The 1,058,065-nt window shown below is 42.9% G+C and overlaps 2 protein-coding genes, 1 non-coding gene and 1 pseudogene across 3 annotated transcripts; 2 read left to right on the top strand and 2 right to left on the bottom strand.

Moving 5' to 3' along the window:
• Positions 1 to 29,487: 29,487 nt before the first annotated feature.
• On the bottom strand, positions 29,488 to 82,151 carry LOC124801140 (core histone macro-H2A.1-like). The gene is made up of 8 exons (XM_047263052.1): positions 81,894 to 82,151; positions 79,844 to 79,950; positions 67,812 to 68,046; positions 67,392 to 67,504; positions 51,753 to 51,884; positions 51,226 to 51,274; positions 50,306 to 50,480; positions 29,488 to 30,085 (listed from the first exon to the last, which is right to left on the bottom strand). The coding sequence occupies exons 1-8, from the start codon at positions 82,063 to 82,065 to the stop codon at positions 29,923 to 29,925; spliced, it is 1,146 nt and encodes a 381-aa protein (XP_047119008.1). The 5' UTR covers positions 82,066 to 82,151; the 3' UTR covers positions 29,488 to 29,922.
• A 207,741-nt stretch (positions 82,152 to 289,892) lies between these two features.
• On the top strand, positions 289,893 to 290,009 carry LOC124727128 (annotated as a pseudogene).
• Positions 290,010 to 389,416: 99,407 nt separating this feature from the next.
• On the bottom strand, positions 389,417 to 1,027,088 carry LOC124778452. The gene is made up of 6 exons (XM_047253644.1): positions 1,026,762 to 1,027,088; positions 925,111 to 925,253; positions 924,719 to 924,993; positions 911,655 to 911,914; positions 907,207 to 907,567; positions 389,417 to 389,838 (listed from the first exon to the last, which is right to left on the bottom strand). The coding sequence occupies exons 1-6, from the start codon at positions 1,027,086 to 1,027,088 to the stop codon at positions 389,777 to 389,779; spliced, it is 1,428 nt and encodes a 475-aa protein (XP_047109600.1). The 3' UTR covers positions 389,417 to 389,776.
• Trnas-uga lies at positions 591,092 to 591,166 on the top strand. The gene has a single exon. It is a non-coding gene; the product is annotated as a tRNA-Ser (tRNA).
• Positions 1,027,089 to 1,058,065: the final 30,977 nt, after the last annotated feature.

Genomic DNA, 1,058,065 nt, shown 5'->3' with positions numbered 1-1,058,065 from the left:
CTCTGATCACAATTTATTGGTTATGAATTGTAGATTAAAACTTAAGACACTACAAAAAGGTAGCGATAAGGAGATGGGACCAGGACAAATTGAAAGAACTAGAGGTTGTTGAGAGTCTCAGAGGGAGCATTAGGGAACGATTGACAAGAATAGAGGAAAGGAATACAGTAGAAGAGGAATAGGTAGCTTTGAGAGATGAAACTGAAGGCAGCAGAGGATCAAGTAGCTAAAAGATGAGGGATAGTAGAAACCCTTGGGTAACAGACTAAATATTGAATTTAATTGATGAAAGGAGAAAATATAAAAATCCAGTAAATGAAGCAGGCAAAAAAGAATACAAATGTCTCAAAAATGAGAGCGACAGGAAGTGCAAAATGGCTAAGCAGGGATGGCTAGAGGACAAATGTAAGGATGTAGAGTCTTATCTCCCTAGGGGTAAGATAGATGCTGCTTACAGGAAAATTAAAGAGACTTTTGGAGAAAAGAGAACCTTTTGTGTGAATATCAAGAGATCAGATGGAAACTAGTCCTAAGCAAAGAATGAAAAGCAGAAAGGTGGAAGGAGTATATAGAAGGCCTATACAAGGGTGACGTACTTGAAGGCAATATTATGAAAATGGAAGAGGACGTAAATGAGATGGGAGATATGATACTGTGTGAAGAATTTGACAGAGCACTGAAAGACCCAAGTCAAAAAAGACCATTGGAACAAGACCCTAGCAGTAGACAACATTCCGTTAGAACTGCTGATGGCCTTGGGAGGGCCAGCCATGCCAAAACTCTTCCATATGGTGAGCAAGATGTATGAGACAGGTGAAATACTCTCAGACTTCAAGAATGATATAGTAATTCCAGTTCCAAGGAAAGCAGGTGCTGACAGATGTGAAAATTACAAAAGTATCTGTTTAATAAGTCATGGTTGCACAATACTAACACGAATTCTTTACAGACAAATGGAAAAACTGGTAGAAGCTGACCTCAGGGAAGATCAGTTTGGATTCCATAGAAATGTTGGAGCATGTGAGACAATACTTAGCTTACGGCCTATCTTAGAACATAGGTTAAGGAAAGGCAAACCTACGTTCCTAGCATTTGTAGACTTAGAGAAAGCTTTTGACAATCCTGACTAAAATACTCTCTTTCAAATTCTGAAGATGTCAGGGTGAAAAACAGGAGGGCGAAAGGCTACTTAAAATTATTATAGAAACCAGATGGTAGTTATAAGTGTCAAGGGGCACAAAAGGGAAGCAGTGATTGAGAAGGGAATGAGACAGGATTTTAGCCTATCCCCAATGTTACTTGATCTGTATATAGAGCAAGCAGTGAAGGAAACAAAAGCAAAATTTGGCATAGGAACTAAAATTCAGGGAGAAGAAATAAAAATCTTGGCATCTGCTGGTGACATTGTAATTCTCTCAGAGACAGCAAAGGACATGAAGGAACAGTTGAATGGAATGAACACTGTCTTGAAAGGAGGATATAAGATGAACATTACCCACCCTTTCTACAAATTTACATGTACATCTACATGGATCCTTTGCAAATCACAATCAAGTGCCTGGCAGAGGATTCATCAACCACCTTCATAATTCTCTATTATTCCCATCTCGTATAGCGCGTAGAAAGAATGAACACCAATATCTTTCTGTACGAGCTCTGATATCCCTTATTTTATCATGGTGATCGTTCCTGCCTATGTAGGTTGGTGTCAACAAAATATTTTCACATTCGGAGGAGAAGTTTGGTGATTGGAATACCGTGAGAAGAGTTTGTCGCCATGAAAAACACCTTTCTTTTAATGATTTACAGCCCAAATCCCGTATCATTTCTGTGACACTCTCTCCCATATTTCGCGATAATACAAAAAGTCCTGCATTTCTTTGAACATTTTCGATGTACTCTGTCAGTCCTACCTGGTAAGGATCCCACACTGTGCAGCAATATTCTAAAAGAGGACGGACAAGCGTAGTGTAGGCAGTCTCCTTAGTTGGTCTGTTACATTTTCTAAGTGTCCTGCCAATAAAACGCAGCCTTTGGTTAGCCTTTCACTGCTTTTAGATTAGACTGATTTATCGTGTAACCGAAGTTTAACGAATCCCTTTTAGCACTCATGTGGAGGACCTCACACTTTTCATTATTTGGACGGCTGCTCAGATTGTCTCCAAAATCATTTATATAGTTAAGGAACAGAAAAGGGCCTTTAACACTAACTTTGGGAATGCCAGAAATCACTTCTGTTTCACTTGATGACTTTCCGTCAATTACTGCAAACTGTGACCTCTCTGACAGGAAATCACAAATCCAGTCACATAACTGAGACAAAATTCCATAAGCATGCAATTTCACTACAAGCCGCTCGTGTGGTACAGTGTCAAAAGCCTTCCAGAAATACGGAATTGATCTGAAATCCCTTGTCAACAGCATTCAACAAGTCATGTGAATAAAGAGCTAGTTGTGTTTCACAGGAACGATGCTTTCTAAACCCATGTTGACTGTGTGTCAATAGACCGTTTTCTTTGAGGTAATTCATGATGTTTGAACACAATATATGTTCTAGAATCCTGCTGCATATCGACATTAACGATATGGGCCTGTTATTTAGTGGATTACTCCTACTACCTTTCTTGAATATTGGTGTGACCTGTGCAACTTTCCAGTCTTTGGGTACGGATCTTTTGGCGAGCGAACAGTTGTATGTGATTGTTAAATATGGGGCTACTGCATCAGCATACTCCGAAAGGAACCTAATTGGTATACAGTCTGGACCAGAAGAATTACTTTTATTAAGTGATTTAAGTTGTTTCACTACTCCGAGGATATTTACTTCTATGTTGCTCATGTTGGCAGCTGTTCTCGATTCGAGTTCTGGAATATTTACTTCGTCTTCTATTGTGAAGGCATTTCGAAAGGCTGTGTTTAGTAACTCTGCTTTGGCAGCACTGTCTTCGATAGTATCTCCATTGTTATCGTGCAGAGAAGGCATTGATTGTTTCTTGCCACTAACATACTTCACATACAACCAGAATCTCTTTGGATTTTCTGCCATGTTTCGAGACAAAGTTTCATTGTGGAAACTGTAATAGGCGTCTCACATTTACAACTGCTTAAATTTGGTATGTTTGTTTTGTTGTTTGTGCAACAGTGTTCTAACCCGTTTTGTGTATGAAGGAGGATCAGCTCCATTGTTTGTTAATTTATTTGGTATAAATCTCTCAACTGCTGCCGATACTATTTCTTTGAATTTAAGCCACATCTGGTCTACACTTATATTATTAATTTGAAATGAGTGGAGATTGTCTCTTAGGAATGCTTCAAGTGAATTTTTATCTGCTTTTATGAAAAGGTATATTTTTCTCTTATTTTTCGAGGATTTGTGGATTGCAATGTTCAATCTCGCTACAAAAACTCTGTGTTCACTAATCCCTGAATCAGTTTTGATGCTCATTATTAACTAAGGATTATTTGTTGCTAAGAGGTCAAGTGTGTTTTCACAACCATTTACTATTCGCGTGGGCTTCTGAACTAACTGCTCGAAATAATTTTCAGAGAATGCGTTTAGCACAATTTTGGATGATATTTTATGCATACCTCCGGAATTAAACATGTATTTTCATGAACATATCGAGGGTAAATTAAAGTCACCACCAACTATTATTGTATGAGTCAGGTATGTGTTTGAAATCAAACTCAAGTTTTCTTTGAACCTTTCAGCAACTGTATCATTTGAATTGAGAGGTGATAAAAGGATCCAATTATTATTTTATTCTGTTTGCCAACAATGACCTCTGCCCATACTAACAGGAAGTTTCTACTTCAATTTGGTGACAAGATAAACTACTTCTCACAGCAACAAACATGCCACCACCAACCATGTTTAGCCTATCCTTTCGGAACACCGTTAAGTTGTTCGCAAAAATTTCAGCTGAGCTTATATCCAGCTTTAGTGCCTATACCAATTTGAGCATCAGTGCTTTCTATTACGGTTTGGAGCTCTGGTACTTTCCCAACACAGCTTCAACAATTTACAACTGTTATACCAATGGTTCCTGTATCTACGTTCTTCCTGTGTTCAGCCTGCACCCTTTGTGACTGAAGCCCTTCTTGTGTTTTCCCGAGCCCTCTAACCTAAAAAACCACCCAGTCCATGTCACACAGCCCCTGCTACCCCGTGTAGCCACCTCTTGCGTCTAGTGGACACCTGACCTATTCAGCGGAACGAAACCCAACCACCCTTTGGCGCAAGTCGAGGAATCTGCAACCTACACGGTCACAGAACAGTCTGAACCTCCGATTCAGACCCTCCACTCGGCCCTGTACCAGAGGTCCGCAATCGGTCCTGTCGACCGTGCTGCAAATGGTCAGCTCTGCTTTCATCTTGCAAGCAAGACTGGCAGCCTTTACCACTTCTGTTAGCCGCTCGAAACCAGAGAGAATCTCTTCTGATCCAAAGTGACACACATCATTGGTACCGACGTGAGCAACCACCTGCAGTTGGCTGCACCCTGTGCTCTTCATGACATCCGGGAGGACCCTTTCCACATCTGGAATGACTCCACCCAGTTTTCTTACCCTTCATGTCAGCCAAGTCCCTAAGGGGGTCCATAACGCACCTAACATTGGAGCTCCCAACTACCAGTAATCCCACCCTCTGCAATTGCCCGGATCGGGCAGGCCGAGTGGCTTCCTCTGAAACAGGACAGGCAACAGACCCTGGCTCAGCGACAGTCACAAACAGCACCTGGAACCTGTTTGTCAGACAAACCTGGGAGGCCTTACGTGCAGCCGCCTGGGAAGTCTTTTGCCACCTGCTTCGCCCTGGGGCGACCTCCCACTCTACCACACGTAAAGGGTTAGCCTTAGTGCAAGCAGTAATTGGATTGGCCACTGATGAGGACCAATCAGAGGACTCTGACGTGCTGGACGTCCTTTGGATCCCCAAGGCCGGCCCACAAAAGTGGCGCCCATCCACTGCAGCCTCAAGCTGTGTAACTGAGGCTATCACAGCCTGAAGCTGAGAGTGAAGTGTCACCAACTCTGCTCGCATCCGCACACAACAGTCGCAGTCCCTGTCCATACTAAAGACCGTGGAAAACTAAACTATGCAGATAAACAGACTATTGGCACATGCTGCGCAACTCTACTCTAGACCCTGATGGAAACGCAACTGTGTCTAGTAATACGCAGATATTCTCAAACCTAACTACTGAAGCACTCAGGTGAAACTAAATAATTTGCCCCTGATTGGGAACTTGTAATATGTCACAAAATCGGTTTACTTTCTGATGCAGACGAAAACGCGACAACTGTGGCTATTGGATATTAAATTTACACGCAGAAACTCAAGAAACTACACTATTAAAGCACACAGATGATACAATAAAATTCGCTCCTGTTTAGGAACTCGTAAATGCCACATCATCAGCTACTTCGCTGTTGCTGTGCCTGTCTCGGTCAGCTAAGGCTGCCTGGCTGATCTTAATATCTATATTCAAGGACTGAGAAGTTCTGTTAGCTACAAGAACCGTGTTTGTTATAAAGCTCTTTTTTCACCTTGAATCAACAAAAGCAAAATGAGGATAAGGGATCACCAATTTAGTACTGGAGTGCAGAATATGAACTGAGAGTAAATCAAAGAAAGACAAGAGAATGGGATGTAGAAGAAATGGGAATACCAAGAAACGTAACATTGGAATTGGGGATGATGAAGGAGATGAAGTTTAAGAATTGCTACCTAGGCAACAAAATAACCCATGATGGATGGAGGAAGGATGAAATAGAAAGCACACTACCACTGGCAAAAATGGCATTCCTGACCAATAGAAGTGTACTAGAATGAAACATAGACCTTAATTTGTGGAATGATCCTGATGCCCAAGCAATTTGGCCCTCCTCCTAGCTTTTTCAATTTAAACTGCCCTTTGAGTTTGTTTTTGAAGCTTTCCTTCTGGTCCTCCGTTTTGGCGATGTGATGTCTGCCTTTAACCATTTCCAGGTAGACAAAAACTTGCCATCCAGCAGCAGCTCCTTCTGGTGTAAAATGCAAGCTATGTCCTTTTTATCCCCCATGGAAAGATTTATCCGAACATCCCATTCTAAGAGTTGGAATAAAATATGGAGGCAGCAGTTGAGAATTAATTAATTAATTCTAGGTTTATCTGTAGATTCTATCATGAAGAAACGATAAATTATACTGCTAAATGCTATTCATGCTTATTGCATCTGAATTTAATCCCTACCTCCTGTCTTATGGTATAGCTAGCTGCTATTTATCTGCTATTAGTAGCTTAATGGTTTCTTGATTACATTGGTATTTTTCAAAGAAAATATTTCTGTAAATACTGAATCTTTCTTATAGCAAATTACTTCTTGTAATACAGCTTTATAACAAACACAGGTACTTGTAGCTAACAGAACTTCTCAGTCCTTGAATCCAAATATTAAAATAATTTGTAGAAAGAGTGGATAATGAGATTTTTTAAATTTTCTTTTGAATTGGAAGGAATTCCAAATTTCTCGCTTTAAGTCAATTGGAGTTTGTTGAATATCTTACCACCAATGTGTAACATAGTTGGATAGACAAAAAAAAAATCTACTCACAACACGGTAGCATGAGAACACAGATATAACGGTATTGAAATTTGCAAGCTTTCAGAGCCAGTGGCTCCTTCTGGCAGAAGAGTTGAAAGGGAAGGAAGATGGACGAAGAGCTTCACGTTCAACCCTCCTGCCAGAAGACTGCAAATTTCAATACCTCTAAATATGGGTTCTTATGCTACCACTTGATGAGTAAGATTTTTATGTATACAATTAAATTATATTTTCAAAAATAGGTTATTCTAATGATATATTTACCACCTGAGTGTATAATTTCATTCTGAACTATGCACATCAACATTATTTGTTGTGTCTTGTATTGTGACAGTGTAGATACAGTTAAGCTGAAACTGATTTTTATCATCAACAGCAAGTGACTTTCATTTAATCTGCACATAGAGCAGGCAGTAAAGAAAACCAATGAGAAACTTGGAAAAGAAACTAAAGGTCAGGGAGAAGAAATAAAAACTTTTAGGTTTGTGAAATGCATTGTAATTATATCAGAGATGGAAAAGAACTTGGAAGACAGCTGAACCAAATCAGCAGTGTCTTGAAATGAAGTTTTAATGTAAACATATACAAAATTAAAACACAGGTAATTTAATGCAGTTGAATTAGGTGGTACTGAGTGAATTGTGTTAGAAAATGAAACATTAAAAGTAATAGAAGAGTTTCACTATTTAGGTTGATTGCAACTGAAGTAATGGGATATAAATTTCAGACTGATTACAGTGAGAAAACCTTCCCTGAAATAGAGGAATATGCTGACAGCTATCTATCTAACTACAAATCAAAGTCCCTACTGCCGTTTAGTGAAAAAAATACAAGCTTACTGAGTATCATACCAGATTTGTGACTGGCTTCAGGATTCCTTGCACATAGAAATCAACACACCCCTGTTGATGGAACAGAATCAACAGATGTAAAGGTAATTTCTGGGTTACGGTTAGGGAGTGTTATAGGACAATTACTGTTTACAATGTACATAAATGATCTAACAGAAAGTTTCAGAAGCTCTTTAAGAATGTTCAGAGATGATGTGGTTTTCTATAAGAAAATAGCAATGCCAGAGTACAGTATATATTTGCAAAATACAGAGGATTAATAAATGGTGCAGGGATTGGCAGTTGACTCTGAACATAAATAAATATTACATATTGCACATACAGTGAAAAGAAATCGATTGCTGTACAACTACACTACAGAAGCCAAATTTCTTGAAACAGTATATACTGTAAAATATCTAGGAGCAACTACACATAACAACCTTAACTGCAATGGCCACATAAAACACTTAGTAGGAAAACCAATTGCCAAGAATCTTCAGGAAATGTAACTCATCCATGAACGAAATGGCTTACAAGGCACTTGTCCGACTAATTCTTGGATATTGTTCATCAGTCTGAGACACTTACCAGCTACGACTGAGAGAAGATGTAGAGAAGATCCAATGAGAAGCTGCGAGTTTCATCATTTAGTCGGCACGAGAGCATTGCAGAGATGCTCAACAAACTCCAATGGAAGATGCTACAAGACACGCATTGGGCATCACAGAGAGGTTCACTATTGTACTTTTGACACAGCCCTTCCCAGGAAGAGTCCGACAACATATTATTTCCTCCCACATACATCTTATGAAATGACCACAACCATGATGAGAACATTCGAGAAATTATAGCAAATACAGAGGCTTACTGACAGTCAGTCTTCCCATGCTCCATTCACAGATGAAACAGGGAAGGTGGGATCAGTTAGTAGTACCAGAAGTATACTCTGCCACACACTGTCAGGTGACTTGTGGAGTAATGGTATAGATAGTTTCTGTCTGTAGGTTTGGCTAATCTCAGGATTTACTGTAGGGATTCTGATTCAGTTTTTACTAATAGATAGAACAATTCATAAGGAAGATTAGTGGGCACAGGAGACAGGTGTAAGGTCACCCAACTGCAGTGCAAAGTGCGACATATTACAACTGATAAGAACAGGTGAGTATAGGGAAATGCTGGAAACAGTAACACAGAAAATGTAGCTTGTGCTGAACTGGCACTGGAGTTGGGCAGTTGACGAGAAATTTTAGCTTGTGCAGAACTTCGTTGCAGTTGGAAGGACATGCTGTACCGGTACAGCAGCTGCGTGGGCCAGATGGCAAATTAATTTGCAGCTCCCATCGTTCCCATGAGATGTTACTCTGAATGCCAATTAAATGTGCAACAGATAACATATGTGCCTCTTGAGAACTTTCCTGGTGTGTGGTGCTTAAATTGTTTAAGTTATATGGAAGTGATGAAATTCAGTTACCTAATGTTGTTCTCTGAATTTTTATTATAACTCTAATGCAGTGGCGCCTAAACAAAATTACTGCTTTGCCAGACAAGTCATCTGGTCGTAGATACTTAGTGCTACCCGTGTGAAGTCAGGGTGGCTCTCTAGTCTAGTATAAATTTAAGTGAGAGGAAATTTCTTCTCAAACAATTTATCTAGACTGTAGCTTTATAAGGAATTAAATCAGGGATGATAAACAGTACAGGCAAGAAGAGAACAGAAGCTTTTGTAATGTAATACCATAAAATAATACTGAAGATAAATAATGAAGAGAGACAGGGGCTTGACTACAGTATACTGTTGCACGTAGATGTCAATTGCAGGAGCTACGCAGAGATGAAGAGACTTTCAACAGGTAGATCAGCATGGAGAGCTGAATCAAAAGGGTCTTTGGACCAAGAACTACAATAACAAGAAGTATGATTCACTACAAAACGTGGTACCACGAACTATTACACTTGAGACTGTGATTTCTTCAGGCAGAGTGGTGAAATCTACATCTACATCTACATCTACATTTATACTCCGCAAGCCACCCAACGGTGTGTGGCGGAGGGCACTTTACGTGCCACTGTCATTACCTCCCTTTCCTGTTCCAGTCGCGTATGGTTCGCGGGAAGAACGACTGTCTGAAAGCCTCCGTGCGCGCTCTAATCTCTCTAATTTTACATTCGTGATCTCCTCGGGAGGTATAAGTAGGGGGAAGCAATATATTCGATACCTCATCCAGAAACGCACCCTCTCGAAACCTGGCGAGCAAGCTACATCGCGATGCTGAGCGCTTCTCTTGCAGAGTCTGCCACTTGAGTTTATTAAACATCTCCGTAACGCTATCACGGTTACCAAATAACCCTGTGACAAAACGCGCCGCTCTTCTTTGGATCTTCTCTATCTCCTCCGTCAGACCGATCTGGTACGGATCCCACACTGATGAGCAATACTCAAGTATAGGTCGAACGAGTGTTTTGTAAGCCACCTCCTTTGTTGATGGACTACATTTTCTAAGCACTCTCCCAATGAATCTCAGCCTGGTACCCGCCTTACCAACAATTAATTTTATATGATCATTCCACTTCAAATCATTCCGCACGCATACTCCCAGATATTTTACACAAGTAACTGCTACCAGTGTTTGTTCCGCTATCATATAATCATACAATAAAGGATCCTTCTTTCTATGTATTCGCAATACATTACATTTGTCTATGTTAAGGGTCAGTTGCCACTCCCTGCACCAAGTGCCTATCCGCTGCAGATCTTCCTGCATTTCGCTACAACTTTCTAATGCTGCAACTTCTCTGTATACTACAGCATCATCCGCGAAAAGCCGCATGGAACTTCTGACACTATCTACTAGGTCATTTATATATATTGTGAAAAGCAATGGTCCCATAACACTCCTCTGTGGCACGCCAGAGGTTACTTTAACGTCTGTAGACGTCTCTCCATTGATAACAACATGCTGTGTTCTGTTTGCTAAAAACTCTTCAATCCAGCCACACAGCTGGTCTGATATTCCGTAGGCTCTTACTTTGTTTATCAGGCGACAGTGCGGAACTGTATCGAACGCCTTCCGGAAGTCATGAAAAATAGCATCTACCTGGGAGCCTGTATCTAATATTTTCTGGGTCTCATGAACAAATAAAGCGAGTTGGGTCTCACACGATCGCTGTTTCCGGAATCCATGTTGATTCCTACATAGTAGATTCTGGGTTTCCAAAAACGACATGATACTCGAGCAAAAAACATGTTCTAAAATTCTACAACAGATCGACGTCAGAGATACAGGTCTATAGTTTTGCGCATCTGCTCGACGACCCTTCTTGAAGACTGGGACTATCTGTGCTCTTTTCCAATCATTTGGAACCCTCCGTTCCTCTAGAGACTTGCGGTACACGGCTGTTAGAAGGGGGGCAAGTTCTTTCGCGTACTCTGTGTAGAATCGAATTGGTATCCCGTCAGGTCCAGTGGACTTTCCTCTATTGAGTGATTGCAGTTGCTTTTCTATTCCTTGGACACTTATTTCGATGTCAGCCATTTTTTCGTTTGTGCGAGGATTTAGAGAAGGAACTGCAGTGCAGTCTTCCTCCGTGAAACAGCTTTGGAAAAAGGTGTTTAGTATTTCAGCTTTACGCGTGTCATCCTCTGTTTCAATGCCATCATCATCCCGTAGTGTCTGGATATGCTGTTTCGAGCCACTTACTGATTTAACGTAAGACCAGAACTTCCTAGGATTTTCTGTCAAGTCGGTACATAGAATTTTACTTTCGAATTCACTGAACGCTTCACGCATAGCCCTCCTTACGCTAACTTTGACATCGTTTAGCTTCTGTTTGTCTGAGAGGTTTTGGCTGCGTTTAAACTTGGAGTGGAGCTCTCTTTGCTTTTGCAGTAGTTTCCTAACTTCGTTGTTGTACCACGGTGGGTTTTTCCCGTCCCTCACAGTTTTACTCGGCACGTACCTGTCTAAAACGCATTTTACGATTGCCTTGAACTTTTTCCATAAACATTCAACATTGTCAGTGTTGGAACAGAAATTTTCGTTTTGATCTGTTAGGTAGTCTGAAATCTGCCTTCTATTACTCTTGCTAAACAGATAAACCTTCCTCCCTTTTTTTATATTCCTATTAACTTCCATATTCAGGGATGCTGCAACGGCCTTATGATCACTGATTCCCTGTTCTGTACATACAGAGTCGAAAAGTTCGGGTCTGTTTGTTATCAGTAGGTCCAAGATGTTATCTCCACGAGTCGGTTCTCTGTTTAATTGCTCGAGGTAATTTTCGGATAGTGCACCCAGTATAATGTCACTCGATGCTCTGTCCCTACCACCCGTCGTAAACATCTGAGTGTCCCAGTCTATATCTGGTAAATTGAAATCTCCACCTAAGACTATAACATGCTGAGAAAATTTATGTGAAATGTATTCCAAATTTTCTCTCAGTTGTTCTGCCACTAATGCTGCTGAGTCGGGAGGTCGGTAAAAGGAGCCAATTATTAACCTAGTTCGGTTGTTGAGTGCAACCTCCACCCATAATAATTCAGAGGAACTATCCACTTCTACTTCACTACAGGATAAACTACTACTAACAGCGACGAACACTCCACCACCGGTTGCATGCAATCTATCCTTTCTAAACACCGTCTGTACCTTTGTAAAAATTTCGGCAGAACTGATCTCTGGCTTAAGCCAGCTTTCTGTGCCTATAACGATTTCAGCTTCGGTGCTTTCTATCAGCGCTTGAAGTTCCGGTACTTTACCAACGCAGCTTCGACAGTTGACAATTACAATACCGATTGCTGCTTGGTCCCCGCATGTCCTGACTTTGCCCCGCACCCGTTGAGGCTGTTGCCCTTTCTGTACTTGCCCAAGGCCATCTAACCTAAAAAACCGCCCAGCCCACGCCACACAACCCCTGCTACCCGTGTAGCCGCTTGTTGCGTGTAGTGGACTCCTGACCTATCCAGCGGAACCCGAAACCCCACCACCCTATGGCGCAAGTCGAGGAATCTGCAGCCCACACGGTCGCAGAACCGTCTCAGCCTCTGATTCAAACCCTCCACACGGCTCTGTACCAAAGGTCCGCAGTCAGTCCTGTCGATGATGCTGCAGATGGTGAGCTCTGCTTTCATCCCGCTAGCGAGACTGGCAGTCTTCACCAAATCAGATAGCCGCCGGAAGCCAGAGAGGATTTCCTCTGATCCATAGCGACACACATCATTGGTGCCGACATGAGCGACCACCTGCAGATGGGTGCACCCTGTACCCTTTATTGCATCTGGAAGGACCCTTTCCACATCTGGAATGACTCCCCCCGGTATGCACACGGAGTGCACATTGGTTTTCTTCCCCTCTCTTGCTGCCATTTCCCTAAGGGGCCCCATTACGCGCCTGACGTTGGAGCTCCCAACTACCAGTAAGCCCACCCTCTGCGACTGCCCGGATCTTGCAGACTGAGGGGCAACCTCTGGAACAGGACAAGCAGCCATGTCAGGCTGAAGATCAGTATCAGCCTGAGACAGAGCCTGAAACCGGTTCGTCAGACAAACTGGAGAGGCTTTCCGTTCAGCCCTCCGGAATGTCTTTCGCCCCCTGCCACACCTTGAGATGACCTCCCACTCTACCGCAGGTGAGGGATCAGCCTCAATGCGGGCAGTATCCCGGGCAACCACAGTCGTAGTCCGATCAGGGGATGCGTGTGACGAGCTGGCCGTCCCCGACAAACCCCCATCCGGACCCCCACAGTGATGCTCATTGGCAACAGCCTCAAGCTGTGTGACCGAAGCCAACACTGCCTGAAGCTGGGAGCGAAGGGATGCCAACTCAGCCTGCATCCGAACACAGCAGTTGCAGTCCCTATCCATGCTAAAAACTGTTTTGCAAAGAACGTCTGAACTAATCTACAGAGAGCGCAAACAAATCAACAAAATTTAAACGGTTATTAAAATACAAGATTGCCTAGTAAATGCAGTAATGCTGCTACTTGCGCACTGCTGACACTGCTCAGCGGCGGAAGGAGACTACGCGAATTTACACTATTCAGGTACTAAAACGCGATGCTACAACTCTCAAATACTATAATACGCCCGAAATTTATGAACTAAACAATGCAAGTACCAAAAACACGCAAAGAAATTAAGAATTAAACTATGTAACAAATGAGTGAGCTAGGAGTATATGACTTGCTGCTCAGCTGCTTATCCAACGGCGGCAGGGAGCACACTGACTGACCAACCGACACTGGCCGTTCAAAACAAAAACAGAAGATAAACGACTACGCGAATTTACACTATTCAGATATTCGGTCAAATTCTACTTCCGATTTGATTTTTATTGGTCCCAGAAATCCTTTCGTGTGTTCTTGCAAATGGATATGTAACAAATCACAAGAATAATTTGTATAAATGTATTAAGTCATAATATGATAAAACGTCAGTTACATCTGTAGAAAGAACTAAATCAGCTATAAACTTATGACAGGTAATGCAATATTAACTTTATTTAGATCAATATTCATAAATTCCTCAATTATATAGAAGCAGTTTTTCTGAAGTAAAATGTTTACTTTTGCTCTTAATTGTTCTCTATTTGACTTTAAGCTTTCAGGTAGCTTTTTGTACAGAACAGCTCTGATGTGCCTTACAATGCTGTGTCCTTATATGGAAGTTGACTGACTATAGATACGTAATTGGAATGATGAGTCTGGCAATTTTTTTTAAATGTGTAAATTTTCGTGTAAAACACTCTTCTTCATGAACATAAATTCAAGGGAGTGGCAGGATACTGTGTTCCAGTGTATCGACAAATGTCAGCACGCAGACGAAGATTGCAGGAGCAAAAAAGGCGGTGAGAGGACGTCAACCAATAGCCCACTGACAAGGACCACACCGTGACAGGAGCACCCTCTAGCTGAAGAGAGTATAAGCACTGCTCCTGCCAGCCTCAGCCGAACAGTATTAGACGTGGCCTAGCAGAGAGCAATACGATAGCAGTGACGTGTGATCCATACCGATTGCTTAGATGGACCTCGCATACAACAAAGGACTCTTGATTGTTTGCAACACCATTGTAAATTCAAAGTTAAGTATCTGCAATTTGCGTTACTGAAATAAAACTATTAATGTTATTTGCTCGAATTGTTGTACAGCATTCCGAGAATGCAGCATCCTTTAGGCAACCTATGAGCGATGAGGAGACAGGACCCAAACATACTGAGCTCCAGAAATGGATCTTTGTGGTAGAGGAGAGAGAAACTCTTCTTATTGTGCTGACTAATCCCTGCTGCATAACAAATATCTCCCTGTGCAAGACACCTCAGAATGCAATGCAATGTGAGTACTTAGTGTTTCAGTGTCACAGACTTTACTCAGGACTCAGTCTTTTACAAACTTTTTTTGATGTTTGTACCACCACAGAGAGTCATCTATACAAACTCCCAAGGATTCCATGATTACTTCTTGATTTATACACACATTTTCAAATATGACATCTATCCTTGATGAAACTGTTGGTGATTGGTGAAAATTTATATACACAGCTTTGTCCATATTCAGCAAGTTTGTTTGTTTAACCAATTTACCTACTTGGTGTTTGTATCAAGAGAGCATGTCATGAAATTTATTAGCACAGTGATTTGAGTATAAATGCTTTGGTATCATCAGCAAACATTACTGTTAGACCTTTCTGAGAGACACTGATAACTATAATAACCAGAAGCAGAACTTTGAAGAATGCCCTGTCTTACTACTTGTTCCAATGGCTGTATGCTTCCAACATATTTTGAAGTGATTAAAACTCATTGTACTCTGTCTGAGAGATATGATCTAATCCAGTCATTGCATTTTCTCCCAATTCCATACTGTAGCAGTTTCTTTATAAGTGATTCTCAGTTGATAAGATTGAAGGCCTTTGTGAGGTCAAGGAATACTTCTGTTGTATGCTTCTCATCACTGTGCGCACTATAAATGTCATTTAGAAATCAATATAGGGCCCTGTTTATTGATCTCCCTTTTCTAAAGCCAAACTGATGAGTGCTCAAGAAATAGTTGTTTCCAGAGACTTGATAACACGATCATACACTGATTTGTCAAGAACCTGGGATATTCTTGACAGGACCAAGATAGGTCCGTAGTTATTAACTTCACTCTTTCCATCTCTTTTAAAGGGAGGAACCAGTTCCACTACTTCAAAAATTTTAGGGAATTGGCCCAACAGCAAGGAGCAGTTTATTACGTCTGACAAGCGAACATGCTGGAGATTTGTTTGAAAAGTTAATACAGTATGCAATCAAAATCACATGAGTAAGAGTTTGAACAATGTGAACTGAGTTGCCCATCGATGTGATCTGTCCACCAGCCAGCACCCACAAGAATAACATATACCCTTTACCATGACACTCTGTGCAGGTTATTATTACTAATACTATAAAATCAGAGTGGGGATTGTAAAAACTACCAATGTAAAATGATATTGCCAAAAATGTTAGGGGTTATCTGCCAGAGGGAATGTAAAGTTGTTTTGAGTATAACAATACTTTATGAGGGGCATTTGAAAAGTCCGTGCAAAAATAAAAACTACTTAAGCGTTTGGGGTAAACCATTTTTATTTTTCGACATTTTTTTTAGACTTTTACACTTCGTCCAGTGCTGTTCTGATTTGTTGATCCCTTCAGAATAATAGGAATTGTCCACCTCTGCAAAATAGCTATTAGTTGCTGCAATCACCTTCTCGTTTGAATAAAATATATGTCCCACCAGCTATTTCTTCAAACTGGGGAACAAATAGTAGTCCAAGGGAGCCAAATCTGGAAAATGAGTCGGAATCCTATTTCCATTAATTTTGCAACCACAACTGCTGAGGTGTGTGGGGCTGGTGAATTGTTGTGATGGAAAAGGACTTTTTTGCGGTCCAGTCGCCGACGTTTATCTTGCAGTCTGTTTTCAAATGGTCCAATAATGATGAATAATATGCACCTGTAATAGTTTTACCCTTTTCCAGATAGTTGACGAGGATTATCCCTTGCGAATCCCAAAAGACAGTTGCCATAACCTTTCTGGCCGACGGACTGGTCTTCGTTTTTTTGGTGCAGATTCTCTCTTGGTAACACATTGTTTAGATTGTTGTTTGGTCTCAGGAGTATAGTAATGTATCCATGTTTCATCCACAGTGATGAAACGATGCTTAAAGTCCTGCGGATTCTTCCTTAACAGCTGCAAACCATCCTTGCAACACTTCACACGATTCTGTTTTAAGTCAAGCATCAGCAATTGTGGAACCCATCTTGTGGATAGCTTTCTCACTTCCAAATGTTTATGCAAAATATTATGTACCCGTTCATTCGAGATGCTCACAGCACTAGCAATCTCATGCACCTTAACTCTTCTGTCATCCACCACCATATCATGGATTTTATCAATAATTTCTGGAGTCGTAACCTCCACAGGGCGTCCAGAATGTTCAGCATCACTTGTGCCCACATGGACACTCCGAAAATTTTGAAACCACTTATAAACTGTTCTAATCAAAGGTTTAGAGTCACTGTAAAGTTTATGAAGCTTCTCTTTAGTCTACTGAGGCATTTTGCCATTTATAAAGTAATGTTTAATCACCACACGAAGTGACTGGGTGTTGTGTGATGTCCTTAGGTTAGTTTGGTTTATGTAGTTCTAAGTTCTAGGGGACTGATGACCATAGATGTTAAGTCCCATAGTGCTCAGAGCCATTTGAACCATTTCACTACATGAAGTTCATCTTCGTCCATTTTTTGACTTTCACTTGACTTCCTTGATTCACACGAACGTCAAACACAAAGAAATAGAACAGTATGGCTGAAACTTGGTGTGCGTTCTTTTCAAAGATACTGCTTTAAACACGACACAGATACCATCTCTCGGACTTTGCACGGACTTTTCAAATGCCCCTCATATATGCAATAGGTATGCAAACAGCTTGTATTAATGTTCAGTACAGTGCCAGCTAAAGTGTGTTGCACCTGTCTGCAATGCAGCATGTCATCTTTGCGATGAGTAGCAGTCTGTCCTTTTCATAACATTGTTAGAATTTTTAATAATATTGTTCTGAGAACTGAATGTGCATTACCATTTCTTCATGAAAATATTACAAAGAATAGTCAGTGTGGCAGCTGAAAAAAATCATGGCAGTCCAAAGTATATTTTGTGATGCAATATGAAAAGAAATGGTCAATAAATGTATGAACAATGATAATTTAAAATTATGATGAAGATAACAAGGCAAAAATTGTAACACCAGAGTGCTTACACAATTTTGGGCCTAAGTAGTAGGAGGTGAGTCCCTCAGCTGCGCAACCATTTGCCCTGACCATTTCTTCACAATCCTTGGAGTGGCTGGTTCATTTTGATTCCTTTTACAGTAATTTCTCTCTCTCTCTCTCTCTTTTTAGCAAGCTGGTGGGTGAAACTTTTCACATATTTTTTGCTTTTGTTTTCACATCTAATTTTAAATATTTTAATCACACGTCTTGATTTACAAATGCATGGTGAAAAATAGCTGTACATGCAGTCAGGTGATCTACACGAAATAACCATGAAAGCCACCACGTGTGCAAAGTAGATAGTAGAGATCATCTGATTTATAAATGTTTTATGTGGGGAACTTTGACATTAAATATCAGGGTACCCAAATGCACAGTGCTAATAATATACTGAAACACATGCAACTAACTTGTTACAGCGGAACACCCTACACACACAAATAACATGGTAATTTGCAAGTGACTTATATGTTTATCACAATACACTGACTAGCAAACCTACCATACGCTTGATAAATTAAAATCAAATGAGAGAGAGAAAAAGAGGCCAGTCTCAGCCCACAACCAGTATGGCAAATTTGAATCAGAATTTAAGATGGATGCATTATATATTGTTATCAAATATCTTTCTGCAAATAGCTCTCATCTTCCTGGGAGTCAGTGCCTCTGAGAGGAAAAACCTGCGTACAAATGTTTTATTGAAACTATGAATTTAATGCTGTCTTCTCCCACCAATTTTGTTACACAGATTAAGTGTAACTTCTATTTAAAATTATCGCTTACAATCAAAATATGACTAAAATCTAAGTAATTCTGTTTACACATAAATGCAATTGTCAGAAATTAAAAAGGTCCATTTATAATAAAAGTCATGTGTCACCCATTTTGGTACTTCCTGTGTTATAGAGAATGCCAATGATGCCATAGAAAAACTTTTTATATCTCTGTGTTCCAAGGCAGAGCCAAAGAAGAAAACAATTAATGCAATGGAAAACCCAGCATGGAATAATGACAGTATTATAAAAAGGATAGATTGCTACTCACCGTGTAGTGGAATGTTGAACCGCTGACAGCCACAACAAAAAGACTGCTAAACAAGTGAGTTTTCAGCCAAAAGGCCTTCTTCTAAAGTAGACAACTCACACACATATTCACACAAGCGCAACTCACACACATGACTACTGTTTCTGACTGCCGAGGCCACAGTGCATGAATGTGTGTGTGGTGTTACTTTAAAAGAAGGCTTTTGCCAGAAAGATCACTTGTTTTAGTAATCTGCAACTCAAAGTCTCCACTATATGGTGAGTAGCAATCTATCCTTGTCATAATATTGTCAAAACCATGAATGCATAATTCATAAATACCTGTTGATTACAGTTATGAGTAAAAGGAGAAATGGTATGAGTATTATAAATAGCTTCTTCCTATTCACAATACAAGATGACAGCCATGGAAGATGTGTTTTACTCTGAAAAACATGGGCAAAAATTAGAGAACATAGACACAGTTGAAACTTGTATATTTCAGTATGACACGAACACATGTAGCATCCAGAACAACATTCAAAGAGCTATGTCTTTTCATCACAATGGATTTTTTTTTTCACAGCGTAGGGTTTTGCTATGTTCACACTGCAAATTCTGAAAACAATTTACAAAAAGTTTACAATACCATTTTTGTAACACAGTGAGGCAAACTGAATTATAACAGCTACTGACTGAAGAAAATACAGAATAAACTGACAAGACAGTTGATGAATTATTACACAATTAAAAACAATAGATTAAGGGAAATCTCTTGGAAGAAACAGCTGTATTTAAAATTTTTATAATATGGTTGCATTAATAAAATTATGTCCTCAAAACACTACTTATTCAGCCAGTCACACTAAAATATATAATGTGACATTACTATAGCTGATTTTTGTGTATCTTCCACAAATAGTCTGTTGAACACCAAACACAGAGACAAAATTCACGCTTTACAGAAGCACAGCACAAGCAACATACAGTACATGACTAGTTGACATCTACTTTGAAGTCTGTAAAACTCATTGTTCAAATTTCACATTTTACCAAGATTTTTTTGTCTTATTTTCCCCACATTAAAACTGAACTGAAATTTTACAAATACTAAAATAGCACGAACCATAAACCTGAAAATAACAATACTCATGAAAGCGTCTTAAATGTTGTAGCAAATTCAGATAGTTACATCTACTACTATCCCGGAAAACCTTGTATCAATTGAAATCACTTTCCTAGAAGAAAAAGAATTATTGATTACAATTTGTTAACATAGTTATTAACAAAAATGACCAAATTTCTCATATTAGTGGTCACTTTAGTAATATTGTGACTACTCTCTTGGTTGATCTGTCCAGCTATGAAACTGACTCAACACAAAAAAAAAAAAAAAAAAAAAAAAAAAAAAGATGTATCTTGCTTTCAGAATAAAAGTCTAGTTGATATGTAGTATTGACCATAGTATCTATATGAAAATACTGATGTAAGTAATGGAAGAGTTTTGCCTTTACTACCATTTGCACCAAAACGCGTGGTGAATCAATGGCAGTGTTTGTGTTTCTGAACTCTTTTCCAATTCTGAAGTATTCAAGCTTCTTGACTGAACAGCAATTATAGTCTTCATCAGGGATTTCAGTTTTACTGCCACAGCATACAGTCAGTTCTGAATCCTGGATATAATTATTCATGTGGGTGCATAAAACATATCACACACACACACACACACACACACACACACACACACACACAGAGAGAGAGAGAGAGAGAGAGAGAGAGAGAGAGAGAGAGAGAGAGGGGGGGGGGGGGAAGGAGGGGAGAGGGAAGAAACAGACAACTATCATGTGCAAATAGGTGCTCCATGTCTTAACTCCTCCTTCACTGAAATTGTTACCAAGTAAAGACAGAGACGGCAGAGTGGATATTATTTGCATAAAAAATTATTATTAGGCATTGATAGACATGAGATCACCCAGGAAAACCAATTCTTTATCTGAAATACAAAGCAGTCCTATCACAAGTCAGGAGGAACAACATTATGTGATATATGCAGTGATAATGAGGATCTCTTATTGGGGCACTCCATGACAAGCTTGTCAGTGCTATTGCATTGTGTTTGCCTTCAACGTAAACATTTTAGTACAAAGAGAAATCTGAAAATGTATGATATTTGGAATAAAACTAAGGGAGGAGATTTAACTTCATATTGCCCAAAAGTACAACAAAAAAGAAGGAATACGAATATCAAGTTTTAACTTCCCATCTATGATGACGTCATTAGAAACAGAAAACAAGATTACATTTTGGAAGGAAACTGGCTGTGTCCTTTTCAGATGAATCATCCTGACATTTGCCTTAAACCATTTAGGAAAACAATAGAAAAGCTAAATCTGGATAACTGGACAAGAATCTTACACCCTCCCAAATATGAGTCCAGCATCTTCATCAGTACTTCACTTCACAAAGTTTGCTGTAGAGCAATCACAGGTATCTGTTACCTCTGTTAGATCAGGAAGACAAGTGATATTTATAGTTTCTGAAAATCCAATGAAATTTAGAAATAATCATAAATGGATGAACTACTTTGCAAAGAATAATGCTTTCAGTTTTCAGTTGATTATATTTTCTGGTTTATGTAACACGAGAAAAAAAAATTATTTTTATTATCTTGGAATGACAACTCATTTCCCAACATTGAACAATTTAATAATTCAGTGTATACACAAATGCAGTAACTGATACAACATTATACTTATCTAGATGACAGAAAAACACTGTATCACAAATGATACTCAAGAGTGCTACAGGTACCAGCTGTTGGTTTACAATTATAACACCTGAACAGATTTAGAATTAATTTTCTGGACTGGCAACACAACACTAAATACATACAGCTTCACTTCCTTGTATCTAAAGAGAAAATATTTACAAAGTAACTGTGGTGAGAACTGAATACAACAGCAGAGAAAGAATACAAGAAGTGGTATAATGAAGTAACTTTTGGGTTTGTATGTGTATGTTTTCAAACGAAATAACAAAATAGCTGAATGAAGGATGAAACCAATGAGAAGTATGAATGATATGGTCAGTAAAAATAGAGGAATCATAAGAAACAAAAAGCAGTTCAAAGATAAGGAAGACATTTGAAAAAAATGATGGTTGATAGGAAATATAAACTTTTTCTCTCTCTCTCTCTCTCTCTCACCCCCCCCCCCCCCTCCACCCCACACCCCCTCTGGCCTTTCCTTCTCAGTATTTCTTAATTCAGATTTCCTTTGATTCCACATGCATTATGTGATGCAGTTGTTTATTGTTTATAAGCATCCTCCTCCACTTCAGCAGTGCCTTGTGAACTGTAGCTGATTCTCTTCCTGAGTTTCTTTCTTGCATTGCAACTACAAGCAAGAATTGTAGATATCTGTTGCTCTCAGACAACAGCAGCACATACAATATTGTAGTGCCTGTGTTATTCAGAATTATGTTACAATGTTCCATCAGACATGGATACACGTGTGTGTGAGTATTAGCAGAGTCTTCAATTTAATTCTTGTGTAGGTAAAGATTCAATTACTACGAAATTCAACACTTACTCTTTCCTGCATTGTGCTCATCACTCACTCCATCTCCGGTCACTGTAATGATGCGTCCATGTAGTTAAATTTTTTCCAAATTTGACAGCTCTTGACTATGATTCACATGTGTACTGTCTTTAAATTTTCATGCCATTTCACTCTGATGTAGCATTTGTGAGCATTGTTCCACTAATGAGAACATAACATCATAATGCTGTGAAGTTAAAGGATGAGTAAGAACCGTGTTATTGGTTCCATACTTTGAAAAACGCTGTTGTGTATCTACCAGACAGTATGGACAGACACTGACTACATTACACATTAAATGAAAGTAGCATTCCAGGAATTACTTAGCTGGATTTGCAAAACATATTTTCTTGAAAATTGTGGTCATAAAATAGAAGGATACAATATGCTGTGATCTGACCTGATATATTGGATGTTAGCTCCTGGCTCCCATTTTACATAAATCAAGGGTTGCAGAACACTTTCAAAATCAGAAACTAACATGTTCATTGATGACAAAAATCGTCAGCTACATTTATTTTACAGCCTAAAGTCATAATTTATTCAGATGGAGCAGTACAGAAAATTATTTTTAAATTTAACACATGGCCTCAGGAAAAAAGGGCGAAGCATTAGCAACGATTTTGATTACTTTATTATCATTTAATTCCATAACTTCCCTCCCCCACACATCAAATATTTTTTTATTATTCAGAGTAACATCTATTTATCCCACTTCCCCTTCCTTTATCTAGCACCTTTTCTAGAATACATCTAATTCTTTATTTTCTTTACTCACTCTCTCCTCCAGCTAAGAAGCCCAATTTTATTCCCACACTGCAAAACTCTACTATCTTTACCATGATACAAGTAACATTGCATCCACTTACATTCAAATATTATTTACAGGCAGTATGCAGTTATTTTTACATTATCGACGCACTAATTACAATTCCCTCAGCAATGATAAAATAGTGTTTTTACAAGAATAATTATTTAACTGTATTTTTACAGTCATGGTTGTCCTCCAAAGCAGAATCAAAAATTTAATAATTACAGTACTAAATAAATTCATAAAAGCATAATCCAATGATAATGTCAGACATTTCCTCATGAAGGCAATGTAATGAACTCAGCTGAAGTAATGATGAAGATTAAAAAGAAGAAAGAAATTAACACAAGGTCCATAGCTACTGCCTAAAATCAAATGTATATAATCAAACACTGAACAATACACCACTCGTTCCTTGGAATAGTACCTGCTTATGCTGGCAGTCATTTAAAAGATTATCAGGAAATGAAGGTTTATCCAAATCACTGATAGCAAAAATTCATATAAAAAACTGAAAAATTGTAATAGTAGCACCTAAGCCACTAGAAAGCTAGAACTCTGAATAATGCAAAAACATCTAGCACTAATAAAAGCCAGTTACATTTTGTTACTCAATTGTTTATGAGTGATATGAATTATCTCAATTATATGGTTCACTGTATGCGAAGGCAATAAGCTACAAAAGCAGAACATATTAATTCAAAAGCAATTTCAATGTCTGGTAACAGTTATGCAGTATTTCCTGGTTCATTTCCAACAATTCATTATAAAAACCTTTCCAATATTTTGCAGCAAATGAGGTTTTTTTTTTAGTCTCTGTCTATTAATTATTCATTTGCTTTATACGGTTGCATGTCCAGCTATAAAACTAAGAATTTACTTTGTGTCTGAGTGTGAAGTATGAGCACACACTATGGCTACGCATGCTGTATGTTAAGTGAGTAAACTCATACTGCTTACAAATTGTTGGTGTTTTACTTTACCATAAACATTAATGCTGGAAAAGTGTACCACAGAATAAAAGGTTTACAAAACTTCGTTATTACAAGAAAACTGATTACAAAAACATCTACTGTTTGTTCACAACATCCTGTTCTAGATTGGCTGAAACCAGCAGAATTTGGCTGATTTCAGTATACAATTGTTTTGTGTCTGGTTGCTGTCAACATTGGTGATCTAACAATGCAGTACCTGTGTGTACTGTTGCTGTTACAAAGTGATTGTCATGCTGTGCCATCGAAACTAGTGAATATACATGCAGTGCTGGTGCTGCTTGATAAAAGCAGAGCTTATTCCCCCGGCACTATCTCTCCTGCTCGGCTGCCAACGTGCTGTGGAGCTGGTGTGCAGTGCTTGCTTCCTTCTCTTCCACAACCCCTGAGAATTTGTTCAGGATGTTGTGAACAAACTACAGCACTACAATGTAGATGCATCATTAAACAGTAAAAACATAAGAAAGTTACACTTTACAATACATCACTAAAAAGACAATTGTGGCATCCTATCTAATACAAGTTATGTTTCTAAGGAATTTTTATGATGTATATTTCATTGACCTCAATTCTTATGTACATAAAGAAGAAGGCAAATCTATTTGCATCAAATCATAGATCTCATGTATGCCTGCACAAGTTACTGTAGAGCTACATTACACACTAAAGATCAGCAGCTTTTTTTCTAGCTTAATTCAACACACAAAGAAAGATCCAGGTTACATAAAATCTGAACATCTCAACAGTCTTATAAAAATTTAAAGCATTTTTAACACAGAAAAATCATAAAATTAAAATTAACTAGTGTTTAAATGACCAGTAAATTTGTCACTTATGGCAGACAAAGATACATTCTCTCATAGAATGGCAGCAATGATAAAAAAAGCACTAAATAGCTCTGTGGCTCACTAATCAAGTAGAATGTAATAAAATCTTTCAAAATATGACTAGCTTATTCGACTTACATGAAACTGAACACCAAACAACAATAGAAGTCATATGGTAAGAGAAAGAGGTGCGTATTACTGAGTTTAATTGTATGCACAAGTCAGCACTAAAACTAGTGACAGGATTACTTAAAATCATTTTATACACTAAATACCTCACTGTCAAAGTGCAACGTAACAACAAATGCGATACAAAAGAAATGTCATTTCAATGGACCAACAGTAGAATAACCTCAAGAGAAGGGTTGAAAGGCGCCAGACCAGAGGAAGCTTCAAAGATAATGACAAGCGCATTTTTTAGAACTATGTAACCCAACATTCTTTGCCAAACAAGAGAGTTAAAGCAACACCAGGAATGAAAGACAAGACTGAGAAACAGACCACAGTTAAAGAGTTACAAACAGTTCACAAAACAATTTGGTAGATGCTAATATGTATGCCTGATGACAGAACAACTAAGTTCAGCAAGATTTTAGTAGCTGAGTCAGTGTACGAGTTATCTTAAACTACAGATGCAACAAAATACATGGAACAAACTATAGAAACTCAAGGCTAGAATATCAACAATGTAAGGAACAGACACATTGCTACTTACCATAAAGATGACACGTTAAATTGCAGACAAGCACAATTAAAACACTTACACATTAGCTTTCGGTCACAGCCTTCATTAGAGAAAGAAAGAGAAACACACACCATTCAATCACACAAGCAACCACACCTCATGCACATACGACCACAGACTCCAGCAGCTCGAACCAGAATGCCTTTCTGATCCAAGCTGCCTGAGGTTGGCGGTTATGTGTGCATGATGAAGGCTGTGGCTGAAAGATATTGTGTAAGTGTCTTTTAATTGTGCCTCTCTGCAACATAACACGTTATCTTTACAGTAAGTAGCAATCTATCTTTTCCTTACACTGTTAAAATACATGTATGATATTTATACTGGACAATACATTTTTACATTTCTCTAGGCAGCAAGTGAAGCTAATTTTTTACAGATTCAGGTATGAGAAATGTATATAGCAATTTGTTGAATAATGGACAGTCCAGGTGAGCATTTTGTGGAGGAAAATACTGACGAGATTTAAAGCACTTTTATTCAAAAATTGTATTATCCAACATAACAACAAATCTTATTACAGTGAATTGGGTTGTCACAACAGTGAAAAGAAATTTAATGCCACTTTCATTTCTGATTTCACTACCACAATCATAAGGCAAGCAGCCAGTTCACTTCACTGTATCAAACTTCTTTCAAAATGCAAGTACACAATATACTTACACATATTTATATCTTTGCTATACTAAGCTCACAATCGTTTATTATTCCCACTCCCATACATCAGTGAATGGGTGGAGAAGGGAGGTGGAAAGATATATAGAGAGAGCTTTTCTCTGTGGGGTTTCATGGGGCGAGGGGGAGGGGCACGCCAAACAAAAATTTGTCAGTCTAAAGTGATATTGAGGACAACAGCTGTCTTTTCTTCTCCATTCAAACATGGTTTTCAATGAATAACAAATACAAAGCAAGAGCAAGGGAAATTTTTTCCATTATTTGTTGGCTGCAGAATATAGGAATTATACTTATTAACAGATCGAAAATCTTTTAATCCAATTCTTTAAAAGCTCTGCATTATCAACAATGCTGTTTTTGACGGGAGGGGGGGGACTGTACTAATTGTCAAATAAGTTGTGGATGAAGTTGTTAGTAGAAGACTAATATGGTTTGTGTAATTGCCAAAGTTGACTTCGTGACTGCTCACTGAAACTTGCAATGGCGTGCGTTGAAGATAAGTGTATTTCTCTTCGTTGTAAAGCCAGTAACATTATGATAAGGCCTTCAAAGTGTTCTTAATTCCACCATATTTCTATAACTGGAATAGTCTTATGAAGCTACTCCCCCATTTTATTAAACTAAACTCCAGTGACATTTTTCTATGAGATCAGTGCTGTTTACTAAAAAACTCTGTGGAATTAAAACCACTTTTTCTTGGCCCCTAATTTTTTTCTTCTGATTTTACATATTTGCCTTTGTAGACAAGAAATTTTAACATTTTTTGACAAACTACTTCCATTATAGAGAATAGATAAATATGAATAATTGATTTACTCTATCAGGAGCAGTTAATTTCAATATTAAATTAATAATCAATTTATTACAAGAATTGGGAATCCAGTGACAGTCTCATTCTTAAGGATACACTGGACCCGTATGCGTCACTTTCACTTGCCAGATTTTGCATTCCTAAAAAGACCAAAGAGTACCAGAATTTAAAATTGACATTATCTTAATGAGTTTGTATGACATATGTTTATAACATAAGCAAACAACTATGTATTACGTATTGACACTGTCAACTCCCTCAATGGTGCAAAATTTAATGAAATGTATACACCAAATATAGAATTCCATTTCAATACTAGCAAAATAGGCAATGCTAATAGTGCACTACAGAAAAAAAGTTGCTATGATGCTTGAATTTACTCTCAGATTACTAAAACATAGTTCTAAAATATTTATTAAATATATTCATTTTTTCTTTGTTTGTCTTAAAATTTTACTAACTAGATACATGCAGCTTTGCAACAGATAAAACTATATACTGGACTAACACTCAAACCTGTACTATTAGTTTTCACTGTCAAGTTATCTAAAGATATGCCATGCACACAGAGTAAGGAGTGTCTTTTGCAAATTACACTAAGATTGCACAGTTGTTGAGAGTAACAGTGAACAATAAATATCTGGATTTAAGCTCACTCAAATTTATATTTATTACAAAGATGCATTTTGAGTCACACTCCATTATAGAGTGCATAAAAAAAAGAATGCTTTGAAAATAAGAACAACTATACAAGTAACAAATAGAGAAAACACTAACACAGTCCATGTCAACCCAAAACAAATACAGATTACCATTCCTTGGGACCTATAAGTGTCTGAAAGGTACTTGACATGAAACCAGATATAGAACATAAAATGAACAAGAGTATAAATAAATTAATCTCTATGAGATTTTCTTTTGATATTTTGGATATGACTTGCACGAGTGAGAAAAGTTACTGGATGAGGTTCTCAACAGAACAAAATAATCACAAAACCATAAGCTAATGAGCCCTACAGTCAAAAAATAAAATAATGGATTGCAAACTTTTATAACAAACAACTAACTCTTAAAGTAGGAAAAAAAAAAAAAACTACATGAAAAATAATTTGAACACTTAATTCACGTGTGTGTGTGTGTGTGTGTTTGTATGAGCAGGGAGAGGGGGGTGGGGGAGGGTGTGGGGGGGGGGGGGGGGAATTATCAATCATGACTTACTGATGGCAAATTCCATCGTGTGTCTATAGTGGTAAAGTGGGTAAAGAAATTGTCTCATAAAGGTTCTACAAATGAATGGAATATGCTATGAGCACTCAAAAATAAATACATTAGTGGTTGTTAATTGCTAAAAGGATTCAATTTTGAACTGAAAATAATTTTCAAATTTAACAGAAATAGTTCTTTTCAGTAGCTCACCATTCTTTCATGTGCAATTAATCATCCTTTCTTCCCGTTTAATCAAATTATAAGGATGGAAAAAACTAAAAACCTGGAAGACTAGGGATTGTAAAATTTATCAATGACATAAATTGATTTCAAGTGGTCATGCATGGAACTGTTTGGAATAGCTAACTGCCTCCTCTTCAATGATTTCAGGAATGCAAGGACTTCCAAGTTACCCTAAAATTGCGCAACACACAAACTAAATGCAGTAACTTCAATTATACTGTAACAAAACAATAAAATTTATTACACCTAATAACGAGATACTATGCAATAGCCATAGTGCTAACTATGACTTTTTATATTAATCTTGATAAATTTTGTAATCCGAACTTCACATTTATAGACAAAATATAAAACAAACACCTCATTGTTCTGAAAATTTTGTACACTTTTATATTAAAAAATCTGTTCTCATAAAACAGAAGTAATAAATTACTCTCAAAAAGTTGTCACCCAGAATACAAATACTTTACATATTTTGCCATTATGAAATTACTCTGTATAAGAATACTGAGAAGTCCAGAATTATATGACATGCTGATTAGCATGTATTATTTTTTTCTTTTACAAATGGATGACTTGTCAAAAACAGTTGCCATAACAATGCAAACTGTGCTACCACTAAAAATGCTATAACACAAAAAATCTGGCTAAACAAAATCTGCAAAATACAAATACAAAATTCATAATATCCTGTAGTGTGTTTATTGCCTGTACCTAAAAGTAAGGCACTTCAACACAATTGCAGTTTTACACATGTTTTAAAATCTTTGCTTATACATAATGTTTAGATAAGTGTCCATTCTATATGGAACCTGTTACTATAAAATACATTCATACAGATTTGCAACATGTTGAGAACACATATGGTTTTATTTTCGCACTATTTCATTACATCCTGTCACCTCAATTTTACTTCCTATGATTCACAACATTTAAAACTCTTTAACCCTGAGTGCCTGTAACTGTGGCAATGAATAAGATACCAAAATCAGGCAATTAGTATACCAGAAGCCACAGATTGTGCATACAGGATAACAATACTCACCTTTTTGTTCCACAAGCACTCTTCAAGCACGCAATTCTACAATAACCAACTTTCATTATAAAGTGTCCACTTCACATCCTGCTTTAGTCCACAGCATACATGTTTTAACATTCATTTACAAACACTTCAGGTAGTAAAAATAAGAATTAAACCTTTTTGGTTTCCATTAACCAAGAAGACTGTATGTGAGGATCTCTGTGTCCACCACACTAAGTATGTTGTAGCATGCCAGGAAAGACTTCTATGAATCAAGTTTTGCTAATTCAGCTGCATAAATACCAATGCTTTCCATGTCAAGTAGAACAAAGTAGATTTGCTTCAATGATGAAGACATCACATTTACAAAGTAGTTGCTGATAGCTTTCAAGATGGTCTGCGCTGCCAACTGTTTGGGAAAGCCAGCCCTGCAATTAAAATAATACACAATTATAGTGATATATTTCCAAAAGAAAGGAGGATGATGATTAAGTTCAATTTCAAGCTATAAAAAAGTTTGGTAAAACAGATGAATGGCTCTCAGAGACATAGAGATACTGCAACATTGGATTTAGATGCAGTCATTCCTGATTATCTAGTCCTATGCAGTTCAAAAGTAAACATTCCTTCTTATTTCTGTTTAACTAGTTTGTCACCTATTTTTCATAATTCTTTGTGATTTTTACCCATAAAGCTTTAATTCAGTTCCTTTGTTTTGTGCATGTAGTACAACGAGGAGTCAAATGAAACATTTATTTAGAAAGGCATATTGATTTTCAACATAGTATATTTCACATTCAATGAAAGTAGTTCAGTAGTTACAATAAGTGAATTTACACACACACACACACACACACACACACACACACACACACACACAACCACACACAGTTTGCACAGGAACTCTTGTATTGCACGGTTTATATTTACAGCAGAACAGGTCATCATGATTTCAGCGGTCCTGATTCAAACTTTAGTCATCACTGATGTTTGTAACATTACAGAAGAGAGCGTAAGTGCCACACTCAGAAATGTTGGTACAACATGAAAGGCATTTGAGAGACCATGCTCACATGAGTGGACGAGCGATGTCAGAGGTTTTGCCATAACTAGTCGCTGGACCAGGCAGATATGAAATGTCAGGTGGGAAGGATCTGTGTTATGGTGGTTTTATTCCACAGTAACCAGTAGACAAATGTTATCACAAGCTTCCGGCTGCATTGTGGGCACACAAAGCATGCATTCAAGTAATACCATAATCTTGGTAATCATTTACACCAAATTTCATCTGCATAGCTAAAAAGATGCATCTCTGAGAAATGAGTGTACAGCAATATAAGCCACTTAATTATACCATAAAAACTACATAAAAGTTACAGGGCATCTAATCAGACAGACAGTAGCTAATAAGTAATTATAATCAACAGCTGCTAAACACATGAAGCTACAAAGCCATGTGATATCTTAACTTGAATACTATGTACAGTAAAACTTCATCTATACATTTTTCACTTATACTCTCTCTTATATTTTTTTTTCCGTGTCATGGCGAAATATCCACAGTGTGCACAACTCATGATGCAGTGTTTCTGTGTGGGTTGATGGGAAGTGGATTTTAAGGCCGATATTAAACTAGCCTATAATAAAATTTGATAGTGTAATAAGGAACTTTGACAAAGTTAGACATTAGTCAAATTTTCTTTGCTCAAATCTAGCATCTCGCCTTAGATTTGATCAAAAGAATTGTTTGTCTTATGTTTACTGCATGGAGAAATCAACTGCTTCGAGCGATAGCATCGCTGCAGCTGTCTGACACACAATGTTTATCAATATGACACCCAAATTTACATGGTGCGCCGCATATATAACGAAATTGATAGAAATATTTGAGGCAGATGAAGCACTGTGTAGCTTATGACATCCCGAATACAAAAACAGAATAAAAAGTGAGAGCTATAAAAAAATTGCTGATGCTATTAGCAGTGAAGGATGGCCAGGATATACTCCCCAGAATATAAAGGAGAAAATCTACAATTTCTGTGGAAATACAAATTTTACTTGACTGCAGTACTTATTAAATTTATTTGCCTTCACATATTCCTCCTTCAGTGTGTTATAAATAGCTTCAGACATTTCTGGTATTATTTTCATCAATGTGCATTGCATTTTGTTCTTTTGCAGGTACTGGGCTCCTGGATGTTTCTTCAAAGCCCATTTATTCTACTTTCATAAAGACCATTCCACAGTCTAGTAAATTGTACATGCAACATCACAGGTTTTATGGCAAAACCTATAACTTGAACATATGCCTATGCCTTCTGCAGGCAAATGGGAGCAAGTAACACACAGTTTTTATGCACTGTGGAACCTGCCCAACTGTGTCAATACTGTTGATGGTAACATGTAAGAATAAAGACAACACAACATTCAGGATGTGCCTTTGTGAACTACCAAGGATTTTTTTGCAGTTGTTTTGTTAGGCCTTGCAGATGCAGATGGGTTATCTGTAACAGTGGACATAGATGCATAGAGACGCAACGGTGATGGAAACTTACCATCAGACCCAACTCCATTACTGGGTGAGACATAAAAGGTTCCTTTTTATTTCATGGCAGCTGAGGCATTCCCTCTTTGCACAAATATAATGAAACTTTCCTCATGGAATCAGTTGACAAATGAGTGAAGAATATTTAACAGTAGATTGTCACGGGAGGGGGGGCAAAACTCAATGGAAAGTGCATTAGGTACATTAATGCCTACATTCAGAGCTTTAAATATGCCACTGCATTGCAATCCTCCCAAAGTTGATTTTATAATTCCAGCTATGTGTGTGTTACACAATGTTATCCAAAACTACGATGGAACATTTTCAAGATCTCAATGTGGCAATAGCCTAATATGATACCAAGTGAGCAGTGAAATACAATCACATTTGACGACTCCACTATACAAGGTGACTCACTTAAAACTTGCACTGCATATATTGAGGAAATGGAAAGTGCTATTGATGTGCAGTTTTCACAGAATGGATTAGTACGCAGGGGCTCATATTGTTAGCCACAAAACAGATGTAATAATACTTAAAAAGTGTTTTTTTTTTGTGCAAGCATACGCTTTTTAAAATGTAACACTGCTGACTGACAGTAACAGACTAAAAGCAGGGTAAATTAGAATGTCAGTAGTGTCTGTTGAAGGATCCTACTGCAAGTCATTTATGAGATACCACATTTTGAAAAGTTTCCACACTGACACTTGTTTTTACCATTCAACCTGCACAGATGCTAGGAATGATGTTGTTATGTTTGCTTAGAGTGTGCTTGTGTGTTCCTTGAGTGCATTGCAACTTGCTAGTCATTTAGTGTGTGTCAGTCGAAGCAGAAGGTTGAGAGTGGACAACAGGATTTAACAGTGCAGAAAAAGCAGACATGCTCATGGTGTATGGAGAATGTAGGAAGATTGCAGTTCGTTCTTATACAGTGTATCAGGCAAGATTCCAACAGATGTCAACTATTTTGGTAATTATTTATCAACTTCTTCAACTAGTTATGTGAAAGTGGTAGTGTAGGATCTAGACAATGTAACAGAAGGAAACAAATGTCGCCACAAGAGGGGAAAATTAATGTTCTTGCTGCTGCTGCTGCATTTGATCCGCATGTTAGCTCCCACATAATGGCACGAGGAAGTGGTGAGTCAGGCAAGAGCCCTATGTATTCTCCATCGACATAAATTCCATCTGCATCACATCTCTCTCCATCAAAAGCTGTATGGAAACGATTATGAGAATTGTGTTAACTTCTGTACATGGGCATTAAGACAGGATACTCCAGATGTATCATGTACCTTGTTTAGTGATGAAGCTAGGTAAACCACTGAAATGTGCACTACTTGGTCTGTTGACAATCCCCATTGGCTTCGTCAGGTAGAATGTTAGCATCCATGGAGTGTAAACATGTGGTGTGTGATAGTGAACCATCAGCTCATAGGCCCATTCTTCATAGATTGAGCACTGAATGTGTACAAGTATTACAGCCTCCTAACAGACCACCTTCCACAGATGCTAGATGATGTTCCCCTTCAGACTAGGAGGAACCTGTGGTACCGACATGGCTGTCCAGCCCATAGTGCAGAAAGTATTATGGCACTTCTTCATGAATTGTTTCCAAATCATTAGATTGGTGCAGAGGACCTGTACCTTGGCTGGCCCATTCTGGATCTGATGCCTGTAGACTTTCTCTGTGGGAAAAACTGAAAGACGTTGTCTACAGGAACAGACCAACTACGGCCGATGATATGCAATTATGTACTACTGCAGCCTCCTCAAACATCTCTGCTGAAACTCTCAGATGCAGCAGTTGTTCCATAACCAGAATGAGAGCTTGTATTGCTGTTGCCGGTGGTAATTTTTAACACAACATATGATGTTCAGTTGTCTTGTTAATGGTCAGAATCCACATAACTAGTTTATGCACTTGTGTTGTTCTTTAGTGTGAGCTACCACAGGTATTGTACAAGTGTTGGTGTGGGAACTTTTCAAAATAAGATATCTCGTAAATGACCCATACTAGCATTCTGCAACGAACACCACTGACTTTCTAATTTACCCTACTTTTAGTTTGTTAATGTCAATATGCATTGTTCCATTTAAAAAATGTATGTTTGCACAAAAATAGACTTCATAAGTAATATTACACTTTCTTTATTGACTGACAACAGGAGCTTATGACTACTAATCTATTCTATGAGAACCGCACATCAGTGGCACTTTCCATTTCCGCAAGATTTTTGCTGCAAGTTTTATGTGATTCAACCTGTATAGTAGATAATATCTTTCCAAATGCTTTGTAGAACACACATCCATTATACTTCAGGATAGATACTGCACCCACTAACCACTCATAGTCAGAATAACAGCTAATTGTGAAGTGTTAACTTTTGCACAATGTTACAAAAAGGTGGTTTAGGTACTAACTTATGACTATTGTTTTTGATAAGCATTGTTTTTATCACATGAAACTATGTTATACTTTTAGTTAGGGCTGAATCTTACAAACTCGCTCAAGTGATAGCTATTACAAAGTTCAGTTTTGTTATCTGCCTGTCATTGTGGTGCTGCATTTGATCCATGCAACAGGTAGCTATCAGAAAAGCTATTCGAACAGGTGTCACTGACAAGGGGAGGACAACCTAGGGCACGCTGTTCCAGAAGTTTGTATTTAACTTAAAATACCTATTCTGAACTTAAGTTTTTCTTGTGCCACCATTGCTTTTATATCTGGAAGCAAACTTTGGGGAAATGTCATATCTGCATCAAGTTAATCTACTTTGTCATGTTTTTGTTTTAATAAATTCCTGAAAACAGTTACAAGCACTTTCATTGGGCTTGTATGTTTACTTGCACTCTCCTCCTCTTGTTATCATTGAATTTAATAACTAAAGACACTTCCAGAAATGTATAAGAAGAATTTGGTTGGAGAGTGGGAGAAGGTCCAGATGAGGAAGAACAAGAAACCTCAACCAACCGATCATGATCTTCTATATCACCTAAAAAGCTCTCATCTATTTCTTCCCCTCTTGACTTTCTCAATGATAAGGTTGCACTCTGAAGGAGGTCATCTTAAAAAGTTGTTCAAGAATTGAAGAACGAGGCCAATTAATACTCCAGAACCTGATGGAACCACTGCTACCTTTTTATATTTCAAAAATAGAAAATCCAGGATGGAATGAACAATATTATGAAAAGGATATTTGCTACTCACCAAATAGCAGAGATGTTAAGTCACAGATAGTCACAACAAAAAGACTGTCAGAAAATAAGCTTTCGGCCAACAAGTCCTTCATTGGAGGTAGAAAACACACACACACACACACACACACACACACACACACACACACACGAACGCAGTCTCTGGCAGATGAGGCCACACTGTCGTTAAAGCCAGAGACTGCAGTTATGTATGTGTGACTTGTGTGTGCATTTTCTACCTCCAATGAAGGACTTGTTGGCTGAAAGCTTATTTTCTGATTGTCTTTTTGTTGTGGCTATCTGTGACTCAGTATCTTTTTGTATTCGGTGTACTGCCCTCTTATATTTTTTGGTCTCTCTTTAGAGTGCTACACTAGAAAGAAAAAAAAAAAAGCAAATTTTTTGTCTAGTGAGTGGTCTGCATTAAAAGGTAAGGATTGCCTGAACAATGTTGAAACCAACATTTTTGTTGAAAGTGAGTTGGAATGGATTTGTATCAAACGCTCTGAATCTTCTGATGAAATGGGTTTTGTCTGAAGTTATTTATAGTACCACTGGTGAACCACATAATTCTTTGTTGCAGCAAACAACAAGTGGGGCACAAAAGTGCCAGAATAAAGAAAGGAAACAAACTTAACATTTGTGGATGGTAGGACAATACATGCAAGGCATACAGGGATAGTGGATGCCCTAATATGTCAAGGAGAAATGGTCCTGTTCCTGGAAAATTGCCTCCTCTTGCTGTGAGTGGAACAAAGTTGTACCTGCAACTCATAATGAAAAAAATTGTTTCTCATGATTTGTGTGGAAAGAAAGTTGTAGCTATTTGTTGAATATTTGCACAGTTTTAATGTAATAGTGTAATTAGTTGAAACTGAATTGTTTTGATCACAATCACTATTTTTTTATATGATTTTCGTTTGTATGTAAGCCTAAATATCACAGATTTTATGAGAGATGTTCAAAGTATTAAGACACTTTTCCAAAATTTGATCATCCATACATATTTCACTGCTATAGACCGGAAACTCCTCATTAGAGGGCATAGTTTCCTACCATGTGATAGGGATTTTGCCCTTACAGAGAAGAACAAATGACCTTTACAAATAAAGGGTGTATCAAAAAGAATCATTCAGTTTTTAAAAAATCATAACTATTATGTTATCTGAGATATGTGGGTGAACAACTACAGTTGGAAAGAGCAAAACTCTTGAGTTTTACATGATTCCCACTAGGTAGCAGCAGTGTGCGCCCACTTCAGTTGTAGTAAAAATGGTGTCGGGACAACAGAAAGCATTTTGTGTTCTATGTTTTGCGCAGTATGGGTCAGTAATAACTGTTCAATGTGACTTTCATACTAGGTATGGTGTGGATCATCCTAGAGGACAGAACATTAGATGATGGCATAAACAATTAAGAGAAACAGGTTTTGTGTAATGGCAAAGTGTCAGGTCATCCCCGAGTGTCTGACACAGATGTCGAACGCATCCACCATAATTTCACAAGGAGTCCACAGAAATCCATTTGCCGTGCAGCTCGACAGCTCAGCATGCCCCCGATGTCCATCTGGCGTGTGTTGCATCAATGTTTACACACGACACGATACAAAGTTCAGCTACTGCAAACTCTTTGTGAAGGTGACAAACAACAAAGTGTGAAGTTCTGTAATTTCCTTCTTGACATGATGAAGGATGATAGTTTGCTTCCAAGCTTGGTGTTTAGTGACAAGCTAACACTCCATTTCAATGGAAAGGTGAACTGTCACAATGTGAGAATATGGGGTACAGAACACCACTTGAAGCAGTACAACATGAGGGGCTTTTCAAAATTTAATGTTTTTTGTGCAGTTTCGCGGAGAAAGGTATACAGTCCATTTTTCTTTGCTGAGAACACTGTTACAGGAAGCACATATCTCAATATGCTTGAGAACTTTCTTTTCCCACAGTTGGAGACTGATTTGGACAACTTCATTTACCAACAGGATGGGGCACTGCCACACTAGCACTTGGAAGTGCAGGAATTTTTAAACCAACGGATTACTGAATAATGGATGGTTACACTGGATCCAATGATTCAGCCTTACATTATTGGCCTCCAAGGTCACAGGACCTGACTGTATGTGATTATTTCTTGTGGGGGTTTATAAAAGACTCTGTTTATGTGCAACAACAATGAATGAACTGAGACATAACAGCAGCTTTGAAAGCTGTAACTGAAGAGATGCTCACTGCATAGTGGGAACATTTTGAATACCGCATGGACATATGCCGTGCATCTCAAGGAGGGCATATTGAACACGTATCAAAAGGTATGAAAAAAACTTTTTGAATTTCCTGTTCATCAAAAAGCAAAGTTCATACAATATGTTTATTAGTTTCAGAAATACAGACGTGCGAAAGTGAATTATTCTTTTTCATACACCCTGTATATCACCCAGATGACTGAAATCAAGTTACTGCAATGCCAAGGACACTGGACTCTTTGTAATATTGAACCAGAAGTTTTCAAGGATCTTAGTGGACTAGACCACAGTTTTTACAGGGGCTCACTCAGAATAACTAAGTATGGCTACTACAATTTCCTTCTGATGACCCTAAACTAAGGGGAAGAAAAAGTTGCAATATTCTGCAATCACTGGTTTGTCAAAGCATTGCAAAGGAGCCAACAGGATACTGGGAAAATAAATCTGCTGCCGGATAACATTTCAGTTTTCCCTTTCTTGTCTGATAATCTTTTGTCAGTATAAAGTGAGAAAAAGATGCCTTATTTGACATGTGGCAGCATCTCCCAACTGAAAAATGTAATGTCTATGTGCAATTAACAAGTGAATAGTGAATTTACATGTCTGTCTAGCAGAAATTGTAAAGCTGACTCTAAAAGTTTAGTGTAGTGCCACAGAAATGGTGTTAATTCTTTCTTTTTTTATGCTGTTGCAGATCTGTACTGTAATAAACATTGTGTGTTTTGCTCTGTATTGTTGTACTTTCTCAAAATAAACTTTCCATTTTTGCAGTACGTAACACAGGAAAACCAGTGTGTTCCAGCAGCCCAATGCTGTAATTGGGCAGATACAATGTTGTTCATCCAAGAAAATTAAAAAAAGGTGTAATAATTGTCACAAAAATGTGCAGGATAGCTTTTCACCACATACTGTAAGCTCCAATAGATAAGCATAGAACAGTTTTTTTTTGTTCTCCTATAAAATTTGCTTTTTTATGGTTACAAAATTGTTTAGGTGAACAATTCATTTGTGCAACACCAAGTACAATATTATTAATGATGAGATCTATTGGCTAACCTAATATTTAGTCCACCAGTGACATTCTGCCATGCTTTGTTTTGCACACTACAACTGCAATAGTCCTCACGATTATGATCATGCAATTGAAAATACTTTTGTACTAAATTGTAAATAATTTTGCATTTTGACACTTCAAATTAATGACTTGAATGTCTCTGTCACATGTTGCTTCCATGCACAACTAATGGCTACTGAAAGACATGGCGGAGAGCACAAAGCACAGTGTCTTCACCAAGTCACTTCTGTGTGCATTGCCTCATTTGTTAACATGGACATGGCTTAAAACAGTGCCCTGCCAGACACCTGTGCTACACCATTTTTGTGTGAAATGGGCCTAAGGGGCATTCAAAAGCATCAATGTTGAGTGATCACTGAAAAGGACACATGTTGCATGCTCATGCGAGACAGCGTTATCAGCACTTGACTGAGTTTTAAAGACGCCTCATTGTGAGTTTCCATTTAGCAGGTTGGTTGAACCATGCAATGTCCGTATCTATGGTGCATTTGGATGTGACAGTGGCCTGATTTTGGAGTCATGACAATGTGATGGTAAGCATATTGTCTTCGTGGTTCTGGTCAACCACGTCTGACCATCACAAGAGAGGGTCAATGTACAGTGCACCAAGCACATTGTAACTGTTTCACATCTGCCATCCAAAAATAAGTAATGGATTCCTTGCAACATTCTGAGTCACCTTTTGCCGCTTGTTAGAGACTAGCAGCAGCCAAACTAGAAAATTACTGTCCCACTGATAAATTTAATATTTAGCTGAATAATTACATGCATTCTACATGAAAAGCTGACATGTCAAAATAGAATAAAATAAAGTGTACAAAGCAAAATACATTATGGAAAACACAAATAACAAAAAAATGCTATTGATAACTGCAAAATTAAAACATACAAAACAGTTACACAGCAAGAAATAACATAGTCAATGGAAACCACATTCAAAACAACTAACACAGCAGAAATTTATCAGCATATTCAAGCCAGAGAGAAGAATATTTAGGACATGTATAAATAAACAATATGAAGTAAATAGGCAATGGAGATCAGCTTCAAATGAAACAATATACAAGGAAATAGAACAGATAATGAGCATCACCAGGAAGAAACCCATCTCATTCTTTGAACATCTGATAAGAAAAACAGAAAACAGAATTACTACAAGAATAACAGAAAAATTGTGGAATAGTAACATTAAATGGATTACAAAAATTAAGGAAGACTATTACAGCAGATGACCTGAGTATGTGTGTGAAAGAGGCGGCGGCAAGGGGGGGGGGGGGGGGGAGATAAAGATAGCTGAAAGAATGTAGAAATATTAGGCAGGCAGAAGAGCAAAAAACCCTTTACATAATAACAAACTGTAACAATCCTTTGTATTGCCATTGTATTATTAAACTGTATCTTGGAATATTACTGAATTAATGAATAACAAAAACTCATAATTTTGTGTGTAAACTTCATACAAATGACTAGTGAGGTCTAATGAAGGCCATAAAATACATTAACAAATTAAAAATTGTAGATGTTCACAAGTGAACTGAAAGCAGTTTGGTAATGAAGTCCTTTTCAATCAGAATGACATATAAGAGATACATAAATGTTACTATAGCCTGCGCCATGTAGGGAGGTGTCCCAATTTTCAGCTGTTCTGCACATCACCCTCCATTAACTATTAGCAGCCGACATGATTCATTCTCTCTCCAAGCAGCTAGCCAAGAGATACAGCTAGACAGTGAGAATCTCTCCTATATGCTGCTCTGTTGCTATACTTTAAGACAATGCAGTTTCATTCAAAGAGCAACCGCATCACTCATTCAGATGTCAATGTTATTTTCTCTTAACACTACAGCTGAGAACCTGTATCTCTAAATATGTTAGTGTGATTTCCAAATAAACATCTCACACGACTGCAATACAATGAGGTAGTTTACAAGAAGTGATGGTGTTTAAAAAATGTTTTAAAACATGAGCTTGAAAGTGGGCTCCTATAGTTGACTTTAGTATATGAACAGGCAGGACATTGTCACTTCACTACATGATTGGTGCAAATACTTCACAAGCCAAGGGTGGCTTGATAATAGTTGGGAACAGGACCCCATGAAACAAACTTGCCATGTGAGTCAATCTACGGGATGCAGAGAGTCCAAATCCACAGATATGAGCACGAGAACTCAAGTGTGCACCATGCATTGATGGCTAACAGCTAAGCACTCGGCACAACGCATGGCACGATACACTAGGTGAAGTCCTTGATGGATGAACTCATTGGCAAACCCGGCCTACTGCCTCTCGCAGGTAAACAATTCTGTCAACAAGTCTGCCATACAAAATGTTGTGTGCACTCTCCATGGCAGGTTTCTGCACTATCTCATTACACTGTCCATGCCACCTCAGTCTCCTTAGTGATGTCTGCAGGCGGGGATACTAAATCCCTCTGAAAAAGACTACATAAGGCCAGAAATGACCAGGCTTGGGGCCAGACCTGTGGACCAACGACCAACTACCAAAGGAGGCAATTCTAAAACTGATTAAGACAGAAGAGCATGGAGTACGGAGGCCACAGCAACGGGGCAAGGGCGGAGGCCACAGCAATGTGGCGAGGGGGGGGGGGGGTGCCTGTGGCAGTGGATGTGATGCCACCTCCATTGGTGAGGAAGGAAGGAGGTGGAGGGTGGATCAGAATCCATGGGATCCACATCAACAGGCGCAGGTGAGGGCTTCACTGAGAGCTGTTACTTTAGGTGATGGGAGAACAGTGGTGCGCAGAGAGGAGGCAGCAACAGAAAAGCACGCCACTGCAAGTGGAGCCCCTCACCCAGAACAACATCATGACCAAAGCTGCAGCCTGGTCGACCAGCAGATCATATCCATGGCACTGCCCAAATAGCGCAAGCTGTTTGCATGGTGGGTCAGTTGCTTCCTACCAGCATTGACCAGAACAACTGCTGATGTTTGTGGCATTCTCAAAAACCCAGCTGCCATTCCTGCCACGACCCAAAGGATCGGACCCAGACGGAAGCCCTGGGAGGAAAACGTGGCAGTCCATGGTGCTCTGTAGCGTGCGATTTGGGGTGCACCAAATCCAGGAGACTTCATAGCTGGTGCCCATGCAAACGTTTGCTCCACTGGGCTGCATCCACAAAGTTGAATGGTGTTGCCCAATATGTAGCCAGAAAGATCATCATGGGAAGCAGCAGACACAGACTTCTTCATTTGTGTCTTAAATGTATGGGCAAAGCGCAGCAACTCCCAAGTTAGAAGCCGGATGAAACAGAGCAGTATTCACATGCAGGACACCACTGTGGTCGCGGAAGTCCTCAAACTTCTGTGACAAATTGTCAACCATTGTTGGGTACCAGGGCCCTGAAGACTCCCTCCGCTATGTACATGAAACCAGGCACTGCATCGACCATCAACAACCAAATGCTGTCCAATAGGGGTGACAAAATCACTGTGTATCCTGTCCCACGGGAGCTTGTGGACCAGCCAAAGAGAGAACTGGTGCTGCACTGCAGCCTGGCTTTGTGCACAAGAACGCATCATATGTTTGATGTCATGATTGACTGCCACCCAAGTACAGACTACGTCACTCCTATGCGTTCATATGAGTCATACCCTAGTTCAACGCTTGCAGCAACTGGAGTATGCAAGGATGCAATGTTACGGAAACGACCACACGACAGCATTGCTCCGCCATGCTCTGCTCCAGAGCACAAACACTGCTTGAGAGACTGAAAAGCCTGGTGACAATCTGCAATATGGACAAACTTAATGCCCTTCTGGCAAAGCCAGTTAAGAGGCTGGCAGATACGTGTGGTCTGGGGAATGAACTGAGCATAATATAAAATCTTACCCAAAAAAGACTGGAGCTCTTTCACGTTATTGGGAGGTTGACAATGGTCTTGGTATGCTCATCCATGGGGACAAGGTCATCTTTACTAAGCACATGACTCAAAGAATGCACTTTTTGGGGAGAAAAAACTGCACTTATACAGCCTGCAATGAAGACCATTCTTTAGGGGGCATTGGAAAATCGAGTGAAGGTTTTGTAAATGGTCATTCCGAGTAGGGCCCATGACCCACATGTCATCAAGGTAAATGATGCAACAGGGGACATCCTGTATCAACTGCTCAAAATACCATTCAAAAAATCGTGGCACAGATGAGATTCAAAATGGAAAATGATTAAACTGGGAAAGCCCGAAGGGGGTGTTGGGGACCAGGAAAGTCCGAGAAACCATGTCCAATGGCAACTGCAGGTAAATATTGTGCACATCAATGTGGGAAAAAAATTGGCCCCTGACGACTTTACCAACAACTCTGCCTGTCATAAGAGTTGGATATGAATCTGTGATACATGCCCATAGATCATATATTTGAAGCTTCAGTAAAGGCGCGGGGTCCATCAGACTTCTGAATCAACACCAAAGGGGTGGCCCACTGACTTGACAAAATAGGAGAAATGACACCCTGATCCTGCCAATGTTGCAACTCAGCCTTCACCTTGTGAATGGTGAAGGGGATGGGGTGGAGATGACAAAATTTGGGTACCATTGACAGCTTAAGAGAAATATGTGCCTCAAAATTATCTATTTGGCCGAAGGTATTCTCAAAGAGCACACATTAGAATCATGCTAGAGTCCAAATCACGAAAAGGAATGGTTTGAGAAACAACATGCACTTTTCAATGATCTTGAAGCCAAAAACAGAAAATGTGTCAACCCCAAACATATTTTGCACCAGTGATGACTTGACCACTAACAAGGTAAGTTGCCTTTCCACATTCTTATACCATGCAGAGACAGAGATGCCCCCACCATTGAATTCACTGTTTACTATAAGACACAACCTGATGGAGCGACCTTTGCAGCACTGAGCACCCAAAAAGCCTGGTCGTATCTAAGTTAATTAGGCTGACCGTCACTCCACACGTCTACCTGAAGTTCAACTGGCTGCTCATCCACTACCAATGTCAGCAAAATATGCCTTAACACATGCGGGGCGTCAGGTGGAGCCCCAGAGTCCAGTGAAAGCAACAGCAGAAACACTTGGCGGGAGGCAAGGTCATCTGGGGTATCCTGTGGGAAACTGGGCGCTGTTTAACATTCACACCCAATTGAGCCACCTGCTAATTATCAGAAAGGAAATCCCTTGCCAATGCCATAAGCTCATGCAATTCCAAAATTTGGTCAATGTTGTCTGCCGAAGGGTTGGATAAGGTCAATGCCCTAGTATAAACCTTGAATCACGAGCTAACCTGACAATCATGTTCTGAATTAGCAAGTCTGCATAAGAGGTAACACATTTCAGACACTGTAAATGACACTTGTATGAAAAGCCCTGCAAATCAACAAAGCAGGCTGCACACGACTGCCCAGGCCACTTGAGGTGATGGTTAAACTGCAACTGTGCCATCACCACGTGGGTTTAATACCCAAAATACTGCATAAGCAACCAACAAAGGGGAGCTTCTCAGGCTCAATGGAAGGCTTCAAATTTTGGAGAACTTCATATAAACCTATGCGGCTGGATGACAACAAGAGAGCCTTATCAACTGGACTCACAATACACCTTACTTGGTAATGCAGCAAGACCTGGAACAGGTGTAGCCCCCACCTTTCTGTCAACTCAACAAAACCAACAAACAGCATTGAGGATTGAACCCAGCAACAGTGTTGGGGTTGTCGGGAGTGGAGTGGAATACAGAACAGCAGGCATCTGATACCTCTGGCCACCCACCAGAGCAAGACGAGGGTGCAAGGCAAGTCCGCAATCTGGGTTATCAGCACCTGCACCTGTTCCTGTTACTGCTGCTGCAGCTGTTGCTGCTACTCCTCTTGTTGGTGCAACTATGCCTCACAGAATAGCAGAAGTGCTGAGTCCATAGTGGCCCAAGTGAATATTAGGAAATGGGGAAAGAAATTACAGAGGCATTACACATATAAGAGTGCCCTTCATTGCTGCTTTAGTATCCACACAAGTGTGACAACACTGCTCAATACACAGTTGGTGCAGCTATTCAGGGGCTGATGGTGGCTTGATAACTGTAGGGAACAGAACTCCGTGAGAAGAAAACGAACTTGTGTGTGAAGTGATCTATGGGAAGCAGAAAGTCCGAACACACAGAGAGAGCAAGGGAAGAATTCAGTATGAGGCTAGTGCAGGAGGTTGACAGCTAATGGCTAAGACATTGGTACAACACATGGCACAATAGGCTTGGTGAGGTCCACAGTGGACGAACTCTGAGTCAGCTCTGGACCGCCTGGCCCACAGGCAAACACCTCTGCCAGGGCGTCTGGCTCATACAACGTGTCACATGCACCATGGCAAGTTTCCACACTACCCCGTTGTGCTGTTCACACCAGCTCATCTGCCTCCACCATGATATCTGCTGCTGGGTATCCTAAAGTTGACGTTTTGAAGACCCAAGACCACATGGCAGAAGAATGTGTTGGCAAGAGAACTATACAGAAAATAGTTTTAAAGTGTCAGAGGTGTAGAAATGTCAGGAAAAGAGGTTTCATGTCACCTGGGAAATAAAGAAATTGCAACATACCTATAACACAAATTAATAATTTTGACAAGAATGAGTTAAGGTTCTCTATTTCCAAAACATATATAATGGTAAATATCTGAAGTCACAAAGACTGGTCACAATTAGACATGAGAAAATTGGGGTCAAAGGAGTTTTAAAAAACATGGTTTTTAGTAAGTTAAAAGTAATGATGGACAAAAGTTTTTATTGGAAAAAAGTGACATAGCTGCAGCACGAGTCACATTTTGAGAAAGATGCACGAAATGAGAGAAGGTGGTAGTTCAACACTGTATTACTTTGATGAAACAAGGGTGAATCAAAATAAATCCAGGAGAAGCATCTGGACAATGAGTGGCGGTACTGGCAGTTTCTCGGTTTCCATAAGAAAAAGTTCTCGCATGATTATTATGCATGCTGGCTCTTCTTCTGGTCTTGCTCCTGAGAGAAAACTTGTATTTAGATGTACGAAGTGGTTTCCCGTACAGTTCTTGCCACACCATGCTCTGAAGTTGGTCACTGTTATGGACAGTGGAGGTTATCATTATGCTGTTAAAGAGACAACACCAAGCACAAACAACAGGAAAGGGAATATTGTGCTCCAACTTAAAAATAAAAATATTCCACACTGTATACACCTTGACTAATAACGAACTCCTGAAGCTTTTTAATTTATACAAGTCATGTGAGAAACCATACAACTTCACTTTTTAGCACCTGAATGTGGTCACACAATTTTGCATTTACCCTAATACCACAGACAGCATCATCAATTGAATTAACTTGAGCATAGTATACAGGTTATGTGGCAGAAAAGAACAAAACATTCTAGATAACAGGCACTTGTGCATGAAGCAATAGACAACAATTCCCCTTCGTATGGGCAACCTGTGAGTGGCACACTAAAAAACTCTAGGAAGAAGACTTTGAGAGTGAGGCGAAGGTAAATACAAGCATTGCACCTATCTACATAAAATGGCCGTCATATAGTTCGGACACTTACTTGGACAGCAGTGACGAAGGTATTATGATGAAGTGTTTGAGACAAAGTAAGATAATAATAGTTCTTGGTTTTAAAGACTCATGGTTTAAAAAAAAGTTTCTGTTTGGCAACATATCAATTGCATAAATAGTATATGAGAACTTTCTAGCCTTTCCTGACTGGGAATTTGTACCCTAAGAAGTATGCATTCACTTGTTGTGAGTGACATAATCATAAGTTTCGACATGTCATCCAAGGAGAAGCAGTTAGCTAGGTGTGAAATTTAAGACTTTCCCTGCATGTAGTACACTCTAGTAACTCATGCAAATGCAGCTGGATAAATTCACCAAAAACTCCAAATTTCCAGACGTAGCCCCATCATTTTCGAGACACAAATCGGAAAATGTCCTAAAATGACAGAAAAGGTTATCTGTTGAGATATAGGTGACTTTCGACATTATTGGGCACCACTCCCTCGAGTTATATCTATACGAGGCTTTATTTCTACAAAAATTGAAATTTTGAACAGAGAATCCATCCCTTGACTTTGAAATACTGTTTCTTTCCTCTGTGACTGAAATAAAGAAACCACTAAGTAACCCTACAAACTGCTTGGAACACTAGAAGTCACAACCCTACAGGCATTTACTATGAAAATTTTGAAACATACATCTTGTGTCAAAAAATTTACACACACTTTTAGTTGTCACAGAAAATTTCTTTCCTGTTTTACAAGTTTCGATTTCCGGGCAAAAATTATGTTATACTTCTTAATCAAGTGGCATCAGAATTATCACTCTCACTATTCAACCCAGTTAGTAACTTCAACACAGTGCTCTATACGATAATGACAAGTTTTATTACCAACATGATGGCACCCGGCCACACTATCATAGGGATGTATGAGCATACCTGGAACAAAATTTGCCAAGCCAATGAATAAGATGCAGGAGGCAAATGAAGATTCATCCATGCTCTCCAGACCATATGCTGTTCTTCTTATGGGGCACAGTAACAGGTGAGATGTACAAATGTAAGGTGTGTACAAATACAAACCACATAATGTGGACACACTTTGGAATGAGATTGAAACGGTGTGTGCAGAAATCCTGTTGGATACTTTCACATGAAGTACGGAATCAATGGTGACTTATACTCAGAAATTTAGTGATGCTGAATGTCACAATTCTGGACATTAATTAAAGAAAGTACATTTGCTTTTCAAACTGAACTTTACTATTTTCATTTTCAGAAATTTAACATTGTAGATAAATGTTCTATGACACTTGAAAGTGGGTGTACTTTTTTTTTACATACTATCTATATAACTGATGTGAACACAGATGGTTTACTTAGCTCTTCTCACCAGGAAAAGGTTTAAACAAGTTCATGGACCACAACATAACAATCACTATCCAGCAGTATAAGGAAATATATGAATATTTCAATTCTTCTCCTCATGACAACTCATAGTTGCAAACTGCCAATCTTGTTGCTGACATGTTAACTAGGAAGAAATCAGAAGTCCTTAAATGGTCTGCAGATTTGTCACCACATGACTTCCACCTTTCCAGGCTGATAAAGACCAGATTCTATTGCAGTGAGACCCTAACAGATAGAGTTAGCGAATGGTCTCTATCTTTGCAGACAGAATTATCTGTGTGCATGAATAGTGACATATATTCCTTCAGGGCCAAGAACAATTGCCGCTAAAAAAGGTTTATGTGTAATGAGCTTAAATAAACATTGCTCTGTATATTTGCTTTTACGTCATTTTCAATTGCATTCTATAAATTGCCAGATGACTCCCAGGAGTGTCACCTGACAGTATCTTGTAGTTTTCCAACCTGAAGAATGTTGTATCTATTCAGATATTGATAAATAAGTCTAGTTATCTATTTCTTATAGAGGAGATAGCATCCTTTTCTACGATGGTAAACATGCATGAATTCTGTTATTGGCCTCCTCTTAATGTCATGGCTATCTTTACTAATGAGAAAAATGCACCCACTGAGCATTAATATACAAGTTTTAGTCTTTGCTATAGTCTGTTATAGTTTTCATTCTCTTTGCACACATTATAGAGTGATATGTTTTACATCCTTTTTAAATGCACACATTTACACTCTTGAGTTGGTTTGTGGAATTTGTTGCTGGTACATATTTTATGATGAAGGTCATGTACAGTGAACCTCTGGTTCCTACATTCTCTAGTCCAGCTCTCACCCAATTTGGCTGGTGTGTTGTAGACCTCTTGGTCTATCTCCTTCTCGTTCCAGGCTCTGATATTACTCAGCTCCTGACATGGTCCTGTGGAAGGTAGCCAGTGTTGTAATCTGATGCACTCTATGAAATAAGCTTTTTTTCATGAACTCATGCGTAAATTGAGATGGTGCTGTTTTTCCCACTCCTAGCATCCATATCATGAATGTTCTCTTGATTTTTTTCTGTGCCATTCATATTGCTGATTTTAAGTTTTTACCATATGTTATGACTGGTGTCCCTGCCATTTTAAATATGTCATCACTGTGATTGCTGATAGATTGGTTATGTTTGGGATAATGTATGAGGTTTTGATGGCAACTATGGTATTTGAAGGGACTGAATGATCACCTTTGCTTAAGATTCCTTACTTAAAGCGTTTGAACAGGGTGGGCAAGAAGTCCCTGTACCACTGTTCAGTATGTTATTACTTAGGCTGGTAGGCATGTTACTTTTTATCAATTGTTGGAATTCATGTTTACATGTTTTCGCAGTCGCAGTTGAGTTTTAATTTGTAGCCATGGCAGATGTGAGTAATCATAGTTACATTATTGAGGTAAAAATCAAACAACGGAAATGTGTGTGTGTGTGTCTGCCGTCTATTTTTGACGAAGGCCTTACTGGCCAAAAGCTTATTTGTGACAGTCATTTCATTACACTATTGAGGAGTGCTTAGTGGCAAGTGCATGGGTGCATAATTGATGACACACAGGGCAGACAATGAGGAAGATTATGGAAGCATTCCAGGAAAGATTTAATAAGGTTCCCCTGCAAAAGGCAACAGTTCTGTATTGGAAAAGATGTGCTTTTGCTTTTGGCGGGGTTAAAGGCACACCACAGAATGGAAGGAAGAAGACATGAGAAGAAACATGTGCTGGAATCTCTGCTTCAATTGAACAATCTCCTATGACATTGACATGTAAACATGTTTTGGAACTCGGTATACTGAGAACAATAATGCGGGATCATATGAAAAAAGATGAAAAAAGACCTTAATGTTAACCACTTTTGACTGACATTCATAAACGAGTTATCGGATAAAGACCAGAATGAGCATGTTTTAGCTATTAACTCAATTTCAAAATACAGCAAGCAGAGCCAAGGTTATGTTTTCAGAGGAATGTGCCATTTATCGCAGTTGACGTGCAAGAAATTTTTTCTTTTGGGCCAAAGAGTATCCTTATTACACAGTCAAGTTAGAAAAGAACATGCCTCATGCGATGATATGGCCAGCAATGATAGCACATCTGCTTGGACCATACTTTTTTGAAGGGACTGTGAATGGTGAAATTATTTACACATGTTACAAACATGGTTAATATCTAAGCTTGAGGAAGGGGGCCTCGCAGAAGGCATACGGTTGCAGCATGACGGAGTGCCTTCTCACTACAATGTTGCAGTGCATGAGTTCTTAAATGAACACTTTTCTAGGATGGTGGGTAGGTCATGGTTCATCAGAAACACCAATACCCTAGAAATTGATGTACAAGAATTCCTGAACATGCCTCATCTGCAACTCATTATGTGGAGTCATTCAGGTGAAAGTATCTGCAAGTCATTATGCTACAAATTAAGAACAGCGCAGTACTGTTGAGGATGAATCACACGCCATAACACAGGATGTGCTCAAAAATATGCCAAGAAGAACATGGAGGCATATGCAAATGTATTTACAGCATGATGGGGAACACACCAATATACTGGACACTTAATACATAAGTAAGTACTTGCACTAAAACAAATCAGATCAATTAGCATTTGATACTAGGGGGTACGGATCTAAAGATGAATTTTAAAAGTGTCTAAATATCTGACCTGCCACTTCCAATTGCTGGTATTGCAATTGACTTCAGGTTTTTCTGATCAGCTAATGTAAGGCAGTTCTTAACAGTCTTCTCCAACTTTTCAGTCGAGTCCACCTCATTCCATGCTGGACCGTTTACATGAATTACCCATTTTGCAGGAAAATTGTGCCCAGCACAAATGGCAGCTGAAAATAATTCAGATACAGCACAGTTTAACAACATGAAAACTAAAGTTGATGAATAACTTACAAACTTGAGGACTGTTTGTTATCTGACAAACTACTTGTTTGCAAAAAGGTAACATTCAGGTAATATGCAAATCGTGGTGTTTAAAAAATAATGCACACAAAAAAGATTTACAAGTATATACATGTGCAAACAGCTACAAAATACACACTCTTAAAATAAGTAGGTTATTTGCTAAAACTGGAGCAACTGGAGCAGGCTGTCGGAAATTGGAATGTAAAAGTAATACCTTGGATAACACTCTAGCTTTTGATGATTTTGAAAGTATTCATCAGCAGTAGGTAGAGTATAGAAAACAAGTAAGTTATGCAGCTGGTGGGGATGCGGCTTTCTGACTCAATCATTCTACTGATTTTGGGCTTTGAGTAACACACACACACACACACACACACACACACACACATCCTTATAACCAATTTTACATGTTATCCTTCTTCTTCATATATGAATTTTTGAAAGACAATGTTTCAAGTGTATATTTTAATTTTTGCATCTGTCTGTTCCATTCCAGTTGTTCCTGCTTTGATAAATGATAAAGGCACATGTGTCTCACCTATAGCTAATATTCAATTTTATTTTTATTTATATTGCTACTACACTCCTCATTTAGCCAGTCAAATAAGAATTATCTTTAATGTTTCAGCCAGATATTGCTTGATTTTATGAAAATTCAAGGGTGCTTACCATTTGTTGAATCCAAGCTTCCTTGGTTTGAGCGCAACTCATGGATTTCCTGAAATGCAAATAATTACTGTTATAATACCAGTGATAGAATACACATCATTATAAAAATCTAATTGTGAAAATAATTGCTTAAATTACAATCTATAGCTTACAAATACAAAGGCTTTGCATACCTAGGGAGGCTTGTTTTTGCTCTGCTCGAATGTTTGACCAGTAATGTACGAGCAAATATCCTACTGTTGGACATGCTATCCAACAGAGTAATAGTACTATTTCTTTTCTCTTTTGCGCAATCATGTAAGTACCAGTGTCTTGAGCAGTTGCCTCTTTTACGGTGCATGCACACACACACACACACACACACACACACACAAACTCTGCATTTTCTTTCCTCCAAACCCTCCAAATTCTTCTCTTTTCACACTAAGTATTTTCTTTGATCTTCTTGAACTATTTTCTGTTCTATAACACAATACAGCACAAATCAAAATCTCATGAAGGATATTTATTTGTATATAATTTCATACCTGCATGAATTCTTTGCCTCCTTTTTTTTCTAGTGCTTGCCCAACTTCACCCATCATTGCTATAGCAGAATTGGTAGGATGCACCAAAGCATCTGAAGAAATATTTGTTATGTCACCCTGTACAACTGTAAGCTGCAAAGAAAGAAGTCACAGTTTAGTAAAGCACTCTATAAAGGTAGAACTACATGAAAAGCTGTGTCCTAATTAATCCCTGATAACATCTGCACCTCAACAACATTTTCCAATGAAAATTTCAGTAAACTCTGAATACTGGGATATGGCAACAGAAGAATGGTGGGAGGACAGTGCTTGGTGGTTGGAAATTAGTGAAATTATGGAATGTAATCGAATTAAGTCGGGTGATGCTGTGGGAATTAGATTAGGAAATGAGACACTTAAAGTAGTGAAGAAGTTTTGCTATTTGGGGAGCAAAATAACTGATGATGGCCGAAGTAGAGAGGATATAAAATGTAGACTGACAATGGCAAGGAAAGCGTTTCTGAAGAAGAGAAATTTGTTGACATCGAGTATAGGTTTAAGTGTCAGGAAGTCGTTTCTGAAAGTATTTGTATGGAGTGTAGCTACGTATGGAAGTGAAACATGGACGATAAGTAGTCTGGACAAGAAGAGAATAGAAGCTTTCGAAATGTGGTGTTACAGAAGAATGCTGAAGATTAGATGGGTAGATCACATAACTAATGAGGAGGTATTGAATAGAATTGGGGAGAAGAGGAGTTTGTGGCACAACTTGACAAAAAGAAGGGACTGGTTGGTAGGACATGCTCTGAGGCATCAGGGGATAACAAATTTAGCATTGGAGGGCAGTGCGGAGAGTAAAAATCGAAGAGGGAGACCAAGAGATGAATACACTAAGCAGATTCAGAAGGATGTAGGTTGCAGTAGGTACTGGGAGATGATGAAGCTTGCACAGGATAGAGTACCATGGAGAGCTGCATCAAACCAGTCTCAGAACTGAAGACCACAACAACATGGATACACATTCCAAAAACTAAAATATTTAACAATTTCAAAAGCCAACAAAGGAATAATTTACAGTCAATACGATGTAAACCTACACAACCAGATGCAATACTTTAAGACGTTCTGGAATTTCTGCCCCATTACTTACAACCAACAAGCTATATAAAAGGAAATCACTATCTTAAAAAATAGTTCCAGTCTCTCACTAGTGAAAATAACACTTGGACAATAAATCACTATGTACATTTTAAAAAAAAATTAGCCATGTGAAATGTAGGTACATATGATTAACAGTTTGTAATGTAGAACTACATGCATTTGAAGCTTCATAGGAAATTTATGTATGTATGTTCAACATCTCTTCCTAAAAGAATGGATTGATTTCAATCAAACTTGGTGTACTTATTACTTGCTGTCTGGAAAGAAGCACTGTGGGTGTAAGAGTCACCTATCCCTCAAAGGGGTGTGGTTGAAAATGAAGCGTAATACACTGTGTGAAAATACCCAGAATATACTCATCCAGTACTTGAGTATGAGAACACTTAACAACTTGCAACAAACTTTGCACGAAATTTTGAACCTTTACGAAATCTTTTTTTCATTCACACCCCCCTCAAAATAATGAAAGGAAAAACATTTATCACTTTCCCTGCAGCATCAAGCATGACATTTCAATTTATTACTTGTTTACTGCTAACTCCACTCACAACACCTTTTAAGACAGTATCCACACATACCTTTAAATGTGTCTGCAAAATTATATCATTGTACAACATACAGCTTAGGATATATGTGACTTTGTAAACACTGATATGCATGTAAAAACTAGCTGCTCATAAGGAGGAGGAGATTAGTGTTTAACGTCCCATCGACAACGAGGTCATTAGAGACGGAGCACAAGCTCGGGTTAGGGAAGGATGAGGAAGGAAATCGGCCGTGCCCTTTCAAAGGAACCATCCTGGCATTTGCCTGAAGTGATATAGGGAAATCACGGAAAACCTAAATCAGGATGGCCGGACGCGGGATTGAACCGTCGTCCTTCCGAATGCGAGTCCAGTGTGCTAACCACTGCGCCACCTCGCTCGGTTAGCTGCTCATAAGATGGAGTACAAATTACCCAGTCTATACTCAACCACTGTTTGATAGCGACAGCACTTGGTGACTTCCAACAAAATTTAAACATAATTTCAAATGTTTCCTAAATTTTTTCTGGCTTACATGCAAAACATCAAATATTCAAAACATTACTCATTTGTAAATAACTCAGAAGTTTGAAGCTGGTCCTTTAAAGAATTGTGGGCTTACTGTTTTCTTAGTATCTGGAAAGAAGCACTGTGGGGTTAAAAACCACCTACATCCCACAGGGCTTGGAAAGAAAAGGGGCCGACACTGAAGTAAAATTGAGAACACCTGAGGTAATTTCAGCTACTTCTGTTAGGTATATGACTTAAAGTTTGTATAAAAATACTGTGGGATAAGATTCCTCACTATCATCTTGTGAGATTGTGGATGAGAAGTGGAGACCTAAAAAAGTTTGAAAACAACCAGTTACTATTTCATTTTCTGTATTTAGGTGATTTGGAACACTAAGCAATTTATCTCTTATTTGTGCTGTTCATTGTGTCAGCAGTTAGTGAGAATGAGCAAAGCAAAGGCCAGTAATTTTGTCAATGTGTCTTGGGAACAAGATCAATCTTCACGCTTGAGTACTGCATTTAACACAGTCTCTGGAACCGTATGGTGCAAAACAGCAGAGAATTAGTCGTATACATGTGCAATATATGTCACATACCTATGTGTTCGACATCTCCTCCTAAACCCTTGTATCAATTCCAACTTCATTTGGTACATGCTGGGTTAGGGTGGGAGGGTGGAGATGGACAGGGAGACAGTGGGGCAAAGCAATGAACAAAGAAAGTGGGATGAGGAGATGGAAGAGAGGAGATAGACAGAGGGAGGAGGGGGGGGGGGGAGGGAGGAAGTGATGAAGAGAGAGGGGGAGGGATGAAAAAAGAGATTGCTACTCACTACATACAGGAGGCATTGTGTGCACACACACACACACACACACACACACACACACACTCACAAATGGTCATTGTATCTGGCCTTTGTGGCCAGACTGCAGACTGGATCTGCATCTGATGTGAGCAGCAATCCTGGGTGGTTGGTGGGGAGAAGAAAGCATGGGGAGGGGAGGGGTAGGAGGGAAGGGGTGGGACAAGGTGTTGTGCTGCCTCTGAGAGCATGGCGGAACCTGGTGGGGCCAGGATAGAGCTGTTAGGTACAGAGTGGGAATGCTGTGCTGGGGTGGTGGTGGCAGCAACAGGTAGCAAAAAAGGGAGATGAGAGAGGAGAGAAGTAGAGAAGGGGGGTTAGACTAATACTGGAGGCGTATTTAGTGCTGGACTGGGAGCACGGAATGGGATAGGGAGGCGGAGGACTGGGACTAGCGAGGGCTGAGGCCAGAAGGGTTACAAGGACGAAGAATATGTTATAGGAAGAGTTTCCACTGGCACAAATCAGAAAAGCTGGTGTTGATAAAAAGGATCCAGATGGCACAGGCTGTGAAGCAGTCACAGAAGTGAAGGACGTTGTGTTGGGCAGCACGTTCAGCAATGCAATTCTCATGCTCACATAGAAAGCAGCGGAGTGGTTGCAACTTAGTTTGTAGATCACATTGCTGCTTCCACAGGTAGTCCTGCCTTGGTGGGATAGGTGATTATAGTGACATGACTGGAGTATGTGGTGGTGGTGGTGGTGGTGGTGGTGGTGGTCTGGTGGCGGCGGCGGCGGCAGATACATAGGACAGTTCTTGCGTCTATGTCTATTGCAGGGATATGAGTCATGGGGGGAAAGGGGTTGGGAGCAGTGGTAGAGTAATGACAGACAAGGATACTGTGTAGGTTTGGTGGACAGTTGAATAACACTGTGGGAGGGGTCAGGAGGGTAGGGGTAAGATATTCCTCATTTCAGGACAGGGGCAAGAAGTTTTGAAGCCCTGGTGGAGGATGTGATTCAGTTGCTCCGGTACTGGGTGGTACTGTGACACGAGGGCAGTGCTCCTTTGCGGCTGGACGGTGGGAATGTGAGAGGTGGTAGGTCACTGGAGAGACAAGGCACAGGAGATCTGTTTCTGAGCAAGACTGGAAGGGTAATGTCAGTTTGTGAAGGCAACAGTGAGACCCTTGGCATACTTGGAGAGGGACTGCTTGTGATTACAGATGCAATGACCACAGGTGGTAGGCTGTATGGCAGGGACTTCTTGATATGGATTGGTGGGGCAGCTATTGGGATGGACGAATTGTTGGTGGTTGCTAGGTTTGATTTGGACAGAGGTACTGATATAGCCAATATTGAGCTGGTCAATGTCGAGGATGGTGACTTGTTGGTTTGAGGAGGATCAGGTGAAGCGAATGGGGGAGAAGGTGTTGAGGGTTTACAGGAATGTGGATTGGATGTCCTCACCCCTGGTACAGATCACACAGATGTCATCAATGGATCTGAACCAGATGAGGGGTTTGTGATTCTGGACAATTAGGAAGGGTTCCTCTAAAAAGTCCATGAATAAGTTGGCATAGGATGGTGCCACGCGAGTGCCCATTTCCGTACCAAAGATTTGTTTGTAGGTGATGCCTTCAAAGCAGAAGTAATTGTGGGTGAGGACATAGTTTGTCTTGGTGACCAGGAAGGAGGTTGTGGGTTTGGAGCCAGTCAGGCATTCGAAAAGGTAGTGTTCCATAGTAGGCAGGCCATGGGCATTGGGGATGTTAGTGTACAGGGAGGTGGCATCAATGATGACAAGCACGGTGCCAGGTGATAAAGAAATAGAAACTGGGGTGATTCAGTGGAGAAAATAGTTGGGTTGAGTTGTTTGGGGAGGAGACCCGACAGCAAGTTCATTGGTCTCATCGGATTAGGGAAGGATGGGGAAGGAAGTCGGCCGTGTCCTTTCAAAGAAACCATCCCAGAATTTGCCTGGAGCGATTTAGGGAAATCGCAGAAAACCTAAATCAGGATGGCAGGACGCGGGATTGAACCATCGTCCTCCCAAATGCGAGTCCAGTGGAGGAGATAGTTTTTTTATTTTTATTTTACTTTTTTTTTCTTTAAATAGGAGGGCAGGCTTCAGATAATAGGCTCAAGGTGTTGGTCCATAACAGCAGATGGGTTTGTGGAGTTTAGGAAGCATGTAGAAGGTCACACTGCGGGCAGGGGTAGTAGAGAGATAGACTCACGGGAAAGGTTCTGGGATGGGCCTAGAATTTGAGGAGGGACTGGAGATCATGCTGGATTTCTGGGATAGGTTCACTGTGGCAAGGTGTGTAGGTGGACAAATCTGACAGCTCAAAAAGTCCCTCCACCAGATTATCCCTGCAATTCAGAACCACGGTGGTGATGCCCTTGTTGGCATGTAGGATTATAAGGTGGGATCAGTTTTTAGGTGGTGGATTGTAGTTCTTTCTGCAGATGTAAGGTTGGCTTCCCTGTTGAGGAATTTGGGGACTGATTGTGGAGCAAGGTTGGAAGTTCAGAAATTCTTGAAAATTAACAAGAGGTGATTTGGGAGCAGTGTGTGTGGGCGGGGGGGATCGTGGTTGGATGAGGGACTGAACTGTGTCAGACAAGTTCAATGTCGGTTTTTGATTGAGCTCTAATTGGTAGGGTTGGTGGCAAAAAAAGTGTTTCCACTGTAGGGATTGTAAGAAGGTCTTTAACAAGCCCAGCATGATTGCATTTGGGACAGGGACACGAGTTGGGGCCTTGGAAAGAACTAATACTTCTATGGGACTGAGTCTTTTGGAGGACAGGTTCATGACCATGTTTCAGGTCTGTTTAGTTTCTGAATTCTGTATGGTGGTGACAGGAATTTTTTGAAGGTGAGCTAAATGGGGGTATGCAAGGAAGTGTTTGTTGGTTATGAGAGGATGCAATGGAAAGACCCCTCACACACATTCTAATTAAAATTTAATAAATTTTCTTGAGAATGAGAATCACCATGGTTTCAAAAAGCATTGCTTGTATGAAACTCAGCTTTCCCTTTTCTCACATGATACACTGCAAACTACGAATGAAGAGCAACATGCACATTCCATATTTCTACATTTCTGCAAAGCATTGACACTGTGCCCTATTGCAGGCTGTTAAAGAAGGTGCGAGCATATGAAATAGATTCATAGATATGTGAGTGGCTCGAAGACTTCTTAAGTTATAGAGCTCAGTATGTGCCCTCGATTGCGAGTGTTCATCAGAGACAAGGGTATCATCAGGAATAACCCACTGGTGGACAGGTTGGACAGTGATCTACAGTTGTTTGTTGATGATGCTGTGGTATGCAATAAGATGCCAAAGTTGAGTGACTGTAGGAGGATACAAGATGACTTAGACAAAATTTCTAGTTGTTGTGATGTTGGATACAGCATTAGTAGTGTCATTCTTGACACAGCCATGCTAAAGATCTGGTTGTACCAATGCAAAGCGACATGAAATAGAATGAGCATGTGAGGATTGTGGTAGGAAGCTGAATGGTCGACTTCAGTTTATTGGGAGGATTCTAGGAAAGTGTGGCTCATCCATAAAGGAGAGTGCACATAGGACCCTAGTGTGATATATTCTTGATTACTGCTCATGGGTTTGGGATCTGTACCAGCTCAGATTAAAGGAAGACATCAAAGCAATTCAGAGACTGGCTGTTAAATCTGTTACCGGAAGGTTCAAACAACACGCAAGTGTTATGGAGATTTGCAAACTCAAATGGGAATCCCTGGAGTGAAGATGGCATTCTTTTCAATGAACACTACTGAGAAAATTTAGAAAACCAGCATTTGAAGCTGACTGCAGAACGATTCTACTGCCTCCAATATACATTGCGCATAAGGACCATGAAGATAATATACGAGAAGTAAGGCTAATACAAATGCATATAGCTAGTCGTCTTTCCTTGCTCTATATGCGAGCAGAACAAGAAAGGCAATGACAAGCAGTGGTATATGGGTTACCCTCTGCCACACACCATACAGTGGACTGCGGAGTATCTTTGTAGATGTAGATGCAGCTACGGAGGCTCTTGTAAACCTTAGCTTGGCTAAGCTCTTAAACCTCGTATTCAAATGAAATTACAGAGCCAGAAACATTTGGCTAAACTGGCAGGTGAGGACTTGACTTATTTCATATGCCTTGTAAACTAGAAATTTCATTTTACGACAAAATCTCAGAGCTTCTCCGAAGCTAAATGTTACACTGTACCCGCCTAAGACAGCTTCACCCCCAACCCTGAACTAATCCCAAAATATTCCCATGTCACCTATCCTGATAGGAGTTTGTTATTATCTTTCTTGTCACTTTCTGATATACCTGGTCATAAGTGACTTTCCAATTTAATCCCTGAATAGTTACAGTTCCTTCCAACTTTTTCCTTTCTTCTGTCAAGTGAAGACATCTCTTGTCCAAACAAGCATTTGTATCAGTATCCGCTATGTCTATCACAGAGACAAGATTCCACATGTTTAGGCTTGTCATTACATAAAAGAATATGAAAAGATTACGTGATTCTTTCAGCAAATTTCTGATCAGGAGTTGTAAAAATACTTATTCTGATATATTAGAACATAATGAAACAATATCAAAACTGCTTATAATATCTTATTCTCAGCATCCAAAATCCTTAGGCCACTGGACAAAATCAAAAAATTATCACACTGTTGTTTGTTAACAGACAGTGCATGGATACCAAATATGTACCTATTGCAGAGATCATAGCCCTAAAATTAATCTTTTCATTGCCAAATATGATTCTATTGCAATGTGAAATTCCCACGCAAAGTGCCAGCCCATGACTCAATAGCAAGAACAGCGCTCTTTTCCAAATAGAAGATAAATGTGAATGCAAAGTAAGTTTCAAGAAACTGGCCTGTTATAGCTTCAATTGCTACATTTAGAAGGCACAATGACATTGTGAAACAACAAATTTCAGTTTAACATGAACAATTCTGATGGTACTATAAAAAAATTTATTGCGGGAAAGTTTGCCAGTTTTATACAATTCTAAATGTCTAGACTTTATGACAAATCATGTTTAGTATTCACGTGACAAATGTGCACCAGTTAAGTGATGAAGACAGAATTATAACTTGGAACACATTTGGAGAGTAAGGGATTTCAATATAGGAAAGTACTGTATTCCAGATAGGCTGCAACATATGTATGACAGGCTGAATAAGTTTTTAAAAAGGTTCAAATAACATGCAGGTATTATGGAGATACTGCGGGAACTCAGTGGGAATCATTGGAGGAAAGGTGACATTCTTTTCAAGAAGCACTACTGAGAAAATTTAGAAAATGGGCATTTGAGGCTGACTGCAGAACGATTCTACTACAGGCAACGTACATTTCATGTAAGGACCTTGAAGATAAAATTAGAGATTAGGGCTTGTATGTAGACATATAGATGGCCGTTTTTCCATTGCTCTATTCAGGAGTGGAATAGGAAAGGATATGACTCACAGTGCTACAGGATAACCTCCACCATACACCATATGGTGGCTAGTGGAGTATGTATGTAGATGTAGATATGTTCATTTCTGTGGTTTGGGATGTTTAGGGGGAAACAAACTCAGAATATGGATGTCTGGTGATAACATTTATCACAATATGGCACACACACACTCATACCTATTTGTTACTTTTACTGAAAATACAATTAAAATATTTCAAATACATGCAGTGTGTACTTAAATTTGTATACATATGTAATTATAAGTTTCAAGCACAAACACAGTGTGTCTCAAAATCAAGTGAAGAAAGAAGTGTTACTTGTTCCCAATAAAAATTTCCCAATGAAACATCTAGGAATGTACGTATTTTAATAATGTGTACTTCACTTATTATAGTAGAAAGCACTGTATACAAATTAGAAATAAAGTTCTTACAGTTAATAGCTCAGATTTTTCATCATAAGATTTATAAAGCTCTACCATAAAATGTAAAATAGCGTGGATGTTTTCATCTGATGCACTGAAAAATGGATGATATTAAACATCGATCACAACAGGGCATAAGGTAAACTGTCTTATGAGTGCTACATAGGTCATAACACTAGACAGAAGAGGTGATGGTGCTCTCATTTTCTGTAATACTTTATTATTTACAGCTCAGTTACACAGAACTATCACTGTTCCTCCAATTGAGGACAGTTTCACTGTCAGAACTAACATATGTTGCAGACAATGGCATTTTCAGAATAGCCAGCCAAGTGTGTGAAGATATGACTTGAATCCTGGTTACTGATTTGCTGCCACTAACCCAAGAAATCTCTGATTTCCATTTTTATGTTATTGCATGATAAGACTTAAATAAATGTTCTATTTATGGCTTGTTAAGTGACTCTTCATCATTGCAGAAATAAAAAGAGTTGTAAGACATTGAAGGCTGGGACACCCCAAGGAGTTTCCGTCTCTGCACATGATGGCCTCTTTCTACACAGTGATTCAGACTTGAGACTGGTGTCTCTAAGAGTAGCTGCTTAGTGTGTAACAGAGCAAGGTGGGAGTACTCTACATGTTTTATGCCACTCCTGATATTAATATTTATCTCTAAATCTCATTTTGTTACTAGCACATCTGTGAAAATATTGTAGAAAGGATAGTTCTACTTGGTAGCAGAGATGGTGAGTCACAGATAGGCACAACAAAAAGACCAAACAACTAAGCTTTTGGCCAAAAAGGCCTTCATTCGAATTAGACAATACAAACACACACACACACTCATGCAAATGCAACTCACACACACGACCATCAGCAGTCTGGCCTCAGCAGCCAGAGACTGTTGTCTTGTGTGTGTGGGTTGTATTTGAATGTGTGTGTGTGTTTGAAGCTCTGTTTGGCCATTAACTTGCTTGTTTGATAGTCTTTCAGTTGTACTCATCTGCAATTCGGCATCTCTGCTATTCATGATTAGCAACTACCCATTTCATAATACTGACATCTATGACAGTTACATAAAATTCTAATTTGTTATTTATACTTTATTTCATTAAACCTTCTTATTTGATGAACAGTTTAATGATAATATAGTATTTAGTTCACCTGGAAATATTTTGTTCTAAAGAAATATCCATGATACACAATTCATACAAAATGCATGGAGGGAAATTGTCAATGAACAAATAGCTGTTTGTTTCTAAATTACTTTAGTTCACTAGAAAGCTGTAATTCTCCTCTTCTACAAAGATGCTTCACTTTTTCTCAACACTTCCTATTTAAAAAGTTACTTGTATTCAAAAATTTTGTATTCCAAATGGTACAATCTTAAACAGTGACTAATTTCAAAATTCTGTAATGCAGTTCTGAAGCCTGGATTTTTGTGATTCCAAAAATGCTTAATTTCACTAGATCAACTTGAAAGGTTGTTACATGCAAAATAAGGAAAAGGCAACCACTCACCTGTAGCAGACATGTGTATGGAGCACATAACAGGAAACAGTATTCACACCAGCCAAGAGAGTGTGCGTTTGAGTGTCTGTGTGGTTGTGTGTGTGAATGAGTGAACTTCAACTAGAGAATGGGAAAGAACTCAAAAGATATTGCAAATTCTGTTTCCTGTTACATGTTCCTATGCCCCACACCTCACACCAATTTGGAACACTAGTTGCCTCTCCCCTATTTTATATATTGCTTCATTCATTGCTACATCTGTACTCTGCAAACCACTGTTAAGTGCATGGCAGAGGGAATGTCCCACTGTACCAGCCATTAGGGCTCTTTCCTGTTCCATTCACATATGAAACATGGAAAAATGACTGTTTAAATGCCTCTGTGCATGCTGTAATTAATCTAATATTATACGCTTGTTCCCTATGGGAGCAATATGTTTGGAATTGTAGTATATTCCTATAGTCCTCATTTAAAACTGGTTCTTTGAAACTTTGTTAGTAGATGTTCTTGGGATAGCTTACATCTACCTTCTAGTCTGCCAGTTCACTTTTCTTCAGCATCTTTGTGACATTCTCCCATGGGTCAAATGAACCTGTAACTATTTGTGCTGTCCCCCTCTGTATACATTCAATATCACGTGTTAGTCTTTCTTGGTGTAGGTCCTACACAGTTGGGCAACATTCTAGAATGGGCCACATAAGTGATTTGTAATCTATCTCCTTTGTACATTGATTGCACTTACCCAGTATTCTATCAATCAACTGAAGTCTACCACCTGCTTTACCCACAACAGAGCCTGTATGAACATTCCATTTCATATCCCTATAAAGTGCTACACCCAGGTAGTTGTACGAGTTAGTCGATTCCAAATGTACTAATTATTATTATAGTATAGGATACAAGATTTTTTTCATTTTGTGAAGTTCGCAATTTTACATTTCTGAACATTTAAAGCAAGTTGCCAATCTTTGCACTACATTGAAATCTTATCAAGATCTGACTGCATATTTGTGCAATTTCTTTCAGAGATTACTTCATTATAGATAACTGCATCATCTGCAAAAAGTCTGAAATTACTATTAATATTGTCCACAAGGTCATTAATACGCAACACGGACAGCAAAGGTCCCAACGCACTCCCTGGGGCACACCTGATGTTATCCATTATTGTTATTTTGTCAATTATTCAGTTCGGAAAATTTTACGTTTTAGAAACTTTTTGGTAGATTTTGGGAATACCCGCATAAGTAGAAAACATTTTCATAAAATTTACCTATAATTTTGCCTTTTATCTGACCTATACAGCTGATAGTTAACCAGACTTGATCTTTTGCCTTTTGTAATTTTGTGTCCTTTAGTTATGTTATTTTTTAGGTTTATATTTAAAATGTAATACTGAATTTTGATTTTTAATCTTATGCATGTCTACAAATAGGCATGAAGGAAAATCTGGTCAGTCGCTAGATCGCATCCATGATGTCTACAACAAGTAGCAAGTCAGAAAATTGTTCAGTTACTGTGTGAAACATTCTATACTGAGCCATCAATTAGGTTACCCTGGAACCGAATACTGAAAATACTGTGTTAATCAGCCACCAGACCACTGTGTGATATAGGGTCTATGAACATAACTGTTCACCTGGTTCATATGCTTAAACTATTGCTTGTGACAAAGCTCATCATCAGGTTATAAAATAAACACAAACAAATCGAGAATGAATGACTGCAGTGTGGTACACATTATTTGATATATGTCTTACAGACACTTTCACAACAGAAGATCATCAGCATCATGTGACAATATCACAACTGAACGCAAAATACCAGGTGAGTGTAGTTAAAAGTGACCATAATGTATATGTATGGATGTGTGTGTTTTTGTATCATGTGGTGTCATGTTTGTGTCATAGATGATGAGAGGAGAGGGTGAAGCTCAGTGCCAGCACATATCTTATTTCTCTCAAACGACATCTAGGAGACTACCATACTCGATGTACGCATTTGACAGATAAATCATCATCGGTATTGCTACATGTCCCAACTTCAAAAGACACTACAGAGAGGTTTGGAATTCAATTCTGGGCATTGGTGTGAGTCTGGTGATCAGGAACTTTGCAATATTGCAATGGTAGAGAGAGATGGTATTTACCATATCTCCCACCCCTGGCCAGGTGAATAATTTCACCACTAGGTGTCCAACCGGCTACCACCAAGACGAGCCAACCGCACAGAGGTGTTCAGTTACAGAGGATGATTTCATCACTACAAGATGATGATGTTGATTGTGTGGTATCCACAGCTTTATGTGGATATATGCCCAACAAAAATTCTGTAATGACACCTGGAAACCATCACGATACTACATGCAAGAGAGTGCCAATAAAGCAATACAGTGATTTTACATATGTGACAGGGGGGATTATGTATGAAATACAAGGACGAGTCTGAAGTTCGAGACAGAATTGCAGAATACTCCATACTGTACTAGAAAGGGTTAATGCCTGAGGACCTTGGTAGACTCCATGCTTTTAGATAACTGATCTGGAGTGAAGTTCGAAAACAAAATATATTTTGGTACTTTATCTTTGTGCAGTGTTATGAAAGTCAATTAAACAGATAAAGTACAAAAAATATACAATGCTGTTAACAGGAAATAAGAGTGCAAAACTGTTTTTATTGTTAAAATATTGTTTTCTTCCCAATGAAAAGCTCTCAGATATCCAGCCGCGTGGGGTCGTTCAATTTTCACTGTTAATTTCTTCTTGTAATATATGTCCCTCACATCAAGAGTGCCTCTTCTGTCTTTTTTAACTGACACAGTCTCTGTATCTTTTCCTCCATTTCCGAAAAAGAACTTCAAGTTTGAAAACTTGTATTATTCCTCACATTAGTCTGTTTTGGTTAAGAAAAGATTCAGAACAATGGTGTAAATTTGTTAGAAGCTCATACTGAATTGTAATAATCAAACAATGGAAAATCCAGAATGGAATGTAACAATACGAGAGAAGGAAAGTTGCTACTCACCATATAGCAAAGATGCTGAGCCGCAATAGGAACAATAAAAAGTTCACACAGGCACAGCTTTCGGCCATTAAGGCCTTTGTCAGTAGTAGACACACACACACACACACACACACACACACACACACACACACATATGCAAGTGCAACTTGCACACACATCTGCAGTCTCAGAGAGATGAAACTACACTGCGATCAGCAGCACCAGTGCATGATGGGAGTGGCGACTCGGTAGGGGTAAGGAGGAGGCTGGGGTGGGAAGGGGGAGGGATAGTACGGTGGGTTCATACCCCTGTAATAGACCTAGATGGAAGACCTGTCCGATACATCCTCCTACCACCACCTACTCCAGTCCGGTCACTAACATTACCTATCACATCAAAGGCAGGGCTACCTGTGAAATCAGTTGTGTGATCTACAAGCTAAGCTGCAACCACTGTGCTGCATTCTATGTAGGCATGACAACCAACAAGCTGTCTGTCCGCATGAACGGCCACCGACAAACTGTGGCCAAAAAACAAGTGGACCACCCCGTAGCTGAACACGCTGCCAAACGTGTTACCCCTCATCTCAATGACTGCTTCACAGCCTGTGCTATATGGATCCTTCCCACCAACACCAGCTTTTCTGAATTGCGCAGGTGGGAACTTTCCCTGCGATACATCCTATGTTCCCGTAACCCTCCTGGCTTCAACCTTCGTTAGTCACTGTCCTCACCTATCCAGCCCCCTCCCTGTTCTCATTCCAGCACTACACAGCCGTCATTTCACCGCCACACCCAGTCTTTTAATTTCTTTCATTCTCTCCTTTACGCTACTTACCCCCTCCCTCCTTCGCACCTTCTCTCCTACCCTTCGACTAAACTGCAACACTTCACTGTCTGCCACTCCCACCATACTATCCCTCCCCCTCCCAGCCTCCTCCTTACCCCTACCCAGTCGCCACTCCCATCATGCACTGGTGCTGCTGATCGCAGTGTAGTTTCAGCTCTCTGAGACTGCAGATGTGTGTGTGTGTGTGTGTGTGTGTGTGTGTGCGTGTGTGTATGTGTGTCTACTGCTGACAAAGGCCTTAATGGCTGAAAGCTATGCTTGTGTAAACTTTTTATTGTGCCTATCGGGGCTTAGCATCTCCGCTATATGGTGAGTAACAACTTTCCTTCTCTCGTATTGTTTAATTGTAATATTGAAAGTCATTTTTTGGTATTTTTATAATTTATATATTCTCATCAAAGAAACAACAGTGCGCAACTGACTCGGTGTCTACTTGCTGCACAAATGCAAAAATGCACACAGCCATGCCACTCTGTTACTGCCTTTTAGTTATCTCCAGGTGTTGGAAAAGATTTTTGTGTCAAAGCTCCAGTTTCAAAATACATCTTTTCACAAAGAAAGAAATTGTTGCTAACTTGAGGCTAGTGTATGAAAATGGACATTTATTTTTGGATGATTGACAGCAGCCAGCCACTGCACCTATCATTGATAGTCTACAGGTCTATATTTTGATAAAGTCTTCTGGCCATGCAGCCTCCTTAAAGACAATAGCATTGTCCATGAAAAACCTCCTGGAGCTTTCAACACTCCAATTAAGCAGTATTTCTTTCTTTTGCAGCAATGCAAAATTTAGATGTTGACATATGCAATATGCTTTCAGCTTCATTTTCTTAGTAGAGAATTAAAATTCAGTTATCCTCGCAGTAATAGCAGATCCTATGAGTCAAGTATGCCAACTGACTATAAAATCAGGAAAGTTATCCTTTGAAAGAATTACTGTGATGGTAGCATGAACTGTTGTACAACATTAAAGCTAATGCACTCAAACGACTTATAGACAGTAGCATTGTCTTAATATATTCTGTTCAAACATTTCACTTTGTAAACAACATGCATTATTGTTTTTTACAGGCTTAAATCACACAAAGAGTACCATAACTGGTTTCGTCTTCTTAGGAAGTCATTATCAGGTGATTTCAATATGTTACATAGCAGCTCATCAAAGTATGACTATGTTACAAAGTAATGTATTCAAATCATCTGGTGATGACTTCTCAGAAGTTAAAACCGACTATGGCATATTTTATATGACCAAAGGTTGGAAAAAGACAATAGAAGAATTTTGTTACAATAAAAAAATTGTGTTTCCCTTAAGCATAAATAATATGAGTTTAGCAAGTAACAATGATACACAATTTCAAATCCAATCCTTACCTTTTGCCCAAGAAAGAGTTTCTTTTCAGACAACGTTGTAACACTAGCACTTGCTGGTGTGACTACAGTAATGCTGGAATCTTTGCCTTTGCCTTTCCCTTTACCCGTCTTACCTATATCAGAAAGAAAACATTATACATGTGACCAAATAATGCATTTTGTAAATATGCAATAAATGAAATGAAGGTGAAAGATGTAAAAAGCTAGATTTTTTTTTCAAATTAAGTTTTAGAACTTATGATGCAGATCTTAAGTTGCATCATTGCTATAATAGCCTTTTAATTTCATTAACAGTATAATTACACAAGTGTTTCAAGAAATGTCTTTGCCACAGGATGTAGATAATTGTTTTGATTGAGTAAAACAAGTGGCAGAACAAGCCTGTGAATATTTCACATGAAAATCATTCCCAGAACATACCAGATGTTGGACTTAAAGGCTGTTTCTTAGCACGGACCCCGCTTGAAGCACCAAGTGCAGCCGGTGAAGGTTTCTTGTGATGTGACATAGGTTTTGTGGCGATTGGTTTTTTATATGGCACAGTCAATGGCATGTTGTTGCTCATTACAAATTTGCCACCTTTCTTTTTGGCCAACAGCTCAGGATGAATCTTTGGAAGCACTCCTCCTGATGCTATTGTTACATTTTTCAGCAACTGCACAAAAAATGTGTTCAAACCACGAACATGGAGATTAGTATAAAACGTCCAGAACAAAGAGAAAATGCACAATCACAGTAAAACAAACATAATTTACTCAATGTTGTATGAAATGGCACTAGAACACAAATTATAAATAACTGTAATATTTTATCGCAGAAATTTTCAGGAGTGTGGTAACTGGAACATACTGTTGTTTAAATTATAAAATTACCAATTTACTACAAGTGTCTTAGCTGATTTGTACCCTACATCAAGAAAGAAAAGATGCTGCAGATAAGGCTTTTTCTTCATTTGATAAACAACACTCAGCTGTAAAGCTTTGTAGCCAAGCTAACACGGAAAACGTTTCACTATAAATAAACTTTCCACTGAGTAACCTCAAATTATATATGACACAGACATAGTGAAGTTTGATGAGATTTTTCTTCCGTATTTGAGACAGATATGCTGTGATCAAAGTAGCCCTGTTGTACACCTGAACTTCTTGTTGTACATCAGAACTTCTCATGGAGACACAGGAAATACATTTAACTTAGTGCTTCGGAAATTTTTGAATCTCAATACATCTTTTGATACAAAGAAACCATTTTTTCTATGCAACTAGGCTCTCAAAGCACAAGTTATTTGTGTGCATATTGTAAGTTTGGAAGCATTCTTGCTGTCTCAGTTTTATAGACAGTCCTTAATTCTTTACACCTTTAGCATTAAATCCAAAGAAACAAGCTTCACAAATATCACATTTGAATATTTTGAACCATTTCTGATGCAGAATTCTTACAGACTTACAGTCTTGGAGAAACCAATAAGAACAGAAGTCAAAAAAATAAAAATAGCTTCTCATCTACACGGCTTCAAGGCCTTCTTACCAAATAAACTATTTCATCAATGGAGTGAAATGAAATCTGTGTCTTATCAGACTAGTAATCAACTATCCAACTTGCATGACTGTTTTCACTTATGAGTGTTATGTGCATATGTACATCGATATTAAGATATGTTGTACAGTCCCTTACTCCACCATTCTGTTCTCCGTTACCACATAACAAATGCCAAACCTGTAATTCAGGTATACTAATATCATGCTGTCTTCTCTAGCTGAACCACCACTTTAGCTTTTTCAGTGCTAACATATACTTTTTATATATGGCATATGTTACTAGCTAGAGTGAGGTATTAATCTTACAGCTTCATGGAACTGCCCATAATAACACAATAAGTACTTCACTCATTTCCAGCCACGTTCAAATGTTCACTATAGGTCTTTGCTATGTGCTACAATATTACACCATGACATGCTACAAATAACATATGGCAATACGACAAAGTTTATTTGACCTGCTCATTTATCATAACACACAGCACTCTAGTTTGCAAGACAGGGAAATGACCCATATACAGATGTATCAACATGTCCAATTAAAGACTGTTGGTCTGATACACCACGCAGTCTGGGTGGTCGTTTTGAAGTGGTTTTCCCTGCTGGGCCAGTCACCAATCTACCCTTCAGAAAATACAATACACAGTTAGTTAAAACACGGTAACACAGAGAACAAAATTTTGACCTTCACGAACAGATGGCACACTTGACTTTTCTTCCTTAGGTTAGTTGATGGTGGTGACAAGAAGGGCATCTAGCTCAACTATTAAAATAAAATAAATTTTGCAAACTATGACAACAGTGGTTGCTGCATGATGGAATAAGGTCTATGAAAGAGAGAAACAGCAAAGTTTACAGACTGGTGTGGTGGGCATAACTTAGTAAACCATCAGCGCACATTACACTATACTATGAGGACTTTCTGTGGATGAATGTTCGTAAAATTATTCATCACATTGAAAATTCTTGAGTGTAGATATTTTTGATGACAGACTCATATTCCTTTGAAACTCATTAAGATAGTGCTTTTGCACTGTGTATGGATGGCCTACTTTTTTTGATGTCAAGTTGAGTACAGCCACAACCTCATGTCTACTTTTGGATAAATTAAAAACACAAGTGTACATCTTTCAAGTTAAGTGTGAATTAAATTTAGCAGGCACCGAAAAAGAATTTCAGCATTTAAAGCTTTGTCATATTCATGAATTTTGGTTTACAATGATAAATCATGTGAACAATGCAAAAATTTGTGCTTCAAGTATTTAACGTGGGCTTGATTTGTCACACAGCATACACTCAACAATAGGTGCATTTTCCCCCACCGCCACAGCCACAGAAAAAATAATTTATACACCCTCAAATAGAGCGAAACACATAAACTCAATACTGGGCAACTATGGAGGATATGCTCAACATGTTATACCATCCGGTCACAAATGAGGCACATTATCTTGTTACCAAAAAGTTCTCTTGCTCATCTCCCATGTGACGAAAGAACCATAATTACAGAATATTGAGATAAGAATTTCCGGTGAAACTTTCTTTAGTGCAAAATAGTGCCCTTGGGATATGACACCAAAAAGTTCGATTTTACATAGCCTTTATTGCACTGCAATATCTGGTGGTGATTATTTGACCATCATATACTCACTATACAAGTGCTTACCTTCCCATTAGGCTGAAATGTTAATTCTGTGGTGTCACTGATACCTTATATTGTGAGACTCAACGTTGGTGTCACCACAGACACTACTAGATGCATAGCAACCAGGCGACACAGCAATCCACAACTTGGCCGAGGGCACACCAACAACGAAGCTTTGAAACCAACAACTATTTACATCCGGCCACAGAGCTCTATGCTCAGTCTGTGTTTGGTTGCGTTTCTTGTACCATGAAGCTACTCGAGTGTGTCAACAAGTATCAGTTTAAGTGGTGTCTGTGCAGTCTACACAGAGTGTCTCTGCGTAATTACTGTGCTAAGACAGTACATTAATTGTAAGTTTGGACACATTATTGCTGTCTCAATTTTTTTTGACAATCCATACTTCTTTATGTCTTCAGTATAAAATGTGACAATTTTGTTTAATAGTAGTGAATTTATGCACATTGCTTTACCATCCCAACCAGGGGCCACATCAACTACACAAGTTGAGTCTTTGTCTTCATCAAAAATAGTTTGTTTAGAATTGTGACGCCATTCTTTATTGTCTACTCTCTAGACACGCCACAACAAATCTCTCAATGAGGATGACAGAATCAAGAAAGTCTTTGAATTACGTGCTAACATTTTGTTTGTGAGCTTAACAATGTGCTAATTATAGCCTTGAATGAAATGTAACAAGCACATTAAGCTGATTGTAGGGAGGGCAAATGTCAGTTTTTTGGTAGAATTCCAGGAAAGTGTAGCTCATCTATAAAGGAGACTGGGTACAGAAGACCAATGCAACCCACACTTGAGTACTGCTGGAGTGTTTGGGATAGAAATGCCCCATGAACTCAAATGGGAATCTCTGGAGAGAAGAAGGCATCCTTTTTTAAAAATATTGTTGAGAACTGGGATTTGCAACACACTATAGGATGCTCGAACAGCCACAAGCATATATCTCATATAAGGACCACAAAAAAAGGGCTCATATAGAAGAATACTGACACTTGTTTTTCTTTTGCTCCATTTGCGAGTGGGAACAGGTGCAGAACAACTGGCAGTACAATGAGGTACCCCCGCTGTGCAACATATGGTGGCTTGCAAAAAGTGTATGTGGATGTAAATAGATTGTAGGCTATACAGTTAGAAAAACTATAAATTATATGGATTCACCTGCTTGTGCTTTCTTGAAACCCTCCAGACAGGTGTAATTGAAAATGATAACTATTGGCTAGCCATGTGAATTTACTTAGGGCTGCAAGCAGAAGACAGTCTTCAACAATTATTGTACACACTCCGTGTCATTCGTTACCCTTCACAGCACAATAACTAGTACTTTAAAAACATTATAAATGTGTTATGCCAATTACTGAACATTTGTGCCACATGGGACACAAATCGAGATATCCTGTTTATTGTGAAAAGCTATCTTAACCGAATTAAATGTACAGAAATGAAATTATTGGATCAATGGTGGTCAGGATGCCTCAATGGTTCACACTGATACTATCCCGTGTAACTGCATCTTCACAGATTTCATCCTCATAATGTATTAATTTTATTTCATTATACAGGTCATTTCAAAGTGAATACACGGGATTCAAGGTTTTGCAGCATTTATTAGATTCAACTTACCATTATAAATAATTCAGGAAATGAAAAAACAACTCAAAGAATTTTTCTTTTAAGTCTTCAAATTGAGCACACATTGAGTTCATAGACAAGTTCTTCCCAAACCTTGATCAGTTAATCTGGAGTAATTGTTGCAACAATGCTGTTTCTAAAGTTGCAGAGATTAGCTGGTAGCAAAGGCACACACACGATTCTTTATGACATGCCAAAGATAAAAATCATACAGAATCGGATTGTGTGTGAATGTAAAGATTATGCAAAACAAGCTCTTTCATCTGGCCTCTCATGGCTCATTCAGCGGGCAGGTAGAACAGTATTTAACCAATCGCGTACTGAGTTATGCCAGTGAGGCGGCGCACTATATTACTGCCAAATAAAGTTCTGTGGTTCAACTTCTTCCAACTGAGGAAAGAGTCACAACTCTAGTGCATCAAGATAAGAAACATCAGTTACAGTTCTTCAATGGAAAAAAAGGGCACATAAACTTTCTGCTAGGAAATGGCCCGATAAACATTAAATTTAGGGGAATCTCATGGGGATTTGCTGATCTACAGAAGCGCACATTATGTGCGCTCAAATTTCCACTCAAGTGAAATGTCGATTCATCACCGAAGACCAGATCCAGACAGATATAGAAAATCTTCATCCTGCTGCAGAAAAATTTCGTTTGCAAAGTTGGTACATGAACTGTACTCTGTAGGCTCTAGAGTTTGTAAAAAGTGCAAATAATAAGGATGTAGTTGTAAGCATCTCCTTTAAAGTCTTTGCACAGACATCACTGGAACTGCTAATTCACTACTAGCTCTCCAAACTGATTTCTTGGGGCTATGCATGAAAGACTCACTCATTCAACAAGCTCTTCACTCACTGTTACTCATTCCATACTCTTTCCTTTGCCTACAGGTATACAAAAAAAATGAGTTGCTCTCTCCTTTGAGTTTTATTTATAGCTGTTAAGTTGAATGTAATAAATAAAGGATTACATTCAAACTTAGTTAGTACCATGTACTGAGCTGTAACAGGGTGTATACGGGGACAAGGAAAAAAAATTCCCGGATTACTCCCGGATATCCCGTTTAAAAAATATGCTTTTTCCCGGGCGAAAATACACTTTTTCTGTGCTAAGTGACAGTAGGTTTTCGGTAGATTTTCCCTTGGAACTGTAAAACTTATCAATCCTTTGAATGGTTAACGTTTCATATAATCGCGCAGAACTTCCCAGAAAAAGAAGGAAAAGACAGGGCAAAGAAGTTTTGGAGAACCTTTAATAAAAAAAAGGAGAGAAGTTTTGGAAAGACCTTTGATTTGCAACAACATATACGCTGCATATTTTTGTATTACGAAAGTATAAATTCGAATTGCACCAAACACAGCGCGTCAGTTTCCGGAGCGTTGAAACCGAGGTTGTGATGTCCTTTTGTAAGCGAGTCATATCTCAAGCCACGAGATCTCGTCAGCTGATGACAGCAGCTATTCAGAGCATAGGACACGTGTTATAGTCAGCCAATAGCAAGATCACTGGTTACATAGCGCGAACACGCAAGAGGAAAAGTTAACGGTTTACATTAATGTACACAGTACCGTATATCTACAAGAAGAGCTAAGCTTTCACATATAATATTAGTCTGTAAGATTAACACGCTACAACAGAAGCTAAGCTTTCACATGTAATACTGATCTTTTTTTGCGTGTGTTATACTTAAGACACATCACACAAATGTGCCAGTAAATTTAAAATTAAAATTATGACATAAATGCCTCGGCTCGAAATTCTTATAAGGGGCTGGTCCTCAAACAGTTCAGTTTCGAACACTCTGTGATTTAGATATCCATTCCACTTTCTCACACGTAACATAATTCATCTTGCGTAAAAAGAAATTTACTTTGAAAGTAACGCTTTTCTAACCACCGTTCGCAATACTATCTGGAGACTGTTGGAAATAGGTTCGATTTAACAGTTGCCAGAGAGCGCCAGAAAACAGGCATTATTGTGCGTGTGCAACTGCAGTGGTGTAGGAAGCCCGTATGTTCGTGTGTATAAAGCACTAAGAGAGTTTACATTACGCCATAAAAGAAACAGGGCATCAGAGGATACTCCAAAGAGCATCGGAATTTCGTAAACCATATTAAAATGCATAATTCGGCTTGAAGTGCAAATTGGCTTTTTTCAGATTCACAATGAAGTAGGTCCCATCTGATATTAAGCTTTTCAGTGTGGTTTTTGGGATGTAAATTTTCTTGGAGTACCAGTACTCTACGATCTCATTTTTGGTTCTTTATTACGGCATAATGCCATATATGGCAGAAGATGATAATGTGCACTTGAAATTCAGCGAACAGTTGGAACTAGCCAATACTGTAGAATGAAACACTTAGTTTCAAATAAAATGATTGCCTCGGCGAAAAGATTAACAAAGCCAAATTTCTTTAGCAAACTTGCAAAAATAACTTCACTGTTCTGCAGGGCGATTAATGCTTGACTGCTACTAACTTGAAAATAACATAAAATCAGAAAACTGAAATTTAAAATATATTTTTCCCCTCCGTAATTATGTGAATGTATTTTAATTCACTTGATAGCTCCCGGCCACACAAATCCGTTTTGTTTTCATTTGACGTGCGAGCTGTACACGAATGCAAGCAGCGAAATCACTTAACGTAAACACGGGTCACGTGGAGGTTAACCCCCTCCCCACAACTCTGTGCAAGCGTGAATCTGGCAGCTAGGACGTGCGAGAAAAATTTTTGTCGTTTGCATCTGGCTGCTTGCTGCTACTACCGATACAGCTAATAGGCATTAGCCAAACTTCAAGTAGCGGGAGAAGGTACTGCTTATACGCGAGTCAAATGCGCATGCCCAACAGACCGCTGGCAATTGGTCAAATGAACATAATGTGAACAGTTGCGATGTCATGCTCATAGCAAGCAGTTTATTGTTACGAAGAATTACAGTCTGCGCCCGACGGCCTTTGACATATTTTTACTATCTGCAGACGCTTGTGCGTGCACAGTGTTTTGTTCTCGTAAATTGCACATTTCCTTTGCAACTAAAGTTTTTTTCCCCTCTCGTTTATATTTTATTGCTGCAGTATCATTCTCCAGTAGCAGGATACAATAACATTCCTTGCTAGAGAATCAACTCTGCAGTCAAAATTACAAAAATTTAACTGAAAGTTAAAACAATGAAAAATTCCCGGAATTCCAAAAAATTCCCGGGTTTTTCCCGGTTTTCTCCTGGATGAAAAAATTCCCGGGTTTTTCCCAGATTTCCCGGGTCGTATACACCCTGTGTAATTCATATTTACTTGGAAAACATGGAAGCTCACTGAGTGGTATATGTGCAGGCACACAAATAAATCTGTACCTTTGTACTCTCTTTTTAACCTCAAACTGAATTAGGGGAAACTAAAGTTTCAAGAGTGAAGCTGTCTTCTCTCTACTGCACTCCATATCTGAGAGCAGAATGGAGAAAACAAAACGGGTGGGGAAAGTGAAGAACACTGCAGTAACAGAAAGGCTAAGGGAACAAAGAACTCTCCTACACCTGATTAAGAAAAGGAAAGCAAACTGAATGGGACATACACTGTATAGAAATGAAATTCCTACACTTAATATTGATATTACAGTAGAAGGACAGAATAAAACAGGAAGGAGACAACTAGAAATGATAGCTGGAAGTGAAAAGAGGACGATACCAGACAACAATGCAATTGGCCTGGAACAGGATCAGAGGGAGACACCTGTGGTATCAGGACAGAAATCTGCCATTAGGTGGGAATGATGATATCACATCTAATCACAGAAATACCTCAATGTCTTTAAAAAAAAACACACTTGGTAACTTTTTAAAAATTCTGAGTGGAATACAAACATTGGTACAAGAAAAGACAATCCCCAACTTTATGTAGGAAGAGTTGAGAAGCGGACAGTATGTCAATGAGGTGTGGAATATTGTAGCAAGGAATTCAAATTTGTGTTGTTCATCAGACATTACATGTATGGCACACAACAATTACATCCCTTACTATTCTACCCGAAGCAGCAACCAAGCATTTTGCATGGCAGTGCCAGGAGAGAATGATAGACAGGAAGAGTTTTACACTATTCTGATACAGTATCGCATTTATGAGGAGCTGTGTGTTCTTTGATTATGTAACTGACATGGTTGCTAGGGATTTATCGCTCTGTGGTCTCAGAGAATTTGAAATTTAAATAAGACAGATGGGCATTTCAGAGGAAATGAAGCTGCTGCTTACTAACAAGATGAATCACTGAATACCAAAGATATTGCAACTAGAGAAGACAGCTTCAATATTATGGCTTTTATTCCCATCATTCAGTGTCATGGAAGAGGACCACAATTTGTGTGGTGCACTAGCCCCTGTCACAATTAACTGTTGGTCACTGAAACAAATCAATAGAATTAAAAGCCCTTTAATTCTTTCTTGTTATGTTTCATCTTTCTGGAATGTGTCAACTTAGCTTCATGCCCAGAAAAACAATGAAAATGATCAATTATAGAAGCAAATAAGCACTCACAATTAACAATGCATTACATTAAATTTCATGCTTCAATTTCCTTACAAATGTCTATGTATACTCACTAACAACACATCATCATCATCCCAAAACAGAACAATAGTTTTAATACTACTGTGTGTTTATGCTCTTTTTTTTATACATCCTTTCACACTAATTATTCAGTACTACACAGGATGTCAGCCTGCCTCTTCACACTTATTTTTACATAGAGTTAAATGTGTATGCATTACACAAAGGTTAAAAGTGTACAACAGCAAAATCTCAGGGTAAAGTTTCATAACAGCTACAAAAATAAACGATGTCTCATATTATGTTGACAGTGCACTATGGTAGCCACATTAGTTTAGTTACTTCCATATCCCATGGATCACTTGCACAATAAATTGTAAAGCTGTGGAACGAGTAATCTTGTAGCCAATAAAGTGACAGTTCCTGACCACACTGCCCGGAGTCTTTTGACTGTGCTTAACAGATGTATCATCTATGCTGTGTTTGTCTTTGAAAAAGAATGTTTCTGCTGTTTGTTTTCTGCTTCCTCTGTTTCAGATACTGTGTAATACACATCCTCTGAGGAGGAATATGGTGCTAGCCTAGTTTTGAAGGATACACACTCTGCAGGTTTTTGTGTGTTCGTTCATTATTATTTTCAGCAGTGTTATATAACATGTTAGTGTATTTTTCATTTTTTTTGTTTAATACAGTTTCATGATTTAGCTACACCACTGATTTATTTATTATTCATATTGTAGTTTTTAACAGTGTTATGTTACATTTTTTTACTTTTTCAGTATTGTTTTTATTTTCAAAATTTCTTGTTCACAATTTACTATTTGTGCATGTTGTTGTTGCTTGGTAGACTACGCATTTGTGATTCCTCTCCCAATGACGTATAAAGCAAGATGACTACACCAATCTTAATGTACTGGACGCACATGTGGGAGGACTGGGGACTATCACTGTCTGAATGTCCTGACTTGGGTTTTTGATGGTTTCTCCAAGTTGCTAAAGTAAATGCTGAAATTGTTCTTTTGATTAGGCCATGGCCAACTTCCTGCCCTGGCATAACCTAATCCTATCATACTTTTTAATGTCAAACAATGTAAAATCCAAGATGAAGTAATGACAATATTATGAAAAGGATACAATGCTACTCATTATATAGTGAAGATGCTGAATCGCAGATAGCCACAACAAAATGATTGCTAAACAAGTAAGCTTCCCGCCAAAAGGCCTTCTTTTTGTGTGAATGTGTTGCCTAATTTAGAAGGCGTTTTGGCTGAAAGCTTACTTGTTTAGCAGTCTTTTTGTTGTACCTGCCTGCAAGTCAACATCACCACTACCTTTTTTATGTTTTATGTATGTATATACTTGTATTATCCCGATACTGCATCTGAAATGTCTCATACTATTGTACTAAATGGTCTATGGATGAATAAATAAATAAGGATTGTTGTTTAAAGTGGTATACGAGAGGTCAGCATAAATTGCTTTCTAGAAACACACATTCTCCCTACTTCCTCTCACTGGCTACTGAGAATCACTTTCTGTTTACCATCTGACATCAACAAAATATGTCACAGTAAATGCTGCCAACATTACTATGCACACTATATATACAGGGTGTTTATAAATGAATATCAGGTTTTTAACACTTTATAATATTTATTACATTAAACTTACAGTTATAAATGATATGTCAAATGAAAGAGCAACTCCAACAGTTTTACCAAGAATCTTATAAATGTGCAATGTGAGCACCACTTGTCACACGGCACACATCAAATCTATAGCCGAGTTCTTCCCAAATGTTGATAAGTGTGTCTTCAGTCATTGTAGCAACAGCTGCTTCAATCCGGTTTCTTAATTCAGGGAGGTCTGCTGGTGGCGGAGGCATGTACACACGATCCTTGATGAAGCCTCAAAGGAAAAAATCACATGGGGTTAGGTTGGGTGAACGTGGAGGCCATGCAAAGCAAGCCTTGTCATTGGGCCCCTTGCAGCCTATCCAGCACTCGGCTAGAGACTTGATGTGTGCTGTGTGACAAATGGTGCTCACATTGAACATTTATAAGGTTCTTGGTAAAACTGTTTGAGTTGCTCTTTTATTTGACATATCATTTATAGCTGTAAGTTTAATGTAATAACTATTATAAAGCATTAAAACCCCGATATTCATTTATAAACACTCTGTATAATGTTTAAGCAAGAAGCTTAGAAGAACATGATTCAACCAATCAGCTTTGGCCAGTGATACCTGTATAAGTTACTTTCAGCAAGTCTATGCTAGATAGGCAATTAAATATTGCAACACTGTTCTACCACGAATGAACAACAATATATGAAAATACTATCAAACAATAAGAATTTCTCTCTCTAAAAAACATTCAGTGTTGACAGGAAACAGAGCCCATACTCTGAATTTCATAAGAATTTAGCATATACTTGACATTATTCTACTTTGGGGGTGATCTAGATTGATATAAAACTAGAAGCAATAAACTTCAAAATGCCTTAATCACTTTAGCACAGCTTTTAAGTGAGCAAGATAATGTATATTCAGTGCTCTGTGTATGATATTTTATATAATGATTGTTTTGCTTTTGACATGCCAATATATTATGCCATACATGTTCTTGAAATGTCTGTTTATCATGTGACACAAATTATTGTACATATGAACAAGATTCTTTGATGTGTAGTGCATAAGATTTGAAACTGGTAACATAGTTTGCCAAAACAGGTAACCTAAATAAATATTCTACTACAGAAATTCTGATGTTTTTTAGTTCTATTTTCGTATCGATGTCATTATTAGTATCTACTCATTACTTTTCGGTTAATGGGCAAGCTGCTGAAAGTTTCATTAATGCTGTCCTTTCTTCTGATGGAAGCAAATGCGGTACAGATATAAGATTACTCTGGAAATTTATAATTTACAGGTGGTTCCCTACCAAACAGTGCGATATACTCAACTTTTAACACCCATGTCATCATCACACAACAATTAGTACCTTCATTTTACATACATGTAATAACCACAAAAATGTACATTTTTGTAAGTACATTAAGCTACAGCATTTATAATGTTTTACCAAGTGCAGCTCTTCATCATTAGCCACTGCAAGCAAAATGTGCCTTGGGGTGATTCGCCCCTTCCTGTTGTCTCTTGCAGCATTTCCAGCCAGCTCAAGGACCTCAGCTGAAATTTGATACAATAAATAATTAATAAGAAAAAAATTATTGACAGCCTCAACACACAGGTATTAAATATGATGGATGGTGTCAAAGGAAAAATCACAATCATGGTGTATATAAAGTAAGCACTTTCATCAGTTTGATAAATTCCCCTTTATTGAAAGTAAAAATCATGTCATAAATTCCCCTTTATTGAAAGTAAAAATCATATGTCTTAATCTTATAGTCTACACTACAGTGCCTTTCTGTTGACACTTTTCATTGAAATTCAATTTCAGTATTAGCTTAGGCTTCAGTGGCCAAATTAAGCTGTTCACTCTGCACCATGCTTTCTGAAATTTAAAGAATATGCTTATTCCAGACGTTCTCCAATAAATGCCCTCATCAAATTTTCCAAAAATACCACAAGTATCATTCTCACTGAATTTAACCCTTCAGAAAATCCTCAAATTAGTTTTCCCTCGTCTTTCATCAGCTGAGCAACTAGGGAGTTAAAACACTGGACTCTAACTCACACTGTGTTCAAGGCTCTGTCTTGGCATTTACCATTGCTCAAGTTTCACAAAATCTAGTCTAATGAACACAGGGATGTGCACATTACATGTTATGTTCTATGAGTGTAAGAGAAAGATTTCTTGTAAGGTAATTAGTTGTTACTTATCTGTGCATCTTACTTCCCACTTATTAATTTTGCTCCAAGGGAAAGAACGAGATGGGCGAGTTGAAGACACGGAGAAGGAAAAATATTTGCCTAAAGACTCGATTATAAACCTGCTTGATAATATGGGAAGTTTATGGTTCAGATCACTTTCTTTACAAGTAGATTACCATTCATAAATGTAGTTAAATGTAATGCTTTATAATTACTTCTTTCTTGGTGTTTTGTTGACTTCACCATGAAAGAGAACCTCCAAGAATGTAGACTAAATTGAAATATCACAGTAAGTGAAACTTTTTTTTGTGTTGACGATGTTCGTCTTTAGTGTTTTATCCATCCTCATCAGCGGTAGCTGATGGTAACAAAATAATTAGCAACGAATTGCGTTTTAGAAATTTAAGTTCTTTACCGGAATCGGGTACTTAGTGCCCCTCTTCAGAAGATTGTATGTATCGCATTTTGTAGTTTTCATATTAGATTACTGGCTATGTCGAATGTGCAAAAACTGTCGGCCGCATTTGGTTCACAGCCCGAATGTTGCCGAAACATGGGAAAAGTCCGCAAGAGCGACTCTTAATTGTCATTCTCATATCTGAAACACGATGCTGTTTAACTTCAAACGGTGACAACTAAATCATAAACCACAAATTAGAGACGCAAGAACCTCAACCGTTCCTCGCAGATATAATTTAGTTATACCCAGCTACACGAAATCATCCATCGTGAGAGTTACCACTATACTCTCTTGGTGTATGGTAATAGCCGATGCCTAAAATGTAGACAGATAATCGGTAAGTTTCTAACTTTTGTGACATTTAGGGATGCCGTACAGAGGAAAATATAGTTTCCTTAGCGCTTACGCACTAATCGTTTGACTTAATTTCCGATTAAATCCCTATCATATTTATTTTTCGTTTGCCGGAAGTCTGGACGCCACAGTACCAAACACACCGGCACGTTGATTGCGCACAAAATGCTTTTCTTAATTCGTTCTTAGCAACTTTTCATTTTCAGTAAAGTTGTTTATATTCCAACCGCTAGCCGCTATATACACAGTTTGTTTCCACCGGCTCTCAGGGCGGAAGATATACAACTTCGCTACGACACATCGCACATGTAATGCACGAAACTTTTGAACATACTGTACTCCAACTCATTCAATTAAAATCAACATATTCTTTGTTTTAAAATTAAGTTTGGTAGCGTTTGACTCAATTCATAGTGGTCTGCAGCACTTTTTTTGTTCCTCGAAACCTAGAGAATGATATATATTTAAACGTTCGTCTTACCTGTGAGATACTCGATGACGGCTGCCATGTATACCGGAGAGCCGACTCCGATACGCAAGCGGTGTGTCCCCATCTTCAAGTACCGGTGCATTCGCCCTACTGGAAAAGTAACATTTGCTCTTTGCGACTTAGACATCGCCTTTTGGCGCTTCTTTCCTCCTCTAGCAGACATATTTCTTTGTGCCTGGAAACCAAATTTACACTGAAAACGCTAATGAAGCCAAGAATAATGTAAACACAACAATCCGGCACCTCTTGATAACTGGTTTACCCACAGATGTCGCCACCCTCTACAAGTTGCGATACATAGCACGAAGTTACAAAGACGACCAACAGATGTCGCAGCAACCGATCGCCCACAAGTCCCGACTAGTAGTGCGATCTTTCGGTAGCGTGTAGTACTTATACAGCTATCGGCGCAACTTTAAAAAGCCGCAAGTGATTCCACTGTGCCATTAAAATTCCGTGGCAATGGATTCTGCAGCAGGGGGACGAAAGATGCTGCTAGACCAGTAATCCTGCTCATGTAAATTATTTGTTGTCTATTCCTCATTCTAATTCTATTTGTTGTTCTATACGGGAGGATTGAGTTTGCTCTGCCGACCATCCTGATTTTGATTTTCCTAAATGATTTCAGGTAAATGTCGGGAATGATTGTAATATGTATTAATTATTTTAAAGAAGTAGTTAATGGAAGCCAAATGCAGAGAAAATGCGCACTGTTAGAAGACAAGCAGCAATATATGTATTTATACACCGTACCACAGACTGTTAGGATCACTTAAGTGCTATGAATTCGTGAGGCTCAAGTTATTTAATAGGCCTCCTGAATCTGTACCAGATTTACCAGAACAAGGGTACAAACAATCTCTGCACGACTGGTGAGCTGTCCACTCATTCTATGACACAAAATAATTTATCAACTTTAATATAATACTGTAACGTTAATAACAAGCCTGTTTCTTTCTTTATTTTTCTTTTTTTAAATTATCACTTGTCATGTACCACGTGAGTGACATTATCTATTGCTGTAATGGTGATAATTAAAGAGACCTTTGGAGAGAAGAGAACCACTTGTATGAATATCAAGAGCTCAGATGGCAACCCAGTTCTAAGCAAAGAAGGGAAGGCAGAAAGGTGGAAGGAGTATATAGAGGGTTTATACAAGGGCGATGTACTTGAGGACAATATTATGGAAATGGAAGAGGATGTAGATGAAGATGAAATGGGAGATAAGATACTGCGTGAAGAGTTTGACAGAGCACTGAAAGACCTGAGTCGAAACAAGGCCCCGGGAGTAGAGAACATTCCATTAGAACTACTGATGGCCTTGGGAGAGCCAGTCATGACAAAACTCTACCATCTGGTGAGCAAGATGTATGAGACAGGCGAAATACCCACAGACTTCAAGGAGAATATAATAATTCCAATCCCAAAGAAAGCAGGTGTTGACAGATGTGAAAATTACCGAACTATCAGTTTAATAAATCACAGCTGCAAAATACTGACACGAATTCTTTACAGACGAATGGAAAACTGGTAGAAGCGGACCTCGGGGAAGATCAGTTTGGATTCCGTAGAAATGTTGGAACACGTGAGGCAATACTAACCTTACGACTTATCTTAGAAGAAAGATTAAGGAAAGGCAAACCTACGTTTCTAGCATTTGTAGACTTACAGAAAGCTTTCGACAACGTTAACTGGAATACTCTCTTTCAAATTCTGAAGGTGACAGGGGTAAAATACAGGGAGCGAAAGGCTATTTACAATTTGTACAGAAACCAGATGGCAGTTATAAGAGTCGAGGGGCATCAAAGGGAATCAGTGGTTGGGAAAGGAGTGAGACAGGGTTGTAGCCTCTCCCTGATGTTATTCAATTTGTATATTGAGCAAGCAGTAAAGGAAACAAAAGAAAAATTCGGAGTAGGTATTAAAATCCATGGAGAAGAAATAAAAACTTTGAGGTTCGGCGATGACACTGTAATTCTGTCAGAGACAGGAAAGGACTTGGAAGAGCAGTTGAACGGAATGGACAGTGTCTTGAAAGGGGGATATAAGATGAACATCAACAAAAGCAAAACGAGGATAATGGAATGTAGTCAAATTAAATCGGGTGATGCTGAGGGGATTAGATTAGGAAATGAGACACTTAAAGTAGTAAAGGAGTTTTGCTATTTAGGGAGTAAAATAACTGATGATGGTCGAAGTAGAGAGGATGTAAAATGTAGACTGGCAATGGCAAGGAAATCGTTTCTGAAGAAGAGAAATTTGTTAACATCGAGTATAGACTTAAGTGTCAGGAAGTCGTTTCTGAAAGTATTTGTATGGAGTGTAGCCATGTATGGAAGTAAAACATGGACGATAACCAATTTGGACAGGAAGAGAATAGAAGTTTTCGAAATGTGGTGCTACAGAAGAATGCTGAAGATGTGGGTAGATCACGTAACTAATGAGGAGGTATTGAATAGGACTGGGGAGAAGAGAAGTTTGTGGCACAACTTGACTAGAAGAAGGGATCGGCTGGTAGGAAAAGTTTTGAGGCATCAAGGGATCACAAATTTAGCATTGGAGGGCAGCGTGGAGGGTAAAAATCGTAGAGGGAGACCAAGAGATCAATACACTAAGCAGATTCAGAAGGATGTAGGTTGCAGTAGGTACTGGGAGATGAAGAAGCTTGCACAGGATAGAGTAGCCTGGAGAGCTGCATCAAACCAGTCTCAGGACTGAAGACCACAACAACAACAACAATGGTGATATAATAATAGTATGGTGCAGACGGTATCAATCATCCCGTTATGGCAATTAAATATTTCTCCTTCTGTGATCACATACAAATGAGAAGAATATATATTGTTAATAATAAAATGATGCTTCCTTGTTTTCTACAGAAACAGCATAGGCCTATATATTTTTTATTCCGTTTTCCTGCTGGAAGTCCGTTTACGAAAGCTTTTATGATGAGTACTGTCAAGCTGATTTCATTCATCAAGTGTCTGCAAAAATAAAGTCATCACATGCACACATTTAGATTCCCCTGAACTCCACGTGGAACTTTGTATAGTCATACTGAAAAGGTCGCTTGCTCACGTCCTGTCTGGCAACTCAACTAAAGCGCTGCCATCTCTTTCCCAAGCGAATGTGCTCCCCTTTCTCCCCTGGACACCCTGAGTTAGGGGAACACTCGGTGTATTAGACGCAGGAGTTCATCTGTGTCACTGGCAGTATGAAAATATGCTATTACGGCAAAGAGAATATTTCTTGGTCTGTCAGTGAAACACTGTGTTTTCTTAGGTAATGAAGTGCTCTTATTTTTCTACGTAGTCTTCTGATAGATCAATACATTTTGTTCAACGTTTTTCCTGCGAGAAGGATCCATTCGTAAACCGGAGGGTGTACAAAAACCAAGGACTGCCATAATCCTTTGAATGAACTCAAGAAGTTCTCCGGATACAAATTTCATCAGGGGTGTCAGATCTAATCAACTTGATTGGTGCTCCGGCAATGAAACCGCGAGATGTTGCTCTGCCTTGTACCGTCTCTATCTCCTTTATTAATCCTTCATGAAAAGAGATGTAGATTGAGGAGCGGTGCTCAAGACTGGTTAGAATGACGTTTCATTAACCCCCTATGAATTTGCATTCCATTGCCACCTGTTGACCGATATTTGAACTTCCTATGAATGCATAAAGTGTCGGTCGTGCAATGATTATGGCTGAGTGTGACTACTTAGCCTTTAGAACTGTATACATTTTTTTCTAAATGTTCAAATAAGTTCTGGAATTTTTCCCTACTGAAAGAAGTTTCCATAATTTCAAAACTAGCTATAATTGTTAGTTAGCAGAATTACAGTTGCCACGACAAAGTTTCAAAAAGTCGTCCACGATAGTGGGCAAAGTGTCTATAGCCATCCTCACCTGTGGTTTCCTACGACAACCCATGTTTCGTCTGTGTGTTGGTTCTAAGTATTTGCTCTCATTTTTTTTTCAATAGGCTGTTGTTAGTAATTACTTGGAATTATTTCAACAATGATCAGGTATTATAAAGAGGAAACACTCAGTGTGGAAGATATTTTAGTAATTGTCGAAAATAGTAATGTATCTAATACTGAAGAACTTGAAGATAATGACAATTTTTCTTCACTAGCTGAGAGCAACGATGAACTTTCCCAGACAATGAATTATCTCGAAGAAGATTTAGATGAAGATATTCATGACAGGGAGCCAGATTTTGACGTGCTTACCAACAATCACATTTTGGAAGAACATATTTCTGTCTCAAGTCTTCGAGAGAATGCGCTGTCGAACAAGTTTATTGCGTACTCGCGGATTAAGGTACGAAAACGGACTATAGAGAAGAGAGGCAGACCTTCAAATGAAGTAACGCCAGTACATGTGCCTGCAAAGTGTATAAATGAACTAAAACTCGTGGAGGATATCGGATATGATTCTGACCATGCTTTGATCGGCAGAAATCGGTATCTAGATGCAAAAAATTTGGGTGCAAAGCTAAAACGCACATGCAGTGCATCAAATGCAAGCGCCATATTTGTACCGCAAGTGGGCACAATTGTTATCGCCAGTTGCGTGAAGATCCAGTGTCACGAGCATCATTTCACTTTTGTAAAGCGTCTGCTAATAAATTTTCGTAATTATTTTACAAATATATTATTTATATATTCCATTCCTAAAAAAATAGATGTCACAATAATTTTAGATACTGAGAGTACAGAATAAACAAGTTAGAAAACTATGAAAAATTATACCTTTAAATCCTCTGTAATGGAAGATCTGTAACTTGGATTTGGATAGTCCAATTTTGGTTTCATCTACACCAAAAAGTTTGTAAAAATAAATTCTCTTGGGCTACAAAATTCTCATTCCAGAGATGAAAAAGAATGACTGGAAGAATTAAGCTATCTTCCTCGGGGAATTACAGCTCCATAGGTGTCTTACAATAAATCCCAGTCTGGCATCTTTCTTTCCTGAAACTATTGTATTATGTCTGGTTTTGCCACAAGGCCGCTTTTGCCTCTAATAATGTTACTTTACAATTCGCTCTTTGCTATGCGGACGGTAATATATTTAAATGTGATAAAATCCTTACCGACCATGTTCAGACTCCAGATAAATCTCTCATTCAAAACAAACTAACATTGCGTTCAGGTAATTCATATTTCCACTCCTGGTACAATGGAAGTACATGAATTTCAACTGAGCTGCTTCTACCGAAAATTAACTTCCAGAACCACTTAACAAAAAACGAACTACACTATTATAGCAACCACAGAGTTTACAGTATACAAAAAGTCAAAGATGTTAATTCACAAAGAATAAAAGCAAACATTACGCCAGACAGCTAACTTGAATAAAACTATTAAAATTTACGTCCCATTATTAATAAAATAAAGAAAAAAGCTGCAAATATCCTGTAGGTAGAGGCGTAAAGCCTCAAGATGGCTAGCCTTGGTACGTTTCAACGTACCGTCCTAAAAGGGTCTCGGCGCATACTCGTATAACTGTTCGTTATTGCCAAACTGCCGCAACAAATGGTCAGTTAACTTCCAGTTCCTTGTGTGGCTTTTTCTTGTTGTGTTCGGATTCCGAATCCTGAATCTGGCCTTTTTATTTTACATTTCATCACATATGATAAACACACTCAAACACACACACACACACACACACACACACACACACACAAAACGATGGTAACGAAATACGCACATTTCGTACACGCCACTAGCCAGAGATTGCTGGATTCTTTTGCACAAGACATGAATCGGCTTGACGTATTCGATTATCATCATAGAGATGGGCCTATAGTAGGTAAACTTCATAGTAAAGTGTTCAAATGGTTCGGATATCAGGGTTGGGGTTGGGTTGTTTGGGGAAGGAGACCAGACAGCAAGGTCATCGGTCTCATCGGACTAGGGAAGGACGGGGAAGGAAGTCGGCCGTGCCCTTTCAAAGGAACCATCCCGGCATTTGCCTGGAGCGATTGTAGGGAAATTACGGAAAACCTAAATCAGGATGGCCGGACGCGGGATTGAACCGTCGTCCTCCCGACTGCGAGTCCAGTGTGCGCCACCTCGCTCGGTTTCAAATGGTTCGAAATGGCTCTGAGCACTATGGGTCTTAACATCTGAGGTCATCAGTCCCCTAGAACTAAGAACTACTTAAACCGAACTAACCTAAGGACATCACACACATTCATGCCCGAGGCAGGATTCGAACTTGCGACCGTAGCAGTCGCGCGGTTCCAGACTGAAGCGCCTAGCTAAGTGTAAAACCGGATTTTTCTGAAGGAAGAAAATGATCGATGCAATTCCTTCTGTTGATATACAAATATAACATCAACATTTGAAGATCTGCCACAGCGCAATGGCATTGTCATAGCCTGGAGTGTATAGGGAATCTCAGCAAGTGCTATCCGCCGGCCGGAGTGGCCGTGCGGTTCTAGGCGCTGCAGTCTGGAGCCGAGCGACCGCTACGGTCGCAGGTTCGAATCCTGCTTTGGGCGTGGATGTGTGTGATGTCCTTAGGTTAGTTAGGTTTAATTAGTTCTAAGTTATAGGCGACTGATGACCTCAGAAGTTAAGTCACATAATGCTCAGAGCCATTTCGAAGTGCTGTCCATTACGCCAGTTAATAGATAATCGACGCAGAGTGAAAGCAGACACTATAGAAGAATCTCCTATAATGCTATAACTGTTTCATGTACACTATGTGTTCGAAAGTATCCGAACACCTGGCCGAAAATGACTTACAAGTTCGTGACGCCCTCCATCGGTAATGCTGGGATTCAATATGGTGTTGGCCCACCCCTAGCCCTGATGACAGCTTCCACCCTCGTAGGCATACATTCAGTCAGGTGCTGGAACGTTTCTTGGGGAGGGGCAGCCCATTTTTCACGGAGTGCTGCACAGAGGAGAGGTATCGATGTTGGTCGGCGAGCCCTGGCACGAAGTCGGCGTTCCAAAACATCCCAAACGTGTTCTATAGGATTCAAGTCAGGACTATGTGCAGGGCAGTCCATTACAGGGATGTTATTGTCGGGTAACCACTCCGCCACAGGCCGTGCATTATGAACAGGTGCTCGATCGAGTTGAACAATGCAGTCGCCATCCCCGAATTGCTCTTTCAACAGTGGGAAGCAAGAAGGTGCTTAAAACATCAACGTAGGCCTGTGCTGTGTTAGTACCACGCAAAACAACAAGGGGCGCAAGCCCCCTCCACGAAAAACACGACCACACCATAACACCACCGCCTCCGAATTTTGTTATTGGCACTACACGCGCTGGCAAGTGACGTTCACCAGGCATTCGCCATACCCAACCCCTGCCATCGAATCGCCACATTGTGTCGTCCGCAGCTCGTGGTCGTGTGGTAGCGTTCTCGCTTCCCGCACCCGGGTTCCCGGGTTCGATTCCCGGCGGGGTCAGGGATTTTCTCTGCCTCGTGATGACTGTGTGTTGTGTGATGTCCTTAGGTTAGTTAGGTTTAAGTAGTTTTAAGTTCTAGGGGACTGATGACCATAGATGTTAAGTCTCATTGCGCTCAGAGCCATTCGCCACATTGTGTACCGTGATTCGTCACTCCATATCACGTTTCTCCACTGTTCATTAGCCCAAATAGTCCAATGTTTACGCTCCTTATACCAAGCGAGGCGTCGTTTAGCATTTGCCGGAGTTATTTGCGGCTTATGAGCAGCCGCTCAACCATGAAATCCAAGTTTTCTCACCTCCCACCTAACTGGCATAGTATTTACAGTGGATCCTGATACAGTTTGGAATTCCTGTGTGATGGTCTGGATAGATGTCTGCTTATTACACATTACGACCCTCTTCAACTGTCGGCGGTCTCAGCCAGTCAACAGACGAAGTTTGCCTATGCGCTTTTGTGCTGTACGTGTTCCTTGGCGTTTCCACTTCACTGTCACATCGCAAACAGTGGACCTAGGGATGTTTAGGAGTGTGGAAATCTCGCGTACAGACAGACGTATGACGCAAGTGACACCCAATCACCTGACACGTTCGAAGTCCGTGAGTTCCGCGGAGCGCCCTATTTTGCTCTCTCACGACGTCTAATGACTACTGAAGGTCGCTGATACGGAATACCTGGCAATAGGTGGCAGCACAATGCACCTAATACGAAAAACGTATGTTTATGGGGCGTACGGATACTTACACATAGTGTAAGTGACACACTTATGAGTCGGCAACGCACGAGGGACAAATACATGGATCAAAGAAATTTCTTAAAAAAGGTGCTGTAGTCCCCAGGTTCGAATATCGCCAGGTGCAAATATTTTTTTTCTATTTTAAATCTTTACCGAAATTATTCCGATTGTTGTTATTTTCAGTTAATTGGTTTCAATCTAACTTTTTATTATCAGTCTTTTGTTGCATAATTTTCATCATTGTACTCACTTTTTTACTAGCTATTTTTCTTCCTATCAATCTTCTTCCTTTTGGAATCTGTCGCCTACAGCCTGTAAATGAATTCGAGCCAGGACTGCCCATCGGTGGGTATCGCGTCAGCCCCGGTAGCAAAACGGGGAAGTTAACAGTTCACTTTTAGCGCGAAAACTGAATTTTTTTCTGTCTTAAGTATTTTCGTACAGGTGAGCTTTAATCGCCATGAGCAAAGCGAGCGTCATCAATAGTTCTGCCGGAGTTTGGTGACCACCGTTTTCTCGGATAATTGCACATCAAGAGATTGTGCTTAGGTTGGAGCGTAAATTCAGGGCTACAAAACGCGTCGTCTGCCGCACTTGTCATTGGTCGTTTGAAATCAGCTATAGACAGAGCATCTCGCGTTCCCGCCAACCTGATGGCAGCAGCTTCCAACATTGCTCCGCCTAACTTGAAAAGGATTTTAGCACTTGCGAAGTGGCCCGTCGTCATTAACCAAGCAGTAGGAGATGTGGCAACACTGTCGCGCCAAGTGACAGACAGTAATTTTAAACAGACTGTAGATATTTAGGAATTTCCAGTGATGGATCGCCAATGATAACATCAAGAAATAACGGATGCTTCCGCATTTCTGCATGTACGTTATATTTGTGTATGTCGAGTCAACTGCCAGTCCCTGTACCATTTGGATCTTCCTGTGTTTAGTTACAGTTCTTCTGGCACTGGGACTTTCTTTTATACAAGGGTAATTTGATAAGTCTGGTAAAAAATCAAGAAAAAACGTTTTTTTCTTAAACCGAGTAAGAAGAGGACTGAGGCACTTTGGATGTGGTATTGCAGAAGGACGTTAAAAATTAAGAGGACTCGAAAGACAAGAAAAGAAGAGGTTCTCTACAGAATTGACGACACTGGTTATAAGAAAGGACCAGACGATGGGACAATTGTGGAATAAGTTCTACATCTTCATCCTGTATTCCGAGAACCACTGTGAAGTGCATGCCAGAGGGTATGTCCCACTGCGTCAATTGTTAGAGCTTTCCCCATTCTATTCACGTATGGAGCGCGGGAAAAATGACTGTTTGAATGCCCCTGTGCTATAACTAACCTAATCTTATTAACCTCACGAGCCCTGTGGGAGCGATATTTAGGGGGTTGTAGTATATTCCTAGTGCTGTCATTTAGAGCCTGTTCGTGAAACCTCGTTAATGGACTTTCTTGGGATAGTTTTGGTCTATCTTGAAGGCTGTATCACTTCAGTCCTTTCAACATCTTAGTGACACGCTCCCATGGGTCAGCCAACCTGTGACCTTCCGTGGTGTCCTCTGTATACGTTAAACACTTGCGCGTTATCCCAGAGTAGGTCGCATGAGTGATTTGTAAGCAATGTCCTTTGCAGACTGACAGCATTTTCCCAGTATTTCACCAATAAACGGGTATAGTACCCGCTTTACCCACGCCTGAACCTATGTGATCGTTCAATTTCATGTCGCTACTAAGTATTACAGTCAGGTATTTGTATGAATTTACCGATTCCTATTGACTCAGTGATATTATATTCATAGTATACTAAATTGTTGCATTTTGTAAAGTGCACATTGTTACATTTCTGAACAGCTGAAGCAAGTTGTCAATCTCTGCACCACTTTGAAATCCTATCAAGCATTACGTTTACATTTAATGCATCTTCCGAGAGACGAAAAGCGAATTTCAGAAACAGTATGCTAGCCCATTTAAATACGGCGTCTGGAAAACAGCTGATGCAGTTTCTGATTCAGTCAACACAGTTGCTCTTTCTCTTCATAAATCTTGCAGGTGGACAGGTTCATGCTCAGTTTCATATTTCTGCTTCTCCTTCACTGCACAGTAACTCAGTAATAATGTTCTGAAAAAGACGTGACTTGACAACCAAAGCACGTTTCAAAACCGTTTGTGTTCACATGGAAGCGAACATTGATTGCGGAATTGGAAAATCGGCAACTAGAAGCGGATTTCCAGAATCGATTTTGAAGTGTTTACATTGCCACCCAGAAGCGATATTGGGAAATCGGTTTACGAAATCCGGGGCGAAGGGGTGACTGAACATTTATGCAGCTTCTTTCAGACATCACTTCGTTATAGATGACTGAACCATTTGCGAAAAGTCTGAAGTTACTATTAATATTATCCGCAAGATTGTTAATATACAACATGAGCACCAATAGACCGAAAACTTCTGTGATACTTGAGTGAGGTGTACAAAAGGGCAAAAATCGTAAGGAGAGTCAGAGATTGAAATAAATCCAACAAAGAAACAAGGACGTTGGGTGTAAGTGCTACTCTCTGAGATGAAGAGGTTGTCATCGAAACTGGTCAGGAGACTGGCTCAGAAAGCGGAGTCTTAGGGACAATTGTTCTTCATGCGCAGCGTACGCGTCTGGAGCAGAAATGTTCCGCTCACCGAAAGGTGGGTGTAGATGAATCAGCAGAGGAGACAGACTATGAGTCATAATGGGCCATGACTGTACGCTTTCGCAGCTTCGGGATGTGACCGGAGTTCTGTTAGGCCACAGTTAGAATGGATGGTATGGTGAATGTACTGTCTACAGGCGACACGTAACAGTTTAATAGCCGTTCTACATTCCAAGAGTTACTGGTGATAAGATCGTGTCTGAAAGGAGCGTAGAGCCCTCGGTGCCCTGTGGATCGGTGATGAGTCACGACAAACAATGTGTCACTCTGATGAGTGTGTGCAAGTGTGCCCCGCGGACGCTGACGCTCGTACTGACGGACTGGGCTCCAGCCGATGGTTTTGGTGGATGGAAAAATGAGGGAAACACCTTAGATAATAGAGGATGTCCGGGCAGTAGGGATGAATATTAAAATGCTTTGGAAAGCACATTTTTTTTTTTTTTTTTTTTTTTTTTTTTTTTTTTTTTGCGAGCTCATAAACTAACTTCTCCCATTTATGTATGAAAAACCATATCCTCCATATGGCCACGCTAGGCCGCGCAGCAACGAGCAATGCGTTCATTGACGTTCTCGATGACGCGTTCACAAATATCTGATGGGATGCCGTTAATAACCCTTTTAATTTCGTTCTTCAATAGGTGTATTGTTTGTGGTTTGTTCACCTATACGTTTCGATTCACAAATCCACACAAAAAGTCACAAGGTTTAAGATCGCATGATATGGCTGGTCATTTCTGGTTGCCACGCAAAGGGATAATTTTTTGAGCCTGCTGGGGTGGCCGAGCGGTTCTAGGCGCTACAGTCTGGAACCACGCGACTGCTACGGTTGCAGGTTCGAATCCTGCCTCGGGCATGGATGTGTGTGATGTCCTTAGGTTAGTTAGGTTTAAGTAGTTCTAAGTTCTAGGGGATTGATGACCACAGAAGTTAAGTCCCATAGTGCTCAGAGCCATTTGAACCATTTGAACCAATTTTTTGAGGAAACTTTTCATTCAGCAGAGCGGTCGTTTCACGGGATGTGTGACATGCCGCGCCATCTTGTTGAAACCAAAAATCGTCAGTTTCATCAATAAGAGGGATAAACCAATCAGAAAGCATGTTTCCGTAACGGTCGCCGTTCACAGTTTTTACCCCAAATTCTGCAGTTCTCCTTACTGATGTACCCACTGAGGTGGGAGTGCACCTTGTCTGAGAAAATTATTCTTTTTGCGAAGTTCTCGTTCTCTGCTTGTCGAGCCAAGACTCATTGAGCAAATCGATGTCTCTTTCCATGATCTGTAGGCTTCAAGTTTTGTGTAAGTTGAATCTTGTACACACGCATTCTTAGGCCTTTTGAAAGGATTTCATGCAGTGAACTTGGTGATAAATTCAGTTGTTGAATTCTGAAGCTTACGGTCACCGTGTCGCGCACGAAAGCAATGTTTTCTTGTGTTCGAACAGAACGTGGTCGTTTTGTTTTCATAACGTTTGAAACAGAACCCGTGGTCTCAAACTTTCGGATCAACTTCCGAACTGATGATTCTCTTGGAGCAGCATTACGTCCAAATGTTACACGCAATTCACGAACGGTTGCCGTGGGACTTCCACTGTTTTTGTAATAACTTTTTATCACTTGGATACGTTGCTGAGTTGTCATCGGCTCCATGACGAAAGTAAATACCAAACAACAATGCTCTTCACACAAAAGCTCTCAGGCTACTAATGGGAAGCGTCGCAGATAACAGACATGAAAGAACCGTGGCTGGCAACCTTCATACGACAAAATGGAGAAAAATTTAAATTCGTCCTTACTTCCCGCGCACCCCGTAGCATAGTGAGAGACAACCAGTAACCAATCGAATCTTCAAAGAATGAACTCCCATGTATAAAACATCTGCAAACGCCTGATTACTTCATTAATGTGCTATACTTAACAAGTTGAGCAGATAAGCGAGAAAAATTTTAGAAAGGATTTGAAATCATGTTTAAAGTTTGTTAGCAGACGCCAGATGCTCTCATTATCAAACACTAAATGAGTGCAGCCCGGAAAATTTGCACTCCGTTTTAAGCAAAAGCTAGTTTTTCACTCATCTCAACGTTTATGGTGTCGTATCTCCCGAACTACGTGCCGACAATGATAAAACTGTGCAGGGACATTAAGTGGTATATGTGGACACAGCTGTGAAATGTTTTGCGAATAGAGTTAGTAGCAAAGAAGTAATGTCTGATGTTGAAGTTGTACTGCATGAACAAAGAAAATTTGGTAATGGATAAACTCTCTTCTTTCACAATTTTGAGTGTGTGTGTGTGTGTGTGTGTGTGTGTGTGTGTGCAATTCAGATTGCGAAAACATTTTAAATTTTTAAATTCAATCAGTAAATGTCTGAAATATTGAAAATCAATAGTTTGTTGCTCCTGGAAGCCATTAGATAGGCATCCTGCAGCTGCAACTGGGTGATCGCGCACCGGGTTAGCGATTCAGTGATGTCGGTCCCTTTCTATACCATGGCCGGATTTGTGCCCAGGCTACCTAGGCCAGCACCACGCATACGATTCCACCACAAAACTATATGTAATGAGAATATTGACTGTTTTAATACTGTAGCGCGAGCCCCCTTATAATCATAAGAGTCGATTACGTAATTATTTTATAAAGGTTTCTTTGGCGGACTATTCCAGCGGACTACTGTTACTTAAATAAGATGTATGCAGTCATGTGAACAATTTTACATGTATTTTTTTTCAAAACATAGTATGTTGCCTGTTAGTATCATTGTCCAGAAAAGGCGCATGGGTGCTAAAATATAAATAATACAATGTTGTTACTGTGGCTGAAAAAATGAATGCAATTTAAGCTATTTCATGTGAAATATCTTACAATTCCTTTCCGCTACAACGCACAGAACAGTTGTACTTTTTCCACATTTCACAGTCGAAACCTCTTGGGGCATGCCTATATCTTCCCTTTTGGCTCATATTCTGGCCAGTGACCAAAACTACCATACTGTACATCATTCTCGACTTGTTGTCCATCCAACCGCCAAAGTCAGTCTTCCCCTTCCCAGAAAAGATAAGTCCATTTTCAATATCCCAGGTAAGAAGTCGCCAAGAAATTTTTATGATTACCTATCTCCAAGACCTGCACTTCCCTTTTATAAGCATTCTTCGTTGCCCAAGAGAAAACAATGCCAAAAAATCGGAAGAAATTGCTACAACGGTAACTGATGATCACATAATCTTCGACGGTGTCTGCTAAAGATGCATACTATACAGAAACTTTTCACAAGAGACTACAGAACATTGTTGTGTATGGGAACTTAAATGTTTCTTGCAAGCACCATTGCCCTTCCGCGGACGAAAGTCGCAACATGTTGCAGAAAACATTTCGCAATAATGATGTTGCTTAAGAGCAATATTGCCAAATAAAGGGTTAATATTAACTTCTGAAAAGTGCACTCCCTCGCGACATTTTCCAAGTGACAACCGTTAAAACAAGTAGCATTTCAGTTGGAAAAATCGCTAAGACTTTTAAAAGAACAATTAATCTTTACGGCATATGACGCCCTACATATTGTCTGCCGCGCGGGGTAGCCGTGCGGTCTGATGGCGTCTTGTCACAGTTCGCGCGGCTTCCCCCGTCAGAGGTTCGAGTCCTTCCTCGGGCATGGGTGTGTGTGTCGTCCTTAGCGTAAGCTAGTTTAAGTTAGATTAAGTAGTGCGTAAGCCTAGGGACCGATGACCTCAGCAGTTTGGTCCCATAGACCTTACCACAAATTAAAAAAAAAACAACAACAAAAAAACATATTTTCTACCAGGCAACGACAATAATAGCTGCTAGTGGCAACAGAGGGCTGGACTACAAGTACCCAATGGTGAGCGTAGTGTGAGGCTATGGGACGTAGCTCAACTGCTTAGTCGATGAGTAACTCTGGTGTTGGTACAAAGCAGAGCAATGACAACGATAAGCAAAGCAAACATTACATTATATCTACAACAACAGTTGCCGAAGCTGACATTGCTTCAGAAAGGAACCCAAGGGATTTCGAAGAGTGAGAAAGAAGTGACAGATGAGATATTAGTGTTTCTGCAAGATGAATGGTGTGTGGTGACACTTACGATCGACTGTGCTGACAATGTACAGTCGTGGACAAAACGAGCGAGACCCCTCGCCTTTTCGTTATGCTGATCCGCACAGCTTTAAAGTCTGCTATACAGCATAACAGGAAAGGCGACGAAGTGCTACCAACATACTATGCACAGGCGTGAAACTGACAAACTATCCGAACTTTGTCAGACTGTTTTCAATCATGTGTGTGACTATATTAATGCTGATTAGTCCGTTAAACACAAGAAGTAAATATAAGATGTAAATGAAAGAGGAAACGCTAATTAGTATGAACTGTACTAATAAAAACGAATTTCAGCTTATCGAGTTAACATAACTGTTATAATATGACAAAGTACCCCAGATCGTTACGAATTAGCAAAACATTATGCGCATTCGGCTGCGAAACGGTCTGTGTCAACGTTCGGACCAGTCATACTGGATTACCGTTGCTGACCTACCATGAAAGTGTGTAAATTTAGCAAATTTTGTTAAAAATCATTGAGTGCCACACATAAGTCAAATCAATTATTGACAGAAGCGGAAAAATTAATCAGTAACAAGTATGAAATTCTACAAGATCTTCATATTTACATCCACAGGGCGCCGGTACAGAATAAAGATAGCAATAAAACGTATTGGGGGCCCGAGAATTTTTTAAAATTGCTTTACTGATAGTCTATTTGCCTCCATCGAGACTAGAACCGAAAACAAAACCAGACCTCCCTTGCAGTAGCAAACACCTTTCACAACGCTAGCAGACAACCCAAGCAAACAGCCCTCTGTTATTACCACAGACTTGAATAAGCCGACAATTCCGCAATGAAAATGATCTGCAGTTTCCGTTGCATAGAGCTGTCTCGACTCGAAAACAAGAATTTTCTACCTTTATATCACCGCTTATGTAACAATCATTCGGGATGTTTATCGAAATAACAAAATGCTGTTATTAAGCGAGTAAATTTACTAGGATAATTCTGCACCACCCCAGGAAATAAACGGCTATATAGCTGTCAAACTTTTTTGCAATGTTTCGAATTCTCCATTAGATCGCCACAGCCCTAAAACGTTCATTAGCCGAAGTGTTTCTTAAGCTACCTAGCAATGGGAATGCTTGCACTTCTAAAACGCGCTGGCATTAATACTGGGATCTGAATTACCACGTGTATAGGCAAATGGATTTCATTTGCATTCCTGTAAACGTGATTTGGATCGAAAGCATGTCTACGAGTAATATGCTGATGTATCGACTGCAACTAGAACATTTCCAATAAAGAGTAGGGGGAATTATTTATGCGGCCCTCATCTTCAGTAACTGTCGTAGCTATTTTCGTTGTTAGCATTTCGTCACCTAAATCGATAAACATGGAACCCTGCTAGTCTCACTTTCTTCACCGTCTATCTGTCTACCCAGCCCTTAAAACCCGTTTTGCTAATTCGTCGTTACTTTGCCTTACTAAAACAGTTATGTTATCTCGATAAGCTGAAATTCATTTTTATTAGTACAGTTCATACTAATTAGCGTTTCTTCTCTCATTTACATCTTATATTTACGTGTTGTGTTTAACACACTAATCAGCATTAATATAGTCACACAAATGACTGAAAACAGTCTGAGAAAATTCGGATAGTTCGTCAATTTCACGCCTGTGCATAGTATGTTGGTAGCACTTCGTCGCCTTGCCTGTTATGCTGTGTAGCAGACTTTAAAGCTGTGCGGATCAGCATAACGAAAAGGGGAGGGGTCTCGCTCGTTTTGTCCACGACTGTACATGAGGAGTACAATGACGACTATACGTGCTTAACAGCAAATGAAAGTGATACTGAAACAGGTGTCGAGCCATGTGGTTCATCATCGTTGTCGGACAGGGAACCACAAATCCCGTCTCTAGTGTAACGTAGTAAAGGAGCAGGTACTAAACATAATTACATACATAGACAATCATCCGCAGCATAGTAAAAAAAGCAGTTATTAACAGATTTCGAATAAGTTGGCAGCAGTATGACCGTGCGCAAAAGAAAAAGTAAGCATATTCAAGGGAGGACAAGGCGCACTTATTACAAAAACTGCTGTTTGCGCGTTTCAGGGATGCTCGATACAATTTATAGGATGTGCATGACAGTGACCTGCTACATTATTCTTATCAAATTGCACGCGACATAGATTAGTGATTTCAAGGAAAGCGGGCGGGTGCATAACTTTAAACAGTGCTACAGAAATGGAAGATGTAAGATAACGAAATATCATATAAGGCACCAACTTGATGATGCACAGCAAACTCCGGAATCGTCCCGAAAATTTGTAGATGAGATAAACAGACTTACCCCGTCGTTCAGTAAGGAATTTGTTTTCAATTCCAACCAGTCGGAATTTGAAGATGAGATGCATAAAAAGGACTCTTGGAAATTACAGGTACCAAGAGAATTGAATCAAGATTAGTTAACAACGCCTTAACGCATTCGTATACGATAACCGACTGTTAATCTGGATGGTAAATTGGGTGGATAGTTATTTGTTGTGCCGCGAGAAGTTGGAGATGCTCTGCCCCCTACGAGTCTTTCTCGTGTGCCTGATCTTGCTAGTGCAGTAGGGAATATTTACGTCGCAGTAAGCAAGAGTGAGAAAATGGGTGTAAGAGAACTACAACTATGGTGTGAGCACTGCTTTTGGCAAATAGCTGGTCAAAGTAACTTACTTTTGCTTGATTCCTGGTTGCGTATAAAAATCATACTCCTTTAGAGCAAACTACCCTTCCCAAAAAGTGCTTTACACTGCAGTTCGTACCGCATGGAATCACTGGACAAATTCAACCTCTGGATGTTTGTTTTTTCCGTACCTATCAAACGTAACATCGCACTATTCCTTTAGAACCCAGACGGTGTGGACATTTTAAAAAGAAAGCTTTATACCTGCAATTAAGGTCCATGATATTTCCTCAGGATCCCAGCAGAATGAAAACAGTCTGTCATCTGTCCCATACCAAAGAAAGGAGGCCCAATGAAATGCAGCAGCTATAAAGGAAATACCTTATTATGCACATCTTACAAGATTCTGAGCATGTTGATGCTGAAGCGGCTGACACAATACATCGAGGAGGTATTTAGATTCCTACATGCATTGTTTAGAAAGGCAAATAAACAGCAGACCAACTACATATAGTAAGGCAAGTGCTATCAAAGAGTTCGAAATTTCTCAGATATGTTCACTGTCCTTTTTTGTGGACTTCCGAAGACCGTATGATAATGTGAACAAACAATCAATATGGCGAGAACAGAAAGAGCACAGATTCCCAGAAAACTCATAAAACTAACACAAGCATATATAGAAGAGAAAACACGCTTGGTGAAACTGAATGAAAAGATGTCAGAGAAGTTCAAGGCGAAGACTGGAGTGTGCCAGAGAGATTTCCCCCCCCTCCTTCTGTTTAATTTGGTTTTGGAAAGAGCACCGAGAAAGATGACAAACCTGGCGACAGGAATACGAGGGGTACCAAAAAAAGAAAAAGAAACAGGGAATTATTTCTTAAACGCTATATATTTTCAAATTGTTTATAAAACAACTTTATCCCCTTTAAAATACTTTCAGTTACAAGTAATACATTTGTCCCACTGGTGCTTCCACGGTTTGAAACCATTTTGTGGTCATCTTTAGAAAAGGCTGACAGCTCCTCCCTCGTTTTTTTGAATTCTTAAATGTCTTCAAATCAGTGTCATTTCATGCCCCTTTTCATGTGTGGAAGTCGCATGGAGCCTGGTCAGGTGAGTAAGGTACGTGAGGCAGCGAAACCATGTCATTTTTAGCCAAAAACTGTCTAAGAGAGATGGATCTGTGTGCAGCTGCGTTGTCGTAGTGGAATAACCAGTCTCCTGTCTGTTCTTTTTTTTTTTTTTTTTTTTTTTTTTTTTTTTTTTTTTTTTTTTTTACGAGCATGAGATTTTCACTCTGCAGCGGAGTGTGCGCTGATATGAAACTTCCTGGCAGATTAAAACTGTGTGCCCGGCCGAGACTCGAACTCGGAACCTTTGCCTTTCGCGGGCAAGTGCTCTACCAAGAGCACATGCCCGCGAAAGGCAAAGGTCCCGAGTTCGAGTCTCGGTCGGGCACACAGGTTTAATCTGCCAGGAAGTTTCAGTTGATCAATTGTCTGTCGATTGTCTATGAGCACAATCTCTCAAATTTTTTTCACAATTTTCGTCGATGCGGGCAGTTTATGGACGGCCAGAACGAGGTTTCTTATCAATCGACATGTCGCTACTTTTAAGTCGAGCAAACCACTCGCGCGCTTAATTATTTTCCATAGCGTCATCTTGGTAAGCTGTTTTCAATATCAAAACTATTTCTGCAGCATTTTCACCTAGTAGAAAACAAAATTTCACAACTGCATGTTGTTTGCTTAAGCCTACCATCACAAAAAATGAAACAAGAATAAAACAGTGCCGCGCGGGATTAGCCGAGCGTTCTAAGGCGCTGCAGTCATGGATTGTGCGGCTGGTCCCAGCGGAGGTTCGAGTCCTCCCGCGGGCATGGGTGTGTGTGTTTGTCCTTAGGATAATTTAGGTTAAGTAGTGTGTAAGCTTAGGGACTGATGATCTTATCAGTTAAGTCCCATAAGATTTCACACACATTTGAACATTTTTGAATAAAACAGCGCTAGCAAAAACAATCACTGCAAATGAACAGTATAAGCCAGGTCGGCAACACAGGCGGCACTGAACTGCAAATGAGTTGCGCTATACACGCCTAGCGGCAGAAACGCGTACGACACAAGCTTCGCCCATGGCGATGTTATTCCGCTTTTTGGGTATCTCCTCGAACAGCTGGGCAGAAGGATCAGCTCCTTGGCTTATGCAGATGATGTAGTTTTGGTAGCACACAATGAGCAACATGTGGGTCAGATGGCAAGAGCGTTAAGGCAGAGACAATGAGAGCAGGCTTGAAGATGAATGTGTATAAGACCGATTTAATGGCAGCTAGCCCTAAATGTGGAAAAATGTAAGTTAATGCGGATGAGTAGGAAAAAGAAACCTGTAATGTTCGGATACAGTATTTCTAGAGTCCAGATTGACACAGTCAAGTCGTTTAAATATTTGGGCGTAACGTTGCAAAGCGGTGTGAGGTGGAACGAGCATGTGAAAACTGTGTTAGGGAAGGCAAATGGTCGACTTTGGTTTATTGGGAGAATTTCAGGAAAGAGTGGTTCACCTGTAAAGGATACTGCATATAACACACTGGTGCGACCTGTTCTTGAGTACTGATCGAGTGTTCGGGATCCATATTAGGTCGGATTGAAGGAAGAGATCGAAGCAAATCAGAGGAGAGCTGCTAGATTTGTTACCGGCAGGTTCGAACAACACGTAAGTGTTACGGAGATGCTTTGGGAACTAAATTGGAAATCGCTGGAGGGAAGGCGACGTTCTTTTTTAGAAACACTATTGAGAAAATTTAGAGAAGCGGCATTTGAAGCTGACTGCCGAATGATTCTGCTCCCTCCAACATACATCCCGCGTAAGGACCACGAAGATAAAGAGACGAGAAATTAGGGCTCATACGGAGGCGTACAGACTGTGATTTTTCCTTCGCTCTATTTGCGAGTGGAACAGGAGGGAAAATGACAAGTAATGGTACAGGGTTCCCTCTGCCACGCACCTTACGATGGCTTGCGGAGTATCTATGTAGATGTAGAAAAATGCCTCGTAGTGATGTAAAATCTATAAAAGGGCAAAACAGTTAAAATATCTTTGGGCAACACTCAGTGAAAGAATTGAAGTAGACTAGGAAGTAATGGCAAGAAACCAGGTAGGCAAAAGGCCGAGGTTCGCACTGGAATAGCTGCTGAAGTCCCGCCTTCTATCGAGATCGAAGAAGATTAGGATCTATGGGACAGTAATACAAGTTTTCGTCCTATAAGGAGCAGAGATCTGGACTATGATACAAAAGATAAAAAAGAACTCCTGACATTTGGGAATTCTGTTCTGAGACAGATTTTTGGACCAGTGAATGATAGAGACGTCTGGGGAAAAAGGAAAAAGCGCGAATTGCAGGAGCTGTAGAAGTTGCTGGACATTGTAGCTGTGATGAGGGAGAGGAGACTGAAGTGGTACGGGCACGTAATGTGTCGAGAAGGCCAGCTCTTCAGACAGGTGGTGGGAGAAGGCATCAGAGGCAACAGACCACAGGGAAGACAAAGGCTGAGACGCACTGACTGGATGATAGAGGATATGAGTATGATGGGACTAGCTGGAAAGACTACATGGACCGAGGAAGATGGAGCAGACTGGTTGGTGAGGCCAAAAACCGACTGCGGTTTGTGTGGCCAACCTAGTAAGTGAGTACACCGGTAATTGATGGTCCTGAGCCCAGTGTGATAGTCTCTAATCTGAGCGATGCATAAAATGCCAGCTAAGGACGTTGTAACGGCTTTACTTTTTAGAGAAGATCCTATGGCGTTATGCAAATGAATGTTTATACACAATGGAAACTTGTATGACACTGTCGCCTTTTTGTGCCAACTCCTTTCCGCTAGATTTTAAGTACTGACGAGACGCGACCGACGGTACGATGTCGTCCTCAGCTGGTAGAGCACTTGCCCGCGATAGGCAAAGGTCCCGAGTTCGAGTCTCGGTCCGGCACACAGTTTTAATCTGCCAGGAAGTTTCGGTACGATCTCGTGTCGATGCCTGGAAAGTCAAGAAGTGTATTCTGAGAACGCCATCGACACGCAGAAGATATAGGCATTCTTGCTGATGTTATTTTCCTAGACTTCCAAAAGGCTTTCGATACAGTTTGTGAGGGCACTGGTGTGCAGTATCTGTAAGTGGTTGTTCTTTGGAGGGTGACAATGCCCAGTGGCGCAGAGAGTCGCAAGCAGAGGCAGTTGTTGAGGGGCTGTGGAAGGTGTAGGCTGCGTGAGCCAAAGGCGGTTGCGTAGCCAAGGATTTCTCTCTATGTTTAATAGTAGTGGCACACAGTCTGAATAATAGTGTGTTTATGTTTGTGCAGTGTGTTAAAGGAAATAAGTTAAATTTTACCAGTTCTTAATGCGTCTCCATCAGTTAGTACCACACCATTGCATTAAACAATGAACGAAGTCTCGATATACTCGGTCAACTACAACAAGAGGATTGTAACATAATAATTATTAATTAACCCATATAATCTCCAAGGAGACGGGAGCTTATAAGCTCTACTCTATCGTCTAATGAACAAAATGTGACCGTACATCATGCCATCTGTGCGACTGGATTAAAGAGATCCTTGCACACAGAACACAGCATGTTACTTTTAGCGGAGAGAAGCCTTCAGACGTAAAAGTAACTTCTGACGTACCCCAAGAGAGTGTCATAGGCCTAATTAGTTTTCATAGTGTATGTAAATGACCTAGGAGATAACGTCGGAAGTTCCATGATGCATTTTGCAGATGGTGCTGCTGTACACAGAAAAGTTGCAACGCTAGAAAATTGTAGCGAAATGCAAGAGGACCTGCAGAAGACCAACGCTTGGCGCAGGAATTGGCCGTGAGTTTCTTCCATTGTGCGAATATACTGGAGAACATGAGTCAACGATTTGCAAGATTGTTTTCTGCATCACTGCCTCATTCGATCGAATTCAGTATTTATTTATTTATTCATTCGAAATCGGATCCAAATAATTATAGGCGTATATCCCTGCTGGATATTACTAATGAAAATTTTTCCAAGGTTCTGTATTTCAGAATTCATGAACAGCTTGATGGTGAGCTAGGCGAATATCAAGGAGACTTTCGTCCAGGACAAAGCTGATCAAATTATTAGTGTCAAATGGATAATGAAACATCAAAGGGTCAGGAACAAGAAGCTAGTGATCACCTTTGTCGATTTTAAAAAAAAGCCTACGATAGTATCCATCGTGAATCTCTACTATCAGTTCTTAAAGAATTTGGTTTACTTCAGAAACTTGTCAACCAAGTTGCAGTCACGCTTCGAATTCCAAAGCTAGAGTAAGGTTCAGAAAAGAATTGTCTGAACCTTTAGAAATTCATTCTGGCCTTCGACAAGGCGATGGATTGTCTCCATTATTGTTCAATTGTGTGCTGGAGAAAATCATGCGAGAATGGAACAAGATATGCCCACCATCTGTTGAGATTGGAAGAAATATTCGACTTAACTACCTTGCATTTGCAGATGATTTGGTGCTGTTAGCAAACAATATTGATGAAGCAAAGGTTCAGATAGAACAACTAGAACGATTAGCGGCAAAGGTTGGATTGAAAATTACAAAAATGATGCCCAGCTTCCCAGTTGACACATCCCATATCATACTCTACAATCATCAAAAAATTAAAGTAATAAAAAAGTTTAAATATCTTGGTGAGATTATTACCTGGAATACTAATGGAAGAGCATCAATAGACAGTAGAACATTAAAACTACAGCGAGCGCAGAGAACCACATGGCCGTCCTACAAAAAACGATCTCTCTCAATAAATGATAAATTTCGACATTTCTCCTCCGTCGTTAAACCGGAAGCAACATATGCAAGTGAAACACTGTTCAAACTAAACACTCAAGCAACAAGAGACAAATTGCAGAAAGTTGATAGAAGAATACTCCGAACAATTATCAGTAAAAAACATCAAGCTAATGGGCAGTGAAGACTTTTGCCCAATTCAGTAGTGTATAAAGAAAGTGAATCCATTATTGATACGAACTAGAATCCTGAAGCAACTGTTTGACTACTTCTGGAACAGTAAAACCAAAAACACCTGGTTTAAATAAGTACAAAGTGATCTGGATGAATTGAACATAACCACACACCAAATTCAACACAGAGAAGAGAAACTGCTTCTGAAGAACAAATACAAACGGCTGACATTCAAACCATCAAAACGGAAGAAGTCTGTCATATCTGCAGAAGAACGAGCAGCCAGATCGCAGCGAATGCAGAAATTTTGGGAAACGGAGAAACTGCTGATTGCTAAGACCTAAATTTAATCATTGTAGACTCTGTCGTATTATGTTTGATTTTAGTGCTTCAATATGGGCGTAAATTAAGTAAATAAATAAATAAATATCCATTCGAAATTCACAATCACAACAGATGACCCATGACATCACAGAAATATTATTTGCATCTAGCGACCTCATAAATGCGACTTACTGAACACACATTAAACATTAAATGTCTGAAATTTAGAATTCAGAACACGAAAGGCGTCAATCATACAGCTTACGATAAGCAGCATTAAAGACGGCTCCAAAATTCATCCTTTAGTGCAATTTGTTGTGATAAAGTGTCAGGAACCGTGATGTCGTCAGATAAATATGCTACATATAGATCGTATGTTAGAGTTAGCTTTCGGTGTTATTTAGTAGTTGATCATGAAATAGAAAGAAGATATAATATGTAAACTTTCGGTTAGTATTTGATATTCCCCCCTACCAAATTTTGGTTGTGGTTATAGACTGGTATGTGCTGTATCCAAGATGTAGGTTAATTCTGATTGACATTTGCGCAGCCTTGCCCAGTATGGAAACCACGCCTGGATGAGGATAATGGAATGCAGTCCTTTTTAACCAGGCTATGTTAATGGGATACTTAGTAAAACACAGATCGGATTTCAAAAATGCTGTTTCACTGAAACAACAATACACAATTTCACTGCCTACATAATACAGTCTTTAAATAGTAATGTTTCACCAACAGGAATCTACTGTGACTTATCTAAAGCGCTTGATTGCGTGAACCGTGGCATTATGTTACAGAAATAACAATTCTATGGTATAAATGGAACAGCATATAAGTGGTTTAAGTCATACCTACAGAACAGGATGCAAAACGTTTCTTTATATGGTGTAAGTGATTTAAGGAAGTTTGCCACTTCATCTAACTGGGGTGAAATTACATTAGGTGTTCCATAGGGTTCGATCATGGGTCCCCTTCAGTTCTTGATACATGTGAATGACCTCCCTTCTTATCTGAAACAAGAAGCTAAACTGACACTGTTTGCTAATGATACAAGCATCATTATAAATCCAGTAAAAGAAACTCCAATAGAAAATGATACAAATAATGTATTTGGAGAAGTTATTGATTGGTTTTCTGCGAATGGACTTGTTATGAACTTTGAAAAAACTACAGTCCGTACAATTTTCTACTGCAAGAAGTACAGTTCCTTCCATAAATATAACACATCACCAGAAGTCAGTAGCCAGGGTAGAGCATACTAAGTTTTGGGTGTACATACACATAACAATCTTAATTGGAAAATTCATGTTTTGGCTCTCCTAAAGCGACTACTTTCAGCAACTTTTGCCATCAGAATAAATACCAATTTTGAGAATATGTAGAAATTAGCAAACTAACAAACTTTGCATACTTCCACTCTCTGATGTCATATGGGATAATGGTTCAGAGTGATTCAACACTTAGGCAAGAAGCATTCTCTGCTCAAAAGGAAGTGGTTAGAATAATGAGTGGGGCTCATAATCGCTAATCTTGTAGGCATCTTTTTAAAAGTTTAGGAATTCTTACAACAGGCTCAGAGTGCATTTACTCAGTAGTGAAATTTATTCTCAGCAACATGGACCAGTTTAAAAACAACAGTGACATTCATGATTATAATTCCAGAAGAAAGAAAGACTTACACTATCCTCTACTTAACCTATCTTTGGCACAGAAAGGGGTAAAATATGTTGCTGTAAAACTTTTCGATACTGTTCGTGCAGATGGTTGTTGTCTTGCAAACGTCCCCATCTGTTGACTCAGGGATCGAGACGTGGCTGCACGATCCGTTACAGCAATGCGGATAAGATGCCTGTCATCTCGACTGCTAGTGATACGAGGCCGTTGGGTTCGAGCACGGCGTTCCGTATTACCCTCCTGAACCCACCGATCCTATATTCTGCTAACAGTCATTGGAACTCGACCAACGCGAGCAGCAACGTCGCGATACGATAAACCGCAATCGCGATAGGCTACGATCCGACCTCTATCAAAGTCGGAAACGTGATGGTACGCATTTCTCCTCCTTACACGAGGCATCACGAAACCGTGTCACCAGGAAACGCCGGGCAACTGCTGTTTGTGTATGAGAAATTGGTTGGAAACTTTCCTCATGTCAGCACGTTGTAGGTGTCGCCACCGGCGCCAATCTTGTGTGAATGCTCTGAAAAGCTTATCATTTGCATATCACAGCATCTTCTTCCCGTCGGTTAAATTTCGCGTCTGCAGCACGTCATCTTCGTGGTGTAGCAAGTTTAATGACCAGTAGTGTATAAAATACAGAGTGGTAATGGTAAGAAATATGTTTCTGAAGAAGAGAAGTTTGTTAATAGCGAACATAAACATAAATGATCGGAAATCTTTCCTGATTGCAGTTATCTGGACACTTGTAGAGAAGTGTTAAATTGCGGACGTGTGGCCGTAGTGTGTTAGCACTGTCGTGTCACGAATCGCAATGGAGTAACATCTCTAAATCAAGAGCTGAAGACATCATTCGGAAAGTTATAAAGAAGAGAAAAGTTTGTGCGAAGTGTGTCCTCCACACCTTCACTCCCGAAAAAACACAATGACGTGTGCTGCGACTTCAAAGAAACGCAAAACGCGGACAATTTTTTTCTGGAAAAACATCACCCATCAATGAATGTGACTTCATGTTATCAATACGAACCTACCACAAAACGGCAACGTGCAGAAATTCATGTGATAGCTCAACGCTTTGTCGAAATAACTGACACTCAAACCAATGAAACACGAGATGTGAACAACATCTCAAAGAAGGACTTTTCTGATAGTTTAAATGGTTGCATGAATGCTCTGTGCGTTATATTCAATTGGCGACAGTCTTTGGAATACCTGAAGGATTAGAACTACCGTGAGAGCAACCACAACGGACGGGTATTTGTAGAGAGCTCAATCTAACAAATGATCAGTTGTTGCAGGGGCAACAATCTGGCTGGAATGACTGACCTGGGCTTGCCGTTTTGGTACTCCAGACGACTGACATGGAAGAGAAACTACAGCTCGTGTCTGTCCTGAGGGCTTGCAGCTCAACTATATGGATGTATGGCGATAATCTCATGGGTAAAATAGTTGGGAGGTAAAAAAGTCCCTTATTTTGGTGTGTTTTTTATTAAACCAGCCACGAAATTTTCTGGACTGACGGGATGTGTCCCAGACAAAAGCTATGGAAATCTAATGTCTAGTGTAATTCTTGGAAAATTTGTTTATTCGTTCGTGCGTATCCACAGTTCAAATGGTTCAATTGGCTCTAAGCACTATGGGACTTAACATCTGAGGTCATCAGTCCCCTATACTTCGAACTACTGAAACCTAACTAACCTAAGGACATCACACACGTCCACGCCCGAGGCAGGATTCGACCCTGCGACCGTAGCAGCAGCGCGGTTTCGGACTGAAGCGCCTAGAACCGCTCGGGCACAGCGGCCGCCATATCCACAGTAATGTCGACAACTTGCTCATGTGCGGTGCGCCTGTGTTGGAGTTTCTGTTTAATTTTTTATTTTGTCCCTCCTCAGGGACACCGCCTTAACGTAGCACTCATCGTGCGGTCGAGGATGTGAAAGTGCTCTGGATCCGAAGGGTTATGCGGCGATAGCTTAGATTGTAAGGTGTCAGGCAAATCCAACACCTTCCATGAAAACCCTGACATGATAAGCAAATCCAGTAGTATGTCACATAACTCCGAATAAATCGTGACATTAAATTAACCAAAGTAATACGAGTAACGAGTGAGCAAATGGAATACCACAGACTAACACAAGAATGCCTAAATGCATGTCATACCTTCCCACCGTGAGACAGACGCAGTTCCGAGGGGAGAAACGAGAACGAAGCCGAGAGCAGAACCGTGTTAAGCTGGAAGGCCCTACGATAAGGGACGGACACCCACGTTGCCAGCTAACCGCTAGGACCACCCCAGCCGCAAGTTTTAGCGTGAGACTTTTTCGCGTGTCTGTTACAACAGGACCACCCCGCAGCCCAAGTCAAAAGCTAGAGCCCTCCAGAAGAACAGTATAGATCTTACGATAACACTAAAAGGACCACACCAGCTGCAAGTTTTAGCGTGAGACTTTTTCGCGTCTCTGTTACGTTGCAAACTTTAAAAACATTGCCCCACCACGAAAAGTATAACGTTTCTCATTGGATAGACAGAATTTTTGTAGGCGGAGCTTAAGGTTAACAATGAGACCCTGATTGGTCAGATGAAAACACAGGCAGATAGTTTTTTTAAACCAACTTCGGTAAATTGTAGTAAGGAGAAGTTAGGAGGTGGTTGCTTCCGAGACGGCGAGGTGAGCGGAGCTGTGCTGCCCGCCGCCCCCTGACGAACACCAACAAGGTAATGAATGCACGCGATGCCGCATAACAGCGCATATAGCCTCACTCAGAACTGCAGAAGTCTCATCTGCTACACCCCCTTTTTGCGTAATACTAGTGTCGATCGTCAATTAAAGCTCACGGTGTTCACATTTGCCACTTGAAGTAAAAATCTGAAACGCGATGATTTTTCTGTTATATAGTTATTGAGAAGCCACATCAGCCACTGTAATTTACGACAAGTTAGATAAGTAATTAAAGATAATTGAGGGTCACTGTAGACCATTTTGATACTTTTCTCTCTTGTGAAACTTAATTTAAACCTAGATTATAGATGTTATGTGGCATAGGTCATCCTTCGATCCATTGTAGAACTTGGAAACCCATTCAGGGAATATTCGTTCACATTTTTGTTGAACGCAGTTGGTTTTTACCATCCTGTATTAAAACATTTCCTTTTATCAATAGTGCAATTTATAAACAACGTTTTGTGAGTAGAATAAAATTTCCAACGGTAAACTTAACTGCTTTTTCGACGTTATTTTACCAGCTAACTAAAAATAGGAAAGCCTTGAACCCCTTCCACTAAATTTAGTTAGTATTAAGATTCTTCTACAAGGAGTGCAGTGGAGCTGACACTGAAATCATTAAGTATTTGGTTATATCATCGCTAGTCTCACTGAACTCTTCTGAATTCTACATGTCATGTGTGGTCTGGCGTCTCCTTACCAGCAACAGGCCCCAGGTTCAAACTAGTCAATTCCCTAAAAAACACGCTCAGAGCGTCGTTTGGCGAAAGTGGTAGGGAGACATGATATAGAACAAACAGACACCACGCAGAATGTTAGAAGATGCCAGAAGGGCCACCCTAGCCGGACAGGCCGAAGGGGGGCGGGGAGTCAGATGAAGTCTGTCCCTTTCTCCTATCCTAAGTCTGTCCTTACATTGACCTTTTTCCTGTCGTCTCCAGTTATAAGTAAATGGCAGGGGATACTCTCAGGCGTAGATAAGCCAGCCTACCTAGGGAAGTAAACCCTTAAAAGAAAATCGGAGATGTTGGAAGACTGCAAAGTGGCAGCCCCACTATCCATCCACGCTTACGCGGCCATCGCAGGGCGTGCAGGTGGATTTTCCCAAGACAGCCTCAGATAACGGTCAGATACACCAATGACGAACTTGGCGATGAGAAAGATTAAGAACAGATGGATTGCTAACGCAACTAAGTTAGCGACATGGAACGTTAGAGGACTAGCAAACAAAGAGGAAGAGCTGGCAGAATATTTAAAGGCGGCCAAGGCAGATATAGCTTCCATAACAGGAGCAAAGAAACAGCTACAAAGTAACAAGTATGTGGGACAATAATATTCTGTACAGAAGTAGGAAAACAGGAGAGAGTAAGCAAAGGGATTATCGTTTACATACATAAGAGATGGGAAAAGGGAATTATAGGGTATAATTATATAAATGAAATAATTATAGTTTTATCTTTCAAAGGTGACAGAAAAAAGTTGCAGTTTTCGTCCCTGAGGAAGGAAAAATGGAGGAGTCTATAGATTTCTATGTCAAACTGCAATCAGTTCTTTACAAGTACAACAATAATATTGACAGGAGATTTAAATGCTAGGGTAGGGAATAAACCTAGTCCAAATATTGTAGGAACAATGAGAGAAAACATCATAAATAACAAAGGAAGGTTGCTTTATGATTTTGTTTCTTTTATTAAACTAAGGATAACCAATACTTTCCTCAGCAAAAAAGATATTAATAAATGAACGTGATCAGCTCGAGGATTTAAGTCTTTTATTGACTACATTATCATTAACGAAAAATTGGAATCCAAGGTAAGAGACATTGAATCTCAAAGTAGACAAGGTGAAAGGGTACAGTATCGCCCGACATTGAAAATAGGTACAACATTCTTCGTTATTCTTGTCAGTACAACATATTTTTTCTAATAATAACTCAATTTCAATTAATACAGCGAAGCCGGATACCAGTGTGGGAAAGAATGACAATTTATTTATTTAATTGATCACATGTGCACTCCCACAAAATAAATCCCTACATCCAGTTCGGTGAGATCTGTGAAATGAATGAATGTATGGTCGTCTGATAACCGCAGATAGTGAATGTGAATATATGATCATCTTTGAGACGATCCTTTGGCCACCTTTGGTGGAAGCAAACAGATGAAATTCACCGGAGCTTTGAGCGCCTGAAATGTGGCTGACCAATGGGTAGCATGGTCTTCCCCCACCTCGATGGAGGTGCGAGATGACCTGAAGAACGGCCATGTTTCAGCACTCTGCCGCTGGATCTAGTGTTGGTAAGACCTGTCTTAGGTGTGCTCCGTAAAGACAAAAGAGTGGAGACATGGTATGTATGTGAAATACTTAAGAGTAGTTTGGAATAATAATTTCTCTATTTCAGGAACTTTTGTGGGGAGAATTAAATGTCAGGCAGGTAATATTAAAGGGATCGTAGTAATCTTCGGAAGTGACCAATGGTCACAGTGAAACCACGTGTAGCAACAAGTTGAAATACTTGCGAGTGCTTAAGTTAAACTGAATTACTAGCGTGTGTACTATAAGTTGGAAATATTTAAGAAATGGCGTGTGCAGGACTTGAAATTAGAGACGAGTACTTCCACGTGGTGAGTAGTGTGTGAGTCTCAATCTGTGTATGAGACAAAGGATAAAGAGAAGTACTCGTCCATGGTATCAGCTGAGGACTCGCGTGTGTCATGAATATGTTCTTAATATTACTTTGCGTGTTATGTTTCCGTGTGACGCTTGATTCAAACTATAATACTCTGAGAGAGAAGCAAGGTGAGTCAGTCGTCTATCCAGCAACGCCACTTGGCTTGCATTGCACAGGAAGACGTGCATATATCCTCCAGAGTTCATAGTAGAAAAAAAAATTACGAAGTGGGGCAGCGTCGTGTGAAACTGGGATAAATACTAATTGAAGTGGGAAAGCTGAAAGTAATGTGATTATAACGTTGTGACTATTCTTTGTATTGTATGTTGCCAGTGTGATGTATTTCATGAAATTTAAGTATGTGTGGTTGGCATGGGAGAGTAACAAGATAGTTTCAGAGGCAGTGGGTTATGCACGTTCCTTTTTGTACCGCTCGGTTTGGAGGAAATTTTCGTAATGATGGGTGCGAGAGTCGAAGTCTGAGATATAGAAAAAGATCCACCATCCTATCCAGAAATTGCACTGTAGCGTTAAATAATTACGAGACCATAAGACAGAGAATCACCAATGTAAAGCCATGCCCACTGGGCGGAATTTCTCATGTGTTATTGTTGTAGGTTATAGAATTTGTGTGTTTAGATTATAGAATTTATCGGAATAAATAATATAGCGAAAAGAAAAAGATTGGTGGCCTTTTCCTTCGAATAGTATGTTGTCACGATACCCAGAATTTATAATGTGTGCGCCATTCATATTCAGTGCGATGGCCACGTGTTGATCAAAGCCGTTAAATAAGAAAGAAAATGTGGTATTGCCAGTGCGTAGTGAACAGTCAGAGTTGTGTAAATTACTAATAGTCAGATGTTCGTTTCCGTACCCGTTGCGTAATATTCAAACAGGAGAATAACTTGTAACTTAATTGTGAGTACTTGAGTTCATGTTACTCGATAAATAAGAATGAGTCCACTCGCTTGGCAGACCACTCATCTTGCAGGCCTGACTGCTTAGTGCCACAGTATGAACAAGGCATGTGGGTGCCTCTCAAAGTGTAATGTGCTGCGAATACATAGAAGGAAAGATCCTTTGTCATTTAGCTACAATATAGCAGGTCAGCAACTGGAAGCAGTTAATTCCATAAATTATCTGGGAGTAGGCATTAGGAGTGATTTAAAATGGAATAATCATATAAAGTTGATCGTCGGTAAAGCAGATGACAGACTGAGATTCATTGGAAAAATCTTAAGGAAATGCAATCCGAAAACAAAGGAAGTAGGTTACAGTACACTTGTTCGCCCACTGCTTGAATATTGCTCACCTGTGTGGGAACCGTACCAGATAGGGTTGATAGAAGAGAGAGAGAAGATCCAACGAGAGCAGCGCGCTTCGTTACAGTATCATTTAGTAATCGCGAAAGCGTTACGGAGATGATACATAAACTCCAGTGGAAGACTCTGCAGGAGAGACGCTCAGTAGCTCGGTACGGGCTTTTGTTGAAGTTTCGAGAACATACCTTCACCGAGGAGTCAAGCAGTATATTGCTCCCTCCTACGTATATCTCGCGAAGAGACCATGAGGATAAAATCAGAGAGAGTAGAGCCCACACAGAGGCATACCGACAATCTTTCTTTCCACGAACAATAGGAGACTGGAATAGAAGGGAGAACCGATAGAAGTACTCAAAGTACCCTCTGCCACACACCGTCAGGCGGCTTGCGGAGTATTGATGTAGATGTAGATTTAGAAGAGTGTACAGAGGATACGACAGAGATTCCGAACATTTCTTGGTGATATTTGAAATAGATATGCACGCTAAATGGAGAAACAGCAAAAAGCTGGGAAAAGAAAAGATGAAGAAAGAAATCTATAAAGTATACCTACTAAATGAACATAGCATACGAGATCTGTACCAAAGGCGACTTAATCAAGGACTAGAACAGAAATAACAAGCGAAAGAAACAGAAAAAGAGGGGAAAAATATAGAAACTGCATTTAAGGAAGCATCTGAAGAAGCCTTAGGGGGAAAAAAAATGAAAAGAAGGAAGAAAAGGTTAAAATTTAGGACACCAGAATTAGATAAAACAAGACGCTTATCTACATCTACAATCTGCATCTACATGCATACTCTGCAAATCACATTTAAATGCCTGGCAGAGGGTTCATCGAACCACCTTCACAATTCTCTATTATTCCAATCTCGTATAGCGCGCGGAAAGAATGAACACGTATATCTTTCTGTACGAGCTCTGATTTCCCTTATTTTATCGTGGTGACCGTTTCTCCCTGTGTAGGTCGGTGCCAACAAAATATTTTCGCATTCTGAGGAGAAAGTTGGTGATTGGAATTTCGTGAGAAGATTCCGACGCAAGGAAAAACGTCTTTCTTTTAATGATGTCCAGCTCAAATCCTGTATCATTATTGTCTTAAGTATCTCAATGATCCAACACAGGAGAATCATCAGATTACAAACAAGAGAGAAATGGGGCAAGTAGATCAGTGAATCGAGCTTGTCAGGTATCTTGGGATAGATTTACAAGTGTCGTAGAAAATCACGTTCACGGAAGGCAAATGACAGCTCATAAGACAATGAAAATGCTCAACCAAGCAGAAAAAGGAACTAATCAAATAAACAACATCCACCAAGCAGAATGGATAGAGCGTTACAGGAACTTGTGGTATCGTTAAAAATGGTTCATATGGCTCTGAGCACTATGGGACTTAACATCTGAGGTCATCAGTCCCCTAGAACTTAGAACTACTTGAACCTAACTAACCTAACGACCGTAGCGGTCGCGCGCTTCTAGACTGAAGCGCCTAGAACCGTTCGGCCACAACGGCCGGCACTTGTGGTATGAAGAAACACACTCCACAGAGAATAAATACGATGAAATTGAAATCGGATGTGTAGCTGATTTATGTGTGGATGAACTAAGAGAAACCCTCAACTCCACAAACAACAGAAACGCTGCCGGTATGGATGGCATAAACGCCGCGCTTCTTAGATATGGAGGAAACCTACTGCAGACTACTAACCATATTTAATAAGTGATAGAGAAACGCAGCTATTCCAGAAGCTTCGTTACAGACAAAGGTAAAATATCATTGTTTAAAAAAGGAGACCGCAATAATTGCGAGAACTATTGAGGCCTCAGCTTACTGGACACCGCATACAAAGTTTCTGCGATAATAGCGAACAAGGGATTAAAGGCTATAGCTGACAGTTTATTAGGCGAAGAGCAAAAGGGATTTTAGAGGGGCAGGTAGACAACAGATGCAGCATTTATAAATAAACAATTAATCGAAAAATAGAGAGTATAATAGGGGAACCCATTTAACATCCATTGATTTTATCAAGGCATTCGATAATATTGATAGAGATAAACTGTAGCACATTATGAAGAAAAGATGATATCTACGAAAGAAAGAAGATTCAAATTTTGTAAGACAGAGGTAGTTTCAATACTTATTTATAGAAAAGTGTCATGGGTTATACACAAACACCTAGAAAGTAGTATGCAAGCTATAGAAATGGGATTTCTAAGAGCAGTAAAGGGATACGCCAGAGCTGACAGAATTCGGTATTCGGATATTAGGAGCTGAATATAATTAGTCTCCTCAATAAAATACAAGAAAATGGGAGAAAATGGAGCGAACTTCTGGAAAGAATGAATGGAGAACGACCGTCTTTCCAGATAATAAGATTTATACCAGTTGATAGAAGAAATCAAGGAAGACCGAGGAAGCGATGGGTACTGTAACAAGCAAAACAAAAAAAGGCTAATGTTTGAAGTGAAGATGATTTTAATTTCCTTTTCATCTTTCATTCCAAACTCAGAGAGGAGGGAGGACTGTTGCAGAACTTCGTTTTTTCCTGCCAAATATCACAGCCCGCTGGGAGTTGGGCGAAGAGAACCCTAAGTAGGAACGTTTGGGAGCGGATTTCCAGTTCTGTCATTCATGACGAACGAAAACCTCACAGAAACCTAACTCTGTCATAGGGATTGGAACTATTTTAGTTAATTCCTGGTTCGATGTCCTCACTGCCCGAGACAAAAATTAAAATTTCATTTGTGTTTACGTGTATGTGTTTGTGTATGTAGTCTATGTATGGGTGTGTCGTATCATTTGGGTTAGTTCAATGTACAAGGTGTCCATAAAAATGCCACAGTTTCAATTATATATTACAACAGATTAATTTAGACTATTTACAACAAATCATACATCAAATTGAAGGTAAACTAACCTAGTTTTTCTTACAAATGTTCAATATGTGCACCTTTACTTATACGGCACACATACAACCGAAAATCCCATTCTTTCCACACTTTGGTTAACAAGTCCGAGTAATCGAAGAAGTAGCCTCTTCATTTCTGTTTATCAGCTTTGGCAAATCATTAGGTGGTGGCCCCAAAGGAAAAATGGTATGGCGTTGAAGTCAGGAGAACTTGAAGGCCAGTGGAAAAGAGATCTGTCATATTAACCATTATGACAAGTCCAACGGTCAACCACACCGACTTTTACCAGTCTCATACAAAAAGATGCCAATGGGGAGTGGCTCCATCTTATTGCCAATTGAAGTTTTCAGATTCACCTTCTAATTGAGGAAAGAGCCATTCTTTCAATAAATCCTGGAAAGTCGCCCCTTTAGTTTGAATGAGGAATTCCGCCTTACGCAAGACACCTTCGGATTTTCGTTTTAACTGGACACGTTTCAGCACTTTATGCGCTATCTTCAGTGGGTTACTTTATTTCATTTCTTATGTGAAGCTATTGAATGATTACGTTGGTAGCTGTGAGTTTGCTACAGAATCTACAACACGCCATGGCTTTGATGTTGTGGTGTTTGTCTCCTTTGTAGTATGGAACACGCTGATTACTACCAGTTTTATCGTTTCACGGCCATTTACTGCGCTTTTTCGAACATGCACAGTGTTTTCGCCCCCATTACATGAATCACAACAAATCACCGAAGATTAGTGCGTAAAGTACTGAAACGTGTCCAGTTAAAACAAAACTCCAAAGATGTCGTGCATAAGGCGGAATCCTTCATCCAATTGTTTTAGCAAGCACGGAAATAAGAAGAACTGCAATACTACAAGATTATTACCTGTAGTTTCAGCTTTGGACCCAGGAGTTCCCATTTTGCATAATTGACGCTGCAAGCGGGAGAACGACAAGGCAGTACTCGCGCTTGCGCATGTCTAAAACTGCTTGAGCTACTTTCAGTTGTGACCTTGAACCAACACCCTACAACGCTTACAGTTGATACTACACACATCAAAAAAAGTTTTGCATCTCTTGGTTCCGAGAGTTTCGGAACCTGTACTGAAAATTGTAACAGAGATCAACTTAAACATCATTTCTGTCCTTTTATTGCTCATGAAAACCACACATTGCATGTTGTACCACCATACAGCGAGATCTTCAGAGATGGTGGTCCAGATTACTGTACACACCGGTACCTCTGATACCCAGTAGCACGTCCTCTTGCACTGATGCATGCCTGTATTCGTCGTGGCATACTATCCACAAGTTCATCAAGACACTGTTGGTCCAGATTGTCCCAATCCTCAACGGCGATTCGGCGTAGATCCCTCAGAGTGGTTGGTGGGTCACGTCGTCCATAAACAGTCCTTTTCGATCTATCCCAGGCATGTTCAATAGGGTTCATGCCTGGAGAACATGCTGGCCACTGTAGTCGGGCGATGTCGTTGTCCTGAAGGAAATCATTGACAAGATGTGCACAATGGAGGCGCGAATTGTCGTCCATGAAGACGAATGCCTCGCCAATATGCTACCGATATGGTTGCGCTATCGGTCAGAGGACGCCATTCCCGTATCGTACAGCTATCACGGCGCCTACCATGGCCACAAGCGGAGTACGTCGGCCCCACATAATGCCACCTCAAAACAGCAGGGAACGTCCACCTTGTTGCACTCACTGGACAGTGTGTCTAAGGCGTTCACCATGACCAGCTTGCCTCCAAACACGTCTCCGACGATTGTCTGGTTGAAGACATATGCGACACTCATCGGTGAAGAGAACGTGATGCCAATCCTGAGCGGTCCATTCGGCAAGTTGTTGGGCGCATATGTACCGCGCTGCATGGTGTCGTGTTTGCAAAGATGGACCTCGCCATGGACATCTGGAGTGGAGTTGCGCATCAAGCAGCCTATTGCGCACAGTTAGAGTCATAACACGACGTCGTGTTGCTGCACGGAAAGCATTATTCAACATGGTGGCGTTGCTGTCAGGGTTCCTCCGAGTCGTAATCCGTAGATAGCGGTCATCCACTGCAATAGTAGCCCTTAGGCGGCCTGAACAAGATGTGTCATCGACAGTTCTTGTCTCTCTGTATCTCCTCCATCTCCGATCAACATCGCTTTGGTTCACTCCGAGACGTCTGGACACTTCCCTTGTTGAGAGTCCTTCCTGGCACAAAGTAACAGTGCGAACGCGACCGACCCGCGGTATTGACCGTCTAGGCATATTTGAACTACAGGAAACACGAGCTGTGTAACTTCTTCCTGGTGGAAGACCCTCTCTGTCTAATAGGCGCTGCTCATGCATGATTGTTTACATCTTTGGGCTGGTTTAGTGACATCTCTGAACAGTCAAAGGGACTGTGTCTGTGATACAATAGCCAGAGTCAACGTGTATCTTCAGTAGTTCTGGGAACCGGGGGATGCAAAACATTTTTTGATGTGTTTATTAAAATTTATAACTGGGACATTCGTTTACGGACACCCTGCCTATTTTAAGCGCATATAACCACTTTATGAGAATTGAGAGAATTTTTGAGTCACAGACAGCTGCGAGCGTTTAAATTCGCTGGTGACTGGAGGAGCGATGAAGTCATGCGATTTAATTTATATTCAGTTTGCGTCTGAGTCTGCTGCATAATCTTTCTCCGGTACGTGAGATACGCTGTTTCCTCTCTCCTTCGGCGAAGATGAGGAAGCAGTCGAGTACGTCCTTGCAGTGCAGGGAAATTACTCTTCCTGTAACTTTAGCATTATTGCCTCAAAGTTCAGTACGTGAAGGTTCAAGTCAAATTGCAGCTTTATCGCTTTTACTACGTCTTGAGAATAACTTTCCAAGAGTCTTATCTCCACAGCTCTCTTTTTTAGTTTATTAAATATCAACAGCAAGGTCAAACAAGTGTTTTCAGAATCGCTGATGCTAGCCCAAGTTGGGTTTAGGGTTACTAAATAGTGATGAAGCTTTAAAATAATGAGACTGTCGTTTATATGAAACAAATTTAACTGGTCATTGTAAACAGGACTTGCGGTCGGAGGGTTTCGTACAAACTTAATTGTGTATATAGGTAGTTCATCCATTCTGAGAATCAAGAATGGTTAATTTGAGACCCTTACAAGGTTGGATTACTAAAGTAATAGAGAAAAATACAATGTAGAACAACGCGTTTCATTACTAGTCCATTCACGGATACGTTCATACCATTCGACTGCCAGTGTTGTGCACCATGAAAAACTTCACTATTATAATTGCCAGAGCATAGGTCCGACGAAGAGACAACCAACAGATAGCAAAATGAGCACGATCAGAGAAATTTGAGCTCGTATGGATACTTAACCGACAGTCGTTCATTCTGCGCACCCCTTGCGAATGGAACAGCTAGCACGCGAACTAATAGCGGTGGCGGAAGTGTCCTCCGCTACACGCCGCAATGTGGTTTTGGGGTTGTAGATGTAGTTGAAATGTGCCCGGCGGCACTGCACTGAATGTAGAGCATATTTGCCGTGCACTCGGCGACATGCGCTTCAGATTCTCATCTGGCGATCCAGAGTTGACTTTCTATAGTTTGCACAAAGCGAAGAAGTCGCAAGCAACTCGGAGAAGATATACGTCAACTACGTCTTCAAGTAGGAACGTCGGACAAATGCACGTGGTTATAGGCGTCTGTCGCTAACGACAATGCCGCAGAGTTATAGAACACAGTTTATGCTCGTGTATTATTGAGTTAAATATGTACACTGAAGAGCCAAAGAAACTAGGACACCTGCGTAATATCATGTAGGGCCCCAGGCAGCACGCAGAAGTGCCGCAAAGCGACGCGGCATGGGCTCGACTAATGTATGAAGTAGCGCTGGAAGCAACTGACACCATGAATCCTGCAGGGCTATCTACAAATACGTAAGAGTACGAGGGGTTGGAGATCTCTTCTGAACAGCACGTTGCAATGCTCAATAATGTTCATGTCTGGGGTGTTTGTTAGCTAGCGGAAGTGTTTAAACTCAGAAGAGTGTTCCTGGAGCCAATCTGTAGCAATTCTGGACGTGTGGGGTGTCGCATTATCCCGCTGTAATTGCCCAAGTCTGTAGGACTGCACAATTGACTTGAATGAATGCAGGTCATCAGACAGTACGTCTCACCAATCAGAATCGTATCTAGACGTATCAGGAGTCCCATATCATTCCAACTGCACACGCCCCACATCATTACAGAACCTCCACCAGCTTGAACAGTCCCCTGCTGACATGCAAGATCCGTGGATTCATGAGGTTGTCTCCATACCCGTACACGCCCATCAGGTCGATACAATTTGAAACGAGACTCGTGCGACCAGACAACGTGTTTCCAGCCGTCAACAGTGCAATGTCGCTTTTGACGAGACCCAAAGCTTTGTGTGATGCAGTCGTCAAGGGTACACGAGTGAGCCTTCGGCTCCGAAACACCATATCGATGATGTTTCGTTGAATGGTTCCCACGCTCACACTTGTTGATGGTCCAGCATTGAAATCTGCAGCAATTTTTGCAAGGGATGCACTTCTGTCACGTTTAACGATTCTCTTCAGTCGTCGTTGGACCTGTTCTTGCAGGATCTTTCTACGGCCGCAGTGATGTCGGATATTTGACGTTTTATCGGATTCCTGATATTCGCGGTACACTCGTGAAATGGTCGTGCGGGAAAATGCTCACTTCGTCACTACCTCCGAGATGCTGTGTCCCATCACTCCCGCACCGCCCATAACACCACATTGAAACTCACTTAAATCTTGATAACCTGCCATTGTAGCAGCAGTAACTGATCTAACTACTGCGCCAGACACTTGTCTTATATAGGCATTGCCGACCGCAGCGCCGTATTCTGCCTTTTCACATATCTCTGTATTTGAATACGCTTGCCTATACCAGTTTCTTTGGTGCTTCAGTGTATATACGTATTTGCAACATTGCGAGGTGCCGGAGCTAGCAGTGTATTTAACACTAAATTCTAGAATCTACACATGTAAATGATGCTCTAAGCCCCCCCTACTCTAACTCCGACTTTTGCTGTTGCACAAGGATTAAAAAATATACGCGAACTGACTGTAATCAACCCTGCAAGTGGAGTAGAAAAGAGTTTGGCACCTGCAATAATTTAATTTGATAAATAAGTTAAATAAAGGAAGGTTTCATTAACGTAGTGAGAAATGATGGGTTGCTCTACCGATTAACAGAATGAAAGTTCTGTCCAAAATAACAATATGATTTATTAAGACTAAACACAAAATAATCAACAAAAACACATGAAACATTTATAATACATCAAATTGGCTCAAATTGGATACACAAACAAACGCTGTGAAGGTGAAGTTGTCCCTAAACTAGATTGTGAGGTTTATGACGAAGTGGTATGTGGAGCCAATTCCTTGCCACTCAAATCTTAAGATAGACACACAGCTAACCCAACATTAATTGCTGCTACTCAAGACAGAACAAAGTTAGAAAAAGACGAACAGGCACACTCTGCTGGGCTCTGATTATCACCTAGGAAAATCCCTATCTGCCGGTGCTGCAGACATACATTACCAAACTGTCTTCTTAACTGCCAGAACACGATCTGGCGTACCGGAGGCGAGGGCTGGTTGCTTCGACGTCCTCGACCGAAAGGCGAGAGCCGACTACCTAGAGCACCCGTACAGGCCGAACACACAACATTCCCGCCCCCACGACAGTGGCCGTGGTTAAACGTTCCAATCAGCAACTCGAAAACCGGCGGAAAATTCCACTCCATTGCCGGAGCACTACCATTCCACCAATGGAGATTCTTGGCGCCAATTTCTGCGCTGATTTTGCTACGTCACGGAGCTATGCCCTGAGCCAGCCAATCACAGTTACTATTTTGCAGAAAGCGCGGGAATTTTCCCGCCACAACTGCCTGGGTACACAAGTCATTCCCACGCCTCGCTGGTAGCCCGCCAGAAAGTGTTTTCGCTAAGATTCTGCGAAGTAACGGAATCTCTAGCCCAGCCGCTACTTCAGACCCCTCCGGGCATGTCTTTTGACAATGTTGGCGTCTGCAAAGCATTCACTCGACTTCCTCACACCCGTCGGCTTAACCCTTTCCAGATCAGGAGAGCCCGCCTGTCACCGGACCACCCGGGTGACGAGAGACGCTGCGTGGGAAGTCCGCGTGTGAAGGAACAGCGACCCTTCACTGCATGCAACTAGAGAGGAAAATCGTAAGATAGAAATATGAGAGGGGGCTCATGCCACCTCTCAACATTACTTCCTAATATAACAGCCAACTTTTTATAATATTAAGCATGGGGGTTTCAAGTAACGTGTTGAAATTGAGGCCTATCGCAAATATTAAATGGTATCGTCATGCAGACAATCATTTAACTAAGGTAAGCAGAGACCGTTCGTGCTTATAAGAATATTCCATAGTGTAACAGCCACATTCATATATTCCATAGTGTAACAGCCACATTCATCTAAATCTACGTAATTACACTGCAATTCACAATTAAGTGCCTGGCAGAGGGTTCATAGAACCACCTCAAGTTATTTCTCTACCGTTCCACTACCGAACATTGCGCAGGAAAAGCGAAGACTTAAATATTTCCGTGAGGTCTAATTTTTCATATTTTATTCTGATGGCCATTCCTCCCATTGTAGGTGGGTGTCGACAAAATATTTTCACACTCTGAGGACAAAGTTAGTGACTGAAATTCCATGAGAAGTTCCTGTCGCAACGAAAATCGCTTTTGTTTTAATGATTGCCACAGCGATTCACATATCAGACCCATCGCACATTCTCCCCTATTTCGGAAAAACACTAAACGAGCTGCCCTTCTTTGAAATTTTTCGATGTTGTTCGTCAATTCTACCTGATTCGGGTTCCACACTGCACAGCAATACTCCAGAAGAGGGCGGACTAGCGCAGTGTAAGTAGTCTCTTTAGTAGACCGGTTGTATTTTTTAAGTGTTCTACCAATGAATCGCAGTCTTTGGTTTGCTTTCCCACAACATTATCTATTTGATCGTTCTAATTTAAATTATTCCTAATTGTAATCCCTAAGTATTTAGTTAAATTTACAGACATTAGATTTATTTGTTTTTCCGGCATCCTGTAGCCCTAACCGAAATTTAGAGGATTCCTTTTAGCACTCACTTGGGTAACTTCACACTTTTCATTATTTAGAGTAAATTTACCCTTTTAGGAACATACAAATATTTTGTCTAAACCGTTTTGGATTTTGTTTCGATCATCTGATGATTTTATGAGAAGGTAAATGACAGCATCATCTGCAACCATTCTAAGAAGGTGGCCCAGTTTTTCTCCTAAATCGTTTATGTAGATCAGGAAGAACAGAGGGCCTATAACATTTCATTGAGGAACGCCATATGTTATTTCTGTTTTACCTGATGTCTTTCCGTCAAATACCACGAACTGTGACCTTTCTGACAGGTAATCACGAATCCAGTCGTACAACTCAGACGATACTCCATAGGCACGCAATTTGATCAGAAGACGCTTGTGACGAGCGGTTTCAAAAACCTTCTGGTAATCTAAAGACATAGAATAAATTTGACACCCCCTGTCGATAGCACTCATTAGTTCGTGAGAATAAAGAGCTAGTTGACTTTCACATGAACGATACTTTCTGAATCCGTGTTGATTGTCTACCAACAAACTTTTCTCTTCTAGATAACCCATGCCGTATTTTACGGACTATAAGACGTTACGGGCTATAAGAGGCACCTTACGTTTTAAGCAATTTTGTAAAAAATATCTTTTTGCCATTTTTATTATAAGACAGACTAAAAAAATTCTTAATTTACAAAGTCGAACTGACCTTTCAATCCCTGAAAATCGTTTTCTGAAGTTTCTTCTTCTTCTTCCTCTTCATCGGCACAGTTGTCCTCTTCGTATATAAGATCATCTTCGTTGACATCGAGAGAGTTCCTTATGCTGCACTTCTTGAAATATTTAACAATAATTTCTTCTCTCAATCTAGACCACGACTATTTTTTTCATTGACACACTTGTTTGATTGTAGGTCTTTTTAAAGCTCCCTTCGGCGTGAATTCATGTTGGGTTTCATCCGTCATCCATTTGTGCCATTCCTCTCTCATAATCACTTTAAATGGTTTAGTTATAGAGACGTCAAGAGGTTGCATTTGTGGAGTAAGTCCTCCCGGAACAACAGCACGCTCTGCATTTCCCTGTCTCAGTTTCTCTTGCAAAAAATTTTTCAAATGACTGATGCGGCCAAAGCAGAGAACTCTCCTTCAATAAAGCACCTTTCCTTCTCTCGCACACTCAGTCCAAAATTTCATACCAGCCTCGTCCGTCCAGCCCTTCTCATGTACGTGAACGACAACACCTGGCGGTATTTCAGAAGGTTTTGACATTGTTTTGTGCTTGAAAATAATCGTTGGATTATGTTTAGTACCGTCAGCACAACATTAAAGCACAACAGCGTAGTGCGTTTTTTCACGTCCACTTCTTTTTATAGTTATAGTTGCAGCACATTTCATGGCAACAATTCTGCACGTCAAATGTCAGAGAAGTTTCGACCATATTTGCTGTTTGGCTTAGTTCCACACTGGTTTTCTTTTCGATGTCGAATAATAAAGCGATGGAAAGATCTTATTTTCTCTTCATATTCTTGCGGCTTTAACTGAGATATTTTGGTTCTGATTTGCACGCTGGGTCCATGACGCTTCATAAGCCTGTAGCACCAACCAAGTCCACCCTTAAACTCTGTTAAATTCCACTGTAGTGCTAGCTTACGAGCGTGTATTTGAATCACCATTTTGACGGTGTCCTTGAATTTGCACATTTAGTCTTCCTCATTTTTTTCAGTTCTTCTTTACTAGCCCGCCAATAGCGAATGGTTTTTTCTGTTGGTGGAGGGCCGAAATGGTGCTCAGCCCTTGCGTTTCCATGTTCTTCGGCGTATGCTGTTACTTACAGTTTATAGCTCGCATCATACATTGAAGCGCCAAAGGAACTGGTAGAGACATGCGTATTCAAATACGGAGATATGTAAGCTGGCAGAATACGGCGCTTCGAAAGCGCCTATATCAGACGACAAGTGTCTGGTGCTGTTGTTAGATCTGTTACTGCTGCTACGATGGCAGGTTATCAAGATTTAAGTGAGTTTGAACATGGTGTTACAGTCAGCGCACGAGCAATAGCACACAGCCTCTCCGCGGCAGCGATGAAGTGGGGATTTTCCCGTACGACCATTTCACGATTGTACCGTGAATATCAGAAATCCGAAGAAACATTAAATGTGCGACATCGGTGTGGCCGGCCGGCCGGAGTGGCCGAGCGGTTAAAGGCGCTACAGTCTGGAACCGCACGACCGCTACGGTCGCAGGTTCGAATCCTGCCTCGGGCATGGATGTGTGTGATGTCCTTAGGTTAGTTAGGTTTAAGTAGTTCTAAGTTCTAGGGGACTTATGACCACAGCAGTTGAGTCCCATAGTGCTCAGAGCCATTTGAACCATTTTTTTCGGTGTGGCCGGAAAAAGATCCTGCAAGGACAGGACCAACTACGACTAAAGAGAAGCGTTCGACGTGACAGAAGTGCAACTCTTCTGCAAATTGGTGCAGATTTCAAAAAAATGGTTCAAATGGCTATGAGCACTACGGGACTTAACATCTGTGGTCATCAGTCCCCTAGAACTTAGAACTACTTAAACCTAACTAACTGCCCGAGGCAGGATTCGAACCTGCGACCGTAGTGGTCGCGCGGTTCCAGACTGAAGTGCCTAGAACCGCTCGGTCACACCGGCCGGCTGCAGATTTCAGTGTTGGGCCATCAACAAGTGTCAGCGTGCGAACCATTCAACGAAACATCATCGAGATGTAGAGAGATTAGAGCGCGCACGGAGGCTTTCAGACAGTCGTTCTTCCCGCGAACCATACGCGACTGGAACAGGAAAGGGAGGTAATGACAGTGGCACGTAAAGTGCCCTCCGCCACACACCGTTGGGTGACTTGCGGAGTATAAGTGTAGTAGATGTAGTAGTAGTAGTAGTAGTAGTAGATGTAGATATGGGCTTTCGGAGCCGAAGGCCCACTCGTGTACCCTTGATGACTGCACGACACAAAGCTTTACGCCTTGCCTGGGTCTGTCAACACCAACATTGGACTGTTGATGACTGGAAACATGTTGCATGGTTGGACGAGTCTCGTTTGAAACTGATTCAAGCGGAGGACGCGTACGTGTATGGAGACAACCTCATGAATCCACGGACGCTGCATATGAGCAGGGGACTGTTCAAGCTGGTTGGGCGTAAGGGTATGGGGCGTGTGCATTTGGAGAGATATGGGACAACTGATATGTCTAGATAAGACTCTGACACGTACGTACGCATCCTGTCTGATGACCTGCATCCATTCATAATCATTGTGTATTCCGACGGACGTGGGCAATTCCAGTAAGACAATGCGACACCTAACACTTCCAGAATTGCTACAGAGGGGCTCCAGGATCACTGCTCTGAGTTTAAACACTTCCGCTGGCCCCTAAACTCCCCAGACATGAACATTATGGAAAATATCTGGAATGTGTTGCATTGTGCTCTTCAGAAGAGATCTCCACCCGCTCGTACTCTTAGGGATTTATAGACAGCACTGCAGGATTCATGGTGTCAGTTCCCTCCAGCACTACTTCAGACATTAATCGAGTCCATTCCACGTCGTGTTGCGGCACTTATGCGTGCTTGTGGGGACCCTACACGATATTAGGCAAGTGTACTAGTTTCTTTGGCTCTTCAGCTTATGAATACCTTTTATTATGTTTCCATTACGGAACTACCTATTAACAAAAATACTGTACTGTTACCGATAAGACAAATCACTCTCAGTTCAAGTTCACTAGCGCCGTAGACTGCAATGACGCATCGTAGGCTAAACAGTTTTCTCAGTTTGTTATGGCGGGGCGGGAGGAAGACAGTGTTAGCAAGCTTGTGAATTCCCGTGACTCATGTTTGTCACATCGGTGCACTACTGCTGCCAGTTGAATCCAATGTTGCCAGCCTGAGATAGGTTTCCCGCAGCATCGAATATACTCGTGTGGCCATTTTGAAGACGTTTTTATATTAAGAAGTTTTTATATTAATTTAGAGTATAAGGCTGACCTGAATTTTGGAGACAATTTTTCGAAGGAAAAAGTGCGCCCTGTAGTCCGTAATGTACGGTTATGTTTCAAAATCCTACTGCAAATCGAGGTTAGCAATATGGGTTTGTAATTCAGCGGATTACTCCTATTTCCTTTCTTCGGTACTGGTGTGACTTGGACAACTTCTTAAAATCAAACAGCGATTATATTTAGGTTCCTAATAGACTGTGAGGCCAATTGTAAATTTTAATTCATGTCCTGATGGAGAGAACATTTTCAATGCTCAGTGGGGAAACTATTCATGTGTGTATTAAGCGACCAACTTCCATTGGCAGTACGGAAAGAAGAAGAATGCTTCTGATCAGACGAATACAATGTACTATCGACGGCAGGGGGAAATTATATAACTGAATTAGGACTCGTTTTAAATAGGAAAGTGGGGCAAAGAGTGAGTGAGGGTGTGAACAGTTCAGTGATAGAATTTATTCTGATCAGAATCGACAGGAAACTGACGATAAAAACAGCAGTGTGCCAATTTTCACACGCGGAAGAGCACTGAGAGGGTTAATCATTCTGTGAAGAGAGGTAAAAACCTAATAATCATGGAAGCTTGGAATACTGTAGTTCGTGGAAGGTATATAAGACAGAGTTAGGGAAGAATAGAGGCTTAATAGCAGGAGAGAGACAGGATAAAGACTTGTTGAATACTGCAATACATTCCAGTAATAACTTCAAATACTCTATTTAAGAATCACAAGAGGAGGCCGTGTACCTGGTAAAGGCCTGGAGACGTAGGAACATAGTCGCTGGATTACATCAGGGTGCCTGAGTTTTCAACGGCTATAAATGTACTACAGTAGACAGATCAGTTGAATAGGAATGGGAAATATTAAAAACAACAGTCTCGGAAGTTGATCAGGCAAGTATTAGTACGAACTAAAAACTGGCAGAGAAATCAAGGGTAACAGTCACTTAGGAATGAAATTAACAGGAAGTGCAGGAAATATAAACGAAATGACTGCAGGAAAAACGTGAAGAATTAGCAAAGGAAATTTTCGTCGGATGGACAGATTCAGCATATAGAAAAGAGACAATTAATTTCGATGAAATTAAAAGCAAAGGCGTCAACATTAAGAGTGCAAAAGGAATTCCATTGTTAAACGTGGAGAAAGGAGGTGACAGGTAGAAACAGTACACTGGGGGTCTGTAAACGGAAAGTGATAGAAGAAGAAATGGATGTCAAAGATGTAGGAGATATAGTATTACAGACAGAGCTTTGGAAGTCTTGAGAAAAATAAGGCGGAGGAAATAGATAACAGTCCTCTGGAATTTCTAAAGACATTGAGAAAACTAGTAACCAAGCGATTATTCAAATTACTGTCTAGAATCTACGAGACTGGATACATCCCGCCGGACTTTCGGAAGAATATCATCCACACAGTCCGTAAGATGGAAAAAGTACGAAAATCTTCATTTATGGTCTGGGAAGGTAAAGGTATTTCTGACATTGTGCGTGATGACAGAGGCACGGTGAAGAGGCTGCTGCAAGGGATGATGTCTCGACGTGCCGCATCACACCAGTCAGATGGCTGGCTCAGTAAAACCGAGTCTTGCCGGCAGTCTTTCTTCCCGTGAATCATTCGCAAGAGGAGGAACAGAGGAGATTAGTGTTTAACTTCCCGTCGACAACGAGGTCATTAGAGACGGAGTACAAGCTTGGATTAGAGAAGGATGGAGCAGGAAATAGGCCGTGCCCTTTCAAAGAAACCATCTCGGCATTTGCCTGAAGCGATTTAGGGGAATCATGGAAAACCTAAATCAGGATGACCGGACGCGGGTTTGAACTGTCGTCTTCCCGAAAACGAGCCCGGTGTGCTAACCACTGCGCCACCTCGCTCGGTAAAATCATGCGAAATTGAATCTACACTACACATCCAAAGGTGACTCCGAGGTTGTAGCTGTAGTTACAGGTTTTTCAACAGAGCAGCCTTATTGAGTTCAGCAGGACCATGACCGTGAGATACCCCAGCTTTGGGGGTTCAGCTACAGATTTCACAGCACTTCCTTCGCGGCTTAGTTACTGAGGCTTCGTATAGAAGGGATGTGAACTTGCTTACAGTAACCAAGTCTTTGTATTCATCTTTTTTAATTCCCTAACCTACCGAACCGATTACGGGTCTAAAGATCGACGATCCGACTTGTGGAATGTCGGCTTTGTTTCATATGCATCTACACGTACATCTACATAGATACACTGCAGTGCGCTGCACAGTGCGTGTCGGAGACTACCTTGTACAGTTTAGCTGCACGCCGGCAGGACATACAGCGGCTGTAGTTTCCCTTCGATTTTAATCATTTGCAGTACCAACTTAGCAAGGCCATGTTAGCTAATGTTTCAAGGCCAGGTCAGTCACTCATCCGGACTGTTGTCCGTGAACTGGGATGGATGACGCCCTCGTTCAGGAATCGTTTGTTAGACTAATCTCAGCCGCGCGGGGTAGCCGCGCGGTCTTGGGCGTCTTGTCACGGTACGCGCTGCTGCCCCCGTCGTAGGTTCGAGTCCTCCCTCGGGCATGGGTGTGTGTTTTGTCGACAGCGTAAGTTAGTATAAGTTAGATTAAGTGGTGTGTAAGCTTAGGGACCGATGACCTAAACAGTCTGGTCTCAAAAGATCTTACCACAAATTTAAAAATAAATAAATAAATAAAATAAATTTAGACTGATCTCTCCACAGATACCCTCTGTTGTGGTTGTACTTAAACGATGGAGTTGTCTGCATCGTTGAGGCGTACGAGTCATCCCATCTCAACCAGATACATGGTTCCTGGGGGTGTAGAGTCGATACGAACCGGTTTGACCTCTCCGCAAACTTCCCTCCGTTGAGATTATAGTTACGGTACGGTTGACTGTATCGTTGAGGCACGTGGGTTATCCCATCTCTACAAGATACCTCGTTCGTTTTAGACTAGATCCGACAGGAATCGGAGTTTTGCACTTCACATGTCACGGATTACAGGAACGTGCCGGAAAATGGGCGTAAACAGCTCCGTCACTGGTCTATGGAGTGGTGGTGAGTCTCAGAAAACGATGTGTCACTCTGGTGAGCGTCTCAGGGAGTGTTCCGGCAAGCCGACGGAAGCGAACTGCGAATTGCGCTCCGAAAAAATTACTGTGGATGCTTACTAAAATTAGCTCGTTGCGTAAAGTATTGTCACCCATTAACAGAGCTCAATGGCTGTTTTAGAAAGCTGTAGGCGATTTAGAGATGGTATCAGACACTGACTGTCCATCACTGATGTACGTGAACGCAGTGAAGTGGCGTGTGTGTTGACAATCGGTCATACAGAATCAGCATAGTAAATTGTGTCTATGTAGCAAATTGGAAGAAGGAGCCATTGTGTTGGGCACTGCCATGACCACACAATGAATGAAGGTGCCCCATTTGTTGGCGTACCAGCGTGCACTGGCCAGCATACCTACGAGGTCTGTTCAAAAAATTCCGAAACTTTGTCCACAAAATTTTTCTACGTTTACCTTTTTCTTGTTGTGCGTCATCTCCTTCGACATTCTCTCCTCCACAGTTGATACACCGCTCTCAAAGCACTTTTCCATTTCCGGGAGCAGTCTTGGTACGCCTCTTGCTGGATAGCGCGAAGCTCCGTCTGCGAATTTTCTTTTATCTCGTCCATCGTTGCAAATCTTCGTCGTTTCAACGGGGTTTTCAAGTCTGGTGAGTACGGAGGACGAGGCAAAACAGTGATTTAGTTTTTTTGTGCAATAGTCAGGTACCAACAGGAATGAATCTGCAGGTGCGTTATCGTGTTGTTAGAGCCATGAATTGTTTCGCCACATTTCAGGACGCTTCCTTCTCACATTTCTCGCAGGCATCACAACACATCCCGGTAGTAACATCGATTAAGAATTTGTCCCTGTGGGCACCAATTCATGATGAACATATCCTTCAAAAGTATCAGCACGATTTTGACATTGGACTTGACCTGACAAGCATTTTTTGGAGAACCATTCCCGACCCATTGTGAGGAATGAACCCTGGTCTCGAGACCATAACCGTGGACCCTGTCTCATCTCTTCACGGACTGCGAGGCGAAGATCTTTCTTGTTCTGGTGTAACCACAAGCGCTGGAACGAAGACAAGGAACGCAAGAACAGACAAGGCTGTGAGGAAACGGAGTCCAATGGTGCGCGGAATTGGACCGCGGTGCGCCAAGAGCGACACCTGGAAGAACGGGGTATAAGCGACGCTCCTGTTAGCCTCGGTTGCCTCGCTCGCCGCGCCAACATGTCTCGACGCCAGGGAAGACGAGGAGAACAAGCTGCCGCAATCGTTAGCCTCCTGGGCCAAGCGCTTGGACTGGACATCAAGCAGAAGAGGAAGAAACCTTTACAGTGCTTCCGCTGTCAGAAGTTGGGGCACTTCGCCGCGGATTGCACAGGAGTAGTCGCGTGTTTGAAGTGTGCAAAGCCGCACCTCACTCGCGACTGTAAGAAGCCCAGGGAAGCCGCTGCTACATGTTGTAATTGCGGCGGTTGCCACGCCGCCAACCACCGTGGCTGCAGTTATCTCAAGAGCCGTGGCCGCGGGAGGGAGCGGAACACACACCGACGGCGAACCACTGCGCAAGAAGAGGCGACAAGGAATCAAGAAGCGGCAAATTCTCTGCCCGCGCATCACGCCACTGGCACTTCTGCCGGTGCTGGCGCGGGTGGAGGGCTGTGCTGCTGCAATCCCAACAGCATTCACAAGATCGACGATGCTGTCGCCAACGCAGTTGCTGCTCTCAAATCTGCCATGGCAGGTGAGAGGGCTGCACTTCGGGCCGAGGTGGACGAGGTACGCCTCCAGCTCGCGCATCTTCGCGAGTTGCTGGCCTGTAAGTCTCGCAAGGGGCGAGAAGTTACGACTGCCACCATCGCCACGCAGACGGATGCTCCCCCGGCTCCTGCGGTAACGCAGGGCGCTTTGGGGGTGCCCATGGAGGTGGCAACCAAGATGTCTGCCCCCTCCTCGAAGGAGGAGGCCCAGCGGAAGCAAGATTCCGAACCAGCTCCACCAGCAATACGAGATGACGTGACCAAAGGCATCGAAACGCCCGCCTGCCCTTCCGCGGACAAGGCGGGATTGCCGCTGCTGGGAGAAGAAGTCACAACAGCTGCGCCCATCCAAGACCTGGACACAGAAGAGGTAGTCTACACGCCGCCTGCAGAGACAAAGATCACTGCGCCTGAACTGCTGAAGATGGTCGCAAAATCATTGCGTAACAAGACGTTCGCGCATCACAATACCCCGTACCCTTTTACCGCCTCCAATGTTCCTAAACCACCTCTACTCCATAAGCCTTATGATTTTGGATGGGCAGTTGCAAATCTGACTGCCGTCATTCCTAAGAGGGACTTCGACCTTATAAACGGCTTCCCTATTTTTACCGATTATGACTGGCAGCGTATAATAGCTGCTATTCCGAGAGTTAAGAAGAAGAAGAACAAACATTCCTCTTCCTCTCGCCGCTACTTTTCTAGCACTCTTTGTATTTTATCCTGTCGAGCTCAGACAAGTTTTAGCAAACCCTTTTTTATCCCAGCCAATTTTACCTTTATACTTGTGGAGTAAATGTCAATTGACAACACACTCCAATATTGTAGACCACCTCAGAGGAGGTTGTCCATACCAGAGAGCTGCAAGCAAGTAGCCTCTGTTGCGTAGATCGGCACCGGATCGCGGACGTTAGTCATCAGTGACGAGTGTCAACTTGCCTGATCAGTTCACATATCAAGGACTCTAAATTATATTGTTCGTCGACCCTCGTCTGCAACTACTGCTTTTAAATCTCAAAGTTAAGTATTGTCAATTGCTTTATAGAAATAAAACTACTAATGTTATTTGTTTGAATTCTTGTAAAGCATTCCGAGAACGCTGCACCCCTTACGCAACGTATTAGCGACGAGTGGGTGGGACCCCACATTTCTGGTCTTGACTCGTGAGCTGATGATACAAACATTGCAATAAATAGCAAATCAAGTTTAGTCTTAGAAAGATCGGCTGATAAAATATTTGTGGACATTAATCCCTGGTTCCTAGCCAATTCTTTGTCACTAAACTTTGAAATAACACACTATATGCAGTTCAGAACTTGTAAGAGGCGTCCCACGAGTATATGCCTAACATATGATGACAAGCAGGTAGAAGAAGTGGACAGTGTTAAATTCTTGGGATTACAGCTTGGTAATAAATTCAACTGGGAGGAGCACACCACAGAACTGCTGAAGCGTCTACACAAATATTTATTTGCAATGCGAATTGTGTCAGACATAGAGGATATAGAAATGAAAAAGCTGGCGTATTATGCTTTCTCTCATTCCATATTGTCGTATGGGATTATTTTTTGGGGTATTTCATCAAGCCAAGCTAAAGTTTTCCGGGCTCAAAAACGTGCAGTAAGAGTTATATGTGGTGTGAACCCAAGAACACCCTGCAGAAGCCTGTTTAGGAAACTAGGGATACTAACTACTGCTTCCCAATATATTTATTCCTTATTGAACCTTGTCATTAAAAATATATCACTTTTTCAAACCAACAGCTCAATTTATGGAATCAATACTAGAATTAAGAATAATCTTCACAAGGAATTAAAGCCACTTACTCTTGTACAAAAGGGTGTGCATTATTCAGGAACACACATTTTTCAATAACTTGCCAGCAGCCATAAAAAGCTTAACAACCAATGACATTCAATTTAAGAGACGCCTAAAGGATTTATTGGTGGCCAACTCCTGCTACACCATTGATGACTTTCTCAATAGAAGCAACTGATTTGTGTGCATGTGTGTGTGAAATAAATAAAATTCTATATAACTTCTGCACAATTTCAGTGCAGTAATGTGTTCATTGTAAATAAGTATTATAGTAGTTCTATTACATGTTTGTTGTTGTTGTTGTGGTCTTCAGTCCTGAGACTGGTTTGATGCAGCTCTCCATGCTACTCTATTCTGTGCAAGCTTCTTCGTCTCCCAGTACCTGCTGCAGCCTACATCCTTCTGAATCTGCTTAGTGTATTCATCTCTTCGTCTCCCTCTACGATTTTTACTTTCCGCGCTGCCCTCCAATACTAAAGTGGTGATCCCTTGGTGCCTCAGAACATGTTCTACCAATCGATCCCTTCTTCTAGTCAAGTGTCTCATTTTCTAATCTAATTCCCTCAGCATCACCCGACTTAATTCGACTACATTCCATTATCCTCGTTTTGCTTTTGTTGATGTTCATCTTATACCCTCCTTTCAAGACACTACATTCCGTTCAGCTGCTCTTCCAAGTCCTTTGCTGTCTCTGACAGAATTACATTGTCATCGGCGAACCTCAAAGTTTTTATTTCTTCTCCATGGATTTTAATACCTACTCTGAACTTTTCTTTTGTTTCCTTTACTGCTTGATCAATATACAGATTGAATAGCATCGGGGAGAGGCTACAACCCTGTCTCCCTCCCTTCCCAACCACTGCTTCCCTTTCATGTCCCTCGACTCTTATAACTGCCATCTGCTTTCTGTACAAATTGTAAATAGCCTTTCGCTCCCTGTATTTTACCCCTGCGACCTTCAGAATTTGAAAGAGTATTCCAGTCAACATTGTCAAAAGCTTTCTCTATGTCTACAAATGCTAGAAACGTAGGTTTGCCTTTCCTTAATTTATTTTCTAAGATAAGTCGTAGGGTCAGTATTGCCTCACGAGTTCCAATATTTCTACGGAATCCAAACTGATCTTCCCCGAGGTCGGCTTCTACCAGTTTTTCCATTCGTCTGTAAAGAATTCGCGTTAGTATTTTGCAGCTGTGACTTATTAAACTGATGGTTCGGTAATTTTCACATCTGTCAACACTTGCTTTCTTTGGGATTGGACTTATTATATTCTTCTTGCAGTCTGAGGGTACTTCGCCTGTCTCATACATCTTGCTCATCAGATGGTAGAGATTTGTCAGGACTGGCTCTCCCAAGGCCATCAGTAGTTCTAATGGAATGTTGTCTATTCCCGGGGCCTTGTTTCGACTCAGGTCTTTCAGTGCTCTGTCAAACTCTTCACGCAGTATCATATCTCCCATTTCATCTTCATCTACATACTCTTCCATTTCCATAATATTGTGCTCATGAACATCGCCCCTGTATAGACCCTCTATATACTACTTCCACCTATAGACCCTCTATATACTACTTCCACCTTTCTGCTTTCCTTTCTTTGCTTAGAACTGGGTTTCCATATGAGCTTTTGATATTCATACAAGTGGTTCTCTTTTCTTCAAAGGTCTCTTTAATTTTCCTGTAGGCAGTATCTATCTTATCACTCGTGAGATAAGCCTCCACATCTTTACATTTGTCCTCTAGCCATCCATGCTTAGCCATTTTGCACTTCCTGTCGATCTCATTTTTGAGACGTTTGTATTGCTTTTTACTTGCTTCATTTACTGCAGTTTTATATTTTCTCCTTTTATCAATTAAATTCAATATCTCTTCTGTTACCCAAGGATTTCTACTAGTCCTCGTCTTTTTACCTACTTGATCCTCTGCTGCCTTCACAATTTCATTCCTCAAAGCTACCCATTCTTCTTCTACTGTATTTCTTTCCCCCATTCCTGTCAGTTGTTACCTTATGCTCTCCCTGAAACTCTGTACAACCTCTGGTTCTTTCAGTTTATCCAGGTCCCACCTCCTTAAATTCCCACCTTTTTGCAGTTTCTTCAGTTTTAATCTACAGTTCATAGCCAACAGATTGTGGTCAGAGTCCACATATGCCCCGGAAATGTCTTATAATTTAAAACCTGGTTCCTAAATATCTGTCTTACCATTATATAATCTATCTGATACCTTCTAGTATCTCCAGGCCTCTTCCATGTATACAACCTTCTTTCATGCTTCTTAAACCAAGTGTTAGCGATGATTAAGTTATGCTCTGTGCAAAATTCTACCAGGCGACTTCCTCTTTCATTTCTTACCCCCAATCTGTATTCATCTACTACGTTTCCTTCTCTTCCTTTTCCTACTATCGAATTCCAGTCACCCATGACTATTAAATTTTCGTCTCCCTTCACTACCTGAATAATTTATTTTATCTCATCATACATTTCATCAATTTCTTCATCATCTGCAGAGCTAGTTGGCATATAAACTTCTACTACTGTAGTAGGCGTGGGCTTCATGTCTATCTTGGCCACAATAGTGCGTTCACTATACTGTTTGTAGTAGCTTACCCGCACTCCTATTTTTTTATTCATTATTAAACCTACTCCTGTATTACCCATATTTGATTTTGTATTTATAACCCTATATTCACCTGACCAAAAGTCTTGTTCCTCCTGCCACCGAACTTCACTAATTCCCACTATATCTAACTTTAACCTATCCATTTCCCTTTTTAAATTTTCTAACCTACCTGCCCGATTAAGGGATCTGACATTCGACGCTCCGATCCGTAGAACGCCAGTTTTCTTTCTCCTGATAACGACGTCCTCTTGAGTAGTCCCCGCCCGGAGATCCGAATGGGGGACCATTTTCCCTCCAGAATATTTTACCCAAGAGGACGCCACCATCATTTAATCATACAGTAAAGCGGCATGCCCTCGGGAAAAATTACGGCTGTAGTTTCCCCTTGCTTTCAGCCATTCGCAGTTCCACAACAGCAAGGTCGTTTTGGTTAGTGTTACAGGGCCAGATCTGTCAATCATCCAGACTGTTGCCCCTGCAACTACTGAAAAGGCTTTTGCCTCTCTTCAGGAACCACACGTTTGTCTGGCCTCTCAACAGATACCCATCCGTTGTGGTTGCATCTACGGTACGGCTATCTGTATCGTTGAGGCACGCAAGCCTCCCCACCAACGGCAAGGTCCATGGTTCTTGGGGAGGATTACATGTTTATTACCTTATAAATAAATTTAAAAAAATATTTTAAATTCAGTGCATTAGTGTTTGTAAAACGGTTCTTCCATATAGTGTTCATTTTTAAAAAATGATGATCATTCCACTTGGGACCTGTGGAATGGTACATTAGCTTATTTGTTTGAGTTGTAAATATTAGTTATCTATAATTGTTTTTCTGACATGTTCTACATCCTGGAGGCCCTCCTCACTACGGATCAATTGGAATGAAAGTAAATCTAATCTAATCTAATGTTGGCGGCAACACGATGCAGTCCAAGATGCTGTGCCGGGATTTCACATAAAAGCTACAATCTTCTGTAACCTCTCGGGCGGTGAGTCTTCGACTGATATGCACAGTTTCATTGACCTTCCTGTCATGAGCGTCGTCGGCAAATGTCGAAGGGCGCCCTGTACCAAGGTCATTTTTAACGTGCGTCCAGCCACTCTTAAACTGTGTGCACCAATTGTAACACCGAGTACGGCTTAATCACTCATTATTGTGGGCTTCCTGCATCGGTTGGTGTGTCTCTGTAAAGTTTTTCTTGAGTTCACTCAAAATTTAATGGAGACGCGTTGCACGTCTAATTCTGCCATCTTTAAACTTGCAAACTTGCGACACAAGGTTCTACCCAACACAGGACTGAACAATAACTAAGAGACATACAATAGTTACACATTTAACACAGGCATGCGCAGGGATGCCAACCGCATTTAGTTCCAACACACCATTGGCGCAAAATTACGAATGTTCCGGAATTTTTTGAACAGATCCCGAACAGGGAATGATGTCCAAGTAGCATCCATGCAGCAGTGTGTAAGGACAGTAATCGAAGAAAGATCCCAACCGATCGGGGAGTAGAGGAGAGTGTACACCTTGTCAATGACAAGCGGTTTCACGTTATTGTTATCAGTGTCTGAGCGGACATTGCGAAAGAAACTGCTTATAATGGACATTTGGAGTCGGGTACCGCTCATAAAACCATTTCTCACAGTAGTAGTTACGAAGGTTGTACAAAAATATCGAAAACATCGCGAGAAATGTATGTTTGGATATAAACGCAGATGCTAACGAAGCCTGCAGGTTGTGCAGCTGTGTGTGACCAAGAACGGCACCTGGCAAATGTCCTCAATACGTTGCAGTTGTCAGTCGTGGTCAGAACAATTTTTTGTGTGGTTGTGAGTGTATTACGTCGGAGCTTAGTGCATTAGAACGTTGGCAAATGGTTGGTGTTACCTGGTGGGTGCTCGCGTGACCGCCGGCCGCGGTGGTTTCGCGCTTCTAGGCTCTCAGTCCGGAACCGCGCGACTGCTACGGTCGCAGGTTCGAATCCTGCCTCGGGCATGGATGTGTGTGATGTCCTTAGGTTAGTTAGGTTTAAGTAGTTCTAAGTTCTAGGGGACTGATGACCACAGATGTTAAGTGCCATAGTGCTCAGAGCCATTTGAACCATTTGCTCGCGTGACCAAGGCAGCAAAACCGTTTGGTGTTTCAAGAGGCACTGTATCGAATGTGTGAACGGCTTACAACAGAAGCGGAAACAACAGCATCCGCTAAGTCACAACGCAGACGGAAGTGTGTGTTGAGTAATCGAAACGTACTGTCATTGAAGAGGATTGTGACGAAAAATAAGTGACGGCAGCTGCAAAAGTGATTGTAGAAAAGAAATTAGCATTTGCGAGACTTGTCACCACTACCACAAAAAAAGAAAAAAAAGATGAAGGGAGCTCCAAAGCAGGGGACTGCAGTGCGAACTGAAATTCCAAAACCACTCATCAATGATCCGAATGCCCCTAACAGGAAAACATGGTGCTGAAGGCATACTGGAGAAATGGAAGGAAGTGATGTGGTCGGATGAGTCTTATTGCATGCTGTTTCCAGCTTCTCGTCCAAATTACGTCCAAAGAATGAAACATGACGTGGGTCTGGTGATGATTTGGGAAGCGTTATAGTAGTATTCCGTGGGACCCGTGGTTGCTCTGCTAGGTGGCATTGCTGCCAAGGTTTGTGTGACCATTCTGGCCGATCAGGTTCATCCCATGGTAAAATGTTTGTTGCCCAATGGAGATGCTGTGTTCCCTGCTCACACAGCTCTCATTGCCTAGAATTGGTTTTGTGAGCACCAGGATCAATTGTCGCATGTATCCTGCCAAGACAGTCACCATGTCCCAATATTATTGAGCCTTTGCAGTCTACTTTAGAGCAGAAGGATGGGTGATCGCTATTCACCTCTATTATCACTAACTTGCCACCATTTTGGAGGAAGAATGGTATGAAATTGCTTTGGGCTACCAAAACGTTGGAATAAATACACTCCTGGAAATGGAAAAAAGAACACATTGACACCGGTGTGTCAGACCCACCATACTTGCTCCGAACACTGCGAGAGGGCTGTACAAGCAATGATCACACGCACGGCACAGCGGACACACCAGGGACCGCGGTGTTGGCCGTCGAATGGCGCTAGCTGCGCAGCATTTGTGCACCGCCGCCGTCAGTGTCAGCCAGTTTGCCGTGGCATACGGAGCTCCATCGCAGTCTTTAACACTGGTAGCATGCCGCGACAGCGTGGACGTGAACCGTATGTGCAGTTGACGGACTTTGAGCGAGGGCGTATAGTGGGCATGCGGGAGGCCGGGTGGACGTACCGCCGAATTGCTCAACACGTGGGGCGTGAGGTCTCCACAGTACATCGATGTTGTCGCCAGTGGTCGGCGGAAGGTGCATGTGCCCGTCGACCTGGGACCGGACCGCAGCGACGCACGGATGCACGCCAAGACCGTAGGATCCTACGCAGTGCCGTAGGGGACCGCACCGCCACTTCCCAGCAAATTAGGGACACTGTTGCTCCTGGGGTATCGGCGAGGACCATTCGCAACCGTCTCCATGAAGCTGGGCTACGGTCCCGCACACCGTTAGGCCGTCTTCCGCTCACGCCCCAACATCGTGCAGCCCGCCTCCAGTGGTGTCGCGACAGGCGTGAATGGAGGGACGAATGGAGACGTGTCGTCTTCAGCGATGAGAGTCGCTTCTGCCTTGGTGCCAATGATGGTCGTATGCGTGTTTGGCGCCGTGCAGGTGAGCGCCACAATCAGGACTGCATACGACCGAGGCATGCAGGGCCAACACCCGGCATCATGGTGTGGGGAGCGATCTCCTACACTGGCCGTACACCACTGGTGATCGTCGAGGGGACACTGAATAGTGCACGGTACATCCAAACCGTCATCGAACCCATCGTTCTACCATTCCTAGACCGGCAAGGGAACTTGCTGTTCCAACAGGACAATGCACGTCCGCATGTATCCCGTGCCACCCAACGTGCTCTAGAAGGTGTAAGTCAACTACCCTGGCCAGCAAGATCTCCGGATCTGTCCCCCATTGAGCATGTTTGGGACTGGATGAAGCGTCGTCTCACGCGGTCTGCACGTCCAGCACGAACGCTGGTCCAACTGAGGCGCCAGGTGGAAATGGCATGGCAAGCCGTTCCACAGGACTACATCCAGCATCTCTACGATCGTCTCCATGGGAGAATAGCAGCCTGCATTGCTGCGAAAGGTGGATATACACTGTACTAGTACCGACATTGTGCATGCTCTGTTGCCTGTGTCTATGTGCCTGTGGTTCTGTCAGTGTGATCATGTGATGTATCTGACCCCAGGAATGTGTCAATAAAGTTTCCCCTTCCTGGGGCAATGAATTCACGGTGTTCTTATTTCAATTTCCAGGAGTGTACATAATGGGCAATGCCGGATACACAGCTAGTACCTTTAAAAGTTCTCCATTGAAAACCATACAGGACCTCTATTTATCCATTTCCATTTAGAGACGTCTGGTAGCTGTTTCGAATGTCAAAGGGTGTCATACACCGTATTAGGCAAGGCAAGCTGTTGTTTCTTTGGTGTTGCAACATTTTTGTCCATACCCGCCCCCCCCCCCTCCCTCATAAATTTGTGGTAGTAGCAGCTTTATTCATCCGTAGATCTCTTTTTAGAAGGATGTAGGACATGTCAAAGTATTTACAAGTTTAGATCAATTTAAAATAAGCTAATTCGTATACACATGTATTTACAGACTTCTAGTAAGAGACAGTCAATAGATTTACTCCTGGTATATAATACTTTTTTTACAGATAACTTATTAAATAATGTAATGCCACACTGTTTACTCATATCTCACAACCAGTCACTGCACACACTATTTACACTGAGCCGTGGTAAAAATTGGTGCTTTGAAGAGCGCGCCGCAGCGCGTAGTGTGAAGCAGTCGCCCTCCGTTTCTGGCGGTGGCGCCGCTGTGGCAATCGCAGCTTTGGTGTCTCCCTCTGGTAGGAAAGGGGAAAGGTTGCCTGTTCACGTGCATTTAAGGGGGCGCTATGAGCTCGCCAGTGGGTCAGCATGGGTTAGTCTCTCGTCCCCAGCTTGCTAGTCTGTCTCTCGTCGGCATTTGATAGGCAGTTAGTGTCTGTCTGTCGTTCGGAGTGTTAGTATGTCTGTCGTTCGGATCAACCTTTAAAGCCGGCAAAATGAGAGTCTTCCCACTCCACCAGTAAGAGAGCGGGTGGTCACCCGGTCGGGTCTTAGTTCCTGCATATGAGTCGGTGCGTTAGGCCGCCAGTCTGCTCTAGTTTGCTCAGGCAATGGTCATTGGCGGTTGGATCGATCGGTTGGTTGGTCGCGCACTGAGACACAAGATGACTTGTCCGTCTTGAGCGACGCCGCATGTGAGGTCGCCACGTGCGTCCAGGGGGCCGCGGCGTATAGCGAGGGGTAGTGGCTTTCCGGTCGACACGAGAGCAACAGGAGTCAACCCACGACATCAGTCTGGCCGGTGCGAGCTGCGACGCCGTGAGACGGGAGATCGGCGCGCCTTCCTGCATCCGTTGAAGCGGCTGGCAACAGACGGTTCAGGAGAGCGATTTGGGGGTGCTGCGCCAGGTCTTCTCGAGAAATCGCAGTTCATTAGAAGTTAAGTGATTGGTTCAAAATGGTTCAAATGGCTCTGAGCACTATGGGACTCAACTGCTGAGGTCATTAGTCCCCTAGAACTTAGAACTAGTTAAACCTAACTAACCTAAGGACATCACAAACATCCATGCCCGAGGCAGGATTCGAACCTGCGACCGTAGCGGTCTTGCGGTTCCAGACTGCAGCGCCTTTAACCGCACGGCCACTTCGGCCGGCCAAGTGATTGGTGATATGTTGCTTGATTTACTCTTGTTAAATTCTACTTGTTTTCTTGGTGAGGTCACCAGCCGTTTTTCTTTGGGGTCGTCCCACCATTCTTCCCCGTTTGCCCACCTGCGGGAAGGTGGTTGTTTATAATTGGGTGGTCCATTTTTCCCTTGTGGAGTAGGGGCGGTTAGAGCAACCTGCGGTTCGAGTTGTTGGGTAATCTCCCTATCAATCTACCATACGTTAGTAGCTGCCTCTGTCATGTTTGTCGGATTTGGTGTGTTAACGAATTTATTGCTTGGAGTGCAACGGCCTAATACCTGAAATATGTTTTGATCTTTGGAAACTTTGATATTATTGCTTATGATCTTGAGAGGCGGTATCTGTGTACTGTAGAGCATCTTAACTATTGTTTGGCCAACCTTGTTGAATTTTATATAAGATTGCATTTCATGGGCTTTTATTTAAATGATCATTTTAGTTGGGTTGGGGGTTGTTTTGGGGAAGCAGACCAGACAGCGAGGTCATCGGTCTCATCGGATTAGGGAAGGACGGGGAAGGAAGTCGGCCGTGCCCTTTGAAAGGAACCATCCCGGCATTTGCCTGGAGCGATTTAGGGAAATCACGGAAAACCTAAATCAGGATGGTCGGACGTGGGATTAAACCATCGTCCTCCCGAATGCCAGTCCAGTGTCTAACCACTGCCCCACCTCGCTCGGTACGATCATTTTAGTATATAAAGTTGCCACCCTTTCACCGTAAGACTTTTCTTGGAAGTTAAAATCAAGTTGCACTTTCGGTGGCAAGGTTAATATTTTAATTGTTGGTGTTTTGTACCATTTCCATCCCTCCTAGGAGGGGTGCATAGTTTGTGTGCTTGTGTAAATTGTTAAAACTCTTAGTTTAAAGTTGTCTGGTGTGTTGCAGATTTGCACCAGTGTAGTCTTTCAGAGGCTGTTGTGAGCGGTCGTAACTACGGCCGTGTCAAAAGTGAGCGGCAAGGTTCTCTGCCCGAAAGCTCATACAGTCAAAACTTGTTTCTTTCTGCCTCTGAATAAATTGTGACTTTGATATTAAGTGGGTGCTTTCTGATTATAATTGTAAATCTGTTTCTTTTAAAAAAACCTTTAGGCACTATTAAAGTGAATAAAATTCCCATTTGTTAAAACGAATTTGGTTATGGTTTCATCAGTTACTCCCTGGCAACTATTTCCATGCTTACATAGTGTGATTAAATGTGTTAATGCTCTTGATGAATCGCTAGTAAATAAAATAAATTATTCAGAATATTCTTTGAAAATAAATCACGGTTCACACACATTGTTTCATAACACTTCACTCACTACACACACACACACACACACACACACACACACACACACACACAATAGTGATCTCTGGGCCATTTTCTTTACCACAACTTCCCATATTCTATCCTGAACAACTGAGTCAGCATCCCACCATAATGAGTGAGACGTTGAGTTGAGCTCAGAAAGTGGAGGAGGTGTTAGTATTGTGCTATTCATAGCTTGGGGGTAAGTAATTCTAGAAAGGAAAAAAGAAGGAAAAAACATAAAGTGAAGGTGTTATGTGGAATGTTGGATGTTTAATAATCATTACTATTATTATTTATTTGTAAAACATTTTTTATCAAACCCCTACTCTGTTTTATTTAAGTAATCCTTCAATGTATAAAATGTATTGCATAACAGGTACATTTTAGCTGCATTTTTAAGTAAGTGTATTTTTTAAATTTCTTTACTCTCTTTTGGTAATTTATTGTACAGTTTTATTGCCTGGTAGAAAATGCTGTTTTGAGTTTTATGTTTACTTTTTCTCGGTGAATGTAAGTTGAGTCTATCTCTTGTTCGACGGTCATGAACAGAGCTGTGTGTGCAGTAATTACCAATGTTATTTTTGATGTGTACAACTGACTGGTAAATGTATTCATATGGAACAGTTAAAATCCCCAGTATTTTGAACAGATCCTTACAATGAGCTCGACTAGTATTTTTGGTTATTAATCTTACTGTCCCTTTCAGGAGTTTGAAAGTTGTGTTCATATTTTGTGCGTTTGTTCCCCAAAAAAGAATGCCATAGCAAAGAATTGAGTGTACATGTGAATAACATGTAACTAAAAGACATTGCATGTTACATACTGATGATAAGATTCTAAGAGCATACCACGCTAATGACATTCTGTCTGCAAGTACCTTTGTGTGTTCACACCACTTCAACTAAGAATCAATATTCATGCATAGAAATTTTTCATTAGTTACACAGTCTATAGAGGTGCCATCTACATTTAATTTAACATTGTCATTTTTCCTCTTCAAACTGAAATTCATGACATTAGTTTTCCATATGTTCATTGTCACTTTATTGCTTGTTGTGCCTAAGAACATAGAAATGGGGAAGTATCTGGCTGGGTATGTCAAGTATGTTGTGACGTGTCGACTTTTCTTATGAGTCCAGGCATCGAATGTAGCCACAGTCCAACGACGCGTTTGAATGCTGTATGTGGAGTGAGTAGCTCAGGCCAGGGTGGTTTTCTGACGTCTTAAGGGTGTTTCTCGTACCATGTCCACCATTGAATCATTAATCGAAATTTATAAAAAGACTTTGCATTAAAAATTTATCGTAATACAACTGTGATAACCACAGAGTATTTGAATAGTATGATATATGTGAGTTGGAGTGCTTTGCTAATGTTTGTTTGTAACTTATGTAAAGAAATATGTGAAATGTATAATTTTCTAAGTAATATTTTGTCATAGATTAACGAAATGATAATGTTTCCTTGTGTAATTTTATATATATTTGTGCAAATTGTCATTTGTATAAAATGGTACATGCTTAGGGACAATGTGTAGGATATGTGTTACGTAAAGGATGGAGTTTGTACTGTACGGAAGGTGTTGTGGGAGACGTAATACGTGGCTTGGGTTTTTTGGCGCGCTACCTGTCTAGCGAGCGGGAACGAGAGGACACAGTCTGTAGGCAGCAGTGAAAGAAGCAACACTCGGACGGAGCAGGCGATGCCTTGCCTGGAAACTGTTGCATATGAGCATCGGATGACGACTGCTGAATTATTACGGCCTTGGTACAAGTTGTCGGGCTAGGTAATGGACGTTAAAACGACGCCAAGAAGAATTAATTAGCCCATACCTCAAGAAACACGTACGAAGTACCATGGGTACCGTAGCCGTCATTATTATCAGCCACACCCAACGCCTACCTCTAACAGGTTACGAACTGTATAATTATAATTGTAGAAGCGTGAACCATTAATTCAAAATTAACTTTTTTGAATAATTATAATCTTAAACATAAAATTTGGTACACCCTGTTATTTATTCCTAATTATTCACCTATATAGGGTCCTTTCCTGCTGTTTCATTGTTCAGAGTAAGCCTGTTAAAAAACATTGAAGTGCTTTATTCAGATTCTTAAAGCACTAATTTTAATCTTTGAATAAAAGTTTCAAAATAATTGTCGTGAACTAATTTTTAAAGTGAATTCAGTAAATACGTTTTGAGCAAAGTACAGATAAAATTCTTTTAGTTACAAAAGAAATTCAGTAAAGTGCAAAGTGTTATGAAAAGAACATTGCTTATGTGGCTCAGTGAGGCTGCATATAAATACTGGATGACAATACAGAGTGACCACACCCTCCCTGGTTTTGAATTTTGACAGATCGTTTGTCAAGAGAAAGATATAAACAAAGTGCCTTAATAAATTTAAATGTGTGTATTACGCTATTAGAATATTTTAGTATTTAATTTGTTGGTTATACAAAACGCAAACATAGAAGTCCCCCTGGCCAAATTATCTTAGCACATAGTGATGATTAAAAATTCGTGGCCTTTCTAGATCAAAATCAAAACCATTCATGTATGTAGGTGTAGTAGCTAGCAGATTCTTATGTCTTTCTCAGAACTAAATCCTCAAAGTTATATTTATTTGCGAAATTATATTAGGGAAAAGCGGGAAAGCAGGCCAAATTTACTTCTTCTGCTTTTCTGAAACTTAACCATTTCTTTGCCAAGATAGGCTGGCGACCGTAAATCCATTAGACAAACCATTTAATGAAATTGGTACAGAAAGGTCCTATTTTCAGCACTATTCTACTTTTACTGCGTTTCGTTCTAGCAGCTAGAAAACTCCTAGGAAAAGGAACTAATAGTCTCATTTCCATATCCATTAGTCATACATCACGGTCAAATCCAGTAAAAACGGGTAACGTTACACTATACGCACAATTCCCCTTGTAATAGTGTTATATGTGACCTTTCTATTGAGACGACTATTTGTACTGTTGAAGTATGGTGTTATAGTCCTACCTGGTAAGGGGCCCGTATTGATGGACAATACTCAAGAATCGATTGAACAAGCCCCATGTAAGCCACTTCCTTCGTGCACCAAGTCCTTAAATTTCTTCCCATGAAACCAGTCTGGCATCTGAGTTTCCCACTATTCGTTCCACTTAAGGCTGCTCCGGATACTTTGCAATAGATACTGTTCCCAGTAGTTTCTCATCAGTAATGTTGTTCTACAGTACTGGCTTTCTTCCCCTATGTGTGCCCAATATGGCACATTTATTTGCGTTCGGGGTCAGGTGCCAGACGTTGCACCATTCATCAATCTCATCAATCCTCTGCAGGTTATCCTGCAAATCGATTCTGTCTTCTGGCTTTGCTACAGTCTTATAGACAACGATCATCTGCGAACAGTCTTAAAGAGCATCCGATTCCTTCTACTAGATCATTTATATACGCTGTAAACACCAACACTTGCTTGCTGTACATCGGAAATTACCTTTACATCTGTCGATTTTGCTCCGTTAGGAGCGGCGTGTTGAGTTCTGTCTGCAAGTAAGTCGTGAATCCAGTCGCAGATCTGGTCCGAAACTCGATAAGCTCGAATTTTTTTTCACTAAACGGCAGTGCGGGACTGTGTCAAACGCGTTCCTGAAATCATGGAACAACGCGTTCCTGAAATCATGGAACAGACTGTCAACCTGAGTGCCGTTGTCTACAGCGCTATGGATCTCATGGAAGAACAGAGCGAGCTGAATTTCGCCAGGTCTCTGCGGAATCCATGTTGATTTTTATAGGGGAGACTTTCGTTCTCCAATGACGTCGTAATTCTCAAGCATAAAACATTTCCCATACTCATGATGAATGTGCTGTTGATTCTCCCATCTACCAAAATGAACTCAGGGGTGTCCACACGCTGCGCGCTTACGCTCTGGTCTGACGAACGCACAGGCGTTTTGGTCATGTCTTCTGACTGGTTTGATGCGGCCCGCCACGAATTCCTATCCTGTGCCAATTTCTTCATCTCAGAGTAGCACGTGCAACCTACGTCCTCAATTAATTGCTGGACGTATTCCAATCTCGGTCATCCTCTGCAATTTTTGCCCTCTACAGCTCTCTCTAGTATCATGGAAGTCATTCCCTCATGTCTCAACAGATGTCCTATCATCCTGTCCCTTCTCCTTATCAGTGTTTTACACATGTACCTTTCCTCTCCGATTCTGCACGGAACTTCGTCATTCCTTACCTTAACAGTCCACCTAATTTTCAACATTCGTCTGTAGCACCACATCCCAAATGCTTCGATTCTCTTCTGTTCTCGTTTTCCCATAGTCCATTTTTCACTTTCACACAACGCTGTACTCCAGACGTACATTCTCAGAAATTTCTTCCTCAAATTATGGTCTATGTATGATACTAGTAGACTTCTCTTGCCCAGGAATGTCCGTTTTGCCATTGCTAGTCTGGTTTTGATGTCCGCCTTGCTCCGTCCGTGATTGGTTATTTTACTGCCTAGGTAGCAGACTTCCTTAACTTCATCTACTTCTTGACCATCGATCCTGACGTTGAGTTTTTCGCTGTTCTCATTTCTGCTACTGCTCATTACTTCCGTCTTTCTTCGATTTACTCTCAGTCCAAGCTCTGTACTCATTAGATTGTTCATTCCTTTCAGCAGATCATGTACTTCTTCTTCAAATTCACTGATTATAGCAATTTCGTCAGCGAATCATATCATTAATATCCTTTCGCCTTGAATTTCAATTACACATCTGAACCTTCTTCGATGTACCGATTGAACAGAAGAGGTGAAAGACTATGTCCCTGTCTTACACTTTTTTTAATCCGAGCACTTCGTTCTTGGTTGTCCACTCTTATTATTCCCTCTTGGCTCTTGTACATATTATATATTACCCGTTTCTCCCTATAGCTTACTCCTATTTTTCTTAGAATTTCGAACAGCTTGGACCATTTTGCGTTGTCGAACGCTTTTTCTATGTCGACAAATCCTATGAACGTGTCTTGATTTTTTTTAGTCTTGGTTCCATTAGCAACTGCAAAGTCAGAATTGCCTCTCTTATGCCTGTGCCTTTTCTGAAACCAAAGTGATCGTCATGTAGCACATCCTCAATTTTCTTTTCCATTCTTCTGTGTATTATTCTTGTCAGTAACTTGGATGCATGAGCTGTTAAGTTGATTTAGCGATAACTCTCGCACTTCCCAGCTCTTGCAGTCTTCGGAATTGTGTGGGTGATATTTTCCGAAAGTTGGATGGTATGTCGCCAGACTCATACATTCTACACACCAACGTAAATAATGGTTTTGTTGTCACTTCACCCAATGATTTTAGAAATTCTGATAGAATGATATCTGCCCCCTCTCCCTTATATGATCTTAAATTCTCCAAGGCTCTTTTAAATTCTGATTCTATTACTGGATCCCGTCTCTCTTCTAAATCGACTCCTGTTTCTTCTTCTGTCACATCAGACAAATCTTCCCCCTTATAGAGGTTTTCAATGTATTCTTTCCACCTATCCACTCACCTTCTCTGCATTTAACAGTGGAATTCCCATTGCACTCAATTTTATTGTCTTTGCTTTAAATTTCACTGGAGGTTTTCTGTATGCTGACTCTGTCCTTCTGACAATCATTTCTTTTTCGATTTCTTCACATTATTCATGCAGCCATTTCGTTTTAGCTTCCCTACACTTTCTGTTTATCTCATTTCTCAGGGACTTTTATTTCTGAATTCCTGATTTTCCCGGAACATTTTTGTACTTCCTCCTTTCATTGATCAACTGAATGCTATGGAAAATATTTCGGACTATTGAGGTGAAACGCAGCAATCAACATCCCTGAAAGTTGGTATTGTACGGGATGTATTCATCAATGAGTGACGTAAGCTAGGTGTGCCAGAACTGAAGACACTTGTAGCCTCCCTTCCTCGTCGAACTGAGGCCGTTGTCAAAGCTAGAGGCGCCATTACACGGCGTTAGCGCGATATCACATGGGCGAGACTAGTTTTTTGTCCTGTTTGCTTATCTTACAAAGAACCCGTTGAGTGCGAGGTCGCAAGTTCAATCTTTAATAAGGCTTAATTGGGAGTGTTGTGTTAACAGTAAAAATGTTCGCTGCTAATGACTCACCATGTGCATCAGGAGGGAGACAAAAATGAGTGTTCGGTAGGTGCAGAGATCAACCTTCTATGGAATGTATGCATTGCACTTCACAAAATGGACGCCGTCAACATTCAAGAAATATACAAAACAAACAATTACTTTGCACCATGAGCACCGAATGCGAAATGGTCCCACCACAGTAATCACGAAGCTTCTCGCCATCGAGATCGAAGCTGATCTTGTTGGGAGTTACATACCGTACAGGCCGTTCAGTTAGGTATCCATTCATAAAGAGTACGTATAGAATGATACTGGTGTAACGGGATGTGATGGCACGCAATCGAACACGAAACAGTCTGTCGTGAAGTTCGTCATGAAACAGGTAATCATTTAACGTGTAGCTGTAGATAGTGCGACGATATGTTTTATAGCCACGGAAAAAACGAACAACCAGAGGCGGAACTTGTCCAGTGGTTCCAGGTATATGAAGTGCTACGTCACACACTTTTCAGAAGGGATAGTTTGCTCTAAATGAGAATGATTTTTATTCGCAGAATTCGAATCAACGAAATGCAAGTTAATTTGACCAGCTATTGGCCCAAAGCAGTGTTCATACCATAGTTGTAGTTCTCTTAAGACCATTTTCCCATTCTTGTTTGCCGTGATGTAAAGATTCCCAAATGTGTTTGCAAGAACACGCACACGACAAAGAATCGTAGGAGGTAGAGCACTTCCAACTTTTGGCACATTCCCGCCAATTTAGCATCCAGATTAACAATCGGCATAATTGTACACGAATGTGTTAAGGCATTGATGTTAGCTAATCTTGATAGAACTCACTTGATACCTCCAGTTTCCAGGGTTCCTTTCATATGCATTTCCTCTTCAAATCCCAACTGGTCAGACGTGGAAGCTAATTCCTTACTGAACGATCGGATAAGTTTGTTTATCTCATCTACAAATGTTCGGGTAGATTCTGCAGTTTTCTGTGCATCGTCAAGTTGATGCTTTATTTGAAATTTCTTTATCGTATGTCTTCCAATTTTGTAACACTGTTTAATGTTAAGCAGCCGTCCACTGCTTCCCTTGAAATCATTTATGTCGCGTGCAGTTCGATGTGCATAACATAGCAGGTCACTACCACGCACATTCTGTATATTGTATCGAGCATCATTGAAGTGCGCAAGCACTATTTTTCGTAACAAGTGCGTCCGATCCTTCCTTGGATATCCGTAGTTTTTCTTATGCACAGTGTTGGGGGTTGGGTTGTTTGGGAAGGAGACCAGACAGCGAGGTCATCGGTCTCATCGGATTAGGGAAGGACTGAGAAGGAAGTCGGCCGTGCCCTTTCAAAGGAACCATCCCGGCATTTGCCTGGAGCGATTTTAGGGAAATCACGGAAAACCTAAATCAGGATGGCCGGACGCGGGATTGAACCGTCGTCCTCCCGAATGCGAGTCCAGTGTTTAACCACTACGCCACCTCGCTCGGTATGCACAGTGTAACATTGCCGCGGGCGTATTCGAAATCTGTTCATAACTGTACGAGGGTGAGTCAAATGAAAACCTTAAATTTGCAATAACAAATCGAAATTTCGTGCCGTTATCCTGTAAGTTGGTAAGCGTGCTGCAAACAGCGTGCAGAATGGCCTATAGGTGGGAGCATAGTGCAGCTGCACACATACCGTCGCAGTATCAGTATAAAGACGGCCGCCCCACTTGTGACTTGTACCAGGGAAGAACAGCGTTATGTTATTCGGTTTTTGCGTAGTGAAGGTGTGAAACCTATTGAAATTCATCGACGAATGAAGGGTCAGTACGGTGATGCATGTTTGTCACAGATGCAAGTCTACGAACGGAGTAGGAAGTTCGCAAATGGTGTGATTTCATTGGAATATGCTCCTCGTCCAGGTCAGGCACAACGAATTGTGACTCCACAGAACATTGCAGCAGTTGAAGCTATAGTGAAGGAAAACCGCCGAGTGACACTGAATGAAACTGCAGCATGTTTATAGATAAGTCATGGGTCAGCACACCACATTGCGCATGATGTGCTCCAGTTTCACAAAGTGTCTGCAAGATGGGTGCCACGGCAGCTGACTCCCGAATTGAGAGAACGGCGTGTTGATGCTTGTGAAGAACTTCTTCCGCACTTTGAACGAGAAGGTGATTGCTTCCTTGCAAGAATCGTTACTGGGGACGAAACCTGGGTTCCTTCCACCAACCGAAACGAAGAGAACGAGCAAGGAATGGCGCCATCCCTCATCACCAAAACCAAAGAAGTTTCGAGCAGAACCATCAGCAGGGAAGGTTATGCTTACTGTCTTTTGGGACGAAAAAGGCTTCATTTTGGAGCATTACACACCTAGAGGGATCACTGTCACCAGTGCATCATACACAGATCTAAAAGCCTGCAACCAAATCAAAGCAACGTTGATTGCTGTCAGCAGGTGTCCTTTTGCAACATGACAATGCAAGGCCCACACTGCCCGTTCAACAGTTGCAACAATCACAGATCTGCATTTTGAATGTCTTCCTCATCCACCAGACCTTGCCCCAAGTGATTTCCTTATGTTTGGACCACACAAAGATGCAATGGGAGGACAGAACTTCCGTTCTGATGAAGAGGTACGCCACGCTGTGCATGAGTGGTTGCGCGGACTACCAAAAGAATTCTTTTCTAAAGGAATTTATGCACTTTGTAAGCGCTGGAGGTCTTGCATTGAGGGTGGGGGAGATTATGTTGAAAAGTGATACAGCTTTGTACCACTTCTGCACAATAAATTACATTTAAAAAAATATTTAAGGTTTTCATTTGACTCACCCTTGTATTTACTATAATGCTGATGATCTTATGCGTATTTAATTATGTTTAGAACCCGCTCGTTGGACAAAAATGTTATTTACTACGTTACACTGGAGATGGGATCTGTGGTTCCCTGTCTGACAAGGATGAGGAACTACATGACTCGACACCTGTTTCAATATCACATTCGCTTGTTAAGCAGGTATCGTCGTCATTCTACTCCTCACGCACATTGTCTGCACAATCTAGGCTATACGGCACGACACAGTCCACTGACTCATCTTGCAGAAACGCTAAATTTCGTTTGCCAATTCTTTCTCACTTTGAGAAATTCCTTAGGTTCCTTTCTGACGAAATGTCAACTTCGGCAGTTGTTGTTGTAGATATAATGCAATGTTTGCTTTGTTTATCGTTGTCACTGCACTGCTTTGTACCAACACCGTTGGCTCTGCAGCTCTGCAGTGAGTTACTCATTGGTTAAGCAGTTCAAGCAAGCTCCACAGCCTCATGCTGTGCTCACCACTAGATATCACCACACCCGCTCCCTGTTGCCATTAACAGTCAATGTCGTGCTTGCGTGGTAGACAATGTATGTTGGGGGTCGAATGCCGTAAATATGTGCAGCTCCTGTCTTTCATCCCATGTTTGCAGTTAAATTATTGGATATAGGTTCCTCTTTTTATGCAAAAACACTGTTTTTTCTTGTTACTCAAACACGTTTCAGCTCCTCTGTGCCATCATCAGTGGGCTTTCTTTTTTTTATTGAAAACTGTAAACAGCGAACATATTTTAAGTTGAAAATGATCTAACAAAGTGATGCCTAAATAAAGGTTTCGTTCGATTTTCTTCTTACTGTGATTTTACATTATATGGTTTTGCAGGACCATCTGTTTGGTGTCCTGCACTGATAGGTTGTCATATGCTAACCAAACGATGTAAATGTGAATTTCGTCAACGAGTTAACTCTTCCGTTTATTTTTAAAAAACGTCATTGTGGTGTGGTAAAATGTTTTGCGTATAAATGAAATGATCGTATGGCATTTATTGGCCGCGATATCTCCTTCGAGGACATATTTGTCATTACTCCGACTTCTTGTGACCAATCCTTGTTCTTCTGCGTTCTGAGCTCGCTGCTCACAGAAAAATAATTTACTTTGTGTAATCTCGTTTTTACAAACGACTTTTCACTTTAAAAAATGCTGTGAGTTATATGTTGTTGTTTTTCCTAACCCATCAGCGTTCATTATTTATTCGCGAGAGAGTGTGGCGTCGAATATGACCTCTGTTGACTTTTTCTCTCTCTTTCTGCGTGCGCTTGTGGGTGAATGGGTATGTGTGTGTATGTGTGTAAGCTCCTTTGACTGTTTGTGTTGCCTTTTCTGTAAATTTCCTTTTATGTGTTACATAATGTGCCTTTACAGGGTGTAGTGTTTTCATTTAAAACTAATTTGCTTTCTGCTATTGCCTTCTGTAGGCGGAAGTTGTCCACAGAATAGGCAACATATTAAAAAAAACAGGGACTTCAAATAGGATACAGGTCAGACAACACAACAGAGGAAAAGATCAGAATACAGGAGACACCCACAGTTCAGGAATCTATGAACTCACATGTAACACATAGCATACATAGTACAAACATGTAGGAAATGTAAAACAAGATACTCAGAAAAGTCAGAGCCCTAAAAAATGGCAGCACTTATAGCACATTTGTGGACCACCTAATAGCCCATAACCACCACCCAACTACAAAAGCAACAGTTTTAAAAATAGCGAAATCCAGCGACAACCTAACCACAAACTGACAACAGAAGAGAACTTTCACATACAGAAGGCAATAGCTGAAGGCAAACAAGTTTAAATGAAAACACTACACTCTGTAATGGAACATTATTTAACACATTTACAGGAAAGGCAACACAAATAGCTAAAGGAACTTGCACACACAGACAAACACACACACACACACACACACACACACACACACACACACACACACACACACACACACAAAAACACAAACACACACACAGAAAGAGAGAGGAAATGTAAACAAAAGTCAAATTAGACGTTAAACTCTCTCGAGAACAAATGAACGCTTATGGGGTTAGGAAACACAACAACATACATACAGGAACTAAACACAATAAAATAGATAGTAGAGGAAAATCGTTACAAGCTCCTTTTGATAGAGAAGATAACCCGACAAATTTGTGGATGTGTGTGTGATGTCCTTAGGTTAGTTAGGTTTAATTAGTTCTAAGTTCTAGGCGACTGATGACCTCAGAAGTTAAGTCGCATAGTGCTCGGAGCCATTTGAACCATTTGAAGCCAACAAATTTGTAAACAGAAAAGGAAGAACATGCAGTTTAATAAAAATTCTCTAACTCGTAATTCCAGACCACACAAAAAAACTCTGTAAATAGCACGCCATCTACACCAAGTAAAGGCGAAAAGGACAAAGGAGATTATGTGACTAAAACACGAAATTAGGGAACTATATGCTAAAAATAGTTGCTCAAGAACGAACATTACAAAACACATTTAGAATTGGCCAATAAATTTGGAATATCAGCTCAGTTTGAGAAAATAACAGAGAGACAAAAGGCAAACATACAGAAAATTATGCAAGAAAAACCGGATAAACGAAACAAAAAACCAAACAGAATCACAAACAGCACAAGCACACCCACTACAAACAGTCATCACAATCAAAAACACCAGTTTCATGATAGTCAACTCTCTAACTGACATTAACCTCACCAACCAAGAAAAACGCCTACTGGAAGATGGGCCAAAGCATGATATTAACACACACATCTCACATAAATCAATAGAAAATGTCATAACAAACATGGGGTGCACCAAAGTTTAATGCAGGAACAACACAGATAAACAGAACACCTCAGACATGACCATTACTGAGCATATCTGTGATGTCTTGCGACGTGCTGTTCAGAAGAGATCTTCACCCCTTCGTACTTTTACCGATTTATGGGCAGTTCTGCAGGATTAATGGTGTCAGTTCCCTCCAGCAATACTTCAGACATTACTCGAGTCCATGTCACGTCGTGTTGTGGCACTTCTGTGAGCTCGCGGGGACTCTACACGCTATTAGGAAAGTGTGCCAGTATTTTTGGATCTTCATTGTTAAGTTGATTTTGTATCCATTGTCACTTATTTCGATATCGGTAACCTGTCGTTCGTGCGACGATTTAAAGGAGATACTGTAGTTCGATATACTCTGTGAAACAATTTTGGAAAAGACGTTTAGTTCTTCGGCCTTTTCTGCGTAAAATCTTTCACAGTAAAACTATTCCGGAGAATGGAATTCAGTAGTGAGGAGTGCGGCTCTCATGTGGTTACTGAACGACAGTGATCTCAAAAATGATTCAAATGGCTCTTAGCACTATGGGACTTAACATCTGAGGTCATCAGTCACCAAGAACTTAGAACTATTTAAACCTAACTAACCTAAAGACATCACACACATCCATGCCCGAGGCAGGATTCGAACCTGCGACCGTAGAGGCCTCGCGGTTCCAGGCTGAAGCGCCTAGAACCGCTCGGCCACAACGCCGGCTACAGTGATCTCTACACGATCTGGATGTAGAAGCCTGGTCTCTGAGTATAGAACTACAGCGTGTCTGCTGATTCATGTGCTTAGCGTCGTCCGGCATGCTGTAGTTAGGCAAACAAATTTCCATCGTGCACAAGTAATTGCAGCCGTTTTCTTGTTTTGAACTTTACGTCAACTTGTGATGTAATAGGCTGATGTGGGAGCGGAAACCAAGAGTATTTTCTTTCCGCGTTCTATTGACAATTCCTAGCAGCCATGTTATAGTTTTGCATGAAACGGAATATGAGCATCTATGGCTGGTACGACTAGACAGCTGAAGGTAGTGTAGAGATCACAGCTGAACGATCAAAGCTTCTCGGTGTTCTCTTGTTGCTTCTCTGGTTCTTCTTTTTCCTCTCTCCCTCTTCCCCTTCTTTCTCCTGTTCCTTCCTTTCTTCGTGTTCTTTTTCTTTCGCATTTTTAAAAGGTTTCCAGCATTGGGTGGTCTCTTCTGCCTGATAATCAACTGCACGTCGTTCTGCGATTTACTGTTGAAAAGCTTGTCCATAATCCGACTTTCTTTAGTTTCTGACATTGTTCAGCTACGAATGAGTTGGCAAGAAGGAGAAACTACTGATTCCTATGAGGGAAAATGCAGGTAGTAATTCCCGTCCAGTCATACTAGCCCGTCCTTCCAGCGTTTCTCATGTATTATCAATGTCTGTAGTTACATGCAGGCTGTAATCTCCCCCTCACTTATCGACCTTAATGACAGTGAAAAATTAAACCGCGTGCATCTAATGGAAATTTGGGAAAAGCAATCGTCACCGAAGCTAATCTGTCAGTAAAGAGGGAGGAAAGGGTTACATCTAAATGAAAGGAAAAATGCAAATGAAATTGGTAGAAATTAATTTTGAGAAAAGGGTAAAATTAATAAAGAAAGTAAATGTGCGGTTAACAATTAATTGGCGTTAATTAGATATTTGAGATTTGGGAAAAATTACGGTCGCCAGTCCTATGGACAACTACTATAATAACTGAAAATGAAAGATTAATGCACATATAATTAGCACTAAAAGCGTGGAAACTGAAGGTTGACACGTATTGTGTGAAAACTGAATATTTGTCTCTGACTTAATTTAGCAAAAGAATTAATAAAACCGGAAAATTGAAAGTTAATTTAGTGACTGAAATTAATAGTGAACTTTGTTTCTGAAGCACTACGAAATTCAATAAAATAAGGTTAGTCTTGGGCTACCTCAACAATAATTTCAAAAGCTACTTGAATCTACACAATTTAGAAATAAGAGATTTAACTTTGAACTTGAATTAAATGATTCTGAACAATTAACAATAGTAAAATTTAGTACGTACCAAGCTGAGCTGCAGTCACAGGTAAGCTAAAATTTGGTAACAAAACTCGCACTCTTAATTTGTGCTTGTGTAATCTAAATATTGTAGCCAGCTATGAATACTTTAACTGAACTTCGAAATTAAAGCAGTGAAATGGAATGATATTACTTTAATGCTGGCGTTTGAATTTCAACGACACTTGGGTTCATTCCGGAAAAGGTAATGCATTTGGGACAATGAGCAACAAAGGTTCATGCTAAGATGCTGTAATTTTGTGAGGCGAATGGGACAATTTTAAAAGCTGAGGTCTGCCATACAGTTCTAAAAGTTTACGTGCTTCCAGTCTTCCTTGTTGGTTGATTGAAGGTTTGAAGTCGTCGATCGAGGAGGTGGCGACAGTCACTCATTGTCGTCCGTCGCTGTTGCAGAAGCTGGATGTTTGCGCGCCTTCTTCCTGACACGGTCACCAGGCGAAACGGGCTCTTGATGTGCGCCGGCTAATTCTTCCCGTCCGCGACACCGTGTCAGAAACTATCATAGCAAGTCGAGCGCAATTACATGCTGCCAAACCCCGAAAGCGCGGCAACTCACGGGAGCGTCACACAACACACCTGCTCCACCGCCCTACTCCAGCCAGACTCCGCTCTGCCCGCGCGCAACATGGCAGAGTTAACACTCCAAAGATCCTAGACACTTTTGTTATCCACACGACCTATCGATGTAATCGTTCGATAGCATAGTTTTCCCTAGGCAAAACCCAGTGTAAAAATACAAATAATATTTACAAAACAAACCAATTATAGATCGACATAAATGCATAAATATATACAGGGTGAGTCACCTAACGTTACCGCTGGATATATTTCGTAAACCACATCAAATACTGACGAACCGATTCCACAGACCGAACGTGAGGAGAGGGGCTAGTGTAATTGGTTAATACAAACCATACAAAAATGCACGGAAGTATGTTTTTTAACGCAAACCTACGTTTTTTTTAATGGAACCAAGTTAGTTTTGTTAGCACATATGAACATATAAACAAATACGTAATCAGTGCCGTTTGTTGCATTGTAAGATGTTAATTACATCCGGAGATATTGTAACCTAAAGTTGACGCTTGAGTACCACTCCTCCGCTGTTCGATCGTGTGTATCGGAGAGCACTTCATTGCAGGGGCCCAAACAGCTGCAACATACATCGCGTTTCTACAGAATGATCTGCCAACGTTGCTCGAAAATGTCCCACTGGAAACGCGTCGACTTATGTGGTATCAGCATGATGGTGCACCTGCACATTCCGCAATTAACACTAGGCTGACCCTTGACAGGATGTTCGACGGGCGTTTCATAGGACGTGGAGGACGCATAAATTGGCCAGCCCGTTCTCCTGATCTTACACCTCTGGACTTCTTTCTGTAGTGTCCGTCAAAGGAGAATGTATACCGTGATGTGCCTACAACCCCAGAGGATATGAAACAACGTATTGTGGCAGCCTGCGGCGACATTACACCAGATGTACTGCGGCGTGTACGAGATTCATTACGCCAGAGATTGCAATTGTGTGCAGCAAATGATGGGCACCACATTGAACATCTATTAGCCTGACATGTCGGGACACACTCTATTCCATTCCGTAATTGAAAACGGAAACCACGTGTGTACGTGTACCTCAAGCCTCATGGTAATGTACTTGTGCGTCATTGAAAAAGACCTATAAAAAGGTGTTAGCATGTGGACGTAGTATGCTGTTCCAGTCTCTTCAGTACCTAAGGTCCATCACCATTCCCTTTGGATCCCTACGTAATTCGGTGTTCTCCGATACACACGATCGAACAGCGGAGGAGTGGTACTCAAGCGTCAACTTTAGGTTACAATATCTCCGGATGTAATTAACATTTTACAATGCAACAAACGGCACTGATTACGTATTTGTTTATATGTTCAGATGTGCTAACAAAACTAACGTGGTTCCATTTAAAAAAACGTAGGTTTGCGTTAAAAACATACTTCCGTGCAATTTTTTATGGTTTGTATTAACCAATTACACTAGCCCCTCTCCTCACGTTCGGTCTGTGGAATGGATTCGTCAGTATTTGTTGTGGTTTACGAAATATATCCAGCGGCAATGTTAGGTGACTCACCCTGTATATACAAATAGTAAAACAATTACAATATATAAAGACACAGAAATGTCGTATCTTCAGGTAACAAAATAAGGAAAAAAATTTATAGTACAATAGATGGAAATAGGAGGATATGAATTTCTGGAGTTACAAGGTCTATTACTGTAAGTTCCAAACATAGGTACCTGTTACCAGTATCTTACACCTTACCTGTTACTCCGTTCCATGCTTGAACCTTTGTCTACACACTTCTTTATTTATTGTATTTGCCTGATTTTGACACTGTGCTTCTTGCGCCTTGCGTGTTTATTTGAAATACAGCTTGCCCTATTCACGCACATCTTACAAACACTGGACGTAGGTGACCAGGCAGATTCCACCTCCCTAGATTTTCGAAATGTACCAAGTCGTGACTTCTAACCAAGATTCAACCGTGAGGAGTCTCTTCGCAAATATATGATTAGCTATAGAAATATCTGATTTATAGTACCTAGTATGTTACTCTGGAAACGAAAATCACTTTGAGTGTGGCGTAAGAAAGCATAATAGGAGGGTTGCAACTTTAATAGTGGCAACTATTTATTTAGAGTTCGTACAAAATAGACACGTGTTTCAAAGTATGTCTGACCTTCAAAGTAGTCACCAGCATTGTGTATAACCCGTTACTGATTTGTTTGACTGATTGTTCTGCTAAGTGCTGTACCACCTACTGCACTCCCCTGACGTAAGCCCTCGTGAGTTCAACTCGATTTCTAAACTGAAGGAAACACTTCACGGCATTCGCTTCAGAACAGCTACAAATTCGTCGGGCAATAGACCGCGCCGCTCGAACTGTCAACACAACTGGCACTGCTAAGAGCATCCTAGGACTTCCACAACGGTGGCCACCGATTATACACAATGTTGGTGACTACTTTGAAGGTCAGTAAAACTTTGAAACACATATCTATTTTGCACGAGCTGTAAATAAATACTTGCCACTATGAACGTTCCAACCCTCATAGAACGCCTCATGATTTCAATATACGGGATGAATCGGAACTCTACCGACAAACTTTCAGAGGTGCTAGTTCGTACCAAAACAAGAACAAAAGTCCAGTATGGGCTCTAAAATGAATACTTAAAGAGATACGAACGCTTGTTCATCTTCGCTACTGTGAAACACACCTCTACTGCTGAACAACCGCTCATGGCTCTTAAGGTATGCGTGTTACAACCCATCTTTACTGCACATTTTTTTCTTGTTTTGGTACGTGCTAGCACATCTGTATGTTCGACTGTACAGTTCTGGTTCACCTGGTATACAAACGATTTAACAGGCAGGATCAGATGCACAACAAGAGTGTTCGCTGATGATGTGCCATGTTCGGGATAGCATCGTCGTTGAACAATGGTAAGGAATTGAATGAAGACTTAGACAAGATATCCCCTTGGTGTTGTGAATGGTAGTTACCTTTACATGTGGATGAGTGTAACATCACGTTGTGCGACAGAATATCGGAAGCAGTCACACCGCTGTTCTTACCACGTAAGCGAATCCAGGTGAGAAGGCGACGTAATTCTATTTAATGCATGGAAAGACAATCGATTAGAATTTATATAATTAGTTTATATGTCACTGCAGTTGTTTGTTTCATGAATGTTAGTTTTTTTTGTTTCATATCGAGACGATGGGTGACGCAATACGCAGACGCTAGTGTGCTCACTGTTGTGGCCAGAGATGCTGTCCTGTCCTCTGCGACAACTGAAGCGTCGGCCAGCGATGGCATCAAGATTCTGCCGGCGACTGTTGCGAAACTCGAGTCTTCATTGGATATCAATCAATGATATTGTAATTAAAAGGGAGAAACTGAATTAGCATTTGTAACGAAAATGTCTGCTAGTGGGAACATACCTATTGTCTTTCCCTTAAACACGTAATAAAAGTTTATGGAATTGAAAGTTAATTTTACCTCGTATTAACTTCTGAAGTAATGAAGCTAATTTATTTTCTGAGGAACTTAAAAGGGTACTTCATACGCTTATGTGTCTGCGTAACTAGAAGAAGTAGTTGTTCAGTTATATAAATACACTCGCGGACAAAAAAACACAGCACCAAAAAATAATTAATGTAGCGTAATGAAATTTTGGAAATACATTTGTTTAGCTAAAATACTCCAGTGACTACAGCAACTTCTCGTAAACTGGCATGAGGTTAAAAAAAACACTTCCATATTCTCACTTCTTCCTGGTCTTCACTGAAATGAAAGTTCCACCACGAGAAGATTCACCTGAAAACAGTAGTCATGAACAGCATGTTAGATCAATCCCTAAAACGTTTCTAGCTTTCCGAGTAAAACTGATAGGAAACTGATTTGAATACAGACTGATTCAAATACAAATACTTGATAGAAAGTTTTGGTCTTTTTCACGTATTATTACTCTTTGGTGTAAGTCTCTAGATAATAGCTACATAAATTAATGCTCATTGCACTGTAGAGTGTTAATGTTCTTTACATTTACTTATGTAAATACGTATTTATTTCACTCGTTATTTTGTAAATTACAGAGAAATACATATTATCTGAGACGCCTCGTAAGTTTGATCTCAGTATGTGCGACAAATGAAGAAGGTATACTCTGATTTGCACTAAATGGATTGATTCTGATGTACACTTCCGGTCAGAAGTTTTTGATCATAGTCACAAATATTGATTTGTGGTTAAAACAGGGATTTCGTTTTGAATGTTCTATCATATGCTCATTCTGATGATAAAAAAATGTAAACACATAAAAACTTAGTGCCTATGTTGTGCATTGGACTGGTTATATGCACAACATTAGTGACGATTCTATTCGAATAGGCCTCAGTCCTTCAGCTGTCTGGGTAGCAAACAGTTTGTATTAGTTTACAATACATTATGTGCATCTAGCAAAGTGTTCATATACGTGATCAGATTCATATTATCTCCTGAAGGGCTGGAAGCAGGAGTCTGGACTTGAAAATGTGCTGATATTGTAGCTCTGTATCAGGAAAGCTATTCTAGCAGGACAACACCAACAAAAATCGGCATAGCCGTATCTACAGTGTGTATGCATTGCAGCCGTTCAATCAAACCAGTACCAGTGCAAGTGTTCCACGATCTTAAAGGCCATACAGGGAAGATCAGTTTATAAGAGAACAGAGTAAATGTCAGTGGACTCGAACTGCACCTGAAACTGGCAAAGAAGTAAATTGTATGTGGGCTACTCTAGCGCCATCAGTGGAATGCCGACTTTGTGAACGAAGTTTTTATAGGTTGTCGTACGACTGACCTTTGTATTTGCACAGCGAGTGTACTAATGTGTGAAAACTTATCTTACCACTTAGCGCGCAAATGTACAAAACATCTGAACTTTCTTCTCAAACCCAGTGTGTCAAACAGACATTCTAAATAAATATGACCCTGACCCTGTAAGGCAGCTAATATCAGGTGCAGATCGTAACAGAAATAATTAGAAATGCTGCTGTCACGTACCTAGAAGGCATAAAGTATTAAAAGTGAAAGTTTTTGGTCTATTCTAGAAAGACAACACAGCTATTCTCTTTTTTATTCTACGTATAATTTATCAACTGTTGCTTTCAGGCTTCAAGTGATAAACAACATCATGTTACATTACTTTTGACACTCAATAACAAAATATTTAATTCTTGGACATATTGAAATGACGATTATTAAAATCGTTATTTCTACACATGAAAATTTTTTATCACAGGAAACAATGATCATTAAAAATCCTCAATAGCTCATTTAAATCTACGTTGTCATAGCTGGTCAATGCACTGAGTTGGTGGAGAATAAATTTACTTTTTGAACCTATGAAAAACTCTTCATGTACTCAATGTGAGGGTAGGTTAGTATCCTAGCTTTAGATATTCAATGGTCAAAGTGTACGCAAGATGGAGTGAGCAAAATCTAGTCTCAACATTTACTGTGGCCTAATGCACAAGGGTAGCTTACCAAGCGGCATCTGCAATGGCGTTGTCTCCGTGCTGGATCTGAAACGCTAAATCCCTACTCTGGCCTTGACTGAATTCACTCAGTCGCAACTTTCCTGCGTTCTGTAGAATGGTAATCTTTCCCTAGTCGAAATAATGGCTGGTGCACACTCGCTATGGGTTGGAGGGACATGCAAAATTTCTTTGCGGGCAAAAATTCCCGCAGGAACAATTAACTACCGCTTTGCTATCTGTCACCACGGTACATGAAGTGTATCGTCCTCACTTCGCAGAAAGCAAAGCTCTCAGTGCCTTCGTTTATTTCCACACACTTGTGTGTCTACCGCGAGACAAGATATATATATATATATATATATACGAGGGTCAGTCAAAAAGTAATGCCTCCTATTTTTTTTTCTACGTTTAATTGTCAGGAAATTTAAATGCAATTACATAGGTTGAAAACCACAACATTGAGGATCATTTTGTCATTTTTCAATGTAATCTCCGCCCATCTCTACAGGTTTGGTCCATCTTTGAACAAGGGCATGTATCCCAGCACGGTAAAAATCACAGCTCTGCTTCCTAAGCCATTGACGCACGGATGTTTTGACGGCCTCCTCATCTTCAAAATGAATCCCACGATGAGCTTCTTTTAGTGGCCCGAACAGATGGAAGTCTGATGGTGCCAGGTCAGGGCTGTATGGGGGATGAGGCAAAACTTCCCATTCAATTTTGACAATCTCGTCAGAGGTGTGACGACTGGTGTGTGGTCTTGCATTGTCATGCAAAAGAAGAACATCTGCCATTGATTTTGTTGGGCGAACTCGCTGAAGACGTGCTTTAAGTTTGTTGAGGGTTGTGACGTATTGAACAGAATTTATTGTGCATCCCTGCTCCAAAAAATCAACCAGAATCACACCCTCTGTATCCCAGAAAACTGTTGCCATAACTTTCCCTGCCGATCGCACAGTTTTGAATTTTTTCTTCCTCGGCGAGCTTGTGTGACACCACTCCATTGACTGCCTCTTTGATTCGGGTTCAAAAAAATGCACCCATGTTTCGTCCCCGGTCACAATTTTTTTCAGAAACTCATCTCCCTCCAAACGGAAGCGCTGCAAGTGTTGGGAGGCTATTGTTTTCCTTGCCTCTTTATTCTGATCGGTTAACATTCTTGGAACCCACCGTGCACAAACTTTTGAGTACCCCAATTGTTTAATAATCGTGATCACACTGCCTTTACTAAGAGAAATAATGCGACACACTTCATCTGCAGTCACCCGACGGTCACCACGAATGATGTCATCAACTTGCTGAATGTTGTGTGGAGTCACTGCACTCACCGGCCTGCCGCTCCGCTTTTCGTCAGTCAACAGTGTTTGCCCTTCAGCTTCCTTACAACGACGAACCCATCGTCTAACAGTGCTGACATCCACTGTCACAACACCATACACCTTCTTCAGTCTTTCATGAATGCGTATGGGCGTTTCACCTTCTGCATTCAAGAATTCAATCACACAACGCTGTCTCAAACGAACATCGATGTCGGCCATCTTACAAACTTCTGCTGTGCTGCCACCTGTTGATACAGAAAGTTACTACTGCAGTGGATTGCAGAAGAAGGTTTGAGGAATGGCGCCAAATTCAAATTTTTCACTTAACTTAATTTCTTTAAGTAGAAAAAAAATGGGAGGCATTACTTTTTGACCGACCCTCGTATATATATATATATATATATATATATATATATATATATATATATATTTTAGGTCTCTATATATTTTTATATAATGGGAATCTCCCCACTGTGTCGCGTCTGCATCGCCAAGTATGGCTTCGGCCAATCACCGTCTCGCTGTAGGTGAATACATTTTTATTTTTCTTGCTGGGTCGCAGCCTAGCACTGTTAATGACGTGCAGCCACTTACCCTCGGTCCCAGCCTTATTTACGTTAAAAGGAGTAATGTGTTGTTCTGGCCTTATTCTTTCTGCGCTGAAGCTCGCCGTTCTCTTGCTAAATGGGAGTTTCAATACATCATTAACCACCTGCTTCGTTAGTCTCCAAAATTCGTTTCACTTTAACTTGTTCATGCCAGTCCATATTGCTACGGTTGTTTAGTTAGTTTTCGGTACATGAGATTAACTGAACTGCAATTGCCTTTTTTTGATATAATATAATTCTTATTTTCTGAGGATCTCGTACTGTATCGTCTTGTCGTTGTGGAACAACCTCATGTAAGATCCGTAAAATCCGGACCTCTTCCAAGGTGTATAGCACTCAAAAAGCCTTTCACGCAAACAAAAGAAGGTGAAAGGATTGCATTGGGTACAGCAATATCAAAACTGGAACCTGCAGCAATGATCCAAGGTGTTATTCAGGGACGAATCTGAGTCTGAAGTATTTGCAACCTATCGTCGACTGTTTGTTCGTCTATTTCGTGAAGAATCTGTGAAGAGTCAGTATGTGACATCTACGGTGAAGTGTGGTGGAGGGTCGGTCCTGGTGTGGGAATGTTTGGCGAGTGATAAAGTCGGTAATGTGAAAATTAATGGAACACCAGTGAAGGAAGGTGTAACATCGATTTTAGACCTCTTTCGTATCTTTATCGATATTTCTATATCAGTATGTAGTGTTGCTTATATAGAGTGTTGTGTCTGTCATAGAAATTCTTTGACCATGTATACATATTTCAGTTATGTGAACTTCTTGAACGATGTTATTAAATTATGCTCGTGGATTTAAATAACTACTGGAATAATTATCATACAGCATAAAGCACTGTAAATGACTTGGTCCATAGTTAGAGTAGGTAGGGCTGAATGTAAAAGATGTGGGGAAGCCCTGCAGTTACGGAAGTAGCCTGGCGGAGTGGAAAAGATGAGGTTGGCGTGCATGTGGCAACTCGTCCTTTGTGACGGATAAGGAGTCTGGGCTGAGCAGTGCTGTGGTTAACATCTCGCTAGCAATAGCGGATCATTGTGGCTCATATTCTTTGGAGTTCTGAGGACAGAGGAGCTTAAGAGCAGTATGTATGGGCCTTGATGCTACAATTATCATGCCATGGTTTTTGGTCCTGTAAAAATATAATTCCGACGCCAAGAAGATCTGTAACAGGGCGATGCCAACAGTACTGCCACGACTGCATCACTGCGTGTAAACATCCACTGCAAATTACGCCACCAGCGCCACCAGCCTTCCACTAAATTGTTTATATTTGGCTCCCTGTAAGTGGACCAGGTATTTGTGAAATTTGGTTGATTTTAATAATAATTGTGGTGTTGCTAAAAACTCTGTCTTACACCAGTGATTTTCCCAAATCACAAACCTGGTCAGGAATCCTATCCTAGTGAATTTAATTCCGATTGTCCTAATTTATTATGGAAAGACATATTAGGCAGCTGTAAAAATAGTTATTATTGCTTTATAATGTGTGGAGTCGTAGTGTTTAAAGTTCAGTTTTAAAGTTTGAGGAATACTCCATTTCCAGTGCACTTCTAAATCAATCTGCAGTCATTTTATTAAATAATTTTCCTTAATTGAAAAGCTGCCTGAAAATAGTAAAGTTGTTAGTTAAAAGAGCAATAATACTGATATGAAGTGAAAAAGAGGATTAATTGTTGTATTTTTCTGAAGTGAAAAAGATAATTAATAGTTGCATTTTTCTGAAGTGAAAAAGATAATTAATTGTTGAATTTATGCACTTTGATCGGAATTACAAAGTTATATCAGTCTTCATTTCATGTCAGAGCTTTAAAAAACAACAGCTCCCATAGCACATTTGCTGACCACCTTATAGCCAACAATCACCACCCAACCACAATACAAACAGACTTAAGAACACTAAAATGCAGCCACAGCCTATACAGCAAACTGACCGTTGAGGAAAACTTCCACATACAGAAGGCAATAGCAGAAGGAAATCAGGTCTTAAACGAATACACTACACTCTGCATGGGCACACTATTTAACACATAAAGGAACTTTACAAATAAAAACAGCACAAACAGATAAAGTATATACACACACACACACACACACACACACACACACACACACACACACACACACACACACGAAAAATAGATACACTAAAATCTGCAAAGTCGCACCATTTACACGCAAAAGGAATACCATATAAAAGACAACACACGCAGTAAAGGAAGCACACAGAACACACACACACACACACACACACACACACACACACACACACACAAAGATAAAATGAAAACAAAATTCAAATTTGGTGCCGAACTCTCTGGTGAACAAATGAACACTGACTGGGCTTGGACACATAACAAACCACAATCACACTGTGTTCTGGTGTAGTGAAAAAGTATTTTGTGGAAAATACTTGTTATAGTTATGTATGCATCACAACATCTCAGCATGATGTAGAGAATGGAAGCGCTTGCCCCACGAAAACGTAAGTAAATACGAAAATATGCCCGAAAACATCACAAAAAATTAAATTACATTCTAGAAGATAGGTTATCTCCCAGCAAAAATCTTTCTCATCAAAATCGTTTGGTTGCAGATGACAAGCTACCTGCAGTAATTAACACAAAAGTGATCCAGAAAGTTCATGCACACCAAATGTAAAGGTATTTACAAAAAGAAATGATCTGTTGTTTGAAGTAAAAATGCGCATAATTTTATAATCATTTAACAAAATATTCACATTACAGAATAAATAAAAAAACTAAAACCCACTGATGATGGCACAGTGGCGCCGAAACATGCTTGGGTACTGAGAAAAACGGTGTTTTGCATAACTGGCGGACCTCACATCCAAACATTTTTAACTGCAAACACGGCCAATACAAAGAGCTGCATATCAAAAGATGGATATTAATAAGTTTTGCGCTGGGAGAACGTCCGTTCCTTACTCGCCTGTTTACTGTTGGTTATATTCTGCTGGAGTGTTGTTCCGTTCCCATTTCTCAAATTCCTCGCAGAGCTTTAACGTTATCCTCGATTGCCCTTTAAAGTGGTGGGTGTTACCGTTACAAAGGATGTCACTTGATACTAATGAATAACGCAGTTCCATCTGACAAGAGACTTATTGGTCATGGGTTTGTTTTGCAATAGGATAATGATCCAAAATATGCTTCAAAATTGTGCGGAGGGTATATAAATATGACAGATAAATATGGGGAACTAAAGAATATGATTTAACCAAATCGGTCAATTAACTGAAGTCCCATTGAACTCTTATGGGATGATCTTGACAGAGAGATAAGAAAAGTAAGGTCATTTAATGTTGAAGATCTATGGAAAAAAACAACACAAAACACTGCAAAATCTAATTTCCAGAATGCAAACAGTTTGTGTAGCTGTTCTGAGGGCAAAGGGTGGATTTTTTGGAGAGGCTGAAACTTAAACTGTATTGTACTTCATAAGAGAAAGAATACTTATTTTATTGGTCTGTTTAGTTTTTACAAGTTGTGTCTACGTTGAGCTAAAGTATTTAGTTCTTATCATGGGTGACCGAAAACTTTTGACCAGTAGCGTAGAATTTTTAGCGAGGCTGATTTGTATGTAATTATTTACGTGGCAGCTTTGTTCGTATTTCGTAATTCAAAATACTTTACTTCTACCTTGACAGTATCATTTCCTAGTGGTTTGATATAATTTACCAACAATACGTGTTCTCCACGTTTCATTTGAAAGGGTCCCACAGCACTTTTCCTTGTTTCCGGCGTGAGTACTATTTTATAATCGAATAGAATCGAGGCAATGAAGTATATATTCGTCATAAATACACGTTGAAACGACAAGGAAAATCAATTATTGGAGATTGAGTCTGTTGTCGAACTTCCGATGCGAAAAGCGTCAGCAGAGGAAATTCACGCGAGTGACGCGATTAACGGCTGCCCGTCCGGTGCGTGACATCGCGTATTAAAAGTACGCGTTCCGCTACCAATCTGAGTGCACAATCGGACTGTATAGTAATATTTTAAAAAATTGATTCGGTGTGTGTACCTGTAATTCTTCCCTCCACTTGTCCATATATATTTAGCCAACTCTCGTAGTCCACTGCACTTTTGCCATCGTCTCTTTTTCGAATTTTCGAGCACCTGTATCCCTAACCTGCATGTCATCGAGATCCGAGAATCGTGCTTCGGATTTAACATTTGTTGCTGGAACAGTTAAACAACGGAAGCTTACTGCTTATTTATAATCCAGAATTAATCGAAGGCTTAGAATCAGTTTTCATGCAGGAAGAAATTCAATGAACACACCTGGCAATGTCTTCTACTTCGTATACCGAGTTTCAAAGGTCACCGCTATGTAATAACTCTTTCTTTACCACTTCGTATGTGACAATCAGAAGACGATTTGTAGAACTGACGGGATTCATCTCCCGGCCCGATCAGAATGACCTTATAATACGTGAAAAAGCACGAATGCACGAATAGAAAACTTTTCGTTATCGACGCTACACTACCCAATACTGTCTGCCAGATTACAAAAAAGGGGTTTACTGTAGATACAGCCTTCGAAGCGAGCCATTAGAATAACATCTTTTATTCTTCAAGCTCACTGGAGAGCTCACCTTTCCTGAAGACAGCCGGAATGGTATGTCGAGTTAACGCTACCTTTCTCGTAACTCGTGACTCACGAACCGTCCATTGGGCCGCTTTTCAGTTTGTTTCTCTGAATCATAGATAATTGGCTTATCGAAGAAGCCCATATGACTTTAGTTTGGAGGAGCGTTAGAGTACCTGAGAGTACCTGACGACCAACTTTTGCTTCTGAAACTATTTAGCAGCCGAAAACCATTCGTGTAGGCAACTACCGTAGTCATGCACGACTTCGTCCACACCGGTATTCACAGTCGGTTCTAGTTGGCACCTGCTCTTCGAAATATGAACTCCATTTGCCGAAAAGTGTTGTCATAGAATATGGGTTGTTTTCATTGCGAAATAGTTTATCCTAGGGAGGAGGGAGGAAAGGTAAAGGTCTCATCGACGATGACATCATTAGAGATGGAGCAGAACCTCGGGGTAGGTGGGGGCCACGTCCTTTTGAAGGGAACCATCCTGGCATTTGCGTTTAAATTATTTAGTGAAACCACGGAAAACCCAAATTTGGCTGGACAGTATTTAGAACCTCCTCCCTCCAGAATGACAGACAAATGTGACCCTACATTCGTCAGTTAAGTACTTACCTAGTTACATGGTTCATAGATTGAAATGACGTGGAGTCAGTCAATTTATAGGTAACGTGTAAGTCACTACCTCCGGTGAATAACTACTTTCTGACCATTTAAAAGTTTCTAAATGACACTCTGGCCCAAACTTAACATTAATGAACATATTATTTTCAATTTTACTTTTGAAACTACACTCGAAACTAGTTTCTTTACATGCTGTCAGTTTTTAAATAAAAATTAGTCTATGGGATTGAAGGTGTTGTCCAAAAGAAGTGATATTAGACTAGATTAAAAACCTGTCAGACATATCATGTGATTGGGCAAGTGATCAGAATTTCTGTTTATACGTATTGAACTCCTTTCTGAGCCCCTGATAAGTTCAGTAATTGGCAATAAACGTAATTTTTTTTCTTCTATTGTTGTAGGTATGGAAATCACTGTTCTTCTTAAATTGTGATGGATTATTTATGACGAATTTCACTGGCGAATATGTGCATAATGTATACATAATGTGAAGATATTAAAACACATAACTCCTTGAAGGGGCACTAACCAGACCACTGTAGGTAAACATATCTATCTTACTGCTCCCTTTTGTGCAATCAGTATTTTATTTCTAGGTGGTGAGTTACCCCAGAAAATTAGGCCTTAAGACATTATTGAATGGAACCATACAAAATATGTTACAACTTTCATTCGCTTCTTTTCAAGACTAGCGATTATATGAAGAGGAGAAGTAACAACTAAACTCTTTGATGAGCTCAATGATGTATTTCTTCAACTTCAAGTTTTTATCAGCATGCACACCCAAAGATTTCGAGCATTATATTCTGTTTACCCACTCCTGTTCATATCCTACATCAATAGATGCCATGAACCTATTTGCTATACAGAACTTAATATAGTCTTCTTCCTCGAAATGAAGGGAAAATACATTATCAGAGAACCACTTAATAATTTTTTGGCAAACATAATTAAAAATTTTTCATATTTTTGCTCTCTAATGGGCTTTATTATAACTCTAGTACCGTCTGCAAAAAATAAAAGTTCTGCTAATGAATGTCAAGTGAAGTGCACCATAAATAGAGTCCTATGGGGCTCCTTCCATGATTTGTCCCCAGTCACTAAAATTTTCTTCCCTTCCAACATTATTTCATCTATTCAGCACAATTTTTACATTCCATTCGTTAAATATAATTCATATCAGTTTTTCGTAAAGCAGTTACTGCCACAAAATTTAAGTTTTCCTAAGAGAGTAACGTGTTCTACACAATCAAATGCCTTGGAAAGACCACAAAACCTGGGAACATTTCATTATTTAGTGCTTGTAACATATGGTGAGTGAATATACAAATGGCATACGCAGTCGAGGAACTCTTCTGGAATTGCAACGATAATGTACTAAGTGAATTGTTCCTACTTAAAAGTGAAATTACTTTTTAGTGTATTATTTTGTTCGAATACTTTCGAAAATGACGTAAGTAAGGTTATTTGGGGATAATTCTTCTTCGCCACCCTACGCATCGTACGGTTCACATAATTTTCCTTCACCTCATGAACGTTTTCTGTGGTGTCCAGCCAAAGAGTTCAGCTTTTTACATTATCAAAACGTGCACTCTTTCAGTGACAAGTATATGCCTGTAATTCCAATCTACAGTCAAAATGAAAATGTGTCTGCCTATTAGCTAGGTAGAGTGGGTACAGGGTCCCTGCAGCTGCGCTGATCTTTTCTCAAACTTCCGCTATTTTCCCAGCTCTTCAAACACTGTGCGGATACCAGAATGACGAAGAGTGCTTAAAGTCGGATCATGATGACACATTTCCAATCATTGATAAGGATACAAAGACGATGTCCAAGACATCCTCCAAACATTCAACAAAATGCACAAGAATATTAAATTCACTTGTGAACAGGAAATGAATAACACCATTAACTCCCTGGATTTAACCATCTGCAAACAAGATAACAAATATGTCTTCCAGATTTACAGGAAACCAGTTGACGCAGACATAAACATACATGCTTCCTTCTGCAACCCCAACATGCAGAAACTAGCAGCTTACCGCTCACTGATCCAGAGAGCTCTAAAAATTCCACTGAGTGATGAGAGCCTCCAGAATGAAGTAAATGTCATGAAACATATAGCTGAAACTAATGGGTGTAAACCCACATTAATAGACAATTCAGTTAAAAAATAAAAAAATGAACAAAATAAACACCAAGGACCAAAAAAAGAAACACACTAACAACATGTATCACGCATCTCGGTAACATCTCCTAAAAATTGACAACATCTTCAAGCCACCCAAAATAAGAATTGCATTCCAAACAAAAACTAAAATTTTCCAAAGACATCCTCATAATTTAAAAAGCAGTCTAGATAAAATTTCATTCTCTGGCATGTATAAAATCATATGCAGTACATGCCCAGCTCAATGGACAGGTCAAACTGGCCATAATTTCCACACTTGATTCAAAGAACATATCGACGTCGTCCGATACAACACACCATACAAATGTGCAATAGCCTCTCTCGTGAAAGATACAGGACAGCCATTTGACAATGTCGAAAACAACCTTGAAGTACTATACACACGGAACACAGGACACAGAATGTCTCTATATGAAATGGAAATCCATATACATAGCAAGAAACTTCGGGAATATCTACCCAGCGACAATAGTGAAACAGGCTCAACCAACTATTTCAAAAGCTTTGACAAAATACTGAAAGCAGTCTCATAATTTACAGTTTCACAGCGCAGCAACTAATGACACCACTCCTATTCATATGTCAATAAGTTCAACCTATAATACAAAAGCATAATCTGTTGTAATCTTTTTATGTATAAGAAATTAATATAATAATTGAAGTGTACACATATCTATGGTCAAGTGCAGCCCATTCACATTCTTTAAAACAAAAGGAAAACATATTTACGTATATAACCATTTAATCATTATTTTTGTATCAAATGCTGCAGCACATTCAGGTTTAAAAATGTGTACATAATATAGTAACTGAACTGTGCACATTTGAATATTCTTGAATATTCTGGTGCAACCCATTCATGTTTTTTAAAAAAGGAAAACATCTGTAGAAACCATTCAATCTTTTATCTCTGTATCCAATTCAAACAAACATATGTGCAATTTGTATAACACCTCTGAAGTGACATTATAACCGTAATGTGCAGTGGAGAGGACGTACATCAGGCAACAGTATACAGACTTTTTACAGTTCTACCGTCCTGTCAGTAAGTCATTTTTCTAAATAAACAATTTTTATCATTAGCAAAAGATGCAAAATAACCAACTCAGCTCTTGGTCTGTAAAAAGGCAGAGACGTCCGTACTCTTCACCAATACCAGACATGTTAACAATTCTCCAATGAAACTAATGGTGTGAAACACATAGTGACTGACGCAGGAATTGTTTATTTGTATGGATCTTATGAGCTACATTCTTCACAGAGAAGTTACATCTCCCCACAACTCTTAATCGTGTGCAGTCCAGCGTTTTTGTTTCGCACTGTAAGTTACATGTGGTCGTTTATTTTATCTAACTCTCAGCGAAGAACCTCAAGAATATGAACTATTTCACTCATTCTATATTCTTATATTCAGGAGCAACAATTAGCAGTAATAGGGGTAGCAGAAGATAAAGTGACAAGGTTTTAGGATTTGGTATAAAAACAGCTACTAACTATTTGCTTGACGACATATTCAAGAATTTATTATTTCTTGCCATTACCGCTTTCGAATTTCTTGTTTGTCATCAGTTGGCTACATAATATTTGTAGGGCGAACTGTTAATCACCTGTTGAATGCTGTTTTAACAAAATCTTAAAATACAACCATGGAAACCTCAAATATCAACTGACAAAATACACTGATGTGCAATACTTAAGGACGACAGAAACTTTCGCATGTGTCACTACCAGGGGAGGATAGCTCGATGAAACTTGAACCTTACGTAGAAAGAACTGGGACTGTGTATACAGAGGGTAACTGAGAGAAATACGCAATGAGACGAACAGAGACGACACTTTTCTTCAAAGACAATAATTATCCTGAAATCATCGCGATTTATAATGCTCCCCTGGACATTAGAGTATGGTTCTTGACAGGGCGTGTGACCATCAAGGCCGGCAGTGCCTGCGGTACAAAGCACGCCCATGCTGGCCACAAGGCTGATTAGGAGTTGTTGTGGCAGGGGGTTCCATTCCTCCACCAGCGCGTCTGACAGCTGGTGGACGGTCGTTGGTGCATGCGGAGGTGTTGCAATAAGTCTCCCCAATGCATTCCATTCCCATACGTGCCCGTTGGGATATAAGTAGAGGGAACGAGCAGGTCATTCCATTTCACTGAATATTCTCTCGTTCCAAGAGCTTACCTACCTGCGTTGTTCGATGCGATCGGGCGTTGTTAAATATAAAACTGAAGTCACAGCTGAATGCACCCTGAAAAGAAGCACACGAGGAACGCGTACAGTATCACAACATTGGCCGATCAGTGTACTGTGTCCATAAATTTGGAGGTTAGTACTCCCAGGCAATGTTATGCGTCCCCACACCACAACACATGGACAACCAAAACGATAATGCTCGAAAATGTTCATGGGTGCATCACGTGTTCCCGCCTCTCGCCATATGAGGTCACGCCCAGAATCGCTATTCAGACTGAATCTGCTCTCATCCGAGAAGAGCATGCGACCACTACTCCTCAACAGTCCAGTCCTGATGCTCTTGGCACCACTGCAAAAGGTGCCGCCGATGCGCGAGTGTCAGTGGAACGCAACGTACTGGTCGTCGAACAAAGACACCACCCTCATGCAGTCACCATCCCAGTGTGGAGTGTGAGCTTGCGTGCCTTGCTGTCAAATTAGATGTGGGTACAACGGGATACGCTGACTGGCATGGGTCCCTTCTTGCCTGTTGTAGAGTGTAGCTGTCATCTGCTGCTGTTCTTGGTCATGATCTGTCATCTCCTCTCCTTCGGGCAGCAGTGCCTGTGGATCGGACCATTCCCCATGCAGTGAAACAATGCCGTGGGCAATATCAAACTCCTAGGCTATACTCGCCACACTTCGTCTTTACACCAGGTTCCCAACAGTTCTACCCTCTGAGAAGTCAACCACATGTTGTCTTGAGGCCACGTTGTGATGAAAAACACGAAAACAGTGCACCGAACCGCTCGCTTATTAACACGCACTGTCTTTTCCTCTTCCTTCAATAGCCTCGTGTTATGGGGCCAGCCCCATTTGGCGCTATAGTCACGCTGATCTCACGCGTTGGTTGGTAGGTCGTGATCGGGGGAGGGGACCAAACAGCGAAGTCATCGGTCCCATCGGATTATGGAAGGATGTAGATGGAAGTCGGCCGCGCCCTTTTACAGGAACCATACCAGCATTTGGCTGAAGCGATTTAGGGAAACCACGGAAAACCTTAATCAGGATCGCTGGACGCGTGTCTGAACCGTCATCCTCCCGAATGCGAGTCCAATATGCTAACCACAGCGCCATACGCCTTTGGTAGCTGAGTGGTCAGCGCGACGGAATGTCATGCCTAACGGCCCTGGTTCCATTCCCTGCTAGGTCGGAGATATTCTCCGGTCAGTAACTGGGTGTTGTGTTGTTTTTATCATCATCATTTCATCCCCATCGACACGCAAGTCGCCGAAGTGGCGTCAACTCGAAAGACTTGCACCAGGCGAACGGTCTACCCGACGGGAGGCCCTAGCCACATGGCATTTACATTTACCACTGTGCCACCTCGCTCGGTCACGCCATGTGACGTCCGGCTTGCTGTGCACAACAGGGAGGCCTGTGACAGCATGCTCCACCACTTTCATTCATTTCCACCGAGTAGTCAATATGTTAGTTACTTTACCTAGCTCATCCTGAAGTGTAACAGCACACTGTAGCTTGACGAACTTTTATTTCATTACAAATCAGTGTACGACGTTTATACAAAAATATCCTCGATTTTCTTGCCCCGGCCGGCCGTTGTGGCCGCGCGGTTGTAGGCGCTTCAGTCTGGAACCGCGCGACCGCTACGGTCGCAGGTTAGAATCCTGCCTCGGGCATGGATGAGTGTCATGTCCTTAGGTTAGTTAGGTTTGAGTAGTTCTAACTTCTAGGGGACTGATGACCTCAGATGTTAAGTCCCATAGTGCTCAGAGCCATTTGAGCCATTTTTCTTCTTGGCCCAGTAAATGATTAAGAACTCGAAATTTCGACAGTAAACTCCATCTTATTCGTCACGAGTAACAAATACCGAGCGAGGTGGAACAGTCGTTAACACACGACTAGCATTCGGGAGGACGACGGTTTACATCCGCAGCCAGCCATCCTCAATTAGGTATCCCGTGATTTCTCCTAAATCGCTCCAGACAAATGTTGGGATAGTGTCTTTCAAATGGCAGGCCTATTTCCTTCCCCATCCGCGAAACAAACAGTACTTGTGCACCGTCCCTTACGACCTTTATCTCAACGGAATCTGCAACTCCAATCTTCCTTTCTTTTTTCTAACAAAAAACTGTCGTAGCTGTAGTTTACAGTCTTCCCGTGATTCATCGGCCAACGTCGTCATCACGTCACGCTGCAATTCCGACAGGCACGTGTTGTGGGGCGCCAGCTTAATAATAATAATAATAATAATAATATAATCAGTCATAATTAATAGGAGAAAATTTTGGAAATATTCGAATACTGTTTTCCGTCTTTTACGAGAGCCTGGAAACTATTGCTGTGGTCAGCCAGAAAGCGACGTAGCACATACTGACCATAATTCCCAGTCTGCAAGTCCACATTTTTGTCCTGCCCACTGAAAGAAATGTTTCTATTCTCTATTTGCTTAGCGGGATCAGGACTATAATTACAAACGAAGATTTTGAGTTCTAACTGCTACATATATTTGGTAAAGTTTCACACGCACAACATTGTAATATTCATTATGTTCATACTGCCAGTAAATCTCTCTATTCTAAACAGCACTATGAGCAGTTCAGAGGCGACCTCTACGGTAAGTTCCTACTTAATTGTCTTTCACCCTGACTACTGATAAACAAAATAATTGTGGCGCTACTAGCAGTGAATTGGGGTAACTCCCGGCACACTCGCTCGCCTCTGTGTTTCTCCAATGATACAGTGCTTGCTTCGCCACATCACCCTATTTCTTTCTGTGAAAAATTTTTTTTGGAAACAAAATTAAATATTAGAAACCAGGGGTGTTATTATAGCTGACTCCTGACTTTTAGCAAAATTCCTTAACCCTATATTTTCAAAATAACCGTACATATACAGGGTGGTCCACTGATCGTGACCGGGCCAAATATCTCACGAAATAAGAGTCAAACGAAAAAACTACAAAGAACAAAACTTGTCGAGCTTGAAGGGGGAAACCAGATGGCGCTATGGTTGGCGAGCTAGATCGCGCTGCCCTACGTCAAATGGATATCAACTGCGTTTTCTTAAATAGGAACTCACATTTTTTATTACGTATTCGTGTATGAAACTTCCTGGCAGATTAAAACTGTGTGCCCGACCGAGACTCGAACTCGGGACTTTTGTCTTTCGCGGGTAAGTGCTCTACCATCTGAGCTACCGAAGCACGACTCACGCCCGGTACTCACAGCTTTACTTCTGCCAGTATCTCGTCTCCTACCTTCCAAACTTTACAGAAGCTCTCCTGCGAACCTTGCAGAACTAGCACTCCTGAAAGAAAGGATATTGTGGAGACATGGCTTAGCCACAGCCTGAGGGATGTTTCCAGAATGAGATTTTCACTCTGCAGCGGAGTGTGCGCTGATATGAAACTTCCTGGCAGATTAAAACTGTGTGCCCGAACGAGACTCGAACTCGGGACCTTTTCCTTTCGCGGGCAAGTGCTCTACAATCTGAGCTACCGAAGCACGACTCACGCCCGATACTCACAGCTTTACTTCTGCCAGTATCTCATCTCTTACCTTCCAAACTTGACAGAAGCTCTCCTGCGAATTCGTGTAGTACATAAAGAAATATGAATGTTTTAGTTGGGCCACTTTTTTCGCTTTGTGATAGATGGCGCTGTAATAGTCACAAACATATGGCTCACAATTTTTGACGAACAGTTGGTAACAGGTAGGTTTTTTAACTTAAAATACAGAACGTAGGTAGGTTTGAAAATTTTATTTCCGTAAACCTCAATGCATTTGGCAATACGTGTAAGGACATTCCTCTCAACAGCGAGTAGTTCGCCTTCCGTAATGTTTGCACGTGCATTGACAATGCGCTGACGCATGTTGTCAGGAGTTGTCGGTGCATCATGATAGCAAATATCTTTCAACTTTCCCCACAGAAAGAAATCCGGGGACGTCAGATCCGGTGAACGTGCGGGCCATCGTATGGTGCTTCGACGACCAATCCACCTGACATGAAAAATGCTATTCAATACCGCTTCAACCGCAGGCGAGCTATGTGCCGGACATCCATCATGTTGGAAGTACATCGCCATTCTATCATGCAGTGAAACATCTTGTACTAACATCGATAGAACATTACGTAGGAAATCAGTATACATTGCACCATTTAGATTGCCATCGATAAAATGGGGGCGAATTATCCTTCCCCCCATATTGTCGCACCATACATTAACCCGCCAAGGTCACTGATGTTCAACTTTTCTCAGCTATCGTGTATTTTTCGTTGCCGAATAGTGCATATTATGCCGGTTTACGTTACAGCTGTTACACGTCGTTCAAAGTCATTACCATGCAATTCCTGGTGCAGAGAAATCTGGTATGGGTGCAATCGATGTGATGTAGCATTCTCAACACCGACGTTTTTGAGATTCCCGATTCTCGCGCAATTTCTTTGCTACTGATGTGGAAATTACCGCGACAACAGCTAAAACACCTACTTGGGCATCATCATTTGTTGCAGGTCGTGGTTGACGTTTCACATGTGGCTGAACACTTCCTGTTTCCTTAAATAACGTAACTATCCGGCGAACGGTCCGGACACTTGGATGATGTCGTCCAGGATACCGAGCAGCATACATAACACACGCCCGTTGAGCATTTTGATCACAATAGCCATACATCAACACGATATCGACCTTTTCCGCAATTGGTAAACGGTCCATTATAACACGGGTAATGTATCACGAAGCAAATACCGTCCACACTGGCGGAATGTTACGTGATACCACGTACTTATACGTTTGTGCTATTACAGCGCCATCTATCACAAAGCGAAAAAAGAGGTCCAACTAAAACATTCATATTTCTTTACGTACTACACGAAGATGTAATAAAAATTGGGGTTCCTATTTAAAAAAAAAACGCAGTTAATATCCGTTTGACCTATGACAGCGCCATCTAGCGGGCCAACCATAGCGCCATCTTGTTTCCCCCTTCAAGCTAGACAAGTTTCGTTCTTTGTAGTTTTTTCGTTTGATGCTTATTTCGTCAGATATTTGGTCCTGTCACTCTCATTGGACCACCTTGTATATTACATATATTAAAAAATTGGTATGTAAAACCACACACATATTCCAATGCGTCGTTGTGTCAAAATTTTGAACCATGCGGTCGAAACTTTCGGACATTTATGGTTAGGAATTTTTACAGTTTCTGTATAATTTTAAATGTAACCGTTCGTTGCTTCAGAATTTCAAATCTCCGAACATTCTTGACGGATTGCTTTGAAATTCTGACACAACAATGTATTCGAATATTCAAGTGGTTTTATGTAACATATATATGTAGTATGTATGCAATGGAAAGGGAAACGTTATAAAAATGTAAATGTTGGCTTGTTCAAAATCGTTAATCTCCGAAAATTCTTTAGCAATTGCTTTGAAATTTTGACACAAATTTGTGTTCTAAAACGGGTGTTTTTTAGGTACCTAATTCTATAACATATTTATATTTTTAATATATAAGTATAAATGTGTAATAATTAAGGAGACAACATCATTACCAAAAATCTCAAAATGTACCTTTCTGATTTACTTTAGCGTTTTATACTTTATTGTAATAAACGCATATAGACTATATAATTTTTAATATATAAATATATGTATGAAATATAAATGTGTGAAACATTGCTGACAAACAGGAAAGTTATATTTATGGCTTATTGTTTTATGATTACTGTAGAATCTGAATTTGCAATAAACAAAGCTGAAGGTCAGAGAGAGGGCGGAAGAGAAGATGAGGAGATTAGTGTTTAACGTCCCGTCGACTACGAGGTCATTAGGGACGGAGCACTAGCTCGGATTAAGGAAGGGCGGAGAAGGAAAGTGGCCGTGCCCTTTTGATGGAACCATCCCGGCATTTGCCTTAAGCGATTTAGGGAAGAGCGTTTGAACCGTGTTCTTCCGAATACGTGTCCAGTGTGCTAACCACTACACTATCCTGCTCGGTGAGGGAGGGAAAAGGAGATAGACAGAGAGGTGGGAGGAAATGGACAAAGAAAACAGGAAGGAGGAGATGGACAGAGAGAGGGTGCAGGAGGAGGGGGAGAGAGAGAGAGGAGGAGGAGAAGATGGACAGAGAAAGGGGGGAGGAAGTGATGGACTGAGAGAGGGTGAGAGAGAAGGGGGCAGGAGGAAATTGAGAGAGAGATGGAGGAGGTGATGGACAGGGAGAAGGAAGAAGATATGGAAAAAGAAAGGAGGAGGTGTATAAGGACAGAGACGGGGGTATATCCAATTCCCACACATCTTAGATACGTGTGCTTTCTCTTTTCTTTCTTTTCCATTTAAGCAGATTGAGCGGCAGCAAAGCATGGCTGGGTTAAGCTATTATTGTTATAAAAAATTAGAAAAGAAATTTTTTTTGGACCTGGACACTCAGCAATGCTGAAAGTGAATATGCCTCGCTCCTGAGTTCTGTTCTTTTTTTTTCGATTCTAAGCTTTTTATTTTCGCAGTAGTTTTTTCGAGTTTCATTGTTTAAAATATTTATGATAATCAACAAACATATATTAGTAGTTTAATCTTATTATTTAATACTTAGAATGCAATATTGTTGTGATTGAAAACACTCCTTACAATGAACATTATTTGGATCCGAGTCCAAGCATACAGAGTAGTTTGTTAAACTTTCAATCAGTTGTTAGGAACGCGACAAAGTAATACCATCCCAAAAAACAAAACGGGAGAAAAACAGTTTTGATAAATGCTATAACTATCAGTATCTGAAGGCGAACTGTGAAAACAGTTCTAGATAATTCTGAATGCCGTGCATGGGCACAAGTTGGAGCTGAGATTGAGTTCAATGCCTGCAATATTAACAATGACTCTAATGTTTTGGTTCGTTGTTCCAACAGTAATATTTTTACAATCATTTTAAGTAACATAGCCAACATGAAAAATAACAATTTGAATTGATATGGGCGTCGAAAACGCACAAAGATACAGTGATCTCCCTACATTGCACGAAGAACTGGGAGAGTTGTTTCGTAGCCCACTCTCTGGTTTGATGTGATTTTCTGTGATTTTTAGCCTCACATTTGAGAGAAAAAGGAAAAAAGGCTGTCGAAAATACTGATAAATTCTGAAAATATCAAGTGGCAGTTAAAAATGTAAGGCATTTACCTGTGGAAGGAGAAGTTTCTCAGACTCTAGAAAACTTCAATAGGAATACTGGACAACTGGTGTATTGCTCACTGAACAAGAAGTCACCAGCTGATAAAACAGGGACCTTATTTGACGAATTTCTAGTAGAACCCGTCCTCAGATTGTCAATAACATCTTGTTGATACAGACAGAATATAACAAACAAAGCCATGACAGCTTTGTTAGCCGTGACAACTTTGTTTGTTACATACCGTCTTTATCAACAAGATGTTCATGACAATCTGAAGACGGGTTCTAGCCGAAATGCGGCAAATAAAGTCATTGGTTTATCAGCCAATTGTGAAATAATCCTATTGATTTGCAATATGATCATATTATTCCTGCGTGACTTTATGTCTTAACTAAAAGTCTAGAAAACTTTGTGTATCAACTCTACAGCGTCAAAAATCTCATTTCCAACAACGGTAGAAGATTAACAACGTCTTCAAAAATGTCCAGTTTTAAAAGTAGAAAAGATAATTTCAAAATTACATCCAAGAATGTTAATGTGACAAATATTCCATCCTATCTAACAGAAGTCAACGAAATCGCTGAAAGAGCTGCATATATATCCCACACATGGAGAAATGCCAATCCGAAAAAGCCGACACTTGAATGAATGGATGGCAAGAAGTGAATAATTAATATGAATGCCACCGGTTCGATGGGGGCCAAATACTCACCTCATTAAACGAAGTTGTCGTTCGACCAGACTGACAATTACGCATATATTTTTACCTGATAAATTTAGGAGTATTAGTTTGATACATAGTTCATAATTTTATATTTTTGCGGAAGATACGGAAACAAAATGCGGAAAAGAAGGCGTAATCCTCTGCAATTCTATTTATAACAGCGGTTCTAGTGTGGACGACAGCGATTACTTACTGCACGTGTTTAACGAAAGGCACGAAAAATTGTTTATTTTTTGCAATAAGTGCTATTATAGTTTGCATTTTTATAAAAAGAGCTGTATAAATTAAAAAAACTTAGAATAACAAGTAGTAAAACTTGAGTGCGATGGACATCACGCTCGCATTTTCGCTTTAAGTGTGGTTGACTGCCTGGGTAAATGGTTGCACCATATACAGTTTTTTGACATCTTTGGAACCCTGCTGGCGGTATTAGTCCCAAGTCGGTGCTTGCTGACATTTTTATCAACAATTTATATTGTTAATATTGTATAAAATTTGTTTAGCTTGTATAAGTAGTTTTCGGACATTACATTTTATGACTCGTTTGAAAGTACGTGAGCGTTACATGTCAGAATCCAAACTTTATGAGAATGGTTTTTTTTTGTTCAGACGTAAATAACACATTTTGAAACACTGAGTAGTGTAAAACAGTTGCATGTTTTCATCACGAGCTCCCAGGATAGAATGTTGTCGCCCCCCTTGCGGAGGCCTGTTCCTCCCTTGCCGCGGCGATTACTCGAGAGACTATCATGCTTGCCATTTCCATGTTTGTTGTATTTCGTTTTAGTCCTACGACAGGTCTACATCTGCATCATACTCCGCAAGCCACCTAGTGGTGTGTGGTGGAGGATACTTCTGGTACCACTAACTGAGCCCCCCTACCTTGTTCCACTCGGTAATTGGGCGTGGTAAGAACCATTGTCGGTAAGCTTCATAACTGGCTCTAATTTCTCGAATTTTCTCGTCATGGTCATTTCGCAAGATGTGTGTAGGAGGATGTAATATGTTGCCCGACTCTTCTCGGAAAGTACTATGTTCAAATGTGTGTGAATTCCTAAGGGACGAAGCTGCAGAGGTCATCGGTCCCTAGACTTACACACTACTTACACTAAGCTTATGCTAAGAATAATACAGACACACCCATCCCCGAGGGAGGACTCGTATCTCCGGCGGGAGGGGCCGCGCAATCCGTGACATGGCGTCTCTAACCACGCGGCAAAGTACTTTCCAGAAATTTCAAACGCCTCTCTTCCAACATCTACCAGCGGAGTTTGTTGGAATCTCCGTAACCCTTTCGTGCCGACTAAATGATTCCGTGACGTAACGCGCCGTTCTTCGTTGGATCTTCTGTACCTCTTCTGTCAGTACTGCCTGGTCAAGATCCCATTTTTTTATTTTATTTATTTATTTATTGTTCCGTGGGACCAAATTAAGGAGAAGTCTCCATGGTCATGGAACGAGTCAATACATGAAATTATAACACGATATTAGAAACAGATGAAATGAAATATAAAAAAACATATTCAGGTGACAAGTCGTAAGTTTAAATGAAGAAAATCAACAATGTAGCACTGGAATTTGCTTAATTTTTTAGCTCTTCCAGGAGCTCCTCGACAGAACAGAAGGAGTGAGCCATGAGGAAACTCTTCAGTTTAGACTTAAAAGAGTTTGGGCTACTGCTAAGATTTTTGAGTTCTTGTGGTAGCTTATTAAAAATGGATGCAGCAGAATACTGCACTCCTTTCTGCACAAGAGTCAAGGAAGTGCATTCTACATGCAGATTTGATTTCTGCCTAGTATTAACTGAGTGAAAGCTGCTAACTCTTGGAAATAGGCTAATATTGCTAACAACAAACGACGTTAAAGAAAATATATACTGTGAGGGCAATGTCAGAATTCCCAGATTTTTGAATAGGGGTCGACAAGAGGTTCTCGAACTTACACCACATATAGCTCGAACAGCCCGTTTTTGAGCCAATAATACCCTTTTTGAATCAGAAGAATTACCCCAAAAAATAATACCATACGACATAAGCGTATGAAAATATGCGAAGTAGGCTACTTTTCGTGGTGATGTGTCACTTATTTCAGATACTGTTCTAATGGTAAATAAAGCAGCATTTAGCTTCTGAACAAGATCCTGGACATGGGCTTTCCACAACAGCTTACTATTTATCCGAACGCCTAGGAACTTGAACTGTTCCGTCTCGCTTATAATATGCCTATTCTGTCTGATCAAAATATCGGTTCTTGTTGAATTGTGAGTTAGAAACTGTAAAAACTGAGTCTTACTGTGATTTAGCATCAAATTATTTTCCACAAGCCACGAACGTATTTCATGAACTACATTATTTGTTACTGTTTCAATATTACACACAAGATCCTTCACTATCAAGCTGGTGTCATCAGCAAACAGAAATATTTTTGGATCACCTGTAATACTAGAAGGCATATCATTTATATAAATAAGAAACAGTAGTGGCCCCAGAACCGACCCTTGGGGAATGCCCCACTTAACAGTGTCCCATTGGGACTGAACATCACTACCACTCTCAATACTGCGGAGAATTACCCTCTGCTTTCTGTTCTTAAAGTAAGAGGCGAACCAATTGTAAGCTACTCCCCTTACTCCATAATGGTCCAACTTCTGCAGTAATATTTTGTGGTCAACACAGTCAAAAGCCTTTGTTAAATCACAGAAAACACCTAGCGTACGCAACCTTTTATTTAATCCGTCCAAAACCTCACAGAGAAAAGAAAATATAGCATTTTCAGTTGTTAAACCATTTCTAAAACCAAACTGAACATTTGACAGCAAATTATGTGAATTTAAATGCTCCAGTAACCTTGTATATACAACCTTCTCGATAACTTTAGCAAACACCGATGGCATAGAAATAGGTCTAAAATTGCCAATATTATCAATGTCTCCCTTTTTATAATGTGGCTTCACTACCGAGTACTTTAATCGGTCAGGAAACCGACCACTCCTAAAAGAAAAGTTACAGATATGGCTGAGAACTGGGCTAACATACATAGAACAATACTTCAGTATTCTGCTAGATACCCCGTCATATCCATGAGAGTTCTTGGTCTTTAGTGATTTAATTATTAACTCAATCTCCCTCTTGTCAGTATCATGGAGGAGCATTTCAGGTAACAGTCTCGGAACACTTTTTTCTAAGAGCGCTATATGATTCCCTGTTGGGACTAGGTTTCTATTTAGTTCACCTGCTATATTCAGAAAGTGATTATTAAATACTGTACATATATGCGATTTATCAGTAACACGGACATTCCCACTACGCACTGATTCCATATCCTCGACCTGTCTCTGCAGACCAGCAACTTCGCTTACGACTGACCATATGGTTTTAATGTTATCCTGAGACTTAGCTATTCTATCTGCATACCACATACTTTTTGCCTTCCTAATAACATTTTTAAGCACCTTACAATACCGTTTGTAATGGGCTGCTGCATTTAGATTTTGACTGTTTCTAACGTTTTGATATAATTGCCACTTTATTCTACAAGATATTCTTATCCCTCTAGTCAGCCACCCAGGCTGCCTATTTGTGCTAGTACCCTGTTTTAAACGTCCTAACGAAAGCAACTTTCAAAGAGCATGAGAAAAGTCTTGAGAAAAGTATTATATTTATCGTCTACTGTATCAACGCTATAAACATCTTGCCACTCTTGTTCCTTTATAAGGTTTACAAAGGTCTCTAAAGCAACTGGATCAGCCTTCCTGAACAGCTGATGACTATATTTAACACGTGTTGCAGCACAAAAATCTTTTAAAGTTAAAATTTGTGCATCATGATCTGAAAGGCCATTCACCTTTTTGCTAACAGAATGCCCTTCTAGTAATGAGGAATCAAAAAAAATGTTGTCTATGGTTGTTCTACTGTTCCCTTGCACTCTCGTTGGAAAGAATACGGTTTGCATAAGATTATATGAATTAAAGAGGTCTACCAGCATCCTCTTCCTTGCACAATCACTTATACAATTAATATTGAAGTCACCACATATAACTAACTTTTTGTATTTCCTATAAAGTGAGCCAAGAGCTCCTCTAGTTTTAGCAAAAATGTTGTGAAATCGGAGTCTGGGGATCTATAAATAACAACAGTTAGAAGTTTAGCTCCGTTAAATTTAACCACACCTGCACAACATTCAAACACCTTTTCAGTGCAGTACTTTGAAACATCAATTGACTCAAATGGGATGCCGTTTTTCACATACATGGCTACTCCCCCACACCGCAAAGAGCTCCTCGAAAAGCTGCCAGCCAACCTGTATCCTGGTAAAGGAAGCCTCTAAATTATCTCCTTATTTAAGAAGTGTTCAGATATGCCAATAATTTCAGAGTCAACATCTATAAGCAGTTCACTAAATTTATCTCTAATACCTTGTATATTTTGATGAAATATACTAATTCCCTCATTAGTCGGATACCTAAGCTTTGTCAAAAGTGATTCCCTTGTTAGAGAGACTTCCCTTAAGCAGGAATACCTATCAGCTGACTTCAATCTAAAAAAGGTGCAGCTCTAACACCCACTACTGCAGGAAATTTCCCATGAGTGATCCCACCAACCCCACCTATGCTGTCACCTATAAGCTTTGCCAACCTCCCCTTCCCATACCTGTTGAGGTGCAGGCCATGTCTAGTGAAACCATCCTGCTGATAGACTCCACCGACACCACTGAAATGTGACCCATGCTTTCTGTCATCAGCGCACCCCCAAGTCTCATGTTATTACGCCTGACGGCTGTATTAAGATGAGGCCGATCGTGACGCTGAAACAGTTCCACGAAATGCACATTCGTGTTGCCAGTCTGAGTGGCTATCTTTTCCAGGTCACCATCTATGTTATACTCCCCATCCCTATCAATACTATTACCAGCCCCACCCACAATCACTACCTGATCCTCTTTAGTAAAATCCCTACATAACCCCCCTATGTTAACAGTCACCTGAGCCAACCCTGCATTAGGCTTCACAATGCTGGTGACCTGGTACTCACTCCCCAGCACTTCCTGCAACTGCTGGCCTACACCTCTGCCATCAGAACTACCTAACAGCAGAACCTTCTTCTTCCTCTTCGACTTTGCAACTGTCCTAGGCACTGTAACTACTGAGGTCTGCTGCATACTTCCTACATCTACAGCTACTAGAGATTCCTCTCCACTAGACTCTGACAGTTGGTCATATCTATTGTAAACACCAATAGTAAAACTATCTGAAAATCTTCTTCTCCTAGCAGATCTCTTGCCAACAGCCAGCTCCCATTCCCCAACCCCCTTCTCCCTCCTCATCCTGTCTAGCTCCTCCTGTGCGTTTTTCAACTGCACCTGAAGGGCACAGATCTTACGCTCCTGCTCCTCTATCAACTTACTCTTGCTACATAACCTGCAGTTCCAGGAGAGGATCTCACCAGGATGCCCACTGGTTTCCCCACTGCATTCCCCCCAGTGAAAATTCTTCGAACAAGTCTCACACCGCAATCCACTACTCACGAACCTACGGCAAAGCCCACACTTCTCACTCATGGCAAAATTTTACTTTTTCTCAGTTCCGCTACTACAATAAGAAGATGTTAAAAACCTGACTACAATAATCACAAACTTACTCTACAAGGGAAGTAACTACTATTATTAACAGTATTAATAAACAACAAATGTGAATATAACAAAAGACTAATACAGAAAGAGAATCAAACTTCTAAGGACACAGTAACGAAGCTGAAAACAGTTCCCAAAAGGTTCTTCTGAAATTATTTCACCAGAAAACACCAAGAACACCGGTTGAAGACTACTGAAGTTCCTAAATAAACCAATATACACAAACAATTAATTAGTACTTAGCTTTCGATGCGCCGCTACAGCTGAAACTGGTCAGCGCAGAATGTAAACACAGGCAAGAGGTTAAGTTGATCGATACGAAACAGTCACAAATATCAGGTCACAACACAAGAAAGGCAGAGGTGAATGAAGAAACCACTAATACGTCACTTATATAGTAAATATTATCACAAAACCCGTTAAACTATGTAGCTGAAATCTAAAAATATATGAAAACTTAGAGAGCGATCTCACACGCAGCCACTCACTTATGACGTCACACCATGTTATGGACAATACTAAAAACGGTCAAACAAGAGCCTTATAAGTCACTTCCTTCATGGATGAGGCACATTTCTTTAAGATCCTTCCTGTGAATCTGAGGCTGGAGTCGGTTTGCCCACTGTTTTATGCGGTAATTCCACTTAAGGTAACTATAAGGGTGGTTCATTGATAGTGACCGGGCCAAATATCTCACGAAATAAGCATCAATCGAAAAAACTACAAAGAACGAAACTCGTCTAGCTTGAAGGGGGAAAGCAGATGGCGCTATAGTTGACCCGCTAGATGACGCTGCCATAGGTCAAACGGATATTAACTGCGTTTTTTAAAATAGGAACCCCCATTTTTTATTACATATTCGTGTAGTACGTAAAGAAAAATGAATGTTTTAGTTGGACCACTTTTTTCGTTTTGTGATAGATGGCGCTGTAATAGTCACAAACATATAAGTATGTGGTATCACGTAACATTCCGCCAGTGCGGACGAATTTTCTTCGTGATACATTACCCGTGTTAAAATGGACCGTTTACCAATTGCCGAAAAGGTCGATATCGTGTTGATGTATGGCTATTGTGACCAAATGCCCAACGGGCGTATGCTATGTATGCTGCTCGGTATCCTGGACGATATCATCCAAGTGTCCCGACCGTTCGCCGGATAGTTACGTTATTTAAGGAAACAGGAAGTGTTCAGCCACATGTGAAACGTCAACCACGACCTGCAACAAATGATGATGCCCAAGTAGGTGTTTCAGCTGCTGTTACGGCTAATCCGCACATCAGTAGCAGACAAAGCGAGAATATTACAACATCGATTGCACCCGTACCATATTTCTATGCCCCAGGAATTGCATGGCGACGACTTTGAACGTCGTGTACAGTTCTGCCACTGGGAACAAGAGAAATTACGGGACGATGACAGATGTTTTGCACGCGTTCTATATAGCGACGAAGCGTCTTTCACCAACAGCGGTAATATAAACCGGCATAATATGAACTATTGGGCAACGAAAAATCCACGATGGCTGCAACAAGAGGAACATCAGCGACCTTGGCGGGTTAATGTATGGTGCGGCGTTGTGAGAGGAAGGATAATTGGCCCCCATTTTGTCGATGGCAATCTAAATGGTGCAATGTATGCTTATTTCCTACGTAATGTTCTACCGATGTTACTACAAGATGTTTCACTGCATGACAGATTGGCGATATACTTCCAACATGACGGATGTCCGGCACATAGCTCGCGTGCGGTTGAAGCGGTACTGAATAGCATATTTCATGACAAGTGGATTGGTCGTCGAAGCACGTTCACCGGATCTGACGTCCCCGGATTTCTTTCTGTGGGGAAAGCTGAAGGATTTTTGCTATCGTGATCCACCGACAACTCCTCACAACATGCGCCAGGGCATTGTCAATGCATGTGCGAACATTACGAAAGGCGAACTACTCGCTGTTGAGAGGAATGTCGTTACACGTATTGCCAAATGCATTGAGGTTGACGGACATCATTTTGAGCATTTATTGCATTAATGTGGTATTTACAGGTAATCGTGCTGTAACAGCATGCTTTCTCAGAAATGATAATTTCACAAAAGTACATGTATCACATTGGAACAACCGAAATAAAATGTTCAAACGTACCTACGTTCTGCATTTTAATTTCAAAAACCTACCTGTTACCAACTGTTCGTCTAAAATTGTGAGCCATATGTTTGTGACTATTACCGGGCCATCTATCACAAAGCGAAAACAGTGGTCCAACTAAAACATTCATATTGCTTTACGTACTACACGAAAATGTAATAAAAAATTAGGGTTCCTATTTAAAAAAAGAACGCAGTTGATATCCGTTTGACCTATGGCAGCGCCATCTAGCGGGCCAACCGTAGTGCCTTATGGTTTCCCCCTTGAAGCTAGAGTGCTAGACAAGTTTTGTTCTGTGTAGTTTTTTCGTTTGACGCTTATTTCGTGAGATATTTGACCCGGTCACGATCAATGGACCACCCTGCGGATAGCTACCCCTAAATATTTTACGGTAGCTTCTGTTTCCAGCAATTTCTCATGAATAGTGCAATTATTCAGTTGTTGATTTCTATCGGTATGTATGCCCAATGTTACATTTATTGATGCTCAAAGTCAACTGCTCGAGTCTGTACGATTCCCCTCCCTCCTCCTGAGCGGCTTCCCCCTCCTACTCCCCCTCCATCTCTTGTGCCTCCCTTCAGTGTCTCTGCGCTCTCTCCTGCCCTGTCTTCCCTCTTCCTCTCCCGCCCCACGTGTCTCCTGCCTCTTCGTGTACCTGCTGATGCCCCTCCTCTCTTCATCCCGCCGCTTCCCCTGCTGCCCCATGCTCTCCCCTCCTTTTCCATCCTCTCTGATCTTTCCCTCGGCAGGTCCCAACTGACAGTTTTATTCTTCGCCATGTGTTTTCCACGTGGGTTTTAAGTGTGTTGTTCCGAAGTGTTTTTAATACTGTGGCCGACCTTTTCCTGCGCATTCAGTGTCTTCTGTGTTTTAAGAATCGCCAACTGTGTTTTTAACTTTCTGGTGACTTTTTTAACTGTCAGCATTAACGTCTCCATGTCCATGTATTTTTACCTCCATTTTCTCCCCTTACTGTGTTTCATGTTCCCCTTTTTTATCTTCTTATGTATGTATCATTTTATTCTTGTTTTAGTTGTCGTGTCAGTCGGCTGAAGAGCGGCGGATTGTGCCGCTGACAGCCCCCCCCTGCCCATATGGGGCAGGGGAATGAAATCACAATAAAGAAAAAAAATCTATAGGATTCACTTATTCTTGCAGCTCATTCTGATAATCGACGCTGTCTTCTGGCGTTACTACTTTCTTATAGACAACCGCATCATCTGCGAACAGCCTTAGAGAGCATTCGACGCTTTCTACCAGACAATTTCCATAGATTGTAACAATAACGGTCCCATCATACCTCTTTGGGTTACTCTGGTAATTACATTTACAGCTGTCGATTTTGTTGCATTAAGAACAACATATTGAGTACTATCTGCAAAGAAGTCTTGCAAGCAGTTGCAAATCCGCTCCGATGCTTGATAAGGATGTATTTTTTCACTAAACAGTAGTGTGGGGCGATGTCAAAATTGCGTTTCTGAAGCCAAGAAACACGGCATCAACCTGAGCGCCGTCGTTTACAGCGCTGTGGATCTCATGGAGGAACAGATAATAATTGTATAATTGAAACTTCCTGGCAGATTAAAACTGTGTGCCAGACCGAGACTCGAACTCGGGACCTTTGCCTTTTGCGGGCAAGTGCTCTACCAACTGAGCTACCCAAGCACGATGCACGCCCCATCCTCACAGCTTTAATTCCGCTAGTATCTCGTCTCCTAACTTCCAAATTCACAGAAGCTCTCCTGCAAACCTTGCAAATATTAAAGCTGCGAGGACGGGGCGTGAGTCGTGCTTGGGTAGCTCAGTTGGAAGAGCACTTGCCCATGAAAGGCAAAGGTCCCGATTTCGAGTCTCGGTCTGGCACACAGTTTTAATCTGCCAGGAAGTTTCATATCAGCGCACACTCCGCTGTAGAGTGAAAATTTCATTCTAGAAATTATTTAATTACTACGTTCCAGGAATATTTGTCACATGTCTCATCAATGATAGTTATGTTCAATGTCAAAAAATACTATAGCTAGATGACACATATTATTTAGGAAACAGTATATTCTACAGTATTATTGGTCTGAACTAAGCGAATAAAAAAAAGAACGTACACCTAGACATAGAATATAACTCAACACTTCAAGTATTCTCTGTACTAACTTTACTATCTGTACAACAGACTTACATTGTTTTGAATGCTTGCCATACATGTGATTACACTGTTGCCAAACTGGCATTATTTGACGTCCTTTTTGTACGGAAGAGATGCACGAGACGAAATTTTTGTTCAAATCACTTTTTGATGTTGCTAGTAGTCAAGGGATCGTGCTGTGACGTCCGTGTTCGCGAATTTCACTTCGCCAGGCATGTACAAAGAAAAAAACAATTCGTCCCGACTCCGAACATCAATTCACACGTGACGGAATGAGAACAGAATCACATAATAGCAATGCAGTTCACTTGAGCTGCCATGTGTAGGTGAAGAAGATTACTTCCGCCGCTTTACCACACACGCACGCACACGCACAAGTGTGGTGTATTTGCGAGAGAGGATTATGGTCGGCCTGGACGGGCCCGGAGAACGCGCCAGCTGCGCAGCTTGATGGACCGCCCTCGGCTTCTGGTACAGAAAGCAGCAGTCAGCCGAGCGGCAAATATTCTGCTCGTACAAAAGCGACGGATCTGCACAGCTCGCAGCTTTTACGAAATACGCAGTGCCCATCACCGCGCGCGCGCGCGCGCGCACACACACACACACACACACACACACACACACAGAGTAGTTGGGAGAGCGCGCGCTGTTCAAAGCCAGCTGGCAGGTAAAAGCTTTGACTCAGCCCTTTGTTCTGACAGCACGATGGGAAGCGCACTGGTCGCAAAACGCAGGGGTGATGTACTGATTTTCGCCTCGACTCGCTTCATTGGCACAGTGACATGACGCTATCCTGTGTTATCCAAAGAGGCGCGCACACAGACACGCGTAGCTCTATGGTCTAGCAGACCGGTGACATCTCTCACAAAGAGGCTCTTTGTTTTGTCGCGGTCAGTCAGATGCTTGCCACCGGAATTCACTAAGAATTCGGCATGGCAGTGTGTCCCCAGCTACTCTTATTCTTTTCTTGTTTCTGCTCATGCACATGGTCCCAAATTACTGTTTCACATGATGCTGATATGTTGGTGAGAGTTCGATGTACTTCAACAAAACAAATTCGTCTTGTAAATGGATGAGTGGTCTGACATTGCTGGACTGACCATCTTATTGATAATGGTACTATCTCCATCTCCATCTACATCTACATCTACATACATACTCCGCAATCCACCATACAGTGCGTGGCGGAGGGTATCTCGTACCACAACTAGCATCTTCTCTCCCTGTTCCACTCCCAAACAGAACGAGGGAAAAATGATTGCCTATATGCCTCTGTACGAGCCCTAATCTCTCTTATCTTATCTTTGTGGTCTTTCCGCGAAATGTAAGTTGGCGGCAGTAAAATTGTACTGCAGTCAGCCTCAAATGATGGTTCTCTAAATTTCGTCAGTAGCGATTCACGAAAAGAACGGCTCTTTTCCTCTAGAGACTCCCATCCGAGTTCCTGAAGCATTTCCGTAACACTTGCGTGATGATCAAACCTACCAGTAACAAATCTAGCAGCCCGCCTCTGAATTGCTTTTATGTCCTCCCTCAATCCGACCTGATAGGGATCCCAAACGCTCGAGCAGTACTCAAGAATAGGTCGTATTAGTGTTTTATAAGCGGTCTCCTTTACAGATGAACCACATCTTCCCAAAATTCTAGCAATGAACCGAAGACGACTATGCGCTTTCCGCACAACTGCCATTACATGCTTGTCCCACTTCATATCGCTCTGCAATGTTACGCCCAAATATTTAATCGACGTGACTGTATCAAGTGCTACACTACTAATGGAATATTCAGACATTACAGGATTCTTTTTCCTATTCATCTGCATTAATTTACATTTACCTATATTTAGAGTTAGCTGCCATTCTTTACACCAATCACAAATCCTGTCCAAGTCATCTTGTATCCTCCTACAGTCACTCAACGACGACACCTTCCCGTACACCACAGCATCATCAGCCAACAGTCGCACATTGCTATCCACCCTATCCAAAAGATCATTTATGTAGATAGAAAACAACAGCGGACCTGCCACACTTCCCTGGGGCACTCCAGATGATACCCTCACCTCCGATTAACACTCGCCATCGAGGACAACGTACTGGGTTCTATTACTTAAGTCACTCGAAAAAGGCTTGCCTTTGTGCACATTGCTGTCACTAACACTAAAGGAAAAGGAATTTTTAACACAATTTTTGACATAAACCATCTTGATCGGAACGATTGTATTGATATCTGTACAGATGGGGCCAAGGCAATGAGCGGTAAAACGGCAGGAGCGGTATCGCTAGTAAAAAGTGAAGTAGTTCTAGCCATTGTACCCTGTACAGACAAGCACTTGCCATAAAGATGCCACCAAATGTAAAAATAATCAATTACGTTAAATCACTCCTTGTTCAGTGCCGATTGTTTTCAGTATTGTTTAAAGATAAGAGGAACAGACATAAAATACTTCAGTTTGACATCGAGTTTAGATGGTTATGCTGGGCTAAGACCTTGACAAAATAAAATCACAAGCATATGAGAATGTTTCCAAATTTGAGTACCAAGTGGCCTGAAGCGTTATCAGTCATCATTTCATTTGGCTCAAGATTTGATAGAAGCATTACTCGTTAATGCTACGTTTGTGTAAGTCCATTTAGAGTTATGTGTCGTGTTTTGTTGTTGAAAACGATCTTTGTAAACAGTAACATACGTAACGTAGTACCACCACTAAATTTGGGCCGTACCGTGCTAATAGCTGCTCTACTACAGCCGTGTTGTATCAACGATGGGCAACCGACAGGCGCTGAGGCAGTGGTACACCGACTTCATCAACAGGTCTGTTTACTCACCACTAGGAGGGCTGGGTCATGTCATGCACTCCGAGCGACGTAGCAAAAGTTCTGCGCAACTGGAGAATGGACCTGGGGGTCTCTACATTAATGAGCCACAGGAGTGGTGATTCGACTGTGATTGGAAGCTGTGAATTGGCATAACAAACACGGCACTAACCAGTATAAATACCCGTTGATTCGAGCAGAGATAGGCAAAGTCTCGCAGCGCCCATCAGTCTGAACCAGGTTATGGGTCAACAGGCAGCTGGATCTGTACGGCCAGCAGACCAGCACCCAGTGCTCAGTCCACCGCCTGTGGAGCTGGCGCCATGTGATGGACGAGCAGCTCCTTGTCTCTCCAAAATAGTGTCCAGGGCGGTGCGTCCTCTGCGATCCGCCACTTTGGAGGGCCTTCCAGCAACCGCCGTCGTCGCCCGCAGGAACGGGCTCTGCTTCCTTTTCCTGAGTTCTCAACTGGAATACTGGTCGCCTCTGGCACTTACCACTTGCCGCCGCATTGTGCGAACTGGTGGGTCACACGTTGCTGAGCAGGCAAAACAAGTGTCAGCAACGTTCAATCCTTACGACATGTCACTCCTCCATGAAAGAACTGATTTACATCTCTGAAATAAGAATGTTGTACCGCAAGTTGAATAAAAGTACTGTAGTCTTATTTTGAAAACCAATCTACACACATCAAAAAAAGTTTTGCATCACCTCAGTTCCGAGAGCTCCGGAACCTATACAGATAATTGGAACAGAGATCAACATAAATATCATTTCCGCCCTTTTTATTGCTCATGAAAACCACACATTACAAGTTGTACCACCACACAGAGACACCTTCAGAGGTGGTGGTCCAGATTGCTGTACACACCGGCACCTTAACACCCAGTAGCACGCCCTCTTGCATTGATGCATGCCTGTATGCGTCGTGGAATACTATCCACAAGTTTATCAAGGCACTGTTGGTCCGCCGGCCGTAGTGCCCGAGCGGTTCTAGGCGTTTCAGTCTGTAATCGCGCGACCGCTACGGTCGCAGGTTCGAATCCTGCCTCGGGCATGGATGTGTGTGATGTCCTTAGGTTAGTTAGATTTAAGTAGTTCTAAGTTCTAGGGGACTGATGACCTCGGATGTTAAGTCCCATAGTGCTCAGAGCCATTTGAACCATTTTTGAACTTTTGGTCCAAACTGTCCCACTCCTGGACGGCGACTCGGCGTAGATCCCTGAGAGTGGTTGGTGGGTCACGACGTCCATAAACAGCCCTTTTCAATATATCCCAGGCATGTTCAATAGGGTTCATGTCTGGAGAACATGCTGGCCGCTCTAGTTGAGTGATGTCGTTATCCTGGAGGAAGTCATTCACAAGACGTGCACGATGGGGGCGCGAATTGTCGTCCATGAAGACGAACGTCTCGCCAACATACTGCCGATATGTTGCACTATTGGTCGGAGGATGGCATTCATGTATCGTACAGTCGTCACGGCGCCTTCCATGACCACCAGCAGCGTACGCCAGCCCCACATAATGCCAACCCAAAACAGCAGGGACTGGGTCCCGGGTCCGATTCCCGGAGGGGTCAGGGATTTTCACCTGCCTTGAGATGGGTGTTTGTGTTGTCCTCACCATTTCATCATCATTCATGAACGTGGCGAAATTGGACTGAGCAGCAGCTGGGAATTTGTACGGGCGCTGATAACAGCGCAGTTGAGCGCCCCACAAACCAAAACATCATCATTACCATCATCAAAACGGCAGGGAGCCTCCACCTTGCTGCACTCGCTGGACAGTGTGTCTCAGGCGTTCATCCTGACCGGGTTGCCTCCAAACACGTTTCCGACGATTGTATGGTTGAAGGCATTTGCGACAATCATCGGTGAAGAGAACGTGATGCTAATCCTGAGCGGTCCATTCGGCAAGTTGTTGGGCCCACCTGTACCACGCTGCATGGAGTCGTGGTTGCACAAATAGACCTCGCCATGGACGTCGGGAGTGAAGTTGCGCGTCATGCAGCATCTTGCGCACAGTTTTATTCGTAACACGACGTCCTGTGGGTGCACGAAAAGCATCAAACGCGGTGGCGTTGCTGTCAGGGTTCTTCCTTGCAATAATCCGTAGGTAGCGGTCATCCACTGCAGTAGTAGCCCTTGGGCAGCCTGAGGGAGGCATCTCATCGTCAGTTCCTGTCTCTCCGTATCTCCTCCATGTCCGAACAACATCGCTTTGGTTCACTCCAAGACGCCTGGGCAATTCCCTTGCTGAGAGCCCTTCCTGGCACAAAGTAACAATGCGGACGCGACCGAGCCGCGGTATTGACCGTCTAGGCATGGTTGAACTACAGACAACACGAGCCCTGTACCTCCTCCCTGGTGGAATGACTGGAAATGATCGGCTGTCGGATCCCCAACATCTAATAGGGGCTGCTCATGTTCAAATGTGTGTGAATTCCTAAGGGACCAAACTGCTGAGGTCATCGGTCCCTAGACGTACACACTACTTAAAGTAACTTAAGCTGAGGACAACACACACACCAATGCCCGAGGAAGGACTCGAACCTCCGGCGGGAGAGCGCTGCTCATGCATGGTTGTTTACTTCTTTGGACGGGTTTAGTGACACCTCTGAACAGTCAAAGGGACTGTGTGATAAAATGTCCACAGTCAACGTCTGTCTTCAGGTGTTCTTGGAACCGGGGTGATGTAAAATATTTTCTGATGTGTGTATTTGCCAATAATGCTATGCTAACACAATTAACAGATTACTGGTTTCGACAATTTGTATTGCCACCCTCAGATCCATAAAACCAGCCAGTGGTAGTTGTATCATATGTATAATGCTTACACGGGCGCACATGAAGACTACACAATATACATAATCGAGACATCACAATGACCAATGACAAGCCAGGTGTTTCACGCATCAGATGCGTTTTCCTAGCCAGCACCACCATTACCACTCCGCCCTCCCCACGTCGCGCTATACCTCAACCTTTACACTGCAGTGGCCTCTGACTCCAGAGCAGCTACAGTAGGGTACCTTGGAGGATTCGTGTTTGGCGACCTACAGTGGAACGATCACATGAAACTAGTTGTGAGAGAAGCAGACGCCAGGCTGAGGTAGCAGGAAGAATCCGAACGACATGATCACATGGAACTCGTTGCGAGAGAAAAGACGCTACGCGTGACGGAAAAATTCTTACGACATGTGTCACGTACATGAAGGAACTGGTCTACAAAACACTCGTTCAGCGTTCACTTAATGAAAGCAAGTCTTCTGGTCCAGACTCTATACCAATTAGGTTCCTTTCGGAGTATGCTGATGCATTAGCTCCACACTTAACAATCATATTCAACCGTTCGCTCGATGAAAGAACTGTACCCATAGACTGGAAAGTTGCACAGGTCACACCAATATTCAAGAAAGGCAGCAGGGGTAATCCACTTAATTACAGGTCCATATCATTAACGTCGATATGCAACAGGATTCTGGAACATTATTGTGTTCGAACATTATGAATTACCTCGAAGGAAACGGTATAGTGACACACAGTCAACATGGGTTTAGAAAACATCGTTCTTGTGAAACACAACTAGCTCTTTGTTCGTGTGAAGTGTTGAGTGCTACTGACAAATGATTTCAGATCGATTCCGTATTTTTGGATTTCCGGAAGGCTTTTGACTCTGTACCACACAAGCGGCTTGTAGTGAAATTGCGTGCTTATGTAATATCCTCTCAGTTATGCGACTGGATTTGTGACTTCCTGTCAGGGAGGTCACAGTTCGTAGTAATTGACGGAAAGTTATCGAGTGAAACAGAAGTGATTTCTGGCGTTCCCCAAGGTAGCTTTATAGGCCCTTTGCTGTTCCTTATCTATACAAACAATTTGGGAGACAATCTGAGCAGCCGTCTTAGGCTGTTTGGGGATGACGCTGTCGTTTACCGTCAAATAAAGTCATCTGAAGATCAAAACAAGTTGCAAAACGATTTAGAAAAGATATCTGAATGGTGCAAAAATTTGCAGTTGACCCTAAGTAACACAAAGTGTGAGGTCATCCACATGAGTGCTAAAAGGAATTCGTTAAACTTCGGTTACATGATAAATCAGTCAAATCTAGATGCCCGTAAATTGAACTAAATACCTAGGAATTACAATTACGAACAACTTAAATCGGAACACACAGAATATGTTGTGGAGAAGGCTAACCAAAGACTGCTTTTTATGGGGAGTACACTTAGAAATTTTAACAGATCTACTAAGGAGACCGCCTACTCTACGTTCGTCCGTCCTCTTTTAGAATACTGCTGCGCGTTGTGGGATTCTTATCAGATAGGACTGACGGAGTATATCGAAAAAGTTCAATGAAAGGCAACACGTTTTGTATTATCGCGAAATATGGGAGAGTGTGTCACTGAAATGATACAGGATTTGGGCTGGACATCATTAAAAGAAAGACTTTTTCGTTGCGACGGAATCTTCTCACGAAATTCCAATCACCAACTTTCTCCTCCGAATGCGATAATATATTGTTAACACCGACCTACATAGGGAGAAACGATCACCACGATAAAATAAGGGAAATCAGAGCTGACACAGAAAGATATATGTGTTCGTTCTTTCCGCGAGTTATAAGAGATTGGAATAACAGAGAATTGTGAAAGTGGTTTGATGAACCCTCTACGAGGCACTTAAATGTGATTTGCAGGGTATCCATGTAGATGTAGATGTAGTGTAGGGCCCCTACCAAGTAGGATAGGTATAGTAAACAGAGAAGACTCAAAGAAGAGCGGTGCGTTTTGTCATGGGTTAATTTAGTAAGAGAAAGACAGAGGGAGGAAGAGAGAGAGAGAGAAAGAGAGAGATAAAGAGAGAGAGAAGGTGTTAAGGAGATGCTTATCAAAGTCCAGTGGCAGACGTTAAAAGACAGGCGTTATATACTACAGAGAAGTTTACTATCTGAGTACCGAAAACATACACTCAAAAGAAGTTTTGGGCAACATATTACTTCCTTCCACACACGTCTCGTATAATGACGGCGACGAGAATGTGAGAAAAATGAGAGCTCGTATAACTGTAGGCTTCCACGGCCAGTATTTGCATCGTTTGCGGATTTTGTTTGACGGGCATTAGGCCGTAGTTTAAGGATTATTTCTGTGCCTAGCGTTTCATTATCCCAAAGATAGGAAGGGTAGATAAGTACGAGGAGTATCGCACAATCAGCATAACAGCTCATGCATACAGAACAATGGACAAGAAAATTGTGGATCTGTTAGATGGGGATCAGCTTGGCTTTCGGAAAGGTAAGGCCACCACAGAGGCAGCACTGGTGTTAGGACTGATAATGGAAGCAAGACCGAAGAAAAATCAAGACACGTTCATAGGATTTGTCGATTTAGACGTTCGGCAGTGTAAAATGGTGCAGGATTTTCGAAATTCTGAGAAAAATAGGAGTAAGCTGTAGGGAAAGATAGGTAACATACTGTCTGTAAAAGAGCCAAGAGAGGACAATAAGATTGGAAGAGCAAGAACAAAGCGCTCGGATTAAAAAGAGTGCAAGCCAGGGATACAGCCTTTAATCTCTACTATTCAATATATACATCGAAGAAGTAGTAACGGAAATAAAAACGGCTCAAGAGTTGGATTAAAATTCAGAGTCAAAGGCTATCAATGCTAAAGTTCCATGATAGGATTTCTATACTCAGTGAAAGTGAAGGCTAATGACATGACGTGTTGAATGAAATGAACGCTATAATGAATACAGAATATGGATTGAGAGTAAATTGAAGGAAGAGGATAGTAACTAGGAGTTGTAGGAATGAGATTACCGATAGTTTCAACATAAGAATTGGGGACCAGTAAGTAGAGGAAGTTAAGGAATTCTGCTGCCATGGAATGAAAATAACACCTGGTGGTCGAAACAATGACATAAAAAGCAGACTACTATAGGAAAAGAGGGTATCCCCGGCTAACAGAATTCTGAAAAAATCGAACATCGGCCTTAATATGAGGAAGAAATTTCTGAGAATATACGCTCGGAGCACAGCATCACATGATCGTGAATCATGGAAAACCGGAAATGAAGAAAAACCAAGCGTTCGAGATGTGGTGCTACTGAAGGATGTGGAAAATTTAATGGACTGTTAAGGAACGAGGAGGTTCTCTACGGAATCGGTGGACAGAGGAACATATGGAAAACCCTGGCAAAAAGAAGGACAGGTTGGCAGGAGATGTGTTCAGACGTCAGGGAGTAACTACCGTGGTGCTAGAGGTATCTACAGACTGTAAAAACTGTAGGGAAAAGACAGAGATTGGAATACATTCAACAAATAATTGAGGGCGCAGTATGAAAATGATACTCTGAGATTAAGAGGTTAGAACAAGCCAGGAATTCGTGACGGGCCACATCGATCCAGTTGTCAAAAGACTGATGACTCCAAAACAAACATTTCATCTACTATTACTGGTGTCATATCAGAGGCTACAGAGACTAAGATAACAGTTTTAAACGTTAGCAATCTCTGCAAACCGACCTGTTTATACGCAGCCACGCAACGGTCATGTCGTTACGTCATCACACTTCTGCCCACAAAACAAAATACACGATGGACGCAAATGGGAGGTGTTAATGGGGCTGACGGGCAGTCGCAGTGTCCGCAAATGGAAGAAGAATGAGGAGAAATGATACTAAGAGGTATCAGGAGTACCTCCAGCACATGCACAGTGTAAGGTGGCTTTCGGAGTGAAGGTGAGGATGAAGAGATGACCTAGGGGGGGACTATAAAACGGGCTGTCAGCACACTACTTAATTTCCCTAGAGGCTCCCGAGTTTACGTCCCATCCGGTGGAGGTTTCACTATCAATAGTTTTACGTGCTCTAAGTCCATGGGTCACTACGGAGAGGTTTGCCACTTAAGACAGGATTAAGGTACACAGTTTGGTGATAAGGAACTTTACGACACCACTACCCTACCCTTGCCTGTCATACACTGACGGCGAATGTTTTTATTAGCTACTAAGGTATGGGCCCGCCATCTTTGAGTCGAGCGCCGCCGAACACAAATACGCTAACAACTTCGCCTGCCCTACAACCGACATATCATTTGGCACCCCGCCCTCACACATTAGTAGAGTTCCCTTGAGCTTTTGGTAATACCTTTAAAAATGAATTTAGATAAAGTTAGTGATAGTGGAACTAGGTTGTATTTTTTCTTTTAATCCCTTGTTGTTTGTTGGTACTTCCCCACATCCTGGGCTGATAGCACATTTAAGTACACGTCATGACGTCGACAAAGTTTGTCGGAAGACAACAATGCATCCTGCTATCTCAGGCTCATTAGCGAAATGTCTAAAGGCGCTTTGGAATTCTGACTGGTGATATAGAGAACCTTCTTACATCTCTTTATGAATTACGTCGTTACTTCAGACAAACTTGAGAAAGGTGCCGAAAAAGAGTGGGCGGGTGGGTAGGTGGGGGGGGGGGGGGCGAATGGTGAAAGAAAGGGAACGAATGTGGATGGAGTAGGATGAGGTGGTAGTAATAGAAGGAGGAAGGAGTGGTAAAGGGTTGGAGACCATTTGCATGGAAAGAGCGTGGGGATTATGACGTTCATTTTCGTTGCTCCTCTACTTGTCTGGAAAATAGCCAACCGTAAAACTCATTATTGAGACTAGAGTCGTTTCTCTGCGTTGCACCGCACATAAGAGAGATTATATTCGTTCTTGTATCGATCGAGATGCAGAAAGGCTTACATCACAAGAAGTATGAAGAGAATAATGAGAAAATTCAGATTGTAGCGTGTTGACCAAATATTGCATACAACCTATCTCTCATGGGTACTGAGACGCTTATTTCTTGATTTCGGCTACTAGATGAATTATATAAGGTGATCCAACTCAAATAATGTGAAAACTGTTGTTTTTTGTATTTGTTGTTATGTTTGTTACAGCTTTGCAGTGACGGGTGGCGTAGTAATGAATGGTAGGGTATGAAATTTTCGAATGCAGTGCTGGTGTGCTGCTTGGCACAGTGACGTCGATGAAATACCTACGTGATGTTAGGAAAAACTCCTCTTCCAGCTGGTAAAATTTTTGTTTATTAAAACACGACCGGTTTGGCGGCTTCAGGCCGCGTCATCAGATGAACCTACACGGTAAAAAGCAAAGCACAGTGTCACCATGTTTAGTGGATTTTAAAACTAATAAATGAATGCATAAAATATACCCACAACACTAAAAAATCATAGGCCTACCCATCGCTCCTCGTCATAATTCGCTGTTCAGAGAATATCATCAGTACTATGGCGAGCGAAAGGTAAAGAAGACATGCTCCATTCTTTAAAATATGCCTGCATCTAAAAAGAAAAAAGAAAATATTTATAACGAGCGGACGCGAAAGATTTTTTTAAAAAAGAGGCTGTATCGGAGATAAGCAATTATCACTGATAACATGATTAGTCGCGGCACATGCAAATTACTGTGTAGAAACTATCAGGTGGCAGTGTTTTACCAGTGTGACAGCAGGGCAGCTCAGACCAGAGCAAGGCAAAAGCATCCCGCACGAACGACAAAGAGAGGCTAACTGGCTGGCGAAACGGAAGCTATCTGCGTGGACAGTGTGACGTCATATAAACATGACTAGGAGCGCTGGGTCGCTATCTTTACAAGCGACAATAATACAGAATTTAAAACCCAACAAAGGTAGTGACACTGCACTTTGCTTTTTATTGTGTAGGTTCACCTGAAGATGCGGCTTGAAACCGTGAAACCGGTCGTGTTTCAATAAACAACAATTTGATAAGCTCAAAGCGAGATACTTCCTAACACCATGCCTTTCAACGGCTGCGGTGGGGCGGAATATAAAATATTGTGTGATAAATATATACGAGTAACGTTGCAAAGTGACATGAAATGGAGAAAGCACATACGTTGGGTTGTAGCGAAAGCGAATGTCGGCTTCTCGTTATTGGAAGAACTCTAGGAAAATGACCTCATCTACAAAGAACACCACTTGCAAAACACTTGTACGACAATTTTCTGAGAACTGCTCGAATGTTTGGGATCTGCACCAATTCGATTTAAGGAAGACATCGAAACACTTCAGAGGCTTGTTGCTAGATTTATTACCGGTAGCGTCGGTCAAAGCGCAGGTGTTACGGAAATTCTCTGTGAACTCAAATGGGGATCACTGGAGGGAAAATGACGTTCTTCTCACCAAAGACTGTTGAGAAAATTTGAAGAATCGGCACTTGCGACAGACTGCAGAATTATTACACTGCCCCTAACGTACGTCTTCCGTAAGGACAAGTTATGAGAAACCAGAGCTCGTAAGGTTCAAATGGCTCTGAGCACTATGGGACTTAACATCTGTGGTCATCAGTCCCCTAGAACTTAGAACTACTTAAACCTAACTAACCTAAGGACATCACAAACATCCATGCCCGAGGCAGGATTCGAACCTGCGACCGTAGCAGTCGCGCGGCTCGTAAGGAATCACATGGACGGTCGTTACCCCCGCTCCTTTTGTGAGTGGAAAAAGAGACAGAATGTTTCACAGTGGTACAAGGTAGCGCCCTTCATGCGCCATATGGTGGTTTGCGTCTCTTGTATGTAGATGTTGATGAATGAAAAAGGAATCAAGTTATTGTTGCAAGCAATGAAACTTTAGAATGTGTGTTGATCCATGTTTTCAACTGAATAATACAAAAGAGAATTACGTAGGGACTTCAGAAAGTATGGCATACATGTCTTCCCACACATAGATCATTGCACAACAAGAGTTGGACGTTGCCAAAAGAGAGTACATGGTCTGGGCTAACCTGAACGCTCTGAAAAGCTAATCATTGCGTATGACAGCATCTTCTTCCTGTCAGTTAAATTTCCGGTCTGTAGCACGTCATCTTCGTGGTGTAGCAATTTTAATGGGCAGTAGAGTATTAATTTCGAGTATAAGACGGACCTTACTTTTGGATGCAATTTTTTGAAGAAAAAAGTGCATCTTATGGTCTGTAAAATACAGTATGTGGTGTGTTTCATGTCGTCCATCAGCTCCTGTGATTACTCCTGTCGAACAATGTCTCCGTTCCTTAGCGATTGTCAAGCAGTGCAGAATATGGTTACAGAGTTTGGAGTCCTTACCGAACAGGCATGACAGTTACTTCAAAGAAGCGCTGCTGGAGTGGTAACGTACGGAAATGCGACAGAAACGCCTGGCGAGCCTAAATGGGAATACATCTGAGGAAGACGAAGTGGTTCTCACGAAACTCTGGTGATATAGTTGATAGTAATCTGAATTCGGAGATGCCTTTGGTCCGATTATGCTCCAACCAACGTATATCTCACTGGGGATCCTGGGAATACGGTAGGAGGAGTTAGCGCGTGCAGTATGGAAATGGAATGGAGAAGAACATCGAAAATACTGGTAAGATGTACCCTCCACTATGCACTGCACAGTGGCTTGCAGAGTATTTACGAAAATGTTATGTAGATAGAGAAAAAAATAATTGAAATGAAAAATATTGCTTAGCATTTTGATAAACATTGGAAGAGTTTTTCCTGAATATTTCATGGAATATAGTTCGGAACCACACGAGATTAGCTTATGGTTTCGCGCCTTTTGAATGCGGACGTTAAGGCATTAGCCACGTACCGTGTGCTGAGCAGAACCTTGTGCGCGCACAAGGAAAAGCTGCGCATGCCAGGAGTTATCGTGTTTTACAGTTTTGTTGCTGGCGTAACCGTTTCCTGCTAGTAGAGATAAAACGCCTTGCGAATTATTTATCTCTTAAGGCTTGTTCCCCGTCAGCTGAGCCCGGATGTTATATTAACATTTAAAAACGCCTTTACCCTGCCGTCCACTTTCTGACGTCATGAAGGCTGTCAGAAACCACAAATTCGTACTGAGACTTTTAGCCTACAATAAACAGATTGCTGCAGTGTTCTTAGATACAACCATATCGTGAGAATACAATCTTCAGCCATTTGAATTTCTGTGGAGACAACTTATTGTCTTTAATTTCGTACACGCTTGCAATGCGTGTGTCTTGGAGTTATTTACGGAAAAATCCGCGGATGCAGAGTGTGTCCAAAATCCACCGACAAAATTTCTAAGGTTCTACAGGGATATTTTCTGAATATTTTCATATTAAGGGAACGTGCTGTCCCGTGCCTCGTGACTGAGTACTTGCATTTCGTTCGATTTCTTTCCCCATAATATCTTTGTGTGTGTATTGCACTGAAAATACCTGCATATCAACGAATATCGACGATGTATGCTTTGTGTCTTGTTTCGAAAAAAACTTGTTACAGTCACTTGTTGCATTCATTTGCAGTTGACAGTGGTGGTACTCACCTTGCTCTTCGTCCTCAGGCTCGAAATCCGTAATGCCTGCCTCTGTCTCTGGTTTGCTTTACAGACGGTGTTAGTTCGATACTAACAGTGGTGCACAGTGGTATGCATGGGTTAGGTTTACTGATGAATAGTTGGTCTGTATGCAGCTCGTTAGAATTCTGAACATACGCTGGGGTGACAAAAGTCATTGGTTACCTTCTAATATTGTGTCGGACCTACATTTGCCTGGCGTAGTACACCAACTCGACGTGGCATGGACTCAGCAACTCGTTGGAAGTCCCCTGCAGAAATACTGAGCCGTACTGCCTCTACAGCCGTCCATATTTGCGAAATTGTTTCCAGTGGAGGAACCGACCTCTCGGTTATGTCCCAAAAACGTTCGGTGGGATCCATTTCTGGCAATCTGGGTGGCTAAATCATTCGCTCAAACTGTCCAGAACAATCGCGAACAATTGTGGACCAGTGAGATGGAGCACTGTCACCCATAAAAATTCCGTCTTTGTTTGGGAACATGAAATCCGTGAATGACTGCAAATGATCTTTCAGCAGCCGAACCATAACCATTTCCAGGTAATGATCAACGTAAACAAAGCCCAAGCCATTACGGAGCAACATCAGCTTGGGCAGTGCCTTGTCGACAACTTATTTGCATGACTTCGTGTGGTTTGCGCCACACTCGAACCTTGCTGTCAATTGTTACCAACTGAAATCGGGGTCAGTTGACCAGATCACGGTTTTCCAGTCGTCTATGGTTCAACCGATATGGTTGCGTGGCTTCGTGTGGTTTGCACCACACTCGAACTCTGCTATCAACACTTACCAACTGAAATCGGGGTCAGTTGACCACGGTTTTCCAGTCGTTTGGGGTTCAACCGACATGGTCACGAGCCCAAGAGAGGCACTGCAGGCAATGTCGTGCTTTAAGCAAAGGCGTCAGTCATCTGGTGCCATAGCTCATTAACGCCAATTTTACCGCTCTGCCCTAACGGGAACGTTCATCAGACGCCCAACATTGATTTCTGCGGTTATTTCACGCAGTGTTGCTTGTCTATTAGCACTGACAACTCTACGCAAACGCTGTTGCTCTCGGCCGTTAAGTGAAGCCCGTCGCCTACTCCGTTGTTTGTAATGAGAGGTAGCACCTGAAATTAGATGTTCTCGGCACACTCCTGACACTGTGGATCTCGGAATATCGACGTCTCCAACGTGTCCCATGAGTCTAGCTCCAACTACGTTTCCGGTCCGAAAGTCTGTTGATTCCCGTCTTGTGGCCATAATCACGTGGGAAACCTTTTCACATCACCCACCTGAGTACAAATGACAGCTCCGCCAATGCACTGCCCTTTATATATCTTGCGTACGCGATACTGCTGCTATCTGTGTATGTGCATATCACTATCCCATGACTTTTGTCACCTCACTGTAATGAAACAGCAACGCAATGAGGTTACGCTCAGCTGTTCCGACAGCGGCGGCAACTTCGTCACTGTACTTCTGCGTGTTTATGTGGGAACCGCCAGACACCGCACCATTTCGCATTACAATGCAAATTAGCGGCCGTGCAAGGAATGGCTGAACAGCTGACGAGGAAGAGAATGTACTGTATGCTATTCGTGATAAAGTGTTCCACCAGAAATAGGCCCTGCACACAAGCAAGCAACTGTTCCGACCATCTTAAGTGACGAACAATTGCACCCGCAATCATTGCTGCCAAAATACTTCCCAGTCATCAGTCTGGTGACTGGATTGATGCAATGCGCCACGAATACCTTTCCTGTGCGAACCTCTTCATCTCAGAGTAGTACTTGCAGCCTACGTCCTGAATTATTTGCTGGATTTATCCCAAGATCTTTCTTCCTCTACAGTGTTCGCCCTCTACAGCTGCCTCTAGTACCACGGAAGTCATTCCTTGATATCCAAACAGATTCTGTGCAGAACCTCCTCATTCCAGCCGCGCGGGGTGGCCGCGCGGTCTTAGACGCCTTGCAACACTTCGCACGGCTGCGCACGTCGTAGGTTCAACTCCTCCCTCGGACATGGGTGTGTGTCTTGTCCTTAACGTAAGTTAGTTTAAGTTAGATTAAGTTGTGTTTAGGCCTAGAGACCGATGACCTCAGCTGTTCGGTCTCATAGGAACTTACCACAAATTTCCAAAATTTTCCTCATTCCTTACCGTATTAGTCCACCTACTATCCAACATTCGTCTGTAGCACCATTGTAATAAAAATGCCCAAGGGTGTGTGCTATGTATGCTGCTCGGTATCCTGGACGACGTCATCCAAGTGTGCGGACCGTTCGCCGGATAGTTACGTTATTTAAGGAAGCAGGAAGTGTTCAGCCACGACCTGCAACAAATGAAGATGCCCAAGTAGCTGTTTTAGCTGCTGTCGCGGCTAATCCGCACATCAGTAGCGGACAAATTCCGCGAGAATGCTACATCAACATCGATTGCACCCGTACCATATTTCTATGCACCAGGAATTGCATGGCGACGACTATGAATATCGTGTACAAAAAATGGCTCTGAGCACAATGGGACTTAATTTCTGAGGTCATCAGTCACCTAGAACTTACCACTACTTAAACCTAACTAACCTAAGGACATCACACACATCCATGACCGAGGCAAGATTCGAACCTGCGACCGTAGCGGTCGCGCGGTTCCAGACTGTAGCGCCTAGAACCGCTCGGCCACCCCATCCGGCAACATCGTGTACAGTTCTGCCACTGGGCACAAGAGAAATTACGGGACGATGACATATACACTCCTGGAAATGGAAAAAAGAACACATTGACACCGGTGTGTCAGACCCACCATACTTGCTCCGGACACTGCGAGAGGGCTGTACAAGCAATGATCACACGCACGGCACAGCGGACACACCAGGAACCGCGGTGTTGGCCGTCGAATGGCGCTAGCTGCGCAGCATTTGTGCACCGCCGCCGTCAGTGTCAGCCAGTTTGCCGTGGCATACGGAGCTCCATCGCAGTCTTTAACACTGGTAGCATGCCGCGACAGCGTGGACGTGAACCGTATGTGCAGTTGATGGACTTTGAGCGAGGGCGTATAGTGGGCATGCGGGAGGCCGGGTGGACGTACCGCCGAATTGCTCAACACGTGGGGCGTGAGGTCTCCACAGTACATCGATGTTGTCGCCAGTGGTCGGCGGAAGGTGCACGTGCCCGTCGACCTGGGACCGGACCGCAGCGACGCACGGATGCACGCCAAGACCGTAGGATCCTACGCAGTGCCGTAGGGGACTGCACCGCCACTTCCCAGCAAATTAGGGACACTGTTGCTCCTGGGGTATCGGCGAGGACCATTCGCAACCGTCTCCATGAAGCTGGGCTACGGTCCCGCACACCGTTAGGCCGTCTTCCGCTCACGCCCCAACATCGTGCAGCCCGCCTCCAGTAGTGTCGCGACAGGCGTGAATGGAGGGACGAATGGAGACGTGCCGTCTTCAGCGATGAGAGTCGCTTCTGCCTTGGTGCCAATGATGGTCGTATGCGTGTTTGGCGCCGTGCAGGTGAGCGCCACAATCAGGACTGCATACGACCGAGGCACACAGGGCCAACACCCGGCATCATGGTGTGGGGAGCGATCTCCTACACTGGCCGTACACCACTGGTGATCGTCGAGGGGACACTGAATAGTGCACGGTACATCCAAACCGTCATCGAACCCATCGTTCTACCATTCCTAGACCGGCAAGGGAACTTGCTGTTCCAACAGGACAATGCACGTCCGCATGTATCCCGTGCCACCCAACGTGCTCTAGAAGGTGTAAGTCAACTAACCTGGCCAGCAAGATCTCCGGATCTGTCCCCCATTGGGCATGTTTGGGACTGGATGAAGCGTCGTCTCACGCGGTCTGCACGTCCAGCACGAACGCTGGTCCAACTGAGGCGTCAGGTGGATATGGCATGGCAAGCCGTTCCACAGGACTACATCCAGCATCTCTACGATCGTCTCCATGGGAGAATAGCAGCCTGCATTGCTGCGAAAGGTGGATATACACTGTACTAGTGCCGACATTGTGCATGCTCTGTTGCCTGTGTCTATGTGCCTGTGGTTCTGTCAGTGTGATCATGTGATGTATCTGACCCCAGAAATGTGTCAATAAAGTTTCCCCTTCCTGGGACAATGAATTCACGGTGTTCTTATTTCAATTTCCAGGAGTGTATTTTGCACGCGTTCTACATTTCTGGCCATTAAAAATGCTACACCACGACGTGCTACAGACTCGAAATTTAACCGACAAGAAGAAGATGCTGTGATATGCAAATGATTAGCTTTTCAGAGCATTCACACAAGGTTGGCGCCAGTGGCGACACCTACAACGTGCTGCCATGAGGAAAGTTTCCAACCAATTTCTCATACACAAACAGCAGTTGAAACGTTGTTGTGATGCCTCGTGTAAGGAGGAGAAATGCGTACCATCACGTTTCCGACTTTGATAAAGGTCGGATTGTAGCCTATCGCGACGACAGGCATCTTATCCGCGTTGCCGTAACGGATCGTGCAACTACTTCTCGATCCCTGAGTCAACAGATGGGGACGTTTGCAAGACAACAACCATTTGCACGAACAGTTCGACGACGTTTGCAGTAGCATGGACTATCAAGTCGGAGACCGTGGCTGCGGTTACCCTTGACGCTGCGTCGCAGACAGGAGCGCCTGCGATGATGTACTCAACGACGAACCTGGGTGCACGAATGGGGAAACGTCATTTTTTCGGATGAATCCAGGTTCTGTTTACAGCGTCATGATGGTCGCATCCGTGTTTGTCGACTTCGCGGTGAACGCACATTGGAAGCGTGTATTCGTCATCGCCATACTGGCGTATCACCCGGCGTGATGATATGGGGTGCCATTGGTTACACGTCTCGGTCACCTCTTGTTCGCATTGATGGCACTCTGAACAGTGGACGTTACATTTCAGACGTGTTACGACCCGTGGCTCTACCCTTATTCGATGCCAGCGAAACCCTACATTTCAGCAGGATAATGCACGACAGCATGTTGCAGGTCCTGTAGGGCCTTTCTGGATACAGAAAATATTCGACTGCTGCCCTGGCCAGCACATTCTCCAGATCTCTCACCAACTGAAGTTGAAGCTGCATGGGCAGCTGTACCTGTACACGCCATCCAAGCTCTGTTTGACTCAATGCCCAGGCGTATCAAGGCCGTTATTACGGCCAGAGGTGGTTGTTCTGGGTACTGATTTATCAGGCTCTATGCACCCAAATTGCGTGAAAATGTAATCACATGTCACTTCTAGTATTATATATTTGTCCAATGAATATCCATTTAGCATCTGCATTTCATCTTGGTGTAGCAATTTTAATGGCCAGTAGTATATTTAGCGATGAAGCGTCATTCACCAACAGCGGTAACGTAAACCGGCATAATACGAAGTATTGGGCAACGGAAAATACACGATGGCTGCGACAAGTGGGTCATCAACGACCTTGGCGGATTAATGTATGGTGCGGCATTATGGGAGGAAGGATAATTGGCCCTCATTTTATCGATGGCAATCTAAATGGTGGAATATATTGCATGGGGGCTTAATTAAATACAATTGAAAATACTTTTTGGTTTTTAGTAGCTGTAAGTCCGATTACGCTGACTAGAATTATTACGCTATCTGACTGCAAAGAACAACAACAAGAATGAAATAAAAATTTTCGTTAACACAATTAATTAATTAAGTCCCCAGCAACTATAAAACCTATGAAACCAAAGCACAAGTATAACTGTTCTGTATGTGGGAGTGTGACTCAACGTACACATCTGGCACGGTTCTTTTCCAACAAGACGAGAATTTTTAAATACCAATTATACTAACGTGATAAAAGAAAATTACCATTACTACAATTGCGAAAGGAAAGCAGAATTAAACTCTAATACAAGAACACACGCCAGATGCTTTGTTGACTAAACCTGTAATGACGCATTATTTAAAACATGGAATTAATGAAAAAACACGCAATATTTTACTTTCATATATATTGACGAAAAACACTCTGATCGTTACAGTATTCCATTAGAATAACATCCGCTATCTCTCTCATCAAATAACTGCATAAAACATGGAACAACACTCCTTACTACAACATCTCGACAAGTCTTGCCCACTAGCACATCTCAGCACGAACTGACCACAACGAGCTCTCAACAAGCACTCACTACTACGAGCTCTGCCCACACACTGACTTTTACGAGTTCTTAACAGGCACTCACTGCTACGAGCTCTGCCCACGCACTGTGGAGGCGGCTTAATATTACTCTTTGGCGCAATCTCTGGCGCAGTGGCTCAGTGTAGCCACCTTTCATATGCCCCTCCTCCACAGGCCAGAATTTGATGGTATTTTTGCCAGCATTGGTGGTGAAAATACCACCAAATTCGTCCAGAAAAATACAGACAAAAATAAAAGATAATATTAATACTTAAATATCACATAATTAGTTAAAATTTTGGCTTTGCACTGACCTTTCAATAACCTAATATATAAAATACAGTAGGCAATACAAATTCTTTTCATACATGTGGCTTTACATAATAGTTTACACAATACATAAAAAAATCAGTTTATACAAATGTTCACATAAAATGCTTTCAATGATTAGTTTATACAAAAAAAAAAGACACCAACAGGTGACATATTTTCAGTAGAAGCAGTCCATCAGTTGCACCCAGCAATGTTGAGCAGGTGCAGACACCAACAAGTGACATCATTTCAGTAGAAGCAGTCCATCAGTTGCACCCAGCAATGTTGAGCAGATGCAGACACCAACAAGTGACATCATTTTAGTAGAAGCAGTCCATCAGTTGCACCCAGCAATGTTGAGCAGGTGTAGACACCAACAAGTGACATCATTTTAGTAGAAGCAGTCCATCAGTTGCACCCAGCAATGTTGAGCAGATGCAGACACCAACAAGTGACATCATTTTAGTAGAAGCAGTCCATCAGTTGCACCCAGCAATGTTGAGCAGGTGCAGACACCAACAAGTGACATCATTTCAGTAGAAGCAGTCTATCAGTTGCACCCAGCAATGTTGAGCAGGTGCAGACTCCAACAAGTGACATCATTTCAGTAGAAGCAGTCCATCAGTTGCACCCAGCAATGTTGAGCAGGTGCAGACACCAACAAGTGACATCATTTTAGTAGAAGCAGTCCATCAGTTGCACCCAGCAATGTTGAGCAGGTGCAGACACCAACAAGTGACATCATTTTAGTAGAAGCAGTCCATCAGTTGCACCCAGCAATGTTGAGCAGGTGCAGACAGCAACAAGTGACATTACTTCCATAGGAGTAGCTTCATCTGTGCACCCAGTAATGTTGAGTAGGTGCAGACAGCAGTCCATGATATTCACTATCACTGATAACTCAGGTCATCAGCAGAAATTAATCATTCCTAAGTGTCACACATTATGTTGAAAAGTGCAGGTAACAGTTCATAATATTTACCATCACTAATCAGACAGTTCAGGCATGAACAATAGTTTGAATACACATACAAATGCTTTTACACTAAACATACAAATCATAACAAACACACAAATGATGTCAGATAATTTTCATATTAACTATTACAAATACTCAAATATCAGTAAACCTATAATATTTATGGGTGTCAGTGCAAGCCACTACAAACAAATAAAATAATATTTACGAGATAGGTGGGTAGGATTAGGAAAGGAAAACACACAAAACACACTCATTCATCTTTCATCCACATTAAGTACTACTGTGTTATTGAATGGTGTTAACTGTGTAAATGTAATTCTGTCAAAATCTGATGTTCATCATGTGTATCAAGTAGTAGTGGCAGCAATGTATAACAGTCAATAATAGTTAAGTCAACGTCATAGTCATCATGTCAAAACCAATGTTTGCCAAGCCAGATCAAATGTACTGTTGTCGAACAACTGTCAGTGAGCCAAGATATGCAAATACTTCCTCTCTTAAAAAAAAGTATATACTGCTTAGTGATTTAACAAAGTGTGTGTATAGACTATCTTCCTTCTACTTTAGTGTTCTAGTCTGCTATCTTCATCCTCCTTGTTCCATATAGACCAACAAAAAAAAATATGCTCCTCACTTACTTTACCTCTTATACACCAAAACTCCAATAAGCATCAGCATCACATAATCTCAATAATACCTCTTCAATACGTCGATACATATAAACCTCATCATTAATAGCATTTACCTTACCTCTTGTCCACCAAAACTCCAATAATCATCAACTTCACATAATCTCAATAATACCTCAATAATACCTCTTCAATACGTCGACACATATAAACCTTATTACCAATATCATTTCACTTCCATAACAACTCTTTCCTCTAGTCAGTCTCCTCGAACAAGTACAGATAAAATCCTAATGCAAACCTCATCATCCCATACAATCCGAAGACACACTGTCAACACACTACCTCTGTGTAATCCATATAACCCAAATCTTCTACTCATTATAAATTATAAACAAAAGAAAGGCATACATGACCTCTAACAGACTTAGTTCGAATAACTTTCAGTAATTAAGTACGATTACGGAGTGTGAATGATCATAATATTTCACAGTGTGTACACCACTTCAAGAATTATAGCAGAAGCAAACATGTGGAGTATTTTTTGTGTCAAGTGTCACTTACTATTTCAATCGCTCACGAAAAATGCAGTGTAATAACTGTCAATGGTCTAAACCTAGTTTTGGTATGTCATGTCGTAGGTTCCTTCCTATTAGCATAAATTTATACAACTTCCATAAAACCTCAGCTCATGTGACTTCAACGAAGTTCTTTGTACCAATGTCGTTCGTCGAATTATAGCAGTTCATTTTCTTATCTTAAAAATGTAAGGCACTGAGCGTAAGCAAAACAAGCAATAGCGAATAAATATACCAGTAGAGAACAGAATGTCAACAAGTGTACGCAGCACAATTCTTACAACGAGGCTCTGCCAAGCGAACAATCTACAATTAATACAATAGTGTGACCTAAACTCTATGTTCATACACAGTATATCAGCATTTCTATACACCAAATTAAAGAGTAGTTATGACAACAAACAGAAATGTATAAATATGCAATACATACGCATAGCAGCAAACAGGCCATTAGCATCATATCAGCATAAGCAAATAAATGTTCATATGTCATCTTAACAAGTAAACATGGAGGCGCAAGCAGATAAATCACAAAGTATAACTTACATACCTACACATGTCAGCACAATAAATCAGGTGACAATTATAATTTAAATAAATAAGTACAGCAGGCACATAATTAAAAAATGACATCAGTGAAAAAGTAGTACAGCCAAGCGATGCATAATATACACAAGTTACAACCCAGTTCATTAATAATCATTGTCAAAATCAGTTAACGTACGCAAGCACGTCGCTTCACACGTAAATTCATAGAACATGAAATTAGCACAAAGTATGAATTACGTAATTGCGAGCAGCAGATTACGTCTAAAGTACGTACCCAAGTGGAAATATGTTACCTGAAAAATAAACTCAATTAATAGTTACCTTTTTTAGTTTATTAGTTTCTTCTTCGAAAGTACATTCTTCCTGATAATTTCTCGATAGCAAGTCGTCTTAACGTCGGACACGCACAGAATTTACCTGAAGTTCTTAAATATTTTATAGAACCGTATCCTGAAAAATACTGAATGTTAATAACAGAATTCATCAAGTCACTATAGCTTTATACTGAATTTAGTCGGAGAAATTAAACTGTGTATTTGTTTACGGCTGTCAGTGCATTCGCACTGAGCGCTCGATCAGCTGTAGGCGCGTGACGTAGGAAGCAATTGTTCGCGGTCAACGACTGCCTTGTGCGGCGCGCAGACTTGACTGTTGCTTTGAGTATGTGCCGCCGCCAAAACACAGCGCGGTATCCTTGTATTCTCCGCATGTTTACATCTAGCTGTTAGTTTCTCTAAAGTATGTTATTCCACAAAAATTTTTACGTTAGATATGTGATGTATTCCCTTAGAGCGTCGAGATTTAAGAGTTTCTACTTCAACAGTGTTATCATGAATAATTTTGCGAATTCTATATGGACCGTTATAAAGCAGAAAAAATTTGCGACACAAGCCTTTTCCTTTGTGAGACAAACGGTGAGACTTAATTAACACCTTTTGACCAACTGACAAAATTTTTAAACGACCAGGACATTTTGCTGATTTCTCTCTTCTAGCAGCCGCAGATGCAATATTTCGTAGAGCCAGGTTGACAACTTCAGAATGCCGCAGTTTCCGTGAAGGCGGAAAAGGAACGATTTCAGATATGCGATTTTTCGGTGCTTTATTTTTTAATGTCAGTATAGGCGGTAAAGAAGTTGAATCATTAGGGAGTTCATTCAGAATGTTTTGAAAAATATGAAGATACTGATCCCACGTTCTGTGATTCTGATGACAATAAAGACGACACAATTTATTGATTTCCTTCATCCATCTCTCTGAAGCGTTAGATTGAGGGTGAAAAAGTGAAATGAAGATTGGTTTAATTTTACGACGCTGTAGAGTACGAAGCCAAATTTTAGAACGAAACTGTGATCCATTATCTGATATAACCTTATCAACATGACCCACTTCTTTAAGAAAATGTTTGATAAAAGCGTTAGATACTGAACGTGCTGTTGCTTTGCGTAAAGGTGTAAAACATACATATTTTGACGTCAGTTCCACTGCTACGAAAATGTACGCAAAACCATTAGTAGATCGAACCACTGGACCGAACAAATCGACTGCAGCCATCTCCTTTAATTTCGCTGGAATGATAGGAAACAACGGTGCTCTGTGAGAAACTGTTGGCAGCTTAGCCTTTTGACATAATTTGCATTTGGCCAGAACAGATCGAATACGTTTTTCCATATTACTGAAGTAGCAATTTTCTCGTAATTTGTGAAAGCATTTTCTGGGACCAAAGTGTGCATAACTGAAATGCGTATACCAAATCAGCTTATTGACCCACTCATCAGGAATACAAACTAACCAAACGGAGTTGTCGACCGATTTTCGTTTAAAAAGAATGTCATTGCGAACTGAATAGCATCTAGTTTCTCTTGATCAGGAAGAATACCTTCTGTATAAATAATGTGACTGAGAAATTTCACCTGAGAACGACCAAATTCAGATTTTTCTAAATTCACTGTAATGCCAACTCTTGCAAAGATACGTAATAATGAATCCAAAATTTTGTTGTGCTCACTCCAAGAATGTTTAGCAATAAGAATATCGTCAACATATGAAGTAATGTTGTCACGAAGATAAACAAGTAAAATTTCATTTAAACTACGAATGAATGCTGCTGAAGATACAGTAAGTCCAAACGGTAATTTCCGAAGTCACTTTTGGGTACAATTAGTCATATCAGGTTATTGTTTACTTACTCACTAGATAGATTGATAGTCGAAGAGTTGGTTTGACAGATGCAAAGAATAGTAAAGGAGTAGGCAGCGGTACAGAAAACTAAAAGAGAAATAGCACCACTACAGCTCAGGGCCCTATGCTCGCTACGGCACATATTCACTTAGAGTAGTGAATCCCCTGAGGACCTTAATAGCCGCACATAATTTCCAGTTTGTGACTTAATGGCCAATTTGGCGGGAGTGCGTACATAAATTGATCAAACCATGAACATGGATGTATGTCATTCTTAGAATTGCGGAAGATCTTAAATTTCCAGACAGTCAAAAAGTGTTTATAGTCAAAGTTTTCGCCTCGTGGCGACAAAGACCTACCGCGTCTGTCCCAGTCCGAATGTCGATTATTGTAAAGTTCGCGCGCCAGGCGCTCTCTTGTTGCATCCCGTAAATGAAACAAATTATTTTCTTCAAGCCCCTCTGCTACCTGTGATTCTAAATTTCTTCTGCTATCTTTTCCTACAATTTCGCCTTCGATCTGTTTGACTTGCTTTCGTAATGCCTCAACTTCCCTTTTAACGCGTTCATTAAATTTTCCCTGATTTTCAGCATGTTTATTTATGTTCTGGTACTCTTCGGTTTCTGCGAATGGTAATGGAGCTGTATCATGCGAATCTCTGTCCCCATGTAAACTAAGATTTGTCAATTTATCTGAAATTTCCTCAACTCTTTCCGATAAGTCACCTAATTGTTCTTTCTGTTTATTTACGTCTTCCGTAAGTGTCGTGACTCGGGTTTCAGTATTGACACATTTGGTAGTTAACTGTTCATATTGTTGTGTTAGGTTATTTAATCTGTCATTTGGTACGGATTCCTCGATTCTCTCAAATATTTCTTCCTTATCCTTTGCACGTTGTAAATTTAACTCTGAAAAATTCTGTACTATCACGCGATCTCTTTCTTCCTGTTCTCTATCCTGTTCCCTTTGTCTGATTTCTACTGCAATTAATCTATTATTGTGAGAATTCAGAATCGGTTGTACTTCCTCTCTGATTTCTTTCTTTAATTCATCTTTCATATTTTTGAAACATGTCGCTATTCTTGAATCTAACCGTGTTTCCAAAGTTCCCATCTCTGTTTTTAATTCAGATCCAAACCGTGTTTCCATTGTTCCCATATCAGTTTTTAATTCAGATCGTAAAGTTCCTATCTCTGTTTTAAATTCAGATCCTAACCGCTCCATTGTTCCCATTTGTGTTTTTAACTCAGATCCAAACCGTGTTTCCATTTTTAATATAGCACTCATCAACTGCCCCATAGTAACTGTTTCAAAATTATTTTCGCCCCTAACATTTCCCGCAAAACCAGTTTCCTTCGTCATAGCTGTAAAGCTATCTGTGTTCGATACTATTTCAGAATCTTCTATCGTTAATCTCGGATTCTGTGAATTTTCTGATTGAGAAAAATTTTGAAATGGTTCCGGACTATTTTCCCGACTTATTACATTGTTTTCAACTCCATTATTCATCATACTGTTGTCCTGTGTTGGCGAGTTCGTCATGTCAACAATTTCGTTCTCACTATTCATCATTTTTGCCTTTTTCATTGATCGCGTAATCATTTACAAAATATACAAAAGATTCGTCACTGTACGAAAATTACACACAATGACTCTTTATCTCCAACAATACTATTCACACGAGATGTTTCCTTCAAACACGATTAACGAACAATTGAAATAATTGCACAAAATTGTCAAACGCGTATACAAGGCAATAAAAATTAAATTTTGAAAAATACTATTAGAAGAATGCCAATTACCAAATCTACACTTGCAATATAAACTACAATTACTAAACTACAAATTACTACGACAATACTACGGTCTACTATTTTTACAATCAGAAGATTCCAAGGGACGATCCGAAGCAGCGGTCGCCACGTGCATGGGGGCTTAATTAAATATGATGAAAATACTTTTTGGTTTTTAGTAGCTGTAAGTCCGATTACGCTGACTAGAATTATTACGCTATCTGACTGCAAAGAACAACAACAAGAATGAAATAAAAATTTTCGTTAACACAATTAATTAATTAAGTCCCCAGCAACTATAAAACCTATGAAACCAAAGCACAAGTATAACTGTTCTGTATGTGGGAGTGTGACTCAACGTACACATCTGGCACGGTTCTTTTCCAACAAGACGAGAATTTTTAAATACCAATTATACTAACGTGATAAAAGAAAATTACCATTACTACAATTGCGAAAGGAAAGCAGAATTAAACTCTAATACAAGAACACACGCCAGATGCTTTGTTGACTAAACCTGTAATGACGCATTATTTAAAACATGGAATTAATGAAAAAACACGCAATATTTTACCTTCATATATATTGACGAAAAACACTCTGATCGTTACAGTATTCCATTAGAATAACATCTGCTATCTCTCTCATCAAATAACTGCATAAAACATGGAACAACACTCCTTACTACAACATCTCGACAAGTCTTGCCCACTAGCACATCTCAGCACGAACTGACCACAACGAGCTCTCAACAAGCACTCACTACTACGAGCTCTGCCCACACACTGACTTCTACGAGTTCTTAACAGGCACTCACTGCTACGAGCTCTGCCCACGCACTGTGGAGGCGGCTTAATAATACTCTTTGGCGCAATCTCTGGCGCAGTGGCTCAGTGTAGCCACCTTTCAATATGCTGATTTCCTACGTAATGTTCTACCGATGTTACTACAAGATGTTTCACTGCATGACAGAATGGCGATGTACTTCCAGCATGATGGATGTCCGGCATATAGCTCGGGTGCGGTTGAAGCGGTATTGAATAGCATATTTCATGACAGGGGGATTGGTCGTCGAAGCACCATACCATGGCCCGCACGTTCACCGGATCTGACGTCCCTGGATTTCTTTCTGTGGGGAAAGTTGAAGGATATTTGCTACCGTGATCCACCGACAACGCCTGACAACATGCGTCAGCGCATTGTCAATGCATGTGCAAACATTACGGAAGGTGAACTACTCGCTGTTGAAAGGAATATCATTACACGTATTGCCAAATACATTCAGGTTGACGGACATCATTTTGAGCATTTATTGCATTAATGTGGTATTTACAGGTAATCACGCTGTAACAGCATGCGTTCTCAGAAATGATATGTTCACAAAGGTACATGTATCACATTGGAACAACCGAAATAAAATGGTCAAACGTACCTACGTTCTGTATTTTAATTTAAAAAAACGTACCTGTTACCAACTGTTCGTCTAAAATTGTGAGCCATATGTTTCTGACTATTACAGCGCCATCTATCACAAAGCGAAAAAAGTGGTCCAACTAAAACATTCATATTTCCTCACGTACTACACGAATATGTAATAAAAATGGGGGATCCTATTTAAAAAATGGGGGTTCATATTAAAAAAAAAATGCTTTTGGTATCCGTTTGACCTATGACAGCGGCATCTAGCGGGCCAACCATAGCACCATCTGGTTTCGTTCTTTGTAGTTTTTTGGTTTGATGCTTATTTCGTGAGATATTTGGCCCTGACACGAACAATGGACCACTCTGTATAAAAATAGCCTATCCCAGAAAGACCGCGGTGGCCACTGAAAAAGAAATGACGGCGCGTGTACCATGTAATACTTACAGGTCGAGAGACCACCTATTAAAGACACCTGACAATATAAATTAAAAGTGATAAGAGTTTTATTCACATCCTTCAGTAGCCGTCTCCATGCTTTTATCTTTTGAAAAGTAAGGTTTCGTCTAGTATCTGTAAAAGGTGTGCGAGAAAACTAATGAGACTGTGAAGACTGCGAGCGATCTGGCAGCCCTGTGTTGTTCTCCTTGTGTAGGCCGGTGTGTTCGTCCCCTCCAGAGGCTCAGTCCGAGTTCTCGCTCAGTACAGCCACCACGTGTTTCTTGAGAGAGCCATCAGTGAAGTTGTTTTTGTTATTGTGTGTTACGGAAATGGAACAGCAGAATTTCGAGCAACGTTACGCCATGAAGTTCTGTATTAAAATTGGTGAATCCGCGAGTGTCACCTTCGAAAAGTTGAAACAGGCCTGTGGGGAACATTCCATAACAAGACCACAAGTTTTAAGATGGTGCAAATCATCGTTGAACTGCCGAGAACACCTTGAAGATGAACCTCGCTCAGGGAGACCTTCAGCTTCAAAACTCGACGAAAACGTCGAATGTTTGCTTGCTCTTGTGAGATCACACCGGCGTTTGACAATTAAACACTTTCACCGAACATCAAATTTTGACCGAATATTTGCACATGCGAAAGGTTTGTGCCAAAACGGAGCCGTAGAACGTTACGAGTGAGCAGAAGGATGATCGAAGAAAGGTGTGGGTTGAGCCTCTTGAGACGGTTGCCAATGAGCACGAATGGTTCATTCGTGTGATCACAGCTGATCCTGGATTTTTCCGTACGATGCTGAGATAAAGTGGCAAAGTGAGAAGTGGCACACGTCCTGGACGGAAAAGAAGCAAAGATCAAAATAATACTGATTTGCTCTTTTGACAGTAGGGATATTGTGTGTAAAGAATTTGTTTCTCCAGCACAAATTGCCAACCAAGTACGAGGCTGTTCGGAAAGTAAGGTCTAATTGGTCGCGAAATGGAAACCACCGTAAAAATCAAAAATGTTTTATTTGTAGCAGTTAGCTACACCTTCCAGCTACTTGTCTACCCCGTCGCCGCTTCGGCGTAGACATCTGCCGTAGCGCTGTATCAAATTTCCAATACCCTCGTCTCAGAAGGCAGCCGCCTGTGCTTCCCTCCACTCTCTACGCTGGTCCAAAGCTCGTCGTCTGTGATAAAACAGTGTCCTCGTAGCCAGCGGTCGATGTGAGCAGAAATGAAACAAGCCAATGACGGGCTGTATTGTGGGTGATCAAACACTTCTAATCGAAAACGCTGCAGGGGGATCTTCATTGTCCCTGCACAGTGAGGCTAAACTTGGCATGAAGAAGGAAATGTGTGATAGTTACGTTATGTGGGCTGCATGACATCAGGTTAAATTTCTCACCGGGCCCTCATACTTGTCAGGAGACACTATGTACCCAGGCATCTTTCCGTTCTCACTGTGCACTCACAACAGAAAAGACCGACGTGATGCGATCAACGGGCATACTAGAGACACTCTCCAGCACACATGTGCAAACCTTCATTGGATTTTCACTGTGGTTTCCATTTCGCGCAGGATCAGACCTTACTCTTCGACAAGTCCTCGTATTTTACAAAGACCTCCTTGAAAGGCCCAGGAAACGGGTGAATCGTGAGACACCTGTGGATACTGCATCATGACGACGCCCCATGTCACACGACCAGTTCATCAGGGAATTTTTGACCTCAAAAGGCATTCCTGTTGTTCCACAGGCCTCGTTCACCTGACTCGAGTCCTCGTGAATTTTTTTCTTTTCCCGAAACTGAAAAATATCTTAAAAGGACGTCGTTTTGGGACTCTGGAGTGCATTCAAGAGAATGTGAACGGCATGTTAAAGGCCCTACCAGTTGAAGCCTTTCACCGTTGCTTGCAACACTGGGAACGACGGTTCCGCCCATGTAGTAGATAGTGTCGGAAGTTCCATGCAGCTTTTCGCGGATGATGCTGTAGTATACAGAGAAGTTGCAGCATTAGAAAATTGCAGCGAAATGCAGGAAGATCTGCAGCGGATAGGCACTTGGTGCAAGGAGTGGCAACTGACTCTTAACGTAGAAAAATGTAATGTATTGCGAATACATAGAAAGAAGGATCCTTTATTGTATGATTATATAATTGCAGAACAAACACTGGTAGCAGTTACTTCTGAAACACATATGGGAGTATGGGTACGGAACGATTTGAAGTGGAATGATCATATAAAATTACTTACTGGTAAGGCGGCTGCCAGTTTGAGATTTATTGGGAGAGTCCTTAGAAAATGTAGTCCATCAACAAAGGAGGTGGCTTACAAAACACTCGTTCGACTTATAATTGAGTATTGGTCATCAGTGTGGGATCCGTACCAGGTCGGGTTGACAGAGGAGATAGAGAAGATCCAAAGAAGAGCGGCGCGTTTCGTCACAGAGTTATTTGGTAAGCTTGATAGCGTTACGGAGATGTTTAGCAAACTCAAGTGGCACACTCTGCAAGAGAGGCGCTCTGCTTCGCGGTGTAGCTTGCTGTCCAGGTTTGGAGAGGGTGCGCTTCTGGATGAGGTATCGAATATATTGCTTCCCTCTACTTATACCTCCCGAGGAGATCACGAATGTAAAATTAGAGAGATTCGAGCGCGCACGGAGACTTTCCGGCAGTCGTTCTTCCCGTGAACCATAGGCGACTGGAACAGGAAAGGGAGGTAACGAGAGTGGCACGTAAAGTGCCCTCCGCCACACCATTGGGTGGCTTGCGGAGTATAAATGTAGATGTAGATGTAGATGTATAGCTGCCCAAGGGAACCACGTGGAAGGTGGACAGTATTGTTATTTGATAAAAAAATATTGGTAGATGATAAATCGGTCTCACACATCTCTTATTTATATTGTCTAATAAACCGTAACAAATCAAGTTTAATCTAGCCCCCATACACTTGCAGTCCTTCCTGACAACTTGTAAAATCCACAAACTACCCGTCCTCCAGTTTTCGATCCATCCGAATTACTTGCTCCCACCCACAAATGAAACTGTAGGAAGTGACTTCGTAGACTTTTCCGGCGTTATGTCTCGAAACTGCAGGAAGTTTACTACAGCATTTTATCTTCGACAGTGAGTGATGTGCCTCTTCGTTCCTTGGAGCACTGCTACCCTCACTCTCCGGGCTGCTTCCGACTCCCCACGCCGCTGTCATCGCTTTACAGTTACGCAGTTACACTCCGGACCAACACTCACTTCCTTCTCTACTCTTTTCACTACTGTACTCTCCGGTACATTACTTTTGGCCCCTTCCATCTTTTGATTAGCAACAACAGCGACTAGCACTCATTGGTCACTCAGTTCCTGCTATGCCTCTCTTACCTCTTCCAGATGAATAACTATGGCCTGGAAACTACAGCTGTTACTGTGAACAGCAAATCAAAACTTCTTAGCTACCGACAAACCTCCTTTCTGGGTTTGGAAACAGTCTTGGAGCTGCCATAACGATTCCAGGGGTCGCAAGGCGCCGTGAGAAACACTTCCGAGAACGGTTTAACTTGGCTGTCTGGCGTTTGACAGGTCCCGAGAACCTCCATTCTATGTCTGCCAAATAGCTTCGGAGTTCCCACAACCGCTATGGTTTCACAGCAACTGCAGGGGTCGCAAGGCGTATCGACAAACTTTTCTAAGAACGAGTTGGGCCCTCGTCCTCAAGCGAGTGGGCAACCCTCACTCCATCGCCAAAAGCGGTTCTCAGGAAAGATATTCTCCTTTCAGCAGAAGCAGCCTGTTTCCCACTTTCTCCCTTTGACTACAGTATGACCAATAACGAGCTTATCTCCATCTTCAGATCGTAGCCTCGCTAAATCTGAAGTGCTAATTGTTCACGTTTCACTTCTGTACAAGCCTACACTCCAGACATATATCTTCAGAAAAGACTTTATGTTAGATGTTAACAAATTTATAGTTTCCAGAAGTACTCTCCCCGTTATGGCACGCCTGCATTCTACATCCTCTCTACTTTGGGTATCGTCAGTCATTTTGCTCCAAATCTCCTGTTCTATGATAAGTGTCTTATTTTCTAATCTAATTCCCTCAGCACCGTCTGATTAAATTGCACTACAGTCCATTAACCTTGTTGTATTTTTCTTGATATTCATCTTACAACCTCCTTTCAAGATAATATCGATTCTGTTGAACTGCTCTACAAAGTCATTTGCCGTCTCTGATAGAATTACAGTGTCATGGTAGGATATATGTTGACTGGCTGCACCAAAATGTACAAGTGCTAGTGCTACTTTTCTACGAACAGTCCTGTTAGCATGAAAGGGTACAGTACCGCCCGACATTGAAAATAGGTACAACATACTTCATTATTTTTGTCAGAACAACACATTTTTTTGTAAAATAACTCAATTTCAATTAATACAGCGAAGCCGGATAACAGTGTGGGAAAGAATGACAATTTATTTATTTAATTGATCACATGTGCACTCCCACAAAATAAATCCCTATATCCAGTTTGGTCAGATCTGTGAAATGAATGAATGTATGGTCGTCTGCTAACCGCAGATAGTGAATGTGAATATATGATCATCTTTGAGTCGATCCTTTGGCCACCTTTGGTGGGACCAAAGAGATGAAATTTACCTGAGCTTTGAGCGCCTGAAATCTGGCTGACAAATACGGTAGCAAGGTGCTCCCCCACTTGGGCAGAGGTGCGAGAGGACCTGAACAACGGCCATGTTTCAGCACTCTGCCGCTGGACCTTGTGCTGTTAAGACCTGTCTTAGGTGTGCTCCGTAAAGACAAAAGAGTGGAGACATGGTATGCATGTGGAATACTTAAGAGTAGTTTGAAATAATAATTTCTCTATTTCAGGAACTTTTGTGGAGAGAATTAAATGTCAGGCAGGTAATATTAATGGGATCGTAGTAATCTTCGGAAGTGACCAACGGTCACAATGAAACCACGTGTAGCAATAAGTTGAAATACTTCCGTGTGCTTAAGTTAAGCTGAATTACTAGCGCGTGTACTATAAGTTGAAATATTTAAGAAATAGCGTGTGCAGGACTTGAAATTAGAGGCGAGTACTTCCACGTGGTGAGTACTGTGTGAGTCCCAATCTGTGTATGAGACAAAGGATAAAGAGAAGTACTCGTCCATGGTATTAGTTGAGGACTCGTGTGTGTGATGAATATGTTCTTAATATTACTTTGCGTGATATGTTTCCGTGTGACGCTGGATTCAAACTATAATACTCTGAGAGAGAAGCAAGGTGAGTCAGCCGTCAATCCAGCAACGCCACTTGGCTTGCATTGCACAGGAAGACGTGCATATATCTCCAGAGGTCATAGTAGGAAAGTAGAATTACGAAGTGGGGCAGTGTCGTGTGAAACTGGGATAAATACTAATTGAAGTGGGAAAGCTGAAAGTGATAATGTTGTGACTATTCCCTGTGTTGTATTTCATGTTGTAGTGTGGTGTACGTCATGTAATTTGAGTATGTGTGGTTTGCATGGGAGAGTAGCAAGGTAGTTTCAGAGGTATTGGGTTATGCGTGTTCCTTTTGTACCGCTCGGTCTGGAGGAAAGTTTCGTGATGATGGTTGTGAGAGTCGAAGTGTGAGATATAGCAAAAGGTCCACCATCCTATCCAGAAAGTGCACTGTAGCGTTAAATAATTACGAGACCATAAGGTCTAGCGGTTCTAGGCGCGCAGTCCGGAACCGCGTGGCTGCTACGGTCGCAGGTTCGAATCCTGCCTCGGGCATGGATGTGTGTGATGTCCTTAGGTTAGTTAGGTTTAAGTAGTTCTAAGTTCTAGTTAAGTCCCATAGTGCTCAGAGCCATTTGAGACCATAAGGTAGAGAATCACCAATGTAAAGCCATGCCCACTGGGCGGAATTTCTCATGTGTTATTGTTGTAGGTTATAGAATTTGTGTGTTTAGGTTATAGAATTTATCGGAATAAATAAGATAGTGAAAAGAAAAAGATTGGTGGCCTTTTCCTTCGAATTGTATGTTGTCATGATATCCAGAATTTATAATGTGTGCGCCACTCATATTCAGTGCGATGGCCACGTGTTGGTAAAAGCCGTTAAATAAAAAAAAAAGAAAATGTGGTATTGCCAGTGCGTAGTGAACAGTCAGAGTTCTGTAAATTACTGATAGTCAGGTATGCGTTTCCGTTGCGTATTATTCATATAGGAGGATAATTTGTAACTTAATTGTGAGTACGAGAGTTCATGTTACTCGATAAATAAGAATGAATCCACTCGCTTGGCAGACCACTCATCTTGCAGGCCTGACTGCTTGATGCCACAGTATGAGCAAGGCATGTGGGTGCCTCTCAAGCAGACATGGTACTGATGCCCGTCTTTTTCTAGGGCGCACGTGAAGAGCCTAGATTGCGGCACTTCAGTCGATACACGCATGGACCTGCTTACTAGAGACTGTCGCTCTGCGGATACGGTGCACTAAACTCCTGAGATTCTTGAGCGTGTGTGACGACGGTGCTGTCGTGGCATACTGGACGACAGGTTGGACAAGACGTGTAAGTGAATGCTTCAGCATTTTTTACGTACTGTATTGTGCACTAACATAGCAGACTGAACACATTGCGATAAGAGTATACTTGTTTCGTCTGAGGGTTGTTGCATCACTCTGTGTTCGTGTTGTTCGTTTTGGTGATGGCATAATACAGGCTTTTTCACTAGTGTGAAGGGATATTTACAGAGACAACGGTAAATGAGGTGTTGTTGTTGTGGTATTCAGTCCAAAGACTGATTTGATGCAGCTCTCCATGCTAATCCATTCTGTGCAAGTTTCTTCATCTTCCAGTACTTACTACAGGCTACATCCTTCTGAATCTGCCTAGTGTATTCATCTCTTGGTCTCCCTCTACGACTTTTACCCTCCACGCTGCCCTCCAATGCTAAATTTATGATCCTTTGATGCCTCAGAACATGTCCTACCAAGCGGTCCCTTCTTCTTGTCAAGTTGTGCCGCAAACTCCTCTTCTCACCAATTCTATTCAATACCTCCTCATTAGTTATGTGATCTACCCATCTAATCTTCAGCATTCTTCTGTAGCACCACATTTCGAAAGCTTCTATTCTCTTCTTGTCCAAACTATTTATCGTCCATGTTTCACTTCCATACATGGCTACACTCCATACAAATACTTCCAGAAAACACTTCCTGACACTTACATCTATACTCGATGTTAACAAATTTCTCTTCTTCAGAAACGCTATTCGTGCCATTGCCAGTCTGCATTTTATATCCTCTCCATTTCGTCCATCATAAGTTCTTTTGCTCCCCAAATAGCAAAACTCCTTTACTACTTTAAGCGTCTGATTTCCTAATTAATTCCTGCAGCATCACCCGATTTAATTCGACTACATTCCATCATTCTCGTTTTGCTTTTGTTGATGTTCATCTTATATCCTCCTTTCAAGACACTGTCCATTCCGTTCAACTGCTCTTCCAAGTCCTTTGCTGTCTCTGACAGAATTACAGTGTCATCGGCGAACCTCAAAGTTTTTATCTCCTCTCCCTGGACTTCCTTTCATGCCCCTCGACTCTTACATCTACTTTCTCTACAAATTGTAAATAGCCCTTCGCTCACTGTATTTTACCTCTGCCATCTTTAGAATTTGGAAGAGCGTATTGGCCGGCCGCTGTGGCCGAGCTGGTCTAGACAATTCAGTCCGAAACCGCGCTGCTGCTACGGTCGCAGGTTCGAATCCTGCCTCGGGCATGGATGTGTGTGATGTCCTTAGGTTAGTTAGGTTTAAGTAGTTCTAAGGTAAGGGGACTGATGACCCCAGATGTTAAGTGCCATAGCGCTTAGTGCCATTTAAACCATTTGAAGAGCATATTCCAGTCAACATTGTCAAAAGCTCAAAATGGTTCAAATGGCTCTAAGCACTATGGGGCTTAAGATCTGAGGTCATCAGTCCCCTAGACTTAGAACTACTAAAACCTAACTAGTCTAAGGACATCACACACATCCATGCACGAGGCAGGATTCGAATTTGCGACCGTATTAGCAGCGCGGTTCCAGACTGGAGCGCCTAGAACCGCTCGGTCAAAGCGGTCGACTTGTCAAAAGCTTTCTGTAAGTCTGCATTTGCTATAAACGTAGATTTGCCTCTTGCTGACCTATCTTCTATGGGAAGTCTTAGGATCAGTATTGCCTCGTGTGTTGCTACATTTCTCCGGAATCCAAACTGATCTACACCGAGGTCGGCTTCTACCAGATTTTCCATTCCTCTGTTAAAGATTCTTATTAGTATATTGCAACCGCAACTTATTAAACTGATAGTTCTATAATTTTTATGCCTGTCAACACCTGCTTTCTTTGGTATTGGAGTAATTACGTTCTTCTGGAAGTCTGTGGGGGTGTTTCGCCTATCTCATACATCTTGCTCACCGTGCGGAAGATTTTTGTCATGGCTCTCTCAAGGCTACCAGTAGCTCCAACGGAATGTTGTCTACTCCCGGGGCCTTGTTTCGACCAGGTATTTTAGCGCTCTGTAAAATTCTTTACACAGTGTCATATCTGACATTTTATCTTGATGTACGTCCTGTTCCATTTCCATAAAATTGCCCTCGGGGTAACAAACCGAATAAATCATAATTACATCGATACTCTATAACGAGCCATCTGCTACGACACCTAACGTTTACTGCTGAGTACCAGCATCCCACACGAGCAGACCAGCTGCGTCCTTACCTGATGACACTATACTTTAGGTCCTGTGGCTATGCATGACTTAAAAAAGAATAGCTCGATGTAGTCATAGAGTCGAGCCGCGCATGTGTGCTTTCATGCCCCGCACTTAATTTTCTGCATATGATAAACTGTAGCTGTGATGCTGTAGTCAGATAATCTGTGCATCGGCTAGAGTTGCGAATTAATAAAATACAAAGTATACAGAATAAAAGAGAAATGGATAATTTAATAACAAGGATTCTATCCTAATGTCTTAATTGATGTAGACGACAGAGAATTATGTTGAATAATTTTTATTCAAGAAAGGACATATCCAACAACGGGAAACGGTTCTACAATATTCAGTAAATGTACGGACAAAGATATACTTATCAAATGCAGTAAGGATACATTGAAAGTGTTGCGAGAATAGTCGCAAAATCCCCAAACTAAGCAGTCATCAGAGATGCGCGTAAACTAAGTTCATTTCGTCATCGCACTGTACGAAGTATTCATCAGCTTAAAAAGTTCAGAGTTCAGCATGATGATTCACAAGTTAACATAAAGGGAACAAAGAGGAGTAACACATACTATGTCTGTCCTCAGTTCCGTAGTATAAGCGGATTACATTCGTGTCTCTCGTGAATTAGAGTCCCTTCAAAAGTTAGGGCATTGTAGTGATCGTTCACCGCCGAAAATCAACCACCTGCACTAATTAATTACGCACGTTACCATAGGCAGTCTGCCTTCTTCCAGCACTCGATACAAAGTGTCCACAATAACTCTCTTGAATATTTCACTCTGAATGTCCCAGTCTCCACTTGACTCCAGCAGTGTTCCGCCTCTGCCCAACTCTCATTAGCTGAAGGCCATCCCCACCAAGAATACATCGTTCTGAAGCCCTACAGACATGATTTGATTCATTTGAACACTTTCCCGTACAGACTATTTATTACAACAATATTTAAATAAAATAAATGTTACAAACATTCGGTTACATTCATGCCATTTAAAAAAATAAAAATAGTAGTTGGGTCAAAAATAAATAATCCATCATTCATGCGGCAGTGTTCTCACGATAAATGATAGAAGCGTCTTTTGGATCACTTCACAGTTGTGGTGTCCGCTTTCAAATGCGATTGACCACTTTTAAATTAGCACAGTTTTTTAGTAGCACTTCCAATCAACATTTAAACAGAGTTACTGGCAAAATAGTGAACTATTCATGAAATAAAACACAAGTATGACAGTATGAGGTATTGACGCTGTATTCAATAGCTGTGTAAATGTAGAGAATGCGATGTTCTGACGAACATTTGCGTTATAAATAAAGATCTTAGAGATGTAATAAATCAATAAATGATATAGATACAGATAAGTAGCTTTCAGCGACGATAGCTATAGTGCAGTGCTGTCATCTGAAATAACGTTTGTTAAAATCGCATGAAGCCATTAAAAGTTGTTGACTCAGAGGGTCATTTTGAAAATGTTTATTCACTGTGAGATATTAACTTCCGTAGTTTTAAAGACGGTGAGGTATAGCTGTGTCCATGGATGCACCTCGTTTTTCTATGATCGTAAATTTATTTAGATTCTCGTTAATATTGTCGTTAATATTGTCGAATCTCAAAGAGCTGTAACTTCGCCATCTTTAAGAGTGTCTGACACTGCGCCATTTCCTGGAGAAATTCTGCACAAAAGCAATGCGAGCATCAGCAGTCCAAATCGTCAGCTCTACAATTTTCTCCACGTGCGCTCCTTTCCTAAAGCACGTGGCTCGTCTGAAGCGGCTTGCATCAATTCTAGGCGACCGATGAGCTCGCCTACATACGCGTAATGCTACATCCCAGAATAATGAAAGAAATATTTACAAATTATTTTAAAGAAGTACTGTCATATTTACATCAATGATGAACAATAATTAAATATAATTGAGAACAAAGAAGTATATAGGTTAATTACCAAATTTCTGTAGTGTAAATAAGTTAAAAACGTTAACTGTATAATTGTTTAAGAGCTTTGCTCGAAGGTAACGTGTTCTTAAAACTGCGAAAAACCTTTTATAATTTATTTTACATTGAATCACCAAAGAAACTGATATAGGCTTGCCGTATTCAAATACAGAGATATGTAAAGAAGCAGAAGAAGGCGCTGCGGTCGGCGCAATTGTTACATCCGTAACTACTGCTACAATGGCAGGTTATCAAGATTTAAGTGAGTTTGAACACAGTGTTAAAGTAGGAGCACGAGTGATGGAACACAGCATCTCCACGGTACCGATGAAGTGGGGATTTCCCTGTACGACCATTTCACGAGTGTACTGTAAATATCAGGAATATGGTAAAACACCAAATCTCCGACATCTCTGCGGTCGGAAAAAGATCCTAGAAGAACGGGACCAATGACGACTGAAGAGAATCGTTCAGCTTGACAGAAGTGGAACCCTTCCGCAGATTGCTGCAGATTTCAATGCTGGGACATCAACAAGCGCCAGCGTGCGAACCATTAAACAAAACATCATCGATATGGGCCTTCGGAGCCGAAGGCCCACTCTTGTACCCTTGATGAGTGCACGACAGAAAGCTTTAAGTCTCGCCTGGACCCGTCGACACTGACATTGGACTGTTGATGACTGGAAACATGTTGCCTGGTCGGACGAGTCTCGTTTTCAAATTGTATCGAGCGGATGGAATGGACACAACCTCATGAATCCATGGACTGCATGTCAGCAGGGGACTGTCAAGCTGATGGAGGCTCTGTAATGGTGTGGGGCGTGTGCAGTTGGATTGATATGGGACCCTTGAAACGTCTAGATGCGACTCTCACAGGTGACAGTTACGTAAACATCCTGTCTGAGCACCTGCATCCATTCATGTCCATTATGCATTCCGATGGACGTGGGGAATTCCAACAGGACAATGCGACACCCCACACATCCAGAATTTCTACAGAGTGTCTCCAGGAACACTCTTCTGAGTTTAAATACTTCCACTGGCCACCAAACTTTCCCAGACACGAACATTATTCAGTATGTCTGGGATGCCTTCCAACGTGCTCTTCAGAAGAGATCTCCACCTCCTCGTACTCTTATGGATTTATGGACAGCCCTGCAGCAGTCGTAGTTTCAGCTCCCTCCAGCACTACTTCAGACATTAGTCGAGTACATGCCACGTCGTGTACGGCACTTCTCCGTGCTCACGCGAGCCCTACACGATATTAGGGAGGTGTAACAGTTTCTTTGGCTCTTCAGTTTATGATAGTTATACGCTCGTTGTAGGAGAAAGGACGTACATGACGTAATATACCACTAAAGAAGAGTCACTAAAGTAAGTTACATTGCGCCTAGTGTACATACAGAAATGAGTTGTACCTGCGTTAAAATAACATGTGACACTAACGTTTCCAATGTATAATGATTCCGTTTTAAATGCACGAAAATTGCCTAAAGCTGAAATTGTAGAATTTCATATGAAATAAACAGAACCGCAACTGAAATCATCATGAAATCATTCAATAAAATTCCTTACTTTTGTCAGGGGCTAAGGAAATACTGAATCGCAAAGCTGCACAATGTCTCTGCGTTCAATGGCTCATGTCTCAAAGTTCAACCGTATCACAAATTTACCTCTACACCTGAAAATTTTATTTAATAAAATCCTGATGTCTTATTCGGCCGGCCGCTGTGACCGAGTGGTTCTAGGCGCTTCAGTCCGGAACCGCGCTGCTGCTACGGTCGCAGGTTCGAATCCTGCCTCGGGCATGGATGTGTGTGATACATTTAGGTTTAAGTAGTTCTAAGTCTAGGGGACTGATGACCTCAGATGCTAAGTCCCATAGTGCTCAGAGCCATTTGAACCATTTTCTTATCCGCTGTCAGCTTTAAATGCAGTTAAAGTGAATGCATTAGATTCTTAGAATTCTTAGGTGAACGCATGCGGAGACATCTGGTACATGGAAAGTTAATTTGAAAAGAGACAAGGGGAACGCAAATAAACTCTTAAGAATTTCAAATGTTCAGTAATTGAATACAAAATATTACTATTTCATGTACAAATACAATCCAGGGGACCATGTGTCTTTATATTGCTATAGCTGTCTAGGACGGCTTGGAGTGAGCAGCGATTCTCTACCAGAGATGGGGGTGAGTGCAACAGAAGAATGTAGTTCATGAAGCAAAAAACACACTCTTGATGTTTATTTACATTCGTCAGTCGTCTACGGTGCTATTGTTGGTCCCCAGTGTAAGCGGCTAATGCACCGACTCGGTGTCTCATGGTGTGTTGACCTCAGAGCCCGGCTTCGTCAGCAGAAGTGCAGGCTGTGTGCTGTCACTGCTGGACTGACCTGCACCTCGAGGGCTAGGCATCAGCCGTTGTCTCCGTGAATATGGCGGAACGCGTCTCGCCCTGATAGCACAGGGGAACCTTGGAACATGCGAAGGTGGTTGAACCCCAATGTCGTAATCCTATGAAGGCGGCAGAGTGCTGAATTGTCCAAGCAGGCAGGTAGTCAGGTGGAGGACAAAGGTTCGAGACCTGGTGACGGTAGTGACGGGAGCGTCATTGGTATAGTGCTGATCAGCGCAGGTCGGATGCCATACTACTGCCCAGCTCTTCGACGAAGGTGGAACGGCCGCGAGGGTTTAAATCACGGACGGCCAAGAATTCGGCTCGCGAGCTGTGGCTTGTCACGAGTGCAGCAGCACTCAGCCGGCTGGCACGCTTCCCCCACCACCACGCCTCACTGTCCGAGCTCAAGGAGGGGGAAGAACAGGAAACTGCGAACGCCCCGCACATCTCAATGCACTCGCTTACAACTTGGTTCAATATTTCAACAAAATAGGTCAAAAACAAAACAAATTTACAGTATTATTTAATTATTTTTGGCGCACAGGAGACATGAATTTTATCTGGTACAAATAGTCAGCTTACAGACAACTGCTGACAGTTTCACAGATTTTGCACTCAGGTTGCCACATAATCGTGACTTATATAGTTTCATAATTGAAAACACGCGTTTCACGCACATACAGGGCGTTCCATTTATCTTGACCTCCCTAAATAACTGTTTGTCCAGGTGCAAATTACAAAATGTTTCAAGCAAACGTTCTTTAGCCGTCAGGGGGACATCTATCAGCATGATTGACATCGTTGTAGCTTTGTTTTTTACAAAGATATGAACAGCGGTATGACTATTTTTAATGGCACCCTGTGTTTTTTATTCGATAATTCATTTCATCTCCTAAAGACCTATTCAAAAATGTATCACAGTGTACCATTCACTGAAACACTTTGACTCTCCTGTACCATTTCCTAGGAGTAGAACTTTCAAAGATGACCGTGGACACCGATAAACTGGTGCACTCGTTGAGTGAAAGAATTATTTACTGCTTCCAGTGTTGCCTGCTGAAGAGAATTACAAGCAAGCACGATACGTTCCTGCATGTCCTCTGAAGTTGTTGGAATATCGCGATAGACAACGTCTTTAATGCATTCCCAAAGAAAAAAGGCCAGAGGATGTAAATCAGGAGACCTAGCAGGCCAAGTAACTGTTCCTTCTCGACCAATCTATTAGCCGGCCGGAGTGACCGAGCGGTTCTAGGCGCTACAGTCCGGAACCGCGCGACTGCTGCGGTCGCAGGTTCGAATCCTGCCTCGGGCATGAATGTTTGTGCTGTCCTTAGGTTAGTTAGGTTTAAGTAGTTCTAAGTTCTAGGCGACTGATGACCTCAGCAGTTAAGTCCCATAGTGCTCAGAGCCATTAGAACCGTTTGAACCAATCTATTCGGCAGAATACCTTCGGTTCAGAACACGACGTGCACGCAAGGCATTATATGCTGGACCTCCATCGTATTGATACCACATAAGCATTCTGGCTGTTAGCGGCACTTTATCCAGGAGAGGAGGAAGAATTCGTCTGAAGAAGTTGGCATACGCCGTGCCGTTTAGACTACCATTGATGAAATAAGGGCCAATAATTGCAGTACCGAGCATCTCACACCAGACGTTACCTCTCTATTGACGCTGATGTTCCACCTGTCTAAGCCATCGTGGGTTGTCCCTGGACCAATAATGCATGTTCCTTGTATTTATCTGTCCTTTGTTTGAGAAGGAACGTTCATCGGTAAATAGAACATTGGAGAAGAAGTTCGGGTTGGCGAGGATTTGCTGCTGTGCCCACTGACAGAACTGTACACGATTCTGGAAATCATTCCCATTCAATTCTTGATGTAGGTGTACATGGTAACGATGGAACCGGTGACGTGTAAGAATACGGTGTACACTGGTTTTATTAATGCCAATCTCGTGTTCAAACTGTGGTGTGCTCACATGTGGATTCATAGCAACGGAAGCGAGAACAGTAACTTCGGCAGGTTCTTCTGTGCGAGTGCTACGACGATTGCGTTGTCGTGGGTTGAAACTTCCCGTTTCCTGAAGCGTCGCAACAAGACGAGAAAACATCCGTCGGGAAGGTGGGTTCTTGTCAGGATATCGCTCTCTGCACAGTTCCGCTGCCTGCGGAGCATTTCGCCTACCTTCAACAACAACATACTACTGCAATACAAGAAACGTTATGTCGATGTAGTTTGTAAGAAGGACAGCCTTTACTGTATGCCTTCTCTACACAACAGTATTTAAAAGGACTCAACTACTGTACTAAATATACCCGTACATAAGGAAACAGTATTGCAATTACTGTTTTGCTAACTTACGTTCCCCACAGATGATTAGCATTTCTACCTTCTCTTCGATGATGTACAGTCGTGGACAAAACGAGCGAGACCCTTCGCCTTTTCGTTATGCTGATCCGCACAGCTTTAAAGTCTGCTACACAGCATAACAGGCAAGGCGACGAAGTGCTACCAACATACTATGCAAGTTCCCTCAGCTGATGTACTGAGATAGCAACACTGGAGAAACTCGCGCTTCGAAGACGCCACAGCATCGTCTGCCACCACTTCGCGGGAAACGAAATACCTCAAGTATAAGCCAATGTGTTGTATTCGCATATCTGTGCCCATGACTTGGATCTAAAGTGTGGTTATGGATAGTACGTATGCTCAGATTGCGAATTTAGCATCATGAATAAAGACAGGGGGAAATGAATTAGGCGTCCTTCCTCTTCCGTAACATCAAATATATTTTAGTTATTCTTTCTTAAATGGACTGCGCATGAAATCATTCACCAGAAGTGAATAACATTTTAGCAACACCAGATGATATTAACAGCTTGCCGGCAAGGGTTAGTCGTGCGCTCAACGGCGTCATATCGCGGACCGCGCGGCTCCTTGCGCCGTCAGTTCGAATCCTTCGCCGGGCATGGATGTGTGTTAGGTTGGGTAGGTTTAAGTAGTTCTAGGTCTAGTGGACTGATGACCTAAGCAGTTTGGTGGCATAGTTCTTAGAGCCATTTTTTGACCTTTCGCGTAAATTTTCTTTACATAAACGGCCGTATCTTTAGATTGCGTTGATATAGCTCACTTTTTTACACCACCAAGGGACCGTATACCGCAGGAAGTGCGATACATTTCCGCTTATTATGTCCACCCGTACTCGAGGTAAACGGGTTTTAAGGGTTGGGTAGACAAATAGACGGCCAAGAAAGTGAGACTAGTAAGGTTCAATTTTTACCGATTTACTTGACGAAATCCTAACAACGAAAATAAGTACCTCAGCTACTGAAGATGAGGGCCGCATAATAATTTCCCCTACTCTTTATTCGAAATGTTCCAGTTGCAGTCGATACATTAATCGTAGCTACGCTTTCGATCCAAATCACGTTTACAGGAACGCAAATAAAATCCATTTGCCTATACACGTGGTAATTCAGATCCCACTATTAATGCCACCGCGTTTTAGATGTGCGAGCATTCCCATTGCTAGCTACCTTCGGCTAATGAACGTTTTCTGGCTGTGACACGTCTAATGGAGAATTCTAAACATTGTAGAATACGTTTGGCAGCTACGTCGCCGTTTATTTCCTGGGGTATGCAGAATTATCCTACTAAATTTACTCGCTAATAACAGTTTTTTGTTATTTCTATGAACATCCCGAATGATTGTCACATAAGCGGTGACATAAAGGTAGACAATATGTGTTTTTGAGTCCAGAAAGCTCTATGCAACAGAAACTGCAGATCATTTTGCCATTTTCATTGTGAAATTGCCGGCTTATTCATGTTTGGAGTAATAATAAAAGGGCTGTTTGCCTGGATCGTCTGCTAGCGTAGTGAAAAGTGTTTGCTACTGCAAGGGAGGTCTGGTTTATTTTCTGTTCTAATCTCGATGGATGCAGATAGACTATCAGCAAAGGAATTGTAAGAAATTCTCGCGTCCCTAATACGTTTTATCGCTACCTTTATTCTGTACCGGCGTTCTCTGGATGTCGATATGAAATTCTTGTAGAATTTCATACTTGTTAATGCCTACGTTTTTCCGCTTCTGTCAGTAATTGAATTGACTTAAGTGTGGCACTGAATGATTTTTAACTGAATTTCGTTATGAATCTTCACGGATTGCTAAATTTGCGCACTTTCATGGATGGTCAGCAACGGTAATCCAGTATGACTCGTCTGAACGTTGAGACAGACCATTTCGCGGCCGAATGCGCATAATATTTTGCTAATTCGTAACGATCTGGGTTACTTTGTCTTGCTAAAACAGTTATGTTATCTCGATAAGCTGAAATTCATTTTTATTAGTACAGTTCGTACTAATTAGCGTTTCTTCTTTCATTTATATCTTATATTTAGGTGTTGTGGTTAACACACTAATCAGCATTAATATAGTCTTACACATGATTGAAAACAGTCTGACAAATTTCGGATAGTTTTTAAATTTCATGCCTGTGCATAGTATGTTGGTAGCACTTCGTCGCCTTGCCTGTTATGCTGTGTAGCAGACTTTAAAGCTGTGCGGATCAGCATAACGAAAAGGCGAGGGGTCTCGCTCGTTTTGTCCACGACTGTACATTCTACTCGCACAAGACTTCAACTGACGATGGTTGACGGAATGACGGGTGTGTATTCTTCTTTACATTTGTCCTCTGTCAACGACAGCACGTGGATGTGTTACATTACCGCGAGTACCTGCTCTAAGCGCTGGGAGCGTCAACGTCAGTGTTGTGGTATGTAATTAATAACGTTGTGTTTCAGAGAATGGTACACTGTGATACATTTTTGAATAGGTCTTTAGGAGAGGAAATTAATTACCGAATAAAAAAATACAGGGTCCCATTTAAAAAAGTCATACTGCTGTTCATATCTTTGTAAAAATCAAAGCTACAACGAAGGCAATCATGCTGATTGATGTCCCCCTGACGGCTAAAGAACATTTGCTTGAAACATTTTGTGATTTGCATCTGGACAAACAGTTATTTAGGGTGGTCAAGATAAATGGGATACCCTGCATATTGGCCTAAATATTGTAGCACTTTTGCAACCTCATTATGGAGATCTGGAAACTCCACCTGAGGAAAGTAATGCAGACATCCATGATAGTTTTAGCTTTAAAGGGATTTGTCTTTGAAACATACATTACCTTGCAGTTCAGTCAGTTGCCTCTGCACAGGCACAGGCCGCTTTCAACTGAAACGGCAAACGGTCTCGAAAACAGCTCGAAAAAAAATGTAAGACTGACAATGCCCACAAAAAGTTTAGGAAACTGTTCTGTCACGGCAACAATGAATTCTTCAAACTTCAGTTTTTCTTTAATGGCAGGGAGCTTAGCGAACTGGACTTTGTTTACTAGGCATTCCCCTTGTTTTAACTGTTGTGGCGTAACAAGCTAGTTACGCCACATTGCGAAGTGAGCCGAAAGAAAGGCACGCGTACACACACGCCGACTGGCGTCAAGTCTGGAACAGGATAACTATTGAATGGTAGCAAGAAAAGTACGTAGCTGCTTTATACTTAACTTTTATTCTTGGATGAATACAGCGTTCTTCTTGAAACATTTATACTATAACTCTCAAAGTAGGTAAGGCTAATGGCGCCTTGCTAGGTCGTAGCCATGGACTTAGCAGAAGGCTATTCTAACTGTCTCTCGGCAAATGAGAGGAAGGCTTCGTCCGTATTGTCGCTAGTAATGTCGTCGTACAACTGGGCGAGTGCTCGTCCGTATATCGAGACCTGCCTTGTGGTGGCGCTAGGTCTGCGATCACACAGTGGCGACACGCGGGTCCGACATGTACTAAATGGACCGCGGCCGATTTAAGCTACCACCTAGCAAGTGTGGTGTCTGGCGGTGACACCACATTAACCATGGTGCTTTGCAGTAAACATTAAGTCTCCATATCCTTCATTCGTTGCCATCTAAAACAGTTGCTACTGGCAGTGGAATAATGCGTGCGACTTCAGAAATTTTACTGTTCGTACTAGTAATTTGTTCACGTGTTCCACGCCTACAAATTAAGCACAAAGAGTTTCTTGATATACAGAACAAGGAAACCTGTCCGTCGACCGTTACAATTTTTTGCTCTTCCGTCGTCAACTAAATCTCTAAATTCTTTCAGCATGGTACTGTAATGTCGTCTCATACAAAATATGCAGTACCTGTCGCTTATGTGACTGCCTAATATATACAGAGAATTCTGATCATTCTCTTTCATTCCAATTCATGTATAAAGGCTTGTTACGATAGTTCACTAGACTGTCTCTTTTTGTGCAAACAGTCTCTGGTCCTTAGAACGTCCTTCACACCACCAACAAATAGCGAAGGGTAAGTAGCGCTGACACCACGATTCTGCCGAACTGAAGCGACTTGTGCCGACCGAAAAATGCGACAGCGCAATACTCAATGGAATGTCGCGCTCTTCCAGGGACTGCTTCCGAGAAGAAACGAGCAAAGCGGAGCAGGCCGGACCTCGGCTCGCCTGCGACACGTACACCCTGCACGCATGGAATCTGGCGCACTGTGGTGGACCCTGGTTTAAATGTAGCTGTCTGAGGATGACTTCTTGGAAGGATCCACGTACCTGGGTCTAGCGGAAATGTCTCAAACACGGGCAAGTGTCTGAGTCCCGACTGTTGTCGTGTGGTAGTGGGTCGAATGTAAGAAACGTCCAGGCCATTGACTCAAGGTAATCAAGCGACACGGAAATGCTTCGCTCCTTGTATATTGACAGGTCAACGACTGCAGTTGGGGGAGATAGTTATGAATGTCCTAGATTTGGTGCGTGACTGTGGCTATAGCTCATCTCATTACATTACCATCTGGGTTCAACAAAAACAGTCACCACAATTAACATAAATACCTGAAATATCATTTGATGATCAAAAGAGGAATGAACTAAGCAACTTGAAACTTTAGGTGACTAAAATAAAAGTGAGTATTGATCCCACAAGTTCTGGAAAGGTGAGTGTGTGAACCTGACCTTAAATTTCCCAAGTTAAACTAGACTACAAACTATATTGCAGGATGAAATCTAATGTAGTGTAATATGAAAACCAAGTAACGTACGGTCACGTAAATGCAGCTCGATCTGACAACATCTCACCATAATTCAGAAAAAATTCAGTTGAATAAATTGACTCCACTATCATGATACAAAGCATCTATAATACAAGGTAGGACGGCCACGTTGACAGCAAGGGAGCAGGCAGAAGGCAAGGATGTCTTTGTCGGCCATTAGGCCTCCCAGACCGATTCTGCCGCCAAGTTTCCGAATTGGTTAAGTCCCATCAAAGCTCAGAAAAGCTTGCTGGAACATGTCTTACAGATCCCACCCAGAGATGTACTGCCCCAGCAGAGGAGTAAGTTACTAAAGATTTTTGAGATGGACAAGTGCCTACCGACGCACACACGAATAGGCGACATGAAAGGGGTCTAAAATGAAACGTCTCTCAACGTGAACGGGATGAAGTCAGACATTATGCTGGAAGTAGGCATGGCATTCGAGCGCAGGAAAGGCGAGATATGTGGAATTCCAGCACCTTATCACAGTCAAAACTTAATTTACCTACCCATGGGGCACTTCATCTCCGAGGTCATACAGGCACACTTGCCTCCACGTCAGAAGCTTTTGGGAGTATACAAGTTCGTGTAAAACTGAAGTCTCGAGAGCGAACTGTGGTGGGGAACAAGTTGTCGAACGAAGTGATTTAAAACATTTACTTCTTTGTTTTCCATATTATGTAAGGTTTTCCATCTAACTGCTGTGACGAACCACGCAAACTACTACAGCAAGATAAGTATGATATACTGTAAATCCAGAATACGGTCTGTTGTTACAAAAATTGCTACATAATATTTTACTGATGTTCCTGTTTCCAATTTATCTTGGTATCAGCAGACTCAGATGTGCATATCCACAGCAGTCACAGCTTAATCTCTTCAGTTAACTGTGAAATTTAGTATGATTCAGGCTGTGTGTTATTTTAAACAATATTGCTCTGACTGAATATACCGAGCGAACTGCCGCAGTGGTTAGCACACTGGCCTCGCATCGGGTGGACGGCGGTTCAAACCCATGTCCTGATTTAGGTTTTCCGTGATTTCTCTAAATCGCTTCAGGCAAATTCCGCGATGGTTCCCCTGAAAGGGCACGGCTGACTTCCTTTCCCATCCTTCCCTAAGCCGATGGGATCGATGACCTCGCTGTTTGGTCCCCTCCCCCAAATCTACCGACCAACCAGCTGACTGAATATGTGAGCACATCTGACTAATGTTGAACAGAGAAGCATATCTGACTGATACTGACTACAAAAATACATCGGACTCACGCTGAATACAAAAGCACATCTGACTGATGCTGAGTATAAATGAACGTGTGAATAGTAACGTGTATACAAGCGCAACAGGCTGAAAACATTTGCATCTGACTATAGCGAATGTTGCAGCTGACTTATTATTTACACGGGACGGCATCAATTTATTATTATTTATACGGGGTGTTCAAAAAGTCTCTCCGCAGTGCCGTATGATTGTTAGCCGCGCGTGCCGTATGCCGCAGTGAATATACCGAAATGAAACTCGGTGAAATACAAGTAATTAATTTATTGAATATTCATTTTTACTTACAAATTTTCACATTAAATGTTGAAAGAGTCCCCCCTGTTGTTGATTACACAATTCAATTCGTCTATCATGTTTCCAAACACAAGCTGTAACATTTCTTCTGTAACAGAAACAGTGAAAGTGGATAGTGCAGTTTTCAATTCATCGAAGGGTTTTGGACGGTTTTTGTAGACAGTTGCTTTCGCTGCACCCAAGAAGAAAAAGTCAGATGGTGTTAGGTCAGGCGATCGTAGAGGCCAAAGTCCCTGTGAAATTATGTGATCACCAAAAACGTCAGCAAGCAGTGACACTGAAACGCGAGCAGTACGCGCGGTTGAACCATCTTGTTGAAAATAAGCGTTCAGTATTTCACTTAACACAAGTTCTCCTATGAATGGGTACAGAATATGACTGCAGTATCGTTGTGCGTTTATTGTTTCGTTGAAAAATATGGGACCCACAATCCGACGTCTAGAAATTGCAATCCAAACTCCTATTTTCACAGAATGAAGTGGTTCCTCATGGATACACAATGGATTGGAAGTACTTCACATGCGAGAATTTTGCGAGTTCATGTACCCGGAGAAACGAAAGCACGCCTCATAAGTGGAAAACGTTTCATTAAGAATATCCCTTCCATTTTGTTGAACGAAATTGTTGAACCATTGACAATAATGCAGTCTCTTGCCATGATCAGTGTTTTTCAGTTCTTGCTCGACTGTCACTTTGTATGGGAAAAGTTGTAATTTTTTTCTTACAGCTGTGCGGGTCGTTCCGGCACTAACATCGATTTCCTGGGCGAGTTTTCTTACTGACTTGTTCGGACTCATGGACATTTTATCGGAAACCTCGAGTAGTTTATTCTCAGACAAAACTCTAGGACGACCACTTCTCGGTGCATCTGTCTCTGAACCCGTACTTCGAAATTTGTTAATCAATTCTCGCACCGTATTTCGATGTGGAAGCGTTGTCTCCGGGAAAACTGAATTAAATGTTTGACGAACTGAAACTGTGTATTTACAGTCAGCTTTGAACACTTGTTCGACAAAAAACACACGTTCTTCAACGATTAGCATTTTAACAGTGACAAAAACGAAACAAACGAACAAAGGAACTAAACTTAAACGTTCGCGTCATCACTTAACGACACGCGCCAACGATACTACTGACGCTGGCTGAGATAAACGAAACATTGGAATGTTGGGAGAGTCCACTTGAAGGGAAGTAGCCCAGGCAGGCGAACAACCATACGTCACGCGCGGCTAACAATCATACGGCACTGCGGAGACACTTTTTGAACACCCCGTACAAGAGCATACACCAGATGAAATTTCTGATGGCACAAGGACGACCTATACCAGGTGTTTTATTATTCTGTACCTCACCAGATCAGAAACGTTCTAGCAGCCATGTGGAGTTAGCAGACAAATTGACGCTTGCCTGTAATTTTGTTTGCAGACTGCTTGACACTGGCAATTAAGGCTGTAAGAAAACCGATGCTACAGCTACCATGCCTCGCGGCAAATGGTCGTCCAGTGGAATTGCTTGGTCCTGACCACGTGTTTGCCGGCCGAAGTGGCCGTGCGGTTAAAGGCGCGGCAGTCTGGAACCGCAAGACCGCTACGGTCGCAGGTTCGAATCCTGCCTCGGGCGTGGATGTTTGTGATGTCCTTAGGTTAGTTAGGTTTAACTAGTTCTAAGTTCTAGGGGAGTAATGACCTCAGCAGTTGAGTCCCATAGTGCTCAGAGCCATTTGAACCATTTTTTTGACCACGTGTTTTCTAAAACCTTGAATCTCTTAATGCATGTCTTCTCTTACTATTTCTCAGACCGTAATAATAATTCAATCTTCAGAGTGGTCAGTTTTAATAAAAATAATAGCAGCTACGAACAGACGACATGTGATGAAAGAAATGCGAAACAATTCTGCATAACACGTGAGTTAGACACAAGAAAAGGAAAATATGAGTGCATTATTCACATGCAACAAATTTACATGCGCAACACTACGAGATAAAAGCGTACATGTTCCTCACATCTAGCACACTGTTCGCCCTAAGACAAATCATGTAGGTTAAACGAGATCTCCATTACCAGACACACCAAGTCCGTTTTTCATTTAGACAGCATATAAAAAAAAAACTGGTCAAGTGCTAGTAGGACTGGAGCTGTGAAGGTTCCGTACAAACTTGATTACATATACTGATAGTTAATCTGTAGGTTTTGATGAGTTTGCGAGTATCAATATATGTGACATAAATGGCCATATCTTTTGAGTGTTTAGAAGCTTAATTTTTTTGCGCAGTCACTGGATCGTAGACCTTACTATGTGACATAAATTTCAACTTGTTACGTTTTCCCCTTCCTGAGAAAAAGGAGTCTTAACAGACATACAGAAAGACAGACGGACAACAAAGTGATCCTAATTATAAGGGTCCCGTTTTTACCGACTGAGGTCCGGAATTCTAAAAAAATGGATTTAATAACAGTAATTACACGACACGAAAAATACAGATAATACTATACGTCAACTATTTAGATTCTACATCTCAGTCTACACAAGTGTGTGTCAGAAAGGCTTCTGTTCCCCACAGTTAGCAAAATAAAAACATCTAGAAACTGAATTAAATAACCACAAATACCTAAGCAGCATGTGATAGCAAGCGTGTTTCGTACAATCGCAGGGATCCTGGCCTCATAATCAGTACCTGGTAACACAAAGTACCTCGTGCTTACTAACCACCACATGGTACGCAAAATCTTGATTTTACAAAAACTTTACTTTCCAGGATGTTACCGGCATACCACAAATAAGAATCTCCAATTAACGACAGTCAACGACTTGTTACGCCAATTTCGAAACATTACACGTATAGAAACAAAACTATGCAAGGCACAACATTTATGTAATAAATGAGCAAGGAAATGTAATCTGGAACTACTTGGCTGAGGGCGTTGTATGTTCTGGCGGAGAAACTGTTTTGACGGAGAAACGATTTTAATTATCAGCTTCATGGGTCAGTTTACGAAACTACTACCCAAATAAGAGACGAGACCGTAATGACAGAAGTAATCGAGAGGTAAATCCGTCTCGTTTAAGCAAGAAACACTTACAAGGAGAGGTATGCAGCCGTGCGATCGACTTTTCAAAGGCAAATATACTATAATGTAGGTTAAAATCCCACCCTGCAACCATTCACTGTGGTGGGCCGTCGTTTCCGAGTAATTGAAGAAAAAAAATCCGGAATTTTGCATGACACGCAGCAGCATTAAAACGTCAGGCTCAAAGAATCTGGTTGTGCCGTGTGATCGGTTGAATAATAGCTTCACATGCAAGAGGTTGTGGGTTCGAATTTCGTCACCTGCAGTAAGATTCTTTTATTTTTAAATCTGCATCTACATCTACATTTATACTCTGCAAGCCACCCAACGGTGTGTGGCGGAGGGCACTTTAAGTGCCACTATCATTACCTCCCTTTCCTGTTCCAGTCGCCTATGGTTCGCGGGAAGAACGACTGCCGGAAAGCCTCCGTGCGCACTCGAATCTCTCTAATTCTACATTCGTGATATCCTCGGGAGGTATAAGTAGGGGGAAGGAATATATTCGATACCTCATCCAGAAACGCACCCTCTCGAAACCTGGCGGGCAATCTACACAGCGAAGCAGAGCGCCTCTCTTGCAGGGTTTGCCACTTGAGTTTGCTAAACATCTCCGTAACGCTATCACGCCTGCCAAATAACCATATGACGAAACGCGCCGCTCTTCCTTGGATCTTCTCTATCTCCTCTGTCAACCCGACCTGGTTCGGATCCCACACTGATGAGCAATACTCAAGTATAGGTCGAACGAGTGTTTTGTAAGCCACGTCGTTTTTTGATGGACTACATTTTTTTAAGGACTTTCCCAATGAATGTCAGCCTGGCACCCGCCTTACCAACAATTAATTTTATATGATCATTCCACTTCAAATCGTTCCGTACGCATACTTTCAGATATTTTACAGAAGTAACTGCTACCAGTGTTTGTTCTGCAATCATATAATCATACAATAAAGGATCCTTCTTTCTATGTATTCGCAATACATTACACTTGTCTATGTTAATGGTCAGTTGCCACTCCCTGCACCTAAGTGCCTATCCGCTGCAGATCTTCCTCCATTTCGCTGGAATTTTCTAATGCTGCAACTTCTCTGTATGCTACAGCATCATCCGCGAAAAGCCGCATGGAACTTCAGACACTGTCTAATATATCATTTATATATACTGTGGAAAGCAATGGTCCCATAACACTCCCCTGTGGCACGCCAGAGGTTACTTTAACGTCCGTAGAGGTCTCTCCATTGAGAACAACATGTTGTGTTCTAATTGCTAAAAACTCTTCAATCCAGCCACACAGCTGGTCTGATATTCCGTAGGCTCTCACTTTGTTTATCAGACTACAGTGCGGAACCGCATCGAACGCCTTCCGGAATTCAAGGAAAATGGCATCTACCTGGGAGCCCGTATCTAATATTTTCTGGGTTTCATGAACAAATAAAGCGAGTTGGGTCTCACACGATCGCTGTTTCCGGAATCCATGTTGATTCCTGCAGAGTAGATTCTAGGTTTCCAGAAATGACACGATACGCGAGCAAGAAACGTGTTCTAAAATTCTACAACAGATCGATGTCAGAGATATCGGCCTATAGTTTTACGAGTCTGCTCGACTACCCTTCTTGAAAACTGGAACTACCTGTGCTCTTAGATTTGACTTTGATCATTATGTTTGTTCAATTAATTGGTTTAAATGTAATTGTTTATTTTTATTCTTTTGTCACGTTACTTTAATCACCTCATGAACGTTTTTCATTTTCTCTCTAAATAATTCTTTTTCCAATTGTAAGTTTTGTGAATATGAATGTGATTATATCTGTCTGATAAAACATTGAGTTATTTGAAAATTCCGATCTCTCAGTTAAGAAAAGACCAAATAATCTATTTGTATTGACTGTGCAGCGGAGTGAACAATATATTTTTCGTTACCAAATGTGCAATATTTCTTGTATGGTATTCGTCATACAGACATTTAAAACATAACCTAAATACCTACTGCACTATGGACAAAATCACACAAATGAAGATTAAAATGGAAGAAGGGTTCATAAGAATAGCGAAATTCGAACAAAATTAGAAATAGATATAATGAACGCGATAATGTGCACGTAAAAACAGGGTGATAAATCAAAAGAAGTTAAATCAAAATTGATACATAAAATTAATTAAAAAAAAGATTGAAAGTGGAAAAAGAATGATAGAAAGAAAAATGAGAGCAAATGAAGAAGTTGATACTATGTTTAAAATGATGTGACAAAGGAACGGATATAAAAACCTACATTTAAATCAATTAAATGAATAAAAATAATGATAAAGTCATTTCCATAAATAATAAGAAAAAAACTTCAGTGGACCTGACGTGAATCCAATTCACAACCTCCTGCATGTTAAGTTATTATCCTACCGATTACACCAGAGAACCAAACTATCTAAGCCACCTTTTTTAATGCTACGGAGTGTCACACAAAATTCCGAATTTTTTTTCTTCAGTTACTCGCAAATGAGGGCCCACCAGAGTGAATGGCTGCAGTGTGTGATATGTGGGATCTTAACCTGCATGACCGTTTAGATGGTTTAAAAAAGCCGATAGCACCGCTGGGGACTTCTCCTTGCTAGTCCAGCTACTGCAGCAGCTGCGGCGAGGTCCGCCTCAAATTGTAACTCTGGACATAAACTATTTGATCAAAAGTATCTGGACACCACAAAAAACATACATGTTTTCATATTAGGTGCATTGTGCTGCCACCTACTACCAGGTACTTCATATCAGCGACCCCAGTAGTCATTGGGCATCGTAAGAGAGCAGAATGGGGCACTACGCGCAACTCACGGACTTCGAACGTTGTCAGGTGATTGGGTGTCACTTGTGTCATACATCTGTACGCAGATTTCCACACTCCTAAACACCCCTAATTCCACTGTTTGCGATGTGATAGGGGAGTGGAAACGTGAAGGGACATGTACTCCACAGAAGCGTACAGGCCGACCTCGTCTGTTGACTGAAAGAGGCCGCCGACAGTTGAAGAGGGTCGTAATGTGTAATAGGCAGACATCTATCCAGACCATCACACAAGAATTCCAATCTGCATCATGATCCACGGCAAGTACTCAAATAGTTCAAATGGCTCTAAGCATTATGGGACTTAACATTTGAGGTCATCAGTCCCCTGGACTTAGAACTACTTAAACCTAACTATTCTAAGGACATCACACACATCCATGCCCGAGGCAAGATTCGAACCTGCGACCGTAGCAGCAGCGAGGTTCCGGACTGAAGCGTCTAGAACCGCTCGGCCACAGCTGCAAGTACTATGACAGTTAGGCAAGAGGTGAGATTTCATGGTCGAGCGCCTACTCATGACTCACACATCACGCCGGTAAATGCCAACGACGCAGCGCTTGGTGTAAGGAGCGTAAACATTGGACGACTGAACAGTGGAAAAACGTTATGTGGAGTGACGAATCACGGTACACAATGTTGCGAACCGATGGCAGGGCGTGGGTATAGCGAAAGTCGGGTCAACGTCATCTGCCAGCCTGTGAAGTGCCAACAGGAAAATTCGGAGGTGGTGGTGTTATGATGTGGTCGTATTTTTCATGGAGGGGGCTTGCACTCCTTGTTGTTTTGCGTGGCACTATCACAGCACAGGCCTACATTGATGTTTTAAGCACCTTATAGCTTCTCACAGTTGAAGAGCAATTCGGGGATGGCGATTGCACCTTTCAACACGTTCGAGCACCTGTTCATAATGCACGGCCTGTGGCGGAGTGGTTAAACGACAGCAAAATCCTTGTAATGGACTAGCCTGTACACAGTCCTGACCTGAATCCTATAGAACACCTTTGGGATGTTTTGGATCGCCGACTTCGTGCCAGGCATCGTCGACCGACATCGATACCTCTCCTCAGCGCAGCACTCCGTGAAGAATGAGTGTCCTTCCCAAAGAAAGCTTCAAGCAGCTGATTGAACGTATGCCTGCGAGAGTGGAAGCTGTCATCAAGCCTAAGGGTGGGCCAACACTATATTGAATTCCAGAATTATCGATGAAGGGCGCCACGAAGTTGTAAGTCATTTTCAGCCAGGTGTCGGGATACCTTTGACTCGCCGCACTGTCCGAAGCACTCAATACGCGCCTGCGGGTGTGCGCAGAGAACGCTGGTTAGCCCGGCTAGTCAAGGTGCAGCAGTGCCTATACGAACGGATCATAGTCTACCTTGTCTGCAAACTTTCTCCCCGATTTTAAAGAGCTGTTCGGTGAAAATATGTGATCCTTGCACATTTTATATCGTTGTTCGTCACCTTCACGATGAAATGCCTAGCATTTCATTAATGATCACGGTTATTGCGATGTTTAGAGAATATATATACCTCACTGCACGAAATTCGAATAGTGCAAAATGAGAAAACGAGTCGCTATGCATTTGCGTTTATTTTGTGCGTATTACATCATAAACTGATGTGTATGAAATGAAGCTAAAATACTGCATTTTACTTTTAACAGGTGAGCAGATTTATGTCTGCTTCCAGTCTTCACAAAATTGATAGTACAAAGCGCGTTTACTTCCGCTCGCGTTTACTATCTCATAAACCATTCAAGATATCTAAACCAGATGTTAGCAAAAAATAGAATGCAAGAGGAAAATATTTTGCAAATTGGTTAACATGTAGGACTTTCCTATCTGATGCTATATATGAGTAACTGCAGACTTTTTCAATAGAATAACGTAATTTTGAAGGGGTCATCGACAGCCGGTGAAATAAGAATTAATGTGGCTTCACAACAATATAAGCAAAGAAATTTTAATTTAATATTGAGAATGTGATTTTTCATAAGCTATTGACTTGAGTTGTCCTCAGCTACTCGTTAAATAAACAACTGTTTCATGATTCTATCGCAATTGTAACTGCATTAGCATGTTAGGGAGGAAACATTGAGTAAATTTTTACCATATTCTGGCTGAAGAAGCAAATTTTAACATGACATAAAAGAAATGTAGGCGTTACTCAAATTGCGCCACTGACGACGCTTCTCTGAAAGCAAAATGCAAATTTCAGTGGAATCCTATAACCAAGTGTGATTTTAACAATGAACAGCTGATACTAAAACTTGAAAAACATTTTCTTTCTGCATCTCAGCGATATGAGAAATATGAAAAAATTCACACCAAACAGCATACCATCTTTTCGATCATGTGAATGAAGGACTAAACATATTCATGTCATGTATCTTCTAGTTCTGCAGCGATACTGATAATCTATTTTGCTCTTTACGAGGATTCTATAGGATTCTACAGGCTGTGAGAACTGCAAAAATTATTATTCTGGAGCCAAAAAGGTGCATAGTTCTGTCCGTTACTAACGCTATCGATTCCTTTTATCAGTCGCTTGTAATTGCTCATCAAGGTGAAAAATGGCAATGTCTTTAACGGATCTAAAGATACTTGAGGTGAAACTGTTCGAGGATTCACTTTGAATGGTGATGGGAACACATACGAGGGTTGTCCAGAAAGTAATGCACCGCTTTTTTTTTCTCAGCCGAAAACATTGCCACGAATGAGAAACGTTACATATGTAATATTTGAAGCCTCCTAAGTGAGCGCGCCAAGTTTCCATCAGTTCCGACCAGATAGCGTAGTTGCAGAACAGTTTCAAAATGGCGTCTGTGGGTGACGTACGTGACAAGCAACGTGCCGTCACTGAATTTCCCTCTGCGGAGATAAAAACTGTGGGGAATATTCACAAACGCTTGTGTAAAGTCTATGGAGCATCTGCTGTGGACAGAAGTACAGTTATTCGCTGGGCATAGAGGGTGAGGCCATCAGAAGACGGTTCGGCGCAGCTCCACGATTTGCAGCGGTCGGGGGAACATCCACGGCTGACACACCTGACATGTTGCAGCGAGGTGATGTCACTCGTGAGAACTGACGCCTCGGTAGTGGGCGCTGCATCTGGGGGTGATTCACACACTGAAGCACTGGCTCCGCCTCCAGGACAAGGATTGGTACCGACAGGGCATACACGTCCTTTTTCCGCGGTGGAGGAAGGCCACAGAACGGAATGGTGATTACGTGGACAAATAGGATGTGTCCAATTCCCATTATGTTCAATAAACAATACAGGGTTATTACAAATGATTGAAGCGATTTCACAGCTCTACAATAACTTTATTATTTGAGATGTTTTCACAATGCTTTGCACACACATACAAAAACTCAAAAAGTTTTTTTAAGCATTCACAAATGTTCGATATGTGCCCCTTTAGTGATTCAGCAGACATCAAGCCGATAATCAAGTTCCTCCCACACTCGGCGCAGCATGTCCCCATCAATGAATTCGAAAGCATCGTTGATGCGAGCTCGCAGTTCTGGCACGTTTCTTGGTAGAGGAGGTTTAAACACTGAATCTTTCACATAACCCCACAGAAAGAAATCGCACGGGGTTAAGTCGGTAGAGCGTGGAGGCCATGACATGAATTGTTGATCATGATCTCCACCACGACCGATCCATCGGTTCTCCAATCTCCCGTTTAAGAAATGCTTCTGCTTTAGCCTTTTCCGTAAGATTTTCCAAACTGTCGGCTGTGGTACGTTTAGCTCCCTGCTTGCTTTATTCGTCGACTTTCGCGGGCTACGCGTGAAACTTGTCCGCACGCGTTCAACCGTTTCTTCGCTCACTGCAGCCCGTCCCGTTGATTTCCCCTTACAGAGGCATCCAGAAGCTTTAAACTGCGCATACCGTCGCCGAATGGAGTTAGCAGTTGGTGGATCTTTGTTGAACTTCGTCCTGAAGTGTCGTTGCACTGTTATGACTGACTGATGTGAGTGCATTTCAAGCACGACATACGCTTTCTCGGCTCCTGTCGCCATTTTGTCTCACTGCGCTCTCGAGCGCTCTGGCGGCAGAAACCTGAAGTGCGGCTTCAGCCGAACAAAACTTTATGAGTTTTTCTACGTATCTGTAGTGTGTCGTGACCATATGTCAATGAATGGAGCTACAGTGAATTTATGAAATCGCTTCAATCATTTGTAATAGCCCTGTAGTTGATGAAAAATATGCGGTGCGTTACTTTCTGGGCAACCATCGTAGATGGTGCACCCTTTGCTGTGAATCGTTTCTTTTAGATCATTCAAGTAGAGAAATAAAATCCTTTGGCAAGTTTCAGTCCCCAATGTTCATTATTAAAAATACACTGGGTTACAGGATATGGCCTAAATCATAGCGAAAGGAGCGATTTATTTGGTCCAGACTTCTTACCTTATTTCTTCTTCTTGTTCAGAGAAGCATCTTCAGTGGCGAAGTTTAGGTAGCGCCTATGTTACTCTTGCTACGATATTAGCATTTGTTTCTTTTGTCGCAACACAGCGGAATTTACACAATGCCATCTCACTGACGTAATCGATCTGGTTGATGGTATTGACAGCGACCTTAGACTGTTTGCCGATGATGATGTAGTCTACAGGAAAGTAGTATCACACGAAAGTTGTGAATAAATCAATGAGGATTTGCAGAAAATAAATGCGTGGTGTAATGACTGGCAGTTTTCTCTCAATATTAGTAAGTGTAACCTACTGCGTATAACAAGGCGAAAATCCCCATTAATGTATGAATACAAAGTAAATGATCAGTCTTTGGAAGCGGTAACATCAGTCAAGTATCTGGGTGTGACTATTCGAAATGATCTCAAATGGAATGATCAGATTACACAAGTAGCGGGTAAGGCGAACTCTATATTGCGGTTTATTGGTAGAATCCTGAAGCGATGCAGTCCTTCAACAAAGAAAATAGCTTACAATACGTTAGTTCATCCAGTCTTGGAGTATTGTTCGTCTGTATGGGACCCTTACCAGTTGGGTCTCATTCAAGAGATTGAAAAGGTCAAAAGAAGAGCGGCAAGATTCGTGACTGGTACATTTAGCCATCGCGAGAGCGTTACAGATCTCATAGAAAGTTTGAAGTGGGACACACTTGCAGATAGACGACGCGCTAAACAGAAGGGGCTGCTCACTAAATTCCGAAATCCAGTCTTCACCGAGGATGTAGAGCATATATTATTAGCACCAACTTTCAAATCGCATAACGATCATCATCATTCAAAGATAAGGGAAATAAGAGCTCGTACTGAGGCGTTCGGACAGTAGTTTTTTCCCTCGCGCGATCCGTGAGAGGAACGGGGGGGAAGGGGAAATATGACTTTGGCGCGAGTTGTGCCCTCCGCCACACATCGCTTGGTGGCTAGCGGAGTATATATGTAGATGTAGATGTAATACAGCTGCAGTTGCGACGGTATCATGAAACGGTAATTACAAAGAGATACAATGATGCTGAATGAGAGCCAAATATTCACAAAAAAAGGAGAAAGAAATTGAGAAGTAACCTTTAAGTGACCTGGGGTTCGGAAAAATGTTAATGTAGCGTTAAGCCAACACAACCAGCCGGTAGATCGCAGGTGTCTGTGTTAAATAGTTTGTTTTTGTTTATTTTATGAGTGTTTATTGGCAAATGTCAGCAGGCGTTTTGATACTGACATTGCTTACTGCGGTGACTGACTGCCCTGGAGCGTGGGCGAGTCACAGTACAAGGGTCATCGAGAGCACTTGTGAAGGGACGTGGGAGTCCCGTGGCACCTTTAAAGGGCAGAGAGCCAAGGGCTACGGTTGCCCAGCGCGCCTTGTGACTGACCGCTGTGCAGCAAATGTGATGTTTTTCGAATGGGCAGAAATATGCTCTGTACCTGGAATGGCATACAAAATCTGCAGTTGCGGCCCGTTGCGATCCACTCAGCCTTGCAAGGCCAAATGAGAAGCTTGAGAGCAGTCCCTTTTCGAATACTCACGAACGGCACTGCCGATTTGATAATTTGTCGTCTGTTGCCTTTGACTTGTAGTAAAACATTTAATAATTCTGCGAAACGACATGCTGCAGTTTTATATTTCAACTTCGGCTCCAGGCTAGAGTGTCATATATGTAATAGTACAGTAAAAATGGAATACTGAATCTCAGCTCTATTTGCGTTTTTCCTGAACGGCTTTATGCTGCTACCCGAAGATAAAAGTGTTGCCAGTGAAATTATCCTTTTTCTGCAAATGCGTATTTCTTTTACCATCAATGTAGGAAAGGACTTGATTCTTTTATCTTTTGGTTAATGAAGTCGGCGAAGATAGAAAACAGCTTTGCACTGCCACGCTACGATTTTCATAGTTATCTGAATTAATTTCTTTCTGTATTCATTTCTTGAAATTGTGTCTGCCAGTCCATTACAGCAAATGAACTTGAGAAGCGTATTTCTTCTCAGCTTTCTGTACACCGCCGATAACAGCTCAACATTACAAAGCGAGATTTATTTTATTTGAAAGGAAACAATACTCTAAAATTACTTCTTATACTTTCTTTGAGATCAAACTATAATAATCATATACTGTTTCCTCAGAGAACAGTACAGAGAAACAAACAAAATATTATTTTACATTTAACAAAATGGCTCTGAGCACTATGGGACTTAACATCTGAGTTCATCAGTCCCCTAGAACTTAGAACTGCTTAAACCTAACTAACCTAAGGACATCACACACATCCATGCCCGAGGCAGGATTCGAACCTGCGACCGTAGCGATCGCGCGGTACCAGACTGAAGCGCCTAGAACCGCACGGCCACACCGGCCCGGCTTACATTTAACATTACTCTGACGTAAGAAAGGTTATGGTGTAGCGATATGCACATACACAGGCGGCAGTAGTGTCGTGTACACAAAGTATCAAAGGGCAGTGCATCGGCAGAGGTGCCATCTGTACTGAGGTGATTCATGTGAATAGGTCCCCGAGGTGATTCATCTGAATAGGTCCCCGAGGTGATTCATGTGAATAGGTCCCCGAGGTGATTCATCTGAATAGGTCCCCGAGGTGATTCATGTGAATAGGTCCCCGAGGTGATTCATGTGAATAGGTTCCTGAGGTGATTCATGTGAATAGGTCCCAGAGGTGATTCACGTGAATAGGTCCCCGAGGTGATTCATGTGAATAGGTTCCCAAGGTGATTGATGTGAATAGGTCCCCGAGGTGATTCATGTGAATAGGTCCCCGAGGTGATTCATGTGAATAGGTCCCCGAGGTGAGTCATGTGAATAGGTTCCCGAGGTGATTCATGTGAATAGGTCCCCGAGGTGATTCATGTGAATAGGTCCCCGAGGTGATTCATGTGAATAGGTCCCTGAGGTGATTCATGTGAATAGGTTCCTGAGGCGATTCATGTGAACAGGTCCCAGAGGTGATTCATGTGAATAGGTCCCAGAGGTGATTCATGTGAATAGGTTCCTGAGGTGATTCATGTGAATAGGTTCCTGAGGTGATTCATGTGAATAGGTCCCCGAGGTGATTCATGTGAATAGGTTCCTGAGGTGATTCATGTGAATAGGTCCCCGAGGTGATTCATGTGAATAGGTCCCCGAGGTGATTCATGTGAATAGGTCCCCGAGGTGATTCATGTGAATAGGTCCCCGAGGTGATTCATGTGAATAGGTCCCCGAGGTGATTGATGTGAATAGGTCCCCGAGGTGATTGATGTGAATAGGTTCCTGAGGTGATTCATGTGAATAGGTCCCCGAGGTGATTACGGCCGCACTACGGGAATTAACAGACTTTGAACACGAAGTGGTTGTTAAAGCATTACGCATGGGACATTCCATTTCGGAAATCATTGGGGAATTCAATATACCGAGATCCACAGTGTCAAGAGCGCGCCGAGAGTACCAAATTTAAGGTACTACCTCTGACCACGGACAACGCAGTGGCCCACGGTCTTCACTCAACGATAGAGAACAGCGGCTTTTCCGTGAAATCGTCAATGCTAACAGATGAGTAACACTGCGTGGAATACCCGCAGAAATCAGTGTTCCCGCGTCCAGCCATCCCGATTCAGGTTTCCCTTGATTTCCCTAAATCGCTCCAAGCAAATGCCGGGATGGTTCCTTTGAAAGGTCACGGCCGACTTCCTTCCCCGACCTTCCCTAATCCGATGAGACCGATGACCTCGCTGTCTGGTCTCCTGCCCCACAACAACCCCAACCCAACTCAAATTGCCGGCCGGAGTGGCCGAGCGCTTACAGGCGCTACAGTCTGGAACCGCACGACCGCTACGGTCGCAGGTTCGAATCCTGCCTCGGGCATGGATGTGTGTGATGTCCTTAGGTTAGTTAGGTTTAAGTAGTTCTAAGTTCTAGGGGACTTATGACCACAGCAGTTGAGTCCCATAGTGCTCAGAGCCATTTGAACCATTTTGAACCAACTCAAATTAGTGTAGGACGTACGATGAACGTATCCGCTACGACAGTGCTGGGAAAATTGCCGTTAATGGACTCTGGCAACATGCGACAGACGAGCCATTGCTAACAGCACGATGCCGCCTGCAGCGTCTAACCTGGGCTCGTGACCCTAGTCGACTGGAAAACCGTGGCCTGATCAGATAAGTCTCGATTTCTGTTGATAAGAGCTTACGGTATAGCTCGAGTGTGGAACAGACGCAAGCTGTCAACAAGGTACTGTGCAAGCTGGTGGTGGCTCCGTAATGGCGTGGGCTGCGTGTACGTGGAGTGGACCGGGTCCTATGGTCCAACTGAAACGATCGTTGACTGCGAATGATTATGCTCGGATACTTGGAGACCATTAGCAGGCGTTCATGGTCTTCACTGTATGGATGACAGCGCGTCTTCTCACTGGGCCGCAATGGTTCGCGATTGGTTTGAAGAACATTCTGGAGAGTTTGAGAGAAAAATTTGGCGGCCGAGATCACCATTTCTAGGACATAACTGACTGGTCAGTTCGTGCACAGAATTTTGCACTGTCAACATTTTCGTGATTATGGAGGCTACATGGACAGCATGGCTCAGTATTTCTGCAGGGCATTTCCAATGACTTCTTGAGGACACACCACTTCGAGCAGCTGTACTACGCAGGGAAAAAGAAGGTCCGACACGACATTGGGAGTTATCCCGTGACTTTTGTCACCTCAGTGTATGCGCCCCCTTCTGCATTAACAGTTTTACAAGAGGCTCTATCTACATTATTTTTAAAAGACGTCTTTCGGTTTTCAAAGATCTAGATTCACAAAAATATTATTCTTTGTATCACAGTTTATTCCTATTAGTGTCTTCGTAAGTATTCCGCTGGCTTACGTTACTTAGGGAGCCCATACAGATTGTACTTTACGCCGTCACACGTATTTCACAGTCTTACTCTGGTTGAACCTTCGGCGATAGATACACAGCGAATGGTTATCATTATCTGTCCACAATTATCCGTTGAACGAGCATACTTGTATCCGACACGACGCGGGTGATTGTTGATGATGCGGAAGCTGAATGGTCCAACGAAAGTTCTTACGCTCGTCAAGTACACACAGATATCTGGCACCAGCCCTTCTTGACACTTGTAATAATATAACAATGTTCGTAAAAGTTAATTTATAGTTCACAGTTCTCACTCGTACGAGCGTGCACATAACCGTTGCGACGCGGCTGATAGCTGATGATGCGGAAACGCGATGACCGCACGCATTTGCTCACGCCCGCTACAAGACACTGGCACTTGATTGCTCTCCTTTGTGGTAAACTGTTTTCCCGATTTACATTAGTTTCATTCTGGGAGACCAAACATGACGCGGATGATTGATGTTGTACGGTAGACACGCAAACGGGCGGATACTCAGATACGTTATCGGCTGCACTGCTCATTTTTAATTATTTATTTACGCACTTTTTACTGAATACACTCCCATATCTCATTACTTCACAATAATAGCACTTTCAGCCAGAGAACCAATGGCATGAACGCTAGCCATACACGGCTCAGGATCATTTAACAGTTTTAATGTAGTTTTACATATACTGACAGTGCCTATCTTGACTACAGGTTTTTTTATGTATCTCTTAGCAGTTTAAGAAAACAGACACATCTGATGATGATCTCATAGATCGAAACCAATGATAAAATAAAAGATAAAAAATTGCGTTAAAAGGCAGTTTTGGTTCCAAACAATTTGTGTCTATGAAAATATCTTCTCAACAACGAAAGAGACAAATATGCGATCACCAAAACGGACATTGTTAAGTGTTGTCGGGCATGGCTAGCACTTGGACGAGCCACCTTCGATTCTACCGAACGCTATTGGCAAGCGGGGTGCGCTCAGCCCTTGTGAGGCCAACTGAGGAGCTGCTTCACTGAGAAGTAGCGGCACTGGCGACGAAGACTGACATACGGCCGGGAGAGCGGCGTGCTCACCATGTGCCCCTCCATATCCGCATCCAGTAAAGCCTGAGAACTGAGGATGACACGGTGGCCGGTCGGTACCTTTGGGCCTTCACGGCCTGTTCGGACGGAGTTAAAAAAAAAAGGACAGTACTAATTAGAGCATCGCAACAAACCTCAGATGCAAAATGCTTGCAGTTTGGGACGGACAGGCATTGTGCCTTCAGATTCGCTGAAGTTTTTGATCTCATGAAGACAGGTAGCTTCGCCGTTTAGTATAAACCGATACACGTCTCTGTAGTCTGTGTAGTTCCCTCACGCTACTGCATCCCTTTGTAGCGATACTATTAAAAATGCATTTCGCAAATAAGTGTTGAAAGAGGTCCGCAAATTTTCAGACACGCTCTTCGCATTCTAAATGGTTACACGGAGCCACTCCTTCTCGTCAGTGTACCGTTCGTTGTCATGCTTTTTCGCTGCATGATAAAGAGAATGCCTGTGAGATGTCAGTTTGCGGATGTATATTAGATTTGAAAAACACTCCGTAACAGTGCCAACAACATGATATTACTACACAGATCGAGATTTCGAGATCAAACAGTGCAGTCTTCGAAAAATGGAAGGCCCAAATTGATAAGGAAAGTATCCCATCGTTGTAAAATGGCATAATCCTAGTAGAATTAAGTAGAGCGTCTTAAAAAGGTGACTGCTTACGTAACACTCGTGCCTATCATCTCTGAATATTTCTCAAGATTTTGATACCAAAAATGGCTCTGAGCACTATGCAACTTAACTTCTGAGGTCATCAGTCGCCTAGAACTTATAACTAATTAAACCTAACTAACCTAAGGACGTCACACACATCCATGCCCGAGGCAGGATTCGAACCTGCGACCGTAGCGGTCGCTCGGTTCCAGACTGTAGCGCCTAGAACCGCACGGCCACTCCGGCCGGCTTTTTGGGATCCACACTGTGTAGCACTAACAGGGAATAGTGACGTAACCTTAGAACTGGCTCATCCAGCGTTCTTCGTACAACGGTGCAACTTGGCATTTTCAAGTTAATAAGTCGTTTCCACCGCTGAAAGAAGAGATAAATGAAAAAAATAATTATGTAAGTAAAAATGAATTTTTAATATTCCACTTTTTAAATCAGAGTAAAAAGTATAAAATAATTTTCCATAGCCGCATAAAGATTCCTAACCTGATACAGATAGTACTGAAAATTTGTGATCGTAGATTTTTAATAGTTGTAAAATACAGGGTATTTGAAAAAGAATATACGTCTTACAGAGTATTATTTTGTCCAAACTATCGATCGCTGCCCTTCGGCTCGGCTATTGGAGAAACGAATACGTGGTCTAGTTTATAGTAGTAGCCGCTAGATGTCACTTGTCTTCTGTTTTGCTTGGTAACCGTCATATGTTTAAAAGGGCTACTCCGCAGCATAAATAATTTTGTGTTCTCTGGTTTGCGAAGTGAAATTCCGTGATTACAGTGCAAAGACGTTTCAGGTTGAGGTACCAAATTGATCCTCCAAATGCGTGGAACATTCGCAGATGGTATCGACAGTTTCTAGATTCAGGGTGTGTACGTCAAGGAAAGAGTCCTGACCGCCCTCGTGTTCCTGAAGAAAACGTTACATGAATTCAAACTGCTTTCCAACGTAGCTCTTCAAAATCAACTCGTCGTGCCAGTCGGGAGTTAACAACTGCCTACAACAAAAATTTGGCGTGTGTTGAGACGTAGGTTGGTTATGAAGCCGTACAAGTTGCAGGTGTTACAAGCTCCGCGTCCTGATAACAAACGCAAACGTGTCGAATTTTGTAACGAGATTCTTGATGCTATTGACAATGATAACACTTTCGCACAACGCATCGAGTCTAGTGATGAAGCGACTTTCCACGTTAGTGGTCAGTTAAACAAACACAATGTTCGAATTTGGGGCCTACAGAAACCACATGCACCCATTGAACATGTACGAGATTCGCCCAAAGTCAATGCGTTTTGTGCGATATCCCGATCATCTGTTTACGGCCCATTCTTCTTTGATGGAAAAACGATTAACGGTGAGCAGTATCTCGCTATGTTACAAAACTGGTGGTTTCCGAGGCTGCACGAAGACAACTTCATTTTTCAACAAGCCGAGGCACCCCCTCACTGGAGTCGACAAGTGCGTGAATATCTGAATGCTGAATGAAACTCTACCGAACCCCTGGATTGGTCGTCAAGGTGCTGGCGACTTGGCATGTCTCAGGTGGGCTCCACGGACACCGGATTTGACACCCTCTGACTTCTTCCTGTGGGGTTTCGTTAAAGACAACGTCCATGTACCACCAATCCCACAGAACCCGGAAGAGTTCTAGAACCGGACGCGTAGTGCCATAACATCAGTGATGGAGGATATGCTTACCCGAGTGTGGGAGGAATTTGAGTATCGATGTGATATTATTCGTGTCGCTGAAATGGGGACGCATTGAACATCTGTAATCTGAACTTGAGACGTTCGTAAATATGTGTGTTAAGTTTCACATTCGTATGTCTTAAAATTTAATAAACATATGCGTTTGAAAAACGTACATTCTTTTTGAAACACCTTGTACTTTAAAGATCTAAAACGAAAAACGTGGGGTGCACGCAGTAGATAATAATGAGGAAGTGCACTATTCATGCACCAGTTAGTGAGTAGTGTAATAGTAGGGGGGGGGGGGTGAATTATTCACGTATCAGTTATGCATTGCATGCACCCATGTTTATCGTTTTAAATACTACAAATATTTTCGAAGTTATTCAAACTTCACAACAACAAACACTCAGGACTACTTCTATGGGGTTAGGAATCCATATGGGGCTAGCAGAAATTATTTTATACTATTTAGTCTCATTTGAAAACGTGATATATTAAAAATTATTTTTATTTAAATAACTCTTTAACGTTTTTAAGTCTCCTGTGCCTGACTTTTTTCAGTCGATTTCAAACACTTTGATGAGATTTCGACAGAGAATGTGGTAAGTATCAAGTTTATTTCAGTTTCTCTTCACCTGACTCATCCAATATGCTGCTCCCTCCTACGTGTATCACGCGAAAAGACCGGAAGGGAAAAAAAATGAAAGATTCAAGCTCACATGGAGGTTGATCAACAATCGTTCTTACTGCGAAACGTTTGCGACTGGAACAGGGAAAGGGGGAAATGGGGAAATGGCAGTGGTACACAAAGTACCCTCCGCCACACACCGGACAAGAAAGCGAGTTAATATTGCATGGCTATCGAGTTCCGCGCTGTGTTTAAAATGTCAAGTCCCTTTCTCGTCGAGAGCTGAGAGTGGTGAACAAAGTGCCCTCCACCGCACACCAGGCAAGAAAACGAGTCTGTGTTGCATTGCCTCCAAGTTTTGAGCACCATTTATAATTTTAGGTCTCTAGCTCATCGGGAAGTTAGCTTAATATCAGTCAGTCAGTTGCTCCTGATGAAGCCGATGGAGGTAATGATCGAAAGCTCGAGGGTTTACTCTGAACTGACGCGGCAAGAAGTCCGAGAACGCTTTACACAAAAATGTCGTAGCGAAAGACGTCATTCTCAGTTTAAAATCACCTGCTAAATTTGTACCGAAGAGGCAGTCAAGAAAGCTACCTGATATACCTCGTAAAGGCGGTAAAAAACTATAGAACTGGGATGGGATTGAATTCCAGTGTTTCAGAACATCGGACAGGTATTTTCTAAGCGAGCTACTAAACTTGTTCACCTGTACTTCCTACTCGTAAGGCGGCGGCGGGAGGGATGGGTGGCGTTTGTGGTAGCCAGGGAGGGGGGGTGGGGTGGGGGGGAGCAGGAAGAGAAGGACGTTTATTTCTTCCTATAAAATTCAAAATGAGAATCAAATTGGCAGGTGTTCTCAGTTGCGAAGTAATAAATGGCAGCAATAGCTTCGAAATTTGCAGTGAAAGTGCCAGGTGAGGACATACTGAGCTATTGAAGGACCATGATAATCTGACAGCAGGGACATCTCTCGGTTTGTGGACGACTAAGCTGACTTTCTTATGGCGTCACCAACTTTACCCTGTCTGCGTCGAAGAGCGTCTATGCGGAAATACTGTGCTGTGGTTGTCGTTGCTGCGACAGCAGCATCACCACACCGTCATCGCACTGTTCTTCTATTGTATTCAGCGCATCTCATATCGGCAAACTCTTCACGAATAAACATGTCCGTACCGTTGTGTATCACTGTTAACATATAGCTAACACTGCTAGAAAAACAAATCCGAAACACAACCGAACAGCACTAAACGCAAGCTCAAGAACAAAGAACAGTATGGGCATTACTTTTGTCGAGAGCAAGTATCGTGCATGAAGGGAACAAGTTTGGCTCAAATGGCTCTGAGCACTATGGGACTTAACTTCTGCCGTCATCAGTCCCCTAGAACTTAGAACTACTTAAACCTAACTAACCTAAGGACATCACACACATCCTTGCGACCGTAGCGGTCGCGCGGTTCCAGACTGTAGCGCCTAGAACCGCTCGTAACAAGTTTGTTTTCAAACAAGAAACACAGAGCTTATAGTCGAAGGCTGCTCTGTTGTGTGAATATTTTTAGTGCAGCACAGATACAAAGATAAATGGCGGAAACAAATGAAATGAAACTGAATTACTCTGTAAGAATCCACGGCAGACCACGAGGCCCGTATACTAAACTACTCAGAAAACAACCCAAAAACAAACTCCGAAATTTTCTGTCTGGAGTTTGGGATGGCCCTGTAGAAAGACTTGCTGGGAGACTCAAAGCGGAGTAGCTCTGTGTCACTGCAAGTAGGAGGGATATTTCAAGTCGCAGCTTTTGACAGAGGGTGTTTGTCACGCAGGATGGCTGTTTTGTTTCATCCATAGCCTGAGGTTACCCGCGCTGAAACCACGAACATACCACCAGCCATCAGAAAAATTGTGCGCCTACTATTTACGACATAAACCACGCGCAGCTAGGTATTCATGTTAAGCATATAGTCTTTTCCTCTTTACAAAACTTTATTTCTAAGGAACTACGCCAGGTACAGCTACGTAACATGTTTAAGTCATAAAGCTCTTTCATAGATAACATTTCTACACATGCTCCGTTCGTTGCCCGTAGTACGTCTAGGCGACAATCAGTTTCTCTCCATGTCTTTGCCCACATCTCTCCGTCACCGCCTCTGTATCATCTCGTATTCGATCCGTAAGGGTCTACACATTACGAACTGGTGAACTGAACACTTTATTCTTAATGTAATCCCACAAAAAGTCAATAGAGCTTATGTCGGACCACGGTGATCGACCATTTCTGCCTATCCGTCAGACCAGAAAGGTCTGTCCAGAAAGAAATGGTGAACAATAACCACCACTGTGGGTGCACCATCTTGTTGAAACACTACCCACCGTTGAAAGTCCTGTAACTGAGGTGCAACATGAAGTTCCAGCATTTCCCGGTAAATTGTTGCCGTAATTGTACGGTCAATGAAAGGTTTAATAATTGTAGTTGTGCATTAAGCCACGCCTTTCCGAGGCCCTTCCCCTTGCTGAAGGCTAGTTCTTGATCTACTGTTGGCTAACTAGGACTATCACAGCTTCACCGCCGCCCATGTGGCCGAGCGGTTCTAGGCGCTTCAGTCTGGAACCACGCGACCGCTACGGTCGCAGGTTCGAATCCTGCCTCGGGCATGGATGTGTGTGATGTCCTTAGGTTAGTTAGGTTTAAGTAGTTCTCAGTTCTAGGGGACTGATGACCTCAGCTGTTAAGTCCCACAGTGCTCAGAGCCATTTGAACCATTTTGTTCTGACCGCAACTGACATCTGCAACGTATTGAGGACATTGCGCAGGTGTGAAGAAGGGAGTGGTTCCAGCAAGCAATTGGTGTGCATTGTCACCTCTCTTGTTCTGCGTGGTCTGTGATGAAATAATGACTAAGGTGGTAGAAAAGCTGGGGAAGACAAGGCGAGAGCACTGGTGTTCACAGATGACTTGATGATCTGGGGAAGCAGGGAGGAGGAGGTTCAGTAATAGCTGGATGCTTGGGAAGAGACTGTGAGGCACTTAATGTGAGCAAATGTTACAACTACGAAGAAAAATAGGGCAACTAGCGGAATGAGGATTGTAGGTGAATAAGTGAAGATGGTAGAAAGTGCAAGTATTTGGGAAGTGTGATAGAGGAAAATGGAAGAAATTAGGAGTGATTAGTGTACGTGGCAGACAGGCAGAAGCAATCCTACGAAGTGTCAGAAGTATTGTTTGGAACAAAGACGTCCCACAAAAACACAAAGAAGTAATAGGAGTTGCTACATCCCAATATTGACGTATGCACCTGAAACATCGATAATCAAGGAAAGAGGTTTAAGCAGATTACAGGAAAATTAAATGAAGTTCCTCAGAAGTAAGACAGGAGTAACAAGGAGAAATAGAACGAAAAATGAGAGGGTAATGGAAATAGTGAAAGTGGAACCGTTACGGAGCAACGTAGAAATATCAAGACTAAGTTGGAATGGACACTTAATGGAGAACAAGAGGATGCTCAAGAAGATACAGAAAATGGAGCTGCTGTGACCTAGCCCCTTCTTCCTAGTTGCAGCTATTGCCCACATTAGTCTTTTATGAAGATTTGAGAGGAGTGAATATTACTATAAACTTTCTAGTTTCCTTATCTTTTCACGTAGAGCTGACTGCAGTTCTTCTTGTCTAGGAGTCTGATTCTTGAAACTGGAATTCTCACATTCTGGGTCCTCATGGTTGAATTGATGTAAATAAATTTGAAGATCGTTGTTGCAGAATTTTTGTTCTAACGTTAATATATTTTGTCACATTTTAGTATATCATATAGTCTTCTGATTTTTCGCATTAACAAAGTCGAAATTACATTGTTCGCACAAAATACAAAAATACGTCCGATAATATCAAAGGCATGCTTACTACTGTCTCACTCAGCGGAAATAACAATATTTCAAAGGATTTACAATTTTTCCTGACAAATGAATTTCTATTAGTTTCGATTATTATTTCATAAATGAATCCAGAAATAAACATAGAAACAGTACTTGAATGCGTAATTAATAATAGAAATTTTAAGTGTGCTAAGTAATTCCTTTTCATAAATTTTAGCTTGAAATATAACATACTGTGAATAAAATTATATGGAAGTTATCAGGAAAGTAGCTTATATAATACTGACCAGTCCAAAATTCGAAAAATGATACTGGTGTCGACAACTACTGTTGAGGAAAAGTAATGCTAGAGGATGATGTCCCGTTACAATGCGAAGGAAACGACCAAGAGAAAGACAAACGGGCAAACCCCTGTAAGTATGGTTTGTATGCTGTGCAAAATTCGTCGAAAATTCTCTCCTATTTATGAAGAAAAGTGTACGTATAGTAACAAATGCATCCAATAGTACGTGAAAAAATGATGAAATTTCAAACATAGGAAAAACAAAATTGTTACGCTTTTGAACTTCCACTGCCGAGAGTGTGAATCCTGAATCCTTTCTGGTCATGCTGACAAAGTTTTATGAATTTGTTTGTGAAAGTATAGACAGTGGAAGGTAAAACGTCCTGTGGTGCCTCTCCTGCTCCGTGTTGGCCCGTTTGACGTCCTACCCCCCTTAACCACTGAACCACCTCACTCGGTGATTTAGAGTTGTGTCTGAGCGCCTGTTCTAGTTAGTATTCACTGAAGCAGCACCAGATTAAATAGGGGCCGAATTTCTCAGAAGGATGGACGTGTGTTGCGGCGCCGCCAGGGTGACAAGGAAATCCGGGACGCGGTTTTCCCCCTACCTTCCTGAACGCTCGCAGCCGGCGGTGAAGCCGACACGCAGAATGCGTCACGCATTCCGTCAAAGCCTGGCACGGCTCTCGTAAAGAGAACGTCGACGCAGCAACACAGCAGCCGGCGCCGCGTTCCTTCGGTGCCAGACAAGCAAACAATCGAGTCACCGGGGCGTTGTTTCCACGCTCCGCTGGCGTCACCAGCAGGCAGTCGTTGGAGCAGTCGGCGACCGTGACCAGCCCGCGGCGGCCGAGCTGCAGGACCTCCACAGCCCCCTGAGCAGCCGGCCCGCCACCTGCACGCCGAGATCTAGAGTTTGGGAGGCGGTGCCGAACCGGCCCGGAGCTGCCTCTCAGCGCTGCTGTCTTCGCAGGCCACTGCCAGACGGATCTTGAGGTTTTTATCCCCCTCCATTGTTATTTCATCCCTCCCCCCCCCCCACACTACATATTTGGAGGGGGGGGGGCTGGGCTGTCAGAGGTACATTATTCCCCTCTTCAGCCAAGAGCTATCGTACAGAGATAACAAATATGATACAAAAATAAAAATGTGAGATCTGTTTACATTTTAGGTTAAGAAGATTAATGATGGACAGCTAAAAGGACGAAAAATATATATAGTTAAAAAAAACACAGTTGCGATGAGGTGATTTTCGTCTACTTAACATCTGAAGGGCAACGGCCTTGCCTCAGTGGATATTGGGATGACGGATTCCCCCCTTTGCCCACGTTGCCACCTCGTGGATACTGTCGAACGCCGTTTAACATGTGGATCGGCGTTTGAGGTATGGCTGCTAGTGCAGAAGATCCTCGACTGCTACCTACGTGTCGCGCCTCGCACAATTGAGCCACGGCTCCTCCTTTGTCCAGAGGATACTTATTTCCCACCTGCGAAGACTCACGCTCTCACATGGTTTAAAGGCATGTCCATATACTACCTCTTTCGGGATGACGAGAAGATGGTACTTGATTACTGGCAATTTCTCCAGGACAGTCATAGCACACTTGAGTGTACCCCCCGATACCGACAACTATTTGTGAACTATTTACGCAGTGTCTTCGATAACCTCCCTCACAGTTGGGGGGTATCGGGCAGAGGATGACCGCAGTCTAGAGCTCCAAAGGCTGCGAAAGGTTGTTCCAATTTGGAACATGGAATCTGTATGCAGATGGGCCATGCACATGGAATGGCGTGCGGGATTTGGTTACATTTTTCTTTCTTTATTCTCTATCAACACACTATTGGTTTCAAATTCTATTTCATAGCTTAGGAGGAACTCTTTTTCTGTTGTTGCTACGGATGTACATTCTAATTTTGTTTGTCGTAACTGAAAGACGCCTTTTTCCATATTACAAACAAAAAAAAAGTTGGCAGAGAAATAATTTGCAATTTAAAAAAGTAGAAACACAATAAAAAAGTGAAAAAAAATAAAAAAAATTATATAAAAAAGCACACTGAACTCGCATTCGGGAGGATGACGGTTCACACCCGCGTCCGGCAAAAAAAAAAAAAAAAAAAAAAGTGGTCAGCACGACAGAATGTCTTTAAAAAAAAAAAGAAAAGGAGCTACAGTCTGGAACCACCCGTATCTACAAAAAAAAAAAAAAAGTGGATGCACCGGTTCCCGTCAGATGACCGAAGTTAAGCGCTGTCGGGCGTGGCCGGCACTTGGATGGGTGACCATCCAGGCCGCCATATGCTTTTGCCATTTTTCGGGGTGCACTCCGCCTCGTGATGCCAAGTGAGGAGCTACTCGACCAATTAGTAGCGGCTCCGGCCCGAGAAAATCATCATAACGACGGAGAGCGATGTGCTGACCACACGCCCCTCCTATCCACGTCTTCAGCTGAGGATGACACGACCGTCGGATGGTCCCGATGGGCCCCTTGTGGCCTGAAGACGGAGTGCTAACATCTGAAGCATCTGCACTGGGTGGAAAACTATTGTGAGAGGAGAGAATATGTTCCATAGAAGCTGAGGTGTGTGGGTAAACTGGGGTCTACCTATGATAGGTAGGAGGCGAAGCAGTTAGTAGAAATACAAACGATTGGAAGGACAGGGGGTGAGGAGGAGTGGTAGCATGTGGGGAGGGTAATGATACCACAACAAAGGGATAGGGGTGGGTGTGGAAGGAAAAGAAGAGAAGAGCCCTGATATGCAGTAGGATGGGTGGGGAGGGATACGTATCAGGGCAGATCTCATTGTCTTCGATATATATATATATATATATATATATATATATATATATATATATATATATATATATGTGTGTGTGTGTGTGTGTGTGTGTGTGTGTGTGTGTAGGGATGGAGGGATATGGATATGTTTGTGAAAGTGCGACCGCCGACCAAGGTTGCTGATCAGAGGCGAGACACTGGGGTTATCAGTATCTAGTTTACAGAAAGTATAGGAAATGCGGAAGAGTTCTATGTGTATGAGGAGGGCAGAGTTCTTGTCCAATGACATATATGAACAATATAGACTGGCCAAGGAACCACCATACTTAAAGACAATTGAAAATGTAAGCGCCATGTTTTCCAGCATCATCCTGACTGATATAGTCCTCTGCTAGCATGGAGTCAAACGTTTTCGCTACTCTTATAGTAACATTTGCTAATGCCAGTCGAAAGTTCTTTTTTGGTATTTGTTGTTTGTACCATACATTTCGGGAAATAATTCCCAAATATGAGCAGCATATTTCGTGTACTATGACATCTTACTCATGATGTTTGTGACGTGCGAGCTGCTCCATTACTCAGGCGACTGTAATGTAAACAAGCGCATATCTTAACCCTATACAAGGTGAACATAAATAAAATCGACAAATTGCAGGGACGGATTCCTGACTGGAAATGGAACATGTACTGGGAATAGTCTGTTTGCGTGTAACGACAACAAATATTCAAATGTGTGTGAAATCTTATGGGACTTAACTGCTAAGGTCATCAGTCCCTAAGCTTACACACTACTTAACCTAAATTATCCTAAGGAAAAACACACACACCCATGCCCGAGGGAGGACTCGAACCTCCGCCAGGACCAGCCGCACAGTCCACGACTGCAGAGTCCTAGACCAGTCAGCTGACCCCACGCGGCGTAACGACAACAAATTGTCCCGAAACACAATACGGAGATGCATAGCATCCATGTCACAACAGATGTTCAAAGTGCTCTTCATGGGGTGCAGATTGATGATGCCAGTTTTGGTAAAGGTTGCTTCGTTGGTAAAGAGGACTGATGACATAAATCCCATAAACGTAATGGTGTGGTGCAAAAACCATCAACAAAATCCTTCCCATAGAGGGGAAACCCTCTGCTGATAAACCTTGCACTCAGACGGTACGGTAGCTCAGCGTGTTCCGTCAGAGGGTTAGCTACCCTCTGTAATAAAAAAAACTGAGTGAAAAGATCAACGAACGACATGAACGTTTGTCATCGGACGTCCGCCCCGATCAAATTCAACGAACAATGTAGAACAAAATGTAATAAAAAAAAGTGGCCAGTGTTGCTACCTCCGGATCACGGGGGCCCGGGTTCGATTCCCAGCTAGATTGGGGATTTTCTCTGCCCGGGGACTGGATGTTTGAGTTGTACTCATCATTTTGTCATCATCATCATCATCATCATCATCATCATCATTAGTGACAGTGGCTAGGGTGGATTGTCTAAAAAATTGGACTGTGAAAAGCTGGGACTTTGTACAGGCGCTGATGACAGTGCAGTTGAGCGCCCCACAAACCAATCCATCATCATCATCTTCAACATCATCATCATCATTGTACGTGATAGGAATAGTAGGGGGTGTCATCCAGAATACACATGATCATACTTTGGCTTACACCTTGTTGGCCAGCCACTTGCCTGGAGCTTGTACTAGGGCTCATGCCAATATCCTGTAAAACCTGGTCCACTGAATGTGGTGTGTAGGCACCCTGGTGGTCCCGGTCGCCTACGGTGGACTGGATGGCCGTGCGGTGACCTCTCCAGTTGTCAGGATGCTAGCAAATGGCTGCAGAAGCGTCAGAAACGCCAAAGAAACATTATTAATTCATAACACCTTTATTCCTGCCGAGTACGATGTGGCTTGGTGATATCAACGACCTTCCCCGAGTCCTCGCTGACTCGTAGCGATGACACCAGATCCGGGCCGCACCAGTCTTGCTAGCGCAGCGCCACGTGCTGTGGCGTAGAGGAGGAATGTCCTTACTTCGGCCGCGCGTGGCTGGCGGCGCCCGGCTGAGCGGCCGGCTCGACTGCGGACAGCAAGCTGCTGCGTGTGAGGCTCTGGGTTGGAGTCCCGACGCTGTCGACACGAGAGGCATTGTGGTAGTGCGGAGTGTACTCTATTCCACCCTGTCTTCTTCCCTGCTCCTCCTGGTGGCTCGTCCGCGGTGGACGGGCGGAACGGCTGCAGTTCCCCAGCGTCGTCAGCTCACCCGGTTGTGACGGCGGATGCACAGGGCCTAGGCCCCGCACGATCTCGACGACGGCTCACTGGCGTGGTCAGCATTGGCGGCGAGTGAGTCTGCCGCGATGTCTACTAATCCTGGGTTGATGGTTGACAGTGGCAGCAGAGAGGACCAGAGCTGGTACTGTCCCCTCACGTCTGCTGCTGGATGGGCTGCCCTTACTGCAACATCTCCTTAATAAAGATTAACATATCGATCACCAAGCTGAACGCTACGTCAACTCCCGCAAGTCTAACTGCGGGTGCGAGTTCCTTGTTGCTATCAAAGCTGGCGTATTGAAAGGAAGCATGAGCGACGTCCTGACGTCATGCTCGTTTGTAATGACCGCATTCGTTCCACTTATAGTGCTGACTTATCTGTCGTACTCGCCCCTTAGGTGTTCTTGCGACAGAGTTACGTGTTGTTGCGGCAGTACAGCTGACGCTATACCTCGTCTTGCACTCTACGAAAGTCTCCGTCTAACACAAACCCGCGTGCTAAGCAATTCTCTGTCGCCTGTTGTGTATAACCAGGCCATTGCCCCTGCGTGACGATACATTCCATACATGCTCAATCCTCTTACCTCTTGGCTAACTTACTGCCTCTGGCTCTCGGCATAGGCAACGAAACTTTGACAGTATTCCACGTTCCCAAGGACTCGTTAATAAACGTTAGGTTCTGGCGAGGCAATATGTGTGGAGGTTCCTCTGGATAATACAAGCTAGGCTTTGTAACGTTAATCATTGTTGTACCTGTGAAAGTAGCTGGTAGGTGAAAATGCTTCCCCACTATTTCACATCTAGTGCCATTAATCAATAACCCACTGCCCTGCAATTCAAGCTTGGATATATCTGTCAGTCTTCTTTTCGCTTTCTAAGGTTCCCTTATTCCCCAAGAACAACTGCATCTCACACGAATGATTGTGGGTTGCCACCACCTTTGCTGGACAAATAAAAACACTTCCCCTGAAACAGTCTGCCAAATCTTTCTTAGACGTTACCACATGAGCACTCCTCCGTCTTGACACTAACAACACTTCCCGAGTTTGCACTTGCACCCACTTCCCAAGTGCACCCATCTAATTGGATATGGGTGTACTGTATAACACTGGTACCGCGAATTGATACCCATCACTGGTAATTGCACTTCTACGTGTATACTCGCCTGATCCGTAATTACTCTCACTTTAGACATGCGTTAGAATAACGGTAAATTCCGCTTCGCCGGAGGCACGACATGATGCACTCCTTCCGAGAATTCTTTCTGCGCTTTCAGCAACGCCTTCAGCATCTGATATGGACCTAACAAGTGGCACTCAATTGCCCATGCACTGCGTGATGCATAGCTTCATATAACGCTTCCAATTCGACACGCGCATCATCCATCCTGTCTGATAATGCCCTCAATAAAGCTGCTACTTGTATTTTCCCGTCTATTCGGCTCAATCTCGCCTGTATAGCCTCTATATCCCCATTCAACACTTTCCTGGTATTTGCTGCATACCGTTCCAGGTCTGACGTCAACTCCCGCACTGTTCCAGTGACATTCAATTTCCCCTGCTCCATGTTACCTATACGTGTCGTGTGCCAATCCACTTTCGACATTGTGTACTCCGCTAACTCCTGCACCACGTCTAAAACACACAAATGACAAGTAAAAGCAACACATACCCTATTACCTAAAAACAATAAATACGACATGTTCCTCCCCGAGGACACTTAATCTACTTATCCCTAGACCTAAGTGCGTAAGGAACGTTCCTCTGCTGTTCTTTTAGCTTCGGTACCCTCACACCCTTTGTTACTGCTGGAGGAATCTGCGGTAACGCATCCACTGCGCCCTCAAACGGCTTAATCCTACTCACATGAACTACTGACGACTTGGTTGGTAACTGCAACTTTACGTTCACTGGAGACACTATTTCATTTACCTGATACGGTCCACAATATTTCGTCAAAATCTTCTTCGCTTTACCCTTCGGAACATAAGGATTAGGCAACAATACCCATTGAACAATTCTGTATTGCGGCAGTTTATCTATTCTTTGCCCAATACTCTCTTGTTTCTCCAAAGCTTTAATATTAGCACTCCGTACCCTTTGCCAAATCTCTCTCAATTTCTTGGCGAAATTCTTCACTGACACATCTTGTGAACCTACCTGAGGTTTGAGCACATCAAATGGTGATGGCATTTTCCGACCCTGAAGGTGGCAGGGGTAAAATACAGGGAGAGAAAGGCTATTTACAATTTGTACAGAAACCTGATGGCAGTTATGAGAGTCGAGGGGCATGAAAGGGAAGCAGTAGTTGGGAAGGGAGTGAGACAGGGTTGTAGTTTCTCCCCGATGTTATTCAATCTGTATATTGAGCAAGCAGTAAAGGAAACAAAATAAAAATTCGGAGTATGTATTAAAATCCATGGAGAAGAAATAAAAACTTTGAGGTTCGCCGATGACATCGTAATTCTGTCAGAGACAGCAAAGGACTTGGAAGATCAGTTGAACGGAATGGATAGGGTCTTGAAAGGAGGATATAAGATGAACATCAACAAAAGCAAAACGAGGGTAATGGAATGTAGTCGAATTAAGTCAGGTGATGCTGAGGGAATTAAATTAGGAAATGAGACACTTAAAGTAGTAAAGGAGTTTTGCTATTTGGGGAGCAAAATAACTGATGATGGTCGAAGTAGAGAGGATATAAAATGTAGACTGGCAATGGCAAGGAAAGCGTTTCTGAAGAAGAGAAATTTGTTAACATCGAGTATAGATTTAAGTGTCAGGAAGTCTTTTCTGGAAGTATTTGTATGGAGTGTAGCCATGTATGGAAGTGAAACATGGACGATAAATAGTTTGGACAAGAAGAGAATAGAAGCTTTCGAAATGTGGTGCTACAGAAGAATGCTGAAGATTAGATGGGTAGATCACATATCTAATGAGGAAGTATTGAATAGGATTGGGGAGAAGAGAAGTTTGTGGCACAACTTGACCAGAAGAAGGGATCGGTTGGTAGGACATGTTCTGAGGCATCAAGGGATCACAAATTTAGCATTGGAGGGCAGCGTGGAGGGTAAAAATCGTAGAGGGAGACCAAGAGATGAATACACTAAGCAGATTCAGAAGGATGTAGGTAGCAGTAGGTACTGGGAGATGAAGAAGCTTGCACAGGATAGAGTAGCATGGACAGCTGCATCAAACCAGTCTTAGGACTGAAGACCACAACAACAACAACAACAAATTACCTCATACGGAGAGGGCCCCGTTCCTGTATGAACTTTCGCGTTATATGCGCTTGTCAACAGATTTAAATACACATCCCAATCCGTGTGTTCTGAATTTACGTAATGACTAATCATCTTAACTAACGTCCTATGAACCCGTTCTGTTCGACCATTCGACTGAGGATGAAATGGGCTTGTCCGCAATTTCTTAACTTTCAATAAACGGCATAACTTGCTTCATCAGCTCCGACATAAAGTTACTACCCTGATCTGTAATTATAGTATCAGGCACACCATACTTCAGCAACCAGTTATTTGCTAAGGCTTGCGCGACAGTGCTTGCCTTCTGATCTGGAATAGCTACCATTACCAGGTATCGGGAAAAATGATCTAATATTGTTAATACGTATCGATTACCCGCTTGGGTCTTGTTAAATGCTCCGATTACGTCTAATCCTATGAATGCGAACGGACGATCCGCTTCAGGTAGTCTCTGTAAGAGAATTTTCTGATGACTTACATCTGCTCTCCGCGCACACGGTATACAATTTTGCACATACTGCTCTACATCATTGCGACGTGTCTTCCACCAAAACCTTTCAGCTACCCGTCTAGCAGTCGTTCTTCTACCACCATGACCCGACAATACATGATCGTGCGCTTGTTTCAACACTTCTTGCCTCAGCGACTCCGGTACTACGACTTCGTCTTCCTGCAAAGCAACCCATCCTGCATTTCAAACTGCGGTTGCGTTCGGAACAATTGACACACTCTGTCAGTGGCTTGCGCCTTATTCCACTCCTTCTCACTTACGCCCACAACTTGTACAGCTGCTATTTTTCTACTAAGCGCATCTGCATTCGTATGTTTTACCCCTGGTTTGTGAATTACCTCGTAGTCAAATTCACTTAGTTTCAGTGCCCATCTCGTTAAACGACTCGAAGGATCTTTCAACCCCAACAACCACTTCAATTCCGCGTGATCTGCAATCACCTTGAACTTACGCCCATATAAATAACAGCGAAAATACGAGATACCGTAAATCGCTGCTAACATTTATTTCTCTGTAGTTGAATAATTCTTCTCTGCCTTATTCAGTTGCCTAGAAGCATAAGCCACTGGATGTTCCTGTCCATTAACCCTCTGAGAAAGAATACAACCTACAGCAATATTACTAGCATCACAAGATAGTATGAACTCTTGTTCGAAATCACGAAGTATCAACACTGGGTCTGATGTTAGTATCTGTTTGAGCCGGCCGTGGTGGCCGAGCGGTTCTAGGCGCTTCAGTCCGGAACCGCCTGACTGGTACTGTAACGTTCCCTGGCAGCACACACACTATTAATAAACTAAAATTTAATTGTACTATATACGCCGCTATGAAGCAATTTGTATATACTGTAATTGTTTAACAAAAAAATATTATTTAATTTTGTATAAAGGACATTCGTTATTATTGCAATATTTTCTGTAATAATATTCTCGATGTAGTTATGATTGTAATATTTCTATACTCATAATGTAGTTACGAAATATGTCAATATCTGCGATAAGAAAAATGTAAAATACAGCCACAGAGGGGAGTAATGTTGTAAGATTGCAAAGAGACATTAACGGTCGGCAGTGGTATAAATAGGAATACATAATGTGCATTCTTTGTCGTCTTCCTCGAGAGCTGAGAGAGAGAGGAACCTGTGACGTAGCATTTTATGAATGAGTAGACTTCTTTTGTCTGTATCTATCTTTAGCCGCCATTAGAGGAGAAATTACAAACTAATGTAAGTTGAATTATTGTTGTGGTCTAAATACATTATAATTTATCAAAATTGTATATTACTAATGTAAATTAGCTTGCCCATGTCATTTATAATATTTCTTTAAAGAATTTTCAGCATTTTTAGCGATTATCGTTGGTGTTGCTGGGCTGTGCCGCGACCGGACGATTTGCAGCGGCGGCACATTTGAAAAATTGTTCCGCTAAGAAAAATTAACCAAACCCGTAAATCGGGAGCAGATAAAATTAGCAGTGAATTACGAAAATATTTTTCTTTTACAGCAATCCTGAGACTGACGGAATTTATTACTAGTTGAAGTTTAACAATCTGTTGGTTCTTTCAATTTCTAAAGCAAATAACTTAAACGTATAGTGAAGTGTGTTTTATCAATGATAATTAAACGATCAGGTCGGCTTGGCAATATTTAATCATTTTCTGCTAACAGAGACAGTCTTGTGTTCCACAGCTAACGCCGGGAAAGAATTCAGTAAATATTTAAAAAACCACTGCATTTAGAAAATGTGTGTCAAGGCCGAAATACATAAAAAATTTAATTTATACAATTTTCAACTAAATGTTCTTAATCAGTTAATATGAATTTATCAGCATGAGAGGATTGACTAAGGTTCACGTGATTTTAAATGTGCTTAATTCTGTCTAAATGAATTTTTATTACCACACGTAAATAAGGGGTTCTACAACAAAGTTCGTACCGAAAGAGCAAATAACAAAAATATATAAAGCAACATTTCCATCTCCAACATTTTCAAATCAATATTCATTTCTTTATTATTTTTAATTTAATTTCATTAAATTGGCGCCCAACGTGGGGCACGAATAAGCAGTGGCCACAAAATACCCATGAGATAACTAGGGAATTATTGTAGTCGAACTTTGTTGGAGAACAATTAATAATTTTTTCATGTATTGTATGTATTGCCTAACCAATATTGTGTGGTAATACCTGTATATGATTTTTTGCATGAGAACACTATATACCCAGAGGCAAGCTGAAGAAGAGAGCTCATAATATCAAAAAATTAGTTACCTACCACAATACCAGGGGGCAGCTGCACCCAAGATAGATCACCAAAAGGTAAAGCTACAGTGTAGTTGTCCTGTGGGTAGTAAAGTAGCATCAGTGCGGTGTTCTCGGATCATTAGTGGTGTGCTTGTTGTTAATGTTCTTTTTTAAAAATAACATGACATTTGAGTAGCTAGTCATCGTAGTATATAATAAGTGTGTTTCAACAAATGACCATTTCTTGTGTGACTATGTCAGTGAAACCTGAGTGTTAGAATATTTAGTTCAGATTTTGTTTCTTTTGTTGACTATGGTTAGATTGCGTAGTCAGAAAAATATAAACATGGATAATGAACAACAGTTAGCAAGCAGTGATACCGAGTTAGAAAGTGGGGCACAAAGTAATGTTAGTGGCGTAGTTCAGGGAGTACAATGTGAGAATCTGGGAGCAGAAGGGCAAGAAATGTTACCACTGCCAGCCAGTGATTCAGTTGAAAGTAGAAATACTGTGCCACCTACAAGCACTAGACACCGACCAGAGAGTGGTGAGGTGTCAGAAGTGCAATCATTAAGGGTTATGTTCGAGCGCATGCTCAATTTCCAAGCTGAATTTGCACGTATGCAAGCAGAACGCGATAGAGAACGTGATGCTAAACAAGCAGAGCGTGATCGATGCCAGCATGAGAGAAACTTGCAGTTAATGCAATCTTTGGAAGCTATGCAAAGTGAGATTGTTAGTTTGAGACGAAACTATGAAACCGTACCCAAAGCGGTGCAAGAACTGAGCGAAAGAGTAGATAATATCCAGGTGGCTAACGCCAGTATCGTAGATGAAATTAGTGTACTGGCTAACAGGTTGGAAAAATTAGAAATTGACACAAGTCAAGCAATAGAGCAGAAAATGTCCGAACAGGCGAACAAAATTGAAAACGAATTTATAAAAAAAAATAGACGAGAAGGTGCACGCCGCGATTGAGGCCAAGGACTTGGGCTCCAGTGCGGAAGTGCAGGACCTAAAAAGGGAGGTGCGGAGCTGGAAATCAGCTTGTTGCACGGCGACGCACAGGCGTGTGTCACGCCAGCCAGGTCCAACAATGATAGGCATATAAATACAGTAGTGAAAAATTGCGACTGCGAGACAGAACAGGCAACCAATGTTAGCGAAACAAACAAATGTCACTCCAAAATAGTGATTGAAGAAAGCCTGATTAAAAACCGATAGTTTCAGATCTTTACAACGGAGAAGAAATCTGTTCACCCTGCAGTATTTATCAAGGGATTTAGAAACATTTTGCCTAGCGTTTTTCAACCCAAATGGCATTCTGCGATACTGAAAGTGACCAAGGCTTGTTGTAAAGGCCGTCTTCGGTCTATCCTCGGCACTTACTTCTGTCTGGTGGTTCCCACTCTTTAGATCTAGTGTCGAAAAATATTTACACCGACCTAGGTTGTCCAATGTTTCCGTGATGTTCGGTATTGGATACGCATCTGTTAAAGTTCCTGCGTTCAAAAAACGATAGTCACAACAAAACCTATACTTTTTAGTACCGTCCAATGACTTCTTAGGAACTACCACTATGTTGGCAGACCACGGGCTTTCACTGTTCTCTATAATACCGTCCCTTAGCTGTTGATTAATAAATTCTTCCAATAGTGGTTGTAGGTGTTTCGCTATCCTGTATGGTTTTCTATAGACCGGCGGACTATTGCCAGTCGGTATACGGTGCTCTGTAATAGGAGTTGCTGGTAATGGACCTTCTGAATTAAACAAATCTAAATACTCTAATAACAAAGCTTCCATAGCTTTCCGATCACCATTCTCCAAATGACGAATCTTATCACGTAGTACAGATGCCTTGACGGTTTGCTTGACGTTATAATCACCTTGGGATTCACCTATATCCTCATCGTCGAGTATTTCCAAACTCGCAACCACTAAACCCTTTGGGAGATCCACTTCATCTGTCCCAAAATTATCTACACTGACCGGAATCATCAGTTCCCCATTTATATCCGTTATGCGCGCAACGCTCCTCCTTACACCTGTTATTCCTTACAACACCCATCAAGCAACAATCTGTCTCTGTACTAGTTTTCACCGTACTTCTGCTTACCGGGAATGTCTTCCGACGGACGAAACACTCCCGTTCCCGTTTAACGCGATTTTCCTGTTTATTCCCGTTACCATTCTGCTTACTACGACACTCATTCGCCTTGTGACCGTAGCGTTTACAAGCATAGCACTACGGCTGTCTGCATTGAGCCTTCACGTGATCTTTCCTCCCACAACGGTAACAATTCCTCTCCGACGCAAAGATACGTTTATCATTGCGAACCCTTGTTGCAATGTCTATCTCCTGCAGATGCGTTGCACTACGCAGTGCTGTAGCTAAATCCCCAAGATTCTCCATCCTAACCCTACGAGAAAATTCTGCAGGAATTCCCCTGAGGAATACATCAGTAGGGGGATAACCTCCGCGCCACCCCACTTTCCATTGTTGCCAAATTTATTCAAGATGGCGGCGATGACGTCGTCCAAGATGGCGGCATGTAGACTTGGCAACATCGTATGACGTCATCGAAGATGGCGGCTTTTGGCGGGAGAATAGTCCAATTGTGCTACCTCCACTAACCTAACCTCAAGAAAAAATGGCGGTAAGTTTGAATTTTGGTGGGAAAATAGTCCAATTGTGTTACGTCCACTAACCTATGCCGCCAGAAGAAAAAAAATGGCGGGAAGTTCGAATTCCAACAGGATAATGCATGCAAAGACTGCACTTGTCTTCATTATTATTATTGATTATCATTCATTAACATTCATTATCATTCATGATCATTTATTAACATTCATTATCATTCATTGTCATTCATTATCGTTCATTATCATTCATTATCATTTATTATTATTTAATATCATTTATTATTATTTATTATTATTGACCTGCCTCCACTAGAAAATTCCATCCAAATTCAAATTTCTACACGATAATGGCTGCAAAACCTTACTTTTGTTTATTATTATTATTCATTATCATTTATTAGCATTCATTATCATTGATTGTCATTCATTATCATTTATTATCATTTATTATTATAGGCCTACCTCCACTAGAAAATTGCACCAAATTCAAATTCCAACACGATATTCTCTCGAAAACTGTACTTCTATATATTATTATCATTTATTATTTATTCAAGATGTCCGATTTTCTTGGTGAGAAAGCCATTCTCCTTACATCCATAACAAAACTCTATCACAAGTTCAAATCCCCAACACCATAATTGATCACATGTACGAGCTTTCTCCATCACTTATATTTTTTCACAGGTAGCCTATCATAATCGCGTCAAATAAGAAACTGCACTTATAGTAACGTAATTCACGTCCTTTGATTTTGCAGGGGGAAGGGACTGAAGACTTTATTTCAAGCAGTACGGTCATCACTTGTTCTCCAACACAGTCAGCACACACATCTTTGATATCGCAGTGCAGTCACCATGACGTCCGCGCTCCAACTGAATTAGTTCAAATCCTCTCCACCCCCTGGCCAGCACGCAGAGACACAGCCTACGCCTGTCACGTGAGGCGGCCGCCCACTAGCGCGGGGGGGACGAGCCCAGCAATCGCTCCCACGTCGTAAACATGTTTTCGCTGGACATGCTGGAACTTGTCGAGTTTGACGTCACAGCAGCCCCTTGTCTGCTCACCACGTGTATTCCTCGCATCCGCACGTTTCCCGCCAAAATTGTCAGCCTCGGAGCTGAATCACACAACAGTCGACCGTTCCCTGAGCAAGTCTGAACATGCAGATGCCGACCTCACACAGCCATTCGCCACGTATCCTTGTGCGATCGAGAACGCAGTGCTACACTTTTGGCAGCAAAGTTTGCTCGACAGTGGAATCCGCCATAACTATGTAACAGCACGTTTGGACCGCACTGGAACGCCCGCTAATTGAGTCGCTCTCGCGCGCGCATAATAACTGTACAATCGCTGTGCCACTGCCCCGCTTACGTCACACACCCTCCATACACGCGACGGACATAGCCTCCTGTAAATACCTGGAAAATGACTCTTTATTTCAGACATTACGGCCACGCAGGTGTGTTCCAACTGACTTCTCCATGCTCACACAACGAAACTCCAGAGAGCAGCTGACGTACGCGCGGCCGGCTGAGTCCGCTCCCTGGCCGGCTGACGTCAAGCAGTTTACGGTGCCCGCACAGCCCCCACGGCCAGCGCGCCAGGTAGACGGCGGCGAGCGGCGCCACAAACTGTCCGGCTACGTAAACATCCTCACCCGCTGCGAGCACTTAACGCCGGAAACGATGGAACCTGCCGACCACGTACCGTACAAAGGATACGTTTGGCGCCAAAGTTTGACCGACAGTGGAATCCACCATGACCGTATAACAGCGCGTTTGCTCATCGCGAGAACGATTGCTAATTCACTCTCACCACCCCGCTATATTAAATAATTCAATTTACAATTTCATATTCGTATGCAAACGTGTACAACTGCCTAATTTCAACTACTTTTCGAGGACCAGACCACCACCACCTCCTCCTAGGAACCAGCGCCAAGTTTGAAATCTGCCGCCGGCCGCGGTGGTCTAGCGGTTCTAGGCGCGCAGTCCGGAACCGCGCGGCTGCTACGGTCGCAGGTTCGAATCCTGCTTCGGGCATGGATGTGTGTGATGTCCTTAGGTTAGTTAGGTTTAAGTAGTTCTAAGTTCTAGGGGACTGATGACCACAGATGTTAAGTCCCATAGTGCTCAGAGCCATTGAAATCTGCCAGTAAACAAAGCTCACTTGCGCTTCCGCCACCAACCTAAGAAAATTGTTTCAAACTAAGCCACCAGCACTCAACCTCTTCCTACACGTTTCTGGTAAACGGAATGTTTTTTCTACCAAGTTGGAAACTTCCTTGACGTCACAACGCGCGATCGACCACGTGGCTCTGTCAGACAAACAACGCTCTCACTAAGTTAATTGATCACCTGATTCTCATTACTCAGCCCACATGCATCGATTATCTAATCCAGGATCTTGGAGAAAACACACGTCTGTACACATGAGCCATCGCGCGCACCTAGCTTAGTACCTCCGCAAGTGAATGCAACAAAGTCAGCGTCACTATTTAATTAATCTGGTCAATTAATTAACCTCCCTGATGCGGAAAACTGCCACGTCCACCTAGACTTGGAATCAATTTTCACCACTTCCACACCCACCTGGACTTGAAATGAAATAGTTTAAGTCCCTACCGACCACCACGTCCTTTTTACCGACCCATGTTCGTTGGCTAACATGTACTAATGCTTGCTTCTGTTTACTAACGTGTACTAACCCACATTAACTTATATCACATTCTGTCTATACAAATAAGCCAAGCTTCAATTCTGATGGTCAGTTCGTGTTTCACTACCAAACACAAGAAAATTGTGGCAAACGAAACCAGTAACCTAAGTCACCTGTGGTGACTCAAAATCGTCTGCTTTGCCTCTCACACACACTACGAGCGCGAGACCGCCCACATCACAGTCTGGACCTTTATACTAGAGTCGGACATACTCCTGTATAAGTATTCTAGCTAAACTATGACCCTAATACTGTTGTTCAATCCACACTGTCTAGCACATGGCCAGAGCACACCCCCCAGTACCTAAGCCGAGAACATTGCTCGCCTCATCTTTAGTTAACCGCTGAGAGACGGAGATACGCAGCAATCACATCCCTTGCGCTCTCGTAGCTACTCACCTCAGCAATTTGATCTAACAAACCCTCGAAGTAGAAAAAATAACAACCAACTCGAACTCTCTCATATTCTATATCGGCCCACAACTACTTAACGTACATTTTATTTACGCATCGAGTATACCTATCACTCTCATACAAAAAGCACGGGTTCTGATATACCTGGTGTCATGTTGCACAGTTGGCAGAGACGCAAACAGCTCCTAATTTCAGTGCACAATATCAAATTGCTCCTAAATAATGCAGTAAACATGACTGTAAACACCATCAGTACTCGTAATCTGTCCAAATAACGCACAGCAAAGTAACACAACAGACGCGCGCAATCGACCTGTCCCACATTGTCACACTTCCGACAGCTCCCAATTCGCTCAAAGGCCTCTGTTCGACCCTTCAAACATGTCTTGATGACAGCCTCATTCACACCTAACACCTGAGAAATTCATATCACCTACACGCCGAACATGACTATCCAAGCCAGGCCACGCTAGTCGTCTGTCACCGTCCTAACTTAGTGCGGTCCTACACACATGTTAAGGCCGCATTCCATTGCTTGCCGGCCTATATGCGACACACCTCCACCTTCACGTCTGTTGTCAGAATAGCCGAGGGCGAGTTCACACACACACACACCGTCCGCACACATCCCAGCGCTTCTCTCCCCACTCAAGCTGAAACGGTCATTTGAAAATTAAAAAAAAAAAAAAAAAGAGCGCAGTCAACCTCTCCGAAATTGTAGTGCCCCCAAAAATAGTTAACGCTCGCTTTCGTGTTTTCTAAGCTTATTTGTAAATTCAAATTCTTACCCTAACAGAATTTGTTCACCAAAATAATACTGAATGCGCTCCCCACCTCCAGCTCTCAACATACGCAAATGTTCTCAACCCTCCTATATCCCAGGACAACCGATTAACCATTCTTATTCCTTCTTATTGAATTTACTGGCCTAATTTCCTAAGGACCCGTTATTGAAGTACCATCCCGCTTTTCTTTCTGATGCTTCCTGTGCTTACTTTTACAGAGATCGCTAAATTACCTCCACAGCCCTCCCCCCCACCCCTCAATCTACACACACACACACACACGGTCATCCTCTCTACTCATCCCATAACATAAGCAATAGTAACTTTACAATCCATTATATACAAGCCCTACACAATGTAAGCCACATTAACTTTACGATACCCACTACATGCCCCAATTCTCTCAATTCCTAAGGAAGCACTATGAACCTGGTGTTTCTTTCTACACACGCCACACTCAGCGGTAATCAGCCCTTCTGCATCAACAGACGTAAGTCCCTCCCAGAACTGTTCCACAAATTCGGCGATCGCTTCCCCTCAACACAAATGCGTTACTCTCTCTTCTTCTTCCTTGCCAGCTCGCTTTTTTTCTACAAACTTATCCAGACTCATAGACTACAAGAACACACCAATTTTTTTTTCTAACTACAGCATCCTTTAAACCACTGAATAATTAGAAACAAACAGACCAAAAAATTATATTCGCACTCTCGAATACCGAAGTCGTTGATCTCATTATACTTATACAGTTAAATCTTACGATCGCGGTCTCATTTGATTGGCATTCCACAATGAGCTAAGTATCGGAAATACACTCTCTTGACCGCTGTTACTCTGGAAATATCTCTACCGTCCTTACGACTTCCTCTCTACTCGTCACATAACATAATCAATATTAACTTTACAGTGCAGTATATACAAACGCTACACAATGTAAACCACATTAACTTCACAATACAGTATATACACTTTGACACAATACAGTGCACTTATCCAGTATATCTCTACAGCATGCGAAAAAAATATCCTATCCCTACTGTGTCTATATACAGCAGTGCTCCCCAATCCTAGGAAAGCGCCGTCAACCTGTTCTCTCTGCAGACCCAATACTCAGAGCTAATCTTCCCTCTTACATCAGCGGACCTAAGTCACCGTCAGAACTCTTTTTTACAAATTCGGTATTGTCCCCTCCTCAGCACAAACGCCTTACTGTCTCTCCTTCCTTATCTGTTCGCTTTTCTACAAACATCCTCAGACTCATAGACTCAAGGAACACATGTACTTTCTCCATAATATTACACCATTTTAGCTGTACTCCTCAATATCATGCACTAGGCTACACCCTACCGATCACTAGTTCATCATAATTCCCAAGATATAGACTTCAAATTAATTCTCTACAAACGCCGAACTTCAGCTATGTGCAGCATGCTGTAAACCACTGACTAACTAGAAACAAATATACGCAAAATGATATTTCCACTCTCGAATACCGGTCTCAGTCATGTAACATTTTCGAGATCTTGGCTATAATTTACACGTCAACTAAGGTCTGTCCCAGGTCTAGAGAACAGACAAGCATGTATCCAACACACCACAATCGATCTTCACTCAGCTAAATAAAGGAAGCAAATATGCAGAAGTAGTCAACAGAACAATCTACATCCCATCTAATAACACTACAACCCAAATCAATCATCTTCTCAAATTCTGACTTGATCACCAAAGCCGCCCAACACATAATATTACTTCGCTATTCGGTCGTCTAGAGGACATAAAAGTTCGCTCTTACAGATCCATACACCCCAACAGGTCTCTGCATTCGGACAGCTGCTCCAGTTATTTATTATAATTTATGTCCATTTATTATTATTTATTATGATTTATTATTATTTATATCATGTTACCTAACAAAAATGGCTCCAAATTCAACTGTGTTTAGCTCCTATGACAACCACCAGAGTGCTCTGTCATCACGTCAGTTGATTACGCAATTACCATTATTCAAGATGGGTGCACCCAGTGCGAAACGTGTCACCTTTCCCGAACCTGCATGCTACATTAAAATTCCAACTTGGCTTTAGTCACACGCTACACATCATTCAGCTGATCCCATTTCCAGATCTTTACGCATCTGATATATGCAATTTAAGTCGGAGAAAGACATATCAGATACCTTCTGCAGCCTGTCTACAAGCAGAATGACCTCAGTTACTGCAACAGGATCTTGTCTTGACCATTCGCCTGAAATTCAAGCGCCGCCGGCGGCATGTCAAAGCCACATGTATGTCCATCTAACCAGCCGTCCACTAAGCCCCAGGACCAGCATGCCGTAGTGGGCTCTCTCTCTATACCTGCTCTCCAGCTATTGTCTAACGACATACACTGTACAGACGGATTCCTGAATAGTGCAGATCTCTATCCTCCTCTGCATCTCCAACTCGACATGTAAACAGTGTCTCCCCCAGCCAGCAAACCCGTCGTCATTCACGTTGCGCCGACAATTCTGTCAAAACTCACTTTCTAAGCAAAGATGAGTATTCATTTAGAACAAATAGACAAACATAACTCCAAGCAGAAGTCATACATATGATTAAAAAGAAAAAAAATTACCTCAATTTAGATTATCCGACATTTATTTAAGTGTCCTAATGATACAGTCATAGATGAGCCGTGTCATCCTCTCGCTCACTCCTTCTACACACGCTTTCACTGAACTTGTTCTACTGATATGCCATCCACCCTGTTATAATAATTTTGAACAAGCATTTACGCTCCCACATACAACCCAGCTCAATAGAACATAATTCCTTTTTCCACAGACAGCCATATTCGGTGAACCCTTAAATGTACTAAAATACGCATACATGTAATCAAATAAGCAAATACTCTTACCGACATACGCTACCCCCTCACTGAGGATAGGGCATTTAATATTATGTACTTAAACACAAACCAATGACAACCATATTCCAACGCGCACCTTGTCCTCGTAATAAAGCACACTGGCCAATCACGTGACAGCATGTTTTCCTAATTTCAATGACATAGCTAAACCATACCTACTCTACTTTGCAAGTATCATAGCGAGCATTGATAGATGACTGCTCACTACGTCCATTCACACTTAATTCTCGAACACATAAAAGCGACCAAAGTATACCAGACAACGATATACATATTTCTAAGACCTCGCGCATAGTACTCGATCAATCTCTCTGCCTATGGCGGTCACAGAGCAATCTCGCGCTCTTACATTAAAAGACCATCCTCACTTCGGCATTGACCACTCTACCCCGCAACGTCGCTACCCAATTAATCCTCAACCGAGCAGAGGAATATAGCTACACTTCAACTCTCTTGTCTGAATAGAGCTTTCCTAGGCCTAACCCCTCCAAGTGCACTACATTTCTCGAGATGTACCCAAGTATTGGAGCTTAGCACACCATATCGATCTATAGTAACAGATCTCAAAGTGCCTTAATTTAATAGCATACAGTTAAGAAGAACAAGAACGGAGTGATATTTATACACAATGTAGTTCGACACATATTTACGTAAATCATCCAATCTATCATGTGTAAAGTACTGTAGCTGCATATGGCTAGAACGCAGGCTATATCACGTGACTAAACCATCCAGATAGAACACTGGAAAAAAAAAATCGACCTTCAGCAACTTGTCTTTCTCCAGAATAAATGAGTCAACGTTTAAATCCTACCTGCTTACAGCTCTGTCTCAATCGATCATCCCGCACACTTTCTGTTATCCTTTAACACAGAGGTGAGTAAGTTTAGGCGTGAATGATTCTCTGCCCTCCTCAAAAGCATCAAATACAGTATTCAACTGGCGTGTATCACTGCTACCTCAGTAGACATACACTATAATACGAACTCAATGAGAAAAAATTGGCAACGGCCTTACCACAGTGGATACACCGGTTCCCGTGAGATCACCGAAGTTAAGCGCTGTCGGGCGTGGCCGGCACTTGGATGGGTGACCATCCAGCCGCCATGCGCTGTTGCCATTTTTCGGGGTGCACTCAGCCTCGTGATGCCAATTGAGGAGCTACTCGACCGAATGGTAGCGGCTCCGCTCAAAGAAAACCATCGTAACGACCGGGAGAGAGGTGTGCTGACCACACGCCCCTCCTACCCGCATCCATGATACGGCGGTCGGATGGTCCCGATGGGCCGTTTGCGGCCTGAAGACGGAGTGCAATGAGAAAAAATTGACTACCTTCCTTAGTCCGCTCCCTTCGATGTCGTCGTTTTCCTGCATTCCTCTTGTTGCAGCATACTTGACTCCATGTACAAATTCCCCCCTGCGAACCAGAAGATAAGCAAGTACGTTCGCATTTTCACCGCATTTCGGTGTATATTAGGTTAGTTTATATCTATGCGCTAAACAGTTTTCGCATTTCTTTCGATTTTATGTCAGATCCATCCATGCGACCGCGACGTAAGTTATCGTTCTGTGTTCTAAAATTGTCTATAAATGTAACCATGGCGTATCCAGTCACCTCCACATTTGGAGAGCGCTTGCTCTGTTTTCTGTATCTCTTTGCACATGCACGCCTCGCGGACGGCTCTCAGGTCCGGCGGTAGAGTAAGGTTAACGTTCGAATGTGGATCCGCCGCGAGTTATATGGAGAGCGGTGTTCGAATTGCTGAGGTGAGTAGCTACGAGAGCGCAAGGGATGTGATTGCTGCATATCTCCGTCTCTCAGCGGTTAACTAAAGATGAGGCGAGCAATGTTCTCGGCTTAGGTACTGGGGGGTGTGCTCTGGCCATGTACTAGACCGTGTGGATTGAACAACAGTATTAGGGTCATAGTTTAGCTAGAATATTTATACCGGAGTATGTCCGACTCTAGTATAAAGGTCCAGACTGTGATGTGGGCGGTCTCGCGCTCGTAGTGTGTGAGAGAGGCAAAGCAGACGATTTTGAGTCACCACAGGTGACTTAGGTTAGTGGCTTCGTTTGCCACAATTTTCTTGTGTTTAGCAGCGAAACACGAACAGACCATCAGAATTGAAGCTTGGCTTATTTGTATAGACAGAATGTGATATAAGTTAATGTGGGTTAGTACACGTTAGCGCACATTAGTAAACGGAAGCAAGCATTAGTACATGTTAGCCAACGAACATGGGTCGGTAAAAGGACGTGGTGGTCGGTAGGGACTTAAACTATTTCATTTCAAGTCCAGGTGGGTGTGGAAGTGGTGAAAATTGATTCCAAGTCTAGGTGGACGTGGCAGTTTTCCGCATCAGGGAGGTTAATTAATTGACCAGATTAATTAAATAGTGACGCTGACTTTGTTACATTCACTTGCGGAGGTACTAAGCTAGGTGCGCGCGATGGCTCATGTGTACAGACGTGTGTTTTCTCCAAGATCCTGGATTAGATAATCGATGCATGTGGGCTGAGTAATGAGAATCAGGTGATCAATTAGCATAGTGAGAGCGTTGTTTGTCTGACAGAGCCACGTGGTCGATCGCGCGTTGTGACGTCAAGGAAGTTTCCAACTTGGTAGAAAAAACATTCCGTTTACCAGAAACGTGTAGGAAGAGGTTGAGTGCTGGTGGCTTAGTTTGAAACAATTTTCTTAGGTTGGTGGCGGAAGTGCAAGTGATCTTTGTTTACTGGCAGATTTCAAACTTGGCGCTGGTTCCTAGGAGAAGGAGGTGGTGGTGGTCTGGTCCTCGAAAAGTAGTTGAAATTAGGGAGTTGAACACGTTTGCATACGTATATGAAATTGTAAATTGAATTATTTAATATAGCGGGGTGGGGAGAGTGAATTAGCAATCGTTCTCGTGATGAGCAAACGCGCTGTTATACGGTCATGGTGGAGTCCACTGTCGGTCAAACTCTGGCGCCAAACGTATCCTTTGTACGGTACGTGGTCGGCAGGTTCCATCGTTTCCGGCGTTAAGTGCTCGCGGCGGGTGAGGTTGTTTACGTAGCCGGACCTTTTGTGGCGCCGCACAGTGGGTCAGAATCCCAAAAAGCTGGTCAAAATATATGTAGTTGTTCAATTTGTACCAAACTTAGTATGTAAGGGTTTACGCTGTTTCTGATTAAGAATATGATATCAAAAAGTGAAAAAAACAAAATGGTGGACCCAAGATGGCAGGCTCTATGTACACTACTATCATTTTTTACGTATAAAAGTAATTTTTAGGGAATTATCGAGGTTACTGATGATGACAGAGTTCAAAAAATTTAAAAATGGTGGATCCAAGACGGCGGTCGAAATCTATGTCTTTTTATTTATTTATATTTATATATTTTTATTCATATGAAAGTCAGTATTTAGGGGTTATTGTAGTTAATGCTTCAAAAATAAACCAAAAAAGTGGAATACTCGAAGAAAGGACCAAATATAGGTTACAAGAGGTGTAAAATATTACAAAAAATTATTTCATTTTAATTACAATTATTTATTTTGTAAATTTTTTATAACTTAATTTACAAGTTTTCATTTTCTTATTCTTTTTCATCTTCTGCTTCAACTGAATCGTCATCATCCTCAAACACTGTTTCCTCATTATCCGCATCTGCATCTGAATCTTCGTAGTCTTCCGCCACAGGAACTAAGAGGGCAACGGCTTCTGGTGACAAACTCTTCAGTTTCTTCGGCGAAGATTTGCGTATGGAAGAAACGTAGGGGTCTGTCGTTGCCAACAATCTCCTGAACACGTCTTCCATAGTCTTAACTCTTGAAAACTTTCGAGAAAAACTCAGGCGATATTGCTTTATCAACTTATTGGTTGATTCCTGAGCATCCTCCGATAGTTGACCGATGGGTAAAATGGCCGAAGAAATAATGTCTGCACCGTGAATCAACAATCTATGGACTGCTGTTGGCATGTTGTACCAGGGGTATTCTTTCACGTAGTGCCTGCCAGTTGCTAAGGCGTGTGCTCGAAACTTTTCAACGTCGATCTGACGTCCGCTAGAAATCGTCTGCAAAATTATATGGAAACGGTGGATTTGTTCTTCGGAAACTCCAGTTACCAGCGCTGATGTTGGAGTGTTTTCAAAAAAACGTCGAGCGGTGTTTCCGTCATTCGTACTGCCAAACCCTTGTTTCGGCATGTCAGTTACAATTCCAAGCTGCTCTTTGAAAGCTTTTTGAATGTTGGCTTTCAGTATTGCTTTTTCCCCTTTATCTTCTGCTTTACGTGCCTGCCACTTTTTTGTTTTCATTTGGTATGCCAAATGAATACAACATTCAAAACATCGAATCCAGGCGTGAAGAGTTGATAGTCCGTACCGCAGATAATCGGCGGTAACTTGTTTTTTCAAAACATCGTCAATGTTATTAAATTGGGCAGACGTAGCCTTCCAGAGATAGCACCGTTGCGCAGATTTCGTGTTGGTGATAGCATTGCACACTTTACCATCTACCATGGTCATGCTTAAATTGTATTTAATGGAAATGTCTTTCCCATGAATAACTGTTTCGAATGACTGGAGTTGTTCGATCTGTTTGTCGTAATACGTTTTCTCATTTAAAGACGTTTGCTCTGTTTCCTTTGTAAATTCTAACTTCAGTGGTCTGCAAAAGAGGGTTGAAGACGGCTTCGGATTAATCCATAAGATCTTTTCTTCTTTAGTTTCTTCATTTACACCTGCAAGTTTCAGTGGAATAAGCGAAGTGAAAAATAAAATTGCATCTGAAATACTCGAATCTGAAAGCTTCATTTTATACATGCTTTGCCCGGAGGTTCCGTCAAAGTCCCACTTACAAATAATGGCCATATTAGACATTTCCGAATCACTCATATGTAAAATATCGTCTCGTTTCAGCAGTAGAACACGTTGAACAGTGTGGTCTAACAAAGCTTGCAACCGTACCTCAGCTTTTGATTCGGTAAAAGTGAGGGTTACGTCTGGAGGGCAGCAAGCTTTTTTTGTTACCAAATCAGCTGAATACGGTGGATATAGTGTGTTTAATCCTTTTCCTTTAGCCCCATTTCTCAAATGCTGGAAAGATTCTTTTGACAATTTCAAGTCGAAAAGGAGTGCTAGACCTTCATTTGCATCATATGAGGATGGCGATGATGTTGAAAATCGCAAGCCTGCCTTGTATTTTTTCACCTTGGATGGACTTGAGAGTGTGACGTGTTTCACAATCTTCGCAGCATCTGGGTGCCCCGAAGATCGAAGACTCATTTGCGCGGCGAACGATAATTCGATACGACTGAACTTCGTACGAATCTCCTCAGTTCTCCTTCTTTTAGACCTATCAGATAATGTTTCAAATTTTGTGGCAGGTCGGCCTGTTGATTTAGTCACACTTGCAGGTTTCGAATCAATCGGAATATATACTATTGTATTTAACCAGGTTTAGTTCTTCTTGAAAAAATATCCTTGTCGCCGAGTTGCTTCCTTATACTTGCTTCTTAACTTTGTTAACAAAATCGAAATGGTAGGCCTCATATCATAGGGAATGTTAATTGTATGTCCATTTTTTTCTGTCAACGACCTTTCCAAATGTTCTATGACCCCTTCCAAATCATTTGACAAATACTCTTTTGTTATTAGAAAAATATCTTTCCTCGAAAATCCGATTCTGGAATACGTTGGATCAGATGAAACTGAAATTAAAAAAAAAATCGGTGTTACACTTTTCGTCATTTTTCTAATTATTTTATTCTTTACAATGCTTCTACGTGTCGATTCTAATTTAGGTTGTACAAATAAAACTCATAATTAATTGATTCTACTGTCATTTTTGAAGATATCTGAACAATGACATTTTGCAAGTGTCGCTTAAAACGTGGCTCAAAGCCAGAGTCGCAATTAGTCGCAGGATTTGAAGCTTAATTTACAAAGGTAATAATGTATACTTGCGTACACAGCGCAAAAGAAAGCGGAATGTCGTGGATTTCGTAACTTATCTCTATTTTTTAAGCGCATTTTACGATTTTGTCATTCATTTCCCTGTAGTACGTTAATTGAAATGTAAACGTGCATAATTGATTATTTAATAGTGATATAAGTGTTTTTTCACTAGTACATACCTCCTGGAATACATTCCATATTGAAAGTATTGGTTTCACTTTCACAAAACATAAATAACTTCCTTCAACAACACGACTGTTTTTGTAGCCTGGCCAGCCGCGCGCACGCTAACAATGAACTGCCGCATTTGAACTGAGGTATTACCGAACAAATGAACATCTGGTCGTCCGCACAGCCGGCATTCAGTTGTCCCAGCATTGCTGCTGCCAACCTGATAGTCCAAAATCCCCATCTATAAACTTTTTTTTTTCCTTTTTGGCCACGTTTTCAAGATTCTGGCCCACTGTGCGTGCCGCTCGCCGCCGTCTAGCTGGCGCGCTGGCCGTGGGGGCTGTGCGGGCACCGTAAACTGCTTGACGTCAGCCGGCCAGGGAGCGGACTCAGCCGGCCGCGCGTACGTCAGCTGCTCTCTGGAGTTTCGTTGTGTGAGCATGGAGAAGTCAGTTGGAACACACCTGTATGACCGTAATGTTTGAAATAAAGAGTCATTTTCCAGGTATTTACAGGAGGCTATGTCCGTCGCGTGTATGGAGGGTGTGTGACGTAAGCGGGGCAGTGGCACAGCGATTGTACAGTTATTATGCGCGCGCGAGAGCGACTCAATTAGTGGGCGTTCCAGTGCGGTCCAAACGTGCTATTATATAGTCATGGCGGATTCCACTGTCGAGCAAACTTTGCCGCCAAAAGTGTAGCACTGCGTTCTCGATCGCACAAGAACACGTGGCGAATGGCTGTGTGAGGTCGGCACACGTGACAGGTGTAGGCAGTGTCTCCGCGTGTTGGCCAGGGGGTGGCGAGGATTTGAACTAATTCAGTTGGAGCGCGGACGTCGTGGTGACTGCTCTGCGATATCAAAGATGTGTGTGCTGACTGTGTTGGAGAACAAGTGATGACCGTACTGCTTGAAATAAAGTCTTCAGTCGTTTTCCCCCTGCAAAATCAAAGGATGTGAATTACGTTACTGTAAGTGCAGTTTATTATTTGACGCAATTATGATAGGCTACCTGTGAAAAAAGATAAGTGACGGAGAAAGCTCGTACATGTGATCAATTATGGTGTTGGGGATTTGAACTTGTGATAGAGTTTTGTTATGGATGTAAGGAGAACGGCTTTCTCACCGAGAAAATCGGACATCTTGAATAAATGATAAATGATAATAATATATAGAAGTACAGTTTTCGAGAGAATATCGTGTTGGAATTTGAATTTGGTGCAATTTACCAGTGGAAGTAGGCCTATAATAATAAATGATAATGAATGATAATAAATGATAATGAATGACAATCAATGATAATGAATGTTAATAAATGATAATGAATAATAATAATAAACAAAAGTAAGGTTTTGCAGCCATTATCGTGTAGAAATTTGAATTTGGATGGAATTTTCTAGTGGAGGCAGGTCAATAATAACAAATAATAATAAATGATATTAAATAATAATAAATGATAATAAATGACAATGAATGATAATGAATGTTAATACATGATAATGAATGATAATGAATGTTAATGAATGATAATCAATAATAATAATAAAGACAAGTGCGGTCATTGCATGCATTATCCTGTTGGAATTCAAACTTCCCGCCATTTTTTTTTTCTTCTGGAGGCTTAGGTTGAGTATTTTCCAGCCAAAATTCAAACTTCCCGCCATTTTATTTTGAGGTTAGGTTAGTGGAGGTAGCACAATTGGACTATTCTCCCGCCAAAAGCCGCCATCTTGGATGACGTCATGCGATGTAGCCAAGTCTACATGCCGCCATCTTGGATGACGTCATCGCCGCCATCTTGAATAAATTCGGCAACAATGGAGAGTGGGTTGGCGTGAAGGTTGTCCTCCTACTTACATCGAGGGCTCTGTTTTCTGCCTCTCGTAATAATACACGATCCGCATCAGGATTACCCGATAATTCATAGGTCTGCGAATTAATTTTCCGTGTCCTATCTGAAAAAGACTCCACTGTCTCATTGACCTTCTGTGTCAAATTAGCTAACTTCTCCCTAAAAAATCTTGCACTGTTCTACTTACGATATCTTTGTCGTAACCCCTCTGCCAATTCTTCAAACGTGCTCGCCTTACTAAGCGTTTCATGGTACATCACGAACGTCTTGGCTTCCCCTGCAAGACGCAAATTTGCCATACGTAACGTAGTTACGTCCGACCAATTCCTCATTGCAGCTGTTGCCAAAACATCGTTAATGAACGCTGTGACATCCTCTGCTGTTTTACCCGAGAAAGGCGTGATCAGGTTAGCTACTGAAGGATATATTGCAAGGTTGGACATTGCTACTGACTTGCCCTCACTTGAACCCGTTTGAGACTTGCGCTGAATGCAAGGTCTCCATTTGCGTCATTAATTCTACACGACGTAACTTGTGCTGCGCATTTTCTTCTAAAAATTTTGAGACTTGCTCCGTCAGAGCAGCTATACTCACTTCAGTACTAGCGGATCTTGTTTCCGGCATGATTTGTGCGAATTACCAACAACTTACCCCATACTGAATTTACTCCTCAGAACAAGAACTACACCAGCTACTCAACAACTTTGTCACAGTTGAGCACTACACACAAGAAGACAGACAAGACTCACAATGCACAACTAAACAAAATTAATCCTTCCGCCTTGTTATTGCCCAGCGACACTCTCCACAATTGTGCGTTGCGTGACCAAACCGTCTACAAATTGAACATTCTACTGGTTTAAACTACGTGCATGGCTCCCCATGCCACGTTAAATTACACAGTACATATATGACTGGTACCAAGTACGTTTCCCAACTGTTTCCCTTGACTCAGATAAATCTGTTGTTTCCGCAGGTCTCACAAAGTGCACTCACTCCCAACAAAGAATGTGCATCCATTGTTTTTTTTTTGGTCATCAGTCTACTGACTGGTTTGATGTGGCCCGCCACGAATTTCTTTCCTGTGCCAACTTCTTCATCTCAGTGCATCCATAGTTATTAACAAAAAAATCGCCTGTGCACTTACCACTACCCCAAATCTGTAGGCGGTGGGCGCGAGGACTTCTGACGCCAAATCTGTAGGCACCCCGTTGGTACCGGTCGCCTGCGGTGGACAGGATGGCCGTGCGGTGACCTCTCCAGTTGTCAGGATGCTAGCAAATGGCTGCAGAAGCGTCAGAAACGCCAAAGAAACATTATTAATTCATAACACCTTTATTCCTGCCGAGTACGATGTGGCTTGGTAATATCAACGACCTTCCCCGAGTCCTCGCTGACTCGTAGCGATGACACCAGATCCGGGCCGCACCAGTCTTGCTAGCGCAGCGGCGCTTGCTGTGACGTAGCGGAGGAATGTCCTTATTTCGGCCGTGCGTGGATGGCGGCGCCCGGCTGAGCGGCCGGCTCGGCTGCGGACAGCAAGCTGCTGCGCGTGGAGGCTCTGGGTTGGAGTCCCTGTCGACACGAGAGGCGTTCTCGTAGAGCGGAGTGTACTCTATACCACCCCGTCTTCTTCCCTGCTCCTCCTGGTGGCTCGTCTGCGGTGAACGGGCGGAACGGCTGCAGTTCCCCAGCGTCGTCGGCTCACCCGGTTGTGACGGCGGATGCACAGGGCCTAGGCCCCGCACGATCTCGACGACGGCTCACTGGCGTGGTCAGCATTGGCGGCGAGCGAGTCTGCCGCGATGTCTGCTAATCCTGGGTCGACGATTGACAGCGGCAGAATAGAGGACCAGAGCTGGTACTGTCACCTCACGTCTGCTGCTGGATGGGCCGCCCTTACTGCAACATCTCCTTAATAAAGATTAATATGTCGATCACCGAGCTGAGCGCTACGCAGCGACCCAGTACACATCTAACTGCAAGTCTAACTGCAAGTGTCTTGTTGCTATCAAATCTGGCGTATTCAAAGGAAGCACGAGCGACGTCCTGACGTCATGCTCGTTTGTATTGGCCGCAATAGTGCTGACTTATCTGTCGTACTCGCCCCTTAGGTGTTCTTGCGACAGAGTTACTTGTTGTTGCGGCAGACTTACGCGAAGTTGTGAAATGCAGTCTTGCACTCTACGAAAGTCTCCGTCTAACACAAACCCGCGTGCTAAGCAATTCTCTGTCGCCTGTTGTGTGTAACCAGGCCATTGCCCCTGCGTGACGACACTTTCCATACATGCGCAATCCTCTTACCTCTTGGCTAACTTGCTGAGTCTGGCTCTCGGCATAGGCAACGAAACTTTGACAATATTCCACGTTTCCAACTCTTTACTATTCCGCGACACTACAGGTGTATGCACGGTCTGTCACTTCCATGCATGTTCGTCAGTCTGAAAGGACCCATTATCACACAAACGCGCAGAACGGATTTGAAATGTTGTGTGATGTGGTTCGTGTTTGTGAGGGTACTCGACAGTTTTATCTGCATTGCTTTAGATGAACACCAATTTAGCTTGATCCCGACATGAATAATATCGGAGCATTCTTCTGCTTACAGAACGCTGCGTCAATAACACAGCCTTCAACACACAAGGAACACAAGGCATGTGGTAAGAAGAACTTTCATTCCGCAGTACCATCTACCGTGGCAACCATGCATTTCCAGGCACACGCCCGTATGACCTTTTATCCTCCATTTCCTGCCAGGAATCCGTCCCTGCAGTTTGTCAGTTTTATTAATGTTCATCCTGTAGATACTGACAAATTTCTGTACAACGTCTCAATGTAGTTATTACAACTTTCACTTGGTTGACGTTCGGCCTGTATCACACTACGACGTTCTGTCTTAATATCTATCAAGAAATTTATTTACATGGGTCGTTACTATTTATAGAGAAAGCAGACGATAGTAGTAAATAAACATTGTAGTATGTGACCCGAAGCCTTAATTATCATCGCTGCTAAGAAGAATCCAATATTTATGGGCTAGATATTTTCGTTCTAGTGTCATGCTTTTTGTGTGGCTTTCAGCATTTCTAATGGGAGATGCGACTGTCGTGTTTCGTGTCACACTTACCTTAGGATTTTTATATCTCAGAAAAGAGCACTAACAATACCTCTGGGACGAGAAGAGCAAGTATAAAAACACAGAGTAGGCCACCAATTGTTCCAGCCTTAACGTTGGTTATGCATCGTTGTGTTAACCCTTGTTTTTCAAAGCAATTCTGTATAAAAAAAGTCAAGACTAGCTTAATTAGAGTTTGTATATGTACAGAGTCCATAAGTCCATTGTTGTTATCGTTCAAAACGTAACTTTACTCTCGACAAACAGGCGTATTGTCAATAGACTAAGACACACTAAATGCAGTAGAGAGGTGTACTTTAATAAAGTCGACTTCCTGTCATTGCAGAGGCACATGATGTTCCAGAAAATATGAAATTTGGCAAATACGACAGTTATGTACAAAAAATGTAAGAAGTGAATATATGCTGGTACTTAGATGAAATACGTTCCAACTGTTTCATTGCTACTATTAACACAACTGTTCACTGCACATACACTGGACGTGATTAATGTTCAGACAAAACACTTTTAAATTATATTTCGATCAAAAAACATGTGATTTTCTAGGATTTGTTGTATTCATCCAACTCAAATATTAGGTGTGCTTCACGCTACAAAATATGGTGGTGAGTGTTGCCTGCTGCTGCCGTCCAGAGAGCTGTAAGTCACACATAGCCTCTCTATGTTGGTGATGCACCTGTTTGGTTTTGGCAGCCACCTGCTGACTCAACTCCTGGTGTGTCAGCAACGCCGAGCCACCACGCCATCGCCCAGACAGAGCGCGGCAGTGCAGCGTGGCGAGATGGACGCCTGGCCACGGTATGTACAGCATGGACGCCGCTGGTCGACGCCGGGCCGCGCCACCGGACAAGGGCGTGCACCTGTAACTGCTGTAGCCTGTCGGAAAAATTAAAGAGTCCACATGCACGACGTCTGTCTTCGTCTAGCTACCTTCTCCTCACGCCGAACTCCCACGGCTATTGCCAACTCGTCGAAACCACAGTGCCCCTTGTGAAAGCCACTACCGTTACGACCACCAGAAGAAAGGCTTTTCCATCCCGCTGATGCGATCATTGCATCCCTTACTCACTACATAAAACAAATGAAAGGTAGCTATATTTATTCAGGTAACTAAACGTAAGACATCTTACTCTTTTTATGTCTCAGATGAAACTTTTCAATTCTGAAACTTCTAAGGCTTACATATACGCAGACTGAAGAAACGAATAAAAATTTTTCCCCAGACCAGGCACTAGGTAGATGCACTAACTACTCTGCCACCCTGGTACAGTGGCTTTGTGCAACTGTATGGACTACCCTAGCACCCCTGTCTTCTGAATCCAAATTCCCATTTATACTTGAGCCCTTTAGATATTCACCCTAAACTCGAACAACGTTGCACAGGCTCTGCCTAGTGAGCACAGACCCTTGGTTCGAATCCCGGCCTCGGTACAAATTTTCATTTGTCACTTCTGTCAGCATATACATTGTGACGACTAAAGTCATGGGATAGCTATATGCACGTTTACAGATGGCGGTAGTTCCGCTTACATAATATACAAAAGCGGAGTGAATTGGCGAAGCTGTCACCGCTCCTGGGCATGACTGTGTTACCTACTGCCATCTCCGCAAAGCTCCCATTTGCTTCTTCACCATCCTGGCCACACACTATACTATTGTCCTGTCCACAGGCTACTACCCCGACCTGTGGAAAACCTCTCGGATCCTGATGTTCCCCAAACCCACCAATCCACCCTCTGACATCTTTTCCTACCGTCCTATGAGTCTCACCTCAGTCTTCAGCAAGGTCTTGGAGTCCATTCTCACTCGACGAATCCACCAGCACCTCCACCTGCACCACCTCAAATGGTTCAAATGCCTCTGAGCACTATGGGACTTAACATCTGAGGTCATCAGTCCCCTAGAACTTAGAACTACTTAAACCTAACTAACCTAAAGACATCACACACATCCATGCCCAAGGCAGGATTCGAACCTGCGACCATAGTAGTTGCGCTGTTGCAGACTGACGCACCTAGAGCCGTTCGGCCACTGCAGCTGCACCACCTCCTCACCTCCACCCAATGAGGCTTCCCTTCTTCTCTGGCAATGACCTTCTCCTTCACCTCACTCACCTCCTCTCCAAACAACTCAATTCCCGTTGCTCTGCTATCTTCTTCTCTCTTGACCTTGAACGCAATTACGACTGTGTATGGCATTCCAGTCTCTTCTTCTAGCGCCGAACCTTTGCCCTTCCTATTCATTACGTCTGTCTGATCGCCTCCTTCCTCTCTTATCGCCCTTCCTATGTTACCATCCACAACACCGATTCCTACACCTTCTACCCCTCTGCCAGTGCACCCCAAGGTTCCGTCCTCTCCCCTCTTTTCTACCTTCATTATATGGCAGACATGCCATCACCCCAACCCCCCATCCACCTCCTCCAATATGCCAATGACACTGCCTTCCTTGCCCTCACCCTCACCCTTCAACCCTCCCAACACCTTGTCCAATCCCATCTAGACCAGTTCACCGCTTGGTGCAACCAGTGGCTGCTCAAGGACAATCCTTCCAAAACCCAGGCAATCATAGTAGGCAAAACCACCCCTTCCTTTCATCTCCTGGATTTCTATCTTACCATCTATGGCTGCTCCATTAACCTCACCCCTACCCTCAAGTACCTTGGCGTCACCCTTGACCGCTGCCTTTCCTGGACCCCCAATCTGCAACAGTCCAAGCCAAGGCACGAACCCTTCTCTGTCTCCTCAAACTCCTCTCCGGCCGAACATGGGGTCTGGGCCCCTCCACAATCCTCCACCCCATCCTTTGTTATGCCCACCCCGCCTGGATATCTGCCCCTCTGACCTGGTATAAGTCCCTTCAATCTCCCATCTCCCACGTGGATTCTTTATGACCTAATTTATTTCACGCACCTCCTCCTTTTCCTCGAACGGATATGGATCCCTTACATCTCTCACAAGCTTGATTCTCCCCCCCTCCCCCACTTGTCTCTCCCATCCTATCCCACCCCCACCCGCTGCTGCGTCTGTACTCTTGCATCCCACCTGGTCTCCATCTTTACACTCTCCACACTCTTTCCCGAAGTGGCTTCTGCCAAGTCCCCCTTCCTGATGATGTCCTCGTTCCTTCCATATGCCCCTCCTATCAGCTCAAATCCTCCCCTTCTTTTCCATCCCCTTTTCCTCCAGGGCTCCCTCTCTCCTTTCCTCCCTGGGCTTCCACACCTGATCCTGCCCTCTCCCTCCCTTTCTCCCATTGGCTTCTTCCCCCTCCCACCCCTGCCCGTCTCCTGCGCCCAGTGGTAGCCCCCCCTCCCCATCTCCTCAGTGTGTTCAGTGTGCCAAAGATCATCACCAATGTGGTACAGTGTTCTCTTCGTCGGTGCATCAGTGTTCTTCTTCAGTGTGCTCCATCGATCGCGTGTGAAACTGTTTGTCTACGTTTGTGTGCACGGCTGAACTTATTTGTATAACCAGTGCCTTCCGCAAACGCCTTCATGTCATTTCTTATGTATGTCTCCTGTTTTTATTATTCATGTATATCTGTTTTTCTGTCTCCATGTTTACTGTGTGTTTTTCTGTGGCCGAAGAGCGGCGTAGATGGGCCGCTGCCGGCCTACCTTTTGTAAGGTATTACAATAACAATAAAAAAAGCGAAGCTGTCATTCGCACAAAGGTGATTCGTGTGAACAGATTTCCAATGTGATCATGGCCGCGCGACGGGAATTAGCAGACTCTGTACGCGAAATGGCAGTCGGTGCTAGACGCGTGGGAGACATTCCATTTCGGGAATAGTTCGGGAATTCAATATCCCGAAATCCACAGTGTCGAGAGTGTGCCTAAAACACCAAACTTCAGGCATTACCTCTCACCACGGACAACGCAGTGGCCAAGGGCTCTCACTTAACGACCAGTGGCGTTTGCATAGGGTTGTCAGTGCTAAAAGACAAGCAACACTGCGTCAAATAAGCACAGAAATCGGTGTGGGACGTACGACGAGCATATCCGGAACGACAGGGCTGCGAGCTGCGGCGTTAATGGGCTGTGGCAGCAGACGACCGACACGAGTGGCTTTGATAACAGCACGACATCGCCTGAAGCGCCTCTCCTGGACTCGTGACCATATCAGTTGGACACTGGACGACTGGAAAACCTTGGCCTCGTGGGATGAATCCCTATTTCAGTTGCTAAGAGCTGTCAACAAGGCAATGTGCAAGCTGTTGGTGGCTTCATAATAGTGTTTGCTGTGTTTGCATGGAATGGAGCAGGTTCTCTGGTCCAACTGAACCGATCATTGACAGGAAATTGTTATGGTCAGCTACTTGGAGACCATTTGCAGACCGAGCGAGGTGGCGCAGTGGTTAGACACTGGACTCGCATTCGGGAGGACGACGGTTCAATCCCGCGTCCGGCCATCCTGATTTAGGTTTTCCGTGATTTCCCTAAATCATTCCTGGCAAATGCCGGGATGGTTCCTCTGAAAGGGCACGGCCGACTTCCTTCCCCATCCTTCCCTAATCCGATGAGACCGATGACGACGCTGTCTGGTCTCCTTCCCCGAAACAACCAACCAACCAACCATTTGCAGCCATTCACGGACTTCATGTTCCCAAACAACAATGTAATGTTTATGGATGACAATGCGCCTTATCACCGCTCAGCAATTGTCCGCGACTGATTTCAAGAACATCCTGGAGAATTCGAGCGAATAATCTAGCCACCTAGATAATCCGGCATAAATCCCATCGAACATTTATGGGACATAATCGAGAGGTCAGTTCGCTCACACCATCCTGCACCGGAAACACTTCCACAATTATAAACGGCTATAGAGGCTGCATCGTCCAATAGATAATCACCATTCAAATTATCAGAAAAATTACAACAAAAAAGTCGAGATGATGTGTTTCCAAAAGCCGCACAGCTGTATGAGAGTGCTTTATTCTCAAGTACCGGTTTCACGTTGATATAGACGCACTTCAGCTTTGTCTGCAAGAATACAAGTCACTTTGTGAATTTTAATGAAATGGTAGAAGTACAAAACGTAGACAACGCCGGCAGTCTACAAAAAACAGCGACTCACAATAGATCTACTTGCATAATGTAGGTGAAAAAGTACGGAGTCTCAGAATTCGGGAAGTTATCCACGTTAACAGTCAAACAAGATTGGTGGGCCGTCTTGGTAAAATAAAGTAGAATATACCCACAAGACATTTCTCGAAAGTGTTCAAAGCATGACTACTGAATGAGATTGCGGCTTTTTTGTTATAATTTGTTTCTAAATGTTATAATTTTTATGATAATTTGAATGTCTAGTGAGTGGTTATTCAAAATGTCTGAGATGTGGTTGCTCTCCCCAGAAATATGTTTCTATTTTCGGGAGAGTTACAGCAACTACTTATAATTTTTTTATTGGAATATGGTTTATTTCTGTCAGATAGCTAATGTACTTAACAAACTGAGTAAAAATCAGTTTAAATAAAATTTCTTTCAATTTTAGTCCGTAGCCCGTGGTCGTGCGGTATCGTTCTCGCTTCCCACGCCCGGGTTCCCGGGTGCGATTCCCGGCGGGGTCAGGGATTTTCTCTGCCTCGTGATGACTGGGTGTTGTGTGATGTCCTTACGTTAGTTAGGTTTAAGTAGTTCTAGGGGACTGATGACCATAGATGTTAAGTCCCATAGTGCTCAGAGCCATTTTTTTTTCAATTTTAGTTAGGGTGCTATAAACGTTCAAAATTTTGTATATGGATGCAGTTCCGATAGATGTTCTGGTGGCATAATGTTTATTTAAATGAGATGTTCAAATGAGTGATCATTTGCCTGAATGAACAACTTATTGCCGCTTCTAAACGCCTTGTGGAAGATATGTGAAGTTGCTGGCGTCATGGAGCAACAAACTTCCTCGATGCACTGTTTGAAATCATCTTTGGTTGTGGGTTCGGTGACATAAACAGCATTCATTTAATACTCCCACAAAGAGATATCCGCTGATGCTAAATCGGTTGACTCTTCCGGCCGTTCCTGAGGATCACGACATCCTAAGAATCTTCGAGGAAATCTCTCATTCAGTTCTTGCACAATATCAAGTGCAAAAAAAATGGTTCAAATGGCTCTGAGCACTATGGGCCTCAACTGCTGTGGTCATAAGTCCCCTAGAACTTAGAACTACTTAAACCCAACTAACCTAAGGACATCACACACATCCATGCCCGAGGCAGGATTCGAACCTGCGACCGTAGTGGTCGTGCGGTTCCAGACTGTAGCGCCTTTAACCGCTCGGCCACTCCGGTCGGCCAATATCAATTACAGAATGGGCTGGTTGACCACTGTGCTGCATACATATACGGCCTCCAACGTATAGTTGGTATTTTCAAGAATAGCACGTGAAATGTCGACGGTAAGAGTTCGGTACGTCTCACGTATGACACTAACGGTGAAGTACTGTGCACAGATAGTCTCATCTCCAAGGATTCCGCACCACACGTTAATGGACCACGTCCTTTGACAATCGATATGACGTCCTGTGGGCCAGCAAGTGCATACCCATAATGTGAGAAATTCCTGTTTTTTCTGACGACAAATAAAATATTAAATTCATCAAAGAATGTAACACTATTTAAGGCGTCCAGAGTGAAATTACTGACGCCATTTTTGCAGAAAGTAGCTCTCCACTCGTTGCCATGCTTCTACTGTGTCACTGATATATGCTAAGTGTGAAACTTACGACTGTGTGGATTTGGTCATGCAGTTACAAGGTTGATAAAGTGGACTGCAGTTACTTCTTGTAAACTGGCATGAGGATCGTGCTGAAAAACACTAAGACGTCCTCACTTCTTGCTGCTCATTGTCTGTTATCGCCGCATCTGCCCAAACTGCATGCAACTCCAAGTCGGTATTCAGCACGCAAGAAAGTAATGGCGCTCTTCGATTAGGATATCTCACAGCATAAGCGTGGCTGCTTCATTTGCGTCAGAAACAAGTCAGTGAACTCGTTGCATGTGAATGCCTTCGTTATTTCACGTCAAAATCCGTGTCAGACTGTATCTCTTTTATCTGTACAGTCCAACAGCCCCTGTGTACTTTAGTGTAAGGATACATTCTATGATCTAACCGAATACGGCTTCAGTTTATCGAGAAAGCTTGTCTGTCTGTGACGCAAGCGACTTTACATCTCTTCCGCAGGTGCAATGATTTGTGCAGTCAGGAAAACGGGCATTCGTTTAAACGCTTCATGTTGTGGCGTAACAAGACAGCTACGCCACACTGAAGTAGCCGAAAGGCATGCGTAATCTCACTTATGCTAGATAGAGGTCTGAAACAGGATACGTAATAAATGGTAGCAAGAAAAGTACGTAGCTGTTTTAATACTTAACTTTTAATCGTCCTTGTTGTATACATTGTTCTTGATGAGACATTTCATACGATAACTATCAAACTATGTAAGGCTAATGGCGCCTTGCTAGGTCGTAGCCATTGACTTATCTGAAGGCTATTCTAACTGTCTCTCGGCAAATGAGAGAAAGGCTTCGTCAGTGTAGTCGCTAGCAAAGTCGTCGTACAACTGGGGCGAGTGCTATTCCGTATCTCGAGACCTGCCTTGTGGTGGCGCTCGGTCTGCGATCACACAGTGGCAACACGCGGGTCCGACATGTACTAAATGGACTGCGGCCGATTTAAGCTACCACCTAGCAAGTGTGGTGTCTGGCGGTGACACCACACTTCACTTAAATGAACATTCCACAACTATAAATCCTTTTTCACACAGTACTTTATGTACAGTATGTTGCATTACACCCCTAAAAGTTTGAACGATTCTACCTGAATAACTAAAACTGATAGAAACATCATTTCAATTGATTTGTGGACAGTTGGCTGAAATACCTCAGCCACACGATAAAATATCATCTTTTATTAAAAAAGTTCTAACTCGTTGCTGTAACTCTCTGGACGATGTCTAAATATTCACTACTGGCCATTAAAATTGCTACAACAAGAAGAAATGCAGATGATAAACGGGTACCCATTGGACAAATATATTATACTACAACTGATATGTGATTACATTTTCCCGAAATTTGGGTGCATAGAGCCTGAGAAATCAGTACCCAGAACAACCACCTCTGGCCGTAATAGCGGCCTTGATACGCCAGGGTATTGAGTCAAACAGAGCTTGGATGGAGTGTACAGGTACAGCTGCCCATGCAGCTTTAACACGATACCACAGTTCATCAAGAGTAGTGACTGGCGTGTTGTGACGAGCCAGTTGCTCGGCCACCATTAACCAAACGTTTTCAATTGCTGTGAGATCTGGAGAATGTGCTGGCCAGGGCAGCAGTCGAACATTTTCTGTATCCAGAAAGGCCCGTACAGGACCTGCAACATGCTGTCGTGCATTATCCTGCTGAAATGTAGGGTTTCGCAGGGATCGAATGAAGGGTAGAGCCACGGGTCGTAATACATCTGAAATATAACGTCCACTGTTCAAAGTGCCGTCGATGCGAACAAGAGGTGACTGATACGTGTAACCAATGGCACCCCATACCATCACGCCGGGTGATACGCCAGTATGGCGATGACGAATACACGCTTCCAATGTGCGTTCACCATGATGACGCCCAAACACGGATGCTACCATCATTATGCTGTAAACAGAACCTGGATTCATCCGAAAAAATGACGTTTTGCCATTCGTGCACCCAGGTTCGTCGTTGAGTACACCATCGCAGGCGCTCCTGCCTGTGATGCACCGTCAAGGGTAACCGCAGCCATGGTCTCCGAGCTGATAGTCCCTGCTGCTGCAAACGTAGTCGAACTGTTTCTGCAGATGTTGTTGTCTTGCAAACGTCCCCATCTGTTGACTCAGGGATCGAGACGTGGCTGCACGATCCGTCACAGATAAGCAGATAAGATGCCTGTCATCTCGACTGCTAGTGATACGAGGCCGTTGGAATCCAGCACGGCGTTCCGTATTACCCTCCTGAACCCACCGATTACATATTCTGCTAACAGTCATTGGATCTCAACCGACGCGAGCAGCAATGTCGCGATACGATAAACTGCAATCGCGATAGATTACGATCCGACCTTTATCAAAGTCGGAAACGTGATGCTACGCATTTCTCCTCCTTAGACGAGGCACCACAACAACGTTTCACCAGGTAACGCCGGTCAACTGCTGTTTGTATAGGAGAAATCGGTCGCAAACTTTCCTCATATCAGCAAGTTGTAGGTGTCGCCACCGGCGCCAACCTTGTGTGAATGCTCTGAAAAGGTAATCATTTGCATACAACAGCATCTTCTGCCTTTTGGTTAAATTTCGCGTCTGTATCACGTCATCTTCGTGGTGTAGCAATTTTAATGGCCAGTAGTGTACTACGAATACGTTCATTAGTCCGCAGAAAGAGCAACGGTTCTTACTTTTACCTATCTAAATAAATATTGCTTCGATGTATTATATTATAACTTACAGAGAAAATCACCTACGCTGAATCGCTGTGTATGTTCTATGAGTCTACTATAAACTCACGCCAGTGAGGTAGGGCTACAGCTCTGTGTGTCGGTCTTACGACCTTTGTTCATGAGAGCAACGACTTGCGCGGTTTTCCTGACAATGCGTCTCCAGTAAGTTATTGCATAGATTGCGTAGCCATCTCAAAGAAGATGTGGCCATCAAGGGAGGTGGCGCCCTGGAGTCGGGGAGGCGGTCTCTGGGATGGCTACTTGTTACTCGGAGGCCTGAACCCAGTTAGCATTGGCCGAAGACAGGTGGTTTGAGTGTGGCTGCGGCAGATGGATCTACACTCATGCTCATAAATTAAGGATAATTGCGGAATGTGGTGCCACACAACGTGGCACTACACAAAACTGGCGCTAATAGCATAGTCACATGGGAACGCACACGACACAGATCTGTAAGTTCACGGTATTGGTGATAAGTTGAGAAAACCGTCCCGAAACACATGCTACTAAACGCCACTGTTTCCTGCGCATGCACCCCATCAGTATGGGATACGATCACTAAGGACACGTATACAGGCCGCACAATGGGCTGGCATACTCTGGATCAGGTGGTAGAGAAGCTGCTGGGGTATAGCCTCCCATTGTTGCACCAGTGCCTGCCGTAGCTCCTGAAGTTTCCTAGGGGTTTGAAGACGTGCAGCGATATGTCGACCGAGAGCATTCCAAACCTGATCCATGGGGTATAGGTCTGGAGAACAGGCAGGCCACTCCATTCGCCTGATATCTTCTTGTTTCAAGGTACTCCTCCACGATGGCAGCTCGGTGGGGCCGTGCGTTGTCATCCATCAGGGGGAAGGTGGGACCCACTGCATCCCTGAAAAGACGGACATACTGGTGCAAAATGACGTCCCAATACACCTGACCTGTTACAGCTCATCTGTCAAAGACATGCAGGGGTGTACGTGCACCAATCATAATCCCACCTCACACCATCAAACCACGACCTACATACAGGTGCATTTCAAGGACATTAAGGGGTTGATATCGGGTTCCTGGTTCACGTCAGATGGAAACCTGGCGAGAATCACTGTTCAGACCATACCTGGATTCGTCCGTGAACTTAACCTGGGACGACTGTTCCAGTGACCATGTACTGCGTTCGTGACACCAGGCTTTACGCGTTCTTCTGTGACGAGGGTTCAGTCGAATGCACTTTGCAGGTCTCCGGGCGAATAAACCACGTTTGTTCACTGTCTGTAGACTGTGTGTCTGGAGACAACTGTTCCAGAGGCTGCGGTAAGGTCCTGAGCAAGGCTGCCTGCAGTACTCCGTGGCCATCTGCGGGCACTGATGGTGAGATATCGGTCTTCTTGTGGTCTACTGTGGGCGTCCAGTAGGGTAGCGCTTGGACACGTTTCATGTCTGCTGGAATCGTTGCCATAATCTTGAGATCACACTTTGTGGAACACGGAGGGCCTGTGCGACAACCTGCGTTTGACCAGCCTCCAGTAGCCGTAGTATTCTACACTTCATAGCGTCATCAATATGTGCTCTTTGAGCCATTTTCAACACACAGTCACCATTAGCACGTCTGAAAACGTCTGCACACTTACTCGCTGCACCGTACTCTGACATGCACCCACACACCTGTGCGTATGTGGACTGCTGCCAGCACCACCGTGCAACGACCGCAGGTCAAATGCACCGCATGTTCATACCCCGAGGAGATTGAAACCCGCAAACCGCCCACCAGAGCGATGTTTTACCGTGTACCAACATTATTCTTAATTTATGGGCATGAATATAGATCGGAGGAGAATAGGGTGGACCAAACCTGAAAAAAGAGAGACGTTCAGGGTTGTTGTATTGGAAGGCCGAACTGGTGGCTGAACGCAGCGAATGAGACGTGGTCTGGCATGCCCAGGTCTGCGACGTAATTTGCAGGAGCGCACAACTGGAAATCATGGAAGTCCTGCTGATCGTCTAAATGGGGTGTTCAGAGAAGGAACTGTTGCTGGGCTGTATGACACGAAAAGACCCTATGGCCACAAACGGTTCCACTTGCACGAGGAGTCCTGGAGAGGTGACCAGGCAGCGTGTCGATCTTCAGAAAGCGTGTTGCATTTTGCTATGCTACTACTCTGAAAACAGCGCAAAAGTATAGCGTTTGTGACCTGTCCGGGAGAAAGAAGTACGGTATGCTAGAAGTGTTTGAGATCTCGCGTGATGTACAGAAGGGACCTGAAAGGATGGGTCGTGGGTATGTGTAACCAGAGGTGGACAGCCTACTAGAGCCAGACTGGAAGCATGTAGGATAGGACGTGACACTAGAGAGGATGATGCCACTGGAAGTGATGGTGCCGGTGGAAGTGATGGTGTCACTGGAGTCGATGGAGCAATTTGAAGCGATGATGCCACAGGAGAAGATCGTGCCGCTGGAGACGAAGGTTCCGCTGGAGACGAATGAGCCTCTGGAGTTGACGGTGTCGCTGGAGGTGCAGATTGCTGAGTTCAGACTGCTTGGGAAAGGGCTGCTTCCGCTATAAGGAGCCACTGAAGGAACAGAGGAAGGAAGGAAAGGGCGTGGGAAGTGGATGAATGGGAACTTGAAGAGGGGTTGGACCAGAGGGTGGGGAAAAGGCGTGAGGTGGCGGGAGCGCCGAAAGCTTTGCTTATATAGAGTGGATAGATGTCGAGGAGTGATACGGAGGATGTAGAATATATAAAACAGCCAGGAGTGGCGTGGATGATGCCTCGGAATGCGTAATGTGTCGAGAAGCGGCGTGGAGGGCGCCGCAGATTGCGTAGGATGCGGATGAGCACTCGGAATGTGAGGAGGAGGATCGATAAAAGTGTAGAGAGGGGTCTCACAATATTATTGTTTCACTGGAGCACGAAAATTTTTAGAATAAGCATTGAATGGGTGCCCAGAGTGGACATAGCTCAGGACGATTCTACACAGAGTACGCGAAAGAACTTGCCCCTCTTCTAACAGCCGCGTACCGCAAGTCTCTAGAGGAACGGAAGGTTCCAAACGATTGGAAAAGAGCACAGGTAATCCCAGGTTTCAAGAAGGGTCGTCGAGCAGATGCGCAAAACTGTAGGCCTATATCTCTGACATCGATTTGTTATAGAATTTTAGATTATGTTTTTTGCTCGCGTATCATGTCATTTCTGGAAACCCAGAATCTACTCTGTAGGAATCAACATGGATTCCGGAAACAGCGATCGTGTGAGACCCAACTCGCTTTATTTGTTCATGAGACCCAGAAAATATTAGATACAGGCTCCCCGGTAGATGCCATTTTCCTTCACTTCCGGAAGGCGTTCGATACAGTTCCGCACTGTCGCCTGATGCACAGAGTAAGAGCCTACGGAATATCAGACCACCTGTGTGGCTGGATTGAAGAGTTTTTATCAAACAGAACACAGCATGGTGAGACATCTACAGACGTTAAACTAAACTCTGGCATACCACAGTGGGGTGTTATGGGACCATTGCTTTTCACAATATATATAAATGACCTAGTAGATAGTGTCGAAAGTTCCATGCGCCTTTTCCCGGGTGAAGCTGTAGTACACAGAGAAGTTGCAGCATTAGAAAATTGTAGCGAAATGCAGGAAGATCTGCAAAGGGGATAGGCACTTGGTGCAGTCAGTGGCAACTGACCCTTAACATAGACAAATATAATGTATTGCGAAAGAAGAATCCTTTAATGTATGATTATATGATAGCGGAACAAACACTGGTAGCAGTAACTTTTGTAAAATATCCGGGAGTATGCGTACGGAACGATTTGAAGTGGAATAAAATTAATTTTTGGTAAGGCGGGTGCCAGGATGAGATTCATTGGGAGAGTCCTTAGAAAATGTAGTCCATCAACAAAGGAGGTGGCTTACAAAACACTCTTTCGACCTATACTTGAGTATTTCTGATCAGTGTGAGATCCGTACCAGGTCGGGTTGACAGAGGAGATAGAGAAGATCCAAAGAAGAGCGGCGCGTTTCGTCACAGGGTCATTTGGTAAGCGTGATAGCGTTACGGAGATGTTTAGCAAACTCAAGTGACAGACTCTGCAAGAGAGGCGCTCTGCATCGCGGTGTAGCTTGCTGTCCAGGTTTCGAGAGGGTGTGTTTCTGGATGAGGTATCGAATATATTGCTTCCCCCTACTTATACCTCCCGAGGAGATCACGAATGTAAAATTAGTGACATTCGAGCAGGCATGGAGGCTTTCCGGCAGTCGTTCTTCCCGCGAACCATACGCGACTGGAACAGGAAAGGGAGGTAATGACAGTGGCACGTAAAGTGCCCTCCACTACACACCATTGGGTGGCTTGCGGATTATAAATGTAGATGTAGATCCACGTTAAGGAACTGAAGGACCAGAATAAGCTAAGAGAAAAATGAAACGAGACAGTGAGCATTGAGAAAACGTTTATAAAGAGAATAAATGTTAGGAACAGTCCAAAGCTGTGCACTGGTTTGGAAGGCTACTATGGGAAAGCAGAAAAATATGAGACTCTGACAATCTGGACGCTAATTGTGATGTCGTCAGTCACACGACCACACCGCTGCCTGAGAGATCGATCTCCCGGATGCGATTCTCTCGATAAACGGAATAGAAAAACGGCTGTGTCAGCCAAAGAGTACACAGCCAGTCGCAGTACTTACGCTCGCCGCGAGGCGCCGCTAGGCCACTTCATGTACAGCAAGAGTGTAGTGCAATTGTGCCAGTCTACAGTTCGTAGCCGCGCTCAGTCGTCAGCCAGCGCCGGTGTTAGTCATCGTCTGCAGCTCAGTCATTGCTGCCATCAAGTCTTTGTAGCCCAGTGCCAAGTTAGTCTTCAAATTCACCGGATTCGACATTCAAGATTACGAGAGATTAATTCGTTACTGCAAGATTTGTGATTTATAAATTATGTCATTCTACAGACACTTAGTCTGGTCGCGTCTTCTATAATTGCCAACCAATTGATCATGGACTTCAACAAAGTTAAGTAATAAATACTTTCTTATTTTGTACTCCTGATAATTAATAGTGTTTTCCTGTTGTAGCTACCAAGCAGTCTTGGCATAGTAGAACCCACGTTTCCACTTCCTTGGCTACGTCATATTTGCCACCTCATGTTGATGGACTCGATTATGGTGGAAGATCGAGAGCCATCACTAATCATTGTGTAGACATAATGACCCAGTTAAGTGTAATTGTCTCTATTGCAATGGGGACGAGAAAGTTGATCCTTTGGTGCTGCAAACTCTGAATAAACGTTGGAAATTTTGTTTCTCATTGTCATTGTAGGGTCAAGGAAGGCACAAACGCTGATCCTCGTTCTCAGTGTAGCGTGACAAGGAGTGAGCAAATGGTAATACTCATCGTATTTCTAGTATTCATCACCGATGGGAGCAACACCTCATGATTGACGACCTCTGGTTGCCAATAACAGTGGAATTTCAATGAGTCTAAGTAACAAAATGTAGCAACTCTTTCTGGGAACGTCTGTCTGCGTTACTTAGTTCAGTCTGGTAACTAATCATTGAAGCATTGGAATGTTCCAGCAGGTAATTACTGGAATGCGAACTGGCTGCATAGCGGTCAGGCGGCGACCTAAATACCTGTCTGGTGGAAGGATACCTGTGGTGGTACATGAATCGCGGAACTGAAGTGGCGCCACGATGGAATCTCGGTCTGTGTTGATGCTTCTGCCTCCATCAGCGAGGCTGGTGTCACATACGAACTGCTGCTCGTTTTGTTGTGACAACCCAGCGTGTGTGTTGCTGCGGATTGTTTACGTTTCAGCTCCAGAGAAACTGGCGTTAGGGGCCAGAGCTTGGCAACCTGACGTTCGCAACTAGGCAACTGTATGGTTGGGGTTGTGTCGCCAGGGGACATAGCAGATTCCTTCTTGTTGCTCCTAAGGGCGGCAAACTGAGGTGACTGTCACCTGACGACCTTCACACTCTGTGCTTTCTCATTGTTGTCTCTTTACTGCACTACGCTGTAGTCTTCACATTTTATAGGTGTAAGAAAATTTCACAGTCAGGCATGTGTGATTATAGGTGGTGCCAGTGAATTTATTTTGGAAGAGGCACACGACGAAACGGAAGTCTCTTTAACATGTGGTTGAGTGGTTTACAGGAAGTACTAGCTACTCCACTTACTCGGTAAATGGCGGGAGGTGTAAATGTAGCTAGAAGTACTCTCCAGGGCTTTCCTCCGTTGAAAAGATGCGGAAGAACGAGAATAAAAAAATTTTCAAGGGGCTGACACACAACTTGCAAGTGATACATGTTCTTTGTTTTACGTTTTCAGTAGCTCAGCAAGCGACATTGTCCGCTATGCTGCCTCTTTCTACCCCCTTTTCTTTCCGACAGTGTGTTGTCGACCTTGTTTGGCTTTAGTTGATCCTTTGTTTATGTGACATCTTTTCAGTACTGTAGTCCACGGATATGTCAAAACCCCACGTAGTGAAAATCGCACCCAGCCAGAAATCGATGAAATTCGCACTCAGTTTTGCTGGAAGCTACCTGCTCAAGGGCAGAGCCTACCTGCGCTCCCTGGAGTTGTCATCCACCGGAAACGACCCCTGCGCGGCGCGTCCTGCCTGCACTGGAGAAGTCCACGCCCACTCAAGTGGCTGACCGCTTAGCTAGTCACTGTCAGTGTGAGTCTAACTTTCAGAGTGTTCGACTCGTTCGCCTTTCGTTCGATATGGAACTGTCAACAACCACCCATGGTAAAGCATGTGCCCACTATGATGGTTTCTCGTACATCGTAAAGAGAACCAAAACAGATGGGACTATGGTATGGCGCTGTTACAAACATAGAACAACATATTGCCGAGGAATGCTTAAGACCAAAGACTGTATCGTGCTTAGTTCAAACGAGCATTAATGTGGGGCACCGGACTCTCGCTTTGAAGTAAGAAAGACATTAAATCAGGCGAAGAAGAGATCACGAGAGGAAGAGACTTCGATTTCTAAAATATATACCGAAGAGATAGGCGGCTTGCACAATCGAGGGTATGATTTTGTTACCGAAATGCAAGAACAGCAAGTAATAAGGAAGATATTATACATGCACTAGGCCAAATCACACGGCAATCAGAAAGAGCCAGAAACACGACAAGAAGTTGATCTTCAAGCAGAGTTACTAACCATGAATGATGGCAGTAGTTTTCTTTTAAGTGATCCTTTGAAAATAGGATCACAGATTTTAGCGGAAAAGCAGGAAGAGTGGCTCTAAAGACTAAAAATACTTTTTTATGGATGGGACCTTCAAATGCTGTAGCAAGAAATTTTAACAAATATATACTATTCAGGCAGACTTCGGAAGTCCAAAGTACGAAACAAACTTCTATCCGGTGGCTTTTGCATCCTTACCAATCAAAAGAAAAGTAACATACAGCTTTCTTTTTCGCAATGTTGCGGATAATGTACCAGAATGGAAATCTAATAATGTCACAGTCATTTCGAATCAACTGCGATTACTGAGCTAAAAGTGTTATATCCTAGCCAGTAATGCCACCCGAGCCCGCTGCCAATAGGTTGGCAGCATCAAAGTCCGGACGCCGTCCGCATAAGCAGCGCCAGCGAGACAGGAAATCGCCGCAAGTCTGCGCGCGCCACCGCTGGCTTCTGGCTTCTTAAGCGCTGGAGTCGCGAGCGCTAGGACAGTTCTGTATTCGCCGCTCAGTTGGATACTCGCCACCGAATTGTGTACTTGCTAGTCAGTTGTGTGTTCATCGCAGCAGAGTTGTTGTTTGTCGTCAGCCGACGCTGACCTAGCCTCTCCGACTCGAACTAGACAGATCTCTGTAGACACGGAGTTCACTACTGTGTTTTGTATCTTCGTTAATAAATATAAGTACCGACTTTTATTTAATCAGAGTGTTTGGGTTTTCATCTTTCTGTTCACTGTTTCAGTGGACCGGTCGGCCGGCTATTAAAAGTGTGACGGTGACTTCGTAAGCCGTTTCTACAGCGAATTGCTTGTCGCTACGAACGCCGCCACAAAAAAAAGTTGTGATGCCGTCGGTTCAGGTGCATGATTGCCATTTCCATATGAAGAAATCTCTCTGGAGGAAAGTGCAAGACTTTGAACTTCCTTGTAAATACAGAGAAAACGAAGAAGTAAGTCTGCAAAGTCGCATCTTTGCTACTCTGGCATTCCTTCGACCAGAAGATGTCTGCTATATAACTGGCTGGTGATACATTCACAAATACCGGATATCGCCAAGATTTCTGTTTTCGACTATTTTGTAGATAGATGGTTGGAAAATCACGAAAACTCGATCAGTCTTTGGAACTGCATCAGCGACGCCATCGCACCACCAACGCTGCAGAAGGTTGGCACAACAAAATTAATAATCACCTCTGAAAACCGAATCATAAAATTAAAGACGTGATTGAGTGTATGAAGACAGAAACAGAGAACTCGACATGTACATTAATGAGGTCAGAATTGAGTATGGAAGGCAAACGAAAGAAAACAACGTATACGAAACTTGATGAAAGGCTGGGAAAAACAGTAGAAAAGAATGAAGATAATGGTGACAACAAGGCTTGTTTGAAAGAAATCTCTTACATCCAAAAATTTGAATGAAGACATATGTTAGTGTTGGACGATATACGAGGGCGGTTCAGAAAGTAACCTCCGATTGGTCACAGTGCGGGTTGTGGGGGGAGTAGCGACGCCATCTGTGCGTTCACGCACTCAACAGGTCAGTCGGCATCAAGCCGTGGTCGAGTGAACGTCGTACCTGCGCTAGTTTAGTTTTTGGGCAGTTTGAAATGTGCGCTGCAATAGAAAACCCCGCCAAATGTGAAGTGCGTGCTGTCATAAGGTTTTTTACAGCCAAAGGATATTCTGCAGCAGCTATTCATCGTGAGCTTTGTGCCGTGTACGGACCAAGAGTTATGAGTGAAGGAGTTGTCCGTGAATGGGTACGTTTATTTAAAAGTGGACGAGAAAACGTTCATGATGAAGAGAGGAGTGGTAGACCATCATTGGTGACTGATGAACTCGTTCAGACAGTTGATGCAAAAGTTCGTGAAAATCGACGTTTCTCAATGTCGGAGTTGTCTACTGGTTTTCCACAGATTTCTAAGACTCTATTGTACGAGATAGTGACAGCAAGATTGGGTTACCGTAAGTTCTGTGCACGATGGGTGCCCAAAATTCTTACCGACCACCACAAAACTCATAGAATGACCTCTGCATTAGACTTTCTGTCACGTTATGAGGACGAAGGAGAACCATTGTTAAACAGAATCGTGACCGGTGACGAAACCTGGATTAAGTACGTGAACCCTGAGACAAAAGAACAATCAAAGATGTGGGCACATTCAAATTCGCCTACCAAACCAAGAAAAGCCTCGCAAGATTTTTCTGCCAGAAAACTGATGGCAACGGTGTTTTGGGATGCCAAAGGGGTGTTGTTGGTTGAATTCATGGAACGTGGTACGACCATTAATCAAGACGTGTACTGTGAAACAATAAAAAAGTTACGACGGGCTATACAGAACAAACGCCGTGGTATGCTGATTTCCGGTATCGTTTTTTTGCACGATAACGCCCGTCCTCACTCTGCTCGCAGAACAACGGCCCTTCTTGAGTCCTTCAAGTGGGACGTTATCAACCATCCACCTTACAGCCCAGATCTGGCGCCAAGTGATTATCACCTCTTCATGCATTTGAAGAAATGGCTCGGGTCACAGCAGTTTGATGACGACGAAGAGCTCAAAGATGCGGTCACAGGCTGGCTCCAGGCACAAGCGGGTGATTTTTATGCAGAAGGAATTTCAAAGCTTGTGAAGAGATACGATAAGTGCCTCAATCGCTATGGAGACTATGTAGAAAAATAGTGCAAAGATGTAGTTGTAAGATGTATATATTAAAATATTTTTATTTAACTTGGTGTATTTTTTTAAATCAACCAGAGGTTACGTTCTGAACGGCCCTCGTATATGAAAAGGATGCACGAAATGTAAATACTCATAGTGCCTTACAAATTTAAAAATAAAATATAAAATTTTAAAAAATTATATACAAAAAATAACAAATATTTAAAAAGTACTAGCTAAATGGCAAGATCAAACTATCATTTAGACGTGTTTAAAATCAAAAAAGTCCAAACGATAGTTTGATCTTGCCACTTAGCTAGTCCAAAGCCTGGATAAAGTGTGATGGGAGTCTGTTTATTACGAAAAATCCATAGACATAACATTATCACTCCCTATAAGAAACGACGTGTCATGTATGGAGTACCATGATTGACTGATTGATATTTTTATATTTTAAATACAAAATTTTCACATATGGCCTGCATCGGCCAACGTCGTCCATCTCCAGAAAAAATGTTATATATGTAGGGTGGGCCATTGATCGTGACAGGGCCAAATATCTCACGAAATAAGCGTCAAACGAAAAAACTACACAGAAAGAAACTTGTCTAGCTTGAAGGGGGAAACCATAAGGCGCTATGGTTGGCCCGCTAGATAGCGCTGCCATAGGTCAAACGGATATCAACTGTTTTTTTTTTAAATAGGAACCCTAATTTTTTATTACATATTCGTGTAGTGCGTAAAGCAATATGAATGTTTTAGTTGGACCACTGTTTTCGCTTTGTGATAGATGATGCTGTAATAGCCACAAACATATGGCTCACAATTTTAGACGAACAGTTGGTAAGAGGTAGGTTTTTGAAATTAAAATGCAGAACGTAGGTACGTTTGAACATTTTATTTTGGTTGTTCCAATGTGATACATGTACCTTTGTGAACTTATCATTTCTGAGAATGCATGCTGTTACAGTGTGATTACCTGTGAATACCACATTAATGCAATAAATGCTCAAAATGATGTCCGTCAACCTCAATGCATTTGGCAATACGTGTAACGACATTCCTCTCAACAGCGAGTAGTTCACCTTCCTTAATGTTCGCACATGCACTGACAATTCGCTGACGCATGTTGTCAGGCGCTGTCGGTGGATCACGATAGCAAATATCCTTCAACTTTCCCCACAGAAAGAAATCTGGGGACGTCAGATCCGATGAACATGAGGGCCATGTTATGGTGCTTCGACGACCTATCCACCTGTCATCAAATATGCTGTTCAATACCGCTTCAATCCCACGCGAGCTATGTGCCAGACATCATCATGTTGGAAGTACATCGCCATTCTGTCATGCAGAGAAACATCTTAAGTAACATCGGTAGAACATTACGTAGGAAATCAGCACACATTGCACCATTTAGATTGCCATCTATAAAATGGGGGCCAATTATCCTTCCTCCCATAATGCCGCACCATACATTAACCCGCCAAGGTCGCTGCGCTGATGTTCCACTTGTCGCAGCCATCGTGGATTTTCCGTTGCCCAATAGTGCATATTATGCCGGTTTACGTTAACGCTGTTGGTGAATGACGCTTCGTCGCTGAATAGAACGCGTGCAAAAAATCTGTCATCGTCCCGTAATTTCTCTTGTGCCCAGTGGCAGAACAGTACGCGATGTTCAAAGTCGTCGCCATGGAATTCCTGGTGAATAGAAATATGCTACGGGTGTCATCGATGTTGATGTAGCATTCTCAACACCAACGTTTTTGAGATTCCCGATTCTTGCGCAACTTGTCTGTTACAGATGTGCGGATTAGCTGCGACAGCAGCTAAAACACCTGCTAGGGCATCGTCATTTGTTGCAGGTCGTGGTTAATGTTCCACATGTAGCTGAACACTTCCTGTTTCCTTAAATAACCTAACTATCCGGCGAACGGCCCGACACTTGGATGATGTCGTCCAGGATACCGAGCAGCATACAAGGCACACGCCCGTTGGGCATTTTGATCACGATAACCATACATCAACACGATGTCGACCTTTTCCGCAATTGGTAAACGATCCATTTTAACACGGGTAATGTATCACGAAGCAAGTACCGTCCGCACTGGCGGAATGTTACGTGAAAGCACGTACTTATACGTTTGTGACTATTACAGCGCCATCATCACAAAGCGAAAAAAGTAGTCCAACTAAAACATTCATATTTCTTCAGGTACTACACGAGTATGTAATAAAAATGGTGGTTCCTATTTAAAAAAAAACGTAGTTGATATCCGTTTGACCTATGGCAGCGCCATGTAGCAGGCCAACCATTGCACCATCTGGTTTCCCCCTTCAAGCTAGACGAGTTTCGTTCTTTGTAGTTTTTTCATTTGATGCTTATTTCGTGAGATATTTGACCCGGTCACTATCAATGGACCACCATCTATATGTAACGTAAAGTATATGACATGCGTTGTCGCATAATGTGCGAAGATGGAGGCGCCCTGTACAAGGCCTGCGCGTTTGTAGCGCTAGGTGTGACGTGAGAAGCCGTGTACAGCTAATTTCACCTATATTCGTGCTTAACCCTGTACTTTTAGTTAGTATGACAAAGCATCTTAAATACAATATATGTACCATATGCTGATCCACAGCTGTGGACCATATTTTACTTTGTGTTTATTTTAAAGAATTCTTTGTCAAGTAAAGTGGTTATTTATTTAAATTCTGTGTTTGTAAATTGGTTTCTCTGTTTTCGATTGTAGTCTCTGAAAATATAATACTAAGTAAAAATCATCTAACAGAAAAAATGATCACTTCTCATAATAAGTAATGTGGCATTACGAATCTTATTCGATCATCACTAGTCCCCTTCACCTGTACACCACGTAAAAATACGTTTACACGGACTGGACGGCAGTGTTGCCTGTCAATATCACGGCCACAAAAATTACAGCCGAATGTACGGCCACATTGCCGGCCACTGTCGCTCTGCAATGTTTGCGGCAAAACGTTTCTGGGCCAAATGTGTTTACACAAGCGACACTATGGCGCGTAATGAACAAAAGTAAGATAGTGGATGTGAGTGGAGCTCTCCTACATTTCCATTCTACAAGGAAAAAAATTACCAAAAACAAAAGAAATAGGACATGCCTCCTTTTTTAAAGCAGGCTAACTGCTTCCGAAACTTTAGCTTGTTAATTTATACTGGGAACATACCTTTTCTAGGATACTGAAATTCGATTTCGAATATATCGTTTAAAAGTAATTCTTCCAAGAATTGGTAAAACCAATACCACTATTATCTATTATATAAGAGTTGCAACCGTTCACTTTTCGGCTAGCGGAGGTTGACACAGAGGTCTGATATTCTTCTTTCAAGAGCTGAAAAAAACACATTTTTAAAAGTTTAAACCAGAGCTGTTACTTACTTAGCGTTGGCTGACAAGTTTCGGGTTTTGCCTATTTTCAAATGCCACTTGTTACAGAGAATAAAATATGTAATGGGTCGATGCTCGAATGTGGATAATAAATGTAGCCTATCATTAGTATTATGGTTCATATGGTAACTAGTTACGTATTTTGTATTTAGGATGTGTTTGGCGTGGACAGTTCTATTTATGTCGTAACACTTACATGTATCTCAGATCTGCGTTAAAATATGTCACAATTGTAGTTACATCTTACTGTATTATGTTAACGTACCTGCATAATATGCATACCCAGCATGCTTACCCAGCATGATGTGATTCACGTGACAACGATATTTTATATGCAATGAAGGTGTTCCTCAATGAATTACAATGTGTGTCACGCTGGCTTATTTATCGTAAATATTATCACAATTTTGACACATGTTGATGCAACGAATTTTATTATGTCTTATATAATCTTTGATGTATTTAATTTACTTCGCGATTGTATTAAGATCAATGACTGTATCCAATGTAAGACCATGTTCCATTACATCACAGTTATACAATAAATATTTCATTTCCTTTCAGCACTATTTGAAAGCAAACATATTGTTTAATTTGCATTTCAGTGAAATCTACATACAATAATATTCTGCCCTTTCAGCACTATTTGAAAGCAAATATATTGTTTAATTTGCATTTCAGTGAAATCTACATACAATAATATTCTGCTATTATAATTCTCACTGTGTAGATTGCGAGTCATATGCTGATTAAGGCACTCTTGAAGGTTTCTGTGAATCGTTTGTAGTCGCGCATTTGATGATTAATGCATGGTGGAGTGTCTTTCATGTGCTGATTAAGGTGCTTTGGTGCTACGGAAATTTTCTATGGTTTTTGTGCTGCTCGATTCTGTTTGTTAATGTAACATTTGTTCTGGGAGCTTAGTCGTGTGAATATAGATTTGTACAGGTATTTCTTCTAGCATGTCCATCAATTGGCCTTTCAAGCCATCTGTAAAGAAGCGAAATTTCTCTCGATATCTTTAATGAAGTGTGTATTATTCTCAGAGGTGCATGCTGAAAACTGAAAGGTTATTTTCGGCCGGTCGATGTGGCCGAGCGATTCTAAGTGCTTTAGTCTGGAACCGTGCGACCGCTACGGTCGCAGGTTCGAATCCTGCCTCGGGCATGGATGTGTGTGATGCCCTTAGGTTAGTTAGGTTTAAGTAGTTATAAGTTCTGTGGGACTGATGACCGCATATGTTAAGTCAGATAGTTCTCAGAGCCATTTGAACCATTTTTTTTTGTTTTTTGCTATTTTCGCTTCCGTTTATGTATCCCGTATATATCGTTTTAAGGTTACCTGGAGTTCAACGGGCTACATGTCTACATCTCGCTTTCATCGCGTGTCACTCTTGATCTACAATGCGAAGGATGTTGCGATTTTGTACCAACATTAACTAAAACTGTACAAGGAAAGCTATTTAATTATCTGTTTCAGTTTAAGAAATACGACGTTCTGTATAATAGACGGTTCACTCTGGAAGAATTTGGTGAACATAGCTCAAATCATTGTGAAGATATATGTACTTAATGTCCTGAAAATGTAGTTTCGAGAAAATGAGAAAAGACTGTTCTCAATGTCTTTGACTCACTGTATGCCTCTTTCAGAACATTCCATTGACATTGTTCTTGCTGGCCAGCTGCTTCTTCATCCTGTGTGGACTTTTTCATAAACCTTTTCCTTGCTGTGGACCGTTAGTGCTGACTTTCGCAACCCTTTCAGCTTTAACTACTTGCTGATAATCTACAACACAGCTATCATGTTATTTCCTGGTTGGATGCCTAGTTTGTCCATTAATTTTGTCTTGCTAATTACACCACCATTGAAACAGATGACAATCGAACAAAGACTGTTTTTGGTTCTCTTTGTCACACGCATTTAGTGTTTGGTGTACGGCCATGTAGACATCTGCCAAGTAATTTTGTACCTGCAAGGTCCCTGTATATTGGCTTTATTGTTTCCATGACTGTCGCAGGCAAGAAATGTTTATGGTGATATTCCTTGCTTGTCGGACGAGCGTGGCTGGTTCGCAGGAATTTGTTCAAAGAGAGCTTAAGACCAAATCAACAATTGAAAAGTAGCTAAAAAATACATTTTTTGAAAAGGGAGAAATTTGTCTGTGAGATGGTGACAAAAATATGTTTTCGAATATTTCAGTCATTTCACGTCCAGGTCCCCTTAAACGTCCGTCTGTCCAACGTAGGCTTTGTTACATTCGTTGCATTCTTTTTTTTAACTGTCAGAATAGTTACATCGTCATGTTATGGCTACTTTATAAATGATGTTGGTGTCGAGTGTGTTTCTGTCAAAACTGCGAGAGTTCCTGCAATAAATAAGCCAGTGTAATCCAATAAGAACAAATTCTCCACTGTATTTAAAATATCGTTGTCACATGGATCACATCATGCTTGGTAATGATGACACAACAATTAAAATAATATATGTTAAGCAGATACATTAACATAATGCGGTACAGTAAGGTGTGAATACAATTGTGACACCTTAGAACGCAGATTGAGGTACATTCAAGTGCGGTGACACAAATAAAACTGTCCACACCAAACACATCCTAAATACAAAATACGTAAATAATTACCATATGAACCATATTATTTATGACACCTTTATTATCTACAATCAGCACATTCACTTGTAACAGATTTTACGCTCTGTAAGAAGTGGCTTGTGAAAATGGGCTAAGTCCGATACTAGTCAACCAAGAAAAATAATTAATCAGCTACTGCGTCGTAAATGTTTAAAAACGTCTTTTCTTCCACATTTTTGAACTGCCATGCGCGACACACTGAAAAATTTTATATCTTTTAAGTTCATTAGTCATCCATAAGCTTCTTGGTAGAAGGCATTTGCAATGCTTTGGTGGAAGGGCTCAAGGAATTTATCAAAGCAGTAGACCAGAATTGACCAGAGTTATAGGGCGTGGAAAGTAATGTACAAAACCATCGCAATAAAATAATGACAGTTGGCAAATTGACGACCTTTTAAAACACCTGATGAAGCTACAAAAATGTTTAGGCGCCTTAATAACCGATGTAGACTAAAATTTCTGTTCAGTGCTGCAGATCTTCAAAAACGATAGATGTGAGAATGTCCTTTCACGGAACTCGCTCTTTGTAAACATTAGTTTCTGTTTCTTTCGCTCTAGTTGTAGATGTATTTACCACGTTCATAGATTTCTCGTTGGTTGCCTCGTTTGCCCAATTTTACATACCTGTAGCTGCTTCTGTATTCTTGGAGCAGTGGTTCGTGTAATTCATTAGATGAACCTAATCTCCAAGAACGAAATAATTCTGTTTTGCGTGACTTGAAACAGCAGCACTGTCGGCTGAGGAAGAAGAAGGGAGGCTACTAGTGAAAAGCAAACACATACAGACAAGAACTGAGACGGATATGGCCTGAGCATTAAGGCGTTACAGCAGTGTTGCTGGCAACACTGTTGTGGCCACACATTGCAGTAAAACAGGGCCTTCAGCTCTCCTAAAGTGCGCGTCATTTATGTTGGCGGCCGAGTTTAGGTTCGTTCTGCGCATCTGACGTCACCAAACACAGTCAGCCAATGAACAGAGAACGACGTTGCCAGAGCTCGACTGCAGTGCAGAGCACGGACGAGTGTCTTCAGTTTTAGAAACGCTCAGTCATAAATAAAGTAATTGAACAAAAGCAATGTCTTGATAGCAGACTTTCTTTTATAGAAAGATTGGAAAAAGCATTCCTTATACCAATTGCTTCATATTCTATTAATTAATTAAAGCAAACAAGCAATAAGCCTCCTAAGTCAGGCGATAGCAAGGAAAGGTGTTTGTATCATTCTCACTAACCGCTGTTTCGCAATAAAGAACAGCGGTAATTGTTTATTTCCTATTGTACTTCGACGAAAGTTGAGTAATTCATAATCATACCAACAGTGTTTGTCGGTATTTTGCGTGATATTTTAAAGTCCTCCAAGAGATGTATTGAATGATGAGCTGCGTTAGGATAATGGTTAAAGTGTGTGGCTGCTAAGCAAAAGGTTCTGAGTTCAAACCTTGCGCAGTGCTTAATATTTTCTTTATTTAAAAACAATATCGAAGTGTCTTACTCCATGAATTTTATTCTTTTGAATGTAATTTTTTGAAATTTCTAGTGGCAACTAAAATCGACCATACAGAAAGTATATGCTATGGACTTTTACGTCTGCAAACTCTTAAAAATTTTGTGCAATGGTTTTTTTTTTTATTTGGCCTTTGAGTGTGTACTCAATTTAGCCATCGGCAACACATAGGGACAATGTACGCATAACTGAATAAACAAATTCAGAAATGCATATTTACAAGAATAAAAAGCTTAACTGTTACAGTTTTGTACATAGTGTTTTAAAAAGTGAATTGAATTGAATTGGAAAAGAATTAAAAGTGTCTTGGCTTACAATTCACACCAATTCTGAAATATCTTCATCAGCAAGACATATTTATAATTTACGTACACCATTAAAACCTACAGATTGTAACCAGTACTCTTAATGAAGGTAACTACCACTTTATATAGACGAAAGTCTTTAGTACACAAGAGAGAAGAAGCTGATCGAGGAAGATGGTAGCCCATACTCAGCAATGTCTTCAGAATGACCAACCGTTCATGGTCAAATTTGGGGCACATAAATAAGATGTGGTTGACATCAGCTTCCGACTCAGGATCACACTCACATGCTGGTGAACTGTAAACGTTGATCTGATGTAGATGTTGTGGGCATGATTGAAGCGGAGTCTTATGATGGTAGAAATCATGGATCGGTCCAGAATGGTTTACTACATCTAATGCTGCACAATAACTGCGTTGAACATCGAAACAAAATTAAGTCGTTTATGGGGGGAAGGTATCAGTCAAGAACATGTGTAAAAATCAAATTTTTGGGCCAAATAGTTTTTGTGAAATCGAATGACAAAGTGTGTCAAAGCAGTCGAAACACCATGTGTCTGCACAGGTGAGCAGTGCAATGATGACAAAATCGCGCATATCGCGGAATGCGGGGAGCACGTCTCTGTAGCAGGGTTAATGCGGCCGTGGTGGCTTTACTTCATAAACTGCGCGCTCCCCCCTAAACGTAAGTTTTCGAACTATACTATGGCGCTGCTTCTCTTGGTGCGTACAACTGGCAACGCAGCAATATCCCGCGTCTGAGCGGGTATGCGCGAACCGCCAAGATAAAAGAATTGAACTATACCTGCGGAGAGGCAATTCTACCTGCCGCGTGGAGATCGGATGGAGAGATGAGAGGACCTTTCCTCGACCTTTTATGGGTGCGAATTTCACTGGGTGCGAATTTCAAATGGTGCGAATTTCAGGACACAGTAGTCTACATCCGTCGAATCACTGGACGTACTGACATAACCTGTTGGTACAATCGTTTGCAGACTCATTATGTCTAGCTTATTTCTTTTCTCATACTTAATGTCTCTTTCGCGTGGTGGTTGCTCAGACCAGTGTCTCCACCACTATCCATGTCCCCTCTCCTACCGTGCCGCCTGCGTGGACCTACACTCCTGGAAATTGAAATAAGAACACCGTGAATTCATTGTCCCAGGAAGGGGAAACTTTATTGACACATTCCTGGGGTCAGATACATCACATGATCACACTGACAGAACCACAGGCACATAGACACAGGCAACAGAGCATGCACAATGTCGGCACTAGCACAGTGTATATCCACCTTTCGCAGCAATGCAGGCTGCTGTTCTCCCATGGAGACGATCGTCTTGCCATGCCATTTCCACCGGGCGCCTCAGTTGGACCAGCGTTCGTGCTGGACGTGCAGACCGCGTGAGACGACGCTTCATCCAGTCCCAAACATGCTCAATGGGGGACAGATCCGGAGATCTTGCTGGCCAGGGTAGTTGACTTACACCTTCTAGAGCACGTTGGGTGGCACGGGATACATGCGGACGTGCATTGTCCTGTTGGAACAGCAAGTTCCCTTGCCGGTCTAGGAATGGTAGAACGATGGGTTCGATGACGGTTTGGATGTACCGTGCACTATTCAGTGTCCCCTCGACGATCACCAGTGGTGTACGGCCAGTGTAGGAGATCGCTCCCCACACCATGATGCCGGGTGTTGGCCCTGTGTGCCTCGGTCGTATGCAGTCCTGATTGTGGCGCTCACCTGCACGGCGCCAAACACGCATACGACCATCATTGGCACCAAGGCAGAAGCGACTCTCATCGCTGAAGACGACACGTCTCCATTCGTCCCTCCATTCACGCCTGTCGCGACACTACTGGAGGCGGGCTGCACGATGTTGGGGCGTGAGCGGAAGACGGCCTAACGGTGTGCGAGACCGTAGCCCAGCTTCATGGAGACGGTTGCGAATGGTCCTCGCCGATACCCCAGGAGCAACAATGTCCCTAATTTGCTGGGAAGTGGCGGTGCGGTCCCCTACGGCACTGCGTAGGATCCTACGGTCTTGGCGTGCATCCGTGCGTCGCTGCGGTCCGGTCCCAGATCGACGGGCACGTGCACCTTCCGCCGACCACTGGCGACAACATCGATGTACTGTGGAGACCTCACGCCCCACGTGTTGAGCAATTCGGCGGTACGTCCACCCGGCCTCCCGCATGCCCACTATACGCCCTCGCTCAAAGTCCGTCAACTGCAAATACGGTTCACGTCCACGCTGTCGCGGCATGCTACCAGTGTTAAAGACTGCGATGGAGCTCCGTATGCCACGGCAAACTGGCTGACACTGACGGCGGCGGTGCACAAATGCTGCGCAGCTAGCGCCATTCGACGGCCAACACCGCGGTTCCTGGTGTGTCCTCTGTGCCGTGCGTGTGATCATTGCTTGTACAGCCCTCTCGCAGTGTCCAGAGCAAGTATGGTGGGTCTGACACACCGGTGTCAATGTGCTCTTTTTTCCATTTCCAGGAGTGTAGTTACTGTGTGCGCGCTCTGCGGTGGTAGTACTGCACAAAAATTCTACACATATACAAACCACGATATAGAGAAGAGAGCTACATGTTTCGTGGTAAGATGACGCTTGGTTCCCGTGAAGTGACATTTGCCGAATTAACTCCGGAAATATGTTGGCAGATAGTAGGTAGATCAAATGCAGACAGCAGTGACCTAAATGATATTCTCTTAATAGTAGGGAAAGCGAGAATAGGATTGCACACGTAAGTGTGAATGAAAGTGAAGAAGTGAGTGCATTTAGTGGCGCGGAGGTTGCCGATAGCATGGATGTGAAGGTGAATGTTGGTCATGAGGATGTGCGTGTGCAACCGACATCACAGAATCGTATCATACCCTCACCAGAGCAACACAAAGTCGCCGGACAACTTAAGGTAAATGCTATGATTATTTAATTATTTGTTTTACTAGATTAAAGTCCTCCCTCGGTAGCTGAGTGGTAAGCGCGACAGAATGTCAATCCAAGGGCCTGGGTTCGATTCCCGGCTGGTTCGGAGATTTTCTCCGCTCAGGGAGTGTTGTGTTATTCCAATCACCATCATTTCATCCCCATCGAAGCGCAAGTCGCCGAACCCGGCGAACGGTCTACCAGACGGGAGGCCCTAGTCACACGACATTTAAATTTTTTTTACTAGATCAAAAATAATTTTTATTAATTTCCTAAAGCGTTTCGGCAATAGGCCATCTTCAAAACAATATCAAATAGATTGATACTGTGCCACGTCTGCACTTGTCGATAGTCGCATCAAAGGGCAATGTCCTCTCTTCGGGCTGGGACGCTCCTGACGTTATTTGGCGCCGTGGTCGTCGGTGACTGAAGGGTTTGTTGACCGGAGAGGGACAAGCCAGAAACGTGGCGGGCGAGGCGTGGCTGGTGGGCCGAGTGAAATGGCCGTTAACAGGTGATGTGCTTGGAGCCCTGCTCAAACAGCGTTATTGCAAAAGTATGTGCTTGACCGGAAAACGTGATAACTGCATTTGTGGCGATATAGCCACGTACGAAGTCTACGTCTGAATTAAATTATGATTCTACTGTGCCTGTGCTGAGAGTTTATGAGAGGAGCCTCTTGGAACTCTTCGCCACGTTTGTCACGATCTATCTCTTGTGAAATATGGCTCTGAGACAAGGTACTGAATTTAACAGTGATCAGTCCTTTGCAATGAGTCAATGGTATTTTAAAAGGAACACTGAGGACATCTTTATAAGGGACGAAAGTAATCGACTGGTGTTTCTCTAATAGCAGTCTGAGGCTACTGACCTCATTACGTGTGCTTGCATATTGTTTGTTAAGCTGATGAAATGTTTTCAGTGTGTCACATATGCCTGTTTTATGTTAATGAAATTAGTGTGAGTGAGATACAGATGAGGGCACGGTCTGTGCCAATGAACTCCATGTAACGCTGCTTCTGTAAAGGGAAGACATTCTGTATACACGTCGTACGCTGCTGAATTACTGGGCAGCGTAGTGGCAGAGGTTTTGGCGTGCTGCAACAGAAGAGATGCATTATTTTGTATTCATTTTAGATTTCCGTAAATTATGCTGTAGAAGGGGTTCATCTACCGAGTTCTAACCTAGATCAACTGAGCAGTGGATTCCATGATTGTGGTTTGTTCCAGAGAGGAGGTAAACCAAGATGATTGCATTAAGGTCTTGCAAAAGTAATACAGGGTTTTTCTAAATGACGGACTCATTTTTAAAAATTCGTATGTATTCAAGAACAAACCCAAATGAACAACCTACCTAGCAATGAAGACAGGAAGTTTCAAGGTTTCTGGCGGACGGTGGTGCTTCCAGATGCGGCCGGTAGAGTTCGCGCGGCAATAGGGCCGTCATTCTGTTTCACTGTCAGTTGTGACTGAAATGGCGACTGTGGAGCAGAAGGTTTTCGGTGTTCTTGAGTTCGCTAAAATGAGTCGCAAATTGCAGTGCAGCGGGCATTTCGTACCAAATTCGGTACTCAACCACGAACTCGCAAAAGCATTAGCCGTTGGCATAAGCAATTTAAACAGATTGGGAGTGTGTGCAAAGGAAAAAGCACAGGCCGACCGCGATTGTCTCTAACGGATTCAAGAAAGTTTTAAATTGATATCTAAAATGTTGAAAAAGAACTTTGAAACTTCCTCTTATCATTTGTATAAAACTTGTTCATTTCGGATTTTTACTTGAGTAAATACGAAATTTTGAAAATGTGTCCATCATTTGGAATAACCCTGTAGTTTATTATTTTGTATTCGTTGCTATATTATACAAGTTAAAGGTTGGAAACAGTTTTTTGATAAGATTTTGCTGGAGCAATTTAATTTTTAGTAGCTTTTTCCTGTCAATCATTCTCATATTAACTTGTAGACATTGCGTTGTAGTAGTTGTGTCTTTTATACTTGGGGTCACTATCAAGTAATTTGATCAATAAATTTGACCTTATTTTGTACTCAATCAATAGACTCCACGAGTAATTATTTTGCGCCCAACTCTCTGCTACCATAACAATACAAATTATTTGATTGATTCCTAGAAGAAATTTTCACTCAGCAGCGAATCGTACGCTGGTAATTGCTGTCGGTAAAAATCAGATGAATTTGCACTTAAGATCTATACCGATAACACTGACGTGATATTTTCCGTCGGCCAATGTAATAGCCTTATGAAGATGACCATTGGTCGAAACGTGCCAACAGAATTAATAAAATAATCGTGCCTCAGACAGCCATACAATTAAAAGTTTTGAGTGGAGGTGTAACCTCTGTATCTAATTTTGCGTTCATGCAATATAGTTCCAAAACGCCGTGATGTTTCCTTTGAGAAGGACAGTAGACTGTGTTGCCGACAGGCGAGCATGCATGTAGAGGGAGGCGCAGACGGCAACAGGCACTGTAGCGTCGGTTAGTTACCTGGGCCGAGGTGTGCATCAACCAGCGCCGGGGGGTAATTGATCGATTACCTACCCCAAGGGATTATCCCCTAGTCGCAAGCCGCAAATGGCCTCCCTCTACACTGTATTACTGAACCGTACCCCGGAAGCGGCCGTAGGGGAGCAAGAGCTGCATCAGTAAATTACAGTACTGCTTTAGTGAACTATGAAGGCAACAACAAAATGTATTATAAAAACCTGGTAAGACTCACTTTTGATCATCGAAAGTATATAGAGCGAATTCCGTGTAAAATCTAGTATCTCACAGCTTTGTCCTTTGGTGGAATAATGTTGTTTATTTACTCGAGTCAGAAACAAATAGGATACATCGTTATTACCATTAAAAGCAGAAAGAAAGCATAATCAATTTACACTACTTTTGACTAAGATCTTATTACTAAGATAGGAGTCGCTAGCAGAAGATATTCTGTGTAATATGCAAGGCACAGCTGACAGTCTGCTAGATGCTTCATCGTCTGTGGTTTTCCGGAGCCAAAGTGGGTGCTGTCAACGTGGACGAACGAAGACTGTTGAGTGACTTCCACACGGTCCAATTCTGTTCGTGCCCAGGTGGGAGGGATTCCGAAGAGGAAGGCCAGATAGAACTTTTCTCTCGTCGAGAAATCCACAATTATTGTTTCGTTGCTGTAGCTTTGATTATTTTTAAGGCTGATCTAGTCCCAAGGAAACTTCTTCTGGACCTCCATCTTGCAGCTGCTGCAACGAACCCATGTAATGGATGAGTTTCCCGATTAGTCCGATTTGTACTCTCCGCGTTGGCAGCTACTTCACGACTACACCTACCGGCTGGTAGGGTTTTACGAGTTGTGTACGTTTCGAGCAGCCTGTAACAAGCCTACAACTGTCGTTTAGCGTCTCATGTCTATGTACCAGACAGGCCAGCCATATTCTGCAGCCTGTAACGCATTACTCGTGCCGTCGTACTCAGGCTGTATTGTCAAGAACCCCGTGAAGGATTCTGCTTCTGGGCTCCACCATTATTCTCGTACCCTCACAGTGCTGTTTGTACGTCAGATAACGATGTAGAGTGACTCCAAAATATTTTGGGTGGGGCGTATTTACTAATTCTTTCCCTTGCCATGAGGTGCTAAATTTGCGATGTGCTCGTCTGTGCTTAAGATAGAATGCAAACAGCTGGGTTTTGGCTGGTGCTGGTAAATCATCGAGTAGAACAGAAGCGATATCTGGCGTTCGCAAGGTAGTGTCATAGGCCCACAGCTATTCCTGATTTACATAAATGATCTAGGTGATAATCTGAGCAGCCCCCTTAGATCGTTTGCAGATGACGCTGTAATTTACCGTCTACTAAAATCATCAGACGATCAATTCCAATTACAAAATGATCTAGAGAGAATTTCTGTATGGTACGAAAAGTGGCAATTGGCACTGAAAAAAGAAAAGTGCGAGGTCATCCACATGGGTACTAAAATAAATCCGATGAATTTAGGGTATACGATAACTCTCACAAATCTAAGGACTATCAATTAGACTAAATACCTAGGAATTACAATTATGAGCAACTTAAATGGGAAAGACCACTTAGATAATATTGTGGGCAAGGCGAAACAAAGACTGCGCTTTGTTGGCAGAACACTTAGAAGATGCGACAAACCCATTAAAGAAACAGCCTACATTACACTTGTCCGTCCTCTGTTGGAACATTGCTGCGCGGTATGGGATCCTTACCAGGTAGGAGTGACGGAGGACATCGAAAAAGTGCAAAGAAGGGCAGCTCGTTTCGTGTAGGGATGAGAGTGCGACTGATATGATACGCGAGATGGGGTGGTAGTCACTGAAACAAAGGCGGTTCTTTGCGGCGAGATCTACACTCCTGGAAATTGAAATAAGAACACCGTGAATTCATTGTCCCAGGAAGGGGAAACTTTATTGACACATTCCTGGGGTCAGATACATCACATGATCACACTGACAGAACCACAGGCACATAGACACAGGCAACAGAGCATGCACAATGTCGGCACTAGTACAGTGTATATCCACCTTTCGCAGCAATGCAGGCTGCTATTCTCCCATGGAGACGATCGTAGAGATGCTGGATGTAGTCCTGTGGAACGGCTTGCCATGCCATTTCCACCTGGCGCCTCAGTTGGACCAGCGTTCGTGCTGGACGTGCAGACCGCGTGAGACGGCGCTTCACCCAGTCCCAAACATGCTCAGTGGGGGACAGATCCGGAGATCTTGCTGGCCAGGGTAGTTGACTTACACCTTCTAGAGCACGTTGGGTGGCACGGGATACATGCGGACGTACATTGTCCTGTTGGAACAGCAAGTTCCCTTGCCGGTCTAGGAATGGTAGAACGATGGGTTCGATGACGGTTTGGATGTACCGTGCGCTATTCAGTGTCCCCTCGACGATCACCAGTGGTGTACGGCCAGTGTAGGAGATCGCTCCCCACAACATGATGCCGGGTGTTGGCCCTGTGTGCCTCGGTCGTATGCAATCCTGATTGTGGCGCTCACCTGCACGGCGCCAAACACGCATACGACCATCATTGGCACCAAGGCAGAAGCGACTCTCATCGCTGAAGACGACACGTCTCCATTCGTACCTCCATTCACGCCTGTCGCGACACCACCGGAGGCGGGCTGCACGATGTTGGGGCGTGAGCGGAAGACGGCCTAACGGTGTGCGGGACCGTAGCCCAGCTTCATGGAGACGGTTGCGAATGGTCCTCGCCGATACCCCAGGAGCAACAATGTCCCTAATTTGCTGGGAAGTGGCGGTGCGGTCCCCTACGGCACTGCGTAGGATCCTACGGTCTTGGCGTGCATCCGTGCGTCGCTGCGGTCCGGTCCCAGGTCGACGGGCACGTGCACCTTCCGCCGACCACTGGCGACAACATCGATGTACTGTGGAGACCTCACGCCCCACGTGTTGAGCAATTCGGCGGTACGTCCACCCGGCCTCCCGCATGCCCACTATACGCCCTCGCTCAAAGTCCGTCAACTGCACATACGGTTCACGTCCACGCTGTCGCAGCATGCTACCAGTGTTAAAGACTGCGATGGAGCTCCGTATGTCACGGCAAACTGGCTGACACTGACGGCGGCGGTGCACAAATGCTGCGCAGCTAGCGCCATTCGACGGTCAACACCGCGGTTCCTGGTGTGTCCGCTGTGCCGTGCGTGTGATCATTGCTTGTACAGCCCTCTCGCAGTGTCCGGAGCAAGTATGGTGGGTCTGACACACCGGTGTCAATGTGTTCTTTTTTCCATTTCCAGGAGTGTATTTACGAAATTTCAATCACCAACTTTCTCTTCCGAATGCGAAAATATTTTTTAAAATATTTTGTTGAGACCCGCCTAAGTAGTGAGAAATGATCATCATGATAAAATAAGAGAAGTCAGAGCTCTAACGGAAAGGTTTAGGTGTTCCTTTTTCCCACGCGCCATTCGAGAGTGGAATGGTAGAGAAGTAGTATGAAAATAGTTCGATGAAACCTCTGCTAGGCACTTAAGTGTGAAATACAGTGTAACCATGTAGATGTAGATGTAGATGCAGAAGCTTTCTGTTAGAGTGATAGACACTCCATTATGACAAAGCATGTGTCAGGCGTGCTTGTACGTGTTCAAAAGATTTCCGTGATTTCACTGATGCCAGATCGTCAGCCGATGCCTGCGGGTGGTGCTGCTACATAGATACGTGGGCTAGAATTACAGATACTGAACGTCAGAAATCCAGAAGCAATTCTGTGATCAAAATAGAGTACTGTTTGTTAATAGCAGAGGATATTTAAAATCCCAAAATCGGAAGTAAAAAGTAATAAGCGCAAACGCGCTATTTACTTTTAGTATAGACCCACAGAAAGCACTACTATAATACTGAAAGATCGTCGTAGCACAAAAAAGATTCCAGGATCTGTAGACAGCCAAGAACTTTGCAATGGAAGGGACGTCACAGTGTACAGGGGTTGCACAGAAATATGGAAATACTGCGAGAAATACGTGCTTGAGCGTGAATGAGATGGCAGCCAAGCCTGCAGGTTGTTGCGTTGTATTTGACCACGAACGACCTGTCCCGATGTCCCCGATACGTTGCTAGTAACCCTCGTGGTAAGGGCAGTGTTCTGTGTAGCTGCGGGTAGGATATGTCAGAGATAAATGAATTCGAACGTGGACAAAGTTTTGCTAGTCGTATGGTGGGTGCTTCCGTAACCAAGGGGACCGAAGTGTTTGGCGTTTCAAGAGGCATCGTATCGAAGTTTTATACCGCATACAGAGAAAGCGGAAAAAAATAATCCGCTGTGTCACAACGCGGACGGAAGTACGTTGAGTGATCGTGACAGACGGTCATTGGAGGATTGTGACGAAAAATAAGACATCTTCCGTAGCCACTACAGGACATAATGTCACACTCATGAATCCCGTCAGCATCAAAACAACACAAAGGTGAGCTTAGGAAGCAAGGCGAGCTGGAATTGCAAAACGACACATCAGTGCTACAAATGCCCCCTTCAACAGGTACCGAAGCCATAAAATTTGCTGCAATAGAAGAAAGCAATTTGCTCCGATCGGCCTTTTTTATACTTTTCCAGCTTCCGGTCAAGGGTACGTCCCAAGAGTGAAACATGGCGGAATTTCGGTGATAATTTTGACATTGATTTTTGGACAACATGGTTGTAGAGATGAAGCAGCGATTAGTATGATTAATCAATTATTCAAAAACAGTCTTAATAGCATTTATTATTATTATACGCCAACCGGTTTCAACCCAACTAGGGGTCATCTTCTGGTATCCTGCCGTTATGTAGACAGGAGTGACACCACCAGCAGTCGACCAATGGTGTAAACGCCCAGAAGATGACCCCTACGTCGGGTTGAAACCGGTTGGCGGTATAATAATAAATGCGATTGAGACTGTTTTTGAATAACTGATAATTTGGACAGCCATATCATGATATTCATTTGGAACTATGGTTACTCTGCAAGGTCACTTTAGTGCTGAGGATTATATGATCAGACTGATTAATCAGGCCCGTCCCATCGTACACTATTTTTTCTCCAGTGGTACTTCCGTATTCCAAGACGACGGAGCCCCTGTTCAGACAGTTCGGATCGTCTAGGACTGGTTCTGTGAGCACGTGGATGAACAGTCGCATCTCACCTGGCCACGAAAGTCACCAAATCACAATATAATTGAGACTCTGCGGTCTATTTTGAAGAGAACTGTGCGTGATCGCCGTCCACCTCTATCTTCGTTAGATGAGCTTCGCTATTATCTTGCAGGAAGAATGGCATAAGACTCCCTTGAAAACCACAGAGGATCTGGAAGCTGTTATGAAGGCCAACGGTTTTCCTAAAACGTATTGGGCGTGGTAACGCGTTGAGTTTCCATATTTTTTTCGTCTAGCCTCTATAGCTGAGCTGTCTGGCGCTGGACACAATTCGTGAGCAGACAGACAACTCTGTACTCACCGTCAGGTCAACGTAGGCGAGCAGTATCTCTGTCCAGAGTGCATTCCTAATTAGTGTTCCAAATAACCCATAAATGTGTTAGTAATGGTTGAATTAGCTAAAAAGAATCTCACTGCATTAGTGTGCGTAACTGGCTTTCGGGCCCCGGCGGTGGTGTGTATTTTTGCTATACTTTTCGTTCATTACCCCTAGACATGGAGAAGCCTGCTTGAGCTCTCATTGTAGAATCGGAGCCTTCTCGGCCGAAGCTACAGGCGAGCTGCTGGCGGGGCGAAAAAGTCCTACTTGAGAACGTTTGAAGTGGGACTTCCATTTCCGGGCTTTCCCTTACCACCAAGGGAAGCCTCCAGGAAACCATGGCCTAGACAAAATGTATGGAAGTCTTCTGTATGTGTAAAAGCATTTGTTTCGTGTGTGGCGGTACTGTGCAGTAGGATGAAAGGATGCGATCAGTTGGTTGAGTCGAGCAACCAACAACAAATAACAACTTAGAAAAATGTATATGGTAGAAGACTTTATATCGCTCCAAAGAGCATCACATCAAACACGTTTCACAAGCGTAAAGATACATAGTTCACTAGCAAAATGATGCCACTTGTTAAGAATTTAAGGAGATCAACAACCATCTGAACATCATGCTTAGCAGAGCATTTTTTAAAAAAAGTACAGCTTAATGACAGTAAAATGATAAATAGCAGAACTTAACAATTTTAAAAATCAAATATTGAAAACCTTCCCTTTTGTAATGAACTTAGTCAATTCTGGGTTTGAATGCTGTACAATTTCTCACAAAACATCCACCTAGGTCCAAGCAACGTGTTTATATCACATCTTTATCTAAACAGTCAGTCGCCATATGTGCATACAAGTTAAATCAAAATTAGTTAAATCAAAATTAGCCATTTCCCAGTTGGTTAGCTCAAACAGTTCACTGCTGGCAGTAAGCCACAACAACACGTAATAAACCAAGCCAGTATTCATTGCCCACTGGGAAAACTTTCATGAAAGATTTTAAATGATTTAAAACCATTAATTCAGTAGGTTGCACTTAATCACATGCAACGAAAACTTCATTCCGTGCAGAACGGTTACCTGATCACCATTGGGCAGCACACCTCACAACAGGTTACTAGCTTTGAACGAAGAAAACCGTTCAGTCACTACGGCTGAGCAAGGGCGGAGACAGAGTAGTGCCCACATAAGCATTCAACAGGCGTTCCACTGTCTAGGCTCGTGGAAACCTCAATTAGAGCCAGCGCACGATACGGTGACCAATGAGCAGTGACAGATTTTTGTCCCAAGCGGTGGGGGGCACATTCGTTTGTTCGGAAGGGGCGGCTGACAGTGTTTGCCCCCTTTCGGCTGGTTGGCGATGACGTAATCGAGGCGCTCACCCTGAAATGCTTCTCAGATCTTTTTACAGAAATCATTCTCTAAATAATTTTATTTTTGCGTTACTTATAGCTTTATATGCCAGCTTCGTGATGATGTGCCCATCATTTTTTTAATGGTCATAGTTATAGTGATATTTGCGTATAAGTAAGACACTGCATGAAATTCGAAAAAAATTTGAAATTAAAAATTGGGGTCGCTATGATTTTCGATTTGTTACACATTATATAATATGTTTCTACGTATGAAATTTAGCTAACATATTGAATTTCTCTTTAGATTTGAGTGGAGGTCTCTATCTGTCACCAATCTCGAGAAAATTGATCTCATGTAGCACACTCTTTTGCGATCGCGCGATAATCGTAGAGTGAAATATCCACAACGTTCCCCATATTTCATAAATGCCTTGACACGTCGAAATGAGATTTTGTCAAATAATAGTAAGTATAGAAGAGAGTATTTTACCATACGGTTTTTACGCAAAACTTCATTATCTACTGTATTATTCCACTAACTACAGACTTTTTCGATGATAGAATGTAATTTTGAAGGGCCATCGATAGCTGGTAAAACGAGGAATGTTGTCGATTATGGAACGACATAAGTGAAGACATTCCACGTTTTCTTAATGTACCGAGTATGTGTTTCTTCTTGAGCTATTGACCTTCCTTTTCCTCACTTCCTCACTTAACAAACCACTGCTTCAGAATTTTCTCGCAGTTGCGACTGCACAATATATTAGTGGGGTGATAGTAAATTTCGCTGTGTTTTGGTAAAAGAAGAGAATTTTAACATGGCAACAAGAGAAATATGTAGGCTTTACTCAAAATTCGCCACTCATGAAGCCTCTTTGAAAGTTAAAATGTTTCAAAAGCCAGACGAAAATAAATCGCTGCTTTTGTTGCATTTTTGTCGGAATTCGTTTTAGATACTAACCAAAGCAGAGGTGACAGATCTTTTCGAATGGTCACCATGTTAGCGTGGACGTGGAGGGGATCCTATTAATAGTGACAAAAATGTGATCTTAGGGTTTAGTTTAAAACGGCACTAACCCTCAGTGCTCGGCATTCCCTGTACAGCATCTGCCCGTAGCCCCCCCCCACTACTGCTTTCCCCACACGTGTCCTGCCGATTGCGAATCTGCTGGCGAAGTTTTTCTGCGTCCATTCTACTTCCAGGTCTCCAAAAGTCAGAGTTCACAGCAAGATCTGCGTGCTCAACACCAGAGAGCCACATGTCCCATATCGCCAAGTGCGGACTCCGCCCGGTAGGACGGGGAACTGTCGGCTTCGATGTCTTCGTTCAGTCCGTCCTGGTAGGGATCCCATACAATCAAAAGTACTCAAGAATGGTTCGCACTAGTGTCCTATATGCTGCTGCTATACAAATGAACCAATAAACCGTTGTCAACCATTTGCCTACCTTACTACCGTCCTAACGTGCGCGTTCCATTTTATATCACTTTGCGTCATTACGCCTAGATATTTAATCGATTGGACTCTGTCAAGCAGTACGCTACTAAATCTGTATCCGAAAATTACAATATTTATTTCCCACTCATCTGCAATAGCTTACACTTTTCTACATTTGGGGCAAGCTCTCGTTCATCATATCAGATAGTAACTTTTGCCTCCTAGTGTTACTCAACGACTACAATTCAGTGCACTACAGCGACAACCACTGATTGCTTCTCACACTGTCTGTCAGATTCAGATCATTGATGTATTTTTTTTTTTGAGTCATCAGTCTTCTGACTGGTTTGATGCATCCCACCACGAATTCCTCTCCTGTGCCAACGTCTTCATTCCAGAGTAGCACTTGCAACCTACATCCTCAGTTATTTGCTGGATGTATCCCAATCTCTATCTTCCTCTACAGTTTTTGCCCTCTACAGCGCCCTCTAGTACCATGGAAGGCATTCCCTCATGTCTTAACAGACGTGCTATCACCATGTCCTTTCTTCTTTTCAGTGTTTTCCACATATTCCTTTCCTCTCCGAGTCTGCGCAGAACCTCCTCATTCCGTACCTTATCAGTTCATATAATTTTCAACATTTGTCTGTAGCACCACATTTCAAATACTTTGATTCTTCTATGTTCCAGTTTCTCCACACCCCTCGTTTCACTGTCATACAATGCTGTGCTGCAAACATACTGTAGGGAAGCAGCCTACTCACGCTGTAGTAAATTCACATCAGTTTCCATTATGTGCCAGCTAGTCTGCTGTAACTAGCTCTGACGTCATAAATGTTGCGCAATACCTTAAAAATCAAGCAAATGAACTAAAACTTTTCTAGCATGTCAGAAATAATACTAAATTAATGTGTGTTGAATATCAGTTCGATAACTTCAGCCATTTTCGAAATTTGGACGTTTTTCTGAAAAAATCATTGGCGCAACAGAAAAGAGCTAGAGACTTCAAAATTTATATTTAGATTCATCTTTCATAATGATTTAATAAAAACAGTACTTTGGATTTCACAAATTAAGACTTTAGTGGAAATTCATGATTTTCTGGTTTTCGTCTCAAAACTGAAGGAAGCAAGATAGATTAAGTAGGCTAGTCAATAAGGCTAGGATGTTTAGATTTAAATAGGTTGGAGGTCCGCTATGATTATGAAAATGTGTAAAGTTTCTTTTTAATACCTATAAAATTATAGCGATAGCGGATCTCAACAGGGCCAGTTCAGAGCTCATCTAGTGCGTGCAGGGCAATTAAATTAATTCTCTCGCCTAAAGTATTTAACTTAGCCACGTCAAAATTTTATTATCAATACTTACCTGCGTGCTGAATGCACGTTTAAATTAAGAGCTTCTTCGGCCATCAGCCAAAGAAGCTATAAATTATTATGTAACTTGAAGTGGTGCGTTACTAGCCCAGCGGCTAGTCGGGAGAGCGGATTTGATCAGCCGTTCCCTCAGCCGTCCGCACCGCGGCTTTATATACGAGGGCGGTTCAGAAAGTAACCTCCGATTGGTCACAGTGCGGGTTGTGGGGGGAGTAGCGACGCCATCTGTGCATTCAAGCACTCAACAGGTCAGTCGGCATCAAGCCGTGGTCGAGTGAACGTCGTACCTGCGCTAGTTTAGTTTTTGGGCAGTTTGAAATGTGTGCTGCAATAGAAAACCCCGCCAAATGTGAAGTGCGTGCTGTCATAAGGTTTTTTACAGCCAAAGCATATTCTGCAGCAGCTATTCATCGTGAGCTTTGTGCCGTGTACGGACCAAGAGTTATGAGTGAAGGAGTTGTCCGTGAATGGGTACGTTTATTTAAAAGTGGACGAGAAAACGTTCATGATGAAGAGAGGAGTGGTAGACCATCATTGGTGACTGACGAACTCGTTCAGACAGTTGATGCAAAAGTTCGTGAAAATCGACGTTTCTCAATGTCGGAGTTGTCTACTGGTTTTCCACAGATTTCTAAGACTCTCTAGTACGAGATAGTGACAGCAAGATTGGGTTACCGTAAGTTCTGTGCACGATGGGTGCCCAAAATTCTTACCGACCACCACAAAACTCAAAGAATGGCCTCTGCATTAGACTTTCTGTCACGTTATGAGGACGAAGGAGAACCATTGTTAAACAGAATCGTGACCGGTGACGAAACCTGGATTAAGTACGTGAACCCTGAGACAAAAGAACAATCAAAGATGTGGGCACATTCAAATTCGCCTACCAAACCAAGAAAAGCCTCGCAAGATTTTTCTGCCAGAAAACTGATGGCAACGGTGTTTTGGGATGCCAAAGGGGTGTTGTTGGTTGAATTCATGGAACGTGGTACGACCATTAATCAAGACGTGTACTGTGAAACAATAAAAAAGTTACGACGGGCTATACAGAACAAACGCCATGGTATGCTGACTTCCGGTATCGTTTTTTTGCACGATAACGGCCGTCCTCACTCTGCTCGCAGAACAACGGCCCTTCTTGAGTCCTTCAAGTGGGACGTTATCAACCATCCACCTTACAGCCCAGAACTGGCGCCAAGTGATTATCACCTCTTCATGCATTTGAAGGAATGGCTCGGGTCACAGCGGTTTGATGACGACGAAGAGCTCAAAGGTGCGGTCACAGGCTGGCTCCAGGCACAAGCGGGTGATTTTTATGCAGAAGGAATTTCAAAGCTTGTGAAGAGATATGATAAGTGCCTCAATCGCTATGGAGACTATGTAGAAAAATACTGCAAAGATGTAGTTGTAAGATGTATATATTAAAATATTTTTATTTAACTTGGTGTATTTTTTTTAATCAACCGGAGGTTACTTTCTGAACGGCCCTCGTATAAGAACACTGCGCGAGGAAGCAAGGCCCCAGTTCTCTCCAGACGCTGAATGACACGCCATCTGTGTCGGTAGTCGCGTCGCATCAGTGTATCTGCTACAAACTGCCTCGGGTGCCGTATTAAGTTACTAGAGATACGCGGAACCATGAAAACATTTCGTGTGAAGTGTTAATTCTGGGATGATTTTCATTAACTAGCTTCAGTTTGCGTATTGTCGTATTTTTCACGTGCCGTCGCGGGACAGACATTCTACCAAAAATTTAGCGTGGCGTTTGATGAAATATTTTCATCAAATTATGGCGAGCATTCTTTTTAACATTTGATTCGGACATTTATAGTTGCATCAGCGCATTAGACTCTGAACTGTTCTGTTAGTTAGGTTGTAGGGATACTTGTGTTGTTTATCAGTGAATTTCAGAATATACTCAACTATTTTGAAAACCGTTTTTGATTAGAAATCCCGGACAATCTCCTAATTCCTCAGAGCTATAAGCTGCAGCTATAATAACATTCTCAGGTAAAGTGGGCACTAGGATATCTATTTACTGGCTCCAAGTTTTATTAAATCACTTTCTGGGTGTCACGAAGTAAATAGAGAGCCAGTGTTGAGAACGGCAACAGACAGCATTAACAACATTCTAAAAGCTAGAAACTGATTCAACACGCAAGCGTTTATCCAGCAATAGATTAATTATTTTTACCAACTTTTATCCGCCGCCCCACAATACATTCTCAGAAATTTCTTCTTCAAATTAAGGCCTATGTTTGATACTAGTAGGCTTCTCTTGGTCAGGAATGCTCTTTTTGCCAATGCTAGTCTGCTTTTGATGATCTCCTTGCTCCGTCCGTCATGGGTTATTTTGCTGTATATGTAGCAGAATTCCTTAACTTCATCAATCCTGATGTTAAGTTTCTCGCTGCTCTAATTTCTGCTACTTCTCATTATTATCGTCTTTCTTCGATTTATTCTCAAGCCATATTGTGTATTTCTTAGACTGTTCATTCCATTTAGCAAATCATGTAATGCTTCTTCACTTTCACTCTTGACAGCAATATCGTCAGCGAATCGTGTCATTGATATCCTTTCACCTTGAATTTTAACTCCACCCCTGAACCTTTCTTCATTTCTATCATTGCTTCTTCGATGTACAGATTGAACAGTAGGGGTGGAAGGCTACAGCCCTGTGTTACACCCTTTTTAATCCGAGCACTTCGGTCTTAGTCGTCCGCTCTTATTATTCCTCTTGGCTCTTGCACATATTGTATATTACTCGTCTCTCTGTATAGCTTGTCTCTGTTTTCCTCAGAATTTCCAACATCTTGCACCATTTTACATTTTCGAACGCTTTTTCCAGGTCGACAAATCCTATGAATGTGTCTTGATTTTTCTTTAGTCTTGCTTCCTTACCAACCGCAACGTAGAATTGCCTCTCTGGTGCCTTAACCTTTCCATAATCGAAACCGATTCTCATGTAACACATCCTCAGTTTTCTTTTACATTGATATATTACACTTCCCTATGGCACACCTGACGATGCCGTTGCTTCTGATGAACAGCCGTCGGCGAGGACAACATACAGGATTCTGTTACCTAAGAAGTCTTCGAGCCGCTCACATATCTGGAAACCTAATCTGTATTCTCGTACTTTCGTTAACAATCGGCAATGGTGCACCGAGTGAAATGCTTTTGGTAAATCTAGGAATATTGAATCTGCCTGTTTCGATTCATCCACGATTCGCGGGATATCGTATAACAAAAGGCCAAGCTGAGTTTTGCACGAGCGATGCTTTCTAAATCCATACTGATTTGTGGACAGAAACTTTTCCAACTCCGGAAAATTGATTATATTCTAACTCAGAATATTTTCACCAATTCTGCAGCAAACCGGTGTTAGGGATACTGGTCTGTAATTTTGCGGGTCCATATTCTTTTACCATATTTATACATAGCAGTAACCTGCGCTTTTTTCCACTCGCTTGGGATTTTGCGCCATGCGAGAGATTTGCGATAAATGCAAGACGAGTAAGGATCCAATGCCGTAGAGCACTCTCTGTAAAACCGATTTCCAATTCGGTTTTACAGAGAGACCTGCCGATTTACTTAATCCAACTCTTTCAATTTATTCTTTGGGGCACAGATGCCTGTTGCTATGTCACCCATACAGAAGCCAGTGAGACAGTCGAACGACTTACATTACTACGATCCTCCTGCGAAAATGATTTCTTAAATGCGAAATTTTAAATCTTCAGTTTTCCTTTTGTTGTTTCTCGTTACCCTTGCAGACATACTGGACAGAAACCTTCCAGCTACCTAATGATTTTACTGAGGACCTGAACTTTATCGGGTTCTCGGCAAGAGGTTTTGTTAAGGCATGACCCGTAAGTTGTTGCATGCTTCGTGCATCGATATTTCTACAGACGTACGTATTTATGTTAGCTTTCGCCTGTCGTCATTTGTGGGTTCTGCAACATTCTCTGCTTTCACACCATTTTCGGAATTTTGTTATTAAACCGCGGTGTGTGTGTTCCGCCTAATCTAATTACTCGGTACATACTTCTGCAGACTGTGAGTTACAATCATTTTCAGCTTTACCAATATTTCCTCTATGCCTATCATACTAGAACTAAATGATGGACTGAAGGGACAAGTCTACATGGTGGAGTCATAAACTGGGCATTGTGTGCAGAGCCAAGTGTAATGAAAATTCACAAGTTTTCGTGTTCACCGATACTGCACATAGGCCTGTGACCCACTTCCATCGGCTGCCTCAGTTGTGTAAGAAATTCGGGGGTCTGAGAAACATTTAGAGATAGAATCTTTATTACACCTCATAGCTAGGACTAACATGCTCCAAGGCACAGGCGATTTAGATAAAGATCTTTAAGATTATGTCTGTTTGCTTGTTGCCTCGGGAAGGTACACAACTTCGGAGAAAACCAACTTCTCCCTCGATGAAAACATAAAAGTCAGTGATTGGCGGTTTTTTTTTTTTTCAGAGACGCAGGTTTCTTAACTCTTGCGCTGGTTTGATATGAGTTTGTGCTATCGTGTAGAAGGGGAGATTTAGCGCCTCTAAAGCCCAGCTATTTCTCTCAAGGTGGTGTCGTTTGTGCGCTTTGCAGTAAAACGGATTTTTTTTATCTGGAGAGGTGCGAAGCACTTGGGTTCTGGACTTCAGTCTGGAAGTATCTTCTGGTCGAAGCTCTAGCATATGTGACTGGTGCTTGGGACCTGTCCTAAGACTGACTTCACTTGTGAGTAGTTGCACTGAGGAGGCTGTGGTGAAGTTCTTATTGTACTGACAGTGTGACTTCAAACGTCTCGGACTACTCGTTTTCTGAAGACACACGCATATGTTTTTCGTTTACCAGTCTCAACGTTTGGTGTCCTTGTGCGCTCTGTCGTATACGTGAGCCAAGTTGCTCCTTGGTATGACCAGCGAACGGGTGTGTCACACACTAAAATTCACCATGATTTCAAGGCTCTGATAGAGAGTGAATTACGATCCGTCTGCCTGATCGCTAGACCGGGAGATTTTGGCATTTCTTTAATGGCCGCGATCGATTCACAGATGTCGCCTCCGCGTCTCGCCACTGCCGCGCACTTCTCACCAGCTGCAATTTACATCGCCGCACGAAGCAAACAGGGTAACTTACTGCTGCTTCGGCCTTGTCAGGAAGTACAGATCTCAGTCGCCACTTGCTCTCAGCTGCAACTATATTGAGAAACGTCTGTAGATTATCAAAGTCTGCTCAGCGTCGGATCAATTCACCGAGCGAGGTGGCGCAGTGGTTAGCACACTGGACTCGCATTCGGGAGGACGACGGTTCAATCCCGTCTCCGGCCATCCTGATTTAGGTTTTCCGTGATTTCCCTAAATCGCTTCAGGCAAATGCCGGGATAGTTCCTTTGAAAGGGCACGGCCGATATCCTTCCCCATCCTTCCCTAACCCGAGCTTGCGCTCCGTCTCTAATGACCTCGTTGTTGACGGGACGTTAAACACTAATCTCCTCCTCCTCCTCCTCGGATCAATTCAGATTGCGATATCCACATTTTTAGGACCAGAGTACTTGACTCACTTCTGCCACCTAGTATCCTTGTCCATTGTTCTCTTAACCCAACTGTTATGTTGTTTACTCGTATTCAGTCAATAACTATAATTTATGTCTGTTTTTTCTTTTGAAAAATAAATGCTGTTAGTAAATTTTACTACTTTCTCAATCATTTTTATAGTCTGCATCAAGGGATAACTTTCGTTGTGGCGTCCCATGCCAGGATAACATACATTGAGGTGTCCCATGCCAGGATAACGTTCAGTGTCTTCCGTAGGTCTATAGGAAATTCCTATTCTACGTAGCAGTTCTATTAAAACGGCTAGTTTCATACAGGAACAATACAATGTAGCACATTCTATGTTTATCTCCTCCTCGCAGAGACTTTAGTGTTGCCTGTTTTTTGTCACTGACGTGCACACATGCACGCAGACGCACGAACGCTTAGTACACACGTTTCGGTCTTCGCCTGCTGCGCATACAGGACGACACACTTGAGAGAGTGTACGCAGGTTCCCATTGTGTGCTACGATTTTTCTTTCATGATCCACACACACGATGAAGGATGAGTAACTGGGTCAGCGAGCACGCTGCTCTATTCGTGCGTGCGCCTTTGATCTCCTCCGCCATTGTAAACCCGTAACGCGCCGTTACGTTGCACGTCAAAACGCGAATAGAACTTGCTAACTATTTATATGCGACGTATTTCAGAACCACACTGCTGTTTTCCACATTCTCTCACTGCCCGAATAATGCAACGGACGTTTCACGGAAGGGTGTTGAATTACTTCCATATTTTATTAATTTAGACAGCCATTACAAGCCCCTTGTAGGCATATCATAAACGTTCTACACTGAAGAGCCAAAGAAACGGGTACACCTGCCTAATATCGCGTAGGATCCCCCCGCGAGCACGCAGAAGTGTCGCAACACGACGTGGCACGGACTCGAGTAATGTCTGAAGTAGTGCTGGAGGGAACTGACACCATCAATCCCGCAGACCTGTCCAGAGATCCGTAAGAGTACGAGCGGGTGGAGATCTCTTCTAAACAGCACGTTGCAAGGCATCCCAGATATGCTCAATAGTGGTGATAGGAAGTGTTTAAACTCAGAGGTGTGTTCCTGGAGCCACTCTGTAGCAGTTCCGGACGTGTCTGATCTCACATTGTCCTGCTGGAATTGCCCAAGTCAGTTGGAATGCACAATGGATATGAATGGATGCAGGTGATCAGACAGGATGCTTATGTAAGTGTAACCTGTCAGAGTCGTATATAGACGTATCAGGGGTCTCATATCATCCCAACTGCACACGACCCACGCCAGTACAGGGCCTCCACCAGCATGAAGAGTTCCCTGCTGGCATCGAGAGTCTATGGATTAACGAGGTTGCCTCCGCACCCATACACGTTCATCTGCTCGATACAATTTGGAACGAGACTTGTCCGACCAGGCAACATGTTTCCCGTCATCAACAGTCCAATATCGGTATTGATGGGCCCAAGCGAGTCGTAGAGCTCTGTGTCATGATGTCATCAAGGGTACATGAGTGGGCCGTCGGCTTCGAAAGCCCATATCGAAGATGTTTCGTTGAATGGTTGGCACGCTGGCACTTGTTGATGACCTAGCATTGAAATCTGCAGCAATTTGCGGAAGGGTTGCACTTCTGTCAGTTTGGACGATTCTCTTCAGTCATTGTTGGTTCTGTTCTTGCAGGACCTTTTTCCGGAAGCAGCGATGTCGAAGATTTGATGTTTTACCAGATTCCTGATATTCACGGTACACTCGTCAAATGGTCGTACAGGAAAACCCGTACTGCAACGCTACCTCGGAGATGCTGTGTCCCATCGCTCGTGCGCCGATTATAACACCACGTTCGAACTCACTTAAATCTAGATAACCGGCTATTGTAGCAGCAGTAACCAATGTAACAACTGCGCCAGACACTTGATGTCTTATATAGGCTTTGCCGACCGCAGCGCCGTACTCGGCCCTTTTATGTACCTCTGCATTTGAACACGCATACCTATACCAGTTTCTTTGGTGCTTCAGTGTGTATGTCTGTGTAAAACCAAAAGGGTATTCAAAAAGAAGTAGCACCTAAAAAAATAGAGGTACGTTATCAATAGGCTTGTAGGATACTCGTTCGACTAATTCTTTATTATTGCTCATCGCTGTGGCGCCCTTAGGTGGCAGGATTCATTGGAGAGACAGAGAAATTGCAATAAGAGTAGCACGGAATCGCTTAGTAGGCGAGAAAGAGTCACATGTATGTTCGTCGAACCTGAGTGGTGGACACTACATCCCGAGGCTGGACGATCCGACAAGAGTCGGGCAACATAGTACTGTTGAAACGTCCCCTTTTGAACAATTACAAATGACTGTGCTTAAACTGACACACAATATTTTGTTAGCGCAATGCAATCTGACTTTCAATAATCCCTACAAAAGAATGGGCCCTGACTAACATTAAACTATACCTTTCACAAATCACTTACCTCACAAAAATCTTCGCTACTCAAGCTACTGCAATACAGCGAGCGCCACTACTGCCAGCTAAATAAAAGATTCAAACTACTGAAGGCACTAACTACTGATAGGGATAGTTAGCAAATGAAAGATATTAATGGAGAACAAACAATGTATTTACCTTGATATCATCATATATAAATATAGTAGTTCATGACAAATTTCAAAACTCCGCCATCTCTCTCCCCACATCCACCACTGCTGGCGGCTCACCTCCAACTGCGCAACGCTACGCGCTGTTCACATCCAGCTGCCTAACACTACAATGGCGAGTATTACAACAATGCAAAGCAGCCACGGACTGCACACAGCACAGCCAGTGATTTTCATACAGAGGTGGCGTTATCAATAAAAAAACCTAAACAGCCCACTTACACTGTGTCTCACACACCGTGCGAAATGCCCATAGCAGCATCAAAAGTTCTCGAGCTCATAGAAAGCATTAGCGACGCTTGCTCTTCCCATGCATCATTTCCCAGCTGCATTATGGGGGGGGGGGGGGCGGCGGGTGTTATGTGAAGAACAGATTAAGATATACAGGATGTTACAAAATGATACCGTTAAAATTCTAGGGGTTGTAGAGGGTGTCGTGAGGAACAAACTGAGGACAGGAACCCATGTCCAGAAACGTCAAGCAACGACACCTCAGTGTGTCGAATTTACAGCCGCAGCGCTTGCCATAAGGCCACCCCTTCCGCAGTAAAAGTGACTCTGTACTCTGATTGTTCGTAGGCGGAACGTCTCGCAATGTTGTTTCTGGTTTAGTGATTGCGAGTAATTGCCACGATCAGCTGTGGAGAAGATGAAGCTAGCTGCTGAGTTGACAAATCATGTCTCCTACAAATGCGATGGTCTGTTGTCTCGGTGGATGACAGTTTTGGACACGTGTTTCCACCCGCAGTTTATTTTTCTCCTGGGCCGCTCTAAAATCTCCAGTGTGTACAGGAGAAACAATGCTAATGGAAACCTGCGTCTGAAATCGTCGTCCACTGAGGCAACAGAGCATCGCATTCATAGGAGACAAGGAATTTCTGCTTAGCAGCTAGCTCCATCTTCTCCTCTGCCAATCGTGACAGTCAGTCGATCACTGAGCAACAAACAGTATTGCGAGACGTTCCACCTACGGTACGCCAGCGTTTGCTGCCGAAGTGGTGGCCTACCCACAGGCGCCGGCGCCTGAGGCTTTGGCACTCTGTAGCGCCGTTGGATGACGTTTCTGGGCACGGATTTCTATCCTCAGTGTGTTCCTCGGGACACCTTTAACAATCCTTTGAAATTTGTCGATATCATCTTGTAAGACCCTGCAGTTAAAAAGAATTAGAACTAAATGTTAGGCCACCATAGCTGCTTAAAATAGTAAAGGTGTACTGCTTAAAATCCAAAGTGATTTTTTAGCAGAACTTTGATAACGGAGTAACGTGCAATTAATACTGGAAAAATAAATCAATAGAACGAAAAATCAGTCCAAGCGGCAAATATTTTATTTTTCATTCGATGACTAGTTTTGGGCTGACACATTTTCAAATCAACATAAGAAAGTCAAAAATGACATTTACAAATATGTCAAAAAATGTCGGCCCAAAACTATTCATCGAATAAAAAAAATGTTTGCAATTTGGACTTACTTTTCGTTCTATTGATTAAGAGAAGATGCTGACCCAAGTTACTCCAACGTGCCGGAAGTTCGTAAATAATCTACAACATTTTTACGCTTATTTGAAACTTCTTCATGAGCACCTGTTGGAAGAAACGCATCACAAAGAAGCACTGAAAATAATAATAATGATGATAATATTAATAATAATAGTTATCTCCAAATTTATTGTACACACAAAAAAAGTTTTGCATCACTTCGTGTTCGAGAGTTCCGGAACCCGTACAGAAAGCTGTAATAGAGATCAACATAAACATCATTTCCGCCCTTTTTATTGCTCTTGATTACCACACATTGCATGTTGTACCACCATACAGTGAGACCTTCAAAGGTGGTGGTCCAGATTGCTGTACACATCGGTACCTCTAATACCCAGCAGCACGTCCCCTTGGTCCTCTTGCATTGATGCATGCCTGTATTCGTCGTGGCATACTATCCACAAGTTCATCAAGGCACTGTTGGTCCAGATTGTCCCAGTCCTGAACGGCGATTCGGCGTAGATCACTCAGAGTGGTTGGTGGATCACGTCTTCCATAAAAAGCCCTTTACAATTATCCCAGGCATGTCCGATAGGAGATGTCTGGAGAACATGCTGACCACTCTAGTCGAGCGATGTCGTTATCCTGAAGGAACTCATTCACAAGATGTGCACGATGGGGACGCGAATTGTCGCCCATAAAGACGAATGCCTCGCCAATATGCTGTCGACATGGTTGCACTATCGGTCGGGAGATGGCATTCACGTGTCATACAGCCGCTACGGCGCCTTCCACGACCACCAACAGCGTACGTCGGCCCCACATGATGCCACCCAAAAATAGCAGGCAACCTCCACCTTGCTGCACTTGCTGGACAGTGTGTCTAAGGAGTTCAGCCTGACCGGGTTGCCTCCAAACACGTCTCCGGCGATTGTCTGGTTGAAGGCATATGCGACACTCATCGGTAAGGAGAACGTGATACCAATCCTGAGCGGTCCATTCGGATGTTGTTGGGCCCATCTGTACCGCGCTGCATGGTGTCGTGGTTGCATAGATGGATCTCGCCATGGACGTCGGAGTGAAGCTGCGCATCATGCAGCCCATTGCGCATAGTTTTAGTCGTAACACGACGTCCTGTGGCTGCACGAAAAGCATTATTCAACATGGTGGCGTTGCTGTCAGGGTTCCTCCGAGCCATAATCCGTAGGTAGTGGTCATCCACTGCAGTAGTAGCCCCTGGGCGGCTTGAGTGAGGCATGTCATTGACAGTTCCTGTCTCTCTGTATCTCCTCCATCGCTTTGGTTAACTTCGAGACGCATGGGTACTTCCCTTGTTGAGAGAACTTCCTGGCACAAAGTAGCAATGCGGAGGCGATCGAACCGCGCTATTGAGCGTCAAGACACGATTGAACTACAGACAACACGAGCCGTGTACCTCCTTCCTGGTGGAATGACTGGAACTGATCGGCTGTCGGCCCCTCCTCGTCTAATAAGCGCTGCTCATGCATGGTTGTTTGCATCTTTGGACGGCTTTAGTGACATCTCTGAACACTCAAAGGAACTGTGTCTGTGATACAATATCCACAGTCAACGTCTGTCTTCACGAGTTCTGGGAACTGGGGTCATGCAAAACCTTTTTTGATGTGTGTATTTATTTATTTATTGTATGACAACAGGAGAAAGGACTAGACACACGATTACAACAGATACGTCCATTTTTAATTTTTTATTTTATTTTTTGTAAGCATACGTGTAGTACTTTCTCCTGTAGACACTTGTTTACAAACAAATATGTTAAAAAGTAGAACAGTACAGATATATACATTTCTGTGCATCTGCTTGTGGTTTCATGCACGAAAATTGACACTACTTTAGGGGAACCAGAGACACTCTGAACCCACTCAGGCGTCGCGTCCACGTCACCAGGGAGGGCCTGACTAAATAGCCGGTGGTGAGATCTTCAGAGGACCAACAATTGTGGGATGTAACGCAATACCACTGACTGGGAAACGGACGAAGAAAACAGTGGCAGCGAAGGCGGAGAAGAAGGGCTTCAGTATGGTGTACCTGGGAATTTAGGGAACTTTAAAAGGGAAGAATGGTCTGTTTAGTCTACAAAGAAAACCAGTCTAAGAGAAGAACCTCTCGACAAAAAATCTCCTGGTCCTCCATCACTGGCAAGGAACTGCGTCTCTTCAGTTCCGAGGTATCATTTACGATAACTGCAGATTTTACTTTTTTCCTCCGGCGCGTACGCAGGTAAACATTTTGTGGCCTGTAGTATCACGCACGATACACATCGCGCTTGCCACAGCTCACTTGTTCATCCTTCTGCCGAGCCCCAGGAAGTGGCAGCACAGATTGCAAACCGGATTCTGCAACTGCACGCTACGTTTCGGCGAAATAAAGATGAAACCATGTCTTTTTCTAATTACAAGTGTTTTCACTTGCTGTACAGACATTCTATAAAATAAATAAATAAATAAAATAAATAAATATTAATTATGTATTACAGTGATTTGTTGTCATTAATATTTGCTTATATGGAACGTGGACGTTTAATTATTTGGTATCAGACGCTTGACAATGGCTTTTTCGTAAATGCAATGTTACTCGTAGGTGACCGTGAAATAAGACTCAAATAATCAGACTTTGTATTTAAATCGTTTCCAAAGACTGCTGCGGTAGGTGCGGACTCAAAATCTCAATATTAGAATAATTTGCCAGCCATGTCAATACGTCGTACAGAGGTGACTGTCTACTAAACATAAAAAAGTTTACACAGTTAGTTAAATCAGATATATTCAACGAATAAGCCTACAGTTAAATAATTCAACTTACTTTCATAAATATAGATTCTTTACAGTATCGAGTGCCTAGTAAGATTGCAACTCGAAGTGTTCTTATATAACATCAAATTTGGCGGTGTGCCAGTTAATAAAATATACGTGCTTCCCGCACCAGTTATTGTACATGATCTACTTCTTCTTAATGAAACATAAGAGTGTCATAATTGTATTTTGTTTTATCAGCGGCATAGCGCTGCAGTTCTGTGCCATAGGCTTTATTTATTTGTCAGAGATTAAGATTTCGCGTTTCCGAGGAAACTCACGCACGGCATGCAAATGTGCCTTTATAATTCCTCAGTTACCGAGTGCGGTGGCGCAGTGGTTAGCACACTGGACTCGGATTTGGGAGGACGACGGTTCAATCTCGCGTCCGGCCATACTGATTTAGGTTTTCCGTGATTTCCCTAAATCGTTCCAGGTAAATGAGGGGATGGTTACTTTCAAACGGTACGGCCAACTTTCTTCCCTAATCCGATGACCTCGCTGTCTGGTTTCTTCCCCCAAAACAATCCAACCCAACATTCCTCAGCTAATACCTGTCCACAAATTAATTCTTTCTTTTTTCTTTTTTGAATCAGCAGGCTTCTGATTTCTTTGAAGCGGCCAGCCACAAATTCATTTCCTGTGCCAATCTCTTCATCTCGGAGTAGCATTTGCAATCTACGTTCTCTGGATGTGTTCCAGTCTCTGTCTTCCTCTACAGTTTTACCCTCTACTGCTCCCTCTAGTACCATGAAAGTTATTCCTTGCTTTCTTAACCGGTGTCCTACCATCTTGTCCCTTCTTCTTGTTAGCGTTTTCCAAATATTCTTTTCCTCGTCGAATCTGCGGGGAACCTCCTTCCTTACATTATCATCCACCCAATTTTCAACATTCTTCTGTAGCACCACATCTGAAATGCTTCGAGACTCTTTTTTCCTGTTTTCCCACAGTCCATATTTCACTACCATCCAGCGCTGTCCTCCAAATTCGCAATATCAGAAATTTCTTCCTCACGTTAAGGTCTAAGTCTGATAGTACTAGACTTCTCTTGCCCAGGAAAGCCCTTTCTGCCAGTGCTAGTCTGGATTCGAACCTGCGACTATAGCAGTCGCGCGGTTCCGGACTGAAGCGCCTAGGACCACTCGCCCACTGCGGCCGGCAAAATGCAGGTTCAAATACGTCAGCTATTACTTGCAAAAATAGGCAAACTTGGCATCTGTCGTTTACAGCGCCTTTCACCACGAATGGGAAACAAATGGATTGAGAAGACTGTACTTTCTTTTTACGTAGAATCCAAATATGTAATGAAATGAGGAGGTTCCCATTTGAAAATACAAAGTTGATTCTGCCCATGCATAAAGGTTGGTTAGGTCATGATCAGCTGTAGCAGAGACAGATGTCCCCTTTACTAATATTAACATTTCACCTAGAACCTTTTTTCTCATACGATACGTCGTTTCGAGATGTGTAGTGAAAGGTCTCTGTTGGATTCCTTTCATGTTTGATTTCTTAAATCCGTTGTCATTTATGGAATAAATTCCTCTTCTAAATTTACTGTGGCGTTTCTGACTATCTGGGAGGAGACTGAGTAGTGGAACGTGTTACCTTTACACGTAAACAAGAATGATCTGTCACACTACTACACTTTAAAACACAGTTTATTTGTAATTCATGTCACACAGTCTCATACGGAACCTACATCCGCTTTCTGTTATATACTGTATATGATAAGATACTGTCATCCCCCTTCCCTTCTGTGTGAGAGGATGAATGATCAAATGTGTTTGTAGTTGCATGCTTGAGGGTAGCAGACAAGGCTGTCTGCTAGAGAACAGTAGGACCAACGTCGGAACAGGTAGCTACGCTTTCTTAAAGCAGAGAGGTTTCTATCCTTAGTATGGTTCTGTCCGTCCGTTGTCATGTTGGTATAGGAAGCTGCCCCTCTGGCCACTTCCGTTTGTCTTTGTGAGCCACCCTCAGGAAGCACGCTTGGCAGGAGCAGTCTGGCGGTGGCGAGCGTCTGAAGTGGTAAGATCTCCGGCTAAGCGCGTGTCTGCTAAGTCCATAGGACAATGGATTTGTTAAGTTCAGCCTAACTGAAAATTTAATCATCTTTATTTCGGGTTTAGCTCTAAAACATCTAAGGTTATCTTAAGTTGCAGCGTAGTGTAATTCTCGTGTGAATTTCATATTACTTTCCGGCTGTTGCTTTGTTACTACTTTGTGAGTAAAGTGGAACCACGTGTTGATCAGTAACTCTAAGTTCATCAATCTTAAATGCGAATGCTTGTGTGATTATAACGTCTCGTCTTGACAATATTTTCAATATAGCAACTTTTCTTTATGTTCAACCCACGTGGGGTATACTTTGCGAGACCAGTACCACGTGCTTATATAACTGTTTGACCCGTCAGGTTAACAGTAAGACGTTAATAACCAGTTCGAGGTTTTTCTTTTGTAATTTGCTTTTCGATCTAATTTATTTTAATTATCAAAATTATTGTGGAGTTATACGCTTTGTGTAAACCAAGTTGACCACGTGGTGTAATCATCAAAGTAGCCTTCAGCTATTCTTTTTGGGAAGATTTAACTAAGAGTTAATATGAATTTAGTATACCAGTGTGTGGTAATTACATGACGGACAGGATTGTGTTACGAACGTAATTTCTTTGGGTGAAAACTGAATCTGTTGGTTGTGGTTAATTTCTTCTTGCTTATGTTTCAACGTTCTTTGGGTCTTGTTTTGTGAATGCAGTATTGTAGGCAGTCTCCCAATCTTGGCTCCATATTTGATGTGTTCCGTAAGATTAAAATCTCACATTTTTACAATCCTTAAACAAGGCACCAGCTCAGTTATAACTCACGTATAATATGCTGAAATTTCAATGAACAATCTTAAAATAAATTTCCAAATATAAACTGATTTCTTTCTTTTTATTTAAATTCTCCTTTTTATATATAGATATATTACCGGTTGTTGTATGACTGTAAAAGATTATAATCAATGTTAGTCTGATTGGTAATGTGGTAAACCTAGACTAGTTACCTGGTGAAACAGTTGCGCAGTAATGCACGGTTAACTTCTCCCCAGACAGCTCACAGCTTTTAACCCGCTTTTATTCTACTGTTAGCACCCGATTTCAGTATAGCAAATTCATGTAGCAATATTACAGTAGTTGTCTCAAGTAAAACAAACACCGTTTGTGTGGGGTTGGCCCATCGTTTTGCTAAGGCTTAGGTTTCTGTCACGTAAGCGACAACAGAAGCCTGCCTCGGACGTGAAGTAATGAGGTCATCTGCACAGCCGCAGGGGCTCTGCTCTTCCGCTGGGGCGACGATGTCGCGGTTCTCGCCGCCCCGCTGTGTGGGGCTGTGTTGTGTGGTAACTCCTCGGCACCCCCTATCGGCAGGTAGCCCCTAATGGAAATTCGCCGGGTCAGGCCGAACTGACCCAGTTGCACCACCCCTTGCGCTAGCAGTGGATTGTGTCTCAGTTTTACTTAGTTAGGCCCAGTAAATTAATTGTGGTGCAGTAAAGCGTAAATAACTGCATGAATGTAAAAAAAAAAAAAAAAAGAAAGAAAGTTATGAGGGAGGGAAAACTGGAGATAGTTAACAATAATCAGGGTATACACTAAAAGAAAAACAGAAGTTATGAAATCAAGGAGCTGGACAACTTTTTGAAATATTCCTCACTGAGAAAGAGTACCATAATTTGACTCATTCACATCAGAGAGAGAGGTTGCAGTTATGACCCACAGAGGACGAAAATAACTGCCTAGATAACACATATGAGATATACGCTACCATCCTGTCACGTTCGCCTCATAATCGCTTATTATTGTTCCTTCTCTGACTCTTATACTACAGTTTTTGTGTATATTATGGATTCCCTTTCAATTCCTGTAGTTCATCTCTGATATCTATGCCATTTCAAAGAAAAGCGGAAGCACTGAGTTGTCCATAGGCACACACAAAAGTAGGAAAACTTGCCAGCTTTCAGAGTATGATGAGCTAGAGTAAAACACACACACACACACGCTTAGTGTATTCATCTCTTGGTCTCCCTCTACGATTTTTACCCTCCACGCTACCCTCCAATACTAAATAGGTGATCCCTTGATGCCTCAGAACATGTCCTACCACCGGTCCCTTGTTCTAGTCAAGTTGTGTCACAAACTCCTCTTCTCCCCAATTCTATTCAATACCTCTTCATTAGTTATGCGACCTACCCATCCAATCTTCAGCATTCTTCTGTAGCACCACATTTCAAAAGCTTCTATTTTCTTCTTGTCCAAACTATTTATCGTCCACATTTCACTTCCATACATGGCTACACACCACACAAATACTTTCAGAAACGACTTCCTGACACTTAAATACTCGATGTTAACAAATTTCTTTTCTTCAGAAACGCTTTCCTTTCCATTGCCAGTCTGCATTTTATATCCTCTCTACTTCGACCATCATCAGTTATTTTGCTCCCCAAATAGTAGAACTCATCTACTACTTTAAGTGTCTCATTTCCTAATCTAATTCCCTCAGCATCACCCGACTTAATTCGACTACATACCATAATCCTCGTTTTGCTTTTGTTGATGTTCATCTTATATCTTCCTTTCAAGACACTGTCCATTCCGTTCAACTGCTCTTCCAAGTCCTTTGCTGTCTCTGACAGAATTACAATGTCATCGGCGAACCTCAAAGTTTTTATTCTCCCTCGATTTTAATACCTACTCCGAAATTTTCTTTTGTTTCCTTTACTGCTTGCTCAATATACAGATTGAATAACATCGGGGAGAGGCTACAACCCTGTCTCACTCTCTTCCCAACCGCTGCTTCCCTTTCATGCCCCTCGACTCTTACAACTGCCATCTGGTTTCTGTACAAATTGTAAATAGCCTTTCGCTCCCTGTATTTTAACCCTGCCACATTCAGAATTTGAAAGAGAATATTCCAGTCAACATTGTCAATAGCTTTCTCTAAGTGTACAAATGCTAGAAACGTAGTTTTGCCTTTCCTTAACCAATTTCCTAGATAAGTCGTAGGGTCAGTATTGCCTCACGTGTTCCAACATCTCTAGGGAATCCAAACTGAACTTCCCCGAGGTCGGCTTCTACCAGTTTTTCCATTCGTCTGTAAAGAATTTGCGTTAGTATTTTGCAGCTGTGACTTATTAAACTGATAATTCGGTAATTTTCACATCTGTCAACACCTGCTTTCTTTGGGATTGGAATTATTCTATTCTTCTGGAAGTCTGATGAAATTTCGCCTGTCTCATACATTTTGCTCACCAGATGGTAGAGTTTTGTCAGGACTGGCTCTTCCAAGGCTATCAGTAGTTGTAATGGAATGTTGTCTACTCCTGGGGCCTTGTTCCTTGTTTCGACTTAGGTCTTTCAGCGCTCTGTCAAACTCTTCACGCAGTTTCCATTAATTTACGTCTATGGTCACAATCTTTTCTGCTTAAGATTGTGACCATAGACGTAAATTAAAGGAAATTTATTACATATACGGGTCACTGTGTTTTTTCACGACGATGTCGCAGCTTGTGAATCTTCACACAGTATCATATCTCCCATTTCATCTTTATCTACATCCTCTCCCATTTCCATAATATTGCCCTCAAGTTCATCGGCCTTGTATAGACCCTCTATATACTCCTTCCACCTTTCTGCTTATAAATATATATACTTCTGTCCCAATATGGTGCTGGCAGAACTACCCATACACCTGCCACCTTCAGTCCTGCACTCCTAGCTGGCAAACCGACCGCCTCCCTCCGAGCATCTAGCTACCGACCCTCTCCCCGTCTTCCGCCTCTCACTCTCCCTCTACCCACCCCACACGACGCTACACCCACCACAACCACTCCACCTGCCAGGAAATGAGGCATTGGCACTGTTAGTCCAGTTGGCAACATGTATGGTCAGACGCATAAGTATGTATGCATGCATGCGTGTGTGTGTGTGTGTGTGTGTAATTTACTCTAGCTCATCAAAAGATAACTCCAAAAACTAGCAAGTTTTCTTTCTTTCCTGTGAGCATATTGATAACTCAATGCTTCAGTTTTTCGGTGAATGGTCTCTTTTAATCCAAAAGTATTTACGTTATACAAGCACTTTTCCAACAACATTTAAATTCAAGGAATATATTCCAGCCAACACTGTCAAAGCCATTTTCTAAATGTGAAAAGTTGTAAACGTAAGTTTGTTCTTTTCCAGACTACGAAACGTGTGCTAGAACACTGCTGTTGTGAGGTCAAAAGGCAGCACTCCTCAGAGAAAAATGGAGCTGATGAGAGTGCATGTTGATAAGCTTACGAAAAGACATTGATCACTATTTCGTGAGTCCCTTCGTCTAAACGAAAACAACTTACAAGTATAAGGAACGCTTAAAAACGCATTTGAAGTGAGTTAGGCGAAACACACCCTATAGTCCTTTGTGCATTTCTCCTTTAGGCTATTCCAGGACAGAAATGCTTCCTCGAATTTCCTGTACAGAGTTTAAAACCTCCCTAATAAACTTCAGTAAACACACCTCACTTACCTTCATTTCCTATATTCATTGCAAAACCCTACTAGTAGCTTTCCAGTCAGAATTATCAGATAACGAATGTTCTCCGGCGTATTAAGTGACGGTATAGTCCTCCCTCTCTACAGCCACCCATATTGACAACAGATCACAATCACATCAATATACGAACGTGTTCGGCACTGTTTATGGTGCCCGGTTATCGTTTCATTGCCGTAAATAACATTATTTTAAGTTGGGAGCGATTATTCGGGTTATCTAACTGAATGTTAACATAGCGAGGCGTTTCTCATTAGGTCAAGCCCATTTGCAGTGACATAACTAACTACACGCGGCACTCTGCAATGCGGGGGACGTACTCGCTGTATACACATGGGCATGTCGTCGTTAATTGCCTTATCGGAGGACACGGCAGTGCCGGCTCGCTTCATAATGAAGCTGTTCGGTTGCCCATTAGCCTCGTAACGCGATCGGCGTCGCCTTTAATTGACCTCCTAGTGGGACTCGGGAACGTCGGATTGCGTCTAGAACTGCGGTTATCGATTAGGAGTTGCAAGACAACTTGTAACAAACGATACACCGAAGAGGAGCCGTAAATGTGTCCCAAGAAACTGAATAAAAACCAGCCGAATAAAGAGATATTAAAGCAGCAGGTTTTGTAACTCTTCTCACAACTCATTAAAGGATTACGATTGACGAATGTTTACAGTTAGTACATCCATAACAAGAGAGACAAATATCGAAGCGATATTGCAGGGCCTGTGCTATTCCGAACTACAATGTAAATTTCCGTCGGACATGCATGCACTTCTTCTTCAGTAGCCCTACAGCCCTTGGTGAGCCTTGGCTTCTTCAACAATCTTCCTCCACACTTCTCGGTTATTTGCTGCTCTTTTCCACCCCCGACTCCCATACTGGTGATATCCATTATTACCTCGTCGATCCATCTTCTTCTAGGTCTCCCTTTTCACCTAGCTGAATGAATCACACCTTTCATCATTTTCTTTGGAATAATATCCTCTGCCAATCTCTCCAAGTGTCCTAGCCATCGTACTCTCTTTGATTTAACAAATTTTACGATGTCCCTGCCTTGTATAACTCATGTAATTCGGCATTGTAGCGTATTCTCCAGCCTTCTTCCTCCCTTATTGGCCCATAGATTTTGCGTAGTATTTTCCGCTCAATGATTCTTAGTGCATTTTTATCGTGTTCTGTCAACGTCCATACCTCTGACCCGTATGTGATAACTGGGTGGACTAGGGAATTATATATTAGCAGTTTAGTTTTTCTTGTAACAAGGCTATTTTTGAAAGTTTGCATATTTGCAAAGTAAACTCTGTTTTCTGCTTGTATTCTTTCCCTTATAGCCTTTCCAATACTGTTATCCTTTGTTATTAGGGCTCCCAAGTAGTTAAAAGAGGACACTCCTTTGAAGCTTTTCCCATTGATGTTTAGGTTTTTAGGGGTTCTTCTGGCCTCAGATCGTGACATTACCATATATTTTGTTTTGTTTTCATTTACTATGAGGCCAATTTTTAAGGCTTCTGTTTCTATTGCTCGGTATGTTTCTAGGAAGGTATTGGTATTTCTTTCTACTATAGCAATGTCATCAGCGTATGCACATATCTGGCTAGTTTTCATAAATATGGTGCCTCTTTTGTTGATTTTATTTACTACACTATGCAGGGCTATATTGAATAGGACAGTGGAGAGACTATGACCTTGCTTCACACCTTTATTAAAGTAAAAGCTTTCACTTGTTCTGCTAAGCACCTTTACTTTTTCTCTTGTCTTTTTCATTGTCTTTCTGATTAGTCTTATTAGTTTAGCACATATACCAACTTCTTTCAGTACTCTGTATAATTCTTGCCGATTTATGCTGTCAAGTCGATGAATAGGAAATGCAGATCTATATCATATTCATAGAACTTTTCCATCATTTGTCTTATCACAAATATTTGATCAGTTGTTCCTCTGTCTGGTCGAAAGCCACACTGATATTCCCCTAGTATACCTTCTGCACATTTCTGTATCCTTTCGTTTAATATACATATGAAGATCTTATAATCTGTGCTTAGGAGTGTTATACCTCTATAGTTTTCACATACCGTTCTATCCCCTTTCTCATAAATGGTGATTATTATTCCAATTTCCCAATTATCTGGCATAGTTTCTGTTTCCCATGTATCTGATATTATTGTGTGCAATCCCTTCATTACAGGCTCACCACCAGTTTATATTAATTCAGCAATTATGCTGTCTTCCCCAGGGGCTCGATTGTTTTTTGACTTGTGCACAGCCTGGGAGACCTCTTGTGGTGTTGGCTTTCTTGCTTCATTGGTTTCATTGTCTACTTCCAGCTCCACTCTTTCCTCCTGCGTGGCTGTCTCTTCATCTTCTGGGCTGTTGCTTAGTGTACCTTTGAAATACTCTGCCCATCTTCCCACTATCCATTCTTCCTCCCTTATCATTTTCCCATCTATTCTGGAACTTTCTTATTTCACTCTGCTCCTTTAATTCTTCTAGTTCTTGAAATTTCTTCTTATTCCACTCTCTTTTCACATGCATGCACTGCACTATCGTATTTATCAGCCGACACAGGGCAAGCGCTGTCAAGTTAAAATGTGTCCCCTGTACGGTAATATACATAATGGACGTACGAGTACAAGACGTAGACATATGGTTGACGATAGATACATGATTGACGACTTCCTGATAATTGGGTCTATCCCTGAGTCGTCCTCGGATAGCCAAATGGTAAGGCGGCGGCTCCCGATCAGCGGGAAATCTCGGTTAGAGTCCCGGTCTGGCACAAGTTTTCACTGTCGTCATTTCGTTATAAAGCTGATGGTTGTCTATATTCGAAACTGCGAAAATAAACTACTGGCCATTAAAATCGCTACACCTCGAAGATGTGCTGCAGAAGCGAAATTGAAACGACTGGAAGAAGATGCTGTGATATGCAAATGATTAGCTTTTCAGAGCATTCACACAAGGTTGGCGGCGGTAGCCACACGTACAACATGATCACTTGAGGAAAGTTTCCAACCGATTTCTCATACACAAAGAGCAGTTGTCCGGCGTTGCCTGGTGAAACGTTGTTGTGATGCCTCGTGTAAGGAGGAGAAATGCGTACCATCACGTTTCCGACTTTGCTAAAGGTCGGATTGTAGCCTATCGCGATTGCGGTTTATCGTATTGGGACATAGCTCCTCGCGTTGGTCGAGATCCAATGGCTGTTATCAGAATACGGAATCGGTGGGTTCAGGAGGGTAATACGGAACGCCGTGCTGGATCCCAACGGCCTCGTATCACTAGCAGTCGAGATGACAGGCATCTTATCTCCATGGCTGTAACGGATCGTGCAGCCACGTCTCGATCCCTGAGTCAACAGATGGGAACGTCTGCAAGACAAAAACCATCTGCACGAACAGTTCGACGACGTTTGCAGCAGCATGGACTATCAGCTCGGAGACCAAGGCTGCGGTTATCCTTGACACTGCATCACAGACAGGAGCGCCTGCGATGGTGTATTCAACGACGAACTTGGGTGCACGAATGGCAAACCGTCATGTTTTCGGATCAATCCGGGTTCTGTTTGCGGGATCATGATGGTCTCATGCGTGTTTGGCGACATCTTGGTGAACGCACATTGAAAGCGTATATTCGTCATCGCCATACTGGCGTATCACCCGGCGTGATGGCATGGGGTGCCATTGGTTATACGTCTCGGTCACCTATTGTTCGCGTTGACGGCACTTTGAACAGTGGACGTTACATTTCAGATGTGTTACGACCCGTGGCTCTACCCTTCATTCGATCCTTGCGAAACCCTACATTTCAACAGGATAATGCACGACCGCATGCTGCAGGTCCTGTATGGGCCTTTCTGGATACAGAAAATGTTCGACTGCTGCCCTGGCCAGCACATTCTCCAGATCTCTCACGAACTGAAAACGTCTGGTCAATGGTGGCCGAGCAACTGGCTCGTCACAATATGCCAGTCAGTACTCTTGATGAACTGTGATATCGTGTTGAAGCTGCATGGGCAGCTGTACCTGTACACGCCATCCAAGCTCTGTTTGACTCAATTCCCAGGCGTATTAAGGCCATTATTACGGCCTGAGGTGGTTGTTCTGGGTACTGATTTCTCAGGCTCTATGCACCCAAATTGTGTGAAAATGTAATCACATGTCAGTTCTAATATAATATATTTGCCCAATGAATACCCGTTTATCATCTTCATTTCTTCTTGGTGTAGCAATTTTAATGGCCAGTAGTATATTTAATGTAAATATCGAAGCTTCTAAGATCACACTTAATTACTATTGAAACAATAATCCCCACCAGAAGATTAGGTCTAGTAATAAAAGAAATGACACTTTCCGAAATACAGTAGGCAAATCAAAGAACTACATATTATGATGATGATAGAAACTGGGAAACGGGGCAGTCATTCGGTGAACACAAAGCAGAATACTGTTTAAATTGTAAGCACATCCTTGGGTAACGTTGAAAGTCATATGCAACTCTGATCCTAACTATAGGAAAAGAGAAAGTGATAGGACATGTGCTAAAGCATCAAAGAATAGATGGTATTAGTGGGAGCCTTAGGCGACAAAAGCTGTAGGGAAAGACCAGATGTTGGAATATACCTAACATTAAATCAAGGATATTGGTCGTAACTTGGTACACAAAGATGAAGAGGTTGTCGCAGAAGAGAAAGTGATGTAACAGGTCGCATCAAACCACTCAGAAGACTGACGACGAAAAAAAAAGCAACATATGAGGCGATGAGAAAGTTTCCACACTAGCACTCAGCCTACATGTCGGTGCTTGTATATCTGTATCAGAATCGCGCTCCGTCGCACGTATGCTGCAGCAACGGACTCAATGAAAAATTTTTGATCGCCCCCTATATTTAGGTAGCTTTCCAATAACATAGGAGGGTTTTAGTGTCATAAATCCAAGACTGAAAGCCCATACTCTGCAAAACTCTTGCCGGCTGGTGTGACCGAGCGGTTCTAGGCGCTTCAGTCTGGAACCGCGCGACCGCTACGGTCGCAGGTTCGAAACCTGCTTCGGGCGTGGATGTGTGTGATGTCCTTAGGTTAGTTAGGTTTAAGTAGTTTTAAGTTCTAGGGGACTGATGATATCAGATGTTAAGTCCCATAGTGCTCAGAGCCATTTTTGCAAAACTCTTCTTCACCGTAGGAGTACTTTAGGAACACTTTAGTAAGCGATGGAAGTATAATCAAGTGGCATGAATGGAATAGTAACAGTACTTCCAAGTAATGTGCATTTGCTGTGTAGCAACAACTGTAACTCAATCAAACGAGTTGCGAAGTAAGAGAAACTGTTAATTGAAAGAAAACTAAGTTTCATTTCCTTCACCCTGATTTGGAACCTCCACGTTTTTTAGGAAACTAGTTTTCTATTAGGCCATATTAGATATCTTTCCCCGTTCCTTATCGATGACTAAAAATTTTAAAATATAGTACTTTTCCGTTGTATGTTTATTAGTAATATAATTATTGTTATTATCATAATTGCGTACATTCTGGATCTTGCATTTCATTGTTCTATTGCCCTGATTTTTTTAAACGTATACAACACTAAATTCTAACTGAATAAAACTCAAATAAGTAAGGAATCTGCAATAATTTAAACTACCACTAACTTTAATGAGATTTTCACTCTGCAGTGGAATGTGTACTAATATGAAACTTCCTGGCAGATTAAAACTGTTTGCCGCACCGAGACTCGAACTCGGTACCTTTGCCTTTCGAGAGCAAGTGCTCAACCATCCTTTTTTTTTCCTTCATTTTGTACGGTGTTGTTCGTTGTGTTTGGTCTCGGCGGACGTCACATGACATCCGTTCAAGTTGATCGTTGATTCCTTATTCAGTTTTTTTTATTACAGGGGGCCACCGCCTCTCTGACCGAACACGCTGAGCTACCGTGCCGGCAGTCTCATTTTATTCGTCATTGGTCACTGTATTTGTTCGAGGAGCGCGTCCCGTGACGCTTGTTCAAGTTCATCGTTCATCCACTCACTCAGTTTTCTATTACAGAGGGTAGTCCACCTGAGCTACCCAAGCACGACTCACGAACCCTCCTCACAGCTACAATTCTGCCAGTACCTCGTATCCTACCTGACAAACTTCACAGAAGCCCTTCTGCGAACCTAGCAGATGGTAGAGCACTTGCCCACGAAAGGCAAAGGTCCCAAGTTCGAGTCTCGGTCCGGCACGCAGTTTTAATCTGCCAGGAAGTTTCATACCACTAACTTATTTCACTCCCCACTATTTGTTCTTCAAGTACTTCAAACTTAATATCACTCCCTTTAAACTAGATGATAGATGCCGCTGACGCGATTTTCTGAAATAAGAATGAATAAAATAATTTGTATGAAATCATAGGTTGTTTTGTAGTTACACCATGACTAGCTTTTAAAAACAGAAGATAGTGAGTCAATCACGAAATTAAATTCACATAATGAAAGGCGTGCATGCATGTTTGTAAAGAAGCAGCGGCTGCTCTCATTGGTAGCTATAAATATGCCATGACATTTTTAGTGATGTACAATATGAAAATATAGGACGAATAAGCTTATAACTCTGACTCAAAAAATAAATATGAAGTAAAACATGTCTGAATAAAAATACTATGTCAAGATCGCAAATTTTCTTTAGTGATTACCCTTTTCGGCTCATTACTGAGTCATCTCCAGATTAATTTACAGTGTTGTTCAGTGTGTGACACTCTTGATGCATCGTAGTATATCTAAGTCGCTCTAAAATGAAAATAGTAGCTGGTTATGTAAATTGACAAAGTTAATCACTAATCAAATGTTGTTACAGTGTCCATTTTACCACATATTTGTAGAAACAGTCGACAGTAATGACAGCTGCATCGCCCATGAGAGGATGTAAACAAGATATCATTTCCAATATCCACAGTCTAATATTCATATCAGCCACCTGAGAGCTGTCACACAGACGCATACTTGTTCTTGATATGAATGTAGGAAATAATATATTGTTTGCACCCACTCATGGGCGATGCATCATCATTAATGTCGATCGTTTCTACATATGTGTGACGAAATGGGCATTCTAAGAGGCGTGTTTTTTAAGTAACGTTTTGAAACTAAAAAATGATGTGCTAAGAAATCTCAATAACTTCATTTTTACATGAAAGCCTGTACCTTAATCTACTTTTCTACATAATTTACGTCCATATTGAGGCACTTGTCATAACGTTGTACAAGTTTTTGAATACCCTCCTCATAGAAGTCTGCCGCCTGACTTGTTAACCACTGCATCACCACTGTTTTGCTTTCGTCATCATCTTGAAGACGCTGACCGCCCAGGTGTTTCTTCAAGTGCAGGAACAGATGGTAGTCACTGGGCGCAAGATCAGGGCTGTACGGAGGATGATCTGGAGTTTCCCATCGAAAAGATGTGATGAGATCTTTGATCTGACTCGCCACATGCGGACGGGCATTGTCTAGCAGCAAAACGATGCCCTTGCTGAACTTGCCAAGTCTTTTGCTCTGAATTGAGTGGCACAGATTGTGCAGTGTCTTACAGTAAGCTGCTGCATTGATTATCTCACTATGAGGCAGAAATTCCACAAGCAATACTTCTTTTCTGTCCCAAAAAACTGTGCACATGATTTTCCAGGCTGAAATTGTTTGCTTAAACTTCACTTTTCTGGGTGAATCTGAATGCTGCCATTCCATGGACTGTTGCTTTGATTATAATGGTGTGACGTAGGTCACCCATGTTTCATTGTCCGTAACAATTTGGCTTAAGAAATCATCACCGTCGTTGTGGTACCGCTCAAGGGACGTCAATGCACTGTCTAAACGCTTGCTTTTGTGAACACCCGTCAACATTTTCGGTACTCAACGTGCGCACAATTTTCGGTAATTCACCTGCTCGGTCACAATGCCATAAAAAACACTACGATAAACATTAGGAAAGTCATCCCGCAAGGAGGAATTCGTAAAGCTTCTGTTTTCTCTCTCCTTATTGTCCACTTCCTGCACCAAACTTTCATTAACGACCGAAGGACGTCAACTCCGTTGTTCATCATGCACATTTGTGCGGCCATCTTTAAATGCTCTCACCCACTTTCTTACCATTCCATCACTCATAATGTTTCCTCCGTAAACTGCACAGATCTAACGATGAATATCGATCGCTTTTAGGCCTTTAGCACTAAGAAATCTTATAACAGCCCATACTTCACAGTCGGCGGGACTCTCGATTATCGGAGGCAGCGGCGTGGCAAAACGGTACTTACTTAAAAAACACGCCTCGTAACAGCACTTGTTTAATGTTTCTGAGGTGACCAATAACGATTTTCATTTTAGAGTGACTTAGCTACAAAATATACAACGATGTCTAATGAGTGACGCACACTGTACAATAATGTAGATTGATCTGAAGATGGATCAGTAATAAGCCAAATCGGGTAGGTAGTAAAGAAAATTTGTGAACTTGACTTAGGTTCTCTTCCCCACAGCGAACTAACATCCCATAGATACTCGGGCTCACATGCGGTTCCTCTTCGTCGAAATATCTTAGCTCAAACTCGTCTACGGGTTGAACCGCACGTGTCGCATTAACGCCCTAAATTAGACACTTGTGACCCTATGGTTAAATTTTCTGGCTGATGGCAAGTTTGCGAAATACGAAGGTAACATAACATATAACAACAGTAATAATAGTATCGGGAGCTAAATTAATGACCCATAAATGATGTAGGCGACACAGTGGTGATTTGATTAGAATAATGTTTATTCTGGAAGCAAACTAATAGCGAAAGTGGTCGTATTTAGAGTTACTGTTACAGTCGAGCGCATATGTATTTGACACGTTTCGATCAGTCACAATCTGATTGCAAATTACAAGCTGGATTCTCCACCTAGTTGTTGTTGTGGTCTTCAGTCCTGAGACTGGTTTGATGCAGCTCTCCATGCTACTTTATCCTGTGCAAGCTTCTTCATCTCCCAGTACCTACTGCAACCTACATCCTTCAGAATCTGCTTAGTGTATTCATCTCTTGGTCTCCCTCTACGATTTTTACCCTCCACGCTGCCCTCCAATGCTAAATTTGTGATCCATTGATGCCTCAAAACATGTCGTACCAACCGATCCCTTCTTCTAGTCAAGTTGTGCCACAAACTTCTCTTCTCCCCAATCCTATTCAATACCTTCTCATTAGTTATGTGATCTACCCACCTTATCTTCAGCATTCTTCTGTAGCACCACATTTCGAAAGCTTCTATTCTCTTCTTGTCCATACTAGTTATCGTCCATGTTTCACTTCCATACATGGCTACACTCCATACAAATACTTTCAGAAACGACTTCCTGACACTTAAATCTATACTCGATGTTAACAAATTTCTCTTCCTCAGAAACGTTTTCCTTGCCATTGCCAGTCTACATTTTATATCCTCTCTACTTCGACCATCATCAGTTATTTTACTCCCTAAATAGCAAAACTCCTTTACTACTTTAAGTGTCTCATTTCCTAATCTAATTCCCTCAGCATCCCCCGATTTAATTTGACTACAATCCATTATCCTCGTTTTGCTTTTGTTGATGTTCATCTTATATCCTCCTTTCAAGACACAGTCCATTCCATTCAACTGCTCTTCCAAGTCCTTTGCTGTCTCTGACAGAATTACAATGTCATCGGCGAACCTCAAAGTCCACCTTGTTAACTATGAGAAAAGTTAAAGAGTTCACACCAGGCGCAGGGCTGCTCACCGCTCAAAGACTAAGTCCTGCGACGGCACACAACGCGAAATTACAAGTCCTTCCTAGCTGCCTTAAGACCGACCGACCGCTTTCGCATCTGCATCCGAACTGTACCCTTTGGTGTCTCCAGCCGAACTGTCCGCATTCGCATCTCCTCCAGCACTGTCTCCTTTGGTGTCTCCACCAGAACTGTCCGTTTTCGCGTCTCCATCCGAACTGCACCCTTTGGTGCCTCGGCCAGTACTGCCCTTTGCCCGTCTCCGACTGCGTTTCCCGCGCGCCAAACATCTTCGCTCAACTGACTAGTGCAGTTCCCATTCTGAAGCCGTTCATCTGACTGGCTGTAGCATATTCTACATTACTTAACGTTTTAACATATTTAAATAATCAAAGCGTGACCACTTTCACGTTCTAAGTTAAGTAACAATAATATCCATTGTTAAATTCCTTTACATAAAACCAACACGATTTCCTTCTTAACTTTGAATGTCACGGCCAGTAGCCTTGCACCAATGTGCTTTCCGATAAATAAATAAAGAACAAAGGTAACGATTACTCACAAAACTTTGCAACAAATTTTCTATTTCCTAATGATTCAATAAGGTGTCATGCTGTTATCGTTCAATGTGTTTTGTGTGACGGAAATGATGATCTGATGCCTAACTGTAACTACTGATAATTTAAGTATACTGTAGTTTTTAAACAAATAAAGTTACAGAGTTGATATTTGCAAGGTTTGTCATTTTAATGATGTGCTTCTATGTGAAATGTCGATCGTTAAGATCGACCAAAGCGTTCAGATTTTAGCATTCAGATCTTTATTACAAAATTTGTGAATTTCACTTTGACAATAAATCCTAAATATTATAGATACGATCAATATTCATGTTTTATTGGGATCACCATGAAAATTTATGGAGGATAGCATTTTAAAATTACTGTGGCTTCATTCTCTGCATTACTTCAGAATTAAATAGTTTTCATAAATGTTCCCCTTTATGGCCGATGTTAGGTCGCCCATATTTAACACTGCTACGTCTCCTTCGCCACAAATGGTTTCTACTGGGTTTCCCTATGACGTATGTTCTCGACTGTCTCACTCACACACTACAGCGCTTAGGCCTCAATAGACAATAGACGCTTGTGAGTTTCCCCCATCTCGTGGTAAATTTGTGCCCTTTGAGGCACTTGGTCCCGGACGACAGGGTTCGTTTCACAGTTGCTGAAGGCTGACTCTTTCGGCCATATACTCAAATGAGAGCGAAATGCTCGTTAACTCACACCACACATGTTTTATATCAACAGATCGCGTATCTTCCCACTAACAATGTCAAGAAATAACATCTGTGAAGTAATCGCACACCAAGCGCTTTCAAATATCCAATGGAAAGGAGAGCAAAAAGGGCCAGCGTATCTTATAATAGTACGCAGTACATGAACGAATACTTAACCTCGAGAGTGATGCAGGAAAAATGGGTCAGCAATACTACAGAAAACAGGTTTTTGTGAATATGAGTAAGCCTCCTGCTTACTTGCATGGCATCCAGCTGTAAAATGGAACAGTCTGCCCATTTATGTGCAGTTAAGTACAGTGTGCAACAAATATTTAATTAGCTGAAAGAAAAATCATTTAATAGAAACTTATCAGACGAATTATGGCGACAATTTAGTAACACGGTACAACCCCATGTTTTCTATCAATGTCCTGTGATGCAGGATGTGACGTAGTCTTAGCCTACAATGGTCATGCTGTTACGGATGCGGCACCACTTTCCGAGTTCTTATTGCTTCGCATTTTGTGTTGTCACCTATGTACGATCCACTTCGTCGTTGTAGACTGCTTCAAATTAACAATTTCAGATTCCTCTTTCAAACTTACATCTCATACACAACTCCTTACACCTGAAAATTATCTAATTTGTTGGAAGAAAGCATTCGTTTGTAGAACACGTATAACAGGACATTCTCCATAGTAAATATTTTTTCTCTATTGCACAGTTCCTCATCTTTGTGTTTCAAGTAAAAACAGTCCCATATTGAAGAAACGAGTGTTGGGGGCCAAAGCAGTAATCCAGAATTTGCGTTCTGGATATGGTCTTAGTGGAGGTGGTTTGCCTTCCTCTGGCATGTGAAGAAGTGTGAAGTGTTTATATGTATTGTGTAAATGACTGTGATGGGCGATTATACAGTATAGTACTGAGACAGTAAATCCAGTGCCGGCACACTGCTCTTCTCTCTCCTATGGCATCAAGGATTCCACCAAACGTAACATATCCATATGATGGATCGGTCACCATCAACAGTGTTACATGCGGTTACTCCATGAGACACTGTTAAAAGATTTGGGAATTAACCAAAGACCTCGAGGCAAAGGAAGCCGCCATCTGCCTTCTCCTTTCTTGCCAAATACTAAGGATGAAAATTTCATCCGCTCCTGGGATTCAAGCCAGCTGCCCACAAGTTGAAAGCATTTGCAAAAGTTTACATTAGCTATGGTTGAGGGTATTTTGATGTTTGAGTGATCATAATTCACGTATCTGCAACTTCCAATTATTTTTTGTTTGTTTACTTGTACCACAAGTCGAATATTGTGCTACATATATATTTATCCCTTTGAAAGTTTTTTATTCTGGAACAAGAGTAACAATCATGACACTGGTGCCTGTAGCTCTGGAAATTGTATTGCAGTTGTCGTTATTACTTTCAGTTCATATGTTCTTTGTTGGACATATGTTTTAGCAAGTCTGAGGATGTTATGAACTTACCTTTTATGTTTTAAACAGAGCTGAGGATATTATGGGCTTACCTTGTGTTGAATTCTCTCATGTATTATTTTCACTTAGTAGTCACAGGCTGCTTGCTTGCTGCTCTAGTTTTCTTGTTGCTCGTACATTATCTGTGGCTTTCTCATTTCGTAATTATGATAGAGATAGCAATACAATAACTTGTCAGCTGCATTAATGTCCGCACTTACATAGTAGAGTACGGCTTACAGTACCAAGTATCTGTTTGTTGCAGCATTTGAATCCATAGAAAAATTTCAAGATACCTTCATTACTGTTTATTGTTCCATCCACAAAGTTATGCCAGAACTGGTATTCTAGTGTAATGACAATCTGGTCAACAATGTGAATTTTATATATTTTTTCGTTTTGTTATAGGCAACCGATTGGGTACTTTGACTAACAGAATATGTCTAGAATACTTATTGATTATGCTTTCCGATATTCATATCTGACAGAAACACCTCTGGATTCAAAACTCAAGAATAATTTATGACTTACTTCTTTCAGCTATGAATTGAAGACAGTTAATATAAGGTTTATGATTATGAAAGTGTGTAACAATACTTACCAAAACAAAACTGTTACACCATCTTGTCAGGACATACTTTATCCTCATATATATATATATATATATATATATATATATATATATATATTTGTGTGTGTGTGTGTGTGTGTGTGTAAGGTTTATATGTAGATGTGGTAATCTCTTACTTAAGAAATACTCTCTGAGTGTGGTATAATGTGTGAGTTAAATAATACCCCATAAAAATGATAATATAAATTAAGATGATCATGGTGGTGTACAATAATTCAGGAATAGATGTCTTATCATTTATATGTCTCACCATTTAACTTGATATTTGTTGTATCAAAATGATTCCTAAATGTCCTTTGCATTAACAAGGAACATCACCTACTGCCCCAAAGTTTGTGCTCTTTTAACATTTTCTAGTATTTATTGCCTCATTTTCTAGTATCAGTTCCCTCTTGGCCCATAGTTTCTACATTGTTTATTTGATGATAAGCTGATTGTAATGTTTGTTTTTACTAGCCATAATTGTTTTTGTCTTATTATGATACAATAATTTGTAATAGAAACTATTTGGGATGTATGCAATGATTTCTGTTATACAGAATAATTACAGTATAAATATACACTGAGGTTTAAAATCTTAATAGATGAAGAATGACATAATTTTAAATTATACAGATTACACATTAAAACTGGCTTTGAAATAATAGGTCTAGAGTCAGAGTAGTGGTATGATTGTTTATTTATCATGTTACATTTTACAAAGACTTTTAAAATTTTATTATTTTTTTTTGAAATAACAACGACGAAATTATTCAACAGCAAAATGTAATACCCCACAACCATTGTGCAGATAATCAATTTAACCTATGACATTTATTCAGTACCTAAGTTTTCACAGTCAATGTAATCCTATGATCAAGCTTTATCTGAACACATCATATGTATAATTTTCTATAAAGTTTAACATCAAATTTGATGAAAATATTTTAGATATCATTTTCAAGTAACAAGTGTTCTTTCTTCCAACAATAAAGAGTTTACGATTATGCTTGTAGTTTTATTCTTGAAATTAGAGACTGTGAATTAAATATTACACATCACTTTCAAGTTTATAACATGAATATAGATCAAAAATATATAAAGTGGCTATCATTACAAACATGAGTAATTGAGGAACACATTTATCACATAACTATAATAGATTCAAGTATCATCATTGATGCACTAATTCATATTGAATAGTTTCAATAACTCTGTTGCTAAACAGTCAATAAAAAAGTCAGGACTTCCATGAAATTTACAGCATTTAAGTAATGTATACCTGAAAAAAGTCCACCATCTTTTTTTGTTGTCTTAGACAGCAACTGAAGTTAAGTGTAAGATATCATCTCAATTAGGAAATTGTCATGGAAGAGGAAAGGGTTGGTAAGGTTTGTGATATAGCAGTTATTTATAAAAGTGTTTATAAATTATTATGGAAGTTACAGCAGCACCAGGTGATGTTTGTTGCCACAGGTTCCACGTATTAAATCATAAGAAACAGAGGGATGTGAAAGAACTTCTTAAATATTTGACATGTCTACCAAACAGACGGTTTGACTTATAAGTAATTAAAGGTTACAGGTAGATACATGACTACAGTTTACTTTTGTAACTTCTGACCTTGTTGAGCATCACGTAGGATAATACTTCTTTTTTAGTTTATACCCACAGAGGTGGCTCTGTTGTGTACCTGAAGCCTCAGTCCTGAATGTGGCTTCATTAATTTTTAATGATATGATGTGGAAATGTTCTGTAGATTACTGAGCCTGGTGGGTGGAAACTGATTAAGAGTAAATATTACTTCTTTCCTCAGTTTTAATAAGGAATAACGAATTAAAATAATTTTAAAATATTGATTTACGATTTTAGTTTTCGTTCTGCCCAAATGGAAACTTGCTTCATTTATGCTACCTTTGTCGTAGATGATAAAAGTGAAGTGGATTTTGGACAAGTGAATTATATTGGATACGAACTGTTAGTTGCACAAGTGTATTCATTATCTTTAGATGGTGGAGACCATGTTGTCTATCTTATGATGACAATTCTGCCAATAATGACCTCAATGGGTGACACAGTGTAACAGAAAAAAGGAGCTGTCATTTCTGAAATGTCTGTTGTTACTTACAAGAGATGCAACAACTTATTATGCTATAAGAGTTACATATATAAATATATATACACATCCGAGCAGTAATGTGTGAGGAGTGTTATCTGATTAAGTGTTATTTAGTTTAGTATCCTTTGGTTAGTAGTTAACCTACAGCAAAAGATTTCCAGACTCAAGGCAGATATATGACTAAATTTGAAACAGAAATTTGACGATGCTTGTCTTATTTGCAGTGTTAACGTTAAGTAAAAGAATATTATACTACTTGCTTCTAACTTGGAATTTGTGTCTTGTGTTAAGCACACTAAACTATTACGCTCTGGTACACAAAACATTTTCGTCACATAGGACACCACAGTTTGTTTCACCTAAAGTAAAGACTAAATTGTTGAAGGAAATTAATAGTTGCTGAAGATACCAAACGAAGTACTAAAAGGAAAATTTAGAATAGGAAGACATAGGAATAGTTGCTATGTGTGTCTTACATAGACAGAAAGATTTGCCATCTACATAAATCTTCTCTGTGGCCTGTTGCTTTTCACTGGTGATTAGAAATCACTGCTCATGCATGGTCTCCAAGTACTTCATTAACGCAGGCAGAAAGATGCTACAGAGGTCTGTCTATTTTTGTACACCTTTGACCATCCAATAAATCTTGAAGGCGATGTAAAAGTACTAAGCTCATCATTCACAACATGTAGCGTAAATTTATTGTAGACCCAAGTTCTAGTCATATTAAACATCAGATAAAGTTTTGTTCTGTGAAAGAAATATAGCTGTAACAAATCTTATCACTTTCTGCCTACTGATTTCATGCTCAGACACTGATACTGGGAAGTAAAGGGCAGTCTGTAGTGGCATGGTTGGTATAATCAGTAATCTGAACGAGTAATGTCTATCTTGAGGAGGAAGTTTCCGTTATCGTTGAGATACAGATCTTAAACTCGCTCTTGCCGTCATTTCCAGGACAGGTGAGGAGAGGACTTTCATGTTTTCTGGATATCAACAGTGCTTTCGCTGTGGCTATAAATTATCATAAAGACAACAATAAATGAGCAGGGAATAGACGCTTGAGCTCTGCCGGTCTTCAGTGGGACGTTTGACTGCAAATCTCAAGATTTCCAGTGAATTCAATCTCCATAAATAACTTCCTAAAAATAACTAGTGATAGATACAAATTCTGTTTTTGAATGTTTTAATGTAATCTGATATCAATAACGACGTTTCATATGTGTTAGACAAGAAAAAGTCTCAATTTACTAAAAATGTAGCTTTTCTTTACATTTAGGAAGACTTGGTTTGTAATAGATCTGTCATTTAAAATGTGAAAAACCAAAAAAGGGCAAACAGTTTAAGTGCATGTTCTCTATTCATTTCAGTGCTTTAATAAAGGGAGGTAAAATTATAGAATGAGACCATGGTTGGAGAAGTATTAACCAGTTCACATGGATCTATATAGCAGCAGTTGCACAGTTTGCAGAAAAAAAGGCATTTGCACTGGACAGACTAGGCGAAGATTTACATTAAAGAAAAAAAAGTAAATCTACAGTTTTGCGAACTTTTTTTGCAAGTTATATGTATGTATATATATATTGGAGGTTCAGTGTTTAGGATTTGGAGATAATGTTCGTCTTCCGTGATAAGAAATGAAAATTTAGCCATTATCTTTGCTCCTATAGATTATATTAGGATAAATAAATAATTATCCCCAAGCATCAGAGAAATATCGAGATTTATCTTCAGATTTCTCATTGAATCATGCCGGCTATGCAGAATTACAACATTTCATCTCTGTTTTATTGGAGGTTATCGTTTCTTAAGTAATTCAGCAGTAAAAAAGACAGGTTTCTCAGTCAAAGTAATTGAGGACTCTAAAGATCTAATTACTAAAACTATTTTTTTAAACGATGTTGCTTTCATTTTGGACAATACATTCGAAACGGGTTATTGGTGATACATTTGGAATACTACAAAATTTATACTTTATCACTATTCTTACACTTTATATAACATACATACAGAGCAATGTAAATAGAAAATTATTTCTACAACAGTCATATAAAAATATTGCCAGGTGTCAAGTTTAACTAGTAGTAAGCAAGATACTACAGGTAACTCTGTGCTTGTCTAAATCACAACTATACTGTATTTTTTTGTGCAGGTAAGAAGACACTTTCTTTTGTTAACAGTTGTTAATCATAATAATAATATTAATAACAGCAATTATTATCATTACAGATCGACAGAGAGAGAGAGAGAGAGAGAGAGAGAGATAGAGAGTGTGAGAGAGAGACAGACAGAAGGAGGACAGTAACGTTTACAAAATCTTTCCCTGGATATTCGCGAACGCGAACGGGGCACGGCCCAATCGGGCTGGCGTTCCGTTAGCGCTGTCACCGGGTTTAGAATTGAACGCCTTTCACCTCGTGTATTAGCTTAACAACACCAACTACTGTATTTAGATTGTTCGCATTAGCTTGCAGTCTAAGTTAACTGGTACAGTCTTTTCGCTGGCACCAGAAATCTCCTCTCTTCTGTGTTGTCAGTGCTCTAAGGATGCGCTGTTGGGCTGTAAGCGTTCCTTTTTGTTCTTCTTTTTCCGTTAGAAAATAGTGCTACAGAGCTCAGAGTTTTGAAACAAGCGTATTAGAATGTTCTACGTAATCGGAGAAGTAAAAGTACACACTCGCACTATGTTGTATGCTTTCATGTTTCTGGAACCAACGAAGTCATAACTAGACGGCAATGAGAAACATACGTGTTACACAGCACGGGAATAACGCCTTTATAGCGCTAATATGTTATTAGATTTGATGGTTATGAGGCTCTGTTTAACCCAACAAAATTGCGATGTACTGACAGACTAAAAGACAAAAGCAATAAAAAAATCGAAATTCTATACGTAACTTTTCGTTTTCGAGTGTACGGCTATTCAATTTTGCAGTTACTTTTTCTTTTTGATCAATGCAGCTCCAACTACGCCACCAGCGGGTGCAGACTCTTCAGTGTGGAGACTGTGTTTGCGGTATCTGAAGCATGAGATGCTGATGGCAGTTCACAAACAACTTCCGCTAGTGTTCTCGTAGTTGATCGTGAAACCCTGTACACTTGAGTGTGAGTTCATTACCTGTGTAATTTTAGTGGTCAGATGGAATACTCTCCCAACAGACGATTTTGTCCACCGAACCAGTGGAAGCCTACAGACGTCGCAAAATTATTAGAACAAATTTAAATTTAAGCTAAAAGATGCTTAAAATGACTGAATATGTTTTTAAGCAGTTCACTGGTTGACTGATTCGGATGGTCATATTGGTGTATGATATATTTTGTACTTTTGAGAATGAAAATACGGTCCAAGTAGGCTGTATCCTTTTTATTGTCTGTGCGATCGGCCAGTTTCAACCTTGGGCCATTTTTAAGCACGTATTTGAAGCTTCCAGCTTCATTTTACACTATACTATATCGCTGGTACGTGTGGACAGGAATACGTCTTGCTTCTGTGCGTTTGTCGCCCAAAAACAATTCCACATTGTACACGGTTACTTTTATTAGCTAACACAAGCAGCTGTATTCCTGTCCACATGTTCCAGCGATGTATTACAACGTAAAATGAAGCTGGAAGCATTAAAATGGTCCAAGTTCGAAATTAGCCGATCGCACAGATGATAAGAAGAATATAGCGTACTTGCACCACGTTTTCATTCTCAAAACACTCTGGGGCTCTGTACCCCGCACAAAAATAAAGCTTTTAAAATATTTTGCGTTTGGCAACATTGCAATGCGCACGCTTTGTTTCGTTCATCAAGTGTGCTTCAGCGATGAAAGTACCTGCTCAGGTGCGGAAGAGACCAACCAAAATATGAGACGAAGGTTGCGACAGTGATTCGATGGCTGCTACATAAAGCAAACCGTGAAACACCCGTGCTATTATGGTGTGGAATGTTAAATTATGGCATGGTTGTGGCGGGAATTTACATTTTGGCGGGGACTATGAGAGACGATCAGCACTCAAAACTGCTAAAAGCAATACTGATGCTCCAAACGGATCCGTGGTATGGGGGATAGGACTGCATTTTTATGCTGGGTGGGTAAGTCAAAACAATCTTCAGTCAAATTAAAAGCAAAGGTAGCAACATTAAAAGTGCAACGGGAATGCCCCTGTTAAATGCAGAGGAGACAGCGGATAGTGGAAAGAGTACATTGAAAGCCTCTATGAGAGGGAAGATTTGTCTGATGTGATGGAAGAAGAAACAGGAGTCGATTTAGAAGAGATGGGAGAGCCAGCATTAGGATCAGAATTTCAAAGAGCTTTGGAGGACTTAAGATCAAATGAGGCAGAAGAGACAGATAACATTCCATCAGAATTTCTAAAATCAATGGGGGGAGTGGCAACAAAACGACTATTCACGTTGGTGTGTAGAATGTACGAGTCTGGTGACATACCATCTGACTTTCTGAAAAATATCATCCACACAATTCTGAAGACTGCAAGAGCTGACAAGTGCGAGAATTATCGTCCAATCAGCTTAACAGCTTATGGATCCAAGTTGCTGACAAGGATAATATACAGAAGAATAGAAAAGAAAAATGAGGATGTGTTAGGTGACGATCAGTTTGGCTTTAGGCTTTGTAAAGACACCAGAGAGGCAGTTCTGACGTTGCGGTTGATAATGGAAGCAAGCTCAGAGAAAAATCAAGACACGGATTTGTCGACCTGGAAAAAGCGTTCGACAATGTAAAATGGTGCAAGGTGTTCGAAATTTTGAGAAAAACAAAGGTAAGCCATAGGGAGAGACGGATAACATACAAGATGTACCAAAGCCAAAAGGGAAGAATAAGAGTGGGTGACCAAGAACGAAGTGCTGGAATTGAAAAGAGTGTAAGACAGGGATGTAGTCTTTCACCCCTACTGTTCAATCTGTATACCAAAGAAGCAATGATGGAAATAAAAGGAATGCAGGAGTGGGATTAAAATTCAAGGTGAAAGGATATCAATGATACGAGCCACTGATATCTTTGCTATCCTGAGTGAAAGTGAAGAAGAATTACGTGATATGCTGAATGGGATGGACAATCTAATGAGGACAGAATATGGACTGAGAGTAAATCGAAGAAGGACGAAAGTAATGAGAAGCAGCAGAAATGAGAACAGCGAAAATCTCAACATCAGGATTGATGGTCACGAAGCAGATGAAGTTGAGGAATTCTACTACCTAGGAAGCGTAATATCCAATGACGCACGGAGCAAGGAGGACATCAAACGTAGACTAGCACTGGCAAAAAGAGAATTCCTGGCCAAGCGAAGTCTAGTACCATCAAACATAGACCTTAACGTAAGGAAGAAATTTCTGAGAGCACAGCATTGTGTGGTAGTGAAACGTGGCCTGTGGGAAAACCGGAACAGAAGAAAATCGAAGCATTTGTGATATGGTGCTACAGACGAATGTTGAAAATTAGGTGGATTGATAAGGTAAGGAATGAGGTGGTTCTGCGTAGAGTCGGAGAAGGAAAGGAAAATGTGGAAAGCACTGACAAGCCGAAGGGACTGGATGACAGAACATATGTTGAGACCTCAGGGAATGACTTCCATAGTACTAGAGGGAGCTGTAGAAAGTAAAACCTGCAGAGGAAGACAGAGACTGAAATACATCCAGTAAATAACTGAGGACGTAGGATGCAAGTGCTACTCTGAGATGAAGAGGTTGGCACAGGAGAGGAATTCGTGGCGGACCCCATCAAACCAGTCAGGAGACTGATGACTCAGAAAAAAAGTGCTCCTTGTCATGGATAAAAAGAACTCTGGATTTCCTTTTGTTGTGCCAGAACGGCACAGATGTAGTTGATTGCCCTAGAAATAGAGGAAAGAGCAAAGACACTAATGAAATTTATGGGCTTTTGGATGTCGTCAAGAACAAGGTGAGACACACCAAAATGACAAGTGTTCTGCTTGTTTCTAAACTCATTCAAATCTGGTTTGAGGATTATGAGGTCAAAAATACCTGCTAAACCCTAATAAATGGAATGTCAAGATGAATCCGGTCTCTCATTCAGTCTAAAGGGGGCATACAGAGTATTGGAAAATAAATTTTAATCAACTGTCCATGTAACACATAGTTACGTCAATAAATTATGAAAATCCAACTTAATTTTAATAATTTAGTCACGTCTGTAGATTCTAATGTCCCATCAACGAGTCGGAACCGAAGATCAGATCACGGAATTGTTAACCTGCGAATCCGTGGTGGCCTTCATACTCTGGCCATTATCTGCACTGAGTTTGAAAAGCGTAAATCTGGATAGCTCAAAGGCGATTTGAAGCCTTATTCTGCCGCATGAGAGGCCTTAACCATAGTTCGCGTCGTTCGCCTGACTTCTGATTGAACTGTCAGAAAAAATGCAGTACGAATGTTCCTTTTTGTATAGTAAAGAGAATAAGTGGCTGCTGTCTTCGGGCAGGGATCATCCTAAGAGAAATTCGTTTCATTAATGGAGGAATATTGCACTTGCTGCTAGTGTAAGGTGAAGTTCCTTGCTGTTAGCAACATTCATTTTGAATATTGCAGATTAATCCATGTACGGATCAATGCGATCGCTAAATAAATATTGAAACTAACTGACTCATTTGCCTTTGTGGTATTTCTATCAAAATTAAGCTTTTATCATTTTCTGTGAAAAGTTACAACTCGACAACATGGCACTATTGTTCAGTTTTGTTTCTGATTTCAACCCGTAACTGAGCGGTTTCGAGAATATCAGTTAGGTTTTTTTAAATTTATCCATAAACACTAGTCTCATTTTTTGAAATTTTGCGGACGTTTACAGAGAAGAAACTAAAGTTTTCTAGGAAGCCTGTTTTTCTTAGTTTTTGCAAAAGACTGCAAATACTATCTACTACAGGGACAATTCACAACGTAGTTACTTAAATCTTAGAGGCGTCGTTTTGCTTATGTGTCAGAATACCAGTGTCTGAGGTAATGTTATGAATCCCGTCATTCTCCAATGTTCCTTAGAAGTTCAAAATAAAGTGAAAGACAACCCTTACCCTAAGCGTAACTGAAAAGTGATGATCGTCAGAGATTTAAATTTTTTAAAATCTTCTTTGGTTGCAAGACAAATGACAGAACTGAATAGTCCTCTCCCAAAAATTCTCTTCGCAGCTCGCCTTGTTATTTAGTTCAGCAGTCCTTGACTATTCAAAAGGTCATTGCGAGAACAGATTCCATAACAATGGAGTAACGTAAAAAGAAATGCGCCGTTAAGGGTCGCAGCAGGGTGTGAAGATGAAATATATCCTTCGTGGAGTGGTATAAAACGGGCTTAAAACAATTGGCTTAGAATCCTTTCCTGTCCAATGTTCTGAAACTGCCTAGACCCTACATAAGTAAATTAAACTCACACCACGAAACAGTTGTAGAGTTGCATTTTGACTATAATGTCCCGTTGTCAGTGTCGCTACAGACATGAAAGCTATTGCAAATATACTGCATACATTACTAGGATGGGCAGCCTCAATAATTCACAGACGGTGTGGGATGAAACAACAGTTTACACAAACAGAATGGCGAGTAGTCTGTCGTATGACAAATAGTGATTTTTCTATCGAAAGAAATATATTGATGATGGTATGATTATTTAAAATGTATTGTAAGATGTAATATTTTACTAGAATTGTTTTTGAATATACGAATAAGCTGCTATGATATAACGATTGTTGCTATGTGGATCGAAATGCTTTCCAAAAGTGTGCCAGTGATGTGCGAGAAATGGCAAGACCAACGTAGGAGGAGCGGGGAAGAAATATTAAGGTTGCCCATATCATGTGAGATGTTGTGTGTATTTCTGGCGTAATATTTGTTGACTAGGTCAAAAAAGTGAAATAAAGAGTTAATAATGTGCCCTCCATTCGTTCTATTACACTACCTATCTTTATCCTAGGTTTTTGGAAGATACTCAAAAGGAAAATGTTACACTAGAAATCCATCAATGTCTCATTATTCCAAGATGGGCTACCTTTGACAAAAGTCCCAACTGATAAATTTTGTTTTACAACTATTTCCCAATCCAACGTTTTCACAGCTGGGAGTTTATTTACCCAACATCCAAGTTATCTGGAACTGACTATAAGGATCGTAGAATTCTATAATGCCACGTCAGTCTACACTGGAAATCTAATGACACAGACGAACCGATGTTTGTGTGCATGATGGATGATCTGTGATATATGCGGCTTAATTAACGTATCTAAATGGTATTTCACACACTTTAGCACATACACCACATACACGGGTGTAAAAGCTAACCTCAATTATTTGTATCTGGAACACAGAAATAAGCACAAAATACTGTCAAAATGTCCCAGTCCTCTCTCGACAAGTTTCAGCGAAAGTTCTTGGCAGACCCTGAAATGTTGCAAAGTAGATGTTGCGTCTAGGAATGTTGGCTAATTGTAATTAATACATCTTGCCCTCCATGTAACGAAGCTATGCCAATGAAAATAAAGGAATGATCTTTCAAAACAGTTCGTTCCAGTGACGGCTGGTGGGCATTGCGCTTTCGTTAAGTTTGTCGGGATTGGTCAGTTTAGGCGTCAGCCAGATTGAATTTAATATGTTGTCGACAAATGTATCATATTAGGCAGTGTTTGTTTAGCTAATGAATCTCTAAAACTTAATGAAAAAAGTAAATAAATTCCTTTGACTGTTTCCAAATGATTTTCAAAATCGAACAATCAGATACCACACATAGCTCGTCGGAATTCATAGTGAATATGTGAGCAAGAATCTAAAGACTGTCGATCTCTCTAAGGACGTAGCGACGAATGTGTGCGAGATTGTTTCCACGGAAAAGCGGGTGCAGAATATTTTTCACTTCGCTAGAAATGCGAGCGGCCGAAGCGAGTCCGAACCGGGTGGAGGCGGTAAAGGCTAAAAGCAGTTCCGACAGCCATTGTGTCGCCTCCTCCATGTTTGCGAGCCCATGTGAGAAAGCACTCCGTGGTCCCGCCTCTTAGACCGGATCAATAAGTTCTTTAGGGAAACTGCCTTCCCACCTAACTGACGTATGCCCCAAATGGCGTCACACTCTGCTCTCCCTCGCCGCATTTATTCCTTTTCCCACTTCCGTCGGGACAGTGATACGGTTTGTCACCCCTCCGGGAGAACATGCAAGGAAATGTTTCCTGAGGAACTACGCAGGAGGGACCGAAGACCGTAGCAATCTGGTCCCTTCAATCCCACAAACCAAACCAAGCCAACTACGCAGGGCCAAACAAGTACATCATTCGGTGTGTGCACCAACGGTATTTTCAAGTATCAAGGCGCGAGGTGCTTCAGACCAATATCTTCCATCAGTAGCCGTTCTATCAGCAGAAGTACCAGAACGTACGTTAAAAAGTAAAAGGTTAAGTCTCCAACAGCATAAAATTTCTTTTGCAGTATTTGCCGGCGAGGTTAGTAATAAACAATTATACCTCTTTAACCAGTCTAACTACACATCCTGCGCAATTAACTGTACCCACAGACAATATAATTTTTGCAGTAGTTGTTCGAAGGTTTGAAGATGACCATTACTTGAAACGAAACTGGTAACCAACAAATGTTTTGAAATTACAATGAAATCCATACCTTTAGCTGCTTGCAGGCATTGATAAATATCAATGGGGACAGTTGAAAATGGGGCCCCAACCGGGACTGCTTCCGTGGCAGACGCTCTATCTGACTGAGCCATCGAGGAAACAAAGGACTGTGCGACGGCAGGGACTTATCTCTGGCACGCTCCCCGTGAGACCGACACTTCCAACTTTCTGTCCACACACTGCATTTGTAGTGCCCTTGCCCACTATACTCATTACTCGCGGCAGTCAATCTACCGATTCCCATAACAGTTCGGACAATGTGAGTGCTTCCGCACTGAAGAAGCCTTATCTATATGAAGATGGTATCTGTCCTTTCGGCATGGCCGAAAGAACAGATACCATCTTCAAATTCGTAACAACTTTCTTTATGATCGAGCCGTGCTGCGTTACAAGCAAATTAAGATTATGGCGATTTGATATCAATAATCACATAGCTACTCTTCAGTATACGATGTCCTAATGGCCTTTAATCAAGTTTTCACAATGACATAGCCCAGAGGAGGAGTATGTAGTCGAGATCGAAACAATGTAGAAATAAATACTTCAATATTTAATTGAAAAAGAAATTGGTGGAAGGAGGCTAGAAAAACAGTGTTTAGAAACCACCTAGACCCAGTTATCGAAAGTACTTAATTTAAACAGTGAATAGTTAGATAATTTTATCTGAAAGAAAAGATAAAAATAGGTTTCTATTAACATAATTGTGAGTAAACGTAGTATGAAGCACTTTCTGCTTTCTGATTATTAACGTAGCAGAAAAACATAAAATATGTTAGTAATATTAGTTCTGTCTCACTCAAGGAGCTTCAGATTCTGATGCCGATAATACAGTCCGAATAACAGGACACTGAGCGCATAATTCAAAAGTGCTATTGGTTAAGTAAATGTATAAACTTAAAGTATTTTTCACAACTAGTGACACTGCTATTTCACAGCTATTTGTTCTACTGTTTGCATGACGTAACATAGTTTTACGCAATGATGAGCCAAAAGAAAGGTGGATCCTTGACTCCCGACAACAGCTAATGATATAGAGGCCACCTTAACGAGAAAAGTTTTTCGTTCTTGAAACCATTGTTTGATAATTAAAATTACGTACTTGCAATGGAACTATATCTATAGGTTGGTTTAACACATATCGCATTAGTCTTTGGAAAAAATATAACATTTCACAAGATCTATTTAACTCCGAGTATACAGCTAAGCAAACAGAAATGAAGAGCAATAATGTGTCTCAGGTTTGAATAGCAATACAGTGTTACTGAACTTGTAGCGTGCTCCGTCATACAAGGAACAGCGTTACCGAGACATAGTATTTGAGGCATAATAAGCACCATTTGTTGTCTCCGTGTTAATTCTAGACGACTCATAAGTCTGAAATTGATGCTAATTTAAAAACTTAAGTCATTAAAAGTTGCATACTAGCTAGAAATCATGTGATCTGCGAATTGCAAGAAAGCAGATAATGGAACTGAACAATGATTGAGTAATAATACAACAAAGTGTATGACGGTGGAACAATAGGACAAAAATGTATAATGTAAGGACAAAATCACCAGTCTGTTGCTTTCGCCACCACCATACATTCGGTGCAAATTGGTTTTCACAGTGGTTGATCTGTGAACGTCTTGCACTTGCTACGCTTAGACCACGACACGCTATTTCTCTGGATGCTACAACTGTGACCCATCACACTCACTGACGCTGCAGTCCTTAGTCATAACTACGTAGAATTTCCAGGCATCGTGGTTTCTTGGTTCTATGTAAGGTACTGTCAGCTGCTGTGCGGATTGCATATCGAGTTTCCTCTGTCTCCATGGACAGAGACATCATCTCTGTGCTGTCAGCTGACGGTCACATTACTGCTAACACTTCGGCCGAATCGGTCCTTGAGATGTCTGTTTGCGGACTGTAGTAACAAGCGTTACAAAACTGAGCATTTCCTTTATACAGTAGGAACAATTGTGACTGGGGAGCACTGACAAACACTTCCACTCTTCGGGTGCGTATCATCCGTGAGACGTATGTGTGCTCTAAAACACGAGTCCGGTTTGTGCGATGGGTTGTACTACTCAGTCTTTTGCGAGAAAGAAACTGGCGCCCGCGCTCATTTCTCTCGCAAGCTAATTGAAATCTGCACAAAGTCCCTTTTATGATGAACACAAAATACTGTCTTCTCATTTAAATCAAACACAGCTGGAATTTTGTGCAAGACGATATGGCTAATCTCTCCCAGTATGGGACACATCTGGTCGTAGAAATGTCACAGCTTTTTGCACTGAAGTTCACTTACCAGTTCTTCCCTTAAGACAACCACTTTGTACAGACGATTATCGTTCCACACCTTTTACCGTACTGTGAATGTGTCATTTATTGTATGGGATAGTGCAAAATGATAATTATTATATCTTTTTCACCCTGTAACAAAGCAAGAAAAATGCTTTCAATTTAAGTCTCTTTCAAAGGCTAAATACTCTGACAACTTTTGTGGAATTTCCCAAACAGCGAGAAACGTCTTTGTTTGAATTGAAACGAAACGTCCATACCTGATAACGCGAAACTTACACGGACAGGCGCCTTGTCTCTAAGAGTGATGAGGATTCTTTTCGTAAAACATGGTGCATGCACACACAGTTCTACGGGGATGCTTCTGGCTTCAAGTCTCAAAGGAGTACTTTCTGTGATACACGCATTACTTAGCGCAATATTTCTCCACAGTTGTGGAATACATTGTTTTACGTGTGTGTGTGCGCCCGACTGAGGACTATACCCGGACAACGTACTCTGGTGGGATGTTCTCTTACAATTGAGCATCTAGAGAGGTTTCAGGAAGAGATTCACCGACTGAATACGCATTAATCTGTCTCGTTTGAGACTCGGCTCAGCTTCTCGAAGCAAATCTACGAGAGTAGGGAATAAAAAAGGCCCCACAAAAAAGGTAAGAAAAAAGTCGTGGGTTCAGTCGCTTAACAGCTCTGAAGAGGATGAGAGTCTAGTGCACTCTTACAGGATCAGGAGGTCTAGTCCAAGAGCAATAAAATTCAGCAAAAATATTTTTGCGGCTGGGAAAAAAATACCATACAACAAGGTTTATTCTTGGGTCCACTTTTGTTTCCTCATACAAGATGGGCCACTTAACTTCGTCACTTCAATTGCGAAGAAAAGAGAGGGCTGGGAACAGATCGTAATTGTGAATAGGTCTGTTAGTCGCTTCGGAGTGGTTTAGTTGGAGCAACACTGCCCGTGGAGGGTACCCGTCCAGATTTGGCCCCAGTTTGGTGCACACGTTTTTCATTCGCGGTACAGATTCAACACCACTGAATACTTCGCCAAAAGGGAAAGAAGACAACTACACTTCGGAGGAGTAATGACGGGTGGCACACACTGTTCAATGTGACGGCTCAGCGGTGGTTGTGACGATCACTGATGGGGCCGCAGTTGGTAGAGTCCTCGAGAGGAACTGCTTTCGAAGATCACTGATCGGCAGCTCCCTGGTCTGCCACCACCGTCAGCTGCTGAGACGCGCCTCCCATGTCGGGAAGAGCGGAGTTCAGTGATGGGTGTGGTTGGTCACGTTGCAGGGGCGCTCGTGCTGTGCGTGAGCCCCCGAAGCTGCAACACAGAAGGAAACAGCGCGTATTAAGAGGTGCCATTGTTTCTATAACACAAAGTATGTGAGGTACACTGAAGCGCCAAAGAAACTGGTATAGGCATGCGTATTCAAATACAGAGACATGCAAACAGGCAGAATACGGCGCTGCAGTCGGCAACGCCTACATGACACAGCATGTGTCTAGCGTAGTTGTTAGGTCGCTTACTGCTGCTACGATGGGGTTATAGTGAAAGAGGAGACTGGTAGAACCAGAAAGGAACAGGAGCAAATGGCATTAAGGCTAGATGACACATTAGTAACCGATGGGCATAGTGTGGCAAATCTGTCTAACAAGTACTTTATATCCGTTACTGATAGAATGGGATTGTCAGGATCAGTAACTAATGCCCTTGAATATCTGAAACCAGCCTTTACAGATAGCTTCAGGTACATGAATATGTCATTCACTTTACCAAAAGAAATAACTTCCACAATGAAATCTTTAAAAACAAAGCATTCTAGTGGTTGCGATGAAATATCAACAAAATTAATTAAGGCATGTTCTTGTGAGTTTAGTACAATTCTAAGTTACTTGTGTAACCAGTCAATTATAACTGGGACATTTCCTGACTGGCTAAGATATGCAGATGTTAAGCCGCTATTCAAAAAAGGGGATAAAGAGATACCATCAAAAGACAGACCGATTTCACTTCTGCCAGCATTCTCAAAAATTTTAGAAAAGGTAATGTATGGGCAGCTTCTGAACCATCTGACCGCAAATAACGTATTATCAAGAACACAGTTTGGATTTCTGAAGGGTTCTGATATCGAGAAGGCTATTTACACCTACAGTGAAAATGTACTTAATTCATTAAATAACAAATTAGAAGCAGAAGGTATTCTGTGATTTATCAAAGGCATTTGACTGTATAAACCACAACATCCTTTTAAATAAATTAGAATTCTATGGTGTCACGGGAAGTGCTGCAAAATCGTTCAAGTCATACCTCGCTAACAGGAAACAAAGGGTGTCAGTGCAAGGCACTAGTGGATTAAGTCATCAGTCATCATCAGAATGGGAAGAAATTACATGTGGTGTCCCACAAGGATCCATCTTAGGGCCATTGCTTTTCCTTGTGTACGTTAATGATCTCTTATCAGTTACACTGCCAGAAGCAGAGTTCGTTTTGTTTGCAGATGACACAAGTATTGCAATAAATAGTATGTCGAGTGATATTTTCATGGATATTAATAAATGGTTTAAAGCCAACTCACTGACATTAAACTTCGAAAAGACTCACTATATGCAATTCAGAACCTATAAGAGGTTTCCACCCAGCATATGCATAAAGTATGAAGAAGAGCAGATAGAAGAGGTTGACAATCTTAAATTCCTGGGATTTCAACTTGATAATAAATTAAGTTGCGAGGAGGACACCACAGAACTGCAGAAACGCCTTAACAAATCTGTATTTGCAATTCGAGGGTTAGCAGACATAGACGACGTGAAAATGAAAAAGCTTGCATACTTTGCCTACTTTCATTCCATAATGTCATATGGCATAATATTTTGGGGCAACTCTTCATGTCAAACAAAAGTTTTCAGAGTCCAAAGGCGTGTAATACGTATTATTTGTGGAGTAAATTAACGGACATCCTGCAGAAACCTCTTCAAAGAACTGGGTATACTAACTACTGCCTCTCAGTATATTTACTCCTTAATGAAATTTGTCCTAAATAATATATCTCTTTTTCCAACAAACAGCTCAGTTCATACATACAATACCAGGATCAAAAATGATCTGCACAAGGACTTAAAAGCACTTACTTTAGTTCAAAAAGGGGTCCACTACTCAGGAACACTCATCTTCAATAATTTGCCAGCAAACATACAAAAATTAGTTACAAATAAAGATCAGTTTAAAAGGAGCCTGAAAGACTTGTTAGTGGCCAACTCCTTCTACTCCATTGACGAATTTTTTAATAGAAACAAATGATGTATTGTATATATTCATACAAAAATATATGTTCATAAAAAAAATTGACATGTTCCACATCCACGAGGATCTTCTCAGCACGGATCTATGGAACAAAAACCTAATATAATCTAATCCAATCTCAAAATCTAATCATGGCAGGTTATCAGAATCTGAGTGAGTTTGAACGTGGCGTTATAGTCGGCGCACGAGCGAAGAGACACAGCATCACCGAGGTAGCGGAGAGATGGGGATTTTCCCGTACGACCATTTCACGAGTGTACCTTGAATATCGGGAATCCGGTAAAACATCAAATCTTTGATATGGCTGCTGCCGGAAAAAGATCCTGCAAAAACTGGACCAATGACCACAACAGGCAATCGTTCAACGTGACCGAAGTGCAAACCCTTCCGCAAATTGCTGCAGATTTTAATGTTGGGCCGTCATCAAGTGTCAGTGTGTGAACCATTCAACGAGACATCATGGATATGGGCTTTCAGAGCCACTCATGTAGCCTTGATGTTTGCACGACACAAAGCTTTACGCCTCACCTGGGCCCGTCAGCACCGAATTTGGACAACTGATGACCGGAAACATGTTTCCTGTCCGGACGAGTCTCGTTTCAAATTGTATCGAGCAGATGAAAGTGTACGGGTATGCAGACAACCTCATTAATCCATGGACCCTGCATGTATCAGTATATGAGGGTATATTTAGCATTATGGTACAGTTGTTACAGTGTGGTAGGCCTAATATTGCGTGGGCGTACTGACATCCAAATCTTTGAACACGGCACACTCACTGGTGAACGTTTACGGTGAAACGTAGTCTGTAGTCCTTCCCCATCTGCTTGCATTAAGGGATGTATTTCGCCCTTTTCAATTTTATGGACACCCGTGCGCGACCGCATCAAACTGTACAGGCGGAGATCCTCTTGGAACGTAAGAATATTCGGCGAAATGGACTGGCCTGTCTGTTCCCCATCGAGCACGTGTTGCATGTGTGGAAACGAATAATCATGTACCAACGACCATGCAGCAGTTGTTAGCCGGTCGCTGTGGCCGAGCGGTTCCAGGCGCTTCAGTTCGGAACCGCGCGACTGCTACGGTTGCAGGTTAGAATCCTGCCTGGGCATGGATGTGTGAGATATTCTTCGGTTAGTTAGGTTTAAGTAGTTCTAAGTTCTAGGGGACTGATGCCCTCAGCTGTTAAGTCCCATAGTGCTCAGAGCCATTCGAACCATTTGAGCAGCAGTTGTTAACTGCGCTGGTTGAGGAATGGAACTCCTTACCAGTATTGTGCCCAGAATGAGAATACGTTAAGAGCATGCATTGCCGTCCGTCACCCACCCTATTAAGAACCACGCCCCGGCTTTTCGAACGTCCAGGGGGCCGTCATGAATCACGAGGTCTTCAGTGTTATTATTGACTCTAGTAAGAAGGTGTCATTTCTATTAATGTCATTGCGTATTTCTTTCGGTTATATTCTGTACCACGCCTTAGTAGTTATTTGTATTGCGGTGCATGTTTCATCGAACTACGTTATTTGGCAGTGTCACATCGTGCAAAACTTATCTTAGTCCATCAGATTTCAACACAGTGAAGTTTTTCTAGTTAGCTTCGTACTTTGGACAAATAATATAAATCGTGATGCTAAATAATCACAGAATGCAAGAAGAACAGGAAAACCTTGAGATTTTGGAAGAATTGAATCCCGGGATGCTCTACTTTGTATATACTTTCGTTCATTTTACTGAATCTGATATCAAATTTCGGCTCTAAATAGCTTTTGGCATGTTGAAAATAATAATAATTTTTCGCGTAAGCGAATATCGGCAGGCATCCAATAATACCTGATTACATGCTTAGCGGTACGCTTCTGAAGTCTTTCCCATCGTCTATACACGTGGCGATGGTATTACTTCGCGATGTAGAGAGGGACGAAAACGTGTGAAGCCTGTTTCGCGGAATGATTCGCGCTATAAAGGTAGAAGAGAAAATAATTCCGAGTGGGAAAGAATGCTATCCCTCGAGTGCTCTACTTTGGATTCGTTATTGGGAAGTCAGTTCTAGGGCAGCGAATAGAAAATTTGACTGAAAAGTTCTGAGAAAGCGCAAAGCGTGTACACTGAAGAGCCAAAGAAACCGGTGCACCTGCCTAATATCGTGTAAGGACCCCGCAAGCACGCAGAAGTGCCGAAACACGACGTGGCATGGACTCAACTAGTGTCTAATGTAGTGTTGGAGGGAACTGATGCCATCAAACCTGCAGGGCTGTCCATAAATCCATAAGAGTAAGGGGAGTGGAGACCCCTTCTGAACAGCACGTTGCAAGGCATCCCAGGTATGCTCAATAATGTTCATGTCTGGGGATTTTGGTGGCCAGCAGAAGTGTTTAAACTCAGAAGAGTGTCCCTGGAGCCACTATATAGCAATTCTGGACGTTCTGCTACAATTTCCCAAGTCTGTCGGAATGCACAATCGACATGAATGGATGCAGGTACTCAGACAGGATGCGTTCATACGTTTCACCTGTCAGAATCGTATCTAGACGTATGAGAAGTCTGATATCACTCCAACCGCACACACCCCACACCATCACAGAGCCTCCACCAGCTTGAACAGCCCAGTGCTGACATGCAGGGCCTATGCATTTATGAGGTTGTCTCCACACTCGTACACGTCTATCCGCTCGATACAATTTGAAGCGAGACTTGTCCGACGACGCTACATGTTTCCAGTCATCAACAGTCCAATGTCGGAGTTGACAGGCCCAGGCGAGGTGTAAAACTTTGTGTCGTGCAGTCATCAACGGTACACAAGAGGGTCTTCGCCTCCAAAAGCCCATATCGATGACGTTTCATTGAACGGTTCGCACGCTGACACTTGTCGATGGCGAGCATTGAAATCTGTAGCATCTACATCTGCATCTGCATGGATTATCTGCAAATCACATTTAAGTGCCTGGGAGTGGTTCATCGAACCATCTTTACAATTCTCCATTATTCCAATCTTGTATAGAGCGCGGAAAGAACCAACACCCATATCTTTCCGTACAAGCTCTGATTTCCTTTATTTTATCGTGGTGATCGTTTCTCCCTATGTAGGTCGGTGTCAACAATACTTTCGCATTCGGAGGAGAAAGTTGGTGATTGGAATTTCGTGAGAAGATTCCATCGCTACAGAAGCCTTCCTTTTAATGATGTCCAGCCTAAATCCTGCATAATTTCGGTGACACTCTCTCATATATTTCACGATAATACAAAACGTGCTACCTTTCTTTGAACTTTTACGATGTACTCCGTCAGTTCTACCTGGTAAGGATCCCACACCGCGCAGCAATATTCTAAAAGAGGACGGACAAGCGTAGTGTAGGCAGTCTCCTTAGTGTTCTGCCAATAAAACGCAGTCTTTGGTTAGCCTTCCCCACAACATTTTCTATGTGTTCCTCCCAGTTTAAGTTATTCGTAATTGTAATTCCTACGTATTTAGTTGACTTTACGGCCTTTATATTTGACTGATTTATCGTGTAACCGAAGTTTAACGAAATGCTTTTAGCACTCATGTGGATGACCTCTCACTTTTCGCTATTTATGGTCATCCGCCAATTTTCGCACCATTTAGATATCTTTTCTAAATCGTTTTTCAATTTGTTTTGTGCTTCTGATGACTTTATTAGTCGATAAACGACAGCGTCATCTGCAAAAAACCTATGACCGCAGTCCAGATTTTCTCCCATATCGTTTATATAGGAAAGGAACATCAAAGGGCCTATAATACTACCTTGGGGAACGCCAGAAATCACTTTTGTTTTACTCGATGACTTTCCGTTAATTACTACGAACTGTGACCTCTCTGACAGGAAATCACAAACCCAGTCAAATATTCCATAAGCATGCAATTTCACTTGAAGCTGCTTGTGTGGTACAGTGTCAAAAGCCTTCCGCAAATCCGGAAACATGGAATCGATCTGAAATCTCTTGTCAATAGCACTCTACACTTCATGCGGAAGGGTTGCGCTTCTGTCACGTTTAACGATTCTCTTCAGTCGTCGTTGATCCGTTCTTTCAGGATCTTTTTCAGGCGTCAGAGGTATCAGAGATTTCATGTTTTACCGGATTCTTGATATTCACGGTTCACTCGCGAAATGGTCGTACGGGAAAATCGCCACTTCATCACTACCTCGGAGATGCTGTGTCCCCTCGCTCGTGCGCCGACTATAAGACCACGTTCAAACTCACTTAAATCTTGATAACCTGCCGTTGTAGCAGCAATAAGCGCCGTGTTCTGCCTGTTTACATATCTCTGTATTCGAATACGCTTGGCTATACCAGTTTCTTTAGCGCTTCAGTGTAGGATGTACAGTAATTAATGGCGTAAACGCATACAGTTGATAGTACACGACACTAGAAGCCAAATAAGTCTGAGTAAACATAGTCCACAAGCGGACCGGTGCGAGATAATTGCGAATTTGTGGCTACCAATGACTTCGGAACGTGAACGTCATCCCAGTTAGGAAAAGTTAACAATACTGTATAATATTTTTAAAATTTTTTTTTAGAGATGTGCAGGTGTTTTGAATGAAGACGACAAGAGTTACAAGACCGTACCCGTGGTTGAAGAAGGTGTTCAATATGTCGTCCTTATACCCGAATACAGCCTCAAAGGGTTTCATTCCAGAGCATTCCGAGACGGCACGCGTGCACTATTAGCCATTACGTGAAAAAGTAGAATACTTGTCTTCTAACGGAGATTGCATCGGAATCTTGGTGTCTCTCAGTAAGACGAGAGACTGTGTGAGTGGGCTGTTTAGGTTTTTACGTTGGTAACGCCACGTAGCGCTCTGTATGAAAATCACTGACTGTGCTGTGTGCAGTCTGTGGCTGGTTTGCATTGTTGGAATTTGCTATTGTAGTGTCGGGCAGTTGGCTGCTAACAGCGCGTAGCGTTGCGCAGTTGGAGGGGAGCCGCCAGCAGTGGTGGATGTGGGGAGTGAGATGGCGGAGTTTTGAGAGCGTACGATCTGGACGTGTGTCCATCAGAGACAGTAAATTTGTAAGACTGGATGTCATGGACTGATTATATACTTACTTACTTATCGCGAATGGACCCAGAAGGATCACGCAAAGCTTTCTGACGTCGTTTCTTCCATACTTCTTTCATTCGTTCTCCGTGTTTTCTTTTTCTTTCTTCTGTCCATTTTGTTCCTGGTCTCTTTAGTGCTTCCTTCTCCGACAATACAATCCACTTTTCCACCTTATTTCTAAAAGTTTTTCTATCTTTGACATCTTTAAGTTCAATATTTGCTTTTTGTAAATCTAATTTTACTTGGCTAATCCATGGTGTTGTTGATTTGACTTTTTCTATGTAAGTGAGAATTCTGTTGGTGAGTCGTGTGGGGGGAAGTCTAGTGACATGTCCATAAAATTTTAATCTTCGCCTTCTTATGTCTGCTGCCAGGTTTGATATAGTTTCTGTGGTTCTTCTTGATTGTATCCGGTATCCTTCTTCTGTTAATTTTGGACCTAAAATCTTTCTCATAATTTTGCGTTCTTCTTTTTCAGAATCACACTTTGTGTGGAGTGTGAGCGTTTCACTAGCATATAGTGCTGCTGGCTTAATTACTGCGCAGTAGTGTCTGATTTTTGTGTTCGAGGAGATGCATTTTTTATTGTATATTTCATGTGTCATACCATATGCTCTCTTCATTTTCTGTTGTCTGATCTTCTGTGCAACTTTCTCTCCTCCGGTTGGCTCCAAAATTTCACCTAGGTATTTAAAATGTTTTACTGATTATGTATATATATATACATATATAATGACTTTTGAACACTATTAAGGTAAATACATTGTTTGTTTTCTATCAAAATCTTTCATTTGCTTAGTATGCCTATCAGTAGTTAGTGCCTTCAGTAGTTAGAATCTTTTATTTGGCTGGCAGTATTGGCGCTCGCTGTATTGCAGTAGTTCGAGTAACGAAGATTTTTGTGAGGCAAGTGATTGATGAAAGGTATAGGTTATTGTTAGTCAGGGCCATTCTTTTGTAGAAATTATTGAAAGTCAGATTGCATTGCGCTAAAAATATTGTGTGTCAGTTTAAGCACAGTCATTCATAAATTTTTCCAAGGGGACGTTTCAACTGGACTGTCCTCTGCAGGGAGAATCATTAAAAAAAATGGCTCTGAGCACTATGGGACTTAACATCTCAGGTCATCAGTCCCCTAGAACTTAGAACTAATTAAACCTAACTAACCTAAGGCCATCACACACATCCATGCCCGAGGCAGGATTCGAACCTGCGACCGTAGCGGTCGCGCGGTTCCAGACTGAAGCGCCCAGAACCGCTCGGCCACCAGCGGCCGGCGGAGAATCATTAAAGATTACCACTTCCTCGTGGTCTACTGTTATGAACAAAGCAGAGACTCAACTGGTCAAAAATGGGCAGAGAACGTAGAACACATTTTGCATGAGCGAAGCAGGTATTTTGTCACTAGTAAGCGCCCATATCAGTACGGCAGGACACGGATTTGAACGCCGTCAGTCGGAAGTATGTGTTCACTGGCTAAGCCAGTAATCCAGTACACATACAGTAACATTGGAGCTGGCGACCGACCATTGCACCAACACATGCTTTAGGAGGCGTCAGTGACCCAGAGTATTGCAGCCTTTCCAATTGGAGCTGCTTGAGATTTAACAAGAATTACCGAGCCAATGTCGACGATATTGTACTCACAGAACATAAGAGTGTAATAAGTACACTATGAAATACCAGATGATTGTAATTAAAGTGCAGTTTCGCACAGAAGTCCAGTGTGGTATGCAGCGAAACGTATAGCAGCGAAACGTGATAACATTCAAACGCTTTAATGCGGAACTGATTTACTCTAGGAAATTATTAGTACCAGCTTTTACCACTAGGCGCAAATCTGGCAATGTGAATGCAGAAAGACGGATGGAAATGTTTATATGCATATTCAGTTAGGAACAGGATGTGCGCAGAAAAAATCAAACAAGTGAGAGGGGCATAATGTCGAATTTATTATTAACCTCCGCTTACACAATCTGTTCAGTATGAGGACCAGAGACGTCGATGAGATGCTGTACAGCGCTAGATTAGCACCTAGTGGCCAAACTTGGAACTAATTTGTTTCCAGCGCAAATCGGTTCAGCATTAACGCTTTAGCACGTCCACCAAGTTTCTCTGCCACACGAGCATTACAGCCTTCAACGGACCTCCGTGAGATGCTGCACCTTAATTATAACCACTCCGAGTTTTGATGCATGACTCGCTGAATATAGATGAGAAACATTTGCCTTGAACACAGAAATTTTTAAGAAGATTTAATGGCATACAATGTAAAACGTTAACTTCGTCGAGAGAGCATGGCAGGAATATGGGCACCGACCGACCGCCGTGTCATCCACCACCAATGACGTCATCTGGATACGGTATGGAGGAGCGTGTCGTCAGCACACCGCTCTCCCTGCCATTGTCAGTTCTGGGGACCCGGAGCCGCTAATACTCGGCTAAGTAGCTCTCCAATTAGCCCCACGAAACTGAGTGCATCCCGTTCCAGTCCTCCCTCGCAGGAAAACCGCCTGCCAGTACCGGGAATCGAAGCGGATCCCTCGCATGCCATTCAGATGTGCTGACCACTCAGCAGTGAAGGTGGACGCTCACACAGTATAGTCCCAGTTAAATTACATTTTCATGCTGCAATATAAAAATTTTGCAACGGACATGTTGTATAATTTCCATGAAATGTTACACGTGCCACGAATTATCAGTTTCGTACATCTGTGCTACACGTCAGTGATGCTATAACGGTTTTACTGTAGGAGATGCAATACTTGCACAAAGAAAAGTAGATTCGCTTTTGAATAGCCGAGAAACATTTAAGTTGTGGTAACCGGTCTTCTTGACCAATTCAATGTAGCGACAAAGGTTTATGAAGACTGCAACTGCGAAATAAACAACCCTTACGGGCTACCAGCGAACCAAGGACAATCAGGATACTACCATCTGTCAGAAAATGGAAGATGCCGATGTGTCTGAGTCACAGTGTCATGTCCTGTCATTTGACTTTGACGCTGACCAATAGCGCTAGAGTAGCGAGTAGCGCATGAAGTTGTTCATTAGCTGCTGGAAGGATCTGAAACTCCAGGAATTCTAGGCGCGCTTTGAATATTTCCCCTGATTTTTCAATTCATTCAGTCAGCTGACGTCGTCAACAAAGATCTGGCATACACTGTAAATCCGACAAATCAATACATAACGAATCCATTGGTATGTAATACACTCGCAGTACATCAACATTACAAACCTGGTTGCTGTTGGAATAAAGTCAACGGAGAGCATTGGTCCGAACGGTATAGGTAATACAAATTTTGACAGCTGCGGTTGTTAATTCATTTAACAAGCCATCTACATATTTTCCACTACAACAGTATTACGAGTAAGAATAAAACACGACATCAGCGAATTACGTCCAAGTTCACGTAACGCATTGTAACGGGTCATCCTTCTCTAGCATTACTTTTCCTCAACAGTGATTGTCGATACCAGTATTATTTTTCGAATTTTCTATAGGTCAGTATTATCTCAGCTGCTTTCCTGAAAACTTTCATATAATTTTATACGTAGTATGTTATATTTCAAGCTAAAATTTATGAATGGAATTACTTTGTTTTGAATGTTATGATCGGTTAGTACAAAGTTCTGAATGTACAGTTAAAATTATTTTTTTTAGAAACTTTTGAAATTAAAATTACGAATTATTTGGCACACTTAAAATTTCTATTATCAATTACGCCATCTAGTACTATTTACTAACAGAAATTCATCTGTCAAGAAAAATTGTAAGCCCCTTGGAATGTTGTTATTTCCGCTGATGTGATCGGAAGTATTTTCGTACTTAGTGCAAACAATGTAATTTCGGCTTCGTTAATGTGAAAAAACAAAAGACTGTAAGACATACTAAAATGTGACAAAATATATTAACGTAACAACAAAAATTCTGCAACAACCATCTTCAAATTTATTTAGATCAATTCAACCATGAGGACCTAAAATGTGAGAATTCCAGCTTCAATATCAGACCCCTAGACAAGAAGAACTGGAACCAATTCTACGTGAAAAGATATGTAAACTAGAAAAGACTAATGTGGGCAATAGCTGCAACTAGAAGGAGGGGGTAGATTACAGAGTAGAAATATGCTGGTGTGCAGAACTGAAGTACTACACTACCTTTCGCGTCGAGCCACTGCCAAGTAACCTATCTCTATGAAACTCTAACCATTCATAGAACGAAATGCTACAGTATAGTACAGAAGTTAGCTGAAAGAAATTCGCTATGAGACAAACAGAAATGATTCTTCCATTTACCGGGATTAGTGGTGGACCCATGGATATTACAACCTGGCGGACATGGTTCTTAACGGAGTGTGCGTGTTATCACCATGGGCGCCAGTGCATGCTCTCCAATGTGCTCCCGTGGTGACCACAAGGTTCGCAAGGAGTCTTGCGGTAGGTGTTCCATTCCTTCACCAGTGCGGTTGATAACTATTGGATTCGCCTTGGTCATCTGGATGTTGTGAGTTAACGAGCATTTCGCTCTCATTTAAGTATGTGGCCCGAAGAGTGAGCCTTTATGATTGCTTGCATTTTTCCAAATTTTATATTAGGCTACACTTAAGTTACTGAGAGTCGTTTCTTTCGTAACGAAGTTTGAGTTATAGTCAGTCATTTATGTAAACGACGACTTCATGTAACTTTGCTTTCAAAATTTATTACTTTCAGAATACAAGTAACTACAAACTCAGTGATTTCTGATGCATACATTTTCTCGTGAAATGTCGCGTTATGGCAAAGCGTGGAAACAGAATGTTGCTTTTCTACAACACAACAGTTCACGAGAAAATAAGTGAATCAGAAAGCACTGAGTTCGCATTTACTTATTCTGAAATACTAAGGTTTGAAAGCAAAGTTACATGAAGTTGCTGCTTAAATAAATGACTCACTGTAACTCCAACTTTGTTACGTAAGAAATGGCAATATTTTGTTGGCGCGCCAGTGATTATTAGTTTAATTTTCTTGGCATTACCTTTCTTAGGATTCTGATTATTCATTGCCCTAGTCGGCTGGCGACAGTTTAATTATCGCCCTTTCTTTGATAATTAGTAGTAGTAGACTTGGTATCCTCCTCTCCCCCCTGCCGGACGCTGTGGCCGAGCGGTTCTAGGCGTTTCAGTCCGGAACCGCGTGACTGCTACGGTCGCAGGTTCGAACACTGCCTCGGGCGTGGATGTGTGTGATGTCCTTAGGTTAGTTAGGTTTAAGTAGTCCTACGTTCTAGGGGACTGATGACCTCAGATGTTAAGTCCCATAGTGCTCAGAGCCATTTGAACCATTCCTGTCCCCCCTGCGTGGGGGGAGATTGCACTAAATTCCACCCATTTCGAAATTATTATCAATGTATAGATTAGGTTTAGAGTAGATTCTTTATTCAAAAGGTTCTGTTGCACACTTTCCTCCTGCTAATCGGTGTAATTTTCCTTGGGTAACGGTAGCCTTACTCATTGTAAAATTTCGTTAGGCATTCGCTATCAAGGTCATTTATACTGCAGTGCAATAGGCCGATTACAAAGTGGGAGGTTACACCTTTTACTTCCCTCTTTCTGCCGTCTTCCTTCCCTCGGCAAGTAGATCATTGAACATCGAATTTTTTTCGGCATCCTACACGTTCGCACATTTGTTGCGAAATTACGTTTCCTCAGTTCAGATGTACACAATAAATGCTGAGAGCGGGATTTATGAGCCCGCCAGGGAAGGTTATGCTTTTACGGCGTCCTCTGCAGAGAGGCCGTGAGCCAGAGGCGGTTGTTTATCGCCGGCGCCGTCTGTTTTGCGTCCGTGCTCGGGAATTCTGGCTGCAGCCGCCGGTCCTTGGAGAGGCTCCCGGGCTGGAATGCATTGTATATGTTAGCGCGCTCTCGCTTATTTGTGTGTGTGTGTGTGTGTGTGTGTGTGTGTGTGTGTGTGCGCACGCGTGTGTGTGCGTGTGTGAGTCCTTAGTGAGCGAGGGGCGCGGCCGTCGCGCTGATATATGGTACCTGTCTGTCGGTATCAGAACGTTCCTCCCCCCCCCATCCCACCCCCAACCTCCGCGCCTTGAGCTGAGCTGTTTATATGGAAACTGGAGCGGGCGTTGCCGCCAGGGACCGTGAGTTACGGCGGACTGCCGTGTCCAATGGCTCGTCGACTTCTTCACATTTCTCTCCTCGGCTAAACGTAAAATGCTATCTTCCTTACACCTTCCTCATAAACGTTCGGTGACCCAAAATTTGTCTGCACACCAACCGGACGAGATGACGCAGTGGCTGGTCACTGGTACCTCGTTCTGGAGGACGCTGGTTCAGATCCCCGTCTGACCACACAAAATGTTGTTGTTGTGGTCTTCAGTCCTGAGACTGGTTCGATGCAGCTCTCCATGCTACTCTATCCTGGGCAAGCTTCTTCATCTCCCAATACCTACTGCAGCCTACATTCTTCTGAATCTGCTTAGTGTATTCATCTCTTGGTGTCCCTCTACGATTTTTGCCCTCCACGCTGCCCTCCAATGCTAAATTTGTGACCCCTTGATGCCTCAGAACATGTCCTACCAACCGGTCCCTTCTTCTTGTCAAGTTGTGCCACAAACTCTTCTTCTCCCCAGTTCTATTCAATACCTCCTCATTAGTTATGTGATCTACCCATCTAATCTTCAGCATTATTCTGTAGCACCGCATTTCGGAAGCTTCTATTCTCTTCTTGTTCAAACTATTTATCGTCCATGTCTCACTTCCATACATGGCTACACTCCATTCAAATACTTTCAGAAACGACTTCCTGACACTTAAATCTATACTCGGTGTTAAAAAATTTCTCTTCTTCAGAAACGCTTTCCTTGCCATTGCCAGTCTACTTCTTATATCCTCTCTACTTCGACCATCATCAGTTATTTTGCTCCCCAAATAGCAAAACTCTTGTACTACTTAAAGAGTCTCATTTCCTAATCTAATTCCCTCAGCATCACCCGAGTTAACTCGACTACATTCCATTATCCTCTTTTTGCTTTTGTTGATGTTCATCTTATACCCTCCTTTCATGACACTGTCCATTCCGTTCAACTGTTCTTCCAAGTCCTTTGCTGTCTCTGACAGAATTACAGTGTCATCGGCGAACCTCAAAGTTTTTATTTCTTCTCCATGGATTTTAATACCTACTCCGAATTTTTCTTTTGTTTCCTTTCCTGCTTGCTCAATATACAGATTGAATAACATTGGGGAGAGGCTACAACCCTGTCTCACTCCCTTCCCAATCACTGCTTCCCTTTCAAGCCCCTCGATTCTTATAATTGCCATCTGGTTCTTGTCAAAATAGTAAGTAGCCTTTCGCTCCCTGTATTTTACCCCTGCCACCTTCAGAATTTGAAAGAGAGTATTCCAGTCAACATTGTCAAAAGCTTTCTCTAAGTCTACAAATGCTAGAAACGTAGGTTTGCCTTTCCTTAATCTTTCTTCTAAGATAAATCGTAATGTCAGTATTGCCTCACGTGTTCCAACATTTCAACGGAATCCAAACTGATCTTCCCCGAGGTCAGCTTCTACTAGTTTTTCCATTCGTCTGTAAAGAATTCGCGTTAGTATTTTGCAGCTGTGACTTATTAAACTGATAGTTCGGTAATTTTCACATCTGTCAACACCTGCTTTCTTTGGGATTGGAATTATTATATTCTTCTTGAAGTCTGAGGGTATTTCGCCTGTCTCATACATCTTGCTCACAAGATGGTAGAGTTTTGTCAGGACTGGCTCTCCAAAGGCTGTCAGTAGATCTGACGGAATGTTGTCTACTCCCGGGGCCTTGTTTCGACTCAGGTCTTTCAGTGCTCTGTCAAACTCTTCACGCAGTATCGTATCTCCCATTTCATCTTCATCTACATCCTCTTCCATTTCCATAATACTGTCCTCAAGTACATCGCCCTTGTATAGACCCTCTATATACTCCTTCCACCTTTCTGCTTTCCCGTCTTTGCTTACAACTGTGTTTCCATCTGAGCTCTTTATATTCTTGCAAGTGGTTCTCTTTTCTCCAAAGGTCTCTTCAATTTTCCTGTAGGCAGTATATGTCTTACCCCTGGTGAGATAAGTATCTATATCCTTACATTTGTCGTCTAGCCATCCCTGCTTAACCATTTTGCACTTCCTGTCGATCTCATTTTTGAGGCGTTTGTATTCCTTTTTGCCCGCTTCATTTACTGCACACACAAAATTAGGATTTCAATTTGGTCACGTAGTCAGAGTTGCAGGTTGTCTAACACCTTCCAGGTGCAACAAAAATTTGATTTTCAGTTTTTCACACATCTATCGACCTATTTTAAAAATTTAAAAAGCTGCTAATGTATCATCTTAGATTAAAAGTGCAACAATAAGTCAAGAAGTAAAGTTAGAATTGTCTTGAGGCAGTGTAATGTACGACGCGCAAATTACCCACACTGTTCCATCCAGTATTTGAGAATGAGAGCGCTAAGCGACTTTCAACAAACTTTACACATAATTTCAAACCTTTTTGAAACTTTTTCTCGCCGACGCCTTCCACAAAATAATGAAAGGAAAGAAATTTGCCGCTTACTACGTTGTCGCTGTTCATACAGCAAACAGTAAGACTTCAGAATTCAGTATCAACCATGACGTTTTAACTTATTACTTCTTTATTACTAACTGTGTTCGCAACTCATTTTCTTGACATTATCTACAAACACTGAATGTACCTGCAAAGTTGTATCATTGTACGACATATAGTTGGAGAGATATGACGGTATAAACATTGAGATACGTGAAAAACAATTAGGTTGGTACATTAGTTTGTAGCGTTTCTCCATACGTTTAATAAACACAACAGATACACATAATAGAGACTTAAGTCATCAATAATACACTACTGGCCATTAAAACTGCTACACCACGAAGATGACGTGCTACAGACGCGTACCGAGCGAGGTGGCGCAGTGGTTAGACACTGGACTCGCATTCGGAAGGACGACGGTTCAATCCCGCGTCCGGCCATCCTGATCTAGGTTTTCCGTGATTTCCCTAAATCACTCCAGGCAAATGCCGGGATGGTTCCTCTGAAAGGGCACGGCCGACTTCCTTCCCCATCCTTCCCTAATCCGATGAGACCGATGACCACACTGTCTGGTCTTCCCCAAACCAACCAACCAACCAACAGACGCGTAATTTAACCGACGGGAAGAAGATGAGGTGATATGCAGATGATTAGCTTTTCAGAGCATTCACACAAGGTTGGCACCGTTGGCGACACCTACAACGTGCTGAATGAGGGAAGTTTCCAACCGATTTTCATACACAAACAGCAGTTGGCCGGCGTTGCCTGGTGAAACATTGTTGTGATGCCTCGTGTAAGCAGGAGAAATGCGTACCATCACCTTTCCGACTTTGATAAAGGTCGGATTGTAGCCTATCGCGAGCGCGGTTTATCGTATCGCGACATTGCTGCTCGTGTTGCTCAAGACCCAATGACTGTTAGCAGAATATGGAATCGGTGGGTTCAGGAGGGTAATACGGAACGCCGTGCTGCATCCCAACAGCCTAGTACCACTAACAGTTGGGATGACAGGTATCTTATCTCCATGGCCGTAACGGATCGTGCAGCTACGTCTCGATCGCTGAGTCAACAGATAGGGACGTTTGCAAGGCAACAACCATCTGCACGAACAGTTCGACGAAGTTTGCTGCAGTATGGACTATCAGCTCAGAGACCATGGCTGCGGTTACCCTTGACGCTGCATCACAGACAGGAGCGTCTGCGGTGGTGTACTCAACGACAACCTGGGTGCTCGAATTACAAAACGTCATTTTTTCGGATAAATCCAGGTTCTGTTTGTAGCATCATGATGGTCGCATCCGTGTTTGGAGACATCGCGGTGGACGCACATTGGAAGCGTGTATTCGTCATCACCGAGCGTGATGGTATGGGGTGCCATTGGTTACACGTCTCGATCACCTCTTGTTCGCATTGACGGCACTTTGAACAGTGGACGCTACATTTCAGATGTGTTACGAGCCGTGGCTCTACCCTTTATTCGATCCCTGCGAAACCCTACATTTCAGCTGGACAATGCACAAGCAGTGCATTTGCCAGTTCCCGAGTACACTCACATGCACCGTTTTGGCTTTATGCGTTTAAACGATTCCCATGAAACCCTGGAGGTCTTCCTCAACGTGGAGAGCCACTAATGTCGAAACGATCCTCCTTAAAACAAGAAAACGATTTTATTGCAGTCCGGCGTTCAACGTCGTTATCCCCATACACGGCACAAGTGTTTCTGGTCGCCTGAACTATTGTCACCCCTCTATTGAACTAACAAAGAAGAATATGTCGGAAGTGATGCATGTGCCACTCCGTTTTCTAGCGTACCCAGTGCCGTTCACTATCTCCGAATAACGATACGTAAACTCAAATAGCAACAGTGAACTATATACAAAAATGTCAATCGGTAAATAAACGCATTGCAACGGGAATATCAACATGAAAAACAAAAACGCTACGATCTTATGCATCAATCTTTCGCTTAAAACGAATCTCAAGATACCCAGAATATACTCATCCAGTGTTTGATAATGAGAGGAGTTAGCGCCTTTTTAAGGAACCTGATGTTGGGGGTGAGCGGATTTACCCATAAAACAGTAGGCGAAGTTGCATCTCAAATCCTAATTTAGGGATATTATACGAAGTAAATCCACACTTCAGTTACATGAATAAAACTCAAATGACTCTTTCCACATTTGCACTCCCGACTGTTGTTATTTGATGTTGCATCCCTGATTCTGTTTCAAAAGCGTTTAGAACTGATTTTATTAAAACTGCCAACTGCATAGTTCCGCCCTTCGGCACATATCACGACAGCCCGCGAAGTAAAACGACACAACAATCGATTTTAGCTAATTACAGAATACTACATGTGAGCTTTGTAATTAATGACTTGCCTGCAGCGGGACTGAAATAAACATAAAAGCAAAGCGGAACTCGTGACACTCTCAAGCTAAAAACAAATCAGAACGAACACGTATTTCGCTTTGTAGCGTTATTCGCTGTTCCAGGCGTCACAACTGGAAGTTTCTGCGCGAAGAGAATACTATAAAAAATTATTTTGTTAGATTATTACACGGCCTTTTTGTAAGGGTCAGCACCTTTATCAGACAACACAATGTGTTCACTTCTTTGATTCTTATGTGTCAGCGTGTGAAACAAAATAATTACCAATAATCCTAGCCAAAGATCAGTTACCCTGCACTCTCGATTCTTTAAGCTATCGAGCTTCCATGTACAAAACAGCTTCAGATTTCTAATTACTAAATAAATGAGTTAATATATAAACCAAAGCACTGAAACCCTCTATATATACACCTGAGAACTTTCTGACGAATGGTGCATAGTTTCATTTATTTTAGGCCTGATCATAGCTTTCCTTCCATTATTTTATGGGACAGTAGGCGAGACAAAGTTTTGAAACGGACTGAAATAATGTTTAAGTGTGTTAGGAGTCGGTAATTGCTTTTGAATGTGAGCAGTAGTATCTTGGTCTTCTATTCTTACTGTATCCCAGTTTTTCTAAGAATTTCAAACGTCTTGTTCCATTTTACGTTATCAAAGACGTCAGAAAGATCTTACATTAACATATAAAGAGGTTTTCACTCATTTGGTTTATACATTAACTCATTTCTAAAATAAATAGACGTATCAAGCTGTTTTATACATGGGAGACGGTTTCTTCAAAGAATCGAGTGTACAGTGTTACTGGTCATTGGTTAACACTACGGCTTCTTGTGTTTTCTTTCATATTAGGACGCCCAAGAAACTTCTTAAAAGATTATGCTGCTAAGTGTCACGTTAGGTTCGTCTATGAATAAATGAATATAATCCAGTAAGTCAACCTTACATAATGAGAAAAAAATAAAACATAAATTGGTATCGTCAAATTCGGTTAACCTATGTAGGTAAACTGAACTCTAGAATGTCAATGAATGAATAAATCTGCAAAAAAACATTCTGATAACTTCACTTTACCTATACATCTAGAATGAAGAATTTTTTCATGCCACACCCGTTTGGCCTTTATTTTTTGAAAGGCATCATCAGTGGCCTGAAATATACAGGGTGGTCAGAAGTGGTTTGGAAAGCTTGTAAGGGTGTTGCATTACAGGTTGTATAAGAAATAATTGTTTTGAAAAAATGAGTTTTCGAGTTTATTAGTATTTAAACTTTATGAATCAGACCGTCGCCCAAGAAAATTCAAGCGACGCGCCAGAGATGGTGTGAACGTGTTCATTGTTTGGTTTCCTGAAACCCAGCAAGAGAGCGATACAAAAACTGGATGTGGAACGGTAATAAGGATCGATCCCGAGTCAAATGCTGAGCAGTCTCGTGTACTATTATCTACGATATGCGAACAACTGACACTAAATGTGTCTGGCGGGCCGCTCATACACTGAAGCGCCAAAGAAACTCGTCTAAGCATGCGTATTCAAATACAGAGATATGTAAGCAGGCAGAATACGGCGCTGCGGTCGATAACGCCTATATAAGACAATAAGTGGCTGGCGCAGTTGTTAGACCGGTTACTACTGCTACAATGGCAGGTTATCAAGATTTAAGTGAGTCTGAACGAGGTGTTATAGTCGGTCCACGAGCGCTGGGACACAGCATCTCCGAGGTAGCAAAGAAGTGGGGATTTTCCCGTACGACCAGTTCACGAGTGTATCTTGAATATCAGGAATACGGTAAAAAATCAAATCTCCGAGATCGCCGCGGCCGGAAAACGATCCTACGACTACGGGACCAAAGACGAATGAAGATAATCGTTCAATGTGCCAGAAGTGCTACCCTTCCAAAGATTACTACAGATTTCAATGCTGGGCCACCAAGTGTCAGCGTGGGAACCATTCAACAAAACATCGTAGATATGGGCTTTCGGATCCGAAGGACCACTTATGTGCTTTTGTCGTACGTACGTACGTAAGCCTCCTGTCTGATCACCTGCATTCATTCATGTCCATTGTGCGTCCCGACGGGCTTGGGAAATTCCAGTAGGACAATGCGACACCCCACACGTCTAGAATTGGCCCCAGGAACACTCTTCTGAGTTTAAACACATCCACTGCCACAAAACTCGCCAGACATCAACATTAATGAGCACATCAGTGTTGCGGCACTTGTGGTGCTTGGGGTGGGGGGTGGCGAGGTGGGGGCGGGGGGGGGGGGGGGGACAACTCTACACAATATTAGACAGGTGTACCAGTTTCTTTGGCTCTTTAGTGTACTTGGTCGCCCAATGGTTTGACTAACTCACTTCAATGCTAATTGACTTGGAAACGGCTTAATGTATTTAATTTTTTTCTTAACAATTATTTCTCGGCACAGTCTACCCAGCAAAAAAAACACAAGTTTTTCAGGACGTTTCTGACCACGCTGTATACCTTATGTATTTATGAGTGTACTATTTTGTTTAAATACTAAGCACAGGCAGGTTAGAAATTGATCTGGCACTTACTATAATATAATAATAGTCCTAAGTTATACTTACACAAAAATTTATAGTAGGTATTTCAAAGACTTCGTGACCAGTATATAGGGGTGACACAACACCATTTTTGTTAAAGAAAAAATGTTCCCTGATCCTGTGTTAGACGCCGTTTAAAACTACACTACTGGCCATTAAAATTGCTGCACCAAGAAGAAATGCAGATGATAAACGGGTATGCATTGGACAAATATATTATACTAGAACTGACATGTCATTACATTTTCACGCAATTTGGGTGCATACATCCTGAGAAATCAGTACCCAGAACAACCACCTCTGGCCTTGATACGCCTGGGCATTGAGTCAAACAGAGCTTGGATAGCGTGTACAGGTACAGCTGCCCATGCAGCTTCAACACGATACCACAGTTCATCAAGAGTAGTGACTGGCGTACTGTGACGAGCCAGTTGCACGGCCACCATTGACCAGATGTTTTCAGTTGGTGAGAGACTTGTAGAATGTGCTGGCCAGGACAGCAGTCGAACGTTTTCTGTATCCAGAAAGGCCAGTACAGGACCTGCAACATGCGGTCGTGCATTATGCTGCTGAAATGTAGGGTTTCGCAGGGATCGAATGAAGGGTAGAGCCACGGGTCGTAATACATCTGAAATGTCACGTGCACTGTTCAAAGTGCCGTAAAAGCGAACGAGAGGTGACCGAGACGTGTAACCAATGGCACCCCATACCATCACCCCCGGTAGCTGAGTGGTCAGCGCGACAGACTGTCAATCCAAAGGGCTCGGGTTCGATTCCCGGCTGGGTCGGAGATTTTCTCCACTCAGGGACTGGGTGTTGTGTTGTCCTAATCATCATCATTTCATCCCCATCGACGCGCAAGTCGCCGAAGTGGCGTCAAATCGAAAGACTTGCACCAGGCGAACGGTCTACCCGACGGGAGGCCCTCGTCACACGACATTTCATTTCATCACGACGGGTGTTACGCCATTATGGCGATGACGAATACACGCTTCCAAAGTGCGTTCACCGCGATGACGCCAAACACGGATGCGACCATCATGATGTTGTAAACAGAACCTGGATTCATCCGAAAAAATGACGTTTTGCCATTCGTGCACCCGGTTCGTCGTTGAGTACACCATCGCAGGCTGTCTGTGATGCAGCGTCAAGGGTAACCGCAGCCATAGTCTCCGAGCTGATAGTCCATGCTGCTGCAAACGTCGTCGAACTGTTCATGTAGATGGTTGTTGTCTTGCAAACGTCCCTATCTGTTGACTCAGAGATCGAAACGTGGATGCACGATCCGTTACAGCCATGCGGATAAGATGCCTGTCATCTCGACTGCTAGTGATACGAGGCCGTTGGGATCCAGCGCGGCGTTCCGTATTACCCTCCTGAACCCACCGATTCCATATTCTGCTAACAGTCATTGGATCTCGACCAACGCGAGCAGCATTGTCGCGATACGATAAACCGCAATCGCGATAGGCTAAAATCCGACCTTTATCAAAGTCGGAAACGTTTCAACGGGCAATGCCGGTCAACTGCTGTTTGTGTATGAGAAATCGGTTGGAAACTTTCCTCATGTTAGCACGTTGTAGGTGTCGCCACTGGCGCCAACCTTGTGTGAATGCTCTGAAAAGGTAATCATTTGCATATCACAGCATCTTCTTCCTGTCGGTTAAATTTCGCGTCTGTAGCACGTCATCTTCGTGGTGTAGCAATTTTAAGGGCCAGTAGTGTAGTTACACCACTCAGAGGCGCCATGGCATAGGCACTCTGTGTTATTCGTATGCACTGTGTGTTGCCTATCATGCAGTGAGTGGTATGCTCCTCACGACAGGTGGTAGGCCGCGCAAAATTCAGGTTCCTGATTCACTTCTAAAATATTTTTCTCTGCTCAGAGACACTCATTCCTATGACTTTCTTGTTAAAAATCGCTCTATCAGTTTACTAGAGTAGGAATATGCTGCACAGTTGATTAATGCAGCCTGCTAGTTCGGTGAAATGTCTCGTCGTCCAGGGAGCCTCGCGTTAGTGGAAACGTCTGCGAAAAATATGTCTGGCAAAAGTTGATCCTCATGACGTGACCTATCACTCATACTTGTTCGTCTCAAAGACTTTGAACCACCCTGTATATTTCAGGCCACTGTTCCACTTAGAAAAGAATGTAAGCGAAATGCGTTTGGCATGATAAAATTAGTTTTGAAATGACACATGAGGGACCTTACTGGTCTCACACAGATATGATTTTATGTATATAGACCGAAGCGCCGCGTGAAAATCTGTACCAAGCCAGGAATCGAAGCCGGGTCTTCTGCTCCATGCAATTGCCTGAACCGCTGTGCCAAGGTGGGTTAGTGGCTAGCGCACCTGCCTAGTAAGCATGAGATCTGGGTTCTATTCCCGGCCTTGGTACAAATTTTCACGCGCCGTTTCACTCTAGCTTTATTTGGTTGCTCATGGAAGGACCGTATGTGATAAGTATGAGCTTAATATTACACGCAGCTGAAGACGGCTAGAGAACAATGGTTAGTGAAATTATGAAGTTGTTTTGATTTTCGTGTACTATCTGTACAATTTTGACCCTAAAGGTTGGGGGCACCAGTTGTAGTAATGACAATATTTGGAATGGGAAGTAGAAATAGTGAAAAGTTACAAGCCATCTGGCTTGCACCCTTCCATTAATATGCTAAAGCTATCTTCTCCTTGTCATGACTGGAGATATGAGGGACATACGATTTTCATCACTTTATTTAACAGTGATTACCGTACTTGATTCTGCGTATTGTATTTGCTAAAAGTACAGGGTTTGTCTGTCTGAATATATGACGCTTCGGCCAAGGGAATACGTGGGAACCTTGCAATGCGTTTCTCCAGGAGTTACGGAACGGTCAAGACACACAACACTGCGAGTAATGGGGCAGCCTGCTCGCCATTCAGAGGATTTATTCCGTGGCTTACATCGGCGGTAGAACCACTCGAGCGAATCTTGCGTCATTCTCATGTTACTCGAAGAAGGACGTGATTTTGGGTGTTGAGGCGTACGGTACAGTCCGCTGCCCGGCTAGCGAGTTTGAGTCTTGAGGGCTGATCCACCACCGGACAGCATTTGGAGAGAACTCATTATTCTTGAAGTGGTCAGGCCTGCTGCGGTGGCTACGGGACCTGATGGAGTTCCCGTCGCGTTCGTTGGGTGTGTTGGAAATTCTGAGTTGTACAAACAACGACTTGTCTGGCCTATTGCCTCTTGACATCAGACGGGAATTTCCGCAACAAACTTTGAGACGAGGGTGTGTCGTGATTGGTCCTCTACTTGATATATTCCGTAAAGGGGGAATTATTTAACATTACAGTATCACGCCAATGGACAGAAGTAAATAATATTTTGTATTTTGCCTGACTGCTACTTGGTGCCGTGCTGACGCAAACGGGGGAACCGGGTGTAGGGATGTACGATCGATAACACTTTTGGATCGGTCGTCTTAGAGGAGGCTTCAGGGGCGATCAATCTTGTATTCTGTGCTGGGAAGTCATCCCGGCGACTTAGGATGCAGATCTCGTGGTGATCCACGTTTTCACGTCCGTCAAAGCGACAAGGGATTGGTGAGCAAACTGTGCATCACCGGCTTGTTAGGTGCGAGTTTACCGTTTTACAAGGGTACACCGGCGACACCGTACCATTACATTCCACGTACGAAGATAGAGTCTTTTCATTCTAGTTTGGACGACCAACCACTGTATACTAAAATTCAGATTCGTGAGATTTATTCACTTCATTGAGGGCATGTGCAGCTTGAGTCCATTATTCTTCCCCGGACATCACACTTGTGTTGATTAACTAACTATAGTGTTAGATTCTTATTCTTCGTCTGTTGGTCTTCTTGTGTACCAAGGTGAAGTTTGGCTATAAATCGCCAACTTATTTTGCTTTGAATTTCATTTACAGTAGGCAGTTTTCCCTTCATCTCGATTTTCATTATCTGTTGTTTTTAAAACAGAGTTACTAATTGATTTTATAGCAATTCCCAGCCTTAGGATCTCATGTTAGTGCCAAATTATGTTGAATTTTCTCATTATGAGAGTATTGAAGGGCGATCCGTTTTAATCGTTAAAAGCCGTTCAAAAGTCAAGATCGCACAAAATACTTTCGTATTCAAGGCAAGTGGTTTCAACAATCTTAGCTGTCATTTTCAAGTCTTAAACTTTTTGAAAAAAAAAAAAAATTGAGGTTGAGCCAGTGACGGATACAGAAAAACCTGAAGGAGGGGGCGCTAAACATATCTTGGGCTACCTTTACTTTTACCGTAATAAAAACAATAATCAAGTCACATACAAAGTTTATGAAAGTTTTATTTAAACTGATTATATACATCTACGAGACAATGCCATCTTATAATATAAACAAAGTTACAATTGCGGTTCTCTTCCCGTAAATGATGAATTCTGATCTCCTATTCTTCCTGGAAAATCGCTTAATTACATGGTCAATAGGACAATCAATGTCAAGGGGAGTGTTCAACAGAGCTAAGCCATTAAGTCGATCCTCCCCCACTGTCGACCCAGCCACGTCTTTGTACGCCGCAGTGTTGAAAAACTTCTTTCTATTGTAGCAATAGATGCAAGTAGACAAGCAAATATTTTGTACAGCGTGTGCAAATTAGGATAATCAGATCTAGGACAAACAGACAACGCTTGCTTAACAGAACCACGATCATTAAGGGCGTTATACTCCTTTGCTTATATTTAAGAATCTCTCCCATTAGTCTCTTTTTAACCAGAAAGAGTGATTCTTCTTCAAAGAACGGTAGTTCAGTTAAGCACTGATTCAATTTATGTGCCACATCATTACCGTCATGTTCCAGTAGTTGTGAGGGCAAAAATATGTTGAATTTTAGATAATGCTACATAGGAAAGTACAACTACTCGATAACTCGATTCAGTCGAGTCGACTGACGAAAGAAACGAACGAATAGCGAGCGGGCTGACTGGCGGGGGCTGCGCGGGTGGCAATGCGAGCGGCTCCGCAAGGGAGAGGGGGGGGGGGATGGAGGGGCGCATCCCCTCCCCCCCTCCCCCCGCCATATGCATCCACCACTGGGTTCAGCGTAAAATGAAACATGTTTTATTACAAAAAAATCTTGAAGACCTGAAGATGACAGCTAAGACTGTTGAAACCAGTTGTCTTGAATAAAAAATCATTTCTGCGATCTTGGCTTTTGAACGGTTTCCAACAATTCAGATAACGTATTTCCATTGTGTTAAGGGTGCCAACATTGGGTCTCAAGGAGTGTGTGTCAGAGGCTGGATAGTCTCTGACTCTAGTAACGGTTTCGAAGTTCACACATGAGGTGTATTGCAATATTTGTCCGGAAATTCGTCCACGATACAGCGTGCTAACACTTGTACATTCGCAGAGGCTGTCAAAACGTTGCAGTTGCAATGCTGCATCACAGCATACGCCACGCTTTCCCCTGCATTGTCACCGCGCTGTCAGCGACTTTCGAAGCGAGTGAACACGCAACTGGTGGAATTTCCCCTTGTTTAGCGATGCTCCTGCGGGGACCGCGGAGGGAAACGGCACGATACGAGTATCCGGAGGGAAGCGGGGGCGGAATGCCGCTAACTGGAAATCACGCGACCGGGATAGAGGGCGAGAGTGACGGGGCGAAGCGGCAGCCGATAGATAAGCCTGCCACGCGCGTGGCCGCAGCGGTGCCGAGCGTTGATGTCTGCGACCGGCCGGGCAGCGCCCCGCACAGAGGAAATACGGCGCGCGCAGGCCAGATAGAACTGCGTATAATCGGCCCCCGGGCTGCCGTCGGCTGCGTAATCCCTTTCGGCGTTCAGCACAGCAGCTCCAAAAAAAAGGCAACAAAAAAACGGGCAACGTTGCGAGCAGTACTTTACGTGTGCAACGAAGCCATCCATGTGAATTATTCCCATCTGTAACACAACATGCGATAATCGGTAAATTGTTTCCGTTCCGTCGCGCTTTGGTCCACTTTCTAGTGCAACCCGATATTTTTTTTAATTTTCTGCTCGTCTGCCCTTGCCCACACACCACGCAGCACACTTAATCTCTCTTCTTTGTTTCCATCGCGTACAATAAAAATTATGATTGGCTTTGAATCGGTTTGACCGAACGGATGGACATGTGTGTCCACGCGAGTCTGAAATACTCCATAAAGAAATCTTCGAAATTTGCTTCTAATATGATACCATCTCGCACTTTTGTCTGTTTTGTGCTAATAATTTCACGTCTATTAAAATACAGGGTGATTCAAAAAGAATACCACAACTTTAAAAATGTGTATTTAATGAAAGAAACATAATACAACCTTCTGTTATACATCATTACAAAGAGTATTTGAAAAAGTTTTTTTTCACTCAAAAACAAGTTCAGAGATGTTCAATATGGCCCCCTCCAGACACTCGAGCAATATCAACCCGATACTCCAACTCGTTCTACACTCTCTGTAGCATATCAGGCGTAACAGTTTGGATAGCTGCTGTTATTTCTCGTTTCAAATCATCAATGGTGGCTGGGAGAGGTGGCCGAAACACCATATCCTTAACATACCCCCATAAGAAAAAATCGCAGGGGGTAAGATCAGGGCTTCTTGGAGGCCAGTGATGAAGTGCCTTGTCACGGGCTGCCTGGCGGCCGATCCATCGCCTCGGGTAGTTGACGTTCAGGTTTCATAACCAACCTTTTTCGTAGGACTCTCCATACAGTTGATTGTGGAATTTGCAGCTCTCTGCTAGCTCTGCGAGTCGATTTTCCTGGGCTGCGAACAAATGCTTGCTGGATGCGTGCTACATTTTCATCACTTGTTCTCGGCCGGCCAGAACTTTTCCCTTTGCACAAACACCCATTCTCTGTAAACTGTTTATACCAACGTTTAATACACCACCTATCAGGAGGTTTAACACCATACTTCGTTCGAAATGCACGCTGAACAACTGTCGTCGATTCACTTCTGCCGTACTCAATAACACAAAAAGCTTTCTGTTGAGCGGTCGCCATCTTAGCATCAACTGACGCTGACGCTTAGCCAACAGCGCCTCAAGCGAACAAATGTACAACTAAATGAAACTTTATAGCTCCCTTAATTCGCCGACAGATAGTGCTTAGCTCTGCCTTTTGTCGTTGCAGAGTTTTAAATTCCTAAAGTTGTGGTATTCTTTTTGAATCACCCTGTATATTTCATCGTTTGTTTTACCTTGCCTGTGCGCATTTATTTTGACGAAATGGCGAGTTTCGACCAATATTTGACCACGTCGTCTGCAGAACGGTGTGGGTTAGACCGAAAACTTTCCAGTACCGATATAGCTTATAAGCACTCCGTCTTCAGGCCACAAGTGGCCCATCGGGACCATCCGACCGCCGTGTCATCCTCAGCTGAGGATGCGGATAAGAGGGGCGTGTGGTCAGCACACCGATCTCGAAGTCGTTATGTTGATTTTCTTTGACCGGAGCCGCTACTATTCGGTCGAGTAGCTCCTCAGTTGGCATCACGAGGCTGAGTGCACCCCGAAAAATGGCAACAGCACATGGCGGCCCGGATGGTCACCCATCCCAGTGCCGGCCACACCCGACAGCCCGGTGATCTGACGGGAACCGGTGCATCCACTGCGGCAAGGCCGTTGACGATATAGCTTATGCTACCCCGTATTTGTGATCTGTTTTCCATTATATTTAATTTCATGTTTTATTCAGTGTATAAAGAAACTAAGAATTCAGTTAAAAATGTGAAAAAAATCAGTTTTGCATAATGGTACGCTGCTTGATAGCGCGCAACCAGAGGTAATACTATTGTAACCATGGTCGCAAGAAAAGAAGGAAGTTATCTTTACATCACAACCTCGAAGCCGACATCCGCCATCTTACATAGCCCAGAACGTTAGGTACACCCCATTTATACCTCCATGGTTCACCGCCGTGATACTTCCACGTGATGTTAACTCTGAAGTGCCCGTCCCCTGTTTCGACCGTTGGGGATATCTAACGTCATTTGTGATCGCATCCCAAGTAACATCTGGTGCTTTTATTTTGTGGAGTCGTAGTTGTTTCATCAAGAATACCAGCTTGCGTCGTTATGGGTGTACTAACCGATCCGATCGTAATCTAAACTGTAAAGGAATTACATTTCCATTCCCAAGTGGAGCCGTTCACGCAGTATCTTCCTTTGTGTCCATGACTTTTTGGTTGCGCTGTTTACTTTTGTTGTTTCCTATGCTTTTCGTTACCCTCCAAACCGCAAACACTCCGACATACAAACCACACTATATCAACGGTATCGTCCCAGTACAACACGCGGCTGTAGGACCGTGCGCTAATTGTTGGTATAGCATCTCATGCCCTAAATTCCTCCCGCGATAATCATTCATTGTTCATCTTTCCTCTCTCTTTAAAAATAATTCTGGCCATAAAAGCCGAAAACAGCGGTCACCTGTGTGAGTTTTGTGTGTATGATTGTCTGAATATATTCGTGTGCTGTATATATACGTGCTTTACTTCCTTTCTGAACGTGACTTTGGCCGAAAACGTACGTGAACACTCTTTTCGTCGCGCCTCCCTGTTGCTCGGCGTGTGAGTAGCAATCTATCCGCTAACCGGAATTCCAACACGAAGTAGTCGTCTGCACTTCAACAAGAGAAATAATGTACAAAATCACAATACCAGAAGCGAAAAATGACATTCATTACACCACTTTACGGTTGTCTGCAGCACGAACAGTGGTTTCCAATGTTGCAACCATAAGTTTTGTCCATATCCAGTGATTCAAAAGGCCTGACAGACAGCAGATTAAAATTTGGACTATACTGAAAACGTTTCTCTTTGACAACTCCTCCTATTCCGCAGAAGACTATCTATTATTGGATTGTGTAAATGGTGATGGGCTGGAATTACTGACGGACGTCTGTCTGTCTTTAACTTAAAAAGGAGACATGACAAATTATCAACATGGAGGCATATGTGCAAAAAAAACATTGATGTTAATATAAAATGATTCGTTTCATATAATTGCGATTTATCATGCAAATGATACATGGAAGATAAAACTAACTAAGCACGGTATGGATTTATATACTTTGAAAACCTGCAAATGAAATTCAGAAGTAACATGAAGTAGATGATTGAAGTAGACGTACGTTTCTATTGTGATAAATATTATTATTCCTGGGAAACTGTCCGCAGCTCGTGGTCTCTCGATCGCGTTCTCGCTTCCCTAGCACGGGGTCCCGGGTTCGATTCCCGGCGGGGTCAGGGCTTTTCACCTGCCTCGAGATTCATGAAAGTGGCGAGATTGGGCTGAGTAAAGGTTCGGAATTTGTACGGACTCTGATAACCGCGCAGTTGAGCGCCCCACGGACCAAACATCATCATCATCCTGAAAAAGTGACAGAGCTACTGGCGAGAAATATCCCGGGAAAAGAAGCAAATAGGCTATTTTTGGAAAGAAAGGCCTATATGTTACACAGATTAGGCTATCATCACTAAAAAAATGACTTACACATTTGTTAAAGAAAGATATTAAGTTTACGGCATCTGAGCGTTTGAGACCGTTCCCTTAATCAGATTTGTAGTATTGCACAACGCTGGAACGTTTTATAAAAACGTATGTAGCTTTTTACCCTGTAAATTACTACTATTGGTCACACACTGAATGACTCACCATGATGAACTCTATTGTGCATGGAGGTATCTCTCCGTATATTTACGTTTCGCTGACATTTCAGTAATCGTTCACTTTGTTGACATGTACAGGATATTACAGAATGCCTTGCTTGTTTCGTCATTGCACACGTTTAGGGCTTAGCTAAGAGCACGTAGGTACGTTTTTTGCAAACGTGAACATTAAAAATGTTGTTTATACGTGTTGAAAGGTGAAAATTTGGCTAACAAGAAGCAGTACCAGTAAGGAAAGAAGCATTGATTTCGAAGTTCCAATTTTATTTGCTATCTATACAAATACTGTAGAAGTGGAATTAAATGGATTACGAAAGCATGCTTTTCACATCACTTCCTTCTCTTCTCGGTTGTTCGAAATATCTCAACAAAAAACAAGTTACACTGATAAGGGCAAATACGTCGCGTTACTAGAGGGAATACGCATTCAAGAAAAGAACAATGTTCCAGATTGCATTCCTGGCACTATGTTATTCATGCAAGCACTGTAAGTTGTAATATTTAAAACGGTCGTTGCGTGCACACGATAGAAATGATGAAAAAAAGCAATCATAAACAACAATCTGCAAATGTTTTGGGCTGTTTAAGATGGCGGCAGACCCTGCCATCTCTGGCTTCAAAATAACGTACTGCGTAAGTCTACAGCGCCATCTCCCTTCATCATTTTTACCTCCATGATTGCAAAAGAAACGTTGCGCTCTTTGGAGAAGGGAGATGATATACTCTGTCTTTGTTCATATTAATAGAGAGAGGACTATAGCGAATTGGGACTAACAGAGTCTGAGATTTTATGGTGATACTGAATGCAGCTTCCAGAATTTAATTTTTGTGCGCAGATCTTGACAAATTTGTAATTGACAGAATTACGTCCGACTTTGGATGACTTCTGAAATTTTATTGTGACTAATTAAGTTAGGGATTTGTTCTACTGATTTTAAGAATACACTATGTGATCAAAAGTATCCGGACACCTGACTGAAAATGACTTACAAGTTCTTGGCGCCCATCATCGGTAATGCTGGAATTCAATACGGTGTTGGCCCACCCTTAGTCTTGATGACAGCTTCCCCTCTCACAGGCATACGTTTAATTAGGTTCTCGAAGTTTTTTAATGTTTTGAACATGGCTGTGATCAGCAACCGTAATTAATTACAATGTCACAAATTTCCATCCAACGGGTTGCAAATGTTATTTAAAATTCTTTAACTAGTTTTCATCGACAAATAGAGGCGCCTTCTTCAGAAGAAACTGTTACCTTACCTAACAATATCACAGGAAGGTACATTAATAGCAGGTAGGTATTAGAACAAACACTTAATTTTTACAAATTAAATTGCATAAAAATACTCACATGTGGTTAAAAGGAAATTTGAGCGACATCGCTCTAGTCAAAACACTAAAGCCACAATTAAGACATTTTCCACCTGAATACATAATAGTTATAGTTAAAATTTTTAAAAAAATATACAAATATATCACCAGGGACACTACAGTGGTATAGGACACGAGTGATAACAGCAGCTGCGCGAGCGGGCCGTAGCAAATGATGACGTGAACATGATACAGCTCGCGCCATCTACTAGCAGAATTTACAAAGGTTTAACAACATCTATAAGAAATTAATATAATAGTGACTGACAAATTGACAGGATGTAAATCATAAAAACAAGGGAGAGGGAACAGTATTTAAGGGCCTAACAGGGAAGTGGATAACCAACATTAGCTATCAGACATCTTTAAGTAACGGCTTTAAGCCATTGAAAAAAAAATTTTTACGCGACTGCAGTTGTTCATTTAATATGATGCCATCATTCAGAGAAAGACGTTCCCACCTTTTGTTTTTCCTCTCGTCTCTCCTTGTTTTCCCCCTCATCTGTCCAGGTCCCCCCCCCCCCCCATCTGCCCTTGGCTAGGATGTGTCATCTTTGTGCCGACATTTTCGTGCAGTGATTACAGTGAGTGTTCAGTGTTGTGTGTCTTTTCGGAAGTGTTGCGAACGGACATCATACTGTCGCTGGGTGTGATTTTATATCTCCTGCGAACAGACACCAGACTGTCGCCATGTTTTTTAATTGTGGGTCTCCTATGTTACTTGTCTGATTCCTGTGTATCTTATTAGCATTGCCAACCCTTTGCTTTATGTTTTAACTTTCCACAATTTTCCGCCGTTTTACTATTTAAGTCACCGTTTTATCGCCTGCTTTTATTGTTTCTTGTCTTCTTCTCACGTTTTTAAATAGTCTGTAGGCTGCAGAGCAGCGTACTAAGCTGCTGCCAGCCCGCCCCCTTCGGGGGGAGAATCGAAATTCAATAAAGGAAGAAAAAAGATGTTTGAAGATCTGTAACTCTTCCAAAATGTTTAGTCTAAAACCTTTTCTTTCACAGTGCAAAATTCCGATGTCATGAAAGATTGAGTTATGAATGTTAGAATCATTTGTCCCTAAAAGATGCTCCTTGTATCTAACAGAGAAAGCACGACCTGTTTGGCCTATGTAATAGGCTTTACATTGCCACAACTGATTTTATACATTCCTGAGTTCTGGAGGGGAGACCGTTCTGATTTTAAATCATGTATAAGGTTGCTATGCAAGCTGTTTTTAGTAGAAAAGGCTACATTGCAGTTATATTTGTTCCTGAGTAATCGCTGAATCCTGTAAGATACTGGTCCTATATACGGAATGGAAAAATATTTTTTTCTTTTCGTCAACTTCATTATTAAAAGGAGTGTTGAGAGTAGTAATTCTGGCTTTGGTCTTATTTCTCAAGATTTTATCTACCATAGTCTGGAAGGTTTCTTGGGGAATGGCAGCCCATTCTTCACGGAGTGCTGCACTGAGGAGAGGTATCGATGTCAGTCGGTGAGGCCTGGCACGAAGTCGGCGTTCCCTAAAGTGTGCTTTAGGATTCAGGTCAGGATTCCGCACCGAGCGATGTGGCGCAGTGTTTAGCACACTGGACTCGGGAGGACGACTGTTCAATACCGCGTCCGGCCATCCTGATTTAGGTTTTCCGTGATTTCCCTAAATCGCTCAAGGCAAATGCCAAGGTGGTTCCTTTGAAAGGGTACAGCCGACTTCCTTCCCCATCTTTCCCTAATCCGATGAGACCGATGACCTCACTGTTCGGTCTTCTCCACCAAACAACCCAACCCTACCCAGGATTCCGCGCAGGCCAGTCCATTACAGGGATGTTATTGTCGTGTAACTACTCCGCCACAGGCCATGCATTATGAACAGGTGCTCGATCGTGCTGAAGGATGCAACCGCCATCCCCGAATTACTCTTCAACAGTGGGAAGCAAGAAGGTGCTTAAAACATCGATGTAGGCCTGTGCTGTGATAGTGTTAGGCAAAACAATAAGGGGTGCAAGCCCCCTCCATGAAAAACACGACCACACCATAACACGACCGCCTCCGAATTTTACTGTAGGCACTACACACGCTGATAGTAGACGTTCACCGGGCATTCGCTATACTCACACCCTGCCATCGGATCGCCACATTGTGTACCGTGATCCGTCACTCCACTCAACGTTTTTTCACTGTTCAATCGTCCAGTGTGTACGCTCCTTACACCAAGCGAGGCGTTGTTTGGCATTTACCGGCTGATGTGTGGCTTATCAGCAGCCGCTCGACAGTGAAATCCAATTTTCTCACCTCCCACCTAACTATTACAGTACTTGCAATGGATCCTGATTCATTTTGGAATTCCTGTGTGATGGTCTGAATATCTGTCTGCCTATTACACATGACGACCCCCTTCAGCTGTCAGCGGTCTCTGTCAGTCAATAGACGAGGTCGGCCTATACGCTTTTGTGCTGTGCGTGTCCCTTCACGTTTCCACTTCACTATCACATCGAAAACAGTGGACCTATGGATGTGTAGGAGTGTGGAAATCTCGCGTACAGAGGTATTGCACAAGTGACACCCAATCACCTGGCCAAGTTCGAAGTCCGTGAGATCCGCGGAGCGCCCCATTCTGCTCTCTCACGGTGTCTAATGACTACTGAGGTTGCTGATACCGAGTACCTGGCAGTAGATGGCAGCAAAATGTGCCTGCTGTTCAAAGGCTAGCCAATATACAGGGTGTTACAAAAAGATACGGCCTAACTTTCAGGAAACATTCCTCACACACAAATAAAGAAAATATGTTATGTGGGCATGTGTCCGGAAACGCTTAATTTCCATGTTGGAGCTCATTTTAGTTTCGTCAGTATGTACTTCCTCGATTCACCGCCAGTTGGCCCATTTGAAGGAAGGTAATGTTGACTTCGGTGCTTGTGCTGACATGCGACTCATTGCTCTACAGTCCTAGCATCAAGCACATCAGTACGTAGCATCAACAGGTTAGTGTTCACCACGAACGTGGTTTTGCAGTCAGTGCAATGTTTACAAATACGGAGTTGGCAGATACCCATTTGATGTATGGATTAGCACGGGGCAATAGCCGTGGCGCGGTACGTTTGTATCGAGACAGATTTCCAGAACGAAGGTGTCCCGACAGGAAGACGTTCGAAGCAATTGATCGGCGTCTTAGGGAGCACGGAACATTCCAGCCTATGACTCGCGACTGGGGAAGACCTAGAACGACGAGGACATCTGCAATGGACGAGGCAATTCTTCGTGCAGTTGACGATAACCCTAATGTCAGCGTCAGAGAAGTTGCTGCTGCACAAGGTAACGTTGACCACGTCACTGTATGGAGAGTGCTACGGGAGAACCAGTTGTTTCTGTACCATGTACAGCGTGTGCAGGCACTGTCAGCAGCTGATTGGCTTCCACGGGTACACTTCTGCGAATGGTTCATCCAACAATGTGTCAATCCTCATTTCAGTGCAAATGTTCTCTTTACGGATGAGGCTTCATTCCAACGTGATCAAACTGTAAATTTTCACAATCAACATGTGTGGGCTGACGAGAATCCGCAATCAATTGGGCAATCACGTCATCAACACAGATTTTCTGTGAACGTTTGGGCAGGCATTGTTGGTGATGTCTTGATTGGGCCCCATGTTCTTCCGCCTACGCTCAATGGAGCACGTTATCATGATTTCATACGGGATACTCTACCTGTGCTGATAGAACATGTGCCTTTACAAGTACGACACAACATGTGGTTCATGCACGATGAAGCTCCTGCACATTTCTGTCGAAGTGTTCGTACGCTTCTCAACAACAGATTCGGTGACTGTTGGATTGGTAGAGGCGAACCAGTTCCATGGCCTCCACGCTCTCATGACTTCAACTCTCTTGACTCATTATGGGGGCATTTGAAAGCTCTTGTCTACGCAACCCCGGTAGCGAATATAGTGACTCTTCGTGCTCGTATTGTGGACGGCTGTGATACAATACGCCATTCTCCAGGGCTGCATCAGCGCATCAGGGATTCCATGCGACGGAGTGCGGATCCATGTATCTTCGCTAACGGAGGACATTTTGAACATTTCCTGTAACAAAGTGTTTGAAGTCACGCTGGTACGTCCGGTTGCTGTGTGTTTCCATTCCATGATTAATGTGATTTGAAGAGAAGTAATAAAATGAGCTCTAACATGGAAAGTAAGCGTTTCCGGATACATGTCCACATAACATATTTTCTTTCTTTGTGTGTGAGTTATGTTTCCTGAAAGTTTGGCCGTACCTTTTTGTAACACCCTGTATGACTCAGTATTAGGGGCGCAAATGCAACCGTTCACTACCAACACCCTCTGCAGATGAGCCACGTGTAAAGTAGTTAGTGAATGAACCCGATTACAGTTGCATTCTGATGTGTCCTTCTGTAAGGATATTAGTGGCTGCCTATACAACCACTTATATCTGAAGATCATGAAATACATAAGTGTCAGGTGGGGGGGGGGGGGGCATGTACCCTCGGCGCTGATCTGAAGGTAAGATGGACGCGATCCTTTACAGAGCCGAGCCGCTTCCTCGTTCACTTCTTGCCGAGCTGCAAGAACGAACCTGTCTAATACCATGATGCACGAATTCCGTCGCAGGTTCCCAGCACAATAAACAAGGCAGCGGTATCCGCGAAAGTCATTTCTCGCCAGTTCTCACAAGAACTCCCCTTCCTCCACAATTGAATCACAATAACAGTTTACCGCTTGTCTATGAAAAACGAGAACCCAAAATGGCTCGCTGGTTCTGCATTTTGTTTTACACGCCAGAGTCATTGTTATACACTCGTCAGAACATAGCCGTGCTATGTTGTAGATGTATACGTCTATCTTTACCCAAACATATTATCTTTTCTGAGCTAGAAGAGAGGGAAATAAAGTCATGAAATTTCAGGGTTGAAAAGACATACTCTCGAGGATTGGGACCTTCTCAAAGTCTGCGTGACGTGCACTCACAGTGATACGAACACTGAATCCCAGTTGGCAGTGCTGCACGAAAATGTGGCAAACTGGAGAGTCCTAGGCTGCTGAAAGTTGATTTTACCGGCCAATCTGAGGATAATTTCGAGAGATTTCCCACATAAGTGTAGTCGTGTATTGGCTCCAGACTTTACCTAACCTTGTCAAGAAATGTATCTTTCAAAACACGTTTTGTCTACTTCCAGTTATGCCTCTCCACACTAGAAATAGAAGTCATGAAAGTAATGCAATAAATTCAATAACGTGAACTAAAGCGAAGTTTTAAAGCAAACAAAGTGTTATACACGACATCAAGATTGAATAAGACTTTTAAAAAGTTTATTTCCTTTCTCTTTCGCCTCCAGAGGTGTTAATGTGCTATTTTCCTTGGTACTCAACAGGATTGTCTCAATCATTCTGACCTTTTTTTCAATTTGAGATTTTTAATTTTCAGTTTCAACGTAACATTACGAGAGTGCATTTTGCAGAGTATCTTGTATGTTTTATTTCATATCTCGTTGGATGCCCTGGATTTAATTGTGTTGGCCGGCCGAAGTGGCCGTGCGGTTAAAGGCGCTGCAGTCTGGAACCGCAAGACCGCTACGTTCGCAGGTTCGAATCCTGCCTCGGGCATGGATGTTTGTGATGTCATTAGGTTAGTTAGGTTTACCTAGTTCTAAGTTCTAGGGGACTAATGACCTCAGCAGTTGAGTCCCATAGTGCTCAGAGCCATTTGAACCATTTTTTAATTGTGTTAGGATGTAATTTCAGATTTTTATTGGTGTTGGCTTCTTGGTGGAAGGTTCTGTCGCTAGGATAATTCCTAGCGTTGCTCAGGGTACGCCCGATCGTCTGTGATGATTTTATTATCAGCGGAACGATCTTCGGGGAGGCTACTAAGTAGATAACTATCAATCTTTTGATGTTTAATAGGTTCCGTCCACTTCATACCAAATTTAGCTTTTGGGGCACTAGACGTTTCCAAACTCACAGAGTCAGCTTATCGTAATTCTACAATAATACAATAATTTATATAATCTGCTGCAGATGTTTTCTATGTATGTAATTGAAAATGTAACTGTTGAAAAGTCTTTAACTTCTGTAAAATGTTATGATTGAATGAAGGCTTTGACCTAGGAATTTTGTAACTGCGCTTCAATAAATTACCACCGAAACCTCGTTCTATGAACTGAATTCCAATTTGAATACCTTCGCAAGGTGAATGTGATTTTATATGTTTAGCGAAGCTGTGCTGCATGCGAGCCTAATACACAATTGTCTATACCACAACCTTGCGCAAAATGAGGCACACTATACAAGTTCAGATTGAAACTTATTTATAAAAAAAAAAAAAAACAAGAAAAAAACACTTCTATCTTTGTGGCCATGCATATTAAAGTTCACAAAGAAATCCGATCTGGATAAATAATAATACCAGACATTGTTCTTAAATGAATACGCTCGCCATGCTATTAAGTTTAGCCGGCCAGGGTGGCCGAGCGGTTCTAGGCGCTACAGTCTGGAACCGTGCGACCGCTACGGTCGCAGGTTCGAATCCCGCATCGGGCATGGATGTGTGTGATGTCTTTAGGTTAGTTAGGTTTACCTAGTTCTTAGTTCTAGGGGACTGATGACCTCAGATGTGAAGTCCAATAGTGCTTAGAGCCATAAAGCACGTTTGAGGCATGTAGTACAACTTAACCAACAAATTACAACTTCCTTCGGAGCTCATACTACACACGACCGTACCATTGAAAGGCTGGGCTTCGGCTCCTTTAGACTGCTGTAAGCATTCTATATCTCCAAGAGAAAAGATGCGCGACGAATATTCCGTTCTAATTGGCCTGTTTTCTTTAAGGCCAATAGAAAAACATTATTCTCCCGTGTTAGTCCGAGCTTTTCATGACCAACTGGTCAACAAATAACACACTTTCGAACTGTAGTTTTTCTCGAAATAGATATTAAATATACTGATATTTTGTTTCTACTTTACGTTATTAACTATTTTCATTTGCACTCGAATTAGGTTTCCTTTTACCATAAACTTACTTACCATATTATGTATGATACAAAATTCCCCGACAGACAACGTTCATCAGTAGAAAAATGATCTACATATTTACTTTAGACCACATTCACGCACCATTGACACTACTAAAAGCATATATAAAACTGTACAAACATCAATAAACAAAACGGCCTTCAAGAAATAAACAGAGCAATTCACAAAAACACTCTCTTGACCCGTGTCTTGAATGTCTCTGAGCACTACTGTGCCCTAGCTGATGAAAATTACAACTACATACTCGACTGAACCCGTTTCAGACCGTCTGTCACTGTGCACGCGTGAGTCATTCTTCCGATACACAGGCTCCAGACAGGAGCGATATAAGGCGCCACTCCTCAGGTGTTAGAGCCACATGTTCAGGGATATGGATTTATACTTCATTCCGAACGACAAGCAGGAAATGAATCAACATTTTTTGTCCAACTGTGATAAAGCTGTCTATCCGTAAAGTGGTTGGCAATCCAACTTAAAATAGAGCAGAATGGAGGGAACGTGATCCCGATACAGAAAAATAGATTTATTGCCTCAGAACATTACTCTGGTTATGATTATTTGAACTGAAATTATAGGCTTTTAAATACAGTGAATGCATAATTAATTTCTTGTCAAAGTACCTTACTGAAACGCTGATTTCGTCGCAGTTTATGTGCATTTACAAGTCTATTAGTTCAGGTTAAGTAATCGATACCAGGGTAATGTATTGAGGCAATAAATCCATTTTCCTGTATCGGGATGAATGTTCCCTGCATTTTGCTCTAGTTTAAATTAGACTAATGACCTCTTGATGGTTAAACAACTTTTATCGCAATTGGGCAAGGAATGTTTAGTCATCTACTGCTTATCACTTGGAATAAAGTATAAACCTCTATCCCTGAACATGTGACTCTAACGCCGCGAAACTAGTTGGATCAGAAGCGGTCTTGTTCATAATGGTCTAGTGCAAATCATTTGTCTCAGCTTTAATATTATGTTTACTGTCCCTTTTATGTTTTGGGGCTTGTTCTTCCACCTGGAGTTTAGCTGTTCTTGTAATCATTATTGCATTCTGCCCTGACTGAGTAAGCGGAGGTCTGATACTAAATACTTGTTTCTATTTGCTTCTCTGTTGATTTTTAAGTTTTTTATGAAGGTTCTGAATTTATTATAAACTGAAATTGATGCATGTTGGTAAATAAAATGTTAAAATTGATATTCACTCACTACTCATCCGAGCCCTACAACTTCCCTGTACCACTATAAAAGAAAGATCGAGAGTATCAAAGGGAATTTCGAAACGTAAATAATACCAACAAAATGTTCAAATGAGTGTGAAATATTATGGGACTTAACTGCTAAGGTCATCAGATCCTAAGCTTACACACTACTTAACCTAAGTTACCCTAAGGACGACACACTACCCATGCCCGAGGGAGGCGTCGAACCTCCGCCGGGACCAGCCGTACAGTCCACGACTGCAGCGCCTCTGACCGCTCGGCTAATCTCGCGAGGGTAAATAATATCCTTCAGTCAGAAGTAACATTCGATATCGCAACAAAGTATACATTAATTAATTTAAAAATAATAGAAGCAGATGCCAGTTGGTGCTAGCAAACAACTTACATCACAAGCAGTTCGTCGTTTGTCATCTACACATCGATTCTTCTCCTGCTCTGGAGAAATCTCTTTCTTTTTTTAAAAAAAAGCTGTTTGGGAATTCAGAAGCAAGTGGCGGTGTGTTTGGCAGAATGCAATCACAGCCGAGGAGTTCGACAGCGAAAGAGCGTGGGTTGGGAGGGGTGGTGCTGGGAAAGAAAGGGGTTGTTAGGAGGTTATGAGAAGGCAAGGAGTGCCTGGGTTGGAGGCGCCCCGCCTCCCGCGGCGGGTAATATTTCATCGCGCCGGCGGGACCTGCGACGCAGAACAATGCGGGCCGATTTTTCATCCCGCGCAGACGGCGGCGCCGCCCCCGCAGCGGCGGCCGGCACGTGTTTCACCCCCGCAGCCCTGACCCCGCCGCCGCCGGCGCGCTTGGCCCACGCGGGAATCCCCGTGTTGTCTTTGGGGACTGCAGCCGCCGCCGCCCCCGCATGCCTCACGAGCGTGCCGCCGCTGCCGTGTATGTCGCAGAGCCACGGGGGCTGTGCCTGACCTACTTCCAGCCTCCCCTTCTCTCTCCCCCCCCCCCCCCCCTGTCACCGACGTAGCCAGAAACGGGGTGTCTCCTAATTGTGTCGAACCTCTCATATAAATTAAATAATCGATTAACTGTTACTGAAGCAAAGTCGATCGCAACACCTTGCAACAGGCTCTCTGACTCTAAACTGATATTTATTAAATTCTATTTCTGTTATATAACGTGGAGATAAAAGTCATGGGATAGGGATATGCACATACAGGGTGGTCCATTGATCGTGACTGGGCCAAATATCTCACGAAATAAGCGTCAAACGGAAAAACTACAAAGAACGAAACTCGTCTCCCTTGAAGGGGGAAGCCAGATGGTGCTATGGTTGGCCCGCTAGATGGCGTTGCCATAGGTCAAACGGATATCAACTGCGTTTTTTTTAAATAGGAACCCCCATTTTTAATCACATATTCGTGTAGTACGTAAAGAAATATGAATGTTTTAGTTGGACCGCTTTTTTCGCTTTGTGATAGACGTCCCTGTATTAGTCACAAACATATAGCTCACAATTTTAGACGAACAGTTGGTAACAGGTATATTTTTAAATTAAAATACAGAACGCAGGTACGTTCGAACATTTTATTTCGATTGTTCTAATGTGATACATGTACCTTTGTCAACTTATCATTTCTCAGAACGGATGCTGTTACAGCGTGATTACCTGTAAATACCACATTAATACAATAAATGCTCAAAATGACGTCCGTCAATCTCAGTGCATTTGTAAATACGTGTAACGACATTCCTCTCAACAGCGAGCAGTTCGCCTTCCGTAATGTTCGCACACGCATTGGCAATGCGCTGACGATGTTGTCAGGCGTTGTCGATGGATCACGATGGCAAATATTCTTCAACTTTCCCCACAGTAAGAAATACTGGGACGTCAGATTCGGTGAACGTGCGGGCCACGGTATGGTGCTTCGACGACCAATCCATCTGTCATGAAATATGCTATTCAGTACCGCTTCACCCGCGCGCGAGCTATGTGCCGGACATCCTTCATGTTGGAAGTATGTCGCCATTCTGTCATGCAGTGAAACATCTTGTAGTAACATCGGTAGAACATTACGTAGGAAATCAGCATACATTGCACTATTTAGATGCCATCGATAAAATGGGGGCCAATTATCCTTCCTCCCATAATGCCGCACCATACATTAACCCGCTACGGTCACTGATGTTCCAATTTTCGCAGTCATAGTGAATTTTCCGTTGCCTAATAGTGCATATTATGCCGATTTACGTTACCGCTGTTGGTGAATGACGCTTCATCGCTAAATAGAACGCGTGCAAAAAATCTGTCGTCGTCCCGTAATTTCTCTTGTGCTCAGTGGCAGAACTGTACACGACATTCAAAGTCGTCGCCATGCAATTCCTGGTGCATAGAAATATGGCACAAGAGCAATCGATGTCGATGTAGCATTCTCAACACCAACGTTTTTGTGATTCCCGATTCTTGCGCAATTTGTCTGCTACTGATGTGCGGATTAGCCGCGACAGCAGCTAAAACACCTACTTGGGCATCATCATTTGTTGCAAGTCGTGGTTGACGTTTCACATGTGGCTGTACATTTCCTGTCTCCTTAAATAACGTAACTATCCGGCGAACGGTCCGGACACTTGGATGATGTCATCCACGATACCCGGCAACATACATTGTTGGGCATTTTGATCACAATAGCAACACATGAACACGATATAGACCTTTTCCGCAATTGGTAAACGGTCCATTTTAACATGGGTAATTTACACTCCTGGAAATTGAAATAAGAACACCGTGAATTCATTGTCCCAGGAAGGGGAAACTTTATTGACACATTCCTGGGGTCAGATACATCACATGATCACACTGACAGAACCACAGGCACATAGACACAGGCAACAGAGTATGCACAATGTCGGCACTAGTACAGTGTATATCCACCTTTCGCAGCAATGCAGGCTGCTAACCTCCCATGGAGACGATCGTAGAGATGCTGGATGTGGTCCTGTGGAACGGCTTGCCATGCCATTTCCACCTAACGCCTCAGTTGGACCAGCGTTCGTGCTGGACGTGCAGACCGCCTGAGACGACGCTTCATCCAGTCCCAAACATACTCAATGGGGGACAGATCCGGAGATCTTGCTGGCCAGGGTAGTTGACTTACACCTTCTAGAGCACGTTGGGTGGCACGGGATACATGCGGACGTGCATTGTCCTGTTGGAACAGCAAGTTCCCTTGCCGGTCTAGGAATGGTAGAACGATGGGTTCGATGACGGTTTGGATGTACCGTGCACTATTCAGTGTCCCCTCGACGATCACCAGTGGTGTACGGCCAGTGTAGGAGATCGCTCCCCACACCATGATGCCGGGTGTTGGCCCTGTGTGCCTCGGTCGTATGCAGTCCTGATTGTGGCGCTCACCTGCACGGCGCCAAACACGCATACGACCATCATTGGCACCAAGGCAGAAGCGACTCTCATCGCTGAAGATGACACGTCTCCATTCGTCCCTCCATTCACGCCTGTCGCGACACCACTGGAGGCGAGCTGCACGATGTTGGGGCGTGAGCGGAAGACGGCCTAACGGTGTGCGGGACCGTAGCCCAGCTTCATGGAGACGGTTGCGAATGGTCCTCGCCGATACCCCAGGAGCAACAGTGTCCCTAATTTGCTGGGAAGTGGCGGTGCGGTCCCCTACGGCACTGTGTAGGATCCTACGGTCTTGGCGTGCATCCGTGCGTCGTTGCGGTCCGGTCCCAGGTCGACGGGCACGTGCACCTTCCGCCGACCACTGGCGACAACATCGATGTACTGTGGAGACCTCACGTCCCACGTGTTGAGCAATTCGGCGGTACGTCCACCCGGCCTCCCGCATGCCCACTATACGCCCTCGCTCAAAGTCCGTCAACTGCACATACGGTTCACGTCCACGCTGTCGCGGCATGCTACCAGTGTTAAAGACTGCGATGGAGCTCCGTATGCCACGGCAAACTGGCTGACACTGACGGCGGCGGTGCACAAATTCTGCGCAGCTAGCGCCATTCGACGGCCAACACCGCGGTTCCTGGTGTGTCCGCTGTGCCGTGCGTGTGATCATTGCTTGTACAGCCCTCTCGCGGTGTCCGGAGCAAGTATGTTGGGTCTGACACACCGGTGTCAATGTGTTCTTTTTTCCATTTCCAGGAGTGTATCACGAAGCAAATACCGTCCGAACTGGCGGAGTGTTACGTGATACCAAGTACGTTGGTGACTATTACACCGCCATCTATCACAAAGCGAAAAAAGTGGTCCAACTAAAACATTCATATTTCTTTACGTACTACACGAATATGTAATAAAAAATGGGAGTTCCTATTTTAAAAAAACGCAGTTGATATCCGTTTGACCTATGGCAGCGCCATCTAGTGGGCCAACCATAGCGCCATCTGGTTTCCCTCTTCAAGCTAGATGAGTTTCGTTCTTTGCGGTTGTTTCGTTTGATGCTTATTTCGAGAGATATTTGGCCCGGTCACTATCAATGGACCATCCTGTATACAGACGGCTGTAGTATCGCGTTCACAATGTGTAAAAGGGCAGTGCAGAGCCAGAACTGTCATTCGTTCTCAAGTGATTCATGTGAAAAGGGTTCCACGGTATTATTAACAGACTTTGAACGAGGAAATAACCGCAGAAATTAATGTGGGACGTACGACGATCGTATCCGTTCGGACAGTGCGGCGAAATATGCCCTTAATGTGCTATGATAGCAGACGACCGATGCAAGTGCCTTTGTTAACAGCACATCACCTGCAGCGCCTCTCTTGGGCTCATGAGCATATCGGTTGGACGCTAGACAGCTGGGAAACCGTGGCCTCCTCAAATGAGTCCCGACTTAAGTTGCTTAGAGCTGATAGTAGGGTTCGAGTGTGGCGCAGTCCTGACGTAGTTATGGATCCAAGCTGTCAACAGGGCACTGCGCAAGCTGGTTGAGTAAGCTGCGTTTACATGGAATGGATTGGGTTCTCTGCTCCAATGGAACCTATCCTTGACTGGAAATGGTTAATACGATATTTAAGTGCCCGTGTTCTTTCAAATTACGATGCGATGTTCCTTCAGACATGCATTCGGAGTGCATGTAATATCGTATTTATCCGCCAACACCGACGTAAACCCCAGCGAAAATTTATGGGACATAAAGAAGTCTGTTCGTGCAGAAACTCTTGCACCGGCAACACTTTTACAATTATGGACGGCTTTCGAAGCAGTATGGTTCATTATTTTTGCAGGGGACATCCAACGACTTGTTGAGTCAACACCACTTAGACTAGCTGCACTGCGCCCATCAAAATGATGTCCGACATTATATTAGGATGTATCCCATGACTTTTTTCACCTCAGTGTACGTAAGGCATGGTTTTAACAGCAGCACGATTGCTTGCTGATAGATACCATACAAGCCTTCTGAAATTGTATTTTTCGAGTGATTTAACCAGATAAATCCATTAGCCCATATACTGCTTAGCATGAACTGAAAATATATAATAACTACAGATCAATATGGCATAACAGGTTTCATTGGGACCTACCCTTCTCGAGTAATGACAAAGGGATCGGTTGTAGAATATCAATATGTTTTCAAAAGTAGAGGTCATTCAAATAATGTTAGAGGACAAACAATAATGTTTTATATATGCAACTGTAATTCAGACACACCAAGTGCATTACTATTAATAAAATATTAATCACAATATTAGATTCTCCATAACTTTGGAAACTTGGCTGTCTCGCAAATTCTAAGATGAGTTTTGGAAGTCTGGTCCTACTTCAACCGCCGGCCGGAGTGGCCGAGCGTTTCTAGGCGCTACAGTCGGGAACCGCGCGACTGCTACGGTCGCAGGTTCGAATCCTGCCTCGGGCATGGATGTGTGTGATGTCCTTAGGTTAGTTAGGTTTAACTAGTTCTAAGTTCTAGGGGACTGATGACCTCAGAATTTAAGTCCCATAGTGCTCAGAGCCATTTGAACCTACTTCAACCCCCACAAACCAACCAACCAACTAGTTTTGGAATCAGTACAACAATGCCTTTAAGATGACACACTTTACATACCATTTAACAGTAAGTCTAAAGTTCGTAAAAGTTACATTTGTTTCATTTTCCTGGCAGGACAGGTCGTGGAAGCACAAAGTGACTCAAATATTGTCGCACCAATACAAATGACAGTCTTTTCACGTTTTAAGTATTATAAATTAAAATAGTATTGATCGGCGACTCCATGGAGTACTGTGTACACAACGAACATATATCTTAAATTAAAAGGAAGGTCAGCGTTGGCCGTAATGTTGATGTTTTATTGATAGCAGAATCGATTTTCGATCACTTAGTGCAGCACAGAAGATGATCACTAACTGATCGAAAATCGATTCTGCTATCAATAAAACATCAATATTACGGCCAACGCTGTCCTTCCTTTTAATTAAAATAGTGCTTGCCACCAGTCAGTTTAATTCTTCTATGAAGTACATTTTTGTGACCTCACATCGGATAATCTGCTGAGGCGAGGCATATACAGATTTTTTAAGGGACGCCACAACAGTTCTGAGATGACGTTGAGGTTGGTCATTATGACCTCCAGCACTTAATTTTTTTGAAAGCTTGACAAAATTAAGTTGGCAACATTGACAAATGGCCAGTGTTTGTTATTGTGAATAAACTACTTGCTTTGAATAAACATTTCGACTTATTACTCGATGTGCGGAACACAGCACGTTTAGCACAAGTGAACTCTGAAACAAATCTCCTGAAACGGACTGAAGCAAGTTTAGTTCGTCTTTGTTATCGATGAAATCCAAAATATACGTCAGTGGCATAATTAATGGGGAGGGGGGTCAGAATTTAGCTGGTTATGGATCTTAAGCGATAGGTAGCGCCACACCTTTTCTTCTGCATAAGCCAATGAAGTGTGGAAGACTTTCTTCGATGCAACTGCAGGGGAAATTCACGCACATTTTTCGCCAGCAGAAATCGTCAATCACTGGCAGTCGGTCTATGGTTGAAGACGTTTAAAATGCAAAAACGGGGGAACAAACTGAGCTGCAATTATGCACGAAATTCTGCCAAAAGCTTGGCAATATACGAGTGAAAACCATTAGAAAGATTCAGCGGGGATGGAGCACTTGTATGGAGTGACAATTCTGCAGATAGACACTCCTGTCAAACATGGAGCTGTTGCTGGTAGAAGTGATTTTTCACAGGTGCAGACACACTAAGAAGTCTAGCACTGCTCTACAGCATGCTCTATTCTATTCCAAGTCTTGAGATGGAGGGAGAATGAATGGATGTAGCTGCATATCCTGCTGCAGTGATTTTGTGTTTGGTGTCAACCCACACACGTTTTAACTCGTAGTATCTGTCAAGGCGAAAGCTACAAAGATTCCCCTAGAGCAGGCATAGTCTTTGAGACAGTCTTGTCGATCTTCATATGTCAATATTTTACAGAATGCAAGAGACATTTAGCTGACTGTGTCATTTCCCAGGAAAAATACGAGAAGGTAGTTTCACTCTGTCCTCCATAAAACGTACTTGTTATACTTACAAAGCAGAATGTATGTGCATATACCAGGGCTCTATTCCCAAATCCCTGTATTGATTAATCAAATTTAGCACAGAAACAGCAGCCTTCACAAGCACCAGCACTATGGGCTTATGACCACCTAGCTCCAATAGGAATGGAGGTATAGACAGAAACGTGTTTTTCAGAGCCCCTGGCTCATAGACTGCCTGCATGTCAGGTATATTGTGTAGGTATAGTATCAGCCTGCCAAACCAATCTGCTTTGCTAGGCAAGAAACAGTTCTCTTTTCCTGGCATTTAGGCTGCCCTGCATCACAGTTGTGTTGTGTTGGATTGGTATTGGCCTGCTTTATCGACCTGCCTGTATGACAAGCAAATGAAAGATTTTTGAGTCCCTGATATGTAGCCTGCACTGCATGACAGGTGTGTTTTTGTAGTATTATCTGCCTGCTTCAATGAACTGTTTTGCAGGGGCTACATGTGGCAATGAGCATGGCTGGGGACAGTGTGAGATGGATAGAGGAAAGAATGGAGGGGGTGAGAGAAGGAAATGGACAGAGGGAGAGAGGAGGAAGAAGAGATGCATCAGGCAGGTAGAGGGGTAATGGGAAGATGTAAGAAAACAAGGGAGACATGAAGAGAGGAAGAGGACATGGTAAGAGGGAGGGGGGAGAAAGATATGGTCAGAGAGAGTGGGTGGAGGAAATGGACAAAAAGCAGGGAGGTAGAGATGCAGAAACAGAAAGTGTGGGAGAAAGAGGTGGGAAGACAGAGTGAGGAAGAGTTGGACACAGACAGAGGGGAGAGGTGTGTTCAATATGTGTGTCAAATGCATATGCAAACAAAGTTGTGGGGAAAACACTAGTTTAAAATATTCACAAGAATGCCATTCAGTCTGAGGTGCATTAAACTTCTTTTCAGTGTTTGCATAATTTGTAATGTTTGTGTGCTGGTCCCAGCGAAGGTTCGAGTCCTCCCTCGGACATGGGTGTGTGTGTTTGTCCTTAGGATAATTTAGGTTAAGTAGTGTGTAAGCTTAGGGACTGATGACCTTAGTAGTTAAGTCCCATAAGATTTCACACACATTTTTTTGTAATGTTTGTGACATTTTCCACTTCACTATGATTTCTGTGTGTAGACCACACAGGTGAGAAATGATCAAGTTCCCATCAGTCTTGAGTCTTTTTAAAACCTCTACAGAATTATCATCAGTCTTAATTGCTGACTTCTTTATTCTTTTCCTATCAAAACTTGAAATTAATCGGACAGACTGGTGGCTGTGGTATTCTGCGTCTTCTCGAAGATGTTTTGCTAATGAGTAAACATTTGGACGAACCTTTGTTGCTCATGCATTTTTCCTTCCGTTACATCCTTCAGAGATGTTAGTGTAATGGCGCCTTCCTCTGTGATTAGATACATCTCTTGGGACATGCTTGTTGGATTTTCCTAAACCGCTCCAGGGAAAATACCATGACGGTTCCTCTGAAAGGGCGCAACCGATTTCTTTCCCCGCCCTTGAAATATTCCTAGCTTGTGCTACGTTTCTAATGACACCGATATCGATGGGACGTTAAACTCTGCCTTCTCGTCGTTTCTTCCTTCGCCTTCGTGATGCTGTGCACCGCAAACGCTTGGATCTGTGGGCAGCAAAACACTGGAGCACCATCTGCACAATGCTCACTCCCATTCTGCGCATATGATTCAGGCTTTCCTCGCTAAACAAGATTCCTGTGGTTAGTCAGGTTTCCTACTTCCGCAAAACAGCTCTGTGCGACTTTTGAATATTTCAAAAGCTGAAAATGCAACATGGCTTAAAAGATGACAACATTCGAGTTGCAACGGTCCAGCTGATAAACATTCCAAAAGATGCGTTGCAGAAGTATGTCCAAAAATGGGAGAAGCATTGGGAGAAGTTGTATGCATTACCAAGGAGACTACGTAGAGAGGGATGAGGATTCTGTACAGCCCAAATCAGTAAATATATTTCTACCAACCAAACGTTCGATACTTTCTTAACACATCTCGTAGACTGTACACTCAAACTGAAAAGCGATCCCCAAACAGAATATATTTATTCGCTTCCACACTGATAATTGATTTGCAAAAGAAGAAAGTACAGAAATGTTCAAGGAGAAAGAAGAATCCAATAGTAAAAACCACTTAGGAACGAATTAAATTCACTGAAGAGCCAAAGAAACTGATACACCCTCCTAATATTGTGTAGGGCCCCCGAGAGTACGCAGAAGTCCCGCAACATGACGTGGCATGGACTCGATTGATGTCTGAAGTAGCGCTTGAGGGAACTGACACCATGAATCCTGCAGGACTGTCCACAAATCCGTAAGAGTACGACGATGTGGAGATCTCTTCTGAACAGGTCGTTGCAAAGCATCCTACATACGCTCAACAATGTTCATTTCTGGGGAGTCTGGTGGCCAGCGGAGGTGTTTAAACTTAAAAGTGTGTTCCTGGAGCTACTGTGTGACAATTCTGGACGTGTGGGGTCTCGCATTGTCCTGCTGGAAGCGCCCAAGTCCGTCGAAACGCACTTGACATGTGTAGATGCAGGTGATCAGACTGGATGCTTACGTATGTCTCACCCGTCAGAGTCGTATCTAGACGTTTCAGCGGTCCCACATCACTACAACTGCACACACCCCACACCATTACAGAGCCTCCACCAGCTTTAACAGTCCCCCGCTGACATGCAGGATCCTTGGATTCGTGAGGTTGTCTGCATACTCGTACGCGTCCATCTACTCGATACAATCTGAAACGAGATTTGTCCGACCAGGCAACATGTTTCCAGTCATCAACAGTCCAATGTCGGTGTTGACGGGCTTAAGCGAGGCGTATCGTGCAGTCATCAAGGGTACACGAGTGGGCCTTCGGCTCCGAAAGCCCATATCGATGATGTTTCGTGGAATGGTTCGCACGCTGACACTTGTTGATGTCCCAGCACTGAAATCTGCAGCAATTCGCGGAGGAGTTGCACTTCTGTCACGTTGAGCGATTCTCTTCAGTTATCGTTGGTCCCGTTCCTGCAGGTTTTTTTTTCCGGCCGCATCTATGTCGGAGACTTGATGTTTTACCGGATTCCTAGTATTCACGGTACAGCCGTGAAATGGTCGTGCGGGAAAAATCCCCACGTCACCGCTACCTCGGAGATTTTCAACGCAAAGCAAAGTGCGGAACGGTAGAAAGAGTACGGTGAAGGGGTAGGAACTGTCTGATTACGTTGCAGAAGAACAAATGGGAGAGGACGTGGAAGACATACGAGACCAAGTATTAGAGTTTAACCGAGGTTTGGAGGACTTGAGATCAGATTAAGCAAACAGTTTCGTTTTTGTTGGTGAATACTTCTCGAGTTATCAGCCGAGAGGTGGCGTCGTCTTGTCGCAACGTTTCAATGAGTTTCGCACCCATCATCTTCGGCGAAGTCAGAAGATGATGGGTACGAAACTCATTGAAACGTTGCGACAAGACGACGCCACCACTCGGCTGATAACCCGAGAAGAATTCATCAGTGGAATCGCATAGTTTCGTTTTTATTGACTTTATCTCATTAAAAAACAAATACCAACAAATCATATATCAGACATAATTTTGGTTAACTGACGTGTAGCAACACAGGCGTTGGTTTCCTAAATCTGCCGACTGGTTGACACTGCGGACAAATATTTAGCAGCTTGCGTGGGCAGGCCATTTCTCTCGATTTGTTTCCACAGCGCCTGCAGTATTGACATTTATTTATATTCTGTTCAAACAGATCGACGTTTCAAAATACGTTTCAGTCACGATATCAGTGTGGAGTTATTTGATTTTGGTAACAGTGGGAGCTAGCTACATTTCAACTCTCTTGCTTATTTCGTGAATATTCATAAAGGAAAACAAATGAATAAAGCACGTCTTTCTGGATTAGAGACAATGATGAAATTGGATGACTCCAAATAAAAGGGAGTATCTGTGCCGAACTGGACCTAATTTCAACTGTCGAGGTATTCGTCGGGCCTTGTATAACGACCAGGTCTTGAACAAGAGAGGAACTATTCTGCCGTAAGTGATCTAGGCGTGAGAGGAAATTGACGAGTGAACGTAAATTCGAGCTCGACCCCATCGACGATGATTTTAGAGACTGTACTTGTTTGACAGCTCCGTTGGAGAGACAGGAGGGGAGTGTTGACACCTTGTGCCCTGTCCGTGAGAAACTTAATTACGGTTTCCGGCCTCAGTCTCGACAGCGTAAGACAGTCGATTTCAGCCTACGTTCTAGATCGATTCAGTGACAAACTGAGGAGGTGGACAGAGGTCGCAACACCGAATGCAAATGTTTCTTATTAAAACATTCATGTATTACAACCAGGAACTTTCATATTGCCGAGAAGAACCTTCACAAAAGTACGGTTCCAGCCAAGAATTGACTAACCATAAGGAAAACACTGACGAAGGGAAACAGGCATTTTTAGTAAATTACTGGGAAAACAGTGGTTTCAGATTGGTGAGCAAACGTCTGTGAAGTTAGTGTCACGCTGCTCCCCAAATAAAAGAATTTAGCAGAAGCATTTATGTTTTTACGTTTATCAATTTCCAAGTTTCTCAGTTGACTCTCTCAAAACAAAACAGCATGAGCTGTAAGAGTCTCACAGTTTGGTAAGAAAGTCCAGAAATTACAAACTATTTTTAAGAGGCGTAGTTTCCAGTTGCATGCATGACGGCCTGGCCGCGTGAATGGGACTGTCGCGTGACCGGAAATATCCCAGATGTTACGGAGGCGTACCTTCCATACTGACCGCCACCTGCTGCCAACAGCAAATCCTGCACGGCTCCTGAGACTGCAGGCGGCACTGGGAAGCTACAGCACGTTAAATGAAAGAAGGCATAAAGGGAAAGTCTTTCCAGTAAAAGGAAAATAATAGTCAGAATGACTCACCAACCTTAGGCGTAGGTGACTGAAATTCAGCATTCTCCTCACTATCCAGTGATTCAAAAGCTGTCTTCACAGTCGCAGTGCTCGGCGAAATTCTGACAATGGTGATTGCGCATTTCGATTTAATAATAGGTAAATTACGACGGTCTCGAAAAGTTGACAGTTTGATGCACAGGCATCCGCACAAGCTTTTTCAGGGAGTTGGTTAATTTCTAGAAACGCCATGTCAAGAGAACTAAATTTTAAAGCTGACACAAAAAACACATTATAGAGAACTTTTTGCTATCTATGTCGTACGAAAGAGGAAAAAACTCTGTAATCCAGTTTTCAGAAAGCAAGAACATCTCAAACTTTTTCACGAATGCTTTTCAATTCTGTACGCCTCTGAATTGTAGTTTCTTTGGCTTTAAAGCAATGTACTAAGCACCTTGAAATAAACAAATTATTATTATTACATTATTATTATTATTAAATAATTTGCCATATTTAATCGGTTTTCAGGTTCGCCTGTTATGTTAACACCAATTTTTTTATATAAACTGAAACATATTTCAGCAACTTTATGGCATCATCAGAGCCTGTTTTTTACTAAGTTCTATGAAATGTAAACATGTTTCCAGTGAAATATACGGTAAAGTACAAAGGATCCTAAATAATTCAACACTGTAGAAAAATTAACGTAATGATAGAAAAAGCAAAATCTGTTTTTAGGTTTAATTATTCCCTTGGCTTGGTTCAAATGGCTCTGAGCACTATGGGACTTAACATCTATGGTCATCATTCTCCTAGAATTATTTAAACCTAACTAACCTAAGGACATCACACAACACCCAGCAATCACGAGGCAGAGAAAATCCCTGACCCCGCCGGGAATCGAACCCGGGAACCCGGGCGCGGGAAGCGAGAACGCTACCGCGCGACCACGAGCTGCGGACCAATTATTCCCTAAAACATGTTCATCTTTTACAGAACTCAGTAAGAATACCCATTGAAGATGTCACAAGGGTGCTGAAACATGTTTGTGTTCTTTTTTGATAAGGCACTACTGGCCATTAAAATTGCAACACCACGAAGATGACGTGCTACAGACGCGAAATTTGACCGACAGGAAGAAGATGCTGTGATATGCAAATGATTAGCCTTTCAGAGCATTCACACAAGGTTGGCGCCGGTGGCGACACCTACAACGTGCTGCCATGAGGAAAGTTTACAACCGATTTCTCATACAGAAACAGCAGTTGACCGGCGTTGCCTGGTGAAACGTTGTTGTGATGCCTCGTGTAAGAAGGAGAAATGTGTTCCATCGCGTTTCCGACTTTGATAAAGGTCGGATTGTAGCCTATAGTGGTTGCGGTTTATCGTATCTCGACATTGCTGCTCGCGTTGATCGAGATCCAATGACTGTTAGCAAAATATGGAATCGATGGGTTCAGGAGGGTAATACGGAACGCTGTGCTGGATCCCAACGGCCTCGTATCACCAGCAGTCGAGATGACAGGATTCTTATCCGCATGGCTGTAACGGATCGTGCAGCCTCGTCTCGATCCCTGAGTCAACAGATGGGGACGTCTGCAAGACAACAACCATCTGCACGAACAGTTCGACGACGTTTGCAGCAGCTTGGACTATCAGCTCGGAGACCATGCTGCGGTTATCTTTGACGCTGCATCACAGACAGGAGCGCCTGCGATGGTGTACTCAACGACGAACCTGGGTGCACGAATGGCAAAACGTCATTTTTGCGGATGAATCCAGATTCTGTTTACAGCATCATGATGGTCTCATCCGTGTTTGGCGACATCAAGCTGAACGCACATTGGAAGCGTGTATTCGTCATCACCCGGCGTGATGGTATGGGGTGCCATTAGTTACACGTCGCGGTCACAAGTTGTTCACATTGACGGCACTTTGAACATTGGACGTTACATTTGAGATGTGTTACGACCCGTGGCTCTACCTTCATTAGATCCCTGCGAAAGCAGACATTTCAGCAGGATAATGCACGACTGCATGTTGCAGGTCCTGTACGGGCCTTTCTGGATACAGAAAATGTTCGACTGCTGTCCTGGCCAGCACGTTCTCCAGATCTCTCACCAACTGAAAACGTCTGGTCAATGGTGGCCGAGAAACTGGCTCGTCACAATATGCCAGTCACTACTCTTGATGAACTGTGGTATCATGTTGAAGCTGCACGGGCAGCTGTACCTGTACACGCCATCCAAGCTCTGTTTGACTCAATGCCCAGGCGTATCAAGGCCGTTATTACGGCCAGAGGTGGTTGTTCTGGGTACTGATTTCTCAGGATCTATGCACCCAAATTGCGTGAAAATGTAATCTCATATCAGTTCTAGTATAATATATTTGTCCAATTAATACCCGTTTATCATCTGCATTTCTTCTTGGTGTAGCAATTTTAATGGCCAGTAGTGTACATTTGTTTGCATAACTGGTGGACATGAATCTTAATAATTTTCTCTGTGAACACGGCTACTGTAAGAGCTTCAGAACAAAGTAATTGTTATGGTTATTCACATTAAAAATTTCTTATCATTATTGGTATATTAGAGCATTTGGTTTCAATTTTGTCCATAATGGATGCAACTGAATTCCGTGATGTCTCTCTAATATGTACCTCAATAGAAAAAATCGCCCGAAGTTGCAACTGAAGGTACTTTCTTTAAAACACGACCGGTTTCGGGCTCATGTCCATCCTTAGGCAATTACTTTCAATTTTGCCTATACACGTTCGATGTTGGAGTTTACTATTACTATCTACTAACAGCAAATTATGTGATGTTGACTAAGGAGAAGCAAGTGAAAGCAGAGAAATTGAAAAAGTCGCAAGTGTTGAAAAAACAAAATCCATGCAAGTGAATCCGTATTATTATTTAAAATTGACTGTTTTACATGTCATTATTTCACAATATGGCTCAGCAATCGTGTGATAATTTTCGTTCTAACTCTAATCTCTTTGAGCATTATTTTTGTATTCGAATGTAAAGACGTTGCATGCTGTAAGTACATGATTCACCCTCACATTTTCGTATTTTGACATGGTGCTTCAACTTACTGCTTTGCAGTAAAATATGAAGTTTTTCACTCACTGTCTCATTTATTTCAATTTATTTTATGTAATGTACCAGACATATGTAAGAACCTTAGTATGTTCAACTCTTGTCAGTTTTACCACGTTCGATGCTTCCACATACATCTCCATAGTCTCACTAATTTGTCTTTTATGCTAAACATTTACCTCCAACGAAACTGAATGTGGGTATAAGCTCGAAACCTGTTGTGTTTCAAAATAGCCGCCTTCAGCTGTGGCTGGTGGCGCATCTTCTTCAACATTACCCGTTAACATTTTGTGTATTTTATTGTTGTTATTATTCGTTGTCATCTGTGCCATATTGAAAGTGAGAGTGATGAAAATTTGTATTTTGTTTTGAAGAGGAGGGGAAAAATGGTTCAAATGGCTCTGAGCACTAAGGGACTTAACTTCTGAGGTCATCAGTCCCACAGTACTTAGATCTAGTTAAACCTAACTAACCTAAGGACATTACACACGTCCGTGCCCGAGGCAGGATTCGAACCTGCGACCGTAGCGGTCGCACGGTTGCAGACTGTAGCGCCTAGAACCGCCCGGCCACCCTGGCCGGCAGATGAGGTAAAAGGCAGCTAATAACAAACAGTGAGAATCCCAATCTGGGGTTACAATAATCTGAAACCCCAAATCGATACACCCTGAACAGATTGATCAGCATGCTTCAAGGATGGTTCGAGTGCGAATCTCGACGTCATATTATATATAGCAGTGCTAGAATGCATTTTTGTTTCAAATAAAAAATAATGATTGCCACACCCTTTACCTGGACCGTGGCCCAGGTAATCGGTACTAGGTCACGATATTTCTTCGTTTTAAGTAAGAAAGTATTGTGTTCCTATCGAGATCCGAACTAATCCCTTTATAACAGCCGAATGAACTGTTATTAGTTTAGTGTGTTATCCTATCAAATAGCTATATTCCGTGTGAAACAAACTGAATAAAAAATATTCATAGGTTTGTTGGTTGATTAGTTTAGTGTGTTATCCTGTAAAAAACAGCTATATTCCGTGTGAAACAAAGTGAATAAAAAATATTCATAGGTTTGTTGGTTGGTTTATTTGGGGGAGGGGACAAAACAGCTAGGTCATCGGCCTCATAGGATTAGGGAAGGTTGGGGAAGGAAACAGGCCGTCCCCTTTCAAAGGAACCATCCCGGCATTTACCTTAAGCGATTTCGGGAAATCACGGAAATCCTAAATCAGGATGGTCGGACACGAGTTTGAAAAGTCGTCCTCCCGAATGCGAGTCCTGTGTGCTAACCACTGATCTACCTCGCTCGATAACATTACATACATGATACATAACTACGCTACTCGAGGTTAGCAAACAAATTGTCACACCACGTCTTTTAATATTACCGAACACTGTGCTACTGTTATCACCATTATCACCCCAAATTTATCAATAATTTTCAAATTGTTAATGGTACCAGTGATGTGAGTTGAAATAGTTTTTGCATTTACATTTTGTCTACTTTCAGCATTTAGAAGTGTAATTTGGACTCCTCCATTCTACTGGTCAAAGTAATGAACAATAATGGGCGTCCTTTTAATATCCTCATGGTTGCTTGCGTGTATCGAGACACCAACAAAAGGAATTCATTGTAAATCTTTCATGAGGCTGTCTGCTGAATGACGTGCTAGGACTAAATTTACTATCGCTTCAGTTTTGGTTCATCCATACAGTATTTTTGATGATATGGAAGAGCAAGGGAAAATTTCTTTCAATAGCTCGTAGTCGATACGTTTATAACTGCAGTGGTGTGGCACGCTACGATAATCAAGAGTGCCTTTAGCGGCACTTCCTTTAGTTTCCAGTTCACTACTGGGTTGCACAAAAAAATTAGTTTCTTTACTTCATGAACTTGCATCGCTAACACACTTCATATGTTTCTTAGATTTCAAGGGCAGTTCCAGGTCGTTTCCGTCATGATTTTGATATTGAATCATAGGTCCCTGAGCAACAAACCGTGCATTCTGCTTCCTATCGTTCTCATCCAGGACGAAAGCTTGGATATTTTTCTCGGAGTTTCTCTCCAAATGTGCATATCCTCTTGTGCATTATGAGAGATTATCAAATTATCGCAAACAAAAGCGAAACAAAGAATGAACTAAACTCACTGTTCAGCTACAGAAAATCTTAACTTATGAAGTAAAACAATGTGCCGTAAAAATCATGAAACCGTTTTTTCACCTTATCTAATAACATGATTATTAGGTGATAAATATGTAATTTAGAGGAGATGGATCTTGTTGAATACACTAGCTTGCTAAAAATCTATGTATCGCACAAAAATAATCTGTTAAGTGTAAGCTCCGGTCGCAGGTTCGAATCCTGCCTCGGGCATGGAAGTGTGTGATGTCCTTAGGTTAGTTAGGTTTTGTACACTACTGGCCATTAAAATTGCTATACCAAGAAGAAATGCAGATGATAAACGGGTATTAATTGGACAAATATATTATACTAGAACTGACATGTGATTACATTTTCACGCAATTTGGGTGCATAGATCCTGAGAAATCAGTACCCAGAACAACCACCTCTGGCCGTAATAACGGCCTTGATACGCCTGGGCATTGAGTCAAACAGAGCTTGGATGGCGTGTACAGGTACAGCTGCCTGTGCAGCTTCAACACGATACCACAGTTCATCAAGAGTAGTGACTGGCATATTGTGACGAGCCAGTTTCTCGGCCACCATTGACCAGACGTTTTCAGTTGGTGAGACATTTAGAGAATGTGCTGGCCAGGGCAGCAGTCGAACATTTTCTGTATCCAGAAAGGCCCGTACAGGACCTGCAACATGCGGTCGTACATATTCTGCTGGAATGTAGGGTTTCGCAGGGATCGAATGAAGGGTAGAGCCACGGGTCGTAACACATCTCAAATGTAACGTCCACTGTTCAAAGTGCCATCAATGCGAACAAGGGGTGACCGAGACGTGTAACCAATGGCACCCCATGTCATCACGCCGGGTGATACGCCAGTACGGCGATGACGAATACACGCCTCCAATGAGCGTTCACCGCGATGTCGCCAAACACGGATGCGACCGTCATGATGCTGTAAACAGAACCTGGATTCATCCGAAAGAATGAAGTTTTGCCAATCGTGCACCCAGGTTCGTCGTTGAGTACACCATCGCAGGTGCTGCTGTCTGTGATACAGCATCAAGGTTAACCGCAGCCATGGTCTCCGAGCTGATAGTCCATGCTGCTGCAAACGTCGTCGAACTGTTCGTACAGATGGTTGTTGTGTTGCAAACGTCCCCATCTGTTGACTCAGGGATCGAGAAGTGGCTGCACGATCCGTTACAGCCATGCGGATAAGAATCCTGTCATCTCGACTGCTAGTGATACGAGGCCGTTTGGATCCAGCACAGCGTTCCGTGTTACCCTCCTGAACCCACCGGTTCCATGTTCTGATAAGAGTCATTGGATTCGACTAACGCGAGCAGCAATGTCGCGATACGATAAACCGCGATAGGCTACAATCCGGCCTTTATCAAAGTCGTAAACGTGATGGTACGCGTTTCTCCTTATTGCACGAGACAGCACAACAACGTTTCACCAGGCAACGCCGATCAACTGCTGTTTGTGTATGAGAAATCGGTTGTAAACTTTCCTCATGTCAGCCAACCTTGTGTGAATGCTCTGAAAAGCTAATCACTTGCATACCACAGCATCTTCTTCCTGTCGGTTAAATTTCGCGTCTGTAGCACGTCATCTTCATGGTGTAGCAGTTTTAATGGCCAGTAGTGTAGTTCTAAGTTCTAGGGGACTGATGACTGTTGAGCGCTCAGTGCCATTTGAACCATATTTTTGTTAAGTGAAAACTGGCCGGAAGGTGAAGTATTGCAGCATAGAAGTTACAGCTATCAGTAATCCAAAGGGGAGATGGCGTTTTCTATGCCGAGCACTGTCCGCCATCTTGGCGAGTCTTACAAGGGAACCTCCCCATCGCACCCCCCTCAGATTTAGTTATAAGTTGGCACAGTGGATAGGCCTTGAAAAACTGAACACAGATCAATTGAGAAAATGGGAAGAAGTTGTGTAGAAAAAATAAGCAAAATATACAAACTGAGTAGTTCAAGGGAAGATAAGCAACAATAAGGACACTAGCAACGCAGGAGCGCCGAGGTCACAGTCCGGCTTTCGCCGCCGTGCAGTGCGGACGTGTTGTTATTTCCGCCTGCGGAGCGCGCGCGCTCGCTGTTGTTTACATTTCAGCGGCCGTCACTTACGTGTCGCTTACGTGCACTAGAATCATGGCCAACCGTTTTCGAAAATCAACTTTACGTTTCAACTTCTGCAACGACTACGCACGACCAAAGGCCTTGGAAGTGGAACGCTTCCTACGCGACGTTGCTAAGATCCCAGCTTCTGACATCTTGGGCATCCATTTGTCCATATTAAGCAGTACTGTGTACGTCAAAGTCGGCAATGACGCGGTATGTGAAAGAATACTTCGTGACACCAACCATGGATTACGCTTTTGCCACGCCGACGGCAATGTCGGAGCGGTCACTGTCGACCATGCCGGCTTAGAAATGCGCACCATACGAGTTTTCGAACTCCCGTTCGAGCTTCCAGCGGAAGACGTTATCGCGGCTTTCCGCCCCTATGGCACTGTACACGGCCACACTGCCGAACGCTGGGCGCAATTCCAAACGTACCCCGTTCTTAACGGTGTACGGCAGATCACCATCGACCTCCATCGCCACGTGCCATCTTACCTGCAAATTAGCGGGTGCCGCGCGGTTGTCATATACGACGGCCAACCCAAGACCTGTTCCGGGTGCGGCAAAGAAGGCCACCTCAGATCTGAGTGTCTTCAGCGACGAATCACCCAATTGCCAGCCGCTACCGTGGCACCTCCGGCTCCGACTACGGTTTTACCGATCACCTACGCATCGGCGCTCTGTTCTCCTCCCACCGGCCGCCGCCCATCGGACCATGCACCGGTGACCCTTCCAGCTGCTACGGATACCGCTGGGGCCGACGCGTCGCGCTCAAAGCCTGACGCTACTCCGGCGCCACTACCAACAGCGACGACTTCCGACACCCACCCGCCTGAACATATGGAAGCCCCTTCATTTGACGTTCCCGCGACGGCCTTCCTCTCAGAGCGACGCGACTCCCTCCCGTCTTCCGACACGGAGGGACGAACCCGCAAACAACGTTCACCTAAGAGGCGCAAGAGGAGGCGCCGTACGGTCTCGGAACGAGACGGATCACCACCCCCCAATGCTCCAGAGGCCGTCCGACCCGACGAGGCCTCGGAGAACCTACACGACGATACGAATGACGGCAACATGACGCCGACTGTGGATACGTCGATGCCTACTCTACTGGCTCGCTCAGGTGCTCCTGAACCAATGGACTCCACTGATGCGACTGCCGCCGAGACGTCCTCTGCCCCTACGACCGAAGTGGAACGTACGACCATCACAACGACAACGCCTTCAATGGTGTGGAGTGAGGACGTCGATGAGGAGCCGGACCACACGCTGGGGACAGAGTTACCCCAGACGGAAGCATCGTTACGCCGCTAATAATGCCGTCAGGTGGCGTACGGCACGACTCACCGTTGCCTCGTCCCTCTTCATCCTCCGCCGGTGGAGTTCCCCTCCACGGCGGGTTACAGCTCCAAACCTACCGAATAGCGACGATCAACACTAACACCATTAGCTCACCCGTGAAACTTCAACTGCTGCGAGAGATGATATGGGCGTCGGACGTCGATATCGCACTACTACAGGAAGTACACCTGGCCACACTACCAGACGTCGCGGGATATAACACTTATCCTTCTCCTGGTGACCACCTGGGACGCGGCGTAGCCATCTACGCCAGAGAAGGCATTCCAGTGGCCGATATCACATACCTTCCATCTGCCAGAGGCATGGCCGTCACCGTCATGGGGACGCGTATCATCAACATTTACGCTCCGTCAGGCTCCACCCGCAGACGCGACAGGGCCCTCTTCTATTCAGAAGAAATCGCTCCTTTGTTTCTTGGACGCTGCGACCATTACTTGCTTGGGGGTGATTTTAATTGTGTCTTGCACCCTAAAGATCAAGTGCCCCGCTACAACACCTGTCAAGAACTGCGTCTTGTCGTCCGGGATCTGTTGCTCCGCGACACTTGGGAAGTTCGGCACGGCGACGCGCCTGGACATACTTACCAGACGAGTCACTCCGCGAGCCGCCTTGATAGAATTTACGTCTCTCGGGAACTCACACCTGCAGTCCAAGGTGCAGAACTTTGGCCCCTGGCCTTTTCGGACCACTGTGCCTACATCTGCAACATTCTCTTCCCCAAGCAAGCGGTCTGGCGTAGTCGTGCACCGTGGAAGCTAAACACCTCCCATATTCATGATCCCGAATGTCTTCAACGTATTACCGAGACATTGGCCACCTGTGAACGCCCCTTACCTAAATACTGCACGACCTTGACCTGGTGGCTGGAATGTGCCACACCTGCCATTCGACGTACTTTGATTCAGTATGGAAAGGAAGTTGCTATGTGGCGCCGGCACACTACCGACTATTTCTACGCCGTTCTCCGCGACCTGGACGCCCAACCGCCCACCCCCGACACCCAGAGGGAACGCAGCAGGATTAAGGCGCAAATTGTAACTTTGACACGCCGTAGACTGCAGGGGGCTATGGTGCGAACCCGACGTCAAGATTCGGCGGAACAAGAACATCCGACCATGCATCATATCGCCTCCGATAGGAAACATCGACGACGACAACTCATCACCGAGATCACCACCTGTCGCGGCCAGCACGTCACTTGCCAGGCCGAAATCGTCAGTGCCTTTGTCGACCACTACCGCACAATGTACCAGGAGGAGACTACCAACAACCACGCTGAGGAGTCTGTGTTACCACACGTAACTCGCACCCTCACCAGCGACGAAGCGGACGAGCTGCTGGAGCCCATTACGCGTGACGAAATCCACGATGCAATCAAAAAAGGTGCTCTGAATAAGTCACCTGGTGTCGACGGATTGCCGATAGAATTTTATCGCGCTTTCTTCACACTAATGGCATCACGGTGGACAACGATGTTTAATGAACTGCTGACGATAGGGAACGCCGTACCGCCGTCCTTCGTCACGGGAATTATTATACCCATCCACAAGCCGACGCCAGGTGTGACGACAGCACATTACCGTCCCCTGACTCTGCTTAACGCAGACTGTAAAATTTTTACACGCCTACTGGCAACGCGATGCCGCAAGATCCTGCCTAGCATTCTATCCCCGGAACAGACAACTCCGGGCGGCTCAGTTAATATACAAACGGCCACAGGAGAATGTCGCGATTTAATTGCACTGGCAGCGGCGTGCAGACTCCGCGCCGCAGTGGTTGCCATTGATTTTGACAGCGCATTCGACAAATTGCGGCATCTTTTTCTGTTCTCAGTGATGAACCGCATGGGTTTTCCACCAGCCTTTATCGACGTGATCCGGCGCCTGTACGGCACCGCCGAATCTCTGATTCAGGTTAACGGCCGTGTGGCGGGACCAGTGGCGATCCGGCGTTCCGTACGGCAAGGCTGCCCACTTTCGACCCTACTATATGCCATAAGCCTGGAGCCACTCATCGGGAGTCTGACGAGCCACCTTTCTGGTCTCACTTTGCGACAGCACAGTTTTCGATGTCGTGCGTATGCGGACGACCTCCTCCTCTTGATCCGCTCACGGAGTGAAACACACAGGGTACTTGATTTGATATCAACGTACGGCACTGCAGCGGGCAGTAACATGAATGTGGCGAAATCCGCGGCGATGCCCATTGGACGCGGCCTCTCACACGAAGACTTAGCACCTCTCCCGTGTGTACAACAACTACGATATCTTGGTATCATTTTCACCTCCACCGTGCGCCGCTCCGCTGCCATCAATTTTCGGCGTGCACTCCAAACTATCCGCACGACGGTGCGACAAAATCTTCTCCGACGACTCGATTCTTTACAACGTGTCCAATACCTCAATCAACATGTGGCGGCCAGAATGGTCCACATCGCACAGGTCCTCCCGCTGCCATCAACTATTGGACGCAGCCTTCAGGCTGCCCTCGGATACTTCCTTACAGCCGGTACGATCTTTAAGGTCCGCTGCGACACGCTCACCCTTCCCCCGCGAGCAGGAGGCCTCGGCCTTGTCAATGTGCGACTCCGAGCGGCGTCCTTGTACATGTCCACCATGCACAAGCAGTGGCACGGGGGCACCTCCCTTACGCGCAGCTTGCTGGAAATTCTTGTGCCCGCGACCATAACACCACCAGTACCAGTCGGACACATCAAGCACCATTTGACGCACATTTCTGATTTCATCGTCGACTTCAGTTATGCTCACACACACTTACCGACCACGCGTTCTCCTCGACCTAAAGATTTTTACACCCCTCTCCTTCGTTCCATATCCAGCAACAATATCGAACTGAGACATCCGTCCACGCGGTGGCCAACGGTTTGGCGTCACATCCACCAGCCTTTTCTTCCCTCCAACGTCCGGGCAACATGGTACCAAGTCGCAAATGAAAAATTCGCCACAAACCATCGCCTTCACGCCATCGGACTACAGGACTCTCCACTTTGTTCCATTTGCCACCTCGTGGATGACGATGTCCATCAACTGACTTGTACTGCCACCAGTGACGTCTGGAAACTTGCCCGACAGTTCGTAGCCTGTTACCTCCGCGTTCCGCCGGACTCGATTGACCCATGGACTTTTATCCATCCTGAGAATACTTATTTCCCCGCCTCCAAAAATCATGCGATTGTCTGGGTCAAGGGATGCACGATCACCTACATGTATAATGGTGGCGACAAATCACGCCTTGATTTCTGGCAGTACTTACAAACCGCCCACAGTGAAGTCGAACAGCGACCGCGCTACCGCGCCTTCTTCGCCAATTACCTACACGCGATCTTTACTTCACCCCCGCTCAGTTGGATGGTGCCACACGCCGACAGCACTCCCGCCCCCCCTGCTGACATCTGAGACTCCCCGCGCTACTTTCTACATTGTAACCCACAGTGGAATAGGCGCATGGACACGCGCCTCCTTTCTTTAATGCACTACCCCAGACAACACTGGTCTTTCCCTCACTCCACTGTATATTGCTTCACACCTCTTAGATTACATCAGACCTATTATTCTTTTTTCCCTACACCATGTTCATAAAAAAAAATCCTCGCCTTGTACGAGTATATTGTCTTGTGTTATTTTCGCCGGAAGGATGGCATTTCTGTTGTATTTAAGTTTGTACCAATAAAGATCTTTTTTTTCCATTTACCCTTTTCCTGGTGAAAAAAAATTATAAATAAAAAAAAAATCAAAAAGCTACTTTGAGTGAGTGATTCAGGGACGGGAGGGGGGAGACATCGCGGCCAGGCCTCGGGTTTCGACCCCTGCCCGCCTTGTCTCCACCTACCCATATCTGAACACTCTTAAAAAAAAAAGTGGTAAAAAAAAGAAAAAAAATTAAAAAAAAGAAAAAAAGAAAAAAAACAAAAAAAAAAGAAAAAAAAAGGTCTCGCGGTAACGTGAGCAGCTGCAGAACGAAAGGTTCTAGGTTCAAATCTTCCATCGAGTGTAAATTTTAATTTTTTATTTTCCGTTTATGTGACAAACTCTGATGTTTTCATCACTTTTTTGGGAGTGATTATCACATCCACAAGAAAACCTAAATCGGGCAAGGTAGAAGAATCTTTTTACCCATTCGCCAAGTGTACAAGTTAGGTGGGTCGACAACATATTCCTGTCATGTGACGCACATGCCGTCACCAGTGTCGTATAGAATATATCAGATGTGTTTTCCTGTGGAGGAATCGGTTGACCTATGACCTTACGATCAAATGTTTTCTGTTCCCATTGGAGAGGCACGTCCTTTCGTCTACTAATCGCACGGTTTTGCAGTGCGGTCGCAAAACACAGACACTAAACTTATTACAGTGAACAGAGATGTCAATGAACGAACGGGCAGATAATAACTATGCAAAAATAAAGAAAGTAAAATTTTCAGTCGAGGGAAGACTTGAACCAAGGATCTCTCGTGCAGCAGCTGCTCACGCCACCACGGGACCACGGCGCTTCTAAGCACACTTCTTCCATGATGTTGCTTATGTGGCCCATGGACTACTCAGTTTGTATATTTTGCTTATTTTTTCACAGTTCCACACAACTTCTTCCTGTTTTCTCAATTGATCTGTGTTCAGTTTATCAAGGCGTATCCACTGTGCCAACTTATAACTAAATCTGAGGCGGGTGCAATGGGGAGGTTCCCTTGTTAGAAGTCTGCTTCTCCGTTAAAGCACTGTGTTAAACATCCGCTTAGCGTTACTGCGTTGAATTTAAAATAAGTTCTGAGAATGTACTTTGAAACAATGTACTTTCATGGATGAATACTCATCATCAGACAGTTGAAAACTTATTTTCGTAGCTCCAATTCTGACTCGTTGAGCACTGTGTGCGAGGTGTGTGAGAAAAGTAACGAGACGGAGAACTCCGCAAGTTATCTGGCTACACTGTGTTGTTCTGTTTGCAAAGTCCGGTGTGTTCACGCCTTCCAGTTGCTCAGCCCGAGTTTCAGCCTGATTTCTGAGAGCCCCATCAGTGAAATTGTGTTTTTTTATGCGTAACTAAAATGGAGCAGTGGTATTTAGAGTAACTTTATGCAGCCATGTTTTGTGTTAAACTTGGGGAATTAGCGAGTGTGACCTTTGAAAAGTGGAAATAGGTCTGTGGGGAACAGTCCTATTTAACAGTACAAGTTTTCGCTGACACAAACCATTTTTCGGACGCCTAGAACACGTTGAAGGCCTATGGGTAATATTCCTTTTCAAGAGCCCAAGTTTTTCGCTGGCACAAATCGTTTTTGGAAGGGCGAGAGCACGTTGAAGATGAACCGCGCTCAGGGAGACCAACTTAAAAAAAGTGGGTGAAGGATTTGTTCCTCCATGATAAACTGTCAACCACATGTTTTACAAATATTTCCTCTTTCAAGACTCAGGAAAAGAGGGAATCGAGTGAGACCGGACACTGCAGACAAAAGGATGCTGAATCACGAAAACGCCCCATGTCACACACCCACATCCACCATGGATTTTTCGACCTCAAAAGGCATTCCTGTTGTTCCTCAGCCCCCCTCCCCTCCTTTCACCGGATTCCTTGTAACTTTTTTCTTTTCCAGAAATTGAAAATGGTTTTAACATGACGTCATTTTGGGACTCTGGGGGACATTCAAAAGAATGTGACCGACATGTCAAAGGCCCTAACAGTTAAAGCGTTTCAGAGCTGCTGCCAAGACTGAGAACAATGTCTCCGCCTGCGTATAGCTGCCGAAGGGAACTGCTTTGAAGGAACAATATTGTTGTTTGAAAATAATAAAATATTTAGTAGATAAAACTCAGTCTGATTACTTTTATCACACACCTCCTACTTGAAGCAAAACAGCCACACGTTCTATTCTTGTTTTAACCTCCTGAGGCCCAAAGGGGTTTTTCTTTAATTTCATTTAGAATATACTATTTTTGGAGCCAGATATGCCTAAAGTACATATTAAAACAGGATTTTTTTTTGCAGTTTTACTTTTTTCAGAAAGGCTGGTACAGTATACTGAACTTCGGGTCTCAAGCATTGCTTTTGTGCGTAGTCCAGTATACTGGACCGTGGGCCTCAGGAGGTTAAGTGACATCGAAGAGCAGTACTGCAATACGAACAATTCACTAAAACTCACCAATATGGCGGAGGCAGCCTTCACCTTTTCGACTTAAGGACGCCTCCCAATATTCTAACCGCCATGCTCTAAGCTAAGCTAAGCTAAGCTAAGCTAAGCTAAAAAGAGCGAAACATCGATTGCAAGCAACATAAATCGATATTTTCGATGTTACTAGCATCAACAGATCAGTCGTAAGGAAATAACAAATGACGTAATCTTATAACCGAAGTACGAAACTTTGAGAGTGGTAGGTCTGCTGGTTGCGGGGTTGCACGCGAAATATATACGTGCCAGGTTCGAGCAGCCGGTCTGGCACGGTTTTAATCTACCTGAAGCTTTCAAAAACGATGCCGGCCGGAGTGGCCGTGCGGTTCTAGGCACTACAGTCTGGAGCCGAGCGACCGCTACGGTCGCAGGTTCGAATCCTGCCTCGAGCATGGATGTGTGTGATGTCCTTAGGTTAGTTAGGTTTAAGTAGTTCTAAGTTCTAGGCGACTGATGACCACAGAAGTTAAGTCGCATAGTGCTCAGAGCCATTTGAACCATTTTTCAAAAACGATGTTGTTGTCTTCAGTCCTGAGACTGGTTTGATGCAGCTCTCCATGCTACCCTATCCTGTGCAAGCTTCTTCATCTCCCAGTACTTACTGAAACCTACATCCTTCTGAATCTGCTTAGTGTACTGATCTCTTGGTCTCCCTCTACGATTTTTACCCTCCACACTGCCCTCCAATGCTAAATTTGTGATCCCATGATGCCTCAGAACATATCCTACTAATCGGTCCCTTCTTTTTTTCAAGTTGTGCCACAACTCCTCTTCTCCCCAATTCTATTCAATACTTCATCATTAGTTATGTGATCTACCCATCTAATCTTCAGCATTCTTCTGTAGCACCACATTTCGGAAGCTTCTATTCTCTTCTTGTGCAAACTATTTATCGTCCATGTTTCACATCCATACATGGCTACACTCCATACAAATACTTTCAGAAACGACATCCTGACACTTAAATCTATACTCGATTTCAGAAACGCTTTCCTTGCCATTGCCAGTCTACATTTGATATCCTCTCTACTTAGACCATCATCAGTTATTTTGCTCCCCAAATAGCAAAACTCCTTTACTACTTTAAGTATCTCATTTCCTAACCTAATTTCCCCAGCATCACCCGATTTAATTCGACTACTTTCCATTATCCTCATTTTGCTTTTTTTGATGTTCATCTTATACCCTCCTTTCAAGACACTGTCCATTCCGTTCAAGGCCGGCCTGAGTGGCCGTGCGTTTCTAGGCGCTGCAGTCTGGAACCGCGAGGCCGCTACGGTCGCAGGTTCGAATCCTGCCTCGGGCATTGATGTGTGTGATGTCCTTAGGTTAGTTAGGTTTAAGTAGTTCTAAGTTCTAGGGGACTGATGACCACAGAAGTTGAGTCCCATAGTGCTCAGAGCCATTTGAGCCATTCCGTTCAACTGGTCTTCCAAGTCCTTTGCTATCTCTGCGAGATGAAAATAAAATTCATTCGATCTTATATCCACAAAAATAAAAAAATAGTCAGATATTAGCAGAAATCGTAAAAAAATGTATGCTGACGCTATATTAACCGCTGAAAAATACGGACATGTTCGCATAAACGCGGACATATTATTACCCTATCGCAGTCCCCTCATCGGAACCGTTGCCTGGACACGCACCTGGCGGAATGGCCACCGCAAACAGCAGGTAGGGGCCACGTGTTGTGGTCACGTCGCGCCATGCGCGCACGCACACACACACACACACACACACACACACACACACACACACATAGATAGATAGCGGCGCGGTGGCAAGTGGGGCTGTGCGGAGCTCCGCTGTTTGATGAGGTCGCGGCGCGCGGTCTGCGGTTCGCCATCCAATATTGCGCCAGTCGTCTGGCGCCAACCGCAGGCCACAGAAGCAACGCGCAACTGGCGCCAGTGCTGGTCACGCACTACATTTGCCGACCTCAAAACCTATCGAAGACGAACACCGATTAGGGTCGTAACAAAATTGTGTTGGTACCAGAATCACGCACCTAACATACACTGAAGCGCCAAAGAAACAGGTATAGGCACGCGTATTCAAATAGAGCTATGTAAACAGGCAGAGCCGCGCGGGATTAGCCGAGCGGTCTTCGGGCGCAGCAGTCATAGACTGTGCGGCTGGTCGCGGCGGAGGTTGGAGTCCTCCCTCGGGCATGGGTGTGTGTGTTTGTCCTTATGATGAGATTTTCACTCTGCAGCGGAGTGTGCGCTGATATGAAACTTCCTGGCAGATTAAAACTGTGTGCCCGACCGGGACTCGAACTCGGGACCTTTGCCTTTCGCGGGCAAGTGCTCTACCATCTGAGCTACCGAAGCACGACTCACGCCCGGTCCTCACAGCTTTCTTCTGCCAGTATCTCGTCTCCTACCTTCCAAACTTTACATGGCTGAGCCATGTCTCCGCAGAATCCTTTCTTTCAGGAGTGCTAGTTCTGCAAGGTTCGCAGGTGAACTTCTGTAAAGTTTGGAAGGTAGGAGACGAGATACTGCCAGAAGTAAAGCTGTGAGGACCGGGCGTGTGTCGTGCTTCGGTAGCTCAGATGGTAGAGCACTTGCCCGCAAAAGGCAAAGGTCCCGAGTTCGAGTCTCGGTCGGGCTCACAGTTTTAATCTGCCAGGAAATTTCATGTCCTTAGGATAATTTAGGTTAAGTAGTGTGTAAGCTTAGGGACTGATGACCTTAACAGTTAAGTGCCATAAGATTTCACATACCTTTGAACATTTTTGAAACTGGCAGAATACGGCACTGCGGTCGACAACGCCTATATAAGACAACAAGTGGCTGGCACAGTTGTTAGATCGGTTACTGCTGCTGCAATGGCAGGTTATCAAGATTTAAGTGAGTTTGAACGTGGTGCTACAGTCGGCGCACGAGCAATGGGACACAGCATCTCCGAGGTACCGATGAAGTGGGAGTTTTATCGTACTACCAATTCACAAGTGTACTGTGAATATCAGGAATCCGGTAAAACATCAAATCTCCGACATCGCAGAGCCGGGAAAAGAACCTGCAAGAACGGGACCAACGATGACTGAAGAGAATCGTTCAACATGATAGAAGTGCAACCCTTCCGAAAATTGCAGCAGATTTCAATGCTGGGCCATCATAAAGTGTCAGCGTGCGAACCATTCAACGAAACATTATCGATATGTTCCGTCAACACCGACACTAGACTGTTGATGTCTGGAAACCTGTTGCCTGGTCGGACGACTCTCGTTTCAAATTGCATCAAGCAGATGGAAGTGTATGGGACTGGAGACAAACTCTTGAATACATGAGCGCTGCATGTCAACAGGGGACTGTTCAAGCCGGTGGGGCGTGTGCAGTTGGAGTCATATGGGACCCTTGATACGTCACGGTACGACTCTAACAGGTGTAAGTAGGCTGTTTATGTTTTCTCTATGTAAGTAGGCTGTTTATGTTTTCTCTATGTAAGTAGGCTGTTTAGGTTTTTTATTGGTAACGCCACCTCTGTATGACAATCACTGGCTGTGCTGTGGGCAGTCTGTGTCTGCTTTGCATTGTTGTAATACTCGCCATTGTAGTGTTAGGCAGCTGGCTGTGAACAGCGCGTAGCGTTGCGCAGTTGGAGGTGAGCCGCCAGCAGTGGTGGATGTGGGGAGAGAGATGGCGGAGGTTTGCAATTTGTCATGAACTGATATATATATTATGACTTGTGATGATATTAAGGTAAATACATTGTTGTTCTCTATTAATATCTTTCATTTGCTAACTATCCCTATCAGTAGTTAGTGCCTTTAGTAGTTTGAATCTTTTATTTAGCTGGCAGTAGTGGCGCTTGCTGTATTGCAGTAGCTTGAGCAGCGAAGATTTTTGTGAGGTAAGTGATTTGTGAAAGGTATAGTTTAATGTTAGTCAGGGCCATTCTTTTGTAGGGAATTTTGAAAGTCAGATTGCGTTGCGCTAACAAAGTATTGTGTGTCAGTTTTAGCACAGTCATGTATAATTGTTCAAAGGGGATGTTTCATATGTCGACCCTTAGCCGAGGATACCTCACTGGAATCTTCTGATTTTTTCTTGTAGTTTGTGTATTTAGTGTAGCTTTTGTTTATTGCTAGCGCGTAATTGTAGAGAGAATCTCCTTTGTAGTTGTAGTTTTTCATTGTTGTAGAGTAAAACAGTTGTGGCATGCATGTAGATTTGCACCAAGTATTTCGCAGCTGCAATTAACTAGACATTATTTCCATTGCTACGTTATTTTATTTTGCTCTTCAAATTGTGTTTTTCTGTGTTGTCGTGTGAAATACTGTGACAATAATGGCGTGTGAAAAACGTAATACTAGGCTCCAAAGTAAACTGAGAAATGACAGTGAAGACGAAGGCAGTGTGTTAGCGCCGCAGAGTAATGAATTAACTGATGTTCAAAGTAGTAATTTGGTAATCGTGCATAGGGAAATGGAGCGGGCGGCAAACAATGGCACGGACAGTGAAACAATTAGTGAAGAGGGAAGCATTATCGATCGATCGGTCGGCAACAGCTCGTCTCAGGAATCCGAAATGACAGGACACAATTTCGCAAATACTGTAGATTCAGGTTTTGGGTTATCACCGTTTTCTCAAATAAGTCAAGACGCATTTTCTGCTTGTCAAAATGTGAATGTTGCCAGTGCAAATGCACTGCCGAAAAGCGTAGCGAAACAGATTCCAGACACTAATACATTATTATTGCAATTAATGCAACAAATGGAACAAAATCAGAGACAAATGGGACAAAATCTTAAAAAGTTAGACACAGTGGAACAAAATCTCAAAAAGTTAGACACAATGGAACAAAATCTTAAAAAGTTAGACTCATTGGAGCAAACTCTTGAACGAACACGTGAGGATTTAACTGCTGAGTTACATCACATTGAATCGAAATGTCAAAAAGTCTGTAATGACGTAAAAACACAAATTTGTGAGCATTTCCAACCTATTTTTTCGCCTCATGAAAATGCACTACAGAATCACGAAGCAGCCATAAAAGAACTGCAAATTATTGTTCATGAAAATCATGAGACCTTGCAAGCTAAATTTGACTCAGTTGCATCTACCGATTCGGTTACGCAACTTGCAAAAACTCAGGATAACTTAAAGGACACAGTAGATTCGATTTCAACACAAATAGACACTCTGAAACTTGGTTCAGAAAAACACACTGAGGAAATGTGTTCATTATCAGAGAAAGTAGTTCAACTTTCGGATCAGCTAAATAATTTATCTACGAAGGTAGATGATAATCTGAATGACGCAAAACCGGTAGTCTTTAATGACACAGAACAGAGCGAACAAATTAGGAAACTGAAACAAAATCTGAATCAAATTGATACGCAACACCAAAGAGAAATCCGGGAAGTACAAGATCAGCTGACACAGGTAATACAAGAATTACGTATTTCAGAAGACACTCGCGCTCCAACACGGGAAGAGGAACTTAGAAATACGCAAAAGCCACAAAATAATAACACAGGGCATTTCGGTAATTATGAAAGAAATTGGCAAGGTACACCGAATTTTGAGATGGAACCGCCGACACGACGTAACTATGACCGAGATGCTACTCGCAGACACGATGATTTTGACTATAAGCTGTTCATTACTACACGTAAATTCAAAACGTTTAAGAATTCTGCCAACGACATTCATCCACAAGCGTGGCTCCATCAATTCTCTCATTGTTTCCCTCCCAACTGGTCGTTAGAACACAGATTAGAATTTATGTGTGGCTACTTGGAGAATGAACCAGCTGTAAGAATGCGATCGGTAATTCACGATTGCCACAGTGAAGGAGAGTTTTACCATGCCTTCCTCTCAGCATATTGGTCTCAAGCTACACAAGACCGTGTAAAACATAGCATCATGATGATGAAACACTTTGAACAATCTGAATTTTCCAGTCTTGTCAAATATTTTGAAGACATGTTGCATAAGAATCAATATCTATCAAACCCATACAGCCCCTCAGAACTCATCCGCATTTGCTTACTCAAATTGCCTGAACATTTACGACATATTATTTTAGCAGGACGCTGCAAAGATGACATTGAAGCATTTCAGGGTCTGTTACAAGAACTGGAAATTGACACTGACAATCGGGGAACGCGGAAACAGGAGCACAACAATTACAGGTCACATCTGTCACAATTCCACGATGAAAGAAATAATAACTGGACACGACAGGGTTATTCTCACAACACGTATCGTGACCAGAACAGACACCACCCATATGACAACCACTGGCAGAGTAATAATAGTTACAGAGAAAGATCGCATTTCCGTAGTAATGAATATGACAAAGATTACCATAGAAACAGACAATATGGGAACAAAAACAATTCTTATCAAGGGAGACAGAATAACTACAGACGCAACAGTTCTGCGCGCAGTTACGATTCAGGGAGAAATTCTCCACCACATGACCGACACGAAAGAAACTGTGTAAACTACCGACAAAACGACAGACCTGAATTCCATCAGAACTGGCGGGACTCTAACAGAGCTGGGCCCTCTCGGCAAGGCGAATTTGTAGAAGTTAGGTCTCCTAATCCCAATAACGACGCGCGCCAACAAAGAGGCAGACAATGACTCGCGCCGCAGGCAGCCACCTGCGCCGGCTGGCTCAGGAAAAAATAACATAGACGCTAACATTAAGAAAAATTCCAGTATTCTTTAACGACGTATACCGCATGATAATTGCGTTGAAGTTGAAACTCTGCGTACTAGGAAGAGTAAAGGTTTACACCACATTTCACATGTAAAACCATTTATTGACAGATAATCTGCCTTTTAACTTTGTCTTTGCCATAAAACGTTTCACTTCACGTTACTAGTATGCTTTAGAAACTGTTACCATGCAACAATGTTTGAAGTTAAATATCCAATCAAGAACCAAGAGAACTTATTTAAACATAAATGATGAATGCATTGTTATAGTAAACAGACGTCACAGTGTTATTGTGTGTGTACATTCTTGCTTGTTTGTTGCACGATTACGTAACGACTATAAGGCTCACATACTTAGAACATTTACCAGTACTGCTAATGAGATTTTAATGCAACATTTTGGTTTATTTGAAAATACATTCTGAATTTAAAGTGCTTTCTGAGAGATACCAGATGACACAGAGGTTAGTTTATGTGACAGCTACACGATTTTTATCACGACGCTACTAATGAGTGACAATTTACAATGTTGCTTTTGCGGTGTATCTGTTTTATATCTGCACAGTTTTCTGAATTCTTCTGGGAATCAAAACATGTTTTATTAGTAACTTTTGTGGTATAGCTACAAGGAGACAGCCTTTTCCATAGCACAACAATACGTTACAGCACAGTACTTTCATCATCACAACTATAAGCGTAATAACTAAGATATCTCTACGCAAAGCATTTCACTTTTGTTTATCATGAGGTAAGTACATTGGCTTCTGCAGAACTTAGCTTTTGGAGGAAAATAACTACGACACTTTCACAGAGATTATCTTACAACAATATGCACATTTAGAGCTACAGGACACGCATTTCAGTGATTAATTTTGTACTTAAAACATTTATTTTTAAAGATTTTTGAATTACAAAGAAAGTTTTCAGTGATACATTTCATTTCATTGCTGTAATCTGTAACACCTGAGGGTATAATTACATTAATCCTCAGGGGGGTACACACTTACTTTGTGTACCATGTGTGTGGCAACCACAAGGAACCCTAGCTAATATGGTATTTGCTTATACAACTTTACACATCGGTACCTTATTTCTCTAACACACAAATTACACAGCTATCTGATTATTTAACTGAGAGAGACAAACATTTATTTTACTGCATCAGTGACACATGTTTACGCAATTACACGGTTGGATAACTTCACACTTATGAAACTGTATTTTGTCTGTACTTTGTAAACTGTTCATATTTTTTCGGAACCATTGTGATACTATGAGAGATTTGAATGATATATTTGGTAAGGGAGCATGATTTTAAAGTACGTTTGAGGTAGATGACACTATTGAAATGAGCAGAGAATTTTTTTTACGTTTTGAAATTTTTGGAGGAAGTTACGACGATTTTAAGATTTGACTGAAGTGTTATGATGTTATTATTACGACGACGATGTGTACTATGCTGTTGAGGTATGTTTATGATAAATAAGCTGATGCTATATGAGGAATCTGATTATGCTATGTAGCTATTATGATGAAATATTGAAGACGTGTTGATGAATATGAATATGTATATGTGTAATAAGGTAAGGAATAAGGAGTAGGGGTTAGGGACTCTGATTTATGAAAAGGTTGTTGGAAACCAAGAATCGTACTTTAAGAGTTATGAAATGTGTGTGTATATGCATGAATGTATCACAATGCCACTGAAAATTTTTTTGGACACTGTTATATTTATAGGGTTTTGTTTCTACAGATTTGCAACGCTAATTCTTGACCTGTGAAATATTTTTATATGAGACTACCACGGTAGCAGAATCTCCTGTCGTAAATATTTCCGTACGAAAGTTAAGTGACCACCTGCACGTAATGCGTCGCGGGCACCCAGCTGTGTCAGACGCCTGGAGAAAAAGCCATTATTGCGAGCCCTTTTCAGCGGCACAGGTAGCACAAAAAAAAGGGGAGGCCATTATCCTTGGAAATATTCTTACATCTGCAAACCTGATAATGACAAGTGTCTTTCTACGAGAATTGAGAGCTACTGACTTACGAAATGCCACATAGCTATTGAATGATGTTTTTATGCTTTGGTTTGCGTAATTGCTTATTTCATTTGACATCTGTTTTCCAGCTGTGTTGCAGCATTGGTTTCATAAAATAAAATTAAATGCATTTGCTAATGTGAACACTTTCTGTCAACAGATCTATTAAATAATTATTTTATGATCCACATTCTTTAAAAAAGGAGCACTTGGAAAGGAAAGAACAATAAGAAGGAACTAGTAACTGCATTCATAATTTTCTTTTCAAGTAATTGGTAACTTTTTGGTAGAATAACTTCTTGTGGTGCACCACTTTAATTACTTAGACATTAAGATGTGATTATACATTTGCCTTATCTGCACTGTTATCTTTAGTGTACTATTTTTTCTACTTGAGCTATGTCATGTTTCGATATAAGCTGCTGTTTGCCAGGCATAGTGCTACTGAACTTTAATTTGTGTTACTCTGCTAAGCCAGATTTATTTTTTTTTTTGCTGCACAGTGCCCTATATGAGTTGTAATATTGCAATTGCTTTGGCATTTGTATTTTTGTCATTGATGTTTGTGTTAATTGTTTTGTGCTGCTGCATTGCCTCGTCCCTTAGTTTAATATCTGAGCTCAGTAGATTTAAGTTAGCTTAAGAGGGGGTAGACTATATAAGAACCTAACTATGGAGAATAGGGAAAGAATGCTTTGAAAGTTATATGAAAACGATTTGGGCCTAAATGAGTATTGTACAATGAGCCATATTTATTTTGAAAGAAATATGGTTAGAATACAGACAAGAGGTACAGATAGGACTTTTGGGAATAATGATGAATGAAGGGAGATCTCCAAGAAGCAAAGAAAGTTTTGTTTGCAAAATACTGCAGTAAAACAAACCCTGTCCTTTCCTTTTGTGTTATCCCACTACATGTTTGTGTACCCTTGTGTATTTGTGTTTTTCCTGTCTATGTGTTTAGCTGATGAGAGCTATGTTGTAGAATTTTTCTAATACTCTGTTATTTTCTTTGTAAAGATGCTTAGACTTTATTTATTCTGTGTTGTTTTCATGCTCATGTGTGAAGTTGACGTTTCAAAAGTGATTCTGATCTTTTATTTTTGTACTCATGTCATCATTCCTGTAACACTGATGTATATGTTTATTTCTATTCTTTTGTAAGGCCTGTACTACAAGTGTTATCTGTATTGTTATGTTTTTAATTATGTATTTTGTACCTTTGTAATTGTATTCTCATGTTATATAATTGTAATTGACGCCAGTTAATCAAATTAAGTAACTTGTAAGCATTCATTTCACTGCACACATTTCTGTTGGTCATAGTATATGGACAATATGTGAGAAGTAGGGACTGATAGTGTTTGCACGTGTGTTGGTAATTCAGCAAGGGACTGGATAACAGCATTGCTGGTTCTAAGGACAATTAAAAGAAAAACTTTCTGAGTGCACAAGTGGTGGTTTATGGACTTGCTATATTCTCTGCAAGAATCTTCGATGGTGATTGTGCACCTGCACAGTCGCAACGGATGGCTGCTGGCCGTCTCTACCAGGACTACAGTGGGTCTGCACCTCTGGTGGCCCACCAATACCATTATCTCTACAAGGACTACAGTGGGTCTGCATCTATGATGACCTACCAACGCCATTATTTCTACAAGGACTGCAGTGGGTCTGCACCTCTGGTGGCCCACCAATACCACAATCTCTACCAGGACTCCAGTGGGTCTGCTCTGTGATGACCTACCTACCAATATTCTTCCAAACTTCGAATGACTCTGCTGTGGGTTTGCTCTGTTGTGGCCCATTACCTGTCTGCATGTCGAGAGTCAGCACTGTCTTTCCATTGGAAGGTCAACACTACTTCTTCAAGACTGCATGGAAATCCACTACTTCTATGTGCATTTTCTTTTACTGCTTGGACTTTGAGAAAAACTCTGCATTTTTACTGTGATGAACAATGTGGACTGTCTTTATGGACTGTGAGAAATTTTGATCTTTTGACCAACATAATATTAATAAGTGTGTGCATTTTATATCTTTGTTACTGTAATTGTGAAAAATTTTTGTCAAATCTGTATTGGCCAGTGCCCAACACCATTTGTAAAAATTTTTGTGGGGAGCATGGGGGCTATGTAAGTAGGCTGTTTATGTTTTCTCTATGTAAGTAGGCTGTTTATGTTTTCTCTATGTAAGTAGGCTGTTTAGGTTTTTTATTGGTAACGCCACCTCTGTATGACAATCACTGGCTGTGCTGTGGGCAGTCTGTGTCTGCTTTGCATTGTTGTAATACTCGCCATTGTAGTGTTAGGCAGCTGGCTGTGAACAGCGCGTAGCGTTGCGCAGTTGGAGGTGAGCCGCCAGCAGTGGTGGATGTGGGGAGAGAGATGGCGGAGGTTTGCAATTTGTCATGAACTGATATATATATTATGACTTGTGATGATATTAAGGTAAATACATTGTTGTTCTCTATTAATATCTTTCATTTGCTAACTATCCCTATCAGTAGTTAGTGCCTTTAGTAGTTTGAATCTTTTATTTAGCTGGCAGTAGTGGCGCTTGCTGTATTGCAGTAGCTTGAGCAGCGAAGATTTTTGTGAGGTAAGTGATTTGTGAAAGGTATAGTTTAATGTTAGTCAGGGCCATTCTTTTGTAGGGAATTTTGAAAGTCAGATTGCGTTGCGCTAACAAAGTATTGTGTGTCAGTTTTAGCACAGTCATGTATAATTGTTCAAAGGGGATGTTTCACAGGTTACACGTATGTAAGCATCCTCTCTGATGACCTGCATCCATTCATGTTGATTGTGCATTCCGACGGTCTTGGGCAATTTAAGCAGGACAGTGTGACGCCCCCGACGTCCCACACGTCCAGAATTGCTACATAATGGCTCCAGCAACATTTGCATTGGCACAAATCTCCCCAGACATGAGCATTATTGAGCATATCTGGGATGCCTTGCAACGTGCTGTTCAGAAGAGATCTCCACTCCTCGTACTCTTACGGATTTATGGACAGCCCTGCAGGATTCATGGTGTCTATTCCCTCCAGCACTACTTTAGACATTAGACGAATCCATTCCACGTCATGTTGCGGCACTTCTGCGTGCTCGCGGGGGCCCTACACGATATTAGGCCGGTGTACCGGTTTCTTTGGCTCTTCAATGTATTTGTAATTTATTAATTAAGGTTTCTGTCAGATCTGCAAATAATATTTTTATTACTGACTAGTTTCGAACTTTTCGTTTATTCTCAAACCGTTACCTATACTGGAAGATACAATGTTATCAATAAAACATGAAATACAAACATTTTGTGTGGACGGATTGCAGTACTGTAATAAATGTTTTGTGACATACCTGTATTTGTGATGTTTCACTGTACCTAATACATTTGTTTTTACATCAGATCAATATCACAAAAATGGTTCAAATGGCTCTGAGCACTATGGGACTTAACTTCTGAGGTCATCAGTCCCCTAGAACTTAGAACCACTTAAACCTAACTAACCCCCAAGGGAGGATTCGAACCTGCGGCCGTAGCAGTCGCGCGGTTCCAGACTGAAGCGCCTAGAACCGCTCGGCCACAACGGCCGGCATCAATATTACAAATGTTACTTAACTGTATTACTGTTGTCTTGGTACATTCAAAACACGATAGGTGTTTTTAGTTTTAGACATAAAATTTGACAGGCGTCTTAGTGTGTTTATTCTGTGCCCATATGGTCTGTCTTTCAGATATCATATGTCACAACTAAATACATAGATGCTGTATTTGTAGAGATCTCAAAATCAGTCATCGTCAAACAGCAGGTCAATCAAGGCATAAACTAGGAAATAAAACTGTAAAAAAGGAAAAAAAAGTCTGCATCTGGTGCATATAGATTACATTATGGAACATAAATATGAGCCTAATTGGTCGGAAGTAGATACAAGGAACAAGATTGCTTTTGGCCATCATTTGCAACGCACAAAACATACAGTGAGTGGTACCGACAGTACTATGAAAATTCTACACGCGGAACCTAAAGGAATGAAGTTAAAGTGTTTGAACAACTGGGTTAGCTTCCACTACAAAAGCTCCCACCACGTCATTGACCCACACGAAATTATTATTATTATTATTATTATTATTATTATTGTCATTATCTATATACGAGGGTTGGAACTTAAATAGTGGCAACTATTTATTCATAACCGATACAAAAGAGTTACATGTTTGCACCTGTTACTGTCCTTCAATGTAGTCACCAGCGTTGTGCAGAACCCTTTGCCAGCGATGTGGAAGGCGTAGTATACCGTAAGCAGATCCTGTTCTGTTGATGGCGCGAATGGAGCGGTCTAAAGTTATGGTGATTCTCGTGTACCACAGTGGTGGTTTTATTCTAACGCATTACATTCCTCCACGTCACACCATCAGTACACAGTATTACTGTTCGTTTTTGGAGCATCACCTGTGACCAACTTTGCGAAAGAAGCGGCAAAACTTTCCGCACAACCAACACATCATGTTGTACGACAATGCGCGGGCGCAAACAGCGCAAGCTGTGGCTGCTCTGTTCGGTCGATGGGACTGGGAAGTACTGTACCATCCACCATACTCGCCGGACTTAAGTCCTTGTGCCTTTGATTTGGTTCTGAAGATGAAGGAACCCCTTTGTGGCATTCGCTTCAGAACTGTTTCAGAGATTCGACAGGCAGTAGATCGCTCCATTCGCACCATCAACAGAACAGGCTCTGGTTACGGTATACTACGCCTTCCACATTGCTAGCAAAGGGTTCTACACAACGTTGGTGACTACTTTGAAGAACAGTAACAGGTGCAAACATGTAACTCTTTTGTATCGGTTGTGAATAAATAGTTTCCACTATTTAAGTTCAAACCCTGGTATTTTAATTTGGTTTTAAAAACTAGTTGGCTATCTGTCAGACTTTTAGTGCTATTTCGCAAATGACCAAACATTTTTGTGGCAGCATGATTCACTCTTTTCTGTGCCAAAGTCAGATTTAATCCAGAATAGTGAAGAACATCCTTTCCTCTAGTGTTGCAGCAATGCACTTTGCTATTATTTATGAACTGGGGTGGGTTATTAACAACAAATTTCATAAGTGAATATGTGTATTGCGAAGGCACTGTGAATATCCCGAGTTCCTTAAATAAATGTCTGCAAGGTGATTCTGGGTGGGCTCCAGCTATTCTGATTACACACGCTTTTGTGCAATGAATACTTTCTCTCTTAATGACGAATTACCCCAAAATATGATGCCATATGTAAGCAACACACTTCTGTTCGAAGTCTATATTTATCAGTGGTGTTATGCCATTTACTGAACAGAACTGTATATACGGCGCTTCCGCAAAATTTAGTGACAGTCCATTTGCACAGAACCACTAAATAATTTTGTGAAAGACTTTGTTTAAAATTTCTTCAGCTAATCCTTATTTGTTGGGTGTGATTACTAGTATCGTCAGCAAAAAGAACTAGAATTGCATCTGCAAGAACTAGCTTTGCATTTATAAAACAGTGCGATAATGTCTGAGGTCTTTACCAACACAGCATCTATGTATTTGCTTGTTACGTTATGATCTCTGAGAGACAAAGCTTCTGGACAAGCTATAAGTAAGTGATGGGGCCTGTCAAATATTTGAGACTAAATAGCTAAAGACGCCTGTCGAATTTGGAACGTATAAAACAACCGTAATATAGTCAAGTAACGTTTGTTATTTTGATGCAATGTAAAAAGAAACGTATTACGCACAGTGGAACGTTACAAATGCAGGTACGTCACGAAAGATTTATTGCGCCGGTGTAATCTGTGCACACAAAATGTTTGTGTTTCATTTCTTGCTAATATCATCATATCTTCTAATATAGGTAATGGTTTGAGAATGAACGAAAAGTTCGAAACTGTCTGCTCGAGACAAATTTACTGCAGCGCCCCTGGCGGTTTATTCCCGTACTATTGAGAGTCTCGTCTTTTTTGAGTGAACATTTTCGTGTAAACTTCGATGCCAAAATTATGTGTGTTGTGAGAGTTACCTGGCTCAAAAATGGCTCTGAGCACTATGGGACTTAATACCTGAGGTCATCAGTCCCCTAGAACTTAGAACTACTTAAACCTAACTAACCTAAGGACATCACACACATCCATGCCCGAGGCAAGATTCGAACCTGCGACCGTAGCAGTCGCGCGGTTCCGGACTGAGCGCCTAGAACCGCTAGACCACCGCGGCCGGCTAAAACATTATTTGCTGTGTCTGTATTTATGCTCATTTGGTAAATTGTAACACACTTAAAGCACAATTAATTACACAGTTGGCCGGCCGGTGTGGCCGAGCGGTTCTAGGCGCTTCAGTCTGGAAACGCGCGACCGCCACGGTCGCAGGTTCGAATCCTGCCTCGGACATGGATGTGTGTGACGTCCGTAGGTTAGTTAGGTTTAAGTAGTTCTAAGTTCTACGGGACTGATGATCTCAGATGTTAAGTCCCATAGTGCTCAGAGCCATTCGAACGAATTACACAGTTGTTTATTCTTTCATTAATAACGTGTGATATCTATATTTATTGCTGAGTCGGTAATTACGGTTTAAAAAAATGTGTATAATTGCAAAAGGGAACCAATAGTAACAGATTACAGCCCCGTCCACAATCGTAACCGAATCCTGCCTTCCTTGCCTACCAGGTTTCGTTGTTTGGCTCAAATGTCTCTGAGCACTATGGGACTCAACATCTGAGGTCACCAGTCCCCTAGAACTTAGAACTACTTAAACCTAACTAACCTAAGGACATCACACACGTCCATGCCCGAGGCAGGATTCGAACCTGCGACCGTAGCGGTCGCGCGGTTCCAGACTGTAGCGCCTAGAACCGCTTAGCTACACCGGCTGGCTGTTTCGATGTTACTTGGTACTGAAACATCATGTGAAAGTCGGTTTGGGGGGAGGGGGGGGGGTGGCACCAATGTATACAGAGTGATTCAGCTGATCCTACCTATGTGTTTTACGGAACTCGCAACGCCTTCAAAAACCACAGGCGAAATTTTCATGTTTTCCCGCTCGCTATGCACAAACTACTAGTCCTACAGAAGAAATGAACAGGACATTTTTGTAGGAAATTTAATGTATCTGGAGGCCACAGTTTTCGATTTATTCAAGAATAATGCGTTTGAACGTCACTTTTGCAAATTTTTCTTGGATAATTCGAAAGCTATGGGTTCTGACGAAAATGTATAACAGTGCAATCTCTTGGAAGCTCCTACAAGACTTCCTACAAAAAAGATCCTGCTCATGCTTTTCTGTAGGACTAACGGCTTGCGCATGGCAAACAAGAGAATACGTAAAGCTTGTGCTTAGTGTGGTAAGGCGTTGCCGGTTGCATACAATCTATACAGGGTGTGTTAAAAAAAGGTACGGCCAAACTTTCAGGAAACATTCCTCACACACAAATAAAGATAAGATGTTATGTGGACATGTGTCCGGAAACGCTTAATTTCCATGTTAAAGCTCATTTTAGCTTCGTCAGTATGTACTGTACTTCCTCGATTCACTGCCATGCTTTCATACGGGATACTCTACCTGTGCTGCTAGAGCATATGCCTTTACAAGTACGACACAACATGTGGTTCATGCACGATGGAGCTCCTGCAGATTTCAGTCGAAGTGTTCGTACCCTTCTCAACAACAGATCCGGTGACCGATGGATTGGTAAAGGCGGACCAATTCCACGGCCTCCACGCTCTCCTGACCTCAACCCTCTTGACTTTCATTTGTGGGGGCATTTGAAAGCTCTTGTCTACGCAACCCCGGTACCAAATGTAGAGACTCTTCGTGCTCGTATTGTGGACTGCTGTGATACAATACGCCATTCTCCAGGGCTGCATCAGCGCATCAGGGATTCCATGCGACGGAGGGTGGATGCATGTATCCTCGCTAACGGAGGACGTTTTGAACATTTCCTGTAACAAAGTGTTTGAAGTCACGCTGGTACGTTCTGTTGCTGTGTGTTTCCATTCTATGATTAATGTAATTTGAAGAGAAGTAATAAAATGAGCTCTAACATGGAAAGTAAGCGTTTCCGGATACATGTCCACATAACATATTTTCTTTCTTTGTGTGTGAGGAATGTTTCCTGAAAGTTTGGCCGTACCTTTTTGTAACACCCTGTATATCGGGGCAGCTGAATCACCCCCCCCCCCCCCATTCCCCCCCCCCCCCCCCCCCCCCTACATTGAGAACATAATGATCCCAAACTTTTATATTGGGAACGTAAATGCAACGAGACGACGTAGCACGCTATAAAAAACAGTATTGCTTTGTTTATAAGCGATACATGACACACGCGTAGCGTCATTTCCAGTTTTGCAGCGGATATCCCGGCGTATGGCCCAACCTCCGGCAGAACAAATTAGTCCGCGACCTGGGAGGACATGTCAACATTGTCGGTGGCGGTGGGACATGCGATCTGGCTTTCATCAGTGGTGAAACACAATTACTGGGTCGGCCGCGTGACAGTTTGCCGATGCTACCCCCCCTCCCCCTCCACCCCTTCCGCGCGCTGTCCGACGTCTGCCTCGTCGGACAATTGGACAATTGGCTTGGCGAGACGGCCGCTTGTGGCGCTCCTCTGGCCAGCGGACGTAAACGGAACTGTCAGGAGCCGCAGTTGGTGGTGGGGAGGGAGAGAGAGTGTGTGTGTGTGTGTGTGTGTGTGTGTGTGTGTGTGTGTGTGTTGGGTGGGGGGGGGGGAGGGAGCGGGGGAGCAGGAATCGGCTCGTCTGTCCTGGTCGTCGGCAGATGGTCGCTACGGCCGGAACGTCCACTTCCCTCACGACTCACGAGCAGGAACGCGTCTGTGTCACTTTCGCTCGCCATCGTTAAGCAAAAACGTAACTCCTGCATTTGCGAATTCTACCGTTTGGACTGTGACACACGACAGTTCTCTAGAACAGAGTACTCGGTGTGTTCTTGGTCAAGATATGTACTCCGTATAGTGCATCCGGAATTCCCTGTAACTTCACAACGATGATACATTTTTGTGTAAGTTATACAGGGCGATCGCAGTTTGCAGTTAAAACTTCTAGAAAGGAGTGAGCACATAGTACCCTGAAGCGCCAAAGAAACTGGTATAGGCATACATATTCAAATACAGAGATATACAAACAGGAATTATAGGGCTTTGAGGTCGGCGACGCCTGTATAAGACAACAAGTGCCTGGCACAGTTGTTAGATCGCTTTCTGCTGCTACAATGGCAGGTTATCAAGATTTAAATGAGACTGAACGTCGTGTTGTAGTCGGCGAACAAGCGATGGAACATAGCATCTCCGAGGTAGCGATGAAGTGGGGATTTTCCCGTACGAGCATTTCACCAGTGTACCGTGAGTGTTAGGAATCCAGTAAAACATCAGATATCCGACACCGCTGCGACCGGAAAAAGATCCTGCAAGAATGGGAGCAACGACGACTGAAGAGTATCGCTCAACGTAACAGAAGTGCAACCCTTCCGAAAATGCTGCAGATTTCAATGCTGGGTCATCAACAAGTGCCAGCGTGCGAACCATTCAACAACAAAACATAGAAATGGGCTTTCGGATGCGAAGGTCCACTCGTGTACCCTTGATGACTGCACGACACAAACGTTTATGTCCCTCCTGGGCCCGTCAAGGTCGTCATCCGAGGGTTGATCACTGCAAATTTGTTTCCTGGTCGGATGAGTCCCGTTTCAAATTGTATCGAGTGGATGGACGTGTACGGGTACGGAGACAGTCTCATGAACCCATGGACTCTGCATGTCAGCAGGGGACTGTTCAACCTGGTTGAGGCTCTGTAATAATTTGGGTCGTGTGCAGTTGGAGTGATATGGGACCCCTGTTACATCTAGATACGACTCTGACAGGTGACACGCACAAAAGCATCCTTGACTACCTGTATCCATTCATGTCCGTTGTGCATTCCGACGGACTTGGGCAATTATAGCAGGACAATGCGGCACCCCACACGCCCGGAAATGCTACAGAGTGGCTCCAGGGACACTCTTCCGAATTTAAACACTTCCGTTGGCCACCAAACTCCCTGGACATGAACACTGTTGAGCCTATCTGGGACGCCTTGCAACGTGCTGTTCTCCCACTCCCTCGTAATCTTACGGATTTATGGACAGCCCTACAGTATTCATGGTGTCTATTCCCTCTAGCACTACTTCAGACATTAGTGGAGTCCATGCCACATCGTGTTGCGGCACTTGTGCGTGTTTGCGGGGGCCTTACTCGATATTAGGGAGGTGTGTCAGTTTCTTTGGCTCTTCAGTGTATTTTGAATAGGAATTCATTTTCGGAAAAGTACCGTTTCCGTCCTACGACGGTTTCAGTTCAGACGTGTAACGCGTCCACGTCTGCTGCTGGTATGCAATAGAGTAGACAGGATGATGTGTAGTATGCTAGTCGGTCAACTGATGGGCAATTAACCTCTGACTTACTGCGAGACCTACTCAGTGCCTTGTGTCTCCGATACAGTAGACATGGTTCGGTACACGTTTTCGGAATACACAGACATGCTCCTTCAGTATGGCCATACTCGAGGTACCGGAAGAGCTGCTATTTGGCTGTAGCACGAACGTTTCCCGTAACGTAACGCGCCATCATACAAACGTTGAAAGGTGGCTACACTGAGTCTCAGCGCCAGAGATTGCGCCAAAGAGTATGATTCCGCCGCCTCCTCTGGGCAGTAGTGGTTCAGAGGCTGCCGTGGACAGTGCTTGTTGAGAGGATGTCGATAGCAGTACTAGTTGAGAGCATGTCGTGTGCACTTGTTCTGTTGGGCGAGATAGCAGATGCTGTTCGATTGGGGATGTTGTAATTATCACAGTGTATTTTTCGTCAATATATATGAAGGTAATAACAATTTTTTATTTCAAATTTCCTAAATAACAATACCTCTTGGTCGCAGGTTCACTCAACAAAGCATCTGGCTTGTGTTCATGTATTAGACTGTAGTTCTGGTTTCTATGTGCAATTATAGTATTTCTGGTTTTTAATTACTTCATTGTAAATGATGTTTAAAATATCTTGTCGTATTGAGGAAGAACCGTGCCAGATACGTGTACGTTGAATCACACTTCCACACACAGAACAGTTACACTTGTGCTTTGTTGTTTCGTAGCTTTTATAGTTGCTGGGGCCGGCCGGAGTGGCCGAGCAGTTCTAGGCGCTGCAGTCTGGAACCGAGCGACCGCTAATGTCGCAGGTTCGAATCCTGCCTCGGGCATGGGTGTGTGTGATGTCCTTAGGTTAGTTAGGTTTAATTAGTTCTAAGTTCTAGGCGACTGATGACCTCAGACGTTAAGTCGCACAGTGCTCAGAGCCAGCCATAGTTGCTGGGGACTTAATAAATTGCGTTAACGGAAATTTCCTTTCATTTTTTTATTGTTATTCTATGCAGTCAGATTGCGTACTAATACTACCCAGGGCCAACCGGTTACGCCTCAGTGTAGCCACCTTTCAACGTTTGCCCAAGTAACAAGAAACAGGTACCTTCACCGCTAAGAGACAGGATTGTGGTACTCCACTGCAACGCCGCACGCCAAAATCTGAACATGATATACTGCATCATGTACTTGAAGAGAATCCCTCAACGATTACTCTAACAATTGTGCGTGCAATACGTGTCAGTCACAGTATCATCTGGGACGCTCTGCGTGAACAACAATTACATCTGTGCCACTTACAAAGGGTACACGCTATGGATCCAGCCGATTTCCCACACGCCTTGCCTACTGCACGTGGTTCCTGGACCGCTCCGTCGACACATCCCTGTTGCCATGTCGAGTTCTGTTTACAGATGAATGTAGGTTCACAAGGGACTGTGGTCTGAATTCGCGAAACATCGATGTCTGGGCAGACGAAAACCATCGCACCACCCATGTTCAGGGATGTCAGCACCGGCTTGGTATTAATGTGTGGGCAGGTGTTCTGGATGGTCAAGCTGACTGGTTCTGCATACTTGATCCTCCTAAAAAACATATTGGACCCGTTTCTGGAAGCAGTGCCACTGAATGTCGAGCCGGAACTGTGGTTTCACCATGATGGTGCACCACCTCACATCACACGTGAGGTTCGGTGACATCTCAACAGACGATAAGCTGTAAGACGGATAAGCCGAGGTGGTCCAACCGCGTGGTCGCCACGATCGCTAGATTTAACTCATATGGACTACTTCTTGTGCGTTCGAATGCGAAGTTTAATTTACTACTGTAGAGACAGACGAAAATCTGCTGGCTCGAGTTCTGGCCGCTGCAATAGAAATGGCAGACACACCAGATATAATGGAAAGTGGCTACCAGGGCATGCTTCGTAGGTACAGAGTCTGTAACAACACTGGGGGTCACCATATCGAGCCGCAGTGTAATGCATCACTACTACTCTGTACATACAGTATGCTGGGTTCTTTTTTGTTTTGGAATAATGTAAACAAGTAATATTCAAGTGTTAAGTCAAACAAAAGTGTTTAAGTGATAAATAGATGTTTCGTTATGGTTCCTCTCGAATTGCTGCCTAACAATTGTACTGCGTCACGCGTAACTCAGTTTCTGAAGCGTACGTGAATGAGTTAAACATCTGAACTGAAACCATTTTAGAAGGGATACGGGACGTTCTCGGACATAGGTGCCTATTCAAAATATTATGTACTCACTCCCCTCTACAAGTCCTAGAAGTTTGCAATGAGAATTTCCGAACACCCTGTATTACAGGTGGAGAGGTATGTTGAAGGCTCGTTCGAGCGGCATGAACTGACTGACGAAGAAGACCTGGGAGCCGATGTAGAAGATCTAGTATTTAAGATAACTTTTAAAGACTTGAAACCAAATAAGGTGAAAGGCGTCAGTATCATTCCTTAGGAATTTCTAAAATCATTGCAGGGGCTGGCAACCAAACCACTGTTCAACTTCGTTTGTAGAATCCATGAGACTGAAGACGTAGTATTAGCCTTCCGGAAAAATATCATCCAGACAGTCGTGCGCAGATAAGTGCAAAAAGTATCATACGATCAGCTCATGAGCTCATGCATCAAAGCTACCGACGAGAATAGTATTCAGAGGAATAGAAAAGACTGGTAGACCACTACTCGCATTACATCCAAGTTCGAGTCCCCTTTGAGCACACAATTTTAACTTATCACAATCAATGCAACGTATCTACATTGGTAAATGTTTAAAACGAACACGAGGTCCCTCTGACTAAGTTTCAGGTTGCCTATCAACCCGCTTCTGGCAGCAACAAAAAAAAATTAATTTTCAATATATCGTGTAATTGCTGACCCAGTTGAAAAATTGAAAATGCTGTCGTAATCTACTCATTAAGAATCCATTATTGGTCACAGAGTACATAGAGACTTCCAACACCCCTTGCATCTACATCTACATCTGTATAGATACACAGCAATCCACCGTACGGCGTGTGGCAGAGGGTACCCCGTATCACTACCAGTCATTTCCTTTCCTGTCCACTCGTAAAGAGAACGAGGGAAAAACGACTAATATATGCATCCCTATGAGCCTTGATTTCCTGGACCTAAAACGCAACATATGGTGGAGGCAACAGAATCGTTCCGCGGACAGCTTCAAATGCCGGTTCTCTAAATTTTCTCAATAGTGTTTCTCAAAAACACCATCGTCTTCCCTCCAGGGGTTTCCAGTTGAGTTCCTGAAGCGTCTCTATAACTCTTGCCTGTTGATGGAACCTACCAGTAACAAATCTAGTAGTCTGCATCTGAAATGCTTCGATGTCTTCCTTTGCAAATTTGGAAAATTTTGTTAAGTTCCAATGGGACCAAACTGCTGAGGTCATCGGTCCCTATGTTTACACACGACTTAACGTAACTTAAACTAACTTAACGCTAAGGACAAAGCACACACACACACACACACACACACACACACACACACACACACACAACCTATGCCCGAGGGAGGACTCGAACCTCCGACTGGGGGAGCCGCGCGAACCGTGATAAGACGTCTGAGACAGCGCGGCTACCGCGCGTGGCTGTCTTCCTTTAATTCGACCTGGTACGGATCCCAAACACTCGAGCAGTACTCAAGAATAGGCCGCACTAGCGGCACTCCTTCACAGATGAACGAAGCTTCCATACAATTATCCCAGTGAACCGAAGTCGACCATTCGCCTTCCCTACCACAATCCTCACACGCTCCTTCCATTTCGTATCGCTTTGTTTCGTTACGCCCAGATATTTAAAGGATGTGACTGTATCAAGCAGGACACCACTAATTCGAAAATTACGGGTTTGTTTTTCCAACTCAAACGCATCAATTTACATTCTTCTTCTACATTTAGAGCTAGCTGCCATTCATCAGTCTAACTAGAAATGTTGTCGAAGTCAACTTGTATCCTCCGACAGTCACTCAATTTCGACACCTTACCATATACCACAACATCGTCAGCAAAGGGCTGCAGATTGCTCCTCACCCTGTCCGAGAAATCACTTACGTGTATAGAGAATAAGAACACTCCTATCATAGTTCCCTGGGGCGCTCATGACGGTACCCTTGTCTCTGTATGATGAACGCCCGCTGTCGAGGACAACATTCTGAGCCCTATAACTTCAGAAATCTTGGAGCCATTCACATATTTGTGAACGTAATCAGTATGTTGGTACTTTCTTTAACAGCCTGCAAAGGAGCACCATGTCAAATGCTTTCCGGAAATCTAGAAATATGGAATATGCCTGTTGCCCTACATCCATTTTCGCAGTATATTGTGTGAGAAAAGGGCAAGCTGAGTTTCGCACGAGCGATGCTTTCTAAAACCAAGCTGATTCGTGCGCATAAGCTTCTCGGGCTCAATTTATCTTATTCGAACTGAGAATATGTTCAAGGGTTTTGCAGCAAACCGATTTTAGGGATATTGGCCTGCAGTTTTGCGGTCGGTTCTTTTCCCCTTTTTCTGTACACGGGTCACCTGCATTTTCTTCCAGGCGCTCTGGACTATGCCCTGGGCGAGATCCGCGATAAATGCAAGCTAGGAAGGGGACAATGACTTAGAGTACTCTTTGAAAAACTGAACTGGGATAGCATCCGGACCTGGTGACTTGTTTGTTTTCAACTCTTTCCGGTGTTTCTTTGCACCGTGGATGCTTATTACTGTGTCGTCCATACAGGAGCCTGTTCGCTGGTCGAACGACGGTATATTTCTACGATTCTCCTGCGTCAAAGATTTATTTAATTCGAAATTTAAAACTTCGGCTTTTGTTTTTCTCTCTTAAACTGCGACAAGACTAGTCAACAAGTGACTGGATGAAAGCCTTAGACCCACTTAGCGATTTTACACAGGACTTGAATTTTCACGGGTTATGAGCCGCGCGGCTCGTGTTCATGTCGTTTAGTGAAAAAAATACGAGCTTACGGAATATCGGACCAGGTTTGTGATTGGATTCAGGATTTCCTAGAAGAAAGAACACAACATGTCATTCTTAACGGTTCAAAATCTGCAGATGTAGAGGTAATTTCGGGAGTACCGCAAGGAAGCGTGATAGGACCTTTATTGTTTACAATATACATAAATGACTTAGTTGACAACATCGGTAGCTCCGTGAGGCTATTTGCAGATGACACGGTTGTCTACAAGAAAGTAGCAACATCAGAAGACTCGTACGTACTCCAGGAAGACCTGCAGAGGATTAATCCATGGTGCGACAGCTGGCAGCTTTCCCTAAACGTAGATAAATGTAATATAATGCGCATACATAGGGGCAGAAATCCATTCCAGTACGATTATGCCATAGGTGGTAAATCATTGGAAGCGGTAACGACCGTAAAATACTTAGGAGTTACTATCCGGAGCGATCTGAAGTGGAATGATCACATAAAACAAATAGTGGGAAAAGCAGGCGCCAGGTTGAGATTCATAGGAAGAATTCTAAGAAAATGTGACTCATCGACGAAAGAAGTAGCTTACAAAACGCTTGTTCGTCCGATTCTTGAGTATTGCTCATCAGTATGGGACCCTTACCAGGTTGGATTAATAGAAGAGATAGACATGATCCAGCGAAAAGCAGCGCGATTCGTCATGGGGACATTTAGTCAGCGCGAGAGCGTTACGGAGATGCTGAACAAGCTCCAGTGGCGGACACTTCAAGAAAGGCGTTACGCAATACGGAGAGGTTTATTATCGAAATTACGAGAGAGCACATTCCGGGAAGAGATGGGCAACATATTACTACCGCCCACATATATCTCGCGTAATGATCACAACGAAAAGATCCGAGAAATTAGAGCAAATACGGAGACTTACAAGCAGTCGTTCTTCCCACGCACAATTCGTGAATGGAACAGGGAAGGGGGGATCAGATAGTGGTACAATAAGTACCCTCCGCCACACACCGTAAGGTGGCTCGCGGAGTATAGATGTAGATGTAGATGTAGTAGATTGTTTGTCATCTTCTGTTACGGTACTGCCGCGTCCTTTTCTTATTCCATTTACTGGTGTCACTAACTTCCTGCCTTACCTACCCGTGAGTGGCAGCAGCAGCGCTTATCGATAAGTGCACTGTCGTACCATCTCTGGAGCGACCGATAGTATTTCCGGGTAGTCGAGTGTCGGGAGTTCAGTTGCGGACGGACCAGCAGTGGAGTCAGTCGGGGGACGGACCAGCAGTGAAGTCGGGACACAGCGCCAGTGAGGTCCTGACAGCGAGTGCCCGCCCGGCCGTTTTCGCGCCCCTTCAGTTGGTCATCTCGCGGAACGTGGGTCGGTTCCTTGCCTGTGCGGAGATGTCGGGTGGGCAATGGCCAAGTGTTCCCTCTGCATGGTTGGGTCCGAGCCAGTGTCTCCGGGACGTCGTCCGTCAGAAGGGAGTTAGTATGTTTAGTATATGGCCTTCAGCCAACTTCATGACAACTATTTTAAGATTAGGCCTTCATCCGTGTTTTACTTAAAATTCTTGTTGCTATGTATTTAGGCCTTCAGCCGTATTTGTTTCAGAATCCGTGGCTTTAAAATATAAATCCTTGTCTGGAAGGTTTCGCTTTAATTATCTTGAACTCTTGAAACGGCCTTCAGCGTGTTCTCTAAATGTTTATCTTAAAGTGGTCTTTAATTATTCTTGAGTAATTGTTTGGGCCTTCAGCCGACAAGATACTTCAAGTTTTATTAAGATGGTTTTGTTGTACCGTGTATAAGCTTATCTTTAAAGCTTCTCTTTTATTATGTAAAAATATTTTTATTGGGCTTTCAGCCGAAGAATTTATTTGAATTTTCCTTAATATGGCCTTTAGCCGAAAATTGTAAATGCTTGGCTCCTAAAGAATTTCCTTAGCTGGTCTGAAATACTATTTCGGTCTTTAGACGAGAAGATATTGCATTTTTACTTAAGTGAGGCCTTCAGCCGTTACTCTAAATCCCGGTGTTTTAAAAGGAATCATTTAAATTTATTCTGGAGAAGTTACTTGGGCCCTCAGCTGTGAATTGATCATTGTTGTTTTAACGAGAAAACTGTGCATTGGTTAGAGCAATAAAGTTGTGTGTTCTTGTATAACTAACTGACCTTGGCCCCTTTCCACAACCTGATCCGCTCTGTCCTGCGGAACTAGATATCAGGTTCTCTGCCAGATCTTTTGCTAAAATATGACGGTGGTAGTAGTTGTATGCTTCGCGCCTAGATCTTTCCACAGAAACGCGAATCTCTATTAACATTTGTCTGTTCTCATTTGGTCGTTATCTTTTGAACTGAGTGTGCAACAGCCTCTATTTCCTCAGCATTTTCCGAATCTCGTTGCTAGATAGTGGGGTCTTTTCCGTCCTTAATCCACTTAAACTATGTCAATAATTCCCCTATGTTCATCTTACTGGAACCAAGTGATATCAGTTCTCTGTCTAAGTAAGATCCAAACAACTGCATATCTGCTCTATCTAGAAGAAACGCATGCCTAGCGTTCTTAACTTTCGTAACTATAGTAGCTACAATAACAGTTATTACTAATCCCCATCTCTATACTGACGCCAAGGATAAGGTTCGGCCTGTTTGTAGCTACGAGATCTAATATACTTCCATTGCGTGTGGGGTGCCGAACTAGCTTCTCAAGACAGTTTTCAGAAAACGTGGTCAGATGGGTTCAAATTATTTGGAAACTTTTTCTCCCTGACACACTCCCCCCCTCTCCCTTCTTTCACCCCAAACACACACACAAAACACTGAAGGAAGAACAGTTTATCGTTTGGAGGAAACTGTTCTACTTAGTTTTAGTCTAGAGACTTATTGTAGGATCACGTGAACGAATGCGCTCTACAGACGGCCCCAAGCACTTCCCGCCATTTTCTACGGCTTTTGTTCTTTTCAGACATGACGATGTATTTTACGCAGCATTTGTAAATATTTGCATTCTACACGTTTAAGTGCTTTATAATAAATGGAAGTTACTTATTGTGAATTCTTCACGTACAGAATTCTATCATGAGTAAAGTGCCATAGATTCTTTTAGAACTATTTACATAACAAGTGTACAGTTAAGCTACACTCCGTCGGCCTACTTCTACATCTACACCCACTAGAAACTTCGCAAGGCACGATACTGTGCATGGTGGAGGGTACCACGTATCGCTACTAGTCATTTCCTTTCTTTTTTCACTTGCAAATTGAGCTGGGGAAAACCGACTATCCATAACCGTCCGGGCCTCTAAATTTCAGCAGTAGTGCGTTCCCTCCAGGGCTTCCCGTTTGACTTCGCGAGGCATTACTTTAACTGCTGCCTGTTCATCCATCCTACAGATACCAAATCTAGCAGCCCGCCTCTGAACTGCTCCGATGTTTTCCTGTAATCTGATCTGGTGCCGATTCTAAACATTCGAGCAATAGTCAAGAATGGGTCTCTCTAGCAGTCTATATGCCATCTCCTTTATAATTGACCTACAATCTCCCAAAATTGTCTCATTAAAACGAAGTCGAGGATTCGTCTTCTCGGCCACCAACCTGACGTGCTCGTTGCATTTAATATCACTTTGCAACGTTACGCCCAGATACTTAATTGATGTGACCGTGTCAAAGAGCACATTACTGATGCTGTATTGGAACATTACAGGAATGGTTTCCTACTTATTCGCATTAACTTATATTTTTCTACATTTAAAGCAAGTCACCATTCACCGTCTTGTATCTTGATACAGAAGAAGGTCTTTTGTCATGGAACATGTGATACTTGAAGATGAACTCAGTTTCTTTATTGTCATAACAATTTTAGCTTCTTTTTCAAAATACGTGCAGCTTGTAATTGGTTTTTGATAACACTTTCCTTTAATTTGATTTCACTTACTGATTACTGGTGTGTAGTACAGTAGTAACGTAACAGATAGATCTTTAAATTGACAAGATTTTTCGGCTTGCGACACTTAAAATTCAATTGAATATTTGTTTCATGGTAGATGACTATGTTGTACCTTGGAACATGTTTACATATTTGGAATAATCATAATTTTTTGGAGCACTTTTTGTCATTTCAGGAAAAAGTTCACACCGCATGAAGATTGAATGCCAGTATTTAGAAGTTGAATAAGAAAATGTATTAAACTTCTAATACTGTGCTGGCTGCAAGCGAAAGTCTAAGTGTACCAAGCTGCAACACTCTCCATCCCTACACCTATCTTTCATGCTGTAAAACACCAGCGTCAGGCATAACGTTTCAACTTATTGCTTCTTTACTAATAAGTGTGTTCGCAACACTCAATCTATAGACATATACCAGTGAATACGAAATTTTGTCCTAGTACGACAAATAAATAGTTCGGGAGAAGTGAGTTCATAAAGATTCAGATACGTGAAAACTATGTTTTCTTAAAATGGAGCCCTATTTCCCCAAACTATATTCATACAGTGGTTGATGCTGATGGCACTTCTCGATTTTCAAGAAACCTTAAATATAATTTCAAAACTTTTCTAAATTTTTCCTCACATGCTTGACGTCATATGTTTAACAGTTTAACTCTTTTGTAAATAATCAGTCGTCTGAAGCTGTTTTATACATGAGAGTACGATACTTTAAAGACTCCGGAGTTTCTGGTCCGTTACTGGTTCTGACGACGGCTAAGGCTGAAAAGTGTCATAAGGAAAACCGAACACATCGTGATACAGACAGATGTGGAATGTAACTGAGTTTCAAGTGATTGAAATACTGTATTGATAATTCTCATTTTTTTTTAAAAAAAGGTCGTCGAACAGATGCACTCAACTATAGGCCTCTATCAATCACTTCAGTCTGTTGTAGAATTCTTAAACACGGTTTATGAACAGAACGTATTATCACCTTCTTGGAAACAAAAGAACCTGTCCTTTAGGACTCAGAAAACAACATCTAGCTCACTCTAAAATAGTTTTTTTATGTGTCCCACAGCTCTGATAAATCTTAGAAATGACGCGTTATAACACGAGAAGCTACTGTACGACTTGCTTTTCACTGTACGAACAATTTCGGTCAGAGACCATAGTTCTGTATCAACCGCTATTAAACAAATGTTGTAAGTATTACTTGTATTTTAGTAGAATTTTCAAACATTGTTTTTGCGTGAAAACTGTGCTATAGTCCATAGCTTTACATAAGTAAAAGAATAATAATAATAGTAATAATATACGAGCTTGCGGAATATCAGACGAGCTTTGTGACAGAACTGAATAGTTCCTAGAAAATAGGAGAGGTACTGGAAATGTCAAGTTAAAACCTGTATAACTACGCAAATATTCACTCTAGTTTCGATACTAGCAGGCTTTAATGATATTTCCCTCTTCAGCCTCGTATTAGTTGCTGTTTTGGACGGATTTCGCTGATTCGTTTCATGTGTGGCGCAGCCAAAAGTCATTCAGCTTTTTCACACCGACCGCACACACGTGTCGTAACCTATCCGAAAAGATTCGTTACATTTAGTACGAACTCTGAGCACAGGAATTCCCCATCTCTTCCCTTCACAACTCTTCTACGTATCCACGCCCTAGTCGTGAACCGTACTGCGTTGTGGTTCGTCTTTCCGTTAACACGTGGCATAAATAAAATCGGGCGAGCAGGTCTCGGTGGCCAACAGTTGCTGAAAGCCACTAATGGAAAACCGTGAATTATCAAAGTGGTCAACTTTGTCCCGGAAAACCATTCTCCGTCTTTCTCTCTCTCTCTCTTTCGCTCTCTCTCCCTCCCTGTCCCTCCCTTCCCTTCGTCGAGTTGCAGCGGATATTTTTTTTCCGCGCGCGCCAGAGGCGTAGCGTGGAAGGGATCACAAAAAGCGGACAAAGCCGCGTTGTTTCGCGAGCTTTATTGTTCGTCCCCGCGGAATACGCGAAGCTGCCGTTGCGGTGAAGCATTTCATCCACCCGGCTGGGTTCGCAGCTGCTCGATTATTAACGGAACGCCGAGGTGTGGCTCACAGACGCTGCGGAATTTTTCGTGCGCAAATGCTTCATTCATGAATGTATTTATATCTCGTAGTTTGTAGTCAGTTTCTAAAAACCGTTGGGGGATACTGAACGGGCAATCCAGTATGTGAAGGAAAATTACAATCTAACGATCTTGCGGGACTGGAAAGCGATTATAGGGGAAGGAATAAAAGAATGATTGTGGGAGAATATGCGGTCAGTAGTAGGAATAAGAGACGAGAAAGACTGAGTCCTGCAGTAAATTTCAGCCAGTAACAGCGATTACACTTTTCAGCTATCACAAGAGGAGGAGATATACCTGGAAAAGACCTGTGGACACAGGAAGAATCCACCTGGGTTGCATCACGGCCAGATAATCAGATACTGGATTGCATGGCGCATCCTGGAGCAGATAGACTCGGCTCACAGATGAGTGATGACTAAGAGTAGCCGGCCGCAGAGGCGGAGCAGTTCTAGGCGCTTCAGTCTGGAACCGAGCGACCGCTACAGTCGCAGGTTTGAGATGCCCTTAGGTTAGTTAGGTTTAAGTAGTTCTAAGTTCTAGGGGACTGATGACCACAGATGTTAAGTCCCATAGTGCTGAGAGCCATTTGAACCATTTTGAATAAAAGACCGGAAGAATCAAGATGGAAAGAAGTGGGACGCTGAAGTACTGAGGAATGGTCAGATGCGTTTGATGTTCTCTAAGACTCCAGAAACTGCGATGATGAACACCACATTATGCAGTTCTGTTGAAGAGGAATGGACATCTCCCAAAAAAATGAATCACAGAAGTTCGGCAGACAACAGAATTTAATAATTAAAGAAATGGGAAGTGCGGGGAAACCAAGGCCAAATGGCTACAAGAAAAATGTGCAGAATTCGAAAAATAAATGGACATTCGAGAAAAACTGATTTTTCTTGTAAAAACGTCGAAAAGAACCTTCGAGGAAACTGGAAGCAAGGTGTAAAAAGTACACTCAAGGCCCCTACCTGGGGGAGGAACTGTCTGATGACGTGACAGAAGAAAAAATGTATACAGAGAACGTAAGAGATCCATTAATAGAGTCAGAGTTTAACGGAACTTTGGAAGACTTGCTTTCCGATAAGGTGGAAGCGGTAGACAACATTCCTTCGGAATGCTTAAAATCATACGAGTAAATGGTAACCCAAGGACTGTTTAAGTTGGTGTGCAGAATATATGAGACTATAGACATCTAACTTTCGGAAAAATATCATCCATCTACATCCACAGCGACGTGACTACTCTGGAATTCACAATTAAGTGCCCGGCAGAGGGTTGATCGAGTCACCTCTATCGTTCCACTCTTTAATGGCACGTAGGAAAAGCGAGCAGTTAAATCTTTCTGAGCGAGCTCTGATTTCTCTTATTTTATCATGATACACCACTGGCCATTAAAGTTGCTACACCAAAAAGAATGCAGATGATAAACGGGTATTCATTGGGCAAATACGTTATACTAGAACTGACATGTGATTACATTTTCACGCAAGTTGGGTGCATAGATCATGAGAAATCAGTACCCAGAACAACCACCTCTGGCTTTAATAATGACCTTGATACGCCTGGACATTGAGTCAAACAGAGCTTGGATGGGGTGTACAGGTACAACTGCCTATGCAGCTTCAACACAATACCACAGTTCATCAAAAGTAGTGACTGGCGTATTGTGACGAGCCAGTTACTCGGCCACCATTGACCAGACGTTTTCAATTGGTAAGAGATCTGGAGAATGTGCTGGCCAGGACAGCAGTCGAACATTTTCTGTATCCAGATAGGCCCGTACAGGACCTGCAACATGCGGTCGTGCATTATCCTGCTGCAATGTAGGATTTCGCAGGGATCAAATGAAGGGTGGAGCGACGGGTCGTAACACATCTGATATGTAACGTTCACTGTTCAAAGTGCCGTCAGTGCGAACAAGAGGTGGCCGAGACGTGGATTCATCCGAAAAAATGACGTTTTGCCTTTGTGCACCCAGGTTCGTCGTTGAGTTCACCATCGCAGGCGCTCCTGTCTGTGATGCAGCGTCAAGGGTAACCGCAGCCATGGTCTCCGAGCTGATAGTCCACGCTGCTGCAAACGTCGTCGAACTGTTCGTGGAGATGGTTGTTCTCCTGAAAACGTTCCCATATGTTGACTCAGGGATCGAGACGTGGCTGCACGATCAGTTACAGCCATGCGGAAAAGATGCCTGTCATCTCGACTGCTAGTGATACGAGGCCGTTGGAATCCAGTATGGCGTTCCGTGTTACCTTCCGGAACCCACAGATTCCATATTCTGCTGACAGTCATTGGATCTCGACCAACGCGAGCAGCAATGTCGCGATACGATTAACCGCAATCGCGATAAGCTACAATCCGACCTTTATCAAAGTCGGAAACGTGATGGTACGCATTTTTCCTCCCTACACGAGGCATCACAACAACGTTTCACCAGGCAACGCCGGTCAACTGCTGTTTGTGTATGAGAAATCGGTTGGAAACTTTCCTCATGTCAGCACGTTGTAGGTGTCGCCACCGGCGCCAACCTTTTGTGGATACTGCGAAAAGCTAATAATTTGCATATCACAGCATCTTCTTCCTATCGGTTAAATTTCGCGTCTGTGGCACGTCACCTTCGTGGTGTAGCAATTTTAATGGCAAGTAGCGTATTTTCGCAATCGGAAGAGAAAGCTGATGACTGAAATTTCATGAGAAAATCCTGCCGCAGGGCAAAACGCCTTTTTTAAAAGATTGTCGCTCATCATGTCCGTGGTAATTTCTCTCTGACTTTTTTTGTTAAATGTTCAAGTGTACGAAATTTTTAGCAATTTTGAGTGACAAGGGTCATACAGCTTGCGGTAGGCATCTCAACATTTCCCAGTTTTATGTAAATTTATTGCATAATCTACATGTTATGGCAAGGTCGACGATAGGGTAACAACAATATTATGAAAAGGATATGTAGAGGAGGTTCAAATGGCTCTGAGCACTATGGGACTTAACTGCTGAGGTCATCAGTCCCCTAGAACTTAAAACTACTTAAACCTAAGTAACCTAAGTACATCACACACATCCATGCCCGAGGCAGGATTAGAACCTGCGACCGTAGCGGTCGCGCGGCTCCAGACTGTAGCGCCTAGAACCGCTAGGCCACTCCGGCCGGCCTTGTAGACGAGGCAGACAGCCGCAGTAGCCATGTGTGTGTGTGAGTTGTGGTTGTTTGAATGTGTGTTTCCAACGAAAAACTTTTTTGGTCAGAAAGCTTAAACATTAGCGGTATTTTCAGCGCCTCCTCTATGTGCCTTTACTTTTCAGAATGATTTCCGTCTTTGGTAGCAGACGGCACTGTTCTGGTGCTTTTATTTGTTGTGTGATTTATCTTAGTTATAGTGCTGTCAGTTTATTATTGGCACATGGTCGTTGTTAAAAAAAATGTTCAAATTGTAAGTAGGCTGTTTAGGTTTTCTTATTGGTAACGCCACGTAGCGCTCTGTATGAAAATCACTGGCTGTGCTGTGTGCAGTCTGTGGCTAGTTTGCATTGTTGTCTGCCATTGTAGTGTTGGGCAGCTGGATGTGAACAGCGCGTAGCGTTGCGCAGTTGGAGGTGAGCCGCCAGCAGTGGTGGATGTGGGGAGAGAGGTGGCGGAGTTTTGAAATTTGTAAAAATGGATGTCATGAACTGCTGTATATATTATGACTTTTGATGACTATTAAGGTAAACACATTGTTTGTTCTCTATTAAAATCTTTCATTTGCTAACTATGCCTACTAGTAGTTAGTGCCTTCCGTAGTTTGAATCTGTTATTTAGCTGGCAGTAGTGGCGCTCGCTGTATTGCAGTAGTTCGAGTAACCAAGATTTTTGTGAGGTAAGCGATTTGTGAAACGCATAGGTTGATGTTAGTCAGGGCCATTGTTTTGTAGGGATTATTGAAAGTCAGACTGCGTTGCGCTAAAAATATTGTGTGTCAGTTTAAGCATAGTCTTGTATAATTTTTCTAAGGAGACGTTTCGAAATGTGTGTGAAATTTTATGGGACTTTACTGCTAAGGTCATCAGTCCCTAAGCTTACACACTACTTAACCTAAATTATCCTAAGGACAAACATGCCCGAGGGAGACCAGCCGCACAGTCCAGGACTGCAGCGCCCTAGACAGCTCGGCTAATCCCGCGCAGCCATATGGTCTTTAACAAAATTAATAAGCGTCACGATGGATGTTTTGTAGAAAAGGAATTGTTAAAATAAGCATTGCTTGTGTTACGGACTTGACGGCTTACTAGTTTATTTTAATAGACGGTAGGATTCCGTTCTGCCAAGTTGAGGGAAAGTCTGTCACGGTAGCAGGTAAACACATAAGTCGTCAGATACGTATGAGAAACTCGCTTCGTTTCCAGAAAACATTAATCGTGAGTGTTGTTAATTTCTTCAAAGATTCAGTGCCACTAACATACTAAAAACCCTACGTACATGTTGCCAAGGATGTTTGACCTACGCTGCGGATGTTTCGTTGGGAACACGTTCTTCATAGACATTCGCGGACGCCGATTTTCTTCGGACGAAGGAGTGCACGTGTGCGTACAATCATGGTTCTGTAAGCAACCGAAAATATTTTTCCATCATGGCATTGACCGACTTGTTTCATAATGGGATAAATGTATTAACAGTTATGGCGATTACTTTTGAAATATTAGTTTATTTACTTTTTCCGACCTGTCTTTTGACTGTCCCTTAGAGTAAGGTTGTGCTGGGGTTCGCATTCGGGAGGGTCGGAGTTCAAATCGCCCTCGAACCACCCGGATTTTCCATGGTTCCCGCGAATCACTAAAGACAAATGTCGTGGTGTTTATTTAGAATAGAATGAACCTGATTTTCTGCCCCCGCTCTTTCCCGATCCGATCTCGTGATCCGTCTTCAATGAACTGATCTGAGACTTAGTTTCACGTAAGAATTTTTTTATGCGTTTCCTTCTCGTTTTTGAAGAGCCTAGTCGCAGGTGTAGTTTGAAATGCATGACATGACTTTGCTATTAGCTGTGTGCGCGGCTCGGCTACCTGAGTTGCATTTATGGTGGGCGCTGAGTGTGCTCCATGGCAAGCTCAACAGTTCCATTTCGCTCCGGCATCACCAGAGGCCAAGGGGCCCCGCACAGAGATGCGGTGTAATGAGCATCCAGCCCTGGGCCTGACGCTCAGTTAATTTTAACTGCAAAGTGGAAGTCCGCTGAGGAGGGCCACGGCTGGAGGGGAAGCGGGTCGCGGTGCTCAGTACCGCCGATGTGGGCCGCCTCTGCTCCTTCCGTAGCACAAAAAGCGTGTGTGAATGCAAGTCCGCCCCTATAGCTATCTAAGGACAATTACATTTGTTCTGCGTCTTATCTAAAATAACACGCTTCCGCGGACAAGGTCACTAATAGGACTGTTGATATTTTTACAAACATCAGGGCTCCGTTATATGGATATCTTTAAAGAAAGTATCATTATCAGCTCCAGAAATATAAAGTATCGATATATCGACGAAAAAATATCGATGTTCCTGCCCATTAAAATATCGGCTTCATACTGTAAATATGCAGCCGGTTCAGAGTGGTATATTTACGTTTAGATTTATTGTGAACTATTCTGGACATCAACAAACTTGCAGCCTGCCTATCCACCTTAGAGCAAAAACGGAATGAAAACGACGCACGTCCACGCTTGACGATAACCATTTTGCTAACAATGGTAACTGCATGTAAGTGGCACAATAAAAGGTGTCCGATAGGTCAGTCGTTGAGTTTCATCACATATCGGATTTGTCTGGACCATTTCGTGTCGACTTCCCTGTTTTTTTCGTATTTCTGACAACGCCTGCGACCTAGCGCGGTGTACGTTACAGCTACTGTTGGTAGCGCCGAGCGCCGATTACGTCAGAATTTCCCCTCACACGTCACCGTCCACTGCAAAGACCAATCTTATCATTTAGATTCTTGTTCACCATTTTCAGAAATTGTTTTTGAAGAATGCCGATGTGAACAAATAGCAAACTAGTTGCGTTGAAAATTGTTTTTCAACACAACTGGTGTGCTATTTCTTCACAACGGAAATATTGTTATTGCACTCACACTATCAGCCCCCTCCCCCCTACCCCAAGTGCCATGGGACTATTTCTTTTGTGCCACATGTATTTGCCTCAGACAGTTAAAGAGCAAGACTGGACGTGTTGAAAGCTCAAAAAGTACTAACACTCCTTCACACAGTGAAAGTAAAATTATGTTATACTGCAATTTGATTAGAACAACTTCGAATATGTATGAAAATTGTGAAAAATTATAAGATAAAATACAAATGTCGCCAATTGATATCGTTATATCTTTAGAAAAGGGGGAAAATATCGCCGAAATACAGACATCAAAAAAAGTTTTGCATCACCGCTGTTCCCAGAACTCCAGAAGACAGACGTTGACTTTGGATATACACTCCTGGAAATTGAAATAAGAACACCGTGAATTCACTGTCCCAGGAAGGGGAAACTTTATTGACACATTCCTGGGGTCAGATACATCACATGATCACACTGACAGAACCACAGGCACATAGACACAGGCAACAGAGCATGCACAATGTCGGCACTAGTACAGTGTATATCCACCTTTCGCAGCAATGCAGGCTGCTATTCTCCCATGGAGACGATCGTAGAGATGCTGGATGTAGTCCTGTGGAACGGCTTGCCATGCCATTTCCACCTGGCGCCTCAGTTGGACCAGCGTTCGTGCTGGACGTGCAGACCGCGTGAGACGACGCTTCATCCAGTCCCAAACATGCTCAATGGGGGACAGATCCGGAGATCTTGCTGGCCAGGGTAGTTGACTTACACCTTCTAGAGCACTTTGGGTGGCACGGGATACATGCGGACGTGCATTGTCCTGTTGGAACAGCAGGTTTCCTTGCCGGTCTAGGAATGGTAGAACGATGGGTTCGATGACGGTTTGGATGTACCGTGCACTATTCAGTGTCCCCTCGACGATCACCAGTGGTGTACGGCCAGTGTGGGAGATCGCTCCCCACACCATGATGCCGGGTGTTGGCCCTGTGTGCCTCGGTCGTATGCAGTCCTGATTGTGGCGCTCACCTGCACGGCGCCAAACACGCATACGACCATCATTGGCACCAAGGCAGAAGCGACTCTCATCGCTGAAGACGACACGTCTCCATTCGTCCCTCCATTCACGCCTGTCGCGACACCACTGGAGGCGGGCTGCACGATGTTGGGGCGTGAGCGGAAGACGGCCTAACGGTGTGCGGGACCGTAGCCCAGCTTCATGGAGACGGTTGCGAATGGTCCTCGCCGATACCCCAGGAGCAGCAGTGTCCCTAATTTGCTGGGAAGTGGCGGTGCGGTCCCCTACGGCACTGCGTAGGATCCTGGATCCTACGGTCTTGGCGTGCATCCGTGCGTCGCTGCGGTCCGGTCCCAGGTCGACGGGCACGTGCACCTTCCGCCGACCACTGGCGACAACATCGATGTACTGTGGAGACCTCACGCCCCACGTGTTGAGCAATTCGGCGGTACGTCCACCCGGCCTCCCGCATGCCCACTATACGCCCTCACTCAAAGTCCGTCAACTGCACATACGGTTCACGTCCACGCTGTCGCGGCATGCTACCAGTGTTAAAGACTGCGATGGAGCTCCGTATGCCACGGCAAACTGGCTGACACTGACGGCGGCGGTACACAAATGCTGCGCAGCTAGCGCCATTCGACGGCCAACACCGCGGTTCCTGGTGTGTCCGCTGTGCCGTGCGTGTGATCATTGCTTGTACAGCCCTCTCGCAGTGTCCGGAGCAAGTATGGTGGGTCTGACACACCGGCGTCAATGTGTTCTTTTTTCCATTTCCAGGAGTGTAGTATCACAGACACAGTCCCGTTGACTATTAGGAGATGTAAACAACCATGCATGAGCAGCGCCTATTAGACGGAGGGGGTCCGACAGCCGATAAGTTCCAGTCATTCCACCAGGAAGGAGACACACGGCTCGTGTTGTATGTAGTTCATGCCTAGACGGTCAACACTGCTATTCGATCGCGACCGAAGTGTTACTTTGTGCCAGGAAGGTCTCTCAACAAGGGAAGTGTACAGGCGTCTCGGAGTGAGCCAAAGCGATGTTTTTCGGACATGGAGGAGATACAGGTAGACAGGAACTGACGATGACATGCCTCGCTCAGGCCGCCCAAGGGCTACTACTGCAATCAGTGACCGAAATCTACGGATTATGACTCGGAGGAACCTTGACAGCAACACCACCATGTTGAATAATGCTTTTCGTGCAGCCACAGGACGTCGTGTTACGGCTCAAGCTGTGCGCAATAGGCTGCATGATGCGCTACTTCACTCCCGACGTCCATGGTGAGATCCATCTTTGCAGCCACGACACCATGCAGCACGGAACAGATGGGCCCAACAACATGCCGAACGGACCGCTCAGGATTGGCATCACGTTCCCTTCACCAATGAGTGTCGCCTATGTCTTCAACCACACAATCGTCGGAGACGTGTTTGGAGGCACCCCGGTCAGGCTGAACGCCTTAGACACACTGTCCAGCGAGTGCAGCAAGGTGGAGGTTCCCTGCTGTTTTGGGGCGGCATTACGTGGGGCCGACGGACGCCGCTGGTGGTCATGGAGCGCACCGTAATGGCTGTACGACACGTGAATGCCATCTTCCGTCCTATAGTACAACCATATCGGCAGCATTTTGGCGAGGCATTCGTCTTCATGGACGACAATTCGCGCCCCCATCGTGCATTTCTCATGAATGACTTCCTTCAGGATAGCGACATCGCACGATTAGAGTGGCCAACGTGTTCTCCAGAGATGAACACTATCGGACATGCCTGGGATAGATTGAAAACGGCTGTTTATGGACGGCGTGGCCCAGCAACCACTCTGAGGGATCTACGCCGAATTGCCGTTGAGGAGTGGGACAATCTGGACCAACAGCGACTTTATGAACTTGTGGATAGTATTCCACGACGAATAAAAGCAAGCATGAATGCAAGAGGACGTGCTACTGAGTAGCAGAGGTATCGGCGTGTACAGAAATCTAGACCACCACCTCTGAAGGTCTCGCTCTATGGTGGTACAACGTGCAATGTGTGGTTTTCATGAGCAATAAAATGAGCGGAAATGATGTTTATGTTGCTCTCTATTCTAATTTTCTGTACAGATTGCGGAAAGCACGCAAACAGGGTGACGCAAAACTTTGTTGATATGTGTATATTGATATTTTTGCAAAAATGTCGACGGATCGGTGTACCGATATTTTATCTACCGCCCTAGTCACTAACTCACGGTTCTGCGGTGTCACTCGACTCCAAGTTGGCAGAAAATTTCACGGCCAGTGGAGGAGAGATTGCGAGATAAAGCTCGTGATCACCAGACTGCGCCAATGTCCTGGGCTAAAGTCCAACCGTGTTCAGAGTTTTTCACGGCGTCAGGGCATATAACAATGTTGATGGTGACGCACGTGTTGACGTACTGGTGTTATTCAGGAAGAGAAAGCTATGTTGTTCAAAAGACGCTCGTTGTACAGATACTTCTTTCACAATGTCTGTCTTTAAAAAATTGTACGTGACTGTGGATCCCAATCATGTGAATATACGTACAAGGCTATGTGTCGGCATCGGGTTTCGACGCTCCCTTCCACACTGCACTGTACAAGCATTCACCGCAATCATTCACAAGACACAAATACTGAATCGTTCGTAGGAGGTCGGATGAAGCCAACAGCAAAAGACGTTCACCAGTACCCAGGTGAAGACAGCAGTGCAGGATTCCCGCAAGCGTCCGCAACGCTCATGTCCTGGGTACATAACTGACTTTGAATTCTATTACTGCGATATGTTCCGAATAATAGAAAAAAATCACGCCACTGTAACGAATAAAAATTTTCCCAAAACAAATAACTGCTAAACTGGATACATGCACTGCCATCTCTGTTTTTTCCCATACCTGGGTATTTAGTAATCACCCGCCCCCACTCTATGGTGTCCCTTCCGCTATAGCTCCTATCTGCCTGGAAAGAATCACACTATTCCCATATTAAAATAACTTACGTGAAGGCTGCTGGGCAACTGCCGAAATTTCGACACGTAGATAGGTAGCGCTAACTTCTGTTATTTGATTACGGACAGAGCAGGTCCTGGGAAGAATTTACGGAAAAACCTTCATATCTATTTATAAGGTCATTTGCCAGTTTAGTCTCAGTAACTCCTTCAATAACACTATCCCAGTACTGAAACTGCACGCTAGAGTCTCTGTGTCCTACAACAGAGAAACGGGACTTTTGTAGATTTTTGGAATAAGAAAAACTTTTGTCTCAGAATATGGTATTTGCGACAAGTTACGAACATTGGTCTTACTGTTTACTGCGTTCTCAGAGACACTCACTGTGTTACCTTGCTGATCAGTTTGTTGGCTGGTGGTTGTCGTGGTTTCGCGTTGTGACAGGCGAGGCTTGATTTTATGATGGATTTTGTGCTTGTGAATTCGATTATTGCGGGCTTCTAGAAGGTGTCTGCAGGACGGTTTCAATGATCCAGAAACTGATTGATTGTAAGATAGTCATTTTTCAAAGAACGCAATTGCATGGTCAAGAGAATGATTGTAACTTCATAATTTTTCAAAGAAAACAATTATATTGTCATGAAAATTGCATAAACAGACGTCAGGCGGTGTTTCGTTTTGCTCGCAGACTGCACTATTTTTGACTTTAAAAGAACAGTTTCGTTGAACAGCATTTTGTTTTTATGTATCCTTTTTGATGCTCAACTCTGCATTACATACAGTGTGAAATATTTTCGTGTTCTAGTCACAGCATTTTTAATACATAAAACGCAAGTACTCTGAATAATACATTAATTCCTACATTCCCGGGGTTAATTGTTGGGGGGGGGGGGGATATATTTCAGGAGGTGTTCTCTGACAGGAAAAGAAACCGAAAAGTTGGTATGTGAAAATATACTGACATGGACGTTGAAACTGCAGTGCCGTTGCAGCACTCTTGACCGAAGAAGTGATCTTTGGCAGATATGGCATAATGAACCTCCACAGCATTTAGCGGTGGGCTATATATCATCCTTGGCGAAGACTGAATCGCCATATGAACAATTATTTGTTGTGCCACAAAATCTTAATGGACTACTTGTGTAGAATTTCTGAGGAACAGTTTGCGTCTTTTGCTGTAAAATTGGATTTAGCAATACGACAGGATGTGTAATGAGCGCTATGTGTAATGAAGCCTTATCTTGCCCAGGAGATGGGATACGATGAGGAGACCCTCGTGCCTTGACTTTTCCTTGTGGCGTAGACTGTGTTGTGTGCGATGACCCAGTGGCTGAGGTGCAGGTCCACTAACAGCGTGTCCGTGTAGCTTTGAGGCCCGTCGGCTACGGCCTGAAGCATGCGAAGGGACGAGAGAGTCCATGATGCGACGTGAGAACGCTTGCTCTGCGTATCTTGGCAGCCTCTTTGAACACCTCTTGTGACATGGAAGAAATGAATACCACGTTACGGGATTTTCTCTGCCTCGTGATGACTGGGTGTTGTGTGATGTCCTTAGTTAGGTTTAAGTAGTTCTAAGTTTTAGGGGACTGATGACCATACATGTTAAGTCCCATAGTGCTCAGAGCCATTTCAACCAATACCACTTTATGTGAAAGGTAATGCACCAGCACTAACAACATTTTTGTAGACTCACCGTCCATTTCCGGATATACTTTGGTACGATGTTCTTTGTTCGTTTTTCGTGCTGGGAGCCACCTTCTGAAGTTTGTCCTCCTAATCACCTTGTATACTGCTTTGTAAACTTCAATATTTTGAATACACCTGCTGCACCACAGCGACGGTTACAGAACAGCAGGAATAAAGGACAGCCAACTAATAGTAAAAAAATTCACTTTCAACAACCTTCATAAGTGAATGAAATGATAATTAAATCAAGACCCTAAGCTGTCGACAGGTGTTGATTTATATCAACGGTGACAGTTGAAAATGTGTGCCCCGACCGGGACTCGAGCTCGGGATCTTCTGCTTACATGGCAGACGCTCTATCCACCGAGGACACAGAGGATAGTGCGACTGCAGGGATTTATCCCTAGCACGCTCCCCGTGAAACCCACATTCCCAACTTAATGTCCACACACTACATTCGTAGTGCCCCTGCTCATTACATTAATTACTCGCGGAGGACAATCTTACCGAGTCCCGTAAAAGTTGTGGCAATGCGTGTGAATCCAGCACAGAAGAAGAAGATCAATGGCCAGTTAGCCTTAACTATATGAAAATGGTATCTGTTATTTCGGACTTGTCCGAATATATACCTTCATCAGTGTTTCAACGGTTCTAAACCCTTCTTGTTCGGAAGGTCAGATGTGCTATTACTATTTTCAATTTGATTTCGATGTATTTGGAAACAGCCTTAGACATCTTGGCAGGCAGGAACTTCAATATTTTGAACATGACTGCACCACAACAACGGTTACAGAACAGCAGGAATGAAGGACAGCCAACCAGTTGCAAAAATGGTGGTTTTGAAATAACGTTGACCATGGTTACAGTTACTTGAAAATCACCTTTTTTTCCAACTGGTTGGCTGCCTTTCATTCCTGCTGTTCTGTAAGCGTTGTTGGGATGCAGTCATGTTCAAAATATGGAAGTTCCTGCCTGCCAAGGTATCTAAGGCTCTTTCCATATATGTTGTTGTTGTTGTGGTCTTCAGTCCTGAGACTGGTTTGATGCAGCTCTCCACGCTACTCTATCCTGTACAAGCTTCTTCATCTCCCAGTACTTACTGCAACCCACATACTTCTGAATCTGCTTAGTGTATTCGTCTCTTGATCTCCCTCTACGATTTTTACCCTCCACGCTGCCCTCCAATGCTAAATTTGTGATCCCCTGATGCCTCAGAACATCTCGTACCAACCGGTCCCTTCTTCTTGTCAAGTTGTGCCACAAACTCCTCTTCTCCCCAATTCTATTCAATACCTCCTCATTAGTTATGTGATCTACCCATTTAATCTTCAGCATTCTTCTGTAGCACCACATTTCGAAAGCTTCTATTCTCTTCTTGTCCAAACTATTTATCGTCCATGCTTCACTTCAGTACATGGCTACACTCCATATAAATACTTTCAGAAACGACTTCCTGACACTTAAATCTATACTCGATGTTAGCAAATTTCTCTTCTTCAGAAACGCTTTCCTTGCCATGGCTAGTCTACATTTTATATCCTCTCTACTTCGGCCATCATCATCTCCCCAAATAGTAAAACTCCTTTACTACTTTAAGTGTCTCATTTCCTAATCTAATTCCCTCAGCATCACCCGACTTAATTCGACTACATTCCATTATCCTCGTTTTTCTTTTGTTGATGTTCATGTTATATCCTCCTTTCAAGACACTGTCCATTTCGTTCAACTGCTCTTCCAAGTCCTTTCCTGTCTCTGACAGAATTACAATGTCATCGGTAAACCTCAAAGTTTTTATTTCTTCTCCACGGATTTTAATTCCTACACCAAATTTTTCTTTTGTTTCCTTTACTGCTTGCTCAATATACAGATTGAATAACATCGGGGAGAGACTACAACCCTGTCTTACTCCTTTCCCAACCACTGCTTCCCTTTCGTGCCCCTCGACTCTTATAACTGCCATCTGGTTTCTGTACAAATTGTAAATAGCCTTTCGCTCCCTGTATTTTACCCCTGCCACCTTTAGAATTTGAAAGAGAGTATTCCAGTCAACATTGTCAAAAGCTTTCTCTAAGTCTACAAATGCTAGAAACGTAGGTTTGCCTTTCCTTAATCTTTCTTCTAAGATAAATCGTAAGGTTAGTATAGCCTCACGTGTTCCAACATTTCTAAGGAATCCATAGTTCGGTAATTTTCGCATCTGTCAACACCTGCTTTCTTTGGGATTGGAATTATTATATTCTTCTTGAAGTCTGAGGGTATTTCGCCTGTCTCATACATCTTGCTCACCAGATGGTAGAGTTTCGTCAGGACTGGCTCTCCCAAGGCCGTCAGTAGTTGTAACGGAATGTTGTCCACTCCGGGGGCCTTGTTTCGACTCAGGTATTGCAGTGCTCTGTCAAACTCTTCACGCAGTATCGTATCTGCCATTTCATCTTCATCTTCATCCTCTTCCATTTCTATAATATTGTCCTCAAGTACATCGCCCCGGTATAGACCCTCTATATACTCCTTCCACCTTTCTGCTTTCTCTTCTTTGCTTAGAACTGGTTTCCATCTGAGCTCTTGATATTCATACAAGTATCTCTCTTTTCTCCAAAGGTCTCTTTAATTTTCCTGTAGGCAGTATCTATCTTGCCACTAGTGAGATAAGCCTCTACATCCTTACATTTGTCCTCTAGCCATCCCTGCTAAGTCATTTTGCACTTCCTGTCGATCTCATTTTTGAGACGTTTGTATTCCTTTTTGCCTGCTTCATTTACTGCATTTTTATACTTTCTCCTTTCATCAATTAAATTCAATATTTCTTCTGTTACCCAAGGATTTGTACTAGCCCTTGTCTTTTTACCTACTTGATCCTCTGCTGCCTTCACTACTTCATCCCTCAGAGCTACCCATTCTTCTTCTACTGTATTCCTTTCCAAATATATGGACATCAAATTGAAAACCGTAATAGCACGTCGGTCCCGAAGAAGACGGTTTAGATCCCTCGAGACAGTGGTCAAGGTTATTAGAAAATCATCATTTCTTGCAACTGATCGGCTGTCCTTTATTCCTGCTGCTTTGTAAACTTTTTCGAAGTAAACAATGTCCTTAGGCAAGTTGATACTTCACGATTCGTGCTCATAAGTGTTTCCATAATTTTTCTGTTTTCTGTTGCCAATTTTCTACACATAAAACAGAAGTGACACACACCGTATCATCTTGGTCCCTGATGAAGCCATTTTGGGGGATGCAAGTCGTACATTACGAACAATTGTTTCTTGTAGCATCTGTGAATATCTTTTGCTCGAAAAACCGATAAAAACTTTTGGAACATGCAGTTGTCGAGTAGCATTTCCTTCACGAGACCTCTTGTTTTATGTGTACACATTGATAAAGTTGCAAATATCAAATTGTCACCGGCATTGATACCTAAGTCGGATATAAATAATTTTACTGTGCCTACACAAAGCTGGCTCACGGAATTCTAGAAATTGTAACGTTTACGGACAATTTAAGAAGCCCTGTGCCTTGATCTGATTCTAAACGCAAATCGGAGCCTCCGCGTTCAGTATGCATACACGCGAACTGGCCGTCCAGTTCGCTGCCTCTCGACGGCCGGTCGGCTCTTGTGGAATTTATTTCAGCAGGAAGTTGGAACTTCTTCCCTTACGGCGCCAGCGTGAATACAGATGTCCGGTCTAGCCTGATTTATGCGCAAAGTCTGCCTTCCCGTGTTCCGGCAAAAGGGTGATAACGAGTTGGAAGTTTGCGAGTTTCTCAGAAATTAGCTTTTACAGTTAAGTGTTCAGGCATCGGTATCACTTATTTGTAAGAAGCGCCATATGTAGCAAGGTGCTTACAATCTGATGGAATTAATGGCTTTGTAAAGTTTGATACTGTACCGTGACTGAGAACTCTGCCACCGTTTGGTTCTCTAGAAAATGTTTAGTTCAGCGGCAAATAAATCGCACAAATATTATGCTTACCGAATCCATATAGATATTATTACATAGAGATTAATAATGTATTATAATATAACATACATAATATTATATATAATTATGATAGATAATTATAATAATTAATAATTGAAATTTTGGTGTAATCTGGGCAGAAACTGGCAGTAAAAGTACGCTTCACCAATAGAAACCTAATGAAAAAGGGAAAAAACAATAACTCTACGAAGTAAATGGACGTTTAGTTAGTAATCTAGTTTTCCTGGGAACCAGCTGGGATATAATGTAGCAGTGGTTATCAGATGCCGGCCGGTGTGGCCGAGCGCTTCTAGGTGCTTCAGTCTGGAAACGCGCCACCGCTACGGTCGCAGGTTCGAATCCTGCCTCGGGCATGGAAGTGTGTGATGTCCTTAGGTTAGTTAGGTTTAAGTAGTTCTAAGTTATAGGGGACTGACGACTTCAGATGTTAAGTCCCATAGTGCTGAGAGCCATTTGAACCATTTTTTGTTATCAGATTCCTTGAGGGTATGTCCGAAATATTTACTGACAAGAGATCCGCACATATTCATGAGCACCGATTTCGTCCAAATTTATTGTTTGCGTAGGGTTTGACAGAAGTCTGAGCTCCAGACGGCCAAGCATTTAGAGAAAAAAAAGTTTTCGTGCGCGTCGTTCGATGCATCAGCCATTTATGGTAGCCTATTTGTCGTCAGGTGGCAGCTGGCGAAGCAGAAAGAGTGTAGAACAGTAAATCTGAGGTCATCGGGTCGAGTCCCTTTGTGGAACCCATTTTTTACTTTCAGTTTTTGCGTTACTTTCACTACAAGCAAACCGAAATAACGCTCGGTATATTGCATTAATTAATAATTTTATAGAAGCCATGAAAAAAAGAAATGGCAAAGACAAATTTGGGAATGTAAATAAAATTCCAGTAAGGTGTTGTAAGACGTACACAAGAGCTTCATGTGTAACATTATATTCATTTATTACTTCGTACACAACAGCTCCATGGGTAACATTAGATTCATTTAATAAATTGTAGCTGATGTTTTACATTTGCTGATTTCATATTTGTCGTAAAATATTGCAACCGTCTTCCTCTATGTGTCATTCGAAAATGGCTCTGAGCACTATGGGACTTAACATCTGTGGTCATCGGTCCCCTAGAACTTAGAACTACTTAAAGCTAACCAACCTAAGGACATCACACACATCCATGCCCGAGGCAGGATACGCACCTGCGACCGTAGCAGTTGCGCGGTTCCGGACTGAGCGCCTAGAACTGTTGTGTCATTCATCACTGAATTTAGTGTTATTATTACTAGTGAAGTGCAACCAGCGGTATTTTCTGCCTTGGGGCCGCTAACGCCCCAGTTACATGCCCTGGGGGTTAGCGTACTTTTCCGCCAGTGTACCTTTCCTCGTCGTGCTAATGCTGTCCGACATGGCGTGTAGTTCGACAGCATCTTGTATTGTACTGTGCAGATTTTTTGTGAGGTCTACCTTGGTTCTAGTGTTACCTTCGGGCTTGGTGTTTCCTGAAGACGTAGTGCTGTCTGTCTCTTCGCCCTAGCCTAAAAGTATTCCATCGTTGTACCAGTGGTCGGACGTTAGGCGCATTGGTTAGGCGGTCGGTCGGCACTTAAGCTGCCCCTAGTTTGAGTTGCCAACCTGTCACGTGAGTACAATTCTTGGCTACCTGTCTCACCTCACCTTACGTTCGAGTTACTTTTCCAGGCCGATCCTTGGAACACTTGCTGAGAACCGCATGTCCTGATTCCTTAGATTGTGATGTTTTTTTTTAAGGATATTTGTAATTTTCTAATTATTGTTGGTGTGGCCTTCAGCCGAGCAATAATTTCACTTCCTTCATAATAAGGCCTTTAGCCGTGTTACAGTTGTTTTAAAACGAAGTATGTATCTTAATATGTGCTATTTGGAATTGTTCTTTTGCCTTCCAATGCAGGCCTTCAGCCGTTTGTGAACTGAAGTCGTGTGTGGCCTTCAGCCGACGAATAGTTTCACTTCTTTCTTAGTATGGCCTTCAGCCATGTCACAGTAAGTTTTTTTAAAGTAAACTTGTTTTAAAAGCAAAGTATTTGTTGGAATGTTTGATATTTGGAATTGTTTAAAAAATGGTTCAAATGCCTCTAAGCATTAAGGGACTTAACATCTGAGGTCATCAGTCCCCTAGAACTTAGAACTATCTACATGGATACTCTGCAAATCAGATTTAAGTGCCTGTCAGAGGGTTCATCGAGCCCCTTTCACAATTCTATATTATTCCAATCTCGTATAGCGAGCGGAAAGATTGAACATCTATATCTTTCCGTACGATCTCTGATTTCTCTTATTTTATCGTGGTGATCGTTCCTCCCTATGTAGGTCGGTGTCAACAAAATATTTTCGCATTCGGAGGAGATAGTTGGTGATTGGAATTTCGTGAAAAGATTCCGTCGCAACGAAAAACGCCTTTCTTTTAATGATGTCCAGCCCAAATCCTGTATCATTTCTGTGACACTGTCTCCCGTATTTCGCTATAATACAAAACTTGCTGCCTTTCTTTGAACTTTTTCGATGTACTCCGTCAGTCCTATCTGGTAAGGATCCGACACCGCGCAGCAGTATTCTAAAAGAGGACGGACAAGCGTAGTGTAGGCAGTTTCCTTAGTAGGTCTGCCGGCCGGTGTGGACGTGCGGTTCTAGGCGCTTCAGTCTGGATCCGCGTGACCGCTACGGTCGCAGGTTCGAATCCTGCCTCGGGCATGGATGTGTGTGATGTCCTTAGGTTAGTTAGGTTTAAGTAGTTATAAGTTCTAGGGGACTGATGACCAGAAATGTTAAGTCCCACAGTGCTCAGAGCCATTTGAACCATTTGAACCTTAGTAGGTCTGCTATATTTTCTAAGTGTCCTGCCAATAAAACGGAGTCTTTGGTTAGCCCTCTCCACAACATTTTATATGTGTTCCTTCCAATTTAAGTTGTTCGTAATTGTAATTCCTAGGTTCAAATGGCTCTGAGCACTATGGAACTTAACTCGTAAGAGGTCCGAGCAAATGTAATTTCGATGTATTGCTCATGCGCTGCCTGTGATATGCAAGGTCTCTGACCAGAGAGCAGTGTTGACTGCAGTAGGAACTGTGTAGCTGTAGCAGTAAGTTGTTGCTAGTCTGGAGTCTGGTCTGGTCTGGTCTGGTGTATCGTGTTGGCTGGCCCGGTCGCGGTGCAGCGATGCCGGAGCCTGAGTATTATTGTATAAGGTAAAAAGCAGCCTCGCGCATATGTAGTAATGTTATCTCAAGTCGCACGTAAATGTTTTAAAACTCTCGTAATAATAATCTTCCTCATAAAAAGTAACTTTTAACAACCATTCATTTCAATTTAAAGAATTTACTAATGTCTCCCATCCATGATCATCCCGATTCTTGCAATAGAAAAATCAGTTGCTTCCTTTCATAAATGACAGATAGGTCGGCCAGCATTGTGCAAAGCTGTGCCGGAAAAATTTATCGTAAGAGCAGATATATCCGGCGACTTCATTGCGGTAAGAATTTTTCCTTTTTTTTTTTTTTCAGAATGATCTTTCAGGGCCATGACGCAGGACTGCTGTCGTCCAGAATTCACAGTGAATTATTGAAAAGTCGTAAGTGAGCGACAATTTAATTGAGAGGTTAGTTACATTGTTTTATTACCAGGTTACTGAATTTTTGATTGGGACGTTACACTGAATGTGAACGACGTAATTATAATTTTTACTGTTGAGAGGTTTAGGAATTTTTCTGTTTTGAGGTTACACTAAATTAGAATCATACTCATATTATTTAATATATTTTGTGGGGAGGATACACTGTGAAAAGAATTTTGTTTTGAGGTTACACTAAAATCAGAATCATTATTCATAATATTTATTATATTTTTTGTGGGGAGGTTACAAACTTCTGAGGTCATCAGTCGCCTAGAACTTAGAACTACTTAAACTTAACTGACCTAAGGACATCACACACATCCATGCCCGAGGCAGTATTCGAACCTGCGACCTTAGCAGCAACGCAGTTCCTGACTGAAGCTCCCAGAACCGGTCGGCCACTCCGTCCGGCAATTCCTAGGTATTTCGTTGAACTTTCGGCTTTTAAATAAGACTGATTTATCATGTAACCGAAGTTTAACGAGTTCCTTTTAGCACTCATGTGGATGACCTCATACTTTTCGTTATGTAGGGTCAACTGCAGACTTGCAGCTTCAGTGGTGGCAACCGGGAGCTCATTGGGTGGAAGGGTGGGGGTCTGTTGTGTTTCGTGACGAAACCTGGTTCTGCCTCGGTGCCTATGTCGACCGTGTGCCGTGTGTTGGTTAGCAGCAGGCCACTTAGGAGCCTCACATGTACATCGCCAACGCTCTTTGTCCGTAGATAACTTGTTAACAAGCCTATATTTGGTTTTACCCCGATTAGGAGACCTCACTACCCGTGAGGCCATTTTCTAGGATGGCCTTCGGCTGTGCGTCTGAGGTATGACTTCTGAGGTTTTATCTATAGAGGCTCTAATAGTTATACCACAAAGGCCTATAACGTCCTTGTCTAAAATCGTAATACTTATGTGCACATCTTATTGCATTAGGCATAAAAACAAACTCTCTATATGCTTCCCTGAATTGACGAATTAAATCATTAAGATTTGGCTTATAATACCAGAGTTCTGCAAGTACAATAACAGCTGCTGAAAAATTTATTTTATTTCCATAGAATGTAATAGCTAATTCATCAATCCTTTCTTGGTTGGTAGGAACAAGGAAGGCGAGGCGCAGGTCGTCCGGGTAATTTCTGATATGGTCCCAGTTGCCATAAAAAAACTCCAACGCAGACATTAGCTGTAAACAACAAGATTTATTCAGAACGTAACGGTACCCTTCCTTTTACAAAAAGTCATGTACACTCTATTTCTAACAACAAAAGTTACATATTTAACTTCACTTTGGACTACATCATTCTTCGCAGGTTCATCTCCGGCAGTTTGTAAACCAATATAAAAAGGATTAATACCTTGAAATAACTTATTTTTAGCTCGACATTGGGTTTCCAAATCTGTCCATGATTTTACTTTTGATATATCTGCACTTGTCTCCGGCTTTGAATAAGTTACAAACTTAAATCTATTTCTTCTACTTTATCTACGCCATGGCACTCCAGAAGATCGCTCTGGCCTGTCTGAGTGCTACACACACTAGCTCTATAAGTACCCAGAGATATGGCCAGTGGTGCGATTTTGTATGAGAGCTAGAGCATTCTCGTGACTATCCCACGCACCTTGACTGAAAAATTTGTACGTCAGTCTTGTGGGTCTCTCTGTTGTGCTGCCGTTCATGAACAGCATTCCAGGGCATGTTTTCCAACAGGACAACGCTCGCCTGCATGCTGCTGATGTAATCCAAAATTCTCTACAGTGTGTCAACATCTTGCCTTGGTCTGCCCGATCATTAGATCTGTCACCCATCGAGCACATATTGGACATCATCGGACAACTCCAGCGTCGTCTAGAAACCGTCACTGAGTTGACAGACCAAGTGTGACAGGCGTGGAACTCCATCTCCCAAACTGACATCCGGCACCTTTTCAAAACAATGCATGCACGTTTGTACGCTTACATTCAACTTTTCCGGTGGATACACAGGTTATTAATGTACCAGAATTTCTCATTTGCAACGACTTATCCCACGCTTACATTAACCTGCGATTATGCAATGTTAATACCTTAAATATGTTACCTAGACAAATTTATTCTCGATATTTCATTGTCGTTGTTGTTGTTGTGGTCTTCAGTCCTGAGACTGGTTTGATGCAGCTCTCCATGCTACTCTATCCTGTGCAAGCCTCCTCATCTCCCAGTACTTACTGCAACCTACATCCTTCTGAATCTGCTTAGTGTATTCATCTCTTCGTCTCCCTCTACGATTCTTACCCTCCACGCTGCCATCCAATGCTAAATTTGTGATCCCCTGATGCCTCAGAACATGTCCTACCAACCGGTCGCTTCTTCTAGTGCCACAAATTCCTCTTCTCCCCAATGCTATTCGATACCTCCTCATTAGTTATGTGATCTACCCATCTAATCTTCAGCATTCTTCTGTAGCACCACATTTCGAAAGCTTCTATTCTCTTCTTTTCTAAACTATTTTGCTCCCCAAATAGCAAAACTCATTTACAACTTTAAGGGTCTCATTTCCTAATCTAATTCCCTCAGCATCACTCGAGTTAATTCGACTACATTCCATTATCCTCGATTTGTTTTTGTTGATGTTCATGTTATATCCTCCTTTCAAGACACTGTCCATTCCGTTCAACTGCTCTTCCAAGTCCTTTGCTGTCTCTGACAGAATTACAATGTCATCAGCGAACCTTATAGTTTTTATTTCTTCTCCATGGATTTTAATACCTACTCCGAATTTTTCTTTTGTTTCCTTTACTGCTTGTTCAATATACAGATTGAATAACGTCGGGGAGAGGCTACAACCCTGTCTCACTCCCTTCCCAACCACTGCTTCCCTTTCGTACCCCTCGACTCTTATAACTGCCATCTGGTTTCTTTACAAATTGTAAGTAGCCTTTCGCTCCCTATATTTTACCCCTACCACCTTTAGAATTTGAATTTCATTATTCTGCATTAATTATATTTTCGTGCAGTGATGTTTTTCCATCGTGTACATCTCATCATTGCAAAATGTGGTTCTCAGGAGCTCACTAAGCTAGAATGAAAAATGAACGATCCCGGGTCGCCGCATATTTCCCAATGACCCATAACGTTGACTTCCCACTGAAGCCCTTTGCGTTCCAACGGCAATTCGTGTGAATTCCGCCGTTTTAAATTCCTTTCCGTGTTGTCCAGTGGGAATCGTCTCTAATGTCGGATGTGTGTGGCAAATGGAATGTGATTTCTCGCTTCGTATCCAGTGCACACATGCGAACCTCCGTCAGCTGTACTCGCGTCCCAATTGCGCCGCTATCGACAATTGCCTTGCAGCCACCGCCTCTCGCGTCGACCCAATAAACGCCGTCAGTTGTTAGGGAGGCAGGCAGTCATGCGCGAGTGGTCCTGGCGCATGCGCAATGGAGCGTGAGGCGGACAGCGGGCGGTGGCGGCGGCGGCGGCCGTCCGACCAACGGGAAACTCGTTCCCGGCTGACGTCATAGTGGGGCCCCCTGCCTTCCTACAAGCACTGGTCCTCCCTTGTCACTGTTCTACCATGCGGATTAATCGAAGAGCATGTTTCCGACAATACGTATCTCCAACACGTGACGAATTTTAAGAACCACAAACTGTCAAAAATCTTTAACAATAGAAGTGTTTGGTTGGTTTATTATTGAGATAAATAAAAACATAACGTAACCAATCAATAAAAATTAAATTTCACATACATGCACGTATGAGAGAAAGGACAGTGGTGACTATTCACAGCTGTACGAAACATTTCGAATTGCTTGGTATTAGCTGTACTAGGTGTAGACCTAGTACCTAAGACAGCCGAGGTTAAGGAATTTCAAACATTCCCTTAGAAAAATGTATAAATGACAGTGCTGGAAAACCTCTACGTAATTTGATTTTCAAACAGCTGAGGACATTTCTCTCTTTACTTATTCTGATCAACACTAAACTGATACACATACTTTTTTATTTTTTTAGCGCAACGTAATCTGACTTTCAACAATCCCTACAAAAGAATGGCCCTGACTAACAATAACCTATACCTTACATGAATCACTTACCTCACAAAAATCTTCGTTTCTCAAACTACTGCAATACAGCGAGCGCCAGTACTACCAGCTAAATAAAAGATTCTAACTACGGAAGGCACTAACAACTGATGTGCATAGTTAACAAATTAAAGATTTTCATGGAGAACAAACAATGTATTTCCTTAATAGTGTTCAAAAGTCGTAATATATATATATCAGTTCATGACATCCAGTCTTACAAATTTCCTTTTTCTGACGGACACACGTCGAGATCGTCCGTTCTCTAAACCTTGCCATCTCTCTCCCCGTATCCACCACTGCTGGCGGCTCACCTCCAACTGCGCAACGCTGCTCGCTGTTCAAATCCAACTGCCCAACACTAGACAAGCGAATATTCCAACAGTGTCAACCAGCCACAGACTGCACACAGCACAGTCAGTGATTTTCATACATAGCGCTACGTGGCGTTACTGACATAAAAACCTAAACAGCCTACTTACAAATTGGCGGTCCTGTGATTAAATTTCGAAATTTATAAACCAATGGTGTCGAAATATACCCAGTTCTGGGCATTTTCATTTCTTTAACTGTTTCAGTTATTTTTCTTTATTTAACGTATATGCGTTTTTCCACAAGTTTAATAAACACAGCAGATACACATAACGAAGACTTTCGTCGTTCACTGTTTGCAACAGTCTGCCAAAGCTGTGGTAACTTTTCGATTCAGAGACTGTAAAATCACGTGGTTTTTAGGCGAAGAACTCGTCGAGCCATGTTCGGAGCGCATTTTCATCCGGAAATGAACTTCCTTGAAGGTGATTCGATAGGAGAGCAGAAAAGACGAAGAGATGAGGGCGTAAGATCATGTGAATAAGGTGGCTGAGGAATGATTTCCCAACCCAACTTCTGTTCAGTGCTTTTGGTCAATGTGGCAGAATATGGACGGGCGTTATCTTCGAGTAGCATCACTCCACGCGGTCTTCCGGGTCGCTGCTCTTGGTTTGCGTCTGCTAGAAGTCTCAGTTGTATGACAATAAATGTCATCAGTGATGGCTACACGTCGTGGAAAGCGTTTCATAGTACACAACACCTTCGCTATTCCACCAGATGCGCAACATTATCTTTTGAGGACGCGTGAAAGTCTTTTTATGTGGAGTTGCTGCTCTCTTTGGGCTCAATCATTCCCTTATTTTCCTTCTGTTACCTTAAAGGCACAATTTCTTGTCGCCAGTAATGATACAGGATAGGAATGATCAAGAGTCGATTCATTACAAGCACGCAGAGATGCACATATGGTCACCCGCTGATTTTTATGATTTTTGACCTAGAGCATGCGGTACCCATACACCCGAATTTTTAAACCTTTCCCTTTGCATTCAAATGTCACGCGATGGTGGAATGATTACAATTCATCGCATTTGCCAGTTTTCGAGTGCAGTGACATGGGTAATTGTGGATTAATGCGTTGAAACGATCTTCACCAAAACCTGAAGGCATTCCAGATCGTGGAGAGTCACTAACGTCAAAATGATGCTCCTTAAAACGAGGAAATCATTTTTTCGCCGTGCTCTGTCCATTGGCATTATCCCCACAAACGGCGCAAACGTTTCTGGCTTCCTCCGGTGCCGTTACCCCTCTACTGAACTCAAACAGAAGAAAATATCGGAAATGTTCCGATTTCTGCACATGGCACTCCATTTCTACAGCCCCACAGCTGTCAAATGAAGAAATGACAGTACATTCAAATGGCTCTGAGCACTATGGGACTTAACGTCGGAGGTCATCAGTCCCCTAGACTTAGAACCACTTACACCTAAATAACCTAAGGACATCACACACATCCATGCCCCAGGCAGGATTCGAACCTGCGACCGTAGCACTGAAGCACCTAGAATCGCTCAGCCACCGCGGCTGGCTAAATGTCAATATATATCTAAACCTAAACCTTTGAGAAGGAAGCTCGACGAATGCGCTGCACGGGATGTCCAGATGATGGTACTGGGTCCGGTAGCCAGTAAGTAAACTAAAAATGTCCGACTATAAGTAAAGAAAATAAATTTTTTAGACGTAATATATTTGGCTTCATTGATTATCAACATTATTGATGGTCTGTTATTTTCTCTTTTGCCTTTAACTTGTTTTGCTCCACGTTTAGTGCGGGCAAATTGTACACCTTTTGATTTTTCTGAGGAAGAGTTGAATATGTGACAGCGTATAATATCGAATATGGAGCATGTGGCTTTAAGTTTTGTTGCTGAATATGGTAGGTTTGTTTTTAATAAGTAGACTCTTCGCGATAACATTTTTAGGAGGTTATTTACATTCTTTTGCGATTTTTGTTAAGCTTTGTAAGTAGGCTGTTTAGGTTTATATGTTGGTAACGCTACGTAGGACTCTGTACCAAAATCACTGACTGTGCTGTGTGCAGTCTGTGGCTGGTTGGACTCATTGTTGGAATATTCACTATTTTAGTGTTGGGCAGTTGGATGTGAACAGCGCGTAGCGTTGGGCAGTTGGATGTGAGCCGCCAGCAGTAGTGGATGTGGGGAGAGAGATGCCAGACTTTTGAGAGGTTCCTATAAGCGGACGATCTGGACGTGTGTCCGCCAGAAAAACCAAATTTGTATGGATGGTTGTCATTAATTGATAGATATATATGATGACTTTTGAACATTATTAAGGTAAACACATTGTTTGTTCTCTTTCAATATCTTTAATTTGTTAACTATGCCTATCAGTAGTTAGTGCCTTCATTAGTTAGAATCTTTTATTTAGCTGGCAGTATTGGTGCTCGCTGTATTGCAGTAGTTCGAGTAACCAAGGTGTTTGTTAAGTAAGTGATTAACGAAAGGTATAGGTTGTTGTTAGTCAGGTCCATACTTTCGTAGGGATATTGAAAATCAGATTGCGTTGCGCTAAAAATATTGTGTGTCAGTTTAGTGATGATCAGAATAAGTAAAGAGAAAACTGTTTGAGAACGTTGAGTTTTGCTCAGCTGTTTGAAAATCAAATGACGTAAGAGGTTTACTAGTTGTTGTTGTTGTTGTTGTTGTTGTCTTCAGTCCTGAGACTGGTTTAATGCAAATTTCCCTTCTTCAGAAACGCTTCCCTTGCCATTGCCAGTCTAATTACCTTTTGTTTTTATCTGGGTTCGTGGTACTTGTCCATACTTAAGTACAATTAATTGACATATTTAGTTTGGAAAATATTTTTTCCTTTATCTTTAATTTTTTATATTTTCTTTGTTGGTTTAAAGATTTTATTAATTTTGTTTAGAGAATATTTTTAAGCACCGTAAAGTTATGGAAAGAGTTAAATTCCTAATTTAATATTATAAAAAATATACTTTTCGGGATCTAATTAGCTATTGTTTAAATGTATTGGTGGCAAAGACATCAACGCGAAATCACGATTATGCTCCTTGAACCACAGTGACGCTATTTCGCACTCGTGGAACCACTAGTCGATCTGCTTGAAGATACTTTGGCCGCCGGGGAAGGTATCAAACATGGAGGGATGCAGGTGGACCACAATAATCTTCTCGTAGTTCACAGCTGTCATGATATCTTCGATTACTAGCACAAGTCCACAGAACCCTAATGATGCCTCCATCGGCTTGCGTCTTCGGTACGGGAAGTGTTTGTACCGGCAGTCCGCCTGGATGACGGCGTATCGGAATGCAACAATCGACTTGATGTAACAAGAAACGTGTTTCAGTTTTCAGTCACGCACGGTCGTATCGCGATAATCGCGTGCTCACCGCTATCGTAACTGACGATATGGTTGTGTCAACAAGGGGTCGTCTGAAGTAGAGCCCCATGTTGAACAATGTGCGCTGTTCGGTGTGCTCCGAAAAACATGCGCTTGCACTATCATTGTACATTTTCGTCAGATCCGCCACAGATCGCTGCCTATCTGCCCTGTCTTACACAGCGGGTAAACCTCCCACTTCCACATCCTGTAACGAGACTTGGACGTGCAGGGCACATGGTACACAGTAATATTGGAAGATTAAAGTCGACGACGACGTCATTACAGGTGGAGTATATTGTAGGACAAGGGAAGAAAATCGGCAGTTCGCTGTTTAAAATATGAATACGGCGTTCGCCTTGATCGATTTACCGAAAACATGAAAAAAATAAATTGGGATGGTCAGACGCTGACTGGAACTACGTCCTCCTGAATACCAGTCCAGCGTCTATCCTGCTGCTGCGCCATGTCTGTAGATTACCCCGCCGTAATACAGTCAAGAGCACAATACATTCTGTACGCCTACATCTTCATCTACATGGATACTCTGGAAATCACATTTAAGTGCCTGTCAGAGGGTTCATCGAACCACCTTCATAATACTCTATTATTCTGATATCATATAGCATGCGGAAAGAACGACCACCTATACCTTTCCGTACGAGCTCCGATTTCCCTTATTTTATCACAGTGATTGTTTCTCCCTATGTAGGTCGGTGTAAACAAAATATTTTCGCATTCGGAGGAGAAAGTTGGTGATTGGTATTTCGGGAGAAGATTCCGTCGGAACGAAAAACGCCTTCGTTTTAATGATGTCTGCCCCAAATCCTGTATCATTTCAGTGACACTCTATCCCGTAATTCGCGGTAATACAAAATGTGCCGCCCTTGTTTGAAATTTTTCGACGTATTCCGTCAATCCTATCTGGTAAGGATCCCACACCGCGCAGCAATATTCTAAAAGAGGACGGACGAGCGTAGTGTAGGCAGTCTCCTTAGTAGATCTGTTACATTTTCTAAGTGCCCTGCCAATATAAAGCAGTCTTTGGTTAGCCTTCCCCACAATATTTTCTACTTGTTCCTTCCAATTTAAGTTTACAATCTTAACCACACTCTGCTACCATGGAAACCTGGTAATTAAGGAAGGCAGGATTGGGTTACGATTGTGGACGGGGCCCGAATCAATTACTATTGGTTTCCTTTGCAATTTCACTCATTTATTTTAATAAATAATTTTTTAAAACAAACCAATGAGGTCGAAATCAGACTGTTAAGGCACGTAACCACAATCACAGCTGAAGGCCTTTAACGCGAATATTGGCAATAATTTAAAATTTAAAAAATACATAAAATACAGACAGCAATTAATTTGGAAGACAAGCCAATGTAGTCGCAATAAGAATTTTAAGGCAAGTAACCACAATCACGGCTGAAGGCCTTTAACGCCAGGATGGCAATTACAAAAAATTAAACAAACATACATAAGATATAGACAGGAAATAATATTGGAAAACAAGCCATTTTGGTCGCAACCAAAATTTTAAAGCAAGTAACCACAATCACGACTGAGGGCCTTTAACGCCCAAAATGGCAATTATTAAAGAATTTAACAAACATACATAAAATGCAGACAGCAAATAATTTTCGAAAACAACCCTATGTGGTCTCAATCAGAATTTTAAAGTAAGTAACCACAATCACGGCTGAAGGCCTTTAACGCCAGAATGACAATTATATGAAAAAAAATAACAAATATACTGTCAAACGGCGAATGACATAGCAAAAGTTAATTAAAAAAACAAACAACAGTTCACCAAACACGTAAGACAAATGATGATAGCTTAATAATACAATAATAAAATAAAACACGAGGGCCAGTGGCAGACGGTGTTCCAGGAATAGACCTCTGAGTAGGTCACGCCAAAAACACTTTCGCTAGCGAAGAGAAAGGCAGCCAAGAGTTGCATTCAGATCACAAGATGGTAACTCGGACTAGTGGCAGTCTAACGAGCGACTAATGACAATCTTGGTGAGGCTACCTGACATCCACCAAAACAAATGCAAGATGTAAAATTACGCCAAAGCCGGAGTCGGCGGTCTAGGCTACGCCAGCAGAATACTGTGCTTAGAGCCCCCGGAACAAGAAGGAATGACTACCACTAAGGTAGAAGAACGCCACCCAACCTACAATCAAGAAGCTGTCAAACTTACACGCCTCATCGGACAGCGGCGGAAAGGCCAGAGATGTACACTGCCGTTACATGCACTGACCCCCAGGGAAGGTAACTGCGGCGTTAGCGGCCACAAGACAGAAAAATACCGCTGGTTGAACTTAACAATGTAAGAAGCTGAAAATAGCAATTAGAAGCTCAGGAAGGCTAATGAGATCCGCCTACGCCAGGAACCCCACTCGTTGTTTTTCGCCTCGGTGACACTACGAGCAGCTACACGAACCCAGGTCACAAGAGAATCGCGAGACTTCATAATGGTGGACGTTTCTTTACGCGAATTGCACTGCACTCAACCTAAACATGCAGGATCCGGTTTTCGACGAGGTCGTTTCACCCTCGTGACCACTGCCCTTCCATCCGGCAATCCAAATACGCCGCCAGCGGTCCTGGCGTGTTGTCGCTCTGCGTGGACCTCTCTGCTCCTGCGTCCCCAACTGAACTCCACACTCACACAACACGGAAAAAGGAGGAGGTCGCCCCAAAGATAGGGAAGTAGAACTACATATCGATAAGCGCCGATGCTGCCACTACCGGACAGGCAATGCTTACGAAACCAAGTGGCGCCAGTGAACACGAGAAGAAGACAAATAACGCAACCATGACAACTAAACGATACGGTCTGGCAGAAACCTACACACGGCACCAACGCGAGCCGCAGCACGGCTCAGTAATACCTAGGAATTTAGTTGAATTTACGGCCTTTAGATTTGACTGATTTATCGCGTATCCGAAGTTTAACGGATTCCTTTTAGCACTCGTTTGGATGATCTCACACTTTTCGTTATTTAGAGTCAATTGACAATTTTTGTGCTATACAGATATCTTTTCTAAATCGTTTTGCAATTTGTTTTGATCTTATGATGACTTTATTAGTCGATAAACGGCAGCATCATCTGCAAACAACCTAAGACGGCTGCTCAGATTGTCTCCCAAATCGTTTATATAGATAAGGAACAGCAAAGGGCCTATAACACTACCAGGAACCCCTGTTGTTTTACTCTACGACTTTCCGTCAATTAGTACGAACTGTGACCTCTCTGACATGAAAGCAGGAATCCAGTCACATAAGTGAGAAGATATTCCATAACCAAGCAATTTAACTATAAGCCGCTTGTGTGGTGCAGTGTGGTAGTGTCAAAAGCCTTCCGGAAACCCAGAAATACGGAATCAATCTGAAATCCCTTGTCAATAGCACTGTATTTGATAATGGCCGGCTGCAGTGACCGTGCGGTTCTAGGCGCTTCAGTCCGGAACCGCGGGACTGCTACGGTCGCAGGTTCGAATCCTGCCTCGGGCATCGATGTGTGTGATGTTCTTAGGTTAGTTAGGTTTAAATAGTTCTAAGTTCTAGGGGACTGATGACCTAAGATGTTAAGTCCCATAGTGCTCAGAGCCATTTGAACCATTTGATAATGATGCAAATGACGTACCTCTTCCAATCAAGTCCGTACTACTTCACGAAAAGTGAGCATCATATGTGGCCCCACTAACATGTTGTTCAGTTATTCTTTCGAGTTTTTCTATTATTTACTTCTGTTCACAAGCACTCATGCTGCTATTTCGAAACGGTCTCAGCCCCTAACAGAGAGGTCTTTCCAATGACACAGACACAGAATAAGCACACTGTGAAAAAGGTTACCATGTTTCGCGAGATAATACCAAGCCATCCTCGTTCGCTGCTGGATGGCCTTCAATCGCTAACTACGTCAACGCTAGGCAAAGTGCGTTGCAGTAGAACCGACTTTAAAACAGAGACAAATATTTGTCAGCGAATGGATCCAATGAATAAATAAAAAACGCAAATGAATGCGATTGAAATAACCCCTTATTCGTATTCATCTATGACTGCCGGATTAAAACCGGCTTGCGCCACAGGGGGAACTGATACCGGATTTACACCCACGGCTAACTGCGACCGCAAAAGGGATAATGTCAGAGTACTCTGCTCTGGCTGCCAGAACTGCATTGGCAGCGACAGTATAATTTTTATTCCACGCAGTATTTATTGGCTAATTGTATGAGTCCTTAATAGTTTCTGTATATGCTCCAGTTATACAGTTGTGAAATGCTTAAACGTGACGTCACTGTACAGCCATCTGCCCCTGTTGATGAACAAATTTGCCATTTGAACCGTTGTTACAGGTTGAAACGACTCAATGGAGTCGATCCACAAAGCTATTGCCAGCGACGGTGTGTCACAGACACCTTCCATGTCTTATTTCACTGAATGTTTCTCGCACTCCCTCGAGGAGGCTGAGCAGGACACATTAGACGGGACTGTACATATCCGACGCCAGTGTAGGTTGCCGTTTGTGAACGTTACCCAATGATCAAGTTGAAATTTCATGTCATAATTAAATTCTATAGATATAAGTTACCTCCTATGTGAGTGTTATTTGGTACGTATGGCTTGATGAATGATTAGTTTACTGTTTGTTTTGAAGTTATTGGTAGCCGTAATTAGTTTTGGTTGTGGATACAGAGTCATCTGCTCCGAGAAGACGAGCAGACGGGAAGCTATTTGCTTGTCTTCTGCTCTGGTGCAGGATGGCCAACTTTCAGTCTCTCCGTTCTGGACAGAGGTCTACACCTCTCAAGCTTCAGGTGTCGTTGTCAGGTTATTCGAGGAAGCTCCGTCTCTGACTTGTTCCTGCGTTGCGTGGGAGTAGCGTCGGTTTTGTTCAGAATGGGAGTGTGGTCAGTACTCGTTGTCCGTCTTGAGGCTGGTGAGCACTTGTGTTAAGGGAACGCTCTGCTTAGAGTACCGTGTTGGACGCGATTGAGCTTAATGTAAATTCATAGTGAAATATTTAAGTCACTTCAGATTAACTGAAGATTTATTATTCAATCCTTCAATAGTTGAAATTCGTACTTCGAGATGAATTATTTTAGAGCTACCCCAACGAACGAAACTTTTCAGGTCCAAACAGAGCGGCGGAAAGGATTAGTTGGACTTAGGCGGGCTTGATGGTTCAAATGGTTCAAATGGCTGTGAGCACTATGGGACTTAACATCTACGGTCATCAGTCCCCTAGAACTTAGAAGTACTTAAACCTAACTAACCTAAGGACATCACACACATCCATGCCCGAGGCAGGATTCGAACCTGCGACCGTAGCAGTCGCGCGGCTCCGGACTGAGCGCCTAGAACCGCTAGACCACCGCGGCCGGCGCGGGCTTGATGTATTAGTAGTTATCTCGATTAGGTGTGAGTGTGGTTTGAATGAATTCTTGTACGTGTATTATCTTCCCACGGCCCGTTGAATGCTTTGTAGAAAAATCTATGTCACTGATAGACGTGTTTCCCTGGTGTTCTGTGGCGTATCAGAGTCTATACCGTTCATTAAATTAAGATGTGATTTGATTTAACTAAAGTGCTTTCCTCATGATTAACTGACAGTACCCAATTTTCATGTCCTTTTGCCAGTTTCCTGGAGGCGCTCAATCAAATAGTAACAACGTGCTGAGCAGAATTATTGAGACTAAAGAGAGCCATGGTGACTGCGCTCACGATTATGTATTAAAGTGTAGTAATTGTCCTATTGTATGAATGTGTGTGAACGTGTCCTAATTTCCGTTCCGTTATTCCAACTACACTTCAATAAGTATTAGTTGCACTTAATGCTAGTAGTGAGCAGGCACCAGCGTGTAAACCGTACGTGTACTCCCCATTTACGCGCGAACTTAGAAATAAATCATGTCAATTGTAATCTTTCGTCTCCCACCTATTTATTAACTATCACCAGCCCCATTTATGCAGTATTTCATATTTCTTAAGTTCGATAATTGGTCTTGCTTTGAGAATGAAGAGTAATTAACTTCACTAAATTGTATTAAGTATTCAATCAACAGTCAGATTAGCTGACGAATTCCAGTTCGCTCTGGAAAATCTGGGAAGAGCAATACTGCTGGCGACCCTTCGTGGTGTACAACCACTGGTCTTGCTATCAGCATCACCAAATTTCTCCCCACTTGAATACGTATGGGATATGGTGAAGCGGCAACTTATTCGTTCTCCAGAGCCTGCAGGAACAACTGCAACAAGCGGCGAAAGACGCTTCGAACAGGCTATCGCAGGAGACATGTGTGTTTCATTTGTCTGAACTCCTTCAACGATAAACTACCTGTCACATCAATTGTCAATAGAATGACCTTGTTCTCGAACCTAATGCATTTTTTCAAATTGAGTGCACAAATAGCCGTATGTAGGAACATATATATATATATATATATATATATATATTTCAGAACGACTATGTCTTTTTTTAAACTATCTAGTCCCTAGTCCACCTCCGTCAACAACTTGCCAACGACCACAATCTAATAGAATGTCTAGCTTTCGCACTCACGAAAGTGAAAGAAACTGCCTCCTAACTGACATAATTTCCCTCTGTCACGCGAGTACTCGACATTTCTAATTCTTCTAATTTAAGTGTGTCTCATTTTAGTGAAACTGCGGTTGGTTTGTCACCTTGCGTTCTGCAGAATTTATTGTATATGCCATGCAGCAATTGAGGAAAACATCTAATACGGTTACATCTGTGCATCATTTCCTTTGTGACTGATTTCTAGTTCCACAATGGACCATTTTTGGAAAAAAAAGAGTCGAAGCAGTAAACAATATCTTCGTTACTGACATGGAACATTTTCCTCACTTAAATGAAATCACATTTGAGTTTCAGCACAGTTATTCATTCGCATTTATAAGTTTTTATGAATACACAGGTACAGTTATAGGTAATTCGTAAAAAATACGAAACAAAACAACAATGTGTGCCTTAAGGTAAAATCTATGAATTTACCTTCGTCGTACACTAAACGATATAACTCATTTTTCACAGAGTGCGTTACTAACGGCGGCGTCAGAACTAGAACCAATCCCTATAATGTATACGACAAATAAGAACAAGAAGACAAAGCGGTACAATGGTTTAAGGACGGTGCGGTTAGGCGACGATTATTTTTTAAGCAAAAGGTTGGCCGGCTAGGGACATGTAATAAGAAGAAATAGAAAACTGACGGTTGTTGTCAAACGGACGACAAACTGCATTTCCATTCAGGCCGCACCTAAGCAGTGCATCGTTGCTGATGGGGTTCAGTTACAGAATCTGCCGAATAACGTAAACTCTAAATCGCATAGAATTCAGTCAGGTGACTGTAAAATAAATTGCGGGGTCTATTCGGCGCTTTATTTGAGACGGATTAATTCAACACACGTAATTCTGTAAAGCGAAAGGAAAACAAAACAGTACATAAGGTCTAGACCAATAGAAATAAACAGCGTCAAGCTCACTTCAGCGTTCATGTGTTTGTATCTATTTTCATAGGATTAATTACGATCGTGTTCAGTTTTTCTTTTCCCTTCGTTGTGTCCCATTTTTCCAACGTTATTTAATCTTGACAGCCATCTTGATGTAATACTACATGGTGGACTCTCTGACAGCGTCCGCAGCAGTGTTATTCATTTTCTAGAGGAAAATAATCCAACGAAACTCCACACTTTTTTCCCGGACTTTATTTGCACAGCGGGCATACTGGCGCATCGTAAAGCTTTGAGAATGCAAATAAACTCTCCAAAACGGATATGAAAATGAGTTCGGGAGCAGAAAATGTAGCTGTTTGGTCCATTCTTCTCCTCTTCAGTGAGATTCTTTTTGTCTTTCCACCGTAAGTCCCACGCATTATACTTTCCTCTTGTCACGGTACCAAGCAACAGTTGACATTTCATTCATCATAGACCGTCATTTTCTCGTCCTTAACCTCGTATGTTATTTCAGTCCAGGTGTTATTGAATCCCTGTAAACTCAGTTGGTTACTGCCGAGTGGCTGCCGTCCCAAGCAGACACGTAAACAGGTTGTTAGAGAAGGAATGTCTCTGTGTGGGAGGAGCTACTGGTATTTTTGGCGATTCGGGCAGGTGTTTCTCTTTACGTAAGTGTGAACCATGGAAGAAGCAAATGTTCTCAGGTAAAAATTACAGAGACGAACCAAAAGTATAACGTTGTATGTGCTAGCTATGAAATATAACGTTGTATATGCTAGCTATGAAATTTATTAATGTGTCTCCCCCATGAAACTACTAAACGTGTAAAGAATAAAATGAAGGGATACCAATGAAAACATTTTACTACTGTAATAGTATATGAATTTCTGTTTCTGAAATAATTCATTTGATTAAACTCACTGTAGTGATGTTTGGCCAGAGATTTTTCTTAAAAGAGGCCAAACGGAAGGGAGTTCCGTATGTCTTTTTCTGTATCAAAAACGAAACGTGGTACCTCAGTTATTCTCGCTACACTTAGGCGTCTTTTATCGTCTGGCTGTTGTAAAGTAAGCATCCATGTTTCTGTGTACGGCAAATTTGACTTAAATAGAACCTATTGTTATAACTGTATATGTCGAACTGATTTAAAATATTAGACGTGGTTAAATTCCACGTTAATAATCACAGTGCTGTAAGAATTTTTGAATTTTTTTCAGAGACTGTAAAGGAAGAATTGGTGACGAATTATCCGAGGGAACAACGATCTAACACATTATGCGTTCTTTCGTTACTCAAGTTATACCACTAAATACAACGTCCCAGAGATTATTGAATGATATCTTCGATCATTATGAGCTGCGCTAGAAGTGTTTTATAAAACAGATTTTCGGGGTTATAACACATCATGAGTGGCATCTGACACAGAGCAACAAACAACTGTGTGTACATCTATTTCTACAAAATTATAACTGCACAGATGGTAGCAGTATTGTAAGTATACTTACGTTATGTACTTTTATAAATTTGACTTGATTGTCAGTTAATACAATAGCATCTGAAACATGGCCTATAACATAGTACACAGTGTGCCATGTATGTCATTGCTGTCAAATCTTAGGCAGTGACAACCCTTCATAACGTCTGACATAACTGTCATATAGAGTAAACATGGGAACTTGATAACCTTTGACACAACTGTCATATACAGTAAACATGGAACTGACAAGTCAGTAAGTCTACGTTACCTGCCTTTGATTATTTCTAAGCCGATGTTTATGTATATGTAAATTAGAATGTTTGGACAGTTGAAATACGAAGGTAGAGTATACAAAATATATAAAGTTGCAAAATAATACGACATATCACGTCAAATTAGACAATTTTACATGCACGGTATAGACTCCAAACCAAGATTATTTGATTAAAACGTCGCTAACATATAATTTCGGTGTGGATTCTATGTCTTGCACATAAAAATGTCTAATTTGACGTGATATGCTGGATTATTTTGTAACTTTATACCTTTAGTATGTTCTACCTTCATATGCCAACTGTAAAAAAATTGTAATTTACATAATGATACATAATTACATGAAAAAACAGATAATGTAGACGCTCTGACCCGTCAATTTCATGTTTACTCTACATGATAATTACGGCAAATGTTACGAGGTTGTGTTGTTTACAATATATGGCAGTTATGTCAAACGTTATGAAGACTTGTCACTGCCTGATATGACAGCAGTAATATACATGGCAAACTGTGTACTAAATTATACGACATATTTAAGATCCTATCGTATAAACTGACAGCATGCCATTGGTATAGAAGAACACAATGTAAGTAGCCTTACGTTACTGTTGCAATACGTACAGTTATCATTTAGCAGAAATCGGTGTATACACAGTTATTTATTCCTCTGTGTGAGATGTCACTAATGATGGATTATAAACCGGAAAACCGGTTTTGGCAAATAAAACATTTCTAGTGTAGCTCATAGTGTATAGAAGGTGTCCTTCAATAAATACACTCCTGGAAATTGAAATAAGAACACCGCGAATTCATTGTCCCAGGAAGGGGAAACTTTATTGACACATTCCTGGGGTCAGATACATCATATGATCACACTGACAGATCCACAGGCACATAGACACAGGCAACAGAGCATGCACAATGTCGGCACTAGTACAGTGTATATCCACCTTTCGCAGCAATGCAGGCTGCTATTCTCCCATGGAGACGATCGTAGAGATGCTGGATGTAGTCCTGTGGAACGGCTTGCCATGCCATTTCCACTTGGCGCCTCAGTTGGACCAGCGTTCGTGCTGGACGTGCAGACCGCGTGAGACGACGCTTCATCCAGTCCCAAACATGCTCAATGGGGGACAGATCCGGAGATCTTGCTGGCCAGGGTAGTTGACTTACACCTTCTAGAGCACGTTGGGTGGCACGGGATACATACGGATGTGTATTGTCCTGTTCGAACAGCAAGTTCCCTTGCCGGTCTAGCAATGGTAGAACGATGGGTTCGATGACGGTTTGGATGTACCGTGCACTATTCAGTGTCCCCTCGACGATCACCAGTGGTGTACGGCCAGTGTAGGAGATCGCTCCCCACACCATGATGCCGGGTGTTGGCCCTGTGTGCCTCGGTCGTATGCAGTCCTGATTGTGGCGCTCACCTGCACGGCGCCAAACACGCATACTACCATCATTGGCACCAAGGCAGAAGCGACTCTCATCGCTGAAGACGACACGTCTCCATTCGTCCCTCCATTCACGCCTGTCGCGACACCACTGGAGGCGGGCTGCACGATGTTGGGGCGTGAGCGGAAGACGGCCTAACGGTGTGCGGGACCGTAGCCCAGCTTCATGGAGACGGTTGCGAATGGTCCTCGCCGATACCCCAGGAGCAACAGTGTCCCTAATTTGCTGGGAAGTGGCGGTGCGGTCCCCTACGGCACTGCGTAGGATCCTACGGTCTTGGCGTGCATCCGTGCGTCGCTGCGGTCCGGTCCCAGGTCGACGGGCACGTGCACCTTCCGCCGACCACTGGCGACAACATCGATGTACTATGGAGACCTCACGCCCCACGTGTTGAGCAATTCGGCGGTACGTCCACCCGGCCTCCCGCATGCCCACTATACGCCCTCGCTCAAAGTCCGTCAACTGCACATACGGTTCACGTCCACGCTGTCGCGGCATGCTACCAGTGTTAAAGACTGCGATGGAGCTCCGTATGCCACGGCAAACTGGCTGACACTGACGGCGGCGGTGCAAAAATGCTGCGCAGCTAGCGCCATTCGACGGCCAACACCGCGGTTCCTGGTGTGTCCGCTGTGCCGTGCGTGTGATCATTGCTTGTACAGCCCTCTCGCAGTGTCCGGAGCAAGTATGGTGGGTCTGACACACCGGTGTCAATGTGTTCTTTTTTCCATTTCCAGGAGTGTATTTGACAGCTACGTAGCACCAAGCAGTCAAGGTCACTAAGAGTAATTTGCCGAATATTTCTTTTGATGCCTTGCGTATATTTTTTATTTAACAACCTTATTAGGTTGATCGGTCAATTGCCTTCGAACAATGACATCGGCAATCGCTTTTCTGGCCCGATGTACTCTGCCTCACCAACACCGACATGCAGCAACCTGAAACATAGTATAAATACGTATTGACCGTCTTTTAACACCAATCATTAGTACCATTTACCCAGAATTTGAGACCAGGTTTGCCGTCTTTGGACGTTTTTCTCGCTCATCGCGGTACTACATTGTAATCATCAATTTAATAATCATATTGTGTTCTTGCCGTATCTTCCTGGGAATATTTTCTTTCTAAATATCCCTGTCTTCTTCTTGTAGTATTTCAAGAGGAAAACGCTTCAAAAGCTAACGAATGGCTTAACGGTGGATGCACGTATTTGGTCAGCAGTGAGAAATTTTACAAGGAATGCTGAAGAAACCAGTTGTAAGTGCACACAAAGAAACTTATGCTATGAAAGAAACAATGATGGTAGCATGTAGACTTTCAACATTTTAGAGCTCGATTTGTACTGAGAATACAAAAAATGGTTCAAATGGCTCTGAGCACTATGGGACTCAACTGCTAAGGTCATTAGTCCCCTAGAACTTAGAACTAGTTAAACCTAACTAACCTAATGACATCACAAACATCCATGCCCGAGGCAGGATTCGAACCTGCGACCGTAGCGGTCTTGCGGTTCCAGACTGCAGCGCCTTTAACCGCACGGCCACTTCGGCCGGCACTGAGAATACAGAACACGTTGGAGAGGCAATTATTCGGTGGCCAATTCTGCCGTACACTGGGTAAACATGGGGTTTTCAAAGAACGAGTTAATTAATTGCTAATTAAATACAAGCAGTTCTGTGCCGTAGTACCAATTACTACTATACAAAAAAGGGGTGGACTCGCACTCTGTGGGTGCTGTACAAACTTTGTTATGTATATAGATAGTTCATCCATCTCGGGTATCGACAATCTGGACAATGTTCGACTGTTATTGATACCAATAGTGGCAAGATATCGATCCTGGGATTTCCAAGACTTACGAAAATATTTTCATTCTAAGTTTCAAGTTAAAGTTTTTTGTATAATTTTGCATTTGTTATTGTAATTTTTCATTTATTTTATTAATTCTGGAGTTATAATAAGATGATATGCTAATTAACAATACAGATTATTTAAAAATTTTTAAAATACGTTATTAAATAATGTTTTAGCTGGTTAAATCCAAATATATAGATCAGCGAACGTAATTTTTAGCGATCGCTGGCACTCAGGTATCGTTTAAGTTTTTAGATTATAATAATTTTTGTAATGTAATCATGATATAAATTGGCTAATAGTTACTGACGCTCGATACTTCAAATTGCAGAAAATTTATAAATTTAGTCCAGAGACTTAAATTCCCGTCAAACGTGTAACTATAACACTGGTATCTTTAATGTGAGAGTGATTAGGTATATATAAGACCGGAGCGACTTCGGCGTCATCTTCACTAATAATCAGGTGTGACTGCGGTCAAATGTGGGTTTAGTAGTTCGTGTGGAAATTGAAAATTAAACTAAAATAATTACTTAAGCATTAATTTTGAACTAAATTTATAAGTGATGATTGAAAAATGAATGAATAGTATGGGATTGTGTATCAAAGTTGGAATAAGCGTTTTCGATAACGGCGTTAGTTTTGTACTGCCTTGGTTTATTAACGGTAATATGCCTTTGAAGGACGCATATAGTAAAATTTGATGTTGGTTTCAGTTTTAAAATCGCCTGCAACAATCAAACGAGAAATATAATGGTTGCTTCTGTTATTGTAATCACTGTTCTACGCAGTCTCTAGCAACATCAGTTAGACATTGTAATGACCTCTGAACAGAAACCAACAGCGCATCGAACGATTCAACGGCCGATTGCAATGCCTGGGTTATCTGAGCTATGGCATTTAGATGATCAATCTGTCACAGTATCTCATACATTCTGACATACATACGCAACAGACCCCAACCTAGATTTGCATTAGCTAATGCCGTCCATCTTCTCTGCACATATTGTAAGTAGGCTGTTTAGGTTTTCTTATTGGTAACGCCACGTAGCGCTCTGTATGAAAATCACTGGCTGTGCTGTGTGCAGTCTGTGGCTAGTTTGCATTGTTGTCTGCCATTGCAGTGTTGGGCAGCGGCAGCTATATGTTAACAGCGCATAGCGTTGCGCGGTTGGAGGTGAGCCGCCAGCAGTGGTGGATGTGGGGAGAGAGATGGCGGAGTTTTGAAATTTGTAAGACTGGATGTCATGAACTGCTATGTATATTATGAGTTTTCAACACTATTAAGGTAAATACATTGTTTGTTCTCTATTAAAATCTTTCATTTGCTAACTATGCCCATCAGTAGTTAGTGCCTTCAGTAGTTAGAATCTTTTATTTAGCTGGCAGTAGTGGCGCTCGCTGTATTGCAGTAGTTCGAGTAACGAAGATTTTTGTGAGGTAAGTGATTTGTGAAACGTATAGGTTAATTTAATCAGGGCCATTCTTTTGTAGGGATTATTGAAAGTCAGATTGCGTTGCGCTAAAAATATTGTGTGTCAGTTTAAGCACAGTCTTGTATAATTGTTCAATATCACCAAAATCATCAAGTCCAAAAGTGTCACTACGACATTCCCAGGTTTCAACAAACACTGCGGCACGGGAAGAGGGAATGACAGGATCTGTGATGCCCGGTAAAGCGACCGTAGACCTCAGGATGTGACGTAAATTTCAGATTGATATGTCTACGCGTTCCTGAGAAAAAGAGGCATTAACAGGTGGATAGACAGGCAACAGGATACCAAATAACAGATTTTTTTTTTCGTGTGATATAATTACAGATTCTACATCCTTGGATATGTCCTCTAGCCACCCCTGCTTAGCTAATTTGCACTTCTGTTGATCTCATTTTTGAGACGTTTGTATTCCTTACTGCCTGCCTCATTTACTGCATTTTTATATTTTGTCCTTTCATGAGTTAAATTCAATATATCTTCTGTTACCCAAAGATTTCTAATAGCTCTCTTTTCACCTACTTGATCCTCTGCTGCCTTCACTATTTTTTCTCCTAAAGCTACCCGTTCTTCTTCTATTGTATTTCTTTCCCCTCTTCATGTCAATAGTTCCTCTAATGCTTTCTGCAACCTCTGCTTCTTTCAGTTTATCCAGGTCTCATCTCCTTGAATTCCTACCTTTTGCAGTTTCTTCAGTTTTAAGCTACAGTTCATAACCAATAAATTGTTGTCAGAGTCCACATCTGCCCCTGGAAACGTCTTACAATTTAAAACCTGGTTCCTAAATCTTTGTCTTACCGTTATATGATCTACCTGAAACTTAGCAGTGCCTCCAGGCCTCTTCCACGTATACAACTGTCTTTCATGATTCTTAAACCAAGTGTTAGCTACGATTAACTTGTACGCTGTGCAAAAATTCTACCAGGCGGCTTTCTCTTTCATTCCTTACCCCCAGTCCATATTCACCTACTACTTTTCCTTCTTTCCCTTTTCCTACTGTCGAATTCCAGTCCTCCGTCCCTGTTAAATTTTAGTTTCCCTTAACTATCCGAATAATTTCTCTTATCGCATCATACATGTCTTCAGTCTCTTCATCATCTGCGGAACTAGTTGGCATATAAACATAGTCTACTGTGATAGGCGTCTGGTTCGTGTCTATCTTGGCTACAATAATGCGTTCACTATGCTGTTCACAGCAGCTTATCCGCGTTCCTATTTTCTTATTCATTATTAAACCTACTCGTGCATTACCCATATTAGATTTGGTATTTATGACCCTATATTCACCTGACCAGAAATATTGTTCCTCCTTCCACCGAACGTCACTATATCTAACGTTAACCTACCATTTCCCTTTTTAAATTTTCTAAACTGCCTGTCAGATTTAGGGATCTGACATTCCACGCTCCTATCCGTACAATGCCAGTTTTGTTCTCCTGATAACGACGTCCTCCTGAATAGTCCCCACCCGGAGATCCGAATGGGGGACTATTTTACCTCCGGAATATTTTACCCAAGAGGACGACATCATCATTTAGATATACAGTAAAGCCGCATGACATTATGGCTGTAGTTTTCCCTTGCTTTCAGCTGTTCACAGTACCAGTATAGCAAGGCCGTTTTGACTAGCATTACAAGGCCAGATCAGTCAATCATCGAGACTGTTGCCCCTGCATCTACTGAAAAGGCTGCTGCTCCTCTTCAGGAACCACACGTTTGTCTGGCCTCTCAACAGATACCCCTCCATTCTGGTTGCATCTAAGGTACGGCTATCTGTGTCGCTGAGGCACGCAAGCCTCCCCACCAACGGCAAGGTCCATGGTTCGTGGGGGGCATAGGGGTAAGATAGGTACTGCCTACAGGAAAATTAAAGAGACCTCTGGAGAAAATGGAACCACCTGTATGAATATCAAGAGCTCAGATGGAAAACGAGTCCTAAGCAAAGAAGAGAAAGCAGAAAGGTGGAAGGCGTATATAGAGGGTCTATACAAGTGCGATGTACTTCAAGGCAATATTATGGAAATGGAAGAGGACGTAGATGAAGATGAAATGGGAGATAGGATACTGCATGATGAGTTTGTCAGAGCACTGAAAGACCCGAGACAAAACAAGGTCCCGGAAGTAGACAACATTCCATTACAGCTACTGATAGCCTTGGGTCAGCTATCCAAGACAAAACTCTTCCACCTGGTGAGCAAGCTGTGTGAAACACACGAAATACCCTCAGCTTTCAAGAAGAATATAATAATTCCAATCCTAAAGAAAGTAGATGTTATCAGGTGTGAAAATTATCGAACTATCAGTTTTTAAAGTCATGTTTGCAAAATACCAACATGAATTCTTCGCAAACGAATGGAATACTGGTAGAAGCGGACCTCGGTAAAGATCAGTTAGGATACAGTAGAAATGTTGGAACACGCGAGGCAGTACTTACTCTACGATTTATCTCAGAAGATAGGTTAAGGAAAGGCAAACCTACGTTTCTAGCATGTGTAGATTTAGAGAAAGCTTTTGACAATGTTGACTGGAATAGCCTCTTTCAAATTCTAAAGGTGGCAGAGGTAAAATACAGGAATCGAAAGGCTACTTACAATTTGTACAGAAACCGAAGGGGAATTATAAGAGACGAGAAGCACGAAAGGGAAGATGTGATTGAGACGGGAGTGAGACAGAGTTGTAACCTATCCCCGATGTTGTACAATGTGTATATTGAGCAAGCAGTAAAGGAAACGAAAGAAAAATGTGGAGTAGGAATTAAATCCATGGAGAAGAAATAAAAACTTTGAGGTTTGGCGACGATATTGTAATTCTATCAGAGACAGCAAAGGACCTGGAAGAGCAGATGAACGGAATGGACAGTGTCTTGAAAGCAGGATATAAGATAGATATCAACAAAAGCAAAACGAGGATAATGGAAAGTAGTCGAATTAAATCAGGTGATGCTGAGGGAATTAGATTAGGAAATGAGACACTTAAAGTAGTATATGAGTTTTGCTATCTGGGAAGCAAAATAACTTATGATGGCCGAAGTGAAGAGGGTATAAAATGTAGACTGGCTATGGCAGAAGAAAAATTTGTTAACAACGTGTATAGAATTAAGCGTCAGGAAGTCCTTTCTAAAAGTTTTTTTATGGAGTGTAGCTATGTATGGAAGTGAAACATGGACGATAAGTAGTTTAGACAAGAAGAGGATAGAAGCTTTCGAAACATGGTGCTACAGAAGAATGCTGAAGCTTAGAGGGTAGATGACGTAAATAATGAGGAGGTACTGAATAGAATTGGGCGCAGAGGAATTTATGGCACAACTTGACTAGAAGAAGGGATCGGTTGGTAGGGCATGTTCTGAGGCATCAAGGGATCACCAATTTAGTATTGGAGGGCAGCGTGGAGGGAGACAAAGAGATGAATACACTAAGCAGATTCAGAAGGATGTAGGCTGCACGACGTACTAGGAGATGAAGAAGCTTGCGCGGGATACAGTAGCATGGAGAGTTGCATCAAACCAGTTTCTGAACCGAAGACCACAATAACATAATTACAGATTAACAATTTTCGGATTTTTTTCCTTTCCTTGTACTGTGACACCTTGCTTCTTGCCAAACTTCATGATTACAGGTCAACGGGAATTATCCTATACGTACCAACTTTTTTATCTGAGAGTAGGAATTGCAACGTACGTCTTTATTTATTTACTGAATGTGTCCCAATCTCTGTCTTCCTCTGCAGTTTTTACTCTCTACAATTCCGTCTAGTACCATGGAAGGTTTTACATGATATATTAACAGACGTCTATCATCCTGTCCCTCCTTCTTTCAGTGTTTTCGATACATTCCTCGCTTCGCCGATTCTGCAGAGAACCTCATTTCTTCCCTCATCAATAGAACCAAATTTCAACATTCCTTTGTGGCAGCACATCTCAGATCCTGCGATTCTCTTCTGTTCCAGTTTCCCCACAGTCCATGTTTCAGTGTGATACAATGCCGTCCTCCAAACGCACATTCTCAGAAATTTCTTCCTCAAGTTAAGACCTACGATTGGTACTAATAGTAGACTTCTATTGGCCTGTGATGTCCTTTTTGCTAATGTTCGTCTGCTTTCTGTGTCCTCCCTGCTCTGTCCATCATGATTACTTTGGTGCCTATGTAGCAGAATTCCTTAACTTCCTCTACTTCGTGATCTCCAATTCTGATATAAGGTTCCTCACTGTTGCAATTTGTGGATAAATCTCATTACTTTTGTCTTTCTTCAATTCTTCATTCCATTCAACAGATGCTGTAATTCTTCTTCACTTTCACTCGGGAGAGCGAACCTTTCTTTTATTTCCGTCATTGCTTCTTCGATGTGTAGACTGAACAGTAGGAGCAGGAGACTACATCCCTGCCTTACAGCCTTTTTAATCCGAGCATTTTGTTCTTTGTCTTCCACTGTTATTGTCACCTCTCGTTTTAAACCATTATATATACGGGGTGTAAACGGTATAAGGCGCCAAAATTATACAGATGGTACATCTCGGTGTGCTTGACAAAAAAGTCTAATGACATTTTCTTGTATCATGTACTTTATTTTTGTATTATTAAAATCTAATGTTCATAGGATAGATAGTATACGCATTTCTGTTTACGTAGACAACCGACAGTACACGGCGTACCGAGCTTATTGCCTACAATGACGGGGCGGCCAGAGAAAGGCAACGAGCCGACCAGAGGATTGAAATCATTAGACGTGTACAACGACGTGGTGTGATAATCAGGTGGTACCGAAAAAAGGAATGTAAACGGTTTTTGGGTTGTCAAGAATGTGTAATTCGCTTTAAGTGAATTGATTACAACCATACAACCAGTCTGTTTCTCAACAAGTCGACAACGAAGGTCGTAGTAGTAATGACAAGCTAATATCAAACACAATGTATTTCCATTAGTACAAATTCAGTCATTCACCAAATAGATAGTTGTGCATTAATTACAATCAACTGTTTCACCTTTTTACGGCAATGCCATAACGAATACTAAATTCACATTATTTCTCTTCTGTACAACAACATCGTAACGAAAAGAAAACCCATTACTTCGTTTCCTCTTACACCAATACTACAATAAATGTTCGAATTGACCACCATTCGCTTCTACACATGCTTCATTACGGCGAACCCAGTTTCGTCGCTCTCGTTCACACACATGCACATTGGTCTTTATGGTATTGGCAGCATCTAAAATCTTCTGCGTCAATTCGTCCACATTATTTACAAGCTCAGCATAAGCAAGTTCCTTCATATGACCCCAAAAGTAAAAATCCAGTGGATTTAAATCAGGGCTGCGTGCTGGCCATCGACGTGGACCCGAACGCCCGGTCCATCGTCCTGGAAATCGACTATCCAAAAATCTGCGTACTCTGTGACCAACGTGGGGTGGAGCACCGTCGTCGAGGAACCACATGAAATTCGTACAGCTGCCCTCGCAACACATTTTGCCTCGCCATAAATTAGGTGAATATCGCATAGTTCAGCTATAGTAAATCTCCTTTCCATCCTAACAGTTAACAGAGTTGCAATAACCTCTGCACAGGTTACTCGCCCACTGTCGTCGCTCGGTGGATTACAATGACGCAGCCACTCAGGCCGCAGCTGCCTGTGTGTTTACGATTTACGCTCGCGATGTCAATACGCGCAGCGGGCAATAACAGGAAGCGATTGCTTACGTACGTGTACGGTCTAGTATCTACTTTTCCAAAACCATTATCCTGAGACGAATTTTTTTTTTTTTTTTTTTGGACAACCGTAGGATATACGCAAACATGTTACTAGACTTTTATGTCAAGCATTGCGAGATGTGCCGTCTGTATAATTTTGGCGCCTTATACCGTTTACACCCTGTATATAAGGAACAGTGTTTATTTGTTTGTTTGTAATTCATACAAATCTGCAATTTTATTCCGATCTTGATGAATTTGGACACTTTATCATCAAGACAAGAGAAAGATCACTTCGTAATCTGACTGGAAACATATAAATATGTTTAATATACAGGGCTATTACAAATGATTGAAGCGATTTCATAAATTCACCGTAGCTCCATTCATTGACATATGGTGACGACACACTACAGATACGTAGAAAAACTCATAAAGTTTTGTTGGGCTGAAGCCGCACTTCAGGTTTCTGCCGCCAGAGCGCTCGGGAGCGCAGTGAGACAAAATGGCGACAGGAGCCGAGAAAGCGTATGTCGTGCTTGAAATGCACTCACATCAGTCAGTCATAACAGTGCAACGACACTTCAGGACGAAGTTCAACAAAGATCCACCAACTGATAATTCCATTCGGCGATGGTATGCGCAGTTTAAAGCTTCTGGATGCCTCTGTAAGGGGAAATCAACGGGTCGGCCTGCAGTGAGCGAAGAAACGGTTGAACGCGTGCGGGCAAGTTTCACGCGTAGCCCGCGGAAGTCGACGAATAAAGCAAGCAGGGAGCTAAACGTACCACAGCCGACGGCTTGGAAAACCTTACGGAAAAGGCTAAAGCAGAAGCCTTACCGTTTACAATTGCTACAAGCCCTGACACCCGATGACAAAGTCAAAGGCTTTGAATTTTCGGCGCGGTGGAGATCATGATCAGCAATTCATGTCATGGCCTCCACGCTCTCCCGACTTAACCCCATGCGATTTCTTTCTGTGGGGGTTATGTGAAAGATTCAGTGTTTAAACCTCCTCTACCAAGAAACGTGCCAGAACTGCGAGCTCGCATCAGCGATGCTTTCGAACTCATTGATGGGGACATGCTGCGCCGAGTGTGGGAGGAACTTGATTATCGTCTTGATGTCTGCCGAATCACTAAAAGGGCACATATCGAACATTTGTGAATGCCTAAAATAACTTTTTGAGTTTTTATATGTGTGTGCAAAGCATTGTGAAAATATCTCAAATAATAAAGTTATTGCAGAGCTGTGAAATCACTTCAGTCATTTGTAATAACCCTGTATAAAGGTCCTTTTCACTTCAAATTTCTATATGATTCCCTAATGAACATTTGGGTGGACATAGGCCGTAGGCCACCTGGGGGATAGAAGAAGTTCAGAAAATGCTCACAACTAGAAGGCTCAGTGCTATGCAAACGTGTGAAGCAAGCAGGCAACCATGCCACGGAGCCGCACTCACACTTCCTACAGCCAAATGAGCCAGTTTGAAAGGGGTCAAATTGTGACATTACGAGTGGCGGGATGGTCCTTTCGGAGAACTGCCACAGAAGTTGGACGTGATGCGTCAATTACGCAAAGATGCTGGTATCAGTGGTGACGTGAACATTCTAATATCCGTAGACGAGGTTCTGGACATCCGAGCAGCACGGATAGCCGCTAGAGCCGTCGTATTGCAAGGGCAGCAGTGGCAGATCGTACAGCTACCACGGCACAGATAAGAGGGCTTCTGAGCCAAGACTTACCAACACGAACTGCTGCGAACTTATTATCAGCAGTGGGACAGCTCTAGCCTGTCTTCTACTAGCGCCACAGCATCGACGCGCACAGCACGACTGGTGCCGCCAGAAGATCACTTGGAAGATGAGATGGTACGCCGCGGCCTTCAGCGATGAAGTCAGATTTTGCCCACAGGCAAGTGATGGACATTTGCGCGTACTACGTAGACCAGCTGAGCGCTGTCTCGAAGAGTAAATTCGTCCAAAACACACTGCCCCTCCATGCCTTATGGCTTGGAGTGCTATAAGCTACAACTCTCATACAAATTTCGTGTTTCTGGAGGGGATACTAATCAGCGCTTGGCACGTGCAGAATGTTGTTAGACTCATTTTTCTGCCTTTCTTGCAACAGAAAGATGATGTGTTGTTGCAACAGGATAATGCTCGCCCACACACTGCCCGTGGGACAAAACGTGCTCTCCAGGAAGTGCAGCAACTTCCCTGGCCAGCACGATCTCCGGACGTGTCTCCAATCGAGCACCTGTGGCATATGATGGCGTGAGAAGCTACTCGTGCGACCTGTCAATCAACAACACTTGCTGAACAACGCGAACAGGTCGAAAAGCACTTGACCAATTTACTTCAGACTCCTACATTCAGATAAAGCAATGAAGAAAATTAATGAAAAAAATTAAATGCATAAAAAAACAAAATATGTCGTGGTAAACAGACTGTAATTCCCATCGCGGCAATAAATTACAGCGAGAATGATGATGAAGTCCCGTACTCCGCAACAGAGCATATGGGACGATGCGGGAGACCGGCACCGCCGTACTAGGCAAGGTCCTAGTGGAGGTGGTTTGCCATTGCCTTCCTCCGACCCAGTCATCTCGAGGCAGGTGAAAATCCCTGGCCCTGCCGGGAATCGAACCCGGGACCCCGTGATCGGGAAGTGAGAATGGTTTCGCGAGACCACGAGATGCGGACACAGCGAGAATACCCGTCTTGGAGATAGTACTATCAAGCGCCACTAGATCGCAGCACGAGCGAAAGTTCGAAAATTTGACAGAAGCATGATTGAAAAATCTTATTTATTATTAGTTGCGTTTATCACGTATGACCTACAACCTAGAAAACATTTTAGTCCGTGTTTCGCAGTTATTTTTACTATCAAAATCCGCAGCGCTACACTAATTGTAAGACAGGCCATAGATATAGTACCAGAAGATCGAACAGAACCCGAGGGTTTCTAGAAGCGGTAAGTAAACTGTTCCACAGTTCGAGTCGTGCTCGACGTAGAAACAGTGAAAACTGAGCTGAAAGAATAGAACATGGTTTCTCCAAAAGCGCAATGAGATACGTATCGCGTAAAATGTAACACAATTAGCGCAGCCAATCATCTTTTCGTACAGCGTATTATTAGAGTCAAAATATTTTTTGCAGAAAATCAGATTTATTTACGTATATTATGCATTACAAATATATTACTTTAATTTGTAGGTTAAGAAGAAAGCAAAACTTAATCTATGATGGAACTGTTATTACTACAACTTTAGTTTGACGTTGATGTATATTTGCAAAAGTCAGAATCAGAAACCTGAAACTTGATTTTTATGAATGCCACAGGTGAAGACATATTCATTCGTCACATTCCATTGACACCCAGTGTGGTCATATATGCCATTCAGTTTAAAGCGATTTCGGTTTCCCGTGCGGCTTGCATTCGGTATCAGTATCAACAAGGGACAGAGCCGGTCACTTTGTGTGGCAGATATTAAACATCCTGGGCAACGCCGGGTACCGCAGCTAATATTGTACAGGATGATTTTTCCGCTGTGTACAAACTCTAGGGATGGTCGGTTAGAGGATACGAAACAGAAGAGATCTAATGAACTTATGTCTGGAAATGCATGGTTCCCGTCCTAGAGACCACTTATTCAATCATACTATGTTACAGAGACTGCAGTCTAATATGCAGTGTATCTTGCAGCCACTGTTACTGTATGCATTGTTTCCTCCTAGAGGGTTGTACTGTTCCTCATACAGCATGCCATAGCGCACTATCCTACCATGACAAAAATGGTTCAAATGGCTCTGAGCACTATGGGACTTAACTGCTGAGGTCATCAGTCCCCTAGAACTTAGAACTACTTAAACCTAACAACCTAACGACATCACACACATCCATGCCCGAGGCAGGATTCGAACCTGCATCCGAAGCGCTCGCGCAGTTCCAGACTGTAGCGCCTAGAACCGCTCGGCCATCCCGGCCGGCCCTACCATAGCAGGCCGGCCGCTGTGGCCGAGCGGTTCTAGGAGCTTCAGTCTGGAACCGCGCGACCGTTACGGTCGCAGGTTCGAATCCTGCCTCGTGCATGGCTGTGTGTGGTGTCTTTAGGTTAGTTAGGTTTAAGTAGTTCTAAGTTCTAGGGGACTGATGACCTCAGATGGTAAGTCTCATAGTGCTCAGAGCCATTTGAACCGTTTTGAACCTACCGTAGCAATTGGTTATGTTGTGTCTGATTCACGTCTCTTGCTGACTCACCTTCTAGTGGATGTGATACAGCGTTGTACACAGTGGTTCCGTATTCGAATCGCCAGCTTACCTACATGGTATTTACTTATGGAAAGACAAATGCTCATGCGCGGCGGGCAGCAAGGTCATATGAGAAGACCTATCCCTGCCGACAACAACCACTGCATTTAAAAGTTTGCAACAGTGTTTCGCCGTTTGTCTGAGACAGCGTCGTTTCAGGAAGCAGTAAATCATGTGAGAAGTACCAGAAATGTTGGGACACCAGGCTTCTAGGAGAATATGATTAACACTGTGGAAGGCGACTGCCGTGTGAGTATCAGGCAGTTGCTCCACCAGTACAGGGTAAGCCAGACGACCTTGTGGAACGTTCTCCATGACAATTGTTGCTACCCTTTTCACTTACAGCCTATGCAAGGCTTACTAGCGACAGACTCTCCACATCGGGAGCAGTGGTTTCTTTACCAGGCAGCCACCATTCTGGGATTTGTGTCATCCGTCCTGTTCACAGATGAGGCCACCTTTACACGGAGTGGTATCTTCACCTTTCATAACAATCAACTGTGGGACAGTAGCAGAACCCCCTTGGTATGGCGACAGCGAATCATCAGCATCGGTGCAGCTGGAGCGTGTAGGCCAGTATAATTGGCGCGCGTATTTTGGGACCACTCTTCCTTCCACGTCGCCACAGGCCAGAACAATCGACGTTTCTTACTGGCGACTTTGCCTCCCCTGCTGTAAGAAGTGCCATTGATGTTCCAAAGGGTTCCAATGAAACAATATCAATCGCCGTTATTTAGGTTTTATTTCTACGCTACCAGTTTCGACGATACACTACGCCATCTTCAGGCCTGCTTCAATCGTTAAACTGGTTTCGTAACGATTATTACGGGCATGCGTGCTCCTTGGAAAACCTAAATAACGGAGATTAGTATTGTTCTATTGGATACTGACCAGCAGTAGTCCCTTACTCCAGACAGAAGATGGAGCTATAATCATTTTTCGAAGGGTTATCTGCCTGCTATATGATGGTGCTCCAGCGCCCTTCACCGTTAGCGCCCGGACGCTTCTCAATCGTGTCTTCCCGGTCGATGTATCGGACGAGAGGGTCCAGTTGCATAGCCTGCTCGTTCACCGGATCTCAACCCGTGCGATTCCTGGTTATGGGGCCATCTCAAAAGTATCATGTATGCAGAGCCCATTCCAGACGTAGAGACACTGGAGCAGCGTATACATGCTGCCTTTCACATAGTTCGGATGCAGCCCGGCAGATGTGAACGTATGAGACAGAACATGCTATAGCACGTACACGCATGCGTTGAGGTACATGTAGACTGTTTTCAACACATACTGTAACTGTCATGCATAGTACAGCGCGTATTAGGCCGCAGTCTCTGTAACAATGTATGATTGAATAAATCGTCTCTAGCACGGAAACCATGCATTTGCGGGGACATCAATTCATTACACTTTTCTCGTTCCGTATCCTCTCATAAATCAGTCCTTAGAGTTTGTACTCGTTGTAAAAAATTACCCTGTATATTACGCGTCTTATCTTATAGCTCACCCCCATTTTCCTCAGAATTTCGAACATCTTGCACCATTTTACACTGTTGAACGCTTTTCCCAGGTCGACAGATCCTATGAATGTTTCTCCATTTTTGGTCTTGCTACCATTATCAGCCGCAACGGCAGAAGTGCCATTTCTTGGTGCCTTTACCTTTCCTAAAGCCAAATTCATAGTCATCTAACAGATTCTTTTTCGTTCTTCTCTGCGTTATTCTTATCAGCAACTTGGATGCATGAGCTGTTAAGATGATTGTGATTATTATTCTCTCACTTGTCGGCTCTCGAAATCTTCGGAATTGTGTGAATGATATTTTTCCGAAAGTCTTTGGTATATGCCCAGTTTCATATCTCCTACACATCATCAAGAATAGTCGTTTTGTTCCCATTTCCGCTGATGATTTTAGAAATTACGATGGCATATTATCTATCTCTGTTGTCTTATCCTGAGTCTTCCAAAGATCTTTTAAATTCTGATTCTAATATTGGGTCCCCTATCTCTTCCTTGACGATTTATGTTTCCTCTTCTATCATGTAATCATACAAGTCTTCTCCCACGCAGAGACCTCCCAATGTACTCTTTCCACCTACCCGCTCTCTCCTTTGTTTTTAACCATGGATTTCCCATTCCACTCGTAACGTTATGCCCTTTCTTTTAATATCACCGAAGGTTGTTTTGACTTTTCTGTATACTGAATCAGTCCTTCCGACAATAGTTTCGTTTTCGATTTCATTACATTTTTCGTGTAGCCATTTCACCTTAGCTTCCCTGCGCTTCGTTTGTATTTCATTTCTAAGTGACTTGTATTTCTCAATTTCCCTGTACATTTTTTGTACTTCTTTCTTTCGTCGACCAACTGAAGTACTTCTTCTGTTACACATGGTTTTTGCTACTTTCCTTGTACATAAGTTTTTCTTTCCAACTACTGTTATTGCCCTTTTTAGAGATGCCCATTTATCTTCATCTGAACTACTTACCGAGCTACCCATTATCGCACTATCTATAGCCTCAGACAACTTCAGTCGTATTTCTTCATTCCTTGGCGCTTCCGTACCCCACTTCTGTGCAGACTGATTCTTGTTTACTAGTCTCTTAAACTTTAGCCTACTCTTCATCGCTATTAAAATGTAATCTGAGTCTATATCTGCTCGTGATGCATATCCGTAATAAAGTTGTGAACATTCTTTTTTTCCGAAATGTACTCTTGTCAAGGATAGAGGTAAACACGGTTTCACGTGATATCTCTAGAAAGAGGATGGGAAAGATCTGAAAAAAAAAACTACAGGTTCGGCCATTTCATGAGCTCAGGAACGACCGCGATGCCTTCAGCGAGCTCTGCAGATCAACAAATTGCAATGTGAAATTTTCGGCTAGTGGTGGCTCAGGGTTAGGCGAAGCCGAATCCACCACACAAAAGAACATCGGGAAACCGAAACAGACGACTCATAAGGATATTATTTTGTCCGGTGTGCTGACTTTTTTCTTTTTGAGTAACCAGTCTTCTGATTGGATTAATGCGATGGGCAACGACTTCCTTTCCTGTGTTGACCTCCCACCGCAGAGCAGCATTCATATCCAACACACTCAGTCATTTGTTGGGTATACTCCAGTCTCTGACTTCCCCTTCAGTTTTTAGCCTCAATGTTCCTTCAAGTACCAGGGAAATTATTCCACAATGTCTTAACATGTTTCCTATTGTCACATCCCTTCTTCTGGTGGACTTATTTTCAAGGATAAAACTCCCTGTAGTAGTGAAATATTAGACGTTTACAACGAATACAGCTGGTGACTGAAACAACGAAAATATGAGGAGCAAGTGCGCTGTAGAATCTCAGAACATATTCTAGGCTTAAACTTAATGTAAGTACTCGTTCATGCCAACCAGCACGGATTCCGGAAACGTCGATCATTTGAAACCCTACTCGCACTTTTCTCACAAGACATCGTGAAAGCCATGGATCAAAATATTGTTTACCGATATCAGAAATTGTTTGACTCCGTGTCATACCCACGCTTATTATCGAAAATGTGGTCCTATGGGGTATGAAGAGAAATTTGTGACTGACTTGAAGATTTCTTGATAAAGAATTATCAATAGAAGTAGAGATAACTTCAGGTCTGCTCTATGGAAGTGTGCTGGGACGCCTCTATGGAAGTGTGCTGGGACGCTTTCTGCTCCTTTTGTACATTAATGACCTTGCAGACAGTATTAGTAGTAACTTGAGACATTTCGCAGATGAGGCAGTTTCCTACAGTGAAAAACTGTAGGATAAATCGTGCAGTCGGATCTCAGTAAGGTTTCAAAACAGCACAAAGATAGAAAACTTGCTTTGAATCTTCATAAATGTAAAACTGTGCAATTCACAAAACGAAAAACCTATCCTATGACTATAACACCAATAAGTCACAGTTGGTATTGGCCAACTTATACATGCCGGCCGGAGTGGCCGAGCGGTTAAAGGCGCTACAGTCTGGAACCGCACGACCACTACGGTCGCAGGTTCGAATCCTGCCTCGGGCATGGATGTGTGTGATGTCCTTAGGTTACTTAGGTTTAAGTAGTTCTAAGTTCTAGGGGACTTATGACCACAGCAGTTGAGTCCCATAGTGCTCAGAGCCATTTGAACCATTTTTTGAACTCATACAAATACATGTGGGTAGCACTTTTTAGGGATACGAAACGAAATTATCACATAGGATGATGTTATTATTAAGCCAGGCAACACACTACGCTTTGTTGGTAGAACAGTAGGGAAATGAAGTCAGTCTAGAAATTAGATTGCTTGCAAATCTTTAGTGTTTACAATCCCAGAATATTGATCAAGTGTGAGGGACCCATACCAAACAGGACTAAGAGGTAACATTGAACATATACACAGACGAGCAGCACGATGGATAACAGATTTGTTTCATTCGCGAAAGAGTGCCGCGAAGATGCTGAAGAAACCGAATTGGGAGATTCTTGAAGGCAGAAGAAACATGTCACGTGGAAACCTACTTATGAAGTTTCAAGAATTGGTTTTAAATGATGACCCTAGCAACATTAAACCCCCTACTTACCAGGCACGTGGGGGTCGTGAGAAGAAGATTAATATCAGCGCCCACAGAGGCATTTAAACATTTCTTCTGCAGTCCATACTAGGGATGGTGGTTCTCGCTGAAACAACCGGTTTTCGGCTATATAGTTTTTTTTTTAGCACGCTGGTTTAACCTGATTGTTAAAAGTGCTCAAAATAACCGGTTTCTGAAATAACCGATTTTCGGTTTTTTATTCCTCTAATTTCCTGGAACGAACATAGTACTCGAACAAAGAATGAAAACATTTTGACTTTCTCATTTACAGGGTACACAGAATCAAAATTTTAAATTCAACAGGCAAATAGAAGAAAACTTAGTCCTTGTAACATTTGTTGCCTTTCCTGAAAAGTGATCACTTGTTGAATACTACCAAAAATAGCCGATATTGTCCTACTGATTCTAAGTTTTTGAACTCTACTCAAAAATTGTGTTGTAATCAGGGGTCATACCATTATTTGAGAATTACGAATAGTCAGTGCTACACGGAGAAAAGTGAGGTTGAAGAATTATGTTTTTAATTTGTCGTTTTCAGGGGCTACAAGCAGGTAACAGCATATTATGTAGACACAGGCAGGAGATCGGCTACTCTCTGTTTATATTATATACTGTTAATGGATGAAATGTAAAGTTTATAATTTGTTACTGTTAACATAACTCTCTTTAATTATTTCATAAAAATGGTTGACATATCTCTAATCTTTTAAATGAATTGGAGCATTGTAGTTCATTGCTACATCACTTCGTTGAAATGTTTCCCGACTAGGGCTCGTGTCGTTCTGCAGTACAACGGATGTCCGGCGACGACAGGGAGAAACTACCGTATAGACCAGGTGCGGGCAAGTGTTGCACCCTGCACGAACACGCGTACCTTATTGCTATTAAAATAGCACTGATCGCTTTCCCCTTTTCCTATAGTAACACAGTATTTCAAACTAAAGTCAATTTTACGAATAAAAGTTATTCCGTTTTTTAAAGGAAAGGTTTATTTAAAAACATAAAATTATAGCACTGCTGCTCAGGCAAATTTTATTCGGTTATTAGTAAAAAATGAGAAACACTTGTTTCTATGACAGAGACCAAATACCGAAAAAATAACGGTTACTCGGAACTAAAATACCGGTATCAGTTTTAAATGGTCAGTTCTTCTCATACGCGAATGGAACGGGAATAAGCCCCAGTAACTGGCACAATGGGAAGTATTGTGGTGTCACCGCCAGACACCACGCTTGCTAGGTGGTAGCTTAAATCGGCCGCGGTCCATTTAGTACATGTCGGACCCGCGTGTCGCCACTGTGTGATCGCAGACCGAGCGCCACCACAAGGCAGGTCTCGAGATACGGAATAGGACTCGCCCCAGTTGTCCGACGACTTTGCTAGCGACTACACTGACGAAGCCTTTCTCTCATTTGCCGAGAGACAGTTAATAGCCTTCAGCTAAGTCAATGGCTACGACCTAGCAAGGCGCCATTAGCCTTACATAGTTTGATAGTTATCGTATGAAATGTCTCATCAAGAACGATGTATACAACACATGAAGGAATAAAAGTTAAGTATTCGAGGAGCTGCATACTTTTCTTATTAGCATTCACTACTTATCCTGTTCCAGAATTCACGCCCGTCTGCGTTAGATAGCGGGCATTTCGGCCTCCTCTATCTACAAGGTGTTGGCACATTTGCCAACACATCAAGTATCTTCTGCCATGCACTTCAGAGAGATTTGCAATTACGTAATGTAGCTGTAGACGTGCGTCCGGCGCGGCGTTTGCGGTCGGGCGGCTTCAGAGCCCAGGAGCAGCTCGGTCAGGTCGCGCGGCTCCAGGCGAGAAAGAGGCAGCTGCCTCTGGCCAAACAGTTGTTCCCAAGCACCCGGCCGCCGCAGATTACGTCGGGGAACTCGGCCAGAGGGCTGGCGGCGGAATGGCCGCACCCGGCTCCCGTAATGAGCCGGGGGGAGGAGAGCAAACTAAAGAAGATGGGGGAGGGGGAGGGAGGACTTTGTAGGGGTGGGGTTGGAGGGGGGGGGGGGGAGTGGAGTGGCTCCTGGAGTTTGCCAGAGAAAAGCTAGTGGGCCTCTGCGTTCAATGAAGTGGAAGTGGTTGGTTGCCACCTTATACAACAGGGTGGTCCAGACCGTCAGGGTCAACATCATACGGGTTGGCCAGGAAGCACCTCTACCCTGACAGTTATCTCACTTTAACTTTAAACATCCGTATGTGCTCCACCCTCATCTCTGCATTGCTTGATGTTACTCCAGGTCCTCATGCTGATCCATCTTCACGTGGAGGTGCACTTTGCTCCTTTTAATTCCAGTTTCTACAGAACGCTTTCTGATCGACTTCAGCATTAAGACAAAGACTAACGCCGTAACTTCAGCACCTGTCTCTCTTCGGGTTTTATAATTAATTGTGGCCAGGCCGGCTAAGTTTACGAACCGTGCCTAGTGGAATAATTATTTATTGTTTTTCTGAAACTTGTCACATTTGTTTACTGTATGTTTAACTTAACATACTGCCTCGCGTTTCTAGCATGTTTTACTGATCAGTAGTCATTCATGCATACATATTTTAATTAAAGACAAAATATCTTAGTTTAAATTCCCTTGCTGTTTGTTCACTGTCCTGTGACGGGTGGTGCGAGGTCAGAAATCGACGTCCAGTGTCGTCTTCTGCGGCTTGCAGCTGCTTCTCGTTGTTGTCATTGGCACCACGGCGATTTTGACGTGCCGGATTTTTCCAACCCCCTCCCCCCTCCCGTCCCCCGAGACCTTTTATACAGGGCGAGTCACCTAACGTTACCGCTGGATACATTTCGTAAACCACATCAAATACTGACCAATCGGTTCCACAGACCGAACGTGAGGAGAGGGGCTAGTGTAATTGGTTAATACAAACCATAAAAAAATGCACGGAAGTATGTTTTTTAACACAAACCTACGTTTTTTTAAATGGAACCCCGTTAGTTTTGTTAGAACATCTGAACATATAAACAAATACGTAATCTGTGCCGTTTGTTGCATTGTAAAATGTCAATTACATCCGGAGATATTGTAACCTAAAGTTGACGCTTGAGTATCACTCCTCCGCTGTTCGATCGTGTGTATCGGAGAGCATCGAATTACGTAAGGATCCAAAGGGAATGGTGATGGACCTTAGGTACAGAACAGACTGGAACAGCACGTTACGTCCACATGCTAACACCTTTTTATTGGTCTTTTTCACTGACGCACATGTACATTACCATGAGGGGTGAAGTACACGTACACACGTGGTTTCCGTTTTCAATTACGGAGTGGAATAGAGTGTGTCCCGACATGTCCGGCCAATAGATGTTCAATGTGGTGGCCATCATTTGCTGCACACAATTGCAATCTCTGGCGTAATGAATGTCGTACACGCCGCAGTACATCTGGTGTAATGTCGCCGCAGGCTGCCACAATACGTTGTTTCATATCCTCTGGGGTTGTAGGCACATCACGGTACACATTCTCCTTTAACGTACCCCACAGAAAGAAGTCCAGAGGTGTAAGATCAGGAGAACGGGCTGCCCAATTTATGCGTCCTCCACGTCCTACGAAACGCCCGTCGAACGTGTACTTCACCCCTCATGGTAATGTACATGTGCGTCAGTGAAAAAGACCAATAAAAAGGTGTTAGCATGTGGACGTAATGTGCTGTTCCAGTCTATTCTGTACCTAAGATCCATCACCGTTCCCTTTGGATCCTTACGTAATTCGGTGCTCTCCGATACACACGACCGAACAGCGGAGGAGTGGTACTCAAGCGACAACTTTAGGTTACAATATCTCCGGATGTAATTAACATTTTACAATGCAACAAACGGCACTGATTACGTATTTGTTTATATGTTCAGATGTGCTAACAAAACTAACGGGGTTCCATTTAAAAAAACGTACGTTTGTGTTAAATAACATACTTCCGTGCATTTTTTTATGGTTTATATTAACCAATTACACTAGCCCCTCTCCTACGTTCGGTCTGTGGAATCGATTCGTCAGTATTTGATGTGGTTTACGAAATATATCCAGCGGTAATGTTAGGTGACTCACCCTGTATACCCCTGCACAGCTAGTGCTGCGACGTGCTGTCTGTGAGTGGCTATCGCACGTTGACATCGAAAATAGGCGGTGGTCTCATTAATGTGAGTGAACCGTGTAGAGACTCAGACCAGGCGGCCGAACAATTGCAGACAGGGACTCCCGCCCAATAATGCAATACGATCATTTCGTTTCATCACTGATAAGACATGTCACAAATATTCCAGAGTAATAAAAGAGATTTTAGACATACATACGACATTAAAAAGGTGACCTCACGGCTTGCGGATTTTCGTGAGTTTTTCGATGTTTATGTTCACTAGTCAAATATCAGTCACTACAGCAGTTCGATGCAACTCTCAAAATTTCATGAGAAAATTGACTTCCATGTTTTACCAAGCGACTTTAATAATGCTTCAAAGTAAGAGCGCTTTATCGACAGTCAGCGTGGTGCTGCGGAATTGTACTTGCCTGCGACATACACAGCGTAGCTTCAATTCCTGGCCACGCAAAATTTTTAAACAAATATACATGCTTCATGGGCATTTACATTATTTGCATAAAGATGAAATAAAATTAATTAGAACGTTTATCTACAACCGAAACATACTTTACTATCAATATTTTATAAAGCACTGCTATTTAACAATTTATATTTGCAACGGAAACGATTTTTGTGAGTCATATGTGGTTAAAAATAGAAAGACGTGCGTTTTTCATAAAAATTACAATTAGATAAGTGTTAACTGGCATATATTTGATGAATTTTATATTTAAATTTAACTGAACGAGAAAAACTAAAAAATTATGACTGAAACGAGACTCGAACGAGCGATTACGAGTGATCAGCGCTACCGATTTCTTTTCCATCTGCATGTATTTTCTGTATGTTTGCAGGTGGGGATATTCAGCCGCCAAATAATTGTTAAAATTCATGGTGAAACCTTGAGCTGTCATTTATTTTGCACAATTCGATACCAGTTTCGGTCAGTGACCATTATCAAGCTTAATTGGCATTAGAGCAGCTAACCGTGATTGACCGAAACTAGTAGTGAATTGTGTAAACTGAATAACAACTGAAGGTTCCACCATGAATTTTAACAAGCATGCATTTTAGCTTCATGAAAATGCTCATAGAACATGTTCCTCTTTTTAAAAATTTGCATCAACCGGGAAACGAATTCGGACTGCTGCAGCGATGTCGGAAATTTGATGTTTTACCGAATTCCTGATATTCACGGTGCGCTCGTGACGCCGACTATAACACCACGTTCAAACTCCCATAACTCTTGATAACCCGACATTGTAACAGCAGCAACCGATCAGGCAACTGTGCCACACACTTGTTGTCTTATATAGGCGATGCCGACTTGTAACACCATAGTAGGATATTATGTAATTTTTTCTTCTGATTAATTATGCTTTGCATAAGTTCTTTTTTATGTTGTACTATGTTTTCTCTTTACTGACTAATTACTTTGGTTGTATTCAGAAGGGATGGTTTTGGTTAAATAATTTTGTATTGAGAATGAGATTTTCACTCTGCAGCGGAGTGTGCGTTGATATGAAACTTCCTGGCAGATTATAACTGTGTCCCGGACCGAGACTCGAACTCGGGACCTTTTCCTTTCGTGGACAAGTGCTCTACCACCTGAGCTACCCAAGCACGACTCACACCCTGTCCTGACAGCTTTGCTTCTGGCAGTATCTCGTCTCCTACCTTCAAGCAGGAGAGCTTCTCCTATATATACTTACATAGTAAATGTAAGGTACTGTAAGGTGTCAGGCAAATCCAACATCTTCCATGAAAACCCTGACATGATAAGCAAATCCAGTAGTACGTCACATAGCTCCGAATAAATCGTGACATTAAATTAACCAAAGTAATACGAGTAACGAGTGAGCAAATGGAATACCACAGACTAACACAAGAACGCCTAAATGCTTGTCATACCTTCCCACCGCGAGACAGACGCAGTTCCGAGGGGATAAACGAGAACAGAAGCCGAGAGCAGAACCGTGTTAAGCTAGAAGGCCCTACGATAAGGGACGGACACCCACGTCGCCAGCTAACCGACAGGACCACCCCCCAGCCCATGTTAAAAGCTAGAGCCCTCCAGAAGAACAGTATAGATCTTACGATAACACTAAAAGGGCCACACCAGCTGCAAGTTTTAGCGTGAGACTTTCTCGCGTCTCTGTTACGTTGCAAACTTTAAAAACATTTCCCCACCACGAAAAGTATAACGTTTCTCATTGGATAGACAGAATTTTTGTAGGCGGAGCTTAAGGTTAACATTGAGACCCTGATTGGTCAGATGAGAACACAGCCAGATAGTTTTTTTAAACCAACTTCGGTAAATTGTAGTAACGAGAAGTTAGGAGAGAGTTGCTTCCGAGACGACGAGGTGCGTGGAGCTGCGCCGGCCGTCGTCCCCTGACTAACACCGACAAGGTAATGAACGCACGCGATGCCGCATTTTTGAGCGCATAAGGCTTCACTCAGAAATGCAGAAGTCTCATCTGTTACATCCCCTTTTTACGTAATACTAGTGTCGATCGTCAATTGAAGCTCATGTTATTCACATTTGCTACGTAAGTTAAAATCTGAAACGCGATGATTTTTCTGTTATATAATTGTTGAGAAGCCCCATCAGCCACTGTAATTTACGACAAGTTAGATAAGTAATTAAAGATAATTGAGGGTCACTGCAGACCATTTTGATAGTTTTCTCTTTTGTGAAACTTAATTTAAACCTAGATTATAGATGTGATATGGCATCCATTATAGAGCTTCGAAACCCATTCAGGGAATATTCGTTCACATTTTTGTTGAACGCAGTTGGTTTTTACCGTCCTGTATTAAAACATTTCCTTTTATCAATAGTGCAATTTATAAACAATGTTTTGTGAGTAGAATAGAATTTCCAATGGTAAACATAACTGATTTTTCGACGTTATTTTACCAGCTAACTACAAAAAGGATAGACTTGAACCACTTCCACTAAATTTAGTTAGTATTAAGATTGTTTTACAGGGAGTACAGTGGAGCTGACGCTGAAATCATTAAGTATTTGGTTATATCATCGCTAGTCTCACTGAACTCTTCTGAACTCTACATGTCATGTGTGGTCTGGCGTCTCCTTACCAGCAACAGGTCCCAGGTTCAAACTAGTCAATTCCCTAAAAAACACGCTCAGAACGTCGTTGCGCGAAAGTGGTAGGGAGACACGACTTAGAACAACAGACACCACGCAGAATGTTAGACCACTTACTGTGAAACTAAGTTGTCATCTCACAATTGATATAAAAAACGTTGTATCCTCTAACTTGATAAGAAACATTCGTGTAGTAACCCTCTACTGACGGTAGATAAATGAAATTAAAAAATAAATGAAAACAATAATCGGGTTTCGAGAAAGGGACGCAGTAGTTTGAGATCGCGGTGCTAGCCGGTATGCGTCCAAATGGGCTGAGGCTATCACGCACAAAAGTGCACCTAAAGTACGTGGAAAACTTTGACGGTCGTTTTCTCAGAAACGGTCAAGTATCTACGGATAAGTCAATGCAAGTGCGTAATTTATTTTGGCCCCTCTTCCACTGAGCGACGTTTCTGGGAAATCGGGATATAGCACTTGCCGTGTTCTCCTCTTAAGTGCAGAGGGACAGGAAAACATTTTTCAGCATTGTATCCTCCGTGCAGCAGGGGAACAGTTCGGAGACAATGACTGCATCACTAATGGAATAGACGCTGTCATAAAGCAGCATCTGCGAGGCAGTGGTTTGTGGAAAGTAACGTTCCTGAAACAGACTGGTCTTACCGGAGGCGCTACCTGAATGCAATGGAACACGTCTAGAATGAGCCATAATGCCGACTTCGCTTCATGCCACTGCGTCCAACATCACTACCTTTGCTGATTTCGGCTCTTGAGGAAGGATGGATTGGCGTTTCTTCACATACATTCAAACAACTCATTGAAAATGTTCCCTGCACAGTTCAAGCAAGACGAAGTGTGGGCACACCCCTTGTTAACGTCCACTAATAGGTGTCCACATACTTTTGATCAAATACTGTACTTGCCGGAACGTGTTCATGTCCTAATGTTTGTCACCATACGTTCTCTGTGGTAGGGCAAAGCTATCTGTACTGTACCAGGTCCTAATTTGTACCACTGCTACAAAATTATTACCTGTTGTTATATATGACGTTTAGTGAATTCAGTGTGAACGATGTGCTTCTTGCAGCCGTATTGTCAGTTATGAGTTCTGCGTGTTGAGGAGCACATCGTCTGAAGACAGCGCTAGTTTTTTTTTTTTTTTTGTAGTTATGATGTATGTACATGGAGGAGAGAATTACTGTTGTATGGTAAGGAGCAACATAATGTTTTATTTGTAGGTGAATATACATGAAATAACCTTAGTTTCAGGCAGTCAAGAATCCATATTAGTTGTGATTCGTTTGTAGGAAACTGAAAAAGAGAAAATGGTGACGTTGTCTATAACGTACCGCTACAAGTTTCTGATGTTGTCTCGGTACAGTTTAAGGAACTTGGTCGTATAGCGAGCTTTTAAAAAATGCGTTCACCATTATTACTACAACATAACGTTTAGAAAGGATATAGTGAACTTTCTAATGGGTTCTTTATCCTAAATTATTAATTAAACCATCATTTTATATTACAGTGTGGAATGAGAAGGATGTTATGGGAAGTGAAGCATAGATAAATAGCATTTTGCTCTAACAGTGCAGTATAACGAGATGGAAACCATGTATTAAATGAACGAACACGCATATAAAACGTGCCTAAGCCGACAATTAAAAGGTGTGCTCAAAATATGAATAAAAATGTACATGGATGCGTAAAAGTTTTTGGCTGCAGAAAAAGATTTTCCAGCGAAGTTCAAAATGAACTGGCAGAGCACATTCTTACATTTGAGGTTCAATTTATGCATGTCTGTGTTAAGAAAACTTGCAACGACGTTACAGGAAGAAATTTATTGTGCCATAATTTTGACATAGAGTAAACTAAGGCAGGTAAAAAGTGGGCTACAATCCATCCAAGAAATATCACTGTATCCGAGGCACCTGATGAAAGTTCCAAGCGAAGGCAAGGAGCTGGTGAGATGACTAGCAGCATAAAAGAAAGGAAGGAAAGGAGAAGGAACCTAAAACTATAGCTTGACGCGTGGAAACAAAGTTTTGGAGACCATGCGGGGAATCCACCGCAAAATTAAATCAGTGAACACAGAAATGATATTGCGAGTTGTGCGAGGAAGATAGAATGGAAAACATGATCATATGCGCGAGATGCAAAATGTGGATTCATGAAAAGTGTGCGGGGTTGGCGAAAGGTGTGACCGTGATGTAAGAACTAAAATATGGAACATTTCCTTAAACTTCCGCTAGTACGTATCTTCAAGGTGAGCGACATAGTTTACAAGGGTAGCACAGTTTATACACAGACTGGTGCAAATTAGGAAACCAGGTTGCTAGTTTGCAACATTTACCGATTTTTAGAAAATTAAGAGTACTGTGATCATTTTTCTCAGAATTTCCGTTCTTTAAATGAGATGCCAGTAGCATGTTCTTACAAAAGAATTTGAAGCAATTTGGACTATTTTTCGACCGTGACTGCTTCAAAAATATGTAAAGGTTTCTAACTATCGCTACGAGAGACAAAATTTGTTAACTAATGTATTATTTATTTATTATGCAACATGTTTCGAGGGTATACCTCATCATAAGGCTATGTGGATTACAAAAACAATTTCACAATAGGATCATGAAAGGATTGTTTAACATTTACATGATCCTGTTGTGGAATTGTTTTTGTAATGCTATGTAGCCTGAAGATGAGGTATACCCTCGAAACATGTCACACAATAAATAAACAATACATTAGTTAACAAATTTTATAACAATTTGCCCAACATGTTGCAGAAGAAGAACATCAAGTAACAGACATATCCCATAACGTACATGTTCTCCACCTAGCCCCCTAGAAGAAATCAAAATTTATTCACATAAACATGCACCCCTTCTGACATACTTAACGACCAAACAGAGCTACCAAACCGAATATTTCTGAAAAACTTCCACATTCTACTTATCAAACCACTTACTAAGCACAATCAAGAAATAAAATAATCTAATATAAACCCAACAAATGCATGTAATAATATACAACATAAAAATCTTAATTCTATCGTTGTTATATTGTAAATGTATGAATTACTGCTTTGTATAAATGTGTTGTTAGTTTATGATCTTCAATACTGCCTAAGTAACCAAAAACAAAAATGGTATACATCTTACTTAGAATACTTCTATCACCCAAGTCACTGTTTAGAAACCAGTAGCTTATCTAGAACCTCAAAACTTTCGTAAAATGTAACTCTGTCCATAGATAAACCGCTTGTATGTGAACAAAAACTGTCAATCGACAACATGGCGGATAACGCAGTGCGCCTGTGTAAAATACGTGACAAAAAGTGTTTGCGTTGTTGCAAAAAAGAAGAAGAGCCAAGAAAAAACAAGGAGAGGAGAATGTAAGTAAAATGAACAACTGATAGTGTGTAACTTTAAACTCGCGAAATTGAAGTAAATGGTTGGAATCGCTGCTTTTGCACAGGCCAGCTGCAGCATCAAAACTGCTGTCGAGATTGTACCACTGTAGAAACTGAAGTTACATGTAATTTGCCAGCTGAAGATGGGTGCAAAGCCGAAATGCATATTGGCATAAATAACACGCATTAAAAAGTGGCTGGTTGCTGTATTTTTGTAGTGAAATAACAAATTTTATGCCTGGTAGCTGTAGTTAAAACCCTTTATAAATCTAGACATCTTCTTACACTTAAGGATGACATTGTTTAAATACCTTTGTAAGTTACTGTTTGGGTTATAATAAAGGGAAATATCAAAAGTGGTACAATTTAGGCCACATTCCTCTAAAACAGTTTTACTTTTGTCGTGTCACCGCCAAACACCACACTTGCTTGGTGGTAGCCTTTAAATCGGCCGCGGTCCGTTAGTATACGTCGGACCCGCGTGTCGCCACTATCAGAGATTGCAAAAAAAATGGTTCAAATGGCTCTGAGCACTATGGGACTCAACTGCTGTGGTCATAAGTCCCCTAGAACTTAGAACTACTTAAACCTAACTAACCTAAGGACAGCACACAACACCCAGCCATCACGAGGCAGAGAAAATCCCTGACCCCGCCGGGAATCGAACCCGGGAACCCGGGCGTGGGAAGCGAGAACGCTACCGCACGACCACGAGATGCGGGCTTCAGAGATTGCAGACCGAGCGCCACCACACGGCAGGTCTAGAGAGACTTCCTAGCACTCGCCCCAGTGGTACAACCGACTTTGCTAGCGATGGTTCACTGACAAATTACGCTCTCATTTGCCGAGATGATAGTTAGCATAGCCTTCAGCTACGTCAATTGCTACGACCTAGCAAGACGCCATTATCAGTTGCTATTGATATTGTAAAGAATGTACAGACAAGAGCTACGTTCAACATTAATGGATTAAAGTTAAGTATTCCACCATCTGCGTCCGTTTTACTGAGTTCTGATTACCTTGTCCTGTTCCAGACCTCACGCCAGCCTGCGTGAGCTTAAACGCGTGCCTTTCGGCTTCCTCCAAACTCCGTGGGTTGGCTCCTGCCAATCCACAACATTTTGGCGACGAGGATGGGATCCGAACCCACGCGTGCAGTGCACATTGGATTAGCAATATCTACAAACTGTTTGTGTGTCGGTCCCTGCTGCAGCAGACTGTCTGGACGATATTGTGATCTCCGGAAAGACGGAAGAAGAACATTTAGCCAATCTCAGAACATTATTTCAGGTCTTGCGACAAAATGGTCTTCGCTTGCGGAAGGACAAATGTGTGTTTTTTGCTCGTGACTTACCCTACCCGGGACATGTAATCAATGCCCAAGGCATACATCCCAGTCCCGAGCACCTCCGTGCCATACAAGACTTTCCTTCGCCGCAGAATTTGAAGCAGCTCTTGAGTGTGCTGGGAAAAATTAATTATTATCATCGCTATGTGCGCCACGCCTCTTCCATTTCCGCCGCTCCACCGCTCAGGCAGGCTATTTGCTTTTTCTGTAATAGAAAAGGACATGTTCAGAGTGTTTGCCGAAAAAAGCTCAGATCGGACACTCACAACCATTCCAGGCCCTTTGCTTCGTGCCGGAATCGGAATCGAACCAAGGATACTCCGGCTCGTGACACTCCGCCCATGGAAATTCATGTAGTTCATTCCACTCCGCCCAGTGCCACTCTCTCTCACAGTGACTGTGTTCGTCCCACAAATAGTGTGCGTCGACGTCGCCGGAAATCCCGTCAAGTGATTTTGTCCCAGTGTCACTTCACGATGCACGAGACAGTCGCTCTTGTCGTCAGCAGGACAATAAACTTTTTGTAGACTTGGACATTAACGGCAAAGTGATCCATTAACTTTCATGTACAGACTTATAGGCAGCACGGGCTTTTCTCCCTTTACGGCGAAACGTGTCATAGACTGCGGAGGGAGGCCGTTATGATGGTTCGTACAAACTGCTGCCCGCTTTTGCGTTTATCGGGGGCCCGCTTCTCGCCGGCCGACAGGCGCCAGAAAAGCGATTTCCTCTGTCGTTTGGGGGCCGCTAGACGCCGCCATCCACCGCTCCGTACAAAGCGGCTGCCCGAGCGAGCGCCGGCAGCTGCCCAGCGCGCGTGACGTGGCGCACGTGTGTCAGTGCGTGTGCGTGGGCGTGCGTGCGTGCGCGCGCGCCTGCTATCGACGCCGCGCAGCGCCGCCGGCGTCAGTGGGCCACGCAGCGCGGTGCGTGAGGCGCGTATCGATTCTGCGGCGAGCGCTGCCGGCCGGCGACTTTGATTCGGATGAGCCGGCGAGCTCGCAGGCCGGCGGCCGGTGGAGGCTGCAGAGCGACGGCGTCATCGGGGGTACGGCGACTGGACCCACACCAGCGGTCCGCCGCCGGGTGGTCTCCGTATTACTCTCACGAGGTTAACTTCGGCTACCTATACACTAGAGATGGCCAAACTCGTTCATCCTTGGGAACTAGTTCATTGCTAATCGTTCTTTTTTTGGGAACCGTTAATTTTTACTCGTTCACCGTTCATCTGTGCTTGGTATATGGTTCTTATGAAAAACTGAAAACTAATAGTGTAGGTGACTGAAGGATGGAGGGCACCAAAAGGGGCACTTGCCTCCCCCCTGGAGTATAGAGTTTTTATTCTTACACACTTTTAGAAGTAATTTCTGTGATTCGTTTAGCCAACCGTAGCCTTGTATGACTGGTCGCAGGGAAATAATATAGGGTGGCGCACTGAAAACCGGCCCCGAGTACAAACTGCTCGCCAATTACGGACGATATGTTGCCCGTTAAGAGAAGATACAACATACAGACAAACACGTAATAATTAGGCAGTGAAGAAATAACAAGCTAATGCAAGCAACAATTGCGAAACAATCGATGACGATGTGTAGAGAGCTGGAGAAGAGAACATGAAAATCTCACGCGACGCGCATGGGCTATAGCTCATGTAGTCTTGTAAACCTGTTGGTGGCTGTTTCCCAACTTAATAGACCACAAGTGTCTTGTATAAAATTCTTCGTTTCGACTTCTACTACATAGCTATGCTACGTTGTAAACAATAATCGTTTACACCCTATATATACCTCACGTTGTCTCTGAGTTCGTAGGCGAAGTAGAGACTTCATGGAAGGATAAAATAAAATGTGGTTTTCTCGTACTTGCGTCACACGCTTGGTAAAAATTAGGTTTTTATGTTGCATTATTAACGTTAATGCAGCAATAATAATAATAATAATTAACTTCGCAGTAATAAAGTTTTTGGTTTGAAAGCTCCTTCTGAACAAATGTTTTTGAGATAATAAGTAAGTATGATTTTATGGCAATCTATGTCTTTTCAAATGGAGAGGCACCGCTTTTCCAACTGAGCCAAAATGACCCACAACCCACTCTTTTTTTCCAAAGAAACCAAACTAGCAGGTAATGCAAATTGGAAACAACCAAACTAGAATAATTAGAGCCTTCCTAAATGTAATGTTTTGTATTTGAAAGATACCCGAAAATCGTTTTATATGAATTTTCTAACAGTAAAAATTAAGCAAATTATTGAAAGTTAGCTGCTAAATCAGGTCGATGAAACCAAAAAATATATGAATAACAAAAAAAAACTTCCCTTGTTATAAGTATGTCTTCTGCTGTTCAACGATACAATGAAGTGAGCTGATATGCCCTTTTGTTACCGGAAAAGACGTACCTATTACATACAACGTAATTTTTATGTAATTTACGTAACTATAAAACGCTTTTTGATTACCTGTCGTGGACACTGAATAGCCAGAGCCAAATGCAAGAACAATGTAGAACACATGTAAAATAGGCGAGCGCAGTGAACGAAACGAAAAACTGGATACTGAACTAACTAGGAGCAGTCGGCAGTGGAACTGAGACAGGTGGCCATGCGAAGAACAACGAGTGCGGCCGAGGGTGACCGAGACTGAGACGAGCACGCGACCGAGGCTGGAACGAGAACTGCCGAAGTGACCGCCGCGACCGAAGTGAACTAGTGAACTATGAACCGATCGTTCCACGTTCCTGGGAACTACACTCCTGGAAATTGAAATAAGAACACCGTGAATTCATTGTCCCAGGGAGGGGAAACTTTATTGACACATTCCTAGGGTCAGATACATCACGTGATCACACTGACAGAACCACAGGCACATAGACACAGGCAACAGAGCATGCACAATGTCGGCACTAGTACAGTGTATATCCACCTTTCGCAGCAATGCAGGCTGCTATTCTCCCATGGAGACGATCGTAGAGATGCTGGATGTAGTCCTGTGGAACGGCTTGCCATGCCATTTCCACCTGGCGCCTCAGTTGGACCAGCGTTCGTGCTGGACGTGCAGACCGCGTGAGACGACGCTTCATCCAGTCCCAAACATGCTCAATGGGGGACAGATCCGGAGATCTTGCTGGCCAGGGTAGTTGACTTACACCTTCTAGAGCACGTTGGGTGGCACGGGATACATGCGGACGTGCATTGTTCTGTTGGAACAGCAAGTTCCCTTGCCGGTCTAGGAATGGTAGAACGATGGGTTCGATGACGGTTTGGATGTACCGTGCACTATTCAGTGTCCCCTCGACGATCACCAGTGGTGTACGGCCAGTGTAGGAGATCGTTCCCCACACCATGATGCCGGGTGTTGGCCCTGTGTGCCTCGGTCGTATGCAGTCCTGATTGTGGCGCTCACCTGCACGGCGCCAAACACGCATACGACCATCATTGGCACCAAGGCAGAAGCGACTCTCATCGCTGAAGACGACACGTCTCCATTCGTCCCTCCATTCACGCCTATCGCGACACCACTGGAGGCGGGCTGCACGATGTTGGGGCGTGAGCGGAAGACGGCCTAACGGTGTGCGGGACCGTAGCCCAGCTTCATGGAGACGGTTGCGAATGGTCCTCGCCGATACCCCAGGAGCATCAGTGTCCCTAATTTGCTGGGAAGTGGCGGTGCGGTCCCCTACGGCACTGCGTAGGATCCTACGGTCTTGGCGTGCATCCGTGCGTCGCTGCGGTCCGGTCCCAGGTCGACGGGCACGTGCACCTTCCGCCGACCACTGGCGACAACATCGATGTACTGTGGAGACCTCACGCCCCACGTGTTGAGCAATTCGGCGGTACGTCCACCCGGCCTCCCGCATGCCCACTATACGACCTCGCTCAAAGTCCGTCAACTGCACATACGGTTCACGTCCACGCTGTCGCGGCATGCTACCAGTGTTAAAGACTGCGATGGAGCTCCGTATGCCACGGCAAACTGGCTGACACTGACGGCGGCGGTGCACAAATGCTGCGCAGCTAGCGCCATTCGACGGCCAACACCGCGGTTCCTGGTGTGTCCGCTGTGCCGTGCGTGTGATCATTGCTTGTACAGCCCTCTCGCAGTGTCCGGAGCAAGTATGGTGGGTCTGACACACCGGTGTCAATGTGTTCTTTTTTCCATTTCCAGGAGTGTATAAGTAGACCGCCGCGACCGAAGTGAACTATGAACCGATCGTTCCTTGGAATTCGTTCCTCGGTCCTTTCGTTCATCTTGGTGAACCGTTCCCTTGAACCCGTTCGTTCGCGAACTACCCATCTCTACCATACACCATGCTGAAAGATTCAGAAACACTACGTGCACCGGCTAGCATAAATGTGAACCATCCAGAAGGGGAGGAGGGAAACGGAGTGAAACCTCGCCGACGAAGTGCTTACACAATCGAGTCAAATGTACAAACAAACGACTTGGCAGCAAGAGCCCACTTATCAGCGTGACGTCACACCTATTCTCCATACACCGATTCAGCTGCGATGGGTGTCAGAAACTCGTTGTAGCATCCCATGAGGAATCATGGCCCACAACTGCACTAACTGGTTCTTCATATCCTGGTTACAGGTACTGGTACTGAGTTGAAAGTTGAGCCACTGTCGAGTCCCGCCAAAGGTCCAGATTGCCAATATAGTGTTGCTAGGGCGTGCAGTGGTTGGGAAGGGAGTGATGTTATTCAATCTGTATATTGAGCAAGCAGTAAAGGAAACAAAAGAAAAATTTGGAATAGGAATTAAAATCCATGGAGAAGAAATAAAAACTTTGAAGCTCGCCGATGACATTGCAATTCTGTCAGAGACAGCAAAGGACCTGGAAGAGCTGCTGAACGGCATGGGCAGTGTCGTGGAGGAGGATGTAAGATGAACATCAACAAAAGCAAAACAAGGATAATGGAATGTAGTCGAATTAAATCGGGTGATGCTGCGGGAATTAGATTAGGAAATGAGATGCTTAAAGTAGTAAACGAGTTTTGCTATTTGGGGAGCAAAATAACTGATGATGGTCGAAGTAGAGAGGATATAAAATGTAGACTGACAAAGGCAAGGAAAGCGTTTCTGAAGACGAGCAATTTGTTAACATCGAGTATAGATTTAAGTGTCAGGAAGTCGTTTCTGAAAGTATTTGTATGGAGTGTAGCCTTGTATGGAAGTGATACGTGGACGATAAATAGTTTAGACAAGAAGAGAATAGAAGCTTTCAAAATGTGGTTCTACAGAAGAATGCTGAAGATTAGATGGGTAGATCACATAACTAATGAGGAGGTACTGAATAGAATTGGAGAGAGGAGAAATCTGTGGCACAATTTGACTGGAAGAAGGGATTGATTGGTAGGGCATATTCTGAGGCATCAAGGGATCACCAGTTTAGTATTGGAGGGCAGCGTGGAGGGTATAAATCGTAGAGAGAGACCAAGAGATGAATACACTAAACAGATTCAGAATCACGTAGGTTGCAGTAGGTACTGGGAGTTGAAGAAGCTTGCACAGGATAGAGTAGCATGGAGCGCTGCATCAAACCAGTCTCTGGACTGAAGACCACAATCGGGTGATGCTGCGGGAATTAGATTAGGAAATGAGATGCTTAAAGTAGTAAACGAGTTTTGCTATTTGGGGAGCAAAATAACTGATGATGGTCGAAGTAGAGAGGATATAAAATGTAGACTGACAAAGGCAAGGAAAGCGTTTCTGAAGACGAGCAATTTGTTAACATCGAGTATAGATTTAAGTGTCAGGAAGTCGTTTCTGAAAGTATTTGTATGGAGTGTAGCCTTGTATGGAAGTGATACGTGGACGATAAATAGTTTAGACAAGAAGAGAATAGAAGCTTTCAAAATGTGGTTCTACAGAAGAATGCTGAAGATTAGATGGGTAGATCACATAACTAATGAGGAGGTACTGAATAGAATTGGAGAGAGGAGAAATCTGTAGCACAATTTGACTGGAAGAAGGGATTGATTGGTAGGGCATATTCTGAGGCATCAAGGGATCACCAATTTAGTATTGGAGGGCAGCGTGGAGGGTATAAATCGTAGAGAGAGACCAAGAGATGAATACACTAAACAGATTCAGAATCACGTAGGTTGCAGTAGGTACTGGGAGTTGAAGAAGCTTGCACAGGATAGAGTAGCATGGAGCGCTGCATCAAACCAGTCTCTGGACTGAAGACCACAACAACAACAAGGCATGCGTGCCGCAATCAGGACGTTAACGATGCCGGGAATGTGTGATTACCTCAGTGAACCTCTATAAAGGAGATTCAAGGGAGCAGAATCTCTTTGCTACTTAAGGCGGTGAGGGCAGTGTAGGTAAAGCTGACAAATTCTTGTAACAAGGGCGATGAGACGGGATTTAGGCAGTGCTGGTCTGCCGAAGTACTAAGGTACAACTTCTCCCTTAAACCAGTTTATTTGACCATTAACATAAAACGTATCTGGGATGTCAGGCCCTTTATCCTTTCTTCTGTATACAGTTTCCTCCAAGTCCCTGCAGTCTCAGCCAGAAAGGTCTTCTCGCGTGCTTCTCGTTATTTTATCACTATCGACAGAGACAAGTGTCTTTGCTACAACTTCTTCTGCTAACTACTGAATCACTACCCCTTGGCCTAACTATTCAATCACAGGCCCTTTGGCGTGATTCGCGCTAACGGTGGGACAACCACTAAACAGTAACTTTCTCCTACTAACAAGTGATACTCTATACGTCAATTACTTGAGACAGAGACAGGCTGTCTCTGTTCACTTTTATTCAGATGAAAAGGTAAAGTTGCAACTTATGTAACAGTTGCAGTTGCGTCCACCCGAGTACCACCATCTTCTCGTGGCTGAAGACTTTATCGTCCCATCCATAGCTGCTGCTACCCTCTCGATGCTGCTCGTTGTTGAGCTCAATTGTGCTCTCTTCAACTTCTGCGCCGACTCTGCTCTTCGTTGCTCCTGGATGCAAGGCCTGCCGCAGTACCTTACATCCGCTTTCCCCTAGCTTACTTTTCCGTCTTCCAGGATATTCCGTCACTCTGGCCCTACAGTGAATTCCTCTCTCACATAAAGATTCAGGGTGGAATATTCCCACTCGCCCTACAAGATCCGGGAGGTTCACAGTTCGTGCTGTTTACTACTGGTTACACTTTCCCTTGTCGTATACTAGGTCGACTGCGAGACGCCACTTGAGAATTACTGGTTGAACTTTTACAATATCGTTCATTATATCTTTGTGAGCCCTGGAGCCCTGACGTGTCCCACACGTGTTGTATGAAGGACAGATCCTACTGACTAAGGGTGTGTCATAACATCACGCAGAAAGTTCATGCAGACATGCAGCATGTGTGGAAGTGCATTATCGTGTTAAAATATAGGCTTTAAAGTTTGCAGTAGAATGGCAAGTTTGCGTTAGACGCCGACAGCAGTTGTGCGGGATCCGCTGGATCCAATGGTGCGTGCCCACTGAGCCTCATCTGCAGTGGCTCTGGACAACGAGCGCCTTCTGCAGCCGAGATATGGGACGGCCGGCGGCAGCCAGACAGACCACCCACACTTGGAACCTCTTCGTTAAAGGACGCTGTGCAATTCCAGCACCATCGTTCATGATTAGCTCAATAAGCCTCGGCCTTATTGACATTGTGAGGGCTGCACTCTGTTCCTTGCTCCATTATTTGTAATAAGTCTTTGTACACTTTTAGCAAGTAAATCTTCTGTTTACTGTGTTAACTTGCTCGCTAACCATTTCTGCTCCTTTCCAGCTTTCTTACAATGGAAGTTGCCACACAATTCTGTAGCTCACCTCTCCTTATCATTGTGTACGAAGTCGCACACAATGTGAGGCGTAGCGCCTTCGCATCGCTCCTGTCACTTGTTAGGACGATATCGTTATAGGCATGAGTCATCGACAGATGTCACCAGCTGACATGGACCTAAGTTACAGAGCTGCACGTAGTTGGACTAGTAGGCGGCAGGGGTCAGCAGTTGACGGACAGTACTAGTAGTCGTAGTCAAAACAATGTTGTAAAGTTATGTTTGACTAATATTTAATGTATTTGCATAATTATAATTGTTTTATATGTGTAGTAATTAGCAGTGTGATGTTGTATGAGTGAAGAAGAACAGAAGTAAATGAAAATTGTTTTGTTTATTATTAATCTATACAGGGGATTTACTATAATTAAATGTGCAGTCAGTTTATGGTACGAATAAATCGTGAGTAGAACACAAATTAATCGGTAATTTCAGAAGGAGTAATTTTATATTTCATGCTTTTCTAAATTTATTTATTTAGCAATTGCCATAGAAAGAAATGTTTTACTATGATTGGTCATTGAAGTAAAGCGCGTGTTAGCGCGGGATAATACTTCCACCTGATTTGCTGTTTGTGATATCAGCCAATCAGAAAAATGCGGCCTCGCGCCAATCTATGCTGGGAACAAAGCCTTTGGTGTGATCTAGGTAAGTCGGGGCTGAGGGTTTGAACTAGTAACATGTCATTGAAATCAGCTCCGATGAAAGTACTAAAAAATCGCGGAAAAATGCTAATTACGAGTTCGCGAAGTAGTACAAAGCGCATTTAAGTGAACGATATAGTGGAAGTCGTGTGGAATTTCGGACGGAATATCAAAATTATTGCTTTTGACTGTCAGTTAAAACCGCGTGGCGTGTTGTGCGGTCTAAGACTGGAACAGGTATCACGTGTAGAGCAGAGTGCAGAACATTTGAGCGAGCGTTTTCATAACTAAACGATTCAGTGAACTCTATTAACTTCGGTAGCGGGTGTAAATACCATAAACTGGCTACGTGTGTGATTGAGTGTGCGTGGGAGCTTTACATTGTGTAGACACGTAGTACGGACTTGGCAGTATTAACTGTGATCTTTAACGTAAAAATACACCAGAAAATTTACATTGCCAAGTTAAAACTTTTATTTCAGTACTAGCCACATCCCGTTTACCGGACCATCCTGTGTATGTTGCGACCTGCAATAGACAGTAGTGGTCCAGTACTTTCTACTACAGTTTCTGGCTAGACAAATGAACATTGCTGGACATTGGCAGGGCGGTAAAAAGGAACGTGCCGTGCCGCAAATGCCAGGAAATTTCGGACGACAGGCCAAACATAAGGGTTCAGAATGACCGACCAAGCGTGGAGGAAGACTCAGAGTGACGCAGGTAGTTCATTGATTGGTTCTCGGATGGTAGTCGCGGTTTCGATGTGAATGGAGGACAATACAGTGCTCCTCCTTTATGGTGGTCAATAGAAACCCTGACAACGCTGCTCTCACGTTTCCATGGAATCCAATATCGGCCCACTGGCACATCCGAAAGCCCAACAAATCTGAATCTCCGACCAGTCGGCCAAATGGAAACCCACAAAGATGTCCCTTTAAAATTTAGTCACTTGCTGATAACGCTATCTCAAGCGAGTACGTGGTGTCTCTGTGTCCTTCACATTGATCACTCAACATCTGACGATGCTCACACTCTTTGTATTCCCTATCAGGTCTGGTAACAAAACTAAACACAAACAATACTGCACTCTGACGGCCATGTATTCTATCACAGAGAATCATTTGCATATCTGCCGATGAAATGTACGTGAATGAAGTTACTTTATTGACATCGGACCATGTCCGTCGTGTGCTTTACATATTTCCGACAGGCAGCGTATTTCAGCTTCTGGTCAGAAAACCGGCGTAATTATGAACTTCTAGTTATTACCAAGTAACCATACGTTACTGGTTTAATAAGAAAAAAAAGCATATCGAATTACGTTCTGCATACAGCGAAGAAAATTGAGTATCTCGAGGATCTCTTACATAACGATAGGTTCGTCTATAGGAAACGTAAAGACCCAGAGAGGCACTTCTGACATTGGAAACAAGATTTAAAAAAAGATAACTTCAAATTTCATTGGTCTTGTCGACCTAGAGAAAGCGCTCGACAATGTAAAATGGTTCGAAATTAACATGAAAACAGCTTAAACTCCACGCAAAGACTTGCAATACAATATATGTACAAAGATCAAGACGGGAAAACAAGAAAAGAAAACCATGAAAGGATTAGAAAGGTTATACGACAGGTCCCTCGTGATTAAGATATTCATCGAAGAAACAGGGACTGAAATGAAAGAAAGGTTCAGGAGCGGGAATAAAATTCAAGATGAAAGATATCAGCGGTAAGAGTAGCTGATCACATGGATACACTCCGTTTAAGTGAGGAAGAATTGCAGGAAGTGTTGGACAGAACGAACATAGTAATCATCACATATTATCGGCTGAGAGTAAGCCGAGCAAAGAGAAAAAAGTAATGAGGGGCAACTAAAATGAGGTTAACGGTCAACTTAACTCAAAATTAAGGACCACACAGCAGACGAAGTGAAAGAATTCCCCTATTTTCGAAGCTAAAAATCACATGACGAAGCAAATCAAAAATAGAATTGCCCGGGCAAAAAGAGAGATCACCTCGGGCCACGGCTGGTAACGGTTGAAAGAACTCTGACAGCACAATGGTACGTCACGGACATCCTGTGTTCTCGTGTTTCCTCTCTAGTGGCTGAATCGTGGCGCTATTTTTCTACAGAACAATGCTCATCCATACATGACACGTGTCTGTATGAACTACGGCCAGAAAAATCCCTAAAGTCCCCGAAAGACTATGTCTGGTAACTGCTGAGTCGTCGGCACAGTCATCAGGCCAATATCCTGGATATCAAGGACCTGTTACAGCAGGATGGGCTATCCTTCGTCACGGAAAGATACAACGACTTCATGACGCCCTTCACAACCGAATCAGCGCATGCATCTAGGCAAGAAGGGTGCAACCTCAGGCTTATAAGTGGGCTCATACGACTAAGTTCTTTGCAAATTCACTCGATTTTGTAATCGCTGCAATGACATCGCATACTCTCTCGACCTATTTGTGGGCGCTTCACTTTCTTCCTCAGGCATTGTATGTAACGAGTTTGCGGTCAATTTTCTTTTCCTTAGCCACAGTGCTCAATCTGTATAAATTAAAAGATTGTGTTGGTTAATACTGTGTAAGAAGTTAAACAATCTTGTTTCTGGTGTGGGATCACTGTCTCGTATAATTTTTGGATGATGTCGTTTTCTCGTGTTCCTTGTATCATATTCGTGGCAACTGGCCATTATGTTGAAGGTGTCATTGGTTCGACAATAAAATTAGTCTCCTCTGTGAGAACCTGACTACATACTGGGCATTCAAATAACTGTTTTTTTTTTTCGCCTTAATCTGCAACGAATTTTGATAAAGTTAATCCAACCAAAGCATACTCTTCACTCGGAAATTCATCTATGGTAAAGCAGTATCTATCAAGTTTAAATGATTTCCCTTTGTTTTTAAAACCTTATCTACCTTTAATTCACAATCGAGGTAGTCAGATATTATGGCTACATACTTTTCCCCTTTCCGCGTAAGAGTATTGTAAAGTTATGGATACTGGAGACTATTTTTGTTCCAAGAGCTATTTTTATGACTGCTGCTATAATTTTCAAATTGTCCCTGATTCTTTACAACAAATTTAATCTGAGAGTAAATGTGTTTTGTGGCTGTTGCTAGTTTTCCTAATTTCTTAAATAGTTACCTATGGGAACTTCGAGTCGGACACCTTCTGTTATCTTTACTGCAAGTTCCTATTCAATGTGTCTATGTGTAGAACTGCCGCATAAATTTTTTCCATACGACATTAAATAACGAAAATATGCTAAGTATGATAATTTTCTTGACGTTTTCTGTACCATGATATACAATTACAAGTAGATCATTTGAGAAGAACAGTAATGCGTGATTACCAATTCAAATTTTGATCAATGTGCAACCTAAGAACTTTGTACAACCAGTTTTACGTAGCGTGTTTTCCTTGTGCTGCATTATTACCGAAGATGAGAAACTTACTGAAATATACGCCATTCTGTGTTACGATATTCGTCTCTTGTAGAAATCTGTCTCTTCACAGATAATTTGAGTGATTATCACCGTCACATCCCTCAGACCTCCTCCTCAAGAAATTATTAATACACACCCTGCTACGTCGGATTTGGTCTCTCTCTCTTTCTCTCTCTCTCTCTCTCTCTCTCATACACACACACACACACACACACACACACACACACACACACACACACACACACACACACACACCAGTAAAGTGTGTAATGTGAGTACGTCGACGACGGAATGTGCCTTTTACCAGTATAGTGAAATATCTCCATAAAGAGAAATAGTGATGATTCTAGCTATACTAGCTATGTTCAGTGGGTGACATGTAAACACGTAGGATGTAAGGCTCAAATGGCTCTAAGCACTATGGGACTTAACATCTGAGGTCATCAGTCCCCTAGACTACGTAAACCTAACTAACCTAAGGACATCACACACATCCATGCCCGAGGCAGGATTCGAACCTGCGACCGTAGCAGCTTCGTGGTTCCGGACTGAAGCGCCTAGAGCGGCTCGGCCACAGTGGTCGGCAGGACGTAAGGTGCAAATGCTACTCTGAATGAAGAGGTTAGCACATGAGAGGAATTCGTGATGGGCCGCATCACAACCATTCAGAAGGTTAGGTACGATCATGTGGGTGAAATGGTGAAGTGGTGAAATTTGGTGCTAATGTAACACTTTACACGATACATGAACTATTGAGCTGTAGCCATTGTTTCGCATGGTTCGACAACCTGCGGTTCAAAGCGTCGTTAACCCCGAAGGTAACATCGCAGGGCATCATGATATTGTATCGTTACACAGGAAGGTTGTACGTACTTATGAAGCAAACTTCTAACTTAACCGTCGCAGTGGGTGGGAATTAGGGAGTTTGGAAAAATGATACTTTAATTCTGCATCGCAGTGTACATGTATTTAAAAAAAAAAACAATAAAGTTTCAAAATTATCACTACTTCCTCGTTTCGTACATATTCAGTCCAATGCTGCTTACTGTATCTTATCGCTATACTCTTCATGTCAGAAAGTTCACTGAAATTCGTTAACGTTAGCCCGTGTAGCAACGGCGAAGTTCTCCTGTTCAGGGGCGGAGGATGGGAGTGCTGCCGGCACGACAGGCGTGCTGTTTGAGTTGCATAATGAGCAGGCGCTGTCCAGTACATCACAGGGAGTGTGTCCTGCAAGCCCCGGGCAGGACACCGCGGCGCGACAGCGCAGGCTTCCGAAAGTCGAGGCCGTCTTCTGCACAGTTCTCTCGTTCCAAAGCGGATAAAACAGTTACTCCGTAACTGACGCGCCACACAAAATGGCTGTTTATTTTACAGGGCGTGGGCGGCGGTGTCAGCTCGCTAATTGCAACGAAATTCGTTGCGCGGTCCAAATAGCCTTTTTTTTCGGAAGCTTTTGTGTGTTTATCCGCAAGGTCCTGTGATTCACTGACGGATTTGTGTACTCTTGCATGTATACGTCTACCTTCCGTCATCGATATATGATAAGCCATTGTTGCCTGCTACAAACACCACAAAAAACATCACGAATGCAGAAATGTCAGCGCGCTTGTGTCTTGTCACTAGCTGATCGCAATATGAACTTTATTTCAGGTGTATAGCGTACATCTCTAAAGAGGTACTGTTCTATATTTCTGAAGCTCCAGATCCGAAAGCAGGTGAGATGCTCAGAACCACACAAGGATAAAACAACAGCCAAATGAAAGGCATGCAGTTGTCAGAAATTATCCAAGCATCTCTTTTTTTCTGTGCGTCAGCAGGTATAAAAGATAAAGCTTCATCTTCCGTTGTTATTATGATCTGCAGGTTGCGGAATACGGGTGCTAAAAATAGGACTAACTTAATTTCTTTCATCTGCCAGGAAGTTGCGAGAACTCTTTCAGAACGAAACGAAAAGCACATTAACATAAAAGTCTTTAGAGATACTTAACAAAAGTAACAATTACCGGAATTCGGGTTTTGAAACCCAGTCTCCAGCTACCGAAGTTCTTTTTGAAAGATAAAGTTTTAGCTATTGTGTTTCATATTTATTTTAGGTGCCACAGTCGTATTTCTGACCGTATGGTCGTTTTCAAGTGCTCGATATCGTGCCGATCCACATGCAAAACATTTCATTCCTGGCACACATAAATAGTTCGAGCAATAGTAAAATGCTGTCTAAATATGTTAAAAAAACTATTTTTCCTTGGACAAAAGATATATAAAACTTATATATTTAAAGACGGGAAAGAAAAGTGTATGATATTCTTTGAAGATTGTTTTTGTCACTTGGGTTTTTGTCGTAGATTTTCCGTTTCGTAATGGTATACAACTGGAAGCAGCTACATTTTACGAATGACAGAAAAAAACAATGGTATCGTACGGCTGAGTGGTTGGATGTTGTTGTTGCTCGTTGTGTTGTTCTTGTACTTAATGTGGTTGGATCCTGAATGCACATTTTCAGAGAGGCAAAAGTTTATGAACACAGCCTACTTGGTCGGATGGTGGGCAATAGCAGTATTTATTTGCTTGTAATTCTTTTATGGCGAGGTACTAAGAACTGATGGTCAAAGATTACGAAAACAATCATTACATCAGAATGTGTTCGTTGATCACAATCCTGCACAATATTATCTTATCATGCCATTAAAGATGGAAATATGGATTTCTTCCGTATTTATTAAGCAACCATGTTTTAAAGGAGTGAATTTTAAGGACCCACAAATCCCTTCAATAGATTACCGGAAAAGGTAAAAAGTACACTAACAGATAAAGTAACATCCTCAGCAACACTGTCATTTTATTGACAAGTAAGGTGACGGTTAGTTGATCATTGTAGGTGTATATGACAACAAATTCAGACAAAAAAAAGCACTGTTGACACAGTAAAGTTACAGTCACAGTGTAGTTCCGCCACCTCCCGCCTTCTCTCTCTCTCTCTCTCTCTCTCTCTCTCTCTCTCTCTCTCTCTCTAACAGCAAAGCAAGCGTGTATTGTCTCATGCGAACCTACATAAAGGTATCGAATGACATCTTGTGAGCGGCAGTGGCTCTAGCAGGCCCTAGAGAGCGGGTAAATACCAGCTTCATCGTGTTCCACACGTTTAGAACTGTGAGAGATCTGGTGAACTGTCTGGCCAATGCAGTTGTTATACACTACAAAGAACACGTCACGTCAGAGCAATATTATGTGGACTTCCACTAAATAAAATAAAATGTCGTGTGACTAGGGCCTTCTGCGGATTTGACGCCACTTCGGCGATTTGCACGTCGATAGGGATGAAACAATGATCTTTGGGACAACACAACACCCAGTCCCTGAGCGGAGAAAATCTCCGAACCAGCCGGGAATCGAACCCGGGCCTTTAGGATTGACATTCTGTGGTACTTACCACACAGCTGCATTTCCTGCAGGAAATGCACGTAGACTTCCTGTCGAAAAAATGGCATTGGAACGGTAGTAACAGCCTGTGAAATGTAGCGGACACTGGTAACTTTACCCTGTAGGTACAACAAACGTGACCGCGAGTTTAACCATGAAGCCTGGGATGGGACTTCCTTGTCGTGGGCTAATGGGCTCCAGAATAGACCGCTCGCCAGATCTACACCGAAACACGTGTACGTCAGTCTCTTGCGTATGGACAAGGCTCACTGCGATTACTGAAGGCAAGAGAGCACCATTTCAGTCTCAAGTCGACTCTTTGACGACACCAGAGTAGCTAGTAGCTACGCTTGGCGGTGTCGTCGTGTCAATGGTAGCCTGACCGGACTCTCGCGTAATTTTAGTCCTGCTGCAAGCAAATGGTCCCCAATGGTCCCTGATGCCCGTATGCCGGCTGTCATCAAGGGTAAGGGTGGGCCAACATCATATTAATTTGCAGCATTACCGATGGAGGGCGCTACGAACTTGTAAGTCATTTTCAGCAAGGTGTCCGGATACTTTTGATTAGATAGTATATCTCAGTCCTGTAGGTGTGCTCCCGTTTGGAGGCATTTAAGCTCGCGATTGAAACGGGAATAAACCCAGACCTGTGGTGGAACATTACGTATCCTACCATGAACCTCACAGTGGTTTTCAGCTTCTTATGTAGATATGGAGCCCTCTCATACAAGCCTCAAAGATTTTCATCTAGTATTTATGGAATATTCCTTCTGTTCTTGGAGGAAAATAGACATATAAATAACCTAAATACAACTTATTAATGTTCAACAATAATATTTATTAGGTCGTTATGAACCGGCTTTCGGCTTCTTAGGCCTCGTCAGAAAACTTTACGCTGATCAGATAGTTCACACAGCTTCGTAGACACGTGTCACATATCTTTCTATAGTATTCTCTGTACAACTATGAATTGTCACTGAAGTTGTGCGGACCATCCGTTCAGCATTAAGTTGTCTGACGATGGCCTAAGAAGGCGAAAACCGGTTCATAACGAGCTAATAAATATTATTGTGGAACATTAACACGTTGTATTCAAGTTATTAATTTTCATCTAGGTTGTGTTTTGTGGCATTTCGACGTAAGTTTAATAACACCAACGAGGAATGTTAGCAATGATTCATAGTTGCGGTTCTACATAATAGCGTACCATCGCTTTATGCTCCGTTGAGAGAGTTATGAAATTAAATGAAATTAATTTCAATTTGGAATGAAGGCAGCTTCGAATAAAGACGCGGTAAGCCTGCGGGCAGAATTCGCATATTCATCCACCACAGTGCGCAAGAGAGTGACAAACGATCTGTCACGGTTTTAGAATTATAGCTTCCCATTTATTCCGAAATAAATATTTTTTTAAAAATTAAGCGATATAAAGTGGGTTTCACGGTGACGCGCTACCACATGCAATTTCCGGAGGAATACGCTGGGGAAATTTATTTTCGAAGGCTCGGCTGCAGCGGGTAATAATGACGGAGCCGCAAAGTTTCAGCGCGGTGCAGTAGACTAGACTACAGGGTAGTTGGCACTTTGTCAGGCCCAGTAATTGGCGGCGACAGGGCGACGCGTAGTTCAGCTGTGGCCTCCCGCAGGCTGAGGTGACGCGTTGGCGGCCGCCTTTGAAGTGTAAGTATCGGATAATTCGTGCAGCCGAAGCGGCGACTGAGGGACGCTAATAACGTCTGTCGCCAGATTCCACGTCACCGTAAACCATGGGCGGGGGTGACTGATCGCTTTGCTGAGGAAGCGCCAGCGAGTCAGTTGTTTACGTTCCCGATAGTGTCTACGCTTTTGGTGACACAGGCAGCGTACCCGTTAAAAGTTAAGCTCTGTTGCCTACAAAAAACTTAATAAACCTTTTATCCCTCTTTCATCACGATACCTATACTTATCAGCCTTCATCAGAGGAAATATTTAAATATTTGTTAAAACACAGATATTTTTACAATAGCGATAGAGGGAAGAGCCTTAAACTCCTTCTCCCGCCCCTCTCTCAAAGCAGATCACTGTTCTCTTGGCTCTGTATTCTCCTGAACTCTAGTGGCCCAAGAAATAGCAAAATGAATCTGCCCAATATGCAGGGTGTAACAGTATAAGTGCAGATATCTTTATATATCGGATGTTAATGGGGGAAAGAAATAGAGTAGAAGAAGAATGGGTAGCTTTGAGAGACGAAATAGTGAAGGTAGCAGAGGATCAAGTAGGTAAAAAGACGAGGGCTAATAGAAATCCTTGGGTTATAGAAGGGATATTGAATTTAATTGATAAAAGGAGAAAATATAAATATACAATAAATGAAGCAGGCAAAAAGGGATACAAACGTCTCAAAAATGAGATCGACAGGAAGTGCAAAATGGCTAAGCACGGATGGCTGGAGGACAAATGTAAGGATGTAGAGGCATATATCACTAGGGGTAAGATAGATACTGCCTACAGGAAAATTAAAGAGACCTTTGAGAAAAGAGAACCACTTGCATGAATATCAAGAGCTCAGATGGAAACCCAGTTCTAAGCAAAGAAGGGAAAGCAGAAAGATTGAAGGATTATATAGAGGATCTATACGAGGGCGATGTTCTTGAGGACAATATTATAGAAATGGAAGAGGATGAAGATGAAATGGGAAATACGATACTGCGTGAAGAGCACTGAAATACCTGAGTCGAAACAAGGCCCCCGGAGTAGACAACATTCCATTAGAAGTACTGACAACCTTGGGAGAGCCAGGCCTAACAAAACTCTACCATCTGGTGAGTAAGATGTATGAGACAGGCGAAATACCCTCAGACGTTAAGAAGAATATTATAATTCCAGTCCCAAAGAAAGCAGGTGTTGACAGATGTGAAAATTACCAACTATCAGTTTAATAAGCCACGGCTGCAAAACACTAACACGAATTCTTTACAAACGAATGGAAAAACTGGTAGAAGCCAACCTCGGGGATGATCAGTTTGGATTCCGTAGAAATGTTGGAACACGTGACGCGGTACTGACCCTACAACTTATCTTAGAAAATAGATTAAAGAAAGCCACACCTACGTTACTAGCATTTGTAGACTTAGAGAAAGCTTTTGACAATGTTGACTGGAATACTCTCTTTCAGATTCTGAAAGTGGCAGGGCTAAGATACAGGGAGCGAAAGGCTATTTACAATGTGTACAGAAACCAGATGGCAGTTGTAAGAGTCGAGGGACATGAAAGGGAAGCAGTGGTTGGGAAGGGAGTGAGACAGGGTTGTAGTCTCTCCCAAATGTTTTTCAATCTGTACATTAAGCAAGCAGTAAAGGAAACAAAAGAAAAATTCGGAGTATGTATTAAAATCCATGGGGAAGAAATAAAAACTTTGAGGTTCCCCGATGACATTGTAATTCTGTCAAAGACAGCAAAGGCCTTGGAAGAGCAGCTGAACGGAATGGACAGGGTCTTAAAAGGAGGATATACTATGAACATCAACAAAAGCAAAACGAGAATAATGGAATGCAGTCGAATTAAATCGGGTGATGCTGCGGGAATTAGATTAGGAAATGAGATACTTAAAGTAGTAATGAGTTTTGCTATTTGGGGAGCAAAATAACTGATGATGCTCACGTAAGATAGGATATAAAATGTAGATTCGCAATGCCAGGGAAAGTGTTTATGAAAAAGAGAAATTCGTAAACATCGAGTATAGATTTAAGTGTCAGGAAGTAGTTTCTGAAAGTATTTGTATGGATTGTAGCCATGTATGGAAGTGAAACATGGACGATAAACAGTTTAGACAAGAAGAGAATAGAAGCTTTCGAGATGTGGTGCTACAAAAGAATGCTGAAGATTAGATGGGTAGATCACATAACTAATGAGGAGGTATCGAATAGAATTGGAGAGAAGAGAAATTTGTGGCACAACTTGACTAGGAGATGGGATTGGTTGGTAGGGCATATTCTGAGGCATCAAGGGATCACCAATTTAGTATTGGAGGGCAGCGTGGAGGGTAAAAATCGTAGAGGGGGACCAAGAGATGAATACACTAAACAGATTCAAAAGGATGTAGGTTGCAGTACGTACTAGGAGGTGAAGAACCTTGCCCAGGATAGAGTAGCATAGAGAGCTGCATCAAACCGGTCTCTGGTCTGAGGACCACAACAACAACAACAACATGGTATGTTAATATCTGTACGCATCAGTGTGTTGCTGCTTTTTTCTTTGTCGAACATTCTTCACACACACATGTCACACACTTTACGATCTGCGAGGCCGTACTGCAGCACTCAATGGACTACCCCTGTCCGTAGAGACTAACCGTTTTACGTTCACGTGTCTACTTTGTCACACCTGAGCTGCTGCCCAGGGGAAAATAAACATTATTGGCTTGCTTTTGCCACATGTGCTTGGAGGTACTGACCAACCCAAAAAACATGCGACGTGTAATGGCTGTAAGTATTAGTTTGCAAATGACGTAAATACTGCTGAAATATTGTTCACTACACCGTCCTCAATCAGCAATAGAAATATCTGCACTTATACCCGTTTCGTACTGTATATATTCGGTTGTCTCATAAGTTCCGCGCGTTCCGCCTGTAGTGCCTGCAGACCCTTCACTCACCGTGTTCCTCAGGATAACAAAGTTGCCTAACCGCTCCTATGACTTAGATGTCGACTACCGGACAGGACATTGGATATGCCAGTGTGTGTTTGTGCCTGGTGTTGGATGGGATACCATGAATGTGTGTTTACAAACTATGGAAAGCAAAAACAAACAATTCCATCTCATGCAGTTTTCCTATCTTAAGGGGAAAACCGCCTCACAATGCCGACAGGAGATTTATGGTGTATATGTTGCATACGGGACGATGCAGTAACTACTCGAGCACGTCAAAAGTGGTTCAGTCGATTACGAGCGGGGGATTTTGCCCTAACAGATAAACCTCGGTCAATACAGCAAACGTTTACGGACGTGGAACGGCTTAATGACATGATAGTCAACAATCCATGAATCACAGCGCGGGTGTTGGCATTGGAGCTCAATGTCGCTCGTGCTACTGTAGCCAGGGAATGGAGGAAGCTGTGTTACGTAAATATTCGCGGTGCATGGGTTCCTCATGAAGTGAGTAAAGCGAATTTGACTCAAGGCGTGTCCATCTTTAACTCATTATTGCGATATAATCAGAATGCTGCTTCTCTGGAGCGGCTGATAACTGGAGATGAGAATTGGATCGTGTAGAACAACGCCCGGAAGAGAAAATCGTGGCCCAAGGCGGGGCAGTCACCACTATCGTTTCGTAAACCACGGCTGGATCCGAGGAAGATTCTGCTGCGCATCGGGTTGCACTGCAAAGGAGTCCTGTATTGCGAACTTCTTCCGAATGAGACTATCACTTGCGAGAAATATTGTTCGCAGTTAGATCGTCTCAAAGCGGCCACTGATGAGAAACGACTGCATTTGGGACACGTCGTCGTATTTTACCAACATCGCCAGGCCAAGTACCGCTGTGGTGACCCGTCAAAAGCAGCGTTCTTTTGGGTGGGATATGTTACCCCAAGCGCCGTCCTCGTCAGACAATGCTCCTTCCGACTTCCGTCTATTCCGTTCCCTGCAGAATTTTCTGAACGGCAAATGCCTCACCTCCATGGAGGACTGCAGACTGAATCTCGAACAGTTCATCAACCTGAAAACCCCCAAATTGTGGCAGAATGGCATTTACAAGCTTCCAGAGAAATGGGAATATATTGTCGACAATAATGGTGTACGCTGCAGAAAATAAAGAGTTTGTTAACAAAGCCGATTTGCCTTATTTAGCTATATTCTCGACGACATGTGTGAAGTGAGTAAGCAGACAGGCCAGCAATCACTCTGCCGGAGCTGTGCTGCGTGGAGGTGTCTTCCCAGGCGCTCTTTGTGATTGCACTGTAAAGAAAAGCGAACGAACTTACGTCACAACGCAATAGGTATTGGACAGATTCATTTTTCAATATTAGAAGGCTGTTGCACGCAGCGGCTGTGTTATATTGACTTGTAAATAATATATTTCAGCTATCAGTCGTCCTTTTGAAATTTTTTATTGGCAGATCTAGATTTCAGCCAGATACTAGTCATTCTCAACGCAATATCATTTTTGATCAATGCATGTAATGCCTGTTGGTAGGGCTTCATCCACAGTTCATTGAATACTGTGGAAGAAACCCGACCAACAGGCATTACATGCATTGATAAAAAATGGTAGTGCATTGAGAATGGCTAGTTTCTAGCTGAAATCTAGATATGCTAATAAAATATTTCAAGAGGACGACTGAATGCTGAAATCTATTATTTACAAGTCTGTAATATTTTCTATTTTTTGAAAATCAAAAATAAAATAGTGATCCGCATTATGGGCATTTTCCTCTGTAACTGAACCAGGAAAGTGTGTGCATGCGAGACACGCGTGGGTTGCTAGGCTTGCTATGGTGAAGTTGGTCGGGGAACTTGAAGTCAACTTGCCGGTATAACGTTTCGTGTTAGCAAAAAGTTGTTTGCCGAACGTGGACAGAGAATATTGCCGCGGTATATGTGACATGTTGAGATCCGTGGGGATGATACATCTACAGCTGCATGACTATTCTGCTATTTACACTTGAGTCCTTGGCAGAGGGTTAATTGGATCACTTTCACATCATTTCTCGACCGTTTCGCTCTCAAACAGCACCTGAAAAAAAAATTAAAACCTAACTCATTCCGTGCGAGCTCCGATTTGTCTTGTTTTTAAACGATGGTCATTGTCCCTATGTAGGTGGAAGTCAAAATTATTTCGCGTTCTGTGGAGAAAGTTGGCGACTGTATTTCAGGAAAAGAACTCGCCCCAACGAAAATCGCATTTCTTTTAATGATTGCCTCTGTTACATCAGTGACACTCTCTATCCTATTATTCTTTTTCACGTTTCAAAAGGTGTTCAGTCAGAGTACATCTTGTTTAATAGGAGTGAGTGAATATCAATTTGATTTACGATACGATTATCGCTATAGAGTTGCCGTAAGCACCTTATAGCGGCGACGTGGACTATGTTTCGCAATTACTATATAATCTACTTTGATCATGCTCATTAGTCGTTTCGTCAACCAAAGTCAAAACCACATTATGGGAGTATTATAGTCGCAGAATTTCGATTAGTTGGTTTACGCGGAACACGCACTTGAATCTTAATGTGAGTAACAGCCAACTGGTAATTCGAAACGTGTTCTGCCTATATGGGCATTCTTAAATATCGTATTCTCCCTGAATAGCTTTTCCGTGCCTTTTGTAATTATAATAAATAATGTACGAGTTCGCGAGGGTTGTACTTTCAGTAACTGACAACCATGTATTGTGTGACTTTAGGATTTGTCTGTGTATACCTACATTGTCCGTAAATGGCACTTCAATTACCTTTTACTGTTTGACTTATAGTGTGTATACTGATTTGTACCAGGTATTTTGCGACGGAACGACGGAAACATCATTTACCAACCGCCTCGGCATGCGTCTTTCTCTCCTTTCATGGTGCTTACGCGAATTATACGACGGAGACAGTACAAGCGTTGTACATTAGGACTTGAATATTTGTTCTCTAATCTTTTCCAACAAGGTTTTACATCGAAAGATTTACATCCAGATTCCCTGAGAATATCGTTTATGCTCTGATAAGGGTCATTCCGATCTGTTACGACGCTGGCAACACATCTCTGCTAGCGTTTCATGCCTGCTGTCATGCCTACTGACAAGGCTCCCAAACGCTGGAGTCATATACTAGGACTTGTCGCATTAAAGTCTTGGGTGCCGCTTCCCTTACTCACACACCGCACTTTCTCAGACTCGATGAAATGTCGTTTTATGAAAAGGCAACAGTCCAGAGCAAATATGGCTCGGAGAAGCTGCACGTGATTATTGAAAGACAGGCAACATATTCTCCAGAGAATCATACATACATATCATCCATATATACCAGATAAATCCTCCTAACGATGTAGGTATAATCTCCCGCAACGCTTTGTGGAAAGGTACATCAAATGATTGATTGCTGTTATCTGTGTATTTGAATTATATGTTTCACAACAATCACGTTCTGGTTTAAGATTAAATGTCTGCATTTGAAATTTTCCCATCTTGATCCGTTTCTAAATAAAATGACATTTTTCGCGCATCTTAAAGATGTCTGTTAGAGGTGTCATTTGTGAATTACATGAAAACTGCAGAACATCAGACTCGTTCATGTTTAAGATCTGCTGTGCTAGACGCATTGAGCCGGTTGCCAGAAAGTCTGCAACAGTACGGCATATGTGTGAACAACAGTGGGTGACCTATGCATTTGCACATATGTTTTTATTCATTCTGCCAAATGGCATTCTCGATCGTTCATATGTGTACAATAATAATAATAATAATAATAATGTATGAAATATTTCAATAAGCTCTCTTTGTTTTTGATGTGGATATTTACATTATGTTACCAGTTTATGTCACCACGCTCAGAGGACCTTGCAACCTACGTCCTCAATTATTTACTAGATGTATTCCAATCTCTGTCTTCCTCTGTAGTTCCTACCTTCTTCAGCTCTATCTAGTGTCATGGAAGTTATTCCCTGATGTCTTAAAAGATGTCTTATCATTCTATCCCTTCATGTCAGTGTTTTCCATATATTCCTTTCCTGGGGCATTCTGCGGAGAACCTCCACATTCGCTACGTTATCAGTCCATCTAATTTTCAACATTCTTCTCTAGCACGACATAGACCAAATACTTCGATTATCTTCTATTCTCGTGTCCGTGTTTAATAAAATGCTGTTCTCCAAACGGTAACTGTCAGAAACTTCTTCGTCAAATTAAGGCTAATGTTTGATACTAGTAGACTGTTCTTCGCAAGGAATGCCCTTTTTACCAGTGCTAGTCTGATTTTTATACCCTCCTTGCTCCGTCCATCATGGCTTACTTTGCTGCCTAGGTAGCAGGAATCCTTAACTTCGTCATCATCATCATCCCCTATTCTGATGTTAAATTTCTCGATCTTCTCATTTCTGCTGCTTCTCATTACTTTCGTCTCTCTTCGATTTACTCTCAATCCGTATTCTGTCCTCATTAAACTGTTCATTCCATTCAACAGATCCTGTAATTATTCTTAACTTTTACTAGGGTTATCAATGTCACCAGCGAATCTTCTCTCCGAAATTCTTTTACCATGAACTTTATCCCACTGTTGAACCTTTGTTTTTTAACAACAATGGGACACGACTTCAGATCCTACACTGGTCTCATAGAGACACGCTTTTATGTGTCTGTATATGTGTATGTGATTCTGTTCGTGTGTAAGGGGGAATTTACAACAAAAAGGGGCGGCAGTGAGAATTTGAATCGAGGAATGAGGAATGCCAGAGTCATCCGCGCAGTTGCGTGAACCGCTTGGCCAAGGTGGCTTGGGGCTAACGCACCTGCCCAATAAGCAGGAGACCAGGGTTCAATTCCCGACCTTAGTACAAATTCTGACTCGCCGCTTCAATCTACGTACGTAAAACCTTTCTTTTATGTCCGTCATTGCTTCTTTGTTGTGTAGATTGAACAGCAGCAGCGAAACACTAGCTCCCTGCCTTACACCATTTTTAATCTGAACACTTTGTTCTTCGTCTTCCTGCCTTGTTGTCCGTTCTTGGTTGTTGTACGTATTGCATATTACCCATCTTCCCCTGTACGCGTTAACTGGCAGGAATACGCGATTCTGATTGATTACAGAAAAGCCAGTCGATCCGTGCCATCGGAACCCGTCTAGAGCAACAGAGTACCTCTTCTGTGAGAAAATAAAGATGGTAGATTGAGATACAAGAATGCAGGGGAAGTTCAGTTCATCTACGATTGAGATCGCGTACAAGCCTGTCGAGCGACGAAATTTTGAATATTGTGCGTCTGTCTGACATTGTTTTCGAGTCGTGTTAACGGAAGAGACGAAAAAGATTCCAAGAAAGACTTTGCGATTAATCACGAGATTGTTTGCGTGAGTGCGCCATTTCCGTGCGCACCAGCAGGCGACATTTCGAGGGAGACACAATGAATGACGGGAAACTGTAGTCTTTATACTCAGCAAGCGCTCGTTCCGAGCTGAAATAAGAAACTTTATTTCCTCTCACGAGGAATGACAATGACAGTTAAATTAGAGAAATTATTTTTGCTTGCTTGCTAGTGTCCTACACTGCCTTATACGGCAGATTTTCCTCCTGGACTATATTACATGCATTTACGAGCGCAGATTCGGCTAATGTGCCACTGTTAAGTAATAATTGACTGTGGAGTGCGGAATGCATCTTCAACCGTATTTACATACCCTACATTGATGAAGTAAAACATTACCTATCACCTTTGCACATTGCGACTTTGAATGACGCGTGGGTTACTGCAGGTGCGTGACGCAGTAAGCAACGTGTGTAAGCTAAGGAATAGTGGGAAATCATACTAGCGAGCATACGGGCCACAAATGAGGAACGGCACAGACATTAGTGACTGTTTAGGCTTATCAGTTAGGGATATTTAAGTACCCGTGACTGTTTGTTCGATTTAAATACGGAAAACTGCAACCAGTTTCTTTCTTGGAACAGTTGTTTATTCCATGAACCAAGTCTCGAACCTTTTCAGGTTTACAGGAGGTTACATAGCTATTTCAAAGCGACGCTGTTAGAAGAAGATGTGACATGCTTGGGTATTGTTTAAATGCTGACTTGGATACAAAATTTTATTTTGCACTTATCGCGACATTGTGGGCTGCTTTTGTTGTTGTTAATATCCATATGTCTGCTTCCATTGTGATGGACAGTTGGTGCCCCGGCGGGGTCAGGGATATTCTCTGCCTCGTGATGACTGGGTGTTGTGTGCTGTCCTTAGGTTAGTTAGGTTTAAGTAGTTCTAAGTTCTAGGGGACTGATGACCATAGATGTTAAGTCCCATAGTGCTCAGAGCCATTTTTGACAGTTGGTACCACATCACTCACTTTTACACAACACGTATGATGAGGAAAAGACATTTCTAAAAGCGAGAACAAGAGAAGTGTTGACAGTCCTACTTCTAGCGTTATCATTACTATTCTCTTCACGCTCATCCGTCTTCTGCTATCCTCTTCAGGCCCGCTTCCCATCATGTCTACCATCATCACCTTCTTCCTCTCAGTCTCCTCTTATATACTAGATCTTCCAAAGCGTGTACTAGCAAACATTACTGTCTTAATGAATGTCCCATCCAGCCCTTCTTCTACATCTACATGTACATAGATACTCCGCAAGCCACCGTAGGTGCGTGGCGGAGGGTATACTGTACCACTACTTGTCATTTCCCCTCCTGTTCCATTCGCAAATAGAACGAGGTAAAAACGACTGTCTGTACGCATCTGTATGAGCCCTCATTTCTCGTATCTTATCTTATCTTCGTTGTTTTTACGGACAATGTATGTTGGCGGCAGTAGAATCGTTCGGCAAATTGGAAATTTGTGGTATGGACTACGGCACCAAACTGCTGAGGTCATCGGTCCCTAGGTTTACGCACTACTTAAACTATCGACAGCACACACACCCATGCCCGAGGCAGGATTCGAACCTCCGACAGGGGAAGCGGTGCGAACCGTGACAAGACGCCCCAGGCCGCTCGGTTACCCCGCGCGGCAATCGTTCGGCAGTCGGCTTCAAATGCCGGTTCTCTCTTTCTTTCTCTTATAATCTGCAGCAGTCTAATAAAGAGCCTGTAATTTGCCTTTCTATTTACTACTTCATACCATACAGACAATCTACACTCCTGGAAATGGAAAAAAGAACACATTGACACCGGTGTGTCAGACCCACCGTACTTGCTCCGGACACTGCGAGAGGGCTGTACAAGCAATGATCACACGCACGGCACAGCGGACACACCAGGAACCGCGGTGTTGGCCGTCGAATGGCGCTAGCTGCGCAGCATTTGTGCACCGCCGCCGTCAGTGTCAGCCAGTTTGCCGTGGCATACGGAGTTCCATCGCAGTCTTTAACACTGGTAGCATGCCGCGACAGCGTGGACGTGAACCGTATGTGCAGTTGACGGACTTTGAGCGAGGGCGTATAGTGGGCATGCGGGAGGCCGGGTGGACATACCGCCGAATTGCTCAACACGTGGGGCGTGAGGTCTCCACAGTACATCGATGTTGTCGCCAGTGGTCGGCGGAAGGTCCACGTGCCCGTCGACCTGGGACCGGACCGCAGCGACGCACGGATGCACACCAAGACCGTAGGATCCTACGCAGTGCCGTAGGGGTCCGCACCGCCACTTCCCAGCAAATTAGGGACACTGTTACTCCTGGGGTATCGGCGAGGACCATTCGCAACCGTCTCCATGAAGCTGGGCTACGGTCCCGCACACCGTTAGGCCGTCTTCCGCTCACGCCCCAACATCGTGCAGCCCGCCTCCAGTGGTGTCGCGACAGGCGTGAATGGAGGGACGAATGGAGACGTGTCGTCTTCAGCGATGAGAGTCGCTTCTGCCTTGGTGCCAATGATGGTCGTATGCGTGTTTGGCGCCGTGCAGGTGAGCGCCACAATCAGGACTGCATACGACCGAGGCATACAGGGCCAACACCCGGCATCATGGTGTGGGGAGCGATCTCCTGCACTGGCCGTACACCACTGGTGATCGTCGAGGGGACACTGAATAGTGCACGGTACATCCAAACCGTCATCGAACCCATCGTTCTACCATTCCTAGACCGGTAAGGGAACTTGCTGTTCCAACAGGACAATGCACGTCCGCATGCATCCCGTGCCACCCAACGTGCTCTAGCAGGTGTAAGTCAACTACCCTGGCCAGCAAGATCTCCGGATCTTTCCCCCATTGAGCATGTTTGGGACTGGATGAAGCGTCGTCTCACGCGGTCTGCACGTCCAGCACGAACGCTGGTCCAACTGAGGCGCCAGGTGGAAATGGCATGGCAAGCCGTTCCACAGGACTACATCCAGCATCTCTACGATCGTCTCCATGGGAGAATAGCAGCCTGCATTGCTGCGAATGGTGGATATACACTGTACTAGTGCCGACATTGTGCATGCTCTGTTGCCTGTGTCTATGTGCTTGTGGTTCTGTCAGTGTGATCATGTGATGTATCTGACCCCAGGAATGTGTCAATAAAGTTTCCCCTTCCTGGGACAATGAATTCACGGTGTTCTTATTTCAATTTCCAGGAGTGTAAAACAAATGAAGAACGGTTCTAGTGCTCGCGGTTGCGCCACAGGAAACACATTAGTTTTTTGTGTGCATAAATTGCAACACTGTCAGTGATGATTGCCTGTAATTAACATTAAAACTCCTGCGTAGGTCATATTGTGTTAAAAGGCGGAAGTTCGCAGTAAAATTTGTTTACTACCGGCAAAATTTCTGTATTGTACCACGTGTATTGGTATAAATAAGCATGTAATGTTGTTTACTGTAAAAAAAAAGTGCTTTGAAAATTTTAGTAGTGTGTTTTGCTTCTTCATTATTGCGTTCTGCGATATGTGTTGAGTTCCCCCATTGGCGTGTAAACTTGCCCCACGCCCGGGGAACATTTAGCACTCGACTTGAGCCTGTATAAAAATGGTTTTCACTCTATCGTAATGTTGAGCTAGAGGTAGTTACACCAAGCTACACTTTATTAACCATCTTACGAGACTAAATAATTTTAAACGCCATAAATGAAATAAAAAAATATGAAAGAATTTCCGAAAATAAATCCGCGTAAATGTGCCCCGGTCTTCCCTACACCACACCGTAGCATGTGCAGCTATATTCTGTAAGGTGCCCTATATTCGATGGCGCTTGCGTGTCACGATGTTCGAGCGCAGAATGTGCTTTGTGCTCCCTGCAACAGACGGACGGTAATTTTGTGCATCTGTTCTTTTGCCCTTTTCATAAACGGGCATAGCGTGTGCTTTTTTAGGTCACAATGTATTGCTCCCTGCGCGAGATACTCGATAAACACGAGCCACGAGAACGACTGATTTCGAAATGAATGTAATAGGAATCCCGTCGAGGCCCAGCGCTACGTCTGCTTTGTTTCAATTGTTTTTCAATACTGGGAGTTTCTTATTACAGTATCGTCCAGTTGTTCGTGAGGCAGTAAATATAGCCGTACGGTAGACGGATCGTCGTGCGCTAAAGCATTTCCAGATACACAATTTAATGTTTCGGCTTTCTGTGTTTTATTCGCAACCCGACTCATCTACGAGAGGATGAACGTTCGGGTTCAAAATAATAATTTAGCACATTTACACTAATTTTTATATCTGGTAATACTCCATTCTGCAAATATTACACCTTGGATCTCCACTCTACCAAATACAGAGTCAGAAAAAAATATTTAATGCGGAATAATGACACTTCGGGAATACATTTATAGCAGCAATGTATTTAAGTGATTAACACTGCAAGATCACAGGTTAATGTAAGAACGAGATAAGACATTGCAAATGTGAAAACCGCTGATCTCATCGGTCCCTCGGCTTACACACTACTTAATCTAACTTACGATAATGACAACACACACACCCATGTCCGAGGGAGAACTCGAACCTCCGACGGGCGCAGCAAATATGAAATTTTGGTACATTAACAACCTGTGTAACCGCCAGAACGTTGAATGCAAGCACGCAAACGTGCATGAATTGTGTTTTACAGACGACAGATGTGAATTTGTGGGATGGCGTTTCATGCCTTTTGCACTTGGTCAGCCTGTAGGCCTACAATAACCGTTAATGTTGGTTGTGGATGAAGCTGGAGTCGTTGTCCGATGATATCCCATATGTGCTCGACTGGAGACAGATCTGGTTATTGAGCTGACCGAGGTAACATGTCGACGCTCTGTAGAGCATGTTGAGTTACAACAGTGGTACGTGGGCCTGCGTTATCCTGCTGGAAAACACCACCTGGAATGCTGTTCAAGAACGGCGGCACAGCACGTTGAATCATCAAAAAATGGTTCAAATGCCTCTGAGCACTATGGGACTCAACATCTGAGGTCATCAGTCCCCTAGAACTTAGAACTACTTAAACCTAACTAACCTAAGGACATCACATACATCCATGCCCGAGGCAGGATTCGAATCTGCGACCGTAACAGTCACGCGGTTCCGGACTGAAGTGCCTAGAACCGCACGACTACCGAGGCCGGCTCGAATCATCGGATTGACGAACAAATTTGCAGTCGGGGTTCGTCGGATAACGACAAAGGTTCTCCTGCTGTCAAGCGAAATTGCGCTCCAGCAGTAGACCCATGGTGTCTAGCACGCAGACTGGTTGGTTGCAGGCTCGCAACTGATTTCCTTCTTACCAGAAAACGGTTATCATTGACACTGAGGCAGAATCAGTTTTCACCAAGATACACGACAGACCTCCATCTTGCCCTCCAGTGAGCTCTCGCCTGACACCACTCAAGTCGTAAATGGCATTCGTTTGAGCTCAGTGGCACGCACGCTACAGGGTGTCTGGTTCGGAGCTGTCGTTGAAGTAACCGATTTATAACAGTTCGTTGTGTTGCTGTGGTGCCAATATCTGCTCAAATTGCTTCCGGAAATGCAGTACTGTGCGACAGATCCATAATGCGAACACGAAGGTCTTCCCTCCCCGTGGCGCCGTGTGTGTGTCGGGAGCCTGGTCATCTTGCAAACATTCACTCTCTGACCACCGCTACCAGCATCATGCACAGTGGCTACGTTCCTCCCAAGTCTTTCTGGAGTATCGCATAAAGAACATGTAGCTTTTCATAGTCCTATTACACGACTTCGTCCAGACAGTGGCCGGCCGGTGTGGCCGTGCGGTTCTAGGCGCTTCAGTCTGGAACCGCGTGACCGCTACGGACGCAGCTTCGAATCCTGCCTCGGGCATGGATGTGTGTGATGTCCTTAGGTTAGTTAGGTTTAAGTAGTTCTAAGTTCTAGGGGACTGATGACCACAACTGTTAAGTCCCATAGTGCTCAGAGCCATTTGAACCAAGCTCAGTGAGGTGTTTATAATGACGTCTTTGTCGCCATAAACGCAGTCTTGACTGACATCAACTTACCACATCCAGGCAACATCAACCCATGGAGTATACACTGGGATGTCTATGGGTTTATTCCAGGGGGGGGGGGGGGTTTATAGAGAGTCGTGCGAAATACTTTTGAACACAGTTTTCTCAGTAGTGTGTAAAGGTAGGATGAAGCAAACAGCTTGGTGGAATGACACAGTCAAGGCAGCCTGTAAAAGGAAAAAGAAGGCGTATCAAAAATGGCTACATACTAGAACTCAGGTAGACAGAGAAAGTTATGTTGAAGAAAGAAACAAAGCCAAACAGATAATTGCAACATCCAAGAAGAAATCTTGGGAAGACTTTGGAAACAGGTTGGAGACTTTGGGTCAAGCTGCTGGAAAACCATTCTGGAGTGTAATTAGCAGTCTTCGAAAGGGAGGTAAGAAGGAAATGACAAGTATTTTGGACAGGTCAGGAAAACTGCTGGTGAATCCTGTGGATGCCTTGGGCAGATGGAGGGAATATTTTGAAGAGTTGCTCAATGTAGGTGAAAATACGATCAGTAATGTTTCAGATTTCGAGGTACAATGGGATAGGAATAATGATGGAATTAGGATCACATTTGAGGAAGTGGAGAAAATGGTCAATAGATTGCAGTGCAATAAAGCGACTGGGGTGGATTAAATTAAGTCGGAACTCATCAAATACAGTGGAATGTCAGGTCTTAAATATCTACACAGGATAATTGAAATGGCATGGGAGTCGGGACAGGTTCCATCAGACTAGAAGAAAGCAGTAATCACACCAATCTTTAAACATGGAAACAGAAAAGATTGTAACAACTACAGAGGTATCTCTTTAATCAGAGTTGTGGGTAAAATCTTCTCAGGTATTGTTGAAAGGAAAGTGCGAGTATTAGTTGAGGACAAATTGGATGAAAATCAGTGTGGGTTTAGGCCTCTAAGAGGTTGTCAGGACCAGATCTTTAGCTTACAGCAAATAATGGAGAAGTGTTACGAGTGGAACAGGGAATTGTATCTATGCTTTATAGATCTAGAAAAGGCATATGACCGGGTTCCTAGGAAGAAGTTATTGTCTGTTCTGCGAGATTTTGGAATAGGAGGCAAACTTTTGCAAGCAATTAAAGGTCTTTACGTAGATAGTCAGGCAGCAGTTAGAGTTGACGGAAAATTGAGTTCATGGTTCAGAGTAGTTTCAGGGGTAAGACAAGGTTGGAACCCGTCTCCACTGTTGTTCATATTATTTATGGATCATATGTTGAAAACAATAGACTGGCTGGGTGAGATTAAGATATGTGAAAAAATAAGCAGTCTTGCATATGCGGCTGACATAGTTGTGATGGCAAATTCGATTGAAAGTTTGCAAAGTAATATTTCAGAGCTAGATCAGAAATGTAAGGACTATGGTATGAAGATTAGCATCTCCAAAACGAAAGTAATGTCAGTGGGAAAGAGATATAAACGGATTGAGTGTCAAATAGGAGGAACAAAGTTAGAACAGGTGGACGGTTTCAAGTACTTAGGATGCATATTCTCACAGGATGGCAACATAGTGAAAGAACTGGAAGAGAGGTGTAGCAAAGCTAATGCAGTGAGCGCTCAGCTACAATCTACTCTCTTCTGCAAGAGGGAAGTCAGTACCGAGACTAAGTTATCTGTGCACTGTTGAATCCTTCGACCAACTTTGTTGTATGGGAGCGAAAGCTGGGTGGATTCAGGTTACCTTATCAATACAGTTGAGGTTACGGATATGAAAGTAGCTAGGATGCTTGCAGGTACTAGTAGATGGGAACAATGGCAGGAGGGTGTCCACAATGAGGAAATCAAAGAAAAACTGGGAATGAACTCTATAGATGTAGCAGTCAGGGCGAACAGGCTTAGATGGTGAGGTCTTGTTACACGCATGGGAGAAGCAAGGTTACCCAAGAGACTCATGGGTTCAGCAGTAGAGGGTAAGAGGAGTCGGGGCAGACCAAGGAGAAGGTACCTGGATTCGGTTAAGAATGATTTTGAAGTAATAGACTTAACATCTGAAGAGGCACCAATGTTAGCACTGAATAGGGGATCATGGAGGAATTTCATAAGGGGGACTATGCCCCAGACTGAACGCTGAAAGGCATAATCAGTCTTAAATGATGATGATGATGATGATGACAGTTTTCGGAGAACTTTCTTAAGCAGCTAGCTCGTCACACTACACGCAATGGAAATATCTTAGACCTTATAGCTGCAAATGGGGTGGATCTTATCGAAAATGTCGGTACAGAAACGGCGATTACCGATCATGATGTCATTATAGCAACTATGATTAAGAAAGTTAATAAATAAGTCAAGAAGACTAGGAGAGTGTTTCTTCTAGATAGAGTAGATAGGCAGTTATATTAGCAGCTGGCGTCACATAGTTCCAGTAAGATGGATGTAGAGGAATTATTGGCAAAGTTTAAGTTGATTGAAAATACTGATCTGGAGAGTTATGTTCCTAGTAAGTGGATAAAGGATGGAAAAGACGCAGCGTGGTTTAATAACGAAATTCGGCGGATACTGAGGAAGCAGAAGCTGTTGCACTCTCGGTTGAAAAGGGAACGTGCAAATGACGACAAGCGAAGGTTAGAGATTCGTGTGTCTGTAAAAAGACCTGTGCGCGAAGCATTCAACAACTATCATCGTCACACCTTATCAAAAGATCTGTCAGAGAACCCGAGGAGATTTGATCCCTCCATTTAGCCACTTGTTGACCAGTCTGGTGTGGCAGTTGAAGATAGGAAAATGAAAGCCGAAGCTTTAAATTTTACGTTCAAGAAATCAGTCACACAGGAGAATAGCAATAGCATACCGTCATCTGACCATCGGACAGCCTCCCGTACGGACGATATAGTAACAAAAATCCGTGCCGTAGAAAAACAACTGAAAGATTTGAAGGCAAATAAATCATCAGTTTCGGAAATCGATTTTACAAACAGTACTCTACGGCCTTGGCCCCTTACCTAGTTTCGCAGTGGTTAGACACTGGACTCGCATTCGGGAGGACGACGGTTCAATCCCGCGTCCGGCCATCCTGATTTAGGTTTTCCGTGATTTCCCTAAATCGCTCCAGGCAAATACCGGGATGGTTCCTTTCAAAGGGCACGGCCGACTTCCTTCCGCGTCCTTCCCTAATGCGATGAGACCGATGACCTCGCTGTCTGGTCTCCTTCCCCAAAACAACCAACCAACCAACCAACCTTACCTAGTTTGCATTTTTCTTGAATCTCTCGCCCGACACAAAGTCCCAAGCTACTGGAAAAAGCCGCAGTTGACTCCAGCATATAAGAAGGGTAAAACAACGGACCCGCAAAATTACAGACCAATATCTCTAACTTCGGTTTGTGCAGAATCCGTGAACATATTCTTAGTTCGAAAATAATAAACTTTCTTGAGACCAAGAAGCTTATGTCCACGAATCATCATGGTTTTAGAAAGTATCGCTAGTGCGAAACACAGCCTGCCCTTTTCTCACATGATATACTGAGAACTATGGACGAACGGCAACAGCCGGCCGGAGTGGCCGAGCAGTTCTGGGCGCTACAGTCTGGAACCGCGAGACCGCTGCGGTGGCAGGTTCGAATCCTGCCTCGGGCATGGATGTGTGTGATATCCTTAGGTTAGTTAGGTTTAAGTGGTTCTACGTTCTAGGGGACTGATGACCTCAGAAGTTGAGTCCCATAGTGCTCAGAACCATTTTTGGACGGGAACAGGTATATTCCATATTTCTGAATTTCCGGAAAGCATTTGACACGTTGTCCCATTGCAGGCTGTTAACGAAGGTACGAGCAGACGGAATAAGTCCACAGATATGTGAGCGGCTCGAAGTCTTCTTAAATAATAGAACCCAGTTTGCTGTCCTCGACGGCGAATGTTCGTCAGAGACAAGGGTTTCGTCAGGAGCGGCCCAGGGAAGTGCGATAGGACCGCTGTTGTTCTCTACACACATAAATGATTTGGCGGACAGGATGGGTAGCAATCTGAGGTTGTTTCCTGATGATGCCACGATATACGGTAGGGTGCTGAATTTGAGTGACTGTGTGAAGATACAAGACGACTTAAGACAACATTTCCAGTTGGTGTGATGAATGGAAACTAGCCCTAAATGTCGAAAAATGTAAGTTAATGCGGATGAGTTGGAAGAACAAACCTGTAATGTTCGGATACAGTATTACTAATGTCCTGCTTGACACAGTCAAGTCATTTAAATACTTGGGCATAATGTTGCAAAGCGAGATGGGGTGGAATGAGCATGTGAGAACTGTGGGAGGGAAGGCGAGTAGTCGACTTCGGTTTATTTTGAGAATTTTAGGAAAGAGTGGTTCACCTGTAAAGGAGACCGCATACAGGGCGCTGGTATCACCTATTCCTGAGTGTTGCTCGAGTGTTTGGGATCTGTACCTGGTCGGGTTGAAGGAAGACACCGAAGCTATTCGGAGGCATACTGCTAGATTTGTTACCGGCAAGAAACTTCCTGGCAGATTAAAACTGTGTGCCGGACCGAGACTCGAACTCGGGACCTTTGCCTATCGCGGACAAGTGCTCTACCAACTGAGCTACCCAAGCACGACTCACGCCCCGTCCTCACAGCTTTACTTCTGGCACACAGTTTTAATCTGCCAGGAAGTTTCATATCAGCGCACACTCCGCTGCAGAGTGAAAATCTCATTCTGGAAACATCCCCCGGGCTGTGGCTAAGCCATGTCTCGGCAATATCCTTTCTTTCAGGAGTGCTAGTTCTGCAGTGTCCGCGGGAGAGCTTCTGTAAAGTTTGGAAGGTAGGAGACGAGATACGGGCAGAAGCAAAGCTGTGAGGACGGGGTGTGAGTCGTGCTTGGGTAGCTCAGTTGGTAGAGCACTTGCCCGTGAAAGGCAAAGGTCCCGAGTTCGAGTCTCGGTCCAGCACACAGTTTTAATCTACCAGGAAGTTTCATATCAACGCACACTCCGCTGCAGAGCGAAAATCTCATTCTGTTACCGGTAGGTTTGAACAACACATAAGTTTTACGGATATGCTTCAGGAACTCAAATGGGAATCCCTGGTGGGAAGTTGACGTTGTTCTCGAGAAACACTACTGAGACAATTTAGAGAACCGGCATTTGAGGCCGAGAGCAGAACGATTCTACTGCCACGGCATTTGAGGCTGAGAGCAGAACGATCCTACTGCCGCCAACATCCATTGCGTGTAAGGACCACGAAGATAAGGTACGAGAAATTAGGGCTCATAAGGAGGCATATAGCAAGTCGTTTTTTCCTCGCTCTGTTTACTAGTGGAACAGGGGAGGGAATGATTAGTATGGTGCTGGGTACCCTCTACCATGCACCGTACCGTGGCTTGCGGAGTATCTCTTTAGATGAAGATTTAGATTTTATCTGGACAACGTTCAAAAGAATGTGACCGACATTTTACGGCCCTACCAGCTGAAGGTGTTCAGCGCTGTTATCAAGACTGGGGCAAACGATCCGCTGATGTATAGCTGCAGAAGGGAACTATTTTGAAGGAGACGGTATTGTTGTTTGAAAAAATTAAAAACTTTGATAGATAAAAAATCCAGCCTCATTACTTTTCTCTCACTCATCGTGTGTGGAAGATCTCAGTAGGGGAAAGGGGTTTATCGTTGGAACGAGCTGGCTTTGGAAGAAGGAAGATTGATGGTTGTGGGGAGAGGGAACGGACGCACGAAAACGAAAGGAACATGGGCTTGTGGGGAAAGTGAGGCGCCAAGCGAATGCGCCGGTGTTTACTTGATGGAAGTTAGGCTGGCAAGAGCGGTTAGCTTCGTGCACGAAGGAAGTAAGAGGCACGGTGACGCACAGCCGACGTGTCTCAGGTGCCTAGATACGTGAAGTGTTAAGGCAGCTGTTGGGTTAACGGAAAATTTACAAAAAGCACTGTCATCATTTTGATCGAACATTGACTTATGGTGCATCGGTTCAAATGGCTCTGAGTACTATGGGACTTAACATCTGGGGTCATCAGTCCCCTAGAACTTAGAACTACTTAAACCTAACTAACCTAAGGACATCGAACACATCCTTGCCCGAGGCAGGATTCGAACCTGCGACCGTAGCGGTCGCGTGGTTCCAGACTGAAGCGCCTAGAACCGATCGGTTACTCCGGCCGGCGGTGCATCGGTATCACGTTGGTTATCCTTTTGTTTAAAGCCATCTCATCTGTGGATAGTTTAGCCTTTAACTTAGAGATTAAATAGTTGTTTGAGTCTGTTATACTAGAGAGTTTGATGAAGTGTGGGCCATCACTAATTACGGAATTATTTGATGCTCATTTGTGCCTGGTTGTTTATTAAGCACACTGTTGAAAGCCGTTTTCGGAGACTGTAGTGGTTGCAGTCGAAGCTACTTGCCTTCTAAAAATCGTCTTTGTTTCTGGTCCTTAATATTAAAATGTTTGAGGTGTAAGAGCTGACAGTGTCTGGTATTTATGTGGACTGAGGTAGACGGACGGAGACATCTGGAACAGCAGTCGTGACACAATCAGACGTTCCATTTCTAACTCTATCAGAACCAGTATTAGTGAACAATAAGATCATTTGGCTACCATTGAGCCTTTTGCAAGTCCTAAACAGCATTTATTGATTCACTTGTATATTGTAATGAATTTGAAGTTTTTGTAATTGATTTGGGTATGCATTTCCGCTTCGTGAGTAATTGTGGAATGGGAGCAGTTGATAGCTGGTTTCAGTACGATTAAGGTAACTGAAATTTATTAGGAAGAACACTAATTGAAAGTGAAGTTAAAAGCTTCTGGGTTGTCAGTCGCATCGACGTTTCGACCCCTAGGCAGGGATCTTGTTCTGGATCTTCGGTAAAATGAAATGATCGTATGGCATTGTTGGCCGGGACGCCCCATGTGGGGAAGTTCTGTTGTGGCGTAACAAGACAGCTACGCCACACTGATGTAGCCGAAAGGCACGCGTAATCTCACTTAGGCTAGATAGTGGTCTGAAACAGGATACGTAATGAATGGTAGCAAGAAAAGTACGTAGCTGCTATAATACTTAACTTTTAATTTATCCTTGTTGTATACATCGTTCCTTGATGATACAAGTGAGACTCTATCTTAAAATGGTTAATGGCGCCTTGCTAGGTCGTAGCCATTGACTTAGCTGAAGGCTATTCTAACTGTCTGCTCGGCTAATGAGCGATGCATTCTAACTATCTGCTCGGCTAATGAGCGATGCTTCGTCCGTGTAGTCGCTAGCAACGTCGTCCGTACAACTGGGGCGAGTGCTAGTCCGTATCTCGAGACCTGCCTTGTGGTGGCGCTCGGTCTGCGATCACACAGTTGCGACACGCGGGTCCGACATATACTAAATGGACCGCGGCCGATTTAAGCTACCACCTAGCAAGTGTGGTGTCTGGCGGTGACACCGCAAGTTCGATCTTCGGTGTCCACTGCTGACTGAACACTGTTAGAGACCAGTATCACTCTCTCTTATAAAGGCGAGCTTTCTCGTGCCTGTGCAGAAGAAGTGAGATTACTGGGCAAAATTCTTATGGCTGCCATTGGTGGGCCATCGTTATTGGTTAGAAAGGGCTTTTCCCGCACTTATGCTGGAGATGAGTTATTGGTTAAGATTTCTTCTGATGCTAACGGTCAGCTATAACACTGGGTAGAAGCGAAACTGACAGAGCAACAGAGAGGAAACGTTTACCCGAAGTATTGTCGCCGCAGAAGTGACTTGTTTGTGTTGCTCGCACGCCACGGCTGCGTATTCACTTCCTCGATGGCGGGGAACCACGATGCCAGAAACCTGTAGCCGTCCTCTCTGTTAGTCACACGCGTTCTTAGAAATTTTGAGACGCTTTCCAGACTTCCCTTCTATACAACACACGTACGTTGTTCAGACAAATGTCAAGGCCACAGTCCTTCTGATGTTCCGCTACCGCTGATGTCACACCCTGATTCAGCCGGGTGTGGCGGTCTTGCTCCTTAATACATTGCTTAGCAGTTCTCCTCGTTTCTCCTATACGCACTTCGCCGCAGCCACACTTTATTTCATAGGAGCCCGCAGTCTGGAGGCAGTTAGGTGCACCTGGTTCTCGTCGGAAAAAAGTCTTTTATTTTGCTTTGACAGAAGAAAGAGGCCTGACCACCATTTTTAAGGCTCCAATCCCTCAGTTGGTAAAAACGGAACACTTACACGATCGCTATATTGACCGTATGTCTGTGTGACTGTTAAGAACCCTTTTTCTCAGGAAAAAGTCAACGTGATTCGTTGAAATACATGTCACATACTGTGGTCTATGGGCCCTTGACGGTGTAAAAAATTGAAGCTTCTAAGTTAGTGCAATCAAACTATACCGCCATTTATATCAGACATCTTAATATTAGCAAACTCACTCACCAAAACCCATAGGTTACTTCCCTTGGGCCTAGAATCCTGAAATATGGCGAAAAGGAAGGTTTCACAGTACAGCCAAGAGAAAAATCCTAAAACTGTAAATTTGAAATTATGTCACACGAAAGAGAAATTTGTCATTTCTTATCTCACTGTTTGTCTGTCCGTCCGTCTGTTAAGACCCCTTTTTCTAAGGAATGGGTAGACGGATCAAATGAAAATTTGTGTCACATACTGATGTCTATGGTCCTTTGGCGTTGTAAGAAACTGAAGCTTCTAAGTCAATGCAACCAAACGTGAGGTCATTTAGGTCACACATTTTGATGTAATATGACTCATCAAAACCTATAGGGTATTTCCCGCTGGCCTTGAAACATTAAATTTGGCAAGAAGCATGGTTTCACAGTACAAATAAAGGAAAAAAAATTCTAAAACTGTTAATTTGTGTTTGTATCACACGAAAAAATTTATATCTTTTGTCATTTTTTATCCGAAGTCAAAGTTGAACTTAAACGATCAGTAGCGTAGTCAGACTAGTCAGCAAATGTTTGTTTCACGTACAGCTTGAAACGCCATAGCTGCATGCAGTAGTCGCTCCTGGATGTCTGATGACGCATATCAGCAATAAAATCATTCCTGGACTGATGTTTGACTTTTACCATCGCGACCGAGTCAGCCTGAAAGTTATAATAATGGTCGCCTGCCTCCTGCTTGATTTATGTCAAACTTAAGTTATTAACATTAAAACGTTCTCGAAAATCTTGAAATAACTGGGACTGCCATCTTGCCAGTATCAATGCCGATAGCATGCAAAAACTGTCTAGATTATCAAGTACCAGAATGCTTGAATTGCCTGTATACATAATTAAGTTTGCACGGGACCTTCACTGTGCGAGTCCTACTTGCATCTGGCCAACTGTTTTTCGTTAGAATTCTGCTTGTGCGGTCAGTGGATCGTGGAAAGAATTGCCCATCAGTATTGGTATGGTAGTAGAATGACTTTTTTTAATATTGGTCTCCTTAAAGGAAAAATTTCATTAGAAGTCTTTACGCTGTGTAGGATAATTGTATTGAGTACTGCTGTCGGGTTAACTGTGATGAAGTTTGGTGATTACGTAATTTTGAGAAAACGGGTTCAGCAATGAAAAACAAATATCCAGGCCTTCTAGGAACCGTTCGTACACCAGACAATCTCGGAACTGTTCGAGCTACAATCATAAGAAGCCCACATTGTTAAATCCGTCGTTATGTATCATTTTTACAGCTGCATACACAAATGTTCCAAGTACATTGGTATAGCACTTGCATTATCATCGAAAAAAGTTGCAAATTGTCCAGGAACTGAAACACAACGACCACCTAACGTGACGGCAATTCTCTGAAGTAACGGTTGAAAAGATTAACGATGACAGTGCGTTTGTTAACAATCTGTGGAAGTCGGACGAAGCGCTTTTCCATCTTAAAAGTTCGTTAATAAATAAAATTTTCGTTATTGGGCACAAGAAAATCGTACTCAGCTACATCAACGTCCACTGCACAGTAACAAAGTTACCGTGTTGTATACTGTGTATCACTGTACTGTTATGACTACGAGAATGGCCTTGCGATTACAGTACGGTGCTTCACTATGCTTGAAAGACTTGTTGCACAAGAAGTAGGCACATTTCCACAAATTTTTGACATCGGCTGATTTCAGCAGCACGTATCAACGTCACCCACAACTCGAATATCAATGGTTGCTTTACACCACTTATTTGGCAAATGTACAATATCTAGGAACGGTGATATTCCATGACTTTCCAGATCCCTTGATCTGTAAATCTGTCAACGTGAGAGTTATTCCTGGCGGGTCATCTTATGAACAAAGTGGACCGCAGTCGACAGGGTACAACAAAAGAATTAAAAACTAATACCCGAGAAGCAATTGTCGAAATTCCTGTCGAGATATTAAGACAAACGTCGGCCGGAGTGGCCGAGCGGTTCTAGGAACTACAGTCGCAGGTTCGAATCCTGCCTCGGGCATGGATGTGTGTGATGTCCTTAGGTTAGTTAGGTTTAAGTAGTTCTAAGTTCTAGGGGACTGATGACCACAGCAGTTAAGTCCCATAGTGCTCAGAGGCATTTGAACCATTACGACAAACCATGCACAATTTATCTGATAAAGAGCCTGCAGGAATGGTTGCGTTAAACTAGAGCTCACCTGCTAGATGTTTTGTTCAAGAAACAAGTTTACGTTATATATTCTGAAACTACGTGGTTTGTTCCATTAAATGACATAAATTTAATTAAAATTATTTTTCTTAACAATATTTAATTTTTTTGATTTCCCGTTTCTATGAATCACTCTGTCAAAAGACAAGGCATCCAGTTCTATGGATTGCGGTTGGCATACCTTCTAGTTGAAAGTAAGGAAACCTTACAGGCTCTATTGAGAGGGGGGGGGGGGGGGGGAGCGTGGATAGGCGAAGCGCAGAATTCTTGTTAAGGATAATCGAATTACGTAAGGAAGTTATGAGAAACAGGTAAATAGAGGACGGAAACTAGCTAAACCTCCGTACTGGGTATCATTCCTACTCAGACGTGGGCGTGGTTGCTTGTGCATGTTTGCATTTAGGCTCCTGGCATGGCGTACCACACTGTCTTATTCTACTGCCCAGCTGCTGCAGATTCTTTCCATCCAGAAGAAGGCTGCTGCTATTGGAACTTTAACACTTAGGAGTATTTCAGTTTTATTTTTATTTATTTTCGAAGTATATTTTTCTGATGATGCCTTGTTAAAGGTTTCTGTGCCCTTTGCAGTATAATACTGCAGTATCATCCCCAAATCTAAGCATTTTTATATTTTTACAGTTCCATAACTCGATCGTTAAAAATGGAACTCTTAATGAATCACCTTGTTGTCCGTCCGTGTCTCTGTCTGTCTCAGGAATGGGTAGACACATCAAGTTGAAATTTATGGCTCATATTAAGGTCTAAGGTCCCTTAGCGGTGTAAAAAATTTAACTTTCTAAGTCAATGCAATCGAAAGATATGCTCATTTATGCCATACATTTCGATACTCGCAAAGTCACGAAAATCTATAGGAGACTTCCCATTGACCTAGAATTGGCAGGAAGCAGTGTTTCACGGTACATGTATTCGAAAATTGTTAATTTGTAGTTTTATCATACGAAAAAAATATTTTTGGTCACTTCCTATCCCACTGCCTGTTTGTCCTGTTAAGACCCCTTCTTCTCAAGAATGGGTAGTCTTTTACCTTGCCTATATCGATATCGATAACAGGCAATAATCGCCGATATTCCTGGGATGGATGAACTAAACTCCACCGGAAAAGGCCTTGGAAGGCCCAATGATTCCGACCGGCCGCCGCGTCATCTTCAGCCCACAGGCGTCATTGGATGCGGATATGGAGCGGTACGTGGTCAGCATGTGATCTGACGGGAAATCGGTGTTACCACTGAAGCAAGGCCGTTGGCGTCTGTATACACAATTAAGTTAATACGGAACCCTCCATAGGCGAGTCCTACTAGCGCTTATTCAGAATAATTTCTGTCTATAGTTATTCCTTCAACATATGTAAATTTGCAGTATCCTCAAGCTACACACGGTGTTTCAGAAGTGATGGTCGCTTTTCAGGGATAAGACAGAGATGATCATTTGAAACCAAAAAAAAAAAAGTAAACATGGGCTCTAAAACGCATAGCTTAAGAGCTATGTGCAATTCTTGGTCTTCGATACTGTGAAAAAAAATCTCTTCTAGTGCAAGCTCTTTGCTTTCCATGTTTTTGGAAATGGTAGTATGGACCAAAACAAGAAAAAAGTGTCCAGTAAACTTGTGCTCTAAAATGCATACCTTAAAAGTTATGAGTACATGTTCATTAGAAGAGTTGTGTTTCAAAGGTTTGAATATGAACAAGTGCTTTTTGATTCCTGTAGAGCTGATGGTTTATCTTCCCCATTGGGTGGCCCAACTCATTGAGTATTAAAATTTGCATCATTTTAGATCACTTTATATTGTCGAAAGCCTTTTCTAAATCAATAAAGCCTGGAAATAATGGTTTATTAATTCTGAGTATTTTTTCCACACAGTATTCTGAAGCTAATTATTGTTTCGCTAGTTGTCCATATTTCCTAATTAGATTAATTTTGTTTGATATTATGTTGCTTTGATCTTCGTCAGTAGAGCTGTAAACCCCGTATTATATTCCATTTGCCCGGATGATACGCGAAGAACACAGCGAGTGTGGGGACGTCTGTTGTGCCGAACGTGTGCCGCGTGGAGCCCAAGAGGCGGCAACAGCGGCGCGCTCCGCTGAGGTCTTGGGGTCGATACCGGCCGCTGCATTTCGGGACGCAGCGCGCAGGGGGAGCCTCTGCCCTGGCCTTGATCTCGTCTCGAGGCTAGATCTCTGGCTGGGGCTTCTCAGAGGAGCCGCAAAAGCGTTTGCTAGCTCCTACTTCTACTCCTGTTTTCTAATTACTGGCGCGGAGTTAATGGTCTTCTTTTACTCGGCAATGCAGATACAGACAACTGCTGCGATAATGCAATTTGTAATAAGATTTATTATTTTACTCGTGGCTGTAATTTTCAGCAGCTGTAGCGTATATTTCGGAATAAAATTCAGTTGTCAGTTACAAATAAATATTTTATTTTGCTTTAGTGATTTCAACAAATTACTGTGTCATCTTTAGAAGCCTACAGAATGACGGATATTATAAATTTTTAGACCTTGGCTATACAATTACTTGAAGTATAAGAATTATATTACAGAAACTAACATAGCACTGGTTCAGCAGACGTCAATATCTTCTTCACAGAAGCATAATGCCACGATGTGTCAAAAAAAAAAAAAATGTACGTATTGTGGGTGATTACTGTAAACACAGATTGACATTATAAGTAACTGAATCACATCCCTGTTCGTATTAGCACATAGAAAAGCACTATATATATGAAAAAACCATGGCAATATAATTATAATGTACAAAAGGTATGGACTCATTTTCACATTTTATAAAAGAAGTTATGCAATCTAAATACTGTCAGTTTTAATGCAAGTTAATGATTAAAAAATCTTTTAAATTTGTGTGGGAATGTTTATATATTTTAGATTCTTCTACATTCATTTTTTAGCCCTATATTCAAAATTTTTATGTTAAACAAGGATGGAGAAGAAAGGAAGTGTTTCTCCATTTTGAGATGTTCTGCAAAAGTTGACATATATGAATTATCACAGTCTTTGTTGAGCAAGTGGTCACGAAACCGGGTCTTGTACGTCCTCCCTGTCTATTCTGCATAAAAAACTCAGTGATTATACACACCCTAGATTTGAGAAATTTGTCAGTTACAGGTTTACCATTACGGGTAAAGAGTACCGGATAAAGAGTACCTTCGTGGCATTATTTGTGGTGAAGGACGCATTGATGTCTTACTTTAAAAGTTGCCTATACAATATGAACTGTCAACTGGAAATGGGATTGTAGAGTGTTTCATAACAGTAAGGCCTTTTTTATTGAGTGCAGAGGAATTTATATTCTTGTTAGTTTTTCTGTAAAGTTTTTGTACAATTCTTGCTTGATATCCTTTTTCGATTGTTTAAGTTATTAAGCCCTGTAGCAATAGCAGATGGGGATGGGGGCACCTCAATAATACGGCCGAACAGGGTGTGAAAGAACGCTACTATGTGCTAAAAGGGGCGACAAGAGCGGGCATGAACGTTGTTACCTGTTGTTCTGGGTTCCTTGAAAATGCAAAGTTAATTCTACCATCAACTGAACATAGTTTCAAGTCCAAAAAAACTCAGTTCATTATGTTGGTTTTCTATATTAAACGTAAATTTAATTTGGGCAGCATCTCTTATAAAATGTGACAACTAACGCATCCCATTTATACATTAGAACTATGTGCCATGTTTTTTCCCAAATGTATTGTATAAACTACCTATATGTACATATATCTGATTCAGGTACTGTAAATTGTCAGTCTGTGTTTACGACAATCACATACAATATACATATTTTTGGACGTATGATGGCATTATTCTTCTCTGAAGAAAATATTGGGATCTGCAGTACCAATACTAAGTAAGTTTCTGTAATATACTTCTTATACTCCACATAAATGTATAGCCAAAGTCTAAAGATCTATAATATTACTAATTTTGTAGGCTTCTGAAGATGACAAAATTTGTTGCAACCAGTAAAGTGAAAAAAAAACGATTGTACAACTGATGACTGGATTTTATTCTTAAAGCGTAATAAGATATTCATAATCATTAGACCATTTTGAGATAAAGTTTTGGGGCAAGTGCTCTTCCAAGTCGTTTGCTGTCTCTGACAGAATTACAATGTTATCGGCGAACCTCAAAGTTTTTATTTCTTCTCCATAGATTTTAATACATACTCCGAATTTTTCTTTTGTTTCCTTTACTGCTTGCTTAATATACAGATTGAATAACATCGGGGATAGGCTGCAACACTGTCTCACTCCCTTCCTAACCACTGCTTCCCTTTCCTGTCCCTCGAGTTTTATAACTGCCATCTGGTTTTTGTGCAAATTGTAAACAGCCTTTCGCTCCCTGTATTTTACCCCTACCACCTTCAGAATTTGAAAGAGAGTATTCCAGTCAACATTGTTGAAAGCTTTCTCTAAGTCTACAAATGCTAGAAACTTAGGTTTGTCTTTCCTTAATCTTTCTTCTAAGATAAGTCGTAGGGTCGGTATTGCCTCACTTGTTCCAATATTACTACGGAATCCAAACTGATCTTTCCCGGGTTCGGCTTCTACCAGTTTTTCAATTCGTCTGTAAAGAATTCGTGCTAGTATTTTGCAGCTGTGACTTATTAAACTGATAGTTCGATAATTTGCACATCTGCCAACACCTGATTTCTTTGGGATTGCAATCATTATTTTCTTTTGGAATCTGAGGGCATTTCGCCTGTCTCATACATCTTGCTCACCAAATGGTACAGTTTTGTCAGGACTGGCTCTCCCAAGGCTGTCAGTAGTTCTAATGGAATGTTGTTTACTCCCGGGGCCTTGTTTCGACTTAGATCTTTCAGTGCTCTGTCAAACTCTTTACGCAGTACCATATCTCCCATTTCATCGTCATCTACATCCTCTTCCATTTCCATAATATTATCCTCAAGTACATCGCCCTTGTATAGACCCTCTATATACTCTTTACACCTTTCTGCTTTCCCGTCTTTGTTTAGAACTGGGTTTCCATCTGACCTCTTGATATTCATACAAGTGGTTCCCTTTTCTCCAAAGGTCTCTTTAATTTTCCCGTAGGCAGTATCTATCTTACCCCTAGTGATAGGTGCCTCTACATCCGTACATTTGTCCTCTAGCCATCCCTGCTTAGCCATTTTGCACTTCCTGGCGATCTCATTTTTGAGACGTTTGTACTCCTTTTTGCCTGCTTCATTTACTGCATTTTTATATTTTCTCCTTTCATCAATTAAATTCAGTATCGCTTCTGTAACCCAAGGATTTCTACTAGTCCTCGTCTTTTTACCTACTTGATCCTCTGCTGCCTTCACTACTTCATCCCTCCAAGCTACCCATTCTTCTTCTATTGTATTTCTTTCCCCCTTTCCTGTCAATTGTTCCCTTATGTTCTCCCTGAAACTCTGTACAACCTCTGGTTTAGTCAGTTTATCCAGGTCCCATCTCCTTAAATTACCACTTTTTTGCAGTTTCTTAAGTTTTAATCTACAGTTCATAACCAATAGATTGTGGGTAGAGTCCACAGCTGCCCCTGGAAATTTCTTACAATTAAAAACCTGGTTCCTGAATCTCTGTCTTACCATTATATAATCATCTGATACCTTCTAGTATCTCCAGGCTTCTTCCATGTATACAACCTTCTTCATGATTCTTGAACCAAGTGTTAGCTATGATTAAGTTATGCTACCAGACGGCTTCCTCTGTCATTTCTTACCCCCAATCCATATTCACCTACTACGTTTCCTATATATATAAAGTATTGTCCGTGATTTATGCATATTCTGTCACTATGTTTATCACAGATTTAATACTAAATGTGAAGGATTTTTTTAGGAGTAATGTAATCTGTGGAAGTGTTGTATAGTTGCCGGGCCCTGTACACGTTCTATAGAACTGTAACAATACGCAAGGAAAATCTAGAGGGAGGTACCTTCGCGTTACGAAGGTAAAAGAGAGCCAGTGGAAAACGTGGAAGGCCCGTGGAGAACGCTCCAATTCAGAGCAAAACACCAGTCAGTAGTCAGCCGTCATAGTGGACCCGTCTCGCACCGATTTCTTTTTGAATCCTCTGTCTTCTGACTGGTTTGATGCGGCCCGCCACGAATTCCTCTCCTGTGCCAACCTCTTCATCTCAGAGTAGCACTTGCCACCTACTTTCTCAAATGTTTGCTGGATGTTCTTCAGTCTCTGTCTTCCTCTACAGTTTTTACTCTCGACAGCTCCCTTTAGTATCATGGAAGTTATCTCGTGGTGACTTAACAGATGTCCTGTCATTCTGTGCTTTCCTATTGTTAGTGTTTTCAACATGTTCATTTTCTTTACGATTCTCCGCAGAACCTGTTCATTCCTTAGCTTATCAGTTCATCTAATTTTCAACGTTCTTCTGTAGCACCACATCTCAAATGCTTCGGTTCTTTTCTGTTCTGGTTGTCCCACAGTCCCTCTTTCTCTACCATACAATACTGTGCTCCAAACGTACATTCTCAGAAATTTATTTCTCAAATTGAGGCCTATGTTTGATACCAGTAGACTTCTCTTGGCCAGGAATGCCCTTTTTACCAGTGCCGTCTGCTTTTGATGTCCTCCTTGCTCCGTCCGTCCTTGGTTATTTTGCTGACTAGATAGTAGTATTCCTTAATTTCATCTAGTTCGTTACCATCAAGTTAAATAAAACTTAGGACGGGGTGTTACTATAAGAGCGCAAGATTTTAATTGCACGCCATTTTGGCTCTGACGTTTACATAGGTCGATGGTTGTGACAGGCCGAGACAGGCTAGAGTCACTAGAATTGAGCACTACACGATATGACAAGGCGTAAATAGTGTTAAACACTACTATCAAAATGGGGAAAATTTCTTTGCCACGATTCCTACAGCACGCCAAATACTGGGTTTAAATAATGTTCCAGTTTCATCAACCATGAAAAGAATAAACACAGAATTCGAAAGTGTCGGTTCAGTTGTTGCTATTGTTGTTGTTAAACACACGACGGTAGCTCTTTGTGATCGTTCAGAAACGAACATCCTGACAGCGACAGGGTGATCGAGAGGTCAGGGACCTTCATTCTTTGCCGTGTTCTCACGAAAGATTTACATCTACATGCTTGCAAAATCCAATTGGCTCAACAACTTTTACAGACAGACCACGCACACCAAAGACAGTTTACCAACTGAATCACTGGCCAAGAAGAAATGTACGCCTATTTTGTGGACAAAATAGTCTTCAACGACGAGTCCCATATTCACCTCGATGGCTTCGTTTGCAGGTAAAATTGACGCATTTGTGTCTTAGAAAATGCGCGAATGAATAAAAGAATAAATGTACCGCCCCGTGTCACTTTTTGAAGTGCATTGGGGTCTGGAGGTATCAATGGCCCACTTTTCTTTAAAAACTAGGCAGGTACTGTGTGAACGGTAATTGGTGAATGTTATAGCTACATGATAACCCAATTCTTTGTGCTTTAATTGGAAGGAATTGCTTTTCAAGACATGTTGCTTTAGCAGGATGATGCCATTTGTCGCAGCGCCCGTGAAACATCGATGACTCATTTCACGCCCCTGTCATCTCCCGTTTTGCTGATATACGTAATCTGCAGGTAGATCTTCTGAAATTGCTGTGTTAACGAAACACTCCGACATTCATCAAAAACCATTATTGAATATTTCGGCAGAAGAATACGCGTGTGCTACAAAAGCTATGGCTTACATTTACCTGATGTGCTGTTCCATACAAAATTCCGAAATGTCTGCATTATAAATCAATAAATACTCCAATGCTTTGCTACAAAAATGTGAATGTTCTATGGCGTTGTTGGCTGCTGTATCCCGCTGGGTGCATTCAGATACTTGTCGGAAAGTGTGTACTTTCTCCACGCACATTGGTCCCTTTCCTTGTGGACACGTGAGAGCTGCTTCATATGTAAAGTTAAAATCTTCTGGGTTGTTAGGCCGCATCATATTTCCTTCTAAAATAATCGACGTTTCGATCCCTCTGCTGGGATCTAGCAATAGTGGACACCGAAACATCCTGAAGAAGTTCCCAGCAGAGGGGTCGAAACGTCAATTACTTTAGAAGGAAATATGACGCGCGCTAACAACCCAGAAGATTTTAACTTTAGTGATAAAGGCCACGAAAGCCTGCAGACTTACATAAAACTGCTTCATATGTGTTCAGCGCGGAATCGCCCCGTATGTAAAGACTTTTACAGGCGCCGGAGCCTGTACCTCTGACGCCCAGTAGCATCATCGGATGACGTTTGCAGACATGGATTCCTATTCAAAATATTCTTTAAGAACGTCCTTCTGAAAGTCCTAGACGTTTGTAACCCGAATTTCCGAACATCCTGTACACAATTTCTAACTTTAATACTTGGTTATTATGTTAAGCTTTTAATGAGTGGATTATGAAGGTGTTTAAATTTTTAAATTCGGTCAGTATTAAACATAATATTGGAACTAAATGTTTGTTTGCCCTGGAAGCCATTAGACAGAGACGCCTGCGACTTGAATCAGGTGATAGTTGAGTAATATACACGCATATTGCGGCGCTATGGACGCAACTAAACAGGAAATACATAGATGGCCTATTCCTTGTAGGTGTTCGTGGCGCAGTGTAAAAGTTTGAAGTTACTCTGGCCGCCGGAGTATATGTATTTATGTAGATGTATGGTCAACATCGAGTTGCAGAGTCTCCGGTGGGTGGAGGCCTGGCGCCCTGAGAGGAGTGGGGCAGAGAAGTAGGGGGGCGGGGGGCGGGTCTGATTGGTGGTGGGGGTGCCTGATTGGTGGTGGGGGGGATGAATGCTGGTATGGTCTGTATGGCCTGTTGTCAATAACCTGAGGGCCGTTGTTACACGTCACCTGGCACACAGTTTGAATATCAATACTCGTCCATTGTCTGGGGCCCCCCTTCTGAGTTCGACTCTAGCCGCGTAGGTCATCCACACTATTGTCGACAGCTCAATGCTAACCCTGTACCTAGCAGGGTGCATCTCCGTAACGCAGTGAACTATACAATTTCCCTGCCGGAACTGTCACACTTGTAACGTGGAGATCTCACGTAAGTGATACTTCTTCTAAGATAGAAACGAAGATGAATGCACTGATATGTATGGCCGGGACATGTTGACGAGTTTAAGTGAAAGAAGTGTGCCCACCACGTATTGGACTCTTCCGAGATCAGTCTGGTCTTATGGACGTATATTTTACCAGGAGATTCGATATTCAAACTCGACAAACTTCAGTGTCGCCGTAATCTAATACGCACCGGACCCATACTGTCCACAACTACAAATGCTCGCCTTGTTTAGGCAAGGGACCATGTAACATTTCACTTTTATTTTTAAGACACCAATGTAGGAATCGAAATTTTTTTTACGATATATTTTATTACGATGTATAACAAAGCAGCGATGTACATTTCTTAACTCGCTGATCTAGCAGTTGTCCTCTCCACGAAGACGCGGACATTATCAGAGATTGATTCTGGTTAATTGTCCATAGCAGATTGACGCTTCTTGTAATGAGGTTAGCCGCCATTTTGTGAAAGCGTTATATGATTAATCATTACTGCGGCGTCTAACGTATTTAGCATACAAGTAGCTTATGGGAGTACTCGTTGGCAATCGACAACCTACAATACTCTAAAGAAAATTAAAGGAAAGGTAATTGAACCTTTCTCTTTATGATTTAATAGTCACTACTCATCCCCTCATATTTCACAGAATGACCCGCCAGCCAGTGGCGAGTTTGTGCAGAAAGCATACTGTTCTCGTATCTCGTAATTTCAAGAGCCACGGTCGTAATAATAACATCAAAGGGACTTCAAACTTAACTTAATATTCATTTATTAAATCTCAAACGACGTACGAGAACTACCACAGAGTATCAGAGAGGAGAACCTGCGAATAAAACCACGTTGACGCGAATCTAAGAGACAGGACACTCCTTAATCAACAGGTTTATGGAATATTATTCTGACACTGAAAAATGAATTTTGCTGGAAACAGCAGAAAGCCACTGATCATAAAGTCGCTCGATTGGCATACGAATGGAATACGAAATCTTAACGGAACTTGTAGCCCCATTCACCTACCTTAATGAAAACGTGCTAAACTTCTACACTCCTGGAAATTGAAATAAAAACACCATGAATTCATTGTCCCAGGAAGGGGAAACTTTATTGACACATTCCTGGGGTCAGATGCATCACATGATCACACTGACAGAACCACAGGCACGTAGACACAGGCAACAGAGCATGCACAATGTCGGCACTAGTACAGTGTATATCCACCTTTCGCAGCAATGCAGGCTGCTACTCTCCCATGGAGACGATCGTAGAGATGCTGGATGTAGTCCTGTGGAACGGCTTGCCATGACATTTCCACCTGGCGCCTCAGTTGGACCAGCGTTCGTGCTGGACGTGCAGACCGCGTGAGACGACGCTTCATCCAGTCCCAAACATGCTCAATGGGGGACAGATCCGGAGATCTTGCTGGCCAGGGTAGTTGACTTACACCTTCTAGAGCACGTTGGGTGGCACGGGATACATGCGGACGTGCATTGTCCTGTTGGAACAGCAAGTTCCCTTGCCGGTCTAGGAATGGTAGAACGATGGGTTCGATGACGGTTTGGATGTACCGTGCACTATTCAGTGCCCCCTTGACGATCACCAGTGGTGTACGGCCAGTGTAGGAGATCGCTCCCCACACCATGATGCCGGGTGTTGGCCCTGTGTGCCTCGGTCATATGCAGTCCTGATTGTGGCGCTCACCTGCACGGCGCCAAACACGCATACGACCATCGTTGGCACCAAGGCAGAAGCGACTCGCATCGCTGAAGACGACACGTCTCCATTCGTCTCTCCATTCACGCCTGTCGCGACACCACTGGAGGCGGGCTGCACGATGTTGGGGCGTGAGCGGAAGACGGCCTAACGGTGTGCGGGACCGTAGCCCAGCTTCATGGAGACGGTTGCGAATGGTCCTCGCCGATACCCCAGGAGCAACAGTGTCCCTAATTTGCTGGGAAGTGGCGGTGCGGTCCCCTACGGCACTGCGTAGGATCCTAGGGTCTTGGAGTGCATCCGTGCGTCGCTGCGGTCCGGTCCCAGGTCGACGGGCACGTGCACCTTCCGCCGACCACTGGCGACAACATCGATGTACTGTGGAGACCTCACGCCCCACGTGTTGAGCAATTCGGCGGTACGTCCACCCGGCCTCCCGCATGCCCACTATACGCCCTCGCTCAAAGTTCGTCAACTGCACATATGGTTCACGTCCACGCTGTCGCGGCATGCTACCAGTGTTAAAGACTGCGATGGAGCTCCGTATGCCACGGCAAACTGGCTGACACTGACGGCGGCGGTGCACAAATGCTGCGCAGCTAGCGCCATTCGCGGCCAACACCGCGGTTCCTGGTGTGTCCGCTGTGCCGTGCGTGTGATCATTGCTTGTACAGCCCTCTCGCAGTGTCCGGAGAAAGTATGGTGGGTCTGACACACCGGTGTCAATGTGTTCTTTTTTCCATTTCCAGGAGTGTACTTAAACCTAACTAACCTAAGGACATCACACACATCCATGCCCGAGGCAGGATTCGAACCTGCGACCGTAGCAGTCGCGCGGTTTCGGACTGTAGCGCCTAGAACCGTTCGGCCACTCCGGCCGGCAATGAAACAGCAGACAACTTTGCCAAGTAAGCAATAAATTTAGTCTAAATCCTAACTGAGGCATTTCCTTGCCAAGAAATTCTGAGTTTAATCAATGGAAAACGAATGGGATTCGACCAAGATGACCGGCCTCGTCATTATCTCGTTGCATTACTCGATTACTGATTGGGAGCAGACAACACATAACAACGGTTACGTCTACGCTCTTTAATCATGTCACGATTTCCAACGTATCTATTCCGAACGGGACTGAAGGAATCTGTATTTTAAGGTTTATGCGATGAATAACGAGGCGTGAACTGTCTACTATTTTCGTGCACCAGATACAAGAGTGGTGTCACGTTTCGACCATGGATATATACCCTGTTTCTTTTGGAAACAGCAGTTAATGAAGTGCACAGTAGAGTAATCATTGCAAATAACACAGAGACACCAACATACAACCGGCACGCCTCAGGGCCGACATAAAGCAACAATGAACTAACTAAAAAAACATGTAGTCACCTGCTTGTAAGAGACGCTGGAAGTGGTGGCCATTGGCATCCAGGCATCGCTGACTTCGTGTGATGACGCTGCCAGCAACACGCTGCAATTCTGCAGGCAGGCCTGATGTTGTTAATTTCTCAACCCCATTTTTTTGAGTCATCAGTCTTCTGACTGTTTGACGCGCCCCGCCAAATATTCCTCTCCTGTACCAACCTCTACATCTCGGAGTAGCACTTGAAACCTACTTGCTCAATTATTTGCTAGATGTATTCCAATCTCTGTCTTCCTCTACAAATTTTGCACTCTATAGCTCCCTTTAGTAGCATGGAAGTGATTCACCTGATGTCTTAACGTAAGTCCAATCATCCCATCCCTTCTCCTTGTCAGTGTTTTCCACATATTCCTTTCCGATTCTGCGCAGAACTCCTGCTTCGATTCTCTTCTGTTCCGCTTTTCCACAGTCCATGTTTCACTACCACACAATACTGTTCTCCAAACGTACATCCTCATAAATTTCTCCCTCAAACTAAGGCCTATGTTTGATACTAGTATACTTCTCTCGGACAGGAATTCCCTCTTTGGCAGTGCTAGTCTGCTTTTGATGTCTTATCTCCGTCCATCATTGGTTATTTTGCTGCCTAGGTAGTAGAATTCCTTAACTTCGTCTACTTCGTGAGCATCAACCCTGATGTTAGATTTCTCTCTTTTCTCATTTCTGCTACTTCTCATTACTTTCGACTTCCTTCGATTTACTCTAAATCCACATTCTGTAGTCATTAGACTGTACATTCCATTCAGCAGATCATGTAATTCTTCTTAATTTTCACTCAGGATAGCAATGTCATCAGCGAATCGTATCACTGATGTCCTTTCACCTTGAATTTTAATTCTACTCCTGAACCTTTCTTTTATTTCCATCATTGCTTCTTCGATGTACTGATGGAACAGTAGGGGCGAAAGACTACATCCCTGTATTACAGCCGGCCGAAGTGGCCGTGCGGTTAAAGGCGCTGCAGTCTGGAACCGCAAGACCTCTACGGTCGCAGGTTCGAATCCTGCCTCGGGGATGGATGTTTGTGATGTCCTTAGGTTAGTTAGGTTTAACTAGTTCTAAGTTCTAGGGGACTAATGACCTCAGCAGTTGAGTCCCATAGTGCTCAGAGCCATTTTGAACCCTGTATTACACCCATTTTAATCCGAGCACTTAGTTCTTGGTCGTCCACTCTTATTATTCGCTCTTAGCTCTTGTACATAATGTCTACTACCCGTCCCTCCCTATAGCTTCCCCAATTTGCTCAGAAGTTCGAACATATTGCACCGTTTTACACTGTCGAACGCTTTTTCCAGGTTGAAAAATTCTATGACCATTTCTTGATTTTTCTTTAGTGTTGCTTCCATTAGCAACCGCAACGTCAGAATAATCTCTCTGGTGCCTTTACTTTTCCTAAAGCTAAACTGATAGTCATCTAACACTTCTCTACTAATGTTCGGTTTAAGATCGCCCATTGTGCGAACATTGTCAGCATACGCTTTCCTTTTTAGTGTGTCCTGCAAATAACAATAAAAATCACACGACGTTATGCCAGGGACCTTGCGGGCCGGAGATGTCTACTAAGTTTGTCTTCAGGGAACACGTTAGTGATTCCGATCATACTTTAGGTGGATGTGTCAGCGGTTTTTACATCTTTTTAGTATACTGCATACCGCTTTTCTGCATCTGTTAATTGTACATAGAAAGAGTCAAAGATCTCTAGATGTCTAGAACTGTGTAAGCTGTAATTGAAAAATATGGGGCCAATAATGCACATACCGCACAATGCACGTCAAATATCTGTCTTCTCTGGGTGGAGAGGTTCTTCATACAGAATATGTGGGTTGTCCTACGACCAGTAGATGCAATTCTGGGATTTTACATACCTTGACAAATGAAAGCAGACCCCATGTGACATGAAGTAAACCAAGGGGTCCAAGTAGCCGTTAGAAATTGATGTTAACAGCCATTTACAGTAGTGAAGTCCATTTTTCCAGATCCTGAAATTTCAACTCTTGCACCACACTCACACGATATCATTTAGTAAATGATGGCACGATGTACGAGATACACCAACTTGCTTTTATAACCTTCTCACCCCGCGCGACCGCTAGGGTCGCAGGTTCGAATCCTGCCTCGGGCATGGATGTGTGTGATGTCCTTAGGTTAGTTAGGTTTAAGTAGATTTAAGTTCTAGGGGACTGATGCCCTCAGAAGTTAAGTCCCCTATTGCTCAGAGCCATTTGAAGCATTTAAGCTTCTCATCGACATGTTTGGACTTTTCGTAACGTCCATGAGAATTCTCACTGTAGGCCGCCGATACCTCTGCGCATTCTGAACGGACCCTACAGCCCTCCATTTCTTGTACAGATCTTAATAGTGCCGGTCGTGGGGAGTTTGCTATCGGAATATTTCGTTTGAAACACTTCTTTACATCCCTTGATGAAGCCTGTCTTTATGTAGCACACAACATCAATTCGCTATTCTAATGCAAACTGCCCCATTTCTGTAACAACTCAACAATACACGCGTCTCAGAACAACTGACGCACGAACACACAGCTGCACTCAACTTTCTGCTAAAAGGTAACGTAGCCATCTTTCGGGACAGTGTTGCCACTTCACAAACAGTTCGACTAGAGATGACTAAGCGGTACGTGGGGGTATCGGTATTATATGGGACAGCCTGTACTATGGGAACGTGATTGATAGCTGTATGGCGATGGTAAAATGCCAATAAAGAGGAAAAAATATTCCGTTCTATTAAACCACTGGATGGATTTCTTTAAAAAAAAAACAGAACGTTTCGTATCCCTCATCGAAGCTTTTATGTTGGTTACTACTGACTGAAATAAAATTTTGTTTCCGCGTTAGTGCGCATAGAGGAGTGACGTCATATGTTTTGAAAACTCGAACGCAACTAGCCGTTGTCTGTTGCTGACGTCCACTATTGCTATCATCCCAACGGTGGAATGCTGCTACTCGTCTCAGACGTGCAGATGTGAATACTAAGAGATTCGGTAACGCTTTTAGTAGGTTATGAGATTAAGCAGTACATATAAGAAAAATCCGGACTCGGTAACTTTCTCCAATCTTCCTGTAAGACGTCGTGTGTTTTATGAATTTTATTACAAACTGTGGCGTAGGCAGAAGAGTTGTCGTCAAGAAGAGAGTCTAAATATTTCATTCAAATATGCACATTGCTTTTGAGCTTACTGTGTGACTGATTCAATCACACGAAATTAGTAAGCGATCTGGATGGAAACGCCAGCGAGTGACAGCAACTGTGCAAATTTGGAGAGATGTGGCTGCGTATGTTGGCACTGGCATTCTGTATTTGATGTACGAGGCAGGCACACTGAACGGTTCGCGCGGCTCCTGCTGCCGTAGTATGGGCAAACGGTGAAGCCTGCGGTCAGAGGGACCTCTGTGTTATTTGGAGAGTTGACGCACGGTAATATTACGCGGTCGATTGGTTAAAACTGAAGTGTAGAGCTTTCTGGGATTAGCTCTAGTACTGTCTCGTTTCAAAAGAAAGGAGAAAATGACGACTAGGAAATGTTAGATCAAGGAGACAGAAAGAATTTGAGTCAGGCGTATTATTGTAAAAGCTTCTTTCCATTCCCTTGGAACGAACAGTTGCATAGTGTACTATAATTTACTTATTTCAGAAGAGTCCTCGACTGTGAATTATTTCTCCGCTTAAACCTGGTTTGACAAACTCAGTCCATGCCTTTTTTCATTAGAATTTTTTTTTCTCAGTATGTCCGGTGTCTGATGTAGGTTTCTTTTGACAAGAATACCCTATTTTCCTGTGTTAGCCTGCTTTTTATGTCCTCCTTGCTTCGTCCGTAATGAGTTATTTTGCCTCCAAAAATTCCTTAACTTTGTCTACTTCGTAGTCACCAGTTTACATGTTATGTTTATCGCTAATATCCTCATTGCTTTTGTCTTTCTTCGGTGTAATCTTAGTCCATATTCTGCACTCATTAGACTGTTCATTCTGTGGTGTCACCGCCAGACACCACACTTGCTAGGTGGTAGCTTTAAATCGGCCGCGGTCCATTAGTACATGTCGGACCCGCGTGTCGCCACTGTCAGTGATCGCAGACCGAGCGCCACCACACGGCAGGTCTCGAGAGACTTACTAGCACTCGCCCCAGTTGTACGGACGACTTAGCTAGCGATGCAACACTGACGAAGCCTCGTTTATTTGCAGAGAAGATAGTTAGAATAGCCTTCAGCTAAGTCAATGGCTACGACCTAGCAAGGCACCATAGCAACTGATAGTTATCGTATGAAGCATGTCTCATCAAGAACGATGTATACAAATGATGGATTAAAGTTAAGTATTCCAGCAGCTAAGTACTTTTCTTTATAGCATTCATTACGTATCCTGTTTCAGACCTCACGCCAGCCTGCTTGAGTTTAACGCGTGCATTTCGGCCTTCTCTAGCTATACAACACATTCTGTTCAACAATTTTTATTGATATTCTTTCACTCTGAATTTTAATTCCATTCCTGAACCTTCCGTTTATCTCCGTCATTGGTTTTTCGATGTGTAGAGTGTACAGTGGGGGTGAAAGTCTGCATCCCTGTCTTACACCCTTTCTGATCCGGACACTCCAACTACGGTGACGTGCATATTTTGTAATGAAATTGGTGTCTCTGATGTCCGCTTTGGCATCACACTGGAACGAGACCTCTGCATCTGGTTTACAAGATGTCGTTGGTGCTCAGAAACAACGCTAACGAATCCACGCATCCATGGATGACCTGTTACAACAGGCAGACAAACTTCACTACCTGTCTTAACAACATCCGGAACTGTCCCATGGCACTTTTCTTCCGCTCTGTCTTTAACTACTGCCCATGAGGAACATTAATATACTTTTTTGTAGATCAGACCATTTGAATGAGTATTCGCACCAAGACGTAGACCTGTGGGAAACATCGGAAACCCACATCCCGTGAAGTCTCAATAGCAACTAAAGTGCGCGTCATTTATGTTGGCGGCCGAGTTTAGGTTCGTTCTGCGCATCCGACGTCACAAAACACAGTCAGCCAATGAACAGAGAACGACGTTGCCACATCTCGACTGCAGTGCAGAGCATGGACGAGTGTCTTCAGTTTTAGAAACGTTCAGTCATAAATAAAGTAATAGAGCAAAAGCAATGTCTTGATAGCAGACATTCTTTTATAGAAAGTTTGGAAAAAGCATTCTTTATACCAACTGCTTCATATTCTATTAATTAATTAAACCAAACAAGCAATAATACTCCTATTTCAGGCGATAGCAAGGAAAGGTGTTTGTATCACTCTCACGAACTGCTTTTTCGCAATAAAGAACAGCGGTAATTGTTTATTTCCTATTGTACTTCGACGAAGCGTGAGTAATTCGTAGTCATACCAACAGTGTTTGTCAATATTTTGCGTGACGTATTATAGTCCTCATTGCGTTATGTACTCACTTATGGCGTTACGTAGTCAGATGCGGTGCGTTAGCATAACGGTTACGTATGGTCGATTTTAGTTGCCACAATGTTGAGAGTGAAATGTGGACAAGATACCTAAATTTCATATAAAATTTACTGTACACTCTATGGACTTTTACCTCTGCGAACTCTTCAAAATTTCGTGCAATGGTTTACTATATTTAATGCTGCATAATAACTGCGTTGAACATCGAAACAAAATTACGTCATTTATGGGGGGGAGGTATCAGTCAAGAAGATGTGTAAAAATCTAATTTTTGGGCCAAATTGTTTTTGTGGAATCGATTGATAAGAGTGTCAAAGCAGTCGGAACACGATGTGTCTGCACAGGTGAGCAGTGCAGTGACAAAATCGCGCACAGCGCGGAATGCAGGCAGCACGTCTTTGTAGCAGCGAAAGGGTTAATGCGGCCGTGGTAGCCTTACTTCATGAACTGCGCGCTCCCCCCCTACTGGTAAGCTTACGAACTATGCTATACTATGGCACTGCTTCTATTGGCGCGTGCGTCGTGTGCAACTGGCAACGCAGCAATCTCCCGCTGCTGGGCGGGCATGCGCGAGCCGCCAAGATAAAAGAATTGAACTATAAGTGACGGTAGATTATTACGTGATTATCACAATGGAAATGTGTACGAGGAGAGGCTCCATTTCTATTAGAAAAATAGCATCACGTCACAAAGGCAATTAGCACAGTGCAAACCAGCATGGGATCCGAAAACATGAATCGCGTGAACCCAACTCGCACTTTTCTTACGTGACATGTTGAAAGTCGTGGATAAAGGCAGTCAGGTAGATGCATTATTTCTTTATTTCCGAAAAGCTTTCGACAGTACTGATTCTATGCTTATGTGCAACAGTACAATCTTATGGCGTATCAAAGGAGATTTGTAACTGGACTGAGGATTTATTGGTAGAGAGAGCGCAGCACATTATCTTGGACGAAGAGGCATCAAGAGTAGAAGTAGTAGAAGGAACTTTGGGTGTACTCCAGGGAAATGTGTTGAGTGACTTGCTGCCCTTATTATATGTTAATGACTTTGACACATGACAGAGGTATCTACACTGAAGCGCCAAAGAAACTGGTGTAGGCATGCGTATTCAAGTACAGAGATTCTAAACAGACAGAATACGGCGCTGCGGTCGGCACCGCCGATATAAGCCAGAAAGTGTCTGGCGCAGTTGTTAGATCGGTTACTGCTGCTACAATGGCACGTTATCAAGATTTAGTTGAGTCTGAACGTGGTCTTATGGTACACATCTCCGAAGTAGCGATGAAGTGGGTATTTTCTCGTACGACCATTTCACGAGTGTACCGTAAATAACAGGAATCCGCTAAAAATTCAAATCTTCCACATCACTGCGACCGGAAAAATATCCTGCAAGAACGGAACAAACGACGACGGAAGAGACAATGTGAGAAATGTGAACCCTTCCGCAGATTGCTGTAGGTTTCAATGCCGGGCCATCAACAAGTGTCACCGTACGAACCATCCAACGGAACATCATCGCCGCGCAGGATTAGCCGAGCGGTCTAGTGCGCTGCAGTCGTGGAGTGTGCGGCTGGTCCCGGTGGAGGTTCGAATCCTCCCTCGGGCATGAGTGTGTGTGTTTGTCCTTAGGATGATTTAGGTTAAGTAGTGTGTAAGCTTAGGGACTGATGACCTTAGCAGTTAAGTCCCATAAGATTTCACACACATTTGATCATCATAGATAAGGCCTTTCGGAGCCGAAGGCTCACTCGTGTACCCTTGATGACTGCACGACACAAAGCTTTACGCCTTGCCTGGGTCCGTCAACACCGACACTGGACTGTTGATAACTGGAAACATGTTGACTAGTCGGACGAGTCTCGTTTCAAATTGTATCGAGCGGATGGACGTGTACGGGTATGGAGACAACCTCATGAATCCATAGACCTTGCGTGTCAACAAGGGCTGTTCTAGCTGGTGGAGGCTCTGTAATGGTGTGAGGCGTGTACAGCTGAAATCATATATGACCCCTGATACGTCTACATACGACGCTGACAGGTGACACATACGTAAGCATCCTGTCTGATCACCTGCACCCACTCATGTGCATTGTGCATTCCGACGGACTTCGGCATTTCCAGCAGGACAATACGACACGCACATGTCCAGAGCTGCTATGGAGTGGCTCCAGGAATACTCTACTGAGATTAAACACTTTTGCTAGCCACCAAACTCCCCAGACATGAACATTACTGAGCATATATGGGATGCCTTGCAACGTGCCCTTCAGAAGAGATCTGGACCCCCTCGTCATGGACAGCCCTGCAGGATTCGTGGTGTTAATTCCGTCCAGCACTACTTCAGACATTAGTCAAAAATGGTTCAAATGGCTCTGAGCACTATGGGACTCAACTGCTGAGGTCATTAGTCCCCTAGAACTTAGAACTAGTTAAACCTAACTAACCTAAGGACATCACACACATCCATGCCCGAGGCAGGATTCGAACCTGCGACCGTAGCGGTCTTGCGGTTCCAGACTGCAGCGCCTTTAACCGCACGGCCACTTCGGCCGGCCCTCAGACATCAGTCGACTCCACGCTACGTCGTGTTGCGGCACCTCTGCGTGCTCGCGCGAACCCTACACGATGTTAGACAGGTGTATCAGTTTATTTGTTTTTTTTTCAGTTTATAATGAAATACTGTTTGAAAACAAGTTGCAAAAACATTCAGTCGGATCCTGATAAGATTTAAAAGTGGTACAGCCGGCCGTTGTGACCGAGCGGTTCTAGGCGCTTCAGCCCGGAATCGCGCTGCTGCTACTGTCGCAGGTCCGAATACTGCCTCAGGCATGGATGTGTAAGATGTCCTTAGGTTAGTTAGGTCTGAGTCTGAGGGACTGATGATCTAAGATGTTAAGTCCCATAGTGCTTAGAGTCATTTGAACCATTTTTTGAAAAGTGGTACAAAGATTAGTAACTTGCTTTAAATGATGAGAAATGTGATACTGTGTAGTTCTGAAAAGCAGTTACATAATGACAGTGGCCAGTAAAGAGGGTAGCGAACTTCGGGTCATTGGTAGGATAGTAGGAACGGTCTATCAGTCTAGAGAGGAGATTATGTTGTGCACGACTTCGTAAACAACGGTAAGGAGAGGTGGGTTACAGAGTGGTGTGGCAACTGTCGTCGTAAGAAAACTGGACAGAAGCAGAAATGGTTAGCGAGAAAGTTAATACAGGGAACAGAAGATTTTGTTAAAGTGCAGGGTCTGCCAGACCCTGGGCAACAGCTGTCGCTGTTTGATGGAAACCTGCAATTCCGTTCCCAACTTCGCGACATCCTTTGGGTGGTATCGATACGTGACACTACATATTCCTTACCAAACGCTCTTACGACCAATCCTAGAATACTGCTCAGATGTGTGGGACTGATACCAGATAGAAGGTAACAGAGGATATTGAATGTATACAGAGAAAAGCAGCACGAATTATCATAAATTTGTTTGGTTTACGGGTGTTACGGAGACGCTGAGGAGAAGGGACTGGACTGGCAAGCACTAGCTTTAAATGGCGACTCTAGCTACGTACTACAACCCCCGACTCATCGCTGTCGCAGAGGTCGTGAGGACAATATTAAACTAATTTCAGCACGCAGAGGGGTTTTTAAACAGTCATTCTTCCCGCTCCCTACATGAATGGAACAGGAAGAAATACTGCTCTCTGGTATTCTCTGTCACGCACTTCACAGTAGTTTTCAGAGTAGCGATGTAGATGTATATGTAGAACTATACATCATCACACTAATGAAGGTCATCTGCAACAGTGACAGAAGGTTGACGTTTTTTGAAGTATAGCGCTAGCTCACAAACACGGAGACTTTAATGGAAAAAAAAAATATTTGGAAAAATTGTTTCTAATGACACTGTTTACTTACTTCCATCCTTTCACCCACATATTTTCTTGAATAAGGATTATCTAGATATCTTTGAAAGCTTCGAAATCGAGTGCGACAATGTCTAAAAGAAAAAAAAAAGAATAGGTTTCAAGAGTTTGAGCGAGGGTGTGAGCAAGTGAGCTCTGCCAATAATACTGATTAACGCCTCAGTGCCTCCTGATACTGAGTTCAAAGCGCTGCTTACCATTCTATCGGGAGTATTCGTTACTTTTTCGTGTCCAGGACATGGAATTATTGCAATACCGGCGCAGTATTAACAACACACATAGATCAATTAGATGCAATGTATGAATTGCAAAATGTAAACTTTCATAGCCGGAAATGTCACAATTAATAAAATGTTCCGGGCTATCATGCCGTGGTCGAATGGATTTCACATTAATACCCGACGTTTCGCTCCAATCTGTGGAGGTCATTTTCAAGGGGATCGTAGCTTTGTTGAATGTCCGATTCGCACCTGCTAGGGCGTGATCAACAAAGCTACGATCCCCCTTGAAAATGTCCTCCAAAGATGGGGGTGAAACGTCGGGTTTGAAGGTGAAATCCATTGAACCACGGCATAATAGCCCTGAACATTTTATTAAGTACGAATTACAGAGAAAATTCAACAAAATACAGACAGAAAACTACAGAGATTAACGTGTGCAACAATAATTTATTAAAACAAACAGGAATACAAAAAACAAAACAAACAGCGTGATAATTCACTCGATGTTCTGAGGAGGGCCCAGTATTCGGGAGCTTTGAGTGCTGTTTTGTTAGCTGCAGCAACATCACTTGTAGCCCATGAACCCGGAAGGTCCAAAAAAAAAAAAAAAAAAAAAAAAAAATGGTTCAAATGGCTCTGAGCACTATGGGACTCAACTGCTGTGGTCATCAGTCCCCTAGAACTTAGAACTACTTAAACCTAACTAACCTAAGGACAACACACACACCCATGCCCGAAGCAGGATTCGAACCTGCGACCGCAGCAGCAGCGCGGTTCCGGCCTGTAGCGCCTAGAACCGCACGGCCACCGCGGCCGGCTCGGCAGGTCCCTGTGGACTAACACGAATTGTTTGTGCTGTAGCTCACCGTACTGCCAAATTTTGCCATCACTGCTGAGGTGCCCCATTTCCTGAGGTTGACTTTGCATCGGGACACACCAGTTTTCAGTCTGTAAGCGCCTTCCATGTCACATAAGCCTGGAGATCATCCGTCTCTGACGTTTATTTGAAGTGCCTCTGGCAAAGAGTTCCGCCAGGCGAGTTCCGGGAGATGAATGAGTTGCTGTACTTGTCTTTCTCGATCTGAGCCTTGGTCTCTAAAGCTCGTATTCAAACAAGGGATGTCCGGGATCAGTGTCCAGTTCGTTCTTCTTCACTTGTGAAGCTGCATTCCGCTGTACCCGTTATTTTCTATAGTTAACCGACGGCAGTTGGCCGCGAACAGTCACAATGCGTCCAGTTTCGTTCAAAGCTGGATAAACGTGTCTGACATGAACAGAATTTCCTGAGACGGTGCAGAGGAGCATAGTGGCAAGGCAATCAGTACACATACAATGAGGTTACAAAAATCATGGATACATCCTCATGTCGTGTTGGACCTGCTTATGGAAGACATAGTGTAACAACTCGATGTTGCATGGACTAAACATGTCTTTGGAAGTCCCCTGCAGAAATATTGACCATGCTGCCTCTGTACGCCATGTCACGGATTGCGCGGCCCCTCTCGCCGGAGGTTCGAGTCCTCCCTCGGGCATGGGTGTGTGTGTGTGTGGGTGTGTTAGCATAAGTTACTTAAGTAGTACGTAAATCTAGGGACCGATGACCTCAGCAGTTTGGTCTCTTAGGATTTCACACACATTTGAACATTTGAGCTGCCTCTATAGCCGTCCACAACTGCGGAAGTATTGCCGGTGCAGGATTCTGCGCACGAACCGACCTCTCTATTCCGTCCGATAAATGTTCGATGGGATTCATGTTAGGCGATGTGGGTGACCAAATCATTCGCTCGAATTCTGCAAAACGATCTTCAAACCAATTTCGAATAATTGTGGCTCTGTGACATAACGCGTTGTCATCCATAAAAATTCCATCTTCAGGCCAAACGCAAACAATTGTGACCCGGTAACATGACGTTGTTGTTTGGGAATATGAAGTCCATGAATGGCTGCAACTCGTCCCCAGGTAGCCGAATATAGCCATTTCCAGTCAATGATCGGGTCAGTTGGACCAGAGGACCCACTTCAGTCAGTTTAAACACAGCCCACACCATATGGAGCCACCACCACCTTGCAAAGTGCTCTGCTCACAACTTTGGTCCGTGGCTTCGTAGGGTCTGCGCCACATTCGAACCTTGATAGATTGATTTTAGCAGGAGAGCTAAAACAGCTTAGGTTTAACCCGCCACTGTCCACACCGAAACCAGGTTTATTGTGCGGTATCGCTCCTTGTATATCCAGTAAAGCCAACCAGTGCCCTTAAATAGTGCAAGGAGTCCCTCTAACAGTTTTATGTTAGACACAATATTTTCAGGTCTAGTTGACCCGAAGATTCTGAATCTTTTACTCTCTAGTGCCATGGATTCGAAGATTGGGTGTGATGCAGTTTCTTCACCCTCATCACAGATCCTACATTTAGGGTCCTCTTCCATTATACCCATTGTGTGTAGTTCCCATGGCCAGTCGTCAGACCAGTCATGAGTTTGATCTCTTTCCTTTTAAACCCCAGGATTACAGAGCATCTTTTAAAATATGGCTTGGGCATCATTACCTTACCATCTTTTTGTTTATGGACCTTGGTCCAATATCCTACGTGCTGTTTCCTAAGCCAGTTCCGTAGTTCTAATTTGATCACAGCCTTGGTGATTGTCAAGACAGGTTCCGGTCCAATAAATGGAGTTGTTGCCCCCATCCTAGCCAATCTATCGGCTTGTTCATTGCCACAGATCCCTGGGTGGCCAGACATTCGAACCTTACCATTAGCTCCTCAACTGAAGTCGGGACTGAACTGACAAGTTCACGGTTTTCCAGTCGTCTAGGGTCCAACCGATACGGCCACGAGCCCATGAGAGGCGCTGCAGGCGATGTCGTACTGTTAACAAAGGCACTCACGTCGGTCGTTTGCTGTCACAGGTCATTAGCGCCAAATTTGGCTGCACTGACCTAACGAACACGTTCGTCGTACTTCCCACATTGATTGCTGCGGTTATTTTACTCAGTGTTGCTATAAAAGCGAGCGCTGCCCGCGGAGCGGATCATTCGCGCTGCTGCTGCTGCACAGGCAACTGCATTGAACGCTGCCAAGATGCCCTACAGAAGATATCGTCGTCGTGCAAGACAGACAATCTACAAAACAATTGAAGACGTGGAAATGACAACATCTGCTGCTGACAAGAAGAAGAATACTATAAAATCTGTCGCTGCACATTCACTACTAGATGGACCCGCTGTCTTTTGTGGATGTAGACTGAACTCTACGCAAACGCCGCTGCTCTCAAGTCTTTAAGCGAAAGCCGTTGGCCACTATGTTGTCCGTCGTGAGAGATAATGCCTGAAATGTGGCATTCTCGGCTCAGTTCCGTAACAATTTCTGAAATGCGTCTAGCTTCAACTACTATTCCGCATTCGAACTCTGCTTTCGTCGTGCGGCCGTGGTTACGTCGGAAACCTTTTCACGTGAATTACCTGAGTAGAAATGACAGCTCTTTCAATGCACTGCCTTTTTATACCTTGTGTACGCGGTGCTACTACTACGTGCATATCGCTATTCCAAGACTTTTGTTTACTCAGTGTGTGGTAGATGCACTGTGCAGTTTGTTTGTAACGTGTGCATTCGTTACCTCTCACCATGGACAGCGTGTACTGGCTATGCAAATGCGTCAACGAATGAAGCGGATGGAAGCCGCTCTATGTATTCGCACTGAGGTGGTCCGTGGGCGAGAAGTGACTTCAGGGCCCGGCCAGATATCGAGACCGCAGCCCTGTCGCCGGCAGTGAAAGTGAGTGGGGCGGTCGATACGGCAGAGGCGGCGGTGGCGTCGTGTCCGGCCGGGGCGGCGTCCCTCCACCCCCACCCCGTACTCCGCCCCCGCAGCCGCCGCTCTAATTGGGAGGCGGCCGACGGGAACGGCCTGCGGCGGTCACTTCGCCCCCGCATGCGGCCCCCAGCTGCCGCCTGCACTGCCCGTTACCTCAGCCAACCAACACTCTCTTACACACCTGCTAGGAGGATACGAGAGTGTCACATATGCGAACGATACGCAGGGTGTAGGCTGTAAGTAGGTTGTTTAGGTTTTTATGTTGGTAACGCCATGTAGCGCTCTATATGAAAATCACTGACTTGTGCTGTGTGCAGTCTGTGGCTGGTTGGCATTGTTGCAATAGTCGCTATTGTAGCGTTGGGCAGTTGGCTGTTCACAGGGCGTAGCGTTGCGCAGTTGGAGGGACGTGTGTCCATCAGAGACAGTAAATTTGTAAGACTGGATGTCATGATATATATATATATATATATATATATATATATATATATATATATATAATGACTTTTGAACACTATTAAGGTAAATACATTGCTTGTTCTTTATCAAAATCTTTCATTTGCTAACTATGCCTATCAGTAGTTAGTCCCTTCAGTAGTTAGAATCTTTTATTTAGCTGGCAGTAGTGGCTCTCGCTGTATTGCAGTTAGGGTAGAGTAACGAAGATTTTTGTGAGGTAAGTGATTCATGAAAGGTATAGGTTATTTAGGTTATTGTTAGTCAGGGCCATTCTTTTGTAGGTATTTTTCAAAGTCAGATTGCATTGCGCTAAAAATATTGTGTGTCAGCTTAAGCACAGTCATTTATAATTTTTCTAAGGGGACGTTTCAAGGCTAACGATTCAATTCACGAGAATGTTCAAGCAGTCTACGGTGAAGCTGACAGCAGGGGCGTCAACGTACGGAATGCAAGAGGATCCATTGCTAAACGCACAGGAGAGAGCGGATAGGTGTAAGGAATTCAATGAGGTTCTCTACCAAGGGAAGGAATTTTCAGACGACGTGATAGGTAAGAAGACATTGGGAGATCAATTATTAGCCAGAGTTCAACACTTTTGATGAAAATAAAGGTGAAAAGTGTAGATGACTGCCGATCGGAGTTTCTAAAAATGTTGACAAGGTATCAACCAGTAGCTCTTCAAGTCTGATTTCTAGAATCTGTGAGAATGGACACATACCATCGGACTCGGAAGAACAGCATCCAAGAAATCTTGGGAATGTCATACATACACTGATGGCAAAAAGATCGCAGCACCAAGAAGGAGCTGTCCGCAATAAACGAAAGTTTGTAGTCTTGTTTCTACATCTGGAAGATCATATCTGTTCAAAATTCGCACTGGTCACATAAGAGTGGCGCTGCTGTGCTGCTAGTAACGCCACTGTCAGGATGCAAATCAGGTTTGTTTTAAATACACGCTGTAACGACCGTGAGCGGGTGAGTTGATGTTACTTCTTTTTTTTTTCATTTATTGAATTTCAATTCCCCCCGAAGGGGGCGGACTGGCAGCAGCTTAGTATGCCGCTCTTCGGCCGACAGATTTTGTGACAAAGATCAAGAGAACAAATAAGAAAAAACAGGCGATAAAATCGGAGACTTAGAGAGTAACAAGGCGAAAAGAAATCGTGGAACTTAAAACAACAACACAGGGATGATGACGCTAATAAAAATACATACGAAGCAGACAGGGAAAGCAATAGACAATTAAAAAAACACGGCGACAGTCTGGATTCTGTTCGCAAAGGACATAAAATTCACACCTAGCGACAGCATGGTTTCTGTTCGCAACACGAGAAAGACAAACAACACTGAATAGTCACTGGAACACTGCACTAAAAAGTTGGCAAATGTGACACCACAGTCGAGAGCAGGTGGGGGGGAAACTGGACAGAAGATGGGAAAACAAAAAAGGGGGGAAAGGAGAGTAAAAGCGAAGGGGGGAGCCGGGAAAGGAGCTGAAGGAGGATGAGGACCCATAAGAGGGGGGGGGGGCAGACGCGACAGGGTGTGGGGTAGGCAGAGGAGGGGCAGACAAAAGGACTGGGGGGGGAGAAGGGAGGTAGGGAGAGGTTTAGTGGGGAGAAAACAGGACGGAAGGGGGGGGGAAGAGGGAGCCCAGGGAAAGGACAGAGGAAAGGAGGGGGATTGATGATCAGAGTTGATAGGAAGGATAAATGGAGGGAGAGAGGGCATCATCCGGGAGGGGGAGTTGACGGAAGCCACCTTGGGAAAGGAGATGGAGGGTGTAGAGATGGAGGGTAAGGGGGACACAACGGTGAAGACGTGGCAGGGGGCGGGGATGGGAGAGGAGAGGAGCAACCAGGGGGGTGAGGGGGTTCAAGACGGCGGGAGGTGTAGAGGATGCAAATATGTTCGAGGAATAGGAGCAGATGGGGGAAAGGAATGAGATCATAGAGGATCCGCGTGGGGGACGGGAGGCGGATATGGAAGGCGAGGCGGAGTGCATGACGCTCAAGGATCTGGAGGGACTGATAGAATTTGGGGGGGGGGCAGATATCCAGGCAGGACTGGCATAACAGAGGATGGGACGGATGAAGGATTTGTAGGTGTGGAGGATGGTAGAGGGGTGCAACCCCCATGTCCGGCCAGAGAGGAGTTTGAGGAGTCGGAGGCGGTTGTGGGCTTTGGATTGGATGGAGCGGAGATGAGGTATCCAGGTGAGGTGACGGTCAATGGTGAGGCCAAGGTAGGTGAGGGTGGGGGTGAGGCGGACAGGATGTGCGCAGACAGTAAGGGAGAAATCCAGGAGCCGGAAGGAGCGAGTGGTACGACCTACGATGATTGCCTGGGTCTTGGAAGGATTGAGTTTCAGGAGCCATTGGTTACGCCATGCAGCAAAAAGGTCAAGGTGATTCTGGAGAAAGCGTTGGGACCGTTGGAGGGTAGGAGCGAGGGCGAGGAAAGCGGTGTCATCAGCATGTTGCAAGAGGTGTACTGGAGGGGGGGGTTGGGGCATATCTGCCGTGTACAGGAGGTAGAGGAGAGGGGAGAGGACAGAGCCCTGGGGCACACCGGCAGAGGGGTAGAAGGTGTGGGAATTGGCATGATGGATGGTAACATAGGAGGGGCGGTGGGAGAGGAAGGAGGCCACCAGACGGATGTAGTTGATAGGAAGGGCGTAGGTTTGGAGTTTAAACAGGAGACCGGGATGCCAGACACGGTCGTAGGCCTTTTCGAGGTCAAGTGAGACAAAAATGGCGGAGCGACGGGAGTTAAGCTGGAGGGAGAGGAGATGAGTGAGGCGGAGGAGTTGGTCATCAGCAGAGAAGGAAGGTCGAAAGCCACATTGGGTGATTGGGAGGAGGTGGTTTTGGTGGAGGTGGAGATGGATGCGCCGGGAAAGGATGGATTCCAAGAGCTTGCTGAACACCGATGTGAGACAGATAGGTCGATAGGAAGAGGCATCAGATGGAGGCTTATTGGGTTTGGAGAACATCAGGATACGGGAGGTTTTCCACAGGTCGGGAAGTTGATGTTAGTCAAGAATGCTTTTAAGGCGGCAAAGACACCATTACCAGCACCTGACAGAGTTTGAACAAGTTCGTTTAAGGGGAGCCGGAGGTGGTCAAATCCAAAAAAATACGATTTTTGTTTGCTACCGAAAATTAATTGGAACATTCCTCTTGAATGTAAACTTTGAATTATTGTTCTACTCGCCCTAGAAGTGGAGTTATTACCATTTTCCCCCACGCCTGCAGAGGAAATGGGCGGCCGCTGAATGCATCTAACACCCTCTCGTGACTTCCTGGCGAACTGCTTGGGATTTTCTCGGCCTATTACGCATACAGCGCCTTATGTTACGCATACAGGGAGTGTGCAAGGGTTGGCTACATTGTTTTCTGTGACAAATATTACCCGTATTTCCTTACAGCTTACTCCTATTTTCCTCAGAATTTCGAACATCTTGCTCCATTTAATATTGTCGTACACTTTTTTTCTGGTTACGATGCCACGTTTTAGTAACCGTGTATATAAGAAGAGGAAGAACGTAGGGAAAAGAAAATTAACACTAATACCAAGTTGCGATACTACAATGAATAAGAGCGCGGAACATCGTCTCTTTGCTGTTTACCGTTTCGAATTAGTTCAGTGTTGCGCCTGTTGTTGGTAGTATTATACTTGTTGTGTAAAGCGGGTAATATGCAGTATGTACAAGAATCAGGAGGGAACAATAAAACCAATTTTTCATGACTTAGCACAGCCAGAATTGTTACACAAATGTCTACACGGAAAGACGCAGAATCCTAATGAGAGCGTAAACAATTTGATTTGGAAAGTGATTCCTAAAAGGGTGTTTGTAAGCATAAAAACACTGCACTTTGGCATTTATGATGCAATAGCAACCTACAACCAAGGGAATAGTGTGAAGTGTGAAGTTCTGAACGCATTAGGATTTACAGCTGGGGTGAACACTGTACGAGCACTAAGAAATATTGACAGAGAAAGGATAAGAGGAGCAGAAAGAAGAGGAAGGCATATGAAGTATGGTGGAACAACAAGCCAGTAAAGAAGACAGAAGAGGAAGCTTTTGGAAGATGAAGAAGAAGACCCTCATAATCCATCCGATAGTGCAGGAATGTATTGAGAAACTTTGATAGCCAATTCCCGTAAATTAGAATTTTTCGAATATAAGGAACATTTTCTCAAAATCCACTCAAGCTAGAGAGATGAAATTTTTATACAGCACTCCTAGTGGTCAAACTTACATTGTAACACAGCCATTTGGCAATATGTGCAGTAGTTTCATTTCAGTTTAATTATAAAGCAATTATTTGTAAAAAAATTTGGGTCATTATTAAAAAAAAAAATAATTGGAAGGAAACTAGAAAAGATACTCCAAAATCCCTCTGTCATAACTGCAATACTAAACCACTCTATATGTAAAAAAAAAATTCAAATTTTTCTATTTGGTAGTTTATTCATAAATGTTCCTCAAACTTAGTGATTTTAACATGGGCACCATAGGCACCTCCGGCTCCCCTTAATAGGACTTGAAGAAGCTCTACGTTCCGTCTGCGAAATTGCAGAAAGGCTTGGTAGCAATGTAGCCACTGCACATTATTGCCGGCAGCGGTGGACACGAGAATGTACGGTCGAAAGAAGACCGGGCTCAGAACGATCACATGGCATTACCGAGAGGGAAGACCATCGTGTTCTGCGTATGGCCCTGGTGTATCATACTTCACCTGCAGCAGCAAAAGCAATTTGAGCAGCAGTTGGCACCACAGTGAGACAACGAACTCTTACGAATCGGTCACTTTAAGGACAGCTCCGACCAGACGCAATGTAGAGTGCACTCCACTGATCCCAAACCACCGCCTTTTGCTCTCAAGCGAGAGCTCACTGGAGGGCAGCGTGGAGATCTGTTGTGTCATCTCATGGAAGCTGGTTCTGCCTCGGTGTCAGTGATGGCTGTGTGTTGGTTACAAGGAGACCAGTTGAGGGCCTGCAAACAGCTTGTCTGCGTGCTGGACACACAGAATCTGCACCTTGAGTAATGATCTGGGGGGCGACTTTGTATGACAGCAGAAGCGATCACACACGTCTTGCCTGGTCCATTCATGAACATCATTCTAGAGGGTATTTTCCAACAGGATAACGCTTGCCCACATACTGCTATTATAACTAAACATGGGCTACAGAGTGTCGACATGATGCCTTGGCCTTTACGATCACCAGATCCGTCTCCAATCCAACAAATGTGGGACATCATCGACGACAGCTCCAGCGTCATCCACAAACAGCATTAACGGTCCCTGAATTGGCCGACCGAGTGCAATAGGCATGGAACTCGATCCCACAAACGGACATCAGGCACCTGTACAACCCAATACATGCACGTTTGTATGCTTTTATTCAACATTTTGCAGGTTACATCGGTTATTAATGTACCATTTTCAATGGCTTATCTCGAGCTTACATTAACCTATGATTTTACAATGTTAATCGCGTAAGTATGTAACATAGAACAAATGTACTATCGTAATTTCGTTGCTCTACATTAATTACTTTTTGATGTTGCGACTGTTTACGTCAGTTTCTACACGGTAGATCAAACTCACGTAGACACACTTTAAAACTGGCTATGCAAACCAGACGCTGTAAGATCACAGTGGGTGTGGATTGAACGTATAGTACAACGGTTGAGCAACAAATGGCAGTAGTGCTACGACGAACTGGTGTCGGTGTACAAACTGAGGCCATGGCGTAAGCCCGACTGACTTTCGAGCAGTGAAAGAGCATTTTCAAATGGTACTGGAAGTTCGAGAATATCAGTGAAGTGCAACGACATTGGAGGCAGGAATATGGAACTGAACCACCAACACGCGTGAGCATCTCTGGCCTTCGCGTTAAGTTCGAAACTGCTGCGACAATTATGTATATGCATAAGGGAAGTTTAGGCCGATGACGAGTCCTCTGCTCAGGTGTTGGATGCATTCACATGTACACCACAGAAATCAACACGACAATGTGCACGTGAAACAGGTGTGAGTGGGGAAAGTGTAAGTCGTATTTCGCGCAGAGTAAAATGTAAAGTTTACATTACGCAATTGTTACACTCATTGAATGAAAGCGACCAAGACAGAAGAAGTCAGTTTAGTGAAAGGTTCCTCGCGCAGGTTGAATGTGATGCTAATTTTGTTTCCATGTGTTGCGGTATGATGCTGCATTGTTTTAAACTACTTGGCACGGTAAACAGGCATAGCTATGTATACTGGGCCCCCAGAAATTCTTATATTTTCATATATTTATATAGAGCGAGCGGTCAATGCTCCGGGGCTTTGATGTCCAGTGCACGTTACCATCAAAGAGACTGATTGGAACTTTCTTTTTCGAAGGTACGATTACTGTCACGAACTACCTGCAGACGCTGGACTCATTAATTTTACCATCCACTCGTGCTTCGTTTTGTGAGGACGTTATTCTTCCAAAAACACCGTGTTCCACCCCATTTGCATAAGGATGTGAGCGCCTATTTGAACACCAAAGCATCAGGTCTTTGGACTGGACGAGTGGGTCCCAGTGAGTATCCAGCACGTTTCCGTGATTTGACCCCACATTATTTTTTACCTGTGGGATACTTTCGAGAAGGTAGTGCACTGCATGAAGCCATGCGCATTAGCAGATCTGCGCACAAAACTGAAACGGCTTATCAAGCAATTTCTGTAGCTGTTCTGGAAGATGTGACCTGGAATGTACGACAACGCGCTCAGAAGTACAGATAGTAATGCTGTGGAACGAGTTATTTTACATTCACAACGAAAACTAATTTGGACATACCGTTACGTTCTGAACATTTCTAAGTTTTTTTCTACTTTTGTTTTTATTTTTGCTTACTATTTTTCATTACTGTTCTAATAAAATTGCGCTATCCTTTAGAACTATTCTTTATGTTTGGGGGTGTATTTAGGGCATAAATAATTATTCTAAACTGGTATGGATATTCTAGTTCTAATGTGACACTTGAAATTTTCCCGGAGTAAAGAATATGCCTTGAGGTTTCGGCATTGGAGCCGGGTGACGTCGATTTCTTGCCACGATATTTCGGTTAACAACCATTCATCCATCTTCAGGTGAGTGTCTGGCTAAACACTCAGCTGAAAATAACTGAAACAGAAGTGATTTCTGGCGTTCCCCAAGGTACTGTTATAGGCTCTTTGCTATTCCTTATGTGTATAAACGATTTGGGAGACAATATTAGCAGCCGCCTTAGGTTTTTTACAGTTGACGGTGTCGTTTATCGACTAATAAACTTATCAGAAGATCAAAACAAACCGCAAAACGATTTAGATAAGATATCTGAATGGTGCGAAAATTCCCAGTTGACCCTAAATAACGAAAAGTGTGAGGTCATCCACATGAAAGCTAAAAGGAATTCGTTAAATTTCGGTTACGTGATAAAAAAGTAAAATATAAAGGCCGTAAACTCAACCAAATACCTAGGAATTACAATTACGAACAACTTAAATTGGAAGGAACACATAGAAAATGTTGGGGGGAAGGTTAACCAAAGACTGTGTTTTATTTGCAGGACACTTAGAAATTGTAACAGATCTATTAAGGTGACTGCCTACACTACGCTTGTCCGTCCTCTTTTAGAATACCGATGCGCGGTGTGGGATCCTTACCAAATAGGACTGACGGAGTACATCGAAAAAGTTCAAAGAAGGGCAGCACGTTTTGTATTCGCGAAATATGGGAGACAGTGTCACTCAAATGATACAGGATTTGGGGTGGATTTCATTAAAAGAAAGGCGTTTTTCGTTGCGTCGGAATTTTCTCACGAAATTCTAGTCACCAACTTTCTTCTCCGAATGCGAAAAATTATTTTGACACCAACCTACATAGGGAGAAACGATTACCACTATAAAATAAGGGAAATCAGAGCTCGTAAGGAAAGATATAGGTATTCGTTCTTTCCGTGCCTTATACGAGATTGGAATAATAGAGAATTGTGAATGTGCTTCGATGAACCCTCTGCCAGGCACTTAAATGTTACTTGAAGAGCATTCATGTAGATGTAGAATGGTTTGTCAGCCGAAATATCGTGGCAAAGGGCGCAGCTCACAAAGTAATAAATTATAGAACTGGAGTTGTCAAACTGTTCTAGTAACTAGTTCTTCCTGTGATCGTCATTCTCCTCCGGTAACTTCCGTGATCTAGTCATACAAACGTCACATCCTGTACTTTCGTTGCCTAACACATGTACTGCCACCGGACTTTCAACACGCTACTTCTGATATTTGACTGTCCAATTCAATTTCTTTACCGTTTGACATCCACCTTACGCTTCTCATTCTCTACAGATTCGATTTAGCAGCGGCTCTGAACTCGATTCGTCGAACACATTTTTGCCATCAGACCTCTCAGCCCGACGTTTCGAGGCGCTTTTGCGCCATGCGTCTTCTGTTCCGTGACCCAGTATTGGTGTAATCCTATCACCGCCAGCGGTGCCAGTTGAAGCTGATCCCTTCGGGAGCACCTGCCGCGGTCGCCGAATCGTCGCCTTGTGTCTAAGGCAGCAGATATCGTCCAAAGTGGTCTTCCGAGCGGGTGAACCGCAACGCCGTCTTTAGGACTGAGGATATAGGACGGGGCGCAGAACCCTACTGGGGAGCGAAAGACAAAAGAGAGAGAGAGAGAGAGAGAGAGAGAGAGAGAGAGAGAGCGCTGCGTCAGTTCCAGCAGAGCCATTCGGCTGGAGAAACCGTGAAGACGGCCCAGCACCTCGTAAAACACGAGCCGTATCTGCCTCGTCGCCTCGGGACAGAATATTCCGAGCAAATACGGCTCCTTGTCGCCGGAGAAACGGGGAGAGCCGAAACGGCCTAAGGCGTTCTTCCCGCTGAAACGTATTCGAATTGTGTTGGTTATGTTGACTGAGAGATTTTCAGTAACCTTTAACATTAATTATCAAGTTCGATCTCAACCATCGACATGAATAGATGATATTACTATGTTTATCTGTAGATTATGTAATTGTTGTTGTCGTCTTCAGTCCGAAGACTGTGCGAGCCTCTTTATCTCCGAATAACTATGTCAAACTACATGCTTGTGAATTTACTTACTGTATTCATCTCTTGGTCTCCCTGTATGAGTTTACTCCCCACACATCCTTCCAATACTAGACTGCGGATCCCTTGATGTCTCGGAATGTGTCCTATAACCGAAAACTTCTTTTCGTCAAATTGTAACACAAATTTCTTGTCTCCCCAGTTCTATTCAGTATCTCTTCATTAATTACTTGATCGACCCATCCACATTTCGGAAGCTTCTATTTTCTTCTTGTCTACACTATTTTTCGTCCATGTTTCACTTCCACATATGGCTACACTCCAGGGAAAGACATTCTGAGACTTCCTAACAGCTAAAATCTACATTCAGTGTTAGCAAATTCCTCTTCTTCAGAAATGCTTTTCCTGCTAATGCCAGTCTACATTTTATGTTGTTGTTGTTGTTGTGATCTTCAGTCCTGAGACTGGTTTGATGCAGCTCTCCATGCTACTCTATCCTGTGCAAGCTTCTTCATCTCCCAATACGTACTGCAGCCTACATTCTTCTGAATCTGTTTAGTGTATTCATCTCTTGGTCTCCCTCTACGATTTTTACCCTCCACGCTGCCCTCCAATACTAAATTGGTGATCCCTCGATGTCTCAGAACATGTCCTACCAACCGATCCCTTCTTCTAGTCAAGTTGTGCCACAAACTCCTCCTCTCCTCAATCCTATTCAATACTTCCTGATTAGTTATGTGATCTACCCATCTAATCTTCAGCATTCTTCTGTAGCACCACATTTCAAAGGCTTCTATTCTCTTCTTGTCAAAACTATTTATCATCCATGTTTCTCTTCCATACATGGCTATACTCCATACAAATACTTTCAAAAAACGACTTCCTGACATTTAAATCTATACTCGATGTTAACAAATTGCTCTTCTTCAGAAACGCTTTCCTTGCCATTGCCAGTCTACATTTTATATCCTCTCTACTTCGACTATCATCAGTTATTTTGCTCCCCAAATAGCAGAACCCCTTGACTACTTTAAGTGTCTCATTTCCTAATCTAATTCCCTCAGCATCGCCCGACTTAATTCGACTACATTCCATTTGTTGATGTTCATCTTATATCCTTCCTTCAAGACACTGTCCATTCCGTTCTACTGCTCTTCCAAGTCCTTTGCTGTCTCTGACAGAATTGCAATGTCATCGGCGAACCTTAAAGTTTTTATTTCTTCTCCATGGATTTTAATACCTACTCCGAATTTTTCTTTTGTTTTCTTTACTACTTGCTCAATATACAGATTGAATAACATCGGGGAGAGGCTACAACCCTGTCTCACTCCCTTCCTAACCACTGCTTCCCTTTCATGTCCCTCGACTCTTATAACTGCCATCTGGTTTCTGTACAAATTGTAAATAGCCTTTCGCTCCCCGTATTTTACCCCTGCCACCTTCAGAATTTGAAAGAGATTATTCCAGTCAACATTGTCAAAAGCTTTCACCAAGTCTACAAATTCTAGAAACGTAGGTTTGCCTTTTCTTAATCTAGCTTCTAAGATAAGTCGTAGAGTCAGTATTGCCTCACGTGTTCCCATATTTCTACGGAATCCAAACTGATCTTACCCGATGGCGGCTTCTACCAGTTTTTCCATTCGTCTGTACGGAATTCGCGTTAGTATTTTGCAGCCGTGACTTATTAAACGGACAGTTCGGTAATTTTCACATCTGTCAACGCCTGCTTTCTTTGGTATTGGAATTATCATATTCTTCTTGAAGTCTGGGGGTATTTCGCCTGTCTCATACATTTTGCTCACTAAATGGTAGAGTTTTGTCAGGACTGGCTTTCCCAAGGCCGTCAGTAGTTCTAATGGAATGTTGTCTACTCCCGGGGCCTTGTTTCGACTTAGGTCTTTCAGTTCTCTATCAAACTCTTCACGCAGTATCATATTTCCCATTTCATCTTCATCTACATCCTCTTCCATTTCCATAATATTGTCCTCAAGAACATCGACCTTGTATAGTCCCTCTATATACTGCTTCCACCTTTCTGCTTTCCCTTCTTTGCTTGGAACTGGGTTTCCATCTGAGCCCTTGATATTCATGCAAGTGGTTCTCTTTCCTCCAAAGGTCTCTTTAATTTCTCTGTAGGCAGTATGTACGTTACCCCTAGTGAGGTAAGCCTCTACCTCTTTACATTTGTCCTCTAGCCACGCTTGCTTAGCCATTTTGCACTTCCTGTCGATCTCATTTTTGAGACGTTTGTATTCCTTTCTGCGTGATTCATTTACTGCATTTTTATATTTTCTCCTTTCATCAGTTAAATTCAGTATTTCTTCTGTCACCCAAGGATTTCTACTAGCCCTCGTCTTTTTACCTACTTTATCCTCTGCTGCCTTCAGCACTTCATCTCTCAAAGCTATCCATTCTTCTTCTACTGTATTTCTTTCCCCCATTCTTGTCAATTGTTCCTTTATGCTCTTCCTGAAACTCTCTACAACCTCTGGTTCTTTCACTTTATCCAGGTCCCATCTCCTCAAATTCCCACCTTTTTGCAGTTTCTTCAGTTTTAATCTACAGTTCATAACCAATAGATTGTGGTCAGAGGCTACATCTGCCCCTGGAAATGTCTTACAATTTAAAACCTGGTTCCTAAATCCCTGTCTTACCATTATATAATCTATCTGATATCTTCTAGTATCTCCAGGGTTCTTCCATTGTATACAACCTACATTTTATATCCTCTCTATTTCCGCCATTATCAGTTATTCTGCTGCTCAAATAGCAAAACGCGTCTACTTCTTAAAGAGTCTCGTTTCCTGATCTATTTCCCTTAGCGGCACCTGATTTAATTAGTTTACATTCCATTACCCTTGTTCTACTTTTGTTGATGTTCATCTTGAATCCTTCTTTCAAGACACTGTGCATTCCGTTGAACTGCTCTTCCAAGGCTTTTTTTGTCTGACAGAATTACAATGTCATCGGAAAACCTCAAACTTTTTACTTCTTCTCCTTGAACTTTAATTCCTATACCAAATTTTTCTTTGGTTATCTTTACTGCTTGTTCAATGTGCGGATGTAATTAGATATTTAAGTTTTCTTCTACCTGCTTCATAACTGTTCGTTCATGTAAACATTAATCTATTCTAACTATTCACCATCACATACTCGGTTTCTGTTAGACTCGCCTTGTAGTCCCCATTTGTCATTTTCCTGAGGTGAACGTCCTATCATGAATACAAAATCGTATTCATCTTGTACTAGAATGGAGTGATCATCAACAAAAATTAACGGTAACACCTGTACATCACTATCAATAATTCCCTTTGTACGACAGCTGTTCTTCGACCTTCGGAGAATCCTCTTCTACCTATAAACTCAACAAAATTGATGAAAGTGGACTGGGTAATACAGAAGTAAAATAGAGAATGCAACAAAGCAGGAAAGTAATTACGAGCATTAATTCTTTTTGGTGGAACGAGAAGAAAAAAAAAAATGGTTCAAATGGCTCTGACCACTATGAGACTTAACATCTGAGGTCATCAGTCCCCTAGACTTAGAGCTAATTAAACCTAACTAACCTAAGGACATCACACACATCCATGCCCGAGGCAGGATTCGAACCTGCGACCGTAGCAGCAGCGCGGTTACGGACTGAAGCGCGTAGAACCGCTCGGCCACGGCGGCAGGCGAATGAGAAGACTTCTCATAACAAGAAAAGAGTGACTCGGATGATGGTTGAATATGCCTTATGCTATGGATCAGAAATATGGATTTTAAATGCTGAACACAAAAGGAAACTAACGCCTGTGGAAGTGGTTATTTACCGACAGAATATCAAAAACAAAGAAAGAAACTAATCATCACATACGCCCTAGAATGAGGGCAAATGAAAGACTGATGGACAGAATTGACTTAAAATCGTTATAGTGGTATGGGAATATTGTTGAGAATGCCAGATCATCTGTGACAAAAGGAAATTTTCGGATGGAAACCACTTGGTACACGTAAATAAGGCAGACGACATCAACCACGTCGCGGTTCTCGCAAGGAGGATGCCCTAAATAGAGATAATTGGTAACAGGAATGCAGCAAAATATTATTATGAATTGATATTTATATTAATTAGCCCCGCAATAATAATAATGATTAGATAGCCAAACATTTTGTTTAAACAGTAAGTTACGTTTTATAACACGTAGAGGAAAGTTACCTAGGGCTTGGAATGTTGTACGATGAGACACAAACAGCTGCAACAGCGCCTCGCTATTAGCATCGTGCGTTAAATTAATCAATGGAAATTACACTGATGGACAGTATCATAAACAGAGACTAGGGGTACCGTATAAGTAAAATTTGGCGTCCTGTGTTAAGTGACATAAAAAAAAAAGAAAGTCGTTCCCTCTACCAGTAGGATGTATTGGCATTGGCACTCGACAGCTATTCACCGTTTTTTTTTTTTTTTTTTTTTTTTTTGCCAGCCTTCACCCCTATGACACTGTGCGAGGTGCCGGGGCTAGCAGTGTATTTAACACTAAAGTCTTCTACAATCTACATATGTAAATGATGCTCTAAGCCCCCCCCCCCCCCTATTCTAACTCCGACTTTTGCTGTTGCACATGGATTAAAAAACATACGCGAACTGACTGTGATCAACCCTGCAAGTGGAGTAGAAAAGAGTTTGGCACCTGCAATAATTTAATTTGATAAATAAGTTAAATAAAGGAAGGTTTCATTAACGTAGTGAGAAATGATAGGGTTGCTCTACCGATTAACAGAATGAAAGTTCTGTCCAAAATAACAATATGATTTTTTAAGACTAAACACAAAATAATAAACAAAAACACATGAAACATTTATAATACATCAAATTGGCTCAAATTGGATACTCAAACAAACGCTGTGAAGGTGAAGTTGTCCCTAAACTAGATTGTGAGGTTTATGACGAAGTGGTATGTGGAGCCAATTCCTTGCCACTCAAATCTTAAGAGAGACACACAGCTAACCCAACATTAATTGCTGCTACCCAAGACAGAACAAAGCTAGAAAAAGACGAACAGGCGTGCTCTGCTGAGCTCTGATTATCACCTAGGAAAATCCCTATCTGCAAGTGCTGCGGACATACATTACCAAACTGTCTTCTTAACTGCCAGAACACGATCTGGCGTATCGGAGGCGATGGCTGGTTGCTTCAACGTCCTGTCGTGGTGATGACAATGTCGCGAGTATAGCCCGAAACGAATTATCCTGGTTTGGTTGTTCCAGACTAAAGACTTCCTAGCAATACAAATGCGCCTCTGAGGGAGACGAAGAAGGCTCGCCACACAATCACTAACGGTACAGTGATTGATTTTAACAAGCGAATTCACACTGTAACTCCGATACAGTCAACTTTAGCCAAAACTGCTCAAGACAGACAACTTAGGCCGCTTGTACGCAGAACGCTCAATTGCCAACTGTACTCGGAAAGTTACGTTGAAGTCGAAACTTCAGCAACTTCGTCAAACAGTTACAATTAAATAAAAGTATATTAGACAGCCAACAGAAAGCAGGCTGTCCAGAGCAGCGAGAGCTCAGTCTTGGAACCTACTCCGACCGACAGGCGAGAGCCGACTACCCCTGAGCACCCGTACAGGCGGAACACAGAACATTCCCGCCCCCACGACAGTGGCTGTGGTTAAACGTTCCAATCAGCAACTCGAAAACCGGCGGAAAATTCCACTCCATTGCCGGAGCACTACCATTCCAACAATGGAGATTCTTGGCGCCAATTTCTGCGCTGATTTTGCTACGTCACGGAGCTATGCCCTGAGCAAGCCAATCACAGTTACTATTTTTGCAGAAAGCGCGGGAATTTTCCCGCCACAACTGCCTGGGTACACAAGTCATTCCCACGCCTCGCTGGTAGCCCGCCAGAAAGTGTTTTCGCTAAGTTTCTGCGAAGTGACGGAACCTCTAGCCCAGCCGCTACTTCAGGCCCTTCCGGGCGTGTCTTTTGACAATGTCGGCGTCTGGAAAGCATTCACTCGACTCCCTCACACCCGTCGGCTTACCCTTTCAAAATCAGCAGAGCCCGCCTGTCACCGGACCACCCGGGTGACGAGAGACGCTGCGTGGGAAGTCCACGTGTGAAGGAATAGCAACTTTCCACCGCATGCAATTAGAAAGGAGAATCGTAAGATAGAAATATGAGAGGGGGCTCATGCCACCTCTCAACTGTACTTCATTTGCGCTAGGAAGCAGCACCGACGATTTGCAGTGCACGTGCTGTTGGCCTTCCGTGGCGCATAGAAGGACCGTGCTCCAAAAATGACAACGATGACTCGAAATCCACCTCACTCTACTTCCTGATGTAAGCAATGGCTCTTTAAGATTAATCGCTTCAAAACCCAGGTACTGTGATGCCGCGGCGTATGGCAAGGTGCAGAGGTTGAGGGACTGTCGGAAGATACCGGGTGACAGTTATTGAACTATACGTAATAAAATCGTCATAATTTCTGAACGATTTGGAAGGCAGACCGACTTAACAACCGTATGAAGCACGCGCTCCATAATCGAGTGTCTGGTCTCATATTTTATAAAGAGAATATGATAACTTCTACAATATTAATTCAGTGGCACAGGATGGCGCACCAAAAATCAGCCCGAGTACTAGACAGCTCACTGTCACCCAACAATCGTCATCTGTTGTTTCGAAGTTGTTGTCTGCATTAGCTTATTTGTTGTTTCTTTACTGCCAAATTATTAGACGTTTATCTGTTGTGCTCGTAGTGGTCAACAAATCGTGCGTAACTGGCGAGCTGTCTGTAGTCAGGGCCGCTATTTCGTGTGCCACCTTACATTATTTCACTGCGATCAGCCACAAAACGCTAAAGTTGGCTAAACGAGAGGTTTTGCAAAATCAAGGAAATTACTTCTACAAGTGTGTGAGAATTCTGTAATGAATAGAAACTCTGTACTCCAGGGGGGAGGCAATTGCCCCCTCTTGGCGCCTTCCATCCTTCAGTCACCTATGCTACTAATTTTCAGTTTTTTGTAAGAATTGTATACCATGTACAAATGAACGGTGAACGAGTAAAATGCACGGTTCCCAAAAAAGAGCGATCACCAGTGAACTAGTTCTCAAGGATGAATGGGTTTGCCCATCTCTAGTTCCTTCGGCCGGCCGAAGTGGCCGTGCGGTTCTAGGTGCTGCAGTCTGGAACCACGAGACCGCTTCGGTCGCAGGTTCGAATCCTGCCTCGGGCATGGATGTTTGTGATGTCCTTAGGTTAGTTGGGTTTAACTAGTTCTAAGTTCTAGGGGACTAATGACCTGAGAAGTCGAGTCCCATAGCGCTCAGAGCCATTTGAACCATTTAGTTCCTTCGCTCCATGTTTTGTACTCGCGTCATGTGAAAATCATACAAAGAATAAATTGTTCGAAGAACTTTCGAGAGCAAACTTATTTTCAAGTATTATTTATTTTTGTTGTGAACTTTCTGATTAACGCTAAATTACTGCGACGATCATAGCTACCCTCGTATTCAGTTGTGTACTTCATTTACTCTTTTCTTCGCTGAAACGCTTGCCGCCAACAGTATTCTTTAAATATTTGTTTGTGGCTTTTTTTTAACAAGGAACACAAAACTTAACTGTTAAAACATGAGTGATGTTTTCCATAACTGGCCGGAGTCAAATTTGAGAGAGCCGTGAAAAACAGATGGCGTCATTAAATGTACACGAGTATAGGAATATGTTTTCCAACAACAATGAACTACAGTAAGGGACGAATCATGAAGTATTAAACACGTTGGCTCGCCGTCTCAGCATAGTATCTACTGTGTATACGACGTGGCTGTCGTATGAACTAAAAGGAGTAGAGCAGAAATACTGAAGAATTTTAGCCTGTTGGAAGATGTGCGAAAAGTGAATCAGCTCGTAAATTCCTATGTCGACCGTGTCACTTGAAACCACTAGGTAAGTAAGAAGCTGGAACTGCAGCGTCGAATACTGCTGTTAATACAGCGAAACTGCCTCGTCCATGCTGAAGCAAGCACGCTTTAAATAAGTTATACGCTTGCAACTAACGTCAATATGTGGTTTCATGCCTTTGTTATACAATTTCAGCTACCGAACAGATTACCATGCAACAGAAGAAAGTATCTTCTAATAATGTGACTACATCTATATATTTTTTGAGATCAGTGAAAAGGTTAGGAAGACCTATTATTTTCCACAAGAAATCGTGAAAAATGACTTAGTCTACTGTTCACAACGCAGGTGCAAGTGTAAGAAAGGCGAGGACGAGAACGGACCAAATCCGCTTTAATGAACCGGCCTCGCACTGACTTTGTCTGACAACGAGACAAAAGACGCCTTAAGGAGTCACCTGGTGCGCGGGCATCTTTTGTTTCTGGGCCGTTCCAGCCCGTCGCTGTTTGCGAGGACGGCGGCGGCTGTTGCTTTGTGATACATGCTACCCAAGCTTGCTCCCGCATGCTGTCTCTCGCAACAACTACAGTGAAATACGTGCGCAAAAGTGTCCGATCAAATGTAAGGGAAAGCTTCTAAAGTTATGTAGATTAATAAAAGAATGTAAATATCATTCGGTGGTTACTTTACTAGTGATTATAAAAACCTGTGTATATCACTAAACAAACATGGTACTGGTATTACTAAGCGACAGAGCACAGTACAAAAATTTTATTTTCAATATTTCACATGAGTATTAAGCGAATTTAAACATGTAAACACCTGTCACAATCTACTCGACAAGAAGTATAAACACATGTTAACATTTTAACGCAGTGAGACAACTATTACAGTTAGAAACAGCGTGTTTGAATTTAGGCAGCTTAGCTAATGGGGCACAAACACGGGGACTTCATTCTTCTAGTATCTTAGAAAGAGAACACTTGGCTACTTGCAACAAACTTTATTCACAATTTCGGAACTTTACGAAACTTTAAATCGCTGACAATTCCCACGAAATAGTGAAAAGAAAAAAAATTATCACTTATTACAGTTTCGTTGTTCACGCAACAAAACTTCAGCATCGGACACGACTTTTTAATTTATTATTTCTTTATTATTATCTCTAATCGCAACACGGTTTACAGTTAGTATCTGTACGTGTGACTGAATGCACCTGCAAAATTACATCATTTTACGACACATAGTTCGACAGGTATGACGTCATTCATATTTAGTTGCGTGAAAAACTAGCTTCTACTTAAAATGGCGTCCTGTAAAACTTCAACATCGGTCATGGCGTTGTAATTTATTACTTGACTATTCGCTACACACTAATCGGACAGTATCGACAGTACCACTGAATGTAGTTGCAAAATTATATTATCGTACAGCACGTAGTTCAGGGGAAACGACGTCATCAACATTGAGATGTGTGTGAAACTTGCTCCTACTAACAGTGGAGGCAAAGTACCCAGACTATATTCATCCATTGTTTCATAGTGTGAGCACTTAACGACTTTCAACGTTTAAGCATAATTTCAAACCTTTTCTAAACTTCCTCTGGCATACAGGCATAAGTTAAATATTTAACATTTAGCTCATTTTTTAAACTAATCAGACTTTGGAAGATAATTTATACATGGTAGTTTTATTCCTTAAAGAATCGCGGGCCTACTGTACATTTTATAATAAATATTTATGAACTAGAATTTTTTTTAACCTTTCATTTGGCACAGTATTAAAATTTTTGAGAAAAGAGCCTCATTTTAACGTTTCTTTTCCGAAAATTGCCTCTTCGTCAATGTAATAAGTGTGTGTATAAATTTACTTTTATTTATAAAAAAAAAAGAAACCCAGAATATCCGATATAAGCAATCAAATGATTCAAGTGTCTAAAACATTACAATTATTTTTATGTATATTGGATGATGGGGCAATAGTTCCAACTTAATTGTGCTAAAAACGTTAAGTGCTCGTAAAATGGATGCTGTAAACCTCTGTCACTTGACATAAACATTGTCAGTCACAGAGTTAATTGAGAGAGCATAATTTGCATGAGGTTTGTACTTATTATTTTTCTGTCCGTCAGCTGACGTTGAGATGTATACTATACTTTCTGTATTCAAAATTTATCAGTGATTTTACTTTGATGGGCAACACGAAAATAAAAACCACCGCGAACTGAAGATGGAAGAGTACTGCACACATTTAGGATCTAGAGCCACTTGGCATTTTCAGTTACGGGACAAACAACGGCGAATGGTAAAATATTTTTGAGAGCACTTGTTACTAATCAGTACCCACAAAGTATTCGGATTTTATTCAAACTGATAGTGAACTGACATGTCTGTGCGGAGAACTAAACTGTGAGTTTGTTCTGTGGGGAGCACACTATTTTTATGGCGAAAGAGAGGAGCAGGGTGGCGTGATACCCTCTTACTCTCGGTAGATATGCCCATGCATTGAGAGTGGTTTTCCTCCGCTCATCGCCAGCTCCAGCACCTACTTATTCAACTAACATGCTTCTTTCATCAAACCCAAATTGCAATTTCTCACTCCCTGAGGTTGTGGATTTAAGTGCGCGAAAAAAAGTAAGGAGTTCAGAGGAGGATGAGGAAACGAAATGAATCTTCACGTGTTGACAGAGTATGTGATGTTGTGTCAGTGATTACAATATCGAGTCAAATTTATATAGAAATCGGCATTGTGAGCCCAGTCACCAGTGTGATGTTTCACCATATCTGGTCTGCACGCATGCACTGATTTCTTGGGAGGCTGTCAAAAAGCCCTAGTTTCCTCTCCTGGGGAACGTCGGCCCACAGCTGTAGTAACTGGTCACTTGTATCCTGGATACTGAGCGCTGGGGACGGAGTTCACGTTCAAGCTAGTCTCACACATGTTCTACCGGGGACACATGTGAAGATCTTGCTGGCCAGGGGAATGCTTCGACATCACGCAGACAGTTCATATAGCCAAATCGCATGTGTTTGGGGAGCATTGTCCTATTGAAAAATCGCACACTGATGATGTACCACTGTCATCAGAGTTGCCTCAGTCACAACCAGCTGCGATATGAAGTCACACCTGTCACACCATGTCATCAGGATTAACACCGCTCTGGCGCAGTGGTTAGACACTGGACTCGCATTCGGAAGGACGACGGTTCAATCCCGCGTCCGGCCATCCTGATTTAGGTTTTCCGTGATTTCCCTAAATCACTCCAGGCAAATGCCGGGATGGTTCCTCTGAAAGGGCACGGCCGACTTCCTTCCCCATCCTTCCCTAATCCGATGAGACCGATGACCACGCTGTCTGGTCTCCTTCCCCAAAAACAACCAACCAACCAACCTTAACACCGCTCTGCTTGTAGGAAGAATGGAAGAGTAGGGCCCCTGCCCAGGTTCCCTGGCATATTTGCCGACCATAGTCATCTGGTGTAGTTCAGAATCACGATTTATCGCTAAACACATTGCGCTGCCATTCACCAGCAGTCCACGCTTTCTTGTAAGGTACTAGTCCACACGCAGCCGCTTCTCTCCTGCAGGGAGCCTATTACTTGTGAAGTGGTTAAGATGTGCTCGGTGCACAATATATGGATCCTCCTTGCTGATGATCAGACGTCATCGACCACAAAATTTGGCGACGAGTATGCCTGTCCTCACTTTCCTACGCAGTCCAACGTAGGGGAACTGTCACTCCGCTTCCCGAGCACGGGGTCCCGGGTTCGATTCCCGGCGGGGTCAGGGATTTTCTCTGCCTCGTGATGACTGGGTGTTGTGTGTTGTTCTTAGATTAGTTAGGTTTAAGTAGTTCTAAGTTCTAGGGGACTGATGACCATAGCTGTTAAGTCCCATAGTGCTCACAAGGGAACCTCCCCATCGCACCCCCCTCAGATTTAGTTATAAGTTGTCACAGTGGATAGGCCTTGAAAAACTGAACACAGATCAATTGAGAAAACAGGAAGAAGTTGTGTGGAACCGTGAAAAAATAAGCAAAATATACAAACTGAGTAGTTCATGGCAAGATATGTAAGATCAAGAGCAGTAAGAGGGTAGGAGCGCCGTGGTCTCGTGGTCACGTGAGCAGCTGCGGTACGAAAGGTCCTCGGTTCAAATCTTCCATCGAGTGAAAAGTTTAATTTTTTATTTTCAGTTTATGTGACAAACTCATATGTTTTCATCACTTTTTTGGGAATGATTATCACATCCACAAGCAAAACTAAATCGGGCAAGATAGAAGAATCTTTTTACCCATTCGCCAAGTGTACAAGTTAGGTGGGTCGACAACATATTCCTGTCATGTGACGCACATGCCGTCACCAGTGCCGTATAGAATATATCAGACGTGTTTTCCTGTGGAGGAATCGGTTGACCTATGACCTTGCGATCAAATGTTTTCGGTTCCCATTGGAGAGGCACGTCCTTTCGTCTACTAATCGCACGGTTTTGCGATGCGGTCGCAAATCAGAGACACTAAACTTATTACAGTGAACAGAGACGTCAATGAACGAACGGACGGATAATAACTATGCAAAAATAAAGAAAGTAAGATTTTCACTCGAGGGAAGACTTGAACCAAGGACCTCTCGTTCTGCAGCTGCTCACGCTACCACGGGACCACGGCGCTTCTGCACTCAGAGGCTCCATAATGTTGTCTATATTGCCCATGGACTACCCAGTTTGTATATTTTGCTTATTTTTTCACAGTTCCACACAACTTCTTCCTGTTTTCTCAATTGATCTGTGTTCAGTTTATCAAGGCCTATCCACTGTGCCAACTTATAAATAAATCTGAGGAGGGTGCGATGGGGAGGTTCCCTTGTCAGAGCCATTTGAACCATTTGAACTGTCACTCCCGAATGACCCATAAATCTGGATATTGCACTATTCGACAACCTCCCCAAATGAAGAGGCCCCTTTCTAAATCTGTCAGGTATTCATAAAGCTGTCTCTCGCGAATACATGGCACCTCCGCATCTACGTCTCCATACCCACTCCGCAAACCATCTTTCGGTTCATTGCGGAGGGTATCTTGTACCACAACTAGTCATTTCTTTTCCTGTTCCACTACCAAATGGTGAGAGGGAAAAAGCGACAGTCCAAAAGCCTCTGTATGAGCCCTAATATCTCACATTTTAACTTCATGGCCATTAAGAGAAATGTACACTGGCGGGAGTAGAATCGTTCTGCAGTCGGCCTCAAATATCGGTCTCTAAATTTGTGCAATAGTGGCTTGCGAAAAGAGCATCGTATTTCCACCAGGGATTCCAGTTTTAGTTCATGAAGCATCGCCGTAATGCACTGAAGAGCCAAAGAAACTGGTACACCTACCTAATATCGTGTAGGGTCCCAGCGTGCACGCAGAAGTGCCGCAACACGATATGGCGTGAACTCGACTAATGTCTGAACTAGTGCTGGGTGGGAACTGACTCCATTAATCCTGCAGGCCTGTCCATAAATCCGTAATATTACGACGGGGTGCAAATCTCTTCTGAATAGTACGTTGCAAGGCATCCCAGATTTGCCAGATAATCGTCATGCCTGGGGAGTTTGGCTGTATGCTAGGTCCTTTGTCTGCAATAGAGCACCGTGTGAAATGCATTCCGCAAATTTAGGAATATGGAATCTGCCTGTTGCTCTCCACCCGGGTTGGTAGGATATCTTGATGAGAAAAGGGCAGGCTGAGTTTCGCACGAGCGACACTTTCTGAACCCGTGCTGATTTGTGAACTGAAGCTTTTCTGTCTCAAAGAAGGTTATTACATTCCAGCTCAGAATGTGTTCAAGAATTATAGAGCAAGCCGATGTCAAGGATACTGTTCTGTAATTTTGTTGGTTTTAAACTTCTTATATACAGGAGTGACCTGCGCTTTTTCCATCTGGGACTATTCGCTGGTGGGTTCGCGATAGATGCAAGCTAAGTAAGGGGCAAATGCCACGGAGTACTCTCTGTAGAACCGAATTGGGATTCCATGTGGACCTTGCGACTTATATGTTTTCAGCTCTTTCAGTTGTTTTTCTGCGCTACGGATGCGAATTTCTATGTCCTCCAGGCGGTAGTCTGCACGACAGTCAAACGACAGTATGTTTGTACGATCCTTGTACGTGAATGATTTCTTAAACGTGAAATTTATGACTTCAGCTTTGCTTTCGGTCAACCCCAAATTGGTTGACGAGTGATTGAACAGAAGCGTTCGACCCGCTTAGTGATTTTACGTATGACCAGAATATTCTCGGGTTCTCAGCAAGAGTTTTCGCTAAGCTGCGACGGTGGAAGTTGTTGTTTGCGCGTTGATCGTCTACATTCTTCCATGTCCTTCCCAGTGATCACTCAGCATCTGACATTGTCCACGCCTCTTATCTACCCTACCAGACTTTGTAACAACACTAAACATCTCTAATGCACTCTGGTGCAGAGTCTGTCACAAAGAATCGCAGTTCTAATCATTTAGATACCCGCCGCAGGTATGCATGTGTACGACCATGTCTTCTGGGCGCTTTAACTTTTTTCTCAGGCAGTGTACATTACTAAATTACAAAAACAGTCAGTTGATCCCAGCTGCAAATTGCCCACTGACAGCGGCACCAAATAGTTGATTTTCAGTATGACCATATAATTATTGACCGAATTTGACAATTTAAAATGCTGTCATAATTTTTGTGGTGTCACCGCCAGACACCACACTTGCTAGGTGGTAACCTTTAAATCGGCCGCGGTCCGGTAGTGTACGTCGGACCCGCGTGTCGCCACTGTCAGTGATTGCAGACCGAGCGCCACCACACGGCAGGTCTAGAGAGACGTCCTGGCACTCGCCCCAGTTGTACAGCCGACTTTGCTAGCGATGCTACACTGACAAATACGCTCTCATTTGCCGAGACGATAGTTAGCATAGCCTTCAGCTACGTCATTTGCTACGACCTAGCAAGGTGCCATTACGAGTTTATATTCCGATTGTAATAATGTCTAAACAAGAGCGATGTTCTCCAATGGTGTATTAAAGTTAAGTATTCCAAGAACTACGTTCTTTTCTTTATAGGATAATTACTTTACCTTGTTCCAGACCTCACGCCAATCTGCGTGAGCTTAAAAGCGTGCATTTCGGCCTCCTCTAGCAACACGGTGTTGGCTCTTCTGCCAACATTTCAATTTTCTCGTTAAGAGGTACTGTAAAGTAATATTAGAAACTAAGTAGCCCTGTAGGACATGAGACAATTTATCGAAACTATATTCATCCACTTTTTCATAATAAGTGCACTTAGCAACTTCCAACAAACTTTACACATAATTTCCAACCTTTTCGAAGCTTTCCCTCGCTGACTGAAAGTATAAAAGTTTATCACTTACTACATTTTATCTGTTCATGAAGCAAAATTTCAGCATCAAGTCTGACGTTTTAGTTTATTACTTCTTTCATGCTAGCTCTGTTTGCACAACACTTTACAGACAGAATCTATATATACCAATGTATGTACCAGCATAACATGACACATAATTTAGGGGACCACGACATAAACAGCGAGATTCGGGAAAACTGACTTTCCTTAAAACTGAATTTTTTATACGCGGCAGTTCAAAACTTCAAGGAATCGGTGGTGGAGAAAGGGCGAGGCGTTACAGGCTATTGTATAAATGAGAAATGTAAGAAATGTAACAGTAATCACATATCAACACAGATCTGTCCAAGTTGTACAACGTGCATCAGTAAGTCTACCTTTGCAAGTTTGTGACAGCAGCGATGTTACAAACATGTTCATTTCAAAGAGGATGCTGCCCATAATTTATAATATGACCTCTGCCATAGAATCAAACGCATGCAGTTCGCATGCCCTGAGAAAACGAATACGTGCCATGACTCATGGAAACTAGTCGTCAATAAAGTGCTGTCCCTAAAAGCAGCCTGTGGTGGTAAATAATTTCTTCACACCTTCTGTCTGATACACTTATCATGAAGTTTGTGAGAGTTTTTTGTTTTCATTGAAAATATTGTCATGTTACTTTCTTTATTTCCAGCTTAGGTCAGGGGTTTCCAAGCGTTTAATCTGACGAAGCACTTTGACAATACTGGCACTTTTGACTTTATTATTAAGGTTAATAAAATTTTAAAAATGAAAAAAATATTTGCATTTAATTGATTACTTCAATTTTAAATCAAAACTAATAACATAGAAACCATAATAAAATTGTAAAAAAATTAGTTTCATCAGAATGTCGAAAAAACTCATGTTATTAATAGTTTTCCACGTAACACTTCCCATGGAACATTAGAGTTCTGCGGAACACAGGTGGGGATACCCTGCCTTAGATTAATAATAAACGGCAGTTGCAGTAAGGAAACACAATCAACACAAATTACACGTTGTGGTTCGCGGACGCACACAACAAAATATCTTCACTAACATGGTGCTAAATAACAGGACTTGCAAAGTCGGTAGGACAGACTTAAAACTTTCTTGTTCAGGCTGTCAAAAATAACTATAACTATGACGAACGAGACGAATATCGCAGAGTTGTAGGATGGACTGTTGTGTACAACGGTGGCTTCAGATGAGTGTTGGAGGTTGCAGACGCGTCGGAGCATCGATCGTTTCTTTTTCCTTTCAGTTATATTAATATCAGCATCTGAGAGGCAGTAACCACGGCTTCCGAAGTTTGTTTTGTCCTCGGTCCCGCAGAAACAGCATCATTTGAAATGACGTTCGAGCGAAATCGACAATAGTGTTCCCCGCGCGACAGTCAGGAGCTATTCAACTGTCTGGCCCAGCACTAGCAAAGACCTTGAGACGGGAAGAGATGCTTATCGCCCTCGTAGCTGACGTATCCACGTGGCAGCGTCTCATCGCTTCGCCTCGCCCCACTTCCCCCTCCCTCCGACCAACCGTTCGCTCTAAAGATACGCCACAGAATAATGAGGTCGCCGTAGCGCCGCTGGGGGCGAAATTCCGCTGAGGGAAACAGTCGCTCTAGGTGCGAATAATGCCAGAATGACCGCTCCCTCTCCTTTTTCTCTGCGACACAAAACCAGGCACGCTGCATCTACAACGAAAGATTATTTTCCTCTAGGTATACAATATTATCAATTCGACGCCATCTGGCTGCACCACAATGAGAACAAAAAAAATCACATTAGTAATCCTTAATGTCACAGGTGCTGTCCCACAACCAGTTAGCGTTTTTAGTTGCTCTGTCGCTAATGTGTGGCGGTGGGGTAAGAGCTTGCAACGTTGTCTCGTAGTTCTTCGTGGAATCTGCCGTGGTTTCCTTTGTCTGTAGCCACTTAAATGGGCATGGACCATCACTGTTATTGCTTGTTTCGTGCTAGAGCTCTGTAAGATCATACTTGGGACTTTGCGTTACGCAGTCAGCAGCCAGGTCTTAGGTTTACTCTTCGTGTTACCGACCCTGACTTTGAAGATACTGTTTTAAAACAGTTTGAGAACTGTTTAGGAACTGATTTGTATTAGATAGTGACAAAGAAATTGAAAGTGAACATAATTCAGAATCAGAACGGTGTGACAATGAAGACAAGTGTGTTTTGCTACCAGTGGATTTCTTGAATGGAACAACTGATCAAAGTGATGAAGACAGGAGTGTAGAGACTGAATCTTTAGCTAAAGTCTCTGCTAGAAATATATTTGGTTGGATCAAATATAGCTTGTCGTTGAAGCCTCTTCTCAAGCGAACACATGTCCGGTAGCTTAACATCATTCGTTTGGCCGGCCGCTGTGGTCGAGCGGTTGTATGCGCTTCAGTCCCGAACTGCGCTGCTGCTACGATCGCAGGTTCGAATCCTGCCTCGGGCATGGATGTGTGTGATGTCCTTCGGCTAGTAAGGTTTAAGTAGTTTTAAGTCTAGGGGACTGATGACTTCATATAAAGTCCGATAGTGCTTAGAGCCACTTGAACTTGAATTTATTAGTTTGGCAACAGTGCAACCACCTGCTCAAGTAGGTAATAATCCAGATACTCCTAGTATTAAGATTTTGCTTGTGATAGACGATATTTTGATTATCATATTGGAATGGATTGATGTTAAAATAAACAAAGAAAGACCAGAAAATGATGCAGATGTTTGGTATGAAGCTGATTTACGTGAACTAAAAGCATTTTTAGGTACACTGTTTTATACAGAAATTTTCAATCCAGCTGAGAAGATTACAAATCATTTTACGCCATAGATGGTACAGGGTGTGATGATTTACACTCCTGGAAATTGAAATAAGAACACCGTGAATTCATTGTCCCAGGAAGGGGAAACTTTATTGACACATTCCTGGGGTCAGATACATCACATGATCACACTGACTGAACCACAGGCACATAGACACAGGCAACAGAGCATGCACAATGTCGGCACTAGTACAGTGTATATCCACCTTTCGCAGCAATACAGGCTGCTATTCTCCCATGGAGACGATCGCAGAGATGCTGGATGTAGTCCTGTGGAACAGCTTACCATGCCATTTCCACCTGGCGCCTCAGTTGGACCAGCGTTCGTGCTGGACGTGCAGACCGCGTGAGACGACGCTTCATCCAGTCCCAAACATGGTCAATGGGGGACAGATCCGGAGATCTTACTGGCCAGGGTAGTTGACTTACACCTTCTAGAGCACGTTGGATGGCACGGGATACACGCGGACGTGCATTGTCCTGTTGGAACAGCAAGTTCCCTTGCCGGTCTAGGAATGGTAGAACGATGGGTTCGATGACGGTTTGGATGTACCGTGCACTATTCAGTGTCCCCTCGACGATCACCAGTGGTGTACGGCCAGTGTAGGAGATCGCTCCCCACACCATGATGCCGGGTGTTGGCCCTGTGTGCCTCGGTCGTATGCAGTCCTGATTGTGGCGCTCACCTGCACGGCGCCAAACACGCATACGACCATCATTGGCACCAAGGCAGAAGCGACTCTCATCGCTGAAGACGACACGTCTCCATTGGTCCCTCCATTCACGCCTGTCGCGACACCACTGGAGGCGGGCTGCACGATGTTGGGGCGTGAGCGGAAGACGGCCTAACGGTGTGCGGGACCGTAGCCCAGCTTCATGGAGACGGTTGCGAATGGTCCTCGCCGATACCCCAGGAGCAACAGTGTCCCTAATTTGCTGGGAAGTGGCGGTGCGGTCCCCTACGGCACTGCGTAGGATCCTACGGTCTTGGCGTGCATCCGTGCGTCGCTGCGGTCCGGTCCCAGGTCGACGGGCACGTGCACCTTCCGCCGACCACTGGCGACAACATCGATGTACTGTGGAGACCTCACGCCCCACGTGTTGAGCAATTCGGCGGTACGTCCACCCGGCCTCCCGCATGCCCACTATACGCCCTCGCTCAAAGTCCGTCAACTGCACATACGGTTCACGTCCACGCTGTCGCGGCATGCTACCAGTGTTAAAAACTGCGATGGAGCTCCGTATGCCACGGCAAACTGGCTGACACTGACGGCGGCGGTGCACAAATGCTGCGCAGCTAGCGCCATTCGACGGCCAACACCGCGGTTCCTGGTGTGTCCGCTGTGCCGTGCGTGTGATCATTGCTTGTACAGCCCTCTCGCAGTGTCCGGAGCAAGTATGGTGGGTTTGACACACCGGTGTCAATGTGTTCTTTTTTCCATTTCCAGGAGTGTAGATGCGTTACACCCAAATATCGGTTTGACAAACTTCCAACATACTTGAGATTCGATGACCCTGTAATGTATTTTGAACGAAAGAGAAACGATCCTCTAGCTCAAGTGTCAGAAATTTCTACAAAAGTTTTTGACAACTGTCAGATGTTGTATAGCATTGGACAATGTGCATTTATCGATGAAATGCTGGTATCATTTTGTGGTAAATGTAGATTCGAAATATACATTCTTAACAAACCACATCAGTAAAGCTTAAAAGTCATGTACCTTGCTGATTCTTGCATTGGTTATCTGTTTAATGCATATGTTTACACAAGAAGGGATTCAGCTGGAGAAAATCTAAGTTCAGTAGACAAAAAGCTGCAAAAACCAACTCTGGTTGTGATTAGACTAACTAAACCTGTTGAACAGACCAACCGCAATATTACTGCAGACAATTGGTTTATCTCAATCAAGGTAGCAACATTTCTCAAATCAAGAGGACTAACACACATGGTAACGCTGAACAAATACAACAGAAAAACGCTGACAGAATTCTTATCTGTAAGATGTAAGCAAGGTTATTCTGCTATGTATGAATTTATGCATGCTCTAAGTCTAGTTGTCAGTACACAATGATGAATGTAAAGGTGGGGATGCAGGTAAATCACAAATAATTTCATGCTATGATCACTCTAAGAGTGGTGTTGATACCCTAGTTGAGAAGTGTGGCAAGTTTTCAATAGTGCGACATATCCAACGATGGCCAATGGCACTGTTTTTCCGCATGTTGGAAATAATATGGGTGAATGCGTTTGTCCTTCACAACTCCTACAAAGAAAGCCACTTTAATTTTTTGATGAACCTCACAAACTCATTGGTGACATCACAGATGGAGAAGCGAGTCAACAATTCTCACATATCCCCCGAACTTCGTGCATCCATACGCCATGTTTTGATATAGTGGAACGAATAGCGGAAGTCGCTGCAGGACGATTGGAAACATTCAAAATATGATCCAAGTATGACCCAAAAAAGAAGATGAAGACGCATTATGTTTGCCATTGTTGAAAGATGCTAATCTGTCTTGAATACTCTACAAATATTTGCAACGAGTGCAAAGATTACTTCTGAGAAGGAAACTAGAAACCTAAAAAGTACTAGTGTAAATTTTATTGTTTGAATGTTTTATGGAAGCTTCTTATGATTTTACTATTATACGTATAATAAACAATAAAATATAGCATACAATAAAATTTAGAGTGCAGGATATTTGAGTTTTTATAGCATTAACATTATCTTATAATGTTACGTTCATTTTGTGCCGTTTTCCGTTTAAATGTGTTTTTTTCGTAAAAAAATCTTTAAAATTTATATGAATATTTTTCTGTGTGATGGGAATGTATTATTTTGCATAAAAAACTGAACTGTTTCACTGAAATTGGTGAATGAACTTTATGGCAATTTAAAAATAGTGGTCTGTCAAACCGCACATAGGACAGTGTGACAAAAAATCACCTGGGAAGCTAAGGGTTAACAAAACATTATTAATAAAAATGCTGTTCTTTATTGACAGAATATTAAAGATAAAAGATTCAACTTAGGTGCAGATGTCGTTTGCAGGGACTAAGGGTAAGAGATACTGCAAGTGGAGAAATGCAATACCCTGTTATTCGATTAAAATAACTTTCGGCATTGGACAATTCGACCCAGTGGAGGGCACATGCCACACTTGCCCAGGGAATACCAATGACTAACCTATTTCTTCTCCCAGGCCAACGAAAGGTTGGCAGGTATTGTGCTGACAATTTAACAGAAGAGTCCCAAAGAATCGATGGCAACCGGTGTGTGAACTTCTTTGGCAAAAGCACAGACCGTGGGTTTGGGCTGACATCCCTGAGAGAGCAGGGGATGGGTCTTGTACCTACAAGTCTTTCCTAGTGTGAAATTGCTGACACAAGGAAACAAAAGTACAAGCATAAAAATAGGTAGAACGAATGCAGGTACGCATCCGCGTTCTCCTGTTTTCCTAAGTGTATGGTACTGAGAATTGGAAAGCGCAGGAAAGGAAGGAAAGTCATTCTTTCATTAAAACACCAGGCTCGACAACAGAAGGATAAGCAAGATAGGATTCCCTACTTACGACTGCAGTGAAGCATATTAAAATACAGAGATATGTAAACAGGCAGAATACGACGCTACGGTCGGCAACGCCTATGTAAGATAACAAGTGTCTGGGGCAGTTCTTAGATTGGTTACTGCTACTACATTGGCAAGTTTGAACGTGGTGTTACAGTCGGCGCAAGAGCGATGGGACACAGAATCTCCGAAGTAGCGATGAAGTGGAGATTTTCCGGTACGACCATTTCATGAGTGCTCCATGAATATCAGGAATCCGGTAAAACATCAAATCTCTGACATCGCTGCTGCCGGAAAAAAATCCTGAAGAGAATCGTTCAAGGTGACAGAAGTGCAACCCTTCTGCAGATTGCTGCAGATTTCAATGCTGGGCCATCAGCAAGTGTCACTTTTCTACTGAGAAAACTGTTTGTATGAATTTCTCGCTGCGCAGTAGGTTTCTTCTACAGTCTTAACATCTTGGGCGTGTTGGTCTTCTGTTCACTGAAATTACAAAATTCCTGGGACTTGTGCGTGAGAGGAAACTTTTTTGGTCCGCCCACGTGTCTTATTGGCCACCTACTGTACCTGATCCCTTAATGTCCTACGAGACTTCAGCTGTATTTCGTGGGGAGCGGATATTACCACCCTCCTCCATGTGTATTGATCCCTTGTCTGTTAGAAACTAGAATACGGGTGTTTTGTTTATGCATCTGCATCCCCACCCATATTACACTGTCTAAATACACTGTCTAAATACACGAGCCCAGTGAGAGTCTGTATGCAGAAGCTGCAGGACTACCGCTGTCATACCTACTCGCTAGTCTCCTCAGTGGATACACATGTAGTTTGTTTGCCATGCTTGGCCACCCATCCTGAGCCTCCTGCTTCGTCTCCTTTGACCGCCAGCAAGGGGCACGTTCCTCGTCTCTTCTGCAACTGGCCAAGTCCGTCGGAATGCACAATGGCCAGGAATGGATGCATGTGATCTGACAGGATGCTTACGTACGTGTCACCCTTCACAGTCGTACCTAGACGTATCAGTGGTCATATGTCACTCCAACTGCACACGCCCACACCATTACAGAGCCTCCACCAACAGTTCCCTGCTGACATGGAGGGTCCATGGATTTATGAGTTTGCTTCCATACCCGTACACGTCCATCAGGTCGATACAATTTGAAACGAGACTCGTTCGACCAGGCAACGCGTTTACAGTCATCAACAATCCAATGTCGGTGTCAACGTGCCCAGGCGAAGCATAAAGCCTTGTGCCGAGCAGTGTCAAGGGTACACGGGCGGACCTTCGGCTCCAAACTGCTATATCGATCATGTTTTGTTGAGTGGTTCGTGCGCTGTGGGCTCCCCACACGTCCAGAATTGCTACAGAGTGGCTCCAGGAACACTTTTCTGAGTTTAAGCACTTTCGCGGCAGCCAAACTCTCCAGATATGAATATTATCTAGCATATCTGGGATGCTTTGCAACGTGCTGTTCAGAAGAGATCTGCACACCGTCGTAATTTTACGGATTTATGGACAGTCCTGCAGGATTCATGGAGTCAATTCCCTCCAGCAGACATTAGTCGAATCCATGCCACGCCATGTTGCGGCACTTCTGCGTGCTCACGGGGGCCCTACACGATATTAGGCAGGTGTATCAGTTTCACTGGCTCTTCATTGCATAATCCACACAAGGAGTACCGCAAGTTTAAAAAAGTCCATTATAGGCTCAAACAATCATTTAAGGTGATGTGCGGTCTGTTCGAAACTGTCTGTGCGAGTATTGGTTTCCGGCACGAAAAGTTTTTTCTCGGAGGTTCGAGATCAAGAGGAGTCAGAGGCCGGGAGATGATGGACTCTCCGTGAGGAGCATTTCGTTCGACATCGTGTGGCTTGGCGAGACGTGAGCTAATACGTGTCACACGTTGACAAAATAAAGGATAGCCGAAGGCGACGCAACCACCGACATGAAAGGAAAGGGCTGGATCCGCTCGTGGCTTCTCTCTAAACAGTGTCTTACTGTTTGGTTCCGGAAAGGAAGGTGACTGTCATGAGAAAAAGAACGTCATATTCATCACATAATGGCTTCCCTCCTCGCTGTTGCAAAATATTTCCTAGAATTCAATGACAGATGTGGACAATGCGCTATACCAGTCCGTTTCGTTAGACAAAGCTCTATCAGTGCACTGGAGAAAAGCCGATATTTTTTTCGGGTACGGAGAAACAGTCCAGCAGAGAAAAATGGACCGCGGATGAATATGGCGGAATTAAAGTGGAACTTGTAAAAGTGCTTAAACTCAGAAGAGTGTTCCTGGAACCACTCTGCAGCAATTCTGGGCGTATGGGGTGTCATATTGTCCTACTGGAAAGCCCAAGTCCATAGGAATGCACACTGACTTGAATGGATGCAGGTGATCAGACAGGATGTTCACGTACGTGCCCGCTGTCAGAGTCGTGTCTAGACATATCAGGGGGCTCATATAACTCCAACTGCACACGCCCATTTCAGAGCCTCCACCAGCATGAACAGTCCTCTGCTGACATGCAGGGTCAAGGGATTCATGAGGTTTCCTCCATACTCGTACACGTCCATCCGCTCGATGCAATACGAGGTGTAAAGCTTTCTGTTGTGCAGTCATCAATGGTACTCCGAAAGTCCGTAAAGATGACGTTTCATTGAATGGTTCGCACGCAAACACTTGTTGATGGCCCAGCATTGAAATCTGCAGCAATATGCGGAATGGTTGCACTTCTGTCAAGCTGAACGAACCTCTTTGGTCGCCGTTTGTTCCGTCCTTGCACGATCTTTTTCCAGCCGCAGCGGTGTAGGAGATTGGATGTTTTGCCAGATTCCTGATATTTACGGTACACTCGTAAAATGGTCGTACGCGAAAATCCGCACCTCATTGCTACCATCGCTCGTGCGTCTCCTATAACACCACGTTCAAACTCACTTAAATCTCGATAACCTGACATTGTCGCAGGAATAATCGATCTAACAACTGCATCATACACTTAAATAGGCGTTGCCGACCGTAGCGCCGTATTCTGCCTCTTTCCATACCTCTCCATTTGAATATGCATGTCTATACCAGTTTCTTTGGGGCTTCACTGTATATTCTGTGGTTGGCCAGCTATCGCAATATCGATAATTTCTTGCAAATCTCATGGCCACAAACTTCGAGTTTGGAACAGCTCTCTTTTCACTGCAGCAGAGGCTGTTTCACTGCTCTAGTTCTAGGCAGCCGCTTCGAGAGGTGTTCCGGTAGAGGTAGCGGAGAAAGTGCCCCTACTGAACTGGAAGGCGGTCGTTAAGACGTGAGTGCCGCAGCGAGGAGATTCTCCAAAGCGTGTCACGCTTCTACGGCTGTGTCTAGCCGGCAAATACGTGACATGTTTTACGTCTTCCTCCGGCCGCGAGGTACGACTATGAAGTGAGGTCACCAGGGCCCTGGCCCCAGACCAGCGTAACACCTCTCAAACAGATGCATGAATACGATACTAATTAATCCTAAAATTCCTGAAAAAAGATGGATAGGTGTTCGAATGTAAATACTACACTACTGGCCATTAAAATTGCTACACCACGAAGATGACGTGCTACAGACGCGAAATTTAACCGACAGGAAGTAGATGTTGTGTTATGCTAATGATTAGCTTTTCAAAGCATTCACACAAGTTTGGCGGCGGTGGCGACACCTACAACGTGCTGACATGAGGAAAGTTTCCAACCGGTTTCTCATACACAAACAGCAGTTGACCGGCGTTGCCTGGTGAAACGTTGTTGTGATGTCTCGTGTAAGGAGGAGAAATGCGTACCATCACGTTTCCGACTTTGATAAATGTCGGATTGTAGCATATCGCGATTGCGGTTTATCGTTTCGCGACATTGCTGCTCACGTTGGTCGAGATCCAATGACTGTTAGCAGAATATCGAATCGGTGGGTTCAGGAGGGTAATACGGAACGCCATGCTGGATCCCAACGGCCTCGTATGACTAGCAGTCGAGATGACAGGCATCTTATCCGCATGGCTGTAACGGATCGTGCAGTCTCGTCTCGATCCCTGAGTCAACAGATGGGAACGTTTTCAATACAACAACCATCTGCACGAACAGTGCGACGACGTTTGCAGCAGCATAGACTATCTGCTCGGAGTCCATGGCTGCGGTTACCCTTGACGCTGCATCGCAGACAGCAGCGCCTGCGATGGTGTACTCAACGACGAACCTGGGTGCACGAATGGCAAAACGTCATTTTTTCGGATGAATCCAGGTTCTGTTTACAGCATCATGATGGTCTCACCCGTGTTTGGTGACGTGGCGGTGAACGCACATTGGAAGCGTGTATTCGTCATCGTCATACTGGCATATGATCCGGCGTGATGGTATGGGGTGGCATTGATTACACGTCTCTGTCACCTCCCGTTCGCATAGACGGCACTTTGAACAGTGGACGTTACATTTCAGATGTGTTATGACCCGTGGCGCTACCCTTCATTCGACCCCTGCGAAACCCTACATTTCAGCAGGATAATGCACGACCGCATGTTGCAGGTCCTGTACGGGCCTTTCTGGATACAGAAAATGTTCGACTGCTGCTCTGGCCAGCACATTCTCCAGATCTCTCACCAATTGAAAACGTCTGGTCAATGGTGGCCGAGCAACTGGCTAGTCACAATACGCCAGTCACTACTCTTGATGAACTGTGGTATCGTGTTGAAGCTGTATGGGCAGCTGTACCTGTACACGCCGTCCAAGCTCTGTTTGACTCAATGTCCAGACGTATCAAGGCCGTTATTACTGCCAGAGGTGGTTGTCCTGGGTACTGATTTCTCAGGATCCATGCACCCAAATTGAGTCAGAATGTAATCACATGTCAGTTCTAGTATAATATATTTGTCCAATGAATACCCGTTTATCATCTGCATTTCTTCTTGCTGTATCAATTTTAATGGCCAGTAGTGTACAATGCTGTTCCTGGTGCTAAAAAAAATGATTGCATTTTCTCTGTTTCATGGGAACGTCTTAAAACAATTCCTTTTTTGCTACAGATCACAGAACAATTCAACAGTTCCCACATTTTACAGTCGAATACGCTTGAGGGCAATGCCTGTATCTTCCATTTTGGCCCATAATTTGGCCAGTGACCAGAACTGTAATATTGCACATAATTCGCTGTCAAAGGAAGTGCTGTTCTCTTTTTCTTCTGGACTTCATGACCATCCAGAACTCGAAGTCAGTCTTCCTCTTCCCAGAAAAGATACGTCTATTTGCAATATTCCAAGTAAGAATAGACCAACACATAGCAAGTCACCTTCAAGACTTCCTCTTTGTTTTTATAAACAGTTCTCGTTGCAAAAGGAAAAACATCACCTTAAAAACGAAAGAAACTGCTACACTGGTAAGTGGTGCTCACACAACCTTGCACAGTGCCTGCTAAAGACTCACACATTTCGGAAAGATTTTCACCAGAGACGTCGGAATACAGTAGTGTGTGAAAACTTGCTTGCAGGCAACCTCGCCCTTCCAAGGACGAAACTCACAACATGTTGTAGAAAACATTTCGCAAGTTGGTGTTGCTTGAGAGTAACATTGGCAAATAAAGAGTTAAAATGCAACTAGCGTAACAAAAGAAAGACCGTGTTAAAGTGACGCTAATCTGCCTCAAAGATTTGAAAGTTGTGAGCTGTTTTCAATAGTTGTATGTCGGAAATTCCATTTGTTATTACACACGTGTGTCTATTTCTTACCCAAAAACTTAATTATTGAATGTAATCAAGCTATTACCTGAACTGGTTGTGGTCCTGACTTTTACCCTCACTTAATCACACAATGAAACACGAACAAAGTAGCATAAATGTATCCTCTACAACATATAAACACAAAGCAAACAAATTTTGTAAAGCATTTTAATAAAAATATAATTTAAGTGAGAACACGTCTTTGCAACGGCAATTATTTACGCCCCAGCAGTATCACAGAAAATGAAACGTATCAGTAAGGAAAAAAAAAAATTCACTCCTATATTGGTGCCACCACCATCACGCCACATATGTTGGCAACCTTACTGTACTGATAAATAATGAAATAGAACAAAATAAATAGAACAAAGCCCTCTGCGTAAGTGCAGTGTAGTGACAAAACATACATGGTAATTCTTGTGAACAAGCTGCCGGGTACAAAGCAACATAACGATTCATCAAGTAATTTTGTGACCGTAAAGCTTTAAATTGATTTTATCTAATTACTGAGGTGATTAAATACTGAATTAATAATGGCTCACAGTTCTGATTAAAATCCAGGGCAGGTGAAAGGTTTTCGTTCGGGACAAAATATTCCATACCAGCAATAAACAACGCTACAGTTCTTTTACAGCACTACATTCTCAAGTGTAATGTGCATTAATGAAAGAAGTAGTCAATATACACAACTGACTGTGGCCTGACAGTGATGTGGTAGTTTTTCAGCATGCTGCTGTAGCTGTTGACACGCAGAAATATGTTGTCAGCGCCTCCAGATTCTTAAATTCTGAACTTCCTTCATCCTATTACCCCTCTTCCAGTAACGGTGTGGGGCCAATGGCCTTGCCGCAGTGGTAACATCGATTCCCGGCAGATCACCATAGTGAAGCGCTGTCGGGCTGGTTTAGCACTTGAGTGTGTGAACATCCGGTCTGCCGACCTCTGTTGGCAAGTGGGGTGCACTCAGCCCTTGTGAGGCAAACTGAGGAGCTACATGACTGAGAAGTAGCGGCTACGGTCTCGTAAACTGACATACGGCCGGGAGAGCGGTGTGGTGACCACATGCCCCTCCATATTCGCTTCCAATGACGCTTTTGGGCTACGGATGATGCAGTGACCCGTCCGCACTGTTGGTCCTTCATAGCCTGTTCGGCTGGAGTTTAGTTTTAGTAATGGTATGGGTATTTGCTGTACACAGACAATCCTCCTCAGATGATCATTTACGGATTTTGAGCTCTCCCTCACATCTCCGTTCGTATATATAGCTATTCGTACTGCAGCCAGTCCGCAACGGAACTAACATTTATTCCAAAAGTGACTACTCGCAAAATAAGTGTTGTTGTTTACAAAGACTTTCCATTGTAAAAGCTTTAATTGCGTTACAGTACTTTCGTGACAAATGATTCCACATATAGAAACATTCAAGTAAAATTCTTCTCCTCCTTCTTCACCACGTATTAGGAAAATTGCCTGTTACGGTAGCCATCTCTTGCATGATCTTCCTGTACCTGGAATCTTTCTCCACTCATCCAGTCTCCATGTTCCTTCCATTTTCCCCTATTTCCCGTTATTTTCTCGTTTAGATTATATATTCCTAAATGTTTCCTTATATCTTCATTTCTTTTGCGATCTTTCCTTGCACATCCAATCTTCTTAGAAATCTCATTTTTTGAGCCTGTAGTCTAGTTTCTTTGTGTCTTGTTGTTGCCCATGCTTCACTTCCATAAGTAAGGGTTGATACTGCTATTGTTTTATAAAAGTTCAGCTGGATTTGTTTCCTGGATTTAAGTTGCAAACTTTTGAGAATGGTCCCATATACTGAAGAAAATTTATTTAGTTTTTGGTCCACATCACGATTATTTTCGTAAGTGATGTCGCATCCTAGATACATAAAATGTTTTACTTGCTCCACGATTTTATTATGCAACGCTGTTTTAGATCATAATGATTGTCTGCCTTGAAATTCCTTCACTTTCGTTTTATCTGCCGACAATGTTAGGTTGCAATTTAAGGCCATCTGCTGCAACTTCTAGAAACCAATTTCAATGTCATCTTCATTCTCTGTAATCCACATATAAAATTACCTCTAATCAAGGGCCATGATCTAAAAGAACTCCATTTATGTTCAACATTTTCTATTTGCTGATAACTGTTTTAGGAATACAGCATCATTGTCGCACTCCTTTGTTTGTTGTCAGTGGTTTTATTGTTATATTTCCAATCTCAATAACAATTTCAGGGTTTATGTATAGACTCTTAATAGCACTTATGTGGTGAGATGTATAGAAGTGAGTTTAAAGTAGACTGGGGCGGCAATGAGAATTTGCACCGAGGAGGAAGGCGTGCCAGCGTAATCCGCGCAACTGTGTGGACCATTGTGCTAAGGTGGCTTAGGGGCTAACACACATTGCCTAATAAGCAGGAGACCCGAGTTCGATTTCTGTCCTTAGTACAAATTTTCACTCGCCGTTCCAGTCTATATACATAAAATAAGATGGATAACCTTGTTTAGCCGTGATATTCCATAGTATTTACCTGTTCATATTATCGAAAGCTTTCTCAAAATCCACTACAGCAAGATGGATTAGCCTATTGAACTCTCGTCTCTTTCGTATAATTTGTCAATAGTTAATCATTATTTTACAAAACCTGCTTGTTCTTAAGATATTTTTCCATGATGTTTTTAAGTCTTGAATTCAGGATTTTAGCATATGGTTTATAAGCTGAATCCAGGGCACTCATAGCTCGGTAGTTACTATATTTATTTTTATAGCCCTAAGTTTAAACTTGCTTAATTACCTGTCAGATATTTTATGTTACTGAGTACATGAGCAAAATTTTTTGTCTATGCATACTGAACTCTTTCCTGAGCCTCTGATAACTTTAAAGATGAGGAATAAAGGTCACTATTTCCTTCCGGTGTTGAACGTGGCGACATCGTTATTCTTCTCAAACTGTCATGGATTATTTATGACGAATTTCAACAGCGAATATGTATTTATACACACACACACACACACACACACACACACACACACACACACACACACACATATATATATATATATATATATATATATATATATATATATATATATATTGTGAAGGTGCATTTAAAACGACTAACTCGTTGAAGATAGTCGCAGGTGCACACTGCGCATTACTTTTATTGCTGTCGTTTGTGGAATCACCTTCTTTCTAAATGATGAACTACCCTAGAATTTTATTTCCTAACTCATTATTGATTGGAAATATGCAGAATATGTTAGGAGGTTGAGATTAGTTGGTTTCCCTGACTGGCGATTACACAAACAGCAAAAGTAGCTGAACTTAAATGTTTGAGCATCGTAGTAATTTCTCCCAGTTAAAGTTTTCATCAGTATGTACAGTAAAAAAAGTTGGAAACATCTATCCTGTTTACTGACTGCTATTCATGTGCATCGATTGCCAGTACAATATTTGTTGTCCAGAGTTGAAACTGGTGTATTTTCTCAGAACTGCTGGGATGCCTGTTTCCTAACAGAAGTCGATTTTCAGAGAAATATTTAATAATTCCTTGGAACACATATTTAACCATTTCTTTCGTTGCTTTCTCTCTGGTGGGATTTATTATAAGATTGCAGTGCAGTTAAAGCAGTGGTGCACGGTACCCTCCGCCAAGTACCATAGGATGGCTTGTGGGGTATGTATGTAGATATAAAGTGCCTAACTTATTGAAGATGGTCGCAGGTACAGCGGGCCAGGATTAGCATTGGACATTGAACAAAACTACAATTACTCCTACGCAAATGGGTCGAAACGTTTCAGTACAAAATTCATTCGAACGCGGCATAATAGCCCGAAAAATTTTAGCAACTGTGACTGTTCCGGAAGTAATAGTTTACTTTTCACTATTAGGTGTTGTTATTGTTGCTGTGGTCGTCTTCAGTCCAGAGACTGGTTTGATTCAGCTCTCCATGCTACTCTATCCTGTGCAAGCTTCTTCATGTCCCAGTACCTACTGCAACCTACATCCTTCTGAATCTGCTTAGTGTGTTCATCTCTTGGTCTCCCTCTACGATTTTTACCCTCCAGACTGCCCTCCTATACTAAATTGGTGATCCCTCGATGTCTCAGAACATGTCCTACCAACCGACCCTTCTTCTAGTCAAATTGTGACACAAACTCCCCTTCTCCCTAATTCTATTCAATAACTCCTCATTAGTTATGTGATCTACCTATCTAATCTTCAGCATTCTTCTGTAGCACCACATTTCGAAAGCTTCTATTCTCTTGTTGTCCAAACTATTTATCGTCCATGTTTCACTTCCATACATGGCTACGCTCCATGCAAAAACTTCCAGAAAAGACTTTCTGACTCTTAAATCTATACTCGATGTTAACAAATTTCTCTTCTTCAAAAACGCTTCCCTTGCCATTGCCAGTCTACTTTTTATATCCTCTCTACTACGACCATCACCAGTTATTTTGCTCCCCAAATAGCAAAACTCCTTTACTACTTTAAGTGTCTCATTTTCTAATCTAATTCCCTCAACATCACCCGACTTAATTCGACTACATTCCATTATCCTCGTTTTGCTTTTGTTGATGTTCATCTTATATCCTCCTTTCAAGACAATGTCCATTCCATTCAACCGTTCTTCCAAGTCCTTTGCTGTCTCTGACAGAATTACAATGTCATCGGCGAACCTAACCGTTTTTATTTCTTCTCCATGGATTATAATACCTACTCCGAATTTTTATTTTGTTTCCTTTACTGCTTGCTCAATATACAGATTGAATTACATTGGGGAGAGGCTACAACCCTGTCTCACTCCCTTCCCAACCACTGCTTCCGTTTCATGTCCCTCGACTCTTGTAACTGCCATCTGGTTTCTGTATAAATTGTAAATAGCCCTTCGCTCCCTGTATTTCACCCCTGCCCCCTTTAGAATTTGAAAGAGAGTATTCCAGTCAACATTGTCAAAAGCTTTCTCTAAGTCTACAAATGCTAGAAACGTAGGTTTGGCTTTCCTTAATCTTTCTTCTAAGATAAGTCGTAAGGTCAGTATTGCCTCACGTGTTCCAATATTTCTACAGAACGCGGCATAATAGCGGGAAAAATTATAAGCAACTGTGACTGTTCCGGAAGTAATAGTTTATGTTTCACTATTAGTATCGTCTGCAAAACGTACCAATTCTCCTTGATCGATCTCAAATGGAACGCCGTTTATAAATTATACGAGAAGTGGAGCCAAAATTGAACCGTGTGGGATTCCCCTAGTTTGAGTTTAGTCATCGCCTGGTGCAGGGCGCGGCGCCTGCGAGGCGAGCAACCAGCCACGCACCCACCCGGCCACTTGTTGCCGGCCGCCCGGACGCCCTGACCCAGCCGCTGACGTCATTGCGAGCCGCGCCTGGCCCCGCGGCAGCCGCAAGAGCAGATCCGCAGCACGGCCGGCCTGCCCCAACCCGGCCAGGAGCTGGGCACTGTGCGTGCCGCGCGGCGCTGAAGCTCCCAGCTAACCGCGCCCAGCAGCGTTTCTTGTGACACAGTGAGCGCACGACAGCACCAGGTTGGCTGGGGCTTATCAGCCTTCAGACTGCATCGATGCACCCACCATGAATTCCTGTCTCGTGCCAACCTCTCGATCTCAGAGTAGCAGCCGACCGGAGTGGCCGAGCGGTTCTAGACGCTACAGTCTGGAACCGCGCGACCTCTACGCTCGCAGGTTCGAATCCTGCCACGGGCATGGATGTGTGTGATGTCCTTAGGTTAGTTAGGTTTAAGTAGTTCTATGTTCTAGGGGACTGATGACCTCAGAAGTTAAGTCCCATAGTGCTCAGAGCCATTTTCAGAGCAGCACTTTCACACCGCTTCCTCGTTTATGAGATGAGTGTATTCTAAGAGGGCAAAGTATTTCCACTGTTAAAAGCAGGTGAGAGAGCGGTTGATTGGATAAAGTACGTTGCACTCTTCTCCGAATGGGAGGAAATGTTTAACGGTGAAACAGTGGAAGAAACGGGAGTCAATATGGAATACATAGGGGATCCAAAGTTCAAAACGTGTAACACGGAAGGCACAGACACTCCTTCGAAATTTCTAAAATCTACATCTACATCTATATGGATACTCTGCAAATCAAATTTAAGTGCCTGGCAGAGGGTTCATCGAACCACCTTCAGAAGTCTCTATTATTCCAATCTCGTATAGCGCGCGGAAAGAATGATCACCTATACATTTCCGTACGAGCTCTGATTTCCCTTAATTTATCGTGGTCATCGTTTCTCCCTATGTAGGTCGGTGTCAACAAAATATTTTCGCATTCGGAGGAGAAAGTTGGTGATCGTAATTTCGTGAGAAGATTCCGTCGCAACGAAAAATACATTTCTTTTAATGATTTCCAGCCCAAATCCTGCATTATTTCTGTGACACTCTCTCCCATATTTCGCGATAATACAAAACGTGCTGCCTTTCTTTGAACTTTTTCGATGTACTCCGTCAGTCCTATCTGGTAAGGATCCCATACAGCGCAGCAGTACTCTAAAACAGGACGGACAAGCGTAGTGTAGGCAGTCTCCTTAGTAGGTCTTTTACATTTTCTAAGTGTCCTGCCAATAAAACGCAGCCTTTGGTTAGCCTTCCCCACAACATTTTCTATGTGTTCTTTCCAATTTATGTTGTTCGTGATTGTAATACCTAGGTATTTAGTTGAATTTACGGCTTTTAGATTAGACTGATTTGTCGTAGAAGCGAAGTTTAAGGAGTTCCTTTTAGCACTGATGTGGATGACCTCACACTTTTCGTTATTTAGGGTCAACTGCCACTTTTCGCACCATTCAGATATTTTTTCTAAATCTTTTTTGCAGTTTGTTTAGATCTTCTGATGACTTTATTAGTCGATAAACGACAGCGTCATCTGCAAACAACCGAAGACGGCTGCTCATATTGTCTCCCAAATCGTTTATATAGATAAGGAACAGAAAAGGGCCTATAACACTACCTTGGGGAACGCCAGAAATCACTTCTGTTTTACTCGATGACTTTCCGTCAGTTACTACGAACTGTGACCCGTCTGACAGGAAATCGTAAATCCAGTCACATAACTGAGACGATATTCCATAAGCATGCAATTTCACTACGAGCCACTTCTGTGGTACAGTGTCAAAAGCCTTCCGGAAATCCAGGAATACGGAATCGATCTGAAATCCCTTGTCAATAGCACTCAGCTCATAATTGGTGGGAATGGAAATCAATAGAATTTCTACATTGTTTTGCAGAAACTGCGAAACATCCACTCAGACTTTCCAAAAAATATAATCTACATTTAGATTCTACATACTCCAAACAAAACAAGAAGAAATAAGCGCGAGAGCTATCTGTATTGCAGACAATAGTAATACGGGTATATACAAGAATGGAACAGAAAATTAAGAATCCCATATGTGATGATCATGAAAAGACTCTTGAGGAACAGTTTCTACGTTGCTCTAGATAATGGCAGCAAAATTTTAAAAAAAATATCAATACAATTCGGACGAACTTTTGTCTTATAAAGCGTTTTCGAAAATGTAAAATGGTGCAAAATGTACGAAATTCTCAGCAGATGAATTGTAAGCTATAGGGAGTGGAACCTAATACACGATACGTACAAGAAATAGGAGTAAACGATAAGAATGGAAGGCCACGAACTAAGTGCTGGGATTAAAAAGAGTGTAAGACAAAGATGTAGTCTTTCGCCTCTGCTGCTCTGTCTATACACGGAAAAAGATGTGATGGAAATAAAAGGAAGGTATAATAGTGGAACTTGCTCATTATTTTGTATCTTCATTGAAAGTCCGGAAGAACTGTAGGGCCCTTCAAATAGGATTCAATGTGCAAAGACCACAGACTCTGAATTAAGAGTAAACTGAAGAAGGACGGAAACAATGAGAAGTGACAGAAAGAGATTAGCGATACACTTAACATGAAGATTGGAGACCGCGAATTAGACGAAGTGAAGAAATGCTGCAACTTTGGGAGGACAATAACATATGACATACGAAGGAGGAGGACATGAAAAGCGGGCTAGGACAGGCTAAGAGGGCATTCCTGACCAACGTAAGTCTCCTAGTATCAAACATTTTCAGGAAGAAATTTCTGAGAATGTACGTTTGGGGCAAAGAAGTGTATGGAAGTGATTAAGGATTGTGGGGAAAACAGAAAAGAAGAAAATCGAAGCGTCTGAGATATAGTGCTGTAGAAGAATGTTGAAAATTCGGTTGACTGACAAGATAGGGATTTAGAGGAACACGCGAGAAAAAGAGACAGCGTGATAGCATACGTAGTAAGACGTCATTGAGTACTAGAGGGAGGTCTAAGAGGGTAAAAACTACAGTTTCTTTGCCCTCTATAGGTTCCTCTAATGCAATGGAAGTCAATCCCTGGTGTCTATTCGAAACTATCTTGATCGCATTTTATGAATCTGACATTTAACTGGCATCGGCCCTAATGACTCATCATCGGAGCCAGTATCTGGTTACGAAAGCAGCGCGTGAAGTCGCTCTCTAGCGGCCATCTGTGCCATTTAAAATCAGCCGCAGTATAGTTCATTTGAAGGAACTACGATGATCGTTAGCTGACGACCTGGAGTCTTTAGAGTCTAATTCGGTCATCGCTCAACTGTACCAAATGCGACGAAAACATTTGTGTGCGAAAAATTATTTTTGAAAATGGATCGCGTGCTATAATTCGACAGCGTTAAATTTCATTAAACATGTCCTATCATCTTGCCCCTTCTTCTAGTCAATGTTGTCGACATATTTTCCTTGTCGATTAGACAAACAACCCGTTCTTTCTTATCAGTCCACCTTATTTCAACAATCATCAGTAACACCATGTCTCAGACACTCCGGTTCTCTCCTTTTCCGGTTTCCCCATTGCCCATACAATACTCTGCTCCAGCCGTACATTCTTAGATATTTCTTCCTGTCAATTAATACCAACGTTTGATAACAGTAGAATTTATTCAGCGAGATGTAACATCTTTGCGTTTGCTAGTGTGCCTCTTACATACTCCTTGCTTCATCGTTAGTGCGTTATTTTTCCTTCACTTCGTCTATGACATGGCCACAATTAAGATGTCGAGTTTGTCGCTAATATAATTTGTGCTCCTCCTAGTTGCTTTCGTCTTTCTTTGATGTATTCTTAGTGACGTGTGTGTGTTTATTAGACTGCATAAAACAGGTGCTGTAATTCTTCCTCGCGTTCACTAAAGATAGAAATGTTATTAACGAATTTTATCACTGATATCATTTAAGGAGCTGGAGACTAGTGTTTAACGTCCCGCCGACAACGAGGTCATTAGAGACGGAGATCAAGCTAGGATTAGGGAGGGAAATCGGCCCTGCCCTTTCAAAGGAACGCTCCCGGAATCTGCCTGAAGCACGCGAATTTGAACCGTCGTCCTCCCCAATGCGAGTCCAGTGTACTAATCACTGCTCTACCTCACTCGGTTTGATATCATTTCAACATGAAATTTAATGTCAGTCTTGAACTTCTATTTTATTTCCGTCATTTCTTCTTAAATGTTTAGTTTGAGCAGCTTCTCCTTTATTCTTATTTTATTATCGTGTGGTTTAGGCCCGGCCGAAGTGGCCAAGCGGTTCTCGGCGCTTCAGTCCGGAACCCCGCGACTGTTGCGGTCGCAGGTTCGAATCCTGCCTCGGGCATGGATGTGTGTGATGTCCTTAGGTTAGTTAGGTTTAATTAGTTCTAAGTTCTAGGGGACTGATGACCTCAGATGTTAAGTCTCATAGTGCTCAGAGCCATTTGAACCATCGTGTCGTTTAGGGCCAGGATGCGCTGACAGAGTCACGGTGCCACTCGGCAGGTGAGAACATAAATTATAAAAATATACCAAAACAGTTTTTAAACTAATTTAGAAATATAAAATATGTTCATACTTTTAAAATTATTGAAACGGATGTTTTTATGGTGAATATTTAAAGTAAAATATTCTTGTTTTCTTTAAAATATGTAACTGAAAATATTGCACTGTTGGGCTGGTTGTGAGCGTTTGCTGAGGGGAGTTGTCGGAGGATGAATGTTTGGAATACATGTCACGTCAATTTTAGGGCGAAATCAACAAATAATGTACCGAAATCAATGAAGTTTCCATAGAAGAATTGTGGAGGAGGATTTCGAATTGAGCGTGGGAAAGGGAATGTGGATAGTCAGGTAATGAGAAGGCGGATAGTGGTGGAAGGGATGAAGAGGAGTCCTGACATACACAGGAAGGAGTGCATTCTGTTAAAGCAGGAAGGCCGGGGAGTATTCTGGGCTGGTTTTGTGATCAGATAGATGGGACGCGGTTGAAGTTTCGTTGGGACAGCACATAGAGTTTGAAAAGTCCTCTTTTGAAAATAATAAATGACTGTGCTGATAAACCTCTTACGTTATTTGATTTTCAAACAGCTGAGCAAAACTGAACGTACTCAGACATTTCTCTCTTTACTTATTCTTATCAACAGTAAACTGACACACACTATCTTTTCAGCGCAGCTCAATCTGACTTTCAATAATCCCTACAAAAGAATGGCCCTGACTAACAATAACCTATACCTTTCGTGAATCACTTACCTCACAAAAATCTTCGTTACTCGAACTACTGCAATACAGCGAGCGCCGATACTGCCAGCTAAATAAAAGATTCTAACTACTGAAGGCACTAACTACTACAGGCGTAGTTAGCAAATGAAAGATCTTGATGGAGAACAAACAATGTATTTACCTTAATAGTGTTCAAAACTCATTATATATATATATATATATATATATATATATATATATATATATCAGTTCATGACATCCAGTCTTACAAATTTCCTTTTTCTGGCGGACACACGTCCAGATTGTCCGCTCTCAAAATTCTGCCATCTCTCTTCCCACATCCACCACTGCTGGCAGCTCATCCCAAACTGCGCAGTGCTACGCGATGTTCACATCCAGCTGCCCAACACTACAATAGCGAATATTCCAACAATGCAAACCAGCCACAGACTGCACACAGCACAGTCAGTGATTTTCATACAGAGCGCTACGTGGCGTTACCAACATTAAAACCTGAACAGCCTACTTACAAGTTCTTGTTGTATTGGAGGTGGGGTGGACGGGAGGGATCGGAGGAAGTGTTGGCACAAATGCGACGGAGTACGAGTGTTGATAATCAGGGATGAAGCAGCAGGGTTGTTCTTGTATATGGCAGAAAGACTGAATCCCTGCCTTACTCCCTGTTTAATTCGAAAACGCTGTCTCATTGTCTTCCGTTCCCCGCTTGGTTCTTGTACACGTACCCGTCTTTCTCTATAGCTTAAACCTACGTACGTTGCAGATCGTCTTCTGTAGTAGCTTGTTGCGGGCCGACAGCAAGTTATTTCACTATTAGGTCAACGTTAATCGGCTATTCCAGTGAGTCCTCTGTGTCGATTCCAGGAAGCACGGCGAGTGCCGGCTGGAATGCAGGGCAGCCAACCACGCGGTCCCCGGCGACTGGAGCATGCGGCCGCCGACCTGGCTGGAGGCAAATCTGCCGGTGCCACCTCAGGCACGCCCGGAACTCCAGCTTAAAACGGGCTGGAACGAGCCTGCTCGCTTCGTAGGCCCCTTAACGCGGCGCTGCTGCTCCTCTGCCTCCGTAGAAGACGCTTCGAAAGGAGTTTTTCGAGAGTACTTGACCTGACTACCACAATGTTAGGTCTCACATTTCTTTTATACAAGCTTCCTACCAGTAACTCTTGGCTAAAATTTCTTTTCCAAGGTGGCGCTACACTAAAGACACGTTCATGCACACCAGCTGCTGCTGCATAAACGTTACTCAGCACTGTAGAAAAAGTCATTTTAACGTTTTGCTTCCTGATGTATTAAACATATCTAACTTGACACTTTATCAGATAGCCGTACATCCGTGTTTTATTGTACACTGTCAGGTAAAGCATGCAGAAGGAGAGGAGGAAACAAAATTGTGAAATCGAGTTAAATTTACAAATAACTTGACAGCATGACTCCACGTATCAGCATGACGTCGCACTCACCTTGTCCTTAATGCATGAACAGGTTGGGCTAGGAAGGCTTTTGTAAAGACGTTGTGTCTTCTCCTGTGGCAAGCTGGCCCACAAGTGTTATAACCGGTCCTTGAAATCGATGGATATAGGCACTGGGATGAAGTGGTTTCCGAGCTGGTACCACGCATGTTCTATCGGCGACAGATCTGTGGAGCTTGCTGGTCACGTAAGTTGTGTAGATGAGCCTTGTTTTGTCGAGAAATGGCACCACGATGCTGTAGCATGAGGACTCAGGATGTCCGTGACGTACCGTTGTCGTGCCAGAGTTCCCTCAATAATCCCAGCCATGACATGATGTCATACCCAATTACTCCTCACGCCATGACACTAGGACTAACATCGCTGGTCTTCTCCAAAACTTTCCAATAATGGGACCTCTCCAAACGTCGCCGCCACACTCGACGACGATGGCCATCGAGAGCACTGCAGGACCGCGATACATCGTCGAACACAGTACCATGCCATTTCACAATAATCAGTGCTCCACAGTCACAGCATCAATCCAAATACAACCGTTTGTCTTGTGGTGTTAACGGCGTACTGGACATGGGACGGTAACATACTATTCCAGCTGACGCCAGTCTCCGAGCCAACGGTCTGGATTGACACAAACTGTTACACGGTGTCCATTATTTGCTCTCCGATGCTACGTGCAGATGCTCAGCATATGGGAAACTCAAAACAACATTCGGTCAAATTAAAAGCTGGGGTGATAACATTAAGAGTGTAACCGGTTTTTCACTGTCAAATACAGAGCACAGAGCAGATAGGAGGAAAAAGTACATTGAAGGCCTCTACGAGAGGGAAGATTTGTGTGATGTGATAGAAGTACAAACAGGAGTCGACTTAGAAGAGATAGGGGATCCAATATTAGAATCATAATTTAAAAGAGCTTTGAAGGACTTAAGATCAAATAAGGCAGAATGGATAGATAACATTCCACCAGAATTTTTAAAATCATTGGGGGAAGTGGCAACAAAATGACTATTCATGTTCGTGTGTGGAATGTATGAGTCTGGCGACATACTATCTGACTTTCGGAAAAGCATCATCCACACAATTCCGAAGACTGCAAGAGCTGAGAAGAGCGAGAATTATCGCACAATCAGCTTAACAGCTCATGCATCCAAGTTGCTGAGAAGAATTATATATAGAAGAATCAAAACGAAATCTGGGGATGTGCTAGATGACGATCAGTTTGGCTTTAGAAAAGGTAAAGGCATTAGAGATACAATTCTCAAGTTGCGGTTGAATAATGGAAGCAAGACTAAAGAACAATCAAGACACGTTCAAAGGATTTGTCGAACTAGAAAAAGCGGTCGACAACGTAAAATGGTGCAAGGTGTTCGAAATTCTCAGAAAAATACGGGTAGGCTGTAGCGAGAGACGGATAATATACAATACGTACAAGAACCAAGAGGGAATAATAAGAGTGGACGACCATAAACGAAATGGTCGGATTAAAAAGGGTGTAAGATAGAAATGTAGTCTTTCGGCCTTACTGATCAATCTGTACATCGAATGGAAATAAAAGAAAGGCTCAGAAATTTAATTAAAATTCAAAGTCAAAGGGTATCAATGACATAAATCGCTGATGACGTTGCGATCCAGAATGAAAGTGAAGAAGAATTACACTGTTTTCTGCAAGGAATTGACAGTTTAATGACCACAGAACATGGATTGACAGTAAATCTAAGAAAGACGGAAGTATTGAGAAGTATCAGAAATGAGAACAGCGAGAAACTTGACATCAGCATTGATGATCACTCAGTACATGAAGTAAAGGAATTCTGCGATCTAGGCAGTAAAATAACTAATGACAGTCGGAGCGAGGAGGGCATCAAAAGCGGACTAGCACTGGCAAAGAGTGCATTCCTGGCCAAGAAAAGTCTACTTTAAACATAGACATTAATTTGAGGAAGAACTTTCTGAGAAAATACGTTTGGAGTGCAGCATTGTATGGTAGTGAAACGTGGAATGTGGGAAAAAGCAGAACAGAAGAGAATCGAAGCATTTGAGGTGGTGCTATATACGAATGTTGAAAATTAGGTGGACTGCTAAGGTAAGGAATGAGAAGGTTCAGCACAGAATCGGAGAGGAAAAGAATGTGTGGAAAACGCTGACAAGGAGAAGTGACAGGATGATAGGAAATCTGTTAAGACGTCAGGGACTGACTTTCGTGGTACTACAGAGAGCTGTAGGGGTCAGAAACTGTAGAGGAAGACAGAGGTTGGAATACATTCAGGAGATAATTGAGGACGTAGTTTGCAAGTGCTACTCTGAGATGAAGAGGTTGGCAAAATTCGTCTCAGGCCGCATCAAACCAGTCAGAAGACTGGAAGACAGAAAAAAAAAAAAAAAAAAAAAAAGAAAAAACACTAAGCCACTGACCGCCTTGACTCACACTGGGATGAATGTATTAACAGTTATGTCGATTACTTTTGAAATAATAGACAGTTCACTTGCTTTCTTTCCATCGATCACGTTTTCATTTGACTGTTCCTTATACAGTGTGATTCAGTTGCCCACTGCCTACGGGCTTTGTGCAACCCGCAATGCCTTCAAAAAGCACGTGCGACATTTTAATATTCTCCTGCTCGCTATGTGCAAACTATTTGTCGTACAGAAAAAATGAGCTAGATCTTTTCGTTGAAAATTTAATGCAGTTGAATTCTGTACTGGGATACGTTTTCGTTGGTGGTAACAATTTTCGAATCATTCAAGAAAAACGTATAAAACTGACCTTCAAACACGTTTTCTTTGAATAAAACGGAAACCGTCGTCTCCAGCGAAAACTTATACCTGTACAAAATACAACTGAATTAAATTTCTTTCAAAATGGCGGTGTTCATTTTTCCTGTAGGGCAAAAGAATACGAAAATCTTGCACGGTTTTTGAAGGTGTTGTGGTTTGCATAAACTCATAATCATCCTGTAAGTATGAAATACATGTGACGTACGCATCCGCGAGTAAAGTTGCGGGAATAAGGCGTGTGTCTGTACGAGAAATCATCAGAATGTCCATAATCCAATTTTCAGATGAAGTCCTTGTATATAGAGAAGTCAAAATGCTTAATAATTGCAGAGAAATGCAGGAATACTTACAGAGGTATGACTCTTATGGCAGATATCGCGTGAAATATCAATCAGTCTTTATGTATATAGTAAAGTGCAGAAAGAGATGGAAGAATACGTTACTGAGCGAGAGAGAAACGTGTTGCGTAAAATGAACCCTGTGTGACTGATTCTCTAAACATATGTCGGCGATGTCTTGGAATAAGCTGTATCAGCTACATCATTAGCTGGTATCGTTTATTCTGTCTCGTAACTCCGGACAACCTGTCTGCAGTACGTGTCTGCTTGTACAGGTTTATTACGAGAGCATGCTGAAAAATAGTGCCTCAGAATTTTTTCTTAAAGCTTTATAGGTAAAACCAACTTTATTAACTTTCTAGTCCTTATTCTTCGTGTTTACATATTTATTGCTCAACATAGTCACCCCACTCCCCCAAATGTGAGTTATGTATAGTATACATTCTTTTTAGCCGCGCGGGATTAGCCGAGCGGCCTTGGCGCTGCGGTCATGGATTGTGCGGCTGGTCCCGGCGGAGGTTCGAGTCCTCCCTCGGGCATGGGTGTGTGTGTTTGTCGTTAGGATAATTTAGGTTAAGCAGTGTGTAAGCTTAGGGACTGATGACCTTAGCAGTTAAGTCAAATAAGATTTCACACACATTTGAACAGTCTTTTGAGAGGCTTTCCCCTCGGAGAGCACAGTACATGATTACTGTGTCTCCAGAAGTCTTTCCATCTAGCATAATGCTAGACGGTAGGAGAAATTAAGGCTCTTAGGAAGGGATATGAGCAATCGTTCCTCCCTCGCTCTATTTGCGAGTTGCACAGAAAAGAAAATGAATATTAGTGGTATAAGGTACCCACCCCCGAGCTCTGTTCGGTAGCTCGTGGTGTATGTATGTAGATGTAGGTGTAGCTGTTCAAGCAGCATGTGCTTTCAAATGAGGGGACTGAAACGAGAGAACACGCACCGATAGAGCACGTAATGCGGATTAAGTCAAATCGCGTAGAAAGTTGCATTCAGCAACAGTACACATAGACAGGTTTCATTTTCCTCACACTTTACTTGTTTGCTCGTGCGGAAGGGATTTGGGAGCCGCTGCATTGAAACGGAATCCGTGTATCGTATAAACGCACGGGGCTCCCCCACTAACAAACAAGCAAATGAGCTGGGGTAACGGACCGTTTTTCCGCAGCCTGGAGCTTCGTTTGTGTGTGTGTGTGTGTGTGTGTGTGTTTGTTTGTGTTTGTGTGCCAGAGAAATACCAACTTTTAATTAAACGCTGGACTTCAAACCAACCATGAGGAGGTACGGTGGGGGGGAGAGGGAGAGGGAGAGGGGAGAAATTCTACCGGCTGATGGTGTGTGGGTGAAACGAGAGGGGTTGGGGGGGAGGGGAAGGGGGGGAGGGGTGTGGTCGATGACAGACGGGTAGCGCGGAAGGCGGCTCGGCGCGGGTGGCTACCGCACTTTCATTTCGCAACATCAAACAGACCGTAGGAGGGAAGCTGCCGGAGGCAACAATCACAGCAGTAATTCTCTTTTGGTCTCCAGAGAAACAAAAAAATGCTGTTCTTCGAGTTTGTAGCGTGTTTCCTTTGCGTTCTTTCTTCCAAGACCGCAGGTGGAGGCAAACTCGCAGCTTTCTCGAGCCAAGTGCTTCTTCCACTTTGTGGATGTCGGATCTCAAATTCCTCCCCGTAAGTCGTGTTTCCCGACCGTCTGATAAGTATCCTTCATTTAAACACACGGTATTCTGCAGCTGTCACGTATCTGTCGAGTATCATCATTATTATACTTCGACATGTGCTGCATAGGTCTTATTTTTAAAACTCTGACGCCGTTCGTGTCGTGTTTTGGCAATGTCTGTTTTTAATGAAGTGAGGCGCATACTAACCCACAGGGTGAAAATTATTCAAACTGACAAAACAGGTATTTTTCTCTAATAACATATTTTCCTGTTGGCATCTTTTAAGCCGGTAGTTTTTTCTGAATGAAAATTAACTACATTAACACACTCTGGGAGGTCAAATAGGACAATGAAATCAGTTTTTTCTTGCGACATAAAAAAGTAAGACAAAAGAGTTTTAGTTCTGTATTACCAAAAGACAACAACATTAGCACAATACAACTACTATAATTACAATGACTTCATTGACTTGTAAACAGTCATGTTCCGTCTAACACTGTCAAAGACTGTAGGAGTGTCCTTAGTTCCTGCTGCTGCTGCTGTTGCTACTATCCGGGCAACCAGATCCTCTTCCGATTCAACAGGAATTTTGTAAACAAAATTGCACACCTGTCGTCACACAAAAAAGTCTTTAGGGATGAAACAGGAAATCGAACAGGGAGTGGTACAGGACCACCTCTGCCAAACCACTTTACTAGAACCTGTCGGTTCAAGAATCGATGCACAGGGCGACTGACATATGCCGGCTACCCGTCATGCTGGAGCCAAATACGCTGTCTTGTAGCGAGTGGCACATCATCCAGCAACTGTGGCAAGGTTGTGGTGAGAAAACTGTAGTATAATGCGTGTCATTTAATAGCCTAGTTAGGTGATATGGCGGATTTAAACAGTCACCAACAACATATGCCAAAACATTCACGCAGAACTGAGAGGGAAGTGCGCGAGTAAATGTGGTATGTGAATTAACCCCCTGCAAAACATGCTAATTGTGGACTCCATTACGCGCGAACGTTGCTTTATCTGTAAACAGGATACAGGATTGAAATGCGGGAAGCATTTGCCATAAACAGCATATAGGATGGTAATGTGGTAAGCATTTGCCACTGTTCCAGGTGCCACTGCGGAAACTGTGCTCCGAGTGGATAGTGGCTTGGTTCCAGGTTGTGCTCATGCTGCAAGTGAAATGGATGTAACATTTCCTAATGAAGGACGGTTCGTATATTCAGCTGATTCCCCATCTTATGCACAATTGCACGAGTGCTGAGAGCGATTACGCCCTTTTCCGGATTAAAAAAAAATGGTTTAAATGGTTCTTAGCACTATGGGACTTAACTTCTGAGGTCATCAGTCCCCTAGAACTTAGAACTACTTAAACCTAACTAACCTAAGGACATCACACATATCCATGCCCGAGACAGGATTCGAACCTGCGACCGTAGCGGTGGCGCGGTTCCAGACTGTAGCGCCTAGAACCGCTTGGACACTCCGGCAGGCCCGGATTAAGAAAACACTCACAGGTGATTATGAGATTAGAGAGAAATATTTGTTTTGGCGTCCCGTGCAACCTCAGAGGGTATGTCGGTTTAAATAACTTTCACCCAGTATATATACAGTGGATTATTTTTACAAAATATCCTACAGATTGTTCAGATTGTTTTAAAAATAAATTATGTATTTAATGTGATAAGTATTCGTCTTAGTCACAGCATATACGCAGTATGTTCATATAATTTTCAATATCACTTGTGGCAGCGCGGGGTAGCCGCGCGCTCTAGGGCGCGTTGTCACGGTCCGTGCGCCACCCCCCCCCCCCCCCCCCCCCACTGTCGGTGGTGGCTCTCGAGTCCTCCATCGGGCATGGGTGTGTGTGTGTGTGTGTGTGTGTGTGTGTGTGTGTGTGTGTGTGTGTGTGTGTGTGTGTGTGTGTGTGTGTGTGTGTGTGTTGTCCATAGCGTAAGTTAGTTTAAGTTAGATTAAGTAGTGTGTAGGCTTAGGGACCGATGACCTCAGGAGTTTGGTCCCACAAATTTCCAATATCACTTGTAATAATAAAGTTTATTACTTAATTTATTGTTTAATTACGGATGTATGTTTGGAGTCCTGGTTCTCATTTAAATCTCCTCACCACAGTACCGTAGCAAGCGGCTAGGGAATCCGAAACGAACTGAAGTATCCGGCGGTAAGTCTTCTGCACCTGATGCGAAACACCATTTCAACAATCCATGCTGAGACGATGGAAGTGTACCACCATTTTTTGAAGTGGCGGGCGACCTGCAGGGTGGACAAAAATATGGAAACGCAACATGTGACCGTGCTTAATAAGGAGTAGCAAAACCGTTGCCATTCAAAACTGCTTCCAGTAGTCTCAGAATGGATAAATACAGGTCGTCTATGGTGTTCAAGGGAATCTTATACCATTCTTCGTGCAGAATACTGGCAAGTAAAGGGTAACGATGATGGAGGTGGATGACGATAAAGCTCCCTTCTCTCCTAATTAGGCCACAAAGGCTTAGTAGTACTAAGATGTGGTAACTGGTGGACCAGGAGAGATGCTACAGTTCATCTTCGTGCTCACAAAACAAGTCCCGGAGGATACGAACTGTGTCAGTAGGTACCCTGTCGTCTCAGAACACAGCATCACTATCAGCTAACAGACACTGTTCAATAGCATGGATCGAATCAACCAAAATGCTCACATAATCCTTGGCAGTAATGTGACCTTGTACAGTAACCATAGAGTCCATGGAATTCCACGATGTGGCTGTCCTCACCACGGTTTTCCTGTTACGGGCTTTTGTATCACTGATGAATCGTTTTCGAATTCTAGCTCGCCCTGCTCGCTACTTCTTTTGGAGCTGACACTTTTCGAGTGCTACATTCAGTTCTGCAGCAACTTTTGCAACTGTCGTCCCCTTATTTCTCCTCACAGTCCTCTTCAATGATCGTCCATCACATTCGCTCAGCACGCACTTTCGCCTTCGTCGTGACTTAGAGGACGGTATTTCTTCGGTTTCCTCTGTATGCAGTGTAAATCTTCGACACTGTGCCTCTTGAAACACGAAACGAAACACTTCGGCTACCTTGCTTACGGCAGCACCCACAATATGAGCGGCAACAACTTCCCCCCGTTCGGATTCAATTAGCTCCGACATATGTGTTCACAACCACACAGAACGCTGCTCTGACCACGAATGACACTTGCAACGTACTGAGGACATTGGCCAGCCACCGTTCGTAGTCAAGTACGACAGCGCAGTCTGCAGGATAGCATCTGCATTTACGTTCAAGCAAGTATTTCTCGAGGTGTTCGCGTAATTTTGTCCAACCACTGTATCTGTCAAGAGTCGGGAATTCCAAGAGATCCTGGTGTTCGAAGGCCAGCGTATCACAATCGTACGATATTGGAGTAAGTGAGAATCAGCTGCGGAACAGTTTTCAACATATTGTTGGATATTTTGAACACTATGAAAGTCGGCGGCCTCTGGGTTCTACCCCTGCTGACACTCATTGGACCATGCTGGGCTTATTGCTGGCATGGAAGGTAAGAGGTCCAGTGAATTTTGGCCCGCTGCATACTATTCTGTTCATCGCACATGAAAACGCTTGTGGACGATAGGTTACGTTCGGGTCCTGAAGATGACACCATGTATTGCCGAAACTGGTATCATGTATTAAGAAGAATAAACGACGGTAGCTTCCAATACAGCGGCTGGTTTTGTTATCATTATTCAAGTACTCAGCCAAAAAGTCTGTCAAGACGAGGCATTAACTGCCATGTTCCAGATGTGTAAGGCCAATTCAGGTTTTTTCTATAGCCGACTAGGCACAACGGACAAATATTGGGTTTGCCGCTATTAGCCCGAGACAAAGGAACAAAGATAACAAAGGAAAATCAGCAAACACCTGTCCATCATCTGTTAAGGTGATGGTACACAGTAAACAGTGGTGTACGAAAAAGTAGGCTCAGTAAAACTTAAAAAAATGAATTGTTCTCCAAAGCAGTGAAAAATTAGACCACATGGTATCAGTGTCTAACGAAAAAAGAAACCAAAGACGTGCTAGCAGACGATATGTCCTGATTTAGGCGAAAAACCAAGCAGAAATTACCACCAATGATGATGCTTTACTTCAATAAAGCGAAACGCGGCGTGTGGAAAAGAAAAAAAAAACGCATTTTCTTGTAGTTGTATCGACGGAACAAAAATACCCTCAGTAATAGTTAATGTATTTCTTGTGAAACCCTTCTGATACACCAACCATCGGTGAAGCAGTGGTTAGCACACTCGACTCGCATTCGGAAGGACGATGGTTCAAAACTCGCATCCGACGATCCCGGCATGGTTCGTTTGGAAGGGCACGGCCGATTTCCTTCCCTATCCTTGACAAAATCCGAGCTTGTGATCCGTCTCTAATGACGTCGATGTCGACGGGATAAAATCAGTCTTCCTTCCTTCCATACATTATTAATCAGTACGAATATTCATAACTGTGTATCGCAATCTCCATCTGAGCTGTGTAGCTTACGCGCTTCATTTACTATAGATAATTCTTTAATTGGTAGAGTGTGTCGTGATGTCCATTACAACAGTAGAAATTGTTTTTTTATACTCAATTATTTGTCTTTCCAACACACGTTTGTCCTCTTTCTATGTATTAGTCGCACTAGTAATTGGAATAATTGTTTTCCCGCCTTAGTAAACTCTCGTCCATGTTTTTGGTGTTCCAGTATGTCGCCAATGATACGACGTCATAGTCGCCATGTTGTTTACGTACTATGCCGCATGGTAACTAAGTCACTGGTCAATACCGCCGGCAAGTATCGTAATTTACTCTTTTATCCGAATGTCTCGTCAATCGCATCCGGTCACTTATTGGTGGACGTTACTACGGGGTGCGTCAACCCTTCCCCTTTATGGTGTCTAGAACTCTGCTGGGGACTGAAGTGGTTCCTACCTTACAGCTCATTTGGTTTTCGTGGCGATGGTATTTTTAAAAGCACACACCGAAAGGATCCAAATCAACGCCAGTGGAACAAAAAATGCTTTACTTTCCAAATCTAATCACCAATTCTAATTTTAACTACTTTTCTTAAATTTCCTCTTTAACTATTTGTGTATTTCCTTTCATTTAATAAAGTGAAGTAGGTGTTGGTTATCGGTATGTTTGGTGACGCATGACTGCTTAAGTTAATTAATATTCTCGCACAGGAAAATGTTTTTAGAAAAGATTACCGGACTCTATATTAAAATTCAGGCTTGACTTCCAGTAATAAAATGGCTATCGACAGAGCATTAATGGCGCTCAATCGTTCGCCGCTAGACGGACCCCTCCAACTTAATTAAAGGGGCCGAAAAGTTATTTTCATCCATCAGTCAACGCAGAGAGAGAAATTAGCTCACTGAAATAGTGCAGTCTGGAATCAAACACAATGTTATTATTCATGAAAATGATACAGTGCGGTGAAGTTACAGTTGTAGCATTCAGCGATCGGGAAGGGAAGAGGGAATAACTAAAACAATCTTCAACGTTTGTTCTCATTTTTTTTTTTACATAGATAATTTTTTCTTGAAAGCATGGTTGACATAGCATCGCTGTATTGCGCGTACTTTGCTTTCTTAATTCTGGTTAAAATAAATAGCCTTACATTGCTTTCAATAAAAGTTAAGAGTACATTATGAACATTTTGAGTAATAATCACTACACAGCAGCTCATAAATAAGAATTTGCTTAAAAGTACTGTTTAGTAAGGTACCAACGTCCGGCGGTGGATCCATAAAAGAAAGGCTAAAGAACATTTTCAGTAAGGTCTCTGAACGTCTGTAATATTTCTGGAGAAATGGTAGCCCATTCTTCCTCAAGAGACGAAATCAGAGAAGACAGTTATGTGGAATGCTGGGGTTTGGAGCAAAGTAACGTTCTCATTCGTCGCAGAGGTGTTCCACTGGTTGGGACCCTGGGCCGGCCAGTCCATTTCAGGAGTGTTGTTGACCACAAACCGTTGCCTCGCAGATGCTTTGTCTCGGGTTGCATTGTCATGCTGGTATAATCGTCTCAGAACTGTTCCTTTTGTGATCTCAATAGAGAATACTGTAAAATGTGTTGTACTCTTTCACATTTACCGATTTCTTGAGCACATTAAGGGGACCACACCCTAACCACGAAAAACACTCCTGCACTTTAACACCAGCTTCTCTGTACTTCTATTGGCAGTACACGTTATGTCGGGCAACGTTCTCCAATCATTCGACACATGCAAATCCTTCCATTGGATTGGAATAGAGTACAGCGTGATTCATCGCTCCAGACCATTCGTTCCCAGTCTTCCACTGTCCAATGGCATCGCTGTTTACACAACCCCAAGCGTGGCTTACCGCTGTCTACAGAAATGTGTGGTTTATGAGGAGATGCTGGACCACTGTAACCCATTCTGTTAAACTCTGTGCGCACAGTTATTGCGCTAGCTGGACTACTAGCAGCACTTTGGAACTCACGAATTATTACTTCCACCGATTTCATGTAGTTTTTACATCCACTTTCCGCAATGCCCGACCATGCAGTATCTTGGGTCTTCCTGTTCTTGGTTTAGTTGTGGTGTTCCTCCACGTTTCCACTTCATAATCACGTCACTAATAGACGACTCTAGCAGCTTTAGAAACGGTTGCAATGTCCCTGATGGATGTGTTATTCACTGTCAACGTCTGATGTCAACAACTACCGCCCAATCTCTCTTCTGACTGCCTTATTCAAAATTCATGAAAAAGTAATGTGTTGTAGAGTAGCTTCACACCTTTGTAAAAAAAACTTTTAACAAAATGTCAGTTTGGTTTCCAGAAAGGTTTTTCAACGGAAAATGCTATATATACCTTCACTAATGAAATATTAAATGCTCTGAGTAACCGGAAGTCACCCGTTGGGATTTTTTGTGATCTATCAAAGGATTTTGATTGTATAAATCATGGAATACTTCTAGATAAGCTCAAATACTGTGGTATGCATGGGACAGTGCTCAAATGGTTTAAATCATACCTGACTGGAGGAGTGCAGAAAGTTGAAGTAAGCAGTTCACATAGTATGCAAAAAACTGGTGATTTCTCAAACTGGGGAACAATCAAGAATGGGGTGCCGCAAGGTTCGGTCTTGGGTCCTCTGCTGTTCTTAATATATATTAATGACTTGCAATTCTATACTCACGAAAGACGGTAATTGCTGGAGCTCATCCAAGATCATCCTGCAGACACTTATTTAAAGAGCTAGAGATCTTCACAATATATATATATATATATATATATATATATATATATATATATATATATTCACTTATATATATTCCGAACGAATTCAAAAGTAATAGCAGTGTACATGGCTACAACACTAGGAGAAAGGATGATCTTCACTACTCATGGTCAAATTTAACTTTGGCTCAGAAGGGGGTAAATTATGCTGCCACAAAAGTCTTTGGTCACTTACCTAATAGCATCAAAAGTCTGACAGATAGCCATATAGCATTTAAAAGGAAATTAAAAGAATTTCTTAATGGCAACTTCTTCTACTCATTAGATGACTTTTTGGATGTAGTAAATGGGTAATTTCCCCAACCTCCACAAAAAATTTAAAATATTTAGTGTCATGTAATATTTTGTGTAACGTAATATCTTGTATAGACACATTTTATTAACCTGACACATTCCACATCATTACGAAATGTCGTATTCGTGATCTATGGAAGAAGTACTAATCTAATCTAGTCTTGACACGCAATGGCTAGTCGACATTCGAAGTCACTGAACTCATCTGCCTGAGCCCTTCTGCAGTTACTGGTCCTCCACTGACAAGACATTACTCCCGGACCCTTTCCACACGGCCGGGTCCTTCTCTCGCGACATCTAGCGGTGGAACCGCTTTACATAGCTTTGACTCAATACTGTTGACTAGACAGTTTCATCGTTGCTACTTGAGGTTTTGGAGATGAGAGTTAAAACTTTACAGTGAACAGCCAGAACATCATGACCGCTGCTCACCGCGACGTTGGATATCCCCTGGTGGCGTTGGGGGCACATGACGCGGAAAGGAAAGCAGAGAAGAGACGGATGGCGGATCACCCTAGCAAAGACACGGGCTGCAGATGGGGAAATCCTCTGAGATAAGCGACTCTGACAAAGGGAAGATTATTACTGCGCAGAGCGTATAGACGAGTGTCTTGAAAGCGGCGAAGCTGGTCGAATGTTCACGTGCTACTGTCTTGAGCATCTACAGAAAGAGGTAGGACAGTGAAACTACCACTAGACGTTAAATGGTTGGACATCTATGACTGTTCACAGAACGTGGGGTTCGAAGGCTTCTCTGCGCTGTAAAGTAGGATAGATGGTGATCTCTGCCCAAAGAGCATAATGCTGGTGCACGTACAAGTGTTTCGGAAGACACCCTTCGTCGTACATTATTGAAAATAACTCTCAAGCAGAAGACCCCTACGTCTCCCCATGTTGATTCTCGACATCAAGAATTGTGACTGCAGTGGGCACGGGACCATCCAAGTTGCTGATAAGGGTGACTGGGAAAGAATTTTGAGGATACTGTAGAAGACGACCAGTTTTGGATTTGTGAAAGGTAAAGGCAGTAAAGAAGCAGTTCCACGTTTCTAACGGTAATGGAAATAAGAGTTAAGAAAAATCAAAACTCACTCATACGATTTGTCGACCTAGAAAAAGCATTCCACGGTGCAAAATGCTGCAGGATGTTTGAAATTCTGAACAAATCAGGTGTAAGATATAGGGAAAGAGTAATATACCACACGCGCAAGAGCAGAAAGGGAATAATTAGGATGAAACATCTAGAACGAAGTGCTGAATAGAAAAGAGTGTAAGACAAGGATGTAGTCTTTCGCAGGTACTGTTCAATCTACACTCCCGGAAATTGAAATAAGAACACCGTGAATTCATTGTCCCAGGAAGGGGAAACTTTATTGACACATTCCTGGGGTCAGATACATCACATGATCACACTGACAGAACCACAGGCACATAGACACAGGCAACAGAGCATGCACAATGTCGGCACTAGTACAGTGTATATCCACCTTTCGCAGCAATGCAGGCTGCTATTCTCCCATGGAGACGATCGTAGAGATGCTGGATGTAGTCCTGTGGAACGGCTTGCCATGCCATTTCCACCTGGCGCCTCAGTTGGACCAGCGTTCGTGCTGGACGTGCAGACCGCGTGAGACGACGCTTCATCCAGTCCCAAACATGCTCAATGGGGGACAGATCCGGAGATCTTGCTGGCCAGGGTAGTTGACTTACACCTTCTAGAGCACGTTGGGTGGCACGGGATACATGCGGACGTGCATTGTCCTGTTGGAACAGCAAGTTCCCTTGCCGGTCTAGGAATGGTAGAACGATGGGTTCGATGACGGTTTGGATGTACCGTGCACTATTCAGTGTCCCCTCGACGATCACCAGTGGTGTACGGCCAGTGTAGGAGATCGCTCCCCACACCATGATGCCGGGTGTTGGCCCTGTGTGCCTCGGTCGTATGCAGTCCTGATTGTGGCGCTCACCTGCACGGCGCCAAACACGCATACGACCATCATTGGCACCAAGGCAGAAGCGACTCTCATCGCTGAAGACGACACGTCTCCATTCGTCCCTCCATTCACGCCTGTCGCGACACCACTGGAGGCGGGCTGCACGATGTTGGGGCGTGAGCGGAAGACGGCCTAACGGTGTGCGGGACCGTAGCCCAGCTTCATGGAGACGGTTGCGAATGGTCCTCGCCGATACCCCAGGAGCAACAGTGTCCCTAATTTGCTGGGAAGTGGCGGTGCGGTCCCCTACGGCACTGCGTAGGATCCTACGGTCTTGGCGTGCATCCGTGCGTCGCTGCGGTCCGGTCCCAGGTCGACGGGCACGTGCACCTTCCGCCGACCACTGGCGACAACATCGATGTACTGTGGAGACCTCACGCCCCACGTGTTGAGCAATTCGGCGGTACTTCCACCCGGCCTCCCGCATGCCCACTATACGCCCTCGCTCAAAGTCCGTCAACTGCACATACGGTTCACGTCCACGCTGTCGCGGCATGCTACCAGTGTTAAAGACTGCGATGGAGCTCCGTATGCCACGGCAAACTGGCTGACACTGACGGCGGCGGTGCACAAATGCTGCGCAGCTAGCGCCATTCGACGGCCAACACCGCGGTTCCTGGTGTGTCCGCTGTGCCGTGCGTGTGATCATTGCTTGTACAGCCCTCTCGCAGTGTCCGGAGCAAGTATGGTGGGTCTGACACACCGGTGTCAATGTGTTCTTTTTTCCATTTCCAGGAGTGTATAAGTTGAAGAAGCACTGGGCACGGGACCTTCGGCATTCGACCGTCTATCACTGGAAACGTGTCAGCTCTGCGGATGAGACATTTTTCTTGCTACACCAGGTCGGTGGTCGTCTCCACAAACGCTGTAAACACGCACCGCGCCACCGACGCAGGCTGGTAAGAGCAGCATTATGCTATGGAAAATATTCTCCTGCGCTTGCATGGTACATGTGTTAGCGATCGAAGACATCATTTCAGCTGCGGGTTACCTGCATCTCTTCGTGCTTGATGTCTTCCCTGACGGCGATAACATCTGTCAGCAATGTAGCTGTCCTTGCTCGAAGCCAGAAAAGTGCTACAGTGATTTTAAGATCATGATAATGTGAAATCACGTTGACGTTCAAGCAACCAAAATGGCCTGATGTGAATCAGATGGAACCCTTCTGGGTCGCTACCGGGGCGCTATCTCCACGTACATGTATCAGCGGCCCATTATTTACGGGACTTACTTGACGTGTGTGTGCAGGTACCTGATGCCCATACCTCCAAAAACCTACCAACAAATTGTAGACTCGATGGTATGCAAAATAGGTGCCGTATAGTTACTGCCTACAGGAAAATTAAAGAGACCCTTGGAGAAAAGAGAACCACTTGCATGAATATCAAGAGCTCAGATGGAAACCCAATTCTAAGCAAAGAAGGGAAAGCAGAAAGATGGAAGGAGTATAAAGAGCGTCTATACAAGGGCGATTTTGTTGACAATATTATAGAAATGGAAGAGAATGTAGATGAAGATGAAATAGGAGATGTGATACTACGTGAAGAGTTTGACAGAGCACTGAAAGACCTAAGTCGAAACAAGGCCCCGGGAGCAGACAACATGGCAGTTATAAGAGTCGAGGGACATGAAAGGGAAGCAGTTGTTGGGAAGGGAGTAAGACAGGGTTGTAGTCTCTCCCCGATGTTATTCAATCTGTATATTGAGCAAGCAGTAAAGGAAACAAAAGAAAAATTCGGAGTAGGTATTAAAATCCAGGGAGAAGAAATAAAAACTTTGAGGTTCGCCGATGACATTGTAAATTTGTCAGAGACAGCAAAGGACTTGGAAGAGCAGCTGAACGGAATGGACAGGGTCTTGAAAGGAGGATATAATATGAACATCAACAAAAGCAAAACGAGAATTTTGGAATGTAGTCGAATTAAATAGGGGGTGATGCTGCAGGAATTAGATTAGGAAACGAGACACTTAAAGCAGTAAATGAGTTTTGCTATTTGGGGAGCAAAATAACTGATGATGGTCGAAGTAGAGAGGATATAAAATGTAGACTGGCACTGGCAAGGAAATCATTTCTGAAGGAGAGAAATTTGTTAACATCGAGTATAGATTTAAGTGTCAGGAAGTCGTTTCTGAAAGTATTTGTATGGGGTGTAGCCATGTATGGAGTGAAACGTGGACGATAAATAGTTTAGACAAGAAGAGAATAGAAGCTTTCGAAATGTGGTGCTACAGAGGAATGCTGAAGATTAGATGGGTAGATCACATAACTAATGAGGAGGTATCGAATAGAATTGGAGAGAAGAGAAATTTGTGGCACAACTTGACAAAAAGAAGGGAGCGGTTAGTAGGACATGTTTTGAGGCATCAAGGGATCACAAATTTAGCATTGGAGGGCAGCGTGGAGGGTAAAAATCGTAGAGGGAGACCAAGAGATGAATACACTAAGCAGATTCAGATGGATGTGGGTTGCAGTAAGTACTGGGAGATGAAGAAGTTTGCACAGGATAGGGTAGCATGGAGAGTTGCATCAAACCAGTCTCTGGACTGAAGACCACAGCAACAACAATGGCGTTCCAAAGATGGACCAACAACCTATTAAGCAGGTGGTCATGTTCTGGCTAGTCAGTGTATATCTGCTCCTGGTTGGCGTGCATCCAGGTTAACATGCGAGGTCAGTAACGGTTATACCTGTCGGCCGTGCAGATGCGGAATCGATGCAGGTGACGTCAGCGAGTCGGCCGTGCATCGCGCATCGCGCCTGCAGGTGCCAGGCGGGGTCGACGGCCGGCCACACTGCTCGCTTTCAGCAGCGCCCACTCCAGGGCTCCAGGGGCCCCTTCCAGCCCAGTCCAGGCCGGGTAGCGGTGCCTAGCGGGACCTCGAGCGCAGCGGCGGGTGCATCTGGGCGCTGCCGGCGGGAGCGCAGCCGAAGCCAGCCAGGTGTCTGCCTCGTAGTGTTTACGTCTGGCAGTGTACGAGGGCGCTCCAAAGGAAAGCCTTAATTCTTCGGTATCACCTCAGTGACCACGAAGTAGAAGAATTCAGCTGCCTTAGAAGCAAAATAACCGAAGATCTTCGAAGAAGGAAGGCGTCACACGCAGACTGTCACAGTCAAACAAAGCATTCCTGGCCAAAATAAGGCTGTTGGTGTTAAACATAGGTCTTTATATGAAGAAGAAATCTATCAGAATGTAAGTTTGGAGCTCAGCATTGTACGTTAGCGAATTATGGACTGTAGGAAAAGTGGCGAAGAAACGAATCGAAGCGTTTGAGATGTGTGCTATTGAGAAATGCCGAAAATTAGATGGACTGATAAGGAATGAGGAGGTTCCATACAGAATGGGTGCAGAAAGGAACATGTGGAAAACACTGATCAGAAATGGAGGCAGGATGATGCGACCTGCGTTGACACATCAGGGAATAACTAATAGGATATTAGAGGGCTCCGTAGAGGGTAAAAGCTGTAGGGAAAGGCAGAGACTGGAATACATTGAATAAATAGGACGTGGGGTGCAAGAGCTACATTGAGATGAAGAGGCTGGCACAGGAGAAGGATTCGTGGCGGGCAGGATCAAACCAGTCACACATTCTGCTACTTCGAAGTGCATGGATAACTCACGAGAAAAATTCTTTTAGTTGCGGATGCGGCCACTCTTGCACCGTGGTTTTCAGCTCTTCATCGCTTCTGAAATTCTTGCCTTCCAGCGCTTCTCTGAATCGTCCGAAGTCATTCTGGACGAAGTGTAGTAAGATGGGTGTACCAAGCAATAAAATTTCATAATTGTATTTACGTATATATTCCGCAAACCACATCCCGGTGTGCAGTGGAGGGTAATTCTGGCACCAAAATCTTTTCTTCTTGGTTATGTTCCACTCACGAAAGCTACGTGGGAGAAAGGATTGTATGTCTCCGTGTGATAATTTCTCTATTGAATGTTCTCTCGCTGAGAAAGCAGAAGGAGCGATCTGTTTTACTTGGTAAAATATTTCAAAAGCCAAGGTCGTATAAATATGTCTTTATCTACAGCAAACTATTTCGACAGAGTTTGCTGTCCTCTTCAGGTCTTCAAAAATTGTTGTTGTGAAACGTGTTCATTTTGAGCTGCAGCCCCACGCCAAGTTGTCATGTTAATGGCTAAACTGTAGCACATTATACCTTGTTCCTAATACGCTGTCTGAGGTGGATCTTCAGTGATAGAATATGTTCAGCTAACGTAAAAAGATGTGCTGCTACGCGTGTTATTACGTACTAAGATTTTTACTACGGAACAATCGTCTGTGAACGCTACATATATGGAAATGACTATGTGCACAAGGTGCTTTTTGATTTTAAATGTTTCATTTAAATCTTTGTATAATATGCTGCATTTTATCCGCTAGCGTAACAACTTTGTGTGGTGTACCAACTCGATATGAATATGTTTTGTTATAAAATTTTTTGAAGACCTGAAGATGATAGCAAAAACCGTCGAAACCCTTTGTTGTAAATAAATAAATATTCATGCGTTCTTGGCTTTAGAGAGTTTTACCAAATTTATCAATTTTTTCCGCAGTGATCATAACGCGAGACATATTTGGAGGGTAGTAAAGAGTCACTTCTCTTGAGGAAACATCTTGAAATTTCAACAATTAGCCTGACCGTGGCGCTCAACGCCGCTCTTATAGTGTCTATTACTGTGGTTAGTTGGGCATCTCTGCACCGTTCTCCCGCCGAATACAGGGTATGATGTATTTTACTGCAGTTGCTGTTCCAAGCACTTTATCACCTACAGTGTAATTGACCAATAGTAAATATCTTCGCCGGCCTCGGTGGCCGTGCGGTTCTAGGAGATTCAGTCCGGAACCGCGAGACTGCTACTGTCGCAAATTGGAATCCTGCCTCGGGCATGGATGTGTGTGATGTCCTTAGTTTAGTTAGGTTCAAGTATTTCTAAGTTCTAGGGGACTGATGACCTCAGATGTTAAGTCCCCTAGTGCTAAGAGCCAGTAAATATCTTCTACCACTTAATGATCACTGCGTTACATTTTGGTTGCTCTCAGCGTCAACTGTCTTTCTCTACAACAACTGCCGATTCTCTGCTGACCTTCCTGCATTTCGCTCCAGTATACAGGCCTGTAATCTTCTTCAACATCGTCCGCGAATAACTTCATGGCGCATCCAGCGTTATCCAGTAGGTCACAACGACTTTTCCTACGTAAGGTTTAGTGCGGAATTTTCGGGTTTCTGTGGAAAGCCATGGAGTGATTACGTGCTCGAAATTTCCTTTTGAGATTGGTGATAAAGCATCCAGGTTTCATCTGCTGTGGTAACACTGTCCAGAAATCCACTACTTTCCGCCTTCAGACTCCGCCAAAGTTCTTCCCAGGGTGCGGCACAATGATCTGTCTTTTGCAACAGTCAATTGCGGCACCCTTCCTGCAGAAATTTCAGTGAATTGTAGCACATCATGGACGATATTGTATGCTGAACTATATTTTATTCTATCGCTTGCGTCTTGTCCCGCGGTTACGCAGGGTCGGCCATGGTTAACCGGATTTGGCATGTTAATTGTAAGGGGTGGCCGGATGCCCGTCCTGCCGCCACACCGTACCCCCCTGGTCGGAATTAGTGTACCCCAGCTGTCTGCTTCTAGTGTGAATTGTGAAACATAGTGAATGTGTTTCAAATGTCTGAGTCGTGCAACTGAGGCGGGAGGTGTGGACTAGCCCGGTATTCAACTAGAAGGATGTGGAAAACTGCCTAAAAACCAGATCCAGGCTGGCCGGCACACCGGCCGTCGTCGTTAATCCGTCGGGCAGATTCGATCCGGGGCCGGCGCGCCTACCCGAGTCCAGGAAGCAGCGCGTTAGCGCTCTCGTCTATCCTGGCGGGTAAATATTGTATGCTGAACCAACATCCAAACTACACTGAGGTGACAAAAAGTCGTGGTACAGCGATATACATACATACAGATGGCGGTAGTTTCGCATACATAAGGTATTAAAAGGGAAATGCGTTGCCGGAGCTGTCATTTGCAGTCAGGTCATTCGTGTGGAATGGTTTCCGACGTGATTATGGCCACGTGACGGGAATTAACAGACTCTGAACGTGGAATAGTAATTGGAGCTAGATGCGTGGGGCCTTCCACCTCGAAAGGGTATTCAGTATTCCGAGAATACCACAATTCAGACATTACCTCCCAGCGCGGACAGCGCAGTAGGCGATGGTCTTCGCTTAACGACCAACAGCAGCGGCTTTCGCGCGAAGTCCTCAGTGCTAACAGACAAGCAGCACTGCGTGAAGAAACCGCAGAAATGAATGTGGGGCGTACGACGAACGTACCCGTTAGGGCAGTGCTGCGAAATTTGGCTAAGGCAGCAGACGACCAACGCGAGTGCCTTTGCTAACAGCACGACATCGCCGGCACCTCCTCTCCTGGGCGCGTGACCATATCGATATCTGCTGGGCCCTATATGACTGGGAAACCGTGGCATGGTCAGATGAGTTCCAGTTGGTAAGAGCTGATGGTAGAGTTCAAGTGTAGCACAGACCGCACGAAGTCATGGATCCAAGTTGTCAACGAGGCCCTGAGCAAGCTGCTGGTGACTCCATAATGGTATGGGCTGCGTTTACGTACACTACAATTGGTGCTCTGGTCAATTGAACCGACCATTGACAGAAAATGGTTATGTTCGGCTGCTTGGAGACTATATGCAGCCATTCAAGGACTTTATGTTCCCATAACAATACGCCGTGTCACCGGGCTACAGCCGTTTGCGATTGGTTTGAAAAATATTCTGGACAGTTCTAACGGATGATCTGGCCACCCAGATCGCCCGACAAAAACCCCATCTAACATTTATGGAACATAATCGGAAGGTCAGTTCATTCACAAACCCCTGCACCGGCAACACTTTCGCAATTATGGACGGCTACGCCCGCATCTCGTGGTCGTGCGGTAGCGTTCTCGCTTCCCACGCCCGGATTCCCGGGTTCGATTCCCGGCGGGGTCAGGGATTTTCTCTGCCTCGTGATGGCTGGGTGTTGTGTACTGTCCTTAGGTTAGTTAGGTTTAAGTAGTTCTAAGTTCTAGGGGACTTATGACCACAGCAGTTGAGTCCCATAGTGCTCAGAGCCATTTGAACCATTTTTTTGAACGGCTACAGAGGCAACACGGTTCAATTTTTCTCGAGGAGACTGTCAACGAGTTGTTGAGTAAATGCCACGTCGAATTGCTGCATTACGATGTAACAGATTTCAGTATGAATTACTGGTACGGGTCTTTCGACGAACGAGCCGTTGTGTATGATTGCTAAGTGTGGAGCTATTGTATCAGTGTACTCTGAGAGGAACCCGACTGGTATACAGTCTGGACATGCCTTTATTAAATGATTTTAGCTGCTTCGCTACAACGAGGATATTTGTTCCTAAGTTACTCATGTTGGCAGCTGTTAAACAGATTCAAATGATGCAGTTATCTGTAAGTATGACCTGTTCATGAGAAATTAACAACCGTGCCACTGTGGTTTTCGGAAGTATGTGGAAAGTTACTTAGTTTCGATAATATACAGCTCAAATGTTAGTAAATGTACTGAAAATCAAATAAGAAAGCTTGAATTATAAATGCTTCTAAAATTGTGGAGTAAGAATTTGTACATTTCATCAGTAGACCAATTGAAGTTATAATTTCTTATGAAAATAATGTCAAAGAAGTATACATCTAACATGAGACCCATCTTACGTACAAAGTACGGCGGAGGAAAATGACTGATAGAGCATTGAAAATAAATTCGAGGTACAATTTTTCAACATATCTACCAAAACAGATATTTATTTTAACTGGTTGATTTTCTGCAAGTTTCTGACTCCTCTAAGGAGCCTCGACCAACACTGGCAATTACATATACAATGACTGGAGTATATATACTTAGGAAGGAAAACGCGCTTCCAGTACGATATGCACTGCAAGTAAGTGTAGAACAAACAGATTACGATCGACCACTCTACTATACCACACAGCTATGGGAAGCGAATCAAAGCGGCAAAACTACTGCGAAGTTGAGAAGTAGCTGTTTAACAGAGTGGATATCTCTCTGGGGAGAATAAAACTGCTTGCAGTTTGCTGTTTAATAGTCAGTTTCGCACTCCCGCGCTTATAGCATTCAGTAACACCGCAGAAACGATTTACTGAGAATTCGTAAACACGGGGAACAAGTCGATGTTTGCACTCGAAGTGTCGAAGGTTATGACATCCACGTAAGAGCTGCACTGCCAGACTTAGCAGCCTCCATTACATCCACTGGCCTTTAATTCTCGAAAGAGGTAGATAGAAATTATTTTTACAAATATTCCCGGATATTGTTTTTCAGTGTAAACGTATGACGCTCCGGTACGCCTCCTGCGTACGAGGAAAATTAATTAATCACTAGCACTTTTTCCTGACTTGTTTTGAAGCTGGGATGAGCGGAACAGGAAAATCATTTCCACCCGTAGATTTCATCTTTCGCAGTACGTTTCGAGCACTAACTACGAACTTGTAAATACCAGCAAAGAGGAAGATTTTCGGTTGGTCGTATATTGCGCTTAAAATGTTTGGTCAGGTGTTCTGTGACTGCTAAAATATAAATAAAAACACGGAGTAACCAGTCAGTAAACTTCAATTTAGGACGCGTTTCTGAGCTTGTATACTATAATCGATGGCAGCTCCAGTGTTCAGATAATGCGTCTGAGAGTAACACTAGAATTACCATCTGATGAATAAGAAAGTCCTACGAAACGCGACGTAAACAAAAACTTAAAGTTAAGTGTGTGGTTACTTTCCGTTCTTTCTTTTTTTTATTCAATGTATAGCTCCGTATTCTCCGTAATTTGATGGAAAGTACGACGACTACATAAGGAGCATCAGTAGCACGAAGGGAATACCGTCGGTAGAGGTTAGACCTGAACTAAAGGCACACTGATCCAGCATTGAACACAATTAACCAGTTACGTTACATTCTGCTTTATGGATGACCGTCCCCTACAGCTTTGCTGTTAGAGAACTCGGATTAGAAAGGGTGTAAGACTGGGATGCAGTTTCGCTGCCCTGCTCTTCAATCTGTACATCGAAGAAGCAATGTCGGAGACAGACGGAAATTTCATGTTTGGGACTCAAATTATATAGAAATGAACGATGGGGCTGAGACAAAATCGAAAATGACGAGAATCGATGCGTCTGGCATGTGGCGTTACAGGAAGGTGCTGAAAATTTTGTGGAGTGGTAAAAAATGAGGAGGCCTTCCTTAGAATGGGTGAGGGAAGGAACGCGTAGAAAATACTGAGATTGAGGAGCGACAGGATGATAGGACATTTCTAAGACACCAGGAAATAACTTGCATGCTGTGATTCTTGAAATTTTCACAGTAAAAAGAGTATTCAGTGAGATTCCGGGATTGTAGCTGGATGACGTCGACTTCTTGCCGAGATATTTCGACTGACAGCCATTCATCCATCTTCAGGTGAGTGTTTTGCGCTGGAGATTGCTTTTTTTTTCCTTATTGTATTTCAATTCCCCATCGGGGTGGGCTGGCAGCACCATAAGCGATGCTCTTCGGCCGAAAGGCGTAGAACATACAACAGAAGGCATTTAAAAATAACATAAAGGAGGAAATATGGTGTACATAGATATAAAAAAGGGGGAACATTATGGAAGACAATAGACAAAAAGGGGTGACTATAAAATGGAGATAAAAACTGTAAAAAAGTTGTGCACACAAAAAAACTACACACTGGGACAATTAAAAGAACACAAGGCCAAGTATGGCTGGAGCATTAAAGTATCAATGGATGGCGTAGCACATAACAAACACTGACAATAACACTATGTACAAGTCCAGCACACAATTAAAATTACACCTCTCTACGCACAGAAGAACAGCGCCAAACACAACACTGATGTAGCACACCGATGACGATGAGCAAAACGACAGAAGGGAAACATTTTACGAGTAGAGAGACATCTAGCGACAGATAATTTCATTAATTTGACATCTGATTTTTAACTCCGCAAGCCTGCATCACGACAGAGAGCGCGCATGTGCCTGCGCCTCATAGATGGAGCAATATTCTAAGAGGGCGGGAAACTCGACAGAGGTCGCTCATGTAGCGGCTGCCTATGCGCATGCATCTCCGTGTCATTTTTTGGAGAAAAGTTAGCGACGTGAAAAACCAATCTCCAGTGCTAAACAATCACCTGAAGATGGCTGAACGATAATCAGCCGAGATAGCGTAGCAAGAAGTTGGCACCATCCGGCTGCAATCCCGAAAATTCCCGAAACTTCACAGAATACTTTACATGCTAATAGAGGGAACCGTAATGTGTGAAAACAGTACAGAATGACAGTGATTAGAAAATAGGGAAGTCTACTATTAGGTGAAGTCCACCTCCGTAGCTGAGTGGTCAGCGTGGCTGTCATGCGCAACACCCGGGTTCGATTCGGAGCTGTCAGAGATTTTTCCTTGGTGGGAGGAATGGACCGGCTGCAACGAAAACAGTCTGTTTCTCATGGGGCGGGGTTTCACGGCATTCTTGAGTAACGTCAGTACGTGGTGGAACGTCCTCTTGTTCTGATGCAGGCTTAAATCCGTCATTATCTATTGAGATTATAAAGCCAGCCCTGGTCCTGACTGTCCCACTCTTCAATCGAAATTCTGCGTAAGTCACGCAGAATAGGCTGTTGTCGACGACTTGCCAACAGAGCTCGTTTCAATCGGTCCCATACATGTCCGATTGGATTAATGTCCACGGAACAGGCAGGCCACTCCAATCTGGAATCCTAGCATGCTGAAAGAACGTGTTCGCGAGAACAGCACCATGAGCACGCGAGTTGCATCCACCGAGACAAATCATCAAGATGTTGGCTATGGAGTCGCACTGTAACTGGGTAAACTCTTTTGATGCTAGTCAATCGTCAGGATGCGCATTACTGCAAAGGGCATTTGATTCTAAAGCATTATGTCAGGGTGAAAAACACTAAATAAATTACTTTTTCTCTCTTAACAACATGTGGGCAGGGTTGGTTCTTCCTTGGCTCGGGTATGAGGTAGAATGAAACAGCATTTTTACATAAGATAACTTTTATTGAAAGATTGGTACAATGGTTTCCTTACTGGATTGTTCTGGCTAAGAGAGCGGCAGCCGTGTCGTTTGCGAAGCCTTCTGCTGCATGAGCGGCGGCGTCTGATTATGCCTGGCAGTGTGTATCTCGTGTCGCTGTTTCGCCCAGTTGACTGTAGACACACATCCTGAGGTTGCCCTTTTAATTATTGAGAATGAAGTCGTGAATCGGATGATGATACCTTCGATGTGGCGTCCCAGTGTTTCTCTTCTCAATGCGGCGGCGTGTGTCAGTGTTGTGGGTCGGCCAGCGGAGCAGTGTGGCGGGGAAAGGCCAGTGTCCCAGACTCGAACAATGGACTCCAGCAAGCCAGTCTTCGGCAGTCAGATCTTCATTACCAGCTCATAGGTGACTGCTGATGTGAGGCCGTCTCCTTCCCGTCCTCACGAGTCACCCGGGTGCGTAAAAATCAGTCTTCAAATACCTTATAACTTCTGTCTTCTGGCGGCGAGGCTGTTGCTTGCTAATCCAATTACAGTGGCGGATTTGGTGCTTCTGTGTACGATGCAGTCTCTTCCTGCATGATGGTCTTCAACACCGACTGAACTGTACTGGTCCGCAACTCGTGGTCGTGCGGTAGCGTTCTCGCTTCCCACGCCCGGGTTCCCGGGTTCGATTCCCGGCGGGGTCAGGGATTTTCTCTGTCTCGTGATGACTGGGTGTTGTGTGAGGTCCTTAGGTTAGTTAGGTTTAAGTAGTTCTAAGTTCTAGGGGACTGATGACCATAGATGTTAAGTCCCATAGTGCTCAGAGCCATTTGAACCATTTTTTGAACTGTACTGGAACTGAACTCGAACCGAAACTGAACTGAAAACCACTGTCAGGCCCACTGCGTCTCGCGTATTTATTTACTTCAGTTCACTGGAGGTGAACGACTTCACGGTCATTGCCTCTTCTGTCACGTTGAAAAGCTTCTCGAAGAATCTTCTTAACGTCGGTCATTGGCTCTTGGAATGTAAGAGAGGGCCTTTGATCACATGTGGCAATTGAGAAACACGTGAGCCGGTCGGGCGATACCCTGACGGCTGAATCGACAGCTTCCGCTTATGTGGGGAGGACGATGGCTTCTCCTGAACGTGCTGACTTGCAAGCGCCGGCTGTTGCCACTGCTGCTCTGCCCGCTGTTTGCCAGTGTGTAACTCTTCTAAACTAAACTAAGTTTTTCATTTATTTTCTAATTTCTACTTCACTTCACATGGATTTCACTAATTTATTTACCTATCTTAAGTACCACTCAACAGCACTAAGTGTTGCAGAATCTCGTCCCTCTACCATAGAGCAGTGAGACTGACCTCAACAACACGCTAATGTTGAACAACGATAATCGCGGAGAATGTGTTTGGAAACAGCTCGATAATGTTTAACACCTCCAACACTGTTGTACAACAATGCTGTGGTGGAGTGAGGTTCTTGGTTCCATGTAGAGTTGAGCCGAGGCGCCTTATATCGCTACTGTCTAGAGCCTGTTTATCGGGACAATGACTCAAGCGTGCACAGTGACAGATGGTCTGAAATGGGTTCAGTCGAGTACGTAGTGCCAATCTTCATCTGCTAGCGAACAGTAGTGGACAGGACTAAACAGTAAGAACTATAATGTAGTTAAGAATTTTGACCATCAGAGTCCAGTAGTGCACAGAGACATTCAAGAAACAGGCCAAGAGAATGTTTTTGTGCATTGTTCTTTTTATTTCTTGAAGGATTTTTTGTTTATTTATGTTTGTATGGTTTTGTATATGCTTTTAGTAGTGTTAATGATGCATAAATGCGGTATAAAGTAAATATGTAGGTCATTGTTCTACTGATGAACGCTGTACGAAATACTGTAAGAAAGTTTTAAAACAGTTTGAATCCAGAAGACGGCGAATTTTGTATCATAATATGTTAAGTAAGCTTATGGTAAAAGGAAAGTTAATTCGAGTGCAAATGAAAATAATTAATAACGCAATGTATAAATAAAATATCATAATGTTAAATATTTATTTCGGGAAAAAGTACAGTCCGAAAGTGGGTTATTTGTTGATTGGTTAGCCATGAAAAGCGCGGAATAACGTGGGAGAATAATGTTTTTCTATTGGCCTTAGAGAAAACTGACCAATCAGAGTGGACTTTCTTCGTGCGTCTTTTCTCTTGGAGATATAGAATGATTACAGCGGACTAAAGTAGTCGGAGCCCAGCCCTTCAATGGTACGGTTGGTTCAAATGGCTCTGAGCACTATGGGACTTAACATCTATGGTCATCAGTCCCCTAGAACTACTTAAACCTTACTAACCTAAGGACAACACACAACACCCAGTCATCACGAGGCAGAGAAAATCCCTGACCCCGCCGGGAATCGAACCCGGGAACCCGGGCGTGGGAAGCGAGATCGCTGCCACACGACCACGAGCTGCGGACTGAATGGTACGGTCGTGTGTAGTATGAGCTCCGAAGGAAGTGATAATTTGCCGGTTTTAGCTGTGCTACATGTTTCAAAAGTGTTTTAAAGTGAATGTATATTTACTATCATACGTTTTTTTTAGAAACCACGAATTTTTTAAGTAATTTTGTGTATGAGGAAAGACAGTAATTCCGCATGGCATATTGAGTAGATCGGTGACTAAAAACTGAGTGCATTAGACACCAATAAACTTAATTTGGTATGGCGAGCATTTTCATTTAAGAACAATTCGTGCTTAGTAGCTGTTCAGATTTCGAGAAGTACGTAACCATAAACTTGCTAAGTTGAATGAAAAGGTTTGTGCATGACTGGGTTAAGACTAGCACGGGCTTGGTGGCAGTGAACGTGTACATTATCATTGTTCAGAATACACCGAAGTTTTGCCAGTATTCCCACCTTTCATTCAAAATTAAGACCTTTTCCCCATTCTCAGAATAGTTACGTTGTATGCAGCCTGGTCCGAGTTGCAGTGCGGTAGGTTTCTGCGCGGCTTTCGTACCGGCGGTCTGCTGCAACGAGTTCACAGGTAGGTGCAGGTAAAGGACGAACGTAACCGCATCGCCGCAATGTCTTTCCAAAACTTCACTCGGCCCCAGCGTTGTTGCACAAGTAGGTCACAGCTGTTGTAGGTGTTCAGTATTATCGGATTATCTTCAAACACGTCGCCTGCTATTATCATTGTTCAACATTAGCTGGTTGCCTCTAAACACGTTGTCTGCGATTATCGGGGTACAAACAAAGGAGGAGAATGAGGAGATAAGTGTTTAAGTTTTTGATGTCCGTCCTTCTGATTGGAGGTTTGAGGGACTTCGGCCGTTCACTTACGTAATAAAATGGAATACCTACAGGCGTCCTTACGATGCTATTTATTACGTGGCTACCAGTTTCGGTGCTTCAGTGCACCATCTTCAGTTCTTAACTGACGCTGAGGGGGTTTACTCCAATCGTATACAAGATTCATCAGTGGTCAACATCTATGAATTGGTTTTCACAGACTACCTATAACAACTATGTTGTGTCTCCAAACATTAACTCCATTGATCATAAAAATGAAAATTGGTTATGTGCTAATTAGCAGATATTGATGACTTTTATATTTAAATGACGTAAGTATTCGATCTGAACGGAAAGGAAGCGAAAGAAAGAATGACAAAAATGAAACTTCAACCAACGAATCAGCGATTACGTCTGGAGCGTTAACGATTTTTTTTCCCATCTTTGTGTATTTTACAATTCATGGGAATGTTCGTAGAAAATGAACATTTGGTTAAAAATTTATATCATCCGGAAATCGAACCCAGGCTGCTGCCTTGGTTGGCAAGAATTCTACCACAGAGCCGTACTGCCTGCGGAAAACTCGACCTTACTTTACGACCTTAAAGATGCTCGGAGAATTTCGAAGTCGGTCTTCTCCAGAATATTTGAGAGTTTTACGACTGATATTTGAGTTTTTAACTTCACACACCAAACACATAAGAAATTACAAAAATCCTGCTGCTGTGTAGTCTCCTTCTTAGTGTTATTCCTGGACACTTGCATGACGTGAAATGCCGAAGATTTTAACAGGTTCTTTCTTTTTTTGTAGACATTACCTCGAGTTTCTATTTGCTGTCTCAATATATATCTTGAAATTTCTGTAATGAGTATCTAACCTACGAGGGCCATTCAGGAAGTAGCGGACAGCGTGGGCCCGAGTGAAAGGGGGGAACAACCCCGTGTTCGGCTTAAAAGCAAATTCCGCTACATTGTGTGGGAGCGGCCAGCCTACTCATTCTTTACACATAGCACGCAGTTTCAGAGATTTTCACAGGGAGACAGCAAACGCCAAACGCCAAAGCTATAGGTTTCCGGATTGGTCGCCTTAAACGAAACGTCATTCTTCCGTTTTAGAAGAGCAATGCTGATTGGCAGACGATATTTCTGACGCCTTGAGCTGAAGGAATAATGGAAGAGACCGAAAGATATACCCCTTCACGTCTGGCATGGAGAGGGGCCGTTCTGTTGTCGCTCTTGGAGCGAGAACAAGTAACGTGAGCGAGGAACAAGTCTCTCCTCAGTACTTCACTGGAAGAGCACCTCTGTCGAGAGCGGATCAAAGGACGACTCTATATTGAGTCCTTGCGATTAAGTATTGTTCACTGTGTTGGCCGACACTTATTGTGCGGTGTGAGTGGACAGAGTTATAGTTAAACGCCTGCGAGCGAATTTTGAGTGGCATCGCGGTGGACTGGTTACCTGACCGGTGTACCACGCCAGTAGTTAGACTAGGGGCGAATAGGAATCCTTGACTTCATCAAGGCATAGGGAGAGTTTGATTGGCGAAGGTCAATCCAGATAGAATGAGAGTTATCTTATTTGTCAGCAGCGAGCGGCGCAGACAGCAGTCATCGCAGCTTACGGTATTGTGCGCTACAGCTATTGCGAGCCCCATATTTCCTCCACAACAGTACACTTCACTGCATTTCACACGCGACAGCCTCGACCGTACCTAGCAACATTCTAAAGTATAATTATTCAAGTTGAGTAGGCGTGCCTCTCAGCCATTCTGCCAAGTTAACAACCATCTTAAACTTTGCGTAGAAATTTCATCAGCGAATCCTCTCCTTAAAAGGTAACTTCACATTCCGAAAAGAACCAGGATATAACTTGTTCAATTCATAAATAAAAGTGTCATTGTGATTTCTCAAAATTTTTGCAAAATAAATAATAACTTTCGTTAGTTTCATGTTTTTGTTACACTAACTCGCACTACTCCAGTACCCAAGTACCCCACTCGTTACGTAAGAAATTTTGTGAATTTTTGTGTCATTTCCTTACAGCGGACGACTCCAGAAGATATTTATTGCTGAGAGTTTCTCAGGCATTTCTCTTTAGAACGTTAGGAGCGTCTGTCTGACTTGTGTAGTAGTGTGGAGGTGGAAATTGCATCTTGCAGGAGCCACAGGGTAAAGGGTACATCTCAGATTAATTCTTTGTGCAGAATAACAGATCAACCCCACACCTCAGAACATACGCCCAAAAATAAGATGATCCTCGTGAGTGTGGAACATGTCAGAAAGTATAACATATCAAACATGAAACATTTCATGGTAATACTTATTACCCTGATCATTTGTCAGGAGATTGTCAAAATAGGTGAATAAATATGCAGTAAACTGGAACAGCTAACATTTACAGAATTAATACGCTGTCAGAATGAAACATTGTTACGCACTATTAATAAATTTATCACACACAAAATACATAATCGTGATTGTTGTGACAAAGTGCTGTGAAAACTGAAATCCAACAGACATTTTTACTTAAGCTGGCCTAACAGCCCCTGTTAAGAGTAGAAGGAGTTGCCTATCAAAACGTCTTTCAAACTCTGTTTAATACGTGCTTTATCTCTTTATCTGAAACCAAGTTTTTAATGGTTGCTGGCAATTTATTGGAAATGTGCGTCCCTGAATATTGGACCCTTTTTGGACCAAGACAGGTGATTTTAGGTCTTTATGTAGATTGTTCTTATTCCTAGTATTGATACTATGTATTGAGTTACTGGTTGGAAACAGAGATATATTACTTGCAACAAATTTCATTAAGGAGTAAATATACTGAGAAGCAGTGGTTAGAATACAAAGTTCCTTGAACAGGTTTCTACATAATGTTCCTGAATTTACACCACAAACAGTGCAATTCCCATAGTACTCCTGAAGCTGGTCAAAGGTAACGAGGCTGTACTCGTAACCACCTTTACAAGTTCTAAATCAGGTTATCATAGCTGATGTAACTTAGCAAGTGAGTTGTTACTACGTTAATGCCTTATACTATCGCCACGTTCGTTTCGCATCCCGTCCAGCAGGTCGGACGCGGAAGCTACTGCGGCGGCAGAGGTATTAATTATTCGTCCCAGGCGGCGGAAGTGGCGAACCCTAATTAACACGGCTAATGACTATTAATGAGGAGTAATTAGGCGCCCCCGTGGCGTGCCCTCCGAGCCCAATTCCTAGAGCTCGGAGAGTGAACGCGATCGTTCGGCAGCATTGATAGCCAAATGGCCGAAGCGGAGCTTAACGTAATGGCGCTGTTGCTGCGCGTGAAACGGAATAGTGAAGGTCTGAGTGAACGTTGATGGTAATGCGGAAGCTAATTTTAAGAAGCAGCGAGGTTTCCAGAATGAAATTTTCTCTCTGTAGAGGAGTGTGCGACGATATGAAGCCTCCTGGCAGATTAAAACTGTGTGCCGGACCGAGACTCGAACTCGGGACCTTTTTCTTGTGCGGCCGAGTGCTCTACCAACTTAGCTATTAAAGCGCGGCTCACAACCCGCTTTCATGGCTTCTCTTGCCCCAGTATGTCTCCTACCTTTCACACTTCACACAGAATTTCCCCTGCGGAACTTATGGGAGAGGCAAATTCTCTTTTTCAGGCCTCAGTGCAGGCTGCCTCACATTAAACGCTTCAAAGATCGGTACACGCGTATCGTTGTTAATGCTATTTCAGGCTGCGACAAAGTGCTAAGCAGCGCGTGTTTGGTGCACGGAAAGCCGGAGACAAGAGACTACCTCGGTCGCATATCCTGGCACCTCTGCGAGCACGCCATTGCTGTTCTTGTTGATTGCGAACCGGCTGCGAGAATCACCGACCTTTTGCAATGCAAATAAGGCGCGCTGTGTAAACGGCCACAGAGACAGCTATAGTGAGAGCATAAATGTTTCCGTAGGCGCTAACGTGGAAACGAAATTACTGAATGCCGGTGGTGGCTGTAATCTGTCGAAGAACAATTCCTGAGCCATCACTATTTGAGCTTGTCAAAGAGAGTCCTGACACAGAAAAACGTGGATGCAAGCTATGACGTCGTAGTGACATCTGCTGGAGAGATTGTTTGTTTTTTCTGCACACCTGATATAAGACGTCCTTACCACCAACAGACAATCTATGAATTTGCCAACAGGCTCCTCTCCTACCTATTTTATGTCATTTGATTCGCACCTGCCTAATTTTCGCACCCAACACGCTCAAGAATTCGTGAGGGATACATAGATCTTACCATTTTTGCTCTCACAGTTTTTTTTTGTTTCCACTTCTCATTGCACTGCTAAGTTAACTACTAATTGAAGCCGTAGTAATATGCTATTAACTCCCTCCTTCTTTTGATAAGTGTTCTCCGTGGACTACTTTTCTCGCCTATTATTTTCTAATACCATTTAGTTTGTTAGTTTCCCTGCTCACTTTTCCAACATCCGCAATTTTAATCATTTCACTTTCTTACTGTCCGATTTGTCTAGGGGTCGCCATTCCCTTTACCGTACAGTGTCCAGTGTTGCATGTGACCTGTCGAAGAATAGTTGACCGTCACTCTTTCAGCTTGCAAGGAGAGTCCTGACGCAGAAATATGTGCATGTTGGCTAAAATTTCGTTGTGAAGTCTGCTACAGAGAGTGTTTTTCTTTTCTGTACGGCCTGTGTAAGATGTTCCTACAGCCCAGTCTATGAATTTTGCAAGAGGCTCCGCTTCAACCTAGGTTATGCAATGTGTTTCGCATTTGTCTTCCATATCCAACGTCCTCAGACGCTAGTGAAACAGATATAGATATTTTAATTTTGTCTCACAATTGTTTTCCTATCCACCGCTCGTTGTATTGCTAGAGCAACTACTCACAGACGTCTTAGTTAATGTCCTGGTAACCTGCTTCCTCTTTTGACTACTTTCCGCGCCACTTTTTAGTGCTCTGTACCGCAAGCGGTAAAAACTGAACTCTCATAGGATCACGTCGTTGTCTGTCTGTCCGTACGACTATTAAGAGCCCTTTTTCTCAGGAATGGGTAGCCATATAAGGTTAAAATCTATGTCGTATACTAAGATCTGCGACCCCTAGGCGGCGTAAAAACTTTAAGCTTCTAAGTAAATGCAGTCAAAAAATACGGCTATTTAAGTCAAACATTTTGACGTTCGCAAACTCACATATTAAAATCTCTGGGGTACTTCACGTTATGGCAAGCAGCACGGTTTGACAGTACAAGTAAAATCCGAGAATTGCTAATCTGTAATTATATCACACGAGAAAAATATTTTTGACTATGTTATCCGACTGTCGGTCTGTCCGTGTGTTAAGGCCTCTTTCTCACAGGAACTACAACAGCAAATGCAAATGTATGTGGTGTCACAACCAGACACCACACTTGCTAGGTGGTAGCCTTTAAATCGGCCGCGGTCCATTAGTATACGCCGGACCCGCGTGTCCCCACTGTCAGTGATTGCAGACCGAGCGCCGCCACACGGCAGGCCTAGAGAGACTTACTAGCACTCGCCCCAGTTGTACAGCCGACTTAGCCAGAGATGGATCACTGACAAATACGCTCTCATTTGCCGAGACGATAGTTAGCATAGCCTTCAGCTACGTCATTTGCTACGACCTAGCAAGGCGCCATAGCCTTTGATAATTAATATTGTGAAGCTTGTACAGTAACGAGAGATGTTCTACAGTTGTGGATTAAAGTTAAGTATTATATCAACTACGTACTTTATTTGCTACTATTAATTCCCTTAACTGTTCCAGACCTCACGCCAGTCAGCTTGTAATTAAACGCGTGCATTTCGGCCTCCTCTAGCAACACAGTGTTGGCTCTTCTGCCAACACATCAATGTACACCTAAAGTTTAAACTTAAAACTCAAAATTAAAATACTGACGAATGTCTTGGAATTTCTGGGACCTATGTCTTGCCAGTATCAGTATTGATAACATGCAATTATTGACTACATATATAATCACGTTTGTGCAGAACTCTCAGACTGCGAGTCCACCATGCACTTGGCCAATAATAATAATAATAATAATAAATCCTAGTGAAAATCCTGTCGATTGAATCTGAACGGTGTCATCCGAGATCCTCATAGAACCACTGAAAAAAATAGACAAAGAAACAGCCCGAAAGAAGGACAGGAAACAAGAACTCTTGTCGTTGCCTTCGGTGCAGAAGCATCCGTGCTCGTTTCCTGGGACCTCCTCACTTCGTTTCTGACGTAGGGAGGTCTGGTAAAGGGTCCACTCAGCATTTGTGAGTTGCTTGAATAAAGAGGCGGCGACATCATCAGGATTCATCCACTGGCAATAACAGCGGGAGGGATTGGCAGACATGCCGATCCAAGGGGACGACGACTGTTTGGCGGTCATCCATGCGAGCCACCCGCAGGGACTCAGTCGTCCTTTGTCGGCTCCGCATTGGCCACACCCGACTGACGCACAGTTATTTACTGTGTCGTGAGGATCCACCTCTTTGTCGTTGTGGGGCGTCCTTGACGGTGGACCATATTCTGTTGGAGTGCGCCCTTTTAACTGTGCTCAGGCAGACTTTTGCGCTGCCTGATACGCTCCCTGCGTTTTTAACTGACGACTGTATCATAGCGGACTTAGTTTTGCGTTTTATTCGGGCAGGGGGATTTTATCGCTTAATGTAAATGTGTGTGTTTTTTGTGTTGATTCTGGCCTATGGCTTACGATTTTAGTCTGCTTTTTTAATGCGTTTCTCGGTGGTTGACTTTTCCCTTTTTTCTCTATGGTCGGCCAACCACCGTCACACTTGGTGTGATTTTAATATGTTTTGTCTGTTCTTTGTCGGAGTATTTCTTGTCCTGTGTCGTCTGCCGTCTTTCCTGTTGTTCGTTTTTATTCTCTTTGGGTGGTTTTAATTTTTTTTGGAAAAAGGGACCGATGACCGTTGCAGTCTGGTCCCTTTAATCCCACAAACCAACCAAGACATGCCGATAACGTGTCCCACAGCCACGTATCGCTTCTCTTACTGCCTTGTAGACAGCAGTCTGCATGTTGGAACATGCCTATGGCCTAATCCGTGAATGGTGTTTACGTTTTTATGTTTTACCATTTGATTCGCTAGTTTAAAATTGGTTCAAATGGCTCTGAGTACTATGGGACTTCTCAGGTCATCAGTCCCCTAGAACTTAGAACTACTTAAATCTAACTGACCTAAGGACATCACACACATCCATGCCCGAGGCAGGATTCGAACCTGCTAGCGTAGCGGTCGCGCGGTTCCGGACTGTAGCGCCTAGAACCGCTCGGCCACCCCGGCTGGCATTCGCTAGTTTACCTGTTCAATTTTTAACGTCAACATCGACAATTGAAATGTTTTCACGTTCTTACTGTCCGATTTGCCTACGGGCCGTCATTCCCTTACAAATTCGTACACGTGAGCTAATCTTTCGAAAACGTCTTTTCGGCTTGTACAAGGGTTGCCCAGAAGCGGATGCACTGCATTTTTTTCTCAGCCGAAAACAACGCTATGAATGCGAAACGTTTCGTATGTATTTGTGTTATTTGCAGTCTCCTGAGTGAGTGAGGGCGCAGGGATTCCGTCGCTTCCGACAGCGTAGCTGCAGAACAGTTTCAAAATGGCGTCTGTAGGTGATGTGCGTTACAAGCAACGTGCCGTCATTCAATTTCTCACTGCAGAGAAAGAAACTGTGGGGAATATTTACAAATGCTTGTGCAAAGTCTATGGAGCATCTGCTGTCGACAGAAGTCCAGTTAGTAGCTGAACGTGGACGCTGAGGTCATCAGAGGACGGTACGGCGGAGCTCCACGATTTGCAGCGGTGGGGGAGACCATCCACGGCTGTCACACCTGACGTGTTGCAGCGAGCTGATGTTGTCACCTGTTGGGGCCATTTTGACATTTTGAGGATGATGAGGAGGTGATTCACACAGTGAAGCACTGGCTCCGCCACCAGGACAAGGATTGGATTCGTACCGAGGGGGCATACATGCCCTTGATCGCGATGCAGGAAGGCCGTAGAACGGGATGGAGATTACATGGAAAAATAGGATCTGTAGATAAAACACTATTCTTTCGTATGTGTAATTCTCATTATGCTTAATAAATAATTGTTGAAGAAAAGAAAATGCGGTGCATTACTTTTGTGGGCAACTCTCGTAGATCTAAGTATGACAACCCGATACATTTGTTTTGTCGATGAAATCTGCTTTCGCTGTATCAAACGTCTCACCATTCTACCAGGCTCCTGGTGATCATAATCTTTCTTCGCTGATAAAATTTGAAATTTCACCACAAAAAATATACTAACTTCCAGCATACTGCAGCAATTGTGTTTTTGAAGTTCGTAGAATACTGCAACCAATAAAAAAAAAGATGTTTCCTGCATCGTCATGGGCGCTCCCTTACGACAGCGGAAGGAGTAGACAGCCAGTTACCTATATGCTCTGTAACAGCTCATTTAGACCTTGTTAAACGTGTATGTCTGTTATCTTGACACGGTTTTCATATTTTGGAAAATACCATGGTGACGATCTGGTATGTATATCTTGAAATGATACGTTCTGTATTTTTTATGTGTGCTTAATAATTTGGTAACAGTTATTGTACATGACTGTAATTTTGATTTTCTCTTCTGTAGGATGATTTAGAAATGGGTCCCGACCCGGAACTAATCAAGTCAATGAAATTGAAATTTGCAACTTTGGCTGTTTTTCCGTTGTATTGACAAAAAATACAGCACGCAGGAAATAAACTAGAGACATTTGATGGGGTAACCGAGGCAGCTGTGTAACTGAAAATGTATCTTGGGGCTCTCATCCGACTAAGTAATTAAACCTGCCGTGAATGGACTTCGTTTACTCGTGTTTTCTATCTGGAAATCGACAGTGCGCTCGCCTCGTTCATTTGCTGCCTAACGGATGTGTTCGTTGTACGTCCCACACTGATTTCTGCGGTTACGTCACACAGTGTTGCTTGTCTGTTAGCACTGACAACGCGAACGCCGCTGCTCTCGGTCGTTAAGTGAAGGCCGCCTGCCACTGCGTTGTCCGGGGTGAGAGGTGATGCCTGAAATTTTGTATTCTCGGCACACTCTGGATCTCGGAATATCGAATTCCCTAACGATTTGAAAATGAAATGTTCCAGTCATCTAGCTCCAACTACGACTCCCCATTCAAAGTCTGCTAATTCCCTTCGTGCCGCCGTAATCACGTAGCAAATCTTTTCACGTGAATCACTTGAGTGCAAATGACAGCTCTGATTTTTTTTCTTTATTATAATTTTAACACCTTTACAGGAAGGTAGGCGGACAGCGGCCTACCTATGCCGCTCTTCGGCCACAGAAAAGACATACATAAAACAGGAAGACTTATAAACAAACATACATGGAGGATAAAGACAGGAGACATACATATGAAAATAAATGAAGGCGTTCACGGATCCACTGTCTGTATAAAAACGTTAGCACTGTACATAACGGAAACACAGAATTCACACGTGAACAGAAGAGCACTGAACGAGAGACACTGAGTAACTGACAGGAAGACAAACACTGTCACAGTGGCGACGATCTCCTTCGCACTAAAAACATACTATGCGCATGAAAAATCCAGGGGCCTGCTGGAGGGATGAGGTAAGGGGAGAAGGGTGGGAGGGGGGGAGGAAGATGCCAGTGGGAGAGAAGAAGGGTAGGGGAGGAGAGAGGGTAGGGGAGTGGAAGCTTGGTGAGGGGGAGGGGAGAGAGGGAGGAGGGGGAGGAAGAGAGGTGGGAGAGAAGAGAAAGTGGGTGCCCTGGAGGAAAAACACAGGAGGGGGAAGGGGAGGATCAAAACTGATAGGAGGGGTAGATGGAGGGGACGAGGGCATCATCTGGGAGGGGGAGTTGACAGAAGCCACCCTGGGCAATGGTATGGAGTGTAGAAAGATGGAGAGTGGGTGGGATGCAGGTGTACAGGCACGGCAGTGGATGGTGGTGGGAAAGGATGGGAAGGACAAGCAGGTGAGGGGGATCAAGTTTACGGGAGGTGTAAAGGATCTCTATCCATTCAAGGAAGAGGAGGTGGTGTGGGAAAGGAATTAAGTCGTAGAGGATCTGCGTGGGGGAAGGGAGGCGGATACGATAGGCGACGCAGAGCACATGGCATTCCAGGATTTGAAGGGACTTGTTGAAGGTAGGAGGGGTGGAGATCCAGGCGGGATGAGCATAACAGAAGATGGGGCGGATGAGGGATTTATAGGTATGGAGGATTGTGGAGGGGTCCAGACCCCATGTGCGACCAGAAAGGAGCTTGACGAGACATAGTCGGGAGCGTGCCTTGGCACAGCTACGACAGTGCACTGCCCTTTTTTCCTTGTGGTACGCGTCACTACTGCCATGTGTATATGAACGTATAGTTATCCCATGATGATATATCACTGTATCATCGACATCCTTTCACCCCAAATTTTAATACCACTTTAGCACCGCCAGTGGTGGCTTACGCCGTTTTTAATCGGAGCACTACAATCTTGAAATCTATTTGCTACATTACCAGTTTTTACCTTCTGCATATCTACACCTACATCTACATGATTACTCTCCAGTACACATTTAAGTGCTTGGCAGAGGGTTCATCGAACCACAATCATACTATCTCTCTACCATTCCACTCCAGAACAGCGCGTGGGAAAAACGAACACCTAAACCTTCCTGTTCGAGCTCTCATTTCTCTTATTTTATTTTGATGATCATTCCTACCTATGTAGGCTGTGCTCAACAAAATATTTTCGCATTCGAAAGAGAAAGTTGGTGACTGAAATTTCGTAAATAGACCTCGCTGCGACGAAAAACTTCTTTGCTTTAATGACTTCCATCCCAACTCGCGTATCATATCGGCCACACTCTCTCCCTTATTACGTGATAATACAAAACGAGCTGCCCTTTTTTGCACTCTTTCGATGTCCTCCCACCTGGTAAGGATCCCACACCGCGCAGCAGTACTCTAACAGAGGACGAACGAGTGTAGTATGAGCTGTCTCTTTAGTGGACTTGTTGCATCTTCTAAGAGTCCTGCCAATGAAACGCAACCTTTGACTCGCCTCCCCACAATATTATCTACGTGGTCTTTCCAACAGAAGTTGTTCGTAATTTTAACACCCAGGTACTTAGTTGAATTGACAGCCTTGAGAATTGTACTATTTATCGAGTAATCGAATTCCAAAGGATTTCTTTTGGAACTCATGTGGATCACCTCACACTTTTCGTTATTTAGCGTCAACTGCCAGCAATCTTTTTCTAAATCGCTTTGCAACTGATACTGGTCTTCGGATGACCTTACTAGACGGAAAATTACAGCATCATTTGCGAACAACCTAAGAGAACTGCTCAGATTGTCGCCCAGGTCATTTATATAGATCAGGAACAGCAGAGGTCACAGGACGCTTCCCTGGGGAACACCTGATATCACTTCAGTTTTACTCGATGTTTTGCCGTCTATTACTACGAACTGCGACCTTCCTGAGAGGAAATCACGAATCCAATCGCACAACTGAGACGACACCCCATAGGCCCGCAGCTTGATTAGAAGTCGCTTGTGAGGAACGGTGTCAAAAGCTTTCCGAAAATCTAGAAATACGGAATCAACTTGACATCCCCCCGTCGATAGCGGCCATTACTTCGTGCGAATAAAGAGGTAGCTGCGTTGCACAAGAACGATGTTTTCTGAAACCATGCTGATTACGTATCAATAGATCGTTCCCTTCGAGGTGATTCATAATGTTTGAATACAGTATATGCCCCAAAACCCTACTGCAAACCGACGTCAATGATATAGGTCTGTAGTTCGATGGATTACTCCTACTACCCTTCTTAAACACTGGTGCGACCTGCGCAATTTTCCAATCTGTAGCGACAGATCTATCGGTGAGCGAGCGGTTGTATATTATTGCTAAGTAGGGAGCTATCGTATCAGCGTAATCTGAAAGGAACCGAATCGGTATACAATCTGGACCTCAAGACTTGCCCGTATCAAGCGATTTGAGTTGCTTCGCAACCCCTAAGTATCTCATGGAACGCAATGTCAGTTGTGTTGCGGGCGGCAATGGAGCGGTCAGCGAGCAAGGTAGCTCCTCAGTGCTTTTGGTATATCGTACGGCGTTACCCTTAGCGCGTTGCATTGCCTGTGTCATGGACTGCAAGATGCACTCGGCTAGGTGGGTGTGGTCGTGTGTCATAGAAGAATGGTTTTGTGTAAACAAGCAAATGTGAAGAATATTGCATCGTTAGTCTTCTGTCGGTCTTGTCGCAAATATTAACAAGAATATTATACAGGGTGAGTTTGCCACCGTGTACAAACTCTAGGGATTGATCGATGAGAGGTTGCGAAACAAAAAAGGTATAACGAACTATGTCCGGAAATACATAGTTTCCATGCTAGAGACCACTTCTTCAATCATACTTTGTTACAGAGACTGAGGTCTAATACGCGCTGTACCATGCTACCACAGCTAGAATACGCACGGTTGCCTCCTAGAGGGTGGTTCTGTTCCTCATGCGTCAAAATGGCTCTGCGCACTATGGGACTCAAGTGCTGTGGTCATAAGTCCCCTAGAACTTAGAACTACTTAAACCTAACTAACCTAAGGACAGCACACAACACCCAGCCATCACGAGGCAGGGAAAGTCCCTGATCCCGCCGGGAATCGAACCCGGGCGTGGGAAGCGAGAACGCTACCGCACGACCACGAGATGCGGGCCCTCATGCGTCATGCCCTAGTGACCTCTCCTGCCATAGTAACTATTAATGTTGTGTCCGATTCTCTTCTGTTGCTGACTTCACCCGTGCAGTAGATGTGATGCAGCGTTGTAAACAGTGGTGACGTTTTCGAATCGAGAGCTTGCCGACATGGTGTTTACTTACGTAAAGGCAAATGGCAACGGCCGGCGGGCAGCAAAGTTGTATCAGGACACCTATCAAATGGTTAAAATGGCTCTGAGCACTATGGGACTTAACTGCTGAGGTCGTCAGTCCCCTAGAACTTAGAACTACTTAAACCTAACTAACCTAAGGACACCACACACATCCATGCCCCAGGCAGGATTCGAACCTGGGACAGGAGACCTATCCCCTCCGACAACAGCATTCAGTATCCGCAACACTGTTTCGCCGTTTGTCTGAGACAGGGTCGTTTCAGGAAGCAGGAAATCATGAAGGACGTACCAGAAATGTTCGGAGACCAGACTTGGAGTAAAATGTGATTAAAATTGTGGAAGGCGACCACCGTGTCAGTACCAGGCAGTTGTCCCGCCAGTACAGGGTAAGAAAGACGACCGTGTGGAACATTCTCCATGACAATTGTTTCTACCCTTATCACTTACAGCGTGGGCAGGGCTTATTAGCGACTGACTTTCCACATCTGGAGTAGTTTTGTCTCTGGTTTCTTCACCAGGCAACCACGATTCCGGGATTTGTGTAATCTATCCTATTCACAGTCTATCCTATTAGTGTGGAGAGCTGCATCATAGTAGTCTTCGAACCGTCGACTAAAACAACTAGAAATGCTTTGTAAGAGATCACATTTCGGTCTGTATTAGTTGATTGAAATATTGCAGATTTTATTTTACTAATTTATTTTGCCCGCATCTCGTGGCCGTGCGGTAGCGTTCTCGCTTCCCACGCCCGGGTTCCCGGGTTCGATTCCCGGCGGGGTCAGGGATTTTCTCTGCCTCGTGATGGCTGGGTGTTGTGTGCTGTCCTTAGGTTAGTTAGGTTTAAGTAGTTCTAAGTTCTAGGGGACTTATGACCACAGCAGTTGAGTCCCATAGTGCTCAGAGCCATTTGAACCATTTTTGAACTAATTTATTTAAAAATTAGCGTGAAGTGACACCATGCGAGAATATCGAGAAACGAATATTCTGGTTTGTGAAAGTAGTCTCCCATATATAATTTTTTATTGCCGAAGGTTTGCAGTCTTCTTTGACCTTATGTGTCTATGGTGAGCACGTTACACGTTGTTCTTATTGTGTGGCGGGAGCTATTTCTGCAAAGGAAATTTTTGTTTTTTATGTTGTCTCAAAAAGAAAAAAAATATAAACGTCGTTCTACAACTTCGAGTGGTGGCGTGTACGTGGGCTCCTCTGCGATTGTTCGGTAGCAGCATTCCTCATCGCATCTGCCACTGTAGCGAGAGCGGCTCCAGAGACTGGAAAAAGCCTTTCAATAGCGGTCGGTCCTCGTCTCCAGCGCCTTTTACGTCTGCCTGCCTGTGAGTGAAACGGGCGTAAGGGTGCCCAGGTCACGTTACGTAAACATTGCTTTCCTTTCTCCTCTGCCTCGAGAGAACAACAACAAATGCTCTCCTTACAAGACGTTCCTGAATCTGTGCACCCTCGCTGTACACTCTTCCAAAGCAATTCCTCGTATACATGCAACATTTGATCTGTTGCTTCTTCAATATCATAACAGCAGTTCGATTAAACTATACATATTATAAATTAAAGTCCCCTGTTCCGTTTTGCTGTCTGTATTTCAAGGCTGATCTCAGGAACTAATGTGGGGTTTTGATACGGTTTTAATTACTAACTACGAGGCATCTTTGTGTATATAATTTACTGCATATCGTCCGGCTGCTGTAAATTTTAAATACGCTTGTCAGACGAGATTTTTGACTGGATGCAGGACTTCCTTGCCTATAGGCCCCTATTATAAAACGCAAATGCAGATGAAAATGAGATTTCTGATTGAGAAACTAGCTGCGCAGTATTTCCTTAGATAAAAAGCGTAGATGATGGTTGTCTGATATAGTTTGCGCGCTTGTGCTGGAATACTAATGAGATACACATCCGCGTTCAGTAAATTTCATGCCGGTATGGCGCTCGTTGAATGCTGTCTTCATGCTGCTATAGCTATAATGTTTTAAAAGCCTAGGAGCAGATTATGAAGCGTCGTTATAAACATTTGGCTCGCATATTGGAGGAGTGACGTTCAAAAGCCATGCAGATTTAAGCTTTCCGTTATCCGTATATCGATAAAGGTGAATTTTTCTATGGGTCCATTGGAAAGGAGGCAGCCCATTGCCTTCCACATCTTGCCATTTCCTCCACTAATGAACTCGTCGGTGTCTGGCCGATAAACCATAATCTTTCTTAACCGACCGCGTGACATAAAAATAGTAAAACAGTAACATAGTACTATTAAAACAGATAAAGTATTACGTAGCGTAGAGTCGCCAGAAATGAAGATATATGCGATCTCCTGCTCCTCAAAAACGAAAAGAAAGAACAGGGGCTCACGCTACCTCTGTTTCCTAGAGGTCTTTAGCCGCGCCGTATTGTTTCATCACAAAAGCGGGAGTCCTTAACTGCAGAATGTAATTCCAGAAGCGGTATACAATGAAACCAATAGCTGCGCAGAACGTAAAGTTCTCTAGTTTCAAGCCGACTGAGCTCTTCGTGAAGACGCGGCATTTCAATGAGATTCACTGTCGTCATCTTCTCTCGGAGTAAATTTCCAACCTGCTAGGCTGGAAAACGTGACAAGTTTGCTATCATTTCAACTCTCCAGTGGGCAACAAAGTTAAGAAAGTTGTCTGCCATTGCATGTCATTGTGGATCGCGTATGTCTTCAATGAAGTATTAATCACTTCTACTTTTGGACCATTCTTTTTAAACAGAGTCAGCTGAAAGATTACATTTTAGTGCTCCACGAATGCTCTGCCTAGTGTCTCGTATGTACAATGTAGACTAACCGTATCGCCAGCGACACTGAGTTTCATTTCTCTTCGTGGTCCCAGTGCAGAAACAGTAATTTACATATAAATAACATGTAACGAAACAGAACAGGTCGCATGAGAAAATGATTTCAAGATTCCAGAACGAAATATTCACTCTGCAGCGGAGTGTGCGCTGATATGAAACTTCCTGGCAGATTAAAACTGTGTGCTGGACGGACACTGTGGCAAAGCCATGTTCCCGCGATATCCTTTCTTCCAGGAGTGCTCGTTCTGCGAGGTTCGCAGGAGAGCTTTTCTGAAGTTTGGAAGGTAGGAGACGAGGTACTGGCGGAATTGAAACTGTGAAGAGGGGTCTTGAGTCGTACTTGGGTAGCGCAGATGGTAGAGAACTTGCCCACGAGTTCGAGTCTCGGTCCGGCACACAGTTTTAATCTGCCAGGAAGTTTCTATTTCAACATTAGTTCCGCATTATCTGGGGAAGCATATAATTATTTCAAAGACCCGGCCGGGTTAAAAGTATTACCGCGTGTGCGGAATCACAAAAGGCTGAAAAGACGGGTGAAATCCGGATGGAATCCGCGCGACGGATTAACGAACGTGGTTTGGCACACCGACCACGCTGGGTGAAGTTTTTAAGCGGCTACCCATGCTCTTGTAGGCAAATGCTGGACTTCTCTTCAAATTCCACCTCAGAGGATACGGTACACATTCAGCTAAAATACGATAACACAAAGAAACAAAGCTTACACGATACACACACAGATGGTGCACGTGGCTTCCCTCCTTCGGTTGCCTTGACGACTGTGGCGTCACGTAGGCCACAGAGTTAAATAATAAAACGAAATTTGCCAAACCTGAAAAATCGGATCCCGTACAAGACGGGAGAAACGTTAGGGAAAATCAAGCAGACTGAAAAATATGGTATTGTCACAGTCCTTCCTGGATTTTGCATATCGCTCAGTAGTTGTTTATAAACTTGAAAAGAGCTATGCATATTTCCAAATTACTCACCAATAGTCTCTATGGACGTTCCCTTTGTGTTTATGTAGGAAGGCGGTTGTGTACATAATGCGAACTAGTTCGTTGTTGCCACTCTGCCTCATCAGGGCCCGTGCAATAAAGGCTTGTAAACAAACGCAGTACACCAGAGCTGAGTTCTTATCAATGGTTGATTGGTTGATTCTGGGGAGCAAACAAGCAGCGAGGTCATTGGTCCCATCGGGCCGCGAGGGATTAGCCGAGCGGTCTGAGGCGCTGCAGTCATAGACTGTGCGGCTGGTCCCGGCGGAGTTTCGAGTCCTCCCTCTGGCATGGGTGTGTGTGTTTGTCCTTACGATAATTTAGGTTAAGTAGTGTGTAAGCTTACTGATGACCTTAGCAGTTAAGTCCCATAAGATTTCACACACATTTGAACATTTTTTTTTTTTTTTTTTTTTTTTTTTGTCACATCGGATTAGGGAAGGATCGGGAAGGAAGTCGGCCGTGTCCTTTCACAGGAACCGTCCCGGCATTTACGTGACGCGATTTAGGGAAGTCACGGACAACCCAAATCAGGGTGGACGGACACGGTTTGGAACCGTCGTCCTGCCGAATGCCAGTCCAGTGTCCACTGCGCCATCTCGCTCGGACTTGTGAATGCGCAGTTGTCCGTGTGCCTCGTAGTGCAACACAATGTTTCGGGAAAGAATCTGAATGGCAGGCCATACCAAAATCATCACATTGGTGGTAAGAAATATGAGACAAGTTGACGTTGCAATTATTGTTCGCATTAATCAAAGTGTTGTCTCTAGACGGTGGAAAAAGTTCCAGGAAACGCATTCACTAGTGGATCGAGGCAGCGAAGGCTGTCCAATCAAAACTACAGCAGCTCAGGACCGGTATGTAACAATATCTGCCGGCTGCTGTGGCCGAGAGGTTCTAGGCGCTTCAGTCCGGAACCGCGCTGCTGCTACGGTCGCGGGTTCGAGTCCTGCCTCGAGCATGGATGTGTGTAATGTCCTTGGGCTAGTTAGGTTTAAGTAGTTCTAAGTCTAGGGGACTGATGACCTCAGATGTTAAGTCCCATAGTGCTTAGACCATTTGATCCATTTAACAATATCTACACGGAGACAACCTACAAAGACAGCGACTACTTTGGGCTGCGAACTTCGAGAACCCACAGGGGTTACTGTAAGTACCCAAACTGTGCTCAGCAGACTTCATGACGGGACGTCGTACAGCCGAAGACCTCTCAAGACTTCACCACTCCGTCCACATTACAGAGGTGCTCGTGTAAGACGGGTCAGAGCATACGAACACTGGACACGAGACCAATGGACCGAAACGCTGTTTACAAACGAAGTGCGAATAGACTTGCACTCTGGCGACAACTCTGCTCCCGTATGGAGGCGAACAGGGGAACGCAATCATCCCTCAACGAGCGTGGAACGTCACCAGCAGTCTAGCGGTTCAGTCGTATTCTGGGCTGGTATCATGTGTGACCGCCGCACGTCACTTGTTCCAATTGAAGGCAGCATGACTGCTGCAGTGTATGAAAACAACATTTTTCGACCCATAGTCACCGGTTTTGCAGAGATCGTAGGCGATGGGTTCATTCTAAACGCGCTAACGCTGTGTGTTGGTATCTCACAGCACTTTGGATACGAAAAATGGATTGACCAGCACGTTCACCGGATACGAATTGCATAGAGTATGCTTGGAGCTTGCTCAAAAGAGCGATTTCTAGTCGTAAAAATATCCTCCATTAACGATTGAAGCTCTCAGGAATGCTGCCATTGAGGAGTGGGAGAATGTGTCTCAAATGACCTGCAACGAGTTGGTACTGTGCATGGCCCGCCTAATTTAAGAGTGCCTGAGGGCTCGTGGAGGACCTACACTTTATTGAACAGTGAACTGAACAAATCATTTTATATTTTTTGTTTTTTCAAATAATGTCGCTTTTTCATTTCATAATCGGTTCAAAGAGAGCATTTAGCGCACTTTTCCTTTGCGTAATCTTCTGTATTATCAAAATATGCGGTAGAAGACATCTATCTCATTTCAAGATACGACAACCAATTATATGCTTAACTTCTTTTGATGAGTGCACTGTCATAATTACATCTTTCCCAGATCGAGCAACACCTAAAGGAACATCACACCATTATCCAAAACGGTTAATGTTATCAATGTGTTGACGTTTGTCGTTATGGAATCGCACCATTGACACGGTGAAACGCGAAAGTTCTGTATTTCAGGCGCCATACCATTTTTGTTTTGCATTGTCTCAGAAAGACCAAGACTAGAATTGTTTCTGCCCACTGTAAGAAATGTCTTCAGCATACTCGTAAGTTTTTGAAAAAAAAACCTGTTTATTTAACCATTAGTGTTCTCATATACAACTTTGTGCGGGCAGCCACAGCCGTTAAACTTAATAACCAGTGGAAGTAAAATAAACTGCAAGACAGCTGTAATTGGCGATTTCTATATTGTCACAGCTGGTTTCGCTGCATTAAAACAGCATCCACGTCCTAACGTGACTCTGTTTTCACCTGAGGATGCTGCTTTAATGCTGCGAAACCAGTTGTCACAATGACGAAATCACAAATTACATCTGTCTTGTGGTTCATTTTACTTACATTCATTAGTTCTCAGTTGAATACAGAATGTCATTACGTGTGCTGCATGAGTATTGCTACTCAATTAACGTGCACTGGGAGATACTTGGTGAAACTACTGACAAAACTATTCCATCTGCTACGCAAAATGTATGGGCCAGGAGATATAAACTCAGGCTTTAAAAAGACTGCAACAGATTGTGTTCCAAAGAAGGCACATGCTGACAAATGTGTACATTACTGTGCAGTGTGATGAAATGCAAATTTACATTTATAGCATTTGTAATTTTTGAGAAACGTTTGAACAATGTGAAATGGAATACACTATTTGAAATTCTGAAAGGAGCAGGTTAAAATAGAGGGACTGAAAGGCTATCTACAGCTTGTGCATAAACAAGACGGCAGTTATCAGAGTCGAAGGGCATGAAAGGGAAGCAGTGGTTGAGAATGGAGTGAGACAGGGTTGTAGCCGATCCCCGATATTATACAATCTGGATAGAGAGTTGTTGTTGTTGTTGTGGTCTTCAGTCCTGAGACTGGTTTGATGCAGCTCTCCGTGCTACTCTATCCTGTGCAAGCTTCTTCATCTCCCAGTACCTACTGAAACCTACATCCTTCTGAATCTGCTTAGTGTATTCATCTTTTGGTCTCCCTCTACGATTTTTACCCTCCACACTGCCCTCCAATACTAAATTTGTGATCCCTTGATGCCTCAGAACATGTCCTACCAACCGATCCCTTCTTCTAGTCAAGTTGTGCCACAAACTCCTCTTCTCCCCAATTCTATTCAATACCTCCTCATTAGTTATGTGATCCATCCATCTAATCTCCAGCATTCTTCTGTAGCACCACATTTCGCAAGCTTCTATTCTCTTCTTGTCCAAACTATTTATCGTCCATGTTCCACTTCCATACATGGCTACACTCCATAAAAATACTTTCAGAAACGACTTCCTGACACTTAAATCTATACTCGATGTTAACAAATTTCTCTTCTTCAGAAACGCTTTCCTTGTCAGTGCCAGTCTACATTTTATATCCTCTCTACTTCGACCATCATCAGTTATTTTGCTCCCCAAATAGCAAAACTCCTTTACTACTTTAAGTATCTCATTTCCTAATCTAATTTCCTCAGCATCACCCGACTTAATTCGACTACATTCCGTTACCCTCGTTTTGCTTTTGTTGATGTTCATCTTATATCCTCCTTTCAAGACACTGTACATTCCATTCAACTGCTCTTCCAAGTCCTTTGCTGTCTATGACAGAATTACAATGTCATCGGCGAACCTCAAAGTTTTATTTCTTCTCCATGGATTTTAATACCTACTCCGAATTTTTCTGTTGTTTCCTTTACTGCTTACTCAATATACAGATTGAATAACATCGGGGAGAGACTACAACCCTGTCTTACTCCCTTCCCAACCACAGCTTCCCTTTCATGTCCCTCGACTCTTATAACTGCCATCTGCTTTCTGTACAAATTGTGAATAGCCTTTCGCTCCCTGTATTTTACCCCTGCCACCTTTTGAATTTGAAAGAGAGTATTCCAGTCAACATTATCAAAAGCTTTCTCTAAGTCTACAAATGCTAGAAACGTAGGTTTGCCTTTCCTTAATCTTTCTTCTAAGATAAGTCGTAAAGTTAGTATTGCCTCACGTGTTCCAGTATTTCTACGGAATCCAAACTGATCTTCCACGAGGTCGGCTTCTATTAGTTTTTTCATTCGTCTGTAAAGAATTCGTGTTAGTATTTTACAGCTGTGGCTTATTAATCTGATTGTTCGGTAATTTTCACATCTGTCAACACCTGCTTTCTTTGGGATTGGAATTATTATATTCTTCTTGACGTCTGAGGGTATTTCGCCTGTTTCATACATCTTGCTCACCAGATGGTAGAGTTTTGTCAGGACTGGCTTTCCCAAGGCCGTCAGTAGATCCAATGGAATGTTGTCTACTCCGGGGGCCTTGTTTCGACTCAGGTCTTTCAGTGCTCTGTTAAACTCTTCACGCAGTATCGTATCTCCCATTTCATCTTCATCTACATCCTCTTCCATTGCCATAATATTGTCCTCAAGTACATCGCCCTTGTATAGACCCTCTATATACTCCTTCCACCTTTCTGCTTTCCCTTCTTTGCTTAGAACTGGGTTTCCATATGAGCTCTTGATGTTCATACAAGTGGTTCTCTTATCTCCAAAGGTCTCTTTATTTTTCCTGTAGGCAGTATCTATCTTACCCCTAGTGAGATAAGCCTCTACATCCTTACATTTGTCCTCTAGCCATCCCTGCTTATCCATTTTGCACTTCCTGTCGATCTCAGTTTTGAGACGTTTGTATTTCTTTTTGCCTGCTTCATTTACTGCATTTTTATATTTTCTCCTTTCATCAATTAAATTCTATATTTCTTCTGTTACCCAAGGATTTCTACTAGCCCTCGTCTTTTTACCTACTTGATCCTCTGCTGCCTTCACTACTTCATCCCTCAAAGCTATCCATTCTAGAGAGTTAGGAAAGAGAATTAAAGCTCATTCAAAACAGGCAAAAGGCTTAGTTCATTTTAACGTAACGGATAGGTTATATGAAGAACATCAACAAAAGTAGAAAAACGTAAGCGAAATAAATCAGGTGATGCCGAAGGAATTGGATTAGGAAATGAGACACTAAACGTAGCAGATTAGTTTTTCTGTTTTGGCAGCAAACTATCTGATGGTAGTCGTAGTAGCGTGAGCGTAAAATGTAGACTGCAAGTAACAGGAAAAGCGTTTCTAAAAAAGAGAAATTGACATGTAGTGTACATTTAAATGATAGGAAGTCTTTTCTGAAGGTATATGTGTGGATTGTAGCGTTGTATGGTAGTGAAACGTGGACTAAAAACAGTTCAGAAAAGAATAGAAGCTTCTGAACTACCTGAACTATCACGTTCTGGTCAGTTTTATAATGGAAAGTTGTCGAGGGACACCAGCCTCGAATACAGTAAACAGATTTAGCTAGTCTTAGGTTTCTGTAGATGCGCCGAGACGAAGAGATTTGCGCAGGATACAGTACCGTGGCGAGCTGCGTTAAACCAGGCTTCCCATCGACTACCGGAGAAACGGAGGATATGTAGCGCAAGCAGAACAGAGATGAAGAATGTGGCAGCTGTCCTGATTTAGTTGACAGCGGGACAAATGCTTTATGTGCTTATTGACTAAGAATCATTACCAATATGTGGTAGTAGAGATGAATGTCACGAAAAAACGTCGACTATGTCAAAAATTCTACCTATATGTACATCAGGATGGAAAATATGACTAGAAATCACACTCATTTGAAAAAAAAAAAAGCCGCTAATTTCTCATTCTTACGAAGACATACTATATTGCATCCATGTCTTAAATCATTTATAATGCGAGCACTTCGTTCTTGTTCTTCCATTTTTACTTTTCCCTCTTGGGTCCTGTACATATTGTATTTTATACGTCTTTCCCTACGGCTTACACCTAGTTTGCTAAGAATTTCGACTATCTCTCTCCATTTTATAATGTTGATTGCTTTTTTCTGGGTCGGCCACTCTTATGAACGAGCCGTAATATTTCTCAAGTGTTTATTTTGTTCTGCATTTGTGTGGCCATAATGTCCATACTTGCTTTATAATTCCTGAGGGTATTTTCGTTCCATCGTTACAACTACAAGAAAATGCGTGCTTCGCTTTATAGAGGTAAAGCACCATCAGTGGTCTGTAATTAAAGATATTTTCAATTTGATTTGTTTTTAATATCGATAAACAATTCGTCGACAATTTGTTGGTTTTTACTTACGCTGATTTCTGCTTGGTTTCTCGGGTGCATCAGGAAATGCCTTCTGCTAGTACGTCCGTGGTGCCATTTTTCATTAGGCACTGATACCTGTAGTCTAATTTTCCGTTGCTCTGCAGAACTGAGCATTTATTACGTTTCCCACAGTACAGTGTTTCGTACGCCACAGTTTGCCATTTATTTTTATACTTCTAAGTGTATATTTTGTTTTGTATTGTTATTAATATAACATTACTACCAGTTTGAATTTGATATGTACTTTGTTTAGTTATTTATATGTGTGTTATTCTACTTAATTATGATGGCGTGCATTTACATACTGTGTTATTTATATACTATGTAACTGTAGTGAAGGAACAGTGATGGAGTGTTGCTTTTTTTGTGAATAGGTTCGGGAGGGCGAAGTAAAGATGAGTGGATTTAAGTGCATAGTAGTGTGATGGAGAGTGATTTGGAGGAAAAGGTGAGGTGGAAGAAAAAAATGGTTCAAATGGCTCTGAGCACTATAGGACTTAACATCTATGGTCATCAGTCCCCCAGAACTTAGAACTACTTAAACCTAACTAACCTAAGGACATCACAAACATCCATGCCCGAGGCAGGATTCGAACCTGCGACCGTAGCGGTAACGCGGTTCCAGACTGTAGCGCCTAGAACCGCTCAGCCATGCCGGCTGGCAGGTGGAAGAAAAATGAAATTGGTGTGGGTTGGGGGGTTGGTTGCGGGAGGGTGGGTGGTTGTGGTGGGAGAGGTTGAAGGACGGAAAAGGCTTATTTTTCTTTTACTTGTGGTAACTGAAAAAAATCACATGAAAAAGAAAAGAGCCCTCTCCATCCTTCAACCTCGTCCACGTAAGGGCCTCCTCCCCGACCTAATCCCTCAACCAGCCTCCCACCCAACCGCCCCCAACAAACGCACCCCATCCTCCCCACCCCCCTAAATTTCATTTCACTTCTCCCACCTTACTTTTTCCTCCAACGCACGCTACATCACGCTACTATGTATTTATGTTCACTCATCTTTGCTTCTCCCTCCTCAACCCATTCACGAAAAAAGAAACACTCATTCACCATTTCCTCATACCGTTACACAGTGTATAAATAAGACAGTATATAAATACACAGAAACATAGTTAAATAGAATAACACACATACAATTGACTAAAAAAATGTATATGTCAAAGTCAAACTAGCAGCAATGTTGTATTGGCAATACTGCATAACACAATACACAATTAGAAGTATAAAAGTAAATGATAAACAGTGGTGTACGAAAACGTGTACTGTGAAAAAAGCAAGAAATGAATGATTCTGCAGAGCAGAGAAAAATTAGACCACAAATATCAGTGTCTGATGAAGAAACACCAAAGACATACAAGCAGAAGGCATTTCTTGATGTAGGCGAGAAACTAAGCAGAAATCACCGTATGTAAATACCAACAAATTGTTAACGAATTGTTTTTCGATCTTAAAAACAAATCAAATTGTAAATATCTTTAATTACAGACCACTGATGGTGCTTTACCTCAATAAATCGAAACGCGTCTAGTGAGGAAAACACGCATTTTCTTGTAGTAGAACGAAAATACCCTCAGGAATTGTTGCTTTTATTATTACGTGCAACATCAGAAATGAGTCTCTGGTGCCCTTACCTTTAATGGGCTTTAATTCGTGTCTGAGTTGCATCTCAGAGTTCGCTATAGGATTCAGATGTGGAGGCCTTGTTGAACGGACCACACGATGGATATCTGCGAAAAATCCATCCTCCAGAGCGGCCGTTGTGGAGAGGCGTTATCTCTCAGAGAAAGGAAGTGTGGGCCAATCGCACTTCTGAAAGTTCACTAGTAGATGCAATTTCAAAACTCTGTACTTCTGGGCGTTAACACACCACGGGTAATGTGAAGTCTGGTACTGTCACAAAGTACTATGCCTTCACACACACAAAAATGGAAACGCCCAGACGTAGGTGATAGAGACGATAAATATGATAATCACGAAGGATTGTTGGTGGCAGGAACTGTAAACATAGTGACCCCGCACTCGTATCGATTCGCTAACCGGCACGAGCCACAAATTCGGTTAATCCTGCCTAATCCGGGCGTATTTTGGCCCATAGCTCATGCCGTGACACGGGCGATAAATCAGTGCACCACCGAAATAGACGGCCTCGGTGCCACCCAAGCCAGCGGGCAGTCCGTCCCCTCTCCCTCTCTCTCGCTATGCACCGAAGGCTGCCGTCGACACGCGACGTTCCCGTTACCAGACCGGAGGACGGCCTGCTAGTCGCACCAACAGTCTGTGTACACACACTGCTGAGGGCTGAGCCAGGAGCCGTTCAGCGCTTCGACATTTTATCCCACTGCGTTATGCAGGAAGAGAAGTATCTCACTATACAGGGTGTTAGGGTTTTCAGTACAAATACTGCTACTGAGTGAGGATGTCGCACTGAGAAACATGACGTCAGCGTTAGCATCATTTGCAAACTAATGGTTATAGTTATTGCGAGTAATATATTTTTAGGTTGGCTAGTATCGTTGACAAAGCTTAACGTTTATTTTCCCCTAGGCAGTAGATCAAGAATTGAAGTGTGCCCACATGGACGGAAAATGGTTAGTCTATATCGACAGGCGCTGTCCACTTCGCGGTGCAGTTACGACTGTGCAGAAAACATCATGTAGTAAATTATGTGACGTGTTTGCCGGAAGACCGTTAGACGCAAGGAAAAAACAAGTAACAAGGAAGTGGGTACATACGAGAGCACAATATACAGAGGGGTCCAAGAAAATGTATCCACTGTTTAAAAGTCCATAATCCGCAAACTAATTGACGGGGTTGTTTCATTTTTGGTGAACGTGTAGTTTAAGTCCAACTTAAAGATATCACTGTAGGTGTTCGAACTGGTCACCATTAACATCCACACACAAACGATGGCGCCGAGCTGCAGCACGAACTGCTGACTGCAGCCTGTTCAGTTGGATATTCACACATGAACGTACGACGGATTCTCGAAGTTCTTCCAATGTGCGTGGCTTTTGTCGATAGACGACGTCCTTCAGTGTTCCCCACAGGTAAAAGTCCAGAGGAGTTAGGTCTGGGGAACGTGGTGGATACTCCACAGCACCCCTACGGCCTGTCCATCTTCCTGATAGATTTTCGTCGAGATACGCCCTAACACGAGTTTGTTAGTGGACTGGGGCACTATTTTGTTGAAAGCCTCGGATGGCAGGTAAAATGGATGTCTGAAGCTTCTGAAGGTACACCTCACTGGTAACTGTGCCGTCAAAGAAGAATGGCCCAATCAAACCCCGCTAAGAGAAATTCACGGCTTTCTCTACATGGACGTTCGGATTTTCGGCGGCTCAGTAGATGCAATTGTGGCGATTTACTGTACCATTGAGTTTGAACTGTGCCTCATCAGACCACACAATCGTCTCTGCAAACTCTTCATCGTTGCGCACCATGTTAGTAAACCACTCGCAGTACTCCATTCTACGATATGGTTCGTCCTCATTCATTGCGTGAAGCAATCGTGCGATGTAGCACTTCCATTTTACTGTCTTCCAAATTCGCCAAACACTTGAGCGACTTACTCCAGTTTCACGGGCACACTGTCTCACAGACTTCTGTGGTGAGCGAGTGAATTGTTGTAACACACGACGGGAGTTAGCTGGACTTGTTACTGTTACAGGTCGTTCAGATCCTTGTTTGTGTACATCTTTACACAGTCTTCGGCTTCAAATTTGTCTCGAAAGCGACGAATCGTTAAACGTGTCGGTGGCTCTATTTGATACTCATTTCGCCATTGCCTTTGAACCTCATTAATATTTTCGTACGTAAAATACCACTTCAAAACTGACTCCCTTTCATCGAATGTAAACCTTGCGCCAGCCATGTTCACTCGAGTAACTAGGTGCAACTAAGAACAAAACACTGACTATCTGGCGGCTCTCATCTGACAAAACAAAACAATGCAATACAACGCTTGTGTCACAATTTCCGGAACCACAAACTATTACGCTACCAAAGATATGACAACTCCGTCAATTAGTTTGCCAGTTATGGACTTTTAAACAGTGGATACATATTTTTTGGACCCCTCTGTAAGTACCTATGTCCCTAACCCCTGTATAGTCTCCACGATCCTGCTAACCGTTGGCGGGACGATACAGTTTTCCTTCGTCCTACGTGAACACTGTGTCGTTAATGAACACGGAAAAAACATTACTAACTGCGTCAGAAGTAGACTGGTACGGAAAACTTACGGACGAAATTAACTTTCGCATGATGTGTCATTGACAAGTGCATAGCTCAATGAAACTGGGAACGTTCGTTCATAGAAAGAGCTACAGTATAGTACAGAAGATAACTGAAAGAAATACGGAGCGAGACGAACAGAAATTACACTGAAGTCACCGCGATTCATGGTGATCCCCTGGACAGTAAAAAAGGTGGGACATGATTCACAGTAAGATGTATGATCTCCGCGGCCTTTGCACGCTCTGCAGCGTGCTCCCTTGCTGGCCACGAGGTTGGTAACGAATTCTTGTGGTAGTGCGCTCATTCATCGACCAGAGATGTTGACACCTGCTAGATCTTCGTTGGTGAAGGTGAACGCTCTGTAGTACGTCTACCCAACGCATCCCATGCCTGCTGGCTGGGATTCAGGTTGGCGGGAACGAGCTGGTCGTCCATTCCCCGAACATCCTCTTGCGCCTACAGCTCCTCCACCTGCTGTTTTCGATACGTTCGCCCATCGTCATCCATAAAAATCAGATCTACATCTATATCTACATGCATACTCTGCAAATCAAATTTAAGTGCCTGGCAGAGGGTTCATCGAACCACCTTCACAATTCTCTATTATTCCAATCTCGTATAGCGCACGGAAAGAATGAACACCTATACCTTTCCGTACGAGCTCTGAGTTCCCTTATTTTATCGTGGTGATCGATCCTTCCTAGGTAGGTCGGTGTCAACAAAATTTTTCGCATTTGGAGGAGAAAGTTGGTGATTGGAATTTCGAGAGAAGATTGCGTCGCAACGAAAAACGCCTTTCTTTTAATGATGTCCAGCCCAAGTCGTGTATCATTTCTGTGACACTCTCTCTCATATTTCGCGATAATTCAAAACGTTCTAACCTTCTTTGAACTTTTTCGATGTACTCCGACCTGGTAAGGATCCCACACCGCGCAGCAGTATTCTAAAAGAAGACGGACAAGCGTAGTGTAGGCAGTCTCCTTAGTAGGTCTGTTACATTTTCTAAGTGTCCTGCCAATAAAACGCAGTCTTTGGTTAGCTTTCCCACAACATTTTCTGTGTGTTCCTTCCACTTTAAGTTGTTCGTAATACCTAGGTATTTAGTTGAATTTACGGCTTTTAGATTAGACTGATTTATCGTGTAACCGAAGTTTAACGAGTTCCTTTTAGCACTCATGTGGATGACCTCACAGATTTCGTTATTTAGGGTCAACTGCCATTTTTCGCACCATTCAGATATTTTTTCTAAATCTTTTTGCAGTTTGTTTTGATCTTCTGATGATTTTATTAGTCGATAAACGACAGCGTCATCTGCAAACCACCGAAGACGGCTGCTCAGATTGTCTCCCAAATCGTTTATGTAGATAAGGAACACCAAAAGGCCAATAACATTACCTTGGGGAACGCTAGAAATCACTTCTGTTTTACTCGATGACTTCCGGTCAATTACTACGAAGTTTGAACCGTCGTCCTGCCGAATGCGAGTCCAGTGTGGTTAGTAGACATTGTAAGACGTGTATATTTCTATTGTCTATTGACAAACCACAATTTATGAAAGATGTTTACATTTTATTAATAGGATAAAGTAGGAATAATTAATATTTGTAATGTTGGAAATAATTGTGGTAGCAGGGAGTGTCTACATCAAAGTATTGTTGGCAGGAGAGACCGCACATTGATATAATTTTAAAAAGGGCGGGAGAGACCGCGTACGGATACATTTTAAGAAAAGAGCGGGAAAGACCGCGCATTGATACATTTTGTAATGGTAGCAGGGATTGTCTGCACCAGGATGCATTGTTGGCGGGAGAGGCCGCTCTTTAGCGTTCGTAGGAAGTCAGTAGTAAGCGAGATGTGAAGCGAGTCGGTAGCAGGTCTGAAGCGAGAGGTTGAGAGGAGCGGTGTGCCAGCCAGCCACCAGATGTGATTTACAAGAGATTATAAACGGATGTACAGAGACATCAGCTAACTATTGTCATAAGAGGAACTAACATTATTGAATTATGTTTTTGAGAAACTCAAGACTACTGAAGGTATGTTTGCGCAATGCTAGTTGTAAGATTATTGTAAAAAATAAGTCCCATTTGAATGTTTGTAAAATCATTTCATTCAGAATATAATTAATTCTTGCCAGCGATATTGCATTACTGATTATAATACATACCAAAAACCATCAACGTAAAAGTTTGCAAAATTATATTGTTGTCAAGAAAAAGTTTAACTACGCATTAAGTAACTTCAGTCAAATTAATTAAAGAATACCGTCAGCTTTGCTATTAGAGAATAACGTCAGCTTTTGTAATAAATACAGCCACTTATTATGACAGCCCACCAGCAGCTAATATAGTAAAACAGAGCAGGTATATTCATGTCGGAGTTCGATGTAGCACTCAGATGGCGATCCAGTAATAGTAAAAAAAGGTAAGGAACAGTTTTGGGTTATAGCAGATAACGACTGAGGGCCACGACGACGATTTCCGGAAAGCTTTTGACACCGTTCCTCACAAGCGACATCTAATCAAGCTGCGGGCCTATGGGGTATCGTCTCAGTTGTGTGACTGGATTCGTGATTTCCTGTCAGGAAGGTCGCAGTTCGTAGTAATAGACGGCAAATCATCGAGTAAAACTGAAGTGATATCAGGTGTTCCCCAGGGAAGCGTCCTGGGACCTCTGCTGTTCCTGATCTATATAAATGACCTGGATAACAATCTGAGCAGTTCTCTTAGGTTGTTCGCAGATGATGCTATAATTTACCGTCTAGTAAGGTAAGTAACAGTTGCAAAGCGATTTAGAAAAGATTGCTGTATGGTGTGGTAGGTGGCAGTTGACGCTAAATAACGAAAAGTGTGAGGTGATCCACACGAGTTCCAAAAGAAATCCTTTGGAATTAGATTACTCGATAAATAGTACAATTGTCAAGGCTGTCAAGCCTGGGTGTTAAAATTACGAACAACTTCAGTTGGAAAGACCACGTAGATAATATTGTGGGGAAGGCGAGCCAAAGGTTGCGTTTCATTGGCAGGACTCTTAGAAGATGCAACAAGTCCTCTAAAGAGACAGCTTACACTACACTCGTTCGTCCTCTGTTAGGATATTGCTGCGCGGTGTGGGATCCTTACCAGGTGGGATTGACGGAGGACATCGAAAGGGTGCAAGAAGGGCAGCTTGTTTTGCATTATCATGTAATAGGGGAGAGAGCGTGGCAGATATGACACGCGAGTTGGGATGGAAGTCATTAAAGCAAAGAAGTTTTTCGTCGCGGCGAGATCTATTTACGAAATTTCAGTCACGAACTTTCTCTTCCGAATGCGAAAATATTTTGTTGAGCCCAACCTACATAGGTAGGAATGATCGTCAAAATAAAATAACAGAAATCAGAGCTCGAACAGAAAGGTTATGTGTTCGTTTTTCCCGCGCGCTGTTCGGGAGTGGAATGGTAGAGAGATAGTATGATTGTGGTTCGATGAACCCTCTGCCAATCACTTAAATGTGAATTGCAGAGTAATGATGTAGATGTTGACACATTCTATGTTACGTCGAAATAATCAGAAAATCACTTTTAATAAGCAGCATTTAAATTTGTATGCGAAGATTGAGAAAGAGGATTAATTTCAAAGGGAAGATTTCATTTGTTAGTATTAAGCAAGAGAGAGAAATCCTAAGGGAAGGTTTCATAGGTTATTGTAGAAGGGAAGGTTGCGTAACAAAAGAGATACAGAGGAGACGGGAAGGTTTCAAACTTATAATAAAGCATCGATTGTCTTTCTCAAATTTAGGAAGACACGATCCACCTGTTAACTTGTGTCTACAGTTTGTAGGTCTAAATTCTGGATGTCGTGAGTTTGCCTTCTCAGGCAAAGCTGATTAGCGCTGATGTGACTACGGGAAGCGATGCAAAACAAATGACTGGTAAGGGTTCGGGGCGACAGGAACTCCGTCGCGGAATCTCTCGCGAAGCCTGCAAGTGGTTCGTGCAGTATTCAGCAAACAGCGGAAGTTGGCGGCCTCGCAGGCAGCGTAATCCGGCGGAAGGTAGCTGCGCGGAAGCGGTGGGCGGCTCCCCGTGCTGCGCGCTGCGGAAGTGGCCGGTGTGCAGCGGGTAGCGGTCCCCTCTCTGTGTCAAGGTCGCGCGAGGCTGCTTTCTCCAGGCGCTGCGACCTCCGCCGGCGTCTAAGGTGACTGACCGGCCAGGACCGTCCGTCGTACGCCGAGCATAAAGCCGGAGTTTCACCAGTACCAATTACTTACACGCACGTCCACCCGCGACTACCCTTGCATACAAGTTAGTGTTACCACACTCAGAAGTTGGAAACGCTGCTTTCGCGACCTTTAGGATGTTCTTGAGAGCAATATTATGGAAATGGAAGAGGAGGTAGATGAAATGGGAGATACGATACTGCGTAAAGAGTTTGACAGAGCACTGAAAGACCTGAGTCGAAACAAGGCCCCGGGAGTAGACAATATTCCGCTAGAATTACTGACAGCCTTAGGAGAGCCAGTCCTGACAAAACTCTACCATCTGGTGAGCAAGATGTATGAGACAGGCAAAATACCCTCAGACTTCAAGCAGAATATAATAATTCCAATCCCAAAGAAAGCAGGTGTTGACACATATGAGAATTACTAAACTACCAGTTCAATAAGTCACGGCTGCAAAGTACTAACGCGAATTCTTTACAGACGAATGGAAAAACTAGTATAGGCCGACCATGGGGAAAATCAGTTTGGATTCCGTAGAAATGTTGGAACACGTGAGGCAATACTGACCCTACGACTTATCTTAGAAGAAACATTAAGGAAAGGCAAACCTACGTTTCTAGCATTTGTAGACTTAGAGAAACCTTCTGGCAATGTTGATTGGAATACCCTCTTTCAAATTCTAAAGGTGGCAGGGGTAAATTACAGGGAGCGAAAGGCTATTTACAATTTGTATAGAAACCAGATGGCAGTTATAAGAGTCGAGGGACATGAAAGGGAAACAGTGGTTGGGAAGGGAGTGAGACAGGGTTGTAGCCTCTCCCCGTTGCTATTCAATCTGTATATTGAGCAAGCAGTAAAGGAAACGAAAGAAAAGTTCGGAGTAGGTATTAAAATACATGGAGAAGAAATAAAAACTTTGAGGTTCGCCGATGACATTGTAATTCTGTCAGAGACAGCAAAGAACTTGGAAGAGCAGTTGAATGGAATGGACAGTGTCTTGAAAGGAGGATATAAGATGAATATCAACACAAGCAAAACGAGGATAATGGAATGTAGTCTAATTAAATCGGGTGATGCTGAGGGAATTAGATTAGGATATGAGACACTTAAAGTAGTAAAGGAGTTTTGCTATTTGGGGGGCAAAATAACTGATGACGGTCGAAGTAGGGAGGATATAAAAATTAGACTGGCAATGGCAAGGAACGCGTTTCTGAAAAAGAGAAATTTGTTAACATCGAGTATAGATTTAAGTGTCAGGAAGTCGTTTCTGAAAGTATTTGTATGGAGTGTAGCCATGTATGGAAGTGAAACATGGACGATAAATAGTTTGGACAAGAAGAGAATAGAAGCTTTCGAAATGTGGTGCTACAGAAGAATGCTGAAGATTAGATGGGTAGATCACATAACTAATGAGGAGGTATTGAATAGAATTGGGGAGAAGAGGAGTTTGTGGCACAACATGACTAGAAGATGGGATCGGTTGGTAGGACATGTTCTGAGGCATCAAGGGATCACCAATTTAGCACTGGAGGACAGCGTGGAGGGTAAAAATCGTAGAGGGAGACCAAGAGATGAATACACTAAGCAGATTCAGAAGGATGTAGGTTGCAGTAGGTACTGGGAAATGAAGACGCTTGCACAGGATAGAGTAGCATGGAGAGCTGCATCAAACCAGTCTCAGGACCGAAGACCACAACAACAACAATAAGATGGCGACAAGTGAAATAATTCGTAGGGAGAAGCTTATCCCTTTTTCGTACGGGAGTTAACATAATTGCGGAGCTTTTAACCGAAGAGCACCACAAATCCTGGATACGAAATGGGTATCTCTTAGAAATCGTTTCGAGAGATCCAGCAACTGCAGGCTTACAACACCCTCATTGGCGTTGTAGCGAGAAAAAAGTATTTCTCTGGGTGGTATCACTAACCTGGTGTTGAGGCGTAGCGCCTTCACATCGCTCCTGTCACTTGTTAGGACGATATCGTTATAGGCATGAATCATCGACAGATGTCACCAGCTGACATGGACCTGAGTTACTGAGCTGCACGTAGTTGTACTAGTAGGCGGCAGAGATCAGCAGTTGACGGAGAGTGCTAGCAGTCGTAGTCAAAACAATGTTGTGAAGTTATGTTAATATTTAATGTATTTGCATAATTATAATTGTTTTATATGTGTAGCAATTAGCAGTGTGATGTTGTATGAGTGAAGAAGAACAGAAGTAAATGAAAATTGTTTTGTTCATTCACGAAGTACCAGTTAAACTATACAGGGGATTTACTATAATTAAATGTGCAGTCAGTTTATGGTACTAACAAATCGTGAGTAGAACACAAATTAATCGGTAATTTCGGAAGGAGTAATTTTATATTTGATACTTATCTAAATTTATTTATTTAGCAATTGCCATAGAAAGAAATGTTTTACTATGATTGGTCATTGAAGTAAATCGTGGGTTAGCGCGGGATAATACTGCAACCTGATTTGCTGTTTGTGATATCAGCCAATCAGAAAAATGCAGGCTCGCGCCAATCTATGCTGAGAACAAAGCCTTTGGTGTGATCTAAGTCAAACTGGGCTGAGTGTTCGAACTAGTAACATCTGATTGAAAGCAGCTGCGACGAAAGTACTGTAAAATGGCGGAAAAATGCTAATTACGAGTTCGCGAAGTAGTACAAAACGTATTTAAGTGAACAGTATGGTAGAAGTCGTGTGGAATTTCGGACGGAATATCAAAATTATTAGTTAAAACCGCGTGGCGTGTTGTGCGAACTAAGACTGGAACAAGTATTACGTGTAGGGCAGAGTGCACAACATTTGAGCGAGCATATTCATAACTAAACGATCTAGTGAACTCTATTAACTTCGGTAACGGGTGTAAATACCATAAACTGGCTACGTGTGTGATTGAGTGTGCGTGGGAACTTTACATTGTGTAAACACTTACTACGGACTTGGCAGTATTAATTGTGATCCCTATCGTAAAAATACACCTGAAAATTTACATTGCCAAGTTAAAACTTTTATTTCAATACTAGCCACATCCCGTTTACCGGACAATTCTATGTATGTTGCGACCTGCAGTAGACAGTAGTAGTCTAGTATTTTCTACTACAGCTTTTAGCTAGACAAATGAACATTGCAGGACACTGGCAGGGCGGTAAAAAGAAACGTGCCGCGCCGCAGTGTCTTGCTGCTCCGGTAAGTCCCTCGTAGCACAGTGGTAGCGCTCAGTCGCCAGGTTCCATGTAGGTGGTGATTCTGCTGAAGTGGAGTGGTTAGGGATGCTAGTTGTTCATTGTCAACAACGCTTGAACTATACTTGTTTCAATACAGAAATTGCTTTGTCACACACGTCACAGAATCAGTATTTGCAATATGGCGGCTCTGGACTACGCCGTTATATTCGAACCTTTACACACATTAACACAGTTTTCTGACTTTGCATAATGATAGACACTGCCCATGACACGTGGCGTTCTTATAACTACTAACGTCACTTTATATCTTGTTTAACATCTGCAATATGCGCTAGCGATCGTTCTTTTAGAGCCGCCCCGGTTACTCGACCGTGCGTTTTGAGTGGCTCCTCGCGAGTAACTCGCCCTGTCTTCCCAAAGGACAAGAGAGACCACCACACCTTTCTCTCTCAGCCAATAAGGATACTTCTCTCGTTTCCTACACACACACACACACACACACACACACACACATATCGAATGTGCGTTCAGATTGCTGTTGCTAGGCGGATCTGACGTCATCACGCTTGAGGACATTGTGACGGAAGTTTGTCTCGGAACAGTGTCTCAGATTGTAAGGTCCTACTCCCGACTAGTCGGATTCTGTCCCTACTAAGCTTGCACAACATTGGCTCTTATGATTTCATCATTAATGCTGTTGCTGACGCTTAATTGTTAGATGTACATGTAGCCTGGCTGCTACTGAGCATTCCCGATCGCATAAATGTGCGTAATACTTGGCTTAAACACGTGAAGGGAATGCATATATGCATTACAGGCTCTATGCGAAAATCTAACACATGTGTACCAGATGCCGTGACCGCTCGCATTGATTGACAGGTAACAATTCGATATGTGACAACTGGAAAATCTATCATCGCTGCAATACACATATCGCATTCCGAAGAGCACTTTCTCGAAATTTTTATGTTAAGTATTAGATGCTGTCTACAATACACCGTTGGCACATAGGAAAGTAAGGTTTCTTGCTCAACAATCCTATTTTGTCTTTGTTTTAGGCTTAGTCAAGATTTTCATAGCTAATAGGTTCTGTACAAAATTTCCTTTACAAGTACGATACTTTATTTTGTAACCAAACTCCGTACTACTGTGCAGAACAGTGATTACTTAGTCATTGTGCCATTACGAACACTTTTGTACTTTAACAAGGTTTTAATCAGGGTCAAGAGTACCTGTAAATCTCTAAAATCACAATAGATTCTGTATCGTAATATTTACACACAGTGACTAAAGTATAAAATTGCTATCATCGTACTGTAATAAAAGATAACTTTACAGTCTTCACTGTCCTACAGTAATATAAGCCTCCAAACGTCATCATTGTCAGTGAGAATATTTTTCGAATTTGTGTGTCACTTCAAACGAGACTGTGTAACTTTATGAAAATTAAGAGATTACAACGAATTGCTGAATGCTACAGTTCGGTTCCTATCACACAGTTTAAGAACATTTTCCCACTTGCTTAGTTGCAGACTGGCCACATTATTTTGACACTAACTTTTCACCCACATAAACAAACTATTGAAGGTCTATGCTTTCGAACGAACGAGAGCAGATCCGCCTAGCAGAAGTTCGTAGGCGGTGGTGGGGGTAGCGACACAATAAACGGAAGTTAAAGGCCTCTTAACTTTCGCAACTTACGCATAAGTTGGTGTGACAGTATCCGAGTACGTGTTTTCTCATGGAAGCTGCCTTAAGTGAGTGGTGGTGGGAAAATGCAAATATAAGTAATTCATGCCAGCGGAAACCCTTCATAAGAGAACAGTGCAATATCGGGAAGGCGCAGCACCTGCTATGCAGACGGTTAATACACTGGCCAGTATATTAGTCACCCCATAAGACATCGCGCTAACACCATGTAACACCACATCTAGTCCTTATAATGGATTCAGTGGCTAGGGAGAGGGTCCAAAAGATTCTTCAGGTGAGCCACATCCGGCTGAAGTCGCTGACAGAACTAAAAAACTGCATGAATGTTGATTGTTACGTTTCGTCCGTTCTCGTAAATACAGAGACATTTTCTTTGGCCTTAAGACCGACCGATTTAGCGCGCCAATCTAGGTGCTAGAGGCAGCCAGAGCATTCGCCATACCAGGAAGATATCCGTGTAGCCCTGTGAAAATAGGTGTTGTCGTCCTGGAAGACGGGACTGTGCACAGCATAGTCAGAACGAAGATGGAGAAGAAACGGCAACACTTTGTCACGGAGAACGTCAAAATAAACATCCTGTAACGCGAATGGGTGGGTCCAGGTCATGGTACGATGAACACCCAGGAAACGTCACAGAAGCACGTCTGGTCCTCGACACATTTTGTCTTAAACACCTCAGTGGGCCGTTGGTGCATTCGACTCCTCTCATTATATACAAAGGTGCAAATTCGCGACTCGTCGGACTACACTACACGACTCCACTCACTTGCTGTGCAGTTTCTGCTCAAGGGTCTTCATACTAGCCCCTTCACAATGCTTGGATCAAATTCTACGTGATTTGACATGTTCTTTAGCACCTTATTCTTCCGGTGCATTCAATAAACATGCCAGGAGAAATAATCGGCAGCTGAGCATGCTCCAGTCAGCCTCAACTGCATAAATTCGCCGAACTCACATTTATTCTACGTCTATTTTACACTCCTGGAAATTGAAATAAGAACACCGTGAATTCATTGTCCCAGGAAGAGGAAACTTTATTGACACATTCCTGGGGTCAGATACATCACATGATCACACTGACAGAACCACAGGCACATAGACACAGGCAACAGAGCATGCACAATGTCGGCACTAGTACAGTGTATATCCACCTTTCGCAGCGATGCAGGCTGCTATTCTCCCATGGAGACGATCGTAGAGATGCTGGATGTAGTCCTGTGGAACGGCTTGCCATGCCATTTCCACCTGGCGCCTCAGTTGGACCAGCGTTAGTGCTGGACGTGCAGACCGCGTGAGACGACGCTTCATCCAGTCCCAAACATGCTCAATGGGGGACAGATCCGGAGATCTTGCTGGCCAGGGTAGTTGACTTACACCTTCTAGAGCACGTTGGGTGGCACGGGATACATGTGGACGTGCATTGTCCTGTTGGAACAGCAAGTTCCCTTGCCGGTCTAGGAATGGTAGAACGATGGGTTCGATGACGGTTTGGGTGTACTGTGCACTATTCAGTGTCCCCTCGACGTTCACCAGTGGTGTACAGCCAGTGTAGGAGATCGCTCCCCACACCATGATGCCGGGTGTTGGCCCTGTGTGCCTCGGTCGTATGCAGTCCTGATTGTGGCGCTCACCTGCACGGCGCCAAACACGCATACGACCATCATTGGCACCAAGGCAGAAGCGACTCTCATCGCTGAAGACGACACGTCTCTATTCGTCCCTCCATTCACGCCTGTCGCGACACCACTGGAGGCGGGCTGCACGATGTTGGGGCGTGAGCGGAAGACGGCCTAACGGTGTGCGGGACCGTAGCCCAGCTTCATGGAGACGGTTGCGAATGGTCCTCGCCGATACCCCAGGAGCAACAGTGTCCCTAATTTGCTGGGAAGTGGCGGTGCGGTCCACTACGGCACTGCGTAGGATCCTACGGTCTTAGCGTGCATCCGTGCGTCGCTGCGGTCCGGTCCCAGGTCGACGGGCACGTGCACCTTCCGCCGACCACTGGCGACAACATCGATGTACTGTGGAGACCTCACGCCCCACGTGTTGAGCAATTCGGCGGTACGTCCACCCGGCCTCCCGCATGCCCACTATACGCCCTCGCTCAAAGTCCGTCAACTGCACATACGGTTCACGTCCACGCTGTCGCGGCATGCTACCAGTGTTAAAGACTGCGATGGAGCTCCGTATGCCACGGCAAACTGGCTGACACTGACGGCGGCGGTGCACAAATGCTGCGCAGCTAGCGCCATTCGACGGCCAACACCGCGGTTCCTGGTGTGTCCGCTGTGCCGTGCGTGTGATCATTGCTTGTACAGCCCTCTCGCAGTGTCCGGAGCAAGTATGGTGGGTCCGACACACCGGTGTCAATGTGTTCTTTTTTCCATTTCCAGGAGTGTATATCTATATATCGATTTACCAAATTATCAATTTAATAAGTCACTGTTGAAAAATACTAACACAAACTGTTTACAGACGAATGGAAAAGCTGGTAGAAGCCGACCTCTGGGAAGTTCAGTTGGATTCCGTAGACATGTTGGAACACGCAAGGCAATACTGACCTTACGACTGATTTTTGACGATAGGTTAATGAAAGGCTAACCTACGTTTCTAGCATTTGTAGACTTAGAGAAAGCTTCTGACAGTGTTGACTGCAATACTCTTTAAAATTCTGAAGGTGGCCGGTATAAAATACAGGGAGCGAAAGGCTACTTACAATTTATTTCAATGTACAGGGTGTTTCAAAAATGATCGGTATATTTGAAACGGCAATAAAAACTAAACGAGCAGCGATAGAAATACACCGTTTGTTGCAATATGCTTGGGACAACAGTACATTTTCAGGCAGACAAACTTTCGAAATTACAGTAGTTACAATTTTCAACAACAGATGGCGCTGCGGTCTGGGAAACTCTATAGTACGATATTTTCCACATATCCACCATGCGTAGCAATAATATGGCGTAGTCTTTGAATGAAATTACCCGAAACCTTTGACAACGTGTCTGGCGGAATGGCTTCACATGCAGATGAGATGTACTGGTTCAGCTGTTCAATTGTTTCTGGATTCTGGCGGTACACCTGGTCTTTCAAGTGTCCCCACAGAAAGAAGTCACAGGGGATCATGTCTGGCGAATAGGGAGGCCAATCCACGCCGCCTCCTGTATGTTTCGGATAGCCCAAAGCAATCACACGATCATCGAAATACTCATTCAGGAAATTAAAGATGTCGGCCGTGCGATGTGGCCGGGCACCATCTTGCATAAACGACGAGGTGTTCGCAGTGTCGTCTAAGGCAGTTTGTACCGCCACAAATTCACGAAGAATGTCCAGATAGCGTGATGCAGTAATCGTTTCGGATCTGAAAAATGGGCCAATGATTCCTTTGGAAGAAATGGCAGCCCAGACCAGTACTTTTTGAGGATGCAGGGACGATGGGACTGCAACATGGGGCTTTTCGGTTCCCCATATGCGCCAGTTCTGTTTATTGACGAAGCCACCCAGGTAAAAATAAGCTTCGCCAGCAAACCAAATGCTGCCCACATGCATATCGCCGTCATCAATCCTGTGCACTATATCGTTAGCGAATGTCTCTTGTGCAGCAATAGTAGCGGCGCTGAGGGGTTGCCGCGTTTGAATTTTAGGCCGCTGTTGGATCACCTGCTGCACTAGCTGCACGTTGCCCTCTGTGGTTGCCGTACGCAGTCGCTCTACCTTTCCAGCACGTTCCCAGTCCGTTGAAATTTTTCAAACAGATCCTTTATTGTATCGCTTTTCGGTCCTTTGGTTACATTAAACCTCCGTTGAAAACTTCGTCTTGTTGCAACAACACTGTGTTCTAGGCGGTGGAATTCCAACACCAGAAAAATCCTCTGTTCTAAGGAATAAACCATGTTGTCTACAGCACACTTGCACGTTGTGAACAGCACACGCTTACAGCAGAAAGACGACGTACAGAATGGTGCACCCACAGACTGCGTTGTCTTCTATATCTTTCACATCACTTGCAGCGCCATCTGTTGTTGAAAATTGTAACTACTGTAATTTCGAAAGTTTGTCTGCCTGAAAATGTACTGTTGTCCCAAGCATTTTGCAACAAACGGTGTATTTCTATCGCTGCTCGTTTAGTTTTTATTGCCGTTTCAAATATACCGGTCATTTTTTAATCACCCTGTATTTATATTATACCTCTATTCTTCTTTCCTCTCCATACTATCTTGTAATGACACAGTGAGTGAATGCGTATATATATGTATACTGAGTTTTCATAATGTCTGATGGCGAGCAAACTTCTTGTCTGCTACTGTGGCAGTCCAGCCAATTTTGTTGTAAACTTAGAGAGCGATAAAGAGGTCTCTTTCCCATCTAGACGAAGAGCTATTGTACATAAATTGGCAACGTGCCGTGAGGGTGCTCTTTGACAACTTCCCCTAACTTTCTGTGGGGACCTCGATTAGGTCAGGGTGCTGGACACTCGGTCATGGAATTTTTGAGGGGTTTCTCGTGGCAGCTCGTTAACAGTACTGAGTACGGCAACTGAGCGTGGATACGTTTCAGCCTAGACGAAGCTTTAATACATTTCTTTCCTAGCTCCAGGTCTTTATAATCATGCAGAATATTTCATTATGAATGGGAAGTGGTACGTTTTTTTTTATAAGTGTTTGATTTTACTAATAGTTGCTTTGTTCAACCAGAACTTAGAAATGGCGTGCGAACTCTGCTTAGTCTCAGTTAGAATTCATATTTAAAAAGGTAAATGTGCTTGTGTTTCTGTTCTTATGTCATTTCTTCTTCTGATTTGTTAGTTTCGTCGGTATTCCGTAATTTCTATCTGTTAGGGCGTGCGCCTTTGTTTGCTCAATCCAACGTGTTCGTCCTTGTTTTGAAAACCCTTCAGTTCTCGGAATCTACACTCCTGGAACTGGAAAAAAGAACACATTGACACCGGTGTGTCAGACCCACCATACTTGCTCCGGACACTGCGAGAGGGCTGTACAAGCAATGATCACACGCACGGCACAGCGGACACACCAGGAACCGCGGTGTTGGCCGTCGAATGGCTCTAGCTGCGCAGCATTTGTGCACCGCCGCCGTCAGTGTCAGCCAGTTTGCCGTGGCATACTGAGCTCCATCGCAGTCTTTAACACTGGTAGCATGCCGCGACAGCGTGGACGTGAACCGTATGTGCAGTTGACGGACTTTGAGCGAGGGCGTATAGTGGGCATGCGAGAGGCCGGGTGGACGTACCGCCGAATTGCTCAACACGTGGGGCGTGAGGTCTCCACAGTACATCGATGTTGTCGCCAGTGGTCGGCGGAAGGTGCACGTGCCCGTCGACCTGGGACCGGACCGCAGCGACGCACGGATGCACGCCAAGACCGTAGGATCCTACGCAGTGCCGTAGGGGACCGCACCGCCACTTCCCAGCAAATTAGGGACACTGTTGCTCCTGGGGTATCGGCGAGGACCATTCGCAACCGTCTCCATGAAGCTAGGCTACGGTCCCGCACACCATCAGGCCGTCTTCCGCTCACGCCCCATCATCGTGCAGCCCGCCTCCAGTGGTGTCGCGACAGGCGTGAATGGAGGGACGAATGGAGACGTGTCGTCTTCAGCGATGAGAGTTGCTTCTGCCTTGGTGCCAATGATGGTCGTATGCGTGTTTGGCGCCGTGCAGGTGAGCGCCACAATCAGGACTGCATACGACCGAGGCACACAGGGCCAACACCCGGCATCATGGTGTGGGGAGCGATCTCCTACACTGGCCGTACACCACTGGTGATCGTCGAGGGGACACTGAATAGTGCACGGTACATCCAAACCGTCATCGAACCCATCGTTCTACCATTCCTAGACCGGCAAGGGAACTTGCTGTTCCAACAGCACAATGCACGTCCGCATGTATCCTGTGCCACCCAACGTGCTCTAGAAGGTGTAAGTCAACTACCCTGGCCAGCAAGATCTCCGGATCTGTCCCCCATTGAGCATGTTTGGGACTGGATGAAGCGTCGTCTCACGCGGTCTGCACGTCCAGCACTAACGCTGGTCCAACTGAGGCGCCAGGTGGAAATGGCATGGCAAGCCGTTCCACAGGACTACATCCAGCATCTCTACGATCGTCTCCATGGGAGAATAGCAGCCTGCATTGCTGCGAAAGGTGGATATACACTGTACTAGTGCCGACATTGTGCATGCTCTGTTGCCTGTGTCTATGTGCCTGTGGTTCCGTCAGTGTGATCATGTGATGTATCTGACCCCAGGAATGTGTCAATAAAGTTTCCCCTTCCTGGGACAATGAATTCACGGTGTTCTTATTTCAATTTCCAGGAGTGTATTTCATCTCAAAATTATTCTGCGGTAATTTACTTATATGGGTAGTTCCTTCCACGGACTAACCGACTTTTCGGAATTTTTGTATTTTTTGTTGGTCTGACTGTGTGAGTTGGGCAACGTGTTCGAAAAACTAACAAGCCTTCAGCCCGTTGGTTTTCCGTTCTTATTCTGTAGTTGTAGTGCTTAAATTACATTGGCTTCACGTGTGTGCTGTATTTTACAGGCATTCCCGATATGATATGCATTCTCGTTCAGTTCCATTGCTTGAGCTTTCCGTATTTTGCTTTAGGTCGGTGGAGCAAATCTTTTACCGACTACATATGTAGTGCATGATGTAGTTCTTCTAGTTGCTTTTCTATCTACTGTGTGGTGCTAGTATGAATTTAAAGTTTGTTTGTGATTCCTTGCCATTAAGTAATTCCTATTTTATGAGGCACTAATGATTTAGAAACCCATTAGCTGAGGTATCTGTTTATTTGTCGCACTCAGGTGGTTATTTAAAGCAGGAACCAGCGACCGTCATGATTTTATATGAATGTGCAGTGCTTTTCTAATTTGATTACGTAAAATAAATGTTATTAAATCTAGTTCAAATTAAATTTCACTGTTAATGTTTTAGCCCACACATCCCGGCCTCTGTTTACTAGGTTACTTTCTACAGCGTTTGTCTCTTATGCAATTCGTGCAGGTCTGTTTGTTTGATTGATTGCTAAGTAAAATTTCAATTTTGTAACGTACATTCCCTATAAGTGCCTGACAGACAACGGAATGGACACTCCCGTTTGATGAGACAACCTTAGCCTCCGTGCAAATTAAAATCATTTATTGTTCGCGGAATTTTAACAGATTGGTGGTAAGTTTCTACGGGACCACACTGCTGAGGTCATCCGTCCCTAGGCTTACACACCACTACATATGACTTAAACCAACTTGCGCTAAAGATAACACAGACTCCCGTTCCTGAGGGACGACTCGAAACTCCGATGGGGGGCACCGCGCGCACCGTGACAAGACGCCCTAGACCAAGAGGCGAATTTTAATAGACACAGTTCCTGATTTCCACAGATACCCTTCATAATCTACACAGATACCCTTCATAATCTACACAGATGTCGTTGTTTGGTCCACTAAAGACGTGCAGTTTTAGGTGCCACCGAGGGCAGTGCCCTTTCATCGAGTATCCTGACATCCATAGCACGCGGCTGCCTTTTGCAGCGTCCACTCTAAAACTGATTGAGACAGACCTGCATTCACGGTCAGCAGCAACATCTGTCGGGTTCGAAGCCGGTGTCATTCGTCTACTGTTCCTGTCGGTTAGGCATGAAGTTGTAATTTATAGCTTCCTTGCTGCTAACTGTATTTGCACACACACGTTCCAGACAGTATCCACTCATACCACTGTAGGTACCTACAAAATTATGCCATTGTACGACACGCAGTTCAAGAGATATGTCATAAATATTGAGATGGTGAAACTATCGTGGTACTAGCTTCAGTTTAAAACAGGGCACAAATTACGCATATTTTACTCACGCAGTGTTTAGTAATGAGATCACTTAGCGATGTCCAAAAGAATTTCAAACATTTTCTCTACTTTTTCTCGCTTACATGCTTAACGCCAAATGTTTAATATACCAACGCATTCACAAATTATCTCGAAGTCTGAAACCGTTCTATGCACGAGAGTTCTATTCTGTTTAAACCATCGGGAGATTGCTGGTCTCGCACTAAGTAAAATGATTCTACCCGAACCAAGTACACTGTTAATATCAGAAGACTGTAAATTGTATTCTGAATAATAAAGATTTGAAACAGACAGTTTATGCACAGTTTTGGAGATTTCATTTATTCAAAAAATGTGTGTGAGTTCATCGGCCCCTAAGCCTACACACTACTTAACCTAACTTTAACTTACGCTATGGACAACTCACACATCCATGCCCTTTATTTACTCTAGTACATGTTTAGTGTATGGAATGTAAAACAGGAAAGGAAAACAAGTACTTGCATAGTGGGATAATATTAAGGTGAGTTAGTTCACCTTGCTAGTACCTGACACATGGTATGCACTGTCGCTGTCACAGAAGTGTGTTAGCTGTCGCTTCCGTCTGTTACCATTGCATACAAAGCAGCCACCCAGCTATGCATTATAATGTGAGTTGCAACAGCGACCAAAGGAAGTGGAATTTCAAACCACGATGTTCGCAACTAAAATATTGCCCCTGATGCCAGACTTGCCTCTATTAACATGTCCGGGACATCTCTCTATCTCCCTTTCTTTATTCCCACTATTAAGGAGTAAATATGTTACGAATGGTTTACCTATAGCTAAGAATGATTATTATAACTATGGGATTTATCTCGAAATCAACAGTACCTTGAAATTCTTCGTTCAAGACACTTGTCTACAGGCAAGTATAGTCGCTGGATGGTTGTAAGGAAACGACGAACGAATTTACAGAAGGAAAGTTACACAAATCGTCCTACGCTAAGACCACTGTGCAACAAGAGTGGCGCCTTCGCAGGCGAGAGTACATATGCCGGGTTTCACAGTTAACATAGCATAAAAAATGAATATAATAACAATTCATTTTGCACTACTAGGCAATTGCTAAGGAACAGAGACATCGGTAGAGAGAATTAATTACGGGCAATGATGGACCACAGGAAACACAGTACATACGTAATAGAGATGGAGTGCTATATTTATAACGAAGAATGGTCCAGATGTCACCACAGGGGAAAGCAGGATAACACAAAAAAATAACGTACATGTTTAATACAGGTCAGACCCCTACCGTAAAGGTCGATGTGGGACTCTCAGTAGGGAATATTCCCTCCTCGGGCACTAATGCAAATTTTGCTGTTGTTATTCGCAGTCTCTACCAAATCAAACTTCAAGAAGAATATAATAATTCCAATCCCAAAGAAAGCAGGTGTTGACAGGTGTGAAAATTACTGAAATATCAGTTTAATAAGTCACTGGCGCAAAATACTAACACGAATTCTTTACAGACGAATGGAAAAACTGGTAGAAGCCGACCTCGAGGAAGATCAGTTCGGATTCCGTAGAAATGCTGGAACACATAAGGTAATACTGACCCTACGACATACCTTAGAGGATAGATTAAGAAAACGCAAACCTACTTTTCTATCATTTGTAGACTTAGAGAAATCTTTTGACAAGGTTGACTGGAATACTCTCTTTCAAATGCTGAAGCTGGCAGGGGTCAAATACAGGGAGCGAAAGGCAACTTACTATTTTGACAAGAACCAGATGACAGTTATAACAATCGAGGGGCATGAAAGGGAAGCAGCTGTTGGGAAGGGAGTGAGACAGGGTTGTAGTCTATCCCCGATGTTCTTCAATCTGTATATCAAGCAAGCAGTAAAGAAAACAAAAGAAAAATTTGGAGTAGGAATTAAAATACACGGACAGTAATAAAAACTTTGAGGTTTGCCAATGACATTATATTTCTGTCAGAGACAGCAAAGGACCTGGAAGAGCAGTTGAACGGAATGGACAGTGTCTTGAAAGGCGGATATAAGATAAACATTAACAAAAGCAGAACGAGGATAATGGAATTTAGTCGAATAAAATCGGGTGATGCTGAGGGAATTAGACTAGACTACATCTACATCTACATAGATACTCCGCTAGCGGAGCGATGCGTGGCGGAGGGCGCAATTCGCGCCAAAGTCATATTCCCCCCCCCTCCCCTCCCCCCTCCCACCCTCTGTTCCACTCGCGGATCGCGCGAGGGAAAAACGACCGCGTGAATGCCTCAGTAGGAGCTCTTATTTCCCTTATCTTTGAATGATGATCATTACGCGATTTGAAGTTGGTGGTAATAATATATGCTCTACATCTTCGGCGAAGATTGGATTTCGGAATTTAGTGAGCAACCCCTTCTTTTTAGCCCGTCGTATATCTGCAAGTGTGTCCTACTTCAAACTTTCTATGAGATTTGTAACGCTCTCCCGATGGCTAAATGTACCAGTCACGAATCTTGCCGCTCTTCTTTGGACCTTCTCAACCTCTTGAATCAGACCCAGGTGGTGAGGGTCCCATACAGACGAACAATACTCTAAGACTGGACGAACTAACGTATTGTAAGCTATTTCCTTTGTTGAACGACTGCATCGCTTCAGGATTCTACCAATAAACCGCAATCTAGAATTCGCCTTACCCGTTACTTGTGTAATATGATCACCCCATCTTAGATTATTTGGAATAGTCACACCCAGATACTTGAATGATGTTACCGCTTCCAAAGACTGATCATTTACTTTGTATTCATACATTAATGGGGATTTTCGCCTTGTTATACGCAATAGGTTACACTTACTAATACTGAGAGATAACTGCCAGTCATTACACTACGCATTTATTTTCTGCAAATCGTCATTGATTTGTTCACAACTTTCGTGTGATACTACTTTCCTGTAGACTACAGCATCATCGGCGAACAGTCTAATGCCGCTGTCAATACCATCAACCAGATCGTTTACGTAGATCGTAAAAAGCAGAGGACCTATTCCACTGCCCTGGGGCACACCTGAAGTTACTCTTGTTTCTGTTGAAGTTACCCCGTTCAGGACGACATACTGCTCCCTGTTTGTTAGAAAACTTTCTATCCCACCGCATATGTCATTGGATAGACCGTAAGCGCCCACTTTTTGTAGCAAGCGACAGTGCGGAAATGAGTCGAACGCCTTTTGAAAGTCGAGAAATATGGCATCAACCTGGGAGCCGGTATCTAGAGCCTGTTGTATATCATGCACAAAGAGGGCCAGCTGTGTCTCGCATGACCGCTGTTTCCTAAAACCGTGCTGGTTTCTGCAGATGAGCTTCTCAGAGTCTGGAAAGGACATTATGTCAGAACACATAATATGTTCCATGATTCTACAACAAATCGATGTCAGTGAAATTGGCCGGTAATTATGTGAATCCGATTTTCTACCCTTTTTATAGATTGCTATGACCTGGGCCTTCTTCCAGTCCCATGGAACTTTCGGTCGTTCCAGTGATCTCTGATAGATGACGGATAACAAAGGTGCTATATTTGTAGCATAGTCAACATAAAATCTTACGGGTATACCGTCTGGGCCAGATGCCTTTCTGGCGTCTAAAGATCTTAACTGTTTTAAAATCCCGGATACTCTAAACACTATGTCAGCCATCCTGTAGTTTGTTCGATAATTGAAAAGGGGAATGGTGCTGCAGTCCTCTATCGTAAACGAGTTTTTGAAAGCTAGGTTTAGAATTTCGGCCTTCTTTTTATCATCATCAATAATAGATGAGTTCTGCTATTTGGGGAGCAAAATAACTGATGACTGTCGAAGTAGAGAAGATATAAAATGTAGACTAGCAATGGAAAGAAAAGCGTTTCTGAAGAAGAGAAATTTGTTAACATCGAGCATAGATTTAAGTATCAGGAAGTATTTTCTAAAAGTATTTGTATGGAGTGTAGCCATGTATGGATGTGAAACATGGACGATATATACTTTTGACAAGAAGAGAATAGAGGCTTTCGAAATGTGGTGCAACAGAAGAATGCTGAAGATTAGGTGGGTGGACCACGTAACTAATGAGGAGGTACTGAATAGAATCGGGGAGAGGAGGAATTTGTGGCACAACTTGATTAGAAGAAGAGATCGGTTGGTAGGACACTTTCTGCGGCATCAAGGGATCACTAATTTAGTGATGGAGGGAAGCGTGGAGAGAAAAAGTCGTAGAGGGAGACCAAGAGATGAATACACTAGGCAGATTCAGAAGGATTTAGGTTGCAGTAGTTACTCGGATATGAAGAAGCTTGCACAGGATAGAGTAGCATGGAGAGCTGCATGAAACCAGTCTCTGGACTGAAGACCACAACAACAACAACACAACCAAATTGTTGAGGAGTTCTTCGGAGATATTGTCCCACTACTCTCTCAAGGCGGTTTTAGCTAATGCGCGGTTCGGAGAGAGGGTTTTCGTTGAGAGACACGTCTGCTTCCGAGGCATGCTTTGTAGGGCTTAGGTCCGGGGGGTACACAGGCTATTCTATACGTCCATTATACGCACTTTCCAGTGTGCAGGACACCACAGTGGTCCTGTGTGTGTAGGCATTATCGTTCCTAAACAGAAAGTCTGGACAAACAGCACAACAAACTGACATCATCCAGAATAATCTTCTTGCAGTACCGCTGTGCAGTAACGATACTTCGCCCAAAGACATGCAGCGGTGTTCAGCCATTGTGCATAATGCCTGCCCACACCATAATGCCTGCCCACACCATAACGCCTACGCCATACTGATGACGTTCATGAAAGTTCTTTGGTGTGTAGTGTGTCCCTCTTTCAGCCCACACTCACTGGTGGCCAGAATCACTTGCCACTTTGACGTGGGATTCGTCAGAGAACATCACCTTGGATCACTGTTACTGACCCAACCAACAAACACCAACGAACTCTTTCTCCACGATGGTGTAGTTGAAATGGGACGCACTGAACAGGCTTCCGAGCATATAAGCCAGAGTGATTAATAGCCGCGAAATGGTTGTGGTAGAGACACGTGTACAAAGTCTGCAGCGATCTGTCTGGGGTGAGATGTCTGTTCCCTTTCGGCACTGGGGCTACGTACCGATCTTCTTGCAGCGTGGTGGTCAGTTTGCGACCATCGACATCACCTTCGAAAAGCATTTCCACCTGCAGCGGCATTTTATAGTAGCAAGGTGAGCCTTTTCAACAGACCCATCACTATGGCCACACTGGTGACACTTTCGACCGGTTTCCAGCAGTCAATCTTTTCGTCTACGATCGTAAACGCTCTAATTATGTCTTGCTGACATGGTGCCGTGCGTCATGGAATTTTGCACTCATCGGTTCCAAAAGAACCTCCGTAGAACACCGTGCTTCGTGAACTGTCGAATGCACACAGCAGCGTTCGTGCACAAACTTCGCTGTAGTTAACACGTCCTGCCTTCTAAATTTCCTGTTACTATCATTGATCGGGTGTTCCGTAACAATTGTCGGTTATTCCGTTGCAATTAGCACTTGTTCCTTAGCAAGATTCAGTTGCTCCTCATGAATTGTCAAGTAGCGTATACGTCAAAATTGTTCGTCGATACTGAATTTACCATGATAAATATGCGCCCACCGTAGCTAAAACATGATTCTGACACACAGTATATGAAGAAAGAAAAGGTGCACATCCAATGGAAACAGCGATGTGTGTATCCACGGAATGTACAGCACTTCTATCTTTTGTTGAAAATAAATTTCACAAAACCGAGCTTTTTAAGAAGCCTTCTGCATTTTATCGGAAGACTTTACACGGTGTTTATGTGTGACTTAGTGTTCTTATGTGCAGCTTCACTCTGTTCCCCCCCCCCACCCCCCCCCAACTTCAGACGATAATCGATGCTTCTCCAAGGTCCTCTTCAACAGATAGTATTTCATTATCATGTTAGATCTACGGGAAGCTGAAACGATTGTTAACCGGAAAGGAACAAGGGATTAGTCACCTGAACAGCAAGTGACTACGAGGGCTTTTGACAGCGCTTACGTAGTGTATAAAATTTGTTTCCAAGAAGAGGTAGGAGTGCTGTTCTTTCCGTGTGGGTACATCGCTGTTTGCGTGAAATGTGCTCCTTCAATTTCCTCGAGTACTGTGTGTCAGAAGCCAGTTTCAGCTACATAAAGAGCATATTTGTCATAATAAATTTATTATCAACGAAGATTTTTGACATATAAAATGATTTGTTAATAAACATTTTTATATTTTGTTAACTGCGAAAAATACATCAGTATTGTTAAAACAGTGTCATTCCTCTTTTTATACTAGCAGATTTAAGCACAACACACTTGTGTAACTTTTGCGAATGCTATATTTTTTTTATCAGTAGTGCGAATTTCTATCCGGCTGATATTTTAATAAGTGATATAAGTAATTTCGATGAAGTGTTAACTGCAGATGTGTGAGAATTCTCATATAAGATACCGTTAATGATAGATAATTTTAGTTATTTTCGACATATCGACGCTATCATTATCTTTGGAAATGTTACGTTTCTCAGTATTACCGTCTTTGGTCGTCTCTAGTGAGAATGTGTGCAAAAATGCATGTCATTTTGCATTTAAGTGATTTATCGCAATAAAACGCCTTATTCCTCCCTAAAATCGAACATCCTCCTACCTTGCTTCCTTCCTTCCTTCATAAAACTGTGTCGTGCTTGTGAAGGTACTTTTATTACATGTTGGTGTGGTTGATTTCAAGTTTTTAGTGAACTGTAGTTCCGAATGCCAGCAGTTTGTGCTGTACTTGTCATTCTGTGATTTTCTCCGTGACGGATTATCTTTGCCCGTCTCCCCCTCCTCAACTGCTGATGAAAAAATCTTTAGCTGATGACAGTACACATTATCAGGTTGAATAGACTTTTCGTATTTACATAATGTTGCAACGCAAACACTAAATTTTCTTGCACTGCTGACGCATTTCAGAATACTCTGGCATTTTACAAGCATCGTAGATGAGGTAAAATAATTAATTTGGGCCTTACAATGCTTTGTACTTAACCTCAACAAGGTCCCAATCATTTGCAATGATTGCACCACTGCTCTAACTGACCAACACGGCCATTCATTATTAAATGAAGGTACTCATTGACCGCATGATTACAGAGTTGTCAAACTACCCTTGTTATGTGTCTATTTTCTACCGGAAATACGAACACGACGAAAATTTGTATGAGTTATTTTCATTCTGTTATGATGCAAGGAGTCGCGCTGTGTGTCCAAGTGCGGACTTAGTGGTTCGGGTTTCAAAACATTCTTTCCTCTCTATTGCTACCGTTATTACTTAAAATATCACGGCCAGAAGAAAAAGTATGATGGGAAATGGTTTAGATGTGTAAAAAATTGTTATGTGTGAAGCTTCTAGACGAGTGATCTGCGAAATGTCGATCGCAAGCTACTGTTTTGTTGGTGCATAAGTTCACAGCGTTTTTCCATATGTTTAAAAACTTCACTACTGGCCATTAAAATTGCTACAACACGAAGATGACGTGCTACAGACGCGAAATTTAACCGACAGGAAGAAGATGTTGTGTTATGCAAATGATTAGCTTTTCAGATCATTGTTGGTTGGTTGTTTTTGGGGAAGGAGACCAGACAGGAGGTCATCGGTCTCATCGGATTTGGGAAGGACGGGGAAGGAAGTCGGCCGTGCCCTTTGAAAGGAACCATCCCGGCATTTGCCTGGAGCGATTTAGGGAAATCACGGAAAACCTAAATCAGGATGGCCGGACGCGGGATTGAACCGTCGTCCTCCCGAATGCGAGTCCAGTGTCTAACCACTGCGCCACCTCGCTCGGTTTTTCAGATCATTCACACGAGGTTGGCACCGGTGGCGACATCTACAACGCGCTGACATGAGCAAAGTTTCCAACCGATTTCTCACACACAAGCAACAGCTGACCGGCGTTGCCTGGTAAAACGTTATTGTGATGCCTCGTGTAAGGAGCAGAAATGCGTACCATCACGTTTCCGACTTTAATGAAGGTCACATTGTAGCCTACCGCGAATGCAGTTTATCGTATCGCGATATTGCTGCTCGCATTGGTCGAGATCCAATGACTGTTAGCAAAATATGGAATCGGTGGGTTCTGGAGAGAAATACGGAACGCCGTGCTGGATCCAACGGCCTCGTATCACTAGCAGTAGAGATGACAGGCATCTTATCCGCACGGCTGTAGCGGATCGTGCAGCCACGTCTCGATCCCTGAGTCAGCAGATGGGGACGTTTGAAGACAACAATCATCTGCACGAACAGTTCGAAGACGTTTGCAGCAGCATGGACTATCAGCTCGGAGACCATGGCTGCGGTTACCCTTGACGCTGCATCACACACAGGAGCGCCTGCGATGGTGTGCTCAACGACGAAACTGGGTGCACGAATGGCAAAACGTCATCTTTTCAGATGAATCCAGGTTATATTTACAGCATCACGATGGTCGCACCCGTGTTTGACGTCATCGTGGTGAACGCACATTGGAAGCGTGTATTCGTCATCGCCATACTGGCGTATCACCCGGCGTGATGGTATGGGGTGTCATTGGTTACACGTCTCGGTCACCTCTTGTTCGCACTGACGGCACTTTGAAAAGTGGACGTTACATTTCAGATGCGTTACGACCCGTGGCTCTACCCTCCATTCGATCCCTGCGAAACCCTACATTTCAGCAGGACAATGCACGACCGCATGTTGCAGGTCCTGTACGTGCCTTTGTGGATACAGAAAATGTTCGACTGCTGCCCTGGCCAGCACATTCTCCAGATCTCTCACCAACTGAAAACGTCTAGTCAATGGTGGCCGAGCAACTGGCTCATCACAATACGCCAGTCAGTACTGATGATGAACTGTGGTATCGTGTTGAAGCTGCATGGGCAGCTGTACCTGTACACGACATCCAAGCTCTGTTTGACTCAATGCCCAGGCGTATCAAGGCCGTTATTACGGCCAGAGGTGGTTGTTCTGGGTACTGATTTCTCAGGATCTATGCACCCAAATTGCGTGAAAGTGTAATCACATGTCAGTTGTAGTATAACATATTTGTCCAATGAATAACCGTTTATCATCTGCATTTCTTCTTGGTGTAGCAATTTTAATGTCCAGCAGTGTAATAAATCATACAGATAAACATAACAGAGTTCAGTCATCAATAATAATATATTCTCCTCCATTATTTACAACTGTCTGCCAGCGCTGGGGTAACCTTTCGATTCGGCGACTGTAGAAATCAATTTTGAGGCGAAGAGCTCTCGAGCCCTGTTCGGAGCGCATTTTCATCCGGAAACGCAGTTCCTTGAAGGTTGTCCGATAGAGAGCGGAGAAGGTGAAAATATGAGGGCGAAAGATCAGGTGAACATGGTGGTTGCGGAATGACTTCCCAAGCCAAATCCTGTATAGAGTTTGCTGTCAGTCTAGCAGAATGCACTCGGGCGTTATAGTGGAGTATCATCACTTCACGCAGACTTCCTGGTCGTTGTCTTTGGACTGCGTCTGCAAGACGTCTCATTTGTTGACAATAAATGTCAGCAGTGATGATTACACCTCGGGAAAGCAGTTCACAATTCAACACAACTTCGCTGTTCCACCAGACACCAGATGCATAGCATTATCTTTTGCGCATGCGCCTTGGTCTTTGGATGTGGAGTTACTGCTATATTTGGGATCAACCATTCCTTTCTTTTCCTGATATTAGCATAAAGACACCATTTCTTGTCGCCAGTAACGATACAGGGTACGAATGGTCGGTGTTGTCCACGAATCAATTGATGGCTAGCAAGCACAGATGCACATTGGCCACCTGCTGATTTTTGAGATTTTGGTTTAGAGCACGCCGTAGCCATACACACGATTTTTGAAGGTTTCCCACTGCGTGGAAATGTCGCACAGTGATGGAATTATCACCTTTCATCACATCTGCCATTAATGCGTGTAAACAATCTTCAACAAACCTCGAAGGTCTTCCTGAACGTCGAGAGTCATTAATATCAAAACGATCTTCCTTAAAATGAGAAACTATTTTCTTTCAATATGGCTCTGAGCACTATGGGACTTAACATCTGAGGTCATCAAACCTCTAGACTTAGAACTACTTAAACCTAACTAAACTGAGGACATCACACACATCCATGCCCGAGGCAGGATTCGAACCTGCGACCGGAGCAACAGCGCGGTTCCGGACTGAAGCGCCTAGAACCGCACAGCCACAGCGGCCGGCTATTTTCTTTCCATTCTGTATCTAATGGCATTATCCCGATACACGGTGCAAATGTTTCTGGCTCCCTCCGCTGCTCTCACAACTCTACTGAACTCAAACAGAAGAATGTGTCGGAACTGTTTCCATTTTTCCTCTTGGCACTCCACAGCTCCACCCACTATCTCCAAACGCCAAAATGGCAATATGTAAACTCAAATAGCAACAACTAACTACAAATAAAAGACGACAGGCGATAAATAAACCCACAGCAATCGGAATACTAAAATGCAAAACAAAAACGCTACAAACTTATACATCAACCTAATAGCAGCATGCCAAGGCATTTTCCACAGACCGTGGTAACGCTCATGGTGACTAACCTGGATTGCTTCACTGAGATCGGACGCGCACGTGGCAAAACTAACTGTTTCTCACACACCACTGTCATTGTTATTCCAGAATACTACTTCGTCAGCCTCATATTTGATTGTACACTTGTGAGGTTGTGCCCGTTATATTTATCTTGTATCTATCAGGCGTTTTGCTAAGGTGAATAGTTTGATTCGCGCGTTCATTCTGAGGTATCTTTTTTCTAATGATAACGTGTTAAAGACAAATAAAGAAAAAAATTATCACTTTAATTTGGAATGGGAAACCCATACTTATTTTCCAGGTAAACGGCAATTGTTTGTGCTTAAGAGGGAAGTAATTGATCGCAAGAAATGGAGACGGAAAGGACCTGCAAACATAGTAGACGAGCGATGATGATGATGATGACGATCGGGTGTGTGTTTACTGTTCTATGTAAATGTATTTGTTGGGAAGAATAAAACGTAGAAAGTCATATCAAAACCGTTCACTAAGGGGTTTGAAAGGATTTCCTACTGGATTCTGCTCTAGAGAAAGAAAAGATAAGGCAGCTAAAATCCAAACTTCAGTCATCGGCTTATTTAAAACCATTAGACAAGAATAAAGTAGCAACTAAAATGATAATATTTGGGCTCTTCTTCTTAATTTAAAAAATACCAAATTTTGGTTCACGTTGGTTCCAAAGTAAAGGCAATGCTCAGCTCTACACATCACAGTGAGGTTTCTTTTCCCAGTACGAAGTTTATAAAAGAACAAGTATACATACAGACTGAATGATGAACACTTGGTCATCTCTACTCGAATGGCAGCCGCTACCTACTCACGCAACATTAAATAACTTGCTGATGACAAAAAAGTGTGCCGTCGCTGTCATTAAAGTTAATAAGTCGGACAAAAACATCTGTCCGGACATTTGTAATTTATTACTAACTTCAATTATTTTCTTATGTACAATTCAATTTGAATTTCTTTTTCTTATATACAGTTTAATTATCTAAATTACAGGCAATAAAAAAGTAATATTTTTAAAAAATTCTAATTTCTGCACTAGTTTTTCTTGGTAGTCCACAGTAGGATATAAAAACGGTGTGATAGCTGAGAAGCTTCATAAATTTATATACAGTGTGTCCCATTTACGTATCTTGGCCACCCTAAATAACTGTTTGTCCAGCAAAATGTTTCAAGCAAATGTTCTTTTGTTGTCAAGGGGACATCAATCAGCATGATTGCCTTCGTTGTAGCTTTGTTTTTTATAAAGATATGAACAGCGGTATGACTTTTTTTAAATGGCACCCTGTATTTTTTATTCGGTAATTCATTTCCTCTCCTAAAGACCTATTCAAAAATGTGTCACAGTATACCATTCACTGAAACACAACGTTATTAATTACGTAACACAACAATAACTTTGACCTCTGGATCACAAACTCGTCCACTTGCTACTTAACCTAAATTATCCTAAGGACAAACACACACACTCATGCCCGAGGGTGGATTCGAACCTCCGCCGGGACCAGCCGCACAGTCCATGACTGCAGCGCCTCAGACCGCTCGGCTAATCCCGCGCGGCCTGTTGGAGAAGGAACATTCATCGGTAAATAGGACATTGGAGAAGAAGTTCGGGTTGCGAGGATTTGCTGCTGTGCCTGCTGACAGAACTGTACACGATTCTAGAAATTATTGCCATGCAATTCTTGATGTAAGTGTACATGGTAAGAATGGAACCGAATAGGTGTAAGAATACGATGTTCATTCGTTTTAGGAATGCCAATCTTGTGTTCAAGCTGTCGTGTGCTCACATGTGGATTCATAGCAACGGAAACGACAACAGTAACTTTGGCAGCTTCGTCTGTGCGAGTGCTACGATGATTACGTTGTCGTGAATTCAAACTTGCAACAAGACGAGAAAACATCTAACGGGAGGGTGGGTTCTTGTCAGGATATCGCTCTCTGTACAGTTCCGCTGCCTGCGTAGCATTTCGCCTACCTTCAACAACAACAGCAAAAGAAACATTATGTCGATGCAGTTTGTGGGAAAGACAGCCTTTACTGTATGCCTGCTCTACACAACAGTATTTAAAAAGACTAAACTACTGTACTGAATCTACTCATACAAAAGAAAACAGTATTGCAATTACTGTTCTGCTGACTTACATTCCCCATAGATGGGTAGCATTTCTACCTTCTCTTCGTTGGTGTACATTCTGTTGACAGAACTCTTCAACTGAAGATGGTTGACGGACTGACGGGTGTGCGTTCTACTTATATTAGCATTTGCCCTCTGTTAAAGTCAGCACGTGGATGTGTTCCATTACCCCGAGTACCTGCACTAAGCACTGGGAGCGTCAAAGTCCATGTTGTGTTATGTAATTAATAACGTTGTGTCTCAGTGAATGGTACACTGTGATACATTTTTGAGTAGGTCGTTAGGAGAGGAAATGAATAACCGAATCAAAAGTACAGGGTGCCTTTTAAAAAAGTCATACCGCTGTTCATATCTTTGTAAAAAACAAAGCTACAAAGAAGGAAAGAAGGCAATAGGCAATCATTCTGAGTGATGTCCCCATGACGGTTACTTCGGAGTGCTGGAAAACTGCGTTAAAGGAGGAAAGAAAGCATCCTGCTTTCGACTAACGAGAAGAAAATCCCAGGAGCGAGCGGTGTACGCACAGTATACGAACGAGGAATCTGTTTTCTTTAAGGTTGACTTCACATGGATGTTAAGCCTTGAGGAGGTGACACATCAGCGAGGAAACGGACGGGAAACAAGGTTGTGTCGCTGTGCACGTGATCCTGGCTAACCGCCCTTAGAAGGCCGATCAGGGGAGTGGGTGTTTTGTTAGACTGCAACAGACGCGGAGCAACCGGTTCCAGGTGCCTCTATGTTCTTTAGGAACGTACGAAATATCCGTTTTTTGGGCAGACGGCTCCTTCAACGGGCGTAAAAAACATCGATGACAAGAAACGCAACGGCAAAATCGTGAAGGATGTTGTGTAAGAAAGAGGAATAAAGAACCATACAGGGAGAGCGTAGGAATACAGCGTAAAATAATGTCGACAGCACGCCTTCAAATACATTAGGAGGAACCTCAGCAACAAAATGTTCTCCATATTAACAGGTGTAATTAGTTACAACAACGTGGCTTTCGTGGACAGTACTGCACTACACTCCCTACAGCTCGAAGTATTCTTTTAAAGAAAGAGCAGTTAAAAGCAGCAGGTTGTTCGTGTAAGAGGAAATGCTCAGATTGCCCCCTTGTGCTCGTCAAGAAGGAGAACTCGCTGAACGGTGTTGCAGTATGTACTCGTTGTACCAGCTGCCTGGCGTCTCTCCAAACGACATATGCGTTTCGAACTGGGGCTGTTGACAAATTAATGATATATGGATATTTCTTCCAAAATATATCGATATGTATTGGGGATATATTTTCCCCAGCTGTTTCGATAGATAGACATCGAGACTGGAATATGAAGTGCCGATATCTTCATCGTATATTTTTTCGTAGTTTTCGGTAAATATTTGAAATTGTTCTGTTGAAATTACTTTCACTGTATTAAGGTGTCTTACAGCTGTCTGAGCTTTCATGACGTCCAGTCTTTCTCTTCGACTGTGTGAAGCGAGTATATGTGGCACAGAAGAAGTCCGACTCCACTGTCGGGTGGCTGTGTGAATGGAGTAACACGAGCTATGTTAAAAACAATTTCTAAGGCAACTAGTGTTCTGTTTCTTCACATCGACATTCTTCAAAAACAGTTGCTGCAAATGACGAAAAAGTCTAACCAATAAGATTGGGCTTTGCGGTGGGCGGACGTGTAAGGGAAATGCTGACGTCATAAGCGCTCGGCGCTACCAGCAGAAGACGCGGAGTTCAACTCCACCACTCAAATCTGACACTGCAACCGAACGATGGGCACATCGTACACCTTTTATTGCGCCATTTATGTGTAGTTACTATTGTTAGCAAAGTGGTTATTGCCAAGCGTGAATGTGCATCGTTTTCCTTTCAGTTCTTGTTCTAAGGGGAATAAGCACGCTTCTACCGTGTTAATGTACAGAATATCTACTAATAAACCAATAAATACGCAGCTCTAAAACTGGCAGTATGTCTACAATGTGCAGCCAATGTTTTTATAGGCTGGTTCGTCGATACGTTTTTTGTCACAGGATTATTTGGTAAGCGTGATTGCGTTACGGAGATGTTTAGCAAACTCAAGTGGCAGACTCTACAAGAGAGGCGCTCTGCATCGCGGTGTAGCTTGCTCGCCAGGTTTCGAGAGGGTGTGTTTCTGGATGAGGTATCGAATATATTGCTTCCCCCTACTTATAACTCCCGAGGAGATCACGAATGTAAAATTAGAGAGATTCGAGCGCGCACGGAGGCTTTCCGGCAGTCGTTCTTCCTGCGACTGGAACGGGAAAGGGAGGTAATGACAGTGACACGTAAAGTGCCCTCCGCCACACACCGTTGGGTGGCTTTCGGAGTATAAATGTAGAGGTAGATGTAGATTCACTCCTGGTAGCTGAGTGGTCAGCACGACGGAATGTAGTACCTAACGGCACGGGTTCGATTCCCGGCTGGGTCGGAGATTTTTCTCCGCTCAGGGACTGGGTGTTGTGTTATCCTTATCATCATCATTTCATTCCTATGGACACGCAAGTCACCGAAGTGGCGTAAACGCGAAAGACTTGCACCAGGCGAACGGTGAGGCCCTAGTCACACGGCATTTTTATTGGAAAAGTGTACCGCGGCAACGTAATAATGTGGAGAAAAAAGCACATTATACAGTCGAGCACGAGCGAAAAATTATACGGCTCATTCGTTTTTTGGAAATGACGGTATCACATACCTGGATACGATAGAGAGCTGGATTATTCTCATACATACGCGAACATGCGGAAAACTTCATTTTTAAACATGTGAAGCACAACAGTACTGTAATCTACACGCAGAAGAATTTCTTAACAATTGTTTGCCACGACAGTGGATCGGGTGTAAAGGGAATCACACCAGTTGCCTCCGATATAGCTTGATCTCACGGTATGCGAATTTTTTTAGTGTGTGTTTATGGAAGACTTTCCTATATGTCTCACCTTCCAACAAGTTTGGGTGAACGGTCAGCAGTGAATGCAGTAACTTCAGACATTCTCGTAAATATACGGACGAGATCGAACTATGTTCTGGATCCATCCCGTCTGTGCAGCGGAGAGTACACTGAATTTTTCTGAAATGTAAATGTAATTTTGATCCCATATATAATTGTAAAAAGTGTCGCAGGGTTCTTTGTTCATGGATGCTAAAAATACACGCTCTTAAATTTGGACAGATTTCAGTTTGAATTTCCCGCCACATAATAGTTCCGCCGTAGGTCGTAATTGGCGTTTTGAAAGCCATAGTCATCCACTGAACAGTCAGAACTTCAAAATGGCCATGATGTTAGACACAACAAGTGCGGAGTACAACCGAAGAGCCGCGATTATATGATCGAAAGCCTTCGTGCTGAGCGTTCACCCACCGAAATAGTTCGATTCTTCGGGTACCGGAGATCAACTGATTACGATATTGTGGCCAAGAATAAAGCTTCGGAGAGGACTGGAGAAGGTTCCTCTAGCCCGGCGAGGAGACGTCATTCGAGAAAACGCGTGCCAGGACCAGCAGCAGTCATCCAAAAGGCTCAGACGCTGATTTCGGATGACCGGGGCAATCGCTGAGGAAATTTGCGTCAGTACTGAATGTCAGCGAGCGAATAATGTGTCGGATGGCACAGGAGGACCACATGCGAGCTATTTAATCCAAAACTGGCTCTGGGACATCGTTGATATGTTGTGGACACAGGAATTCTGGCCCCCGAATAGCCCGGATTTGAACCTCCTCGACTACTATGTTTGGAACATAGTCGAAAGAGTTATCAATAAGACGAGTCACAATTATGTCGCATCTCGCACCGCTTTCGAAGCAGCATTCGCGAATATGGACAGCACTGATTTAAAGAGTAAGTGCGATCGCTTGAGATCAAGATTGGAGGCGGTCATTGCTGCTGCATGGGGCTGCATTTTCATTTGTATTTTGTTTTAATGGATATGGCTTTTTTAAAAAAGTTTCATTTGTCAAGATTTAATCCCTGCGCCCTGTATATCCTTATAAAATCGGACAGATTTTTTGAAAATGATAACTTGTCACATGAACAAGATAAAATCACGATAAATTTCTGTCTTCTTTGATGTGGAATTTATGGACTGGCGAAACAGAATTAATCGTTTTATGATATTGTGTAGGTGCCAGTGTGCGTGTTCTAGGGCAGTCTCAGAATGACGTTATACGTGCATGGACCTTCATTACGTGTGATGGCAGTTAATTACCTGGCACAGCGAACTGGAGACCCTGCCCGGGTGACAGCAATATCGTGTTTACGTCCGAGAAACAGGGACGCACAGCTAGTAACAGCGCACACTCCAATGTGCAGGGTAGACAAAACGCAACAGGCCCAGAAAAATATTTCGTGCACCTTAATGCAGGCAACCCAGCTAACATTAAACTGTACACGGGCCGGCTTATGTAAGTCGGGTTGCCTATCTTACGGTAAATGAAATATTTTCCGGGCGAGTTTCATTTGGTCATCCTATACGCGGCAAGTAGAGCACTGCCTTCGAACTACGCGCCTAGACGCCGATGGTCCACTTAGCGAAACAACTGAACGCTGATGAGTACTTTGATTCGACAATACTCCTTGCACACTGCTATTGTGACATCAACATTCACAGTCTAATGTGTCTGAATAAACCACTGACCTTTCTGAATCCGATGCTCTATTCATCTGTTAAAATGAAATTTATGAATTTTTTTAAAACTATATCATCTCTTTCGCAAGTGATCGACCGTTTTTCTGACACCTTTCGAAAGAAGTACTCATAGAACGAACACCTTTTCTCAGAATTTTTGTGCTAGCCTTGAGGTCACGTTCTATGCAATGTGAGCTCTGAAGTCCTCTTTAGATTGATATTAATTTACATTATTGAGAACATCGCAGAAATTGCTGCATAAGAAGACATTTATCTGTATCTTCAAGGGGATATTTATAGTGTACACTTAGCTGCTTCTTTTTTTACTTCTTTTTCTGTTTCTTCTTCTTCTTCTTTTGGGTACTTTCTTGAATCTGACTCCACTTGGCATCATGTCCCAAGTAATTTGCACACAATAGAATTATTCAACTTCTAGCGTTTTGCTTGCATGTTCCGTCATATTTTCCTTCAGCAATGTCAGTACTTCCTCCTTATCGTCGTCATTAGATTTAATGAAACAAACAAGTTTTCGAGGCTGCCTGTAAAGGCATCAACCGCGATCGCATTTCGTGCTCAGTTTAAACAGTGGATTTATATGCATTTGAAACGATCACGTGACTCAGGGCAAAAAGTCGAGTTCTGTCATACACTATGTGAAATGGAACCGACAGTTAGAAATATTCGTCGTTTATTGCTGAAAACAGTTGAACGACCTTTAGTAATGCAATTACACACGTAGTACTACAGTTAACCTAATTTCTCCGAAATTCCCAATATTCATACGACATTTATCGTTTTTGCATGTGGCCACGTGAAAGGAAAGCAAACAGTTTGAAACGCCGTATTGCCACTTTTTTTTTTTTTTTTTTTTTTTTTTTACAAATGGCATAATTACAGTTCATCAGTGAATTTTTGTTTTTATTTCACTATGAGTCATTTAGTTCACCTTTTCCACGGTATAGAAGAAGAAATATCAGTTTGATAGGAAGCATTTAACTTTCTGACGATTCCTCAACAATGTGAATGAAATTTTTTATTATACTTTTATAAGAAATTAGATACATTTCTATCGACACTGTACGGTTTTTACACGAAATAAGCGTTTCCTGTTTACGACTTTTGCTTAATGCAGTTCAGGAAGCCTAAAATACTACAAAACGTTGAGTACAGAGAAAGCTCTTGTAGTGAATTAGATATTAATATTGTACTGTCTCAAAATCTTTGCCATTCATCGAGCTTTATATCTGAGTAGCAGTAACCTCTTCAACAGATCTATCAGAAACAATGTCCAGTACCAACTTTGGAAATGTGTTTCGGAAGATACTACGCATTGCTTTTGTTAGATCTGATAATGAGGTTATCCCGAAATGCGTAATGATAAATAAAAATTGTATTGATGACTAAAACATGTATATTTCCATTCAGTTAATGTCTCTACAAGTATACTGAAATACGTTTGCTGATTAGCTTTCTGTAGTTGTTTGGCTAATTCTCCTTCTTCAAACCAATAGTCCAAGCCTTTCTTCTTACTTGAATAGTGAAAAAAAACCTTAGCCAGTTTTGAGACAACGAAAAAACAAGTTATGAAACTGAAAGGACAACAGAAAAAATAAATGGTATTGCAGTTAAGATTCCGAAAATTCCTGCACATGTTTTTTCAATGTTGATATACAAGTACGCGTATCACCAGTTCGTGATATTTATATAGAAATAAATAATCTCAAACAGAAGGACATTCGCGTCTGCTTGATAACGATATCACTCAGCCTGTAAGTTCATTGGCGTAATCTCGAAAAATGTGTTCGCAAAAACTTCTGTGGAATATTAATTCCTTTCGCAATCCGCGCGGGCTGGCCGAGCGGTTCTAGGCGCTACAGTCTGAAACCGCGTGACCACTACGGTCGCAGGTTCGAATCGTGCCTCGGGCATGGATGTGTGTGATGTCCTTAGGTTAGTTAGGTTTAAGTAGATCTAAGTTCTAGGAGACTGATGACCTCAGAAGTTAAGTCCCATAGTGCTCAGAGCCATTTTTTTTATTTTTTTTACTTTTGCATGTCGAATAGAACGCTGCACGAGAGTTCACTATCGTAACAAAAACACTTTGGCAGAAAATACTACAGTTACGAGAAACATTATTTTAAAAGTATCCTAGTAGTCGTCTCCAAACGGATGCTGCCTCTAATAGTCTGACTGAGACGCTGTATTCGCTATAGCGACGTCACCACTGTACTGTATACATCATATCACGTCTAAGGTAACAACGTGCAACACTTCGAACTGGAACACGGCTGTACATAGTCACGTGACCATGTTATGTTCCACTACGGACTGGGCCGTGGCACGCTCTGTCGTGTGGGGTAACGCGTCGGCTCGTTAGCGCTGCCACATGGCTACATAACCCGTCCAAGCCACAGACCCGTAGCGCGCGCGCACCGCGACGCAACTCTCTCTGTTTACCAACACTGCGCATGCGCCCTGCGCGCTCACAGCTCTGGGCTCGCAGCGCGTGACGAGTCGGTGGAACGGCGGCCTCCGTTTGCTGACGTAACGACCATTAGCTCTGCAGTTCCTCCGCGTGGGAAGCGCGGACTTTCACACGCGCGGTTTTGCTGCCAGGTGTTACCGGCGACAGAGGTTCCGTGAACAAGCAAGAAACAGTGCCATAATTAGAACGTGAGAATGATGTTATGCAGCTCTATATTCAGAGTTGGGAGACAACTATGTGTTATTTTGGATTACATCAGTTGTAATTTTTCTCTTCGTTGCTGGCGAATCTCCCGGGTCGTCTGGTTGTGGCCCATGAAACGTTTTCTGTTACTGACATTTCGTCCAGTGCAACGCTGTACATCTCCCAAGGAGCTCATTGTTTCGTTGGAGAGAGACACAAACAGCGTGAAAATAGGGTGTGATCGGCAGAGATAATCATTTTCAAAGATAAAACTTGTCTGTTGATTCCGTAGAGATAGTGTTCATGTATCATTAAGTTTAACAGCTTCTTTATTCTTTAAAATTGTCCCCTTTATTATACGAAAAAACTGCTACAATCCGCTCTAGTGAAAGCTAGTATCAAGCCATTTCCATGATCTCACTTTTTAGTTTGGCAACATGCAAAAATGTTTCACAAAAAAAATCCTAGTTATTTAAATAATGTAAATTCAGAAATCTCGTTTACCATGGAAATGGAATGTGACAGTAAGATATCTTTCTTCTATGTTTTGGTTATGAGAGAGACCGATGGATGGTTAGAGCATAAAGCATTTCAGATAGTCTTGCATACAGACAGATATTCGCATAAGAACTCCAACCATTGTCCGCAGCAGGAAAGAGTTGTCTCTAAAAGTCTTGTCGACAGAGCCAAAAGTGTTTGTAACTGGAACAACCGAAACACGCTTTCCAGAAAAATGGCTGTTCTGGAAAAGTAACGTTCTGCAACCAAATAACAGTAGACCGAAAGACTAGAATGAAAAACAACAATGAAAGAACGCGTCACTCCCCATAATGGTAAGGTTTTACGGAAAAATCAGAGAGATTTTTAGAAACTGTCCTGAGTTCGAGTCTCGGTCCGGCACAGTTTTAGTCTGCCAGGAAGTTTCATATCAGCGCACACTCCGCTGCAGAGTGAAAATCTCGTTCTGGAAACATCTCATAGGCTGTGGCTAAGCCATGTCTCCGCAATATCCATTCTTAGAGGAGTGCATGTTCTGCAAGATTCGCCGAAGAGCTTCTGTGGAGTGTGGAAGGTAGGAGAAGAGGTACTGGCGGAATTAAAGCTGTGAGGACGGGTCTTGAGTCGTGCTTGGGTAGCTCAGTTGGTAGAGCACTTACCCGCGAAAGGTAAAGGTCCCGAGTTCGAGTCTCGATGCGACACACAGTTTTCGTCTGCCCGGAAGTTTCAGGTTTTTAGACCAATAAAGGAAATATGTGAAGCAGTGAGATCGCTAAGAGATAGGCGCCCTCCTCTGTCGGCATGCAGGGTTTATGAAATTCCTCACTCCTTTTGTGAAACCAACATTCTAGCTACAAATAGACGTGAGAATACACGTCTGAAAGAACATAAAATATTTGTCGACCAAGACAAGAAGGGTCTAATGGATTTGCGTCCGAAAACGCATGGTTTCCATGCTAGAGGCCACTTATTCAATGAGACATTGTCGCAGAGACTGCGGTCTAATACGCACTATACAATGCAGCCATAGTAACAGTTTGTATTGAAAATGGTTTCCATGTACCTCAGCGCATGCGTATACGAGCCGTAGCATGTACTGTCTCACGTTAACGGCGGCCAGGCTGCTTCAGAACAGTGTCAAAGGTAGCATGAATACGCTGGTAGCATGAATATGCTGCTCCAGTGTCTCCACATCTGGAAGGGGTTCCGCATACACGATACTTTGCAGAAGGTTCCGTAACCAGTAATCGCACGGATTGAGACCCAGTGAGCGAGCAGGCCATGTAACTGGACACCCCCGTCCGATCAGGGAAGACACGATTGAGATGCGTCCGGATTTTGCTGACCAAGTGGGCTGGAGCACCATCATGTAGGAGCCACATAACTTTTCTAATTGTCAATGGCACTTTTTCCTGCAGGGGAGACAAAGTCTCCCGCAAAAACGCCGATAGTTCCTGCCTGTTGGGCGACGTGGAAGGAAGACTGGTCCGAAGATACGGTCGCCAATTCTCCCGGCCCACACTTTACGGCTGTACCGATGTTGCTGATTCGCTGTCACCGTACCGTGCGGGTTCTGCATACTATACCTCAGATGACTGTTATGAAAGTTGAAGACGGACTGACTCAAACTCAGAATCGTGATTGCCCAGTGAAGAAACCAGTGACAAAATTGCTCCCGATGTGCAAAGTCTGTCTCTAGTAAATCCTGCACACGCTGTAAGTGATAAGGGTAGTAACAATTGTTGTGGAGAATGTTTCACACGCCCGTCTGACTTACCCTGTACTGGCGAGCCAATTGCCTGACACTGACTCGGCGGTCACCTTCCACAGTGTTAATGACATTTTCCTCCGAGTCTGGTGTCTGAAAATTCGGGTATGTCGTTCATGCTTTCCTGCTTCCTGAAACGACTCTGTCTCAGACAAACGGCGAAACACTGTTGCAGACATTGAATGCTGTGATTGTTGAAACAACCTTGTTGCCGGCCGCCCGTTGCCATTTGTCTTTCCGTAAATAATATAAGTAATGTAAGTAATGACCATGACGGCAAGCTCTCTACTCGAATACGGGACCATTATGTACAACGCCGTATCACACCCACTACAAGGTGAGTGAGCAAGAGAAGTGAATCGGACCCAACATTACCGATGACTAGGGCAGGAGAGGGCGTTAGGGCATGACGTTTGAGGAACAGTACCACCCCCTCGGAGAAAACCATCCGTACTATAACTGTGGCTGCATGGTACAGAGTGTATTAGACCGTAGTCTCTTTAACGAAGTATGACTGAATAAGAGGGCTCTAGCACGGAAACTATGCATTTACGGACATAGTTCGTTGTACCTTTCTTGTTTCGCAACCTCTCATCGATCAGTCCTTAGAGGTTGTACACGATGGAAGAAATCACACTGTAAAAGCACGGCTCATCTTGAAAGTAAAAGAAGACGCCACGAAACTTAATAATACATGGACTGTAGCTGTACAGAACCAATAGATAAGTTTTAACTATGTCAGTGGACAATTCAACAGTTAAGTTTTATCTCAGACGGGGATTATCTCTGCCAATCGCGCCACCTTTTCCGTGTGTTTATGTCTCTCTCCGACGTTCGACCCGTCAGCCAGCAACATTCAGCGGAACCAGAACCTCTCCTGAAGATGTCCAAGGCAGCTCCGGACGAAACGTTAGAAACAAAAAAAGCTTCAGGGGTGACGACCAGAAAAAACCGAAAGAAACACGAGCATCTAGGACAACAGGAGATGAGAGCCTTCATTCTCCTTTCCTCCTCTACACCCCTACATTCTGGGTGAATAATCTGGTAAAGACTCTGGAAGCAGTATGTTAGTTTAAAAGTTAATCGAGGATTGCAACAAAAACGACTCTATTCTTTCTTTATTTTTATTCTATAGAAAAACTGGTCTGTAAGACTTTACAGTCATCCTATATCGTTACTGACAGCTACATATTGCAGTTATCGTTACATAATCTTTTTAAGATGAGGACCTCAGAAGAAATATCATTCACTGGACCAGCTAGAGTGCTCGACAGACAGTAATACATGTTAAGACAGATCATATGAAACATACATTAAATCAGTAAAGAAAATCATATCGGAAGGTGTTATAGCTACAAATTAAATTACACTCAAATTCAAATAGAAAATACCCAGAGGAAGCTTATTACACCGCTTACGTTACTCATTTGTGTAGAAATAAGCACTTTATTTCATTATAAAGCAATGAACTATTAGCACCCCTTGAGAACTACCATGTTCCGTTAGAATAAAATTTCTTATGTTTACAGCGAGACCTATGTGGGGGGAATCAAAATGTGATGGAATCCCTAATAAGTGTTTCGCACAGCCACAGCAGTCATGGGCAGAACTATTCCAGATGGCAGGTCCATATGTAAAAGAGCAACCCTTATGTGGGTTCTGTAACTGTGCCGGAGTACATAATGCATTAAAATACGTCACCTAGAGCTAGCGGAGTGGAAGAGTAACATGGCGTGGTTGGTTGGTTGTTTTGCGGAAGGAGACCAGACAGCGAGGTCATCGGTCTCATCGGATTAGGGAAGGACGGGGAAGGAAGTCGGCCGTGCCCTTTGAAAGGGACCATCCCGGCATTTGCCTGGAGCGATTTAGGGAAATCACAGAAAACCTAAATCAGGATGGCCGGACGCGGGATTGAACCACCGTCCTCCCGATAACATGGCGTGGTAAGTGTCTTAAAACCAAATGGGATGTATGTCAAAGAACTTACGAATAGAACGGCTATATTTCTCTTAGTTATATGTACACTAAGGTGATAAGTCATGGGATAGTGAAATGCACATACACAGAAGGAGGTGGTATCACGTATACAAGGTGTAAAATGGTAGTGTATTGTCGAAGCTGTCATTTGTATTCACGTTATTCATGTGAAAAGCTTTCGGACGTGATAATGGCTTCACAAAGGAAATTAACAGACTTTGATCGCGGAATGGTACACTCCTGGAAATGGAAAAAAAGAACACATTGACACCGGTGTGTCAGACCCACCATACTTGCTCCGGACACTGCGAGAGGGCTGTACAAGCAATGATCACACGCACGGCACAGCAGACACACCAGGAACCGCGGTGTTGGCCGTCGAATGGCGCTAGCTGCGCAGCATTTGTGCACCGCCGCCGTCAGTGTCAGCCAGTTTGCCGTGGCATACGGAGCTCCATCGCAGTCTTTAACACTGGTAGCATGCCGCGACAGCGTGGACGTGAACCGTATGTGCAGTTGACGGACTTTGAGCGAGGGCGTATAGTGGGCATGCGGGAGGCCGGGTGGACGTACCGCCGAATTGCTCAACACGTGGGGCGTGAGGTCTCCACAGTACATCGATGTTGTCGCCAGTGGTCGGCGGAAGGTGCACGTGCCCGTCGACCTGGGACCGGACCGCAGCGACGCACGGATGCACGCCAAGACCGTAGGATCCTACGCAGTGCCGTAGGGGACCGCACCGCCACTTCCCAGCAAATTAGGGACACTGTTGCTCCTGGGGTATCGGCGAGGACCATTCGCAACCGTCTCCATGAAGCTGGTCTACGGTCCCGCACACCGTTAGGCCGTCTTCCGCTCACGCCCCAACATCGTGCAGCCCGCCTCCAGTGGTGTCGCGACAGGCGTGAATGCAGGGACGAATGGAGACGTGTCGTCTTCAGCGATGAGAGTCGCTTCTGCCTTGGTGCCAATGATGGTGGTATGCGTGTTTGGCGCCGTGCAGGTGAGCGCCACAATCAGGACTGCATACGACCGAGGCACACAGGGCCAACACCCGGCATCATGGTGTGGGGAGCGATCTCCTACACTGGCCGTACACCACTGGTGATCGTCGAGGGGACACTGAATAGTGCATGGTACATCCAAACCGTCATCGAACCCATCGTTCTACCATTCCTAGACCGGCAAGGGAACTTGCTGTTCCAACAGGACAATGCACGTCCGCATGTATCCCGTGCCACCCAACGTGCTCTAGAAGGTGTAAGTCAACTACCCTGGCCAGCAAGATCTCCGGATCTGTCCCCCATTGAGCATGTTTGGGACTGGATGAAGCGTCGTCTCACGCGGTCTGCACGTCCAGCACGAACGTTGGTCCAACTGAGGCGCCAGGTGGAAATGGCATGGCAAGCCGTTCCACAGGACTACATCCAGCATCTCTGCGATCGTCTCCATGGGAGAATAGCAGCCTGCATTGCTGCGAAAGGTGGATATACACTGTACTAGTGCCGACATTGTGCATGCTCTGTTGCCTGTGTCTATGTGCCTGTGGTTCTGTCAGTGTGATCATGTGATGTATCTGACCCCAGGAATGTGTCAATAAAGTTTCCCCTTTCTGGGACAATGAATTCACGGTGTTCTTATTTCAATTTCCTGGAGTGTACTTGGACCTAATATGGGACGTTTCATTACGGCAATCGTTAGAGATTTCAGTAGATATCCACAGTATCAATTATCTGCCGAGAATACCAAATTTCAGGCAATACCTCTCACCACGGACAACGCAGGACCAACGGCCTTCACTTAACGGCCGAGAGCAGCGGCGTTTGCGTAAAGTTGTCAGTGGTAACAGACAAGCAACATTGAGTGAAATAACAGCAGAAATCAATGTGGGATATACGACGGACGTGTTCGTTAGGACAGTGCGGCGAAATCTGGCGTTAATGAACTGTGGCAGCAGGCGACGGACTCGAGTCCCCTGGCTAAAAGCACGACATCGCATGCAACGTCTATCCTGGGCTAGAGACATATGGGTCGGACCTTAGACGACTGGAAAACCGTGGCCTGGTTGGATGAGTCCTCATTTCAGTTCTCAAGAGCTGACGTTTCGAGAGTGGCGCAGATCGCACGAAGGCACCGACTCAAGCTGTCAACAAAGCATTTTCCAAGATAGTAATGGCTCCATAGTGGTCTGCGTTGTGTTTATATGGAATGGACTAGGTCCTCTGGACGTTCGGTTACTTTGTAGCCATTCATGGACGCCATGTTCCTATACAACGATGGAATTTTTATGAACGACAGTACGCCATGCCAAAATTGTCCGCGAATGGCTTGAAAAACATTCTAGAGAATTCGACTGAATGATTTGGTTACCCAGATCCCTTGACATGAATTTCATCGAACATTTATGGGACATAATCGAGAGCTCAGTTTGTGGACAAAATCTAGCACTAGCAACAAAAAGTGGTTCAAATGGCTCTGAGCACTATGGGACCTAACTGCTGAGGTCATCAGTCCCCTAGAACTTAGAACTACCTAAACCTAACTAACCCAAGGACATCACACACATCCATGCCCGAGGCAGATTTCGAAACTGCGACCGTAGCGGTCGCGTGGTTCCAGACTGTAGCGCCTAGAACCGCTCGGCCAAAGCGGCCGGCCACTGGCAACACTTTCGTAATTATGGACTGCTATTGGCACAGAGGGCAAAAGGGATCTTACACGATATTAGAAGTATCCCATGACTTTTATCACCTCAGTATATAGAGAATAAATTCTTTAAATTATACAAGTCATTAATTACTAGCTCAATTATTTGTAAAGCAATGGTTTTACCGATGCCATGAGAAAAAATATGGAAAAAGAAAGATCCTTGATTTATGCTTATTTTGCAGTGATTAATAATTTTCAGATAGTATGTAAAGATTATAATAATTTTCTACTTGTAATATCAATGGTACTACAGTGCTATTCATATAAAATTGTGCAATGTGTCACTGGTAATCAACTATTACGTATGCGATTGCAGTCTTTCTCGGCGTATTCCAACTGATGAATTCTTCTCGGGTTGTCAGCCGAGTGGTGGCGTCGTCTTGTCGCAACGTTTCGATGAGTTTCGTACCCATCAGCTTCTGGCGAAGTGATGATGGGTACGAAACTCATTGAGACGTTGCGACAAGACGACGCCACCACTCTGCTGACAACCCGAGAAGAAGTCATCAGCTATTACGTATTCACCCATTCCGCTATCTTGTTTTATGTGTTGTGGCCAGAAATTCGAATTTTCTAACAATGACAGGCTGCGGGCAGAGGGAAACCGTGTTTGCTTCATGTGTGTGTGTGTGTGTGTGTGTGTGTGTGTGTGTGTGTGTGTGTGTGTGTGTGTGTGTTTTATGTCCTTAACCTTAAAGAATAAATCAGCGAATCAGTTTTCCAGCAGAATATAAGAAAATGTCAGCAATGTGGAAAAAAGCAATAGCTTCATTTAAGCCCTAATATTTCGGAAAATACAAGTAACGTACTAGTAACATATCCTGACTGACTGCAAATGACAAATTGAAGCAAACTATCAGTTGTATTGCAAATGTCAGACAGCTACACAAACAGCCTTATGTGATGCTAAGATATATTTTTTTTCTAATAACAACGCTATAACTGCCGATATCATGATCTCAAAACCATATAATTATCATGCAAAATTTCTTTACAAGTAATGTGATAGAAAATAAAAAAAACACAATGACTATGGTCAAACTTTACCAATACATTTTTATTCAATTTATGTTTATTTAAGGTAGAAAAGTATTTTCATAATCAGATATTAGGAAGCAAACATGGACAAAAGTGAGCTCTAAATACAAAATGAACTTTTAGACGTTCGCCGCTTTATGTATAAATGCGTAAATAGTAATTTCATGTGCTGCGAAATTAAATTTTGTTATGAGAAGCAGTAATTTTCCGACATGAAAGTTAGCTTTGCGGCTAATGAAATAAGAGACTGACTCCAACAAAGCGCAACCTGAGGAGTGTTGTTCACAGAATACGACGGGAATAATGAATTGCGCCGCTCTAAAGCCACAGATTATACGTTCCGTTGACAATAGGTGTCTGATGGTAGTAGAATGGTAAAATATTCAAAAGTAACACGAAAATAATATTTTATGATGAATAAATCCTCTCCAGTTGTACTTGACAAATCCTTTATTTGGATAAAATCGTACGCACGACTCAAGATGTAAATCCCATTTTGAGGAGCTTTATGTGTATGAGAAAATCATCTGAAAATGATAGTCATCCTGAAACCTGGGTCGTGTGTACGATTTTATCCAAATAAAGCATTTGTGAAGTACAACTGGAAAGGATCTGAATCACCCTGTATTTCATGTGTTTATGAGTCCATTACAAAGAGGTGACAAAGTCATATGATAGTGACTGGCTCTGAGCACTATGGGACTCAACTGCTGAGGTCATTAGTCCCCTAGAACTTAGAACTAGTTAAACCTAACTAACCTAAGGACATCACAAACATCCATGCCCGAGGCAGGATTCGACCTGCGACCGTAGCGGTCTTGCGGTTCCAGACTGCAGCGCCTTTAACCGCACGGCCACTTCGGCCGGCATATGATAGTGTTAAGCATTTATACAGATGGCGGTAGTATCGCGTACACAAGGTACAAAAGGGCATTACGTCGGCGGAGCTGTCATTTGCACTCGGGTGACTCATGTGAAAAGCTTTCCGTCGTAATTATGGCGGCTCCACGGGAATTAACAGACACTGAACGCGGAATCGTGGTTAGCCATAGATGCATGGGACATCTATTTTGGAAATCGTTAGGGAATTCAATATTCCGAGGTTCACAGAGTCAAGAATGTGCCGAGAATACCAAATTTCAGACGTTATCTCTCACTACGGAGAATGCAGCGGCCGACAACCTTCTCTTAACGACCGAGAGCAGCGGCGTTTGCGTAGAGTTGTCAGTGTTAATAGCCAAGCAACACTGCGTGAAATAACCATAGAAATCAACTTGGGACCGACGACGAACGTATCCGATAGGACAGTGCGGCGAAATGTGGCGCTAATGGGTTAAGGTAGCAGGCGACCGGCACGAGTGGCTTTACTAACAGCACAACATCGACTGCAGCGCCTCTCCTGGGCTTGTGACCATATCGGTTGGATCCTAGACGACTGAAAAACCGCGACCTGGTCAGATGAGTTGCCATAAGTGTTTGCAAAAGTTATTGGAAAGGCATAATTGATCTTTTTATATCATACGATTTGCTATCAATTGTACAGTCCGGCTTTTGAAGTCGTTTAACAACTGAAAATGCTATATTCTCTGTTCTCTGTATGGTACTGGATGGGCTAAACAAAAAGTTTCGAACCCGTGGCGTATTTTTTGATTTAACTAAGGCATTTGATTGTGTTGATCACAAAATATTGGTCCAGAAGTTGGACCGTTACGGAATACGGGGAGTAGCTCACAATTGGTTCACCTCTTACTTTAGCAACAGGCAGCAAAAGTTCATAATTCACAATGTTGATAACGGCTCTGATGTGGGATCTGAGTGGGGTACTGTCAAGTGGGGGGTGCCCCAGGGATCAGTGTTGGGGCCGCTCCTGTTCCTTATTTATATAAATGATATGCCCTCTACTATTACAGGTAACTATAAAATATTTCTGTTTGCTGATGACATTAGCTTGGTAGTAAAAGATGATGTGTGCAACATTGGCTCGGTTTCTAATAGTGCAGTACATGACCTCAGTTCATGGCTTGTAGAAAATAAACTAACGTTAAATCAGAGTAAGACTCAGTTTTTACAGTTCCTAACACACAATTCAACAAAACCTGACAGTTTAATTTCACAGAATGGGCATGGGATTAGTGAAATTGAACAGTTCAAATTTCTAGGTGTTCAGATTGATAGCAAGCTGTCGTGGAAAGCCCACGTTCAGGATCTTGTTCAAAGACTTAATACTGCCATTTTTACTATTCGAACAGTATCAGAAGTGAGTGATCATTCGACACGATAATTAGTCTACTTTGCTTAGTTTCATTCGCTTATGTCCAATGGTATTATATTTTGGAGTCACGCTTCCCATTCTACAAGGGTATTTTTGGCTCAGAAAAGAGCGGTTTGGGCAATAAGTGGTGTGAGTTCACGAACCTCTTGTCGGCCTCTGTTCACGAGTTTCGGTATTTTGACATTGGCCTCTCAATATGTATATTCCTTATTCTCGTTTCTTGTTACCAATATTAGTTTATTTCCAAGAAATCAAACCTGCACTTGGATCGGACTTCCTTAACTCTTGTGCAAAAATGTGTGCAGTATACTGCTGCATCCATTTTCAATAAGCTGCCACTAGAATCCAAAAATCTTAGGAGTAATCCACGCGGTTTCAAATCCAAACTGAAGAGTTTCCTCATGGGTCAGCCCTTCTATTCTGTCGAGGAGTTCTTTGAAAAATTAAGCTGATTCTTGTTGTATTGCTGATAGCGTTTACTTTACTTATGGACTGACTTTTTTCAGGTTCATGAACATTTATTTTTATCTGTTATTACTTTTATGTTGTAATTTCATGTACTGACACGTTCCATGACCTTGGAGATTTGCTCCTCAATTTGGTCCTACGGAACTTGACGGGTAAATAAATAATATAAATGAATGAGTCTCGATTTTAGTTGTAAAAGCTGTTGATAGGGTCCGAGTGTTCCACAAACCCCACGAAGCCATGGATCCAAGTTGTCACTAAGGCAACGCTCAAGCTGGTGGCGGCTCCATGATACTGTGGGCATGGAATGCTCCAACTGAACCCATCATTGTCTGGAAATGGTTATGTTCGGCTACTTGAAGACCATTTGCAGCCATTCATGGATCTCATGCTCCCTGTCACCGGCCATAATTGGTCGCGACTGGTTTGCAGAACATTCTGGATAACTCGAGCGAATTATTTGGTCACCCAGATCGCCCGACATGGATCCACTGGTCATTTATTTAACATAAGAGAGAGATCAGTGCGTGCACAAAAACTTGCACAGGATACACTTCCGCAATTATGGACGGCTATAGAGGCAGCATGGCTCGGTATATTTACAGGTGACTTACAACGACTTGTTGAGTCCATGCCAGGTCGAGTTGCTGTATTATGCCGGTTAAAAGAAGGTCCGACATATACACTACTGGCCAATAAAGTTGCTACACCACGAAGATGACGCGAAATTTAACCGGCAGGAAGAAGATGCTGTGATATATAAATGATTAGCTTTTCAGAGCACACGAGGTTGGCGCCGGTGGTGACACCTACAACGTGCTGACACGAGGAAAGTTTCCAACCGATTTCTCATACACAAACAGCAGTTAACCGGCGTTGCCTGGTGAAACGTTGTTGTGATGCCTCGTGTAAGGGGGAGAAATGCGTACCATCACGTTTTTGACTTTGATAAAGGTCGGATTGTAGCCTATCCCGATTGCGGTTTATCGTATCGCGACATTGCTGCTCACGTTGGTCGAGATCCAATGACTGTTAGCAGGATATGGAATCGGTGGGTTCAGGAGGTTAATACGGAACACCGTGCTGGATCCCAACGGCCTCGTATCACTAGCAGTCTAGATGACAGGCAACTTATCCGCATGGCTGTAACGGATCGTGCAGCCACGTCTCGATCCCTGAGTCAACAGATGGGGGCGTTTGGAAGACAACAACCATCTGCACGAACAGTTCGACAACGTTTACAGCAGCATGGACTATCAGCTCGGAGACTATGGCTGCGGTTACCCTTGACGCTGCATCACAGACAGGAGCGCCTGTGATGGTGTACTCAACGACGAATGGCAAAACGTAATTTTTTCGAATGAATCCAGGTTCTATTTACAGCATCATGATGGTCGCATCCGTGTTTGGCGACATAGCGGCGAACGTACATTGGAAGCGTGTATTCGTCATCGCCATACTGGCGTATCACCCAGCGTGATGACATGGGGTGCCATTGGTTACACGTCTCGGTCACCTCTTGTTTGCATTGACGGAACTTTCAGCAGTGGACGTTACATTCCAGATGTGTTATGACCCGTGGCTCTACCCTTCATTCGATCCCTGCGAAAGCCTACATTTCAGCAGAATAATGCACGACCGCATGTTGCAGGTCCTCTACGGGCCTTTCTGGATACAGAAAATGTTCGACTGCTGCCCTTGCCAGCACATTGTGCAGATCTCTCACCAATTGAAAATGTCTGGTCAATGGTGGCCGAGCAACTGGCTCTTCACAATACGCCAGTCACTACTCTTGATGAACTGTGGTATCGTGTTGAAGCTGCATGGGCAGCTGTACCTGTACACGCCATCCAAGGTCTGTTTGACTCAATGCCCAGGCGCATCAAGGCCGTTATTACGGCCAGAGGTTGTTGTTCTGGGTAATGATTTCTCAGGATCTGTGCACCCAAATTGCGTGAAAATGTAATCACATGTCAGTTCTAGTATAATATATTTGTCCAATGAATACTCGTTTATCATCTGCATTTCTTCTTGGTGTAGCAATTTTAATGGCCAGTGGTGTATTAGGAGGCACCTCACTACGTCTGACACCTCAGAGCATTAATTCCGCTTACCATTTTCCGGCAAGGAGAGAATACTGTGCTCAGAGAACTACCTACAAGACGTGCTCCAGACATTCAATTACCCTCCCACGTGCTCGCAGTAATCTCACTACGTGGCGCCTTGATACGGGCAAAAGCTCTCTAGCCGCACTCTTCGGCTCCGCGTCGATTTATCCTAACAGGGAACGTTGCGGCCTTGGTATCACGCAACGGCGGTCAGGAGGAAATGTGCTGGTGGCCACGGGGGCTGCCTTTTCGCCACGGAAGCTGCGCCCTTCACAGCGGGGAGCTTCCGGGATCTACGGCAGATCCTGCAGCGTAGCCTTTCGGGTCCGCTGTCTTTCGCGTTGCGTTCTTGCTACGTAACCCATGTTTTGCGTCTCGCTGTTGCAGATCGGCAGCTCAGGTATATGGAAGCATGGGGAGCACATTCCGTACATGCAACTTTTCTTAAATTGTGTGCTACGCGCTAAATAGCAATCTTGTCGTGTTTTTTGCTTTTCTAACAACGGAAGCAAATTGTCAGCGTTAAATTAGCGTGCAGCATGGGAAAGACCAACCGCAATAAGAGAAGAAGACGACAGAACGGCCGGAAGCGTCCACCGTAGAAAAACCGGAGGAGCCAGAGCCACAGAGTAGAGAAAAACAGAAAGGAGGAGAAATTTCATATCGTGAAAAGAACCGTCCGGATGTGTGCGTGGTTTTGATCCGTTACACTGGAGACGACTGAGATTCGATTAGATTACACACACTTTAAGTTCCACGGCGCCAAAAATTAGATGATTCTCGTGAGTGAGGAAGAAGCCAGAAAGTGTAATATAAGACATAAAACATTTCAATATAGCACTCACTTCCCTAATCATTTGTCATGAGATTGTCGAAATACGTCAATACACTACAGTAAACTGGAACTGCTGATATTTACAGAATTAGTACACTGTCAGAATGAAACATGGTTATGCACTTTTAATAACTTTATCACACACACAAAACATCGAATCGTGACTGTTGTGACCAAGTACTGTCAGATCTAACCGACATTTTTGCTTGAGCTGGTCTAACAGTCCATGTTAAGGTATTCATCTATACAGTAGAAGTTGTCTACCAAAAAGGGTTTCAAACTCTGTTTCAACTGTGCTTTATCTGAAACCAAGTTTTTAATGGTTGCTGGCAATTTATTGAAAATGTATGTTCCTGAATATTGGATCTCTTTTTGGCCCAATGTAAGTGATTTTAGGTCTTTATCTAGATTGTTCTTATTCCTCGTATTAATAATAAGTATTAAGCTATTAAGCTATTAGGCTATTGATTGGAAACATAAACGTATTACTTGCAACAAATTTCATTAAGGAATAAATCTGCTGACAAGCAGTGGTTAGAGTACAAAGTTCTTTGAACAGGTTTGTACATGATGCCCTTGAATTTACGCCACAAATGAGTCATTACATGTTTTTGCACGCCAATAACTTTTGTTCTGTTTGAAGAGTTACCCCACAATATGATCCCATATGACACAGTAGAATGAAAGTAAGGAAAGTGCAAATTTTTTATATTTATTTCTCCTACGTGAGACATCAGTCTCACTGAAAATACAGACTTGTTTAGGTTCTTCAACAATTCTGTGCCTTGCCCTTCCCAACTGAATTTATTTTCTACTTGTAATCCCAGAAATTTAACACTGTCAACCTCTCCGATGTCTTCGTATGTTATACATATGCTGGAAGTCTCTTACAGGGTATGAGCTGCGTACATTGGGTATTTTCAAAGTTTAAAGACAAGAAATTATAGACAGAGACCTTCGACGATCTGCTGACGAACTTAGATACTGGCCAAAGATCACACACCGGAGATCCAGACATTCTCTTTGAATAAGCTGTATATCGTGAGAACTACATCACTGAAACAATCAGGGCACTACCTCAGAAGTAGACGGCTAACGTGGATGTTCGACGCGGGTTTGATGCCACAGTGAAATTTCACAATCGATCAAGTAAGAAGAACCCACCGTTAGTTATTGTCGCTGCACAGCTGCCGGAAAATGCGGTTTTAAGAAGATAGAAAAAGTTTTCGAAGTGAAGAACCTCGCAGGCTTCGATATTAAGACTGTACCTCTCCCAGCAGGATTTGACATTAAACCGCAGTGTTTTAAATGTCAAGAGAAAGGACAAGTGGCAAAATATTGCTATAATCGAGCGAAAATGCATGCTAGCAGTCATGACATCCGAAAGTGTACGCAAAAGGAAGAAGATGACATATCGTGTGCCCTCTGCAGGGGATCACACCTTGCGAGCTGGCGTGGCTGCAAAGCCTTCAGATCCTGCTAAAACATGGGGGATAAGAACACAAGTAAACGCAGAAGAAATTGCCGAGAAGAAGTGGAAGCAAAGAAGATGCTTGAAACGCTTGACATCAACTCCAGAGGGGACCAAAAGCAGCCCTCCCTCCTTTTTCCTTTTTCCCCGCCGACAAGTGACAGTGCAGGGGGAAGGGGGTGGAGGTGGAGGGAGGCCCAACTGTGCAGAGTCGGGGCAGACAGTGCAGAGGAGAGAAAGTCGCTGCAGTGACTGCTGGCAGCGCAAAACCTGAAGACACGAAACCTGGCATGTAGTTCCTATTGAAAGGTCGAAGCATTTGACGATGCGGCAACGATGGGACTTTACAGCCAGCTTGAAGCCAGATTCCTAATTAGGACTGTCGAGGTAATTCAAGCCGCGGCGAAGTCAACGAAATTGCGCATTATCAGCCCCAGCCGAGGTTTTAGCGAAGGTTTTCCTTTGACTGTGAGGCAAATGCTGGGACTTCCATCTCCTCCTCCTCCGCCCAGCAAAGGCTATCCTCTCCTCCCCATTCCAAATACAAAAATAAAGAGAGTCCCCACAGAATAACGAAATATTCTCTTGCCCAGAAGAAAGTTTTGCTTCGAAAATGGGCCCGCCATCCACCTCAGGGAAGGATTATACACGGCCGAAAAAAAAAAAAAAAAAATTGTACACCTGGAAAGACGACGTCGACTTTGATCTGATGGCGACATATGCCATCTGGCGGATAGTAGATGCATTGATTTCGACGTCGTCCGTCAACAGACAGCGTAGTGGCAAAGCTACTAGAGCGCCATCTGTGTCTACCCTTTCAAAGGAAATGCTCACAGCCAGCAGACTCAGTATTCGTGCAAACGTGTGCAAGCAAGCAGGCAAGCACGTCACGGAGATGCACTTGTGCTTCCCACAGCTACCTGAGCGTGTCTGTAAGGGTTCAGACTGGGGCCTTCCGAGTAACAGGCTGGTCCTTTCGGGGAACTGCCATACAAATTGGATGTGCTGCGTCAGTTGCGCAAAGATCATCGTATTGTAAGGGCTGCAATGGCAGATCTCACAGCTATCACAGCGCAGGTAGGAGAGCTTGTGAGCCCAAACGTGTCAGCACGAAGTGCTGCAAACCCTTTATTAGCAATGGGGTATCGGGTGCGCACACCTTTAGCCCGTCTTCCACTGACACCATGGACGATCACTCAGTAGATCAAATGGCGCGCCTTGGTCTTCAGCGATGAAAGCAAATTCTGCCTACACACAAATGATGGTCGTTTCTGCGTACGACGTAGATTTGCCAACGATGTCTCGTAGAGTAGACTGTATTGTGTGCAACACACACTGGCTCAACCCCAGGCCTTATGGTCTGCGGTGCGACGAGGTTCAAGTCTTGTTCACCTATGGTCGTTTCACCTGGGGTCGTTTGCGGAGGGGACGATAACCAACGCTCGGTACACGCAGAATCTTATTATACCTGTTCGTCTGTCCTTTTTGCAACAGGAAGGTGATGTTCCAGCAGGATAACGCTCTTCCTCATACTGCCCTTTAAAGTCACTGTGCTCTGCAACACGGGCAGCAACTTCCCTGGCCAGCACGATCTCCAGGCTTGTCTTCAATCGAGCTCGTTTGGGATATGACTGGTCGAAAAGTGACTGGTGCGACTCGTCAACCAACAACTCTTATAGAATAACATGAACAGGTCGAGCAGGTGTGACAACGTATCCCAGGATGGCATTAGCCATCTATACTACCGCCTGGATGCCAGAATCAGAGCCTGCACTGCCTCCTGTGTAGGCTACACCTCGTTACTAGTTTGAATGGTGAGGCATCGGTCGATACCTGGTACCTCAGAACAGCTTGCACTATTGATCTGTAATTGTACTCGTTTCACGTACTCTCCGTGCACCGTTGGAAAAACAAATCTTGAGTGAATTGGAAACATCTAAAAGGATATAAAGCCGCGCACGCCGAGCGTAATACATTGACACAATACACGCTAATGACCACGACATGACCACAAGTATCTGAACACTTAACAGTAGACATTAATGAGGGGTGTCTTTAAAGTCAGTACCGCCATTACACGGTTGCTTATTTACCGTCTAACATTTATACTTACACAATCATGATTTCGGCTTCAAATTGCCATTATCAAGAGTTTTAAGTGTTATAAATTGCCTAAGATGGCATACTGTCTTATTAAAATACACTATTAGACAAGATGGTGTACTCAGTAATGAAACAAAGCAGCAGGCTCTGCCAGAAATATCGACTCTTAGACAATGTGACTAATAGTGTATTTTAATACGACAGTATGCCATTTTAGGCAATTTATAACACTTTAAACACTTGATAATGGCACTCTGAAGCCGAAATCATGATTGTGTAATTGTTAGACTGTAAATAAACAACAGTCTAATGGCGGTACTGACTTTAAAGAAATATATTATGACTGTGGCCCCGCATTATGAAAGAGTTATTACATGGGGGGGGTGTTCAACCATCGTCTTTCTGACGAACTGTGCTGGGGATAGTCCAGTACAGTGTCTGAATCTCTGTGGAGGAATGGTAGACCATTGTGCCTCAAGAGCCGAAGGCAGACATGCTAGTGATGATTGCGATGGGGTCTGGAGTGAAGTCGACGCTATAACTCATTCCAAGTGTTACATTTGGTTCCGTGTCAGGAATGTTATTGTCCAGAAACCATTGCCTCGCACATGCTGCTTTATGACAGGGCGCACTGACATGCTGATACAGTCATCGTCTTCGAATCGTTTCTCTCTACTGTACGATGAGCTCAATGCTGCCAAGTGTGCTCATAACCTTCCGCATTTGGTGTTTTCTTACACCCTAACCAAGAAAAACAGACCCTCCCGTAACACCACCTTCTCTGTACTTCACAATTCGCTACAAGTGACGACACGTAACATTCTCGAATTATTCGCCAAACCAAAACCCTTCCACCGGATTCCCATAGGATACAGCGTAATTGATCACTCTAAATCATTCCTTTCCAGTCAGTGACTGAGTGGTGTCGCTCTTTGCATCGCCTCAGGATCACTTAGCCCTCACTACACAAATGTGCAGCTTATAAGAGGCCAATCGATCATTGCAGCAAATTCTTAACACCCTATGCACAGCCACTGCGTTGGCTCTATAGCTGATAACACTTTAGAACTCACGAGTGACTCCATTCTCTGATTTCATGGGATTTTTACCCCCCACCCCACCCCCCTCCACCCTGCCACAATGCTTGACGGTCTCTGCCCGGCAGTATATGAGGTCTCCCTGGTCTCTTTTAGCCGTGGCTGTTCCTCCCCATTTTCAAAAAATGGCTCTGAGCACTATGGGACTTAACTTCTGAGGTCATCAGTCCCCCAGAACTTAGAACTACTTAAACCTAACTAACCTAAGGACATCACACACATCCATGCCCGAGGCAGGATTCGAACCTGCGACCGTAGCGGTCACGCGGTTCCAAACTGAAGCGCTTAGAACCGCACGGGCACACCGGCCGGCTCCCATTTTCAGTTCACAATTACAACAACTTGGGCTGCTTTAGAAGGGTTGAAGTGTCTCTAATTTATGTGTTAGGCAGTTGATATCTAACGACCAGTCAACGTTGGAAGTCTTGATCTCTCCTGATCGACCCATTCAGCTGACAACACAATACGCCCCGCCTTCTTTTATATTGGACGGGTCCGCCTCTTGTCACACCTAGTGCTCAATACTGGATTACGTAGGGTGTCCGGTTACTTTTGATCAGACGACACAAAAACATACTCACATACAAAGATTTTTATTTTTTTATGCAGCAATGATTAACGTTGTCCCAGAAAGGAGATTTTAAGTATCTTTCGCTGGTTATCAGTAGAATGCTAGAAACGGAAATCCCAACACATAATATTAATATACAGGGTGTTACAAAAAGGTACGGCCAAACTTTCAGGAAACATCCTCACACACAAAGAAAGAAAATATGTTATGTGGACATGTGTCCGGAAACACTTACTTTCCATGTTAGAGCTCATTTTATTACTTCTCTTCAAATCACATTAATCATGGAATGGGAACACACAGCAACAGAACGTACCAGCGTGACTTCAAACACTTTGTTACAGGAAATGTCCAAAATGTCCTCCGTTAGCGAGGATACATGCATCCACCCTCCGTCGCATGGAATCCCTGATGCAGCTCTGGAGAATGGCGTATTGTATCACAGCCGTCCACAATACAAGCACGAAGAGTCTCTCCATTTGGTAACCGGGGTTGCGTAGACAAGAGCTTTCAAATGCCCCCATAAATGAAAGTCAAGAGGGTTGAGGTCAGGAGAGCGTGGAGGCCACGGAATTGGTCCTCCTCTACCAATCCATCGGTCACCGAATCTGTTGTTGAGAAGCGTACGAACACTTCGACTGAATTGTGCAGGAGCTCCATCGTGCATGAACCACATGTTGTGTCGTACTTGTAAGGGCACATGTTCTAGCAGCACAGGTAGAGTATCCCGTATGAAATCATGATAACGTGCTCCACTGAGCGTAGGTGGAAGAACATGGGGTCAATCAAGACATCACCAACAATGCCTGCCCAAACGTTCACAGAAAATCTGTGTTGATGACGTGATTGCACAATTGCGTGCAGATTCTCGTCAGCCCACACATGTTGATTGTGAAAATTTACAATTTGATCACGTTGGAATGAAACTAAAATGAGCTCTAACATGGAAGTTAAGCGTTTCCGGACACATGTCCACATAACGTCTTTTCTTTATTTGTGTGTGAGGAAGTTTCCTGAAAGTTTGGCTGTACCTTTTGTAACACCCTGTATACACAGATGGTATCTGTTCTTTCGGACATGTCCGAAAGAACAGATACCATTTTCGTATAGTTAAGGTTAACCGGCCATTGCCCTTCTTCTTCTCTGCTGGATGCACACTCATTGCCCGAACTCTTACGGGACTCGGTAAGATTGTCTGCCACGAGTAATGAGTGTAGTGGGCAGGGGCACTACGAATGTAGTGTGTGGACATTAAGTGGGGAATGTGGGTCTCACGGGGAGCGTGCAAGGGATAAATCCCTACAGTCGCACTATCCTCTGTGCTTTCGGTGGCTCAGATGGATAGAGCGTCTGCCATGTAAGCAGGAGATCCTGGGTTTGTGTCCCAGTCGGGGTATACAGTTTCAACTGTCCCCGTTGATGTATATCAACGCCTGTCGACAGCTTAGGGTCTTGATTTAATTACCACAATATTAATATAGTCAGAGATTAACTCTCCTATTCTGGCATATATATAAAGTTGTATGTCGAAATTTCTCAAAATATTACATAGGCCAAACGGGCGCTGAAGAACGGACTAATGCAAAGAGCCTTAGTGGTTTGACACTGCACAACGAATGAAATACACATGGGACAATTTCAGCAAACACCGATAAAGAATCTGAGGTTCTGAACCAGTTTGACAAATAACTCGTGATCAACTCGTAGAAAACTGGAAATATTCATAGATGATAAAAACTATCAACAAAATCAACTAAATACAAAATAGACTTTGAAAGATTAAAACCTTTTCTGAAATTCTCCAGTCTTTTATTTAACGTATCACAAGATAAAAGACACAGGCGTATATTAAAAGTACTAGACATTGTGTAATATGCGTTTATTCTGGGTAATTGCAATTATCATAATTCATTTCATAGTGCTTACGATCAATACAAATTACCACAGGTGACGCTCAAAGCACTGATTAGCTTTGTAAATATATTCAATAAGTATAGGGGGTACGTTTCCGTTTGACAGCGTTGCTGTGGAGTACATGCAACGTACCGCGACCCCGATGCGGAGGCAAGGGATTAGTGTAGCATCCGTGTAGTTTCGAAGTGCGTGCGGTAAAAGTCTTTGCCTGTATCAACAAGAAGGAAGAAGGTGCCAACTGAAATGTCTTAGCAGGAATTTCTGCACATTATATTCTACTTTGTGTTGTGTTTCAAAAATGTACAGTATCACTATAGTTAATAAAAGTCAAATTTGCGTAATATCTGTAGTGGAAAACAACATTTTGTTGAAGTAAGCATAAATTCACCTATCACTCTTCTAATGTAGCGAGACTGGCCGCCTGCAGATCTGTTAACTTCATTTATTTATTTATTTATTGTTCCGTGGGACCACATTAAGGAGAAGTCACCATGGTCATGGAACGAGTCAATACATGAAATTATAACACAATATAAACAGATAAAATGAAATATAAAAAAACATATTCAGGTGACAAGTCGTAAGTTTAAATAAAGAAAATCAACAATCTAACACAGGAATTTGCTTAATTTTTTAGCTCTTCCAGGAGCTCCTCGACAGAATAGAAGGAGTGAGCCATGAGGAGACTCTTCAGTTTAGACTTAAAAGAGTTGGGGCTACTGCTAAGATTTTTGAGTTCTTGTGGTAGCTTATTGAAAATGGATGCAGCAGAATACTGCACTCCTTTCTGCACAAGAGTCAAGGAAGTGCATTCCAAATGCAGATTGGATTTCTGCCTAGTATTAACTGAGTGAAAGCTGCTAACTCTTGGGAATAGGCTAATATTGCTAACAACAAACGACATTAAAGAAAATATATACTGTGAGGGCAGTGTCAGAATTCCCAGACTATTGAATAGGGGTCGACAAGAGGTTCTCGAACTTACACCACATATAACTCGAACAGCCCGTTTTTGAGACAAAATGCCCTTTTTGAATCAGAAGAATTACCCCAAAAAATGATACCATACGACATAAGCGTATGAAAATATGCGAAGTAGACTACTTTTCGTGTTGAAGTGTCACTTATTTCAGATACTGTTCTAATGGTAAATAAAGCAGCATTTAGTTTCTGAACAAGATCCTGGACATGGACTTTCCACAACAGCTTACTATCTATCCGAACGCCTAGGAACTTGAACTGCTCCGCCTCGCTTATAATATGACCATTCAGTCTGATCAAAATATCGGTTCTTGTTGGATTGTGAGTTAGAAACTGTAAAAACTGAGTCTTACTGTGATTTAGCATCAAATTATTTTCCACAAGCCACGAACTTATTTCATGAACTACATAATTTTTGATAGTGTTTCAATATTACACACAAGATCCTTCACTATCAAGCTGGTGTCATCAGCAAACAGAAATATCTTTGAATCACCTGTGATACTAGAAGGCATATCATTTATATAAATAAGAAACAGCAGTGGCCCCAGCACCGACCCTTGGGGAACGCCCCACTTAACAGTGCCCCATTGGGACTGAACATCACTACCACTCTCAATATTGCGGAGAATTACCTTCTGCTTTCTGTTCTTAAAGTAGGAGACGAACCAATTGTAAGCTACTCCCCTTACTTCATAAAGGTCCAACTTCTGCAGTAATATTTTGTGGTCAACACAGTCAAAACCCTTCGTTTAATCAAAGAAAACACCTAGCGTTCGCAACCTTTTATTTAATCCGTCCAAAACCTCACAGAGAATAGAGAATATAGCATTTTCAGTTGTTAAACCATTTCTAAAACCAAACTGAACATTTGACAGCAAATTATGTGAATTTAAATGCTCCAGTAACCTTGTATATACAACCTTCTCGATAACTTTAGCAAACACCGATGGCATAGAAATAGGTCTAAAATTGTCAACATTATCAATGTCTCCGTTTTTATAAAGTGGCTTCACTACCGAGTACTTTAATCGGTCAGGAAATCGACCACTCTTAAAGGAAAAGTTACATATATGGCCAAGTACTGGGCTAACAAACATAGAACAATACTTCAGTATTCTGCTAGATACCCCGTCATATCCATGAGAGTTCTTGGTCTTTAGTGATTTAATTATTAACTCAATCTCCCTCTTGTCAGTATCATGGGGAACATTTCAGATAACAGTCTCAGAACACTTTTTTCTAAGAGCGCTATATGATTCCCTGTTGGGACTAGGTTTCTATTTAGTTCACCTGCTATATTCAGAAAGTGATTTTTAAATACTGTACATATATGCGACTTATCAGTAACATGGACATTCCCACTACGCACTGATTCTATATCCTCTACCTGTCTCTGCAGACCAGCCACTTCCTTTACGACTGACCATATGGTTTTAATTTTATCCTGAGACTTAGCTATTCTATCTGCATACCACATACTTTTTGCCTTCCTAATAACATTTTTAAGCACCTTACAATATTGTTTGTAATGGGCTGCTGCATTTAGATTTTGACTGTTTCTAACGTTTTGATATAATTGCCACTTTGTTCTACAAGATATTCTTATCCCTCTAGTCAGCCACCCAGGCTGCCTGTTTGTGCTAGTACCCTGTTTTGAACGTTCTAACGGAAAGCAACTAACAAAGAGCATGAGAAAAGTCTTGAGAAAAGCATTATATTTATCGTGTACTGTATCAGCGCTATAAACATCTTGCCACTCTTGTTCCTTGATGAGGTTTACAAATATCTCTACAGCAACTGGATCAGCTTTCCTAAACAGCTGATGACTATATTTAACACGTGATGCAGCACAAAAATCTTTTAGAGTTAAAATTTGTGCATCATGATCTGAAAGGCCATTCACCGTTTTGCTAACAGAATGCCCTTCTAGTAATGAGGAATGAACAAAAATGTTGTCTATGGTTGTTCTACTGTTCCCTTGCACTCTCGTTGGAAAGAATACGGTTTGCATAAGATTATATAAATTAGGGAGGTCTACCAGCATCCTCTTCCTTGCACAATCACTTATACAATTAATATTGAAGTCACCACATATAACTAACTTTTTGTATTTCCTATAAAGTGAACCAAGAACCTCCTCTAGCTTTAGCAAAAATGTTGTGAAATCGGAGTCTCGGGATCTATAAATAACAACAGTAAGAAGTTTAGATCCACTAAATTTAACGACAGCTGCACAACATTCAAACACCTTTTCAGTGCAGTACTTTGAAACATCAATTGACTCAAATGGGATACCGTTTTTCACGTACATAGCTACTCCCCCACACCGCAAAGAGCTCCTCGAGAAGCTGCCAGACAACCTGTATCCTGGTAAAGGAAGCCTCTGAATTATCTCCTTATTTAAGAAGTGTTCAGATATACCAATAATTTCGGAGTCAACATCTATAAGCAGTTCACTAACTTTATCTCTAATACCTTGTATATTTTGATGAAATATACTAATTCCCTCATTACTCGGATACCTAAGCTTTGTCAAAAGTGGTTCCTTTGTTAGAGAGACTTCCCTTAAGCAGGAATACCTATCAGCTGACTTCAATATAAACAAGTGCAGCTCCTACACCCACTACTGCAGGAATTTTCCCATGAGTGATCCCACCAACCCCACCTATGCTGTCACCTATAAGCTTTGCCAACCTCCCCTTCCCATACCTGTTGAGGTGCAGGCCATGTCTAGTGAAACCCGTCCTGCTGATAGACTCCACCGACACCACTGAAATGTGACCCATGCTTCCTGTCATCAGCCCACCCCCAAGTCTCATGTTATTACGCCTGACGGCTGTATTAAGATGAGGCCGATCGTGACGCTGAAACAGTTCCACGAAATGCACATTCGTGTTGCCAGTCTGAGTGGCTATCTTTTCCAGGTCACCATCTATGTTATACTCCCCATCCCTATCAATACTATTACCAGCCCCTCCCACAGTCACTACCTGATCCTCTTTAGTAAAATCCCTACATAACCCCCCTATGTTAACAGTCACCTGAGCCATTCCTGCATTAGGCTTCACAATGCTGGTGACCTGGTACTCACTCCCCAGCACTTCCTGCGACTGCTGGTCTACACCTCTGCCATGAGAACTACCTAACAGCAGAACCTTCTTCTTCCTCTTCGACTTTGCAACTGTTATAGCCACCGTAACTACTGAGGTCTGCTGCATACTTCCTACATCTACAGCTACTAGAGATTCCTCTCCGCTAGACTCTGACAGTTGGTCATATCTATTGTAAACACCAACAGTAAAACTATCTGAAAATCTTCTTTTCCTAGCAGATCTCTTGCCAACAGCCAGCTCCCATTCCCCAACCCCTTTTCTCCCTCCTCATCCTATCTAGCTCCTCCTGTGCGTTTTTCAACTGCACCTGAAGGGCCCAGATCTTACGCTCCTGCTCCTCTATCAACTTAATCTTGCTACATAACCTGCAGTTCCAGGAGAGGCTCTCACCAGAATGCCCACTGGCTTCCCCACTGCATTCCCCCCCCCCCCCCCCCCCCCCAGTGAAAATACTTCGAACAAGTCTCACACCGCAATCCACTACTCACGAACCTACGGCAAAGCCCACACTTCTCACTCATAGTAAAATTTTACTTTATCTAAGTTCCGCTACTACAATAAGAAGATGTTAAAAACTGACTACAATAATCACAAACTTGCTCTACAAGGGAAGTAACTACTATTATTAACAGTATTAATAAACAACAAATGTAAATATAACAAAAGACTAATACAGAAAGAGAATCAAACGTCTAATGACACAGTAACGAAGCTGGAAACAGTTCCCAAAAGGTTCTTCTGAAATTACTTCACCAGAAACCACAAAAAACTCCGGTTGAAGACTACTAAAGTTCCTAAATAAACCACTATACACAAACAATTAATTAGTACTTAGCTTTCGATGTGCCGCTACAGCTGCAACTGGTCAGCGCGGAATGTAAACACAGGTAAGAGGTTACGTTGCTCGATACGAAACACTCACAAACATCAGGTCACAACACAAGAAACGCAGAGGTGAATGAATAAACCACTAATAAGTCCCTTATATAGTAAATATCACAAAAACCGTTACAATATGTATCTGAAACCTAAAAATATATAAAAACGTGGAGAGCGATCTCACACGCAGTCACTCGCTTATGACGTCACACCAAAAATATCATTAGTTGACAGTTGGTATTATTTACTCATACTGATACTTTCGGCACTCATATCATTACAATACTACCCGTCATATTGAAATTGTGATGTGTATCTGTGAAAACCTGGTCCGATGTAAGAGAGCGCTTGACGATCCAAATCAGATTAGCTTAAATAAATACACAAAATAAATACTAATTAAATATACAGCCTGATTCGTCGAAGTCTCGCATTCGAAGTGACTCATTTCACAAAACTTGGTGAAAGGTATCGCAAACGCCTCGAACGAAACCCGCTGTTTGATGTTAAATATGAGGGGATACTTTGCTAAATTTATTCTGCGGTATCTGCCGAAATGAAATTGGATATACAGGATAAAACAACTTGCAGGATGGTAAATTGTCATAGAATCCACAAAAATGTTTCTACAAAAACACATACCATAGGTGCTCTTTTCGTTATCGTTGTTGCTATAACAATAAAATGAGAAAATACATCGAACATCTGCCATTTAATGTGAGACTTATGTTTCCATTTTGCAGAAACTGCCGCAAAGTAAAACATCCTTGTTTGTTGCAGACAACTAACTGTATGAAAGTGCTTTGAATATTCAGTAGACAAACAATAAAAAAGAACAAGCATATGTGATGTTAAGGTATATATTTTTGCTGAAAATTTTTATGAATCTGATGATCATAATTCCAATTTGTATGTTTTTTACACAATTTTCCGTTTTATGGTACAATGAAGAGAAACCCAATGACGCAGGCGTAATACCAAGGAAACTCGTAGGGACTAACAGTGAACGCGCCTGCTCCCGAAATGTATTTATTACTAAATTTAGCTTTATAGCTTTAAACGTTAACGAACTTCCAAAGTTCTTCGCCGCAGTCTTTAGAGAACTGCTACCCGGAATTAACAAAATATTTCGGACCTCGAAATCGACAGTCGCGGGCCTTTGATGTCGGTCGTTTCTTGGGCTGCCAATTAACGCACCCATTCTGCCGCAATAATTGCCGCTGCTGGGCAGTAATTGCAGTGACGAGACTGCGAGGCTCCTGGAGGAACGCGCGAAACTTCTTTATGGGCAATCGAGCTGCAGCGAACGGCACTCAGTTAGCTGGCAGAAACGTCGACCGCTGGTGCGCCATTAGGTTCGCCCTAATGCAGCAGCGAAACTGCAATATCTCTGCAGAAGCAGGTTAACGAGTTTGCAGACATGACTGTAAACCTAAATACCAAGAGATCTTCACAAAGCAGAAACCTGAGTGCCTGTATCAACGGCTTCCGTCTCACAAGGAATGCCTTGAGTGTGAAGTCACATTTGAAAGCGTTGTGTTTACAGTTACGACAGGAAAATTATTAGCTGCTAATGGCTCACCACGTACGCTAGGAGGATGACAGAAAATGAGCCTCCGGAGGTGCAGAGACCAATCTACTATGGGATGTATATTTTACGCTTCACACAATGAACATTGCCGACATTCAAGAAATGATCAAAACAAACCATTAACTTGCACCATGAACATCGAATGAAAAATGGCGCGCCTCAGCGATCGTAAAGGTGTGCACCACAGAGATCGAAGGCGAACTCTTTGGGAGTTACAAACCGTGCAGGATTTTCTGCTAGGTATAACGCGTATAGAGTCACGTTGGTGTAGCGGGCTGATGAGAACTGATGGAATGTGACGCCCTGCAACCGAATGCGAAACACACAGTCGTGGAGCTCATCGTGAAACTGTCTATCCTTTAAGGCGTAGCTGCATATAGTGCGATAGTATGTTCTATAGACACCGAAGAACGAACACCCAGAGGCTGCGTTTATCCTGTGGTTACAGGTCACGCACTTTTCAGCAGGGACAGTTTGCTGTAAAGGAGCATAATTGATGCACGCAGATCTGGAATCAAGCAAGTTGTTTTGACCGGGTATTAGCCAAACGCAGTGGTCATACCATAGTTGTAGTACTCTTCGCCCATTTTCGTACTCTTGCTTGCCGTGACGTAAATATTCCCAATTGCCCTTCCAAGATCGCAAAGACGAGAAAGAATCGTAGTGGTAGAAAACCTCCAACTTCTCGCAGCGCAATAAATAACTTTCCAGCCAACTTACTAGCCAGATTCACACTTGGCATAATTGTGTACGAGTGCGTTGAGGCACTCATGTCAGTTGATCTCGATATAACTCTCTTGCTACCTCTAATTTCCAGGGGTCCTTTCATATGCATTGCTTCTTCAAGTCCCGACTGGTCAGAGTTGAAAGCAAATTCCTTACTGAACAATGGGAGAAGTCTGTTTATCTTGTGTACCAAAGTTGGGACTGATACCGCAGTTAGCTATGCATTGTACAGTTGACGCTTGGTTTGAAATTTCGTTGTCTTACGTTTTCCAATTTCTTAGCACTGTTTGAAGTTAAGCAGCTATCCGCTACTTCTCTTGAAATCACTGCAATCTACTCGTATATCGCGTGCAGTTTGAGGTGCATAAAGTATTAGGCATTATCATGTACATGCTGTAAATTGTATCGAGCATCCTTTAAACACGCAAACACCAGTTTTTGTAACAAGTGCGCTTAATCCTCCCTTGAGTATCCGCAATTTTTATTACGTAATACACGGTAATATTGCCGCGGACTTATTCGAAGTGTGTTAATAACTGATTTTTTTACTATGCTGTGGATGATCTTACATGTCCGTAATTGTGTTTAGTACCTGATCTTTGGATAACGATTGTCTTTTACTACGTTTCACTGCAGATGGGTTTTGTGACTCCCTGTCCGACAAGGATGATGAATTACGTGGCTCGACACCCTGCTTCAGTATCACTTTCACTTGTTACGCACGTATCGTCGTCATTGCAATTTTCATGTACGTTGTCCGCGCAGTCGAGCGCATACGACACCACACTTTCCACTGACTCATCTAGCAGAAACGCTAGTGTTTCATCCCGCACTTTTTTCTCACTCTGCGAAATTCCTTGGGTTCCTTTCTGACGAAATGTCAACTTCGGCTACCGTTATTGTAGATATAATGCAATGTTTACTTCATTTATCGTTGCCATTGCTCTGCTTTGTACCAACACCACTAGCACCGCAATATTGTTGTGTGCTGCTTGTCGACTAAGCAGTTCAACTAAGCTTCGTACCGTCATGCTGTGCTCACCATTGAATACCTCCAGTCCCGTCCCATGTTGCCATTATCAGGCAATATTGTAGTGGCATGATGGACAATATGTGGGACGTCGAATGCCGTAAACATCATTGGCCTTTAGCCACCTCACACTCAAAGGGTTCCTTGTTAGAATATGCTGCAGGCAAGTGAAAACTTATCCTTTGCAGTGTGTCTTGTAGTCATACTTAAACTCATTGAAAGAGATATCAAACACGGTTTACTAGAATTTCCTGCGACCGTTAGGCCGTGATCCCGTGCATAGTCCTCTGCTAACGTTTCGTCTCTGGGTGCTGCAGACATATTCAGACGTTACAAAGACTCAGCAGTTTACAAGCTTAACATCAGTAGCCTTCATAGGCGTGAACCACGGCCTAAAGGCAGTAATAACCACCAAACAGACACATACACCGGCCCAGAAAGCGTCCGCTGTATGAGTTTACCTGAAGTTGATTTATCTTTTTTTGCTACACACGATATAAACTATAACTGTTTTCAGTGTACACAGTAGAGGAGGTTGAGATGAACAGTTTCATACCAGGCAGTTCTGGCCAGTCAAGTCGGGAAATGGCCTCATAATGCTGTCCAAAAACCACCTGAGGTACAGCACAGGCACCTCACGCGAGAGTTTCAATGCTGTCCCGCTCTCTTCGTTCAAAATACTAGCTCCAGAGAGAAAATGAATACCACAATTTTTGTAAGACATTTAATACGGTATAATTTTATGCTCGAATGCGTGTTCGCTAGAAGAAAAACGTAAAAAGTTACATTCAAACGCACCCCACCGCACACTGATACCTCCCACACCCCCTTCCTTCTCTTCCCCCCTTCCCCTGCTACGTCAGGATTTTTGGTAGGTCCATGACACTCCCTGCTACCACTGTACAAAAATTTGCAACTACACAAATTATTTCCCATATTCGACTTTTTCTGGCCTTCGTTAACTGGGCTCCTAATAGCACTGGATTAGTCAACTACTGCGTTAACATCATTAATCGAAACTTCCCCGTAAGAATAATGAAAGGAAAACGATTTGTGTAAACGTTAACCAAAAACTAATTACTTTTACAATTCGATCATTACTTTTACAATTCTATCTGAACTCAACGCTTATAAGCATAGTAGATCCGTAGTGAAAACGTTACACAAACAAATCGATTTATGTGGCAATTTTTTACTGTCAAAATTCACAAAATTTACACAAACGTCAATTTTACAATTTGTAAGTGCACGACTAAGCTACTGGTGTAATAGCAGGTTATTGAAGACCAAAAATGTCAAATACAGATGATTATTCGTGCAGTCGCAAAGTTTTGTATAGTGGTAGGAGAAGGTGTCATGAACAGCATACTAAAAATCCTGACAGGTTGGAGGGTAGAGGTGGGGGTAAGGGTGCACTTGAAGATCAGTTGTTTAGGTTTTTCTTGAGTAGCTCTAAAATCGTGGCCAAAACAAAATAAAAATATACTAAACTTTCGACAAAAATTTCCTGTTCATTTCTTCTCTAGGACTAACAGTTCACGCGAAGAGAGTGAGAGAGTAGTGAAAATGTCGCACCACGCGGATACACTGTTCATATGGTTCAAATGGCTCTGAGCACTATGGGACTTAACATCTGAGGTCATCAGTCCCCTCGAACTTAGAACTACTTAAATCTAACTAAACTAAGGACATCACACACATCCATGTCCGAGGATTCGAACCTGCGACCGTAGCAGTCGCGCGGTTCCGGACTGAAGCGCTTAGAACCGCTCGGCCACCGCAATCGGCCTACACTGTACTTTAGGTGGTTTTTGTAGGCTAGTTCCAGGTAGTTTTTCAAGTTAATAGACCACAAGTGTTCTATATGCAATTGTTCGTTTCGACTTACACCACTGTGGTACGTTGTAAAAAGTTATCGTGAAACTCGACGAGAAATAGAAATGGTGTGCCATGGGTCTTTTCTGCAGGTGCCTGCTGTAAGAACTTCCACTGGGACAGGCAGATAAGCAGGTCTAGAGGGCTTTCTGACGACGTTTCCGCTAGCTGGCTTAGAGCAGCGGCTTAACGACTGCTCCTGGGAGCGCTAACTCTGTAACAGGTACCCTGCAATATGAGGGGAATTTTCCCGTCACTGGAAAAACTCACGGCCAGGTGACTTAAAAAAAGGAACAGTGAGATGTGGCCGAGGCTGGATATCTTCAGAGTTTTGCGAAAATGCACACCCATCCTTGAAAAGTGTTATTAACAGTTCTGAGGGAGGTAGTTGGTTGGTTTCATATTGGTGAGGAATGGGAAACGGGTAGTTATTGAAAGTGATGAAAAAAGATCAGAAGAAAGGACGAGAGAAAGAGAGAGATGGGATGGAGGGAATAATCGACAAGAGACTAAGGGTAATAGTAAACTGTTGCGCTTTTCTATTTGTCGGTGGTAATTATAATGCGGGTGAAATGGCAATCGAGCAAGTAGCCACTCCAGCGACTAAATTATAATAAACTGGACCGTTTCACCTGTATATGACGAGTGGGATTCGGTGAGTGGGGAGGAAAGAATACGGAGGTGTTCTGGTGAACCCGTGAGTAAAGTGAAAAAGAAGACTTTGGTGGAATCTGCCCGCTAACGTTTCGGTAACAGACTGTATAAGGCTGCACTTTAGTTAATTTGCAGGCCTGTGATACCTTTCATAAGTTTAAGTTTAACTCTAATTCGCAGATTGAACAAAGACTCCATTTACAGCCAAATGAAAAAGTGTTTTTTAAACACTTTATTATTGCCAACCTCGTCTAAGCAATGATCTTCCGGCATTTCACCGATCCAACCAACGAATCAAAGTTCTTCGAGCGTGAAATGGTCAGAAAGCCCAAGAAAGTCGGGAAGGTTGATAGCCCTTGTCTCATGCCATTTTGAATGTGAAGTGAGACTGTCGACTGTAATGGACAACCTATGAGGTACATACGGAACCGTATAGCAGTAGGGTAGTTTACTTCTGTCATGAGGCCTATGACCGATACCTTAAGTATTCGGTAAAGAGTACGAGGCGGGAAACAACTAGTCCCTTCCACTCCTGGTCTTCCCTAACGAAAATCGCGCCGATCAACTCTTCACTGTTAGCTGCCTCAACGACGAGGCTGTACAGCGATCATAAGTGTTCTACGCAGCATGGGCATCGAAGTTCTTTTGTAACAGTTATTTAGTCACTCTAAGTTGGACGAAACTCACATGTTTTAATAGTTTTCAGACGAGCATAATCTTAGAGTGTTGTGAGGAATTTTACAGGATATACGTCTTCCTTGCGAAACTGAAGCCCAAGATTGTGACTAATGGCTACAATTTTTCCTTGCCCCTTGCACTAATACGAGGGTATGATGAAAAGTAATGCCTTAACATTTTTATACGAAAACTTTTATAACTTTATAAACAAAAAACCTGGTTCACAGTCTACATCTGTTTTCTTCATGTCTTCTAGCGTGTAACACGGCGGTGTGTAACGTAACCACGTCAGTATGCGAGTTTCGAATTCAGAGTTCGCCCACACTTGTAGCACCCAATCGTTCAGCATGACAATGGCAGACCACACGCAACAGCTGTATCACCCGCAACACAACGACGACTTGGGTTCATTGTCATCGATCATGTTCCATACAGTCGCGAATTGGATCTATTCGATTTTCAACTATTTTCGAAACATTAAAGAAAACCGTCGAAGATTTTATTTTGATAGTGACGAAGCGGTGCAAGCAGAGGTGAGGTTGTGGCTCCGTCAACGAAGTCAAGCATTCTACATTATACGGTATCAACAAAGTGGTCTCTCGTTGGGAGAAATGAGTTCGTCGTCAGGTTGACTATGTTTGAGATATAAGTATGTACACACGAAGAATAGAGATGTAGAATGCTAATAAAGTTTGTTTTATTTAAAAAAGAAAAATTTAAGGGTTTTCCCATAAAATTCGAAGGAATTATTTTTCAGCACGAGTATTTCATGAATTACGAGGGCTCTTCGGAAAATAAGCTCCGATCGGTCGCGAAATGGAAATCATAGTGAAAATAAAAAATGTTGCAACAGTTAGCTACGCCTTCCAGTTATGTCTCTACGTAGCTGCCGCTCCGACTTAGACATTTGTCGCAGCGTTGTACCAAATCCTAATACCCTCGTCATAGAAGGGAGCCGACTGCGCTTTCCGCCACTTCTCTACGCCGGTCTACAGCTCGTTGTCTGTGCCAACATGTTGTATTCATAGCCAGCGGTTCATGTGAGCAGAGATAAAACTCACGGAGAGTCAATTACGGGCTGTATGGTGGGTGCTCAAACGCTTCCCATCTAAAACGCTGCAGGAGCATCCTCATTGCCGCTGCGGTGCGGCCGAGAAGTGTTATGAAGAGTTAAGCGCGTAACAGTTATATTATATGGGTTGCATGGCATCAGGCGAAATCTCTCACTAGGCCCCCATACTTTGCGGGAGACACTACTTTCTAGGCGCCTTTACGTGCCCATTGAGCACTCAGAACTGAAAAGGGCGAAGTAATGCGATCGACGGGCATACTAGTCACACCGCCCAACGTATCTGTGCAAAGCCTCACCAGATATTCATTATGGTTTTCATTTCGTGCCCGATCGGACTTACTTTCTGAACAGTCTTCGTCTGTCGGCTGTGACCTCTTAATATCTCCAATACTAGTGGACTTTCGTTTATTTTGTTACGTAGTGAGTCCGCCTTCTATGTTGGTCTTGTTTTGTAAAACGTTGCCGAAAAACATAGGGAAACTAAGACAGCCCTCATCCAGGTGTGAATCATTTTCCTCGACATTTATGTCCGTTTCCTCCATTTACCATCTCTCTCAGATCTCTATAAGCGTTTTAACAGGTAGTACAATACATATGACCCTGATTGGCTGTACCTTCCTCTCCAGATGGCTTGCACTAATGGCCGCCTAGTTTAGTCTTTTCATCACTTGTAATTTTCAGGCTCAAGAAATCAATCGGCGAGCTGTGCATGCGGTAACCACAATCAACAAATTTCTCTGAGTTAGAATCAAGTCGCCACTCTCCCCAAATGGCGAATTAATATGCTTATAATTTGCAGCCAGAGGCCTGTCGGTAAGTTAATGCAGAAAACAAAACAAATAATAAGTGGTCTGTTTCTGAACAGCCCAGAAATAAATGGCTGCCTATAACGGCTGCGGCGTGCAGCGGGCCTTGCCTAGTCGTTGCTCGGGGCGCCGTTAATTTCCGGACCCGCAGCTGGCCCGGACTTGGAGAGTGCTGACCCTGTTGTGGGTGACACGGCAAACAGGGCCTCGCTCCGTGTGTGCGCACATCTCACTACCCACAGCACAGCACACGGCTGTTCCAAAGCTCTTCTTTCTCACATCCGGAACAGCGATTTATTAACGCTGGGAACATTAACTATGTTCAATACCTCAACACGTATTCGGCGCCTTAGCAAGCACAATACACTATGGCCACAAGTCATGGTGAGGCGTAACATACCATGTAGGCCTACACTGTTGGGTCCCGAAATCTCTGTGGCATACTTCAGGTCGTAAGGTCATGGTGGGAAGGGGTTGCCAGCACCCCTCATTCAGTTTGGTGCCCATCTGACTCACTAGTGGACGTCAACAACTTAACACTGTGAGGTAATGGGCGAGTTGTGGCGCCCTAAAAATATTCTAAGTTCAGAGTTGGCGTAGCTGCATGGGCTGCTCGGCAAGCCAGTGGTCGTCAGCAACCGCGTGGTGCTGAACACTAGCCGGAGCAAGTGGGGTAGCCCCAGCTCCTGGTCCAGGCCGAGCGCGTGGCTGGGAATTCCATGTTGACGCTGTGTCGAGGACTGTGCTTTGTGTCGATGAAAGAGATTTGTATGCCAGGAGTGCCAAAGATGGCGGATTTGTGAAACCATAATGGCAGACATTTCATAGTTCATGTAGAAATTAATAATAGCCAGAGGAATCATAATACCTCAAAAATAAACATGTACATTACTATTATTTGCACGACGATTCTGATGGTGTAATCAGATTTTCAATATTGTTGAGTGGTACTTAAGATAGGTAAATAAATTAGTGAAATCAATGTGAAGTAGAAATTAGAAAATGAATGAAAAACTTAGTTTAGTTCAGAAGAATTACACACTGGCAAACAGCGGACATAGAAGCAGTGGCAACGTCCGGCGCTTGGACGTCATCACGTTTAAGAGAAGCCATCGCCCTCCCCACATAAGCGGACGCTGTCGATTCAGCCGTCAGGGCATCGCCCGACCGGCTCACGTGTTTCTCAATTGTCACATATGATCAAAGGCCCTCGCCTACATTCCAAGAGCCAATGACCGACGTTAAGAAGATTCTTCGAGAAGCTTCTCAACGTGACAGAAGAGGCAATGACCGTGAAGTCGTTCACCTCCAGTGAACTGAAGTGAATAAATACGCGAGACGCAGTGGGCCCGACAGGAGGAGTAGTTTTCAGTTCCAGTACAGTTCAGTCGGTGCTGAAGACCGTCATACAGGAAGAGACTACATCGTACACAGAAGCACCAAGTCCGCCGCTGTAATGGAATAGCAAGCAGCAGCCTCGCCGCCAGAAGGCAGAAGTTAGAAGGTATTTGAAGACTGATTTTTACGTACCCGGGTGACTCGTGAGGACGGCAAGGAGACGGCTTCACATCAGCAGTCACCTGTGAGCTGGGATGAAGATCGGACAGCCGAAGACTGGCAAGCTGGAGTCCGTTGTTCGAGTCCGGGACACTGGCCTTCCCCCGCCGCGCCGCTCCGCTATCCGACGCACAACACTGATACACGCGGCCGCTTAGAGAAGAGAAACACTGGGACGCCACATCCAAGGTATCACCATCCGATTCACGACATCATTCTCAATAATTAAACGGGCCACCGCACGAGGCGCGTCTCCAGTCAGCTGGGCGAGACGGCGACACGAGATACACACCGCCAGGCGTAATCAGACGCCGCCGCTGCCGCAGCAGAGGCTTCGCAAACGACACAGCTGCCGCTCTCCCAGCCAGAACAATCGAGTAAGGAAACAGTTGTACAAATCTCCAATAAAAATTATCTTATTCAAAAATACTGTTTCATTCTACCTTATACCTGAGCCAAGGAAGAACCCACCCTGGCCACATGTTGTTAAGAGAGAAAAAGTAATTTATTTAGTGTTTTTCACCCTGACATAATGCTTTAGAATCAATTGCCCTTTGCAGTAATGCTCATCCTAACAACTGACAGCATCAAAAGAGTAAACCCAGTTACAATATCTTTATTAGTTTAAAGTTTAGTATCTGACTATAAATTATACAAGTAACACTCAGCAACGAATTCCCAAAATCTAAATAGTTCATCCGATTTTGTCGATCGATGAGTCTTTAGAAAGCTATTAGTCTAAACCTAAACTGGTGTGAATTACAAGTATGTAGCTTGAACAGTACGTGAGTTATTTGAGGTCAAAGTGGCCGATTACTATTGATCGCATCAGGCCTTAAGTACTCTAGAGTTACATGAAAAAATGCTAGCGGCATGAATATAAATATATTTATTCGTCTATGTCTTTGTTTACATCTGACATATACTATTCATGTAAAAATTGTTAAATAAGCACAGAGACATTAGGCTACTGGCCTACACTTGTTGCTATTCCTTTGATATATGTTTATTTGATTTGTTTATATGTTTAATCATGTATGTTAGAGCGTGTTTATGGTGCAGCCGTAGGAATATTCATTTAATTTCAAGTTATTTAAATGTAAATCCAGTATTTTGTATGTCTTTCAATATGTTTGTGAGTGTGCATTGGCTTGGAGACATGGCGGGAGCGCTCTAGCCAATCACAGCGCTCGTTACCGAAGAATGGACAGACTGCATGGAAGTGGGGGAGGAGAATCGGGTCGCAGAGTACACAAAGAGTGCTGGTTGGAAGGCGCCACGGAAGGTCCCAGGAAATACTTGGAGAGGGTTGGGCAGCTTGCGCGTGGTGGCGGGAGATAGAAATATCTCGTAGCGCCGACTTGGGCATTTGTGAGATTTCCGTGGCTTCTGCAGTGAAGACGTAGTATGCGTTTAGAAGTGAATATCTCGCGAGCCATGGTGTTGTTCAAAACTAATTACGCGAAGTAAGAATCTATTGTTTCCATGTTATTCAACGTATATTTTTTTTAATTGCTGGACCATAGACACCATGTTCGTATAGCATTTATTGGCCGGGATATCCCCTTCGGTATTCGGCCGCCATATTGCAAGCCTTTTTAATTGACGTCACTTCGGCGACTTGCGTGTCAATGATGATGAAAATGATAATGAAGGACACACAAGACTCAGTCCCCTGCCGGGAATCGAGGCGCTAACGCTACCGCTGTGCTATGGAGGCGGACATCCAATGAGTCTTTTGCAGTAATAAACGGCATTCTTAAACGTTCTTCTGATATCGTGCTCATCATTTAAAGTCTCTAAAAATAGCACCTGCAAATTTTATTTAATTGCAATCTTTCATTTATAAATTTCTATGTCACATCCAAAATTCGCAATTGCCGGTTGATAGGAACCTTCGACCATTCGATTCATGTGCATATTCACATTGTATACTGTAGAGTCAGCAGTATTTGGCTTGTAACGCGGCAACTACGTATCCCAGCCCATAGGCATGCGTATTCAGAGGGGTATGTAAACGGGCAGAACAGGGCGCTGCGGTCGACAAAGCCTATATAAGAAAAGTCTCTCGCAGTAATTAGATCGATTACTACTGGTACAATGGCAGGTTACCGAGATTTAAGAAAGTTTGAACGTGGTGTTATAGTCGGCGCACGAGCGATGAGACACAGCATCTCCGAGGTAGCGATGAAGTGGGGATTTTCCCGTACAACCATTTCACGAGTGTACCGTGAATATCAGGAATCTGGTTAAACATTAAACCTCCGACATCCCTTGTAAGAACATATCTTGTAAGAACGGGACCAACAACGACTGGAGAGAACCGTTCCGTAAATTGTTGCAGATTTCAATTCTGGGCCTTCAACAGGTGTCAGCGTGCGAACCATTGAACGAAACATCATCGATATGGGGTTTCGGAACCGAATGCCCACTCGTGTAACCTTGATAACTGCACGACACAAAGGATTAAGTCTCGTCTGGGCCCATCGACATCGACATTGGACTGTTGACGACAGGAAACGTGTTGCCTGGTTGGACGAGTCTCGTTTCCAATTGTATCGAGCGGAGGGTTATGTAGCGGTATAGAGACAACTTCATGAATCCATGGACCCTGCATGTCAGCAGGGGGACTGTTCAAGCTGGTGGAGACTCTGTAATGGTGTGTGGCGTGTGCATTTGGAGTGCTGTGGGACCCCTGATATGTCTAGATATGACTCTGAGAGGTCACTCGTACGTAATCATCCTGTCTGATCACCTACATTAATTAATGTGCATTGTGCATTCCGGCGGACGTGGGCAATTCTAGCAGAACAATGCGACACCCCACACGTCCAGAATTGCTAGAAAGTGTCTCCACTCCTCTGCGCTTAAACACATCCGCTGGCCACCAAACTCTTCAGACATGAACATTATTGAGCATATCTGGGATGCCTTGCAACGTGCTCTTCAGAAGAGATCTCCATCTCCTCGTACTCTTACGGATTTATGGACAGACCTGCAGGATTCATGGTATCAGTTCCCTCCAGCACTACTTCAGAAGTTAGTGGAGTGCGTGCCACGTCTTGTTGCGGCACTTCTATGTGCTCGTGGGAGCGCTACGCGATATTAGGCAGGTGTACAAGTTTCTTTGACTCTTCACTATATGACCTTCATTAGCTTGAAAAGCTTAGAAGGTGTTGCAGTTTATGAACAGCATAAAAATTCTATTAATTAAAAACAAAACAAAAATCTCTGTAATTTCTACGCGAACGATGCAGCGAGCGCTAAGTTAGTCGCAGTAAAAGAATGTTCAGTGCAAAGATATTTCTGGCGTCTGTTATAGGTTAGAAAACGCGACGCAAAGAAACATACATTTTAACAACGTGAAAAAAGTATTTCACAAACCCCTTACTCATCCCGATGTACAGTACTGCGCTGTCGGGCAGAGCGAGTGACAAAGAATAGGTGCACGGGAAAGTTTATAAGACGTACTTTCAGAAGGTCATAACTGCGTATTGTCAGAATTATCGCCCAAATTTTCAGATGGGACCTATTGATATGGGTGATGTCTTGCAAGTGTGCTTTTTTTTCTCCTTAAATATGAGGTCAGGTTTGTGATGTTTGCTTGCCAGAGTTAATCGGGCACCACTCTGTGTGGCTCTGTGGTGGCGACGTGGCGTCCGTCCGTATGACACTTGTGACCACCCCTGTGCGCGCATGGCAGACACTCATTCTGAGACACTCAGAATCCTCCACACACTGTAGGATTCGGAAACTCGAATTCGTGTGTAATTTGCGATATGTTGTGCACCTCTGAAACTAAGCAAAGTGTGATAACCCTATTTCATACAACATTACTCCTTAGATTGCAAGTAGTTTCTTTTTCATGTTAACTGATTCTTCCGTCCCTTGTTTTTAACAAACTATCGTCGAAGGGGTTACAATACTTGGAAACAAAATTGGAAAAGGCACGAACACAGTGTATATGTCATCTTCGACACTGCATCGTTAACGCAATTAACAAAGTAAAAAAAACTGAAAAGTGGATAAATACAAATGTAGGAAATAAGCAAAATTATTGACAATAAACTCGAAAAACAGAGACTACATAACAATTTAAATTTAATTGACAATCCCAATGAAATAAAATTAGTTCTTGACAGGAGTACTTAAGAAGGACTGGAAGAGGTACTAAATATGGAGAGTGACACAGAAACGGAGTGGAATACAGTACTAGCAATTTTAGCAACAGATTATGTGGCGTACACAGGCAATTACAATAAAATAAACGTAGGAAAATGGAGAAATAGAAAGGAATACACAGTCTGGGAAGCATTTGGCAAAGCATGAGGATTAAGTAATGTCATTCCCTTTCATCTTGCACTCGAAAATGGAGCAAGGGAAAAACGACTGTCTTTATGCTTCCACTATTATTTGATCATTACCCGAAATGTATGTTGATAGCAGGTTTGTTCTGAGATTCTGAGCTTTTGTCCAGGAATTCCCATCTGACTTCACGTAGCATTTCTGTAATACGCGCGTGCAGATCGAACCTACCGGTAACTCAGCAGTACGCATCTAAATTGCTTCAACATCTTCCTCAAATCCGACCTCTAGGGCATCCCAAACACTTGATCAAGACTTAAAAGTGCTCTGCACGCGATCTCCTTTATACAAGGTGCGTCTGAGAATTTCGGTGAATAGTGTGAGATAATAAAGCAAACAAGAGTAACGAACAAAAGACCTTTATTGGTCTTCAAAGTAATCACTATCAGCTATAACACACTTCCTACATCGGCTGTAAAGCTGCTGGAAACAGTCAGAAAACGCCTCTTGTACAATCGCTCGAAGCTCTGTGGTCATCCGTTGTTGGACATTTGCATGATTACAATAGATGAGACATCCATATCATTACAGCAGATGAGACTGGTCCTACCGATACGATCTGGAGACCAAGCGACAGTCAGTGAGATGTGTTCTTCGTCCTCCCCGCCTTCCTCGGGTGGAAATTCATGATGACTCAAGCCGCTGCCGTGTTTCGATACGTGATCAATGTCGTCTTAAAGTTAAATTTTGTCAATCAACTTATTTAGAGGTGGAATGGTACCTTGACTCAGGATGCCGCCATACTCACCGAAGATCGTCGCCTGGGATAGTACGGAACACAGGGCAACGTCATTCATCAGCATTCAGTTCCTTCCAGTCACGGTATCATTGGAAATGCAATCGCCTGTCGTCTGGTATTTAAGTCAACATATGCATGGGACGATAATATCTAAGTCAAGTTGTTGTTAATCGACTAATGGCGCAGAAAGACACCGAATGTTGCAGGAAATCCATTACTTGGTCTCCGATGGCAGGGACAGTGGTGGAGGGGAAACAGAGACCCTCAGTGACGCCCCTTTTAAACTGTGTCAGGTGCTGGTAAAGCTGCCTCACACTGGTATGCGGCATTTCCCTCACAGTGATCGCTGAATATCTGACACTGTTCACACTCCTTATACACCCTGCCATGACAGGTAACTGATAAGTACACCAAGAGCGGTACAAAAAATATCCGAGTAACAGTGACGGAATAAGTTTGTTTATCAAAGATTAATAGCATGTCTACTCTGATATGGGTTGAAACAAAACACAAAATAAGTCTTTGACTGAAATAGAACAATAATGCTCCTGGTGGCTGAAGGCCAGTTGGATTGTCATAGTGTCTAACTTTAACACGTTCAAATGGTTCAAATCGCTCTGAGCACAATGGGACTTAACATCTATGGTCATCAGTCCCCTAGAACTTAGAACTACTTAAACGTAACTAACCTAAGGACATCACACAACACCCAGTCATCACGAGGCAGAAAAAACCCCTGACCCCGCCGGGAATCGAACCCGGGAACCCGGGAGCGGGAATCGAGAACGCTACCGCACGACCACGAGCTGCGGACTAACTTTAACACGCACACTTTATAAACTGCAAAATCCTGTAGGATGCTCGGTGTTAAAGTACAGATTCAAGGAACGAAGTTTAAGTCACGAAGGAAGCAAATTTGTCTAAGTGCAGTGTGTAGCCATGTGAAAGTTAAAGAGGGATAAATTTACAAGTCCTCAAGTCTACCACAACGACAAAATCCCCTTCTTCTTTGGCGAGGAGACCACGAACACTCCACTCCTGGCAACTCCAGGGGTCACTAAATCAGATGTGAATGGCATTGACGTCATGGAGGTGGCTCTGAAGTGAGAACCCTGGTTGATGGAATCCTTGTGGAATCGGCGCCTGCCCCTGCCACTAGGATTCAGCGAAGCCTATTTTCTATTCCATGCCTTGCAGAAGAGAGTAGCTCTGTGCGGCCTGCGGCCTGTATTGACACTTAGGCTGTCTTCTGGTTGACAGTCACAGCACGGCTCTGTACCTTACGGAAAAATTGGCCCCTGTGTGTCAGGCCTTTTCGAAGCGCAGATGCGACGTTGATTGCCGACACTGCAGGCGTTAAACCTCCATTCAGCAGTAACAACACTAATGCACTCTGGTGGCCGTTTCTACCTGTCACAGAGAACTGCAACTGTAAGCCGTTTACATACCCGCCGATGGTGTGGATGTGTGCAAAGTTACGTAGACATTCGTCCTTATCGTCTGGATCCTCCGTAAAAATTCGTTCACTTTCGAAATTAATGCTCTGTGCTATCAGTGCTATGTCATCAGCATAGATGAATTTAGTTGATATTGTGGTTGGTAAATCACTAATGTATAAATGGAATAGTGATGGAGCTAAAACAGATTCATGTGGTAGTCCATTATTTAGTTTCCGTTTGTGGCTTTTAGAGGTGCCTAGAAAAACTTCAAATTGCCTTTCACTAAGCATGCTGGATTTAGATCCACAGTTTCTCGACTTGGTACAATTTGCAGTAACTTGTATATCAGTCCCTGTCGCCAGACAGTATCATACGCGGCTGTCAGGTCGATGAAGACAGCTGTTGATTTCAGATGGCCTTCAAAACCTGCTTCAGTATGGGTAGTTAGGGCAAGAACTTGATGGGTGCAGCTGCGTCCTTGTCTGATGCCAGCTTGTTCAGTAGGGGTAGCAGCCTCGATGAACGGTGCTATTCTGGTTAGGAGGACTCGTTTCAAAAGTTTGAATCTACAACTGAGCAGTGCTATAGGGCGGTAGCTTTCAGGGCTGTCTTCAGGTTTGTCAAGTTTGAAGATGTCAACTTGCTTTCAGACCTGGAAATTGATCCCAAGCACATCAAAAACTGAAGTCTCTTGTTTCCATCTAGCGAATAGTGTTACGAACTACAAACCAAGAGTTCTGCTCAATGGACAAACGTTGAGGTACAATCCTTTCCCAGAATATATCGGAATCACTCTAGATAGAACCCTGAGCTACAAAGAGCACATCACCAAGCTTTCTCATAAAGTTGTTACTAGGAACAACATACTACATAAGCTCAGTGGTACCACCTGGGGAACCCCTGCTGACTGCGTTTACCTGGCATCAGTCTTGTGTACTCTGCTGCCGAGTACTCTGCAGCGGTCTGGTTGGAAAGTGTACATGTAAAGAAGGTACACACAAAAGTTAACGACACAATGCGCTGCATTACTGGATCCATCAAATCAACCCCATGCCACTGGTTACCAGTACTGAGTCACATCCCTCCACCTCACGTAAGGCGGAAACAAGCTCAACTGAGTGGGGCAAGAAAATCTCTGCATCACCCTCTCTACCACTGCATCAGGAATTCTGTCATCCGCCACAGCAACGATTGCGATCAAGAAGACCAGCAAGTGTTACTGCAGGACAACTCATTGCGGATGGTTTTGATCTAAATGAAAGCTGGAATCGTGAATGGTCAACAAAAACATTGGGGACAAGAGCCCATCACCTTGATCCCATAAAGAAGCCAAAAGGTTTTGACCTACCGAGGAACCTTTGGTGCCGCCTCAACAGGTTAAGGACTGGACATGGTTGTTGTAGGCACGTCAGGTACAAATGGGGCTGGATCAGTTCACCAATGTGTGAATGTCATCAAGAAGAACAGACAATTGAACATTTAGTCCAACGCTGTCCAGTTCATTCATACCCTGGAATTCCCGATGACTTGTTCATTCTCACACCCAACTTAATTAACTGGTCGAAAAACACGGACTTTAAGGTTTAATATTGTCTAATATCATATGTATACTGTACAAAATCATTTGCCTTATATCAACTATATATTGTATAAACTCACCATTGTTGTTGTTGTGGTCTTCAGTCCTAAGACTGGTTTGATGCAGCTCTCCATGCTACTCTATCCTGTGCAAGCTTCTTCATCTCCCAGTACCTACTGCAACCTACATCCTTCTGAATCTGCTTAGTGTATTGATCTCTTGGTCTCCCTCTACGATTTTTACCCTCCACGCTGCCCTCCAATACTAAATTGGTGATCCCTTGATGCCTCAGAACATTTCCTACCAACCGATCCCTTCTTCTGGTCAAGTTGTGCCACAAACTTCTCTTCTCCCCAATCCTATTCAATACCTCCTCATTAGTTACGTGATCTACCCACCTTATCTTCAGCATTCTTCTGTAGCACCACATTTCGAAAGCTTCTATTCTTTTCTTGTCCAAACTGGTTATTGTCCATGTTTCACTTCCATACATGGCTACACTCCATACAAATACTTCCAGAAACGACCTCCTGACACTTAAATCTATACTCGATGTTAACGAATTTCTCTTCTTCAGAAACGATTTCCTTGCCACTGCCAGTCTACATTTTATATCCTCTCTACTTCGACCATCATCAGTTATTTTACTCCCTAAATAGCAAAACTCCTTTACTACTTTAAGTGTCTCATTTCCTAATCTAATCCCCTCAGCATCACCCGATTTAATCTGACTACATTCCATTATCCTCGTTTTGCTTTTGTTGATGTTCATCTTATATCCTCCTTTCAAGACACTGTCCATTCCGTTCAACTGCTCTTCCAAGTCCTTTGCTGTCTCTGACAGAATTACAATGTCATCGGCGAACCTCAAAGTTTTTACTTCTTCTCCATGAATTTTAATACCTACTCCGAATTTTTCTTTTGTTTCCTTTACTGCTTGCTCAATATACAGATTGAATAACATCGGGGAGAGGCTACAACCCTGTCTCACTCCTTTCCCAAGCACTGCTTCCCTTTCATGCCCCTCGACTCTTATAAATCGTCTGGATGTTTCACCTGTTTTTTTCTTTAGTCAGGCAGTGTATATAAGTGCTGTAGAGAAAATAACGAGACGAGTGAGATGTTGCTGAGGTTGCACATCAAAATAAGGGAGGTTGAGAGTGACCGGCTCAGAGCAGCCGCCAGCTAGCTGAGGGAGTGGCTCGCATCGCCACCCCGGCATAGGGGTCGCGCCACCGGCTGGGCTGACGTAACGTGGTTTGCGCACGGCGTCTCTTAATGCGATTTGTGCGCCCATAACGCCGCCTCCGGTGCCTCCCGCAGCAGCGCGCTACGCTTCGGAGAACCGTGCTGCGCACTCTACTGCTCTCGACAAACTGCTGGAGCATTCTGCCGCGCAGTAAACAACCCCGTCAAGTGGCATGTCCCAAGAGGTCAGGCGATTGTGGAGGAAACGCAGTGTTCGTCGTTTGGCACAACGCAGTTTTGGGTCGGTGCATAAGTCAGTGCCGTTCTCCAGTGGGTTGGCGCCACTGCATCGTGAAGCCTTCATTCTTAGTTATTCACCTTTTTTTCTTCAATTTGGATTGTTGCGAATGTAAGCTCGTGAGTTGCTAACAGCTCGTTTTCACCATTTTCGAAGATAATCACCATGTAGTGTCAAGCAGAGAAAAAGAAAACTTTCAACACATTTAGGTTTTCTAATATGATAAAGAACGTAGCGCCGCAGAAGCCACGAGAAGAGTTTTTAGTATGTACAGAAGGGAAGCATTTACCGAAAAGACAACACGGAAATGGTTTTCTCGTTTCCGACAAGGAAATGAACCATTTTCTGGAATACCTCACATTTTTGGTAAAAACAGGCTAAATCAGTTTATTCCCAATAATTCTAGTCAAACAACGCGGGGATAGGCACAAATTACGGAATTCGGTCACGCAACCACTGTCCGCCATTTGTATTCCCTAAATAAAATGCAAAAATTGGACACATGGGTACCACGTGTTATAAACGACACCATCAAAAATCAACGAATTACCGCGTGTTCGTTATTGCTGGCCCATTTCCGTCTGGTCCTAGGCACAGGCGATTCCTTTGGAACACTGTTACAGGTGACGAGAAATGGAGCCTGTATTAAAAAAGACCAGAGAATGTCTCGGAATATCCCGTTCGAAAGTTGGTTTACACCCTAAAAAAAATCATGTTGTGCGTTTGGTGGAACCGAAATGGCAATCTCCAACATGAACTGCTACCAAGAAATAAAACGATAAATCCTACAGTGTATACAAAATAACTAAGGCGACCCCCTATTGCTACTGAAAACAAAACCCCTGATAAACCTGTGTCGTTACCTCACAATAACGCACGCTCGCATACTACCAGAATCACCTCAGATGCGAATCGCTGCGCAGTGTATCAGGCTTGTTATTGGGTGTTATATTATATTATAATGTAGTGTATTTTATATTAATAAAGCAAAATCACGGCGCTGTAAAAAGGTACTGAATCAATAATTCCCAGTTGTTATTCAGAAGTGTTCTGATTAAAAAGGATGTAAGGCAAACCATTCAATTTCTATACCGAAGAAGCAATGGCGAAAATGAAAAATTAAGGACTGGGGTTTAAAATTTAGTATGGGACTATCTTATAACACTGCTATTCTTAGAAGTTAGTATGAAAAAGAATTGTAGGACCTGCTGACTGGAATGTACATTCTTATGAATACGTAGCATGCACTGAGCGGAAATGAAGCAAAGATGAAAATAATGAGTAGCAGACGTGAGATCAACGATAAACTTAACATCAAAATAGGCGATGAAGTGGAGGAGTTCCACTATCTTGGAAAAAATAAATAAACAACGCTTGACGAAGGAAGGAGGATGCAAGACGCAGACTAACAGAAAAAGGGATATGAAGGTAGAGAGTATGTCACGCTAAAACTAGTCTACTAGCTTCAAATACGGGCTTTTCTTTGGGGAAGATATGTCGGAGAATGCTTGTCTGGAGCACAGCATTGGAAGTGACTCATACACTGTGGAAAATAATGTAAAAGAGGAAACTCGAAGCATTTGAGAGTAGTGACTCAAAAATATGTTGAAAACTGAAAAGAAATGATAAAATCCTCCACAGAATGGTCGAGGAATATATGGAAAATATAGACTGACAGGACGTTGGTTAAGGCATCAGAGAATACCTTCCATGGTACTAGAGGGAGACGTAAAGGGTCAAAAACTTACGGAAAGGCAGAGATCGGAGGATATCCAACAAACAAGTGAAGACGTTGGATGTAAGAAATACTCTGAGATGTAAATGCTGGCACAGGAGAGGAAGATAAATCAGCCCCAACTACTGTCACCCTTTCCATAGATTTGTGTAGGAGATACCCAAATCTTGTGAACAATTTCCACAGGTTTATGCAGAACATACATCCCTGATTGTACTGTCTTGATGTTTTCTGGGGATATTCAGTAACTAAACTGTTTTCTGACGCTTTTCTAGCACGCGTGGCTCGGCTTGCCGAAGATTCGCTCTCGTTTCCTGGCGACTGACAGCAACACTGTAACGTTAGTCTTCCACAATGTATGTTACTTTTGGTCACGAAACCTAAGGAACACAGTGATAAAACTGTGGGTAAAAGATTCCTACACAAATATTCCAACTGCTCCCAAACCATTAAGCAAGCACGAAAGCTACTACGTATCCATAAGATCTTAATGTGTACCTCCGTCATTTGAGCTGATGTTGAAAGGGTGTACTCATTTTCAAGTCGTTTTTCTCTTGTTAATCGTGGTTTTTAGAATAAGGGACTGGAAAATTGTGAGCAGCGTGGTCCTTTCCCACGATTGATGCTCCCATTCCTGCAAACGTTGCGGAGAAGTATGAGATTTGACCAAGGACACTGTCTGGAGATGCCTAATATTGTTTACGATAATTAATTCAGCATTCCGACTAGCCACCCTGTGGATCAACTTTTGCGTGTCTATCGTGCATCAGACACCTTGGCTGGAAAACATACCTCACCAACATATATCCCAAGGATCTGGAAATAAGTCATAGAAGTACCTTTTAATCGAAGATAGGTACTTTCGGCATTTGTCCACTGGAGTTAGCCATTTTCGTCCTCCACAGTCTTCTTTCGTTTCCGTCCTCCGGTCCATTGCTACCTGTAAGCATGTTTCTCATCTTAGCGCTGACTATCCTCTCCTTCTTCTTTCGGGTGGTTCCCAGTTTAAAATCGTCCTTGTCCGCCTATAGTTAGGCATTATCTGCACGTGCCTACACCACTGAAGCGCTCTTTTCTCCCATGTTTTTATTATGGAGCACTTTTATCTCCATTCGCTTCTATACCTCTTCATTTCGTTTCGTATCTTACCTATCTTACCTCGTTAACTGCAGACATCTTCTCATACAGTTCATTTCCACTCTTCTAATGTTCTCCGTAATTTTCTTTGAGGCCACATTTCAGCTCTATGTAGAATTATGTCCTCCAACACACTGTTGAATATTCTTATCGTTAACTGCAGACACCTTCCCATACAGGCCATTTCCATTGTTCTAATATCCTCCCTAATTTTCTTTGAGACCACATCTCAGCTCCACGTAGAATTACGTCCTCCATCAACAGTGAAATATTCTTTTCGTCGTGTCCTATCGAATATTATTACTCCGTATTATCCTATGCAGAGCTTTACTAGGTCTCTTCCCCGTTGCTATTCTGGAACTAATATCCTTATCACGTGTATCGGAGTCATATTGGTCCTAAGTATTTGCAGCTTCTGTAGGATTTTATTTCTCCTTCCGCTGTATAAATTTTCTCCAAATCCTATCCCAGACACAGACAAACTCCGCCCTGGATTTATTCCCAAATCCCATTTCCTGTACTCTTCTCTAGGCTTTGTCAGCATGTATTCCATATCCTCTTCATCATGAGAGAATTGGTCGTTTACAAATAAAAGAGAGTGGAGAGTATCATCACCAGTCTTTATTTTCATGCCTGAGCGTTTCCTGTACGAGCCATTCAGCGCCAATTCCAAAAAATCTTAAAAAGCATAGTTGACATTACACATTCTTTTAGATCACTTTCATCGCAAATACTTCGGGTAATCTTGTTTCCTATTTTAATCATTATTTTTGTGTGCTTCTATAGCTTCCTCGCCACGTAAACCAATTTTTGTCTCATATTAACCCTTATCGTTACTTCCCACAAACCATGCGTGGTAGCCGTCCGGTCTTAGGCGCCTTGCCATGGCTCGCGCGGCTACCCCCGTCGGAGGTTTGAGTCCTCCCTCGGGCATGGGTGTGTGTGTGTTGTCCTTAGCGTAAGTTAGTTTAAGTTAGATTAAGTAGTGTGTGAGCCTAGGGACCGATGACGTTAGTAGTTTGGTCCCGTAGGAACTTACCACAAATTTCCAAATTACTTCCCATAATTTTATTTTACAATCTTTATCATACACTTTCTGCAGGTCGACAAAGGTCATGTATATGCTTTTATTTTTATTTTCGCAGTTTTCCAATAACCGTCTGAAGCAGTGAATGTTAGGAAGGCATGATCGTCCTTGCTTAAAACCACTTTGTTTTTTACTTAAACCCGACACATTCTTTTCTATTTACTTGTCCAGAATACCGGGGGAAAACGTAGCTGCTCTGAAATAGCACCTACCACTTCAGGTGCAGTAATGCAAAATGTCACGCACCTTAACTCAAAAGGCAATGTTAAACAGTTAATGTTACTATAAAGATGAAAACTTAACCTGCAAAAACAACATCGTGGACCTTCTAAGACATTAGCGTTTGACTACTTTTGCCATATCAATAATTGTCAACTTTGGGCATAGGGAAGTCATCGAGGTAACATATTTTGCACATTTTCAGTCATTGATGTCTTATGGGATAATATTCTGGGCTAACTCGTCGTATACGCAAAAAGTACTCATTGCACAAAGTTATTAAAATTATGTGTAGAGTTCACATACGTACTTCTTGCAGGCGTGTCTTTAAGCAACTGAGAACATTTAACACAGCCTCACAGAACGTTTATTCAATTAAGAAATTTGCTATCAATAACACTCTAAGTCTGAGAGAAACACAGACCCTGAAAAGTACAGCACTAGCAGGAAAATTGATCTGCATTACTATTTAATGAATCTGATTTGCAAACCGTTTAATGAATCTTTGGCGCAAAAAGGTTGTGAAACATGCAGCTGTAAAAATCCTTGCCAGTCTGTCCATAGACATAAAGTGTCTGACAGATAGCAGAAATTTCTTGATGCGATAATTTACCAACAGCCGTATGTATTGTAGAAATTTATTTTATGAACTTACGTGCTACCAGTTTCTGCATTACATTGCTGCCATCTTCAGTCCCCTGTACAATGAGTGGAACAAATGTACTATTATAAAAAAATATAGAAGATACGTTAACAATTGACAGGTGTCATGTTAACTATGTAAGTGGCTCAAAAAGACATATTGTATATCATTAAAACTATATGTAACATTAGGGCAAATATCCTTCTGTCTATGTCACGCTATTCTTAATAGTTTTCGCTGTCTTACTCGAATATAATATAATAGATGAACATATGTATACGTTATTATTCGTAAATCCGTACCACACAGTTGTAATAGGCCATGCAACACAACAATCAAATGTACTGCATACAATCATATGTCCAGTGGAAGAATTTTTTAAAATAATAAACTAATACAAATAAACAATAAAATACATTAAAATATAAGAAACATGTAACTTATTTATTCTGACATGATTATGGCACATTTTCTTGTATTTTAATTCATTTAATTATTTATTTATATTAGTTAATTATTCAAAAAAATTCTTCCACTGCACATATGATTGTATGCAGTACATTTGATTGTTGAGTTGCATGGCCTATTACAATTGTGTGGTACGAATTTACGAAAAAAAGCGTATACATACGTTCATCTATTATGTTATATTCGAGTAAAACTGAAAACTACTAACAACAGCTTGACATCAGCAGAAGCACATTTGCCTTAATGTTACATATAGTTTTAATGATATACAATATGTCTTTTTGAGCAACTTATATAGTTAACATGATATTTTTTATAATAGTACATTTGTTCTACTCATTGTACAGGGGCCTCAAGATGGCAAACAATGTAATGCAGAAACTGGTAGCACATAAGTTCATAAAATGAATTTCTACAATACATACGGCTGTTGGTAAATTATTGAATCAAGAAAGTCCGCAGCTCGTGGTCGTGCAGTAGCGTTCTCGCTTCCCGCGCCCGGGTTCGATTCCCGGCGGGGTCAGGGATTTTCTCTGCCTCGTGATGACTGGGTGTTGTGTGCTGTCCTTAGGTTAGTTAGGTTCAGGTAGTTCTAAGGTCTAGGGGACTGATGACCATAGATGTTAAGTCCCATAGTGCTCAGAGCCATTTGAACCATTTGAATCAAGAAATACATGCCAGCCGTTGTCCCACGGTCCATAATGGATCAACGAAGATAGCAGAAATGTTTTAAAATGTAGATGAAAGACTTTTCTCTCCAACAACTCGTTCTGTACCGTAGGGGAATACTTGACTATAGACAGTTAATCATTAAAATAATTGTGTAAATGGCTAGGATATAGCCGTATAAGTATAACTTTATTTCTTTATTTACTTATATATAAGTGTTCCATGTTCTGTTGACACGCCCGACACCATAACGTTCATCGTGAATGTTAATACACGGAAAAAGTAACAAATTATAGTCTCATGGAATATTGTGAAACTCCATTCATTGCCAGTGCCTACTGCATCTTCTCCACTGGTAGAGAGACATCAACCAGCCAACGGAAATCAGATCGCTTTTGATCCGATTTGAGGAGGCTTGTATCGCTGCAGCTCGCTACGGAAGAGGAACGAAAAACGGGAGAACGGAAGGTGTTATTTGCAGTATAAAGAATGTTCTGCAGCCCTACGTAACGATTTGTGCCAGAGCTGATCTGGCGTTCCGAAGACTATCGCGGTGTCTCATCGCCCAGAAGATCGTCTACGGAATAACGACAGCGTAAAGCCACCTCCCTTATCAGCAAAGCCGTAACTGACTCGGGTGTTAATGTCTCCCGGCGGCATTTCACTACCGAGCAGACTGAATGACTCTGTTTACGATATATGCTGCTGGAACTGTTACCAGAAAGGTAATTCAACAAGTAACAGTACGAAATGGTTCTCCTGCTTTCAACCATTGTACACTTTCATATTGTAGAATACATATCGATGACAACTAGATATGAATCAGATTTTGATGACAAAATTAAGCTCTATTGATTTAGGTTTCGTGATTAGCTGTACATCGCGATGTAAGTGTCCTTAGACGCCAACAATACATCGGCAGGTCGAGTATGACGTTTAATGCCTTATGTATTGAGATAAGAGTCCTATCGTGAACAAAACCTATGTTGTAAAGAAATTAATACCAGTGAATCTGTCTTTGGCACAGGAAGGATTGAAATACTCAGCTATAAAACTCTCTATTAACCAATCCGTTGACATAAAATGATACAGAGACGATGTTTTCTAATACACTGTCCTTACAATCTTTTGGTCAAATGGCGACTATGGCCATTATGAAATACAGGAAATGTAATCAGAGTTGCGAATATGGACAACCATCAGCTGCATAATAGAATGACGAAAATGAAAATTTGTGCCAGACCGGGCCTCGAACCCGGATTTACCGTTTATCGCGAGCCGTCGCCTTAGCATTTGGCTATCCGAGCATGACTCAGTCGAATTGGAATATTCAGTGTACGAGTACTGGTTGTAGACACATGGCTGACGACATATCGGAGTCTGGATCTGGCTGTAAGCCGAGCACGGATAGCCAAATGATGCCGGCACGGTAACTCAACGTGTTTGGTCAGGAGGTTCGCTGCCCTCTCTAATAAATAAAAACTGAGTTAATGGATCGACGATGAGCAGGCGTCGTGGGACGTCCGCTCCGAACGTATAGAACGAATAATGACGAAGAAAATGATGAGACGACCGCTTCCGCTTCCGATAAGCGGGATGTCGAGATTCGAGTCACGGTCTGACACAGGTTTTCATTGTCGCCATTCCATTATGGAGTTCATGATTGTCCATATTCGCAACTGCGAATACATTTCCTGTATTTCGTAAGGGCTGCAGTCGCCACAGTGCGTGTTTTTAGGAGATGCATGCTTGTCAGAAGGAACTTTGCATCGTAATTCGTTATAACACAGGCACTGCAATGTCGTATTTACTGCAATGTGCGGTATCGTAAATTGTATCGCCTCACGGAGAACCGCGCCGTAGAGAGGTAGACACCAGCAGCAGACGTACATCAGAGGCGGAGGCCTTCTGCTGGCGCGAGAACATGAAGTGGGCTCGCTGCTAGCCGTGCTGCGGTGTTGTTGATACGGCAGGGCACGGTAGGCGCCGAAAGGCCACGCCGGCGCAGGCCAGGCCTTTGAGATAGCATCGCGAGGCGCGCCAGGCACTCTCCAGGATTGCATCCGGCTCCACAGCGCCAGACTCGCGGACAACTTAAGTGGGGACGCTCGGGCGCGAGGAAACCTTCAGCTAGCTGGCTGGATAGAGATGTCTACACCGTATACAGATTACGCAGGTTCTGCAGCTACGCTATACGATCAGAAGTATCCGAACACTGCTACTTAATACTGCTACGTGTCAGGAGATGTGTACCCGTCTGCTTAACAGCAGGCGGGGACTGTAGTGCAGTCAGTAGACAAGCAGTTAACAGCAGAATGGGTCACTCACGAGAACTCAGTGACCTAGTATGTGCAACAGTCACTGGAAGCCGCCGGAGTAACGAATCCACCAGCGACATTTAAACCCTTCTGAAGCGGCCCCTTTCGACTATTGGTGATGTGGTGATTCATAATTTGAAACGCGAAGGGGCAACCACAACTACACCAAACGCAGGCTGACCTCATGTCATGACGGACGTCGGGAGGGTGTCTGTAAAAAATCACGTCAAGTCAGGGGAAGCGATCACTCGTGAGCTCCAAAACGCTGCTGGAAATCCTCCATCTAACATAATGATTGCTTGTCGTGAGTTAAAAAGAATGGGGCAGAATAGCTGACCGTAATCAACACTAAGCATCGCTTCAGACGGTGAAAACAGTGATGCCACTGGACAGTGGAAACTGGAAACGACTGAATTGGAGTGATGAATCACGCCTTACGTGTCGAAAACGGATGGAGAGGTTTGGATTTCGAGAAATCTTACAGGAAATTACTTACCTTCATGTGTAGTGCCAATAGTGAAGTAAGGAGTTGGTGTTACATTACTGGGGGTTCTTTTCCTGGTTAACGTGTGGTTCCCTTATTATGCTTAACAAAATGCTAAAATGTGGAGGGCTATGACCACGTTTTATAGCATTGTGTACTGCATACAGTAGACGAACAGTTCGGAGACGATCATTGTTTTTATCGGCGTGACACTCCATGCCGTCGTGAGGCAGCATCTGTGACGCAACGTTTGTAGACGACAACACTCCTTAAATGGACTGCCCTACCCAGCTGCATTGATCATAGCGTGCGCCCTGACAGCCGTTGCCTGAAACAATGCATAGGGATTATACAAGGCCCGATCCGGCACAAATTTTCATTTTCGTCATTCTATTATGCAGCTGATGGTTGTCCATATTCGCAACTGTGATTACATTTCCTGTATTTCATAACGACCCTAGTCGCGACAGTGCCTGTGCATGCACGACAGAAGGAACTTTGTACCATAATTCGTAATAACACAGGCACTGAAATGTCGTATTTATCCGCCGACACGGGGCAAGCGACTTTCAAGTAAAACGTGTCCCTTGTACATGAACATACATAGCGAATGTACAGGGTGTTTCAAAAATGACCGGTATATCTGAAACGGCAATAAAAACTAAACGAGCAGCGATAGAAATACACCGTTTGTTCCAATATGCTTGGGACAACAGTACATTTTCAGGCGGACAAACTTTCGAAATTACAGTAGTTACAATTTTCAACAACAGATGGCGCTGCAAGTGATGTGAAAGATATAGAAGACAACGCAGTCTGTGGGTGCGCCATTCTGTACGTCGTCTTTCTGCTGTAAGCGTGTGCTGTTCACAACGTGCAAGTGTGCTGTGGACAACATGGTTTATTCCTTAGAACAGAGGATTTTTCTGGTGTTGTAATTCCACCGCCTAGAACACAGTGTTGTTGCAACAAGACGAAGTTTTCAATGGAGGTTTAATGTAACCAAAGGACCGAAAAGCGATACAATAAAGGATCTGTTTGAAAAATTTCAACGGACTGGGAACGTGACGGATGAACGTGCTGGAAAGGTAGGGCGACTGCGTACTGCAACCACAGAGGGCAACGCGCAGCTAGTGCAGCAGGTGATCCAACAGCGGCCTCGGGTTTCCGTTCGCCGTGTTGCAGCTGCGGTCCAAATGACGCCAACGTCCACGTATCGTCTCATGCGCCAGAGTTTACACCTCTATCCGTACAAAATTCAAACGCGGCAACCCCTCAGCGCCGCTACCATTGCTGCACGAGAGACATTCGCTAACGATATAGTGCACAGGATTGATGACGGCGATATGCATGTGGGCAGCATTTGGTTTACTGACGAAGCTTATTTTTACCTGGACGGCTTCGTCAATAAACAGAACTGGCGCATATGGGGAACCGAAAAGCCCCATGTTGCAGTCCCATCGTCCCTGCATCCTCAAAAAGTACTGGTCTGGGCCGCCATTTCTTCCAAAGGAATCATTGGCCCATTTTTCAGATCCGAAACGATTACTGCATCACGCTATCTGGACCTTCTTCGTGAATTTGTGGCGGTACAAACTGCCTTAGACGACGCTGCGAACACCTCGTGGTTTATGCAAGATGGTGCCCGGCCACATCGCACGGCCGACGTCTCTAATTTCCTGAATGAATATTTCGATGATCGTGTGATTGCTTTGGGCTATCCGAAACATATAGGAGGCGGCGTGGATTGGCCTCCCTATTCGCCAGACATGAACCCCTGTGACTTCTATCTGTGGGGACACTTGAAAGACCAGGTGTACCGCCAGAATCCAGAAACAATTGAACAGCTGAAGCAGTACATCTCATCTGCATGTGAAGCCATTCCGCCAGACACGTTGTCAAAGGTTTCGGGTAATTTCATTCAGAGACTACGCCATATTATTGCTACGCATGGTGGATATGTGGAAAATATCGTACTATAGAGTTTCCCAGACCGCAGCGCCATCTGTTGTTGAAAATTGTAACTACTGTAATTTCGAAAGTTTGTCTGCCTGAAAATGTACTGTTGTCCCAAGCATATTGCAACAAACGGTGTATTTCTATCGCTGCTCGTTTAGTTTGTATTGCCGTTTCAAATATACCGGTCATTTTTGAAACACCCTGTATGAGTATAGGTTGTAGACACATAGTTGATGATATATGGATGTTTGGGTCTGGCCTGTCTGGAGGGATAGCCATATGGTAAGGCGACCGCTCGCGCTAAGTGGGAAATCCAGGGTTCGAGCCTCGGTTTTGTCCAAATCTTCACTTTCGTCATTCCATTATACAGGTGATGGATGTTGATAGTCGCAACTGCGGACACATTTTCCTGCGTTGCAACAAAGGTCGCCGGACGCAGCATTTATCTGTGCGACACAATAAGTTAGAACACAGTGATACCGAAGCAAGGTGCAGTTTTAAAACACGATTTAATGTTCCGAGCGACACGATGCGAAAGTTGTCAGCCAAAATCCAACGGACGGGCTGCGTGGCTGATGATGTAGCAGGGGACGTTGGCCCCAGGCAAACTGTAGTTACTCCTGAGAGCGTCGTCCCAGTTTCTGGAATTATTCAGCAAAATTCAAGGAAATCAGTCCGAGGAACTGCAGCTTAGACTGACTGAAGCGTTGCAGCACGCAGAAAATACCAAGACAGAGTGCAATTCATGTTTCCTTCCAAAATCGGAAGCCACCAGGCCATAAATGAAATGAGCTATGCGACAAAGAGCTGATTTTGCTAACCAGATTCTCACAATGACTGATAATGATGTCATCTACATCTCGTTTACAGATGAAGAACGCTTCCAGCTGAACAGACAAAACTGGCGATTATGGGGTTCCGAAAATCCGCATTTGTATGCAGCGAAACTATTATACGCTGATACGAAACTTCCTGGCAGATTAAAACTGTGTGTCGGACCGAGACTCGAACTCGGGACCTTTGAATTTCGCGGGCAAGGGCTCTACCAATTTTTTTTTTAATTTTATTTTGGTCGTTGTATTTTTTTTTTTTTTTTTTTTTTACACACAGAGGGCAGCTAACCCTCTGACCGCACACGCTGAGCTACCCTGCCGGCAGCCAACTGAGGTCCTGAGCGAGCTACCCAGGTACGACTCACGACCCGTCCTCAAAGCTTTACTTCCGCCAGTACCTCGTCTCCCATCTTCGAAACTTCATAGAAGCTCTACTGTTTCGCAGCAGAGCTTCTGTGAAGATTGGAAGATGGGAGACGAGGTACTGGCGGAAGTAAAGCTGTGAGGACGGGTCGTGAGTCGTACCTGGGTAGATCAGTTGGTGCTAGGAGAGAACGACTGAAGTGAAAGAGTTCTAAGAAATGAAAAGAAAAAAAGATAAAAAAATAAAAGATAAGATAAGAAAGAGAAAAGTAAAAACAAAAAAAACAAAAAAGTTGGTACTGCACTTGCCTGCGAAAGGCAAAGGTCCCGAGTTCGAGTCTCGATCCGGCACTCAGTTTTAATCTGCCAGGAAATTTCGAAACCAATGTATTCTTCCGAAGTTCCTTTGTGGGCAGCAATATGTAACAGAGGCACTATCGGCCCGTTTTTCACGAGAGAAACCATCACTAGTGATCCTTATGTTTCAAATTTTGGAACAATTTGCCGCTACACAGAAAGCGCTGGAGGATCGACCACGCCAGTGGCTCGTGCAAGATGTGGCCCGACCACATCGCACCGAACAGGTGTTTCGCTTTCTAGATGAATACTTCTGGAATACAGTCATTTCGTTGGATTACACCAAATTTACTGGCGCAGAGATCGATTTGCTCCCATATTCACCCGATCTGACTCCTTGGGACTACTTTTGTGGCGCACATGGGAGGGCACTTGTCTGCCGGAACCATCCCACAACGCTATCCGAGCCTCAATCGGCGATCTGTGTGGCTTCTGAATCCATTTCCGTTGAGGCACCACACGATGTGATGGCAAATTTCGTTGCTCGTTTACCCCAAACCCGTACAGTAGGTGGCGGACATTTCGAAAAGACAGTGGTGTGATGGCAAAGACTGCTTGAAAGAGACGCGTTTAATTATGCACGCTGATACTCTACGAGCTGGACAACGTACAGTGGCATCTTTTAGCAGATTTTCGAACTATTTCGAAACTATCGTATAACTTCTGTATAAAATTCTTATAGCTTTTACAATAAACACTCGTTTTGTTCAACCAATTTATTAGTATATGGAATAAAAACAGCCATCAATTGCGGAATGTGGTAGTCAAAAGCTCTTGATCTATGTTTCAACCCATACAAACGGGCTTTCTTCAGAAGTCTTTATAACCTACGTCTAGAGCTTTTGACTATTACCTTCTGCAATTGGTGGTTGTTTTTATTCCATATATTAGATTTGGACAGTTGCTGCTGCAGCCATGCTTTAGATTATATCATGTATAACTCCTAGTTTTCGAAAATTTCAATTTTGGAATCAGAGACACCTTAGCTTGACACAATGTACGTTGCGTATTTAATTACGAGATATTTAATTTTGAAATCAGGGAATCTTCCACTGGGCACCTTGTAAGGAACGTATTTAATCGAGACTGTAATGATATATGGCTCTCCTTCCAGTTTAAAAAACATTTTCGATATTTACACAGGATATTTATATGTCCTAAAATATACCAAACACAAACTGGCCAGGAACTGTGATTTTTACTGAAAACTTTTTAAAATATGCACTGTGTTGTACTTAATTTTGAAGTATCACAGTAACTATGGGCAATAGTGGAATGAAAACCAGTCCGTCATCAAGGTAGGATATCAAACTGTAAGATGTAAAAAAATATTTTATTTATTCATTTATTTTTTACTTTTACTGAACAGTTTCCTCAAAACTGACTGATATACATTTCACGAATCGCAAAACGATGTTTTTTAAATTTTTACGTTTTAAATTTTTACCGAGGAACTAACTACAGGGACAGACTAGCATTGCTTCAAATACACTAAACAATTTTTCTTGAGTCACATCAAATGACTTAAAATTTCCTTCTCCGTGTATCGTACGATATAGTTGCGTGGAGCAACTAGTACTTCGTATTGAGTCAGGCTACGGGACAAAGAATCGTGTCGCCGCTGTAGCGCTGTCGTCCCAGTGCGAACCAGTCGCTTCAAATACATTTCTACGCGCCCCACCAATCAGGGTTGCTTCTGTGTCGTATCGCGAGTCGCACGGGGTACAGTGTGGCACGTCGTGTTACCTCAGTGAGAACCACGCCTAACTTGAAAAACTGACAGGCCCTCCAGATCACAGCCGCTACGAAGAAACGTTCACAAAGGGATCACAGATGTCCTACAGACCGTATTAAGAATTAGGTTCTTCCTGGATTATACAAAAATGAGACGTAGAAATGACTTTTGAAGTGGCACAGGGTCGAGCGTTAGCACCACCACTTGTGACTGCCAATATCCACATCTATATACTGTAAACCACTGCGAAGTGAGTGGCAAAGGGTGCTTACCAGTGGACCACGTATTAGGGTATCTTTGTATTTCAAAATGGCTCAAATGGCTCTAAGCACTATGGGACTTAACTTCTGGGGTCATCAGTCCCCTAGGACTTAGAACTAATTAAACCTAACTAACCTAAGGACATCACACAAATCCATGCCCGAGGCAGGATTCGAACCTGCGACCGTAGCAGCAGCATGCTTCCGGACTGTAGCGCCTATAATCGTTCGGCCACAGCAGCCGGCCTTTGCGTTTCACTCACCTATGTAGCGCAGAGCGAATGACTGCTGAAATGTCTCTGAATATGCAGCACTTCATCTCGTCGTCGACGTCACTATGGAAGAGTTACCCATGGTCTAAGGGTAGCACCTTTGATTCATAATCAAAACGTCTTCGGTCCCGGGTTCGATCTCCGCCACGGCCTAAACTTTGATAAATAATCAGCATTGGCGGCCGAAGACTTCCGGCATAAGAAGTCAGCCTCATTCTGCCAACGGCCTTGTCAAAGATGGCGGAGGAGTGCATAGAGGTTCAGGGCACTCTCTTGTCCTAGGGGTGGGAAATTGCCCCTAAAGGCGGACGAATCAGCAATGATCAACGACATGAGGATGCAGAAGGCAATGGAAACCACTGCATTAAAGACACGTAACGTGTATCCACAGGACATGTGGCCTGTAATTGAAGAAGTGTCTTGATGATCTCTCCATTGGCAAAAGATTCCGAAATAGTCCCCCATTCGGATCTCCGAGAGGGGACTGCAAAGGGGGAGGTTACCACGAGAAAAAGACTGAATAATCAACGAAAGGATAACGTTCTACGAGTCGGGGCGTGGAATGTCAGAAGCTTGAACGTGGTAGGGAAACTAGAAAATCTGAAAAGGGAAATTCAAAGGCTCAATCTAGATATAGTAGGGGTCAGTGAAGTGAAGTGGAAGGAAGACAAGGATTTCTGGTCAGATGAGTATCGGGTAATATCAACAGCAGCAGAAAATGGTATAACAGGTGTAGGATTCGTTATGAATAGGAAGGTAGGGCAGAGGGTGTGTTACTGTGAACAGTTCAGTGACCGGGTTGTTCTAATCAGAATCGACAGCGGACCAACACCGACAACGATAGTTCAGGTATACATGCCGACGTCGCAAGCTGAAGATGAACAGATAGAGAAAGTGTATGAGGATATTGAAAGGGTAATGCAGTATGTAAAGGGGGACGAAAATCTAATAGTCATGGGCTACTGGAATGCAGTTGTAGGAGAAGGAGTACAAGAAAAGGTTACAGGAGAATATGGGCCTGGGACAAGGAATGAAAGAGGAGAAAGACTAATTGAGCTCTATAACAAGTTTCAGCTAGTAATAGCGAATACCCTGTTCAAGAATCACAAGAGGAGGAGATATACTTGGAAAAAGCCGGGAGATACGGGAAGATTTCAATTAGATTACATCATCCAGAATGAGATTTTCACTCTGCAGCGGAGTGTGCGCTGATATGAAACTTCCTGGCAGATTAAAACTGTGTGCCCGACCGAGACTCGAACTCGGGCCCTTTGCCTTTCGCGCGCAAGTGATCTACCATCTGAGCTACCGAAGCACGACTCACGCCCGGTACTCACAGCTTTACTTCTGCCAGTACCTCGTCTCCTACCTTCCAAACTTTACAGAAGCTCTCTGTAAAGTTTGGAAGGTAGGAGACGAGGTACTGGCAGAAGTAAAGCTGTGAGTACCGGGTGTGAGTCGTGCTTCGGTAGCTCAGATGGTAGAGCACTTGCCCGCGAAAGGCAAAGGTCCCGAGTTCGAGTCTCGGTCGGGCACACAGTTTTAATCTGCCAGGAAGTTTCAGATTACATCATGATCAGACAGAGATTCCGAAATCAGATACTGGATTGTAAGGCGTACCCAGGAGCAGATATAGACTCAGATCACAATATAGTAGTGATGAAGAGTAGGCTGAAGTTCAAGACATTAGTCAGGAAGAATCAATACGCAAAGAAGTGGGATACGGAAGTACTAAGGAATGACGAGATACGTTTGAAGTTCTCTAACGCTATAGATACAGCAATAAGGAATAGCGCAGTAGGCAGTACAGTTGAAGAGGAATGGACATATCTAAAAAGGGCCTTCACAGAAGTTGGGAAGGAAAACATAGGTACAAAGAAGGTAGCTGCGAAGAAACCATGGGTAACAGAAGAAATACTTCAGTTGATTGATGAAAGGAGGAAGTACAAACACGTTCCGGGAAAATCAGGAATACAGAAGTACAAGTCGCTGAGGAATAAAATAAATAGGAAGTGCAGGGAAGCTAAGAAGAAATGGCTGCACGAAAAATGTGAAGACATCGAAAAAGATATGATTGTCGGAAGGACAGACTCAGCATACAGGAAAGTCAAAACAACCTTTGGTGACATTACAAGCAACGGTGGTAGCATTAAGAGTGCAGCGGGAATTCCACTGTTAAATGCAGAGGAGAGAGCAGATAGGTGGAAAGAATACAGTGAAAGCCTCTACATCTACATCTACATTTATACTCCGCAAGCCACCCAACGGTGTGTGGCGGAGGACACTTTACGTGCCATTGTCATTACCTCCCTTTCCTGTTCCAGTCGCGTATGGTTCGCGGGAAGAACGACTGTCTGAAAGCTTCCGTGCGCGCTCTAATCTCTCTAATTTTACATTCGTGATGTCCTCGGGAGGTATAAGTAGGGGGAAGCAATATATTCGATACCTCATCCAGAAACGCACCCTCTCGAAACCTGGCGAGCAATCTACACCGCGATGCAGCGCCTCTCTTGCAGAGTCTGCCACTTGAGTTTATTAAACATCTCCGTAACGCTATCACGGTTACCAAATAACCCTGTGACGAAACGCGCCGCTCTTCTTTGGATCTTCTCTATCTCCTCCGTCAAACCGATGTGGTACGGATCCCACACTGATGAGCAATACTCAAGTATAGGTCGAACGAGTGTTTTGTAAGCCACCTCCTTTGTTGATGGACTACATTTTCTAAGCACTCTCCCAATGAATCTCAACCTGGTACCCGCCTTACCAACAATTAATTTTATATGATCATTCCACTTCCAATCGTTCCGCACGCATACTCCCAGATATTTTACAGAAGTAACTGCTATCAGTGTTTGTTCCGCTATCATATAATCATACAATAAAGGATCCTTCTTTCTACGTATTCGCAATACATTACATTTGTCTATGTTAAGGGACAGTTGCCACTCCCTGCACCAAGTGCCTATCCGCGCAGATCTTCCTGCATTTCGCTACAATTTTCTAATGCTGCAACTTCTCTGTGTACTACAGCATCATCCGCGAAAAGCCGCATGGAACTTCCGACACTATCTACTAGGTCATTTATATATATTGTGAAAAGCAATGGTCCCATAACACTCCCCTGTGGCACGCCAGAGGTTACTTTAACGTCTGTAGACGTCTCTCCATTGATAACAACATGCTGTGTTCTGTTTGCTAAAAACTCTTCAATCCAGCCACACAGCTGGTCTGATATTCCGTAGGCTCTTACTTTGTTTATCAGGCGACAGTGCGGAACTGTATTGAACGCTTTCCGGAAGTCAACAAAAATAGCATCTACCTGGGAGCCTGTATCTAATATTTTCTGGGTCTCATGAACAAATAAGGCCAGTTGGGTTTCACACGATCTATGAGGGTGAAGATTTGTCTGATGTGATAGAAGAAGAAACAGGAGTCGATTTAGAAGAGATAGGGGACCCAGTATTAGAATCGGAATTTAAAAGAGCTTTGGAGGACTTACGGTCAAATAAGGCAGAAGGGATAGATAACATTCCATCAGAATTTCTAAAATCATTGGGGGAAGTGGCAACAAAACGACTATTCACGTTGGTGTGTAGAATGTATGAGCCTGGCGACATACCATCTGACTTTCGGAAAAGCACCATCCACACAATTCCGAAGACGGCAGGAACTGACAAGTGCGAGAATTATCGCACAATCAGCTTAACAGCTCATGCATCAAAGCTGCTTAGAAGAATAATATACAGAAGAATGGAAAAGAAAATTGAGAATGCGCTAGGTGACGATCAGTTTGGCTTTAGGAAACGTAAAGGGACGAGAGAGGCAATTCTGACGTTACGGCTAATAATGGAAGCAAGGCTAAAGAAAAATCAAGACACTTTCATAGGATTTGTCGACCTGGAAAAAGCGTTCGACAATATAAAATGGTGCAAGCTGTTCGAGATTCTGAACAAAAGTAGGGGCAAGCTATAGGGAGAGACGGGTCATATACAATATGTACAACAACCAAGAGGGAATAATAAGAGTGGACGATCAAGAACGAAGTGCTCGTATTAAGAAGGGTGTAAGACAAGGCTGTAACCTTTCGCCCCTACTCTTCAATCTGTACATCGAGGAAGCAATGATGGAAATAAAGGAAAGGTTCAGGAGTGGAATTAAAATACAAGGTGAAAGGATATCAATGATACGATTCGCTGATGATATTGCTATCCTGAGTGAAAGTGAAGAAGAATTAAATGATCTGCTAAACGGAATGAACAATCTAATGAGTACACAGTATGGTTTGAGAGTAAATCGGAGAAAGACGAAGGTAATGAAAAGTAGTAGAAATGAGAACAGCGAGAAACTTAACATCAGGATTGATGGTCACGAAGTCAATGAAGTTAAGGAATTCTGCTACCTAGGCAGTAAAATAACCGATGAAGGACGGAGCAAGGAGGACATCAAAAGCAGACTGGCTATGGCAAAAAAGGCATTTCTGGCCAAGAGGAGTCTACTAATATCAAATACCGGCCTTAATTTGAGGAAGAAATTTCTGGGGATGTACGTCTGGAGTATAGCATTGTATGGTAGTGAAACATGGACTGTGGGAAAACCGGAAGAGAAGAAAATCGAAGAATTTGAGATGTGGTGCTATAGACGAATGTTGAAAATTAGGTGGACTGATAAGATAAGGAATGAGGAGGTTCTACGCAGAATCGGAGAGGAAAGGAATATGTGGAAAACACTGATAAGGAGAAGGGACAGGATGATAGGACATCTGCTAAGACATGAGGGAATGACTTCCATGGTACTAGAGGGAGCTGTAGAGGGCAAAAACTGTAGAGGAAGACAGAGATTGGAATACGTCAAGCAAATAATTGAGGACGTAGGTTGCAAGTGCTACTCTGGGATGAAGAGGTTAGCACAGGAAAGGAATTCGTGGCGGGCCGCATCAAACCAGTCAGTAGACTGATGACAACAAAAAAAAAAAAAAAAAAATCTCGTCGTCGACGTCGCTATGTAAGAGTTACCCAGAGGGCAACCGTAAACTCCTACACTCCTCGCTTGAAACTCTGTAAGAGGCTTTCGCAGGATGATTCGCTTCCATTTTCAAGTGTCTGCCAGTTCAAGTTTTTCAGCATACCTGCCACGGTCTCTCTCTCGTGGCTCAAACAAACCTGTGACCATTCGCGCTGCCTTTTTTTTGTTAACTCGCTTAATCTCTCCAGTTATTTCGATTTCTCATGGGCGCAAATACTTGAGCAGTACCTTTCGACGAGTCGCACGAGTATTTTGTAAGCAGTTTCCTTTCTAGACCGATTATATGTATCCAGTAACTTAATAATGAACTGCAGGACTACTATCTGGTTTATCTACTACAGAGCCTGTGTGATCATTCCATTTTATAGCCCCACGAATTGCTACACCTAGGGATCAGTACGAGTTGACTGATCTCGCTTGTTACTTATCGATATCCTAATATCGTATTTCTAGGGTACTATATTTCTTAGATTAGACAAGTGCACACTTTTACATTTCTGGACATTTAAATCAAATTTCAAATCCCTGCAGCACTTTGAAATTTTATCAAGATCTAACAAAACTAGTCATTCTATATCGTAAGCAGTTGTTAACTTGTACCTTTCGGTAAGTGCAGCAAATTCCTGTGCCGGCTCTACGCGTCATCAGGGAATTAGTGGTCTGAAGAGGCGATGTTGTCTGAAACCGGTTACTTCGAGAAAGAAGTAGTATTTACAATCTGCACTGACTTGTTTTTGTCACGTTTCTTAAGAAGATCGCGGTCGTTCCAATATTGTTACCGAGATCTGTCTAAGTATTTGTGCTGCTTTTTCTCAGGTAGTCTTTTATTATAGACAACTGCATTTTCTGTAAGAAAAATTGACTTTACTACTCACTTATAGATGATTAAAATACAACGTGAGAAGGTCAGGGACCCAGAACACTTCCCTGAGGACCGGATGGTGTTTCTCCTACGTCCGTTGTTGATTCACTATCTAAGATAACATGCAGCGTTCTCCTCACTAATAAAATACTAATTTCAAACACAAATTTCCCTTGCTACCGCATGTTATTGTACTTTTATTAATGACCGCTGATGTGGTACTGAGTCAACTGCTTTTCAGGATGGAAGAAATACAGCATCGATTACTTCGACGAAGTCGTGTTGGAATATCGCCAGTTGATTTTCGCAAGGTTGATCTTTTCAGAACCCGAGATGGGTCCTTAGCCAGTTGTTTGTACCTAGTAATATATGAACTGCAGTGATTTTTAGGAGCACTTCAAATTGTGAGACTTTGCCGCGAATTCTTCGACACTTGAATAGCAAGATTTTAATACTCTCACTTGGTAAAGAGATTTCTTTGATTCTTACATTTGTACTTCGGTGACTCGCACTATAAGTAACGCGTTGTTATATGCATCACATATATTGAAAATTTTGGTACGAACCGAGGCGACATAATTGTGACGAGGAAACCCTGTCCAGAAACCTTTAATTCACATGTGCAAAATAATATACACAAATAGTTTCTTTGTGATGGTTCCATAGATGCATCTTCTCATAAGAAGTAATTTTTTGACATTTGAATGTTTTTTTTTTAAATTTGAAATAAAGCTTTATTTGATATGCGATTGGTTAATTTAACTTTCTTGGAAGTTCTCGTGCATAATCAGACTAAAAATTAGTTATACGATTCTGTTTCTCAACATGTCATCATTTTTAGGAGCACTTCAAATTGTGAGACTTTGCCGCGAATTCTTCGACACTTGAATAGCAAGATTTTAATACTCTCACTTGGTAAAGAGATTTCTTTGATTCTTACATTTGTACTTCGGTGTCTCGCACTATAAGTAAGGCGTTGTTATATGCATCACATATATTGAAAATTTTGGTACGAACCGAGGCGACATAATTGTGACGAGGAAACCCTGTCCAGAAACCTTTAATTCACATGTGCAAAATAATATACACAAATAGTTTCTTTGTGATGGTTCCATAGATGCATCTTCTCATAAGAAGTAATTTTTTGACATTTGAATGTTTTTTTTTAAATTTGAAATAAAGCTTTATTTGATATGCGATTGGTTAATTTAACTTTCTTGGAAGTTCTCGTGCATAATCAGACTAAAAATTAGTTATACGATTCTGTTTCTCAACATGTCATCATCTGCACATGTTGATCTTTCCATGCTGTGTGTGGCCATGAATCGTTGACAAATGGAAGCATGTAACGTAATTTGGTGTGATATTTTTGAATAATGCTCAAGATAAATTAATCGCAACTTAAAGTATTTATTTTGAATAAAAATAACCTCACGCAGCAATATGACTTCATGTAATGTATATATTCCAGTTCACCGTTTCTTCAAACATCACTGGGAAAATGATAATTAGTTCAGATTTAACGAACTAGCCATCTACAGGTATCTAATTCAGTTGGTCGCAAAAACAGACATCTCTTCTGAAGACACAGAAAGGAATAAGTTACTTTCAAACACGCTGATTATGTCTACAAGCATTAACAGCAATTGTTGAGGCGTTGGGGTATCCTGCAGGAGCAGAAGGCCACTGAATCTTTCGTGGGAGATGAATTAGAGAAGAAGGCATTATCCTTCGCAGCCAAGCTCATTACAAGATTACGTAGTCATACTTGGATAATCAAATTATAGAAAGTGTTCAGAAATAGATCCATCTATCAATGGAAAAGTTCTAGCACCAATAGACGTCATTCCAATACTAAAATACACCCATGTGTATCAGAATTCCGCCGATAGCAGATGCTATCTGAAAAACAAGATACCTAACAATGCGACACTTACAGTTCAATTGTGAAGCTCTGAACAGGTTATGCACTTGGCTGCTGTGGCGTATTCCTTACAACAGCGCAGATACTTTTCAAAGAAAACACCGGCTGAATGGGCCTTGACGCTGATATAAACCGAACACTCTGCATTAAACGTTCCTGTAATCACGACGGAAAATGCGTGAAGGTCAGGCCTTGAGTATTTCCTTAACTGGAACCTTGCTCGCAGATGACGCAGGATATCCTGGTATTTTTTTTTTTACAGTCTGTGCGCAGTTGTGATGGCAGCCATGTCTCCTGAAGAGGTGATAGTCATATCGCTTATTAGCACCCATCGCCTACTCGTTCACGGCGTGTGTTAACGCACGAAAGAAACCGCGCGAAAGAGCGTACTTGGTGTTTTATAGTACATTTTACTGCTCAAAGGAAGAATTAATGTATTCAAGCTGGTAATATTAAACTCGTTGTTACTGAACTAGTGCGTGTAGCGTCTCTGTTTGTATGTCTATGAAGAACACTATCTCTATCGGCGTCGAAGATCGCCACAGCGTACGTAATTTCGTACACGTAGATAAGTTACTCTTGTGATGGAGAAACAGCTGACGACTCCGACGTTCGCCTGTAAAATTCTTGAAATGTAAGATAAAGAAAACTTCTATAGGATCTCCTCGAATTAGAATGCTGCCATTCACATTTGGCCATTCGATGATTGTCTGCGAGTGAAATGAGTTCTTTTTATCGGAGAAAACTTTCTCTATGCTTTGACCATGTGACAGAAGCAGGTTCTACAGCAAACATCGAATACCAAATGTTCCAAGTCCTATACAAAGCCTGTAGTGCATAATACACTCCTGGAAATGGAAAAAAGAACACATTGACGCCGGTGTGTCAGACCCACCATACTTGCTCCGGACACTGCGAGAGGGCTGTACAAGCAATGATCACACGCACGGCACAGCGGACACACCAGGAACCGCGGTGTTGGCCGTCGAATGGCGCTAGCTGCGCAGCATTTGTGCACCGCCGCCGTCAGTGTCAGCCAGTTTGCCGTGGCATACGGAGCTCCATTGCAGTCTTTAACACTGGTAGCATGCCGCGACAGCGTGGACGTGAACCGTATGTGCAGTTGACGGACTTTGAGCGAGGGCGTATAGTGGGCATGCGGGAGGCCGGGTGGACGTACCGCCGAATTGCTCAACACGTGGGGCGTGAGGTCTCCACAGTACATCGATGTTGTCGCCAGTGGTCGGCGGAAGGTGCACGTGCCCGTCGACCTGGGACCGGACCGCAGCGACGCACGGATGCACGCCAAGACCGTAGGATCCTACGCAGTGCCGTAGGGGACCGCACCGCCACTAACCAGCAAATTAGGGACACTGTTGCTCCTGGGGTATCGGCGAGGACCATTCGCAACCGTCTCCATGAAGCTGGGCTACGGTCCCGCACACCGTTAGGCCGTCTTCCGCTCACGCTCCAACATCGTGCAGCCCGCTTCCAGTGGTGTCGCGACAGGCGTGAATGGAGGGACGAATAGAGACGTGTCGTCTTCAGCGATGAGAGTCGCTTCTGCCTTGGTGCCAATGATGGTCGTATGCGTGTTTGGCGCCGTGCAGGTGAGCGCCACAATGAGGACTGCATACGACCGAGGCACACAGGGCCAACACCCGGCATCATGGTGTGGGGAGCGATCTCCTACACTGGCCGTACACCACTGGTGATCGTCGAGGGGACACTGAATAGTGCACGGTACATCCAAACCGTCATCGAACCCATCGTTCTACCATTCCTAGACCGGCAAGGGAACTTGCTGTTCCAACAGGACAATGCACGTCCGCATGTATCCCGTGCCACCCAACGTGCTCTAGAAGGTGTAAGTCAACTACCCTGGCCAGCAAGATCTCCGGATCTGTCCCCCATTGAGCATGTTTGGGACGGGATGAAGCGTCGTCTCATGCGGTCTGCACGTCCAGCACGAACGCTGGTCCAACTGAGGCGCCAGGTGGAAATGGCATGGCCAGCCGTTCCACAGGACTACATCCAGCATCTCTACGATCGTCTCCATGGGAGAATAGCAGCCTGCATTGCTGCGAAAGGTGGATATACACTGTACTAGTGCCGACATTGTGCATGCTCTGTTGCCTGTGTCTATGTGCCTGTGGTTCTGTCAGTGTGATCATGTGATGTATCTGACCCCAGGAATGTGTCAATAAAGTTTCCCCTTCCTGGGACAATGAATTCACGGTGTTCTTATTTCAATTTCCAGGAGTGTAGTTCCTCACAGAATCCTTTTATACAAATTAAATACGCGTAATTACCTTTAAAATGCAACAGACTGTATTCTGGCCGTTACTAAACTTCACATTAACAATACATACTGCTTGTGAATCTCAAAAACACAAATTATATAATATGGCGGCTAACAATGACTGTTTCATTGTACGCATTTTCTACACCTCCTCTCGTTATCGTGTCCCGTAACAAAGTCCAGTCACATTCTGATTTTCTGACGTTTCATCTCTCGCCATGGAGCAAGGCGACTTCACAGAATAATTATTTCACTCGCGCAGGCGAAACGCACCACCTCGCGTTGTATATTCACTTTAAACCAAAAACTATAGGAAGGTCGTTGAACCGATCACCTCCTTCAACCAACACGGGCCAAGGAACATTACAGGTGCGAGGCGAGCCTGTCGTAGGAAAGAAAATTCTGTCACCGCAAACTCATTTCGGAACTGAAAATGACCCCAAAACATTTTCAGAAACACCTACGGACGAAAACAGTTCTTTTTATCTGCTATCACTACTAACTCCTTTAATTAGGAAAAAAAATGAAATGGTGGCAACAATTTATTGCTATTGTCAATGAAAAAGAAAAAACACTGAAGGGACAACATCTGAGATACAAGGTAAATGTTATCTTAGATTTTTAACTTGTAAATTTGGCTGATACTCGTAGGCGCACTTGGTGCAAAGTAGCCAGGGTGCATAAAGTCGTAACAGCACATGTTTTATCCTGGACAGTCATGCTGCCTGCCTAGAAGTGCTCAGACTCAAGACAATCAGTGCCTTGACTGATGTGTCAGTGAATTTGACAGAGGAAGCTTGTTCCGTTATTTTTTGTTACAAACTTTTCTGATTTTCAGTCTTCTCATGTAAGATAAGTCATTTACATTATTACATTCATACGTAGAGCAATATTTTTCTACTATATCACTTTTTAAACGACGTCTTTTGAAACACTAATATAGTTCTTTTACGTTTCTTTCGGTTCGATATTTTCATCTGTGAAATGGCGTTCGATAGGGAAAAGTGGCCACGCTACTTATCCGGATAAATGGACAAAGTATTCACACCAGTAAGAGTTATTTACTTCCATATATCACTCATAATGCTGCAGATCAGACTGAGTTCTAAGCCATTAGATATATATGCCACGCTACTAACCGCCATTTTATCCATTTGTGACAATTTTTAATTAATTAATTTATATAATTTAAATCTATCTCTGTTGTATTTGGCCTAATACAAAAATTCGATTGAAAACCGTCTGCTGCAGCCCCATGGTATTGTTTCAAACACTAGAGTAGCAAGGTGTCTTGAAAGTGTGTGCGGAAGTCAGAACAAAAAAATAGGGGAGCTGTTGGAAAGCATTGGCCACATTACCCCCTAGATATCTCTTCAGAAAAATGCATATAGCTCCTATACATTGTTTCTTTTTCACTTAATAATATTTGATGTGCTACCTCATATAGCTTCAAACGTATAAGGGGCAGTCAAGCTTCTATCAGTAACCACGGTTTAGTGAAAATTCACTTTGCCTTAGAGTGGCCACTTTGAATCACCTTTCCCTATAGGTTGTCATCGGACGGTCCTGACTTGGGTGATCTCTTACTTCTCTCCTTCATTTTAGGTCGGCGTTCTTTGACTCCTTGAACAAGTCGTATTTTAAGAAATCTGTTCCCCTTCAATTCATTAGCAGTCTTCTCCTTTGTATTACTCATGACCACGGACGTACGCAAGGAGGGGCAGAGGAAAACACCTCTCTCGCTCACCAGCAAAAAAACAACTTCCCAAGAGGCACTTGTATCCTGCTTCACCCCGCCCACACTCCATACACACACACACACACACACACACACACACACACACGCACGCACAATTCATTCGGAACATGGATTGGATTGGATACTGACGTAGCGAAAACAGCAAGTCTTCTTGCAGCTGTAAGCGTCAAATGACTCTGACTTCTGACAGGTGCCAGTAGCGTTGCGTTTCACATTCAGTTCGCGACGTTATTCTCTCGTGTAACCACCTAATGTTAAAATAAACTAAAATTCGAATATGGAAAGTATCGCATGTACCTGAAGGTCATTTGCCTGTCAACAAACTCTCGTCGAACCATATCCTCTGCGTTAAATAAACTTCAGTTAGTAGGTAAGTATTAAAAGTGTAAAATTATAGGTTTGGAGAAGGATAAACACAGTTTGTCAATAGTTTTATATTAAATGCGCATTAATTCACCTAAACCGAGGGACAATGGAGATTTAAGCCTACGAAAGGCGTAGGGAAATAAATTATGGGACTAACAACTACCAGAATCACAGTAAATAATGGTAGCCTATTCACACAGCAGCCTTAGTCCTTCCACGTGTTCCTTTCTACATCGGTTCTGCGATCTGATGTCAGCGGGCTTAATTTTCACCACCCCACTGTAGCACCATATTTAAGATGCTTTTATTCTTTTGCTCCCCTCGCAGTCCGTGGTTCACTTCAGTATTACGCTCTGCTCCGGACGTAAAACCGCAGAAATTTTGTTTCTCAAGTTAAGTCTTTCTGTTTGGTCCTAGTGAACTTCTTTTGTTCTTCCTAACAGCTCTCAAAATGCGTAATGGGAATTTAGGAACACCTTGCACATCTCTGACAGTGCAGGTTGTTTTTAGATGAAATAGTTATGTACGAAATATTATTACTGGAATACATTTGCATACATTGAAGAGCCAAAGAAACTGGTACACCTGCCAAAAACAGTGTAGGGCCCCCTCGAGCACGTAGAAGTGCCGCAGTACGACGTGGCGTGGGCTCAGCTAATGTCTGAAGTAGTGCTGGAGGGAATTGGCACCATGAATCCTGCAGGGCTGTCCACAAATCCGTAAGATTACCAGGGGTGGAGATCTCTTATGAACAGCACGTTGTAAAGCATCCCAGATATGCCCAAAAATGATCATGTCTGAAGAGTTTGGTGGCCAGCGGAAGAGTTTAAACTCAGAAGAGTGTTCCTGGGGCCCCTTTGTAGCAATTATTGACGTGTGGGATGTCGCATTGTCCTCCTGGAATTACCCATGTCCATCGTAATGCACAATCGACACGAATGGATGCAGGTGATCAGACAGGGTGTTTACGTACGAGTCACCCATCAGAGTCGTATCTAGACGTATCAGGGGTCCCATACCACTCCGACTGCACACGCCCCATGGCACTTAAGAGCCTGCAGCAGCTTGAACAGTCCCCTACTGACATGCAGGCTTGTCTCCATACCCGTAAACGTCCATCCGCTCGATACAATTGGAAACGAGACTCGGCCGAACAGGCAACACTTTTTCCAGTCAACAACAGTCTAATGTCGGTGTTGACGGGCCCAGGCGAGGCGTAAAGCTTTGTGTCGTGCCATCATCAAGACTATACGAATGGGTCTTCCGCTCTGATGATGTTTCGTTGAACCTTTGGCAAGCTGACCCTTGTCGATGGCCCAGGGTTGAAATCTGTAGTAATTTGCGGAAGGGTTGCACTTCTGTCACGTTGAACGATTCTCTTCAGTCGTCGTTGGTCCCGTTCTTGCAGGATCTTTTTTTCAGCAGTAGCAACGTCGGAGATTTGATGTTTTACCGGATTCTTAATATTCACTGTAACCTCTTGAAATGGTTGTACGGGAAAGTACCCCCTTCATCGCTATCTCGGAGGCGCTGTGTCCCATCGCTCGTGAGTCGACTATAACACGACGTTCAAACTTACTTAAATCTTGATAATCTACCACGGTAGCAGCAGTAACCGATCTAGCAACTGCGCCAGACACTTGTTTTATATAGATGTTGCTGACCACAGCGCCGTATTCTGAGTGTTTACGTATCTCTGCATTTGAATACGCATGCCTGTACCGGTTTCTTTGGCGCATCAGTGTACGAGGGTTATTCGGAAAGTAAGGACCGATCGGTTGCGAAATGGAAACCACAGTGAAAATCCGATGAAGTTTTGCACAGGTGTGTTGGGCAGTGTCTCTAGTATGCCCGTCGATCGCGTTACGTCGTTCTTTTTAGTTCTGAGCACACAGGGAACACATAAAGATACCTAGAACAATAGTGTCTCCCGACAACTACGAGGGCATGGTGAGAAATTTCGCCTGAAGCTATGCAGCCAACATTACATAACTGTCGTGCGTTTTCTTGTTCAAGAAAATTCTCAGCCGCATTCAGCAGGTTCAATGAAAATGCTCCTGCATCGTTTTCAATTGGAAATATTTGATTACTCCAAATACAGCCCACAATTGTCTCCCCCTGAGTTTTATCTCTGTTCACATGAACCGCTGGCTATGAAGACAACATTTTCGCACAGACAACGAGCTGTAGGCCAGCGTAGAGAATTGGCGGAAAGCACTGGCGGCTGCCTTCTATAACAAGGGTATTTTAAAGTTGGTACAACGCTACGACGAACGTCTAAGTCAGATCGGCGACTACGGAAATAAATAGCAGGAAGTTGTAGCTAACTGTTGCAAAAAAAAAAAAAAAAAAAAAAAAACAAAAAAAAAAAAAAAACCAGTTTTGATTATCACTGTGGTTTCCATTTCGCGACCTATCGTTCCTTACTTTCCGAATAGCCCTCGTAGATGGTAATTTTGTCTCAGCAAGACTTCAGTCTGATATTGGCCTTTTAATATTACCTGGATGTACAAAACTATGAACCCATTAAATTCATTACATGTTTTAAGATAGTGGTAGTATTTGATTACAGTAGTATTGAAACACAATGAGAACGCATTACGTGAAATAAATAGTTGAAATAATGATGGATTCCAGTAAGTTATCCTAGAGTTATAGTAAATGTGTCTCGTATAAAGCCAAATATCAGAAGACACTGGATGCGTATGGACAAGGTACGAAGTTTAGACACTGATTTGCTTAAGCTACGTAACATTATGAGAAGGTTCGAGAAACTACATTAACAGATGGTAGGAGATAAGGAGATAGAATGAGATTACGAAGCGAACTTCGGAAGGAATGGTGACGTTCCAGTGGTGACAAGAGGTGAGGAACGGCCTACACACCGACAGATGCTATTTTGGAAATAAAATTAGATCAAAATGAACATTTAGGCAGATATACGATAATTTTAAGGCACTCTGTAGATAAAGGAAGAAGTTAACGGTATGTAAGGGGAGAGTCTTGTACCTTTTTCCTGTAATAGAAATGTAGCATATTTCTTATTTCATTTTTAGATGTTGGCATTTACTTTTTATGTCTTGCATTCTTTTTCTGAAATAAAAACAATTACCGGTACTCCGGAAAATTATTGTTTAGTTTCGAAATGTGAAATCATGTCACAGAGTACAACAGTAGTCATGTACCTAGGAACAAAAACTCCATTGAAATTTAAAAGCGTTTCAATCGGGGAAATATTATCAGTAGTGTAATTGATCAACTATCTGTTACATTATTACTCTGCTACACGCCAATAAGCAATAAGTGAAGTCAAATTAAGCAGAAGTATTAGCAAAAACCAGTTACGAGTTCGATAGTCTTTGAAATAGAAACTGTTGGAAACCAACCCAAAGTTTCATTTACAAGGCGGGTGAAACAGTTAAGACGTTAAAGAAACTCAGTTCATTTGTAAGCATCACAAGTTCCATCCTATCCTGCATAAATCATTTGCAAGTATTCTGCACGACATAGCTAAAGATGTGACTGTGACGAAAGCGATGTTATAAGAACTAGCTAGCATCTGCTTCCACCGAGCGTGTTTCATTATTCAGAAGGAGAACCTTGTTCCACCCCGTGTTGTGTTTACTCCGTCTGCTCGCTTTGCTGCCATGTATATATTTCTTTGAGATGGTTCCACACAACTCCGCCTTCTCTCTAGAGCACCCTTCCGCTCCTTCCTGGCGCTTTTAAGTATGCATGCCGTCCCTGTGTCGTTCCTGAATTCTGCAACAGTAGTGAATATACTAAGGCGAGCACCTTCAGCAAGAGAGCCTCAGAGATCGGCACACGCTACGTCTGCTGAAAATGTTTTTCCAAATAAAGTCAGTGCAATGGAACTGAGCGAGTTCATCTGCTTCCTTACACTGACAGAGACATTGTTCACCTTACAATTTGGTCACACGTAAACAATCAAATATCACGGAACGGTTAACATCGGTGTACACTGGGGATACATGAAAGAGTTTGCTCTGTTGTTAACAGACGAGCTTAGTGTTCTGAAAGATGGACGGTCTAATCACCATCCAGGCACACTGATTTACGTTTTCTGAGGTTTCAGATATCACTTTAGGTAAATGTCAAGGTGGATCCTACCATTAGGTTATTGCTGATTACCTCGTCCACCATTCTCTCACAACATCTGGCGTACGTAAATCTATGTACAGTGTACAGGGTGGTTATAAGTGGTTATAATTAAACTATTGCTACTTGAGGGGGTCCCCCTGAGAAACGTGTGATCGTAAGGTAATGAAACTTTGTGGAAGAGAAACAATGAATAAATTATTTAAAGAAACGCATTTTAAGTTCCACACCAGAGCGTAACATTTGCTAATAGCGTACGTTACAAACGTTGCGACCGCCTCTAACCGCACTAGAGATGCTCTACTGCCCCCCGAAACATCAGATGTCGGATGTTGGCTGTTGCGACACACCCAGTACACTGCTAGAAGATCGCACATTGCATCCGCCATTCCAGCCAAGGCAACAGTAACTTCACCAACAATCTGTGGCGTAATTGGCCGTCAGTCTCTCCCAGGAGCTGCTACCAAATAGTCAGTTAGTTCCAACTTCCGAATCATTTTCTTCAACCCAGTTTTCCTTTAAGGCGTTGAAACTCGCAAAGAGCGGCAGCATCGTTGTTGTTTCGATGAATACAGACAAGATATCTGGGAGGTGCGAAAAGTGACAGTTGTCCCACATAATGAAAAGTGTGAAGTCATCCACATGAATATTAAAAGAAATCCGCTAAATTTCGCATACACGATAAATCACACAAGTGTGAAGGGCGTAAACTCGGCTAAGTACTTAGGGATTACAATTACGAATAAATCAAATCGGAACGATCGCATAGATAATGATGTGGGGAAGCAAGGCAAATACTGCAATTTATTGGCAGAGCACTTACCAAATGTAACAGATCTACTCTACGCTTGTCCATCCTCTTCTGGAGTATTGCTGTACGGTGTGCGATCCGCATCAGACAGGGCTGACGGAGCCATCGAAAAGTTCAAAGAAGGGCAGCTCGTTTTGTATCATAGCGAAGTAAGTGCCACGGATATGATACACGAGTTGGGGTGGCTGCGTTTTTCGCTGGGGCAGGTCCTTCTCATGAAAGTTCCGTCACCAGCTTTCTTCGCAGAGCGTGAAAGTATTTTGATGGCGCCTATATGCATACAAAGATATAATCATCACAATAAAATAAGAGAGATCAGAGCTCGCATGGAAAGTGTTCGTTTTTCCCACTCGCTGTTCGAGAGCGGGACGGTAGAAAAGTAGCTTAAAGATGGTTCGATGAACCCTCGGCCAGGCATTTAATTGTGAATTGCAGAGTAATTATGTAGGTGAAGGTTTAGATAAATCAGCTTTACGAGTAACGCTCTGCTCACCTTGTCCAGAACAATGTTGACTCCCTGCAACTGTAATGCACACTGTTGCTTTCGTTTCAACTCCAGGTCGCCGTACCAGTACTGGGGCCTAACGGCAAGTAATGACACTAACATTACTAATAGTGAAAAACCTGTAGTGGACAGTCTGAACATCATTCCTATAATGGTTAATGATCTGCAATCAGACCAAGATGGCAGCAAAAGGTCGTTATTCACAATGTTAATAACGGCTGTGTGTGGGGTCTGAGTGGTGTACTGTGAAGTGGGGGGTGCCCCAGGGATCAGTGTTGGGGGCACTCCTGTTCCTTATTTATGTAAATGATATGCCCTCTAGTATTACGGGTAACTTTAAAATATTTCTGTTTGCTGATGACACTATCTTGGTAGTCAGGGATGTTGTGTGCAACATTGGCTCGGTTTCAAATAGTGCAGTATATGACCTATGTTCATGGCTTGTAGAAAATAATCTAACGCTAAATCACAGTAAGACTCAGTTTTTGCAGTTTCTAATAGACAATTCAACAAAACCTGACGTTTTAATTTCACAGAACGGGCATATGATTAGTGAAACTGAACAGTTCAAATTTCTAGGTGTTCAGATAGGTAGTAAGGTGCCGTGGAAAGCCCATGTTCAGGATCTTGCTGAAAGACTTAATACTGCCATTTTTACTATTCGAACGGTATCAGAAGTGAGTGAGCATTCGACACGAAAACTAGTCTACTTTGCTTATTTTCATTCGCTTATGTCGTATGGTATTATATTTTGGGTTAACGCTTCTCATTCTAAAAAGATATTTTTGGCTCTGAAACCGGTGGTTCCGGCAATAAGTGATGTAAGTTCACGAACCTCTTGTCGACCCCTGTTCACGAGTCTGGGTATTTTGACATTGGCCTCTCAATATATATATTCCTTACTGTCGTTGCTTGTTACCAATATTTGCTTATTCCCAAGAATCAGCAGCTTTAACTCGGTTAATACTCGGCAGAAATCAAACCTGCATTTGGATCGGACTTCCTTAACTCTTGTGCGAAAAGGTGTGCAGTATAGTGCTGCATACATTTTCAATAAGCTACTACTCGAAGTAAAAAATCTTAGCAGTAATCCACGCTTTCAAATCGAAACTGAAGAGTTTCCTCATGGGTCACTACTTTTATTCTGTCGAGGAGTTCCTTGAAAAATTAAGCTGATTCTCACTGTATTGTTGATTATATTTACTTAAACTTATGGACTGACTTTTTTCAGATTCATGAACATTTATTTTTATCTGTTATTACTTTTATGTTGTAATTTCATGTACTGACACGTTCCATGACCTTGGAGATTTGCTCCCCAATTTGGTCCTACGGAACTTGATGTGCTAAATAAAATAATAAAATAAAATAAAGTTGAGTACCCATAAAGTAAATAATTTCCCGTTAACACTGGCTCAAGGAACAAAAGTTTAATCATAACGAACCAGTGGATATGAATTTCATTTTGTTCGTAATATACAGGGTCAAACTGCAGGAGATGATGAATGAGAAGATGAGTCGCAAAAAAGGTCACACAGACACATGGCTGCAAATGCCTTCCAAGGGGGGTACACACAAACATAAAAGATCTACATCTACATCTACATCTATACTCCGCGAGCCACCTTACGGTGTGTGGCGGAGGGTACTTATTGTACCACTATCTGATCCCCCCTTCCCTGTTCCATTCACGAATTGTGCGTGGGAAGAACGACTGCTTGTAAGTCTCCGTATTTGCTCTAATTTCTCGGATCTTTTCGTTGTGATCATTACGCGAGATATATGTGGGCGGTAGTAATATGTTGCCCATCTCTTCCCGGAATGTGCTCTCTCGTAATTTCGATAATAAACCTCTCCGTATTGCGTAACGCCTTTCTTGAAGTGTCCGCCACTGGAGCTTGTTCAGCATCTCCGTAACGCTCTCGCGCTGACTAAATGTCCCCATGACGAATCGCGCTGCTTTTCGCTGGATCATGTCTATCTCTTTTATTAATCCAACCTGGTAAGGGTCCCATACTGATGAGCAATACTCAAGAATCGGACGAACAAGCGTTTTGTAAGCTACTTCTTTCGTCGATGAGTCACATTTTCTTAGAATTCTTCCTATGAATCTCAACCTGGCGCCTGCTTTTCCCACTATTTGTTTTATGTGATCATTCCACTTCAGATCGCTCCGGATAGTAACTCCTAAGTATTTTACGGTCGTTACCGCTTCCAATGATTTACCACCTATGGCATAATCGTACTGGAATGGATTTCTGCCCCTATGTATGCGCATTATATTACATTTATCTACGTTTAGGGAAAGCTGCCAGCTGTCGCACCATGCATTAATCCTCTGCAGGTCCTCCTGGAGCACGTACGAGTCTTCTGATGTTGCTACTTTCTTTTAGACAACCGTGTCATCTGCAAATAGCCTCACGGAGCTACCGATGTTGTCAACTAAGTCATTTATGTATATTGTAAACAATAAAGGTCCTATCACGCTTCCCTGCGGTACTCCCGAAATTACCTCTACATCTGCAGATTTTGAACCGTTAAGAATGACATGTTGTGTTCTTTCTTCTAGGAAATCCTGAATCCAATCACAAACCTGGTCCGATATTCCGTAAGCTCGTATTTTTTTCACTAAACGTAAGTGCGGAACCGTATCAAATGCCTTCCTGAAGTCCAGGAATACGGCATCAATCTGCTCGCCAGTGTCTACGGCACTGTGAATTTCTTGGGCAAATAGGGCGAGCTGAGTTTCACATGATCTCTGTTTGCGGAATCCATGTTGGTTATGATGAAGGAGATTTGTATTATCTAAGAACGTCATAATACGAGAACACAAAACATGTTCCATTATTCTACAACAGATTGACGTAAGCGAAATAGGCCTATAATTATTCGCATCTGATTTATGACCCTTCTTGAAAATGGGAACGACCTGCGCTTTCTTCCAGTCGCTAGGTACTTTACGTTCTTCCAGCGATCTACGATAAATTGCTGATAGAAAGGGGGCAAGTTCTTTAGCATAATCACTGTAGAATCTTAAGGGTATCTCGTCTGGTCCGGATGCTTTTCCGCTACTAAGTGATAGCAGTTGTTTTTCAATTCCGATATCGTTTATTTCAATATTTTCCATTTTGGCGTCTGTGCGACGGCTGAAGTCAGGGACCGTGTTACGATTTTCCGCAGTGAAACAGTTTCGGAACACTGAATTCAGTATTTCTGCCTTTCTTCGGTCGTCCTCTGTTTCGGTGCCATCGTGGTCAACGAGTGACTGAATAGGGGATTTAGATCCGCTTACCGATTTTACATATGACCAAAACTTTTTAGGGTTCTTGTTTAGATTGTTTGCCAATGTTTTATGTTCGAATTCGTTGAATGCTTCTCTCATTGCTCTCTTTACGCTCTTTTTCGCTTCGTTCAGCTTTTCCTTATCAGCTATGATTCGACTACTCTTAAACCTATGATGAAGCTTTCTTTGTTTCCGTAGTACCTTTCGTACATGATTGTTATACCACGGTGGATCTTTCCCCTCGCTTTGGACCTTAGTCGGTACGAACTTATCTAAGGCGTACTGGACGATGTTTCTGAATTTTTTCCATTTTTGTTCCACATCCTCTTCCTCAGAAATGAACGTTTGATGGTGGTCACTCAGATATTCTGCGATTTGTGCCCTATCACTCTTGTTAAGCAAATATATTTTCCTTCCTTTCTTGGCATTTCTTATTACATTTGTAGTCATTGATGCAACCACTGACTTATGATCACTGATACCCTCTTCTACATTCACGGAGTCGAAAAGTTCCGGTCTATTTGTTGCTATGAGGTCTAAAACGTTAGCTTCACGAGTTGGTTCTCTAACTATCTGCTCGAAGTAATTCTCGGACAAGGCAGTCAGGATAATGTCACAAGAGTCTCTGTCCCTGGCTCCAGTTCTGATTGTGTGACTATCCCATTCTATACCTGGTAGATTGAAGTCTCCCCCTATTACAATAGTATGATCACGAAACTTCTTCACGACGTTCTGCAGGTTCTCTCTGAGGCGCTCAACTACTACGGTTGCTGATGCAGGTGGTCTATAGAAGCATCCGACTATCATATCTGACCCACCTTTGATACTTAACTTAACCCAGATTATTTCACATTCGCATTCGCTAATAACTTCACTGGATATTATTGAATTCTTTACTGCTATAAATACTCCTCCACCATTGGCGTTTATCCTATCCTTGCGGTATATATTCCATTCTGTGTCTAGGATTTCGTTACTGTTCACTTCCGGTTTTAACCAACTTTCCGTTCCTAATACTATATGCGCACTATTTCCTTCAATAAGAGATACTAATTCAGGAACCTTGCCCTGGATACTCCTGCAGTTTACCAATATTACGTTAACTTTTCCTGTTTTTGGTCCCTGAGGACGGACGTTCTTTATCAACGATGATAATGTCCTATCTGGTAAGTCGTCAGGTATTTTATCGTTTCGCCCAAGGGGGGGTCCCTCTAACCTAAAAAACCCCCGTGTGCACGCCACACGTACTCTGCTACCCTAGTAGCTGCTTCCGGTGTGTAGTGCACGCCTGACCTGTCTAGGGGGGCCCTACAGTTCTCCACCCAATAACGGAGGTCGATGAATTTGCAACCATTATAGTCGCAGAGTCGTCTGAGCCTCTGGTTTAGACCCTCCACACGGCTCCAAACCAGAGGACCGCGATCGACTCTGGGCACTATGCTGCAGATATTAAGCTCAGCTTGCACTCCGCGTGCGATGCTGGTTGTCTTCACCAAATCAGCCAGCCGCCGGAAGGAACCAAGGATGGCCTCAGAACCCAAGCGGCAGGCGTCATTCGTTCCGACATGTGCTACTATCTGCAGCCGGTCACACCCAGTGCGTTCAATAGCTGCCGGAAGGGCCTCCTCCACATTACGGACGAGACCCCCCGGCAAGCACACCGAGTGCACACTGGCATTCTTCCCCGACCTACCCGCTATTTTCCTGAGGGGCTCCATAACCCGCCTAATGTTGGAGCTCCCTATAACTAATAGGCCCGCCCTCTGTGACTGTCGGGACCTTGCCGGAGAATCGGCCACTGGCCCAACAGGCGAGGCATCCTGTAGTGGCTCGGAAACGATGTCATCACCACTAGGAAGCACCCCGTACCTGTTGGAAAGGGGTAAGGCAGCTGCCACGCGGCCAGATCCCACCTTCACCTTTCGGCCAGGCACGCGCGAGCCCACCACTGTCCGCCATTCACCCTGGAGTGATGGCTGACCGGTAAGATGCTCACTGCCGGAAGACGCAGCGACATCAGGGGTTCCATGTGATTCCAAGGCCACCGAAGTAGGCATAGGTCTCACCACAGTTGCCCCAACGCCACTACGAGCCGACGCCTGCGCCTCGAGCTCGATGAGCCTAACAGACAAAGCCTCCACCTGCCCCCGAAGAGTGGCCAATTCTCCTTGCGTCCGCTCACAACAACCACAGTCCCTACACATGACTATGTTTACCCTACTCTATACGGTGACAAATTCCCAAGATAATCTTCTGATGAGCTACTCTGATAATCAAGAAACACTCACTGAAATACGAGACGTGAAAACTACGCTAGGTTTTCCCAGAAAAACTATTTAAAAGCTAAGCGCAGCAAATAAGCACAAAAACGCTTTATACAAACAGTACTCGCTGCTGCTGGTGCTCTCGCTCTGGCTGTCACAAGACAACTGCTGATTCAAGTGACTAGTGGCTAACAGCCGCGAAACAAACAAAAGACGGTTTTAGGGCGCTTTCTGTTCTAAACGATCAAGAAAACACTAAGAAATCTAACACGAAAACTACGTAAAGTTTTATCAAGAACTGTTAGTTACTATGCAGAGCAGATAAACACAAATAGAATCCCTTCCTTAGTGGAAGGTCGTAAACAAAATGCAAAATAAACGCTTTATACAAACAGTACTCGCTGCTGCTGGTGCTCTCGCTCTGGCAGAGTGGGTTTCAGTGATTGAGACCACACATGAAAACAGGTAAGTGGGGATTTTCACCTGTACCGGTGTTTAAACTCCACACTCAAGAGCGTAATAACGTTGTCTACGGAAACTGGCACTATTCGTGTCATTCACAATACACGCCGGCTTTGTTACGCACGGACTTGCCTCTGCGGCGGCATAGACTACATGCGTGACGTTTTGAGTGTGGACCTAAAATACTAGTACACTTATAAAATTCCCACTTGCCTGCTATGTTCTCGCTTGTGGTTTCGGTTTACTAGACTGAGACGATAAATAAGTCGCAAACGCTAGAATACCACACATCGTTTGGGCGCTGATGACCATGCTGTTTAGCGCCCGAAAACCTCAAACCACACATACACACACACACACACACATAAATTTGGCACCTATAGGTATTTACAAGACGGCAGCACATGTCGCATGGAAGGTAGCCCAAGGACAGTATTATATGGCCAATGATTAATGATCTGCAATCAGACCAAGATGGCAGGTGCGCTATGAGTGTGTACCCGACTAGAACAGTGCGATTTTTGTAAGCCGAGGACTGCCTGCACAGCGCGTCCGTAGCGAAATTCCTGCCGTATATGGTTAGAACTGTATTTCATGGAAATTTGTGTACGATGGGAGACACAAATTCAGCAAATCCCAAGAAAAAGGCAGAAATAATTATTGTCCCGGCTGCCCAGGAAATCCGGTAGTGGCACATCGTTTCCCCGTCTAGGGCTATTTGCTACCCCCATGACACATCAGTATTGTGGGTTGCAGTAATGTAAGGGACCAAATAAACTTGTACTATTCCAAGAATCACTCGTAAGATGCTAACGCTGCCACAAGAATTCTATGCTGCAGATTTTTAAGGCCTTGTCGAATAATATTTATTTAAGTTTACAAGGAGGTATGGTGAAAAGGAAATTAAATATCAGACTAATACATGTGGATCTGATGTTAATATCCCAGTATTACTAAATTACCTACTACACCGATGACTAGCCAAGCCAGAATGAAATAAGATGCAAATTAGGAGACGCAAAAATGTCATTTTTCGATAAGTGAAGTCTACTAGAACGAGTATAGGCCTCAACTTGAGGAAGAAATTTTTGAGAATCTACACCTACATTCCGCACTGTACGGAAGCGAATAACGGGCAGTGGGCAATCCGAAAGACAAGAGGCTCAAAGTGATTGAGAAGTGATTTAGAAAAATGTTGAAGATTAACATGAAATGAGGAGGTTCTCCGCAGAGTAGATGAGGAAGAAATATGTAGAAATCTTTGACAAAAAGAAGAGACAGAATAGTAAGTCAAGTGTTAAAATATCAGGGAGACCTACATTGTATAAAAGAGGGAGACTTTTTTTAAAAAAATCATTGTCTTCTGTCTGGCTTGATGAGGCACGCAACGAATTCCTCTCCTGTGCCATCTTCTCCATCTCAGAGAAGCATTTTCAACCTGCGTCCTCAAGTATTTGTTGGGTGTATTCCAGTCTCTGTCTTCCTCTATACTTTTAACCCTCGAAAGCTCCCTCTAGTACAATGGAATTCATTTCCTGGTGTCGTGTCATCCTGTCCCTGTTCCTTATCAGTGTTTGTCACATATTCCTTTCCTCTCCGATTCTGCGCAGAACCTCCTCATTCCTTCTAATTTTCAACTTTCGTCTGTAGCGCTACCTTTCCAATGCTTCGATTCCCTTCTGTTCCAGTTCTGTCACATTCCACGTTTCACTAACATTCAATGCTGTGCTCCAAACGTGCATTTTCAGAATTATTTCCTTCAAACTAAGACCTATGTTTGATACTAGTAGAATTCTCTTGGTCAGGAATTCCCTTTTCGCCAGTGTTAGTCTGCTTTTTATGTCATCCTTGCTCCGTCCGTCATTGGTTATTTTGTAGCCTATGTGGTATAGTTCCTGAACTTCATCTACTTCGTGACCATCGATCCTGTTGTTACGTTTCTCGCTGTTCTCATTTATGTTATTTCTATTACTTTCGTCTTTCTCCGATTTCCTCTCAATCCACATCCGGCCCTCATGTAATTCTTCTTCAGTATCACTGAGGACAGCAATGCCATCAGCGAATCGTCTCATTGACATCTTTTCGCCTTGAATTTTAGTTCAATTCCTGAACCTTTCTTTTATTTCCATAATTGCTTCTTCGATGAACAGTGGGGGCGAAAGACTCCATAGCTGTCTTACACCCTTTTCAAGCCGAGCACTTCGTACTTTGTCTTACACTCTTGGCTCTTGTACGTATTGTACATCACGTGTCTGTCCCTACAGTTAACCCCTATTTTCCTCAGAATTTCGAACATCTTGCACCATTTCACATTGGCGAACGCTTTTTCCACGTCGACAGATCCTGTGAACGTGTCATGATTTTTCGTTAGTCTTGCTTCTATTATCAACCGCAACGTCAGAATTGCCTCTCTGGCGCCTTTACCTGTCCTAAAGCAAAACCGATCGACACCTAACACATCCTAAACTTTCTTTTCCATTCTTCTGTATATTATTCTTGTCCGCAACTTGGATGCGTGAACTGCTAAGCTGTGTGTCCGATAATTCTTGCACTTGTCAGCTCTTGCAGTCCTCGTAACTGTGTGGATGCAAAAACTATAGGAAAATCCAGAGACTGGAATGGATGAAACAATTAACTGAGCACATTGGGTGTAACCGCTGCTCTGAGATGGGGTCGTTGGTACACGATAGGAAATCGTGAAGTGACGCACCAGACCACAATGACAAAGAATGGCAAGGATGAAAAAGTACTTCAAAAAGACGAAAAATGAAAGAATAGTCTCGACAAAAGAAGCTCTGTTTCCTTACATAGTACGTCGTATTACACTGCTTTGAGCTATTGTTCATCACATAAGAAAACTATGGAAGCAAATCTGATTACAACAATAATATGGATGCGCATTGTAGGCTACTTGACGACATGTTAACGGCGGCAATGAACGAAATAGGTGCTCCATAAAAGAGTGGCCTTCTCATGTCTCACTTTGTTCCACGATGCAACAACGAGCTCAGTGATGTGGGGAATGGCGCATGAACGATGAGAAACCACGCGATGCTCTTCTCGTCAAGTGCTGAAGCTTCTGCACATTAAACTCACTTTCTTGTACTCACAATTAACAAATTAAACATTTGAATAACACTAACCATCCCTCTTTCCCCAGACACTATAGCCCCACCATTACCGTCCAGTCTTACATTGGCCGGCCAGGGTGGCCGAGCGGTTCTAAGCGCTACAGTTTGGAACCGCTTGACCGCTACGGTCGCAGGTTCGAATCCTGCCTCGGGCATGGATGTGTGTGACGTCCTTAGGTTAGTTAGGTTTAAGTAGTTCTATTTCTAGGGGACTGATGACCTTAGAAGTTAAGTCCCATAGTGCTCAGAGCCATTTGAACCATTTGAACAAGTCTCACGATGGAGCTGTATATGACGAATCGTAGACTCAAGACACAGTGACTGACTCGTTCCTTCGTAGATATCATTAAGGAGGAGTTTATGGAGAAGAGTATGGAGTAGTTAATGAAAATGTCTGAGGTTCCGGGAGTAGTAATCGTTACGGAATGCTAGAGCCGGTATTAAGACCCGAGAGTCGCCAACGAGCTATTACAGAACGCATTCATAAACGTGAAATAGTAGAAGTAAAAGAAGTATGGACGCTCTTTCATGCTGCGGTACCGCTGTTACATGCTGTGTTACTTTATTTGGTATTAGGCTGACTGAAACAATATGCCGTGTCGCTTTTTTCAACATTGCTTGTAATGTTTTTCAGGTACCTAGCAAGAGTGTCCTTCGTGTCTTTGCTTTCAAAGCAGTATTGCGTCAGGTTTCGGGGAAAATAGGACGCACAAGAGAATAAGCTTGTACAGTTCAGTAAGGAATTTTATGGCATACAATAATTGTTCTCTGTGGAAACCCTTCCAGGAAAATAATGAATGAGGCAGAGACAAGAGATACGGAGGCGGCTTTATTACAATGAAAACGTCACAGACGTGTTCAACATACAGCAGTGACACATGCTGCGAACGATGGGTAGCATTTCTCGAATGTCTTAAACACGAGATTTCCGAAAAGGCATATTGTAGGGAAGGTGTGAGTCTACGGTCGTAAAATCAGAGAATTTTTGGATGGTCTGGAGGAGTATCTACAGCACTTATTCTGAGAAATGGAGTAATAAGAAAAAAAACAGACTATCTAATACTACGTACCACGTAGTGATATTCGGAGTATAAATTTTGACATTCTATTTGGTATAAGTATTGCGAGTGGAGCTGTACTTGCGAAAACCTAAGTCAGAGCGGGAGAACACGAACTCCTGCCCAACAGAGCATGGCTCCTCGTCGACTGCACCGCCTTGCTCGGTGAATCCGTTGGTACTATACAAAACAGGAACGTGGCCAAGTTTTCATTGTGGGAGTCTTACCTTCATTTACAGATTCAACGATAGTTCTCAAATAATCGAATGCTTCACCGACATCGCCAGGTCGTAATATTGAGCTAGTTCTAGATAAGTTTCGAATCGAACTGTTGAAGGCGTGTTTTTTTAAGTAAGTACCGTTTTGAAATTAAAAAAAGTGCTAAGATATCTCAATAATATTATTTTTACATGAAAGCCTGTACCTTAATCTACTTTTCTACATAATTCCCGTCAATATTGAGGCACTTGTCATAACCTTGTACCAGTTTTTGAATACCCTCCTCATAGAAGTCTGCCGCCTGACTTGTTAATCACTGCATCACCACTCTTTAGACTTCCTCATCGTCTTGAAGACGCTGACCACCCAGGAGTTTCTTCAAGCGCAGGAACAGATGGTAGTCACTGGGCGCAAGATCGGGGCTGTATGGAGGATGATCTAGAGTTTCCCATCGAGAAGATGTGATGAGGTCTTCGGTCTGATTCGCCACATGCGGACTGGCATTGTCTTGCAGCAAAACGATGCCCTTGCTCAACTTGCCACGTCTTTTGTTATGAACTGAACGGCGCAGATTGTTTAATGTCTTACAGTAAGCTGCGACATTGATTGTCTCATTACGAGGCACAAATTCCATTAGCAATACTCCATTTCTGCCCCAAAAAACTGGGCACATGATTTTCCGGGCAGAAATTGTTTGCTTAAACTTCACTTTTCTGGGTGCCATTCCATGGACTGTTGCTTTGATTCTGGTGTGACGTAGACCACCCATGTTTCATCGTCAGTACCAATTTGGCTTAAGAAATCATCACCGTCGTTGTGGTACGCTCAAGGAAATTCAATGCACTGTCTAAACGTTTGGTTTTGCGCACATCCGTCAACATTTTTGGTACCCAACGTGCGCACAATTCTCGCTAATTCAAGTGCTCGGTCACAATGCCATAAAAACACTACGAGAAACATTAGGAAAGACATCCCGCAAGGACGAAATCGTAAAGCGTCTGTTTTCTCTCACTTTATTGTCCACTTCCTGTACCAAACTTTCATTAACGAGCGAAGGACGCCCACTCCGTTGCTCATAATGCACATTTGTGCGGCCATCTTTAAATGCTCTCCCCACTTTCTTACCATTCCATCGCTCATAATGTTTTCTCCGTAAACTGCACAGGTCTCACGATGAATATCGATCGCTTTTAGGCCTTTAGCACTAGGAAATCTTATAAAAGACCGTACATCACAGTCGGCGGGACTCACGGTTATTGGAGGCATCTTAAACTCTCAGTACACAACGTAAACAAGGAAGAATCAGACTGTAATAGTGTCAGTGCGTAGATTAAGGTACAGGCTTTCATGTAAAAATAAAATAATTTAGATATATTAGCACGTCTTTTTTTCATTTCATACCGGTACTTACTTAAAAAAAACACGCCTCGTGACATCAGGCCATTGTGATTAACAGGGGTGGGAGTTTTGAGGGCCGAAAATCTATTAAATATTGTGTTGAAATAAATTCCAAACTTTTTTGCCAATCCTTAAAGTGGACTGGCGTAAGATACTGTCTAAGCGTTCGCCAAACTGGCAAGGCGAATGAGATGATAAAACTGGTTCTGCGTGGAACGTTGCAAAGCGATATGAGGTAGAACGAGCATTTGAGAACTATAGTAGGGAATGCAAATCGTCGACTTCGGTTTATTGGGAGAATTTTAGAAAAGAATGGTTCACCTGTAAAAGAGATCGCATATAGGACGCTGGTGCGACCTATTCTTGAGTAGCGCTCGAGTGTTTGCGATCCGTATCAGGTCGGATTAAAGGAAGACATCGAAGCAATTCAGAGGCAGGTTGCTAGATGTGTTACCGATAGCTTCGAACAAAACGTAATACGAGGATACTTCGAGAGCTCAAAATGGAGTCCCTGGAGGGAAGACGACTTTCTTTTCGTATTCATAAAATTTACAGAACCGGCACTGGAAGCTGACTGCCGAACGCCAACCTACAGTGCTCGTAAGGACCACAAAGATAATATACGAGAAATTAAGGCTCATACAGAGAGTCGTTTTTCCCTCGCTCTAATTGCTAGTGGAACAGGAAAGGAAATGACCAGTAGTGGTACAGGGTAGCTTCCGCCACGCACCGTAGTCTGCAGAGTATACATAAAGATATAGATGTAAATGTAGAAATACACTCTCCTTCTAATGTAATGCTTGCTTTGTTTAACGTGCATTTATTTTGCAACAAAGGCGGAAAATTTTCTTTCTCTTCAGCTATTCCGAACTCCCCAGTTTTGATGGTTGTCGCTAATTTCAGTTGTGCTGTTACTCAGTAACTTAAAAGGTATACAGCCCATACAACGCGCGGGAAATCGGAGAATTCAGCTAGTGCGGTCGAATAACTCCTCACCGTCTCCAAAATTCGACTCTATACACTTAACACCATCAGTTTTCCGCTATGTTAGCTGCTCCTTTGCGTCTCCATTTTCCTCGACGCTTTACCTCCTCCTTCTTAATGGTGCTGAACATGTGTCGCCCGGCACATCATCCAGAGTGTCACATCTCTTCCTCCTTCGCCTCCTCTTCTCTTCCGCACTCACCTCTAATGCTGATTCTACAAGCTCCTCTTTCCTTGTTAATACATACCCAATAGAGTTTCTTTTCTTTCTTTTCACTACGTTCAATAACTGCCTTTGTACTTCTACTCTTCTCAGTACACTTTTATTTTTCACTCAATCAATCCAAGTTATTCTTCACCATGTTCGTACGCCAAAACTCTCTAGCGTTGCTCTGTCTTCCTCCTCACTGTCCACATTTCAGCTCTCCAAATTGTCCACCTAAATGGTTATATGGTATGGCATCCATTGTCTGTTCGGCCAGTGTAATGATTGTAGATGGTTGAGCCGTGGCTGACTCGTGTTATGCTTTGCATTAAACCTTGGTTATTATTTTGTGATTAGTCTCCCGCAGTTATCGCGATTATGCTGTTATCCTCTCTCTCTGCGAGTGGCAGCAGCAGCGTGTATCGATATTCGCACCCTTGTACTATCGTTGGCCTCGTGCTTATAGTTTCCGGCTGTGTCGTATGTGGGCAGTTGGTCGGTTGGCGTGGAGCTGCGAGGAAGTCTCTGTGGCGCGTGTCTGCCCAGAGCCGTTGGCGGCGTCCACGCGCGGTCGGAGTGTGAGGGGCTGTTCCCATTGGTACGAGGTCTGTGGCTCACCGATCCCAGACACGAAAGTTGAGTGTTTACTTAATCTACCAGCCAGCCCCAACTGTTCACATTGTGTAGTTTGAATTTCGTTGTGGGCTATTGGGACATTCCCGCAAGCAACAACGTGTGTTTTCAAGTTGGCGAAATTCTAGCCGCCCTCCTCTGGACTTTAACTTAACTTGATTATTTTGAATTGAAGTGCACCAGCGGAATCTTCTGCCTTGTGGCCGTTAACGTTCCCGTTACCTGCCCTGGCCGTTGACGTAAATTCAGGCAGTGTATTTTCCTCGTCGTGTTGTGACCGTCCAGTACGGCGTGTAGTTTGATAGCTGAATGTGTAACTCGTTGTGGGTGCCGATACCTTCTGCGTTGTTCCATTGATCTCCCTGTTCTGTGCTAGTCGGGTGAACAGGAAGTTATCCTGTCGCTTGGTGCGCTGACTGTCTGTCGGTTGGGTTGCCGTCGCATTGAGCCGATTTTAAATTAAAGTTGTTTTGCCCTTAAGGCGTGAGATTGTTTGGGCTTTCAGCCTAATTTAGAGAAATGTTTTAAGATGAGGCCTTCTGTACTTTTAAATTTCAAATTCTTGTTTTGGGTGCTAAGTGATTGGCCTTCAGCCGGTTTTAAATTTGAGTTGTTTTGCCCTTGAGGCGTGAGACTGAATGGTGCATTTAGCCGGAAATTAATGTTTGGCTTGCTCTGTTTTTAATGTTTTCTTTACTCTTGTAATGTTTGTCAAATGAAAAAAGTAGTATGTTAGAGTGAAACTGACAACCACTCATTTCGGCCCCTTTCCACAAATTAAACTATCTGTTCTGCGGGTATAGCTCATGTTACTCAAGTGACATTTCTTTTTGTGCGGTTGTAAACTGATCGCAGATGGACAGTTATACGATATTACAGTAAGTTAAAGAGTAAAAAAAATCCATTTTTATCGTATAGTAGGTCTTTCATTTCAAGTTGTTGCCACCAGTCTGGGCTCACCTAATTGGTTCTGTTGTTTCATTTATTTCAAGTTAGTCTATTGCAATTTGATTGATGCTTATGCAAAATTTTATTTATTGATGGTTGTAAACTTATTCCTTCACAACTTATATTTCATTTGTTGCCTGCCTCGGTTTTATGTTTATATTGTACCACGCCAGTTATTGGTTGCAAATGTCTTCTTCTTTGATTGTTGATTAAAAACTATGTCTGTAACGTCGTTTGCGATGTTAACTAATGACACACATTTCGTGCTGTTAGTATATGAGTTTCTCTTCCATAAAAGTAGCATAAATGTATTTTTGTCACGAGATGCTAACATATACTTAATCGCAGTGCATTGAAGTTTGCAAAGTTACTCTTTGACTTGCTTTCTACGGTTAATGCTAGCGCCACCTACTGCCCTTCGTTTATCTCTTTGACAATTTAATCGCCACACTGTTTGGCACTGGTTCTATTCCAACGGCACTGTCAAATATGCCTATACGAGGTGAGATTTGTGTTGCCTTCAGTCTATGTCCTACTTTCGTGAGCTTTGTACTAAAGTTTTATTTTAACGTAAGTACCATACTAATTGAAATTTCTGTATATTGTAATACTTAAATGGATAGTTACATATATATTTTCTATCATTAATTTTCTTGTACACTTCATTCCACAGTTTCAATCCGATGATATTTTGAAACGCGTAACGCTTAATAAAGAATTGTGAGATCGAGACCTTTCTGTATTTCAAAGTTGTGCCTTTTATTTCCTCCTGTAGTCGAGACAGTCTAAAAAGATCTCTGGAAGCTCGGAGCGCTGCTGCCAACTTTCAACTGCGAAGCGTTAACGGCTGCAGGCGGAGACAGTAGACACCTACAGAGCTGTGATAACACTAGTGTTGTAAGAAAATGAAACACCTACAGGCGTCCTTACGTTGTCATTTATTGTGTCGCTAGCAGTTTCGTTGCTTCAGTGCATCATCTTCAGGCCTTAGTTGACGCCGAAGGGGCTATCACGATCCACATACCCGGTGCATCAGTGGCCGACAACTGGTTTACGCAGACTACCTGTAACTGTAATGTCATCTCTCCAACCATCAACTGTCAACTGGGTGGAGAAACATTAAAAAAATACACTGAGGTGTTGCCAAAGAGATGTTTGCAAAATCGTGTTACGTCACTGCGTTATGGGTTGAGGTAGGTCCGCAAATCTGCCTCGCCCAGCCCTCTGCAACTGTGAGGAATCAACTTAAGCCGACTCGACTACAGTGCCATTATACGGGGTGTTCAAAAAGTCTCTCCACAGTGCCGTATGATTGTTAGCCGCGCTTGCGGTATGCCACAGTGAATTTACCGAAATGAAACTCACTAAAACAGAAGTTATTAATTTATTAAATATTAATTTTTACTTACAAATTATCACGTTAAATGTTGAAAGTGTCCCCCCCCCCATGTTGTTGAATAGACGATTCAATTCGTCTAATCGTGTTTCCAAACACAAGCTGTAACATTTCTTCTGTAACAGATGCAGTGAAAGTGGATATTGCAGTTTTCAATTGATCGATGGATTTTTGACGGTTTTTATTGACAGTTGCTTTCGCTGCACCCCTGAAGAGAAAGTCAGGTGATGTTAGGTTAGGCGATAGTGGAGGACAATGTCCCTAAGAATTGCGATCCAAACTCCTATTTTCACAGAATGAAGTGGTTCCTCATGAATACACAATGGATTTGTACTACTCCACTTACGAGAATTTTGCGCTTTCATGTACCAGGATAAATGAAACTACGCCTCATCAGTGAAAAACGTTTCATTAAGAATATCCCTTCCATTTTGTTGAACGAAATTTTTTGAGCCATTGGCAATCATGCAGTCTCTTGCCATGATCAGTATTTTTCAGTTCTTGCACGACTCACTTTGTATGGGAAAAGTTCTAATTTTTTCCTTAGAGCTGCGTGGACCGTTCCGACCTAACATCGATTTCCTGAGCGAGTTTTCTTACTGACTTGTTCGGACTCATGGACATTCTATTGAAAATATCGAGTAGTTTATCCTCAGGCAAAACGCTAGGACGACCACTTCCCGGTGCATCTGTCACTTAACCCGTACTTCGAAATTTGTTAGTCAGATCTCGCACAGTATCGCGATATGGGAGTGTTGTCTCCGGGAAAACTGAATTAAATGTTTGACAAACTGAAACTGTGTATTTACCGCCAGCTTTGAACACTTGTTTCATTAAGAACATACGTTCTTCAATGGATAGCATTTTAACAGTGACAAAAAAGAAACAGACGAACAAAGGAACTAAACTTAAACATTCACGTTAACACGTAACGATACGCACCAACGACGCTACTGACGCTGGCTGAGATAAACGAAACAGAGGAATGTTGGTAGAGTCCACTTGATGGGAATTAACCCAGGCAGGCGAACAATCATACGGCACGCGCGGCTAACAATCATACGGCACTGCGGAGAGACTTTTTGAACACCCCGTACTATACACCATATTTTACTTTACTTCGCTTGGCCGATATTGCTTGCGTCACTTAAAACGCCCTCTTGTCAGCCACGTGAGGCTAAGGCGTCCTTACATCACAAGCGACTCTCTTACGTCACGTGCGGGCAGCTGTCGTGTTTACGGAACAGAGGAGCTCAGCCTTTCACCCAGAGGAACTGTGCAGCTCGGTGTTCCGCTGACGGCCGCGTGTAACTGTGCTTAACTGCGGAGTGGCACGCTTTGGAGGCTGCGTGCTTGCCTGCCCGCTTCCTGCGTTTTGTGGACGCGGCACGGTCCAACGCTCTGCTGGACCCCATCCGGCCTCCTGTTTCCCGCCGCTAACTTGGCCTCGTTGTGTCACTTTGGCCTAAAACCGGAAGCACCAGGCGTGTCACAACATTAACACTACACTGATGCGTTCGTTTACGGTCGACTTCCTAATTTTAGGTTTCTTCCCCTACAGCCATCTACATTCAATTTCTAATCTTTAGTATTTCTTAAAATTTCTTAGCACACTTATTAGCTGGTTGATGTAGGGCGAAGACGACATTTTTGGGGAAATGGTGCCTCACAGATTCTGTACATTTGAATATAATTGTATTACCGCGTTGAGCTACTGGTACAGTACTTTATTTATACAACCTGTTTCAGTCGTCTGATCATCATCAGGTTCATAAAAATATTCACAGCATCATGTTAGACGAAATACAAAATCACTGTCGTCAGATGATAAAACCATGAATTATACTTTGTTACCACATCCTAATACGAGTTGCATACTTTTATGAAACTGATGATGGACAGACGACAGAAACTGGTTATGTAGATACAGCATTTTACCAGCAGCTCAAGGCGGTAATATAACGAGGTGACAAAAGTATTGCGATAGCGATAACCAGATGGCTGTAGTATTGTGTAAACGAGGTATAAAAGGGCGGTGCATTGGCAGAGCTGTTATTTGAACTCAGGTGATTCTTGTGAAAAAGTTTCCGACGAAATTGTGGCGGCACGTCGGGAATTAACGGACTTTGAATGCGGAATGGTAGTTGGGAGCTAGACGCAAGGTACGAGGGTGAGCCAAATGAAGGCCTTAAATTTGTAATAACAATTCGAAATTTCGCGCCGTTATCCTGTAAGTTGGTAAGCGTGCTACAAACAGCGTGGAGAATGGCCTGTAGGTGGCAGCATAGTGCAGATGCACACATACCGTCGCAGTATCAGTATAAAGATGGCCGCCCCACTTGTGACTTGCATCAGGGAAGAACAGCGTTCTGTTATTCGGTTTGCCGGCCGCGGTGGTCTCCCGGTTCTAGGCGCTCAGTCCGGAACCGCGCGACTGCTACGGTCGCAGGTTCGAATCCTGCCTCGGGCATGGATGTGTGTGACGTCCTTAGGTTGGTTAGGTTTAAGTAGTTCTAAGTTCTAGGGGACTGATGACCACATATGTTAAGTCCCATAGTGCTCAGAGCCATTTGTTATTCGGTTTTTGCGTAGTGAAGGTGTGAAACCTATTGAAATTCATCGACGAATGAAGGTTCAGTACGGTGATGCATGTTTGTCACAGCAGCAAGTCTGCGAGTGGAGTAGGAAGTTCGCAAATGGTGTGACTTCAGTGGAGGATGCTCCTCGTCCAGGTCAGGCACAACTAGTTGTGACTAGACTGAACATTGCAGCAGTTGAAGCCATAGTGAATGAAAACCGCCGAGTCACACTGAATTAGTTATGGGTCAGCAAACCACACTGTGCATGATGTGCTCCACTTTCACAAAGTGTCTGCAAGATGGGTTCCACTGCAATTGACTCCTGAAATGAGAGAACGACGTGTTGATGCTTGTGAAGAACCACTTCGGCGCTAGTAATGAGAAGGTGACGGCTTCCTTGCAAGAATCGTTACTGGGGACGAAACCTGGGTTCACTTCCACCATCTGGAAACGAAGAGAGCGAGCAAGGAATGGAGCCATTCATCACCAAAACGAAAGAGGTTTCGAACAGAACCATCAGCAGGGAAGGTTATGCTGAGTCTCTTTTGGGACGAAAAAGGCGTCATTTTGGAGCATTACATGCCTAGAGGGACCACTGTCACCACTGCATCATACACAGATCTCCTAAAAAGTCATCTGCGCCGTGCAGTCAAATCAAAGCGACGTGGATTGCTGTCAGCAGGTGCCCTTTTGCTACATGACAATGCAAGGCCCCACACTGCCCGTAGAACAGTTGCAGCAATCACAGACGTGCATTTTGAGTGTCTTCCTCATCCACCATACTCACCAGACCTTGCCCCACGTGATTTTCAGATGTTTGGACCACTCAAAGACGGAATGGGAGGAAAGAAGTTCCGTTATGATGAAGAGGTACGCCACGCGGTGGATCAGTGGTTGCGCGGACTACCAAAAGAATGTTTTTTAAGGAATTTATGCACTTTGTAAGCGCTGGAGGACTTGCATGTATAGTACCACTCCTGCACAATAAATAATATTCAAAAAAATTATTTAAGGTTTTAATGTGACTCACCCTCGTACATGCCATTTTGTAAGTCGTTAGGGGGTGTGCCCAGAATACGAAATGTCAGGCCTTACCTCTCACCACCGACAATGCAGAGGCCGATGGCCGTCACTTAACGACCGAAAGCAGCGACGTTTGCGGAGAATTTCAGTGCTAACAGACAAGCTACACTGCTTGAAATAATACGGCTAACGTATCCGTTAGGACAGTGCAGCCAAATTTGGCGTTAATTGGCTATGGCAGCAGACGACCGACGTGCTTGCCTTTGTTAACAAAATGATATCGCCTGCAGCGCCTCTCCTGGGCTCATCATCACTTTGGTTGGACCTAGAAGACTGGAAAACTGTGGCCTGGTCAGATGAATCCCGATTTCAGTTGCTAAGAGCTGGTGGTAGGGTTAGAGTGTGGCGCAGACTCCACTAAGCGATGGATTCAAGTTGTCAACAAGGCACTTTACAAGCTGGTAGTGGCTCCATAATGGTATTGACTGTGTTTGCATGGAATGGAGTGCGTCCTCAGGTGCAACTGAACCGATCATTGACTGGAAATGGTTATGTAACGGCTACTTGGAGACCATTTGCAGCCATTCATTGGCTTCACGTTCCCTAATGACGATGGAATTTTTATGAATTACAACGCTGCATCTCACAGGGCTACAATTGTTTACGAATGCTTTGAAGAACATTCTGGAAAATTCGAGAGAATGATTTGGCCACCCAGATCGCCCTACATGAATCCCATCGAACATCTATGGCACATAATGAAGACATCTGTTCTTGCACAAAATTCTGCACCAGCAACACTTCCACAATTATGGACGGTTAAAGAGCCATTGTGGAGGAATATTTCTGCAGGGGATTTCCAGCGACTTGTGGAGTCCACGCCACGTTGTGTTGCTGCACTCCCACGGACAAATAGCGTTTGACTGGGTGTCAGGAGGTGTCGCTTGTTTTTTGTCACCTCACTGCACGACATTCTTCAAAAATTATAGTTTTGCCTACGTATCTGTAGAAATATAACAAAAGGGTGGATAAAAAAAAGTCCGGAAAATATTTCGTGCACCTTAAGATAGCTAATCCAACTTAATTCATCCACATCCGAGATGAATAGTGCAAACGTGGTTTTGTGGTAGGTTATTTAAAACGTTTGTTTATGATGGTGATATTTCAGCCACCATTCAACAGTCACTCTCACATTCTGTCACTCCATTTCTTTCATCTCAAAATATCAATATTTAGCGCTGAATCTATAGTCTGCGATGTGCGAGGTGCAGGTTAGTATTTATATTACTGTATATAAAGATTTCTTTGGTCAATGTTCAGAAATTTTTGGAGCAAATAATAGATTCATACCAATTGTAACTGAAAGAACTTCAGTAAATTTATTTAACAGATGATTAGCTAAGATACTTTAAGGGTTGCGTTTACGGATGGAATGTGAAGAATGACTCGTTTGTACGCCTCTGAGTGGACTGTTAATTGCCTGATTCCATCTACACGATCTCTTCTTTACTCTTTTTTCTGTGTAGCATTCGTCGTCCAGTATAACGTAGTGGGTACCAGTAGTCAAAAATCACATATTTGTGAAGATTATATTAACTTTTATTCAATAGTACAAGGGCCATACAAATGAAAACGAGACAGATGGTAAGAAGTAAGTAAAATGTTTGTTATTTGAAAAGCAATCGTCATGGCTGTTAATACAGATTTCAGCGTCAGACAAGATGGTCAGTGCCTTTATACTGTACTGGGATTGTATGTAGGTGTTCACCTCCTCGTCCTTAGGAAATCGACGGCTGCGAATGTCTTTCTGCACAGCTCCAAAAATATGGAAACAGCACGGAGAGAGATGGAGACTGTATGCAGGACGTGCAAGGACTTCCCAGTGAAACTTCTGCAGCCTGCCAACATCTGGGCTGGCATTTTGTGGCCAGGTTCTTTGGACTATGCTGTAGAAGTGTCTCTGGGAAGCCCTTGCACGTCCTCTATACAGTCCCGCTATCTCCCCATGCTGTTTCCATATTTTTGGAGCAATGAAGAAAGACATTCGCAGCCGTCGATTTGCTAAGAATGAAGAGGTGGCCGTCTGGGTACAATCATGGTTTCGCAGACAATCGACATCATTTTTTCTCAACCACAATGGCTGTCTTGTCTCACAGTGGGATAAATGTATTTACAGGTGTGGCGAATACTTTTGAAATAATAAGCAGCTTACTGCCTTTTCTCCCTTTGTCTGGTTCTCATTTAACTGAGCACTATAGCTCACGATTTGGCAGAGTGTTGAACGCGTTTTGTAAATCTAGGAAGGCAGAAAGTACCTGTCCACCTGCATCTATTGTGTACGAGATGTCGTCTAGGAATAAAGCGACCTGTGTTTCAGACCACTTGTTTTTTTCTGAATTAGTACTGAATGAGGAGGTTATGCTGTCCGAAATGGGCGTTTCTAGAAGGACCAAAATGTGACTGCGGAGGAGAATCGAGTTACAGGGAAAACATTTAATTATTGTTGTTGTTGTGAAAACTGTTACTTACTTGAATGAGCTTTGTCCATAGTATTTCTCAACCAGGCCAGATATATTCCACCTTGTCCTTCTAGCATTATCTGCCCCACATTTTTCCCAGAAGTGTCCCTGCGTATAAGTTAACAACTCCTCGACACCTTAACACATTTCACACCGACCAGATTATTCTAATGGAAGGTTTTTTTTACGCAGCTCTTTCCTCGTAGATTAGTACCTCAGAAGTTTATACGTTCTCTCCACATTTTTTATCAAGCCTTTGTGTAAATACATTTAACATGCTCCATATGGGACGGCACAGACAATAATACACATTCTATGTCGATACTTTCAGTATTCATTCCTCCTGCTGAATCCGTTTTGGAATGGTTGTAGTATTCACGCAGCAAGATCATAATACGAATCGGGCTTACTGTCGTTCATATTTAACGTATTATGCGATTTTGTACTACCACTCTAGATAACACAATAGTTCAAATGGCTCTAAGCACTATGGGACTTAAAATCTGAGGTCATCAGTCCCCTATACTTAGAACAACTAACTAATCTAAGGACATCACACACATCCATGCCCGAGGCAGGATTCGAACCTGCAACCGAAGCAGCAGCGTGGTTCCGGACTGAAGCGCCTAGAACCGCTCGGTCACAGCGGCCGGCGATAAGACAATAACCAGTCACATTTATGATCTCTGAAAGTTGCGAAGAAATGTTAAGACTACAATGAAAAGAGAAGTGAGACTACTCAAACAGCATATATGTGTGTGATCTGCTGGAATCGCCATCTTCTGTCGCCGAAATGTGCCTGTGTGTTCTGTAGCGCATGCAAATTAACACGTTCAGACCGAACCTTCCTTTGCCTGATGTTATTATCTTGATTGTGCCTGTAGTGTTACATCATTATCTGATTTTATTGTGAGTGTCGTCATCTTTGAAAAACTGTGTATCTTCACATTATAGGGTAGACAATAGGTGAAATTTACCTGACTGAATAGACGACATGTACAACAGAAAAAATTACAGAAACGCTTTTATGGTGTGTTGACGCCGTAATATTTTAGTTATCTGTTATTTTTAGTGGCAGGTCGTTGACATTTGTCAAGGAAAGCAACGGATCCAGAACGGAAGTCTTTGGAACTCAGCCCCCTCCCCACCCTTTCAGATGACCCCAGTCACAGTCAAACCTCTTCCTCTTTATTGACACTTGAGGAACACGTTATGCTCCGTACTTCCTACTATTGACAAGAGATAATTAGGAAGTGAACCACTGCTGAGATTTTCCCTAATCCTTAATGTTCCAACTTAAGCAAAACTATTGCACAGACCGCACAATCAAATGCATTTCCTTTACTTATCGTTTGATACTGCCGCACAAACAAAAGAATAAACTGCATTTTCTGTCTATGTCCCCTTCCTGAAATCATCTGCAAACCTGACAGAAAATTATGTGCGATACGATGTATCAGCTCTCCCCAACATATTACTTATTCCAAAAACTTTTGAAAACACTGCAAAGAAACTGGCCGCATTTCATTCTGTCAGGAGATTGGCCGCACCTGAAAGACACATTGGACAGGTGGCTGAGTACAGAACCGATATATCGAGCACTGATCTTGACAACCGTACATGAAATTTCATTATCGCAAAGGGAGTCTTTACTCATTAATAGTGCGATAATTGATTCAGTTTCATCTTTGCTTCTTTCCTGTAGCTGCATGTGATGTAACCCTATCTTTCGACACCAACTAACCAAGTTTTGCGTATCTACCTGCACCAATAAAATTTTGTTTTAAATTGGCACCTATTGAGACGAAGTGATTATTAAATATTTTGCACAAGTCTGATAGATCACTAACACTTCCATGCTGATGCAAGTAAATGCAAGCAAATGTAATACATGTTTACTGTATACTTACTTTCTGCTCTGAAACCCTTTCACAACTGATCATATAGTTTTAATTTTTTATGAGAACTATTTACTCTTTTGACGCAACGCTGTCTGATAACATTCTTCACCATTTTGCAGTATTGTCTGCAGTGAAATTCTGTTCCTGTCCTTCGTATTATGATGCAACTTCCGTTTCCTTCTACATGCTATTCTAATGCCTTTTGTTGTTTAAATAGATTTCTCAGCAGTCCTGCAATTTTTTAATGTGAAGGAACTATCAAAAAACTTGATAGAGGTTTGAAGAAATTTATTATATTTATCGTTCAGGTCGTCTTTATTGTAGACTCCTTGCAGAGTTAGCCCTTCGAGAGTGGCTTCAAATGTCTGGACTGCAAGTGGAAACATATCTCTAAATCTTTTGCTCACTGCTATGGGCGATGACTCTACCATGATTCCTTTAAGCATTACTTCCTGTGAATGTTCTGACAAGCGATTACTAACTTCTCTCACATTGTTTCTTTCAAGTAGAAAATAATCTATGAAGAGAGTATCTGTTCTTTTTCTGAGCTCTAGTTTGGAAGTATACTGTCTGTACCAGGTTGTAAGATTCAAGGGAGTCCATTAACATTCCTTTCTCTGGGGTATCAATTGAAAAGTTTAGAATGAAATCCCCACACAAAACCACGAACACAAAAGCAGAAACGGAATGCTCTTATCTTCAGTATAAGAATGACCGCACTTTCGGTGGCACAGGCACATGGAAGCTTATTTAATATGCTTACTTTTACTCTATTGTCCCATATGATGACATATTTTGAGGCAAATCTGTGCGTTCGTAGCAGAGGTAAAATACAGGGAGCGAAATGCTATTTACAACTTGTACAGAATAGAATTTGGGAGAAAAGAGATTTGTGGCAGTACCTGACTAGAAAAAGGGATCGGTTGGTAGGACGGTTTCTGAGACATCATGGGACGGCCAATTTAGTACTGGAGGGAAGTTTGGGGGATAAAAATCATCAAGGGATACCAAGACATGAATACAATAAGCAGATTCAAAAGGATGTAAATTGCTGTCGGTATTCGGAGATGAATAGGCTTACACAGGGTGGAGTAGCATGGAGAGCTGCATCAAACCAATCTTCAGGATGAGGACAAAAACAAGAAGAAAAACTGTACGCATACCAAGAAAATCATTAGAGAAGAAAAAGATGGTCAGAATGAAATGGCTCTGAGCACTATGGGACTCAACTGCTGAGGTCATTAGTCCCCTAGAACTTAGAACTAGTTATACCTAACTAACCTAAGGACATCACAAACATCCATGCCCGAGGCAGGATTCGAACCTGCGACCGTAGCGGTCTTGCGGTTCCAGACTGCAGCGCCTTTAACCGCACGGCCACGTCGGCCGGCGTCAGAATGATGTTTGGTGTCAGTATGTAAATCTCGTGTAGGCCGTTGTCCATGTGCTTTTGAATTCTAACTCTGCCATTCCTCTACATATATTGCGTCATGGAATTTATTACGACAGTACTGACTCGCTCGGAAGAAACTGCAATATTCCTTGAGCGGACGCTAGATGGAAACTGTAAAAATTAAGTCATAAACCCGGCCTTAGAATTCATGCTGAAAATTTTCCAAGTTGCAAACTGTTCCTATAACATATAGTAATTCCTCGCAGTGGTTGAGAACTTTTCTGTGTAATGTGTGGGAAGACACCAAGCACGGAGGGATAAAGATGATCCGCAGTATTGTTCACGTAGCCCACAGCTGCCATGGTGGATTCGTTACGACCACAGGTCCTATAGAAGCCAAAGGTTGGCAAAGGTGACAACTGTTCCAGTGGCTGCGGTTAAGTGCCGAGCAAGGCTACTTGCAGTACTCTGTGGCCGTCTGCGGGCACTGATGGTGAGATATCGGTCTTCCTGTGGTGTTGCACACTGTGGGCGTCCCGTACTGTAGCGCCTGGACACGTTTCCTGTCTGCTGGAATCGTTGCCATAATCTTGAGATCACACTTTGTGGCACACGGAGGGCCCGTGCTACGACCTGCTGTGTTTGACCAGCCTCCAGTCGCCCTAGTATTCTACCACTCATACTGTCATCAATATGTGTTCTTTGAGCCATTCTCAACACACAGTCACCATTAGCACGTCTGAAAACGTCTGCACACTTACTCTCTGCACCGTACTCTGACACGCACCATCAAACCTCTGCGTATGTGGACTGCTGCCAGCGCCACCGTGCGACGAACGCAGGTCAAATGCACCGCATGGTCATACACCGAGGTATGTGGAGCCAAAGCCAAAGCCAAAGTTGTCTCCTGCACTGGCCTGGGTATCTGGGGTAACGTAGCGTTAGCAAAAATCGTAATTAATCTGATGAGACGGCGTGTTTTCATTGATCTGCAGTTCATCCATGACGATTCTCAGCCTACCGCAATTCTAATTGATGATATCGTTGGATCAACGTCGGAACAAGTAGGGGCCGTCTGCTGCAGGGTTGTATTTTCAACACGGTGCGCTGAACAGTCTGCTCCGAAACAGCCGTGCCTGCACAAACGCTGTTGTCTGGCGCCATATCTTCGGAACACAAAGGGGATTCCCTGGAAGCAAAGCGACGTTCTTTTCGAGGAATACTATTGAGAAAATTTAGAGACCCGTACTTGTGGCTGCAGAACGGTTCTACTGCCGGAATGATACATTTCGCATATTAACCACCACGGTAAGAGAAATTGGGACTCGTACGTAGGCTAGTGGACGGTCGTTTCTCCCTCGTTCTATCTGCGAATGGAACAGGAAAGGAAATGACTCGTTGTGGTGCAGAGTACCCTCCGCCATGCACCATACAGTGGCTCACGGAGTATGTACGACGTGGATGTACACTAATGCTCATAAATTTAGGATAATGCTGATAGATGGTGAAACAACGCTCTGGTGGGTTGTTTGTGGGTTTAAATCACCTCTGGGTATGACCATGCGGTGCATTTGACCTGCGGTCGTCGTACGGTGGCACTGGCAGCAGACCACATACGCAGAGGTGTGATGGTGCATGTCAGAGTACGGTGCAGAGAGTAAGCGTGCAGACGTTTTCAGACTTGCTAATGGTGACTGTGTATTGAAAATGGCTCAAAGAACACATATTGATGACGTTTTGAGGTGTAGAATACTAGGGCGACTGGAGGCTGGTCAAACACAGCAGGTCGTAGCACGTGCCTTCCTTGTGCCACAAAGTGTGATCTCAAGATTATGGCAACGATTTCAGCAGACGTGAAACGTGTCCAGGCGCTACAGTACCGGACGCCCACAGTGTACAACACCACAAGAAGACCGATATCTCACCATCAGTGCCCGCAGACGGCCACGGAGTACTGCAGGTAGCCTTGCTCGGGACCTTACCGCAGCCACTGGAACGATTGTCTCCAGACACACAGTCTACAGACGACTGAACAGACATGGTTTATTCGCCCAGAGACCTGCAAAGTTCATTCCACTGACCCCTGGTCGCAGGAGAGCCGGTAAAGCATGGTGTTACGAACACAGTGGTCCCAGGTTATGTTCACGGACGAGTCCAGGTATAGTCTGAACAGTGATTCTCGCCGGGTTTTCATCTGTCGTGAACCAGGAACCAGGTACCAACACCTTAATGTCCTTGAAAGGGACCTGTATGGAGGTCATGGTTTTATGATGTGGGGTGGGATTATGATTGGTGCACGTACACCTATCCATGTCTTTGACAGTGGAACTGTAACAGGTCAGGTGTATCGGGACATCATTTTGCACCAGTATGTCCGCCTTTTCAGGGGTGCAGTGGGTCCCACCTTTCTCCTGATGGACGATAACGCACGGCCCCACCGAGCTGCCATCGTGGAGGAGCACCTTGAAACAGAAGATATCAGGCGACTGGAGTGGCCAGCCTGTTCTCCAGACCTAAACCAAATCGAGCACGTCAGGATGCTCTCGGTCGACGTATCGCTGCACGTCTTCAAACCCCTAGGACACTTCAGGAGCTCCGACAGGCACTGGTGCAAGATTTGGAGGCTATATCCCAGCAGCTGCTAAACCACCTAATCCAGAGTATGCTAACCGTTGCACGGCCTGTGTACGTGTGCATGGTGATCATATCCCATATTGATGTCGGGGTACATGCGCAGGAAACAGTGCCGTTTTGTAACACATGCGTTTCGGGACAGTTTTCCCAACTTATCACCAATACCGTGGATCTACAGATCTGTGTCGTGTGTATTCCCTATGTGCCTATGCTATTAGCGCCAGTTTTGTGTAGTGTCCCGTTGTGTGACACCACATTCTGCAATTATCCTTAATTTATGAGCATGAGTGTAGATTTTGCTATGGATTAGTTGAAAATGAGAGGATACGATTGTGTAGACTGAAATGTTTGCGTAATCGTTGAATATTTGTAAGTCGTGAGAAAGTATCGTGTGAGGGGCATCTTTGGACCTTTATGAAGGGAATTTAAGGACAGATGGCCTAATGAATATTGATGACGACGTGAGGAGAAGTAGCAGATTTCATAAGAATGTGATAGGTTCCTTTTTGTTGTTTTCATATATGGATAGTTTCTGCAAGTGTTGCCTAATGTGTGTGTTGAGAGTATAAATGATTGTCCATTGCCTATGTTCCGCTTAAAAAACTTTCCTCAGCGCGTCACGTTCTCACCACTTCATCAGTCGGGTTTCAGTGTCACGGTGCCCAGTGCTCAGAACCACAGGTGTTATACTGCACCCTTTATTTCCCTCACTGACTATTTTTCTATCGACCGTTCATGACGTACCTCCTTGAAAACAGGAATGGGTTATTCACTAACGGTGGCGTCTCGTTTTCCAAGCGGTAAACAGCGCAGCGATGACTCGTTGTCGTGCTTCATATTACAGGTTCTCCTGACCTGGACGTACGAGACGCAACTATTACTCATCTCACCTGTCTGCGATGACAACATCAGCACTGCGACTTGCTAACACGTGCGTGTAACATTTCCGCTGGAACCTGTCCAGAGTAATCGGTAGCGGTTTAGCGAAACCTGTTTCAAGTTCGTGGACTGCGACCTTGGTGTGGCTCGTGCTCTTGTTTCTCTCGCCGAGAGGACTTTCACAACGTTCCTAAGGCGCCAGCATCTCGAAAGGGCAACCAACTTCGCTCTAGTCAGTTCAAGTAACAGAAGTTACCGTTCAGATGGGTGTAGTGCAGGGCTGCTGCTGCTCACCGCAGTGTTAAAAACTGACAGGTGTGTTGTTGTGTCCGATGCAGCTATCCATGCTGGTCCACCCTCTGGGATTCTCTTCACCTCTGCATAACTGCTGCAGGCTACCTACATCTCAAATCCGCTTTGAGCATAGCCAAGTCACCCTCGACAAATTTTACCCCGCCCCCCGTGTCCACACACTCCATTAGTAAATTGACTACCCCTTTTTGCCTCAGGATGTCTGCTATCAACCGACCCCTCCTTTTAGTGCAGTTGTGCATAAATCTCTTTTCACCCCAACCACATTTGGTACTTCCACTTTAGTCATTCGATGTACCCACCTAAACTTCAGTATTTATGTGTAGCACCACATATCAAAAACTTCTGCTCTCTGTCCTTGTCTGCACTGTTTCACTTCGGTACGAGGCCCCACTCCAAACACCTTCTAGAAGGGCTTCCTAACACGTACATTTATGCTACCAAAGTTCTCTTTTTCAGAAATGTTCTTCTCGCTATTGTCAGTGTGAATTTTATATTCTCTCTACTTGTGCCTTCATCAGTTATTTTGCACTCCAAATAAGGAAACGCATATACTAATTTTTATGTCCCATTTCTAATCCAGCTCTCTCAGAATCGCCGGATTTAATTCGATTACAGTGCGCGACCCTTGTTTTACTTTTGTTGATCTTCATCCTACCACTTCTTTTCGAGACACTATCTGTTCCTTTCACCTCCTTTTCCAAGTCATTTAACGCTTGTCGCTGAGTAACAATGTCATCGGCAAACCTCAAAGTTTCTTCATTTCTTCTCCCTCAACCTTAATTTCCTTCCGAAATTTTCCCTTGGTTTCCCTTATAGTCTAGTAGAAATACAGATTTAATAATGTAGGGGATGGGCTAAAACCTTGCGTCACTCCCTTCCAACTACTGCTCTCGTTTCATCCCTCTTATAATTGCAGTCGGGTTCCTGCACAACCTATATACACTGTTTCACTCTTTTTGTTATATTCTTGGTACCTTCACTATTTCAAAGAGTTTTTCCAGTCAATTTTGTTAAAATATTTCGTACAATTACATATTCTATAAACATAGGTTTGCAGTTTTAAAACAAGTTGTAGGTCGGTATTTCTCGTGTGCTCCTAAATTTCTCCTGAATCCAAACTATCCTCCCCAAGATCGCCAGCCACGAGTTGTTCCATTCTTTGGAAAATAATTTGTGTAAATACTGTGTAACCACTGTTAATTGAACTGATGGTTTGGTAATATTCACAACTGTAAGCTGCTGCCTTCTTCAAAATCAGAAGAAGTTCAACATTTTGAAACACTCAAAACAATAGGTGAATACAGAAATCAATGGGAAAAATTTATTAGTAGAGGGAACAGCTTATTGGTACACTATGTGATCAGAAGTATCTGGACACCTGCCTGAAACCAACATACGAGTTCGTGGCGCCCTCCGTCGGTAATGCTAGAATTCAGTATAATGTTGCCCCACCCTTAGCCTTGATGACAGCTTTCACTCTCGCGGGCATACATTCAATCAGCTGCCGGAAGGTTTCTTGGGGAATGGCACCCCATTCTTCACGGAGTTCTGCACTGAGGAGAGATATCGATGTCGGTAGATGAGGCCTGGCACGAAGTTGGCATTCCAAAACATCCCAAAGGTGTCAGGTCAGGACTCTGTGCAGGCCAGTCCATTACAGGGATGTTATTGACGTGCAACCACACCACCACAGGCCGTGCATTATAAACAGGTGCTCGATCGTGTTGAAAGATGCAATCGCCATCCCCGCATTGCTCTTCAACAGTGCGAAACAAGAAGGTGCTTGAAGCATCAATGTAGTCCTGTGCTGTGATAGTGCCTCGCAAAACAACAAGGGGTGCAAGCCCCCTCTATGAAAAATACCACACCATAACATCACCACCTTCGAAATTTACTGTTGGCACTACACACGCTGGAAGATGACGTTCACCGGACATTCGCCATACCCACACCGTGCCATAGGATTGCCACAATGTGTACCGTGATTGGTCACTCCACACAACGTTTTTCCACTGTTCAATCGTCCAATGTTTACGTTCCTTACACCAGAGCGTCGTTTGGCGTGTACTGGCGTGATGTGTAACTTATGAGCAGCCGCTCTACCACGAAATCCAAGTTCTCTCATCTCCCACCTAACTGTCACACTACTTGCAGTGGATCCTGATGCAGTTTGGAATTCCTGTGTGATGACCCGGATAGATGTCTGCCTATTACACATTACGACTCTCTTCAAATGTCGGCGGTTTGTGCCAGACAACAGACGAGGTTGACCTGTACGCTTTTGTGCTGTACGTGTCCCTTCACGTTGCCGCTTCATTATCACATCGAACATCACAGTGGACATAGGGATGTTTATGACTGTGGAAATCTCACGTTCAGGCGTATGACACAAATGACACCCAATCACATGACCACGTTCGAAGTCCGTGAGTTCCACGGAGCGCCACATTCTGCTCTCTCACGATGTCTAATGATTACTAAGGTCGCTGATATGGAGTACCTGGCAGTAGGTGGCAGTACAATGCACCTAATATGAAAACCATATGTTTTTGCGGGTGTCCGGATACTTTTGTTCATATGGTGTATATGTGCCACCGCATTGCTGACGCTGGAACAGATAGTGGAATGGCAAAAGTAGTTGATGCAGTACAGGTGTAGAATGCTGCACACGGCGTACCATGTAATTATTACTGACGTTTGATCCTGCTCGGGCGCGGCACATGGTTTGCACACGTTTTGGTGTGGGGACGAGATGGTCGCGCTGCTGGTTGGTGGTTGTAGAAAGGACATGGCGGAGACGCAAGACAGGGCCTGCATGTGCTTCTGTCAAAATTTTAACACTCGAGACGTGATATCAGGTAGCGAGCACAAGTTATAGACGTATTCTGTTCACGTACGTGAGAACTGTTATAGATACAGAAAAGCACAATACATTCAATACATTATGCTAAAAAAGGAAGGAAAGACGATTCTGTTGATGCGCTGATTTCTCTCGAGGTGTGTATTGCTAGATAAAGCACCGACCAAATTTCTATAACTGAAATTTAGTAAGCAATTGACAACTTTTACAATTTTTTTTACACAGAGGATATTAAGCTATCAATTTGCAGCATTAATCAGTGCGCTTCAACTGAGCTGTTCACGAATTTCATAACGAAATTAATTAACCTATGAGAGACATCTTAATTGAATATTTAAGTAAAATCAACTTATCATTTTATCCAAGACAGTTATACTAATAGCAAGGCAGTATGTGTTGAAACGCGTGATTATATACCAACTACACTACTTAGTCTGTAAGATTTATACTTTTAATTGTCTTTTTTCAATTAAATGTTTATATATTTACTTAATTTGGTCTCTAGCTAGAAATCAACTCCGATTGTGCCAGTGGATAGGGCAGGCAAATTCCTGTGTAGTTTTGGGAAGACACCATGAACTACAATGCTGAAAAATATTAGTACATCATTTAGAGGTTTCCAAGTCTCTCAATATTTATTGGTGGAACACAGTATATGAAGTACATGAAATAATTACATTAACATATCCGAAGCACTAGTGGTTCTGGGATACCACGCATCGACCTATGCTGAAACGCCTATGTTAGTACGTGGTGCAGCCTCCAAATGCGCACTGCAGGCGCTGACTCTAGCATCCAGTCGATCGCACAGCTACCCAGTACTGCCCGGGGATACGTTACGCCACACCTGCTCGACCTGTTCACGTAGTTTTGTAAGAGTTGGTTGATGAGTCTCACGGATCACTTCTCGCCCTATCATATGCTACACGCGCTCGGTTGGAGGCGAGTCCGAAAATCGTGCTGGCCTTCGAGGTTGCTGCACGTCTTGTAGAGCACGCTGAGCTCCACAGGCAGTGCGTGGGCGAGCATTATAATGTTGGAACAACACATCACCTTCCTGCAGGAAGAATGGCAAAAGGACGAGCCTAACGGTGTGCTGTAAGTACCGAGCGCCAGGTAGCGTCCCGTCTAAACTGGTTGATTTGGGGGAGGGGACCAAACGGCGAGATCATGTTTCCCATCGGATTACGGGGGGATGGGTTAAGAAAATCGACAGTGCTTTTTCGAAGCGACATCCCGGCATTTGCCTGAAGCGATTTAGCGATATGACGAAAACACCTAAATCAGGATGATTGGACGCAAGTTTGAACTGTCGTCCTCCCGTATGCGAGTCCAGTGTGCTAACCACTGCGCCACCTCACGAGAGTTGTAGTTTCTCGCACCCAAGACCATAAGGCCGGCGGTGGGGCCAGTGTGTCTTGGACGAATGCGCTCTACTAGACAGCGCTCACCGGGTCTACGTCGTAGGCTCAAGTGACCATCACTTGCGTACAGGCAGAATCTGCTTTAGTCGCTGAAGACTACGGCGCGCCATTCTATCTTCCAAGTGATCCTCTGACGGCACCAGTCGAGCCAGTCACGTCGATGGTGTGGCTAGGGGTGTACACGCCCGCAGTCCCACTGCTAATAAGCAGTCCGCAACAGTTCGTGTCGACACATCTGGGCTCTTTATCTGAGCTCTGGTAGTGCGATCTGCCACTGCTGTCCTTACAATCTACATCTACATCTACATAGATACTCTGCAAATCACATTTAAGTGCCTGGCAGAGGGTTCATCGAACCACCACCACAATTCTCTATTATTCCAATATCGTATAGCGACAGGAAAGAATGAACATCTACGCTACAGGGCATTAAAATTGCTACACCACGAAGATGACGTGCTACAGACGCGAAATTTAACCGACAGAAGAAGATGTTTGTGATATGCAAATGATTAGCTCTTCAGAGCATTCACACAAAGTTGGCGCCGGTGGCGACTCCTACAACGTGCTGACATGAGGAAAGTTTCCAACCGATTTCTCATACACAAACAGCAGTTGACCGGCGTTGCCTGGTGAAGCGTTGTTGTGATGCCTCGTGTAAGGAGGAGAAATGCGTACCATCACGTTTCCGACTTTGATAAAGGTCGGATTGTTGCCTACCGCGATTGCGGTTTATCGTATCGCGACATTGCTGCTCGCGTTGGTCGAGATCCAATGACTGTTAGCAGAATACGGAATCGGTGGGTTGAGGAGGGAAATATGGAACGCCCTGCTGGATCACAACGGCCTCGTATCACTAGCAGTCGAGATGTCAGGCATCTTATCCGCTTGGCTGTAACGGATCGTGCAACCACGTATCGATCCCCGAGTCAACACATGGGGACGTTTGCAAGAGAACAACCATCTTCACGAACAGTTCGACGACGTATGCAGCAGCATGGACTATCAGCTCGGAGACCATGGCTGCGGTTACCCTTGACCCTGAATCACAGACAGGAGCGCCTGCGATGGTGTACTTCGAACCTGGGTGCACGAATGGCAAAACGTCATTTTTTTCGGATGAATCCAGGTTCTGTGTACAGTATCATGATGGTCGCATCCGTGTTTGGCGACATCACGGTGAACGCACTTTGGAAGCGTGTATTCGTCATCGCCATACTGCCGTATCACCCGGCGTGATGGTATGAGGTTACACGTCTCGGTCACCTCTTGTTCGCATTGACGGCACTTTGAACCGTAGACGTTACATTTCAGATGTGTTACGACCCGTGGCTCTACCCTTCATTCGATCCCTGCGTGACCCTACATTTCAGCAGGATAATGCACGAACGCATGTTGCAGGTCCTGTACGGGCCTTTCTGGATACAGAAAATGTTCGACTGCTGCCCTGGCCAGCACATTCTCCAGATCTCTCACCAATTGAAAACGTATGGTCAATGGTGGCCGAGCAACTGGCGCGTCACAATACGTCAGTCACTACTCTTGATGAACTGTGATATCGTGTTGAAGCTGCATAGGCAGCTGTACCTGTACACGTCATCCATGCTCTGTTTGACTCAATGCCGAGTCGTATCAAGGCCGTTATTACGCCCAGAGGGGTTGTTCTGGGTACTGATTTTCAGGATCCACGCACGAAAATTGTGTTCTAGTATAATATATTTGTCCGATGAATACCCCTTTATCACTGCATTTCTTCTTGGTGTAGCAATTTTAATGGCCAGTAGTGTATATCTTTCCGTACGAGCTCTGATTTCCCTTATTTTATCTTGGTGATCGCTCCTCCCATTGTAGGTCGGTGACAACAAAGTATTTTCGCATTCGGAGGAGAAAGTTGGGAGTTTCGTGACAAGATTCCGTCGCCACGAAAAACGCCTTTCTTTTAATGATGTCCACCCCAAATCCTGTATAATTTATGTGACACTCTCCCATATTTCACGATAATACAAATCGTCCTGCCTTTCTTTGAACTTTTTCGATGTACTCCGTCAGTCCTATGTGTTAAGGGTCCTACACCGCGCAGCAGTATTCTAAAAGTGGACGGACAAGCGTAGTGTTAGCAGTCTCCTTAGTAGGTCTGTTACATTTTCTAAGTGTTCTGCCAATAATACGCAGTCTTTGGTTAGCCTTCCCCACAACATTTTCTGTGTTCCTTCCAATTTAAGTTGTTCGTAATTGTAATACGTAGGTATTTAGTTGAATTTACGGTTTTTAGATTAGACTGATTTATCGTGTAACCGAAGTTTAACGAATTCCTTGTAGCATTCATGTGGATGACCTCACACTTTTCGTTATTTAAGGTCAACTGCCACTTTTCGCAACATTCTGATATTTCTTCTAAATCGTTTTGCAGTTTGTTTTGATCTTCTGATGACTGTGTTAGTCGATAAACGACAGCGTCATCTGCAAATAACCGAAGACGGCTGCTTATATTGTCTCCCAAATCGTTTATAGAGATACGGAACAGCTAGGGGCCTATAACACTACTTTGGGGAACGTTACAAATCACTTCTGCTTTACTCGTTGACTTTCCGTCAATTACTACGAACTGTGACACCTCTGACAGGAAATTACATATCCAGTCACATAACTGAAACGATATTCCATAAGCACACAATTTCACTACTAGCCGCTTGCGTGGTGCAGTGTCAAAAGCCTTCGGAAACGCAGAAATACAGATTCGATCTGAAATCCCTTGTCAATAGCACTCAGCACTTCATGTGAATAAAGAGCTAGTTGTGTTTCACAAGAACGATCCTGGCGGGCATCTGTACTGTGTGGACATCCAGACTCTCACCTACGGGCGTGAGGATGTTGACGTGACCACTGGTTCCAGCAGCGTTGCACAACTGAACTAACATGTCCAACGTGATTGCAGTTCACCGAAAGGACGAATGGGGAGTCATTATAGCGATGACACCGACCGCAAATGCTCAAATCCATTGATATTGACGCTTTTGATAAAGGGCACATTGTAATGGCGCTGCGGCAGGAAACGAGAATCACTGAAAAGGCGATGCGGGTCATTTGCTGGCGTACTACTAAAGTGGTTGAAGGATAGTGGAATAACGCGTAGGCCGTATATTACTGGACGACCACGTATCGTCACAGAACATAGAGGTCAGAGGATTTCGCACAGTGTAATCCAGGACAGGCTGCGCTCTGTGGCAGATATGAGTAAAATGCTGGTGAAGGCTCACGTGTTTCGGAGCATACCGTTTCAAGGTTATTGTTGAACATGGAGCTCCACATCGACGGACCCCTACGCGTTCCTGTGTTGACCCAACGATATCGTCAGTTACGATTGCAGTGGGTACAGCTTCAATGTGTTTTCACCGTGGATCAACAGAAACGTGTCTGCTATCCAATGAATCGCATTTCTTGTTAACCTAGGTCGATGGTTGGGCCCTTACATCCACGAGAATGGTTGCACGGAACATGCTCCATGTCGCAGATGCAGGCCGGTGAGAACAGAATCATGCTATGGCGAACATTGTTCTCTTGTGGGACCCACGACAGTGCTCGAAGACGCCATGAGAGCAATGAACTAAGTGAACACTATTGCGGACCACCTGCATCCCTTCATGGTTGAAGTCTTCTCTGATGGCGACGACATCTTCCAGCAGTATAGCTCTCCTCGACACAAGGCCACAATCGTGCTGTAGTGGTTTGAAGAGCGTGATAGTGAACTCGCATTGATGTCTGAGCCAGCAAATGTCCCTAATCTGTACCCACTGGAACATGCATCGGCCGTCAGCTGTGTGCCCACGAACCACCGTCCTGCAATTTGCGGAAATGGTGACCTGTGAGTAGACTTCTGGTGCCACATACTTCTGGAAACCTATCAAGGACTTGTGGAATCCATGCCAAGCAGAATCGTTGCTGTACTCTGTTTGAAAAGTGGACCAAAACGCTGTTAAGTAGTGGTCATAATGTTTTGGCGTATCGGTGTTTAATGTAACGTATTTATCATTAATCATCTCGTGGGTATTCTATAATATCTGGGTTAAGACAGCTTCATTAAAAAAAGTAATTGCATGTTTTTGGACCACAGAAATGAGCCAGTTGTTATATTTCACATATTTTCATTCGCTGAAGTCCTTCATTGTATTATTTGCACGTTTTTATTTATTCTTTGACGTAAAAAGTATTACAGTTTCATTTCGGAAGTTCATCAGCGCCTACAGACTACTTACACTTACTGGACAACAACTGTCTGCAGACCTACATGACAACTAGAGAAGCTTTTAAGTGAAAGCATTTTTAATTATAGTAGCAGTATACAGTAAAGCAAGGCGAGGCAGTTATTGTTTTAACTATCTATATTTCTCGCGTTTTCTTTCACCGGAATGAGCTTTTCTACTTCTGAAGAATAAATTCACAAAATGAAATCCGGCGTTCCTGTTTAACTATGTGCAAAACCGGTTGTGGATAGTCGGTATCAGTCCTCTCTCTCTCTGGTACACACATTTTGTAAGCCGAAGCTCCCCCAGTTCCCAATGTTGTTCCAGAAACTTCCTTTCTAATTTACAAAGTTATGTTAACTCCACAGCTCGTTATGTACAGCTTTTCAGTCATTGAACTATATGAGAAAAAACGTAAATTAATTACAAACTATAGCGTGTACACACTTTATTCAATATTCAAACGTCACTACAAATATTCGGATTTAGGTTGCGATATGTTCGAAACGCCTGTTATCATTGGCTGTGATGCGGCGCAGACAAATAGCGAAATTCTGCTGACCCGCTGAAGTGTCGAAACATCGATGCTGACGATATTCTGAATGGCTGTTTTCCACTCAAAAATGGTTTTGGGGTTATTGCTGCACACCTTGTCTCTAATATAGCCCCCCTAAAAAGGAGTCGCAAGTGTTCAGATCCGGAGAATATGGTGGCCAATCAAGGCACACGCCAGTGGCCTCTGGGTACCCCAGAGCCAGAATGCGCTCCCCAAAGTGCTCCTCCAGGACATCAAACACTCACCTGCTTCGATGGGGTCGAGCTCCGTCTTGCATGAACCACATCTTATCGAAATCAGGGTCACTTTGGATAATGGGCATGAATTCATCTTCAAAATTTTCACTTACCGTTCAGTAGTCGCCATGCCGTCAAGGAATATCGCACCGATTAGCCCGTGACTGGACACTGCACACCACACAGTCACCTGTTGAGGATGAAGAGACTTCTCGATCGCGAAATGCGGATTCTCAGTCCCCGCGGATGGGCCACTTTTGCTTATTGACGAACCCATCCAAATGAAAGTGGGCTTCGTCGCTAAACCAAACCACACTGCGCATACTAATTCCCAACATGGCCCTCGGGCAACCGTTCAGTTTGTACGTCCTAACGCAAGCCGTTCAGCAGCTATGACGATTTTATTTGATATAGTTCAATAACGATCACACAATAAAATAAGGGAGATCAGAGCTCGTACGGAAAGATACAGGTGTTCATTTTTCCCGCGCGCTATACGAGATTGGAATAATAGAGAATTGTGAAGGTAGTTCGATGAACCCTCTGTCAGGCACTTAAATGTGATTTGCAGAGTATCCATGTAGATGTAGATGTAGAATAATTATCACCCCATGTCAACATAGTTTGGTAATTGAATTTCTGTTACATGTACTTCTATTGCCAACTGTGTGGTGCGAACTTCTTTGTACATCTCCACCTAAAGCTACAAGCAAGCACCGCATAGAAACCCTTTCATTCTGCGGCACGTTTCCCAGTACTTTCTCTGACGCCGGGTCTAGAGCCGTTTTACGGAACTGCTTTGCAATATTACATCTCATCTGCGTTTTTTCAGCATGTAGAGTGACAACTTCACACGTGCGACTTTATGGTGCTTTTCTCGTTTCGCGGACGCCCCACGTTTTACAACCTTACACGCTCATAAACGTCGGTCGAAGCCATAAAACGTCTACGACCCACAGAAACCAAGCCCTTCAGCAGAGCAATGCACGGACTGTCCACTACTGCACTTGCTTTCGAATCAAGAGCTCCACTTTGCTGAACTGCGGATGTCGCCTAGTCGGCGCTCCGAATTTTTGTCTCACTGTACCTTGTGTAACACACGTCTGCGGTTACGTGCACTGTTACTTGACTGTTATGTGCTAAAAATTTACGCACTAACAGCAGTACCATACGTATGACTGAAATGAGCTTTATTTGAGGAAAGATAATTTTTGTACTTACAGACAGATGCAAAAGGCAGGGTGCATCAGAATTAGCAGGGAAAACTGACGTAGGTGTAACAATAAGATATTGGAAGAGAAAGGCTACCATTAAACATGGGTCCGCAACATAGCCGATAGTGAAATGATTTAACTACGAGCCGGCCGCGGTGGTCTAGCAGTTCTAGGCGCTCATTCCGGAACCGCGCGACTGCTACGGTCGCAGGTTCGAATCCTGCCTCGGGCATGGATGTGTGTGATGTCCTTAGGTTAGTTAGGTTTAAGTAGTTCTAAGTTCTAGGGGACTGATGACCACAGATGTTAAGTCCCATAGTGCTCAGAGCCATTTGAACCATTTAACTACGATGTGTAGCTACGAGCTGTCCTGACCTCTGTACGAAACATTGGACAAATATATAAGGAGGGCAAAAGAACGAACCCGCAAAATTACAGACCAATTTTCTTAACGTTAGTTTGCTGCAGAATTCTTGGATATATTCTCAGTCCGAAAATAATTAATTTCCTTGAGACCGAAAAGCTTCTATCCACACACCAGCACGGTGTTGGAAAGCATAGCTCGTGCGAAACTCAATTTGCTCTATCTTCACGTGATATCCTGCGAATCATGGATGAAGAGCAACAGGTAGATTCCATATTCCTAGATTTCCGAAAAGCATTTGAAACGGTGCATCACTGCAAATTGTTGGCGAAGTTCGGAGGATTAGGTTCTCAGATATGCGAGTGGCTCGAAGATCTCTTAAGTAACAGAACCCTGTATCTTGTCCTCGACGACGCGTGTTCACTAGCGACAAGGATATCGTCGGGAGTGCCCGAGGGAAGTGTGATAAGACAGCTCGTGCTCTCTATATGTACATATAAATTATCTGACGGACAGGGTGATCAGCAGCCTGTGACTGTTTGCTGATGACACTGCAGGATACGGGAAGATGTCGACGTTGAATGATTCTAGGAGGATGCAGGATACGTTAGGCAAAGTTTCTGGTTGATATGATGAACGGCGGCTTGTTCTAGGCGTAGAAAAGTGCAAGCTACTGCAGATGAGTATGGCAAAAAATTCCGTAATGTTCGAATTCAGCGTTAATAACGCTCTGTTTGACACAGTCATGTCGATTAAATAGGTAGCGTAACATTGCAAAACGATATGAAATGGAACGGGTACCTAAGGACGGTGGTACGTAAGGTGAATGGCCAACTTCGGGTTGTTCACATCTACATCTACAGCTACGTGATTAGTCTGCTATTCACAATAAAGTGCCTGGCAGAGGGTTCAATGAATCACCTTCAAGCTGTCTCTCTACCGTTCCACTCTCGAACGGCACGCGGGAAAAACGAGAACTTAAAAAAATTTTCTGTGCGAGCCTTGATTTCTCTTATTTTATCGTGATGATCGTTTCTCCCTATGTAGGTGGGTGCCAACAGAATGTTTTCGCAATCGGAGGAGAAAACTGGTGATTGAAATCTCATGAGAAAATTCCGTCGCAACGAAAAACGCCTTTGTTTTAATGATTGCCACTCCAATTCACGTATCATGTCTGTGACGCTATGTCCCCTATTTCGCGATAATACAAAACGAGCTGTCCTTCTTGGTACTTTTTCAATGTCATCCATCAGTCCCACCTGATGCGGATCCCACACCGCACAGCAATACTCCAGAATAGAGCGGACAAGCGTGGTGTAAGCAGTCTCTTTAGTAGACCTGTTGCACCTTCTAAGTGTTCTGCCAATGAATCGCAGTCTTTGGTTTGCTCTATCGACAATATTACGTATGAGATCGTTCCAATTTAGGTTATTTGTAATTGTAATCCATAAGTATTTAGTTGAATTTTAGCTGATTTCTTTTAGTATTCATGTGAATAACTTCACACTTTTCCGTGTTCAGGATCAATTGCCACTTTTCGCACCATACATATAGCTTATCTAAATCATTTTGCAAGTCATTTTGATCATCTGATGTCTTTACAAGGCGGTAAATCACAGCATCATCTGCAAACAATCTAAGACGACTAATCAGATTGTCTCCTATGTCGTAAATATAGACCAGGAACAATAGAGGTCCTATAACACTTCCTTGGGGAACGCCGGATATTACTTCTGTTTTACTCGATGACTTTCCGTCTATTTCTACGAATTGCGACGTTTCTGACAGGAAATCACGAATCCAGTCGCACAACTGAGGCGATATTCCGTAGCCACGCAGTTTGGTTAGAAGACGCTTGTGAGGAACGGTGTCGAAAGCCTTCTGGAAATCTACAAGTCTAGAATCAATTTGACATCCCTTATCGATAGCACTTATTACTTCATGAGTATAAAGAGCTAGTTGTGTTTCAAAAGAACGATATTTTCTGAAAGCGTGATGACTATGTGTCAATAAATCGTTTTCTTCGAGGTACTTCAAATGTTCGAATACAGTATATGTTCCAAAACAGAGAATCTTAAGAAAGTGTAGCTCGTTTATACAGGAGATCGCGTATAGAACACTAGTTGGTGCGATCCATTCTTGAGTACTGCACGAGTGTCTGGAATCCCCCGCTGATCGGATTGAAGGAAGACATCGGAAGAAATTCGAAGGCGGGCTGGTAGAATTGTTGCCGGTAGATTCGATGAACACGCGAATATTAGGCACAGCCTTCGTAAACCCAAATGGAATCCCTACAGAGAAGACGACGTTCTTTTCGCGAAACACTATTGAGAAGATTTAGAGGATCGGCATTTCAAGGCGGCTACAGAACTATACTACAGTGACCAAAGTACATTTCCTATAACGACCTGGAACGTAATATGAAGGAAATTAGGGCTCATACGAAGGCATATAGACAGTTGTTTCTGCGTCTTTGCATTTTCAAATGGCACAGGAAAGGAAATGTCTAGTAGTGGTCAGGTTACCCTTCGCCATGCCCCATTCTGTGGCTTGTGGCATGTGTACGCAGGTGCAGATGTATTGTATTTAGTGTATCTGAAATGTAAACTTTTCGACTAAATCCCTATATAACTTGGTCTGAAATTTTACCTATGGTCTATCGTTGGGGAATATAGCACAGGGTTGTTGAAGCACCACCATATTTTGCTACTGATGTTAAATACGTGGCAATACGTACAACCTAAAATGTGTGCGTCGAACAGGCCCTGTAACTAGACCTACAAGGTCATCTGACGTGAAACCCAGACTTACACGTACAGCAACCCTGTTGAAACGCTTGGAGAACAAGAGCAGCGAATTGTACAGCCTCTTCAGGATACACGAGATAACATGGCGGTGTTTCAAAGAAATCGTAACTCACTGCAAAGACGAGTGGCATACTGTATCCATAAATGAGGAGAATACGTGCACCAGCTCCTTTATCACTTTCGAATGTGCTGAAGTTAAGGTAGGCCATGAGTAAAATGTGAGCCAATTTAGATGGCGACATACGCTTCAAATACGTCTGTACTTAATGTAGGTTAATTCTTACAAAGATGAAAACAGCAATCAGCCACTATTAATACTGCTATTTATTTAGGTAACTAGCTCCGTTACCGGTTTCGAACTGGCAAGTTCATCATCAGACGACTATTCACATGATTTTCAAAATACACTTTACACTATCGTCCGTTTACGATTTTTGTTATTCCACTGTGGCGTAGTATTTTTGGTGTGTTGTTGCCCTACGGTAGAAAACAGTGTTAGAATCGCCGTATGTGAAAATAACTAACCTCCAATCGATAAAAGACAGCATAAATAAATATGTGAGGTGAAGTGGTTATGGTACTTACGTCGAAAATTCCGCGCGATTTTGTTGCAGCATTGTATTTTTTAGCGAATATTCCAAAGTATATCCAGCACTTATGTAAATTACATAGACATAACTAAGAGTCATGAACAGTAACTAATAGACAATGAAACCTACGACAGTTACATATTAAACGCAGGCGTGTGCAGGGATGCCAACCGCTTTTCATTCCATCACACCACTGACGCGAAATTACGAATGCTCCGGAATTTTTTGAACAGACCTCGTATGTGACATACATTTCAACTTCATACGTGTACCAGTACCAGAGAGACAGACACCCAAAAAAGACGGACAGCAAAATGATCCTATAAGGGTTCCATTTTTTTCGATTGAGATACGAAACACTAAAAAGTAAGTCAGTCGGTCACGACGGCGGAGATGTTTACTGTACACGATAGTCCATCGTTGTTGGTCTCTGTCTTCATCTTCCAGCACTGTCGGCTTCCCTTGGTTAAGGACTGTGAGTCCTCGATCCTTCCAACTCGTACTGGAAAGTCCTCTTGAGCATTTTGCAGGAGGCTGAGAATGGAGGACCCGGTATGGGAGGAATCCACCGTCTCTAGAAATTAGGCCAAGCCACTGGAGCCACATATGTCCCAACGTTCGGCCAAAGACTGACTTTCCAAACCGTTGGTACAGTCCTTCTTTCGATCTTCGTACCCATTTACCTTACACGATGCTGTAGTCAGGTAAATATCGAATGTGCTAGATGACTATCATTTTTGCTTTAGGAAAGGTAATTGCGACGTTGCGGTTAATATTAGAAGCAATACTAAAGAAAAGTCAAGACACGTTCATAGGATCTGTCGGTCTGCGAAAAGCGTTGGACAGTGTCAAATGGTGCAAAATGTTCAAAGTTCTGAGAAAAATAGGGCTAAGCTATAGGTAGAGATGGGTAATACACAATATGTACAAGGGTTAAGAGGGAATAACAAGAGTAAACGACCAAGAACGAAGTACTCGGATCAAAAAGGTTGTAAGACAGGGATGTAGCCTGTTCTATATGTACATCAAAGAAGCAATGATGGAAATAAAAGAAATGTTCAGGAGTGGAATTAAAATTCAAGAACGAAGTATATCAATGATACGATTCGCTGATGATATTGCAATCCTGAGTGAAAGTGAAGAAGAGTTACATCATCTGCTGAGTGGAATGAACAGTCTAATGAGTACAGATTATAGGTTGAGAATAAATCGAAGAAAGACGGAAGTTACGGGAAGTAGCAGAAATGACAAAAGCGACAAACTTGATATCAGGACTGATGGTTAGGAAGTAGATGAAGTTCAGAAATTCTGTTACTTAGACAGCAAAATAACCAGTGGTGGACGGAACAAGGAGGACATAAAAAGCAAACTAGTAATGGTAAAAAGGGAATTCTTCGCCAACAGAAATCTAGTAGTAACATAGGCCTTAATTTGAGGAAGAAATTACTGGGACTGTACGTTTGGAACACAGCATTGTATGCTAGCTAAACATGGATTGTAGGAAAACCAGAACACAAGAGAATCGAAGCATTTGACATGTGGTGCAACAGAAGAATGTTGAGAATTAGGTGGACTGATAAGGTAAGCAATGAGGAGATTCGGCACAGAATCGAAAGGATCATGGGAAAACACTGATAATGAGAAGGGGCAGGATGATGGAACATCTGTTACGACAGGAGGGAACAACTTCCGTGGTACTAGAGGGAGCTGTAGAGGGCAAAAATTGTAGAGGAAGACGGAGACTGCGATACATCTAACAAAATAAAAAAATAAATAAATAAATAAAAATTTGTATATTTTCAGGGCAATACTCCAAAATGAAATATTCCTCTTGGTACACACCAATGTGCACGAAAAGTACTGTGCGGTATTCATTACAAATAAATGTCCGCCCGATAGCTGAGTGGCCAGCGTGACGGATTGCATTCCTACGGGCTCGGGTTCGATTCCCGGCTCGGTCGGGGATTTTCTCCGCTCAGGGATTGGGTGTTGTGCTGTATTCATCATCATTTCATCCCCATCCGGCGCCCAGGTCGCCCAATGTTGCGTCGAATGTCATAAGACCTGCACCAGTGACGCCAAACGCTCATTTCCATTTCCATTACAAATAATTAAATGTCACGTGGCTTCCAGCCTTCCAGACTTTCGATTCGACTTCAACAGCGTGCACGTCGGTTTCTTTGCTTATTTTCTAAGGTTCTCTCTCACTGTGTCTCATGATACTGGAAGAGTTCCATTCCAGAACTTCGAATGACAGAAAAAGGTAACCAAAGCATCGGTATTTGGTATTAGTTTGGTTTGGAGCCACTCTATAAACTGGAGCAGTCTTATTCAATCATATTTCTGGTGTGTACCCAGCAGAAAATTGTTTCATTTTCAGATATTTCGGCTGATAAGGATGCAGCTGAAATCAAGGTATGTTGGTGACTGAACTAAAACTACTTGATGCAAATATACTGCGGCTTAAATGATACACCAGACCCAATTGCTAAATCCTGCAACGATTTATTCGTTTGCTTTTCTTGATGCAGCAATTTACTTGCCTATTTCGTTATCAGCTAAAGTTCGAGCATCGTAACGCAGCGTTCGCCATGCACCGCTGTGGTCTGCCTACGGGCGTATCGGATGCCGGACGACGGCAGAGACATCGTTTACGTGAAACATCCTGTATTGTTCTAATAACACTTACTAACTGATGTTGCATGATAATGTTCCCATAATATTCTTTAATACTGCGCAAATTCCGTGAATAATCTACCTGCTATACACTTAACGGTCAAAAGCCAGTAACGAAATTACAATCATATTAATGTCCGTTGCTTTCCCCTGAGCGGGGAGCGTGAAGTTTCCGGTAAGCTGCGCATACCTCTACACGCTCTAATACTTGCCACATTCTCCCGTCAAGTGCCTTTGCAAGCCAGCACGCTTTCACTTTACCTGTATACTGCCGGTCGGAACAGCGACCAACACAACCAGGAAAAAAAAAATCTGGTACAGTCTCGAGTCGCAGTATTTTATTTTTCCTAGTGGAAACCGGTTTCGGTACCACTTTATGCAGTTAAAATAATTCTTTAAGAAACATTTAGAAAACTTTTCTTCTTTCATAATGAACGTATGATACAGAGTGTAACCGTAAAATGTATAGGCAGCCACTTACTCCCAGCACACAGTCAAGCTGTGTACTAGAGTTAAGGACAGTGTTACGCTTTATATACGAGGTGGCCCAAAAGTCACTACCCATCGTAGCCCATTAAAACGCAAGGTAATCTTATTTGCGATAATTGTAAATACAAGCACCAGAGCGCACTGCTGTGTTTTATCAGACAATTACTGATACGAATAGCAGAGTGCACTGGGGTTACATCACACATCTCTAACATTGTTATTTTTTTTATTTTAACCTGTTGTGAAGATGTTAACTAATGAAGAAACAGTTTTCGCTTTAAAAACGTGGCAAGGATGGCTACAATTTAAATAAAGGAGTGGTATACTAAATTCAACACCGTTCAGTCTACAAGGAAGACTGTTTTGAGGATCCATGGTGTGAATAGTCTGATCGGGGTGGTCCCACATACTTGAAAAAGTGCTTCTGCAGTGGATTGCCACAGGCCAGGTAGGCCATCAATAAGTGATTCAGCTGAAAGTTTTACAAGCGGTATCCAGAGCTGGTTGGTTGATTTTAGGGAGGGGCCCAAACGGCAAGGTCAGCGGTTCCATCGGATTGGGGAAGGAACCATTTCGGCATTTGTCTGAAGCGATTTAAGGAAATCACGAAAAACCTAAATCAGGATGTCCGGACGCGGGTTCGAACCTTCGTCCTCCCGAATGCGAGTCCAGTGTGCTAACCATTGCGCCACCTCGCTCATTTTACCCAGGGTTCTAAAAGTCTATTCGTAGGTTATCTCTCGAAGAAGCTATTTCTAGAACTTCTTTAGGGAGAATTTCACATAGAACAATCGAGAATTTGGAAGAAGATATTTACAATTTTTTTGAAAACCTTGATCCTAATAAACGACTGTGTAAACTAGAGTGCTTAACCCTCCCTGATCGTCAGACGAAAGGAAGATGGAAAACAGTTCGTGAAAGAATGATGTAAATTACCCAGTAGCTTCAACAAAGTACTCAGTCATTTCAAAATTCCAATTATTTCTTTTGTATTCAACTGGGTTACGATGAGAAGTGACTTTTGACCCATCCTGTACATGCATATAGCGACTAGAAGGGATGAAGAGTGCCCTTTAAGTACACAATTTCCTTTTGCTTCTTGAAGAAGAGTCACTGCATTTGAAACGTAATTGCAGTCGCGGAGAAAGTCTTGACATGCTTTCGGCGAGTGTAGCAAACAGACGCTTTGACTCCTCGAGATGAGCAGGTTTTTAAGATTATTTTTCCCTAGGGCGAAGAGGTGACGCTGCGACAGCGAGATCTTTCAGCGTATTGTAATCGTGGTTCTTTTTAAAATACTTTTTTACTGGTAAATAATAAACAAACATTATTCGAAATCTTTGTTCGTTAGTTATATGGTTAGAACAGTCAACATATGAACGCGCGAAACAACAACTCTCGACAAGAAACGACTACAAGGTAACTCTATTCACGGGAGGCGTCCATTTTTGAATCTACGTTAGTAGGAGAGGGTCGCAGTAATACCATTTTACGTAAACTAAGGTCGATCTGAACATGTCGAAACAATCTTTACTTACTGTTGGTTCCTCATCTCAAAATAGTTTGGGATTCATCAGTGTAATGTTGACACCGCCGAATTGGGTCACCTTGTCTGTAACAGTAGTGTCAGTTCTTGAGGATACTCAAAGTTGCGTCTCTCGCTACGGCAATTCATGCAAGGAGATTAATACAATCCATCTTTGGTTATTTTAATGCCAAGCGGGCCGCAGAAGAGAGAGATCTTTGCATTTTCGACTGCTGTAAGAAGTGTGCCAGACCGAGTTTAGCGACCAATCATCTGCTGTCAAAGCCAGACGCCGTGGACCAGATAGACGGCTGGTGCGCCAAGGTCGCATCCGGGCCGTGACACAGTGAGACAGCTAGCTGCATTCCGCTGTCTCTCCGAGCCGCAAATGTGAAAGGGCTCCCGCGTTACGCAACCCAAACCCCAGTCGCTGCACGTGGCATTCAAGACGCAGGTAGCGCCGGGTCTGAATGGCCTGCTGGTAAAAAGATTACTCGCTGTCTCCATCGTCCACACTATGAGAACACAGTTGTCCTCTGAAGCCCAATCTGAAAGTAGCTCTCCCCATTCTGGCAAATGTCTTCATCACTACATGATTTCTGCAAACTTACTTCCGTTCGGACCTGCATATTACCCTGTCCACTCACACTGATGTCAAAAGCCTGAATAACCACCTTCTGCAGCGCGGACAGCTGGGAGCCGTGATGTTTTGGAAAACACCAACAGGGATGGTTGATTTGGGGTGAGGACCAAACAGCGAGGTCATCGGCCCCATCGATAACGGAATGATGAGGAAGGGTCGGCTGTGCTCTTTCAAAGGAACACCCCTGGCATTTGAAGGAAGCGATTTAGGAAAATCACGGAAAAACTGAATCAGGATAGCCTGAGTAGGAGTTTGAACCGTCATCTTCCTGAATGCAAGTCCACCACCTCGCTCAGGACCAACAGGGATTTGGAACCATGCCTACTCCAGTGCCTTGGTCAGCTGCGCTACGATTCTCTGTTGCGGATCCATGGTGTGAAGAGCCTGATCGAGGTGGTTCCACATATCCTCTATTGGTTTTAATCCGGGGAGTCTGGAGGCCAGCGGAGTACAGTAGATACATCCTGGTGTTCTTCGAACCACGCAAGTACACTGCGAGCTGTGTAATACATTGCATTGTCCTACAGGTAGATGCCATCGAAAACTGGCTCTGAGCACTATTGGACATCTGAGGTCATCAGTACGATAGACTTAGAACTACTTAAACCTAATGACATCACACACATCCATGACCGAGGCAGGATTCGAACCTGCGAATGGCCGGCAAACGCAATCACGGCGAGGACAAACAAAATGCGTGTAGAGATGGAGGTGGTCCCGAAGGATACATGAATACTTCTATTCATCCAGTGTGCCTTCCAGAATGACCAGATCATACAGGGAATACCACGCGGACGGTCCCCAGACCGTAACGTTCCCTCCTTTTTTTGTTATGGTTTTAGGGCGCAAAACTGCTACGGTCATTAGCGCCCGGTCTGTGACTTAGGAAAAGCTAAAAAACGAAACTGGAAACCAGCAGCAATGGGAGCAAAACTCAAAAAAGTGGGGAAACCAAAAACAGAAGGAAAGCTTAAAAAACCACTATAGATGGGGGGTTGTTTGTCCCCAAAAAGAGCATCAAATTACTGACGTCATCTCACTGTCGCTAATGAACTCGAGAACGCCATCGGCTGATCGCGTGTCATCTGCTAAAATGGAAGATATATCAGGCGACAGCTGTAGACGGGCGCGCAACGGAGTAAAATAGGGGCACTCAAGTAAAAGGTGGCTCACCGTCCACAGTGGAGAGCAGTGGGGACAGAGTGGGGGAGGATCGCCGCTTAAAAGATGTCGATGGCTAAAAAGACAGTGCCCTATCCGGAGTCCCTCCTGCAGCCTGTACCCTTCTGACGATTGTTGCTGTGTGTTTGCTTTCAGACCGATGAAGGATAAAACGTGATTCATGTGGAAAGCCCAGCTGCCACTATTCCTTGGACGCCCAGTTCCTGTATTGACGCGCAAATTCCAGCATTCGCCGCCAATGAAGAGCTGTCAGTGTGGGTGCATGGATCAAATGGTTCAAATGGCTCTGAGCACTATGTGACTTAACATCCAGGTCATCAGTCCCATAGACTTAGAACTACTTAAACCTAAGGAAATCACACACATCCATGCCCGAGGCAGGATTCGAACCTGCGACCGTAGCAGCAGCGCGGTTTCGGACTAAAGCGCCTAGAACCGCTCGGCCACAGCGGCCGGCACGGGTGCATGAAGTAGGCTCCCATTGCGGAGGCCCAAACGCGGAATCACTCGCTGAACGGTCGTTGGCCGGCCGCGGTGGCCGAGCGGTTCTAGGCGCTTCAGTCCGTAACCGCGCGACCGCTACAGTCGCAGGTTCGAATCCTGCCTCGGGCATGGATGTGTGTGATGTCCTTAGGTTAGCTAGGTTTAAGTAGTTCTAAGGTCTAGGGGACTGATGACCTCAGATGTTAAGTCCCATAGTGCTCAGAGCCATTTGAACCATTTGAGCGGTCTTTGAGGAGGCGCTGTTGGTCGCCCCTTAGTTCATCTGTGTGGTCAGCTGCTAAACAGTTGCACGTCTGTTCATACTTACACATCTCTGCAGCCGCCGTTTACCCCTATGACCTGTGATTCGAAACAGGTGCTTCAGTGTCGGTTTTGGTTAGCACTATTTTGCCATGCACGCTGTACTTTAACTATTTTGGCATGCGATCGGTTTACAAACTTAGCAGTTTCGGGAATTCTTCCATCTTTGGCCCGACAGCCAATGATCACGTTGTTTTGTGCGTCACGTAAATCACCCCCTTTCCGCAATTCGACAACGACTGCACTGTTTTCCGTTTCCCCCGGACTCGTTTTATATAATCTCTGCTTCTAGTGCTGCCATCTGCTGTCTGTAAGTGGTTACTGCACGTTCACGTCGAACATGGGTGGTGGTCACGTTAATGTGACTGTACCGTGTATATCCAAACCTTTGTCTCCGTCTAGACTTTTCCCCTCTCCTCACTCTTGACACTTCCTTACATCATCGGATTAACGATTTCTTGCTGCCTCAGGACGTGTCGCGGTAACCGGCCCTTTCCTTTACTCAAGTCCTACCACAAAACTCATATCGTTGGCCGAATATTTAATCTCTGTGACTCTAAACATAGTTAATGGTTCCACTTCCCCAGAGTTATGTCCCAAGATTCAAAACTCCTCTACTAGCCTCCGTAGCTCTCCATTAATTACCCGTAAACTCAAAAGTTACTTGTCAGAATTCAAGGTTTGGTAACTAATTCAAACGATAATTTTTTGTTACTTAGTAAAACTGGTATTTTTTGGTACAGAGCACAGGGATTCCAAAGCGGAAACATAAGAATAGAAACACGTGTTTCTATTCTATTGAGATACATCCTTACCAGGAACCATAAAAACAATGGATAATATGACACTAAACTTATTTAACAATAAAAGTAAACCCGTCTTCAACCAGATGGCTCACTTCAACACTGCACTGTTTTACCAGGTATGGTTCCATTAGAAGTGACACGCCATGCGCTCTTACGATATTCGAAATGTGGTGTCCAGTCCGTTATAGACACGTCTACAGGAAACGCAGATTGCGAGCCACGGTACAACTTGACATTTTTCGCGTTAACAGATGACTGCCAGAGATGAAAAGAGAGATGTACAACCAAAAAGTTGAGAACCGAATGAGGAACGAACTTTGGATTTGTAGTCTGTTGCTCACCCACTACGCCATCGAACCGTGTAGCCACACTTTTTTTTCGTAGAATTAGGGACATTTAATTCCCATTCTAATGCATTTGTGAAGGACTGAAATCATCTCTTCGATCATTTATTAATATTCTTACGATGTTGTTCGTCTAGTGCAGGTGTCTCCAAACTTTTTAGTCCGCGGGCCACATTGACTCCTCGACGAAGTCATAAGGGCCAAGATCTACCTAGTGGGATTAAAGCACCCTAGCACTCCATGATCACCGTATTGTAAGGCTAAAGGAAAGATGAAATCGCAAAAATCTAAGCTAGTGGGAATAGCTAGCACTGAAACGAACTACGATTTTTATTTAATTACATAACTTTGATTAGTGGACGTACCTGACCGAAATTCTGGCGAATTTCACCGACAAAAAAGTGTGTCACTGCACATTCTTCACCAAAGCGTCCTGCAACGTTAACGAAATATCAAAATCATTGTTAGCAACACTCTTACTGCAAGACATAACAGAGGTAGAGTATGTCGACGCATTGTGATTTCAAGCGGCGCAACAATAAGTTTAGTTATGTAGTCTTGTAGCGAGTAGCAGAGCCAGAGCATATATTTGATAGTTCTTTTGCGTGATTGTGTCTATGTTGCTTGTGTCTTACGAGTTTTTTAGTGTTTTATGCGCTGTACTAGCGGGTGAGACGACGAAGTGTGGGAAAATTCAAAGTTTGAATTCGAAGAGACAAGGAAAATCTGAAAATCGAAATACGTATAGCACGACTTGAGTATTTTTTCACTGTATTTTTTAGTGGAAGTGCAGTGTACTCGTAGTTGTGAGTATTTAATTTAGTAATTAAAGTACCTTAAAAATGAATTCATTGCATTTTGTTCAGGCAGATTACTTCCTAGTTTTATTAGTATTAAATAGCACAATTTTTTTTCAGGTTACAATCTTTTGTGAAGTTCTGTACAAATATGGAAAAGAAACGAGAGATTGACAGTGAATGTAGAATTTTTAAAGAGCACTGGGGATGTCAATATTTCGTGGTGGAGTCAAGCAACAAACCAATGTCTATTATTTGCAACGAACCAATATCAGTCTTCAAAGAATACAATATAAAACGTCATTATGAGACTAAGCGCTCTCAGAATTACTCCAAGTTTACAGGATGCGAACGATTAGAAATGTATGAGTCTCTGAAACGCCAGCTAAAATCCCAGCAGTCGCTGTTTAAGAAAGTAAATGCTGAACAACATGCAGCAACGTGTGCTAGTTTTCGTGTGGCTCATTTAGTAGCGAAACAGTGTAAGCCATGTACCGACGGTGAATTAATTAAGAACTGCATAATTGCAACAGCAGAAGAAATATGTCCAGGAAAAGCTAATTTATTTAAAAATATAAGTTTGTCGGCAAACACTGTGGTTCGAAGAATAGATGACATTGCACAAAATATATCAGCATAACTGCGTGACAAAAATCAAGACTTAGACTGGTTCTCTTTGGCCGTGGATGAGTCAACAGATGTATCAGATACTGCTCAAGTACTACTTTTTATTCGAGGGATTGACAAAAATTATGAAGTGTATGAAGAGCTCCTTTTCACTATCGCACGGGAATGGTCTGTCTGTTAATGTGGATAGCCACAAGTTTAACCATGACCTTCCGCTTTGTAAAGACAGAGCTCCGACAATGTAGCGGTGTATTGGTCGCGATAGGCCTCGAAACTCAATTGTTGGCAGTATAGGTACCACCTCGAATATTTGGCGGGCCGGATACCGGGGATGTCTGGCCAGCTAACGCGGGCCGGTTTGCCGTAGTTTGGGGACCCCTGGTCTAATGCAACTAGATGGAGGGCCTTTTTTAATGTTGCATGCGGGTTTCGCTTCTTTTTATTTGTGAAACATGTCTCTATATATAGCAACCGCGTTCGATAACGAGTTCGTGTTCTCTACTATATTACTGTCTTATGTTATTGGGTTGTAGGACAGAAACAACTTTCGTGGCACAAGTTTCGTGATGTTAAATTAATATTTGTTTCTACTTACGATCTGCGATCTTATTAGTAAACATGTACCGTTCTGGAGTTGCATCATTTGCGTGCCCAGGATGTCTTATTTTCAACGTTTCACGAACAAATTTCGACTTAACACCTCTCTTCCACTTTTTTGGTTTGGTTTGTTAACTGCTAGCCGACTTTGTTTTTCGTCTTCTTTTGTTTGTGTTGTTGTGCTTGCATGTAGTATGATACGTATTCTTTTGTGTGTGTGTTTTTTAGGCTATATTTGTTATACTTCTCTGTTTTCTATTGTTTTAGTGGCTAACTTGATCATTTCATTCGGTCATTCGCCATACATAGAGCGACATGTAGTATAACATTTGTTTTCTGTTTACGGGCAAATAGTAATTTTCCTTGTCGTAATCTTTTTCTTGTCGTAAAAACTACGGAATCACTTGATCTACCGCCCAGTTTCTCATTTTAGACCACTCGGCGACAAAATCAGATGCCTCTGACCGTATACGAACAGCGTCGGATGGGACTTCCACCTGAAGAAAAACAGGCTCTCTTCCTTTTGATGCTACGTTGTTTAGGAACTGTCACTTCAGCACACGGAGTTTTCACCCCTTAGTAGATTCGTCAGATATCATTTACAGTTCTGCACTTGTAATATCAAAGTAATAATTCCAGTCCCCAAGAACGCGAGCCCTGACAGGTGTAAATATTACCTGAACATCAGTTTTATAGTCACGGCTGTAAATTCTGGCATGAATTATTTACATAAGAATGGAAGGTCTGGTAGAAAGAGACTCCGAGGTAGACCAGTCTGATTTCAAAGAAATGTAGAAGCATCTGAAGCAGTGCTGACCCCTATCTTAGAAAATAGGTTTAGAAGAGAAAAAAACCTACCACTACCATTTCTAGATTTAGAGAAAGTTTTTGGCAATGTTGGCTCTGGACTACACTGATTGAAAATCTGAGGTAGCCGGGATAAAATACAGAAAAGGAAAGATTACCTGTAACTTACACAGGAATAAAACTGCAGTTATAAGAGCCTAAGGACGTGAAATACAGGCGCTAGTTGAGAAGGGAGTGAGGCGGGGTTGCGGCTGATTTCACAACTTATTTAATCTGTACACTGACCAAGTTGTGATGGAAACAAATTTTGGGGAGGGAATTAGAGTTAAAGAAGAAAGTATAAAAACATTGAGGTTTGCCGATGGAATTGATAGCGTCTTCAAATATGTGTATAAACATCGACACGGTAAAACATCCACAACAGTAAAACAAGAGTACTGGAATAGAGCCAAATTAAATCAGGCGATGATAGGGACATTAGGGAAGGAAATAAAACACTAAAATTAGTAGATGTGCAATAAAACAACTGATGATGGTTGAGGTAGAGAGCACATAAAGTGCAGACCGGTAATAGAAAGAAACACTTCTTTGAAAAAGAACTATTTATTAAAATCGAATATAAATTCGAATCTTAGGATGTCCTTCTGAAGATATTTATCTAGTACAGAAGTAAAAAGTGGACGAGTAGCAGCTCAGAAAAGAAGGTTGTAGCAGCTTTTGCAATGTTATGCTACAGGAGAATGCTGAATTAGATCAGTGTACTGAATAACTAATAGCGAGTTACTGAAACACTCTGAAGAGAGAATAAAATTTTTGATACGACTTGACTAAAAATCGGGTTCGATAGGTAGGACTCATTCTGAGGATTCAAAGAACAGTTATTCTGGTACTAAAGGAAAGTGTGAAAGCAAAAATCGTAGCAGGTGACCAATCACTGAGCACGTTCAAATGGATGTGTGCTGCAGTACTTAAGCGAATGAGAATCAACTTGTACGGGGTACACTAACGAGCAGATCTGCAGCAAACCAGGCTTCAGACTGAAGACCACAACAACAAATGAATTCATCAGACATCATTAACAGTTTCGTAATTCTAATAAAATGCATTTTGTCATGTACGTGATGTATGGTGGCAAGAGTTTCGTTATATACAGAAAATTGTAATTTTAGTAATATTTTGAATGTCGCGCGTAAAAGTAAAGCTTAACAGCATCTGAGTAATAGCGGGTAACATCTCTGCTAAAGAGGTTGCGCACGAGAGACTGTTTGTAGAACCTTAGCTTGTGAGTGGAGCGCAGTTTTGGAGCGACACAGGAGTCGAGCTGTGTCTTGCGATGCAGTAAGGTCGTGCTGCGTGCCGGCAATAATTTTCTTATATTATTTTTCATTTATGGAAAGGTATTTGCTAAATTCATTCAGAAGACTTTAAAAGGTACTGTAATAGCGCATTTGCCGAGACATCCAAGTGTAGTAGTTAATTTTGTCAGGGATTTAGATTTTTACGAAAAGATAGAATGTGAAATTTACTGATTTTTCTTCATAGATGGATACCATACGTGTTTGCAAGAGAGTAAAGAGAATTCGTTGAGGTTTTCCTACTATTAATGTAAAGTGAATTTTTTAATATTTTAAGTATTACAATATTTTGCCTTAGTGATGTAAAGTTTTGTTAATACAGTTACTTTATTGTTTTCCCATCAATCAGCATTCATCTCTTTATTTCAAGTTTCACATATATAATTTTGCTTTCACAAGTTTCTCAGTAATAGAATGTAATTGACAATGCTCACTGCAGTAATGAGATTTATTGGCACAGAAGTTTTGTGAATATCACTGTAGTTTAAAGCACGCATTGCACATAGCGTTGCTAGTAGTTCCAATTTTTATTTTTTAACTAACATAGGAGTAGCAGCTGCAGTAGTTTGAAGATAGCAGCAGCACAGCATATATTCACTGTGCAAACATGTAGGCCATTTATAATTTACGTGTGACGCCAATACCATTTCAACAGTGACCAGCTTTTCAGACAGGGCATTTTTGATAGTTATTTATGTTTCATATTTTTTTGGCAGGCAGATTGGTTGTACTACTGCTAACAGGACATTTTCCCTAAATTTAATAGAACACGCTGTACTCTCTCCATGAACATTGCAGTACACAATTTAATGTTGAATTTCTGACTAACTTTTGCGCTGATGATCACTTCTCTAGAATTAGGAGATTACTTGTGAACTTAAATACGAGCTTAACTGTTTCTCTAACTACGAGTTCAACTTCGCATTAGCACACAGACAAAATACCAGGAAATAAAAACTATACATTTCCACACAACAAAAACAAATTAGGCACCTTCATGGAGTAAAGTTTTATTTCGGTTTCAGACGTTCCTCCTTGTGTTGTAGTTTACAATACATTCCACGCTAGTACCGAAGCTGTGTGGCTGTGCCATGCAGTACAGCGACCATCATTCATAGTTAAGCAGTTTTCCTCGTTTCGCTACGAGGAAATCTGTATCCGCCCAACAGCAGAGTGAAAATTTCCGCAAGTTATTTGGACAACGTTTGTTTTCCTTTTGTCATGCGAAATTCTCGGAATTTTGACGCCAAGTGTTAGTTTAGAAGCATGTTTCAAACTTACCGAATTTCTCTCTTTAGAAAACACTGAGTAATTTTTAGCAATTTCTCAGCCTGAAAGAGGAGCCACAATCACGTTAAACACGAAAAAAAGGACTGGTAGACATGAACTTCCTCGTGAACTGCAATATTTGAAAAGCGTCTTTCGTTTCAGTCTAACGCGATTCGTGCGCTGCCCGTCGTATTTTCAATCTGTGTGGCAAGCTAAGTTAAGATTTACCACTTTTAGGAGTGCAGTTAGCAGTACTTTGAATTATCAGTTTCAGAACAGTAATCAACAGGAAAAGGGATTTCGACGAGACTTAGGCTCTGAACTGGGCCATGTGCTGGTTACTGTATTACAAAATAACGTGCTTTATGAAAGACACTGAGCATGTGAAACAACAGATAAGTAATTATTTAAAACATTGAAATTTTAATTTATTGTCATTAGTCCATTACTCCTATCTAAGTAGCGAGTATGAGTTTATTTTTCAGTCCAGGGGAGCTAAGATGCGGACAGGCGGACTGTACAAGGGCGTGTTGAAAGGTAATGCCTCTGAATTTTTTACGTGAAAACTGTTAAAACTTTTTAAATGAAACGAACATTATTGACGTACTAGATCTTTACTCTTCATGTATACATATTTGCAGACCTCTGTCGTAAGAGAGCTCACAATTGTAGCGTATAACATGGCGTTTTGAAACGAAACTATGTCGGTGCGTGAGAAACAGCGTCACGTAATCGAGTTTCAAATTCGAAGAGTTCGTCCACATATGGAACACTCTCTTCTTGAGTATGACGGTGCCAGACAACACAAGAACGTTGCGTAATCTGCAACAGTCCTACGCCTAGGATTGACTGTCGTCTATCGTCCTCCACATAGTGCCTATTTTCATCGGTTTCCAAAAGTTAATAACGTTTGTTGTATTTAAAATGCTCTGAGTGGTTTCACATAAAATATACGGCGGCATTACTTTTCAGCAAAGCCTCGTAATGTATGAGTATCAGGTTTTTGGATCTTCTTTGTTTATTCGTCGAAGTAATCTACAGGCCCTAGCGTCGTTGTCCAAACAAAATGACGACACAGAGAAACAAACCAGTGACCTCACCGTTTGAAGGGAAATAACACTGCAGCAATCCTTGCTCAGTTCGTGTGGAAGTGTACAGTAACAATACACCATCGTATTATGAGAATGGTTGGCTGCGCAGAGGCTTCCAGTATGGCCGAACACGTGTGGATGAGGAAGAACGGTTATGTAACTATCATGCGTTATCAAAAGCTAAAACCACGCTAAATACATTGCCACAGTTTCTTTTGGTTGAGATTTGCATTCTGCTTAATTCCATGTTTGATTATTTGTCCCTTGTATTTATACATTCTCTTATATAACTATCATGCGTTATCAAAAGCTAAAACCAAGCTAAGTACATTGCCACAATTTCTTTTGGTTGAGATTTGCATTCTGCATAATTCCATGTTTGATTATTTGTCCCTAATATCGAGATCTTTAAGGTGACAACCGATAGCTATTTGTAAAAGCTTAAATATTTTTCTTCTGATTTACATGAAGGTCTTTTTTACTTATTTATTATTGTTGCTTATTGCCTGTTGCTTTCTGGGGCGTTAACTGATGTTTTAAGCAAGTGTTCATGGACGCCTTTAACTGCAATGTCTTTCTGTCTGTTCAAGTAGTACCTTAATTGATACTGCATGTTACGGATTTATTTTGAAACAAAACCACGTGATTGAGGTGAACCAACACGGAAGCTCCTGATTTGGAAAGTCAACATCCATTGAATTTGAAATGCTAAATTTTTTTGCCGAGTTTTTCGGCATTTTAAGAATAATTATACTCATTAAAACCTGTCAAATTCCACATATTAAAAATTAGTTACTAAACAAATATTTTGTAGATGACATGTATTTTGTGCGCTGGCGTCTTACCACTGCCACCTCCTCGCTTGCTAAAGATTTCAGTGTCACAGAGAGACTGCAGCAAACTAAGAAGCCGAAACATGGATTCAGCGCCAACGATAAAATACAAAGATTTGTCATCACAGATAATAATGCTGAGTGTTCTTTCGACTGACATGATATGGTGCTAATTGGTTATGTTGGTAAAGAACAAACCATTACTTGGCATATCGCCAAAATCTCCTGGCGAGTTTGCGGGAGGCTGTTAAGGCAGAAAGGAGTCTAAGTGGGTGTTTTGATTCGAGAGCAACACCCCAGTTCATTCTGCACAGGACACGAACACTGTTTACTTAGGGCTTCAAGTTCTGATTCAGTCCCTTATTCTACTGATGTGCTATGCAGTGACTCATTCCTCTTTCACAAATGGAGAGTAACTACGCAGCAGGCGTTTCGAGAATGACGATGATTCGATTATCTAGGGAAACATTTCCTAATTGCAGACTCTGCAACCAAAGTCGCGGTCAGGGCATCCATCTCTGGGGAAAAATGAGTCGCATTGGATATGTAAAGAAGGACTAGCACCATAGCCATCACCAAATTTCATGATCGCTGCTTGATTTGTAAAAGGGGAATGTCAGGTTGAGGGTCGATAAAAGTCGACTTTATTTTGTTACGGAATTCGCATGTACGAGTAAATACACTTTGAAGAATTATTACCAAGAATATTATGGGCGATCTCCAAAAAGTAACGACTCTCTGAGCGTTTGAAGCCGAGTGTGCACAACACAAAACGCCATTTCCAGAAGTCGCTATCGATTCCATCACCCCTATTCATACCGCTTTTTAGTAAACTTGATTTGCTGGAGTGTTATTTGTGCGGTTTTACTCAAAATTTTAACGAAAGTTTCAATAGTCGCATTTGGAGATACGTTGCAAAAATAACATCCAGCCGAAGCGAAATTGTCGGCATTCCTTCAAATTTGGACGTATGTGAATTCAGTGTAGGCCAGACTGCATTAATGTACGTGGCAAACGCCCTTTAAATCAAAATCGACGATGACACGCTCCAATTCTGTGAAGGTAGAGGCGCCAGCGGCGATGCGGTCAGTTACGAAAAGGGCTTTGAGGACGAAAATGAGGGCTTATCAGGTCAAAGTAGTAGACAGTGGCCATCCACTAGCAGGGGCGATAGTTATTATGGACCAGGGGTCAATGATTTCCCGTAAGTTTCAACCTTTGTCCCTTTTTTATATGATAAATACTTGTCACACTTTAAACACGTTTTTCTCAAAACCAATTTTGCGGCATAGTTGTCGTCGGCCACGCTGCAAATTTTCATACGGTTTCAATGGATTTTGGTCTCCTATGAAGCAAATGTAATTCTCATCAATTAATTGTAGCCGACGTTTTTTACGTTGGTATTCAGCACTTTTTTAGACCAAAAAGGAGGGGTCCAGTATCTATAATTTCGCCAAACTTTTTCTTTTTTTTCCCAAACCTCTACGTTGAACTAAAATTACATTTGTAAGGATCAAGGTGATATGATAATTTCATGTTTCAGATAACCACAACAGTAGTCTACCTCCATTCAGTACTGCCTCTGGAAAATCGCAATTACACAGTGAAGATATTAATATTTTTTGATAAAAAATGCCCATAAAAACTTCAATCCATGCTTTATTCATTGCAGAAAATCCCATTTGTCTGCTATAGTCCAGTAGGGAGAAAAGAAATCCTGAATTTGCGCAATGTTTTCGTCCGTCACCGTGTCGTTCCCCCTTGAAGGTAATGGTTGAGGTTTAATATTATCGTCATATTTCTAAGTACGCCGTATGATATAGATTGACTCTCACATACAAGGTTACTGCAACCAGCCAATTGTTACAATGCTGTTTATTTATTTAAACAGCGCCGTTACCGGTTTCGAACCGACAGGTTCATCTTCAGACGACCAGTCAACGTTTTACATTAGCTTTCGCCTTCTGTTTCCCCAATAGACGAAAGTTCCTTCAGGTGGTGGTGGTGCCCTACAACCGAACCAAGAAGTGAGGCAATGTCTTTGTAACTGTAATTGTGCCTCACAACGATTTTAAGTGATGGAAACAAATTGTTAAACATGTCCCCTTTAATAATTATTAAACATCCTCCCTTTAATAATTTGTTTACATGACTTAAAATCGTTGTGAGGTACAATTACAGTTAAAAAGACATTATCTCACATCATCTTTTGGTTGTAGGACACCACCACCTCAAGGAAATTTCGTCGACTGGTAAAACAAAAGGCGAAAGCTAATGTAAAGCGTGAAATAGCCGTCTGAAGATGAACCTGTTTAAATAAATAAATACGAGGCGTGTTTTTTAAGTAAGTACCGTTTTGAAATTAAAAAAAGACGTGCTAATATATCTCAGTAATTTTATTTTTACATGAAAGCCTGTACCTTAATCTACGCACTGACGCCATTAGAGTCTAATTCTTCCTTGTTTACATTGTGTACTGATTGTTTAAGATACCTCCAATAATCGTGAGTCCCGCCGACTGTGAAGTGTGGGCTGTTATAAGATTTCTTAGTGCTAAAGGCCTAAAAGCGATCGATATTCATCGTGAGATCTGTGCAGTTTACGGAAAAAACATTATGAGTGATGGAATGGTAAGAAAGTGCGTGAGAGCATTTAAAGATCGCCGCACAAATGTGAATGATGAACAACGGAGTGGGCGTCCTTCAGTCGTTAAGGAAAGTTTGGTGCAGGAAGTGGACAATAAAGTGAGAGAAAACATACGCTTTACGATTTCCTCCTTGCGGGATGACTTTCCTAATGTTTCTCGTAGTGTTTTGTATGGCATTGTGACCGAGCATTTGAATTACCGAAAATTGTGCACTCGTTGGGTACCGAAAATGTTGACGGATGTGCCCAAAACAAAACGTTTAGACAGTGCATTGACTTTCCTTGAGCGCTACCACAACGACGGTGATCATTTCCTAAGCCAAATTGTTACGGGCGATTAAACATGGATGGCCTACGTCACTTCAGAATCAAAGCAACAGTCCATGGAAGTTGAGCAAGGGCATTGTTTTGCTGCAAGACAATGCCCGTCCGCATTTGGCGAATCAGACCATAGATCTCATCACATGTTTTCGATTGGAAACTCTAGATCATTCTCCGTGCAGCCCCGATCTTGCGCCCAGTGACTACCATCTGTTCCTGCACTTGAAGAAACGCCTGGGCGGTCAGCGTCTTCAAGACGATGACGAAGTCAGAACAGTGGTGATACAGTGGTTAACAAGTCAGGCGGCAGACTTCTATGAGGAGGGTATTCAAAAACTGGTACAACGTTATGACAAGTGCCTCAATATTGACGGAAATTATGTAGAAAAGTAGGTTAAGGTACAGGCTTTCATGTAAACATAAAATTATTGAGATATCTTAGCACATCTTTTTTTAATTTCAAAACGATACTTATTTAAAAAACATGCCTCGTAGCATTATAAAAAGTGGCTGGTTCCTGTAATATTCTGTGTAAGTCAACCTGGTGAACGGGCACAGTACAGCCCGACATTGAAAATAGGTACAACATTCTTCGTTATTCTTGTCAGAACGACATATTTTTTGTAATAATAACTCAATTTCACTTAATACACCGAAGCCGGATACCAGTGTAGGAAAGAAGGACAATTTATTTATTTAATTGATCACATGTGAACTCCCACAAAATAAATCCCTACATCCAATTTGGTGAGATCTGTGAAATGAATGAATTATGGTCGTCTGATAACCGCAGATAGTGAATGTGCAATATATGATCATCTTTGAGACGGTCCACCAAAGAGGTGAAATTTACCTGAGCTTTAAGCGCCTGAAATGTGGCTGGCCAATACGGTAGCATGGTGGTCCCCCACCTTGAGGGAGGTGCGAGATGACCTGAAGAACGGCCATGTTTCAGCACTCTGGCGCTGGATATTGTGTTGGTAAGACCTGTCTTAGGTGTGCTCCGTAAAGACAAAAGAGTGGAGAGATGGTATGCATGTAAAATACTTAAGAGTAGCTTGGAATAATTATTTCTCTATTTCAGTAACTTTTGGGGGGAGAATTAAATAACAGGCAGGTAATATTAAGGGGATCGTAGTAATCTTCGGAAGTGACCAACGGTCACAACGAAACAACGTCTAGCAATAAGTTGAAATACTTGCGAGTGCTAGTACTAAGTTGAAATACTTCCGAGTGCTAAAGTTAAGCTGAATTACTGGCGTCTGTACTAGAAGTTGGAAATATTTGAGAAATGGCGTGTGCAGGACTTGAAATTAGAGACGAGCACTTCCACGTGGTGAGTACTGCGTGAGTCTCAATCTGTGTATGAGACAGAGGATAAAGAGAAGTACTGGTCCATGGTATCAGTTGAGGACTCGCGTGTGTGACGAATATGATCTTAATATTACTTTGCGTGTTACGTTTCCGTGTGACGTTAGATTCAAACTCTAATACTCTGAGAGTGAAGCAAGGTGAGTTAGCCGTCTATCCAGCAACGCCACTTGGCTTGCATTGCACAGGAAGACGTGCATATATCCTCCAGAATTCGTAGTGGGAAAGAAAAGTTACGAAGTGGGGCAGTGTCGTGTGAAACTGGGATGAATACTAATTGAAGTGGGAAAGCTGAAAGTGAAGTGATTCTAACGTTGTCACTATTCTTTGTGGTCTATTGTATGTTGCCAGTGTGATGTATTTCATGTAATTTAAGTATGTGTGGTTCGCATGGGAGAGTAGCAAGATAGGTTCAGAGGCAGTGGGTTATGCATGTTCCTTTTTGTACCGCTCGGTCTGAAGTAAATTTGCGTGATGATGGGTGTGAGAGTCGAAGTGTGAGACGTAGCGAAAGATCCACCATCCTATCCAGAAAGTGCACTCTGGTGTTAGATAATTACGAGACCATAAGATAGAGAATCACCAATGTAAAGCCATGCCCACTGGGCGGAGTTTCTCATGTGTAACTGTTGTATAAAATGTAATGGTGTGTTTAGTTTATCTTTGAATCATAATAGAGTTTATCTTAATAAAAAAGATAGTGAAAAGAAATAGATTGGTGGCCTTGTTCTTCGCATAGTGTGTAGTCATGATATCCAGAATTTATAATATGTGCGCCATTCATATTCAGTGCGATGGCCACGTGTTGATCAAAGCCGTTGGGTGAGAAAGAAAATGTGGTATTGCCAGTGCGTAGTGAACAATCAGAGTTGTGTGAATTACTAATAGTCAGATGTGCGTTATCCGTTTTCATTGCGTAATATTCAAACAGGAGAATAATTTGTAGCTTAATTGTGGGTACTAGAGCTCATAATCAGTCACTGATGTAACTCGATCGAGAAATAAGAATGAATCCACTCGCTTGGCAGACCACTCATCTTGCAGGCCTGACTGCTTGATGCCACGGAATGAGCAAGGCATGTTGGTGCCTCTCACTATATTTTGTACACAGCCACGGAATCAGTTTTTGACAAAACAGCACGCAGTGTGATGTTACATAAATCAGACAACTTGGGCTGTACGACGGTTGGAACTGGTATATCCTGATGAAACATTTTGAGTGCCTTCAGCAGCAGACCACTCCAAAAAGTAACAAAAACAGTGGGCCACATAGATCTGGTCCAGTGTTACAGGGAAACGGTCAGAGCGACGGAGACAAAAGCGAGTGAACGGAGCGCCCGAGTACTCACTGCAGAACTGGATGAGCAGCATGAGGGCGAAGCCGAAGGCGATGGCGGCCAGCTGGAGGATGCCGGCGTTGTCGGAGGAGCGCTCTCGCTGCAGCACCTCGAAGAAGACGACGTAGAGCAGCGTGCCGCCCGCCATGGCCTGCAGGATGGCGGCGGCCGGCGTCGTGACGCTGCCCTGGCCCAGCTGCTCCAGCAGCAGCCCCAGCCCCACGCCGAACGGCGTCACCGCCGCGAACACCGCCATGTACAGCAGCACGAGCGGGCCGCGCGTCTCCGCCGCCACCAGCTTCACGCCCACGCAGAACGTGATCACCAGCTTGTGCATCGCCACCGCCGACACCAGGATCCACATGTCGCCCACCTGCAACCGACACCCACCGCCCTCTTAGCTGACCCACTTCCCTCCACTGCCGCGTGCATACCAGGTCTATTCAAACAAATTCCGAACCTTGCCCACAACATTTTTCTACGCTTATCTTTTACTAATTGTGCACCGCCTCCTTCTAAATACTCTCCCGCACAACTGATACACGGCTCCCAAGCCGCTTCCACTTCCGGAAGCAGTCTTGGTACGCCTCTTGCTAGATCGTGCGGATTGCCGTCTGCGAATCTTCTTTTATCTCGCCTATTGCTGCAAATCTTCGTCCTCCCATGTTCGTTATCGAGTATCAGTCCCGCATGGTAAATATTTTATGAACGAGTTCGATTTAGGCGACTCTGTATTTGGGCACAACCGTACAGGGGACTCGTCTTGTAAAGACTGGATACAAAATTCATTGCCACAAAATCAAAATGAGCTTCAGACATACAACACATATCCATTGCAAAAAAAAATCCATCTCAAAATACACAAAACTCAGGTGCTACGAGATACCCGCCAGAGAGTCTTTACAACACACATTTTAAACAGAAAGAGGGACATTGGAGAAATCCAAAAGAGAGGACGAAAAGTAATCAGGAAAATTTTGGATCCGAAATATAATGAAGTTGGAACATGCAGACTACGAGCAAATAGAGAACTTCATGTCTGCTAAAGTGTATTTCTATAAAGCATTGGTCTTAATTTTCGGCAGAAATTTCTGAGAATAGAAAATACATTTCCTTTAACTAGACGGGCACGAAATTATTATATACATTTTAATTTTTTTTAACACAATCACTTTTTTGTCACACAATCGTAGTTGGTTTTGGTTGCAATAGCCATCTTCAGATTTTGTAAAGACAAGGTCGTTTGTAGTCAACCTTAACGCTTCGACACATGTTAACCGCTGGCCGCGGTGGCCGAGCGGTTCTACGCACTTCACTCCGGAACTGAGCGACTGCTAGGTTCAAATCCTGCCTCGGGCATGGATGTATGTGATGTCCTTACGTTAGTTACGTTTAAGTAGTTCTAAGTTCTAGGGGACTGATGACCTCAGATGTTAAATCCCATAGTGCTCAGAGCCATTTGAACCATTTTGAACACGTGTTAAGCAAATCCGTCTTTTAGGATCTGAAGATGGGCGTTGTGGCGGAAATCAGTTATGACTGTGTCACAAAATGTTATTGTGTCATAAAAAAATAGTTTTCTGAGATTGAGCATCTGCAGAACAGAAATGTAGGCAAGTGAAGCATGAACTGTGAGGGAACCCGAGAATATGACAACTGAACCGTTTAAGACATGGAGTTATAGAACGATGCTGAAAATTAGGTGTACAGATAAGATAAGGAGGTTATGAACAGAACAGGGCGAGGACAAAAATATGTGGAAAGTACTGACAAGAAGAAGGGACAGGAAGGTAGGACATATGTAAGACATCAGGAAGTAGCTTCAGTAGTACTAAAGAGCCCAAGCTTGGAATACATCCAACAAATAATTGAGGACATCAAATGAAAGTGCTACTCTGAAATGAAAAAGTTGGCACAAGAACAGAATTTGTGGCGGTCTCCATCAGATCAGTCAGTAGACTGATGCCACAAAAAAAGTATACCAATATTTATTTGGATACGAAAAAACTCATGCTAAAGTTCTATGGCCATATTAAAAGATTGTAATCAATCAGATCAACTTGGCAAGTTGTGGAATTTTCAAAAGCAACAGTAAAGCTAAAATTGAAATAATAAAATGGAATGATGCAGTAAAAAAAAGACCCATACGAAGTAGGAATAATAAAGCTTGGTGAAGATGAAGTGCAAAGATCGATTAGTAGGCGCCGGGTCAAGTGCGTCTATCACGAGAGAGGCTAGAGACACACCCACAAGCAACACGCTGCCAACGCCCTCTCGACAGCATGTATTTGGACTGGCGCCGCTGACTGGAGGGTCTCACTCAATCATCCAGTTTTTCGTCTATCAGTTTACTTGCAGATCGGGTTTAGTTTGTCACAGGCTACGACAGTACATAGCGACCAGATTATTGACCATAGTGGGACTGGTTTACCTCAATCAGAATTGTTCTTTAGTAGCAGTGAGAGAACAAAATTTGTAATAGCAAGATTACCGATTTTGACACTACATCATCTGACAAGAGGACTATTACTGATGAGCTTGTACAAAAAAACAATGACTCTCTTCAAGTTATGTAAATGTTTCCGGTTCATGTAAATAAAGAACCGTATTAATCCACGTGTGCATTTGTGTTGCAGAAAGAGGATATCGGCTGCCCATAACAACATTGTCTCCCTTGCTTCCTTGCGGTACAAGAAGCTTCACTGGTACATTAGAATGTAACAATTTTAGGCAGAAACTTCGTCACTGGACATTTGGCCTTATGAAGAAACTCAAGAAGAGCAGAAGAATTTTGTCGAAAGGAGCCGATTCTGAGGGATTGTAATTAATACGGGCACAGAGAACAACCAAGAGAAAGATTCCAGAAATGCCCCTTGTTGTACACCGTGCAGTTCAGTAGAGCTGAAACGTGAATAATAAAAATAATCTAAGGCCACTGCCGCAGGCTGCGCCACAGTGGCCCCCCTCTCTGTTAAGTCTGCTTACACCGCCGGACGCTGATACCTACACTACTGGCCATTAAAATTGCTACACCGCGAAGATGACGTGCTACAGACGCGAAATTTAACCGACAGGAAGAAGATGCTGTATTATGGAAATGATTAGCTTTTCAGAGCATTCACACACGGTTGGCGCCGGTGGCGACACCAACAACGAGCTGACATGAGGAAAGTTTCCAACCGATTTCTCATACACAAACAGCAATTGGCCGGCCTTGCCTGGTGAAACGTTGTTGTGATGCTCGTGGAAGGAGGAGAAATGCGTACCATCACGTTTCCGACTTCGACAAAGGTCGGATTGTAGCCTATCGCGACTGCGGTTTATCGTATCGCGACATTGCTGCTCGCGTTCGTCGAGATCCAATGACTGTTAGCAGAATATGGAATCTGTGAGATCAGGAGGGTAATACGGAACCCCGTGCTGGATCCCAATGGCCTCGTACCACTATCAGTCGAGATGACAGGCATTTTATCCGCATGGCTGTAACGGATCGTACAGCCACGTCCCGATCCCTGAGTCAACAGATGGGGATGTTTGCAAGACAACAACCATCTGCACGAACAGTTCGACAACGCTTGCACCAGCACGGATTGTCAGCTCGGAGACCATGGCTGCGGTTACCCTTGACGCTGCATCACAGACAGGAGCGCCTGCGATGGTGTACTCAACGGCGAACCTGGGTGCACGAATGGCAAAACGTCATTTTTTCGGATGAATCCAGGTTCTGTTTACAGCATCATGACGGTCGCATCCGTGTTTGGCGACATCGTGGTGAACGCACATTGGAAGCGTGTATTCGTCATCGCCGTACTGGCGTATCACCCGGCGTGATGGTATGGAGTGCCATTGGTAACCCGTCTCGGTCACCTCTTGTTCGCATTGACCGCACTTTGAACAGTGGACGTTACATTTGAGATGTGTTACGACCCGTGGCTCTACCCTTCATTCGATCCCTGCGAAACCCTACATTTCAGCAGGATAATGCACGACCGCATGTTGCAGGTCCTGTACGGGCCTTTCTGGATACAGAAAATGTTCGACTGCTGCCCTGGCCAGCACATTCTCCAGATGTCGCACCAATTGAAAACGTCTGGTCAATGGTGGCCGAGCAACTGGCTCGTCACAGTACGCCAGTCACTACTCTTAATGAACTGTGGTATGGTGTTGAAGCTGCATGGGTAGCTGTACCTGTACACGCCATCCAAGCTCTGTTTGACCCAACGCCCACGCGTATCAAGGCCGTTATTAAGGCCAGAGGTGGTTGTTCTGGGCACTGTGTTCTCAGGATGTATGCACCCAAATTGCGTGAAAATGTAATCACATGTCAGTCATAGTATAACATATTTGTCCAATGAATACCCTTTTATCATCTGCACTTCTTCTTGGTGTAGCAATTTTACTGGCCAGTAGAGTATGTTGTTACGACGGTCACTGTAGTATGTCACAGCGCTGTCACTCACCCCCTTCTCGAGGCCGACGGCGAGGCCCTCGAATATGGCGTGGAAAGAGAGGGCGACGATGGTGAAGAGCCAGCGCAGCGAGCACGACGAGCTGGCGCGCCGCCGGCCAGGCGTGCCGGGCAGCCCGTCCCCGGCGGCGGCGCCCGGGGGCGGCATCGGCCCGTCTCCCTGCGCCCCCAGGCCGGCCGGCGGCCCGAACGGGAACGCGCTGTTGACGCGCACGCCCGCGTCCAGCAGCGACGACTGCTTGTCCGTGATACCTGCCGACAAGGAGCGCCGGTCCGTCAGCGGGCAAAGCCTGGGGCGACGGCCTACGGCAGGGGTTCACAACAAAATTTTCTCGAGGACCCCTTCATCGAGCATGATTGGTACCTTGTCATATCACAGCATCAAGTACCTAAAAAAGTCTTTCTATGCGTTTCCTATTTTTGGTACTTAGAAAAAACATTGACATTCATTATTGAAAAAATATTGAGCTAAAATTCTTTCAATTTAGCGATCATTGTTGTTGTTAAATTTTTTATTATTGCTCAAAATCTTTGTCTTCAAATGTGGGTGTTTAGTATGACAAATGCATTATCTTCCTCTTCATCTGTAGGCCTTTCTCGTTTTAACGAACCACTTTCTAACCAACGGTCCATTTTTAACTACGCGAACTGTAGCTTCCCCAAATAGCAACGCTTTACAAACACTACTCTTTTAATACAGAATATCGAATATGTAAACAATACGGTCTGTGAAAGCCTTGCGGTTAAAGGCGCTGCAGTCTGGAACCGCAAGACCGCTACGGTCGCAGGTTCGAATCCTGCCTCGGGCATGGATGTTTGTGATGTCCTTAGGTTAGTTAGGTTTAACTAGTTCTCAGTTCTAGGGGACTAATGACCTCAGCAGTTGAGTCCCATAGTGCTCAGATCCATTTGAACCATTAAATTAACAATGGCCGATTGTCGTCTGAAATGCGAGTTTCTGTGTAAAGTGACTGTCAGTTGTCAGCTGCAAAGAGGCAGCTCGCGCAGTCTACAGGCATACAGCAGAACTATTTGCCTCTGTCTAATTCTAGTTTTGCCCTAGAGTGTGCTAGTGTCAGTTGGCTCTAGGAAGACGTTACACGCAGAAGTTGGCGTTCGCTACAGCTCTGCTCATGGAGGAAGCGGCCAAAACTAAAAATCTGTTATAATACGAAATGTATTTAATATATTTTTATTGTACGAGTAATAGCATCTAGTGGATCCCTCTGGCATGGCTCGCGGACCCCTGGGGGTCCGCGGACCACCTGTTGGGAACCACTGGCCTAGAGTAAGGGGCAGGCAGCGCGCTAGCAAAATAACTTGGCGTTGTAGGGGAGGCGACAAACGGTAGTGGTGGAGGCTGCGCTGTGGAGGATCACTGCACAGTAGGGGACGTGCATGTTCGAAGGTGAAGCCCACTCACACACGTGTGTATCGCTTGACTTGGAAGCTGCTGCTAGCGAGCCTGCAAACTATCGTATTAACACGTTAAGATGTGATGCCCAACGTCAACATTTTCTCACTAGAGTACAGAAAAAGAAAAATTCGCACAAACAGAGGATAAACCACATGAAAACCAGATCGGCCGCACACTGCCAGAACAATCTCTTAAAACAGAAACGGGGTGAAAATGTAGCATAGTGGTCAATCTCAATTACTACAATACTGAAAATATGTCATGAGGAAATCAGTTCAGTCCTATGATAACCATTTTGGCAATACTATCTAAAACTAAAACTTTCTTCACCTCCTTCTGCATCTTTCCAAAGTAGTTAACTGCTGCTAACAAAATGCTTTCAATTTCCCCGGGGGTTAAAATAACAAAAATTGTTCTCTCTCAACTGCAAATTCTGCACAAAGCTCTACAAAACGCAGTAATATGGCCTGGATATTTTTCGACCACATATCTAAAATTACATGTAACTAGTTACCCACAGCGGTTGTGCTCTCGCGGCTCTCATGGCCATCGAAAGTTAAAATCCTGCAATGTTCACTCGGTAAGGCAGCATCGAGGAACACTTCCAACTCATAAACCCGTGGTAGATATTGAAATATATTGTACCACGAACTCAAAACATGGCTCACACTGTTCGGTCTTGAACTATCATATAATTGTCGCAATCATTGGTTGTGACTCTCCCACCTATACCATGTGATCAAAAGTATTCGGACACCTGGCTGGAAAGTTCGTGGGACCCTCCATCGATAATGCTGCAATTCAGTATGGTGTTGCCCCACCTTTAGCCTTCAAGCCAGCTTAAACTCTTGCAGGCTTACGTTCAATCAGTTTCTGGAAGGTTTCTTGGTGAATGGCAGCCTATTCGTCACGGAGTGCTGCACTGAGGAGAGGTATCGATGTCGGTCGGTGGGGCCTGGATCGAAGTTGCCGTTCGAAAACATCCCAAAGGTGTTCTGTAGGATTCAGGTCAGGACTCTGTGCAGGCCAGTCCATTACAGGGATGTTATTGTCGTGTAACCACTCCGCCACAGGCCGTGTATTACGAACAGGTGCTCGATCGTGTTGAAATATCAATCGCCATCCCCCTAATTGCTCTTCAACAGTGGGAAGAAAGAAGGTGCTTAAAACATCAGTGTCGGCCTGTGCTGCGATAGTGCTACGCAAAACAACAAGGGGTGCAAGCTCCCTCCATAAAAAACGCGACCACACCATAACACCACCACCGAATTTTACTGATAGCACTACACACGCTGGCAGATGACGTTCACCGGGCATTCGCCATACCCACAACCTGGCATCGGATCGTCACATTGTGTACCGTGATTCGTCACTCCACACAACGATTTTCCAATGTTCAATCATCGAATGTTTACGCCACTTTCACCAAGCGAGGCGTCGTTTGGCATTTACTGGCGTGATGTGTGGCTTATGAAATCCAAGTTTTCTCACCTCCCGCCTAACTGTCATAGTACTTGCAGTGGATTCCGATGTAGTTTGGAATTCCTGTGTGATGATCTGGATAGATGTCTGCCTATTACACATTACGAGTCTCTTCAACTGCCGGCGGTCTCTGTCAGTCAATAGACGAGGTCGGCCTGTACGGTTTCGTGCTGTACGTGTCTCTTCACGTTTCCACTTCACTGTCACATCGCAAACAGTCGACCTAGGGATGTTTAGGAGTGTGGAAATCTCGCGTGAAGACGTATGACACAAGTGACATCCAATCACCTGACCACGTTCGAAGTCCGTGAGTTCCGCGGAGCGCCACATTCTGCTCTCTCATGATGTCTAATGACTACTAAGGTCGCTGATATGGAGTACCTGGCAATAGGTGGCAGCACAATGCACCTAATAAAAAAAACGTATGTTTTTGGGTGTGTCCAGATGCTTTTGATCAGTTAGTGTAGTCTGTTGAAGTCATGGACATATACTGTCAGAGTAGTAATTACTGAGTTGAGTTACTTGGAGCATAAAGATGTAAAATTCACCGTAAAAAGAGGCTGCTAAACTTTACACATGTGGCCAGTTTCTTTCAGTTAATATTAATCCATCCTAATAGTATTACCGATTATTCTCTCGAGCATATTATAGTTGATAGCTGATGGTTGGAGAGATAACATCACAGTTACGGGTAGTCTGCGTAAACCAGTTATGTTGGCCACTGATTAATCGTGTATGAGGACGGTGTTAACCCGTTTAGCATCAGCTAAGGCCTGAAGATGGTGCAATGAAGGACCGAAACTGGTGACCGTACAATAAATGACATGGTAAGGACGGCTGTAGGTGTTTCATTTTATTACAACAGTGAGCGGCCGTAGACCCTCATACTTCCCGTGACAAGAATGGACATAGAAAAACAGATGACATTTACTCAGTCTGATTATATGTCCCTCTTCACTTAGAATGTTCTGTCAGGCTTAACCAAGCCCATGTTATTTGTCCCTTAATCGTAGAAATAACTCACTTACACCGGACTGTCAACTCTGACGTTGTATACGCGACTTCGCCGGCTACGGTCGCAGGTTCGAATCCTGCCTCGGGCATGGATGTGTGTGATGTCCTTAGGTTAGATAGGTTTAACTAGTTCTAAGTTCTAGGGGACTAATGACCTCAGAAGTTGAGACCCATAGTGCTCAGAGCCATTTGAACCATATACGCGACTTCCGTGGTACAAAGTCTAATCGATTCATCAAAACATCTCAAATCGCAGTTTTGCAACCACGGCGTGGGCACTGCATCTGACACGCACGACGTAAGCTAACTACGACTGCTCTACAATGGCGTTCTCGCTGTCAACAGAGGCAACTATTGATACTGCTTCAGTACAGTGCACTCGTTAGCAATGTTTTCACCCTGCTTCTGTATTCTCTACGTTGCGCTATTAGAACAGTAAGTGGTTTTTGCAGCCTATTCAATCCCGGATTAGTGGGATTTCTGTTTCCTAGTTTGCCTCCTCCAATACACAATCTAATGACATTTCATAAAATCGCACATGTCTGAATACCAAGAACGTTCTCTGCATCTACAGTGCATAAAGTCTGCACGCTATGCGGAAAAAGACAGCGACGAGGATGCTCGTAGCGTGCAGGTCGGCGGTCACAGTCATCTAACTTCGGAACAATGGGCGCTCGCGACGTGAAATCGATTCCCCATACGGGCCAAGTTATTTTTAGATGCCTTTAATTTATTTGCAAGGGATCAGTGGAAATTTATGGATGTCAGAAATCGTGGAGACAGTAGGTTTAGCCAGTCCGCTGCAGGGAGCTGTGTCTATGCCACGTGACCGCCGGCAGCGAAGGTCGATTGCGTTCGAAAATGGCCGTAATAATAGTATTCAGAACGGGCAGAAGTCAGTTTTCTTCAGACAGCCACTCATTCGCTACGCCACCCTCTCGTCACCACCGCTTCCAGGAGTGCTAGTCCAGATAGGTATGCAAAAGAACCTCTGTGAAGTTTGATATGTAAGAGAACAGGTACAGGTAGAAGTAAGGCTGTGACAGCGGGTCAGTGGATCACTTACGGCGAAAAGCAAAGTCCCCGTCCTCGGCTCCTAATAGGGCACACAGTTTTAACCTCCAGGAAGTTTGACATCAGCGCACGCTCCACGACTTAGTGAAAATTCATTCTGAATACGTGAACAGTATTGCAGAAACACGCATCCCTTCAATGTCGATGTCTTACTTGATGGTACAGGCATCTTTCAACAGGATAACTGTTCGTGTCACAGAGCTAGAATCGTACTGAAGGGTAATAATACACTCTCTTCGACAACCTGGGCAGCAAATTCACTTTATCTATACCTGATGGAACACATCTAGGGCATTATCGGGCGCCGGATCTGCGCCCGCTATTCAGCTGCTGCTCGTAATTCACGAGAATTGCATGATTTTTTCACGGATATCGGGTGCCACATACAGGGCGCTGAGAGAAAACTATGCAAACACCAAAAGCACAACGAATTGCTACGCTTAATACGGTTGAGGAAACCCGTTGGCATTCAAAATAGCTTCCAGTCATCTCGTAATTGATAAATACAGGTCCTGTATGGTTTTCAAGGGAATGTTATACCATTCTTACTGCAAGATATCTACATCTACATACATACTCCACAATCCACCATACGGTGCGTGGCGGAGGGTACCTCGTACCACAACTAGCATCTTCTCTCCCTGTTCCGCTCCCAAACAGAACGAGGGAATAATGACTGCCTATATGCCTCTGTATGAGCCCTAATCTCTCTTATCTTATCTTTGTGGTCTTTCCGCGAAATATAAGTTGGCGGCAGTAAAATTGTACTGCAGTCAGGCTCATATGCTGGTTCTCTAAATTTCCTCAGTAGCGATTCATGAAAAGAACGCCACCTTTCCCCTAGAGACTCCCACCCGAGTTCCTGAAGCATTTACGTAACACTCGCGTGATGATCAAACCTACCAGTAACAAATCTAGCAGCCCGCCTCTGAATTGCTTCTATATCCTCCCTCAATACGACCTGATAGGGATCCCAAACCCTCGATCAGTACTCAAGAATAGGTCGTATTAGTGTTTTATAAGCGGTCTCGTTTATAGATGAACCACATCTTCCCAAAAATCTACCAATGAACCGAAGACGACTATACGCCTTCTCCACAACTGCCATTACATGCTTGTCCCACTTCACATCGCTCTGCAATGTTACGCCCAAATATTTAATCGACGTGACTGTGTCAAGCGCTACACTAACAATTGAGTATTCAAACATTACGGGATTCTTTTTCCTATTCATCTGCATTAATTTACATTCTTTACAACAATCACAAATCCTGTCCAAGTCATCTTGTATCCTCCTACAGTCACTCAACGACGACACCTTCCCGTACACCACAGCATCATCAGCAAACAGCCGCACATTGCTATCCACCCTATCCAAAACATCATTTATGTAGATAGCCCCGGGGCACTCCAGATGATACCCTCCCCTCCGACGCTCACCATCGAGGACAACGTACTGGATAGTGGCAAGTTCAGGTAACGATGATGGATATGGACAGCGATCAAACACCTTTCTGTCCAAAGCAGACCACAAGGGCTCAAAAATATTGACATCCGGTGACTGTGGCGGCCAAGGGTGATGCACCAGTTCATCCTCTTGTTTCAGGTATCCATCAAAGTCCGTATGTGCTCCGTCCGAAGGCTGTTCCTTCGTTGTCAAATATAAAGCTCTTAACCTGGCGATAGAGTCATTCCGGACTTCCCACCGTCTTTCGGATACCTGAAAGGCTTTCTACATCTACATCTACAACTACGTGATTACTCTGCTATTCACAATAAAGTGCCTGGCAGAGGGCTCAGCGAACCACCTTCACGCTGTCTCTCTAGCGTTCCACTCTCGAACGGCACGCGTGAAAAACGAGCACTTAAATTTTTCCGTGCGAGCCCTGATTTCTATTACTTTATTGTGATGATCATTTCTCCCTATGTAGGTGGGTGCCAGCAGAATGTTTTCGCAATCGGAGGAGAAAACTGGTGATTGAAATTTCATGAGAAGATCCCGTCGCAACGAGAAACACCTTTGTTTTAATGATTGCCTCTCCAATTCACCTACTATGTCTGTGACACTATCTCCCCTATTTCGCGATAATACAAAACGAGCTGCCCTTCTTCGTACTTTTTCGATGTCATCCCTCAGTCCCACCTGATGCGGATCCCACACCGCACAGCAATACTCCAGAATAGGGCGGACAAGCGTGGTGTAAGCAGTCTCTTTGGTAGACCTGTTGCACCATCTAAGTGTTCTGCCAATGAATCGCAGTCTTTCGTTTGCTCTAGCCACAATATTATCTATGTGATAGTCCCAATTTAGGTTATTTGTAATTGTAATCCCTAAGCATTTAGTTGAATTTGCAGCCCTCATATTTGTGTGACTTATCGCGTAATCGAAATTTAGCTGATTTCTTTTAGTACTCATGTGAATAACTTCGCACTTTTCTTTATTCAGGGTCAATTGCCACTTTTCGCACCCTACAAATATCTTGTCTAAATCATTTTGCAAGTCGTTTTGATCATATGATGACTTTACAAGACGGTAAATGACAGCATCATCTGCAAACAATCTAAGACGACTACTCAGATTGTCTCCTATGTCGTTAATATAGATCAGGAACAATAGAGGGCCTATAACACTTCCTTGGGGAACGCCGGATATGACTTCTGTTTTACTCGATGACTTTCCGTCTATTACTACGAACTGCGACCTTTCTGACAAGAAACCACGAATCCAGTCGCACAACTGAGGCGATACTCCGTAGGCACGCAGTTTGATTAGAAGAAGCTTGTGAGGAACGGTGTCGAAAGCCTTCTGGAAATCTAAAAATATGGAATCAATTTGACATCCCTGTCGTTAGCACTTATTACTTCATGAGTATAAGGAACTAGTTGTGTTTCACAAGAACGATATTTTCTGAATCCGTGCTGATTACATGTCAATAAATCGTTTTCTTCGAGGTACTTCACAATGTTTGAATACAGTATGTGTTCTAAAACCCTAATGGAAATCGACGTTAGTGATATAAGCCTGTAATTCAGCACATTACTCCCACTTCCTTTTTTGGATATTGGTGTGACTTGAGCACTTTTCCAACCTTTAGGTACGGATCTTTCTGTGAGATAGTGGTTGTATATAACTGCTAAATATCGAGCTATTTTATCAGTATACTCTAAGAGGAACCTGACTGGTGCATAAATTATCACTCTATCAGCGTTTAAGTCAACATTTTTAGCCTTAGTGGCTATTTCGCTTGCTTTAGCGCAATGAATGTCTCACAGCCTTAAGTTACCTACGGTTGTTTTCGGTGTCTCTAGAGACCAGTGAAGGAGATTTTTCGGAATGTGCCTTAAGTAAATAAACGCTCTATGAACTAAGTATAAATAGAGAGCACGTAACAATTCTCTCTTAAAAGTTCTGCAGAGAACAGGTTACCATGGACTTTCTAAAGCCGTTCTGGCTGAGAAAAACTTCAGGGACACATTACCATACTGCTAACCTTTTGCGGTGTGGGTAATTAAAATGCAACGTGAATGAAAGGAGAGCTAGCCTTGGAAATTAAGCTGTACGCAGCTCATAATAGGTTTAGGAAATTTTTTCCACACAATTTCAGACATCACTTATTCTTCTATCTCATCTTGAAACTATAACACTTTGTTCTCAGACTATTATGAAACCCGCACGTATGTAATATGCTGCGATTTGCCGGGAGAAACATGTATGCTGCAAGATAAAAAAAAAGACGCACCCTGAAAGAATAATCTGATTATGTGCACAGTCAAACAAATGATTACATTTTCAGACTAATTGAATGATTTCTTCGAAAGAAAGAGCGTCTCAAATTGAGCAAGTCAGTAGCGTGTTGGTTCAGCATTTATTCGGCTTGGTATTGATTGACAGAGTTGTTAGATTTCCTTCTGAGGAATATCGTGCCAAATTCTCTGCAATTGGTGCGTCAGAAAGTCAAAATCCTGAGTTTGTGGGAGGGCCCTGAGTATAATGCTCCAAACGTTCTCAATTGTGGTTAGATCCGGCGAATTTCTGGCCAAGATGGAGGTTGGCAAGGCGAACACAAGCAATAGAAAAACTCTCCCCGTCTGCGGGCGGACATTATCTTGCTGAAATGTAATCCAAGGATGGCTTGCCACCAAGGGCAACAACACGGGGAGTAGAATATCATGGACTTACCACTGTGCCGGAAGGGTGCTGCGGATGACAACCAAAGGGGTCCTGCTATGAAATAAAATGGCACCCCATATCATCAATCATGGTTGTTGGAGCCCCATAACCGGCGATAATCAGGCTGGTATCCCACCGTTATCCAGACCCTCTCCAGGCACTTTTTCAGTGATTATCGGGGCTCAATTTAAAGTGGGACTCAACATGAAAGCAATTCTACTCCAATCAATGAGTTTCCAGGCCTAAGATGTGTCTGGAGACGCTCCAGACAGCGGTGGGATTCCAGGATTCCAACCGGCTGTAGCCCAACATATGGTCCGAAAACCAGGAGTAATGTTCTGCGGTGCCATTCCTTTTACAGTAGCACCCCTTCGGTTGTCGACCGCGCCACCTTTACAGCACACCCTTACGTCGACATTCCATGCCTCGTATTGCTGCTTTTCATGGCAAGCAGTCCTGGGATTACATTTGTGGAAGATAACGCTCGCTCGAACAGGCAAAAATTTCTGCTGATTGCCTTCGTGCTTGGCATGCCCTACCTTGACCAGCAAAGACGGTGGGTTTCTCCCCAACTGAGATTGTTTGGAGTATTATGGACAAGGCCCTCCAGCCAGCTCGGGATTTTGACGAACTAACGTGCCCGTTGGACAGAATTTGGCACGATATCCCTCAGAAGGACATCCAAAACTCAATCAATCAATACCAAGTTTGCACAAGTGCCAGAGCTGGACCAACGCGTTACAGACTTGCTCAATTTTCATGAAAATGTAAGCATATGTTTGTCTGTACATCTACAAAACATCTACTGATTTCCGTCCCACTCGGGTAACTCCTTAACTCCTTCGTGGTGTGTTGTCTTTTTTTTTCTTGCAGTGGTATACACTACTGGCCATTAAAATTGCTACACCACGAAGATGACGTGCTACAGACGCGAAATTTAACCGACAGGAAGAAGATGCTGTGATATGCAAATGATTAGCTTTTCAGAGCATTCACACAAGGTTGGCGCCAGTGGCAACACCTACAACTTGCTGCCATAAGGAAAGTTTCCAACCGATTTCTCATACACAAACAGCAGTTGACCGGCGTTGCCTGGTAAAACGTTGTCGTGTAAGGAGGAGAAATTCCTACCATCACGTTTCCGACTTTGATAAAGGTCGGATTGTAGCTTATCGCGATTGCGGTTTTCGTATCGCGACATTGCTGCTCGCGTTGGTCGAGATCCAATGACTGTTAGCAGAATATGGAATCGGTGGGTTCAGGAGGGTCATATGGAACGCCGTGCCGCATCCAACGGCCTCGTATCACTAGCAATCGAGATGACAGGCATCTTATCCGCATGGCTGTAACGCATCGTGCAGCCACGTCTCGATCCCTGAGTCAACAGATGGGACGTTTGCAAGACAACAACCATCTGCACGAACAGTTAGATGTTTGCAGCAGCATGGACTATCAGCTCGGAGACCATGGCTGCGGATACCCTTGACGCTGCATCACAGACAGGAGCGCCTGCGATGGTGTACTCAACGACGAACCTGGGTGCACGAATGTCAAAACGTCAGTTTTTCGAATGTATCCAGGTTCTGTTTACAGCATGATGATGGTCACATTCGTGTTTGGCGACATCCCGGTGAACTCACATTGGAAGCGTGTGTTCGTCATCGCCATACTGGCGTATCAGCCGGCGTGATGGTATGGGGTGCCATTGGTAACCCGTCTCGGTCACCTCTTGTTCGCATTGACCGCACTTTGAACAGTGGACGTTAAATTGCAGATGTGTTACGACTCGTGGCTCTACCCTTCATTTGATCTCTGCGAAACCCTACATTTCAGCAGGATAATGCAAAACCGCATGTTGCAGGTCCTGTACGGGCCTTTCTGGATACAGAAAATGTTCGACTGCTGCCCTAGCCAGGACATTCTCCAGATGTCTCAGCAATTGAAAACGTCTGGTCAATGGTGGCCGAGCAACTGGCTCCTCACAATATACCAGTGACTATCCTTGATAATCTGTGGTATCGTGTTGAAGCTGCATGAGCAGCTGTTCCTGTACACACCATCCAAGCTCTGTTTGACGCAGTGCCCAGGCGTATAAAGGCCGTTATTACGGCCAGAGGTGGTTGTTCTGGGTACTGATTTCTCAGGATCTGTGCACCCATATTGCGTGAAAATATAATCACATGTCAGCTGAAAGTTTCGAATGAGAGATCTAGTTATTTCAATTTACCTTTACAGTTCACGACGTATACCTCGTGGGAACAGATGCTATACTACTAGTTCCTTTCAAACTGGAACAAACGATCCATCCTTCAGACTTTCTCAGCCAAAATGGTTGTTATTTGTTTTTGAGTTTGCAGAGTCTTCACTGAGAATTGAAAATGTCCTGGACACCTGATAACGACAACTAGATAAGTCGTCAAAATATCGTGTAGAGAGAAAGTGACAACTCGGATGAAAACCCAAAAATTTGCATGTATTGCCGACAAACATGTGGCCTTAACTGACGATATAAATGTTAACGCAGTTCGCACAGGTTGGGTGACACTTCAAGAATGCCGCAACCACTGGTCCAACAATACGATTCACCACCTCAAGAAGTAATCAGACTCATGGATGGAAGAAGGGGAACCAAGAATGCTGTGTAGTAGATCTGTAGAATTGTTGGTTTCCCTTCTTCCAACTTTGAGTTTCATTGTTTCTTGTGATAACGAGTCGTGTGGCTGGACCGATCGTTGCGGCAGCTGCCTGGTACTGGAATACTGCTGGCAAAGCGCGCTGCAGGACCACAGTCCGTCGCAGAGGTGGGCTGAATTTCCACAAGCCGTTGTACAACGCTGTGCTTCCATGGTCAACTGCTTGACCAGAGGGGCTACACTGTCACGACATAGCTGTGCACAGCGACTATAAATATTCGCCACTCGGCCAGTAGCATTCACACGACGACTGCTTCCAGACTTCAGACTACAGCTGATTCTGTCTCCACGGTCCTACGTGCGGGCCAAGCAGCTATGAAGCTCCAGCTTCAACTACCAGCGTCATCAGCCAGCTGTCACTAGACCTCATGGCTTCTGATCTCAAGCCAGTGGCGCCAAGGGAGGATCTCCTACACGGTGTCTTGATCTGGCACTACGAGCTTCTCCGAGCACCCAGAAGAGTTGTCGCCAGTGGTGGCATTGGTGGAGAAACCCCCAGAGGAGGTTCAGGGGCGTCTTGTCGTCGGGTCCTGGTTTTACCTTGTTCCTTCCACTGCGTCCACTACTTTCGCATCAGTGAATTCATGAGTGGGTGGAATTGACAGGCAGCACCAGGACCCCACGTCCGGGCCCCGTCAAAGCTGCCCCCGCTACCCTATTACAGGCCATTACATTTCCTCTGGAGCACACTACTGGCTCACCTTCGCAGTGGAATCTAAGATCCAGAAGCTATAAAGGAACAAATTCGACACGATCCCAACACCTTGAGTGAAAACGACAAGTAGTAAACTAGTCGAAACGTTGTATCAACGGGATGCCGTGATTCATAACCCGAGAAGATTGTATCAGAGTAAGATCATTGTCCACGAACGGCAAAATTCCTGGTTTATATAACACAGTCGTTCGGGACCTTTGTCAATAAAGTTATAGGTGAAAGAAGTAAGTCATCGATCCACTAGTTTGCTAGACATGCACAGATGTGCACAGTGTGCAGACTGCAGGATCTTGCACTGAATAGCCACGAATCACACCTACACACAGCAGTTTTACAATAACACTTCACGTGTCCCAAAGCGAATGAACACATGTGCCCTTAAGGAGAAATCCCACCACTACCGCTGTCCCCTCCCCTGTCTGAGTAGCTACGGGACAAGTTACTTCGTGCACACTGTCTCTGGCAGCCGGCGCTGCGAGTGTAGACTCACCTATAGCGGACTCGGTGCGGATGAGCCCCTGGGTGGAGACGTTGCTGCCGCTGCCGCTGCCCGCGGTGGCGCTGGCGGCGGCGGTGGGCGGCAGCTGCAGCTGCAGCGGCACGGGCAGCGGCGACGGCGGCTCGCGCGCCGCGGGCGCCGGCGTGGGCGGCACCGTGCCGTCGCCGCCGCCGCCGCCCCCGCCGCCCACGGCGCGGGCGGGCCGGCCGCCGCGGCGCGAGCAGCGCAGGCTCATGGTGCGCGTGAGCACCGCCTCGTCCGCCTCCTCCTCCTCGTCGTCCTCGGCGGCGGCGGCGAAGTCTGCGATGGCGCCGCTGTCGTGCGCCGAGCACTCGGCGCTCTGCTGGTGCTGCTGGCGGCGCCGGCGCTTGCGGTCCTGCCGGCTGTCCAGCAGCAGGTGCACCATCTCCTCCACCAGGTACACCGTGAAGAAGCCGGCGCAGAACGCCAGGTCCGCCAGCGGCAAGCCCTCGCGGCTCTCCCACAGGTAGCCGCAGCTCTCCAGGTCCCTGAAGCTGTCGCGCACCTGCCCAACGCACACGTTTCGCTTACTATTTCACATGTTTTGCAGTCAAAATTTAACATAAATAATATTTTGCATTATTTGTCAATAAAACCACTGATCAACATAACAGTATTCAATATCCAGATCTGCAAAGTGTTGCAGCATCCCGATACGACGTCTAGGTGTGTTGCTACTGTCACTGCTCTTGTATCGATTGTAAAGGCACCCCTGACGGGCAAATGAAACTGTAACATTCCAGAGACGTTTTTCAATTCTCAAACATCATGTAGACTGCAGCTACTAAATAAAATTTGGGCGAGGGTCACGATTCGAACCCAGCTCACGAGGCATATGCGCTAGCCACTAGGCCATCCTAGCACACACTTCTAGCATGCCTTGCTCCTCAGTCGACATTCCCATGTACGCCACAGCCTCAAGGCTTGAGGAGAGAGAGACATGCTAGGATAGTCCACGCAGTCGGACAAAGCCCTGCGCCAGGGTGCCATAATGGAGATCTGGGTTCAAATCCCGGCCTTGATACAAATTTTCATTCGTTGATGCAGGATGACTTCACTGTTTGGTCCTGTCCTTCAAATCAATCTCTCAATTACTTTGACACAAAATGTATATAATATATAATTGACACAAAATGTATAATTGACAGAAATGGGGATTTGAAACCTGAAATTTTTCGTCGAATTAAACTGGGTTGGAGGGCATACGGTAGGAATGCAACAGTTTTCAAATTTCTGCATAAAGAAGAGAGTTTTTGATCAGTGCGTCCTACCGGTTTTAACGTACAGGTGTGAAACTTGGACTTTAAATGAATTTTTCAAAAGGAAACTTAGAAATGCTTAGAGAGCTAAGGAAAGGTCAATGTTAGGTCTCACTGAGAAAGATCGATAGAAAAGTGAGGACATTCGAGCAATAAGAGGAGTAAAAGACATTATAGAACGGGTTAAGACTCTAAAATGGCAGTGGGCAGGAGTCCCAAAGGAAAAAGAAGACCACCAGAGAGACCACTTGATCGCTCGGATAAGGAACTCAGGAAAGTTGCGGGCTTCAACTGGCAGAAGATAGCAACGGACAGAGATGCATGGAAAAAGCTCTTAAAAATGTATTTAATAACTTAAAGAGGCTACATCTTGAATAAGCTGAATTAGCTGAACAATAAATAAATAAATAAATACAATTCTTGAGACGTAAAAGGTCTCCTGAACAATGTACTTTCATTTGATTCCCGGGTGTCAGGCAGGATCCCCACTTCGATCAATGCTGGGATGCTGTTCCGATATGGTTGGAGAGTCTGTGCAACGCTGTATGATATTCCGTACAACTGTCCAAAGCCACTGCGCCAGAATTGTGTAGTGGTTGACGCATCTGTCTAACGAGCAGGATCCCCTGACGTCGTTCCCAAGCATACACACTGTTGGACAGAAGATTAGTAATTACGTGCAGGAATAAAATTTTCTTAGCATTTGCCAGGTACGCAACGACGGCAGAATCGATATTAACACTGTAAGTGCCAAAGTGCAAACTGACAGGGAGCTTATTAACTTACAGGTACGGGAGAAGACGCCAGGAGACACCTGATTCAGTGATTAGACAACGGTGGCAAGCGGACGTAACACTCTTCCGTTACGAGACTACTTGTGGCAACTCTAGCTAGAGATGACACACGAACGCCTTGCAGACTAGAAACTTTGCATAAAGGACGGCCTGAAGTCTCTAAGTTAAACGTTAGGCCAGCCAAGAGCGATGATGGGCTCAGACTATATGAGCACATTCCGTCACCCGAAAGGGGGGGGGGGGGGATGGAATAATATCATCGACTGGTGCAAAACCCTCGCCTCCCTTCCACTCAGCCGGCCGTTGTGGCCGAGCGATTCTAGGCGCTTCAGTCCGGAACCGCGCTGCTGCTACGGCCGCAGGTTCGAATCCTGCCTCGGGCATGCATGTGTGTGATGTCCTTACGTTAGTTAGGTTTAAGTAGTTCTGAGTCTAGGGGACTGATGACCTCAGATGTTAAGACCCACAGTGCTTAGAGCCATTTGAACCATTTTTGAACCTTCCACTCACTCTGAGTCAGGCCAACCCTATTGCATCACGGATACCGATGGAGGATCAGCCCTACTAGCTGCAAGATGACCTGGTGAATGCAACGAAGTATCTACAACCACCACCAGTTTGGAGTCCACCGCTACGAGTACGCTATCTGTATGTGGACAGAACTTAAAGTCACAACAGTGACTTACCGAGGATGATAGCCGGGGTGATCTTCCAAGAAAGAAGAACCAATCTGCCCACCAATGAACTGTTTAACACGAGAGCATTAGTCACAACAGTGACTTACCGTGGATGAGGACTGGAACGATGTTCCATAACTGAAGAACCAATTTGCCCATCTCTGAACTGTTCAACATGGAAGCACTAGTCACAATAGTGACTTACTGGGGATGAGAGCTGGGACGATCTTCCATTAATGAAGAACCAATCTACGTGTATGTGAGCTGTTCAATATGGAAGCAGAGCGCCTGTGCCATCATTCCTGCCAATACCAGTACCACCTCTAGGCTGCCCTTCATGTCGCTGCTCGGATGTGATTTGACTGGATTGTTTTGGGGAAGAGACCAAACAGCGTGGTCATCGGTCTCATCGGATTAGGGAAGGAGGGGGAAGGAAGTCGGCCGTGCCATTTCAAAGGAACCATCCCGGCATTTGCCTGGAATGATTATGGGAAATCACGGAAAACCTAAATCAGGATGGCCGGACGCGAGATTGAACCGTCGTCGCTGCTCGGCCCTCCACAACTGACAACAGGTGCATGCAGATTTCTGGGGCCGAGCCTAATTGCAGCTCCATGCAATGAGAGTACTGAGTCTCAGGCAGACGTCCACAGCCAAGGTGAACTGTAGTGAGGCGCCAGTCGTCGGACCCTCCTACGGCAGGTCCGAAGCACTGACCCCCAACAATGCCAGAGCCCAGGTGCTGATGTGCTGCTCTGCACCTGTGTGAAAGTCACGCTCAGCTAGGACTGTGCTAGGCAGCCCTGAGAAAAAGACAGATTGGTTGTAAAACTCTTGCTAATAAATTGTTGTTAATTTAATGTTATCCCATTAGTCCAGTGCATTCCACAGCGCTCCATCATCGCACCTCTGCTTGTCTATCCTACACTCACATGGGAGACTAGCATCAGGCGGGCTCCTATAACGCAGTTACCACAAGCGCTACCAATGTGTAGAATACCGCACTTGAAAGGGTTGCATGATTCCAGTTAAAAGTAAAGCACGAGTCTGTGGAATAGTATCTACGACTTTTCACTCAAAGGAACTGTGGACTGAGTGTTCCAGAATCGAAGTCCGCACTCGAGTAGGCAACAGAAGGATAGGTACAGCATCCATAGGAGACGATTGTTGTTGTTGTTGTCGTCGTCGTCGACGTATTCAGTGCAAAGACATGGTTTGATGCAGCTCTCCATGCTACTTTATCCTAAGCAAGCCACTTCATCTCCGAATGGGTACTGCAACATACATCCTTCTGAATATACTTACTGTATTCATCTGTTGATCCACCTCTACGATTTTTGCCCACGACTCTTCCCTCCAGTACTAAATTTGTGATCCCTTGATGTGTCACAACATATTCTATCGACAGATTCCGTCATGTCCTTTAGTCAGGTTGTGCCACAAATAGCGTCGCTAACAGGAGTGGTACCAGTGTGCTGAAATTTTCTAGTCAATTTTGAAGTATTTTTAACAAACCAATTATGCTAATGTGAATATTCGTGTATTTAATTGTTACACAGCTACTTTTTATATTTTATTCTATTACGAACATATAATTGATGACTGAATAGCAGTTGCTATGGGAAAGCGTGTTTGTAATGCTAGCCATTGGGTTATTACGTTAGCTTATTAGTTAACATTTATAAAGCTGGTTTTAACGATACCCATATCCAGAGGGTATTTAAATTGCTATTTTTAGAAGTTTACAGTTAAATGTACATACGTTTTCTTAAAAGTGAACGTTCAGATCTTAGCATACGATATGTAAGTCGCTCCCCATTGTCCGGCACTGACAAAGTGCGGCTCATGCGCGCCCTCTTTCACGCTGTTTAACCCGCTGATGCTCAACTATCAGCAGCGGTTTTGCGACTGGGATCAGCACACCTGTTCCAAGCGTCATCGTCATCATCAGCCGGATGGGTGTCGGAACATCATTTTAACGTATATTCTTTGTAGTCTTTTCTGAGTTCCATATGTAAATGAGCAGTTATAATTCTTATCTTTACAGTGCACTACCTGAAGACGGCCTACTACTAAAGGCGAAACTCGTCATATTCTTAACAAATGGCTGTGTGACCGAGGCAGTTTCCTTACTAATTTTACTTAACTGACAGACCGATGTTTCCCGATAATGTTATCTGAAACAGACAATTTTGTCGTTACTCTTTTAGAAAAATCTGGACTCATTGCAAATGAATTTATCTGGATGCGTCTGAGCCTGTTTTTTCGTTCTATATATTTCGAAATAAAGAGGTGATGCATGACTTGTTGGGGTGTGTAATTTACTTGTGGAAACTACGGTCTACATGAAGTTGTTTTCGTTACTAATGTTTGTAAATGACTGATTCTTTCCTGAGGGAATGCTTTCTAACAACTTTAAGCGTGGTGTCTACAACCACAGAAGTAGGGTATTTACCATGCATTTTAGCTTGCCGCCTTTTTGTTGCCTTAGCGCGCAATCCGTAGCCTATCATACAGTCAGCAGTAATCGGACACTTGTGCAGACGGTAAGTTTATGCAATAAGCAGTGGTGAACAGAGACGTCGGGTTCGCGCCAGTACAGTAGTCAGTCCTCTGAGTTACTTAAATGCTTCAGGTATAAGGTTTTTTACGAGGCTAAATCTGTCGTAATTGCTCTCGTCTCAAGTCCATCAAGCATTGTCGCCAAGGAATACAATACGCCAAGCAGTAGCTACATTCTTAATATAACCTCACTGGTTGCACGTCTGTGCTTCAATTAAAATGCCAAGAACGTTTTTCCTTTTCTCCTTATGAGTGTGTAGGGAGGATCAGTTACATTAGGAAAAGCGGGTGCTAATTAGTTCTGGACAATATACAGTGGTGTGCAGAACCTAAGGTCGAAAGTAACTTTCGGATGATAGCTTGACGTAACTTGGACCACACATAGAAAGTATATTATAGAAGGTAACTGAAAGAATATTTTTATTTAAAAAGAATAGTTGCACTGAAGTCACCGCGATTTATGACGGTCCACCGGAAATTACAAAAGGCGGGAATTCGTTCTTAACAGGGTGCGTGATTATCACCCACGCTGGCCACAAAGTTCTTGTGGCAGGGCGTTCCACTCCTCCACCAGCGCGACTGACAAATCCTGGGTGGTCGCTGGTGTACGTGGAAATGCGGTAGTATGTCTTCCCACACGTGTCCACGTATCCCATATGTGCTCAGTGGGTTTTAACTCGAGGTAATCAGCAGGCCAGTCCACTCGACGAATGTCCTCTTTTCTTCCACCTGCACAGTTGATGCGCTGACACGTTGTTGCCTATAAAAATGAATCCACGACCGAATGTACTGTATCTGCGGCAGCAGAGACAAAACTCGAACAATATTCCGCAATATGCTTTTATTGGTTAAAATCAACAACGTTGCTGATGATGACAATGTAGTCGAAACAAAACACAATTTAGGCAAGAAACAAAGTATGGATCCTGTTGTAATGGAGAATTCGCACGTTTTTTACAACACAACTTTTAGTGACGTGAGTCTACATGGAAATGACATAATAACAACGAAAAGTCACAAATCCAATAAGAATTTCCTACTAGGGACAACAAAAGATAACTTCTAAATTTCCCACAAGAGTCCGTCGTAACACACATACACTTAATTCCAAGTTCTATTCTGATGTCGAAGACGTAGTCTTCCGTGGAGACGTCCTTGTTGTCGGTTTTCGGCGTGAACTGAAGTCCGGTGCTGGTTCTAGCCTTTAAACAGTACTGGTCAGCCAATCAGATGTTGGTGTAGTAATACTTCCTGCAGGCCATCTCGAACTCCCTCTGCAGGAAGTAGTACGCGGAATGTCTGTTTCCAAAACATCCGATGTTTACCATTGCTTACGCCTTTGGGCATAGGATACCTCGGTTCTGTGTCACGTTAGATGTGTTGCCGGCCTGCAGAGGCTACCTTGGTAATGGCGTAACAGATCCCACTTCGGATCTCATAACAGAAGAATAACAAAATAAAATGTCTTCCTCGCGAGTCTCTCACTCCAGAAAGCCCACAAAAAAAAGACGGAAACAAAACTAGTACAAAGTGGTCGGCACAGCATTAACACAAAGCTGTCCAGGGAGTCCAGATCACCATTACACGACACCCTTGAGTCACAGTCCGAAGCTACCACCCCTGACTACCCGGGACTAGCAGCAGACGAGGCCGCGGTAGCAAATCGCTGAAAGTCCGGGTGGCTTGTCAAACTGCCCTCTGGCTTTTTTTCCCCTCTAGTAAGTTAAGGTACAGCGTCACCGGCAGATCTCGGTCTTACTGTCTTGGTGGAACTGTAAAATTGGCCCGCATCTCGTGGTCGTGCGGTAGCGTTCTCGCTTCCCACGCCCGGGTTCCCGGGTTCGATTCCCGGCGGGGTCAGGGATTTTCTCTGCCTCGTGATGGCTGTGTGTTGCGTGCTGTCCTTAGGTTAGTTAGGTTTAAGTAGTTCTAAGTTCTAGGGGACTGATGACCATAGTGCTCAGAGCCATTTGAACCATTTGAACTGTAAAATTGTCCGATCCTACAATGACATCTTCCCGATGACATCATTAGAGTCCACGTTTTAGGTGTGGCGGTGGGACTTGATGTCGTGTGCCACCCTCTGATAGTGTACATTCAAGGTAGCAGGCAATAAGGAACACAACTACATAGGTACTGATACTGGTGGACGTATTGTGGACGTCACATACTGAGTGGCCGTATAAAGACTGACACCTTATTAGTGGCAGTAACCGGGCTGTCGTTAGCCATGGTCTGAATCCAATTCCTCGAGGATGGTGAGAGGAACAAGGTGGTGGTGCCAGTACTGGGGAGTCGGGGTGCCAATATGAGGTAAGCCGGTGGCCGTGTCGCGCAGGGCATCCACTTTGTCATAGAGACGCCAAGCCTTCTCTCGAATGGACGTCTTTAGAGTTACCGTGTTTGTTTCATCACGGAGCGTAACAAGCCTCGTGAGGGGAGGAGCATGCAGGCTGCGTCGAAGCACCTTATTCTGCTGGCGCTGGAGTGTCTGCATCTGGGAGGCACAAACAGTGCCTCATGCAGAGAAGCTGTAGGTGAGGGAAGTGTGGACAACCATCCGGTACAGTCGGAGCTTCGTTTCTAAGTTCAGTTCCCTGCTGTTGAAGAGTAGGTATAACGCTTTTATCGGTGACATATTTTGAATCTTGATTGAAGAGCAGTTTTTTTATCCATCAGGGCTCCTAGATATTTGGTACCCGGGGACCATGGGACCCGGACCCCTGCAATAGTGATGTTGTGGCGCAGAAAGTAGACTGCCGTAGTTTTAGCGGCATTGAGGGCACTCTTGTCTGATCGACACCAGATGGCAGTCGGGTCCACCTGCCTCTGCAGGCGAGCAATGAGCTGGTCCGTGTTGCAGCTGATCGTATAGAGCACGGTACCGTCGGCGAACTGCGCCTGGTGGTAGTGTCGGATGACTAACATATCATTAACATAAATGTTAAAGAGGATGGGAGACAACAGAGAGCCTTGAGGGGTACCCATCGACATATGATGTAAGCTGAGCGTTTTCCTTGCTGAGTAACCAAGAAGGTTCTGTCGTGGAGGAAATTATCGACGATCTTGACATAGATGTGGGGGATGGTCGTTGGTGTCAGCATTTTGTACACAAGATCGTCCTGCCGTATCTTGTTGTACGCGTTTCGCAGGTCCAGGAAAACCGATAGCGTCGAAATGGCTGAGTAAAAGACCCTGCTGACATGCTCTGTGGTCCTAATAAGTGGGAAGCGAATCCGAACTGTTCCGGACAGATCGTCCCAGCCACCGCCAGAGGCTCGGAAAAGTGGTGGAGGATCAAAGATTTTAGGACCTTTACCATGGTATTCAGAAGGCTAACGGGCCTGTTATTAGTACCTGCTGGTCGGCGATGGGCTGGCTTATAAGGCCGGTTGGCGGATTGATCTTCTGGGACTATTTTCGATCACCACGTCACTGGCGTGGGAAAATAGTCCGCTTGTTGATCGCGACCTCTGGCGAAGCTGTCGATCCGCAGTGCTCGGGTAGCGGGCCTTGCCGGCCGTTGGCAGAGACGTGAGGCTGTGTTATCATCTCCGGCAGCGGCCTCGGTCGTACTGTAAACATCTGCTTTGGTTGGTTGGTTGGTTGGTTTGGGGAAGGAGACCAGACAGCGTGGTCATCGGTCTCATCGGATTAGGGAAGGATTGGGAAGGAAGTCAGCCGTACCCTTTCAGAGGAACCATCCCAGCATTTGCCTGTAGTGATTTAGGGAAATCACGGAAAACCTAAATCAGGATGGCTGGACGCGGGATTTAACCGTCGTCCTCCCGAATGCGAGTCCAGTGTCTAACCACTGCGCCACCCCGTCTGCTTTGGTCTCACTCCCTGTGATGAAGGCATCCCGCATCTATAATCCGTCATGCGGGACGGGACGGACGCTGCAGAATGCGCCATTCTAAAGAGGCGTAGAGGCGTGCAGTGAACGATCACGTTCGACAAGGTTCCTGGGCGCACGTTTTCCCACCCTCGCCGTATGAGGATACGTCCAGAATCACTATCCGGACTGTATCTGCTCTCATCCGGGATGAGTACGTGACCCGACTCCTCGTTGGTCCTATCCCAATGCTCTTAGCACCGTCGCAGACGGTGACGCCGATGTGCGGGTGTCAGAGGAGAACAACGTACCGGTAGTCTGGAAAAGAGACCGACACCACGCAGTCGCCGTGCCGCCGCGGAGTGTGAGATTGCGTGCCTTGCAGACCTGTTAAATATGGCTGCAATTGCACCTGCTATTTGCCATGGGTCCCTTCTTGCCTGTTGCACAGTGTATCTGTCACCTGCTGCTGTGGTTGACCGTGCCGGACCACTTCCTCTCCTTTGGACAGAAGTGCCAGTGGTTCACAAAACTCCCCATGCACGTGGAACAATGCTGTGAGCAACACCAAACTGCTGTGTTGTCTCCAAGCGATGTTATAATGACGAACACCACCAAAGTGCACCGTAACTGCTCACTGACTGACACACACTGTCTTTTCTCTTTCCTACAGCTACCTCGTGTTGCACTATACCTACGTTAAACTCACGCTATGTGTCGTCCAACCTTCTGTGAGCGGCTGCGGCGTTCTCCTTCACTTTCATCATTCCATCCGAGTAGTTATTATATTATGTTACTCTATCTACCTCGTCCTCCCATGATGTTTGCCAGTCGTATTCTTAAACAAAGAGCAATTATGGACACTATAAATACTTGTGAGGTAATGCAGAATGTTACGTAATAGAAGTGTAAATGACGTCCCTTCAGCCCATAAAAAAGTGATTATTTAACTTCTTAAACAACTTTTGCTCATTTATTGGAGTGGTATCTTTGCAATAGTTGATGGTTAAAATGGCTATTAATGTCTTGCAAAGTTTATGAAAAACAGGAAAAAAAAGTGCTTGCATACTTAATTTTTTTATTAATTCTTGGAATTAAACTAAAAAATCTTGTTAATGAGTTTGAGTGAATATACAGAAACAATGCTGAATTTTTGCCCCTTCATGACTAGCGACCGTGTTACTGTATTTACCAAATATGTGGTTTTTCCGAACCAAAAATCGAGGAGTAAGGTCGTACAGTTTCTTGGTCTACTCTTAAATTACGACAAAAGCGGCTTAGTGGCTATCTCAGAGTCATTAAAGTAATGACTGAGGCAACAAGTGCCGTGTATGTGCAAGGTGATAATGAAAAAGACCAATTTTACATCCACTAAACGCTCCGAAATAATACGATTCCTTTGATAATAATCTACACAGTTGTTTGGAGCACCTTGCAGATGTTTCGCTGGGAAGCTCTTATATATCCTCCATACTGTCCCGACCTGCCCCGGGCCATTTACATATTTTTCGAACCCAGAAGAAAGACATACGTGACAGTAGATTTGCTTCGGTCGAAGAGGCGCACGCCTGCATACAATGAAGCTGCCGTAAGCAAGCGCAAACATTTTCCCATGAAAACAGTGTCCTATCACACAGTAGGGTAAATACAGGGTGAGTCTCTAACTATTGCTACCTAGAATAACTCCGCAAGTATGATAGTAGCTGAAAAGTTTGTGGGACAAAAGTTGCATGGTAAAACGGGGGGAAAATTATTGAGACGTTTGTTTCTGTGCTCCCGTATACATTCTTCAGTCATAATGCTTAAAAACGGAGTTTTTTTTGTTTTTTAATTTCTTCACTTTGGCATTTCACTGTACGCCTTACAAGAATCCATAATCTTATGCATGGAAATCAATTGCAATGTTGTGGTAAACAGAATTTTTTTCATCGTGTTCAAAGTTTTATAACACTTTAAGCGTACCGAGACACCATAGCATACACGAAATATATAGACTAGGCATCCTGCACTGATACGTAGATGTTGATGTGTCTGACCGCTTTGAGGTTCCTAACGCGACCTTTATGCTACTTTTCACCACTTTAAAGGCAGCTGCTCTCCGTTTTAAAGGGGCACTCCACCCTAAAAGTACAATTATTTAAAAAATGGCTATTTCACATCTTTATACTGCTTACTCTTGGATCCCAAAACTGTTTCGCTGTATTCGAATTACAAGTATATTTAAGAAATGTTTGAGTCAGTGAATGTCTTAGGGGCTGTGGCACACAGAAAGATGCCAATTTGTTTTTTAAATTTCTATCACCATCAAACAGAATAACCTTTACTCCGGCCTTGGCATAAACTGAAACTGGGGAAAACAATCTGCAAGATTTCCAGGAAAACTGAAGCGAAACAATTGACAGCCAGTCATTGGTAATCAGTTACTTTGCCTATTGACTCTGGAATTTCAATTTAGGGAATTCAATGAAGTCCTGTACAGTTCAATCAACAAGCTCCAAGGAAACAGGCATTGAAACTTCCTGGCAGATTAAAACTGTGTGCCGGACCGAAACTCGAACTCGGGACCTTTGCCTTTCGCGGACAAGTGCTCTTCCAACTGTGCTACCCAAGCACGACTCACGCCCCGTACTCACAGCTTTACTTCTGCCAGTACCTCGTCTCCTACCTTCCAATTGTGGTGTCACCGCCAGACACCACACTTGCTAGGTGGTAGATTAAATCGGCCGCGGTCCATTTAGTACATGTTGGACCCGCGTGTCGCCACTGTGTGATCGCAGACCTAGCGCCACCACAAGGCAGGTCTCGTGATACGAACAAGCACTCGCCCCAGTTGTACGGACGACCTAGCTAGCGACTAGATGTACGAAGCATTTCTCTCTCATTAGCCGAGAGACAGAATAGCCTTCAGCTAAGTTAATGGCTACGAACTAGCAAGGCGCCATTAGCCTTACAGTGATTGTAATTAAAGTCTCCTGTGTATAGTCAAGAGCGATGTACCACAATGATTGATTAAAGATAAGTATTAATCCAGCTACGTACTTTTCTTCATAGCATTAATTACGTAGCCTGTTCCAGTACTTCACGCCCGTCTGCGTTAGTCTAGCGTGCATTTTCAGCCATCTCGACCTACGAGGTGTTGGCCCAGCTGCCGACACATCACCAATCTTTACAGAAGCTCTCCTGCGAACCTTGGAGAACTAGCACTCCTGAAAGAAAGGAGACATGGCTTAGCCACAGCCTGAGGGATGTTTCCAGAATGAGATTTTCACTCTGCAGCGGAAGTTTCATATCAGCGCACACTCCACTGCAGAGTGAAAATCTCATTCTGGAAACATGCATTGGTTTACCACCAGATATCCCTACCACTGCACCTCCTCAAGAAGACTGTTCAGAAAATTCAAGACAAAGGCTATCCTGAGCTTGAAATGACAAGAACAAGCCTCATATAAGCAGGAATGGAAAACATTATGGTGTCGGTGAATTTTAATGGTTATGTGTCTTGTAGCAACGTTCATGTTTTGATAAAATGTTAAAATCCATCTTATCGTAAGATTGTTTTTCTACGCTCAGTGGCAACTTATTTATCGTAAATAACCAACCTGAATGAAATTTTTGACGGAAGTAGTCTTGATGTGTTTACATACTTTTATGCATTAATATTGTTGAAAAAGTAATTTCTTTATTCTATCATCACATTCACTTACCGATAATTTAAGAAAATTTAAGGCTGAAATTTGAAATAAACACTGAAAACTAATTATTAATATTTCTCATAAAATGAATGCACAGAACCTTTGAACTATGTCTTGTGAATGTACCTGCGCGATCCGGCGTGTGAAAATTGTGGTGTGAGTACCAAATGTTGGTTTTCAAGAATGCGATTAAAATAATTTAAAACTCGAATCCTAATGGAAGTATGGACTTCAAAACTTGGGTGTTCCTACATCTTTCGATAATAGACATGATTTTAAAATGTGGTTGCTATCGGCAAAGGAGAAGAAAAATTAAATTTCTGTTTGGAGTCTCCCCTCAAGCAGCACGCCATATTACTGTATGTTCGTATCTGAGGCTACGCCGAACCTAATTACGGTCATCCCTCTGAAGGCAGCGCCTTGTCTGCACTTCTCCTGCGCTAACAGCCGGCAGTGCTGCACTACGTAACGACGTCTGGCCGACCAATTTTACTGCGAGCGCTCACAACCCACGAGTCTGGTGAAGTTGACACCTGCCTTTCGAGGAATATACAAGGGGTCCATAAAGTCCGTTTACAACTTAAAAATGTTATTACAACGGCAGTTGTTGAAATATTTTAACAACATTTCTTTCACTGTAATCAGTGTTTGGTAAAGTTTTTACTGCTAAATTTTTGCGTTTCAGGTACTCTGTTGATGGAAGGAACTGAACCTCTATAAAATGGTAACTCCTCAAGAGAAGGCACAATGTGTGTCCTGGTTTATTGAGACAAATCGGGTGTTCAGACACAATGAAACTTCAGAATGAAGTATGGAAGAGATCCACCACCGCGCCTTCAATCCGTGCATGGCACAAAAAAATTATGGAGACAGGGACAGTGTTGGATTAAGGGAGAAGCGGGCGACCAAGAAAATACGAGGAAAACATCGGTCGCGTTTTAAACGTCTTCACTCGTTCACCTACAAAGTCTATCCGCACTGCTGCTAGACAGTTACAACTACCACGTTCAGCTGTGCATAAGGTCCTCCACAAGAACTTACGGTTGTACTCTCACAAAGTGCAACTGTTAACAGACATTTGAGCCAAATGACAAGCCAAAACAGAGTTTGCACTCAACATGCTGGAACGCCTTTTGGAGGCTGAAGAATTCCTCAAGCTAGTTTGATTACTGACGAAGCAACTTTTCATGTTTCTGGGACGTTAAACAGACACAACGTGAGCATCTGGGGATCTGAACACTCCTATGTGTCTAGGGAGCTACACCGTGATGGTCCAAAAGTGAATGTGTGGTGTGGAATCACGTGCAACCGAATAATTGATCCATTTTTCTTCAATGAGTCAGCAATTACTGCAGATGTTTAGCACGACCTTCTGACCGAGTATGTAGCACCACAATTGATTGACTTACAACCAACTATCATTTTCCAAGAAGATGGTGCACCACCACATTGGGGACTATTTGTTCGTCGGTTCCTCAATAAAACATTTCCAGGCAGATGGATTGGGAGGGATGGGCCAATTCCTTGGCCACCGCGTTCGCCACATAGCACTCCCTTGGGGTATGCAGAAGATATCGTGTATCAAACACAGATACGGGACATTGCTGACTTGAAGCAAAAGATTCGTAATGCCATTGCCACCACTGATGAAGCTATGCTACAGCGAACATCGCAAGAAATCAAGTACCGTCTTGATGTGGTTCGTGCAACCAGAGGCGCCCATACAGAGGTCTATTAAACACTGTCAAAAAAAACTTTTATAAACACTGATTACAATAAAAGAAATGTGGTTAAAATATTTCAACAACTGCCGTTCTAATAAAATTTTGAAGACGTAAAGCGACTTTATGGACAACCTGTATATTTCTTTCATAGTCCTTGATAGCTGCACCATAGTTCTAGAGTTATCTGCGCAAATTTTAATAGTTCTTCGGAATTGCGCGAGAAATATTATAATCACACTTATCAATACTTGAGTAGCTGTGAAGCTGATACCGACTTTCGAGAAATACACATTTTTTTAGAGGTTTGGTATAAATGCTATAGTTCTAGAAATCTCTGTACTAAATCTGAATAGTTCTCCAGAATTTCGTAAAGGAAACACTACTAACAGGGAAATTTTAATGGTGTGAAAAATTATTTATGAATTTACCAAGGTAAAATTGTGATCATAGTTCTGAACAGCTCTCCAACAGTTCTTCAGAAAACCTTAATGACTTTTTCGTGCAGATAATAGTTTATGAGATAAGTGAAATAACGAGGGACCCATTTTCACTATCGAAAATATACGAAATCGTACTAGAGCTCTGATGACGGTTCCGAACACAGTTCTGGATAGCATCCCAAGAATTTTATCGAAATCTTAATGTCGTTTCTTGTGAAGATAGCCGTACCGTAGGTGCAACCACAACGGAGGGGTATCTGTTGAGAGGCCAGGCAAACGTGTGGTTCCTGAAGACGGGCAGCAGCCTTTTCAGTAATTGCAGGGGCAACAGTCTGGATGATTGACTGATCTGGCCTTGTAACATTAACCAAAATGGGCTTGCTGTTCTGGTACTGCGAACGGCTGAAAGCAAGGGGAAACTACAGCCGTAATTTTTCCCGAGGGCATGCAGCTTTACTGTATGATTAAATGATGATGGCGTCCTCTTGGGTAAAATATTCCGGAGGTAAAATAGTCCCCCATTCGGATCTCCGGGCGGGGACTACTCAAGAGGACGTTGTTATCAGGAGAAAGAAAACTGGCGTTCTACGGATCGGAGCGTGGAATGTCAAATCCCTTAATCGGCCAGGTAGGTTAGAAAATTTAAAAAGGGAAATGGATAGGTTAAAGTTAGATATAGTGGGAATTAGCGACGTTCTGTGGCAGGAGGAACAAGACTTCTGGTCAGGTGAATACAGGGTTATAAATACAAAATCAAATAGGGGTAATGCAGGAGTAGGTTTAATAATGAATAAAAAAAATCGGTGTACCGGTAAGCTACTACAAACAACATAGTGAACGCATTTTTGTGGCCAAGATAGACACGAAGCCCACACCTACTACAGTAGTACACGTTTATATGCCAACTAGCTCTGCAGATGACGAAGAAATTGATGAAATGTATGATGAGATAAAAGAAATTATTCAGGTAGTGAAGGGAGACGAAAATTTAATAGTCATGGGTGACTGGAATTCATCAGTAGGAAAAGGGAGAGAAGGAAACATAGTAGGTGAATATGGATTGGGGCTAAGAAATGAAAGAGGAAGCCGCCTGGTAGAATTTTGCGCAGAGCATAACATAATCATAGCTAATACTTGGTTTAAGAATCATAAAAGAAGGTTGTATGCATGGAAGAACCCTGGAGATACTAAAAGGTATCAGATTGATTATATAATGGTAAGACAGAGATTTAGGAACCAGGTTTCAAATTGTAAGACATTTCCAGGGGCAGATGGGGACTCTGACCACAGTCTATTGGTTATGAACTGTAGATTAAAACTAAAGAAACTGCAAAAAGGTGGGAATTTAAGGAGATGGGACCTGGATAAACTGAAAGAACCAGAGATTGTACAGAGTTTCAGGGAGAGCATAAGGGAACAATTGACAGGAATGGGGGAAAGAAATACAGTAGAAGAAGAATGGGTAGCTTTGAGGGATGAAATAGTGAAGGCAGCAGAGGATCAAATAGGGAAAAAAAGGGGTTAGTAGAAACCCTTGGGTAACAGAAGAAATATTGAATTTAATTGATGAAAGGAGAAAATATAAAAATGCAATAAATGAAGCAGGCAAAAAAGAATACAAACGTCTCAAAAAAGAGATCTACAGGAAGTGCAAAATGGCTAAGCAGGGATGGCTAGAGGACAAATGTAAGGATGCAGAGGCTTATCTCACTAGGTGTAAGATAGATACTGCCTACAGGAAAATTAAACAGACCTTTGGAGAAAGGAGAACCACTTGCATGAATATCAAGAGCTTTGATGGAAACCCAGTTCTAAGCAAAGAAGGGAAAGCAGAAAGGTGGAAGGAGTGTATAGAGGGTCTATACAAGGGCGATGTTCTTGAGGACAATATTATAGAAATGGAAGAGAATATAAATGAAGATGAAATAGGAGATATGATACTACGTGAAGAGTTTGACAGAGCACTGAAAGACCTAAGTCGAAGCAAGGCCCCCGGAGTACACAACATTCCATTAGAACTACTGACAACCTTGGGAGAGCCAGTCCTGACAAAACTCTACCATCTGGTGAGCAAGATGTATGAGACAGGCGAAATACCCTCGGACTTCAAGAAAAATATAATAATCCCAGTCCAAAGAAAGCAGATTGACAGATGTGTTGACAGATGTGAAAATTACCTAACTATCAGTCTAATAAGTCACAGCTGCAAAATACTAACGCGAATTCTTTACAGACGAATGGAAAAACTGGTAGATGCCGACCTCGGGGAAGATCAGTTTGGATTCCGTAGAAATGTTGGAACACGTGAGGCAATACTGACCCTACGACTTATCTTAGAAGAAAGATTAAGGGAAGGCAAACCTACGTTTTTAGCATTTGTAGACTTAGAGAAAGCTTTTGACAATGTTGATTGGAATACTCTGTTTCAAATCCTGAAGGTGGCAGGGGTACAATACAGAGAGCGAAAGGCTATTTACAATTTTTACAGAAAGCAGATGGCAGTTATAAGAGTCGAGGGGTATGAAAGGGAAGCAGTGGTTGGGAAGGGAGTGAGACAGGGTTGTAGCCTATCCTCGATGTTATTCAATCTGTATATTGAGCAAGCAATAAAGGAAACAAAAGAAAAGTTCGGAGCAGGTATTAAAATCCATGGAGAAGAAATAAAAACTTTGAGGTTCGCCGATGACATTGTAATTCTGTCAGAGACAGCAAAGGACTTGGAAGAGCAGTTGAACGGAATGGACAGTGTCCATAAGATGAACATCAACAAAAGCAAAACAAGGATAATGGAATGTAGTCTAATTAAGTCGGGTGATATTGAGGGAATTAGATTAGGAAATGAGACACTTAAATATAGTAAAGGAGTTTTGCTATTTGGGGAGCAAAATAATTGATGATGGTCGAAGTAGAGAGGATATAAAATGTAGACCGGCAATGGCAAGGAAAGCGTTTCTTAAGAAGAGAAATTTGTTAACATCGAGTATTGATTTAAGTGTCAGGAAGTGTAGCCACGTATGGAAGTGAAACGTGGACGATAAATAGCTTAGACAAGAAGAGAATAGAAGCTTCCGAAATGTGGTGCTACAGAAGAATGCTGAAGATTAGATGGGTTGATCACATAACTAATGAGGAGGTATTGAATAGAATTGGGGAGAAGAGGAGCTTGTGGCACAAATTGACTAGAAGAAGGGATCGGTTGGTAGGACATGTTCTGAGACATCGAGGGATCACCAATTTAGTATTGGAGGGCAGCGTGGAGGGTAAAAATCGTAGAGGGAGACCAAGAGATGAATACACTAAACAGATTCAGAAGGATGTAGGTTGCAGTAGATACTGGGAGATGAAGAAGCTTGCACAGGATAGAGTAGCATGGAGAGCTGCATCAAACCAGTCTCAGGACTGAAGACCACAACAACAACAACAACAACAACTGCAATAAAATGGGATCCACTTCACTAACATATAACTTTTCGATGTGAAGCTGTACTTAGTTGCCCTAGTTGTGATCGCTGCATGTAGGTACAAGTTGGTACATATCTTGTTAACCGTCGTTATGTATCCCAGCGCTGACAATGTCTGCAGTATAACGGTACGTGACATTTTTTTGTCTGCTTATTGCCTCGTATTACAACAACTTTTGATATTCTTTGTTACAATGAAGTACAGAATTTAAAGACAGCTATCTCTACAATGTGCTTTCACGAACTCCCGTTACTTCAGTATTCAATACATACTGGGATTTTCCAACATTTAGGAAAACGTACTTTTTTTTCACAGAGTTTAGATGCGTCCTACAATTCAAGCGGCTTTTATATCTTCATACGTTCATTGCCGGGGTTGTAAAACGGAGTTATGGGTAAGATACTCTTCTCGTAGGGGTGGCACAAGAATGACTCACGCACTTAATTCAATTAATTTACTTCAGCTCAAAAGACGCACACTTATTGGAGCACCAGTCATCAACAGTCGGAAATCACCTCTTCGAAAAGAAGGTAAATGCTTTCGTGCTACAGCTGACAGATAGTGTCGTTTGGCGAAGATAACTCTGAGCAAAAGTTTTGATTCGAAGAGTGAGAGACATAGATAGCGAGAGAAAGAGAGAAAGAGAGAGAGAGATATATATATAAACGTGGAGCGAGATGGAGTACTGAGAGCTTGGAATTTGGAGTTGTTTGCCCAAATAAATATTTTTGTACTCCTAATTAAAATTTTAAATTATTTAATTAAAGTTGTAAAGAATATATGTTACAGCACAGCAACCTTACGTAGCATTAATTTGATTCTTTTATCCGGGATGTTATTTTGCACAACCATGTGCAAATGTTCTTAGTTCTAGGAAATGTTCACTGCATAATTAAGGCCAGAACTTAATTAAGGCAGAATCATTTCCATACGAAAAAAGCTTATCGGATTTCATTTTAAACAATTAAATTGTTTTTAAACTAATCAGCTCTATTTCTGTATCTCTAGGAATCTGCATTATACAGGATTATTACAAATGATTGAAGCGATTTCACAGCTCTACAATAACTTTATTATTTGAAATATTTTCACAATGCTTTGCACACACATACAAAAACTCAAAAAATTTTAATTAGGCATTCACAAATGTTCGATATGTGCCCCTTTAGTGATTCGGCAGACATCAAGCTGATAATCAAGTTCCTCCCACACTCGGCGCAGCATGTCCCCATCAATGAGTTCGAAACGGTAAGGCTTCTGCTTTAGCCTTTTCCGTAAGATTTTCCAAACCGTCGGCTGTGGTACGTTTAGCTCCCTGCCTGCTTTATTCGTCGACTTCTGCGGGCTACACGTGAAACTTGCCCGCACGCGTTCAACCGTTTCTTCGCTCACTGCAGGCCGACCCGTTGATTTCCCTGTACAGATTCATCCAGAAGCTTCAAACTGCGCATACCATCGCCGAATGGAGTTAGAGGTTGGTGGATGTTTGTTGAACTTCGTCCTGAAGTGTCGTTGCACTGTTATGACTGACTGATGTGAGTGCATTTCAAGCACGACATACGCTTTCTCGGCTCCTGTCGCCATTTTGTCTCACTGCGCTCTCGAGCGCTCTGGCGGCATAAACCTGAAGTGCGGCTTCAGCCGAACAAAACTTTATGAGTTTTTCTATGTATCTGTAGTGTGTCGTGACCATATGTCAATGAATGGAGCTACAGTGAATTTATGAAATCGCTTCTATCATTTGTAATAGCCCTGTATTTTGCTCATTAACTGAAATTATGTTTAAAATGTACAAAAATAATTTTCGAATGACCCTTGCAATATCTGCGTTTTTCAATATACTTTGTCACATTTCGGTTATCTGCAACACGTTCACTCTTTTCTATCAGTTATGTAGCTTGACTCAAATTCTCGTCTTATAACTGAGAGATGATAAGTTTAAATATAATTTTAATGGACAGATGCTTTTGCCTTCTGGTTTTAAATTTAGGTCTTTAGATGGCAACTAATTACAACTAAAAATGCCAAATCAGATTGCTTGTTGGCATGTCATAGGGTTCTTTTTTAAGTAGTTCAGTTTTTCGGCTAAAAAATCAAAACAGCATTTTTCATGTTGCAAAATTTATTCAGAAACTTTCCGTTAAAAATACTGCGCCTCCCAACGGAGAACAAGTTCACCGTACACCAAATCCAACAATTCATAGTACCCTCAGACTTCTCGTGTAGTTGAAGCTGTAGCTCTATGTTTACTCACGTATTCCAGAACCGGTGGGATAACTTGATGCATGTTTTAGGTTTCAAGGATTTTCCGCACTGTGACACAAGGTGTTTAATGCAGTAATATAATAATAGTACAGGATGATTTAACAAGTTTTTGAGCACACTTGCACTGCCGTTGATCCTCCCTATCCTTGACGGCTCTCCGTCAATACACACATTGGTGAGTTTACCATAACCTATTTTTTAAATTTTAGTAGGCACAATTTTACTTTTTCGAATATTTCTGATCCTCTAGTCTTAGCACGCAGTGATCCAGACTGGCAAGATCTTCGAAGACATTAAAATTAACAACAGTTCCAGTTATAAAAATGGTAAATTGGGCAACATCGTGTATCTCCGTTGATCCATCTAAAGCTGGAGGAAAGAAAGTACAAGAATGAACAAGGTCTTACAGATCTGAGTTAAGTCCTGAGAGAGTTCTTCGTTTCGTCTTGTAACTTTCTGTCTTGACGTAACGTTTTATTCCACTTTCATGTCAATATTTTTATTATCAAGATCGCGTGCAAAGATTTGGGGAACGAGAATAACAACCGAAAAGATGATTTCCGACTATTGGCTAATTGGTGCTCCAGTAAGTGTGTGTCTTTCGAACTGAAGTAAATTAACGGATTTAAAAGCGTGAGTTAGTTATTTTTGAGCCACTCCTAAGCGAACAAGATCCTACCCCTATCTCAATTTTACAACCGCGGCAACGAACGTATGAAGTTACAAAAGGTGCTTGAATTGTATGACGTACCTGCGTAAGTCTTCCTAAATGTTGGAGAATCCTAGTATTTATGGATCGATGAAGTAAGAGGAGTTCGTGAAAGCACGCTATAGAGATAGCTATCTTCAAATCCGGTACTTAATTGTAGCAAAGAATATCGAATTAATTTAAAGTTGTTGCAATACAACGCAATAAGCAGTCGAAAAAAAGTCAACTACCAGTAGATGGCTGAGGTAGTGAGCACCCGGATACATAGCGACAGTTAACACGATGTGTGCCGACTTGTACGTACATGCACCGGTCACTACTAGGACAGCGAAGCTCAGCTTCCGATCGAAAAGCTATATTTTAGTGAAGTGGATCCCATATTACTGCAGTTATAAGCGATTATCTTCACAAGAAATTACGTTAAGTTTTTGATAAAACTCTTGGGGTACTATCCAGAAACTGCAGAACTCTTGGGGAACTATGCAGATTTGTGATTACAATATTAATTTCGCAAATTGATAAATAATTTTTTAAAACTTTAAAATTGCCCGATTACGAGTGCCTTCCCTGCGAAATTCTACAGAACTACTCAAATTTAGTACAGAGAACTCTAGAACTATAGCATTTCTACCAAGGACTCTGAAAAAAAAAATTATATTTCTCGAAGGTCGTCTTCCAGCTTCAAAGCTAGTCAACTATTCATAAATGTGGTGATAATTTTTTTCGCGAAATTCTACAGAACTATTTAAAATCTGTGCAAAAAACTCTATAACTACAGCATACCAATAAAAACTCCGAAAAAAGTATATTTCTAGAAAATCGGTAGCAAACTTCAAAGCGGTCTAGAATTGTAAAAATTTTGTTTCAGGAAGTTCTACGGAACTATGAAAAATATTTACAGAGAACTCTAGAACTATAGAATATCTACCAAGAACTCTGGAAAAAACCTGTATTTCTGGAAAGTCAGGTAACAGCTTCACGCAAGTGTGGAAATGGATTCCTCATTATTGCAGTTATCTCAGAGTATTATCTGCACCAAAAAAATTTCGGTGCGATTCTCTGTAGAGCTCTTGCAGCGCTATTCACAATTGTGGTTATTATTTTTTCCACAAATGTAGCAATTATTTTTTCTACAAGATAAAATTTTCCCAGATTTTTTTCACAACTACTCAAAATTTATACAGAGGACTCTAGAACTATGGTACACTTACCAAAAACTCAGAAAAATTTTTTCTCCAAGGTCGGGCGCCAGCTTCGTATGCCTGAACCCAGACGGCGAACAACCGTGAGCGCTGTTGCTCGCCTAGCCACATTCTCAACAGGCCTGCTGTAGTCACCAGTTTCTAGAAATTAGTTTTAATACAGGTTGAAAGGTTACAAAGCTGCGACCAGTCACTTCTCATGACAATTTACGTTATCTTTACCAGTTCATGCTGGTATGCTTATCTTCTAGCGGATGGAAAATGTATGGATTTATTTCGAAGAACCTCTCAAGGTGGATGCTGCGATTATTCCTTACAAAAGGCTTGGCCTCTGACATCGTCTTCTCAGTCTTCATTAGAGAATATTTTACAAATTTCAAAAGACATTTCGCCTACTTTGTGTCGTTTACAGTGAACACCACGAGAAGATAGTCTCTTTCCATCGCCCAATAAATTTATTTACAATATTTACAAGAATGTCAGTGATTACATTACACTACTTTTCAACATTATAAAATGTTTCTGACATTTTAGACGTCTACGTAACTTCCGTGGATAGGCCACACAAGTCAGAAATGACTTTAAGGTCCCATCAGTTCGAAGCCTTTTCAATCCTTTCGTCAGTCTTCACTGCTGACTTATTTCTTCAATTCCCATCAAAGTTTAAAATTAACTGGTCAAACTGGTGTCCGCGGTTCTCTGCATCTTCTCGAAGATTTTTCGCTCATGAGTAAACTTTCCGATGAACTTTTGATATTAATGTATTTGTTCTACGGTTTCATCCATCTGAGACAGTATCAGCGCGATGGCGTCTGAAACAGCAATTCTATATCTCTCTTGGCACGTGTCTGTTATCGAGTCACTGGTCCGCTAAATATTCATAGAAGTCCCGATGCTTTGGGTTTTCAGGCGAGCTCTGTTGAGTACACAGCCAACCATCATCCATCATTTCCAGGGGAAGATGTGCTAGAGCAGAAAACACTCTTATGTGACAGTGTATTTCCTCGTTTTCCTTGTAGACCGCAACATTGAACTTGTTTCCACAAACACTGATTAAAATTATAACGGCAACCAGTAACGTCTGTTCCACGAAACAAACTGTTAGCTGCTTGCACGATGACAGTTTCGAAATCCATCACCAGAGATGCAAGGTTACATCCAGGCACGTTAGGTTTAGTAGCTTTAAAAAGAGAAAAGTTTGTATGTTTCGCACTTTTTATTTAGCAGTAAAGCGTAAACAACAGGAATGGTTTTTGTTTCCTTCCGAGAACTGTGAAGGCCGGCGTGGAGTGTAAACAACTGTCCGAACTGCTTGCTCGAAGTCTTGAGCGTTCCATCCACAAAGAATGATTCGCAGTTTGATAAACACGCTTTTCCCTTTTCGGTGACAAACACCGGTATTCTATCATTCAGTGCCCTGTTATTATCTGCAAGTAAAATATTGCTAGCATCATTCATCACTAAATTATTTTCTTGGAAGAATATCCCTCCAGAATAGGTGGTATCTTGTGTAGTTCCCATATATTTTCGCCTAATGCGATGTAACGTTTGTTCCGCACTTCTGCGTGACGTTAACGATCTAAGTCGTAGCCTCGATTGAAGAGCCACACTACTTCTTCAACGTAAAATGATGAAACTGTAGCGTCCGTTTATTTTCTTCGCTTCTTTGCGCTGACAAAATGTTTTCGCACTACATTTGCTGCTTCTTCTAGAATGCAAACATGGGTACATTCACCTAAAACTGTGTTACTTTTTGTCGATGATCTTCCTTTGCATTTATTGTTTTTCAAGTTTACACAACGCCAGTAAGTCACTTCTCGTTTAATTTGTACAGCCCACTAAATACCAATGCCTGCTGTAAATCAGTAAATGCTTCGCTTACGTGGTCTCAGTGAACTCCATTATCTCAGCACTAAAACACGGAACACTACTTGCCAGTCAGAGGTCGGCTGCAGTACTGAACTCTGGGAAAAAGCCACGCACACTACAGGCTGTTGCGGAGACGGGGATCTTTGTGCGGGATATGGGCTGTAGCCTTCTCCAGAACACGTCACAGGTAGCGACGGAGAGGCCGGTGTATCCTACTTCTGGAACATCCTGTCCGCTACCTACAGTGTCCTTGGCCTTACAAGTGTCACTCAAGTGTTGCAAATTCTTATAAAGCAGCTTCACCTGGTGAATTCCGAAGGGGATGGAATCTGCACGCACTACCACTGCTCCGTCACGGCGTTACACATCCAATAATGCTACCACCAGCATATTCCTCCAGAGTATCTATTAACGAGTGATCGATTAAATTCCGGAGAGTAAAATAATACATATACAGGAAATGTGTTAGCAGTTCAAATACAGGCGACCTTCGCTGTATAACAGAATAACGACAATGAAAATTTGTGCCGCAGAAGGACTTGAACCCGGATTTTCCGCTTCAGGCGAGCGGTCGCCTTAACCGCTTTGGCTATCCGTGCAAGACTCACACCCAAACTTGCATATGTCGTAATTCATGAGTTACAACCTGCACTCGTACACACGTTGTGTAATTCCTGTACCGCGGGAGGGGGGGGGGGCGGCGGAGGGGGGAGGGGTAGCACTTTCATTGAAAGTCGCTGTTTGGTATAGGCAGATGAATGGGATATTGCAGTATCTGTGTCGTGTTAAGACGTACAATGCAATGTACTTCTTAACAAAACAGGCACTGCGATATCGTACGGCAAAAAAATAGATGGATCTCAACCTGCCCTCCTCCAGCAGTGGTAGTGTCTGTCTGAATAACAAAAACACCAAGGAAACTACGAAAAACGGCAATAGCAAACAACAGCAGCAACAATAACGGATTCAGTTGCTGCAGAAACAACGAGAGCCAGCAACCTAGCTCCGTTCGATGTCGTTGGTGGACAGGATCAAACATATCTACAATGATTTCGACTGCATTTAGGATTATTCCCACTACCCTTATCGGTTTCTTTCTTAGGCTGCTGCTGAAATTTTCCCCCTACCACAATTTTCCCCTCTGTGTGTCCCAATAGTTTCATTTGTTTTGGAAATTTGTGAGCTTTTGGTGTTCTGATCTCAGAAATGTTAAGCTATAGCCCCTAGACTGGAAAGGAACCCGTCTAATATTTTAGTAATATTACTGATAAACAAGGCGACAGTAGAAAACTCGATTAATTACTAGAAAGTGCAACGGTATTGAAGTGGGAAATAGTGGGTAGAGAGATACGTGTTGATACTTCATTCCTGAACAACCATTCGTTTTCAAATAACTTCCGGGAATTCAGCCAAGTAACACTTTCAGCGACCGCCGATATTTCGGCGGGAGAACACCCCACCATTTCGAAGGCAAACTGCAACGGACAGGCGGCGTACATGCAAATTTGAGACATCGGTTCTCGGACTGAAGCAGGCAAGATAACACACACACTGAACACTAGTGCCACCAAAGATGACCAAAGTCAGAGATATCGATAGTGAGACTACGAACTCGCAGGTGAGGTAGCATTGACTCTGTCCTCTGGTTTTTGACAAGGGAGAGAGCGGGATTCCAGACAGAGTTTAAACAAAACCCTCCATCCCTGTTAATGACGTTGCTCGCTAATTTAATCTCAACTGCCTCCTTAATAGCACTGTCCCAATAGCTGGACGTGCATGCCAATATCTCGGAGTTATTATATAATATGGGGTGACAAGTATCCAAGCAATGTTCGGCAATAGCACATCTACTTGGCTGCTGTAATCGTGTGTGCCGTTTATGCTCAGTACATCGGCCCTCCACGGTCCTGATAATTTGACCAATATATGCCATGCCGCAGCTACAAGGAATACGATATACACCCGCCTTACGCAGACCAAGACCATCTTTAACAGAACTCAAAAGCGCTCTAATTTTAGATGGAGGTTGGAAAACACATTTCCGTAAAATATGACCGATCTTGTTGGAAGTGTTTCCTACGTAAGGCAAAAAGGCAGTAGACTTAAGTGTCGACTCAGAATTATCATCAATCACCCGATGTACAGTTGGTCGATAGCGCAACGCACGTTCAATCTGTCTGTTACTATAGCCATTTTGACGAAATGTAACTTCAATATGGGACAGCTCAGCTGGCAAAGTCCTAGCGTCAGAAACGACATTTTCCCTGTGTACCAAGGTACGAACCCCCTTCTCGCTGAGCCAGATGGTGACAACCATTAGCCTGTAAGTTCAACTCGGTATGACTGCGTTTTCTGTAGACTGCATGTCCCAATGGTCTGTGTGTGTGTGTGTGTGTGTGTGTGTGTGTGTGTGTGTGTGTGTGTGTGTGTGTGTGTGCAGGTGTGTGTGTGTGTGGGGGGGGGGGGGTTTAAATAACATCGAAAATTTGGTCTACAAAACAACACGAGAAAGCGTTCTAGCAATCCAGCACAGTTTTATTTCAATATGCCAATGGCGATGGTAGCTTACACTTGACAAACATTAAGAGTGGTATGCAACACGAATTAGAAACGAGAACAAGGAGAGACGAATATGTGAAAGAATAGACCTTATCCGTCAAAGCGGAAGGACACATGGAGAGTATGAAAGATTATTCTTGAAAGCAAAAGAAGACTGGGAAGACAATGCAACAGATGAGTACTGCGAAAGGTTGTTGTCTTACTCTTGAAGTAAATGTGAGAAGGAGAAGAAGAAGTTAAGCAAGAAGTAGAAAGGAAGAAAAAGAAGTTTTTCATACATCTCTTCTGTTCAATTTTCATCTCATTATGGGCAAGAATTTCTGGTCCATGCAATTGTGAAGTGCATAATGTTCTTACTCAAGTAACGATTGAAAATCTTGTGTGATGAGGTTATAATAATTTCGTGTCCTCTGTGGGCCTGACCAAGTCTTTCAATTAGAAGCCACTTCGTCTAGTTGGGTGTCCCCTAATTTACCCCAGTATCTAGCCAGAGGACGAGAACACACAGTTTTATTGTGGAGTCCGAACCACTCTTCAAAGCATTGTGAGCTGAAGGCTAGATCAAAAGTAGACTGAAAATTTCCGGAGTCCGACCTGTATTCGACCCGCGACCTCTCACTTACCATACACGCTGTTTTCCGCTAGACAATGAGATACAATGTTATGAAGTTAGAGACTATCAATTTTGTGTAATCATCGTCCTGTCGTTTAAATAAAATTTTCAAGTCCTTAGTCCGATTTCGCAAGTGCGTGTTTGTTACTACCACGTGAATGTGCTAGAGAACATTTGGGTTAATTGTTTACAAACGACTGAAATTAGTTTATATGCTCTGATACAAGTAATGTCGTTACTGGGCCAAACAGAAACAGATGGGAACTGAGAATAATTACCGAACGGTATTGGTATTAACGTATTTTTACTTTATCGTCCTCTATAAATACTCACGAAAGCACTGGCTTAATTTAGAATCGGATTTAGTTCGATGTATTTAGGCACGCTACACTTCAGGTGGAAGGCTTCTCTCTGGAGAGTACGATCTATTGCATGCCGTTCTGAGCGGTGGAGTTCCATATTTAGCGTTGCCCGCGTGGCAGGTGGCGGATCGGCGTCAGCCGAACAAGAAAATATAGAAACGGTTTTGGAAAGAAGTCCAACAAAATTATTGCGCCATTTTTCATTTGAAAGTAGTATAGCAGTAAGGTTTGATCGGAGAACAGTGCACAGCCGGTCGATGTGGCTGAGCGATTCTAGGCGCTTCAGTCCGGAACCGCGCTGCTGCTACGGCCGCAGGTTCGAATCCTGCCTCGGGCATGGATGTGTGTGATGTCCTTAGGTTAGTTAGGTTTAAGTAGTTCTAAGTCTAGGGGACTGATGACCTCAGATGACAAGTCCCACACCGAGCGAGGTGGCGCAGTGGTTAGACACTGGACTCGCATTCGGAAGGTCGACGGTTCAATCCCGCGTCCGGCCATCCTGATTTAGGTTTTCCGTGATTTCCCTAAATCACTCCAGGCAAATGCCGGGATGGTTCCTCTGAAAGGGCACGGCCGACTTCCTTCTCCATCCTTCGCTAATCCGATGAGACCGATGACCAAGCTGTCTGGTCTTCCCCAAACCAACCAACAAGTCCCACAGTGCTCAGAACCATTCGAACCACTTGAAGCAGTGCACAAACAGCAGCTGCAGTGCAGTGACTGACCTACTCAGACACTGTTGCCCGACGTTAGTACGGCTGCTCTCTACTGCAGTCAGCGTATGACTCAAAAGCTGGTCATAAAATGTTAAATGGTCTTTTTTGACGAAGTCTGGATTTCAGTTAAGAACTACGCAAGAGGACGAACCGCCAAAGGTGTCTATGAAAATATACCTGTTGAAGAGGCATAATTCAGACCAAACCACATCCGCAGGAATCAAGGTCCTCCCAGCACTCTTAGTTCAAGTAGAAGCTGGTTTTCAGAATTGAGAGAAGCCAGCGGTCGTATTCGTTGATCTGATGGTTGCGAATGATGCTGTTAGCTGGCAACGTGTCATGCTGAAGTCATCCCAAGTGTAAAAATTTCCAGTCCCATCAATAAAATGCTCAGTAACCGATGATTCTAAGTACTAACGCGCAATAAAATACCTTCGCATATGAAGCTAAACAGTGGACTGTCACTAGGATCTTTTCTGATCCCTCTCCTGTTCAGTTTGTACATATCATACACGTCTGAAACCACATCAAGAAAGTTTGGGTGTGGTGTCGGCTGAGCATTCGCAATGAAATATAAAGATCTTGAAGTTCCCGAGTCTGTTGATCAATGATTTATCAACTGCTGGTGAATATTTCCGCAAGTGGCGGTTGCAGCCGCGAAGCTAAAACAGAACCTTCAACGTTTTACCTAAGCAACAAGCTGGCCAACAAACAGCTTACTGGTTACATTGAAGGAAGGCTACTCAGGCATAACAAGACCCCTAAGTGTCCAGGGAGTCACTCTTAACAGACCACTCAGCTAGAAACAACAACTATTAGGGACAGCTACCAAAATAAAACCCGATATAACGTTCTCCAGAAACTAGAAGGCGCTTCATCTGCATCGACCCTCCACATTTTGCCTCTGGCGTTTGTCACACTGTTGCGGAATTGCTCCCCTTTCTCGATGTATACTAATCACATACGACTTGTTGACACGCAGCTCAGCCATACTACGCGTCATATAAATGGCACTAAATGATTTTCCCCTCCTGTGCCAACCTCTTCATCTCAGAGTAGCACTTGCAACCTACGTCCTCAGTTATCAGCTTGATGTATTCCAGTCTCTGTCTTTCTCTCTACAGTTCCCTCTGGTACCATGGAAGTCATTCGCTGATGCCTTAACAGATCTCCTATTATCCTGTCCATGCTCCTTATCAGTGTTTTCCAAATACTCCTTTCCTCCTCGATTCTGCGCAAAACCTCCTCATTTCTCACCTTATCAGTCCGCCTAATTTTCAATATTCGTCACTCCTTGTTTCACTGTTACACAATGCTTAACTCCAAACGTACATTATCAGAAATTTCTTCCTCGATTTAAGGGCTCTGTTTGATACCAGAAGACTTCTCCTGGCCCGTGGTAGTCTGCTTTTGATGTCCTCCTCGCTCTGTCGATTACTGTTTATTTTGCTGCCTAGGAGCAGAATTATTTAACTTCATCTACTTCCTGACCATCAATCCTGATGTTAAGTTTCTCGTTGTTCTCATTTCTGCTACTTCTCATTATTTTCGTCTTTCGTCGATTTACTGTTCAAATGGTTCAAATGGCTCTGAGCACTATGGGACTCAACTGCTGAGGTCATTAGTCCCCTAGAACTTAGAACTAGTTAAACCTAACTAACCTAAGGACATCACAAACATCCATGCCCCAGGCAGGACTCGAACCTGCGACCGTAGCGGTCTTGCGGTTCCAGACTGCAGCGCCTTTAACCGCACAGCCACTTCGACCGGCTCGATTTACTGTCAGCTCATATTCTGTAGTCATTACACTGTCCATTTTATTCAGAAGATCATGTAATTCTTCTTCACTTTTGCTAAGGATAGGAATGTCATCATCGAGTCGTATCATAGATATCCTTTCACCTTGAATTTTAATTCCATTCTTGAACCTTTATTTCCGTCATTGCTTCTTCCATGTACAAATTGAACAGTTGGGGTGAAAGACTACATCTCTGTCTTCCACCCTTTTTAATCGGAACATTTCGTTCTTGATCGTCCACTCTTATTATTCACTTTTCACTCTTGTATGTATTGTATATTACCCCTCTTTCCCTATAGCCTACCCCTATTTGTCTTAGAATTTCCAACATCTTGCACCATTTTACATTGTCGAACGCTTTTTCCAGGTCGACAAATCCTACGAACATGTCTTGATTTTTCTTTAGCCTTGCTTCCCTTATCAACAGCAACGTTAGAATTGCGTCTCTCATGGCTTTACATTTTTTCAAGCCAAACTGACAAGAACGACCCTATCACTGAACTGCTCACTGTAACACACTCTTTGTTCTACCTTTCTATTCATACCGAATCCTACTCCCGCTATACCATTTTCTTCTGCTGTTGTTATTACCCTATACTCATCTGACCATAAATCTTTGTCTTCTTACCATTTCATTTCACTGACCCCCACTATGTCTAGATTGAGCCTTTGCATTTCCTTTTACAGATTTTCTAGCTTCCCTACCACATTCAAGCTTCTGACATTCCACACCCCGATCCGTAGAACGTTAAGTTTTTATTGATTGTTCAGTCTTTTTCTCACTGTAACCGGCCCCCTGGCAGTCTCTCCCGGAGATTCGAATGGGGGACTATTACGGAGTCTTTTGCCAATAGAGAGTTCATCGTGACGCGTTTGAAATTATAGGCCACAGGTCCAACAGATACACATTATGTGTCTTTAATACGCAGTGAGACCCATACCGAGCTGAATAGGATGAAGACAGTGTGTCGCGGCTTCTGAGTACCTCTGTATTCACCTAGGAGATAAGAAGCTACAACTGCCTGTCCAGTGATCCGAAATTTAGAGAAATTTACAAAGAATTGGGCAGCGTGAACCCACTTATCAATATGGGATTGCACACACTGTGGCGTGGACGCATGCACTGGTTCGGTAGCGACGGTGACATAGAGCCAGCGTATTCTCCTCAGAGGCAGTCTGACCGACAATTCTTGTAACAGATCCTCGTATTCTGGCACTGGGACGGATTTGATGTCGAAGATCGTCCCAGGCATTCCACTGGGGCCATATGAGGATATTACTGGCCACAGGAATACCTCAGCATAACGCCGACAGTTCATAGAGATACGTTGCACGTCTGGACGAGCACAGTGCTGTGAAACTTCACCGCTAGCCGGGGTAGCCAAGCGGTTCTAGGCGCTACAGTCCAGAACCGCGCGACCGCTACGGTCGCAGGTTCGAATCCTGCCTCGGGCATGGATGTGTGTGATGTCCTTAGGTTAGTTAGGTTTATGTAGTTCTAAGTTCTAGGGGACTGATGACCTCAGCAGTTCAGTCCCATAGTGCTCAGAGCCATTTGAACCATTTGAAACTTCACCGTGGATAACCATCAGCATTCACTATTATGCTTAGTGCTACCATTATCAGTCTGTCAGCTGTAAAGCCCCACTTCATTACAAATCTGAGCATTGTGCTAATGAAAACTGGTACCACGTTACTCTGGCGTGAGTGGTATCACTTGAAGACGCAGAATGTCTGTGACTTGCCGACGTGCCGACTGAGTTTCCTCGGTCGCTGACGACTCCGGACACCATGAGGCCAGCAGTGACACAGCTACCCTGTCCCAAAACATTGAAAGAATGGAATCTGTCCCCAGGTCATCACCACAACTTCCCGACGACGGTCACCTGCGGTAGTGCAGAACTGCGATTCACCATTGTACGCGATGCTACATTATTCATCAGCATTCCAGCCATTTCCAGTGGCGGACCACTGCCCACTCCAGACGCAGCCGTTTGTGTTTAGGCGTTCACGGCAGCCTACACATGGGACAGTAATTGCCTAGTCCGCCTGCTGCGAGTCTTCCACCAGACGTGTGGGATGACACAGAACGTTGCAAGGAATTATTTAGTTCTCGCATAACAGGCGCAAATGTGAAGCGGTTACGATGCGATTGGGGTGCAGTACGGCGATCCAACTCTTGTGGTGGTCAGACGTGCTCGTGCGGAAACTTGATGACGAGTATGACCTGTCTCACGTTCCCACGCTGTCCAACAACGGGCACTGTCACATCTGAACGCCCACAGATTTGTCCCGTTGATACTATATAACGTGGTGGTAGCGCTACATCTACATCTACATCTACACAAATATACCTCAGTCTTCCATATGGTGGAAGGTACTCCATACCACTAGTAGTCATTTCGTTTCTTGTCCCACTGGAAAGCAGAATGAGGAAAAAACGGCTATCTACCGGGTGATCAAAAAGTCAGTATCAATTTGAAAACTGAATAAATCACGGAATAATGTAGATAGAGAGGTAGAAATTTACACACACGCTTGGAATAACATGGGGTTTTATTAGGACCAAAAAAATACAAACGTTCAAAAAATGTCCGACAGATGGCGCTTTACCTGATCAGAATAGCAATAATTAGCATAACAAAGTAAAACAAATCAAAGATGATGTTCTTTACAGGAAATGCTCAATATGTCCACCACCATTCCTCAACAATAGCTGTAGTCGAGGAATAATGTTGTGAACAGCACTGTAAAGCATGTCCGGAGTTATGGTGAGGCATTGGCGTCGGATGTTGTCTTTCAGCATCCCTAGAGATGTCGGTCGATCACGATACACTTGCGACTTCAGGTAACCCCAAACCCAATAATCGCACGGACTGAGGTTTGGGGACCTGGGAGGCCAATCATGACGAAAGCGGCGGCTGAGCACACGATCATCACCAAACGACGCGCGTAAGAGATCTTTCACGCGTCTAGCAATATGGTATTTTTTTTCTAATAAAACCCCATGTCATTCCAAGCATGTGTGTCAATTTTTACCTTTCTATCTACATTATTCCGTGGTTTATTAAGTTTTCAAATTTATACTGACTTTTTGATCACCCGGTACATGCCTCCGTATGAGCCCTAATTTCTGCCATCTCATCTTCGTGGTCATTACGTGCAATGTATGTTGGCGGCAGTACAATCGTTCGGCAGTCACCTTCGGATGCCGGTTCACAAAATTTTGTCAATGATGTTCTTCGAAAAGAATGTCGCCATCCCTCCAGGAATTCCCATTTGAGTTCCTGAAGAATCTCCGTAACATTTACATGTTGTTCGAACCTACCGGTGATAAATCTAGCAACCCGCCTCTGAATTGCTTCGATGTCCTCCTTCTATCAGACCTCGCATGGATACCAAGGTCGCACCAGCTTCCTATGTGCGGTCTCCTTTACAGATGAACTAAGTTTCTCCAGAATTCTCCCACTAACAAGATGTCGACCATTCGCCTTTCCTACCACAATTCTCACATACTCGTTCCATTTCATATCACTTTCTAAAACTACGCACATATATTCAAACGACGTGACTGTGCTAAGCAGTACACTATTACTGCTGTTTTCGGAAATTATAGTTTTATTTTTCCTGCTGATTCGCATTCACTTACATTTTACCACATTTAGAGCTATCTGCCATGCATCACACCAACTAGAAATTTTGTCTAAGTCGTCTTGTATCTTCCTGCAGTCACTCAGCTTCGACACCTTACCGTACACCACAGCATCATCAACAAACAGTCACAGACTGCTGCCCACCCAATCCGTTAAATCATTTATGTACATACAGGGTGTTTCCGTGAGAGCGTGCAAAAATGTAACAGGACGTAGAGAACGCTCCACCGAACAATTTGAGGTAGGGAATCTGGGATCGGAGAAGCCAGCTTATAGAGATATCGAAGTAAACTTGCCTACCGCTTTGTCCAGCATTACTGTTTTCCAGCTTATTTACAACCAACTTGCGTACAGATTTATGTGTACTGTGCAGTTTATTTAGACGTACATTATTTCCTTCCTACAAGGAAATAAGGAATACGAACCTGATTACTAGGAAGTCATGATGCGCAGGTTTTGTTTACTGTACTTGTCCATAAGGTGGCTCTGTTGTGTCGAATGTACATTGTCCCATGACCGACTGTGCAATGAATCACCGACAGACACATTCATTACTCAGTGCTGTTCAAAGACAGGCAGCACAATACGGTGGAGCAGTACCGGTACAGTTTCGCACAACTCAATGACATGCATCTTGTGTATGGGGATGTACGATGCAATGCTCTCAATACTGAAAGGCTGTACAGGGAACGATGTCCTAAGAGGCATCATGCATCACGACGAGTTTATTTCTCTTGATCGACGAACGCGGGAGACTGGATCATTGGAGAGTAGAAACGGGGGACTTGGCATCTTGAGGACCACTCGCACAACCGCTTTTGAAGAGGAGGTGCTGGAAATTTTGCAGCCCACCCCACTACAAGTACTCGTCGTACTGCAAGTGAAATGGACCCTGCACTTACTAGCATGTGGCGAGTACTCCGCGAATAACAATGACATCCATATCACCAACAATGAGTCCATGCAGTTTTTGTGACTAACTTTGCATCAACGGTCGCATTGTGTCAATGATTGCAGGATTGATCGACCAGAATTCCTCCATATCGTGCTGTTTACTGACGATATTTCGAACAGTAAGAATAGCCATATGTGGGATGAGTAAAATCCTCAGTCATGCTATCAAGTACATTTTGCTGTGAATATCTGGCCCGCCATTGTAGGTGAGGATGTCGTAGGGCCTTAACGTCTTTCTGGCCGTCTAAATGGCCACCTGTACTTGAGGTTGGTGCAAAGAGTTCTGCCTGAATTATTGAAGAACGAAACCTTGTCTGTTCGAGAGAGGATGTGGATACAACATGACGTGCACCGCCTCACTTCAGTGTGGATGTCCGCAACCATCTCAGTGTTGTATTTCCTGGCAGCTGGACTGGAAGGGGAGATCCTATTTCATCCTGTGAGGTCACCTGAGCTAAATCCCCTTGATTATTTCCTATAGAGATATCTTAAGTCACTTGTGAATGATATCCCACTGGATAAGAAGAGATGGAATTACTTGCCAGAATTGTAGCTGCCTGTTATGTGATTCGAAACAAACCAGGGATATTTGTCAGGGTGCGTCATAATTATGTTCGCCGATGTCATGCTTGAATTGAGGTTGACGGCTGTCAGTATCAGCACATTTTGTAAGATACAGCGCAAATGGTAGGTTATTGTGTCAGTGATGGTATTTGCAGTTAACTGTAACTAACGTAAAGAAAAAAGTACACAGTAGTGTCATTTTATTGCCATTATCCTCTTCTACTACATTATCCTCTTCTACTACATTATCCCCTTCTACTACTTAAAGTAGTAAAGAAGTTTTGCTATTTGCGGAGCAAAACAACTGATGATGGTCGAAGTAGAGAGGATATAAACTATAGACTAGCAATGGCAAAGAAAGCGTTTCTGAAGAAGAGAAATTTGTTAACATCGAGTATAGATTTAAGTGTCAGGAAGTCGTTTCTGAAAGTATTTGTATGGAGTGTAGCCATGCATGGAAGTAAAACATGGACGATAAATAGTATGGACAAGAAGAGAATAGAAGCTTTCGAAATGTGGTGCTACAGAAGAATGCTGAAGATTAGATGGGTAGATCACATAACTAATGAGGAGGTATTGAATAGAATTGGAGAGAAGAGGAGTTTGTGGCACAACTTAACAAGAAGAAGGGACCAGTTGGTAGAACATCTTTTGAGGCATCAAGGGATCACAAATTTAGCATTGGAGGGCAGCGTGGAGGGTAAAAATCGTAGAGGGAGACCAAGAGATGAATACCCTAAGCAGATTCAGAAGGATGTAGGTTGCAGTAAGTACTGGGAGATGAAGAAGCTTGCACAGGATAGAGTAGCATGGAGAACTGCATCAAACCAGTCTCAGGACTGAAGACAACAACAACAACATCCCCTTCTCCAATCGGAGGTTCCCTGTCTCAAATTGTTCAATGGAGCATCCTCTAGCATCCTCTATGTCCCCGTAAGTGTCATGCTCTTACGGAAACACCCTGTAGAGAACAACGGCGGTCCTATGACACTTCCCTGGGGCACTCCTGACGATACCCTTGCCTCTGATAGACACTCGCCGTCGAGGTCAACATACTGGGTTCCAAGTTCTATTTCTTAAGAGGTCTTCGAGCATCTCACATATCTGTGAACTTATTCCATATGCTCGTACCTTCGTTAACACTCACACGAGGACTCGGCATCTAACGCTATTCAGGCCTCTTATATGTTTATGTATTTCAGTGTGTACGTGCGTATACGGAATTACATTGCCTTCCTGTCATGTCTTCTTGTGTTTAACTTTTCTTTTGTTAAGACAACGTTAGAAGTACCCTCGGCCGCTCACTGAGCATCGAGCTGCACGATACGGTTTTCGCAGGTGCAGTCCATCCGTCAGTTCCGTTCCCCACTTACGAGTCCGCCATTGTCCGCGCATTCGACGGCAGCTCGAATCGGACTTTCGGACTGGCGATTAATTCATGCCACGTCTGCAGTAATTTTGCCGCCGACTGCCGGCCCGTCTGCTCGGTCCTTTGTTCACCTTCCATCTGCTTCCTTCATTATTTTACTGCAGGGAGAATGCTAAATCAGACAGTTGCTCTAACGGCTGCGGTGAATTTCATTCCAGTTTCGCTTTGTTTCCGTAAAATGAGCTGTATCTGACTAGCCCAGTATTATGCAGGCCAATTTTATCTAAAACTATGCATTTAAAAATTAATTTCCTTTCCTTACTTTTTAGTTTCATAAATTTACAAGCTTCTCAAGTACAGAAATCTACATTACGTTGATGGACAATCACAAATTGTAACAGAACGGCGGAAATAGGAAGTAATACATCATGAAGTTTATTTCTGACTAAACGTTCTGATAGAGGTAGGCAACCATCACGACAAATATAATAAAAATGAATAAAAATGCTTGTTGGGTGTTGAAGAGCTCTCGTAGCTTTTTTTTAGATCTTTTATTTCCATAATCACAACAAGTTTCGGGCCCAGCCCTACGTCTGGCGACCTGTCAGTAATCAAAATTTGCGATTACAAACTCTTCCCGTAATACAAATGCAAGTATACACAACGGTAAGGTTAAAAAACGTACAAAAATAATAAAAAATAGAAGTTGTCAAAACAGGCAAAAAATGTATGTATCATGAACTGTTGCAAAAGATCACAAGGCAGCTCTAAATGCCGTACATCAATACATGCATGTGGTATATCAGGTGCAATAACCGTTCACTCGCCCGGACAGGAACAAAACGTACCAGCGACGGAGTGGCAGGTAACGTGTGCCGTCGCCGATAGCCTGGGCTAGCAGAGTGCCAGATGGCGGAACCTCCAGTATCATACGAAAATTTAAGAAAAGTTGTGTGTCAAGAGGATTAAGAATGACAAAAGTAAAGCCCAAAGACATAAACGTGTACATGATACGGCAGCAACTATTACTGTACATAATTTAAAATTACAGCATATTAAAAGAATTAATCACCAGATTCCGGCAAACGTCACCGAACGTTTGGTGTATTAAACAGTGGCCGCGAAGAGCGCACCGGTTTTACTTCCAATGGGAATTAAAGAAATTATCAGAAATGTGAAAAAACCGATCTCCAGCTCCACTGACCTGCTCATTAAGTAATCGGTCATGGATCCGCCGTCTATGTACGAAAATTTCTAGGTCTTAAAAAAAATCACAGGCTCGTGAAGGGGCCGGAGGAAAGAACGAAGAAGTTAGAGATGCTGCTATGACGTATGTTGCCCCACCCTCTCTGAAGATATGAGTTTAAAAGCATAAGCACCTTTATTCCTACAATGAAGAATCCGTAAATTGTTTTCCATATCACAGAGCTGATGGTTGCACTAACTTAAATAAGCTCCTAATGCACTACAACAGCCAAGATAACCGTGTTCTCTATATTGCGTTCTGAACTCCCTCTCAGTGTGTCCGATGTTAAACTTGTCACAAGCTTCACACTTAATCTTATAGCCCCCTTCCCCCCTAACCGGCTACTCTGTACTATGACTGAGAGGCTTCCCCAATTTGGTATTAGCGTTGAAACCTACCACCACGTTATGCATATTAAACTCATTACTAATCTTCAGAGAGGGTGGGCCAACATACTTCACAGCAGCACATCTAACTTCTTCATTCTCTGCTCCGGCCCCTTCATGAGCCTGTGACAGAATTTTTTCAGCCATTTCCCTAATATCACTTTCTCTGAGTCCATTTCCAATCCCTGTCTGTATAGTGGAGGCTATTTACCTAGCGGTAGCCTTCTGGTCAAGTGCAAATTCTTTTAACCTGTGGAACGTTAATGGCAAAAAGGCTTTCTTCTGCTATGGGGGATGATTAGAATTCGCAGCAATATTGACATCTGCTGTTGTCGTCTTACGAAAGACCTCGTATTCTAAACACTAGGCATTCCTACTTATCCATAATTCAAAAAAGTTAAGAGAGCCCTTACTTCAAACTCCATAGTGTAGTTTAAATTATGGTGTAAAGAGTTAAAAATTCCTTGTAGCCTGAGCTTCTCGTCCTTACTCCCGCTAAAAGAGACGATTATATCGTTGTTATAACATTTTTATAGTACAATTTTATTAACTAGCTCATTCTGCTTTGTTAGGAAAACAAGATTATTCCGAACCAGCTCTAAAGTTTCTGTTATCGGATAATTAGTGTATTAATTATTGATATTCAAGGACAACAAAATACATTCACTCGGTAGCCTAAGGTCATTAATGTACTGTTTTTAAGCAGTGGACAGTGTCCAATGTACATATTCTTTAATTTTATTTTGGCTGAAGCTGTTGCTAACCACCGGGCGGATATATTTTTCTTTTTCACGTAACTTAACCCGTGACGTTAAAGTAGGCATTTTGGGACTCATCATGAGCACACAACTCTTCTCTCTTTTGGTTTTCAACAAAACTTCGGCATTCTTAACTATAGATATCATCACACTTATGAATTTAGGTAGCGGGTTTTTAACAACCTCCAAAATACCATTATCATTAAAGGAGTTCAAAATCTTACTGTTACTTATGTAATATACCTCATAATGATTAGTCAACCGAAACTGATTGTTCAGCTAAAGATTCTGTGACCAGCTCAAGGCGGTAATCATGACATTTTTCAAACATGAGGTAAGTTAATTTCTCAGACTAGCAAATGCGAGGTTTCAATACACAGAACATGGTCCATATAGTCGACGTCAGAGTGTGTAGTAATCATACATTCTGAAATAACATGTGCTTATTATGTGTAGTGTGTGCAGTGACTAGAATGTGAGAGATGGATGAAAAGTGTAGCCTGCGAAAGAAAATGGTCCCGAGTTTGACGCTCGGTCCGGCACGCAGTTTTAACCTGCCAGGAAGTTTCAAATCAGCGCACAGTCCGCTGCAGAGTGAAAATTTCATTCTGTAGCACTAGCCTTTTATATTATGAAGTAACTTCTTCCTAAAACAGAATTGTATACTCGGGATAAACCGAATAAAGCCATCCTCATTTAAGTTTTCCTTGGTTTGTCTAAATTACTTCAGACAAATGCCGGGAAGGTTCCTACTATAAGAGCATATAGAGTGAGGCTACAGATACAGTATAGTAATGCAGTTTGATTTCAGACTAGGTTTAACACTCGACAACTTTATATCGTCTTTCCCTAAAAGGCACTGACGTATTAAACAGAAAGTTGTGAACACAAAGTGTCTTCAATGATTTAACTAAAGTGCTTGATTGTTGATTATTAGAATGTCTGTGTTTTTACAATGTCTGGACCTTTCAAAACAATGTCCTTCAGATATGGATGCCTGTCTGTAGGATCTGACACTGTTTTGACGATAACAGCTGTTGTAAATATTACGAAATGGATTCGCAAATTGCCAATACGGTGTACAATTTATTGGTGACCCATGAAAATTTCTGCCAGACCAGGACTCGAATTTTCCGCTTATCACGAGCTGTCGCGATAATCACTTCGGCTACCCGTGCACGCCTCCCGGCCTCATCCAAATCTCCACATGTCACGTTGTCCATATAAGCTCCGTATGTGAATGGAACGGCGAAAACACCCTAATCACTGGCACAGTGTGGCTTTTCCTCAGCCACGCACTTCACAGTGGTTCGCAGACTGCAGACGTAGATGTAAATGTTATATTGTTGATTATGCTAACTTATACTCGCAGCTTGTCGTTCGCATAGGAGTCGTGTACGTTTTATTTTACCTATTGTTACATTTCTGACGTTAATTTCATGAACTAACTCATTCAGTGACCATAGAGATTCGCTCCTCCATTTGGCTCCACGGAACTGGAGCAAAAATAAAGAAAAATAAAAGAGAGATGGACAACTGTAAGAAAAGATGAGAAGAACCTAGACGACGGGAAGAGTGTAGGATTGCTGGACGAAAAGTAACAGCTCGAATCTGGGAAGGGTTTACAGGCAGAGCCTCACCACGAACCCATCAGTAACAGATTACTGGAAGCTGAATTTAATTCTCGACTTTCCATGCGTCGTTTATCCGTGACAGTATACCACAGAGAACAGAGACGTCGATGATACAGAGCCATTTGGGACAATGGGCGGTATTCCGTGGTGTCCAGCGGTGAGTCTCTCTTCTGTCTGTGGTGACTTGATCATCACCGACGTAGACTTGGCGAAAGGTCACAGGAAACAGCCATTATCGAGAATTGTACCTCTCCAAGTCCTGCAATCACTGTCTAGGGAACTAAGGCATTTGACGAAACGACTGCTTTGGTAACTGATAAAGGGAGACTAAATACCGATCAGTATATGTCGAGAATGGCAAGCTTTGTTGACGTACTCTCTACGACCAGCATACCAATTGGCATTTTACAGTACAATAATACAAGACTCTATATGGCAGTATCATTCATCCGAAAAAAAAATCACTTTTACATGGATATTGTACATGTCGTGGTATTACAATTTAAGCACAATAGAAATGATGTAATTCGTATATACAGTGAATAGAAGAAGATCTTACAGGCCGAGCAGGTCCAGTTTGACAAGGATGGGGCACTCATCTACTACAATTACTACTACTACTACTACTACTACTACGTGATCAGGCCCAGTCGACGGCACGCATCTACAAGTTTCCTCCCCCACTGTGTTCTGTCCATTGCTGCTATCCGCCATCCATTCACATCTATTGACACTTGGTTTAAATCTTCATGGAGTCCATCCCTCCAACGCTTCTTGGGTCTCCCTGGCGGTCTCTTTCCTGTAGGTGTGAAATCCAGGAGCTTCCGAGGCCATCTGTGATCCCCCATCCGGGCCACATGGCCGGCCCACTGCATTCGTTTGGCTTTGACAGTTCCTGCTATGTTGGGCTGCTGGTATAGTTCCTCAAGCTCTCGGTTGTATCTTATCCTCCATTCCCCTGTATCTGCTTCCAGAACTGAACCGAAGATCTTCCGAAGCACTTTTCTCTCAAAAGAAGGAGCTTATGTAAGTCCTGTTTCCGGATACTCCATGTCTCACAGCCATATAGGACAACAGGCTGGATCAGGTTTTTGTACAGTCGAATCTTGAACTGTCTGGAGAGATATCTGGACTCCATAAGAGACAAACGTGGTGCCGAAGCCCTAAAACCTGGGCTATCGAGTAAGTGAAGAAAGTCATGCGGTCGGATAAATCTTGCTTCACACAGTTTCCAACTTCTGGTCGAGCTTATCTCTCAAGAGTGAACCAAGGCGGGATTCAGTGATGATTTGGACAGGCACATCGTGGTATTCCATGAGCCCCAATGTATCTCTGCAAGGGTGCATTTCTACTAAGGTTTATACGGCCATTTTGGCCGATAAGGACAATTCTGTGACACAACGTTCGTCTCCGAATGGTGTCGCTGTGTTCCAAGACCCGGTTCACACAGCTCGCAACGCCCAGAACTGGTTTGTGAGCATGAGGATAAATTTAGCATCCCCCCTGGCTACCATATTCACGAGATTTCTATAGTATTGAGCCCTTGTGGTCTACTTTAGAGAGGATGTTACGTGATCACTAAGAACCTCCATCATCCTTACCTGAACTTTTAGATATTTTGAAAGAAGAATGGTATTACATTCTCTTGAAAATCATACAGGACCCGTTTGTATACATTCTGAGACAATTGGGAGCTATTTTGAACGCCAGAGGGTCACTTACACTGTATTAAGTGTCTCGTTTTTTTGGCTTTTCCGTGTTTTGTCCGCTCCTGTGTATTACTTAGCGACTACCTCGAGACAAAGCCCAGTTGCAGGTTGCCTACTTAACAGATTCAAGGGGCAACAAACATTTGATATTCAGTATTCCACACAAATAGTGACCACGTTTTAAAATTTAAAATGGTGAAATAATTTACCGATTAAGAGGTTTTACGTGAAGATTAGATGGGTAGATCACATAACTAATGAGGAGGTATTGAATAAGATTGGGGAGAAGAGACAATTGTGGCACAACTTGGCTAGAAGAAGGGATCGGTTGGTAGGACATGTTCTGAGACGTCAAGGGATCACCAATTTAGTATTGGAGGGCAGCGTGGAGGGTAAAAATCGTAGAGGGAGACCAAGAGATGAATACACTAAGCAGATTCAGAAGGATGTAGGTTGCAGTAGTTGCTGGGAGATGAAGAAGCTTGCACAGGATAGAGTAGCATGGAGAGGTGTATCAAACCAGTCTCAGGACTGAAGACCACAACAACAACGTGAAGGGTTCAATACAGTAAGACAATATTACAATTGTGAACTGCGTACATGTTTTGAAGCAGTGTAACTCACTGCACGCAAATGCCCAGACTGTAATCATACGTTATTAGAGAATGAGAACAGTTAGTCACCTGCAACAATCTTTACACATAATTTCAGATCCGTGCGAAAATTTTCTCGCTGACAGCACTCACAAAACCATGAAAGGAAAAAAGTTTGTCGCTTAGTAGATTTTCACTGTTATGCAGTAACATTTCAGCATCAGGTATGACGATTTCCTTTTTACTCCTTTACCACTAACTGTATTAGGAAAACATTTTCTACATCTACATCTACATGGATACTCTGGAAATAACATTGAAGTGCCTGGCAGACGGTTCAATCGAACCACCTTCACGATTCTCTATTATTCCAATCTCATATAGTACGCGGAAAGAATGAACTCCTATATCTTTCCGTACGAGCTCTGATTTCCGTTATTTTATCGTGGTGATCGTTTCTCCCTATGTAGGTCGGTGTCAACAAAATATTTTCGGATTCGGAGGAAAAAGTTGGTGATTGGAATTTCGTGAGAAGATTCCGTCGCAACGAAAAACGCCTTTCTTTTAATGATTTCCAGCCCAAATCCTGTATCATTTCTATGATACTCTCCCCTCTATTTCGCGATAATACATAACGTGCTGCCTTTCTTTGAACTTTTTCGACGTACTCCGTCAGTCCTATCTGCTAAGGATCCCACACCGCGCAGCAGTATTCTAAAAGAGGACGGACAAGCGTAGTGTAGGCAGTCTCCTTAGTAGGTCTGTTACATTTTCTAAGTGTCCTGCCAATAAAACGCAGTCTTTGGTTAGCCTTCCCCACAACATTTTCTATGTGTTCCTTCGAAATTGCCGGCCGCGGTGGTCTAGCGGTTCCTAGGCGCTCAGTCAGGAACCGCGCAACTGCTACGGTCGCAGGTTCGAATCCTGCCTCGGGCATGGATGTGTGTGATGTCCTTAGGTTAGTTAGGTTTAAGTATTTCTAAGTTCTAGGGGACTTATGACTACAGATGTTGAGTCCCATAGTGCTCAGAGCCATTTGAACCATTTGAACCTTCGAAATTAAGTTGTTCGTAACTGTTACACCTAGGTATTTAGTTGAATTTACGGCTTTTAGATTAGACTGATTTATCGTGTAACCGAAGTTTAACGAGTTCCTTTTAGCACTCATGTGAATGACCTCACACCTTTCGTTATTTAGGGTCAACTGCCACTGTTCGCACCATTCAGATATTTTTTCTAAATCGTTTTGCACTGTCCACATACATAGCAAACGTATGTCCAAAATTATGTGGTTGTGCGACGTATGTTCCAGGAGATATGACCTAAAAAATATTGAGATGCGTGAAAAACTGCCAGTACATCAGGAACAGCAGAGGGCCTATAATACTTTCTTGCGGAACGCCAGATATTAATTCTCTTTTAATCGACGAATTTCCGTCAGTTACTACGAACTATGACGTTTTTGGGAAAATTCGGTAATTTGGTCGCACAACTGCTACGATACTGCATAGAAACGCAGTTTGATTAGAAGGTGCTTGGGAAGGATGGTGTCAAAAGCCTTCTAGGAGCCTAGAAATATGGGATCAATTTGAGATATATTTGTCGATAGCACTTATCATTTCATCCGGATAAAGAGCTAGTTGTGTTTCAGGAGAGCGATGTTTCCTGAATTCGTGCTGACTGTGTGTCACTAGTTCGTTTTCTTCGGGGTAATTCGTAATGTTCGACACACAGTATATGTTCCGAACTTCTACTGCAAATCGACATCAGTGATACAGGTCTATTTATTCAACGGATGTGAAGCTACATCATGGCCCGCAATCCGTCTCTAAATGTAGTCTCCTGTATAATTGGTTCCATAAGTAAATTCGAAGTTAGGAGACGGGGTATTGTCTCCTAGTGAAGAACTGTGGTGTCCGAGAAACTTTCTGATTCAGGACAACCATACCTTCTATTTAATTTGTAATTTAGTTTAGACAATGTTTGAAATATGGTCAGAGTCATCTCTGAAGAAAGCTCTATCGAGAAAACTTGTTTAACTAGAGCAGAGGATTACGTCCACACGTCTGACTAATCCTCTATGCAGACGGAATGAATATAACACAAAAGCTAGAGGGCTGTCAGAGGCAATTGCAACTGGCAGTAACCCTATCAGAGAATTACCTCTGGGGTAAAATGGTAGTTTGGACGGACAGCAAGCTGACGCATTCGGATTAACACATTCAGCGAGCAGCAATCTCGTATACAGGCATGCAGTACAGTCGAGAGAAAAACAATTTCGCTGCTGTTGTCATGCCATCTTCAATAAAACGTAACAGGATATATTTTATAAACAATGTCACGGCGCCGTCACATACCCGTAAATTTCCAGTTTAATTATATTAGTAGAAAGCTTTGAACCAGCTACTGTTAATGACCATACCGAAAGCGTTTCGTACTTATTGCCCTTCTCTGTTTCTTGATGTTTGTATTAAAATTGTTTATAAAAACATACAAAATATGTAGCCCATCGCCGCCTACAGGTTTAGAATGATCCATGTACACTTTATTTATTACGACGGCGTCATAACTTTCTCATTACAGTTGCCTGTTCATGCTGTACATGGCTATCATTAATATTTTGTCCAGTGTGTGTCGAAAAAACGTACGAAAATAGGAGTGTGTACCTATGACATATTAGATTGCAAAGTAACCAGCCAAATAGTTGTGGTGCTTGAGGAAAGAGCTTCGGCATAAGTAGAATGGTTACATTGTTACGTATTCGAGAGAGAAGCTGCAGTAAAACAGTCACAAGTGACCGTTTGTGATTGGATGTTACTGCCTCTTTGATACGTATTTGTGATGATGAGTAAGAACGAAATATGACAAATATTCGTTAATTGATGTATACTCATTTTGATGGTAGTAATTAACTGTGAATAAAGAACGTGTAAACCCCGAAAGCAATTATGAAATCTACTGTATTGAAGACGTGGTATATGATTTGCAGGAACAGTGGCCTGTAACTAAAACTGTGTCACGATGTTCTCTCTTTGGCAATAGATTTCGTAATCCTCCATTCGGATCTCCGGGAGGGGACTAGAAAAACGGACGTGAGCATAAGAAAAAGAGCGAAGCACCAACGAAAGGGTACCATTATACAAAACCTGGAAAGGGAAAAGCAAAGGCTGAAACTGTATCTAATACAGTTCAGTGAAGTGAAATGTATTTGAGATTTATGACCAAATCAAAATAAGGAACTACCAAAAACATTAGAGAATGGTATTAGAGGAGTAGCATTCGTTATTAATAGGAGAGTAGTGTAAATAATGAGTTAGTGTGAACAGTTTAGCGAGAAGACGATTCTCATCAGAAACCAAATCAACGCGATCAACTGTAGTTATATTATACATGCTGACGCCACAAGCAAAAGCAGTTGGTACACCATTCAAGAATTACATCTGGAGAAAGGGCGCTTGGAAAATACCAAGAATCACGGAATGATATCAGTTGAACTATGTTATAATACAACAGAGCTTCCGAAAATCATATATTGGATGTAGGTATCATAATAAAGGTAAGTGTGAAGAAACTGCAGATAATGGAAGGAATTTTTCAATCAGTAGACGACAGAACGTAAAACAAAACTGTTCAGAAAGAGAAAGTACACAGTAATATAAGTGAATTAGAAATGCAATCAACGTGGCAAAAGTGAAATAGCAGCAGGAAAAATTTAAGGATATTCAAAAAGAAATTATTGTTTACATGACACATTTTTCAAATAGAGAGGCCAAATTACTTTCGGAGAATTTAAAAGTATATCCACCAACGTTGTGGTTCAAAACGTTTCTACTGTAAATTCAGAGAGCAGAGCAGATAAATGGAAAGACTGCATAAAAAACTGTAAGAGAGGAGGAAAATGTTTGCTAACTTAACAGGAGAAGAAGTGGGTGTCTACATCTACATTTATACTCCGCAAGCCACCCAACGGTGTGTGGCGGAGGGCACATCGATATGTGTCGATATGGAGGACTCACTTGATCCAGTATCGGAGTATGACAGAGCTTTGTAAAACTTGTGATCAAGCAAGATATGGTACTTCAAATGGCTCTGAGCACTACGGGACTTAACATCTGAGGTCATCAGTCCCCTAGAACTTAGAACTACTTATACCTAACTAACCTAAGGACATCACGCACATCCATGCCCGAGGCAGGATTCGAATCTGCGACCATAGCGGTCGCGCAGTTCCAGACTGAAGCGAATAGAACCGCTAGGACACACCGACCGGCCAGATATGGTAGTATTTCGTTAAAAATTTCTGAAATAACTGGGGGAAGTGGGAACAAGTCGACCTAGAAAACGATTTGGACAGTGTAAGTGGTGCATGATGCTAGTAATCATCGGAGAGGTAAAGACTGGTAACGTACAATATGTAGATGGACGTAGAGGGCATAATAAAAATGTAAGTCTAAGAGTGAAGTGCTCGGAATAAAAAGAAGATAAGGCACTTTAGAGATTAGGCTAGCCTCTGATCTCCACATTCCGTAATGAGACACGGACGTCCAACACTTTGTCGCTTGTTTGTGCTTTCATTGTGCTTCAGCCATTTCCCATAGATGCTCAAGACTGCGAACAGCGAACTACACTCCTGGAAATTGAAATAAGAACACCGTGAATTCATTGTCCCAGGAAGGGGAAACTTTATTGACACATTCCTGGGGTCAGATACATCACATGATCACACTGACAGAACCACAGGCACATAGACACAGGCAACAGAGCATGTACAATGTCGGCACTAGTACAGTGTATATCCACCTTTCGCAGCAATGCACGCTGCTATTCTCCCATGGAGACGATCGTAGAGATGCTGGATGTAGTCCTGTGGAACGGCTTGCCATGCCATTTCCACCTGGCGCCTCAGTTGGACCAGCGTTCGTGCTGGACGTGCAGACCGCGTGAGACGACGCTTCATCCAGTCCCAAACATGCTCAATGGGGGACAGATCCGGAGATCTTGCTGGCCAGGGTAGTTGACTTACACCTTCTAGAGCACGTTGGGTGGCACGGGATACATGCGGACGTGCATTGTCCTGTTGGAACAGCAAGTTCCCTTGCCGGTCTAGGAATGGTAGAACGATGGGTTCGATGACGGTTTGGATGTACCGTGCACTATTCAGTGTCCCCTCGACGATCACCAGTGGTGTACGGCCAGTGTAGGAGATCGCTCCCCACACCATGATGCCGGGTGTTGGCCCTGTGTGCCTCGGTCGTATGCAGTCCTGATTGTGGCGCTCACCTGCACGGCGCCAAACACGCATACGACCATCATTGGCACCAAGGCAGAAGCGACTCTCATCGCTGAAGACGACACGTCTCCATTCGTCCCTCCATTCACGCCTGTCGCGACACCACTGGAGGCTGGCTGCACGATGTTGGGGCGTGAGCGGAAGACGGCCTAACGGTGTGCGGGACCGTAGCCCAGCTTCACGGAGACGGTTGCGAATGGTCCTCGCCGATACCCCAGGAGCAACAGTGTCCCTAATTTGCTGGGAAGTGGCGGTGCGGTCCCCTACGGCACTGCGTAGGATCCTACGGTCTTGGCGTGCATCCGTGCGTCGCTGCGGTCCGGTCCCAGGTCGACGGGCACGTGCACCTTCCGCCGACCACTGGCGACAACATCGATGTACTGTGGAGACCTCACGCCCCACGTGTTGAGCAATTCGGCGGTACGTCCACCCGGCCTCCCGCATGCCCACTATACGCCCTCGCTCAAAGTCCGTCAACTGCACATACGGTTCACGTCCACGCTGTCGCGGCATGCTACCAGTGTTAAAGACTGCGATGGAGCTCCGTATGCCACGGCAAACTGGCTGACACTGACGGCGGCGGTGCACAAATGCTGCGCAGCTAGCGCCATTCGACGGCCAACACCGCGGTTCCTGGTGTGTCCGCTGTGCCGTGCGTGTGATCATTGCTTGTACAGCCCTCTCGCAGTGTCCGGAGCAAGTATGGTGGGTCTGACACACCGGTGTCAATGTGTTCTTTTTTCCATTTCCAGGAGTGTAGTTTCGCCGATTACAAGACACACGTTGCCAGTGGACGCGCGTAACACTCTGCCTTTGGTCAAAGTTACTGTGTCTGTGTTTTCCCCAGTAGCGGTGTATCGTCGCTAGAGGTGGGCTATTCGTCTCTCCTCCACTTACATATTTTTCCTGCCGTGTCGCCACATCAGGGAGTTCAGCTTTCGTTAGATGGCAGCGAGCACTATGCGGCGCGGCGATAGAACCTTGTGTGTCACGTGGAAAGAAGATCTTAATTTCATTGTCCGGATCGCAAGTGTGGTAAAAAAAGTTAAAAAAACTAAAGAAACTCAGTATCAAGTCGTGCTGCGCGCCGCTGAGACGCAAGGGAGTTGAGGTGGGACAGTCGTTAGCGGGCAACCTCTGGGGAACCTGCCACACCTCACACACGTTGGGCGGTATTAACATCTAGATCCCCAAGCGATATCGTGAGACGCCTGAGGAAGACAGTCAAAATAATAAACCATATTCTGTGGTAAATTATGTATTTATTGTTGTTAAATGTGTAAAGGGTCCGTCTGAGAAACTGTCGTCTTTCTATACTCAAAAGTCTCTAGAAGGCGAGTTAAATCTGTCAACAGGCTGGGTGTTGGTAAGTTGCTGATCGAGACACTGAAAGCTACCCAAATAAACAAGATGTTAATGCCAAACTACTCGGAGAATATTGTATCAACATTGTGCAGCACACTTGGTTGTAAAGTGCCAGCCGTTATGGATGTAATAGATACTAAGGAAATCGAAAAGGAATGGGAAAACAAACGTGCCACCAAAGTTCAGAATCTCATGAAAAAGACCGACAGTAAGCTCCTGAAGTCACCATATTTCATCCTGACATTCAGTCTATCGAAGTTGTCCGGTGTACTGCAGTGGACATTCTCGCCTTAAAGTTAGGCCCTGTGTACCTAATCCTTGTAACATCAACTATAAAATTAGTTAATTTTTTGTGTCCAGAGACTGATTTTCAAATAAAAAGAACATGTATACGATTTGTACGTAATCACTGCAGGAATTTCGTTTCTCATTTATGTCTCTCAATGTTGGTATCACTCCGGATTCAGTTCCTTCTTCTTATGTTTGCCTCTGAGCGAACTGGGTGGATTCCGCCATTGACCTATCAGTCTATTTGCATGTGTCTACACTGAAGAACCAAAGAAACTGGTACACCTGCCTAATATCGTATAGAGCCCCCGCGAGCAAGCAGAAGTGCCGCAACACGACGTGGCATGGACGCGACTAAAGTCTGAAGTAGTACTGGAGGGAATTGACATCATGAATCCTGGAGGACTGTCCATAAATCCGTAAGAGTACGAGGAGGTGGAGATCTCTTCTGAAAAACATGTTGCAGGGCATCTCAGATACGCTCAATAACGTTCATGTCTGGGGAGTTTGGTGGCCAGGGTAAGTGTTACAACTCAGAAGAGTGTTTATGGAGCCACTCTGTAGCAGTTGTGGACTTGGGGGTGTCGCATTATCTTGCTGGAATTGCCCAAGTCCATCGGAATGCTCAATCGACATGAATGGATGCAGGTGATCAGACGGGACGCTTACGTACATGTCTGCTGTCAGAGTCGTATCTATACGTATCAGGGACCCATATCAGTCCAACTGCACACGCCTCACACCATTACAGAGCCTTCACCGGCTTGAACAGTCCCCTGCTGACATGCAGGGTTCATGGATTCATGAAGTTGTCTCCATACTCGTACACGTTCATCCGCTCGACACACTTTGAAACGAGACTCGTCCGAACAGGCAACATGTATCCAGTCATCAACAGTCCAATGTTGGTTTTGACGGGCCCAGGTGAGGCGTAAAGATTTGTGGCGTGCCATCATCAAGGTACGCCAGTTAGCCTTCGTTCCGGAAGCCCATATCGATGTGTTTCGCTGACACTTGTTGATGGCTCAGCATTGAAATCTGCAGCAACTTACGTAAGGGTTGCACTTCTGTCACGTTGAACGATTCTCTTCAGTTGTCGTTAGCCCCGTTCTTGCAGGATCTTTTCCGGCCGCAGAGATATCGGCGATTTGATGTTTTACCGGAGTCTTGATATTCACCTTACACTCGTGAAATGGTCATACGGGAAAATCCCCACCTCATCGCTACCTCGGAGATGCTGTGTCCCAAAGATCGTGCAACGACTATAACACCACGTTCAAACTCATCTTGATAACGTGCCATTGTAGCAGCAGTAACCGATCTAACAACTGCGCCACACACTTGTTGTCTTATATAGGCGTTGACTACCGCAGCGCCGTATTCTGGCTGTTTACATATCTCTGTATTTGAATACGCATTCATATACCAGTTTCTTTGACACTTCAGTGTATCTGTATGTACGAGAATGTAATCCGAGTCGCTGTGTGGGTAGGTCACGAACACAGATACTAATGTACAATAAGTTACTACATAACGCATTACATCCTGAGAAGCAAGATTAAAGAACAAGGGAAAAAATCTTTCTGTACAGTTGATTTTTACGTAGATAATACCTGCATATGCACTGACCACTTTGGTACCTGTTTGACTCTTCAAGATTCCATGTTGTTGTTTGATTCGTTCCAATGAAATGAAGTGTAGACATCCAGAAAGGTATATTGTCAGGAAACATAAACCACCGAGATTCACATGTTTGACTGCTATAAATCGAGAGAGCCTGATATACAGTCTTCGATGCAGTCAATATTTGTTTATGAGAATTAAAACCTTTATTTAATAACAAACTCTTTGCAACTTAACGTTTTAAACGTGACATCATTTAGTTAATACATTATTATCATTGCACAGCTTTGCGTAAACCAAATTTCAATTCGCAAAATTTTATCTTGTTTATTTACACGAACGCTACATCATATGTGCTGCTTTTTAAGCGTCGACGCTTCGGACACGCCCTCTTGGCTTGCAACAGAGGGCTATGTGTGGACGATAAGAGACCACTGTCCACGAACTCACTATTCAATGAGAGTCAATTGCTTTCACGTCCAACCAGTTTGGAGCAAACAATGTCCTAATTTCGCAGAAAAAAAAAAGAAAATTCGGGAGACTAACGTCGTCCTGCACATCTCGTATTCTGACGCAAAGAAGGCGCTTGAGGCCATACAGCCGCCCACTTCCGTACCGACTCTTGTTTCAGCATCGATGTAGCCCCTACAGAAGAGTAAAGTTGGCACCCAGACTTCGACATCTGAGACGAGCACTTCATCCTGCACCTCATAAATGTGGCTGCTTCCGACCTGTACAACTAGTCCAACAACCTATGTTTCCTACCAGTGAAATAACAGCGGAAGTGGAAGCGGAACATAACGCTCACAGTAGGAGAGCACTAACAAGGTATTTCTGTTAAATCAGCCCCTCGCCCCCTTGGTTACAGTCACCCCACCGCAGGGGAACAACGGAGGAAAACTTCATCATTCAAATGGCTTCCATACTTCAGTGGAACTTGAATGGGTTCATGACACGTGTGGAAGAACTTCGTCTGTTGCTTCAGGGTAGACGAATGTGATTATGTTTGCAGTAGACACATTTCAAATTCCCCGTCGCCCCTGAACTACATGGCTACATTTCCAGATAAAAGGACCCCAGCAGAGAGAAAGTGGCTGTGCTATTAAACAACGCCTTCCACTCATCGCTTCTCTCATCACAACTGCCCTACAAGCAATCGTTGTATCAGAGCACGTGTGTCACAGATTGACCATATGTTCCCTCTACCTGCCCCCATACGATGTGCTGCACCAATGGCAGTCAACCTGGTTCCCACCACCCACTAGTAGGGGTTCCAGATTGCATGGTGCGCGGCCGGTGGTAGTGGTTTTAAAAACATGTCAACTAGATTTTCATAAAATTTTGACACAGTATCTGGCAAGTGATTATTATTATATGCTTTAACTTTCATTAACTCTGCTTTATTAATTTACAAGGGTTGCGCAGACAATATGCACCGCATTTTTTTTCTCCGCCGAAAACATTGCTACGAATGCGAAACGTTACGTATGTATTACGTATGTATAGTCTCCGGAGAGTGAGCGCGCCAAGTTTCCATCACTTCCGATAGATAGCGTAGCTGCAGGACAGTTTCAAAATGGCGTCTGTGGGTGACGTACGTTACAAGCAATTGAACTTCTCATTGCAAGGGAAGGAACGGTGGGGAACGTTGACAAACGCTTGTGCAGAGTCTATGGAGCATCTGCTGTCGGCAGAAGTACAGTTAGTCGCTGGGCACGGAGGGTGAGGTCATCAGAAGGCGGTTCGGCGGAGCTCCACGATCTGCAGCAATCGGGGAGACCATCCACGGCTGTCTCACACCTGACATGTTGCAGCGAGTTGATTTTGTCATTCGCGAGGACAGACGCATTACGACTCTGCAGTAGGCGCTGCATCTGTCAAACAGCAAAGGAAATGTGGATGCAATTATTCGCTCACTTGGATGTTCAAAATTGTGTGCAAAATGGGTCCGCCGGTGTTTAACGTTGGATCAAAAATCGCACAGAAAAAACATTTGTCTTGATTTGTTGCAACGTTTTGAAGCTGAGTAGGAGGCCGCCTTGTGCCGGATTGCGACAAGTGATGAAACCTGGGTTCACCATTTTGAGCCCGAAACGTAACGTCAGTCGATGGCGCCATTCCCACTCCCCAAGGAAAAAAAAGTTCAAAGCGATTGCTTCCGGTTCTAGGCACTACACTCGGGAACCGCGCAACCGCTACGGTCCAGGTTCGAATCCTGCCTCGGGCATGGATGTGTGTGATGTCCTCAGGTTAGTTAGGTTTAAGTAGTTCTGAGTTCTAGGGGACTGGTGACCTCAGAAGTTAAGTCCCATAGTTCTCAGAGCCATTTGAACCGTTTTGACTGCTTCCGCCGATAAGGTCATGATCATCGTGTTCTGGGACTGTGAAGGTGTGCGTCTCATTGATGTGATACCAAGAGGCGGTACCATTAATTCAGAAGCATATGTCAACACAATAACAAAATCAAGACGCGTTTCCGGTGACTTCGGCGCCACAGCAACCGAGGAGATGTTTTGCTGCAACACGATAACACTCGGCCTCACACAAGTCTGAGGACTGGTGAACACATCGCAAAACATGGTTGGACAGAGTTATCCTATCCACCTTACAGCGCTGACATAGCCCTCTCGGCCCATACATGGGCCGTTAAAGGATGCCATTAGTGGAAGACATTTTGAGGACGATGAAGAACTGGTTCACACAGCGAAGCACTGGTTCCGCCACCAGGACAAGGACTGGTCTTATTTCGCGCTGGAGGAAGGCCATAGAACGGGATGGAGGTAGCGTGGAAAAAAATGGTGTGTAGATAAAATACCATTCTTTCGTCCAATCCATCTGTGGCATGCAGCAAACTAGTGCTTAACAGTATTGGTTGAAGCATAATGCACCACAGCGTCGTGTGCTAGTACTGACACCTAATACAGAATCACCTCAATAGGTGGCATTGCCTCGTTCTAGTGATATATGATACGTAAAATCTGTTTAGGTACTGCATCTGTGTGTTCTATTATACGCCCTGTTTTCTCATTTTAAATTAACCGCCCTCATTTGTATTTTACTTCGTCAAACTTTTAGGATAAGTTATTGCACAGGTGCTGCTCCTAGTAATTCCATATTATCAATGTTTTATGTGCATTACATTTATGAAATTTCATTGGCTATGTATATCCAGTTTACGATCCTTCATTCTTACCAACAGCTGCGTGGCAGCGCCATCTAATGAGGTGATTCTGTATTAGGCGTCAGTACTAGCACACGACGCTGTGGTGCATTATGCTAACCACTCAAGCCCCATCTTATTCTATTACTCACTCCTGTGAACGGGAACGCGTTATGCAGGCCTTGGAGTCACTCACGTCCATCTAGGAAGGCATGGCCTTATCATAAAGCTTCGGTAATATGATTGCATTTCTGAGTGTCCGATCACTGGTGAATTCTCTTATCTGTTTTTATATTTTATATTTCTAGTTTTTACTGAGTTTAACGAAGGCGATTTTGGCCTGATGTGTTCGACGATGCCCTTTGGCTACACGGTCTAAAGCATCGTTCTAAGAAATACCAAATTAAGGTATTTGCTCTTTCAGTACCTGATCTGTTTATACATGCTTTTAGGTTATCCAAGTCTGCACAACGCGATCACGATTCTTAAATAAATGTATTTGTTCTCTGTTTTCTATGTAGATCAACCTGAAGATGCCCAAATAAGGCGAAACGCGTAGTTGAAAAATAAAAAAATAAAATTGCAAACAAGACCGTTTCCAACCAATACCAATCTTTCGTTTGTGTAATTCTCATTGTGTTCAATAAAGAATTGTTGAAGAAAAAAAATATGGTGCATTACTTTCTGGGCAACACTCGTAATTAAGTAAAGTTTCTCCCTACTTTATAAATCACCATTACCGTGAAACCGGTGGGCGGTTAGAAGGTTTAACAGAGATACAAAAGTGGACGGCGAGTAAAGAAAGGATGACTACCCCCGTGCTACACGGAGAGGCCCTCTATGACTTCCTTACTCAGATCCCCCGCACCTTCCTCATTCTAATGCACGCAGTGTGTTTTACGGCTCCTCAATCATCTGCCGCAAGAGCAGAACAACTGAGAGCCTTCTCATGTCCGTGTTTGTTGAACACGGCGCACAGCACGCACTTCCGCAGTGTAACAGGATCGTCCGCCGCTATCGACCTCTCGGTGTGCTCTCCAGCCCCCGAACACACCGGCCCAGGGGGAAGGGTCAGTGGCGTACACTCAAATGATCACTTCCCGACCTGCATTCATATGACGGAGTGGTCGCCGGATCACCGAAAGGAAGCCGCCACTGTGGGTGGTCAGTATGCAGAATGGACGCTCTTCATACACCCTGCTGTGTTTGAACAGTGACGGCGTTCAGGAATGGACCGGTCATGTTACCGAAATAAACTACTGGCCATTAAAATTGCTACACCAAGAATAAATGCAGATTATAAACGGGCATTCATTGGACAAATATATTATACAAGAACTGACATGTGATTAGATTTTCACGCAATTTGGATGCATAGATACTGAGAAATCAGTACCTAGAACAACCACCTCTGGCCGTAATAACGGCCTTGATACGCCTAGTTATTGAGTCAAACAGAGCTTGGATGAAGTGTGCAGGTACGGCTGCCCATGCAGCTTCAACACGATACCACAGTTCATCAAGAGTAGTGACTGGCGTATTGTGACGAGCCAGTTGCTCGGCCACCATTGCCAAGACGTTTTCAGTTGGTGAGAGATCAGGAGAATGTGCTGGCCAGGGCAGCAATCGAACATTTTCTGTATCCAGAAAGGCTCGTAGAGAACCTGCAACATGCAGTCGTGCATTATCCTGCTGAAAAGTAGGGTTTCGCAGAGATCGAATGAAGGGTAGACCCACGGGTCGTAATACATCTGAAATGTAACGTCCACTGTTCAAAGTGCCGTCAATGCGAACAAGAGGTGACCGAGACGTGTAACCAATGGCACCCCACACTATCACGCCGGGTGATACGCCAGTATGGCGATGACGAACACACGCTTCCAGTGTGCGTTCACCACAATGTCACCAAACACGGATGCGACCATCATGATGCTGTAAACAGAACCCGGATTCATCCGAAAAAATCACGTTTCGCCATTCGTGCATCAAGGTTCGTCGATGAGTACACCATCGCAGGCGCTCCTGTCTGTGATGCAGCGTCAAGGGTAACCGCAGCCATGGTCTCCGAGCTGACAATCCATGCTGGTGCAAGCGTTGTCGAACTCTTCGTGCAGATGGTTGTTGTCTTGCAAACGTCCCCATCTGTTGACTCAGGGATCGGGACGTGGCTGCACGATCCGTTACATCCATGCGGATAAGATGCCTGTCATCTCGACTGCTAGTGATACGAGGCCGTTAGGATCCAGCACGGCGTTCAGTATAACCCTCCTGAACCCACCGATTCCGTATTCTGCTAACAGTCATTGGATCTTGATCAACGCGAGCAGCAATGTTGCCATACGATCAACCGCATTCGCGATAGGCTACAATCCGACCTTTATCAAAGCCGGAAACGTGATGGTTTGCATTTCTCCTCCTTACACGAGGCATCATAACAACGTTTCACCAGGCAACGGCGGTCAACTGCTGTTTGTGTATGAGAAATCGGTTGGAAACTTTCCTGATGTCAGCACGTTGTAGGTGTCGCCACCGGCGCCAACCTTATGTGAATGCTCTGAAAAGCTAATCATTTTCATATCACACCATCTCCTTCCTGTCTGTTAAATTTCGGGTCTGTAGCACGTCAGCTTTGTGGTGTAGCAATTTTAATGGCCAGTAGTGTAATCCACCACGCCACTGGAGCACCCGCTCTGCCATCTTCGAGCCAGCTGCAAAAGGCAACCTGTCCCTTGATGGAGCGACGAATACTGCTGCGCAGTGAGCAGGACCTGCACAGCTCTGCGTGGATTCAAGCGTCGACCAACTGATGGGAATCTCGCAGACTTTCGGGCAGCGAGGGCGAAGTGTCGCCGAATTACTAGAGACAGCAGAAACAGATCGTGGCAACAGTTCCTGATCACCGTTCCACAAAAATTACATACTCTTATACGCTACCAACATCGTCAGCGTGGGGGCGATCTGTAGTATTATGAACACTAAATACATTTCGAGCAATCAAGATTACTAAAATCTTTTATTCATATAGATTACCGGTTTTGGTAATTACCTGTTGCTATCTTCGGATCTGCCAATGGAGAGACCAAAACGCTACTGCACAGCAGTTAACATAATAACACACATAATAATTATATCCAAGATTTTCAATACAAGGAATAACAACATACCTATGTTTACATCATTACACAATTTTATCCTTCATTGCAGCAAGTAGTGTTATATTGTATGTCCATGTTGGTATCGTGAGCTATACGTGACGTCAACATGTCAATTTTAAAATACCAGCTATTTACGCATATGTTATTCCACCGACTACAAGGGCTCACATTCATCGCTGTTCTACAACTGACATATTGCAGGGTAAATATTCTTAATGATACATAAGAACATCAAATGGCGCAACTATACCACGAATTGATATTATCATCATTAGATTAAGGCATGGATCTACCATTCCATATAATTACATGTCTAAATTATTGTCGTACGAGGGCAGTTCAATAAGTAATGCAACACATTTTTTTCTCGGCCAATTTTGGTTGAAAAAACCGGAAATTTCTTGTGGAATATTTTCAAACATTCCCGCTTCGTCTCGTATAGTTTCATTGACTTCCGACAAGTGGCAGCGCTGTACGGAGCTGTTAAAATGGCGTCTGTAACGGATGTGCGTTGCAAACAACGGGCAGTGATCGAGTTTCTTTTGGCGGAAAACCAGGGCATCTCAGATATTCATAGGCGCTTGCAGAATGTCTACGGTGATCTGGCAGTGGACAAAAGCACGGTGAGTCGTTGGGCAAAGCGTGTGTCATCATCGCCGCAAGGTCAAGCAAGACTGTCTGATCTCCCGCGTGCGGGCCGGCCGTGCACACCTGTGACTCCTGCAATGGCGGAGCGTGCGAACACACTCGTTCGAGATGATCGACGGATCACCATCAAACAACTCAGTGCTCAACTTGACATCTCTGTTGGTAGTGCTGTCACAATTGTTCACCAGTTGGGATATTCAAAGGTTTGTTCCCGCTGGGTCCCTCGTTGTCTAACCGAACAACATAAAGAGCAAAGGAGAACCATCTGTGCGGAATTGCTTGCTCGTCATGTGGCTGAGGGTGACAATTTCTTGTCAAAGATTGTTACAGGCGATGAAACATGGGTTCATCACTTCGAACCTGAAACAAAACGGCAATCAATGGAGTGGCGCCACACCCACTCCCCTACCAAGAAAAAGTTTAAAGCCATACCCTCAGCCGGTAAAGTCATGGTTACAGTCTTCTGGGACGCTGAAGGGGTTATTCTGTTCGATGTCCTTCTCCATGGTCAAACGATCAACTCTGAAGTGTATTGTGCTACTCTTCAGAAATTGAAGAAACGACTTCAGCGTGTTCGTAGGCACAAAAATCTGAACGAACTTCTCCTTCTTCATGACAACGCAAGAACTCACACAAGTCTTCGCACCCGAGAGGAGCTCACAAAACTTCAGGGCCTCATGCGCCCTACAGCCCCGATCTCGCACCGTCGGATTTCCATATGTTTGGCCCAATGAAGGACGCAATCCGTGGGAGGTACTACGCGGATGATGAAGAAGTTATTGATGCAGTACGACGTTGGCTCCGACATCGACCAGTGGAATGGTACCGTGCAGGCATACAGGCCCTCATTTCAAGGTGGCGTAAGGCCGTAGCATTGAATGGAGATTACGTTGAAAAATAGTGTTGTGTAGCTCAAATATTGGGGAATAACCTGGTGTATTTCAATGCTGAATAAAACAACCCCTGTTTCAGAAAAAAAATGTGTTGCATTACTTATTGAACTGCCCTCGTATAATAACATTTATTGTAAGCCAAAGCAGTGTTCTACATTATTACAAAATTGTCTGTAAAATCCTGTACAACATCCATACAACATAATTTAGACATAAAAAGCTTTTTATATCATTTTATAAAATTGTTAGAAAACTATTTTAGAATTTTTCATTAAAATTTTATAAAAATTCTTAAAAAAATTACCAAATCTATCTTTATACAAAATCATTGACAATATGACAACCTGTAACCACTTAAAAGCTCTATGTACTGCTAGTTGTAACATGTGTATGATAATGACACCATTAAATGAACACAGAAAGTGTTTAAGTGGTTATATGTTGTCATATTGTATATGATTTTGCGTAAAGAAAAATTTGGTAAAGAATTTGTAAACATTTTTTTTACGTTTTACAAAAAAAAAATATAAAAAAATTCTAAAATGAAAAAAAGTTCAAGAAATTTTTATGTCTAAATTATGTTTTATGAATTTTGCACATAATTTTACAGACAATTTCATAAAACTGTGGAATACTGACGTCGCTTATTTGTTATAATAATAATAATTTAGGCAATAGTAATTATATGGAATAGTAGATCCAAGCCTTAATCCAGTGTGAGATTAAAATATCGATTCGTGCTACCACTGCACCAGCTGATGTACTTACGTATCATAAAGAATGTTTACTCTGAGATCTGTTGGTTGTGAAGTATGGATGAATGGCAGCACTTGTAATCGGCGTAATAACATGTTCGTACATAGCTGTTATTTTAAAACTGACTTGTCGACTTCTGGTATAGCTCGCGATACCAACACGGACCTACATCGTACAGAACCACTTGCTGTACTGAAGGAGAAGATTGCATAACTATGCAAACATAGGTATGTTATTACTTCTTGTATTAAAAATCAAGGATGTAATTGTGTGTGCTGTTATGTTAGCTGCCGTAACCTAGCTTTTCGGTCCCATCTTTTACAGATCCGAAGATGGCAACAGAGGATTAACGGAAACGGTAATCTGTATGAATAAGTGATTTTTACAGATCTTGGCAGTCGAAAATTTATTCATTGTTGACTAAAATTACAGTTTTATGTGAGACCGTCAGGAGGGTTTCTGGGGAAGGAGGATAGTGCCCAGTGGTTGCTGTAATCGAGAAAGGCAGTCTTCACACCAACCCATGTGACATTGCGTAGATTATAGCGGCCTATTTTCCGACAGATACCGCCACTGTTAGGATTCATCTATCTTGCGCTACGGGTGTGCTACAAAAACGATTCGCAATTTGCTACTGCAGATTGAAGTCAACTGTTTGTGACAGATCAAAATTTGTACCACACCGGGACTCGAAACAGGATTTCTTTCTTGTCGAGAGCGGTCGCCCTAAGCCCTTCGGCTATTTCCAAGGGCACCTCCGGGACCGACGCAAACTTCCAAATATCACGCGGTTCACAACCCTTACACTCGTACATTGCGTGATTCCCGCACAGGGAGAGGCGAATATTTTGATAACATTAACTGAATTTTCCGTCCGTGCTTGGTAGAACATGGTAATAATATTATAAAGGGAAACTCTTCCTAATGTTCTGCAAAATTATGTTTATTTGGTCACTAACAGACTTTCGGCTTCTCAAGTCACCTTTAGGTGTCGGGAACACAGATAAACATTATCTGCGACTTACACAGATATTGTTAATACAGAAGATACAAAAACGACAGCATTTACACAGGAAAACATTACAATAACTACAGTAACTAAAAAATGGGTAATCAAATTTTTTATGTGGATTTACATTTAACGGATGATGAAAACAAAGTTGAATTTACAATTTGAATCTAGTATTTGTAACGAAAACTTAATTTAACAAGGAGGAAAATAGAAAGGAACATTTAACACTAGATGGGCATTCTGTGTCGTATATTTGTTGTTTTCCATTATTTCCTGGAGGGTCATCTTTCTGCTTTCCTTGACACAACGTAAAACTTCACATTTTACATCAGATAAATAACTTTCTGCCAAAAGATAATCAGCACAGGTTAAACGATTCTTCAATAATCGCCATCTTCTCTCATGTTCACGTAGCCTGATTGCCACAGCTCAGCTTGACTGACCAACACACACTGTTTCATATTGTTTGCAATTAATTTTTTGCACAGCATTCCGTTCCAAGGGTTATACTACGTCTTTACTATTGAATAAAAATTATGAAATGTTATCAGTATTGTAAATTGCAGGTCTGTAGTTGCGATACCTTAACGTTTTGCAAGATTGTCTGAAATGTTACCAATATATGGAATTCTGCACCAGGTTTTGTAACTACTGAGTTATTGCCGTTAGCCAAAGTACAGATGTGGTGTAATTTTATTTATTCCCTTTTTTCGTAGAATATTAGGAATCAAGGCAGAGCTATAGCCATAGCTATAAACGATTTATTTGATGGTTTGTAGTTATGTTTGAAAGGCTGATTTGGATAATGGAACAGATTTGAGGCGAAGCACCATTGAGTGGAAAGCTACATTTTTGTAGCTGTTTGGATGCTGGAAGCTAGCTAAGTTTTTTCTTTAAATGTTAAATATGTGTTTTCTTATACCAATACCAATATTGAGGTCCAAGAAATTTATAGAAGAGCCTCCCAGGTCCATTGAGAACTGAATTTTCTTATGCTGTGGGATTAAATGTTGCAGTGATGTATTTAATTGTCTATCTATATCTGTTCCATTATCTGACTCAGGCTTTCAAATTCATTGATAATATCCTGAGAAAAAAGAAAATTAATAAAATTACACCGCTTCTGTATGCTGGCCAATAGCACTCAGTAGTTACAAAACCTGGTGCATATTGTCAACATTTCAGACAATCTTGCAAAAAAGTTGAGGTCTCTCAACTACAGTCCGGTATTTTATAGTGTCAATAACATATCAGTTTTATTCAGTAATAAAGACAAATTGCAGACCTTGCCACAGAGTGGTATATATAAAATCACTGGCAAGCAATACGAGAAAGCATATGTTGGCCAATCAGGCAGAGCTGTGGCAATAAGGCTTCGTGAACATGAGAGCAACTGGAGATTTGCTGATCATCTTTTAGCTGAAAACCAGCCATACGATGCAAAATTTGAAGTTTTACATTCTGTAAAAAATAGCAGAAAGTTGACACTATTGGAAATATATGACACATAATAGCAGCCTAGTATTAAGTGATCAGACTCATTTTCCATTTTCTCCTTTGTTAAATTAAGTTCTCGTTACAAATACTAGATTCAAACTGTAAATTAACCTTGCTTCTCTCCATTTATAAATTATATCTCGACGTAAAAACTTTGTTTCTTCTTTTTTTGTTAATGTAATTATTGTAATGGTTTCCTATGCAAACACTGTATCTTCTGTACAAATAAGATCTGTGTAAGTCGCGCACCATGTTTCTTAAGATATTCGTCTGTATAAAGTGATTGTCAATTTTGTTAAGAAAAAAGGGAAAATTCTCTAGGATTCATATTTTTTTACCTTTATCATTTATTATTATATTTAAGAAGTAGTATGAATTGATTACATAAATATGTCTAGTTTACTTATCAGTCTGCTTTTTAAACGTTTGTTGTGGTAAAAGCTTGAGATTTCCATTCTGTAAATATGCATTTTTGTATTTTCTTTGTACAGTTATGTATTCTGTGTAAACATGTGTACTCGATGGCTGAACAGAGTACAGTCTGTGGAGACGAAAAAAAAACCAAACAAACAAAAGTCTTGTTTATCAGTGTTCGTGATATTCAGTTATCACCTGACGATGGACTGAGAATCCCAAAGCCGGTTCTTGACCAAATAAATATAATTTTGCAGAACATTAGGAAGTTTTATCTTTTCTGGTATTATTATATATTTTTACCGTCATTTCGGCCGCCGAGGCTTGGATACATCACTGTTACAATGCCTCTCTTTATACAGTGCCCGTCTTTTCACATTACAATGTCCTTTAGACACGCGTGCGTGTCTGGAGGAACAGATACAAGTTTGTGGACCCCGTGACACATGCAAGTTTGGGTCGGTCATGGAGCCGTGCTCAACAGAAGAGCTTTGAGCGACCGCTCGAGATAAGCGGGAAATCTGGGTCCGAGTACTGGCCCAGCACAGACTTTCATTTGTCAGTAACAGGTGACATCAATCCGGATTCGCAAAATGAGTATCAATTTTTTAGCATTTACCACCGCTGTAATCGTCAGAACAGTATCTGAACCTTCATACATGCACGCATATCTGAGAGACATTGTAATGTGAAAATTACAATAAGAACCCATGTAAAAAAAGTACAGATTTTATTCATATTTACTGTGAAATTACAACAGCTGTTCGATATGGCAACCACCATGTTCTGTGCACACAGTGTATCTGCGACGTAAGTTCACACAAACCCTGTCCAACCTGCGTGGTGTATGATTAATCACTTCTGCCGCAGCCATGATCCGTGCAACCGTGTTCGATTCCCGGCGGGGTCAGTGATTTTCTCTGCCTCGTGATGACTGGGTGTTGTGTGCTGTCCTTAGGTTAGTAATGTTTAAGTAGTTCTAAGTTCTAGGGGACTGATGATCATAGATGTTAAGTCTCATAGTGCTCAGAGCCATTTGAACCATTTGATCCGTGCATCCAGATCTACCTCCGACTGGACAGAAGTTCCGTAAACACGAATCTTCATGTGGCCCCTCAAGAAAAAGTCCAAAGGGGTTAAATCTAGGGATCTTGGTGGCCAAGCATGTGGTCCACCTCGACCGATCCACCTGTCCACGTAGACTATGTTCAGATGGATTCGGACGCAGGCTGCAAAATGTACTGCCGTTCCATCATGTTGTTGTTGTTGTTGTGGTCTTCAGTCCTGAGACTGGTTTGCTGCAGCTCTCCATGCTACTCTTTCCTGCGCAAGCTTCTTCATCTTCCAGTACCTACTGCAGCCTACATCCCTCTGAATCTGCTCAGTATATTCATCTCTTGGTCTTCCTCTACGATTTTTACCCTCCACGCTGCCCTCCAATGCTAAATTTGTGATCCCTTGATGCCTCAGAACATGTCCTACCAACCGATCCCTTCTTCTAGTCAACTTGTGCCACGAACTCCTCTTCTCCCCAGTCCTATTCATTACCTCCTCATTAGTTATATGATCTACCCATCTAATCTTCAGCATTCTTCTGTAGCACCACATTTCGAAAGCTTCAATTCTCTTCTTGTCCAAACTAGTTATCGTCCATGTTTCACTCCCATACATGGCTAAACTCCATACATCGACTTTCAGAAACGACTTCCTGACACTTAAATCAATACTCGATGTTAACACATTTCTCTTCTTTAGAAACGCTTTCCTTGTCATTGCCAGTCTACATTTTATATCCTCTCCACTTCGAACATCATCAGTTATTTTGCTCCCCAAATAGCAAAACTCCTTTACTACTTTAAGTGTCTCATTTCCTAATCTAACTCCCTCAGCATCACCCGACTTAATCCGACTACATTCCATTATCCTCGTTTTTCTTTTGTTGATGTTCATCTTATATCCTCCTTTCAACACACTGTCCATTCCGTTCAGCTGCTCTTCCAGGTCCTTTGCTGCCTCTGATAGAATTACAATGTCAGCGGCGAACCTCAAAGTTGTTATTTCTTCTCCATGGATTTTAATACCTACTCCGAATTTTTCTTCTGTTTCCTTTACTGCTTGCTCAATGTACAGATTGAATAACATCGGGGAGAGGCTACAACCCTGTCTCACTTCCTTCCCAACAACTGCTTCCCTTTCGTGTCCCTCGACTCTTATAACCGCCATCTTGTTTCTGCACAAATTGTAAATAGCCTTTCGCTCCCTGTATTTTACGCCTGACACCTTCAGAATTTCAAAGAGGGAATTCCAGTCAACATTGTCCAGAGCTTTCTCTAAGTCTACAAATGCTAGAAACGTAGGTTTGTCTTTTCTTAATCTAGCTTCTAAAATAAGTCGTAGGGTCAGTATTGCCTCACGTGTTCCCATATTTCTACGGAATTCAAACTGATCTTCCCCAAGGTCGGCTTCTATCAGTTTTTCCATTCGTTTGTAAAGAATTCGCGTTAGTATTTGGAGCCGTGACTTATTAAACTGATAGTTCGTTAATTTTCACATCTGTGAACGCCTGCTTTCTTTGGGATTGGAATTATTATATTCTTCTTGAAGTCTTAAGGTATTTCGCCTGTCTCATACATTTTGCTCACCAGATGGTAGAGTTTTGTCAGGACTGGCTCTCCCGAGGCTGTCAGTAGTTCTGATGGAATGTTGTCTACTCCCGGGGTCTTGTTTCGACTTAGGTCTTTCAGTGCTCTACCAAACTCTTCACGCAGTATCATATCTCCCATTTCATCTTCATCTACCTCCTCTTCCTTTTCTATAACATTGCCCTTAAGTACATCGCCCTAGTATAGACCCTCTATATACTCCTTCCACCTTTCTGCTTTCCCTTCTTTGCTTAGAACTGGGTTCCCATCTGAGCTCTTGATATTCATACAAGTCGCTCTCTTTTCTCCAAAGGTCTCTTTAATTTTCCTGTAGGCAGTATCTATCTTACCCCTAGTGAGATAAGCCTCTACATCCTTACATTTGTCCTCTAGCCATGCCTGCTTAGCCATTTTGCACTTCCTGTCGATCTCATTTTTGAAACGTTTGTATTCCTTTTTGCCTGCTTCATTTACTGCATTTTTATATTTTCTCCTTTTGTCAATTAAATTCAATATTTCTTCTGTTACCCAAGGATTTCTACTAGCCCTCGTCTTTTTACCTACTTGATCCTCTGCTGCCTTCACTACTTCATCCCTCAAAGCTACCCATTCTTCATCTACTGTATTTCTTTCCCCCATTCTTGTCAATTGTTCCCTTATGCTCTCCCTGAATCTCTGTAAAACCTCTGGTTTAGTCAGTTTATCCAGGTCCCATCTCCTTAAATTCCCACCTTTTTGCAGTTTCTTCAGTTTTAATCTACAGTTCATAACCAATAGATTGTGGTCAGAGTCCACATCTGCCCCTGGAAATAATCTGTCTGAAACCTGTGCTGGAACCACAATTCGTGCCGAATGTCCAATGGTACATCTTCCAAAAACTTAACCAGCGCTTGATGCAGAAATATCAAGTAAGTGGCACTCGTTAGGTGGGGAGGAAGGATGTATGGCCCTGTCACACGACCATCGTCGGATATTTAAGCCGCAGGTGTCCTGAAATTTTCGTGTACATGTGGCTTTTGGGTTTTCTTGATCCCAAATGTGGCTACTTCGAGTGTTCGAAGCACTTTCCCCGTTGAAATGCGCTTCGTCGACGAAAATAACTCAGCTTAGAAACTGAGGAATATCCAGGCAACGGTTTAAAAATCAAGTACAGAAATTGACACGTGCACAAAATCCTCCCGGGAGCATGGCATGTATCTTCTGAGGATGATAAGGGTGGAGCTGCTGTTCATGCCGCTCACGCCAGGCAGCCGAATGAGACACATGTGACTCACGCGCAATGGCTCGAGTACTCGTCGACGGATGTTCTTCATGTGGATGAAGACGTTCGTCTTCAAATACAACAGTGCGCCACCTTCTTGGACCACCATAGTTTGCTCCATCACTTGCGAACTCCCTACTTCCCTGCAGCCACTGTTCTACTCCCTCCAACATGGGATGAGATTGAGTCACACGACGAGGAAAGTACTCGTGGCATAGATGTTGAGCTTCTCATCCATGACGGTGAACTTCACCGCAAATTAAGAACGTATCGGTGTACTTTGCGAACGTGTACTCAGGCATCCTGTTGCTGCAGTACTAGTCACCGTAATGTCAGCTGACGCATCACGAGGAAGCATGAAATCGAGGAAAATGGAAACAGAGGACATTACGTGACGTCACCTCATCGTATCGTTCATGAATGTGGATAGGCGAAGTGCGTAAGAAACATTTACAGCGTGACTGAGTAGTTTCCTTGTAACACGGAAACGAATCGTTTGCGGACGCGGTTCCAATGTATAACTTGGTCTATTAACTCCCCTATATAACCTCTAGAAGTTTGTAACATGAACTGTGAAACGTCCTCTATATGATGAACACTAAAGGCTGTACACAATCTCTTAAGGTATTCCCGAAGTAACTTTTACATCCGACAATTACACACAGATAAGAAATACATGGAAGTCCTGAGTCTAATCACAAAACTGTTCCGATACCCCGTATGTTCGTATTTTGTACACTACGTGACAGTACGTCGCTCCATCAACTGCATTCCGAGAGCCGAGATATAAGGCATAAATTGGGGCACATTTAATCGCTGTTGTCCAGGTCTTCCGGTCGAATAAGGCACGAATAACCAATTTTAGAAAGCAACTGGAATCCTAAACCTATGTCACTTAACAGGAATCTGAACATCCGTTCTCGCCTATAACATGAGTCGAGCATCTTACTAATGGATCATCTCATTCAGTAAGTGTTTACCTAACTACGCTCCACAAGAATTGTTTGTGGAACCCACATTCATTCCTATAACACAGATTTTCGTCTAATCGTGCATAATACTTGTACCAAAATTGAACAACAGATCGAAGTAAATGACGTAGGCCTGTAATTACGTATTGTATGGTCAACGACCTCTCAGGAAAATAGAATCACAGCTGTCATTTTGCATTTTCTGTAGTTTGTATTACTGTAAATCATGGCGTACTTTCCAGTCTAGCGTCACTTTTACAATGACGGAAAAAAATCGTAACACCAAAAAGTAATTGGTCTAGAGTAATGAAATTTCGGGAATACATTTGTCTAGGTAACATATGGCCCACTCCAAGATCACAGGTTAACGTAAGCGCGAAATAAGCTATTGCAGATGTGAAATGCTGATACAACAATAACCGGTGTTTCTGACAGAATGTTGAAAGCAAGCAAGAACGTTCATGCACTGTGCTGCACAGGTGCCGGATGTCAGGTTGTGGGATAGAGTTGCGTGCCTGTTGTACTTCGTCCGTCAATACATGTACCGTTAATGCTGTTTGTGGATGACGCTGGAGTTGTTGTCCGATAATGTACCATAATGGAAACAGATCTGGTGATCGAGCAGGACAAGGCAACATGTAGACACTCTGCAGAGAATGTTGGTTTACAACAGCGGTATATGGGCAAGCGTTATCTTGTTGAAAAAAAAAAACCTGCAATGTTGTCCGTGAATGGCAGTACAATAGGTCGAATTGATGTACAAATTTGAGGTCAGGGTGCGTGGGGTTACCACAAGAGTGCTCCTACTGTCGCGAAGTCGCACCCCAGACCATAACTCCAAGTGTAGGTCCAGTGTGTCTAGTAGCTAGGCAGGTTGGTTGCAGGCCCTGAGCTGGCATCCTTCTAGCCAATATACGGCCATCACTGGCACCGAAGCAGAACCAGCGTCCATCAGAAAAACACAACAGACCTCGACCCCGCCCTATAATGACCTCTCGCCTTATGCCACTGAAGACCGCGGTGGTTTGGGCTCAGTGGAATGTAAGGTAAAATGCTTCTGGCTGCAAGCTATCCTTGAAGTAACCGATTTGTAACGGTTCACTGTGTCACTGTAGTGCCAACTGCTGCTGAAATTGCTGCTGTAGATGCAGTACCATGCGCCAGACCCGTATGCCGAACACAATGGTCTTCCCTCTCGGTACTTCCACGAGGGCCTATAACCAACACCGACTCAAAGGAAGGCCTCGGCGCTTGTTGGTGACGTCACGTCAGCTAGGCACGGCGAACGCCAGGTCTGTTGCAGGCAGAAACGCTTGCGCGTGCTTATCACGATAAATCTCTTATTTTCGGACAAACTGTTTGGTATTGTTTTGGATTCTGCAGTTTTAGTTAGATGAAAGATTTTTTTACCATCGTAAAGCTACAAATGAAGATCATAGTTCTGTATTACTGAATCCTGTCGAAAGAAACATAGATCAATATGAGAAGACGCTTTGCCCCACTGTAAGCTTCGGAAATTTTACATTCAAGTAACTATATTTACTTGATCCATTTTGTTATCGAAACTTACCCCAACCCCCTTACAAAGAACTCGTTTCTTTTATTTATTTATTTATTTCCGTTTGACATCGTCACTGGAAATGTGAACTAATTTACATGGGTAAATGTGTAACTGTTGCCAGTCATTAGGATACAGTCGTTTTCAACGAAAGGAATTCTAAACAGGAAACAAAATAGCTTCATACATCGAAAATACTGCTGAGCTTAAACTTTTGTGAACATGCACATTAGAAAAGATAAATATTTCCCTCTTGCAACTGAAAGGAGAAACTTTATAAGATAAAAAAATTTTATTTGATAAAACAAGTATCTCCCTTTAGCCTCTTCTTCTGTCCCCCACCCCCTCCCCCAACGTGTACAATCGCAAGATATTTCATTAACATTCAGTGCTCCTCACCCCATAGTCAACCATGATACCTAAAAAAGAGCACCAATATGTTCACAGTTTCTTATAAAAGCAACCCAGTATAAACGTAACTTTCTCAGATTTACAAGTAAGGTAAAGAAGCACGAATTCTGTGCTGCTGGACCATGAAGTTGTTTTTGTATGTCAATCCTTAAAACAGGTGGAAATTTAAGTTCAAATGGTTCAAATGGCTCTGAGCACTATGGGACTCAACTGCTGTGGTCATAAGTCCCATAGAACTTAGAACTACTTAAACCTAACTAACCTAAGGACATCACACACATCCATGCCCGAGGCAGGATTCAAACCTGCGACCGTAGCGGTCGTGCGGTTCCAGACTTTAGCGCCTTTAACCGCTCGGCCACTCCGGCCGGCGAAATTTAAGTTCAGGAGTACACTATTTGTTAAGAAGTGTAATGTCGCACAACTCCCTCTTGGTGTTGCCATTTTCTTCCGCCATTGTATATCAAGTGTAGGGCACCGCCATGTTCAAGCAATTTGCTTTACTTTTTTGGATTTAAGAAGCTGAAGACACTTTCTTTTGAAATGTCACGTTGTTCCCTTTAGCGATAAAAAATGATGCAGGTAACTTGACGTTTGAGATGTTAAGTAGGAGGGTGGTCTCAGCTTTGCGCGTTAAGCAGGTGAAAAACGTCGCAATTTTCTTCGCGAGCGGCGCAAAAGCTTGCGACTTTCCGCAGCTCTTGTTGCAGCGAAACTCACGCGAGACACTGCTAGGGACCGCATTGCAGCGGTTCCATCACTGCAGTCAGCGACTGATGAAATATTTCTCGATAACTCCACGCCGCCGCTGACAACACAAATCGTCATTTTCTGCTTACAGAGGAATGTGTGCACGCCGTCTCCTCTTATTTGCGTCTACACATAACTCCACTACACCCTGACCAGTACAATCCACACACTCTTCTGTTCCAAGCACTTATGGACAGAGGGGGAAATACTGTCAATGCTCATGTATGCGATCTCTCTCATCTTACTCCCGTGGTTGTGCGACTGTGGCAGCAGAATTATTCATTCCTCTATGTTGGATACCGATTCTATATTGAGCTATTCATGATGTTCGTAAACTGACATACAGCTGGGAGAGCGGTGTGCCCCTCCACATCTGCATCCAGTGACGCCTGTGAGCTGAGGATGACACGGCGACTGGTCGATACCGTTGGACCATCCAAGACCTGTCCGGACGGAATTCAGATGTGATACAGCGAAGGATTTGCGAAATATGTTTTATCTGTATCGACGCGCAGTTCCTTTCAAACTTTTACATTTTTTCAACCCGTGTCATATGTCACAGCTACAGCATTTATTCCCGATTCCTCAACTGTCTTAATGATAATCTGAAGCAAAATACTAATCATAACATTGTCGAAGTCGTAATAAACCGGTTGCTTCCACAACTTACACAACCAACGGGTCATTCAAACTTGAACGCTGAATTGTGGACCGGCTGCTATACTATGTCCTTCGACGTATCGTAACATATGCTAACATCACCATTCATTTCGTCAAATGTCAAAACTGCTAGTGTCTCTTGGGTAGTAAAAGTTTTTGACCTAGCCTTCAATAAACATAGAATATCTTCGAGCGTATGTGGTCTGCATTTAAATTCCTTTGTCCATTTCTGAAATGCTGCACAACAAAGGTACTTTTCGCTTTTGCAAACAAGGTTTTGGCGATTGAGTTCTTGGAATAATGAATGGACAATGTTCTCTGAATTCCACTTTTCCTTTTTGCTTCCGTTCAACAGACATTGTATTTGCGGTAGTGTGAAACAATTTGTCAACACATTGCTCACACTTCTGTGTAATTTGGTTCCTTTCCTCAGCGTCAGATGACCTTTTTGCCCACTTTAATGACAGAACACGGTGAAGAGCATTTGCTTCACTACGTAAGACTAAGTTCAATCTGGACCCTCAGTTCCTTAAGTTCTAAATCCTTAATAACTGTTTTACTGAGTTCATGAACGGGATCATCAGATGTGTGTGGTCTGGTCGACTTTCATTCTTTTTCGGTAACGCATTTTGTAAAGTCGTCAAAGCTCGATTTTGCAAATTTCTTGCTTCGCAGTGTTGTCCATGATTTCCAGGTCTCTATATGGCAAATGGCTCTGAGCACTATGGGACTCAACTGCTGAGGTCATTAGTCCCCTAGAACTTAGAACTAGTTAAACCTAACTAACCTAAGGACATCACAAACATCCATGCCCGAAGCAGGATTCGAACCTGCGACCGTAGCGGTCTTGCGGTTCCAGACTGCAGCGCCTTTAACCGCACGGCCACTTCGGCCGGCCAGGTCTCTAAGGTATGAATTTTATTTTCTCATTATTAATCAAATAAATAATAGAAAAAAGTGATGTAAGTGACACAAATCGTAGCAATAGCTTACTCCAATACAGTTTAAAGATAAATTTGCCACTAATCGAGAGGTTTTGATCTCACAGCCTTCAGCCTGTCAAGGACAGATCTTATCAAGTGTTATTCTTAATTCCTTAGAATAGCATGTGAAATGTACAGATTTAAGAGCTCAGTTGCGAGTTGTACTATATTCTTACATTGAAATAGTTAACACTTCTTGAGAACACGGAAAAAATATCGGCTAATTACACGAGAAATGAAGTATCCGGTAGCAACAGCTAATAAAACTGAGCAATATAATTTAGTTATTTCCTACACGATGTAACGAGTCATTCACTAACGCTCCGTAATCCAATTCCGCGTGAAAAAGTATTAAATTTATATGAATTAACTTATTTTAAGGTGGTTTTTTTGTTATAACTATTCTGAGTGTTATCTACGTACTGACTTCTTGTCTTTCCGCTTACATCTCTGCTATCTGTAATGTCTTCCACACTCCAGTTCGTAATGTTTACGCTGGAGACTGCTGTGGGTATAACTTTTTTCTTGAAGGTAACCCTAGAAGTTCGTTTCTCAAATCTCGTTCACAGTCTTCGGAACGAAAACGAAATGAACGCACACGTGCAGTATTCATATTCACTTTCCGCGCTTTTGCCTCGAACTATCCATTCATGTTGCAAGTACTCATCTTTGGAAAAACCATCTCAGATAATAATTATAGGAAGGCGTGGTGTCTGTTCTTTCAGTCATGTCCGAAAGGACAGACACCACGTTTTCATATAACTGACTGATTTTCCTAGCTGGGAAATGGATTCACCTCCATCATTGCGGATGTACAAATACGTCCGACTTCCTGTATCGATCTGAGAGTAGCGAAGCTGCGGCGGGTAGCCGCGTGGTCTTCGGCTCCTTGTCACGGACCGCGCGGCTCCCTCCCACGGAGGTTCGAGTCCTCCCTCGTGATGGGTGTGTGTGTTGTCCTTAGCGTAAGTTAGTTTATGGTAAATTAAGCAGTGTCTAAGCTTAGGGACCGATGACCTCAGCAGTTTGGCCCCATAAAATCTTACCACAAATTAACAAACTCAGAGTAGCGAACATGGAGGGAATGAATAGGGACAGCGGGATGGCAATGTGGATCGGCCGTCAGACGTGGCGAGATAGTCCGCGCAGTTGGGATATCACGGTGTCCCGGGTGGCGCAGTGGTAAATGCACCTGCCTAGTAAGCAGGAGATCCCAAGTTCGAATTCCGGTCCGGTACATCTTTTCGTTCGTCGTTGCTGATTCCGTGTGATGTTCGCACTGACGGCACTTTGAACAGTTGACGTTACATCTGATATGTGTTACGACCCGTGGCTCTACCCTTCATTCGATCCCTGCGAAACTCTACATTTTGGCAGGATAATGCACGACCGCATGTTGCAGGTCCTGTACGGGCCTTTCTGGATACAGAAAATGTTCGACTGCTGCCCTGGCCAGCACATTCTCCAGATCTCTCACTAACTGAAAACGTCTGGTCAATGGTAGCCGAGCAACTGGTTCGTCACAATACGCCAGTCACTACTCCTGATGAACTGTGGTATCTTGTTGAAGCTCCATGGGCAGCTGTACCTGTACACGCCATCCAAGCTCTGTTTGACTTAATGCCCAGGCGTATCAAGGCCGTTATTACGGCCAGAGGTGATTGTTCTAGGTACTGATTTCTCAGGATCTATGCACCCAAATTGCGTGAAAATGTAATCACTTGTCAGTTCTAGTATAATATAACAGTCCAATGAATACCCGTTTATCATCTGCATTTCTTCTTGGTTTAGCAATTTTAATGGCCAATAGTGTACAAAGTAATTTATGTTCTATTTAGTCATTGCCCTTTAACTAATAACACCATGTTGAATATCAAATATTGTTTTTGTAAGAAGAGTGTTAACAGGGTGTTTGAAAATGGTGTATGATCGAAGTAGTGCTTCATTGCGAAAAAGAACCAAAAATTATCAGTTGTAGGCGACATGGTGTTATTTGAGAAATTCACGACTCTTAGTTCAAAGAAAACAGAGTTTTCCGTGTGCCTCAACTGCCTAGACGTCTAGGCAGTTGAGATACACGCAAAACTCTGTTCTCTGCCACCTACGCTCACCAGTCAAGCTGCAGCGATGTGCACAACTCACATTACGTGGGTGCGTCCTCCCTATCGAGCGCCACAACAACGCACCACCGCCAACTGGCCTAGGCTACAGAGTGCAGCGCGCCATCTGATACGCATATCGAACACCACTAATGCATGTCCCCAGCTTCGCGCAGCTGCCGGCTGGTAATGGCCGGCTCAATCGACTGCGTCCTAAAAGTCCTGCGGACCGTAAGCCGTTTAAACTGAGTGATTTACTTGTTTGCCCGACTGAGCGCAGAATACGCCGCAGGACGCTTGGCTGTGGCTTTGTGTTTCCATTAACAGAATGTACGTTGTGTGGCCCACAACCTGGTGACAGGGCTTTCGACTTCACGTGCCTTCGGCGTCTTGCGCCTCAGTTCGTTGGTTTCTTATTCTGGCGGCTTACTCTTTGGCGTTTAAGTGACGAATATGCGCTTGTTGAAAGAAAAACGAATGGGATGATTTTCTAGGATAAATGACATTAGCGATAAAATTATCAAAATTACGTAGTACTTGGGTGACCAGATGCAATTGTTTAAAAAGGAGGACAAACAGCGTCAAAAAGGAGGACAAAGGAAGAAAAAGGAGGACACATCAAACGGGTCACCTACAGTTGACGATACCACCCGTCAGCTTTGGACAAGTCACGTGACTGCCGGGAATTACCGGTAAAACTAGTAGTTAATTGTTCCTGATGGTCAGGTGGTGGTTAAATTTGCAATATAAAAAAAATTAAAAACATTCATTGTCGTGACAGTGTGGCGTCAATTGTTTTGTTATGTCAGCAACACGGAATTGTTTACAAAGCGAAAAACGTAATACCAAAAAAAAACGGCTCTGAGCACTATGGGACTCAACTTCTAAGGTCATTAGTCCCCTAGAACTTAGAACTAGTTAAACCTACCTAACCTAAGGACATCACACACACCCATGCCCGAGGCAGGATTCGAACCTGCGACCGTAGCGGTCTCGCGGTTCCAGACTGCAGCGCCTAGAACCGCACGGCCACTTCGGCCGGCCAACGTAATACCATTTACCTCCATTCATTCGACGCACCGCTACCAACATCTACAATTCAAGCAGCAGCTGACGACACGTAAACTGCACTTTAACCTTCCGAATACAAATAAATTGAATGACTATGAAACAATGAAATAAAACCATGGCAATTAATCTGTCGAGTAATGTCTTACCTTTATTGCCCACTGAGACGTAAGATTCAGCTCCACATATCTTAAATTCCGCTTCAAATTCATTTCTCCCTTTCATAAAGCCGGATATTTGCAGGACAGGACATCAGAAAATGTACTCTTTCGTTTAGGCATAGCCAAATATTTTACGTAACTCACTCGGTTAAAAATTACACTCACAAATCAAACTTGCACTACAGGAAGCCAAGCCAATACAAAGCGAAGATACGAAACGAAAGTTTTAAATAATCGATATCTGCATTCGCTTACAGGTAGATCAACGGTAACATCGACCATCCTGGTGCCACCTACTAACACCGCCTTCGCGCGTGTTTATCGCGGAAGCTATGCCAATACTTAAAATATTTAAGAAAAGAGCAATAGAACGGGACGAATTGTAAATTCAACTTTCCGAAAAAGCCGGACACTGTAAAAACCGCCCGGACCCCGGACAAAGAGCTAAAAAGGAGGACATGTCCGGATTAATCCGGACCTCTGGTCACCCTACGTAGTACGAAACTGACAAAATAATGGAATTATACTACCTTGGAAGCAAAGCATGATAGACTAACGAAGGCTGAGACAGCATTCCTCACTAAAAGAATTGTACTAGTATCAACCGTAAGCCTCGGCTTACGGCAAATTTTCTGAGAACATATATTTGGACTGTGAGAAATCCGGAAAACGAGAAACTCAAAGAGTTTAAAGTGGAGTGCTACAGAAAGCTGATGAAAAGTAGGTGGAATGATAAAAAATGAGGAGGAAATACATGGGGAACACTGACTAGAAGAAGAGAAAAGACGGCTGGACATACTGGGTGATCAAAAAGTCAGTATAAATTTGAAAACTTAATAAACCACGGAATAATGCAAATAGAAAGGTAAAAATTGACACACATGCTTGGAATGAAATGGGGTTTTATTAGAACAAAAAAAAAAAAAAAAAACACCCCACATTGCTAGACGCGTGAAAGATCTCATGCGCGCGTCGTTTGGTGATGTTCGTGTGCTCAGCCGCCACTTTCGTCATGCTTGGCCTCCCAGATCCCCAGACCTCAGTCCGTGCATTTATTGGCTTTGGGGTTACCTGAAGTCGCAAGTGTATCGTGATTGACCGACGTCTCTAGGGATGCTGAAAGGCAACATCCAACGCCAATGCCTCACCATAACTCCGGACATGCTTTACAGTTCTGTTCACAACATTATTCGTCGACTACAGCTATTGTTGACGAATGATGGTGGACATATTGAGCATTTCCTGTAAAGAACATGATCTTTGGTTTGTCTTACTTTGTTATGCTAATTATTGCTATTGTGATCAGATGAAGCGCCATCTGTCGGGATTTTCTGAACGTTTTTATTTTTTTTTGGTTCTAATAAAACTCCATGTCATTCCAAGCATGTGTGTCAATTTGTACCTCTCTATCTACATTATTCCGTGATTTATTCAGTTTTCGAGTTTATACTGACTTTTTGATCACCCGGTACTTTAAGACGTCACGGGATAACTTCCGTGGTACAAGAGGGAACCATAGAAAAAAAAAAAAGTGGGGGAAGAGAGGGATTGTAATATATCTGGCAAATAACCGAGAACATTGGGTAGCTGACAGAGAAGCTGGAATTAGTGTAGGGTCAGTACACAAGATACGTCATATTTCCCGCTTCTCGTATGTCAAAGACAGTTCGAAGGAAGCAGCACATGGATTACACAACGAAAATGTTTAGAATGTGCACGGGTAAGGGAGATGAGACTTCAGCCATCTGATCGCAGTGGAAGATTGTTGGATTCACTATAATTTCCGGTTCAAATGGTTCAAATGGCTCTGAGCACTATGGGACTTAACATCTGTGCTCATCAGTCCCCTAGAACTTAGAACTACTTAAACCTAACTGGCCTAAGGACATCACGCACATCCATGCCCGAGGCAGGATTCGAACCTGCGACCGTAGCGGTCACGCGGTTCCAAACTGAAGCGCCTAGACCCGCACGGCCACACCGGCCGGCTTATTTCAGGGAAGCGGACCTTACACGTAGATTCATTTCCCTTCAACAATGAAGCACTACTGTTCTGTGAAGGCTATACTGACTTTCTTTTTAGATTGTCCTTATCAATTTCTTCCACCCGGTTTGAAATCTGAGATTAAGCAAAAGAGGCGACGAAAGACTTCGAAAATTATGCGACGAATGCATGCGTCCGATCGCAATGCTCAAGGCACCTTGTCCTTTTTCTTCACTTCCAGGATTCAAAACCTCGCCGTATCTTCCTTACTCGCCAGATCTAGAGTCTAGCGTTTTCAAGCTTTTCCGAAAAGCTTACGAACCACTGCGTGGACAACACCACTGACGGATAGATGATTCTACGGTGGAGGAGGTTTTCCAAAGCCAAAGGGAAGACGCATTCAGCAGGTTGTGATTCGATGGGGAAATCGGAAAAAAAGAGAATCGAAGAGTCTAAGATGTGGTGCCACAGAAGGAGAGTGAAAATTAAGAGGACTGATGATAGAAGAAAAGAGGTGCTGCGTAGATTCCTCGAGGAAAGATATTAGTGGAAAACACCGGCTAGAATAAAGGGACAGGATGATAGGTTAGGTGTTGAGACATCATGGAACTGATTCCACTGTACTGTAGAGAACCGTAGACTATAAAAAATGCAGGGGAAGATTGGAATACATCCAACAAATGATTGAAGTGTTTAAGTGTAAGTGTTACACAAGAGACGAAGAGGCTGACACAGGAAATTGTGGCGAGCCGCATCAAGGTAGTCGGAAGACAGACGAAAAAACTGTTTTTTCACAAGGCTGAATGGATGCCTTTCGAGAATTTCCCAATACACAGAATTTTGTAGCGTTTACCCAAAATCATCAGGAAGAAATCCAAGTAACGGGAAAGCAAAGTATCTTCTTCGGACTTTCTGAAATCCATTTAACCACGGTCTGTAGTTGCCAACAACTTTTAAATGACAACGGCTGCAACTGTTAGGGCTTTTAGTAGCGGAAACACCTTTGGTCATGGGCTTGTTCATAAAATAACTTTTTTTCGGTGCTTGGGGGTAGTAAAAGATATGTTTAACACGGGAGGTAAAGCACAGCTAACATCTCTGCTGAATATCCATGACCTAGTCGGTGGTTGTTATAGTTCCTGTATTGTTACTGTACAGGAGTTTCATCATATTTTTTTAGTAGCATGTGCGGAGCTCTATACGGTGAACACATTCCTGTGTTGACGAAAGATGAATTTTAAGAAGATAACACATACTGTAATGTGCGAAGGCAGATCACACCTTGCATCGTGCAATGCACTGCTGTAGTGACATTGACATTGACATTAAATATAGTACATCCTACGCAACAATGGTTACTGTACAAGTATTGCTACGGATAGAAATACGTATGTCAGGCTGATGAAATGTCAATAACGCCTCGTTTCTGGGAATATTACAGTTACAAAAGTCTTAGAAAAACAGGGGTAAACTATATGGAGAGACGGGTAATACACCCATCGAGTAAAACAGAAGTGATTTCAGGCGTTCCCAAAGATAGTGTTATAGGTCCTTTGCTGTTCCTCATCTATATAAACGATTCGGGAGACAATCTGAGCAGCCGTCTTCGGTTGTCTGCAGATGACGCTGTTGTTTATCGACTAATAAAGTCATCAGAAGATCAAAACAAACTGCAAAATGATTTAGAAAAAATATCTGAATGGTGCGAAAAGTGGCAGTTGTCCCTAAATAACGAAAAGTGTGAGGTCATCCACATGAGTGCTAAAAGGAACTCGTTAAACTTCGGTTGCACGATAAACCAGACTAATCTAAAAGCCGTAAATTCAACTAAATACCTAGGTATTACAATTACGAACAACTTAAATTGGAAGGAACACACAGAAAATGTTGTGGGGGAAGGCTAACCAAAGGCTGCGTTTTATTGGCAGGACACTTAGAAAATATAACAGACCTACTAAGGAGACTGCCTACACTACGCTTGTCCGTCGTCTTTTAGAATACTGCTGCGTGGTTTGGGATCCTTACCAGATAGGACTGACGGAGTACATCGAAAAAGTTCAAATAAAATCAGCACGTTTTGTATTGTCGCGAAATATGCGAGAGAGTGTCAAAGAAATGATACAGGATTTGGGATGAAAATCATTAAAAGAAGGCGTTTTTCGTTGCGACGGAATCTTCTCACGAAATTCCAATCACCAACTCTCTCCTCAGAATGCGAAAATATTTTTTTGACACCGACCTACTTAGGGCGAAACGATAAAAGAAGGGAAATCAAAGCACGTACGGAAAGATATAGGTGTTCATTCTTTCCGCGCGCTATTCGAGATTGGAATAATAGAGAATTGTGAAGTTGGTTCGATGAACCCTTTGCCAGGCACTTAAATGTGATTTTCAGAGTATCCACGTAGATGTAGATGTAGATGCAATACGTAAAAGAGCCAAGAAGGAATAATAAGAGTGGACGACCAAGAACGAAGTGTTCGAAACAAAAAGGGTGTAAGACGGGAGAGTAGCCTTTCGCCCCTACTGTTCAATCTGTACATCGAGGCAGCAATTATGGAAATAAAAGAAATGCTCAGGAGTGGAATTAAAATTCAAGTTGAAAGGATATCAGTGATACGATACACTGATGACATTGCTATCCTGAGTGAAAGTGAAGGAGAATCACATGATCTGCTCAATGGAATGAATAGTCTAATGAGTACAGATTATGGAGTGAGAGTATATCGAAGAAAGACGAAAGTAATGAGAAGTAGCAGAAATGAGAACAGTTAGAAAATTAACATCAGGATTGATTGCCACGAAGTAGATGAAGTTCACGAATTCTGCTACCTAGGCCGTAAAATAACCAGTGACGGACGGATCAAGGAGAACATCAAAAGCAGACTAGCAATGGCAAAAAAGTCATTCATGGCCAAGAGAAGTCTACTAGTATCAAACATTGGCCTTAATTTGAGGTAGAAATGTCTGAGACTGTACGTCTGGAGCACAGTATTGTATGGTAGTGAAATATGGACCGTGGGAAAACCGGAACAGAATAGAATCGAAGCATTTGGGATGTAGGGCTACAGACGATTGTTTAAAATTAGGTGGACTGATCATGCGAGGAATGAGGAGGTTCTGCGCAGAGCCGGAAAATAAGGAATTTGTGGAAAACACTGACGAGGAGAAGGGACAGGATAAAAGGATCCGTTAAGACATCAGAGAATGACTTTCATGGTTCTAGAGGGAGCTGTAAAGGGCAAAAACTGTAGAAGTAGACAGAAATTGGAATACATCCAGCAAATAATTGAGGACGTATGTTGCAAGTGCTACCCTGTGATGAAGAGGTCGACACAGGAGAGGAATTCGTGGAGGGCCGCTTCAAACCAGTCAGAAGACAGATGACTTAAAAAAAAAGAGTATAACACTGTTTACATATGGCGTCCACTGCACACATTTTCGTCTCTGGAGGTGTTTTTCAGTGCATAGGCAAGTAGCGACAGGTCATACGATGGATAGTCAATCTGTATTCCCAATGCTGCTGTGCGCGCGTGGAAGGCGTTTTAATTCTGTTATTTCACTCGTGCCTGCTATTGGCGGTGACTTCTCAGATGCGAGCGTTTGGCCTTCGTGAACACCCGAGCGCGTTTGTTTTAAATAAAGCGCGTATCTCTCCTATTCCTTTTATGCTGGCAGTAGCACAATAGGTGTGGGATACTCCTGTAATTCAGTGATGTTCAGTTTGTGTACATACTCGTACAAGTCTGCAGAAACTTTCCGGCTTGGACTTTATTTCCTGCCATTGTGCACTACTGGCGTGTGGTTAAAATTAAACAGTGTTACGAGTGCTGCAGTGCGGGCTGTATACATCGCAGGACGCTGAAACATCGTACGTATGTTCGTTAATCGGAGCGCTCACGGTGTATGCTGAAAAAATGATATTTCCACTTTTTGACACCAGGCGAAAATAGACGATGTGATCAGTGAGAATGCGGCGTAAAGTGCAGGAGAAGGGGAGGAAGGACCAAACACTGGAAAATTGCTCACACCGATACCCAAAAAGGGAAGTAGGAGTAATCCGCTGAATTACAGGCCTATATCACTAACGTCGATTTGCAGTAGGGTTTTGGAACATATGCTGTATTCGAACACTATAAAGTACCTCGAAGAAAACGATTTATTGACATATAGTCAGCAAGGATTCAGAAAATATCGTTCTTATGAAACACAACTAGCTCTTTATACTCAAGTAATGAGTGATATCGACAGGGGATGTCAAATTGATTGCATATTTTTAGATTTCCAGAAGGCTTTCGACACCCTTCCTCACAAGCGTCTTCTAACCAAACTGCGTGCCTACGGAGTATCGCCTCAGTTGTGCGACTGGATTCGTGATTTCCTGTCGGAAAGGCCACAGTTCGTAGAAATAGACGGAAAGTCATCGAGTAAAACACAAGTAATATCCGGCGTTCCCCAAGGAAGTGTTAAAGGCCCTCTATTGTTCCTGGTCTATATTAACGACATAGGAGACAATCTGAGTAGCCGTCTTAGATTGTTTGCAGATAATGCTGTCATTTACCGTCTTGTAAAGTCATCAGATGATCAAAACGACTTGCAAAATGATGTAGATAAGATATCTGCATGGTGCGAGAAGTGTCAATTGATTCTGAATAAAGAAAAGTGTGAAGTTATTCACATGAGTACTAAAAGAAATCAGCTAAATTTCGATTACGCGATAAGTTACACAAATCTGAAGGCTGTAAATTCAACTAAATACTTAAGGATTACAATTACAGATAACCTAAATAGGAACGATCACATGGATAATATTGTGGATAGAACAAACCAAAGACTGCGATTCATTGGCAGAACACTTAGAAGGTGCAACAGGTCTACTAAAGAGACTGATTACACCACGCCCTATTCTGGTGTATTGCTGTGCGGTGTAAGATCCGCATCAGGTGGGACTGACGGATGACATCGAAAAAGTACAAAGAAGGGCAGCTCGTTTTGTATTATCGCGAAATAGGGGAGATAGTGTCACAGGCATGATGCGTCAATTGGAGAGGCAATCATTAAAACAAACGCGTTTTTCGTTGCGACGGGATCTTCTCATGACATTTCAATCACCAGTTTTCTTCTCCTACTGCGAAAACATTCTGTTGCCACCCACCTACATAGGGAGCAATGATCATCACAATTAAATTTAGAGAAATCAGGGCTCGCACAAAAAAATTTAAGTGCTCGTTTTTCTCGCGCGCCGTTCGAGAATGGAACGGTAGAGAGACAGCTTTAAAGCGGTTCAAATGGCTCTGAGCACTATGGGACTTAACTGCTGAGGTCATCAGTCCCCTAGAGCTTAGAACTACTTAAACCTAACTAAGCTAAGGACAGCCGGCCGGTGTGGCCGTGCTGTTAAAGGCGCTTCAGTCTGGAACCGCGTGACCGCTACGGTCGCAGGTTCGAATCCTGCCTCGGGCATGGATGTGTGTGATGTCCTTAGGTTAGTTAGGTTTAATTAGTTCTAAGTTCTAGGCAACTGATGACCTCAGAAGTTAAGTCGCATAGTGCTCAGAGCCATTTGAACCATTTTTTTTAAGCTAAGGACATCACACACATCCATGCCCGAGGCAGGATTCGAACCTGCGACCGTAGCGGTCGCGCGGTTCCAGACTGTAGCGCCTAGAACCGCTCGGCCACCCCGGCCGGCTAAAGCGGTTCATTGAACCCTCTGCCAGGCACTTTATTGTGAACAGCAGAGTAATCACGTAGATGTAGATGTAGACACATGATAACGGAGGTTATGGCCCGTTTATTAGGATATGGTCACAAGCTACATGTGCTCAGTATGGTGGTGTCCCAGCTCAGAAATATGCTGCAGCCATAACGCGGCATGGTCGATCGTTGCTAGCAACGTACCCTGTGTAACCATGGTGACATATCATAGTATGTCATCCTTCAGACCAGGAAGAGTCCGGATACATTCCTGACAGACACCAGCTTTCAGATATCCCCACAAACAGGAATCACATGAATTTAGGCTCGGGGTCCGGAAGGCTACACAACTTGATATTGCCTAGAGATGACGCGGTCGTTACCGAAGGTTTCTCGAAGCAAATCTTTCACCTAGCAAGCGATATTTGGTGCCATCCACTAAATTAAGCTGGAATCACGTATTGTACACCGAAGTCCTTATAACGTGCAGATGTCACTGTACACCCAACAGGCACGCGAGGTGTTATTTACTGGAAGAAAAACGGACCGAGAATGAAGGAGCTTGTGAAAGCTCACCACACAGTCACATAAGCTGAGTGTGGTGCTTGTTCCTGCACAATATGTGGCGGAGCAGAACGCCACATGCGACGGTGTATTCACGGCACCGTGCACAGTAAAATAAAACGTATCGAGAATTAAGGAGCTTGTGAAACCACACCACACAAGCTGAGTGTAGTGGATGTGCCTTCACAATATCTGGCGGAGTATAGTGTTCTTTCTACATCTACATATATACTCCGCTAGCCACCAAGCGGTGTATGGCGGAGGGCACTATTGCTGCCAAAGTCATATTCCCTCCCTCCTCCCCCCCCCCCCCCCCCGCCCCCCTGTTCCACTTGCGGATTGCGTGAGGGAAAAACAACGACTGTCTGAACGCCTCAGTACGAGCTCTAATTTCCCTTATCTTTGAATGGTGATCATTGCTCGATTTGAAAGTTGGTAGTAATAATATGTGCTCTACATCCTCGGCGAAGATCGGATTTTGGAATTTAGTCAGCAGCCCTTCCGTTTAGCACGTCGTTTATCTGCAAGTGTGTACCACTTCAAAATTTCTATGAGATTTGTAACGCTCTCGCGATGGCTAAATGTACCAGTCGCGAATCTTGCAGCTCTTCTTTGGACCTTCTCAATCTCTTGAATCCGACCCAACTGCAGGATTCTACCAATAAACCACAATCTAGAGTTCGCCTTGCCGGTTACTTGTGTAATCTGATCATTCCATTTGAGATCATTTCGAATAGTCACACCCAGATACTTGACGGAAGTTACCGCTTCCAAAGACTGGGCGTTTATTTTGCACTCGTACATTGATGGGGATTTTCACCCTCTTATATGCAGTAGGTTACACTTATTAATATTGAGAGATAACTGCCAGTCATTGCACCACGTACTTATTTTCTGCAAATCCTCATTGATTTGTTCACAACTTTAGTGTGATACTATTTTCCTGTAGACTACAGCGTCATCGGCAAACAGTCTAATGCCGCTGTCAATAATATCTACCAGATCGTTTATGTAAATCGTAAAAAGCAGTGCTCTGGGGCACACCTGAAGTTACTCTTGTTTCTGTTGAAATCATCCCGTTCAGGACGACATACTGGTCCCTGTCTGCTAGAAAACTATCGATCCAACCGCATATGTCGTCGGACAGACCGTAAGCGCGCACTTTTTGGAGCAAGCGACAGTGCGGAACTGAGTCGAACGCCTTTCGAAAGTCGAGAAATATGGCATCAATCTGAGAGGCGGTATCTAGAGCCTGTGGTATATCATGCACAAAGAGGGCCAGCTGTGTCTCGGATGACCGCTGTTTCCTAACGACGTGCTGATTTCCTTGGAGGAACGAGGTACATTCTACTCTGCACGGTGCCTCGAATGCACAGATCTCTCGGATATGGGGAGCAGAACCCCAGATGCGACTGTTCTGTTGATTCACGGCACCGTGCAGAGTAGAATGTGCCTCGTTCCTCCAAAGAATATTCCCCGGCCACATGTCATCCATGTCCATGCTTGCCAAAAATCGAAACGCATTGTCGGGGCGCTGTAGCTCATCTTGGAGTTCATTTGGTGGACATTCTGAATCTTGTAAGGATACCAGTATAAGATGCGTCGCAAAATCTTTTGAACTGCTGACCACGGAAGAGACAATTCCCATGTCAGAGCTCGAGCACTGGATGCACGCTTTGAGGCATGTGCTGCACTGTCAGCTACTCCTACAGCAACTTCATCAACAACTGCCATGGAATGCTGCACCACCTAATTCACCTGTTTCTTCAAATTTCTTGATCATTTTCTTTAATCCAGTTACTGACGTAAAGACTCTTTGCAGCTGTTTCTGTCGGCGATATTCCCACAATGTAGCGCTGCTATTGCTGCCTTTAGGATAAAACAACTTTATCAACAGTTCAGGGTCTTTCACCTCAGTAGCACACCGGTTAATGAATATACCTAAGTGTTTCAGCTCCCTGCGCCGCGAGGGGTAGCCGCGTGGTTTGAGGCGCCTTGTCACGGTCCACGCGGCTCTCCCTGTCGCAGGTTCGAGTCCTCTCTCTGGCATGGCTGTGTGTGTTGTCCTTAGCCTAAGTTAATTTAAGTTAGATTAAGTATTTCTAAATTCTTCAGCTCCCTGCGATGTATGCGGCAACTTGAAAGAGGTCAGATGGATAAATATGCGAGGCTTAAATAAACGATAAGAGCATTGTGGCACAGTTTGTTTACATTACAGTCATAAATTACACTCGTATGAACAGTAGATATAGTAGTGGTCAGTTAAGTGAAATTGAAAGAAAACAATGCTTTCTGGTCAGATGAATATAGGGTAATATCAACAGCAGCAAAAAATGCTATAACGGGAGGAGAATTCGTTAAGAATAAGAAGGTACGGCAGAGAGTGTATTACTGTGATCAGTTCAGTGACAGGGTTGGTCTTATCAGAATCGACAGCAGACCAACACCTACAACTATAGTTCAAGTATACATGCCAATATCGCAAGCTGAAGATGAAGAGATAGAGAAAGTATATGAAGATATTGAAAGGATAATACAATACGCAAAGGGAGATGAAAATCTAATAGTCATGGGGGACAGGAATGGAGTTGTAGGGGAAGGAGTAGAAGAAAAGGTTACAGGAGAATATGCGCTTGGGACGAGGAATGAGAGAGTCGAAAGACTAATTGAGTTCTGTAACAAGTTTCAGTTAGTAGTAGCGAATACCCTGTTCAAGAAACACAAGAGGAGGAGGTATACTTGGAAAATCCCGTGTGATACGGGAAGATTTCAGTTAGATTACATCATGGTCAGACAGAGATTCCGAAATCAGTTACTGAATTGTAAGGTGTACCCAGGAGCAGATATAGACTCAGATCACAGTCTAGTAGTGAAGAAGAGTAGGCTCCAGTTTAAGACATAAGTCAGGAAGAATCAATACGCAAAAAAGTTGGATCCGGGAGTACTAAGAAATGACAAGATACGCTTGAAGTTCTCTAAGGCTATAGAATAAGCAATAAGGAATAGCTCAGTAGGCAGTACAGTTGAAGAGGAATGGGTTTCTCTCAAAAGGGCTATCATAGAAGTAAGGAAGGAAAACATAGGTACGAAGAAGGTAACTACGAAGATAACATGGGTAACAGAAGAAATACTTCAGTTGATTGATGAAAAGAGGAAGTACAAAAATGTTCCGGGAACTCAGGTACACAGAAATACAAGTCGCTGAAAAATGAAATAAATGGGAAGTGCGGGGAAGCTAAGGCGGAGTGGATGCAGGAAAAATGTGAAGACATAGAAAAATAAATGATTGTCGAAAGGACCGACTCAGCATACAGGAAAGTCACGACAAGCTCCGGTGACATTAAAAGCAAGGGTGGTAACATTAAGAGTGCAACGGGAATTCCACTGTTAAATGTAGACGAGAAAGCGGATAGTTGGAAAGAGTGCATTGAAGGCCTCTATGAGAGGGAAGATTTGTCTGATGTGATAGGAGAAGAAACAGGAGTCAATTTATAAGAGGTAGTAGATCCAGTATTAGAATCAGAATTTAAGAGAGCTTTAGAGGGCTTAAGATCACATCAGAATTTCTAAAATGACTGGGGGAAGTGGCAATTAAAAGAGTATTCTCACGTTGATGTGTAGAATGTATGAATCTGACGACATACCATCTGACTTTCGGGTAAATATCATCTACACTATTTCGAAGACTGCATTTGCGAGAATTATCGCGCAATCGGCTTAACAGCTCATGCATCCAAATTGCTGACAAGAATAATATACATAAGAATCGAAGAGAACATTGAAGATGTGCTAGATGACGATCTGTTTGGTTTCAAAAAAGGTGAAGGCACGAGAGAGGGATTTCTGACTTTGCCGTTGATAATGGAAGCAAGACTAAAGAAAACTCAAGACACGTTCATAGGATCTGTCGACCTGGAAAAAGCGTTCGACAATGTAAAATGGTGCAAGATGTTCGAAATTCTGAGACAAATAGGTGTAAGCTATAGGGAGAGAGGGATAGTAGCCAATATACACAAGAAATTCTGAGACAAATAGGTGTAAGCTATAGGGAGAGAGGGGTAATAGCCAATATAAACAAGAGTCAAAAGGGAATAATAAGAGTGGACGATCAACAACGAAGTGTTCGTATTAAAAAGGGTGTAAGACAGGGATATAGTCTTTCACCCCTACTGTTCAATCTGTACATCGAAGAAGCAATGATGGAAATAAAAGAATGGTTCAGGAGTAGAATTAAAATTCAAAGTTAAGATATACCAACGATACGATTCGCTGATGACATAGCTATACTCAGTGAAAGTGAAGAGAATTACATGATTTGTTGAATGGAATGAACAATCTAATGATTACAGAATAAGGAATGAGAGTAAACCGAAGTAAGACGAAAGTAATGAGAAGTAGCAGAAATGAGAACAATGAGAAACTTAACATAAGGATTGATGGTCACGAAGTAGATGATGTTAAGGAATTCTGCTATCTAGGCAGAAAAATAACCTATGACGGACGGAGCAAGGAGAACATCAAAAGCTGACAAGCAATGAGAAGAATGGCGTTCCTGGGCAGGAGAAGTCTACTAGTATCAAAGAGAGGACTGAGACGTGTTACAAAACTCAATTAGTCTTTCTCTTCTCTCATTCCTCGTCCCAAGCCCATATTCTCCTGTAACCTTTTATCCTACTCCTTCCCCTACAACCACATTCCAGTCCCCCATGGCTTTTACATTTTCATCCCCATTTATATACTGTATTACCCTCTCAATCTCCTCATACACTTTCTCCGTCTCTTCATCTTCAGCTTGCGACGTCGGTATTTATACCTGAACTATCGTCGTCGGTGTTGGTTTGCTAGCGATTCTGATAAGAATGACCCTGTCACTGAACTGTTCACGGTAACACACTCTCTGCCGTACCTTCCTGTTCATAACGAATCGTACTCCTGTTATACCATTTTCTGCTGCTGTTGATCTTAGACTATACTCAGCTGACCAGAAATACTTGTCTTCTTATACTTCACTTCACTGGCCCCTACCATATCTAGATTGAGCCTTTGCATTTCCCTTTTCAGATATTCTAGTTCCCTACCACGTTCAGGCTTCGGACATTCCACACCCCGACTCGTAGAACGTTATCTTTCCGTTGATAATTCAATCTTTTTCTCACGGTAACCTGCGCCTTGTCAGTCCCCTCCCGGAGATACAAATGGGGGACTAAAGGGAAGAATTTGCCAGTTTGTTGCAGCTGCCCCAAGGGTAAGTAAATTGCACGACACTGTGCTGAAATCTCATCTGGTCCACCATTGATTTTCTCATCATTTTCAGTATGTAAATACTGGTAAATAGTGTCTCGACGAGAAATGTATCGATGAGGCTCGTCTATACTAGGCCTCCCATGTTCCCCAAGTTTGACTTTATGTGTTGGGATATTTACAAGCTTTGGTATATTCCAAACCTGTTGACAGTATCAATGATATCTGGGTGTAGGTCTTAGATCACTCTTGGGTTTGGGGTAACGTCCTCGGTACCGAGTTCGAACCTCGCCGCTGATTAAATTTTGAATAAAGAAATCATCAGCAATGGCCTGCGATGACTTCCGGCATAAGGAGTCACTCTCGTTCTGACAACGGCTCTGTCAAGGAGGACGGATTAGCGTACAGAGGTTCAGAGCACTCTCTTGTCCTTGGGGTGGAAGAATTTCAGTGATCTGCGGCAGTAGGATAAAAGAGGCAATGGAAACCACTTCACTAAATATACATAATGTGTATCCAAAGAACAGGCCGGCCTGCAATTGAAAAAGTGTCATGATGATCTCTCCGTTGGCAGAAGATTCTGTACTACTCTCCCATTCGGATTTCCGGGAGGGGACTACTAAGAGGGAGATGACCATCAAAACAAACTGAATAACCAACGAAAAAATTATGTTCTATAAGTCTGGGAAGTGAAGCGTCAAAAGTTTGAATGTGGTATGGAAGCTAGAAAATCTGAAAATGGAAGTGCAGAAGCTTAGTCTAGATGCAGTGTGTGTCAGTGAGGTGAAATGGGAAGAAGGCAAGGTTTTCTGGTTAGACTGGTAAAGTATAATTATCAACAGCGGCAGAAAATGGTATGACGGCAGTAGGAATCGTTATGAATAATAAGGTAGGGCAGAGAGTGAATTTCTGTGAACAGTTCAACGATAGAGTTGCTCTCATCAGGATCGACAGAAAACTCACGCCGACAACAATAGTTTAGGTATACATGCCGACATCACAAGCAGAGGCTGAACAGAAAGCCAATGTATATGAGGATACTGAACGGGTAACTCAGTACGTAAAGGGAGATGAGAATCGAATAGACATTGGAATGCGGTTGTAGGGGAGTGAATACAAGGAGTGGTTACGGAAAAATATGGGGTTGGTAGTAGAAACGATATAGAAGAAAGACTAGTTGAGTCCTGCAGTGAATATCAGTTAGTAATTAGCGAATACTCTGACCAAGGATCATAAAAAAGAGGACGTGTACTTGGAAAAGACCAAGAGATACCAAAGGATGTCAGTTGAATTACTTCATAGTCACGCACAGGTTCCGAAATCAGATATTGGATTGTAAAGATTATCCAGTGGCAGATACACCTTCGGATCACAGTTTAGTAATGAAGAAAAGTAGGTTGAAATTTAAAAGACAAATCGGAAAGATTCAGTGCGCAAGGGAGTGCGATACGGAAGTACTAAAGAATGAAGAGACACGCTTGAAGTTCTCTGATGCTGTAGATACCACGATGATGATTAGCTGAGCAGGCAGTTCTGTGGAAGAGGAATGGACGTCTCTAACAACGGCAGTCACGAAAGTTGGAAAGAAAAACATAGGTACAAAGAAGGTAGTTGGCAAGAACCCATGGACAACAGAAGAAATACTTAGATGATCAACGAAAGAAGGAAGAACGCAAATATTCATGGAAATTTAGAAATATGCAAATCATTCCGGAACGAAATAAACAGGAGGTGCAGCGAAGCTAAGGCGAAATGGTTTTATGAGAAATGTCAAGAAATCGAAAAAGAAATGATAGTAGGAAGAACTAATTCAAAAGTCTAAACAAACTTCGGTGAAATTGAAGGCAAGTATGGGTACATTAAGACTGAAAAGGGAATACCACTGTTAAATGTAGAGGACAGAGCGGATAGGTGGAAAGCATTCACTGTCCGCCTCTATTAAGGGGAAGACTTCGTCTGCGACGTGATAGAAGAAGAAATGGGAATCGATAGGGCAGAGAAATTAGAAAGGTGATTCAGTATTAGAATCATAACTTAAAAGAGTTTTTGACGACCCAAGATCGGATAATACAAAAGGGGTAGATGACATTCCATCAGACTTTCCAAAATCATTGGGGGAAGTGGCAACAAAACAAGTATTCACTTTCCTGTGTAGAGTGTACACTGGTGTCCAAAATTAAAGCAACAAATGGAATTTTTTTAAGATTGTGTTAATTTTGTCACAAAACAGTATAAATAGATGATAATACAGTAGAAACAATGTAAAGAATAAAGAACATAAACAACTGCAACATGCATAAAGGTAGACAAAAATGTTGTTCGTTTTTTCCAACTTAAAGGATTTGCACACACATTCCGACAACAGGTTAATGTGCTCAGTATGGGGTGTGACTACTTCTGGCAGCAATACCGGCCTGACATCAAAGGGGCATGCTGTCGATGACGTCAACAATCTCATGGTAAGGCAATGACGCCCGTTTTTCTTGCAGAGGTGCTCTTAAGTCTTGTAATTGGTAGGTGGATGCTGACGTGATGCATCCCACTTCTCTAGTGCATCCCCGACATGCTCTATGGGATTCAAATCGGGAGAGCGAGCAGGCCACGCCATGTGTGCAATATCTTCTGCTTGCAAGAAAACATCAAGCACCTGTGCTCTATGAGGTCGGGCATTATCGTCCATCAGTATGAAGTCTGAGTCAACAGCACCTCGCAACAACCGCAAATGAGGCCCCAAGGTCTCATCACGATACCTTACAGCAGTGAAACCCAGCCGATTCACCTGCAATCTCATGAAGAGGTGTTCGAGTGGGCCGGCCGGGGTGGCCGAGCGGTTCTAGGCGCTCCAGTCTGGAACCACGCGACCACTATGGTCGTAGGTTCGAATCCTGCTTCGGGCATGGATGTGTATGATGTCTTTAGGTTAGTTAGGTTTAAGTAGTGCGAAGTTCTAGAGGACTGATGACCTTAGCTGTTAAGTCCCATAGTGCTCAGAGCCATTTGAACCATTTTTTGTTTGAGTGGTCAACACAATCCCTGCCCACACCATTAGAAATCTCCCTCGATATCAGTCTCTTTCCACAATATTTGGATCCCTAAATCGCGTTCCACGTTTTCTCAAGATGCGAATCCGTGGAGAATCACTGTCCAGACCAAATCGGAACTCATCCGTGGAAAGAAAATTGGCCCTATTAGACCGTCCAGGTCGGCATGTTGACAGCTCCAATCAAGACGTTCCCTTCTGTGAAGATACGTCAGAGGTACTCATACAGCAGGTCTCTGACCATAAAGGCCGCTCTGCCGAAGCCTTCTGTATGCCGTTTTCCTCGATACAACACGTCCAGTGGATGCTGCGAGGTCAGATGCCAGTTGTCGTGCAGTACTAAGGTGGTACCGTCGTACCTTTACAGCTAAATAATGGTGCTCACTTTCTGATGTCACACATGGTAGGCCTTGGCCTGGTCTTCGGGACACAGTTGCATTGTCTATAGACTGTCGCCTCATCTGAGAAACAACAGAACGATTCACATTAATCCATCGGGTCACATCAGTTTGCGACCGTCCTGCTACCATTCTTCCTATGGCCCGCCACCGCAGAGAGTCTGGTAGGCGTCTTCTCTATGCCAAACCGCAACGTCTGTGACCGCGTACACAGCGATTGTGGATGTGGGACTACCCAGAAAACACTACCTCATTTGATAGGTGCTCTGACGCCATCGTTGGCGTCGCTGCCCGTTGACAGGACTGCCATCTTCCGTGCAGAACACGATCGTACGGACATCTGTTGACAGTTTGTATGATTATATTGTGAATCAGACAAAGGACGAGGAAAAAGCGGTTTGTTGCTTTAATTTTGGACACCAGTCTATAAGTCTGGCAGTATACTATCTGACTTCCCCGAGAAACATCATCCACACAATTCTGAAGACTGTAAGATCCGACAAGCGCGAGAATTCTTGCACAATCATCTCAACAGCTCACGAATCCAAGTTGCTGACAAGAATGATGTACAGAAGTACGGAAAAGGAAAATGAGGATGTGTTGGATGACGATTACTTTGGCTTCAGGAACGGTAAAGGAACCAGAAAGGTAATTATGACGCGGTTGATAACGGAAGCAAGACTGAAGAAACGTAAAGAAATGTTCATTGGATTTGTTGACTTGGTAAAAGCTTTCGACAATATAAAATGGTGCAAGATGTTGACATTCTGAGAAAAATAAGGGTAAGCTATGGGGAACGACGGATTAGGTGCGGTATGTTCAAGCGCCATAACGGAATAAGAGAAGAAGAACAAGAACGAAGCACTCGGATGAAAAAAGGTGTAAGGCACGTGCAGCAAATAATCGAGGACGTAGGTTGCAAGGGCTACTCTGAGATGAAGAGTTTGACACAGGAGAGGAAATCATGGCGGGCCGCATCAGAGCAGTCAGAAGACTGGTGACTCATAAAAAAAATGAAAAACGTCATCGATCTGGAGATGTTTTGAAACCTGCCCTCGCATGACGGTAGCCATATGGAACATTGTAAAATGTTTGTCCTCAAGTGCATGTCTGCAGCTTCGATTCTCGGGACCTCTCGCTATAATGTGTTCAGGTCCTCGTCTTCTTCCACTTCTTCTTCATCTTATTCTTTTTACCTTTCCTGGTCTTTATCCCATATCTTCACGAGGTCGTTAAGTTAATTTTAGGATTTCACAATGTTAATGGTAGAGGGGGGCCGGAAGCCCTTTCTGTCGCCACCCCTTTCACCCCTGATACGGAATCTGTGTACCCGAACTGCCTCCATTTAGTGTTTCCCCACATTGAAGAGAGCGAAAGTTTGTTACATGTTTGTGAATCATGTAACTGAGGCACAAGCGGACGCCAGCCCGGTGTTCACCTAGTCGGAAGTGCGAAACAGCCTAAGCACCGCATCCAGGCTTGGCGACACATCGGCATTCATCGTTAATCCGCCGGGAGTTTCCGAATCGGAACCGGAGCGCCTCCCCGCATCACGGAAGTAGAATACTAACGTGCGCGACTATCAGGGCGGGTCGTCGAACAGGTGAAGCTACTGGCTCGGGGCCTACGTTTATTAGGATTACTTGTTTGTTTCATTCTTCACTAGACTCTCCTCTCGTTTGTACCTGCAACAGACATCCTGTATAGGGCAAGTTGCTCAATACATCCCCTTTATTTCCTGAGGCGCTCGACATTTCGAAAGATTTTCTGTACATGAAAGCACACAAACATAATTTTGTTGTTCGTTTATTCGCTTCGCTCTCGTAACAATCGACAAATTGAGGCGAGTATGACTTTTTTAAAATGGATCTGTGTACCTTTTAACGACAGTTGAAAGCTCTGAGAAAGACAATTGCAGTGCTATACAGTTGTCAATGACGACGTAGAAAGTTTTACAGGAGCATCCGAGGACAGTGGAGCAGAACTGAAGAAGGCTAGTCGACCAAAATCGGCTACTGAGTTGCAAATACAACCAGGTGTGACTCCCGTGCTGGGCCCTGTCGTCATATAAAGCCCTTCGAATGTTCACTTGTTCCATGGATTCATGAGGTTGTCTCCATACCCGTACATGTCCATCCGCTCGATACAATTTGAAACGAGACTCGTCCGACCAGGCAACATGTTTCCATTCATCAACAGTCCAATGTCGATGTTGACGGGCCCAGGCGAGGCGTAAAGCTTTTTTCTCGTGCCGTCTTCAAGGGCTTTGGACTCCGAAAGCCCATATCGATGTTGTTTCGTTGAATGGCTCGCACGCTGACACTTGTTGATGGTCCAGCATTAAAATCTGCAGCAATTTGCGTAAGGGTTGCACTTCTGTGACGTTGAACGAGTCTCTTGAGTCGTCGTTGGTCCCGTTCTTGTAAGATCTTTTTCCGGGCAAAGCGATGTCGGAGATTTGATGTTTTACCGGATTCCTGATATTCACGGTACAGTCGTGAAATGGTCGTACGGGAAAATACCCAGTTCATCGCTATCTCGGAGATGCTGTGTCCCATTTCTCGTGTGCCGTCTATAACACGATGTTGAAAATCACTTAAATCTTGATAACCTGGCGTTGGAGCGGCAGTAACCAATCTAACAACTGCGCCAGACACTTCCCTTATATAGGCGTTGCCGATAGCAGCACCATATTCTCAGTGTTTAAGTATATCTGTATTTGCATACGCATGCCTATACCAGTTTCTTTGGCACTTCATTGTATGGGCACTGTAATGTAGCAGACCGAGACACACCATAGTGAAGTGACCGATACCGTAATTAAGATACTACACGATCCACATTTTGTTTCGTTCACGAACGTGGAAGTTTGTGTGTTCGTCCCATTGTATACGTCCATTACTTGTAAAATGTCACCACTTATTGAAATTTATGTAATGTTTTATCGAATATATAAAAACTTAAATCGAATGCGATGTGAAAATATTAATATTTACTGTTACACTCGTAACTTCTGACAATGGCTATTACAGTAATCATAACTACTTAATGATACAATGTGATTCAAATATTACCAATTACCTGTCCTGTAATAGGCCAGTAATTACGAAATAACGTCGGAGTATTGTTGAAGCCTCTAATATATCAATTTTCAAACGTATATGTTACACTTATATTATTCTAAGTAATCAATCTATGTGTAGTATTCACTTTGTTCACCAGACTGCATTACAATTAATCCGAAGTAAAATTCCTTGACTGCTGCTTTTTTAAAAGTTGTAAATTCAACAATAGTTGTAAAAATTCTGATTGTTTGGTTATGTAAATACCTGGACGCCTGCACCGACGCAGTCATATTAGAGTGTATTATCTTAAGGTCAGTCCTAGACTGTTTGATTTCGCGGAAAATTTCTTTAAATGAGTTATTCAGAAAAATTTATGAAGTGTATCAAACTTCAAGTGAAAATTCAAACTACGTGTTCGGGTTTTCCTTTGGAATGTCGGAAAATACCTCATGCTCTAGGAATCTGGACTATTTACGCTTTAAGTCAATGTGCAACTTGACCATACTACTGATGAATAAGACAAGTATCGTTAACATGAATTTTGTGTTAGTGCTACGCAATTCTTTCTCGCGTCAAATGCTTGGTTTTAATCAATTAACTAAAGCAAAAAACGGAGTTATAAATCCCAAATTCAAAACTATAAACAATTTAAATAGTTTTCCTAAGTACCTACTCATACACTATACGCTAGAAGTGAGCATATAATTTAGTTTCATTTACAACAATCGTAACTGACTCTGTAACTGTGTCGTATAGAAAAGGGCAAAAAGGAAATTCGCATTATCTCAGCAGTGAAGGTTCACGTTGTAGCTGCATTTAATGAAGCAGTCTGCCGTGGGAAACCTTCTTGGCCGTGTTTTGATCGTAATAGCCGATTTCGGCCGCTTTGCTCTTCCAGGTTTTCCACATTCTCGGATGCTTTTGCGAAAAGTGGCAATGGGAACATTAACACCTGTTGTATGACTGTACTCGTGTTTTCAAGAGCTTAGAAATTCTACGATAATGACGGACGCTGAATAAATGAATTAAAATTTGTGCCGCGGCTACGGCTCGAACCAGGGTCTCCTTGCTTACTAGGCAGGAATGCTGACCATTGCAACACCACAGCACTACGGCCGAAATTGCTGCACGGACTACACCAATCCAACACCCTTACAAATACCGTTAAAAAGTACACCGTTCCATTCAAAAGTATCTCGGTTGATACAAAAGTTAAGAATATTAAACACAGAAGTACATACGCATCGGCGTACTATCAACTGCCGAAAATTACAACTCCGTGAACCGAAATCACGAAATAAGAAGGGTATCTGAGTGACAGCTGCTGCAGAAGCCTTCACTCGCTTGATTTTCAAACTGATCACTGGTTTATCTTTCATCACGTATAGTATCTTTCGATAGAGTTATGAAAAGGATTACCTGACACATTTTATATATTTATTACACGATACCAACAAGCTCAAAATATTATTTCAAATTTAGTATAGTTTTAATAATGTGTATAATATGTGTTTTATTTTTTTAAATAACCTGATTATTTATCATATATTAGATTTATTTTGAAACGTATTTAATGTTATTTCCATTTGAAGTCATCAACATTACAAAATTGATACTCATAAACTTTGAAAATAAGTCCAAAAAGATCATTAATAAGTAAGTCATTCGTTAGGTAACGAATTTTCGTTGGTGTATACACGATTTTCATTCTTCTTGGTTGGTAATCGCAAATCATATGATGTTGGCGAGCGTGAGAAGTAATTGTTGGTACAAGCTGCCATGTTGAACAGCTGCAATTACATTGTATGCTTGGAAATTACTTCAACTTATTCTATCTGATGAAATTTGTGAGTTTACGCATTGATGTACTGTTTCCATTGTGTAAACCTTATTTTTGAAGAGAAAATAAGATTGTGATCTGTGGAACAGTTGTGACCGACTATAATGAAAAAGTTATAAGTTTGAAGGCAATGTCGAAACAACAAAAGTGCGGTATGTGAAGGCAACAAATCAGCAAGTGAATATGTTTTAACCACACACTGTTCTTAGCTGAAATCGAAACCGGGATCATATTAACTAGACGCGAAATTATTCTTTCCACGAGCTACGTGTTCGTCGAGGAGTCACAACAAATAGATGAGCAGCATTTTTTTTTATTTTACAACCTTCTTTCTTACTCATTATGTTTGCACTACCCAAACATTGTTATTGCTAAAAAAGTGGACTTGTTTAAATAATAACTAAGGAAATTTCTCAAACTGCAAATTTAAATGTTTTGTGCAATAATAGAGGGAAGGGTCTCAGCAGGGTGTGGGGTCGTTGTGAATTTCCTGAGGGAAGTCGTTTTCCTATGTAGGCTGTTATTACATTTCGAAATAAACATTTTATTTCCTAATTTAGCGATTAGCTAACTACGAACCCTTGGTCATTATCATGTTGCATCACAGCAAGAATTATAACGCAAATAGGAACTTGGGATGGTATCCTTAACAAAGATTTCGCACAAATGTAGTTGGTAAGGGAACAACTATTTCAGACGTGATGTCCACAAGTAAAATGGGAAAAAAGCAACCTTGTGCTGGTTTTGTCACTACGCCAGCATACAGTGCATAGTGAAACGTTGGTGTAACTATATCTGTTCCCATTTTAATAGTTAGGCTAACACACGTTTGTAGTTAATATTTGTAGTTGCTACTTCAATTGTGATTTGTCACGCAGATAAGAAAAAAATTCCATATTTCGCAAATGAATATTCTATTTGTGTCTATCAAATGTGTATTGCCCACCCATGCTAGGCTTTTTCAGTGGCTTATGATATAAGGGAAATATTTAATTATACATATTTTGATATGAGATCTGTATCAGTTCTTTGCAGCTATCATAACTTTTCATAAACACACACACACACACACACACTCACACATAGTGCCCCATCAACCAACCTCCTATGATAAAATGTGATCTATGTATCGAAATTCTGTACTGGGTTCACGCAGTACATACAATGGGACACAGAAATACATGAAAACGACATAAAATGAATATAAGTGTAAAAAAAAACACGATCAAATGCAGGGTGTCCCAGGAGAAATGTTTAATATTCAGGGATGTGAGAAAAACGCTAATTTGAAGCAGAAAGCTTCATATGGACAAGTTCCCAGTTCCGAATATTTTTCGACACAGAATACATTTAACATGTATTTGTTTTTGAGCTAGTGGTGCACACGTGTATGTCTTACCCACCCAACCTCTTTGAGCTTTTATTCTAGCCCAACCTACCTCATTGCTTGCAGCCTCTTTGCTCGGGATGTCTTTGTTTATGGGTTTGTGTGAACTATGGCGTGTGCAAACGAAAGGTGAATACGCGAGACGAATGCACGATCGCGCCATGGGCGCTCCTGCCCTCATTCGTGAACATGTACAAACACTCAGACAACCAACACAACATGTTCTCCCAAGAGTGCACAAGTGCACTGCAGTTGACAGTGGGATATTCGAATATCTATTGTGAACTGTAGAGCAGCTGTAATGTGACGTGCCCGATTTTGTTTAGTGGTGAATGCATTAAAAACACGTGTTTTTCAACTGATAGTTTGTAAAACAAATGTTGTTATGTTTACTAAAAGCTATAGATGTGTACAGGTGTGTAAGTCAGGCAACGTATTGAATAATACAGAAAATAAATGACAATATGCATGAAATGTGTTCTATCTCGGAAACCATTTGAATGGGGCATATTCCATATGAAGTTTTTGTTTCAAATGATGGTTTCTGTCATATCCTCGAATACTGACGAATTCTCCTCGGATACCCTGTATTCGCAAACAGATAATTAAATAGTTAGTCAAGCATCACTATATATATCCTAGCAAAATAAGTATAATTAAATAATTTCATTTATATTACAGACCAGTGAAAGTGCCTAACAGGAACAGGCGATACATATTTGGTACATGCAGTTAAAGCCTTCAGTTGCAAAAGACAGGACTTTTCTAATCTATATGATAAAGCATAATTGAGGCATCTTTATGTCTTGTATTCTGGCACAGAGACAAAACCCTCTTAAGGACTGCAGTTTTGTTTTCATATGCACTTCTAGTATATGATAGTTGTGGTTATGCGAAGCCCTTATTGCAGACATGACTTGTTGCTACAGACACCATAATTTTTGGTGTGATGTAGCTTTATAATGCCCAAGCGGGATTAATTCGATACTTGCTAAGCCGTAAATTAAAGGGTTCATTTTAAAAAATCACTTTACATCGAAAAATGACTTGCCTCAAGAAACGGAAACTGTTTATTAGAATACATTGTATTGTTAGTAGTCAGTACAGTATCACTACTTGTGAGAGGTGTTTATTCTGAATTCGTGCAGGTGTTGATACCTCTGGCTGCAGGCAGCCATTTAACTATATGCCATTTAACCTTCGTCTGTGCTAATCCGCACAGGTTGCCAGAACTCTCAAGGAAATCGTCACCTTAGTGGGAGCGAGTAATGAGTTGATGAGCAAAGTATCTATTAGGAATATTACGTATGTAGATTGTAGACAGTTGGGAATGTGGGTCTCCAGGGAAGCATGCAAGGGATAAGTCCCTGCAGACGCGTTATTCATCTGTGTCCTCGGTGGCTTAGATTAGAGCATCTGCCATGTAAGAAGATCCCAGGTTCGAGTCCCGGTCGGTGCACGCATTTTCAGCTGTCCCCATCGAGGTATGTCAACAACACCTGTCGGCAGCTGAGGGTTTCAATTAATTATCATTTATTGTAAAGAAGCTGCAGGCGCATCAATGGTATTTGTTCTTTCGAGAACAGTTATTATCTTCATATATAATAGTAATGGTTGTGAGAGATGTTTATTTTGATGTCATGCACCTCTGGCTGCAGGTGTATGAAGGTGGCAGTGAAGAGAAGGACGCTGTAAAATAGCAGCGGTAGTGAGAGATGTTTATTTGGAAGTTGCCCAGGTGTCGGTGCCTCTGGCTGTAGGTGTATGAAGCTCGTGAAGAGGAAGACTCAGTATAATAACTGTGGTAGTGAGAGATCTTTATTTTGAAGTTGTGCAGGTGTTGGTATCTTTGGTTGCAAGCGTATGAAGGTAGTGATGAGGAGGATGCAGTATATTAGCACCGGTAGTGACAAGTTTATTTGGAAGTCGAGCAGATGTTGGTACCTCTGGCTCTAGGTGTATGAAGCTGGTGAAGAAGAAAACGTAGCATAATGGCTGTAATAGTGAGAGATGTTTATTTTAAAATTGCGCAGGTGTTGGTATCTCTGGCTGGAAGAGTATGAAGGTAGCGATGAGGAGGACGCAGTATATTAGCAACAGTAGTGAGGGATGTTTATTTGAAATTGCGCAGGTGTTGGTACTTCTGGCTGCAGGTGTATGAACGTGGCGATGAAGGGGGCGCAGTATAATAGCACTGGTGGTGAGAGGTTAATTAGGGAGTTGTGCAGGTGTTGGTACCTCTCGTTTTGGTGTATGAAGCTGGTGAAGAGGAACACGCATTATAATAGCTGTGGTCGAGAGAGATGTTTATTTTGAAGCTGCGCGGGTGTTGGTATCTCTGGCTGCAAGTGTATGAAGGTAGTGATGAGGAGGATGCAGATATTAGCACCGGTAGTGACATGTTTATTTGGAAGTCGTGCAGGTGTTGGTACCTCTGGCTGTAGGTGTATGAAGCCGGTGAAGAGGAAGACGTACCATAATAGCTGTGATAGTGAGAGATGTTTATTTGAAAGTTGCGTAGGTGTTGGTATCTCTGGCTGGAAGAGTATGGAGGTAGTGATGAGGAGGACGCAGTATATTAGAAACCTGTAGTGAGGGATGTTTATTTGAAATTGCGCAGCTGTTGGTACTTCCTGGCTGCAGGTGTTTGAACGTGGCGTTGAGGGGGACGCAGTATAATAGCACTGGTGGTGAGAGTTTAATTATGGAGTTGTGCAGGTGTTGGTACCTCTGGTTGCAGGTGAATGAAGGTGGTGAAGAGCAGGACGCCGCCGCCGAAGCAGAGCAGCAGCGAGACGAGCAGCTCCTCGTTGCGGGCGCAGAAGCCCAGCCCCTTGGCCGGCTGCAGCTGCGGGGGCGGCGCCACCGTGGCGCGCAGCAGCTGCGGCAGCACCCCCGCCAGAAACGAGCCCAGCCAGAGGCCCAGCATCGCCGTCAGCTTGCCGCCCCAAAGCGAGCCGTCCCCAGCCGCCGCCGCCGCCGCCCCCGCCGCCCCTGCCGCCGCCGCCGCCGCCGTCGACGCCACCTCCGTCAAGTTCTCTCCCAGGAAGGCCATCGCGTGCCACACACTGCTCTCGTCAGGGTACCGACCCCAGCATCACCCACGACCGCGATCCCGTCCGACTCCACTGCCGGTCCGTGTGCTATAACTCTTCGACGAGCGTTCTAGTGTTACTCAGTTCGGCACAGCGCGCCACTCGACAAACGGAACTGCTCTTCGTCGCGCCAACAGTGCAGCGAGAGAATTTTGCTGCGGTCATACCCATGCACAGCACCTGTACACGCGAAGCGCCCAGGCAAAATTGGTCCCGAAACTCAACCCTGTGGAAGGTGTTAATATTTAAACGAATTAAGTGACGCTAATACGTACACTTTGCCTATTTAGTTCCGAGGGCTGCGGTAAAAAACTTCAGTGAAGAAATGAAGTCTGGCCAGACTTCTTGGTCCACACTTAGCGACTCTGTCAGTGGCTCGGTCACGTAAGACACAGCGTCAACTCCAGATGTCAGTTCTTCTTTACATCCGCATTCAACATTTGAGCACTTACGTTCGATTCTGGTTCTACAATTGAAATGTTGCCACCGTGGTGCTTATCGAATGAAGAAGCACCCAGTCGTTGGCACCTGTTGATTCACTCAGCAGTTAGTAATTCACGCTGTGTACAATCGTGATTGTGATAGATGCAAAGCAGTCTGTACGCACTTTTATCATAATGCTATAGAATCGTGTAGTAGTTACTAGTAAGACCACTAGGGGATCACTGTGAAATCAAGCAATGACAAGAATTCTTCGTAACACTTGTTTTGGTGTGGTTTATCGATGGTCGTAGCGACGTAATGTCGGAGTCTGTTCGAGCTGTCCTCCAAGAATAAGGAACGCCGTCCAAGGCTTTAACTGTGGCATCTGTCACAGGGATGCCTGTTCGCTACCGGTGCGACTTCACCGGAATGGTACTGACGAATCCTCCAGTAACCTTTAACCGTATCTGCTGCACCGGTCTGCAGCAGGTGTCCGAACGCGTCGACGCTGGAGGAGCGGCGGTATCCGCGCGCGCGCGATTACGAGTGTTGTCCCGTGTGGACCGCGAGGGACTGGCGATAAACGGGAGCTAGCGGCTAACTAGGACGCGCCCGAGCCGCGGTGACTTTCGCTGCGTCACGTCGGGCCGGCGGGGGAGGCGCGACTTTCGCGGAGGACGGACTGCTGCGAGCGCAGTGGTCGCCGCCGGAACGCAGCCGGGCCGGCCGGCGCGCATGCGCAGTGCCGCGCTCCCCCACAGTAGCCGCCCTTGGCCCCGCTGTGCTACCGGGCCGCCGCCGACAGTTTCCGCGTCGCTACAGATACTGTAAACACGCCCAGTCAGCACACTCCTCTCGATAGAAAACTTACTGGCAGATCGACACCGGGATTCGAACCTGGTACCTTGCCAGTCACGAGCAACACACTTCTCGACCGACTTATTCAGGCGCGACGAACGACGGTTTGGTTCTTTTGCTAACCCGTTTTTGACAACAATCACTTATTTTCCCTTTTAATTCACAAGTGCACTAAGCACGAATCACTTTTTCCTGTCCTTCACTGGCATTTCTTCTGTATAAGCCATGTCCCATAGACTCTGAACATCAAATACCGACCTGCGTGGACGCGTGTCACATTCCGAATCTGCCTCACAGCATATTTCTTTGAAGTAATAATAATAATAATAATAATAATGGCGTCTGACGAGGGCCTCCCGTCGGGTAGACCGCTGGCCTGGTGCTAGTCTTTCGATTTGACGCCACTTCGGTGACTTGCACGTCGATGGGGATGAAATGATGATTATGACAACACAACACCCAGTCCCTGAGCAGAGAAAATCTCCGACCCAGCCGGGAATCGAGCCCGTGTCCTTGGGATTGACAGTCTGTCGCGCTGATCACTCAGCTACCGGGGGCGGACTTTTCTTTGAAGTGTACCACACTTTACGATTATCGTCAGTGACTCTTGACACATTCACAGGTTTTCGAAGCCCCAGTTTATATGAGTGAAACCTGCGACAGGACAGAGTGCTGTTTTCTAATCGGCAGTTTTACTACGCTCTCATTATTGCTGAGAGTTACATCGAATTCCCTTGAATAATTTTGTGTCAGGCAATACCACTTCCACTGGCTAAACCGAACTCACCATCCAATGGACAGTTTCCCAGCACACTCGACTGTAAAAGTGGCAGCTTTGAGCGAACGAGCATCTTTCCAGCCAGTTTCGTACTTTGACATTGGACCACAATTCTAAAGGTATAATCTAAATGAAAAACACACAGAACAGATTCTTTAGCTTCTTGACAACGTCTTCTCTTAGTGAATAGTTCTCGTCGCTGGAAACGAACTCTCATTAACTATGATGCAGAATAAACGCATTGCTGCAGTTACGGAAAACATTCACTAAGTTTCTCACTGCATTGACTCCAATAGTTTGCTAAGACGCGCGTCTCAGTAGGCCAGTAGTTTCTTGTTTATCCCACCTTGACAGAGACTTCGCAAATTTTATGACTGTGATGACTTCCTTGAAACTGAAAGGCACTGCCCTCAGTCATCACACTACTTTATTGATGTCAGTGAATAGAGTTCCCATAAAAAGGTACATGTACAATTAAGCTTCCAAGCCTAATGAATTTAGAAGGAAAGTGGCTATTCAGTATCGATAATTAACATCGCTTGCTTCTTCTTTTGTTCATCTGAATCCTACATGAAGCCCAATATTGGTTGAATATTGTTGCATTTATTAAAAGAGGTGTGTGCTTATTTATGGCGAAATTAATGTATTTTTGACCTTAAGTATAGAGCGAAAAATTCGAAGCACTGCACTGCATTTCAGAGGATACGTTCGGCTGCTGAGGCCGACATCAAGGGATCTGACGTATTGTGTGTCGGAGTTGCGTCACGTCGTACGGAACCACGTGTGCGCACGTGTCCCGACCGTGCCTGTCCTGTCCACCGAACGCGGCGCGGAAGGCGCGCGACCGCTTCGCCTCGCCACGTATCCCCTCGCCCGCGAGCAATTTCGGCTCGACCTCCCTGCTCGGCGGCCGGCGCGCGACTGCGGCCGATCCGCTTGTCGGGGTCCCGCTGCCCCCACCACCGGCGCCTCGCGTCCTCCCCTCCACCGCAGACGGGCACACGGCGTCTCCCAGCACAGCAGCCTGTAACCACCCTTCAAATCAAATCAACAAGATGTAATAGAAGTAATAAAAGCACTGAAGAACAAGAAAGCAGCAGGACCCGGTAATATATACAGGGTGTAAACGGTATAAGGCGTCAGAATTATACAGATGGTACATCTCGGTGTGCTTGACAAAAAAGTCTAATGACATTTTCTTGTATCGTGTACTTTATTTTTGTATCTATCGTAGGATAGACAGTACACGCATTTCTGTTTACGTAGTCAACCGACAGTACACGGCGTACCGAGCTTATTGCCTACAATGACGGGGCGGCCAGAGAAAGGCAACGAACCGACCAGAGGATTGAAATCATTAGACGTGTACGACGATCTGGTGTGATAATCAGGTGGTACCTAAAAAAGGAATGTAAACGGTTTTTGGGTTGTCAAGAGTGTGTAATTCGCTTTACGTGAATTGAATACAATCAGTCTGTTTCTCAACAAGTCGATAACGAAGGTCGTAGTAGTAATGACAAGCTAATATCAAAAACAATGTATTTCCATTAGTACAAATTCAGTCAATCACCAAGTAGATAGTTGTGCATTAATTACAATCAACTGTTTCACCTTTTTACGGCAATGCCACAACGAATACTAAATTCACATTATTTCTCTTCTGTACAACAACATCGTAACGAAAAGAAAACCCGTTACTTCGTTTCCTCTTACACCGATACTACAATAAATGTTCGAAATGACCACCATTCTCTCCTACACATGCTTCATTACGGCGAACCCAGTTTCGTCGCACTCGTTCAAACACATGCACATTGGCCTTTATGGTAGTGGCAGCATCTAAAATCTTCGGCGTCAATTCGTCCACATTATTTACGGACTCAGCATAAACAAGTTCCTTCATATGTTGTGACTTAGCAAGACAGCCAAGTCACAACGAGAGGAAGCCGAAAGGCACGCGTTAAGCTCACGCAGATTGGCGTGAGGTCTGGAACACTTAAAAGGAAATGAGAACTTAGAAAATGGACGCAGTTGCTGTAATACTTAACTTTAATTCACAATTGTAGAACATCTCTCGTTACGGTACATGCTTCATAATATTAATTATCAAATGAATACGGCGCCTTGCTAGGTCGTAGCAAATGTAGCTGAAGGCTATGCTAACTATCGTCTCGGCAAATGAGAGCGTAGTTGTCAGTGAACCTTTGCTATGAACGTCGGCTGTACAACTGGGCGAGTGCTAGTACGTCTCTCTAGACCTGCCGTGTGGTGGCGCTCGGTCTGCTATCACTGACAGTGGCGACACGCGGGTCCGGCGTATACTAATGGACCGCGGCCGATTTAAAGGCTACCACCTAGCAAGTGTGGTGTCTGGCGGTGACACCACAATATAGCCCCAAAAGCAAAAATCCAGTGGATTTAAATCAGGGCTGCGTGCTGGCCATCGACGTGGACCCGAACGCCCGGTCCATCGTCCTGGAAATCGACTATCCAAAAATCTGCGTACTCTGTGACCAATGTGGGGTGGAGCACCGTCGTGGAGGAACCACATGCTATGACGTATGCCTAACGGAATGTCTTCTAACAACGTTGGTAACGTTTCCTCTAGAAACGTTCGGTAATAGTTACCAGTCAAACGTGCAGGTAAAACATAGGGCCCAATAATGTAATTATCGAGCATACCCGCCCACACATTTAAGGAAAATCGTAGCTGAAAATGTGTTGCCACTACGTGGCGAGGATTGTGTACACTCGACGTGTGCATGTTATGGAAATTAGTTATTCCGTCGCGAGTGAAACACGCTTCATCTGTGACGAGTATTTTGTTGACAAAATCATGCTGCGCATTGTGTAACAAAAACCACTCTGAGCATTCACGTCGTGAAGGGAAAACTTGTTCTACCAATGCTTATACGCGTTGAATGTGGTAAGGCCGCAGACGCTCCTCTTGCAAAATGCAAATGTCTTTCGTGCAGGAAGTCGTAGTTGTGGGAACCGTTCTCGATAAATTCGACAGCTGCCCTCGCAACACCTTTTGCCTCGCCACAAATTAAATGAATATCGCATAGTTCAGCTATAGTAAATCTCCTTTCCATCCTAACAGTTAACAGAGTTGCAATAACATCTGCACAGGTTACTCGCCCACTGTCGTCGCTCGGTGTATTACAATGACGCAGCCACTCAGGCCGCAGCTGCCTATGTGTTTACGATTTACGCTCGCGATGTCAATATGCACAGCGGGCAATAACAGGAACCGATTGCTTACTTACGTGCACGGCCAAGTATCTACAAGGCTATTACAAATGATTGAAGCGATTTCATAAATTCGCTGTAGCTCCATTCATTGACATATGGTCACGACACACCACAGATATGTAGAAAAACTCAAAAAGTTTTGTTCGGCTGAAGCCGCATTTCAGGTTTCTGCCGCCAGAGCGCTCGAGAGCGCAGTGAGACAAAATGGCGACAGGAGCCGAGAAAGCGTATGTCGTGCTTGAAATGCACTCACATCAGTCAGTCATAACAGTGCAACGACACTTCAGGACGAAGTTCAAAAAAGATCCACCACCGGCAAACTCCATTCGGCGATGGTATGCGCAGTTTAAAGCTTCTTGATGGCTCTGTAAGGGGAAATCAACGGGTCGGCCTGCAGTGAGCGAAGAAACGGTTGAACGCGTGCGGTCAAGTTTCACGCGCAGCCCGCGGAAGTCGACGAATAAAGCAAGCAGGGAGCTAAACGTACCACAGCCGACGGTTTGGAAAATCTTACGGAAAAGGCTAAAGCAGAAGCCTTACCGTTTACAATTGCTACAAGCCCTGACACCCGATGACAAAGTCAAACGCTTTGAATTTCCGGCGCGGTTGCAACAGCTCATGGAAGAGGATGCGTTCAGTGCGAAACTTGCTTTCAGTGATGAAGCAACATTTTTTCTTAATGGTGAAGTGAACAGACAGAATGTGCCAATCTGGGCGGTAGAGAATCTTCACACATTCGTGCAGCAAATTCGCAATTCACCAAAAGTTAACGTGTTTTGCGCAATCTCAGGGTTTAAAGTTTACGGCCCCTTTTTCTTCTGCAAAAAAAAAAGTTACAGGACACGTGTATCTGGACATGCTGGAAAATTGGCTCCTGCCACAACTGGAGACCGACAGCACCGACTTCATCTTTCAACAGGATGGTGCTCCACTGCACTTCCATCATGATGTTCGGCATTTCTTAAACAGGAGAATGGAAAACGATGGATCGGTCGTGGTGGAGATCATGATCAGCAATTCATGTCATGGCCTCCACGCTCTCCCGACTTAACTCCATGCGATTTCTTTCTGTGGGGTTATGTGAAAGATTCAGTGTTTAAACCTCCTCTACCAAGAAACGTGCCAGAACTGCGAGCTCGCATCAACGATGCTTTCGAACTCATTGATGGGGACATGCTGCGCCGAGTGTGGGAGGAACTTGATTATCGGCTTGATGTCTGCCGAATCACTAAAGGGGCACATATCGAACATTTGTGAATGCCTTAAAAAACTTTTTGAGTTTTTGTATGTGTGTGCAAAGCATTGTGAAAATATCTCAAATAATAAAGTTATTGTAGAGCTGTGAAATCGCTTCAATCATTTGTAATAACCCTGTACTTTTCGAAAACCATTATCCTGAGACGAACTGTTTTTTTCTGAGACAACCGTAGGAAATACACAAACATGTTACTAGACTTTTTTGTCAAGCATTGCGAGATGTGCCATCTGTATAATTTTGGCGCCTGATACCGTTTACACCCTGTATAATGAACATAGAAAAGATGCCAAAGAGGCCCTCCAACATGTATGGATCAAACTATTCAACAAACGCTTGGAACTTAGAAGGATTCTGACCCAATGGAGACACTCGAGAGTAAAAGTTCTTTACAAAAGTAGAGGAGTCCCAACGGACACAAACAAGTAGAGAGGCATAGCCCTCGAAAATACTCAGTTCAAGATGTTTTCAGAGATAATTACACAAAAAATCAAAGCCTGTGTGGACAGTCATCTCCCAGAACAACAAATGGGCTTCAGATCTGGAGGATCAACACTTACGGCAGTCAGGCTTCTTCTAAACGACATCGACGAAGCGCTACAAAAGAAACAAATGTTCTACACAGTGTTCATAGACTTTATCAAAGCCTTTGACCTACTGGAAAGAGATGTCATTGTCCGAAAACTGGAAAACACAATGGGAGAAGATAGCGTATTGACAAGAATAATCAAGTCAATCCTGGAATACATCTTAATCACAATATCAGACAACCTCTCCTTTCCGAACCTCATTCAGCAAACGAACGGAGTCCTACAGTCTGACCCGATGAGACCTTTGCTGTACATTCTTGCCATTGAAGAAGTATTGCGAATTGGAGAAAATGAAGATGTACGCATATATACACATGCTGACGACATAGCCGTAGGTTCAACAGATATACAGAAGCTGCAGAAAACCATTGAGAAAATAGACAAATGGTGCGGTGAATACAAACTAAACATAAACATAACAAGGACAGAAATGGTGATTCTCAAAAAAGGAGGCAAAACACCCAAGAATGCGGAAATCAACATCAGGACAAGAAATAAAAATCTCATCAGACTTTAAATACCTAGGGGTGACATTGCAACCAACAGTCAAATGCTTCAGAATACATACAACAGAGCGTACAGCCCAAGCAATAATAGCAACACAGGACATCAAAAACATCCGCCTACTCAGTCTAGAAACGGCCATGAAATTATTCAACGCAAAAATCTTGCCAATCCTGGCCTATGGGATCGAGGTTATATGGGACCACCTGACAGAAAAAAATCTAGACACTAGAAAAGGTAAAATCGACTTACCTGAAGAGAGCACTAGTTCTCTCAAAGACAACAAGATCTAGACAAGTGTACCTGCTAGCGAGAGCGACATTCGTAGTTGAAGACATCGAACTTCGATATATGATGACACACACCAGGGCTTCCAGAAATCAACTGACGATCATGGAGGACAAACGAGAAAAAGTATGGTCAGTGTTCTATGGCACCGAAGCAATGGCGAAAAGCTCATGGTTGGTTCAAATGGCTCTGAGCACTATGGGACTTAACATCTGCGGTCATCAGTCCGCTAGAACTTAGAACTACTTAAACCTAACTAACCTAAGGACATCACATACATCCATGCCCGAGGCAGGATTCGAACCTGCGACCGTAGCAGTCGCGCGGTTCCGGACTGAGCGCCTAGAACCGCTAGACCACCGCGGCCGGCGAACCACTCATGGACAGCACCAAACTTTGAACTATGACATGTCATAACTAGATTTTCTATTCACGGCTTTCATCATCTAATCTGCAAAAACAAAACTTGTCACGACCCAATCACAACATGTGTGTGTGAACTGTATAACGAAGCCTGTGAACGATATCACATAGAACTGTGCAGTAAAAGAGTGAAATCGATAAATTAATATGCAAAAGTGTAAAATGTAAATGTAAAATGTTAAGCAAAGGAACTGTATGTGGCTATTTGGCTGCAATTTTATTAAATAAAAAATAAATCAACTAGCGCGCACAAGCTGGAAATGTTGATTGACTGCCATATCATACAATGTTGCATGCGCAGGCCAAATCAGAATGAAAAAAATTAGAAACACTGTCGTAGAGGAACACAGTCATCGTCCTTTAATTTAATTTGTTTATTTATTTATTACTATACAGGGTGGTTCAGAAAAAATCATCCGATTTACCAAGACTAAATTTGCTACAAGAATGGCGAAATGCATTTATGAAAAACTTACAAATGCAAGTAGCTTCGCATGGTGTTTCATTGCCAAGTAACATAGCTTGATGAAACTCGAAACGTACATAGGAAGAACTGCTACACTATAGTATTGTGCACGCAGGAAACCCTGACTGGTAGATGCACAGCCGGCAGGGCACCTGTGGGGAGGGCGGTAGTGGTGGGGGCTGCGGGCAGGCGCTGTAGGGGAAATGCCGAGAGCTAGAGGGGATGCGCCTTTCCAAACTGGAGCCTAGACTCACATTTTCTGTAAATATTAGGCGGGGCCCTTTCAAGCCCACACCTGCATGGCGACCATTCACAAAGATCTGTCACCTCTTCTTTGGTAGGTGTTGTTGTTGTTGTTGTGGCCTTCAGTCCAGAGATTGGTTGGATGCATCTCTCCATGCTACTCTATCCTGTGCAAGTTTCATCTCCCAGTACCTACTGCAACCTACATCCTTCTGAATCTGCTTAGTGTACTCATCTCTTGGTCTCCCTCTACGATTTTTACTCTCCACGCTTCCCTCCAATTCTAAATTGGTGATCCCTTGATGCCTCAGAACATGTCCTACCAACCGATCCCTTCTTCTAGTCAAGTTGGGCCACAAACTCCTCTCCTCCCCAATTCTATTCAATACCACCTCATTAGTTATGTGATCTACCCATCTAATCTTCAGCATTCTTCTGCAGCACCACATTTCGAATGCTTCTATTCTCTTTTTGTCCAAACTATTTCTTTTCCATGTTTCACTTCCATACACGCCTACACTTCATACAAATACTTTCAGAAACGAATTCGTGACACTTAAATCTATACTCAATGTTAACAAATTTCTCTTCTTAAGAAACGCTTTCCTTGACATTGCCAATCTACATTTCATATCCTCCCTACGTCGACCATCATCAGTTATTTTGCTCTCCAAATAGCAAAACTCATCTACTACTTTAAGTGTCTCATTTCCTAATCTAATTCCCACAGCATCACCTGATTTAATTCGACTACATTCCATTATCCTCGTTTTGCTTTTGTTGATGTTCGTCTTATATCCTCCTTTCAAGACACTGTCCGTCCGTTCAGCCGCTCTTCCAGGTCCATTGCTGTCTCTGACAGAATTACAATGTCACGGTCGAACCTCAAAGTTTTTGTTTCATCTCCATGGATTTTAATTCCTGCTCCGAATTTTTCTGTTGTATCCATTACTGCTTGCTCAATACACAGATTGAATAACATTAGGGATATGTCTCACTCCCTCCCCAACCACTGCTTCTCTTTCATGCCACTCGACTCCTTTAACTGCCATCTGGTTTCCGCACAAATTATGCATAGCCTTCGGCTCCCTGTTTTTTACCCCTGCCACCTACTGAATTTGAAAGAGATCTTTGCAGTCAAAATTGTCAAAAGCTTTATCTAAGTCTACAAATGCTAGAAACGTAGCTTTGCCTTTCCTTAATCTGTCTTCTAAGATAAGTCGTAGGTTCAGGTGTTCCAACATTTCTACGAACTCCAAGCTGATTTTCACCGAGGTCGGCTTCTACCAATTTTTCCATTACTCTGTAAAGAATTCGCGTTAGTATTTTGGAGCTGTGACTTATTAAACTGATAGTTTGGTAATATTCACATATGTCAACACCTGTTTTCTTTGGGATTGGAATTATGATATTCTTCTTGAAGACTGACGGTATTTCGCCTGTCTCATACATCTTGCTCACTAGATCGTAGAGTTTTGTCAGGGCTGGCTCTCGCAAGGCTGTCAGTAGTTATAATGGAATATTGTCTACTCCTGCGGCCTTTTTTCCACTTAGGTCATTCAGTGCTCTGGCAAACTCTTCACGTAGTATCATATCTCACATTTCATCTTCATCTACATCCTCTTCCGTTTCCATAATATTGTCCTCAAGTGCATCGCCCTTGTATAGACCTTTATATACTCCTTCCAGCTTTCTGCTTTCCCTTCTTTGCTTAGAACTGGGTTTCCATTTGAGCACTTGATATTCATACACGTGGTTCTCTTTTCTCCAAAGGTCTCTTTAATTTTCCTGTAGGCAGTATCTATCTTATCCCTAGTGACATATGCCTCTACATCCTTACATTTGTCCTCTAGCCGTCCCTGCTAGCCATTTTGCACTTCCTGTCGATCTCATTTTTGAGACGTTTGAATTCCTTTTTGCCTACTTCATTTGCTGCATTTTTATATTTTCTCCTTTCATCAATTAAATTCAATATTTCTTCTGTTACCCAAGGGTTTCTACTAGCCCTCGTCTTTTTACCTATTTGATCCTCTGCTGCCTTCACTATTTCATCCCTCAAAGCTACCCATTCTTCTACTAATGTATTTATTTCCCCCATTCCTGTCAATCGTTCCCTAATGCTCTCCCTGAAACTCTCTACCACCTCTGGTTCTGTCAGTTTACCCAGGTCCCATCTTCTTAAATTCACACCTTTCTGCAGTTTCTTCAATTTTAATCTACAGTTCATAACCAATAGATTGTGGTCAGAGTCCACATCTGCCCATGGAAATGTCTTACAATTTTAAACGTGGTTTCCTATATCTCTGTCTTACGGTTATATAATCTATCTGAAATCTTCCAGTAACTCCAGGTCTTTTCCATGTATACAACCTTCTTTCATGATTCTTGAACCAAGTGTTAGCTTTGATTAAGTTGTGCTCTGTGCAAAATTCTACCAGGCGGCTTTCTCTTTCATTTTTTACCCCCATTCCATATTCACCTACTAGGTTTCCTTCTCTTCCTTTTTCCTACTATCGAATTCCACTCACCCATGACTATAAAATTTTCGTCTGCGTTCACTATCTGTATAATTTCTTTTATCTCATCATACATTTCATCAATCTCTTCGTCATCTGCGGAGCTAGTTGACATATAAACTTGTACTATTGTGGTAGGCGTGGGCTTCCTGTGTATCTTGGCCACAATAATGCGTTCACTATGCTCTTTGTAGTAGCTTACCAACACTCCTGTTTTTTTAATTCATTATTAAACCTACTCCTACATTACCCCTATTTTATTTTGTATTTATAACCCTGTATTCACCTCACAAGAAGTCTTGTTCCTCCTGCCACCGAACTTCACTAATTCCCACTATATCTAACTTTAATCTATCCATTTCCCTTTTTAAATTTTTTATCCTACCTGCCCGATTAAGGGATCTGAAATTCCAGGCTCCGATCCGTAGGACGCCAGTTTTCTTTCTCCTGATAACTACGTCCTCCTGAGTAATCCCCGCCCGGAGATCCGAATGGGGGGCTATTTTATCTCCGGAATATTTTACCCAAGAAAACGCCATCATCTTTTAACCATACATTAAGGCTGCATGCCCTCGGGAAAAATTACGGCTGTAGTTTCCCCTTGCTTTCAGCCGTTCGCAGTACCAGCACACAAAGTCCGTTTTGGTTAGTGTTACAAGGCCAGATCAGTCAATCATCCAGACAGTTACCCCTCCAACTACTGAAAAGGCTGCTGCTCCTCTTCAGGAACCACATGTTTGTCTGGGCTCTCAACAGATACCCCTCCGTTGAGGTTGCACCTGCGGTACGGCTATCGGTATCGCTGAGGCACGCAAGCCTCCCCACCAACGGCAAGGTCCGTGGTTCATGGGGGAGGCTTTGGTTAGTATTTAAAAAGAATTAGTATCTGAAAGGAATTCTGCGGAAGATGCAGAGATTTATTTTCGCCTGGTTTTATTACACATTTGTAAATTACAGAGTAGTGCCACGAGTAGGCAATTTTTAATAAAACCTACACATTTCTCTTGTTGCCTTGTTAAACTGTGCTTCTTTTGCGAAAACTCAGTGGAGTTTACACAGTCTCACCTGATTAACATGTTATGCAGACACAATCGCGAGAGAATTCTGAAACAGTCGTTTATTAATTTTTTAAAGTGAGGAACCAGATAAAAGTAAGGTCAGCATCTTATGAAAGAGCACATCCTCGGTACAAAATACAGATGTAATGACTTCACTGATGTTCAAAAACGCCTAGCATTTCTCGTTTCACCAGCTATCGATGGCCATTGAAAATTAAGGTTCTTTCTTTATCGGAAAAGTCTTGTGTTACTGGAATAACACGATAGATAATGAAGTTGAGCATAATAACCATACAGCAAAATACTCTCCTCTTTGTGTGCTATCATATGCCAGAATCTCATTTCCATTTCAGAAACAGTTTATGAAATATGAAGAATGTTGTGGATGTTTCACTCTGGCTTTATCGCTGGCGTGGTGCGATCCCAAATGAGCGCACTATGTCAGATCAATTTTCTCGAGATTTGTGACAGATAGACATCTGTACCCAATGTTAGAGGAAAATTAAGTATGTTAACTAAATTTCATATCCAGCCACTCATACATATTACGTAATATGTACCAAACGCAAAATTATAGCGACCCCTACTTTTCATTGCAAACTTTTTCGAGTTTCTTGCAGTGTCTTACTTCCACATATGTATCACAATAACTGCGACCGTTAACGAAATGATGGGCACACCGTAATGAACCTGACGTATAAAGCTACAAGTTTTTTTTTTTTTTTTTTTTTTACCGAATACTTTCTGTAAAATCGTTTCAGAAAGACTGCAGGGCGTGTGCATCGATTCTGTCATCGCCGACTGGCCGAAAGGTGGCAAAGGTTTGTCGGCCTCCCCTTGTGAACAAACGAATAAACTCTTCCAGCTCTTTGGGCGAGAACTGGTCACTGTGCATTGACCACCGTGTCCTGTTCATCCTATACTGAAGTGCAAGTAAAACGATGCGAGTTCGACAGAAATGACACTTTTATTCGAAGACAATAATAACACTCACCTCATCGATGATGGTCTACGCACATTATAAAAGGCCGGACGTGGTTCTTAACAGGGTCTGTCACCACCATGGGCAGCAGTGCATGCTCTGCAATGCGCTGCCACGCTGGCCACGGGGTGCGTAAGGAGTTCATGTGGCAGGGCCTCTCATGCCTCCATCAACACGGTTGACAACTACTGTACGGTCATCGGTGCATGCGGACGAGCCGCAATACGTCTCCGTCATGGACCCCACGCGTGCTCAATGGCATTTATGTTGGAAAACGGGCAGGCCAGTCCATTCACCGAATATCCATTCACTCCAAGAGCTCCTCAACCTGCATTGTTTAATGCGATCCCACATTGCCATCCACAAAAATGAAGTCAGGAGGAAATCCACCTCTGAAAAGACCCACCGGGGGAGAAGTGTAATGTCAGAATAAGGTTGAACAGTGAGTGTACCGTACTCAAAGATATGGTGGTCAGTGCGCCCATGCAACATTATGAGTCCCGACACCATAACGCCTGCACCACCAAAACGGTCATCGGTGCATGTGGACGAGCCGCAATACGCCTCCGTCATGGACCCCACGCGTGCTCAATGGCATTTATGCCGGAAAACGGGCAGGCCAGTCCATTCACCGAATATCCATTCACTCCAAGAGCTCCTCAACCTGCATTGTTTAATGCGATCCCACATTATCATCCACAAAAATGAAGTCAGGAGGAAATCCACCTCTGAAAATACCCACCGGGGGAGAAGTGTATTGTCAGAATAAGGTTGACCAGTGAGTGAACCGTACTCAAAGATATGGTGGTCAGTGCGCCCATGCAACATTATGAGTCCCGACACCATAACGCCTGCACCACCAAAACGATCACGTTCGGCCATGTTCCGCGTGCGTTACGTGTTCCCGTCTTTCACCATTTTAGTGCACTTCGAGAAAAACTACTGAGATTGAGTCTTGTCTCATTCAAGAAGAGGACGCTACCCCACTCCTCATTTGTGCACTTCCAGCGCTCTCAGTAGCGTCACAAACAGTGCGCTGATGTGCGGTTGTCAACGGAACGCAGCGTACTGGTCGTCGGACAAAGAAACCACCCCCATGCAGTCGCTGTACAACTGTGAAGGATGAGACTGTGTCTCTTGCGTTCCTGTTAAATGCAGTTGCAGTGGCACCTGCTGCTTTACGCCCGTGCCCTCTCGCCTGTTGTACAATGCAGCAACCGTCCACTGCTTTACTTGACCGTGGTCGACCATCGCCTCTCCTTCGGGCATCAATGTCTGTGGTTCTGAACTCTCCGCCGGCCGATGTTGCCGAGCTTTTCTAGGCGCTTCAGTCCGGAACAGCGCGACCACTGCGGTCGCAGGTTCGAATCCTGCCACGGGCATGGATGTGTGTGATGTCCTTAGGTTTAATTAGTTCTAAGCCTAGGGGATTGATGACCTCAGATATTAAGTCCCATAGTGCTGAGAGACATTTTGAACGCTCCCCATGAACGTGAAATCAGGCTGTGAGCCATAGCAACCTCTTGGGCCGCACTTGCCACATTTCGTCCCTCTTCCAGTTTCCTGATGACTCTTTCCCAAGTCAATTCATCCAAGAGTTGTCTCCGGGCTATGTTGAAATGAAGGACACCACCACACTGCACCGTAGCTGCTTGATGACTGACACACACCGTCTTTTCTCGTTTCTTCAACTGCTTCGTGTTGCGGGGCCAGCTCCATTTGGCAGTATAATCATGGCGACCTCGCAGCATGTGACGTCCAACTTCCTGTGCACTTTCATTTATGTCCACCAAGTACTCACAATCAATATCGATTTAGAAAACATCATTCTTGTGTAACACAACTAGCTGTTTACCCACATGTCGTGTTGAGTGCTATTGAAAGGGATTTCAAATTGATTCCGTGCTCCTATATTCATAAAAGCCTTTTGACACTGTACAAAACAAGCGGCTTATAGTCAAATTGAGTGCCGATGGACTATCGTCTCAGATATGTGAGTGGATTCCTCGTTTACTGTCACAGAGTTCGTAGTGACTGACGGAAAGTTATCTAGTAAAACAAAAATGATTCCTCGCGTTCCCCAAGGTAGTGTTATAGACCCTCTGCTGTTCCTTATCTATATAAACGATTTAGGAGACATTCTGAGCAGCCGTCTTAGCTTATTCGCACATGAAGCTGTCGTTTATTGTGTAGTAAAGTCATCAGAAGATCTAAACAAACTGCAAAACGATTTAGAAAAGATATGTGTACCGCGCAAAAATTGGAAATTGAACCCAGATAATGAAAAGTGTGAAGTCATCCACATGAACCGTAAAAAGGAATCCGTTGAACTTCGGTTATGAGACAAATCAATCAAATCTAAAGATCGTAAATTCAGCTAAATACCTAGGAATTACAATTACGAACAACTTAAATTGAAAAGTACACATAAAAAATGTTGCGGGGAAGGCAAACACAAGATTATGTTTTATTGACAAAACACCTAGAAAATGTAACAGATCTACTAAAGATACTGCCTACACTACGCTTGCCCGTCCTCTTTCTGAGTACTGCTCCACGACGTGGGTTACTTACCAGATAGGATTAACGGAGTACACCGAGAAAGTTAAAAAAAAAAAAAAAAGGCGGAATGTCACGGACATGATACAGCATTCTGGGTGGACATCAGGAAAACAAAGGCGTTTCTCTTTGCTGCGCGATCTTCTCACGAAATTTCAATCAGCAACTTTCTCCTGTGAATGCGAAAATATTTTGCTGTCGCCGACCTCCATATCGACAAACGATCATCATGATAAAGTAAGGGAAATCAGAGATCGCACGGAAAGGTAAAGGTGTTCATTTTAACCGGCCGCTGTTCGAGAGTGGAATAGTAGAGAATTATTGTCAAGGTGGTTCGATGAACCCTCTGCCAGGCACTTAAGCGTGTTTTGCAGAGTATCCATGTAGATGTAGATACACTTATTATCTTTTGTTAATATGTCTAATACGTCTCCGTAGCTGAGTGGTTACCGCGGATGAGTGTAATGTGGAGAACTCAGGTTGCATACCCGTTACAATCAGGATTTTGCATTGGTTGGAGGACGGGTACAGGGCGAGGCCAACTGAGGAGCTACCAGACCGATTAGTCCGGTTTCCAAGGTCACAGGACAGGAAGAGCGGTGTCTGACCCCATGCTCCTCCATACCGCATCCGATGACGCCATTGCTCGCGGATGACACGGCCCGATTAGCCTGTGGTGGGCCAGAACGCGGGACTTTACCTTTTACCTTACTTTAACTATCTCGCTCTTGAGTTTTGCAGAGCGGTGTAACTTGTCTGCACCCTAACCTTATGTGGAAGTGGATCGGGGATGCTGAAGGATACAAACAAGGATAACTTAATAAACGCGGGGTTATAGAAGAACGCCAAGATTAGATGGGAGGTCGGATAACTATTGAAGAATTGGGAAAGAACGAAATTTATGCCACAAACTAACTAAAGGAGTAAATTCGACTAGCAACGAACGTGAACACGTGGTCCGTCTACCGTTGCAAAAGTCTTTCAAATGGTGGTTTAAGGTGACATAGTACGTGAATTTCGTTGAAATTTGACATTTTCTGTTTGCTGCTGCATAATGTACTTTGGACTTTCCTGAACATTTTGGTATATAATACATTAAAATCAGACAATCGTGAGACTTCAAATAATATTTTGAATGTTGACGTGTGACTCAAATTTCGCGGCTACACATATACTGCCACAGTTGAGCAGTGTTGGCCATATCAAGCAAGGTTGCTCGCAGTTACTGACTATTGCAAATACTCAAAGAGAATTCCTGCTTCCGTACATAATGCTGCTACACTTATTTCCGTACCATTGATACAAGTGAAAGGGTGCTGCAGTCCCCTTTCATTATCATTTAATTGCTTTCCAGTGATACAGAACTCTCTGGCATGCGTGAGTGAATGAATGTGGGTGTGTTTCATTTTGCTCTATGGTGGTTTAGTCTGCTGCAGAGAATCAGCGGTAGTCGTACAGAATGGCCAACCCTTGTAGTTTTCAGGTGGGGAAAGAGGTTTGCTCCCCTTGTGTGAAAATTACCGGTGTTCGGTTAGTGGCGGAAGCCATATCTGTTGGTTTTCCTGGCCACGGGGTCGCGTGGGAGACGTTGGAGAGTATGAGGGAGTCAGTCTGCTTCCAACTTGCCGAGGGTCTGCAGCCGAAGTCTCTTCGAAGAAGGGTGAGATGATTTAACCGCGTGGCGCGTTGTCTCTTAGCAAGAGAGGAGCTATCAGGTTTTGGCCTCGCGTTTCAACTTATAGAGATTATTTTGCTGCATCGCAGTAAGGTATGCAAGGCTTTTGCACGCTTTGAGTTTGATTCCTAATGCGGACTTGACTTTGATCCATAAGAAGAACGTAGCACAAAGGTGTTGTTTATGTTGAAGAGCCCACGGTTCAGTTTGAATGTTTGTGTGCCTGCAACTGCGTGTGTATACATTCTAATCTTTCTGAGTCTTGGCAATTTTTGCCTCTTTGTGAATTTTCTTTGTCTCATTACTCTATGTCCGTTGGAAACCACCCACATGGGTTAATATTAGAGTTTTTTGCCCCTCTGCCATTATCCTTTGTCTATTGAAATGTGTCCTCTGTAGAATGTTAATTGTTCGCGAGTGTGTGGTTTGATGTTACTAAAATTTGTTTCCGCTAACCACTTGGGCACACGAGGCTGTTGTACGTATAGCTTTTCACGAGCAATTGTTACCAGGCAACAACAGTTGTATAGATGCCTTACATCAATTTTTAAGGAATAAATAATTTTACTTCCAATATTATCCAGTGTACCGATATTACATCTCTGTTACCTACGCCATTTACCTTGTAATTTCCTTGTTTGCCCATCCATAGCGTTTCCATGCACACAGGTTCAACAATTAGTATTCCCTTTTTATTTAAACAAATGCTTTAGAATAGATCTTGTTTTCAGGGATGTTGCTGCTAGCTGCTCTTATGCACAGTGTTCACGAACTCCTTACTTAATGTTAATATTTGATTAACGTGAACAATGCCTGGATCATGTTAATAATTACATCCCATTCTTTATGAATGACTTTATAATGAATGTTCTTTTATCAGTTTTTCTTATGAATAAATTAAGAAATTTTCCGACTCAGCCGAACCTCGTATTTCTCGTGTGGCTAGAGTTGGTGGCGACCCAATCTTTTACGTTGACTTCAATGTCAGATCGAATTTTCTTATCCAAAGTGTGTTTCACGCACCTTACACATAGCTTACATTTATTCACTCTACTTACACAAGAAGCACTCCAAAAATTCCTCAGCCCTCCACACAGTCTAGAAAAGAGCAACATGCGTCTGACTCGCCTACTATCGTACTAGAAATATCACCACCGGTACGAGAAGTAGTTCTTGAAATACCTCTTCCTCCCATACGGTCTAAAAAAGAGCAATATACATCTTACTCTAGCGCTACACTTCTAGAAATACCACACAAACACAGTAGAAGACGTCAATCTGATTTCGATTTTAATAAGTATACTGTCAATAGTTCAGTCGTCACTAACAACAATATTTCTTCCAGTGAACGCCAGATTAAAAATCTGCCAAATGAAACTGCTGATGTCCTTCCTTCAGAAACTACCGACTTATGTGAATTTAGCGGAACTGGCGAATCTAATACTAAAGATCATATAGAATCAGGCGCAGCACCTACTACCGACCCACTACCTGCATCTGGCGCTACACAACAACTCGACGACACGATAGACACGGAATCCGAATGTGGTTCGTCAGTATCACATTCCTCGGTGACAGGTGCGCCACTGGCGGAAGATATTCATTAAGATTACTTCACGTCTTCAAAAGAATTCAAAGCCTTATAGAAAGCGACAAGGAATCGGAAAATAATACTTCCGATTGCAAAACAGTACACTAAATATTTTGTAGCTGTGGAACAATTAATTGATAAACAACTTACAAAAGACCAAAGCAATGGGCGAACGTCTTCACCTGCAGCGATTGTTAAGTGAGATTAAAAAGGAAACGGCGACTAAATGAGATACGTGTTCTCGTCACCTCTGTGTTCGAGAAAGTACAATGCAGTAGCGTTGATACGTCCGAAATAAGTAGTGCATAAAGCAAACAGAACTCTGGTTATCACTATTGGCAAAATCAAATACAAGTCAAACTACTTGTTCTCTTCAAAAACCAATCAAGTGCATATAAATAAATCTAAAGTGCTCCAGAGCTGCAACAGCTAACCTAATGCAGCTCATTGTGCAATATTAGATTGGCATTGCTTTCATACAAGAAACAAACCGTAGGTGCAATCACTAGAGGATACAAGATATTTAGCGCAGGTGACACAAGGAAAAGGGCAGCAATACTGATAACCAAAGAAGATGTTGATTCCGTAATGATCAGCCACTTGTTCGGCGAAGATGCAGTATTTCTAGAGACAGTAAAAGTAAGCTTGCGATTTTTCATATCTAGAGTGTCCTTAGATATCGACAACACTGCTGTTCTATCACTGAAATAGCTGTTTGCTAGGTTATATAAATTTGTAGGACATTCCGATTCTAGTAGGGCTTTAAGGACACTGGTCCACCAAGCTGCGCCAAAAGCTCCCTGGACATCACGACTGACCGATATTACACACTGTCCTTGTGATATGCTTTCCTCTACGAAGTTCTTAACAGCCAACAATGCATTGACTGTCGCATTCTGTGGAGTAAATCGGTACTGATTGTTATATAGGACATTCTTAGAGAGGACATGATGCATAATTCTGTTAATAAATAGTTTTTCCAGTACTTTTCCCTCTGTATACAGAAGGCTGATGGGACGAAATTTGGACACTTCCTAAGAAAAACTGACGAAGTGATACCATACAATAAAAGAGTTGGTTTAGTAATTACTACGGAATGCGATGCAAGATCAAGGATGTAACAAGATATAGTAACAAGCTCCAGAGGAGAGGAGACGGAAGAATTAATCTGTACCTACTGAACGAGGAGAACCACGGACCAACTTTTGAAAACAGTAAAGGAAAGAGCAATATTGATTTAACTATTGTCACCTCTTATCTATGCCAATGGACGTGTGCTGAAGAAGAGTGTTGCTCCAACCATGAAACTATCACTTTTAGCGAAGGAGTGTGCTCAACAGCATACGCTGGAAGCTAGATTCAAACTAAAACATTTATTGTTAGAGACGAAAACCTGAGAGACTTTGATGGGTACTTGTTGGAAGATCTTACCGAGAAATATTTACCAAACACGGACTTACACAACTTGAAAGATACAGACCAGAATTTGGCAACAAAAGTTCAAGCGGAAACAAATACTGAAACTCTTGTCACAGAATTTCAAAAAGTTGCAGATACTTCTTGGAGTAAAGTGTTCAAGATACAACATGAGCTGAAGTACAGAAGTGGAAGAAAAAGTTGTGGACATTTGAATTAGCTGCAGATCGAAAAAGACCAACTCGTTAAGGTGAATTCATCAAAGGACAAAGAACAGCGAACAGCTGAGAGAGCTTCGAAGCCAACAATATTGTAAAGAGAAGAAGGAATACAACACAGCTATACAGAAATACTGCAGCTTAATCCCAACAAATAACACTTGGAACGCAGTCTATCGAATCGCATCAGAGAAAATCGGAAATAATGCTCCCATGACAACGCTAAGGAAAACTGACAGCACGAAAACAACGGATTTAACCGAAACCGCCAACTATATGCTCGAATATTTTGTGCCTGAGAACGATTACACTCAAGACATGTAGTACCATAAACTAATAAGATCTCAAATGTCACTGCCGGCCGTGGTGGCCGAGCGGTTCTAGGCGCTTCAGTCTGGAACCGCGCGACCGCTACGGTCGCAGGTTCGATTGCTGCCTCGGGCATGGATGTGTGTGATGTCCTTAAGGGTTAGTTAGGTTTAAGTAGTTCTAAGTTCTAGGGGACTGATGACCACAGAAGTTTAGTCCCATAGTGCTCAGAGCCATTTGAACCATTTTTCAAATGCCACTACGCTCAGTAACTCGGTACGGGCTTTTGTTGAAGTTTCGAGAACATACCTTCACCGAGGAGTCAAGCAGTATATTGCCCCCTCCTACGTATATCTCGCGAAGAGACCATGAGGATAAAATCAGAGAGATTATAGCCCACACAGAGGCATACCGACAATCCTTATTTCCACAAACAATACGAGACTGGAATAGAAGGGAGAACCGATAGAGGTACTCAAGGTAACCTCCGCCACACTCCGTCTGGTGGCTTGGGGAGTAAGGATGTAGATGTAGATGTAGGTGTAGATGGAATGATAAAGGATGTAGCTTTGACACAGACAGAAATAGAAGAAATAATAACGAACTTGCCTGAAAAAAAAAAAAGACTCCTGATGAGAATGGTGTTACTAGTAAGATTCTATGTCGATCGTATAGCAACTATCTTACCGCTTTATATAACAGTTGCCTTGGGAACGGTTGCTTTCCGAGATTGTGAAAAAGAGCTCAAATAGTACCCATTGTGAGACCTGGTAAAGAAAACAGCATGGAAGTGTCCAAATTTCGTCCCGTTCCTGACAAGTCTTTCTGGATATCGTGAATACCATTAGATCGCCCGTGAAACAGCAGTTGTTTAGGGACATGATATACGCGTCGGATGTGGATATACTAATGGTGCGGGAAATTTACATTCCTGAGTTCCAGGAAGTAGATGGATGCATCTCCTACACCTCGCCGCACTCGCACTGAACTTTCGGATCAGCTAAATAATTTATCTACGAGGGTAGATGATAATATGAATGACACAAAACCGGTAGTCTTTAATGACACAGAAGAGTGCTAACAAATTAGGAAATTCAAACAAAATCAGAATCAAATTAATACGCAACAACAAAGAGAAATCTGGGAAGTACAAGATCAGCTGACACAGGTAATACAAGGATTACGTATTTCAGAGGACACTCACGCTCCAATACGAGAAGAAGGACATAGAAATACGGAACAGCCGCAAAATAAAAACACGGGGTACTTCGGAAATTATGAAAGAAATTGGCAAGGTAAACCGAATTTTTAGACGGAACCCATTGCTTCCCTCCTCAGGGGAGGCAGTGTAATATTAGTCATGTTCTCCTCACAAAGATTAGTATACGCTCAATAGTAAATGCTTGATGGCCTGAAGTCATCAAACAATTGAAATTCCTGCTTGGCGTCTGTGAATCTCTATATACACATATCGATTAATGATACGCAAAATATAGAATAATAGAGACTATGGCAACTGTGAAATTCACACCAATGTCACAAAGTAAACATATCTTAAATACAAAACTATGTATCTCCTTACACGTATTAACATGACAAATAATGTAGGCTAGTTACTGACTGGAAAGTCTCATTACATAGACAAAGAATTTCAATCTATATTATCTATATATATATTATATTATCAATATTATCTATATCTATATTATCCTGTCTGTCTGTCGCAGCTCAATGAACAATGCACAATGATCTGAAATACCTAGATCTAGACAAAATTTATACACATCTTCATATACATAGTTAGTTAGAACATTGTCAATGCTCGTTGCTGATTGCCCATTGTCGATCGTATAGCGTTTTTCCCAACTATCTTACTGCTTTGTATAACAGTTGCCTTGGGAACGGTTGCTTTCCGAGATTGTGAAAAAGAGCTAAAATAGTACCCATTGTGAGACCTGGTAAAGAAAACAGCATGGAAGTGTCCCAATTTCGTCCCGTTCCTGACAAGTTTTTCTGGATATCGTAGAAGAAACATTCACCTTCTCGTAGCCCTATTACACGACCTCGTCCAAACTCAGCGGGGTGCTGATAATGGCGTCTTTGTCGCCTTAATCGCATTCTTTACTAAGATTAACTCATCAGATCGAATCACTAACGTAGGTAACGGTCACGTCCGTTACAACGTGCGTTTAAAGCAAACCTGATTTGGATTCTCATTGTCAGTAACGCCACTCTTACGCGACTGGTGCGAAATTTGAATATACGTCGTCTTACAGACGCTGGAACACGGCTACTTTTGTTTACGTCGCACAACTCCTTCTCGGTGAAGCGATTCTATTTTCCATCACCGTACATGATTAAGCCAGCGTGTACGAAACGGCCGAGTGCTGAGTATACAGCACGAGCGATCATTCCGCGGCGAAAACTCGTCCGCACCACTGCTCCACCAAAGTCAAAACTGCCGACTGAACTACCCTAGCGCGAATCACGGCGCGCCCTCAGAGCTTTACTTCCGGCAGTGCCCCATATCCTACCTTCCAGACTTCACAGAAGCACTCTTGCGATATCTGCAGCACTAGCACTCCTGGAAGTTTGGAAGACAGGAAATGAGGTACTTGCGGAGGTATAGTTCTAAGGATGGGTCGTAAGTCGCGCTTGGGTAGCTAAGTCGGGCAGTTGCCGCCCTCACGACTGTGGCCGCTTGACCGTGGTGTCTGGCGCTCCCTTATGACACAACGCAGCATGCTCGGATGTGGCGGGAAGATGAAACGCCCGTCTTACGTGTCGCGGACTCCACTCTCAAGGTACCACCCCGTCGACAGATGACGTCCATGACGATAAAATGGTGATAGACTCGTTGATCGTGCTGACTGTGGCCTTTGTGCCGGAGTGTCGTGAGTCGGTACCTTCTTCTGACACGGAAGGTTGCACCAGAAAGTAACGATCTCGAAAGCGCCGTAAGTGAGGCACAGAGCAAATTCAGAGGAGGTTGAGAACCAGCCGCCGGAGAACAAGGAGTTCAACCGCCAAGACGATGCCCCTACAGAGGCAACCCCCACCCGGTGCAGCTTGGCAACACGGAATGGGACTGAGGAAGTTTCGTACGTACTCACAGCTGAGCGATCAGCTATCAGTACCCGAGTCGGGAACTGCCTTCAACATGGCGCATAGCGGACACCCATTCCGTGCCCCGAGGGGACGATGGAAGATTGTCTTACTCTGTGTTACGCCAACAGGGCCCGCGCTGGTGCGCAGGCATTTTAGGAACAGTTCCGGCCGATGTGTTGGGATGGCCAATGGTGACGATGCAGCTTGACACTCAATAGACATCTCAGACCTAATGGAAAACTTGCAACCCGCAGTTCGACGAAAGGCTTTCGTGCCGCCTCTATTAACGCAAATATGATTGGAACAACGGTGAAGATCCATTTGCTGCGAGAGATGCTACGTGCTTCGGTTACTGGCTTTGCTTTATTGCAAGAAAGTCGTTTAGTGTCCTTCTCCGACTTCTATGGTTATGCGACGTATATGACACCATGTGATCAGACTGTCAGTGGTTATGTTATGTCATGTTATGTTAACCGGGGACCTAGAAACGACGGAGAGGCTCCGTCCCCGCCGCAGCCGCAGTGGAGGAGGATATTGGTGTTTAATGTCCCGTCGACAACGAGGTCATTAGAGACGGAGCGCAAGCTCGGGTGAGGGAAGGATGGGGAAGGAAATCGGCCGTGCCCTTTCAAAGGAACCATCCCGGCATTTGCCTGTAGCGATTTAGGGAAATCACGGAAAACCTAAATCAGGATGGCCGGAGACGGGATTGAACCGTCGTCTTCCCGAATGCGAGTCCAGTGTGCTAACCACTGCGCGGCCGCAGTGATCCACAACTCCACGACGACTACCGCAGTCCACTTCACCCCTCCGCCGCTGCACACCGAACCCAGCGTTATAATGCAGTTCAGCCCCCGGTGGACCCCCCAGGGAAGTCTCACACCAGACGAGTGTAACCCCTTCCTTCCCGCCCGGAAACCCGCTCGTCAGACCGCACGGCCAACCGGGCGGCCTACTGTCAGTGGTACAGCAATGCTGATGCGTAACGGTATTTCCACCCAAGATGTGACTTACCTCGCTTCAGCCAGGGGACTGCCGATCCCGGCGCTGTGTACGAGGTCTGTTCAAAAAATTCCGGAACTTTGACCACAACATTTTTCTAAGCTTACCTTTTACTTATTGTGCATGATCGCCTTCGAAATACTCTCATCCACAATTGATACACCACTCCCAACACAGTTTCCATTTCCGGAAGCATTATTGGTACGCCTCTTGCTGGATCGCGTGAAACGCTGTCTGCGAATTTTCTTTTATCTCGCCGATCGTTGAAAAGTATGATGTATGGCAATTAAGTCTTCTCACTCTTTCTCGCCCTGGAAAATTTCCATTAAAATTAGGAGGTGGTGACAAGCACAATTTATTAAATATTGAAGGAAAGTTGGGAATTTTATTTTTTGAGGTAGTAGATCAAACAGTAAGCAGCTTTAAAAGCAGATTTCCACCCGAAGGAGTGTTACATCTTGTCAAAATAGAACAGTTTTTATTAGAAGGTTGTAGTAACGTTACATCTTTTTACTGCGGCGATCGTGTAGGATTGACTGTTCATAGAGATATATTGTTGGATGTGGTAAAACAGCATACTGTTACACTAAACAGCTTTGAAAATGTAGTGCAACACTTGAGCAGGACTGAGGATGACAAGTCTGTAGCTCTGAAGAACATGAATCCAGAACATGTAAAATTTGAAACGTCCCCTTTGAAAAATTATACGTGACTGTCCTTAAAATGACACACAATATTTTTAGCGCAACGCAATCTGACTTTCAATAATCCCTACAAAAGAATGGCCCCGACTAACATTAACCTATACCTTTCACAAATCACTTATCTCACAAAAATCTTCGTTACTCGAACTGCCAGCTAAATAAAAGATTCAAACTACGGAAGGCACTAACTACCGATAGGCATAGTTAACAAATGAAAGATTTTAATAGAGAACAAACAATGTATTTACCTTAATAGTCATAATATATATAGCAGTTCATGACATCCAGTCTTACAAATTTCAAAACTCCGCCATTTCTTTCCCCACATCCACCACTGCTGGCGGCTCACCTCCGACTGTGCAACGCTACACGCTGTTAACATCCAGCTGCCCAACACTACAATGGCAGACAACAATGCAAACTAGCCACAGACTGCACACAGCACAGCCAGTGATTTTCATACAGAGCGCTACGTGGAGTTACCAATAAGAAAACATAAACAGCCTACTTACATAGCCCCCATGCTCCCCACTAAAAATTTTACAAATTGTTTTGGGCACTGGCCAATACAGATTTGAAAATTTTTTTCATAATTACAGTAAGAAGGATATCAAATGCACACACTTATTAATACAATGTTGGTCAAAAGCTAAAATTTTCTCACAGTCCATAAAGACAGTCCTGATCATTCATCACAGTAAAATTGCAGTTTTTTTCTCAAAGTCTGAGCAGTAAAAGACAATGCACACGGAAGTAGTGGATTTTCATGCAGTTTTGAAGAAGTAGTGTTGTCCTTCCAACGGAAAGACAGTGCTGACTCTCGCCATGCAGACAGTTAATGGGCCACAACAGAGCAAACCCACAGCAGAGTCAGTCGAAGTTTTGAAGAATATTGGTAGGTAGGTCATTACAGAGCAGACCCACTGTTGTCCTGGTAGAGATTATGTTATTGGTGGGCCATCAGAGGTGCAGACCCACTGCAGTCCTTGTAGAAATAATGGTACTGATGAGTCATCAAAGGTGTTGACCCACTGTACTCCTTGTAGAAATAATGGTATTGGTGGGTCATCAAAGATGCAGACCCACTGTAGTCCTTGTAGAGATGGCCAGCAGCCATCTGTGGTGGCTGTGCGGGTGCACAGTCACCATTGAAGAGTCTTGCGGATAATATAGCAAGTCCATAACCACCACTTGTGCACTCACAAAGTTTTTGGAATTGTCCTTAGAACCAGCAATGCTGTTAACCAGTTCCTTGCTGCATTATCAACACACGTGCAAACACTAACAGTCCCTACTTCTCACATATTGTCCATATACTACACTCCTGGAAATTGAAATAAGAACACCGTGAATTCATTGTCCCAGGAAGGGGAAACTTTATTGACACATTCCTGGGGTCGGATACATCACATGATCACACTGACAGAACCACAGGCACATAGACACAGGCAACAGAGCATGCACAATGTCGGCACTAGTACAGTGTATATCCACCTTTCGCAGCAATGCAGGCTGCTATTCTCCCATGGAGACGATCGTAGAGATGCTGGATGTAGTCCTGTGGAACGGCTTGCCATGCCATTTCCACCTGGCGCCTCAGTTGGACCAGCGTTCGTGCTGGACGTGCAGACCGCGTGAGACGACGCTTCATCCAGTCCCAAACATGCTCAATGGGGGACAGATCCGGAGATCTTGCTGGCCAGGGTAGTTGACTTACACCTTCTAGAGCACGTTGGGTGGCACGGGATACATGCGGACGTGCATTGTCCTGTTGGAACAGCAAGTTCCCTTGCCGGTCTAGGAATGGTAGAACGATGGGTTCGATGACGGTTTGGATGTACCGTGCACTATTCAGTGTCCCCTCGACGATCACCAGTGGTGTACGGCCAGTGTAGGAGATCGCTCCCCACACCATGATGCCGGGTGTTGGCCCTGTGTGCCTCGGTCGTATGCAGTCCTGATTGTGGCGCTCACCTGCACGGCGCCAAACACGCATACGACCATCATTGGCACCAAGGCAGAAGCGACTCTCATCGCTGAAGACGACACGTCTCCATTCGTCCCTCCATTCACGCCTGTCGCGACACCACTGGAGGCGGGCTGCACGATGTTGGGGCGTGAGCGGAAGACGGCCTAACGGTGTACGGGACCGCAGCCCAGCTGTTAGTTAGGTTGTAGGGATACTTGTGGTTTTTCTTAGTGAATTTCAGAATATACTCAACTATTTTGGAAAACCGTTTTTGATTAGAAATCCCGGACAATCTCCTAATTCCTCAGAGCTATAAGCTGCAGCTATAAGAACAATCTCAGGTAAAGTGGGCACTAGGATATCTATTTACTGGCTCCAAGTTTTATTAAATCACTTTCTGGGGGTCACGGAGTAAATAGAGAGCCAGTGTTGAGAACGGCAAAAGACAGCAATAACAACATTCTAAAAGCTAGAAACTGATTCAACACGCAAGCGTTTATACAGCAATAGATTTAATTATTATTTTACACAAAATTATCCGCCGCCCCACATATGGTGCATCGGCCGGGAAATGTTTCTACAGTCTACAAATATTATAACAAACTAATATCCGCCGCCCCACATATGGTGCATCGGCCGGGAAATGTTTCTACAGTCTACAAATATTATAACAAACTAATATCCGCCGCCCCACATATGGTGCATCGGCCGGGAAATCAACTAAGTGAAAGTGATTTTTAACTATTCGGATTCGCGAGTGAAATGCGACACGCAACTGAGTATAAAACAGTGAAAGTGTTACGTATGCATGTGGACGACGCAATTGGATTAACAACGCATCTGGATTGACCGAGCTGGCACTGAGTCTAGCGGTGCTGCCGGCATCGCGAGAAGCCAGTCTCGCCGCACCGCAGTCGTCCCCTGGAGCAGCCGGCGCAGAGCCTGCAATTGCGGGCCACGCAAACACACAACAGCCGTCGGAGAGCCGTCCGCAGCTCAACGTGCCACGTCGCATCAGGAATCCTGGTACGCCGCGCCGGCAACGCCATACGTCGTGCAGAAGGAACTAAGTTAAGTGAAAAGCTGTTAAAAATTTTACTAACCTGCACTAAAAGACTGTCGGCGATGGAACCGCCAAAAGAAACTGAGTTTAAACTTAAATTAGAACCTATGTCTGTTGAGGGAACTGTAAATTCAGACAACGGTTCAAGTGTAAATATGCATGAAAGTAGTAATGTTAAGGTGAAACATGAAGTATTGTCTCCTGACAGTAGTGTGCGAAGGGGCAATGATTCAATAATAGAAACACCTGTAGTAAAGCAGAAGGTAGAAATTGTAAATTTATTGGATGATAGTTTCTCTGATGAATTAAAAATGAAACAGTCATCAGAGATGGTAGAGTTTAAGAAGGAGCAGTTAGATATGACTAATCAATCAGAAGTTTCATTTGGTTTTGATGATTCTGGTATTGGAGCTAGTTTTTCGTCACCTGAGTGTGATAAAAAGCCAGCTAGTGAGCAACCCAAAGATGCTGGGGCTGTTGATCTAAATGTTATATTACAAGCAATAGCTGCCAGTCAAACAAATTTTAATATGCGGTTTGAGGCAATGAACAATAAATTAGAATCCAATAATGCTGAAATGTCAGCCAGTAATGCTAGTATGACAGCTGAGTTAAAATCTGATATAATTGAGATAAATAACAGAATTGTGGCCAGCCAAACCAATTTTAATAAACGATTTGAGGCAATGGACAATAAATTAGAATCCAATAAAGCTGAATTAGAAAATTCTTTCAAGGCTGGTTGCAATAAGTTGAAAGAGGATCTGGACAGTTTGAATTATAAAATTGATTGCAATCATGAAGATATTAAGAAAAAGGTTGCTCAACAGTTTTCTGAAATGTATAAAACAGTTAAATCCGAAGTTGCTGAGGTTCGCAAAGACTTCCAAATGGAAGATGCGAAGCTGGAGCACAAGTTAACAGAAAAGATCGAGGCGGAATCTGAACTGTGCTCAGATAGATTTAAAGATGTTAATATAAAAGTAAACATATGTCAAGCAGAAGTAGAAGCAATCAAAACTGACACTACTCATATTGTGCAAAGAGTAGATAATGTTGAAATGAAAGTAGAAAATATCAGTACTAACATTGCTAACATTGAGAGTAAAGTAGCTTCAGTAACTTCTGGTAATGGTAGTATACAACAAGTTGTAGCTGCAAACGCCGCTTTTATCGGGTGTCGGCAGTTCTTGCGGTTCGATCCAGATAAAAATATCCACCCGCTAGATTTCTGGAACGATTTTGAGGATGTGATTCCACCAACTTGGTCTGAGCGAGAGAAAATCTCATTTATTAGAAGCCATTTAGCAGGTGACGCCATGCGTTGGTCAGCTGATGTTATGTTGAAATGTAAAACATTAGCGGAATTTAAAACAGCTTTTATTAATGAGTATTGGTCTAGCAATAAGCAAAATGAAGTATTGAGAGAGTTTTGGAGTGGGAAACGCTTCAATGCAGGCAAGGAATCAATTAAAGAGTTTGCTAGGTCATGGATTTCACGTTTGTCACAGTTGGCGGAAAAGCTAAAACCAGAAATGATTATACTAGGTCTGGAAGCTAAACTGCCATGGTACTGGCAAACTAGAATTATATCAGCCCCTAGAGACAATCTGGATCGTTTCATTGAGTATTTGGAACGTGTAGAACGTGTTGCTGCCAATGAGGAGCAAGCACGTAAGAACAG

Source organism: Schistocerca piceifrons, chromosome 1 (genome assembly GCF_021461385.2).
Source record: "Schistocerca piceifrons isolate TAMUIC-IGC-003096 chromosome 1, iqSchPice1.1, whole genome shotgun sequence".
Classification (NCBI taxonomy): Eukaryota; Metazoa; Arthropoda; class Insecta; order Orthoptera; family Acrididae; genus Schistocerca; species Schistocerca piceifrons.
This window is presented reverse-complemented; position numbering and strand designations above follow the sequence as displayed.

Coding starts and splice junctions, on each gene's coding strand:
- LOC124801140 (XM_047263052.1), bottom strand. CDS start 82,065: ATGTCTGCTAGAGGAGGAAAGAAGCGCCAAAAGGCGATGTCTAAGTCG. Junction 79,951..81,893: donor CGTCATCGAGTATCTCACAG/GTAAGACGAACG, acceptor ATCAAATTTCAG/CTGAGGTCCTTGAGCTGGCT. Junction 68,047..79,843: donor ATGATGAAGAGCTGCACTTG/GTAAAACATTAT, acceptor TTTTTTGTGCAG/TTGCTGAAAAATGTAACAAT.
- LOC124778452 (XM_047253644.1), bottom strand. CDS start 1,027,088: ATGGCCTTCCTGGGAGAGAACTTGACGGAGGTGGCGTCGACGGCGGCG. Junction 924,994..925,110: donor GTGCACCTGCTGCTGGACAG/CCGGCAGGACCG, acceptor CGACGAGGAGGA/GGAGGCGGACGAGGCGGTGC. Junction 907,568..911,654: donor CCGTCGGCCTCGAGAAGGGG/GTGAGTGACAGC, acceptor TGTCGGTTGCAG/GTGGGCGACATGTGGATCCT.